The sequence below is a fragment of the Gopherus evgoodei genome, chromosome 1 (assembly GCF_007399415.2).
Source record: "Gopherus evgoodei ecotype Sinaloan lineage chromosome 1, rGopEvg1_v1.p, whole genome shotgun sequence".
NCBI lineage: Eukaryota > Metazoa > Chordata > Testudines > Testudinidae > Gopherus > Gopherus evgoodei.
In genome coordinates this window covers 174,548,612-175,702,044 of record NC_044322.1, presented here as the reverse complement: position 1 = coordinate 175,702,044, position 1,153,433 = coordinate 174,548,612, and the positions used below count along the sequence as shown (strand labels likewise).

General features: G+C 40.4%; 1 protein-coding gene and 2 long non-coding RNA genes across 4 annotated transcripts; all 3 read left to right on the top strand.

The window, feature by feature from the left end:
- The first annotated feature begins 182,337 nt into the window (after positions 1-182,337).
- NCAM2 (neural cell adhesion molecule 2) lies at positions 182,338-764,363 on the top strand. Of its 2 annotated transcripts, XM_030579736.1 has the most exons (18): positions 182,338-182,533; positions 499,504-499,578; positions 502,695-502,901; positions 506,344-506,487; positions 514,632-514,769; positions 526,426-526,543; positions 532,986-533,146; positions 554,398-554,543; positions 588,399-588,549; positions 619,798-619,985; positions 624,094-624,190; positions 645,005-645,178; positions 678,031-678,150; positions 679,714-679,835; positions 695,641-695,821; positions 743,728-743,932; positions 747,996-748,115; positions 759,138-764,363. In XM_030579736.1, the coding sequence occupies exons 1-18, from the start codon at positions 182,482-182,484 to the stop codon at positions 759,247-759,249; spliced, it is 2,511 nt and encodes an 836-aa protein (XP_030435596.1). In that variant the 5' UTR covers positions 182,338-182,481; the 3' UTR covers positions 759,250-764,363. The 2 variants fall into 2 exon arrangements, with proteins under 2 accessions (XP_030435596.1, XP_030435607.1); XM_030579747.1 differs by lacking the exons at positions 743,728-743,932; positions 747,996-748,115; positions 759,138-764,363 and adding an exon at positions 710,432-710,716.
- On the top strand, positions 375,700-376,947 carry LOC115659515. The gene is made up of 3 exons (XR_004002573.1): positions 375,700-375,711; positions 376,045-376,054; positions 376,793-376,947. It is a non-coding gene; the product is annotated as an uncharacterized LOC115659515 (long non-coding RNA).
- Positions 406,058-418,579, top strand: LOC115659520. The gene is made up of 3 exons (XR_004002576.1): positions 406,058-406,067; positions 409,520-409,524; positions 418,493-418,579. It is a non-coding gene; the product is annotated as an uncharacterized LOC115659520 (long non-coding RNA).
- Positions 764,364-1,153,433: the final 389,070 nt, after the last annotated feature.

The following is a 1,153,433-nucleotide window of genomic DNA, read 5'->3' as shown; positions in this document are numbered from 1 at the left end:
AAGGTAAAAAGAAGCAAATTACAGTGTAATATTACCCAGGTTACAATCAGGACAGTTGAACAGCTGTGTCCCCATAGTTCTCCAACCTGGGGTGCCTTTTACACAGCTTTGCTGTAAGAGCTACCAATCCTGGTGTGCTTACACACAGCCTCCAGCATGGAACTCCAGCATGCAATTTATTCCCAGTTATCGTATATGAGCGCTATACCCAGCTACTCATGTATTACATTGCAGAGTAACACCAGCAAGTTCACAGTCCCAGACTTTTGTCCAGAAATATATGTCTTGTACTGCCCACCTGCTTCTTTGTCAAGATGTAGCTTTTCACACACATCTTCTTTCCTGACAAAAAATGGCCTTTTTAACCAGATGATAGTCCATATCATTTTGCTGACACCTGGCTGAGGCTTTGACTAGACTTTTGTCTCTGGGGAACTGATTTCTGTCTGTCTCCCTTCCACCCCCAAGTTGGAATATGTCTTTAACATCATATAACTTTATATGCAATGTTACCTCACATTTTACCAGGATAATAATGATCAGTAAGTGTCATAAACAGATAGTAGGAGTTAACAGAACAGAAGTACTTTATATCTATTTTGCTTGTAAAGGGTTAACAAAATCAGGAGCCTGGCTGTCATCTTACTTAATCACTTACATCACGGAACTGCAGCTCTAAGATGTCAAATACAACAAGACTTGAGATAAGACCATGAGAGCTGGCAGCATTGGTCTATTTCCTCCTTCCTGTATTCTAGTTTTCTCTACATAGTCTTCCCATTTCTTTTGTTTATTTTGCTCAAACTGATATTTAGCACTTATGCAACATCTAACAAACATTATCTAAGTAGCAAGTATGTGTTATTAGATTCGTTTTACAGACAGGAAGAACTGCTAAAAAAAGTTAACTGATTTACCAAGACCACATCTGCAATCAGTGTCAGTGCCGAGATAAGAATATAGGAATTACTAAATTTCATTCCCTGTTTAGCCCTTCAGTATTAGGTTTCTCTTCCTTGCGCCTAGAGGCTATATCAGGGGTCAGCAACCTTTCAGTAGAGGTTTGCCAAGTCTTCATTTATTCACTCTAATTTAAGGTTTCGCGTGCCAGTAATTTTTAACATTTTTAGAAGGTCTCTTTCTGTAGGTCTATAATATATAACTAAACTGTTCTTTGTAAAGTAAATAAGGTTTTTAAAATGTTTAAGAAGCTTAATTTAAAATTAAATTAAAATGCAGAGCCCCCCCGACCAGTGGCCAGGACCCGGGCAGTGTGAGTGCCACTGAAAATCAGCTCAGTTGCTGCCTTCGGCACGCGTGCCATAGGCTGCCTACCCCTGGGCTATATTAACTGCTCTGCAGAGGATCTGTCTCAATTGTAGAAAATTAGCTTGCAGCCAGAAGTGAGCAAGTATGTGGTGGCTCTAGTTTTCATGAGTTTCAACCCGAGCCCTAAAGGCCAGCCTTGAACTGCTGTATGTGTGGAAAAGGAGGGTGGAGGAGACTAGCAGGACAAGAATAACCTATGAGTTTTAAGGAGGGGGTGGAAAATATCACTGACAAGTTTCAGTTCTAGAGACTGGTTTATATTTTCAAGTAACTGATTGACATTAAGCATCAAGGCTCTCTTAGCAATACAAAAGGTCTATAAACATATTTCAAAATATAGAAACTGAGTTTAAATATAATATTTTATGAGCTCCTGAAATCTGGAGGTTCCATGGCCATAGTTTTATAGGCCCCAGAAGCTGCTGCTAACTTCTATGGGCAACTACAGTTTTTACATGGACAGATGGGTTTGCACACACATAAAAGTGAGTCCAGCTGACAGTTTGGCCCTAAAATGCCATTGGACCATTAAATGATTGAAGAGGAAGAATAACCTCCAACAGATTAAATACAAATCAAAATGTTACTTACTAGCATTTTGGCCTTGGACTAAAGAATGTCTGAGACATTCAAAAGTAAGAATGGTGACATATTTAGATTATCAATATCATTAATATTTTGGATATTTGATTAAGAGAGTGCATATAGGAGAAAAGGTAATAATGGGGGTGGGTATACAGTACCAGGATAATTACACTAGGATCAACATGAATGGGAGTAGAGTAAACAAGAAGTATCAAGCAGGAATAGGGTTTGTACAACACTCGACAATAAACTGAATAACAAAGGCAGAGTGGGAGGTTATGAGTAATTCCTCCCAGGCTTTTTGTCACACTGTGGGACAAATAGTAAAATCTTATATTCTTCCGCAGTTAGTTATAGGCCAAGATTTGTTGTAAGATCGTATGCATCAGTATTTTATAACTCTGATTTTCTGTATACAGTTATTTTGCCCCCTCATTATTATTTCAGGTGCCTAAGGAACCCAATAAGATCTTCATTTTGCCAGTCATACAAACAAGTAAAACAAAGATAGTCTGTGAGATGGTGTGTAATCCCCACTGGCAGTGAAAGAGTTAATTGGAGCCAAAGAGCAATTTGTGTGCCCAGTTGCACCCAGAGGGTGGTCTTCACTCAATTTAGGAATAGGATTATCTGAAGAGGGGCTGGGTGACTGAATTATGGATGAGTCCCAGCTGAAAGGAGCAGGCTGACTAATAAGAGAAGGAAGTAGGGCTATAGAAAGGAGACAGGAGAGTGAAGGAAAGAGAGTAGGCCTTACTATCCTTTTCTGAGCAGAAAGCTCTGCTAGAGGGTTAGGAGAGATATAGGGAGATCATAGGGGCAGAGCAAACTCCTTTGGTTATCCTTGTAAAAGGGTAAGATCCTAGGGAGGCAGACTGGGGATTGGGTTTCTGGAAGAGAGAGATACATGCAGAGAGAATTTAGGGTGAAAAAGACAGGAACTGTGTCTCTAGGAAGAAAGCGTTGCTCAGTACAGGAGCTGGAAATAATTCTGAACAACCTGGGAAGGAGTGAAGAGTCTGTGGTGGAATGAGAACCTCGGGAAAAGGGCCTAGAGGTAGGCTGATGTAGATAGTAGCCTAAGAAGTCTGAGGGAGTAGATCTTATCTGTTTGCTTTGTGATTGCTGGGTTGGAACTTAGAGTAGAAGGAGGAAATGGGTTTCTCTACTCGCTTACTGAGGAAGATAGCATGAAAACATCCTGATAATGAGTCCAGGTTTGGCTGAATGACCTGGTGTTGGGTCATTGAACTGTTTTGTGAGACTTTATTACAGTATTGCCAACTTGAAGAGATTAAAAATCATGAGGTTTTTTAATATTGTTTGTTAAGTTTGTCTCCTGATTTTTGAACTCCCTCTGCCCATGCCCAGGGAGTGTGCATGTGACAGTTAGTGTTGCCCACTATCTCACATGTTCTGGAAAAGGTGATTTTGGCCCCTGATGCAGGAGCACTCACCCGCACGTCTGCCCACCTGCTACCCGGCAATTAATCTTGTCCTCCAGTCCACCATCCCTCCTCAGTTCATCCCCTGTCAATTCAGTCCCACAGCCCCATCAGTTCAGATCCCCTATCCCATCACCCCGAATGCCCTCAGTTCACTCTCCCAGCACTCACCCCAACTGCTCAGCACCCATCATCAATACACACTCCCACCCCATCAGCTCCCACTCTCCTCACTTGAGCCATCCTGCAGCCCCCAGGCCATAGGTCAGCCCTCCTAGCCTCACCTCTACTTTTCTAGGGTTCTTTACCCTCCCCAGGCTTTGAGAGGAATGCAGTGGGGTCCCATCTCACACTTCCAGGGCTGAAAGCCAGATCCCCAATGTGCCCGGGGCTGACAGCCACAGCCCACGAAGAGGGGCTTCTGCTGTCAGTCCCAGGCAGCCACGCTTGCACTGTCAGCCCTGTGAGGAGGAGATGGAGGAGGCTGACAGCAATTTCTAAGTAAAATTAAGCCTTACTCATGATAGAGCTCTCAAATGGCAGAGTTTAGGATTTCTTCAGCCCCTAATAGGCCAGTGGTTAATGCACTCATCTGGGGTGTGGGAGACCCAGGTTTGAATTCTCATTCTGCCTGATTTGGAGAAGTGACTTGAACTTGACTCTTCCACATTCTAGTTGAGTGCCCTGACCACCAGGCTACTGAGTCAAGCCTTAGCATGTTCTCTCTCTCCCAGTGAATATTTAGTTACTTATACAAACTGGAACAGTTTGAACAAGAGCAACTGAGGAACACCCACCCAAGAATACCTAATACTCAGATGGTTAGGGGCACTTACCTGCAGTGTCAGAGACCTGGGTTAAAGTCCCTGCTTCAAATCAGGCAGATCAGGGACTTGAAAAAAGATCTCCCACACTTCAGGTGAGTACCCTAGCCAAATGGCCAATGGCTAATGGCCAAATGAGATGTGGGGTGTGTGTCTCATTTCTCTCTCTCTCTGGCTTCCAAGCCACCTTCATCCCATGAGAGAGGGTTTAGTTGCCTAACTCCAGGAGAGGATTCATGAATGAATCCTGAGTGAAGAGAAGTACCTCATTCCAGTCTCAGTCAGGGGCCTAGAGGCCCAGATCAATGAGAGCTAGATGCTGAAGTATCTTTGTGGATCTGGGCCCTGAGACCCACTCCACTCTTGGTTAGCTTAGATGACTCCCTGGTCAGCATACTGGCTTTTGAAAATCCTCACCTAACTCTCCACCATACAATTCACAGGGTCCCTGGACATTTAACCTGGGGCTGTGAATTTGACTGGGATGCGAAGTTCCTAGAAGTTAGGTTTTGCAACAGTTAGTTGCAAACATCCTTTTGTGGTGTTAGTCCTGCATTGCAATGTCTTAATATCCTTTGTGAATCTATCCCTGAGTGTGTCCCAAGATTACTACCAGAAAAGAGGTTATTCATGCATGCTAATGTGTGAGAGTGTGGTTATATCTATCAGTTTATAGTCACTTATTCACATATCTAAACAACCCTGTACCTTTGAGAATTTTTGAGTTTAGGAAGATGAATTTGATTTTTTCTGGGCAAGAATTAATCAGCAAAATTGACTATATCATTGAACCCAGAGAGAATTGGTATATAGAGTTCTGTTTAAGGATGATTTGCTGTTTGTCACATAAAGAAACAATATAGCTTACAATGTTCCCAGTGAGAGTTAGGAAGGGTTGTGGGGGAAAAAAAATCAATAACCAAACATGTAACTAAAAAGACATGTGCCAAATATCCCTCTGATAATCATCTTGTATGGGCTATATACCTTTCCTCTACCTGTTGTACATTTTGATCATAAACTTATTAGAGCATGGTCTGTATCTTCCTGAGTGCTTAGAAAGCATCTAGAACACTAGATCAAGAGAACATTAAGGCTATAAAAGTCAAGCACACAAAAGAAAGGAAATGCCAGAACTAAAGTTGCCTGTACAGACTTATTTTGACTCCCTTGTGCATATTCATTATAGGTAGGATATGTGAATAAATGAATATTTTGTTTGGATTCATGCCCCAAATTTTTTTCAATTTGTGGTCAACCTGAAACAGAAATGTTTCAGAAAACAGAAATGTCACATTTCTGTTTTGATATCAAGTTTTTAAAAACATTTATAGATAGTTTCTTAAATAAAATTAAGGGAAACTCCATAATCAAAGGTCAAAGTGGCTTGGTTCAGCATTTCTAATTTTTTTGTTTCTACCAAAACAATTTGCTGAAATCGATCTGTATTCATGAATAGTTTTGGTTAATCCAACCTGCATTTTGGTCCCCCAAAAAGCTATCATGGATTTCACTCAGCTCTAATAATGACACTCTTTAATCACATGATCATAGTATCTTTTCCCACAGGACCCTTGTCTCATTCAGTGCTTGGGCTGTTTGGTGCTCACTTCGTGGGTAGACGTTTAGTATTTCCTTTTAATGTGCTGCACTGCCCATAAGATCTCTTGTCTTGAACAAAGTGAACAAAGGGACTGCTTGGTAGAGAAGCAACTAGAATTAGGGGAAGGAGTTTTGTAGGCAGAAAGAATTAATCTTGAAAGAAAAAGGCAATTAAAGGATTATAGGCAGAGGCAAAAAAGAATGGCGTCAGGAAGACAGATTAAAGATTAAGTGACAAAGTAGAAGAGAGACCACAGATTCAGAAAAAAACAGCAAAGGAGGAACTGAGGAGGGCTGTTTGCATTGGCATGTCAGAACTTTCATGCAGCCAAAATAAACTCCTAGTGGAGATAAACCTTGTTTGCATATTCAAAGCAGCCTTCACAGAGGAAACATCTGAGTAAAATAAATCCTTTAAAACAAAACAAAACAAAAAACAGAAGGTAGTGGTGTCATAAACAGATAAGTAAGAGTTAATAGAACAGAAGTACTTCATGTCTCTTTTGCCTGTAAAGGGTTAAGTTCAGTGAGCCTGGCTGTCACCTAACCAGAGCACCAATCATGGGACAGAATACTTTCAAATCTTGAGGGAAGTTTTGCGTGTGCTGTTAGTTTTTTGGTTGTTGTCCACTCTGGGGGCTCAGAGGGACCAGATGTGCAACCAGGTTTCTCTCCAATCTCTCCGATACAGGCTCTTATAAGGTCAGAATAGTGAGTACTAGGTAGATAAAGCAAGTTAGGCTTATGGTTGTTTTCTTTATTTCCAAATGTGTATTTGGCTGGGAGGAGTTCAAATGTGTATTTGGCTGGAAGGAGTTCAAATTTATATTTTGCTGAAAGGATTTTAATTTGTACTTGAATACTTAGGCTGGGAGGGTATTCCTAGTGTCTATAGCTGAAAGACCCTGTACCTATTCCATTTTAAATTTACAAAGATAATTTTTACTGTTTTTCTTTCTTTAATTAAAAGCTTTTCTTTTTTAAGAACCTGATTGTTTTTTTATTCTGGTGAGACCCCAGGGGACTGGGTCTGGATTCACCAGGGAATTGGTGGGGAGAAAGGAGGGAAGAGGGAGAGAGAGGCTAATTTCTCTCTGTGTTAGGATTACTGTCTCTCTCAGGGAGAATCTGGGAGGGGAAGAGAGAAGGAGGGGGGAAGGTGCATTTTCCTCTCTGTTTTAAGATTCAAGGAGTTTGAATCACAGTGATCTTCCAGGGTAACCCAGAGAGGGGACACCTGGGAGAGGCAACGGTGAGGGAAAGGGTTTACTTTCCTTGTGTTAAGATCCAGAGGGTCTGGGTCTTGGGGCTCCCCAGGCAAGGGTTTGGGGGGGACCAGAGTGTACCAGGCACTGGAATTCCTGGTTGGTGGCAGCGCTACAGGTTCTAAGCTGGTAATTGAGCTTAGAGGAATTCATGCTGGTACCCCATCTTTTGGACGCTAAGGTTCAGAGTGGGGAATTATACCATGACAAGTGGGTATTGAGAAATGGAGGGGCTCACTTAGAGTGTATATCCACTCCCTTCTAAGATGTTCAAAGCACAGTTATAGGATCTGGTTGCAGATGATAGGACTATTTATCATCCACAATATGCTCTCACAATTGTAGACAATTGAACAAGTTACATGGGTCTACCAGTACTTTGGAGGCTTGGAAAAGAAAAGATTCCACTCCCTCACTGTCACTGTGCCTCAGTGGGTCACAGCTGAGAATACCAGATTTGGGACAAACTGCTGAGAAATAGGGCAGACACACCCCAAGACTGGTGGTTAGTCTGCATTAGTTATACTAAGCCACTAACAAACGTAAAGTTATGTCTCACCACACTGGTTAACAAGAAGTCAAAAATGAAGTCTCCTCAGGCATTCCAGTACACATGTCACCACCCAGACACTAGAATTTATGATGAGTGGTTATTTAAAATCAGTGTAATCAAACAAAGAGTTCTTCTGATCTCAAGAGATCAGCCTCATAGGTGGCTCAATATATAACTCAGATCTTATTCAATAATGACAGTGCTGCCACTCTTCCAGTGTCTAATATCTAAAGGTTTATTTATAGGGTTAAGGAAATCATACACCTACAATCATTCCAAAGTTCTTGTATCAGCTTTGTTGTCATGATGGAATAAAGAGTTGGCTTGTAAAGTCTCTGGTAACTTTCAAAAGATTGGAAGGTCCTTGATCCATTGATTGGAATGCTTCTTTTAATGTAAGTCTATAGTCCAGAGATCAGAGCAGGAAAGAGGCTAAATGGAGATGCTTCCAGAGTCTTTTATACCTTTTACCATGCGGAGGGGATGCTCTCTGTCTTAGTTTGTGGAAAATTACAGGCACAAGATGGAGCCCAGTGTCACATGAGCAAGTGATATACCCTTACATGCTTTGATGATTCAGAAGAGCTGCCATATGAAGGCTAATTCCCCACTCTGGCACTTCAAGTGCAGAAGGGTGGGGCCTGCAAAGATTCTAAAAATTAATACTGGCAACTCCAGAGAATCATAGAATATCAGGGTTGAAAGGGACTTCAGGAGGTCATCTAGTCCAATGCCCTGCTCAGAGCAGCACCAATCCCCAACTAAATCATCCCAGCCAGGGCTTTGTCAAGCCTGACCTTAAAAAACCTCTGTCATAAACAGATGGTTAAGGTTTAATGTCTCTTTTACCTGTAAAGGGTTAACTAGCTCAGTAAACCTGGAACACCTGAGCAGAGGACCAATCCAGAGACAAGATACTTTCAAATCTCGGTGGAGGGAAGACTTTCTTTGTGCTTTTGGGGTTTTTCTTTGTTCTCTCTGGGGTCCGGAAGGGGCCAGACATGTATACAGACTCTCCCATCTTCTGAGAAAGTGTCTTCTATTCAAATAGTAAGTAATAGGTAGAAAGTGGATTAGATTTATGTTTGTTTTCTTTATTTGCAAATGTGTATTTTGCTGAAAGGATTGCATCTGTTTGCTGCAACTTGTATTTGTGCTGGGGGGAGGCTTCTCTCTAGTGTCTATAAGCTGAAAGAACCTGTAACATTTTCCATCGTTATTTTACAGAGATAATTTTTACTTTTTTTCTTTCTTTAATTAAAAGCTTTTCCTTTTTAAGAACCTGATTGTTTTTTTTATTTTTGTGTGAGACCCCAGGGGACGGGGTCTGGTCTCACCAGGGAACTGGTGGAAGAAAGGAGAGAAGGTGGGGAGGAAAAGCCTGATTTCTCTCTGTGTTAGGATCACTGTCTCTCTCTCAGGGAGAGTCTAGGAGGGGGAGAGAAGGGGGGGAAGGTGAATTTCCTCTCTGTTTTAAGATTCAAGGAGTTTGAATCACAGTGATCTCCCAGTGTAACCCAGGGAGGGAAGAATCTGGGAGGAAGAAAGGAGGGAAATGGTTTATTTCCCTTTGTTTTGAGATCCAAGGGGTTTGGGTCTTGGGGTCCCCAGGGAAAGGTTTGGGGGCCAGAAAGTGTCCCAAAACACTATATGTTTGGGTGGTGGCAGCTCTATCATTTCTAAGCTAGTAATTAAGCTTAGAGGGGTTCATGCAGGTACCCCATCATTTGGACGCTAAGGTTCAGAGTGGGGGAATCATACCTTGACAACCTCTAAGGAAGGAGATTCCACCATCTCCATAACGTGACAAAGTTCCTCCTCTACCTTGGTGGGTCCTGCGCTTACTGGCAGGTTTGCTCACCTCAGTGATCTTCCCCACAGTCTGGATCAACTCATCCTGTGTCTGATCAGGAGTTGGGAGGTTTAGGGGGGGACCCAGGCCTGCCCTCTGCTCCGGGTTCCAGCCCAGGGCCCTGTGGATTGCAGCTGTCTATAGTGCCTCTTGTAACAGCTGCATGACAGCTACAACTCCCTCGGCTACTTCCCCATGGCCTCCTCCAAACACCTTCTTTATCCTCACCACAGGACTTTCCTCCTGGTGTCTGATAACTCTTGTACTCCGTAGTTCTCCAGTAGCACACCGTCTCACTCTCAGCTCCTTGTGCCTCTTGCTCCCAGCTCCTCACACCCACTTCCTCTCCTCTAGCTCCTCCCCACCTGACTAGAGTGAGCTCCTTTTTAAACCCAGGTGCCCTGATTAGCCTGCCTTGATTAGCTGCAAGTGTTCTAATCAGTCTGTCTGCCTTAATTGGTTCTAGCAAGTTCCTGATTACTCTAGTGCAGCCCCTGCTCTGGTCACTCAGGGAACAGAAAACTACTCATCCAGTGACCAGTATATTTACCCTCTACCAGACTCCTGTACCACACTAGTTTGGGTCTGTCACAATAGGCAACCTATTCTAGTGCTTCACCACCCCCCCAGTGAAAAAGTTTTTCCTAATATCCAACCTAAACCTCCCCCACTGCAACTTGAGACCATTACTCCTTGTTCTGTCATCTGCTACCATTGAGAACAGTCTAGATCCATCATTTTTGGAACCACCTTTCAGATAGTTGAAAGCAGCTATCAAAGCCTCCCTCATTTTTCTCTTCTGCAGACTAAACAATCCCAGTTCCCTCAGCCTCTCCTCATAAGTCATGTATTCCAGCCCTCTAATAATTTTTGTTGCCCTTCGCTGGACTCCTTCCAATTTTTCCACATCCTTCTTGTAGTGTGGGACCCAAAACTGGACACAGTATTCCAGATGAGGCCTCACCAATGTAGAATAGAGGGGAATGATCACATCCCTCGATCTGCTGGCAATGCCCCTACTTATACAGCCCAAAATGCCATTAGCCTTCTTGGCAACAAGGGCACACTGTCAACTCATATCCAGCTTCTCATCCACTGTACCCGTAAGTCCTTTTCTGCAGAACTGCTTCCCAGCCATTCGGTCCCTAGTCTGTAGCAGTTCATGGGATTCTTCCATCCTAAGTGCAGTGTAGTTCCCCGGATCCTCCTTCTTCCCTTTTTTAAAGGTGGGCACTACATTAGCCTTTTTCCAGTCATCCGGGACCTCCCCTATTCGCCATAGGTTTTCAAAGATAATGACCAATGGCTCTGCAATCATATCTGCCAACTCCTTTAGCACCCTCGGATGCAGCGCATCCAGCCCCATGGACTTGTGCTCATCCAGCTTTTCTAAATAGTCCTGAACGACTTCTTTCTCCACAGAGGGCTGGTCACCTTCTCCCCATACTGTGCTGCTCAGTGAAGCAGTTTGGGAGCTGACCTTGTTCATGAAGACAGAGGCAAAAAAAGCATTGAGTACATTAGCTTTTCTACATCCTCTGTTACTAGGTTGCCTTCCTCATTCAGTAAGGGTCCCACACTTTCCTTGACTTTCTTCTTGTTGCTAACATACCTGAGGAAACCCTTCTTGTTACTCTTAACATCCCTTGCTAGCTGCAACTCCAAGTGTGATTTGGCCTTTCTGATTTCACTCTTGCATGCCTGAACAATATTTTTGTACTCCTTCCTGGTCATTTGTCCAATCTTCCACTTCTTGTAAGATTCTTTTTTGTGGTTATGATCAGCAAGAATTTTACTGTTAAGCCAAGCTGGTTGCCTCCCATATTTACCATTCTTTCTACACATCGGAATGATTTGTTCCTGCAACCTCAATAAAGATTCTTTAAAATACAGTCAGCTCTCCTGGACTCCTTTCCTCCTCATGTTATTCTCCCAGGGGATCCTGCCCATCAATTCCCTGAGGGACTCAAAGTCTGCTTTTCTGAAGTCCAGGGTCCGTATTCTGCTGCTCTCTTTTCTTCCTTGTGTCAGGATCCTGAACTCAACCCTCTCATGGTCACTACCTCCTAGGTTCCCATCCACTTTTGCTTTCCCTACTAATTCTTCCCAGTTTGTAAGCAGCAGGTCAAGAAGAGCTCTGCCCCTAGTTGGTTCGTCCAGCACTTGCACCAGGAAATTGTCCCCCTACATGTTCCAAAAAACCTTCTGGATTGTCTGTATTGCTCTCCCAGCAGATATCAGGGTGATTGAAGTCTCCCATGAGAACCAGGGCCTGTGATCTAGTAAGTTCTCTTAGTTGCCAGAAGAAAGCCTTGTGCACCTCATCCCCCTGGTCTGGTGGTCATGACTCCCACCATGATATCATCCTTCTAAACTTAATCCAGATACTCGCAGGTTTTTCTGCAGTTTCACACCAGAGCTCTGAGCAGTCATACTGCTCTCTTACATACAATGCAATTCCCCCACCTTTTCTGCTCTGCCTGTCCTTCCTGAACAGTTTATATCCAGGCTTGTATTAAACTCGCATGGTTACAGCTTTTCTCTGACCTTGGATTGGTAGATGCTGCCACCACCCAAGTGCAGAACCCTTTTGAGAGCCCAGGAAGGTGCACTAGGGAATTCCTCCCTGTGGGGTACCCTCAAACCCTTTCTCACACACACACACACACACACACACACACACACACACACACACACACACACACCCTGGGAAGAGCTGAGAAAGAAAAAAAAAAGGAAATCAGCTGTTGCCACCAGTTAATTAAATAACGTGCACAAACCTCATAAGACAGAAAAATCCAATTCTGTTCTTAAAAAAGGTAAATTTTATTAATACAAAAAAAAATCTTGGAAGTCAGGCTATTGCTAGATTTTAAAAGAGCAACTACATGGATTAACACCAAAAATACCTTTCTTGAGGTCCAGTTTAAAGGTTACAAGCAAACTAAAGCACCTGGGGTTAGCACAGATGAATCCACAAGCCATAATGAATTAAAAGGGATAAACCTAATCGTGTCTTCCTAGACATTTCCTGATCTACTTACATATCTGGAGTTTTAAGTTAGTAGTTTCTAGGTATGATACTGAAGATTTTTTCATACCTGGACCAAACTTCTTACAGAATAGCTGCTGCCCTGTGTGCCTCTCCCTGGGGGAACAACAACAGACAGACAAAAGAGGAGTCTTTTTTTTCAATTTTAAAAATTTCTAGCCTTCCCATTGGCTCTTTTGGACAGGTGCCCGCTCACTTCTTTTTATCTATGCATAGCAGTGAGACTTTTTAACCTTTTACAGGTAAAGCAATTAGAGAACAGCTACTAAGAGGGATTTTATTGCTACTGACTGGCTAGGTTTCCATAAAAGGGAGCTACACCCTCCCTTCTTTTATCACAATCCATTACCAATATTTCGGCTAAAGTATCCACAGGAAGGCTCACCAGATGAGGACAAACTTCTTCTGTGACCCACTGTGAAAGCTTAGTATTCTTTGATGGGCCACCAACTTGAGAAGTTCATTCACAATGTGCTGTCTGGCTTCAATGTAGATTTTACCTGGTGGGTGTTACTCAGGAATATAGCATATATGTAGGATGCCAGTACATAGTCAATATCTATTACTTCAGATACAAATATGACACATGCATATACAGGATAATCATACTCAGTAAATAATAACTTTTCCATTGACACCTTACATGACATACTTTGTACAAGATTTGTTGCAATTATCTAAAATGGCAACATTAATTATATAAATAGTTTCAATCCAATCATACAGCATCACACCCACCACCAAGCCCGATGGCACGTTTTTCTGCAGAAATTTCACTTACCAATAGCATTCTACCCAAAAGTATTCCTTCAAATATAAATAAATCCTGGCTTTGGGAAAGGAAAAATGCTAGTTCTGAACAAAGCTGGGTGAAGTCCCATAGTTCCATGTTCCAGCCCCTGTCTCTTTGCTTCATTGCGCCTGCTGTGCTGCCATAGTAAGCTCATCTTTTAGAATGTGTAGGTGTGCTAACAAAGCCTTATGGATCAGAATGTGTCAGCAAGAGGAAACTCAGCAAAGGGTGCTTTTATTTAGAAGCAAACCTATCCAGACGTTGACCAACTGGAACCCTGCCAGATTTTTTTAATGAGTTATAACATTTTTCCTCTTCACACTGGGAGGCTTTTGTTCCAACTTTATTACAAAGTACTTTGACCCCATGATCCAGTGCTGTTTAAAATCCAAAGGCAGTTTAGTGCTTAGTTTTCTCCAGAATTTGTTGCAGAGTAGTTCCCTTGAAAGCACTTACTACCAATATAGATGCAAGATAAAAAAAAAAAGCCTAAGGTAACAACAGGGACTTTAAGAATGCTTCCATTGAATTGAAAGCACTTATAGAAAGGTGCACTTGAGGTAACCAATAAAGTGTGAAGTCCAGTGGGCTAGAAAGATCTGGAAAATGGTCAAGAAGGAAAGCTCTGTAGTGAAAAGTGAAGACTCAGTTAGTCCAGAGATTAATTCATATATTTTGCCTTGTTACAATAAACTGTGGGCTTTAGACAATTTTAAACCTTAGTGTCTGAAGAGAAGAAAGCCTTAGAAGGAAGGAAGCCTTGTGCAAGACCTGCCTAAAAAGCTTAAGAATTTTGCATTACACGCCTTCTAGCGTTAAAGCCCCAAAATGGGAATCTCACTACAAAATTCCCTTACCCTTCATATTCCATTAATTGGCCCTTTCCCCTCCAGTTGTACCAATTTCTCATCCTCCTCCATTTGCTAATTCTCTGACCACTACTTTTAGTCCCTTCCTCCTCCATTGCTCCCTCAGCTCCCCTGTCTTGGTCCCTTAGTCCTTTCCTTCCTTTGTATTTAGGGCCGGCCTTATGGGTGGGGGATGTGAGTGCCATGGTCAGGAGCACTGTGTTCAAGAGGCAAGGAGCAGGATGGGCCTGGTGTGCAAGGCCATGAAAGGGAACTTTGGGAGTCCAGGAAGACAGGGGGATTGGGGCAACGGGTGGAGAGTCCAGAGAGGCAGTGGGTGCATGGGAGTGTTGGTAGGGAGGCAGCAGGGCTTGGGGGAGATGAGACTGGTGGATGGGGAGGCAGCAGGGGCAATGGGGCATGGATGAAGAGGCAGCGGGGGAAGGAACACCAAAATACAAGTTAGCCCAGGGTGCCATTTTCCCTAAGGTCAGCCCTGTTCATATTCCTTCACATCTGCCCACAGTATCTCATTTCTGCAGTTCCCATCCCATGGACTTTGCCCCCAGTTGGCCAGCCAAGAAATACAGATGATCCTTAAAGATCGGAGTAGCAAGTTTACCTCTATGGCCTTCTCATAGTAGTAATATTCACTACTCTTGGAATAGAGCAGAGAAAAATGAAAGTTTAGACACAGTTTATGAGATCTTCAGTGTGTCCTGCATATGTAACAGGAGATTCTGATCACTAAATCTAAATTAGAAAGAACAGTCAACGTGTTAAAATAGCATTGAACTTCTTCTTTAATATAATAAAGAAGAATGAACGCATAGGGAGCAGCCATTTTAACCTGATGCAGAAAGTATCTCAGCAGAGGAAAGTATGGAAAATCAGACTGTACACATTTCACTCTATTTTAGTTGGCTGTTAAATTAATCTTTAAAAAAATACACTGGAAACAGAGCTTTCAACAGCTTTGAAAAATTTTGTGTTCCTCCATAAGTCTAGCTGCTGAGGAATAATCCCAATCAAGCTTGCTAATGCAAAGCGCTTTAGTTCAAAAGGCTAAATATTGCCACACCTGGCATTGCACAGGCTCATATCCAGCCTCCACAATAGAGTGAGGAAATCACTGCATTTGCTGGAAGAAGTTGCTATTATCCTAAGCCATATCTCTGACATTGGACATTTTAAGCCTCCCTTCCCACCCCCTTGCAGATAAGGTAGTCTTTCAAATAGAAAATTGTTGCACTAACATAAATGTAATTGACTTGAATGGGACTGGGATTATTCAGGAATAGATACATTTTCCTTTACGGTTGGAATGTACATTTAAAAAAATACAGATAGAGGTTTCTACTCTACTAAATGATAGCATGCAGAAATATTATATTTAATCATTTAATTTCTCACCACCTTTTCTAACCTGGCTTCCTTATCAGAACTTTACTCCATCCACTTTGTAATTAATGAAATGCCTCCCAGACAAAGTTGATCTGCAAGCTCTATCTTTCAAAATAGTTAAAGTTTTACAGAGAAGGCAATGGTTGCTAAATATATTCTTGCTTCTTTTTTCTGATAGCATAGCAACCTAAGAAGAGCCGTTACTGAATTTAAAGATGGGCTGATGTATTAGTATGCAGGTTCAGCTTTGTTATCAAAACCTGAGAGTACCCTGGATCCAAATTCAAACCCAGCATCTGACTCAAAATGGGAGAAACTTTATGAAGAAATCAGTTCTCAAATGATTTCCACCAGTTCTTACTCTGAATCTTCTCTGCACCTCATACACCAGGAGTCGGCAACCTCTGGCATGCAGCTTGCCAGGGTAAGCCAGTTTGTTTACCTACCGCGTCAGGAGGTTCAGCCAATTGTGGTGCCTACTGGCTGTGGTTCACTGTCCCAGGTCAATGGGGGCGGCAGGAAGTGGCGTAGGCCGAGGGATGTGCTGGCCGCGGCTTCCCGCCACCCCCATTGGCCTGGGACAGCAAACTGCGGCCATTATGAGCTGTGATCGGCCGAACCTGTGGACACGGCAGGTAAACAAACTGGCCTGGCATGCCAGGGGTTGCCAGCCCCGTCATACACCCATCCCCCATCAATTTCTTCTCTTGTTACTCAGTCTCATTACTGCTGTCTTCTAGAAGGGTGCCCACATACCTGTCCTCCTATACCTGTCAACATCAAAGCAAAAAAGCAGTGGATACGCAGGGGTACCCATTGTATTGCGTTGAGTGCAGTGTTACTGATTACCTGCCTGGTAGGCAGATCGCATATATGTGCATATGGTGTAAGCAACGCATGGCCCCAGATAGAGAGTACAGGCCCTTGAGGCCAGAGTGACTGAACTAGAGAAGCAAAGAAAGAGGGGTATATAGAGTGGTGACATTCAGGGCATAGCAGAGCAGTTCCAGCACCTGTCCAACAGATCCTGGGCAATTAAGAAGGTTGAACCTCTCAGGGCAAGAGACCATCAAGATGGAACAGAGAGAAATAATCCCACAGTTGGGACCCACATTCCAGATGATGTCATGATATACTGTTGGACTAACTATATTCCTCCAGGATCTTGAACCTCAGTTATTAGGAAGAGAAAGACTATAATAGTGAAGGATTCAACTGTCAGCCACTGATAGCTGGGTTTGTGATGACCAGGATCTCCATGTTTAATGTGATCTGAGGGTGCAGTCCATGCCATCCTCCAGATCATAATGAAGATATTGAACAAAACCGGCCCCAGGACCGACCCTTAGGGCACTCCGCTTGATACTGGCTGCCAACTAGACATGGAGCCTTTGATCACTATCCATTGAGCCTGATGATCTAGCCAGCTTTCTATCCACGTTATAGTCCATTCATTCAGCCCATACTTCTTTAACTTGCTGGCAAGAATTTAGTTGGTATTGGTCCTGCTTTGAGCAGGGTATTGGACTAGATGACCACCTGAGGTCTCTTCCAACACTATATTCTATGATTCTATCTCCATTTTTTCTTGAAAAGTGTATCTTGAGTGTTACCCACCAGTTTTGTGAGTGTTTGCTCTCCCTTTTGCAGCCTGCCCTGACCTTGGCATTTCCAGTGAGGGGTGCCCTAGGCACAGCAGGTGACAGGATGTAATTTGGGAGACAGCAAGGACCCCGGGTGCAATTTGGGGTCAACCTGTTTTCACTCAAATTCTAGAGTTTCAGCATGTAGTACTCAGCATGCTCAGGGGCCCTCTGCATGCTCAGGGGCCCTCTGCATGCTCAGTAAAGATTTTTCCTAATACTCTGCCTGCCTGCTGCATCACTTTCTGCTAACAAAAGAGGTGACTAACTTAACTCCAGTAGTGCCTCTTGTCTCCCCATTCCTTCCAGATGTGGAGCTGAACCTCCATCAGAGACCTCTCAGTGTTATTCAGAAGTCTAGAGTTGCAGGAACAGAGAGGAGGTGGGAGGAACCAATGCCATTTTTCCACAGAAGGAAAAGCAGAAAGAGCCCCACAGGTTTAGGGTAGGATCTGCTCCTTCTTCTCTTCTCCCCCACCCCGCCCCACACACATCATACACATCATGGGTCAATCAGTTTTTTTAAAAGGTTATTTTCATTTATCTTCTGGTTACTTAGTTTTTAGGTTTCACTTGCTGCATGGGTTTTCAAGCTTTTCTCTGCAATCATAAGGCCTAGAAGCTCTTTTAAAAATAAATAAAAGTTGAGATTCTCATGCAATTTCTTGATTCAGAAGCTGGGCTTTAAGAAAGCCAATAACAATCGTGAGTTGGCAATATGTGGAGCCATCTTTACCAAGGGTGTCTGCACCTTCAATCCAAATGGGTAGCGTCAGTCCTACTGAAAATTATGGGAAATGGTAGCTATTCTGAGCAAAAGAAACTCTTAAACATAATGGAAAAGATGGGGGGAAGAGGATGAATCAGTAATTACTCTGCTTAATTATAACCTAACTTATTCAAAAGCACATTCATCACTAGCTTACAATGAGTTTTAACCATATGGAAAGTGTGTAGGATAATGAACTAGCTATTTGTTAGCAAAAGGAGACTGAAAAAGGTGAGAGTCTAGAGAAAAAAAATATTAAAAGTAGTAATGCCATACCTTAATGTTAAAAATTACAAGTCTGACTTAAAATTTATGAGGTTTAAAAAAATAATAATGATTTGGGCATTCTTATTTGCCTCTTTTCTTTTACTTGCTTGGTATCTGAGCATTTCAGATGCACTTGGGTCACATTTTCCAGTATTTCTCTGCAGTCATGAGGGCTAGGATTTTTTGTTTTTTAATGAAAACTGAAATTCCTCTCTTTGAGAGCAGGGTCTTTTAATAAAAACTCAAATATCACAAGACTCTCAACAAAAATCACGAGCTGGCCACACTGTGGATGTCATAATTTTTGTAATGGTTTAACCTCATGAACTAATTAACAGATAAACTTGCAAATTACAGAAAATTATATCTTTCCCCATGGATTATATACTGTGAATTCATGGAAGAGGTATTGCAACTAGAGCTTATTGGGACTTCTTGGTGAATTGTTTTTTGTCAAAAAATGCTGATTTCTTGAAACCAAAACTGTTTGTGAAATAAGGTCTGGCTTTTCTAATTTCCCAGCTTGAACAAACTTCAGGAAAAAGCTGACATTTTCAAAATGAAATATTCTGGCATTCCAGTTTGAAACAACTTTTCATTTAGAAATTTAAGCTAATTAGATTGAAAAAGGTCAAAACCAAAATAAAACATTTTGCTTCAAAATGGAAAAAAAATCTGGTTTTGATGTGCACATATTTTTGAAATTGGACTTTTCATTCTGATTCAAAATTTCAGGGTGGGTGAATGATTTTGAATTCATTCAAATAGTCACCAGATGAGAAAAGTTTCCCATCTAGCTGTATTGCAAATGTTAGGAAATCGTATGTCATGAGTCACCCCCAAGATCATGTGATTGCCTTAAATACTGAAAAACTAAAAAAAATAGTATTTTTGGAGTTCTCTTTATTTGCTTTCTGGCTTTTGAACATTTAGAGTTCATGTTTTCAAGTTCTTCTCTGCAAGCAGGAGGGATGGAAACTTACTTTATTTTTAAATGAGAGCTGAGATTCTAGTGGTTCACATGATGACAGTCTCTAAGGCTTTAAAAAAATCCCACTATCTCAAGACTCATGATCATGATAAAATCATGAAAGTTGGTAACAGTGCAGAAAATATACTGTATTCTTAATACAAAACAAAGAGGATGAATCCTTGTTTTAAGTGGAAAAATTGAGCCTAACTTTAAAGGAGAAGCACTATCATACCTTTCTGGATTCCCTTAAATGTTGTCGGAATGAGTGCTTAAGGTTTAAATATTATATATATATATTCTTTACTTTGTAACCTTCAAACAATCCAATATATATATATAAATATATATATTGGATTGTTTGAAGGTTACAAAGTAGAGAAAACTAACAATACTAATCAGAACAATCTGTAACAAAAGAACAAACAGTGTGTGCCACACTGCTAGCTGAACATGAAGATCCTCTTTGAACTACATGTCCTAATGCCTAGTAATCCTTACGGTAACAGCATCAGTGACATTCATATCATTCTAAACATTACCATTGCTGTCTCCATTTTACCTGCCACTAGTTCCTTGTACAAGTGACAGGTGCTGTCAGCAGCCTCTTACCATGGTATATTTGTTGGAAGCTATAACTAGTGTACTTAAGTCTGCTAGGTATGCTGCTTTAGAGAAGACTTTGGAACAGAACGATGAAAGAAATTTCTAGTTAGGTTTCCTATTATGAATGGTAATACACAACCAAATGTTTACTTTATCATATACATAATGATCTGTCTCATTCATAAATGATTTGAAAATATCAATAAATACTTGTGAATTTGCTGAGACACTAAGGCAATAAGGGTCTAATAACTACTTTGGTATATTGATAGATATTTAATGCATTTAAAATCAAAACAGCACACTATTAAAATAGGTTTGTGTCATAAACAGATAGCTAAGGGTTAATGCCTCTTTCACCTGGAAAGGGGTAACAAACACCAGACCAGAAGACCAATCAGGAAACAAGACTTTTTCAAATCTAGGTGGAGGGAAGCTTTGAGAGTGAGTCCTTTGTTCTTGGTCTGTTCTCTTTCTCGGCTTTGAGAGTGATTTTTCTATCTCCAGGCTTTCTAATCTTCTGTTTCCAAGTTGTAAGTACAAGGATAGTAAGACAATAGGTTTATATTGTTTTTTTTATTTACATATGTGTAGTTGCTGGAATGTGTTAAATTGTATTCTTTTTGGATAAGGCTGTTTATTAATTTTTTTTCTTTAAGCAATTGACCCTGTATATTGTCACCTTAATACAGAGACCATTTTACGTCCTTTTTCTTTCTTTTTGTATAAAGCTTTCTTTTTAAGACCTGTTTGAGTGTTTTTCACTGGTTAAGGCTAAGAAACGAAGAGAGGGGGAAAATCTCTTTGTGTTAGATTTACTAAGCCTGACTTTGCATACCCTCTGGGTGAGGGGGAGAGAGGTTAGATCTCTCGGTACTTGTGTTTCAAGGACTTGAAGCAAGGAGGGTGGAATCCCTTTGTTTAGATTCACGGAGCTTGAATCTGTATATCTCTCCAGGAACCCCGGGAGGGAACTCCTGGAGGGGAAGAGGGAGAAGGGAAGTGGGTTATTTCCCTTTGCGGTGAAACTCAAGGAATCTGGGTCTTGGGGTCCCCTGGGAAGGTTTTGGGGAGACCACAGTGAGCTAGGCATTGTATAATTCCTGGCTGGTGGCAGCGATACAGGTCCAAGCTGGTAACTAAGCTTTGGAGGTTTCATTCTAACACCCATATTTTGGAAGCTAAGGTCCAGATCTGGGAAGAAATGTTATGACATGGTGTGCAGCATTGTGGGAATGAATCCAGAAGCCAATAGGAATATTATATTTTTGTTTTCTCTGCTAGGGCTTTTATGCAGAGAGAAAGGGTGGTTTTAAATAGAGCTAGAGATAATTTTTTTTTCTGTTCTCTGGTTGCAGTGGCTTGCATATTAAGCAAGGAACATTTAAGGGTCTTTTGTTATACTATAGCACTCCGATTGAGAGTTAAGTACCCAGCACAACACACATGCAAATAAAGTGGTTTTTCTGGTTTACTTTACATTTAAAAGATTAGCTAGAGAAAAAAAAAGGGCACTGTTGCTAGGCAAACCCCAGGAGACAACAGAGCCGGCAGTTCCAACAATAAACACCGGAGGGCATCCCAACACAAGAAAACAAGAACCATGACTGCCAAGGCAAAAATGAAGGCGGAGTTACAAATCAAAGAAGCAGACCACAGGCGACAAATAGAAAAAAGAGAAAAAGAGGTGGAGCTGAAAGAAAGAAAAGAACAGATCAAACAGGCAGCCCATAAAAGAGAACAAGATGCCAAAAATGCAGCCCACCACAGAAAACTACAAAAAGAAGAGGTGGCCCACAAAATAAAACAAGCAGAAGAGGAGGCAGTCTACTGCCGAGAATGGAAAAACAACAAAAAGAAAGTGAAGAGAGGGAAAAACAGAGAAAACATGAACTGGAGTTAGCGCAGGCTGGGCAGCATGCACCAGCCAATCCTAACAACCCTTCGCCAATTATGCTTTCACATCCCAAGAAATTTCCCACTTACAAGGCAGGTAATGACACTGAGGCCTTTTTAGAAAATTTTGAAAGGGCCTGCCTTGGGTACAGCATCTCTGAAGACCAGTACATGGTAGAGCTGAGGTCACAGTTCAGTGGACCCTTAGCAGAGGTGGCGGCTGAAATGCCAAAGGACCGAATGAACGATTATAAACTGTTTCAAAACAAGGCCAGATTAAGAATGGGGATAACCCCGGATCATGCCTGTCGGCGTTTCAGAACCCAAAAGTGGAAACCAGATATGTCATTTCCCAAACACACCTACTACGTTGGAAAGAATTATGAGGCCTAGATATCAGGAACCAAGGTTAAATCCATAGACAAACTGCACCTCCTCATACAAATGGAACAGTTCTTGGATGGTGTTCCTGAGGACATAACATGGTACACACTAGATGGAAAACCCAAAAATCTCACCAAGGCGGGGGAGATTGGAGCCAGATGGATGGAAGTGGCAGAAAGCAAGAAAGCTACTGTCAAGGGGAACAAATACCCCAGAGGGCACACCGAAAATAAACCCTACAACCGAGGGCATCCAAAGACCCCACCTACAACCCAAGGAAAGCCACAAACACCCTATTCTTCCACCTCACCAGTCTCCAGTAACCCACCTCGACCCAGTGACCAGTCAGCTGGAAGATGCTTCAAGTGTAATGAACTGGGACATATAAAGGCCAACTGCCCAAAGAACCCCAACCCAGTGCAGTTCATTACACCACCATCACACCAAAGATCCCCAGGCCCAGATGCCTCTCAAATACCCTTGGAGTGAAGAGAAACTTTGAGAGTGGGCAGAAAGAAGGTTACTGCGTGGAGAGACACGGGGGCACAAGTGTCAGCTATCCACCAATCCTTTGTAGACCCCAAATTCATCAACCCAAAGGCCCAAGTGACAATTTACCCCTTCATGTCACAAGCTGTAGACTTGCCTACAGCTGAACTGCCTGTCCAGTACAAAGGCTGGTCAGGAATATGGACTATTGCAGTCTATGACAATTATTCCATCCCCATGCTACTGGGGGAAGACTTGGCCAACCAGGTGAAGTGGGCCAAGAGAGTGGGAATGGTTACATGCAGCCAAACCAGGCAAGCTTCCAGACCCATTCCTGTTCCTGAGCCGTCCACAGACGCCCCGTCTGTGTTACCAAAGACCCAGACAGAGGTAGTGGACCCGGATTCCATGCCGACCACTGAAACAGCCACAGCACCTCCAGTCACAGGCCCGGAACTGGAACAGCAACCAGCACCAGCAATTGCAACCACATCTTCAAACTCAATGCCAGAGGGCGCCAGCGAGCCAAAACTGGCAGAAGCAACAGACAGCCATACCCAAAAGGCTCAGCCAGATCCTGAAATACCCTCAGGTGCACCAGCAGCAGAAACAACCCCATCACCTACATCGCTCCAGAGGGACCAAGCCCAAGTCCACAGTCGGAGGAAGAACTGGTGACCCCAGCCTCAAGAGAACAGTTCCAGACTGAGCAGGAAGTAGATGACAGCCTTCAGAAAGCTTGGGCGGTGGCACGGAGCACCCCACCACCTCTCAGCTCTTCTAATCGATCCCGATTTGTTGTAGAACAAGGACTTTTATACAAGGAGACTCTTTCTGGTGGACACCAGGAAGACTGGAATCCGCAAAAACAGTTGGTGGTTCCAGCTAAGTACCAGGAAAAGCTCTTAAGCTTAGCCCATGATCATCCCAGTGGCCATGCTGGGGTGAACAGAACCAACGACCGGTTGGGGAAGTCCTTCCACTGGGAGGGGATGGGCAAGGACGTTGCCAAGTATGTCCGGTCTTGTGAGGTATGCCAAAGGGTGGGAAAGCCCCAAGACCAGGTCAAGGCTCCTCCCCAGCCACTCCCCATAATTGAGGTCCCATTTCAGCGAGTAGCTGTGGATATTCTGGGTCCTTTCCCAAAAAAGACACCCAGAGGAAAGCAGTACGTACTGACTTTCATGGACTTTGCTACCCGATGTCCGGAAGCAGTAGCTCTAGGCAACACCAGGGCTAACAGACATTTTTGCCAGGGAAGGTTGGCCCTCCAACATCCTTACAGATTCAGGATCTAATTTCCTGACAGGAACCATGCAAAAACTTTGGGAAACTCATGGGGTGAACCACTTGGTTGCCACCCCGTACCACCATCAAACCAATGGCCTGGTGGAAAGGTTTAATGGAACTTTGGGGGCCATGATACGTAAATTCGTCAATGAACACTACAATAATTCGGACCTAGTGTTGCAGCAGTTGCTGTTTGCCTACAGGGCTGTACCACATCTCAGTTTATGGTTTTCACCATTTGAACTTCTGTATGGCCATGAGGTTAAGGGACCATTACAGTTGGTGAAGCAGAAATGGGAGGGGTTTACACCTTCTCCAGAAACTAACATTCTGGACTTTGTAAGCAGCCTACAAAACACCCTCCGACATTCTTTAGCTCTTGCTAAAGAAAACCTAAAGGATGCTCAGGAAGAGCAAAAGGCCTGGTATGACAAACATACCAGAGAACATTCCTTCAAGGTAGGAGACCAGATTATGGTCTGGAAGGCGCAACAGGCCCATAAGATGGAAGCATCATGGGAAGGGCCATTCACGGTCCAAGAGCGCCTGGGAACTGGGAACTACCTCATAGCATTTCCCAATTCCTCACGAAAGCCCAGAGTGTACCATGTTAATTCTCTCAAGCCTTTCTATTCCAGAGACTTACAGGTTTGTCAGTTTACAGTCCAGGGAGATGATGCTGAGTGGCCTGAAGGTGTCTACTACGAAGGGAAAAAAGATGGTGGCGTGGAAGAGGTGAACCTCTCAACCACCCTGGAACATCTGCAGCGGCGACAAATCAAGGAGCTGTGCACTAGCTTCACCCCATTGTTCTCAGCCACCCCAGGACAGACTGAATGGGAATACCACTCGATTGACACAGGTAATGCTCACCCAATTAGAACCCCACCTTACCGGGTGTCTCCTCACGCCCACGCTGCTATAGAATGGGAGATCCAGAACATGCCACAGAGGGGTATAATACGCTCATCTACCAGTGCATGGGCCTCTCCAGTGGTTCTGGTACCCAAACCAGATGGGGAAATACAATTTTGCGTGGACTACCATAAGCTAAATGTGGTAACTCGTCCAGACAACCATCCAATGCCATGCACCAATGAGCTATTGCAGAAGTTGGGACGTGCCCAGTTCATCTCTACAATAGACTTAATCAAGGGGTACTGGCAAGTACCGGTAGATGAACCTGCCAAGGAAAGGTCAGCATTCGTCACCCATGCGGGGGTATATGAATTTAATGTCCTTCCTTTCGGGCTGCAAAATGCACCCGCCACCTTCCAGAGGCTGGTAGATGGTCTACTAGCAGGACTGGGCGAATATGCAGTTGCCTACCTCGATGATGTGGCCATTTTTTCTGATTCCTGGCCCAAACACCTAGAACACCTGGAAAAGGTCTTTGAGAGCATCAGGCAGGCCGGACTAACTGTTAAGGCCAAAAAGTGTCAAATAGGCCAAAACAGAGTAACGTACCTGGGACACCAGGTGGGTCGAGGAACCATAAACCCCCTACAGGCCAAGGTGGATGCTATCCAAAAGTAGCCTGTCCCAAAGTCAAAGAAACAGGTTCAATCCTTCTTAGGCTTGGCCGGGTACTACAGGGGATTTGTACCACACTACAGCCAAATCGCTGCCCCACTGACCGACCTGACCAAAAAGACCCAGCCAAATACAGTTAAGTGGACTGATGAGTGTCAAAAGGCCTTTACCCAACTTAAGGCGACGCTCATGTCTGACCTTGTGCTCAGGGCCCCAGACTTTGACAAGCTGTTCCTAGTAACCACGGATGCATCGGAGCGTGGTATAGGAGCAGTTCCCATGCAGGAAGTAACGGATCACAACTTCCATCCTGTCGTGTTTCTCAGCAAGAAACTGAGAGGGAAAGTCACTGGTCAGTCAGTGAAAAGGAATGCTACGCCATTGTGTATGCCCTGGAAAAGCTAAGCCCATATGTTTGGGGACGGCGGTTCCAGCTACAAACTGACCATGCTGCGCTAAAGTGGCTTCATATTGCCAAGGGGAACAACAAGAAACTTCTTCATTGGAGTTTAGCTCTCCAAGATTTTGATTTTGAAATTCAGCACATTTCAGGAGCTTCTAACAAAGTAGCTGATGCACTCTCCCATGAAAATTTCCCAGAATCCAGTCGTTAAAAAGTGTTCTTAAAATGTAAAAGTCTGTTAGTTATATACTTAGTGGTATATGTAAAGGTGCATGTGTTGTATTACTCTGTTTATTTTAGAGTTCTAGGAAGAAATCGCCGCCAGTGAGATTCCCCACTGTCTGCGATTTGGGGGGCGTGTTATAAATAGATAGCTAAGAGTTAATGTCTCTTGCACCTGGAAAGGGGTAACAAACAACACCTGACCAGAGGACCAATCAGGAAACAAGACTTTTTCAAATCTGAGTGGAGGGAAGTTTTGGGTGTGAGTCCTTTGTTCTTGGTCTGTTCTCTTTCTCGGCTCTGAGAGTGATTTTTCTGTCTCCAGGCTTTCTAATCTTCTGTTTCCAAGTTGTAAGTACAAGGATAGTAAGACAATAGGTTTATATTGGTTTTTTTTTTTGTATTTACATGTGTGTAGTTGCTGGAATGTGTTAAATTGTATTCTTTTTGGATAAGGCTGTTTATTCATTTTTTTTCTTTAAGCAACTGACCCTGTATATTGTCACCTTAATACAGAGACCATTTTACGTCCTTTTTCTTTCTTTTTATATAAAGCTTTCTTTTTAAAACCTGTTTGAGTGTTTTTCACTGGTTAAGGCTAAGAAACAAGGGAGGGAGAAAATCTCTTTGTGTTAGATTTACTAAGCCTGACTTTGCATACCTTCTGGGTGAGAGGGAGAGAGGTTAGATCTCTCGGTACTTGTGTTTCAAGGACTTGAAGCAGAGAGGGTGGAATCCCTTTGTTTAGATTCACGGAGCTTGAATCTGTATATCTCTCTAGGAACCCAGGGAGGGAACTCCTGGAGGGGAAGAGGGAGAAGGGAAGTGGATTATTTCCCTTTGTGGTGAGACTCAAGGAATCTGGGTCTCGGGGTCCCCTGGGAAGGTTTTGGGGAGACCACAGTGAGCTAGGCACTGTATAATTCCTGGCTGGTGGCAGCGATACAGGTCCAAGCTGGTAACTAAGCTTTGGAGGTTTCATGCTAACAGCTATATTTTGGACGCTAAGGTCCAGATCTGGGAAGAAATGTTATGACAGTTTGCAAGAGGCTTTTGAAGGGAACTGATACAATGGCACATATTTTGAAGCATACAAAGAGTTACTGAGAGTTTTAGAGCAGTACAAATAACATTTTTTGGGTCATATTTGAGCTACTTGGCCCTGGGTACTATTGTGTTAGGTGGTGCAATAAGCAAAGAAAACAGGTCAGCCTTTCGTTCTATTATGGTACGTGTACTATTCTGCTTGGCCTTTCAGGGTCTGTTACCTGTCTCCAACTTCTTTGAAACAAGAGGCATTGCAAATGTGGAGAGTTCATTTGCAGGGCACATTGCAGGGTTGGAGAAGTACATAAATTTGTCAGTCTCTGTTCTCTATATTATGAACATATCAATATTAAGCAGCTACAGTTCACACCTAAGTTAGTAACCACCTTGAACGAATGGAAAAAATGCATCTGTCTTATCCCTGTGTGAGAGCACCAAATTGTTTGTACTTACTTTCTAAATCTATGTAGCCCCAACGATGCATTTTAAACAGAAAAAAAGGTTTGCGGTTCCACAGTACCTTTTCCTATGTGGGGAATTTTGATCCCAGCAAAAACTAGTGTTCCATGGAGAGAGAAATGAAAACCAATGCACTTCCTTGTTCACTGTGAAGACACCATAGTTCTACTCTGTTCATAAGCTGCTGTGTTTCTCAGGCAGTTGAAGATGCTTTCTCTGCTGTACTGATACTATGCTAAGCTTTAGATCCTCACCTAGGAGTGTTTCTGACCTCAGGAACTCTCCACACAAGAGACATGCTATCTGAGCAACTCTGCATCTGAGGATTTTCCCTTGAACTGTCCTTGGTTCAATGCAAAATTTTGTGCAATACTGAATTGTTTGATGCTTGTTCCCAATGCCCTAAAATGTGTTGTGTGTGTGTAACTTTATATTACCATAGCAGTGTTTCTCAAGCTGGGCATGGGTGGCAGAGAGGATGAGAGCCCGGGGAGTTAGCTGCAGGATTCACTCCTCAAACACGCAAAATGGCAGGTGGGTCCTTGAAAGGTCACATACCTCTCCTCCCTGCTGCTACTGTGACATTTAACGTAGATGGCTACAGGAATAGTTCTCATCTATGGGGCTGCAGTCTCAGGCAGCAACCTCTGGTCCTACCTGCAGTTTTCAGCACTCAACTCAGCTGGAACTATTATGGCTCCCCATCAGTTTTTAGACTTCTATTGGCTAATTGAACATGGAGGAGGACCCGAGTTACCAGAGAGGGGATGAGGAGTATGAAGAAGAAAACTGTAAAAACAAAAAGGAAAAGAGCAAATAGACCAAGAGAGGGGGAAAAAAGACAAGAAGGTAAATCAAAAAAAGTGAGAAATAGACAGGAAAAAAGGAGAGATCATGACAACTGTCAACATATAGCACATGCTGGTCTGGAATGACCCATCTGCCACTCCATCCCAAGAGGGGATCCAGTAAGATGAAAAATGTTGGGTAAACATTAGGGTAAACATTATAAGACCATTGTCATCATGGAATCTAGTACTGCAAACTTTTACTCATGAGTAGTTTTAACATAAAGGATTCCATTCAGGTAAGCAAATACTATTCACAGAAGTAAGAGTTCCAGAATAAGGCCTTGAAAGAAAGCATCTTGGTGGGGAAGGAGGGAGAGCAGAGGGGTTCCCATTAAGAGACAACCAATGATAATGCTCACTTGCTTTTTTAAACAAGTCCCCAGGTTATTCCTGTTTCCATTGTCATCTCAGTCAGTGACTCGAAACCTTGACTTTCTGACCATTGCCAAGGGTACACTTCAAGGAAAAGGGCTCAAGACTAGTTTATTGTAGTCCATATTCAATGGCTAAGCTCTCACTGGAACCCTGTGAAAGAAGAAAGTGATGGTAGGAGATCTTATCTTTCAATGTTCTATATTGGAGTGGTATGTGCCACTACAGTCCAATTTAACTCCTATGTAAGTGACAAGCAGCTGGAGACAGTTTGTATCCTCAACACAGCCTGTAAGGTGTCAATTGGCAAGGCAACTGTTCATATGAACGTTTGTGGCTACCATCTAGACTCTTTTAATGTAAGTCTCCACTGACAAAGGTAAGTGGCCAGAGCATTCATGTCCTGGCTGATTGACCCTTTGATATAATGCAGATCATTACCCACATCAGCGAAACAGATGTCATCCAACTATACCTACTTATCGCTGTAGTTTGTTGAAAAGGAGAGGAAGCTAGAACTGATCCTTGTGGGAGTCTGTTAGAGAGACTTCTAAGCTAGAAGACTGTCTCCAGCTTGCAAGATGAAGCACCAATGTGTTACTATTTTCAAAATGCATTGAACCATGGGTAACAGGAAATAGTTGGCATACCCACATGCGAAGCACTGTCATATGCAGCTGACAGATCCAGCGAGGGTGCCAACTTTCTTGCCATCTCCAAGACATCTTCAATGTCTTCTGATAGGCAATTGAGTTCACCTTAGGTACACTCATGCTTGTCTAAAACCAGCCTGAACAAAAGGCATTTGTGGTTTGATAACCTCATTAATGTATATCAGAAACAGTATCTCCATAAGCTTGGATGTGAACATACTGGAGAAAAGATGGGTTGATAGCTCTTGGGAAACAGTGTAATGGTTTTCCTGGTTTAGAAATGGCTATTACCTTAGCCCTGCATCAGATGTTTTGGGGTGCAGTTGTCCTGAAGACATTGGCTGAGGAAGTGAAAGGGCTAGTTTTGGAGCCTGGGTGAATAGGAACTCTGTATGGGATATAATCCAGTCTGAGCCTTTCCTGTTCTCACAAATAAATAAAACAATAGAATTCTGAAGAAGTAGAAGAAAGACATTGTGGAAAGAATGACAACTTGTACATAATACATGTAGTTTATGCGAAAGGCACTACAGTAATAGAATTATGCAGCATGTACTGTATCCTGCACACTTACGTTCCTGTGACGTAGCAGTGACTTGGGGATTATATTCACTGCTGGCATAAGCAGACACAACCTAAATGAAGTCAGCAGATCTGTTCACACATTCTCAGCAGTAGTAAGTAAAGCTTGGCCTGTGTTTTGGTTTTGGGCTTTTTTGCTTTTGTTTTTTTCCGTAGCCAAAAAAACAATGAAGGTCAGAAAAATGTACACATTAGTAACATGGAATCTGTAAAGACGGGAATATAGAGTACATAAGTGGGTAGCATACACAGAATATTACCCCTCATTAGTTTATTGCCTTTTTCAGATGATAAGAATAATAAATTTATGCAAAGAAAATGTTATACTTGTTCTTAACACAAAACTGCTTTCTAATAGGAAAGGAGAAGCTGCTCTTTCTTTCAGGTGCAATAAACTCCCTGACTGAGTCAGGGCACCTATTCCTTCCTTCCACAGCCATGGTTTTAGTTAGTAGGAATAGTGAAAATATGATTGCAGTATTTCAATGTTTTTATTTTCTAAAAACTAATCAAAATTAGAGATTGTGAAACATATGATTAGCTCCAAATTGACTCAAACTTTAGTCATGAACTGTAAACTGGTAAGAATTTGGTTGAGTTTTTTGAGTCGAGTAGCTATGCTTACAAAAACAGAAATCTGGTTTTCCATGAAGCCATTAGAAAGTATCAAACTATGGCAGGTATTATGTAAGATAGACATCACAAAGACTCAGAAGAATTTTGAAATGCAAATAGCCAAGAATACAAAATTAATAAATTATTTAACAATACCAAGGCAGAAAGCCTGAGATAAATGCTGAATCTGATACTAGGGTGTAGCCACAGATGGGCCTGGGTGGGCTGCAGCCCACACCACTTAGCATGCAGGTCCACCAAAATCTGAGCAGGGGTGTAGTGCTGCCACGGTGGCCCAGAGCATCAGTCAGGCACCTGAAATCCAGGACAGAGCTATGTGCCCACCCTTCAGAAAGCTACACTCCAGTAGCTCTACCTGGCCATTTTCTGAGCCACTCCATGCATGCGCCCTGCTCGGCAGGTGAAGTCTTGTGTCTGGGGCACCACGGCTAGGAACAGGGTGTGGTGTCTGGGGAGAAGCTGAGCAGTTTGTCATTGCCAGTCCACTCGAAAATCAGGACCCACCCAAATTTCCGCTCCTAGCTACACTACTGCTCCGATGAAAATGGAAAAGGATGTTGCAGACAAGCCAAATGACTGCTTTGTATCAATCCTTTAATAAAGAGGATGATGGTAGAGATATTACCTTAGATCTAATCATTTCAAGCAAAGATGGCACAGAATGGTCAGAGATGCTGGAACAAATTGGTAAACTAAAGTATAAAAAGTCACCAGTATCAGCTGGTATACTGCCCACAGTTCTGAAAGAGTTTCACAATGAGGTGGCTGAGCAATTATGCAATTTCTCATTAAAATCAACTCTAATACTGGCAGACTGATAAGTAGCAAATGTTGTACCTATCTTCAAAAGAGATGCTAGGATAACCCAAGGAATTACGTACCAATAGACCTTATTTCAGTACCAGGAATACTGGCTGAAACAAAAGTCAAAAGATATTAATCAATGGTCTAGAGGACCAGGCTCTGGACTGGACCTTAGGACATCCTTGATCTGTTCTCAGCTTTGCTACTGACTGATTTGGGGCAAATCATTTTCTCTTGGTTTCTGTCTTGCTTATATAGAATGTAAATGCATCAGGACAGGGACTGTCTCTTATGTATTGAAACAGTGCCAAGCAGAATGGGGCCCCGATCTTGGTTGTGGCCTCTTGGTGCTTCTGTAATATAAATAATATTCCTTAGATTTGATACAGCTGTATCCTTTATATAAGAGAACCATGAGTGTGAGTTCATAAAGAATAATGTTTGCTAAATGAACTTGATTGATCTTCTTGACAGAATTACAAAATGTGTGTGTGGAAGGAATGATGTAGATATAATGGACCTGATTTTCTAAGCTAGACAGATGCAACAACATGAATACAAATTTGAAGGCTAAGCAACCATATGTGTGCAAAATAGCAGATTTGCGCGTGTATAAGTAGATACTTGTAGTTTTGTGTGGGCCTAATTTATGCATACAAGTTCCAATACAAGCACCTAGCTTTGAAAGTCTAGCCCAACATAACTGGAATTTTATAAAGCATTTAATTCTAGGTCTTCCAAAAAGCTCACTTGAAAGAATATTACAAAATGGCTTAGGTAAGAGCAGCATTGTGTAGGAGAACTGGGTGAAAACAAAAACAATGTGTGATTATTTCAATATCAAAATGGAGTTAGGTGTCTGGTTTTAGGGATTGATTCTGCATCCTTTGAAGTGAATGCTAAAGCTTTTAGTTATATAGGACTAGGCACTTCTAAATCTATTAACGAAGGTGCTATGTAAGAGAGAATAAACATAATACTAATGAAATTCACGGATATTAACTGAGAAGAGTTGCATATACTAATTACTACAGAAAAGATCATACTGAAAGAACAGAGAAGTAAGCAGCAAATAACAAATACAAGCTAATACACCTGAGGAAAAATTAGCTAAGACACACATTCAATGGGAAGGAGAGAATAGGAAGGAGTAGCCTAACACAGATCCAGACTGATAGTGGACAATACAGCTGGCTGCATAATCTAAATACTAATGATCAACCATTCCATAAGAAAATGTCAACATCTGCATCTACTGTTGTTCTAAATTAATTATTTGACCAGCTCTAGTGAACAGCAATTTTGATATGAATTTGTTATAGCAGCAAAAATGACCAACATACATGCATATGCATACATAGCCCTTGTATCACAGAGCAGAGACTCCCTGTAGAGCTCTGGTTTGACTACACCTGGAAATACTGCATTGCATTCTGGGCATGTATTACTTGCAGACTAAAAGTTCAGTGAAAAATATTATCATAGATGGGGGGGTTAATTTATGAGATGCGATTAGAGCTGAGGGCCTGATCCAGTGCCCACTGATGACAATAGAAAGGCTATCTATCTATATCATCTATATCTGTGTGTGTATGTATGTGTTTGAGAGAGAGAGAGAGAGAGAAATGCATAAAAATATAACTGCAAAAAATAAGCAAAATATTTTGAAATACAGAATAATTAAACTTCCATTTGATTTGTTGATGACAACCCAGAAGGGCAGAAACATGGAGTTAAAACCTCACATCCACCTATAACCTGCCCTATTCTGCCTATTCATTTTAGAACATATCAGACAGCACATGACATCATGTCACACACTGAACACAGACAACTGCAATAGTTAGGCAGAACAGAATAAGAGAGAACTTAATTTCTTTGCTTTCTGTGGTTATAAATCTGTCCCTTACCTCTCCTTTCACAGTAATCTTTGTTTATGCATCTGTAGTGAAACTTGGAATAACAGACGCTTGCTTCTTTTACAATGACATTCTCTTCACAAGCACAGCTCTGCATCACTGATACTTGAATGTGATTAACTAAGTTAAACTGCTCAGGACCTAAAACATGGTATAAAAGCATGACTATGGAATTTTATTTTAAATATCGGAAGTCACATAATATTAATGATTGTTTGTGTGAGATATCAGCATATGTTGAACAAATATGCTATGGACAAATGACAAATTAATAAGCAAAAGATTCTGTAGAAACATATGTTGCTATTGTATTAATGTGCGGATTTTGTTGGAAAGTAATGTACATGAATTTCTAAAGTGAGTCAGATGCAGGCCCTCTCAGAGGTCCAGAGAGGCCTGGGCCACTTCCAGCTTTGAGGCCCCTAGGCATAATACAAATAAAAAATGACGATACATTGAAACAAAATAAGGCACCAAAAAAAGAGTGATACATAATTTGAATATTTTATATTTAACAAATGCTTTTCTAGCCTTTTTCTGTGAAAAAGCACTAATTATTGAGGAAAAATCTAACTGTTGTGCCATGTCACAGCTTATATTAAGCATGGCAAGCCCATTCAAATGCTCTTGTGCCATGAGAACCAATATATTTATTAATATTTATGCACATTTTTAATTCTTGAATATGACAAATCTATATCATTTAACAAAAAAAAATACGTCTTTTACCAAATCACATCTCTTATTAGCTTAAATTTGCAGCTCTAAGCTGAGAGTGTGTGTCACATTTTGGTCCAATACAAATGCGCATAAAAACAAGTTGCAAAACTTATCAAATGCCAAAAAATTAACAAGTGTCTAAATTTGAGCCCCTTTCGAGCTTGAGGCCCAGGCCAAATGGCCCTCCTGCACCCGTCTCTGATTGGCCTTGGTCACAAGGGGATAGAAGTATTCTTTATATTAGAAAATATTGAATATGTGGGGTGAGGGGCAAAGAAAGGAGTCCTTGGTTACAGTAATTCCTCCCCTACAAAAGTCACAATCATTATACAGAACATTCATAGGCAACACTAGTGAGAAAACATTCCCCCTTGGTTATCACAGAATGTCTAATAAAATACCCTGCCTCATTGTAACAACTATCTTTAACCCTTCAGGATGTATCAGCATGTTCAGCAGCACTGTCAGCCATAGGAACCGACTTCTCCACTTCCCCTGGTGCGTGACCCCCACTCTGCTCCCAGCCCCACCCCCACTCCACCCCTTCCCTGCATCCCTGCCCTGCTCCTATTCAAACCCCTTCCCCAAAGTCCCCGCCCCATCCCCGCCTCTTCCCCACTGCCTTCCCTAAGCGTGCCACATTCCCGCTCTTCCCCCTCCCTCTCAGCATGCTGCCAAACTGCTGTTTGGCACCAGCCAGGTGGAAAACAGTGGGAGGTAGGCAGAGAAGCGAGGACATAGTGCACTCAGAGGGAGAGGAGGACGTGGCGTGGGGGTGAGGGGAGCTTGGCTGGCAGTGGGTGCAGAGCACTTACTAATTTTTCCCTGTGGGTGCTCCAGCCCCGAGCATAGGCGCCGACTTCTTGCCCCACCTCCCCCACCCCAGCTCACCTCCACCTCCTCCTCTGAGCACGCCGCATGCCTGCTTTTCCCCGCTAGCTCCTAGTGCTTGCTGCCACAGAACAGCTGGGAAGAGGCTGGGCCAGGGCAGGGATTGAGGAAGGGGGTCCAATAGGACAGGGAGGGGGCAGAATTAGAGTGGGACTTTGAGGAAGGGTTGGAATGGGGGCAGGGCAAGGTCTGGAAAGGGGTGGACTTGGGGCAGGGCCAGGGGTGAAGGGAGCGCGAGCACCAGGGGAAAGTGGCGCCAATGCCCCGGAGCACCCACAGAGACAGCACCTATGCTGTCAGCCAGAAATATCCCATTGCTTTTGGCATATGGACTTTTAAATTTTTCCTGCACTAGCTGATATAAAGATGTATACTGAATCCTAAGCATCATCCCTAATGTTTAACTGGTATGTACAGCAATCAGTTATGGCATGTAGAGCTACAAATCCTGTCTCAAGAAAAGCAATGGCCATAGGCTGCTGTGAGGTACCTCAATCAGCAACCCTACCAGGGGAGCTATTCCTATTTGGAATCAAAAGCAGACCCTGGAAGTAAGCCTGGAAAGTTTATGGATCTTCTGAGGGTCCATGGCTGAAGAAGCGGATCTAGACCAGATAAAGTATTAAAAGCTTTTCATGTCCTAACCCATTGCTGAATTTAGCAGTCAACAAGGTTAATTCTACAGGCCATTAGTATACATGCTGGAATGGAAAACACGTTTCATGTACAAATGCCCTTTTCTGTGCAATTAAAATTTCATAAAGATATTTAGCACATCCTTCTAGTACTGAATCACCATAAAAGCCTTATATTGCCTTTAGACTACTTACTTTCTGGGATTTACAATCCACAAAATGAAAAGAATTTAGACAATGAATGGAAGCTGTTATTGTCCATCTTGGTAAATGTATTTTGAATTAGTATGTTTACGCAAATTCTGTGCACTCAATAGCCCAGTTAAATAATACATCTAACAAAATTCATATTTAACCAGCTAAACAGACTTTTATAATGCCATCCACATATATTCAGCCATTCTGAATCATGTATTTATTTTCAGACATAAGACTAGAATAGCTGCTATTGAATATGTCTGTTGTGTAACCGTGTATAAGGTAATGGTACTTTAATGTCAAGCAAAAGAGAGAATACCATGCAAAACCACTCAAACAAACAAAACAATAACTGCAAGGTCATTAGACTTAAATGTGAAGCTTGAGATCATATAAATTTTGAATTTGCTGGGTTTTGTCAGTACTGGAGACAAATTTTAATGCTATTGAAATGTAGGATTTTGTCTAGATTGGGGTACAAGGTAAAAGTACATTCATAGAGCATAAAAGCTATTGCTCATGTATGTCAGCTAGATTATTTTACCTTTAGAAAAGTCACAAGCTTTTAGTGATCATGGTTCAATGTACAGGTCTTCTGCGAAGGACAGAAAAGTTCTGCTTGTTTGGCAATGATATCTTGAAAAATGTCTTTCTTAACAGCTAATTGTCTAATTTTTTTCTTAGCGGTTTATTTCCTGTCTTTTAATATTCTGAAGAAAGTGTAATGTAGCTGATTTGCCACTTAGTTATCAAAGGTGTGCATACAAATATGCTGTGCAAACACATGCCAGAACGAAAACCTTCCTCTGAAAGTGGATCTCCCTTGCTATTTCCCCTGAGATTTATCTTGTAAATACTCCTTCCTCTTCTCTTGTAATATCTGTTAATGTCATCAGGAACTACACACCTACATGTATGACATAAAAGAACCTACTGCCACAGAACCATGGAGGCAAATCTCAATGCACGGTCTTCCTTGCATACTGTATACTCAAAAGAGATAAAATCTATTGAAAACGTGATGAAATCTTCAGACTCAGTCCCTTTTTCCCTTCAATGTCTTCTACCCTTGACTTCTTATGTCTCCCATCCTCAAAAATTACCCCTTGGTCCAACCTCTCCAGCTACTGCCGTCTTTCCCTTCTCCCTCCACTTTAGAACTCACAGAGCACACCACTAACAATTTGCCTCAAGCTCCCTCTCCTCCACTCCCATTCTGATCCCTTCCTTCTATCTTCTTCATACAGTGAAAAGAGCTGCCCCAATAGTTTCTAATAACCTGTTCTAAAGAGCTGTATTCCACTTCAGTCCTCCTTAATCTCTTTGCTTTTGACATTGTGGATCAATTCCTTCTTAAAATCTTGTACCCCTTGATTCTGTAATTCTCACCTTGATTTTCCTCCAGCTTCCCAATCATTCTTTCATTGGTTCCTCCTCTTTCTTTCCCTCTGCACTGTCCATGGAAGTCCTGCAAGGTTCTATCTTCAGGGCCTTGCATGGTATAATTCCCCACTCTGAACTTAGCGGCCAAAAGATGAGGTACCAGCATGAATTCCTCTAAGCTCAATACCAGCTTAGTACTTGTAGCGCTGCCACCAACCAGGAATTCCAGTGCCTGGTACACTCTGGTCCCCCCAAAACCTTGCCCGGGACCCCCAAGACCCAGATCCTCTGGATCCTAACACAAGGAAAGTAACCCTTTCCCTCACCGTTGCCTCTCCCAGGTTTCCCTCCCTGGGTTACCCTGGAAGATCACTGTGATTCAAACTCCTTGAATTTTAAAACAGAGAGGAAAATCCACCTTCCACCCTCCTTCTCTTTCCCCCTCCCAGACTCTCCCTGAGAGAGAGAGAGTAATCCTAACACAGAGAGAAATTAACCTTCTCTCCCCCTTCCCTCCTTTCTCCCCACCAGTTCCCTGGTGAATCCAGACCCAGTCCCCTGGGGTCTTACCAGAATAAAAAAACAATCAGGTTCTTAAAAAGAAAAGCTTTTAATTAAAGAGAGAAAAACAGTAAAAGTTATCTTGGTAAATTTAAAATGGAATAAGTACAGGGTCTTTCAGCTATAGACACTGGGAATACCCTCCCAGCCTAAGTATACAAGTACAAATTAAAATCCTTTCAGCAAAATACAAATTTGAACTCCTTCCAGCCAAATACACATTTGAACTCCTTCCAACCAAATACACATTTGCAAATAAAGAAAACAAACATAAGCCTAACTTGCCATATCTACCTAGTACTTACTATTCTGAACTTATAAGAGCCGGTATCAGAGAGATTGGAGAGAAACCTGGTTGCACGTCTGGTCCCTCTGAGCCCCCAGAGTGAACAACAACCAAAATCTAACAGCACACAAAAACTTCCCTCCTTTAAGATTTGAAAGTATCCTGTCCCCTGATTGGTGCTCTGGTCAGGTGACAGCCAGGCTCACTGAACTTAACCCTTTATAGGCAAAAGAGACATGAAGTACTTCTGTTCTATTAACCCTTGACTATCTGTTTATGACAGAGCCCCCTTCCTCTCCATTTATTTCCATTCGGAAGATCTCATATGCTCACACAGTTTGAACGACCATCTCTTTTGATGATAACTCAGGATCTACTTTTTTTTTCATTTCTAACCAGTCTACCTCTACTTGATTCTATCTGTCTGCCTGTCTTTCTGCCATTCCTCCAGCTTAAACCCATTGAGGCCAAAGCTGAACATCTTACATTTGAGTTAATTAGGAGTTGAAGGCACCTGACACATCAAGACATGTCCCCCTGAAGTTGAAAACTTGGGAGATGAACAGAACACAAGCTGGACTTAGCTACCATTTTGTGGAAGCTATACAAGAGAGAAATCTGATTCAGAGAGTGCTTGGAACCTCTCATGATTAGTATACAGGACCACACAGAGCTGAGTAAATAATTAATTGTTTTGGTTCAGTGGCTGGTCCAAACAATCTGTTTCAAAACTAATCTGAATTGCTTGGGTTTTTTTCTCATCAAAACAAAAACAAATGTTTAGAATGTTCATTTGAAAGCAACATTTAAAAATGAAAATGTAATTCAATTTGATGTTTTCAAAACCAATCACTGACATTTCTGAAATGTTGGGGGTTTTTTTGTTTTTTTTTTCAGGGCACTAAAACTACTTGTGAAATCTGACCTGAATCTGCAAAGGTTTTGTACCCTGAAATATGCACTTTTCTCCAATGTACTACACTCCAGCAAAAGTTCACCTAGACCTACTCTCAAGTTATCTATTTTAAAATAAAGAGCAGAATCCCAGCTATGTGTTCCTTTTTGCTAAAGTCTCACAATGAAACACGATTGTTACAGAGTGGAAGAGTTTTCCTATTGCTCGAGCCAGTTAACAGAATCTGGAATCCTGTGCGAGCTGCAGTTAATTACGGCTGAGAAGCTGAAGTAGTGTTGTGACATCCTTAACTACAAGGGAGGTGACAGCAGTGTATGTGGCCATGAGGGCCCTGTCGGAATGTTACCAGAAGATTTGGTTTAATAATTCTATAACAATGATTGTGCCTAAAATCATTACTCTTAATTTAAAAACCTTCCTTTGTAACTATCTAAACTGGGTAACCAAGATTGTGGCCCACCCTAAAGGAATGACCGGAAAAATTGCAGTTAGCTAGCTTTCCCTTGAAAGGACACAGATACAGCCCTCCAACCAAGAAGGTGACAAGTAAGCAGTAATCTCTGAAAACAGAAACATCAGCTTCCAACTTTCAGCTAGCTCTGTCCCTGACAGGCAGCTTCTAGGCGCAACAATGTATGTCTATGGACTTTGCTGAATCATACCCAGAAGTGGTGCAATCCTACCTCCCGATTGCTCATCCCCAAACAGTCCTATGGGCTCCCATGTATTCCTATGGGGTTTCCCTTAACTGACCTGTGATGACCCCTAGCTACTCTTGTCTGGAAGCCCCTATGTATCTTCTAAAATAACCTTGCATAGGGATGTGGTTCAAGTGTGCTGAGTCATATTTACAAAAGTAATTGAGACGCTTGATACACTCTTCACATTGGATGCCCATTAATGGCTTGGGACCTCTTTAGAGGTGTGGAGTAATTAGGGAAGATTCTAGGAATGTTATCTGATTCTCAGAAATTCATAATTGTTTCAGCATGGAGCCAATGACATTTACCATAGGGCCTTAGGACTCTAGAAAGGTTATTTTGGCCTTTAAATGAATTATTTGTCTTCTACAATGGAAAAAAAAGACCTCAATGAGATTATTTGTGTCAGACAGGGTTAGTAGGGTCCAGACCCATGTTCAGTGTTACGATGAAAATAATCACCACAAAATTGACTACTAAGAAATAGAATACAAAAGTGTGTTCTTTATGTCTGCTCTTAGCTAAAGATACAAATATTACTGGAAAATCAGACAAAGCTTTGCATTATTTCTATTTAGGTTCTTAAGTATTTCACTAACTCCCTGACAAGATTCTGTTGGAGACTATTTTGTATGTGTTGGGGACTAAGCAGGCATCACAAATGGCATAGCCAAGCAAGGTTCTTGTACATCCATGCATATTGTAGAGCATAAATGAGATGGGCCAGGGATGGTGCCATGACTGCTAAATTTATGTTGATTGAGTAATCCCACATATCAATCTAGATAAACATATCAATCTCAAAACCATCCCAGAGAGCAGTTATCAGTCATTCTAGAAGGGCATATCAAGGGGGTCCCGCAAAAATCAGTTATGGTCTGGTTCTGTTTAATATTTTCATCAATGATTTAGATAATGGCATAGAGAATACACATAAATTTTGCAATAAATACCAAGCTGGGAGAGGCTGCAAGTGCTTTTGAGGATAGGATCAAAATTCAAAAAATCCAGATGAAGTGGAGAAATGGTCAGAAGTAAATAGGATGAAATTCAATAAGGGCAAATGCAAAATACTCCATTTAGGAGAAACAATCAGTTACACACATACAAAATGAGAAATAACTGCCTAGGAAGGAGTACTGGGGAAAGGGATCAGGGGTCATAATGGGTCACAATCTAAATAGTGAGTCAACGTGTAACACTGTTGCAAAAAAGCAAACATAATCCTGGATGTATTAGCAGGAGTTTGTAAGCAAGACACAAGAAGTAATTATTCCACCTACTCCATGCTCAAAAGGACCTCAAAAGTAGTACGTGGTCCAGTTCTGTGGCACCACTAGGGCCGGCTTTAGGCTGATTCCCTGAATAGGGCGCACACCTGTGCCTAAGGGGCACTGTGCCTTAGGCGCCTTTAAAATTTTTAAATTTATTTTACTCACCCGGTGGTGGTCCGGGTCTTTGAAAACACTTTGGCAGCAGGGGGTCCTTCAGTGCCGCGGAAGACCCAGCGCGAGTGAAGGGCCCCCCACACCACCAAAGTGCCGCCAAAGACCTGGACCTCCACTGGGTATTCGAATCGGGCCCTGCAGTTCCTAAAGCCAGCCCTGGGCACCACATTTCTGGAAGGATGTCTACAAGTTGGAGAAAGTCCAGAAAAAAAGCAGTAGAAATTATTAAAGGTCTAGGAAACATGACCTATGAAGGAAGATTGAAAAAAATGGGATTTTTTAGTCTGGAGAAGAGAAGACTGAGGGGGTCATGATAACAGTTTTCAAGTAAACGTAAAAGGTTATTACAAGGAGGAGGGAGGAAAATTGTTCTCTTTAACCTCTGAGGATAGGAGATGAAGCAATGGGCTTAAATTGCACCAAGGGCAGTTTAGGTTGGACATTAGAAAAAACTTCCTACCTATCAGGGTGGTTAAGCACAGGAATAAATTTGCCTAGGGAGGCTGTGAAATCTCGATTGTTGGAGATTTTTAAGAGCAGGTTAGACAAACACCTGTTAGGGATGGTCTAGAGCAGTGTTTCCAAAACTTGGGACACTGCTTGTTCAGGAAAAGCTCCTGGCAGACCAGTGCAGTTTGTTTACCTTGCCGCGTCCGCAGGTCCGGCTGATCGTGGCTCCCAACTGGCCGCGGCTTGCTGCTGCAGGCCAATGGGAGCTGCTGAAGTGGTGGCCAGTAGGTCCCTCCAGCCCGCGCCACTTCCAGCGGCTCCCATTGGCCTGGAGCAGTGTAACTGCGAGCCAGTAGGAGACGCGATCGAGGCTGGATCTGTGGATGCGGCAGGTAACAAACTGGCTGGCTCAGCCCGAAGGGCTTCCCTATACAAGCGGCGTCCCAAGTTTGGGAAACAATGGTCTAGATAATACTTGGTCCTCCTTGAGGGCACATCACTGGACTAGAAGACCTCTTCATGTCCCTTCCAGTCCTTTGAATCTATGATCATGAAATGGCATGAACAGGCATAACTACTATGTTGGATTATACATTGGGCAGCAGCCCTTCACTGTGGATTGTGGGACTGGATTTTGACCTCCTTCAACCTACCCACACTCAGGGTCCATGGGAGCTCAGATGAATTGAACTCACACATAAATATTACCATCAAATCTCATACTGGATGCATAGCTGCCTGTAATCTCTTTTTCAGTCTCTGATATGACTTACTTTGGCAATAATTATTAACACCCCGTCTTAGTCCCACTCTGCTACCAGTTAAATCATTGTGATGTGAAGAACAATTTATGTCTCTGGTATATTTAATACTGTATTGGTCAATGACAAATCAGAGCATTACATTGAATTTTAAATTATAATGGTTGTTGGGACATTTAAAAAGTTGTAAAATGTTTTAATTCTCTAAAATTTAAAGAATATAAGGATGTTAATCTGCAAACAATACAGAATGAATTATAATAGATGATTCCAGAAAAAATGATATAGAAGGGGATAGGAAGGAATGGTTTTGTTGGTTTTTATCATTATGTAGGAAGTATCCCACACACATACATGTTTGCACACAGAACATACTATGTACTTTGCTAGAAAAGTTAATTTCATTTCCTGGTCCATCTGTCCCCAGTAACAGTGGTTAAGACACTTGCAGAGATAAAGTGGCACAACACCTGAAAAACAGTTTGCTTTGCTCAACAACAGTCCTGCCGCAGATACACTGTTGAGGGGAGTTCAGTAAGGGCTCCTTCGCCTGAAGGAAAATGGTAACATTCTGTGTGGAAAGGTGGGTTCCAGACTGAGGAACACATGATGTTGCTAAATATAGAAAAAAGGATTTTTGGGACTTCTGGGATTTGGGATTTCTTTGAGGGATCACACAGAGACAGAACCAACTTCTTGGGAGAGAAATGCAGTACTTTAGAACTCCACATTTTGTGAGTTTCTACAGGGTTGATCTATGTTATGCTTAACTCTGTTTATTTTGGATTTTAATTTGCTCCAGTGCGATATTAGTGCTGCCACATTAAAGGCTTTCAGCTTAAATTTTCATGGAAAGTGACTCTCAGAGCCAACTTAAAAAAAAAACAACAACAACCTTATCAGCTATCCTTTGCGATATTAGAGTGCACTTCCTCCAGAGGAGGAGGGATGTGTGTGTTCATGCATAACTCACGAAGGTTTTATTTTGTATGAAACACACAGCTAAAAACTCAAAATTTCTCCATGAACAGCAAAGGACTTTTTAACTCTCTAAAGCCCTGTGAGGAAAAAGCCATATTCTTTGATCAGTTACACACATGCACCCCATGAATTTAATGGGGATACGCAGGCTGAACTAAGGGCAAAATGTGGCCCTGTAAGCCAGCGGTGTCGAGGCTCGTCCCTCTCAGGCGCGGCGGGGGAGCCAGGGCGCCTCCTTACACCAGCAGTCCGGGTAGGCCTAACCCCTCAGCAGGTGTTGAGGGAATAAAGGGTCTGCAAAACAAAGTATATCAGGGCCAGGCCGTTGGGCAGGGCGGGGCAGTAGCAGTTCAAGCTCAGCCTTCAGCAGGCTGAGCAAACACAGTATCTCAGCCTAGGCCCTTGGGCAGGGCGGGACAGTAGCAGTTCAAGCTCAGGCCTTCAGCAGGCTGAGCAAACACAGTATCCCAGAAGTCTATACAGCAGGCCTCCTCAGGCCAGGGAAGGGGGAGTCTGCCACCCTGGTGGGCGGGGTGGCAGGGGGAACGCAGGCCCTCCCACTCCACTGCGTTCCAGCCCGGGGCCCTAAGCGGCAAAGGCACGCTGCTGTCAGTGGGGGATCCTGGCCGAAACACACTGACATGGTTCAGGCCCTTCAGGAGCCAAACCAGGGTCGGCTATCCCCGGGCCACTTCCAACCTCCCCCTCTCTGGGTACCTGTCTCTCGCCAGCTTCATCTGGGGGGTCCCAGACAATGGGCTCCTCTGGGTACCGGTTGTGGGGAAGCTCAGGCCGCTCCTTGGGGGTACCGGGCACAAGGAGGTCAGGCCAGCGTTCCTCCGGGTACTGGGTATGAGGCAAGTCTGGCCAGTGCGCCTCCGGATACCAAGCGCAGGGCAGGTCAGGCCAGGCCAGCGCTCCTCCGGGTAGTGAGCATAGGGTAGGCTGGGCCCGACGGGAGCTCGGGAACCAGCGTCTGTCCTCTCTGGCAGCCGACCGCCAACTGAGCGCTTGGGCCGGGCTTTATACTTCCTGTCCTGCCCCTTGACTTCTGGGGGGTGGGGACAGGCGGCAGTGGGCTCCGCCCACTTTGGCATCTGTTCTGGCTCGTCCCTTTCAGGCGCGGCGGAGAGCCAGGGCGCCTCCTTACATGCCAATTGTGGAGATTCTGATATGATGCTAGACTCATCCTTGGATCTATACTGCTGAAAGCTGGTATAGGTTGACAGAAGTCTGTGGTAGTGAAATAGCACCTGGGGGAGTTTGTGGTGTCAAAAAGCTATCACAACCACACTTCTGTCAGAGATGTCACAGGGGAGAAAATGACACTCAGAAAGTGCACATCACTGGACAGGAAAGAGGTGTAGGCAGAGCAAATAGGTGATGTGCTGATTTTAGCGCTTCCTTCGGTAGCATTCACTGGCTGTACTTCTGTGAAGTCTGGCTGAAACTTCAATGTACATCTCCCACAGGTGAAACTCCAAGGGAGTGTGCTGTCAGTACCATTATATTCCCTGTGTGAGGGGAAATTCCCCAAGCAGAGTTCAGGAACAATCTGCTGTTAGGAAATGTAAATTCCACCCCCTGACACCAACTTCAGGAGATTTGATTTGGAAAAAAAAATCATTTTTTTAAAGGTTATGTAAGGAAAGCATTTTGTATTAAAATAAAGGAAGGAGAGTGACTTCTCAGGCTTACACTGACAACTGGAAGGAATGAAAAAATGATTCAACTATACTCAACATAATCTTGTTTTGTTTTTTCATTACACGTTTTCATCAACTGCATACGTGTTAGCAGTTACATTGACATACTTGTCATTCTTGGTAACCCATTACTAACATTTCTTAGACTGAAACTCCCCTGTGCACCTACCAGGATATAATGCCACTCACATACATCAAATGGTGGGGAATATTGATCGGAACAGCACTGAAAGGGGGACAATCCCAGTACCTATTGGGTTTCTGGGAACTGGGCGGACAGAAGCCCTCCCAATGCTAAGGATCCCACCCCCCAGCCTAAGGGGGAGGATCTACGGACCTCAAAAACCCAACTGAGTTTGAGGGACAACTAATAAAAGAACAGGACAGGAGTGCAGTCAAAAGGGTCAGAAGAAGGGAGCCTGACTGGACACTGAGCAGAGAACCCCAGACAGCTCCCACTGCTCCTCAAGGGAGCCATGGACGCCGGCCAGAGGAACTCCACCGGATATATGAATGGACTAAGGACGGAAACAAGCCCACAATCACAGGAGTCTCCAATGACCCAATCTCCTCTTTCCCTGGTTGCGTAGATAGCCATTTAGGCAGGTGAGGGAGGAGGTGACCGAGGAAAGTCCCGCGACTTTGTGGGCAACGGAGAGAGGGAGTGCTAGAGAAGGAGGTGAGGGGAAAAGTGCAGCCAAAAACATAACAGTATATGGTGAGGAGCCAGTATAGCGGCGGAAACCTGGCACACTCTAAGTGAACGTGCACCAGGGTCTCCCTCATGCAGCAGAAGGGGCAGGTGTCTGGGACAGGGGTAAACTGAGCCAAATACATGCCTGTGCTCATGGCCCCATGAAGGAGCAGCCAACTGATATCCCCAGTGGACCTCGGACCAGTGTAGAGTATAGGCTGGCTCACTGGGGCGCCTCACCCTCCAGAGGTTGCAGGAGGTCCAGCCACTTTGTGTTGGGTGGACACGAGGGGGAGAAAGTGGAGGGTATGGAGCACAAGCGTGTAGAGATGTGTCCTTGGCGCAGTTTTGGAAGGGGACCGCTGCAGATCGTGCAGCCAGCTTGCGGGGAGGAGTGGAGGGGCTGGTCAGGTCCACAGGGCAGGGGCCCGATGAAAAGGTCCGGAAGGCCTGGGTGGAGGGTGGGTGGGGTGTGCCCTCTCACAGGACCCTGGTCGAGGTAGGCCCGAGCAGCAGGCGGAAAAGCGGCCTTCACCTCCTGTAGTACGCACCATGGAGTACAAGGTCTGGAGAGCCCCATACAATCGAGCAAGCATCAGGGGATCCAGCCAGTCTCCCCGGTCGTAGTCCAGGAGGTCTCCGACCCTGGTAGCTTCTGCCAGGACCAACCTCTGGCACACCGCAGGGGACTCCTTCACCTGCACAAAGCTGGGGATTGTGTAGCAGGGGTCCCGCGAGGAGATCAGCCCCCTCGGTGGCTGCCATGGACCTGGTCACAGAGATAGCTTCCAGGTCCGGAGGAGGTCCTGGTAGAAGACCGGCACCCAGAAAGGTCTCGCGGAAGAACCCCTTGAATCAAGATAAAGGAGCTGCCGGTTGTATCAGAGCCCTCGGATGCGGGGGCAGGAAGGCATGAGCCAGTACTCTCCACGCCGGACTACCCGCAGCATAAAGAAGCCACTGCAGGGCCTGGAGGCAGAAGATGTAGACCTGAGTGTGCAGGCACTTCAGGCCCTGCCCTCCCTCCTCCAGGGGCAAGTAGAAGACCCCTGCAGAGACCCAGTGCAGCCCTGGCCAAAAGAACTCCAGAACCACCTTCCGGAGGTCGACCAGGAAAACCAAGGCTGGTACCAGGGTGTTGAGCCAGTACCAGAGCATGGACAGGACTAGCTGATTGAGGCACCAGTGCCCTCCCTCGAAGGGAAAGGCTCCAGAGGAGTCCTGTCCGTTTCCGGAGACGCTCCGTCACCCTGCCCTGCAAATCTTACCAGTTCTTCGGCAGAGATGAATGCATGGCAGAAAAGTAAACGCCGAGATAAAGCAGCGGACCCGCGCTCCACCGGATGGCCTGAAGCGTGGGTGGGAGGGAGCTCGCCTGCCACCCATCCCCGACCACCAGGCCAGAGCTCTTGACCCAGTTGACCCAGGCGGAGGAGGCCGCCGCGTTCACAGCCTGGCAAGCCTCCACCGTGCCAGGTTGCCCAGGTCCTGGACCACGAGGAGCACATCATTGGCATACGCCAACAGGAGTAGCCGCCAGCTCCGGCTCCCGAAGCACCAACCCCGTCAACCTCCTGCGGAGGAAACAGAGGAAGGGCTCGATGGCCAGAGCGTACAGCTGGCCCGAGGGGGGGAACCCTGCCGCACTCTTCCGCCCGAAGCTGACCGGCTCGGTCAGGGTGCAGTTGAGCTTGACCAGACACTCTGCGGAAGCGTACAGCACCTGGAGAAAACCCACAAACTGGGACCCGAAGCCTAACGCTTACAGAGTGCCCAGGGAGATACCTGTGGTCCACACTGTCGAACGCCTTCTCCTGATGCAGGGACAAGAGGGCGATCGACAGACCATCCCTGCACCAAGCTCCAAGAGATCCCGGACCCAGATACAGATTATCAAAGATGCTACGGCCCAGGACGGTGTAGGTGTGGTCTCGGTGTAGGTGTGGTCTCGTCCTCCAGCACGGACCGCCAGCCACAGTGAGATGGCCTTGGCTACGATTTTGTAATCCATGCTGAAGAGCAAGATGGGACGCCAATTCCGTAAGTCGCGGAGGTCCCCCTCTTCGGCAGTAAGGAGAGCATGGCTTCACCTGCATGAGAGAAGAAGGACCCCGCTCTGCAAGGACTCCGCCCCAGACGGCGACCAGGTATGGGCCGAGGACATTCTAGAACACGCGGGTAGAACTCCACGGTCAGCCCGTCCATGCCCGGACAATCCCAGTAGCAAGGGAGGGAGACACTCACCAGTGACAAGAGACAGCTCCTCCCCCTGGGAATCTGTGGCACCCATTGGTCAGCTGTGAGAGAGGGGTGCTGATTGGCACTATATCCCCTGCTCCCAGGATTTAGCACATTGCAGGGAGTCATGTGGAGTCTTTTTCGGCTCCCTTCAATCCGCCCAGCCAGCCCCCCCTCGCCACCTCAGAAAGGGAACCCATCCTGACAAGTGCTGCAGGTGTGTCTGATTGAGTGTTTAAGGTGTCAGCAGGGATTTTTTCTCTGATGGCCACCTGGCAGAGGACAGAAGTCTTTTGCCTTCCTCACAGCACCTTCAAACCACAGTGGATTGAGTAGGAAGGTGCTTAGTGCCTAACTGAGGTACTGGTGTAGAGTTGTTTATTCATCATGACTTCTGCCAGTTTCCAGTTTGCTTGAGAGAATAAAATGAAGAGTTCCCAGAGGTCAAACACTTGGGATTTTGGTGTTGAGACCTGGGCTGATGTGATAGGGTCAGACCTAGTGGCCCTCATGGGGACAAGGCCCACACCCTGCTGCAACCCGCTGTCCTTCTCATGGGATGGGGTGGGTGGGAGCTAGGACTCAAAGAGAGCTGAGTTCTGGGTGGGTAGGCTGAGGAGAGCCTACCCCATGTTATGGGTTATCTAGTAAGGAGCCCTGTAACCCTGGCACTAGTTATGTGTTATATGGTTAAGAGCTCTGTAACCTCTTCCCTCCCCAGGACCAATTACATGCCTGGTTGAGGAGAGTATGGGTGATGGGAGGCAGCGACACTCCCCATGTTAAATTTGAATAAAAGTTGCAGCCTGCCATTTAATTCCATGCATGCGTCCGACCTCATTTGCTGCTATGTCCACATCAATGAGACTTGCAGCTTGCTTCTCTTAAAGTTCATTTTCAGAACTTACCGAATAGGGTTTCGTTCTGTGTTGTCATGTTCTAGAAATACACAGTAACAACACCCTTCATTACACTTGTCTTTATCTAATTTGCTAGTCTGTTAGCCTGCTGAGCTGTCACAGAGGCCCCCACTATGAAGATTTTGAAATGATACTTTTTCTGACAATGAAAGAACATTTTTTCTCATTACATGGGGCTATAACTACATATTACTCATGTCAATGCTGTCATTTATTGACAGTGTTGAACTGCTAGCAGTATGGTTAACACAGTGAGGTACAGTAACTACAGTAGCTAGACAGGCTGACATTTTCCCCATGGAGATTTTATTGCATTCAGATTTTTATAGACTGGATTGCAACTAAGGCACATACTGTTACCTGGGTTTTTTCTGAGCCCAAAGCTCTTAGTAACTTTATTCTTTGAGAGGTGATGTCAGGAAATAAATCAGTGGGGACCAGATTGATAGATTGGTGGCACAAGCAGCACAACACAAGAGTGCTTTCACTACAACTTCCACTTATTTAGTCTCAAGCAAATACACACATAAGCAACAGATTAGAGCCCCACCAAACCAACAGTTACCCCAAAAGTCTGAGGGGTCTTCGAGTGAGTCATCAATAGATTTCTAGTGACCGGCCTTCCGTCTGCTGCTAGCGATCTTGAGATGTGTCCACGAAGAGTCCACCCAACTCAGACTTTGTCCCCTTTTATTCTTGTAAGTGCCACATAGCTTGTCAATCAAAAATAACCGCACAGCAAGCCATTTGTTAAGCAAGAAATTTCAAGGCATTATACAGATGTGTTTTTGCATGGATCTTGGCAAATACAAACCAGAAGTTAAATATAGCTAGACTTCCTGGCTTTTAAAATCGCAAACTTCAGCAGTTTAAAAGAAAGCCCAACAGGATGGTGCAGGATAATCCTCAATTCTCATGGTCATTCCCCCTCCTCTTCTGGCCTGCCTAGCTATGCTAAGGTTGGTTCAAGGCCTTCTAGTTTAGCTGCTTGTGGCAATTAATATTCCAGTTAATGGCAGTGGCCTAGTCACTTGACTAGGCTGTTAAAATCTCCCCATATAAAACTGGTTCCTAAAACTTCAGAGGCTTTTCTGTAAAATCAAGACCTATGGTATCTTTTGAGAAGGAACATACTGATTCTTTAACCTTTTTATAGCTGTGAGTAAGGCTGAAGAATAGCATTTATAGCCTCTTATCAATCACTTTCTCAATCTGCTGTTTAAGATAATGAACCAGAAGGAATACCTACTCAAGGGAACTCCAAAGATATTACACATCATCTCACTGTAAAATAAATGTTTAAAGCTAACACTTAATTGAAAAAATGATAACTGAATAAAATATACATTCAGGTATATTGATAGTGACCATTAAGGATATGAAATTATGTTTATTCATCAGAAAAAACGTAACATACACTTTTAATATATTACTTAATTTAGTTTATGCAAAAGAATATTTTTCCCATTTTTTTCTTTACAAGAGTGGACATCTAGAAAAATTTACTATGACCATTCCAAACTTCACCAGAGTAGTTTGGATAGCAGTAGTGCCAACCTTAAACAGTCAAAATCATGAAGCAATTACAGTTTTTCTTATCCCTTAATAATAAATGTGGGGCTCTTTTCCTTTGCCTTCTGTTTTCTTGAGCTCTTATGGTACACTGGGGCCACATTTTCAAGATATTTGTCCCACAAGCATGAGGGCTAGAGAAACAGATATTTTTGTTTTGCTGTATTGTTGTTATTGTTTGTTTGTTTTTTTAATTAAAGCTGGGATTCTCATCTAATCGCATGCCTCAAGGAAATGGGGCTTTAAAGAAAACATCAAATATTGTTTGCGCCTTTAATGATCCAGACCATAGTCTCTCTCTTCTTCAGCATAATAGCACTTCCCTATCTCAGGGGGCTATTGCTAACATAAATACATTAAAAGATTGTGAAGTGTTCAGATCTTTTTTTTAATACATTCCAAGGCCAGAAGGGACTGTTATGATAATCTAGTGTGACCTCCTGTATAACACTCCACAGAATTTTCCCTGGATAATTCCTAGAGCATAACTTTTAGAAAAATATTCAATCTTTATTTAAAAATTGTCAGTGATGGAGGATCTACCATAACCTTTGGTAAATTGTTCCAATGGTTAATTGCTCTCACTGTTAAAAAAGAACATTAAGCCTTAATTCCAGGCTGAATTTGTTTAGCTTCAACTTCCAGTCATTGGATAGTGTTATACCTGTCCTTGTGAGACTGAAGAACCCATAATTAAATATTTGTTTTCCCATATAAGTATTGATAGACTCTAATAAATAACCCTTTACCTTTGTCTTTATTAAGCAACATAGATTGAGTTCTTTGAGTTTCTTGCTATAAGGCAGGTTTCCTAATATTTTAATCATGTTCATGGCTCTTCTCTGGACCCTGTCCAATTGATCAACATCCTTCCTGAATCATGAACACCAGAACTGGATATAGTATTCCAACAGTGGTTGCACCAGTGCAAAATACAGAAGTAAAATAACCTTTGTATTCCTACCTGATACTTCCATGTTTCCAGGATCTCCTCAGCCATTTTGGCCACAGCAGTGCACAGGGAGCTCATGTTCAGTTGATTATCCAGCATGACCCAGAAATCTTTTCATAGTCACTGCTTCCCAGAGTAGAGTCCCCTATCCTATATGTATGGTGTACATTATTTGTTCCTACCTGTATATATTACATTAAGTTGTATTAAAATGTAGTTTGTTTGCACCCAGTTCACCAAGTGAACCAGATCTCGCTGTATTAGTGTCCTGTCCTCTTTATTATTTACCAAGCTCTCAATTTGTGTCATCTGAAAATTTTAGCTGTGATAATTTTATGCTTTCTTCTAGTCACTAATAAAAAAGTTAAATAGCACAGGGCCTAAAATCTATCCCTGTGAAACTCCACTATTAAAAAACGCCCTTCCAATCTTTGATGATTCTTCATTTAGTTACAGTCTGAGACCTATCAGTTACCTTAATGTGTGCTGTGTTACCTTTATATCTGTCTAAGTTTTTAATCAAAATTTCATGCAGTACCAAGTCAAATGCCTTACAGATGTCTATTACACCAACACTATTACCATTATCAACCAAGCCTGTAACCTCATCAAAATAAGATATCAGGTTAGTCTGACAGAATCTATTTTCCATAAACCCATGTTGATTGGCATTAGTTATTACCCTCCTTTAATTCTTTATTAATTTAATCCTGTATCAGCTACTCCAATATGGTAATAGGGGCCATAGATGGATACACATTTGAACAGTTCTGAGTCCATTCAGTAGAGGGCACTGCTAGAACACAAATCTATTAATTTACATTTTGAACCAGGAAAGGCTTGATTTTCAAAGGTATTCAGGTGCCTAACTCCCATTGATTTCCATGAGAGTTAGATGCCTAAATAGCTGTGAAAGTCTGGCCTGCCATGCCTTTAAAAGGATTGCAATGGAGCTAAAAGCATATATCTAACTTACATTGTTGTTGCTGTCCTTCACTTTTATATCCATTTTCTTCTTGTTGTACCTCTTTGCAGAAAGCTGAAGAGAGCATGCCAAGTTTTGGAACCGCTGTAATGTTTTACTTTCAAAGAAAATAGCACTGCCACTGTATTTACAATGTAAAATGCTTAAATAGGAACAAATGCCCAACACATTTGTCACAAACTCAATAAAATAGAATGGCCAATTTCTGTGCTCACTCACACTCATCTCATCCCTACTGAAAGCAATGGAGTTGCACAGGTCCAATAAAAGGATAATATCTGCCAATATGTATCCACTCATACAAGGCCTCTCAGTCTCAGCACATGTTCTGCTTTTTCAGAGTTAGATAACTCAATTACATACTAAATGGGCATGTCAAACAGAGTGCTGAGGTGGTATGGGCTCCTGCTGTTATTGGTGTCCCTCACATAGCTGTCTGTCTTCCACATGCTATTTCTCCAGCAGCAGAGTTATCAGCTCAGAGCACTGACAGCTTGACTCTGGCAGCTCTAGGACTGAAATACTGAGTCTTTTAAGATCTCTTTCTAGGGACAGCATCTAGGTCATTTAATAGCTTCAGCCACACAAATGCCTCTGGCACCATGCTAAGTTATAGCAATGAACCTGTCTCTTCTCAGCTCTCACTGTCAGTAATTTACATCTAGTAATTTATTTAAGAAATCCCGCAGAAATTGCATCTCAGGCCATTTTGAAAAAGCTCTCTGAAACAGCTAAAACAAATTAAAAGCCTAGGATAAAGAAGAATTGTATTTGAGTAGTTGAACCCCTACAAAGATTCAGAAAGCATAAAAACATGGGCTTATAACAAGTTTAGTGGTTCTGTGTTGTGTTCTTCAAAATGCCACACAGGTAAAGACTACTGTATACCATCAAGCAAGTCACATTTTAAAGAGTATTAATAACCGTAAGAGAATATTATGAGTATGTTGTAATGTCATCAGATCCCTAAGATGCTGTATAGCCCTGCTCACTTCAGATATCAATGATGGACTTGTTGCTTTGTGCTATTCTTTACGCTGCAGAGAGCTCATGTGTGGACACACTGATTTTTAAGCATGCTTTCTGGTGTATGTCTGCCTGTGGATGGATGAGGATGTTCCAATATGTAAGTTATAAGAGAGAGGAAAAAAAAACAAGAATACTTAATAGCTGCAAAGTAGGGTGATGCAGTAAATAGCTACCAAATGGCCACATATATGCATACATTCAATCCCGCTTCTTGTACCTTGAGTCAATGTATCACCTCTCTTAAATGCAAGAGAGAAATGAAGTCAAGCTAATATCCTTATTTTAGTGCACAAACCATCAACAAAACAAGAGTTGTGGTCCTCCCCCTCCCCCAAATACCAAGCACCAAACTTAAAGACCTCTTTTAAAAGTAGTAATTCAAGCCTTTTTTTCTCCTTTATAACCACTGTGACAAAGTACCTCCTCTACCTTGGTGGGTACTGTGCTTACTGGCAGATTTGCTTGCCTCACAGATTCACCTTGTGGGTCAGGAAACAGCCCAGAGACCTTCCCTTCTGGTAGAAGCCACAGTCCAGGTCATTTCCTCCTGGGTTAATCAGGAGCTGGGAGGTTTGGGGGGAACCCGGGCCCACCCTTTACTCCAGGTTCCAGCCCAGGGCCCTGTGGACTGCAGTTGTCGAGAGTACCTCCTGGTACAATTGTGCAAGAGCTGCAACTCCCTGGGCTACTTCCCCATGGCCTCCTCCCAACACCTTCTTTGTCCTGACCACCAGACCTTCCTCCTGATGTTTGATAATGCTTGTACTTCTCAGTCCTCCAGCAGTATGCCTACTCACTCTCAGCTTCTTGCATACCTCTTGCTCCCAGTTCTTTTCATGCTCTTCCTCTCTTCTGGCTCCCCCTGGGCCTGACTGGAGTGAGCACTTCCTTAGCATCAGAGGGGCCTCAATTAGAGTCAGGTGCTTAACAGCCTCACCTGACTCTTAGCAGGTTAATCGGAGTCAGGTGTTCTCATTAGCCTGGAGCAGCCCCTGCTCTGGTCACTCAGGGAACAGAAAACTGCTTATCTGGTGGCCAGTTTATCTTCCTTCTACTACTCTGCTGTTCCATCTACAAAACCAGGGAGAGGAGGTTGGCAGACGGGATTTCCTGCGACTGTGGGGCCTATTTTACTCCTCTGTCCGTTCATGCATCCGGGCAGAGTTCCTCTGGGTGGCGCCCACTGGATACCTTGATGCCTTCGAGGAGCAGTGGATGTTGTCCGGGGTTCTCTGCTCGGTGTCCCCATTAGGTTCCCTTTGTTTAGCCCTATGACCTCACTCCCAATCCTGTTTTTTCACTAGTTGTCCCACGAAATCAATTGGTGTCACAGACTTGTGGATCCTCCCCTTAGGCTGGGGAGAGGTCCTTTAACAGTGGGCGGGCTTTGCCTGCCCACTTCCTGGATACCAACAGGACTACTCTGCTGTTCCCATCTGGCCTGGGTCTATCACACAGCCTAATTGCTAGTAAACTTCCTCAGTGTCAGAACCTTTCCTAGTGTGCGTTTCTAACAGCTGGCCAGTTAAATTTACCAGACAAAAAAGAGCAGCCTTAAATTAGTTAAATTAGGTACCTGACTGCTGCATCTGCCTTCCTTCTTACAGCTGGCAGGTTGTTTCCACTTTTCTTATAACTAAAGTTTTGCACATCCTCACAAGAGAAATAATGGCACAACTATTCTTCCCCAGGTCAGTATCACAATCTCTCCCAAAATACTCCCAGTTTTCTAAAAGTGTTTCTGGTAGCAGCAATGGGGTATATAGGGAAGAGTATCTTCCACATGTGATTTACAGCTTTATGCATCCACAGTTTTCAAAACCAAATGTCCCTTTGAACCCACTCGTACTCTCATTGCAATCAATGGTAACTTTGTCATTGATTTAAATGGAAACATTCATACATTTTTGTCATTGATTTAAATGGAAGCACAACTGGTCCCATTGTCTTCCACTGTATACACCTTTAAACACCAAGTCAATGTAGGATTAGCCCCTCAGTCCCTGAATAGTATCTTGAAAGGGCTAAGGTATGAAATTAAACACTAGTGAAGAGTGCCTTCATTGTTCACTCACTCTCCTATTACTCTTCTAGAAAATTAAATGTGAATGGGTGAAAAAGACATTCATTATTTTCTAAATAAATTTAAAACTGCACCTCTTGTTATTTTAACATGGTCGGTACATTTTTAGCAAACACACTTGTTTATCAACATTCCGGTTTTATAGATGTCTTATTTTTATACTAAAATCTGATAATTAGTGAAGTTATAATTAGAATGTTGGGGAGAAATTGTATAATAATTAAGGTTGAGCTGTCCTTTAAATTCATTTGCATAACGTTTAAATGCATTCATTAATTCCAGGCATAACTGGGAAGCAAGCCATTAATGCAACAGATCTGAATGTTTATCAAATTACCTCCAATCATCACTGTATCTTGATGATGCCTGGCAATCCGGTGTATGGGCATCAATGAAATACTAATTATGAATTACTAATTGTAATCACTCCACAAGGCCTAAAAAAGAAGCATCACTGTTTAAATTAAATTAAGTTAATTTTATTGACTTAATTATTGAAGGATGAACTGTTTCAAGCTGTAAAAGTCTGAACTGACATTTTAAATTACTGCCACACTTATAATTAATGCCAATTCTTCTAAAAGCAGAGACCACAAACAAATAGATGTTCAAGATAATAGGTCAAACAAATTAACACATGCTTGCTCACCAGCTGTTGAAAAATAGGGAATTTGTTTTAAAAGTATTCATACATTTTTAATTTTTCTATATTAATTACTTCTGAGTTTTCATATAAAAAGTTGTCTCAATTTGCTTTCTGGGCAATCATGCCTTATTTTCTACACAGGTAAACAACCTATATTGTTAGTCATAAATTATATACATTAACAGGAAGGCAGTTCTCAGTGTCTTTAGTGACAGCTAACCCTAAGGTGATGCATTTGATCCTAAATCTTCTCATCCATAAACCTACATCATTTTAATGAGTATTTTGAGTTAAAGGTGGTAATTAAATAGCAAGTATAAAATATTAATAAAGCACTACCAGTGCACATATCATCACATGGGGAGCATAGCCTAACAAATGTTCATGGCCACTCACTCACCTTTATGTGTGAACATATTCTAATGATTGAAATATTGTAGGATTAGTGTGTTAATTGTTTCATCCCTTGCAGTCCAGCAAGAGGGCCCCATGTCTAAATTAAGAACATTGAGTATAAAACAGAAATACGTTGCTATCAGTTAGAATAAAAGGTACACAGGCCAGATTGGTATTGGGCCACAGTGAGGGCAATGCAGAACCACACTCTATGAGGCATGATTTCTCCTGGAGCTCACAAGCATGTATGATGAATGCACAACCTGCTCGCAATGTAAATCATGCTCCCCCAGTTGTACTGGATATTACAGAGAGGAGTTGCACCACAGCCCTGCCTCCTCCACTATTGTTGCTAGCCCATGTGCTGGGACCTGAGTCATCCACGCTATGCATTTGGCTAACGAAAGGCCACATTCTGACCCATGGAGTATACAGGATTAATCTACAAGTATATAAGAGACACCAAAATAGAAAAGTGAGACTCAAACAGCCACAGCTATTGAAGCAACACTGACCAAAGTCCAGACAGTATATATAAATTCTGGTGCCACTGACATCACGGATAGTTTTGTCATTGACTTCAGTAGGGCCAGAAATTTACCCTGAGTGCTGTTGCAGGGTGAAATAATATATCCCATATGTAAATAATCACAGACAAATATTTTCTCTAAAAGAACATTGTCAAGAGTTCTGCTGTTCTTATGTAAACTAGTGTAAATCAAGAATAATTCCAACACAATAAAGTTACATTAACATAAAACCAGAATAAATGAGAAGAGTGTCTGGTCCATTTTTTGAAAAACAAAACAAAAACAAAAACAAAAAAAAACCTGTCATACTTGAACACTCTTGGGTCACAAATTCTTATTAAAAATAAATATCCTGACCTGCTATTGGGTTTAGCTGATTCCAGAGTTTGTTTCAAACCCAACTGAAGACTACTTTTCCAAGTTTTTCAATTTGTTTTGTTTCCATTCTACAAATGGCTGTCTGCTTGACATTTCTTTTTTACGAAGTACCGTAAAACATGGAAACAATGCTCTAAACGTTAAGTAATACAATAAATTAGGAAAAATTACAAGACTGGATTACATCTATGGCCATTACTAGATGGAAAAAAAAAAGAAAAGAAAAAAAGTACCTTTCAGAGTTTAACTGCCCTTATAGTTAGAAAGTTTTTCTTAATAGCTGACTTAAATCTCCGTTGCTGCAGATTAAGCCCATTACTTCCTATGCTACCCTTCAATGGACATGTAGAACAATTTATCATAGTCCTCTTTATCAGAGGGGTCCTCCTTATAACTGCCTTGAATATATTTGAAGACTGTTATCAGGTTCTTCCTCACTCTTCTTTTCTCAAGACTAAAATACGTGTTTTTTTTAAAACTTTCCTCATAGGGAAGGCTATCTAAATCTTTTACCATTTTTGTTGCTCTCCTTTAGACTTTCTCCAAATTATCCACAGCTTTCCTGAAGTGTGGGACCCAGAACTGGACACAGTACAGTTGAGGCCCTCACCAGTGCTGAGTAGAGTGCAACGGTTACCTCTCGTGTCTTACATACAACACTTCTGCTATTGCACACCATTGATTTCATGGAGGTTTCAAACTGATAGGTACCTACACAGCTCAGGAAAAAAAGAAATATGTGAGCTGCCAAGATTGCTAATGGATGGATTCTTGGAGACTCTTAACATGACACAGGGGCCCAGTGTCAGCAACTACTTTGTGTCAGCAACTCATCAGGCCTGACATACTCAGCACACCTAACACACTGTGGTCATGATACAGACCAAAAAGTTGGCATGCAATATGTCATTGAAAAACTAATAATTTATTGATCATTTTCTTTTCTGATGTATTCACAGGATGTGTAAAAAGAGTTATAAGTATATGCTACATGTATGTGTTTGGCAAGCAATGCATAAGTACAGTCTGCCTTAGACAAAGGAATATATATTTACTTCTATGATTAGCCTGGTCATCAGGCAGAGATAATGAAGGTACATTTACATAAAAGGCATCCAAAGCCATCAACCTAGCAAGTGGGGGAGATACCCTCTTCACTATAAAAACACAGGGTCTGAACCCCAAATGATAAGTAATTGAATCAGCTCATTGAATACAACATTACTGCATTATAAAAGTGTATTGAGAAAGGTCTTTCTGAAAGCCTGTGACACACTGGTGACTAATATAATTGTGAAATGTCTGTATTAACACTACATGATGAATTATGGATGCTCAAATATATGCTTTTAAAGTCTGTGACCAATAACAAGGAGAAAGTGTTTCTCCCAGACAGGAAGGAAGTATCCACTGTAAATTAAGCAGTGTGGAATCAAAACAATGGAAGTCCTATTTATATACAAATCACAAGAGGAACTGAGACTGCATGCCCAGGAAATCTTTCTGCCTCTTGAAACAGAGTTAATAAACTTTGGGAAGACACTATGGCATCTATACCTCAATAGGAGACAGAAGCTCTGGGCTTACTTTTTAAAGAATACATTTCAAAATTTTACTGGGCTATAAACAGAAAGGACAGAGAACCCCATCATTGTCCATCACTTGAGGCCTTCAAGGGGCTTCAGGCTTTAAAATCACAGAACAATGGGTCCTTCCGCCCAGGAGGTTGAAGTCTCTGGGAACTGAATTTGGTAAGAAACTTGCTCAGGCAAAGATTGTAACTTAGTGATGTTAAGATTTAGTCTCAGAAGCATGTTTTTTACTTTTGTTTGTTTGTAACCCTTTCTTTCTACCTTTACTCCTTATACTTGTTATTACTTAAACATGTGACCTTTTGGTTAATAAACTTGTTTTACTTTTACTTATGAACCAACAGCACTGTGATTGAAAAAGAATGTTTGTCAAACCCAGTTAAATTAATGAGCTGCAGAGTATTGTCTCTCTAAAGGATCAACAAACTTAATTATTCCTGTGTGTGTTCCAGGAGAGGGCTAGACACTGCAGAAACATGTCTCTGGGGAGCTTGGGAATAGTGGTTCACTGTTTGATACCTGCAAAACAAGATTGGGCCTGGCAACGTCTTAAGAACTTGTCTGGCAAGATGGACAAGCTGGAGTCAAGGAGTTGTTACACAGCTTAGCAGTAGCAAAATTCTCACTTGCTGAGCCTGAGAGAGGTGACACAACTCATAATTCTGGTAACCTCAGCAGATTTTCACATAGGCAGATGATTTGGGGGAAGCTCAGAACTGGGAAGATGTTGGGTGGAGGGGACACCTGTAAAGAGTAATTGGGCAGTAGAAGCTGGAGTGTGACCTGCATGCTTGTATGCTGGCTGCTGTTTTCAGGGCTGCAAGGCACAGCAGCATAACATTTAACACACCCAGAGTTGCAGGGCAGGCAGTGACACAGCCTCTTACTAGACTGGGTTAAACCGCAAAGAATCACACCTGGGACCACAATGTTTCTGAAGTTTATGCGAGAGCAAGGAGTACATTGTGATATGGGGATCGCTGATTACAGGCTGATTTGGAAGGAAAGAGGTGGCCTGCATTGGCATCATGTATTGCCCAGTCTGTAGCACCTAACTGATGATTCAAGAAGCTGTGATGATTTAAGAGGTGGTGATTCATTCAGGAGGAAACGACCTGGGTCATATCCTGGTGTACAGCTCATACAATGTATGAGAGCAGATCTGGATGTGTCAGAGATTTATGTCCAGGACCTATGATAGTTTTCTGTGACTTGGCTGAGCATCTGAATAATTGCTACAGCACCAATATGAAAGCTATTCATAAGTATTGGAAGAACATTAATGGGGAAATTGGAAGGTTCGTGGCTGGCTAGAAAATATATTGTGTATGACATAGAAACATTACACACTCTGACATCTCACTGTTTCTTGGAGGTGGGCACACCTCTTGAACTGAAGTCAGAATATCTTTCTCTCAAACATAAAACTCTCAGTATTTTGGAACAGAAACCCTATCTGTGATTTCTCGCACCAGTCCTGCCACAAACTCCACCCTCCAACCATTCTCAAACATGACCAGGAACACCATTCCATTGTAACATCATTGTCCTTTGCTCCGGGTACTGTCTGTGAGTTGGGTTATAGGAGGAGGGGAAGTAGCAGCAATATAAATGTTTGTATACCAGAGAGTGAAAACTTTACAGAGAAGTATTCCACAGTTAAAAGGGATGGGGGAACTGGTATAGTAGTGGGGAGTGGGCCAGATTGGAGGGGAAATGGAGTAAATGGGTCAGGGGCACAGCTGGGTAGGTGTGATAAAGCAGGGCATTTGGGTCCCAGCTTGTGTGGGGCAGGGGGAAACCGTGGGAGAGGCTGCCTGGATAGGTATACAAAATATGGGACATGATATGTACAACTACCTAAATGACTACAAAATCTTAACATATCTTTTGCTATCGGAAAAAATAGGAAATTCAATGCCAAAAACTGTTAACTCAGAGTTAAAGTTGCTTGATAGAATATTGTCCCACTGCAGAACACTGAGTTGAGCAAAACTCAAACTTTTGAAAAACAGCAAGTGCACAAGTAAAGTTGCCCTGCAACCTGAATTCTGCCTTCTTTCAGCAGTGCCCCAATGTCCCATGTTAAGACTTGTAATTTCGCTCTGCCAGGCCCACAGATCCTGAAATGTACAAGCTCTTCATCTCCTTTTACAAAACATTCACTCTCACCCACAAGATTCCATAACACTATTAAAGACCAAAAAAAGTTGCCCACATCACTTTCCCTCTGTTCCTCTGGAGTTGACAGTAGCCAATTGGAATTATTTGAATTAAATTCAGGTGTAGTCAATGTGTTAGGTACATCTGCCTAAATGGTGGAAACAGTAGGTGGGCCTGCTTCAGAAAGGTATGTTTGATATGAGAACCTGTATGCATTACTTTGAGGTGCATGACAGCTGTGATTATGCTAGATCTGTTTTGTGCCCTCTCATGTCATTTCTACGCAGAATTGTCTCAGGGTATAGGGCTTTCATTATAAAAGGTACTGTCAGCAGTGAGGTGGAATATGAGAGGATTCTAATACTTTAATGGAAGTGTAGGTAGAGATGGTATCCTGTGGGTATGTGTAAGGGAGTTGTAAAAGTACTTTAAATTGTACACGTGGTTTTCTTTCAGGGGATTTGGCCAAGTGTGTGAGTGTATACCAGGATTTGGAACCTCCTGAATATTATAGTGCCAAGGGCCAAGGTGAGTATGTTCAACATTTTTGGACTCATTTAAGGTTTTCTTGTCTGTTGATTAGACGTTAGAATAATTTGAGATAGAGTTGCTTGAGATACAGAAGTTGAAAATCACTATGTAAAATGATGATGACCCTGCTGATGAAGAATGAATTATTTTAATCAAAGCTGGTGTTAAAAGCAAATAGCATTACATAAAGTTGTGCTCTGAACTTGGCCATATAAAAGTGGCATATAATTCACAAATCCACACTCGTGTTTAAAAGTTAAACTGGGGCTACTAATGTATTCCTTTTTTTATATTTTAGGAAGACTTACCCCTCCCCTTGTAATTGTTTTGGGTGAAATCCTGCCCCCACTGAAAACAGTGGGAATTTCACCATTGAGTACAATGGGGTCAGGATTTAACACGTTGTTTGTCTTTAAGGCAGTGGCTCGCAACCTTTCTAGACTAATATACCCATTTCAGCAGCCTGATTTGTCTTGCGTACTCCAAAGCTTCACCTCACTTAAAAACTACTTGCTTACAAAATCAGACATGAAAATACAAAAGTGTCACAGCACAGTATTACTGAAAAATTGTTGACTTTCTCATTTTTACCATATAATTATAAAATAAATCAATTGGAATATAAACAATATACTAACATTTCAGAGTATAGTATACAGAGCAGTATAAACTGTAGTTTGTCTTGACTTTACTAGTGCTTTCTAGGTAGTCTGTTGTAAAACTAGGCAAATATCTAGATGAACTGATGTTGCCCCCGGAAGACCTCTGTGTAACCTAGGGGTACACGTATCCCTTTTTGAGAACCACTGCTTTAAGGAAACAGTTACTAGGAGAAATGAGAGAAATCAGAGATTTGCTGCAAGGAATAGGATTCTGTAGCACAAGATATGTGATTAAGTGCACTTAATCTAGCTACTCTCTAGATTATTTTGGGGGGTAACCTTGCCTGTTCTGTTGGCTTTTGTACTTCTTAAATCGGATTATCAGCAAAAGGACTCAGAAAGCTTTAAATCTGTACCGATTGTATATAGCTTTCTGTTTTTCCATCAATAAATGTTAATAATTCATTGGAAGCAATATCATTACTTTTCCAATATTTTGACATATTATCGTAAAAATATTTTTCAAGGTTTAGGTGTAATTTATTATATAGTTTTGTTAAAGTCATACAGAAATATGAATATGTATATGCTTATTTGGACAGAAGGGGCACCAGGTAGAGAACAGCCTAAGTCATTATCACTCCAAAAAAGAGTAGGTTCAAAAATTACAAGTTTATGTATTTTGGATTGCAACTGATTTGATTTTTCATTAATTATAAAAGATTACTTATGTGTTTTTATAAATCAATAATAATTTATTGATTTCTGGGGTCTGTTTACAATAAAACAATGTTCCAGAAGCTACTGTCATTAAATTGGAGAATTGGTGGTAAGAGAGGCACACAACTCCTGCCCAAAATTCAAAAAGCCAGACACAAAGCTATACGAGATCAAGGGTGTGGCATTAACGTCCCACAGCCTAGTGTTGATTTTGGAAGTTTCTCAAAATTCCCAGAAATTTCTTTTGAGCCTAATCCAAATCCCAATTTGTTTTTCCATTGGCGTCATTGGACTTTGGATAAGGCCCTTACTTACTAAAAATCTGATATCTGAAGGGAAAGCTACATTTCATTTTTATGACATCTCAACAGTGTTAGATCTAAAGCCATTAGAATATCAAAAGGAGTTACTTCTGCTTTTGAGTTACTAGTTACTTATCATAAGCAGTTGAAAGTTGTTGCCTTTAAGGAACTTCTACTAATCTCTCAGCCCTGGTCTACGCTAAGGGGAGAAGGATCACTCTAAGTTATGCAACTTCAGCTACGTGAACAATGTAGCTGAAGTCGACGTACTTAGATCTACTCACCACAGTACCTTCACTGCGGTGAGTTGACTGCTGACACTCCCTCGTCGACTCCACCTGCTCCTCTTGGCCTGGTGGAGTAGAGGAGTCAACAGGAGAGCACTTGGGGGGTGATTTATTGCGTTTAGACTAGACGTGATAAATCAACCCCTGCTGGATCAATCGCTGCCAGCCGATTCAGCAGGTAGTATAGACATACCCTCAGTGAAGGAGACAATGCAGTCTTAGATGCTCTTGACTTCCTGTAAAATTACCCATATCCTGGTGGTCTGTTGATCTCTCTGTTGCAATATTTTATAATACTCAAAAATGTGTAAGGTCATTGAGTTTAAGGCCAGAAGGGACAACCAGATCATCTAATCAGACCTCCTGTATATCACAGGCCAGGAAAACCACTTAGCATCCACGCACTAAACCCAATCATTGAAGGACAGATTGCTTAAAATCTTAGAAATTCATGACCTTCCAAATATTCCATTTGACTTTGTAAGGGAAAATATTGATAAATTAAATATAGAGTAGTACATGGACTTTTTATTAACTTTAACATTCATCTCTAAATGTTTCTTTGAATATTTAACAGCAAAGAACATAGTCACCGTTTTTCTGTTCATTTCTTTTTTTCCTTTTCTGTTTCTGCTTTTGATACTTCTATTTATTCTAATCTAAAGCAACTGACATTAAAGGAATGTATACATTTTCCAAATGAGACTGAAATAAGAAGGATTGATATCTATTGCAAATGTCTAGAAAAATATTTGAACAACTAGCTGATTTAATTTAAATTAGCTTTTAGTTGATTTAATTTAAATTAGATCTTAACTGCTTAATTTAGTATCTCCAATAAGTATAAATCATTTGTCATTGTCAGTGTGTGAGAATTTATAGAAACGTTTCCAGCCTGCTTTAACAATCATAAACCACTTAAAGGTTTTAAAACTAAAATATCTTGTCTGATTAGGGACGAGGATGGACCAGTGATTAGGATACTAGCCTGGAATTTGAGATGTGGGTTCAGTTCCCTGCTGAGCATCAGGCTTCCTGTGTGACCTTGGTGAAATCACTTAGTCTCTGTGCCTCAGTTCTCCACCTGTAAAATGGGAATAAAAGCACTTCCCTACCACACAGGGGTATTACAAGGAGAAATACATTGAAGATCATGAGATGCTCAGATGCTATGGTAATGGGAGTCATATAAGCACTGTAAATATATTGAACTTTATTAATACATTAAAATTTTAGTGTGATTGATTACTCAATATTAAAACAATATTGAAAATGGTTTTCAATCTCTGATGGCATTTAGAAATGTAGCTTTAATTTATAGTCTCAATGAGTTCCTATGCTGCTATTATCACAAATGAGATTTGTTACCCTTTATGCCTAATGATGGTCATTAGTAGTAGGCTCTGAAACAACAACTGAAATTAAATTTTATTTCCCAATACATTGCAGAGTTATCATGGTGGAGATAGCTTTTCACTTTTTTGACTAGAGGGGTGCCTCACAGAAGAAAATGGTAGGAGTTCAGTATTCTTTAAAAATGTCATAGAGGTGGACAACTCTAAAATTGTTAAACTGTGGAGGTTCCCTCATCTTAATAAGAGAAGTATTAGGAAACAAACTCTCTTTTCTATTATACAATAGCATGTACTTATTTTGTCTTTTGAATAATTTAAAGCTGAGATACTGATCATTTGTGGTCTTTAGATATCTTAGATACTTTTTGCAAGATTAATTTTGTTAGTTCTGCTGTCCCAGCCAGATTCCAGCTTCAGTAATTGCAATATGCCTTTGCCTTCATAAATTGTGCCTATAGTTTCTATTATTCCTCCTTTTCTGTACAAAATTATGGTTTACTGAGAAACAGATTGGACATTTCAGGGACTGATGAAGTGATTCTTGAACGTATACACACTTTATGGTACCCTCCTATCAACCTTGGGAATTTACCTAGAAATCACTTCTTTCTCGACAATCAGGGCTTTCATTAGTGGAGAAACCAGTTACTTCACAGTTATGCTGCTGCCACTTGGAGTGGGAATTTCACCTGTGTGATATTTAAAACTGGTGCTACTGCCTTACCAGCCATGGTAAACACCCCCTGTATCCAGGTCAATCGTTGTGACATTCTGACCATTGTACCATATAAAGACACAGCATAGCTTGGAGACTTGATTGAGTGTTTATAACTAAAAAAAAATCTCTCTTTTTAAATGGGACCGTGCCTATTATGTCTCACTGAACGTTTTGAACTTTGGCTACAGCTTTATTCTATGATATCTTAAGCAGATGGCAAGCTTAAGGCCAGACAGACAATACTGGCTTAATGCCCACTAAGACCCAGGTACACAGTTATGGTATCAGAGGGGTGCTCTCTAAGAACAAAAGGCACACAGTGGTATTAATTAGATGTACAGTATAGAAAGAACTGTCTCATAGAGACTGATTTTTTTTTCATTTTACCATAACCAGTTTTACTATTATCTTTAGTTCTTACATTTTGGTTAACCCCTATGTTCATCCAACTGTTGCAATAAAATCTTATCTCAGCTATACTCTGTTATTAAATGCCTGATACAACAATGTGCTGGGAAATTTCTTTTATTTGAAAGATGCAACGTACTTTTGGAAGAAACAGAAACTTCAAAACTGTCAAACACTGGATGTATTTAGTTTTTATATGAATATTCTACATGAGGGGATTAAATCGATGGGGCAGGTCTTACTGAGACTGAAAGATGGAAATATTCTTATTTGCTTGTCAGTGATTATGTGATGTAAGAATACTTTGGGTTCAAAATCTTTATCTTTAGAAACAAGGTGCAATATTATGGAGTCAAAGATCTTTAATGCGTAACTATTTAAAGAGAAAAAAATGGTTTTACATCATGCACAATTAGCTAAAATATACTCAGTTGCCACAGAGACAAAGCAAATAGCTTTGTAATCTGGGGTAGTACTAATGAAAAACTAAAAATATTTAAAGTGTTTTAGAATGTTGTCGGGATGAGTTACAGCATTTAACTTACGGTAGTCCACGCAAAAGCATATTTCCCCATCTGGTTTGGGAACTAGAACCACTGGAGATGCCCATGTACTGTTAGAGGGGCAGATTACACCCATCTGTAGCATGCTTTGGATCTCCCATTCTATAGCAGTTTGGGCATGAGGAGACACCCGGTAGGGTGGGGTTCTAATTGGGTGAGCATTACCTGTGTCAATGGAGTGGTATGCCCGTTCGGTCCATCCTAGGGTGGCTGAGAACATTGGCACAAAGCTAGTGCACAGCTCCTTGATCTGCTGTTGCTGCAGATGTCCAAGAGTTGTGGAGAGGTTCACCTCTTCCACGCCACCGTCACTTTTTCCTTCGTAGTAGACACCTTCAGGCCACTTAGCGTCATCTTCTCCCTGGGCTGTAAACTGACAAACCTTTAATTCTCTGGAATAAAAGAGCTTTAGAGTATTAACATGGTACATTTTAGGCTTTAGGGTGGAGGTGGGGAATGCTATGAGATAGTTAACAGCTCCTAGGCGCTCTTGGACCATGAATGGCCCTTCCCATGACGCTTCCATCTTATGGGCCTGTTGCACCTTCAAGACCATAACCTGGTCCCCTACTTTGAAGGAATGCTCTCTGGTATGTTTATCATACCAGGCCTTTTGCTCTTGCTGAGCATCCTTTAGGTTTTCTTTAGCAAGGGCTAAAGAGTGTCGGAGGGTGCTTTGTAGGTTGCTTACAAAGTCTAGAATGTTAGTTCCTGGAGAAGGCGTAAACCCCTCCCATTGCTGCTTCACCAACTGTAATGGCCCCTTAACCTCGTGGCCATATACAAGTTCAAATGGTGAAAACCCTAAACTGGGATGTGGTACAGCCCTGTAGGCAAAAAACAACTCCTGCAACAGTAGGTCCCAATCATTGGAGTGTTCATTTATGAATTTACGTATCATGGCACCCAAAGTTCCATTAAACCCCTCCACCAGGCCATTGGTTTGATGGTGGTAAGGGGTGGCAACCAAGTGATTCACCCCATGAGCTTCCCACAGATTTTTCATGGTTCCTGCCAGGAAATTAGTTCCCAAATCTGTAAGGATGTCAGAGGGACAACCTACACTGGTAAAAATGTCTCCTAAGGCCTGGCACACAGTTTTAGCCCTGGTGTTGCTTAGAGCTACTGCTTCCAGCCATCGGGTAGCAAAATCCATGAAAGTCAGTATGTACTGCTTTCCTCTGGGGGTCCTTTTTGGGAAAGGACCCAGAATATCCACAGCTACTCACTGAAATGGGACCTCAATTATGGGGAGTGGCTAGAGAGGGGCTTTGACCTGGTCTTGGGGCTTTCCCACTCGTTGGCACACCTCACAATAACGAACATAATTAGCAACATCCTTGCCCATTCCCTCCCAGTGGAATGACTTCCCCAACCGGTCCTTGGTTCTCTTCACCCCGGAATGACCGCTGGGATGATCATGGGATAAGCTCAAGAGCTTTACCTGGTACTTAGTTGGAACTACCAACTTTCTTTGAGGACACTAGTCTTCCTGGTGTCCACCAGAAAAAGTCTCCTTGTATAAAAGTCCTTGTTCTACAACAAACCGGGATCGGTTAGAAGAGTTGAGAGGCAGTGGGGTGCTCCGTGCCGCCACCCAAGCTTTCTAAAGGCTGTCATCTGCTTCCTGCTCAGCCTGGAACTGTTCCCTTGAGGCTGGAGACATCAGTTCCTCCTTAAACTGTGGACTTGGGCTTGGTCCCTGTGAAAGCGAGGTAGGTGATGGGGTTGTTTTCATTGATTGTGAACCACTCTCCGCTGGTGCACTATGTGATATTCCAGGCTCTGGCTGAACCTCTTGGGTACGGTTGTCTGCTGCTTCTGCCAGTTTAGGCCTGCTGGCGTTGGTGTTGTAAATGGGTTTGCAAGCGCTCGAGTCAGTGCTGCCAACAATTCTGGTGCTCATTGCTTTGTCAGTTCCCGGTTCTAGGACTGGATTCACTATGGCTGTAGCATTCATGGGTAGAAGATCCGGTTCCACCACCTCTGTCTGGGTCTCAGGTAAAACAGTCGGGGCCCTGGTGGACGGCTCATGAACAGGGATGGGTGTGGAAGTTTGCTTGGCCTGGCTGCATTCGCACCCTCTTGGCCAGCTTCACATGGTTGGTCAAGTCTTCCCCCAGTAGCATGGGGATGGGATAATTGTCATAGACTGCAAAAGTCCACATTCCTGACCAGCCCTTGTACTAGACAGGCAAGTCAGCTGTAGGTAAGTTTAAAGATTTTGACATGAATGGTTGAATTGTCACTTGGGCCTCTGGGTTGATGAATTTGAGGTCCACTAAGGATTGGTGGATAGCTGACACTTGTGCCTCAGTGTCTCTCCACGCGATAACTTTCTTTCCACTCACTCTCAAGTTTTCCCTTCACTCCGAGGGTATTGGAGAGCCATCTGTGCCTGGGGATCTTTGGTGTGATTGTGGTGTAATGAACTGTAATCGGTTGGGGTTCTTGGGGCAGTGGGCCTTTATATGTTCCAGTTCATTACATTTAAAACATCTCCCAGCTGACTGGTCGCTGGGACGAGGTGGGTTGCTGGAGACTGGTGAGGTGGGACAATAAGGTGTCTAGGGCTTTCCTTGGGTTGTAGGTGGGGCTTTGAGTTGCCCCAGGTGATAGGGTTTAGTTTCGGTTTGCCCGCTCTGATATTCGCTCCAACTGTTAGTAGTTCTTTTCTTTTCTGCCATTTCCACATATTTGGCTCCAATCTCCCCCGCCTCAGTTACAGTTTTGGGCTTCCCATCTAGGATGTACCTTTCTATTTCCTTGGGAACACCCTCTAAGAACTATTCCATTTGCATTAGGAAGGACAGCTCTTCCAGAGATTTAGCACTTTCTCCTGATATCCAGGCATCCCAATTCTTTCCAATGTGGTAGGCATGTTGGGTAAATGACACATCTGGTTTCCACCTTAGGGCTCTGAACCGCCGACGGGCATGCTCAAGAGTTAGCCCCATTCTGATTCTGGCCTGGTTTTGAAAAAGTTTATAATTGTTCATATGTTCCTTTGGCATTTCAGCCGCCACCTCTGCTAAGGGTCCACTGAGCTGTGGCCTCATCTCTATCATGTACTGATCTGTAGGGATGCTGTACCCACGGCAGACCCTTTCAAAATTTTCTAAGAAGGCCTCAGTATCATCACCTGCCTTGTAGGTGGGGAATTTTCTGGGATGGGAAGCAGTACCTGGAGAAGGGTTGTTAGGGTTGGCTGGTAACTCCTGCTTAGCTCGTGCTAATTCCAGGGCATGCTTGTGGGCCCCTCCATAGCTCTCTGGTGGTCAGCCTCTTTGGCTTTCTCTTCTCTTTTTCTTTCTCCTCCATAGCTCTTTTGTGGGCAGCCTCATCTCTGGCCATCTGTCTGTCATATTCCTTTTGGCTCTCCTCAGCCCGGAGTTTGTCTAATTCCAGCTCCTGTAGTATGTTTTTTTTTTCCTTTGCTTGACATGTTTCCCTGCTCTGCCTGAGCTATCTTGGTTTGCAAGGAAAAAAAAACCCACAGCTTTTAACTGGACTTCTCAGAAAAACTGGTTTGTAACTTGTCTTTTGCAAACTGTTAATTACCCTCCAGCTAAGCCCAGCTGGAAATCCTTTCTAACAAAGCCTTGTTAGAAAAACCTTTATCTGTTTGCCTTCAGGGTATCTCTCGTTCACTGCTTCCCCAGCATCTCAAAGGAGGAAAAAAAAATCTGGCTTTTGGTTCCTAAAAATCCCTCACCGCTGCTCACCATGTCATGGTTCCTTCCCCACTCTGAACTTTAGGGTACAGATGTGGGGACCTGCATGGACACTTCTAAGCTTAATTACCAGCTTAGATCTGGTATTGTTGCCACCATCCAGATTCCTCCTTCCGGAACAGCCTCTTTCTTCCCAAAACCTTCCCCTCCCTGGGTAGCGTTGAGAGACTTTTTCACCAAGTTCCTGGTCAACACCGATCCAACTCGTTGGATCTTAACACAAGGAGAATTTAACCATCCCCCCACCTTTCCCCCACCAATTCCTAGTGAGTCCAGATCCAATCCCCTTGGATCTAAAAACAAGGAAAAATCAATCAGGTATTAAGAAAAAGGCTTTTAATTAAAGAAAAGAAAGGTAAAAGAAAACCCTCTGGGAGAGATTAGCATACCATCTACTCTCACAGACAACAGATTCAAAACACAGAGGATGTTCCCCTGGGCAAAAACTTAGTTACACAAAAAATACCCAAATACCCAATTTTAATAATTCCCTTAATCGTACCAAGACAAGTTACAAGAAAATAAACATAAACCTATTTATCCCTTTCTAAAACTTACTACTCTGATAAGAGGCTGGTTCCTTGATATTTTTCACTCCGGCTGAAACTGAAACTGAAACTGAAACTCTAAACAAAGGAAAACTTCCGTCCTTCCTTTTGAAACATCTTGTTCCCCCATTGGTTCCTCTGGTCAGGTGTCAGCTAGGCTAGGTGAACTTCTTAACCTTTCACTGGTAAAAGAAGAATTAACCCTTAACTATCTGTTTATGACAGCCCAGAAGAAAATATATCCCATTATGTGATAAGAGATATCTAGTGATGCAAAAACAATTTTTTAGATAGAGTTTATAAGTGAAAAGAACATAATTTTTCAGACAAAATGTAGGGCTAAATGTCTTGATAGAATGATTTAAAAATCAAAGTTGGAAAGATGACGCTAATAGGATAACATTTGTTTCAAGGCTTAGTCATAATTCTGATGAGATTAAATATTGCATTGAAAGACTGGTTAAATTAATGCAGTTAAAAGAAATGTCACTCTTTTTCTTTTATAAGAAAGAGTTATTCAGAATGTATTGACATGCACACATTGCATGAAAGTCATTTTTGTCAGCTCTATAATGAAGACTTTATCCATAGGTAGGCAAAGAGTAATAATTAAATTTTAGGGGATATGTTTTATCATCCTCAGATGTGGAAGGAATAACACATTATGTTTTCTTTGGATTATCATGGTGACTCTTTATTTACTAAAATATCCATCTGATTTAAATTATACAGGAGAGATCTTCAGTATTCTAGAAATTTGAATACCAGGGAAAAAAAGTGCTACAAGTACTAATGACATGAAAATCAGTAGTAGCATGTCATTTTAACAGTCTGAACCATTTTGATTCCAAGTGATAGATCCTGTATCAAAAGCTGAGAGTGATGGTAATAGTTTATACATGTTTGGGGGATTGGAGGAATGCCTTGAGCAGAAAGAGGCATTTTGGATTTAAAAGTAGGAATAAATATTCTATTTTAAATGAATGAAGACATGGAACTATACATATCTCTACATATATAGCTAAAAAAGAACTATTAGGAGAACTAGGATCCAGTCCTGCAAGTTAATCCACTCACACGCGGTGCTCTGCCCATCTAGCAGAGTAGGGCCTAAGTTATGATGTTAATATGGAAAATTGTAGTAGAGCTTCCATTCACAATATTGGTTGCCAATTTCTGGATTCCGAATGGCCCAGGAGTGAGTTGTAAGGCTCAGTACATTATGGTTTAGGGCCAATCATTTTACACAGGAGTGGTCCATGTGACACTGGAAACCTAATTTATTGTGAGATTATGCTTCTGCTGCCACATAATTTTCCCCACCTAGATGATATTTTTGAGTTAAAAATAGTTTCAAGATAAAATATCATCTAGATTAATTAAGTTTACTGGTTGCCAAGTTAATGATTCTGAAACACTGGAAATGGGAAAAAAAGTGACTAATGCCACATATTGGGAAGGAATACTCTTGAGAATGTAATTTCATAGGTTTCAAGACAATGAAGAGAAATTTGAGAGTATTTTGAATACCTTTCTAGGTTATATTAATTAAGATTAAGTTTACAAATAATATTCACTTCTTGCAATATTTCTGAGCCTGTCAGGTCTTGGTATATGGAAATTAGAGACTGATGAAGAAAAGCAGCAAGGTTCAGCTAATAATACATATTAGAAATGTAAATAGCTATGTTAAAGAGTTGAACTTGAAAAGATTAATTCAGCCTCTTAATTTGTCTGGTATTTTAGCATGAATTATGCAGCATTGATTCAAGACATCACAGCACTCAATGTGTTAATGTAACATATCCAGCAGTCTTGAGTTTATAATGAGCAGAATCCTCTATGTACACAAAAATGTTAATGTGCATTGATATCACTGGTCTACAATTTTTGAGAAGTCGTCTGCTTCAGAGATAAAATGTGATATTTATTATGTATTTTGATGTGCTGAATTCAAATATGACAATTAAAACAACTGATTGGCTACTGTTTCTAAGATATTTAAGTTTTTACATTTTATGTCTATGTATATTATGTAGATAGTAGAGTTTTAATCATAAATTGTAAACCTAGGTCTTTTCATGTGTTTATGGTTGCTTACATGATGATATTTCACCTGTCCTGTTTATGTAACACTTTAAAAATCAGCAAAAGGGTTATATAAATAAAATTTATTAAGAAACAAAAGGCAAAAAAACTATTATGTACACAGTTTAGTCCTATTCAGTGTCTACTTGGCGCTTCTTGGCTTGTCTCTTGTATTCATTAAATGGAGCACCTCTTGTCACTGTTCAGCAATAGTCTGCAAGCATTGATGGTCTCCACTTCCCTGATAGCCTGCCAGGAAATTCCACTGCTGTAGTCTAGAGCCCAACAGCTCTGCCTTACTCTTGGGTAGTTCCAAATCCCTGACAAGGTCATTCAGTTCACCTTGTCTTATGAGGTGTGGTTCAGAGGAGGAGGATGGGAGAAAATGTGGGTCCTGTGACATTGATGGTTCAGGACCAGAAGTTTCATCCTCTTCCTCTTCCTCGTCTGACTCAAGTGAGAATGATTCTGGTGCATGAGGAACTGGCAGTCCTTCTCCGTGGGGTACTGGGCATATAGCTGATGGAATGTTTGGATAATGCACAGTCCACTTGTTCTTCTTTCCCAACTGGAGGCACCATGCAGAAGTAACAATTGCTGGTATGATCTGTTGGCTCTCTCTCCAAATCATTGGCACTGCAAAAGGCATAGATTTCCTTTTCCTGTTCAACCATTGGCAAAGATTTGTTGCACAAGTCTTGCAGCATATGTGTGGGGCCCGCCTCTTGTCCTGATCTCCAATTTTGCAGCCAAAATAAAGGTGATAGGCTTTCTTAACCATAGTGGTTATACTGCGCTTTTGTGATGCAAAAGTCACTTCACCACAAACATAGCAGAAGTTATCTGCACTGTTCACACAAGTACAAGGCATCTCTGCTCACTTTGGCTAAACAGAAATGTGTCCCTTTGCAAAATCAAACACTGACAAATAAGAGAGCACGACACTGTATGATTTCTAGAGCTGATATAGGGCAATTTGTTCAGCAGAGTGATGTAAGCTTCGTTATGATTGCATCATCCATGACTTCTAGGAATAACATGATGCAATTCATATCATGTATGATGCAATACCAGCTTCAGATTGCATCATTCATTGTTTTGCCTAAAAAGCAAGTACTGTCCAAACTCAGTCATAGATTTATTCATAGATCCAGTCAAGATGTATTTTAGTGATTTCTGGTTTAAATTGAGATCCCTTCCCTTAGAACTCACTTCTCCTCCGCTATTCCCAATCAGGGTCGTATATACTGACCCAACAGCATATCTTGAAAACTAGAGCCATCAACAATTTTAAGCATCATTTTCATTCTCAGTGACCCAGAATTAGTAAACTTGGACTACATTTATTTCAGAAGCATTTTAGCTGTAGAGCAGTGTATACAGTGACTTGTCTTTCTTTACAGTAATTTTTTTACAGTCACAAAATCAAGTAAATGTTCTAGAATGCTTCTTATACCAATTATCTGCAGTTCCAGCATTCACTATTTTTTCCTTCTCACTTTGCTAATGGTAAAATAGATGTGGTCTTCATCTGTATAGAGGAACTATATCCTGATTCAATATCAGCAGATAGTCCTCTATTTATTTCAAAGTATAAAAGTGGTCAGTAAATACAAAGCTATATATCCTGTACAAGTGCCTGGAGAAAATATAGAAGCATTTTCTATGTCTCAGTATTCCATTAGTGTTAGTTGAAGCTGTTTCTATTTATCAAAAGGGAGACTTTAATCACTAATATCATAGCTAGCTTTTTACCTTGAAGTCTTACTGTTAAACATGGCATCAGGGCTAGGCTGGGATTTTAACAAGAGCCAATCCTGCCCGTGTCAGGGGCAGGGACACGGTGTAGTAGGGTGGGCCCAGGTCCCCCTGCCACCGCACCCCAGGTGGCGGAACCCCAACCGGTGCAAAGAGGCTCTAGCCCAGGACAGGAGCCCTCTTATCCTGCACACTTTGAGACTGTTTGTTCACTGGCAGCTTAGCCCTGCCCAGGCCAAAACCAGCCACTAAAGACTGTTTGTTTGCTGGCAGCCTGAGCTCCACACAGGCTAAAGCCAGCCCCTTGGAGATTGTTTGTTTGCTGGCAGCCTGAGCCCCGCCCAGGCCCCAGCTGGCCCTAATAGACTGTACTTAAGGGCAACAACTTCTGCTAGCCCATTCCAGGCTAGAGCCCGGCAGAGACCATTAACCCGCGCAGCCCCATTGGGACTTTTGCCTATCTTACAGGCTTTGGTCCTGACCCCACAATCTAGTCTGAGTGGCCTCTTTCCAACCAGGGTCGAAGGAGCCTTATAATCAGGGCAGGCGCTTCCATTAGTTGACCCTAGGCGGTCGCCTAGGGCGCCAGGATTTGGGGGGCTGCATTTTGTGCCCTCCCCATGGGGCGCACGGGAGCTTCTTGTTCCACTCTCATGGGTGCCGATGAAGAAGGACCTTCTGCCGACGTGCAACGTAAAACAGCGGCAGGCAATTGAGCAGCTCAATGACTGCCGCTGTCACCTGCAGCATTTCGGCGGAGGGTCCTTCTTTGGCGGCACGATGGGAGTGGAACCGGAAGCTTCCGCGTGCCCTGTGGGGAGCACACAAAATGCCTCCCCCTGAATTCTGCCTAGGGCGCCAGAAACTCTGGTACCAGCTGCTGCTTACAGTTCTTAAGTTTAATACCTCAACCCATCTTCTAACAATAAGCATGCGGTGTGAAAAGAAATCATGCTAATTGCTTGTTTAATTCTTTCCTCTTCTTTCCCCCCTCCACCAAACTTGCAGGGGACTCATTTTGAATCCCCACATTATATTGGAGGGAGAGTGAATGGAGCTAGAGAAGTAGCATGTCTTCCACTGCCAGTGGAAATGGCACTAGCAACCCCCGTTTGGTAATAAAAATTTATTTGGTATAATCTGGAAATCCCTTTCAGTCTTACAATATCTGAAATAGTAGTAATATTAAATTATATATTGACGCATATGAGGCTCAGGCTCCAGCTACAGCACTACTTCTGCTGATGCTGCTTCAGCTGTGGTAGGCTTCTGAAACAGGGCCTCTGATATGGACCCAGGATTGCGGTGGCTTATCCAGTGGCCTAGCCTGAACTGGACCAGTATCAACATCCAGAGTTACTTCAGGGTGCTTGATCCAGTGACTGCAGGGTTGGACCCAAACCCATTGACAATCTGCAGGCCTAAATACCAATAGATTTCTATCAGGAATCAGAAGGATTTGTTTGTGAGTGGTAGGGGGGTTTGGGCTTAAACCTGAGTCTGGTATACTATGCGAGGAGGTACTGATTAAGTAACCTAAGAGTTGTCTCCTGAGCAGTGGTTCTCAAACTAGGCCACCACTTGTTCAGGGAAAGCCCCTGGTGGGCCAGGGCCGTTTGTTACCTACTGCATCCGCATGTTTGGCCGACTGGCAGCTCCCATGACTGCGGGTCACCGCTCCAGGCCATGGGGGCGGTGGGAACAGCAGCCAGTATGTCCCTGCAGCGTCGTGCCGCTTCCTGCAGCTACTAGTGGCCTGGAGTGGCAAACCACAGCCACTGGAGCTGCGTCAGCCAATCGGCAGATGCATCAGGTAAACAACCCAGCCCGGTCCGCCAGGGCTTTCCCTAAACAAGCGGCGGCCCTAGTTTGAGAACCCACTGCCTAGGATAGAGTGTTTGGGACGTAGGAATTTTTAACCCTGGCTCTGCCACTGACTTTTTAGATCTTAACTTAAAAAAAAAGTCAGTTGGATAATTAATCTTTAATTTGGCAAGAGCAACCTGTAGTTAGTATGGGATTAATCCTGAAGACCACACTGCGGCCTGGTTTACACTACGCGTTAAACCGAATTTAGCAGCGATAAACCGATTTAACCTGAAGCCCGTCCCACACAACGAGGGTCCTTAATATCAATATAAAGGGCTCTTTAAACCAGTTTCTGTACTCCTCCCCGACGAGAGGAGTAGCGCTCAAAATCGATATTGCCATGTCAGATTAGGTTTAGTGTGGCTGCAAATCGACGGGCGGGCGGTATCCCACAGTTCACCATTGTGACCACTCTGGAAAGCAATCTGAACTCGGATGCAGTGGCCAGGTAGACAGGAGAAGCCCCGCGAACTTTTGAATTTCATTTCCTGTTTGGCCAGCGTGGAGCTCTGATCAGCGTGGGTGGCGATGCAGTCCCAAATCCAAAAAGAGCTCCAGCATGAACTGTACTGGAGATAGTAGATCTGATCGCTGTATGGGGAGACAAATCTGTTCTATCAGAGCTCTGTTACAGAAGATAAAATGACAAAGCATTTGAAAAAAATCTCCAGGCTATGATAGACAGAGGCCACAGCAGGGACTCAGCACAGTGCTGTGTGACAAGCATAATGGAAAGCCAAAGAATCAAATGGACGCTCATGGAGGGAGGGAGGGGGAGGGAGGGGAGGGGGGACTGAGGACATCCAGCTATCCCACAGTCCCCGAAAAGTATTTGCATTCTTGGCTGAGCTCCCAATGCCTGAAGGTCAAAAACATTGTCCGGGGTGGTTCAGGGTATATCTCGTTGATTTACCCTCCCTCCTCCCATAAAATAAAAGGGAAAAAAAATCATTTCTTGCCTTTTTTCACTGTCACTGTATGTCTACTGCATACTGCTGGTAGACGCGGTGCTGCGGCGCTGAACAGCAGCATCCTCTCCTCTTCCTTTCCTGACGGCAGATGGACAAAATGGTGGAAAACTATCATCAACCCATGAGTGCTCCTAGCTGGCCTCGGTGAGGTCGAGGGCGCCTGGGTAAAAATGTCATTTCTGGCAGACGGTACAAATGCTGGGTAACCGTCCTCATCATAGCAGCTGGAGCCTGAGCTCCATTAGCCCCGCCTCCTTTTGTGTCTAAAGAAAAGATTCTGTACTCTCTGGACTATCATAGCAGCGGGAGGCTGCGCGCCTCTCCCCCTCACCCTTTGATGTTCTGTCTGGACTATCATAGCAGCTGGAGGCTGCCTCCCTCTCATTTTATCTCGCTAAAAGTCAGTGTTTCTTATTCCTGCATTCTTTATTACTTCATCACACAAATGGTAGCCCAGGAGGGGTGTGGGAGGAAGGAAGCAACAGGTGGGGTTGTTGCGGTGGCACCCCCTAGAATTGCATGCAGCTCATCATTTCTGCACGATCTCTGGGGCCCTGAGCCGGAGCGGCTGTGCTCTCTGGCTCTCTAGTAGACTTGCCTCATATTCTAGGCAGAACTGACTCTATTTTTAGACAAAACATAAAGAAGGGAATGACCCAGGGAGTCATTCCCATTTTCGTCCATGTGCCCCTCAGCGAGGCCAGCCAGGAGCACCCATGACAGCAGCAGATGGTACAAAATGATTGATAACCATCATCTCATCGCCAATTTACAATGGCAGACGGTGCAATAGGAATGGGTAACCATCTCTGCTACCTTGCAAAAGCAAATGAATGCTGCTGTGTAGCACTGCACTACCGCCTCTGTCAGCGGCATCCAGCACACATACGGTGACAATGACAAAAAGCAAAACAGATCCATGGTTGCCATGCTATGGCATCTGCCAGGGCTATCCAGGGGAAAAGTGCGTGAAAGGATTGTCTGCCATTGCTTTCACGGAGGAAGGATTGAGTGACGACATTTACCCCGAATCACCAGCGACACTGTTTTTGCACCATCATGCACTGGGATCTCAACCCAGAATTCCCATGGGCGGGGAGACTGTGGGAACTATGGGATAGCTACGGGATAGCTACCCACAGTGCAATGCTCCAGAAATTGACGCTAGCCTAGATACTTGGACGCACACCACCAAATTAATGTGCTTAGTGTGGCCACATGTACTTAACTTTATACAATCTGTTTTACAAAACCGGTTTATGTAAAATTGGAATAATCCCATCGTGTAGATATACCCTTAAACTTTTCTCAGAAAATGGTAAAACAAAGAGTTTTTTTATACCAACAAGCTTTCTCATTTTGTATTTAGTGAACATTGATTTTTCTTCCCTACCCATGCAATCTATAGACCTGTGATAATGAGGGGGAGTGAGATAGCTCCTTTTTGTGGACATCCAGTCAGCCAGTTAGCTATAGAATCCCTCTTGGTAGCTGTTCTCTACTTGCTTTATATGTAAGGGTTAAAAGTCTGACTGCATGCATAGGTAAAGGAAATTGAGTGGGCACCTGACCAAAAGAGCTAATGGGAGAGCTAGAACTTTTTTTAATAGAACAAAAAATTCCCTTTGTGTCTGTTATTGTTCTCTGGGGAAGAAGGGAACAGGGCAGCAGTTATGATGTGAGAAGCTGGAGGCTAGGTAAGAAAATCATCAGAATCATACTTGAAAATTGCTTATTTGGAACCCAGATAGGTGAGTAGATCAAAAATGTCTAAAAACAACATGACTAGGTTTATCTCTGTTTATTTCTTATGGCTTGTGGATTCTTCTGTGCTAACGCCAAAATGTTTTTGTTTTGCTTGTAACCTTTAAGCTGGACTTCAAGAAGGATATTCTTGATGCTCAATTTTGTAAGTGGGTTTTTAAAATATAGCAATAGCCTGAGATTCCAGATGTATTTTCTTTCTTTTTGTTTTTAATAAAATTTACCTTTTTAAGAACAAAATTGCATTTTTGGTGTCCAAGAGGTTTGTGCATAGGTGTTTAATTAGCTTGGGGAAACAGCTAATTTCCTTTATTTCTTTCTCAGCTTTTCCATGGAGGGGGTGTGAAAAGTTTGAGGGGAACCCACAGGAAGGATTCCCAAGTGCACCTTCCTGGGTCTCAAAAAGGGGGGATTTCATTTGGATGGTGGCAGCATCTACCCATCCAAGGTCAGAGAGAAGCTGTAATGTGTGGAAGTTTAATACAAGCCTGCAGTGGCCAGTAGTGATTTTTAGAATCCTTGCAAGCCCCCATGTTCTGCACTCAAAGTGCCAGAGTGGGTAATCATCCTTGACAGTATCTGAGAAAACACAGGCCCTGTCCTGATGTCCTTACTGTATATCAAACCGAATCTACATCATTGGTTGATAAGGCCTTTGTATGTTTTTCAAGTTTTCCAGAACATATACATTACAAAATCAATGTAAATTGTGACAAAAGCCCTATCCAGCAAACATTATGTAATCAGACAGACGTGAGATTTGGAATTTTAGAAGTCCCAATGTACTCAATCCAGTGGAAGTCAAAATATGCAGCTACATTCTGTGCTGAAGCATGGGTAAATGGAAGAGATATTGGGTTGCTTCAGCATGGCAGGGGCATCCCTTAGCCGATCCCCAAACCAAAATGCACATCTGAAAATGAGAGAGACTTCTCTACACCTCTGATACTTTTATTGTCCATAACCCTTCTGTCTACGTTGCTGCTTCGCCCACCCCCGAGAGTTGCCCACCCACTTGTGAATTATAAGATGTTTTTAGAGATCAATGACTTTTGGGTGGCTCTGGAGACAAAAACAGAAGTTTGAATATTCAAATCACTTTTGCCCTATATTCATGCTGCACTGGTTACAGGGAACCCCTTCCCATGTCTCAATACTTAAGAATTCATATACAAAGTGATTTATTTTAGGGTAAATATTGAATACTTCTGGTGAAAATATTTGTAATTTATGACTCAATAAAGTTACATAAGCATTTGTTACTCCTTTGTGCTGAGTCATCTGGGATTATCTATCACAAGAGAAGATTAAAGATGAAGGATGCATAGTTTGGATAATCAATGGCTCAAGAGGGCTAAAATAATTATTGGCAACTGCTCCCAAAGTATTTAAGCTCATGAGAGACAAGAATTGTTTAGAGTGAACCAAGCAGTGTGGTTATAACTAGAAAATAAGGATTTTAGTTTGAAAGAGATAAATTCAGGGTCATGTTGTGCCTTTATGGCACAATGGGGGTGGGAGCGAGGAAGTAAGAGGTATAGTGGGACTGCCCTGCACAAGAGTCCCACTGGAGTTGGGCTGATTCTCCAGAATTCCTCGTGGAGGCTCCCAATATAACCTTTGATTTATGTGTTTCCAGTTTAAGTGGTTAAAGCAAAGAATAAAACCAAGACATTCTTTAAGTTTTGAGGAGCCTTCAGGGCTGTTACAGATAATTTAATATAGTGGAGGACTGTGAATAACGTGCCTTATTAATATTAAATCCACCTTTTACCATAGTTAAATATTTCTCCTTTGCTATGGCTTGTTAACATTAAGTGCATCTTAATTAACATCTATGTAAATGCCATACCAATACTATCAAATAGAGATAAAGTGTTAGTGTTTTAAAAAGGCATTTCCCAAAACACATCAAAACCAGTTAGAACCAGATATGGTTACAAACATGAACCTGAGGTGAAGTCCTAACTTATCTACAGCTTGCCTCTGAGTTGTCTCACTTCTCTTTACTCATATTTTATTATGCCTTTCTTGATTATTGGTCAAACCTATTTTGAGGGAATAGTTTTGGGGCATACTTACGTTTCAACATTTCTATATAATCATAAGCAAGCTTCATCTCCGTAGAATACACCAAGAAGCACGGTTACAACAGCAGCTTTAATACCTTTAGGATATAGTTTGATTTTCCACACTGGGGCCCAGCCATCACTAGTCATTGCTAGAGTCGTGTATGTGGCCATGACCTCACCCAGCGTGTAAAGTCAAACATTGATGTAATAGAATGAGCTGGGGTTTCACTCGTAACCATGCAGCATCTGGACCTGTTAAACGGGGGACTTTCAGAAAATGTCTTCTTGCATATTCCTTCCTCTTATGCACTATGCAGAGCCAGCAATAATCTGGGCCTCAAGACCTGACATTCTAACATTTAACCGAATAAGATAGAATAGTCTTAGGAGAAGTTGTGTTTGCAGCAAGGGCGGCTCTAGGGTATTTTGACTGCCCCAAGCATGGCAGCAGGCTGCCTTCGGTGGCTTGCCTGCGGGAGGTCCCCAGTCTCGGGATTCGGCAGTTTGCCTGCGGGAGGTACGCTGAAGGCCTTGGGACCAGTGGACCCTCCAAAGGCATCCCACTGAAGGCAACCTGCCTGCTGCTGTGTCGGTGACTGGCAGAGCACCCCTCCATGGCATGCTAGCCCAAGCACACGCTTGGCGTGCTGGTGCCTGGAGCCGCCTCTGGTTTGCAGTGTCGTGGTGGTTGTCCTACAATAATAGGGAGCTAGTTAAAACAAGACTGTGACAGGGTGTACCAACCCCGCACTGGGCCAACAGGAACAGACCAATCACTGTGGGCTCAGGAAGCCACACCCCCTTTTCTTCCTGCACATGCTACAGGTGGAAGAGCCAGATAAAAAGGAGGCAGCCCAGCTCAGTTGGGGCTGACTGAGGAGGAGGAAGGATGTTACTGCAGGCTCCTCCAGAAGTGCCGGAGATGCTCCAGGCAGCAGAGTCTGAAAACCTGGACTACACAGCAGACGACTCACCGACTGTGGAGACTGATGAGGACACCAGGCCAGCACCAGCCGAGGAATGCCTGGGATGCAATTTGTGGTAGAAAATTACCCAGGGGATGTACTATAAGCTGATGCCTAAACCCTTAGTGGGGAAAGTCCCTGGCTTCATAGGGCCCTGGGTCAGAATTCGGTGAGACCAGGAGGGGATAGGTTCCCCCTCAAACACCCCACGTTCCAATAGGTGTGCTTGCTGTTTTCTCTTGGTCCCAGCCTAGAGGCTCAGAGACCATAGAATGGCCTACCCTGCCCAGGAGCTACAGACTAATTGCTGTTCTGCTCCAGCAAGGGGCCAATTCCCCAATTGATACTGCCAGCCTCAGTCAGGAGGCTTAGGGGCCATAGACCATTTGTTTGCCCAGCCCCAGTCCCACCCTAGGGCTACAGGCTGATCAGTGTTCTGCTGTGCCCAGAGGGCTGGAACTCTAATTGCTGTGGTTGACCCCAGCCTGGAGGCTCATGGGCTACGGACTGTTTGTTTGCTAGGCCCCGCCGGGGTCTGGAGCCCACCGTGCTGCAATTACCTGTTCTAACAGGGAATCACAATGACTGGTGCTGGGAGGGTACCCAGCCCACACTGGGCTAATGGGGGAAGCCCGGCTCAATCAACAGCCCCCTTTCCCTTCCCCCACCCCCCGGTCACAAAAACACAAAGCACAACTACGCTGTAGGAGTAAAAAGGTGCTGTGTGTATAATGTCTCAGGGTCTTGGTCTCAGCATATACTGAACACAGGGCAGAACTAGATGGATTCTATGGGAGCATCGGCCAGACTTTTCTTTAATTGTTCCAGTGTGGCTGGTCAGGAAAGCTGAAAGAGAGATCCTCACAGTATTATAACCATCTTACTTGAGTATTTTAAAAACCACTGAATTATACTAGAACACTCCATTATACTCGAAGAAGAATCCTCTTCTTGCAGGAGATTTTACTACACCAGTGAATAGGAAACCAACTCTTTTTTTTTTTTTTTCTAGAAAACTTACCAGTTTTTATATAATTCATTATGTATGTTCATATATTTTCACATACATCATTTAGTTAAATAAATCTGTTTCTGTATGTAATTCCACTATGGAAGGAATACAGAAGTGATATATATCTTCTGGATAGATTCCTTTTCAAAGCTGAATTACCTGCAGAAACAGATCTCCTCTAATTAGAACTTGCACATCTCCTATAGACAATGAGCAGATTGTGTCAACAAAATTTTGCTAGAATTTGTATTAAAACCAAAAAATGCAGCACAGTCTCTCCATGAGCAACAGCTGTCTGTGAAGACAGCATTGTTTCAAAAGATTTCTGGTTATCTAAAAGAGGCAGAGATTATTCAACAAGAAACCATAGTCTGATGAACTAGGAAACCAGAAAAGGAGATCTTGCCATAACCTTTGGTCAAAAGATAGGAGGACAATAATTCAAGTTGGATGCAGGAACAAAGTTTTTACCTGGTAGCTGGGTTCAGTCTATTAATAGTGCTAGAACATGACTGTCTGTAATACATACATGCCTACCTGCTGTACATATTGGCATTGGCTTGAAGGGTGACAGCAGTAAAATATTGCCCAAGATAGATCATGTGATTGCGGTGTATTGCCTGAAGCTGAGGGCTTTAAGCAGTATCCACAGCTGAAAGAACTATATTTAAGCTTGGGGAGGATTTCAACAAGTTTCATTCAGCCGCTTCAGGCCTGTGTACACATTAGACATTACTGCTATCAGACAGTGTTTACTGGCCACAATAAACGATGTTAGCAAAAATTTAATATTGTTTGTTTTAAATAAACATGTCTGCATGCATGTGCACACATGCACGTGCTCACATCTTTTGTAATTTTCCTTTTACTTTATCATGGAAATAAGCATTTATATAGGATTTATGACAATGACCAATAAAAAGCTACATTATTAATAAATACAGTAACAAGAAACTGAAATATTGGAGCAATTTATCAAACATTATAAGAACATAAGAATGACCATACTGGGTCAGACCAAAGGTTCATCTAGCCCAATATCCTGTCTTGCAACAGTGGCCAGTGCCAGATGCCCCAGAGGAAATGAACAGAACACGTAATCATTAAGTGATCCATCCCGTCACCCATCCCCAGCTTCTGGCAAACAGAGGCTAGGGACAACATTCCTGCCCATCCTGGCTAATGGCCATTGATGGACCAATCCTCCATGAATTTATCTAGTCCTTTTTTGAACCTTGGCCTTCACAACATCCTCTGGCAAGATGTTCCACAGGTTGACTGTGTGTTGTAACTTTAATTTCAGTGTAATTAGTGTAATTTTAATTTTTATTTCACCCTTCCCCAGTCATGATTGCTTTCAACAACACCTTGGAAGAAAGGAAGCACTTACTGCAAAAATTTGGGAATGTCTATAAAGCTTGTAAACAGCTACTTTTTGAAGGATTTTACTTTGTTGTCAAGTTGAAGCAGAATAACAGGACATTGAGTTATTACATCTTATTAACTTTTATGTAAAAAGCTGTTTGTCTTGGATAAAATTGATCCAGTGAAAAATATTTCTAAAATCAATAGGTAACTTGCGCCGAGAAAATGTTCCTTTTTCCATTTACTGTTTTTTGTACTCCTAGGTTGCAACAAAAATCTGGATGATAAGAAACTCTTGAAATGAAACATCCATAAGTATTGTCCACTGGTCTGCACAGTAAAATGTACAGTTAGAGTTTATCAATGCAGTCTATTAAATAGTAACACTAAATAGAATTTTTATGCAATTGCTTAGAAGCCATGTGTGTCCTATGTGTTCTATTGACACAAAAAGAGAAAGAAAAGTGGAAGGGAAAAAGCCATCCAGACCTACCAAGATAATCTTGGTAAACACACAGTTGTAAAATTATTTTTATAACTTCAGTTACATACTGTTAAGCCTACGTGTGGCACTGCATGCTGAGTCTGCTGATGGAACAAGTAGACCAAGGTTCATTTTTTTCCTTTAGTACTTGTGACACAAGGGCTTAATGTATATAAATGTGACTCTAATACAACTTTTGGAGGAGTGCAAAGTTGTCTCCAATGTTTCTATTTTTTTAAAACTACCATATTTCTGAAGGAAACAGATAAGGAGGAGAGTAGATTGCTCAGGGGTATTAGCATATGAAGCCTATTGCAACCAAACAGTCCTCTGAAGTTCACACGCTGTAGATTTTTTTTTACAGCTTGTAATTCTGTTGCAAATCTTGCTCTCATTTTGTCAAAGCTCTTACTGGTGTGAAAGTTCTGCATGCAGAACTAACACAAAATATCACAGATTCACTACAGAGAAACTATCTGCTTCACAGATCAGAGAGAGTTTTACTACTCAGAGTGCAAATTCAGAAATCTAGTTCAGCAGTAACCAAATCTACCATAGCTGTTTTGTAGCATTTGTGAAGTGATTTGATGGTCTCAATCCAGTTCCTCATGAAAAGATGTCCATCACCACATTAGCACTAAGCGGCAACCCTGTCAGCATTTTCACCGGATGGAGGAGAGGAACAATTGGTCGTGGAAATTGATTTACCATCTTGAACTTTCTAGAGCTGCTACCTCCTCATCAAGATTGAGAGGCAATCTGCATCACCAATGCTTTGCTATACCTGTTCTGTAAGTAGATGAAGAATGTCATGTTTCCAGACTTTGATTTTGGAACCGTGACTAAACATGAAACAATTGGCTCTCAAAAAGAGCAAAGAGAGGAATGCAAATGCAAAGTGCTGCATTGTGATATATAAACGCACACTGAGCAAGACTGGGTTAATGAGCTAATATGGGCTGAGCTGGCCGTACCCTGTCATAGCTGTGAGATGTCACAGTTGGAGGGAGGAGCTTAAAAAATAGAAACTCAGATCTGTTGATTGGCACTCCAGGGAGGAAAGGGGATCTTCAGTCCTCAGCTATTGGAGGGAGGGCTGGCTGAAGGGCCTCAGATGACCATTGCCCAACACCCACTTCTGGAAGGGAGAGAGGCCTGATTCTGATACACTTTGAGAGGGGACTATTTTCCTCTATTTACTTGTGAACTTAGTTTAGGGTTACAGCCCAATAAGCATTCCCTGAAGGAAAAGAGCCTTAACCTAGCTTTCGGATTAATCCTTTGTGTTAATTCTCCCTTTGTTCTGTTTATTAACAGCTGGAGAAAGGGCAGACTCTCTAGGGCCCAGCCAGAGGACTGAGTCTCTTAGGACGGGCACTGGTGAGGGAAAGTTACCGAACGTTGCAGAACAGTGGCCTGGGTGAATGCTGGAGCCCTGCCAGGAGCCTAGAAGATGCCCCAGAAAACAAACTCTGATGCCTGTGTGCATTTTAAAGGCAAGTTTACTTGAAGAGACAACATAATACCAGGCGTTAAGCACAAAGATACACTTGTGTGCAGTGTTTGACATGGAAAATAAGCAGCTTGTAGCAGTATTTGATTTATAGCAGCATTTATATTTGGAATATGTTTGAAGTTCCATGATTGTTTTTCCATGCACCAGTGGAATAGGGTTTATGCTCTGAGGCCTTATTTGTAAAGGAACATTTTATGCAACAGTACTGTGTAAATGAGAAATTGTTTGCACAGCAGAGAGTCTGTAGACTCTACTCCTGACTCACAAGAAAAAAATTTGCACCCCAGTGGTCTTTATTTATGAAAGAGAGGTCTTAAGAATAGACAAGTGGTGTTGGAATATACGGCCCCACAAATCACTGTGTGTGTGTGTGTGTGTGTGTGTGTGTGTGTGTGTGTGTGTGTGTGTGTGTGTGTGTGTGTGTGTAAAAATGAGGGGATTTATAAAACCTCTATTGGCCAACCCTAGAGAAGTACTGAGGATGACGCTTTGAAGTCAGTTTCTAGGTACTGAATCTCTCTCAGGATATGGTCCTTTGCAAGGTATACCTGAATGTGTATATAATTCCATGCAGTAAAATCCTATAGCAGATTGCACCATTAAATTTGTGAAATCAAGCACTCCAAAAGTCAAGAAATTCGGCAATAAGAGCAATAGCTCAACGATAAAGCTCTGCTTGTGACTTGCCTTTTATATTTAGTCTAAAATTATCGGCTCAAATATTATTAGAACTGGTCACAACAATCACAATGCTGCATTTTTTAAAATTCAAAGATTCAAAATGTCAATGACTTAAAAATATTATAGCCAGCTCTGTACATTACTACAGCCAAAGTATTCCCTTAAAAGAATGGACTGCTTGACTTTGCAATCTGAAAGTTAGGTAATGTCTGAATTAAAGTTACTCATGCAGAGATCCTGGGGTCCTTGAGCAGATGAGCCACATCACAAGCTCACTGCTATTTTTAGAATGCAAACTAAAGGAGAGCTAGCAAGTGTCTGTCCATCCATTCTGGGAAGTATAGAATCATCATAGAATATCAGGGTTGGAAGAGACCTCAGGAGGTCATATAGTCCAACCTCCTGCTCAAAGCAGGACCAACACCAACTAAATCATCCCAGCCAGGGCTTTGTCAAACCTGGCCTTTAACCTCTGAAGATAGAGACTCCACCACCTCCCTAAGTAACCCATTCCAGTGCTTGATCACCCTCCTAGTGAAATAGTCTTTCCTAATATCCAACCTAGACCTCCCCTACTGCAACTAGAGACCATTGCTCCTTGTTCTATCATCTGCCATCACTGGGAACAGCCTACTTCCATCCTCTTTGGAACCCCGCTTTCATATAGTTGAAGACTGGTATCAAATCCCCCCTCACTCTTCTCTTCTGCAGACTAAATAACCCCAGTTCAGCCTTTCCTCTTAAGTCATGTGCCCCATCCCTCTGATCAGTTTCGTTGTCCTCCGCTGGACTTTCTCCAATTTGTCCACATCCTTTGTGTAGTGGGGGGCCCAAAACTGAATATAAGAACATAAGAATGGCTGTACTTGGTCAGACCAAATGTCCATCTAGCCAAGTATCCTGTCTACTGACAGGCGCCAATGCCAGGTGCCCCAGAAGGAGTGAATCTAAGAGATAATGATTAAGTGACTCTCTCCTGCCATCCATCTCCATCTTATGACAAACAGAGGCAAGGGACACCATTCCTCACCCCATCCTGGCTAATAGCCATTAATGGACTTAAACTCCATGAATTTATCCAGTTCTCTTTTAAACGCTGTTATAGTCCTAACCTTCACAACCTCCTCAGGGAAGGAGTTCCACAAGTTGACTATGCGCTGTGTGAAGAAGAACTTCCTTTTATTTCTATTAAACCTGCTGCCTATTAATTTCATTTGGTGACCCCTAATTCTTGTATTATGGGAATAAGTAAATAACTTTTCCGTATCTACTTTCTCCACATCACTCATGATTTTATATAACTCTATCATAATCCCCCCCTTAGTCTCCTCTTTTCCAAGCTGAAAAGTCCTAGCCTCTTTAATTTCTCCTCATATGGGACCCGTTCCAAAATTCTAATAATTTTGGTTGCCCTTCTCTGAAATTTTTCTAGCGGCGGTATATCTTTTTGAGATGAGGAGACCACATCTGTACGCAGTATTCAAGATGTGGGCGTACCATGGATTTATATAAGGGCAATAATATATTCTCAGTCTTATTCTCTATCCCCTTTTTAATGATTCCTAACATCCTGTTTGCTTGTTTGACCAGCTCTGCATACTGCGTGGACCTCTTCAGAGAACTATCCACAGATCTTTTTCCTGATTTGTTGTAGCTAAATTAGCCTCCATCATATTGTGTGTATAGTTGGGGTTATTTTTTCCAATGTGCATTACTTTATATTTATCCACATTAAATTTCATTTGCCATTTTGTTACCCAGTCACTTAGTTTTGTGAGATCTTTTGAAGTTCTTCACAGTCTGCTTTGGTCTTAACTATCTTGAGCAGTTCAGTGTCATCTGCTAATTTTGCCACCTCACTGTTTACCCTTTTCTCCAGATCACTTATGAATAAGTTGAATAGGATTGGTCCTAGGACTGACCCTTGGGGAACACCACTAGTTACCCCTCTCCATTCTGAGAATTTACCATTAATTCCTACCCTTTGTTCCCTGTCTTTTAACTAGTTCTTAATCTATGAAAACACCTTCCATCTTATCCCACAACAACTTAATTTACCTAAGAGCCTTTGGTGAGGGACCTTGTCAAAGGCTTTCTGGAAATCTAAGTACACTATGTCCACTGGATCCCCCTTGTCCACATGTTTGTTGACCCCTTCAAAGAACAGTAATAGATTAATAAGACATGATTTCCCTTCACAGAAACCATGTTGACTTTTGCCCAACAATTTATGTTCTTCTATGTGTCTGATAATTTTATTCTTTACCATTGTTTTGACTAATTTCCCGGTACCGACATTAGACTTAGCAGTCTGTAATTGCGGGATCACTTCTAGAGCCCTTTTTTAATATTGGCGTTACAATTAGCTATCTTCCAGTCATTGGGTACAGAGGCCGATTTAAAGGACAGGTTACAAACCCTAGTTAATAGTTCCGCAACTTCACATTTGAGTTCTTTCAGAACTCTTGGGTGAATGCCATTCAGTCCCAGTGACTTGTTAATGTTAAGTTTATCAATTAATTCCAAAACCTCCTCTAGTGACACTTCAGTCTGTGACAGTTCCTCAGATTTGTCACATACAAAAGCCAGCTCAGGTTTGGGAATCTCCCTAACATCCTCAGCTGTGAAGACTGAAGCAAATAATCCATTTAGTTTCTCCACAATGGCTTTATCATCTTTAAACTCTCCTTTTGTATCTCGATCACCCAGGGGCCCTACTGGTTGTTTAGCAGGCTTCCTGCTTCTGATGTACTTAAAAAAACATTTTGTTATTACCTTTGGAGTTTTTGGCTAGCCATTCTTCAAACTCCTCTTTGGCTTTTCTTATTGCATTTTTACACTTAATTTGGCAGTGTTTATGCTCCTTTCTATTTACCTCACTAGGATTTGACTTCCACTTTTTAAAGGAAGTCTTTTTATCTCTCTTTGCTTCTTTTACATGGTTGTTAAGCCACGGTGGCTCTTCTTTAGTTCTTTTACTGTGTTTCTTAATTTGGGGTATACATTTAAGTTGGGCCTTTATTATGGTGTCTTTAAAAAGCGCCCATGCAGCTTGCAGGGATTTCACTTTAGTCACTATACCTTTTAATTTCTGTTTGACTACCCCCCCTCTCTTTTTGCATAGTTCCCCTTTTTTAAATTAAATGCCACAAGGTTGGGCTGTTGAGATGTTCTTCCCACTGCAGGATGTTAATGTTATTATATTATGGTCACTATTCCAAGCGGTCCTGTTATAGTTACTTTTTGGACCAGCTCCTGCGCTCCACTCAGGACTAAATCTAGAGTTGCCTCTCCCCTTGTGGGTTCCTGTACCAGCTGCTCCAAGAAGCAGTCATTTAAAGTATCAAGAAATGTTGTCTCTGCATTTCGTCCTGAGGTGACGTTCCCAGTTAATATGGGGATAATTGAAATCCCCCACTATTATTGAGTTCTTAAGATTGATAGCCTCTCTAATTTCACTTAGCACTTCATCATCACTATCACTGTCCTGGTCAGGTGGTCAATAATAGATCCCTAATGTTATATTTTTATTAGAGCATGAAATTACTATCCATAGAGATTCTACGGAACGTGTGGATTCACTTAAGAGTTTTACTTCATTTGATTCCGCATTTTCTTTCACATATAGTGCCACTCCTCTCCTTTCCCCCTCTACCCCCACATGACCTGTTCTGTCCTTCCAATATATTTTGTACCCCGGAATGATTGTGTCCATTGATTGTCCTCAGTCCACCAGGTTTCTGTGATGCCTATTATATCAATATCATCATTTATCACGAAGCACTCTAGTTCACCCATCTTATTATTTACACTTCTAGCATTTGTGTACAAGCACTTTAAAAACTTGTTATTATTTATTTGTCTGCCCTTTTCTGATGTGTCTTATTCTTTATGTGAATGTTTCTCATCTGATATGACCCTTACATTATCATCTTCCATCTCTGCTCCTGACTATAACCTAGAGAATCTCTATCAATTGACTCTCCTCTAAGAGAAGTCTCTGTCCGATTCACATGTTCCTCTGCAGCAGTTGGCTTTCCCCCATCTCCTAGTTTAAAAACTGCTCTGCAACCTTTTTAATGTTAAGCACCAGCAGTCTGGTTCCACCTTGGTTTAGGTGGAGCCCATCCTTCCTGTATAGGCTCCCCCATCCCAAAAGTTTCCCCAATTTCTAATGAATCTAAACCCCTCCTCTCTACACCATCATCTCATCCACACATTGAGACTCTGAAGCTCTGCCTGCCTACCTGACCCTGCACTGGAACTGGGAGCATTTCTGAGAATGTCATCATAGAGGTCCTGGATTTCAGTCTCTTCCCTAGCAGCCTAAATTTGGCCTCCAGGACATCTCTCCTACCCTTCCCTATGTCATTGATACCTACATGTACCACAACCACCAGCTCCTCTCCAGTACTGCACATAAGTCTATCCAGATGCCTCGAGTGATCTGCAACCTTCGCACCAGGCTGGCAAATCACCATACAGTTCTCCTGGTCATTGCAAATCCAGCTATCTATGTTTCTAATGATCGAATCTCCCATTACTAACACCTGCCTTTTCCTAGTGACTGGAGTTCCCTCCCCTGGAGAGGCAACCCCAGCACTATCTGGAAGGAGGGTTCCAACTATGGGAAGGTTTCCCTCTGCTCCTGTTGACTGTTCTGCTTCCCTGGGCCTTTCATCCTCCTCAACAGCACAGGGGCTCTGTGACCAGAGGTGGGACAATTCTACAGTGTCCCGGAAAGCCTCATCAACATACCTCTCTGCCTCCCTTAGCTCCTCCAGTTCCCCCACCCTGACCTCCAAAGCCCATACACGGTCTGTGTGGGCCAGGAGCTCCTTGCACCGAATGCACACATACGCCACCTGCCCACAGGGCAGGTAATCATATATGCTGCACTTAGCACAATAAACTCCTCCACTCTGCTGCTGGACTTCTGCCTGCATTGTCTCCTAGTTAATGAAAGGGTTTTGTTTAAATCAAGAAGTTTTGAATGTAGTTTAGTTTATAGTTGTCTCCTTCCCACTCCCCTTCCAAACTCCTTTGCAAAACTCCCTGCTAGCAGCCCCTGGTTGCAAAGCTCTCTGGTTGCTTGAGCACTGCTTTATAAAGCCCTGGACTGCTTGAAAGCTCCACCCACTGACGAAGGCTCAGCCAATTAACAGAGGCTTCTAGCTTTCAAACCTTCCTTTGAAACTCATAGCTTCCAGCTGCCACAGCACACAGTCCTTCAACCAACCAACCAAACAAACAAACAGACAGACAAACACAAGCTCAGCACACAAGTAACCCCCAAACACAAACAAACACACTACAGACAGTCACTTATCCCAAGGGTGCTGTATTTGCTCCTCCTTCACCTGGAGAACTCTCTTGCAAAACTCCCTATTATCAGCCCCTGTTTGCCTGGATGCAATACTCCAGATGTGGCATCACAAGTGCCGAAGAGAGGGGAATAATCACTTCCCTTGATCTGCAGGAAACACTCCCACTAATGCAGCCCAATATGCCATTAGCCCTTTTAGCAACAAAGGCAGACTGCTAACTCACATCCAACTTCCCATCCACTGTATTCCCCAGATCCTTTTCTGCAGAACAGCTGCTTAGCCAGTCGGTTCCCAGCCTGTAGCAGTGCAAGGGATTCTTCCATTCTAAATGCAGGGCTCTGCACTTGTTCTTGTTGAACCTCATCAGATTTATTTTGGCCCAATCCTCCAACTTGTCTAGGTCACTCTGTACCCTATCCCTACCCTCCAACATATCTATCTGTCTCCCCAGCTTAGTGTCATCCACAAACTTGCTGAGGGTGCAATCTATCTCATCATCCAGATCATTAGTTAAGATGCTGAACAAAACCAGCCCCAGAACCGATCCCTGGGGCACTCCCCTTGATACCAGCTGCCAACTAGACATGGATCCATTGATCACTACCCGTTGAACCCGACAATCTATCCAGCTTTCTATCCAGCTTATAGTCCATTCATCAATCCATACTTTTTTAATTTGCTGGCAAGAATACTGTGGGAGACCGTATCAAAAGCTTTGCTAAAGTCAAGATATATCATGTCCACTGCTTTCCACATATCCACAGAGACAGTTATCTCATCATAGAAGGCAATCAGGTTGGTCACACATGATTTGCCCTTGATGAATCCATGTTGACTGTTCCTGATCACCTTCCTCTCCTCCAAGTGCTTCAACATGGTTTCCTTGAGGACCTCTCCATGATTTTTACAGGGGTCAAGGTGAAGTTGACCAGTCTGTAGTTCTCCAGGTTCTTCTTCTTCCCTTTTCTAAAGATGGGCACTATATTTGCCTTTTTCCAATCATCTAGGACCTCTCCCAATCACCATGAGTTTTCAAAGATAATGGCCAATAGCTCTGTAGTCACATCAGACAACTCCCTCAGCATCCTCGGATGCATTAGATCTGGACCCATGGATTTGTGCATGTCCAGCTTTTCTATATAGTCCTTAACCTGTTCTTTCACCACTGAGGTCTGCTCACCTCCTCCTCATTCTGTGTTGCCAAGACAGTAGTATGGGAGATGACCTTGTCTATGAAGACCGAGGTTAAAAGAAACATTGAGTACTTCTGCTTTTTCCACATCATCTGTCACTAGGTTGCCTCTTCCATTCAGTAAGGGTCCCACATGTTCCCTGACCTTTTTATTGTTGCCAACATACCTGTAGAAACCCTTCTTGTTACCCTTCACCCCCTTGCTAGCTGCAACTCAGTGGTGCTTTGGCCTTCTTTATTACACCTCTACATGCTCAAGCAATATTTTTATACTTCTCCCTAATCACCTGACCAAGTTTCTACTTCTTGTAAGTTTCATTTTTGAGTTTAAGCTCACCGAAGATTTCACTGTTAAGCCAAGCTGGTCGCCTGCCATATTTGCTATTCTTTCTGCACATTGGGATGGCTTGTTCCTGTGCCCTCAATAAGGCTTCTTTAAAATACAGCCAGTTATTCTGAACAACTTTCACCCTCATATTAGCCTCCCAGGGGATCCTGCCCATCATTCCCTAAGGGAGTCAAAGTCTGCTTTTCTGAAGTCCAGAGTCTGTATTTTGCTACTCTCCTTTCTTCCTTTTGTTAGGAATGGTCCCAGGTGCAGCATAGACATACCAAGGGTCTGTTTCTGAAAGCCGCTGAACACCCTCAATTCCCATCGAAAACAACAGGCATTTGGTGTGACTCAGCATCTCTGAGGATCTGCCTTTACTGAATTGCAAGTAACATTTATATCAACAAAAGCCAGTAATGCCTTCCCTGCTTCTGACCTCTGTCATTCAACCAGTTATGGTGATTATTAGGCATATTGGACAATGTTTTCAAGATCATCCAAGTGACTTCAGTCTCATTCACTTAAGTGCTCTGGAACACTTTGCCCATTTTGACTTTTTGCAAAAACAGAAAGCTTCCAAAAGTTATTTATAGTTTTCACCCTTTTCCAGATGGAAGACAAATAAAGTAGCTACAGTACCTCACACACACTAAATGTAGTAACAGCTTCAAGCCATTGTAGGTAAGAGGATACCAAAGATACAAACTATTAAAGACTCTGTTATCTGTTGGTGAAGATGACAATCAGAAGGCAATTTCCAACATGTGAGTTGAATTACAAGGCATATAAAATTTACAAATATGTATGATTGACTTATCAATACAATCCTGCCATTCACTTGTCCTATGCAGGATGAGAAGTTTCATTCCATCAACATCATAAACATGACACTACAGAACTGGAGAAATTAAGACTGTAAACTATTCTTAACATTGTAGTAAAGTAATACAATACATGCAATGTAGGCACTGGTCTGTAAAAGATTTATATTTAGCAGTACAAAGGAAATACAAGTTAAATTGCTTTATCTCCTATATAGTTTTTTTATATTGTCAGAACCTCTCTTTGGATTGAAATATAACCTGCATATTATGGTTAATGGTTTCTGCCAGGGTGTGCAGCTTTCTTCCATGCATCTCTTTCAGACAATACAAGAGTATTTTTAAAGAGAAGGTCAACCTATTCTCACATATTTTAAAACACCTCTTTTTGACATGTAAAAGCCTGTCTGTGTTTACATGCCTGTGTGCTATGCATTTAACTTAGACTGTTTAACTGAATAGATTTGAAAAAAGGCAGATAACTTGAAAGCAAGAAAGGCAAAATCTAGTTGTCTGCACACAGGACTAGGAGGCAAGACCACCTGATTCAGACTTCAGTTCTTATCAAAACTCCAGTACTCATGCTCTCTCTGACTGTGCAGTTGCTTACAGTCAAATTCTTCCCTCACGTACATCCTATGTAATCCCATTGAATATGGCAGCTAACCTCTGATTCTGTTTTCCTATCTCCTATTTGCCTCTAAGGTCACATTCTTGCAGCAGAGGAACAAACTGTTTTATAACAGTTTTAAAATCAAGCTACAATTTTAAAAGTTACCTAGAAATCCTATTTCTGTTCTGTATTTGTGAATATCTGTTTTGTTTTCAATAGGAACAGCAGCATAATTTCATGCTAACAAAGTTTTTAACATGTCTTCATCATTTCTACTTAAGTTTCCTTTTTACTGATTCTATATCTTTCAGTAAAGAAATTGGATTATAATTGGAAATGGTACTAATACTTCCCATTAGAAAAGATTCTTGCAACTCTTTTGGGGAAGTTCCAACTCTTCTGTTGTCTGCAACAGGCCTTTGAAATGTGACAGGGAACAATCCTCGAGACCAGAAGTGTCCTTTCTTTGGCCCACAACATTTTATGGTTTTTCCTGAGTTATAAATTATTGAGAAATACCATTTTCTTTCCTGACTAGTACTGCAAGTGAAGTTGCTGTTTGGATGCACATGGGCGCAGAATTACAGTTATACTATCAATCATAAATCTGGCATTTTTTATCACATGCTTGAATTTGCAACCTAAATATTCTTATTTAATTTTTATATTTTTCTATGCAAGTGTGTTTATATATATTTTCTTTTAGACCAGGTCTATTTTTTAAATCTGTACAGTACCTAGTATAATAGGGCCAAACTTGGTGTACGGTAATGCAAATCTTAAATATCAATAATAATATCTGTGACTAAGTGCTATAGATCCTCCTCCAATGTAAAACCAACCTAGGGCTTCAGACCAATACGAAAGAAAGCCTGCAAATTCTGGTTTTGACATTCTGCCTACTGTCTTCCAACCAATCATTTGTATCATGCTGATTGCTGGGATTTGAGAGCCTTACAGAACTGCGAAACTCCAGCAAGGGCGTAATTCCTGCCTCTGTACAGATAGGATTTAACTCTCTGGTTGATGTGCAGGGAAGCTAAGTCAAAGAAGTATCTTACATTTTATCCTTAAGATGGCAAGAGCCTGGTTATTCTGTGCTCTTTTGGTAAGGAGTTCCATTTACATGACTCCTCTATGGAGGAGGATACATATTGTATCCTAGGAACTCAGTGTAATAATTGAAAATTCAGCATTTGGCCTAAAAAAGAAAGTTGAAAAACCTGGAACAGTTTCTCTTGAGAATGAGCTCAAAAATCTTCTAAACAATATTCACATTGACTCAGTGCTTCATAGCAAACAAAAATATAATTGGAAATTTACAGATGACCAAGTTTTTTGTCCAGTAAGCTTTACATGAAAATTGCCTGAAATCTCTTTCTAGATTCAGACTACAATCATCCAGATATGCCTCCAGCAAGATGTAATGTAAAAGAAATGATGATTCATTGTCAGAAAAAAGGAAATGCAATTATTCTATCTACTCACAATATCCAGCTAATATTTTCTCAGCCTACATAGTGTATTATTATTCTCACTATGTTAACTAATGGGAAGGAACTCAAGAATCTGAATAAGTATGAATAGTATGTCAGCAATCTGAAAATGGTACCGTCTGAGTGAAAACAAGCAATATGGTAGGCAAATTCTAGAATATAACTGTGTTCACTCACTGCTAGGGCACCTAGCTGCTCAGGGATTTGCTCTAGCCACATCTGACATCCCTGCCATTATTTCCTCTTGCTGCATCCCCTTTTACTTCCCAGGATTCAGCATGCTGCCCCCTTAGTGACTTGGCCCTCCAGCCTGGTCACTATCCACATTTCCTCTTCTGGGGGTATCAAAGTCACACTGGATCAGCTGTCCTCATGCCACTCCAAGTACCCTTACAATCCAAGGCAAGGTCAAGGGGCTGCTAGGGGAAACCAGGACTACTCACTACTCCAAGCTCCAATCCAGGAACCCTATGTCTAGCAACTATGGTCTGCTTCCTCCCAGACCTTATGACTATTACCCTGTACTCCTTCCTACCACTCTGCTTTTTCTTCTGTCCCCCTGGTTTTCCAGCCCAAACTCTCTCCTCCCAGTGAATGACTATAGACTACTTCCCATGTGACCCTCCTCTGTTCCCAGTTTGCTGGGTCAGCTGGCCCCTGTCCAACTGGTCTCCATCATCAAGCCCTGGCTCTCCCCCAGCTGCAGTTTATCAGGCTAATTAGCCTAATTTAATCTGCTCTGCTTTGTGTGGGATGGTTAGCCCATCACTATGACCAATGAATGACTGCTCAAAAGTTTCTGTGATCCTAACCCTTACCTTTCCATTTTACAGCAGAAATTAAGACTGCTATATTTCTGTTTTGGCTACAGTTTAAAATGAGTGTTTGCATGCAGGAATTTCCTGGGCTGGTCTTTCAAAATATAATTTTTTAAGGGGGCACACTGAGAGTGAATGGAAGGTGACAGAGCAATTTGGAACCAGGATCTGGAGAAAAGTAATGTGCTGAATTAAAGCTCACCAGTCTACTTTACAGCACTTAATGTCTTGTTTAACATTAAAGAAATTATTATCTGTCAGAGAAGAGCAGATGCTTTCTATTTTGTTGGAATTTTCAATTGTATTTAAGGTTGATATAAGCCAGTAAGAAAATTTAGCATCCAGAGTTTTGTAACCTTTCCATTACAATATCAGAAGTTTGATGGGCGTTACCAAAACAGTCTTAATTGTAGCCAATAACTCGTTGTTGCAGTTGCTATCCTTATCTGAATAAATTAATTATAGTAGCACCCATCTAATGCCATTATGATTAAGGTCCTGTCAACTTTTCCATTGTAAATCCTGTTCTTCAGTTATTTGGAAATCAGCCATAAGAATGTACTGCAGGCTGAAAGTCAATAGATACAATTTTAGCCTAAAAGTGCTCCCCCATTCATTCATATGTATTTTAAATTAACCAGTTTGGCCATTTATCATTATGTGACAATAAAATAAAACTATACTTTAAAAATAGGAGCTCTGAAACTGGCTCACTTAATTCTGTTTTATTGCAGAGCCTCTAAAAAAAGTAGATGAGATAAGAGCATTAATCTTCTTTCTTGTTTCTCATGTTTCTCACTCATATATGGGTGTATTTCTTACTCCTACCATTTAGGCATTGCTTATCTCTGTTCTTTCCTTACATCTTGTCTATTTCTCATGTATTTTTAGCTTCTCTTACTTTCTCAACAATTTCTGAAGACTTTCAAGGGTATCTTCCAAGTGGTTCACTTATATTAACATTCAGTTAGGGCTGCACTGCTGTGGTAATGGAAAGCTTGACAGATCTTTAACTACTGCAATCCCACCTGTCTGCCTTACATATGTTCCTTTATTGTTCAAGCATTTCTCTTTTCATCTCACTTTTCATTCTCACCTCTCTACTTTTCATCATTGCTGCTAAGTCTGCTGATTGCAATGCCAATAAGAAATGCTAGAAGCATTAAAAAAGATATTTCAGTAATGAATAAGAATCTCCTTTATTTCTTGTAACATATAGACTAGGAGTGGTGGAAACAGATACTTTCATTATCTGAGTGTTTCTTCTCAGGAGTTTTGTGCTCACTCTTACATTATAAAAAAAGAGGCAGGGAAAGAGAGAGAAACTGCTTTTGTTCAGATATAATTATCTACTGGAGCTGATTGAAAAATTTCAAATTCCAACTTTTTGACAAAATATGACAATTTTTTGGCAAACATTTTCATGAAAAACTCAATCTTTCAAATCAGTTATTGCATACACATCTACACTAATGACACATGTCCATGTGTCTAGTTGTGCCATAATCCCCTACTGTCCACATTTAAACCCCAGAAGAGTGTGTCTGAAAGAGAGTACAGGGGAATTAAACTAGCATACCTGAGGGCTAAGGCATGGTCCCATACGCATACCAGTGTGCATTGTGGATGTGGTAAGGGGCATGCACCAGGTGACAAATTTCAATACTCCTCCACCTCCATTCCCACAATGCACAAAACCCTTTTCTACCTGACCTTTAATCAATCTATAAAATTCCCTGTCCACTCATTTTCACTGGTAGTAGCAAGCTGTACTAACCACATCAGAACAGCTTTCCTCTGCACTCTTTTATTCAAGCACCTGAGGCTCCTGTACTAGAGAAAAAAAGATGCTCTTAACAGTGGCTCTGGGAGCTTTATTGTACATGTCCTTTCTACAACGAGCTGGACTGGGGGCTGTCAAGGGGTACCAGTACAGAGGATAAAGAGCCTCAAAACCCCCTCCTCAACCCTGGCAGCCTCATCATCTGATGGGATGCCAATGACAGCCAGGGCTTGGAGTGGGACAAATTAGAAGAGAAAAAAATGTGATATTCTTTTCTTATCAGAAGGTTGTATTGTGTATTTGCATAAAATGCAAGGGAGATTTTCACTTAAATTAAGTGAGAGTGCTGCCAAAATAAGTGATCTCAAATTAGCTAAAGATAGTATTCGCCTGTTGAGATGCACAAACAGGCACCGATCTGCAAACATAATGTAATGGAAGAATCACAGTGATAATGCAGAGAATGAAAACATTATTCTTCTAGCCTCAAAGCATGTATAATCATTGAACTGTCATCCACCACCTGATACTCATCCACCATCTTTACTTAAATAAAATATGCTAGATGAGGGGTCAGGAGCCTTTCAGAAGAGGTGTGCAGAGTCTTCATTTATTCACTCTAATTTAAGGTTTCACATGCCAGTAATACATTTTAATGTTTTTATAAGGTCTCTTTCTATAAGTCTATAATATATAACTAAACTATTGTTGTATGTAAAGTAAATAAGGCTTTTAAAATGTTTAAGAAGCTGCATTTAAAATTAAATTAAAATGCAGAGCCCTCTGGACTGGTGGCCAGGACCCAGGCAGTGCAAATGCCACTGAAAATCAGCTCAAATGCCACCTTTGGCACACATGCCATAGGTTGCCTACCCCTGTGCTAGACCATAGAAGGGCTACTTTGTCCGTCTATTGCTGATATTGTGTAGCATTAGGTAAAAGGCGCAAATTTAAGTCACAGGCATAGTGAGCCAAATTAACTGTTGACTATAGAGATAAATCTGTCCCAGGGCTTTTCTACACTTCTGGCTAAATCAGCACTGTGTGATCATTGCAGCAGTGTCAATTTAGTGGGTCTGGTGAAGACAAGCTAAGTCAATGGCAAAGCGCTCTCCCATAGACATCTGGTACTTCACCTCCCTGAGAGGCAGAAGGTAAGTTGGTGGGAGAGTGTAGACACTGCTGTAAGTCAACCTAAGTTGCATCAACTTCAGTTATGTACCTTAGGTTGACTCATAGCTTTAGACCAGTTTCCAGTGTCTCACTTTAGCTAGTAGGGGCTGGAACTGCAGGGAGGTATTGCGTTTAGCTCCCAGAAGGACACTGACTCTCTTGAAGCTCAATAGTATCACCTTTTGATTCCTCAAAAACAGGTTTAAGGAAGTTCAGTTCAGCTCTTCTGTGAAGAAGATACTTTTGAGGTGATGCTAACTGGCTGTCTGTTTAGGTATTTATAATATACCCATCACTATTGTCTCTCAATTACTTCTGTAACTAAAGAATAAAATCTCCCAGAAAGCTGTCTGTCACAGTTCAAGGCAACTGCACCTGTATTTTCCCCCTCGAGGTCCACCGAGGGCATCCTCTCTAGGCTCCCAGCTTTTCAGCCATCATCCCTCTTCAGTAAAAACCTGCCTCCATCTACCTGCTGATCTGGGGGTTTTTCATGCTGTGTGGTTCCTTCCAGCAACCCAGACTGCTCAGAAAGGCCAGCATCAACACCAGGGGTCAGTAACCTCTGTCACGCGGCTCACCAGGGTAAGCACCCTGGCGGGCTGGGCCAGTTTGGCTATCTGCCACGTCCACAGGTTCAGCCAGTTGTGGCTCCCACTAGCCGCAGTTCGCCGCTTCAGGCCAATGTGGGCTGTGGGAAGCGGCGCGGGCCAAGGGATGTGCTGGCTGCGGCTTCCCGCCACCCCCATTGGCCTGGAGCGGCAAACCGCGGACAATGGGAGCCACGATTGGCTGAACCTGCAGATGCGGCAGGCAAACTAACTGGCCTGGCCCACCAGGGTGCTTATCCTGGCAAGCCACATGGCAGAGGTTGCCAACCCCTGATCTACACTTTACTTTCTCTTCAGAGACAAGGAACAGTGTAATGACCTACAGTTACAAGTTACCAAACAGATCTTTATAAGCAAGCACATTTATTCTTCAGGTGAAAGCACTACAGAGAAAACATATTAAAAACAATAGAAGAACCTACATGAATGCTAAAAAATCTTAGCAGAGATCACCCTAGCTCCAGTCTCAGGCTCAGGTAGGTGTCAGTCCTTCAGATCCCACAACTGCTTTTTCCTGTGGTTCATGTCTCAGATTCATATCTCAGATTCAAAACCAGAAATCCCATGAATAGGTCAGTCTTTCCTTTTTACAGCTTGGGCCTTTGATCTTGGCCTCATGTAATACATGATCAGCAGACAACGACTCACTCCTCAGGGCATAGCTTTAAAAACCTAGGTTTTTTTAAGCCATGAAACCAGTGCCTTTAGTAAGACCATGATTTTTAATTTCTAACAAAACAAAATAAATGTAAGGTTCTAGGCTCATCTTTTGAATGTCTTCTGCAGATTTCCCTGGAGAACAAGGACTGAGAGGAGAGATATGAAGTGGTCATTTTGTGAAATGGGTGATAAGTAAGGCTGAGAGTTTGTCATGGAGTTCACAGAAATCACAGATTCTGTGACTTTTATAATACAACTAATTTTTTATTTTTTTCAATTTTTTTGTTATTTGCAAAATATTTTGTGTGTACTGTGTCCACTGATTTCTTTCTATTTTGGTTGGGTCACTATGTTAGACTTCTGTCACTGTAATCTGTTACTAGGTTTCTGGGTCACTATTTTAGACTGGCCTTTTAAGAGATAGCAATGTAAGTGCACGTGTGACTCATCAGCTCATTTCAATTGGACTTAAATGAAGACACCAAGGCCCATAGGAAAGAGAGATACTTCATGAGTCAGAGCTGCCTAGTTCAATGAGGAGAAAGTGTAGTTGAGAGATACCTGGGAAATGGGAGACTGGAGGATATCTCTGGGAAAAGGTGCAGAAAGTAGAAGGTTCTCTGTCTGTCCTGTATGGAAAGAGGAAGGATTTATCAGGAACCCAGTCAGGAGCTAGTAAGCTCATATTTCTGAGCTAGAAAGCCCTGATCTGAGAAGGAAAGAGGTAGCTGAAGGCTGAGAGCAACAGCTGCTGGCTGTCAAAGCTGGAAAGCTGAAATTGGAGGGACAAAGAAGGCTGAAGGCTGGGAAGAGGTATGATGAGACTCTGGAGCTGGCATATGATGAGTGATACTGGGGCTGGTTGTTGATGGACTTCTGGGACTTGTTTAGTTATGGTTTATATGCATAGGACATTACTATAAATGAACCCTATAAGGGCTATATTTATATACAGGGAGATAGCTTGGAGTATTCCTGAAGATTCTAAAGAAGGGAAATGGAGGAAGCAAGTCTGTCATGCTGATGTCTACTGCTGGAGGGCACTTCAGGCAGCTCTGCCCAATGACAACCTAATTCCCAGAAATTAAAGGCACTGTCCCATATGGATTCCCTCTTAATAGCAAAAAAAAAATCTGATTCACGTATAAAATAATTGATTAAAAATAACCTCAACATGCAATACATTAGACCTTAACTGATATTGCCTCTGCTTATTCCTTCTTTCCTTACTGTCTTATTATTACTGTAGATGAAACCTAATATTCAGGTACAACCTTTTTAAATGTTTGTAAGTGTAACTTTACTGACAGGAATAATTCCATTAATTCCAATGGAAAATTTGAGTGAAAACTTGGCTCCACTGAGTTGTCAAAACTTTCAATGGGGCCGGGAGTTCACCCAGTGTGTCTGCAGGATTGGCCCTTAGTTCCTAACTCCTTGGTGCAGGGAGCAAATCTGTTGTCTATTTATGGGAGGAGCCTACCGCACCTTCAATGCTGTTTAAAATATTAAATCATATTGAATAATATGTTAAAATGATTAGATATACATAAGATAGCAACTTGTATTAGAATTATGAAAAAAGAACAGGAGTACTTGTGGCACCTTAGAGACTAACAAATTTATTTCTGCATAAGCTTTCGTGGGCTTCTATGCATCCGAAGAAGTGGGCTGTAGCCCACAAAAGCTTATGCTGAAATAAATTTGTTAGTCTCTAAGGTGCTACAAGTACTCTTGTTCTTTTTGCTGATACAGACTAACATGGCTGCTACTCTGAATCCTAGAATTATGAAGGAACACATCACTTTCTTTAATGATAGATCCTAACTTTGGCCACTAGATTACCTTTGCCTAGAATCTATATTTTCATTTCTTTTTCATAAATTTCTTGAAGCTTAAAAATGCCCACGCTTGTTTTCCTAGCCCTTTAAATATTTTATCCTGTTGAGGGATTAATACATTATAAAGTCTTGGGAAACTCTGTATAATTTTCAGTGAATAATTCCTATTAATGAAAGCAGAATCAATGAACTGCAGTCCCTTGTGTTGTTGATTTCAGCTGACAAGATGCTCCTAACATGAACAAGTGGATTATTTTGTTACAAACATATTTTTAAAAAATAAAATAGCTATGAACACAATAGAGCAGCTTTCACCAGTTTCTCTATTACCGTTGGTGCATTTTAGTAGTACCCACATTATGCTAGTCTATTTCCAAACCTAGACAAAGACATTGTCCTTGCCCTCAAGAGTGTATAATGTAAAACATATCCAAGAGGTCGGAAAGGGATAAAACATGGTAGCAAAGTGATCTGGAACATAGACATCCAACATAGACAAATCATGTTGAACTAACACTTGTCCAGCTTTATATGGGGAAGTTGAAGGAGGGTGATACTAGAAGGGGAGAATGACCAATAGTTTTGGAGGGAAGAGGAATGGATGGATATGTAGGATAGGGGAATAATAGACTGTGGAGAGGTCTATTACTAATAGATTGTTGGGAAGAGAGATATATATTTTTGCTGGGATAATTGACCTATTGGGGGTTGCAGATTGGGATTCTTATTGGGGGGTGGGGGCTTAAAATGCTGTACTGCACAAATGTAAATTTCTTGCACTTTTTCAGGCTTTTCAGTACCCCAGTGCAAGGTTGGTCTGGCTAGTAGTTACAAGATACCGTGAGATGGTAGAGAGGTATCAGCTGGTCTAGGGTGGGGTCTGAACCTTTTGCTTTTTCTACAGAAGAGCAAAGCTTCCCCTGGTACACACAGATGCTGCTAGCCCTCGCTGCCACATCCTCACTGCTATTTTTAGCAAGCTAGCCAGAGTACAACTAGAACAGGTATGTCTACACATGATGCAAATTACTCCTCCAGTTGCAGTTTACATGAAGCTTTGGACACTTAAAACCTTAAATCCAGTAGGACTTAGGCTCCCAAGTATCTCAGTTAATTTTAAAAATGAAACTTAGGCAGTTCTGAAAATGTTACCCTAAATATCTTTGTTAATTAGCTTCTCTTTGCCATTTTTGCTATGAAAAGTACAAAACAAATTTATTGTATAAGTAACATTGTAAAAGTGTTTCTAAAACTTTGTAAGTGAGATTTTTTATTTTTGTCCGCTTTAAATGTGATAGGTTTGATTTATGCAAGTAATATATTAACAATGTTTAAAATCAGTTTTAGCATAGGCAAACCTATACTGCCAATTCTTAAGGCTGTCGCATGTTTTGTCACATGTATTTATAACAATTATTGGTTTGCATTTGGAACAAAAGGGCTTTAAGAATAATGCCTTGAAGCCTTGAATCACTCAAATTTGCTTTTCTATGCTTTCTCTTGCCTTTTTTCTATTCCTCTAACCCTTTATCACAAAAAAGGAATACAAGCAAAATAACTACTCGTAAAGATGGAGAAAAAGCATCACATTCTTTTTTTCAAACAGAGTCACAGCATAAGTCTAAAGTAGAAAAATAATCCTACCAGTACTAATTATATATACATATATATATAAGATCAGCTCTGATGAGGAAGGTATTATTCAAACAATAGCTAGAGTAGTAGAGGGTAAGATTGGATAGGGCACTAAAAAACTGGGGGTCAGTTTCTGATGCTCAGACAGACTTTCCAGTGTGACCTTCTTACTCTATGCCTCAGCTGCCCATCTGTTAAATGAGGATAATACTTTCCTGCCTTACAGGCATGTTGAGAGTAAAATCAACCAATGATTTTGAGGTGCTCCTATTCTATGATAGTGATGCTATATAAACACATGGGTTTATACAGCACCTAGAATAATGGGGTTCCCATTCATTCCAAGGGTTTCTAGGTGCTGCTGCAATATAAATAATTAGTAATAATAAAGATAGATAGCAGAAAGACACAGAATTCCCATTCTTGAGTAAAGTTATGGATACAAAACTGTCCATGTTTACCAGAGATTTTTGTGGGTTCTTTATGATAATGAGCATGATGCAAAGTGAGTGAGTGCAAGTTTGATCCCAGAGAGCAAGTTTGATCAGCCCATTTGAAAACAAAATAAAATCCAAAAACCTGCAGTGCTTGTCATTTGGGCTGTCTTGATCAGGACAAGCTTTCTAATGATTTCTAATGATTTCTGATAGCCTACACTCTATCATATTTCTACAGTGGTAACTGAATAAAGGTAACAAAGAAGCTGGTGGTTCTCCAGGCAGTCTTTCCTACGTGGTCAACAACAATACTGGTACCCTCATAACATGCTCATTTTGAGATGCTAGGTGAATTCTGTTATCTGGTTAATAACAATTTATTCTCTTCTTTTCAATAACCTCGTGGTTTTTGTCCTTCTCTCATTTGTATACTATTCTATGCAATTTTCACAAGTAGACTTATCATAAGGAATGGGCTTTTTATACTCAAATATCGAAGAGAGAAATAGCATGTGTGATAAATGAAGGGAGGGGGTAGCTCCCCTTTATGGACACCCAGCCAACCAGTAGCTATAAAATCCCTCTTAGTAGCTGTTCTCTAATTGCTCTACCTGTGAAGGGTTGAAAAGTCTCACTGCTATGCATAGGTAAAAAGAAGTGAGTGGGCACCTGGCCAAAAGAGCCAATGGGAAGGCTAGAAATTTTTAAAATTGAAACAACTCCCCTTTTGTCTGTCTGTCTGTCTGTTCTCTGAGGGAGAGGCAGACAGGGCAGAGCTATTCTGTAAGAAGCTTGGGTCAGGTATGAAAAAATCATCAGTATCATACCTAGACACTAGTCATTTAAAAGCCCAGATATGTAAGTGGATCAGGAAATGTGTAGGAAGACGCAATTAGGTTTATCACTTTTATTTCTCTATGGCTTGTGAATTCCTCTGTGATAACCCCAAGTGCTTTGTTTTGCTTGTAACCTTTAAACTGGACCTCAAGAAAGCTATTCTTGGTGCTTAATCCATGTAGTTGCTCTTTTAAAATCTAGCAGTAGCCTGAGTTCCCAGATGCATTTTCTTCCTTTTTTGAAAAAATAAAATTTAACCTTTTTTAAGAACAGAATTGGCTGTTTGTGTCTTAAGAGTGTTGTGCACGTGTTGTTTAATTAGCTGGTGGCAACAGATGATATCCTTTTTTTTTTTCTTTCTCAGCTCTTCCCCAGAGGAGAAGGAATTCGCAAGTGCAACTTCTTGGGGTCTCAAAGGGGTACTGCACTTGGCAGCATCTACCAATCCAAGGACAGAGAAAAGCTGTAACCTCGGGAGTCTAATACAAGCCTGGAGTGGCCAATATTAATTTTCAGAATTCTTGCAGCCCCCACCTTCTGCACACCAAGTGCCAGGGTGGGGAATTAGCCTTGCCAGCATGGTTTAACAATAACAGACAAGAAAATTAGAGCTAGAGCATCTGAGCTATGAAATAGTGTTGAATGTAGGATTACATATATTTCAGTGCCCAATAACATTGTAGTATTTTATATCCTCTGCATTCGTTTGAGCAGGAAACACTTCTCAGACACCAAAATAAAAATAAAAATAAAAATAAAACAAATCCCTAGCTTCAATATTTATATACACTAAACCATCATGAATGTACTCACAATGCTGTTAAATTGAACAGACTTGTCAGTCCAAATACATAAATGCATTTACTATATTATGAGAAGTGACACCACCTGTCCCGAGGAGTTCCATTATAGTAGTTCAATTTGAAAGATGATTGAACTTTAGTAGAGGTGACACCTAGGGTGTGGAGCTTATTCTCAGTTACCCTCACACACTCCTCCATACCTGCCACATTTTAACATTGTCCATTTTGAAAAGCCTTGTTTTGAGATGTGGTTGATCATTAGTCACTGACAGCTTCTGCATCAGATTCCCAATCCCTTTTTAAAATAAATTATAAATTAGCTAAATTTTTATTTATTCTTTGGTATTTGTGGTACTTAATTTTTTAAGATGCACTATCAGGCCAGGACCCTAGGGGTTATGTCAGATCAGAAGAACTGTGTGTGTGTGTGAGCATGCACTACTATCACTATTGATTTATGCATTATTTGTGCTACAGTGGTGTTCAGAGGCCCCAGTCAGGTTCCCTTACTGTGCTGCACACTGTTTACTCACATAGGAAGATAAGGTCTACGCCTCAAGCCAAGAGTTGTAGTTACGACCATCCCTTAAGTGAATTACATGGAAGAATATTCCTTACTCCCTCTTATGCCTTTGTGTGGCCAGGACAAGGCACAATCTAAATTTATGGCAGCCCTCCCATAAGCATCAATGAACGTTCTTCACCCTTTTTTCCTCCTCTTTTGGTCTCCCTGCTTAACTTTTCTCCTATTTCTTCTTATTACTACTTTACATGAGAGATCAGGCTATCAGCCAGCTCCCTTCTCTCTAAATCTTTTTCACTGACACCAACTTCTTTCATCTCTCCCTACACATCATTTCTCTCTGAATTTCCCATATCTTCTTTCATGTGCTATTCACAATTCCTACCCTTTAGAGAAGACTTGGGTATCAATATGGGGATTTAGTGATTAAAGAAAAAGTCTGGAGAAATTAGTGGTTCCGAGTACCAGGCACTCACTGATTTGCTTTTGGTAAATGATTCTGAAAGAGGATCGTTTATTCCACACCTTTCAGGACAAGAACACACACAATGTTAGCTGGTTGTGACAATAATACACGCCAGTAATGTGGTTCTGGAATTCAAGTCAGGCAAAGAATCGTTGAGCTTTATTTTTAACTGTCTTCTCTGAGTGCTGCTTATATTCTCCCCCCAGCTAAGAAAAGTAGCTTCCAAATAGGGACTCCATAGAGTCACTAGTCTCTCTTCTTGAATTCCCTTAGCTGTCTAAACAAATTGAGGTAAGTAGCCAAACTTATCCATCATTTCTACACAGATCCGGTAGGGACAAAACAAGTTCAATATGCCATGAAATGATTTGTGCTTACAGCTTGTTAAAAATAACAGGACTTCTGTGCTTAATTCCCTGAGTGCCATCTTGAGAATGTACCTGAAGAGATGCATCTTATCTAATATTTTCCTTAGAAATCTCTCATTGTATGAGGACTTTTGTTTTTACTGAAACCTATAATTACTTTATAAATTCATGTGCAATGTGCATATGCACAGCAACTTTTCAGACACTAATTATATTGAATAGGATAATCTCACACTGACACACTGTAGTCAACAAAAGGTAAATAAGTCATTAGCCCTGCAGAGATATTTAGAAGTAAATGATACTTTTCTTTCTGACTAGCATTCTTCAGAAATATAAACGCAAGGGAGGATGTTTGGGTTCACAATTCTTTTGCAGGCATTAGTGCTTGAATTTCCTGTTTATGTGTTACGGTGCTTGACACTTGTTGAGCTATTTTCATCCACAGGTGATCATGTTTCACAAACAATCCAGCCACATACAACCCCTGAAAAATTTGCATTATACACCATTGAAAAAATGGTTGGAATGAGGTACAGTAAAGTTGTAACAAGACTATACAAGTGATACAATACAATACTGATAGCAAGAACAGAACTGAAGTGGTAGCATATTAGGCTCTATATCTCTTCTTCCCAGCTGTCTCACAGCTATCCTAGGGTCTGGGAGAAATTGGAGTCTTGACAAAAACCAGTTAGATCAAACTGTGTCTGAAGATGAATGTTGATGTGCTGCGGTAGTCAAAAAAGCTAACAGAATGTTGGGAATCATTAAGAAAGGTATAGATAATAACACAGAAAATATCATATTGCCTCTATACAAATCCGTGGTATGCCACATTTTGAATGCTGCATGCAGATGTGGTCCCCTCTATCAAAAAAGATATATTGGAAAAGGTTCAGAAAAGGGCAACAAAAATGATTAGGGGTGCGGAACAGCTTCCGTATGAGAAGAGATTAATAAGATTAGGACTTTTCATCTTGAGGGAAAAAAAGACAACTAAAGGGAGATATGATAGAGGTCTCTAAAATCATGACTGGTGTGGAGAAAGTAAAAAAGGAAGTATTATTTATTCCTTTCATAACACAAGAATTAGGGGTCACCAAATGAAATTAATAGGCAGCAGGTTTAAAACAAACAAAAGGAAATACTCACACAGCACACAGTCAATATGTGGAACTCTTTGGATATTGTGAAGGATATTGTGAAGGCCAAGACTATAATAGGGTTCAAAACAGAGCTGAATAAATTCATAGAGAATAGGACCATCAGTGACTATTAGCCAGGATGGGCAGGGATGGTGTCCCCAGCCTCTGTTTGCCAGAAGCTGGGAATGTGTGAGAGGGGATGGATCACTTGATGATTATTTGTTCTGTTCATTCCCCCTGGGGCATCTGGCATTAGCCACTATCGGAAGGCAGGAACCCAGTATGGCTGTTCTTATTTTCTTATGTTCATCATCATAGTATCTGAGCTCCTTCCACATAAAATTGATACCAATGGTTAAGTCAGTAGACTTCATGGAGTCTCTGCCTTTTCTTCTTTTTGGGAGTATAAAAAAGTTCTGCTTCCAGTAGGGTTGTGTAAGGGCTGTGACCAGATACACTCAGTGGTAGCCCTTAACATGGTTGAACTCTACTCATCTTGAGCCTGAGTTTTGCCATTTTTTTGAAATTATTTAAGACCTATCCTTCTGAGTTAGCCTACTGCCAAAAAAAAGCTGGATGATGATTTCCAGTGACTTCCTGAGTGACAACCACCAAGACCAACACTGATCTCTCACACTGAAGTCAATGGTAGCTTTGCCATCAACTTGAATGGAAGCAGAAAATCCCAACTATTTAGCCTACTTGGAAAAGTGCTAAACTGAAGGGAAGGTTTGGGCCTTTTGAAGCAGAATGGATGCGGGTCACATTTTGGTACATAGGATCTAGCTACTGTGATACTAGGTGTGTTAGGATTTCTCATTTCCATTTTTCATACCTAACCACTAGACATTTTTTTTTACATCCAGTAAAGAAACCCATACTTCTGAGGTCCATTAATGGTGAAAAGATGGGAGACCTTTATTCAAGTTTGACTTGAGGACCTTGCTCCTTAATTAAAGTGGGTCAGCAAACTCTCAGATTGTGGAAATTGGGGGTAATATTCAGGGACTGGACATTTTGCCTTCCTACTTCTTAATTTAATGTTGTAGGTTATCACAACGCTCTTTAGGGCAGTGGTTCTCAACCAGGTGTATATGTACCCCTCAGGGAACTCAGGTCTTCCAGAAGATACCTAACTCATCTAGGTCATTGTTTCTCAACCTTGGGGTTACAGCCACCGGGAGAGGTCATGTGATGGGTTTAAGGGGTTGCAAATGCAGGGTCTGCATTAGGGGTTCACAAGCAGGGCAATTACATGAAGCCCCATGCCACAGGTGGCCATGCAAAGCTAAATTACATGCTTCAGCCCCAAGAGGCAGGGCTAGGGCTTCAGACAAGGCTCACAAGTGAAAAACTGCCTCGAATATCACACTGAAATATAAGCACAATATTTATATCCCCATTGTTTTTTTTTATAATTATATGGTATAAATGAGAACGTAAGCAATTTTTCAGTAATAGTGTGCTGTGACAGTTTTTCTATTTTCATGTCTGATTTTGTAAGCAAGTAGTTTTTAAGTGAGTTGAAACTTGGGGTTTGCAAGACAAATAAGTCTCCTGAAAGGGGTACAGTATTCTGGAAATGTTGAGAACCATTGCTTTAGGGTGACTGCACTTCCAGCCACATAGTGAATGCAATTATTGTAAACTACTGCTTATGTGATAAAACAATATTGCTAAGTATTAAATACAATGAAATACAATCTATTTTAGAGACCCATTGGTGCATGCACTTTAACTGGGATTACATTAAAATGGAAACACCCACCAGTTAAAATGCCAAGCTGCTGCCATATTACTGCCCAATAAATTCTTCTGCTAAATAAAATGACTGATCTGCTAAATAAAAAATAGTGATAACATCATCACTGTTTCATCTCTGAGTTCCCTTCTACCCACTATAGAAGTGAATTGGCATGGCAGCTTCTGAATCACAGGATAATTTAACTCACTCACACTGATAACTGGGAAGATCCTTCACACAGTTTTGTGGTTTTTGTTCTGACTGTCTAAAAGCCCTGTTAGCAAAGGGTTTCATTGCTTCTTGATGTGAACAGTTTTGTACAACTTCTTTTCAGTCTATTGCTGTGAAGCATTTTTTCTTATTCTCTTTCTTTTTCTTTTCAGTGATGATTACCATTCTCAGCTGCAAGCTGTAACTTAGAGAAGTTCTTACAAATAGCTATTTCTAACCTAGCATTGGATCTAATTTAATTATTCTGTGGGTAATGTGCAGCTGAAGGCAATGTTACTAGTAATTTTAGGCAGCAGGACTGGGCTTAAACTGACTATATTCAAACAGGACTACAAATGCAATTATAAATGGTTTGATATTACTAGCCACATTGTATTTGTTTGATACATAGAACATTATGTATGCTTCTATTTTACTTTTCTGAGTGGGCAAAAGACTGGTTTCCTAGCAGCATTCAGAAAATCAGTAAATTCTGGATATTGGCTTTATAGCTCCAGAGAGAGGAGAATGCTCAGTCATTCCTGGCTCCTGATTTGTGAAACTGCTAAATAGACTATAGAATCCAATCAGGGTGCGGGAGGAGCCTCCAACTATGGTGAAAGAAGGCAGTTCTGGCTTGAATGTTCTTGTGGAAGGTGTGCCTTTGAGAAGATTCTACATAGCTGTCTCCTAAAATGAAATACAGTAAGTAGGAATTGAATGTTTAATGTTAACAAAGATGTGACTGCAAACAACTTAGTTGTCCATTTAAGATCTATGTAAAAAAAGTTCAAATGTATATTACATAATAAAGACACCTATACATATGATAAAGATACACACATTGCTTCAAGAATGAAATGGTCAGTACATTTGCCAGTGAATGTGTCACCAATATGTTCTTGGCCTATTTACTTATTTCAACAAATAGCAAACTTCAATTTTGCAGGGAAGCCCCTAATAATCAATTCTGATTTCAAAACCTCAATTTTATGAAAAATAAGAACATTTTCCTTGCTAAACCTTTAATCCATCTTTAATATGCATGAACACCTGGTTTCTGTTACTCAGGAACAAAAAGTGGTTTGACTACCCTTATTATTTGAATCCTGTGGCACCTTATAGACTAACAGACGTTTTGGAGCATGAGCTTTCGTGGGTGAATACCCACTTCCTCAGATGCATCTGAGGAAGTGGGTATTCACCCACGAAAGCTCATGCTCCAAAACGTCTGTTAGTCTATAAGGTGCCACAGGATTCTTTGCTGCTTTTACAGATCCAGACTAACACGGCTACCCTCTGATACTTATTATTTGATACATTGATTACACTTGTATAGCATGTGAAGACTTGCAGTTATTTCCAGCCTCCTCCCCCACAATAAATCAGATGAAACTTCTGGATGGAGGGGGAAGGAAGAGAGTTCTTGTCATATTGTTCCTTTTTGTTTTCAATAACAATCCATGTAAAAAATAAACATGTATAACAGAACATGTTACAATTTATTAGAATTATTAATTATTAGTTGTATTGCATTAGCAGTGTGTTTGGGACTCCATTATGCTAGGAGCTATATTTTTTTGCATATTAAGAGATAATCCTGTCCTACAGTGCAAGATGGCAAACTGTGAGAGCAATGACATATTGTCTTCCATTAACAGATGCAGGCTTGGGGCACAGAGAGATTATGGGTCTTACTCAAGGTCACACAGAATAACTGTGGAAGACCTAGGAAACAAACAAATATTTCACAAGTCACAGTCCAATACATTTCACAAGGTCATGTATATGAGAACATGTCCTTACATGAGGTTTAAATTACTTCATAGTAACATATCTGTATGTTTTATTTTGTATATTTCATAGATCATATGAACTTGCCAGGCAAAAACAGTATAAATATAGATAACATAGTTTGCCAAGTAAAAGTTATATTCATTATCAAAATGTTCTTGCCCGCTTCATACGGTGTATTATTGTTTGTGCATTAGGTGGTGGGATTAGTATTTACTAGGAATAGTAAAAAATAACATCTTTCAGTAGAAAACTGGGTTTTTTGATTAAACATTGTTTCACCAGAAGTGTCCATTTGTTAAGAAAAAAATAGATTTTTTTAATCCAAAATGGAAATATTTTGGCCCCAAAACAAAATATTTCTATTAAATTATATTACCATAGTGCCTCATGATAATTATAGTTTAGTTGCCTTATATCCTCATTTTCTATAAACTGGGATCACCAACCAGACATCATCTCCCATGATGTATGACAGCTATGGGACTTCCATGATGCCCATTTCCTTTCACCAATGCATCATGGGAGATGTAGCCCAACCAGGGAGTCTGTCCTCTAAAGGAGAATAGGAGCCTCAGCAAGTGAATTAAAACTACCAAGAGGTACCATGGATGTGTTTCTAAATTGAACTTTTTCAATGTTGGCTGAAATTATTTTGGTTTTCAGTTTTTCACTGAAAAGTTGAAATGTTCCAACCACTTTCTAATCAGCTTTGCACTTTTTTTTCCAGACTACAGTTCTGTTGGTCTAAATGCTGATAATTCACACTTGTGATATCTTATGGTGCATAACTTTGTACATGGTGTAAATGAACCCTGTGATAAATGTTTCCTCTAAAAATTATGGCAGCTAGAAAGTACAACTTCCATGATCCTGTGATGATAATCTAATTTAATCTCATAAATACACTGACAAGAGTCCTTATTCTTCATAAATATATGTTGGATTTTTTCATTAGTCAGCTAAAATTTGCCACTGGTCTTTTCCATGTTCTTTCAGAGGAAGAGCACCAGGAGTTTTTCAGCCACATGACTGGACTTCTAAGTTGCCAGCAATAACATTACCATCTTCCTTATGAAGTATATTTTTACCATACTTTGTATTACTGACAGTATCACTATCCTATCTCTCATTGAGATTTAATTGGTGAATCAAACCAACCTGCTGAGCTTTTCAGATTGAAAGTGGAAAAAAGTTAATTTCTTGACCACCTTTTTCTTGCATAATTTGATATTGTAAAGACTAAATTTCATACAGAGATATCCTTTGGCATCAGAGTGGGAGGTGAGATTTCACAAGGAATATAGAATACATCCATTGAAATGAAATGTAAAGCATTGAAATGACAGATTTGTGTTGAGGATGTTGATGCAATTGTAACAATACAGTCAACAAAGGAAATATGTGCAGTGTGCAAAGACAGAAATTTAAAAGAAAATAATGTGTTCTTTTACTTTATGTTGTGTTTAAAAATTGACTTGTTCTGTCAGTACAACTTGCAATATGATAGTGAGATCATGGACCAATTTGACAAGAGAACACTTTAAACAGCTAAACAAACTTACATAAAATATTGTAGTAAGTAGTAAAGCTGAACTAGCAATTTTGTTGTTTTTCATGAGTATTTGCAGAAAGGGTTAGCAAGTTTCACAAGTATATTTAACCAGGGGCTACTCTAGGTATTTTGCCACCCCAAGCATGGCAGGAAGTCTGCCTTCAGCAGCTTGCCTGCAGGAGGTCTCCAGTCCCGCGGATTTGGCAGCGTGCCTGAGGAGGTCGGCCAAAGCCGCGGGACCAGCGGACTGTCCGCAGGCATGTCGCTGAAGGCAACCTCCCTGCCACCCTTTTGGCGACCAGCAGAGCGCCGCCCATGGCTTGCCGCCCCAGGCACATGCTTGGCATACTGGTGCCTGGAGCCACCCCTGCATTTAACTCCCTAGCAAGTCAGCCACTGTGAATACACAAGAGTCACTCATGCATCTGTGTGAATGCACACGGACATATATTTATATAAGATAGATGTATTCAAGTCAGCAGAAGCTGATGAATTTCATCCTCAGATACTTAAGGAATTAGCTAAAGTAATCTCAGAACCAGTAGTAATTATGTTTGAAAACCCTAGGAGCACAAATGGGGTCCCAGGGAACTAGAGATGGGCAAACATGGTACCTCCCTTTAAGAAGGGGAACAAAGAGGACTCTGGAAATGCTTGGCCAGTCAGCCTAACTTTGATACCAGAAAGATACTGGAACAAATTATTAAACAATCAGTTTGTAAGTACATAAAGGATGATAGGGTTATAAAGAATCATCATCGTGGATTTATCAAGAATAATGCAATTATTGTAAACTACTGCTTATGTGATAAAACAATATTGCTAAGTATTAAATACAATGAAATACAATCTATTTTAGAGACCCATTGGTGCATGCACTTTAACTGGGATTACATTAAAATGGAAACACCCACCAGTTAAAATGCCAAGCTGCTGCCATATTACTGCCCAATAAATTCTTCTGCTAAATAAAATGACTGATCTGCTAAATAAAAAATAGTGATAACATCATCACTGTTTCATCTCTGAGTTCCCTTCTACCCACTATAGAAGTGAATTGGCATGGCAGCTTCTGAATCACAGGATAATTTAACTCACTCACACTGATAACTGGGAAGATCCTTCACACAGTTTTGTGGTTTTTGTTCTGACTGTCTAAAAGCCCTGTTAGCAAAGGGTTTCATTGCTTCTTGATGTGAACAGTTTTGTACAACTTCTTTTCAGTCTATTGCTGTGAAGCATTTTTTCTTATTCTCTTTCTTTTTCTTTTCAGTGATGATTACCATTCTCAGCTGCAAGCTGTAACTTAGAGAAGTTCTTACAAATAGCTATTTCTAACCTAGCATTGGATCTAATTTAATTATTCTGTGGGTAATGTGCAGCTGAAGGCAATGTTACTAGTAATTTTAGGCAGCAGGACTGGGCTTAAACTGACTATATTCAAACAGGACTACAAATGCAATTATAAATGGTTTGATATTACTAGCCACATTGTATTTGTTTGATACATAGAACATTATGTATGCTTCTATTTTACTTTTCTGAGTGGGCAAAAGACTGGTTTCCTAGCAGCATTCAGAAAATCAGTAAATTCTGGATATTGGCTTTATAGCTCCAGAGAGAGGAGAATGCTCAGTCATTCCTGGCTCCTGATTTGTGAAACTGCTAAATAGACTATAGAATCCAATCAGGGTGCGGGAGGAGCCTCCAACTATGGTGAAAGAAGGCAGTTCTGGCTTGAATGTTCTTGTGGAAGGTGTGCCTTTGAGAAGATTCTACATAGCTGTCTCCTAAAATGAAATACAGTAAGTAGGAATTGAATGTTTAATGTTAACAAAGATGTGACTGCAAACAACTTAGTTGTCCATTTAAGATCTATGTAAAAAAAGTTCAAATGTATATTACATAATAAAGACACCTATACATATGATAAAGATACACACATTGCTTCAAGAATGAAATGGTCAGTACATTTGCCAGTGAATGTGTCACCAATATGTTCTTGGCCTATTTACTTATTTCAACAAATAGCAAACTTCAATTTTGCAGGGAAGCCCCTAATAATCAATTCTGATTTCAAAACCTCAATTTTATGAAAAATAAGAACATTTTCCTTGCTAAACCTTTAATCCATCTTTAATATGCATGAACACCTGGTTTCTGTTACTCAGGAACAAAAAGTGGTTTGACTACCCTTATTATTTGAATCCTGTGGCACCTTATAGACTAACAGACGTTTTGGAGCATGAGCTTTCGTGGGTGAATACCCACTTCCTCAGATGCATCTGAGGAAGTGGGTATTCACCCACGAAAGCTCATGCTCCAAAACGTCTGTTAGTCTATAAGGTGCCACAGGATTCTTTGCTGCTTTTACAGATCCAGACTAACACGGCTACCCTCTGATACTTATTATTTGATACATTGATTACACTTGTATAGCATGTGAAGACTTGCAGTTATTTCCAGCCTCCTCCCCCACAATAAATCAGATGAAACTTCTGGATGGAGGGGGAAGGAAGAGAGTTCTTGTCATATTGTTCCTTTTTGTTTTCAATAACAATCCATGTAAAAAATAAACATGTATAACAGAACATGTTACAATTTATTAGAATTATTAATTATTAGTTGTATTGCATTAGCAGTGTGTTTGGGACTCCATTATGCTAGGAGCTATATTTTTTTGCATATTAAGAGATAATCCTGTCCTACAGTGCAAGATGGCAAACTGTGAGAGCAATGACATATTGTCTTCCATTAACAGATGCAGGCTTGGGGCACAGAGAGATTATGGGTCTTACTCAAGGTCACACAGAATAACTGTGGAAGACCTAGGAAACAAACAAATATTTCACAAGTCACAGTCCAATACATTTCACAAGGTCATGTATATGAGAACATGTCCTTACATGAGGTTTAAATTACTTCATAGTAACATATCTGTATGTTTTATTTTGTATATTTCATAGATCATATGAACTTGCCAGGCAAAAACAGTATAAATATAGATAACATAGTTTGCCAAGTAAAAGTTATATTCATTATCAAAATGTTCTTGCCCGCTTCATACGGTGTATTATTGTTTGTGCATTAGGTGGTGGGATTAGTATTTACTAGGAATAGTAAAAAATAACATCTTTCAGTAGAAAACTGGGTTTTTTGATTAAACATTGTTTCACCAGAAGTGTCCATTTGTTAAGAAAAAAATAGATTTTTTTAATCCAAAATGGAAATATTTTGGCCCCAAAACAAAATATTTCTATTAAATTATATTACCATAGTGCCTCATGATAATTATAGTTTAGTTGCCTTATATCCTCATTTTCTATAAACTGGGATCACCAACCAGACATCATCTCCCATGATGTATGACAGCTATGGGACTTCCATGATGCCCATTTCCTTTCACCAATGCATCATGGGAGATGTAGCCCAACCAGGGAGTCTGTCCTCTAAAGGAGAATAGGAGCCTCAGCAAGTGAATTAAAACTACCAAGAGGTACCATGGATGTGTTTCTAAATTGAACTTTTTCAATGTTGGCTGAAATTATTTTGGTTTTCAGTTTTTCACTGAAAAGTTGAAATGTTCCAACCACTTTCTAATCAGCTTTGCACTTTTTTTTCCAGACTACAGTTCTGTTGGTCTAAATGCTGATAATTCACACTTGTGATATCTTATGGTGCATAACTTTGTACATGGTGTAAATGAACCCTGTGATAAATGTTTCCTCTAAAAATTATGGCAGCTAGAAAGTACAACTTCCATGATCCTGTGATGATAATCTAATTTAATCTCATAAATACACTGACAAGAGTCCTTATTCTTCATAAATATATGTTGGATTTTTTCATTAGTCAGCTAAAATTTGCCACTGGTCTTTTCCATGTTCTTTCAGAGGAAGAGCACCAGGAGTTTTTCAGCCACATGACTGGACTTCTAAGTTGCCAGCAATAACATTACCATCTTCCTTATGAAGTATATTTTTACCATACTTTGTATTACTGACAGTATCACTATCCTATCTCTCATTGAGATTTAATTGGTGAATCAAACCAACCTGCTGAGCTTTTCAGATTGAAAGTGGAAAAAAGTTAATTTCTTGACCACCTTTTTCTTGCATAATTTGATATTGTAAAGACTAAATTTCATACAGAGATATCCTTTGGCATCAGAGTGGGAGGTGAGATTTCACAAGGAATATAGAATACATCCATTGAAATGAAATGTAAAGCATTGAAATGACAGATTTGTGTTGAGGATGTTGATGCAATTGTAACAATACAGTCAACAAAGGAAATATGTGCAGTGTGCAAAGACAGAAATTTAAAAGAAAATAATGTGTTCTTTTACTTTATGTTGTGTTTAAAAATTGACTTGTTCTGTCAGTACAACTTGCAATATGATAGTGAGATCATGGACCAATTTGACAAGAGAACACTTTAAACAGCTAAACAAACTTACATAAAATATTGTAGTAAGTAGTAAAGCTGAACTAGCAATTTTGTTGTTTTTCATGAGTATTTGCAGAAAGGGTTAGCAAGTTTCACAAGTATATTTAACCAGGGGCTACTCTAGGTATTTTGCCACCCCAAGCATGGCAGGAAGTCTGCCTTCAGCAGCTTGCCTGCAGGAGGTCTCCAGTCCCGCGGATTTGGCAGCGTGCCTGAGGAGGTCGGCCAAAGCCGCGGGACCAGCGGACTGTCCGCAGGCATGTCGCTGAAGGCAACCTCCCTGCCACCCTTTTGGCGACCAGCAGAGCGCCGCCCATGGCTTGCCGCCCCAGGCACATGCTTGGCATACTGGTGCCTGGAGCCACCCCTGCATTTAACTCCCTAGCAAGTCAGCCACTGTGAATACACAAGAGTCACTCATGCATCTGTGTGAATGCACACGGACATATATTTATATAAGATAGATGTATTCAAGTCAGCAGAAGCTGATGAATTTCATCCTCAGATACTTAAGGAATTAGCTAAAGTAATCTCAGAACCAGTAGTAATTATGTTTGAAAACCCTAGGAGCACAAATGGGGTCCCAGGGAACTAGAGATGGGCAAACATGGTACCTCCCTTTAAGAAGGGGAACAAAGAGGACTCTGGAAATGCTTGGCCAGTCAGCCTAACTTTGATACCAGAAAGATACTGGAACAAATTATTAAACAATCAGTTTGTAAGTACATAAAGGATGATAGGGTTATAAAGAATCATCATCGTGGATTTATCAAGAATAAATCAGGCCAAACCAATCTAATTTGCTTATTTGACATGGTTACTGACCTCATGGATGCAAGGAAGTAGTAGATGTGATATATCTTAATTTTAGCAAAACTTTTGACACACTCTCACATGACAGTCTCATAAGCTGAGTAAGAAAAAGCAGTATAGAGGAAATGACTATAATGTATGAGTGCGCAAGTGGTTGAAAGACCATACTCAAAGAGTTGTTATCAAGTGCTTACTGTCAAACTTTGAGGGTGTATCCAGTGGTGTCCCACAGGGGTCAGTTGTGGATACAGTATTATTTAATATTTCCATTAATTAGTTCGATAATGAAGTTGAGGATATGCTTACAAAATCTGCTGATGACACCGAGCTGGGAGACATTGTAAGCACGGTGGAGGACAGAATTAGAATTCAAAATAACCTTGAAAAATTGGTCTAAATTCAACAAGATGAAATTCAATAAAGATAAGTGCAAATTACTCCACTTAGGAAGGAAAAAATAAAATGAACTACAAAATGGCAAATAACTGGTGAGGTGATAGTATTGCTGAAAATATGTGGGGGTTAGAGTGGATCACAAATTGAATATAAGTCAACAGTGTTCTACAGTTGTGAAAAGGCTAATATTCTGGAGTGTAATAATAGGAGTATTGTATATAAAACCTGGGAGGTAGTTCTCTCACTCCACCCAACACTGATGAGGTTTCAGCTGGAGTACTGTGTACAATTCTAGGCATCTCATTTTAGGAAAGATGTGGAAAAATTGAGAGTATCCAGAGAAGAGCAACAGAAATGATAAAAGGTTTAGAAAAAACTGACCTAATGAGGAAAAGTTAAAAAAAAAAAAAACAACCTGAGCATGTTTAGTCTTGAGGAAAGATCAAAGGGGAACCTGATAAGTCTTCAAATATATTAAGGGCTGTTACAAAGAGGACTGTGATCACTTGTTCTTCATGTCCACTGAAGGCAGAACAAGAAATAATGGGCTTCATCTTCAGCATAGGAGATTTATGTTAGATATTAGGAAAAAAATTCTAACTATAAGGGGAATTAAACTCTGGAACAGGGTCCAAGGGAGATTGTGAAATCTCCATTAAAAAATTGGTTGGACAAACACCTGTCTGGGATAGTCTACGGATGGTCTACGTGGTCCTGCCTTGGTGCAGTGGGCTGAACTTTCTGACCCTTGAGTTCTGTTCCAGACCTATATTACTATGATATATAGAGATAAATATGATATCCATCATTACTATGAGTTAGAGAATTAATTTCTTTGGTTTGAATTGCCATTGGAGTACAGTGTGCCCATGTCTGAACACTAGCTTGGGAGCAGAATCAGGTGAATTAGTCATTATGGTTATTCACCGTGAATTTAGATATCTTTTGTATTCATACGTCACTTCTGAGCAGTCGGATTTCAATAAATGTCAACCTATGGATTGTTTTCAAACTGTCATTCTGGCCAATCACTAATCACTATTTGATATTCATTCTGTATGATCAGTCACCTAAATCACATGATATTGTTTCTCTTTACTGATTGGAGGCAAACTTTGGAAACAGAGAATATTGAATATGTTGTATTTTGGATCTGAATAATGAATACTTTTATTCCCACATGGGTATTTGTGCAAAGAAAAACTGTTTCTCAAACACTTGAATATTCACAAATAGCAAGTAACAATGGTCATGAACACTGACATATCAAACTACTGTATAGCAGAGTTACATCTGTAGTAATCCACCAGCTCTAGTTGGGAGCTAGGAAGTACTGTGCTCTAATCCCAACTCTGTCATTGATTTGCTCTCTATTCGTGGATAAATCAGCTATGGCTGGATTCTCAGGGATGGGGTGCTGATTAACCTCCAGCCCCCGGGGAGTTTCATGGAAGTCTAATGAGTGTTCAGCACCTCTGAAAAATCAAGCCACTAATGTCTCAACATCTTAGTTACACTATTTGTGAAATTATTATAATAATACTTAACTACTTCCCAGACTGTTGTGAGGATTAAATTGTTAATATTTGCCCAGATCTGAAAGCATAAAAGGCTATATAGGTGCTAAATATTATTGTAAGAAAAAAATGAAATATCTAGCCAATTAATGTGCTTTATCAATACAAGTCATGTGATATTGGGAATCACAGAGAAAGTGAGCCAGAGAAGACTAGTAGGTTTGCTTTTGATATACTGGGAGTGTCCGCACATAGTAATGTTAACACTCAATAGCACTCAAAACTCAAAAGAATAAAAAGCTATTGGAGATTATACTCTGAGTGGATAATGTGATGTGGCAGGGACAAATGTGCGTGCTTAAAACTTCTAAACAAGAATAATTTCTCATTGCCTATTCAGGACACCGTTAATGTCTGCGACTTTACTGCTATGCTGTATTTACCTAAGGCTCAGATGAGCTATTGCTTGAGGAACAGTAAACCTGGGAAATCATCCAGCATGCAGAAGAGAAAATGAATATACTGCTGAATTTTCATAAACTGTTTCCATTGTCCTAGTTTAACTTGGTTGTATGTGTTGTTATGATCTGGTGAATGGCCCTCAGATCACAGTATCCAATGTATTCTCAAGCATATGTGAAATTTAGTTTGTTTGCTAAATTTATCATGAAAATTGATTCCTAGCACTGGGCACACAATATGACTAGAAGCTGTCTGCAGCTAACCCCATTCACCAGGTCTAGTGAAGAAGACAGTAATGAATTAATAACATGGATGAAACACCTAAATTGAAAAGTGCAATAGAACTTTGTGGAATTCTTAACTTGCCCTGTGTTGGCCCAGCTTCCTCAAATGAAGAATTTGGCAGAGCATAGACAAGAAAGAACAAGAGATGGCAGGAAGCTATTCTGTTTGAGCATCTATATCTTGCACCAAGATAAGATGCACTATAAAGGATGCATTCATTTTCATGTTTGCATAGCTATAGAGTCTAAATGTGATGTGTATATTGCAGTTGGTTGTTGAATGGAATTTGCTCAAATAAATAGTCCTATTGAGTTGTTGTTATGAGAGCTAGGATCATTTCAACTTGAGAATTTTGGCTGTTTACAGACCACCCAACTTAACCAGAAGCCTATTCTTCCTCAGAACATGGGCTACCGTAGGACTCAGGAGCTCTGGGTTAAATTTCCATAACTGCCACAGACATCCTTTGTGATCCTGGGCAAGTAATTTAATTTCTTGATTCTCCATCTGTAAAACATCATCATCATCATCAATACCTCCCTACCTCACAGGAGAAACTGGGGGGGAGATAAAGTCAATGTTTGTGTAGTATTCACATACTACAGTGAGGGAGGCCATATAAGTAGATAATATCAGTGCATATTGAGCTCTTGTGTCTGGTTTTGGGGGGAGGGATAGCTCTGTGGTTTGAGCATTGCCCTGCTAAACCCAGGGTTGTGAGTTCAATCCTTGAGGGGGGCATTTAGGGATTTGGGGCAAAAATCTGTCTGAGAATTGGTCCTGCTTTGAGCAGGGGGTTGGACTAGATGACCACCTAAGGTCCCTTCCAACTCTGATAGTCTAAGACTTGTTCAGGTTGGCTCAGAATTGTCAAACATTTGTGACATTATCATGAATCAGTGACAAAATGTCAGGGTTTTCCTGCTACATACTCGTTAGCTGGTTGTGATAGAGCCCTGCAAGGAGCTGCAAGCTAATTATTGCTGACATACTGAGATAGGAGTGCCCAGTGGGACTCCAACTGGAATATAAAGAAGATGGGAGTAGTCTCTGGAAAAAAAATCCTAGGCCTGGTCTACACTATGCATTTAAACCGAATTTAGCAGCGTTAAACCAATTAAACCCTGCACCCATCCACACAAAAAGGGCCTTAATATAGATATAAAGGGCTCTTTAAACTGATTTCTGTACTCCTTCCTGACGAGAGGAGTAGCGCGCAAATCAGTATTGCCATGTCGGATTAGGGTTAGTGTGGCTGCAAATCGACTGTATTGGCCTCCGGGCGGTATCCCACAGTGCACCATTGTGACCACTCTGGAAAGCAATCTGAACTCAGATGCACTGGCCCAGTAGACAGGAAAAGCCCCTCGAACTTTTGAATTTCATTTCCTGTTTGCCCAGCATGGAGCTCTGATCAGCACGGGTGGCGATGCAGTCCCAAATCCAAAAAGAGCTCCAGCATGAACCGTATGGGAGATACTGGATCTGATCGCTGTATGGGGAGACAAATCTGTTCTATCAGAGCTCCGTTACAGAAGATGAAATGACAAAGTATTTGACAAAATCTCCAGGCAATGATAGGCAGAGGCCACAGCAGGGACTCAGCACAGTGCTGCATGACAAACATAACGGAAAGCTAAAGAATCAAATGGACGCTCATGGAGGGAGGAAGGGGGGACTGAGGACTCCAGCTATCCCACAGTTCCAACAGTCTCCGAAAAGCATTTGCATTCTTGGCTGAGCTCCTAGTGCCTGAAGGGTCAAAAACATTGTCCGGGGTGGTTCAGGGTATATCTCATCAATTTACCCCCCCTCACCCTCCGTGAAAGAAAAGGGGAAAAATTGTTTCTAGCCTTTTTTTCAATGTCACCGTATGTCTACTGCATGCTACTGGTAGACGTGGTGCTGCGTCGCCGAGCAGCAGCATCCCCTCCCCTTCCTTTCCTGATGGCAGATGGTACAAAATGGTGGAAAACCGTCATCAGCCCGTGAGTACTCCTGGCTGGCCTCGATGAGGTCAGCCAGGGGCGCCTGGGTAAAAATGGAAATGACTCCCTGTCATTCCTGGCAGACAGTACAAAAGGCTTGGTAACCATCTTCATCATAGCAGCTGGAGCCTGAGCTCCATCAGCCCCCTCCCCTCCTTTCGTGTCTAAAGAAAAGATTCTGTACTGCCTGGACTATCATAGCAGCGGGAGGCTGCATCCCCCTCATTTTATCTCGCTAAAAAGTCAGTGTTTCTTATTCCTGCATTCTTTATTACTTCATCACACAAATGGGGGGACACTGCCATGCTAGACCAGGAGGGGTATGGGAGGAGGGAAGCAACGAGTGGGGTTGTTGTAGGGGCAACCCCTAGAATTGCATGCAGCTAATCATTTTTGTGGGATCTCTAGGGCTCTGAGCTACAGCAGCTGTGCTCTCTGGCTCTCTAGTAGACTTGCCCCATATTCTAGGCAGGTCTGACTCTATTTTTAAACAAAACAACAAGAAGAGAATGACCCAGGAAGTCATTCCCATTTTTGTCCATGCGCCCCCGGCCGACCTCAGTGAGGCCAGCCAGGCACACCCATGACAGCAGCAGACGGTACAAAATGATTGATAACCATCATCTCACTGTCAATTTACGATGGCAGACGGAGCAATAGGGATGGTAACCATCTCTGCTACCTTGCAAAGGCAAATGAATGCTGCTGTGTAGCACTGCAGTACCGTGTCTGTCAGCAGCATCCAGTACACATACGATGACAGTGAAAAAAGGCTAAACGGGCTCCATGGTTGCCATGCAATGACATTTGCCAGGTGTCATAAACAGATAGCTAAGGGTTAATGTCTCTTTCACCTGGAGCACCTGACCAGAGGACCAATCAGGAAACTGGATTTTTTCAACTTTGGGTGGAGGGAATTGTGTGTCTGAGGTCTTTGTTTTCTGGCTGCCTGCTTTCTCTGAGCTTTGGAGAAGTAGTTCTGTTTTCTAATCTTTTGTTTCTAAGTGTAAGGACAAGAGATCAGATAGTAAGTTATATGGTTTCTTTTCTTTGGTATTTGCATGAATATAAGTGCTGGAGTGCTTTGATTTGTATTCTTTTTGAATAAGGCTGTTTATTCAAAATTCTTTTAAGAAATTGCCCTGTATTGTGTCATCTTAATACAGAGAGACCATTTGTATTTTTTCTTTCTTTTTATATAAAGCTTTCTTTTAAGACCTGTTGGAGTTTTTCTTTACTTCAGGGAAATTGAGTCTGTACTCACCAGGGAATTGGTGGGAGGAAGAAATCAGGGGAGATCGGTGTGTGTTGAATTGGCTAGCCTGATTTTGCATTCCCTCTGGGGGAATAGGAAAGTCCTTTTTGTTCCAGGACCGGGAACGGAGAGGGGGAGTCACTCTGTTTGGATTCACAGAGCTTGTGTCTGTGTATCTCTCCAGGAGCACCTGGGGGGGGGAGGGAAAAAGGATTATTTCCCTCTGTTGTGAGACTCAAGGGATTTGGGTCTTGGGGTCCCCAGGGAAGGTTTTTCAGTGGGACCAGAGTGCCCCAAAACACTCTAATTTTTTGGGTGGTGGCAGCAGGTACCAGGTCCAAGCTGGTGACTAAGCTTGGAGGTTTTCATGCTAACCCCCATATTTTGGACGCTAAGGTCCAAATCTGGGACTAAGGTTATGATACCAGGGCACTCCAGAGAAAAGGGCGTGAAATGATTGTCTGCTGTTGCTTTCACGGAGGAAGGATTGAGGGACAACATTTACCCAGAATCACCTGCAACACTGTTTTTGCCCCATCGTGCATTGGGATCTCAACCCAGAATTCCAATGGGCGGGGGAGACTGCGGGAACTATGGAATAGCTATGGGATAGCTACCCACAATGTAACGCTCCAGAAATCGATGCTAGCCTCGGTACATGGATGCACACCACGGAATTAATGTGCTTAGTGTGGCCGCGTGCACTCGACTTTATACAATCTGTTTTACAAAACCGGTTTATGTAAAATCGGAATAATCTCGTAGTGTAGACATACCCCTAGAAACTTCCAAGCCTGAGGAGAAGGCTTAGGCGGGGGTTCAGGTAGTGTTACATTTAAAATTATCATTGTATTAGTAAATCAGACCCCAGGAGGGGAGGCTTTTTTAACTCTACAATGTGTGTGCAGCTATTATTTGCTGCTGAGTGGGACCTGCATCAGTTTACAGCTCTTCATGGTCTTCTGGTATCCAGAAGTATTCTCACAAACTGTTACATGTAGTGAAAATGGTAGCAATCTCCTACTACTTTCACTGGGTTTGAAACTGTGAAGTAATTAATGGAGATAACCACTGCCTCTGTTCTGTTTTGAAACTAAATGGGAAACTGAGCAAAGAGGAACACTTAAGAGGTGCTGGTGAATGTTGGGGACAGGGAGGGGAGAATCTGAAGTTTAGGAGACTGTGGGAAAAGGACAACATATATTTATGGCAAATGAATGTAAGTGGGTTAAGTGTAGCACAGGGGAATCCAAAGGAGCATGGAGGGAAAACTTAATTGTGTCAGGGATATTGGGCTGGGGTGGAGAGAAAAATCTGTAGGACAAATGCAGGAGAATTGGGAGGAATGCAGGAGAGGAATGTGGTTAGGGTGTGCAACGGGAAATAATGATACACAGGAGTTAGGAGAAAGTTAATGGAGACCCTTTTTGACAACCAACACGGGGCCCATATTTTGGTGTGAAATTTAAGGTTGCACATCTAGCTTGAAATAATCATAATGTGGGGGTGAGCAGTGCTTCCCCCCCCCCGCATCAGTTCCCCTAAATCTCATTATTTTTAAGCCAACTCCATGAATCTCTCTCTCTGATTCCATGACTTTTTTTCAATATTTGAGTTTTGGCAATACTGGTGAATTTAATATCTACACCATATCTTGTAAACAGAGCTGGTTGAAAGATTCCATTTTTTATGAAAAATTTAATCAATTTTTTTTCCACAAACATTTTCAAATCAGCTTGTGTGTTTGCTCAGGAGTCCATGACTTCTTGGTAACCATAGGAGACTGTCAGCTGGCTTCTGGCTCAGCCCATCCTGAAACTAACATTTGGGTTGGGATGAGAAAGAAATAATGTTAAACACACCTTCCCTGGGGTTTAATCTCCTCTGTACTGAGATCATGGCCTTTGTCACAGGCCCAAGGACTCCCTCCCACACTTCCCCCCTTTTCTCTGGCTCTATTTCCAAGATATGTCCTTGGACACTGCTATAGCTTGCAAGGGTTCTAGAGTACTCTGAGAAAATGCACAGCTCAGCCATTGTCCTGTTCCTACTCCTTCCCACCTAGATATTATAAATATCTGTATTCCACGATTATTACAATGTCACACTTACTGCACCTGATCACCTCCCCTTAGTGCATCATCACTGCAGGTTACCATGGCATACAGATGACCTAAACCAGGGATAGCAAATTATGTTTTTATCAAAGTCCAAATGTCTTGATCAAAGTATAATCAAGGTCCAGACTCCAGAGAAAATAATAGTAATGAAAAGTAAATAAAAAGATTTCAGTAGGAGACCTGTAGCGGTCACTTTGATCATTTGGTGACCTTTAACGCCTGGATGGACAGCAACCCTGTCATAGCATTGAGATAAATTGGAGAAAGACTTTTGTTTGTGCCCCAGTTTGAGTATGCCATTGAGAGCACTGCTTTTGGAACTTGCTTCCCTTAGTAGCCTATTGGAGCCCACGTATAGCAACCTTCAAAGGACAATTCAAGACATGTTTATTATGTTTTGTATTGGACCTTTTTATTTGAATGCCATATCTAATTTGTATTTTTAATCTTTCAAATTCAGCTCTTAGATGACATGAGAATAACCACCATGTATGTTAGTAATAAATAAAATAAATAAATAAAGAATCTCTCTCTTTGAAACATTTTTCCTACACATTCCTGTCAAAAATTGTATATGTTTCACTAAAACAAAATGCTGTTTGTAGGCTAATTTATTTCCCTGGTATCTTCATACTTCTTCTAGTGGTTTCTTTATTCAATCTATTTTCCCACAAGGAAATAGTTTGCATTTAGCAGCGCCTGCTGCTTTAAACATCTGTGGAAGAAACTTTCTTTGATATTACTAGAACATGTGATCTTGCACTCTTTTCACATGCAAAACTCCCATGAAGTCCAAAAGCAATTAAATCAACAAGAACTATGCAGGATTAAGGAATGCAGGAGGAGGAGTCTCTCTCGCTATATAATTTGTAATATTTTGTTTCTTAATATTTAGTATTCTAATTTTGTTCTGAATTAAATGTTGTCATAGCTTCCACGTGGTTAGGGAGATTTGGACTCCAGTAATAGAAGAAAAGAACTCGTTGTAAGGACATGGATGCAGGATGTTGAATCATAATTTACATTCATATTATGTCCAACTTTTAAAAGATATTAGATAACAAAAGCAGAAGACAGCATATCATTCCCAGTATTCTAGACAATCAGCCTTTACCAGTTCTCAGCTGGACTTAGCCTGTGCAATTGCTGTGTGATTCTGGGTTTCATTAGCTGTTGCCTTAAGACCTTTCAGGTCTTATACATACAAAGGGATCTTTAAAAAAGCAGATTTAGCTCATCAGGGTTTACCCCAATGTAAGAACTCTCCTAGCTAAAGAAAGACTCTACCCCAGCTTCCCTTACAGCCCTTCATCTAGGGTGTAAATAATGGGTTCTATTATATTATTGATTGACAAGACATCAGATGGTCAAGATTAAGCAGGTTTATTAATCAGAGATTAGATATCGAAGACGGAACAGCACAAACAGAAAGATAATATATACTGAATTGGGATAACAATCTGTCACTCAACAAGTTCCAAGTTGCAACAGTTTTCATGGACTTTTATAGACAAGATATATATTCCATATTACATTTTTTGGTTAATGATGTAACTGATACCATTTAATCATTGGCAGATGTCAATCTTGTTCGTAACAGGGCTGACACATTTCACTATATCCCAGATTTTCATCTAAGCAACTTGTTTTCAACAGCACATTTATATTATGCTTTAAATTTAAAAAGAACCCAGAAAGTTTCATCTATTAATAACAGAGCTTAGTATGGGTTCAAAACAAGAGTTTTAATCAATCAGACATTAATGTCACCTTTATGACCAACATTTCCTATGCACATGCAAGATGAACTATATTCCTGTATAATACTTTCTTTGAGGTATAATTAGAGCCAATTAAAAAAAACTCTTAAGCAGTCACAAAAATAGGCTTATACAATCATATTTTTGCTGTATAAACAAGGTGTAAATTTATCTACTATTAATTTTCATTTTTCCTCTCTTACCTTTACTTCATAAAGTTCTATGGGAACCTTGGCTAATATACTAAAAATTCTTTTAACATAACTGTGAGGGAGAGTGGGAGTCCTAGAACCAAGCAACGAGGAACATGCTAAGGGGAGAGAAGAAGCAAGGACCAGAGCACAACTGCATTCTGGCTATTTACTGTTGGCAGCCACTACAAAGCCACGAGAGTGCCATTTATTGGCATATAAAATATACAGCATTGTTAATTAATGTGTAGATTCAATAAAGTTCTTCTTATGGTCTGCAACTGGTTTTCTGTATGCTGCTCTTAACACTGGGGGCACTGCTGCTGTTTCTTTCTGTGACGGAGAGAGTGCGGGAAGAGAGAAGGAGTTTCTTCTTTTGCCTTAGAGCTTTAAAGTAGCCTTAAGGATAATATTAAGAATATGAGGTCAAATCCTTAAATCTTATACATGCAAATCACCTGTTGACTTTACTGTATATGGGCTTTAAGACTGGATCTTTAAGATGCAATCCAATTCCCACTGAATCAATTGAAAGCCTTTCATTCATTTCAGTGGAAATTGGATCAGATCCTTAAACTTGAAGTTATCAAGATCCACATTAACAACTAAAAATGCACATTTTATAAATCCTTTTGCCATTACAGAAACATAAAGCATGTCTTAACAATAACAATCAGTTAGCTGGATGAAGAATAAGTCACCCAACCCTCTCCAAATCCCTTAAATCAATATCTAACTCCCTTTTGTTGGTATGACAAATGGGCTGTTCATCTAAATTCACCCTGGACTTTTATCAGAATGTCCAAAGAGTATTAAATTGAACTATAATGAAGGCTAAAAGTCATGACCAAAAATAAACCAGTTACAATGGGGAAAACTTCCAGATTGTCTAAGTTTCCAGTGCAAAAACCAAACTGAAGAGTTATAGAAACTTCCTGTTGTGTGGATCAGGTCAGCCAGTCAGGGTGCAGAGCAAGATTTTGGGGGAATATATGGTAAACATTCTCTGCTAGAAATTTAGCATGTGTTTTGCTCATGTACTGGTGGTGTTAGAGCTTTTTGCCAGAACCAGAGCTTTGGAGTGATGCACTTCCTGCCTGTTGAAAGCTAGTGGGCAAGTACTAGGTCCAGTGTCAGTAGAGATTGTTAGCACCTTTCTTAGAAAGGGCAGACTGCCATTTGCTTTGAAGGAATCATTTTTGTGGTCCTTACTGAAGAAAACACTGTTTGACATTGATTATCTGGCTAATTTTTATTTCATAGCCATACCTCCCTATATTAATAAGATTGCTGAGAAGGCTGTGACAAGACAAACCTCACAATATCTAGGTGCCTCTGAACATCTTGACTATGGTCAGTCTGAATTACAGACCTGTTTCTGACATAGAAATGGCATTCTTTGATGGAAGATCAAATGTATGTTGATATTGTTAGTACAGAAAATATAGTTCCTCACCTCTTTCTTGCCCCCTCCCCGCCACCTCCCGGCGATCTTCACTTTTCAATTAAAAAATTGAAAAACCAAAATATCTCATCTGAAAACCAAAATATTTTTCATAGACTCATAGACTCTAGGACTGGAAGCGACCTCGAGAGGTCATTGAGTCCAGTCCCCTGCCCTCATGGCAGGATCAAATACCGTCTAGACCATCCCTAATAGACATTTATCTAACCTACTCTTAAATATCTCCAGAGATGGAGATTCCACAACTTCCCTAGGGAATCTATTCCAGTGTTTAACTACCCTGACAGTTAGGAACTTTTTCCTAATGTCCAACCTAAATCTCCCTTGCTGCAGTTTAAGCCCATTGCTGCTTGTTCTATCATTGGAGGCTAAGGTGAACAAGTTTTCTCCCTCCTCCTGATGACATCCTTTTAGATACCTGAAAACTGCTATCATGTCCCCTCTCAGTCTTCTCTTTTCCAAACTAAACAAACCCAATTCCTTCAGCCTTCCTTCATAGGTCATGTTCTCAAGACCTTTAATCATTCTTGTTGCTCTTCTCTGGACCCTCTCCAATTTCTCCACATCTTTCTTGAAATGCGGTGCCCAGAACTGGACACAATACTCCAGTTGAGGCCTAACCAGTGCAGAGTAAAGCGGAAGAATGACTTCTTGTGTCTTGTTTACAACACACCTGTTAATGCATCCCAGAATCACGTTTGCTTTTTTTGCAACAGTATCATATTAAGCTTGTGGTCCACTATGAACCCTAGATCTCTTTCTGCCATACTCCTTCCTAGACAGTCTCTTCCCATTCTGTATGTGTGAAACTGATTGTTCCTTCCTAAGTGGAGCACTTTGCATTTATTTTTATTGAACTTCATCCTGTTTACCTCAGACCATTTCTCCAATTTGTTCAGATCATTTTGAATTTTGACCCTGTCCTCCAAAGCAGTTGCAATCCCTCCCAGTTTGGTATCATCCGCAAACTTAATAACCATACTTTCTATGCCAACATCTAAATCGTTGATGAAGATATTGAACAGAGCCGGTCCCAAAAAAGACCCCTGCGGAACCCCACTTGTTATACCTTTCCAGCAGGATTGGGAGCCATTAATAACTACTCTCTGAGTATGGTTATCCAGCCAGTTATGCACCCACCTTATAGTAGCCCCATCTAAATTATACTTTCCTAGTTTATCTATAAGAATATCATGCGAGACCGTATCAAATGCCTTACTAAAGTCTAGGTATATCACATCCAGCGCTTCTCCCTTATCCACAAGGCTCGTTATCCTATCAAAGAATGCTATCAGATTAGTTTGACATGATTTGTTCTTTACAAATCCATGCTGGCTATTCCCTATCACCTTACTACCTTCCAACTGTTTGCAGATGATTTCTTTTATTACTTGCTCCATTATCTTCTCTGGCACAGAAGTTAAACTAACTGGTCTGTAGTTTCCTGGGTTGTTTTTATTCATCTGAAATTCTGTCTCATTGTCTCAGCTGCCTTATGCTCTCATTCTCCTCTACAGGCCAGGTTTCACTGTTACTCTACATCCCCTATGATACACCAAGTACTTCCTTCTTGGGGATGGAAGGAAGTGCTTTAGGGCAGTTCCATGGCTGTGGTACTACATGGGAGACAAAATCCATCTGGGGAGCTCAACCCATGGAGGAGACTAAGGATATGTTGCACTAATTGTGCAAATCCAATTATACACTCCTGGGGCATATCAGAGTCAATCTACACCTCTATCCAGATATAACGCTGTCCTTGGGAGCTGAAAAATCTTACCACTTTATAGGTGAAACTGCATTATATCAAACTTGCTTTGATCCACCAGAGTGCGCAGCCCTGCCCCACCCCCCGGACCACTGCTTTACTGCGTTATATCCGAATTCTTGTTATATCAGGTCGCGTTATATTGGGGTAGAGGTGTATTTTGTGTTTTGCCCAAAATTCTTCCATCTTTGGGCAAAAAATGAAAAACTTCTTGGTTTTCAGAGATTTCTTTGTTTTCAATAGAAAATCAAAGTTTCCCCTGGAAAGCAGGATACTTTTCACAAAAGAAGAAAAAAGCATTAGCCCCCCATTTTCTGTCAAACAGTTTCAACAGGAAATTTTCAAGCAGTATTAATCATTGGGTCTATTAGCTTTCTTCAATGTGATCAATAATCAAATAATCTGGACATGTCTGAGGACCTTATTCAAAGTAGATAGAGCTGCTCTGCAGTGGCTTTGTTTTTTTTGCTCAGAGATCACATGAGGTAGCTGTGGGACATTGCTTCACTTCCCTAATGGCTCTATAGTATGAGGTGCAGCAGAGTGCCATTCTGTCACCATTTACACTCCAAGTGAATTATGGGAGCATTAAGGAGTTAATAATTATGCATACAGTGGTGTATTTTCATTATGGGGTAGAAACCCAGCTTTGACACTCTGGTCACAAATAGCTAGAAATAATTGACCTACAGGGTATGCTGAGAAAAAAGAAAAGCACCTATATGCTATACTTTTGGGGGGAGGATGAGGGAATGGCGCTTTGGGTGAGGTTTATTTTGCAGCTTCAAATTACTATCTGGTAAATTTAATTCAATGTTGTGTGCAAACACTGTTATGGTGTTGGGAGGTTATTTTGACCATAAGTTTAAATAATTCTCAAGACACCTGGAGGAGTGGATAGGCATCATGCTGCGTATTTAAATCTAAATAAAATAAACAATACACAGCACCACAATGAAATTCATGTTGAAATAATGTTTTTCAAAAAAGTGGCTTATTATGGAATTTCCATGTCAAATAGCTAGTACACTTTGCTGGAAGTATAGAGTGATTATCCATATGGTTTTGTAGAAGGATATACCTCTCTAGCATTAGCTTGAGGAGAGGATGGGAAATGCTTTTTTCTCAGCGTCAGGGCATTTGCTCTCATAAAAGCTGTGGGGGCAATAAAGTAAATCCCAAAAAAGTGTCAGTATACTTCTGCAGTCCACAAAAGGCAGCATCCTTTGCCTCTGGAAAGCCAAAGAGAGGGCGGGGGGAAGAGCAAAGAACTGGCTCCCAGGGCTCTCAAGCTGTTTCCCTAGCCAGGAGTCCCTCTTCCTGGTGCCAGAGAGCTCTAATTTGCAACTCTGCTCCTTCAGAGTGCCACCCTACATTGAGCAGAGATCTGCGCTTTTAAGGACCTGCCCATCTCCAGGCATGACAAGTCTCATAGGTGCTCTGGGTTGGAGCTGATTGTGCCCCGATTAGATCTTTAACCCCTCCTGACTGCCCTACCAAAGTATTTATAATGAAAATCCATATTCCATTAATATTTTTCCATTGCACAATAAAGACAAGTTTATAATTTGTAAACACTCTTCTAAAATCAAACTTTGGTCAGTAGAAAGTGAGTCATTTGTTTCCTTCAAATACATGCTCATTTATTGCCCATAACTCATTGAGTGGCATAGTAGGTCAGTGAAGGTGTTTACAATTCCAGTCTTCTTTATATGGAACACACTTTTCTCTTTTTTATTTTACTTCAATTTCCCTGTAATTCATTACTGCATATTAAATTATTTATATTTTGGTCTAATGAACAGAAATCCTTTATGTATATAGTCTGTTTACACTGAAAAAGTCAGTTGTAATCTTATTTGCATTAGTGGTCCTTGATGCAACACAGCCTCCCTGTTTATTGTACTCCACCCTTTCATGGTGTTCCTTTGATTTGATAGCAGCTTCTTAAAGTCAGAAAGTTCAGAACATCTGTCTGATCTCTTTTAGCCACCACATTGTCCCAGACTCCTTAAAGCAGAGGTGGCCAACCTGGGGCTCCAGAGCCACATGTGGCTCTTCAGAAGTTAATATGCTGCTCCTTGTATAGGCACCGACTCTGGGGCTGCAGCTACAGGCGTCAAATTTCCAATGTGCAGGGGAGGTGCTCACTGCTCAGCCCCTGGCTCTGCCATAGGCCCTGCCCCCACTCCACCCCATCCCGTCCCCTCCACTGATCCTGCCATGCCCTTGCTCCTCCCCTCTCAGCCTCCTGCACAGCACAAAACAGCTGATCAGGAGGTGCAGGGAGGGAGGGGAGGCGCTGATCAGTGGGGCTGCTGGTGGGCGGGAGGCACTGGGAGCACGGGTGGGGAGGAGCTGATGGGGGGGCTGCTGACATATTACTGTGGCTCTTTGGCAATGTACATTAGTAAATTCTAGCTCCTTCTCAGGCTCCAGTTGGCCACCCCGCCTTAAAGAACGTGATGGCCCCTTCATAAAATCCACTTTGCAACCCATTTTGTTAATTAATGTTGCACTGTATGTAGTATTCTAGTTACATGTGGTTTTATAAGTACTCCTCAAATGACATAATAAAGAATGAATATTTCCATGACTTGGTGGGACAGGATGGCAGTATTTGCCTGAAACACCTTACACTGTTGGGAGGTGTTGATTCTGTTGGGAAATGTTGATGTTCATTCTGTGGACTCACAGAGGCAAGTGGCTCATTATCGCACCTTTATATTGGGGAGGGGAGAGTCGTTCCCTAAAGAGAAAGGAGTGGGATGAGGTAGGCTGAACAATCATTGCAGAAGGACCATGGAGCAACCAAACTTGGCAAGAAGGCTTGGATTTGTATGCTTAATTTTGAGTTACTCTTAGAAATAAAACCAAACCCTAAAAAGAAGATAAGTTTTGACCAGCTAAAGCTTGTATGACCTATTTTTGGAACAGACTGGCAAAGCCACATGCTCATACTCAATTTACTTCCCACATACTTACCACTCTGGACTTCATGTTCATATCCACAGACAAATCATGAAGGGAGGATATAGGTTATTGCCCTAACATTCTTAAAAGGACCTTAAGCCAAATACACTATGCCTAGCCATTGAAAGGAAAGTGAAATCAGGATGAAAGCACTGGAACTGATGCCATAGATTGAATGACACAAATAGAAACAGATTCATTCAATTTCTGTTAATCTTTGTGGTCAGAAAAAAATTGCACATTAACACTACAGGAGCAGCTTATTGTGAACCTGAATTTTGACTGGCCATAGCCTGACATATAACCCCTTCTTCAAATTAATGCCACCAGGAATAGGCTGATATATGTATCTCCTGACCTATGCTCTACACAGAATGTCCTATTTCACCTGCACTCTCAAAGGGTATGGCTATATTTCAATAAAAGACTTGCAGCATCACAGCTAGACCCACTTAGCTGAATCAGGCTTGTGGGTCTCAAGCTGTGGGGCTAAAAATTGCAATATAAATGTTCAGGCATGGGCTAGAGCCCAGGATCTGAAATCCCGCAACGGAGCCCAAGCTCCAGCCCAAATGTTTACACTGACATTTGTAGCCCTGCAGCCAAAACCCTGCAACCCCAAGTCAACTGACATAGCTTCTGAGACTCAGTGCTGCTGGGTTTTTATTGCAGGGTAGATATACACTAAGAATCCATAGAAGTCCAGCACTATTGGAGCTTTCCAGGAGCCACAGGTGGGGTGGCACACATCCTGCACGGACCAATGATTCTTTTTTTGGATCTGGGTAGATATAAATGGCAGCCAGGATTGGTCTATTAGCTTTCCTATTATGTAATCTTCAACTATTTTAACACAATGATTAAACTGATTTTGCTGCAGTCTGAATATGCTCACTTGGATAGCTTTTTCCTTCCTCTTTTTACACTCTGAGTTTTATCTCTATAGAGCTTGAGCAATAAAAGTCATGAGCTGAAAAAATGAAAACTTCAGCAAACATTCTCTTCATGTAAATTGTCTTTCCAAATAAAGCATACACTTTTTTCTTTTTTCACAAAAGAAATTGCATTAACACATCAAATCTGATATCGTACCTGATTTGTTTTGCTTCAAAATTTATGTCAACTGAAATATGAATCACAATAAAACTAAATAACAATATTTAAATTCATTTTTAAAAGTCCTCAATACATATTTACAAAAGAGATCACAGTAGCTCCCTGTTATGGATATCAGTTTTATTGCAGCATCTTACTTCCAATGCCAGAGTTAAGGTTTTGTCAGTATTTCCATTCTAAACAAGTTTTCAAAATTAAAACAAAAAACCTTCAGGCTTAAATTATGTAAAAGGGTCTCTAGACTGGATTTATTTATTTTTAAAAAAATAATTGTAAAAATCAGACTACCTATTGGTTTTCTTTTTGGAATTAAGGTGGGGGGAAGTAGCCTTTGTGGTTTTCTCATGCCTCTTGATGAAGATTTTACTAAGAAAGTCTTGTTTAATAGCTGGGAGATTCACAACAGTTCTACAGAGTTGCATCCCTTCCTCTAGGCTGTCTGGCATGGCTGCAACAACTAAATGTGAGCAAGTCACAACTCCAAGTCCTCTTTTCTGCCTATTTTCCTTTGCTGCTGCTGCTTTCCCTCCTTCTGAACTTACACTCCAAGATGGTGCCCTAAGTAGTGCTTCACCCTAGATTTCAAGCATTTATCAGTAAATATGGTGCTGATTAAAATTAAGGGAGAAAATGCTTGGAAGAATGTTTCTAATCAAGTGAATTTACATAATTTGAAAAAAAACTATGTGCAGTGCTTAGATTGAGATTTTAATTGAACAAAAGCAAGGCAATTCAAAACTGGGTTTCTATGATTGTGCAATACAGTAAGACATATTACCTTTGCTATTTTAAAGTATTCCATAACTTTATTTCAAAAGCAAACTGTTCTTTTAAACAAAGCAAAACACTCACTCCAGATTCTATACATACCAAGATAGAAGTTTTAAAGGAAATGCATTTCTGAATTATCTGCTCCCAGAAAGTGACTTTGAACGTTTCTTTACTGACAAAAGATGTCTTCACATATGAATAACTCCAAAGCTGCTGAATGGAATTTGAGGAAGTTTTCCAAAATTCTTTGCTTTGAGGTAATGAGAGGAAGCAGAAGAAGTTCAAAGCATAACAAAAAAATAGTCTAGAATGGAAGGGTCATCCCCACTTCAAACACAGCGTCATGACTGTGATGCTGTGATCCTACTGAGCTGAATCAGTAGCTTGCCTGGTATGTCTCAGAATCTCCCAAAGATCCCTAAATATCCTATACTTGTAGTTATGTTCACCCACAGACAAAAGACATAACACAATCATTATAAATAATTATTATGATTGGCACTGGTGTGTGGGATGTGTTTGTATATATGTGTGTGTGTCTATGTGTTTTTCATATCTATATAAACATGAGAAAAACAATTTTTACTATTGTATTGATGTCTGGAAACATTTCACTGAGTATTTTTTGAGAAGTTCAAAACTACTTGAGGATTCTACCACAAATTTTGTTAAATCATGCAAAATAACCAGATAGTGGATAACCTTCAGCCATATATTGGCCAGTTTATCGGGGATTAACCTTAGATAGAAGGCCAAATCATCCAGAATGAGATATACTGTCATTGACTTTGTCTATTAGTCATTTTTCAGTGATGAGCCTTGTGATTAAAAGCTGAAAATGGCAATTGTTTTTCTTCTATAGAGAGAGAAAGAACATTACAAGTTTGTGTCATTCTGTGATATTTGTTTAATTAATATCTTCCCTGTGCCTTTTCTGGGCCAAATCAAAGCCCCTCCTACAAAGCCAGAAAGGACCCCTTGCCAGTGGAATCAGAATGTTTCCACTGAGGTTCACTGCCAGATGCAGTGTAGGACTGTGTCCTCCTCTGCAGCCTGGGACCTCAGAGCAAGGTCCTTCTACAGCCGTAGAAAAGCCCATTTGCAGATCCTTGTTCCTTTCCACTCTCAGGAAGTGAGCTGGTGATGGAGGCTGCATAATGGACTTCATTAGGTTGCAGCCTGGGAGGAAGGAATTCTTCCATTTATCCCGCTGCTCATCTGCCCACCATGCTGCCTGGCTACTTAACCTAGGCACAGGGCAGAGGATTTAGCCAGTAATTCAGCTCTATATCTAATCTAATGCATTTTTAGCAGGCTCTTCACTGTGGTACCTATCCTATGAATTCTTGAATGTGATTGGAATAAGCCCTCAGAGTCCATACCTGGTTTTTAAACTGACCTGAGAGCATGTGCAGCTAAATGCGTAATTTTAAATATTTGAGCCTATTTCTTTTTATATTGATCTTGGTCAATGCCTTTCAGTTCTCCTAAGGACTCTTTGTGCAAATGTAAACTGAAGAGAGTGACTGATTGAGGAAAAAAATCTATAAATATGTATTTACATAAGTAAAGGATAGGGTCCATGTGGTAACATTGCATTTCCTTGCTGTGGTTGCCTTCTGTGTCAGAATCTTCATGTTAAACAAGTAATAGTTCTTTTGTCATCATTCACAGGCTGCCAGAGTCTCATTTGATCACAAAACTGTGCATGTCCTCTACTGGATGAAAATAAACACTCTTATTACTGTTATCCTATCCTCCCTTCCATCCCCAGCCCTCTTTTAACAGTATTGTCCACCTGCTAGTTTTGTTTTGCACTAAGATTTCCAACTCAGGTACTGTATCTCAGTGCAATGCCTTGTACCATGGGGCCCCGAAGCACTCCTGTAATAAAAATAATATCTTTTTTTCAATCAGTGGAGTGAGCTTAAAATTATCTTGCTGTCTCTGGTTTGATTTCATGTGAATGAAAGACAAACTTCTATAATGCATCTCTTCTTCAGTATATGCTGGCTGACTGTTGCTGCTCCACTCCTCTCTCCTTTATACTCCTGCTATGGGTTTGTGTTCTTCAAGTGGAGGAGAAGTATGCACCCTTGTCTAGAAGTATCCTGCATACTAATACTCTGTCATTTACTGCTTGTAGTATTCCGTACTATAGAATGTTCTTTTTATGCTTCTGATACCCAGAGCTAATCATATTATACTAATTTCTTCTTTCCTACATTCCATGTATATACCTTAGGAACAATCATGCAGTATATAGTACTGCCACATGATGCTTAGGCCTAGAACGTCTTATGTGCACTGTGAAAGAATTAACTTATGGGTCCTTTGCTTCCCTTCCATTAGCAAAGAGGCCTCTGTTGATATCATGCACGGATTCAGCAAAATGTTTTAACAGGTGGTAAGATCAAGGGTTGCCCTCTACTGTCACTATGTATGATGGGGTACTTGGCTCTATCCTTGTGTAACCCACACACCTTTTGGGTGTGGTGTTCTGTCCCATCTAGTGGTACCAAGATCACTTAGAGAGCAATTAATGAGTCTGCTCTACAACCTTAGCTAAGAGTCAGTTGACTTTTAGCTTGTGCAGCAGAGGCTCATCCAGTAAGCTCCAGAGGCCTCAGGTTCAATCTTGCTAACCAATGACTGGGGTCTGTTGGTGTTACACTTGCAACATATAACAGATGTTCCAGAAATAGCCAGGGAGAAAGAATTAGGGTGACCAGATGTCCCATTTTATAGGGACAGTCCCGATTTTTGGATCTTTTTCTTATATAGGCTCCTACTACCCTCTACCCCCGTCCCAATTTTTCACATTTAATGTCTGGTAACCCTAGAAAGAATTAGCATAACAAAGAAAGATGTCACAGTGTTGTGTAGCACATTCTTGATTGATAGAGACCTTAGACATGCTATATACAGACAATGATATGTATGTAAGCACAACATTTCAAAATATGCATTCCACGCAGCATAAGGCCATGCAGGACTCAGAGTTACGCAGTTTTGCCTACTTCATTGCTTTGAAAACAAAATTAATGCAAGTTTTTTTCTTTTTCATAAGATTAAAACTTAGAGGTACACAATGGCAAGTGTATTTCCAAATGCTGTGCTTGATCTCTCTGTTCAGAACAAAAAAAATCTTTGAACATAATTGGTACATTTAACAGGAAGGGCATTGTTCACCTTTTCCTCATGTGGTATGATGCAGTGGTCCAGAGGGAAAAGTAAGTTAGTTTATTTTTGCTTCCTGCTCAGTACTGACACCACTTAGTTCAGTTCTTTCCTCTTGTAGCCCACAAAAGAGATGGAAGGAACTTTAGTCAGATTTACATCCCTTAGGCATTCATAGCACAGGCTTTTCTCTTGTTGCCAGAGACAGCTGTTGAGGAAGATTATACGTTCTGTGAACCAGAAGAAAGAGTAGAAAATGAAGCAGTGAAACTACATGAATTCTAGCAACAAAAAGTAGAAATTATCTTCTAATAAGAAGACCTTTAGGCCTGCCTTTGTTTCTGTGAAGCCTTGGAAATTCAGTTCTTACCTAACTGCAATGTTAACAAACTGAACCTGACACTGTACCAGCCTCTACCACTGAAGTGTAAGTGTTACTGACTTCCTAAGACAGGGAGTTGCTTCTCTACTGTGTAACACAGTTCAGACATACTGCTGCTTAGCACTGAATATAGAAGAACTTTCTACCCTATCCCAAATCAATAGTTCCTGACAAGGGATAAATGAAACCTGGAGTGGCAATGTTGTATCAGCAACTGTACAGATTATATTGCAGCATGGACTGTATAAGCTTTGTTACACATTTGTCTTGCATATTGCCTTCAAACTGGACTGTATTTTGTTCAGAAATTTTATGTGCAAGGGAAATAATGTGAGATAAAGATGAATAGGAAAATATTAAATTAATTTTCCTTCTTAATATGTGGTATATCATACTTGGTGTTCATTATTTTCTCTTTTAAACATAACTTACTGTAGAAACTTAACTTGAATACACTTTCTGCCCCCCCCAAAAAATATGATGCTGAAAGAATTTGAAGGCTGCAAAGTGAAGTACTCAAAAGTGAGGGAATGCTGAACTTAAGGCTCCTATGCAAACTTGCTTGTCTCATTATGAGCATGGCTTGCAATACTGACTTTAACTACATGATCATATACTACTCTTTCTGTATGCTTCTGCATCACTCCATACCCAAACTAACTCCCACAAAACTCAATGGAAGCTGGATTGGACCTCAGTGGATGGTGCACAGTGACTGAGGCAACTGTTCAGTATTTTTTTTTATCATCACTGTTCAAAAAGTGGTCCTTGCCTCATTTGGTTCACAGCTTCCATACTGTGTACTGACTGAATGAATTACAGGTATTTATGCATCTATCAAATCCCTCTCTCATTTCTCTTTTTAGCTTATCTTGTTTCCATTACCCTATAGTATATAGCACCACATCTTATTTGCTATACGCTATCTGACATTTCCACTCAGGGCCTAAACGTGAATGTGTTTTTGGCTACAATAATCCAAATTTCAGTTCAATCCAGATTTATCCTATTTTGACTTCACATAGAATTTGGCCACAAATAAAGCACAGATTAACAGGACTACCTCAAAGATCCATGTAGCCCAGGATCCTGTCTTCCAACAGTGGCTGGTGCCAGATGCTTCAGAGGGAATTAACAGAACATGGGAATTATTGAGTGATCCATCCTCTGTCATCCAGTCCCAGCTTCTGGCAGTTAGAGACTTCTGACACCCAAAGCATAGTGTTGCATCCCTGACCATCTTGGCTAATAGCCATTGATGGATCTCCTCCATGAATTTACTAATTCTTTTTTGAACCTAATTATAATCTTCACCTTCGCAGCATCCCCTGGCAATGAGTTCCACAGATTGACTGTGAGTTGTGTGAAGAAGTATTTCCTTTTTTTTGTTTTTAAACCTGCTGCCTATTTATTTATTTCATTGGGTGACACCTGGATCATGCATTACGGGAAGGGGTAAATAACATTTATTTATTCTCTGTCTCCATTCCAGTCATGATTTTTATAACCTCTATTATATTACCTTGGAGGAATTCCAAGTCTTTTTAATCTCTCCTCATATGGAAGATGTTCTATCCCCCTAATCATTTTTGTTGCACTTCTCTGTACCTTTTCCAATCCTAATATATCCTTTTTGAGATGGGGTGACCAGAACTGCATGCCACATTCACGTTGTGGGCGTAACACTGATTTATGTAGTGGCATTATGATATTTTTGTCTTATTATCTATCCCAGGGATTGGCAAGCTTTGGCTTGTGGCCTGCCAGGGTAAGCACTCTGGTGGGCCTGGCCAGTTTGTTTATCTGCCGTGTCTGCAGGTTCAGCCGATAGCGGCTCCCACTGGCCACAGTTCGCCACTCTAGGCCAATGGGGGCTGCGGGAAGCTGCGGCCTGCACATCCCTCGTCCCACTTCCTGCAGCCTCCATTGGCCTGGAGCAGCGAACAGCAGCCAGTGGGAGCCGCGATCGGCCGAGGACGCGGCAGGTAAACAAACTGGCCCGGCCCACCAGGGGGCTTAACCTGACGAGCCGTGTGCCAAAGGTTGCCAATCCCTGATCTATCCCTTTCCTAATGGTTCATAACATTCTGTTAGCTTTTTTGACTGCCACTGTACAGTGAGCAAACGTTTCAGAGAACTATCCACAGTGACTCCAGTGATCTCTTTCTTGAGTGGTAACAGCTAATTTAGATACCATCATTTTGTATGTGTAGTTGAGATTACATTTTTCAATGTGCATTGCTTTGTGTTTTATCAACATCTGCCATTTTGTTGTCCAGTCACCAGTTTTCTGCTATTCCTTGTAATTCTTCACAGTCTGCTTTGGACTTAACTACCTTGAGTAATTTTGTATCTTCTACAAATTTTGCTACCTCGCTGTTTACCTCTTTTTTTATTTAGGTTATGGTGTGGTGGGTAGAACCTTAAATGTAATTAGTACATGCAGATCTAGGGTAACAGAACTAGTTTTAAGTGCTGGCATATACAAGTGTGTTTTTTCTGTGTTCAGATATTGTGATATAATATTCACCTTCACAGAGATCTCAAAACATTTTCACAATATATACTGTATTTTTAACAGAGCTGATTTTTAACAGCACTAAAAATCACCTGTTGTGAGCAGCAATGTAGGAAACAATCCTGCTTTGGCAAAGAGCTTGACAAAAAGCTCTAATAGGCTTTTTCCATCTCTAATTTCTATGATTCAGTTAACTGTGATAATATGGCTAATTACATCATTTTAAAATGATTAAACCTGTAAGCATTCCTTTACCACAGACCTTATGTGCTCTTGTATTTTCCTGACAAATTAAATGGACCAGCAGACACAGAAAAAGAATCAATTACTTAAGTAAAATCTATCCTCCTGTCTTTTGTTTAACCATTGGGCAATCATTTCTTGGAATTAGTTACAACAGCTTAATTTTTATATGCAAATTTCAAGTTTGAGCAGCAGGACATTTTCTTCTGCTTCTACAATGTGACAGGGTCAACAAGAGTCAATCCTCCTGCTAACAGGAAAGGTATTGATGCCTTGAGGAGAGGAAAAGGATATTTTATGTAATAAATATTGGCACTGCATCTCAAAACTGATACAGCACATTGCTCATAATCTGCAGAATCAGGTGATTTTAGCTCCAGTAGCATGAATAGAAAGTGTCAACATGCAGATACAGACAGGCTGGCTCTAGGCACCAGCTAAGGAAGCAGGTGTCTGGGGCAGCAAATCTGAAGGGGCAGCACTCTGGACTCCCCCGCCCCCTTCTTTGGCAGCACTTCGGAGGTAACTTTTTTTCTTTTATTTCTTCTTTGGTGGTAGTTCGGTGGCAGCTTTTTCTTTTTTATTTCTTTGGCGGCACTGCTGTGCCCGCTTGTTTGTTGCTTTCTTTGCTTCGCCGCTTCGGGTGGCAAAAGAGGTAGAGCTGGCCCTGGATACAGATATAGCAATTATTACTTAGTGGAAATTAAGAGCAGTCATTCAGAAATTACTTCTTTACAGCTATTTATTGCTGTGGTATAAAGGTCTCCAGTCTAGAACAGACTGTAAATGAATTCTACTTGAAGTGGATTCATATGGATTCTAACACCCACAAAACCTTTTTGTATAGGGAACTGCTGCTTGTCCTTGTCATTTCAGCCTAGCTGGCTGTTTTCTCAGCAGCAGCAGAAACAGCCAAGGAAAGGAGAGAACAGTCTGTTTAAATCCTACCACCACCACCACTGTCACAGACCCCACCTCGATTGCAGGACTTCCCTTTGAGAAGGGAGGGAAATGTTTCTTTGGCTTTGATTTGGGTTATGATGTGGTGAGACATATGAAAAAATAGCCTACTTCTCAAGTTAAGGTTTAGATATGGGATTGCTTGTGGGAAGGAGAGTCCTTCAAGAACTGTTCCCCCTATAGCCAAAGGGGAGATATTGCTGGTGCTGCTCTATTATATGGTCCTGACAGACTACAGTGATCTGCTTTCGTTCTTGGTTTTGGGTTTCATCATTTTAGGAGGAAGAAACCATGGGATCCTTTCCCAGGCTATGTTACCTGAGGAGATGTGTGCTGGAAACTGAAGTTGCCAATCCTGTGTCATGTACAAAATCCACAATAGCATGGTATGGTGTAAAGGTTTTTTAAGCAATCATTTGGGAAGAGCTGTAATCATAGTTTAACCAAGAGGGAGTAAAGCAGCTATCTGAAACTCATGCTGATTAAAACTATTTACAGCAAATACATTAACATACATTCTCACGCTTTAGGTTCTTGATCATACTCCCATAGACTTCAGTGGGAGCATGACTGGGCTTATAGTAGTTTAAATGTCTTGGGAGAAGGAGGCGGGTGTGTCTATGTATAAATAAATAAATGTTTAAAGCTGAGTCTCTCAAATTTTAATCGTGTTCTTTGAAATATTCTGAGATTATTTTCAATGGATGTGAAGCAGATGTATATTCAAAAGACGCCAATCTGTAAATTTCATTTTACAAAATAACCTTTAAGCAAACCTATACTGATTTGTAAACTTCAGAGTTAAATATGCAGGAAACCTTTAACAGGAAACTTGTGGTGATTTTTAAGTTTCAGAAAATGTCATACAGAATATTTTAAAAAGCAAATTTATAATTGGCAAATTCCAGTCTCCTTTATGCAATGTCTTTTAAGACTGTTCCCATAGTTCATGCTGATGTAGCATATTGTGTGTCTTCAAATCCTATTTTCTTGAAAAATGCATCTGTAAAATAAAATCTTGTTTTAAAGTAGTTCATGGTATCCTGGACTAAGAATCCTAGTCCATTTAATGCACCACTGTTAGTATCTCTTGTGTTCTTTTTCTCACCACGCTTTCTCACAAAGTTGATGGAGACTCCCTTTCAAAGGAACAAAGAAACTAACAGAGACAGATAAGGACCAGACATTTAATATGGGGCAGCGGAATGCTAGAGGAGTTTCCAGGGGTCTATGATTAAAGTTATTCTAGCAAAGTGAAGGGAAAGTGGATGTGAATGCTTCCTGCCCCTCATGGATTTTGACTCCTCTGGATTGTGTAAAGGCATGTGTGCCAGAGATCTTTCCAGCTAATAAAAATACACCTGAAGAACCATTGTTTTGCTTTTGCAACAGATCAGATTGGACAATGTGGGACATATATTCAACAAAGATCCGTGGGGGAGGAAAAAAAGATTATGCCTAAAAAAGCATTTTACTACTCCAGCTTCCTTCACATGGTACACATTGGAATCTGTAATATACTGTCAGTATACGTTTTTCAGGAACAATATTCCCAGCACATGAGACTCAATACTCTTGTTTCCCAAATCTATGGCCTTGTGAAAATGTTATTTAAGTGAATAGATTCTTCAGTCCTTCATCCCATCTCTGCCAGGACATGGACTCTTGACATGAGGACACCCCTATTTCAAATATTTGCAGCACATCCCTGACCTATAGTAAGATCAACCTGTCATACTAAATTGGCAATAATCTATTATAAAAGATATTTTTAACAGAATATTGTTTACATTATTTAAATATGTATGCCCAATTTGATAGTACTAACATCTGTGCTCTATCCCATATAACAAATACACCTTTCTCTTTAGGCTGCAACCTTCCCTTCTGGTTCTTAGGTTCATATAAAGTAGATGACAGGAGTTCATCCTTGTTGTAGTAGAAAGGATCATCTAAAAATTATGTATACTTCAAATATATCACTGCCTCTTTTCCAAGAAATGAGACCTAGTTTCTTTGTCTATAACTAATTTATTTTTAATAGTTATTTTTGTTTTATTCTTTGGTGGATCTTCTCCATTTCAACCGCACTATAAAAGCTCCTAGCACATTGTGACAGGTTTTGGGGTAGCAGCCATGTTAGTCTGTGTCTGCAAAAAGAATAGGAGTAGCATATTGTGGATATTTCTGGGAATAAGTAATAATGTTTCCAATTTGAACTGCATCTAAAGACACTTGTTCAGATAATTCTAAATACGGTTGTTTTCTGTGTAGACTTTACATTTCTCTCTTCAGTCCAGATTTGGTCCATCTGTATATTTTGTATCTTTTTAAGTATCCATTTTTCCTGGCAACAAATATATAAATATATAAAGTGAACACAATAGGACCCTTTATCGATGTTTGTAGCATTGCACTTGTCATGTCTATCCACTCTTCAGTGTATTCTCTCGTTGCTACTCTTTGTCTTCATTGTTGAAGACAGTTCTTTACTCTTATAAGCAGCTCACATCTCTTACAATACTTGCTGACCTTGTAGAATGTAGTCTTTTATATGGTTGTGTATTATAAGTTTTCTTGTAGTTTTTCTATAAGAGCTAAATTTATGTCCACAACTTCTCCCTGTCAGTTCTTTGTATTATTTGCTCAACCAAACGTCTATCAGGTTTGTCATGTATGGTCTTCTTTATGTGAAATCATGCTGATAATCTTTAAAAAATGCATGTCTCCCTTTGTGCTGTCCTAATCTATCTCTGATCAGAATTATCTGTACTTTTCCACAAAACTGCAGTCAAGCATATAGGTTTGTATGGGTTTTTATTATTATTATTTGATCTCCCCTAAAATCTATCTTAAAAATGTGGATAATAGTTACTTCTCTCTAGGTCTTAGCTTTCTTTCCTGTTACTTTTTTATGGATTTCTGTCAGTGGTGCCTGTGACAGATATGGCAATTTCCTGCAATGTCCTTGAAAGATCTGATTGTATTAAGTTTATGTATTATTGTGGGTCAGGACTGTATATAATCTCTCTAGGGGAGAGATGTGCCAGATATTTTCAACCCCACACACTATCTTTGGGGTCTATTGATTTAAATGAATAGATTATGTATGACTGTTCGATTCCATCTGGGAAGGCTATCAGAGCTCCTGCAGGAACTAAACACATTGGGCGGGGGAGGACTGAGGTGATTAGGTAAATTCACATAGGATGTGACACCCCAAGAGAAGTACCACCACCTGGGGAGGCTCACATATATTAGTTCAAACCAGACCAGAGATCAAAAGACAAAGAAGGGACTTTTGGATAAATAGACTGATTTTAAATGGATGCAGAGCCTTTTGTCTGATGCATATAAAGTGATGGGGTCTAAATTAGCCGTTACCACTCAAGAAAGAGGTCTTGGAGTCATCGTGGACAGTTCTCTGAAAACATCCACTCCATGTGCAGCGGCAGTCAAAAAAGCAAACAATGTTTGAAATCATTAAGAAAAGGATAGATAATAAGACAGAAATATCATATTGCCTCTATATAAATCCATGTTATTCCCACATCTTGAATGCTGTGTGCAGATATGGTCTCCCCATCTCAAAAAAGATATATTAGAAAAGGTTGAGAAAAGGGCAACAAAATGATTAGGGGTATGGAACAGCTTCCATATGAGGAGAGATTAATAAGACTGGGAGTTTTCAGCTTGGAAAAGAGACAACTGAGGGGGCATATGATATAGGTCTATAAAATCATGCTTGATGTGGAGAAAGTAAATAAGGAAATATTATTTACTCCTCATAAATAAGGTTTCTTGAAAATAATGAAATGAATAAGCAGCAGATTTAAAACAAGCAAAAGGAAATACTTTTTTCACACATGCACAGTCAATCTGTGGAACTCTTTGCCCAAGGATACTGTGACGGCAAAGACTATAACAGGGTTCAAAAAAGAACTGGATAAGTTCAAGGAGGATGGGTCCATCAATGGCTTTTAGCCAGGATGGGCAAGGATGGTGTCCCTAGCCTCTGTTTGCCAGAAGCTGGGATTGAATGACAGAGGATGGATCACTTGATGATTGCCTGTTCTGTTCATCCCCTCTGGGGCACCTGGCATTGGCCATTGTCAGAAGTCAGGATAAGTGGGCTAGATGGACCTTTGGTCTGACCCAGTATGGCCATTCTTATGTTCTTATTTTCTTAACCTTCTGTTGAGGGAAGCATTGGAAGGACTTGGCATATTAGGATCCCATAAGACTGATTGGGTACCTCTAATAGGCTCTATAGCATATGTGTAGGTTCCTTTATTTTAATATGTTTTCTCTATAATGCTTTCATCTTAAAAATAAATGTACTTGCTTATAAAATACTGTGTGGTGAATTATAACTGAAGGCAATTGTGATGTTGCACTCCATAATGTTTTATGGAAATATGCCTATGAGTGTGAATATTACGTAACTAGAATATGTTTTAGGCAAAAGGTTTCTTGTAAGGTATCATTACAAAGCTTATAATCTACTGATTTTGTTCGTCTTAATTGTATGCATGTATGTATCATACTTGTATCTGAAGCTAGAAATATAAAGTATAACTCTGGGGTCCTATTGTAATTATGCAAAGTGTGGGCCATTGATAGAATCATAGAATCATAGACTTTAAGGTCAGAAGAGACCTCCCATTGACATGGACAATTGGTTATAAATGTTCTGTTTTACTTGCAAACTTTCCTGCCTGCATGTGGGCCAGCCCTAGAAGAATGAAAGCTGGGGTCTTACAGGACATGTGACCATGTCATCTGATACTGGAATCCATCTTAAATCTGGTGCTTTTCCATTCAGACAGAGGGGTGGAGCCAGAGAGACAAAAGATTCCCACCTTGTGCCAAAGCTATAAAAGGGGGTGTAACAGAACAAAGGAGGCTGCCAGTCATGAGAACACCCTGGTTTTCCACCTAAGATGTCTGCTGGAACTAACAAGAAATGTACCAAAGGAAAGGATTGGGCCCAGACTAGGAAGGAGTCTAGTCTGTAAAAGAAGCTTATTGAAAGATTTCTGAGGGTAAGATATTACCTGTAAACAGTTTCTTAATGTATTAGGTTTAGACTTGTGTGTTTTTGCTTGGTGACTTACTTTGTTCTGTCTGTTATTACTTGAAACCATTTACATTATAGTTGTTATACATAATAAAAGCACTTTTCTTTATTTGTAAACCCAGAGCAAGTGATTTATACCTGAGGGAGCAAACAGCTATGCATATCTCTCCATCAGTGTTATAGAGGGTGGAAAATCTATGATCTTACCCTGTATAAGCTTTATACAGATTAAAACAGATATATTTGGGCTTTAGACCCCATTGGGTACTGGGTGTCTGGGTGCCAGAGACAGGTAACCTGCTGAGTAGGTTTTGTTTAAAGTCTGCAGCTTTGGGGGCATGGACCAGACCCTGGGTCTGGGTTGAAGCAGACTAAAGTTTTTGGCTCAACAAGACAGGAGTCTGTTTGGAGTCTCAAGCTGGGAGGAAAAACAGACTCAGAGGTAATCTCAGCATGTCAGATGACAGTCCCAAGGGGGTCTCTGTGACCGAACCTATCACAGCAATAGACTGGTCAGATGCTGGAGCCTGTGTGGGTAGTCTGGATTATTGGGGACAGGGCCGCACAAAGGATTCAGGGGACCTGGGGTCTTCGGTGGCAGGGGACCCGGCACTTTGGCAGCAGGTCCCGAGGCAGAAGGATGCCCCGCCGCGGGTCTTCAGGGCACTTCGGCAGCAGGTCCCAGAGCGGAAGGCCCCCTCGCCACTGAATTGCCGCCAAAGACCCGGAGCAAAAGAAGCTCCGGGGGCCCAGGCCCTGTGAGAGTTTTCCAGGGCCCCCAGAATGAGAGAGAGACCCTGCTCCAGGGCCCCCGAAAAACTCTTGTGGTGACCTCTGCAGTGCCCAGGGCCTGGGGCAAATTGCTCTACTTGCCCCCTCCCCCACCATATGGGCGGCCCTGCCTGGGGATCTCACAATATCACATTATAAATTGAGGGAGCCTTGCAGCCTTAAAACCCTGGTCAGAAGGGAGTAAGATGTAGGTCTCTGCCCAAAAGAGGTGATGGCTAATAACTGGGAGCTCAAGTGGGTGCTGTGGGAGGACCACAGAATGGGAATCCTGCTGCTGCTATCCTGAAACTGTGACAGCTCCCTCCACCTAATTTGTGAGATCTTTCCCAGCTCTAGGATGGAACTGTTCCAGTTACAACGCCTTAACATTTTCAAATTCATGGGAATAGTTATCTTTCTCATGTGATACTGCGTTTCTTGAATTTTTATTTATTTATTTATTATTTTGGTGGCCTGGTAAAAATGTGTCCCTGTCATCTATTCTCTCATCAACCTTCTTCGAGAATACTGATGCACCTAATTCATTTAAATTGTGTGTGTTGTCTGTTCTATCAATAAATTACCCCTGCTGTATCTTTAAGGTTTTAACCACTCCTCAGAAGCCTACTTTCTCCAATAATATTCATTTCACTGTCAGCTTCAACTTTCTTCAAAATTGTTTTTGGATTCTGTTAGCCTCATTCTATAAATCTGCCATCCTTTTCTATGCCTGAAGTGTTTTAAGTTTCACACTTTTTCTTTCTATATTATAATACTCTGCATTTCAATAGTGCCTTCCATCTGAGGACCTACATACTTTACCATAATTAGTGAGTTAAGACTCTGAGTGCCCTTCTTAGAAGTAGTGTATTATCTCCATTATACTGATGGGGAAACTGATGCATAGAAAGGTTAAATTACTTGCTGAAGGTCAAATATCAAGTCTAAAAGAGAAACTAAAAAGAACAGATTTCAGTTAGGCTGGAAAAGTTTTTTCATTTGTTTTTTTTCTCAGAAGTCTTTTTTAATAATTATTCCTAGTGTAGACTTGCTGCAGAACATATGGAATTTCTTTCCCATCTCTGGCAATAGCCAATGTGGGATATGATTTTCCCCTTAATCTTGATTAGAAACCTAACAAAAGATTACACTGGTTTACAATTTTTGAGAAGTCGTCTGCTTCAGAGATAAAATGTGCTATTTATTATGTATTTTGATGTGCTGAATTCAAATATGACAATTAAAACAACTGATTGACTACTGTTTCTAAGATATTTAAGTTTTTACTATCTACACAATATACATAGACATAAAATGTAGAATTTTAATCATAAATTGTAAACCTAGGTCTTTTCATGTGTTTATGGTTGCTTTACATGATAATATTTCACCTGTCCTGTTTATGTAACACTTTAAAAATCAGCAAAAGGGTTATATAAATAAAATTTATTATGAAACAAAAGGCAAAAAACTATTATGTACATAGTTTAGTCCTATTTAGTGTCTACTAGGCACTTCTTGGCTTGTCTCTTGTATTCATTAAATGGAGCATCTCTTGTCACTGTCCAGCAATAGTCTGCAAGCATTGATGGGCTCCATTTGCCCTGATAGCCTGCCAGGAGATTCCACTGCTGTAGTCTGGAGCCCAACAGCTCTGCCTTACTCTTGGGTAGTTCCAAATCCCTGACAAGGTCATTCAGTTCACCTTGTGTTATGAGGTGTGGTTCAGAGGAGGAGGATGGGAGAAAATGTGGGTCCTGTGACATTGATGGTTCAGGACCAGAAGTTTCATCCTCTTCCTCTTCCTTGTCTGACTCAAGTGAGAATGATTCTGGTGCATCAGGAACCGGCAGTCCTTCTCCATGGGGTACTGGGCGTATAGCTGATGGAATGTTTGGATAATGCACAGTCCACTTTTTCTTCTTTAACACACCTTTCCCAACTGGAGGCACCATGCAGAAGTAACAATTGCTGGTATGATCTATTGGCTGTCTCAAATCATTGGAACTGCAAAAGGCATAGATTTCCTTTTCCTGTTCAACCACTGGCGAAGATTTGTTGCACAAGTTTTGCAGCATATGTGTGGGGCCCACCTCTTGTCCAGATCTCCAATTTTGCAGCCAAAATAAAGGTGATAGGCTTTCTTAACCATAGTGGTTAGACTGCGCTTTTGTGATGCAAAAGTCACTTCATCACAAACATAGCAGAAGTTATCTGCACTGTTCACACAAGTATGAGGCATCTCTGCTCACTTTGGCTAAACAGAAATGTGTCCCTTTGCAAAATCAAACACTGACAAATAAGAGAGCACCACACTGTATGATTTCTAGAGCTGATATAGGGCAATTTGTTCAGCAGAGTGATTTAAGCTTTTTTATGAATGCATCATCCATGACTTCTAGGAATAACATGATGCAATTCATATCTTGTATGATGCAATACCAGCTTCAGATTGCATCATTCATTGTTTTGCCTAAAAAGCAAGTACTTCCAAACCCAGTCATAGATTTATTCATAGATCCAGTCAAAGATGTATTTTAGTCATTTCTGGTTTAAATTGAGATCCCTTCCCTTTATAACTCACTTCTCCTCCACCATTCCCAAGTCAAGGGTCGTATATACTGACCCAATAGCATATCTTGAAAACTAGAGCCAATCAACAATTTTAAGCATCATTTTTGTTCTCAGTGACCCAGAATTAGTAAAGTTGGACTACATTTATTTCAGAAGCATTTTGGCTGTAGAGCAGTGTTATTGCTATTGCTAAAAATGCTGTTCCACATTTACATCATCAGTTATTTAGTATCAGTCACTAGGAGCAAGAAAAGAATTGTTTTTCACGTGTTCTGCATAGCTGGTTCTTGTACAAAACTAGAGCTCAGTTTATATATTCGTATTTGTGGGTATGTTATATACACAATTTTTAAAACATTTTTTGGTTTACAAAAGCAAGAACTCAGAAGTTAGGAAATGTGTGTTTTAACTTGCAATCTAGATTCTTTCCCCTTCTGCATTAAGACAGTCTTTAAAAACATGATCATATACTGTATTTTCTACAGGCAATTTAAATATAGGGGGGTTTACTATATGTGTGCACAACACACACAACTGTTCCCTTAATTATGGCTAATTAATTGATATCTATCTCCAATGGAAATTCTTCAGAGCAGGAACTGGGTCTTGTTAAAGTGCTTGTACAGTGCCTAGGACAAGGAGACCTGATTCTGAATGTTATGTTTGGGCACTACTGCAATATATATGTATATGTCTTCTTTCTATTCCTTTTCACATTTCTGCTCTCCGTACCTTGATCTGCTGTGCTTTTTAGAATGACTATTCTATAGCAAATTCTCATCAACAGCATTCTCCCTTTGTTATCAAATACTGAGCCACAGAGATTTCACACCATGGGTAGTTTCTCCTAAGATCCCCTGTCTCTGTACTCTGAGAAGCCAGCTTTTTCCAATTTACAGACTCTGATTACCTTTTCCTATGAATTCAGTAATGGAAAGCCGTGCTCCCTTGCTCTTAATGTAGGCAATGTATGGCTGCCTACATCTGCATCAAATGTAGTACAGGAAGCAAACAAGATGCACTGCTTTGCTCAGACCTGAACTGGCCTTCTCAATAATTTAGTTTATTTTGTTATTTGTCATACAAAAAAACTACCCTTCATTTGTGGCAAAGGATACTGCATTAATGAAATGTGTTTCAACATGTTTGTCCAGTTGGAGGGGTAGAGAAAAGGAAAGGAAGGAGTGCAGATTATGTTTGGAAAGTTTGCTATTAATAGGACCTGATTCTGTCACTCTTAATGCACTATTCAGCATGAATACTTCATCAAAAGTCTTATTGAAACCAATGTGACTACTCACTGCATAAAGTATTACTCAGGGTGAAAAAGGTTGACAGAATCTGGCTTATAACTCTTGCCTTTTTAGGCAAAATACTTCTGAAATGGAAAAAGATGAAGCAGAAGAGGCAAACGCCAGTCTCATAGTAGCTGGGGAGACAATTGGTTCTATCCAGACCACTGAACTGCAAGTTTATTATGGGTCTCCTAATGAAGAAACAGCAGGATATAGCTTGGATAGTAGGACTGAGGCTTTGTTTACATTGGAATATCATCCACCACTGTAGACGCACTGGTGTAGGCCTCTGAAGTAGACATGATTGCAAATTGTGCTGTTCTGATGTAAACTGCACTAGAGGTTTGCCTTTGTACTACTACACCAGTGGCTGAAATGGAGACTGGTTAGGGGAAGTGTCATAGAAACAAGGAGAGAAATAGAAGATACAGAACCTTTCACCTCACACTGCAACCCTGCAAAAACTCAAAATCTCCTCCTTTGCCTAATGGAAATATTTGCAAGAAGCAACATTTGCCATATAGCCAGGGGAAAGAGACTGAAAGTATGTCCAGCTTTTGATAATTGAGATTTCCTTTGTAGGAGAAAGGAATAAAGACACAGAGGTTAGTAAATCTAAAATCATTGCCTCTGTCAAAGAAACAGGAACTGCCCCAGATGCTGTCATCCACCCTTCTGCAACTACGGTATTCTGTATACCAGCAGCCTTCACAAAGATAACTTAGCAGTATTAGAGTTCAGTCTCTGGCTATAGCTCATGTACATGTAGTGCAAAGGGCTGACTCATCGCTAGCTCCTCCTTGTGGCATAACACCACGCTCCCCATTGGGTGTGTCCTGCACTAGTCACTCCACCGCTGCAGTGGTCTGTCTCTTCCTGCGGCCAAGTCACTTTTAAAGTCTCTTCACTTCCAGGGCAGTCCATGAATAAAAAGCAAGGGGAACTAATACAAATATACAAAATGAATAGGAAAGAGAGGGGAATGATTCCCTCTCAGGATGCATCAGAATCAAGCCCACCCCTCCCTCAGGGCGGGGCCATCAGGCAGCAGGCATCTGGTAAGCTCCTGCCTTCATTCAGCCCTTTCTTCAGGAGCTGAGGGCTGACGATCTGCCCAAAAGTAAACTTGTCTGCTCCCGTTTTAAAGTCCTCCTCCAGTCTGTGCATTCAATGCAGGTGAGGTGGAGTGGAGCTGGCTGAGCCCAGAACCTCTCCTTAACCCCTTGTTGCCCAGTGTGGTTTTTATATACCCCTCGCACTCCCTTAATGACTTATCCAACAAGGAGACAACAGAGCTTCTACCAGTGATGCAGAAAACAGTGATCAAGTTCTGTCATTGTACATTAACTTATTTCACAATGAAAAAATGACTTTGAGTGTATGTACTAAATTTGTCACGGTAACATACTGGTAGCATTCAAAACACAGAGGCAGCCTCTTCCCCAACAACACTTCCTTTGATGAATTCCTGATCTTTACTAGCTCTCATCACTGCAGAGGTGCTTTTATTATAAATATCCCCCTCCCCCCCACATGCCTTTTACAGGCTGGTTGTTTCAATTTGGCAAAGACAAAAAGGTGCAACTCTAAAGTTATCATAAAAAATACAAACTAATTGGACGTGCAACTGGCTGCTGCTTGTTTCATCTCTTTCCATTTCAGCTGGTTAGTATTCTTAGTTTCCTTTTCTGGAGGGAAATTGCACATCCACACCCTTGATCAAAATTGTTCCTGACAAGCTCTTGATCTTTCTCTTTGTGGACCAGTGGGAGATTTTGTCTGTATTTTCAAAACGGTTTGTACAAGTGCCTTGAGCTTTGAAGAAGAACACTGTAAAAGTCTAAAGAAGTAATCACTGGCCATTAAGTAAGCATCTGCCAAACCCCACAAAGATGGTTGAGGCTTTGTGCAATAAAATCCACTGTAAAAAACAATATTATAAACATCACCATATAAAACGATGGGGCTGAATCTGTTACCCTTTTCCTGGGAACTGCAGATGGTGGGAGAAAAATTGACTGTCTCCTTTGTGTGCCTGACTTTTGGGGGTCATGCATGGCCTTGCTTGATGTATGTTACAGCAGACCCAAGACTACTCTTATTATCTGCTTCTCATGTGCCTCTGTGGGCCCTGCAAAGCAGAGCAGCTGTAGTGCAGTGCACTCCAGCCAGCAAAGGCGCTGACTTTCCAATGTGCCAAGGGATGCTCAATTTTTGGTTCTGCCACAGGCCCCACCTTGACTCCAACCCTTCTCCCAAGGCCCCACCCCCAACCCACCTCTTCATGCCCTCTTCCACCCCTTCCCTCGAATGCACCATGATCTCACTTCTCTGTCCTCCCCACCCTGCCTCTTCAGGCCCTGTTCCACCCCCTCCCTCGAATGCACCATGATCTCACTCCTCTGTCCTCCCTGCCAGCGCCTCCTGCATACCATGAAAAAGCTGATTGCAGCTGGTGGGAGGCACAGGGAGGTAGAGGGAGGTGCTGATTTGTAGGGTCTGCTGGCAGGTGGAATACACTGAGGAGAAGGGGAAGGCTAATATGTGGGCTGCTGGTGGGTACTCAGCACCCACCATTTTTTCCCTGTGGGTGCTCCAGCTCTGGAGCATCCACGGAGTCGGCGTCTATGCCAGCCAGGGCCCCAGTTTTCCTCCTGTGCTGGGAGCAGGATGCAGGGCTGGTTAAATACCTTATGCCAGCTTTATACTGGCTGAAGAATCCCTCTACACAGATGGTACTCTCAGAGGGCCATTCTGCCTTTTATACAGCCCCTTAATGCTTCCAAAATGACCTAAAAAGCCTTTAGAGACACGGTAGGCGGGGTAATATATTTTACTGGACCAGCTTTTGTTGGTGAGAGAGACAAGCTTTCAAGCCACACAAAGGTCTTCTTCATGCTCGTCTCTCTGTCACCTACTGAAGTTGGTCCAATAAAAGTTATTACCTCACCCAACTTGTCTCTCTAACATGCTGGAATCGACACAGCTACAACTATACTGCAAACTAAAAAAGCCTTGACATGAATGAGATCCAGGTCCAACGCACCAAAAATACAAACACAGGGAGCAATCCATATCGGAAAAGGAGGAAGGGTAAACATTTTGAACAGAGAGAAATGTGATTCTCTTTTTTTTTAAGGGGGAGAGTTGCTGTGTTTTAGATAAAGTAACTAAGGGTTAAAAGCATCTCTTCTGAGATATGACAGGTTGTTTTACATATTTACTTATTTTTCCTAATATTTTCTGCTCTGGAGCTTGTGCAATATTTGCGTGTGAGCAGAGAAAAAGAAATGGTATTTCACAGTTCATGAGTCACTCAGGAAATAATCATATTATTTTGCCAGCAATCTTTTTTAATGGACAGCACCTTGTCACTCTCCCCTCTTCCCAACCAGGGAGTCATCTTTTATTTTTTAAATATAATATAAACGTGTACTTATAACATGATTTCTAGAGGCTAGGCAATTTTTAAATGAATAATAATTTCTCAACCTCTGTGGTTGTAAAATATTGCTAATATCATATAAATCAGATAGTTTATAGGGTTTTGTGAAACCCAAGTAGCGCTATGCAACTAAAGATTATCAAAAAACTTCAAAGGGGCCAATTCTGTCTCACTGAAGTCAGTGGCAAAGCTCCCACTGACTTCAGTGGGAGCAGGATCGGGTGCAAAATTACAGAAATACCCTTAAGGATTTCTGACCTCTTTCAATTATATGTTTTGTAATCAAGCAATTCTTCAATAAGAAATAAGAGAGTCTAGGCTAAAAAACTGTTTGTTTCTAACTCAGTGTTAATTATTCTGATTCTGTGTCTTTGATGTAATGTTGATATGGTATTTAAAAATAACTGGGTAAGTGATGCAGCTGATATGTACTTACATCTGTCTTTCTCTTCTCTCTTCCCAAGCGCACACATATACGTTCCTGCTGTCTTGCCTCTAGCCAGTTCCGACTCACATTTTTGCTGCCCAAAAGAAATTAAAAAAGATATACTTCTCACAGGCTGCAGTTACTCTCCCAATCTACAGTCACTAACTGTTCTGCTTCTTTTAATATTTTGCTGCCTATGGCAACCACCTGTTCTCCTTGTGTGCCAGAGCCTGAGAGGACTCAAAGGGGTAAACATTCAGCATAGTGCTCAGGGAATAGAGCACACAGATCCTGTCATTGGCTATCAGACTTATGCCTATAAATCATGGCACTCAAGCTGTACCAAAAGTTGCTCATGTGCATAAGTGTTTTCTGGATCAGGCCCTAAATTTAAAAAGGAAAAAAAAAAAGCCTGATAGCTGGTTTTTGGTTTTTGTTTAAATTTAGGGCCTGATCCTGAACAAAATGATGTGTCTGAGTAACTTTTGGATTTGATGACATACCTACTTTAGTAAACTCACATGTGTATGTGTTTGTAAGGTCAGCCTCTTAGAATTATAGGACAGTAATTAGTGTTCCTGTTAAATGCACAGTATATTACTGCCTGATAAACAAACAAAGAGGATAACTTATCTTTAGTAATGATAGTAACGTGCTCTTTTCTGTTTTATTCCTATTTCAGAAACCATTGTTAAGGAATGAAAACAGTTCCTGCAAATGTAGCCACCGTCTCTTGGCTGGTATCGATGTGTAAGGCAGGAAAGACATTTTTTTATAGTGTTCTTCAGCAAATAGTGTTATTTAAGCCCAAGGCCACTGAGTGAGCAACCTGAACTCTCACCAAGGTGTTTTTGATGCCTAAGGAATTCTGGATTGCAAACTGTCTATTTACTTAAAAGAAATGGCAAAAATTTGCAAATGTGGGCAGCTAAAGTTAGACTTCTAAATTCATATTTAGGTACTTAAGTGTCCTCATTTTTCAGAGGTGCTGAGCCTCCACAAACATGTTTGGAGTCAAAGGACAATATCATTAAATCAATTTAGAATCAAAATTCATTCTTGCAAATACTGGGTAGCTGTGCTTTATAATCTATGGACATTCCTGGTGCTCAATCCTTTTTCAAAATGACAACCATTTGCCTAAAAAAAAGGCTCAGGAGCCCAGTTTAAACTGCAGAGATTTTAAGTTTTTGGCCAGTGTGTTTTTAGCAAATTGACTTTTGAAGTGACAGGTTTTCAAAAGTGGGAAAAAATCTAGTTACTATAGTCAACTGAAATAAACTTTTATTTTTGATTCAGTTTTTTTAAATCTATTATTTTTATTAGAGATTAAGTTAAATAAAAGGAAAATATCTGTGAAGTTGGCCCTGTATAAAACATTTGCTTATGACTGGCACATATATCATTTGTATAAATCTTATCTGACTTTTTTAAAAAACGTCAAGATTTGGTAAGAGTTTGTTAGCATTTTTTTTTAAAAGCCAGACTCATTTCACACAGCTGAAAAACAACATTCCTTTAATGACAGCCCCTGTGACCACTGGAGGACTTGTTTGAAATGTAGCAGGCAAAGTGAGTAGAAATGAAATGTCTCAACTAAGGCCTGGGCTAATCTAGAAAATTAGATTGGTTTAACTACGTTGGCCAGGGGTGTGAAAAATTCACACCCCTGAGTGGTGTGATTAAGCTCACCTAAATCCCAGTGTAGACAGCACTAGGTTGACCTAGCAAGGAACGGTTCAGCTACAGGCTCAGCAGGTGCAGAATGACAGTTGAATGTGCTTTTGGTAGATTGAAGGAGTGCTAGCGTTATTTACTCACCAGTTTGGATCTCTGTGCAAAAAATAGCCAAATGGTTATAGCCGCCCATTGTGTCCTGCAAATATATGTGAAGCACTATACATTACGCTTGTTCAACAATGAAAACAGCTTGTGAAAATAATCTAAAGAATTTAAAAGTAAATATAGCTTCAAGAAAATAAAGAACTTTAATAAATGAATGCAAGGAAGGAACATTGATATCCATTGTAGCTAAACATATATCAGCCATGGTTTTCACAGGTCAGTTTGTGAAGCTATGGTTGTCCATGCTTTCCCTACCATGGGGAATGGTACGGGTAGGTGCGCTGGCCCTGAGATTAGGCGGAATTATGACAGAGAGTGTAGAGAGGCGCTGTGCTGCACTCCTCCATCGATTGCCATAGCAGTTGAGCCCAGGATTGAGATTGGAGGTGCACAAGATTATGTAGCATCCGCATTTGCTGATGGAGAATTTCCATTATGTCCTGGTACATCTTCTTCATCTTCTTTTGTACCTTTATCTTGTCTGCTCTTTCCTTCTTCATACAGTCTGCAATATTCACCCTCCAGGTCCTCTGTTCAAGGTCTGATGCAGCACTGTCTTAAGAGAGCTCCCAAAATATGTCCTCTTACATCCTCTTTTTTTCTCCTCCTTATCTGGGTCAGTGATTCTGCTGGTGTGAAGGTAGTCTCCCTCAAAGCTGCAACAGCTACACCTGCAGATAAAACACACCAAAGTACCATTGTCAGGATTGTAGGAATAGAAAGTGAAACTTTTTAAGATTCAGAACTCCCCCCTTCCCTTGGTCCCCTAAAGTGTTAAACAAGACAAGCTTATTGACACTTCTGCTTTAGAATTCCTGATCCCCGGTACCATTCTCAGCACAACTTATGGTGAGTGAGAGCTGCCTCGGGTATAGGAAATGAAGGGGGAATTGCTAGGTTGCTTGAAGGTGAGTATAGGGCAATGGCACTGAGTACCGACAACATTTTTCATAGGTGGGTGCTGTTACTCTTGAGAGTAACAAATGCAGAGAGAGAATAGGTACTGCTGGCATCCTGAAGCTGCCCGGGCCCACATGCTAGCCTCTGCACTGCAGTGGTGCCTCCTGAAGTTATTGCTGCCTGGCATACAAAAGTGTCCTAATAAAAAGGAAGAAATAAAGCTGCCATTCCTCATACCCCAGAGTACCACCACGGAAGTTTCACTGAGATCTCTCAGGAGGATTCAAGGGCCATCCCTGCGGACATAAGCAAACTGTTTCACATGGCCCCTCCAGTCTAACTATACAGGGGAATGAAAATCAGATAGCAACACTACTTCTCTTTATTGTACTGCTACCTTTTCCAGTGTGCGTAAATTAAAGAAAAGTAGAAATCTATGTCCCAGTGATTTGGGGGTCCCCTTCCTGTAATGGAAAATTTATTTACATGCTTATTTGATTTTCCTTTATCAGCTTCAGGCTTGCCCGTGCTTGACTTGTGGCAGTGGCTGGATTGTGATGGCATCAAAAATAAGTCTGGCTTGCTGCACAGCTGGACCCCCAGTCACCTGTCTCCCATATTTGACCACCTCTTCCTCAGGCCCCTCCTCTTCCTTGCTGTTCATGGCTAGGGGACTGTGACTCAAGCTCCTCTGAGGTATCTATGGTGAGGTGGTAGGGGGTCTTTGCATGGAACTTGTTATAAAAGATGTATTTCTGTGGCTCTGCACCCAATAGATTGTAAGCTTCACTGGTCTTCTGGTATGCCTGCCACAATTCCTTGGTTTTGCCATGGCACTGCTGCTGGCCCGTTGTACATCCCAAAGGCAATCGGCTCATAGATGTTAACATTTCTACAGGGGGGTTGGAGCTACTTCAGCATATCCTCTTCTCCCCATAGGCCCAGGGATCCAATATCTTCTGCCTACTCCAGGCAAGAACACATCTGGAGTGTGTAGCCAACATCTTCAGCGGGGCAGTTGCCAGCTGAGCAAGCATACCTAGCAGTAATCCACTGTTGTGTGCAATCAGAAAAATGCATTCTGGTCTATGTGACCTCTGGGTAGTGGTGCTCACAACGGTGACCAGAACAGTTAGTGGCAGGCATTGTGGGACAACTGCTGGAAGACTGTTAGGATCGACAAAAGTGATACAGTTTCTGTACTCACACTACATTGACCTGCATACATTGACCGTGGTTCTACACCAATGAGGGTGTCACTATGTCAGCATAATGGGGTTGTAATGGGGTGCCTGCCCCACACTGAGCTCTAAAGCTCTAGGAAGGCTGTGCAGGAGGCAGTCAATCAGAGAAGGGCTGAAGGGAACAGCCAATCAGAGCCAGGCAGACCCATATAAAAAGGGAGTTGCAGGGCAGAGGAGGGCAGTTCTGTGTTGGGGGCCCAGGGAGGAAGGACTGTGTCTCTGGAGGGCTGAGAGAACTTCCAGAACCCTGGGCAGAGTAGTTCTGTGAGCAGGGACTGGGGATCCAGAGACAGCTCCTGGCTGGCTGCTGGGGTTTGCAGACAGAGGCCTTGAGGCAAGGGTAGAGAGTATGCTGAGGCCACGAGGAAATGGCCAGACAATATGGTGCAGTAGCCACTAAAGGAAGTGGCTGAACAGCAGAGGCAGGTCCCCTGGAAGGTGGGGAGCACCGTGTGTGGCACAAATGGAGGGCTGTGTTGCTGAAGAGGATGCAGCGGGCCTTAGAAAAATGTGGGTCTTGGAACAAAAGTGATGGTGGTGAGGCACCACCAGAGAAGGGGTCAGTGGTGAACACAGCTAATCCCCAGGGCAGCCAGCAGGAGGTGCCACAGTGGTGAGTGAACCCTGTTACAGGGCACTTACATCAGTGGAAGACAAATTTCAGTGTAGACACAAGCATAACTGATTGATGCAAAGAGGCATCTCTTGACCTAACTTTGAAGTGTAGACCAGACCTCACCATGTTTTTCAGCCATGTTTTTCAGTTCTCTAATTCTTGTGGATCTTCTATGACTCCTATCCAATTTATCAACATCCTTCTTGAATTGTGGATACCAGAATTGGACATAATATTCCAGTAGAGGTTGCACCAGTCCCAAATACAGAGGAACTGTAACCTCCCTACTCTTATTTATGATACCCCCTTTTATACATACAAAGATTGCTTTAGCCCTTTTGAACACAGTAGTGCTCTGGGAACTCGTGTTCAGCTGATTACCTATCATGACCCCTAAGTCTTTTGCAGAGTCAGTGCTTCCCAGGACAGAGTAAACATAGCATGCATTCTTTGTTCCTAGACGTAATACCTTACATTAGGCCGAATTCATTGAAACATGGTTAGTTTGCTTGTGCCCTGTCATGGGGTGCATAGATCCCAGGCTGGCCTGGCATCAAGGAGTTAATATAGCAAACACCAGCTAGTGCTGATTGGCAGCCTTACAGCAATTGTGAGAATAAAAAAAAACAAGAGAAACAGAGTGGTGGGATTGTAGGAGCAGGATTTTATAATTGTACTATGAGAATTAATGTGTGATAACAGGGTGGCTGCCAGAGGAGCAAGCAAGCTGGAGAAAGAAAGTTCTGGTGAGAATCTGTCCAGAGACAACACACTAGAGAAGGGTTGACCAGATCTACAGATTGGAGAAACCTACAGAACTAAGGGAAGTAGGAAGGAGATCAGGGCACAGCAGGAGAAGTTACTGAGACTTGATTCTGCCTGCCTGTTTCAGGGCCCTGAGCTGGAACCCAATAGAGTGGGTGGGCTTGGGTTCCCCTACCAATCCCTCAGAGACTTAATAATCAAAGGGCTTTGTAGCATCCCCTGAGGACAAGGACCAGTTAACCCTACCAAGTATTAGGGTAAATTTGTATACCCCAGTTGAACTGCGACTAACAACCTTCATAGCCCAGAATGGGACTACCATAGGGACTCAGGCAAGAAGAGCTGACTAACCATCCCACCAGACCAAGCAGACTCTGCAACACTCCATCTGACCAGAGGGGACACTGGCACACTCGCTCACATGCCCATTAAGATTGTGCTATAGACTTCAGTTTGACATTAGAATAAGCTGCTATGCTGGATCAGTTTCACTTGGTAGAATTAGCTCCATGGCAAATTCAAAACTGATAAAAGGAAAAACCCTTGCATACAACATTTAAACTGTGGAACTCATTGCCACAAAACATCATTGAGGCCAAGAGCTTAACAAGATTTAAAAGGAACAACCATTTATATGGATAACAAGAATATCCATTTATCGTAGTTAATGCTAACATAGATTTTTGAAGAGATATTAAACCCCACACTTTTGGGCTTAAACCACTCTCTAAAAGGGAGTAGGAGGTTTCTTACATCTTTCTCTGAAGTATTTGGTGTTGGCCATCATCTGAAACAGAGTACAGAACTTGATGGACAATGGGTCTGATTCTCTATGGTAGTTGCTGTGTTCATGTGCATACCCGTGTGTAGTGAGGTGGTGTGGCCTCTCTCCAAGCCAGAAGAGGAAGAACCACCTGCTCTCCCAAGTGGGTAGAGCCAGACATGCTTTGCCACTCCAACCAGAAGTGGGTAACAGGAACAGGAAGTATAAAGGGTGGAGCCTCCAGCTCAGTTGGGACGGAGACATTGAGGAAGGCAGACATATCCTGCTCACTCCAGGCTGCTGAGCCCAGCAACACCCCTGGTTGCTGGGAAACCTGTGTCTGACACTGACCTGCCAGGGCTTCCGCTGGCCACATTCCCGGAGATGGTAGACAGCCTCCTGTCTCCAGGTCAAGAGGCCTGCGCTAGTTGGCCATCCACTGGAACTAGGATGCACAACCACTGTTTTACTCTACCCCTGCATCAAGATCCCAGAGTTATTTGACTACTGGGTTTGCTTTGGCCCCAGCCTAACAGGTCCAGTGCCCAGAGACTGCAGTGTCTGCTTTGGCCCTTGCTAAAAGGGCCGAGGGACCATAGACTGTTGTCTGTTCTGCCCCAGCCTAAGGGTCAGAGAATACGGACTCCTGGCAGCCCCTGTTCCTGCCTATGAGTCACAGCCTGTTGACTATCTGGGGTTCAGCCCCGCTGGACCAGCTGGGATGCTAAGGCCTATTTGCTAATTCCCACCGACAGTAGGCAGTGATCCCAACAATGTAGTGAGGCAGTGTGGCTTCCCTCCGACACAGAGGGGGAGATACGACTGCCTCACCTACTACACCATGCTTCTATTTATTTTTAAATTCAATGTCATCCAAGTCTAGTAATCTGAAAAAGAGCTGGCAAAGAATGAGTGCCCGGTTATACAGATTGTCATGAACACATCACCCTAGAGCGCCTCTCCCAGCACTGGATACAGCGTCCAATTAAAGGTCTGTTTTAATATTAAAATCTCTCCTTGGAGTTGGCTCTGGCTGCCTGAATCAATGTGTCTCACTCCACAGCTTTGACTGATAGCTATGTTCCACTGGACTATGAAACTGTTGATCAATATGGGAAGGCTCATGACTGCAGGAGATGGAACTTCATAAGAACTGGACTTAGACTATGAATTCCTGTAGAAATAAAAATAATCACAGACCTTTCATGCATTCAGAACTAAATACAAAGTTCACCTCTTTGCCCTAGGTTTTTTTTTCCCCCACGGTAGCTGCTCGCACATGCACACATAGCCTCAGCTACCTTTAAGCTATCCCTACATGCAGAAAAAGGAGAGAGAGATTTTCTTTCCTGATTGGGGATGCTCAGACACTATGGGGATGATGACTTTAAAAATACCTCAGTGTAGTCAACAGTCATTTCCCTTATTCTTAGAATATAACTAGCTGTACACTCAGGGAAGTGAAATGCTTGGCTGGAACTGTAGGATTTTACAATGAAATATTGTGGGTGTAACAGACACATCTCTCATAACTGACTTCATGGACTCTGACTTTCTTTTTTTGCCAGAGCATTCATCCTTCTAGTTGAAATATATAAATATGTATATATTTATATATTTCAGATAGGTACAACTATCAGATATATATATATATATATATATAAGATACCTGATAGTTGTACCTATCTGATTTATAAATGTGATTTGTTTATATAAATATTTTATAAAAATACAAAATTGTATAATTTCCTAAAAATCTCCAGTCCACAAACAGTCCAGCTTCCACGTGACATACACATATATAAATAAATATATAAAATAAATAATATGTGTATGTCACGTGGAAGCTGGACTGTTTGTGGACTGGAGATTTTTAGGAAATTATACAATTTTGTATTTTTATAAAATATTTATATAAACAAATCACATTTATAAATCAGATAGGTACAACTATCAGGTATCTTTTTAATATCAAAAACAGCAAAGAGGGTAGATACATCATTTTGTACAAAGATGGGTTTGTTTTTACATGCACTTGCCTGTCTCTTATAGAAAGGGTGCAATGAGGAGAAAAAAAGTAGAGAAACTATATTCAAAAGAAGGAGACGGAATAAACCTGTATATGGACCCCCCACTATAAAGTTCTGTTGATTCCCTTTACAAGGCGATTTTGATGGCAAGGGGCTAATGTATGTTTGGAGCAATTATCTCAATGATTTAAACCACCTTTCAAAACAACAACATTAAATGTCTGGGTCTGCAACTTTTAATCACATTGAAAAGTACTTATGTGAATATTGTCTAATTTAAACAGCATTACCTGTTCCTGGCTTTTATGCCACAGAGGTATTGCAATGACAGCATAGAAACCAGGCTGCTAGAGCAATCAGGGAAACAAGGATAGCTGTATGAAATATAATAGACCAGTGACTCTAACCTTTCCAAACTACTGTACCCCTTTCATGATTCTGATTTGTCTTGCCTACCCCAAAGTTTCACCTAACTTAAAAACTACTTGCTTGCAAAACCAGACATAAAAATACAGAAGTGTCACAGCCTACTATTATTGAAAAATGGCTTACTTTCTCATTTTACCATATAATTATAAAATAAATCAACTGGAATATAAATATTGTACTTAAATTTCAGTGTATAGTATATAGAGCACTATAAACAAGTCAGTTTCTGTATGAAATTTTAGTTTGTACTGACTTCCCTAGTGCTTTTTATGTACCCTGTTGTGAAAGCAGGCAAATATTTAGATGAGTGGAGGTACCCTCTGGAAGACCTTTGCATGTCCCCCAGGCGTATGTGTACTCCTGGTTGAGAACCACTGTAGACTGGTCATCACCAAAGACGACACATAGGGATCAGTTCTGCACCCCTCATTCACAATGAATAGTACTTAGGTAAGCAGTTCCACTGAGGACCATAGGAGGTTTACCTGAGCATGCAGGATCTAGACCCATATGTCCAAATCACCTTATATCACAATGAAAAAGTAAATCCTAAATAATATCTTTGAGTTGCCTCCCCTGTAGAATTGATGTAAGAGGCAGAAATAAGAAGTTCAGTACCACTCTGGAATGTATTACTTCCTGGCAGGTTTCTGGCTTTTTAGCGTTTTGAATAAATGAGGAGTGAGAAATGAAATGTTTGGCTTTGGCTTAGGTATTGTGTGAAACAAAATTCCTTCTGAACTTGTTCAAAATCTGGAGCTATATTGAGCTGTATACTGGGGAACTGTATTGGGATCAACAAGCCTCCATTTATACCCAGTAACTCACTGCTTGTCTGTTCTGTTTATTATAAAAAGTAATCAAAAGTTTCTTACATCCCTGGGCCACCAGAAAGTTTCAGAATGCAATGTGCTGGTGTTAGATAGAGTTCCTAACACTAAAAGGTGATAATCAGAAAAAAAAATCCCATTGTGTGTTCCAAGTGTAACTGTGTATATGTTCACACCAAAATCTGATCTCTAGCAGCATACAGACCAGGAGCAAACATGGACTGAGACAATAATAGTAAACAAATTTACATCCTCATGGGTTTCTGGGGATGGTAAGTGACAAAAGTATCAATGGAACAGTGAAAGGAAGTGGGCATGGGCATAATGATATATACTGTTCAATTGATACTTTTGTCACTTACCATCCCCAGAAACCCATGAGGATGTAATATATATATATAAAGCATCTGAGAGAAGGATATAGTGAAATAGAGCTTAGACTGAGACCCAAAGGTCAAAAGAGTCCATTAGTCAGGAATTGCTGTTAGAGTTCCCTTGTTGATCCCTGCCCCAGAATCACCCTCAAAGAAAGAGTGTTTTTACTGTGCAGTAGCCTACACAGCCCAAGATAATGCCGACTTGGAGTCTTGCTTGTCCTTTCCTCTTTTGCAAACTTGGCCCCTGCTTTGGTGGAGCTCTCTTTGTGGGAGCATATGCAGGGGGTTGCCATGGTTTTCTGGCATTGTATCACTCTTCCTGGGACCTTGGAATTTCAAGGGCAAAGCCAAGAGGAGAGAAGATGGGGACTAGATATTCTCCATGGCATCATCTTTTTTTCTGAGCCTGTAGATTTTCACCTGGAAAGTCAATAGGGAGTTAAGGTGCTTGAAACAGCATTAACTTAAGTTGGTTCCTCCCCATGGCTGCTACAGCACAGAAACAGGAGGAGTCTGGCAATGCCAGCATGAATCCGAAAGGAAACACACTGCTACAGGAAGGGGAAGCCTTTCAGAGGGATTTGGCGAATCCCTCCAATTGCAGCTTTGGGAACCATGACACTAAGGGTGTGTGTACACTGCAATGTAAGCCGAGAGTGAATGGGGTTTGAGTCAACTGACACACATTAGAGAATCCTGGGCTTGTGCTTCTGCAATTGTTCTTAACCCTATATTAACACTTTTCTAACCCAGGCTTGAACCTGGGGCTCTGGCATCCACACTGTATGCTAATACAAGTCAAATCAATCATATCCCAGAGTCCCTGAAGTGTTCTCAAAATGTAGCCACTGGAGCGCTCCGACCATGATGCACTGTGGGAAAACTTTACTGCTCACTCTGCACATTACAGAAAGTTTGTACAGCCTGCCAACACAGCCTGCCAGGAGTCACTTTGGTCTGTGTGCTCCCAACTACCAGAGCCAGAAACATGAAGGAGGTGTTGTTTGAAGAAATTATCTTGCTTGCACTTTCATAGCTGCATCAGGAAACAGACGGAGCTTCTGCAAGGTGCTGCTGGACATTTCAGCAGCGTTTTCTGACTCACCAAAGTTACCTGGTGGATTTCATGATGTAGGAGGCAGAGAAGGAGAAGCACCCTGGCATTGCAGACTTGCACTAGTAGATGCTGCTCTGTACAATCAGCATAGCTGCTGATGCCCCCATCACACCATCTACCTGACCTGTGATGACCAGCAGTGGTTCCAGAACTTTCTCATGAAGAAAGCTATATTTCTGGAGCTTTGTGAGCACCGTGTCCCGACCCTTCAGTGTAAAGACACACACAAGGGCACCCTTCACTGCCCAGAAGCAGGTTGTTATATATGGCTGGAAGGTGGATACCCCACACTGCTACAGGTCTGTTGCCATCCAAAAACTGCACAGTTTTGTGGGCATAAATTGGCATGCAAACAGATAAATTGCACCAGGGACATTCTGCAAATTGACTCTCTATATGTCCTCATCCCGCAAGTTATTCCATGTGGGCAGAACCCTGCATCTGTGCAGAGCCTAACTGAAGCCAACCAGGCTCTGAATGGGTGTAGTGGTCTACCTGCACAGAGAAATTTACAAGATTGGGGCCTTAAAGACATTTTAAAGAATTGGCTGTCTAGCTGAAATTTCTTAAGGTCTCAAAGCTCTAGGACAAGGTTGGGAAGCAATTATTTGTAAGATTAAAAACAAACAATCAAAAAACAAAATACGCACACATGCACACAAAGGAAAAAAAGAATTATTTATGCAATTGTTACAAAGAAGCTAGTAAATGTATTGGATAAATTCCTGGCTACATTGAAGTCAATGGCAAAATTCCCATTGGCTTCAAAGGAGTCAGGATTTTACCCTTTGTTATTTAATCACAACATTTTATCAATATTGCATTTAGAAAATATATCTGAACACAAAGCGCATAGATCATTCCCATTTTATGCTGATTCATTCTAAAAACAGCAAATGGACTCAAATACTTTCTAGATTTTCTTCTGCCTTATTATTTATGCCACTTTTTATTTCTCCATTGGTTGTAGTCAAGTTCTGTAAACTAGCGTATGCTGTTTTTTAATTAATTATTTTTAAGTGAGTTCTTGTGTGCCAGACATCTCAAAGATTTAATGATAAATAGTTACTATTCTTGATACATCAGAAGAGTCATAAGAGGAAACAAATTCTTCCTAAGAGTATCTAACTGAGCTCTGTAACGTGATATGTATCTGCAAGGGAAGAAACAATTTTACATGGAAAAGTACTTTGGATTACACACTTATCCTCTACAGTATAAGATATTTTCACCTTGATTCAGGATAATAGTCAGAACACCCTGACATTTGCTAACTCAACTGGTATTTACATTATTAATGTAACCCTTCTGCCTCTCTGAGTTGGCAGCAACAAGGGCCGGGTTCAGTATCCAGGGGTTCCGTTTCAGTAACACAATGCAAAACCGGCTCGAGCCCCCACCCAGTGACCTGGGACACTCACATACCACACCCCCCTGGGCGCCTCTAGGAGGCAATACTTCCTCTCTCGCAAGCACGGAGTCTGAGTGTAGCAAAATCTTTTTAATAAAGGAAGGAATTAATGCGGCATCCCATTGGAGAAACACCACAAACAGGGTTATAACACAAACCATAAACAAAAACCCACCTCCAAGTACGTTTGGCACTGTCCTTTTTCCCCTTAGGGTTTTAAGTCCAATCACCCCAAAGTCCAACAACCCAAAAGTCTCTGGTCAATGCCACCCCAGAGTTTGAGAGTTTATCTGTAGAGGTCCCTCCCCCCAGCCTGGGTAGAAAGGGGCACCTTACGTGGTCTGGGGCCAACTGCCCAGCCTCTCTGTGGGTTCTGCTTCCGCCTTCTCCACGAACTGCTCCGCTTTACCAGCCACTCCACGCTGCTCCTCCAGCCGTCCTCAGAAACTGCTCCGCTCCACCAGCTGCTCTGCTCCATGAGCTGCTCCAGTTCTCTCTGCAAACTGCTCGGCTCCGCTCGCTCTATGGGCCACTCCACCCGTCCCACAGCTACTCCGCTCTGCCAGTCGCTCTGCTGCCAGCAGCTATCCCGTGATCCACTCCAGCTGTCCCCACAACTGCTCCACTCCACCAGCCGCTCTGTTCCACAGCATATCTTCAGGCTCCCCCACTAGTTAGCACAGTACTCAGTGCTCTCAGCTCAGTTATTTCAGCTCTTTAGTGATTTCAACTCTTAGTGATCTCAGCTCTTAGTGGGGAAGCCCCAGTGCTAGTGCACCATTAGCCCAAAGTGAGTTGAGTTCAGCTCAGTAACCTGTATTTAGATTCTTGAGGGAATAATAAAAAAAATCAACTCTCACATTCCACAGTGGAGAGAGGAGGAGGTGGAACTGGTGCTTCTGGCTCCACAAGGAGACCACACCACCAGGCACAGATACCTGTCCCCAGCCTCTCTCACTTCACTGGGTTTTGGAACCCATGTCCCTTGTCTAGCAAGTACCACCCAACTGAGGGTGAGTCATTTGTCACCAAGCAGTCGCACAGCTCGGCAGTCTGGGATAGGGTAGGCGTGCCTATGCAAATACACTCTCTGACATTCTTTCCACCAGATGTCAGGGTAGAGCTTATCCTGACTCTGCTTACATCATAAAAGCTATACATTAGTGACAAATTCTGGAAAATTCTGAATAAATCTCTTGGCTCTAGTTAAGGACAATGAAAGTGTATTTTATGGTGGGGGAAGTGTTCATAATGATATACTTGCCATAGTTTAGGTAACTTTACACAATACAGCAGATCCATATGGACATGTAAACTGTCTGTGTACTGAGCCGACAGATCACCTGGTAAATGCACAGTGGTAAAAACAGACAGAATCTTAGGGTTATAAAAATTGAGTATATACAATTGTGTATATACAAAAGGATGCTGAAATATTATAATCTCACATATAAATCAGTGATACACCCTCATCTGGAGTTTTGGTCTTTTTATCTCAAAAAGATATAACTAATTGAATAGGCCCATGGGTGGATAAGAAAAAAAATGATTAGAGGCACAGAAAGACTTTCATGTAAAGACAGACACAGATAGTGAAAAGACCAGAACTGTCCAGTTTTGAAAGGAGGCAAACAAGCAGGGTAGCCTATACAAGTAATGCAGTGTCTAGAGAAAGCAAATTGGGTTCTCTTATTTATCCTTCTACATAATACAAGAGCAAGGGATGGAATGTAAAGACAACAAATTTAAATCTGTTAAAAGGAAATAATTTTTCAACTAATACATAATTATCCTATGAATCACTTTGCCACAAAATATCATTGAGGCAAGAGCTTAAAACAGAGCTTCTCAAACTGTGGTCCGTGGACCACCAGTGGTCTACAATCTCCATTCAGTTGGTCCGTGGATAGTTTTCTCTAAGGTGCATTCTGGGTGGCTGCACAGGAGAGAATGAAAGGCCACACACCTAATTAGTGGAGCCACGTAGGAGTGGCTCCACTAATTAGGTGCCTGGACCCTGGAGAAGATGCACATGTAAGGTGATGTGATGGCCTTGGGGGGAATAAGGGATAGGTGGAAGAGGGCAGTGGGGTGAGAATAGGGGTGGGGGAAATTTGGGATGTGCAGGATTGTGACGGCCAGAGAAAGAGATGACTTTCTCTAGCTCCAGAGCTGTGGCTGCCAGGGAGCAATGGCCCTCCTTCCCAGCCTCAGCTCTGTGGCTGCTGTTGCAGGGGAGAGATCCCTCTCCTTCCCAGCCCCGGCTGGGGGGCTGCTGCAGTGCAGGAGAGAGGGAGATACCTCCCCTCCTTCCCAGCCCCAGCTTGGGGACTGCTGTGGCAGGGGAGAGAGGGCACATCCATTGCATTAGAAAGGTGATACTACTGATATTAAAATATGTGTTGTGTGCTTTTATTTGTAGAACAAAAACATGTTAATTATTATTACGTTCATTTTTTATATAGAACTTTTATCCAAAGTGCTTTGCAATAGTTAGCTAACAGCACAACAACATTTTGAAATATCATTCAGTGGTGCGCTGAGACTTAGTAATTTTCAAGTGGTCCGCGGAAAAAAAAGTTTGAGAACGACTGGTTTAGAAGATTTCAGAAAAGGATCAGACATTGATATGAATAATGAGAACATCCACAATTATAGGATAAAAGCTAAAATGCAAAACAATTAAGTATATAAACTCATGTTTCAGGCCACAAGCCCCCATTAACTGATGGAGGTTAAAAACATCCTGAATAGTCAGGTGATTCCATAATTGTCAACTATGGGTTTGTTTACACCTTTCTCTAAAACAGTGTTTCCCAAACTTGGGATGCCACTTGCATAGAGAAAGGCCCTGGTGGGCTGGGCCAGTTTGTTTACCTGTCCTGTCCACAGGTTTCACCAATCATGTCTCTCACTGGCTGCGGTTTGCTGCTCCAGGCCAATGGGAGCTGCTGGAAGTGGCAGCCAGTACGTACCTTGGCCCGCGCTGCTTCCAGCAGCTCCCATTGGCCTGGAGCAGCAAACCATGGCCCGTGTGAGCCGCGATCGGTGGAACCTGCAGACGGAGCAGGTAAACAAACCAGACCGGCCCACCAGGGGCTTTCCCTACACAAGTGGCATCCCAAGTTTGGGAAACACTGTTCTAAAACATATAGTCCTGGCCTTTATCAGAGTAAGAATACTGGATTAGACAGATCACTGCTTTTGCACAGCATGGCAACTTCTATGTTCCAGACAACATGCAAATGAACTCTACTACCCCAATCACACTAGGCAGTCTCTCTCCCTCTCTCTTGCCCCCCACCCCTTCATCAATCCCAAGCATATTCTGAATTTTCCACATCACAAGACATAGAAGTTTGAAAGTCCTCATTAATTGGAACTTCCTTTATTGCTTTTCAGCACCCTCTCTCAGAATTCACATATGATCTCACCTCCACCTTGAAAGATAAACCTAGGAAGATGACTCTTCTTGATTCCTCCAAATGCCAATACTTTCCATCTGTGCCCTCCCCAGCCATAAAATCTTCCCCCAACAAATGAACAATCCCATTCATTTCTGGATATCTATCTATGGCCTCCATACAAATTGCACAAATTGTGGGACAAGACCTGGTCTTGCTGACCAGGTAGGACTATGGGAGTTCACATTTGCACAGGTTCCATTATAAAAAAAAAGGCGGAGACACAGGCCTATGACATACTTAAACTGAGCAGCATCCAAGAATACCATCTAATCTTTAAATTCTTACATCATGTCTAGCACCACGAAATCAGAGTGCCTTACTAATGTGAAATCAAGAAGGTTATCTTCTATATTCTGTAGGAAGTCTGTTCTGTGTTTTTATAACATGATTTGGATTTTGGTTATTAAAGGAAGAGTGGGAAGGGTGACTTTTTTTTCCTGAATGCTCTGAAGTTTATAGTGATTCTGAGCACTTCTGGAAGTAAGTTCTACAGTTGTAGACCATTTGGTCTAGTTCTTGCATACAAAAGTTTCACTCTTGAATTGACAATTCCATTGGGCTAGTGCAGTGTAGAAGGTCATGATTAAGTAACCTGATGTAACACAGCTTATTATAATTTATGATTTCCATGATAACACCCAAAACATGCTAGTTGATTTCTAAGTGCAGAAAAAGACACAGTCCCTGGCTCAAAGAGTATACAATATAAAACATGGGCCAATCTCATAGAGAGAACTGAATGTCATGACCAAAATCTTGAATTTCATTCTGTATTCAATGGCAAGCTAATGGAGAGTGGACCACTGGGGTGATGTGAGTTGCTTAATAAACAGACAGCTGTGTCTGAAAAAGTTGGTGCCTTTTAAGGCTGGCACTTTCACTCCTAGGTACTGTAACTAAGCCTGGAAATCATAAATGAGTTGATAACCACATCAAGGTGTGACTCTGACAAGAGGAGATACATTGCTACTAGTTAGCAATATGTGGGAAAGAATGTCTATCTCCAGCCATGGTTATTTGGGTGACAAGGAGTTGGGTGGCCACATAAGTGCAAAGCAGTCAACTTTGAGGATGTGAGGTTTATGTCACCATCCACTTAAATGTCTGGCACTGTTCCATGCCTCAGCTGCTGCTTTGGCTGCATTTGACCCATAAAAGTACTGTTATGCTGAGAGGTACTGATGACTGCATGAATCACAAACCTCTTTGAGATTGGGTGTGAATACATCCTTAAATTAATATAACTATTAGGATAAGTTAATTGCAAGCCCGTATCCTAAAACAAAGGGGATTGTGAACAAAGGACTTTTGATGAGGCTCTGTGTGTGTGTGTGTGTGTGTGTGTGTGTGTGTGTGTGTGTGTGTGTGAGAGAGAGAGAGAGAGAGAGAGAGAGAGAGTGTCACAAGCTGGAAACTGAGAGAAACTCAGAGGGGAAGAAAGCCAAGTAGCATCCTGCGAGCACAGAATGACAGCTAGAGAAAGAGCTTTTGGGACTGGTGTTGGTTAGAGAGGCTTATTGCTGTAAGCTAAAAAAACTATTAATTTTATTCTTCGTTCCTCCTGCATTCAGAGAAGCCCGACTCTGTACACTCCTTGTAAATAAATAAGATTGCATGAAAGAAAATACCAGACTCTAACAATTTCTTCTCCCAGCTGAAAGGACTTTGACTTTCAGGTCAAAAGGAGTAACAGTAGTTTCTTGTGCTATATAAATGCAGTATTTTATTGATTCTTGTGTGAGTACAGTGTTTTGTACTGTATTAGTATTAATGCAATCTACTTTAATATTTAGTGACAGTGAGGTGGTTTAATCAGTATTTTAACTGGACAAAATTGAATATATCCCATTTCCTTTGTTCCAGTGCAGGAATAAAAACGGCAATTATCTCCATAATGGCAGCCTGTACGTCTCTGCGTACATCAGAATAATTTCCAAACCATTTAAATTTCTCTAGTTGAAAAGAGAATCCATTATTTAAGGAGAATTTAAATATAATGAAAACAATGTTATAATTTTCAGTGACTGTTACCCATAAAGTTTTAATCTAAATGGTGGTAATTTATGAAAATCTTTGGAAGATGTTAAGAACTTGAAACATAACAGTAGTGCAAATAATTATGAAACTGTCTTTTGTTTATTGTATATCATTTCCTCACCATTGTAATGCTACTGTTCACTGTTGAATAATGTATGTTAGTACTTCTTTAATTGTGTTTTCAGTATTCATAAGAAAGCATCATTTTTGGGATAATTACTCACTTTGGTGAAGATCAGCAATTTGGCTCACATACACTTCAGAAAATTAGTCAAAATGTTTGAAGAAGACAGTTTCCTACAAAGATACTATGTGTTTAAAACAAAAACAAAAAAGAATTTATTTCATTTTCGTCTCCTGAAGTGGCAGGCAATTATTCTAGAACATTTTGACTTGTTTACAATTATTCGACAGTGTTTCTAAATACAAGGCTCTTTAGTACTATAAATGCCATGGTTTATTTTGAAATAATTGCCAACTATGGTCATATGTTCCCAGAGATACTTAACTGATTTTCAAGGTACTTCATGAAAATTGCAAACTATAGAAGATAGTTAGGCAAAGCTAGTTGGTGAATGGATTGTGAACAAACTGGAATGTGAACAAGGAACCACATAATTCAATATACAACAACATTATCAGCAGAATTTGTTTTAGTATTTAATTATATTTGTGTAGTATATGCATGCATCAAATAACATTTTTTTTAAATAATTGCTACTGTATTATTCAGTTTGCAAATGAGAGCCTTTACAAATAATGTCCATGTTTCATAGAGCTTACAAAAGAAGGGAAAATCTTCAGCTGATGTAAATGTTCATAGCTCCACTGACTTAAACAGAGCTATGACAATTTACACCAATCAATGGAGCTATGACAACTTACACTAGCTGAGATTTTGCCACCATATGTTCAGGGCCTAATTTTGCCACTCTTATTCGTGCTGACTAGTAGTTTACAAGTAGTCCCACTGAAATTAATTGAAATTAATGGCAGCACTTAAGTACTCACCCTGAATAAAGGTGGCAAAATTTAGCCCTTGATATTTCCCCCTACATTTCCTATACAATATTATAGCCAAACTATCCTTGTATGAAGCATCTAGCATATGACAATAAAGTTTTGAATATTCAAAATCCAAAGCTTTGCTGTATTCCCTTGCTGTTTTGTAATAAATAGTAATATGCACGTTTCAGAGACACGTTATTCGTTGTGCGTTGTCTTGTGAAACTTATCACCTTTACTGCAAATTAGAGGAATATATTGGCTTATTTTGTCCAGCATTTAGCACAATGGGGCCATGGTCCATGACTGGAGCTCCTAGGTGCTATGATAACACAAATAATAAATAATAAAATATGGATCTAATAATGGCTACCTCTAAATTATGACATCCTTTTTCCTTCTCATTATTTTTTCCCAATGACTGCTGTTTTGTTCTTTAAATGTTGTGGTGACACATCAACACTGACTTTCAGGCTTTCACATTAAAGCCACTTCTGAGACTGATTATTACTCTGTTTCAGAATGTTATAGAGTTGGGCATTCTCATCAACTTTTGCGGTGTTACATTTAAAGGTAGTTACATTACAGGCCTCATGTAACAATGTGCATGTTGAGTCAGCAGCATGTAATCATGAACATTTGAACTTCTTTTTTTTAATCAGTGCACTTGTTATGCATGTGATCTTATTCAGAAAATACGTTCTTTACTGTTTAAGGAATGGTTTTGTAGAAGACTCACATATGGCTGTTCCAGTATGGTCCATTCTCTTGAAGGAACAGTGTCTATTATATCCAAGGAATGGCACACTACACTGATACTGATGGAGATTGGGATTGAAGTTTTACAGGGCTTCAAAATTCAAATCTTCTGTTCATTGAATATGCTGTCATAATTACCAAAAAACACCTAGGTGGGGATTGTAGCAGGTATGATCATTTCTCCCATTGTCTTTTAGTCTTTATTTTTAAGTTCTGAGTGTGATATTCTGTCACATCTTACTTCATTGTTGACATTTCTTCAATTAAAAAATATGCCCATCCCCTTAGCTCTATTTGCTTAAACAGCCCATATCTCAGCTGTCCGCTGCTTCAGGAAAATGTATTTTAGTAACAGTGTCAGAATAAAGAATCAGACTTAGAAAATGGAATTCTAATCCCAGTTCAGGGCAATAGCAATTGTATATTTAGACACAGCACTGATGGAGAAACTCTTAGCAGGTTTATAACTGAAAGTAGAAAAAATCTGGGGTCATAAAGGATTACAATTTTATTTTTCCAATTGGGGTATTCTACTTGGGAGTTTGTGACCACTGACCTCCTCCTCCTCTTGTACTGTAGTATCTTTTTAATATAATCATCAGCAAAATCTTGTAAATGACCAATATGAACTTCATGTGTGACTTTCTATTTACTGTAATGTAAGATCATAGGCTATATGTTACATGAACCTCTGTTATATTATTTCAATCTCTATGTTAAAGTGTGGATGTTAAGATGCACGTACTGTCTGTTTTGGAGTTTTAATTTCTGGTCTTGTTTTTTAATGCTTTTTTTTCTAATATTGATAACCAAAGTTCTGTTATATATCAAGTTGTTGCATGGTAGTGTTTTCAAAATAAAATTAAAACCGAAGGTAAATTAATTTGGCAATGGAATCCAATCTGCTTAATGCAAAGGAGTTCTTGCCTTGTGCAGTAACTTTTCCCCCCTCTTCTTCTCAAAGTCTACTTTTCTAGCTGGGAACAAAGACTGTGTTTCAGGAAAACATTACTGTTCAGGAAGGTACATAAGTATGGATTTAACATATGCTGAAGTGCTTTCCTAAATCAGGGCCCAAAGTCCATTGGAATCAATTGGAGTCTTCCATTTTAGGCTTGGATTAGATCCATAGCCTATTGAAGTCACAGACTGCTGAACCTGCCATATATTGGTTTCACCAATACTTCATACAGAATGACAGTCACCAAACTCATTTTCATTGTACAAGAAGCTGCTTCTTTTTCATTTTGTAATGTATGCTCCAAAAATGTTTCCCCGTAAGAGCAGGGTGGCCTAGCATATCCTCAGAATAATTACCTATTTGATTTATATAGTAAAGATTAACCACTGACCACAAGTATCTCACTTTTTTCTCTATTAATATTATCTGAATATATTTCTGAGAATTCTAAATGTCATCCACTAAAAGCAACCATTCAGTTTTATTAAATTTCTTGTTGTGTCCAGCAAGGTTTGGCTAATGGTATGATCTTCCTTTCCTGTAGCTCCATTTTTTTCATAAGTATTTCCCAGCAAGTGTCAGGCTGAAGATATTTATCATGTTACTTTAGGTTAGTTTTCTATAAACAGCTCCCTCCCCCAAATAAAAGGCTGGAGGGAAAAGGATCTCAAATATTATGAAAGTGTTAATTATGTTAATTGCATATCACAGCTCTCTGTCAAAATAAATCTGCCTTTATCTCCCATTATGTATCAGAGAGAGGGTAAGGTGATGAGTTCATACATGAGGCTCCTGAGTCCAAAGTTCAATGAAGAATAGGATGAATTTTACCTTTTCAAAGTCATTCTGGTTAAAAATTCCTGTCTTTTCTTCTTTTTTAAGAAAGTGAACTCTTCATAGAGCAAGGTCTGTAATGAGACTGTACTGACTGCAGTCTCAGGAAATGTAAAAACTGCAAGCTGTATGCTTTAGTGTAGAATGGTTTCAAAATAGACTCCTACAAATCGTAGAGAATCCCCCCCCCTTCTTTTCGCTAATAAAAAAAGTCAAAACAGGAAATTTCCTAGACAAGTAAATGAACAGGTGTAAAGATCTGTGACATTTTAAAAACATAAACGAGACTCCCAAATGTCTCATAGCATAATAATATAACAGTACCGTAATACACACAGAAAGGCTGACAAGACCCAAACAAACCACAGCATTATGCTCACAACAAGGGGAGGGGGGAAACACGCCCCACGCAAACACCTTCACACCTACCCCCAATGTGCTGGAACAATTTGTACAGTGGGGGTGCTGAGAGCCATTGAACCAAACTGTAACCCCTGTTCAAGATGGGAACCACTTCAAGCCAGGGGTGCAGCAGCACCCCATTGCGCCAGCACCAAAGCCTGCCCCACGAATAGAAGACCAAAGGCACCCACCGCTGCTCCCCACACACGCACCCTGCCCAACGCACGTTGGCCCGACTCCCGCAGGCGACAGGCACAAGCCCTCCTGCAAAGGCGAGCTCCGGCTGCGAGCCAAGAGCGAGCTGCAGCCCCCGCGCTGCTCATCTCCCCTAGTGCCCCTGCTGCCGCACAGCCCTGCGCCCCTTGCCGGCAACGCCCCCGCCTCTCCCGGGAGCGAGGAGCAGCCTCGCAGTCCTGTGCAACCCCCCGGAAGCTTCCTCAGCCCAGCCGCCGCCGCCGCCGCCGCCGCTGCTTCCCCAGGCGGCATCGGACAGGCCAGACCGATGCCGCCCCGCGCCAGGCTGCACCAGCCCCCAGGGTGCCCGGCAGCTGCAGCAGCTACCGCGAGCTGACCGGCGGAGGAATCCCAGCTCCTGTGAGAGAGCCGAGCACGCGGAGGGATACATGCTCGCTCGCCGCCTGCCCACCTCCTCCTCCGCTGCTGATATAGTGCGGCGCGGAGCGGCGCTGGCAGTCACTTGGCGAGCGGCGCTGCCCGGGCTGTGCGTGCGAGCCGGGAGCTGCGGCCAGAGCGGCGGCGGCGGCTGGGTTTTCCTGCGCTCGGCATTTAACTTGGGAACTGTCCACCAGCGTGAGCTCCTGAACATGAACCGCCTCTCTCTCTACCTGCTCGGATTGCTCCTCAGTAGCGGGCAAGGTAGGAGCGGGGCTTTCTTGCATATCCTAGCTACTCTCCACATCACAATGCGCTCTAATTACTTGCAGTCACCAAAAATAAGCAAAGATTGCTCACCCCAAAGGCCATCGGGGAAAAAGCCTGTTCAACCTCTCCCACCACCCCAAAGTTGTATTTTGTTATCGCTTAAAAATGTCTACAAGAAAAAAAATGTTATTTAGATGTAAAAGAAAAGAAAAAGCTGGAAGATAACTGCACTTAGGTGCTTTGCTTGGGATTTTGTCTTTTTTTCCTAATAATTAATGTGTTTTGGGTTGTTGGTTTTGTGTGTGTGGTTTGTTTGCTTTTTTTTTTTTTTTTTTTTTTTTTTTTTTTTTTGGAAGAGTTTGTATCAGTAAAAAAAGACAACCTCAAACCGATGCATGTTTTGAAATTCAGGTCTGCTATTTCGTGTGCAGCCAATGTGGGCTTTATTTGTAAGAAAAAGGATTTTGTGCTCTCCCCCCCCCATCCCGTTGTCAGTGAGAAGTAATACTTGAAGCCTGCCTGTCAAAATCTTTCTCCTTCTGTAATAAGACATGGCTGAGGATGGTTCATTTCAGTCTATTGGAAAGTGGAAACGAATTGTTGTGATCAGTAAAGAAGGGTATCTGTGACAGTGAGGTGAATGTGTGAGTATCTATATGTCCGGATATAGGGATGTGTGTATAACATTTAAAATAAAATAATGCTGAAAAGGCAGGTGTTTGGAGAGAAGTGAAATAGACTAACATTACACCTGTATGTACTGCTTGCTTTAATTTTCCTCAATACAAATATTCACATTGTACAGCAGTTGACCCTAAGATATAGATTTGGTGTTTTGTATATTACCTATACATTTATTTCTAGGTTTATTCTACTTTTAGAGAGAGAGAGAGGGACGAGGGGGACTGATAGGAGGGGTTGTGCTTGTGGTTATGACACATTGACCGTTCCCCTTTGTGTAAACTAATTACACTATTTCAAACTGCTCAGACAAGTTTTTGGTGTTAATTTAAAACTGAACTAGATTTCTCTTCCTTCCCTCCTAGTCCCCCGTTTAAGGATCTACAAATTACATCTGGAATCACCACACTAAATTCCAGGACCTGGTGAAAAATGATTGTGTGTATGTGTGTCGCATGCAATTCTTTTTAGGGGGAAAAAGAAATAAATCAGTTAAGGCACAGTGTCGGAGCTGGTGCTCCAGACAGTTTTCACCTCTGCTGCTTTTCTGCCAGCAGGGGGTGGTAGAGCTCCATTCAGGTGATTGCCTTCTTAGTATCTGGCTGTATTAAGGAAAGAGAGTGAGAGTCTGTCTTCTATCATTCTTCAAGCACAGCTTGACATTTTGGATGTGAAGCCTTCATTTCCCCTTCCCCCGCCATAGGAGCAGAAGTGACACAATCAGATGCAGATTAGCAGCACTCACACACAGACTAGGGAGCAGTTAGGATTGACTATCTATGGCAGAGGGGTTTTATCCACTAGCTTGTAAAGTGCCTGTGCAAACTATTACACTTAAAAAAAAAGGCATTGGGGTTGTAAAGAGCTGCAGATCCCCTCATAATTGCAGTTACTGTACGTTTAAAGCTCCTGTCATGTAGGACATTTTGTTTAAGAAGTGGTGAGTAGCAAAGAGCCATCAGACACTGTCGAACTATGCAGAATTGCCTCTGTGCTTTCACCATCTCTGAGTGAGCTCTGGAGCTATCACAGTTAACAATTCAGTAACAGTCTGGAGAATTTTCACCATAGCCATATACTGGGGTGGGGGAAGCATCCCTCAGAATTTGCATTGACCCAGCTAGGTGTAGAGGATATATAGGTGGTGTTTGCAGTGCCTGGAAAGCAGAGAATGGAAGAAAGCAAGTTTGCAAATTATGATTATTCTCTAGCTGCACTTGGAAAGGATTGCATAGCCTGGAAATCTAGCATTGCAAATACCAGGAGTTAGGCAGTGGGGTGAAATTTACAAATGCCATTAAGGAAGGCTGAACAAGAGTTTTAACAATGACAAATGAGAGAGGTGTGTGTATGTATGTGTGTGTGTTTTGTGCATATATAATATAATATCTGGTGGCACTGTCAACAGACAACCACTATTTTTGTATTAGAAAATCAGGGAGAATGAGACTGTCTAGATGTGGAAGGAACAAACAACCTTAATCGGCTACAATAAATGGTGAATGGGAGTGAGAGAAGCATCTGTGTAATGAAAATCTCTTTATTTAGGTTGCTAGGGAGAAAAAAAATGGATTCCTGAAAAATAAATACTGTCTGGGCAAGGAATGTATAGATAAAAGTTTACTTAAAGGAAATGACAAAAAAACTGAAGAATTTCTTGAAATGCCTTTCACAATCTGAAAGGCTGCTCTGTAGACACTTGGGATTTATCTTCTAACCAGTCTGAGTATTTGGGGATGCAGTAGCAAGGACATTCACATCATCAGCATGAGTATTTAAAAAAAAATTCTGAATCATCTGTATGTTATGTTTTTTTAATAGAGAAGGAGTCTGGATACAAAAATAAGCCAGTCAACCATCACTGGGGTCATTTGCTTTAGAAATACTAAAAACCTAGGTTGAGGATTTATGTTTCCAGCAATATAGTTGCAGTGGATTTTATGAAGCATGATTGAAGCTATTTCGTTGGGAAGTACTGTTAGATTGGGGAAAGGAAATGATGATGTATTCCATTTTAAGCAGTCAAAACGTTTTTTGAAACTAAGCAGCTGACTGCAAGCAAATGACAGAAGTGAAAAACTGACTAACTTAAGTGCTTATCAATGTCATAATTAGCTAACAGGGCCAAATACTCCCACTCCTAACTTTCATCATAGAGGAGCAAGTTCCTTTTCACTGGCAATGTCTTTAAACTGCAACTAAAAAAGATTTATTTTTTTGTCACCTCTCATAGGTGCTTAGAGAATCCTTCCAGTGTGGACTGCCCCACGTTAAATTAGTACTGGGGGAAGAAACAACCACCCCCCCTAAATACCCCCACCAATACTAGGCTATATATAAGTTAATCTTTTATCAGGTATGGAAATATGGGAACAAAAGAGAGTAGGCTTACTCAATCTTTTCTAGTAACTATGGACACTGATTGATAGTGAATGAAGCAGTTACCATTCAAGATGTCACTGTTCAAAATTTTACTGGTATGGGTAGGAGACGTTTCTCTGGGTTGCCACACTATAATCCTTCCCTTTTATTAAGCTGGAATACAAAAACTGCTGTGGTCGAATTTCAGTTATTTTAAACCCACACATGATGCTGTGGTAAGAGATGAATTTGTATGTGTATCAAATATTTTCCCTGCCATTCCCTGTGCTTGAAGTTTCATCCTTTCCTGATGTAATATGGGGGGAAAAAAGCATGTTTTTAGTTCTTACCTCTGTGTTGCCTATGCAGAAGTTAATCTGTTCTGCTGCTGTGTTTCCTGCTAGCCACATGCAGTGTTTCCTTCCAGAAAGTTCTAATAAGAGCTTATTCATCAATCAAGAACATCTCTCAAAATAGAGGCCAGATGTGTCACATAGTCTTTTTTGAGTCTTTTTTTTGAGTGAGATTGCAGGGATGAAATACTGGCTCTACTGAAATCAATCGGAATTGTACCATTGACTTCAGTAGGGCCAGGATTTTACCCCAGATAACATCATCTAGTTGGGTCAAGGTTTTTGGTGCCTTCTGGTACCTTGAAAATCTTCTTTCTCTCCCAGTTACGCATTTATAAAACATCAGCAACAACATAAAAATAAAATACACTCCTACCCTCATCTCCCTATAAAGCAAGTGCATTGCAGCCAACCCGGAATGTCTGAGAGTCTACTGTTTACCAACTGATGGAAGAGTCCTATTTTGGGTGGATACAAGGACACCTGGAAGATACAACAGAGTGATCTTTTACCAAGGCAGGGGTTGCTTGAGAAGTGTCACCTGAAGGTGGATGGTGAGAAAACTGAACATTTTTTACAAAGGAACAAACAAACATCCCTGTATTTGAAGGGTGGAGGCATTTTAAGTTAGTTTGCAACAGCGCTGTAAAGTAGAAAAAATGTAGAGATAGTCCCAGGAGGTCTTCTATAGAATAAAGCACCAGAGAGAGAACACTGATTCTTCCTAATAGTTTGAACTAATGGTTGTTGGTTTTTTTTTTTTCTAGTGGGAGTTGTTTATTTATTTCATCATACTTTTATTATACTTGATGTGTGTTAACATAGAAAAATGACCAAATTATAAATGTCTTGCAAGAGAAAATTAACTTCCTGCTTTTTTTTAAAAGACCTTGGAATACGAACATTATATTTATTTCCCTTTTTTGTGACCTTTCCACAGAAGTTGTCCAGCCCTGGTGATTGTTTATACATGGTTTTCTTAAATTGCTGAAGGAAGTTTACATTCAGCTAATGCCACAGATTCCCATTCAAAAAGGTCAAGATATTAAAATGATGACATTTTAGAAAATTGACTTATAATTTTGTTTAAATTACAATTTGTGGCTAATTATGCTGTTGTACCTGCATTATAAGGTGCAATATGGGAGACGAGGACACATTTCAGTCAGTTATGGAATTCAGATAGTCCTTTATATCCAGAAATTAGGAATGAAAAGTTCCAAATTATTCTAGCTAAGGATCTGTCCCATCTCATCTTAAAGAACATTTTTGATTTTATAACATTTATTTAATTTATAAAATTAGGATAATGTGGTTGATCCTAGGGTTGCTCATATTACAAATTATGATTATTGGACTGGGCCAATTTAATGATTTTGAAGATCACAAAGTGAAGTGGCTTGGCAAGAAAAAATGTGGATATTATATTAAATTGTAGTAGTTCCAGATTTTTGAAGGCACATTTAAGGCTGAGTGACTAAAATTATGCCTGTCATGTTAAACGTATCTTATTAATATCAGGCATTTTAGATTTGATTAATTATGATAGCTAAATCTTAAAAAAAACCCAACAACAACCACCCACAACTATATCCTCTAGGCTGTTAATAAAATAATTTAATTTTCAGTGGCTAAATTTAAACTCAGAATAATTTACAATTAGAAGTTCAGCATTTAGAACACTATTTGGTATTACTTCAGTAATCTCATGATGGCCAGCTTCAACAAGATAATGCTACATTCACTTCAACAAACTGGTATTTTGAATAGTTTTCTTACACAGACCAAATGTCTATCTAGCCCAGTATCTTGTCTTCTGACAGTGGCCAATGACAGGTGCTCCAGAGGGACTGAAGAGAACAGGTAATCATCAAGTGATCCATCCCTTGTCTTCCATTCCCAGCTTCTTGCAAATGGAGGCTAGGGACACCATCCCTGCTCATACCAAAACCAAAACCCTGCTAAAACCAACACTGCCCCCTGGAAAAAAAAAGCAACATTACCAAGCAAAAATCATACGTGTTTTATCTTTTCTGTTGGAAAAGTTTCTATTGTTTTGTAAAACAGAAACCATAACAAATATATACAGACAAATATAGTTTTATAAGCCCTTGCTCAGACTGTGAGTAGTTCCACTGAAGCCTCATGGGGCTGATCTACTGCCTAGAGTAGTTAATTGGAGTCTTTCTACTGATTTCAGTGGGCTTTGGATCAGGCCCTAGCACCTGCACAAGTACCTTTCTGATCTGGAGCCACAATGAACAGTTTGGATTTGAAGAAATATAGATTGGGAAGATCCCGTCTAGCTGGATAACTTTTGATGTGGTTTATGGAACACACTTTCTTTAAGGACTTAATTAACAGAACATTCATAGTGATACACCTATGCTTCAGAATTTACAACGTTAATGACCTGGCACCGAAGCAGAGTCTTGAACTTCTGAGTCTAAAGTAAGATCTACTGCAAAGTGAGTTATGTGTACTGTACTTATTTCTAGAAAATTATTGGTGCTGTGACCAAAACCTGTTCACTTTAGGCAGATGAGTGTTTCCATTGACTTCAGTGAGACTATATGAGAATAACAAACAGGACTTGGCCTTCTAACAGGAATTATTTCCTTCTTGTTTCCAATGTGATTAATTTCAGTAAGGAATGATTATGCACTGAACCGTGTTTCTATATGATGAATTTCGGGTTGTCTGCAGTTTCTACCCTGCAGATGTGACACCTATGCATAAACAAACTACTGTAAAATACTTTTGTAATGTTTTCCCTTATCCGTCATTTTTTTTTTTTTAGAATAGAAATATATTGTTTATTGATTTCTGGTATGATTTAATGGGATGTTGAGAAATAGGTTTAAGAGAGGAACTTTGTTCTGAATATGTCTGTCAAATAATGCATTGATCTTTGAGTAAGGCTGCAGCCATATCAAAGACAGGCTCTGATCTCAGCTCTCACATTGTAAGCAGGTTCAGGTCTGATCTGGTCAGCACTTCAACAGAAAACATCCAAGACAAATCTGGATACTGCAGGAAGTGATTTTGATAAGTCAGTAGGTTTGGGCATAATTCCTTCCCAGTCAGAACTGACAACTAATGTCTTTTAGAGAAGATATAAAAATGGGATCCTGATGGTTTATGGTCATCAATAGTACCGTAACACTTCTCTGAAAAATAGATCAGCCTTTTTCCTTTATATCCTGGCTAAATTTGTTTGTTTTTTGCCTACTTAAAATTCTCTATGTAATTTCAGCTGGGTAGATTATTTTTATGTCTTGTTCTAAACAGTTGTACAATGTTGCTGAGCATTCATAAACAACTACCAAAGGTGGATGCATTTCAGCAGTTTGTGAAGTGGTTCTTTAATGATACATCATTTTGTAAAGCTCTTTAGAATTTTCTGGGTTGAGAAATGATACATAAATATAAGATATTAATATTAATATATTCTGTTGCTCCCATCTGCAGTTTCCTTTTCTAATCAGTTAAGTTTACACTGAATATTTACAGTGCAGCCCTAGTTTAAATACCAAGAAGAATGGTGTAGATTTTGTGTAGACTGAAATTCTTGAAGTAGATTGGCACTATACTAGACAAAATGATGGTGTCCTCAATGTTGTATTCAAACAGCAGTCTTTGTAATGTATCATAGATTCCACAGTGAAACAAATTTCCATTACTGTTCTCATTATTAAAACACACTGGACCATGTTCAGACCTGGTGCAGACAGTTTCAAATCCATTAATTTAAAGAGCGCTGCAGCAGGGCTGAATTTGGCCTACGTTGTCTAGTGCTTTGTGAGGGTGGCTTTAAACCTGGCTTACTTTTCAAATGAGGAATTTCAAACAGAGATGAGGTATTTGGAGAGAGGTATAGAGCAATGAGAAATAAGAGCACTTCTAGCCTTGTGGTACAGATTGTATGCAGGTGTTTCCAAAGTACCTCGTGGATGGCTACCTTAATAAATCACAGAGAGGGGTAGTTCACTCCTTTGCTCATGAATAATGCAAACTCTAGAATTTTTCTTAAACTATAACATAAAAGGTACTGTCCTTTTTTTACTAAACAATCAAAGCAAAATAAACAAAAAGTAATCAAATATTTGTTTCTGTATATGAGATGCTGAAGGATGATTGGTAGAAATAAAATAGTACCCACCATTTTCTTTGGAGTCACTGAACATTCACATATTGTTTATGAACTGGATACTAGAAATATAGTTAGAATAGTATTCAACCAGTGAATGTATGGTCTCTTCTGTTTTATGTTGATGCCCAGGGGGCTAATTGTACATAAACTTTTTTGTTTCATAATTTTTGGGCATAGTGATCAGTTGTTGACAATCATCTTTTTCCAAGCACTTCACATTCAAATAACGTTTCCTTAGATATGCAGAAAAAAAGTCATTGATGAGTAGTACTTTCTGGCAAATAACATAATTATAATATTTCATTTGCTCTAGCATCTGCTGTGTATCAGATATAATTGATTAGGACAGTCAGATATTACCGTATTCATCTATTATGGTTATGGGGTCAAATTCTCCCCTCTGATACACATGTACAATCCATACTGAAGTCACTGGGTGTTGTATCTGCATATACAAGTGGAGAATTTGAGGCCTGACCCTGCTACTAGTCCTCATATGAGGTTTTCAGTACTACAGATCGTTGCTCTTAATGTTTCATGTTCCATTTGTAAAATACCTGCATGTTTTCAAGCACTTTTCAACTTGTTAATTGCATTTATATTTTGATATAAATGAAAGGAATTCCTTTTACTGAAAAATCAACATTAAATTATTGATTTGTATTTACAGAAATAATTGAAAATTACAAAGATGAAAGTCAGTTATATCAAGGTGTTATTGCCTCTCAGTGACTCTGTATGAGATGTTCACTTTATAAGTAAAAATTATTTTCCTATCTAAATTTCAGTGTTTTATACTCTGAAAGTCAAGCTGGTCTTTTCTTGAACATGAATTATCAGTAATAAAAGGTCTTATATAAAATGCAATAATGCACATACACACTCTGTATGAGTGTAGACTTGTCAGTGTCAGCACCCTGCTTTGAGTGTTTGAAATGCATATCCTAATTATTTTCATGTGAACAATCTATAGTAATATATTCTGAATGTACGCTGTATTTATTTCTGTACGTATTTAGTGATTTTGGGAAATTGTTTAACATGAGGAACTCTGCTGACTAAATTTTGGGTATGAAACAGCAATATTTCCATGTACAGAACTCTCACTCTCAAAACAGAGATTTGTTCTCAAGTAAGGCTTGCAGATTCAGGTGTTTCAATTGCAGTTTTCAGGAGCTATTCACAGCTGTGAATAATATGCACCATAATCGCCTTATTAAGTAAATAGGCAAAAATCTCAAGTAAAGGATACAAGATCAAGATCAAGTTGTATCTTTATGGAATCTAAATAGTGGGTATACTTCTGCTTCTCGGGTGAGTGAGTATTTCCAGAAGATTAGTGCTCTATAATAGTATAAGAGGACCAAGTGACATGCTGATGTAATAAACTGGTTCTTTTTGAGATAAACCGTGCTCATTGATTAGAAGGAAGATGTTTTATTTGTTTATAAAATCTAAATAAAATAGGTCTTGTAGGTATTATATGCAACTTTTGGAATAAATGAGAAAATTTGACCTTTGTGTCTTTTAATCATTAAACAGCTTTAGCTCATCATTACCCAGGTCAATGCTTTTTTGAAAGTAGAATATTTTTTGTAGGGGAATTTACCTTTCAACGCAAATGCACTGTTTGTGGTTTGTGTATGTCTCAGAGGATTTTTTTAATTATTATTTTTGTTTGGTCTATGGCTTTGTAACACCCATCAAAATTGTTTTTAAGACATTCAGTATTCAGATCATGTTGCTAAGTCATTGAAGCATTGTGGCTGAATGATTGGATGTTAAATGGATTTGTGCCAATTTATGTGCCAGGCATTGAGTCCAACAGCTTCTTAGCACTTGGGTAAAATTCACTTCCTCTCCCCCCACCAATCCATGGGTTTGTATTAGAATTCTGTGAATATTTTTGATCATGTATGCTGTATGATTTATATGATTCTTTTTACAATTGTTTATTGTCTTTGTTGGACTTTTTCAGAGTGGAAATTTTTTACAGTTTTCCTAACTTCATTGTTGAAGTATCCTGGTTTTTACCATTCATAGCAAAATGAGACTGCATAAGTATCCTTTATTTTTGTCAGGAGTAAATTCTTGTCCTGAGTATTATTTCTGTGCCGAAGGTATTAGCTGAAAATTCTATTTGCTAACATGTTGATGCTTATAAAACTATTCTTTATGTGTGTTTTATATATTTTGTTGTGTGTATTTTTTCTGTCACACTTCCAGACATCTGAGTGTAAGAAAAGACCTCTCTGGACTGACACCTGAGGAACTTTTCTTTATTGTATTCTCTTCTGTGAGTACTCAGTTTGTGCTACCTTCCATTAGCTGGGTGGGTGGTTGGATTCTCATTCTGCTTTGTGTTACATGTTAACAGTAAAGCTGATTGGAGAAATTATTTTTTCCTGTGACAATATTTGATGAAAAGAAAAACAATTTTGTTCCTGTAGAAAAATTTCTTTGAATTTTTTCAAGTATAAAAAAAAGGAGGTTGGGGGAAATTGGTTTCTCGATGAAAATCTAACATTTTTTGGCAACCCAGACATTTTCTGACATGTTTCTGTTTTAACAAAATGATTGCACTGCACCTGAAGCAGGTGGGGAATGTTGTCCAGGCTTCCTAAAGGAAGGTAACAGTACTTTATGGTAGTGGTGGGAAGGAGGTCAGAAACTACTGCAGAAAGGTGGGTGGCAGTCAGTTTTGTGGCACTGACTCTTCTCTGGGAATGTAAGAGACAGAAAGCTTTAAAAGTGCAAGCCCCTGGAGTTGGAAGCCCTTTCTCCATGCAGCAGGCAAGGCAGCACCCACCTTCCCTCCCCTAGAGGTTCAAATGTCAGGTTTGGTTAGGATCTGCTGTGGGCATTGCACTAGTTGCTCCTTTTTAGAGGGGCTGGGGATTTTCCCTCACAGCATATTGGCTTCCATGGAGTGGGGTTTTTTCACCTTCCCCACAGTGGGTGTGAGGGAGGACCTTTTCTGGTGAGGAGAAAAGATGGTTAGGTGATATGTCGCAACTTGTTTTGTAAGTGTGGGGCACGTGTCCAGGGCAGGTATTCCAGAGGGAAGGCATCCAGTGACCAGATAAGTTGCCTAGAACATAAAAGGATTTAAAAAGAGGTGTTGGTTAAAGGAATAGAATGGGTGGTGGTGGTGGTGGTTCAGGGCTCCTATGATTGGTATGGCAGGGAGTCATTTGACTAAACACAGAGTTACCTGCACTGTACACTCTTATCTGCCAGGTGGTCCCAGATATCTAATAATAAAGTTGCAGCCTGATTAAATCCATATCAAGTGTCTCCAGCCCTTCTTTTGATATAGCCCAACAAAAGCTGTTTTCTGTTTCTTGTTTTGTTTGTGGTATTTTTCTCAGTTCCAATGAAACTTTTTGACCAGATCTAGAAAACAGGCAGTTCTTATACATTTATTATTTATTTGTATTTCTGTACTGCCTTAAGGCCCTAGTCATACACCAGCACCCCACTGAACTAGGTACTTTACAAACACAAAAACAAGAAGACCATCTCTGCACCAAGGTTGTCATCTCTCATTCTGCTTTAGTGCCGCTTTGTCAATCCTGATTTTTTTGGGCAGGAAGAAATTTACATTTGCTCCTGACTTTTTGCAAGATCTCACCTTCTGTGGTTGAATTGGCAAGTCACCAGGTCATCCTTCAGATTTCAGGTTTTGTTTGTAATTTAAGTTTATACATCTCTACATAAATTATAAGAAGAGATTGTTTCCCCATTTGAGCCTTTTGTTTCTGAAAGTGGAATGTCTCCTTTCTTATACCCAATCTGGTCTAGGTCAGGCTAGATAGGAGTATCCTTTTCTGTGTGTATGTTTTTAAAAGGAGAATACATCATGATGCTATCACTTTAGATACATTTCTATGTAAGCCTTATTCAAAATGTCTTCTGTTTTATACGGATCAGTTTATACTACTTAATCGCAACTTGAATGTTCTTGTGACTATTTTCAGGATTCTGGGTAGGGTGACCAGATAGCAACTGTGAAAAAACAGAACAGGGGATGGTGGTGGGGGTGGAGGGTGGAAGGTAAGAGGCACCTGTATAAGAAAAAGTCCCAAAAAACGGGACTGTCACTTTAGTAATGGAGCGTCTGGTCACCATATGAATGTGAACGGGTCCAATTCTGAAGGGTGCAAAGTATCCTCCACTCACGTAAAATTCAAGAGGAAAATCTCTGGGGGTTGCTCGGCAACTCAAAGGACTTAGCTGCAGGTTTTGGTGATCTAACACAAGGCTATATTAACCCATAGATGTGGACATTTATGGAGAGGTGTCCTATTTATACTAATAAAAACAATGTTGGAAAAGCTGACAGTGCATAAATGAATTTTATAACTTTATCTGTGAATATTTAATCTGAAAATCAGCAGCACATGAAAGAAATGTGAGGAGAGCTCAAGGCACAGCTTGTGAGACCTTAGCATGTCTGAGGACATGAAGAGGTCTGCCAGAGAAGGGACACATCAAACTTGGAAGGCAGAATCTTATTCTTATCATATTTGTACAGCTCAAGTGTACTTTGAGCACATAATGTTTTTCATTATGGTTCTGAAAGATTTAAGTATTAACACTGGAAAACCACCGTTAGCTTGATGCATGGTATCCTGTCCTTCTGTGCTTAACTATGGGTTGTGTTTTTGTCATAAGAACTTCTCCCCATTAAGGTTTGAACAGAGATCAATAGGACTATTTCCTGGAGACAGAGTGAACACTGTGCAGATGTCATTTTCTATGATGTCAGTCTCTATTATATGTGTCTGTTGTTTGTAGGGTAACCTTTTTGCATCTAAAAAATATGCTAAGATGAGAGATTGTCAAACTTTTATAAGAGTTGCAGTATCATGGCATTTCTCACAAGTCTCACTTGGTTTCACAAATATATGTTCTGTATCTTCAGTTCACATTCCTTTTACAACATTTTGTATCTCTGTAAATATATACTGATGTTCCCAATTTTTCAGTGATTTGGTTTCGTTACAGCATGTTTAGACAATTAGAGGCCACTTTTTAACATGCTTGTTTACTAAACTCACTGAAAGGTAACTCCAGAGAGTATAAAGTTCCAGATATGTCTCTTTACTCTGTAAATGTAGATAACCAGGATAAAGAATTACCAATCCAGCGAAAATAACTATTTCTAAGTAATTGTTAGCAAGATTGCTCAGCAAAGGAAAATAGTTTTTAACACACACAAATATTCTTGTTACATACTCTAGATGTATCATTTTTTATATATATATATATAATATATATATATATATATAGTGTGTATATATATAATGTATATTTGTTAAAAAGAGTAAGATATTGTGAATTAAATATTTTTGTGCATTTTTAATATTTGTCATGATTAATCATTTTGTCATACACCTTATTACGTTATATTATTATATATTACATTTGGGAACTAATGTCTCAGATCAAGTATGAACGGAGTGGGAATAGTTAACTTTGGCTATACTGAAAGAAGGACAGGGGACACTTGATATGGGTTTTAATCAGGCTGCAACTTTATTCGATGTCTGGGACTATTCAGCAGATAAAGTGTACAGTGGAGGCAAATGCATGTTTATTCAAATCGTTACCTGGGGCTTCCACCCCCTTCATTTTCCACCCAAGTCCCCAGCCAATCCATGGCTTGGACCTTACCATCCACCCCCCTCATAGGAGGGTTAAGGTGGGCTATAAGAATGGAGAGTGGTTGGTTTCGAGCCATAACAATCATACCATCCTCAGCCTCCCTCCCTTGTTCTGTTCCTTTATCCAGCACCTCCTTTTAAGTGCTTTACCAGGCCATTTATCTGGTCACTGGATACCTTCCCTATGGAGTACCTGCACTGGACATCTGTCACCAGGAGGTGCCAGCAATTAGCTTGGCTGCTTCCCCCACAAACCCAGTCGGGTTCCCAGACATCTCCCAACGGCCTCTTTTATAGCAGCTCAAATAGGTGAAGTCCCATTCTCCTAAAAGAACCTGTTGTCCCTTGCACTATGCCAGGATCATCAAGGATGCCAGCAGCTGGGTTGTCAATGATCGCAACACACGCCCTTCTGTAGTGGGCAGTATCTGTGACCAGCATTCCAGATCCTGAAATTGGAAGAACTCATTAAAACTTCTTTTTTAGCTGAGCTGTGTGCCCGGAGCCAAGAATTTCCATGCCACTGACAACATCATATGCTGAGGCTCCATAAAGCCAGCGTCATCTGCTTGGGTTCGTTGCTAGCTCCTGGTGCAAGCTCATGAAATCTGTCAAACTGAATATGAGACAAGGCATATGCTGTGCCATTATTCATCCCTGGCATGTGCTTGGAAGGAAAACAGATGTTAAAGTTTAAACATTGTAGAACTCATTAACTTCATAAACATGTGTGTGATCTTTACATTTGGCAGTTGATAACCTGTAGCACTACCATGTTGTCACACCTTTAACACACCCTTTAATTAGCTAGCTCTGGTTCCCAAATAACCATTGCAACTAAAACGGGGAAGAATTCCAGGAAAGTCGTATCATGCACAACCTCATTTTGCGTCCAGATAGCAGGCTGTTTCTGGGCACGTCACCTGCCTTGATAAAACACACCCCAAAACCTGTACCCCTAAAGCATCCAAATGGATTTTTAAACCCTCTTGTAATAACCATTACTCCCTCCACAAGGACACCCCACTACATTGACTCAAAAAACATTCCCACACCTCCAAGTCTTCCTTCATCTCTTTATTAACTCGTATGTAATGGTGTGGCCTGGCTATGCCTGCAGTTGCCACCAGAAGCCAGGCACAAAATGCTTGCCGCATGTCAACAACTATGCAGGCAAAGTTCAGGTGCCCCAGAATAGACTGCATGTCTTGCAGCATGAGTTTTTTGGCTCCTACAGCTCTCCTGAGCAATCTCAATAGCTCCAGAAGCTTATCCTGAGGGAGTCGCAGTATGCCTGCTCTGGTGTCCAGCTCGATCCCCAGGTAGGTCAATGTAGTGGACAGGCCCTCTGTTTTTGCTTCCGCTAGGGTTACCCCCAGTTGTTTAGCTAGGACCTGAAATGTGTCCAACAGATAAATACTCTCATCTGACCTGTCTTGTCTCACAAACAAAAAGTCATCTAAATAATGCACCACTTGTCATAGTCCAGCTGCCTCCACCACTGCCCAGTGCAACATTGTACTAAATTTTTCAAATGCTGAACAGGATATCGAACAGCTCATGGGCATAGCCTTGTCACAACAAAATTGTCCCTCACAAGAGAAACCCAAAAAGTCAGAATTCAGTTGGTCCACCAGCAGCAGTCAAAAAGCAGACTTGATATCACACTTAGCCATTAGTGTCCCCACAAGACTTAATAATACAAATGGCTTCATCAGTGGAAGAATAGCGCATGAATGTAGCGCCGGGTCTATCCCATCATTAACAGAGCCATCTCATGGGTACAAGAGGTGATGAATTAATCGGTATGTCCCTGGAGTCTTCTTGGTGATCAAACCTTGGGGGAAACCCTTAAGTTCTGTACAGGTAATTGATCAAATGGTCCTGCCACCCTGCTCTCATTTAATTTCTGTGTAATCTTTTCTTGAACAATATGTCCCATCCCAAACACTGACTTCAATTTTTTTGGATTCATGTGGGTCCTACTCCCTGAAAGGGGATCTCAAATCCCACAGTAAATCCCTCCCACAAATATGCTCCATCTGCTTTGTTAGGGTAATCTCAGAGGAGAACCCTTAGCACCTCTGTCCTAACTGGTGTTGGTGCCCGTGCCCATTGCACTGCACCCAGCTTGCCCCTCTCCCCTGCTTGTGTTCTATATCCCATAACCTGTTCCAACCGAGCCAAAGCTGTCGTTGGCACTTGAGCTACCCGCAATCCTGTTTCCTCCTTCTGACTGTCCCCTACCGCTCTGGCAAGAATGGGCTGAATAGGTCCCAAAACATGTCTCGCAAGCGGGCCTAAATTTACAGGTGCTGTGAAAACAACCACTGTCATTAAATGCCCACAAATATAATTACATGACTCAGCCCCTCTGAGCTTCCTGTAGGATGAACCAGCTACTGTCTGTGTGAACTCCTGGTCTCCTTGGAGTCATCCACTCCAGTCCCAGTATGTGACAAGGTATGTCCCACCGGATCCCAGTTTATGTTGCTGCCTTCAATTGAAACTGCTCATCATAATTAAGAGAGGACATGCCCTTAAACATATTGTATGCCCGCCTGATTGTGTCCATACACTTAAACAAGGGAGGGCTTCTCTCTGGGTAAGTCTGTACTATCACACCTGCATAGATAAGGAAGGCAGCCTCCCAGTTTTCCCATATGCTTGGCAGCTTGGGCAGCTCCCTATTCCGCTTGCTCTGCCCAGGCTTACTCTCTGTCAACACCTCCCTATGCAACAAGGATCATATGTCCATGTATTCCCCTCTCAGGACTTCATTCTTAGTTGTACTGAGCAGGTGAACTCCCATCGGGTCAGCCACCCCGGCATAACTGTACTCAGGACTGACTTATGGAGTATCCTCAGTTCCCTGCACCTCCCCAGCCCTCCTAAAAGCTGGTGAGTCAAAATGTACCCAGGGGCTTCATCCCCACTGGGGCTCCTGTACCCATGCGGGGGCACTGCCCCACCTGCCCAGCTCCTGCCTCCCAAACTTGAGCTCATGCTCGGCTTACCCTATCCAGACCTCTCACTCAGAGATGCCTGAAGTTGTTGCAGCAATTGCAAATGAGCTTGAAGCAGCTCTATATCACCATTAATGTCCCCATCAGGGTTGCACCCCCCAGTTGGGTCTGCCATGGGTCTCTGAGACTCCTGCTCCCAGGCCCAGACTATTTATTACCCCGCTAGACCCACTCCTGTCCCCCCTAGGTAAACTCACAGAGAGACAGTTTGAGCCCAGACCCCACGCCTCACTGAGGCCCCTGCAATCGTCACTCATTACCACACTGCAAGGCAGGATATCACCTGTACCAACAGTCCCACCCCCAAACCTCTGTCTGGAATTAGCGTCACCTCATCTCTTGAGTTCAGTGGAAAAAAGCATCTTGGTTCTGGGTGACCCCGTACACTTTGAAAGGTCTGCAGTGCTGTTGAGACAAACTCAGAAACAACTTCACTGACCACTTGCCATGCAGCACTGCTGACTGTCCCACTAGCAAACACAGCCTGTCCACCTGCATGAGTGGATGCTTTCCCATGAGCATCTCCATCCCTCAGCTCATGAGGCCTGCTGTGTGGGGGAAAAGAAGGGTTTTCAACACTCAGGGCTTACACCTTTATAGCCTTCTGACCTCACATTCCTTGTGGGGGGGAAGTCAGTGCAAAAAGCTGACCACCGCTCACCTTTTGCAGCAGTTTCTGACCTCCTTTCGCCCCCTCTCCTCTGCCATAAAGCACTGCTGCCTTCCTTTGGCGACAATGTTACCACCATTTCGGGGGTGTGGTGTGGTTATTCTCAAAGATTTACTGAGTTGACTTTGAGCTTTGCCCTACACGCATTTGACACAAATCTCTCCTTTGAGCTGCGCTTCCATTTATGGACAGAATACAGTGTAACTGCATTATCTGAGCTTTATTTTTCTGCAGTATTATTTTCTTTCTAATGGGGGTAAATCATCTAGTTCAAAGTTGTTCACCTTTTAGATATAGGAGGGCTGGTTTGGTGTTACAGTAGTACATTAGTGATCCACAGGCCCAAGTGGCATCAAAACAGCTGGTTTAAGTGAGAAATTTAGTGCTTGATCTGCTGTAATAATTACAATAAATAAATAAAACATGTTTTCCCACGGTATAGGAAAGAGAGAAAGTCTATTTGAAAGTAGGTGATCTCTATCCAATTTTTAATGCATGGTTGTCCAGCTATTGAAATCAACACTCATAACTGACATCATTGTTGTTGTTTGTTTTGTTAGTCTTAGGAGAGACGCCAAAGACTAAGCGAAAGTGGAATCTTTCCTTCCTTAGTGCTAGAAGTGGTGTCTCAGAATCAATATTGCAGGATGGTGTGGGGAGCTTGCATTCCTCCAATAAGAAGTTGTACTCTACTATATATAAATAAAGAAACACAGTTTCCAGGCCTGTCCATCCAATATCATTCATGAGGACTAAAATTATCTGTCTTAGGTATGATCCCCATTCTCATAGTATCTGAGTGTCTCACAGTCTTTAATGTATTTATCCACACAACATGCCTAAGAGGTAAGGAGATGGGAACGGAGGCACAGAGAGATATGTTACTTACTCAAGGTCACACAGGAGATCTGTGTCAAAAAAGGGAGTTGAATCCAGGGGTCTCTCAGGTCTAGTCTAGTACCCTAACCACTGGACCATCTTTAAAAATACTAATTGTAGTGCCAGCCAGTCTTGACTCCCACATAGACCACATTTCTACTCTTTATTAGTTACTTAATATATGACATTTTTGTGAGACTGTCCACATAACTTATTGTACCAAATTATTAGTATTCATATATTAAGAGTCAAACAGTAACATTTTGGAAGGTACTTTGTGGTTGCAGCCCCAGACTGGATTTGACTTGGTATGACTGCGATATGAAAGTATTGGGAGTGTGTCACCATTTCCCAGGCCACTCAGTCCTAGAGACAAAAAGCAGTTATGAAATGGGGAAAACCACAGAGCTACCTAATACATCCTCTACTAGGGTCAGGCTTACACACCATCTTAGCCAGCAAATGTCACCTGGGGCTGTAGATGCACCACTGCCAATCTAAACAATTCACATAATTTCTATTTAAAAGCAAAACAAAATTGGAATCTGTTTCATATCTAAGTCCAAAACTTACATTTAGGAAGGGATCGTTGTCTAATGAGTAGAGCGCAAGAGGGGGCGTCAGGAATTCTGGCTTTTGCCCCTGGCTCTTACTCTGAGTGACTATGTGACTTTTTTCATTTAGCTTCTCTATGCCACCTTCTTCCTTTTTAGAAATCAGGTCAATAATACTTGCACACAGGGATATTGTGAGGCTTCGTTCATGTTTGGGATGTGTTTTGACATCCCTAACGGAAAGGCACTACAAGTTCTAAGTGGTACTAGCCAGTTATGTGGTGAGCCAATTAAGAAGTGATGTTCTTTAGACAGCAAAGAAAATGTACCATCTTATAAGAAAGATCTCAGGTTTGTTAAATTAACAATTGTTGCATCATATGTGATCAAGATAACCATTGATGTTCTGCATAATAACAGAGGAATAACTTGATCTCGATCCAGCTGTTGACATGAAAAGAGAGGACCTATTAATAGGGAAGAAATACTTCAAAAAGGAGGTAAAGGAGGCACCATTTCATAGTGGTTGGAGCAGAGGAACTAGGAAGTAGGAAACCTGAGCTCTGTTCCTAGTTACCCTAGGTCACAGGACGTGACAGTGGGAGAAGTTACTTCACCTGCCTGCTTCGGTTTTATAATCTGTAAAATGGGAATACAAGTACTTAGCAACTTTTTGTCAGGTGGTTTGATATTCTTACATAAAAGCCACTATAAGTGTGAAGTACTGTGATAATAATGAAGAAAATCAAGCCTGGATTTTTTTTTCTTAGCTGTCCTGAAGGATAACTATTTTTCTGCACATAAAACTGTGATAACATTTTACCAACTTAAAAGCAAATCAGCAACATTTGTGGCATAGTCAAATTAGTTGTTTCTGTGTTCATGGTCTATTTAGTTTATTGTATTATTATTTATTTATATTATTATGATGGCATTGAGAAGCTTCCGCTGAAATTGCTGGCCATTGTTGTAGGTACTGTACAAACACCTCTTGAGACAGAGTCCCTGTCTTGTAGAGTTTACAGTCTAAATAGACATGACACACAAAGGGTAGGAGAAAGGAACTATTAATCTACCCATTTTATTAATGCGAAATGAAACAAAGAGAAACTACTGTACAAACACCTCTTGAGACAGAGTCCCTGTCTTGTAGAGTTTACAGTCTAAATAGACATGACACACAAAGGGTAGGAGAAAGGAACTATTAATCTACCCATTTTATTAATGCGAAATGAAACAAAGAGAAACTAACTGCTTACCCAAGGCTACAGAGGCAGGATTTAAACCCAGGACTTCTGATTTTCACAATAGTATCTTAACTACAAGATCATCCTGCCTCTGTTATATGACAAGACAAAGGTTCTCAAAATTTTGCTCTCTGAGGCCCCCCCAACATACTATTTAAGAAAAACCCTCCACAGTCTGTCTCTGCCACAGCAACTGTTTTTCTGCATATAAAACCAGGGCCAGCATTAGAGGGCAGCAAGCAGGGCACTTCCTGGGCCCCATGACACATGGGGCCCCACAAAGTTAAGTTAGTCAGGCTTCAGCTCGGCACTGGTGGGGGTCAGGGCTCAGGTCTTCAGCCCCATGTGGTAGGGCTTCAGCTTTCTGCCCTGACCCCACCAAATCTAATGCCCTGCTTGGTGCCCCCCGACACCTTCTAGTGGCCCCTCCAGGGGGCCCCAGACCCCAGGTTGAGAACCACTGTGATAAGACATAGTAGCAAAACTGGCAACAAAGGTGATGATTAGGATACTAATCTCACTCTTTCAGTCTCTGGTAGCAAAGAATATCCTCCACTCCCACAGCCCTCTGTCTCCAGGGGCTTGAAACTTGCATGAAGGAATTGAGGCCAGACTGGTTGGTCAATGTGGTGATTCAGCACACCTCCTGGGCCATCTGTGGAGACCCACCTGGAACCTAAATCTCCCCTCCCATTGCAGAGTACCCAAGGGAGGACCCTGGCAGTATCACCAACTGCCCTGCCCCAGGAGACGAAGTCCTCTCCAGTGCAGCTACTCCCAAGACTGCAGTTGGCCCAAAATATGTGTATTAATGTCTGATTAAATGCCGTCTCTACATTAGTAAAAAGACTAAGTACAGGACATGCAAAAGTGTATATCTCTTATATTCTGAAGCATATCCTCTTGAGTCTGTTCTGAGTAGTCATTGATTTTAAAAAACAACTAAGCAAACACTCTCTTTGCTGGGAAATCTAAGAAAAATTGCCAGAGTTTTCATAAGACCTTGATACAAACGTTGCTTTATGCACTCAGCTCAGTACTCTGGCTCTGTAGCCGTAATTACAATAAAATAGGAAACAGTCAAGATTGTTTTTCATAGTTTTGAAATAATCGCTCATGGTTTATCTCTTTGAAGGATGAAAGCAAATTCTGTCTCCTTACCAAATTGTTTTCCCTCTGTGGGAAAACAGACCATTTTGTTATTACAGGTTGGTCTTGACTGTTGGACTGCTAACATTTTATCATTTTTTTGGAATAGGTTATATGAGAAAAAGGGAGGTCATATTTTGAGCCTACTGGTAGTTTTGTATCTCTCCAGGGCTGGCCTTAGGGAAAATGGCACCCCGGTGAACTTTCTTTGGCACCCTTTAAGTACAGCTCTCTGAGCAGTGGGTGGCTACTCAGCAGGCAGAGCATCAGCAGGTGGAGTGGCGGCAGCACTGTAGGAGTCATGCTGCTGGGAGGGTGGAGAGGAGACACGTCTGAGCCCCTGGCTCCCACTCCACAGCCCCATTTACCTCCTTCTCCTGCCTCCCAGGTGGACTCGTCCCTTCTGCAGCCTCTTGACCCCGGTGACCCCTCTGACCCCAGCAAGCTGGGTGTTGTATATCTCTATAACAAGCCTTATTACTAAAGTTGCTGGACTAGGAATCAGTATACTTGAGTTCTGTTCCCTAGTCTGTACTGATTTGTCAAATCGGTCATTTTGGAGTCACTTTTGCACTATGAGGTACTGTTTCTCTTTATTTAAAATAGGGATGATCATGCACGGCCATCTTTGTATTTTGCTTTGAGGCCTATGGATTTTTTAAAAAAATATACACATTATGTAATTGCTAGATCTTATCCTAATGATGAGGTTAGTTCAAGAAATAAACAATAAAGCCATAACAATTTTGATTAGAAAAATCAAGGAAATACTGAAAGTAACTGATAGAGAATACTTTTATTTAAAAGAGGGCATGTTGAGAGGAACCTTGTATATACAACCGAATAGTGAATAGTTGCCTACAAAAGTGGAAGTTACTATCCAGGTGGATGCTCTCACCCTCATTTTATGATACAGAGAGAGTTCTGGAATACCAGCTCCAACACATTTCCAAAATATCTCCTTACACAAAGGAGAAATCAGAGAAAATGGGTGTGTTCTGTCCATAGCTATATTCACATGATACAGAACATCCACTGCAACAAACTGGAGAAGCTCTGTAAATATCAGGATAAACTATTTCAGGTCAGGGCTTGGTGATAGGAGAAGAGGAATTATTAGCAGGAACAGAAACAAGAGGCAGATTGCCAAAGAGGGTTCATTATGGGACCCCTATGTCATGGTAGTTTTCAGAACAGCCAGTATTGCATATTTGGTAAGTTTTGAGGTGGCTGGCAGAGGATCTGTGATACACCTTTGCTTGTGGAGCGCATGCTGCTCATGCTTATAACTGAGGACATTTTAGAGATAACCGTCCTTCCTTCAGCATGTTCTGCCAATTCCCGGCTTCACAAACTCATGGCTTTGAGTCCCAGCTAAGTTTTTTCACCTCAATTTATGTGCTATTTGGAATTAGCCGTATAACAACAATCATAAATATATTACTTACCTAGGAACTTTCAACTGAGGATTGCAAAATAATAAAGGCTGATTTATGCTTTGTTCAGATGAGCTACACTGAAGATGATGGACCACCTAAATGGAGGTGGCTAAAGACACAATGAGTGACATCTTGACTGCACTGATGTTAATAGCAAAACTTCCAGTGACTTCAGTGGGGCAGGGATTTCACTAATGCCTCCTATGTTATAAGGAGAGTATTTTGTAATATGTCCCCTGCTATAGCCATGCTAGTGCCCACCAGTGTGTGTGACCTGCCTTTGTCCCACACAGAGACACCTATTCCAGGGCCTCTAGAGCAGTTTATCTCAAACTGGGGTCACCGCTTACGCAGGGAAAGCCCCTGGCGGGCTGGGCCGGTGTGTTTACCTGCCCCATCCATCTGATCGCGGCTCCCACTGGCCGCGGTTCGCTGCTGCAGGCTAATGGGGGCTGCTGGAAGTGGCAACTCCAGTTTGAAAAACACTGCTCTAGAGCTTCCAGAAGTAATACCAGTCACTCTTGTCATGTGCTGAGTACTACCGGAAAGCAGAAAGATTTCTCCTCTTCTCCCCACACCACATAGGTGCACTGAAGCAGAATAACTCCCTGCCTGTACACTGTTAGGGAGACATAATCTGTCTCCCACCTCTAAGTTTAATGGTGAATATTGACACTGTTTTCCACCTGAGTAATATGATTGCACGGAAAGGTCATCGGTTTTGACCATGGATACAAAGTGAATCAGGGATAGAACCCAGAAGAGCACTCAGCTGATTTATGTCCCTAGACCACTCAGCATTGTAGATAGTACAGTAATCCCCAAAAATGCAAGTTTGAATTTTGGAAAGATTTTTAACTTTAACACTACATTTGAAAGTCTTTAAGCTTTGCAGTTATATGTTCCATAACCTGTATCCACCATAGGCAGAACCAGGAGTTTTAATGAGGATTGTAAGGGAATGGGGGTGGTGGGTGTTTGTTAGCGTTGTGTATTGAGTAAACATTTTCTGCAGATGAGAGAAATCTGAGTAAAATTTAAACTTCCTTTGTTCTGTTTGAACTTAAATACAATTGCTTCTGCTTTAAGATGGCTTACTCAACAAGGACATCCCTATTTGTGTTACAAACTGATTTGTCACATGCAATATATATATATATATATATATATATAAAGATATATATATCTTTTTTCTAATCTTAATTGTTAACTTTTCCAGAGCAAATCTGTCACTTTGACAAGGTGGATTTTGTATTTAATCTCCAGCCCTTAATGCAATACTATGAAAAAGATCCTTTCTGAGTCCAAGTTCTTCGTTGTCAAGTTGCTAGTGAGCGTTTCTGACCAGAATGCAAAGTAGTTTTAATCCATACGTCCCTTTTTCTGTACTGGGATAGATGCCAAATCTATGCCAGCGATTAACTTTTGAATGTCAGCTGTAACAAATACAGTTTCAGTGTAATTTTGACCAGTTAACTAGTTAAGGAACTGTTTTCATGGAATAGTACTAGGGTATATTTTCGATTCACAAAAATATTCAGGCTTTTTAACATCTCAAAAGAGAGGGGAAGAGAGAGGGGGAGAGTGCAAGAACATTCAAATTGTAGAATTTTTTTAAGATTGATTTTTAAAAAACATCTTTGATTAATTTCTCAAATAATAGCATGCTGGATTGCTGACTGATAAGTAACATAATTGTAGTAGTTTTCAAGTACTCTTTACAGAAAATGTATTGAATGATTATTCCAATTCTTCTGTGTGATTGCAAAAGGGAAAGAAAACAAAAATACTCCTTCCTCCTCCCCACATGCCTGGCTATAATCATTAGGATAACATTGTCTGAGACTCTGGGTAGAAAAAGTATTGTAAAAATAGAAAAAATACAATATCAGAAAAATCTGATCAAGCAGCAGCTGTCAATCAAGAGCAAAGTACATGACCCCGTTAGATGGAGCTGAGTGAATAATACACAACAAATAATTTATTCAGATTATTAATATATTTTCTGTTTGCAAATTGTCAAACAAATCAACATTTAAAAATGTATTTGTCATTCATAATTAACTCATTATTTCTTCAGCAAATAAGTTTGTCTGCGGATGGCATGGGAACAATTTGTATTTCCAGTTTGTAGTGTATTGATTAGTTGAATATTGTTTTTCTGTTTTAGAAATACTACAAATTATGAATTGTGTGATGAAATATACACAACATATTCACTTAAGGTAAACTTTCTACTGAGATCTTAAAAATACACTTTTGTGAGTATTCTTGCTAGTAAAATTCAAACACTGGAATGATAGTAAGCAGACACAAGGATCATTGTAAAACGGTGTCATTTTTAGGATCTTGCACAGGACTTCAGAGTAGTTTGTCTTTGTCACACTGATGTCAGGTGCTAGAAGTCTTTGCGGGCATGCAGAATTATTTGTGCTGACTCACTCTGATGTTAGATTAGCTGAGTCCTATTCATTCCAATCTGGGAACAATAAAAGTTTTCTTTGCAGGACCTCCACTGCCTGATGCTCAAAATGTGCATGAAATGTGCAGAGGAGGAAGCTAATTCTGATGTTTATACTGCACTGTGTAAGTCAACGATAAAAAGCAAACTGCAGGAGAGGGGTTTTGAACTATAGTTCAGACTATAGTTTGTGTATGTAAATTTGAACTATAGTTAGTGTATGTAAAATCTGTTCGGGTCAGGAACTTGAACTCTTTACAGTTACAAATGCTGATGAAAGTTTGCTTTTTCATTCTGGAGAAGACTGATGGAAATTTCCACTGTTTGCTGAGATCTATTTTAAGAAAGTTAAGGTTGTCACTTTGGACAAAATGCTGGTTTTTCAACAAACCCAGAGGAAACAGGCTTTGTGCCTGTAATTTGTGCAGTACTTGGAGGAATGGAATCTTCTCACTCAGTTTGCATGGTATGGAATACCACTATAGTTTATTTTATAGCCTGTAACAGCATTTGTACATGATACATTCCTCTCAAGTGGGTTTGTTACTATGGATTTACATGGACATGGCTATCTACCCATTCCCTTCCTATCTCTCTCACTCCCATAGAATATCAGGGTTGGAAGGGACCTCAGGAAGTCATCTAGTCCAACCTCCTGCTGCTCAAAGCAGGACCAAGCCTCAGACAGCTTTTGCCCCAGATCCCTAAATGGCCCCCTCAAGGCTTGAGCTCACAACCCTGGATTTATTAGGCCAATGCTCAAACTACTGAGCTATCCCTCCCCCCAAGCTTACAGCACCTCGTATTCCCATCCAAGTACTAACCAGGCCCAATTCTGCTTAGTTTGCGGAATCAGATGAGATTGGGCATGTTCAGGCTGACTTTGCCCAAGGTTATCAAACAAATGGTATTTGGGCTATCAAAGCATTTTCCTATAATGCATTCAGAAGATGCAATTACTGCAGTATTTTACATACCACTTTGTTTAATGTTCAGCAAGGGCTCCGGCAGGAGCCATTTTTGTCAAAAGGAAAGGCACATCCATTTTCTTTACTGTGTCCACTCTTTTTAGGCTTCTAGTTCAGTTACTATGCTCAATATGTAATATATATTAGCATTTTTACTCTTATACTAATTATCATGATCACTCCCATGGTGGTAGCATGCTATATGTATCCTTATATTCCCCCAGCTCCTTTTAATTACTTTAATTCTACTACAACAACACTTCTAACTTTGACATACTAGTTCATATTTCAGGAACAAAAATCTTAAATTCAATAGTCAGTTAGGTTTCTAACAGTAACATACTAACCTATTTTATCATTTACAAATCCCAATCACTTTAAAGCAAGGAAACTAACCGTTAAAGACATGAAATACACTGCTTACATAATTAGCATAAATACATTTGCTTAAATTTTCAAACCTGGGTCTCCCTAAAGCTGGACACCTAAATCCTATATTTAGACACTCAAATTGTAATCAAGTATAAAGAAATGTTTATTTCATCAGAATGGAAAAACCTGTCTCACTGTGCTCAGAGAACAATTGACTGGATGCCTAAAGCTAGACTCCTAAATCCATTTTAGGCTCCTAAATAGTAACATCAAACTTCAGAAGATAATGGACTGTTCCTTAGGGCTATTTTTGATGTTCAAGAACTCCAAGATGATTTGCTGCACATATGGGATGGAATCTTGGCCTTACTGAAGTCAATGGCAAGCTTTTCAGTGGCTTTAAGAGGGCCAAGATTTCATCATGGGTACCAGATTGCATCTGTTTTATTACTCACTCCATCCAAATTTGATACTACAGGACATCAGTATCTTGTTCCTTAGCACTTTCAAAAATATGAGAGGCGATAACCAGAAATGAGCCTTTTGTACATAGAGTGGGTGGGAAGGGAGTGTGGTTGTGATTTTTTGACAGGATAACAACCCTTGGGGATAGAGGGGAGCAGTAGATGTGGTATAACTTAATTTTAGAAAGGCTTTTGACACTGTATTGCATGACCTTCTCATACACAAACTAGGGAAATGTGGACTAGTTGGAGCTACTTTAAAGGTGGGTGCATAACTGGTTGGGAAACTGTTCTTAGAGTAGTTAAAAGTGGTTCATAATCAAGCTGGTAGGGTCCCTCATAGAACAATCCTGGGTCAATTGTGTTCATTATCTTAAAAAATGATTTATATAATGCTGTAGAGAGTATACTTATACAGCTTGCAGATGATACCAAACTGGGAGGGATTGCAAGTGATTTGGAGGATAGGATTAAAATTCAAAATGATCTGGATAAGCTGGAGAAATGGTCTGAAATAAATAGGATAAAATTTGAGAGGGGCAAATGCAAAGTGCTCCACTTAGGAAGGAGCAATTGGGAAATGACTGCCTAGAAAGGAGTACTGTGGAAAGGGATCTGGGAATTATAGTGGATCAAAAGCTAAATATGAGTCACAGTGTAACACTGTGGCAAAAAAAGTTAACTTCATTCTGGGATGTGTTAGTGGGAATGTTGTAAGCAGGACACAAGAAGTAATTTTTTTCACTCTACTCCATGCTGATACAGTGTCAGTTGGATTATGTCCAGTTCTGGGTGCCTCATTTCAGGAAAGAGGTGAACAAATTGGAGAAAGTCCAGAGGAGAGCAGCAAAAGTGCTTAAAGGGCTAGAAAACATGACCTGTGAGTACAGATTTTTTTTAAATGGGTTTGTTTAGTCTGGAGAAGATTGGGGGTGGGGGGAGGGCATGATAACAGTTCTCAAGTACATAAGAGTTTATTACAAGGAGGAGGTGCAACATTGTCCTCTTTAACCTCTGAGGATAGGACAAGAAGCAATAAACTTAAATTGCTGCAACGGAGATTTAGGTTAGACAGTAGGAAAAACTTCTTAACTGTCAGGGTGGTTAAGCACTGGGATAAATTGCCTAGGGAGGCTGTGAAATCTCTGTCATTGGAGGTTTTTAAGAACAGGTTAGACAAACTCCGGTCAGGAATGGCATAGTTATTACTTAATCCTGCCTTGAGTTCAGGGGACTGGACTAGATGACCTATTCAGGTCCCTTTCAGTCCTGGACTTCTGAGTCTATAAAAAACTGAGGATAACAGTAAAAATAAAAGCAATTAAAGAAATACAGTTAAACGCTGGATAGTATATTCAAAATAGGATGTGAACGTATAGCCAGAAAAAAATGTTCTGCTGGGTTCTAATGAAGGTTCTGATATTTGCACTCAGTTTGGTGAGACAGGTGATCAAAGAAGGATATTGTATTGTTACATGGGCAGTATTTGCTTTCTGTTACTGTGAAGCACCATTTTATGGACATCTAGATGACTCTGCTGGTTTAGCTCAGAATGATAAAATTCTATTTGAGATTGTTTTGTGTGCCTTTTGTTAGACATTGACAATAAGGTGCTAGAGCAGTGGTTCCCAAACTGGTTCCGTCACTTGTGCAGGGAAAGCCCCTGGGGGGCCAGGGTGGTTTGTGTACCTGCCGCGTCCACAGGTTCAACCAATCACAGCTCACAACCACTGGGAGCCGTGATTGGCTGAACCTGCAGATGCGGCAGGTACACAAACCGGCCTGGCCCACCAGGGGCTTTCCCTGCACAAGTGGCAGAACAAGTTTGGGAACCACTGTGCTAGAGAATCATGTAAAAAAACCAAAAAAAACCGGCTGTATGTCTCTGCTAAAAAATTTAGTAGTTCTCTACAAAATTTTTCTCCCTCTCCTGGGCTCCCCCATTACATTGCTACCAAATAAACAGTCTCAGGCCCTTCTGTCCAGACTTTTTTATTTCTTTTTATTTCATTTTACCAGTCTGCAAACCAAAATTGAAAACAAGAATGTGGTAACCATCCTGCTGTTCATGATCTCTGCTCAAAAGTCTCTCTTCCATGTCTTACTGCCAGGCCTTCTGCCTCTGGCAATCTCAGCATCTCTCCTACTCCAAATTTCATTATCTTCACTGTAGCTTTCTGTTGCTCTGATAGTGAAACCACATGACCCAACCCAGATGTGGCTCCTTTGTAATCAGGTTTGGATAGCTCTAGGTAATCCAGTCCTTAATGGTAAGCCATGCTGTTAGAATATCCAACACGTACTATATTTAGCTGATTTAGTTTGACCAGGAGAAGTAGGAGCATGATTAACAGACACATGGAATGTGCTTAAACAGCAATCTGCAACTTTATTAATTATATCCTGGGGAGGGGCACTAAATTGCCTGCCCAGCTGTCATGTGTCATGCATTTAAGTGGTTGCAGTTATTCCTGGGGAAATTCTGGGCCAATGCACACATGCAGAATTCATGTTCCCACAGTTTTCTTTTCACAGAAAATAAATTTGCGGGAGATGTGCTGCAGTTACATCTTTTGTCCACCAGAGGCAGATGTGGTTCTAGAACAGAAGGCAGCCAATTCATGGGCCAGAAATGCCACCTTCAGATAGAAAGAAAGAGAGGCTGCTTTTCTCACAGTGCCTTGCCTACAGGGCCAAGGAGGCCCTGGATATGGGGGGGATGGACTGAGCAGGGCACATGGGGCTGCTGGTGGGGGTCACATAGACTAGGGGTCAGAAAGGCTAGTGGGGTGGAGAAACTGAGGTGGGGGCATAGGAGCCAGTGGATGACTGCATTGAGTGAAGGGCTAAATGGGAGTGAGGATACAGAGCCACATGGGGATGCAGGGGAAGGAGGTACAGAGAAACATGAGGACAGGGGCAGATGTGCTTAACTGAATGGGAGAGGCTAGGGGTCAGCCAGGGTCTGCACTGGGAAGAGTCCCCAACTCCCTAACAATCATTCTACCCCCCCCCCACTCAAGAACCCCTGTTCTATACTTCTTCCACCCACACCCAACAACCCTACAAGTTCATTCCCAGGCTCCTTTCCAGCAACTGCATCCCTCTCCCTCAGCATCTTCATTACCCCTGACTCCTCCAAGCCTTTGCATTGCTTTTGAGGGGTGCAAAAATACATTTCTGTATCGTAGTTTAAATTAATTATTGCTTAAAGTTCTCTATTAATATGCCTAGTAAGGAATCTATTTTTCATAAAACATTTCCTAAATCTTTTTTGTTGTCTATATTGTTAGACATACTTACTGACAGGTATTTTGAAATATATTAATAAAATAATTGAAACCAGCATGATTGTTATGTTATTTTGACAAATGAAATATGCTGAATTTTTTGCATAATTTTAAAATATTGTGTGCAGAATTTTTAATTTTTGGCACCAAATTCCTCCAGGAGGAGGCCCCTCAATCTGCAAAGATTTCAAGCTCCTCTACTCCTATGAGCATAATGTTCAACTGCACAATCATGGGTCTCGTTTACCTCTGGGAGCTGTCCCTTTTAGCATTTCCCCATGCTGGACACTGGCCTGAAGTTGTGATGAGTCAGTAGTTATAACAGCATTCTGAAAGCCATAAATCCTCTTGTTTGTAACCCAACTGTTCTATCTGGAGGCTGCAAGAAAGGTTGAAAAAACCCACTTGGCTACATGAAATTTGGCTCAGTGGGAAGAAATCCTTCCTCACTTCTAAAAGTAGGTGATGAGTCAGACCTGTAGAATCATATGTGGCACAGCTCCTAATCTACAACTAAAGGAAAGGAGACAGGAGAGCTAACCAGAGATAAGAGACTTTTGCAAAACCCAAGCTTGGCTCAGATTGGCTGTTGCATGCACATCGTTGCCTATTAGCTTGCCTCATCCCCATTTATCCAGGTCATGGCTAAGGAGCACCACTCCATCCAGCCACACATGTGTTTGGACTTCCTTTGTTGCCCAAAGTTCCTTTATCCATGCTAAAAGCAGTAAGAGTGTATTGGATATGAAATAAGTCACACTTATGAAACACATCAGTTATTCAAGTTTAGTTAATATGGTTACAGATGAAAGAATGGACAATGTGGGTAAAAGAAATGTGACCCTTTGTTTAAGGTTTTTGCACAGTAATGTCACCAGAGAGGACATCCTCCAGTTTACAGAAATCAATGAGGTGACTGGGAGAAGCATAGCAGAGATTATATTGATTGAGCCACAAACCATAGAAATGTATCACAGTTGACTTGTGGTTTTGGGTTTGATGGAGCTTGTGAAATGAGAGGAAGTTTGTCTGGAACCTGGGCACTCATTTGCAGCGAGTACACAGTGGTACCCTCTGTCCAAGTGACTGTCTAATCTTGGTGATTAATAAATAAGATTAAGTTCCTGCAGTTCATAATTGTTGAGGTATAATTGCCAGAAAAAAAAAACCTTTCATCATTAACCTCAGCCTAAAGAGTGACCTGTTTGGAACCTCATATCAAGAGAGTTTCTAAAGACAAACCAAGTCAACGGCTCTTAACTGCACTGACAGTTGATATGTTCACTTATATGACACTGTGAATACTTTCCATAAATTTGAATCCATATATTATGGACACTCAAGAGATCACAAAGATTGGGACACGCACATCAAGAAATGCAGATATTTTTCTAGGTGTTTTACATTTAGAATCTTACACAACATTCTAGAAGCTCATAGACTTTAAGGTCAGAAGGGACCATTATGATCATCTAGTTTGACCTCCTGCACAATGCAGGCCACCGAATCTCACCCATCCACTTCTATAACAAACCCCTAACCTATGTCTGAATTATTGAAGCCCTCAAATTGTGGTTTGAAGACCTCAAGCTGCAGAGAATCCTCCAGCAAGTGACCCGTGCCCCAAGCTGCTTTGCTTGAGACAAGAAGTGAAATATGGTGTCCTGAAACTGACTTTTGGACAACAACCATACCAAAATGAAGTTCACGAGTTTTGTGTCAAAATGAAGATTAAGTCAACAATCTTTTTTTCATGAGAATGACATGTGGAAACTGATGTTGGCCTAGAATTTTCAGTGTGCAGGTTTGTCAAGCAAGAGCAACATTAGCAGAATATATCATCAGACTCTGCACTGCAATAGTATAAACATTCACTATTTCTTCCATTTATGATTGCTTTACTCATGCAGATATGTGACAGTTTTGGAGATGGGGAGGGAGAGAGAGGCCTCTCATTTTTAAAAACAATTACATAATAAACGTAGATAATTGGTTAGCCAATACTTGTTAAATTTATCGCATGAGAAACATCTGGTTTCTGTGGAGTACCAGCAATGCAGGAAATAGTCACAAAGAAAAGAGTTTCTGTTTGACATGGTTATTGAAATTCTATTTAAGTATGACTTTGTAATCTTTTTCAATATCCACATATTGCTAAAGATCTTTAATACTCTGTCTATAATTACAAGTGTAGGAAATATTTTTTTTCAGTCTTTCTTCTCTGAAAAGTTTCACCCACTGCAGTGTCTAATAACTGTTTGAAAGGACTAGCCTCCGTGTTTATTTTGGAGATGACTCCTGAAATACAAACAAATTGGCAGAAGATACAGTTGACTGTTTTGTAAGACAGCTAGGTTCTTGCAGACTGTTTCTAAAGTATTAGATACACTGCAGTTCTAATTTATAAAACACTCATTTGCATACTGATTCTTCCCACCTGTTTTTCCCATTGCAAAATTTTTACAAGCATTACTGCCATGAGCATTTAGCTTGGACTAAGTCTTCTCAGGCTTCTGGGAACATCTAGCTCACAGTAGGCATGCTCATATGCTTAGCACAATCTATTCCATACCAACATTCTATCATCCCTTACTATAATCACTGCAATATTACTGCTGCAAGACCTGACAATACAAAACCAAGTAATGCTACATAGACATAACCCATTAGCGTGGGGAGTGACAGTTGTAAAATAGGAGAAGATATACATAAATGGGAAGGAGGGCAATAGGGAGGGAATGGAAAAGAAAGGAGAGTTAGATGTTGGTGACTGGTGAAAATATTCTGGGGGAGTGTAGGGGCTGAGCCCTGCCCCACACTCCCCTGCAGCAGTGGCTTGTGTTGCACAAGGCTGGCCTTGCTTCCTGCTCAGCCCATTGGCTCTCACTGGCTGTAGAGTTTGAGGAGCTTGCCATAGCATCATTTGAGCACATCTGCACACAGGCAGGACCCTTTCCTCATGATGTCTGGTCACTGCCCCCAACTTTCTTCCTGACTGTTATCAACAGATGCAGGTGTCATAACATTTTTCCCCAGATCTGGACCTTAGCGTCCAAAATATGGGTGTTAGCATGAAAACCTCCAAGCTTAGTTACCAGCTTGGACCTGGTACGGCTGCCACCAGCTAGGAATTATACAGTGCCTAGCTCACTGTGGTCTCCCCAAAACCTTTCCTGGGGGACCCCAAGACTCAGATGCCTTGAGTCTTACAACAAAGGGAAATAACCCCCTCCTCTTGTTTCCTTGTTACTTCCTGCCAGGCTCCCCTCCCTGGACGACCCTAGGAGATTCCCTGCTTCCAGTCCTGGAAACACAAGTACCGAGAGATCTAATCTCTTCCCCCTCACCCAGAGGGTATGCAAAGTCAGGCTTAGTAAATCTAACACAAAGAGATTTTCCCCTTGACTTCTTCCTCCCACCAATTCCCTGGTGAGCTGCAGACTCAATACCCTGGAGTCCCCACTAAAGAAAAACTCCAACAGGTCTTAAAAAGAAAGCTTTATATAAAAAAAAGAAAGAAAAAGACATTAAAAATAGTCTCTGTAATAAGATGACAATATACAGGGTCAATTGCTTTAAGGAAAAAAATGAATAAACAGCCTTATCCAAAAAGAATACAATTTAACACATTCCAGCAACTACACACATGTAAATACAAAACAAAACAATATAAACCTATTGTCTTACTATCCTTGTACTTACAACTTGGAAACAGAAGATTAGAAAGCCAGGAGATAGAAAAATCACTCTCAGAGCCGAGAGGGCACAGACACAAGACAAAACAAAGAACTCGCACCCAAAACTTCCCTCCACCCAGATTTGAAAAAGTCTTGTTTCCTGATTGGTCCTCTGGTCAGGTGTTTTTTGTTACCCCTTTCCAGGTGAAAGAGACATTAACCCTTAGCTATCTGTTTATGACACGCCCCCCAAATTACAGACAGTGGGGAACCTCACTGGCGGCGATTTCCTCCTAGAACTTTAAAATAAACAGATTAATACAACACATGCACCTTTACATATACCACTAAGTATATAACTAACAGACTTTTACATTTTAAGAACACTTTTTAACTACTGGATTCTGGGAAGCTCTCACGGGAGAGAGCATCAGCTACTTTGTTAGAAGCTCCTGAGATGTGCTGAATTTCAAAATCAAAATCTTGGAGAGCTGAACTCCAACGAAGAAGTTTCTTGTTGTTCCCCTTGGCAGTATGAAGCCACTTTAGTGCAGCATGGTCAGTTTGTAGCTGGAACCGCCGTCCCCAAACATATGGGTGTAGCTTCTCCAGGGCGTACACAATGGCGTAGCATTCCTTTTCACTGACTGACCAGTGACTTTCCCTCTCAGACAGTTTCTTGCTGAGAAACACGACAGGATGGAAGTTGTGATCCATTGCTTCCTGCATGAGAACTGCTCCTATACCACGCTCAGATGCATCCGTGGTTACTTGGAATGGCTTGTCAAAGTCCGGGGCCCTGAGCACAGGGTCAGACATGAGCATCGCCTTAAGTTGGGTAAAGGCCTTTTAACACTCATCAGTCCACTTAACTGCATTTGGCTGGGTCTTTTTGGTCAGGTCGGTCAGTGGGGCAGTGATTTGGCTGTAGTGTGGTACAAATCCCCTGTAGTACCCAGCCAAGCCTAAGAAGGATTGAACCTGTTTCTTTGACTTTGGGACAGGCCACTTTTGGATAGCATCCACCTTGGCCTGTAGGGGGTTTATGGTTCCTCGACCCACCTGATGTCCCAGGTAAGTCACTCTGTTTTGGCCTATTTGACACTTTTTGGCCTTAACAGTTAGTCCGGCCTGCCTGATGCACTCAAAGACCTTTTCCAGGTGTTCTAGGTGTTCGGGCCAGGAGTCAGAAAAAATGGCCACATCATCAAGGTAGGCAACTGCATATTCTCCCAGTCCTGCTAGTAGACCATCTACCAGCCTCTGGAAGGTGGCGGGTGCATTTTGCAGCCCGAAAGGAAGGACATTAAATTCATATACCCCCGCATGGGTGACGAATGCTGACCTTTCCTTGGCAGGTTCTTCTAGCGGTACTTGCCAGTACCCCTTGGTTAAGTCTATTGTAGAGATGAACTGGACACATCCCAACTTCTCAAATAGCTCATCGGTGCATGGCATTGGATAGTTGTCCGGATGAGTTACCGCATTTAGCTTACGGTAGTCCACGCAAAAGCGTATTTCCCCATCTGGTTTGGGTACCAGAACCACTGGAGATGCCCATGCACTGGTAGATGAGTGGATTATACCCCTCTGTAGCATGTTCTGGATCTTCTGTTCTATAGCAGCTTGGGCATGAGGAGACACCCGGTAGGGTGGGATTCTAATTGGGTGAGCATTACCTGTGTCAGTGGAGTGGTATGCCCGTGCAGTCCGTTCTGGGGTGGCTGAGAACAATGGGCGAAGCTAGTGCACAGATCCTTGATTTGTTGCTGCTGCAGATGTTCCAGGGTTGTGGAGAGGTTCACCTCTTCCACGCCACTGTCTTTTTTTCCCGTCATAGTAGACACCTTCAGGCCAGTCAGCATCATCTTCCTGGACTGTAAACTGACAAACCTGTAAGTCTCTGGAATAGAAAGGCTTGAGAGCATTAACATGGTACACTCTGGGCATTAGTGAGGAATTGGGAAATGCTATGAGGTAGTTCCCAGTTCCCAGGCGCTCTTGGACCGTGAATGGCCCTTTCCATGATGCTTCCATCTTATGGGCCTGTTGTGCCTTCAGGACCATAACCTGGTCTCCCACCTTGAAGGAACATTCACTGGTATGTTTGTCATACCAGGCCTTTTGCTCTTCCTGAGCATTTTTTAGGTTTTCTTTAGCAAGGGCTAAAGAGTGTCGGAGGGTGCTTTTGTAGGTTGCTTACAAAGTCCAGAATGTTAGTCCCTAGAGAAGGGGTAAACCCCTCCCATTGCTGCTTCACCAACTGTAATGGCCCCTTAACCTCGTGGCCATACAGAAGTTCAAATGGTGAAAACCCTAAACTGGGATGTGGTACAGCCCTGTAGGCAAACAGCAACTGCTGCAACACTAGGTCCCAATTATTGGAGTGTTCGTTGACGAATTTACGTATCATGGCCCCCAAAGTTCCATTAAACCTTTCCACCAGGCCATTGGTTTGATGGTGGTACGGGGTGGCAACCAAGCGGTTCACCCCATGAGTTTCCCACAGTTTTTGCATGGTCCCTGCCAGGAAATTAGATCCTGAATCTGTAAGGATGTCGGAGAGCCAACCTACACTGGCAAAAATGTCTGTTAGGGCCTGACACATAGCATTAGCCCTGGTGTTGCCTAGAGCTACTGCTTCCGGCCATCGGGTAGCAAAGTCCACGAAAGTCAGTATGTACTGCTTTCCTCTGGGCTTCTTTTTTGGGAAAGGACCCAGAATATCCACAGTTACTCGCTGAAATGGGACCTCAATTATGGGGAGTGGCTGGAGAGGAGCCTTGACCTGGTCTTGGGGCTTCCCCACTCTTTGGCATACCTCACAAGACCGGACATACTTGGCAACATCCTTGCCCATCCCCTCCCAGTGGAAGGACTTCCCCAACCTATCTTTGGTTCTGTTCACCCCAGCGTGGCCACTGGGATGATCATGGGCTAAGCTTAAGAGCTTCCCCCGGTACTTAGTTGGAACCACCAACTGTTTTTGCGGCTGCCATTCTTACCGGTGTCCACCAGAAGGAATCTCCTTGTACAAAAGTCCTTGGTCTATAACAAACCGGGATCGGTGAGAAGAGCTGAGAGGTGGTGGGGTGCTCCGTGCCCCCACCCAAGCTTTCTGAAGACTGTCATCTGCTTCCTGATCAGTCTGGAACTGTTCCTTTGAGGCTGGGGTCACCAGTTCTTCCTTAGACTGGGGACTTGGGCTTGGTCCCTCTGGAAGCGATGTAGGTGATGGGGTTGTTTCTGTTGCTGGTGAACCGCTCTCCGCTGGTGCACCTGAGGGTATTTCAGGCTCTGGCTGAGCCTTCTGGGTATGGCTGTCTGTTGCTTCTGCCAGTTCTGGCTCGCTGGCACCCTCTGGCGTTAAGTTTGGTGCTGTGGTTGCAATTGCTGGTGCTGGTTGCTGTTCCAGTTCCGGGCCTGGAACTGGAGGTGCTGTGGCTGTTTCAGTGGTTGGCATGGAATCCGGGTCCACTACCTCTGTCTGGGTCTCTGGTAACACAGACGGGGCGTCTGTGGACGGCTCAGGAACAGGAAAGGGTCTGGAAGCTTGCCTGGTTTGGCTGTGTGTAACCATTCCCACTCTATTGGCCCGCTTCACCTGGTTGGCCAAGTCTTCCCCCAGTAGCATGGGGATGGAATAATTGTCATAGACTGCAAAAGTCCACGTTCCTGACCAGCCTTTGTACTGGACAGGCAGTTCAGCTGTAGGCAAGTGTACAGCTTGTGACATGAAGGGGTAAATTGTCACTTGGGCCTTTGGGTTGATGAATTTGGGGTCTATGAAGGATTGGTGGATAGCTGACACTTGTGCCCCCGTGTCTCTCCATGCAGTAACCTTCTTTCCGCCCACTCTCAAAGTTTCCCTTCGCTCCAAGGGTATTTGAGAGGCATCTGGGCTTGGGGATCTTTTGGGTGATGGTGGTGTAATGAACTGCACTCGGATGGCGTTCTTTGGGCAGTTGGCCTTTATATGTCCCAGTTCATTACACTTAAAGCATCTTCCAGCTGACTGGTGAAAATATTCTGGGGGAGTGTAGGGGCTGAGTCTGCCCCACACTCCCCTGCAGCAGTGGCTTGTGTTGCACAAGGCTGGCCTTGCTTCCTGCTCAGCCCATTGGCTCTCACTGGCTGTAGAGTTTGAGGAGCTTGCCATAGTATCATTTGAGCACATCTTCACACAGGCAGGACCCTCTCCTCATGATGTCTGGTCACTGCCCCCAACTTTCTTCCTGACTGTTATCAACAGATGCAGGGCCCCAGGATTTCTCCTTTTCCCCCTACTTCCGCTGGTTTTAACGTCACCAAATTGGACAGGTGCCAGGGTAGCGACGTGGTTCAGATAATAGATTTGGGAAATCTAAGCTCCCTCTAGCCCTAGTTACCTGCTACCTGTGAGATTAGATGGAATTTAGAGGTCCATTATTCTTTGAGCAGTCTAAACATTGTTTATCTAAATGTGTCTAAACATTTATTTGGATTCATATAATTGATCTCTATGTCAATAAGCTATTCTTTTAAAAACACTTCTATGAGCATAATCTTCATTGGCTGAAATTTTCTCTCTTTATTACCTCACACGTACAGTGTTGTATTTGTGTCAAAAGAAGATTCTTATTCCTTTAAATTAATTTGGTCCTGCTTATTGTCCACATACAGTCATCACAATGCTGTGTTTTATTTTAGTAGCATGTTGATATGTAGTGGGGTCCTGCAACAGATCAGTGTATAACATACTCTGTATATTTCAGTACGGAGTATTATTTAAAAAAAATGCAAGATCCGAACAAAGGAAGAATTAATTTTAGGGAAAAGGAGCATATAAGTGTAAGACACAAAAATCACATATTCATACTATCATTCAAAAGACAACCAAAAAATATAAGCAAAAAATGCGGATATCCCATGACTCCAGAATTGGCCTTTTATGACATCACAAGAAATATTGTATGCAGTATTAAATACTTAGAAATCTGCTTAATCCAACTATGGGGGAATTGACCAGACCACCCCTCTTCCCCTTCACGCTGGAGGGGGAGACCCATATAAAGGGGATCCCCCTCCATGTGTAAATCTGAGGAAGAGGGTGGAACAATCCCACAACATAAGTACATCACATTCAGAAAGTGATTTATTTATTTTAAGTTGACTGTGTCCCTGTTATGTTTCCATTACATATTAAAGACACAGGTAGTAGCGCTGACTGGGGAGAATGGCATATACTTCCCATTTTATACTGCAGTCCTGTGGTCTGAGGAAATAGCTAGACATACTTTTTCAAACCCTGTTTTTCTTGAAGCTGCTTCTTCTTCTTTTTGTTAAAAAAGAACTTGCATCATTCCTATTTTCTACATAGTTAAGAAGCAATAATTCTGTTGACTTTGATTGGTAATGTACTGATGTAGGTCTCTGCGTATTAAGAGAAAAAAGATGTCATACTCTAAATCTTTTCTTCCCCATGATTCAAACAAGGGAGTGCTAACAGTCTGCAGAGAAGATTTTCAATGGATGTGCATATTTCAGCATTGTTCACCATACTGGATTATTTTAAATACATTTCAGTACAATCTGAACTTTTATGGTCTATAAAGTCCAGATTCCTTTTTTGTCAAGTTTCTGTGCTCAGTTTGTTTACATCAGTCATAGAAGAAAGTAGAATGTGATTTAAATAATTTACTATTTTATTTCCATTAACAATTTTATGTTACATTATTTTTCTTATAGCTCTGTAGATAAATAGATAGTTTCTCATTAAGCAATCTCCACCTGGTGGCAGCATGTCATAGCCAGCAACTAAGTAGATCCATCTAGTGCACACAGATAAGGTCCTTTTTTCCTTTAAACAAATAGCATGTCAGAGTTTTAGTCAGATAACTTTGTTGTTTAATGTTTAAAACATCACCTCATATAAGTGAAATATATTTAATTTTAAGATACTTTTAGTCATCTTGTATCTCATGTCACATAAGTGTCAGGATGGGTGTGCAACTTACAAGGATCCAATGCATAAGCACCTTCAAATGGTGAAGCGATTGCCAAATTCTCCATTAGCATATCTGTATTAATGGTTGCATTACTTCCGTTTATAAAGAACGAGTGTTGACTTTAGCCATCAAAATACCACTAAAGTGTTTCACATTCATATTCTGCATATTGCTTTAGTTATAAAATATGTATTTGGAAGCTCAAAGTTAGCATAATATACTTTCTTCAAGTATAATTTTGTAGCCCATTGCAAATAAATGTTCCGTGAATTGCCAATTTGCCACAGGAAAGAAAGGAAGCCTTTCCAGACAGTAGGCACAAGAATCAACCTATCTCATCAAATGAATGTGTGTTCTTCTAACTACAAAGCTATCCATATCAGTTATGTCTGAAATGGAAGGTATGAATATAAAGTTATATATTATATGATTTGAGAGAAGTATCACAGATGGTTAAACTTTATAAAGAAAAAATAATTCCTTCTATGTCTATTTTGAGTGTTGATTATGTTTCAAAAATAAAACCACCCTGGCAGCCATTAGGATGGCATCTGTATGCCTAAATTTTCAGATATATGTAATAAAACTCTGTGGCAGGGGGAGCTCATCTTTCAGGAAGAAATATGGACTTCTTGCTGTGTTTGTATAACCCCATTAGACAAACTGAAGCTGCAGTGTCAATTAACATCGTAGAATGCTTTGTCTAGCTTTCCTGATTATAGACAAATGTTACTGCAGTGTTGGGGAGAGGTGGATGGAAAATGGACTTTTTTTCCATGGAAAATCTAGACTTTTAATCAGAAGCAGCAAAAAAACAAAATTTCAAAAAAATTGTATGTATTTTTGACAGATGAAAACAACTTTTTTTTGGATGAATACTGAAGGAAAAAAAGGTCAAAATTTCCCCCCCAAACTCAACTGTGACAAACCAATGTTTGGGGTCAAAAACTGCCAAATTCCACACCAAATCTGATGGTTTTTTTTCTGACCAAAAAAATGTTTTTGGGGGTGGGAGAAAGCAACTGTGACAACTTTCATTTTTTGGAAAACCCAACTTTTCATCAAAAGAATTTTGATGGAAAATTTATTGACCAATCCTAATATGGGGCTTTGGAGTGTTGTGGTAGAGGGTGAAGGTGAACACTCACCCACAGTGCCACTTAGTGGTCAGGTTGGGGTGTGGCAACTTGTCTTCATCCTGGGTGTTACCCTTTCTCACTATAGATCCACTTTATGTGGATCGTTCCTTTTAGTAACTCAGACTTCTGGCTTTGCACTTTCAGGATCTTCCCCAACTGTGGACAGACTTTTTTGTCATTGTCTCCTCTTTAGAGTTTGGTAGGGTAGCCCTGACCCACCCTCTCCACAGGGCTCCAATCCAGGGCCCAATGGCAGGCAGCTACAATATGCACCTTGTGGTGCTATTTGGCTTCCTCCCTGGATCACTTCCAACTAGTGTACCTGTCATGCTGTCTAGAGTTGGCTCACAACTTTGGCAAACTGTCAGAAAACAAGGGCAAATACCCCAAACTGATGGTATGTTCTATAATTAGATTTCACCAAGTCAGTAACAAATGTGAACTCCTGTACCACTATACCAGTCTTACTGTGGAGTCACAGACAGCACCTTAGTATCTCCAGTCTATCTTGCCACTCAGACAAACTTTACTTTGTGATAACAGGTTACTTAAACCAAAAGTCACACCATATCAAGTTTCTCCCAATCCCAAGAGACTAGTCGGTCACTCCAGATCAATTGGTACTCCAGATCTTACGCCAAAGACAATGCTGGCAGCCAATTCTATAGTAAGGTTGGGTTTATTAGCTAAGAAAAAAGAACGAGAATTAAAGTAGGTAAAATATAATAACAGATAAATCACAGTTTGTAACACAGTGATGTAATAGATTGTCAGTTTCCTAAAAGTCTTTTCCAGGGCTACCCTGAATAATTTCTGACTTCCCATTCAGTTGTTATGCCCTGTTTGAATCCAAACAGTCAGTGATAAAGGATTTTTCTTTGAATCCATATTATATCTTCTTCTCACAGAAGACAAGCTGACAGTCTCTCTATCAAGTGGGCCTTTCCTCTGATGATGGTGTGAGAGGAATGCACTTAGTCTTTTGACCTCTGGTCACATACATAAAGGTCACTTAATGGAAATTAGCATTTTTTGTTAAAAATCCTTAAGCCCTTCATTATCATTTCACAAGACTTCTTTAATAGGTTAAAGAAGGGTATTTTATATGTAAATGTTTGCTATTACACCATGACAGGAATAGGTAAGTGAAAACAATAAAAGAAACATCCTGTTAGTTTTATGAAATTTGAACACCCAAACCACTTATACATTAACAGTCGCTTAGATCTGTACTAACACAAGTGAATTGGCCTGTGGCCCTGAACTGACCTGGTTTGCGAGCATCACAATCCCCTCTTCCTGTAGGGTAAAATAAAGATCTGAACACAAAAAAAAATGAAGTTTCTAACCTTCGGAAGTCACCAGTCCCTCCTTTGCAGGTTTGGTCTGATCAGACTCTTCAAGCATCAGGCAGCAAGAGCTCCTGGGATACTCCTTCCCAAAAGCTCAGAGCATTGGTCTGCTCCCTTCCTTCAGCCGTGCAGGAACAATTTGTATAGTGGGGGTACTGAAGCAGAAACCATGTACTTGAGTTGTTATTACTACTTCAAGCCAGGGGATGGTTTGCAGCACCCTTCATTGAACACCTATGCCTTCCACTGTCTGCCTCCTTCTGAGCTGCTCCACTTCCCCTTTTAAGCCTTCCACCCAGGTTGCGCAAGCTTTGCAGGTATGGCAGGGTAGAGAATGGAATTACACCCTGTCATAACCTAGTCCCAGATTTGGACCTTAGCGTCCAAAATATGGGGGTTAGCATGAAAACCTCCAAGCTTAGTTACCAGCTTGGACCTGGTACGGCTGCCACCACCCAAAAAATTAGAGTGTTTTGGGGCACTCTGGTCCCCACAAAAACCTTCCCTGGGGACCCCAAGACCCAAATCCCTTGAGTCTCACAACAAAGGGAAATAATCCTTTTTCCCTTCCCCCCTCCAGGTGTTCCTGGAGAGATACACAGACACAAGCTCTGTGAATCTAAACAGAGGGACTCTCCCCTCCCCGTTTTCCAGTCCTGGAGAACAGAATTACCGAGAGTTAATCTCTCTTTCCCCCCTCACCCAGAGGGTATGCAAAGTCAGGCGAATAAATCTAACACACACAGATCTCCCTCTGACTTCTTCCTCCCACCAATTCCCTGGTGAGTACAGACTCAATTTCCCTGAAGTTTCCCAGTAAAGGAAAAACTCCAACAGGTCTCAAAAAGAAAGCTTTATATAAAAAGAAAGAAAAATACATAAAAATGGTCTCTCTGTATTAAGGTGACAAATACAGGGTCAATTGCTTAAAAGAATATTGAATAAACAGCCTTATTCAAAAAGAATACAAATCAAAGCACTCCAGCAACTATAGACATGTAAATACCAAAGAAAAGAAATCATATAACTCACTATTTGATCTCTTTGTCCTTACAACTTGGAAACAGAAGATTAGAAAACAGAAATCACTTCTCAAAGCTGAGAGAAAAGCAGGCAGACAGACACAGACTCAGACACAAACTTCCCTCCACCCAGAGTTGAAAAAAAATCCTGTTTCCTGATTGGTCCTCTGGTCAGGTGCTTCAGGTGAAAGAGACATTAACCCTTAGCTATCTGTTTATGACACACCCTATTACAGGGAGAGGTGGGAAGTCTTGGCAAAACCTGCAGAGCTATTTAAACAGTTTTAAAGCCTTGTGTACAGGTATGTCTGAATTGCTTTTTCTGATCTGCACTCATTATCGGGAGAAATATTTGCTATACACTTTTTTTCTATTATCCAATCTGTTGTTCATATTTTTGTATTTGTTCACTTTTGTGGCATATTTATATTCTTGATGATTTCTCATACACGGTGATTTTGGCTTTTTTTTTCCTCTCCTCCCTCCCCCCCCCCCCCCGCAAAGTAGCATATCTACTGTTCTGAGTAAGGGATATCTCTTTAATCCTGGCACTTAGGTTGAGGCTATATACTTGTGCAATAAAAGCAGAATTTATTTTTAATATATATTTTAATATTGCTATTGTCACAATACAGTGGAATGGGAGGAGCTCTTCTGTTCTTAGTTTAAAATTGGTGTAAAATCATTCACAGGCTGAGAACTTTTTACAGCAAAATTAAAAGTTGATAAGTTACAAATCGGGGTTGATGGTGAAAGTGCAGACAACCTAATTATTATTGTTTTAATTTCTTGGATTGTAAAGGCAGGCACTGTGTCTCTCCCTATTGCTCAAACCTGTTTCTTGTGCCTGCATGGAGACCTATTGAAGTCAATGGTCCTGTACAAGGGCACAAGAGTCTACACTTGCTGATTTGATTTTAGGATTCTGTCTGTTTGCAGTTCACCGAGCACAGCAGCACCCAGAACCTAACCAAGGCCTCTGGGAATTAAATATAAAAAGTAAAGGGCACAATCTAGTAATATTTCCATTAAAATAAATGTTGGTCTTATGTATTGAAAGTTAAAACATTAAATTGTTTGTTTGTTAACCTCTCCCTGAATTACTATGCAGAGAGATACAAAAAAACATGAACACAGAAAAGAAGGGGGAAAGAGAAGTAACCTAAAGCAAAAAAAAAGGAAACTTACATACCAAAGCAATGGATCTTCCTTGTAAAACATGAAATATAGTACTGCTATCATGATTTGCAGAAGATAAACATGCCCAAAAAGATAAATTGTGTATTACTGAGAGTGAAACTAACAGAAATTAAGGCCTCTTTTCCTTTCAATTTAGCATTAAGAAAAATGAGGCCTCCATCCTTCTAAGTTATATATTAGAAAGGAAATAGATACAACCACTTCACTAATTAGCTTCCCAGCTCAATGCATCTGATTATGACATAAGCATGTGCCCACCTGGCATCCGACTCAATTAGGTGATCCAAGAAATAGGTTCTTCATTGATGTAGCTGGCCAAGGTTTTTCCTTTTCTTTGAATGCTGTAGAGATTATGTGCAATTATTACATGGCATGGATCCACTTCCTTGCTCTGTTTCATCCAACAATATATCACATTCTCAAGATGATCAGTTACAGCTAAAACTCAATAGATAAGTGGTATTTCATGGCTGATACCATAATTAAATAGAACTATTTTTCATTTATGGACGTTCAGTTTAAGTGGCAAGGAATGTGTTGCAAAAAAGGGAACTGCGGGCAGTTTTATTATGAAGCACTATGATGTATTTAATCTTCAGCATTTGCCGTTGTATTGTCTTTTCAACACTAGTAACTAATGAGAAATTGGAAATACACTACAAATGCATCCTAAATGAGAGCTGGGTCTGTTCTTCTTTGCTCTGCAAAGTTCTGATCCCTGGGAGATATTTAAGAGTATATTGTGGCCTTGTCATAAACTCTAAATAAGTGGCACTGTACAGTTGCTGTGCTCCAGGACAAGATCAGATCCAATCTGGTCCTTGGTTCCTCCCCTTATGTCTGGTGCAGGATATTGCTGCCTCAGCTGAGCTGGCTGGTATGCTGACAGGAGGTCTTGGCTCCTTTACCCAACACCTGCACACTCCTTGCCCACCTGTACAGGAGAGAGAATAGTAGCTGCTCTCTTCCTTTTTCCATGACATGTAATACAGAGAAGTAATGGTATGCCATATGTCTACTAACTCCCCTGTACGGACACAAATAGTGGCTCATGCTCTGGCCTTTAAAAAGTGGATTTTTATTGATCAGCAGTAGTGAACAGAAGAGCTTTTTTATTTGATTTTACATTGCCAGAGGTACACATTTGATTTCAATCACTAATACTGAAACAAAATGGAGAAAAAAAAAAAAGGAAATTTTAACAAGGAAATTGTCACAGTGGGTGTACCAGATAAGAAGGCTGAAAACCTTAGTTCAAGATATAAGTGCTCAGTATTATTATTATTTATTTCTATTATTATTAGATTACAGTAGGCTGAGGGATAATAGGATAACTGATTGTTAAGGCTCTAGTCTAACAACACGTAATAGACTAACGTTTTATGAAAAATTGTCCTAGTGTTATAGCAACTAATCTGTGACTTGAAAATAGTTTAAAGTAATATTCATGGTTATTTTTAATTTTCTATACAATATATAGACAACTCCACTGAGACAGTGCTTCCTCCAAAAGTGGGGAATTTATATGATCTGTTGACATAAGAAACAACAAATGAAAACTGGCATAATATTCTGGATGTTGGAATCTGGGAATAGTACTGAAATATGAACTTTAACTCAGTAAGTTTGGCACTGTCTGGTTACCTGTATGCCTTTCTCAGGTCTGTTTCCTCACTAATAATTCTATGTTGCTGTTATTTTCTGTGCTTCCTTCCCCTCCATGTATAAGGAAAGTTCTACATTATGCAGGGACTTCTATAGACTTATTTATTCTTTCTTGCAGAGGATGGCAAGCGCCTCCCATCTACCTTATACTCTTGAAAGCGAATGACTTTTGAGAAATAACCAAAATAAATATAACTTAGCAGTTAGAGAACTTGAGCTCACTTTCTAAGTCCACTATTGAGGATATATTTCATGCCAAAGGAAAAAAACCCTAAAAGTTTGTGTTACTCATGCATCTGATAAAGGAACACGTTGTATAAGCTTATGGAAGTCTTGGAGGATTAAAGGTCCTCCCACATAACCTAAATAAATAAGTCTGATCCTGCAAGTAGACATTAATCTAAATGGACTCTGTAGAATTAGTGGTTCCCAAACTTGTTCCACTGCTGTGCAAGGAAAGTCCCAGGCAGGCCAGGCCAGTTTGTGTACTGCTGTGTCCGCAGGTTTGGCCGATCGCGGCTCCCAGTGGCCGCGGTTCACTGCTCCAGGCCAATGGGAGCAGCTGGAAGCAGTAGCCAGTAAGTCCCTCAGTCTGCGCCACGTCCAGCAGCTCCCATTGGCCTGGAGCAACGAATCGCTGCCACTGGGAGCCGCGATCGGCCGAACCTGCTGACACGGCAGGTAAACAAACTAGCCCGGCCTGCCAGGGGGCTTACCCTGGACAAGCGGCGGAACAAGTTTGGAAACTACTGATATATAGTACATGCAGCCCACATTTCTTTATGGTTCCTTTTGATTGTTCTTTCTTAGCATTATATAGTTGAATCCTGTGGTAATATATGATGATATTGAAGTGCCATATGCTTAGGGTTAGTGTACAGCACATCTCCACTGAAACCAATGAAGTTGTGCTTTGCTCAGTTACACTAGAGAAGTTGGTTCATAGTTTAAGTTACTTCTATTGAGATAAAGAAAGTTTTTCTCCTGGATTCAGCATCGTAGCAGACCCTTCTTATTTCTTCCAATCACAAGAGAGCATCAGGAGTTGCAGCATTTTTCCAATAGCTAACTGAAACTGTTGAGGCATGTCCTTGAGTACCACTCTTCATACAAACATGTATTTAGTATTTTCTAGCACAAAACCACTTACGTTATATATGAATTTAATCCTTTCTTTATATTAATCATATTGTTTGCCAGAAACATAATAATTATAATAATCTGTGCATACATTTCATCCCCTTCCTTCTCCTGCAAGAGATAAGGCATAATTTTGAATTGACATTATTCCATTATTCTTTATTAAAAGAAGAAATAGTGTGATTGACAGTTTATTGTTGCCAGGGTGCTGCTTTTTTTTTTTTTTTATTTTGTTGGAAGACTTACTTCAGACTGTCAGAAAGACAGACAAAATAGCCTTTATTCACTCAATCACATTTCCTTAGATTCTTGGATGCTGGAGATCATCCCAATGTATTTCTCTGTGTCTGTCAGTGTTGTGCATGTGTGTTGTGGTTGAAACTCATGGGAGAAGTGGCTTTCCAACTTGGCTTTGAAACAAAAATTTTCAGAAAACCCAGCATCTTTGGCTAAAGAAAACCTTTCAGAGCTCTCACACGACAGAATGCAGTAATACAAAAACTCTAAATGACACATTTTATAACATGGTGTTTTTTTAAAAGCTATATGTAAATCAAACTTTTAAGGAATTAAATGTGAAATTAACAAGGAATTTAACTAAAGTGTTGAGGTGAATTTGTCATTCCTATGTAAGGGAAGTATTCCTTTGTTTAATTACATCATACAGTCTTTTAAAATGATTTTTTTCCCACTCATGGTTTATTTACAACTCTTGCTACTAGCAGTTCCCTAGGGATAATTGCATGAAAATTGCCTGAAACATTTACATTTTTAATTAGCTGAACTCAGGTGTTCTAGTAAGTATGCAACTAAGCTTACCTACTATAAATAATGAATCTAAAGGAAAAATCTAGGGGGAGAAGTTTTGAACACCTTAGCTGGCACGCATTGCTAGGAAAAAATGAAAACAACGACTTAGTTTTATTTCAGGTAAACTATTTATTATTAAAATGAACTTCATTTCTGGCCTGACTTACAAATCTTGTTAAGTCAGTGGGAGGCAGAGGTGGTCTTTGGAAATCAGGCAGTTGTGGATATTTATGCTCTAATGTATAGGACTGGTCCCTGAGTCCCAGAGCATTCTGAAAGTGTAGATCTGTATCTTTATTAGTCACAGATCAACTTTCCCTTGCCACTTTTGCCTCTGTATACCAGGTATACAGGTATTTGTGTGCTTAATATAATTAACAGTGGTTTAAATATAAAAACTGAGGTTTGGTCCAGATTTGATTAGCATCTCAAAGCCCAGTACTGTACTGATGGCCTGATTTTCAGAGGAGCTGTGACTGTGGGGAGGGAGGGCCAGACTGTGTACAGCTGTGAAGGTGAGGAGGGAGGGGTAAGGTGCTTCCCTCCCCCCCCCGTGTGGCTCTGCAGCAGGGGCGGCTCAATGTATTTTACCAACTCAAGCACAACAGTCAGGTGGCTTTCGGTGGCGCGCCTGCAGGAGGGCCACCAGTTCCGTGCCTTCGGCATTCCTGCTGCCAAATTGTCGCCGACATCACGAGACCAGCGGACCTCCTGCAGAAACACTGTCAAAGGCAGCCTGACTGCTGCCCTCACGGTGACCGGCAGGCCGCCCCCTGTGGTTTACCGCCCCAGGTATGCACTTGGTGCATTGGTGCCTGGAGCCGTCCCTCCTCTGGGGATTTCTGCAGAGCACATGGACTGTGAAGTCCTCTCACAATCACAGTCCCTGTGTTCTGACAAGTACTGGGACATCTTGCTCCTGTTCTCGTCTTTCCCTGGGGGGGGCAGGACTCCTCGGGTATATGTACAATGCAGTTTGAGGGGTCATGATAGCTCAGGCAGACATATCTGCACTAACTTTATCTCCTCTACCATTGCTAAAAATTAGCAGTGTAGACACTGTTGCTTGGGCTTCAGCATGGGCTGTACGAGCATGTTGCTAGCCTGCACTGAAACCTGTGCTGTCATGTCTTACACTGCTATTTTTAGTAATACGAATATGGATATAGCTAGCTTGGGTATGCCTACCTATGCTGCAATCAATTGTGAGATTGCAGTGTAGATATGCCCCTAGAGGGATTGGAGAGGAGATGAGGTCATGGCAGAACTGGGCTGGCACTCTAGATTGAGCAATATGCTCCCTCCTAATGAATGGAACAAATACACTGCAGCATGTGCAAGGGACAGCCCTAGCAGAGATTGAGGTACAGAGTCCCTGGTGTGCCTGTTGGGGCAGTATAGCTCCATATTGACCAATGCAATGGCTGTTGCATAAATGCTGAGATTTATCTTAAAAGCTGTATAAATATTCAACACCACTGAAGATCAGCTTGTTTGTACGTATAGCTTCACAGCCTCATCTTTAATTGGCAGCTAACAAAACAGGTGAAAAAAATATCTAAAACCAAATCATTAAATGAAAAATAGATAAGGGCCTAGTTGTGGTTTTGTTTTGCTTTTTAAAGGTTCACTACACTGCATGCTGAGCCCTTCTGAAAATCTGGCCACTTATGTCAGTATCTAAATGGGAAATGACCTCTTGTGAAAATTCAGGTGTATATGCATGTACTTTAATACTCAAGATGGGCCATGTTGTAGGTTGTCACTCAACCTACAATCTCATCTACAACCAATAACTAAAACATGCTACTTGTATGGAGCAGCAATTGTCTAAGATATTTATTCTTTTGTTCCAGGTGGGAAAACCTATATTACTGAGTTCCAGCTGTTTCTGAATTTTCCCTGCATACAAAGGGAGTCAGAGAAAGGAAATTTGTCTATGCAAATGGCCAGGAGTTAAACATGGAATCTGCATGCTTACTTTGGGATAAAAATGCCCTGAGACCCTGCTCCAGCTTGGAGCTGAAAGCAATTGTTAGTTAGTCATTTTCCAGCAATCTTTCTCTAATGGAGAGCTAGTGACTCAGATGCCCTGTCAGCAACGGTATTTGACCAGTCAAAATAACTAGGACCCTAAGAAATCCATGGCCATGAATAAAACATCACTGATCGTGAAATCTGGTCTTCCCCCATGAAATCTGATCTTCTGTGTGCTTTTACACGATGCTATACAGATTTCATGGGGGAGACTAGCATTTCTCAAATTGACGTTCCTGCACAAAAGGGAGTTGTAGGGGGGGATCACAAGATTATGTTAAGGGTGTCACAGTATTGCCACCCTTCTGCACTGCTGTCATGGTATAATTCCCCACTCTGAACCTTAGCGTCCAAAAGATGGGGTACCAGCATGAATTTCTCTAAGCTCAATTACCAGCTTAGTACTTGTAGCGTTGCCACCAACCAGGAATTCCAGTGCCTGGTACACTCTGGTCCCCCCAAAACCTTGCCCAGGGAACCCCAAGACCCAGTCCCTCTGGATTTTAACACAAGGAAAGTAAACCCTTCTCCTCACCGTTGCCTCTCCCAGACTTCCCCTCCCTGGGTTACCCTGGAAGATCACTGTGATTCAAACTCCTTGAATCTTAAAACAGAGAGGAAAATTCACCTTCCCCCCTCCTTCTCTCTCCCCCTCCCAGACTCTCCCTGAGAGAGAAGGTAATCCTAACACAGAGAGAAAATTAACCTTTCTCTCCCCCTTCCCTCCTTTCTCCCCACCAATTCCCTGGTGGATCCAGACCCAGTCCCCTGGGGTCTCACACCAGAATAAAAAAACAATCCGGTTCTTAAACAAGAAAAGCTTTTAATTAAAGAAAGAAAAAAAAACAGTAAAAATTATCTTTGTAAATTTAAGATGGAATATGTTACAGGGTCTTTCAGCTATAGACACTGGGAATATTCTCCCAGCCTAAGTATACAAGTACAAATTAAAATCCTTTCAGCAAAATACACATTTGAACTCCTCCCAGCCAAATACACATTTGCAAATAAAGAAAACAAACATAAGCCTAACTCGCCTTATCACTTAGTACTTACTATTTTGAATCTATAAGAACCTGTATCAGGGAGATTGGAGAGAAACCTGGTTGCACGTCTGGTCATTCTCAGAACCCAGAGAGAACAACAACCAAACACCAACAGCACACACACAAACTTCCCTCCTTCAAGATTTGAAAGTATCCTGTCCCCTGATTGGTCCTCTGGTCAGATAACAGCCAGGCTCACTGAACTTGTTAACCCTTTACAGGCAAAAGAGACATGAAGTACTTCTGTTCTATTAATTCTTAACTATCCGTTTATGACAACTGCCTTCAGAGCCTGGTGGCCAGAGAGCGGTGACTGTTGGCTGGGTGCCCAGCTCTGAAGTCGGCATCCCACCAGCATCAGTGCAGAAGTAAGGTTGGCAATATCATACCATGCCACCCTTATTTCTGTGCTGCTGCCTGCAGTGCTGGGCAGCCAGAGCGTGGCTGTTATTGACTGAGAGCCCAGCTCTGCAGGCAGCAGCACAGAAATAAGGGTGGCAACACCATACCATGGCATCCTTACTTCTATGCTGCTATTTGCCCCTGCAGAATACATGTGAATAGATCACCAGTTCTTTGCATTTATTTATTATTTAAATTCAGTTAATAACTTGTATATAAATAAAATTACTTTTTGGATTGATTGCAAATATTTGAAAGCTAAGTAGTGTTGTGATTGGATGGATGGTTAGTCCTTAATTGGTTAGATTGGCATAATCTCTCACTGTGGTCTGTGTAGTATGTAGATAGCAGTGGATTTTTTTACCTTTAGTCCATTTGGTATGATGTCCATCCGTTTGCATTGGAAAGGATGATGATATCTGTCTGTATTTGTGCAAGTTTCTTCATGACGTTGATGGATTTCCACTCCATACGGCTAAATGCAGTGCCTTGCATGGTGTCAAGTATCGTCTGTTAGTCTATAAGGTGCCACAGGACTCTTTGCTGCTTTTACAGATCCAGACTAACACGGCTACCCCTCTGATACTTGGTTAGATTGGTTAGTCCTTAATTAATAATTCTTAAGTACTTGTGCATCCAGTTTGGAAACTTGCTTTCTGTGAAACTTGCTAAAAAAGGAGCAAGGAGAATGACTGAAGTGATTTTTAAAAAATACAGCCCCTTTCAGTAACTTAGATAAGTGCTAGACACATGAGTAGTTCACTTTAGTTAAGCATTTGAGTAGTTCCACTGAACTGGGTTATGTACCTTGCTGGATTTTGGCTTGTGATGGGATTGCAAGGTAGGAAGGTTAAAAGAAACTCAGTCACATCTATCTTACCTGTGCTGTGATTGCTTCTCAGCCAGAGGTGAGACTAAGAGGTGTCAGGTCATAACTTAATTGACACCTGGGCCTCATAAAAGGGAGAGAGAGCTCAGCCTGAGTATGGAATCATAAGGATTAGAGAGGGTTTGTTGAAGGAGCCTGAGCTTGCAGGAGAAGACACTTCAGGAAGGCTCAGTTTGATGGTATGGCTACACCAGGAGTTCTCTTAACTTTTTCTTTCTGAGGCCCCTCCCATCATGCTATAAAAACTCCACAGCTCACCTGGACCACAACAATAGTTTTTCTCCATTAAAAAAGCTACAGCTGGCATTAAGGGATAGGAAGCAGGGCAGTTGCCTGGGGCCCCATGCCACAAGGGACACCATGAAACTAGGACTATGTGTACACTAGCAACTGAACGATAAAACTTTTGTCTTTCAGCGATGTTAAAAAAAAAAAAAAAACCCACACACACTCAAAAGACAAATGTTTTGCTGATAAGTGCCAGTGTGAACAGCACTTTGTCAGCAGGAGTGCTCTCCTGCTGACAATGCTTATTCCACTTATTGAGGGTGAAAGTTTTTTTCTTTGGCAAGCAAGGTGACAATGCTGGAGCTCAGGGCCCCGGGCTGCAGTCCTGCATGGTGGGGCTTTAGCTTTCTGCCCTGGGCCCTAGAAAGTCTAACACTAGCCATGCTTGGTGGACCCCCTGAAACCAGCTCACAGTCCCCAGGAGGCCCTGGACCCCTGATTGAGAACCACTTGTCTACACTACAGTTAGAAACCTGTGGCTGGCCCATGCTTGCTGGCTTGGACTCTTGAGGCTTGGGCTAAGGTGCTATTGAATTGCAGCTGGCTGTCCCTAAACCTCTGACTGCCATAAGCTGGGATTGAATGAGAGGGTGGTCAATTGACAATTGCCCTGTTCTGTGTATTCTCTCTGAAATAGCTAACACTGACTATTGGTCTAACCCAGTAGGGCTGTTCTTAAAGACAAAGAGCTGGATTCATCCTTAATAGCTTCAGTTTTAACTAGTACTGTAATTTGACTTTTGGGCTCCCTTACAAATTCTCCAAATATTTCTGAAGTGTTAACAAAAAAGTTCTCCATCTAACTTAATGTCTAACTTTCAGTACATAGCTACTGATACAATGGAAAGCCACCATCTTGTTATGAAGAATCCGCTTTCGGATCCATGTGCAAATTGAAGTGTGAGTATAACACACATTAGCGTTAATGTGAAACATCCTTTCCCCTCCCTGAAAAGCATCGGCAATTAGACCCTAAGTGCCTTCTAAAAAGAGCAAAACAATTAGCAGGGAATTTAGCCTTTGCCACATTCTCAATTCTGTCATTTAGAAGCTGCAAACTGAGAACAGTGAGTGTATTCGGAAGTGTGTTATATACCTAGCTCCCATTGACTTTCAATGGGAGGTAGACAGACAGCCTGATTAGGCACTTCTGAAAATCCCACTAAGCACTTCTCTGCATCTTTTGAGGCCTAAGGACCAGATTTATAAAGGTATTTAGGAACCTAACTCTCATCAAAAGTCAATGACTTGCACTCAAGTTTTAGGTGCTTTTGGAAAAAAATCAGTGTGCATCTAACGCTGGACCTGTAACAGGAAAGGCTGAAACAAAACTGAGGAATGTTTTGCACAGCCACAGAAAAATATACCTCAGTATAAGCCAGTGCCCTTCCACAAAGCAGGAGGTGATAGTTGATTGGGTCAACACACTATTAAGACTACAAAAGGTAGCTTAAGTACATACTGTACAAAATTACTTTCTCTCACCCAAACATCAGGAGACAAATATTTTATGTCCTAAGTTGGTTTTCAGATACTTTTCTGCTTGATTACAAAATCATGTATTGTAAATCACTTTAGGGTAGAGATTGCATTGTCTGTGAGGTGCTCAGCACATATAGAGCACTGTACAAATAATAAATAACTATTCATATCCCTTCATACATACTGCATTGTCTACAGGTAGGTTAGGATAAGATTTGAAGACTCTTTTAATTAACTTGACATAAATCAGATAAACACATAAGCAACCTAATGCCAGTTAGAACTGAGGTCCTGATTCATTACAGTATTACACCATCTATATGCCAATGTAGTGGAATTATGGCTGATAACAGCAAGTGGAAGTTTTGCATGAGTAAGCCTCGTCTTGAGTTCCTGTTGGCTGCCATAGGCTAAAGAGAGAATTCCTCTCAAATTAAAAAGTACAGGGAATTGTACTTTGTAAAAGCTTTGTAAAAACTTGTAAAAAAGTTTTATTGGGCATCACTTTTGTTATCTTCCCTGCCTATTGCTTTTTATTGCTCTGGTTAGGATCTGATTCCTCAGGAGGTGTGTTAGTGACTCCTATGAAGTGGTGATAGAACTTCACTTCTCACTCACTTTAATGGAATTACACTGGTATCAAATGGTGTAATGGATTAGTGATTCGAGCTCTGGATCTTCAAATGCTAAAGATTGGCATTGAGCAGGACTTTTCCCATGCTCTGAAGTGGTGTCACTTCCATATAACTAAACTGTCAGTGACACTAGTTTAGAGAAAGGTGTTCCCTGTGTAGAGCATGGCAGTGGAGGAGAAAGATGTTTTTAAATGCTTTATTCTTTTAATTCCACATCTTCAAAAAGGAAACAATTAAAACCGGTTACAATAACCTAAGCATCGAGTTCATTTGATCATTATTCATTTTAGTCACTGCCAAATATACAGGCATGCAGAATGGTCATGAGTACATACTTCTCTACACCATGAAAAATAGTAGCTAGCTGATCAGATAATGTAAATAACATACTACAGACAATGTTAGGTTTGTTACTTATATGACCTTATATAAAAAAAATCTGAAAATAAAGACAATGATATATAACAACCATTCGCTTTATTAAATTTTTATTAGCCTCTAGTTTACAAGTTGTATAGGTCATGAAATGTATAATTTCACCATCCATACCTAAATATCAATCTAGCACAACAATGAATAATGTGTATGTCATTAACTACAATTAGTTTATTTAATTAAACAAAACATGTAATGCTGAATGGTAACACATTTAGTCATCTTAGGGTATGTCTACACTACGGGATTATTCCGATTTTTACAGAAACCAGTTTTTTAAAACAGATTGTATAAAGTCGAGTGCACGCGGCCACACTAAGCACATTAATTCAGTGGTGTGCATCCATGTACCGACGCTAGTGTCGATTTCCCCAGCGTTGCACTGTGGGTAGCTATCCCATAATTCCCACAGTCTCCCCTGCCCCTTGGAATTCTGGGTTGAGATCCCAGTGCCTGATGGGGCAAAAAACATTGTTGCGGGTGGTTCTGGGTACAGCCTCACCCTGCCCTCCGTGAAAGCATCAGACAACCGTTTCGCGTCTTTTTTCCTGAGTGAACTGTGCAAATGCCATAGCACAGCAAGCATGGACTCTGCTCAGTCAAGACCGCAATCGTGGATGTTGTAAACACCTCAACATTCTTGTACAGTCTATGCTGAACCAGGACCTGCAAAACCAGGCGAGGAGGCGGCTACGGCAGCGCGGCGACAAGAGTGATAAGGACATGGACACAGAATTCTCTCAAACTGCGAGCCCTTGCGCTTTGGAAATCCTGCTGGTAATGGGGCAGGTTCTAGCCATTGAACGCCGATTTTGGGCCCAGGAAACAAGGACAGACTGGTGGGACCGCATAGTTTCGCAGGTTTGGGACGATTCTCAGTGGCTGCGAAACTTTCGCATGCGTAAGGGCACTTAATGGAACTTTGACTTGCTTTCCCCTGCCCTGAAATGCCAGAATACCAAGATGAGAGCAGCCCTTACAGCTGAGAAGTGAGTGGCAATAGCTCTCTGGAAGCTTGCAACGCCAGACAGCTACCGGTCAGTCGGGAATCAATTTGGAGTGGGCAAATCTACTGTGGGGGCTGCTGTGATGCAAGTAGCCAAAACAATCATTAAGCTGCTGCTATGAAAGGTAGTGACTCTGGGAAATGTGCAGGTCATAGTGGATGGCTTTGCTGCAATGGGATTCCCTAATTGTGGTGGGGCGATTAGATGAAACCCATATCCCTATCTTGGCAGCAGAGCACCAGGGCTCCCAGTACATAAACCTCAAGGGGTACTTTTCAATGGTGCTGCAAGCACTGGTGGATCACAAGCGACGTTTCACCAACATCCAAGTGGGATGGCTGGGAAGGGTTCATGATACTTGTGTCTTCAGGAACACTACTCTGTTTAAACGGCTCCAGCAAGGGAATTACTTCCCAGATCAGAAAATAACAGTTGGGGATGTTGAAATGCCTGTAGTTATCCTGGGGGACCCAGCCTACCCCTTGATGCCATGGCTCATGAAGCCATACACAGGCAGCCTGGACGGTAGTCAGGAGCTGTTCAACTACAGGCTGAGCAAGTGCAGAATGGTGGTAGAATGTGCATTTGACCATTTAAAGGCGCGCTGGCGCACATTACTGACTCGCTCAGACCTCAGCAAAACCAATGTCTCCATTGTTATTGCTGCTTGCTGTGTGCTCCACAATCTCTGTGAGAGTAAGGAGGAGACCTTTATGGCAGGGTGGCAGGCTGAGGCAAATCACCTGGCGGCTGATTACGCACAGCCAGACACCAGGGCGATTAGAAGAGCACACCAGGAAGTGATGCGCATCAGAGAAGCTTTGAAAACGAGTTTCATCACAGGCCAGGGTACGGTGTGACTGCTGTTTGTTTCCCCTTGATGAACCCCCCGCCCTTGACTGACTCATTCCCTGTAAGCAACCCACCTTCCCACTTCGATTACAGCTTGCTTAAGGAAATAAAGTCACTATCGTTTAAAAATCATGTATTCTTTATTAATTCATTATAAAAAGAGGGAAAGAACTGACAAGGTAGCCTGGGTGTGGTTTGGGAGGAGGATAAGAGGGAAGGAAAAGGCCACTAAAAAAATTTCAAAGTAATGACAGCCTTTTGGATGGGCTGTCCACGGGGGTGGAGTGGGCTGGTGCACGAAGCCTTCCCCCACGCGTTCTTACACGTCTGGGTGAGGAGGATATGGAACATGGTGAGGAGTGAGTGTGGTTACACAGGGGCTGCAGCGGCACTCTGTGATCCTGCTTCTGTTTCTCAAGCTCCACCAGACGTCGGAGGATGTCAGTTTGATCACGCAGCAGCCCCAGCATTGCATCCCGCCACCGCTGATCTTCCTGCCACCACCTCTCATCTCAAGCATCCCTCCTGTCCTCACTTTGGTCCCTCCTATCCTCATTCACTGGCATCTTTCCTGTAATTTGATGCCACATCCTTCCACTTATTCCGATGAGCTCTTTCATTGTGGGTCACTTCCATGATTTCCGAGAACATTTCGTCTTGTGTCTTTTTTTTTTTTTCTGCCGCCTTATCTGAGATAGCCTTCGGTATGGAGTAGGGAGGCTTGAAAAATTTGCAGCTGCATGAGGGAGGGAAAAAAGGGAGAGAAGTATTTTAAAAAGATACATTTTACAGAACAATGCTTATACTCTTTCACGGTGAACACCATTATTCACCTTACATAGCACATGTGATTTCACGACAAGGTCGCATTTTGCATCTTAATATTGAGTGCCTGAGGCTCTGGTGTTAGAGATCTCACAGAAGCAGGTCCAGTCAGCAGAATTCAGCTTGCATGCGTCCATGGTAAGCCATTGTCTTTTGGCTTCTGCAGCATTCATATACACAGTGCCCTCCTTTCCCAAATACCAAGCAAATCCCATTCAGTGCTGCTTCTTTCCTGTTAACATGCAGCAGCAGAAACCACCCTCCCATCCAATTCTCTGGGATGATCGCTTTACCCCTTCCCCCACCGCATGGCTGGTATCATGGAAGATCCCTGCTAGCCACCGCCGCCCCCCGGGCGTCGCTGGTAGCAGGGAATATCGCTGCTAGCCAAACACGAAAAAGCTCAGCGTCAATCACCCCCCCCCCTTTCCCTTGCTTGGCTAACTGCAGGGAAGGATTTCTTTTCAGTCACAGGCAGACAGCCCAGTAGGAATGGCCCTCTCTGTCCTCTTAATTAAATTCCCGTATTTCAACCAGGTTACCATGAATGATATCACTCTCCTGAAGATAACACAGCGAGATAAAGAACCGATGTTGCTTGAATGCCAGCAATCACCGGGACCATACACAGCTAGTCTTTGTAATGCAATGATACCAGATTACTTGCTACATGCATGGTGTGGTCAAGTGTCCTACCATGGAGGATGGGATAAGGCTGCCCTGCCCAGAAACCTTCTGCAAAGGCTTTTGGAATACCTCCAGGAGAGGTTCATGGAGATGTCCCTGGAGGATTTCCGCTCCATCCCCAGACATGTTATCAGACTTTTCCAATAACTGTACTGGCCGCGAATGCATCCCAAATCCTCAGGGCAAATTAATCATTAAAAAACGCTTGCTTTTAAACCATGTTTTATATTTAGAAAGGTACACTCACCAGAGGTCGCTTCCATGGCTTCATTGTCTGGGATAGTGGCTTAGGAGGGCTGGGAGGGTAATTCCGTCAGGGTGAGAAAAAGCTCCTGGCTGTTGGGGAGAACGGAGTGCTGTGTGCTCTCTACAAGCTCGTCCTCCTCTTCCTCTTCCCCGTCCACAGAATCCTCAGCCATGGCTGAGATTACCACCCCGACCTTGGAATCCACAGGGGTGGGCTACTTGTGGCGGACCCCCCTAGAATTGCATGCAGCTCAGCGTAGAAGCCACATGTTTTTGGCCCTGCCCCGGACCTTCCGTTTACTTCTTTGGTTTTCTTGTAGGCTTGTCTGAGCTCCTTAACTTTTACACGGCACTGTACTGAGTCCTGATGTGTCCTCTCTGCATCATGGTCTTGGAAATTTTTTCAAAAGTTTTTTTCATTTCTTCTTTTGGAACGAAGTTCTGTTAGCACAGAATCCTCTCCCCATATAGTGATCAGATCTAGTACCTCCCATGCAGTCCATGCTGGAGCTCTTTTTCGATTCTCAGGAGACTGCATGGTCACCTGTGCTGATGAGCTCTTCGTGGTCACCTGTGCTGGTGAGCTCTCCACGTTGGCCAAAAAGGAAATGAAATTCAAAAGTTCGCGGGGCTTTTCCTGTCTACCTGGCCAGTGCATCCGAGTTCAGATGGCTTTCCAGAGTGTTCACAATGGTGCACTGTGGGATACCGGAGGCCAATACCGTCGATTTTTGCGGCCACACTAACCCTAATGCGACATGGCAATACCGATTTCAGCACTACTCCTCTCGTTGGGGAGGAGTACAGAAACCTGTTTAAAGAGCCCTTTATATCGATATAAAGGGCCTCGTTGTGTGGACGGGTCCAGGGTTAAATCGGTTTAATGCTGCTAAATTCGGTTTAAACACGTAGTGTAGACCAGGCCTTAGGCATCTTTGTCAATCCAACTAGCTGTTGCTCTGCATCTTCAGATACCTAAACATATTTGAGAATCTGTTCTTAAGTGCCTAAGTCCCTTTAAAAATTATTCACAAGAAATATTTTTTATACAAGCTTTAACTAGTCCAAGAGGTCTGCCTTTTTCCATCATTTTTAAAAAAAATTGATAGTTTCAGCAATTAATTTACTCTATGGGACAACCACCGAAAATCATTTGTCCTCACCTGCATTTACTGCATAGTTGTGTATGAAAAATTAGAGCCCTTGCAAATGGAAGTAGAGGAGCAAGTGTTAAATGCCAATAACAAGTGGGCTTTTATTCTGGCTGAAGCATGCCAAAGATGAGGGACATGTTCGCAAACAATAAATTTAGTGAGCATCTTTTAGTGTGTTGAGTGCCTTCATCTCCTCTTGAAGTCAGTGGGAGTTAGCACTTGGCAGGATCAGCTCTAAACCTATCTATCAACAGAGAAAAGGATCAAAAATAATACCTTACAAGGCGTGATACAGTTCCCATTACAGTCAGTGGATAGTTTTCACCCTTAGGGCAGGGTCTGGAGGGCAAATGAAAGGAGGAGACAATAGCTGGCAAGAAGCTGTGCAGGAGGATTGAAAGGTGGAAGCAATAATAGTGTGAAGAGGAGCAATAATGGCGTGAGATTTGAGGTTCTTTAGGTTCTAGTTTCTGACTTATGGTCTGGGCTGTATCCAAGTTATATTTAAGATATTTCTCTGTAACCATCATGGCTAGAAACTTAAGAAGAAGAAGGAAAAAAAAAAAGCAAACTGAGTCTCCTGTAATCACAAGAATCCAGGAGGTAGATCCCTTCCCCCAACACACACATGAGATTTGTCATTAAATTGTGAGTGTTGTTTGCAACAGTGTTGGAGCTTTCTAGGTAAAGGCTGAGTTGCAGCAGGAGCAAACACCTTCCTGTGCACAGACAGGGGGAAGAGGGATATCAGAAGGAGCAAATATTCTGGGAAGGAAAGTGAGTGGAGGGAATAGTGGGTGAGAAGGAAGATGACTGACATCAGTTCTACAGTTTTCTCTGATCAAAGGGTTTGCATTTTTTCAGCTCTCCTGTACTGTTTCAAGATGCAAACTTTTTGATTGGAGCAAGTTACAAACAGAGGTAATGATCTGTGTCATCGCCTGTTCTTCACTGGTAGGGAGAGTCCTTCTTTCTGGCTTCTCCCTGCACCTAGTGCTCTGTGCCCTGGAAGGGAAGGCTAGCAGTTTGCAGCAGAGTCCTGTCTACATTGGTGGGAAGTTAATCCCTCTGCCTGCCCTCATATTACTGAGCTTGGGCACATAAAAAATCCTCTACCTACCTGCCTCCACATTTGATGAGGGAAAGGGGGCTCAGCCACACATACACGCACGACTAATATTGCATTGGGTGAGTTCCTTGTTGAGGTTTGTCTCACTGGTTATTTTTACATGCATGGGACCCCATTGACTTAATTGGGGTATATGTGTGCACCTAATTAGATGAATTTGACCTAATTTATTTAGGAAGATGTGAATGATAGAAACAAATGGAACTATTTTGACCATACATGGTAAATCTGTAGCACCCAAAAGTGATACTGTGCACTTTAATGTTCTTTCCTTATTTAGGTAGTTTGTTGTTGTTGTTGTTCTGTAGTACTACAACTACAAAATGGGTAAAATGTTAAGAGCTCTATATTTGAATGAACCCCACTGTATCTCTGTCTGTGGGGGTCACTCAGCAAGGCTCTGGAGAGCAGGAAGTATTTTGACCTCCCATGTAATACAAGTGAGCTGTGCTTTTAATTTTCAGGTGTTCTAAATTTTTCCAGATGAAATGTTCTTGTGATTTGTAGGGATATTATAAAGTTCAAATAATCACAGAGGTAATACTTACAAATTGTAACTTTGTGAAGCTGTAAATTTTAGTTACTGTCAGGCTGCATGCAGTTGCTTAGCAGACGGTGGGTAAATGGTTGCAGAGACAGCTGTGTTCTGGTTGAGTTTAGAACCCTGAACAATAGCTATTTCATGAATCAAATACCAAAAGCAATCTAAATTGTATTTTATTTATAAACTGAAGTTTGATAGTAGTTTTAGACGAAATCATAGGGAAGAGTTTTTATATACATTTTTTAAACAGATAACGCTGAAGCTGGTATGAACAATAGCTCTGGATAATGCTAAAGAGACTATGCTTTTTTGAACGTATTTATTTATTAATTGCCTCTTATTTTATGTTAAAGATCCATGTCGCTTAGAAAGTATCTGTTTTAAAATTATGCAAAATAGTACATTGCTGCATGGGTTTGCGTGTCCTATAACACTTCCATAGTGAGCTGTCACCTTTAAATTTGTAGGTATAATAAAATATAGCTAATCAGACAGTACTTTCATCTGTAAGCCTAACAAGCTCGGCAGGTAATAGATCAGCTCAATTAAAGTATGCTATACTGCGTTCTATAAAGCAGATGCTAAAGCAGAAATGTTTTTAGACTGTTATTAACATCTGTGACTTGTATGACTGTCTTTTATACCAGTTCTCCCTCCTACAATCCTCAGTTACTGCAGGCAATGTTTTTCAGGTTAAAAATTGTAATCCTGAATGGGTTTACTATTGTTCTTTCTCACATTCAGTCAAGTGTCTAAAATAACTATTTATAAATTACTTACTTTTGTCAAAACAACTTAGATTAAATTCATATGTATTTATTTTTTATCAGATTGGCTTCACATGCTATGATCACCTGTGGTTACCAAGTTACTAAGAACTTTGTTCTTTTGTCATTCTAGTATCTAGTGCGTGCTAACTCCATCTTGATTTAGCTCATGGACATGATGTTTTAGGTGCTTTGATTACTCGTAAATGTGACTAGGAAAGTAAGATTATATTCATTTGATAATAGATAATATGAACCTTCTCAACTTTATTACCACTTTCAACTTGGTTTATGAATTCACCACTTATTCCTTAAAATATGATTTTTTGGCAGAGTGGGGATATAATTTCAATTTTTATTAAGCCTAATTCATTCATTCTCTGGTATTTCAGTTTCCCAGCAGTGTCATCTGATCTTTCTCTTACGCAGCACTGTCAGTGGTTTTCCAAAAACAAATGGGTTTTCTTATTAGCTGCTTTACTTCATTATTTCTCACATTTTGAACTTTCTGGTACTTTTTATGGGGATATACCTATCTCATAGAACTGGGAGGGCCTTGAAAGGTCATTGAGTCGAGTTCCCTGCCTTCACAGCAGGACCAAGTACCATCCCTACTCTATCTTTAATACTTAGCTTCAGTAACATTCATCTGTTAGGTTGATGAGGATTTTTCCAAACAAGATTAGATAAAATTGCAAGTGTTCTAAAGTATTAATAGTCTCTCTGTTAATAGACCAAAGCTGCTATTGCTTGATAATAAACTGGAAACTGTTTCCAGCTTACTTTCTGCTTTAAGATGGTATCATTTTTCAGTACTATTAAATTCAAGGTTTGCCGTTCAGATGATCACTCAGGCAATCTTGCAGATTTGGTCCTCAGGAATAATCATCTTAACTTTTTGAGGCATAACAACCTGAATGTTGTCCTGTGGATTGTTACATAAGCATAAGAAATTATTTCTCTGGAAGCAGGGTGAAAGGGAAATGAATAGAGAGTGGGCCTTAATTTTAAAAGGAAGAAATCTATGATGAAAGTCAGGAAATAACACTGGTCTACAATTTTTGAGAAGTCGTCTGCTTCAGAGATAAAATGTGCTATTTATTATGTATTTTGATGTGCTGAATTCAAATATGACAATTAAAACAACTGATTGGCTACTGTTTCTAAGATATTTAAGTTTTTACATTTTATGTCTATGTATATTGTGTAGATAGTAGAGTTTTAATCATAAATTGTAAACCTAGGTCTTTTCATATGTTTATGGTTGCTTTACATGATAATATTTCACCTGTCCTGTTTATGTAACACTTTAAAAATCAGCAAAAGGGTTATAGAAATAAAATGTATTAAGAAACAAAAGGCAAAAAACTATTATGTACATAGTTTAGTCCTATTCAGTGTCTACTCGGCACTTCTTGGCTTGTCTCTTGTATTCATTAAATGGAGCATCTCTTGTCATTGTCCAGCAATAGTCTGCAAGCATTGATGGGCTCCATTTGCCCTGATAGCCTGCCAGGAGATTCCACTGCTGTAGTCTGGAGCCCAATAGCTCTGCTTTACTCTTGGGTAGTTCCAAATCCCTGACAAGGTCATTCAGTTCATCTTGTGTTATGAGGTGTGGTTCAGAGGAGGAGGATGGGAGAAAATGTGGGTCCTGTGACATTGATGGTTCAGGACCAGAAGTTTCATCCTCTTCTTCCTCTTCCTCTTCCTCTTCCTCATCTGACTCAAGTGAGAATGATTCTGGTGCATCAGGAACCAGCAGTCCTTTTCTGTGGGGTACTGGGCGTATAGCTGATGGAATGTTTGGATAATGCACAGTCCACTTTTTCTTCTTTGACACACCTTTCCCAACTGGAGGCATCATGTAGAAGTAACAATTGCTGGTATGATCTGTTGGCTCTCTCCAAATCATTGGCACTGCAAAAGGCATAGATTTCCTTTTCCTGTTCAACCACTGGCGAAGATTTGTTGCACAAGTCTTGCAGCATATGTGTGGGGCCCACCTCTTGTCCAGATCTCCAATTTTGCAGCCAAAAGAAAGGTGATAGGCTTTCCTAACCATAGTGGTTATACTGCGCTTTTGTGATGCAAAAGTCACTTCACCACAAACATAGCAGAAGTTATCTGCACTGTTCACACAAGTACAAGGCATCTCTGCTCACTTATAGATTCATAGATTCTAGGGTCAGAAGGGACCAATGTGATCATCTAGTCTGACCCCCTGCACAAAGCAGGCCACAGAACCCTACCCATCCACTTCTATAACAAACCCCTAACCTATGCCTGAGTTATTGAAGTCTTCAAATTGTGGTCTGAAGACCTCAAGCTGCAGAGAATCCACCAGCAAATGACCCATGCCCCACGCTGCAGGGGAAGGTGAAAAACCTCCAGGGCCTCTGCCAATCTGGAGGAAAATTCCTTCCCACTTTGGCTAAATAGAAATGTGTCCCTTTGCAAAATCAAAAACTGACAAATAAGAGAGCACCACACTATATGATTTCTAGAGCTGATATAGGGCAATTTGTTCAGCAGAGTGATGTAAGCTTCATTATGATTGCATCATCCATGATTTCTGGGAATAACATGATGCAATTCATATCATGTATGATGCAATACCAGCTTCAGATTGCATCATTCATTGTTTTGCCTAAAAAGCAAGTACTGTCCAAACCCAGTCATAGATTTATTCATAGATCCCATCAAAGATATATTTTAGTCATTTCTGGTTTAAATTGAGATCCCTTCCCTTTATAACTCACTTCTCCTCCGCCATTCCCAAGTCAAGGTCGTATATACTGACCCAATAGCATATCTTGAAAACTAGAGCCAATCAACAATTTTAAGCATTTTTGTTCTCAGTGACCCAGAATTAGTAATGTTGGACTACATTTATTTCAGAAGCATTTTGGCTGTAGAGCAGTGTAATCTGTGTCCATAAAGTTGACATGTCAGTCTAATTGAATGTGATAGAATTAGATAGGACATGACAGCACAAGACAAAGAGGTATAAATTAAATGAATTTTTGTAGTTCCTAGAAATTTGCTACCTTTTCAATCACAAGTATATTGACATGAAAGAAAGACAGTGCCACTGGCATGGTGTTAATAAACTGATGTTGCAATGAAAATTGGAGACTCAGTATTGTAAATGTTGTATAGTGGCTGGACAAACAAGTATGGATCATCTTAGCAATTAATGGTCTGAGAAAGGCAGGATGCAAGCTAACTAGTTCTGCTTTAAGGTAGTTTATTCTAGAGAATGACAGCTGAATGCAAATATGCTTCCATTCATTTGGAGCATACGAGTTGTCCTGCTTGTCTGCTTGTTCACAAATAAGAAGGTGAACAGTTTAATTTTAGTCTGTGAAAGAACGAATAGGGTCTGCATGGTTCCTGTGTTTAGGCTTCTAAATGACCATATCATTAAAGAGGATCAGGTAATAGAGTAAAAAGTAAAGGTCCAAGTCCTGTTTTTGAATTTTCACACTGACTTCATTGGGAGTCCCAGATTCTCGTCAAAGTGCAAAAATTGACCTAAAACAGGGACTATTTAAGAACCCATACATATGAAAATTTGAGTTGAACATGTACATATTGACTCTTACACAGGGAAACAGAAGATAGAGTAACTTCTGATAATGGTAAGATTTCTTCAATGTTAAACTGAGGAAAATGGAGGAAGGTGATAATAGGGAAAGTGTTTTGATATTGATGTGATGAAGTAACAAAGTTTCAATCCATTTGTCATTGTCACTGCTGCCCCTCCTGTACCTGTATTGCAACTAAACTTGTGAAACAGCAGCAGCACAATTACTCCTAGAGAATGCGATTCTATTTTGCTCTTTCTGAGGAGGGTAGTTTTATGTGCTCTGCTTCCATATTATGTACTCTAAGAGGAGCTTGGAAATGATGGCTCTAAATAATGCATAATCCTCCTTTTTGCTGAGATGTTTTTCCCTACATAAATGAAGTGATGATGGAAATAAGTTATTTTTCCAGTGTTTTGTAATCTGAATCTACATAAGTGCATTAATGTGAACTGAAATATATTTTGTTGTGGTGGCAAGAGTGTACAAATATGCCTTTATATATCTGACTTTTTGTTTGGTCAGGGAGCATGGGACTAAGGAAGTGGTTAAAAAAATATTTTCCCCAGGACATATTTGCAGAGGCCCTGATAGGGTTATTGCCTTCCACTGAAGTTTGTTCTCCACTAGGATTATGAAGATGTAGCCCTCACTATCTGTTTCCTGCAGGAAAGGAGTAGCAAATGTCTTTTTCCTCCATCTTCTTTTGTTTTAGGTTGATCTATAATGTAGGGTCTTGAAACTCTAGGCCCCTAATATTCATCAGACCCAGGCTGACTCTGACCATAAGAAGTGTCAGTTCAGGGGCCTGTGTAAATTGACTTGATCATCACAGTCCACATTCTAGTGGGCACAAGTCCTCATCAGAAAGAAGTACTATTACTCTTGGCACTAATTTTCATTGTTGAATGGGTGTTTATTGCAGAGGATAGAGACTGAGTAGCCATGGATGAACTGAGTGTTCCTCTAGGTCAGGACTGACACATTGACTGGGCAATATGGGGAAATTTTCATTACTGCTGCCCCTCCTGTACCTGTATTGTGACTAAACTGATGATTACTTCAGTCTGCATGGGTGCTGATATGGACAAGGACACCTCTCACAGGCACTGAATTTGCTTAACTGAAATTTAAAAAGAATGCACCAGATGTACATACATGATTAATGCCAGTCAGCATTATTCTTGAGGTGCTATCTGAAAGATAATATGGTGACAAATGCAATTTTATATTGCTGTGCCTTGTAGAAACATTGGACATAGCCTCAAGTCTCCGTTGATAGTGCTTGGAACAATTATTACACCCTTAGCAGGGCTGGCTCCAGGCAGCAACCGAGCAAGCTGGTGCTTGGGGTGGCAGATTCCAAGGGGCGGCATTCCGGCCAAACCTTTTTTTTTTTTTTTTTTTTTTTTTTTCTTCTTGGGGTGGCAAAAAAGCCAGAGCCGGCCCTGCCCTCTAGTGAAGTGTGAGACTGTTTAAGGTGTGATAGAAGATAGTATGTTGAAGAACAGTTTGTATTTACAATACCTGCAACATTGATTTACACCAGTGTGAGTCAGAGTAGAATCTACTCTGTAAGAAAATAAAGTATCTAGTTACAATGAACCTTTTTTTTTCTTTTTGACTATCCTATGAAGGAATTATTGCCAATGGAAATATTTTAAGTTGGGCACTAAAAATATGATCATCTCCTCCCTAATGATATCCTTCCAGAGAGGTGTCCTTTACTAGCTTGCCACTGTAATGACTTACGTATAGGTGTATTGTGCAACCATACTTTAGGTAATCCAAAGATTTCCATTATAATTTTGTTAATTTTCAAGTATAAGATCATCTGTTTTATGCAGCTGGATTTGCTTGGGATCTTGAATGCTCACAAAGGGCCAGTTTCACTACACTATTTGTTTAAAGAAAAATATTAGTGCTAAGTTTTTATAATCATATGGTTGGAAATATAATATATTTGTAATGAATTAGGCAGAATTGCTAGCATAATTATTGGTGATGAATTCCAGTCTAATTGTGAGTACTTACCTGAACTCTTCCATTTGTTTACGCCAGAAATGTCTTGTCTCAGGTTGTATAATATGCATTGATGCTCCACTAACCAATATTACGATGGCAAGAATAACCTTGTGGTGATGCAGTCAAAATGTACTCTTCCTCTCTGCGGGTGTTTACAGAGATCTCCAGTAGTGCAAGATCAGAAGCCTCTATCTTTACATATCAGCACTAAACAGTAGAAATGGAAAAATGCTTTACAGGAAATAAAATGAGTTAATTGTTCTGAAAAAATAGTCAAGGGCAGAAGGTTCAGTGGGTAAGCATATATTGTCTTTGAAAAACAAGCTATTACCATACTGCTGACTATTGTGGAAGTCAACAGATTAACACATTTTTGTGCACCTTTGCCATTAAATATCAAAGATTAAAATTGTTCTGATTTTCCTCCTGAACATAAATAAAACTAGGTGTATCATATTGAATCTTGTGGGACCTGGCTCTTTGGCTAGAATGATGTCTCAGCTGATCAGTATTGCTTCAATATGAAGTGGCTCCTGCTCGCAAGATGGAGTGTTCTGCCAGGATGATAGCAGAGTGCATTGATTTTAATTGCAGATTTTAAATCATGATTTAGGTCAGCACCAAGAAAGCTTGATTTAAATTACTGATTTTAATCATGTTTTGCATTTGTAGTTTTTTAGTTATTTTCCTAGAGAGAGATTAATTCTCGTGAGTTGGTAGCCATTAAAACGTGTTGTTTGCATCTAAATATAACCTTTACACTAAATTTGGTGTTTCTTTTTGCTAACCAGGAGGATATGCTATCTCTCTCTATATTTATTTAAGCAATAATGTAGCTTAACTTTACATTTATTCGGATGCTTAATTTCTACATGTTTGTTATATTAAAATGATGAATCATGGGTTTTTTATTTGCTGGATGCTGATAAATTTTTTACTTGTGTCAAGCTCTATTTGATTGATTGGAAATTAAATTGAAAAACACAAACAACATTTTAAATGTTTTTATTAAATAACACTTCAAATACTTGTTTGATCAAAATATGTTTTGCATTTAAAACCTAATGATTTATTAAGTAGTTTTGTGTAGTATAGTTGGTGAATTGAATTGGGTTGCCGGGCCATTCAAGATTTTAGAATGGGTAGATTTCACCCTCTCATGTATAGTTTTTATTCATAGATTGAAAGAGGAAAAACAAGCTTTCTTGTTTTTTCAACTCCCAATTTGTTTCTTAACTTTGAATCAACTAGTCACTGAACTAAACTAGCTGAGTAAAGTAAAAGAAAGAAAGAAAGTATTGTCTCTGCACCTGCAGATGGGGCTACCGCTATCAAAAGCTGGTTTATTGATTCAAGAAAACCTGATTCCAGATGCTTAGCAGTGACTTCTATCAGTGGTTTGCTCTTATTTAAAACTTAGCAGCAAACATATTGCTTAATAGTTGTTTTTGAATTTAATTTGAAGGATTTTAATAAATTTTAGTGTAGGCTTTAACATAGGTTGTCAATTTCAAATTTAACTTTAAATAAGTTTATTTAAAAGACTCTATATTTATAGAGATTTTTAAAACGGGCAAAACTATTTACTTTACCCACCCTTAATATTAGCCCTGTGTAACAGACGTATCAGCAGTTTCCATGAAAGTTTATTGTGAATGGAAAGCAGGTTAATTCTGAAATAAAGTCTGTAGTCACATACTACACATGGATGTCAAAATGCCCCATCAAAACTTCCGTGCTCAGCACGTTGAATGCATAAAGTGCTATATACAATGCTAAGTAGTAGTATACCTAATGAAAAGACGTTTTAAGACTTTCATTTTAGGCAAATTATATCTTTGGACAAACTTCAACATAGTAATCCATTGATTTTTTTAATATTAATATTTGTGTAATTAAAGCTGCTGAACAGATGCATTGTGCCTGGTTTCTGTTTGGAGATTAATGGAGCTCGTATATAACACAAACTACGATTACCATTTCTTACACAATTGGTGATTGTATTGAGTAGTCATGGGCATTTTCTTGTTTTATGTATTAATTAAAAGAACAGACTTGCAGGAAAAGTTTTGTACTCATTTGGTCGCTGATCCATGAAGGTGGCCCTTTGTGCTCAAAGCTGAGCTGAATGAACTTCAGTGAGGCTCAGAACAGAGTGAGCCTGTGTGATCCAATTACAGGAGTGGGCCCTTTAGTTGTTTTTGTGTAGGTTGCAGAAAGGAGTTGTTGTTTTGGCTGAGTAAATTTTCAGCTTTGTCCATAGATAATTGTCATAGTGTTTGCCATTAAGTGTAAAGTTTTAGCTATGGTTTCCTTCAGATACCCTGGTTCATCAAACCGTCCCTGTTCAATGTTTAATCACATGCTTAATTTTCACTGACTGTAATGGGACTATAGCATGTACTTAAAGTTGAACATGTACGTGAATGTTGGGCTGACCAGGGATGAATTTAAGCAAATGTATAATTGTTGTTTGAATTGGGACCTAAATCTCCAGGGAAAGAGAGAGTACTAATAAGAGAAAGCACATTTGATTCTCTCAATATATTTATTAATTGAAATCTATTTAATATTAAATATGTAAGAGCAGCCCAAAACAACTACCAGTTTGTGTCAAGGAGGAGGAAGACACCTATTTTTTTTTTCTTTTACACATGATTAAATTTAAATTTAGCTACGAGAAGACTATTTGGTTTATTAATCTTTTAAAGTGCCATTTTGTCTTTGTCTGATTTGAGAGGCTTTAAGCCAAGACGCGGTTGCTTCACATACTTCAAACTGAAGACTTTGATAGCAGCTAAAATTAGACAGAATGGTGTCTTAAAGATCTTTAATTTTCAGTGTTTTGTTCATCGTAAGTGGGATATGAAAAAAAGAAGGAGGGACAATAAATCATAATACATAAAGGACTTTATTCCTTTAATAGTACAGTAATTCTTCTACATTTGTTGTTAATTATGTTAACACCATAAAATCTGCTAATACAGAAGAAACAGTAACATTTCAGGGTTTTTAAAGTGGAATACTAAAACACTGGTAAATATTACGATTTGGGCATAAAGTTCAAGAGGGAATTTGAACATCTGTGTCACTTAAGCCTTCAGTTAAGTTTAGGTGATGCTGATAATTTGGGATGGGCTCTCTACAGGTGGGTGAAATTTCACCCTAGCTGCACAGGACCTGATCCAGTGCTAAATGAAGTTAATGGAAGCTGGACAAGGTTCTCAGTAAAGTTTGAGGCTGAAAGGAGACTTGCACCCTGCTGAATATTACTTCGTAGCAGATAGTTCCAACAGTTTGAATATCATGCTTCATAGATTTTTTAGAGCATTTTTGAATGCAAAGAAGTTTGTTTTTTACAGTAGTTCTAGTTTGGGATGCAGGATCAATATTGTTGGGGGAAAAATAAACTTCCCATTCTTGAGTGCCCTACATTACTTTTTTTTTTTTTTCTTCATAACTTCACAACTGGCTCTGACTGGAATTTATTAGTGGGAAGCTGTGGTGCATTTTAAGATGCTTACAGCATTTTAAGAAATATTCTTCTTGGAGTCCAAAATATAAAACATTTTTTAACTTTAATCTTTGCTATCAAGACAAAGTGATATATAATTAGTTACTTCAGTAATCTTTGCACTTAAATCGATTTTACTATTTACTTGTTCAATAAAGACCTGCTGATGCCTCGTGGAAATTTTTTTGAACATAATAATCTATAAAATACTCTGTTTCTCTACCATATATTTTCTGATTGCTCTTTGCTGCTAAGGATATTTGCATGATCTTTGTTTTGTTAAGTGCTCCTCTGCTGTTTTTTCATGATCTCATGCCTTCTTGCTCCTCTTACACCTTTATCACAATTACATTTCTAAAGCAGTGATCCCCAAACTTTTTACCTTATATCCCCCCCTTATCCCTCTCCATCCCCTCCACATAGCTGAGAGTGGGGGGGGACAGGGACAGGGGAAAGGGAAGCAAAGCTGGGGCCACAGCTGTTGGTGGGGGCAGGAACAGACCCTTGGCCAGGGGCCCCGAGGCCGGGGACATGAGCTGACAGCCGAGGCCTCCGGGCATGGACTGTGCAACACTTCAGCTCCTTGATGAAAGAGTGGTGGGAGTACCTAGACAGATACTTAGATGGAAATAGAGGGCAAGGATAGAAAAAGACAAGAATAAGAGCAGGAAGAAGCAAAACAAGAGGTGCCTTAACAAAGAGATAAATGTGAGGAGTTAGGGATAAAAGACAATATAAATCAAGAGTGCCTCATATTGTCAGTATACTCAAGTAATTCCAATCAAAAGCACTGCTGCTTTCTCTGAAGTATAGGGCAGAGTGAGGCACCAATTGGGACATTACTTTATTTAAATTGTGCAGCTGATTCTCTGCTTGGCTCCCCAGTCTGACAGGCGGATGAAAGTGAATTGTTGAGAGGCGTGTACAATAAGTATCTTGACCACGCTGCTGACTACACCAGTAAAGCAGAGGAGACTATTCAGATTTCCTGAAAATAAGGAAGTGTCTGAGCTTTGTGGCTCTGGTGGTGTCATACACAAGGATAATGACTACGACCTTTATCCCCTTTATGCTTGGTAAAATGGCAGGAGTGGCAAAAGGGTCTCTAAAAGCCCCATTTCCAGCTGGGGGAAGGATTCCCTGGTGCAGGAACTATGATCAGTAGAGTGCAAAGGTGTCTTAAGACTCCATAGTCTCCCCTTTCCTTCCCTGGGATGTGAGTTCAGTATTGTACTGCTAAGAGATGCAGCACAGAATCTCGCCCTATGACATTAAGAGGAGATAAATGGCGAGAGAGGGAAAGAGGAACAGGACGATATAGAGGGTCAAATTCACTATGTGCCTAATTGGACGCAACTCCATAGACTTGAATTTGAGTGGCATCTGCTTTCAGCAGTGGTTAACTTCTCCTAAAGTGAATAGAATTGTTTCAAATTATTTCCTGTTATTTAATATTTAAGGACAATTATTCTTTTCTTTGGGTTAAGCTTGATGAATGTGTTACTGAAATCATTGCTTAATACAATTTTGATTTAAAATAAGACACTTTTTTTTGCTGGATTATTGATCGTTCACTCTAGAAGATTTACTGATTTTTGAACACCATTGCTAAAGGCTGAGATCTAATTACTGCCAAGATTAAGCAGGTCCATGATTGCTGAACTGGTGATTCATATGCTAACATATCTGCTTATCGTGTAAGTGATATTTCTAGAGATACAAGGCCAAGAAACACTGACAAATACCATATATGCAATTTAGATATGAGAGAATTTTTTTTTCCATTGGACTTTTGGTTTGCTAAATTTTACTGAGATTAATTCTGTTAATCAAAATTAAGTCCTCCCAAAAGCCAAGTATTTGTGTCAAGTGACCTTACTAACTAGTTGTGTGCAGAGAAGATATTTGATCTGCTTCAAGGTTTACTGAATTGTGAGTGTCTTTGCTCCAGTATCCCCCATAATTAGTAAGGAATTTTAAACTGGAACTGTTGTTGCAGAGATAATTTATTGGTGTCACAAAAGTTTCTTTTTCAATTAAGGTTTTGTGCACAATAGATCTTTCACATGTTAGCATACAAGACAATAAGTACCTGAGTATTTAAGCCTTTGACATCTGTCATGTTCCTGGACAGAAATGCATTACTTAAACCATAAAGGCCAGCATACACTGGCTAATAAGGACCAGTAAGTGTAATTCAGAACTCCTTTGCCATTTCTGGTCCTAATGGTACTAGGAAAATATCTCTATTTAAGGTCTTATAACAGTAATACTTTTGTTCCTTATCTAGAAAGTCCAGCGATTATATAAATTAAGATGAAAGATAACTAGTACAATGGGGTCTGTAGAAAGAGAGCAGATTTTGTAATGTAAGAGAAGAAGAACTAGATGATCATTATGGTCATATGTGGCCTTAGAAATCTCTGAATCCATGAAGAAACTACAGAATTAATATGAGACTAATTATGGGGTTAGAAGGAAAGAGAAGAATCAAAAGAAATATTAAACACTAAAGTTATGAATCTGTAAGACAAGAATGACATTGATAATAGAATAGTTGACTGGCTATATTGCTACTTAATTAATATGTCCTTTTTAACTTGCTAAATGGTTTGTCTATCATGGCATATCATAGTATCCTTGCCAATATGATATCATACTACATAATCAGAAAATTATACTAGGCAGTGGTATATTCATACAGCCTGAAGTCTGAGATAAATACTGTTTCAGTCATATGTGCTGGTGACAGTGACTTTTAATCAAATGTTTGACCTCCTGCTAGAGAGCCCAAGAGCAATGAAGCTAAATCAGCCATAGGACCGAGTTAAAATCTTTTTAAGACCTAGGGTGAGTAGACATTAGGAGGTTAGTTAACACAACACACACAGAATGGATGTAGAATAGATTTCTTATCCCAAAACATCTGATAATATATACATAGTAGACCTGTTAACAGATGTTTTAATATATGCATACGTATGTATATGTACATATACTGTGTATCTGATAATGCTCAAATTACACAAGCTATTTCCAATCTAGACATGCCCAAAAGCAGTTCTGGATGGAGTCTGAATGCAGTTCACATTAGAGAAATATTTTTATGGTTTCTTACGAGTAGAAACAGAATCAGTTCTATAATTCAGTGAACACGGAGCCCCAAGCTATTCTATGTGGTGGGGATGCCTGGAAGGCAGACATTAGAGGAATAATTATTTTTTATTCTTCCAAAACAAAAAAACTCTGAAGGGAAAAAAAACCTGGGGAGGCCGAGTTGGTGGCTTTGCATAATTAATATTCAGACTACCTCAATTCAAATAAAAAATGAATGCAAACTAGATAACAAACTGATATATTTGTAACTACAAAGAATGAATATGCTTTGTGTTAAGCAATAGCTAAAAAAGTTTTGGGAACCATCACAAAAGAGAGGTGATTTTTTGGTCTGTATATATACACATCAACACATGAAAATACTAATTGAGGGCCCAGTTCAGGAAAGTATCCTGATCTAGGAAAGTGCTCCAGTATGTGCTTAAAATTAAGCACATGTATATGTACTATTCCTGAACAAGAATGCTTTCCTGAATTGGAAGTCACTAGAAGTTAATTATTACACTGATAATAGGGGCAAAAAGAATTATTTCATTCATAAAAATAATTATTTATTATAATTATTGGATTATTTATACCTCCCCATAATCTTACTCATTCTGCTACTATTCCTAATACTAAAAAAGGGGAATACCTATAGAACTGGAAAGAATGTTTGAAATGTACCCATTACACATGCCAAACAAAAATGAATCCCGATATTACACAAATATTAAGAAAAAAATCAAAATAAATTGCTGTATCTGTCTGGATAACTAAAAGGATTCAGCCAAGTTCAGTAGAAATCTAATTTGTCTGTTTGCAAAGATCACTCCTGGAAGAAAAATTGCTATTGTCTTTATGTATTGGTCTGTTGACCGCAATATTAAAAGGACAAAAAATCCAGTGAATACACAAACTGCAGTCCAATCTTATTGATAAATGAAGACATCATTCTAGGGAAAAATATGCTAAAACACTATTAGGAAAAATAATTCCCCAAATTGTCCAGTCAAGTCAAGGAGAATATATTCAGGAAAAAAATGCCTTAACCAATGTGTCAATTTCACAGATTAAGGCCAGAAAGGGACAACTGTGATTCTCTAATCTGACCATAACTTTTGGTTGATCTAGACAATAAAGGCATCCAGTCTTAATTTAAAGATTTCAAGTGACAAAGAATCCACCATATCCTTAGTTAAGTTGTTGCAGTGTGAATTTACTGTCCCTATTAAGGTTGCACACTTTATTTATTTAAGTGGAAATGTGGACAGATGACAGGGGAGTATAAAAATATTACTCAGGCATGCAGGGTGTAATCAGAAAGGCCAAAGCACAGTTGGAGTTGAAGTTAGCATGAGGTCTGAAGGGTAACAAGAAGGCTTTCTATGGGTATGTTAGCAACAAGAGGAAGGTCAGAGAAAGTGTGGGACATGGGGGAGGAAACTTAGTGACAGACTATGTGGAAAAAGCTGAAGTACTCAATGCTTTTTTTGCCTCGGTCTTCACAGACAAGGTCAACTCCCAGACTGCTGCACTGGGTACCTACAGTATGAGGAGGAGGTGAGCAGCCCTCAGTGGTGAAAGAACAGGTTAAGGACTATTTAGAAAAGCTGAACATGCACAAGTGCATGCGGCCAGATCTAATGCATCAGCGGGTGCTGAGGGAATTGGCTGTTGTGATTGCAGAGCCATTGGCCATTATCTTTGAAAATTCGTGGAGACAAGAGGAACGTGATCGGGAACAGTCAACATGGATTCACCAAAGGCAAGTTATGCCTGACCAACCTGATTGGCTTTTATGATGAGATAACTGGCTCTGTGGATATGGGGAAAGCAGTGGATGTGATATTTTGACTTTAGCAAAGCTTTTGATATGGTCTCCCACAGTATTCTTACCAGCAAGTAAAAAAAGTATGGATTGATGAATGGACTACAAGGTCGATAGGTTGTTGATCTTAACAGGTAGTGATCAATTGCTCGATGTCCAGTTGGTAGCTGGTATCAAGCGAAGTGTCCCAGGGGTTGGTCCTGGGGCCAGTTTTGTTCAGCATCTTCATTCATTATCTGGATGATGGGATGTATTGCACTCTCAGCAAGTTTGTGGATGACACTAAGCTGGTGGGAGAGATAGGGTCCAAAGTGACCTAGACACATTGGAGGATTGGGCCAAAAGATATCTGATGAGGTTCAACAAGTACAAGTGCAGAGTCCTGCACTTAGGATGGAAGAATCTCATGCACTGCTGCAGGGTGGGGACCGACTTGCTAAGCAGAAGTTCTTCAGAAAATGACCTGGGGATTACAGTTGACGAGAAGCTGGATATGAATCAGTGTGCCCTTGTTGCTAGGAAGGCTAGTGGCATATTGGGCTGCATTAGTAGGAGTGCTGCCAGCAGATTGAGAGAAGTGATTATTCCCCTCTATTCGGCACTGGTGATGCTACATCTAGAGTATTGTATCCAGTTTTGGGCCCCTCACTACAGAAATGATGTGGACAAATTGGAGAGAGTCCAGTAGAAGGCAACAAAAATGATTAGGGGGATAGGGCATGTGAATTACAAGGAGAGTCTGATGGAACTGGGCTTGTTTAGTCTGCAGACAAGAAGAATGAGGAGGGATTTGATAGCAGCCTTCAACTCCCTGAAAGGGGCTTCCAAAGAGGATGTAGCTAGGCTGTTCTCAGTGATGGCAGATGACAGATACCTCTATCTCTCTAAATCTTCTTCCATTTCCTCCTTGCTCTTGGTGGTGACGGCAAAAAGCATGTAGCAGGGTGCCACTCTCTGGATGTTTTCTGTGACTGCATTGAATACCATTGGGAACAAAATGGGATTTAGTGCTAAGCCTTGATGTGCTCTGATTCTTACTAGAAATTATTCAGTTTGTCCACTAGCAACTACCAAATCGTATATCAGGGTGTCCTCTTCCTTTTTCCTATGGCCATATCCACAGCCACTGAGAGATCTTTTGAAGCATTTAGCATCTTTCCTCGTGTGACATTAAGGTCAGCTCCAAGGATTTTTTCTTTTATTACCTGAACAACAGTGTCTCTTCTCTTGTCGCCCCCTCCTCCTCTTGGAAATCCTCTTTTTCCTTGTCACTTCCCACTTGTGCTCACTGGCCCATGTACTGTTTAGGGGGCCCTTCCAAGAGCCAGCTTAACTAAAATTATCGTGTCAGTTTTCCTGTCCACAGGCACTACAGATTCCTGCATCACTTTGTCTAAAACTATACCAACTACATTTTCTTCTTCAACATGCCATACTACAGTAAGTTTTAGCCTTCTCTAGTATCTCTTGCCTTTGCTGTCTCCTGTTTAGTTTCTTGAATGCAGGCAATCTGTACTTTCCTTTTCTTCAGTGTCTGAGCCAGATAATGTCCCTATAGTCCAAGCTACACATCTTATTTTCTGGACCTTCTTTGACCCCATGTGTCCAGAATGCACAACCAGAGCACTCTGCTTTCTTCCAGGGAACACCCTAGTTTCATATTGTGTTTCTTTGGCAAAGTTTTATGACATGCTGCCAGCCTGATGCCAACCTCCCTTCTTTTTTAACTTGGTTTGGGACTCGCTGCAGTGGAGTTTGTTTTCAATTCTGCAAGTCACTGAATGAACACACTCTATCAGCAACTCTGCCTCTCTTTTAACTACTAAAATTGTCTCTATTAGCGCTAAAGAAGGAGACAATACAGATGTCCATTAAAAATTGTTGGAGAGTGGAGGGGGAAAGGTGTCCACAGAGGCCAGGACAAGAGGCAGTAGGGTTCAAAGGATGGCATTCTAACCCTGTGATTCTACTTCTTATGTTATATATTTTAGACTAAGGGCTAATGGCCAAGACTTTTTCTAAGCGACTAATGACTTTTGGATACCCACTAAATGGGACCTGATTTAGAGAGGGCAGGTGTTTGGCATTTTCTAAAAATGAGATCTTTAAGACGTGTCAAGTTGGGCAGTGTTTCTTGAAAACCTTAACCTCTTCTCATGGACCTTGCTCTCTTCCCTGAAGTAAGCAGAGAAGGAAAAGAGAAGGAAAAGGCCTCTAGAGAACTTCTCTTTTATCAAAGGGGAACATCCAAGAGCGCAGAACTATAAAAGAGACGTCTATACTACTCACGCATCCACGAGACCAGTGTCAGCATAGAGGGCAAGCAAAGGCAGAGCTTCCCTAAATCCTCTCTCCTCTACCCCTCATGCCCTGCTGCCCTTTTTATTCCTTTTCACTGTTGGAAGCCATGGTAACTTGTGGTAACCTTCAGGTCTGCTCTTATGCTTGGGCTCTAGTCTGGTATGGAGCTGTCTAGGACAAGGGACTGCAAAGATGAGCTTTCACTGCATTTGCACTCCTATAGTCTGTATTCAGCGCTGTTTGCTTGTAGCCAAAGCTCTGCATAGGCGGGAGAATCGGAATCTCTTTTACAGTTCTTGAGAGCACTGTAAAAATATTAGCTAATTAATAAACTAGGGTACTGGGAAGTTACTCATGTAGTAGCTTGACTTTAAAATTCATTTTTCACAAGTATTCATATGAGCAAAATCATCACTCAGCTTGCAAAAAGTGAAGACAAGAGTATGGAAGTATGGCTGAAGCTCATTCATTTTTAAAGTCACATAATCAAGTAATAGAGGACAGTGAGTTTTCAACCTGAATTAATACGTGATACTGAATGGGGTGCTGCTTGACACAGCAGGCAGGCAAAGTTCCTAGACACCCATGTCTACATTCTAGCCTCCATTCTTCATTTCTTAGACCACAAATGCTATTACATGGTGACCCTGATGTGGTGAGAGAATCACATGTGGTAAATGCTATGACATGGACAGGTTTCCTAAAAAACATCCTACCAGAGCCTTAATGAAGAGGTTATCAAGCCAAAAAAGCAGCTTACAGCACCATTTTTGCCTAGGACTGATCATGCACCTGCAGTTATTTAGGGTGAATGTGACAAGAGAATACTAAACTTTTTGCACTGAAATAATAAATTGTTCTGTGACATACACAATAATGATTAGATGAAGGGTGTGTGGGAGGGGAATCAGTCAGTTGTATTCAATCCCAATCCTGGTTCTGTCTTTTAAATTATTAAGTTTCCCTGAGACATTTTAAGCCACGGTAGTGTCTTCAAACTCTCCTCCTGATTAAAAGAATGTCCCTCAACTAATTAGGGATCAGAAACATTACTATATGATCTGTCACAACTAACCAGTTTTGAGTATCTGGTATTACATACATATTTTAAACTAATAAAGAAAATATCTAAAAAGTTCAAGTGCATTTGAATAGTGACTAATTTAAGGAAATTGTCATCTGTTTGTAGACATTCTGTGAGCAGGAAGACAAGTGAGTTATTCAACTAGTTCTGATTAATATCCAAAATGTCCTCCTGTGAGCTAACTAACAAGTATCTCCATTTTAGTGACAGAATCTGAGTTACAGAGGGTCAGATTCATGATCTGCAGAAGTGAATGCACCACTGACAACAATGCATAAACTAAAGTAAACTCTGTTAAGCTATAAATCTGATCCAGAGTGCATCAGTACTTAGTCCAAGGCTAGTTGTGTCCAGTCCCTATTTCAGTCTATTATATTATGCAGTCTTAAATACCTTGTAAATGCATGTGGATTATACTTTAATTTGTGACTATGCCTCAAACTATAAAACAGTTCCAGAAATAATTGAATTTGTTAATGAATATATTGGAGTATGTTTGTTGTTTGTACCTGTCTTGGGGAGGGCAGGGGGAATTTTCAAGTTCAAAGTTAAACAAGTATCTTCAGAATATCAGACTTTGAGGTTTAGATTGCCTCATAATTACATCAAATCTGTTCTCAGAAACTGACAAAATTAAGTTTTATTTGGTTAGATGAGGCCATTTTTATCATTGATCATTTTATCATAAAAGTTTAGGTAATACTTCATTATATGAAATCATTTTTTCTATGCATAATAACTAATCATAATTACTGCAGTAAACATATAGGGCTAGCCCCTCAGCTGGTGGAAATTGGAGTAACTCCATTGACTCAATTTAGAGCAGCTGAGGGTCTATCTCATAGTTTACTAGAGACTTGAGTTTTGAGATGCGGGAGAGGAGGGATAAGCTGCCAAAAATATTTATATAAAAACATTAAAGTGTTGCCTGAGTGAGGTACAACTGAACAGGGTGGATTAAAAAAAAATCAATATTTAAAAAAACCCATAAAAAGTGGATTTTTATTTAAATTAAATTCATGTTCATTTTTTAACAAATAAGTTTATTTGAAATTATGACCTCCTGTGTTAAGGACTAAATTTACCATAATCTACTGAATCATTGAGATTAAATAAATAAAACAAACATTAAGCAATAGATGTTTCTGCTGAAGTTGTAAAGTCAGACCACTGAATTGCTGGAAGTCATTGGCAAGTACATGGAATCAGAGTTGGTTGAAGTGGTAAACTGGGCTTTGACTGCAGTAGCCTCTAATGCATGTTGAAGAGAGAGTATTTTCTTCATTTTAGTTCATATAAATAGTTCAGTTCAATGATTAGTTGATTCAATGTTAAGACAGCAGTTGGGAGTTGAAAAAGAAAGAAACAGGAAAACAATTCTGCTGTGGGTCTCCCTAAAGCTCTGCTATTCAAGTTATGCTGGAGATGATGATAAAACAGGGGTTGGAGCAGAGAGACTGGACTAGCATCTCCCAGGTGATTGCCACTGGACTACAGAATCATTGTCATGCTCATTCTCTCTCTCTCTCTCTCTCTCTCTCTCTCTCTGGCCTAGTGACTAGTTATGTATTTATTCACAGTGGAACAGCCATGGTGCCATAGACAGTGAGATTAAGAATGACTTTGTATGCCTAGGAGTTAGGGCACCCACCTGGAAAGTGGGAGACCATGGGTCTGGTCTGGTTCAGTCCCCTTGACCCAATCATTTTCTTTATTTATCCAAATTGGAACATCTTCAATAGGAGAGATCGAGGGAGCCACTACATCTGAATATTCCAAAGCACAATGGTTAGGGCACTCCCTGGTGAGGTGAGAGACCTCTGTTCAAATCCTTTCTCCCCCTTTGGTGGGAGGCTGGAACTTTGGTCTCTCACAACCCAAGTGAATGCTTTAATCGCTTGTCAAAGAATTATAAAGTAGGCAGCAGCAGCACCAGTTCCTCAGGTTGGATTTTGAATGGCCTCTGAGCACACCTACTGTTTTGGGCCCTACATGTGACTTAGGTGGCTGGATGTCTCTCTTCCCACCTCACCCGTTTGTTAATTGATCTGGGGTTAAGTGTGAGATAGGCACTGGGAGGCAGCAGTGTGCATGATGAGAGGAAGAAACTTATGAAATTGTTACTCTGAACATTTAGGTGCTGAATTCTTTTAGTATTTACAAGATTTGGCGGGAGTTTTGTGCATTGAAGTGGAGTCAAACCTGGGATTTAAATGGCCTAAACATTAAATTTAGACATCTGAGTTTGGTGTTTAGGTGCCTGCTTACCTTTGTAGATCTGGGCCATGGTGCCTAGAAACAATCAGTTACATTCACTAACCACAGCTAGTATTTTCTTTGTTTTAAATGCAAAATGTTTTGATAAACGTATTTTTTTTCTTGTCCAGTATATTTTAACAGAGTGGTTAATTGAGGGGGAGCCACCAGAAGCTGTAGCAGAGATAAGTCAGGTTAGGCCTTGCATCTTCTCCAGTGGCTCAGAAAGCAAGAAAAGACTGGGATTAGCCTGAGAATGGTGAAAAAGGTTCCTCACCAGGAACCAGTGTGAATCTGCACAGCCCAAAGAAGGAGGAGGGTACATTCCTTGGTGAGGAGAGATGGTGGAAAACTACAGAAAACAGATCCTCAGGGAGGACCTGGGACATCTGAAGTCTGGTTGGAAGAAACTTTATTTTAAGTCTGGGTGGAAAAACACACACTTTGTTTATTTGGCCTTAAAGTAAAACAGCAGCAGTGAAATTGTTATACTGTTTGGACTCTGTGCAGTTCTTAAGGGGCACCGAGGGAAGGAGAAACTAAGGCAGGGGGATGCAGAGTGGTGCCCCAAACCATTCTGTGCCTTTTACATACCTCCATATGTTTCCTTCTGGCTTAATTCACATGTTGGCAGCTTGTTTGAACTGTTAACATTTCTTTAAAATATTTTTTCCAATGATATCAGTGATTATTTTCTTGTTTGTTTTTACATAAATTAGAAGTATGTTAATATTAGATTAACTCTTCCTTTTAAAGCCGTGCTATGGGACAAACCAACCATGGAACTGGGTACACAGACATAGTTCTGTTAGCTTCAGAAAGGTGTCCTGCCAGTTGATCTCTGTCTGCAAGATAACATTGTCATATTGCTTAGGAACTGACCCTGCCCTCAGTAAATCAGAGGAGGCAGGATTAGACCCTTATGGACTAACCTCATCAATCCTTCCAGATACCATAGAACTGACACGCCTCTGCTATGTGAGGGTGCAACTCCAGGACTCCGTGTAGGGGGTGCTAGCACTTTTACATATGCTGAGGCCAGCTCTGTGAGGGCTTTGTGTGGTGGTGACATGCAAGCAGCTCTTTTGGGCAGACAGAGTGGAGGGGAGGGGAAAGAGGGGGAGCAAAAGAAAGTTGTGGGGAACTGGTGAATCTGTTTCTGTATGAATCCACCACTTGTTGTCCCCTGCAGAGTGGCAGGGACAACATAGGGAATTTTAGCCCTACAGATGTTTGTATGGGTGCTCTCTCCTGGGTGTTCAACCAAAGGAGGGCAGTTTCACATTGCATCTGGGGCCACAAGGTCCTAACTGGAAGAGGCTTCCTAAAAGATACATCAACTCAGGTCACCCCCTTGTTGCCCTGGTTCAGCATCTCTCCCATGCCAGCATTGATTACTTAAGGCTGATTTAACCAGAGCCAGTCCTAATGTTGGAAAGTAAGTGAGGATGCCATGAGTGCCTGCAGACTCCTCCAGATGGTTTCACTAAGTGCTTCTTCCTGTCTGAAGTTTTATGATTTTGGTTTATTTCTCATAATTCTAATAAATCCTTCAAACCACTGTTTCCTTTTAGTTTTAAATAACACTTATTTCAAAAGTTACTTATCCTGTATTATATTATAGTTCATGACTCTTTTCTAATGTACCTAAAATATATTTTACATTACAACTACAGGAAACAGTGAAATATGGCTTGTACTTTATTTGAAAAGTAAACTTTATTCAATTCTGTACCTCCCACTTTGTACCAACTGATAAGCCAAGTAACCTGTTGGGAGAGGAGAGGTAGTAGATCGTTACTGTGATAGTCTGTATATAAACCCATTACTTCTTTGAGGTTTTTTACCCACGAAAGCTTATGCCCAAATAAATCTGTTAGTCTTTAAGGTGCCACCGGACTCCTTGTTTTTGTGGATACAGACTAACATGGCTATCCCCTGATATTTATATATTTTTATGACACCCTTTCTATTTTTGAAGCCCCATGAGCAAAAATCACTGTCGTTATTGTCTTAAAAAGCAGTTTTCATAACTGTCTGCATTATCCATACCATGAGGCTGATCCAGTAATCACATACGTTTGGGCAGATTTTTGTGCCAGCAAAGAGCCTTGTGGACACTTGTACAGATTCAGTGTCAGGATTAAGCTCCCCATATATGAAGAACTGATCTTATTAGAGAGACCTCAGCAGATAATGCTTGCTTGGGATGGAACCCTCATGACATTCTACAGCTAATGTTTACGGTTTTGCCTTTTCTCTAGCAGATGGTACCACAGTGATAGTGTGCCCCATTTTTTGTAAAAAAGTATATTGTGTAAACTGTGGTCATGTTAATTACTTACAAATAAGAGCTGTGAAGATCTTAATGGCAACAGTACCATACAAGAAATGAACGCTTTTCATGTTGTTAGCTTGAAGCCCTTGGATTGACATTTTCCTTGGCAGTAGTGAGTATTTGTTAGGACAGAAATAGTTAAAATGAGCTTATGAGCTAACCTTGAACCATTTAAAGTGTCTAATACTTGAGTACAGCATGTAAGATCTGCTTGAAAGATGCACATGTTGGATGTCTTGAATGGAAATGTTTTTTCTACCAGTCTTCCTTGCTTCCAGTCTGTTAGAGCAGTAGGAAGGTAACAAAAAGCTTAAGATTGTAAGGCTTTAAATCATTATAACTATTCTCTCAGGAAATCTTGATACATTCTCTCTCTCTCTCGGCATTGATTTCTTCTCATATAAACTGCTGACAGAGACAAATAACTTTTCTATTATCCAGATGATGTTTGGTCAGATTTATCCTAGGTGTAATGTCATTGACATAACTGGAGCTAGACTATAGAAATCTTTCATCTGTTTGCTCTTTAGAAAGATTACACTTCTAATTCAGTTGTGTTTTTCAGACATGACTCTTTTAGAATTGACTGTCACCGTTAATACAATAGTGGCTTCACAGTCTGGGGTGAAAATTCAACTGTGAATTTCATTACTGTAAACCCACAGAAATTGCAAGTGTAACTCTAAATGGAATTTTTCAAGATATTTGGTTCATGAAAATTTCTTTTGGACTTGTATGGCTTCATCTTCAGGCTGGAAAAAATAGATTAGACACTTGAGCATTTTCTAGTGTCTTAAAATATAAAGGTGTATTCAGAATATATGTATGCAGTATTGTTGTAGCTGTGTTAGTCCCTGGGTGTTAGAGAGACAAGATGGATGAGGTAACATCTTTTATTGGGCGGACAGAAATTGGTTTGAATAGAGATGCCAGATTTGTTACAAACAGTCCATAACCACTAACAATTCCCCTTCTTTTCCTCCCTGTGACTGGAGGGGTGTTAACAGGTCACTTCACCTTCAATGGTCCCTTGAAATATGTGTTAACTACTTATGCTAAACAATCTCTTCCACCTTGCATTTAGCAGTGACAGTCAGAGTTAGTTTCCCAGATGGGAAGAAGAGTTCTGAGTGAGTTCAAAAGCTTGTCTCTTTCCCCAAGAGAAGCTGGTCTTGTCTCTCTAATATCCTGGGACCAACGCGGCTACTACAACACTGCATACATCTTTTTAAAAACATTTGTATAGTGAACCTTTTGGGAATTAATGATCTCTTGTTTCGCCTTTGAATTGTGCATCTACCGCACTTTTTTTCTGTTACCACACAAGAGGATTTTGTCAGTTATTTGCATTGGAAAATGGTATTATAAGGTAATTGGAGAGGAGCAGATCACAGAGGCAGGGTGTCTAGAGGGTTATGTGATCATATAAGTACCTGAGAATCCTGCCTTTTAATAATAGTCAGCAGTGACTAGGCAAATCACACAAGTCTTTAGCCAGAATGTTCCACCACTTGATTCCCATGGCATGCATGGACATCTTACCCCACATATCTATCAATTGCTGGTCTGTCTTTTTTTTTCCCCACAAAAAAAGAATCCTTACAATCCAAAGATCCATTTTAGTCTATTTCCCAAAATATCTTAGGCATAATTACTTAATTCTTTAAAGTATTTTCCTCACTATAACTTGCTCTTTGCTTATTTCAAATATGTTCTTACTCTGTTTTTAATCACAATAAATGCAATCCCAAAAGCCATTGCACATGAAGAGATGAAGCTTCATCACAGAACCCAAACCTAAATTCCTTGATCAAGGAATTGAACGAACATGTTCATCTATGTTATGGTGTTTATATCACATTCATGTTAGTTCAGGCAGGTCATCTGCTCTATTGCCAAAACCTATGTGGTAAATAATAGACCATGAGTTGCTGGGTCTGCATTATATTTTGAAATCCCTATGACTTAAAGCTGGAGTTTTGGTTTATGCCTCTAAATACTCCAGTCTGGCTACTGTTTGTCAGGAATGAGTTTAAGAATTTCTTTGGGAGGCCATGCTTCCCTTATCACATTCATAGACCTCCTCACTGCAGATATTTATACATAGGATGTTATTTAAAGTGAACTTATTAATTTGTTCAGTCAAATTGTAATCTGTTGAAAAGTCTGCAGGTGATGCAGAAAGAAAGTTTCAACCTTACCTTAGTTTAATATGAGTAATATAGTGATAAATATAAAGCAGGAAAATTATGTGGGAATACAGATTTTCTGTACTGATTGGGCTAACCTGTGCAACAAGATAAATACCATATAAACAAATGCTAGTCCCTAGACTTTTATGTTTTAAACAAACTTCTTTCACCTTCCTTTATACATTCTTTCCAGTTACGTTCTGTGGATGATGTGAAGAGATTAGGCTTTAATCATGGTCAGCTGACACAATGCAGAACACTTGCCGAGAAGAATGACAACTGTTCAGGTGTCATCAGCACCATTTTGCCTAAACCTGCTCATCACACTAGTGTTCAAACATGATGCTGTGTGTGCTGTTTTTGTTCGTTTGTGTTTTTGTGTGTGAAGACAGGTCCTGAGGTATGTATTGGAAACATGTCATTCCCAGAAACCAGTTTTTCCTTGTGTTTTTTCTTAGAAGGACGTTAGTCTCTGTTCTGAATGTTCAAACTACAGTTCAAACAGAATTCATACTGCACTAGTAAGGCAGTTTGAAAATATCAATATTACAACACAAAATTACAGCTGTTTTAAGAAATACAGCAAATACTATTTTATAGTTGGTGTTCTTTCCACAGTCTTTTAAAATACTTTTTATCTTTAGAAGTTTAAGGAAACCTGCTGGAAAGAGGCTGTGTGGAGTGGATGATTGGCTGGCCGAAGAAGGAGTAGTGAGGTAGATGTCTAACTATGCCTAGTCATATGTGTAATAACTAAAACAACAAGGTTGATAATCTCTTACTACTTATGTACTCATTTTCATCTTTATAATATTGCAGTAAAATGCTATCGTTCTGATATGCTATCCATAGGTATAAATGAATACATAAAGGTGTGAGGTGAGAGTCAGGCTATGTATCTTTCCTTTAGGGCTTGAATTGCAGCCTTTCCCCTGGATGTGTGGAAGAAAACTGACAGATGAGCTTGGCTGTCTGCTTATAGTTATACTCTCAATTTTAGGGTCAGAGATGACAGTCCAGTTGTGATAAAGCACCTTGACAAAGGATTTGTGTAAAATGGAAGCCAATGATCCAATGGCATCTTTGTGCTGTGCACTGAACAGAATGCCAAAGTCTGCAAGTTATGATCTACTGTGCTGATATGAGAATATATCTGATTAGAATTTCATCTTGTGGTAAGTGGTGGTTTAGTAGGTTTCAAAGTTGTAACGGGACAAAATATCAAGGTCGCTATGCTGATCTATGACTTGGTTAGTAAGATATGACTCTGTGACTGTCTGCTTTCTCTTGTATTAGATGACTTCTTTTTTCATTCTTCCATTTATTGGCTTTCTTCTTTTTATTTTTTAAACTTACCTCGATTGTTCATCTGAATTTAGTGTTTGAGAAAGGTGACTTATTGACAACTCTGGAGCCTGCAGTCCTTTATCCAAAGAACAGGCAAAAGAATTGCAAGTTTCCATTCAGTTATTGGCCTCTTTGCTGAAACTATCAATGGTGCCAGTTGTCCACATCACAAAACCATCACATCCATCCATTGGGAATTAGACTGAAAATACCAGACTAATTTCACATGTCACTTGTTGGATAATCTGACTTTCTTGATGTGTGATGCCATCGCTGCATTCTGTTGTTCATTGCCTTATGATGCTGGAAACAAATAGAGTGGTTAGTAGTTCCAAATTTCTCTTATTATTCTCGTATTTGCAATTTGTTCTTTGTGATCGGTAAGAAGTAGATCCTGGATTATATCTACTCTAGTTGGTGTTTCAGTTTATTACCTAGAAAGTCATTGTTTATTATTCCTCTTAACCTGCCAAGGTGTAGATGTAAGACACAATGAATCACAAAAAACACAAAATGAAGGTGTTTTTTCATTCAATAAACTTGAAATGCAGTAGGATTACTTCAGTTAGTGTAAATAACTCTTTCTATAACGACAGTTTCATGACTGTGTATTTCTTATGCAAATCCACAATAAAAATGAGAGGATTCCAGATAGTATGGAGCATAAGTAACCTTGTGATTAACATGAGTGATCTCCCTTGAAATGAGACACATAAGAGAAAAGTGTCTTCTATGTAATTTAAGAAGCTCTTTTGATGTTGCCTGATTGTTTAACTGTTGGTACTTAAAATACCCCATGAACATAGGAACCTGTGATTTTTAGAATATGTTGAATTGATCCCAGGATTTTTGTTGTTGTTCGCTCTCTCCTGGTGGTCTATGACAACTCATTTTTTTCACCTTTATTTTCCAACATATTTCTCCACCATTTTTGTGGTCAAAATGTAGCTCCCTAAGAACTTTTTTGATATCTAGGCTGTCTACACAAGAGAACTGAAACATTCCTTGACTGAAACAGTGAAATTATACCAATTTTTTAGCACAAATAGTTCATTCTGACATTTAGTTATATTGATTTGTGGCCTGAAACATTGCAGTTTTGGACTATGCCCACAGGGAATACTCTAAACCATTGCAGTTTCAACACTCTCTGGGAACCTATCTTAGAGGTCCCAGCAGAGCTTCCACATATGATGGATTCCAGGAGACAGCAAAAACAAAATACGCATCATGGGATGAGTATCTAAACTCATTCAATGAGACCTTTACTGACCTCCACACTGGCAATAAACTCGATCAAATTGAACTGTATTTAACACAGCTAAGAGCAAATATTATTTGGCACAAACACAAATTATTTGGAGTTCTTTTAAGCATGACAGAAGGATCATAAAGCCATTTTTAAAATGTTGACAAGGTAATAAAACCATTTACTAATTATTTGTATTATAGTGAGTAGAGGTCTCAATTAGGACAGGGGCCCCATTGAGCTATGAAGAGTATAAATACATAGTAAGAGACCATCCCTCTTCAAAGAACTTAAAATCTAAATAGAAAAGACAGAACAGGTTGGGGGCGGGGGAGTTCATCTTCCACCTATTTACTTTGTCTCCCTCTTGTACATTTTAACCTTCTGATTATGTCACCAAGTTTTCATTTTGTTTTAGACTATAATTTCCATCATTTAAGGGAATTTCTTGTTGCTTTTATTTCCCATCCTCTTTGAATGTATGTTTTAGTATATTTGCTCTTATTTCAGAAGAATTCATCTGTTTTTAGTGGAAGGGTTATTCCATAGAGCCTCACCAGTTTGCATCTCGCTAATTGATATGTCCCATAAATTGCACACCTATTCTGACCACCTCCACCAGCTTCTAAGCAGAGATTGAATAGCAGAGTGTGTACTGTTGAAATCTCATTATGAAGAAACAACCACTTCTTACTAAATATAGAAAAAGAACCCACTGTTGCATTATCTTTAATTCATCAAAATGTATTGTTTAGCCACCATATTGTGATGAGGTTATTCAGAATGTCAGTCATTCATCCAAATTACAGAGGTAATGTTGTACTAGTATTTCTAGTCAAATAATCTCCAATTTTATTACTTTCTTTCTAGCACAGTTTAATTAAAGTTATGTTTTAATGAAAAATGAAGTATGTTTTAAAGAGAGAAGATGTGTCTCTTGGAATTTTTACACGCATCTGTTAAATAAAATGTGAGCTTAATGCTTAAGTTTCACTGCAACTGCCCTGAAACTTTGGTTGTGCCCTTCCGTCAGATAAAATACCTTTTCAGAAAATGATTTGAATTTCCACTCTTAATGTAAGAGGAAAATGTACAAAATTAAACATTTAATAATGAATAGTGAAGTTGGAGTGCAAACATCTGCTGGCAGTTAGGTCCTAGCTGATAGCCTGCTATGGTTATATCAGGATCAGCATGATCGAGCAAATGATCATTTCAGCTGTTGAAAAAAAAAAAGAGAGAAGACTAAATATACACCTCTACCTCGATATAAGGCTGTCCTCGGGAGCCAAAAAATCCTACCATATTATAGGTAAAACCACGTTATAGCGAACTTGCCTTGGCCTCAAGCATTTCTGTTATTAATAGTCAGCAAACATGCCTGGCCCTGCCCCAATCCAACCCCCACCTACTTCCCGTCTCCGACTGACCCCTCAGAACCTCCGACCCGTCCAACCCCCCAGCTCCTTGTCCCCTGACTACCCCCTCCAGAGACCCCCAACCCCAACCACTGCTCCCAAGACCTTACCTCCTATCTAGAGCCCCCCTGCTCCTTGTCCCCGACCGCCCCCTCCATAGACCTCCCCCATCCCTAATCACCCCCAGGACTCCCACGCACTATCCAACGCCCCTGTTCCCCATCCCCTGACCGCTCCGCCCCCAGAACCTCTGAACTATCCAACCCCTCCTGCTCCCTGTCCCCTGACCACCCCCCAAGACCTTCTGTCCCTTATCTAAACCCTTGGCCCCAGCCCAACACCCTTAAAACACCTCTCAGAGCAGCGTGTTGGAGCCAGACACGCTGACGTGCTGATCCGCCGGACCACACAGCCCCGCCCCCCAGAGCGCTGCTTTATCACGTTATATCCAAATTTGTGTTATATCAGATCACGTTATATTAGGGTAGAGGTGTACTAGGAATGGGTGAATCCATTGGAATTCAGTTTTGTATTCACAAATGCTTTTTCAGAAAATCGGCACCTCACAAATGAATTTCATGAAGCCTCTTCATAGATTAGACCTTCTTTATTTTCTACAAAGATTGTTTTTTTCTGTACAAAGATTATTATTTGTACCTAAAAAAATAAATCCTGTTTTATGGAAACAATGTTTAAAAAAATACAAGATTACTGTTGTATGTTGTTCTTTGTTGGAAAATAATTTAAGCTGTAACCAATGAACAGATGCCTGAGGCACTACAAGTTAATTTGCCATACACATAGTGTTATGAAAGATGTACTAAATTGAGTATATGTCGAATGGAAGCCACCCGTGTACTGTGCAAAACAATAAGGTCTGGTAACTGAATGTATTATTGTTGCCAGCCATGGACCTCATGGAACATATCTTAATGCATTTTTTTTCTTATCCAGAGTTATTTCTGTTTGGGCTGGTTCCAGACTGGAACATCCTGTTAAAACCATTACAGTTGTCAAAGAGAATCCAAAAAATATTCTTCTGTATTTAGGATGCTCCTTGTTACTCTGCTCTTCTTACCTTCAAAGGCTAACATTATGAGGCTTATTCTTGAGTTAATCCTGCCCTGCATAGAAGTGTGAGATTGCCCTTTCTTTCTCCCTGATGCATTGCAGCCATGGAGCAACAGAGCTGTCCAACAGTGAACAAAGCAAGATATCAGTAGGTAGAGCCATCCTTTGGGTATGGCATATCGGGGTGACCATCCTGGGCCCTGTGCTTTGGGGGACCCTACAGGCAGAGAGGTGTGATGGGAGGAGTGTGAACTAGGGGCATGAGGAGGCGAACAGGGAGGTGAAAGACAGGTGGGGGAGGGGAGCGAGGAAGCGCCTCTCCCTACCAGAACCTCCCCCTTGCTGCAGCGCCTTCTGCTCACCAGTGGGCCCTGCTGAACAGCGCCTCCCCCTCCCTCCCAGCACCTGCAGCATATCAGATATTTCGTGGCATAAGGAGGTGCTGTGGGGGGAGGTGAGAGGAGTGAGGGTGCAGTGCAGTTAGGGGAGGGGAATTGAACTGGACGGCAAAGAGACAGAGTGGGAAGAAGCGGGCAGGTGTGGGGCCTAGGGAAAAGGGATGGAGTGGGAGCGGGGCCTGGGCAGAGCTGGGGGAGCGAGCACCCCCAGCAGGTAGGTGCTGAGTTTCTGATGTCCTAGGCCCTGGACCTCCCCAGCGATGGCCCTGGCAGTAGGTGTTATACTTTTTTTTTATTAAACACTGATATCAAGAAGGGAAGAAGGAAGAGAAAGATACTGTAGATGTCACATGGAACAAGGACCAAAGGGGTGAGATTAGTCAATCCTGGAAGACAGTATAACTTGCTTTAGCTGTTATCCAGTTCATTAGACTCAGCGCTTCTATCAGGGCTACGCTCATGTCCATAAATCAGCTGGAGTTCACTTTCAAAAATGATGTACTCTCTTCTTCTTTGGATACCAACATGATTTTTTATCACTGCAAAGTCATCTTCTGATATGTTATACTCATTCAGAACATTTGCTTGTTGGTAGAGAATTTAAGAATTCAAAAAGTGACCTGATCGTGCCAGTTCAACGAGACTCCTTCCAGTAATAAAATGAATAGCTCACATTATATTGAAGTTATTCATGACAGGAACAGCAAAGCATTTTGAGAACAAAACACTTTAAGAACAAATTGCTCATTTTGTGGCTGACATACCATTGAAGAAGTTTGTGAAAACCATCTCCAAAGGCTGACGTATGAACTCTTGAATTAGGAATTGCCTTACTAGTGCGTCTGGGAAATCTTAAGCAGAGAAAGGAACTGAAAGCTGTTGGAGGAGTTGCTGCTGATGCTGTGCCCAATTCCTCAAAGGATTATTCTTTACTTAGTTGTTTTTGATCCTGCCTAAGTGTCTGAAGATTCCTAACCTTCACAGTGCAGTGTATGTCTTTCAATTCAAAGGCAGGCTGTGCAAACATAAGCTGTTAGTGTGACTAGCACATAAAATAAGGGCTTTGATCACCTTGCTAAACTAGAACTTACCTTACAACTGGTCAGTCACATTCTGAAAGCTAGCGTTGGGATCTCTAATTTACCTGAAGCACAAATATTCATTAATTGATCAAAATCAATTTGAGGTTCCAAAAGCTTATTGTGTTAAGTGACTCAAGGAAGCTGACTTTGAAGGTTTCTCTCCTCAAGGCAAAGGACTATACATAAGCGTTGAATCAAATTCCACTGAAGAAGGGATGCATACTTTTTAAAAACAATATTCATAGATTTTTATTTCTGTTCAGAAAGATGTAATTCCACCTTCTATTCACATCATGTTACAGTTTGTTTTGCCTCTACGTTAAACTATATTCAGCCTGAAGAAGCTGAGACTGCCAGACTTTTTTCACCAACTAAATACAAGATGTGAAACTTGCCACCTGTAAGTCCTCCATCCTTAACTACTTTAGCAATGTCTGCACCATTGCCTCTAACACTGTACTCTGTTGACATACTTGAATAAAAGAACGGATTTCTTCTTCGTCGTGGCTGATGCTCTTTCAGGTTGAAACCTCTTATCCTTTTTAAAAATGGGCTTTGAGATGTAGCAATGCCGTTGTCCAGCCACGTGGAAGACACAGACACATGAGACAATGCATGTGGTTTAAATAGGCCATAGTTTTATTCGCCTAAAATATTTGGGTATAGCTAGCAATTAGCTGTAAAATGCAGGTCATCATTATTTACTTTATCATTTCCAACTATTTTGAAGGTCTGCTGTCAGTCCTTCCCCCTCCCGACATGGTGTCAGCCAGTCCATTTATGGACCCTTTTCACCATTCCCTTGTACAGGTGTTGAGGAGAATGAAGAGGAAGGAGGGAAGTGGCTCTTTGCAATACCAGACATTAGGAGCCAAGGGACCTCCTTCTCTAGCTTCCTTAATGGCAGTTTTTTCTTCTAAATCCCCTTCCAATTCATTTTATCTGATGAGTGTCCCTTCCATAACCCTGCACTGGACATCTGTCATAGTTTTGGTTAAGATGCAACATTTTGACCACACATCTGTGAAGCTCGGAGGGGGAGACAACTTCCCCCATACACACACATTGGCCAACCTGGCCGTTAGGGAAAAATTCCCAACACAACCCCAAGGAAAGAGGATGATCAGTATAAAACCCCCACAAATCATGAAGAAACCAGTTCTACCCTGACTACATAGGCGGGAGGGTGGGTGTTGCCAGCCTGATCCCAGTGTGAAAGGACTCCTCCAGAACTGCCCTGTTACAGAAATACCACCCTGCCTCTGGTCACCTGGAAGGGCAGTGTCCCTCCATCTGGTCCAGCCACTTCCTGTTTCTCCTTGCTCCATCCAGGTAAACCTTTACCTCTGTTCTAAAAGGAGCCATTATCAGGCAGCAAACCCTTTTTATTTGGCCAGCCAGTCAAAGGACCCACCGCATACAGCTGCAGTGAGCACATTTTCAGTGGGTCTAATGTTAATACTAGATAAAGACAAAAGTGGGCAACAGGCAATGATAGTCAGGTAATCAAGTGTCCATACAACGAAATGTACAACTCTTCCCTCAGCCCTTTTTGTGCCTACATGAACAAGACTTGTGACTTGATTGAGAAAGGGATATATTAAAGTATATGGAAGAGAAGTGACCTAAGGAATTAATTAGACTGACTCTTGACATTGATGATGCTAACAAAAGGTTGATGACCACAGCTCTACTTTTTTCATAAAATATCTTTCTGTGATGTTTACTTAGCATCACAAATCCATAGTGAGTGGCTTAATAGTTTTTGAGTAACACTCCAAGAATATGAAGGACTCTTTACCTCTGCTTTATTTTTATTTATTTTTTTTATTTTAGCTGTAATGATACAGCAAAGGCCAACTTTGCTAACTGAGAAGACCTACCACACATGCCTTTTTTTTTTCTCTTTTTTTGTGTGGTGGTGGTGATGGTGGTGGTGGTGGTAGTTGTTGTTGTAGGTTCATATGAATGCAGAGTCGCCAACTCTTGTTACCTTTAAAGCCCCTACTTCTTAAGTCAAGTGAGTGTGGGAGAATCTCACTTTTTAAAATACAAAGATACAATTCTAGCCCTCTTGGTTCCAGAAGAAAACTTGACAACATGCTTGGAAAAAACAGTAGGCAAAGAACACAGCATTTTAAAATATAAATTTTAAGCCAATCTCATAACTTTTTGGGCCTTGACTTGTGATTTTAGACCATTTTGGGTTTTGTAATACTGTAAACTATGCTCAAAAGGTGAATTGCCAGTCCCATTGAAGTCAGAGAGTTTTGCCACTGACTTCAGTGCGGCCAGGATTTCACCACAAGATGTGTTAATTCCAGGAAATGGGTTCTGCTTCAACTGATTGAAAAGACTCTGTAACTGCAAGCGTAGCCAGGACCAAACTACTCCAGCACTTTTTCAGTAACTATGATTGAATCTGCAAGGACTAGTCTAAATAGAATCTATTTTTTCATAAACTTTCTCACCTCATTGCCATTATTGGTGGTAGGGTTGGTTGGAGCTCTGGTGTAGTCAAAGCACAAGAAGCCTCTGATCTTTTAATCCCAAAGATGTTTAATTGACACCTGGTTAAGATGCCAGCAGGCTGACAAAATGGGAGCTTCCACTAGCAATAGTGGAAGGAGGTGAACTAGAGGAAGAGAAGTGATGGTACATTTTGAAGAAATATGCTAGCATAGTGAAGCAGTCAGAATGAGTCTCAACCACACTTTCTGAAATATTACTAAACGTTGTTTGGTCTTGCCTCCACTTGCAGTTAAACAATCTTCTGCATAAGCTGTAAGAAAGGAGTCAATTTCCTAGTATAGACAAAGCTTAACTATGTAGGCCACATCATGAAGAGACAATGCAATTGGTGTGACAGGCAGAATGATACTGTGGGTAGAATTTGTTCAGCTTCATGTACTCATCTAAAACTGATATAATAGAGGTTGCAGAGAAGGGTATACTGTTAGTTGATTCTGGTCTTTACTTGCAGATACGAAAGTGCTACTCTCTGAATTACTAGTAATATGACCATATCTTGTAAGTGACAAATATTTTGTTACAAGATAAAACTAGAAGTACTAAAAATAACAAGAGCAGCAGAAGGCACGTCTCCTGTTTTTTTAGCTTTTTCCAAATCATTGACTTTCAGATTTAGAAGTTGATTTGATAAGAGTGTTCCTATATCCTTTTCAGTATAAACAACCGTACCGCACTACATTATCAGATTCTTCCTACTTGGGATACTGATACCTGTAGCAATAGCCAACCTTTCCTTTTGTACAAAAACCTGAATGGAATACATAATTTGTGTGCCCACATAGCATTTCTGGTTTTATCCATCAACAAATAATGCAGTAGAGTTTCTTGGATGTGGAAAACTGACATATTTTGTGTTGGGGAGGATGATTCTCTCAAAAGCCCTGTGACAGGCATAAACTGTCAAGACTCCCTCAAAAGGAAGGGATAGCATAAGTAGGTCACCTCTGAACTGAGCAGTCTTGTAATGTTAATAGTAGCTTTGTAACACAGCATAGCAGTATGAAGCAGCTGGCACAGCAATTATGTAGCCTTAGGTATAGCAAAAAAGAGATGCCCCACACTTTCCTTTCCATACCCTTCCAGTCTGAAAAAGTAGTGGTGGCCCAAGTATTTCCATTATTAATGGAATAACTTTTTATAAGTTACCAGTAGGGGTAGCATTGACTTGCTTGAAATGTATTCTAGATATCACAGCTAGTGTATGCAGTATTATGACATGGTGTGCAGAATGATAAGTGACATATGGTAGGATTTAAAAAATAAGTAGAAAAGCGCATGTAATACTGGTCTTATGGGATAGAGCAGGGGTTGGCAACCTTTCCGCAGTGGTGTGCCGAACCTTCATTTATTCACTCTAATTTAAGGTTTTGTGTGCCAATAATACATTTTAACATTTTAAGAAGGTCTCTTTCTATAAGTCTATAATATATAACTAAACTATTGTTGTACGTAACGTAAATAAGGTTTTAAAATGTTTAAGAAACTTAATTTAAAATTAAATTAAAATGCAGAGCTCTCAGACCGGTGGCCAGGACCCGGGCAGTGTGAGTGCCACTGAAAATCAGCTCACGTGCCGTCTTCGGCACGTGTGCCATAGGTTGCCTACCCCTGGGATAGAGGAACATAGGCAGATATATCATTTGGGCCAAATACAGGTCACTTAATTTAAGGGAAATACTGTTTTTATTTTTTGAAACTAGAAATTGTCTATCCAAAGCAGAAACACAGGATATGTCTGTTTTAGGTTGGGAGTTAAGAATACAACCACACAAAATAAAAAGCAATAGTGGCTCTGCTTAATTGAACAGATGTATACATAGCATCTAGATAACATAATGGTGCAACTGCTGGAAGAAAATGTGCAATAGGTGTATAGATGATCATAGTTTGAAGCTGTGACTCTCTTCAAAGACTTGAATTTATACATGTGGGTACTGTGTACCCGTTGGAACATATTTTGAGCTCCCTTACACCAGAGTAACTTCACTTATCCATGGGGTTAGACTGGATTTACACTTGCGTAATATTAGAATATGTTCTTCTTATATAGCTAATATTTTACTGCACGCTTAAAGCTGCAGCCCAGCAGATTATCAACAGCATAACAGTGTAATTGATAGCACTATATGTGCCTCATTATGTTTCATTGTACAATATTGAGGAGAGACCGATAGAAAACTGAGCCAATAAGTTAGAGTGAAACAAATGGTAGCTCTGTAGGGACACAATTTTTTGGGGAAAAAAAGTGCATATAGTAGACTTTAAGTTTAAATTTGTTTCATACCCTTTGAAACTTTTTTCTTAGTTTCTTCTATCCTGTGTTTTTTATTTGAATACATATTTTTGTCCTCCTGTGTTCCTTTATACAAACTCTGCATCTAAGAAACATTGTCTCCTTTCTTTTCTCTCCCTCACCCCAACATCAGCATCTGTTTTTTCAGGTCTTCTATTTTCTGTTCCTTCCTTTCGTTATTGAGAACCCAGAATACACATTTGCCACCCATTAAGGGTTTTTATCATCAAGAGAACTTGATTTTGAATCAGAACATAAACACAATTTACCAACCAGGCTGAAGACCGTTTTTTGTGAAATATAGGTGTGGGATGCAAACTCAGGAAAGCATGAAGACAGTCTCACTTCAAAATGAGCCTGAATAAGTGGAAAATTTAGGCAAAATGGGTACAGTTGTTCCTAGTAGTAATTCCAAAGAAATAACTAAAATCATTATATGTTTCCATAGTTTTCTTTCCATTAGAAGAAGATAGCTTTAGTACTGCTAAAGGACATGATTACAAGTACTACCAGGCAATATTAGAAATTATATAATGATGTAATTTGCAGCTGCTGTGCATCAGGGAAAACATAGCGGTTTCCTTTTAACATCTATTTTTTCTAGATATCTTGCAGAACTATTTCTTCTTGTAGAATACCACATCTCATTTTTAAATGTTTAGATGGATTTTTGTTTTGTTTTGAAAAGACTAAGCTTCTGTCAGATGACTTCACATTGGAGAGCTGTCTTCTGAAATTTTTAAACTCAGCTAGTGGCTATGGAATATGTCAATGGACTACTGTGGTTTTATTTTTATTACATTTTGATTAAACATTCTATTTGGAGACTTCACTGACTGTTGACTTGGAAATAGTTATGGCCACAGACCTTCAGGTGTGATTTTTTTTTTTTTCCTTTACCTGAGAACCCTTAACACCATTCTGGCAATGTAAAGGGTCTTGGATGTGAGTTGGGGCTGGTCTACACTACGGGGGAAAAATCGATCTCAGATACGCAACTTCAGCTACGTGAATAACGTAGCTGAAGTCGAAGTATCTAAGATCGAATTACTCACCGTCCTCACGGCGCGGGATCGATGTCCGCGGCTCCCCATGTCGACTCCGCAACTCCGTTGGGGTTGGTGGAGTTCTGGAATCGATATACGCGCGTTCGGGGATCGATATATCGATCCCCGAGCAATCAATTGCTACCCGCCGATATGGTGGGTAGTGAAGACGTAGCCTTGCTTACAATTTAAGGCCCCTTTATGCTGCCATAGCTTTGTCCAGGTACTACAGATGTTGTTGTGTAAACAAGGATCAGGCACTGGGTCTGGTCTTGAACTTTTTTGTCAAGCCAAACTCTGGTTGGGCTATCTGTGTGAAACTGAAGATTATATATAAAATGGATTGAGCCATTAAGCCCCCATGGCAAAGCCTAAATTGTTCTGATTTTGAGTTAATTCCAACTGACTTTACATTTGTCACTTCATTACAAATGTCCTTTATTGACATTCCTCAAGATTCACTTCTCACTGGTCTACACAGATACTGGGATCAATATAACTATTTTGGTTATAAATGTGATTTGTGGGTTTGAGATGGTTTTATTTATTTATTTATTTATTTTTTAAAACTTGGTGTAGAAGCAGTTACACCAGTGTGTAGATAGTTGCCATAAGGTACTCACTCACCGAAGGTGGTGCCTTCTCTTAATTATTCTGGGGACTAGCTTCTACGTCAGACACCTCCTTTTGTAATCTCTTCCCCTCCTTTTCCCTTACGCTCTGTGGCCCCTTCTCTTGCTACTCTGGAGCTGCAGCTTCCTCTTCAGGACTCAGTCCTCTGTCCAGGTCACTATGTGGGTTTCACTTCTAGGATTTAGAGTTTCTCTGGACCTGTTCAGATTTGCTATGCTGTCAGTGGGTGGTAATATGCTTTTGTCAGGTGTGTGTATAATATACACTCACATGTATAAGCAATTTCACATGTATAAACAATTTCACATCTGCGTCCACACTGGATTTGAGGCTAGGTGTGGGTTCTACTGCTAGAACAATACACTATAGTTTACAGTACTACAATTTTTTTTGTAGAGCAGACCTTTGTTTTTCCTGAATGCTTTAACATATTCTGCTAAAAGAATAAAGTATTCTGAGAATTTTCAGATACTCTTTGTAACTCAGATAACTTCAAATATCAGTCATTACTGTGAAGTATAGATGATAATTTCCATTTTATGGTAATCGTTTTCCACTACCATGAGAAGACTTTTCAGAAGCCATCTGCCATTTTCCCTGGAGATTCCAGGAAGAATTCAGTAGAATAAAACATGTGAACCCCATGGCAGCTGAATGTTCAGAGCCATTTGATAGCAGTAATGACCTTGCCCTGGAAATGCCTTACTTTGAAGTATTTTCAGTGCATGTCCAACAGGATACATGTATCAGTTACAGTACAACCATTTATTATATTTGTCATTCAAACACATAGTTTTGGGCACTGAGCCAATACCCCTGCAAAACTTAACCACAGTGGAGAGAATTAATCTTCATGGTTAGGCAAAAAATTTCCAAACTTAATCATAAAATATTTGACAGTTACAATGTATTTCATATGCATGAATTTCTGACACCATCCAGGTAGAGGGGCTATAGTTACTTCATATTTTAAATCTGAATCTAACTTCCCAGAATAAGCCCTAATTTCAAGCATACTTGAGCCATCTTCCCAAAAAGAAATCACTCCCTCCGGAATTTCAGATGCTGGAATTTCACAGTTATGAGAAGTGGTAGGACAGGCGATCAGCCAATAATTATTAGTAGATGATATTCAATAAGTTAAAGTTTTACCACTAGTAAAACGCACGTTGTCAACATCACATGACAAAATATACAGAGTAAACAACCTTAAATCAATCTTTTACGTCCTCAAGCAGCATTTTTTGTACTTTGCCTATCTCTAAGTTTTGATTATTACCAATGGAAGCTTTTGTTTTGGTCAGTTTGTATGCTTATGGTGAAGTCAATGCTTGCTAACATTTACCTTAAAAATATAATTCTTCCACACCTAATTATGAACCAGGACTATGTCCTATCTATCCCGAATCAGCTGGCCTACACATTTTACATTTTTGTTTGGTTAGCCTTGAGAAGAAGTGTCTTAGGGATATAATATATGTGGAAGCAGAAAAGGTTTGAGAGACTTTATTTAAAATAATGTATGCATGTATATATACATTTTGCAATGATTTGGCATTTTGTTATCCTTGTGTCTTTAATCCAGGCTGAAAAAAGCCACTGTCCATGTTTCTTATATGTTAGGCGAGTGCACAGAAATGCTCTGTGCAGAGCTGCATGGCATGATGCATTATTTCCCCCTCCTCCCACTATTTCTATGACTCCTGTTTTTCCTTGTGTCCTTATAAGCTTTGTTCTAAAGTGATAAGGTTGAAATCATGTTTCAGTGAGATCTACTAAACACATGGGAGGAGAAGTGTGTAGTCATTTAAAAGTGGACTAGACAAAGTGTGTAATACTGCTGTAGGGAGGAATCTTGCACTGGCAAAAGGAGGGATCAAATAAACTTATTTTGTTTCCAATATTTTGGGGAGGCATATCAAAGAATGTACAGAGATTTAAAAAAAAAAGTTTCTATTTTTTTTTGCTTACGTAAAAAAGGCAATGAGGAGCTTTTAAAACCACAGGACTTAATTGCTTCCTAATCATCACCCTGCAATATATAAAATCAATTATTATTTGTGAATAAGTGTATTTGCATATTTTACAAGCTATCTGGGAATTCCCAGTAGCATATCAAGGGTGAGATGTCAGCCGTTTAAAATCTAATTTATCTCCTTGCACTGGGAACTGGAGATGTCATGCTTACTTGTGTCAAAATGGATGAATAGGGAGGTAGCTGTGACAAAAAGGAGATGGCATCATTTATTCAGTGATATGCTTCACTTCCCTCCTCTTTTTTCCCCTTCCTGTCCAGCATTAGATAGATCATAAGTGCTGCTGCTAAATGTAGGCGATACATGTATAAGACAAACTGGTTATTAGTTAAGTGCCTTGTACAAAAAAATCAGAGTAAGCCTTTTCCTATAGTCTTGAGTCTGTTAAAACCTTCATTCATATTAGTGGGAGTTTTGCCTCAGTTAAAAACTGTGGGAGATGGCCCAAGGTGAGGAGGTAACGTGTCCACTCTGAAACTTTGACAGTACTTCTGCTCTCGTGGCAAAATTTTTCAGTGGCTCATGGTGACCGCTGTTGAATATAAAAGTCAGTTTAACTTTAGGTTGGTCTGAAGCAAAGTCATGACGCTTGTTGAAGGCCCATTTTTTATCATTGGAACTTTTACTGCCTGGATTTAGACAGATTTGAAGTAAAATTAACTTTTAAAAACTATAGTACAAGACTTAGCTGTTGCAGTACCTCCTCTTTCCCCTTATGCATTTATGGTGTTTTAATTTTTCTGCGGACTAGCTTGTATGTAGGGATCTCACCAGATGGAGCTTTGTCAGCTGAGAAATGCTTTTACTCCTGTTTTTCCTACTTGAATCCTCCCTTAATTCCTGCTCTAGTTTTCTCTGTGCTTCTGGGCCATCATCAGCAATTACTTTTTTATACAAACATTGTGTTGGGTTTGTAGGACAAAATTGATGGAACTTGTATGTTAAAAGGAATTTCTGTCATGAAAGAGAGAAATTATTGGTGGGAGGCGTGTAAGAGGTTGACAGAAAGTGATATATATTAATCAATCATTCTTCAGCTTCAGCTTCCTTGTACATGTTCCTTGTATCCATCATTTTTGCATATTTGTCTCACATTGTGGCCAACATTTAGAATATGCTAGCTGAAGCAGTAAATTTCCGAGATAGTGTGTGAGCAAAGAACCAAAGTGCTATATGTATCTGTATTGAACAGTATTTCCCAGCTGCCAGCTCAGTCACTTGAATGATCCAAATTCTTCATTTTCTAACTCATAATTAGATGCTTCTGGAATTGCACCCTCTCGTTAGAGGTCTGGATTTGACTTTTCAGACTTGGAATTGGTCATTTCCTGATTATTGACTTCTGGGACAATCTAGTTGTAATACTTAAAAAAAAAAAAATCTGAGAAGTCTTCTATGGATTTCCTTTCTCTCTTACTTTTTAAGATAACTTCATATTTAGAACACTGTTTTACCATTGATTGTATGGCTGTAAACTTGGCCAATCTCTGATGAGGAACCTTGTCAAATGCTCTTTGCAAGCCTAAATATAGTATATCAACTGATTTTTTTCCCCCTTATTTATTATGGCAGTAATGTTTTCAAAGAACTACAGAAGGTTAGTTAAACATGACCTCTCCTGTCTGAATCCATGATGGCTATCATTAATCAAGCTGTGCTTAATCATATGTTCTTCCACTTCATCCCTAAAGATGTCTTTCAGATTCATCCCCCCAGTGGATGGTAAGTTTACTGGTTTGCATTAGTTACCTAAGGCTTTTTTTAAAAATATCTCTGGTGATGAAGAGTCCACCCTTTCCCTCCCTTTTTCCATATGACAAAAATGATATTCTCACCTCTCTTCCAAAAGAAAAAGGAGTCTGCCTGGTGGACTCACTTCAACACTCACTATCACTTATATATCTCACCCAGAGATGTTTCTCAAACTAAAATGATTCTACTGAGTCCACCTGGTGCAACATTTACATTGGATCAAAATACTTGTAATAAAATGAAATTAAGACAGAAGTATATTCTGATTCATTATAGAACTAGAAGTTTCAAGAGAGTCTCTGAAAGAAGGACACCTTGTCACTGAAAACTGCCAAAATTTAGCAATGTTTACTGTGGTTTTTGATGGGCCATTTATATTTACATTTTTTCTCTCTCCTTGTTTAAGTGCTATGAGTGCTATGAGTTTTCTTACATAATCAGTGATGAGAACCTTTGTATTGTACCTGAGGGAGAAAGTATTTCGGTGCACTGCACTTCAGTGAAATCCTGAAAAAAACTTGGGGGAGGAGGAAGAGAGAAAGTGAGGATGATGCTTTTCAAGGATGACTTAAACAAGTAGTGTCTGGTTAGTATATTTCACAGTAATAATGCTTTTTCATAGCAGGAACTTGCACGAGTCTCTTGAGGCTATTTACATCATGTTGGTGCAGTGTTGGTGCGGGGGGGGAGGGGGAAGGAGGCGCTGGGCCGCAGCCTGGGCAGGAGGGATGGGGCGGGGGGGCGCAGCTGCTCCCCGCTAGGCCTTTGCAGGACTGCTGCCCCCCTGCACTGTGCCGGCTCCTCCATGGCAGGGACTCGCTGATGCCGCAAGTGGGATGCTCTGGCTCTCTGGTGCCTCCGGAAGGCGACTCCTCCCTGCTGAGCTGCTGCAGCGGCCCAAGCCCGGCAAAGCCAGTGAGTGGACTCGGGGTGAGGGCCATGGGGTGGGGTGGGGAGTGCTTGTGGTGGGGTGGCGGGGGTGTGCACCCTCCAGGGGAGTTCAGGGGACAGGGAGGGGGGAACCTGGACTGGGGAGCAGCCCCTGGGCATGATTGGCCCCTAGGCAGGCTGGCCCCTGGGGTCTATAAAGGCTTGTTCGGATTTGCCCCTCAATGAACTGATGTGTGGGTGGGAGGGGCAAGGTAGAAGTTTCACCTAGGGCACAAAATATCTTTGCACCGGCCCTGCCCCAGGTTAAGAACCACTGCACTAAACTGATAACTGCATTTTAATTTAATTTTAAATGAAGCTTCTTAAACATTTTTAAAAAAACTTGTTTACTTTACATACAACAATCATTTATATACTTATAGAGAGAGAGACCGTCTAATAACGTTAAAATGTATTATCGGTACGCAAAACCTTAAATTAGAGTGAATAAATAAAAACTCTGCACACCACGTCTGAAAGGTTGCCGACCCGTGGAACACATAAGTTAATGATATGTTCAGAGAATTGTATGGACAAGGAAGGAAGGAAGATAAAGAAGAAGTAAGACATACATAGTTAATCCATAACATTCTCTGCAGATATTTTTGACCTAATATGGTAGTCTCTCCATTTAGGGAGGATACTATGTAAGTGTCTGTTGAGACATGGATGGAACGAGGCTCGTATAAATTAGAAATGACTTTCAGAATATTATCAATGCAGAATTATTCAAGTGGCAAATTCTTGTGTGCCCAACTTTGAAGAACCTGATTTTCAGACAATTCTGAGCACTTGCCTTCTGAAAAATCAGTCGCCTATAAGGTGTTTCATGTTGAGCACCAAAAATCACTTGTCACTTCTAAAAAGTTTGGTCTGAGTCTTTAAGACAGATGTATAAAAAATCAGCTCATGATCACAAAAAGAATAGATTCGAATGATAAACATTTAACAAGGGATATTAACGCCAAGGAACAGGAAAGATGCTGATATTAATGATAAATTCCTGTAAAAGATTAGAATCTGTTAGGTTTTTTAACTTTTATTTTTTGAGTGTTGTGGTAGATAGCTATTTATAAATGGCTAGAAAAATAACTTAAATGAAGACTGCTTCATACATATTAAAGAATATTGTTGACAGAACAAAGTTTTTTCTGGTGCTTTTACATTTTGCTGATTTGCTGTTAATTGCTCTTGCCTCTCAATCTGCCAACCCACTCTGCTGCAGGACTTCATTTCCTCCCCAGTGCCACTTCACTATTACATCCTGCTTTCCCCATTCCATTTTCCCTTTAGTAAACTGTATTATAACTGGATTATATTGTGCATCATCAACAGCACTGTTAAGGGCTCTATAATGAGCCCTGCTGCTCACTCTTGCGGGGGGGCTTCAAGGAGACCCTTTACTTTCCTGCACAGGCTATCCCATCATCAGTGTCGGGGCGGCTCCAGGCACCAGCACACCAAGCGTGTGCCTGGGGCGGCAAGCCACAGGGGGTCCTGTGCTGGTCACCGCGAGGGCGGCAGGCAGGTTGTCTTCAGTGGCATGCCTGTGGAGGGTCCTCTGGTCCTGCGGCTTCAGCGGACCTCCCGCAGGCGTGCCGCTGAATCTGCGGGACCAGGGACCTCCCGCAGGCAAGCCGCTGAAGGCAGCCTGCCTGCCGTGCTTGTGGTGGCAAAATACCCAGAGCAGCCTCTGCCAGTGTCTGCATAGGGAGAAGCAGTTGTCTTTGGATTGTGATTCCTCCACACAGGGAATGGGTGTGTGAGAGGGAGTGGCAAGAGGGGAGTAGGCAGAGCACATTGGAGTTGGTATGAAGAGTGAAAAAATCTATGCCCTCTCTCAAAAAAATAAAATAAAAAAATAAGTATGTGAGTGAGTGTTTGAAGATGACTTCCCGTTGGAGCAAGGATGAAGCTGGGACCAGTTTGTGAATGAATGAGTCACAATCTGGTTCCTGCCCCTACTACAGTGCCCCCTTTGTCAGGCTAGATTGTAGTGTTACAATCCAGATCTTGGTGAGTTTACAGTAGTTACATCAGTGGAACTCATTTAGAAGCAAGTTGACCAACAGAGCTTCTATTAATAGTGGCAATGTGAGAAAAGGAAAGAACCTTGCTTGACTCTTTTTCTTGAAAGACTCTTTCCTGCTTGAAAGTTGAGTTCAGGAATAGCAGTTTATAAAACCACCCCTCACGTTGATTTTATAAATTGAGAACACTTTGTTTTGAAAGTTTGAGAAACAAATAATGAACATTACAAGGTCATTTTTAGATTATATTTTTAGAGTATACAACTATAGTCTAAGAAGAATTAATAAAAGTCATAAATATAGATCTGTTTTCAACTCTAAATATTTTTGCTGTAGATTATGACTATAATTTACAGCTTTTCAAAATTGTTGATACTTGCTGCTCCCTAAGAGTTAGTTATTAATTTATTCTGTGCACACGCATGGTGCATGTGTTTGTATGTAAAATCATAGGAAAATATTTAGCAAGTAGCAAATAATCTTTTTAGGTGATTGGCTTCTATCTGTACTATATTTAAGATGAATATGATTTTTTTCTTTATTAAATAAAAATTGACATTAAGCTTTGATCATTAGCACTCTTAAAATGTACTTTTCTTTAAATGCCTATTTGTTTTCACAACAAATTACAAAAATACAATATATAATATGTGCAAAAATGAGTGCATCTCTTATACAAAGGGAGAAAAGGCTGCCTGTCTTTTTGATAACATTTCTTCCTCTAATACTTAAAGTTAGTATTTTTTTTACTTTCCTGGTTTTGGTATTGCCATTTAGATCAAATAATTCTATTAATTATTCATCATGTCATACCCAGTGTGCATAAAAGGGAGAAGGACATATATAACCAAAAGAAGAACTTGGCAATTATGTTTGACTTTTACATGCAGCACCTATTGGCCTGTGTGTATAGGAAACCAGAATTGCTATTTAGCTTAGACTTTTGAAATGCTAGTATACTTCCATCATGAAGAAGGCAGAATAACTGGCCTTCCCCCTGCGCCCTCCACACCCCATTCTATTGTCATTCTAGCAGGCATAAAACTACCTTGTGTGGTTTACTGTGGGTGTATTGTTATAATACAGCATTTCAACAGATGATGCATTACAAAGTACTTCAGAGAAACTACTGTAGTCAGATGTTTGCAGTTCCTATTTCAAAGTTGGTAAAATGAGCCAAAAAGGGAAATCTGTATCTAGAGTATTTTAATAAGTCTGCACTTAGGAAAAAAAATCTTTTATCAATTTCTGCATTTGAGTTCTGCCAAATGATGATGTGTATCACAATATCAGGCGATAACAGTATTTCATTAAAACTTTACTGGGGATGACATTGCTTTAATGTTTTCCCTTTTGTATTTGTGGTGGTGTTTACCAATCAGATTTGTGTTTCTCCAGATCTTCACAGATTAATGAGGATTATACTGATCCATTGTACACATATTTTATGTGCAACAATAATTAAGGACATTTTGTTTTAATAAAAAAACAACTTTTCCTGTCATTCCTTTTTCAGTTTCAGATTTTTGTAACACTAGAGTATATTGGGGTGGGCAGATGTCTGGTGGTTTCTTTGCACTTACCAAGATTTAATAAACAGACTTAGTATCCTTTAAAATAATCATTGTAAATCTAGCTACTGATCCAGTAGGATATTTACTCCTTAATAAAGGATCAAGTAATACACTGCCATTCACTCATAGGTCACAAAGGCTCTAGAGGATGGCAAAGAAAATCAGTTCATTCTTAGTATAAATGAGTAAAGACAAAAACTACAGAGCAGTGCAAGAGATCACAAACCACAGTTGATGTAATTTGGCATAGCGTCAATGAATTTCATAAAGCTATGACAGCTTACACCAGCTGAGGACAAGGGGACACAGACTAATAATTATAAAGCAATATTTTAAAAAAAGGATTAGTGAATCTTGGGTACATCAATTACTGAGTATCCCTTAAAGAGGTCTGATTTTTCAGAACGTGGATGCTTAGAAGTTTTTGAAATCTGATCCCTTTATGGTGCATTAAGTTTGGCAACCGGTAACTGATGCACCCAAAATTCATTAGTCACATTTTAAAGTATGTTGGTGATTTGTGTTTAGAATTAAACACTAGAAAGTTGACACAGCATGAAACTTTAAGAGCTGAAAATCAATGAGCAAGCAATACACTGCTTTTTCTCCTTTCCTGTCTGAAAACTGTAATTCAAGTTAAATAGGATGAAATAAGGTTGATTTTGTCACTATAAATTAATGAAAGGAACAAACAAGGAATTCTAGGTTAACTTTGAATTTTAGAGCAGATACTCATGTAGGAGAAATTCCTATAAACTTTCCTCAAGCCTGTGAAATACTACTAGTATCATTTGATAGCTTTTAAGGAATACAATCTGTTCTAGTAACAGACTCCCATTAAAGAAAATGCCTGCACCAACATGGTTCTTTAATTAGAAAATGGGATTCTTTGATAACTTCGAAACACAGAATTAAACAGCTGCAGAAATTTTATATTGAAGCAGAGGACATTGGTCCCGATGAAACAACCTGGAGAATTTCTTTTAACTTAAAACACAGTCCAGTGATATGAAAATATACTCCTTAGCCCTTACCAGAATGAAACAAAAGTTGGATGCAATCCATATTTTGGTTGAAGGGAACTGAAATTCCTCACTGTGAGCTTGAACAAAACACTTACTGTATGGGAGGAAACAGTGGATAGACACACCAAAAATTAATTCTTTACAAGCTGAGAGAATCGTTAATGAGGGACAATAAGAATATCCAATTAGGAAGAAAGATGGAAAAAAATCTGGAGAACTCTCCTAAGTACATAAGCTAGTGGTTAGAAAGCTTATTCGATAATAAATGGTATTTAGTAATAATATATATCTACTTGAGTGAAAATATGCAGAAAGACTTAATGAACTGTTTGTATCCTGTTGCAAAAGGTTTTTTTGTTTTGTTTGTTTGTTTTGTTTTGTTATTCCCCTCCTGTCTAGCTGGAAATTCATCTGTGAAAGAGAACTTAACAGAATGACTGTTGCAGCCAGTTAGTTAACTCAGTAGCAGACCTTAGAACGCTGAAGTTTACATCCTGAGGGAAGCACAGGACTAATGACTGATACAAAATGGAGGCTTACTTTACTTGTGAGGTTATTTTCGTGTTTCAAAAATAGAGTGGCTCTGCTACTCTGCCTCACTTCTTGTCATTTTCTGTACCTGTGGAAAGTGACTGACTGTAAAAAAGTTACTAGTGCAGATCACACCTCCTTTTTACTCACTTTACCCAAATGTCAGTGACTATACAAGGGGCCAGATGGGGGATAATCAGGCTAATTGATTTTAGAGGGTATTGAGATTTTTATCATTTTGGAGCAGGAAGTTTGGACTCGTGGATATTTTGTTGAAATACAGCCTCCAGTAATCTTATTATATTGACTAATCTGTAATTTTTTTTTAATAAGGTTAAATATAACAAGTTAGATTCTTTACCCTCAGGCTTGTGCTGGAATGATGGGTGCAGAGAAGGAATCTGGAGAAAATCAATAGCAGAGCTCTCTTTTACATCACAAAATTAAGGACGTGATTCGACATCATCAGATGGTGTTAGCGGATGATACCAAACTGGGAGGGGATGCAAGTGCTTTAGAGGATAGGGTTAACATTCAAAATTATCTGGACAAACTGGAGAAGTAAATAGGATGAAATTCAGTGAGGACAAATGCAAAGTACTCAATTTAGGAAGGAATAATCGGTTGCACACATACAAAATGGGAAATGACAGCCTAGGAAGGAGTACTGCTGAAAGGGATCTGGGGATCATACTGGATCATAAGCTAAATATGAGTCAACTATGTAACGCTGTTGCAAAAAAAGCAAACATCATTCTGGGATGTATTAGCAGGAGTGTTGTAAGCAAAACACGAGAAGTAATTCTTCCACCCTACTCCGCGCTGATTAGGCTTCCACTGGAGTCTTGTTTTCAGTTCTGGTTGCCACATTTCAGGAAAGATGTGGACAAATTGGAGCAAGTCCAGAGAAGATCAACAAAAATGACTAAAGCTCTAGAAAACATGACCTATGTGGGAGATTGAGGAAAAAAGGGTTTGTTTAGTCTGGAAAAAAAACTGAGAGAGGACATGATATCAATTTCCAAGTGCATAAAATTTTGTAACAAGTAGGAGGGAGAAGAATTGTTCTTCTTAACCTGTGAGGGTAGGACAAGAAGCAGTGGGCTTAAATTGCAGCAAGATAGTGAAAAGAAGTGGGGATAGTGTATGGATCACATCTGGAGAGGAGAGACTCGAGCTGCTCTAGTTCTGGGCTATTTATTCCTTTTATATTATGTGGGTATGTTAGGACCTTGTGGTCCTGTGCCAACAGCTGCGAAGGGGTCCATCAGTGTGAGTATGGAGATTTTACCTGTGTCCATAGCTCCAGGTTCACCCTCAACTGCCACCCCTATTAATTTTGGTATGAATACATAATACGATCTTTTGGGCTGCACAAAGCAGATAGATGCATGTAAACTGCTTAGATGAACAATTCCCTATAATTACACTGTATGATATTATTTTTCTTCTTCTTATCTTGTCTTAAGAGTTATCTTCTGGATGCACATGCTGTCATTAGAGGTGAGGAAGCTTATAGGATTAGATATTATTGAGTGAAACAATAAATGTGGGCCAAATACTTGCATTGTGCAATGGTCAGGTAGGCCATGAAATATATGCAACGCAAGATGCAGGCTTCCATCACAGAGCAATTGCCATTTGCCAAGCTCACTGAGTGATGCAACACATTTTACTGCTCCTCTCAGCATAAGAACATAAGAATGGCCATATTGTGTCAAACCAAAAGTCCATCCAGCCCAGTATCCTGTGTACCAATGCCAGGTGTCCCAGAGGGAGTGAACATAACAGGTAATGATCAAGTGATCTCTCTTCTGCCATCCATTTCCATTCTCTGACAAACAGAGGCTAGGGACATCATTCCTTACCTGTCCTGGCTAATAGCCATTAATGGACTTAACCTCCATGAATTTATCTAGTTCTCTTTTAAACTCTGTTATAGTCCTAGCCTACACAATCTCCTCAGGCAAGGAGTTCCACAGGTTGACTGTGCGCTCTGTGATGAAGAACTTCCTTTTATTTGTTTTAAACTTGTTGCCCATTAATTTCATTTGGTGGCCCCTAGTTCTTATATTGTGGAAACAAGTAAATAACTTTTCCTTATTCACTTTCTCCACACCACTCATGATATACCTCTATCATATCCCCCCTTAGTCTCCTCTTTTCCAAGCTGAAAAGTTCTAGTCTCTTTAATCTCTCCTCATATGGGACTTGTTCCAAACCCCTAATCATTTTAGTTGCCCTTCTGTGAACCTTTTCTAATGCCAATGTATCTTTTTTTGAGATGAGGAGGTCACATTTGTATGCACTGTTCAAGATGTGGGCGTACCACAGCAGGGATAACCTCCTCATTAAAACTGCTGTTAGCTATAGTAACACTTACTGCCAATGGTAGTGTGTGCGCAGTGGATTATGTCTGCCTTACTTAGTATCTGTTATTATGTCACCTATATGTATTTAGGTATTTGAGACAAGATAGGTCTCTCTTTCAGCTACCCATCTCCCCTTTCATTATGATATGTGACCATCTATTAGTGCCAGGACATTCTATTGTGCCATCTGTCTTTTTCACACTCATGTACTGTTTTAGCACTGTTTGTTTTCTTCATATATTCCATGTTAAATAAGTGGTTAATTTGAATTTGCATAGTGATTTATGATATAAAAGAAACTACTAGTAGTTTGAAAAATTGTGAATACTTTCATGCTATTGTGGTGGAAAAGCACAATGTTAAGGAAAATTGTTGTATCTCAGATAGAACAGTATGGTAACTGTTTGTTAATGTTAATCTTTAACTCTGAAGAACAGAATCATTTAATAATAAGAAGACAATCAAGAGTGAGAGTTATACCATACTGTTTGTGTGTTTAACTGCACTCACCCTATAACTGTGCCAAAATTGGCCTGGTTATCAGTTATTACACTATAACTAGCATATTAGCATGTTTAACTGCTCTAAAATATCACAAATGAAAGTGAGTGGAACCTGTTTAATTCCCAAAGATTATGTAGATTGCACAGCATAAACATAATGCATGGAGGTTCATGGTGCGATATACATTTAATCGAAAACAGGGAAATCCTTGATTTGTTTAAACTCAAAGAAATAAATGAGCACTATACATAATCAGGCTTTAAGAAGCAGGAAATTTAAAGCAATATGTCCCCATTTTTAATATACAGTAAAAAATGATTGTTATTGCTACATTTTACCTTTTTTTTTTTTGCTGGATTTCCTTTATGTAAAGTGATACAATTCTATTTAAACAGGAGCCAAACAAATCCTTTATGAAAATGCCAAATCATAATAAGAATGTCACCTTGCTTCCTTCTGTCTGCTCAAATACTGGAAGACTGGGCACTACTAATGTACCAGCAAGTCCTGTGGGGAATGAAGCTATAGAAATGTAATCCTCTGATGCCTGTGGTGTAATTTCTGTAACATGAATGAAAATAATATGAAAGTGCCTTTTCAAACTTACTTAAAACATTCACTGCTAGCAGACACTATAATATGACTCTCTAAAGTCTATTAAAGTAAATGCAGTGTTTCCCCTTGTGACGTGCCCTTGGTGTTATCTGGACTGGTGATCTGCTACGTCACTCCATTCCTTGACTCTGGGAGCCACCTTACCCTGCTCTGCTGTGAGAATCCCCACCCCTGGGCTGTTAAACGTACAGTCTCTGGCATGTAAGCTGCTCCTTGGATTGTGCAACCAAATGACACTAGCCAATATCTCCGGTCCCAGACAACCCTAGGAACCTCCATCTTGCTGTGTCAGTTATGCCCAATGGACACTGGAAGCTTATATGCATTTGTCAATTAAACAAATAAATTGATATGTACCAGGCTTGTTATTCCCAGGGGAATCTCTGGCATGCTTCAAACCAAACACACTGCTTCAGGTAGAATTAACAAACATTTATTAACTACCAAGATAGATTTTAAGTTATTATAAGTCAAAGCACAAGAAGTCAGATTTGGTCAAATGAAATAAAAGCAAAACACATTCTAAGCTGATCTTAACACTTTAATTGTCCTTACAAACTTAGATGCTTCTCACTACAGGCTGGTTGGTTGCCCTTCAGCCAGGCTCTCCCCTTTATCAGCGCTTCAGTCCCTTGATGGTGATATATGCAGATGGAGGGAAGAGTGACAGGGCCGGCTCTAGGCACCAGTGTTCCAAGCAGGTGCTTAGGGTGGCCTTTTCCAAGGGGCTGCACTTTTTTTTGCTTCGGCACTCCAGCTTTTTTTTTTTTGCTTGGGGCGGCAAAAAACCTGTAGCCACTCCCCCCTCCCCCGGGGTCAGGTGAGCATTATCTCTTCGTAATCCAAAACTGACCAAAGGAAGAGAGGTAACTCACTTGAGAGTCCAACAGATTCTTTGTTGCTGCTTAGGCCAGTGTCCTTTGTTCCTGTGAGGCTGGGCTGGGTTTGCCCCATTCATGCCCTAATGAGGTGTGAACTGCCCCTCTGCTCTTGGAGGGTTTTTGTCTGGGCTTGTTTTAAGCCATGAGGACACATTTTCAGCCTCATAACTATATACATGAAATTACAACCTATAACATAACTATAACAACAATACTCAGTGCATCATGAACCTTCCAAAGACACCTGACATGACAAACTTTCCACTGGATGCCACACAATCATATTATAAGGATGAACAAGGAGGTGTAGGTTGTTCCCCTGAGTTACAGAAAATCACACCCCCATATAGAATACGTCAGGAAACAGCAACAGTATCTCTGATACTGAGCTATACCTGTTGGTTAATGTTGACTTTTTAATGGGGTCACTGGTAGATACAATTCAGCAAAGGTATTGAATTTCAGTTCATTCCTTATTTTGACTGAAATTAAAACAAGTGGGAAAACTACCGTGTTGAACTATTTTTAATACTTCTATTAATGAGCCACTATATGCTTTATGAGAAAAAAGAATTCCCACTGCTGACATATGTGGGCACCCCCCGCTCCTCTGCTGCCTACTTCCAACTCAGTTGAAGCCTTTCAAATACTCCAGATTTAAAACCAGATTTTGCCCAGGTGCTCTATCGGTGCATAAGGAGGAAGCAGCAAGGAGTCTTGCCCACCCTTGCAAGCCAGTAGTGAGCCTGGATCTCAGTGGCAGTCCCTGCACCAGGGCCTTCTCTCTACTAGATTCTTGGGGGTGGGGATCAGACTAAAGGTTTGGAAAGGCCACAAGGTAGTAAGGAACGTGACCTCACCTCTTTTCCCCACTAGTCAGCAGTAATGACTGTGTGCACAGTGACTTTCGATGGGGCATTCGGTGGAGAATTCATCCTTCAGGTTCTGAAATGTGGTTAACAACAAACATGCTACCTCCTGAATATTAGGGGACTCAGTGGAATTCTGCCTGCCAAAATTCCTCCTGGGGTAGTATAACTTTACACCTCTCAAAAGCTGGTAAGCAAACCCTTAACTTGAGTGAAGGTTTTAAAAATTATAAATAAATAAATAAATAAAGGAAAGCACAGCTGTCTCATGAACTGTTGGGAGAAGAATCTGTACAGGAGCAGAATCACAGCTTTCTTGTGAAGTTCAACCAGTTCCAAACTTCATGTTGGCCCCAAGCTGCCAAATTTCAAAGAGAAATGATTTTCTCCCTCTTCAGGCCATTGCGTACCATAGCACTTCAGATACAGGTAGACTTACTTTAAAAAAAAACAGGAACTTTTAGAAAGCTAAATTAGGAGAATTGTTGAGCATCAGATTTCTGTTTCTAAACACAGACTTGAAAGTAGCTTCATTGTGGCTTCTCCATTTCCTTCCCAGCCCACCATGGCTAACATTTTGAGCAGCTGAGCTTCTTTAAGTTTGTGTATGAGGTGGTCAAATTAAATTCCAGAATGCATTTAAGACCTGATCGTTATCCCAATAAAAAATCATTGTTAGTGGAAGCAGAGCTGGGCTTATAAAATGCTGATAGACATGGGTAGAAATGAGGGGAGTCATCTTGCCAGAAGGCCCGATCCCAGAAAGGTCTCAGAACACCCAACTTCCATCAAAGTCAATGGAAGCTGAGTTTTTCAGCTCCTCACAAGATTAACTCTCGAGTGACTATCCAAGGAAAACATGGTGAGGGAAAATGGGCTGCTAAAACTAAAATACCTGGAACCGTAAGTTTACAGAGCAAGCATGACAATTAGTAAGTAGGAAATTAGTGTGCTGATGATATTATGAATAAAGCTAAAAGTGCTGGGTATCACTCCTTTTAGCCAGACTACTCAAACTCTCCTTCCTGTGTCAGAATGGGTATATTTTAGAAGTATTGACTGACAGTACATTTACTATTTGGCATACAAATCTTACAATATTTCCCTCCAAAGTAAGTTGCAGTGTAACTTTGTTTTTTTTTAATTATTATTATTTTATTCAGTTAAGCAAGATCCTGTAACTTGCCTTGGAATACTTTAGTTTCAGTGCTCCTTATATTAGGAAAATAATTACAATTTACAGTGGTTCAGTGGAAATACTATCTTGTAATGAATTACATCTTGACATTTAGAACTTAATCTTGCACTTACTGAATCTGTGGCAAAACTCCCATTGATGTCCTGATCCTGATGCAAGACCTTAGTCTACTTAAAAAAAGATAATAGAACATATTGAACTTAAGCTGCTATTATCACCATAATTGTACAAGGGAAAGATGATTTTGACATGTTAGTAATTGTATCTCTCTCTGTGTTGCTGCTCTTTATGGACTTTGTTCTTTTATTCTAAAAATCATTTTTTCCTGCACTCTTATCAGTTTGGTTATTATTTTAAATCTATAGGGTGAAATATAATTTAATCATCTATTCTTATGACTTTAATCATTTTAATTGAAGAGAATGCAATATACAGAAAGGATTCAAATACTTATTTAAGATGATATTGTACTGAATAGCAACAAATAATATCTGAAAATAAATGCTTTGATTTGCATAATGCTCTAACAGGATGATGTAGATAATGGCCCAAATTAATGTTGCTTATTATCAATTTATGACTTAATAATTGTCAAATTCACTTGATAGCCACAATGAACTCCCTGCAGCAATGCCCTTCAGGTTACTCAGATGAGTAGCGTTAGATCGTGTCAGAACTTTAATAAGCCATTGCATTATGCTAAATTTGTTCTGACTTTATAAATAAAGAGCATATTAATGTATCATGTAGTAAATATCTTTTGGTGGGTTTTTTAGTTTTCAGCAAAAGCAGTGTTACTTGAACAAATATAAAAACTGTGCTAAAAAACCCACAGTTGAAACAGTATCTGTTTATACAATAAGTTGATACAGACATGTTGAAAGATGTTGATAGAACGCTCAGGAAAGGATTTACACCAAAGAGTTCTTTTGTTAAAATGACTTTTAAAAAAAAATATTATTCCAAAGGAGCTTACAACTTTTCCACACCTGATGTATTCATGCTGATAAAAACAAATCTGGAAAATAATTGTCGTTACTTGGAGGTCTGAGTATGTAGAGCCCTGCAAATCTGCGGATATCTGCTTATATCTGTGGATATGGATGCAGATACTGGTGGATCATTTTTGCAGATTGGATGCGGATAAAAATTTTGTATCTGTGCAAGGCTCTATGAGTATGGCTGCATCTGATTCTATTTACTGACTTACATCATAAAAGAGAAGTTAAAATCGTTTTTTCCCATAAACTGACCCCATATGGTTCAATAGTTAACTACCAAAACACTAAATTCTGTAGTATAAAATGGTTCATAGTTTAATAACTTTTGATAATATTGATATTTATAAAGCCCTATTGAATGTATTCTATTGAATAACTCTTCTTGATTAACATTATTGATCACTTTTCTATTTACACTGTAAACATGCAAAAAGGTTCTAGTTATGCAGCTTAGGTTTTGATGACTAATGAACAGCTGAATCCCCATACCCAGTTCTGGAGGGGAACAAATGTACTCTTGAATGTAAATATCTGAAATACTAGTTTAGTTGTCAGGGAGTATCATCACATAAAGGTTTCAGGTTTTATTTTTGGTTGTAAATATCAGCTAGACTCTATAGTGTAGCATAATTAATGTGCATGAAGTGTTAATTACAAGTAAAAGTGCATGGGGAAATCATCATGGCAACAGAAGAGCAGCTATAACTCTGGATGCAATTCAAATATGTCAACACAAGCCTAGAATCATGGAGGATTAGTTCTCATAAAATGAAACAAACAGAAGCTGGTTGGCATATGCCAAACAGAATTTTTTCTTTGTTTTCTCTGACACTGCAGATCCTCCTACTTTATGTATATATTTCAACAAGGTGCTATATGAAGTCAACAATCCTCCTCTTTATTGTTATTCCTAAGAAAGAAATGAAATAACTTATTTTGCAATTATTAGATATATATCACCAGCATATCTTGGACACAAACAGATTGAAGGTCTATTTTGGTTTGTATCAAATAACATTTATTTTGAGAATTTTTTTCATTCCTCAGTCTGTATTTGGCATTACTCTGAAAACAAATCACAGATAGTTGATAGTTACAAATTGTGCTTCAATATTCTTGTTAGAGAAGTGCTCACATTTTTTCCTGGGTAATGTTAAGAGCTCACACATCATGCTCAAGCAAGGGCTACCTCACAATGCAGATAAGACAGGGAAAGGACCAGGTTTGTTTTGTTTCGTTTGTTTTGTTTTCTGCCAGGTAATATTTAAGCATATACATCCATCTTCAAATCACGCTGCTAGCAATTGGTTAGACAAGAAATGTTGTATAGTATTTGTAATGAACACACCATATTCAACTTCTTCCATATTCAAAGTTTTAACTGATCCTTTTTTTCCAGTATCATAAATAATCCCAGTAAGTGTATAAAAAATGAGGCATCTATACGCATAATGTTCCTGAAGATTCTTTGAATCCTCCCACTAATTGCCAGTAAAGCTGTCTTTAATTTGACTGAGTCTCATAAGCAATTGGTTTCACTCAATCTTACTTGTGCATTTAAGCAGCCCAAAACATATCAAAAGTGAGAGTACATTACTTTGCATGCACATGCTTGCACTCTCTCTCTCGTTATTGGTTTTCAGCCTGTCTCAATGGATGCGCAGTTGCACAATCATTTCCAAATATTTAAATCATATGCTAAAAGTCAACTGTGCTGAAATAAAGGATGCTTTCTTGACCTGGGTGTGTAGGCCTCTCCTCTCTTTCCAATTTTTCATGAGTGATTGAAAACCTCACTTTCCCTTTCTGATTAACAAATATATGGTACTGAAGCCCAATGGAATCATGTTGAAAAAAGGCACTGGGGGGGTGCTCCTCTCACTCTTCTGCTCTTCTCTTACTTTGTAAGTTTTTAGCCTTCAAACTTTCGTCTCAAACTCAGCATCATTATTTTAGATACCAAGAAGGGGTGCATTTCTTCAGTTGCCAAAATTAATCATTTTTCATTCATTAATCTTTAACCCATTTTGTCTCTTGCATTCATCCTGTCAACAGTAGATTGACATAAAGTATACAATACAACAGCCTCTTCCAGATTTAGCCGAGACCTCTTCAGAAAAATGAAACCAATCACATCCTCCTTCAGCATCTCTGTTTTACAAAAGACCTATCCATGATTAGCAGTCCCTCAAAATAGATTGTGTAGATCTTCCCCCATCCTCTTACATGCTTCTATAAGCAATGAAATGGCTAACAATGTTGATAGTTAAAGTATCATAATTGACATTTGGGTTAGTACCGACTGAGGATGGAAGAACAGTACACACCTCAGAGCTATTGTTTCAGGTTCTCTGCAAACTCACTGCGTCTGACAAAGTGGGTATTCACTCACGAAAGCGTATGCTCCAATAATTCTGTAAGTCCAATAATCCAATAAGTCTATAAGGTACCACAGGACTTTTTGTCAATTTTTACAGATCCAGACAAAGAAGGCTCCCCCTCTGATATTTGCAAACTCACTGTGCATCTGTTACATTTAGTCATATTTTCAATGTTTTCTTTGCAACCATATAGCCAGATACTTATTTTAATAACATAAATACACAATTAATAGCTGAGATTCTCAGAAGCATTTGTCCACCTTTGTGCCTTCCCAGATAGTCCATCACACTCTCCTCCCCTCTCTTTCTGCCCCCAGGAGGGCATCCCCACACTTGTAGAACAGTTATGTTACTGTATTGCGCTATTTCAAATAACTGATTAATATATAACATAACTTGGGAATTTAGAGCACACTGTGCACTACTTTCATATAAAGATGGTGCAGTAATAAACAACTAAAAGTTTGCACACTCTAAACATTGTTTTTTAGGAAATGTTGATATTCAGCAACGTTTGATTTTGTTGAATCTCTACAATGGAGAGCTTTGTTGGAAAATATATCATTCATGAAATTCCACCTTGAAGGCTTTTTCCTCTGGGTATGGGCTCTGTTTTGCTTACTTTGTTTTTTTTTTTGTTTTGTCCCCCCTGTGCTTTTGAGTGTAGAAGGGAAAAGACGGTTACTCACCTTTGTAACTGTTGTTCTTCGAGATGTGTTGCTCACATCCATTCCAGTTAGGTGTGCGCGCCGTGCGTGCACGTTCGTCGGAAACTTTTTACCCTAGCAACTCCAGTGGGCCGGCAGGTCGCCCCCTGGAGTGGCGCCGCCATGGCGCCCAATATATATCCCTGCCGGCCCGCCCGCTCCTCAGTTCCTTCTTGCCGGCTACTCCGACAGTGGGGAAGGAGGGCGGGTGTGGAATGGATGTGAGCAACACATCTCGAAGAACAACAGTTACAAAGGTGAGTAACCGTCTTTTCTTCTTCGAGTGATTGCTCACATCCATTCCAGTTAGGTGACTCCCAAGCCATACCTAGGCGGTGGGGTCGGAGTGAGAAGTCGCGGCACAGAGCACTGCAGTTCCGAAGGCCGCATCCTCCCTTGACTGCTGGACCAGGGCGTAGTGGGAAGCAAAGGTGTGGACCGATGACCAGGTCGCTGCCCGACAGATTTCCTGGATGGGCACACGGGCGAGGAAAGCCAGCGACGACGCCTGCGCCCTGGTAGAATGCGCAGTCACACGGCCCGTAGGGACATGGGCCAAGTCATAACAGGTCCTGATACAGGACGTAACCCAAGAGGATGCCCTCTGGGAGGAGATAGGAAGCCCTTTCATACGGTCCGCTACCACCACGAAAAGCTGGGGGGATTTTCGGAAGGGTTTGGTCCTCTCTATGTAGAACGCGAGAGCCCTACGGACATCCAGCGAGTGGAGCTGCTGCTCCCTGCCCGAAGAGTGAGGTTTCGGGAAAAAACCGGGAGGAAAATCTCTTGGTTGACGTGGAAGGCTGAGACCACCTTGGGTAGAAAGGCAGGGTGTGGTCTCAGCTGCACCTTGTCTTTGTGGAAGACCGTATATGGGGGGTCTACCACAAGAGCTCGGAGCTCCGAAATCTGTCTAGCTGAGGTGATAGCTACTAGAAAGGCAGTCTTCCAAGAGAGGTAAAGCAGGGAGCAAGTAGCTAACGGCTCAAAGGGGGGCCCCATGAGCCGGGACAACACCAGGTTAAGATCCCAGGTTGGAGCAGGGGGACGGACGTTAGGGAATAAACGTTCCAGCCCTTTAAGGAATCTCGACACCGTCGGGTGAGAAAAAACGGAGCGACCGTCCGCACCCGGGTGAAAGGTGGAGATAGCTGCTAGGTGGACTCGCAACGACGATAAGGCCAGACCTTGCCCTTTGAGGGACCAAACGTAGTCTAAGATTTCGGTCACCGAAACTTCCATAGGGCGGAGATTTCTCTCTACGCACCAACAGGAGAAGCGCTTCCATTTCGCCGAATATGTGGCTCTTGTGGACGGTTTCCTGCCGCTCAAGAGCACCTCCCTCACAGGCGTGGAGCAGCGCAGCTCAGAACCAGTCAGCCACGCAGGAGCCACGCCGCCAGGTGCAGCGACTGCAGGTCTGGGTGACAGAGGGTCCCGTGGTCCTGGGTAATCAGGTCCGGATGAAGGGGCAGGGGAACGGGGTCGGCTACGGCCAAGTCCAGCAGCATGGTGTACCAGTGCTGCCTGGGCCATGCCGGGGCCACCATGATCACGAGAGCCCTGTCCCTGCGCACCTTCAGGAGGACCTTGTGGACCAGAGGGAACGGGGGAAACGCATAGTACAGGTGGGTCGACCACTGGATGAGGAAGGCATCCGCTATCGACCCCGGCTCCCTGCCCTGAAAGAAGCAGAACGCTTGGCACTTCCTGTTCCCCTTGGACGCGAAGAGGTCCACCCAGGGATAACCCCACCTCCGGAAAATGGAGAGAGCGACGTCCGGGCGAAGGGACCACTCGTGTGACAGGAAGGATCTGCTCAATCGATCTGCCAGCGTGTTCCGTACTCCAGGGAGGAAAGAAGCCCTGAGGTGAATGGAGTGGGCTACGCAAAAGTCCCAGAGTCGTATCGCCTCGTGGCACAGGGAGGAGGACCTGGTGCCGCCCTGCTTGTTGATATAGTACATGGTCGTCGTGTTGTCTGTGAACACGGCGACACAACGACCCTGAAGCTGATGACAGAACGCTTGACAAGCAAGGCGGACCGCTCTCAACTCCCGCATGTTGATGTGTAGCCCCACCTCCTCCTGAGACCACAGGCCCTGCGTCCGCAGGGTCCCTAGGTGGGCCCCCCAGCCTAGATCTGAGGCATCCGTTGTCAGGGATACCGAGGGCTGAGAGGGGTGGAAGGGGAGACCCGCACATAATACGGACTGGTCTAGCCAACAGCCGAGAGAATCTAAGACCTTCTGGGGGATTGTGACTAACATGTCTAACGGTTGCCTTGCCGGCCTGTAATGACTGATAAGCCACAGCTGGAGAGGCCTCATGCGGAGCCGAGCGTAATCGGTCACAAAGGTGCAAGCCGCCATGTGGCCTAACAGGGTTAGACATGTCCTCACTGACGTCAATGGGGCTGACCACAAACGTTGAACGATCGCCGCCATGGTCTGGAACCGTTGCAGTGGCAGCAAGGCCCTGCCCACAGTGGCGTCCAGGACGGCCCCGATAAATTCCACCTTCTGAGTGGGCCTCAGGGTGGACTTGTCTGTGTTTATCAAGAGGCCCAGACTTGCGAACATGCCGGTGATCACGCGGACATGGCTGTTTGACTTGTTGTTCCGACGTGCCCCGAATCAACCAATCGTCCATATAAGGGAACACGTGGACACGGTTGCGCCGAAGATGCGCCACGACAACTGCCATGCATTTTGTAAACACCCTCGGAGCCGTGGACAGGCCAAATGGGAGGACTGCAAATTGATAATGAAGAGCCCCCACAACGAAGCGGAGGAAGCGTCTGTGGCGTGGCCAAATGGCAATGTGAAAATATGCGTCCTGCATGTCGAGGGTGGCGTACCAGTCTCCCGGATCCAGGGATGGGATAATGGTCCCCAGGGATACCATGCGGAACTTCAACTTCACCAGGTATTTGTTGAGCTCTCGCAGGTCGAGGATAGGCCTGAGGCCTCCCTTGGCTTTGGGGATCAGAAAGTAGCGGGAATAAAACCCCTTGCCTTTCTCGCTTTCTGGAACCGCCTCTATAGCTCCTTTGCTGAGGAGCGTCTGCACCTCCTGCCGAAGGAATTGCTCGTGAGAGGGGTCCCTGAAGAGGGACGAGGAAGGAGGGCGGGAAGGAGGAAATGAAACAAACTGCAGGTGGTATCCCGTCTGCACCGTGCTTAAGACCCAGCGGTCCGATGTTATTTGGGACCACGCCGGGAGGAAAAATGAAAGGCGGTTGGAAAACGGGGGGGAAGGATCCATAGGGGAAACTGTTACTGCGCCCTCGGGCGCACCTTCAAAATGAAGGCTTAGGTCCAGGCGGGGGTTTTGAGGAGCCTTGGTTCTGCCCCCCTTGGTTCCCCGAATGCCTGCGCCTTCTGTTCCTGCCGCGGCGCCTGTTAAGGTCCTGCCGCTGGCGGAACTGGGAAAACGGCCTGCGCTGTTGTTGTTGCTGCGACCTGAAGGGTCTACGCTGCGTCACGGGGGTGTGCATCCCGAGGGACCGCATAATGACCCGGTTGTCTTTCAGACTCTTGAGTCTGGGGTCTGTCTTGTCAGAGAACAAGCCCTGGCCTTCGAAAGGAAGGTCCTGTATAGTATGCTGGAGCTCCGGCGGAAGGCCGGAAACCTGCAGCCAGGAGATGCGACGCATCGTAACTCCTGACGCGAGGGTACGGGCAGCCGAGTCCGCAGCGTCCAAGGAGGCTTGCAAGGACGTGCGTGCGACCTTCTTGCCTTCATCCAAGATGGCCGCAAACTCTTGGCGAGCATCTTGTGGCAGCAGCTCCTTAAATTTGTCCACTGCCACCCAGGAATTAAAGGCATATCTGCTCAGCAAGGCTTGCTGGTTAGAGACCCTGAGCTGCAGCGCCCCAGCCGAATACACCTTACGGCCAAGGAGGTCCATCCGCCTGGCTTCTCTGGATTTGGGGGCTGGAGCCTCCTGGCCATGACGCTCCCTATCGTTCACTGATTGAACCACCAGTGAACATGGAGTCGGGTGTACATGGAGATATTCGTATCCCCTAGAAGGGGCCATGTACTTCCTCTCGACGCCTTTCGCTGTCGGAGGGATGGAGGCCGGAGACTGCCAGATGGTGTTGGCGTTGGCCTGGATGGTTCGTATGAAGGGCAGGACGACCCTGGTGGGAGCATCAGAAGAGAGGATGGTGACAATTGGATCCTCTATCTCCGAGACCTCCTCTGCCTGCAGACTCAGATTTTGAGCCAATCGCCTGAGGAGGTCTTGGTGCGCCCTGAGATCCAGCGGGGGGGGGACTGTTGGAGGAGGTACCTGCCACCGCCTCATCCGGGGAGGAGGATGAGGAGACCCCAGGCACGAGAGTGTCTAACTGAGGGTCTTCCTCAGCCCTCGCCTCTGCCTCAGGAGCCACAGCGGAGTCTTGCTGCTTGGACCCTTCCTCCCCTTCCGGGGAGGGAGGGGGGCGAGACAACGAGGCTTCAGGAGCCCTACGCTCCGCAGTCGCCGGCCTAGCAGGGAGCTGCTGGGGGCCCTGGGCCTGATGGTATGCCCAGGGTGTCCAGAATCCCCACTGTTGTGGGCCTTGGTCCTGCAGCGGCGGATCACCGAACAGCGCCGCCTGCCGGTCGGTGCCCAGCGCATACCCGCTGTCCGTTTGGGAGGATACGGACGGCTGTCTAGAGGGCCATGGTGGGGCCGACCCTGGATGGTAAGGGTCTGCGCGGGTCGGCACGGAGGATTGTCTCGGTGCCGGGGACCGGTGCCGGGAGTCATATCGGTGCCGGGATCGGGATCGGGACCGGGTTCTGTCATGGTGCCGGGATCCTGATCGGTACCGGGCGCCGCTTCGGTGCCGGGACCTGCCACCGGCTCGGTGCCGGGAGGTCGACCGAGACCGGGACCTACCACCAGCTCGGTGCCGGGAGGTCGACCGAGACCGGGACCTACCACCAGCTCGGTGCCGGGAGGTCGACCGAGACCGGGACCTGCCACCAGCTCAGTGCCGGGAGGTCGACCGGTGCGGCGAGTAGCGTCGGGACCTGCTCCTGGAATCGCGGTGCCAGTCTCGGCGACTGGAGCCTGACCGCGATCGTCTCGATGTCGACCGGTGCCACGAGTGCGACCGGTACCGCTGAGGGGAGCGGTGCCGGGACTGCGAGCGGCGGCGGGACCTGGAGCGCCCAAGACGTCGGGACCTGGATCGTGAACGAGAGTTTCTGGGCGGTGCCGACATCATGGGCTTGCCTCTGGACACGACCCACACCGGAGGTACCGGGGGTGGCAGCCGAGTGGGCTCAGTCAGGGCTATGAGGTCCCGAGCCGAGGCGAAGGTCTCCGGTGTGGATGGGACCCTTATCTCAACCCCAGATCTCATGGGGGAGCTCGGCGGTACCGGACTCGACGGACCCGTCGGGCCCGGAGTCGACGGTGCCGGCGGCGCCGCGGCCGATGTCGAGGCCGCGCGCTCTAGCCGGGTCTGCCTGGCCGGAGTATTGGACTTCGACGGCCTTGGCTCTGACTCCGGTGCCGGAGAGGGTCGGTGCTGGGGAGTCTTCTCTGTGCCGGTGCGATCCAGTGCCGGTGCTGAGATCACGGCCTGCGAAGCCGTCGGGTCAAGTGCCTCCTCCATAAGGAGAGTCCGGAGCCTTTGATCCCTCTCCTTCTTTGTCCTTGGCTTAAAAGCCTTACAGATGCGGCACTTGTCGGATCTGTGCGATTCCCCGAGGCACTTCAGGCACACTTCGTGGGGATCGCTGGTAGGCATGGGCTTCTTGCAGGCCGCACACTGCTTGAAGCCCGGCGAAACAGGCATGAGCCTAGGGCCGGGTGCCGGGAAGGGCTAAGCCCCCAGCGAAGAACTACTTAACAACTATTTAACTTAACTATCTACTTAACAAACTAATTAACAACTACAATGGAACTAGAGATGAACGATAGATAAACGATAGATAACTAGGAGAGCTAGGGACGTGGAGGACAGCTATGCCGCGCTCCACAGTTCCAACGACCGATACGGCGGTAAGAAGGAACTGAGGAGCGGGCGGGCCGGCAGGGATATATATTGGGCGCCATGGCGGCGCCACTCCAGGGGGCGACCTGCCGGCCCACTGGAGTTGCTAGGGTAAAAAGTTTCCGACGAACGTGCACGCGCGGCGTGCACACCTAACTGGAATGGATGTGAGCAATCACTCGAAGAAGAATCAATGTTGCTTTCTTTTAATATATGCTTTTGGAGATTTCAGCCTACTATTTGTATAAATCTATATATACACATTCTACTAAAAATAGCTCACATTAAGAGTATTTAAGTTGCAAAATAAAGCTATCAGGTTCCCCTGTAATTCTAAATATCTACATATATAGAGATGAAGAATTTATGTAAAAAAAAACACACCCCAAAACCTAATTAACTCTGTGTGCTCATAATCCTGCTAAGGCTTCTAATTTTATTGTTAGACAGTCCTCTTCTACACATACATGATCCATTTTGAGGTTTTCCATACCAACCTCCTAAAATAAGGTATTCTGAAAAAAAGGTTGTTTTGCAACATAACTCGAGTGGTCACAGGTTTGTTTTACATATTGGCATTGTCAGGACCGACTTCAGGCACCAGCATTCCAAGCAGGTGCTTGGGGTGGCAACCTGCAAGGGGCGGCAATCCAGGTGTTTTTTCCCCCAAGCAGCGCGCCAAATTGCCACGGACTGCGGGGCCAGTCCGTCTGCTGTTAGGGCGGCACGCGTGTTTCCACGGTGGTGGCAATTTGGCAGCAGCTTCTATGTTCAGCTGTGAGTGGCTGCGCAGCTTCTGTCTTCCAGCTGAAGACAGAAGCTGCCACCAAATTGCTGCCGCCGCCACAGAAACGTGCCTGCTGCCCTAAGGGTGCACGGACTGTCCCCGCTGTCTGCGGCAACAATTCGATGCGCTGCTTGGGGCGGCAAAAACTGTAGAGCCGGCCCTGGGCATTATGCTTTCTACATGACATCTTGTGACAAAATAGTTAGTAGTAGAATGTTATAGTCTTTGAGAATTCAGTGGGAGTCATTAGACCCTGTCATAAACAGATAGCTAAGGGTTAATGTTCTTTTACCTGGAAAGGAGTAACCTGAAACACCTGACCAGAGGACCAATCAGGAAACAAGACTTTTTCAAATCTGGGTGGAGGGAAGTTTGTGTGTGAGTTCTTTGTCCTTTTGTCGTGTGCCTGTCTCTCTCTCGGCTATGAGAGGATTTCTGTCTCTTGCTTTCTAATCTTCTGTTTCCAAGTTGTAAGTACAAATATAGTAAGGCAGTAAGGTTTATATTGTTTTCTTTTGTATTTACATGTGTGTAGTTGCTGGAGTGCTTTGAATTGTATTATTTTTTAATAAGGCTGTTTATTCAATATTTCTTTTAAGCAATTGACCCTGTATTTGTCACCTTAATACAGAGAGACCATTTTTATGTATTTTTCTTTCTTTTTACATAAAGCTTTCTTTTTAAGACCTGTTGGAGTTTTTCTTTAATGGGGAACTCCAGGGAATTGAGTCTGTAGCTCACCAGGGAATTGGTGGGAGGAAGGAGTCAGGGGGGAAAATCTCTGTGTTAGATTTACTAGCCTGACTTGCATACCCTCTAGGTGAAGAGGGAAGTGCTTGTGTTTCCAGGACTGGAACTAGGAGAAGGTGGAGTCCCTCTGTTTAGATTCACAGAGCTTCTTCTGTGTATCTCTCCAAGAAGCCAGGGAGGGAACACCTGGAGGGGGGAAGGGAAATGGTTTATTCCCCTTTGTTGTGAGACTCAAGGAATTTGGGTCTTGGGGTCCCTAGGGAAAGCTGTTGGGGGTACCAGGGTGCCCCAAAACACTCTAATTTTTTGGGTGGTGGCAGCTTTTACCAGGTCCAAGCTGGTAACTAAGCTTGGAGGTTTTCGTGCTAACACCCATACTTTGGATGCTAAGGTCCACATCTGGGAATAGGTTATGACAGACCCATTATTTATGAAAGCTGTTAATGCCTCCCTATAGGAGGGAAAACTGCTAGTACCATTGACCGATGCTTTTTTCTTCAGTTAAACGTCTTTCAATATTAACTTTGCCAAATACCATCTGATTTCAAACTTCTCATTTTTAGCAAAGGAATGGGTATGAACTAGTTACTATTGCATCTGGATCCTCTTTTTTTTTTTTTTTTTTTTTATTTATTCTGTACCAGTGAGTGCTCAGTCTCGAGTATAGATCTGAGACTACATTTAATCAGAAAGATTTCCTTGCCTTTTTGACCGACCTGTGGTCAGTTTTTGAACCAAATGACTATGCAACATTGCTGACCCACAAAGTGCCAGCACTGGCCCTCGTTAGGTGGCTGCAAGTTTCAGAAAGATGAATGGGGCAGTTTGCACCTCTCACAGCTGATATCTCAGGCTATCTGCAAACTCAGACAAGCATTGACTCCTGAGCCATGTTTTCTTATCATGTGACTCCAGGAGATCTGACTCTAGGCACACGTCTATAGTTCCTATGCCTTATTCTTGCCCTTCCTGCGCAGGACAATAGGGACTTTTCTCTCAGCCCCAGCTGTCCAAACCAATTTGCAGTAACCTATTTCATTACATTTTTCAGTACATAGCTAATTAGGCAAACATGCATGCTCTGGAAATCCTCTGAGTTGAGTACTTCTCAAACTTAGGGGAAAAATATAGTGTGCATGTTCAGTCGGCAGTTTTTTTGGAAGGCTCATAATTCACAAAACTAATTTTCATGAGTACAACCAAGGACATTTCTATTTTCCCACTAAATTTCAGCTTTCAAAACACTAACTCTGCTGTTTCAAAATGGAACCCCTGCTGTTTCAGCTGCAGAGGTTGGATAAGGGTGGTCTTTTTTTTTCTTTTTACTCTATTCATGCTCAAAAGTAGCTGAACCAGTGTTGCTCAGCCTTCCAAAAAGATGACCTTCAAGCAGATACGTAATATGAACATTTTCAGCTGAAAAGAGAATTCTTAATGTCTAAAAAATGGAATGGGAACTTTAACATTGCTGCCCCTTTTTATATTGTGTTGTGCCACCTGTTGCATACCCAAATATGTCTCTAAATGAGAGGTGGGTGTTTTTTTTGTTTGTTTGTTTGTTTTCTTTGTATCTACCATATTCCTTATGGAAGAAAAAATCTTGTTAAGAAAGCCGCTTGTGAAGGCTCTGGACTGGGATTGGGAGATCAGGATTTTATTTCCAGTTCTGCTAGAAGAATGTCTCTGTGAACATGAAAAGTCCTCTGTCCATGTTAGTTTTCAGCAAAAGGAGAGTAACCTACCACATTGCCCTACCACACTGAGGTGTTATTAGGAAACATTAATTCATTAACGGGTATCTGGTGCTTTGATAGTATGATAATGAGAGATTCAAAGAAATCAGTTAAATCAATTTTATGTATACAACCTAAGACCAGCTTCCTAACCTTCAATAAGGTGAAATTATGGGTCTACTGAAGTTAATGGGAGTTTGTTCGTTGATTCCAGTGGGGTGAGAATTTCTCATGTAGTATATAATTGCCTACAATAGCGACGGACAATAATAGCTAAATGCTGCCTTTCCTTTTACCCCTGCAGCCAAAATGATTCTTTTGGGTATAAAAGGGTGCAACTGAGGATATTATATCTGCGACAAATATAAAGGGATAGATTTTCTGTTGACATAAATCCAGTGAAATCTTAGTCTAAATCTCTAGGCTTTTTAAAGTACTGTTTAGCTAAACAGGAAATGAAATAAAATGTATAACGTTCTGGAAACAGTAACTGAATCTGTTTTTTAAAAAACAAAAACAAAAATGCACAGTTTAAAAAAAACCTAAAAGCCATTTTTTTAACTGGAAACAATCTGTGATGTGCCACATCTGTTGTAGCATGGTAGGCAACCCAGAATGTGGTATGCCATTCACTTAATTCAAAAGGATGCAACATATAACATTGCTTTTGGTGCCCTCGCATTTTTAGAAACAACTTACATGCAATTATTTTTATTCTGTATTAGTCACAATGGATTGTATTTATACATCTTTGTAATGGAGATTGGGGAATAAACTAATATATGTATGAGTTGAATACATTCATTGGTTTTTGTGGGCCCACAGAATTCTTATGTGTAAAAATCCATGTGATGATGTCTCTGAGAGCTAAGTCTTGCATGTAGATCTGAGTCAGTGGGAAGATGTTTAAAACCACAGCTAGTCAGAGCTCTCTGACAGTAGATCATGAGACTCTTGTGCTTTGCCCCTGAAGGTACATGAAATCTTTTTCAAACATGAAATATAGCACACATACTTACTTTGGGTGGGAGTATGCCTATAACTTGTGTGCAGGGCCAACAGACACCTCCTGCTTTTGGGAAGATCATGCCTACCTCTTTGAGGCACAGGCCTGTTCTATTAGGAAAGCTGTGTGTGACTAACTTTTGGAATAGCAGGATGCCCTAGCACTTTTGAGCAGATTTTTCAGCTGTTGCATCAGTTGGGTCCCTCTTTGGACTTACGAATGGCCTGATCTCCAGTTCAGAATGGAAAACAAGTGGTGTAATGCACCTACTTTGGTGTTTTGAAATGTTAAATGGAAAACGTAATGCATCATGTTAGCTTCTTTAGGTTTATGCTATTGAAAAAGAAGAGTGTCTAATTTATGGTGTACTTAAAAGGCCTGAACCTCTATTCTTTGCACACCCAAAACCTCCTCTGCCCTTGGATTTTTGAGCATATCAGTTATCATGGCAAATGTTGATTAAATCATGGATTGTGATTTGACATTGTGACTCAAGTTTTTGTATGTAGGTTATACATAGTATATTAGTGAGTTTTAATTGTATAGACTCTTCAGACATCCTATATCTTATTCATGAGATCATTTAGGACAAAAATGGTCTGTGGTAAATTTGATAAAGGACCCATTTTAGGCGAATTTTTACTCTGCTAATAACATGTATTTGCAAATTCTGGGAATGAAATCTTTCTGTGACCAAACAGTAAGTACTGTGCTATATATTCCTTGTGTGTAATAAATGGTTGAATCTCTGCTTTTACATGAAGAACACAACTCAGTTTTTAACTATAGAACTGTGATTACAGAAAAATACAGTGTATGTTTTTAATACAGAGACAGAAAATCTTTGAAGAGATATCTTGCTTCCTTTTCTTGCTTTAGATTTTTATTTCTTTGAGTTTCTCACAACGCAGGTTGATTTTTTTGTTTGTTTTAAATCAAGGCAAAGTGAATTATATATTTTTCACTTGATTTTCTTTAAATCACTAAATCTGGTTGATGCTGTTTTAACCTTAATTGAAAATATTTTGTTTTTACAACTTTGAATTATAAATGCTACTTTTTTTAGTCATTCTTAATGTTAATGTCACTGTAGCTAAGATATATTTGAGTTGTACAAAGGTATTAGGCAAATTATATATACACACACTCCCATCAGACAGTGGTGATGACATCATGATTCTTTCTCCTTAAGTGTTAAGATTATATCAGGTTCAAGCTGTTGGAACAGGAAAGCAACAAGGGAAAATACCAATTTTCATGCATACAATGATGTTAATAAGGAAACATGCTCTGCATTTTCAGCTGGATAGCGAGGCTTCCTGCAATGTGATTCCTCAGAGGAAATTGGGCTTGAGCACACCCATTACAATGAGCAGGCACATTCTAATAATGTACACTGAGAGCATAATGCAGCCCACAACAAAATGTGACCTTATAGTAACTAACCCCCCAAAATAAGAGAACTGAAGCTTGTGGTGTTGGTGGATGGCAATCACCACATACACCTCTTGGGGGAATACAGCCATGCATACCATAAATTTGATAGAGTGCAGTGTTAGAAATATATAGGTGCAGTGCAAGAAGCAAAAGGGTAAGTCCCATGGATAATGGAGAGAATTTTAAGAGCATATGCAGATGTTTTCAAAGGCAATGGATGTTTCCAGTGAAAGCTCTGATTGGAAGTAGACCCTACAGTGGAAACTGTGCTTCCCATGAAGGAAAATTCCAGTGGCCTATGTAATTCAATGTGCAAGAAGTCAGTCAGCAGAGCAGGGGTATCATGTTGCTCTGCCTCGTGCATAAACAAGACATAAATAAAACTTCTTTGTTTTGAAACTGAACTCAGACCTGGCACAGATTGCAGTCAGAAGCCAGAAAGGTGTAGGATAACACAGAATAGTAAAAGGCAGCAAAATTTAGGAGAGAGTATGTACCCTACATCTAGCCTGCTCACCTCTCAAAGAAGACAGTAAATCATAACATAGCATCTGGAAAAAGTAGCATGATGGTGGTAAAGATGCCATCAGGCAAATTACACATTTGCATAGACCCAAAGCCACTGAACTGGGCATTGAAAAGATGCCACTATCCATTGCCCACAATTGATGATCTGTGACAGGGTGCTAAGCAGTTTTCTGCTTAGCCAACCCTCTTTCACTCCAGTTCCAATTGAGAGAAGTGAATTGGAGCTGGGCAGACCACCTGGCCCTGATTGGGGACGCTTGAACAGCTGCTGCCTCATCAGGCTGGGGCTGGATAAGAGCACCAGGGGAAGGAAGCGGGGAGGTGGGGTGGCGGGGGAGGACATTGGAAAGAGGAAAGCTGCAGGAGAGGAAAGGCAGTGAGGGGAAGCAGAAAGATAGCTTGCCCACTCTCTGCTGCAGGTAGACTGCAAGAAGGGGACTACTTGTATGGTGCAAAGGTGGTGGGAGCACCGCCTGTAAATAAAAACACCAGGTGTGCACTGAACCAAAAAGTCTCTGTGTGACTTTCTCAGCCCAGCAGGGGCAGGAGTCAGGAGGGCCCTGCAGGGATGCTGCTACATGATCTCTTTCCAGAACTTTCCAAATCCAGAATCTTTATGGTCTATGATATGAGGAATGGGTCTTGCAACATAAGCCTGGATGAAGGGTCCAGCATTCTAACAAATTTTGAAATACAGTTTGGTTTCTGCAGATGTGCCTGCCAAATGGCATAAACCCAGACCTAGAGGTCTTCCAGAGAAGACTCTCCAAGCACTGGAAGAACTTGCTGGTGTGAAAATATTTGAAGATTATATCCTCATTGTAGGTGAAGGAGGTGTTGATACAGAAGCCGAACAAGATCATCAGAGAGAACTAAAAGCTCTTTCTACAGTGATTCAGGGATAAGAACATAAAACTCAACCCAGAAAAAATGCAACTCAAACAGCGTAAGATGAGATATGTTGGACAGCTAATCACAGCAGAAGTACTGAAAGCAGATCCCAACAAGATCAACAGAGTCAGATATGCCAGCTTTAACTGATGTAAAGGAGGTACAGCACATCGTAGGATTGATCAGTTTTCTGTCTACACCTGGCTACATTAGCAGAACCTATTCGTCATCTGATAGGGCAGAAATTTGAGTGGGACTTTGCAGGTTCCCAATAGCAAACATCTGACACAATGGAACAAATAACTGATGCCCTTATCCTGAAGTACTGTGAGCCAAGAGAGCCCCTGAAACTCTAGTATGATGCATGAGAGAAAGAATTGGGTATAGCTTTTTTGCAGGAGCAACTGGTCATTTGTGCCAGCACGGTCTTGTGAGAGACTGAACAGTGATATGTTCAAATAGTAAAAGAGCTTCTGGCTGTGATATTTGGAATGGAGCGAGTCCATCAGTACACTATCACTATGACTACTCAGTAACAGTGTAATCAGACCACAAACCCATAGAGACAATCATGGCAAAGCCCCTTCTTAGTGCTCCAAAGAGATTGCAGCACGTGTTGATGAGCCTCCAGTGCTATCAGATTGAGATCAAATATTGTCCAGGATGTTTACTGGTGTTAGCAGACTCTCTGAGCAGGACATATGTAGCCAGCATCAGAGAGTTGGGGGAAGGGGATCAGGATATAGTGAATCCATTAACATACTTCAATCTCCTAATTACAACAATGAAGCTGGAGATGGAAATCAAAGAGGCTAGAGAAAATAACATCCAACAATAATAATCAAGACAGCAATACTAGCAGAGTGACCAGAAGGCAAAAGCTAAGTAATAGTAGGAGCAAAATCATCTTTTCAGATTAAAGATGAGCTCAAGAATGCAGGATAGAATCATATTTTGAAGACCGGGAACTATTTCACTGCCTGATTATGTAAGAACCCCATGCAAAAAAAAAAAAATACATGCCTCACACCTGCACATTGACCACTCCCTAAGATGGGCTTGTGTTGTGCTTACTGGCTAGGAATGGATACACAACTCAGCTCCATGATAGAAGGATGTGATATATGCCAGGTATCTGATAACTGCTAGCAGAAGAGACAGTTATTACATGATGTGCCTGACCATAAAAAAAGGTCGGAGAGGACTTCAAGGAAAAGCAGTATTTGATAACAGTCCAGTGTAATTGGGAGATCAGTGCCCTGCCTGATACAACAAACAAGTCAGTGATTGGCAAATTGAAGGCCCACTTTGCAAGATATGGCATTCCAGATGGTGTATTCACCACAACAGACCCAATTTGCCTTGGAAGAATTCAGTGAATTTGCACTCAGATAGGACTTTGACCACCACACTACCTGGTCAGCATAGCCACAGAGTAATGTTAGTGGAATCATTTGTGAAAATTGCCAAGAGACTGTTAAGCAAAGCTGTTTCTTCTGGTTCAGACTCCTTATTAGCAATTTTGGTACACAGGAGTGCCAAAACAGTTGAGCTCAGTCGCTGTTAAGATGAAGGACCAAAACCCAAGTACCAATGAGGGAAGACTTGTTGCAGCCAGAAGGACGAAGACACTGCTGAGAGGAGATGGCCAATAATCAGGGAAAACAGGCACTAGAATATGACAGGTCAGCCAAGGGCCTATCAGCCTCAAAGACGGATACTCCTCTGAGAATCCAGCCAATAAAGAGACTGCAGAAGGAGTGGACTAAAGGATTCATGATGCACTCAGTGGCAACCAAGCTATATGAGATAACTATGCAAGCTGGAAAAGTGATGCGAAGGAACAGGAGACACTTAAACTATGTCTACACTACACAGCTTTTAGCAACATGGCTGTGCTGCTACAGCCATGCTGCTAAAAGCTGCACAGTGTATCCACTGTTTGTCGACTCTCCTGCCAACATAAAACTTCCACTTCCAACGAGCAAGGTTAAGCTTTGTTGGCAGGAGAGGGCACCTGCCAACAAAGCACCGTTCACACCAGCACTTGTCGTTGGCAATCCATTTGTCTTTCTGGGGTTTTTGGGGGCGGTCAGAGTTAAAACCTCTGAAAGACAAAAGTTTTGTCATTCAGTTGCCAGTGTAGACATAGCCTTACTTACATGTAAAGGGACACAATACCTAGAGAGAAATAATCAGAGTGGAGAGATGAAGAACCATTGGGAGGCCAACCCCAGAGGGGGAGAGGAGACTCCACAGAGAGAAAGTTTGCTAGGCTTGGAGATGGGAGACAGAGATCGATCACTCCCAGTGTGATTTGCCTGTTGAGCAGACCAGAATATCTCAGATTATGGAGCCAGCTGAGTCGGTAAAGATGAGATTCCAATTTGGCTATGTGCTAGTAACCTGTGGCCAACGGACACAGTGTGGGAGTTCTGGGCATTAATGATTTTTAATGTTAAATAGGGAAGATGAATCATGATCAATAGAACTAAATGCAGAGGACACCTGTTCCCTGGAGGGACAATTATTGATTGGACACCACAGGAACAAGGAATGCAGGGAGTTAGGCTGGAAGCAATTCCGACACATGGATAGAACGGTACTCAGTGTTTGATAAAGCTCTACCTGTTCAACTTAACCTGCTTTCAGTATCTCTCTTTGCCAGTTATACAGAGGTATGCATGAAGAGACCAGGAACAAGGGGGTTGGTTCCAAAGGGAGGGTCCCCTGAGTGTTGCTAGGATTTACAGGTGAGGAAAACTGGAGGAGAGAAACTCTGAAAAGAGCCCTATTGTGTGAGACCAGATTTGGGGAGAAAAAGCTGGTCTTGGAACTCCTAGGCAAGAAGGCCTGGAGAGTGAGACTAGGGAACAGGGCCTAAAGGAACAGGGACAGAATGGTTAATGTTTTGTGGTTGGCTGACCTTTGAATATAATTGAAATGCTGCTGCATATTTACTTTGGGGTTTTGAGGAACTGTTTTTACTATGAAGGATCTCCGAATTGTGGCACATATGAATAAAAGGGTTTATTTTTTTTTGATTCTGTGAAACAACATTCCTTTGCGTGAATGAATAAAGGTGACCTCTAAGGCAGATGCACCTATTGTGCTGAGGCACCACAGCCAGCAATTGTCTTATTGCAGTCCAATTTGACTTCTGTTCGGCTAATCACAAGCTTAAAAGTAAGCATATGCATGCATGTATGTGCATATATCAGAGGCCAAAAATATTTTTTCTTAGTGGCATAAAACTTTGTCACTTCAATACAAAATTGCCTCAGTGTTAATGAAGTGATTTGGACTTTCAATACATTGACAAAGTTATTATGAAGTTTTCATACACGCAGGCCAACATTTTCAGAAACAGGAGCCTAAATTTAGGTACTGATTCCATTTAGAGGCACAAATGACACAAATTGCATTGACTTCAAACTGCAAACACAGATGGAGGAGCATAGCCTATTAGAGCATTTCAGCTTTCTTGTGGAAGCTCAATATATCGGAAGGTGGTGGTAGTGTCTGCAGATGTCACACTAGCTATTTTCTTATCTCTTTTTTGTGTTTATTCTCACAGTAAGCATGGACTTTTTTATTAAAGCATAAATGAGTTTGTGTGAAATATTAGTAGCAAAAAATTCTGTATAAAATCTGAAATTCTACTACTAGTTAAGAAACTAAAGAAACAAATAAACGACCACTCCAGTAATTTAAGACTATAAGATGGAAAGAAGGTAAAGAAATAACATTATGTAAATTTTAAAAATCCATTCAAATATTAAAAAAAAATCACATTTATTATATTTACTCCTTTTTCAGATGGTGAATGAAACCTCAAAGAAATAACGATGTACTGTTTGATTTAACTTTCCTCCTAAATATTGGTAGAGAGTTAGTCCAGCAGACTTGATGCTCAAAAGCAGCTTGTATTTTTATTCATTTTAAGATAGTCATTCTGAAATCCTTATGACACTTAGAGCAGATTGTCTAAATTAGGCATGCTCAATTGCACATGTAATTTGAGCCCACAAATACTGTAGTTGCGCACACAGACTGGTAACTGTGAATGCAAATAGCCAGTTAAATTTGAAAAATGTGTGAAAAATACTTATGTTTATGATTGGATGTCTTATGAAAATCCAGTCAGCAGAGCAGATGTATATGCTCTCTATGTGGGAACAGGATAATGTCTAAAACTAGACGGCTTTGCAAGTTGCATAGGTTTTCTACTTTTTCTGTTTATACATTTTGTTTTCCTGTAAAGTATTCCTTTAAAAAATACACAGAATAAAAATGTGTATCGCGATGCTATTGACTAGCACATCCAAGGAATACTTTGCCCTTAATTCCAAATACAAAAACACTATTGTGGTACACAGAGCACTATGTCAGTAATGTCAATAGCGTTAAAGATTTCCTTATTTATTCCTCTGAGTTTTACATTTTGTGGCGTAATAAAATAATTCAAATTAAACAGATTTTTATATTACAAAAGGGGAAAAAAAATCAGACTGCATGATTAGTGGACTCTTCTATTCAACTGAAATTCAAAGGTCAAATTTTACCACAGAAGCAGTTAACCTTCCTCTCTAGCGAAAATGAAATTAATATATGCTGTATGCATCAAGTTTTAATAACACGTTTGGTTACATAAACTTAGTAAACCCCATTTACAATGGTTGTACAAAATGAGCAGCACAGGACAACAAAAATGGCCTTTAACATTCCGTATCACAGTTTCTTAATCAGAGTTTAGGTGTACTTGAAGAGGAAACTGTCATACTTTTCCTGTCAGCTGTCAAAGTCCTCATTAAAGCCAAGATCATAAATTACACATGCAGGATGGATTTTGGCCTTTCAGGAGTGAAAAGAACATGCTATAGGCTGCATCTAAATTATGTTATTTGCATTTGCCTTTATCACAAGGACACTGAAAGAATATATCTATAAAATGTACACTATCCATAATCCTGTTGTGTTCTGAAATATACTTGTACATGAATAAGGTAAGATAATGAATCAGTGAGTTATGCACATGAATGATGGTGGTTATAGTATTTAATCAATTAATCCCATGAAAATAAGCTTCAAAATGAAGATACCTTGGGGCATGAGTAAAAGAAAATATTCATTAGTACTACATCCTGTGTAAAATACAAAAACTTGCCTTCATTAACTGTAAAAAGGATCTATAAAATATTCATGAAATAGATAATGATTTTTACCTTTAGAACAATAGTGAGATATTAGATTTGCAATACTGTTTGAAAGTATAGGCCCTTGGTATAAGGAGTAACAATTCATGGAGATTTGCCTAGTTACTACAGAGCCATGCAAATATTAACTGTATCAGAATTATTAATATGTGGAATTAGGATCAAGAGCTGGAATATCTTTTCTTTGTATTTAGGGATTTCACATTCATGTTGTGTTTTAGGAGGTCATTGGTGTACACTAGTAGTTGAACTGCATCATAGAATATCAGGTTTGGAAGGGACCTCAGGAGGTCATCTAGTCCAACCCCCTGCTCAAAGCAGGACCAATCCCTAACTAGATCTTTGTGGAATTCCAATAGTGATAGTTCAAAGATTAGATTTAAAAATTTCTAATGACTGCTTTTGATCACTGAGATAATGTTTGGAAGTTATATCAAAAAATTAACTTGTAAAATTCTAGTTATGTATTTCATTGTGTAAGACAGGGGTCGGCAGCCTCTGGCACGTGGATCACAAGGGTAAGCTCCCTGGCGGGCTGGACCAGTTTGTTTACCTGCCGCATCCGCAGGTTCAGCCGATCATGACTCCCACTGGCTGCAATTCACCACTCCAGGCCAATGGGGGCGACGAGAAGTGGTGCGGGCTGAGGGTTGTGCTGGCTACAGCTTCCTGTCGCCCTCATTGGCCTGGAGCGACAAGCAGCGGCCAGTGAGAGCTGCGATCGGCTGAACCTGCGGGTGCAGCAGGTAAACAAACTGGCCCAGGTCGCCGGGGGCTTACCCTGGTGGCCTCCGTGCCAGAAGTTGCCGACATCTGGTGTAAGAGATCAAAAGTGTTTAGAGGTCTAATGAAATAACTTGATAAATATTTCCATGATTCGTGGCTGGCAAAATCTTGCAGTTACACTTAGAGAATGAATAAATGATATTTATGCACAATTGCTGAACCATACTGTGTATTTATGTGTAAATGCTGGATTAATAATTATAGTAGATTTTGATAGAATTTAACCTACATTCCATTAATAGGCTAAAGAGATTGGATTCAAGGGAGAAATTATATATGATGTAGCAGTTCCTCTCAATGCCACAATTTAAATGGGGAGTAGTATTATGAAAAGTGTGCTTTTCTGTGGTTATGTCTCTGTCATAAACAGATAGCTAAGGGTTAACATCTCTTTCACCTGGAAAGAAGTAATCTGAACACCTGACCAGAGGACCAATCAGAAAACAGGATTTTTTCAACTCTGGGTGGAGGGAGTTTGTGTCTGAGTCTTTGTCGGTCTGCCTGCTTTTCTCTCAGCTATGAGGAGTGATTTCTATTTCCTGCTCTCTAATCTTCTGTTTCCAAGTTGTGAGTACAGAGATCATGTATTTACATGTCTATAGTTGCTGGAGTGCTTTGAATTGTATTCTTTTTGAATAAGGCTGTTTATTCAATATTCTTTTAAGCAATTGACCCTTATTTGTCTCCTTAATACAGAGAGACCATTTGTATGTATTTTTTTCTTTTTTTTATATAAAGCTTTCTTTTTAAGACCTGTTGGAGTTTTTTTCTTTACTGGGAAACTTCAGGGAAATTGAGTCTGTACTCACCAGGGAATTGGTGGGAGGAAGAAGTCAGAGGGAGATCTGTGTGTGTTAGATTTATTCACCTGATTTTGCATTCCCTCTGGGTGAAGAGGAGAGTGCTGTTGTTTCCAGGATTGGAATTACAGAGGGTGGACTTCCTCTGTTTAGATTCACAGAGCTTGTGTCTGTGTATCTCTCCAGGAGCACCTGGAGGGGGGAAGGGAAAAGATTTATTTCCCTTTGTTGTGAGACTCAAGGGTTTGGGTTTTGGGGTCCCCAGGGAAGGGTTTTGGGGGGGCCAGAGTGCCCCAAAACACTCTAATTTTTTGGGTGGTGGCAGCAAGTACCAGGTCCAAGCTGGTAACTAAGCTTGGAGGTTTTCATGCTAACCCCCATATTTTGGACGCTAAGGTACAAATCTGGGACTAAGGTTTGACAGTCTCCATTTTCATTTTATACATTCTCCTTTTATAAAAGTTTGAAAATCAACTATACAAATTTAAAAAATTGACTGTTGAACATTCCACATGCAGTATTTCAAGGCAGAGTGCACACATGTGTCTCAGCATAGAAATTGGCTTCTCCTTATCTTACTCCTAACTGAGTCATGGTATTTAGCATACATGATATGCAACATCTTGCAATAGTCCAATAGTAGTACCCATCCACTGGCTCCCCCTGCTCCACTGCAGCAAATACAAAAGCTCTCTCTTTCATTTTAAGGCTCTTTCCCATTTAGCTGCACACAGATCTACTTGGTTATTGAATCAGTGACCTGCCCACCCCTGTCTACTTTCTCTTTACTAAGAAAGGGAGTCTCTTGCTTTCCCATCTGCTTCTCCCTCAAGCACCTTTGCACTTACTCCCATGCTCCTCCCCCCTTAAAAATTTGTAAAGCCCCTCAAGCTTCAAATTTCTTTAAATCCCTCCTTAAAACTTACTTCTGTTGTGACCTGTGATGTCTGCTTTCCTTCTAAACTCTGTTTTATTGTTATCTAATCTTCCCCGCCTAATCCCACACTGTCTTTCTGGTCATAAACTGGCCAGAAACAAAAAAGAAATATTGGGTTTATTTTGCTCTATTCGGATAAAAATAGTAACAATATAAAATAAAGACCAGTCTTTTAAGATATTTTGTCTACAATATTAAAATTGCTATATAGTAAAGGAATGGCAATCCTTTGAAATGTACACCCAAAAATCTAGAGACTCTTAAAAAAAATCAAAGAACCACGTCTTTAATCTAGTACATATTGCTTTTTTAGGCAAGCAATATAATCTCGCCTCAGACTGCAACAATTTACATATCATAATACATAATAATGGTGGTGGTCATTTAAGTTATAGCTTAATTTATTTCAGTTGTAATTTTAGTCCTCTAAGGTCTTGGTCATGCTTTGTGGAAAACTTTGAATAATTTAACAACACTGCTATGTATCATACATTTCTTTATAATAGTTATTTTCACAGAAAAAAGTGATGAGACACATGAAAACAGTATCTCCTTATTTTTTAGGGTTTGTGTTTCTACTGCTTATTTTATCACTTGATGACATAACGGCTCCAATCAATATGAAATGAGTTTCTGCAGAGCTTAGCCTATTTAGGTCCTGCAAACAATTTGGTGTGGTTTCTACAGCAATGAAGGCTATACAATCTGAGAGCAATGAAGCAATGAAGGCTATACAATCTGTCGAAATACTCTCATCTCTAGTAGCAGTGGAATGCCTAACTAGGTAGTCCAAAGCCACTGTACTAGCTAAAATAGAGTTCCTAATTCTGCCAAACTGAATTCAGACTTATTGTTCCTAATCCAGGAATGCTTTTGATTTTACTGTAATCAATGGTACTTTCATGCAATTAAAGTAAAGCATTAAGTACTCTGATAGATCAGGACCATTGTAGGGATAACAAAGGAGAGGATTTAGCCACTTTATCAATTGTCCATATATTACTGGATGACAAACACATTACTCTTAAGATCAGCAGTGTGGGGAAAAGTGACCTGTTCTGGGATGAAGATTAAAAACTGCATTCTGAATAAAACCTTTTGAGGAGGAAGAAGATTCCCAAAATGGTGGGTAGCCTTCCAAAATCACAATGGAAATAGATGTGAAGCCCCAAATGGTGCTCTAGCAGTCTCTAGAAATCTCAGTAGAGACATCTGTTTTTTTGTTTATTAACTATAAATAATCCCAAAGATAAATTAGGAAGCTTATTTCCCATAAGCATTTTCTAGTAGGAAACTTCAGTTCATACCTGTGACATAAACTTGTTGTGGAAATATTAAGTGGCAGACTCACTGTTTTTCTAGGTGAGCCTGCTATGAAACAAGCAAGTTGAACTTTACAGGATGTAAGCTGCTGCCCAGAAAGTCGTGGCTACATTATGATTAAACAGATGTATATTGTTTTGCTTGATTTTCACAATTTTTCCCATGGAAACAAGTTGTCAATAGATTACAAACTTGTGAAACTGGAGTAACACAGTGATGAGTCAAGCCCTACATATTTTAGCAAGGAATAAGGAGCAGGGGGAAAGTGTTCTTAAAAGCAAATATGAGCGTTTCCCCAAAAACAATAAAAAAGGGACAAAATCCACCTAATATCTACTGTGCAAGCAGAATTAATTCCAATAGTTTTACAATATTTGGTCCTACCATGAGGGCAGGGGACTGGACTCGATGACCTCTCGAGGTCCCTTCCAGTCCTGGAGTCTATGAGTCTGAGTTTTCTATCCAAAATTTTTCATGAAGTGTCTTCAGTATGGTTTACCAATGGTCTGTTGTCGATAATGTACCCTTCCATACTCACTATGGTGACAAGTCTGAAAAGAGATTGGAATATGTTAAGTTTGAATTGTCCCTATTTCCCATGGAAATATGTTAAAATCAATTGAAATGGGTGGGATCATAATCACAAGTTAATCAGTGAGGGTCAATGGTGCTTTCAAAGCTTCATGAACTAATAAAGCTGAACACTAAAAACTTAGAGGGAGAGTAGCCAATCCCTGAGTTGAGGTGGGGCTGGGGGTGCATGGGGAGGGTAGACCTGGGGAGGGGAGGTGGAAGTGGGAGTGGAGTCTTGGGAAGAGGGGGAGAGGCTTGTGACTAGCCTCTCCCCAATGGCTCATTCACCCACCGCCCATGTTCCCTTCCTAACATCAGTCAAAAACTTATCCGATCCTCAGTCAGGGAGGTGTACTCCTTTGTCCCTGAATAATCCAGATATTATATATAGTTTTGGTGGGTAATTAGTGATCCTTGCCATTCCCACTGATTCCCTGGTATCACTGCCCTTGATAATCCATGCAGGCTTGGTGGTCCCCATCCTACCCTTTGCTGCAGTATTTGACCAGTGTACAGTCTTTGCCAGGAAAAGGTCTTGGATGTGCCCTATCTCTCTGCCATGGTGATTAAGTCAACCCACTAACAAAATCCCAAATTGTTTTCACCAGGTGTACAATATTCATTTCAGGTTCCTGCTTCCTTGCTGCCAAACAGCCTAAGAAGGGCACCAACTAGTTCCCATCTGAATCCCCCTCCCCTGAGATTCTGGGAGTGGCTGGGATTATATAGGCTGCTCTGGGTGCTCAAGGGCCAAGTGCTTAACAGAGTCTCCCACTATTTCTGGTGATGCTTCCCCCTCCCAGCCCTTGAGAAGCCATTAAAAGAATGACTATTCTTGCCCCTCCCCCGCCAATCCAGACAAAACCCTGCAACCTTTGAGGTTGCGGGTGTTCTTTTAATTTCTTTCAATCTGCTAAGGTCCGCTAAATCAAGCATTACAAAAAATGTTGTGTACATTAACAGTGAGGCCCCCAAAACACTTGCCAAGGGAACCAGCCGAAGTTTTTTGATAGAAAATTTAAGATATTTTAATATTTTCTCAAGATAGGAAAAAAGTGTGTGTGTGTGTGTGTGTGTGTGTGTGTGTGTGTGTGTGTGTGTTGGAGGGGAACTAGTTCTCATATCTGCAGTGAACTTTTGGGGCTCCAATTCAACTTCCATTGAAATCAATGGGATTTCCCCCCCTAACTTCAGTGGAAGCTGATTTGGACCTGGTAGTCCTATCTGGCAGTCATTACTCAAGCAGAGCTTCATTCATTCTCTCCTGGGACTTGATTCAGCAAGATTCTTAGTGTGGGCTGTATTTAACCGTATGACTAGCTGAATCAATGGGAGTATTTGTGTACTGACTCAGGCACATCTTTCTAAAATTAGACTTTGTTGTGCATATAGTTTTAAAAGTACTACTATGTGGCCAATATACCGTTCACTCAGTTCTAAACTTTTGTTTCTCCTGGGAATGAAGAGTAAAGGGTATCCAATATGGTTGACATTTTACCCCTGTATGTAGGGCAGGGGCTTAAGTGTTGCATAGCTGGTGTGATGAAAGTTATTTCTGCCAAGGAAGCTTTCAAAGGCTGTTGGGAACAGTGGAATCAATCTTTAATTCATTCTCAAGAAAAACCCTCATTTATTTCAATGGGAGTTTTGCCAGAGAGAAGAATTCAGTATTTGGCCCTATGTGATTGGCTGATCAGACTGGGAGTAGATGGGAATTTGTTTGGATGTAGTATTTTATAATCTGTTTCACTGATTGAATGTGTGGGCTGTTGGTATCATTCTGAGGAGTTTTATAAGTTCCTAATTTTCTAATATTCTAAGCTCTTTATTCTCTTCTCTCCCCTCCCCACCCCACACCTCAATCTTCAGTGCTAGGGGTGGAGTGAAGGGGAACTTGTGCAGGCTGGTATTAAATTGTGTACGTGAGCCTTGCTGTAAGGTTAATTTTAGAAATCTAAAATTAATTTGAATTCAATGGGAATTTTTCTTACATCAGGATTCATTGTTTGTTTTTGTCACAAGGGTAATTATCTTCCAATATTTTAAATAAGATGTCTGTTTGCAAGAATCAGTAATTACTGAAAAATAGGTTTCCAAACTGGTTACCTCAAATAAAAAAAAAAAATCTTGGTTTCTACAAGGAAAAAAAGTATATGCTGTCTGTAGAAGATTCATTTTAACTCACAGAATGCTGGCACAGAAACACTTCCACCCATGTGAATTATTTTGAGGCTATTCACTTTATATGTACATAGTCTCTCAGAAGATATCATTAAAGTGGTACAATTGTTAGTCATTCAAAAGGACTTGTAAAGTTATAAACTAATTGACACCCACTTTTAAGGCACTACATGTGGGGATTTCTTTATGTGAATCCTATTAATGGAATGTTCACAGCTAAAAATCCCTATGCAACACATTGTAAATGTCCTTTTGTGAGTGTTTGCTGGTAAGTGATTGGTATTCCGACTTGGCATTAGCTTGTGCATATAGAAATCTTGAAATGAGGTAATGTAGTTCCCTGTTGTATTTAGTGCAAAGGCTTGTAATGCTGGAGGCATACCTAGATGTCTCAGGTCAAGAAAACATGAACCTGAGGAAAAAAACAAACAAAAAAACTGTTTAGGTGTTAGAACAGATGCTGAATTTTAGCCATAATAGTGGAGTGAAGGCCCTACAGAAAAGGTTTGCTCTTTGCTTGTAGTTATTCATTGTTTCCCCCACTGGCTGTAACTAGCATCCAGAGTTACATTCAAGAGCAGCAGTTTTGCGCAGATTGTAACAAACTTGACATCTGTCTCCTACTTTCTTGAGAAATCCCTTAAATGTTGTTGATGAGTTCAGAAGTAATGCAAGCAATACTTAACAAGTTAAACAAATCCAAAATACTTTCTGGCACTGGATAAACATTTTCATTATTATTATTATTTGTATCACTCATTTCCTATTTTTACCATTTAAGTGGAACTATTGTTGAATTGTGCCAGAAAACTGTTAGATATATGGTGATAAGTAAAAACTTAAAAGAAGGCTTTCTTTTATTATCTTTATCATTTTTGTGGAGGGGAGACGCACAATGAAATCATTAGAGTGACTGCTAGTATCATCCAGAAACAGGCAATATAGAAAAGCACTGTGCAACCTTACTCATGTAATTATGCCAGTGGAACTCATCCAAATATTAAGTTAGCCATGATAGTCTGGGTTGCCTCTGAGAAAAGACTGAATCGATATTTCAGACCTTGTGACAATATGTCTTGCGATAGGAAAACACATTCGAAAGACCACCAACCTCATTTTTATATAAGTGTTTTATGCATAACAACCAAACATATTGATAGCCATTAAAAAGTCAAGATTTACTACCAGTTACTTCATGGTGGCATCTGAATTATTACATAATTTCCCTATTGTAAGTAAAGTGAAACACTGAAATATTTTCTATAGGATCATAGCAGGGAAGGGTTGAAAGGGTCCCTGAGAGGTCATCTAGTCCATCCCCCTGCACTGAAGCAGGACCAGGTATAACGAGACCATCCTGATGGTTGTTTCTCTAACCTGTTCTTAAGAACCTCCAATGACAGGGATTTCAAAACCTCCCAGGGTAATCTATTCCAGTGCTTAACTATCCTTATAATTAGAAAGATTTTTCCTAATATCTAACCTAAACCTCCTTTGCTACAGATTAAGCTGATTACTTCTTGTTATGCCTTCAGTAGACATGGAAAATTGATCACCATCCTCTTTGTAATGGCCCCTAACATATTTGAAGACTGTTATCTGTCTCCTTTTCTCTCTAGACTAAACTTGCCCAGCTTTTTTCACCTTTCCTCGTAGGTCATGTTTTCTAAAGCTTTTATCATTTTTGTTGTTCTCATCTGGACTCTCTCCTAAATTTATCCTAAAGTGTGGTGCCCAAACTGGACACTACTCCAGCAGAAGCCTCACCAATGCCCAGTAGAGGAAAACAATAGCCTCCGGTATCTTACAAAAGACATTCCAGTTAAAATTCCCCAGAATATTAGTCTTTTTTGCAACTGCGTCACATTGTTGACTTATATTCAGTTTTTGATCCACTATATCCCCCAAATCCTTTTCAAGAGTACCACTACCTAGCCAGTTATTCTCCATTTGGTAGTTGTGTATTGGATTGTTTTTTCCTTTCCTAAGTGCAGTACTTTACACTTGTCTTTATTGAATTTAATGTTGTTGATTTCAGACCAGTTCTGAAGTTTACCAAGATCGGCTGGAAGACAAGATTAGAATTAAAAAATGCCTGTCACCCAGTCCAGTTTGGGGTCATCTGCAAACTCCATACGTGTACTCTCCACACCATTGTCCAAGTCATTAGGGAAAATATTGACTACTGCTGGACCCAGGACAGACCCCTGCAGGATTCCACTACATGCATCCTGCCAGTTGGACAGAAAACCATTGGTAACTACTCTCTGAGTATGGTCTTTCTATCAATTTTGCCCTAATCTTGTGCTGTAATCTAGACCAGTGGTTCTCAAAGCCGGTCTGCCGCTTGTTCAGGGAAAGCCCCTGGTGGGCCAGGCCAGTTTGTTTACCTGCTGCGTCCAGAGGTTTGGCTGATCGGCGGATTGGCTTTGAGAACTAGACCACATTTCACTAGTTTGTTTGAGAATTTCTTACTAGAATCAAGATAACACATTTGTTGCTTCTCCCCTATTCAGAAAGTAACCCTGTCAAAGGAAATTAGATTCATTTGGCAAAATAGATACCATATGGAATCTTTAGGTAAATTCTTGCTTATTTATGATAATCAGTGTGTGTGTGTGTATGAGAGAGGCCTCAGTTTCATAGATCAAATCCAATGTTTACAGTGTTGTCAGATTCAGCGTCATTTTTTGGCCCATGGTCTATCATTTATAACAGCCAACATGTTTGAACACATTATGTATAATTGCACATTGATACCAAAATTTTTTTTTGTTTTTTTAAAAACAGACAGGAACATTATATACAACATGTATGCAAAGCACTCAACAAGCCCATGACTATTCCAGGATGCATCTGTAGATTTCCAGTAATGTTTATCATACCTGACTTCCTTTATTTCTAGGTAATTGTAGGGTGGTTTTTTTTGTTTGTTTGTATTGTTGCATCTTCTTTGTTAGGATAAAAGATTTAACACACTGATCAAAACCTTCCATTCTGTTTTAAAGTTGATTAGTAGATGTTGTAAGCGCTTGCTCTCGACTGATGTAATCAGAAGTGTGTTGTATAAACTTTTTTCCCCTCATCTTGGTAAATGATTAAATACAGCTATGGACATAGCTTTCATTTTTCTCAGCATCATGACTGTTGCTAGGGTTTTTGTTTTGTTTTTGGTCTTGATATCTAACTTTGAAGAACAGTACTGCTGATGACGTCTTTTGACATTCATGGAGGCCCTTAATATACCTAGCGGCTTTTATCAAACATCAGGTGTTTAAAACAACAAATCCTAATTATACCAGCCCCGAAATAAGGAAAAGGAATATAGTTGTTTTTCATCTTCTTCCACCAAGAGGGAGGGACTAGGTTTCCTGATCACCTCAATGAAGGTCAAATATACTAGGCAGTTTTAATAAATTATACATAGACTAAACTCAAACTTATGATTATTTCACATGACAATAGGTTAAGAGAACATTAAGGTCAAAAAGGCAAACTCTAAGAAGTTAATAAATGCAATAATTAAAATTGAAATGCAAGCTTTATTTGACCCACATATGTATCATAACATAGTCTAATTATATGATCACCTTTTTTCCACAGGAATTCATTAATATTGTATAGAATAATGGCATACATTCCTATCACTATATAAATATTGAAGAATAATCTTGATAGTAAATGGCTAAAGCTGTATTTGGTGATAAGTGCTTCCTTGCAGTTGGAGCTGGCTGGGAATTTTTTTATTTTGAAACTTTGGAAAATGCTGATTTGTCAATCTGAAAATATTTGAAAAATGTGGTCAGTTTCAATAGATTTTTTTTCATTTTTCGCAGGGGAGGGATTAAAAGATTTCAAAAAGGTCAATGCTGTGTTTTGATGCTTTCAAAATGAAAAAAAAAAGTTCAGATTTTTGAGACTTTTTAACCCCACCTCCCCCCCCCCAATTTTTGGTTCAACTTTTTTTGGCTCAAAAATGTGAAAGATTTCACTTTTGGGGATAGCAAAAAAAAAAAAGAGATCTCAAAATTTCTCATGAGATAGGAAAATTATTTCCTGCCCACCCTACTGGCAGTTAATGACATTTCTTCAATCATTGCTCTTTCTAGCTATATATCCATCTGCCTAGTCCAGTTCACTGGTTCCTGTGTGGCTCTCAGATGTAATAGTTCAAAAGCTGAAATTTGAATAACTGTAAATGACATCTCCTGAGACACTTTTATCATGAAAAATAGTTTCTTTTCCATCAGTTTGCCACTAGAATCTGTTTGCACCCTTGTTTTTTTCTGCTTTCTTAGCTCTCCAAAGACTATTGTAGTTGAAGACTGTTGTGCATTTTCAGGGTCATTGTCATTTTCATTTTGTAGTGCAGTGTCCATTAAGTTGTTCTAGAGTGAAAGTCTATCTTTAGATCTGCCTGAATAACTCATAAGTCGGTGGAAGTTGTCTGATATCAACTGGCCATCAACAACCTTAGGTGTGAAATTAGATGTAGCTTTCTAAACATCAGAGGCAGGGCCAGCTCTAGGCACCAGCATGTGCTTGGGGCAGCACTTTCCAAGGGGCGGCAGTCCACTCCTTTTTTTTTTTCTTTGGGGCACAAAAAGCTGGGAGCCGGCCCTGAGCAGAGGTGAACTGTGGCGGTGGGGAGCATGGGGAGGGCCGCAGGAAGTAACCCTGGGGGAGCAGAGGAACCGCTCCCCCCCGAGCTCACCTCCGCTCCACTGTCGCCTGCTCCCCTGAGCATGCTGTTGCTCTGCTTCTCCTCCCTCCCAGGCAAGCCTGGGAGGGAGGTAGGAAGAGAAATGTGGCACGCCTGGGTGAAGAGGTGGGGCTGGGGATTTGGGGAAGGGGTTGGAATAGGGCAGGGAAGGAGCTAGGGGGTGCATGAAATTGTTTTGCTTGGGGCGGCAAAAAGCTTGGAGCCAGCCATGATCAGAGGAGTGAAATTATGTAACAGCCTTCCACGGGGAACAATGGGGGTAAAAGAATGATTTGGCTTCAAGACTGAGCTTAATAAGTCTATGGAAGGGATGGAATGATGGGTGCATACGTGGCATATAGCTGAGTTGTGACTGCTAGTAGCACATATTCTCAGTGGCCAGAGAGTTACTACTAAGAATTATTTCCTGGTTTTTGGCCATTGCATCTTGCTGAAAAGCTTATTGTCCAACTGACAGCCATATATGGAGTCGGGAAGGAATTTTCCCCGAGGTCAGATTGGCAGAGACCTTGGGGGAAGGGTTTGCGTTCCTCTGCAAAATGAGACATAGGTCACTTGCAAGTTTAAACTGCTGTACATGGTAGATTCTGTGTAAGTTGGAGTCTTTAAATCATGATTTGACGATTTCAGTAACTCACCAAAAGGTGATGGCTCTATTAAAAGAGTGGGTGGATGAGGTTCTGTGGCCTGCAATGTGCAGAAGGTCAGACTAGATGATTATGATGTTCCCTTCTGGCATGAAAGTCAGAGTAAGAATCTCTCCATTAGATGAAAGCAGCCTAAGTGTTCCTGGAGGTAGTCACAAAATTTGAATATCTTTGGCTTGCAGGTTGGATATGTCTGGAATTCAGTTACACTCGGTGGTCTGTGTAGGGCTGCTGGTCTGTTTTCCCTGGCACAAAAGGGACTCTGCCACAGCCAACGTCTCAGTCCCTTTCTTCAGGACACTATTTATTCTTCAAACATGAAACTTAAGCAAAACATGAAAATACAGAAACTTCTCTGCCCTCCAAGGGCTACAGTTCCCAGAGGCTTTCCCAAATGCCTCTCTGAATGCTGAAAGGAGGGCACACTTTTTTCTCTTTGATGTCCCTGCTTCAAGCCCTGAAGAAATAACCTGACCATCTCCTGCAGGTGCTCTTCAACTCAGATGTTTATAGAAAGCATCTGACCCCTTCCCAGCTGTGCCTGATGATTGAACACGACTGGTTGGCTCCAAGACCTTCTGGCCCTTAAGGGGCAGATGATCCCTGTTACAGTCTGTTACAAATCTAAATTAAGTTGCCTTTCAGAAAATATTACAAGGCTTTTCAGTTCACTCAGGGATTTTACTGAAAGGAATGGTGATGGGCTGTATTCTGAGGTTGAATCTCTGATTATATTTACTAATTTAATGTTGTTCACTTTTGTCATATCAATGCTCTGAAACAATATGAACTAAAAATATCTGATGGCAGAATTTGACCCTATGTTGTTTGCTCAGATTTACTTGATTATTCTGTGTTTGATTTTTAAAGTGGTTATATGGTACTTTGCTTGTTGTCATGGGAATAGGCAAGCATACACCATATATACCATGGCATATAGCTTGTTTTTTAATTTAATGAGTGCAATGCTTCTTATGATGACTGGTATGCTTTTAGGTCCTCTGTCAAGCAAGCCTTTTGTCAACACACCTCTTTATCTGGCCCCACAATGTTGGAGGTGCTATTCTGTGGAAAAGCTTGGTGGAAGATAATGATTATCCTGGTTGCAGGAACTCATTGTTCTGTTAGTGTGTATATGAATTTGAAATTACTAGCAACAACTTTGTGTGTTTTAGGTCTCTCTGCATGGCTTCTATTTCATTCTTAACTTTCCTTATTTCTTTAAGTAATAAGTTTAGTATTTTAGTAACTGTCCGGAACTAAGTCAATAACGTAGAAAGAGTAACATTTATGGTGTTCTATTAAAAACATGGATGATTATTTCTGTATCCTGGAACTGTGGGATAACAGCTAATGTACACATTCCAGAAAACAAACAAACAAAAAACCTTTGTCCCTGAAATACTTTTAAATAAGGCTCTACAAAACTGTAGAATTCATAAGTCACTAACGATCTGGATGCTTTGAGACTTCTTGCTATATGACCAACAAATAATAGAACTCTTCATGGTGAGCGTGCCAAGGAGTTAGAAGTATAGAGAAACAGTTTCATTAAAAGAACAGGAGTACTTGTGGCACCTTAGAGACTAACAAATTTATTTGAGCATAAGCTTTCGTGGGCTACAGCCCACTTCTTCAGATGCATAGAATGGAACGTATATTGGGGAGATATATATACACATACAGAGAGCATGAAAAGATGGAAGTTGTCTTACCAACTCTGAGAGGCCAATTAAGTAAGAGGAAAAAAAAAACTTTTGAAGTGATAATCAAGATAGCCAAGTACAGATAGTTTGATATGAAGTGTGAGAATATTTACAAGGGGATATAGAGTCAATGTTTTTGTAATGGCTCAGCCATTCCCAGTCCCTATTTAAGCCTAAATTGATTGTATCTAGTTTGCATATCAATTCCAGCTCAGCAGTTTCTCCTTAGAGTCTGTTTTTGAAGCTTTTCTGTTGCAAAATTGCCATCCACAAGTCTGTCATTGAATGACCAGACAGGTTAAAGCCAAACCGGCCAGTCTCTACGCAAAAGAATTAATGGACACAAATCTGACATCAGGAATCATAACACTCAAAAACCAGTAGGAGAACACTTTAACCTGCAAAGTGTTGTCCCCACAGCTCCCATTGTTTGCGATTCCCAGCCAATGGGAGCTGTGGAGCGGGCCCTCAGGGTGGGGGCAACACACACGGAGCCTCCCTGGCCGCCCATGTGTTTAAGGGCTGCTGGGACCTGTTGACCGCTTCCAGGATCTGCATGGAGCTTGGGCAGGCAGGGAGCCTGCCTTAGCCCTGGCCCTCCACTGTGCCACTGACCAGATTTAACAGCGCCAACCAGAGCCTCCAGGGTCCCTTTTGACTGGGTGTCAGGAAAGTCTGCTAGCTATAAATATTTGAACATGAATTAGGAGTTGGGCAGGTAATACCCTTCAAGGAATCCTTATAACTCAAACCTTACGCTTGCTCCATCTGTGCTGTGTCTCATCAGAAGTCTACATGTGAAAAACTTGTAACTCAATTCTTTCTTTTATTTGATAAAGCAATGTGGAAATACTCTCATTTTCATGTTTAATACTTCTGTGATGTTACACTAATCAACACCATCCACCTGAGACTGCGTTCCTTTTAAAAAGTTGTTTGCTCATTGTACTGGTTGGGTTATACCTAGCAGTGAGATGAATATATAAAAAAACTTGTTCCAGTAGGTAGGGTATTTTTGCTATTTTTTTAAAAGTTGCATGATTTGCATACAGTAGCTACCCATATGCAGCGTAGTCTCTAGCAATTTTATTCCAGAGTGGAATAATTTAAAGCTCACAAATTTTTCAACTCTGTAAGAGGGGAAACAACTTGAAATGGACAAAAAGCTCATATACTGTACTTTTATTTTTAGAATCTTTCACTTAACAGCACATGCCATATACATACTGCACACAGTAGAAAAGTTAAAGTGAAACCAACTCTATGAACTCCAAACTTTTGTTTGAAGATCTTTAGCTAGTGATTTCAATGTCTTCATACTTTGTGTCTATGTGATAATACAATATCTTGTATTCACTGCTGGAACTTACCTTTGATATTCAGTAGGACTCGTACTCCTAAATAATTTAGAAACTTTGAAATATCCAGCTCAGATACCTACATGAAGACTTGGGTATCTAAGGGTTTGTCTATATAGAGAGTTAGTGGATGACAAGTCGGGGCGTAAATCTACAGCTCTAGCCTGCCGTGTACTAAAGGTGCTGCATCAAGTGGATTGATTAAAATCAAGGCGATTTTAAATCACAAGCCTCAATTTAAATAATTGATTTTAATCAGCTTTTCCATTTGTACTTTAGTTATTTTCTAAAGAAATGTGCATTCTCATTGGTTGATATAACTATTAATAAAACATGTTGATTTACATTTTACAACTAAATAGAACCTTTATGCTACATATGGTATATTAAGCTACATAATTCCTTAAATAAAATGTATATAATATTTTCATGTTCTTAATTGTACATTTTTAGTGTTAGAAAATGGTGAATAATATATTAACTTTTTTCTCCTAATTTGTGTCAAACTGCACTAAGATGGTAACTGGAATTTAATTAAACACTCAAAGCAGCATATAACATTTATTTTTATTAAAACAATCTTAAATGTTTTGGATGCATAAACTTCTCTTATGACATTATCATATTTATAACCAATGATTTCTTAAAGGAACAGAAGGATTAACTGTAGTCAGTGAATTAAATTAATTATTTCAGGTGGGCTTGGGGAAAAAAAATCAAATATGCCTAAGTGAAAGTGCCTGGAGCTTAAATTCATACTTGCCTAAATGTCTTGACAATGACAGAACAATCTGGTAAATTACTTATGCTGTCCTTCAAAATTTTCAAATTAATAGAGCTCATCCCCTTCCTCCCTCTCTCCTTCCATCCCTCATTTTTATCCATGGACTGGAAGAGGAAAAAAATACATGTTTGTTCTGCTTTTTCAGCTCATGGTTGATTTCTCAACTTTGGATGGAGTCCAACTGAATAAAAAAATCTGTGTCTGTTGTGACAGACCCAGACCAGTGGGGTACAGGAGTCTGGTAGAGGGCAAATATATTGGTCACTGGATGAGTAGTTTTCTGTTCCCTGAGTGACCAGAGCAGGGGCTGCACTAGAGTAATCAGGAACCTGCTAGAACCATTTAAGGCAGACAGGCTGATTAGATCACCTGCAGCCAATCAAGGCAGGCTAATCAGGGCATCTGGGTTTAAAAAGGAGCTCACTCCAGAGGCAAGGAGGAGCCAGAGGAGAGGAAGTGCGTGTGAGGAGCTGGGAGCAAGAGGCACAAGGAGCTGAGAGTGAGAGGCTGTGCTGCTGGAGGACTAAGGAGTACAAGCGTTATCAGACACCAGGAGGAAGGTCCTGTGGTGAGGATAAAGAAGGTGTTTGGAGGAGGCCATGGGGAAGTAGCCCAGGGAGTTGTAGCTGTCATGCAGCTGTTACAAGAGGCACTATAGACAGCTGCAATCCACAGGGCCCTGGGCTGGAACCCGGAGTAGAGGGCGGGCCCAGGTTCCCCCCCAAACCTCCCAACTCCTGATCAGACACAGGAGGAGTTGATCCAGACTGTGGGGAAGATCACTGAGGTGAGAAATCTGCCAATAAGCGCAGGACCCACCAAGGTAGAGGAGGAACTTCATCACACTGTATGTGACGTTATCTGATTAAAAGAGGAATCTGTAGATAATTGTTGCTACCACTATTATATAATCGCAAATAATCTTGTACAAAATGTGACAAGTAAGGTGTCTGTGGAGAAGTTATGATATGCTAAATATGATTATCCTGTTTGTATGCATGTATCGTTTTTGTATCTGACGTTATGAATATTGACTATGTACCTGAATTTCAAATTTGTTTGCTCGTGTGGTTATACCCAAAGGGTATTTAGCCAGCACATTGTGAAGGGACTATTCAAGTTGAATGACCAGTCAAGGAACACTTAACTCACAATGGACCATGGAAGACATCCATCCACATCTGATGGACTTTCATGTAAATATTCTAATATGGGCAATAGCCTCTACTATGACTAAGCAAAGAAGCATAGACATATGACTTGCCCATGTGACTCTAAACTCTATTTTGTTACCTGTATTTTTTCACAGGTTGTGTGGAGGGCTTTGTTTAAAACAATGGGTTTCCTTCCACATGGCAGAATCTATACAAGGCCTTGGAAGCATCTCCATTTTGCCTTTTTCCTGCTCAAACCTCTGGACTATGGACTCATAGTAATGGGAGCATTCTGACCAAAGGACTGAGGATCTTCCCATGATTTGGAAGCTGCCTGAGACATAACAAGCTAGCAGTTTATTCCATCACTGCTAGAAGCCTGATCCAAGAGCTTTGCAGTTATTGTATGTATTTGATTCCTTTAACCATTCTACCTCTCACCTTTCTTTCTTTTTATAAATAAACCTTTAGATATTAGATACTAAAAGATTGGCAGCAATGTGATTATTGGGTAAGAGCTGAGTTATATAATGACCTAGGTATGTGGCTGGTCCTTGGGGATCAGAAAAACCCTTTGGTTGATGAAATTGTTTTAAAATAACCAGCAGTCTAGTGTCTTTGGTGATGATACAAGGACTGGAATACCTAAGGAGACTGCTTTTTCTGACGTCTTGTTAGCCAGTGTGGTGAAACAGAAGTTTACTTTTGTGGCTGGGCTGGCATATCTTATGGGAGAGTAACTACCAGTTTGCAGGGTGTGTTTGCCCTATTTCTCAGCAGTTTGTCCTGAATTTGGTACTCAGTTGTGACTCATGGGGACACTGTAGAAGAGGTTACTGCTGTCAAAAGTTGGTTTAGCTCTTAAACAATCTTTTTTTCCATGCGCTTAGCTAGTGGCCTCTCCTAGTTCAGTGATGTGACTTTCTTTAAAACATCATCACCAAACATGGTATTGCTTGAATGGGTTATCTCAAGTCCTCAAATGTATTATGGTTAGCATGATTGCTGGATGATTATTAGTTGTCCATATCATAGCAGCAGCATCTTCAGCAGTTAAACATTTATCCTGGTTCTTTGGGTTAAGAATATTGGCAAGAAAATAAGTATTTGATCCATCTACTTTACTGTCTGCCAACTTTTTTGTCAGGTATTTCTTCAATGTCCCTTGAAGTTCTTTCCAAATGTCAATAGCATCAGTCTTTCTGCAGTTTGTCCAAGTGTACAGAAATAGGTCTCAGTACATTCAGCATTTTCTATATTTCACTTTAGTCCAATGTTGACTTCTTTGGCTGTGATAGTTCAGTCTCTTCTGTCACAATATTCTTCACAAGTTGTCATCAACATAGGTTACTTCTTAATAAATAGCACAAAACAACTAGCCACCAAATTTTGTCATACGTCTTGGGGTAGAATTAGATTGGATCTGCCTTCTCTTTTCACTGAAGCTGAAGCAAAGTGGTGATTGTGGAAGTATTTTGCAATTCCAACAATTCTTTTTTATTCCTGGAGTTTTAGTCTTTGGTCAAAAGATTCACTGAATGAGCTCTGCATCCATATGTTATAAATTTCAGGTTCCCTTTACTATCTTCTTGAGTTCTCTTTACTACATTTGGAGCATTGTCCGAGACAAACCCACATACATACCTTTTTTTCCCGTTTGCTATATATTTTATTGCTGCTGCTTTGGTATTCTGTGGTATGGTCATTTCCTGATGTATCAGCTGTTTCTGTAAAATGGGGTTGTCTATCTTCTGTTGTCACACAAGCACATATTACCAAATCATGGTCTACATTGCTCTGCTCATCAAAACTCAGATTAACAAATTTCCTGTCAGTTTTTTGCACACTGTTCAGTTTGCTTTTCATACACTGTATCCAGCAACCTTCCAACAATGTCTTCTCTGCCAAGTGGAGTGTAGCCTGGTTGTAATGATTGAACTATGTCAATGAAATGTTCGTTCTGAACAAAATGAAACAGAATTTATTGCCTAAATGAACCAAGCTATTGTTTCATCTGTGGAGTTTTGCTGGTCCTGGTTATGAACTCATCCATGGTTTTACTGAATGATGAAGAAAGTCTTTTTTTTGTTGTTGGTTGTTGTAGGTTTTTTTTTTTAATATAGGTAATTTACTGGCTGATGTATGTTTAGTTGCAGCACTGCTGGTGGTACCAGCAGATGACTCTGAAGAAACTGCAGATGCTGGACATTCATAGCCTTTTATGTCTAAGCTGGACCCAGAAACAAAATGATAAACTAGTTACTCTCAATCACTGTTATTCTGTGCAGTGCTTTAAAACATTGGAAAATGAAAGTGACACAAAATTACAATAGGAGGAATCTGTTTAAATTTAATAATTTATGCTAAACCCAGTGTTATAGGAATAATAGTTGATAAACCATAAAGATTATCTACATCTATTTAAACCTTTATCTCTAGCAACATACCAAACATCTTGGGGGTGGGGAATATTTTTAAATGTTAAAATTCATAAATGCCTAATAAAACTTTATTTTTAAGTAGGAAATCATCACCTAGGATTTTTGTTCATATTGAGTAATAAAAATCATTTCAGAAGTCCAGTAGTAAAAGTAAAAATATAATTAATAACTACTCCTACAACAAACTAACATGCAAATTCTATTTTGAATGCAAAGATTTTGTAATTCATAAGAAATCTAGCAAAACACAAATGTAAATCTAAATTGTTTACTCGCATGCTAAGTCGTGGTAGGGAATCCATAAGAATGGTGCAAAAATACATGTACTAACCTGTTGATCCAGATTGTTCAGACATATCCATGTCCATATCATCATTTTCAAAGTCCTTGCCTTCTGAGGAGCATTTTGCGTAATGTCTCATTCTGACAACTAGCCAGGCCTTCCATCTTTGTTGCACTGTTTACATTTGGCACATGTTCCTTATTTTTTATCCCAGTGGTAGAGGAATTAAAAAAAAATTATTTCCAAATGGGGTCATTTTTATGACCTGCAGCCGTGGCAGTTTTCCCTCCAATTCCCAGGTGTAGGAATCAACATTAGAGGCTGCACTCTGAAGAATGTTGTCAATTTTCCTCAGTGTCCTGCTTTGACACCAGTGTTGCTCATTTCTGGTTTCACACGCAGCTTCTTCACCCTTGTTAAACCCACTCCACCCGCACCCCAAGAAAAATAGAAGATCATATAGCAATACAAAACTTCAGCTAATGTAACCCACTGTCTTTTGCACTGAAGGGAGGCAGCTGAGAAAGTAATGGATTTCTGTTTGCTTGTATCTGTCTGTCTGTGTAACCTGGATGAGGAAAGAACAAGGCCGTTTACCTGAAGTGCCCAGAACTGTCCATAAGCAAGGTCTATGAACGCTGAGCAGGTGAGTATATTTCCATCAGCTGGAAAGTAAGTTTCTGTGATGGGAGAAGTCCTAAATGGCTCAGTTCTCAAATTATGAATAATCAGATCTGGTAGGGAGAAGTTATAAAATAGGGGTATGAGACCATACAGGTGGGCTCAGTGGATGATCCTTATGATATGCATGGTGATGTCTCTTAGTATCTGAGAACAAGTGGTGCTCAGAGGTAGTAAAAAGAACCACTTCACTTTCTAGCTATACTCTAGAACAGGGGTCAGCAACCTTTCAGAAGTGGTATGCCAAGTCTTCATTTAATCACTCTCTAATTTAAGGTTTCGTGTGCCAGTAATACATTTTAGCATTTTTAAAAGGTCTCTTTCTGTAAGTCTATAATATATAACTAAACTATTGTTGTATGCAAACTAAATATGGTTTTTAAAATGTTTAAGAAGCTTCACTTAAATTAAAATGCAGAGCCCCAAGCACCAATGGCCAGGACCCAGGCAGTCTGAGTGCCACTGAAAATGAGCTTGCCGTATCGCCTTTGGCACGCGTGCCATAGGTTCCCTACCCCTGCTCTTGAACAATATAGTGATTTTAAGAAGCCTAGAAGCATTTATCACAAGGAAGTGTAGTCTACTGAATCTAACTGAGCCAGAAGGAAATGAATGAAAGACATGTTTGTTGTAACACTGTATGCTATTTCTCTGTGTTAGCTGCCTCCATATCTATAAGGAGAGCGATTAAAACCATGGATATTAAACATAGGATATAGGCCCTACCTAATGATTCTCTCTTTGAAGTTAGCTGACTAAATGTTGCTGTCTTTCTGTTTGTGACTTGAGAATTTATCTGCATGAAAGATTGATTAATAATGGTGTGATATAGTTCTAGCATAGTTTAATTTGTGTCTGATGTAGTGACAACTAAATTTACAATACTAGATCAAAGCTAATGCTGAATTTCTTGACCTGAACAGAACTGGACACAAGGGAATTGTCACTTGATGGATAAATCACTTAGTTTTATCCTAATTGCTACTGTGGTTTGAATAACTCAGTCTTGTGAAGGAGGTGAAATAAGCTGAGTTCCCAATAGGCAGTAGTCTGTGTAACAAAACCAAGAAAATAATCATACCTAATTTGCTGTGCTTGACAGTTGTTTGCTGAGAAAAATCCCCGAATTGAGCTAGTGTGGAAACTGAATTTTTCTTCTGTCCCTAGAGGCTACCAGTTGAGATCACTAGCAGAACAATGTTTGGAATCTGCAATGCAAGCTTCCTGACTTCATATATGAACTTTAAGAGAAAATGAAGATACAATTTTAAGCAGTGGCAGTTGGAAAAACATGTCTAACTCTAGGAATTGTAATCCCAATACAACTCAAGATATATTTCTAGATTGCAAAAAACTTGTTTCAATGTTGCCTTAATCTTAAAATGACTAAATTTATTGGGGAACATTTTATTTTACAGCCAGCTCAGTGTGAAGATTGCTGAAACGTGCAACTGCTGATATACCGCATCCCTGAATTTTTCAGAATGTTTCACAAGGTTGCTTGACTCTTAACGGAATCAGATTTAATGAGAGCTGATAGTTAAAACTTTTCGTAACTTCTTGATAATCTAAGACTTTAAAGAAACTTGTAAATTTGGAAGATTTAGTGCTGACAAAAGGTATTAGGAAAATAATGCCTTCTCTTCAGTTGTCACTTAGAAAGTATGGCCCAGATTATTTCATGTGCCAAGTCTCACTTGGTGCAAGAGATGGGAAGTGGAACCGTCATGTTGCAATAGGACATCTCTATGATATTCACAGTGCATCTGGACCTGGCCCCTCTGCATAACTTAGAGAATCTTCTGGCATAGTTAGACTGCAATTAGACACCTGCGGCTGGCTCATGCTAGTTGACTCTGGCTTGTGGGGCTCAGGCTAAGGGGCTGTTAAATTGCAGTGTAGATTTTGGGGTTGGGTTCGAATCTGAGAATAGGACGCTGTGAGGTGGGGGGAGGATCCCAGAACTTGAGCAGTAGCCTAAGCCCAAATGCCTACTCACAGTTAAACAACCCCTTAACCCAAGCCCCTTAGCCTGAGCCAGCTGGCATGGGCCAGAAGTGGATTTTTAATTGCCGTATAGACATATCCTTAGAGCAGTGGTGGGCAACCAGTCACCCGACGTGCTGGCCACCACTTACTGCAGCTCCCATTGGCCGGGAACGGCAAACCACCACTGGAAGCTGTGGGTGGCTGTGCAAATGTAAACAAACTGTCTGGAGGCCCACCAGTGGATTACCCTGACAGGGCACCAGAGTCTGGTCAGAATTTCAAAAGAGCTCTTTCCAACCCCTGTATGGCTGTTGAGAGCTCTCCTTTGCAGAGATAATAATCACTTGGTTAGTTAAGACCAGGCTCTTCAGTTCTGTACTTAAACTGTACAGAGTGCCCAAAAGAGAGAAGGATAATCTAGCCCAGGGGTAGGCAACCTGTGGCGCGGGTGCCAAAGGCGGCATGTGAGCTGATTTTCAGTGGCACTCAGACTGCCTAGGTCCTGGCCTCCAGTTCGATGGGCTCTGCATTTTAATTTAATTTTAAATGAAGCTTCTTAAACATTTTAAAAGTCTTATTTACTTTACATACAACAATAGTTTAGTTATATATTATAGAGTTATAGAAGTCTTCTAAAAACCTTAACGTATTACTGATACGCAAAATCTTAAATTAGAGTGAAAAAATGAAGATTCCGCACACCACTTCTGAAAGGTTGCCAACCCCTGATGTAGCCTAATGACTTTCTCTGCTTAGACATTGGTGAACAAGTAACACAGAATGCCAGAAGATTGTTCGCATTGTCTGCTGAACTGAAGAATAGATCTTATGCTTCTTGGCTTGGTATGTTTGTGGTAGTACACACAAATCACACACTTATATCTCAGTGGCGGAACAGAATACAGTATGCTAATATTTTGGGCATATTGGATAATCCAGTGGCACTTTGCTTTATGTTCCACATGCGTTTTTAGGGAAGATATGTTGGCATATTGGAAAGATATTATCTTTTTAATTAACACAATGTTAGGAAGGAAATATTTGACTGTAGTGTGGTGGTAGTTTGCGTATGCAGAAATGGGTCAACAATCCAAATGTTTTACTTTTTGGAATCATTTACTTTGTAAAATTCAGGTGTAGGGATGAAGATGTTCCCAAGCATTTTTAAATTAGGTGGGTGAGATTTTGTGCTGGACAGTGCATGAGGAATCACTTGACATTTTAATGATCAGTAGTTCTTTATAGATGGCTCAATAATCAGTAGAAAGGACATTCTCATAATCAACCATACATATGGGAGATTGGAACGGAAGTGGTGTGTGTAGTTTTATTCCTTTTTTTAAAGAATATACTCATCTTAAAATATTATTTTTTCTAAACCTCTAAGATAAAGGAGCAGCAATGGGTCTCATAGCTACTTGTTTTACTAAACATACTTTATACTGCATACTATGCTGCTTCTCTTAGAGATTTAAAATAAATTGTACTATATTTATTTTAAAACAATTTTTAAATAGGCAAATGTTGAATTATATTCCTTAATAAATAAAGATTCTGAGACCAGCAAGATTCTAGATTCATATGGTTACATATTGGATTGGAAAATGGGCAACAGTGTTCTGACTGAGAAGCTTGGGAAGCTATATGAATCTAAAAAGGAAGCAGAGATGTGAATAGACATGAAAGAGAAGATAACTAATTTATTTTTTAGGTGGAAATAGGTATTGAAAACTGAAGATCAGAGTTTCAATTACCAATAATAATAATAATAATAATTAATAATAATAAATAATTACAATCCATAACTGGTAAATAATTCAGTAATTGGTATCTCTATCTATATATCTTGTCTAATTTATAATGATTGACTTATTTGAATTCATTAAACAGAGACTACAAATAAATGAGTTTCATTAGAAAATTATACAGATAGCACACAGCAGAAAAGGAAATAGTTTCCACAATTTTAGTGAGAACGCGATCCTGCAGTGGTGACCAGCTAATCCCAGCCTTGTTTTGCTTCTGATAATTGCTTAATACTTGCTAATACTTAAAGTACGATTGTATGTAATCCCATTAGTTCCTCTTTCTATATCATGGATAAAAATACATAGCTGTCTGGAACATTTTATAAATTTTCTAGCACCTCTTTGGATGTCTGTTAGTTAATGCATTATTTATACATATTCCTGTCTATTGTGGTTAAAACATTGCTGGCTAAGGAAAACAGGGAATGTGTTAAAGGTTACTAGATCTTTCTCCTAATGATTTTAGCAAGTTGGTATTTTTTCCACTTTTTAGCATAACTCTCAAAGCATAGTTGGGGAAGTCTGTCTCCTAGGCAACAAAACACAGCTGATAAGATAGGGAATAGGTAGTCAGGAATCAGTGACCTTCCCAACTGTTTTGATTCCTGTCAAAAGCGGCGGATAAAAGACTTGTCAAGGAGAGGGAATTGCAACTTGGAATGCTTCGAAGTGAACACTTCCTCCTTTTGAATGATTTATGTGTACCCAAGCAGCTTTAAAAAGTTGCAGGTTAAAATGTTCTGATAAATTAACCTGAAGACCTACCCAGGCAAATAACCAGAACCTCATAAATGTTACAGGAATTAATGCTAATCTGAAATATCTTTTTCATAAAGGAGCATGTAAGCTGTCAGAACAAATCACCAGCGAGAAGATGCTGCTGCTGCAGCTTTTAGACAGTGCAGTTGTAAGGGAGAATGCATGGAATTGTTTTTTCGAGGATTATTCCATTGCCTGGGGTGCCATCATATATTTGATAAGAAAAAGATTACAAAATTATCACAGTAATATTTTTAATACTTTAGATGTTACAAGTAATATTAACCTTCTGGTAGTTAGACTAAGATCAGGGTAGCCTTACTTTTGCTAGGTGGGGTTCTTCTCATTAAAGTCCTAATCAAAAACCTTAGGAGTTTATTGACTCCTTAAGTCAATGAACAGACTCCTATTGACCACAGTGGGCTTTGGATCAGGACTGCACTCTTAAAACAGGACTTCATCTTTCTCCAACTTAATATTTATTTGCTAGACACAAACCATACAAGTAATGTCTACATGAAAAGAAACACTTCATATATTCAGAGAAAAAGGAATTACATTTTCATGATGACTTAAAGTAGGTATATGTAGTATATACCCATTAAAATTGTAGGCCCAGATGTTTAGCAGTGGCTGTGGAGTGCAAAGTGCAAGTCTAGAGAGCTTGTACTGTATATTACTGCGAATACAGTTCCTCGGCTAAACTGAATGTGGCAAGGAATATTGGAACAAAGCAGCACAACTCTAGGATTTACACTTTGCTAAAAGTCCCTATGGAAGTTTTTAAAGATTAACAATTAATATTTGGCATATTTTGGCATACATTGTTACATTTTCTGTCCCAGATAAAGTAACAAACTACAGATTGAGATATACAAGACCTTACATTGGCATTATTGGTATAAAAATGAAACTTCAGCCTTTAAACCCTTTTTGTACTTTTCCTACATGAAAAGGGAGTAGAGGTGGGGAAGTAGGGTTATTTTAGTCAATGGTTGTGTCTACATAGCCATCCCTTAATTGCACTATTAGTTTTAACTTAAAACCTTTTCTCTGTAGGGAAAACAATCTCTTTCAGACTGCTTTTTAGCGAAACTTTTATTTGATTTTCACCTGGAAAGTGCACACATGGTTTAATCTCTTAATGAGTGACACTGAGTTTGGTTTTTCTTTTGAGTTTGGTTTTTAAAAAGCTGTGAAATATTTTAGGAACAAATAATGTGAACATGGAGGAAAGAGTCTCTCTCCCCCCCCATTTCATTTAGCTAAATTGTCTCTTCAGTGAAGAAAATAAGTAATTAACAAGAGATTAACAAGATGGCAATGTTGACCTGAAAGCTGCACCCTGTTATCAGGTAGCAATCCTGCTGAAATATTACCTCTGCTTTGCTGACACACTGTTGCAAGTGGATTCTTACTCCCATTTTAAGGGAAGTGAGAATGGCAATTTAGAGAGAGCCAACCTGTCATATCGACTGAGAAGTCTGTCATAGCTAAGGGTCATTGAACCTTTTATTCTTGAGGTAAAAAGCATTACAGAGAAAACATTATGAAACTAGAACCTACACACATGCCAATAAGCTTACCAGAATTCACCCTAACGAGGATTCTAAAAGGAACAGTCTTTCAACCACCCCCTTTACCCCTCTAGGGGATCCCTTGTTGTTACAAGTGCATCTGAGTTTCAGCTCAGAATGAACGCCTAGTCCCTGTGAGGACTTAGTAGGCCCAGTCTTTCCAACCCTACCCCCTGTGGACCAGGGGTCCTGTTGGCTTGCTGGAACAGGAAGAAGGCCATGAAACAGTTTAAAATCAGACTAATTATCCAAATCCCCTCACTTTGTGTGCTGGTCCCTGGAGAATCCAGTTTGAATTAGCATATGCAAATCTCTCCAGGGAGCAGCTTCAAAAGGCTAATAAGAGAGGAATTACATGAGCATCCCACTCCCTACTAGAGAAGGTACAGACAATGCCAGAACAACATATACACGTTTGCGTTTTTAATATAACGGACCCCAAAGGTATTAACCCTAATTTATTAAGATTTAATTAATTTCCGTAAACTTTATCTTAATTCTATGAGGTCTGTTCAGGATATTGTTACACGCAAAGGACTTGGTGAGAGACTGTTTATCCTTCAGTAAGGAGGTGTAACTGCAACATGTTAAAGCTTTGAGCTAGCTCACTGAAAATAGCAGTGTAGTTGTGGGGACATGGGCTGGCAGCATAGGTAGCTGCCTCGAGTACATACCCAGTATTCTGCTTGGGATTGTTCTCGGGTAGCTGGCTCGTGCTGCTGCCCGCACCACCACAATTACATTGCTATTTTTAGCAAGCTAGCTCAATCAAAGCTAGCTCAAAGTCTGCTTGTGCAGTTGCACCTCCCAAATTCAGTTCAACAGAGTGAGAGAAAGCTTGGGAGTAGCCAAGTTTGGGAAGAAGGTTATCACAAAGCTTATATTCTTCTTAAATTACTTAAGCTCTAGTTTGGAGACTGAAATGGTGCATAGACCTTGTGCTGGCCTTCTGCAGAAGGGTGAATTTTGCTACAAAGCCTGGTCTCTGGAAGCATGCTTAATGTCAGAAGAAAGAAAAGGGAAAAACTTAACCCATACAGAAACTGAGATATTAATGATTCATGATTAAACATAGGATTGATTTCTCTTTTCACTTTACAGTACATTTATGCCAACATAGTGCTTCTCAGTGAGCGAGATCAACATTTTGGAGGTGGGAGAGAGAAGAAGCTGGGGCTTGATTTTTTGTGTCCTTGAGCATAAAACAATGCATGTAATTAACAATTGTCCTTTCTCTCTCTTAATGGCACTGAGAGAGACATAACGTGAGCAATTGCAGTATTTTGACTTCATGTTGAAAAATAATTTTAATTATTTGAGTCAGTCGCTGTTCATAAAGTGGACAGTATTCTGAATCAACGAATGGTGTTATAAAAGTTAGTATAGAATGAAATGGGACTGCTTCTATTATTGACAGTGTTTTCCAAAATGTACCTTCATATTTAGGCAACTGTGCTTTATCTTGTTGGCAATCTGAGATTGATGCACCGCACCTTTTAAGCAGGGGGGCTGTGGGCAGGGTATTTGGCTGGCCGGCCTAATGAAAGGAACAGTGCTTTATGGCTGGGGGTGGGGAAAGGTGAAAAGTGCTGCAGAAGGGGGGTCAGCATGGTCACTGACTCATCCCTGCAAATGCAGGGTTTAAAAGAAGCAGCTCTGTGCCTGAAGCATCCCTTTACAAGGAGCAGGCTGAGGCATGACCCACCCTCCTTCCACTTTTGTGGTAAAATACCAGGTTTGGTCAACATCTGCTGTGGGCATTACTCTAGCCTCCCCTTTTTTAGGGGGTCTGGGAAGGAATTTTTCCCTTACCACCATATTGGCTTAAGTGCAGTTGGGTTTTTTTTTTTTGCCTTCCCCACAGCAGGTTCAGCAAGGGCTCTGTTCATGTATGGCATTACAAGCAGTAGGCCATATGTCACAACTCATCGTTTTTAAGTGTAGGGCGGATGTCCAGTGCAGGTACTCCATAGGAAAGGCATACAGTGATGGATAAATGGCTTGGAGAGGACTTGAAAAGAGGTGTTAACTTAAAGGAACGAATGGGAAGTGGTTGGGGACTCCTATGATTGGTATAGCAGAGAGCGAACTCCCATTGTTATAGCTCACCTTAACCCTCTTACGAGGGGGTGGAGGGTGGATGGTAATGTCCTGGCAATGCTGGAGGAACCTGGTTGGAAAAAGAGGAGTAGCTGATAAAAGCCCCCCAGGGAATTATGCAATAAACATGAGGTTACCTGCACTGTACACTGTTATCTGCTACGTAGTCCCCGACATCTAATAATAAAGTTGCAGCTTGATTTAACCCCATGTCAAATGTCTCCTGTCCTCCTTTCGGTATGGCCAGGCAATGACTCTTTGTAAAGAAAGAACACATGAGAAAAAACATATTGCTTGTATGGTTGTGTTTTAGGAAGCAGTAAGGTTTTGTTTTGATATCTTTTGTTTAAGGTGTTGGGGTGGGAGCTTCTTTGTTGATGGTTGTATTGCCGCATATCCTGTTACTGTCAAGGAGTGCCCGGCACAGCTAAGGAGAGGTGTATATAAGTGGCCTTTGCATTCCACTGATCCTGGGCCAGCTGTGTGCCTGCCTGGTCTGCTAGTATAACTTAGGCCAGGCTTCATCCAACTGGAGTGCAGGAATTGCATAACTGAGAAATAGCTCTGCAGATGTGGGCGAGTAAGCACATTCTGCTTGTCTGAGACAATTGATTCTTTTGCCTTCAGGTGACTCTAAATGACCCTGATCCTGAGAAGCTAAAAATGCACCAAGATCAGCTGCACATAAAGCATTCCCTTACAATGGCAGCACAGAGTGAGGTTAGTATAGGAGTTGCTAGAAGGACTATACATCACCAATGGAGACTCTGTGCAGGAGTCATCCTTCCGTAACCAGCCAATATGCCTTTAAGTAAGGGTTATCATGAGTGCAGTGACAAAGCTGCTGTACCACATCCTATCCTCTTGGCTTTCATTTCCCCCTGACTCTCATTGTTCCAAGCTTGAAGTCATTCCTGGGAGGAAAAACAAATATTGGCATTTGTGAAACTAGTTTGTCCAAATAAATGTTTTGAGATCTTTCTGAAAACGTAGCCATTTACTTAAGTACCCATTTTGTTTCCTCTTACTGATAGGTTTGCATATATGTGAAACAGGCTAACAGTAAGGTGACCTGACAGATAACCAGATATGAAAGATCATTATGCTTCTTTTGAAGACCTTGTTTATAACAACATGACTTCTTCATCTACAACCAGCCACTCATTTTTGTTTAACTTTAAAAGGATCGGGCAATGTGGGTCCTGATAGTCCACCTACATTGTAATTGTCTGCAGAAACCAAACAAGAAAAATGGATCAGTTGCTGTGTCATGTGCACACTCTGAAATTGGATTCAATTATCCACTGTACTAGAATTGTCTGATGGCCAAGAAATTAATGATTTTGAAGTCTGACTGCCATATCCATAGCTTTAATGAAGGTAGCTTAACTGGGTTCATTCAGCACTAGAAATTACCACCTATAAAGTAGAGAAAAGTGAGCCACAAGTCAGAATTTTAGACACATAACTCTCATACTTGCTCCCATATTCCAGGAAAGAACATACCTCTGATCTGTTAAAACTGTATTTGCGTAAGTTCTGAAGTTGGTGCTCTAAGCAAACTGAATGCCTTGTCCATGAAAGAACCTTTTTTTTTTTCTTTTTTTTTTCCCTGATGAAGTTGTACTTTGGCTGGCACTTGCCTTTTCTTTTCAAAATTATTCCTCCATATCACATTAACTAAGCCATTTGCTTACCATTGTTATGTCTAAAATCATCTACACTAAAGGAGGTTATACAACCTCACCTTGATATAAAGCTGACAAACAAAAGCTATTTGGACAGAACAAACATTCAGAAAGATGAATGCTTTATTTGTGGCATATGCAGGAAAGAACAAGGTTGCTAAAATATCAGAGCCCATCATTTCAAGCTTTGTCTGAACAGCCATCTTTGAGGTCTTTAGCAGATGGGGTAAAACTCCTTCAGGTTAGAAACTTACTTGTAGGTCAGTTTCCACTTAAGGATAGAGTAGAATGTTGCATGAGGAGTTCTGCAAACTTTGAGGTTCTTTTCACTTGTTACAAGGTGTCCATCTCATTGACTGAAGCATTTGGTCATCAATTCTGGAAAGCCACTATCATCCTTCTTTGAGTCTTCTTTTCCTGTCTCTTCTTCTCCCACACTTCCTCATTTGTGGATTGCTTGTTAATTCACAATAGTCTGTTTTGAGATGGACAGAATCTGGGCATAAGAATATGCCAATTTTGCTCTTAATTGTAAATTTGTCGTCTTGTAGTAGGAAATTCAACAGTCTAGAGAAGAAGGAATTAATGTTGTGCAATAGGGTTATATTTGCTACAGGAGATATCATTCTGGAGTTCTTCTGCATTTCTTTACATTCTGCACGAAAAAGTACCCTGTTGAGCTCTCTCTGTACTCTGGCCTGATGGTGCTATTGGAAGACCACAAGAACAAAATTTGTGCTATTGTCATTATTAATTCTTCCTCCCTTGAGGCCTTTGAGATACTTCAAGTATTTTGGCAATTTGAGTGACCTAGAATTTAGGTGAGTCAAGTGCATCTAGAATTCTTGCTTTCTTAGTTTGCAGAGGCTCATTCTGTATACATTGAGAACATGGCAAGAGACACGGTGTGCACCAAATATAGCTTACAGCAGCTCTGGTTTGCTGCACATTAACTTGACTTTTATCCTCAGATTTAATTGAGTGGTAAACTGCCAAATCTGCATCCAGCTGTCCCTACAATCCAACATAAGGTCTTGAAGGTCTCAATAAAACAGAATTTAAATGCTTTTTAAGTAATCAGCTCGTGGCCACTCATCCCAGTTAAGCTGACAACCCTATTTTTTGGGTCCTTATTAAGTGATGCCAACTCTAATACTCCGCATTTTCACAAAACCCAAACCTCTTGATGCTAGCAATCTGGATTTCCTGATAACGACTGCTGACACATTCCTCACTGGCGCTCCAAAATGGGTAATTCTAAGGATATGAAATAATGATGACACTTTAAATGAATCCTGGAGACTTTGCCCCAGCAAAACTCCATTCACTTCAGTAGAACTCTTGCTAGAGTAAAGACTGCAGGAGTACACCCAATATCTTTTAACATAATAATTGTCAGAAGGATGAGTTAGCAGTATTCAGGAAGGAGAAAAATAAAATAGTGTATTACAACTGTAATCTCTTCTGAGTAGAGATGCATCTTCCTTTGTCTTGCACTGTATGTTGCTGAGCGCAGTAATGGTGCTTAACACAGAGTCCGGGGGGACGGGGGAGAGATTGATTTTTCATTGAGTATATGGTGTCTGGTAAGTGAACACGATTTCTGTGCACCAAATAGTCTCTTCCTATTTCCATTGGCCATTTACATGTACATTTTATCCTCCAAGATGGTTAATTTAATTCTACATGTGGTGTATGTAGCTGTGATTCTGTTTTCTATATACTGCAACACTAAATGTAAGATGAGTCATCCTGGACATTTTTAAATTTGTTCGTTCTTTGCTGCTTTTTCTTAATCCAAAATAAAAGTCATCTAGGATGTAAGTGCTTTTTGCTCTGTGTAGAAAACAATAAAGAAAAATGAGAGAATTATACTTACGTGCTCCACATTACTATATAGAGAGAATTAAAAAAATATATTGAACTGATCAGAATTTGAAGGTAGAATATCCTTTTTTATTTATATAATTGAATCATTTTCAGTTGCTAGAGCTGGAGCTGTTACATAGCTGTATGTTTGGGTTGACTTTGAAATCACAAATATATTTTAAAGCAGCATATTTATTTCAGCTATCTAGTTCCTAGTTGATTGGGGTTTTCTCCCAGAGTTATGTGGCGAAATTTACTGTCAGTTTGTATTTCCACTTATCCTTCCAGATTTTCTTTTTAATTTATAATATAACTGTATTGCCATTGTTGTGCTAGCAAATTTGTAATATATATATATATACACATACATACATGAGACAGACAGACAAAGAGAAAAATACATTTTTTATTACCTTCCAATACCTGCATTTAGGATTCTGTTGACAACTTATTGGCAATGTAAACCCAGTGCTGCGATACCATAGGGGAGCTATATTCTGTACAGTTTGTGAGGTATGTGTGCTGTCCTTAACTTTTCCAGTATAAATGTGGTTCCTGTCAGGTTAGATAAAGAAAATTGTTTTTTAATTCTGTACGTTGGTAATTTAATCACAGCTATATTTGACAAACGATTTAAGAGCTTCAGCCTTTTCTGTGTACCTATGGAATTGTTTGTTTTGAGTGTTACTTTCTAAAAAAGTGTGAGAATTCAGAATTACACGGTATGTGGGAGAGCACGTCACTGGCAGCTGATTAGCCCCAAGTTTGTAAGTGACCTCGGCAAACTAACTTTTCAGACTGTTAAGTGACAATAAGATTATAGCAATACCCCATCTTGCAGTTTGGGTGGAAGACTGATGGCTGCTGTGCTTTTGTGACATCTCTTGACACCTGATACCTTGAAAAGGAGTGGCTTCAAGAGAAATATTTCCCTTTTCTATTTGCTGCATCAGCAGCTGATTGAGGAGATGGAAGATTGGCTTGGGGAAAAGTTAAAGCTGTCTAGAGCCAATTTGTCTATTTTTTTTTCCGTCTTGCAATTAAGACGTTTTCAAAGTAGTGGTCTTTTTGATTAATAAAAAGTTAATAGGAATAGTTTGTTCTGTTAGGGTGTTCAATGGTAGCAAAGTCAGCATTAAATAAGATTTATCTTTTCTTAAATGTGACAGACCTGAGTAATTGCTGAACAGAACATAAATGTATAACACTGCTTATAACTGGGCATAATGCCATTTATTTCAACAAATAAGTCAGACTAGAAGGTGTAATAAGGTTTTCACACGATTCCTCAGCTGAGGCGATTTGTAAAAGTACTAGTGATACAGTACAAAGGGAGTGAAGCTGAGAATAAATTTTAAATTAATAACTTGCAGATCTGAGGCATTTTATACACTGTCTGAAGAGGAGATTTGACTGTATTTCTGAATAACTGGCTAACAGTGTCCCTAGGAAATTTGATCTTCATTAAGTCAGTGTGGCTTCCACCAGGTGTAATTTCCCCAGATATAACCATGCTTATATTTATTGATTCCTAAATCTGAGCAATGTGATGATTCTGAAGGAAGTACAATGTGCCTGAATGTGTATTGAAGTTAGCATGTAACATCTATCCTGACTCTAATAGGCTTACAGAATAAAGTCACAAAAGCTAAGTTATGGTAAAGGTAGCACGAAAAATCTAAAGTTTTTTCATGCAAATGCCTTGACTTCAGCAAGGCTCTCAGGAAAATAGAGCTGTCAGTTATACATCTGCAGCCATGACGATAACACTTTTGTTGGCTAGAAAATTGGCTGAAAAGGACAGTTTTGTAATTAGGGCCTTGGACTGAGGATATTCCTGAGGGTACTATCCCTGGCCCTTCAAAAGACTTCCTTTGTGCCATTGGGAAAATTGCCTAATCTCTGTCTGAATGGGGAAGATACTTCCTTCCACCCCCTGTCTGTCTTGGTCAATTTATGAATAGTCCCCCCTTCTGAGAGCTTAGTGTTATGATGTACCATGGTACAGCTTCTAGTAAAATGAGGCCTTGGTCTTAGATGGAGTTACTAGTGCTACCTTAATGCAAGTAATAATGAAATAGTATTTGAAAATGGGAATAATTCACACACCTCTACCAAATTGCATTATTTCTTTCTGTAAAGTTTGAGGGATGAAAAAGAAGAGAATAAACAGTTTCTCAGGACAACTTTCTGGAGTCTTGCCTATCTGAATTTACCCATTGCTGATTGATGGGTGTAGCGAAATTGCTAATGAACATGGTTTAGATACAAACATGGGCAAGGACAAATTGTGTTTAGAAAATGCAGTTAGCAGGAATGTTTTTAGCCACAGCTTCTGAAGTAGTGCTGATGGGCAAACAACCTAAATAGTTTTAAAATAGAACTTGATCAGTTCAGTTCATGAATGGATTATATGACAGGTTTGCCTGCGATAGTAAGGGATTTGTCTTGATAAGGTCCGTTCCAGTCCTTTATTCCTGTGTAACCGTGCTTGTTGCTGGCATCCGTCATCTTCCTTCCAGTTCATAAAATCGAAACTTGGTTTTAACGTATACACCCTGTAAGGTTCTGTGTGCCTGAAATACTGCCTTCTTTTTCATGTTACATCATAGATGGGATGCTCTAGGTGAAAACAGGATATATTCAAAAAAAGGAAGATTTAAAAAAAAGTAAATAAACTTTAATGTAAAAATAAATTTGAAATTATGACAACATTTAAGGTTTTAATTTATTATAATCTACTAAACTGGCTTATTATTGTTTAAGAAGTACATTTGCTGCCAAGTTTTAACAAGAGTTAAGCCACTGAAGCAGTGCAAGTCACCGGGTAAGCATCTGGAACACGAGCTGTGGAAGTGCTAAAGCAGCTTTTGACAGCAGTAGCCTCTTCTGCAGGTGCAAAGAGAATAGTTTTTCATTTCAGCTTATTTAGCTAAATGATTAGTTAATTCAAAGGTAAGAAATCAATTGGGAGGAAAGCTTTCTTTTTCAATCTATGAATAAAAACTGAGATCTCTACATTCTAAAATGGTAACTAGAAACAATTAGTTCAGTAAGTAACTACAGATAATACGTGGTTGAACAAATCAGTTTTAAATGCAAAACATGTTCTGATAAATTTTGATACTTTTTTCTTGTGTGTCCAACACTAAGGTAGTTTTAATTTAATAAAAAATTGTTTTTTTGTCTCTGTATGTATTTTATATTAATTTGGATTTCCATTCAATTAGTGCTTGACACACATCACAAGTAAAAAGTTAGTCATGATCTAGTGAATAAGAAATTCATCTTTCAACATTTTCTAACAAACATTTAAAAATTAAGAATCTGAATAAAGGTAAATTGAGCTATATAATTGCTTAAATAATTGCTTACAGTGTATGCTTCTGGTTAGCAAGAAGCAGCATCAAATTTACTCTGAAGGCTGTATTCAGTTGCAAATGTGTTTTAATGGTTTAATGAGAACCAACCTTTCTTTAGGGAAATAACTAAAAATATAAATTCAAAAAACTTTAAAATGGATTATATTCTGCCTGCTGATTTAAATCATGAATGAAATTGGTGATTTAAATCACTTGGATTTAAATTAATCCACCTGGGATGAAAGTGTCTAAATTTATACATCTGAGGTCAGACAGAGTGATAAGGAAGAGAGTTCTCTCTGGAATCTCTCTCCATCTGGTCTGGCACAATGTACAGCATGTGCTGAAAGAGAACAAGTTTAAAGTCCACATTTACTTTCCTTAACCCACATTTAACCATGTGGTGTAAGGGAAGAAAGGATTAATACAGAAATGGGATGCATTTCAGTTTTTGTAGACTAGCTTTGCTGTTGCTGCAGTTGACAGATTAGATATTATAATCCTGTTTTATTATAAATTCTACATATGCCTAGAGCATTGTAGTTATTAATATTATAAGGAAATTAGTAAAGTGGTATTGAGAGGAATCTGGAGGTTATAGTATACAATAAATAAAATGAGTTACACTATTTTATAAAGACTATGTGAGAGGGAGAGAGAGCGAGAGATGTTGTATTAGGTGCCATTAATACGAGTGTCAGTATAAAACAAGCAAATAAATAATTCTCCTGCTCTTGACCCTGACTAGGCGGCATTTGGAGTGCAGTGTTTATTTAGGGCAGCAATTTAAAAAGGAATATTAGAGTTCAGTGGAGAGAAACTCAAATGATAGATGTGGTTTGGTAAATAGGACCTCTGAGGACAGAATAGAGCAAATTGTGCACATTTAGCCTACATAAAAGAAGAGTGAAGGGAGAGAGGATAATTGTCCACATGTACAAAAGGATGTTAAAGTGGATGGGGACAATAATGCATTAGTTAGTAAAGAACAGACTAGTAGTAGTAGGATTGAAAATCAGGTGGGTGGTGGGAAATATACAGGCACAACTTGGTGGTAGAATGAGCTGTGAAAGGGGAATTATGGAATCAATTTAACTGGATATGTTCAAGGTTAGAATTTCTAATGAACTTGAAATCAGTCCCGCCATCCACCAGGACTAAGTGACCACTGGGGTGCTTTCTAACCAAATTAATTCAATGATAGCGAGTACTTATTTTAAGAGGATGATATACTCCTTATCACAACCTGAAAGCACTGAAAAGCTATTAAACAACTATCCATTTTGAGAGGCATTTTTAAAATCCAAAATTTAGTAAAATTTTATTTCAGACATTAGACCTTCTGGATATTTTAAATATGTTTTATTTCCTGGTATGTTGTTTGTTTTCCATAGCTTGATGTGGTTTCTTAGGAGCTTGAAAGTTTTATTCTTATATGGCAAACAATAAGTTTTTCCTCATATTAAATGTTTGTTTGTTTCAAATTCAGCCATATTTATCTTGCCTAACCTTCTTCTGATGCCCCAGCATTATCAATGAGTACAACACAGCTTTGGTAATAGCATTTAATAGAGAACCTACACAGCTACAGTGCTGTATGTTCTGTAAGCACTACAATACACAACTAGTTTTAAAATGGCAAAGTGATTTGTAAAAATAATTAGACCAAAATAAAACCCTAGATATCTTGAGTCCCAAAGTTTTCTCTTGAACATGTATTTTTTAGATGCCATGCTTTAAGACTCAGATTTGTTCGTGGGCCTAGTGCAGAGGCCAAGGTGTGACAGTTTGCAATTTCCCCTCTCTTCAAGAATTGCTGGGGCCAGCATGGCTTCTCCTACAGGTGGAGCAGCCTGGAGGGCTTGTCTAACTTGGATGCCTGCTGCAGGAATCCCTGTGACAAAGCATTCTAACCATTCCAATGCTGCGAATGAGAAATATTCTCCCTGACCATCAACATGCCCCAGACTCTTCCTTGTGCTTGGGGTGGGGAGGGGGAAGTGGAGCAGGCAGCACAGCTGCAGCTCTCAAAGAGGGACACCTGTACTTGGGATACTTCATGGGGGTGGGGTCGGGTGGGGGGATTATGGCCCTTTTTGCACCTACTATTCCAGTGCAAAGGTGGTGAAAACCAGTGAATTCCACCTGAAAACATCTTTTGATTATTTGTGTCTTGAGTTACTGGGTGAGAATCTTAAACAATTGTTTTCTGTGTCCACTGAAGGTGAAAACAGTTAGCCAGGAAATACACAGCCTTTACTGCAGCTTGCTGCATGTGGTGTCCAAGGCAATATATCTTCAGAAGTTTTAGTTAACCCTGTTACAAAGTGAAACAGGATATTGTTCAATTAATATAAGGTCATATTTTTAATACACTTCTAGGATGAGCACACAAGTTGCTGCAATATACTCAGAAGATCCATGGAACCAAGCTATCTGGAGGCATTCTGTTAGGTTTAAGGGCATGGAGAGAGTTTAGGTAAACCAAAATGTTCGTGCTATCTGGTCTTATAGGAAATTTAGTGTACACGTTTGTTTTGTTTTATGTAAAATTTAAACTTAACTTAAAAATGACATTGTATCAATGACTGTTCTTTTCAAAGTATTAAATTCTGTATCATTACATTACAGTATTATGGAAATGAATATACAGTAGCTCTGTAGATGTCTGAAACAATGGAAATGCATTGCTTTAGAGTTTCTGTGCAATAGCCTTTTTCAATTTTGCCAGCCTGCTAAAGTGTTTAAGCACAGATATAATAGAGGTGGTGATTTTGAATTGGTGTAATTAATGTAAATTACCTCTTTTGATTATATCTATTTTTCTGTCCATTCTATCTTGAATATTTACTGTACCCATTAATGTGGATGCCTCTCTCTTTAAGTCTGACTTATTGATGGTGGGGTGCAATTTAACAAAAGAAATGCCTACACATTCCAGCTGTGGTTGGGACCTTGTCTGCTCTTGCAGCCTAAGAAAGGCTGATCTGTATAAGATTGGAGACATTTGTATTAAACAAACGGTGCCAGAATGAGTGGTTTTTGAAACTCAATATTTTCATTCTTCCTTCTCTATGAGATACAGCTTTTGGGTATCATACTTGGAAGCTGTTTAAAGCTCAGAGACATTGCACAAAAAACAGGGGAGTAAAACAAAACAAAACATGTTCTCTTTGATATTGCAGTTGAAATTGTAAGTAAGTATATTATCATTATCCAAACAAGCTAATTTGCTCAGGCCACCAAACTCGACTCCCCCAAAAAAGAGCCATGATAGTTCTAACACCACTGTGTTTTAATTTTGGAGTGAAGAGATAAGTCTCTGTCTGTGTGGGGGTTGGAGGGGTACACAGAAGAAGAGGAGCACACCATTAGTGACCAACCATGAAAAGAGTATTTTAAGTCTGTATACGCCAAACAGTGGATTGTGCAAGGGGAGTTTGTAGATGGGTTGCAGGCCCAGTATGAGTGGTGGCTTGGGGGAGGGGCGAGGTTGGAGAGTGAGTTCACCCTGCAGTGGCAGCTCCTGTCCCATCCAGCTGGGCTTGATTCCTCAGAGTGTTGCAGCCTCATGCATGGAGTTGCAGGGTGACTCGGGTTTGGCTTGTCTGCTCCTCCCTTGTGATGACAGGGCCAAATTTGAGTGGCCAAACCTGAGTTCCATGTGCCAGGTTGCAATTCCCAGAGTAGGGAGCGGGGCCCTCCCTGTGGGACAGGAACCATTGCTGCAGGAGGAGTACAGGCCTTCACACCAGGCCAGGATTAGGGTTGCAACGTCAGGATGGAGGGGATTGCTGCAGGTAGTCAACACCGCCCTCAGCATGGCAAGGAGGACAACATAGCAGCAGCGGAGGAAGACACTGACCTTTGATTTTGCCCCCCCTGTCACTGGCAAATTTGGATCCTGTATGGGGCGCAAAAAAAAAAATGCAGTTAATGGTTCACTTTACTGAAAAGTTTGGGAGACACTGCTTTACGTGACTTCCCTTGCATTACATAAGACGTTTATGGCAGAGGCAAGGACAGAATCCAGTTCTCCAGGACGGTATTCCACCTAGCCACAAGACTGACCTTTCTCTTCTGCAATCCCCAGCTGCATTCATTACAAAGCTTCCAACTTCTGCAACAAATGAGGAAGGGCTCTTATACATGACAGCCTCCATCGCTACACAACCCTGAGATCCCTAGAGCAGGTCTACCCTGTGCACTGAATGAGGCAGAAGGAAAAAAATAGTACATAGTCACGTAATTAAAGACTGTATTACAATGCATAGCCACAAAGGGCTCAATTAGGTTACACAGGCAACCTTGATACTGATATTTCCTGACTTTCAAGTGCTTGACCTTGCAATGTTAATAATAATCTTTTAATGTGTAGGGTGTATCTGTGTAATTTCCTAATTAAAAAAAAATGGAGAAAAAAATCATGTGGCATCATATGGCCATTAACAGGGATGGAACCTTTCCATGCTCTGCACAGACTGCTACCTCAGTCTCCTTGCCCACCCAGTCTCATTTCCCCTTCACCTATTGACTCCCAGTACTGCCCATTTCTTTATGTCTGTCACATTCTCCGCTCCAGTCCTCTCTGTCAGTCCTCTCTCAACACCAAGGCTTCCTGTCTCCTCAATATTCAAATAACTGGTTACTTTCCATGCTGCCTGGGCTCAGCAGGGGGACCACTGAGAGCCCTGAGAACACAGAATAAGGTACCTCTGCTCTTAAAGTGCCCAGACCTGGACCCAGTATGTCCTGCTGCAATGGAAGGCAAGTCTTGCTCAGACTCAGGCTGGAACATGCTTAGGTGGAATCTTTTTGGGATATTGAACTGTTAAAATCTAAGTAGTCTCTACTAAGGATGTGCAAACTGAGATTGTTTTTCAAAGGTCAAATTTGCGTGGATTTTCAGGGATAGCAAAAGGTATATTCTAGACAAAAAGGCTGTCACTCAGCCAGATTTCAACTCTCTGCCCCAAGGAATTGGACTAGAGATTAAAAAAAAAATCTCCAGCATATTTTAATATGGACAAAACAGCAAAGCTTTTCTGAGCCTTGTTCTTAGAAATGGCTCAATCCTTTTGGGTGACTTTTCCAAAAGAATTAGCCTAGGGCCCACACCCAACTTGGCCTGAGCTGTTGAAATTTGATGAAGTTACAACCCAACTGAAAACAAGGTCTTATAATGGGAAGTGTCAGGCAGGCAACCTTAATAATGGGTATTACTATAAGCCCTGCCTATAATAATGTAGTTTGTAAAATGTTTTGAGAACCTTCGATGAAAGGTGGTGCATGTCAGATTTTATTTTTCTTATTTCCTTTGTTTAATATTACATTGTTATATTAGCCAATTACAGATAGGCAGAAAATATTGATTACCACTCTAATAACAATTTCCAAGCGCATGTTTTAGAAAAATTAGCAGTTCATGCTAGCATAATGGAGATTTGAATAAAACCTAACATTTTATTATGAACATTTTCGGTGCTAGTTTCAGTATGTTTTAAATGTGTATTTTATACTCCTTTTGATTTTTGTGCAAATCATTTTTACTAGACCAAGATGAAAATGGAGAAGTAGTAGAGCCAAACCCTACAAATACTTACTCTCGTGAGTAACTCTGTTGCAGTCAAGGGGGCTGCAACAGAGTTACTCACGAGTTAATCATGTGAACAATGATTTGTGGGCCCAGGCTGTTAAGTGACTCATTGGGGACTACATTCTGCTTGCATGAGCGCCGACAGCCTTTTTGGCACCCTAGGTGGCGGAAGGTCCCGCCCCCAAAATACCCCTGATGACCACGGCGGCCGAACACCTGGCTGCCGCCGCCCCCCAAATGAGGCGCCCTAGGCGACTGCCTAGGTCACCTAATGGGTTGCGCTGGCCCTGTCTGCTTGCCATATCCATGGTTTCAATCAGACTGCTTACCGCATGGGTGAAATCTGAATTTAGATTGGGCAAACTAATAAATTATATTTTGTATTGTATTGGCATTGTGGTAGTGTAATTAGCTTTCACCAAGCCAGTAACAAAAGTGAACCAGTGTGGTGACACACAAGCTAACAAGAAGCCAACACACAAGAAAGCCTTAGGAATCTCAGTCCCTATCTTACTACTCAGGCAACTGGACTTCTGTGATAAATGATTATTAAAACCAGAAGTCACAAATGTTCTTTCAATCCCAAAGGACCAGCCACTTCCCCAGGTTAAAATATGCCTTCAGGATTTCACCAAATACCATGCTGCAGCCAATTCCTTTAGTAAACTAAAAAGTAGAGGTTTATTAATAAAAGGAAAAGGAGACTTATTAAATAGTTAAAGGAATCATATACATTACAATTGATTTCAGAGTCTGTAGATCAGGATAATAGCATTCAATAAGTCTCCCTGGATCACCTGAAAGATTGGGGGTCATCGGTCCTTCATTCAGAGCTTCTTTGTTAGAAATCACAGTCCAGAGAAGTGGAGCAGGATTGAAGACAAAGCAGTGAGGTCACAGTCTTTTATATCCTCAGCCCATGGGCATGGAAAGTTAATGACAAAAAAAAAGGGGCGTCTTAGATCACATGCCTTTACATTCCTTGTCATGGGACAGCCATTGCCTCAGTATTCTCTGAAATGTCTCCAGAAGGGGCTCACGAGGTGAGTTGAGTCTCCAATAGCCCATCAACACATGGATGGCTAGTTTGGATGTAAATGTGTCTTGTGGGTGTCATCCAAAAACAAAAACACATTTAAGATGCAAACACATTGCTAGTATTCATAACTTCAGATACATGGATTTAAACAGAATAAGCATAACTAACCTATTATAACTTTTCTATTGATGCCCTACATGACATACTTTGTGTAAGATGTATTGCAATTTTTTTTAACAGTGGTATCTCTCTTTTTATACAGCATTACACCTAGACATAGAGTTGGATGAAGAAAATTAATACTATTTTGTGGAGGACTTTGCTTAATTGAAATCTGGGAACAAACCCCAAAACATACACTGTTCTCCACAAAAGGAAATAGATCAGGTTCTGGGGCAGTCCGCCTGGTGGACTGCCATGGACACTGGAGTCCTAGGAACTCAAAATGCCAAGGAGCTGCAAGCCTTGGATCTGGGGCTTTCATGGTCTCTGCTCCTCATAGGCCACCAGGCAGGCAAACTGGCAGGACATCAGGCAGTATTGTCAGAAGCCTGTCCTTGAAAGGTTTCAATTTTCATGAAATGGACAAGTTCCAAAGAAAAATATATTGTTGGAATTTTTCTGACCAGCTCTACCAAGTCATGCGACCAAGACTGCACGATGCTGGACTTTAGTACAACATAGAACAAAAAGTCAGTCCCATCCCAAAGAATTTACAATCTAAATGTAAAGTATAATCTAGGTCAGTGACGTGCAAACTTTTCCTGTTGTGCCCTTTTCTTTCTGTTCACGGAATTTGTTGTGCCTCCCTTACTTCTGTGCTGCGGCGGCTGCTGACCACGGCGTTAATGTTGTTTGCGTCCCAGAGGATTATTATTTTTAATTCTGCTCCCACTCCGCAATACTCACTCTTACTATTATGCCAGCTGCAGGACCAGCGAGTTCCCAGGTTCTTCCCACCTTCACAGAGAATCTCTGGCCCCTTCCCATGGGACTGTGCTACCATGTTGTGCACCACTGATCTAAGTGTAAATTTTATGGATCTTGGTCCTAATCCCACTAAAATCAGTTCCAATATTTCCATTGAACTTCAGTGGTTATGGGATAGGGCCCCTGTGTTTGTCTGGCTTCAGTTTTTGCCACCGCACAATGTGCCTTGTGTTTTTTATATATATATTTAGATTGATTTTAATGTTGCCATTTGTGGTTGAAGTCTTACAACCCATGGGATAAATATTAATAGCTGTTTATAAAACTGCAACATAATAAATTAGACTACTTTTTTGCAGAAATAGCTGATCTTGTATAGGATATAAGCATATGGATCATTCTGGTTTGCCTTTGTCCCTGCTGTGTTTTTTTTATTTTATTTTGTTTTTTAAACTGCACTACAAATTAAAACAAATAAAAATCCTAAATGTTAAGATGAGGTAAAAGATACTTCATTAAGGAAAACGTTGAATCTTTATAAATGTCTAGAGCAAATATGCACATTAATTTCCTTTATTTTTTTTAACCAAATGAACTGGCTTTGGTCAACCTAACCAACTGTATTTCCTTCAACTGGAATGTGATCTGTTTTGTGGCTTGACTAATACTGCAAATAGTTAAGTTAGTGATTTTTTTCCGCTGAAATTGTATGTGCAATATTATTTGACATAGACTGTCAGGGTTGGAAGGGACCTCAGTAGGTCATCTAGTCCAACCCCCTGCTCAATGCAGGACCAATCCCCAACCAATTGCCAAATGGCCCCGTCAAGGGTTGAAATCACAACCCTCGGTTTTTCAGGCCAATGCTCAAACCATTGAGTTATCCCTCCCCCCCTAATGTAGGATGAATAAATAATTTAACCATTCTAATATTTAAAAATTAAGTTTGTGTCTATTAATCAATGCATAGTATCTATACTAATTGTCAATTTCTTCATACTTAATATATATTTTTCCTTGCACAGCAGTCAGCATGCTCACCTCATTTCTGCACCTTAGAGCCACTAATCTGGACTGATAGGTTTTCCCTTTTTCATTTGTATTGGCATGCAGAAAGACCAATCACATTAAAGTTGTGTTTTTTTTCCTCTGTTGGAAATAAGTCTACAAGTCCACTTCAGTAGGATTACAGTTTATTTTCCCTATATTTTTACAGATGATCAGTTTGTAATGTATAATGCCCTACCAAATTAATGGCCATAAAAAACACACCACGGACTGTGAAATCTGGTCTTGTGTGCTTTTACCTTATATTATACAGATTTCATGGGGGAGACTAGCATTTCTCAAAATAGGGGTCCTGACCCAAAAGGGAGTTGCAAGCAGGAGGGGTCGCAAGGTTATTCTAGGGGGGTTGCGGTATTGCCACCTTTACTTCTGCGCTCACTTCAGAGCTGGGTGGCTGGAGAGTGGTGGCTGTTGGCTGGGCCCCCAACTCTGAAGGCAGCACCCTGCCATCAGCAGCACAGAAGTAAGGGTGTTAATACCATTCCATGCCATCCTTATATCTGTGCTGCTGCTGGCGGTGGCTCTGCCTTCTGGGCTCCAAGCTGCCCAGCTCTGAATGCAGCACCGCCACCAGCAGCAGCACAGAAGTAAGGGCAGCAGTATTGCAACCTCCCCTACGATAACCTTCTGACCCCTCCGCAGCTCCTTTCTGGAGTCAGGACCCCTACAATTACAACACCCTGAAATTTCGGATTTAAATAGCTGAAATCATGAAATTTACAATGTTTAAAATCCTCTGGCTGTGAAATTGACCAAAATGGATCATGAATTTGGTAGGGCCCTAGTAATGTGGCAAACTTTGGGGTCAGGAGTAGGAAGTGGCAGAAAATGCTTGGGTTCTACTCCCTCCAACTTTCCATAGCAGGAACCTTATTCCTCCCTAATGACAATGTATAGGGCTTACCTTACTCATTGCTGTTTTGGCCTCCCAGTACTTTCATTATAAAGATCCAAACCTCATGTATTGTCCCAAGTATATGCATGTAAAGATCACCAGGATAGCTTGTGAGGGTTGATTGGAATCTGAATAAACTTTTACTAACCTTTGTGACAGACTCACCAAAACTTTGTTTACTCTCAAAGCAGCTGCTTAATTGATACTAATTTTTACATCCGATTCACAAGTGGTTTTTTTTCTACTTTCAAGAAGCCACCCATTGTCTTTACTGTATGGTCCACATATACCTTGAGAGGCTGAATGTCCTGTTTTTGACTACTGTTGTATACTGCTGCAATCTGTGCACTCTGTCCAGAATGTTTATTATAGATAGGATTACATCAGCAGAGGTATCAAGGTCATCCTCCCATAGCTAACTCTTCAAAGGCCAAAAAGCACTAGGATCATGGAAAGCACTTCTTGATTTGTGGAAATAGTTCTGTTTTGTAATCCTGGACATACATGCAGATGTTTTAAAATAGAGATAGTACTGGCCCTCCTAGGACATTTCCATCTCCTCTCCCCAAACTTACAATATTTTTAGTAAGCCTCGCTGTTACAAGGTTTGTAGACTTTTGGATTTGGTATTGCTATTGGGGAAACCTGAATTTGATTTAGAATTTGAAACAAACCTATTCCTATTTCTCAGAAAGAGAAAGTAAATATTTTCCTTACTCATTTCCTGAAGTTATGTCAAAAAAATCTCAATAAACAAATGCAACTTATGTATCTAAATACTGAATCAATTTCAAAGAATTTAATTCCTGAACAAATTCCCCTTCCCCCTTTTTTTTGGCCTTGCAAGATAAAATGGTGCAAGATATGTGGTTAGCCCACGCCTCATGATTTTCCCTTTGCTATTTTTTTAAACATTATTTACCGTATGGCAAAATAGATTCATGTGATAGATCAAACAGTACAGTACTCTTAAGTTATCTTCTCTACTTCAGGAGGCTATATTTCTTTGATTTCTGATGACAGAAAGAAAGGATACATTGCTACACAAATCAGTGGTTCAACCAAGTAGTAAAGATCTGAGTTTTCACACTGCTTGAAAAAATGTCCCATGAACAGTTTTAGTAAAGCTACCCCATATGGGGATGAAGTACCTAATAAACACCAGGTAGGAGAACCAAAAGCAGTCAGTTTCTTAAGATGTAGGATTTGAATCCAATGAAAATCTAGATCTATTAAGAATCCTTTCAAACTTGATGCCCATGAGCACCTGCTAAAAGAGAACCCATTCTCCCACCACTGTTTCCCTGGGTTTTCTAGTATTTTGCTAGAGGGCTTTCTATCCAAAATATATTCGCCTTTGATATTCCAAAAGTGTAACCATCTATCTAGTGATAGACTAGAGAGTTTAACCAGTTTTGACATTTCTTTACCATCTTCTAAGAAGAACAAAGCATTGCTGTCTCTGCTATAGTGACAAAGTTGTTCTTTGATGTATCATCTTCATGGACAACAGAGAATCCATCTCTAATTCCTGAAGTATATCATCAATAACACATCTCCCATCATCCTTTTCTTTGTGAAGACCACATTTGTTTCCTATTCTAACTACATGAGGAAACTGATCTCAGCTGACACTCTGTGGCAGATAATGGTCAATGCTGATTTGTCTCCCTGGGTTTGTGTTCACCTGATTTAGTTCTGCATCAGAGTCAAAACATAAATTAGTATCCAGAAAATACAACACTTACTGGAGGTACATGCAATTTTACCAGAATCGATGCAAGAGGGGTCCAAATATATAGCGTTAGTGTTTCATAACCCCTTTTTTGTTAGGTGTTTCAGACAGTAACTAGGTAGAGATTCAAGTGTCAAAATACTATCTCTTTGAATTATTGTTCAGGGCAGAGCTATGCAAATGTGCACTATGTTACAGGAAAATAATAATGCGCCTTATCAAATTGGTGGCTTCCACCTATTCAGATGGATGATAATCTCGTTGAGTAATGGTGCATTTACGATGCAACTAAATAGTGTGTATTCACTGAGATGTTATTAATGTCATTTCTCTTGAACAAAGAAAGGTAAACCTCAGTCGTGAAAGTAATGGGGCACTGTTTGGCAAAGAGGCCCTTTTTTGATGGGAATGTGGCTGTTTATATTCTGTGTCTGCTGCCCATTGATCTGACCGTTAAAAACTGTGAGCAAGATGATTGCATGCTTCCAGCGCACAAGCAAGATGCATGGTTCAGCAACATAAACTGGAAGAAGGTGAAAAGAGTGACAAGAACTAGGTTCAGCTGTCTCTCTCTGCTCTTTGATTTGCACCATGGCCTGGCTATAATTGCTATGGATGACAATGGTAGGCACACTCACCCTTTCAACAAAATTAGTAGCTGTTCTGAGTGAGTTGCCTTTCTTCTTTGAGCCGTACCCTTGTAAGTATAGCGAAGCCTCCACCTACTAGAAGAGAATATAGGGTAGCACACTCTCTGAAAGATTTAGAGCTAGTCAAGATACAGCCTTGCTCAGTAGGAAAGATGTTTTTATCTCACAACATCCATTCTCTTTCACCACCCAATGGAGCAAATGTTTTGTTTGTTATGGTGGGGAAAATCAATTTATTTTTCAAATTTTGTCTGGATTTTAGTTCAAAATAGGAAACAAATATTTTCATTTAAACTGTAGACTTTTTCATGAAAACTTCCACATCATCAGGTCTTTTTTTAAAAACTTTTTTTTTTACCAGATCTATTTCAGTGGCTCTCGTAAGTCCAATTTTGAGGCAGTTATATATAATTCTTAGTATTTCAGAAGGTTTAAGAGTGTAGGCCTCTGTTTGAATGCATGTAATTACACTAACTTGTACAGAAGGAAAAGAAATCCAGTATTAGCTTCTATAGAACCAGAATACTTTGACTTGGTAAGTTTCCAAGGTACATAACAGGCCTTGTTACAGCAATTATAGAAGAATCCTCATATTTAGCTGCACAAAAGCATTTCCATTTAAATTATACTTTATTTCTTTGTTGACCAAGTCTAGAACATTTTTCAAAAGCATTGTGTGGATGGGAGATTCTTATACACAAGACTTTTTTTTAAAGTAGCAATTGTTTTTACTAGACGTATTGTTGAAATCACCACACTGCACCTAAAGTGGGTGTGGTGGGGGAGATGTTGTCCAGGCTTGCTGGAGGAAGGCAGTAGTGCTTTATGGTTGGGGGTGGGGGAAAACAAAAGGTCAGAAACTGCTGTGAAAAGGTGGGTGGTGGTCAGCTTTGCAGTGCTGACTCAACCCCTGGGAATTTAAGGGCAGAAGGCTTTAAAGATGCAAACCTTGGAGTTTTTCCAATGAAGCTGGCAAGGCACCATCCACCCTCCTTCCCCTTCATGGAAAAAGACGGGGAGCTGGTGGAAGCCCCGTAGGTATGGTAAGGTCCCAGCCATGGACTTGCTGGAGGAATCTGGGGGGAGCTGGTGGAAGCCTCCCAGGTATTTATGCAATAAACATGGGCTACTTGCACTGTACAGTTTTATCTGCTGGGTAGTCCCAGACATCTAATAAAGTTGTGGCCTGATTAAATCCATATCCAATGTCTCCTGTCCTTCTTTCGGAATAACTGGACAATGTGAGTCATCCTCTGCAATCATATTTTTTATCCTTCCATAAGGATAATGCTATCTCTATCAGCTCATAATCACGCTTATGTATATCTGTCTTATTACTCATACCATTGATGGTAGCATCTCATTTTGTGTGTGAGATGAAAAACAAAACAAACAATTCTGTTCAGACTAGCCAAAATTATCCCTTTCCAAATAATAGAGATAAGCTGTTATGTCGTCCAATCACTTTAAAAAAAAATTATGGACTATTTTTTGCTTTGTAGTAGTAGATTCAGCAGCAAAGAATTTGTGAGGCCACTACTCCACTCACTTAATTGCTCTCCATAGTAATTTTTATTTTAGTGTACAAAACTCTATTTGTTCTCTGCATCAGACTTCTTATAGAAAGTACTGAAAAAATTGATTGAAGTATCTCTAGAGATTTCAGTGGGCTTTGGGCTGATCCAAAATAGCGTCACTATAAAATATTGTCAATCCAGAACTGTTTACAAGCACCAGATTGAGAATAAAAAAAATAAGTTTAAAGATGTGCAATTTTGATATGTTTACAGTTCATCTACCAATTCAACTTTGAACTACTAAAAGAAGATGAGAATACCTATATATATTGAGGGGAAAAACCCACAAAAAAAACCCTCTTTGCATCTGCTGTCCTTGGAGAAACACCACTGTAACTTGATTACTCAGCCTGGGTGACAGATTTTTTTCATGTAGAAGCATATATTAACATCTCCTGTTCTAATTTTTTTTTTGAGATGTGATACGTAAGAAGCCTATAAAGCAAAACTTCTTTGCACTAAATTACACACTCTGTGTTCTGTCCATCCTCCTGAGATGAAAAGTCATACTCTGTCTTCTGGATATTTGCCTTTTAATGACCTGTCAGTTTGCTGAATATTAAACCCATTATAATATCACAATACATGTTTAGATGCCAAGTCTTTTCATCTGACAGTGCTTCTCTGTCCTCACTAAGTACTAATCAGAACTAATCATTCCTGATTGGCTCATCTGATGAGCAGAAAATGACAATTCTCTAATAGTAAATTGGTTTTCAGTGTCTCAGATATACCAATCTGGAGACTGTCCTATAATTAGGTCTATGTATGTTTCCTCTTTCTAATGTTTTGTTTTATTTAGAGGAGATCTCTGTAGAAATCCACTGAACCAGAACATTCATTTTCATGTCTCACTTCTTGGTGAAAAATGCTTTAAAATGACTGGTCCATCTGTTTGTTGTTAAGATAGAAAGGGGCAAGTCCATCAGTGCAGAATGGTGTATATAAATCCCAGAGATTCAATTTAGAGGTAAGAAAATGTCCTGTTTTTTATTTTTAATTAGTTCAGATACAAGATTGATAGTAGCACAGTGAGATCTATTAGAAGGTTCATGCTCAGACTTTAGTTGGATTGACGCTTTATATGTAATATAAATGTTGTGGGCCAAATATTATTGTCCTGAAATACACCTGTACAATTTCACTGAAGTCTGTATAATATCTGGCCTTGCACTGTTATGTCTTTAACTTATTCCTGCTGTATGTCACTGTGGAAGTCTAATGTTTGCTTGATAGACTCCATAATGCTTGGTGTCTTAAAGATTTTAATTTAAAACAGTTGGTTTCTGATGCTTTTATCAAGTGTCAGTGAATTTTAACTTATTTTACATAATTCTGTCATACCTCTTTTGGTTTGACTTTGTGAAATCAAACCTAACTATTTTTCATATTTATCAAAGAAATGTCCTTTATTTATTGACTGTAATGAAACCCAAACATTTAAAGATCTCCTGTAGAACAGTTTATAATTTAACATAAAGCCATTAGGGGGGCAGGGTGTTCAAAAACACATCATCATAGGTCACTGAAATATTTTCATTCTTGTTGGCAAAGAGTTTAATTTTTCCAGTAGCAATTCTTTTTTGATACCTGAGGATTGTGTTATGTAGGTGGAGCTTCCAGCTTACATTTTATTGTAAATTTTGAAATCTAGTAACATAAAATACAAAGGTGATAAAATGTTCAACTTTTATAATATTTAATATTTTTTTCCTTCACTGTATGGTATCAAAATGATGCTACAGTTGTCAAATAATTTTGACTCATATTATATTGAATTAGGTTAAATTGGTATGGTATTGGAAAAATTGATGGCAAAGATAAACAAAAAATGATTTCACTCAACATTATCATTTACTCTATAACCACTGGCTTCCGTTCTCCTCTTACGAAAAAGTTATGAATTTAAGTAAATGCATTACCCAGAGAATTCACTTCCCCCCCCCCCACAAAGCTCCTAATGAGCTCAATAGTTGTCTCTCTCTTGAGTTAAGGTATGCAGATAAAGCACTGTAAATGGGCAGACCCATCCCTGTGGCACTTCTTGCTGGATGTCCTCAGACTGGCTGCCTTTGCCTACCCCTGGGCTGCCCTCTGCAACCCTCAGTACCAGTTGATCTTATGGTAGGCTGCAGCCTGGGGCTTTCCAGGCTGGAGCTTCCCCAGCTCCTCAGCCTTTCCCCAGTCCTGCTCCACTCCAGTACCCTATCTCTAACTCCCTGCAGCCAGGCCCATCTCCCTCTCCAGGAAGAGGAAGACTGCTTGCTCCTGGCTTCCCTGGCATTTTTATACAGGCCAGCTGTGGCCTAATTAGGGTGTGGCCCAGCTGCGGCCACTTCCCCAATCAGCCCAGCTTTTAGAGCTGCAGCTTTCAAGCCTTCCCAGGCAGCTTTTTAAACCCCCCGGGGTAGGAGCTGGTGACTACTCCGATACAAGCACTAACAGATACTGAGCTGGTCTCTCTTCCATTAAAGTTCTTAGGATATACTCAGCATCTTATGATATTAGATATTTGTATGTGGAAATCGTCACTTCTGCTAGTAATTTTTTGCTATCAGTAAGTAATCAGTTACTAAAGTCTGTCACTGCTGACCACTAGAGTAATCTCTGAACAGCTTTCTTATTTGACAGCACTTTTTAAAATTCCAGTATCAGAAATAGTGTAGGGCTGAAACTTCAATGTCCAAAGAATATACTCAACATATACATGTTAGTAGGATATATTATTAAGAGATACAAGAAATCTAAAATATTTTCTTCCATTTCTCTCTCCGTGTTCATAAGTATTGCCATCACAAATTAAACACAGCTATCAGTTCTCTCTGTGTGCATACACACACATTATATAAATGAATAAAATGATGATTATAGCCTTTTGTTGGATGTGCAACATGAAGTTAAAGGCCTACTATATAATAGCTTATTGGTGCTGACATGCCCAAACCAAACAAAAACAACCCCCCTCCCCCCAAAAAACAAACACAAACAAACAAAAAACCCTGACAAGCCCTGGGTCAGAAAATCCTGCTGTAAATTAATAAGGAAGTCTTACACTTGTGTGCTCTGAAATAGTTAAATAAATTCAATAGTATTTTAAATATATATCTGCAAATTATACTTGGAGTATTTATTAATACTTTTTTGCATAAGATATTGAAAGATGTATACCTACTGATATAGTGTAGGGGTTCTCAACATTTTTCTTTGAGGCCCCCCCCCAACATGCTATAAAAACTCTGTGGCCCAACTGTGCCACAACAACTGGTTTTCTGCATATAAAAGCCACGGTTGGCATTATGGGGTAGCAAGCAGGGCAATTGGCTGGGGCCCCATCCACAGGGTCCCCTGTGAAGCTACATTGTTCAGGCTTCAGCTTCTGCCACGAGTGACAGGGCTCAGGGCCCTGGGCTTCAGCTTCATGCAGTGAGGCTTCAGCTTTCTGCTCTGGGCCCCAGCAAATCTATCACTGACCATGCTCCGCAGACTCCATGAAACTCCCCGGACACTTGGTTGAGAACCATTGATACAGTGCATTGGAATATTGAACTTTAATTCCCCAAAGAGAGCCACAATTCCATATGGTGTCCCTGGGTGTGAGAATTTACCTACAGGACTCTGTAGCAGAAAAATATGTAATGTCATCTTCTATCCCTATGGAGAAACTGGAGCCATATATATTTATGAAAAATTGTTCTGACCTCCAGTTAGTTTCCGCCTGCTTTGGCCAAATGAATTCCTTTTAGGGTGGGAGATGTTTATGGGAGAATCCAAATGTTAGTTACTGAAAGGTTTGTTTTACTCTTCTGCCCTAATGAGAATATCCACAAAACTTTAATAAATACATTTATTTCATGAGAATTACCAATAGATACTAAACCTGAACTCTGTATAATTTAGAGAAGATGGCCTGTATTCTCATTTGTCCACCAATGACTGGGTTGTATTGATTGCATTTTTATAACCATTGGTGACTATAAGAAACGATAACACATACTCTTCTTATAGACAATGTAAAACATTGAGCAACTTGACTTCATACAAACACTGTTTGAGACATTTGGAAGACAGGCCATGGACACTGAAGTAGTAGAAACTGAAATTTTTGGATTTCCTTTCTCTCTTCCCTCAGTTAGATAGTGAACATGCATATGACAGAAACCCAGAAAATGATGCAGCCTATCTGTAACCCTGAGGAGATGATTATTTACTAAAATCATGTTTTAGGAAATAAAATTGTATTCCATTTACATGCATAAAATGGTATTCCGATGTTCAGAAGTGCAGAGCACTTCAGGCCTAAGTTACAACTTTACAATCTATCCTGAGTAAGGGACAACATGAAGCTGCTTACACCCTCCCCAAGGCCAAGGTTGTAAAGTGAGCAGGACCAACTCTTTCTCCACTATGCAGACAAATAAAGGCTGTGGCTGTCAAGAAGTTGGCAGGTGCTCAGCACTCTTGAAAATTAAGCCTTTTTAAAGTGCCCAAATATGGATTTAGGATAGTATTAAGACTTCAAGCACTTAGGTTGAAACTTTTGGGCAGGCCTCCTCCTTACCTGCTGACCAGGACATTTATTATGCAGAGGTCTTTCAGCTCATCTAGATATTTGCCTACTTTTGCAACATGTGCATAAAAAGCACTAGCAAAGTCAGTATAAACTAAAATTTCATACAGACAATAACCTGTTTATACTGTTCTATATACTATACACTGAAATGTAAGTACAATATTTGTATTCCAATTGATTTATTTTATAATTATATGGTAAAAATGAGAAAGTAAGCCATTTTTCAGTAATAGTGTGCTGTGACACTTCTTTGTATTTTTATGTCTGACTTTGTAAGCAAGTAGATTTTAAGTGACATGAAACTTGGGAGGACACAAGACAAATCAGATTCCTGAAATGGGTACAGTAGTCTGGAAAGGTTGAGAGCCATTGGCCCAGTGCACTTCATTTCTCTCAGTAACTGAGAAACGACCAGTTCTTTTTAAAAAAAAAAAATCAGATGAAGGGAAAACTACATTAGAAAAATACTGTGTGTTACAAATCAAGCCAAGTAAACATATTTTGTAAATGACACAAACTAGAAAGGGTTTGCTCTGTAGATGTGGTGATTAGAGTTTTCCATTGTCAAACATACATCGCCATTTTCAATAATAAAAAAGAAAATTAAATGTTTCATATTTCAGGTCTAAAAGCTATATGAGGAATTAGATGGCAATTTTTTCAGGAAATGACTTGGTGTGTGCACAATATTAAAACTGGCTATTATGCTCTGCTTTGGTGTATCTCTTTTTTAGTGCGTATTAATCCCATTACCTTAACAATGTGCCTTATTTCAAGGAATGTACAATGCAAATATAACTGAAAAGCTTTGGGCCTTCCGCTTCCAGTAATTCAGTTTTAAATCCAGGCAAATTATGATTTAAAAATACATTTGTCTGTCATTGTGCCAATAACTGGGTTCACCATTTCCATTGCTGGAGCCTTCTCTTTCCCTGCCTCTGTTTCTTTTTCTGTTGGTGTGCTCCCCACATGAATGTGAGAGACTTCACAAAAGAAAAATTATTCAAACTGGAGTGCGGGTCCTCCTGGATATCGGTGGGATTAGTACAAGTTAAAGGTGCAGAGTGTAACACTGGGATTGGAAAAAGAGAAATGTCCTGGATCCATCACAACTCCCACTGCAAATGCATAGCAGCAGGCAACTCATTGGAAATCTCATACCTGCCATTTCTTCTCCTCCTGGGGCTCATAACCAGGCAGTCACAGCAGGAGCTCAGGCTGCATCCTGCCTCTCTGAATGTACTCCCTTTCTTCCCAAACATTAAACTATTGTTATTACCTGGTATTGAACTTCAGGATTAAGGAGGAAGAAGATGTAGCAGTAGAATATGGACTTCAGAAAAGCGGACTTAAACTCCCTCAGGGAACTGATGGTCAGGCTGTTCTGGGAAGCTAATATCAGGGGGAAAGAAGTCCAGGAGAGCTGACTGTATTTTAAAGAAGCCATATTGTGAGTGCAAGAACAAACCATCCTGATGTGCAGAAAGAATAGCAAATATGGCAGGTGACCAGCTTGGCTTAACAGAGAAATCTTCAGTGAGCTTAAATACAAAAAGGAAGTTTACAAGAACTGGAAACTTGGATAGATGATTAGGGAGGAATATAAAAATATTGCTCGAGCATGCAGGGGTATAATCAGGAAGGCCAAAGCACAATTGGAGTTGCAGCTAGCAATGGGTGAAGGGTAACAAGAAGGGTTTCTACAGGTACTTAGCAACAAGAACGTCAGAGAAAGTTTGGGCCCCTTGCTCAATGGGGGAGGTAACTTAGTGACAGATAATGTGGAAAAAGCTGAAGTATTCAATGCTTTTTTTGCCTCTGTCTTCACAGACAAAGTCAACTCCCAGACTGCTGCACTGGGAAGCCCAGTATGCGGTGGACTTGAGCAGCCCTCAGTGGTGGAAGAATAGGTTAAGGACTGTTTAGAAAAGCTGAACATACACAAGTCCGTGGGTCTGGATCTAATGCATCCGCAGTTGTTGAGGGAGTTGGTTGATGTGAATGCAGAGCCATTGACCATTATCTCTGAAAACTTGTGGTGATCGGGGAAGGTCCTGGGTGATTGGAAAAAAGCAAATATAGTGCCCATCTTTAGAAAAGGGAAGAAGGGGAACCCAGGGAACTACAGACTGGTCAGCCTCACCTCAGTCCTGGGAAAAATCATGGAGCAGGTCCTCAAGGAAGCCATTTTGAAGCACTTGGAGGAGAGTATGGTGATCAGGAACAGTCAGCATGGATTCACCAAGGGCAAGTCATGCCTGACCAACCTGATTGCCTTCTGTAATGAAATAACTGGCTCTGTGATTATGGGGAAAGCAGTGGACATGATATATTTTGACTTTAGCAGAGCTTTTGATATGGTCTCCCACAGTATTCTCGCCAGCAAGTAAAAAAAGTATGGATTGGATGAATGGACTATAAAGTGAATAGAAACTGGCTACATCATTGGTCTCAGTGTGTAGTGATCAATGGCTTGATGTCTAGTTGGCAACCGGTATCAAATGGAGTGTCCCAGTGGTCGGTCCTGGGGCCTATTTTGTTCAAAATCTTTATTAATTATTTGGATGATGGTATGGATTGCACCCTCAGCAAGCTCGTGGATGACACTAAGCTGAGGGGAGAGGTAGATATGCTACAGGGTAGGGATAGGGTCCATACTGACCTAGACAAGTTGGAGGATTGGGCCAAAAGAAATCTGATGAGGTTCAACAATGACAAGTGCAGAGTTTTGCACTTAGGGCTGAAGAATCCCATCCCACACTGGATACCGACCGGCTAAGAGGCAGTTCTGCAGAAAGGGACCTACATATTACAGTGGATGAGAAGTTGTATATGAGTCAGCAGTGTGCCCTTGTTGCCAAGAAGGCTAACAGCATATTGGGCTGCATTAGTAAGAACACGGCCAGCAAATTGAGGAATGTGATGATTCCCCTGTATTCGGCACTGGTGAGGCCACATCTGTTGCGTCCAGTTGTAGGCCCACTGCTACAGCAAGATGCGGACAAATTGTAGAGAGTCCAGTGGAGACAACGGAAATGATTAGGAGGCTGGAGCACATGACTTATGGGGAGAGGCTGAGGGAATTGGTCTTATTTAGTCCGCAGAAGAGAAGAGTGCGGGGGGATTAGATAGCAGCCTTCAACTTACTGAAGATGGAATTCCAAAGAGGATGGAGCTAGGCTGTTCTCAGTGGTGGCAGATGACAGAACAAGGAGCAATGGTCTCAAGTTGCAGTGCCGGAGGTCTAGGTTGGATATTAGGAAAAACTGTTTCTCAAGGAGGTTGATGAAGCACTGGAATGGGTTACCTAGTGAAGTGGTGCAGCCCGAACGGAAGGACATTAAATTCATACACCCCCGCATGGGTGACGAATGCTGACCTTTCCTTGGCAGGTTCATCTAGCGGTACTTGCCAGTACCCCTTGGTTAAGTCTATTGTAGAGATAAACTGGGCATGTCCCAACTTCTCCAATAGCTCATCGGTGCATGGCATTGGATAGTTGTCCGGACGAGTTACCGCATTTAGCTTACGGTAGTCCACGCAAAAGCGTATTTCCCCATCTAATTTGGGTACTAGAACCACTGGAGATGCCCATGCACTGGTAGATGAGCGTATTATACCCATCTGTAGCATGTTCTGGGTCTCCCGTTCTATAGCAGCTTGGGCATGAGGAGACACCCGGTAGGGTGGGGTTCTAATTGGGTGAGCATTACCTGTGTCAATGGAGTGGTATGCCCGTTCATTCCATCCTGGGGTGGCTGAGAACAATGGGGCGAAACTAGTGCACAGCTCCTTGATTTGTTGCCGCTGCAGACGTTTCAGGGTTGTGGAGAGGTTCACCTCTTCCACGCCACCATCTTTTTTCCCTTCGTAGTAGACACCTTCAGGCCACTCAGCATTATCTCCTTGGACTGTAAACTGACAAACCTGTAAGTCTCTGGAATAGAAAGGCTTGAGAGAATTAACATGGTACACTCTGGGTTTTAGAGAGGAATTGGGAAATGCTATGAGGTAGTTAACAGCTCCCAGGCACTCTTGGACCGTGAATGGCCCTTCCCATGATGCTTCCATCTTATGGGCCTGTTGCGCCTTCAAGACCGTAACCTGGTCTCCTACCTTGAAGGAACGTTCTCTGGTACGTTTGTCATACCAGGCCTTTTGCTCTTCCTGAGCATTTTTTAGGTTTTCTTTAGCAATGGCTAAAGAGTGTCGGAGGGTGCTTTGTAGGTTGCTTACAAAGTCCAGAATGTTAGTTCCTGGAGAAGGCGTAAACCCCTCCCATTGCTGCTTCATAACCGGAATGGCCCCTTAACCTCGTGGCCATACAGAAGTTCAAATGGTGAAAACCCTAAACTGGGATGTGGTACAGCCCTGTAGGTAAAAAGCAACTGCTGCAAAACTAGGTCCCAATTATTGGAGTGTTCGTTGACGAATTTACGTATCATGGCCCCCAAAGTTCCATTAAACTTTTCGACCAGGCCATTGCTTTGATGGTGGTACGGGGTGGCAACCAAGTGATTCACCTCATGAGTTTCCCACAGTTCTTTCATGGTCCCTGCCAGGAAATTAGATCCTGAATCTGTAAGGATGTCGGAGGGCCAACCTACCCTGGCAAAAATGTCAGTTTGGACTTGGCACACAGCGTTAGCCCTGGTGCTGCCTAGAGCTACTGCTTCCGGCCGTCGGGTAGCAAAGTCCACGAAAGTCAGTACATACTACTTTCCTCTGGGTGTCTTTTTTGGGAAAGGACCCAGAATATCCACAGCTACTCGCTGAAATGGGACCTCAATTATGTGGAGTGGCTGGAGAGGGGCCTTGACCTGGTCTTGGGGCTTTCCCACCCTTTGGCATACCTCACAAGACCGGACATAATTAGCAACGTCCTTGCCCATCCCCTCCCAGTGGAAGGACTTCCCCAACCTGTCTTTGGTTCTGTTCACCCCAGCATGGCCACTGGGATGATCATGGGCTAAGCTTAAGAGCTTTCCCCGGTACTTTGTTGGAACCACCAACTGTTTTTGCGGCTGCCAGTCTTCCTGGTGTTCACCAGAAAGAGTCTCCTTGTATAAAAGTCCTTGTTCTACAACAAACCGGGATCGATTAGAAGACCTGAGAGGTGGTGGGGTGATCCGTCCCGCCGCCCACGCTTTCTGAAGGCTGTCATCTGCTTCCTGCTCAGTCTGGAATTGTTCCCTTGAGGCTGGGGACACCAGTTCTTCCTTAGACTGGGGACTTCGGTTTGGTCCCTCTGGAAGCGATGTAGGTGATGGGGTTGTTTCCGTTGCTGGTGAGCCGCTTTCTGCTGGTGCACCAGGAGTTATTTCAGGCTCTGGCTGAGCCTCTTAGGTATGGTTGTCTGCTGCTTCTGCCAGGTCAGGCTCGCTGGCGCCCTCTGGCATTGCGGTTGAAGATGGATTTGCAAGCACTGTCGTCAGTGCTGGTAACGGTTCTGGTGCTGGCTGCTTTTCCAATTCCTGGTCTGGGACTGGAAGCACTGTGGCTGTGTCCGTTGTGGCATGGAATCCGGGTCCACTACCTCTGTCTGGGTCTCTGGTAACACAGACGGGGCCTCTGTGGACGGCTCAGGAACAGGAATGGGTCTGGAAGCTTGCCGGGTTTGGCTACGTGTAACCATTCCCACTCTCTTGGCCCGCTTCACCTGGTTGGCCAAGTCTTCCCCCAGTAGCATGGGGATGGAATAATTGTCTTAGACTGCAAAAGTCCACATTCCTGACCAGCCTTTGTACTGGACAGGCAGTTCAGCTGTAGGCAAGTCTACAGCTTGTGACATGAAGGGGTAAATTGTAACTTTGGCCTTTGGGTTGATGAATTTGGGGTCTACGAAGGATTGGTGGATAGCTGACACTTGTGCCCCCGTGTCTCTCCACGCAGTAACCTTCTTTCCTCCCACTCTCAAAATTTCCCTTCGCTCCAAGGGTATTTGAGAGGCATCTGGGCCTGGGGATCTTTGGTGTGATGGTGGTGTAATGAACTGCACTCGATTGGGGTTCTTCGGGCAGTTGGCCTTTATATGTCCCAGTTCATTACACTTGAAGCATCTTCCATCTGACTGGTCACTGGGTCGAGGTGAGTTACTGGAGACTGGTGAGGTGGAAGAATAGGGTGTCTGTGGCTTTCCTTGGGTTGTAGGTGGTGTCCTGGGTTGCCCTCGGTTGTAGGGTTTATTGTCGGTGTGCCCCCTGGGGTATTCATTCCCCTTGACAGTAGCTTTCTTGCTTTCTGCCACTTCCATCCATTTGGCTCCAATCTCCCCTGCCTCGGTGAGATTTTTGGGTTTTCCATCTAGTATGTACCGTGTTATGTCCTCAGGAACACCATCCAAGAACTGCTCCATTTGTATGAGGAGGTGCAGTTCGTCCAAGGATTTAACATTGTTTCCTGATATCCAGGCATCATAATTTTTTCCAACGTAGTATATGTGTCTGGGAAATGACACATTTGGTTTCCACTTTTGGGTTCTGAAACGCCGACGGGCATGATCCTGGGTTATCCCCATTCTGAATCAGGCCTTGGTTTGAAACAGTTTATAATCCTTCATTCTGTCCTTTGGCATTTCAGCCGCCACCTCTGCTAACGGTCCACTGAGCTGTGACCTCAGCTCTACCATGTACTTGTCTTCAGGGATGCTGTACCCAAGACAGGCCCTTTTGAAATTTTCTGAGAAGGCCTCAGTGTCATCACCTGCCTTGTAGGTGGGAAATTTCTTATGTGGAACAATCATTGGCGCAGGTTTGTTAGGACTGGCGGGAGCATCCTGCCTGGCCCGCGCCAAGTCCATTTCATACTTTCTCTCTTTTCACTCTGTTTTTGTTGTTTTTCCATTTCTTGTTGGTGTTTCTCCCTCTCTCGTTGGTGGGCTGCATCTTTGTCTGCTTGCTCTCTTTTGTAGGTTTCCTCTTTGTCTGCTTGCTCTCTTTTGTAAGCTGCCAGTTTGATGTTTTCTTCCCTTTCTTTCAGCTCCACCTCATAGACTCATAGACTCTAGGACTGGAAGGGACCTCGAGAGGTCATCGAGTCCAGTCCCCTGCCCTCATGGCAGGACCAAATACTGTCTAGACCATCCCTGATAGACATTTATCTAACCTACTCTTAAATATCTCCAGCGATGGAGATTCCACAACTTCCCTAGGCAATCTATTCCAGTGTTTAACTACCCTGACAGTTAGGAACTTTTTCCTAATGTCCAACCTAAATCTCCCTTGCTGCAGTTTAAGCCCATTGCTTCTTGTTCTATCATTGGAGGCTAAGGTGAACAAGTTTCTCCCTCCTCCTGATGACACCCTTTTAGATACCTGAAAACTGCTATCAGGTCCCCTCTCAGTCTTCTCTTTTCCAAACTAAACAAACCCAATTCCTTCAGCCTTCCTTCATAGGTATGTTCTCAAGACCTTTAATCATTCTTGTTGCTCTTCTCTGGACCCTCTCCAATTTCTCCACATCTTTCTTGAAATGCGGTGCCCAGAACTGGACACAATACTCCAGTTGAGGCCTAACCAGCGCAGAGTAAAGCGGAAGAATGACTTCTTGTGTCTTGTTTACAAAACACCCTGTTAATGCATCCCAGAATCATGTTTGCTTTTTTGCAACAGTATCACACTGTTCACTCATATTAAGCTTGTGGTCCACTATGACCCTAGATCTCTTTCTGCCATACTCCTTCCTAGACAGTCTCTTCCCATTCTGTATGTGTGAAACTGATTGTTCCTTCCTAAGTGGAGCACTTTGCATTTATCTTTATTGAACTTCATCCTGTTTACCTCAGACCATTTCTTCAATTTGTCCAGATCATTTTGAATTTTGAACCCTGTCCTCCAGAGCAGTTGCAATCCTCCCAGTTTGGTATCGTCCGCAAACTTAATAAGCGTACTTTCTATGCCAACATCTAAATCGTTGATGAAGATATTGAACAGAACCGGTCCCAAAACAGACCCCTGCGGAACCCCACTTGTTATACCTTTCCAGCAGGATTGGGAGCCATTAACAACTACTCTCTGAGTACGGTTATCCAGCCAGTTATGCACCCACCTTATAGTAGCCCCATCTAAATTGTACTTTCCCAGCTTATCTATAAGAATATCATGCGAAACCGTATCAAATGCCTTACTAAAGTCTAGGTATATCACATCCACCGCTTCTCCCTTATCCACAAGGCTCGTTATCAGGCCTCTTGCTTCTAATGTATTGATAAAAAGTCTTCTTGTTTCCCTTTATTTCCAATAGCTAGTTCCCTCCTTTTCTCTTTTTTCCATTTGTTGCCTGTGGTCTGCTTCTTTGATTTGTGCCTCTGCCCCCATTTTTGCCTTGGAAGTCATGGTTCCTGTTTTCTTGTGTTGGGGTGCCCTCTGGTGTTTTATTGTTTGAACTGCTGGCTCTCTGTTGTTTCCTGGGGTTTGCCTAGCAACAGTGCCTTTTTTTTTCTTCCTCTAGCTAATCTTTTAAATGTAAAGTAAACCAGAAAAAACACTTTATTTGCATGTGTGTTGTGCTGGGTACTTGACTCTCAATCGGATTGCTATAGTTTAACAGAAGACCCTTTGTCAACCTTACTAGTTCCTTGCTTAATATGTAAGCCAAACTGCAACGAGAGAACAAAAAAAAAAATTCTCTCTGGATCCTTATAAAACCAAACTCTTTCTCTCTGTTTAAAAGTCCTAGCAGAGAAAAAGAAAATAATATTCCTACTGGCTTCTGGATTCTTATCTTTCCACACCGCTGCCACTCATGTTATAACTTTCCTACTCAGATCTGAACCTTAAAGTTCAGAACATGAGAAACTATCATGAAACCTCCAAACTTAATTACGAGCTTGGATCTGATATCGCAGCAAAGAATCCTGTGGCACCTTATAGACTAACAGACGTTTGGAGCATGAACTTTCGTGGGTGGAATACCCACTTCCTCAGATGCATGTAATGGAAATATCCAGGGGCAGGTATATATGTGTGCTAGCAAGCAAGCTAGAGATAACGAGGTCAGTTCAATCAGGGAGGATGAGGCCCTGTTCTAGCAGTTGAGGTGTGAAAACCAAGAGAGGAGAAACTGGTTCTGTAATTGGCAAGCCATTCACAGTCTTTGTTCAATCCTGAGCTGATGGTGTCAAATTTGCAGATGAACTGAAGCTCAGCAGTTTCTCTTTGAAGTCTGGTCCTGAAGTTTTTTTGCTGCAGGATGGCCACCTTAAGGTCTGCTATAGTGTGGCCAGGTGAGGTTGAAGTGCTCTCCTACAGGTTTTTGTATATTGCCATTCCTAATGTCTGATTTGTGTCCATTTATCCTTTTCCGTAGAGACTGTCCAGTTTGGCCGATGTACATAGCAGAGGGGCATTGCTGGCATATGATGGCGTATATTACATTGGTGGATGTGCAGGTGAATGAACCAGTGATGGTGTGGCTGATCTGGTTAGGTCCTGTGATGGTGTCGCTGGTGTAGATATGTGGGCAGAGTTGGCATCGAGGTTTGTTGCATGGATTGGTTCCTGAGCTAGAGTTATTATGGTGTGGTGTGCAGTTACTGGTGAGAATATGTTTCAGGTTGGCAGGTTGTCTGTGGGCAAGGATTGGCCTGCCACCCAAGGCCTGTGAAAGTGTGGGATCATTGTCCAGGATGGGTTGTAGATCCTTGATGATGCGTTGGAGGGGTTTTAGCTGGGGGCTGTATGTGATGGCCAGTGGAGTCCTGTTGGTTTCTCTCTTGGGTTTGTCTTGCAGTAGGAGGCTTCTGGGTACACGTCTGGCTCTGTTGATCTGTTTCCTTATTTCCTCATTCGGGTATTGTAGTTTTGAGAATGCTTGGTGGAGATTTTGTAGGTGTTGGTCTCTGTCTGAGGGGTTAGAGCAGATGCGGTTGTACCTCAGTGCTTGGCTGTAGACAATGGATCGTGTGATGTGCCTGGGGTGGAAGCTGGAGGCATGAAGGTAGGCATAGCGGCCGGTAGGTTTTCGATATAGGGTGGTGTAATGTGACCCTCACTTATTTGCACCGTGGTGTCAAGAAAGTGGACCTCCCGTGTAGATTGGTCCAGGCTGAGGTTGATGGTGGGGTGGAAGCTGTTGAAATCATGGTGGAATTTTTCCAGAGTCTCCTTCCCATGGGTCCAGATGATGAAGATGTCATCAATGTAGCGTAGATAGAGAAGGGGTGTGAGTGGACGAGAGCTGAGGAAGCGTTGTTCCAGGTCGGCCATGAAGATATTGGCATATTGTGGGGCCATGCGGGTGCCCATAGCAGTGCCACTGATCTGGAGATATATATTGTCATCAAATTTGAAATAGTTGTGTGTAAGTATAAAGGCACAGAGCTCAGCAAGCAGTTGTGCTGTGGCATCATCAGGGATAGTGTTCCTGACAGCTTGTATTCCATCTGTGTGTGGGATGTTCGTGTAGAGAGCCTCTACATCCATGGTGGCTAGGATGGTGTTTTCTGGGAGGTCACCAATGCATTGTAGTTTCCTCAGGAAATCAGTGGTGTCACGGAGATAGCTGGGAGTGCTGGTGGCATAGGGTCTGAGTAGAGAGTCCATATATCAAGACAGTCCTTCAGTGAGAGTGCCAATGCCCGAGATGATGGGGCGTCCAGGATTTCCGGGTTTGTGGATCTTGGGTAGTAGATAGAATAACCCTGGTCGGGGCTCTAGGGGTATGTTGATTTCTTCTGGTGTTAGTGTAGGGAGTGTCCTGAGTAGATGCTGTAGTTTCTTAGTGTATTCCTCAGTGGGATCTGAGGGAAGTGGCCTGTAGAATTTGGTATTGGAGAGTTGTCTGGCTGCCACCTTTTGATAGTCAGACCTGTTCATGATGACAACGGCACCTCCTTTATCAGCCTCTTTGATGATAATGTCAGGGTGGTTTCTGAGGCTGTGGATGGCATTGCGTTCTGCACGACTTAGGTTGTGAGGCAAGCGATGTTGTTGTTCCACGATTTCTGCCTGTGCACGCCGGCGAAAGCATTCAATGTATAGGTCCAGGCTGTCATTTCGACCCTCAGGAGGAGTCCATGTGGAGTTCTTTTTCTTGTGCTGTTGGTGGGAGGGCACCCGTGTATCAGTGCACTGTTCAGTGTTGTCCTGGAAGTATTCTTTGAGTCGGAGACGGCGAAAGTAGGCTTGCAGATCGCCACAGAACTGTATCATGTTGGTGGGGGTGGCAGGGCAGAAAGAGAGTCCCCGAGATAGGACAGACTTTTCTTCTGGGCTGAGTGTGTAGTTGGATAGATTGACGATATTGCTGGGTGGGTTAGGGGTACCACTGTTGTGGCCCCATGTGGCAGGTAGGAGTTTAGACAGCTTACAGTCCTTTTTCCTTTGAAGAGAGGTGAAGTGAGTAATGTAGATCTCCTGTCTTATTCTAGTGAAGTCCGTTTGTATAGAAGTTTGGTTATTAATGAGAGTCTCCAGGTTGGAGAGCTCTTTTTTGATGTTTTCCTGTTTGCTGTATAGGATGCTGATCAGGTGGCTCCTCAGTTTTTTTTGATAGAGTATGACATAATCTCTCACTGTGGTCTGTGTAGTATGTAGATAGCAGTGGATTTTTTACCTTTAGTCCATTTGGTATGATGTCCATCCGTTTGCATTTGGAAAGGAAGATGATATCTGTCTGTATTTGTGCAAGTTTCTTCATGAGGTTGATGGATCTGATATCGCTGCCACCAGCCAGAAAATTCCAGTGTCTGGCTCACTCTGGTCTCCCCAAAACCTTCCCTGGGGGACCCCCAAGACTCAGATGCCCTGAGTCTCACCACAAAGGGAAATAACCCACTTCCCTTCCCCCTCTTAACCTCGTCCCAGATTTCCCCACCCTGGGTACTCTAGGATATTCCCTGCTTCAAGTCCTTGAAACACAAGTACGGAGAGATCAAATCTCTCTCTCCTCTCACCAAGAGAGTATGCAAAATCAGACTTAGTAAATCTAACACAAAGAGATTTTCCCCTCCCTTCGTTTCTTAGCATTAACCAGTGAAAAAATTCAAACAGGTCTTAAAAAGAAAGCTTTATATAAAAAGAAAGAAAAAGACATAAAAATGGTCTCTATATCAAGGTGACAATATACAGGGTCAATTGCTTAAAAGAAAAAATGAATAAACAGCCTTATCCAAAAAGAATACAATTTAAAACATTCCAGCAACTACACACATGTAAATACAAAAAAACAATATAAACCTATTGTCTTACTATCCTTGTACTTACAACTTGGAAACAGAAGATTAGAAAGCCTGGAGATAGAGAGATCACTCTCAGAGCCGAGAGGGTCACCGAACCAAGACAAAGAACACCCACCCCAAAACTTCCCTCCCTGGACATTTGAAAAATCTTGTTTTCTGATTGGTCCTCTGGTCAGGTGTTTGGTTCCCTTTGTTAACCGTTTACAGCTAAAAGAACATTAACCCTTAGCTATCTGTTTATGACAGGGAGGTCTAGGTTGGATATTAGGAAAAACCATTTCTCAAGGAGGTTGATGAAGCACTGGAATGGGTTACCTAGTGAGGTGGTGGAATCTCCATTCTTAGAGGTTTTTAAGGCCTGGCTTGACACAGCCCTGGATAGGATGATTTAGTTAGAGTTTATCCTGCTTTGTGCAGGGAGTTGGTTTAGATGACCTCCCGAGTTCTCTTCCAACCCTAATCTTCTGTGATTCTATGTAGTCAGTCTACTGGAATCATAACGTTTGGGCCTGCTTACAGAACATTTGTTGGAGACAGTAGATCAGATACCAACACAGCAGTAGTAGGAAAGATTAATTTCTCTGTACGTGAAATTCCCATCTGAAAAAGAGAGAGAGAGACACTTTCTGAGAGGTCAGAGTGACCTTTTTTTAGGTAGCCTACTACAAATTGAGAAAGGGAGAGAAAAAAAAACAAAGCAGAAGACACAGATGTGCACTTGATGTGAAGTTACTGCTTTAAACCTCTGATTTTGGTAACCTGTTACATTAAAAAAAAAAAAGAAAGAAATTAGCCCCAGAAATATTCCTCAAACTGGGGAGAACTGTGGTTCTATATCTTTTTGACAAATCTTGACATTCCAAGACTTTTCTTTCTTCACAAGGCTCATGTGAAAGAATTTAGAGTGAAGGAATGCATACTTAGTCCTTAGTAATTGTACTCCAGGAGGTTTTGACAAACATAATAGCCAGGATGGTGTGGATTAATCCTGCCGCATTGACTATCTAAACCACAGTGTGACTCAGTATTTAAATTCTTGATGAGAGAAATGTCTATATATTTTAATTGTGACAGCTGAATTTCTCTGTATGTATCTTAACTTTAATGCCCTAATGATCTGGATTAAATATTTAATGAGAAACACTGTTTTAGAAGTGTCCAAGTTGGGGTCTGTCCCATGAGAGGGGCATCTGCAGTAGTAGAGAACAAGGAATAGTGTTGGATTTTTTCAGAGCATAGTACTACCTGAAGCCTGATGACAAGACTTCTATAAAATATTTTTAGAGGCCAGCAGATGAGATCTACCACCTGCAACTCTTGTGAATGTAGTACCTCTCAGTTGTAAGAATATAATGTGGTATCATGCCCTGAAGAATTGGAGCAGAGTATCTTTTAAGAACATTTAATTCTGTTTAATTTTAGGGACTCACTTTGTTTTTCCTCCTATCTTTCTATTCTGTCTAGACTATCTGTATAGTGTATGTCTTTCCCATTCACATACACTAAATATTTTTATCTTATGTTGTTCGTGTCAAGGTAAATTTCCACCCTATCCTTTCTTCCCTTGTAAGAAGGCCATCAAAAATAACGCAAGCCCTAAGGTCTAATGAAGACAGGAGTCCTTTCTACTTCAGTAGTGCCTAATTGGATTCTTCATATTATGGATTTGAATTTTGGGCATAAAATATCTAGTGATAATTTACAATCTCAGATAACATGGTCAGTGTATGGTCGGGAAATATCAATTTCTTCGTAATGTTTACTATTCAAAATACACAGACACACACACTCACTAATGTTTATTTTTCTCTGCAATATTAACTGAATTGTCTTGCCTGCTGGGGATAATAAATGTATTCCTTTAGAGATGCCTTAGTGTTGTTTTCTCTTCATGTCTAGTTATGATTTCTGTGACTTGAAAATAAGTCACGTTATATATGAGGATCAGATATTTAGCATGACATATTATTTGGTCCTCACTTGACATCATTCTAAAGAGAAATCATAAACGTTTTTCTGCTGAAAGAGATTAAACTTTTAGGAAGTTGTATGCAACAGAAGTATTAATGCGATGTAAATTAAATTGGCAGATACATAAAAACAACCATTGGCATACAGTATGCTTTATTTACACTATGCATACATTAAAATTAAATGCAGAAAAATTGAGCAGACATCTTGAAATATCCTTTAAACAGCACTAAAGACAAGGAAATATTAGCAAACATGAACAAATCTCAGAGGAATAGGAAATTGTCTTTCAATAATTATGCAGCTATCGAATACAATTTTCTATAATTAGTAGGTAAGCAGAAGATATTGACTTTCAAATTACATGACAATTCCAAAGGCAGTTCCCCATTTAATTTGTTGTAGTAAACATTTCCAGTGTACTCAGAATTGAAATGCACTGCAGCTACAAATTTAAAGTTCATCATGTGTGTGGCCAGCTAAATAAAATCAAGGAGGCTGTGAGAATGAATGAATGAATGAAATGTGTTCCCTTCCTGAGAAGGGGAGGGGGCATGAAAAGCTACATATAACTTCCTGAAAGTGAGATTTTCATAAATTACAAAACAAACAAATTTATGCCAAAATAAATTTGGCAGAAATTGGTCTGGAATTCTGTCTTAGGAGCACTTGCCAGTAGCAACTGGACTGAATTCATTTCAGAAAGCGAGGCACCAAAACTGTGGGTAGGGAATTAAGGAGAAAAGACGGGTAATCAGTCATTGTGGGGGCGGAGAAGGTAAATGGTAATTAAATTGGAGAGAGAGGAGCTATAAAATACAATGGACTTGAAAGGAGGAAAATATGTGGGGCTGGAAAGGGACCTGTAATCAACAGGGAGTGTGACGAGGAGTCCAGTTCCAGTGAAATAGCTGTGGATCTGGGGGAAGAGAGAGGAGAGACCACTGAAAGCAAGAACATAAGCAGAATCTGTGTTGCTTAAGAGTCTGATAGATCTAGGTGAGCTCAAGGAGATGGAATGTGTAAGATAAAGATGTGGACGAACGGATAAAGTGGTCCTGAATCGGGAAGAGTTTCCTGTAGATAGAACAGACGAAGGGAATATGAGAGCTTGCAGGAGTGGAGGCTGATGGATAGGTGTGGGAAAGAGGGGAGCAGAAGAGAATGAGCTCCATTAAAAGGAGGCCTAATTTCCAAGGAAAATCATCATGTGGATCATTTGAAAGTAGACTGGGCAGAGTACTAGCAAATATAGTGTAAGAAACAATCCTGCAATAGTAGGACAGACAATGAAGTTACAGATCTTTCTTACATATCTACTTAAAGGTGAACTTTCCTTTCTATATAGACTTAACATGTAGGGAACAAAAAGCAAGAATGGCACCTCTTCCCACTGTGTGGACTTTCACTGCTAGACTGAGAAATGAATATATCTGTTGGCACTAAGTCCTGTTTGTTAAGGAGCTAATTTTTACTAATGGAAAAAAATTCTTGTATGTGTGTCTGAATATATTCTAAATGTATAAAAAAAAAACCAGAATGTGATTGCAAACATTGACAAGGCCAGTAAGTTAATTTCTTCTTGTTGTGATGCAGATATAAACAAAACAAAAGACCTTCTGATCTCAAGGAGTGAATTGTGGGGCTGAGTGAGGGCTGCAGGTTGTCAGAGTGGACCTTGTAATGGGAGGGTGTTGCATCAAGAATAGACCCTTGCAAAATTGCATGTCCTCACAGCAGGGTGGAACTTTTTTTTCCACGATGGTGAATAAAATTTGTTATATCATCCTTGTCATAGCTGTTGGCAAGTGGTGTACATTTTAAATGAAGCATTCAGATATCACAAAGAATAAAACATCAGAATGTCTAGACAAAATATAAAACTCCACTGTGTTTGATGTCACTCCATTTTCAATTAGGGCAGAGAATTTGTACATCAGATTAGTGTGCTTGATTAATAACCATAAATTCACTGGTTTTGAATTAGCCTCTTTTTGGCTCCCCTATTGTTATCTAGATGCAATAGGAAAACATTAGCACTAGTATAATATATTCCGTATAAAATGTATATTAGTTCAAAATTAAACTATTCCCTATTTTACACCATGATCCAAAATTGTTCTGTATCATTAATAAAACATTGTTTTTTTTTCTTTTTGTGGTGATCTATAGCCAAACGCACGTACAAGGCACAGTCTCATTACTCTGTGATCTTGTTATAATCTGGTCACTGGGGATCAGAGGCTGGATTGCACAGGGGACACTTTGAAGGGAGTTGGGCTCTGGGTGCACCTGCTGCAATCTGCAAGGCAAACTCAGAGAAGAGCGCTTGAGTGGCTAAGAGCAGCTGGTTATGTTAGGAAGCTGACACTCACAGTCAAAACTCCCCATGGGCACAGTAGCCTTTAAAGCCTGTGTGGAGTGGATCTACTGATGGTCCATGGTCTCAGTTTAGAGGGAGGATTCCATTCCCTCCAAATCTCATGAAGATCCTTACTAAGGCTTTGTGCAGAAGACTAGGATTTGACCTTGCTCTTCCAAACGCCTCATCTCGGGCAGGATCTAAGTCTTCCTCTGATTTAAAACAAACAAACAAACTTCAGTAACTACCCTACACATTGAAGCTTTATATTTGTTTCTTAATATGGTGATGGAGATGTGCTAGTAGCTGTAAAGAGTCTGTAAGACGGATATTTAAAATATTTTTAAACAATATTTTAAGAGTTTAAAAATAAGATGACATAAGAAAGAATGTGACCTAGAAGCTGTCTGCTTTTTTTCTTAAATATGAGAGCTAAATTTGCCATCTGGGAAAACATGTCATTCAGAGACATAGTGGCTCAAGCCTGTTGGAAAAAAAATTGGTCAACAAAAAAAGGTGGCTGGATTTTTCAATAACAAATGCTGCTGCAACTATCTAAGCTTGAGATGATAAAATGTAAGTTTGTTCTACAGAGCCATATTTAACATGAAAAACAAAAGTTTTAACAACTATTTTTCTAAAAGAAAAAAATGGCCAAATTTTATTTATTTTGTGTCTTTTTTGTTTAAGACCATCACCTCCAACAGCCTTTCTTCAATATCTACCTTTTTATTGCTACACTGGTGCTGGCAGAGTTGAAAGGAATAGCTTCTTATATCAGCCATAAATCAAAGACCTTGAAAGTGCATGAGTTTCATGTACAAATATTGATCATATTTTAGGATGTTGATATTTAACCTTAATTCATGAACTCCTGCATATTTTGGGCTCTCAGAACTCACACTGACTTGAATGGAATTTGTGGGTGCACAAGAAGTGGAATATTTGACACTGAATGAACTTATCTTATGTTTAATGTGTCAGCACAGTGACAGTAAGGTTGGTTTTGTGTGTATGTGTATTTGTGATATTGCATACCAGATGGTGGCTTCAGTTAATGTCTTCAGAAGTTTCTCACACCCACACAGAGACATATTTTGTTCTTCAATATACTGATGTAAATCCAAAGTAACTCAATTTACTTTAATTTCAGATTTACTCCAGTGTAACTGATGGCAGTATTTGGCATGGTCTCTATTTTTCAGAGGATAAACAGTATGTAGTTTCCTATAGGACACATTTAACTTGAAGTACATTAAAGCTATTACTGCTTTACTTCCAGATTTAAGGTAGGATTTCTGGTTCTGCACAACTTTTAAATTAACTCCTATATCTTTAAATTATAATATTACTAGAGTGAGTGGCATAACTTTTCTGTAACAATTTTGGTTGCAATTGCTCTGGAATAAAGTTAAACTGGGAATCCTGCAGCTCAGAGGGTCATGGACATAAAAGATTTTCAGCTGGATTGAACCCTCTAAATTTTAGAGTGGATATGTGTAATAGTTATGACTCAGAACAAACCATCCTCCCCCCCCTTTTAAATTTCTGTAGTGAAATTTGCTCTTTTTTTAACATACTCTACCGAAAAATTGTAAGATATATCAAACCTCTTTAAGGGAAGCAGGACTGACCAGTGAGCAGAGGACTAGACTGGTAATCAGGTAGCATAGATTCTAGTCCTGACCCTGCAAGTGACTTGTGTAATTTAACATCTGAGCCTCAATTTTCCAGTCAGAAAATGTAGATGTTAATATTTCACTCATCTTTGTAAAGTATTTTTAGATCTACTCATGAGAAGTAGTACAGAGGTACAAGGTAGTAGTAAGGTAATTGTATAAAGAGAAAAATAGAATTTTAGCAGAAAATTCAACTGTTACTTAGCAAATTATCATTACAGCATCTTTAAAGAAGCTGTCATACTTGGGAATTCTCCACCCCCTTCAGTGCTTAATATGTAGCTTAAAAAGTCATTGTGGCTTCTGCTTGTACTCTAATGCAGCATACTGTAAGAGCTAATCACAGAAGATGGGACTCAGTAATTGAAAATCATGAGACCACTAAGATAATATGAAACTAGGAACATTATCCAGTGAATGTGCAATAATTAAAATATTTTTGTAAAAAGATGCTTATTTAGGCCCTGTAACATCTTACTATGCAATCTGATTAATTTAAGGGAATTGCAGTACAATCTAAAGATTGCAACCAGACTGCCCTTTTGCAGACATATTAATGAAGAAAAGATTTAAGACCTGTATTAAACACTCCTTACTCAATGACTTCAATAGGAGCTTTGCCTGACTAGGCAGTGAGTATGCACTGAAGAAAATGGCAATAAGAAATTGGTGTCTTTCAGTTAAAACTAGATTTCATTTCCTAAAATCTCAGTTTAGCAATGGAATTGCTGAATTCAGTTTTTAACAAATTACAGGTGTTGGTCTCAAATTGAATTTGGAGATTAAGAAAAAAAAGCCGCCAGTGGAACCAAAAAACTCAATACTGCAGGATATTATGGAAGCGAATGGCCTAACTCATTTTTAAATTCCAACGTTTAAAGAACTGAAAAATAGCGACCTACAGTCATACTAGATAAGGTTTCCACTAGAGTTGGAAATCCTTATTTTTGAGTACTTAAGCTGATTACAGACGGTGTTCACTAGCAATACATTGTTCAGCCAGTAGTTGTGCCTGTGCTGTATGTTGTTCCAAACAACAAGGGAGTGAAAGCTGGCATTGAAGCTCTGTGGAAGTCTTTTTTTGTATCTACAGTTTAGTTGTTTCTTTAAATGTCTCGTTTAGCATGTTCTGTGAGTCCCTGTATCATGACAGTCTAAAAGAAACTTCTCAGCATGTTATATTGCATGGTTAGTTTGGCACTGGACAATATAGAGCTTCCTCTGAAACATCCAGCATTGGCAACTACTAGAGAAAAGCGACTGAAATTAAATGAACCATTGGTTGGTTCTGCTATTTTAATTTCTATGTGCCTGTACAAAATGTGATGTTACTCAAGCTGCTCTTTTTATGAACGTTGCATCATACATGCCTTAGAGTAAAAATTTTGTTTGTTTGTTTTAACTCCATCTTTCTTGCTTATTACTGGGTTATCTGATATTAAAACAATAACTTGTAGGTATGCTGTATTTCCAGGACTCTTGTAAACTCCAAAGCTGCAAAGCATGTTGACATTTCATTTTGACTGCTTTTTCATGTTAATGACTTCTTTGTGTTAGCTTAGTGTCCCTCTTTTCTTTCTTTTCTTTACCTTCTTGCTTTTTTGTTCAGAAAGAACAAAAAGGAACAACATCAGTCCTCTCTATTGCTGCAGTACAGACAAACTTGCTTTTGTTTAAGAGGCAGTGACACTGGATCTCACATTCTGTCAAACTGTATGTAATTGAAATTTTCTGCCTCATCATGTCAATTTCCTGGAGTATCTGTAACATACAGAAGATGGGACTAGGGCATGCCAGAATTATTATTGGAGATTTGAGGCCAGATTCCTCTATCTGCCTGATCAATGCTTTGCCCAAGACAGGCGCAGATTGGGTAAAAATGGTATTAAAACCCCTTTTATGGTCTACCTGGGATTATCAGGCTGCTCCCCAGAGTAAATTGGAACAGCCTGAATGTTAAATGTGGTATTAAAACAATTGAAATTAGCAAGTATTCCCACATTAATGTAACCAGTTCACTTTAAATTCAGGTAGTGTGAAAAGATTGGCTACAAAAAGGATTGTTACATATTTAAGGCAAGCCTAAGTACCTAATGAGAGCCCCTCTTGCATTACAGAAGAAGCTGTAACACCAGCCTGAAGCAAGGCATACTTCATAGGTACAGGGTGAAACCTCATAGTCTTTTGTTTAAATCTGGACAGTTAAGTAAAAAGAATGGGAGTTTAGCTATTGAATATGTAATGGAGACTATGAAATGCACAGGAATCGTGAGCACAGACTCAGTATACAAATTATTAGACTGGACTTGCTGAAAGTCCTCGGAGAGCCTGACTGGTCTCAAATGGAGGCAGGACATTGAGAATATGAGCCTGTTTAAAAATGGGGAAAACTGGGTTTAAGAATGCCTGGAACTTGAGCAAGAGGTCTGGAGAGCTGAGATAGTGGATGAGTTCGCAGTTTGCTTGGATCATTATGGCTAATAACCATATAATAGATGCCAGTAAATGTGCTCTGCAAATTCTGTCTGTGAAAATTCCCATTAAAGAAGTGAGCCAGGTGAAACAAATGCTTTGTAGGTGACGGTTCTGCAAGGAGTATGTTATCATAGCCCTGGAGTCTGAAACTGTAATTACCACCAAATTACTGGGTAGCTTTCCAGTAAAGGAAAAGGAGGAATTGAACAGCAGCTAAAATGTATGTGTATATATAGAACAGAAACAGGCACCTGATCCCTTGTTGAATTTTTCTAACAAAGCTGAAAATTGTAAAGAAGTTACCAGTCACTTGAGTAAACGTTGGCACAGGGAGAAAGAGGTGAATGTGAGTTCCCAGAGTTTCTTTACACTTAAATGAGAAGCAGCAATGTTTGAAAATGATTCTGGTACAAAGTTGTTCTCCTAATTCAATAAAGGTATACTACACTAGAACAGCACAAGAGCAGGATGCCAACCTATTATGCAAGGATCTCACCAGTCATCAATTTCAAAGAAAGAAGAGATTTAAAAGCCATTGGTGAAATGCATATCAAGAAGGCAGAAATGAGCCTTCATTCTGCTCTTGGGCCTCACCCAGGACCGGCGCTAGGGTTTCTCGCTCCCTAGGCACACGGCCATTTCGCCGCCCCCCACACTGATCCCGTGGCTCCGGTGGAGCTGCTGCAGTCATTCCTGCGAAGGGTCCGTTGGTCCATGGCTCCGGTGGAGCTGCCGCAGTCATGCCTGCGGGAGGTCCACCGGAGCCACGTGAGCAGCTGACCGTCTGCAGGCATGACTGCGGCAGCTCCCCTGGAGGCGCGGACCAACGGACCCTCCGCAGGCACAACTGCAGCAGGTCAACCGGAGCCGCCTGCTGCCCCCCCGGCAAAATGCCGCCCCCCCCCAAATAATCCTGGCGCCCTAGGCGATTGCCTAGGCTGCCTAAATGGTAGCGCCAGCCCTGGCCTCACCCATAACTCTGGTTAAGAAAAAAGATGGCAACACTACATTCTGTGTGGACTATATAATCTAAAGTTGTTTTAGACTTTTTTTTACCCTTTGACTTGAATAGATAATATTCTGTGTATTGTAGTTGAGTTCAGTCTGACTTACCACACTAGATCTTAACAGTGAGTTGAGTGGAAGTGGATCCAGAAGACAGGCTTGTGGAATGTCACTGTCACCTTTTGAGAGACTTATGGAAAGAGTATTTCATGGCATGTTCCACTCAGCCTGTCTAGCGTACGTTGAGGAGTTGCTGGAACATGCTAATATTTTCAACAGTGTCATGGAGGGTCTGATCAGCTTAAGTTTCTACTTTAGTTTATTATATATACATATTGTTTTGCACACTTATCACCATAGAATGCCTTTCAGTAGTATATTAGGCAATGTGACTAATATCTGTCACGTTTGTTCTTTCATCCTCTCCCCAGGTGAAGAAGTGCACATAGTTGTGTTTTTGTTTGGGATATTTTATCCACACACATTGCTATGTTTGTCAGTGAAGGCATGGTCAAAAAAATGCATCTTATACTTAGAGTGGAAAGCAGTGGGGTTTGTAATGGTCTCCTGTTCATACAGTCCCCAAGAAAGAAAGTGTGTGCTCTCTCTCTTACACTGATGAGCTTTACCTTTATTGTAGAATGTTCTGTTGTGCCTGAGAAGCATTAACCATGGTTTTTATCCTGGAGCCTTAGCGATCTTCTAGTTTGTAAATCTGAAACTGGTTCCAAATAAATGGAGATATACCTCACACACACAATTAATAAGGAGAGAATTTCCACTGACAAAAAGTCTAGATGCAGAATTTAACAGACTTTACACATACTTGCAGATGTTCAAAGCTTTTTTAAAGTCCCGCTCTTACTACAGAAGGTTCTTTGCCAGGGTAATCACCATAGCAAAACTATTGCATCAGTTGGTCGTGAAAGAGAAACAATTTCAGTTTAACTAGCATATGATTTGGCATTTACAGAGTTGAAAATATTTGACTACTATTGCCTTAACATATCCATGTTTCCTAAACTCCTTTCATATTAGAACCAGATATTCCTGCATATGAAGGATTTGAAAGATTGGTGTCTAATTACAGTGAAAGTCTAAGTTTTGCTGAGGGGAAAAAAAAAATCACCAGGAATGTGGAGGGGGAAAACTTGTAGTCAGGATGGATATTCAGTTTTTTTACAATGCCTTTTTAAAGTCACATATCCAAGGCAACTGGCTAGGTAGCTGGAAAAACCACAGGGATATGTTTTTACAGAGGCCTGGAGACAAGGATAGAACTGCTGGTGCTTTGTCTAAATGACCATTTTGGGACAACAGTTGAAAATAAGTGCCCTGAGGAGAAGAACAAGGAATTGATTGCACTAGGGAAGGAGTGTACTTCCTGGAGAAAGCAGTCTCCTCAAACCTCAAGATTTGCTAAAGTGCAGATGTTCTTGGTTTTACTGCTGGAGTGGAGAGTTTAGGATTGCATGACCAGTTTAAAGACTATGGCCAGGTTTATGCTACAAGTTTTGTTGGCATAGCTATGTCAAACAGGGGTGTGAAAAAATTCACACCCCTGGCTGTCCTAGATATGCTGACAAAGAACCCTGTGTCGATGCAGCTATATCAGCAAAAGTGTTCTTTCATCGGTATCTTATGTCCTTCAAGAAGGTTGTTTAACTATTCTGGCAAATGATCTTATCGTGGTATAAACTATGTCTCCACTAGGGGGCTCTGTCAGTCTAGCTGTGTTAACAAAGGCTTTCTAGTGTAAATTATCCCTGAGAAGAATCTTGAAATTAAGATTGGAAACTTCCACTTACATTCACCCTGGTGTGTAGTATCCCTTCAAAATACAAATATAGGCTTTTAGGTCATAATTAGTGATTATTTATTGTATAGTACATGGGGAGGATCCACCCTGTGATGGCTTTCCCCAGGTTACAATGCAGCAAGCTAGCATGATTTAAAATGTATTAAATTTGTTTTCAGTTGAACTTGTGTTCCTGAGTTCTTTTGTAACCCTCTGAAGTCACTGAAAGTGTTTATTTGTTTGTTTGTTTGATGGTTTTGTTTTTGTTTTGTGGAAGCAGTCATCACTAACTGAACTCTGGCCCTGGTGAAGCAAATGCTTCCATTGACTTCCATGGTAATGGAGTTCTACCAGCACTGTTAGCATTTGTGCAAATTCCATGCCTGGATTTGATGTTGGGTCCTCATTCATCAAAAGTAGCAAGATTGTAAATGGAAGGGATGCTGTGATTGACTGTAGTAGTATTTTGATGCTGTATTCTTGATCCTACCCATTCAACATCTATTTTGAGAGTATGGGTAATATAAATACTATTGTTGCCCTCTGTGAAGTGCACTAATGGAGGTGCTAAAACTTGAATTTATGTGACCTGTTTGCAGTGAAACTGAGGTAATCCATGTGTCATGGTATAATTCCCCACTCTGAACCTTAGCGTCCAAAAGATGGAGTACCAGCATGAATTCCTCTAAGCTCAAGTACCAGCGCTGCCACCAACCAGGAATTCCAGTGCCTGGTACACTCTGGTTCCCTCAAAACCTTGCCCGGAGACCCCCAAGACCCAGACCCTCTGGATCTTAACACAAGGAAAGTAAATCTTTCCCTCACTGTTGCCTCTCCCAGGCTTCCCCTCCCTGGGTTACCCTGGAAGATCACTGTGATTCAAACTCCTTTAATCTTAAAACAGAGAGGAAAATCCACTTTTCCCCCTCCTAGACTCTCCCCCTCCTAGACTCTCCCTGAGAGAGAAAGTAATCCTAACACAGAGAGAAATTAACCTTTCTCTCTCCCTTCCCTCCTTTCTCCCCACAAATTCCCTGGTGAATCCAGACCCCGTCCCCTGGGATCTCACACCAGAATGAAAAAACAATCAGGTTCTTAAAGAAGAAAGCTTTTAATTAAAGAGAGAAAAACAGTAAAAATTATCTTTGTAAATTTAAGATGGAATATGTTACAGGATTTTTCAGCTATAGACACTGGGAATACCCTCCCAGCCTAAGTATACAAGTACAAATTAAAATCCTTTCAGCAAAATACAAATTTGAACTCCTCCCAGCCAAATACACATTTGAAAATAAATAAAACAAACATAAGCTTAGCTCGCCTTATCTACCTAGTACTCACTATTCTGGACATATAAGAGACTGTATCCAAGAGATTGGAGAGAAACCTGGTTGCGCATCTGGTCCCTCTGAGCCCCCAGAGTGAACAACAACCAAAAACTAACAGCACACACAGACTTCCCTTCCTCAAGATTTGAAAGTATCCTGTCCCCTGATTGGTCCTCTGGTCAGGTGACAGCCAGGCTCACTGAACTTGTTAACCCTTTACAGGCAAAAGAGATATGAAGTCCTTCCGTTCTATTAACTCTTACTTATCTGTTTATGACACCATATTTTTCATCACTTCTCTTTCCTCCTCCCCCCTTCTTCAAGCCCCAAGGAAGGGAGAGATGCAATAGGAAAGATCAATTAATTTTAATTTGGAACAGTCTGTATCTCTGCAGAGGTGCAGAGTGCAGGGTAATTCCAGTTTTACTTACTAGGGAATCCCTCTCTAAGGATAATGTTTTGTCTACAGTGTGTTGCAGGGAGCTAGGAGAGTTGTTAGGGAATCAATTATTGCCTCTAGAGGAAACTGAGTCTATGGAACTTGCATTTAGTAGCAGGTCACTGCTCTAAACTGAGATTCTGTCTCAGGCCTGGTCTACACTACACGTTTAAACGATTTTAACAGCGTTAAACCAATTTAACACTGCACCTGTCCACACAACGAGGCCCTTTATATCAATATAAAGGGATCTTTAAACCGGTTTCTGTACTCCTCCGCGACGAGAGGAGTAGTGCTGAAATCGGTATTACCATGTCAGATTAGAGTCAGTGTGGCCGCAAATCGACGGTATTGGCCTTGGGCGGTATCCCACAATGCAACATTGTGACCGCTCTGGACAGCAATCTGATCTCAGATACAGTGGCCAAGTAGACAGGAAAAGCCCCGCGAACTTTTAAATTTCATTTCCTGTTTGCCCAGCATGGAGCTCTGCTCAGCACGGGTGACGATGCAGTCCCAAATCCAAAAAGAGCTGCAGCATGGACCATACAGGAGATACTGGATCTGATCACTATATGGGGAGACAAATCTGTTCTATCACAGCTCCGTTACAGAAGACGAAATGACAAAGCATTTGAAAAAATCTCCAGGCTATGATACAGAGTCCACAAGCACAGTGCTGTGTGACAAGCGTAACGGAAAGCCAAAGAATCAAATGGACGCTTATGGAGGGAGGGAGGGAGGGAGTACTGAGGACTCCAGCTATCCCACAGTCCCCGCAGTCTCTGAAAAGCATTTGCATACTTGGCTGAACCCCCAATGCCTGTAGGGTCAAACACATTGTCCGGGGTGTTTCAGGGTATATATCGTCAATTCGTGTCCCCCCCCGTGAAAGAAAAGGGAAAAAAATCGTTTCTTGACTTTTTTATATTTCACCCTATGTCTACTGCATGCTGCTGGTAGATGCGGTGCTGCGGCAATGAATAGCAGCATCCTCTCCCATCCTCTCCCCGGTGGCAGACGGTACTGTACAAAAGGTCTTATAGCTGTCCTCATCATCCTGTGAGTGCTCCTGGCTTGCCTCAGGTGAGGTCGGCCGGGGGCGCCTGGGTAAAAAGAGGGATGACTCCTGGTCATTCCTGGCAGATGGTACAGAACGGCTGGTAACCGTCCTCATCATAGCAACTGGGGCCTGAGTTCCATCATTCCCCCCCCCCCTCATGTCAAAAGAAAAGATTCTGTACTGCCTGGACTATCATAGCAGTGGGATGCTGGGCTCCTCTCCCCCCCAGCGTTTCATGTGCTGCCTGGACTATCATAGCAGCTGGAGGCTGCCTCCCCCTCATTTTATCTCACTAAAAACTCAGTGTTTCTTATTCCTGCATTCTTTATTACTTCATCACACAAATGGGGGGACACTGCCACAGTAGCCCAGGAAGGTTAGGGGAGGAGGACAGCAACAAGTGGGGTTGTTGCAGGGACACGCCCTAGAATGGCATGCAGCTCATCATTTCTGTGGGATCTGACACAGAGCGGCTGTGCTCTCTGGTTCTCTGATACACTGGTTCTCTAGTACACTTGCCCCATATTCTATGCAGGACTGACTCTATTTTTATATACAACATAAAGGAGGGAATGACCCGGGGATCATTCCCATTTTTGTCTTTGCGCCCCCTGCCGACCTCAGCGAAGGTCAGCCAGGAGCACCCATGACAGCAGCAGACAGTACAGAACCACTGATAACCGTCATCTCATTGCCAATTTACAGTGGCACAGCAGACGGTACAGAATGACTGGTAACGGTCCCTGCTTCCTTGCAAAGGCAAATGAATGCTGCTGTGTAGCGCTGCAGTACCACCTCTGTCAGCGGCATCCAGTACACATACGGTGACAGTGACGAAAGGCAAAACAGGCTCCATGGTTGCCATGCTATGGTGTCTGCCAGTGCAATCCAGGGGAAAAGGGCGTGAAATGATTGTCTGCCGTTGCTTTCACGGAGGAAGGAATGACTGGTGACATTTACCCAGAATCACCCGCGACACTGTTTTTGCACCATCATGCATTGGGATCTTAACCCAGAATTCCAATGGACGGGGGTGACTGCAGGAACTATGGGATAGCTACGGGATAGCTACCCACAATGCAATGCTCCAGAAATCAACGCTAGCCTTGGTACATGGATGAACATCACTGAATTATTGTGCTTTGTGTGGCTGCGTGCACTCGGCTTTATACAATCTGTTTTACAAAACCGGTTTATGTAAAATCGGAATAATCCTGTAGTGTAGACGTACCCTCAATTAAAGGGAGAACAGGAGCAGAACTGATTGAGGTGAAGGCTTGTACATTTTTATCTGTGGGCACGGGGAAAATACAATGCCCTGCTGAATGAGAGCTTATAGTAACCCAGGGAATACTTGATGTAAATGCTGATCCCAACATCTGTACACTCTGGTTACAGACTACAGATTTGGAAACAAGCACCTGAGGGCCAGCCAACTATTAGCATAAAGGGTTGGAGTGCAGCTGATTGTGTAGATCCCAGACTGTTGGCTTGCTGACAGGGTTCGGAAGTGTTTGGAAAAGTGAGTTACTGCCATTCTTAAACTTTGAAAAGTCCTGATGACACACATTACATGTTATGGCCACTATATAAAATCTGAGAAATTATCTCTGACAGAAGATCACAGGGGATTGTGTTTGTGTGTGCAAAGGTATAGAAATGTAAATGTTATGCTGAAACCTTATGTTTAAATTTGAATATGTAACAGTCACAAAATGGGCTGCTGACGTTTTTATAAGGAACACTTCTATTAGACTTACTATTAGCTCTAGTTTAAAAAGTTATTCCTGGTATTTCAAATACTATTTAACCCATGTCTTGGGTGCTTTAGTCATCTGTTTGTTAAACTTTGTGGTACTCTCTTTGGAGTTAACCAGGAACTATTAACACTTCATTATCAGGGTTTTACATAGAATAGCCTTGATGTTTAACACTGTGTAATGCTTTCTAGAAAGTCCTGAAAAGGCACAACTCAGGGCTTCAGAAACTCTGCTTCAGAAAGGAGTTAAGCTGAGGTTCAGGAACAAGGAAAGTGTTAGTTATACATAATATTACTTCAGTATCCTACTGGCCTGTTACATCAGCACAGTATAAATCTTGTAAGTATGAATTAGAAATAAAAGGCAAGTTACTGATGGAGAAGATTAAATTAACAATGGGGCAGGGGAGGCATTGCCCCCCGTCAAACTGCAAATCTCAGGCAGGCATGGAATTTTCCCCCACATGTACCCTGTTGGCCTGGCTGGAGCTGCTCACTCGTCCCCCATATAGAAGTAAAACTATGTCTATGATTTGGGGACGTAAAAACAATTCAGAAAGCTTTTATAATGGTCAATGGTCAATTGTAATGTGTAAATATCAGTATCAAGGAATCATAAGTCATCTAGTCGACTCTTTCCCCTCCAACACACACACACACACTCCGAGGCAGGACCGAGTATATCTAGACAGTCATTCATGAATATATATATTCCTGACGGTTGTTCATAAAAACCTCCAGAGGCAGAATTCCACCACGTAGAAGTGGTGCATCTATTGCCCCTTGCTGCAGATACAACCTGTTACTTCTTGTCCTACCTTTAGTAGTTATGGGGAACAATTGATCACCGTCCTCTTCGTAACAACCCTTAACCTATCTGAAGACTTACCAAGTCTCCTTTCAATCTTTCTCTACACTAAACATGTCCATTTAAAAAAAAAACAACTTTTCTTCATAGATTATATTTTCTAAACCTTTAATTATGTTTGTTGCTCTCTTCTGGACTCTGCCCAATTTGCCCACATCTTGCCTCAGGTATGGTGCCCAGAATTGGACACAATATCCGAACTGATGTCTCACCAATGCTGATTAGAGCAGAATAGTTATGATGCTCCTGGTAATACACCTCAGAATATTAGCCATTTTCTGCAGCTGTATCACATTGTTGGCACGTGTTCAATTTGTGATACACTCTAATCCCCAGCAATACTACTGCCTAGCCGGTTACTCCTCATTTTGTGTTTATGGTGGGACAGTTTGCTGTTGTGCCTTTAATATTGTTCCTTAGAGAAATAACCCACTTTCCTGCACTCCTTTTCCCTTAGATTTTCTTCCCCCAGGAAGAAATAAGATACATTTCAGAATGAAAAATTGGAAATATTGAAAAGAACGCTGGTATAAAATAAAATAATGGCTAAAATAGGGAAGCTTTAGTTTAGTTGTCATTTAAATTAAATCTAAGGACATGGAAGCTGGAAGTAGGATAAAAATCAATATTAGAACAAATGTGACTTCAGCCGAACAGCAAAGGACATAGAAGCTTGGAATAAGAATAAGATTGATTTGTGTACGGTTGGGATTTATAATGAAGAGCTAAGGAAATGTAAGACCTTCAAATATACTATTATGAACACATTTTTAAAGGATCAGATCCTACAATCCCTACACAAGCAAAAAGCCCAAAACCAACAACAAAAATTGGGTCTGATTCTTAATTGCCTTGCAATTTATGCATTCGATTACTCATTTGCAAAGTGGGAGTAAAATACAATTCCCATTATAAATGAAAAGCTCTGATTAGATGGCATTTTACACCCATTTTGAACAGTATAAATAGCTACAAAAGAAGCAAGAAATGAATGGCAAATTAAGTAAAGAAAATCTGAATTGGAGTTCTACAATCAACTTTACATAATTTAGAATATTGCCTAGGTTATTTTATTCAACACAATAATGCCCAGGTTTTTGATGTAGATAATTTTGGAGGGAAGACAACACTCACTATATTTTTTAACCAGTAGGTTCAACAGGAGAATTTAAACCTAATAGCTGGTGCAAACAACAAAACTAAAAAACCTAAATCTGTCACTTTCATAACTTGTATTCACACCAGTGGGAGAATAGAGGCCTGAATTTTTTAATGCAAAAATAAACAAGTTGATGTAAATAAAAAAAATCAGTTCACTTGTCCAAATGATTAATTTTATATTGTACATTTCTAATGTTTTCTCAAAATACAAAAATTGAATGAATCTGGGAATCTGAACCATCAGAACTTATTTCAGCACCAAGCTGTTTAGGTGTTGAAGATAGTTCAGAAGTAGATACAAGGTAACATTTACAAATGTGCATAAGTGACTTAGGAGCTTGTCTCATTAATTTCTAAGGCTATCTAGGTGCCTTTGAAGTTTTTACCCCAATAAATGAAAAATATATTGATAGTGTATCAGCTTATTTTACTGTGGTTTTTTATGATGTATTTTGCTGTTTTTTTTAATTCTTAGATTTTTTTTCTTTCTCCTTGTAAGGCTTGAAGTTTTAATAAAAACTCATGTAAAATCAGAAATGATTTATGATTACAACATTATTATTGAAAAATAAGTGACTATATGGTGGTGCCTGAGAGAGAGTGAGAGTGCTCTCTAGTGACTACTTGCTCCCTACACAAGATAAAAAATCCAGCCTACAACTACTATCAGGTAATAGAGATTGTCCTTGATTTCAAGTGGTAAAGGCTCATAATTTTGGAGCAAAAGGCCTTAGGACTTATTTCTGATGTGACTTAGTATAGATTTAGTGTCTTTGGTATGCAAAATAGTTATCTATTTACATAAATTATGTTCCAGACCACCTCCATAGTTAAGGTTCAGTGTCAATGTGGAGAAATCCTGGCAGTATTTCAAATAGTGGTTCAACTTGTATATGATTGAAGGATGCTGGCAGAATGGATGGTGACATAAAAGTGTCCTTATTGTAAACTGTAGCTGATGCAAAGTCCCTAGATTTCAACATATTTTTATTTTGATAAGGTCCTAGCAAAATTTAAAGCTGATTGTGTATCCAGGAAGAATGAAATCCATGAAAGAATCCTCTTCTACAAAAATCCAAAAGGAACAAGCAAGTATTAAAAATATTAGATACGAAGCCCTGTGAGCTACTCTTAAGAGATTCACAGATTACAGACAGACTGGTGGTGGGATGCAGAGATGGGAAGGTAAATGAGCATTTGTTCAGAGACTGAACTGACTTCTTAAATTATACAAAACTGCAAAGTGGTGAAATAGGTAAAATTGCAGGTATGAGTGTAAGTAAAGAGAAAAATAAAAAAGTGCATATGGGTTTACTGCAAAGTGGAATATGAAGGATGGATGTGAAAGGAAAACATGAGGAAATCAAGAAGCACAAGAGAGAGGATGACAAATCCAACCACCAGCCAGCTAACCGACTACATGGGAGGAGTGTACACAAACATGCATATAGAGATTGCCCAGCATTTGTGCCAACGTACAGATTTTACTATGAGTATATAACCATTTTACTGGCAAAGCAAGCAAAGTAAAACTGAATGCAACAAAGGAATCCAGTGATGAGATATTGTATGTTGATTTCATACAACTGTCACTGGCCCTGGTCGGTGGAGAGGAGATATGAGCAAAATATAGATGATTGCCCAGGCTCCAGTGAACCAAGTTCCATTGATAACAAATACTGAGAGTGAATACATGATTTCAGACTGAAGACCAATACCATTTGGAAATACGTTGGCATGATGGCTGTTCTGAGAAATGGATTTTACTCCTTCTCCCTAAGAAGACAGATGATTAAATTCTGGGTGTTCAGTTTCTTTCTGGTATCCTACTACTCCTAGAACCAGATGGACTGGAGATCATCCACAAGACTTTTTGGTGTGTGTGGGTGTGTGTGTTGAGGGGGGAGGGAGGATTCTAAGCCTTTCATAACAAGGAGCTTTACTCAGAGCAATAGTGACCATTAAATCTCCAGAGTAGCCAGAACCAGAATGAGACTGATAGTGCCATTTCTGACAGCAAAATGATGATTCCATAACTCAGTGTAGTGTTATTGCAAATGACCTCACCACACATTAAGTGATGGAGCCCTTTCTGTAGCTTATCAGAGAAGGTGTGTTGTTCCTTTTAAGAGCTAGAGAGCCGGAGCAAGTCCATAGCTGATCACACTGACCCATTCCTCCTCCACCAGGTGACTGGAAGAAAGGGGGACTATTTAGGTCCACATTTGTGCAGTAAAAGCTCTCTTCTTTTCACCTGGACCAGGCTGAGGACCACCCACTGTTCCACCTGCTGAAGTAATTAAAATACTAGATTTTGTCATGATACACTGTGGTCACTCCTTTTTCAGGGTACTAAGAAGTAATTTTCTCTCCTCACCTGATTGTCCGAAGCAAGGTGTTTGGGGTTTTTTGCCTTCCCCACACAGCAGTTGGGGTCTTAGTGGAGGCAAAAAAACAAAAGGAGGGTTAGTTTATGATGCGTCAGTACATGATGTAAGTGTGGGGCAGATGTCCGGTGGCGCCCCGATCCCTACCTGACTCAGTACTCAGGATGGATGCACAGGGGGACATTTTTAAGCATTTATTTGACATTTCATAACTTTGCAGCCTTAATAACAGATTTTAATACCTGGGGGGTTGTATGTTTATGGATATAAATTATCTATATTAATTATTTTGGAACAAGGATGATTCTGGGGAGGTGTGGAAATTTGCCATATAAAGTTGTGTAGAAGAAGCCCAAATGTTTGTGGATTAATACATTACTGAGTTTATGAATGGAATTGATGACCTAAAGTGTTAGGATATGGAATTAGATCTGGTGTATAGAAATTTGAAAAATCATAATTCTGTTGAGATTCTTCATTCACCTGCACATCCACCAATGTAATATATGTCATCATATGCCAGCAATGCCCCTCTATGTACATCAGCCAAACTGGGCAGTCTCTACGGAAAAAGATAAATGGACACAAATCAGATATTAGGAATGGCAATATACAAAAACCTGTAGGAGAACACTTCAACCTCCCTGGCCATACAATAGCAGATCTTAAGGTGGCCATCCTACAGCAAAAAAACTTCAGGATCAGACTTCAAAGGGAAACTGCTGAGCTTCAGTTCGTCTGTAAACTTGACACCATCAGCTCAGGATTAATCAAAGACTGTGAATGGCTTGCCAACTACAAAACCAGTTTCTCCTCCCTTGGTTTTCACACCTCAGCTGCTAGAAGAGGGCCGCATCCTCCCTGATTGAACTAACCTCGTTATCTCTAGCTTGCTTCTTGCTTGCATATATATACCTGCCCCTGGAAATTTCCACTACTTGCATCCGACGAAGTGGGTATTCATCCACGAAAGCTCATGCTCCAAAACATCTGTTAGTCTATAAAGTGCCACAGGTCTCTGCTGCTTTTTCAGATTCTTAGTTATAAATAGATGAATAATCTTCAGGTTTGTGAGGTGGCAGGTATGGGGTTCAGAATTTGTCCCTCATTATTCCTACTTGGATTCAATACTTCTGGTCAGTGTGATGTTTAGAATGCTTTAGAGAGTTTGGCTTGATATTCAGAAATACCTCTGGTTTTTCAGTTCTTCTAAATTCTCCCTAGCTATTTTTTTTCTTTAGCCTTTTAGGGCATTGTGGGGCAAGCTGAGGTGGGAGGGGAGAAGAAAATGTCTGCAACTGTATCTTCCGTGTAATTTCAATCAACTTTCATTATTGTCTTATATGATTATCACGTTGGAGGCAATCAAACTATATGATCCCTCCAAGGAGAGGAGCTGCTGTGGTATATGAAATGCAGTATTCTGACCCTGATAGAGGAGATGTCTCACCTCTGGAGCCTTTTCATGGCTATGGAGTGTTGAGGTGCTTATGTCAGCTAAGAGCCACAGATCCTCTTCCTAACTTTGAGGCCCAAAGAATGCCCCCCACCCAAAAGCAATGAATGCAAAACTCAGAATTTATTTTATGCTGACTCCTGCTGACATGTAATTTAAATCCACACATAGAAATTTCTGATATGCTAAATCTTTCTTCCTACTTTACCTTTTATACATGGAATTTCTAAAATATTTCAATAAACCTTATCTGTGACTTTATTTAATCTGTTCCTCAAAAATGTTTAACTGTCACTTAAAACAAAAGTGAAACACTTTGAGCAGAAGCAGTGCCTGTGAGTTATGAAATGATTCTGCTTAAACCGTTTATTAGGCTGTCGTGACTGTTAGCTTGCTTCGCCAAATTGATAACAATGCGGCAGTAGTTCATAAGTCCCTTTGAAGTTAATTACACTTAGTTGCTAGGTAGCATTTTCTGAGGTATACTGCAAACACATAAGAGACAAACCAATTAAGTGAAAGTATGTAGCACTGGACAAATAATATGACCTTGAAACAGTGTAATGATGAGTAAAATGGGGGGGGATAGAGAACATTTTAATTAGCACTTCAAATAAATTTCGTTGACTTCAAACTAATAAAACACAATGTGTCTTAGTCACACAGGGAGTCCATGTCTCCACTATAGTCTTAGTTATGAAGTAAAAAATGGAGCATGAAACAACAGCTTTTCTGAAAAGCCCTGGGAAAGCAATCTAGATGTTTACATAATGTAAAAATGTTTATAAAAATAGGTAATAACACATTAATCGATCAATTTGATCACATTAATTGTTTAATCAAAACAAACTCCTTGTTCATCCAGGTCGAACAATACTATAACAAAACTTGATGGTAGGTCCCATTTATTGGAAGAAATATGAAATGTCAAGGATAATTTCTCTTGGCAATTTATAGCCCCAATAGGGTGACCAGATGGCAAGTGTGAAAAATTGGGACGGGAGTGGCGGGTAATAAGTACCTATTTAAGCCTAAGCCCCGAACCTTGGGACTGTCCCTATAAAATCGGCACATCTGGTCACCCTAGGCTCCAATTCAGCAAATTGCTTAAAGTTCCATTTACTTCGGTGTGCAGCGACATTCAAAAAAGCTAACAGAATGTTAGTATCTGTGAGGAAGGGGATAGATAATAAGACAGAAAATATCATAATGCCACTATATATGTCTATTGTAGACCTGCAACTTGAATACTGCCTGCAGTTCTGGTCATCCCATCTCAAAAAAATATTTACAATTGGAAAAAGTACAGAGAAGAGCATAAAAAATGATAAGGGGTATGCAACTGCTTCTATATGAACAGAGATTAAAACTAGTAGGACTGGTTTAGCTTAGAAAGGAGACAAATGGGGGGCGGTATGATAGAGGCCTATAAAATCATGAATAATGTGGAGAAAGTCGATGAGGAAGTGTTATTTACCCCTTCACATCACACAAGAACCAGGGGCTCACTCAATGACATTAATAGGCAACAAGCAAACCAAAGGAAGTACAACTTAACGCAATCCACTTCTGGAACTCATTGCCAGGGGATGTTGTGAAGGTCAAAAGTATAACTGGGTTCAAACAAGAATTAGATAAGTTCATGAGGGATAGGTTTATCAAATGACTATTTTAGCCAAAATGGTCAGAGATGCAACCCCCATGTTCTGGATGTCCCTAAACCTCTGTCTGCCAGAAGCTGGGAGTGGATATCAGGAGCTGAATCACTTTATAAATTGCCCTTTACTGTCCATTCCCTGTGAAGTATCGACACGAGCCAGTGTTGGAAAACAGCATCCTGGGCTAGATGGTTCATTGGTCTGCCCCATTATGGCCGATCTTATGCTCAGTGAAGTCTGGGATAAAGCTCCCATTGACGAACAACTACCACAAAAAAATCTTCCTTTTGCTAGAGGCAGGAGGTAACATAGCAACTCTCAGTCTTGGGTGCCCCAAGAATCATCTTACACTATCAGTGCTATCTAGAATATTTACTTAGTTTTGCTCATGGCCCTTTCTATCCAGAAAGAGCTTCTATTGCTGTTAGTCAATGTAAACACCTCAGGACTCCATAGCCGTGTAATGTCTCCATATTTACACTTACAAAAGTAATATCTCTGAATGCTGAAATACTATTATAGTAGGAGGATTTTTCTAAGTAACGATGCAAACTGCAATAAGCATATTACATCACTACCTGTGATGCTCAGTCGACAACATTTGGGCTCCAACCTTCTGTTTTTATTTATATATGAAAATATCTACACTGAATGATCAGATCCAGAATATGGATGTATATACATCAACTCTGATTGGACTTGCGTCAGAAGAAGCCTGCAACGTTTTTAACAGGCTAAGGACCTGCTTCTGCTTTTGTCTCATGATTCTGTTATGGTTCTGAGACAAGCTAAAACTGAAATATTTCCTTTCATAGTCAGATTGTGAGACTTAGCACAAATCTGTTAAAAAGGAGAAAGGGTATTTTTATGTTAATGAACTTTTTTTTTTTTCTGAATCATGTGCCTGTTGTAGGGGAAAAGGGGATAAGCTTAGGATTTGTCTGACATATAACTAATATTAGAGTGTAACTGCCTAGGGGCAAGAGATTGCTAGGGGCTAGCTGAAAAAATGAAAATTTGAAAAAATATTTTTTGTCTGATCCCTTAAAGCTTTGTGCTTTTGACTTTTTGTGTATTTGAGGTGAGGGATGGGGTTTGCATCTGTGCTTGAGCAAAACCAGTCACTCAGTCATTCTCAAAATGTGGTTCATGTAGCTTTTGCTAGTGATCCACAGGTCACAAGCACCATCCTTGCTTTAGGTTGCTTTTTCAGGCATTCAGATTCAGGAGAAGAAGCCACCTAGCTGCCTCCACTAGGGACTACTGCTGTACAAGGGGAGGAGGAGAAACATGCAGGTGACAGAGACATGTATAATGGTAAATGTTGAGAGAGGAACTGAACAAATGGAAGGGGGATGAGAAGGAACAGCTAGAGCAGTGTGGTTAACTTTTTGGGAAAAAAAAAAGAAATGCTTGTTTGACAGATGAAAATACATTAAATACTCTCCTAATATGACTGTTCCATTGTAAGTCATTGCTTAATTGCCACACAGTTGCATGATGACAAATGGGAATAGAGGTAATATCCCATGACACTACAAGGGAAGGGAGACTGATCCACACTGAAAGAACTATAGAACCTTTAAGCTAAATATAACCATAGAGAGAAGAAAACAGAATTGATTGACAAGCTCAGATAAGAAGAAATCCACCCCTCCCCCCACGAGTATTTAGTACATAGGTTAGGAGCACATGGAACTGCTGAGCACAATGGATTTCTTTTTCATGGGGCTGCGCTGACAGCAAAGTCATTGATCTTTAAAAGAGCAAAGAACAAGAAAAGAACATTTTAAAATCAAACATCTTATATAGCGTCTAGGCATATTGATGAATCTGTTTCATTTCTCATCATCACAAGCTGCTTCAGTACGGATTTGTGATTTCAAATGTGCATATATTGCTTATGTGATCTATAATCAGGTGAAGAGTCAGCTTGACAATATACTTCCACAAGTCAGTAGCAGTTAGTGTTGAAAAATCGCTTGACCTCAACATCATCAAATGAAAATGGGGAAATCTGCAATCACAAAAGCTGAATACAGTACAGCTACTCTAATAGATCTCATTCTTACAGGTTTTTCTATGTCATCAGTCAAGCTAAAGTTAGAAGAGAATGTTACCATCACTACTTCAGTGACTGATCTTCTGCCAACAAGTATGTAACATCTTACTATGGTTGTATCACCAGTGCTATCAATCTACGTCTAGCCTGAAAACGGTGACAGCCAGTTACGTACAAGGTTGCATATTTTGATAGTGACTTAAGGACAGATAGATCCCTGTTGTATCTAATAATGTGTCCCTTTTGCTGAGCACTAAGAGACTCGGACATTTTGCAATACTGACAACTGACTTCAGTAAAGTTCTACATGTTACTCCAGGTAGTTCTGAAAACCCAGGAAGGTGTAGTCACAAGAAGGCTGGTCCCCGCAAATGATGTAAGCCTTGCTCTTCTTTGTTAGAACAGGTGCTCCCATTTGTTCATTTAAAAGAATGATTCAGTGCCTGGGGCTATAGAGGATCAGGGAGAATCAAGGGAGAGAGACCTGAAGAGTCTTTATTCACAGCCAAAGTGATCTCCTGCCCATCTTGACTGGGTCAAAACAAGAGTCATGGAAAATTTGCTATTTGGAATGCTCACGAAAGTTTGCTTAACTCAAAGGGCTCAATCTTGATCTCATTTGAGTCAATGGGGGTGGGGAGGAGTACTGTTTAATGACACAGCATCAAGCCATAATTTCTCAGCCATGTTCCAGCTCTTGCTATGCTGCACTTCACATAGTCAATTGTCTAAGTAAACGGATGGTTTGGGAAACATATATCATAGAGCCTCACTAATTCAGCGTAATGACTAGGAGACCAAATGTTGAAATTTGCAATAGTAATGAATGATACAATGTTTTATATTTGTTTATTTGACACGTGCAGTGTCATTTAAATTATGGTATTTTCTATGCTACTAAATACACTGTATTTTATTTTGTAAAAAAGTGATATTTTAATTGCAAGTAATATAAGACCATGCGGCAGCACATTGTTTATGCTTAGGTGAGATTTTGAAGAAGACCACAATTGTTTTTCTGTAAATGATAGGATGGGACAGTTATCAAATTTGTAATTAGTGAATCTGTTCATTTTGTTTTAGTAAAATTACTCAGTCATAAATTCAAAGTGATAGATCATCCATAACTGCTTCAATGTTGCATAATAAGGTCTGATGTGAACTCATTTGGAATCATCAGAAATTCTCCCATTATTAATAATCAATAATTAGGTGCCTGTGGCAAAATGAAATTCTGTGTGCTTGCTGAAGTGGAATAAAATTTTGGCCCTTGAAGATTGCTGCTGTGAGATTTCACTGCAGCACAAACACGGACATTTAGCATTACAGCGAAGTAGTATGTTTGAACTATCAGTTCTCTCAACTCTGAATGGACTGGAATTGGCTTCCTCTCAATTTAACTTATAAGCAAAAACTATCCATCCCATCAAAAAAAACACGTTCACAACTAAGTCTGCATTTCATTTCTTGTTATTTGACTGGTTTTCTTTCAGTCTCTGTTCTAGGCTTCAGAACTGGAAAAGTTAAGAAAACCAAAGAGGACTTTTTTTTGTTGATTTCTTTTCTATATTAATTGTAGATTGCTTATGTAGGCAAAACCATTCCATTAAATCTTTGATTCTTTCCTTGCTTTTAAAGGCAGCATGGTAAATTTCAGTAAGAGGGTAGCCCAAGGGAAAACTGAAAAGGGCTACTATAAACCTTATAGACTTGCTGCCACACGTTGTGAAGATATCTTTGTAAGTAAAATATTTCTCTTTAGTCATCCATGATTTGATCTAGACAAAAACTTCTGAAGTCCTATTAGTACCTCACATATGCCAAAAAAATCCAAAAACAACAACAAAACACTATGTTTTGAGATGAGAAATGCTACATTTTCCTAAGATTTACAACAAAGTTTAAAAAGATAGATTTATATAATGATAAATTTATATAATAGACTTTCAAGAGAATACTTTTCTTTCTTGTTCTGAATAAGCCACCATTACCATTACTTACATACTTCAAATTAATTTGTTTGTACACAAGCTCAAATGAGATGATCAGCTAAATGAAAATGTGCTTTACTTTATTTCCAGTTATACCTAAAAGCAAAACTGCATCACAGGGAAAAATTAGGTTTATTACGTTTAAAAGGTAGGATTTTTGTTACTGAAGCATATTCCAAGTTATTGGTTGCCCCATTCCGTGAGATGATCTACTTCTCTGGTGGAGTGTCCTAGTTTGAATAAGGCACTTTTGAGTGTGTTAAGATATATATCCTGAACTTTCTCCTCGGAGCATATTCTGTGGTATGTGAGTGCCTGGCTGTAGATAACAGATTTTGTGGTGTGTTTGTGGTGGCTACTGGATCTGTGAAGGTAAGTGGTGTGTTCCATGGATTTCTTGTATATAATTGTCCGGAGAGTTCTATTGTTGAAGTTGATTGTGGTGTCCAGGAAGTTGATGGCAGTGTGGGACTTTTCCAGAAAGAGTTAAATGGATAAGTGGTGGTTGTTGAAGTTGTGGTAGAAATCTGTGAGAGAGTTAAGTCATGTTAAGTCATCTGTCCAGAATATGAAAATATCATCAATATATGTCAGGTATATCATTGGTTTTGTAGGGCATTTGCCCAAAAATTCTTCCTCGAGGTAGCCCATGAATAGGTTGGCATATTGTGGAGCCATCCTAGTGCCCGTGGCTGTTCTGTGATTTGGTCAAAGTGTGTGTTTGTTGAATGTAAAATTGTTATGGGTAAGGATAAAATGGATGAGTTTGACAATGAATTGCCAATTGTGTTGTAAATATTTGAGACAGACAGCAATGGTATCATTGGGAGGGATGTTGGTTTAGAGGGAAGTGACCACCACAGTGTCAAGGATGGGGTCCTGAGGGAGGTGGTTAATATTGTAAAGTTTGTGGATGAAGTTGGTTGTGTCCTGGAGGAAACTGACCTTTTGTGTGGTGAATAGTTTGAGATGGGTTCCATGAGTCCCGATATTTCTTCAGTAAGAGGTGTCATAGCCAGATATGGTGGGTCTGCCTGGGTTCCCTTGTTTGTAGAAGGTCCCCCCAGGTTGGATTCTTGGGGATGTTTGGAGTTATTGGGGGAAGGATTTTATGATATCCTTAAATTCTTGGGTAAGTTGGAGTATGGAGTCTTCTTTGAGTTCTTTATAGTGGGTGGTGTTGAACAATTGATTGACTTCATTAATGTAGTCCTCACGGTTGAGGACTACAATGGTGCCCCCAATTCTGTATGTTACAAACCTCCCCCTGCCCAATATTCTATTTAAAATCCATTTGCAATGGAACAATGTTACTAGGGTTAGAAATTATATTCAAGCAAATATAAAGGTAATTTTGTGCACTTTGGAATCTTTTCCTTTCTGATATCCTTTCATCAGATCTTCATTCTGGAAAATATTTTTTAAGTAGATTAATATACAGAGAAAATTAAATGAGTGACTCAGTAATGATTTCATAATGTGCCTGTATAATATTTACATTACTGCATTTCATCTCTAACTAGGAGAATTATGAAAAATTTCCTACTATTTATATACATGTTAATGTAATAATCTCATGTTATACATTCAAACAGTATACAACATTATTTCCCATGATTACACATCAATAATTATTAATCTGTCTTTGTAACGGGGTAATGAAAATACCTTTTGCATATTTTGACTGCAGCTTATATCAGTGAAGTTCATTATCATCACATTGTTCTGAAAGTATGCCACAGGGCTCTGGGGAAGCTTCATCATAGCAGACTTCAGGGGCAGATATTAGGAGAAGGAAATGTGGCCAGAGCATGACAGTTCTGGGGTAGCCACAAACCTCTGTTTGTGAATGGCTTCTTGTGTGTCATAGTTAACTGATACAGATGATAGCAGGCCAAGGCTTCTTTAAATTGTATCAAGACCCAGATCAGGAGAACACAACTGACTCATTGGTGATCAACCTCCACTTGCTCTCAGCAGACATTGAACAAAACAGAGCCTAAAGCCTTGCCAAGGTATAGGCCACAGTTTTGTATGGAGTTGTATTGTCCATCTTCTGATAGATCAGATGCTACACAGTCAAGAGGTGCCAACCAGCTTAACCAAAAAAGACAAAATATGTATATCACGAATCAATAGTATGCCAGTCTAAAGCTGGCCATCCAGCATAATTGTAGATGCTGTGCATAAAATATAATTAGGTTATTATAGGGTCTATTAAATAACCTACTAAACTGACAAGTTAGTCAGGGAAAAAGTCATTTCCTGGGGCGAGGAAGCTATTTAAAAAGTGAATAGACCATATCCTAACAGGGATGTTTGTTCAGACAACAGACGAGAGGGTCTCTCCTTTGAAAAGATCCAATGTGTGTATTATCCGTTTGAATTTTGTCATACATTGAATCTAAAGAAACCTTGAAATGAGCAAAAACCTTTTAAATACTTTTTATGCAACCATGCAAATAAGATCTGGGTAGGAGGCTACAGTACTGTATAGTAATGGATAAATAGCAATCAGATGCCTTGCAGCATAGAGATACAGTTTTGTGTTACATGTCTACTGTTGTCTGAGTTAAGCAGATGAAATGCATTGAACATACTCACAACAGAGTTTAACACCTGGCTGGAAACAGTAGATCTGACGGCCTATAAACATCACGCCCTTCCACGGAAAAACCTGTGTGAGGTGATTTTTTGGGAGGAAATCTGGGACATTGTCTATGTTGGTGACACTTGCCTCCCCCATCCTCCTCAGAAAAGGTCCTCATTCCTCCCCAAACCTGATAGATCTTCCGAGTGATTCACAGAAGGTCTTGTGTGCATTATTTTTACCACCTATGTATGACAGTCTGCAAGGGGATGATGTGTATCCCTTGATCTGCCTACTATTTTTCCCTCATGTCACCCATGCTTTTCCCCTTCACACAGCATGGACCACCCACTCCATGGAGAACATATGAAAAAACATCCTGGGACAGACCAATTGTCCATCTATTTAAGTGTCCTGTCTTCAGCCAGTGGCCAATGCCAGAGGATGAACAGGACAATTATCAAATTATCTGTTCCCTGAAATAACCACCTCCATGGTGTCCAGAAGCTTATGTGAAAGAAGGGTAACAATGCGACATAGGTGGATTGGCCACCTTTCCATGTGGAGAGAGGAAATTAGTGTGTTCTTTTAGGTACAATCTGTACCGCATCTCTTTAGTTGCACAGGGAATCTGAAAAGAAGGCATGGCTGTGATCAGTGAAGCTAGGGAAAGATGCAGGAGCAGAGACAGCTAGAATGTTGCTGCTGCTTGTGAGAGAAATAGATCCTGCTACAATATAAGGCTTTATATCTCTTTGGCTTAATAGATTTTAAGTAAAAGATCTGACCTGTGTAGCAAAGCACATCAATGAATAGGCTACATATCTGGTAGACTTTTATTTTTACTCTTGATTATCTGTGTATTCCCTGTCAAATAAACCTTAATATAATTAAACTAATTAGAAATGGCAACTCTCACCATAAGGGATTATTGTTGTTGGGCACTTCGGAGGTAAAAGGTTTCTCTTCGACTTGAAGGAGAGTGCAAAGTCAGAGGAAGTCACTGTCTAAGCACTCATTCAAAGCCATGGGACTATAGAAATATGTCCTGAAATATGCCTTTGATCTTGCTGGCTTTCTTTGTGTGAGCATAGAAAAATTCTGTTTGCCAGGAAGAGTGCTAGGTGACAGATACGAATTGCCATAATGAATCAGGTCAAGGATCCATCTGATTCAGTATTCAGTTTTTGAGAGTGGCCAATACCAAGTGCTTCAGAGAAAGATGCATGAAACACTGTTATGTAGGATGTTATGGAATAATCTGCTGCAAGAGAAAGTTTTCTTCTAACCTCTGATAGAGATTTGCTAATGCTTTGAAGTGTGAGGACTTCCAAAACTTTTGTTGTTGTTTCTGTTATAGCTCTGGGTATCCTTGTTATCCATATAAGAGTCTAATCTCTTTTTGAGTCCTGTTAAAGTCTTAACCTCAGTGTTATCTTGTGGTAGTCCAGTTCCACAGACTAATTTTGCATTGTATGAAACATGTATGTATGTTTTGAATTTTCCACCTTCCACTTTTGTTGACTGTTCTCTCCCTAATTACACACAAACTGCTACATAAATACTAAGGTTTTGGGGGGAAGACTAAGAGAGGCAGGCAGAGGAATAGACAGATTAGTAAAGGGAGTGTGTGGTGTTCTTGCAGTGTTTTGGTGCTCATTGGAGGTTTGTTTTGCTGTGGGTGGTGGTGTTTTGGTTTCGTTTGTGTTTCCCAGACTAACAGGATTTAGGTGGGAAGGCTATGACAAATACAGAGGCAGCAGTGATAGTGATCCAAGCAGTGGAAGACACAATGAAGATGACTGGATGTGGAAGCTGTGGCATGTACATGGTCCTGGAGGAGGTACATGAAGAGTTTCATCTGCATGACGTGACGCCTGATAGAGCTGATGGAAGAAAAGATCCGAGGACTGGAGATGCAGATGGAAACAGGTTGAGTTTAGAAGGAGATTTAAAAGCAGATGATGGAGCAAAGACACGAGAAGGCTGAAGGGAAAAGCTCAGACTTGCAGATGGAAGCAGGACCAAAGAACTCTGAGGGGAGACTGCTGGGTGAGGAAAGTGGACGGTGGAAGCATGTGACTAAGCGAACCAGGCAGAGGAAAAGACGGGCTAGTGAAGAAGAAATAGAGCTCAGGAACAGGTTTGCGGATTTGGAAAATGAAGAAGGGGCACAGAAAGTGGTCACTGAAGGTGAGAGGGCAAGAAAGAGAAGAGCAGCTAGTCCTATAGGAAGACGGAAAGAGTCAATGGAGATAACAACACCAAATATAAGCCCCAGGAGGATATGGCATGGGTTGCAGAGGATTGCATGGGAGAATAGGAATCAAGAGGACTTGGAGCAAGAGGTGACACGGGATAGACCGGAGAATCACACCATCACCAGGAAAAGCAGGTCTACGTGATTGAGGACTCTTTATTGAGAAGAATAGACAGGCCTGTAACCAGAGCTGCTCCAGAGGAAAGCAGGGTGTGCTGTCTGCTGAGTGCTGAGCTATGAGATGTAGACCTGAGGCTGAAGAGGATCCTAACAGGAGCGGGAAAGAATCCACTGATTGTCCTTCATGTGGGAATGAATGATACAGCTAGATTCTCACTGGAACATATCAAGGGAGACTATGCCAGGCTGGTGAAGTCACTTAAGGAAATCGAGGCTCAGGTAATCTTCAGTGAGATTCTGCCTGTTCCTAGAGAAAGGCAATGAAGGTGTGACAAGATTATGATGATCAACAGATGGCTCCAGCAGTTGTGCTATAAGGAGGGCTTTGGGATGTATGGCCACTGGGAGGCATTCATGGGCAGAGGACTGTTCTCTCAGGAAGGATTTCACCTGAGTAGGGAGGAAAATAGACTTCTAAGATGGAGGCTGGCACAACTGATTGAAAGAGCTTTAAACTAGGAATTTGGGGGAGATGGTTTGGAGATGTCCAGGTAATCTCCATGCCTAATTTTAACATTGAGAGGGAAGAAAACAAAGAAAGAGAGGATACTGCTGTGGGTAGGAGAATGGACATACAGAGGAAGGGTAGTGTAGATACAATTCTAATAGGTGATACTGGCAGTAGAATGTCTGGATCTAATGGGGTAAAGAATGTGAGCGAAGCCAAACAACAAAAATTAAGATGTTTGTACACCAATACAAGGATCCTAGGTAACAAAATGGAGAAACTAGAGTTACTAGTGCAGGAAGTGAAACGGAATATTATAGAGATAACAAAAACATGGTGGAATAGTAGTCATGACTGGAGTACAGGTATTGAAGGCTATGTGCTGTTTAAGAAAGACAGACAGAAATAAAGGCAAAGGTGGTGGATTAGCATTGTATATCAGTGATGAAGTAGACTGTAAAGAAATAACCGATGGAATGGATAAACAGAGTCTATCTATGCAAAAATCACATTGGGTAAGAAAGCTACTAGAGCCTCCCTGAGATAGTGCTTGGGGTGTGCGATAGACCACAAGGATCTGATTTGGAGATGGAGAGAAACCTGTTCACTGTTTTTAATGAAGTAAATACTAATGGGAATTGTGTGATCATGGGAGACTTTAACTTAGGGTGACCAGACAGCAAGCATGAAAAATCAGGAGAGGTGGTGAGGTAATAGGAGCCTAAATAAAAAAAAAGACCAAAAAATTGGGACTGTCCCTATAAAATCATCACCCTACTTTAACTTCCCCGGAGGAGGAAAAGTGCTAGTAATAATAATAGGGCTCAGATTTTCTTGGATGCGATAGCTGATGGATTCCTTCACCAAGTAGTTGCTGAACCAACAGTAGGGGATGCCATTTTAGATTTGTTTTTGGTGAGTAGTGAGGACCTCATAGAAGAAATGGTTGTAGGGGACAACCTTGGTTTGAGTGATCACGAGCTTCAGTTCAAACTAAATGGAAGGGAAATCAAAAATAGATCAGTGGCTAGTGTTTTTTATTTCAAAAGGGCTAACTGGAAAAAATTAAGGAAATTAGGGAAGTGAATTGGATTGAAGAATTTATGGATCTAAAGGTGGAGAAGGCCTGGAATTACTTCCAGTCAAAGTTGCAGAAACTATCAGGAGCCTGCATCCCAAGAAAGGGGAAAAAATTCATAGACAGGAGTTATAGACCAAGCTGGATGAGCAATCATCTTAAAGAAGTGATTAAGGAAAAGCTCAAAGCCTACAAGGAGTGGAAGATGGGAGGAATTACCAAGGAAAGCTACCTTATTGATGTCAGAATACGTAGGGATAAAGTGAGAAAGGCCAAAAGCCATGTAGAGTTGAACCTTGCAAAAGGAATTAAAACCAATAGTAAAAGGTTCTATAGCCTTATAAATAAGAAGAAAACAAAGAAAGAAGAAGTTGGACCGCTAAACACTGAGGATGGAGTGGAGGTTAAGGATAATGTAGGCATGGCCCAATATCTAAACAAATACTTTGCCTCAGTCTTTAATGAGGAGCTTAGGGATAATGGCAGGATGACAAATGGGAATGAGGATACAGAGGTAGATACCACAGGTAGAAGCCAAATTCGAACAGCTTAATGGAACTAAATCGGGGGGCCCAGATAATCTTCATCCAAGAATATTAAAGGAACTGGCACATGAAATTGCAAGCCGATTAGCAAGAATTTTCAATGAATCTGTAAACTCAAGGGTTGTACCGTATGACTGGCAAATTGCTAACACAGTTCCTATTTTTAAGAAAGGAAAAAAAGTGATCCAGGCAACTACAGGCCTGTTAGTTTGACATCTGTAGTATGCAAGGTCTTGGAACAAAAATTCAATGAGAAAGTAGTTAAGGATGCTGGGGTTAATGGTAATTGGGACAAAATACAACATGGTTTTACAAAAGGTAGATCGTGCCAAACCAACCTGATCTCCTTCTTTGAGAAGGTAACAGATTTTTTAGACAAAGGAAACACAGTGGATCTAATTTACCTCAACTTCAGTAAGGCATTTGATACGGTTCCAGATGGGAAGTTATTAGCTAAATTGAAAAGATGGGGATCAATATGAAAATTGAAAGGTGGATAAGGAGCTGGTTAAAAGGGAGACTACAGTGAGTCATTCTGAAAGGTGAATTGTCAGGCTGGAGAGAGGTTACTAGTGGAGTTCCTCAGGTATTGGTTTTGGGACCAATGTTATTTAATCTTTTTATTACTGACCTTGGAACAAAAAATGGGAATGTGCTAATAAAGTATGTGGATGACACATACCTGGGAGATATTGCCAATATAGAGAAGGACCGGGATATCATACAGGAAGATCTGGATGACCTTGTAAACTAGAATAATAGTAATAGGATGAAATATAATAGTGAAAAGTGCAATGTCATGCATTTAGGGATTAATAACAAGAATTTCTGTTATAAAATGGAGACACATCTGTTGGAAGTAACAGAGGAGGAGAAGGACCTTGGAGTGTTTGTTGATCAAAGGATGACTGTGAGCCACCAATGTGATATGGCCCTGAAAAAAGCTAATGCGGTCTTGGGATGCATCAGGTGAGGTATTTCCAGTAGAGATAAGGAGGTGTTAGTACCATTATACAAGGCACTGGAGAGACCTCATCTGGAATACTGTGTGCAGTTCTGGTCTCCCATGTTTAAGAAGGCTGGAACAGGTGCAGAGAAGGGCTACTAGGCTGATCCAAGGAGTGGAAAACCTGTCTTATGAAAGGAGACTCAAAGAATTGGCTTGTTTAGCCTAACCAAAAGAAGGATGTTTGGAGATGTGATTGCTCTCTATAAATATATCAGAAGGATAAATACCAGGGAGGGAGAAGAATTATTTAAGCTCAGTACCAAGTGGACACAAGAACAAATGGATTTAAGCTGTTTAGACTTGAAATTAGACAAAGGTTTCTAACCATCAGAGGAATGAAGTTCTGGAACAGTCTTCCAGGGGGAGCAGTGAGGCAAAAGACATTTCTGGCTTCAAGACTACACTTGATAAGTTTATGGAGGGGATGATATGATGGGATTGCCTAATTTTAGCAATTAATTGATTTTTGACTATTAGTGGTAAATATTCCCAATGGCCTGTGATGGGATAGTAGGTGGGGTGGGATCTGAGTTACTACAGAGAATTCTTTCCTGGGTTTCTGAAGGAATTTTCGTCTAAGGCAGATTGGCAGAGGCCCTGGGGTTTTTTCACCTTCCTCTGCAACGTGTGGCAAGGGTCACTTGCTGGAGGATTCTCTGCACCTTAAATTCTTTAAACCACGATTTGAGGACTTTGATAGCTCAGGCATAGGTTAGGGGATTGATACAGGAGTGGATGGATGAGATTCTGTGGCCTGCATTGTGCAGGAAGTCAGACTAGACGATCATAATGGTCTCTTCTGACCTTAAAGTCTAGGTTGCAAAGTCAAGCACTGAAAAGTTTGGAAATTAGCATTATATATCATTGTATGTGTTTAAAACACCTCTCATTGATTTCAGTTGCAGCTGTGAGTGCTCGGCACTTCTGCAAATCAGGCCTTAGGTTGGGCAACCAGAAAATACGGAAAACACATTTACAGTAGGGACCATCTGTGAAAAGTTTGGCTTAAGTGACTTGCTCAACACCTAGGAACTTAGTGGCAGAGCCAAGGGTAGAATCCAAATGCCTGCCAGCGATATCAGCGGGGAGCTCCTGCATGGTTCATGGATTCCCCATATACCTGTCCTTTCTGCAGCAAGAGGGAGACGCTGGTCCATATCTATTTAGGATGTATCAGGCTGCAGCCCCTCTTCTGGCTCCTCCAGAACTTCTTACTGATATTCTTATTGTACTTTTTTCATACTTCCTGATTTTTGCACACCCCATCTGAGCCACACAGTCATGAGACCTCCTTGTCAACCTCCTCCTGTCACAGGCCATCACAACCAGCCATCACACCAGGAGTAGGAAGCTGGATGCATGGGGGAGCTCTGCAATTGTGAAGCCTATTTCTGATCCCTTATTTGATCAAACATCTGGGCAGAGTTCCTCTGGGCAGTGTTCATTGCCTTCTTAAATGCCTTTGAGGAGCAGTGTGTGCTGTGGGGGGCTCTCTGCTCAGTGCCCCCTTTTGGTTCCCTAACTGTCAGCCTGTGACCTTCAATCCTGTCTCCTTTTTGTTTGTTGTTGTTTTTTTCATATGTTGTACCCAGTATTCACTTAGATCCAACACACAAACCCCTTGAGCAAATGGAGTAACTAATAGCAATAGTAAGTTGTCACCCATTATGTGAACCAGCACTATAAGGGAAAGGGCACTTTGCCAGTGGGCATCACCAGTAATTACTGACAGCAGAGGAATGGTGGAACTTGGGAACCTTGGTTTCCATTTCAGACTCTGGAGGGAGTGTGCTTTAGTGATCAGACCTTTCTACCCATTTCCCCCAGGCTTGATCTCTTCTGCCTTGTCTCCTCCAACATGTCCTGTCCTGTCTCTTTCCCAGTGGCACAGGTAGATTTTAACTCTTACCAATATGGTATTGACCCCCTGACCCTGACCCCCCTCACAAAAAGTGTTCCATGACTAGATCCCTGCATGGATACAAATTTATACCCGTGGATGCAAATATCTGTGGACAGAAATCAGTATCTGTGGAACTGCAGGGCTCTCCTGGGAACTGCAGCGGTGACCTGGACTCAACCCAGTCCAACCCACAGAAGTCAAGGGAAAGGCCCGTTGAGCTGCTTAAAGCCCTCAGCTGGAATATGTTCTGTATACATGGCTTCTCCGAGACTTCAGCAAATCTCTTCTGAGTATGTGCAAACTGATCCCTGCCCCCAATCCAAATGAGGGTGGATTTTCATGGGGGTGGCAAAAGTCACATCCCTGACTCAAAGGCCAGCCCCAGACAGTTTTCAAGTCTCTGTTTCAGCACATGTGCATGCTAGAGCTTTTCAAAAATGGTCAGAAGAATTTTTTAACTTGGGCAAAACAATGTTTTCTCTAAATTCATTCTTGGCAACATCTCAACCATTTTTGGCTGAAATTTACTGAAACAATTCAGCCTAATTTCAGCCTTAACCATTTTAAAGTTATAAGAAACTGAAAACATGGTCTTAATCTGTGAAGTATTGGAGAACTTTAACAATAGATGCTATCTGCTTCACCTATAGTGTGCGTGCAATCTCTCTCATGCAGCATTTCTCATATTCTCATATTGATTGCAATATTTCAACATTTTGCGCTTAGAATTTTTTGTATTTTGTGATGCTTAGCATATCTCTGAGTTAAGTGTAAAGCACTCCATCAAATAGCTTTTTGGCTGTCACAGGCTACCTATGCTATGTCATACCTCCACGGAAAGCAAGAGCATGACATTCATTCATTTCACCAAGAGGTATGCTACTTGTCATAAGGGGACTTCTGCATTTCTTCACATTTTGTATAAGCTATTTCCATTCAGTTGTGTTCTCCCAATCATGCTATTCTTCTGGAAGAGTTTAACAAAATTATTTCTATATTATACTAATATGGCATTGAATAATACTTGGATTACTTGGATTAAAGTCAGATCCTCCCCCTGCACCCACGTACCAAGCCCAAGTAATCACATTTATCATAGGGGACAGAGAATCACACCCCTGGTAGAGAGCTGCTATCTAGCCAAAACACTGTAAACCAAGCTGTTCTGTACCTTTTTTGGGAAAGTCTGAATCAGGAGATCTTCTATTATGTTAGGTCAATCCTAATGCACCCCTTTCTTTTCCCACCCCAAATCCACCTGTTCAGGTTCATACAGGGAGACCCCTCCCCCCCGGCAAGGGTAAGGCTCTGCTGCATACAGGGGATCTTCATACCTTAAATGTTTTTCCAAAATCATGCCTTCCTGGCAGTAAAATCACCCATGTTCCATTGCAGTTAGTGATTCTGTGTCTGTGAGGAAAGAGGCAAGAATTAGACCCAAATTAATATTACCATTAATATATTTCTCTCTGATGAAAAGTAGTCACAATAATACTATCCTTTTTTTATTTATAAACTCAAAGCACCCATCTCTTAAAATTCCACCTAATGTCCTTCAGTGCTTAGTTTTAAACGCAGATCTTCAAGTTAGGTGAAGCATAGGTAAAATCACATTTTGGCAATGGTCTAAATAATGGAGAGGAAAAAGTAATAAAACACATCCAGCATTTGAGATTGGAATGTACCTTTGCCCCCTTATTTATTTTCTTAAACTTTAGATTTATTTTACACGTTTTTTTCCTCCAGTCTTTCTAACCAGTTTTCTGCTGCTGCATCAGGAAATTAAGTTTTAGAAATTGAATAAAAGATTTTAAAAGAAGGGAGGAATTGTTTGGAAAACAAATAACTTCAATCTTGTTTTGAGTTGTTTAAAAAAAAAAAAAAGACAGAATCAACCAACCAACCAACCACACAATTTTCCCCCCCAAGATGTAGAGAAGGCTGCATAAACAATCTTAGCTCCTATACATAAGAATTGGTCCAGACTCTGGTCTTCTAAATGCTGGAGTTGCAAATAAATTTATATAGCTTCTGTGCAAATCTCTGCAGTTTTAGCTCTCATGTTAATCTGAAATAATATTAGAGCCAAAATAGTGCCACAATATGTAGAAAGGAGGCCAGGCTGCCACAATGCAACAGCTACACCACCACTGTGCTTATATGTGTTATCTGCTTGTCCCTACTCCTTTCCACCATCAACCCTTGTCAAGGAAAAGTACTGGGATGGACCAGTATGAAGCAAAGAATGGCTAAGATGTACCTGACTTGTAGGTAAACAGTTCCTCAATAACTAAATATCTGGAGCTAGATTGACAAAGGAACTTAGACAGGGCCATGCTCTACATCGCCACACCTAACTTTTAGGTGCCTAGGACATTGCTGGAATTAACAAAACCTGAGTTAGCTATCTAGGTTTCCAATATAATGAATGGGGAGAGATCGGCACCTCAGAGTGAGATTCCCCATTTTGGTGGCTCCCTACATAGAGAGATGCAACACCACATAGGGGATGCCATTTTCAAGAGTGTCTCACCCTGATGGCCTGATCTAGCGTGAAGCGTGCATGCAAGATTACGCCATTGGGGGTGGAGCAGCGTGCTGCTCAAAATGGCTTCCCCTGTCCAGTACTGAGCAAAACCACATCTGGTTTTGGCGTGGTACTGGATCGGGGCAAACCTCTCAAAAAGAGGACTGTTCAGTATAAAATCAGACAAGTGGCCTCCCTATGCCAAGATGAGTTGTGTCCTAAACCATGCCCCTCCCAGGGGACCACGTCCTCCTGCTTGGGATTCTGAGTTACTAGGGCAGTCACCTGCCAGATGGTAGATACCTCATTCCCCCTTGGGGGGAGAGAGGGCTGTTAAAACCTAGTCCCAGATTTGGACCTTAGCGTCCAAAATATGGGGGTTATCATGAAAACTTCCAAGCTTAGTTACCAGCTTGGACCTGGTACTGCTGCCACCACCCAAAAAATTAGAGTGTTTTGGGGCACTCTGGTCCCCCCCAAAAACCTTCCCTGGGGACTCCAAGACCCAAATCCCTTGAGTCTCACAACAAAGGGAAATAATCCTTTTTCCCTTCCCCCCTCCAGGTGCTCCTGGAGAGCTACACAGAAGCAACCTCCGTGAATCTAAGCAGAGGGACTCCACCCTCCCCGTTCCCAGTCCTGGAAAACAGAATTACTTCCCTCTTCACCCAGAGGGAATGCAAAGTCAGACTAGTAAATCTAACACACACAGATCTCCCTCTGACTTCTTCCTCCCACCAATTCCCTGGTGAGCTGCAGACCCAATTCCCTGGAGTTCCTCACTAAAGAAAAACTCCAACAGGTCTTAAAAGAAAGCTTTATATAAAAAAGAAAGAAAAATACATACAAATGGTCTCTCTGTATTAAGGTGACAAATACAGGGTCAATTGCTTAAAAGAATATTGAATAAACAGCCTTGTTCAAAAGAATACAATTTAAAGCACTCCAGCAACTATAGACAAGTAAATACAAAAGAAAAAACCAACTTTGTACTTACAACTTGGAAACCTAAGATTAGAAAGCAGGAAATAGAAATCCTTCTCATAGCTGAGAGAGAGGCAGACAGACAGACAAAGAAGTCAGACACAAACTTTCCTCCACCCAGAGTTGAAAAAATCCGGTTTCCTGATTGGTCCTCTGGTCAGGTGCTTCAGGTTACTTTTTTTTTCAGGTGAAAGAGACATTTACCCTTAGCTATCTGTTTATGACAAGGGCTTAACCACAGATCTCCCTGGTGAGTACCCTAACCACTGGGCTAAAAGTTATGAGGGAGCTCCTTTTTTTCCTCTCGACTTGTTTTGTGTAAGCTTGTCTATTTTGACCCAATCTGGTAGGTGAGCACTGAATATGCTTATCAAATTGAGCCACGCAGGTGAGCTAGGTGGAGGAACACCTCTCTTCCCTCAGTTCATGCATCACACTGGAGCTTAAACATCTGGGTGCCTAGAGTAAAGCTGTAGTGACCATATACACAGGCAGACACATAGGCACTTACGGGACTTTTCCTGCAAAAAAAATTAGGTGCTGAATAAACGTAGGCACCTACAGGATTTGGCAGCATTTGAATGGAGGTTGTGTGAATCCCAGTGGGGCCTGATTCTGGGATTTAAGTGCCTAAAATGGCAGGTAAGCACCTAAATCCTTTTGTGAATCTAGCCCCTGATGATGTTTGTGTGTTTATTTTATACTGTGCTCATGAAATCTGCTCCCGAATGATGCACTAGTTTGACTGGAGTGTGTGGTTATTTGGTACATAAGGTTTCTGCTTCTTATTTTCCATCAAACTCTGATTTATTTTTTTATCGCCTTGATGCAGAAGCACATCAGACATGCTTGCCTGATTTAATACACCTTTTGGAAAGAGGGCAGTATCCTGGCACAGCAACATTTTTCACAGTGTGCTACTTGTTTTGCAGATGCATAGATTATTCCCATTTCTAGTGCTGTGCATGTGCAGAGAGAAAATTAGATGCAAAACTTTAGTTTGAGGAGGATAAATAATTCAGAAAAAGAGGAAATGTATATGGTGTCCACTACCTCACAATTCATGCACTGCACTATTTGTTATTTAGTGGAGGGAGAGATAGCTCAGTGGTTTGCACATTGGCCTGCTAAGCCTAAAGTTGTGAGTTCAATCCTTGAGGGGGTCACTTAGGGATTTGGGGCAAAAATCAGTACTTGGTCCTGCTAGTGAAGGCAGGGGGCTGGACTCAATGATCTTTCAAGGTCTCTTCCAGTTCTAGGAGATGGGTAGATCTCCTATTATTAAATCTAAGGGTTTTCTGTAGCACCTGACTAGATAATCTAAGCACTTAGATTATTAGATGCAAAAATACACAACTGCCTCAATTGCCCTAGGACTTTTCCAGCTCCATTTTTTGTCAGGACATAACTCTGGTGACAACTTGCTAACAAAATTAAATTCTGAAATCAATACAAATGTGAAGAGGTAGCAAAATAGAACACTATTTTTAAGATAGTTTAAAAGTTTAAAAGTCTGTTAAAATTAAAACAGGACATTCACCCATGCAATATTGATACTCTGTAGATGGTCCTGTAGCAATCTTGGACATACCTAGTACATTGTAGTGAATCTATGCATTGCTACTGTAATCTGTTGATGAAAAGATAGAACTTCAAATTATAATTGTGGGAGCATATTTAGTAGTTCTTTGCACAGCCTGTAGAGAGAAAAAAAGGTGCTATAAATTATACCTGTTAATATGCATAAAAATACATGCATTAGGGTTCCAGCTAGTTTGTTCTTCTATAGTTTGTTTTGAATATTTCAAGTTGAAATATTAGTTAGTGACTGCAGCTGTCACTGTTTTTAAGATCCTTTTTGGATAGATGTATTATAAAGTTAAAATGACTCATTACAAGCTGGAAAGTGCTGGAGAATGATTGGGAAAAGTTGAATATTAGAAGAACTAGTTAAACTCTGATATAATTAAATATTGTTTGTATTACATTAGTGCCTCTAGGCTCCATTTAGGATTGGAGTCCATTTATGGTGGAGTACAAACATAGGGCCTAATTCTGCGCCTTATAATGCTTGAGCAGAATAATGCCTATTTGGAGCACCATTGTCAGTGAAGCTGTGAGGGCAAAGTAATCTGCACAGTAGAGCTAGAGCTTGGCAAATTATTGATTTTTTTTTTTTTAGTTTGTGGGCAGAATGGAAAAATATGAAAAATTGATGGTTAGAAACTAAAATTTTTTTTTACCATAAAAAAAACAAACAAACAAATATTGTTTCAGGTCAAATGAAATGTGTCTCAACCCCAAATTTTTGTTGTTGTTTTTGTTTTGCATTGTTTTGTGGTGGTGTTCACCTGTTTTCTTTTGGGGGTTTTTGTTGGTAAGTGAAATTTCTACATTAAATTCTGTATTAATTGTATTTAGTTATGTGGTCCCCTGTGATGCCCTCACCAGGATTTAAACATTGTCTGTCATGTCATGGAGCAATCTATGCTTTCCGTGCTTGGGTAAGGCCCACGTCAAGGAGTGGTGTCCAACCTGTAGATTGTTCACAAAACAGACTCTAGTGGCTAGGGACCTCCATCTAACGCAGCACTTTCTCGAACAAGCCATGTGGCCTGCTTCATCACCAAGGCAGTTGTTGGATTGGAGGTTTCCTGTTAATTCCATGAGTGCTACCTCCTCTTGGCCAGGAGAGACAGAGGAGCCATTCTCCTTCTAGTGCACCAAAGAGAAGGTCTCTTAAGACTAATTAAGACCGCTCTAGGTCTCGGGGGGACTCTCCCGCCTCCCCTAGGAAGAGTGTGGACTGGCATGGGGTTAATGCTGGTGTACGGGATGGCTCGGGTGCCTCTACCTGCACCCTGGTAATGAGTAGGGGGGATTAGAGACCCTGTAACATCAACGCTGGTTCTGGCCCCAGGGTCCTAGTTTAGTCAAATACCAATGAGGATGATGCCAACACCAACTGTTTCCTCACTGGCAGAATACCAGGTGGCTACAGACCTCTTCCTATCCATCCTGACTTCCTTTGGTCCAGGACTTGACCAACGCTGTGTTGTTTATAGCCCTGTGGGCTGGACAGGCCACTGAACCTTTCAGTCTGTCAGCACCGGACCCCAATGTTCCTTTTCCATAGTCTGTGGAAGCAGGGCCAGTAACAGATTCAGTACAAAGGACCTCAACACCATTGCAATTGGCCCTATGGATGTTACCATGGCAGCTTTCACTGCCCTCCGCTTCAGCACAGTCAGCTTTTTCGATACTGCTGCTGACTTCTGGGTCAACACTGCTTCCAGTACTGGCATACTTGGTGCTGTGGTACCACTTCCTTCATCGGTGCTGGTCCTCCCCTCATTCAGGCTGATGAATGAGTGAGACCATTTACTCACTCCCTCAAGACTGTCTCCACTTTTATCCCCAGAGGCCTGAGGCACCTTGGTGTCAAGGTCAGGATCTTCTCCCCCGCCGCACCAATCACCTGGCCTGCACTGAGGACTGTTTATGGAGCACTTTGTGCACCAGGATTGCCACTCATCTCATGGTTGGGATGGGGGCCCTGGCCCACCAATTCCCTATACTTTTCAGTGCACTCTGTGGAATCCATTGGATGCCCCTTGGTCATGGAAGTCACCACACTCCTCCACTTGTTCTATGGTGAGGTCATTTTTGTCTGAGAATGACTTTGTAAATCGTACAGCTATGTCTTAAGTTTGAAGACTAGCTGCTTGACACCTCCAGAGAGGAATTTCAAGTGTATGTCAATGAAGGCTGTTTAGTGGTTGAGATGTCACTGCAGTTTGCGCTGGATGTTACAGACACTTTGGCTAGAGTTATGTCCTCTGGTGACCATGAGAAGGACATCCTGACTGTAGATTTCAGGCAATGCTCTCAACGTGCAACAGGCATTAGAATATTTGCATGTCGATGTTGGGTGTTGTTTTGGAACAAGATGGATAAGACCCTGCACTCCTTCAAGGATTCTAGGGATGCCCTAGGTTCCTTGGGGGTGTATACACCATCAGTGCAGAGGTGCCATTTCAGTGGCCAACAGCAGCAATAATACCACCCGCAATGCACCTTTAGACAGCCTTTTCCTCTCCTGAGACAACAGGATTACAGAGCAGGGCATAGATCCCATAGGAGGATGCAGTTGGGTCTAGGGTTTGGCCAGTTGACATGCCCTTCCCCAGGACCCCAAACACCTATTTTGACTCCTTATGCTTTGTTTATCCCAAGGTCTGAATGCAGCCATTTCACAGTTAGTCAGCCTCCTTTCCCTTGATCAGAAACAAATGTCCATGGCAGTCCATTAGTGACATCACTGGCTCTGAAGGACAGAAGATGTGCTCTCTGCCCCTGCTGTTCTCTGCCTCCCAGAGATGGCCCAGTATTCACTGTCACTCCGTAGTCCTGCTAAAAAATTGTGGGGCATAAAGGGACCACTTCCTTTATTCCATAGGAGTGCTATTTAGCTCCACAAAGGGATCCACAACATTATAAATAGAGCTAAATTTAAAAACAGACCATGAAGAAAAAAGTGCATCCCAGCAACTTCTACTTTTGGAATCACAAAATGGTTCATGAGACTGACTGGCTGTTTCAAGGGAAATATTCCTTAATAAGGGAGCTATGGAGGAATTTATTTTTGAAATTTCAATTTTTTGAATTGTCATTATTGCATGAACATGGAGTTACCTGCCTTGTACACTTTTATCTGCTTGGTAGTCCCAGGTATTTAAAGTTTCAGCCTGATTAATAAAACTATATCAAGTGTCTCCTGTCCTCCTTCAGTCAGTATAGCTGGACAATAGTGAGCATGCCCTATCTGAACTTGTCTGACAGCTGCATGTAAACTCATCTGGTGTTTACCAATATATCTGTATGCTGAGATTATGAGAATTAGAAGCATTATAGACTGCAGTATGCAGGTTCTAATGCTCACTAATAAAGACATCCACAGTTTCACTTATGAATACTAATTGCTCTTTCTCTGTGAGCAGCTCTCAGTTTTCAGTAGGTCAGATTTTCATGATTAAGATAACAGAACAAATTGAATTCATTTTCTAAAAGAGATGAATGTGAGTAGTGCACAGCAATGGGAGTCCCAAGCAGGCTTTCCCTGGCAAGTTGATGTATAACTTAATGAGAGCAAACTATTAGACAATGAACAAAAGAGGAGACAGTGAGCACTGGGAGATTTATTATGAAGTCATTCCTGAGATACTGAAAGAAGTCACCACCCAAGTGAGCATGCTGACTGCTAATTCAGAAGAGGATACTGCAGTATGTGCACAGAAGACTAGACAACTGCAGAACTCAATTTCTAACGTCTAATCAGTTCTTTGTCACCTGAGTACTTGGATTGCTTTATAGTGTACTCCCTTGACTCCTGAAACCTTGGATTTCTTCCTTCTTTCTCAAATACTGTTGCCAAGAAAAAAATCTCTTTAATTAGCTGTTCATAATTTTGGACTCTTACTATGTGCTTCATACTGAAACATAAAATCTACTCTTTTTAAGTGCAAAGGCTCCAGTTCTCAGGTCCATCTAGACGTTAGGGGGAAAGAGTTAAGATGTCTTGATGCTGTTTTTGCAGCTTGTTGTTTCTGGGGACCAGCAGAGGGCTACCTGAGCTGTGAGTATGGGTTAGTGTAGCATGATGAGTGATCTACCCAATGCTTGATTATGTATGCCCCCAAAGGTGGTGGCTTTCTCTCCATTAATGCAATGAGCACTTGTCTTACACAGTTAGGTTCCATTATAACTGTGTATCCACCTAACAGGGCAGACCAGAGCTGCCTCCTAGCTGCAGCAGGTAGCTCAGTGTTCTAATTAGCATTCTCAGCCTTTCATTACTATGTGAATGGTAGCCCTTTGCGCTCTCCAGCTACATCCTATACCTCTACATAACCATAGCAGCTGCTTCACCCACAGAGGGGTCACAACACACTGCAATAGACTGGCCAGCCACTAGGAGCATACCTACTGGCAAGGCCTAATGGTCCTGGCTGGGAATGGATTTAAAAAAAAAGTCTATTCATTTGGGGTTGGGCCATATGCCCTACCATCTACCCACTTTGAACACGTACTTGTCTAAATGAGCAGTATGGAAAACTGAATGTACTGACTCAAAAGGTGCAAAATTTTTGTGCTGATTTGCTTTCTGATCATGTTTGCAAAGGAGAGGGAGCATGAGGTGTTTCATTAATAGATCATGGAACAATAATGAGCCAAATGATTCTAGTGGATAAGGCAGTATAATTCACTAATTTACATTCTGTGTATGTTCTGAGAAGGAACACCTGCATTTTAAATCTTGAAGAGAAAATCCTCTCTTTTTGTACATATTCGAACTTCAGTGGTAGCACATCATTTTAGTTTCATTGAATCACAAGTTGCATGGTGATAGCTGCTATAAACCAACAGGAAACAACCAAAACGACCAAGGTAGTACTGAGTCTGTACAAAAGCTAGGTCACCACTGTAGGAATGGCCCTTTGTTCTGATCACTCTTGTCACACTTGTTTGTATTTAAGACATGCAAATGAGAGGAAAAGGCTAACTGTAGAGTGAAAATAGAGGCACTGGAGTTTCAGTATGTAGTATTGCATAGTGGGAGGGAGGGAGCACCATCATTAATCTGTGGTAAACAAAGATCATAAGAAAGAATCACATTTGAAAAGATAACAAACGAATTCCAGCAACTAGAGAGAGAGGAGGAGCAGGACTAGCTGAAGCATTCAGAATAATCCTATTTCAAATATAATCAAGAAAATAAACCAGAGTGTGGAAAGCAATCACTTCAGCACAGTGGCATGTCAAGGGGAGAGTCAGAAACACACATTAGAATAGCAATGCTTTATGTCAGTACTTCCATTTTAAGAACCTATTTTCAAGGGTTTAAAACTCAGCCATAGACATTTGCTTCAAGCTGAAATGTGGCATAAGTGGAACTAGCCTGAGAACACACTTTTGTTTTACCAGTGCTTCAAAACAATACATTTTACAATTTTTGACCTTTTACTGCAGTGTAATTAAGAAAATAGCCTCTCCAACCTAACGAACACTGCTGGCATGGAATAGTCTTCTTAACTTCCACTCCGTGTCAAAGCGCCTGTGTTTCAACAGTGAATGAAATAATCTCAGTATGTACAGTTTGTAAAGCACAAGAAGAGGAATGGTTCTGTATAAGTGTCAGGCATTATTATTATTATTGCCGATGTACTTGTATGTTCTTGTGTTCCATACAAATGAAATAGGTATTCTGCTGACAGCTGCTGTGGGGGACAAATGCTCATTGCAGCAGCGGTAAAGGAACTGAGGAACCAGGTTATGGCTCTAGTAAATAAACATTTAAAGAAATGCATAAATGTCTTAGTTCAATTAAGTGTTATAATTTTACACACATCCTACATAGCAGTGTATAATCCCTCCCTCCACTTGCAGCACTCCTATTCACAGCAACAGTAGTCGCACAGAAATAAAAGGCCAGAATTGTGAAGTCGTCCATCTGGTGCACATCTGGCATAATGCCATTAACTTCATATGTTATAGCTGCATTATACACTAGAATAAGCTTATTCAGACAGTGACTATCTTTTTATTATGTGTATGTACTGCACCTAACTCGATGGTTAGGAAAGATAGAAAATGTGGCAAAAGACCACCTTGGCTTACCCTTGAGATCTTGCGTGACCTACAAAATAAAAAGGCGTCATATAAAAAATGGAAACTAGGTCAGATCACGAAGGATGAATATAGGCAAATAACACAGGAATGCAGAGGCAAGATTAGACAAGCAAAGGCACAAAATGAGCTCAAACTAGCTATGGGAATAAAGGGAAACAAGAAGACTTTTTATCAATACATTAGAAGCAAGAGGAAGACTAAGGACAGGGTAGGCCCACTGCTCAATGAGGAGGGGGGAACAGTAACGGGAGACTTGGAAATGGCAGAGATGCTTAATGACTTCTTTGTTTCGGTCTTCACTGAGAAGTCTGAAGGAATGTCTAGTATAGTGAATGCTTACGAGAAGAGGGTAGGTTTAGAAGAGAAAATAACGAAAGAGCAAGTAAAAAATCACTTAGAAAAGTTAGATGCCTGCAAGTCACCAGGGCCTGATGAAATGCATCCTAGAATACTCAAGGAGTTAATAGAAGAGGTATCTGAGCCTCTAGCTATTATCTTTGGGAAATCATGGGAGACGGGGGAGATTCCAGAAGACTGGAAGGGGGCAAATATAGTGCCCATCTATAAAAAGGGAAATAAAAACAACCCAGGAAACTACAGACCAGTTAGTTTAACTTCTGTGCCAGGGAAGATAATGGAGCAGGTAATCAAAGGCATCATCTGCAAACACTTGGAAGGTGGTAAGGTAATAGGGAATAGCCAGCATGGATTTGTAAAGAACAAATCGTGTCAAACCAATCTGATAGCATTCTTTGATAGGATAACGAGCCTTGTGGATAAGGGAGAAGCGGTGGATGTGATATACCTAGACTTTAGTAAGGCATTTGATACGGTCTCGCATGATATTCTTATAGATAAGCTAGGAAAGTACAATTTAGATGGGGCTACTATAAGGTGGGTGCATAACTGGCTGGATAACCGTACTCAGAGAGTAGTTGTTAATGGCTCCCAATCCTGCTGGAAAGGTATAACAAGTGGGGTTCCGCAGGGGTCTGTTTTGGGGCCAGTTCTGTTCAATATCTTCATCAACGATTTAGATGTTGGCATAGAAAGTATGCTTATTAAGTTTGCGGATGATACCAAACTGGGAGGGATTGCAACTGCTTTGGAGGACAGGGTCAAAATTCAAAATGATCTGGACAAGTTGGAGAAATGGTCTGATGTAAACAGGATGAAGTTCAATAAAGATAAATGCAAAGTGCTCCACTTAGGAAGGAACAATCAGTTTCACACATACAGAATGGGAAGAGACTGTCTAGGAAGAAGTATGGCAGAAAGAGATCTAGGGGTCATAGTGGACCACAAGCTTAATATGAGTCAACAGTGTGATACTGTTGCAAAAAAAGCAAACGTGATTCTGGGATGCATAAACAGGTGTGTTGTAAACAAGACACGAGAAGTCATTCTTCCGCTTTACTCTGCGCTGGTTAGGTCTCAACTGGAGTATTGTGTCCAGTTCTGGGCACCGCATTTCAAGAAAGATGTGGAGAAATTGGAGAGGGTCCAGAGAAGAGCAACAAGAATGATTAAAGGTCTTGAGAACATGACCTATGAAGGAAGGCTGAAGGAATTGGGTTTGTTTAGTTTGGAAAAGAGAAGACTGAGAGGGGACCTGATAGCAGTTTTCAGGTATCTAAAAGGGTGTCATCAGGAGGAGGGAGAAAACTTGTTCACCTTAGCCTCTAATGATAGAACAAGAAACAATGGGCTTAAACTGCAGCAAGGGAGATTTAGGTTGGACATTAGGAAAAAGTTCCTAACTGTCAGGGTAGTTAAACACTGGAATAGATTGCCTAGGGAAGTTGTGGAATCTCCATCGCTGGAGATATTTAAGAGTAGGTTAGATAAATGTCTATCAGGGATGGTCTAGACAGTATTTGGTCCTGCCATGAGGGCAGGGGATTGGACTCTATGACCTCTCGAGGTCCCTTCCAGTCCTAGAGTCTATGAGAAACCTTGGTCCCTGATCGGGGTCACTGGATACTACATCCATAGAAATAACACAGGACAGTAAAGTATGGAATTTAGCCCATTATTCCTGGGAGAATTCTGCACCACTGTGCAATGCAGAATTTTGCAGAAATTAATTATTTATGCACAGAATTTCCTTTCCCTCACAGAAATGGGCTGCAGTGCTGTTGGCTGCTACTAGGAGATCCAGCAGAGCCCAGTTTGCACATAGGAGAGACTGCTGGGAAGTGGGGGAATGGGATGAGGAGCTGGAGCGTTTCCGGCAGCTGCAGTTCACCGCACACCCAGAGGGAAGGAGGTGGCAGCGTGCAGGAAACTCCATGCAAGCCTAGGACCAAGCATCGGGCTGTTTCTCCATCTGGATCACCGGGCTTGGGGGGTAGGGGATGCAGGTGTCTGGTTCTGGAAGGCCCTGTAGCTAGGCTCTAGGAGGGAGGGAGTGCAGGTATCTGGCAAGGGAGCATTCATGGCTGAGCTGTCGGGGGAGAGGATATGGGTATCTGAGTTGTTGGGGCATGGCAGGGCTCTGGGGGGTTGGGTGTATTGTCTAGGGGGTACTCCGCTGCTGAGCTCTGGGGCGGGGGGAGTAGTTGTGGGTGTCTGGATCCCCGGCTGGGCTTGGGGTGGGGGAAGGGGCAGAGAAACAGGAACTATGTTGTTATAGGGGTTTCTTTATCTCTCTAAACCTGGGGGAATTTTTTTGCGTGTCTGTATTGTTACAGACATACTAGCTGACAGGTATTTTGAAATAAATTATCAAAATAATCAAAACTTGTGTGATTATGTAGTCTTATTTTGACAAAATTTGCAGAATTTTAAAATGTACACTTTTTTTTGGCGCAGAATTCCCCTAGGAGTAGCCCATGGAGAAAAATAATCTCATATTTTTATTATGAATTTGGGTTTTGTGTTATTTTAATGTTTTATAACATACCTGCATGAGAACATCTTAAACCACCGCATTTTTTCAAGTAAACTATTTTCATCCAACCCAAAGCATTTAATATTGCATCAGCAATATGAGTGACCATTCTGTGGATGATTAATACATTGCTAAAAATGTTCTGTCAGGTTGTTAAAACATTTCATTATAAATGTTTCCAGAAGAATGTAATGGTTGAGTCTTGGTCTAAAACAGGGGTGGGCAAACTTTTTGGCCTGAGGGCCATATCGGGGTATGGAAATTGTATGGTGGACGATGAATGCTCACAAAATTGGGGGTAGGGGAGCAGGAGGGGGTGAGGGGCTCTGTCTGAAAGTGTGGGCTCTGAGGCGGGGCCAGAAATGAGGAATTCAGGGTGTGGGAGGGTTGAGGGTTGGGGATGAGGGTTTTGGGGTGCATGAGGGGGCTCTGGGCTGGAATCCAGGGTTTCGGAGGGTGGGAGGGGGAACAGGGCTGTAGCAGGGGATTGGGGCATAGGGAGAGGCACAGGGGTGCAGGCTCTGGGTGGTGCTTACCGGAAGCAGCTCGCAGAAGCATATCCTTCCTCTGGCTCTGAGGCGCGGCCAAGCAGCTCTGCGCGCTGCCCCGTCCACAGGCACCACTCCTGCAGCTCCCATTGACTGGGAACCACCGCCAGTGGGCAGCAGGGTGGTGCCCGCAGACAGGGTAGCGCGCAGAGCCTCCTGGTCACGCCTCCACATACTACGTAGGAGCTGGAGGGGGGGGGGTCATGTCGGTTGTCTCCTGGGAGCCGTGCACAGCAGGGCAAGCGTCTGTCCTCAGTCCCCAGCTGGCGCACCGGAGCAGGGCAGACCCCTGACCCTACTCCCTGGTGGGAGCTGAGGACCAGATCAAAAGGTCTGATGGGCTGGATGTGGTCCGTGGGCCATAGTTTGTCCACCCCTGGTCTAGAAGGTAAATGCTTGTTTTATATAATGCATATGAAAAAGCACATGTTGTTCAGAGGATTTAACTGATAGACTGAAAGGACTCTCTTGGAACTGTTCTGATCTTTCAGGATGGATAACACTTCTTAAAAACTTACCTAAATATAGGCCAGAGTTTATAAAAGCTCTGTCTGGCTTCCCCAGTATAAAATATGGATGAAGTATGGAAGCAAGACAGAATTTTCACCAAATTGGCTCTATGATAAAGTCAAATCCTGGGAAAATATTTGGATATTTGCTCCTGCTTTGAGGTATGCCATATACCAAGCAATAGAAATATGCTACTAAATTCCTGCACTATTGTGTATTAGCACACACTGCATTTCAGTATATGAAAAAATGTATCTAACAGTAAAAATCAGACCTTTGTGTTAGAACATTACTTTTTGTCTTCCTTTTATGTAGTCCAATTTAGCATTCATTGCAGTTCCTTGCTTTTGCTGGAATGTGTCAGAGATTTCATTTTAATATATACTTTCTGAATAGGTGTATTGAATTGTGGGGAGGGGAGGGAGCTGATTTTTAAAAAGCGAAATTATTTTTTGCAAAGAAACAAACTTTGAAGGTGACTCATGGTAGCAATCATGCACTGCTCTAGAGAAGCTGCCAATCTTTCTATCTTGCACTTATGTGGGGCCTGATCCTGCAGTCTTTAAACTTAGCACTCCCACTGTGTCGATGTCAGTCCTGTGTGGTAAAAATCGATGGCTAGAGTCCATAGAGCAAGCTATAAACTAAGGGTCAGATTTTCAAATATGTCTACTTGAGGTAATACCACAAATCCTATAGATTTTCAATATGTTTTCCTTGTGTTCCTGAATCACTTAGGTGCTTTTAAGAATCCCACCTTGAGGCCTTGATTCCAAGATTGCATTGTTCTGTTTGAAGTCAATGGAACTATTCATGTGTTTAAAGTTAGGCAAGTGTTTAAATAACTTGTTGAATCAGAGTAAAAAATGCAGATAAATTAGAAGTAACTACTACTCAGTGGAAGTTGCATATTTCTTGGAGGGCTCATGGACTCATTGGTATAGCGAAGACAAACTTCTTTACTTAGGTACTATGGCAATCCTGATTATCCTTTAAGACCCTGTTCCTGCCATTGCATCCATGGGGAAGCATGCATAATCAGGGCTTAGTTTTTTATCTAAAAATTAGACTATGAAATTTACCTTAAGAAAGTCAGAGGGACTGGAGCCCTATAGACAGTGTGGATATAGGTCCTTTCATAAAAATATTTGAACTTAATGTGAGCTGAATGAGTGAAGGTCATGCCTACTAGAGCTGAGAAAAGAATTCATGAAGAATTTATTTAGTCACTGTAGCCTTACTTTTTTGCTTCTGGAGTTATCCATGAGCTGATGGCAACTTCTTCAACTGTATTCAGTATTTGACAGTGGATAGGTAGTGACCAATTTTTGGATGAGTGCACAATCACTTTTGGGACACATGCCTCCTACATACACACTTAATATTTCTTTTTCATGAGTATTCATGGAATGCAACTTTGAATTTCTCTTTCTGCAAATATTTGTTCCAGTAAAACAAAACCCTGTTAACATTTATTGAAAGAAAACTAAAAAAGGAGGGGAAACTTGGCCAAAATTAATTCCTATAGAGTTAGGTTGTGCTTCTAGGTAAAATCCTTATTGGAACAAGCTGCGCTGGATAATACATACTTCTAGCCCATTCCTTTTCGACTTGTTGGAGAGACCATTGGAGAACTCAGCCCCCACATGCTCTTCTCCTTGCCAGAGCCACAATATGGGTGGATAATAGACAGCAGTTCAGGTGGGTGGGTTTGGGAGCCTTATTACCCTGTGCAGCCACACAGATACAGAACACACTCCATTAAGTGTTCAAGTATATATTCAGGAAAGTTGCACTATTCTATTTACCCAGCACCTAGTTCTCATTAGCCAAGCAATGGACGTTACAAACTAGAGGATAAAAAATACTAAATAAACAAGAGGACTGTCAATGCCTGGGTTCTGAATTTAATTCCACAGTGAAGTAGACTTTTTAGCATTTTTAGCACTCTTTTATAACACATAACATCACAAATGCATTTTTGTCCATTAAAAGAACTTGCCAGAATCTCTTTCTGAAATTGGTTTGTTTATAAGGGTTCATACTTTTTTTTTTCAAAAATGTTTGTTGGTTTAAAACTTTGTACGCAGTGTGCATTTTTAGAGTTGCCACGGTATGTTCATATCCATCAAATGAGAGGTAGTAACATAAAATATGAGATGCAGCAGAATGAAATGCAATACTGTTTCGAACTTGATGCTGATTCTTGATGAAGACCTCGCTGCACATTAAGTGGTGGAAGACATTTTCTGTCTTGTAGAAAAAACGTGTGTGGCCCCTTAAAGGGCTCGATAGTGTAAAGGAGACTTGCTGCAGCAGCTTCAGACCAGGTCAGCAGGGAGATGCTGACTCATGCCCCTCAGGTGACCAGAAGAGAGGAGCGGACTATTTAGGTCCATGCTCATGCCGGAAAAGTCCTCTTTTACCTGGACCAGGCAGAGATTTGTAGAACAGTGAATTTATGGGGCTGTGCAAATGGCTTCATAATTGTCCTTCTTTTAAAGTTGCTGTCTCAAAAATATTTTCATGATACAGAAGCTAAAAAATATTTTGTTGCCCAGCTAGGAGGCATAGGGCAGCATTGGAACAGAAAGAGGATTGCACAAGTAGGCAGCTATCCTGCACAGCAAGCCTCCTTCCATAGCTGTGGACCTTCTTAGTGACATAGTGGATATGTTCTAAGCATCTGATGGCATGACTGGTAATCTGGAAAATTTCAGCATTACAAAGATTAAAAATAAAATATTATTATATAGAAACTGCTGTAGAGGGTTAGATAAATGTTCCAAATAGAGAAATATCCTGCCTCCAACAGTTGCTCATACCAGCTGCTTCCAAGGAAGACGTAAAACCCTGTCATAAACAGTTGTCTTTTGCAATGTGTGTAAGCTATATGTGGAATTCATTGCCATGGATATAACTGAAACAAATAGTTTGGTAATGTTTATCATTTATTTGAATATGGACAGCATTTCTTGTAACACTAGCTAGCTTGAAAAGGAAACAAAATCATCATGTCTCAGGGCATATGCCAATTTTTCAACTGGAACAGGAAAGAATGGTTTATCTTGTGATTTAACTCAGACTTTTGGCAAGCAGCATTTTGGGGTTGAATTTGCCTTCCTCTAAAGCACTAGGTAGGGTACTGGCAGGGTGGGATATTGTTTGGATGGAGGGATTCATGTGTTTCTAGTGACCCTATGAATCTTCATGTTAGAGATTCTGTATGTTCATTTTGAATTACAGGAGATCAGAGCATGGAGAATGCATTTTGGTGGGGGGGTTATTTTGCTTTTGCTTTGGAGAGGCCCTTGAGAATGCTAAGTTTAAATAAGGGGTGGGAAACAACAAAATAGAAGCAAACAGCAGAGTTCCAGACCTGAGACCTCCTCAAAGGCAGACAACATTTTGTGGCACAGAAGACATTGTGGAGTTATGGAGATTAAGATGGGGCTAGAGGAGCTGACAGCCAATCAACTTATTTGGCATTTCAGGGGATGAATGATGCAGGGGTAGACATCCTTTAGGGGATGAGGAAGAAATTGAGCATTAAGGTTATGGAAGGATGAGGAAAGAATCTGGTTGGATTTGAACCTGAGAGAGAGTAGGATGAAAAGCAGAGAAAGGAGACATCCACAGGTTTAGTTAAACTTTGACCAAAATCCACAAAGTTCTTGTGGTGAAATCATTGGCCTCATAGTCAGTGTTCTTGGAAAAGTCACTTCACTTTTCTCTGCCTCCATTTCTTCATCTGTAAAACATTGATAATCATGCTTATACATATTTGTAAGGTACTTTAAGATCTTAAATGAAAAATTCTATATAAGTGCAAATTAATATTATTAAAATGAAGATAATACTTATCTCACAGTGGTCTTGAGGCTTAATCATTAACATCTGTAAAGTATTTCTTAAATTAGATGGAAGGCTCTGCAGTAGTGATAAGTACTTTATATGTGCAAGTGCCTTCAGCTAATGGTAAACAGACAGAATTTCAAAAGAACACAGGGCATGTGGGAACCCATAAAGATCATATTTATTAGTAGAATTTGTCATGTTACGGTATCTGGACAGCTTTAGAAAAATTCCCTCATTGTCTTCAGGTTTCAGATGATTTAATACCATCACTAAATCAAGGGAGATACCAAGAGCAATTGTAAAATTAGCTGCCTGTCCTTTTGAATGATTAGGTAAACAAATCATCACTAATGATCTGAAGTGTGTTTTATTGATCTGCACTAAAATAAAATAAATGTCAGGAATAGTCTGTTGTCTCATTTTTGTAGGGAGATAGAGTTGATTCAGTAGCTAAAAGTGCCGTAAATTTAGCTGCATATTGCAAAGTAGCCAGAATAACTAGTCTGGTACACCAGAGGGATTTAAGCAATAATCCTTTTATATAGATTCTTCACTATAATTTTTTAGCTTTTGTAGACAATTTATAGGAACACATTCATTTTTTATCTTCAATATTTTTTGCATCTTTTGTATTATTGTACAATGATAAGAAAATTGTGTTTATTTTCTTTCTAAGGCGTAAACTCAAAAATGTATATTTAACAGGCAAAATAATCTCTGATATTCTGTTAAAAATTCTGGAACATGACACAAAATGAATCTGTTAAATGTAAATCTGCACAGGACAGTAATTGTGTAAAATTGGAAAGATTATTAAACTGTTTAACACCCTTATGGTTTAGATTTAGTCCCTTGTTTCAGAAAGGATCATTTGTGTTTCCAAACTAAAAGTAAATGTCATGTAAAGCTTTATTTTGCTGGAGATAAGCTACTGTATGCACAAGTGTGGCTAATCTATTTTATATACTGCCTTTTCTTTTCCTAAATCTTCTCAAGCGCCTTGCCTGGTTGAGATTAGGAAGCAGGTATTGCAGATAATAATTTAAGATTTAAAACATTCTCAGATTCAAGTTCTGGTTCCAAGGTTAAATCAATGTCATACAAGAAGAAGCTTTTAACACTCTTAATGCTTACATAATCTGGAAGTGTAGACATTAAGAAGTCAGGTTTGCCAGGAGAGAAAGCGCAGTACTTTTATTAACTGCAGAAATGCGCAACACTTATTAAGCTCAGGCTTCTGGAAGCATCTGGGCTTGGACAAAAAAAAATGTATATATTAGCAGTCATTCCCAAAGTCATATGACATTATCTCAGTAACATTGTCACACCCTCCTAAGAACATGATATTTTTCCTTGCTATCGTCTGTGTATGAAGCAATCTGATTTTAGCAAGGACATGGCAGTACTTAAAATTATTCTTCTCTGAAGAGTGACTGTTAAATTGCACCTTCTTACTGTGAATATGTCTGTTCCTGATGTGTACTCAGAGACTTATCTGTTTTTAGAGATTAAGTTTAATGTTTTTATTTTCACTTTTTACTTCCCTTAGCACTGAAGAACCAACACAGCTAAGACAGAATAGAAGCCAGGTCCTTTTTTTTGAACATCCATCACCTTATTTGGTCTTGCATTTTGAATGTAATAATCATTGACACCTGTGCAAACTCATTGAATGAAATGGGATTTCACAATGTCACCGAAGGCAGAATTTAGGGACAATGGAGTTTCACATTTGTAGCTGACTATGCCCTGGAGTTCCTTTATTATAAATGATGGATGAGAAGAAAGAACCCAGCTTGTCTGCCAGGTCCCACATGGAGTTCTAAGGGCTGCCAATTTGAAAGAAAACACCTTTTTACTTGGAAATGGACTCACATTTTACATAGACTTTGAGACCAAAAAAAAAAAAATTGAGCCCCATGATGCCACTTTTACTGAGTCACTTTTTAACTTAAAACGTGGTTTTATTGTGTCGTGGGCTCCTTTTGAAGATAGTATAAAATACTTAACAAAGAAGACATTCAGCACCAAATATGCACAAAATAAATCTGTAGGCATGGAGATCTCTCATTTTTTGAAGTCATCTGCAGCACAGTGTTTGCAGTAGTGCAATCTCTGGCACACTGACTTTAATTGATCTAACACTTGTACCCCCCACCCCTAAACAAACCAACAAACCATGAATCCATTTTTAGTATAAATTGTGCCACACAAACTGTTGCAATGGTCAAAAAATGCTAATCAATTTTCAGAATCTAATTAATTTCCTTCATTCTGTAATATTAGTACTAGCTTGCAGAAAGAAACAACATCAGCAGTTAGTATGTTACACTGTAGTTTTTGGTGTTCTGGTAGTCCTGTTGGTCCCAAGGTGGATGAGGTAATATCTTTTTATTAGATCAAAATCTGTTGGTGAAATGAGGCAAAGTTTTGAACTTACACAGAGCTCTTCTTCTGATCTCAGCAGTTTAAGTTTGTTGAACCTCTAGAACACAAACCTAATTCAATTTAGATAAATAGTGATCAAATATGGTATTTTGCCTTATAAAAATGAATTAGCTTAATGTGATAAGACTCTGCCTTGTGTTGTTTTCTGAAATAGTAATAGCTTCAGAATAGGCCTTTCCCTTAGTCAAATAGAACAATTCAGTGCAGAACATATGTATATTGTCTTATATCCAGGAATGTAATTTATGGAAATAGACTTTTACATTTTTATCAGGGAAGAAAATTGTATGTTGAATGGAAAACTAAACAATACTTCAGTTCTGTATCACATCCTTTGTACATTTTTTCTTAAATTTGTCAGACATCTGCCTTTTAGCAGATTTACACTTAGAAATGTTTCTCTTGATGTTTGTAACAAACTAAGCATTAGCAGCAAAGATACACTACCAAAGGCCTTGAATTTTTACAAACCCCAATAGTCTATATGAGTGCAAAAATATAATTGCTCTTAAGTTTTTTATTTAGATTTAACTTCTTGATGTTTCTCATGTGCCTAAGGCGAGACTGGATAATTATTTCAGGAAGATGAACACCTGTAGTTTATTCAAGTGATAGCATTTTAATGAAGATATACAGTTAAAAAGATTCAATTTTTATATAGACTTTTTTAGTACATTACAGTAGGAAAGAAAACAGTATGGTCATATTTTTAGTAAAATATTTTTACATAAACATAGGCTTAAATGAAAGTGCCATGTTGATATAACATTTTGGATAACTTTAGACATCTTGGACCATAATATCCATTGGAACCAAACCACTGTTTTAATCAGCACATAATTCCTATAGTTTAAGTCATACCATATTTATAGGCCATCTTTATTTTATGCATTTACTTGTGTAAGTTTGCTGTCACAATGAATAACAATAGTCTACACACCTTTATGCACATGTATTTTCAGTTGCATAATCAAAAATGAAATGACAAATCAGATTGTTCCTGACAATAATTGGAAAGATGGGAGTCTTTAAATAGACATCGAGGGTGAGAGATTAAATATAGTAAGGAGATTACTTACCATTTTATAACAGCTCTCAGCAGTATTGAATAAGTATTAGTCCTTCTCATCAGAGGATCTGAACCTAAGATATGTTGTGTCAGTGGGAATTGCAGGTGCTTAAAATGAAGCCAAAAGTTATCCTAAGTAGTGATATAGCGAAAGCCAGTCATTTAGGAATAGGAAATTATACAACAGCTATTAATTTTTTCACTCAAGCATTGCAGGCCCACTGAGGGTCACTTGCTATTCTGTTAAAAACCCAATAAATATCAAATTAATCATGTTAATATTTACATCTGATATAAACTGAACCATTTGTAGTGTAAAGAATAATCTGGGCATGAAACTTATTTCAATAATTGATACATGACTCTTCTGATTAGCGGAGAGGGAAGGACTATGTATCTATTTAGATCTCACTGGACTTCACCAAGCAATGGGTGGAAAAAATGCAATGCACACAATTATTGTACTAAATGTAATGAATAAATGTTCATGAAAATTAGAGAGAAGGTGGGTAAGGCAATATCTTTTTACTGGACTAAGTTCTGTCATAGACCAGAAACCAGATCTGAAGAAGAGCTCTGTGTATCTTGAAAGCTTGTGCCTTTCACCAGAAAAAAAGTTGGTCCAATAAAAAATATTGCCTCACCCACCTTGAGTGTCTAATATTCTGGAACCAACCTGGCTATAAAAACACTGCAAATTAGACACATGTTTTTGGCCATATTTTAAATTTCTGGAAAATCAGTTAAAATTAACATAAGTCTATGGTTTGTTTTTGTTTTGTGGGGAGTTGTTTGTTTTGATTTTAAGTATATAAGCTTTTAAATTTTCTTGAGCGGACTAGAGAGGTATAACTGAATAGGTAAAAATCCCCTGCTTGTATCCTCAGTGAGTTTTATATCCAGGAGCCTTAGTTGTAAATACATTGGCTTCTACCACTTAATTTCATCAGCTGGTGAGAGTAGTAGGCTCTTATCCTTTTATGTATACTAGATATTAGAGGAGGATGTGACACATACTGCATCAGTGTGTTACATATACAGCTATAATTTAGCATCTAGCAGAAACCTGCATCCCATGGAATGAATACTGGACTAATGTTTTCTCTCCCCTCCTTTGCAGTAATATGCAAACAACTCAGAGACAGAAAGTAAGTTGTAGTGAGGTCAGAACCATGAAGTAAAGACAGCATGAACTGGGAACCATAAGAAATCTAGCCAGCCAATTGAGAAATTGATGGGAAACAGAGAAGAAATCTATTAGCCAATACCAATAATATGAATGCAGTTCTATGTGTGGGTGTATGGTAAACCATTCCTTTCCTCATACTCAGATTCCCAGGAATGATGTGGAAACTCCATGGTCTACATTTCCAAAAGTGATTGGTAATTTTTGATGGCTAACATAAGACCATCTTTAGAGGTGTTTGGCTTTCAGAGGGTGGGTTCTCAGCATTTTCTGAAAATTAAGTCCTTTTAAGGTGTATCAAGTTGGGCACCCAAAAGATGAGGCACCAGAGTCTCTAATCACTTTTGAAAATGTAAGCACAGGAGTTCGCACTCGTGTTATTTCTAGTCCTCTATAGTGGAATACTGCATATAGGGGATCATTTGGCCCACAGGTAGTGTACAGAAGTTGGTAGTGATCCAAAGGGATATAAAGCTCACACTAAGAGACAAACTGTTAGCATATTTATCTGACCGCTGAAGCTATTAAAATGACACCATTTTAAAACAAGCAAAAGAGAAAAGCTATGAGTAACTCATCCTTTTATTTCATCCAAATTCCAGTCATATCTTAAATTCCATCTCTGGTGTATTTTTGGAAACTCAGTCAGGTAATGTACTATTCTTGTCCCTAACCTTGTATTATGGCAGGATTGATTTGATTAGAGGTAGAGAAGAGTAATCTTTTTTAGTGCTGTGATAGTTCCAGTGTGGTGATGCCAGGAGCTCTGAGAGTGGGGTCAGTTTGAAGTAAGCAGCCTGGATCAAATTATATTATTAATCAAAATATTATTAATATAAATTACAGACCTTATAAATCCCTAACAGTGAACACTTGTAGAAGAAGATGTCTCATTGTCCTTTAAAGCTGTCTGTTTTCTTTGGGAACAAATAGATAAATAATGGGTGTAGGTCCTATCCCTGTCTTCCAGCATTAATGTTTACTGGCATTAGTGTAGGACTATATAGTTGATTGCTTTCGGGAGTGTTTTACTGTAGCAGCTAAAAGATCAGTAGTATAAGGAGACAAACTTCTTTGAAAATAGGTCACATTTCAAATTCATCAACAATTCTCATACAACTTTCATACCTGTCCTGCAAATGGCTCCATTTCTTTCTGGTCTCCAACTGCCTTACTTCTGCCTTTTAAAAAAACTTTTATTTCAGAGTTCATTACTTGTGAAACATCTTGTGTTTTTTTTTCTGCCAGGGCCTGCGGAAATTCAGTATTGAATCTTTTTTATTGTACAATTTATAATTCTAGAAGAAAATGACTTCCACTTTTCAGTTTAACCTATTGATGACAGTTTCCAAAATATGCCTTGGCATCATCAGACGTTGAGATAACAAATGGTCACACCCAGTTGAAATGATTAAGCATTCTCTTAGCAAAAGCAGCTGATTTAAAAAAAAAGTATCTAAAACTGACTTTTTTTGTTGCCATTTTGTATATGAGTTAGTAACTGTTTAGCTTATTTACATAAAGCTTTCCAAAACTTTTTGTGTGTAGGTTTGCTGCAATATATTAATTGTATTTGAGCCGTAATTGATTTGAATGGAATAAGAAGAACTTTCTCACCTGGAAAACTGAGTTTTATATGTTGGCCACCAATAAGCTGCAGGAGTAAGAATTTGCATTAAAAATGCCATGAAAAGTTTGATCTGGTGCATACTTACATTAGCTAATTTTCAAAGATCTAGACTGCTCTCAGTGGTACCTGATGACAGAACAAGGAGTAATGGTCTCAAGTTGCAGGGGGGGAGGTTTAGGTTGGATATTAGGAAAAACTTTTTCACTCAGAGAGTGGTGAAGCACTGGAATGGGTTACCAAGGGAGGTGGTGGAATCTCCTTCCTTAGAGGTTTTTACGGTCAGGCTTGACAAAGCCCTGGCTGGGATGATTGAGTTGGGAATTGGTCCTGCATTGAGCAGGGGGTTGGACTAGATGACCTCCTGAGGTCCCTTCCAACCCTGATATTCTATGATTCTATGAAAGATAAAGTGGAAGACTTTAACATGTTTTTCTTTCAGAATAACAAAGCAATTAATTTACTTTTAGGGTATGGCTACACACACAGCTCTAAACCCTCCAACATCAGAGCATGAAACACACTAGCTGCTGGTATCATTTCTGTGGCTTAGCACCTACAATTGATGCCAGATATTCAAAGGGCTTCATTTCTCATAGAGGCACACATATAAGGGTGAGGTTTTCAAGAGTGCTCATAACTCAGCAGTTGCTTTTGTGACACTTACGACAGATTACCCAAAGAACTCAACACCCAATGTTATGAGCCCTTTTGAAAGACTGGCCCACAGAGACTGAAGTGTCACATAGGTTAGATTGCTGTTGGCAATGTTCACTTATTCCCCCTAAATATGGTCTGAGTTTTCAGAGCAAAATGTTGTACTCAATACAACTTTGAAGTATTGACATTATTTACATTATTTTACTTGTTTTTTGATTTTTTTCCATCAAGTAACAGATTTAATCTAGTTTAAAAGTTGTGTATGCTAATGTTACAAGAGTATACAGATGTATGAATGCATGTTTGTGTTATCTCTCCAACTGCTACCCTAGTTACCAATAAAGAATTGATCAGCTACCACCTGGTCCATCTCTGAATCTTGGCTTGTATCAGCCAAGGTCATGACTATCTTGTAATGTGTAACCTAAGTCACTCTAAATTAGCTGGTGGACTTTTGAAAAAGAGGTAGTAGTCTCAGAGGCTGAATAACCTGATCACAACAACATCCTATATCTTTAGGTCTGTTTGAGCCTTATACACACATATACACACATTAGGTTAATTGACCATGTGTCTGACAATTCATTTCTGAAACTAATTATCTTCCTACTAGAGTGATTGGGAATATAGGGTTTTGTTTGTTTGTTTGTTTTGTAAGGATGACCTGGCATGAATATTTTGGAAAAGTTAAGAAAAATGTGAGGAAAGTAAATTTTAAAATCCACCAGCATTTTTACCACGTTCAAGGACATCCAGAACTGCAGCTCACATTGCTCTGAATAAAAATTAAATTAATGCAGAGAAATATTAAAAACTAAGGAAGACTTTTAATGTGATGTTTGCTGATTCAAAACAGTTCTTGCCTTTTCTGTGTGCCACTGTACGCAAGATTGGACAAGCTTCAGCAAAGAGTGATGGAAGAAGCAATGGTATACAACCACTAGCATTAAAAAAATTGAACATTTTATCCGTAGTAAACACACCACAATATCTCAGATGCATCTTTTTTTTATTTTATTCTAAGTATAGGAAAGTAACAGGAGTGAATTGTTAAATATTTTTAATGGCAGCCATTGTATTAAGGTGAAAAGAGTATTTCTAAAGGATATAAGAAAAGCTGGCACAGACTGGAGTTTTAAGTTTACATGGAAACTTTAATCCTGTGGTTGCCAACATGACCTACAGTAGACAGTAAATCTCTCAGCTTCTGGGAGTATTATATCCCTTTCTTTGCCAGTTTGTCAATAGATAAATAGCTTTCCTTAGCAGCTCTGGTTAATTGCCTGAGCAAAGCAAGGCCCTACACTCAACTTGATGGATTTTCCCTGTTTGCTGTCTATCTGGATGTAACACGATAACTTTTCAATGCCACAACTGATCAATTCCAAAATTTCAGGGAATTTTCTCGGTATCGAAAGGAAAAATCTTTTTGATTTGGTGGGAAATTGGAATACTGGAAGGGGAAATTGAGGGCGCACACAGCCTCTAGCACATGGAGGGGGAATTTGGGGGCACATGAAGCCTCTGGAATGGGGTGAAGAGGAGAATGGAAAGGAAGTGGAAAATCAGGAGGCCACAGAACCCATGGCATGGGGAGAGAATGGGAACCCTGGTGTGGGAGGAGGAGAGAGAATGGGGGCACATGGAGTCCTTGGCATGGGAAGACAGAGGAGAATGGAGGGAGACAGTGCCCCTGGCATGGGGGAGGAGAGTGAGGAACCTGGTTATGGAAGAAGAGGGGAATGCAGGAGTACACAAAACCCTGTAATGGGAGTAGGGGAAAATGAGGGGCAATGGTATTTGAAGAGGAAAGCATGGGGTCACACATAGCTCCTGGCATAAGGGAAGTGGTGAAGGGGGCTGCAGGGAATCCGTGAAAGAGGGGGCATTATTAGATGCTCTCATGTCTTGTAACATAAGGCAACCCAGTGTTTCCAACACTCTCTGTTTAATACCATATCTCTTGCTGCATTATAGTCTGTTTCCATGACAGCATCTTTCTCAATGGTTTTCTTGTGTGTCATCTGTTATCCTCCTCTTTTCTGTCTTCCACTAGGTGGTATCTGTGACAGGTTGAATCACAGAAACCCCCCTGGGAGCTGCCAACCAATGTCCAAGACTACTACTATCCCTGTTTTCCCTGCCAGCTCAGGACTTCAGCACCCTGTCTTGCTGAGCAAGACACTCCTGTCTGCTCCAATAAAGATCCAGGGTCTGAATTACTTGCCCCAAAGCTGCAGGTTTACCTGAAAACAGCTCACAGAAGTATGCTTGTCTTTAGCACTCAGATGCCCAGCTCCCAATGGGGTCTAAACCCAAATAAATCCATTTTACCCTGTACAAAACTTATGCAGCATAAACTCATAAATTGTTCACCCTCTGTATCACTGATAGAGAGATATGCACAGTTGTTTGCTCCCCCAGGTATTAATACATACTCTGAGTTAATTAATATGTAAAATATTATTTTATTAAATACAGAAAGTAGGATTTAAGTGGTTCCAAGTAGTAACAGAACAAAGTAAGTCACCAAGAAAAATAAAATAAAACACACAAATCTATGTCTAATCAAACAGAATACAGATAATCTCACCCTCAGAGATGTTTCAGTATGTTTTTTCTCAGACTGGACACCTTCCAGGCCTGGGCACAATTCTTTCCCCTCTTACAGCTCTTGTTCCAGCTCAGGTAATAGCTAGAGGATTCTTCATTTGGCTCTTTTTCTCTTTGTTCTTTTCGACCCCTTTATATATCTTTTGCATAAGGTGGGAATCCTTTTGTCCCTTTCTGAGTTCCCACTCCCTCCTTCTCAATGGAAAGACACCAGGTTAAAGATGGATTCCAGTTCAGGTGACATGATCATATGTCACTGCAAGACTTCATTACCCACCTGCCAGCACACTCATATACAGGAAGACTTACAGGTAAAACACAGCCATTTGTAGACAATGGTCCTATCATAACCTAGACCCAGATTTGGACCTTAGCGTCCAAAATATGGGGGTTAGCATGAAAACCTCCAAGCTTAGTTACCAGCTTGGACCTGGTAAAGCTGCCACCACCCAAAAAATTAGAGTGTTTTGGGGCACTCTGGTCCCCCCAAAAACCTTCCCTGGGGACCCCAAGACCCAAATTCCTTGAGTCTCCCAACAGAGGGGAATAAACCATTTCCCTTCCCTTCTCCCTTCCAGGTATTCCCTCCCTGGGTTCCTGGAGAGATAAACAGAAGCAAACTCCGTGAATCTAAACAGAGGGATTCCACCCTCCCCGTTTCCAGCCTTGGAAAACAGAAGTACTGAGAGCTAATCTCTCTTCCCCCCTCACCCAGAGGGAATGCAAAGTCAGGCTAGTAAATCTAACACACACAGATTTCCCCCTGACTTCTTCCTCCCACCAATTCCCTGGTGAGCACAGACTCAATTCCCTGGAGTTCCCCACTAAAGAAAAACTCCAACAGGTCTTAAAAAGAAAGCTTTATGTAAAAAGAAAGAAAAATACATAAAAATGGTCTCTGTGTATTAAGGTGACAAATACAGGGTCAATTGCTTAAAAGAAATATGAATAAACAGCCTTATTCAAAAAGAATACAATTCAAACCACTCCAGCAACTACACACATGTAAAATACAAAAAAACATATAAATCACTATCTGATCTTTTGTACTTACAACTGGGAAACAGAAGATTAGAAAGCAAGAGACAGAAATCCTACCATAGCCGAGAGAGAGACGGGCACAAGACCTGAACAAAGGACTCACACACAAACTTCCCTCCACCCAGATTTGAAAAAGTCTTGTTTCCTGATTGATCCTCTGGTCAGGTGTTTCAGATTACTTCTTTCCAGGTGAAAGAGACGTTAACCCTTAGCTATCTGTTTATGACAGGTCCTAGTTAATGGGAGTCATCAAGATTCCAAACCACCATTAATGGCCCACACTTTACATAATTACAATAGGTCCTCAGAGTTACATTTCATATTTCTAGTTTCAGATACAAGAGTGGTACATTTATACAAATAGGATGATCACACACAGTAGATTATAAGCGTAATGATTCCTTACAAGAGACCTTTTGCATGAAGCATATCTCAGTTACATTATATTCACTTATTATTACATTTTTATAAAAACATACAGACTGCACAATGTCTTAGAATCCATTTCGGGGCGTGTGTAGGAATACAGTTTTTTGACATCTGTACATGTACAAATCACTTCACCTTTCTTTCTTGAATCATCGTTTCTACAGGCTGTTCGCCAGCCCTTTGAAATACATTAGCACTGATTAATTTGTACCACCAATGGACACCAAGTATTCTTAACAAGCATCTCTAATGGAATGTTTTAATTTTCCTGTTGTGGGCTTCTAGCATTTTCCAAGTTTCAGAAGCATTTAACAATGAGGAAATCACAATGACATTGTATAACTTTATCTTGGTTCTTGTGTGAATCTCCTTATTTTTCCAGATATTTGTCAGTCATTAAAAACCTCCACTTGCCTTCCAAGTTCTCGCTTCCATCTCTTTATGGAGTTGTCATCAGCGCTGACTGTGTTTCCAAGATATACAGACTCATTAACCATGCCATATTCTTCTTATCAGTCACATACTGACTTCTCTTTCAATGAGCATTTTTTTTCCCAATTCCTAATCATGTTTGACAGCCTCACATTTGACATTGGCAATGCTCTTTTTTTCAGGGCATCATTGTTTGTATCCAACAGAACAATGTAAAGATCTTGAAATTTCCCTATATTCGTATCTTCCTTTGATGTTGCTTTTCGCACACAAAAAATCTATCACAATACAGGAAACGATCGGTGACTAAATGTAACCCTGCTGCACTAAAGTGATGGTCTCAAACCAATCAGTCTTTTCACTTTCTGTCCTCACGCAGCATTTTGAACCTTCATACAGAATCTGGCCAGTACACTATCCTTCTAGGAAGCCCAAATAGTTGCAAGAACTTCCATATGAAATCTCAATTAATGCAGTTGAAAGCTTTGGTGAAATACATGAAGTTCAAGATTAATCTTCTATGGTAAGCAAGCTCATTCTCAATCAATCATCTCAGGGTAAAGATGTGATGTTCACAGTCTTTTTATTCTAAAGCCTGTTTTCTCCGTACACAGTTTTTCATCAAGGACCAATCTGATTCTCTTCAATAGTACACTACAGAACACTTTTCCAGTTATGTAAAGTAGGGTTGTTCCTTGCCAATTATCATAAACCAGTTGATTACTTTTCTTTGGTAATTTACACATAAATCTTTCTTCCAAACTATCACAACTTTCTTCCTCTGGACAGAATTCTTTCTTCCCAGCAATAGTACAAAGTTTATATATTTCATGTACTACCACAACATTTAAGCAGTGATGTTATCTTGACCAGGAACTTTGCTATTTTTAAAGTTGCTTAATTGCTTTCTCAGTTTCTGCTTCTAAAATTCTTAGCACTGAGATGTTTAATTCTTCATCATCTTCACATCCATCAGTTGGAATTATTAGCTCTGGTTGGATGGGTACTTGTTCTCATCATCATTCCTTTTGTTCTGCTTCCTTTAACTATCTTCCATCTTTCAATTTTATGATACCACTGTAACTGTGAAACTGTGATGACAATTGCTTACCCACCTGAAATAGTGTCTTGGAGTCACCGCTTAGTTATTCATCTTCAGCTTCTCTCACTATTTTTGTGGAGCTATTCATTCATCTTTCTTTATCTTTTTCTACATATTCTCGTTGTAGCATGAGTTGTTCTTCTTGTTGTGTCACTTGTGCTTGTCTCATTTTTTTTCAAAGGCTTTTCTTTCCTCAATCCATTTCCAAGTGTGGCTGTATTTACTCTTATCATCTTTGTCCTCTTGATCCAAGTGAAGTTCTGGCTGCTTCCCGGCAAATATCTCAAAGAAAGCCCATTGTTCTTCTGTATCATTATTCTTACCCATCATCGCTGATATCCATTTGAGAGCTGGATTTTAAAATCCCTCTTGCTTCTTGGGTCAGTTTCTTCACTTTAAATACCATATTTATTTTCTTATTTGAGTGACATGGAGGATGGAATACAAGGAACATGCGGAGAGGAATGCAGGTATGCAAGGAACCCTTGGTCTATACAATGAGCTTGGCCTACAAACACAATGAAGACTGCATATGCTTAGTTATAAACATATGCATGGATGATAACTCATGTGCTTGTTGTGGAAAATCGACCACACGGTTGATTTTGGGTCAGACAGCCTGAGGCACCTTTATTGCTATAACAAGACTACAAGATTACAAGTATGCATACAGGGAGAGACAGCGTAATCCCATGCAAGAGGTAGGCTGCTCTGCCCTTTACAATTTTCACCAAGCTTATAAAGGTTAAAACCGCAAAACGTCACATATAAGCATGCCCATATTTGGGTTAATATTGCTAACACTGCAAATTAAGATTAATATTTTACCGTAACTGGCATAAAATATTGCAAACCAGCAAGCTATTTCAACATATTTCATGTGTTCTGGCAGTGATTGTGCTGGTCATTTTGTGTCCCCTCCCTGCAGTTACCTAAGTAAGCAATATTTGGTACATGATACTTGCCTAAAGCTGAGCTGTCCCCCAAGGGACCTTCTGTCCTCCTCCCAGTTCCTCTTTTGTCAGTGTGTTATACCCCATTTCTTCATATCTTAATGCTTAGTATGCTGATAAACCAATATGCAGGCCTCGAGTTCCAGACAAACAAAACTGGTTTTATTTAGCGTTTGTTTAGTTAGAGCCCGGAGCCAACACACAGGGGCCTGCAAAAGCATTTACAAAGTTCATTTAACTATAAAATAATAGCAAAGCTTATCTAACAAGGTGGGGGGGTTACATTCCCTATCATGCCAAATTTACCATTTCAAATTATATTGCAAATTTGAGAGATGTGAACCCTTAGAGGTAGGTCACTGTGATGGAAGGATGGAGGCATTTTTGTCCAGTAAGGCTGGGCAGGATTTGCAGTCTTTCCTAGATAGTTGCATCCTGCACAACTTACCATGTCACAAAGCCCCTCTTCTTTTACCTGTGTCTTCCTCCCTTTCATTGCTAAGTCCTAACTAAATTCCTAGGACAAGAAGTAACAAGGTAGAGAAGTCCTGGATCAGAATTGCAAGCCAAAGAGGAGGGAATCTGACACAAAGTTTAATGTGGTTCCTCAGTGAAAAGTAAGTGGCATAATGCTGGGAGAGTGTTGGTAGTCCTTTTGCATATTGCTGGAGAAGACAGAAGAAACTTAGAATGGGAGTAGAGGCAAAAAGAGTGGGGAGGTGGTAGAATAGGAGAGAGACAAATGCAGCTCCTATTCCTCTCCTTTCTGAGCAGAGCATTTTTGGCCCTAGAGTTTTAAGATATAACCTAACAATTAGGGATTTATAATGGTGGAACCTACATAGATTTTATCAGCTCGTATGCAGGTAAGACATAGGGCCTTTAGCAACCTTCTGTAACAAAGGTAATCGACATGGGATAAAACACCAAACACCATGTATAGCCCTATCCTGTGGAGATAATACTTGTCTCTGATGTGTACCCAGAGGGTCTGTCTCATATTTATACTTTGGGAACACTTGCACTGAACTGAATTGTACTATAATTGTAGCACATTTAAAGGACTATCCTTGTTACATTTTATAAAGTGATATGAATATTCCTTACTTTAATCTGTCAAAGTTTGTGCTTATTTTGCTTTTCTACAAAGTTCTGCAAATAGTTTGCTCCTTGTTTGCAGCATCATTTCCCCTTTGAAAAGAGACTGACATTTATAGTTAATTTTTGTTTACATCACATAATTAATGTTGGGACTATGCCAGCATCTGAAGTAATCTACATTTACTTGTGAAATGAGCCACATTGAAGGCCAGTTTTTTATGGGTGAATGGTTGGTGCATTAACCTATTGAACTGTCTCCCCCCTACTCCTTCCCTCAGTATTTATCTAAATGTTATCATTTTCAAACAACTGGCCAAAATAGAAAAAGGAATTTGACTACATATAATAATGCAAGTGGAATATCGTTGAATCATGAAGGACATTAAGTTTAAATAAAGCTATGGATGTATTTATTTATTTTTAAAGGGCCACAGAAAACCGCTTAAATCTACTAAACTCCCCTTGTCTCTATCCATAATAATTTTTCCTTCATGGTGCATTAGTGCTTGATATTTAATCCCATTTTTCTCCAGGAATAGTCTTTTTTTTTTCTGTAGGGGAATGAACTAAAGAATATAATTTATCATAAACACGACTACCTAATTCCTTAATCCTCTTCATTAGTCAATCTTCTTATTCTTTAAAATTTGGGACCATGTAGAGAGTCCTAAGGGATCAGCTTGCAATGTCTTCTCCCACTCCTTCCCAATTTTAAATGAGCCCTTAAAATGCTTTTTAAACTTGTGAGAAATTATAGGACCATAACCTCCCTTCCTTTTATATGGCATGGAAACAGTAGAAGGTTCCTAATTATCTGCAGAAAAATTAGGCAAAGGGACAGTGTTGGGAGGGAAAACGTGGCTTAATGATATTGTTTCCATCCACCATCACTCCCTCTGCATTTGGGTCTGATCCAAATGCCCATAGAAATCAAGTGGGACATACTCCCACTGATTTCACTGGACACTTAATCTGGCTCCATGAAGGTGGCAGTGCCCCTGTAACAGCAGAAACAGGTATATCCTGATTGTTTGGGAAGATGTGCTATATGCAGATTTTGCCCCATGGAATTCACAGTTTTGGGGAGTACAATGTGAGAAATATTTGCTTGAGTAAATAAGTGAAGACATTCCAGTATTCAGTGATTACAGCAAAGCAGATCCCAAAGTGGATAGTGATAGGTCAAATCCACCTAATGAAAATATAATTTGTATCCTCATGCTGGTCACCATCCTGTGTTTAGTCAATTGTCTTATTTGCTGTTTGTTGGTGTTTCACTTTTAAAAGCAAGTTGACGGTTGCCATTTCTATATATCCCCAGAAAGGCTTTTCAGATGTAATTTACTTCTGTGTTGGGGAGTGGTTCTGGTTTTAGAAAAAAAAAGAGTAAATGCAAATTGCTGCTAAAAGTGTGAAAAGGTTCTGACAAGATTAAATGTTTTTCTTCCATTTTTGGAACTACTCATTTTTTGGGGATGTCTGTCACAGAATGTACAATCCTAGATGCCTGACTCCGTAATTTAATATATAACATTATGATTCAAAATGTGATATACTGGGCAAAAATATCACCCTTCATTCAGATATTAAGAGCAGTTCAGATGTTAAGAGCTGTTCAGTGACCTGAACAACATCACAAATGATGAGTTAGTAGCAGAGGCTGGAATAAAACCTAAGAATCCTGACTCCAGTTTGATTACCCAACCACTAGAAAACGTTCCTTTGCCTAGGTCAGACCTGTCGCCTTATTTTTAATTATATCAGTGGAATGTTGTGGATTTTTATTTATATGTACTTGGATTTATTTTGCATAGTATAAGAAAAGGAAATTTGAACTGGGTTCTTACTAGTCTGCATATCTCAAATTAGGGCATGATGAGAGCAAAACTCATGGTTATTTGTGAAAAAAGTTCAGTTGACAAGCATAAATAGAAATTGAAATTTAACATTCTTCTAATATTCTATTGAGAAACAGAAACTGAGTGGTCTCCATAAAACCTTTATAATTCATAAAAATCTCTGACTGAACACAATTGCATGATCAGTGGAAGAGATTTTTTCAGTCTCAGATCCAGAACTTATTTCTTCTTCTTATGGAAAAGCATCATTTTCTAAGGTTCTGTGTATTTATTTATTTTATTTTAAGCTACACATAATTTGAACAGATAAAGATCTAATTAAAAAAACTATAGCAGCACTGATAAATACATATTCAGTTCCGGGAAAAGAGTGATTTTTAACACCTATGGTTGTCTGGAACCACAGGTTATTGTTTATTAATGTGTCTAGCTAATTTCATGTCAGTTGCATGCCTGTTCTCTACTTAATTAAGAAAACCTTCAAAACAATCTTTTGAAAGTAAATTAATTTCCTAAACCGTGATGGAAAATTAGAAATGGAAACTTGTCAGCACCCATACAATAGCACTAGAAGACCAAAGGGCTTTAAGAGTTAAATGAAAGGGATTCCAAAGGGAGTCTGGTTCATTATGATTGCAGGCAGGTTATTTCTCATGAGTGTTTCCTGGAACCTTTAATTTTTAGAAGCATAAACTGAAATGAAAGAATATTTGTGCCTGAAACAATGTTTTTTTTTTGTTTGTTTTGTTTTTTTCATGATTCCTAAAAGGATTCGTGAGGACTGTTTGGCTATTCCTCTAAAATTTTAAATGCTGACAGTTTTTTTTTAATTGGATGAGTTACATTAACTTGAATTCATATAGTATTTTAATAACCAAATAGTTCTGTGAAATATTATATTTCCTTTTTAATAGGTTTTCAGGGGGGGTTGAGCCAGTAAAGATTAGTTTATCTTCCTTATAGTTTGTTGGTAAAAATGGATACATGGATATATACTGCTTTCTGGTAATTAGAAAACCATTCTGGAGAGCTGAGTTTGCTACTCAGTTCACTTTGACAGTTAGACCAGTCGCAAGATTTCAGGATTGGTTACCACCACTCACAGGGGCGGCCCTAGACATTTCGCCGCCCCAAGCAAGGCGGCACGCCTGCGGGAGGTCCACCAGAGCTGCCTGCCGCCCTCCCGGCAACCGGCAGAGCGCCCCCCGTGGCATGTCGCCCCAAGCATGCGCTTGGCGTGCTGGGGCCTGGAACCGCCCCGACCACTCACTGTACTGAGTTAGTTGCTCATTCTGGGCTAGATCCAAAGAGCTAACTTTAGAAGTGGATAGAAAATAATGTGACATATAAGTCAGTTTCAAGCAATATTCTTGAAAAACCTTGAAATTAAGCCTTGTCCTTGCTTCTCTCCACGGTGTTGGTTACAGGATTTCCTCTGCCATTGGCTGGACATTCCCTGCAAACATGGACTATCCTCTTCTGGTCATCAAAATCAAACAAGTCAATTAGTTGAGTCTTTGTCCATCTTCAGTGTCACACTACCTTTCTTTGCAGAGCTGGAGCAGCTGACCTTTCTTCAGCTGTTCAAAACTCATTTCCCACTTTTTTCTCTTTGCTATTCCTTTCCTGAAAGGACTGAGACTTTCCTCTGTGTCTTTACCTTCTGTGATACTTGTTTCCATTGTTGTTGGCACTTATGTCAATTCACACTGTCATAGATCCCACTCATTCCATCATTTAAGGGCAACTGCACCTGTGTTCCCCCTCTGTGGTCCCTTGAGGGCACCCATTGTAGTCCATATCTCCTCAATCATCATGTCTCTTGGGTAGAGATCCAGGTCTCTCTCTATCCTGACCAGAGATTCTCCAGACTGCAGTTCCTTGCCTACTCTGTGATATTCCCAGCAAGACAGGCAGTCTGAAGAGGCCAGCATCTGCATTTTGCTCTCTCTTTCAAGGCTATGAACAGCTAAATTGTCAGCAGTTGAGAGTTATCATGCAGCCTTTATAAGCATGCAAATTTATTGTTAAAGTGAAAGTGTTAGAGAAAACATACTAAAACAATGAAAGAACCTACATGCATGCTAATAAAGTTACCAGAGATCACTGCCCAACTCCAACAAGGGCTCTGGTAGAAGTCAGTCCTTCACACGCCACAAAGGAGTTTGTCTGTGGTAACAAATTCATACCAGCCTTAGCTCGGAACTAGCACAACCATTAGTAGTTCAGTTGTTCTTTCATGCAGCTTGGGCCTTTGATCTTGAGATTCCAGGAACAGGTAATCAGACAGTGGTCTTCTCCTCAGTGCATAGTTTCAAATGTCTGGGTTTTACATAACTGGGGGCAGGGAATCTGCATTAACTTCCTGATAGATATTCCTCAGGAAATCTACTTCACATTCCATTCTTATCAGCCACATTACTCATCATAGTCTTTTAATCATTCAGGCCCACACTAACACATAATCTTTGATTTAATACAATGGACTCCAAAAATATCTAAACCTAGTTCAACAGAGTTTTGCAAGGATATTGCAGGAAATTGTCATCTCTGTCACAGAGAGCAAAAAGGCAGAGAGAAAAGAGCAATAGGGCAAATATTAATCCATACAGATAGGTTCTTTAGTTGTAAGAAAAAACACCAGAGAAAGAATGAACAATTTCCTGGAGCAAGTGCTAGGGGCAGAGCTCTTCTTGACCTGCTGCTCACAAACAGAGAAGAGTTAGTAGGGGAAGCAAAAGTGGATGGGAACCTGGGAGGCAGTGACCATGAGATGGTCGAGTTCAGGATCCTGACACAAGGAAGAAAGGAGAGCAGCAGAATATGGACCCTGGACTTCAGAAAAGCAGACTTTGACTCCCTCAGAGAGCTGATGGGCAGGACCCCCTGGATAATAATATGAGGGGGAAAGGAGTCCAGGAGAGCTGACTGTATTTTAAAGAATCCTTATTGAGGTTACAGGAAAAAACCATCCCGATGTGTAGGAAGAATAGTAAATATGGCAGGTGATCAGCTTGGCTTAACAGTGAAATCCTTGCTGATCTTAAACGCAAAAAAGAAGCTTACAAGAAGTGGAAGATTGGAAAAATGATCAGTGAGGAGTATAAAAATATTGCTCAGGCATACAGGAGTGAAATCAAGAAGGCCAAATAACACTTGGAGTTGCAGCTAGCAAGAGATGTTAAGAGTAACAAGAAGGGTTTCTTCAGATATGTTAGCAACAAAAAGAAAGGCAAGGAGAGTGTGGGCCCCTTACTGAATGAGGGAGGCAATGTAGTGACAGAGGATATGGAAAAAGCTAATGTATTCAATGATTTTTTTTGCCTCTGTCTTCACAAACAAGATCAGCTCCCAGACTGCTGCACTGGGCAGCACAGTATGGGGAGAAGGTGACCAGCCCTCTGTGGAGAAAGAAGTGGTTCGGGACTATTTAGAAAAACTGACGAGCACAAGTCCATGGGGCCGGATGCGTTGCATCCAAGGGTGCTAAAGGAGTTGGCAGATGTGATTGCAGAGCCATTGGCCTTTATCTTTGAAAACTCATGGCGAACAGGGAAGGTCTCGGATGACTGGAAAAAGGCTAATGTAGTGCTCATCTTTAAAAAAGGGAAGAAGGAGGATCTGGGGAACTACAGGCTAGTCAGCCTCACCTCAGTCCCTGGAAAAATCATGGAGCAGATCCTCAAGGAATCAATTCTGAAGCTCTTAGAGGAGAGGAAAGTGATAAGGAACAATCAGCATGGATTCACCAAGGACAAGTCATGCCTGACTAACCTAATTGCCTTCTACGAGGAGATAACTGGGTCTGTGGATGAGGGGAAAGCAGTAGATGTGTTATTCCTTGACTTTAGCAAAGCCTTTGATACAGTCTCCCACAGTATTCTTGCCAGCTATTTAAAGAAGTATGGGCTGGATGGTTGGACTGTAAGATGAATAGAAAGCTGGCTAGATCATTGGGCTAATGGGTAGTGATCAACGGGCAGTGACTCCATGTCTCGTTGTCAGCCGGTTTCAAGCAGAGTGCCCCAAGGGTCGGTCCTGAGGCTGGTTTTGTTCAATATCTTCATCAGTGATCCGGAGGATGGCATGGACTGCACTCTCAGCAAGTTTGCAGATGACACTAAACTTGGAGGAGTGGTAGATACGCTGGAGAGTAGGGATAGGATACAGGAGGGCCTAGACAAATTAGAGGACTGGACCAAAAGAAACCTGATGAGGTTCAACAAGGACAAGGGCAGAGTCCTGCACCTAGGATGGAAGAATCTCATTCACTGTTACAGACTAGGGACCGAAAGGCTAGGAAGCAGTTCTGCAGAATAGGACCTAGGGGTTACAGTGGACAAGAAGCTGGATATGAGTCAACAATGTGCCCTTGTTGCCAAGAAGGCTAACGGCATTTTGGGCTGTATAAGTAGAGGCATTGCCAGCAGATCAAGGGATGTGATCATTCCCCTCTATTTGACATTGGTGAGGCCTCATCTGGAGTACTGTGTCCAGTTTTGGGCCCCACACTACAAGAAGGATATGGGAAAATTGGAAAGAGTCCAGCGGAGGGCAACAAAACTGATTGGGGGCTGGAGCACATGACTTATGAGGAGAGGCTGAGGGAACTGGGATTGTTTAGTCTGCAGAAGAGAAGAATGAGGGGAGATTTGATAGCTGCTTTCAACTAAGTGAAAGGGGGTTCCAAAGAGGATGGATCTAGACTGTTCTCAGGGGTAGCCCATGACAGAACAAGGAGCAATGGTCTCAAGTTGCAGTAGGGGAGGTTTGAGTTGGATTTTAGGAAAAAGTTTTTCTCTCAGGGAGTGGTGAAGCACTGGAATGGGTTACCTAGGGAGGTGGTGGAATCTCCTTCCTTAGAGATTTTTAAGGTCAGGCTTGACAAAGCCATGGCTGGGATGATTTAGTTGGGGATTGGTCCTGCTTTGAGCAGGGGGTTGGACTAGATGACCTCCTGAGATCCCTTCCAACCCTGATATTCTATGACAGTATGATTCTATGATAGGTAGGAGCATAGAGGAAGAAATAAGTGATGCCTAGGTATGAAAGCAGGATGGAGTGGTCCACAGTGCTGCAAGTTGGGCTGTGGCCAAGATGAATAAGAATGGAGAAGGAACACATTTCAGTGTAGAGACAATTAACCATGTGGAAAAAAGACATTTGAAACAGAAGTGAAATACATTTTAAATTGTGAAAGAAATCTTTCAGTAATTATAGAAATTATAAGCCATATGGCACTTATAAAAAAAAAAAGTGCTTGGGTTGAATCAAGTAATTACTTCATGGCAGCAGGTGGTGGCAATGAAGGGGAAAGCCCAGGGAATGGTGACAGAGTCTGCAGAGTGAGGAAAAAGTTCCTGCAGGGAAGGCCTGGAGACCAAGGGAGTTGCCTCAGGAAGCGATATGTGGAAGAGAAATCTTGTGTTGTATGGCCTTAGGAATGGACTTTGGGAATTTTGAGTTGCATGGGCAATTCATTTTACATTAATAAAACTAATCCCCAAAGAAGGGTTATTTTTTAAAACAGTGAAAGAGGGAAACTGAAGCAGAATGCCTGTAGCATCACCATAGGCCGGGAGGTGGCTGGCCTGGCTACAGGCTCCCATTTCAGGGTAAAGTTCCTATAAAAGTACTATTCATAGAATAATGGATGCTGACCTGAGGGTTTTTTCGAGCGCTTAACATTTCCTTTCACTCATCCTGGAAGTTGAAGGCCAAAGAAGCCTAGTTTAGGAAACTGCTCACACACAAAGTATGTGAAAAAGGAAATCTGTCCGGAGAGATGCAGAAATCTTTACATTTCGCTGCACTTGGGACAATTTTCTTTGATATCTCATAGATGACATTATTTTTATCCAGCATCTACTTTACAGCTTAGGGCTTGTCTACACTACTGCTTAAATTGATGCAAATTATGTCACTCGGTGTGAAAAAACCGCCCCCCTGAGCATCGTAAGTTACATTGACTTAAAGTGATATCTACATTTTGCTATGTTGCTGAGAGATGCTCTCCCGCAAACATAGCTTCTGCCTCTCATTGAGGTGGAGTAATTATGTTGACAGAAGAGCATTCTCCCATCAAAATAATGCATCTTCACATCACATGCTACATCAGGGCCACTGCATCAATGAAGTGGTGTCAATTTAGCATGGTAGAGAAGATGAGCTTTTAATTAGGAGAAGTCTGCGACTTACAAAACCACCAGTTACTTTTTATCTAAATGAAGACTTGTCTTCCTGTTAGAGGTCAGACTTTATTTTTTACAGAATATCTGAATATTGCTTTGAAAAGTGTTTTTAAATTATTTTTTCTAAAATTCAAAAAAAGAGAAGCAGCTATGCTAGAACTATTCCACAGAGATGTGTGGTCAGATAAACTCTGGTCACAAATTAAAGTGATGTGGGACCAATTCAGGGTAACTGATCTATTTAAATAAGAGATCCACCACTGCCTCTTGGTCCTTCTTTTGTGCTGGAGGTCAGTCTGACAATTGAAGAGGGATCATAGTTACCACTCAGTACAGAATTTCCAAAGCAGCGGAAGGACTGCTTTATTTTATAAGATTATCTGCTGCTGAGACAGCTTTCCCTGGTAGATGCTACTGTACTTTAACACTTTCTGCCATGTACTAACTCACAAGATTCTTATTGAGGATATTCACTGAGGGACACTACACAAATTTCATAATAGTGCAAACCTTGTTTTACGTGGCAGACATAAGAAAATGTACTGAAAGTGCTCCCCGAGCTTCAATTAGTCCTTGGAAATAGTGGAACAGTCTCTTAAATATTTTTTACCAATTGAGCCTGGAATAAGTGAGTGCAGTTCATGTAGAAGCCAGTGGGAGTTCTGCTTGATCACACCAGGTGCCCAGACTGATGTTCTATTTGCTCAGGGCAAACTTGTTTTATCCTGAATCTGAATGGTCTTCTCGGTGAAGTTTCTTGTAATAGGAGCTAAAATTATCTGGAATTCTGCCTTGTGCTTTATTCTGGATAGCTCTCTGTTTGTGAGTGCAGTAATTGCTTATTATATTTAATTGCCGATTTTGAAGGCAGTGTATACTGGTAGACATTGAATAGTTCAGAAAGTGGATTAATGGTGTCCAGCATTAAAGTCTTGCATCTGGTCTTTCTGCCTGTCCAGGTAAGTCAAGTTAGAATCCTACCTTCCAGATTCATTTAATGAGCAAAAACCCAATGTACCTGTAATCACATTTGCCTACTATGCTGCCCTTAAGAATTATTGATATTTTCAATAAAATCACCAGTAGGGTGGAAAAAACAATTTAATAATAATTAGAAGTGAAGGTTTTGAGGATTTAGAGACTTTTATGTGTTTCATACCCCGTATGTGCATTTCACTTCATGAAGTAGCTTTTAAAAAGAATGTTCCTAACGGTCCTATGTCTCATTCTCAGAAGGGTCCTGGGAAAGCAAGAATGACAGCAGCTGTAAAAAAGATGATAAATATAAAATATCTATATACATATACAGCTATAAACCAGCTCATATATACTAGCAGTATGTTGTCTTAAAACATGCTGAAGTGGATGCTAAACATTAAGATGTGCAGTCTCACAAATGGAGCTTTTTGTGTGATAGAAATATTTTGCACTGCTCAAAAGATCTGAAATATTATGTTAAAGTTTTCAGCTGAGCAATGTGCAGTGACTTATTTTGTGGCTGTAAAACATACTACGTTGACAAAATCCAATCTTTATTTCATTAGCTTACAAATTTACTGTTTACCTGAGGCTAGATCCTCACCAAGTGTAAATTATTTATGGCCATTCACATCAATAGAGATTCTGGTCCCATATGTTTCTGTGCATGATAATGTTGAGGGGGGAGAGAAGGGCAAAAAACAAACATACAAATAAGAACTTTGACTTGTTCCCTTGATTCATCCCAACTCTACTTTATTACTTTACACACACACACAAGTATTTAGGTTCCAAACAATAATAATACTGGGAAACAAGATACACTCGTTATTCTACTACTCCATTCCTTTTAGTGACCTTCTGCGTACCAAAAAATTGCGTGCATCTGTTTGTCTTATAGATAGAAGCAAGAAGCATCTGCTGCAAAAGGGAGAAAATTCAAGATGGATGTTAATGCTTAGTTTAAAAGACCCTGATGATGTAGAATGTTAAATGTACTGTGAAATACACTCTTTAAAAACAAAAAAAAGGAATCTGGACCAGTTAAATCATACTCAAAATATTATTTTCCAGTTTAAATTATCGTGTAGGTCTTTAGTCTGTATTAGGAAGTGACTTAAGGGATAGATTTTAACAGGTAGAAATACATAAGGACCTTTGGAATGTTAGGATTGGTAAGCTTTTCCTATGAATTTATTTAGGCATATTTCCCAGAACTGCCTGCTAAACTATCTGCATTTATTTATTATGAATGATATGCAATTACAAATATTTTTTTCTCCGTCAAACATAAGTTTTCTGTGTATTTTTTTAAATTAGGTTTGTAGTTTAAGCAATGTTACTCTGGAGTCTTTCCTAAACATCATCGGGGAAGAACCATTTTACTTTTAAAGCGACTTTAAAATAAATCAGAACATGCTATTTATAATAGATTTATTTTAAAGAGTCAGTTTTCTGTTGCATAAATGTACCATTAAACTTGATCCCAGCCAATAAGATCACCCAATATTTTTAGCTGTAATTTCTCAGGCAAGGCCTAACTCAAGTGTCTTGAAGAGGAAAAACTTCTGAACATCCTGAAAATTCTCATATCGTCACCCTAACTCCTTCTAATGCCATTATTTCTATCCTTTTTCTTGTGAGAATCAAATGTCTGGTGACTTGATAGTTTCTTCCGCCTCTTTGCTATATTTACACATATTCAATCAATAAACAGAAACAGTGCCATGTGGCTGAGGTGATCCAATCTCATAATGATACTAAGGAAATGAACATAGCTCACAAACAACCCAAAAGCATGGGTGCTGGCTGATCCAGCCAATATGTATGCACATGCCTAATATTATGCTTAATAAAATTAGTTGTACATAAAGTTACTCATCAGCATAAGTGTTTGCATGTGATCAAAGTCACAGATTGTTCATGGAACAATTACAAATAAAGAAGAAATTTAGAACAAACAAAACTGAACAATTCTATTGAATACATTGGTAATTTATGAATAGTTCTCCCAGCTCTTCTTCTGAGAGCTGATCGTGTATCCTCAACTTTTTTTAACATAGTGATTCCTATTATGTTCCTATTTTTTTTTTCTGTTCAAAAAGGCCTGTGGCTGCTCCCTGAGCCATTGCGAATACTCAGCATCTTTCAGGATCAGTATTGAAGAACATCATATCTTTTCAAGTGTTGGATTGGCCGTCCTGGTTACTGAAGTTCTCGGCTTATCCACAAAACATGTGCAACCTTTGAGGTAGCAGTACAAGTTCCTCACAATTCCCCCTCTGCATGTCTCAAGATTCTTTTGAGTTGACTGGCATTAGACCAGTTTCCATATACATTCAATTCTGACCTCTGTGTTAGGGCTGTCACAAAAGTTGTCAGTTTTGACTATGGCAGAGCTGGTATTTGTGGTGGAAGAGTATTGTTTTAACATATTTTTTTTTTAAATGACAGTGGTCTTGAATTTGTATTTTCTTTTATGTAGTAAGAGTCAGGTGCTCTCAATCTGTCACCTTTCAGTAGCACTAAACTAACTTTAAAAAATAGTCTATTTTTTCTGTACAGACAAGTAGGCACTGAGATCCATACTCATATGCAAATGAGTTACCGATGCGGTTTGTGCCTCTGAGTGCTGAAATTGGACAGATGAAGATAGATGAAGCTACTGAGGGTTCTCAAAACCAGATTAAGACAATTCAGAAGCCTGTTAGCACTACTTAAACTAGAAACCAGGGTTCCTTATGTACATTAAGGTTGCCAGGTGCCCAGTTTTCGACTGGAACACCCAGTTGCAAAGGGACCCTGGCAGTGCCAGTCAGCACCACTGACCAAGCCATTAAAAGTCTGGTCAGTGGTGCAATGGGTCTAAAGCAGGTTTCCTGCCTGCCCTGGCTCTGCGTGGCTCCCAGAAGCACCCAGGATGTCCTGTACCTAATCCATGCCAGGAACTGTGGCCAGTGGGAGCTGCGCAGCCAGCGCTCAGGGGTGGAGCAGTGCACAGAGCCCCCTAGCTTCTCCACCTAGGAGCCAGACATGCCAGCCACTTCTGGGAGCTACCTGAGGTAAGCTCCACCTGGCCAGAGCCTGCACCCCAAACCCCCTCCTGTACCCAGGTCAGAACCCCCACCCATACCCTAATATCCTACCAGAGCCTGCACCCTCTGCCCCAGCCCTGAACCCCCTCCGACACCCAAACTCTCTCTCAGATCCCACACCTCATCCTGTTCCCCAATCCCCTGGCCCAGCCCTGAGCCCCCTTATGCATCCCCACCCCCTCATACCCAGCCACACCCCCGAGCCGGCATCCCCAGCCGGAGCCCTCACCCCAGAGGTGAAAATAAGCCGCTATGGCATAGCGGCAGGAGCCAGTATGCCGTGCTGGACTGGGCCCAGGGCTCCAGCCACTGCGGAGAGCCCTGGGCCCTTTCAAGGGCCCTCGGAGCTCTGGCAGCCGGGCTTGGGTGAGGAATTAAAGGTCCCAGGGCTCCAGCCACTGCAGGGAGCCCTGGGCCCTTTAAATCCTCGCTGGAGCTCCAGCAGTTAGGCTCCCATTGTGTTTTATAGGGCCTGGAGCTCCACGGTGGCCAGAGCCCCGGGCTCCTTAATTCACCCCTAAGCCCTGGGGCTCCCAGCCAACTCTGCAGCTGGTAGCTCTGGGGTGATTTAAAGGCCCTGGGGCTCACAGCCACAGTCGGAGCCCCAGGGCCTTTAAATCTGGAAAAGCCCCGCCTCTTCCGGTTGAGGGCATGCCCCTGCTCCGGACTCTGGCGTACCGGTAAGTCCTTTAAGTTACTTTCACCCCTGCCTCACCCCCTCCTGCATTCCAATCCCTGCGCCAGCCGAGAACCCCCCAGAAGGTGGGGCAAGGGTATTTGGTTTTGTACAGTTAGAAATTTGAGAACCCTAATGTACATTCCTGTTTTCTGTGGCACTATGCCATTTTAATTTGGGGAAGGGAGGTGCAGGGTTAAAAATTAAGATGAATGGGGCAATTCACATCTCTTGCAGATATTGTTTCCATCACTCTGCAGATTCATGCAGACATCAGTTACACTTGGGTCACATTTTCAAAATATTCCGAGTGTCAGTGTGTGGCAACTTTTTTTCTCCACCCAATGAAAACTGAGATTCTGATTTCAGGCTGAGACTTAAGGAGCTTGGGCCTTGTCAAGGTTTTTTCCCCACTTTGAATTTTAGCGTCCAAAAAGTAGGGACTTGCATGATCACTTTTAAGCTTAATTACCAGCTTAAATTTGGTACGCTGCCACCAGCCAAAAATATAGTGTTTGGCACACTTCCTGATCCCCCAAAACCTTCCCTGGGGAACCTAAGACCCAAACCCCTTGGATCTGAACACAAGGAGAAATTAGCCTTCCCCCCGTCTTTTTCCTCTCAGACTTTCCCCTCTCTGGTTTACCCTGACAGGCTACACTGATCCAAACTCTTTGGATCTTAAAACAAAAAGGAATTAACCTTCCCCCCCCTTTTTTTCCCCCCACCAATCCCTGGTGAGTTCAGATCCAATCCCCTTGGGTCTTAAAACAAGAAAAAAATCAATCAGGTTCTTAAAAAAGAAAGCTTTTAATTAAAGAAAGAAAAGGTAAATATTATCTCTGTAAAATCAGGATGGAAAATGCCTAGAGGGACCTCCCCCCGCCCCCTTAGCTGAGATTCAAAGTTACAGCAAACAGAGGTAAAAATCCTTCCAGCAAAAGACACATTTACAAGTTAAGAAAACAAACATAAGACTAATCTGCCTTTCCTGGCTATTACTTACTATTTTGAAACATGAGAGACTGATTTAGAAAGATTTGGAGAACCTGGAATGATGTCCCGTTCCTCTCAGTCCCGAGAGCGAACAACGAACCAAACAAAAAGCTCAAACAAAGACTTCCCTCACCAAGATTGAAAGTATCTTGTCCCCCTATTGGTCCTCTGGTCAGGTGTCAGCCAGGTTCATTGAGCATCTTAACCCTTTACAGGTAAAAGAGACATTAACCCTGAACCATCTGTTTATGACGCCTCCCAAATCTCAGACAGTGTGGAACCACACTGGCGGTGATTTCTTCCTAGAACTTTAGAATAAACAGATTAATAAAACACATGCACCTTTACATATACTACTAATTGTGTAAACTACAAGACTTTTCATATTTTAAGGACAATTTTTAACCATTTTATTTTGGGAAACTTTCACGGGGAAGTGCATCAGCTACGTTGTTAGAAACTTCTGAAATGTGTTGAATTTCAAAATCAAAATCTTGGAGAGCTAAACTCCATCAAAGCAGTTTTTTGTTGTTTCCCTTAGCAGTATGAAGCCACTTTAGTGCAGCATGGTCGGTTTGTAGCTGGAAGCACCGTCCCCAAACGTATGGGCGTAGCTTTTCCAGGGCATACACAATGGCATAGCATTCTTTTTCACTGATTGACCAGTGGCTTTCCCTCTCAGACAGTTTCTTGCTGAGAAAAACGACAGGAGGGAAGTTTTGATCCAGTCCTTCCTGCATTAAAACTGCTCCCACACCACGCTCAGATGCATCTGTGGTTATTAGGAATGGTTTGTCAAAGTCTGGGGCCCTTAGCACAGGGTCAGACATGAGTGTCGCCTTAAGCTGGGTAAAGGCGTACTGACACTCATTAGTCCACTTAACTGCATTTGGCTTGGTTTATTTAGTCAGGTCCGTTAGTGGGGCAGCGATTTGGCTGTAGTGTGGTACAAATCGCCTGTAATACCCGACCAAGCCTAAGAAGGATTGGAACTGTTTCTTTGACTTTGGGACAGGCCACTTTTGGACAGCATACACCTTGGCCTGTAGGGGGTTATTTTTCCTTGACCCACCTGGTGTCCAAGGTAAGTCACTCTGTTTTAGCCTATTTGACACTTTTTAGCCTTAACAGTTAGTCCTGCGTGCCTGATGCGCTCAAAGACTTTTTCCAGGTGTTCTAGGTGTTCGGGCCATGAATCTGAAAAAATGGCCACATCATTGAGGTAGGCAACTGCATATTCTACCAATCTTGCTAGCAGACCACCACCAGTCTTTGGAAGGTGGCGGGTGCATTTCGCAGCCTGAAAGGATGTATGGGTGATGAAGGCTGACCTTTCTTTGGCGGGTTCATCTAGCAGTACTTGCCAGTACCCCTTGGTTACGTCTATTGTAGAGATGAACTGGGCACATCCCAATTTCTCCAATAGCTCATCGGTGCATGGCATTGGATAGTTGTTGGGATGAGTTACAGCATTTAGCTTACGGTAGTCCACGCAAAAGCGTATTTCCCCATCTGTTTTGGGTACTAGAACCACTGGAGATGCCCATGCACTGGTAGAGGAGCAGATTATACCCATCTGTAGCATGTTTTGGATCTCCCATTCTATAGCAGCTTGGGCATGAGGAGACACCCGGTAGGGTGGGGTTCTAATTGGGTGAGCATTACCTGTGTCAATGGAGTAGTATGCCCTTTCAGTCTGTCCTTGGGTGGCTGAGAACAATGGGGCGAAGCTAGTGCACAGCTTCTTGATCTGTTGCCGCTGCAGACGTTCCAAGGTTGTGGAGAGGGTCACCTCTTCCACACCACTGTCACTTTTTCCTTCGTAGTAGACACCTTCAGGCCACTCAGTGTCATCTTCTCCCTGGGCTGTAAACTGACAAACCTTTAATTCTTTGGAATAAAAGGGCTTGAGAGAATTAACATGGTACGCTTTAGGGTGGAGGTGGGGAATGTTATGAGATAGTTAACAGCTCCTAGGCGCTCTTGGACTGTGAATGGCCCTACCCATGATGCTTCCATCTTATGGGCCTGTTGTGCCTTTTAGACCATAATCTGGTCTCCTACTTTGAAGGAACGCTCTCTGGTATGTTTATCATACCAGGCCTTTTGCTCTTCTTGAGCATCCTTTAGGTTTTCTTTAGCAAGGGCTAAAGAGTGTCGGAGGGTACTTTGTAGGTTACTTACAAAGTCTAGAATGTTAGTTCCTGGAGAAGGCGTAAACCCTTCCCATTGCTGCTTCACGAACTGTAATGGCCGCTTAACCTCGTGGCCATACACAAGTTCAAATGGTGAAAACCCTAAACTGGGATGTGGTACAGCCCTGTAGGCAAAAAGCAACTGCTGCAACACTAGGTCCCAATCATTGGAGTGTTCATTTACGAATTTATGTATCATGGCCCCCAAAGTTCCATTAAACCTCTCCACCAGGCCATTGGTTTGATGGTGGTAAGGGTGGCAACCAAGTGATCCACCCCATGAGCTTCCTGCAGATCTTTCAAGGTCCCTGCCAGGAAATTAGTTCCTGAATCTGTAAGGATGTCGGAGGGCCAACCTACCCTGGCAAAAATGTCTGTTAAGGCCTGGCACACAGTGTTAGCCCTGGTGTTGCTTAGAGCTACTGCTTCCGGCCATCGGGTAGCAAAGTCCACGAAAGTCAGTATGTACTGCTTTCCTCTGGGTGTCTTTTTTGGGAAAGGACCCAGAATATCCACAGCTACTTGCTGAAATGGGACTTCAATTATGGAGAGTGGCTGGAGAGGGGCTTTGACCTGGTCTTGGGGCTTTCCCACACGTTGGCACACCTCACAAGACCGAACATAATTAGCAACATCCTTGCCCATCCCCTCCCAGTGGAAGGACTTCCCCAACCTGTCTTTGGTTCTGTTCACCCCAGAATGGCCACTGGGATGATCATGGGCTAAGCTTAAGAGCTTTCCCCGGTACTTAGTTGGAATTACCAACTGTTTTAGAGGATGCCAGTCTTCCTGGTGTCCAACAGAAAGAGTCTCCTTGTATAAAAGTCCTTGTTCTACAACAAACCGGGATCGATTAGAAGAGCTGAGAGGCGGTGCAGCCTCCCAAGCTTTCTGAAGGCTGTCATCTGCTTCCTGCTCAGTCTGGAACTGTTCCCTTGATGCTGGAGACATCAGTTCCTTCTTAGACTGTGGACGTGGACTTGGGCTTGGTCCCTCTGGAAACGATGTAGGTGAGGCGGTTGTTTTTGTTGATGGTGAACCGCTTTCTGCTGGTGCATTATGCGATATTTCAGGCTCTGGCTAAGCCTTTTGGATAGGGTTGCCTGCTGCTTCTGCCAGTTCAGGCCCGCTGGTGCCCTCTGGCGTTGGGGTTGGAAATAAGTTTGCAAGCGCTGGCGTCAGTGCTGGCAACGGTTCTTGTGCTGGTTGCTTTTCCAATTCCAGTTCTGGGACTGGATGCACTGTGGCTGTTGCAGTTGTTGGCAGGGGATCAGGGTCCACCACCTCTGTCTGGGTCTCTGGTAACACAGATGGGGCCCTTGTGGACGGCTCAGGAACAGGGATGGGTCTGGAAGCGTGCCTGGCTTGGCTGCATGTAACCATTCCCACCCTCTTGGCCCGCTTCACCTGGTTGGCCAAATCTTCCCCCAGTAGCATGGGGATGGAATAATTAACATAGACTGCAAAAGTCCACATTCCTGACCAGCCTTTGTACTGGACAGGCAGTTCAGCTGTAGGAAAGTTTACAGATTTTGACATGAGTGGGTAATTGTCACTTGGGCCTCTGGGTTGATGAATTTGGGGTCCACTAAGGACTGGTGGATAGCTGACACTTGTGCCCCCGTGTCTCTCCATGCGATAACCTTCTTTCCACCCACCCTCAAAGTTTCCCTTTGCTCTGAGGGTATTTGAGAGGCATCTGGGCCTGGGGATCTTTGGTGTGATGGTGGTGTATTGAACTGTACTTGGTTGGGGTTCTTGGGGCACTTGGCCTTTATATGTCCCAGTTCATTACATTTAAAGCATCGCCCAGCTGACTGGTCACTGGGCTGAGGTGGGTTGCTGGAGACTGGTGAGGTGGGACAATAGGGTTTCTGGGGCTTTCCTTGGGTTGTAGGTGGGGTGTTGGGTTGCCCTCGGTGATAGGGTTTAATTTCGGTTTGCCCCTTCTGATATTCGCTCCCCTTGCTAGTAGTTTTTTTCTTTTCTGCCATTTCCACCCATCTGGCTCCAATCTCCTCTGCCTCAGTTACAGTTTTGGGTTTCCCATCTAGGATATACCTTTCTATTTCCTCAGGAACACCCTCTAAGAACTGTTCCATTTGCATTAGGAGGGACAGCTCGTCCAGAGATTTAACATTTGCTCCTGATATCCAGGCATTCCAATTCTTTCCATGTTGTAGGCATGTCAGATAAATGACACATCTGGTTTCCACCTTAGGGCTCTGAACCACCGACGGGCATGATCAGATGTTAGCCCCATTCTGATTCTGGCCTTGGTTTGAAAAAGTTCATAATCGTTCATGTTCTCCTTAGGCATTTCATCCGCCACCTCTGCTAAGGATCCACTGAGCTGTGGCCTCAGCTCTAGCATGTACTGGTCTGTAGATATGTTGTACCCATGGCAGATCCTTTCAAAATTTTCTAAGAAGGCCTCAGTATCATCACCTGCCTTGTTGGTGGGGAATTTCCTGGGATAGGAAACAGTACCTGGAGAAGGGTTGTTAGGGTTGGCTGGTACATCCGGCCTAGCCTGTGCTAAGTTCAGTTCATGCTTTCTCTCTCTTTCCCTTTCTTCCATTTCTTTTTCTTTTATTTCTATTTCACCTCCATAGCTCTCTTGTGGGCAGCCTCTATGGCTTTCCCTTCTCTTTCTCTCCTCTCCAACTCTCTCCTGTGGTCAGCTGCTTTGGCTCTCTCCTCTGCTTCCAGCCTTGTCACTCCTGTTTAGTTGCCTTCTTGGCACTCATTTTTCTGCTTTCTTGTGCTGCCTGTACCCTTCTGCAGCTCAGGCTGCTTGGTTAACAGAGATTTTCTAACTAGCTATACCTGAGAGATAGAAAGAAAGAAAATTCACTTGTAAATGCCTTTTGCTGGCTGTCTGCTGGCTCACAGCTTGAAGCCTCCTCTTAACAAAGACCCTTGTTAAAAAAACTTAACACCTCTGCCCTCAGGCTGCTTTCCAAGCAGCTAGAAAGGAGAGAAAAAAATCCTACTGGCTTTTGTTTTTTAAACACAATCCCATCGCTGTGCCACCATGTCAAGGTTTTTTCCCCACTTTGAAATTTAGCATCCAAAAAGTGGGGACCTGCATGATCACTTTTAAGCTTAATTACCAGCTTAAATTTGGTACGCTGCCACCAGCCAAAAATATAGTGTTTAGCACACTTCCTGTTCCCCCAAAACATTCCCTGGGGAACCCAAGACCCAAACCCCTTGGATCTGAACACAAGGAGAAATTAGCCTTCCTTCCCTCTTTTTCTCGCCAGACTTTCTGCTCCCTGGGTTATCCTGACGGGCTACACTGATCCAAACTTCTTGGATCTTAAAACAAAGAGGAATTAACCTTCCCCCCCTCCTTTTCCCCCCACCAATCCCTGGTGAGTTCAGACTCAATCCTCTTGGGTCTTAAAACAAGAAAAAAAAATCAATCAGGTTCTTAAAAATGAAAGCTTTTAATTAAAGAAAGAAAAGGTAAAAATTATCTCTGTAAAATCAGGATGGAAAATGTTTTACAGGGTATTCAGATTCATATAGCCTAGAGGGACCTCTCCCCGCCCCCTTAGCCTGAGATTCAAAGTTACAGCAAACAGAGGTAAAAATCCTTCCAGCAAAAGACACATTTACAAGTTAAGAAAACAAACATAAGACTAATCTGCCTTTCCTGGCTATTACTTACTATTTTGAAACATGAGAGACTGATTTAGAAAGATTTGGAGAACCTGGAATGATGTCCCGTTCCTCTCAGTCCCGAGAGCGAACAACGAACCAAACAAAAAGCTCAAACAAAGACTTCCCTTCACCAAAATTTGAAAGTATCTTGTCCCCCCATTGGTCCTCTGGTCAGGTGTCAGCCAGGTTCACTGAGCTTCTTAACCCTTTACAGGTAAAAGAGACATTAACCCTTAACCATCTGTTTATGACAGGCCTACAATGCCATGCTTTAATATAACCCTGTGCACTCTGGATTGATTCAAGGAGCTCTACTAAACTGGCTTAAAAAGGAGCCAGCCAAATGAGAGCTTACCTGTTCCTTTGCTGGTAGAAATCTTTCATGTCCCTTTCATCTTTTCTCTAAATTTCTAAAACAGATCAGTTTGGCATAGGCTATATTTGGGGAAGAAAAATAAATTACTCCATGTGCAAAGCTGCTTCTGTATGACTGATGTTTTAGTGGGACTTGGAGATTGAGTTAAAACAGGGATCGGCAACCTTCAGCATGTGGCTCGCCAGGGTTAAGCCCCCAGTAGGCGGGGCCGGTTTGTTTACCTGCCGCATCCACAGGTTCAGCTGATCGCGGCTCCCACAGGCTGTGGCTCACCTATTCTACCACAGGTTGCCCTAATAACCATAAATCAGTATCCTTTGTATAAATGCTGAAGTATCTTCTTGGTATGTAAGAAAGCTAATTATATTACACACAACATTATTGAAGTGCAGATTGCCTTCTCTTAACCACCTGGCCCTATACAACAAGGAAAGATGTTTTTTAATTTGCATTTATAATAATTATGAGTTCTATGTGCTTCACTTTAAGCTAATAAAAAAGGTTTAATTTCCCATTAGGTTTAGTAAATTAATCATTGTAACTGGGATCTATTCCACTTTGTCTTCCTCCTTCCCTCCTACCATATCTGTGAAACCACATCAACTATGTGAGAATTTGTGTACTATACCAGGGATCTTCAATGTTTGGCACACGGTCTGGCAGGTTAATCCCCCTGGCGGGCCATGTGCCAAATGTTGCCGATCCCTGTACTATACAACACCTATTACATGCAAAAAACTAAGTTTGAAAAACATTATTTAGGCTGCAAAGTCAAGCACTTGAGAGGCGCTCCTTCCTAATATGTCCCCTAAACAAGGGGACAGGTCACTTGGTTCATATGCTGAGTTTGGAAGAAGGATGTAGGCAAGGGGCAAGATCTTGACCCAAATTTCTCTCTTGCCAACTTCCTACAGAAGCTGTCTGCTGCTACGGTTTCCAGTGCAATGTTGTCTGCTGCTTCTTTGGAGACTATGTGGGTTCAGCCTTGGATTACAATATTCATGTTCAGTTATTGATGTAATATGCTTAGACTTCTGGAAGGCATTTGGCTTGGTAGTGCATGAGATTTTGATGAAAAACAAAAAAAAAACCCAAAAACCTAAATGATATAAATTTAACATAACGCACCTACTTTGATTAAAAACTGCCTAACTGATAGTCTCCAATGTAATTGTAAATGGGGAATAAACATTGAGCAGGAGTGTTTCTAATGCAGTCCTGCAGGAATTGGGTCTTGGCTCTACGGTGACCTGGACAGATGTGTAAAATCGTCTCTGATAAAGTTTTCATCTTACGTAAAACTTGTCGGGAGTGATAAGTCACTGACCAAGAGCAACCTGGATCACTTGGTAAACTAAGCACAAGCAAGTAACTTGAATTTTAATATGGCTAAGTGTAAAATGTATACATCTAGGAACAAAGGTGGTAGGCCATGCTTAGAGGTTGGACGACTCTATTCTGGGAAACCTTGACTAAAAAGATGTCTGATCATAAGCTCCCAGTGCGATGCTGCAGCCAAAAGGGCTAATTCAAACCTTGGACACATAAACAGGAATCTCAAGTAGGAGCAGAGAGGTTTTTTAATGTCTCTGATTGCCATTGGTGTGATTGCTACTGAAATATTTTGTCCAGAATTGGTGTCCACACTTCAAGAAGAATGTTGATAAATTGGAGAGCATTCAGAGAAGAGTCACAAGACTGATTAAAGAATTAGAAATCTACCTTATAGTGATAAACTCCAGGAGCTCAATCTATTTAGCTTAACAAGGAGAAAATGGGTGCCTTGATTACAGTGTATAAGTACCTACATGGGGAACTAATATTCAAAAGTAGGCTCTTCAATCTAGCTAAGAAAGGTATAACATGATCCAATGGCTGGAAGTTTTAAATTAGACAAATTCTTTGGAAATAAGGTGTAATTTTTTAGCAGTGAGGGCAATATAATAGCAAGGGTTGTGGTGTACTTTCCATACTGACTATTTTAAAATCAAGATTGGATGCTTTTCTAAAATATATGCTCCAAGAATTTATTTTGAGAAGTTCTATGGTCTGTGCTTTGTAGGAGGTCAGGCTAGATGATGACAATGGTCCCTGAGTCTATGAATTATTTTGGTATACACTCAAACTTTTCCTGATTACACAAGTGACAAATGAAAAATAGTGATTTTCAAAATGTTGTCTCAGCTGAACCTGAACTACATTTAATGGGAGGAAGAAAAGGCACTTTTCTGACCCCCAAGCATTTTTTCTTCTGGGTTTCCAAGGTCTCCTGAAAAATAATGAAGAAATTGGTGGGGATGAACGGGACTGGAGGAGTTTTTTCTTCCCCTATTGTTCCTGCCATTTTGTGGTCAACAATAAATTGCTATCCTTCAGGAGAAAGGGGGAAGCAGAGGACCAGCTGTGTGTCATAAAAGTGTGTCAATAGCTTACAGGTGGTGCAGCTTATGCCTTATCCCTTGCTCATACTTATGCCTACAATTACAATTTAAGCCTAAATCATACAGTTACTAACATTTTATTGTTTGTTTGTGCTAAGAAATCATTAAAATACTTTAAAATATAACCCAACAATTCTAGCATGTGGTATCCTTTCCATTGGCTTCGCCCTCAGTGCTTGTAACAAGGGACAGATTTTGAAGTGTGGTTCTGGCGCCACTAAAAGTATTCTTATAGTGTTCATCACTATGCAATTATTTCAATTGTTTTGAGGTTCTAACTCATATTGGTGATCATTGATTGCAATGTATGAAACAAGTTGTTTTTGGAAAGTTGCTGATTTGGAAATGGTGCTTAATCCAATTTCGGTATTGGCAGACATAAAAATGGGAGGTGGAGGCTGTTTTGACTTTTTTTTCCCTTAAGTCTCCCTTATAATTCTTTCCTGTTTTATTCGGTCATATTTTAATTCATGTGAATATATTATGATTGGTAACCAATTTATAATTAATTATGAATATCATTTATATTGATCATCATAGAGATTAGGCCAAATTCAGCTCTAGATTAGAGGTGCTTACTTTTATTGACTTCGATGGAGGTTTGCTTGTTTGTTTTAGTCAGCGTTGAATTTGTCCCAGGGTCTAATTCACTGGGATCTGTCACTCCTAAACTTAATTCCATTTAACTTTGGAGAGAAAGCACCAAGCTGAGTCCATATAATATACTCCAACTATTAAACTTAATTGTAAAATGTAAATGAAAACACATTTTTCATCAAATTAGTCCTACATCAAAAGATATTTCTGATATCTTCTTTCTATATTTTCCTCTAAAATAAAACTTTTAAAGCTCATTTGGAAACTAAAGAAGTTCAGAGATGTCTTCAGGGTATGAAACCTTCTTGTAGTCTGGTATGCTATAGATAACTCATTTCCAAGTATTATTTTTTTTTTTTGCCTTGAAGTGGACTCCTGGCTGTTTCAGATATTTATTCTAGATAATTGTCTAGCTTTGAAGCCTACTATGCTTTTAAATCTAATTCATTTTTGCTTATCCACATTGCTTAAATGGCTGAATTATTTTTTCAGCAAAATTGTATATAGTGGGGTTATGCGGTGCCTGAACATTTGAATTGATTGAAAATGTTTCAGTGTGTCTTAGGCTGCTGGAAATAATTATTATAAACTGATATTGAACCTGGTCCAATGGAATTCTTTCCATTTACTGTAACTGGCACTGAATCAGGCCCATAGTTTACATTTTGAATCTATTTTCCTTGAATGCCAAGGGATTGTAAACTGGGAAGTCTCCTAAAACTCTGTAGTGGGCCCAGTTTTATTTTGCATGAATATGTTTTGTTTGGGTGATATCATCCATAAGTCTATACTCAGTATTCCACAGGTTATAGTCAATCTTTCAACTTACCTTATAACCCTTCCTGAAGTTCTGCAAATTATTTGAAATCCTTAGAAAAGTAAACAGAAAGTGTTTGGGCTTGTTCTTGTCACCTTCTTACAATACTTTTTGATGACAGTAAATTAGATCCCCATCTCGCACGTTTTTCTGCCTGGGCAGACCTCTCACTTCAAAAAGCCTTTTGCATGGACATGGAACAACTTGTGGGATCAGGGCCTTAATCACTGCCTCCATCATGTGACATTTTTTTGGAATATGCTTCTGTTGAATAACACACATTTTTAAGACTCTATTTCTTTCCCCTGCTCTTGAGACTTGTATGTTTTTCCAGTGTAGTTTTCAGCTGACTATTTGTTTATTTCCTCTGCTTAAATGTGTTATCATCTTGTGCTATCTGGTGGTTACTCCACATTGTCTGCAGTGTTTGCAAAGTCAATTTTTAACATTAAATCTAAGACTAAGATTTCCCATCATATTTCTCCACAATTAATAAATTCAATGAGATCCTACTAGCATTTATTTTATTTTAATGCTCACGTGCTTTCTATTTATATATCTTATAGTGTTTATAATTCTAACTAAAATGCCTTAAATAGATTTAGGGTATCTACATTTAGTTTAAGTAGCTGCCTTGAAAGGTTCGTTTCTGTAGCTAGGAATGGATGAAGTCCTCTACAATTTATTACACTCCATCTGTTGAAAATCTTTGTCATCCCACATGGGCTTTCCCATATCATTTAAGCTGGTTAAATCAAAACTCATATCAGACCTCTCTGACCTGGCTTTTCTTCTTGTTTTGTAAGTTGCTTTCAGCTGCTTTGACTGAAGGATGCTACAGTAGATAAAACTGAAATATTGGTTGAATTTTTTTAACAAGTGCCTAAATTTAGGCTTCTAAATCCATATTTAGGCATTTAAATCTGTGGCCAGGTTATCAGTGGTGTTATGAAGTGCTGAGCTTCCAGCTGCAATCATTAATTAATGGATGTGGCTGGATGCTCCGCCTCTCTGAAAATCAGGTGATGTATAGAAATGCCTAAATAGAACCTAGGTTTAGGAATCTTTTTTTTTTTTTTTTTTTTTTTAAAAAGGTCTTGCCACTAAAAATAGTTTTAGTGAGTTACTCTTTATATTGAACTGTAGCATTTTCCCTGCCTGATATATATTTGTACAATTGAGAATGGGCCTCTCGCGTCAACCTTTTCACACCTGAGCCATCTGTAATGTCCCATGGAGCAAAATGAACTTTGTGTGACTTCTAGCTCTTTCATCAAGGAAAACTAGCTTATTTTAACAGATGTAGAAGTTGTAGATGCTATGACACAAAAAATCCAATGTTTACCTACAAATCATGCACTCTTTATTCCACAAGGCACCAGGCATAATGAACTAATAATCTTTACTGATAAAGTAAAAATTGCTCTTAGGAACTTCATATCAGGACTCTGTTTCTTGCTGATAAATCCAAAGCAAATGCCCTTAATGACCCTTAATGATAAAATGATGAAGTGGAAATTTATCCTGTAGTCTTTAATTAATCCTGAAACTTGATGTCAAGCAATTAAAAATGTAGCAAACATCTCTCAATATTTTAACACTCTAGAGAAGCAACTCATAACGATCCAGTAGTCCTGCCAATATGCAGTTAAAAACTAACCAACCTCAATAGAGTTTAAATTTGTTTATTGAGACCGCATTTGCAGTTTATGGGACTTGTAGGTATTTGCACAAAACAAATTGCAAACAGATGATCAAGCTGCTTACACACTTCTATGGATGACATAAATTATCATTAGCCCAATTGGGACTTCATTCACTGGGTACAATACTGGGGAATATGGTGCTACATCACTCCATCGGACATTAGACTTGTGAAAGAACTTTTTTTAAACTTTGAAAAATTCAGATAATTGTTATATAATGCTATATGCATATGACAGAAAGTATAAGAGAGAAGATTCTGAAAAGATCATTAATTAGTTAACAGAATGCTGAGTAAAAACAAAAATGGAGAAAACCACATTCCAATTTAAGATGAAATATACTCTGAATTTCTTACAGGATAGCTAAGTTGGATAGGCCATCAATTCTGCTTGCATTATGTGGCAAGAAAGCCAAACCCATCCAGCTCTCAGAAGAAAAAGGCCCCATGAAGTCTTTCAAACACCTTTTTGATGTCCAGTGGAATAACTTATTTCCAATGAAGCCTCTCTGGAAGTGCTGAATGAAATGTCATAGTGTTGGCAAGGTGAGGGTGCTTTTTCAACTGATTTTTAAAAATATTTAATTATAAGGAGTGAAATTGGATAATAGAAAAAGCAGTTAGCTGGGCCTTTATCTAACAGGAAGAGAACCAATTACTTGTTTTTAACTCACAGATTTTTTTGGGTCAACCGTGCCACCCTACCTCATGTTGATTAGACCTTTACTCAACAAAATTTTGACTAATGATGATGCAAGGTGTCTATCTACTTAGGATGGGTAAAATAAGCACAATCAGGATTTTAGAGATTCCTCTTTTTATGAAGCATTGTCACAAATTTTAATTAGAAGCTGATAACATGCTTTTGGATTAATTTCTAGTGTGGGCCTTTTTCCTGGGCCTTTGTTCATTCATTCCTTTAATAATTTTTTATGTATATAGTGACAAAAACACGTAGGAAGACAGATTCTTGCCCCAATACTTCTTTACTGATTTGTTTGTTGTTCTGTTTTTTGTTTGATATTCTATAATAATGATGGCATTAGTCTCCTTTTGTGACTATTATATTAATAGCTGTGTGATGAAGCTGAGATATTGCCAACCAGCATGCCAGGGTTAAGGAGAGCCTTTGGGCGCATCTCACTCTGCTCCATTATATCTGCAGCCAATGCCAGGCCTGGAGGTGGGAGAAAAAAAGGGAGCTGGGCCCACTTCAGGCTTGACTGGTAAAGAGGTAAGAGCTAGCTACCGCCCTACCTGAAAGGAAGGATTACTAGTCTGCTGACCAGGGCAGCCACCAGGAAGCATTTTCAGTCTCCCAGCCAAGGAAGACTATGGAGGAGATCTCAGAGCAGTGGTGGGCAACCTGCAGCCTGCAGGCCACATGTGGCCCATCAGGGTAATCCTCTGGCGGGCCGCCAGACAGTTGGTTTACATTTGCACGGCCACCTGCAGTTCCCATTGGCCAGGAATGGCAAACTGTGGCCACCAGGAGATATGGGTTGCTGTGCAAATGTAAACAAACTGTCTAGCAGCCCACCAGTGGATTACCTTATGGGCCAAGTTGCCCACCTCTGCCTCAGAGCCTCCAGTAACTGGGTGACTGCAGCCCAGAGAAATAGGCACATTTTACTTCATCAAAATAATGGCTTCCCCACCTGAAGAAGCCTACAATCACAGCAGCGTGCTGCCCAAGATCGTCAAGAGGGCACCACAGGAGACAATCCATCCCAGCAAATGGGACCATAATGACCATGCCTCAAACGGAAGGGAGTCTGGTAGGAAATAGCCCAGGACAGTGAATTTAGACTCCCTGCTCTGAGTGCCTCCTGTTCAGAGATCAACTTATACTGTGCCCTGGGTAAGTTGACCCAGTGAAGTGGGAGGGTCTGGTCCCCCTACCCTCACTGCCTGAAAAATGGCAGTACTTTGACAAGGGGACAGAAGTCAAGCATGCCAACCACTAGGCACCTGTCCTTCCAAGTAGTCTGTTACAAACTGACAGTTCTGTAATCTTCTCCCAAGTGGGGAAGGGCTGGGGGCTTGATGATGGCATTATAGAAGGAAGCCTACAACCTTGGCTAACTTATCTTTGAACTAAATAAGTTACTTCTTGCTTTTCTCTAAAGCTCACTTACCATCTTGCATCCATAAGGCCTTTCTTTAATTCAGCTTTATTTTGGACTGGAGCTTTTAAAATAGAATTCTTCAGCATACATATATGTGCTTCCTAGGTGCTTGATCTGATACAGAAACTGCTCTGTTCATATCTTCTCTTTTACTCCAACCTATAACCTTGATAGGTCATTTGTATAACATCTTTGTAATTCTATCTCTGCTGAATTAATCCTAGAAATGAGTCAATGGTTCAGATAAAAGTAAGAACCAACTAGATGATTTGTCCTAAATTCAAAGTTATTTGGAAACATCTAATGTATAAAAAACTGAGTTAACATTTAACAATTCCTTTCTACATCCCAGTTTAACCTAGGATGCAGAATGGAAATAAAATATCCCAAAAAACCAACAACAGCTATCAACCACAGATTCTTTTTATGTTCCTAACTATACTAAAACCAGAAAGCAATAGAAATCTCAGGAAGGGGGCCTGATTTTTTACAACAATCACCAAATTATTATTTTTTAGTTTAAGCATATGAATTTTGTTTATTTAACTTAAACTCAGAGTACTTAAAGTACTACATGGCTTGAAAAAGGATTGAAAAAGCCAGGGACAATATGAAGAATGAAATTTAAAATAGCAATGAAAGGGATGAAGCTTGATACTTATAATAAAATGTTATCATTAACTTCTTCATGCTCCATCATAAGTCCTATTGGGATGAAAAGTTGGAATGTAATAGTTTTCTAAAAGCAAAAACATGCCATTTATATAAGCCCTAGTTAATATTTAAGACAAAGTTGAGATCAGTGGACTTATGCCGTCAGGGAATTTGACCTATGTGCGTGCTTAAAGGGGACATTCCTCCTTTTGACTGATATCTCATAGTCACTGTAATAGTGTGTAGCTGTCCCTCCCCAGTCTCGGAGGGATGCCAAACTCACTTGGTCTCGGGTCCCTCTCCAGGCAAGGTTTATTGGGGGATTAGCAGTCTAATGCCCTGGCCCATTAGGCAGGAAGAAGCAGCAAGTAGTCCAGGGCTCTGGTCTCTGCCAGGCAGAGCACCAAACAGTCTACTGAGCTCAGGCCCTCAGGCAGGGCAGAGCAACAACATGTCTGTGGGCTCAGGCCTTTAGACGGTTTGGTACTCCACCCTGCCTAAGTGTTCAGGGCAGTCCGACATCCTAGTTCTGGCAGACAGCAGACAGACTCAGGCCTGGTGGAATGAAATTTTTTTTCAAGTTGTCGAGTGGCCTTAGGGGTGAATGGCCAATAGATCTGTGTAGTTATAGATTCACCAACCTTTCCCCTTCATCAATCTACCCCCACCATTCCCAACAAAACCCTCTGAAAGGATCCCCTGATAATATGCTCTCTGATGGGCAAACTCCCCAAATCCTGCCCCCTCTCTTGTCTGGTGGAGCTGCACTACGTCTGCTGGCCTACTTATGTGGGTCTGGAGTATTGAAGTATTTTTAATTGAGATCCTGCAGTCAGACCATATCATGACTCAAGATAGAGAAGAGTTAGGATTCTGTTGTACTGAATAGAACAGAAATTCTTTATTCAGGCCACTGAACTCAGAGACCTTCTCTTTAGCAAACAGACTAATTAAAAACACAGCCTTTGTTGCCAATTAAAATAGCTAGGGTCTCCCATCAGTCCTGGCCTGGATCTTGTAGTCATGGAAGTGACTACTGAATAGTTATTCGGTGGTACAGATGAGCTTAACCTCTCCCTGTACTTAACAGAACACATGGACCCACTGTCAAACTCTTCCTTGGGTGTGACTATATAATTAAAACCAAAACAAAATCCTTGGATAACTGAATGTAAACTTCATCTCAGGCTTCCTTCTGGAGTTTGACTAGGGAATGCCCTTCACATCTTCCTTAGTTTCCTCTTGTATCAGTGTCACCCTGGAGGTTTCCCAAACCAGTTAACACATCAGAATCCTGCTACCCCATTGCAACTCTTCATCACTACTGACAGCATTGTACAGGAGAGAGATTGTATATCCCATCCAGGTTCCTCTCAAATTCTACTTTATTCACTGCTGTACAATGATAACTCCCTATGGCTGAGTGGGTATTTTGACTTCCTTCACTATTTCCCCACAGCAGTTGATGTTATGGTAGCAGTGTTTTTCACAGCATGTTCTCCTGAAAGTGGTGTGCCCAGGAATGCTCTGTCAATGTTCACTGGATTGCACTGTAATATCCTTGGAAACATGGGAAGAAGGAGTATTTTCTCAGAACCAGCAAGTAGCAAATGCTTGAATTCTGGTTTCTCTGTAACACGGTTATAAACATACCCTCTGCTGGCTTGAGTCTGTGGAACAGCTTAATTGACCTGATGGGCAAAGCATTCACTCCAGAGACCTTGAAACCAGTCTTGATACGAACTGTTGCCTGTAATTTAATTTATTAGTTGTTGATGTACAGCAATATCTTAAAAATATGCATGCTGCTGTATATTGGCATCATCAGGTTGCCTAATACCTTACATGTCTAAGTGGTTTCCGCTGAAATAAATTTGGATGAAATGTAAAACTTTTTGTGCTGTGCTGTCGCTTGACAATATTTTAATTTTAATTAAATGGCACACTCCAAATAAGTGATGAGCGAGCTTTGCTTAGCCTTATAATGGACTCTCTGCTTGACTACCTCATAAGCGCAGATTGCTAGACTAATCACTTAGACAATATTTTCCTGTTCTAATTTACATAAAGGAATATTTTTCTATTTCTATTTACATAAAGCAATGCCAGTAAAGGGCAATGTTGGCTAGGCTGTAAAAATGGGGCAGATGGTCTGATATTTTCCTATTTTGTAAATATTAAAGTACCATATGTAGAAACTGTGATTTCATTTTGATTTCAGAGATGTAGCTACTGTATCTCTATAGAGTTTTTTATTGGGTTTATGCTTAGAATTATAAATGTGATCAAGCATTTTTGCTAAAACTCTTAAGATAGAGAAGAGAGAGTACTATTTCAAAAGTATATTTCATTCTTGGAGGAAAAGCATCCCCTATTTTGGCTTTGACCTTTCATAGCACAGTATTATTTTCATAACCTATCTAGAACATATTACTTAATATACTGAAATTGCATAGTTCCATCAGAGTATGCTCTGTAACTAAACTCTCCAAACAGTGTTATTGAGATGGTAAGATATTTAATTCCTGAAGAAAATCAGCAAGACTGGAAGAATACCACACTATTAAATGTATATGAGGCTTGTGTGGAGGTAGAGTTGTGCTATACGTTTCTTCATGATTGGGTTATGCAGTGTAGTGTAACTTATCATGAGACTAGCTAACTTGCTTTTATACAGAGTTTGACTTAACTGAACCTAGGATTTACTTCCCACCACCTTTTGTAGTTATTATGGACAGGTTAATATAAAGAGGAATGCTTAGGGTACATCTTGGACTTCTGGATGATTTATTGCTTCTGTATACTATAACAAAAATACACATTCTACACTTGGTCTCGAACTCTTTTCCTTTTCTCCACAATGCATCTGTCAGATCGCATAGCTTCTTAACTGTCCATCTCGGGGGGCCTGCCTCATCTCCATGGATTGCAGGGATGAAGGGTAAAATTAGATCACAGTTCTAGGACTGACAGTTGTGTCAGAGCAAGAATCTGCTATTGGTAATGAAGCAGAAGATGTACCTATATTTGTGTCCCGCTCCTCGTTCCATGAACATCAGAACCATCTGCAAACCAGAACATTATTCTTTGGCTTAATAGGCATGATATGGAACTTTGTCACTGGCTGAGCAGGTAAGCCTCATGGTCGTTCAGGACCACTCCTGAGGAGCTCAACCAGTCTGGGTGAGAACATCTACACAGCCATTGCCTGATCCCACTTAGCAGAAAATGAGTAACTGTTCAGGCCTTGCACAATTCGCATTTGCTCTAGCTGCACAAGAGAGTGGTCAGTGGAAGCAGCTGCATCCTGAGAACTTAGGAAAATATAGTCACTTCATTTAGGTGCCTCATTAGGAAATGAACTCTTTTGCAAATCTGTCTGTAAAGGTATGTCCACACCACAGCCGACTGGGTGCCCCCTAGCCCAGGAAAACAAGCATGATCAAGCTAACACTCTAGAAATAGCAGCGTGGATATTGTGGCACAAGCAGCGGCATGGTCTAGATACCTGAATGCAAGCCTGTCCAATATCCTGAGTCTATACTTGGGCAGCTAGCCCATCCTGCTACAACCTCCACATGCCTATTTTTAGTGCACTAGCTTGAGCAGAATTAGAGCATATCTGTTTACCAAGGCTGAGAAGCATGTTCTCATCTGCAGTGTAGACATATGCAAAAGTAGGCATTGGTGACTCTTTTTTGGAATAAATGTATTCAAATGTTTTCTTCGGTTTCTTCCAGATGTAATACTTGCTTCTTAGTCTCAGAAGATAAATGTTTCTAGTGAAATGGTTTATTTATGATCTTTTCAGTGGGCATTTTTAACAATTTACTTCATTTTATTTCATTCCAGAGAAACTTAGTTTCATTCGTACTGTGTTCAGCACAATAGATAAGAGACAAACCTCTTTTCCTTGTTACTAACTATGGGTCTTCTGGCATATGAACTTGTATGTCTGTGATACCTCTGGACAAACCTTCTGATGTGCAGTAAGTGGGGAATTAAGCACATTAATTCCCATCCAATCCAATTTTGTGTTCCAAATCCAATTTTCATTTTATCATATTGAAAATGTATTATACTGAATATCACTTACTGGGCTTGTGTATGTGGTGGGCGGGCAGGAGGAGGCGGGCATTCGTTTGCTGTAACTTGACTTAGTCTACTATGAAAATGCCTGTGTACACACAACACAATTCCTTAAAGTGCATCAACTCCACATTTTTATTAAGGACTGTGGAGGCCTTTTTCAAAGTGTACTAAGTTTGATGCAAATTGAGTTAGTTCAGTCCATTGTTTATGTGCATGCAAAGCTGCCATAACACTAGTGTGGCAGCCCTCCAGCTGCTATCTCACACTGCTTTGTGAGTGTCTCGTACTAACCTGTCTGTTTACTTGTGTGCCCACCACTTCTCTAATATCAAGTTGACTGGATGTCCCCTCCCTCATTTCAAAACTGGCATGAAGCCAGAATTTGCCCTTTTGCTCCTAGATTCAACTGTTTCAATATTGCTACACTATTACTCCAGAAGCCTTTACACCATGTCTCGAGCAGCCACTTGGAGTCACGCTGAGACTCTAGATCTCTCTGTCTGGGGTGAAGTGTCAGTGCAGCAAGCTCTTGAAGCCAGTCACTGGAATAAATATGTATTGATGAAACCTCAGCATGTAAGTGTCTATCCTCACAATTTCTTCTATACTATACATCCGTTCTGGCTGCTGCACGCCTGCAATTATTTTTGGCAGTTGTGAACTAGGAGCCTTTTGAAGTCTCCACTCCCATCTTCCTCCCTCCCTCAGCCACATTCTCTGTTCTCTCTTCCCTATACTGGTTTTCAAAATGGTGGCTGCTCCCACCTGGCAATCTGCTTCTCTCTCCTAAAGCTCTGACTGTCAGCCATTTACAAGTCAATGCCATGGAGGGCACACACACATCTATCTATTTTCCTTTTCCTCTCCCCAGCTCGGCAAATGTTCCCCCTCAAACCCATTCACTTACTGAAAATGGCAGATGGCAGCATGGTGCCACTGCAATCTGTACCCCACCTCCCCTCCCACAGCATATTCAACTAGTGAAAACACACAGTTTATTGATTTAATGGTTCCAGGAAAAGGAGTTTGGTTAGTGTAATCAATTTACATGACATAGACAAGGGCATTGCATGCCCGTAAAGGTACTAAGGCTGCTGCTCTCTGCTGAAGTATATAGGCCCAGTAACAAGCATTCATATGGGAACAGAAGTTTACCTTAGGGATATCGTAGCTGTATAGCTCTTAATGGGTTTTCACAGACCTACATAGAGAGAGACTGGGGACTGGCTTCAATCAATCTGTGGAGAATCCAATCTGTTTTTCTCTGCACCATCAGCATGTCTGCAGGGGAGATAAGCAGAATTTAAGACAGATAAGTTGTTTTCATTTGATGAGGACATCCTGTAGGATAACAGAATAGTCATTGCCTCCAGTATACTTTGCAATTCTCTTCCTCTCCTACAGCTCTTCTGTGGGGTGGGGGGGACCATTCTGGTGAATTGCTTCCCTGCATATCTCACTGGTCTGCCTTAGCCTTTTTGAAAAGAGTTATTCTTTGCATCCTAGTCACCTGCCTCGATATAATGTCATCGAGAGTCAGGGCAGCATAAAGGGGATGCTGAGAGGATTATTATCCAACTTGCTCCCCAGCTGCCCCCTGCTAATCCCTTTGGCCCCACATAAGCACTTCCAAGGCACAGCAAAACAGCAAAAACAAACTAGGAATATAATTCCCATCTTCCCCACACCTAGCTTCCAAGGCACAACTGCAGACTCAAACAGTATATATTGCCAACCCCAAGATCCTATTCTAGCCCCCTCATCCACACCCTATCTGTGAGGTTCCTCCAAGACTGGCAAGAATCTCAGGGAGGGAAAATCAGAAATGCATCTTAAAAAAATGCTATCATAGCCTCCCTGAAATATGAACAATAACTGCTGCTTGTTGTTTTCTTTCCTACTCCCCCAGCCACAGTACCTGCAGCACCCAGACCCTCATGGACTGGGCCGTTATCAATGGCTGAGGGGGAAGGAATGGAGAATTCAGAATGCAATGTTCACAGATCTCATTGCAGACTCCCTTCTCCCCCAAATTGAATACAAGGGAGAAGTGGAGGTTGTATCTGAGGCTGAAGAGGGGAAAAAGACATATTTCTCCAGAGACAGTGTTGCCATGGCAAAGACACTGCAGAGAAAGACAGGAACATGCAGAGGCGACTCTGGAGGCAGTACAGAAGTAGAATATTCTTCTGCAGAGCGTACAGCTAGTGGACCCACAGACAATTCTGTGCCCTCAACTAGGACCCAGCCATGTTTTTCAGCTCCTGGACAAAACAAGGTCCTGGAAACACTAGCATATGTTCCCTGCTGTACCTCCGCAGCTGTGCTTCCAGAGGCCATTCCACTCCCTGGCCCTAGCTCAGGGCAGTGAGAATAATTGCAACTGGGATCCCAACTCTTTCAAGCCATTTTGTTCCCCTGATAACTTTGCGATCCGACACTCAATTCTAGAAGGGCTAAGAACAAGACAAGGCAGAGTCTTAGATGTTTTCTTGCCTGTGAATTTGAGCTTCATTTCCCCCATTGTTGTGTGCTACCTTCCACTGTGCTGTGTCACTTCAAAGCTGTGTTTCTTTGTTGTTTGAATTAAATGTGTATTTCTGGTTGTCATATAATTGTTTATGAATGATTGTAACAGGTTTTTTTTTAATTAGAAAATAAACATAAGTTTTGTGTAAATCATAGTTGTTTTTTTAAAAGACAATGGTATAAGCACAGGATAAAATAAGGATTGCCACAATGTGCCACTCCCAACATGCATAAGAGACAGTATTGCCCCTAATACATTCCCCCCATCACCTCCAGGATAACAGTTGGATTTACAACTTCTTTGTTGAGAGGCTGTGATTGAAAGAATGAGTAATAGGGATTCCTGACAGTATTGCCCTGGTTGTTTATGTTTTCTATTGCATGCTTTGCTGGCAGCTCAAACATTTGAAAAAGTTTCTGCATGTCGGACTCCCACCAATTGTTAAGACTTTCTCTCTTACACTCATTATACGCTGCAAAATTCAGCCTGTAAATATAATCTTGGGTGCAGCTTTCAGCCTATTCTATAAACAGTGCCACTTTCCTTTCAGACAGCAAATTGAACACACCACTGTCGTGCTGAAGCTACGGAGGCGATAGTAAAACAGTTCCTTCCTCCTGCCCAAATAGCCTGTGAGTAGCCAGGGAAGCACAGGATAAGCTAGGTCTCTCAGGATAACCAGGGCAATCTCCATATCATGAATGTCGATAGTGATGCTGGGGACAAATTTCTTTATTCATTAAGCAAAATTGAGCTGTTTTGTGAAAGATACTAGCACTGTGTACTTTCTCGACCACCCTACATCTATGGAGCACCTTGGAGAAGTATCCCTTTCTATATATAAACACTGAACCCTGATTCTGGGAGGAGGCAAATTGTAGGCACATGGGTCTCATCAGTTGCCCCAATGCAGTTTGTGAACCCCAGGCATTCAAAGACATCAGTAATCTCCTGAGCATTAAGCTTTATAACCTACTGCAAAAGTACCTTATGCATGGCATCACACACCTGTGTGACAATGGCCCCAGCAGACCTGAGGATTAAGTGTCAGGACCCCAGTATTGAAATCAGGCCCACCACAGCTGGGGAAGAGCTCTGTTTACCTTGAAAGCTTGTCTCTCTCACCGATAGAAGCTGGTTCAATAAAAGGTATTACCTCACCCACCTTGTCTCTAATATCTTGGGACTAATTGTTCCTGCTTTGAGCAGGGGATTGGACTAGATGACCTCCTGAGGCCCCTTCCAACCCTAATATTCTATGATTCTATGATATGGCTACAACCACAGTGCACGCAGTAACGGCCTCAACAGTCAATCTCCCTGGGCTGATTTACTTGATTATAGGCTGCTAATGTTCAAGGATGACCAGCTTCCAGATGGCAAAGACAACCCACTTCTCAACACGTAAAAGTGTGGCATGTTAGTACAACACCATTGTGGCTCTGGGGAAGCCCAAGCTATGGTGCTGCACTGCATGGAACTGATTCAGGAACAGCTTCCGTAGTAGCAATTGCTTAGTGTCATCCTCCTTTCTCCATTGTTGCTGCTACTGCTGGAGAAGCCACTGCTGCAGTCATAGCATCTGGTTGGTGCAATGAGCAAAGTCCAAAACTGAAGCCACACTGCTTCAAGAGCTCAGATAAAGCCCAAACAGCCTCTGAGTATTCACAGTTACTGGCATAATGCTACAGATCATTGCTGGGTCCATGCTGGCTGACAGCAATCCAGAAAAAAAAGGGAAATAGGGATAAGACAGCAGAATCATGAGATTTTTTTTTGGCTTTGACCCCAAGTTCCAGAATTACACTGGCTTCCACGTGGCTTCTCCTATGCATCCCATAATATGTATTGAGAAAAATCCCAGAATACGCATTGCTAAACAGTGAAGGAAAGTACTATGGGATATTCTCCCAGAATGTCATACCTTTAGTGTGCCTCAAACCCCTGATGTGTGTACACAATGATGCAAATTGAAAGGGAGAACAATCATCCCATGTGCACATTATTAGCATGGCCTAAGTATAGATCACCAACTAGTGCATGTCAACTCAATACAAATTAAGTGCCCTGTGTAGACAAGTCCATTATTAGCATTGCCTCATATATTTAAGACCTCATCCAGTAGACAATAGTTTACTTTATGTCTACACAAGGTCACGGAACCTGACTTTAAGGGAGGCCATCTGGTCATTATAGAGGTTATCTTATTGTTAACAAAAGGCAAGGGATCTGGGGGCAGGGAAGGGAAAAACAATGCAGTGCCATTTGCAGCTGGAAGCTGCACTCACCATTAGGAAACACATTCTCTTCATTCTGCAGACCAAAATGCTGGATTCTGGCTTTGCATAAACCTCCCTTACCACTGTCCTACATTAAACAGAAGTTATTCAAGCTGTAAACAAGAGTAATGTATGCATTTGGTAGTGCATAAGAGCCTACCAAGAACTGGATCCCATTGTACTAGGCACTGTGCAAACACACAATAAAAGACAGTCCATGCCATGAAGAGCTGATCGCTTAATGTATAACAGCAAGTGGTATGACATCATTCTGAGTGGCCTGTACTTGATAGTTTAATTTTATTTGGCTCTGATAAAACAACAACCAATAAAACTTGTTAGCCAAGGAAAAGGATGACAACTTTGAACTACAACCTCTTTGGTGATCTCTGACTGATGTTTGTTCTTCTGAGTAAAAACTTTTCCTTAACTGTGTAGGGTGTTGGCTGCTCCTGAAAACTACTCAGTTTATTCTCAAAGGTCAGTTGCTGTATTCTGGAGAAGGAGGGGAAATAGAATATCTAATGAAGAATTATGTACTGCAGCAACTGGGCATATTCCACAATGAATTGCAGTATAGTCATCCCAGCAATGAGCAAAGTAAGTGTTTAGGTTTTTTGGAGCAGCAGACATCGAGTTTAATTTTGAAAATGCACAAGAAAGGACACTTATAAAATTTGCAGACAATACGAAGCTCAGAGGGTTGCAAGTGCTTTGGAGGATAGGATTAAAATTTTAAATTATCTGGACAAACTGGAGAGATGGTCTGAAGTAAATAGGATGAAATTCAATAAAGACAAATGCAGGGATCAGCAAACTTTGGCACGCAGCCTGCCAGGGTAAGCCCCCAGCAGGCTGGGACGTTTGTTCACCTGCTGCGTCCGCAGGTTTGGAGGAGGGAGAAAAAATGTTCTTTTTAACCTCTAAGGAGAGGACAAGAAGCAATGGTCTTACATTGTAGCAAGGATGGTTTAGGTTGGACATTAGGAAAAAACGTCCTAATTGTCAGAGAATTAATTGCCTAGGGAAGTTATGGAATCTCCACATTGGGGATTTTTAAGAGCAGGTTGGACAAACAGCTGTCAGAGGTAGTCTAGATAATACTTAGTCCTGCCTTGAGTACAGCAGACTGGACTAGATAATCTCTCAAGGTCCCTTCCACTTCTATGATTCTATGCAATGAAACTTAAAAGGGAACTCTAAAAGAATGATTTAACATTTTAACATTAAGATAACTAATTCATCTCTTATTTACTGGGTCTTGTTTGTAGTCACATTTATAAACATATAGTGTTTTGATTTATTTTGTCAGATCAATAAGTCTCCTGGCCTCTTCAACAAACTGACCTTAAGTTTGTGTTCGTACAACACTGTCTGACTGTTTGTTTTTATGGAGGGTCAAACATTTATGGAGTGTCAGATGCAATATTTAGACTAGCATATAATTTAGCCTGAAATGGGCTGTGTGCTTGCTATTTTGGGGTTTGACCAGTTATGCTTTGAATATGTTGTTGTTATTTTAGTAATATTATTAATATAGTCGTCTTCTGTTATTGTGGGAGAGCTTTTGCGAAAAGATGGGGGAAGCACTCTGTACCTGAAAGCAGCTTTCTGGAGCTCCCATATTCACCCCATCATATAATTACAATACATTTCATACAAAGCATGTCATGTGAGATGTCATGTAAAAGGTCATGATCTGCTGAAACCCAGTGTTCTGTCCAAATATCTATATCATTAATGTTTATTAAGTTATGAGATTTTCCTGTTGATAGTTACTGAAATACTTTGTAATTTTGAGAGTCTCTACTGCTACACCATGATCCACTTCCAGGAAGGTGTTTAGTAACCATTAATCAAAAGGGGAGTTATAAGCAAGGGATTTACAATACTATAAGAGGGCTGCACAAGCATCACATAGTGGGAGATTGTTCAACCCTGTGACTCAGCAAAGTCCAACAGCACATGCTTGGGCTAATGTTTTCCAGGCACATGATCTGCGGATATAAAATAGGGGACAGTGGCATCATATTTTGGCCTTTCTCCTCCCCTCTCTGTGCTGCAAGCAACAAGAATGTTGAGAAGACAAAGACTTGAACTGAGGAGACTGGTCCCAGCATTAAAGGGGAAGCTTGTATATTAAGAACTGCAACATCTAGTGGGGTGAGAAAACTGCTTGATTTAAATAGTGCCAAGTCAAATGAGGTTTAGAGATTTAGACTGTTCACTTATCTTTTATTTTCTTTTGTAACTATCTTTGACCTTTTGTGCCTAAGACTTATAATCACTTAAAATCTATCTTTCTGTACTTAAGATATCTGTACTATATTTTACCTAAAACAGTGTGTTTTGCTTGAAGTGCTTGGGAAATCTCAGCTCAGTTTACAAAGGCTAGTGATCGTCCTCTCCACATGGAAGGAAGGATGGACTGGGTAATAAACATACACTGGTCTGGCTTCTGACCAGGGCATGGAATATTCCAGGGGTGCAAGTCTGGGGGGTTGATAGATTTGCTGGTGCCTTTCTCAGTTTTATGAATGGCTCAGGGAGCATTCATGCAATCTATCTGGGTTTGGGGTTGCACATGCTCTTGTACTGAGTGATAACAGTTCCCAGAGGGGTTTTCTGCATGTCACTAACATAGCATTGTGAGTGACAGCCCATGCTAGAGAGTTACGGAGGAGCAGCATTACCCCAGTCCCAAGTAGCATCCTGGAGATCCCGTCACAATGGGTTTGGCATCAGTCTGTGAAAATGGGCACACCTGAACTTATTCTGATGCCCTCAACAAAGAGATTCCATAGTTGAGGATCCCTCACAGAGAATATCCCAAGTCCAGCACTCAAGCATTTCATTCTTGTTCAGAACAACTGAATAAATTAAAAGTAGGTAAGTAGATAAAGACTTGTTATTCATTCAAAGTTTAGGGTAGGTTTTAGAAGAACTTTTGATTTGTAAGTGTTTTAGACCATTATTGCTGTTCTATGAAGAGGACCACTTTCTCTTACATTACATGGGTTATTAGTCTATAAATTCAAATGTGGTCTGTGTCTTTGCTTACTCAAGCCGTTTATGTAGAGATAGAACAGGTATTGCATAATTGTTTGGATTGTCTTTTATTGATGGTAATAGTTGCCTTATGGCACTATATTATATACAAAATACTCTTTCAAATCTGTTTTTGGGCTCCTGCTTTCATTTTTTATCCTGTAGTTAACAGCAGTACAGTCAGTACTAGACAAGGAGTTTTTCAAAGTATTATAAAATGTAACATGTTAATGGAAGAAAGAGATTTTATCATGTAAAATAATTTTGATAGTAATTCTCCCTACCCCCAACTGTCTTCTCAGGGTGCGTCTACAGTGCAAACAAGAACCTTCAGCTTGTCTGTGCCAGCTGACTCAGACTTGCTAGACTCAGACTGAAGTGCTGTTTAATTATAGTGTAGGTGGTTGGGCTCGGGCTAGAGTCTGTGATCTAGGACCATGTGTGTGGGGAAGGTCCCAGAGCTCGGACTTCAGCCCATGCCCAAATGTGTATGCCATAGTGTAACAACCCCTTAACCCCAGACCTGCAAGCCCAAGTCAGTTGGCACAGGCCAGCCATGGATGTTTAGTTCTAGTGTAGATATATTCTCTGACTCCCATGATAATGATGGGTCAAGGAGCTGGCGAGGTGAAATCTGTAGTCTATTTGGCCATCTTTAGCATTCACTGAACACAATGGTACTGATCATGGTTTTAAAGAAGTTCAGTTACTTCCACGCACCTGTGAGATAGATGAATCAATCATGTGTTTCAAGACTAAAAAAATGTTGAAAGGACACTATCTAATATTTTTAGAGCCCCAATCACCCTATAATTCTTGTGTTTATAATACATCAGAACTTTCTAAATAAAAATTCATTCCCTAAAGCCTTGGTTCTTTTCCATCTAGCTGATATTTTACTTTTTTCTGTTTCTAGTAGAACTTGAAATTAGTATGACTTTTTCTCTTAGTATTCCATTTTGGTGTGTGTGCATATGTAAGCCAAATTCTGTGTGCCAGACTGAGTTATGCAGATGCACCTACTTACTCTAGGATTCAGTAAGGCCCTGTGTTAATTGAATTACATCTCTGGAAAAAAGGGTTTCTTAGTTCATGTGTGCTTATGGTGCTGCATCTGCAATAAGCAGTGTGTAAAGTATGGTATTGCTTAGGTTCTTCATACAGAGAGGCTATGTATTTGAGAGGGTTTTGTGTGTGTGTGTGTGTGTGTGTGTGAGAGAGAGAGAGAGAGAGAGAGAGAGAGAGAGAGAAACTGAATACTTAGGATCTCCAGGGCATTCCCCATCAAGTTAACTTTACTGAGATGTTATAGTTTGCATCTAAAACATGATCTCTAACTTACTTTTAGATTTCTTTCCCTCCACTGCTATAAATACTCTATTTTGATGGGAGATACTATGTTTAGCAGGCACTCAATCTTTTTTGTGCAGTTTGTACAGTATATATCATACTATGTGTAGACAACTTTTAACTGATGTATGCAAAATATATTCATGCTGAATTTACATTGTATTTTTCAGCTCTTCTTCAAGTGACAATTTCACTTAGCAAAGTAGAGCTTAGTGTGGGCGAATCCAAATTCTTCACATGCACAGGTATGTATTTCATTATATCTCCAGGTATGTTTTCCTAAATTTTCAGATCACCCTTTTGCATAATTTGAATGCTATTAATTGGCTTAGAAATATTTATATATATAAAATATATTGTTTCAATATTTGCACTGAATTCTGGCTGCTTGCACGTTGTGTTAAATACCAAGTCCTGCTTGGCTTCACATAATGTGTTCTTTCAGTCTACAGACTGTTGATTTCAGATGCCAAACAGACTAAACCACTTATTTTGAAATTGATTTCTATTAGTATAAATTATTTATTTGTTATTTTTCTTTGCTTTATTAAAATAATTTTACTTGTCTAAACACTAGTATTAGAATGAATGTATACGATCATAATTGAATCATTTTTGGTAAATAGCTAATGAATACATTAGACATGGCATACTGCTCTAAAGTTACGTGAGTGACTGTTTCAGTATACAATAGAGCATATGTAACCTGAAAAGTTAGAATTATTTTTTTCTCATAAAATCAACTTTTTAGCCAGGGAAAGTTTTAGCAGTACTTTAGTAAACTTTGCCAAATAGTTTATTTCTCAAACATAGGACTTGAACCTGAAAAGTATTGAAAAAAAATTGTGCATCAAAGATGCTCTCGTGCACTTTGACAGGGATCTGTTTTATCATATCTAATTGGAGGTGTAAGGAGATGTTAAGAGGGTTAGTGTGGAGATGATGATGAAATCCTGACCCATCGGGGAGTTTTGCCAGGCTTCGTTCTGAAGCATTAAGATAGTTTTGGTTTGCTGCTGACATCTAGCCCTAAGAGTTAAATTCTGGCCCCACTGAAGTCAGTGGAAAATTATTACTGACTTAAAATGGGTCCGGATTTCCTTTTGTATCTCTGTCTTGTTCAATTAGTGAGGTCCAAGGTCTTGACCAATGTCAGGTTGAGACCTGCATAAGCGAGACAGTTGCTTTGTTGTTATGGATGGGACCGAGTTATCTGCTGGACTCAAGGTTCTACTATTAACTGATAGTGTTTAAAAAAAAATCGGGGAACCTGGAGTTTGTGTTTTATAAATCAAATTAGCAACAGGAGTGTTCAGCTCTCAAGATGAGGCCAATAATTTTTCTTAGAGATAATTTTATATATAATATATGGAGAGTTATGCCATCATTGTGGTCAAAATTATCCATACATTGAGATGAGAATATTCATACTTGTATTGTCAACATGCTTAATCAATAGTCTGTAAACAGTGTTTCAGTTTTGTTGCGGTAACAGTGGAACTGCTGGATCTTTTAAATGTTATTAGGTAAGAGTTAATTATTCTTTTCAAATGACTCATCAGCAGATGACTCATACTGTGCAACATACATGCCCTCATAAGCCTTGTTAACAACTACCTAGAACTCCAAACAGCCAAAAGCAGAGGGCCAGATCAGGATCTTGTGTTGGTTCAGAGTGATCCTGTGTCCTTCCCCACTCCTGTCTCACTGGGGGAAATCTTAGGTTTGCAGGCATATCCTCCTGTCCTGTTAAACAAATTGATTGAACCTTTGTGGAACTCTCAGCTTTCACTGCTCATTGGGGTATGCAGCCTCCTTGAGCTCTCCACAGCTGACTGTCAATCACCTGCAGAAACCAATCCCCACAGCCACAGGGTCAGAGAGACTTTTCACATACATGGGAGCCTCACTGATGTCATTCTCATAATCCATTGGAGCAAGAAGGGCTCCAGGTTCTCCTCCCTGCAGGGATGTGATCTGATGTCATATAGCTGCTATACAACAACCTCTGCAGAAAAGTAAAGCTCTCTGCCTGGGGATTTTAGTTTAATTCCAAGTCGGGGGATGGTGCGTGTAATTTTGTGATGCAGAAGGTGGTAGTACCAGGATTTGATATTGAATCAGTCCCAATGTTATCTGAATATCTAGTATATAGTTATACCTGAGGGGATTTATGCTAACCACTCAGGCAGTTGGATGAGTTACAATTTAATCATTGTGCGTTAAAAACAGAAAAAGAGGGAAAAACAACTTCAACCAGCTGGAAATCAGATATTTCTGAAAAGTATGATACAGCTTTAAGGACTACTCTTTGAATATAGGCCAGTGGTTCCTCACCAGTTCCTGGCTCACTTAAAAACTTTAATCCACTGGCAACTTAAAACTAGACTGTAACCATTAAACATGGCAAAATGCACATATTTACTTTTAAATACAAACATGTAAACATGTATCTGATTGCATCTATAATGTTGTGTAATGTTCTTATTTTTTTTCCAAAATGCTTTTGTTCCATAGACAATTATTAAAAAGAAAACTTTTTTTTCTAAAAAACATGCCAAATGAAGTTGTAATCCTGGTTCAAAATCTGTTTATCTCTACAAATGTGATTATTACCATGTCTGTACACTATGGTAAATTCACACATAACCAAAAACTTGCTTTTGGTTCAGATTGAATATAGTGAAAACACATCTGTGAGAGAAAAATCAGTAGAGCAGGTCAAAAAAAAAAGGGACAGGTTTTTTTTTCGACAAAGAGTCCTGTGGCCTTATAGACACATACATCTGACGAAGTGGGTATTCATCCACAAAAGCGTACACTCCAATACTTCTGTTAGTCTATAAGGTGCCACAGAACAATTTGTCACTTTTTACAGATCCAGACTAACATGGCTACCCCTCTGATACTTTGTTTTTTTTCATCTTTTTTGAAATTTGAACATAGGCTGGGAACAAGAAGGACAAATCTGCTAATACTTGAACATTAGACTATGTCGCGGAGGAGGGAAAGTTCTCTGATTTTGGTCTTTGAAGCTTGTGAAAAGGTTATTTGGATTTTGGGCAAAGGTTTGATCAAAATCAATTTTTCTACAATACCCAAAGATGTCCCAAATAATTACTGGACAATCTGAACATTTTGGTGATATCTGGCTAGCTGGATATATAAACATTTCCCTAATTCTTATTAATATCTCAAAATAGTTAAATTATGACCATCCTACTTGATGGCTTCTCTTTTGTCTTTATTATAACCTATGTTCCTCCTACAGACAAGGCAAGCTGGATATTGCAAAGAAAGAACTCGGCTGAATGTTACTTAGTGTCTAGCTGAACTTTTCTTTTAACATTGCTTTTTGTAGCGATTGGTGAGCCAGACAGTATAGACTGGTACAATCCACAAGGAGAGAAGATTGCATCTAGTCAAAGAGTGGTCATTCAAAAAGAAGGTGTTAGATCACGGCTCACCATTTACAATGCAAATGTAGAAGATGCTGGGATATATCGGTGTCAAGCAACTGATACAAAAGGACAGACTCAAGAAGCTACTGTTGTTTTGGAAATTTATCGTAAGTGACACATAAAGGAAAAACTAACCATAAAAAAAGAGGTTCTATTCTGAATTCTATTTGCTATACAGAAAATTAACATTAAATAAATGTATACCCCTTCTCTATAAATATCATTTTAAGAGCAATAGATTGTATCTGTTGCAGTCAAGCATACGTACTGTGAAAAAGACTTGAATGGAATTGATATCCAGAGAAGATTAATCCAGTATGGTATAGCATATATAGAAAGTCTTATCATCAGGATGCAGCATATATTCTATTCCTCTCTTATGGAAAGGACAAAATGTGTTTGTGAGAGAGATAGATACACACCAAAATAAATCCTCTTACATTAGTCAAATTGTGCATTGATTTGGAGTGCAAGAGACACAACATATACGTTTAAACCAGTTTGCAATGGCTTTTATGTTAATCTTTCTTGTTCTTGGCTGTATAAGGGACTTATGTGACATAAAATCCTATATGTGATGAGGTATAAATCTTTATAAGCCACCAAAGTTCTATTATTTTTAAAATTGTGTTAAACAATTAATGGAGGATTATTTCTTCAAATGTAAATATACTATATTACGCAAAATGAATATGTAAAAGTATCCAACAGAATCTTTGTCAAGTTGTAATTGACATCACTTTAAGTACAGAATATTGAACTGAATTCTTTACATCGGTTAGAAAAATATAATATGCAAAATGCATGATACAGAAGAGGCTTAAGGCTAACACAAAACCAATAAGAGGAGCCATATTGTGCCATTAGTATTTAAGCAGAATTCCTTATTTATTTGAATGGTGACTTTTTCTTAAATCATGACAGGATATGGTTCACGGTCAGGCCAAGACTTATGAACTGAAATATGACTGGTAAATGCAAGATGAAATAGTAAAGTACTGCAGCTTTAAAGGTACAGCAGATATCAAATGATAGATAATTTTTAAAATAAAAGTAATTGATAAAACCACCATTCAGGCTGATGAGACAGTTACAAGCAATTACATGATGGTTGCAAATTTGGTAGTTCAAAGAAAAGATTTCATATTTTGTAAGTCATCATTTTTATGCTTAGAGCTGCCAGTCACTATACAGGTTGATTACTGTGCAGGAAGAGACATAGTAGTTCTTTACAAAAAAGAGCTCTCAGGATGGAACCAAAAAAAAAAATCATAGGAAGCCAGACACAAGATGTAAAGTTTGACAGAATTTTTGCTTGAAAGCTAGCACATTTAGGGCTTGATGATATGTTGCAGAGGATCAGCAAGATGATTTCCTTTTGGGTATGATCCTAAGCTCATTGCTGTCAATGGGAGTTTTTCCATTGATTTCAATAGACGTTGGATCAGTTTGTTAGTATCATCTTCACAAGCGATGATAGCAGTCTATGCTCTGGGTAGCACATGAACTGTTTACTCCAGCTCTCACATATCTGAAAAGGGAACAGGGAGAGATGGGGGCAGAGATGAACTGGAGTTGATGGATTGGAGGAAAGTAAAGCAATCTGCTCTGTCTAAAGGAGGCACATGTTTATGCACTACCCATGTGCAGTGAGTTGCATAGAGAGAGGATGTGTCATTCAGAAGCAGTTCCTCCAGAGCTCTTCTTAGGTCTGTACAATTCCACAGTGGTGCCTAACAAAGGTGGTGGAGTAAAAGCCACAGTGTAGCTGTTGAGCTGTTTTGCAATAACAGCTAAAATTATGCAGCCCTTACTCACAAAACTGAATACTTACTTATGGCATTACCAACCCCTAGCATTCAAAAATCAGACCTCCAGAAAATGGTCATATTGGCTAAAAATCACATGATTTAAAAATAATTAGGTTTCTTATTATTTGTCTTTTGGGTTTTGAAACAGTTGACGATGTCAGGCTTTTCTCCACAAACATGATAGCTAGAAAGTCCTCCCCACACTATGCCTCCCCCATGAAAACTGAAATTCTCACAATCACTTGCCTTCAGCAGCCAGGACTTGAAGAAAAACACCAAATAATGGAGTCAATAAAGCTACTCACTGGAGTAATTAATGCTCCCAATATGAGTAAGAGTTCCACTGTTGGGCCCAAAAATGTTGAAAGCAAGAAGAAAGTAAGAAATTTTTGTGTATATTCAAACTGAGAAAAATACTTAAGACTCTTATGACACTGTCCCACATGACATTCTCATAAATGAACTAGGGACATGTGGTCTAGATTAAATTACTATAAGGTAGATGCATAACTAGTTGAAATACCGTAGACTAGGTATTAATGGGTTACTATCAAACTGGGAAGGCATATCTAGTGGGGCCCCCTATGTGTCTGGAACTAATCAATATTTTAATTAATGACTTGGAAAATGGAGTGGACAGTGTGCATACAAAATTTCTGAATGACACCAAGATGGAAGGGATTGCAAGTATTTTGGAGGACAGGGTTAGAATTCAAAATGATCTTGATTAATTGGAGAATCGGTCTGAAATCAACAAGATGAAATTCAATAAAGACAAGTGCAAAACACTACACTGAGGAAGGAGAAATCAAATGCACAAATAGAAACTGGGGAATAACTAGCTAGGCAGTAGTACTATGAGCCAACAATATGATGCATTTGCAAAAAAAAAAAAAAACTTAAAATCATTCTATGATATATTAACAGGAATGTTATACTTAACACAAGGAAGATAATTATACCACTCTACTCAGCTCTGGTGGGGCCTCAGCTGGACTATTATGTCCAGTTTTGGACTCCATGCTTTAAGGAAAAAGTGGGCAAACTGGAGAAAGTCTACAGGAAAACAAAAAGCATTTTTAAAGGGGGGTTAGAAAACCTGACCTGTGAGGGAAGGGTTAACAAACCTAGGAAAAGAACACTGATGGGGGACCTGATAAGTCTTCAAATATGTTAAGGACTTTTGTAAAGGGGATAGTAACCAATTGTTCTTCAAGTCCACAAAAGGTAGAAGTAATGGGCTTAGTTTGCAGCAAGGGAGATTTAGGTTAGATATTAGGTGAATCTTTCTAATTGTAAGGATAGTTCAGTACTGGAATTGGTTACCAATGGAGGTTGTGTAATCCCTTTCATTGGTGGTTTTAATGAAAAGGTTGGACAAACACCAGTAAGTGATGATCTTACTTGGTGCTGCCTAAAAGGGAGTGGTGGTGGAATGGACTAGATAACCTCTTGAGCTCCCTTCCAGCCCTATTTTTCTATGATTCTAAGATATTATGCAGTGATTTCTCAAGGGAAATAGTGGAATTCTCATTACCAGGAACATTTATGCCTAGGCTGGCCAAATCTATAGAAAATACACTGAAACAGTCCTCTACTGCACTCACAGAAAAAATGAACTATCTTTCACATCTCTAATTTTCTCTGATTTGATGCTGTGTTCAGAGTAACTGGATGTAACTTGAACTGCTAAACAAAACAGGAAAAGCTTGTTAAATTCAGTTTTCTTTCTTTTTAGAGAAGCTCACTTTCCGAGACATCATAACCCCACAAGAATTTAGACAAGGAGAAGATGCTGAAGTGGTTTGCCATGTTACTAGTTCACCTGCACCAGTTGTCAGCTGGTTGTATCGAAATGAGGAAGTCACAACTATTGCTGACAGTTAGTATTTTGGTAACTCTTTAAATTATATGTTTTAATTATAGATTAGATTATAAATTATACTATTCACGGAAGTCAATAGAGCTACTTTAGGAGTGAGTTCTCACCAACATGTTAAAGGATTGTACAGCTGAGTCTATAGAATTGTGTGTGATTTTCAATCCAAACCATAAAGCCTGGATCATCTTCTCTCCCCCATACCTGTTTTCATGGGATGTGGTGTACTAGTGGCCTTCAGTGTCCACTACACACACCTGTGATGTCTCTAGGAAGCAGTTGACTGCCCCTACTACTTTTTCTTCCTTTGAAGGGCAACAAAATAATTATGTACCTCACAATGCATAGAAAACCTCTTTGGAGAGCTACCTGCTTATTCTCTCACAGCTTTGGCACTAAATGTATTAAAATGCAAGGTTGAATTTGTACATCCTTCATGCTGGTCATTCAGATATGTTTTTATTCATATTTTTAATTCAAAATAAATTAAAGTTTATTTACTGGAGTGAAAGTGTGGAACTGTAGTGTCACTAAGGAATAATTACAGCCAAAGAAGAGAAGATTTAATAAACCTATTAGGTTTCTTATTGTAAAGCTGAAAAATCACTTATTTGGGCGCTTTCAGATTCTTGTGTGAACATCCATGGTACAAAAGCCAGGCAGAGTTTTAATTTGATTTGCTACTTCCATATTGTATTTAATTTCTATCATTACTCACATAGTCACATGTACAGAATTCACGGTAAAAGAGTCATCTGTAGAAGAGCAATGCAACTTTTATATATAATTAAATTGTAAAAGAAGGTAAGGGTTACAGGTTTTTGGAACTAAACAGTAGCTGAACAATTAAGCAAGCATCATTTTCTCAAGGTTACAATTTAAAGCCTACGAATGTGAGGTATTCTCCAAAAGATCAGGGATATGGAAGAGTACGGTAATTTAATTTGTTTTTTCCACTTCTGCTGCTCCAGTTACAATCAACTCTGTTTTAGAAGACTTAATCTTAAGAGCATGCATTTTAAATTAATCTGATTTTTTTGAAATATTTCCAGTGTGCCAGGCTGCATTTCATTATGTAATTTTGAGTTTTTCATTTTCTTTTTAGATATGACAGGACATAAAGTAGTTTAGCTGTTTGAGCCAGATAGATACATAGTGTTAGGATTTTAAACAGTATATACTTGAAAAACCGATTTTAAAAAAATGTTCTTTTATTCCCTGATCTTGCATTGGGATCTCCTAGCACAGACTGCTATGCCCATATTAATCCCCATTAAAATTCAAGGGGATTCTGCATGGACCTAAGATAGCCGCTCCTGCTGTTTGAATTGCTGCTTTAAATAGCAGAAGAATTTGAGCTATGTGAGTGTTCACAGTATTACCTGGACATGCCATCTTAGATGGTGGAGAAGAGATTATTCACTAGTAACCAATTGATCATTATTCCTATAGTATATAATACTTAAATTCATTAAATGTTACATATACTAAAAGATGAGTTTATTATAGAGATAAATGTGCATTATTTTAATTGGCTTCTTCATTTTTTGTTCATAGAAAGCTTAAAATGTAAAATAATTTGACATCTGCAGTTGAAAGGATAATTTCCAGTTATATTATGTATCTTTTTATTGTTCATTAGGAAGCAGCTTCCACTTAATACTTTTTTTAGCACCTGCATTGCAGAGAGATACACAGTGATTAGCTTTTTAGTTATAAAGTGAAAATATTTCTGCTATATGTGGCAAAGTGAATAAACCTCTAGGATATAATTTAGCACAATTAACTATGACTATTCAGGCTATACAAATTCTTCGCAGTTCCTAATGCTTGTATGTGCTATTCACACAGAGCTATCTGCTCACCAGAAAGGAAGGTTGTTCACAGAATCAGAAGTGAACATGTAAAGAATTGTTCCACAGGGAAGTGTAGAGCTAACTGGGAATGGCAACTCCTAATTCTAAAGTAGCTTTACTTCTTCCCCCAGAGCCAAACTCCTAGATATCTATTCAGTCTCGAGATCTATAGTCCTTCTGTTCATCTGTGAGGGGAGGGAATGAGGGACAGAGAGGTCAGCTGTCCATTATCCTTTGACCAGGGAAATTAAATACAATGACCTTGGGAAAGTTCCAACATTCTGTTTAAAGGTTCTTTCTTGACTTGATGTTGTATCTTTAAAGTTGGATGTAAGAGCTCAGTGGAATGTAGAACTCTCTGAGCAGGTTCTGTAGAGTTCCTGTAATGTCAGCCTTAACAGTTTAATTGTCACAATCCCATTGTGCAGGCAGCAAGGGCCTGGTTCTAGAAATGAAGGTGGCCTGCAACTTTTTTTTTATAGATCAAACATTGTTGTTTACCAAATCAGTGATTTACTCTTTATTTTTGCACAGCAATATTGCTGCATAAGGTGTTAAACGCACTGCCCACTCCATAGTGCTTATCACAGTTACAGCAAGGCTATATGGAGACATTCAGGTCTCTGGGACTGGTTGGAGTCAGCCACAAGAGAACAAGGCTAGTCTGAACATCACCTGCAGAAAACTTTTCTATTCACCAGTCCAGTGCTCAAATTGCATAGGTTTGTCGTACATGCAGTTACAACTTGCTGGATATAGCACTGTTGTAAGGTTCTGGATTACTGTACTTAAATGTTGTTTTGGTCTACATCATAGCTGATTGCAGAGATATTGTATTGAAGATTGGTTTATCCTTCTCCCCTGTCATGTATTGTGTTGTACTATTACATATTTTCCTTTTTGTCTGGTTCCTTTCAGGGGGGTTTCTGATCACTTCAATATGATGTGTGACTCTCTTCAACACCATCACATTTTAGGTCTGTAAGGGATTCTGCTAGGATGACCAAATAGCAAGTATGAAAAATCAGGACAGAGTGTGGGGGATAATAGGTGCCCACATAAGAAAAAGACCCAAATATCGGGACCGTCCCTATAAAATCGGGACATCTAGTCACCCTACATTCTGCAGACTGTTAGAATTACAGGTGTGCAAACCATTCCAAGTTCAGTTCAAAAAGGGTTTGTAGGATTTTTGGTGGAAACTGGTTTGTGTGGCTTTTCAGGTCCTCAAATTCATACTTCTTTATATAGGATCACTGCTTCACAAAACATGAAACAGGAAGTAGGCCTGCATCCTGATGTTACAACAGAACTCTTATTTCAGAGAGGAAAACTTCTCCTCCTTTTAAAAAATATGATAAACATGATACATGAGCCAAAAAATAAAATAATGAAATAGCGCCTAATAACAGAGCAATTACAGGAGAAATATGAGGTCCTCCTCCAGGAACATATTCTAAAGGACTAGGCCTGATACAACAAGGCAACTCTGATTTCAAGAGATTTTCCCAATCAGAAATCTAGATATAAATATGGGAGCCAATATATAAAATATAAGGACAAATTTCCAATAACAGTGGAATTACAAGTACGCTAGGACTCTGCCTTCTTGGGTTCTCCCCCTGACATTTCAAGGTAGATTATGATGACTTTTATTTTTTTATCAAAAAGCTTAAACAAACTACAGCGTCTCTCACACTGAGATTACAAATGAAAAAGACTTCTGCTGAACTGCGCTGACCCTATTGGACTGATCATATTGTATAGGCTCAACCAATTTAAAGCCACTGAAGAAATGCCATGTGATTTGCATCCGATGACCTATCTCAGTGATTTTGACTCAACTTACCTTATGAACACCATAAAGTGAACCAATAACCAGAGAGGATAGTTGAAATAAAAAGCTTCTGCTGATAGCTTGAAGAAACAACATTTATGAAAGCCACCGCTGCTTCCTGGAAACAAGCTGAACACAAACCCAGGATGGTTTTGCGTATTTTTCTGCTTTAAATCAAGATTTTGCACACCTCTAATTAGAACTGTGCAGCTATGTGAAGGAGAATGGTGCACTCTGAGTGAAATTCATCTTGATACAGAGAGCCTGCATAAGTCCTTGTAAGTGAGAGTTTAGTGGTGCATATAGCTTGTGTTGGCTGCCATCACAGAAGTGAATTTCACCCTTTCTCTAGAAAACTACTATATCCAGGGTGGACTGGCTGCTGCTTTTAGGCCTTGCCTCTAATAGTAAATTTTAGGGGGTGGGGGGACCATTAAACACTCAAACTATCATTGTTTCAGCTGCATCAGTGGCAGAACGGATGGAGGCCTTAATGATTTCAATTACTTCCAGCATTTTGTCCTCAGCAAGTCTTTGGTGAGGGTGCCTTGCTAGCTCTCCAGCATGTTTCTGTGTGGGCCTCACGCTTGTCTACTGATTAGCTATGGGTGTTCACATCCTTCTTTGGGTTTGTCTACACTGCAGTAAAATACCTGTGGCTGCCCCCGGTCAGCTGACTCAGCAACAGGGGGCTTAGGCTGTGGGGCTACAAAATTACAATGTAGACATTTAGGCTCAGGCCAGACTTTAGGTTCTGGGATTTTGTGAATGGGGAGAGTCTGAGAGCCCAGGCTCCAGCCTGAGTTCAAACATCTATACTGCACTTTTATAGCCCATTAGCCCGAGCCCTGTGAGCTGAAGTCAGCTGTCCTGGGGCAGCTTCAGATTTTTAATTGCAGTATAGACATACCCTTAGTGTCTTAGCCTACAGTGAACATTGTTGACTGTGTGTGATGAGCTGGCAGGGTCTGGTGGCTGTTAACTGCCCACATCCATTGACTGTGATCCCCTTACAAAAACAAGCATTTTATATATCAGTGTACCTATGGGAATATCATATATAGTACTTTATGGGATATATCATAAAGTACTCCTAGTATTAACATGGACTCCGCTAGAGAGGTTGGATGCTCTCAACTTTGCTCTGAGCATACTTTTATGTGAATCACATTAACCAGGCTTAATGCATGACTGCAAAGGTTCAGGTGAGTTTGCTGTTTCAGTCTGACTTTACATAATGACTATGCAAGGTAGAAACAAATCTTTAAAATATTTGGTATGTCTTGAAAAGCAGTAATGCCTTCCAGCTTTACCAGTAGATAAGTCATACAGAGTGGTGTGTGGCTTTTTTGAGAAATAATTTCAATTCACTTTCCACTCGTTTTCAACTTTCCAATAGGTATTGTGTGTGCTGTGTAGTAATCTGTCTGCCTAAATGCTAGGTAGTATGGGATGTAGAAAGAGCTTTGTTCATCTGTTCAACCTAATTTACTCATAAGAATTTCTCCTGTTATTATACTCACGTTTCTCCAGTATATACCATGACAAGATTAGGGTATTTATGGTGTTCTGCAGTCACCCAATATTAGAGTTCATTTTCATTTCATTTTCTTTGATGAACTCAAAATAGCCTCCAGAACATCCAGCCAGCAGGGATGAAGCTTTTCTTGTATTAAATTAATCCTCTAAACAGCATTTTCCAAATGTTTGAAAATGTACATTTTTTTTGTAATCTAAGAATTTAGTATCAACAAATAAAAAGCTAACAGAAGTTTAAAGAGAGAGAAATGACACCCCCCACACCTTTTGAAAGAGAGAACATTTTGAAGTGTGACTGTCAGAGGATCACACCAGGAAATGAGTTTTACTTCTAGGTGTATTGGATTGTGACTCATTGATTTGAAAACCAGTGATTAGATCTTAATGGCCAGTGTTTTTCTTCATGATCTTGACAAAGGGAGTGGAGCACCAGGACCCCAGTTGAGCAATTCCCTTAAGCACATTGTCCTGGTATAAATCCCCACTCTGAACCTTAGCGTCCAAAAGATGGGGTACCAGCATGAATTCCTCTAAGCTCAATCCCAGCTTAGAACGTGTAGTGCTGCCACCAACCAGGAATTCCAGTGCCTGGTACACTTTGGTCCCCCCAAAACCTTGCCCGGGGACCCCCAAGACCCAGACCCTCTGGATCTCAACACAAGGAAAGTAAACCCTTTCCCCCACTGTTGCCTCTCCCAGGCTTCCCCTCTCTGGGTTACCCTGGAAGATCACTGTGTGATTCAGACGCCTTGAATCACAAAACAGAGAGGACAATTCACCTTCCTCCCTCCTTCTCTTTCCCCCTCCCAGACTTTTCCTGAGAGAAAGTAATCCTGGCACAGAGAGAAATCAGCCTCTCTCTCCCTTTTCCCTCCTTTGTCCCCACCAATTCCCTGGTGAATCCAGACCCAGTCCCCTGGGGTCTCACCAGAATAAAAAAAACAATCAGGTTCTTAAACAAGAAAAGCTTTTAATTAAAGAAAGAAAAAACAGTAAAAATTATCTTTGTAAATTTAAAATGGAATAGGTACAGGGTCTTTCAGCTATAGACACTGGGAATACTCTCCCAGCCTAAGTATACAAGTACAAATTAAAATCCTTTCAGCAAAAATACAAATTTGAACTCCTTTCAGCCAAACACACAATTAAACTCCTTTCAGCCAAATGCACATTTGAACTTCTTCCAACCAAATACACATTTGCAAATAAAGAAAACAAACATAAGCCTAACTCGCTTTATCTACCTAGTACTCACTATTTTGAATCTATAAGAACTGCTATCAGGGAGATTGGAGAGAAACCTGGTTGCACATCTGATCCCTCTGAGCCCCCAGGTGAACAACCAAAACTAACAGCACAGCACAAAAACTTCCCTCCCTCAAGATTTGAAAGTATCCTGTCCTCTGATTGGTCCTCTGGTCAGGTGACAGCCAGGCTCACTGTTCTTGTTAACCCTTTCCAGGCAAAGAAATATAAAGTACTTCTGTGCTATTAACTTTTCTTATCTGTTTATGACACACATGCTTAAATTTAAACACTTGGTTAAGTGTCTGCTGAGTTGAGGCACATGTATACAGACAGCACAAGAACCACATATAGTGATCTAAGGAACAATATGTCTCTCAAAAGGCATGAGCTGATAATGGCTGATTTAGACTGAGGGGCTTCAAAAGTTAAATCCTTCTGCCTCTTGTATCTGCATGGTGCAAGTGTGCTGACTCTGATCCAAGAAAACACTTAAGTGCATACTTAGGCCCGATTCAGCAAAACACTTAAGCTATGTAACTTGGAAGTCAATGAGACTTAACCACTTACTTAAAGTTCAACATGGACTTAAATGCTTTTTCTGGATTACGGTTGGTGTACTCAGCATCTTGAAATTCTAAGCTCACAGTGAGACACATGATCAGGAGTCATAATATGTAAGAAAAATAGTTTATATATAATTTTTGACTGAAACCGAAAGATCCTGTACAAACAGGAATAAGAACAGTTGTTTAGTAAGAACGGAGACAACTAGTACCTAAAAGGACATTATCTAGTTCCTTCTGTACAATTGTAAGGTCTGATGTGTGACATTTCTATGTTTCTCTAATCCTTTTACCAGTCTAGGTCTCATTCACTTTGTAATAATGTGAGTCAGATTCTTAGTTTTACAAAAAACATCAAATGAGCTAAGGATTCTACTTCTGGGCTAACGTATTTCAATATATTGTTTTTGGCAGCAGGAAAAATAGAAGTTGCACATTTTTTCATGATGTTATCACAATATCATCTGCAATAAGATCCCAGTCCTGCAACTTGTTTCATATTGGTAGACACCTGTTGAAGTCAGCAAGGTTCTGTGAGGTCTGTCTGCACATACTGAGTTTCAGAAATGGGACATAAATGATGTCATATTGGGTGAAATCCTAGCTATATTGAAGCCAGTGTGAATTTTATCATTGATTTAAATAGAGCCAAGATTTCACCCATTAACTTTAATTTGGAAAAGCAAGGTTCTCAGGGCAGTTGGTCCATGACAAGAACTGAATATGGTGTGAGGGAGGATGCATGTAATATATCTTATTTAAAAAATATAGCACAGCATTTAATATTTGGTTCAATGTACTGTATGTATATTATGCTTCTGTTGGCACTGCAGTGACAAGTCTGGAATAAAAATGTACAGAAAAACATCTGCATTTCCATTTTATATAGAAAAAAATCCTAACTGAATTTAAACAAAAGATAAACCAATGCGTTTTGGAGTGAAATAACTTATGATATTACATTTTAATTTTAAATTGAAGGTGTTTTGTTGATGAACTATTTGACCTCATTAGACAAGTTCATAAATCTTAATAATTTAAATTAATATTCTCAACACTGTCTTAATTTACTGATATCACTTTATTCCTTACATGGCTTTCTAGATCGATTTGTGATGTTATCAAACAACAATCTCCAAATTCTTAATATCAATAAAAGTGATGAAGGAATATATAGGTGTGAAGGAAGAGTGGAAGCTAGAGGAGAAATCGACTTTCGGGATATCACAGTTATTGTCAACGGTAAGCTGTACAGTGATTTTTCTGAAGTTGAAATAAGGTCTTGCTTTCATTGATTGTAACATTATATAAACAATGTTTATCATCGTCTACAAAATCTTAATTAGGCCACTTATTGCAGTATCAACTACATAATATGGAAGTTGCATTGTTTTCTTTCAATAGAAATGGAGTTGTTTACAATTTGTATATTGTGATGTTTCCTTTATGTAGGTTTTTATGTTTAATGTAATTAATATAATTATGCAGTTAAGGAGATTTCATATCTCCTTTAATGGTATAAATATATGTAAATGTTATGTATAGATGTAGGTGTTTAAAAAACAAATATCCTTCACAGGATATAGCCAACCACACCGAGATCAGAGTTCAGAGTATAACATGCCATAATTTCGCTAGGTGTATATCTTTTAATGCGTGACATTTTTTGTTATAAACCACTTCGTTTTATGCAGTTATTCAGTTTCACAGTAGCACAGTTATTTTATAAATTGCCAGTATTTAAAACCTGGTTAAACACCATGGACATAATTTTTAACTGTAGGACTACAGTTGAATTAACTGGATATGCCATTGAACATTGCCACTCTTATTTAAGTTATAAATTTTAACAATTTATTATAAGCCCTTTTAACAAGCAATATGAATGTGCAAGCATAAAATTTAATATGTAGGTTGACCTCACTGTTAAAGTCAGTGTCAGCACGATAAAACATAAGTGGATGGACCTCCATTCACTTAAAAGCAGCAAAGAATCCTGTGGCACCTTATAGTTTGTCTGTTAGTCTATAAGGTGCCACAGGATTCTTTGCTGCTTTTACAGATCCAGACTAACACGGCTACCCCTCTGATACTTGATTCCATTCACTTATTGGCCTGCAAGGTTATATCTAACTAAGGTATTTCTATTATGCTAGCTCCTTATTATCTAAGTGTCATTTCTAATATCTAATGTCTTGTTTCTGAATGGCCCAGTCATGTAAACCTTTACTCACTTGAGTAATAATGAAACTATTGAAGCCTGGACTGCTTGTGTGAGTAAAAGTTACTCATTGCATAGGTATTCCTTAAATCCATAGCAATAAAGAATAGCTATGTATTAAAGCAATACATCTTCAGATTGTTACCAATAGTGCACAGAAAAGGATTGGGAGGGAGGGCAGAAGATTGTGCTGTGCACAATTAAAGGGCATAGGAGAGTGCATGCTCTGTGTATACTGAGGAGTTCCCAAGTGTTAAGGTTTTTTTTCCCCACTTTGAACTTTAGAGTAAAAATGTGGGGGACTTGCATGGACCCTTCTAAGCTTAATTCCTTGCTTAGGTCTGGTACACTGCCACCAGCCAGAAGTCTGCGTCTGGCACACTCCTGTTCCCCCAAAACCTTCCCTGGAGAACCCAAGACCCAACCCCCTTGGGTCTTAAAACAAGGAGAAATTTACCATCCCCCACTCCCCCCCCACAGACTCTTCCCTCCCTGGCTTGCCTTGAGAGGCTACACAGACCCAAACTCCTTGGATCTTAAAACTAAGAGGAATTAACCATTCCCCTTTCCTTTCCCACCCCCCAGTCCCTGGTGAGTTTAGACTCAATCCTTTGGATTCTAAAACAAGGAAAAAATCAATCAGGTTCTTAAAAAGAAGGCTTTTAATTAAAGAAAGAAAAGGTAAAATTTATCTTTGTAAAATCAGGATGGAAAATGCTTTACAGGGTACTCAGATTCATATAGCCTAGAGGGACCCCTCCCCCCAGCCTAAGATTTAAAGTTACAGCAAACAGAGTTAAAAATCCTTCCAGCAAAAGACACATTTACAAGTTAAGAAAACAAACATAAGACTAATCTGCCTTTCCTGGCTATTACTTACTATTTTGAAACATGAGGGACTGATTTAGAAAGATTTGGAGAACCTGGAATGATGTCTCGTTCCTCTCAGTCCCGAGAGCGAACAAAAAAAACAAACAAAAAGCTCAAACAAGACTTCCCTCCGCCAAGATTTGAAAGTATCTTGTCCCCCCATTGGTCCTCTGGTCAAGTGTCAGCCAGGTTCACTGAGCTTCTTAACCCTTTACAGGTAAAAGAGACATTAATCTTTAACCATCTGTTTATGACACCAAGGGAAAATGTTTCCCTCTGCTTCCTCAGTGTGCAATACTCCTGAGCCCTGGCTATGTGCAATTCCCACAATCTAGCCTATAGTATTTACTATATTACAGTATTTCTATATGTAATCTACATTTGAGCTGGGACATGTGATTCTCCACTCAGATATACTTATCTATGCTAGTTCGGCTTGAACTAGTGCACTAAAAATAGCAGTGTAGCTGGGGTTGCATGGGCAGTGGCTTGAGCTGGCTGCCTGAGTACATATCGACCCGGCCCCACCACGTATACAGGGAGCTAGCTTGGCCTCCACCCCTGTTACCTATCTACACCACAGAGCTAGCATAGGTAACTCTATATGAGCTGGGAAGCACACACACCCACCTCAAATGTCGACATACCCTATATGGCTGGTTGTCTCTTACTTCGAAAAAAAAATCCTTGACTATAATATTTAATAAAGAGAATAAAAAAGCTTTACAGCCTGTAATGCATTGAATGCTCTAGGTATCCTTGAGCGTTTCACAAAGTAAATAAGATAAATGCTGTTAGTCCCATCATGGGTACAGAAAAAGAGCAACTATTACACAGTGAGTTCACTCACAGCATGGATATTGGAACATAATTTGTCAAGACAGGTAAGTGTTGGCCTGAACACTGGAGTTATCTCCTCATTTTGAAGAGTGCTATGAAATCTTTCACTTCAGACTAGACTTTTAAAAAGAGATGGAGAGGAAGGCTGTTTCTGGCACAATGTATTGAATTAAAAATGGTGGGCCAAATTCTAACCTTGTGTAGTGAATGATGTCAGTAGAGTTGTACCTCTTCGCACTCAGTCTGAATCTGGCCCAACATCTTTATCAGTGAACACATCTAGCTTTGAACTCAGTGTTATGATCTAGAGGCAAAAGAGTTACTAACTGAGCAACGCTAAAAGCATTTCACATTGTAGAGTGATATTGATCAAGGCCATCTCCTGCTTGATTTATCGGAATGACTGGCTTCTGCAAGGTGAAGCTAAGTGTACTAAATCTATTCCCAACTGGTCTGTAAAGTAACAGTACAAATAAATAAAAAAATAAATTGCAATGACACCTAACAGGAAAGGGAAATGTCTATGAATCTGTTTCAACAAAAATTCATCATTTTTCTCTGCCTGTAATACCTTCACAAGTGCAGCCCCAAGGTACCTTCCCCTCTTCCATACAATGAAAATGACTTTGAGGATAGTCATGTAATTAAAATAATAATAAAGGGTAGAAGAGCTATGCAAGAGGATTTTTTGTGCATAGATACTGTCCAGCATTGGAGCTTCGTGAAATGTTCAATTTTATTTTTAATAGTGTTTTAATTGAGTTCTTCAGGGAAAGGTCAGCTGGGGAGCAGAGTGTGCAGAAATGGCTGATGCTGTCTTCAACTCACCTTTTCCCCCCTACTTCTTAATCATCCTAGCCTCCAGCATCTCTCTTTTCCACCTATATAGAGTCCCATCCTTCACTGCAGGAACCCCTGATTGTTTTCTAGATCCTTCTCTTGCCCTACCCTTCCAGTGGCTCCTTGGACATTTGAATTCCTGGTGCTAGGGAAGTGCCAGAATGCAAAGTGAATAGGTTAAGAAGCAACTTTTAAAATGGAACAAATTGCACATACATGAAACTCTCTAAGGGATAACTCTTAGAGTATATTAAAAATTTTTGGAGAGTTAGAGCAACTCTTCAGGTGTTAAAGCACCTATCAAATATATAAGTACTGTAGTATTAATTCACTGTAATATGAGATATTAGGAGCAAAAATAAACAACATATACTAAAGTACTAGATACCAATATGAATGCCACCTCATAAATACCTAAGATGGAGAGACATATCCTTCATCATTTTAATGGTAGTTACAGTATCAGTCTTATACTGGTAGGCTGAAGTATAACACTTGGTCATATTTGCCTATTTTCAAATATAGATATATCTTCAGAATATAGAATTTCCCTTATTTAGGTGGCTGTTTTCATGCCACTTTCCAAGCTATCTCAAGATATCACATACACTAAGAAGGATTTGACTGTGTTGGTATTGGAGAGCCATTAGGGAAACCCAGGAAGCTACTTGAAGTATTTATAATTCAGGAGATAGCACTTGTCCTTCTATGTCAGTGTTGTTATCATATATTCAGTTCTGTAGGTATGCATAGCTCATTTCAGACAAATAAATGTGTGGTCAATAATGAACAATGTCCCAACATGGGATTAGAATTTACTGTAGTGTTAAGTTTCAGACTAGCAACTGTGTTAGTCTGTATCCGCAAAAAGAACAGGAGTACTTGTGGCACCTTAGAGACTAACAAATTTCTTTGAGCATGAGCTTTCGTGGGCTACAGCATCTGATGAAGTGGGCTGTAGCCCATGAAAGCTTATTCTCAAATAAATTTGTTAGTCTCTAACATGCCACAAGGACTCCTGTTTTTTTTGTTTGTTTGTTTTTTTGTAATATTAAGAGAACTGTCTTTCAGAGGAGGTGCAAAACTTGGTGCAGGTCCCTTGGTACCTTTAAAGATTCCACAGTGCTTTTCTTAAATCAAGCGTTCCTAATGAAATGTTGACCCAGGAAGCAATTACATCCCACCTACCTAAATTCTCCCTGCAATTTCACTTGGAAAGTATTTTCTTCTTCACATACTGGTTTAAAATGTTGTGTAGTGTTGCTGAGTGGTGTTAAATCATTGATGAATTTCAAGAGGGAGGTGGATAAATATCAGTTGTATGTTATTTGAAGGGATCACAGTGTAAAGATTTTCTGTAAAGTGCTTTGGATTCCTTTTGGGACAAAGAAGTACTATATAAATGGAAGATCATTCTCATTGTGAGACAGTAACACTCACACTGATTTAAATTAAACAAAGAATCAAATCAAAGTTTTTAAAAATTAACAATCTGATGTTTCCTGAAAAAATAATTTCACCTTTTAAAGTTATATTCGAATAAGGAAAATATTTAGATGTTGACAATAAATTAAAAAAATATACTGAGGTTGCGTACAGGGGGTGAGGTCTGCTATCAAAAGTAGAGCTTAAAAGCTTTTGCTCTGAAGAGTGTGTAACAGTCTTTCTTTTATACTCAGAGGGCTGGATTAAATGCTCATCTGGAGTGGAGATATAATAGTTGAGTCATGCAGCTAGCAGGTTAGGGCTAGATATTTGTAGGGAATGGGATAACAGTAGAGTTTGGCAAACGGGAAGAGGTGATGTGGGTCTTAAAGGTAACTGGATCGAGATTGAGATATGCTGAGGATTTTGGTTTGACTCAGGGGAAACAGAGAGGACAAGATTATATACAGGTAACAGGAGCAGGGAAGACAGTAGTGTTTGATAGGGGAGAAAAGAGTCTTTAGGAGGCACTTATCCAGGGTAGGGTAGTTCAGAAGATGAATGGGGCGTAAGAGGGTTGATATGTGTGAATGAGAAGGAGGTAAAGGGATGGTTTGGCAGAAGGGCTTGTGATCAGGTGTTTGATTGGCAACTGAAAGCGGGGCATTGATAAGGCTCAGCATACAACACAATATCTGTTTGTTTAAACACTTTGTAGCTTGGCACTGTAGATGAAAAATATTATATATATATATATATATATATATATATATATATATATATATATATATATATATATATATATAATATAAAAATAAAAATACACTTCTTTAAGGGAACTACGAGTTCTTTTGGACTGGAAGAGGTTTAACCTGGGCATCTTTCAAGAGCTGACAGTAGATATTTCAGACCATAAAAAATATGTGGATCCTATGCATTACCACTAGAGTAGCCTGAGATATAGATTTGTATCTCATTGGATATCCAACCACTACATAGATTAGAAATGCAGATGATAATGTCGATTAACCCCTCACACCCTTCAGTATTTTATATAACTGTAATACCTGGGGGTCCAATCCCGCAAGGCAGTGGGCACCCTGAGTTGACATTGGCTTCTGTAAAAGCCAAGGCAACTCAGTACCTCTCAGGGCTCAGTCTATATAGGGATCATTGGACCAGATCCTCAGCTTGAGTAAATCAATTAATCCCCATTTGATCAATGGTGCTTTGACAGTTTACACCAGCTATTGATCTAGCTTTCTGTTTAAAAATGGATTCTGGGCTCTTAGTTTAAAATATTTTGGATATATAAACTATCCATATAAAAGTCTGCTGGCATGTTTGAGACTGGTAGAGTGAAGGAAATATCAAGGAGAATTTGTCAAGTTAAAAGTATACAGCATGTCATTTCACTTCACTTCTCAACTCCCATTCCCATGTACATGGGGTTGGAGTGCTAACAGTTCTTCACTACTCCTTCTGGTCAATAGCACAGGTTTGTAGATCTTGTAGTTCCAGTCCTTTTCTCTTAAAACTTAACATGACAAAGTCATTCATGTATCCTTGGTCTTCCACATCCTTTCCTGCTGTCCTCTTTCTCCCATGCTTTCTTCTTCTCCTGTCTCTATTTGCATAACTTCATGGTTTTTTGGGTTTACTTTCAAACCATGGTCTTCAAAAACAGATGCCTGCTTTGATACCATGTTTACCAATCCCTCTTTGCTGCCAATCAGAAGAGCCAGATCTTCAGCATACATTTGTTTTCTATGTGTCCCCACAGTCTTGATTCTCCTACTAATTAACTCCATAATTAGAGTGAAGAGAAGTGGACTCCGCATGCTGCTCTGACTCAATCCCACTGTCATGCCAAAACTCTTTGAAATTCCTTGTATTGTTATCACCTTAACTCTGGAGGCTCTCTGTACACTTCCTTTATCATATCCACTTCTTGAAGCTCCCCTTCCATCCACCTCAAGAGTCCAAATACTAACTCCCACAAAACCAAGTCATATGCTTTCTCAAGATTAATAATTGCTACATAGCAGTTATGCGCTCCATTTATCATTCTTTCAGACTTCGGTCTCATTGCAAATATGAACAAATGTACCAAGCAAAGAAACTATTTTAGAAAATGTCACTGTGAATACAATAGAAAGATTTTGCATTCTGATTCTCTTGTGCAGTCAAGACAAATGATATGCTTATTGCTATTTCAGGCTTGGTAATGGAGGTACAAGCAACTTACAAGGAGAATGAAAATTGCATGATAGTGTCATTTTTGCAAGATCCTGGGGCAACACAAGGGAGCCTTAAAACAAACCAAGAGGACCATTTCATGATTCCTTGGTTGTGACCATGTCATCTCTACCTACCTGGATGATTCATGGCAGCCAGAAATGTCTCTTGAAACTGTTGGCAGCTATTGTAATGTAGAACATCCACTGTAAACTGGAGGACTAGGCTGGTGCCTGGCATCCATAGAATAAGGGGGAAAGTAGAGTAGCTTAAGTCATCCCTTAAGGTGTTCCAGAGACTCACAGCAGTTTTAGCCCAAATGGTCAAACCTGAATGACTTAAATTAGGCATCAGCCTCCATATTTAGGCACCTATATGCATAGTCCGATGTTCACAGTTGCTGAGCACCTGCAGTTGTCATTGACTTTAATAGGATATGAATTTTGGATTTGAAATGTGTGGTCCTTCTGTTTCATATAAGTATTTTGTAAATACATATGTCTTTAAATAAATAAAACACCCAACAAACCAACCAAAGTTGTACATGAAGACACACCAGAGCTGGATTGTGTGGATAAAACAGTGATATTTACCTGAGCAGCAATTGAGGCCTTACAGACTGAAAAAGACTTCTTGAACCAAAATGACAGAATTTTTTTGGGGGTGAGGAAATGAAGAGGGGATCAGAACATGATTTTTTTTTTATTTCACTCGATGGGTTTTGCATAATTGAAAATACAAATTTTTTGCTTTGTAACTATGACAAAAGAGGAAAAATAATTCAGAGCTAGAATATAAATATTAGGCTCTCATAGCTTAGGTTGATTGTGTTGTAGAGATGATTCCATCCATTTTGGGGGGAAGGATGAATGGTGTATCTGTTGAAAGACCCTTCTCCTCCCCGACGCCCCTTAGAGGCTAGTGAAGAGACGGATTGCAGTCCTAGAGGAGACTAATTTGAATGTTAGGCTGGTTTTTATAACATTGCTTTATTCACAGGTAGAATAGATGCAAATGGAAAACTAAAATGAAGGAATGAGTTGAAACCCAACAGTATCTCTTCATACGTGTGGATGTCAGGTCAATTCCTTATGGAAAAAATAAGTCTATTTAGTAATCAATGTTCTGGTCACAGTCAGATGACAGAGAGCCTCTGCTGAATATCTTGATAGCTTGGTTCTCAAACTACATTAAAAATAAATAAAAATCCTCCCTTCTAATTTTGAAGCTAGGAAAATGCAGTGAATGTCCTGAAAAAAAGTTTTGTAATATATCTGTCCAGATAATTGACATTCAACTGTGGAGTTTCCTTGTTCTGGGAATACAATATTTCTATGCCCAATCATAAATATGCTACAATAATAAATATAACTTATTGGCATATTATTATTGCACCATTTGAATATCTCATTTCAAGAAACAGCGCTCAGAAAAATAATTCAGTACTTTGTGATGGAAAGAGCTGACGTTATTGTGCTCTTGTAGTTTGCGTCTATGACCAGGATAATTGGAGCTATCTATCTGAAGACAAAATCTTCATTATCATCTTCCTGTCTTCAGTCATTACATTCAAATATTTGATTATGCATGCATACCTTTTCTCCAGAATTTTCTCACAACAAGTCCTGTGCATTGTCTGAAATATGTTAAAAATAGAAACATCTGAAATGTACATTTGCACATCAGCACCTGATTTCACTTTGATTTATGAAGAGAGAGGTTCCCTCAGAGCATAGTGCACCCAGAATAGAATAAGCTTGGAACTTGCTTTTTCCCCAGATTATTTTAATACCTGAAATGGTGCTTATGTACTTTTTGCCATTTATGCCCACTGTATATTGTACAGACACGATGGGGCAAGAAGTAAATTGATCTTCAATTCACATGATGATACAGTCAACTGAATTACAGTTGACAGAAGATACAAATACTAGTACAGAAGGGCAGTAAGGGCCTCATACTGTTCTCATTAAAGTCAATGACAATAGGCTTGTTGACTTCAATGGGAGAAGAAACAGGCCTAATGTAGTGTCACTTGTTTTGTGTGTGTGGGAAAGATGTAGAACACTATTATACGTATGTTAGGATTTTATATTGCTACCCATCAGTGTAGTATCTCAACACAATTCTGTGCTGAACCTGTACCCTACATTAGTATTAGAATATTTTAGTGGTAATTTATTTCAGCCTGACCACTGAGATATTTCTCATTTCTCTGGGTGTCCTTGAAAGCAGGGCTGGAATTTAGAATTTCTGGTTAATGAGAAGTCATAGGACCTGTTGATCTTACATGACTTTCCATCCTTCAGTTCATTTATTTGTCTAGTTTTAAAGTCAAAATTGTATAGAACATATACATTATCCAATTAAAAATTAATCCTCCCAAGCCTAATCATAAGGTATGTGTTTCCTGATGATCTCTCTTCCACAAATTATTTTCTCTAATTAGTTTTCATGGATGACAAGGGAAAGATGTGTTCTGAACCCTCCAAGAGCTGATTTAGCATTAAATGGCTATTCAGTGGATTGGTTATCTTGACTTTATTGTACTATAGGTAAAATGCTAACAAAATCCAGGTTAACAAACAAAAGTTTAAAAGCAATTTTTTTTTTAAGAAACTGTGTTTGATATGTAAATGTTGGTTTCTGGAGTTTTGAGTTCATTGTTTTTCTCTTAAGCTCCCTCTTTATTTCCATCTTGTCCTAATGGTACTTAATAGGCTTGGGCCAAAAATAAAATTACAGGTCAATCAAGATGGAAGGGAAACTCAAATGTTTGTAATCCTTGGGCCTACAAAGAAAGAATGAGGCTTAAAATAAAATTACTTCATTTTATCTCTTTTTGATCATTTGAAATAATTAAGCAAGTTGCTGAATTGAGTCCATAATCTTGAAATTCTTAATTTTAGTGGAGTTTGTGGTCAATGGAGACCTTGCTGTTGGTCCACAAAGAGCTGACTGATTACCTGGAGTTGATTCTTGCTCAGGTCCAGAAGCTAGAGCATATCACAAAACAGCTACAAATTCATTAAACACTTTCCTAATATTTTGCCATATAAGAAATTGCTGTAATTGCCAGAGAGATGTTTTGAAATTGAAAGAGAGAGGCAGTGAAAATGAAGTCTTTGGCTTAAAGAAAAAGGGCTTGATTCTCTCCCTTCGGTACAGTGGAGGGAGGAGACTGACAGGGAGCTGTTTGTGGTTCCCTGATCCTCACCCAACAGCCACCACAGGGGCAGCTCTAAGTTATTCTGCTGACAGGATATCCTTGCCAGCAGAGAATTGGGCTTGGTGGGAAATAGCTCTTCTATTCTCCCTTTCTGTCCTCTTCCAACACACCCCTTTCCTTTCCTCATTCCAGCACAGGTGGTGGGGAAGTCAGGCAGCAGAGCAAAGTGAACTTGATGGCAGAAAATTCAGGTCAAAGTCCTTGAGCTTCTCTCTTTGGTACAGTACAAGCAAAGAACATGTGATTTTAAATCTGCTTGGCCTCAGAGGAATTGGGATTTTTGATTACATATCAGAGATGTCTAACTATGACTTATCTAATAATATAATAGATGCTTTTAGTTCATCTTGATTAGGAATCTTGTGGAAATTAAGATTCATACCATCCATCTTAAGCCCATTCCAGTAGAGTAATAAAATTAGTATCATGAATGGAGATATTAAATTACATCTTCGGCTTTATTGGTTCTTGAAACTGCTTGTTATTATGAATGTTGGTGAGGAGTTCAGTGCAAATTACTGTTGTTTTAGTAATAACTGCATTATGTAAAAAATGCTAAATATGCAACTCTCAGGACACAATAATTATTTAGAATTTTTAGAAAATGTAATTTTAGATATAGACTGTATATGGAGAACTCTATCACAATATATCATTTTAAGCTGCTATATTCCTGTCCAGAAAATATACTGTAGTTTGTTTGGAAGAATTAAATATGTTTAATCAAGAATAACATTATGGGTTGACACCTAATTTGAAACTGCTGTCTCACTTCAGCGCATGCTTGTCTGTCAGCTGCACGATTGTGTCAGAGAGGGAGGAGAAAAGACAGACATTTTCATTTCAGGTAGTTTAATTAATACTAATTAGTCTCTCTGCACTGACATGCACACAGTAGCTATGGTCCTTCAGCTACTTTTAAATCTTATTTAATAAAGCAGATCAGGAGAAAAAAGATGCTTATATTCATTTTGTTGTTAGTTTAGTTCAAAAGAAACCATACAAAAGTGGTTTGATAACATTAAAATGAAATAATCATGGTTAATGATGTCTGAAGGAAATACAACAATGTAAATATCTTAGTGTTATCTGATATTAGGCTGACTTCATTTTGTATTTGTAAATTGAATGCTTAATAAGGATTGCTCTTTTCATAGTTTCCACAGAAGCAATTAAAACTTCATATTTTTTTCAATTAGTTTACCTCATATGTATTTTTTTTACATTTCCTTCAGTTCCTCCAGCAATTACTTTTCTACAGAAGTCCTTTAATGCTACAGCAGATCGGGGAGAGGCAGTTACTTTATTCTGTAGAGCCACGGGCTCTCCTGAACCTGAAATCAGCTGGCATAGGTAAGTTCAGTTTAGACCTGTATATCAGAAAGATTTGAAATGTGTTACGAGTTTGTATCATACTGAAATAAACTATCTCAATTGTGTTTATGGCTGTTTATAGAGAATTGATAAACAAATTAAATAACACACATTTGATCAAACTATGTTTATCATCAAGAAAGAAAAACTGGAAAATATCTAACATGTTTTAACATGCCTCACATTAAAGGAGAAACAAATAAAGTTGAAGAACTTATGACTTTAAAAAAGGCAACAGATGTATTTCTGAATTTCTCCATGAAATTTTCATACTCCAATCCCATATACAACTACCTAAAATAACATAGAGTACAGATTAATGCTATAAATACATGTCCAAAACACAGAGTAACAGTATCATATTATACATCAATGCTATGTAAAAGAATATCTATCTTAAGCTGATTTTAGTCATCTGATCTTCCAGTGCAGCCAGATATTCAGTAACAGGTATGGCTTCTGTGTGTTGTGTTAGTTTGTCAGAAAACTGTTTGGGTGATATGGAGTATGTCTTCCAGGTGAAGTCAGTGAGATGTATATGGTTAAAACTGTGCAATTTTGAAAATTTGCCACATAACATCTTTAAGGATCTCAGCTTTTCATTGGTTTCTCAGCTTTTTCATGCATATTTATGGAACAGACTTACATGCCTTTTGTTTCAACACCTGATCTGTTCACAAAGGATGCAGTCCAATGTCGAGATGTGAAATAGCTCAGATTCCTTGTATGGACATGTATTTCTATTTGGGGCTTGACTGAATTATCCCCCTATGTGCTCTTTCAAAGGGATCAAGAAATTTGTGAACATCTTTCAGCATGCACTGGACTCCATAGAGATTCTTCTCAGCTGTCTCTCATTGTTACTCAGCATTTGAAACTTAAGAGATTCTGTTAGATTCATCTTCAGTAGATGTTGGTTTCCCTTGATTAATACCTGCTTTATGACACATGTTGTGTCAAATGGTGTGCTGACTTTATCTGACATGAATTCATTTGGATTGCAGAAGATGCAAATAGGTGCCATCTTTGCCCCACTCACTAATATAGATGAGAATTCAGTTTCTATTGTATGAAACAAAAATAAAATAAATATTGCAAAGCCCAAATTATTTGAAGTAGTAATTTGGAATTTACAAACAAAAGTTTCACACTTTGGGACTTGGTATCCCTTTGAGGTCATGTTATAAAATGTAACTCCCAGCTGGGTAGGAGTCTCTCGAGTTTATCAAGAATCTGATAACCTCATTTGCCTCGCTGCAAGAAGACAATTCAACATGGTGTTTTACATGTTCAAGATGAAAAGGATGGACACAGTCATCTTGTGTCTTGGGGAGCTGTATGTTTAGAATTGCCAGTCTTCAGTGCCGTACCTTTAGTATACTTTAATTTGAAAGTATCACAGTAAAATATGCAAACAAATTTAACACTTTACAGAAGGCCCTGTGCAAATAGTCTGTGGATCAGATACAAGTGAACCAGTCTTCCTTCAGTAGCAATAATGACCCTTCACTAAGGAAAATGGTTGTTGCGGACCTTCCAATACCTCTAGTGGATAAAGCCTTGCTCAGAGCCTAAGAGACTGTGTGGTTTAGTGAATGTGGTAGAAGCTTGTAAGCCAGTGGACTTGGGTTTTATTCCTAGCTCTTACTCTGACGTGTGCTATGAGACCTTAGGGAAGTCAATGCACTTCTCTGTTTCTCCTCCTGCCCTTTATTTGTTTTGTCTATTTACAATATAAGGTCTCTGGAGTAGCAGGACTGTCTTTGACTATGTGTTATTACAATGCCTGCTACAATGGGGCTTTGATCTTGGTGACAGCACCTAGATGCTACTGAAATACAAATAAGCAATAATAGTAGGAGGTGGTAATTCAACTGTTTCCTTATTGGGTGGAGCAAACTTGATTCCACTTGTTATTCGAAACGTATATAGCCAATTTCATTTCTGATTTCACTTCCAGTGACTAATCATTCAGACCTTGGTTTTGAACTGATGTAGCTCAAAATCTGATGCTATATTTCTGCTTGCTCTCATGCTCATCTCAGAGACCTCTCAAGATATGTTTTAAGTAGAGCTGAGCAAAAATTTCAGCTGAATTATTCTTTTTCAACCAAAAAATCCAGATTTGATGACCAAAATAGTTCATAAATTCATATTGATTTGCCCACATTATTTTGGTTGAAAAAATGTTTAAAAAATCTGGGAAAAAATTAATACAGTTCATTTTCACCTTTTCAGAATAAACCATTTTGATTTCTCGATTCAAATCAACTTTTTGTTTTGAAATATTTAATTTTATTTTCATTAAATAAAAATGTGAAAAATGCTTAAAATAAAAATTAAACTTTTTGGTTTGGATTAAACAAAACATTGATTTTTTTTATCACTTCAATTAGCCAAAACAAAATATTTAAACAATGTTTTCAAGTTGACCTTATTTTATTTTATTTTATTTTATTTATTTTTGGAATTGCCAGTTCACCACAAAAATCCATTCAGATTTTTTTTCCTCTGAAATTAATAGAGCAGGTTTGAAGGGAAAAAAAACAGATCAAAATATTTACTTTTCTTATTATTTCTGATAAGTTAATTTTAAAGTTTTCTCCACCAAAATCTTGCCTCTTGTAGCCAATATGAGGATGCTTTTACAAGAGATTGATCTATAGGTCTATATTTGGAACTAATTCAAAGTGTTTCCTCAGCATTACAGCTTCATTGACATTGTAGAGATATGGTGGGTGAGGTAATATATTTTATTCAATCAAATTCTGTTGGTGAAAGAGACAAGCTTTGAGCTACACAGAGATTTTGTTCAGGTGTGGGGTTAGAATGTTATTTTGTCTTGTTTAGTACTGTGTGCTATTTCTGTTGTTGGTGAAACAATGTTATTTTGGCCTTTGTTTTCGAAAACTATCAGAAATATCCTATTTAGATTCATCTTCACTTCCCAACTAGAGTTTGATTGTGTTAGATTTTAAAGTAGACTGTGAGAAGAAATGTGATCTATTGTTTGGGAGCCATGACTTTGCATTCTGTTTCCAACTATGCCATTGAGTTATGTGACCTTGGGCAAGTCTCGAATCCTCTCTGTGCCTCAGTTTACTTATCTGTAAAATGGGTACTGTATAAAAAGCACATAGAGATCTTAAGGTGGAAAGTGCTAGAAATATGCAGAGTACTATTATTGTAATTTATTTACCACTTATGTGAAAAGGAATAGAAGATTTGCATTTATGACAAGATATCTACAAACTTATGCTATATACTAGGGTATCAATCAATAAGAAATAAATAGTTTATTTACAGTACTGTAGATTTTTACAGTACTAGACAGAATACATCTGATTCTACAAAATGAAGTAGTAATAAATATTCCTTTTTTCACTGATAACCTGTACAATTAAGTATCCTGTAGACTTTCAGGGATTTTCTGGGGACAATCCTGCAGGCCTGGGAGACTAGGCACTGGGCATTCTCCATTACACAAATTCCAGTGGGGTTTTCCAATAATACTCTATCTACATTGCATTACTATCAGTAATATGGTTAATCAGAACTAGCTCTTGAGACAGGGCCAGACCAGGAACCCATTATTCAATCCCCACTGACTTCTGTGAATAATAGGTTCACATTTTATGTATTGATTTTATATGGAGATTTTTTCCCCAAAAACAGCTGTTGAATGAGTAATACTCACTTGAAAACAATAGGAATTTCATATGACAACCATTCAAATGAAATAATGAGTTTTGATTTACGGAAGTATTCTATTAGTCCTGTTTCGTTGCTTCACATTGTTTTAAATTACTTATATCTCACAAAATTCTTTGTAATATTTTTTATGACCTAGTCCTGACACAGGCAAAACTCTCATTGACATCAGTGGAAATTTTTCTTCCATAAGGACTGAAAGATTTAGGTCTCTTATGGTATAATCTTTTCTTCCTTGTTGAATAGAGGAAGTTGTACAGTTGAATAGAGCCAGATTTCAACTGAGTTAAAAATTCATTTTTCAATTTGTCTCCTGGGATTTTATTTTCAGTTTCCCACACGCTGCTAAAATTAAGGGTCAAATTCAGCTCTGGCACAAACAGGTGCTTCACCACTGAAGTCAGTTGAGCTACAGCCAGGCTAACCTTGTACCAATAACATTTAGCCCTCTTGTAAGTTCCCTTTGTGGTATTTGACTCAGTAAGCAAAATGTTGACCAAACCAGGAGCTTCAGGACTGGAACCAAATCCTCCTTTGTGCAGTACTTATACGATAGAGATTTAACTTATTGATCATCTGTCTATGCCAATTGTTTTATCTAGGTTCATATGGGAGCATAAGTAAACATTATTTTAAATTCCAGTAGCATTGTGGATTGTATTATGCATAATTAAGGGAATTGAGCTAATGTGTCAGTGTTTCCGTACCAATCCATTAAATCACTTACATATTAGTCTTGGGAGTATAGAAGAAGAAAGATAAGCAAAGATTAGTTGTTGCTTTACTTAATATGTGAATATACCTAGTTAAAAATTTATTGCTATGAAGGACTGATTCCTCTGTCCCACAGGTATAAACCAAGAGTAACTCCACTGAAGTTGATGGAGCTACACTAGTTTAAAACCACAATAAGTGAGTGAAGAATTCCAGCAGAATTCAACTTCCCAAGTTTGTAAGATAAGTGTGGTACGATCCTGCAAGCCATACCCATGTGAGTAATCTCACTGAAATCAATGCAACTAATTGCAGGATCAAGCCCTTTCTCTTTAGTGACAGGACTTAGAATTAACCAACAAAGGAAATAATCTTCTAATGTGGCACCTTAGAGACTAACAAATTTATTTGAGCATAAGATTTTGTGGGCTGCAGTAGCCTATGAAAGCTTACGCTCAAATAAATTTGTTAGTCTCTAAGCTGCCACAAGTACTCCTGTTCTTTCTGCGGATACAGACTAACACAGCTGCTACTCTGAAATCTTCTAATGTGTAACATGTATCTGCTTGTTCTCTAATATCAGTATCAATTTAAGTCTGTCCCATTCCCTAGAAGTCCCAGTTTACTTTCAGATCATCCTGGCTGTAGGACATGTTCTTGACAAGAGACTTTTTGGAACCATTATTTACCTCAGATACTCTCTTGCATCTCCTACTGAAATCACTGGAAATGGTATGGAAATATCTGAGTGCAGAATTTAGTCTGCTATAATTTGCTGAACAAATTGAAAAGGAGATGAGTGAATGTCACCATCATGTTTATAAAATGGAAGCATCAATGGATTAAAATTGGAGTGAGTTTTAACATTGTTATTAAAATACAAGACATAAAGATAACCCTACCAATGTATTGCTGCTAGCATAAAATTAATCTTCCATATAAAGGATCTATATTCTTGCTTAAAATAAGACATATTTTGAATTATTTTAGTATTTGTTTTAATAAATATGACTATCACCATAAAATGAGCAGAAAGAAACTAAAAATCACCATGGACCCACTTTTTAAACTTGGGTGCCTAAAACTGGGCTCCTAAATCATACATAGGCCCCCAAAAATCATTGGCCTGATTTGGTCCCCCACATTTCATTAAAGTGAGAGAGAGCTCAGCACTTGTGACAATCAGGCAATTTTTATTTATTTATTATGTGAAGAAGATGCAGGACTGAGCAACAGGAAACCAGGTCAAAGGAAGCTTAGAGCAAAATAGAACAAATATGGCAAAGTGAAGAGAAATAATGTTAGGATTACATCCTAGTGGAACAAGTGCACAGTATAATTGAGCCAGGGTGCTGAAGTGAGTTGCTCAAGTACTGATCGACCATCAGAGTATTCACATGTTTCATTATTTCTAAACCATCTCTACTGCACATATCCCAGTGACTGGATTTTTGTTTGTTTACTGATTTGTGGCTAGCCAACAACAGCTGAGAAGAAAAAAACTGATGCAAGTTGTTTATGTGCCAGTGTACTATATGTGAAAGTAGTATGAAACCATTTTTATACATTGTTGCACTAATGTGAATAATAGTGTCATTAAATCAATGTTAAAACTTATTGGAATGAAAATGCTATACTGTTTCTAATTAATTTTTATTTTAGAATATGGTAACAAATATCATATGACAAGGAGTTCTGAGCATCAAAATACAATCCAGAATGATTCCCTTATGCCCAGGATTTGGACACATTTAAAAAGACACCCAATTACACACTCAAACAATTTACATCAGAGTGAAATCAACTGCTTTCCAAATATAATGCCAGTCTCTACCACACGTTGTGTGTGTGTGTGTGTGTGTGTGCGTGCGTGCGTGCGTGCTTTTTAAGGTAGCAAAATAGTCACATCCACCAGTGAAAATCACTGAAGTGACTGATGCTTCTAAATCAAATTATGAGATACACTGTGTGATTATAAATCCCTTTTATTCTTCAGGAATGGCAAGCTTATTGATGAAAGTGAAAAATATATTTTGAGAAGAAGCAATACAGAATTAACAATCAGAGATATAAAAAATTTTGATGCAGGTCCTTATGTTTGTGGAGCAAAAAATAAAGCTGGAAATGATAAAAAGCAGACATTCCTCCAAGTTTTTGGTAAGTATTTCATGGCATATACTGTCATGATATTTTGTTTCTTTGTTTGTTTTTGTTTTGTCACAGTTATCTGATTGCAGCTGGTTATAATATTTGATATAAAAAGACATATTGTGACAGATCCTCACTGGGTAGAAAATGAAGTCAGTGGAACACTGTCAATTTATACCATTTGAGAATTAGGCCCATATTGAGGTCACAATTTTATTTGTAGATATCAAAACATGGAGGAAAATAAAGTAGCAAGAAGCCAGAGTGAGGCTTTTACGATCCAAAGGCCAGCTTTTTTTTATTATTATTATTATTTATTTATTTGTTAAATACAAGCAACAATTACTGCAGAACAGTAGTAACTTAATTTATAATTCACGAGTTGTCATAAACAGACAGTTAAGGGTTAATTCCTCTTTTACCTTTAAAGGGTTAAGAAGTTCACATAGTCTAGCTGACACCTGACCAGAGGAACCAATGGAGGGGCAAGATGTTTTCAAAGAGGGAGGAGGGAAATCAGTTTTTTGTCTGTTCAGAAATGTTTGTGCTGGAATGAAGGATCCAGGAACCAGTCATCTAACATTTCTTAAAAGTAGTAAGTGTTTAGAGAAGGAATGTATTAGATTATGTTTATTTTCTTTTGTGACTTTATTTTGCATGAGAGGGAGAATCAAATTGGGTGTCTTTGTGTAACTAAGGTTTTGCCCAGAGGGACATCCAGGGCCGTCCTTAGGCATAGGCAGAATAGGCAGCCGCGTAGGGCCTCACTGTCCCTGGGGGCACCACTCTGCAGGCAGCCCAGACAGTGTAGAAGCAGGGCTGCTGGGTCCTAGAGAGAGCCGAATGCAGCACAGTCTGAGGAATGGGATTGGCTGCTGGGGTCTCTGGGAAGGGGAGGGGGTAAGGGTTGGGAAAGGAGCTCACCTGTGAGTGTGACTCTTTCCCCCCGGCTGAGGTGAGGTAAGGCAGGCTCTGTGGCACCCCTCTCTCCCTCCTCCCTCCCCTCCGTCAGGGCTGGGTTGAGTGAGGTGCTAGGGGGGAGGGGAGGCTGGCTGCCTGCATGCTGAGGAATGAAAGTGAAAGTAACTCACTTCCTGGGCAGCGAGCCAGGATTGGAATGTCACACAGGGCTGGGTTGGGATTAGCCAGATGTGTGAAAAATCAGGATGGGGGATTGGGGTACAGTGATCAGATATCCCTATTTTATAGGGACAGTCCCAATTTTGGGGTCTTTTTCTTATATAGGCTCCTTTTGCCCACCCATCCCTGTCCTGATTTTACACACTTTCTGTCTGGTCACTCTAGGCGGGGGTAATTGGTGCCTATATAAGACAAAGCTCCAAATATCGGGACTGGCCCTATAAAATCAGGACATCTGGATCTGGCCACCCTAGCTGGGGAGCGCCTCTACCCCGGGCTGGCAGCTGCTAGCGATCCATCTCATCCAGGGGGAGCTGCACAGGGCAGGATGAGCTGCTGTGGCTCCATGGGTGCCCCGTCCCTGAGGTCAGATGCTGTGCTAACTTCACCATGCTCTGTTGGGCTGGCGGCGGTGCCCATTGGCGTGTGATTGGACCTGAGGGTTTGCTGCTGCTGTTGCCACTCTGCACCCCAAGAGGTGGATTTTGGGGTCCTGCAGTTTTCCACCTATCTCCTCCTCTACTGCAGCTGTTGGACCAGCAGGTTGGGGGGTGAGCCAAGCATGAAAGCAGTACTGTGTTGCCATTTAGATTGTCATTTAACAACTTTGTTTGCCAAAAATTCTTGCTAACAATCCTGAATCCAATTTCAATATATTTTTTTTAAAAAATCAATATCTTAGCCAAAAACAGAAAATTAAGTTGTTGACAATTATTAGTGACAGGTTTGGCTTGAGACAGGGAGTGGGACAGTTTTCATCAGAGAAACAAAGAATGTTGACTGACTTTCCTATAGCCTGTTACTCCTGATAAGAGCCCTCCAACAACTGTAATATGCTCATCTCCTTACTAGTACATAAAGCAGGGTTTGGCAACCTACGGCACACATGTCAAAGGTGGCAGGTGAGCTGATTTTTGATGGTATGCAGCAGCAGGCTGAGCGGCTCAGCCCATCACTGCTCTGGGGTTCCGGCTGCTGCCCTATTGCCAGCTGGAATACCAGCCATCGGCCCTACTCAGCACCTGCTGCTGGCCTGGGGACCCCCAAGAAACCCCAGGCTGGCAGTGGGCTGAGCAGGCCAGTTGAACCACTAAACCTGCTGTCAGCCTGGGGTTCCATTCACTCAGCCGGCAGCGGGCTGAGTGGGCTGGTGGCGGGCTGAGCAGGGCCGGTGGGGGGTTGAGTGGCTCAGTCTGCTGCCAGTCTGGGGTGCCAGCAGCACTCAGCCTATTGCTACTCCGGGGTTCCAGCTGCCAGCCCCTTGCCAGTCAGGAGCTCAGCCGCCAGCCCCACTCTGCCTCCTGCCAGCCTGGGTGAGCAGAATCCCAGGCTGGTAGCGGGCTGAGGGGGGGTTGGCGGCCAGGATCCTGGCTGGCAGGAGTTGGTGGTCAGAACCCCAGACCAGCAGCGGGCTGAGCAGGGCCTGGGATCCTTGTCTAGGGTTCCAGCCACCAGCCCGCTGCTGGTTTGGGGTTTCATTTACTCAGCTGGCAGTGGCCTGAGCAGGACCGGTGGCCAAGACCTCAGATAATAACAATAGTTTATTTATATAATATAGACATAGAGAGAAACCTTCTACAAATATTAAAATGTATTACTGGCACGAGAAACCTTAAATTACAGTGAACTTGGCACACCACTTCTGAAAGGTTGCTGACCCCTGGTATAGAGTGACCATATGTTGTACTAAGATTCTCCTGCTTTTTTTTTCCCTTGTGAGTCAGTATAACTTTTGCCAGCCCAGAAGTCGGGCAGCCAATGTTTTACGTTTTCACAATGTTTTCTTCAACTTTCATAAAGTAAATACATAGTTAATATGAGTTAAAAAGGCCAGGGACAATTCTTTGTGAAGAATCTGTACAGCAGATCATGCCCATAGACGATCCAAAAAAGAAATTTGAGGTTGAATTTTTTAATGTTGTGATGGATAAAGCAGTATCTGCTGTCGATGAAAGGTTTAGTACCTTGCAAGTACACCATGAACAGTTTGGATTTTTGTATGACATAACTAAATTCAACGAAATAGGAAAACAAGAGCAACTAATGACAAAGTGCAAGAATCTAGAGAGCCTCCTGAAGCATGGTGATAGTTTTGATTTAAATGGACTTGAACTGTATGAAGAATTGAGTACACTGTCATCAATGTTGCCACATGCAAAATCGGTGATGGACATTGTACAGTTTATTCATACCCGCAAACCTGTTGACATATATCCTAATGTGTATATTGCCACTCGTATTCTACTGACAATTCCTGTAACAGTAGCATCAGGAGAACGGAGTTGCTCAGAACTAAAGCTCATTAAGAACTATCTCCGCTCTACAATGAGTCAGGAACGCTTGACTGGTCTTGCTGTTCTTGCGATCGAACAAGACACGACTTTTTCTTTGTCATACAATGACATTATTACTGATTTTGCAGCCAAAAAAGCCAGAAAGATTGCTTTTAATTAAAAACAAATCTTTGTTTCAATACCTCTTCATATAAATTTCCAATAAAATTTTGATAAATTAAAAAATATATATTATTTGCATCATTCTGTCATATTAGAATTTTTTCTATAGTGCTGCTTCTTTAGTGCTAGTCCATCAGCATTACAGTGTGCTTAATTAAGTTAAACTGGTTTTAATAATGTGAATGTGGCAAGTTTTCCAATACTATAAGCTTCTGTTTGTGTTGCTAAGAGCAGATCAGGCACAGGAGCACCAGTTTAATAATCTCGCCTAGGGCACCATAAATCCTAAGGCCGGCCCTGGGGACATCCTCTGTGTTTTGAATCTATTGTCTGTGAGAGTAGCTTGCATGCTAATCTCCCAGAGGTATTCCTTCCACCCTTTTTTCTTTAATTAAAAGTCTTCTTTTAAGAACCTGATTGATTTTTCCTTGTTTTAAGATCCAAGGGATTTTAGATCTGGGCTTGCCAGGAATTGGTGGGAGGTTAATCAGTCTCAATCCTGCCAGGAAAAGGTGGATAAAGACTGGGGAAATACTTGGGGGGAAGACAAAGTTTCCAAATGACTCTCCCATAAATGTTTATTTAAACTATTTGGTAGTGGCAGCTACTAGATCTAAGCTGGTAAATAAGCTTAGAGGTTATGTCATGGAGGTCCCCACATCTGTACCCTAAAGTTCAGAGTGGGGCTGACACCTTGACATGAGTTATATGGAACTGTGACCGCAGGACGTGCCTATTGATGCATCAGCCAACTTTTGGCATTGGGTTACAAGGAAAGCTTTCCCTTCTGTTGGCCACTTTAACCTTTACTCCTAAATTTGACTTTGAAATTCTTTCATCTTCAGCATCTGCTGTTCTGCAGCTCAGATACAGAACACTGAACTGGTAAATTGTTAATTTTCTCTGGTTTCCTTTTAAAAGTTGGCTGTTGGACTGTGAGAAAATGGAGGGCCAGAAGAAGAGGAAACCTTGGGGGTGAAAAACAGGATATTTAGCCTTCTAAATACAGAATTTTTAAGCCAAATAAAACCATACAAGTGCAGGGGGGTTATTGTTATTTATTTTATTCATTTTTTTTAAATGTATTGGTTGATCTTAATATACTTTTTTTGTTTTTAAGTGAGAAAGTCAAAAAATCTTATTGCTCTTTATAAACCCTGTTCCTCCAAGCCGACCTATGTGAGTGGACCCTTCTGCTTACACAGGTGTAATACATTAGCTTCAATGGAGTTCCATGTAGATGGAGCCCCACTGCAGACACTAAAGCTCTGTGTGGGTGAAGAAGTCAAGACTGCAGAATCAGACTGCAGGATCAAGGCTATAATTTGTTCACTAAAGCTCTAAAGTAAAGAAATGTTCCAGGTGCACAATGCCAGATACAGAAAGAAGCAGAAAAATAAACCCTAGAGAAGGCAAAAAAATTCTCACATTTATGTCAGCACATAATGTTGCCACCATGTGCTGACGATGTCTCCTAAATTGTTAAATTAAAAATACAGTAGAGCAAAGCTGCTATTTACATTGGCAGTGTGTGTGGGGAAATCTGAAATATGAAAGAACTTGACAATTATAATTCTGAAAATACATAATTAAAACAAAATATATGCATAAATGTTCATTGAAATTAACACTAAATATTAACAATTGAAATGACTGAGGCAACAATGTTGAAAACAATTATACTACTGTATTTTTTCAATTTATCTATTAAGTCCAGGTTAGTTTCTTTTTTTAAAGGGATAATTTCTACCTTTTTTATAGAAGTAATACTAAGGATTAAATCTACTCCATCTGTATAAAGTTGTCTCTAAGAGGAAGGCATGAGGAGGGCTTGGGAAAGTGGAATCCACATCCCAACCAATCATCAACCATGACCTCTCTGCACCACTTCTGCAGGATTTTGGGAACATTGGTCTGTGTAAATGGCATATCTATAACCCTAACCTTCAGCCTTAACTTTCCCTGTCCTGTCTAATGACTTTCTACATCAGCCTGTATACAGTATTGGCATGACTTGTGCACAGACCATCCTATATGGAAACTGAGACTGATCGAGGAAGGAAGCTGGGACTCAGATGAGAAGCCTGAGAATTGGTGATTAGGAGTGGTTAGGCAAAGAGAATGGGACTGGGACGAGGATCCTGGAGTAAGGAAGAGAGAGAACTGGAAGTAAGATAAGTTGGAAGGAGCAGGACAGAAGGGGTTAAGTTTGGGAAGAATGGGTAAGAGGGTCTGTGTCCACTCAGTCACACTCATCTACAGAGTCTGGAAAGGAATTCATGATTCCTAAGTCTCACCAGTCCCCTGCTGTAAGCAAATATCAGTGAAACCCACTGGCAGAATGCTGTGTTACAAAGAGAATGTCAGCTTAGTACACTAGGTTCTCTGATAGCTGAAGTAGCAGAGGTCTGTACAGTGGATCTAAGGGATTCAGCCTTGTTGATGACTCATGTTAGTGTTAGTATGATGCTATATGATGGAATTTGTTTAAGTGGTGGTGGTGGTGGTGTTTTTTTTTTAAAACAAACCTTAAGAAATTATATGTGAGATATACCTATTTCATAGAGTTGGAAAGGACCCTAAAAGGTCATTGAATCTGGCCCCCTGCCTTCACTAGCAGGACTATGTACTGATTTTATGCCAGATTCCTGAGTGGCCCCCCTCAAGGATTGAACTCATAACCCTGGGTTTAGCAACCTAAGGCTCAAACCACTGAGCTCTCCCTTCCCCCAAATTACACACCAAAAACTGTTATAAGTGAACACAATAGTCACAAAATCAAGCACTCAAAATTTAGGAAATGCCACAATTTAGGCTATCTCTACAACCCTAATTTGGATCCCTTCTTCATATGCATTATGATAGTCATTCATTACATGATCACTAATTATTTTTTTTCCACAGGATTACTGCCTCAATCAGTCCATATGCTGGACCTATTCTGTGGATAAATGAGGGTTAGGTAGATAAGAAAGCTGTCTATACAACACTTTCTTCCTCTGTTTCCTCAGAAGTTGGAAGGTGTTCACTGTTTGAAGTACTGGGGCAGGTGAGCCTAGGCCTACCCAAGACTAAAGGGCCACCTCCTTAACTAAGGGGAGGAACCACTAGGCCCATGCCACAATTGAGTACTGGGGACAAAAAAGGAGAAAACAGCAATGGGAGTGAGGTCAAAAGGTAAATATGACGAAGCCAGAGGCGGAAACTGAGCAGAAAACCCCAGACTGAACTGACCACTCATCAAAGGCATCCAAAGAGTTGGTGGACGTTGCCCAAAGGAACTCTCTCCAGAGATGTGATTAGATGAGGGACTGGAAACAGTTGCAAAGTATCCCTCTGTCCAGCTTCCTCCTGTTATGATGGATGGCCCTCTTGGCCAGTGCCAGGGGAAAGTTAATGAGGCAGTCCTGTGACTTTGTCAGGCTACAGATGGAGTGTGCATGAATCAGGACATGCAGGGAAAAGTGCAGCCAAAGACTGAGTAAATGGGTCTGGAGGAGCCAGAAGAGGGGCTGCTATGTGACTTACACTACGTAGATTAGTACTAAGCTCTCCCTCTCACTGCAATAGGGACAGGTGTCAAATGAGTTCATCAGCTACTCCAGGTACATGCCCATGCTCATGGTTCCATGGAGGAGCTGCCAGCTAATATCCCTAGTGGGCTGTGGAACCGGAGTAGAGCACAGACTGGCCGTACAGGGTTTCTCACCCTCTGCAGGTGGCAACAGGCCTTGCCACTTGGTGAGCAGAACAGAAGGGCAAGGAAATGGATGGTAATAAGCACAAGTGTATAAAGATGTCCTCGGGGCATAGTTTGGAGGCAGATCAGGTGAAAGTTATATAGCTGGCTCAGTTAGTGTATCAGGAGCTGTGGGGGAAGCTTTCAGGGATGGGGCCGTATGATGAGTTCAGGAGGGTTAGGGAGCAGCCTCCTGCAGGGCTCACTCAAGGAAAGCAAAAATAAAAGCAGGAGGCAAGTCTGCTGGACATACAGGGTGGGCATCTCCATGAACTGGAGAAGCACAATGTGGCCCATCCCATCCCTCTCATCATAGTACAGGAGGACTCTGACTCCTGTGGTACCAGCTAGGACCAATTTCCAATGCACCTAAGGGGACTCCACCACCTGTACATGGAGATGGGGGTTTTTGCAGCAGGGCTTTTGCAAGGAGGTTCTCCTCATCGGCTATTGCTACAGACCTGGTCACAGAAACTAGTTTCCAGGTCCTAAGGAGGTCCTGGTAGAAGACTGGCTGCTCAGAGAGGTCTCAGGGAAGACCTCTTGGGTGAAGAAAAAGAGCTGTCAGTCAGAGGTGATGGAGGAAGGCATGCACCAGCATGCTCCATGCCTGACTACCTGCAGTGTAAAGGAATCTTTATGGGGAGAGAAGGTAGAGGGTGTGGACTTGGCAGTGGATGCAGATGAGACCCTGTTTGCCTTTCCTTGGGAGAAAGCTCAAGACCCCCACAGAAATCCAGGTCAGCCACAGCCAGAAAAAAACCCTAGGATTTTCTTGTGGATGCTGGATAGAATTCCTGAGGGCTGGCTCAGGGTGTTGAATTGATGCCAGAGCATAGACAGTATCAGCTTGTTGAGCACCAGCACCCACCATTAAAAGGAAAGGCACCAGAACATCCCTATCCATCTCTTCAAATAGTCAGCCATGCTGGCCTCTAGTTCAAGCCAGTTCTCCAGTGGGGAGGGATCGGTGCCAAAAAAAGATAGAGCAGTGGACCCACACCCCACCAGATGGCATGGAGTGCGAGTGGTAGGGAGCTTGCCTGCCACCTGTCCCCAACCATCAGGCCAGAGCTCTGTTACCTGGGCAAAGGAGGACCTAGGTGCAAGCCTCTACCCACAGCAGGTTTCCCAGGTTCCTGGTTATGAGGAGCACACTGCTGGCATCTGCCGACAGGCTCACCCATAAAACCGGCTCCCACAGCACCAATCCCATCATCCTCTTGCACAGGAGACAAAGGAAGGGCTCGATGCCAATGATATAGAGCTGGCTGGACACCGGGGAGCCCTGATGTACCCTTCAGCTATATGTGATGGGTTCAGTCAAGAACCAGCTGAGCTTGACAGAAGTGTACACTGCCTGGAGAAAGCCCACAATGCCAAATGCCCACAGAGTACTCATGAGATAACTGTGATCTATCCTGTCAAACACCTTCTCCTGGTCCAAGGACAAGAGGGCGTGACAGACTATCCCGACACGCAAGATGGAGTTAGTCCCAGACCTGATAGAGGTTATCAAAGAGGGAGGTCTGATTTTGGTGTGCCATGTCTACTAGCAGAGACCCCAGCCCCAGCAAGATGGCTTTCGCTATGACCTTGTAGTCTGTGTTGAAGAGTGAGACACAGGCTGAGATGCCAGTTCCTTAGGTCAGGAAGGTAACCCTTCTTAGGTGGCAGTTCAAACACAGCCCGCCAGCACGACATGGGGAGCTCCCTGATACCTAAGGACTTGGCCCAGATGGTGAAGAGGTCCAGACAGTGAATGTCTCAACTAGTGGTAGAACTCCATGGTCAGCATGTTAATGCCTGGAGATTTGTTGGTGAATATCAGTTGGAGGGTTCCAGGAATTCAGCCAGAGTGAGAGGATGCTCTAGCTGGTCGCAGTTGCCTACACTGACCATAACAAGTTTGTCCCACAGGACCCCACAGGTGTTGGCATCTGTCAGATCTAGGGAGAAGAAGCTGGAATAGGAGGCCCTAACCTTTCTCCATATCTCCAATGGGTCCATGAGAGGGATATTGTCCTCTGCCAGGAGGCAAGTCATGTGCTTTTTGGCCCTCTCTTTTTCTCCAGGTGTAGAAGAAGTGGGAGCCACAGTCCATCTCCCAAAGAAGCTGGATGCAGGATCAAATGAAGGGACCACAGACCAGATGGTCATTGAGGGCCCAAAGTTCATCCCACTTCTCCTGACACACTCTGCAGAAGGACAAGACCAACCACCTCTGTGCCAAGGCAAAGATGTGCCTCTGCTTCTGCTTCTGCCAGGCCAGCCAGAACTCCTGGAAGGATGCCACAAAGCCTACGTCCTCAAAAAGGCTGTTATTGAAATGCCAGTAGGCCAGCTCCAGCCTCTCAGATGACATTGAGATGTCACTGATGTCATGGCCCACAGGTGGTGGTGCGAGAATAGGGATAGCCTAATGCTGGAGAAGTACTCCTGCAAGATGTTAAATCAGGAAATATAAATGAGGTCCAACTCTGAGGGGCATGACCAAGTGTCCTCCACCTGGACATAAGCGAAGGTGGTGGAGTCATCCAGGTGGTGGTTGCACCAGATATCCACCAGAGAGTGATAGTCAGTGGTGTTCCTGTGAATGTCCATTTCTGTCTCCCCAGGTGGTACTGTGGTCCAGGTTCGTGTTGAAATCCCCACCTAGGACCAGGAACTCATGCCTGCTGCACTGCTGGGCCCAGTATCAGGGCATAGATATTAACCAGCTTGAGAATCAGCCCCTCCACACAGACTTGGAGGTGCAGAAGGTGTCCTGGCGTGACCTTGGCAACCTCCAGTATCTTGGACAATAGATGTGGGGAAAATAGGGTTGCTACCCAACCTGAAAGCTTGGTGAAGTGGCTGAAGTACTCCTCGTCCCCTTTGGCAACTGAATCAGTGCAAGTCTCCTCCAGAAACATCACAGAGAACCCCCTTGCCCAAAGGAAGAAGAATACCTGGCACTTGTGGAGACTCACCCTACAGCTGCTTCCCACTCTTGCAGAGCCACGCAGTCACTTGTGATTGATCCCAAATGCAATCAGAGAATTGCAGAAGCTGCAGGCCCACTGGTAGGCTGCAGCATCCTGTTTCATGGTCCTTTTGCCTTCCCCATTACAGCTCTCACAGCCTAGAGTAAAAGATTAAAATCCCTCCACTGCTGGAGAGTGAGCTGCACCTTCCCCCTGGAGCCACGTGTGTCTGCCAGCATCAGGTGCAGCTTGTCCCAGAGCATGGTAGAATCTGAGAGCTCTGCGGCCTCAACTGATTCCACAGACTCTCAATCATCCTCTGGCTGGGCACCATCAGTAGTCCTGCAGCCTTTGGGCAGGGGCATGAGCATTCCTCCCTCAATTGTAGCAGAACACTGGTGCAGCACCAGGTGCACTGCATTGTCACTGCATGGGAGTGAGTGGCAGAGGGAGCACAGCAGCACACAGTGGAGCAAGGAAGGGGAATACAGGTACCACCTCCTGAAGGTCATCCCCCAAGAAAGGGATCAAGAAAGGCGTGAGAGTAGCATGGGACAGACAAGGGGAGGGGTGAGGAGTAGAATTAAGGTCCCCAGTGGCCAAGCCACCAGAAAGCAGAAGCACCTCACCAGAGGTAGGGATTGAATTGGCACGTGTAGGAGGCTCCTGTATGACATGGGCTTACATAATAGCTATGTGATCTACTGGGTATATTTCAGTTATAATCATCCTTCTATTGTTTCCAAGAAATGAGGGAAATAAGAGAGAATCATTGCATTCCAACACAAATTCCTTATCATAACCTACAAATATCTGCATAAACTTTATCATACTACCTTTTCACAATACCTTGCATTCACTCTAACAATGCCAGCTTCGATTGCCTGATATTCCTCTTCTTCCCCAAGACTCTTTCTTCCATGTTATCCCTTACACAAAGAGAAAACTCCTAGTCATAATCTGTAAAGACAACACCTTTTCTCCTTCAAATCCTTCCTTAAAAGACATAGTTCATTCAGAAAACTGCAGCCTGATACTGATTAGGAAGATAACATATGATAACTGCTTAGAATTGTGCACACTGGCAATCTATGCTAAAACATCCTATCAGGTTTTTTTTATTGTCCTTGAAACCCTACTGCCTGCTTGTCTCTCTCATCCACCTGTTATTTATTTTTTTCTTTGGAATGCAAGATCTTTGGGGCAGGGACTGTCATATATGTTTGTAGGATATGCAGCACAATGAAGCCCTGATCTGTCATTACTGCAATATAGAGATTAAGTAGTAATATAATAAGTTACAACTCCACACTTTTAAACTCCAGACGACGTAGCTGAGAGGGTAGTAAAGGTTTTAGAATGCTGTGTTTTCTGAATTAATATGCCTATGTCTATGCTTATCAATAGCAATGGATTTGTTATATGGGCTACAGTTTTTATTTTATTCAACAATTAATTTGCTATTTTCCAGTCCCCCAAAAGATGTTTTCTCCTTATATAAAATCCTAATGTTGGAAGATTACAGAACTTCTACCTCAACATTCTGGAATACAATATTTTTTTATCTCTGCTAGGATTTTGTGTCTGTTCTTTGTGATGAGGCTTATATCAGGAAAATATCAGAAACATGCTATTTCCCTCATAGAGAATCTGATCATGAGCCAGTCTTAGTAATGTTTCTCTGTCATTCTGTTTTCCTGCCATAGTGTCGCTCTATATTGATATTCAATGCCATCCAGGAGGTCTCGTCCAAATTAATGTTTAAGACTTGTGCCAAGGTTTTTGCTATAAATTCATTTCTATTTGATCCTTCCACACCTGCAGGGAAACATGGGTGTTAACTGATTTTTTTTTTCTATTTTCTGTTTTTGTCATGTCCACTATTTCTGCTATCTGGACAGTCCTAGTTACATACTGATTTAAAATATTTTATTTTTCTGTTTATCTCCTTTCTTGTCATAAACTAAGCCTCATTCTTTTCAATCTTACCGTACAGTTCTACTTTTTATCTGTCTAGGCCATTATCTCTGTCTCTGTGTGGTGTATATGTATGGAGGTGACTGCCCAAAAGCTGTAGGTTCCCTAACATATTACAAGAGCATAAGTACTAATTACCTGCTAAACTCCGTGTCAGCCCACAAAGCTCAACCCCCTAGAGCACGCCTGCAAAACTCTCCATCCTCTTATATAGACCTAAGCCCCTTCTCTGAATCATTAATTCTCAAATTTGGGGACTGCAATATTTGCTTACCTAACATAAGTATGTTAATGGGACTAGATTAAAAAAAATACTAACTCTAATTACATATGTGCCCATGCTTTGTATCAGTGATGCTTATTTCCTCTCTGGGTACAGGACTTAAATTTTGTTTCTATTATTTCTTCTTTTGTTGCTCACGGACATCCTTGCTGTTACCTGACTAGGTCACTTGGCAGTTTGAGTCTGCCATTCTGCATGTTTGCAGCTCCCTCCATTTTTGCTATTGTCAACAGATTTTATCAGAATTCCATTTACACCAAAGTCTTGGGAAAGAAAAAGAGTTGATTATAGACTTCAATTCCTGTTCTCCAATAAAAACGGACACTAGACTCCAAAGGAGTTCTGTTTTCAACGATTGGTTCCGTTAATTTCAAAACTTTAAGATAGAACTTTTTTTTGCCAACTCTATCATTTTTTTAACAAAGTGCTGCTTAAAAGTTATACCTGAAAGGAAGATAGAATAACCAATGTTTATCAATTCAACGTGCAAGAGACTTAGCAAAGCTTTCATTGCCATTACACAGTTCCTGGCAATTGTCCTTAAGCAGAAGAGACGCACGGCAGTGTTGGAGAGAACATATTACTGCTATTGCTTTCTCCCTGTTTCTTCAGGCAAGTGAGAGGATGCAACTACCATCTCCTATTCTACATTAGTTAGACATAACCCAACATATTCCAAATCCATTGCACTGAAGGCATTTTGCAAGAAGGAGCCTCAGCTACCCATGGATTTCAGGACTAAATAGATACGCTGCAGTAGCGCTAAAATGGGATTTTCCCTTTGGGACATGATTCTTCCCCCCACTTCTTTCATTATCTCCAGACTTACCATCCATGCTGATCTAAGCCTTTATAGTGGATACAAATGGATAATCTTTTCTCTATATGTATTAAATTGGTTAATAAACTTCAGAAAAAGAGACCTATCAATACTCAATCGAATTTCCCTGATTAAACACTACAAATCTACCCAGGGGAGGAATTCTATGCATTCTACAGAGGAGAAAAGTGAACTCTGCACACCAAAGAGTTATCAATATCCTAAATCTACTATGAGGTATTTATCATTCCCACAAAACAAAAGTGTTCTGTACCAGAGGCAGGGGGACCAGTGGCTAGGCCTGTGCGTGCTGTAAGGAACATCTTTCTAACTACCACTGACCCAATTCATTCCACTCAGCATCAATTGCCACCTGCAATACAACCTATCTAATTACATGAGCTGGCTAAGGTCTTTTGTCACCCATAGTTTATATATTTTCCAAATTTACCTCTTGCCTTCCCTATTACTCCTCTGCCTCTAGGGTGACCAGATGTCCTGATTTTATAGAGAGAGTCCCGATTTTTGGTTTTTTTTCTTATAAGCTCCTATTACCCTCCATCCCCCCATCCTGTCTGGTCACCCTATCTGCCTTCCTCTCTCTCTCTCTCGTTGTCCTAGAAAAGAGATTAAAAAATGTTACAGTCCAGTATGCCTTGCTCTAGAGACAGAGATATCAGTGCTCTCAGAAAAGGAAGTCTTAGATACCTGCTGCATTAATTTGATATTGAAGAATTACTAAGAAGGAGACTGTTCCCGCATGGCCCATGGATTCAAGATAGATTTGTCCAAGTCAGTCCTTCCTTAAAAGTGTGTCTGTAAGTCCTGATTACCTTGGAACCTACAATGCTGTCTCAAGAACTTGCATCTCAAGTAGTTCTGTGTCTTCTTTGGCTTCTTATTGACCTGCAGTATATTTACCAAACTCACAGTCCATTCTGGAAGCAGAGGTGGTTGCAGTTTTGCTATATCTTTATGATTAGCTGGCTTGAGGTAGTTCTTTCCAGAAGCAGCAATGTTTCTGTTCTTAAACATTTTCCTAGTCCTGAGTCTTATTAACCCAGGGCTGCCGGGGGGCAGGGAGGGGAGTGGAGCAATTTGCCCCAGGCCCCGGGCCCGGCAGGGGCCCCCAGGAGAATATAGTATTCTGTAGTATTGCAACTTTCTTTTATGGAAGGGGCCCCTGAAATTGCTTTGCCCCAGGTCCCCTGAATCCTCTGGGCAGCTCTGTATTAACCTCTTGTCTGAAGATCCTCCAAGAACTTTCTGACCCTGGGTAAAACTGGGGGCTCTTTTGAAGACAGTAAGGAAAAGGACAAGCAACAGCCTTACAGTATTGCCAAGTCTTGTGATTTTTATTATTAGTCTTGCAATATTTGGTATTTTTCTTAAAGTGCTACCTCCTAGAGTTATTGGATTATGTGAGAATCTCATCTTAAAAATAAAGTTTCTAACCCTCATTCTTTTGCAGAGAAAAGCTTGAAAACCTGAATCCTAAAAGCTGAAAAAAACAAAGCAAACAAAAACAAACCCAACATTTAATTTTAAGTGAGTAGATATGGAAACTAGTGTCACAGACTAGAAAAGGTTCCGTATAATCTTCCATTAATACTTCTGATGGACACTTATCATTCTTTAGATTAAACTTTATGTTCTGGAGGAATAATATAACCTTTATGTATTGATAAAATACTACATAGATCTTATCTAGTGACTGACCTTGACTGCTCAGACAACAGACATTATTTCTTACCTTTTAAATGTTATTTCTCTGATGGATGTTTAGTCCCTTTGTTAGTGTCCCATTTGTGAAATATTTTTTTTTCTTATAGGGGACTGTCCATTTTGTTTTCTGCATAACAATTTTCATTTTAACTAAGCTTGCATGCAAGTCCTTTCTTTCCTGAATCTTCTTTCGTTGCAGACAGAGATCTCAGCAAGATCGTTGGTTGTTAATACATTTTATTGTAAGTGCTTTACTTACAATAAAAGCACTTATGTTTATGTTAATATAAACCTTCAACCTTTCTGGATTGGCATCCCAAGATTCCATAATTTAATTAATGGCTTGCCTGGATTGACACCACAATTCTTTAATGCCATTGGTTGCTTGTCTGGTCAATAGTACTATAAGCAAATATCAATTTAATTTGAGAATGGCTGTGTCCAATCAGAGAGAGAACATTTACAGATTTAAAAGTCTGTTCTAGTTTTCCTCTCCACATAACTCCTGGTACCTCATTGTTGCATAGATTCATAGCTGTCATTTTTTTAAAAATACTATCTTATTATCCTACCTGTATAATTAAAAGTTAACCAACTACCATAATACATTGCAGACCTTTAGTTCAATAGTGAATTATGATCTTATGGCCTATAAAAACAGGGCAATGAAATAGTATCCCTTTTTCCCTTTCAAGCTTTTCTCCTTCCTCTTAGTAATAATTGTCAGCTAGGAATATTCCATGATTAATCAATGGTTAGTCTGTTAAATGTCAGCTTCTTGTGTCTAAAATGTCAAGCTGAATGTTTTCCTCTTATAGTGACCCGCTGAAAGAAGGTCTTTAAGAATAGTAGAGCTTGTAAGGATCAAGGCTTTTTACATGTAAGGTTTAGAGCATGCATTCCTTTGGGAAAATTGAATTGTTTGTCATGCATAAATTTTGGAAAATATTGATATGCTAATCCGAATAACTTCAAAAGGAGGGCACACACAATTTGTAAGGTTAGCTCTGTAATTAATGAAGATCAAGCTTTATTTCTTTCTTATAGAAAAGGAATAGGAGAGTGGTAGATGGGAATTATTTTGAGATTTAACATGATTTTCTTCTATCTTCAAAGACGCAGTTTTGCCCTTAGCCAAAATGAAAACATCTCTCATTCTTGTAAATGGGATGGAAGCCAAAGGCTGCCCTCAGCCAAGATGGCCATCATTTCCCTACAGCGTTAGCTGATAAAGTGAGGATTCCCTTAGTAAAGTTGGCCACCACGTCCCCTTTTTTCCAATGAGGCAAAAGCCATCCTGCCGTTCAGAAAGAGTGTGGCCCTTTAGTCACTATTCATGTGATCCAGGTGGACAAAAGGGGAATGTTCAACTGCAGGACCTGAAACTGAGGTGGGGATCTGGAAGATGAGTGATAGCAGGGGTGCAGGATGTGGAGGGTATAAAGAATGTGAGTAGAGATAGTGATAGGGAATGTAGAGGGATCAGGAATGGAGACTGGGGAATAAATAGGGACAGGGGGATGTGGTGGGGTGGTAGAGAGTCTGTTAGATGCAAGAAAATGAAGCCTTGTTTGAACCCATTTTTCTGAAATTATACTGGCTATGTCTGGCAGCTAGACCATGTTTAGCACTTAATCAGGTGCACCCGTTATCAGCCACAGATACTTTTAGGCATAAAGAGACCAAGAGATCACATTTGGAAAATGTGACAGAATGAGATTGTGAAGAAAAGGGGTTGGTGGATGGGGAAGGAAGCAGGAGGGTGGCAGAGCCTGAATTTTGAGAGCAATAGAATGGCATGTCTCCCACCATAGAAGTTAGAAGAGAGTAACTCCCAACCTTCTGAGTAGTATTGTGGGGCAGGAGGGCATATTTGTATATACATTTAAGGTTGAATTTTCAACCAGAAAGGAAATATAGATATTGGCAGTGGGAACTTCTCCTAAAAAGTAATAAGTCCAGAGAGAGGAATGGAAAAAAGTCCCCCACTGCAGTTTATAATTTTTTACAATCTCTCATTTTTGGCTTTCACTCAAAGGTTTGAACTCATGACTGGCAGCATTGGGCTAGCTCAGGATGCGCTGTGTCGGTGGCCAAGAGGAAATTATGAGTTCCAGTCTCAGTTCTTCCACTGACTGGTGTTACTTCTGTGCACTTCACGGTTCTTGTTATTGGGCAAGGCCTCCTAACACATACTTTAAGAAGCAGACAAGTATTATCCACCCACTTAGTGACACTGCTCTGCTGAAGTAGTTCTGGGTACTTGGCTTAGCTATTTGTAACCACTGGACAGCATTCCCCTCCTAAGCCAGTAATACAATCTAATATTTTTCTCCTGTCCAACAAATACTTGTGCAAACCAATAGTAAAATGTTTTACCTAGTGACTGGTTTATACCGAAGATAACAGCATATTGCTGCTATTGGTTACCTCCTTAGCTCAATTTGTAAAGGCCTGTGCTGTGGAGCGATGGGAGGGTCAGTATGGTTCTACAGGATGCAATTTGAGGGTTAAAAAAAAAACTAGGAAAACACTACATGCAAAATACTACAATCTCTTAAAAGAATGTTAAAGTTGCAAAGTCCAATTTCAAACATAAAAGAGGCCAAAATTAAGGTAACTAGGACAACCATAAATTTGCCTGCTGTTGCATATGCATCAAGGTACAACCTTCAGTTATATGATCACACACTATTTTTTCCAACAGAACTCCTGCCTTATTCAGTATACAAGATCAATGGTGTTGTGAGAATGAACCAGGATTGTTTAGTGAATAAGGCTAGAGGACCCCTGTCTCATTTACTTTGGAAGCTAGAATGTGGGAAGAGAATGAATCAAAGGACTCTAAGAAGAGAAAGGATAGTCTTGTAATTAAGGTAATTGATTGCCATCCAAGAGAACTTCTTTTGGTCCCTAGATCTGCAGCAGAATTCCTTTATAATGCAATACGGGCAAGTTGCCTAAAGCAGAATCACAATTGCAACTAAAGTTAATGGGAGCTGTGGAGGTTCATTACCTAAGGCAGTGTGGTCTGAAGGAATGAGCACAAGTTTAAAATTAGAGCTCATCCTGAGTTCTTACCCTGGCTCTGTCACATATTTACTCACTGGCATTAGATAAAATACTCTGTTTTAGTTTTCCCATCTGTTAAATGGTAATATTAATACTCTCCTATCTCTCAAGCAAGTTGTGAAAGTAAATTAACTAATGTTTGATGCACTCAAGTACTTCTGAACACCAGAGAAAAGTCCATGATGAAATTAATAATTCCATATTCAGTGTAAGGCTTAATTAGTGTGCATTTACTAATGTATGGGTGGGTGAGGAATGGTGCCCCTACCCTCTGTTTGTCAGAGGGTGGAGATGGATGGCAGGAGAGAGATCACTTGATCATTACCTGTTAGGTTCACTCCCTCTGGGGCACCTGGCATTGGCCAGTGTCGGCAGACAGGATAATGGGCTGGACAGATCTTTGCTCTGACCCACTATGACCGTAAAGCTCATAGATCTTACATTCTATGGGGGTCACATGCAGATGAGCATAACAAGAAAACTGAACATCTGTCTTATTTCTGAAGCACTATCCAGCCTATTGGAGAGAGGGGTAGCTCGGTGGTTTGAGCATTGGCCTCCTAAACCCAGTATGGTGAGTTCAATCTTTGATGGGGCCATTGAAGGAAGTGGGGTAAAAATCTATCTGGGGATTGGTCCTGTTTTGAACAGGGAGTTGGACTAGATTAAACTCTTGAGGTCCCATCCAACCCTGATATTTTATGATGCTATGTGCTGATGTAGCCAGAAATCCTGTAAACAAGTAGTATGTGATCATATAATTGAATTATTATAATGCATATGAAAAGGTGAAGTGAATTAAGGTAAAGAGGCAACCTTAAATTTGGCATTTTCTAGCTTAGTGTGCTCGGCTATGTAAACAACATTCTTATAATATTTTTTTTAATATGAAACAATTTTATAACTCTCCCGCTAACTTCCTGCAGAAACCCTAAAAGGTACTTCTCAGCAACGGAAACTAAATTAAACAGAACTGAAGTTTGCAGTGTAAGCCTTTCTGGAGCTATGATGAGACAGAAAAGTTAAGGGGATCTTCAATTTTTTACTGGCATAGAAAGTTTTTAAACACTGTAATTTTACAACTCACTTTGATTATTTTCTTAATTTAAAAATAATCTCTGTTCTGGGGATGAGAGGTACCATGTAAAATGTTGGGGGGATTTGTTTCTTTTGGTGGAAATTTAGTGTGTGCATGCGTGAGTTAGAAATCAGAATTTTATTATGGGAGGCTGTCTTAAGCCCTGACTTTACAGAAATTACTAATTGTGTAGAATGTATGACATGCAGGTCAGTGGTTCTCACATAGATACCACATTTTGCATTAAGAACCAAATTGAGAAAATCTGGTTAAAAATGAAGTAATAATAGTGACCTGCCCCTATTTCATGCCCCTAAACTTTTGACCATGTCTTATCTTCTTCCTGCATGGATGCAAACAGCCTTAGTAGAAACAGAATTTATTTATTTATTCATTTATTTATAGGTAGTTCCATATCTAAAATTTTAACATGAAACAGTCTTGTATTGTTCCAGTGGTCACTGAATTTAATAAACAGGAAAGAGAGATAATGGGTGATATTCTTCACTGATTTGCTCCACATGAAATCACATTTACTTCATTGTGGTTACACCAAGGGTAAGACTATAGAGTTTGTCCCAAAATAAGCAGCAAATGTTTAAAGTATGGAAATTTGTTAACTTTGTCAAATATACTTGACACAGCAGTGTATGTCACCACTATAACTGCTTGTGTTGTCCTTAAAAGAGGCTGTATGGGACGGTAGCAATAGACAGCAGTGACCACTATAGTTAGGGGAAATCACAGAAATATTTTTTGAAACAATTTTGTTTTCTAACACATTACTTTCTAAACTATTCAACTATCAGGCTAAAATTTTTCATGCTTTACTCTTTGCTTCAAGATGATTTGTGTGTGTGTGGAAGACTGAGCAAAATCCTAATAATAGTATAAATATATAGAAAAAAATGGAAATAAGATGTGTGACCATCTTTATCTTAATCACTTTGCTTATATGTTGTATCCCTTTCCCCCAACCTTTGTCTGTTTTTGTATGTTTGTTTTTTATCTTTTTAAAATGTGCTCTTTGGGACAGGAACTGTGTTTTTACAGCACCGAGCACAATGGGACTTGTATTCTGACTGAGGCTTTAGTACACAATAATTTAGCATTAGTAAAGGCTCTGCTCCTGTAATGTTGTCCATGCATATGGACTTTTGCATCCATGTGGATTTTCAGTTGTCAAGAGTCCACCTGCATGGATCTCTTCAGGATCAAGGCCTCAGTTTGGAGAAAATTGTTTAAATTGTTTTGCAGTTATAAAAGGTTAAATTCAGCAAGCTAAAAGATTTAGACTGATTCAAGTTAATGTAGTATAGGGCATTGGTCTGTCTTAATATCTGAGTGATCTCAGGGCATGGCTGCACAACAGGTACTACCATGGCACAGCTGCGGTCTACAGCAATAAAATCGCTTTTTCTGTCAATATAGGTAATTCATCTCCCTAAATTGCAGTAACTAGGTCAGTGAAATAATCATTCCATTTACCTAGCCATGTCTATCCTGGGAGCTAAGTTGGCTTAACTGTGGCACTCAAGCATGTGAAATTTTCATACCCCCTAAGATACACTGCTAGTTCAATTTAAATTTAAAGTGTAGAGCAGGTCTCAAACTCAGGATCATTTCAATATCAGTGTTTTAAGGCATAAGTACAAAGGAGCAGAAGTAAAGTTGAGATTTCAGCTTGAACATTTCATGTCTGCACACCTGAGTGCTTGATTTCTCTGCCTTAATATTACATTCATGCTATTTGTTTGTTTTTTTGTATTTAACTTGATAATAATGCAAAGTCTGTATTCAATTTTGACCTACAGTGTTTTAAAAAATAAGTCCCACTCTGCAGTTCATTTTGCTATGTTGTCCCATGGATTTTGAAATAGTGCTGCTGATAATCCGAATGGAGTAAACATGAATGAACTTTTAAAACAAAAAGGACATTTAAAAACAGACTGCTATATAATGTTTCTGATGCACAGTGAGTAATATAATTTATGCTTTTAACAGTACAGCCTCAGATAATACATCTTAAAAATGAAACCACATTTGAAAATGGTCAAACAACACTGATATGTGAGGCAGAAGGAGAACCTGTCCCAGAAATTACTTGGAAAAGAGCCATCGATGGAATAACTTTTTCTGAAGGTGACAAGGTAAAACAGCCTTTCATGTATGTTTCTATAGGATTAGAGATAAAAAGTCTAAATGTGTATTGTCTTTTTTTTTAATAAGTAGAAAAATAATGTAGAAAACAATTGATAGGCTTCTATTAGAACTGGGGGATGCTTTATGTTTACAAGGTCGTAGCACTGTAGTATAAAATCCTAACATTTTAAATGAAAATATGAAACAAAATATGCTGTCAAATTACTAAAAGTTGAACTGTCAAAAATTAGAGCTAAACTTTTAAAGATGTCCTCTAATTTGGGGTTCTTGGTGCCCATCTGGAGACATGTGGAGCTTTAGGTGCCCAGCAATTCTGAAAATCAAACTGTAGGTGTCCAAAGTTGGGGACCCAAAAATTGAGACAGCCATAATGAAGAACATTTTTGAAAACTTCGTCCTAAACATTTTGCACCTTTTCTTTACTCCTTTTATCTATTCTTCTCTCCTCATTTTTGTCTTTTGCTCCCAACTTTCCTTCATACAGCTGAGAGAGACTCTTCACCCCACCATAACTGCAATACATTTGTTTCTACAGTGTTTTCTTTCATAACTGAATGGGATGGGAAAGGATAAGGTTCTTCCGGTATAAACAAAAACATAAATAGATGGCAGCTATTGTGGGAACAAGAACTATGCAGGAGGGGAGTGGTGAAGGGCAAAGAGGTATTAGAAAAAAGGCATAATTTTACCCCTAATCAAGTCAATGGCAAGACTCCAGCTGATTGCAATAGGAGCAGGAGCAGGGCCACAGTCAAATATTTAACAATTTCCCTTTCAGTGGTTTCACAATGCCATTTGCTTGCTGATATTTTTTTTTCTTTTTTCATGTACATTTTGGAGTTTCTCTGCTTCATTTGAAGGGAGTGACATGGCATCTTGATTGGTGGCAAAAATGAGAATATTGAGTACAGGAAGCAGAGCTGAGCAATTGTAGTAGCCACTTCAGTTAGAGATATTTCCATATCCATAATACCATTACTGAAAAATAACTGTACAGTGATTCTGCCAGTCAGATTCTCCCAGAGCCAAACAGAGTACAGGGAATTAGTGAATGAAAGAAAAATACACATTTTTGCCTCTTCAAGGGTCTGATCTAAAGTGAAAAGAAATTAATGGAATTACCTTCGTTGACTTCAAGTGGGCTTTGCTTGAGACCCTTTACTCCATGCACTCTGATTGGATGAGATATTCCCATTTCAATAAAACCATATAGATGAATATTTGCACTCAGACATATAATTTTCTATCACAATTTTGCAAGAAATATAAATTAAAACAGAAGCAAAATTCCAACTGAAATATTTTGGATTAAATTTTGCCAATGGTAGCATCCTTCTATTGCATGTAAAAAGGCAAAAATTCCAGTGTTGGGATGTACCTTAGGATAGCTTTGCCATATCAACCAGTGATCTCAAATAAATTCCATTAATATATTAATAACTTTTTGTGCAATCTGGACCTAAGTATTTCCCTATGTTTCATACAGTATTATGCTTTCCATACATTGTGTGGAAGGTTAAAACTCTCTGTGTGTCAGTATTAATTCATGTTGCACTTCTTTCTTTTTAGATTGTGCATCAACCTGAAAAGGTAGTGATGAACAAACTCAGTTCAGCTACCTATTGTATGCTTGACACACTGCACATGAAAGGTCAAAAGAAATGGGAATCGAGAGGGTTGTACAATTGCCTTTTGCTTTTACCGTTGAATGTCCCTCTTACTTCATTCATTGCTCCTCCAGACAATATTTGATGGGGCAGAGATTAAATCACCGTTTTGGGAACTTGACTATTCAGTTTGAAGTTTACTTATACCTTCTCCAACTCACTTGTATCTGAACCTTATTACAGTGGCATAGTGGAAATTCCATAACTAGTAGTGTGTCCTCTCTGTATCTATTTACATTTACATTTAGATTGTATCCTGAAAAAGGAGTTTATTTTAAAAAAAGAGCTTTTATAGATACATTACTTTTAACACCCAAATGAAACATTAGATCAACAATTCTGACGTTCATAGCATAGACTGTAAAATGTCTCCAATAATTCCTGCACTGAGCACAATAATTTATTGTTCAGCTTTGTGGGTAGTATTTATTTAGTCTGTTCAGGGAGCTACCTGCACTGTAAGTGAGGTGAGCCTTCTCTGTCACTGATCTCTACTGGCTAAAAACTAATATTGGAATACATTGCAACAATGCATATTATGACTTTACTTCTGAAGTTCTAATTCCTTTGAAAAATATTAGCACATATAAATAAATAGAGGACACGTGATTGTCACTAGTTTTAAATTTAGCAATTTTTTTTGGCCTAGATTGCTGTGGTATAATCACTAGCTTAGCTTTACGCACATAAGCTCCACATTCACAAACTGTGGGCACAAGTATGTATCCCAGTTACATTTCTCTCTCATTGAAAGACTCTAGCTAAATTGTCTCAATTGTCTCATATTGCTAGCAAGTAGGACATTGTGGCTATTAGCTTTATTTATTTAAAATTAGCTATTTCCTTCCTTTGGAAATGATAGAATTATTATATCACAAGCCAGTTTAGCCTGTACTAGAAAAGAAGTACATTTTGCTACATATTAAAGTCTCTTAATAGACAGTGTCATTTTTCCACTGGTAATATGTTGGTAATATTTGGTAATATTTGATAATATTTGTCAGACTAGCCATCTGTTTCTCACTTAAAAAAAAGAATGGAAAGATGCCACAATTTTTAGCATTTTTTCACCAAGCTTATTTGTCAACAAACATGTATAATGAGTGAGATTACAGGGCTTCTGGGCTACAAAATCAACCCAATATATGCTAGAATGTGACTCTTGGGCACTAGTTCTTAACTTGTTCTGCTTGTTCCACTTCATACTATTAGATGAGCTAAACATGAATGAGAAAATAAAGTTTTTCAGTAATGACTCATACTATTTCTTCTCAATAATAATAAGAAGACGAATACTGGTGCCTTCCATATATTTTTGGTTGTTTCTGGATCTGGTACCCTCCTCTTTGGCAGAATGTAATCTTTAAAAAAAAAAAAAGTTACTAAGTGGAGTTTTTTTTTTTAATTTGATCCACTATTCTGCCATGGATAGAGTTTGGTCTGCCCTGCAGTCGTTTTTTTCCAATCTGATTGAATTATCTCTAACTGAGAATGAATAACCAAGAATAAATTAAAAATATGAAGGTTGCTCAGCATTTTTTATTTAGATGAATCATCTATTTGAAAATGAATATTGAAACTTCTTGTTCAGCATTTGCAAATCAAATCTAGGTTCTAAAAGTTTCATAGGGAAATTTACAACGGTAGATTCCATCAGTAATATTTAGAACCTAGAGTATAAAAATGTTTTAAATTGTGAAACATATTAATATTAAAATTGCCAATAGCATGAGTGTTGTATAGATATAGATATAATTTAAAAAACAAACAAACAATTATTTAACACGCTACACAGACACTTAGGACCTAATCCAAAGCCAATGGAAGTTAACGTAAAGAACTCATATTGAGTAAAATGGGCTTTGGATAAAGCTCTTGTTTAAGTAGATAAGTCTATATTATTACAAATGTATGTCATTAAACATATTTGTGTTCAAACTATCAATGGTAGTTCTTAAAAATGTTAGAGTTGACAATGAATTTGGTCTTCATAAATAGATTCTTAAGCTGCAAATGCTGTTAAGAGTGTAATATCTAGTTCCTGTGCCGTTACTGCAAGCTTTTGCTGCCCCTTTGACTCAAGCCAGTTTTGTAATTACAGTGCAAAAGCCTTATCAAGTAAGTAGCTTACTTTTATGATAACTTTTTTATTTTACATTAAAATATTTAATTGACTTTTTTCAAAGTATATAAATAGACCACTACAATTACTATTAAACAGAATTGACATGTATGTTATACAGTACAATTAAAATATACTGAGAAACCAAATGTGGTCCCTTTTTAACTCCTCAGCTTGTATAGCTGACTAGCCATTCAAGAAGCCCCTTGAAGGTATGTGTGGAGAAGCAGTACAGTGGCCTGTGATACCCACGAGGCCTGTGGTTTTCCACCTATCCAAAGTGTCACCCCATTGGTGCACTACAGCCATGGTGGAAAGGTAGCCAGGACAGAATCCAGTCATGACAAGGAAATACAATGGGTATATCCTATATAAACAAACCAACCAAAACTGTACCTTCATTATAGGTGGTGTCATAAATATAAAGGGAAGGGTAACAACCTTCCTGTATACAGTACTAGACAATCCCTCCTGGCCAGGGGCACAAACTCCTTTTACCTGTAAAAGGTTAAGAAGCTCAGGTAACATGGCTGGCACCTGACCAAAAGGACCAATAAAGGGACAAGATACTTTCAAATCTGGGATCGGGGGAAAGGCTTTGTTTTGTCTGTTCTTTGTCTGTTCTGTGTGCTTGCCAGAGACAGGATCAATAAAGCAAGCAATCCAACCCATTAGTATTAGTAAGTACTAGCGAAGGAATGTGTTAGCTTACTTTTATTTTGGTTTGTGATTTCCTTTAGCTAAGAGGGAGGTTTATACCTGGTTTTGTAACTCTGAGGTTTTGCCTAGAGAGGAGATCCTCTGTGTTCTTGAGTTTTTTGTTATTCTGTAAAGTACTTACCATTCTGATTTTACAGAGGTAATTCTGTTACCTTTTCTTTAATTAAAATTCTCCTTTTAAGAACCTGATTGATTTTTTCATTGTTTCAAGATCCAAGGGATTGGGTCTGTGTTCACCTGTACCAATTGGTGAGGATATATTCTCAAGCCTCTCCAGGAAAGGGGATGTAGGGGTTTGGGGGATTATTCTCAAGCCTGCCCAGGAAAAAAGGGTGTAGGGATTTGGGGGGGTATTTGGGGAAGGTAGGGCTCCAAGTGGTCCTCCTTAAATGTTTATTTAAATCACTTGGTGGTGGCAGCATTACTTTATCCAAGGAATAGGGGAGTTTTTAACCTAAGCTGGTAGAAATAAGCTTAGGGGGTCTTCATGCGGGTCCCCACGTCTGTACCCTAAAGTTCAGAGTAGGGAGGGAACCCTGACAGGTGGATTAGAATGCATCATTAGGCTATAAATAAAGAAACATCATTGGTCATTATTAAGTTGTTTCAAGATCCTCTGATAAAATGTGCTACAGTAGGTAGGCACAACAGGTGTTATTTAAGAGTGCTTGTGGCAGTCTTAGATATTCCTTACCTTTGATTTTGTTTGTTGTTTGACAGACTCTGTTATTTCCACTGATTGACTCACACAGTTCTTCATAGATTTTTAAGGACAGAAGGGAATCTTTATGGTTATTTAATCCAACCTCCTACTATAGAATTTCACCCAGTAAATTCTGAATCTAGCACAACAGCCTGCAGTTGAATTAGAACATTTTTTTTAAAGAAAAACATCACATATTTCAAAGAAAGACTCTATTTGATGGAAAATGTATCACATCCCTTGGTAATCTGTTGCCAATGATTAATTGTCCCCATCTTATTTCCAGTTTGAACTTGGCTGATTTCTAGCTGTTAGATCGAGTTACGTCTTTATCTGCTAAAATAAAGAGCTCTCTAAAATCAGATGTCTCCTTTCTTTGTAAATAACTGATCAAGTTGCCTCTTAACCTTCTTTTTAATAGGCTATATAAATGAAGCTCAGTGTAAGGCATATTTTGCAGACAACAACTTATTCTAGTAACTCTTTTCCAAATACAGTGTTTCCACATCCTTTTTTAAAGAGTGGACACAGAACTGGACACACTATTCCAGTAGTGGTCGCCCCAATGCCATATACAAATACAGTGTCTCCAAGTTTCAGTTTGATCGTCTCCTCTTAATGCATCCACGGAGCATATTAACCCCTTTTGCCACATCATCACTCTGGGAGCTCATGTTCAGTTGGTTTCATAAATTTAGCTAAGATCTCTTTAGACAAAAAAAAAAAAAAAAAGACTCACCAACCTATTACAAAACAGTCCTGTTTATATTTATTCACAGAATCTGCCAGATATCACAGACATGGCTACAGTACAAACAATATCCCTCAGTCTTGAATTAACTAGCTTAAATATCCTAGAGATATATCACTTAAAAACTTATATTTATGGTTAAACGAGGTTTATTTCCAAAAATGTGTTCAATTTTTTTTTGTAAATTTGAAATTAAACCATGTTTTATTTATGTAAAAAGGATTACATAAAACAAGAGTTAGGCAGAAATAATGTCACTTTAATATGAAAGGCCTTGAAGATTTAATATATTTACTGTTCATATTACTGTTATGTTGCATGGTAAAACATGGAAAGTGTTCATTCTGTGAAACTGTCAAAGAAGATGAAGATAGTCCCACAGAAGCTGCATACAGTATACTAAAAAACCCCAACCCCATTTTTATACTTGAGATTTAGCTGAAAGATGTCAAAATTGTATACACTTGTTTTGTCCTTAGGCTGAGGTTAGCTTTGGAACTCTGGGGGATTCTGTGGATCTCGTGTTGGAGTTGAGAGAAGATATTGGCGAAGTGGAAAGTACACTTTTGTTATGGACCAATCATTGCCTCCTCTATTTGAGGTCAAGACACTGACCTATTTTCATCATTTGCCCTCATAGTTTGATGGGTCATTGAACTTCCAGGCAACCTGGAGAGGAAGAGGATTGAAATACCACTGATTTTATGTTTTGGTAGGACTTAATACAAATCTTTTATCCCCAACTGTCAACATATAGTGTGCCTGAATGCCTTCTGCAAGATTTGTTCTCATAGATCACCTTACTTTATAGAAGATCTTTGACAAAAGAAGTGATAGAAATATGTTCATGCATATGTTTAGTGTTTAGTTCAAACAATTGTGGTATAAAGAGTTTTGAAGTTTTATGCTATGCCTATGCAGAAGGTGAGGACAGGTTATGTTACCTTTACCATCATAGTATCTGTGAAGCACAGTTTCAGCTGGTACATAGTTTAGTTAATCTAGGTTCCTGCATTTTTTCTCTCTATAGAGTTTTCCTGCTACATTATACATCATATTGCTCAGATCTAGACTGGGCAGTCAACTGTCAGAAAGACAAGTCAATATCTTGAGGAGCAAAGGCTGAGTTTATTGTAGCATTGGCTAATTTGACTGTCTAAGCTTCTGAAAGTTTCAGGAGTGCCCCCATCATGACCTGTGAATAGCATCATGTCCTTCCTGGCTAGTCAACAGTAGTGAAGTGTGAGTTTATTGATGTTTGAAACAAGCAACAGTTCCTTCTGGATTTGCAGGGTCCTAGTTTCTTTTAAGAAAACTAGTGTGTGATGTCTGCTCAAAATCGTCTCTTGATGCTGACAGTCTTGCTAAGTTTGATATGTCCAAAATGTTTTTAATGGGGAAAAAAATCGTAGAAAAGATTGTAGCTGGCTGCTCTAGGGTTTCTGTGTACCTCATACTTAATCATGTTAACATGATTGGTCAGTGATCTATCTCTAATGCTAGATGAAGATCAAGATCTTTGTGCATCAGTGATTCTTCTAGGGCCTGTCTGCTCCATACCCACTTGGCTGCACAGCAGCTCCTCGGCAGATTTAGAGACCTCTCCAATCGTTGCGCACCAGACAGCTCCTTTTCCAGCCTCTAGGCCTCCATTCAGTCATTACGGACTCTGGCAGCCTCCAGAAATCTTATGAGGTTGAGTTATCTGGGTAGATAACAGATGAGGGATAACTGATGAGTTTTAACAGAGCTGGCTGAGGTGCTTTCTGGACTTTCAGTGTTGATTTGAAATAAGTCGTGGAACACTGAAGAAATTCCAGAGGACAGTAAGAAAGCTAATGTGCCAACCTTTTAAAAGGGTAAATGAGTAACTATGTACCTGTCACCCTGACATCGAGCTTGGGAAATATAATGGAATGAATGACAGGGGACGTGATTAATAAAGAATTTAAAAATGGAATATAATTAATGCCAAGCAACATGGGTTTATAAAAAAAAACAAATCTTGTCAAATTTGTGGAGAACTGGGAAACATCTGATTTAATTTTATGAAAGAAATGTGAGTCAGTTTTCCTTCTTATCTTGCAGTGTTGCCCACTGAAGGGGTTAACATCTTTCTTGAAATATAATAAGCAATTCAGCAACTGAGAGGAAGTCACCTAGTATGAATGAACTATAACTAGGGGGCAATTATTGTAAATCCCCAGATGCATAAATAAGACTGCAGAAGTAGCACCTCTTGTGGAAAGTTACATATACTGGTTTTGAGTGGGTTCAGAAGTCCCAGCAGACAAAGAATTGAGAATGGCATAAAATGGGAAGATTGCCATAGGGAAGGGTTCACATTCACTCAGCCTTAGAACTGACATGAGACTTTCACCAAGAGGAAGTAGTCTTTTAATCACGATTTGAGGACTTCAGTAACTAAGCCAGATGTTATGGGTCTTTTACAGGAGTGGGTGGGTGAGGTTCTGTGGCATACTGTGTGCAGGAAGTTGAAACTAGATTATCACGATGGTCCCTTTTGGCCTTAATATCTGTGAGTCTAACCTTGCTGGAAAGGTTGAAAGACTGAAATCTACCAGAGTCTCCATATAGAAGATGGGTGACAACTGATAAGGCAGGCATGCATATAAGCTGTTCATTGTTTTCAAGTTATGTTTTATCTTTAATGCTTGTGTTCTAAATAAATACTTTGCTTTATGAGGTCTGGCTGGTCACTGGTAAAACCTGTCATAGCCCTTGGAAGATAACAGGATCACAAGTGCCAAAGTAACCTCAGGCTTGCTAAAGTGATAATAGTGAAGGGCAGGAGAAATTGTAGCCTACATCCCCATTCTAGAGGAAGAGGAATGTTGGTTCTCACCCCAAGAGAGATGACAACTGGAAGCCAGAGATTTAGTGGGGGTGCTTTCAAGGAGACCACAAAAGGGTCAGATGCAGTGACTCCAAAACTTTGACAAAACTAACTTGATATTTACTTCTGATGAGATTACAGGTTTAATAGATAAAGGTAATAGTGTGATGTAAGGATTGGATGTAGACTGTATGATTTAACATTTTTATCAATCACTTGGAAGGAAGTAAAATCATTACAGATCAAGTCTGCAGACAACACAAAGATTTGGGAAGTGTTAAATAGTAGGTTACTGATACAGACTGCTTAGTAAAGTGGGTGCAACCAAACAATATGCATCTTAATATAGATAAATATGAATGTATGCATTTAGGAACAATGAATATAGGCCATACTTACAGAATATGGGACTTTATCCAGGGAAGCAGTGGCTCTGAAAAAGACTTGGAGGTCATGGTAGATATTCAGCTGAACATCAGCTCACAGTGGCCAAAAAGGCTAATGTGATCCTTGGATGACTAAATAGGAATAAACAGGAGCAGAGAGGTTATATTACCTATGAATTTGGCATTGGTGTGACCATTGTGGGATATGGTGTCCATCATTCAAGAAGGATGTTGAAAAATTAGACAGTTTGGAGGAGATTAAATGATTGGAAATAAAAACTTTTTTTTGAAGTTTATGGAGATATCCTATCTCCTAGAAAGGACTTTGATAGGGCTTGAGTCCAGTCCCCTGCCTTCTCTAGTAGGACCAAGTACTGATTTATGCCTCAGATCCTTAGGTGGCCCCCTCAAGGATTGAACTCACAATGCTGGGTCTAGCAGACCAATGCTCAAACCACTGAGCTATCCCTCCCCCCCAAGGAAAATGTGCCTTGAGGTGAAAGACTCACGGAGCTCAGTCTGTTTAGCTTATTGAGGGAAAGTTAAGGACCGTTTCGTCACTATTTATAAGTACTAACATGGGGAATAAATATTTGGTAATAGAAGGCTCTTCAAGCTTGCAGACAAAGGTGTAATAAGATCCAGTGACTGGAAGTTAAAGTTAGACAAATTCAGACTTGAAATAAGTCCCTCCCCCCCACCTTTTTTTTTAGAGCTGGTTGAGAATTTTTTGACTGAACATTTTTCATTGTAAAATACTGATTTGTTGAAACAAACTTTTTCTAGAAATGCAAGTTTCCACAAAAATGTTGTCAGGAAAGGATTGTAAGGTCCAAGATGGAATTTAGAGAGAGGGAGAAAAAGGCCATCCAGTCCTATGGTTAGGGCACTCACCTGAACTCTGGGAAACCCAAGTTTAAGTCCTGTGCTGCCCGATTTGCTGCAGAGATGTGATCCTGGGTCTGCCACAGCCCAGGTGACTGTGTTGACCACAGAGCTGTAGCGTTAATGTGTGTCTCTGTGTCCCAATGAATATTTACACATAGGAATAGCTCCAGCAGGAGACATTGAGACAGACTAGATCAGTCAGAGCAGGTACTTGAACCTGAGGCTCCTATATCTCCAGGAAGCTGGGCATTTTCTGAGGTTTGTGGGTCTTGCTCTTTTCATAAAAAGTTATTTGTTTGGATCAAACCCTAATTTAATTTATTGTTTGGCCTGATCTCTAAACTTACTTAAATACAAAGTTTACATTTTGTTAATATATTATGCAAATGAATAGATATATCCTGTCTAGTTGTATTTCAAGTTTAGAAATGTCAGCTATTTAATTCTTCTGCTAATGCGCTAAATACACATGAAATGGATGCTGTCAAGTACTTTATGGGTTGTAATACGTCATGTAATGTTTTCAGTAAAGTTCTAGAAGCTTATAAATGACATTTCTTTCACTGTGTTGTATGCAGTTTTTCTGTGTTCATGTTGGTCCCAGGATATTGGAGTAACAAAGTGAGTAAAGTAATGACTTTTATTGGACCGACTTCTGTTGCTGAAACAAGCTTTCAAACTTATACAAAACTCTTCCTTAGAGTATGTCTACATTACAAAATTATGTAGACCTAATTATGTTGCCGTGCAGCCACTAGAGTAATTAGTTTGCTTTTGCCTTGACCACAGTATGCTCCATGTGTCAGCAGTGCATGTCAGCATCAGGAGCACTTGCAATGATTTAACTGTCAGCATGGGGCGTTGTAGGACACTTTTTGAAAGGCAGCAACAGTTGATGTAAGCAATGCGGTGTCTGCACTGACATTATGTCAACCTAACTACGTCGACCGAAACACTATGCCTCTCGAAAATATGAAATTATTAAGTCGACATAGGAGGTGAGTTGCATCAGTGGGAGTGACATTTTAGTGTAGATGCTTACAGAGTTAGTTTGATGTAAGCTGCCTTGTGGTGTAACAGTTAAATATCTGGGGACATGGAAGGCTAAAGAAGAAAACCTAGCTGGGGGAGGTAGGGGCTAGTGGATTATAGATTGTTGTAATAAACCATAAATCCAGTGTGTGTATTCAGTCTACCCAGGGCTTTGGAGCGGAGCCTGGAGCTGGAGCACGGAGCAGCTCCGGAGCAGTGGAGCTGCAGGTTTTTGCTTAGAGCTGCAATGGAGCCTGAGCACAGCTCCATAGCCCTGGTCTACACAATAAACACCCCCACCAGCTTTCCCCCCCCCACCCCCGGCCATGACTAGAGAGGTGTTAACTGGCCATTTTGCCTTGAATATGTTTTAACTGCTTATGCTAAACCATCTGTTCCACCTTGTATATAGCTGTGACACTCTGTATATGTCTGCACTGCAATTAGACTCCTACGGCTGGCCCGTAGCAGCTCACTTCAACTCACTGGGCTAAGACTAAGGGGCTGTTTAACTGCAGCGTAGATATTTGGACTCAGTCTGCAGCACAAGCTCTGGGATCCTCCCACCTCACAGGCCCCTAGAGCCTGGGCTACAGCCCAACTCAGACATCAAAACTGCAGTTAAACAGCCCCTTAACCCAAGCCCCCCAAGCCCAAATCAGCTGGAATAGGCTGCCATGTATTTTTAATTGAAATATAGACATACCCTCCGAGTACATTTTCCAGACCTGAAGAGCTGTGTGTAAGCATGAAAGCTTGTCTCTCTCACCAGCAGAAGTTGCTCCAATAAAAGATATTACCTTACTCACCTTTAATTTCTTTCCCTACAAATATATGTTTTTTTTTCCCACTGATGATTTTCCCTGTTACACTGGCAGCTTTTTTTATGCACCAGCATCTCCTGTCATACCAGTAAAGCTTGGAAATGAATGTTAGTTAACTACTGCTACAGCAAAAAAAAAACCAATGACACAAAGTATTGGTTTGTGGATTCCTGGGTAAGCAGCAGCTATTTTATGTGTCAGTGATTTTCATATAGTTTTTCAGTAGCTATTGTTTCTTTAACTAAGAATGGATATTGTTTCTGATAATGCATTCAGTTGTTACGGTCATACAATGAGCATAGGATAGGAGACATGAAGTAATGTACTGTAAGGTATCACCTAGAAATTTCTGAAATATGTAGCCTTTCAGAGTTTTATCTACTGTAGGAGTCTCTTTTCCAAAATCTGCTTTCACCATGGGAGCTGTGATATAGTGGACCGAGAGCAGCACTGGGAGTGAGGGAACTTGGTTATATTCCTGACTCTGCCATTGTTTTGCCTTGTGGCCCTTAGTAAGTCACTTAAACATTTTGTGCATCACTTACCTTGTTAATAACATATCAATAATTGTTACCTAACCTTTGTGAAATGGTTTGAAATGTAGACATAAAATAGTACTAGATAAGAGATGAGTGGTCCCTTATTAAGTATTATCTTTGCTTAGTATACTGACTACTTATAAAGCTTGTTCTATTGTTGTTTAAAAAAACCCACAGTATAATGGGGAGGAAACTGTCTTTGTTTGAGACCTCCTTGTTGAACCTCATCCTATAAGGAGAATCTGAGCTCTGATACCATCAATGTTTTAGCGGTCCCAGCTTTGTGTTTTGGGTCATTCTGTGACCAAGTTTTTATTTCAGTGGTCTTTGGATATAGAATTCCCTACCCATGTACATAGCTTATTGCTACATTCCACAAACCTAGCACAGGGGTGTACATATACACATGGTGAGGAGTGACTTATGACACAAGAGGGTGTAGGAGTAATAAAGTGACATTTTAAAACATAGGTAAATTAACTTAAATTTGAAGATAAACTCCCTGAAACAGAGACTGGTTACATTCTAGAACATTATTTGAAGGAAAATATTTGAAGCCTCATTCCTTAAAACATTTAAAATTAAATTAGGCAAAGAACTAGAACATGTACTGTGAGGAATTATCTTGCACTGGTTGGAAGGTGGGGCAAGAGACCTAACAGGCTTTTTTAAAATTTCATCTTCAGTTTATGTAATTCTCTGGTTCTACAAACCAAGTGCAAGTACTTTCAGGGATGTGACACACATGTCAAAGGTGAGGGAATTAATACTATGGAGTACTCTTTAATTTATTGCTGCTAGAGCTTTAACCTACCTCACTGTACATTACAGGCAGCTGATATAATGTATTGTGTTAAGACCCACACAGAAAGGATTGTAATACTCAGGCAAAACAGAATGAGTTAAGGATGGAATTACAATCTCCAGACAGAGATTCAGTCTTAATACAGGGTATGTTTCTGGTGTTCACAGTTCAAGAAGGATTTTGATAAACTGAAGAAGGTTCAGAGAAGAGCCCCAAGAACAATTAAAGGACTGGAAAATATGCTTTGTAGTGACAGATTCAAGGAACTCAATCTATTTAGCTTAACAAAGAGAAAGTGAAGGAGTGAATTGATCACAGTCAATAAGTACCTATACAGGAAACAGAAATTTGATAATAGAGGACTCTTCAATCTGGCAGACAAAAGTACAAAATTCAGTAGATGGAACTTGAAGCTGGACAAATTCAAACTGTAAATAAGATGATTTTTTTTTTTAACAGTGAAGGTAATTAACAACTTACCAAGTGTTGTGGCTGTGTTTAAGCAATACATTTCAGTAACCCCATTTGGCGTTATGGTCTGTTGATCAAATACATATTGTTAATGTCTGTTAATTTTGGAAACGTGCAAATGCATAAGCAGAAACTATAATGACTTTATTTTTGAGTTTTTATACTATAGCAAGTAAACAGTAGTTTAGTATGTGTGTTCATTCTGAAAACATATTTCCAGTATGAAATATATTCAGTTACTTAGGTCCAGATGTTTCAACAGTTATTCTGAATAGTATCTTACAGGTTCCGACTAACTTCAGTAAGACTACGCGTATTTTAAGTGTCTACTCAATGTGAGTTATAGCAAAATCTGGTCCTTAAAATTATTGTAGATGTTTGATATGATCAATTGAAATAACTCTGAGACTCATAGAAATTCTGTGTTCAAGAATTACTGAACTGATAGGCCAATTTAATAAAAGTACTCTGCTCACATTGTAAACATTTCTATGATTTTTTAAAAAATTACTGCATATCTACTGAACATTAAGAATTTGTTAATTGCCACTATTTTTGGCTTTTTTATTTGTTAAAATACCCAGAGCAATCCAACTATATTACAAATGAGTCATTTACCAAAGTGAGAGGCAAAAGTGCTTCTTAAACTTTTTTTTTTTAACAACACTCATGTAATTTACATTTGAACAAACACATTCTTTTGAGAGTTTTTTGAGTAACTTTGTTTCTGTACTTTGGGATGCTGAAGTCCAAAAGAAGCTTTATTTTAAGATGCAAACCACAGAGAATATAATGGAAACACTTCATAACCTTAACCATAGCAATATTATCTGCCACTGAAATTAATTTCAGAATTGTGAAACTTGGCAGCTTCAAATAGAGAAGGACACATGCAAACACTCTCTTCAGTTCACTTGTTGTTTTTCTAGTTCTTAAGCTGAATATATGATGATTGCTTCTTTGAACTCAATTCAATAATAAAAACCCTCCATGCATCTCATGGGTTCTGGTGCTTTAATCAGGTCGATCAGAGAAAATTGTGAAGATGTTTGTTTATTTACAGCAGCAGAACTCCACCTCCGTTTTCTGTGTTGCTAGGCTGCAACCTCCCCCTTTCAACATGGGATAAAATTCACTCGTGGTGTAAGCGGAGCTGACTTCTGTTTACTTGAATGGGAGGTGCATCCCTTTATACTAACGCTGAATCTTACCCATGAACTCCGTTACCTGGGGTTATCAGAACTCCCAACAGGAGCAACTTAAGTATTTCACTCCTGGCGGTATAAGGAAGAAATCAACAGGAACTCAGCAATTCTGTCTGATCAAGGAGTAATGCAAGTAAGGATGCTCTTGCCTAACACTGCAGGTTATTAGATTTAAGCCCACACAGACATAAGCAATAGGTTTAGAACATCCCAGATATTTACATATATTCTAAGACGGTATTGAGTAAATGACAAAAGTCCAGTGCTGATGAAATGCCTCCCTGCTGGAGAGTAAATATCTCAGGAAAATGTCTCTCACAGGATAGCTCCTGGCTGCTCCCAAAAACACTCTGTTATCTGAACTTTTTTATAACTAACTTCTACTAAACACATAGGTCAGAATGACCCCTAATAAATCATCACTATTCCTAACTTTCAATAAACTTCTCCTGTCAAAGGTGTCTAGAGTCAAGGATGTCCATCCACATATTTTCTTGCACTCTTGTTATTTACTTTTTCCTTCCCTCCTCCCGTTCTGATTAAAACTGCCAGTAATTACAACCTTGCTTCTGAAATTAACCCTTAACTATGTGGTGTTCTATTTCATTAATTCATAGTGGCTGAGTGCACATAATATGGTTGCAATTAGCTTTATCACATTCCGGGTATATACACTCCTCAAATTTAGGGCAACAACTCGACCCAATCTGATTATCATATATAGCACATAGGGTATTTACAGTGATGTTAACGATACTGATTTGAGCATGTTCAGGAAATCTCAGTTTCTTACATGGGTTATGACTTTTCTGTGATGGGCCGTTTCCTGTTGTCAGCCAGGAGGCAGAGTGTTGCAGCTCTCACAAATGTGTTATGAGTAATGTGAGTTTGGCCCCTGCTGCAGGAGATCTCATAACAACATGTTAAGGTCCTTTCTATATATGTTTTAGGGGAAACTTAGAAAAATGGTGCACTGAACTATAAAATGGAAAACTGAGAGTTCTAGTCCTAGTACTTTTTTTGACATTTTGTTAACATAGATGTGCCCTTCACAATACTGCTATTAACTAAAACCTCATACTGCTACCTTTGAGTAATTTTCATTCACCCATTTTACAGGTAAGATAATGCAGAGTTTTCACTGGGAAGCTAAGGATAGATCTGTGAATAGAACCCAAGCTTTTTACATAAAAGAGCCAAGTCTCATCTGCTTTGCCTCATTGCCATTTAGAAGGATTATGACACATGCACTAACACAGTTTGGTACTGTGTTATGTTCTAATGTCTGGATGACTTTCAGAGGTTTATGACTATTATTGTCTCCAGGCTAGCATATCTAGGTCTTTACCTGAAGTTGTATCAGCTCAAGCTTTTACATCCAGAGGTCATGGGTTCAAACCCTGAAAATGATCCAAACAGGAGTGAGATTGTATGTGGCTGCTGTCAATTATCACTGAAACACACTTTGTTCCCAGAGTCAGAAATAGACACCAGGAATCCTGATGTCCAACATTTCATTGCTGTCTAGAGATAATTGTGTAACTCACAAGCAAAGGAGATTGATGGGTTTCCCAAAATGAACTGATCCGCATAGCAGATAACTATGTTTTCCCCCACTCAAGTTATTCCTACATGTCAGGGGGTCAACACATCACTGGTAGAACCTGAGTCCTTGTAACTCTGGGGATTAGCTCTTTCCAGGTCCTGTGCCCGCCTCTGGTGGCCTCTTGATCCATTGTCCCTCTCACTCCAGGAGCTGCAGTTTCCATTTTGTGACTTGGCCCTCCAGCCAAGTCACTACATGTTTTTCCCTTCTGAGGCATCAGATTCTTTCAGGATAACTGGTCCAGGCAGTCTGCTCTCCATTATCTGGTCTGCACCACTCCCCAGTGGTGTGGGAGGCCACTGTGCTCCAGGTTCCAACTCAGGGTCCCTCTCCTCAGCAGCCAAGAATCTGCTTTGTCCCATAGCTTGCTACCTTTCCCCTGAGCCTTTCTGGTTCTCCTCCTTCTCTGGGTTTTCCAGACTCCCAAATTCCTCCTCCCAGGGAGTAACTGTAAGCTACCTATCCTAGACCCAAACATACCTCCCTTCTCTCATGGAGTGACTACAAAGTAGCCCCCTTCTGCTCTCAGCTCTTGGGCTTTATACAGGCCCCTTCTGTTCCTCCCTAGCTGAGCCTCATTTAATCAATTCCTGCTCCCTGGCTTCTCCTCCAGGTGCAGTCTGGGGAGGTAATTGGCCTACTGGCCCATCTTAACCCATTCAAGCCTTGTATGGGGTGAACACTCCATCTCACTACAGCTGAAGTAAATCTGAAAGTTATGAGTTCAAACTTGTGTATATATATAATTTTGAACCCATAACTTTAAAATTTATGTATATGGAATGTATAAAAATCAGACTAAAGACTCTGGAATAATTGAAATATTGGGGTGATTTTATATTGCAAAATACTGTGTTTAGAAGTGACCTTGGAGATTTTGTTAATATTTGTCTTAATTTATTTTCAGTGTGTGCATTTTGGTTAATAGGAGGTGTTTGTTCAAGAAGAAGGTGAGGTGCTTTAATGTAAGGTATCTTTGGGGCTGAGTGCCAGGTGTAAGAGATTTTTCTTGTGTGTCCAGAAGGTGAAAGATCTTGTCTGCATAAACTTCAAAAGGTCTGCACTTGATTTAATAAACGTATTCATTCTTGACAGTCTATCTTTATCATTTATAAATGACTGGATGTCTCAGGGCATTGCTAATGCACAGCAGAGCCTTTGACTGTAGGCCAGCAGTTAGAATCAACAGATATTAAAAACTGTTCCAATCCAGTGAATGTTTGATGGCTTTATATAGGATGAGTTTGGTGGGTCTGGTTCCAGCTCTCTCATCACAAACTTAGCACTTTTCTTTAAAGTAGATTGTAAACTGCTCAGGGTGGGGTGTCCCTTACTATGTGGCTCTCGAATGCCTACTGCAATGGGGGCAAGATCTTGTTTGTTCTCTAGAGTGAAACCCCCTATAGCCATAGACAAAATCTCACTGCTCACAGTAAAATTGCAAAATTTGGTAACATGGTAATTGACACACACACAGACACACACTGGGGATATGTCTTTGTTCAAACTGTGTGTTCCTCCAGATCCATCACCTTTCCTCAGTCTCTTAGTGTGTAAGCTCATCTATGACCTTTTAAATTTTATATGCCAGCAATCTGGTTCCGTTATAGGCTCCTCATTTCCCAAAAGGTTCCCGGTTCCTAGTAAACCTAACTCCCTCCTTCCAACACCATTGTCCCATCCACTCATTGAGACCCTGCACTTCTGCCTTTCTAACTGGTCCTGAGCATGGAAGCATTTCAGAAAATGCTGACATAGAGGTCCTGGAATTTAATGTATTTTGCTAGCAGCCTGTGTTTGGCCTCCAGGAATTTAATCCTATGTTTCCTTATGTCACTGGTATCTATATGTACTGTCACCACTGCCTCCTCTTCAACACTGTAGATAAGTCTGTGTAGATGTCTCATGAGGTCTGCGCCTTCTCACACAGCAGGCAATTCAGCATACAGTTCTCCTGGTCATCACAAAACTGACTATCCTTATGTCTAATAATTAAATCCCCCATTACTATTACTTGTCCCTTCCTAAAGTTGGGGTCCCTCAGTGTGAGAGGATACCCTGACATCATCTGGAAGGGGAGTCCCAATTATGGGATTGTTTCCCTGTGCTCCAGCTTGATGTTCTCATTCTCCAAGACCTTTGTTGTCCTCAACAGCACAGAGACTGACAGAAAGGGTGGGGGCCACTCTACCATGTCCCTGAAAGTCTCCTCTATGTGCCTTTCTGTTTCCCTTAGTTCCTCCAGTTCAACCACTCTGGTCTATAGTGCCAATATTTGGTCTCTGAGGGTCATGAGCTGCTTGCACCAAATACACACATACGCCACCTGCCCACAAGGCAGGTAATCGTATATCAATGAGTGCAGTAAACTAAATTGCCCCTTTTCTGCTGCTGGAGTTCTGCCTGCATTATTTTTATTCTCATCGGTGTTTTTAGCTGTTTGGTTACTGTTTTGGGGAGGGGTTATTGGCCGAAGCTTAAAGTATGTTTGCTAGATGAGTTTGTCTTTCACACATCCTCTCTAAACTCCCTTGCAAATCTCCCATGAAGACTAGCTCATCTGGTTGTTTAGGACCTGTCTTTTTAAACTCCTGTTCTCACTGAGCTAGTCTCGCCTCCTTGTCTCTCTCTGTCTCATATATATATGAGAGACATATATATATCGTAAGAGAAAGTCATCAAATCCATGAGATTGCCAAGAGATGCACTGAACGTTCTTTTATTTCTTCACACAATGCATTCTTGCCACAGGATGTGTTGAGGCCAAGAATTTTGCAAGATTCAAAGAGGAATTGGACACTTATATGGATAAAAATATTCAGAGTTACAATTGTTAATGCTTGCAATTTTTGAAGGGGTATAAAACATCAGGTTTCAGAGTTCAAACCCATGTCTAACAATTAGGGATTAAGATAAAACCTTCCTGGAGACAGATTATCACACATTTGTCCACTGGGGAGTTGCATGCACCTATTTCTGAAACCTCTGTTGCTTGCTGCTGTCAGATAGGACACAGGACCACAATTTGAATATGTAACTAAAACTAAGTGTGATGTGGTGTGCATTAACAAAACAGTTTTAAAAATAGAAAATTAACTAGTTTTTCCCTTGGTGGTAAAAAACATGATATAAATACTCCTCTGTAGATACCATGACATAGCTGGTTTGTGCCCCTCCAACTCTGTGGCAAGGGGAAAGATGAGTGGAGGAAGAGTTTGCTGAGGCTGCAGCACTCAGCAGCAATAGGTCCTGCTTTCTGTTGTGTCTGTCTGCCAGTTGTAAATTCAGAGGAGAAAAACATTGTTGGTCCTCGCAGGCTGAAAGATGGAGAGGGATTTGCCCCTTCACCCACCTGTAATTGTACCAATGTTCCACAGCTTGCAGCATTTCCAAGTATTTTGTTAGCTTATCTGTGGTGTGAGGGGAAGTGCCTTGCAGAAGATGACCTGCCTAGACCGTCTCCATCCCCGGTCTGTTGTGTCAATCCTGCAGGACGCTTTGCACTCCTGTGAGGTAGTGTGTGTTCTCATCTACTAGTGACTTGAATGGGAATTGAGGGAACTCAGCACCTCATGGGAGTGCTCAGTGCTTTGTAGAATTGTGCCTAGGAGAGCTACCAGAATGAGTGAAGCTGCTGTGGGAGCCTTTACAATATACAGTTATAAATGTACAGTGCCTCTGTGAATGATGAGCAAGATGTTAAAGTTTAAGTGAACTCAGAGTTAACTTCCCCGAGAGAAGGAGATTTTTTCCCATGGCTCTCCACTTCTCAGTCCACCTTACGATTTTCCAAAGTGTAGCACATTAAAAATAAATAAAATCAAATAAATAAGCTCATATGGCATTTTGACCTTTCTGCTGCTGGGTCTTACCACAGATCCAGGATCCACAATCTTTTGGCCCATTCATATTCTTCCTCAGTGTGGAAGACTGATGACATCTATTGTTGAGTTTTGATTGCATTATGACAGCCTTCAGAAATCCTGTGTGGCGATCATCAGCATATGTGTCATTTCCAAAATGTTTTTATGAGTTAAAAAAGGGGAAAAAAATCACATAGATAAGTAAAATGATGAAATAGCTATATATACTTTCGGTAATATAACTGTAGCAAGCAAAAAACTTATCTAGAGCCATGTTATCACCACTTTCTATGAGTCAACATACAGAACTGTATCCACATATTATGTGTTTTTAAAAGTGATTTGTTTGAATGAATAGTTTCCTGTAGCCAGTTACAAAATATGTAGAGGTTTGATCTTGACAGTTTTGCTATTGACTTGAGTAAAAACATCATCTGGTCAAAGTTCTTGAGCAGAGTGACCCTACTTACCACAACCGCTGCCATGGATAGTTCACACTGGTGATTCTTGTTCACGTGCATAGGGTTTGACTGATCATTAGTAACTAGATTCTGGTGAATGAAGGTATTAGACTCTAAACAAGATCAGACCCCATATCTGCACATGCTTTGAGACTGTGTGTGCTCTGGCAGTCTCCCACTAGCATAATAGATTCTCTGGCTACTCCAATTTATACTGGAGTCTGAACTGTGGCTCAGCAGTTCCAAAGGGAGCACAAAGGTATAATATAGCCACCTGTGGCTGATCTTGTAGCTGGAGTATCTTATCTCAGTAACTGCCTTTAAGATTAGATGTGGTTCTGTGGTCAAACTATTATTTTTTATGGCTGTACTAAATAAGGTCTGTATTAGATAAAACTTATGTTTTATGATCTTACTCCTGTAAATTGTGCTCATCCTGCTCTGTAGAACTGACATCTATTTGAATAAAAATTTTTATTTCAAGAATGGAGCCTCTAATAACGAAATGCAGTTGATTGAAAATTTTTATTTAATTCTTTGTTTTTATTTTTCCCTTTTTATTACCACAGAGGCATGTTTTGCCCAGCTTTTCTGTAAGATTTTATTGCATGCTGATAATATGCTCATCATTATTAGTCGTCAACCATTTCTCCTTAGTGATTTTCACCTTTATAGGAGATGATTTTGAATGATCAGAATGTTCTTCCTTCATCATTTCCCTTTCACATGCCTTCATGATTACAAGCAAACCAAAGTGAGCTCTTCTAAGAACAGCAACCCAACCTTCTGTTTTATGCTGTAGTGTTTGATTTTGGTATGTGGAGCGTGCTGTGTCACCTGACTACTCACCAGCTAAAATGTTGCAAGTAAACACCAGCAGGAAGCAATAAAGGTTTATATAGTTTGTATAGTGTTGTCATTTCTTAAATGCCCATCTGGAGCTCTCAAGAATATCATTTTCCTGAATTATAAAAATCTGTATAGTACCTGCTTGCATTTCCACTTTGAGTTCATTGAAAGTAGCCGCTATGTCTGCAGATGGAAAGAAAGTCAAAGCAACAAAATGCCTTTTACTTCAAGACTAGTTTTTCATTACTTCGTATGTACTACACTGTAGACCTTCAGTTAATGGCTTAGTCAGAATAAGTTCTTCCATGTGGAATAAGCAGATTTCAATCCCTTCAGAAATTTGTAGCATGCGGCAATGATTGCTACCTGCTTGAAATTTATAATAAACCAGCTCCTGTTCTAGATGACTCCCAAGGTCTTCAATAAAAATCATTCAAGTCCAAGACTCTGCTGTAACATTATTCTGATTCACTGGACATTAAGGCATAAACACATAGCAATACTCTGGAATTTTCTGCTGTTAGAATAAATTTACCTGAAGAGTATGGGAAATGTTGTGAATATACCATCCAGAAGGGAGCTTCCATCAGCTTCTGCATGCTGATGGCTGTTATGAATGACAGCCTTTTCTCATCATCAAAGGTAGATTCTCAGACTAGGAATTGTTTGTCACCTATTTTTGTTAGACTTCTGGAATTTTATCCTAATCCAGTACTTTCAACTCAGTTGGCAACTCTTCTCTTCTACCTTGTTACTTCAAGGACCAGCTTACTGGGCCATACTATATTTGCTGGTTGAAATGCTTCAGACTGAATGACTCACAAGTGTCTGGTTTGAACTTTTTGCTCTTTCATGGATGACAATTCAGCAGCAACTGATAGCAGCAAGTTTCCTTACAATGGTTGTGTTTCATGAAATTCCAAGGATAATTCTGTTCATCAACTTCAGTTACTGTGCCTCTTCTTGAAAATTCAATATCATATGTTCAAAAGATCAGTAGACTATATAATAATGCGTCCTTGCTTTTATAATTAGGAACCATCTGACTGCATGCAGAAAATAAAAGAATGAAGAACTAAGCATAAAGTTAAAGTGTCTTCTTGTTTGGGCTCTGCTACTGTTGACATCTGTGACCGCTACTTTGGAGGAATACAGACCAGATATATTGCAAGTGCTGCAGAGGTTTTTGTGTGTTTTCAGGACAATTATGGAAATGTATTTAAGAAAAAAAAAGTTTTAAATACTAGACCCATGTTCCCTTATCATTTTGGTAACTGGAACCTGGCATATTTTGTATCTAAAAAACACTGAAGCATTTCACAGAAGGTGCAAGTTGTCAGTGAGAAATGCCTGGTGTCTCTATACAGTGACAGGCACTGAAATCTAATACAATGATATGGGGAGTCATAATACTTTAGTCATAAAAGCAAGTTTTAAACTCTGATATGAGAACAAATGAAGTAATTTCAACCAGTCTAGATGTTAAATGTAGGAATTTTATTAGACATCTTGTACTTGTCCTTCAATAATATAAAATAGATCCCTTCACAGCCAAATGCACAATCATTGAGCTCTATAGGAGAGAAGATAATCAGCAAAATGTCACAGCTGCTCTCACCAGACAAATGATACTATCAAAGACCAGCCACAATCCAGTCACCATTTCATGCAGCTGTTCTCACCTGCCACACTACTCCCAGCCAACTCAAAATGCACATTCTGGCAAATAGACAATGCCTTCTCATTTGGTCCAGTAATCCTACAGTTGGGAGTCAGAGAAGGATTTAATCAATTAGACTCAACCAACAACTGTGCCCCCAATTCATACCAGTTGCAGCCTGTTACAATTGTAAAGCAAGAAGAAAAGAAAAATGTTTCCAACCATCTTCTCAATGTGCACTATTCACCAACACAAAACAACTGAAAAATTATACACTTGAATCTGTAACATCACTGGAATCATGCCCCTGGAGACATTCTCTGTATCAGAGCACATGATTAGTCCAAAAAGTTGGTTTACACCACAAGCTGCTATTTTCTTTCCCTGGATATTCTTCTTTTAGCAATTTCCTCGAGACTTCTGAAAGAGGCATGTCTTCTCTGGAACCCTTAGATATGAGGTTCTCATCAACCCCACTGCTCTCTTTGGACCTTTGGAAGATGTTTTCCAACCAGCAGCCTGCCAATAATTGCTTACATGGGGCATCAAATATCAGGAGGAAATTCCAGGGATCACAAAAGGAAAATTCAGGTAACAGATGATATATAAAGCAATACAAGTAATAAAGAAATTGCAGAGCCCACAGATAAGCAGGTAACCACACTGATGTCATCGTTTTAAAGTATTTGATAGAATTCACTAGGGGTGAACTGAATTTTGAGGCAAGGGTATTGTATTTATGTAGAGAATCTCTCAACTTGATTTCTGTTTGGAAATATTTTTTTTTATCATGGCTCTACACTGTTATTAACTTTGAGCTCACTTCAGCATCTATAAAGAACAATTTCATTTTGTTCTTGACAGTTTATTGTACCTTGAATATTTAATCTCTAGGTCTTTGTGAATAAGGCTGATGGAATTAGATTGCTATCACTATTCAAAATGCTAGGGCTGTCATGCTGTGAGAGGTTAAACTTTCCAGTTCACTGAATATGTTTCAGTCAGATTTCTTGGGATGGATTGCTTCATTGAACTTTCATTTATCAGATCATTAGCTTCTAGTCCTACTTGACTACATTTTGAAAGTGTCATAGATCAAGATTTTGGAAATATAGTCAGAATTATTGTATAAGGTCATAGGACCATACTGTGACCACCCATAAGTGGATGAAACTCCAATGTTGCCAATGCCACAGAATGGGTTCCCTTGTCTGAATTATCCCAGTTTTTACTACATCAATTTTAAAATTACTTTTAGCAGGCGTTCTGGCCTGGAGTAGAGGAGAAGAGACTGGGAGGAACTACACTAGACAGTACATTCCCATCCAAAAACTGTTGAACACCACATTAAAAGGGGTTATACAGTAAACTTAATGCTGCTTAAATCAGCATTCCTCTCCTGTGTGTTCTTGATGACATCCTCCCACAGGCTGAGCGCTCACATTTGGGTTGTCAACCTACACTTGTGCGTCACCATATGTATTGACTAATCCAGCCATGCTGCTGTGGCTGTGTATGGGTATTGGGGTCAGACAAGCCCAGCAGGATAGTTCCTCTACATAATTATCTGGGGGTCTGAGGTGTTCAAGCCCTGGAAACCATCCAGAAAGATAACACAGTGATGAGCATCTGTATAAAAACCTAGATAGATAATGGGATTATCTGAACTGCTTTTTCTGTGATCACTTGCACTCTGTGCTCCTCTGGTGATCCCAGAGAACTGGAATGAATACAATTTTTTTTAAATACATATATTAGGGTTCCGCCTCATCTACTAGGTTTTATATGGGAGAAGAACTTTGGATAACAATTAAATGTTATGCTACTTTTATGAAAGAGGCTATACAAAAAGCAATTATAATTATCCTGAGAACAGAACCTACCATTTTCAGCAATCGGAAATGTTACTGCTATGTCGTAATCTGTTGCTGATCATTATGAACATTTTACAGCTTGCATTTGCTTCCTGGAAAGTGCCAGACTGAGTTTATGTTCATCTATGGGCTAATTAATAAGTTGTGGTTTAGTATCTCGCTGATTTTGATAATGTGTGCCCCAACTTAGCTTTTAAGATCCTCTAGATAAGAGTTTACTATTACAGCATTGAATTGTAGAACTGATTGCTGTTGGCCACAGTATTAATTCAAATGGGGATGACTTTCACCCTCATCTGTTTAAGAAATACAAAGTACAGTGGTCATATTAAAGTTATCATTTGACAACGGTTACTGCATAATTATCTCAGCTACCACATAGATTTTCTCTGAACTAAGTATAGGAGATAGCTGTGGTATTAATGTCGTATCTCTGGACAAATTCTGACTGTTTTCATAGGAGACACGGTATTTAATTTGTACATTAAAACATCAATAAACTGAGAGTAAACTGATTTTGGTTGGTAGCAGTGATATAAAAGCATCTTTTACAACTATTCTAGGCCTAAAGATTTGGCCATTAATTTCCTGAAAAACACAATGGAATTGAAATAGCAGTAAACGAGACACTATAATATATATTTTCTAATTATCAAATTGTATCAATGAATATTAATAAATAGAAATGTTTAAAAAAAGACATATCAGTTTATTCATGAAGTACTGTATATTCCCAAAACATTTTTATTTCCTCCACCTATATCCTTTCTAAATCTAATAAACCTGCACTGATGACTTATAAAGGAAAAGTAAACAAAGTAATCCCTGATAAAGCCGACTGAGGTGGAAAAAAAGGCATTTCACTATTATTCAAATGGTCTTATGCGTCTCATTGCGTACGATAGAGGGCCTGAATATCAGAGCAGTAGAATATCAGAGTAGAATATTCACTTTTGTAGGTAGTTAGTTTTGATGACCCTGTTGCTAGTCCTAGCATTGCAAAATGTTGTAATATCTTGATTAGTTATCCATATCTGGGTAAATTCTGCTCTCAGTTGTGCCTGTTTAACCAATTGACTATAGTGGGTTTGCACAGGTGTAGCAGAGAGAAGAATTTGAACTATTACATTTATTTAGAATTTGATAAGGAGATATGTCCTTGCTGACCATTTCTGGTAGTTTGGAGATAGTCGTAACTTCTTACTCTTCTAACAAAGTAAAAATGGATCTGAAAATTCATCTCAAACTTAGAACAATGAGGTATGGTGGTCAACATTTATAAAGAAAATATTTGCTTTATTTATTATATACTTCTGTGGTGATAATCACTATAATGTATGAACACAAAATATCCTGCCATGGCATTACAGTCTAATTACAGAAAAATATTACAATGAAACTAACTTTATGCTAAATTAAATGTTTCCTTTTTAATGTTTATCATTGGATATAATGCTGATCTGAGGGGTGGGTGTGTGTAATCTATTTTCCATTTCTGAAACCGTGATGCCATAAATACATAGAGAAACCTGAAGACGTTAGGCAAAGTTCCAGTTGATTTCAAGAACATATGTTTTGGATTCATTGGGATTATTCTAACACTTTGCAGAAATATTTTCTGTATTGAATAGTCATACTTCTCATTTTGAGGAACATCATTCATTTTAGTCCCAAAGAGACCTACACTGGACATATGTAATGTGAAACATTATTACAATCTGTTTACTTCCAAAATAAAAAATCAGGAAACCAAAGTTACTGTAAGAGTTATTTACACTAAAGGAATAAATCAGATACCATCTTAAGTTTCCTCTGTGACAATTTTTTTTTCTTTTCCCTCATTTTGGCTCTTTGTTACGCACTGATCCCTAATTTCAACTTTGGCAGGTGGAAAGGAGTAGCACTACTACTTCTTCTTCGAGTGATTGCTCATATCCATTCCAGTTAGGTGTGCGCGCGCCGCGTGCACGTTCGTCGGAGAAACTTTTACCCTAGCAACCCAGGCGGGTCGGCTGGGCGCCCCCTCGAGTGGCGCCGCTATGGCGCCCAATATATCCCAGCCGACCCGGCCACCCTTCAGTTCCTTCTTACCGCCCGTGTCGGTCATTGGAACTGTGGAGCGCGGCTTCGCTGACCTCCACACTCCCTAGCAGCTCATTTAGCTATCGTTGTATATAGTAGTTATAGCAAACCCTTCTGCAGGAGGTTCGTTCTCTCCTCGCAACAGGAGCTATAGAGGAGGTACCTCCTAGGCGAGAGAGGCAAGGGGTTCTACTCCCGATATTTTCTGATCCCCAAGTCCAAGGGAGGTCTCAGACCCATCCTAGACCTGCGAGGCCTCAACAAATGGATGCTCAAGTTGAAGTTCCACATGATCTCCCTGGGAACCATTATCCCATCCCTGGATCCTGGAGACTGGTATGCCGCCCTCGACATGAAGGACGCGTACTTCCATATCGCCATCTTTCCACCGCACAGGAAGTACCTTCGTTTCACGGTCAGACATCAGCACTTCCAGTTCGCAGTCCTACCCTTCGGCCTCTCCACAGCCCCGAGGGTGTTCACCAAGTGCATGGCCGTTGTGGCCGCCCACCTCCGTCGGCGGGAAATCCACGTGTTCCCGTACCTCGACGACTGGCTCCTAAAGGGGTCCTCCCAGTCACAGGTGCTGCGACATGTCGAGGTGGTTACGGACCTTTTTTCCCAGCTAGGCCTGCTTCTCAATGCCGAGAAATCCAGCCTGGTCCCCACACAGAGGTTGGACTTCATAGGCACGACCCTGGACTCTACTCAGGCCAGGGCATACTTACCTCAGCCCCGCTTCCAGACTATCGTCTTGATCATATGGAGCTTGCAGGCCTCCCCAATCACCTCGGCTCGCACCTGCCTTGCACTACTAGTGCATATGGCCGCATGGACTTACGTGACGAAGCATGCCAGGCTCCGAATGAGGCCCTTCCAAACGTGGCTTCATTCCGTTATTCCGTCCGGGCAGGGACCACCTAGATATATTGATGACAGTCCCCCCTGACCCTCTCCGCTCCCTCGACTGGTGGCTGACCCCATCCCTAGTATGCGCGGGGATGCCGTTCCAACCGCAGCCACCGTCGATGACTCTAACAACTGATGCATCATCCCTGGGGTGGGGGGCTCACCTAGGGCACCTGCGTACCCAGGGCCTCTGGTCGTCCCCAGAGCTGTCACTCCACATAAATGTCTGGGAGTTGAGGGCAGTCCGCCTCGCCTGCCAGGCGCTTCAACGACGTCTGCACGGCCGTTGTGTTTCCGTACTCACGGACAACACAACGGCCATGTACTATATCAACAAACACGGGGGAACCCGTTCGTCTCCCCTATGTCAGGAAGCCAATCGACTCCAGGACTTCTGCATAGCCCAGTCGATAGATCTGGTGGCATCCTTCCTCCCAGGGGTCAAGAACACACTGGCGGACAGACTCATCCGATCCTTCCTATGCCATGAATGGTCAATCAGACCAGATGTCATCCATTCCATCTTCCAGAGGTGGGGATTTCCCCACATCGACCTCTTTGCGACCAAGTCCAACAGGAAGTGCCAGGAGTTTTGCTCCTTTCACGGCCTTTCTCCCGGGTCGATCACGGACTCATTCCTCCTACCATGGTCCCACAACCTACTGTATGCCTTCTCTCCGTTCCCTCTGGTGCACAGAGTCCTGTTGAAACTACGCAGGGACAAGGGGCATCTAATCCTGATCGCACCTGCGTGGCCCAGACAGCACTGGTTCACCGCCTTGCTGGACCTGTCTGTGGACCCTCCAATTCCACCCTTCCTCTCCACCCAGACCTGATCACGCAGGATCACGGCAGGCTCTGTCACGCGGACCTACGAGCCCTGCACCTCATGGCGTGGCTCCTGCATGGCTGAACGCGGCAGAGCTCAGCTGCTCCGCACCGGTCCAGCATAACCTCCTTAACAGCAGGAAGCCCTCCACTCGCTCAACGTACAGGGCCAAGTGGAAGCGCTTCTCCTGCTGGTGTGCTACTCAGGGGGTGAACCCTATGCAGACCCCGATTCCCACGGTCCTAGACTACCTCTGGCACCTTAAGCAGCAGGGCCTGGCGTCATCCTCCTTAAAGGTGCACTTAGCGGCCATATCCGCCTTTCGACCAGGGGATGGTGGCCGCTCTGTATTCTCTCACCCCCTAGTCGCCAGATTTGTTAAAGGCCTGGAGTGTCTCTACCCCCCCGCACACCTCCCCGCTCCTACCTGGGACCTTAACTTGGTCCTAAACAGGCTCACGCTCCCGCCATTTGAACCACTAGTGACTTGCTCGCTCACGTACCTGTCTTGGAAGAAGGCCTTCTTGGTGGCCATTACATCGGCCAGACGGGTCTCCGAGCTGAGAGCCCTCACAGTGGACCCACCCTACACCATCTTCCATAAGGACAAAGTACACCTGCGACCCCACCCGACGTTCCTCCCTAAGGTTGTGTCTGCCTTCCATACCAACCAGGACATCTTCCTCCCGGTCTTCTTCCCGAAGCCCCACTCTTCTCGGAGAGAACAGCAGCTACACTCCTTAGATGTACACAGAGCGCTCGCCTTCTACATTGAGCGAACAAAGCCATTCCGGAAGTCCCCTCAGCTGTTTGTGGCGGTTGCAGAACGGATGAGGGGTCAACCAATCTCCTCTCAGAGGATCTCCTCCTGGGTGACTGCATGGATTTGTGCATGCTACGACCTAGCTCGTGTCCCCTCTGGCCACCTCACGGCACATTCCATGAGAGCTCAGGCATAGTCGGCAGCCTTCCTGGCGCACGTGCCTATCCAGGAGATATGCCATGCAGCGACCTGGTCATCGGTCCACACATTCACCGCACACTATGCGCTAGTCAGACAATCAAGAGATGATGCGGCCTTTGGCGTAGCAGTTCTAAATACCGCCACATCTCACTCCGACCCCACCGCCTAGGTAAGGCTTGGGAATCACCTAACTGGAATGGATAAATCACTCGAAGAAGAAAAGATGGTTACTCACCTTTGTAACTGTTGTTCTTCGAGATGTGTTGCTCATATCCATTCCAAACCCACCCTCCTTCCCCACTGTCAGAGTAGCAGGCAAGAAGGAACTGAAGGGTGGCCGGGTCGGCTGGGATATATATTGAGTGCCATAGCGGCTCCACTCCAGGGGGCGCCCAGCCGACCCGCCTGGGTTGCTAGGGTAAAAGTTTCTCCGACGAACGTGCACGCGGCGCGCGCACACCTAACTGGAATGGATATAAGCAACACATCTCGAAGAACAACAGTTACAAAGGTGAGTAACCGTCTTTTTTAATAAAGCTATTGTACTGCTACTTAATAAAAACATCTTCACTTTTGTATGTGATCATAAATAAACAAAAGGGATTGGCTGGGGCACATGACTTACGAGGAGAGGCTGAGAGAACTGGGCTTGTTTAGTCTGAAGAAGAGAAGAGTGAGGGGGGATTTGATAGCAGCCTCCAACTACCTGAAGAGGGATTCCAAATAGGATGGAACTTGGCTGTTCTTGGTGTTGGCAGATGACAGAACAAAGAGCAGTGGTCTCAAGTTGCAGTGCGGGAGGTCTAGGTTGGATATTAGGAAACATTTTTTCATGAGGAGGGTGGTGAAGCACTGGCATGGGTTACTTGAGGTGGTGGATTCTCCATCCTGAGAGGTTTTTAAGGCCCAGCTTGACAAAGCTCTGCTGGGATGATTTGGTTGGTGTTGGTCCTGCTTTGAGCAGGGGATTGGACTAGATGACCTCCTGAGGGCTCTTCCATCCCAATCTTCTATGGTTCTATGATTTATATGAATAATGGAAACATTCACAGTTCCATTAGATAGTATTATAAATAAAATAAAAACCCCAAGAATTGGAAGGGATACAACGCCCCACTCTTCAGGGCACAAACCAACTGATGGATGAACTTCTGTTCTGAACATTTTAATTCTGTAATTGTTTACTTAGGCTTTTTTCCACCTTTCCCCCAAAAGATGTGGTAATGGCCATTTTTGGAAACAGGAAACCATTGCCCCAATCTGTTTGTAAAAGTCAGACAGTAAAATAATTTCAGCAGATATATTTGTATAGAGATAATATAACACATTACAATTTTTCGGGGAGAATTTATTGCACAGTACAATAGAAAGGTCTTTCATCATAGTTTAAGTGGAACTTTAAGAAAAAAATGTTATTTTTGCAGGGCTTCAGTAAACCAACAGTCCAAAAGCAGTATTTTTCTTATGCCATCTCTCAGTACTCTGCATTGCTGTATTTGAAAGGAGAGATTTAGATTCTTCTAAGGAACAAATGTATTAGTGTATGTTTAGCAGAACTAAGTAGATACATGTTTACTGATGAGACCTGTATATCAATCAGAGCTGCATGGTCCTGAACAAGAATGTTGCCCCCTGGTATTAACCCTAACATCAGGTCTTACATCCTGTGCATCAATCAGATCATTTTTCTCCTTTCTGTTGAACTACCTTATTCCTGTATGATGATAGTTGTTAATGAATGGATAGTGCTGTTAACTACTCTCTATTGTGTCTCTGACTTTTTTAACTTAAAGTTACATTCTCTAGTCATAAGCTCATTTCAGTATAGGAAGTCTCTGATAACAATTTTAAATGTTACCCAATATGATCCAATTGCAGTTCTCAAGGTAAAATCAGAATGAGGAGTCACTGAATGTATTGTGAAACTGCTAAAACACTTTTGCTTCAGTTTCTTTTTTAAACAGGAACAAACTTGATGTAGAATTATCCATTTGCTTATTTCACTTTTTAAAGTAGAACCAGTCAAGCAGCATCTAAACAAGTAACAACAGCCATCAACTTTAACAAATATTAAAACAAAAATTGAAAACACACCAGACCTGCAAATAAATAAATAAAATTATTTTAAAAGCAAAATTTAAAAAGGCTACAACAAACAAATAAACAAAAAAATCTACGCAAAACATGATGTATCAAGATCTTTTAGTCTAGTAGTTGTTCACTAGTGACTGTAAATTCTGACATTTGTATGAATGTTCCTGATGACTTGAGGATATGCATTTGATTAATATATTTTACAGCATTTAAGTTCGACATAGTAGGAGATAGTGATCTTGTTTTATTTCTATCAGTTTGAGGGATTTTAGGACATATTCTTGTGCTGGCATCTACTATTGCAAACCCTTGCAATAGTAGAATGCAGAATCCTATTGAGATCGATGGGACTTTGCACGGGAAATGAGGTCTGTCCTATTGGATTCTGATGTAGGATCAGGACCACAGGTTTCTTTATATGATGATTCCGGCATATACATTGTTGATATTGTGTTGATGTGAACAATTCTGTGAACTGATTTTCATGTCATTTTCCTTCATTAATTCAGAAAATAATCATACAGACATGAGGTAAAATCCTTCAAACACTAGCAGCCACAATAGGAACCCTTATGGTAATAAGCAGTAAAGCCAGACAGGTTTTACAGGATGGGACCTCAGAGTGCTTTAGATGTTTAAAGTATTGTACAAGCATTAACTAATTACTCCTGACAACATTCCTGAGAGGTAGGTATCATGTCCCCATTTTACAGAAGAAAGAACTGAGGCAAAGAGGTGAAGTGAGTTGCTGATGGTTGTAAAGCAAATAAACTGCAGAGCGAGGATTAGAATTGAGAAGTTCCAAACTCCTAACCTTTTGCTCATTCCTCTGGACCATGTTAAAATGACAAGTACTTAAATACTTTTTTCAATATCTATTTTATTTTTCATACTCTTATAGGCTTGTAAATTTTATTTCTCTTCCTACCTGTTATGCCCACCACCAATATATCCTCCACCACCCCCAAGCTGGCAAAATTGAACTTTTTTTCCTGGTAAAGCAGAAGCCAATGTGTGTCTGTGTGTGTGTTTGTTTATCACAGTTTTCTTCTATGTTATATTTTTATGTTATATTACGTATCACCAATGAAATCCAGTGGTTCCAGGAGTGTTTCCAGACTGTGGTTTCTCAGTTAATTTGTGCTTCTAGAAGAAAAAGAAAAAGAAAGCTATCAATAGCTGCTTTTTCATTTTTGGATTTTTCAATTTCTCACTGATATGAAAGCGAACAGAGAAAGACACTGTAATCTTATTTACAATGTTTAAACCAGTAGAATTCCATTCACTTGATCGGAGTTACTCCTGATTTACAACAGTGTGAGATCAGAATCAGGCCCTTTAGAATTGAACAGACAGATTATATCAATCTTAAAATTATAATTTTTGGGATCTAACTACTTGACAGTGTTCCTTTAAGCATGTACTTATTCCCTTAACCATGGAGTCTAGAATCAGAACTTCTCTTTTCTTTAGTTTTTTTTCAATTGTATATTTGACAGATTTTGAAATTGTTTAGTCATTAATATTTATTTCACCATACGTGGTGAGATGTTTTCACAACAAATACTGTACATTCAATCATAATTATTAATGGTGTTTTATATATAAAACAAATACACAAATACATATTATATATATCTATATATAAAACCCTTTCTCTTTCTTGAATCAATGTAAACAGAGCCCAGATGGCCGTATAGAAGTCAAAGGGCGGCATGGAAAATCGTCACTGCATATTAAAGATGTGAAGTTGTCAGATTCAGGGAGATATGACTGTGAAGCTGCAAGTAGAATTGGTGGGCATCAAAAGAGCATGTACCTTGATATTGAATGTAAGTTCTAACATTTTGTTTTCTCTTTAAATTTGTTTTAAAAGAAAGGAGAATAGATTCTTAATGGAAGATCAGGTTTTACTGGTAATTCATGCTTAATCTTGAATAATTTAAAAAAAAGAGTGTCCTTCCAAAGTTAGTAATTCTGAACACACAGGATGAAATCCTGGCCCCAGTTAAGTCAATGAGATTTTTACCAATAACTGCATGAGGGTCAGAGTTTCACCCATAATGATATATTGGTGGCTTCCCTCACTGCCACACCTTATGACTGAACTTGGTAACTTTTTCAAGACTTTCAGACTGGTGGAGACTAGCAGTGGGTGCAAATGTTTTAGGGAATAAAGTAATAACTCATCTGAGCTGCATCCAAGTCCTGAATTGAAGTTTCTAAAGCTAAAAATGTCTGGAATATTCTCTCCCTCTCTTTCTATTATTTCCTCCCCTCCCTCCCCCCAACTATTCTGCTTTTGTTATAACCATTCTTGGAGTTCAAATATGTGACAAATCCCCCTGACCCCGCTGATCCTGCCACTTCCAATCAAAATTTTGTTTGGTGGAAACTTCACAAGCAACAGTAGTGATATTTGTTCATCAGTATCTGAGACTGATTGGTGTATTGGGCCTCATCCGAAATCCACTGAACTTGATAGGAATCTTTCCATTGAGTTTGGTAGCAATTAGATTGGGCCTATAGTGGGGAGGAAGGCAAGACGAGTAATGATTGCTTTGCTTTTACTGAATCCCAGTTGGGTGACTCCTAAAGTAGCATTGACAGAGATCTCACAGAAGGCTGCATGTGCCACCTTTTTGATAGGAAGTGAGTCTAAAAAGACAAATGAAAAATATTCAGACTGAAGAATTGGAGCAAGTAATTTATGCTGGATGAAGGAGATGGAGAGATTTGCCAACACAAATAGAACTAGACAAATAGTGTGTAAGCTTTTAAACTGAATTGTGAAAAATAGCTTTAAAGCAGTTGTTCATGAACAATATTCATTTGGAGACTTCTGAGGTTTGTGAAATAGTCTTATGTTTTTGAGTGTACTCTCTTAAAAGATGCATTCCTTGAACATCTCAGTGTTACCCCTCAGTGCACAGAAAATATATTCCTCTGTGTACATTTTAATTTAAAATGCTTTTGCTGTGTCGCTGGTGTAAGAAACAAAAAATGAATACTCTGTGTTCCTTTAAAATCCTGTAGTTAAGGTCTGTTTTCCTGTAATACAGATCTACAGTGAGATGAAATATGTTGTTCAATTGAGATTTTAAAGTGGCTACTCTTTTTTTAAAAAAATCAACTTTACTTCTGCTTTTATATTCTGTGTCCAGTGTAGGGTTATCCAATTATAGAAGTGGTTCATGGGCTGCATTATGTGAAGCATATGAGCTACAGAAACTTAAGAGCACATTAGAAGCACAAAATTAGTACTGAAAGGCACAATAACATAATTTCTAGATGAATACAGTGAAATAATGTAGTCAAAGGTTTCTGTCAAAGTAAGAGTTTTAGTATGATAGCGGATGCCCTGAATTGAATTGTAGTACCGTCTTCCTTCTCAATGCGAGGCAGTTGTACGGTAGATTTACTTTTAACACTTAAATAGAACTAATCGGACGGTATTAAAATAAAAAATCTATTGACATTTACTGTTAAATCTGGATGTGGTTAACTGCTCAAACTAATTTGAAATGCCAGAAAACTTTCTACTGTTCAAATTGAAAAATCTTTGAATCCATCAGCAGGTAGTTGGTGGGTTGGTTTGTTTGTTTGCTGGGAGTGGGGACTGGACACTTAATATATTAGCACCATTTAAGATGCCAACATGTCAAATGTATAATGCATGACTTGTTGTTTTGACCTCACATAGCATTATATGATTAGATTCGATGAAAATGCTATCACGTTGATTGTTTTATTGACTCTTTACACTTTTTATATTACTTTTTGAATCTTTGTAAGGGACTCTAATACTTAAGAATGGTTCTGTGAGACTGATAACTGAAGTACAATATTTATTTCCAAAGCAAGTGCTCTCTCCTAGCAGGAGTGCAAGTTTCTCCACATTGCCTAAACAGTGAAACTTATTCATGACATGACAAAAATACCTCTAGTGATGAGAGAATAGTTCTGTCTTCATGCCCATTCTGATTAGACTGCCATTTGTAGTGAAGATTTGTATCATGGGAACACTTGTCCACGAGCAAATGGACTGAGAGCACAACTTAATTTGCCCAAACCACAGAGATCTTGTCAAATGATGATGACTTCTACTGACCTTACCCATATTTAAATTAGTGTCCTAGGGATGAAAGCTTCTTTATAGCAATAATATAAATCTCCCAAGATATTCAGTTCCCATAATAAAACTTTTTTTAACAAAATGATCTCTTCACAGGACACTCTTGCTATTTTTTACATACAACAATCTTGTCAAAATCATCAGGAACAAAATGTAGTTCTCTCATCCACAAATAAATTCCTTCTCTGCAGCTGCTGTAACGTATCCAGTAGCTGCCTCTTGTTTCCAATCACTTTCTTGATGATATTTGGGCTGGAGATCTCCTCTAACAACCCTACTATTCCACCAGTAAATTATGCTGTACTCCTACAGCAAAATGGTGAAAAGGACTGATTCTTTGAGATTCTGTGAAGTCTGTATAGAACCGATTCTTTGTAGAATCTTTGTGATTTTCCAGATTACTTAAATTGATTACCTTTTTCGGCAGTTCAGTAGTAATAACAACAATGTCCTTTACACCTTCTAAGTATTTTTAAAAACAAATTCACTAATCCCCATGCAATTCTTGGAAATAGGTACTATAGTTATTGTATTGCACACTTTACTGAAAACATAGTATTCCCCATTTTACAAATGAATAATGTCAGATGCAGAGAAGTTAAGTGACTTGCTGAAGGCTACAGAGAGATTCTCAGGAATCCCCAAGTCAATGTACTAATCTACCAATGACACATTGGGATTATCCCAGAGTTTTTAATCCCTTGATTTATATACTAGAATAGCATATGCCTTTCAATTTTTTTCATTAAAGCCAGAGACATAAATGTATACTACACTGTAATTCATGATTAATACTAGTATTGTTCCTAATACTAATTCATAACCATGCCTATTGCCATTCCATAAATTAATGTTCTTAATAGTGTTTCCTCATGTTCTTTTTTCATTGATTTGAGTAGTTTGTACAGTCACAAAGAACATGTTCATGTCACATCTTTCCAGGATATTACATTCAGACATAATGGAAATACATCATTTCATAGTGTCTCTATCTCATCACTTTATTCTCAGTGACCATCATCAGAGACTTAACTATCAGCGTGATTGGTTGGAGATTCTACATTTTATCCATGCTTTCTGTTGGAGTTGCTTTTGATGATAAGAGCAATTGCTCTTGAGGAGCAGAAAAGATGACTAGGTCTAATACGATCCTGTCGTGATTAATCCTGCTCCTGCCATTTATCTGAAGTGCTCACTGTGTAGACAGAAATCATAGTGGAACCTAGAGCCATTCCAAACCCAGGCTTTCCTGCAAGTGTCACCTTCATAACAGAGCACCTCAAGGACTTTAGGTTGAGGTAAATTTAGTTAGGTAAAATAAACTGATTATAGAAAGAAAAAAATTCAAAAGAAAGATTTATTGACTTCATTGGCTGTAACATTTTATTCTTTGTACAATGTCTAATACTTACTAAGCATCAAGAGAGTCTCCCTTGTGGTTACTAATATGTTTCCAATAAAATAAAATATTCCATGGAAAACTTGACAAAAATATAAAAAGCATAAGAAAGAGATTCCTTTTTCAAAAGAGTAGTAAGGGAGTTAAGCATGCAAATCCCATTGAATTTCCATGGGATTTGGGCATCTAACACCATTAGGCTCATTTTAAAATTCCAAGATTACTGCACAACTAACACTTCAGTGTTTCTAATTAATATTTTTAATCTCTTTATTTAAGAGCTGTTTGTTCTCATGGGTGGTGGGTATCATAGGCCAGGGCAGGTTAAGCCTCCCCTGACCAGACTATGGCCCTGCCCATGTTGCATCCTGAGTGCCTGCTCACCCCCCCATCTACCTGAAGCCAGCAGGGACTCAGGTCCAGACAGCAGCCCTGAGCTCTGGCCCACCAGCTACCAGATGTGGCCCAGGGTGGTGCTGGGGCCAGCAGGCAGCTGTTGGTGGAGCCAGCGGCTTGTGCTGGCACTCGAGGGGGCTGGGGCTCCTCCAGCGGGAGGGGAGGCACTCAGGACAGGGCCTCAGGCAGAAGAGGCGAGGGGCAGGCTAGCCTGTCCAATGGTGGGTGGAAACATAAAGAAACCCTAAAAAAATAACAGAATGCTGACCAAAAGATGGAAATCTTCCCCACTCTAGTAATGGAACACACTGATTTCTTGAAATGATTGTCACAAACTGTTCAGCAAAATTAGTAACATTTTTTGTCCTGGGTTTTCGTCAGTGGGGTGGTTTTGGAAAGCAATGAAGCAAGCCAACACAGAATTTGGTCAACCCCAGTTGACCCTTTTAATAGTCTATTCATGCCTCTGAAGCTTCCGCTGTCCTCATTGTAGTCAAAATGATGCACTGATAACATAAATAAGGGAGTTTACAGATGTATGATGTGCTGGCATCTCCAAACAACCAGGACTCTCTGTGCACCACTGAGGTTTTTGTTTTTTTGTTTTGGTTTGTTTTACCTAGCACCATAAACTTTAATACCAAGGTGCTGAATACAATGTGGTATATTTTTCATGCAGTAATGAGATCTGAACAAGTGATTTCCAGACATATGTGCTTTCATAGCAAAATATTGCTTTGTGGAGAGAAAAAAGAAATCATCATTTAAAGCATTATGCTACTTTGCAACAAAGAGAACCTTCTTCATTATGCACTGCTGCTTTTCTTCCAAATTACATTAACCATCATCATTGCATAATATGTCTCTCATCTTGCTGACATTGTGTTCAGTGCTATAGAATAAACAAAGAAATGGTATTACAACATACTACAAAATTTATCTGTAAAGAATCCTATACAGTGCCTATGATGATTTTGTCATTAACACATTCTTTATTTCTTATTGGCAACAGAATCATTGTTTTTGTTTGCAAGCTGAAGTCAACTTCATGAATGTAAGAGCACTGAATTTAAGATGCTGAGCAGATTATCCTCTTGGACCTTTTCACTTTCTTTTATGTTAGTGAACTGTATTTTGTTGCCGTTTATGCAAATTCATTGGCTCAATGCCATTTCACTTTAAAGCTTTTCAAAGGCATTGCATTACTTAAAGGCAAGTTGAACTTCAAATGAGGTCCAGCCTAGAGAACTGATTGAAAAGCAGTGCAGATAAACTAAGACATTCAGGGTTTAATGTAATAAGAACAAATGACCTACCATGTTTGATTCCAATTGATATTCCATTTAAGTTATGTTTGTACTGTTATATATTACTAAGGAAAGTAGAAATGCATTGTTCAAATTCACCTTCTTTTCACAGAAGCTGACATAAGAATTTCTTTTTAGTAATTAGTCTCCAAGTCAACGTTATAGTAAGCTGGCTCTATCGCCTTATATGTTAATAATGATTATGCATCGCATCAATCATATACCAGCTTCCTCACAAACTTCTATATATTGACATACTATTACCTTGAATTATAGGATTTACTATTTTCTAGGCTCACTTGTGTTCCTCTTTTTTTTCAGTCATGAATAATTCTAATCTTATACATCATATGATAATCTTGCAAAGTCTTAATACAACTGGGTCACTTCACTGACATGCAATGAAGATTGTTAATAACCTGAATGAAGACAAAATAGCCAACATGCTCATTCTGACAAGGCATAACATTTTTAAAAGAACCTAAGTGACGGAGGAGTCTCAGTCCATTTTCAAAAGTGCCTTAGGAACTTTCACTAACTTCCAGTGAAAAAAGCCTATTGGGATAGATCTTTAAAGATATTCAGGCATTGAATTGAAATGTGATTGAAATATGCAGATAGGAGTCTAATGGGATTGAAATTAAGGAAAAAATAAACACCTAAGCAGTTTTTAAAATCCTATGTGGCTCCTATCTGTATCTTTAGGCATCTAAATGACTTTACAAATTTCTCCTTATGAGCCTAAGCCACTTGTGAACAAGTAAGATGCCTAGGATGAGCTGGGGGGGAGGAGGAAGAGTACATAAGTATCCTATGATTAGAGATTACATTGATTAGATTAGGAGTTAGGGCGAGGTTGATAAAATAAACTACTTAATTGAAAAGAAAGGAAAAGGTCAGGATTAATCACAGTTTAGTCTTAATAGTGTAAACCATGCAGGACTAGAGAACAGGATGTTAAACCCAGAGATATGGCTTAGAAGCCATTTAAATGATATCAGCTGCACCCAAGAGGACACAAGTATCAAAACATTTTAAAATATTTTCAAAGCATCCTATCAAACCAGGTACAGTAATGCCTCGCTTAACATTGTAATGTTCCTGAAAAATCTGACTTTAAGCAAAACAATGTTAAGCTAATCCAATTTCCCCATAAGAATTGATGTAAATGGGGAGGTTAGGTTCCAGAGAAATTTTTTTTCATCATACACAGCAATGACGATTGTGAAGCTTGGTTAAGATGGTTAAGTCAGAGATTGGAAGAGGGTGGGATATTTCCCAGGGAATGCTGTACTGCTAAATGATGAACAAGCACTTGACTGTGCCCAAAGTGTTAACATGTTGTTAATGTACATTACAAGGCAGCACAAATGGAGGGAGGGAAGACAGCACGACAGACAGAGACAGACACACACACCCTGTGTATGAGAGAGAGATGTGCATTTCTCCTGTAAGTACACTGATGGCATTCTAAGTACCTTGCCTTTTTAAGTAGATCAGCAAGTTGAGACAGCAGCTGCTGCTAGCAAGCTTCCTGCTTCCTGAGTCCTGTCGTACCCCACCATGCTCTGTGGAGATGAGATAAGTGTGGGGCAGGAGCAGGGAGGAGGGGACACCCTGATATTAGTCTTCCCCTTCCCCCTCCCCCCCGCACACCAAGGAGATGGCTCCCAGGAGCAGCTCCAAGGGAGAGGCCAGGAGCAGCACATGGCAGTGGGGAGAGGAACAGCTGAACTGCCTGGCAATTAATAGCCCGCTGGGCGACTGCTGCAAGGGAACTTAGGGGAGCTGATAGGTGGCTGCCAGCCCACTCTGGTTCCAAGCCCCCACCAGCTAGCTCCAATGGGCTTCTCTTCCTGCAAGCAGTGATCAAAGCAGGCAACTGCCAAACAACAGGAGCATTACGCAATGATCAGCAACGTAACAACAAAACAACGTTAACCATGACAACTTTAAGTGAGGAGTTACTGTACTGTTGAAATAAAATCAACTTTGGTTATACAGATCCTTATCAAATTATGTTCATAATTGTTTAATGTATAATATTTTCAACTTTTACATTAAAGAAATGTTGAGGTTTTAGCATGACAACAAAACCCAGGAAATTGATTAAGACTTGCAACTTTTACTTTAACCTTGACCATTATGCACAGCTATCGGAGCAAAAGAGACCTAAAGAGAATTAAAAGTTTTAGGTGTATGAGGAGAGGATCAGGCACATTACATAGAATCTATAAAAACACTACTCCAAGATTCCTTTAGTACCTAAGCAGAGAGGAAGGATGGTCTTGTGGTTAAGGCATGGATCTGAGTGTCAAGAGATGTGTTCTTGATTCTGCCACCAACTCCTTGTGTTATCTTGGGGAAGTAAGTGGCTCAACCTTTCCATTCTTCTATTTCCCCATCTGTAAAATGGGGCTCTCTCTTCCCTCGCTCAGGGGTTCCCAACTTTCCCTGAGGCCCACCTGTTTAGCTTCATCAGGCAATGTGGCACACTATTAACACTAGTTTTAATTTTTACATACAAATAAACTGCATATAAACTGTAAATGAACAATATATGTGTTTCATTGTAATGTGAACAATTCTAATGTCAGAAATACATAGCAATATGCACTCAAAGAAATGCCTCAAGATCTTTGACACCGAACAGTTTAGAAAAACTACACTTTGAGCAAAATGTGGCATTCAAACACAGACAACACAATTTAGTATAAAACTGAACAAGATTACATGAGTCACATGGAGTTAAAGATGTACTAAGAACTTGACTGAAGAATACAGTTGCGCCAGCAGATCACCTGGGACTGAGTCGTGGTCCACTGGCCACAGCCCATCGTTTGGTAACCACTATCCTAGCTCATGTGGGTGTTCTAAGACAATCCTTTAAATATAAGGTTAAAATGTGAACTTTAGTTATGGATTTTGATGGCTTTCTCTCGCAAGTATAATGTAATTTTTAAAGTGTAGTTTTAATAACATGGCGACTTTTTTCTTTTTACAAGAAAAATGTAGTTTTGCAGGATTAAAAAAAACAAAACAAAAAAAAAAGCATTAATTGTAGTTATGCTTGTTTAAGTTGCTATTCTGTTTCGCTCCAGATGAAATTTACTTGTTTGTGTGTTTGCCTCCACAATGCTGCGTGGTAGTAGGCTAGTTTTAAATTCAGCATTCTCTAAGCAAAAAAACCTGTTTCCTTACAGTAGTTTGCAAGTTGTTCTATTCTGTGGATTCATGTTACATCTAATGGGCTAAAACCAATTCCTGTTGTCTTTAAATAGCAACATTTAAATTTGAAGTGCAAAGGTATCATTATAATCTAACACTTTTTTTTTCAAAAATGTACTAATGTTGCAGGTCATTTCCTTTGTCACTGTAACTGTGTGTGTGGTGCTTACATTTCATGATATTAAAATTCATGCCGCTGACCTGAGTGATACTTTAAAATATTACAAATACAATCTTTTTCATAAGAGTCAGACATTAATACATGTGACTGAGTTGTCTTTGAATTTATGAAGAATAAATCTTAGATCAACTCATTTGGATTTATATTCTACTAAATAGCTGGAGTTTTGTATTCTAGAAGGCTTTTAGATACCATTCAGATTTTAAAATGTTCCAGAATAAACATTGAGTGATTTGAAAGTATGTCCTATTAAATTATACTTAGTACCCAAAGTCAATATCAAATTAACGTACTCACTAAAAGTCATTATAAGTATTAACCAAAATATCTTGTATAATGAATAGATGTTTGCGGATTTCAGGATTAAATGGAACTGCACACACATATAATATTACTAGCTAGTTTAAATTTAAGATTGACATTTTCAGAAATGAATTGGCATTTTGGAGATACTCAAAAGTGTCAGGTTTAAGTTTAAGGCTTAAGTTTAGGTTTACGTTTAAGCTTAAACTAGCTAGAAATCCAAAACTAAAACATTAGATATATCCTCAATATCAAAAAATAAATTGCATTTAGTTCAGATAGGTTTCCCCTCACAGCCCCAAATATGCTCACTATAACAAACTAATGCTAAATAATATTGAAGCAAATTCTGTTTTCTATTGTATATGTGCAAACTCAATTACTTTATTGAGCTTGCATTGGTATAACTAAAGGTAGAATTTAACCTACTTTAAAGTATAATCTTCTAGGAAATATTAAATTTTCTGCAGTAAAAGAGCAGCTAATAAAGTTATTAAAATATCCAGTAAAACAATCTTTGAAAAAAGGAAAAGCTGTTTTTCCATCACATATGTCCTCCTTTGCATTTCAGAAAATACCGGGGTTACAAATACCAATTTAAAATACTTTATTCTGTTCTTTTCAAATTTTAAGAGCACACTTTTCACCATGGTATCTGACTCTTTTATGTGTAATTCTTAGATTTTTTTCTAAGATGATGTTATGGGTTGCTGGAACTATGGTACTTAGCTACCGCATGTGGTGGTAGCTGTTTCACATCATATAGAGAAATCTACTCCTACCTTGAAGTTTATAATTTCACAGTTTTACACATTTCAATTTTTTTCACAAAAATACCAGGACAGCTATCTTGGGCAATTTGATTCATGGAGAGAAGACAAATAAGAAAACAAAAAACAAACCGGACACACACATTAATGAATAGTGTTATATACACAATATACATGGTAAAAGAAGCTTGCGACATATTGCTTTCTGATTTTACTACCACAGGCAGTACAAGTATCTGCATCAGATCTTCTTTGTTAGATTCCCTACCTCATGGTCTGATTAAGACAGATCACCAGGAGCACTGACTCAACTGCAAGAGAGAACTAAAGGGCATGTCTACACTTACCTCTGGAGCGATCAATCCAGTGGGGGTTGATTTATCGTGTCTAATGAAGACACGATAAATCGACCAGCAAGTGCTCTCCTGCCAACTCCAGTACTCCACCGGAGTCAGAAGCATAGGCAGAGTCAATGGGGGTGTGGCAGCAGTTGACTTACCGCAGTTAAGACACCACGGTAAGTAGCTCTAAGTATGTCAGCTTCAGCTATGCCATTTTCATTGCTGAAGTTGCTTAACTTAGACCGACTTAGCTCACCCCCTCTCCGCCCCCCCATAGACCAGGCCTTAGTTACTATCAGGTCATTCCACTGAACGGGAGCACATGGTGGTCTAAATAAGAGATGTTTTCTGTTGCTGTGGGACTGCTCTCACTCACTATGGCCATGCTCTGCTGGAGAACCATGAGAAAGCCCTGGATTACTAGGAGTGAGACTCCTTGTAAATGAGGGCAAAATTGTGATATTTGACACTAGTTCCTCTCACTAGTTCCTCTCACTGGTTCCTCTCACATGCCTCTAAACATGTAAAGAGAGAAATCATTCATCTTCATTCAGTTCTGTCTGACTCCTCCCTGTACTCTTTAAAGGCTTCCTCAACCATCCTAAAACATATAAACTAAAAGAGTCTTAGTTTAGTACTTCACCAGTGCTTTTCTGGGTCTTCAGCTCCAGATGCTTCATCACCTGTCTGAGGTACCCTGCCAAAGAGGGCTGGAGGATGTGCCATTTCTCAATGATAGCTACATTCTCTGCATACTATATTTATGCCCAGCAAAACAACTGAATTGTGATTTATATATTGTGGTCATCCAAAGAATCTGTCTCTGACACATGGCCCACTGATTGGGACATAGCTCCCCATTATTGTTGGAAATAAAACAAAGAAAAAAATTACAGAATTATATGCAGAAAAAAGTAGAACTTTCTGTACCTTAATACTATAGGCAGGCTTGAAAATCCAGTAGGGTTCCATAGTATGTGTGACATCACCATCAGGATTCCAGCTGTGGCATCTCACCGGGTGAGGGCTTGTGAGGACTTCGTGACCTAGAGAATGAACTAATGAGCAATAGCAGTATGTAGTTTGTTTAAGTGGAACATTCATAACATAACCTTCAGAGTCTTAACTTTTGAATATGCTCGAGTTCTTTGTCATTTCTTTCTCCTCTCCAGCCCCTCTTTCATTTTTCAAAAGACCCACCTTGGAATGAGTGGACACATACATTATAATATGATCTGAAAGAAAAAAATAGACTAAATTATTTACAATGTACAGTTGCAAGCCAAATTAGTTTTTGTTTTGTTCTCTTTTATATTTATTTCCAGGTTTATTTCACTTTGATTCCTGGTGCTGGAGCTTTCAGGAAAAAACAAAACCCAAACCACACCAATATCACTATACTGGAGATAAAATACACAAGAGTTGACAACACTGCTTCTGTGTGAGGGCTCTGGTTGCATTAAAGGACTGTTTCAGACTACATGGTATTACCTCTGTCATCCAGATATCTCTGATGCTATTTCATGATGAAGGGAAAATGGTGGTTGTAGGGTCAGTTTGTCAACCAGTGCCTTTTCCGCTTAAATTTATAGAAGAAGTAGTTGATCCCAAAATATTGCTTCTTACAAAATAGGTATGAAGGGGAGCAAAGAAGAGAAGATAGAAGCTGTTATTTCAGGTGGTATGTAGCCTTCCCGTACTATACAGTTCTCATTTTTCAGGAAAGGACAGAGGAGTTGTTATAGGAGGAAGCTGTTTAGAAGTACTGCAGGGTAGGTGCCTTCCCTGGCTGCAGACCTCTTAAAAGGTCTGTAGGAAAAAGTATGTGAAGTCCCCCAACTCCTCCGAGTTCTAGTGATATCCAGTGCAACACATCCTAGTCCTCTCTGGTAACTATGGAGGACCAGGAGCTCTATAACCATACAAGCAGCCTTACTGGGTCAGACCAATGGTCCTTCTAGCCCACTATCCTGTCTTCCGACAGTGGCCAATGCCAGGTTCTTCAAAGGAAATGAACAGAACAGGGCAATTATTGAGTGAAACATCCCGTGTTGTTCACTTCCAGCTTCTGATAGTCAGAGACTACGTACGCCCAGAGAATGGGGTCACATCCCTAGCCATCTTGATTAATAGCCATTGATGGACCTGTCCTCCATTAAGTTATGTAATTCTTTTTTAAATCCATTTATACTTTTAGCCTTCACAACATCCCCTGGCAATGATTTCCACACGTTGACTGTGTGTTGTGTGAAGAAATACTTGCTTTTGTTTGTTTTAAACCTGCATCAATTTCATTGCGTGACCCCTAATTCTTGTGTTATGTGGAGTAAATAAGACTTCCTTATTCACTTTCTCCACACCATTCATGATTTTATAGACCTCTATGATATCCCCCCTTAGTTGTCTCTTTTCTGTGCTGAACAGGCCCACTCTTTTTAATCTTTCCACATGTGAAAGGCATTCCATAGACTTAATCAGTTTTGGTGCTCTTCTCTATGTCTTTTCCAAATCTAATATACACTTTTTAGATGGGTCAGCCAGAACTGCATGCAGTATTAGAGATGTGGGTGTAACAATGGATTTATACAGTGGCATTCTGATATGTATTATCTTATTATCTGTCCCTTTCCTAATGATTCCTAACATTCTGTTAGGTTTTTTTGATTGCAGCTGCATATTGAGCAGGTGTTTTCAGAGAACTATCCACAATGACTCCAAGATCTCTTTCTTTAATGTAACAGCTAATTTGGGTGCCAACATATGGGATGTATGGTTGGGATTATATTTTGCAATATGCATTACATTGCATCTATCAACATTGAATTTCATCTGCCATTTTGTTGCCCAGTTATCCAGTTTTGTTTGATCCCTTTGTAGCTCTTTGCAGTCTGCTGTGGACTTAACTTTCTTGAGTAATTTCATATCATCTGCAAATTTTGCCTCCTCACTGTTTACTCCTTTTTCCACATCACTTTTGAATATGTTGAACAGTACTGATCACACTAGAGATTCCTGGGAGACACCGCTATTTACCTCTTTTCATTCTGAGAACTGATCATTTATTTTTATCCTTGTTTCTTGTCTTATAACCAGTTACTGATCCATGAGGGAATCTTTTCTCTTATCCCATGACTGCTTTCTTTGCTTAAGCACCTTTGCTGAGGGACCATGTTAAAGGTTTTCTTAAAGTCCAGGTACACTATATCCACCTTTGTCCACACACTTCTTGACCCCTCAGAGAATTCTGATTGATTGGTGAGGCATGATTTGCCTTTACAGAAACCACATTGACTCTTCCCCAACAAACCATGTTCATCTATGTGTCTGATAGTTCTGTTCTTTACTGTAGTTTCAACCAATTACTTGGTACTGAAGTTAGGCTTACTATACCATAATGGCCAGGATCATTTCTGGAGCCTCTTAAAAATTTGTATCACATTAGCTATCCTCTAGTCATCAAGAGGATAGCTAGTGCAATCCAATTCTACCACTCCACAGGGTAGCTGCCTGGGCGTAAAGCCAGCATCAATTTAGGCTAAATCTGGTCCACTATATCTGTAGTGTAATCCTGCTGTACTGAATATTTTTTTCTTGGGAAAAAAATAGCCACAAGTTTGAAAACCTCTGGTCTTCTGTTAACAAGCAAAAATGTGATTCAGTGTACCACTTGGCTGTTATAGGTCCCTCGGCACACATACTGAATCAGGTAATTTGCCATATCCAATTCTGCATATGACTCCGAACATACACTAGGGTTGGATCTATGAAATCATTAATTGAATTACCTTCTGGATGTGACAAGTGATGTATTAGTCTGTGCTCCCCTTGTGATTTCTGAGGCATTAAGCCTAATGGGGATAATCAAATGTATGGAGACAGATTTGAGCCAAGGCTTTCCTGCTCTACATAATTTATGCAGATCAACTTCTAGTTGCAATGCTGACTTAAGACTATTTTTTTCCTATTTGAAAAGAACAAGAATATGAATTTACTTTTCACTCTCTTCTGAACTCTTCTAAAAATGTCACTCTAAGATTGAAATAGTTATTAAAGGATTCTAGTATAATAGATGACTTTATCTTAATTACATGCTTTTACTATGCTATGCTGTGTAGTGCATTCTTGTTCTCTGCATGTTGAATTGTCTCCTCATTTTACCATTCAGATTTATAAGCTTTTTTAGTCCATCTGTAGTAACTATCAATAGTAGCTTTTCTACAGCTCTTTAGTCAGTAGAGATCCACAAAGTTGAAAGCTAAGCTGTTTCCAACCTTCCCCAGAGTCCTTGGAGACTGCATCTAGGTTTGGTGGTTCAGTCTGTAATAGTGTTATGGACCAGTCATTAAGCTTGGCCCCTGATTGAGCTTAACCAAAGTTCAGTGTATTCAGATCTGGAATTTAGGTTCTGGATCATCAGTATTTTAAAGTACACTAAGTCCAATTTTTACTTTAATGACAGTGCTTGCTTTGCAACCAGCTCACTGTCTATCTAGGGAAGCATATATTGCAGAAAAAGTGTAATATATTTAAGGTCAGCTCATGATCTCTTTTCTGGAAGGCAGAGATGAAACGCATGTTGCACATACACTTAATCTCTGGTTTGTAATGCATCCATGCTATACTTGTATAAGAAGTGCCATAGCTATAAACTTTATTCCAAAGATTTTAACTTTCTAATATATCTGAACTATTCTTTATGTATGACAAGACACACTAGTATTTAGAATACCTATTATTTCAAATCCTCTGTAAATTCTGCATAATAGATTTAGGTAAAATAGTGAGCAAAGAAAATGTAGCAATTAGTTGAACTTTCCTAATCATCTCTGTGCTTGCTTAAGGAGATATTTACATATAAGAAGGCTTTTCTATTTGATTCTACTTGGAGATGCTTTATTATTCAATTGATGGGTATTCTCCTTTGCCACCAGAATTTTGGTGCATTTAACTTATTCCTCAGTTTTCCAGAATACTGTAGTTTTTACCAGATTTGATTTTGCAGCAGTTTATATGCTCCAGCCTCAGTAATTTAAAAAAATATGTTTCTATTTTAATGATTTTAATTTTTGTGAGGCAGATGCTAACTACTGAACCTTCATGAGGACATAATACGATAAGCAATACAGGCCATACAAAAGCACACATACATACACCAGGGCTTTTTCCATTATAATTTGATCCTTAATTTTGTTGTAAAAAAGCAACTTATAGGGGTTATGTTCTCCATGTGACATGTAGTCTCGCTTAGATGAATCTATGCTTGACACGAGTGTCAACATTATTTTGTTGTGAATGTTGATTTTGCCAGTGGTCACTGCCATTGTCACCTTGAGACAGGATTGTTGTAATACCCTCTTCTGCTGTAATGCGCTCTCCTTTAGGATGAGCCTTAAGATCACTGGAAAACTTCAGCTTCTGCAGAATATGGGAGCCCATTTGAGGAACATTTCATGAAGAAAATGCATAGTACATCTTCTGCTCTACGATCTGCACTAGATTTGTATTCGCTTCCTGATGCAATTTGTTGGTTATAGTCTTTTAAGATCCTAAGTGGTTGGGTCCTGCTTATCTAAGAGACCACCACTCTTTTCTCATGATTCCATACCCTAGTCAAATTATACACTCACAGAAGTGTAGGGCTAGAAGCAGGGCCGGCGATTCCATTTAGGTGGCCTAGGCAATCGCCTAGGGCGCCAGGATTATTGGGGGGTGGCATTTTGCCGGGGGGGGGGCAGCAGACGGCTCCAGTGGACCTGCTGCAGTCATGCCTGCGGAGGGTCTCCTGGTCCCCCTGGTCTCCGCAGGCCAGCGCGCTGGGCAGCGAAATGGCCGTGTGCCTAGGGCGCTAAAAACACTAGTGCTGGTTCTGGCTCGAAGAGACCTTGAGTTATCAAGTTTAATCACCTGTGTCAAGGCAGGACCTAGTAAACTGAGACCTCCCCTGACGTGTTTGTCTAAGTTATTGTTAAAATCGTTCAATAATGGATTCCACAACTCTCTTCAAAGCCTGTTCCAGAGCTTAACTACCCTTATAGCTAGAAAGTTTCTTATTGTGACGGGTTGGATCACAGAACCCCACTTGGGAGCTGTCATCTGATGTGCCAAAACTACTTCTGCCCCTGCTTTCCCTGTCAGCCTGGGACCCCAGCAACCTATCTTGCTGAGCCAGACACACCCATCTGCTCCAACAAAGACCCAGGGTCTGAATTAGGGCCCCAAAGCTGCAGACTTAACTCAAAGCAGCCTACAGAAGTATTCCTGCCTTTAACACTCAGATGCCCAACTCCGAGTGGGGTCGAAACTCAAATACATTTTACTCTGAATAAAGCTTATACAGGGTAAACGCAAATTGTTTGCCCTCTATAACACTGACAGAGAGATATGCACATCTGTTTGCTCCTCTCACCCCCAGGTATTAATACATACTCTGGGTTAATTAATAAGTAAAAAGTGATTTTATTAAATAGGGAAAGTAGGATTTAAGTGGTTTCAAATAGTAACAGACAGAACAAAGTAAATTACCTAGCAAAATAAAATAAAACACGCAAATCAAAGCCTAATACAGTAATACAGTTGAGTACAGATAATATCTCACACTGGAAGATGTTTCAATACGTTTCTTTCACAAAATAGATGCCTTCCTAGTCTCGGCACAATCCTTTTCCCTGGTACAGCCCTTGTTCCAGCTCTGGTGGTACTTAGGATTCCTCAGGATGGCTCTCCTTGTTCTGTTCCACCAATTTTTATATCTTTGCATAAGATGGGAATCTTTCCCTCCCCTCTATGGGTTCCCGCCTCCTCCTTCTCAAAGGAAAGACACCAGGTTAAAGATGGATTCCAGTTCAGGTGATATGATCACATGTCACTGTAAGACTTAATTACCCACTTGCCAGCACACAGGTAGGAAGACGTGCAGGTAAAACAGAGCCATCTGCAGTCAATTGTCCTGGTTAATGGGAGTCCTCAAGAGTGCAAACCACCATTAATGGCCCACACTTTACATAATTACAATAGGCCCTCACAGTTATATTTCATATTTCTAGTTTCAGATACTGGAGTGGTACATTTATACAAATAGGATGATCACACGTAGTAGATTATAAACTTTGTAATGATACCTTACAAGAGACCTTTTGCCTGAAGCATATTCCAGTTACATTGGCATATTTTCATAAAATCATATAGAGTGCAATGTCACACCTAATATCTAACCTAAATCTCCCTAGCTGCAGTTTTAGCCTGTCATAAACAGATAAGAAAAGTTAAAAGCACAGAAGTACTTTATATCTCTTTGACTGTAAAGGGTTAACAAGTTCAGTGAGCCTGGCTGTTACCTAACCAGAGGACCAATCAGAGGACAGCATACTTTCAAATCTTGAGGGAGGGAAGTTTTTGTGCTGTGCTGTTAGTTTTGGTGATTGTTCACTCTGGGGGCTCAGAGGGAGCAGATGTGCAACCAGGTTTCTCTCCAATCCAGGCTCTTATAAGTTCAGACTAGTGAATACTAGGTAGATAAAGCGAGTTAGGCTTATGGTTGTTTTCTTTATTTGCAAATGTGTATTTGGTTGGAAGGAGTTCAAATGTGTATTTGACTGAAAGGAGTTCAAATTGGTATTTTGCTGAAAAGATTTTAATTTGTACTTGTATACTTAGGCTAGGAGGGTTTTCCCAGTGTCTATAGTTGAAAGACCCTGTACCTATTCCATTTTTTTAAAATTTACAAAGATAATTTTTACTGTTTTTTCTTTCTTTAATTAAAAGCTTTTCTTGTTTAAGAACCTAATTGGTTTTTTTTTATTCTGGTGAGACCCCAGGGGACTGGGTCTGGATTCACCAGGGAATTGGTGGGGAGAAAGGAGGGAAGAGGGAAAGAGAGGCTGATTTCTCCCTGTGCCAGGATTACTTTCTCTCAGGAAGAGTCTGGGAGGGGGAAAGAGAAGGAGGGAGGAAGGTGAATTGTCTTCTCTGTTTTGTGATTCAAGGAGTTTGAATCACACAGTGATCTTCCAGGGTAACCCAGGGAGGGGAAGCCTGGGAGAGGCAACAGTGAGGGAAAGAGTTTACTTTCGTTGTGTTAAGATCCAGAGGGTCTGGGTCTTGGGGGTCCCTGGGCAAGGTTTTGTGGGGACCAGAGTGTACCAAGCACTGGAATTCCTGGTTGGTGGCAGCGCTACAGGTTCTAAGCTGGTAATTGAGCTTAGAGGAATTCATGCTGGTACCCCATCTTTTGGACGCTAAGGTTCAGAGTGGGGAATTATACCATGACAAATCCCATTACTTCTTATAAATTCATAGGCTCTAGGACAGGAAGGGACCTCGAGAGGTCATTGAGTCCAGTCCTCTGCCCTCATGGCAGGACCAAATACTGTCTAGACCATCCCTGATAGACATTTATCTAACCTACTCTTAAATATCTCCAGAGATGGAGATTCCACAACCTCCCTTGGCAATTTATTCCAGTGTTTAACCACCCTGACAGTTAGGAACTTTTCCTAATGTCCAATCTAAACCTCCCTTGCTGCAGTTTAAGCCCATTGCTTCTTGTTCTATCCTTAGAGGCTAATGTGAACAAGTTTTATCCCTCCCCCTTATGACACCCTTTCAGATACCTGAAAACTGCTATCATGTCCCCTCTCAGTCTTCTCTCTTCCAAACTAAACACACCCAATTCTTTCAGTCTTTCTTCATAGGTCATGTTCTCTATACCTTTAATCTTTCTTGTTGCTCCTCTCTGGATCCTCTCCAATTTCTCAGTCTTTCTTGAAATGTGGTGCCCAGAACTGGATGCAATACTCCAGTCGATGCGTAACCAGTGCAGAGCAGAGCGGACAAATGACTTCTCCTGTCTTGCTCACAACACACCTGCAAATACATCCCAGATTCATGTTTGCTTTTTTTGCAACAGCATCACACTGTTGACTCATATTTAGCTTGTGGTCTACTATAACCCCTGAATCCCTTTCTGCTGTACTCCTTCCTAGACATCTCTTCCCATTTTGTATGTGTGAAACTGAATGTTCCTTCCTAAGTGGAGCACTTTGCATTTGTCTTTATTAAACTTCATCCTGTTTACCTCAGACCATTTCTCCAATTTGTCCAGATCATTTTGACCCTATCCTCCAAAGCAGTTGCAATCCCTCCCAGTTTGGTATCATCTGCAAACTTAAAAAGCGTACTTTCTATGCCAACATCTAAGTCGTTGATGAAGATATTGAACAGAGCCAGTCCCCAAAACAGACCCCTACAGAACCCTACTTGTTATACCTTTCCAGCAGGATTGGGAACCATTAATAACTACTCTGAGCACAATTATCCAGCCAGTTATGCACCCAGCTTATAGTGGCCTCATCTAAGTTGTATTTGCCTAGTTTATTGATAAGAATATCATGCGAGACCATATCAAATGCCTTACTAAAGTCTAGGTATACCACATCCACCGCTTCTCCCTTATCCACAAGTCTCCTATCAAAGAAAGATTTGTTTGACATGATTTGTTCTTTACAAATCCATGCTGGCTATTCCCTATCACCTTCCAAGTGTTTGCAGATTTCCTTAATTACTTGCTCCATTATCTTCCCTGGCACAGAAGTTAAACTAATTGGTCTGTAGTTTCCTGGGTTGTTTTTTCATTTCCCTTTTTATAGATGGGCAAGATATTTACCCCTTTTCCAGTCTTCTGGAATCTCTTCCGTCTCCCCTGATTTTCCAAAGATAATAAGTAGAGGCTCAGATACCTCCTCTATTAGCTTCTTAAGTATTCTAGGATGCATTTCATTAGGCCCTGGTGACTTGCAGGCATCTAACTTTTCTAAGTGATTTTAAGCTTGTTCTTTTTTTTTTATTATATCTTCCAAACCTACCCCCTTCCCATTAGCATTCATTATGTTAGGCATTCCTTCAGACTTCTTGGTCAAGACCGAAACAAAGTAGTAATTAAGCATCTCTGCCATTTCCAAGTTTCCTGTTACTGTTTCTCTCTTCTCCCTGAGCAGTGGACCTACCCTGTCCTTGGTCTTCCTTGTGCTTCTAATGTATTGATAAAAAAGGTCTCTTCTTTCCCTTTATTCTTGTAGCTAGTTTGAGCTCATTTTGTGCCTTCACCTTTCTAATCTTGCCCTGCATTCCTGTGTTGTTTGCCTATATTCATCCTTTGTAATCTGACCTAGTTTCCATTTTTTTTAATATGACTCCTTTATTTTTTAGATCATGCAAGATCTCGTGGTTAAGCTAAGGTGGTCTTTTGCCACAGTTTCTCTCTTTCCTACCCAGCGGAATAGCCTGCTTTTGGGCCCTTAATAGTGTCCCTTTGAAAAACTGCCAACTCTCCTCAGTTGTTTATCCCTTCAGTCTTGATTCCCATGGGACCCTGTCTATCAGCTCTGAGCTTACCAAAATCCTCCTCCCTGAAATCCATGGTCTCTATTTTGCTGTACTCCCTTCTACCTTTCCTTAGAATTGTGAATCTATGATTTCATGATCGCCTTCACCCAAGCTGCCTTCTACTTTCAAATTCTCAACGAGTTCCTCCCTATTTGTTAAAATCAAGTCTAGAACAGCTTCCCCCCCAGTAGCTTTTCCAACCTTCTGAAATAAAAAGTTGTCTGCAATGCAATTCAAGAACTTATTGGATGGTCTGTGCCCCGCTGTGTTATTTTCCCAACATATATCTGGATAGTTGAAGTCCCCCATCACCACCAAATCGTGGGCATTGGATGATTTTGTTAGCTGTTTAAAAAAAGCCTCATCCACCTGGTTAAGTGGCCTGTAGTAGACACCTAGCACGATATCACTCTAGTTTTTTACCCCTTTTAGCCTAACCCAGAGACTCTCAACACTTCCGTCTCCTATGTCCATCTCCACCTCAGTCCAAGTGTGTAAATTTAATATATAAGGTAACACCCCCTCCCTTTTCCCCCTGTCTATCCTTCCTGAGCAAGCTGTACCCATCCATACCAACATTCCAATCATGTGTATTATCCCACCAAGTTTTGGTGGTGCCAACAATGTCATAGTTGTATTTATTTATTAGCTTTTCCAGTTCGTCCTGCTTATTACCCATACTTCTCGCATTTGTATATAGGCATCTAAGATACTGATTTGAACTTGCCTCCCAGTTTTGGCCTGACCCTCCTTTCTCTCTGCCATTATGGCCCATGCTCCCTCCTATTTCTGACCCATCTCCCAGGTCTCCATGTTCCCCACTTACCTGTGAGCTTTGCTCACCTGTCCCCGTCGAACCTAGTTTAAAGCACACCTCACTAGGTTAGCCAGTCTGTGTCCAAATAGGGTCTTTCCCCTCCTTGAAAAGTGAACGCCATCTCTGCCTAGCAGTCCTTCCTGGAATAGCACCCCGTGGTCGAGGAAGCCGAAGCCCTTCTGGCGACACCATCTTTGCAGCCAGGCATTCACTTCCACGATGCACCTGTCTCTACCCAGGCCCCTACTTTTGACAGGAAGAATTGAAGAGCATACCACCTGCATTCCAAACTCCTTCACCCATACTCCCAGAGTCATGTAGTCACTCTTCATCTGCTCAGTGTCACACCTCACAGTATCATTTGTGCCCACATGGATGAGTAGCATGAGGTAGTAGTCAGAGGGCTGGATAATCCTTGACAATGCCTCCGTAATGTTTTGGATACGGGCCCCCGGCAGGCAGCATACCTCCCGAGATGAAATGTCAGGGCGAGAGATGTGTGCTTCCATCCTCCTCAGAGAGTCTCCAACCACCACTACCATACATTTCCTATTCACAGTGGTGGCAGCAGACCTCCCAGCTTTATAGGTATGAGGATTCTCCTCTGCTATAGGGGGTGATTCCTTCTCTCCTGTATCAAGTAGAGCGTAACGGTTACCTATTACCACAACAGGAGGATTTGGGGCAAGGATGGTGCACTGCCTGCTGCCAAAAGTAACCAGCTGCCAGTGTCCACCCTGAGCCATCTCCTCCTCCACCAGTGGTGTGTCAGCAGTCCTGTGTGCTGGGACAGCTACCTCAGCTGTCTCCACATGGACACTGTCCAGGAATTGTTCGTGGATTTGGATGCTCCTCAACCTAGGCACCTCCTCCTGTAGCTCCCCCAACCTGCTGTAGGAGAGATTTCACTAGCAGGCACATTTCATATTGGATGGTACCCCCAGCCTGAATATCAGTAAGTGGGAATTGAAAATCACAGTCTCTGCAAAACCTCACCAGGATCTGGGTAGAAGCATCCATGCTCAGGCACTCTGGCTACAGGCGCAGGTGGAGGAGACAGAAGTAGTGCTGGCACAAGCGTTGCGAGTCTTCCTAACCATTGTAGGCCTCCCTCTGTCAAACTCCCCTGTCTGCAGCCTCCTGTCCACTTCACTTGTCCTAGCTCCATAGACATCAATTGATTTCAGTCCTCATTATAGCAGTCCTTAACAGTTTGAGCTGTTGATTTCAGAAGCAACATTGTTTGAGGGACATTTGGTCCTATTTCTGATTTGTTTCTGCTATTCTCTATGGCACCATATTCCCATAGCAGCTTAAATATAAGTGTATGTGCCCTGAACATAAGATTCAGTCCATTTTTTAAAACATAATTGAAAAAATAATGTAGGTCTCAGAAACCTGGATTTGCCTTTGCTTTTAGGAGGTTATTAGATGTCTCCCCTGGTAGTCTTCTGTTCTCCAAGATGAGTGTACCTTCTCATTTGCCTTATAAGACCTCCCATATAGGGGATGTGATTTGATCAAAAGTGAGTTAGAAACAGCACACACCACCAGCCTGGATTATATCATTATCAAAAATCAGATCTTGAGGGGGAAAAGTTACTGCTGACCAGACAGAACAACTTGCCACCTTCTGCATTCACGCTAATGTCCACTAGTTCAGGAATGTCAAGTAATTGAGGCTAATGAAGAGTTTAGGGATAATGGTAGGATGACAAATAGGAATGAGGATATGGAAATAGGTATTACCACATCTAAGGTAGAAGCCAGACTCGAACAGCTTAATGGGATGAAATCGGGGCCCAGATCATCTTCATGAAAGAATATTAAAGGAACTGGCACATGAAATTGCAAGTCCATTAGCAAGAATTTTTAATGAATCTGTAAACTCAAGGGTTGTACTGTATGACTGGAGAATTGCTAACATAGTTCATATCTTTAAGAAATGGGAAAAAAGTGATCCAGGCAACTACAGGCCTGTCAGTTTGATATCTGTAGTATGCAAGGTCTTGGAAAAAAATTTGAAGGACAAAAGTAGTCAAGAACATTGAGGTCAATGGTAATTGGGACAAAATGCAACATGGTTTTACAAAAGGTAGATCCTGCCAAACCAACCTGATCTCCTTCTTTGAGAAGGTCACAGATTTTTTAGACAAAGGAATTGCAATGGATCTAATTTACCTCAATTTCAGTAAGGCGTTTGATACAATTTCTCATGTGGAACCATTAGCTAAATTGAAAAGATGGGGCTCAATATGAAAATTGAAAGGTGGATAAAGAGCTGGTTAAAGGGGAGACTACAATGGGCTGTACTGAATGGTGAATTGTCAGGCTGGAGGGAGGTTACTAGTGGAGTTCCTCAGGGATCGGTTTGGGGATCAATTTTTTTATTACTGACCTTGGCACAAAAAGTGGGAATGTGCTAATAAAGTTTGCGGATGACAAAGCTGGGAGGCATTGCCAATACAGAGAAGGACCAGGATATCATACCGGAAGATCTGGCTGACCTTGTAAAGTGGAGTAAAATTAATAGGATGAAATTTAATAGTGAAAAGTGCAAGGTCATGCATTTAGGGATTAACAACAAGAACTATTGTTATAAGCTGGGGAGGCATCAGTTGGAAGTAATGGAGGAGAAGGACCTCGGAGTATTAGTTGATCACAGGATGATTGTGAGCCGCCAATGTGATATGGCCATGAAAAAAGCTAATGCGGTCTTGGGATGAATCAGGCGAGGTATTTCCAGTAAAGATAAGGAGATGTTAGTACTCTTATACAAGGCACTGGTGAGACCTTATCTGAAATAGTGTGTGTAGTTCTGGTCTCCCATGTTTAGGAAGGATGAATTCAAAGTGGACCAGGTTCAGAGAAGGGCTACTAGGCTGATCTGAGGAATAGAAAATCTCTCATATGAAAGGAGACTCAAAGAGCTTGGCGAAGGCTGGGGGGACAGACATGCTTGCTCTCATATATATAATATATTCAGAGGGATAAAAACCAGGGAGGGAGAGGAATTATTTAAGCTCATTACCAATGTGGACATAAGAACAAATGGATATAAACTGGCCATCAAGAAGTTCAGACTCTAAATAAGACAAAGGTTTCTAACCATCAGAGGAGTGAAGTTCCGGAACAGCCTTCCAGGGGGAGTAGTGGGGGCAAAAGATATATCTGGCTTCAAGACTAAGCTTGATAAGTTTATGGAGGGGATGGTATAATGGGATAGCCTAATTTTGGCAATTAATTGGTCTATGGCTACTGGGCAGTAAATATGCCCAATGGCTTGTGATGGGATGTTAGATGATGTGGGATCCGAGTTACTACAGAGAATTCTTTCCTGGGTGTCCGGCTGGTGAGTCTTGCCCACATGTTCAGGGTTTAGCTGATCGCCATATTTGGCGTCAGGAAGGAATTTTCCTCCAGGGCAGATTGGCAGAGGCCCTGGGGGGGTTACGTCTACCTCTGCCGTTTTGGGCACGGGTCACTTGCTGGAAGGTTCTCTGCACCTTGAAGTCTTTACACTATGATTTGAGGATTTCAATGGCTCAGACACCGGTTAGAGACAGGAGTGGGTGGGTGAGATTCTGTGGCCTGCATTGTGCAGGTCAGTCTATTAGGTCATAATGATCCATTCTGACCTTAAAGTCTATGAAATTATATGCAATTTCTATTCCATAGCACATGTAAAATGCATGATGGGCTTGCTGCATTTTGTGGCACATGTTACTGTGGTGAGACATTATGCACACATACTTTCTTTGCTCTAGTATGCAGTGTCACGCTTACATATATTTAGAGGTATGCAAAAATGGCCTGCTTGGGAAGTGCCAGATTTTTAGTTACCCTCCCAACCATTCTCTCTAATCAGCCCATCATCCCAGGAGTCGCCATTGCACTCAGAATCACATCTAATCATAATGCAAGGAGATGCTATGGCAAGCTTTCCTGTTCACAAAGCTCTGTTAATATGAAATATCAAATTCTACAGCTTCTTTGCTATTCCATCCTTCATATAAAAGTATGTTCAGGCCAAAATCTGCCCTTTAGATGTTACATATAAGTACCATAGCTCTGACTTAAATACTTAAGTATTGCATGAACCTAGGTGTGATTTAATTACTCGGTATTACAACCTTTGGAAGGGTAAGATGAGCTCCTGCTTATACTACAAAACTCAAATATGGCCATGAGAACACATCTCTTTCACTCATTAAATTAGAGCCAGCTGCTGCATTTTGGAAGAGGAAAATGCTGAATACTTCTGAAAATCTTTGCTTACTCTCAGTAATATATCATCCTTAATCTACTGCATTCAGAACTCCATGATATCAATCAAGGCCAGTATATACACCTGTAACAGTAGCAGAATTATACCAAAAGATGATGCTGTTTCACAAGCAGGGCCAGCTCCAAGTTTTTTGCTGCTGCAAGCAAAAAAAAAAAAATTCCCGCACCCCCCTCAGCCCTGCCCCAACTCTACCCCTTCCCCACCCAATCCCAACCCCTTCCTCAAATCCCCAGCCCTGCCTCCTTCCCCAGCCATGTCACATTTCTCCTCCTACCCCTCCCTCCCAGGCTTGCGGAGCATTTGGGGGAGGCGGCGGAGGTGTGCAGGGTGAGGGGAAAGCAGTTCCTCTGCCCCTTCCCAGGGTTACTTCCTGAGGCCCTCCCCATGCCCCCCCACTGTCTCAGCTCACCTCCGCTCCGCTTGCTCCCCTGAGCACGCCGCTGCCGCTCTGCTTCTCTCCCCTCCCTCCCAGGCGTGCTGCAAAACAGCTGATTTGCACAACAAGCCTGAGAGGGAGGAGGGAGAAGTGGAGCAGTGGTGCGCTCAGGGGAGCAGGTGGCAGTGGAGCAGAGGTGAGCTGGGGGGGGAGCGGTTCTTCTGTCCTCTCCCCAGGTTACTTCCTGCAGCCCTCCCCATGCCCCCCACCGCCACAGCTCACCTCCGCTTAGGGCCGGCTCCTGGCTTTTTGTGCCCCAAGTAAAACAAAAAACAAACAAACAAAAAAAAGGAGCCAGAGTGCTGCCCCTTGGAAAGCACATGCTTGGAGTGCTGGTGCCTAGAGCTAGCCCTGTTCACAAAGGCAAATATAGAAGGAATTTGCCGATTTGCATTTCAAAAAAACATAGTTAAACCATTCCTGAGGCTAGACTTCAGCATTCGTTTCAGTATTCATGCTTTGTTCTGGTCTCAAAGCTCCTAACACTCCCTTTAATTTTCTGATATAAATATAAACTGATTGTTTTAGTCTTTTCACAGACTTACAATTTTCCCTCCTGATCCACCATTTTCTAATAGTGTAATACATGTTAGTGTTGATTTCAGGTAATTTTACCCACATTTAGTCAAGCTACCATCTTGTGAAGGAGACTTCAAGCACACATGCAGAAGATATGTGGATATACCATCTCTGCTTTCTCAGTAGGGTGACAAGTAATATTTGAAGATCCAATCATACATTATTGGATTACTGTAGTGTTTAGAGACCTCAGTCAAGATTGGAGTCCTGTTGTGCTAGGTGCTGTACATATACATAGGAAAAAGGCTATTCTTGCTCCAATGAACAGCCATACTCACCATCCCTTGCAGAACAACCTGAAGTGTTGACCAATATCTTCACCATCACCTTCATCTTCACTGATAGCCACCATTCTGGCCCTTCCTAAGGGCTCCCCATTGCGCTGGGATGCCACTTTTATGTGTTACACTGACGTTACCATGTCTACTGCATATTTAATAGGAGTTTCTCCCCCTTTCCTTATTTGTATTTCCTTGCCTTACCAATGTGAAGGTGTCCTTCTAGAGATTAGTGCAGCTATGATTTCACCTCCATCATCATATATGTCAGTTTGTTGCCATGGCACTCTTGCAGTCAGATGTTCCATCCAAAACCTTCCAGAAGCTGGTGTCAGTTTATGTTCTGTGGTTATGTCATTATGGAAAAAAATTCCCCCTATACTGTACTTCCTGTTCCCCAAAACTTAGGTATGAGTTACCTAAGTTTTTCTATCCCAAAGTTCTTAGGCCTCAAGCCTCATGCTAACTGCTGAAGCCAATGTCTTACAGGATACCAGCCTGTAGGTTCCTTGTATTACTGCTGAATATAATAAAACAGAATATAATGGAAAGCAGAATATAATAGAGGGAAGCTGGCCCACTGGGTTACAAGCCGGTTAACAACTATTTACATATATAAATGGAGCCATAGTTCAGACATTCAGTTTCCAGAAATGATGCTACTATGTGATCAGCTTCTAGAATATATGTTCTCAGTGGACATATGTTCTTCTTTTCTTCCAAAATGAAAATGACTAAAAGTTTTAATTGTGACTTTGATTAACACACTGAATATTTTCTTTAATACCCCTAAAATTTTTTAAAAAGTGATTAAAATATTTACTAGCAACAACGAGATTAAAATTCCTCCAACCCCTTCAGATGGATAGGGATTGCCTACAGCAGCAGAAGATGGATTAGAGATGCATCAGCTTCCTTTAATTCAGGTAGGGACCATTGGATGCCTGGTTTGCCATGACGAACACTAAGATTATGTCTATACTTGGAGAAAAGGGTGTGACTGAAGCAACACACTCACTCTTTCGGCTAGCACGCTAAAAATAGTAGTGAAGCTACAGCAACATAGATTCCAGGTCCAGAAGAGACCATTGTGATCATTTAGTCTGCCCTTCTCTATAAGCTAGAACTTCCTTACAATGTTCTTAGAGCATGTCTTTTAGAAAAACATCCAATCTTGATTTCAAAATTGTTAGTGATGGTGAAGCCACCACAACCCTCGGTAAACTGTTGCAATGGTTAATTTCTTTTAAAATTGTACACCTAATTTCCAGTGTGAATTTGTCTAACTTCAACTTCCAGTCATTGGATCACTGCATAGCTAGTGGCAAACAGCAGTCTAAGAACAAACCCTGTGCATGCATGGACCCTGTACATATTTAATCAGAGGTGGCTAGTCCGTGCCATCACTCGCCAATACCCATGCTACTATACCTACAATACTATTTCTAGGGCATTGGCTGTATGAGCGCGAGCACAAGTATGTCTTCGGGAGCTGGGAATCACGCTCCCAACTCCATCCTGTCTCCTCCCACGTGGCCTAAGTGGGAGGAGACAGGACTATAGTGGTTATATCACAATCTGCCAATTCCCTATTGGTGGTCAACATGGCGACTAGATAGGTGTGCATGCTCCCCATCTGGCCACCTGCTTAGTGTGGCAGTTTTAAAGGCATGTATGCAGCAGCAGTGCAGCCTTCTTTTGTCCTGCCCCTTCCCTTAAGGTTTTCTTAAGGGACTAGGATTAAAATCATCCTAACTAAATACAGGGATACTGATCATCAGGATTCAAGATAGAATGGGTAGTAGGTAATACATGTCACTGTCTCTAACCTCAGGTTTTACAAATGCTTTCTTGTGTTGCTTTGGACTTTCCTTTGTGTCATAACTTACCCTGGGTCCGCCACTTTAGACCACAGGTAAGAGAGGGATTCCAAAAAGCTGACCATAAGGGATTGATGGAAGTTTTGCCATGTTCAATGAGGGCTTATGCTCTCAGTACAACAACTGGGCTGCTTTCATAATATACCTAAACATTTGGGCTGCTGATCCCTAGTGCACTTTATTATATCAGATGTGTCTTCAGTTTCTTTCAGGTTGTAGGTCTGCAGACTGGGACAGACCCTCCATTGCATTTGTGAGATTTAGCTTTCATGGGCTTCTTGTTACTGGCCATTAATTGTTCATCATTTCCTGGCCATAATGAAGCTGCAGCCAATATCAGTATTTTTTCTCTAAATTAAATATGCAGTTTGTCAAATTAGAGCTCAGAAGGATTCAAATATGGAATAGAGTTATTTAGAGCAGCAAATACTTTTAAAGAGATTAACTAGGGCGTCATCTAATTGCCAGATGAGAATCCTTCTAAAATAAGATCCAGAATCCAACATGGTCATAAGAATGGTCATATTGGGTGAGACCAAAGGTCCATCAAGCCTAATAGCCTGTGTTCCAACAGTGGCCAGTACCAGATACTGCAGAGTGAATGAACAGAACAAGGTAATTTATATATCCCCTGTCATCCAGTCCCAGCTTCTGGCAGTCAGTGGTTCAGGGACACCTAGAGTATGGGGATGCATCTTCACTAATAGCCATTGGACCTATCCTCCAGGAACTTATCTAATTCTTTTGGCCTTCACAACATTCCCTAGGAACGAGTTCCACAGGTTGATTATGCTCTGTGTGAAGAACTGCTTCCTTATATTTATTTTGACCCCTGACTATTAATTTCATTGGGTGATCCCTGATTCTTTGTGAGAATGGGTAAATAAGACTTCCTTATTCACTTTCGCCACACCATTCATGATTTTATAGACATCTATGGCATCTCCTCTTAGTTGTCTCTTTTCTAAGATGACTAGTCCCAGTCCTTTTAATTTTTCCTTATATGGAAGCTACTCTAGCCCTCTGATCTTTTATTTTTCCCCATTCTCTTCAACTTTTCCAGTTCATATATAGATAGATTCATATAGATATATAGATGAGACAACCAGAATGACTGCCCTGCACTGAAAGCGGGGTGGGGGGAGCGTTGTCCAGGCTTGCTGGAGGAAGACAGTAGTGCTTTATTGTGAATGGGAGTAGGGAGGGAGAACAAGATCAGAAACTGCTGCGAAAAGGTAGTGTTGGTCAGCTTTGCAGCACTGACTCACCCCCTTGGAATGTAAGAGTGGGGGTCTTTAAAGGTGCAAGCTCGGGCATTGGAAACCCCATTCTCCATGCAGCAGGCAAGGCAGCACCCCTTCTCCCTCCCCCCCTTAAGGTGCAATTATCAGGTGAGTTTGAACCTGCTGTGGGCATTGTGTTATTCACTCCTTTTTAACGGGGCTGGGAAGGAATTTTTTCCCTCACCACCATATTGGCTTCGGTGGAGTGGGGTTTTTTCACCTTCCCCACAGTGGGTGTTAGGGAAGACCTATTATGAGCACAAAAGGTGTGGTAGGCTATATGTCACCACTTATTTGGTAAGTGTGGGGTGGATGTCCAGTGCAGGTACTCCATTGGGAAGGCATCCAGTGACCAGATAAATCGCCTGGTAAAGGACTTAAAAAGATGGTGCTCGTTAAATGAACGGAACCTTGCGGTGTTTGGGCTTCAATGGTTGGAACGGCATAGAGCCAAACCTCCTTTCTTATCGCCCATCTTACCTCTTCTACAGGGGACAGGAGGGTGGATGGTAAGGTCCCGACAATGGATTTGCTGGAGGGACCTGGATGAAAAAAAAAGGGGGAGCTGGTGAAAGCTTTCTTCCTCGTTAATTATAAAACAAATAGAGTTTACCTGCGCTGTACACGTTTATCTGCCAGGTAGTCCCAGTCATCTAACAGTAAAGCTGAAGCCTGATTAAATCCATATTAAGTGTCTCCTGCCCTTCTTTTAGTATAGGTGGACAACTCCTCACAGTACTCAACAGAATTCTTGGTCTCAGCGTACAATGGATTTGTATAATGGCATTATGGTATTTTCTCTTTTATTATCTATTCCTTTACTAATGGTTCCTAAAATTCTGTTAGCTTTTTTGACTGCCAATACACATTGATGAGATGGTTTCAGAGAACTATCCAAAATGACTACATGAGAAATCAGATGAGAACTGACGTTGTAGCAGTCCATATTATGAAGTGACACATTTGTAAATTCAGATTTCCATGATAACCTTAGTAGTATATACTTGAATAAAAATGTGTTGCATATTTTATGGAAACAGAGAGAGATAACGTATTTGTTTAATACTCTTTTTTTGCAGATGCTCCAACATTTGTGTCAAATCAAACCTTATATTATTCTTGGGAAGGCAATCCTATCAATATAAGTTGTGAAGTACTATCTAATCCTATAGCTTCAGTTCACTGGAGAAGAGGAAAATTAGTTTTACCTGCAAAAAATACTACCCATGTGAAGACTTACAGTGCAGGAAGAAAGCTGATATTAGAGGTAAGGCTTTAAATGTAAATTAGAAAACTACATTTATCAGTTGGGAGTCATTTAATTTCTTCATCGGTCAGGAATTCTTACTGGGATTGTGTAAAACACTTACAGATCAGATCTGTGATGTAATGAAGAAAAAAAATCTTATGAGCGATTTATCTCCATGTTCCTTGTGATGAGCTAGAAAGAAGTCCTTGGTTCCAGTTGTCTTGCCTTCAGTTCACCACTCTCAGTGAACATTTATATAATCTGAGTTGTTTGCAAAGTAGTAAATAAAACATGAATATTTAAAAAATAGTAAAACTGATTCAGTAGATTGATATTATCAATGATTTAGTGCCTGCATGAAAAGATTTTGGACATTTCAGTCCAGCTCAAACCAGACATGTATATGCAGTACAAAATTAATTGGCTTTCTTGTTGGCAGTCTCCATAACAAGGCTGTTGTATAGAGACTAAAGTCCTTTTTTATCTCATAGAGACAGTCCAAATAAGTCAGGAACAAACTACGTTGTCTGGCACACATGAGGAAAAACAAGATGCCAAGGATAGGATTTAATTAGGCTCCAACAACTTTATTAACTTACTTCATCTGCGAACTATTTTGCAATAACTCATACAGTGCAGGTCATATTTCCTTCCTTTATCATTTTCACCTAGGGCAGGGTTGGTGACAGCCCCTCCCCTCTCAACAGCTGGTCCCTAGCCCACTGCTTGGACTCCAGCACCCTCTCCTCATATGAGGGTTCAGGAGGTGAGAAGAGTGGATTGTATTCTCACTCTACCAGACAATAGGAGTCTGGGTCCTGTTTCCTGCCTATTTTAGGGGATGCCTTTCCCTAAGTCCATTTCCATTTCTGGTTGATCAGGGAACTTGACCACAGTGAAGTTAGTAAATATGGAAATAGAAGTTATATCCCATAACACCAATGGGAGTTTTGCTTAAAAGAGGAGGTCAGGATTGGGCCCATACATTATACATAGGTGATAGAGATCAAACCTCAATATTCATACAAATTGTAATGTCACAACTTCTGTTAAAAGAATGGCCACTAAGGGCATGTCTATATGGAGAGGTGATGTGTAGCAAGCAGTGGTGTACATCTACAGGGCTCTAGCATACCACATGCTACCTGGCCATTTGGACACTGCTGCCACACACTAAAAGTTCCATAGTGCTCTTTGACCCATTGATGTTTCAAACAACAGTAGGTCAAAGTGCTCAGTGGAACTTTAATGCACCTTCGCTATGTCCACGCTGCAATTTATGATGTGACTGCTAGTATACCCCAGCTTGTCATGCACTAACTCTCCATATGGACAAGCTCTAAATATCTAGTGTTTTAGATCGGGGTTCTCAGGACAAATTTGGTGGCCTCATAGTGAAGCCACCAACTCTTGCTGGTGAACGCTCTCACACTTTTTCCTAAATACTTAATTAGCTGCAGGGAAAATAAATACTTGTCCAAATCATTGTAACTGATTTAGTGCTAGCCAAGGAGTCTGTTGGGAAAAAGGATGCTGCCTCACTACCCTAGGGCTGAACCCAAAGCCTGAGCCCCCCTGGAAAGATGGAGAATTCACTGGCTGCCTGGTCCTCTCGCATTGGAAGAGGAAGACCAAGGACTGGGTAGGTCCATTGCTCAGTGAGGAGGGAGAAACAGTAACAGGAAACTTGGAAATGGCAGAGATGCTTAATTACTACTTTGTTTCGGTCTTGACCAAGAAGTCTGAAGGAATGCCTAACATAATGAATGCTAATGGGAAGGGGGTAGGTTTGGAAGATAAAATAAAAAAAGAACAAGTTAAAAATCACTTAGAAAAGTTAGATGCCTGCAAGTCACCAGGGCCTGATGAAATGCATCCTAGAATACTCAAGGAGCTAATAGGGGAGGTATCTGAGCCTCTAGCTATTATCTTTGGAAAATCATGGGAGATGAGAGAGATTCCAGAAGACTAGAAAAGGGCAAATATAGTGCCCATCTATAAAAAGGGAAACAACCCAGGAACTACAGACCAGTTAAACTTCTGTGCCAGGGAAGATAATGGAGCAAGTAATTAAGGAAATCTTGGAAGGTGCTAAGGTGATAGGGAATAGCCAGCATGGATTTGTAAAGAACAAATCGTGTCAAACCAATCTGATAACTTTCTTTGATCGGATAATGAGTCTTGTGAATAAGGGAGAAGCAGTGGACGTGGTATACCTAGACTTTAGTAAGGCATTTGATACGGTCTCACAAACTATATCAATAAACTAGGCAAATACAATTTAGATAGAGCTACTATAAGGTGGGTGCATAACTGGCTGGATAACTGTACTCAAAGAGTAGTTATTAATGGTTCCCAATCCTACTGGAAAGATATAACAAGTGGGGTTCTGCAGGGGTCTGTTTTGGGGTCGGCTCTGTTCAATATCTTCATCAATGACTTAGATGTTGACATAGAAGGTATGCTTATTAAGTTTGCAGATGATACCAAACTGGGAGGGATAGCAACTGCTTTGGAGGATAGGGTCATAATTCAAAATGATCTGGACAAATTGGAGAAATGGTCTGAGGTAAACTGGATGAAATTTAATAAAGACAAATGCAAAGTGCTCCACTTAGGAAGGAACAATCAGTTTCACACATACAGAATGGGAAGAGACTGTCTAGGAAGTGGTACGGCAGAAAGGGATATGGGGTTATAGTGGACCACAAGCTAAATATGAGTCAGTATGATGCTGTTGCAAAAAAAGCAAACATGATTCTGGGATGCATTAACAGGTATGTTGTGAGCAAGACACGAGAAGTCATTCTTCTGCTCTACTCTGCACTGCTTAGGCCTCAACTGGAGTATTGTGTCCAGTTCTGGGCACCGCATTTCAAGAAAGATGGAGAAATTGGAGAGGGTCCAGAGAAGAGCAACAAGAATGATTAAAAGTCTTGAGAACATGATCTATGAAGGAAGGCTGAAAGAATTGGGTTTGTTTAGTTTGGAAAAGAGAAGACTGAGAGGGGACATGATAGCAGTTCTCAGATATCTGAAAAGGTGTCACCAGGAGGAGGGAGAAAATTTGTTCACTTAGCCTCTAAGGATAGAACAAGAAGCAATGGGCTTAAACTGCAGCAAGGGAGATTTAGGTTGGACATTAGGAAAAAGTTCCTAACTGTCAGGGTGATTAAACACTGGAATAAATTGCCTAAGGAGGTTGTGGAATCTCCATCTCTGGAGATATTTAAGAGCAGGTTAGATAAATGTCTATCAGGGATGGACAGGACAGTATTTGGTCCTGCCATGAGGGAGGGGACTGGACTCGATGACCTCTCAAGGTCCCTTCCACTTCTAGAGTCTATGAATCTATTAATTGTGCCCCAGGTGTCTCCATAGCAACCAATACCAAGGTGGTGCATCCAAGAGCAACAGGGAGGGAGAAGGGCTGCTGCTTTGCCCTCCCCCCACACCTTCATCACAGCCCAAGAGGCTGTGGCCGCAAGGAAAGCCACGGTAGCCGCATTTGAGAAATGCTGTTTTAAATTAAAGTAGTATTACTCAAAAACATTTGAGGAAATAGATTGAACACGTTTCCCTTACCAATTTTTCACAGCCACACTACTTTCCAGTGATCACAGATAAGGCTACGCATACCCTGAATCTTGCAGTGTCCATTTGTGAGGACCCAGATATCCTGGAAGACTAGCTCACCTATCTATTTCAGCCACCACCTACCCCTAATGTTAAGTTAAATGTTTCTAGAGGGCTTGTAGCCTAGTCCCTTCCTCTTTCCTGAGACAAAGTGGCCTCCTTTGCATATTATGTACAGAAGGAGGGGTCATGTTGCCTCTAACTTCCCTAGAGGACATTTTCCATTCAGTGTTGAAACTCTGGATTTGAAATATTTCATCTCATCCTTCTGTTTAATGAATTTTTTTCCATACAAGCTTTGAAAAAAAGGAGAATTTGCCACAGATCTACCACATTTATGTCACCATTTTGTGCAGTGTATTTGGCAAGATAAAATAAGGGGACATCTTAATACTGTTTAAGCAGAATGAATTTATTTTGAGCAGGTCAGTGATATTCTTGTAATTAATCTTTAGAAAATATTTAAAATTTTTTTATGCTTATTTTAAAGATTGCTCCCACATCTGACAATGATTTTGGGCGATATAACTGCACAGCTACTAACAGAATAGGAACAAGACATCAGGAATATACCCTTGGGCAAGCTGGTGAGTATACTGTGTCCAAGTTGCTATAACCATACCCTTCTATTTTCACCAGTGTGAAGTACAATTGGACTTTTCTGTTCAGTTAATTCTACTGGAACCTTTAGAACTGTCTTTTTAGCCCTCAGAAAACAAACTGTTTCTCACAGCATAAGATGTCCCCAAAATTTTTACCATGAACTTTAAACATTTACTGAAATTTGAGCCAATGCTGTTAACTTTTTAAAAACAATGGGCCTGAGTCTTCTTTCACTTACACTGATTTAATGGGATTATTTGTTTTATGCCAGTGTAATAAAAGGAGAATCAGGTCTCTCTCTTTCATTTCTGCATCCAGTGTTTCCTTCTGAGGACCAGGATCAGAAACTGCAGCAAAGCCTATTTTTAAAGAGATGTTTGCAGATGACGGTAAACTGGGAGGAGTGGTAGAAAAACTGGAGGGTAGGGATAGGATACAGAAGGATCTAGACAAATTAGAGGATTGGGCCGAAAGAAACCTGATGAGGTTCAACAAAGACAAGTGCAGAGTCCTGCACTTAGGACAGAAGAATCCCATGCACTGCTACAGACTGGGGACTGAGTGGCTAGGAAGCAGTTCTGCAGAAAAAGACCTGGGGGTTACAGTGAACGAGAAGCTGGATAGGAGTCGACAGCGTGCCCTTCTTGCCAAAAAGGCTAATGGCATTTTGGGCTGTGTAAGTAGGGGCATTGCCAGCAGATCGAGGGATGTGATCATTCCCCTCTATTCGACATTGGTGAAGGCTCATCTGGAGTACTGTGTCCAGTTTTGGGCCCCACACTACAAGAAGGATGTGGAAAAATTGGAACGAGTCCAGTGGAGGGCAACAAAAACGATTAGAGGGCTGGAGCACATGACTTATGAGGAGATTCTGAGGGAACTGGGATTGTTAAGTGTGCAGAAGAGAAGAATGAGGGGGGATTTGATAGCTGCTTTCAGCTACCTGAAAGAGAGTTCCAAAGAGGATGGATCTAGACTGTACTCAGTGGTACCCGATGATAGAGCAAGGAGTAATGGTCTCAAGTTGCAGTGGGGGAGGTTTAGGTTGGATATTACGAAAAAAGTATTTCATTATGAGTGTGATAAAGCACTGGAATGGGTTACCTAGGGAAATGGTGGAATCTCATTCCATAGAGGTTTTTAAGGCCTGGCTTGACAAAGCCCTGGCTGGGATGATTTAGTTGGGAATTGGTCCTGCTTTGAGCAGGGGGTTGGACTAGATGACCTCCTGAGGTCCCTTCCAACCCTGATATTATATGATTCTATGTATATTCCAGGTTTGCCAACTAAAAGTGCAGAACTTCACCTTCATTTTAGATGTCCGGTTAAGTCCATGGATTGAATAGATGTAATTTAGAGCAGGATTTGGCCCAAGGATTTAGGATTAAATTCATTCAAGCTGTCAGACTTTCGGGTCCTAATTGAAACACATTCAAAAGTTCTGTTGAAGTTCATCTAGAGCTTTGGTTTCCAAACTTGTTCCGCCACTTATGCAGGGAAAGCCCCTGGCAGGCCGGGCCGGTTTGTTTATCTGCCGTGTCTGAAGGTTAGGCTGATTGCGGCTCCCAGTGGCCGCAGTTTGCTGCTCCAGGCCAGTGGGGGCTGCTGGAAGTGGCAGCCAATGAGTCTTTTGGCCCGCGCTGCTTCCAGCAGCTCCCATTGGCCTGGAACAGCGATCGGCTGAACCTGCGGACGCGGCAGGTAAACACACTGGCCCAGCCCACGAGGGGCTTTCACTGCACAAGCAGCAGAACAAGTTTGGGAACTACTAATCTAGAGGATTGTAGATTAATTTAGAAATAAGATTTCATATTCACCCTTTGGCAGAATGAGAAATGTAATGCTTGGTTTTGCAGAATACTGATTATTTATTTGGAAGGATTTTGTTGTTGAATGACTAAAAGAATAGACCAGAGTTGGTTTCAGAGCATTTTTTCATTTGTCACATGTCAAATGCCAAAATAGAGCAGTGAACCTTCACCAAGTTTACAGGATCAAAAAACATTAGGGGCCAGTTCTTTAGGTGTTACACCACTTCCTAGATATAATGCTGTCCTTGGGAGCCAAAAAAATCTTACCGAGTTATATCGAACTTGCTTTGATCCGACAGAGTGCATAGTCCCACCCCTGCACTGCTTTACTGCATTATATCTGAATTCGTGTTATATCAGGTCACGTTATATCGGGGTAGAGGTCTATAAATCAGCATTGTTCAACTGAACTCATTCCAATTTACAACCACTGAGGAGCTGGCCATAGATCTTTTCTACTTTAGCTAACTAGGGTTATATAAAGGAAGTCTTGGTGTTTTGTTTTCTCTTTTAGAAGTGGAAGGAATATTATACAATATTTTTCTACAATCTGCTTTGTTGCAACTGTAATAAAATGTAAGGCTAAAGAATAAGATATACTCTCTACAATCCTAGTGGTAATACATATTTGATATTATTGCTACTATATGCATTTTCAAACTTAAGGGAGACTGTCTGATGTTTCCTTTACTTTTAACCTTTTATAACACATTGCACAGTAGACTACACTTTTATTTCAGTGTTTCAAGAGTTTCAGAAGCAAATTGTGTATTTATTGAGGGGATTTATTGTGTAGAAACCATGCACAGCTTTGAAAGTTTATCCCATTACCTCTAAAGAAATGATGATTTTAAACATCTTTTTTGTTGTGGTACATCTCTCCTTGGTAACAATTATCAAAACAGTTGTGCTGCCAATGGTAGCTGAAAGTATTATTTATCAGAAACCAAGCAGATTTTCTATCAACTTTAAGTATCAGAGGGTAGCCGTGTTAGTCTGGATCTGTAAAAGCAGCAAAGAATCCTGTGGCACCTTGTAGACTAACAGACGTTTTGGAGCATGAGCTTTTGTGGGTGAATACCCACTTCCTCAGATGCATGTAATGGAAATATCCAGGGGCAGGTATATATATGTGTGCTAGCAAACAAGCTAGAGATAACGAGGTCAGTTCAATCAGGGAGGATGAGGCCCTGTTCTTGCAGCTGAGGTGTGAAAACCAAGAGAGGAGAAACTGGTTCTGTAATTGGCAAGCCATTCACAGTCTTTGTTCAATCCTGAGCTGATGGTGTCAAATTTGCAGATGAACTGAAGCTCAGCAGTTTCTCTTTGAAGTCTGGTCCTGAAGTTTTTTTGCTGCAGGATGGCCACCTTAAGGTCTGCTATAGTGTGGCCAGGGAGGTTGAAGTGCTCTCCTACAGGTTTTTGTATATTGCCATTCCTAATGTCTGATTTGTGTCCATTTATCCTTTTCCGTAGAGACTGTCCAGTTTGGCTGATGTACATAGCAGAGGGGCATTGCTGGCATATGATGGCGTATATTACATTGGTGGATGTGCAGGTGAATGAACCAGTGATGGTGTGGCTGATCTGGTTAGGTCCTGTGATGGTGTCGCTGGTGTAGATATGTGGGCAGAGTTGGCATCGAGGTTTGTTGTATGGATTGGTTCCTGAGCTAGAGTTATTATGGTGTGGTGTGCAGTTACTGGTGAGAATATGTTTCAGGTTGGCAGGTTGTCTGTGGGCAAGGATTGGCCTGCCACCCAAGGCCTGTGAAAGTGTGGGATCATTGTCCAGGATGGGTTGTAGATCCTTGATGATGCCACGGTGCAAATAAGTGATGGTCACATTAACACCACCCTATATCGAAAACCCACCGACCGCTATGCCTACCTTCATGCCTCCAGCTTCCATCCCGGGCACATCACACGATCCATTGTCTACAGCCAAGCACTGAGGTACAACCGCATCCGCTCTAACCCCTCAGACAGAGACCAACACCTACAAAATCTCCACCAAGCATTCTCAAAACTACAATACCCGCATGAGGAAATAAAGAAACAGATCAACAGAGCCAGACGTTTACCCAGAAGCCTCCTACTGCAAGACAAACCCAAGAGAGAAACCAACAGGACTCCACTGGCCATCACATACAGCCCCCAGCTAAAACCCCTCCAACGCATCATCAAGGATCTACAACCCATCCTGGACAATGATCCCACACTTTCACAGGCCTTGGGTGGCAGGCCAATCCTTGCCCACAGACAACCTGCCAACCTGAAACATATTCTCACCAGTAACTGCACATCACACCATAATAACTCTAGCTCAGGAACCAATCCATGCAACAAACCTCGATGCCAACTCTGCCCACATATCTACACCAGCGACACCATCACAGGACCTAACCAGATCAGCCACGCCATCACTGGTTCATTCACCTGCACATCCACCAATGTAATATACGCCATCATATGCCAGCAATGCCCCTCTGCTATGTACATCGGCCAAACTGGACAGTCTCTACGGAAAAGGATAAATGGACACAAATCAGACATTAGGAATGGCAATATACAAAAACCTGTAGGAGAGCACTTCAACCTCCCTGGCCACACTATAGCAGACCTTAAGGTGGCCATCCTGCAGCAAAAAAACTTCAGGACCAGACTTCAGAGAGAAACTGCTGAGCTTCAGTTCATCTGCAAATTTGACACCATCAGCTCAGGATTGAACAAAGACTGTGAATGGCTTGCCAATTACAGAACCAGTTTCTCCTCTCTTGGTTTTCACACCTCAACTGCTAGAACAGGGCCTCATCCTCCCTGATTGAACTGACCTCGTTATCTCTAGCTTGTTTGCTAGCACACATATATATACCTGCCCCTGGATATTTCCATTACATGCATCTGAGGAAGTGGGTATTCACCCACGAAAGCTCATGCTCCAAAACGTCTGTTAGTCTACAAGGTGCCACAGGATTCTTTGCTGCTTTTATCAACTTTAAGTGAGCCTAGTAAACACTCAAGAAAAAAAATGTTGATCCTTCTTTGGTTTGCCTTTGCCCCCTGCCATTGAATCAAAATAAATATTTGTTTAACCTCCTCATCTGCCTTTTGCATAGAAACACCCCCAGGCTCCAAGCATTACCCCTAAACAGAATTCCTTGCCCTACCTCCACACTCAGCCTCTCCACAACTCAGAAAATCCCACAGTTTAGAATCCACTCCCAGAAACTAAAATATTTTTCCTTATTTGTGTATAAAACAAAAGATCTGCTTGTGGAATCTTTACTTATGTTGGTGAGTATTTACTGTTGTAGTCACATATAATGGGACTACTTGTTTGAGTAAGCTTCCACAACTAGGCCAAAAACACACATTTAGCAACTTATCTGATTATCTTCTAGTGTCCTCACTTATTTGGTTTCAAGACTTCAGACTTTAGACTAGTACATTTTATACGTTAAAAGCTTAGTTCATAAATAAGAAAGTTCTGTACCTCTGAAAATTAGAAAATACTTGCACAGTAAATCTATTTCCTTAAGCTCTTTCAGTGACTAGCTCTCCAAAAATCTTCACATCTCTAGAGAGAGAAAATAGTAGAAGAGAGAAATCCAACTCCAGGACCAAATCTCTGAAATAGAGAAAAACAACACTTCCCAGGTGAAGATGGTGTGACTCCAGGACAGGGCATAAAGAAATGCTGGTTGTCCAGTGTTAGGTCATGTGCATACCAATGAAATGTGAATATGACAAGATGAATATTGCTTCTTGCCCTTCCCCCCCCAACACGCACTAGTGTCCAACTCTCCTCTTGGCTCCTAATACTTCCTCTATTGTAATAACAAACCAGTTACACCCTCCCAGCTATTAAACACCCTTATTTCCTCCTCCTCAATGGCAAGACATTGATTCTCTCCTTTCCAATCTTTCTCCCCGTTTACAGGTCAGCACCCTCCCCAAATCAGTAATAGTAGTACCTTCAGTAACAGTCCACATCCCCACAGATTACAGTAATGTAATGCAGTCATTTGAGCTTTACTGTAAAATACTGCAGTTTTTCATAAAAATCAAAGTTAAAGTTTGTGTTATGGACTTGACAGAAAATTACTGACTTTTCGCCACTTCAGTTCTCATTTCCAAAGCTAAGTGTGGAAGATATGAATTCTCAAACTGAGCCTTAAATTCAATAATAGTGGGGGATTTCAATTATCCCCATATTGACTGGGAACATTTCTCTCCAGGACGAAATGCAGAGATAAAATTTCTCGATACTTTAAATGACTGCTTCATGGAGCAGCTGGTACGGGAACCCACAAGGGGAGAGGCAATTCTAGATTTAATCCTGAGTGGAGCGCAGGAGCTGGTCCAAGAGGTAACTATAGCAGGACCGCTTGGAAATAGTGACCATAATACAATAGCATTCAACGTCCCTGTGGGGGGAAGAACACCTCAACAGCCCAACACTGTGGCATTTAATTTCAAAAGAGGGAACTATGCAAAAATGAAGGGGTTAGTTAAACAAAAGTTAAAAGGTACAGTGACTAAAGTGAAATCCCTGCAAGTTGCATGGGCCCTTTTTAAAGACACCATAATAGAGGCCCAACTTCAATGTATACCCCAAATTAAGAAACACAGTAAAAGAACTAAAAAGGAGCCACCGTGGCTTAATAAACATGTAAAAGAAGCAATGAGAGATAAAAAGACTTCCTTTAAAAAGTGGAAGTCAAATCCTAGTGAGGCAAATAGAAAGGAGCACAAACACTGCCAGCTTAAGTGCAAGAGTGTCATAAGAAAAGCCAAAGAGGAGTTTGAAGAATGGCTAGCGAAAAACTCCAAAGGTAACAACAAAATGTTTTTTAAGTACATCAGAAGCAGGAAGCCTGCTAAACGACCAGTGGGGCCCCTTGACAATTGAGATACAAAAGGAGCGCTTAAAGACGATAAAGTCATTGCAGAGAAACGAAATGGATTTTTTGCTTCAGTATTCACGGCTGAGGATGTTAGGGAGATTCCCAAACCTGAGCCGGCTTTTGTAGGTGACAAATCTGAGGAACTGTCACAGATTGAAGTGTCACTAGAGGAAGTTTTGGAATTAATTGATAAACTCAACATTAACAAGTCACTGGGACCAGATGGCATTCACTCAAGAGTTCTGAAAGAACTCAAATGTGAAGTTGCGAAACTATTAATTTAAGGTTTGTAACCTGTCCTTTAAATCAGCTTCGGTACCCAAATGACTGGAATTTAGCTAATGTAACGCCAATATTCAAAAAGGGCCTCAAAAAGAGGTGATTCCGGCAATTACAGACCGTAAGTCTAATGTCGGTACCGGGCAAATTAGTCGAAACAATAGTTAAGAATAAAATTGTCAAACACACAGAAAAACATAAACTGTTGAACAATAGTCAACATGGTTTCTGTAAAGGGAAATCGTGTCTTACTAATCTATTAGAATTCTTTGAAGGGGTCAACAAACATGTGGACAAGGGGGATCCAGTGGACATAGTGTACTTAGATTTCCAGAAAGCCTTTGACAAGGTCCCTCACCAAAGACTCTTACGTAAATTAAGCTGTCATGGGATAAAAGGGAAGGTCCTTTCATGGATTGAGAACTGGTTAAAAGACAGGGAACAAAGGGTAGGAATTAATGGTAAATTCTCAGAATGGAGAGGGGTAACTAGTGGTGTTCCCCAAGAGTCAGTCCTAGGACCAATTCTATTCAATTTATTCATAAATGATCTGGAGATAGGGGTAAACAGTGAGGTGGCAAAATTTGCAGATGATGCTAAACTACTCAAGATAGTTAAGACCAAAGCAGACAGAGAAGAACTTCAAAAAGATCTCACAAAACTAAGTGATTGGGCAACAAAATGGCAAATGAAATTTAATGTGGATAAATGTAAAGTAATGCACACTGGAAAAAATAACCCCAACTATACATACAATATGATGGGGGCTAATTTAGCTACAACGAATCAGGAAAAAGATTTTGGCGTCATCGTGGATAGTTCTTTGAAGATGTCCACGCAGTGCGCAGAGGCGGTCAAAAAAGCAAACAGGATGTTAGGAATCATTGAAAAGGGGATAGAGAATAAGACTGAGAATATATTATTGCCCTTATATAAATCCATGGTACGCCCACATCTCGAATACTGTGTACAGATGTGGTCTCCTCACCTCAAAAAAGATATTCTAGTACTAGAAAAGGTTCAGAAAAGGGCAACAAAAATGATTAAGGGTTTGGAGAGGGTCCCATATGAGGAAAGATTAAAGAGGCTAGGACTCTTCAGCTTGGAAAAGAGGAGACTAAGGGGGGATATGATAGAGGTATATAAAATCATGAGTGATGTGGAGAAAGTGGATAAGGAAAAGTTATTTACTTATTCCCATAATACAGGAACTAGGGGTCACCAAATAAAATTAATAGGTAGCCGGTTTAAAACAAATAAAAGGAAGTTCCTCTTCACACAGCGCACAGTCAGCTTGTGGAACTCCTTACCTGAGGAGGTTGTGAAGGCTGGGACTATAACAATGTTTAAAAGGGAACTGGATAAATTCATGGTGGCTAAGTCCATAAATGGCTATTAGCTAGGAAGGGTAAAGAATGGTGTCCCTAGCCTCTGTTCATCAGAGGATGGAGATGGATGGCAGGAGAGAGATCACTTGATCATTGCCTGTTAGCTTCACTCCTCCTGGGGCACCTGGCATTGGCCACTGTCGGTAGACAGATACTGAGCTAGATGGACCTTTGGTCTGACCCAGTACGGCCGTTCTTATCACATTTTCCCATCTAGTTGTCCAACCTATGTAGTTAGAGATATTCTGCCACACAAATTCTCTCAGAATTATTTTTTAAATGATGGCATATATACCATTTCCCAAAGATCAGTTTATCATTTCCCTGCAGTTTGTGCAGAAGCAGTCATCTCTCATACATAGTGTTTCCTAAAATGTTTTGTACATTACTCCAAAAGGAAGGCATAAAGAAGGGGCTTATATCTCGCATAGGGCTTACTTCCGTTACGTATATCACAAACATATGGTCAGGAAAAATGATGAAAACCTATGGTACATAAATTATAGCAGCCCCCCAAAATAATTGCATGTATACTTCAGAGTATAGTATTTTGTATTAAAAACATATTGCAGTTCCCTTTGCCGCTGCTGCAGTACATTTGTCTACTTAATTTCAGAATACACAATATGGACCAAATCCTGAAAAATCTTCCTAAAGGGAATGTTTGCTTTGCTCTGTAGCATTGGTCATTAAGTGATATAATTTTAATAACTAGTTCCTCTGCAAACTGACCTGTTTCTATTTAAAAAACAAAAAAGCTAATGTTAAGCATTATGCTTGTAGGAAGATATGCAAGTTTGTTGTAGCCATGTCAATCCCTTAGAGAGACAAAATGCATGAGGCAATATCTTTTATTGGATCAACTTCTCTTGGTGAGCAAGACAAGCTTTCAAACTCTTCAAGTCTTCCAGGAAGACACCATAGATAATAAGTAAACTATGCACACTCCTCCACGTATTTCTTCTGCCCCTATTTGATATGTGAGTCAAATTCTTCTTTATTCATCCAACACTAGACCCCAATCTTGTGAACATTCAGTACTAGGCAAAGCCCATTCTACATTGAAGAGTCTCATTGAAGTCCATGAGACTCTTCACGGCATTAAGCAACATACCAAGGTCCTATGTTAAGTCAGTGATACTCAACCTATGACTCTTCCTCAGAGTGTCTATCTTAGGGCCACATATGCGGCTTTTGATTCAACCGTCCTACTGACTATGCCTGTGTTTCTGGTATACTAAGCAGAACACTGATCTCAGGTGTATTTTCACAGGGAGAGCAGGGCAGTTGGAATGGCAGTATGTAAGCTGTCAGAACCACTTTCCAATTACTGTTATATGAAAAAAGACTTGTTTCTAGAATCTCTTTCACTCCATGAATCCAGGAGGTAAGGAGGAAGAGAGGAGAGATAAAGTACCTCCAGTCTCCTTTCTAGCATTGAGGAGGGAGAAAGAGAAAAATTCCAGCTAGCAGAATCAGAAAGAGTTTCAACATAATCAATGTCATGTCATAGAACTGCTTTGTGATGTTTTCCTTGTAATGTTGTGTCAATATGTGATTACACTGTATTATCACCACACATAGGTCCAAAGCTTCAGCTGGTGTAAACTGGAAGCCAGTGGAGATACACCAGTTTAGACCAGCTGAGGATTTTGACTCAAAGTCAGAAAACAATATCACAACACAAACCCAGAATGTTGCATGGTGAGTGATTATTTTATGGCTCTCTTTCCAATTTCACTTGATGCTACAATGGCTCATCAGCTCGTAAAGGCTGACTACATTGGCTACAAGTCATTCTTATGCCATCATAAACAATTAACATTTGTTTTATCATTAACTTTATTATTTTTTTGCAGAATGATCCTTAATATCAGCTTCAAAATATTAGTTAAGAAAGATTGACGTTTATAAGTATGTACTATTGCAGTGAATTCTTACTTGACAGACATAGGAAGTTCAGTATCATAAACTTACTCAAGTCAAGGGCAAAAATGTTTGCAAAGCAAATATTGCACAAATGCTATACTCCCACCTGTAGACGAGCGGACTCACCCCTGCAGCGCCTCCTGCTGGTGAGTTCTGGAAATTAGCTCATTCCAGCTCTGGAGTGCCATCTGCAGGCCAGTGATCCACCTGTCCTGTGGCCCCCTTGTCCCTCCCTGGACCCCGGTGCCCTTTTACCTGGGGTGCTGCTCCCTAGCAGTAATCCCCTCAGTCTTAGGGTCTTCCCTCCCTGGGGAGCCCCCACCCACTAGTCCCACCTCACCTCAGTATAAGGCTACTGCCAGTCATCATCTAGCCCCAGGCCCTGGGGCAGGCTGCAGTATCAGCCTACTCATCACTGGCAAGGTTGGGTTTGGACCTGCTGCCTTGGCCTACCCCAGGCTGCCCTCTGCAACCCCCACTACCTAGTTCACCCAATGCTAGGCCACAGCCTGGGGCTTTCCAGGCTGGAGCTTCCCAGCTCCTCAGCCTCTCCCCAGCCCTGCTCCACTCAGATACCCTGTCTCTAACTCCCTGCAGCCAAGCCCTTCTCCCTCTGCAGGCAAAGGGAGACTGTTTCTCCATCCCTGGCTTCTCTGACTTTATAGGGCCAGCTGAGTCTGTTTGGGGAGTGGCCCCAGCTCCAGCCCCTTTCCCCAATCAGCCCAGCCTAAAAGCTGCTTTCTCCAGCCACAACTCCCTCCCAGGGCTGTTTTTGAGCCTTTCAGGGCAGAAGCGGGTGTCCACCCCATTACACCACCATTGATTTATTTCTACTTGTTTATTCATCTATATTGCAGATAAGACTGATGTCAATTTTTAAGATTAGCACCTTTCCACTGTGGCAGTAATTTGTTTCATTCACTTCTGTACAGTCATTGACCAGCACTTATTGAAAAATATGTAGCAAAGTTCTGTTCAAATCAAGATAAATCAAGCCACATTTAGTGAGGAATAATATATGAAAAAAGAATTATTATTAGTTTTGAAAAATATTGTATTCAGTTACATTATTAATTATATAATGTATTTGGCCTTTGTAAATGGCAAAATAAATGATAAAATGTGAAATTCACATTATATTAGATACCCACGTTCTGCCAGTAGCTCTAGTTACAGTGCTATTATTAATTATTATTTATTTAACATTTATATTGCAGTAGTATCTACAGGCTTTAGCCAAGTCAGGGCTCCAGTGTACTAAGTACTATAAGATATAGTAAATGTCAGTCCTTGCCTCAAACAGTTTCAATCTCAGGTCCTGTCTACACACACAACATGCTGCAGTTTAACTAAATTGATTAAAAAAACTATGTTGAACGTTTGCAACTTAACATATGGATGAGAAGTAGGTGAGAAAGAGGAGTGGAAAATCCAAGAATAATGAAAACACAACACTCAGAGGATTCAGATAATTGACAGCTGGTTGGTTGCTAGTTTTACTTGTGGTTCATTAGGGAGTCCTCTTAACAATGCTCATTCTAGGTGAAATTCTGACCATTTAAACTCCATGGGAGCTGTAACATTGACTTCAGTACAGCCATGCTTTCACTTTCTGGTTTTAATTTTTCATAGGAAGCACTAATCCTAGGGTACTCTCTCTCTCAATCTGTGTGTGTGTGTGTGTGTGTATATATATATATATATATATATATATATATATATATATATATATATATATATATATATATATATAAAATTCCTTAGGCAGACAGCATTAAACAAAGTTTCCTCCTATGGTAAATGTCCCAAACACTTATTGTTTTACTGAATTATTTTCTGTTAAAGCACTACAGGATTCACTTGCTCCTTTGTGTGCTTTTCTGGGGCAGTTTTTTTCCCCCCAGTAACTCAGATAATATTATTTTATTTGTGTTACACTTACTGTAAGTTGGAAAGTGCTCCTGAGCCAAAATGCCATTGTCCTTTTTCTGCTGCCAAACTTTAAATATTAGACTCAGTGATGACACAAAAAGTTCCTCTTCTAAGGAGGAATGCAATTTTCAGCTGTACCGTTTCTTATGGTTAACCCTAGTTATACAGAGCTGTTGAACCAGTCTATACTCCAGACACTTTTATTTACAGCTACACAAACTGGATTGTTTTAGCTTATTTTTAGGGTTTGATCCTGAACGGTGCTGAGGATCCTCAATTCCCATTAAAACACTCTAATTTGGAGTTGCCCAGTGCCTCCCAGGAGGTGTTCAACTCCTGACAATACTAGCCCCATGGTATCTTCCCCTTCTTTACTGCCTGAGTACTTGAATAGCTGAACAAACAACTTTTAGAATGCAAAAATCACATTATCTTTTTTTCACTCTGAATACATTATTTCACATCATAGCCTCAGCTTTTAATACAGAAGTCTACTAAAACTGTGTGGTTTTTTTCTAGGACAGGCTTAGGCTTGACAAGCCAGGTGAGCTTGGCAGATTGTCCCAATGGCTTTCAGAGCCTGAGGTGAGCACAGCCATTCCTGGATTTGCCCAGGTTCAGTTGAAGCACATTATTTTATGTGAAACCTTAGTGTGCAGGAAGAAGGCATTGGTTATTAAACACATATTCTACCTTTTTGTTGAGATTTTAGTAGTAGTATTTCAAATGGTTGTGAAACATGAATAGAAAGTTGCATTGCCAACAGTGATCTTGAAATTTATCATTTGAATCAATATTTTATTTAAAACAAACATGGTTTATGTGAAGTTTGTGATGGGAAGAGACAAACATAAGGATTTTGTAAGAAAGCTCAGTATGAATTTGGTGCTTATCAGCATGATGTTGGACTGAATTAAGGCAATCCAGGAAAAAAATACTTGGGGCTTCTCAGCCACACTCCTACACAAAGTGACAGAGAGTCCTGTGGCACCTTATAGACTAACAGAAGTATTGGAGAATGAGCTTTTGTGGGTGAATACCCACTTTGTCGGATGCATGTGATTAACACAGCTACCCCTCTGATACTTGACTCCTACGCAAGACCTAGTTCTCTTGGTGTAGCAGTTCAGATGAATGGGTCAGTTCACCCCTCTTGGAGCTGTTGGTTCAGTCTGTTTGCAGATTGAGACAGGCATGAGTTACATTAATTTCATGTTTTCAGTCTTTTCTTTGCATCCATGAGGGCTAACTTTAAAAAAAAAAAAAGCAGCTGAGAGTCTGATCTTATCACAGGATTCCAGGAGCTGCAGCACCACAGATAGACTTATTGCGCCTATGCTTTAATCTGTCCCTGACACGAGGAACATGGCAGTAGCTACAGCAGTGAATAGTACATATAGGAAATTTACAAGTTAGGCTACCTAATACAGCTCTGCCGGTGAATTGTAGACTTGATTTGCCAAACTCTTGTCATTGTGCAAAACCACACACAACATTGTGTTGGTCATGAAAATGCTACAGGACACTGATATTCAGCAAAACATTTAACAGTATTTAAAAGGGATAATGTGTGTTACTTCAACAATGAGAGACTGATTATATAACCCCTTTGTTAATGTGCAAGAATAGGGATTTTGAAATAAAATTAAGGTTAAAATATAGTCTGTATTTGCATGGAGGATAGTGAAACTTCTCCTGCTACCATATTTCACCAAAAATGCCTTTAAGCATTATGATAATAAGGTGATGAAGGATCATGAGATGAAAAGTGAATGGGAAGAAAGGGTAGAGTGTCAGGGCCTGAGGTGAAGGGAATTCTCCTGTTCCAGAGACAAGTCATGCTCAAAGCAGAGTGAGGTTCATCCAATAGTGATGCCTATCATATGATCAAATCTCACAGTTTACAGATCCTTATCAGTTGGGTGAGGGAGTGAGGATTGTCTTTTCAAACCTGCTTCTTTGGGGTCAAAGTTGAAGATATTTCTTGCAGGAAAGTTGGTAGGCATTTGAAGCAGTTGTCTATACCACCTTAGGGAGTGTTGGGAAACAGTTTGAGAGAGAGAGCAGGACTGTTTAGTTGGAAAACAGATCTCTTCATTCAACTTGAATTTGTACCATTTGATGTTTTTTATTATTCAGAGTGAATTTATTAAAGTAAGTGAAGTTTTACTAGGGAAAGACTAGTGAGGAGAGAATGAAGCTATAGGAAAAGAAAAAAAATGGAATGTCACTTTCTAAATACCGATACCTGACTCCCCATTCTATTTTTACACGAAGCTTCAGTAAAACTGTTAGAGCCAGATCTGGCTGCATTTATTCACGGTGAGCTGTTCCTTATCCTCTGAGGAATCCTGCTGAAATAAATTAGATTTCTGAGTCAGGCTTTTTCCTGAGATGGATAGTGGAGGTTAACATTGCTGTTTATAGTTACAGCCCTCACTATTTTTTGAGAGAGAAAGAGAGCCTCTCATCAAAGATTGATCCTCCAAAGCATTGAGTACTGTGACCCCAATCCTACAAAGCAGTTAATAAACACATTCTGAATGTTGAACAATGGCTTGATCCTTCTCACATAGAAGTTCATGGCAAAACTCCCACTGATTTAAGTGCTATAGGATCAGACCCCAAGTGAATAGTCCCATTGGAAGACTACTCACATACTTAAAGTTAATACACATATAAATGTGTAGGTAGATCAGGGCCAGAATGCTCAGCGTTTTTCAGGATTGAGTTCATATTTGTTAACTAACTGCAAAACTGGACTCAGTTCATTCATTAGTCTGCTAATGCTCTATTTTTTCCTTTATTTTTTTGCTCTCCACTGGGAAAAAATGCTATATTTACTCATTCTGAAGGAGATAGGCGATATTTTAATTTGTATTATTTAAACAAAAATAATATTCTGTTTTTTTGGTGCTGTCCAGTAACAGTCTCTACTTTCTTTGGGTGACACACTCTATACTTGCATATTCTGTAACGGAATATAACTTTGCTACTCTTTGAAATGCATGGTTGGCATTCTTTGAAGGATGTGCCTTTAATGTGCATTATGAGTAAGTGTTTGAGTGTGTTTCACATTTTCTTAAGTAGTTCTCTTTTAAACATTTTGGCACGTTGTTAGCTATCATGCAAAATATTTTGCTAGGTCTTCAAAAGAGCTTCACTTGATGCTCAGTAACAAAAAGAAACTGAATATTAATCATTTGGCAGAAATTATTCTCAGATCTGCAGTAAGAAAGAAAAAAAAAATCCTTTCTGCATCTATGATGTTTCCTCCCATATGCCATGTTTATCATAATGAATCATATACAAAACTAAAAGTCAGAGGACCCCACTGGATAATTTTGGGAATTAGCACCAGGGTCTATTGGATAACAGTCTTTTTAAGAGGAAAAACAGCATGACTAACAGAGTTTGTAGGAGAGAAATGCAGGAAGGCCTATTGAAGAGTGGAATTATGGGTTTCCTACAGCCAACAGGAGGATAAAGGGAAGGGAAGGTACCTATTTTATAAATGTATGTGACCCCTATCATGATAATACCTGACCACCTCAGACTTTTTACTGTATTTCACAGCACTTCTGTGACGTAGGGAAGTGCTTTTCCCACTGTTTTACAGATGGGGTACTGAGGCAAAGTTTTGCTGCTCGCCACCGCTTCCCACAGCCCCCATTGGCCTGGAGCGGCAAACCATGGCCAGTGGGAGCCGCAATCGGTCGAACCTGCAGACGCAGCAGGTAAACAAATTGGCTCGGGCTGCCAGGGGCTTTCCTTGAACAAGCAGTGGACTGGCTTTGAGAACCACTGACCTAAGTAACATGCCCAAGGTCTGACAGGAATTCTGTGGTGGAGTGTAAACGGGTAGGGACTCACCACCCACAGCACCTCCTGCTGGTGACTCTGGGAATTAGCTCAATTCCAGTGGAGCACCCCCTCCTGGTGGTGTCCCGTCCGTTGTTCTGCCCTCTGCTCTCCGCTGCTGTTGCTGGACCCGCATTGCTCCCTGCTCGGCAGCATCCTCTTCGAGGCCACTGCTCTCCAGCAGTGGCCCTTAGTCTATCTGCACCCCCTTCCAGGGATCAATAATCAGCAGTCTTCAACTCCAGTCTCCATGTGCAACCACACACCCCAAAGTCTAATCCCTCTTGGCAGGGATCTGGCGTGGTCCATAATGGCCGCTCCCTATGGCTAATGGCTGGATGTACTGCAAGGAGGAAGGGAGGGACCCAGGCTCGCCCTCTACTCTGGGTCCCAGCCCAGGGACCCTCTGGCATCAGCCTCGCTGTCCTCTTTCTTTCCCCTCCTCTGTCTGTTCCCCTGGGCCGCTTCCCCTACCACCCCCTTGCACCCACTAGGCCCTTCCCTTCAGGGCCTGCAGCCTGGCAGCCATGGGCTAGAGCCTTTTAGCCTCCCTGCCCTGCCCACGATGCTAGTCTCCCCTTTGGAGACTGACCTTCCCCTGTCAAAGGCCTGGGACAGACTGACTGCTCCTGCTCTGGGCAGCCTTTATACATGGGTGAGCCTTGCCCTGATTGGCTTCCCATAAGCCCTTTTCTGATTGGCTCCTGGGCTGCGCAGGCTCCCTGGCCTGCCACAGCCCATCCTCCCAGGGAGTGGGACAGTCCGCCCCACTACATGGAACATGGAATTGTACCCATGTCCCAAGCTAGTACCTTCACCACTGGGTCATCCTTTGTCTCCACAGAGGTACAGCAGTCACTTATGGTGTCCTCCATCTCCCCATTTTCAATGAGAGTTAAGAAGATGGATGTGTCTTTAAACAGTTTTTTTTTTAAATCTTGTGTCAAAAAGAACTGAAAGTTGTATTAAGTACTGATAGAAGTTCAGTGTGATTCTTACTGCACATCTGTGTACATCTCTGACATACCACTCTGAAACAGAGGAATAATTTCTTCTTATATTGTAAGATAATGAATAGTAGAATGTCAAATATGCAAGTAGGAAGTAAATTGCATAGAGGCCAGTTTCAAATATATAAAAAGAGAGTCCCTAAACATATCTGATTTTTTTTTGTCTTCTGAATATACAACAAAAAAGGCTTGCCAGTACTTGTCATGCACTACCATGTATATAAAATGCCCATGCACAGTACTAATCTGCTGAACCACGTGAAAAACCTACAGGACCAGGAGAGTTTAAAAAAAAAAAGAATGAAAAAGAAAAGACTCTTTAGTTATTTGGGCCATGTTGTATAAAGCCAAGTTTCTGCTTCTGAAAATGTAGACACTGAAATAAATTTCTCATTTTTATTTAATGTCTTAGAATCTCAACAGAAACACCAACGTTTTTAATACTTTTTATTGTTTTTTTCTTCTTTGAAAACTGTGTATTAGTTTTTGATTACCAGGAAAATATTTCATGTCCAAATTAGACTGCAAATTAATCCTTAAAATGCAAATAGAAGAGAAACCTTTCATAAAGATCCTTAACAATATTTTGGAGTCCAATCCAGCAAAAATAAATGGGTATATGTTTGTGTCATGGTATAACCCCCACTCTGAACCTTAGCGTCCAAAAGATGGGGTACCAGCATGAACCCCCCTAAGCTTAATTACCAGCTTAGATCTTGTAGTGCTGCCACCAACCAGGACTTGCAGTGCCTGGTACACTCTGGTCCCCCCAAAACCTTCCCAGAGGACCCCAAGACCCAGACCCCCTGGATCTTACACAAGGAAAGTAAACCATTTCCCACCCCGTTGCCTCTCCCAGGCTTTCCATCCCTGGGTTACCCTGGAAGATCACTGTGATTCAAACTCCTTGAATCTTAAAACAAAGGGAAATGCACCTTCCCCTCTCCTCTTTTTTCTCCCTGTATCCCACCAATTCCCTGGTGAGTACAGACTTAATTCCCTTGAGCCTCAACAAGGGGAAAAAATCAATGAAGTCTTAAAAAAGAAAAGCTTTTAATAAAAGAAAGAAAAAAGTAAAAGTTGTCTCTGTAATTAAGATGGTAAAGGTTACAGAGTCTTTCAGCTTATAGACACTAGAGAGAAGCCTTCCCCCCAGCACAAACACAAATTAAAATCCTTCCAGCAAAATACACATTAGCAAATAAAGGAAACAATCGAAAAGACTAAACCGCCCTTCTACTTGTACTTACTATGTGAACAGAAAATTAGAGAGCCTGTAGGTATGTCTGGTCACTCTCAGAACCCAGAGAGAACAACAGGCAAACAAACAACACAAAACAAAGACCCCCCTCCACCAAGATTTGAAAGTATCTTGTCTTCTGATTGGTCCTCTGGTCAGGTGGTCCAGGTTCACTGCTTGTAACCCTTTACAGGTAAAAGAGACATTAACCCTTAACTATCTGTTTATGACAGTTTGACTGCACTACCGAATTTTATAAAAATGGCTAAATAGTTTCATATGAACATCTTTATATTTTCCTTTAATATTTTCTTTATTATGACAATTAATCTTTTTATAGAAATGCAGAATCTGAATTCTCCATTTAGGTAGAAGGCACCATTGATTTAAGTTGGATGTAAAGGCTGCTATTCTCCTTTACATAGTTATATAGTAAATAAGGCTGTCAAGTGATTACAAAAATTAATCATGATTAATTGTGTGATTAATCACACTTTTAAAAAATAATATAATTCTATTTATTTAAAAATTTTTGGATGTTTTCTACATTTTCAAATATATTGATTTCAGTTACCATACAGAATATAAAGTGTACAGGGCTCACTTTATATTATTATTTTGGATTACAAATATTTGTATAATAAAAACAAAAGAAATAATATTTTTCAATTCACCTAATGCATATAATGGAATGCAATCTCTTCATCATGAAAGTTTAACTTACAAATGTAGAATTATGTACAGAAACTAACTGCACTCAAAAATAAAATAATGTGAAACTTTAGAGCCTACAAGTCGACTCACTCCTATTTCTTGTTCAGCCAATGACTCAGACAAACAAGTTTGTTTACTTTTGCAGGAGATAATGCTGCCTGATTCTTGTTAACGTCACCCGAAAGTAAGAACAGGCATTTTCCTGGCACTGTTATTGTAGCTGGTGTAGCAAGATATTTACGTGCCAGATGAGCTAAAGATTCATATGTTCCTTCATGCTTCAGCCACCGTTCCAGAGGACATGCACTCATGCCGATGACAGGTTCTGGTTGATAATGATCCAAAGCATTGTGGACCAGTGCATATTGATTTTCATCGTCTGAATCAGATGCCACCAGCAGAAGGTTGATTTTCTTTTTTGGTGGTTCGGTTCTGTAGTTTCCACATTGGAGTGTTGCTCTTTTAAGACTTCTGAAAGCATGCGCCACACCTCATCCCTCTCAGATTTTGGAAGACACTTCAGATTCTTAAACCTTGGGTCGAGTGCTTTAGCTATCTTTAGAAATCTCACATTGTTTGGCAAATCTGGAGTGAAAGTTTTCTTAAAACAAACAACATGCTGGGTCATCACCCGAGATTGCTATAATATGAACTATATTGCAGAATGTGGGTAAAACAGAGCAGGAGGCATACAATTCTTCCCCAAGGAGTTCAGTCTCAAATTTAATTAACTTTTTTTTTTTAATGAGCGTCGTCAGCGTGGAAGCATGTCCTCTGGAACAGTGGCCAAAGCAAAAAGGGGCATATGAATGTTTAGCATATCTGGTACGTAAATACCTTGCAATGCCAGCTACAAAAGTGCCATGAAAATGCCCATTGTCACTTTCAGGTGACATTGTAAATAAGAAGCGGGCAGCATTATATCTTGTTTGGCTTAGCAATTGGTTGAACAAGAAGTTGGACTCAGTGGACTTTTAGGCTCTGAAGTTTTACATTGTTTTTGCTTTGACTGCAGTTATGTAACAAAAAACTACATTTGTAAGTTTCACTTTCACGATAAAGAGATTTCATTACAGTACTTGTATGAGGTGAATTTAAAAATACTGTTTCTTTTGTTTATAATTTTTACAGTGCAAATATTTGTAATAGAAATAATAATGTAAAGTGAGCACTGTACACTTTGTATTCTGTGTTGTAATTGAAATCAATATATATGAAAATATAGAAAAACATCCAAAAATATTTAATAAATTTCAATTGATATTCTATTCTTTAACAATGCAATTAAAAGTGTGATTAATCACAATTTTTTTAATCATGATTAATTTTTTGAAGTAATCATGTTAGTTAACTGTGATTAATCGACAGCCCTAATAATGACCAAAAAAAGTCAATGAACTCTTGTTTTCCTCTAAATTAGCTGGATTGTACTACGAAAGAAAGACAGAAGAGAACCATGTCCTTGGTGAAATGGAGTACGTTTATACGCACTTTAACACTGTTTAATTGTCCATACAAGAAAGTTTGTTTCTTTTACTTGTGGTTTCATATCACTGGACTGTAGCGTAGACTTAACTGTTTAAGACAGAATCTGAAGTCATATGCATTAAAATATTTTATAACCTATTTTTTTCTCAGTAGGCTATTTGAGATGGATTATCAAGTGCTTTCTGTAGGTTATCTGATTACCACAGTTGAATTAAATTGATGTTTGTTATTTTTTAGATGTGCCATCCAGTCCCTATGGAGTAAGAATTATAGAGTTGTCACAGACTATTGCCAAGGTCTCTTTCAATAAGCCAGATTCACATGGAGGTGTGCCCATTCATCATTACCAAGTGGATGTGAAAGAAGTTGCTTCAGAAACTTGGAAAGTAGTCCGCTCCCATGGAGTTCAAAGTGAGTCTGTTAAAATTTGTATATATGTGGAGAGAGAGAGAGAGACAGAGAGAGAGAGAGACTAACAAGGAGTACTAATATAAATTCTTGTTAACTGAGTCTGTATCTCCTATCAATATTACTTCTTGGGCCATATCCTCAGTTACTGTGGATAGTTCTATTGACCTCCGTGGAACTAAACATACTTACACAAGCTGAGAATCTGGCCTTTTATAATCTTTTAAAAGTTCATTGATATTATTTCTTGGTTTTACAGAAGTCTGATAAACAAACTGAAAGTTATTCAAAAACTAATGATTTAGATTTGTTTATTATGCCAGTTATGCAGTATGAAGAACACAGTTTGCAAAGTGATCAATCACAAAAAAGGGAAATCACAGAAGAATTAAATTAAGAGTCTTGAATATGCTTCACTGTGCATTTAATTAAGAAATACTAAGAGGGCTACAGTATGCTAAGTCCTGATGATGAATTATTGATTTTAGCTACTCTATAACCTTTTATATACATGTTAATCTTTGTTACGTATTTTTAAAACATATTTATAAAATATTAATAACTAGTGTCTCTTTAGTGCTAAAATAAATTTCTTGAGATATTGAATGGTTGACATGCTGGACAGATGGGCCAGAACTTGGCCCAACCCTGTGGCCAATTTGCACCATTCTGAAGACACAAAATATCTATAATCCTCATCTTAATAGAGTCACCTGAGCAAGCGCAGCGCCAGGGTTTTTGGCGCCCTAGGCGGGGGTCCTTCCACGCTCCCGGTCGTTGGCGGCAATTCTGCGGTGGGGGGGAGAGGTCCTTCCGTGCTCCCGGTCTTTGGGGCACTTCGGCGGTGGGTCCGGGAGCGAGTGAGGGAGCCGCCGCAGAATTGCCGATGACGACCCAGAGCGCGGAAGGACCTCCCACTGCCAAACTGCTGCCGAGGATGGCAAAATGCCACGTCCCCAAATCCTGGTGCCCTAGGTGATCGCCTAGATGGAAGCGCTGGCCCTGCACCTGAGGATTCCCCTGGCGTCGGTGAGTCAGGTGAATGCCTAGAGGGGATGGAGTGGTGTTGGCCAGAAGGTGTTGCAGTACAGCAACCCCTGTCAGGCCCTGCCCTGCCCTTGGGTATTGTTCTCAGCTAGTATAAGTTAGAGTAGCCCTGAGACTCCTAATTTACACAGAGGCTGAACTAACTTCCATTGTCTACAGGATTAGAGGAACACAAATATGTCCAGTCTTGCTGACTCTCACACACATGTTCTGTGTTAAGCATAGTCCAGTCAAATCAAGAGAACAGGATGAGGGGTTCAACCCCAAATCATCTCCTTTTAATGTTTAGTATGGTATTATATAGTTATTGAATCAGAATGTGTCTTATTTATTTATTTGTCCAGAAATATATTAGTAAGATTTTGGTCAATTAGTAGTCACAAGTAGTGACTCTTATAGTTAAGGGTGCACAAGGCATATATTAAAACATCTTGTTTTCCCACATCTTCACTTCATACAATCTTTACTTGTTGGTTCTCACATTTTCCAAATTTACTTTCCCGAAGGTGAATTTTTGAAAGATTGAACACAATCTTTTTGACAATTTTCCAGATATGTTCCCATTGTAAAATATATATATTCACCTTTTTCAAAATGGAAAATCTTAAAATTAAAACTTTCTGAATTTGAAATGAAACAGATACTAAGGATTTAAGGATGAGATTTTGACAGCTAGAAACAATTTGCAGACCTGATTTGGAAATTTTCTGATGGAATATTTTTCTGTTAGAACATGCCAATTTGTCTATACTAGACATATTTGAAGAAATATGTCAATTTTGATGAAAGCTTGTTAAAAAGAAAAACTGGAAAAAAGTGTTTGATGTCACTGAAATGTTCCATTTTGACCTTTTCAGAATTGGACATTTCAGTTTTCCATTTTGAAATTATATTTGTTTCAAAGTTTTATGTTATATAATCTAAAATAAAAAAGGAAAATTGGAACAAAACATTTCAATTATATCTAAGTAAAATCTTTTGATCATTCTAAAAATGTTATCAACAGTTTGTGTAAGTTGGATAGTGTCTTGGCCGTAGTGCATCTTACCACAGCAGTAATATTTAGCCTCAAGAACTCAGAATTTTTGCAGGTGTAGGGAAAACAGGATGTATTAAGATAATCCATTTCCTCCAGTAGCATGGCATGTGTGTGGATGGTCTTCCTTCTCTCTCCATCCCATTTTTCCTTTTGTCTTAGAGCAAGAATGATGCAAAGATCCCAGACTAGGAGCCTGCACTGAGAATTACAACATACTAAACACCCAATGATGAAAAAAATTAAGTTGCATTGCTATGTAGCAGATTGTGATCTAGTTAAATGTAATCTGGACCCTGTTACCATAGACAATACAGTTGGCATCTGGGTTTGACATTAGCAAGATGCTTAATTTAATCTGAGAGATAGGCTAAAGAAGAGAATGCCTTAGCATTAACTGTGTATCACAGTATGTTAAGACAACTCCCCAGATGACTTTCTTTGAAATTTATTCTTTGTTTTTAGTGTTGGGAGTGTACAGAGATGAACTGATTACAAAAAAGTAATTGGATTAGCTGATCCTGGTATCAGTACTTCCTGGAGTTGTCTTTTTGCCATCTTTTCCTCTGTTTGAGTTTGAAAGATTTTTTGTTTTGTTTTGGCATTACACTTTATAGCTGATTCATGTGTTTTGAGTTAGGGGAACAAGGGTTATTGATTGCTGGGATTGCTTCAAACTGAGAGTACCCTGGTGAGCCACAAGTATTTGCTGTTTGTGATCAGCACCTCTATGAACAAGACTGTGAAACTCCTTGGATCTGCATAGCCATACCACTCAACTGGTGCAATGTGATACACAGCCCCTCAGAATGAGTGGCAATATGGGATACTAAACCTCATAATGCCCCCCATTGTTTCTTGCTGTCCTCTTTTTTCCTCTGTATTCCTTTTTTTTTAAATTCCCTTTTCTCCACAATTTCCCCTCTCTTTCCCTTACTGTCACACTCTATCTCCTTTCATCTATCCAGCTCCACTTCCCTCGAGTCTCTTACTTTGCACTCCGTTCCACTGTGCGACTGCCCCACACTGCCACACTGAGAGGTGGAAAAAAATCAGATTATCCTCAGGTGTCTCAGAAGTAGGTAATATTTGTCACCACTTCTGCTAGTAGTAACAGTTAGGAGCCCCACTCTCTAAAACCTGAGGAATCATTTTTCAACTTCAGAGAGGCTCTGTGCTTTGTAAATAGATGAAAAATTGAATGTCTGACCATATGACGGAGAGTTGAGTGTGCAGTAGATTCCAGTAAAAAATTCATCAAGTATCCATAGTTAACATAGGATGATATTGTAAATTGTTGTTTCTGCTAATATACCGAGGACTTTAATAAAGATTTGTAAAATATTTTATGGATACAGTGCAGTCCTTGAAACTATTGTAAATATAAGAAACTACTGCAATATCTCTGAGATCACTGGAGGAAAATGTTCATTTTTAACAGCCCACAACATACACAGATTGGTAATCCTATACTATACTGTCTGACAGAAAGAATAAAATGTGCCTGATTTATTTTAATTGTAAAACGGTGCGGATATTGCAAGTGTATTGCATTTCAGTTTTGTTTTGGCTATTCCTAATGATGTATTGTAGTCACAAAACAAAAATCCCTTTATTAACTATCTCTTCATTACAGAGACAGATAAAAAGTTCACCAAGCCAAAACTACCATAAAATAGTCTTTTTGATCTTCTATGACAGGCGACCACTAGCATTGCAGGACCCAGTCTAAAGATACTGGCCTTCACCTCGTTCCTTCAATGCTCTTACTTTCAGACTGCTTCAGCATGTTTTCTAAAAGTCTTTCTAAATTCCCCTTTGTTACTTTTACCCCATTTGCAATGTCATTGTAGTTAACATTGAGATAGCACTTCCATATTAAATCCCTATTTTCAGTTGTTTCGAATGGTTGCAGTTTCTCCTGCTTTTCTCAGCCTACAACTGCTGCTGCTGCTTTTTTCCCTGCCTTATTGAAAATAATTTCCCCCATTTTTGACTTTTTGAATGAGAAAAACTGTAATAAATCTTGAGACTGTTTGTTTCTGTGTGCTTAGATAATTCATAACGAGTTTTCTTTTAAGCCTTTACCCCTGTTATCTTGCCTGCTCCTCAATGGAGAATAGACCCATAGACTTTAAGATCAGAATGGACCATCATGACCCACCCACTCTTGTAATAGACAACTAATCTCTGGCTGAGTTACTGAAGTCCATAAATCATGATTTAAAGACTTCAAGTTATAGTGAATCCACCATTTATACTAGTTTAAACCTGCAAGTGGCCCGTGCTCCATGCTGTAGAGGAAAGTGAAAAACCCAGGGTCTCTGCCAGCCTGACCTGGGGGAAATTCCTTCATGACCTCAAATATGGCAATCAGTTGGACCCTGAGCATGTGGGCAAGATGAACCGGCCAGACACCTGAGAAAGCATTCTCTGTAGTAACTCAAAGCCCTCCCCATCTAGTGTATCATTATGGGCCATTGGACATATTTGCTGCTAGCAGTTGCAGATCGGCTACATGCCATTTTCTGTGTGTACCACATGTCTGTAAACTTTCCTTACTAATTATAAGAAAGTAAAAGTCAAAACATCATGGCATGATTTTCTATTGCGTTCTGCCTTCTACAGTCATTTAGATCTGTGAAAACTTGGTACTGAATGCTATGAAAGCAGAATGGTAGAGTTTTACACTCTTTTGACCTCTGGTGCAAATGGCAGCATTAGGTGCAAAGTAAAGGTGAATCAGGACCTCAAATGTAGTGTTTCACAATCCTTTCACACACATTTTGCACAAGTATAAATGACCGCACAATGTAAAAGGCAGAGGAGAATCAAGCCTCAACTATCTTGGTGCTGTCCTAGTTATGAAATGTAAACCATACTATTCATGCTTTGCTAGAATAGATTGCTATATACACACTTTCCCAAAGGGAATGTAGATTAACATATTATCATTCATAACTAAATTTCATTCATTTTAATATATTCTGTGGGTCAGTACTCAACAGCACTCTCTGTAGGATGGGTAAATCTCCTAATTTCTTTGCTTTTCTTGTAGTGCTTCATTATAATGTAAAATAGGAGGAATAATACTTTATTTCCATAAAAATGCTTAGTTCCATGTTTCATTATTGCAAAAGGATTGTTTATCAGTATGTGGGCTACAAATGGTACAACAGGGTGATTTTAAACAGAGACAGAAAGACGCACACATAGAGAAATGTAACACTTACAAATTGTTCCTAAAGAAAACATGTTATTAAGGGAAAAGTTATATTGCACTTATAAATATGTAACATTTTAAAGATTTCTCCCAAATAGTTCTCAAGTTATAAGTACCATGGCTAACTTTCAGGGCTGGCTCTAGGTTTTTTGTTGCCTCAAACAAAAACAAAAAAAAAGAAAAAGAAAAAAAACCCTTGGGAGCGCAACTGCCAAAGCCAAAAAAAAAAAAAGTGTCCAGAATGCCGCCCCTGAGATTGTGCAACCCCAAGCACGTGCTTGGTTTGCTAGTGCCTAGAGCTGGTCCTGGTAACTTTATTATCTATCTTGAGAATGCATTAAAGATATCAATCTTTCTTTAGGCTCTTAAGGCCATGCATCTCAGGCTTGAAATATCTAAATTCCCAAGTTCAAATGACAGTAGGGTCAATTCCTATTGCATCCTTCCTAAATTGGTACCTTGGATTCCATCCCCTTTATTGTGAGAACAGTTTCACATGAGATTTTAAAAAGTAAAGGCCCTGGCTGATCTGGGCATATTTATTGAACTTTCCAATGCACATTTTAATAGAGATGGGGTTTGCCCTTACCCAAATATTGTTCTATGTGTTGTGCCTGGGGCTGATCCTCCCATTACTTGCAAATCCTATTAAAGTGAATGGGAGTTGTGTGTGTGTGACTGATTAGATAGCTGAACCACTGAAGTTATACACGTGGGTGTTGTCTTTCCTCCCTGGAGGTGGCTGTATCAGAGAGAGAGAGAATGCATATAATTTGTAAATCTCTTTGAGTTCCTTCAGGAGAAAAGGTGGTCTATCCATTTATTATGATGTTATTCTGTTTTACTTTTCATAATATATGGTGTTCCAAGAGTAGCTCTAGTAAAATTGTAGTAATGTTTGTGTGCAGTTCAAGCTTCAGGATAAAACTACTCAGCTTCGCTTTGCTATCTCCAAACAAATGCTTAGACTTATTTGACAGGTGCCTCATAATTCAAATAAATGTACCCTCAAGAGACTTCATACATTTATATTATGTGATCTTCCATGGAGGTATCATCCACATCTCTATATGAAAAACACATTATGATAAGGTCTCCTTTCTTGTGCAGAAATCTAATTTTTGTATTATCATGGCATTTTCATAGTGAGGTCATCCAGTGCCTGATTGTTTATAGTTATTGCCCATTGCTTCTTAGATTGTATGTTCTGTATTAGCCATTTTTTCGTTTCTGAATCATGTTGAAAAAAGATTATACAACCAATCTCCGGCCGGGACATTCATGGCAATCCAAAATTTGTGAAAACTTGGTTACTCTGATATAGCCAGATGTCTGTTCCAAGATAACACTGTTTTAGTTTAGTTTTGTTTTTTATTTTTTTCCTCAAGTGAAAACTATGTATCCAGTTGCAGAATATTATGAACAAACTGTGGGAACTTAAAAGGATCTGAAGTCGTCATGGTGGTGTTTTTTGTGTTTACGTTTTAAATGATACTTCAAGTGACACAAAAGACACATCTGAGTTTAGAGTCTAGCGTGTATGACTTGACTCTCCCATTGGGCAGTCATTTATACCAATTCAAAATGAATGCAGAATTGTGTGTCAAATACTAACAAATCACTATGGTGGCATTTTGTAAATGGCTGCACAAGATGCAGGGTAATGGAGAATCAGACCCTTTATTTTTAAAATCCCAGGTAAATACTTTACTTTAAAGTAATAAATGTGTGCTTTAGAAAGTATCAGTCTTCATGGTAGCACTAATTCCTGGGATCACAAAGCTATGGCATGTGCAGGCAATAAGCCTGTGATATTACCACTAATCAATATGGGCACTCTGGTCTACTTGCCAAAGACCTGCCAGCTATCCAGGAATTCTTAAACAGTAGACTTACCTGCCTTGTATGTGAGTTATTTCAGTGCAAGCCATAAAAAGTTCCACAAGTTATAACTATAAACTTGCATTGTGGGAGGAAAACTTTCATACTTGATTAAGGATATGTAGTAGAAGCAGAATTGGTTTGTTATCCTAATACTAAAACAGTTACTTTGATTTTAACTTACTATTACACGTGTTACAAGATGAACTTTTATTACATGTGCACATTAATTGTGACACTAGAACTAGTATTTTGGGACCTTCCTGCCCCTCCATTGTAGGTCTGCTGGAAAGAGAGAAGTTTCATTAATGCCATGATATTTAAGGATATCATCGTCTTTGGGGGGCAGTTAAGACCAGTGAGGGGTTGTGTCACTGCCTGCCCTGTAATCCTAGGTGCCTCACGGTGTTTTGTGGCTGTAGCTCCTAACCTGGCTCCCTCACAAGCAGCCTACCACCATGCAGGTCACATCCTGATGTGATTGTATGTAGCTGCAGCCCTGGTCTGTTAGACTGACCCCAGCAACCTGTCAGCAACACACCAGTCACTCTCTGGCTTCCACCAACCAGAGAATAAATGATCCCAATAGATTCCCAGTCCCAAATTTCCCCAAAACCCTGAACTGTCCAGCCCTCTCCTGGGCAGCTCAGAGAAATAATAAGGTTTGTTGTTCCTGTAAACTGGGGGTAAGTACACCCTTCCCTTTAAACCCAGTACGGAGTTGGTTTATGGCAAAACTGAAATAAATGTATTAACAAAATATACACAGGATTATGTGAGTTCCAGTATAAGGAATGAAGAAAGAAAGAGTTACAAGTAAAAGAAAACAAAATACACTTCTAAAAGTCTAAAACTAAATCTAGCAAGGTATAGATAGGCTTTGTTCAAGATAGTTTTTTCTCACCAGTCAGTCTTCTTCCCAGCCATGGCTGACTTTAGATCAGTCAGGACATTCCACAAAAGTTCAGAGTGCTGGCTTCCTTTGCCACCTTAGGTGAAAAATCTTTACCTGAGTTGGATTCTTACTTGTATTCATCTCCAGATACTAGAATCCCCCGCCCCGACACACACACACGCCCTTAGTTGAAGGACCACCTTTTTCAGCTTGCGTTAGCCTCTTGCATCTGTCTGATGGATACCAAAGATGGCTTCTGTCTTTACTTATATCTTACAAAGTTCAGTAACTTCATTTCAAGAGGAAGGATGCCCCCATGCTGTTCTTCGATTCCTGAGGGCTTCCCAAAATCCTGTATGATTTCTATGTAAATAGGGCTTCCATTTTTTCTGATTCCACCATGCTTAATTTACATAGGAGACAGGTAGATAGCTGTGACATTCCCTCCTGTCTGTGTAAACTTTAGAGCCTAATATCAGTGAGTATTGATAATTCCTTATATAGTGCTAATACATACATTTTGCAATGATATCAGTCACCAGTGTGTAATTAGCTTTCAAAAAAGACCTCACTCTATACATTTGTTAATACAGTAATATTGTATGCAATCATATAATTTGGGTGCTTATCACTTGAGGTTCTTCTCTCCTGCTGGGTGCAGATGCTATGCTGTCTTCTCCCACACTAATTAATATGAGGTTTGCCTACACCTGTTGTTAAGTTGATGAATGTGTTTACATGATATGTAAATACATTTTCATTGTCTTTCAAAGTACTTGGAAGTAACTGCCAAGTGGGGAAAACACATTCCTTTGTCTGGGGCAGACCTGTTTACCAACCTTCTAGCATGTCTGGTTTAAACACGCTTTAGTAGTCATTCCAACATACATCATAACTCTTAATTCACACCACACACATGCATCACACAAGAATATTAATGATCAGTGTGTTATTAGTTTTCAAATGATACCTCACAACACATATTTTATACAAAGATTATTACAACCGCATGTGAGGCATAAATACTGGTGTGCTGAGTGTAACAATGGGTTTAATCCATCTTGGGGGGTGGGATTTTTAATAAGTAAAAATGTTTTTACTCAGTTATAACTGTATAATAAAGGATTATAATAAAACTGAAATTGAAAAAATAGAAGGCAGTCATAAAACATTACATTTAGAATTAAAATACGCTGGTATGACACTGTTGCCAGAGTATTTAACTGAATTTGGTTATGGGAGGCATATTGGTCAGATCTTATACATTTTCAAAACTGATTAGGTGATAGGAGTACCATTGTTTTGAGTGTCCAACTTGAGGAGGTTTTAAAGGATTTCAGAGGGTGAGTACATAGTACTTTCTGAACATCAGGACCACTTACGTGTCTGCAGGGCTGGCTCCAGCTTTTCTGCCACCTCAAGTGGCAAAAAAAAAAAGAAAAACCCAATTGAGAGGGAGTGAAGGACCCACTGCCGAATTGCCGCCAAAGACCGAAGCGGAGGGATTGAGCTGCCGCCGAAGACTGAAGCAGAGTGACTGAGTTGCCGCCAATGTGCTGCCACCGAAGAAAAAGACAGGGACTGAAGGACCCGCCGCCAAATTGCTGCCAAAGACCCGGATGTGCTGCCCCAATAATGGATGGAGTGCCATCCCTTTCTATTGGCCTCCCCAAGCACCTGCTTCCTTTGTGGGTGCCTGGAGCCAGCCCTGAGTGTCTGAAATTCGGCACCAAGTCTCCCAAAATCACTGATCAGTTTTGAAAAAGTAGACTCATAATACCAGGCTTAGCAGTATTTTCATCAGTTCATTGTCTGAGCGTTTGAGTTTCCTGCATAGTTTTGTATTATCAGCAGCCAGTGGTGGCGTCACCATTATGTCTTTTATGTGCAACTTTAAGAATATAAATTACAACTATAATCTCCATTCACATGAACTGAAGTTCTGTGGATAAAAGCAACCAGATAACAGTATAGAATACACGAAGCACTAAAAAACCTGGTACAACTGCAAATAATTATCAAATGAGAGAGAATGTATGTGACTGTGTGTGTACACATGTGTTAGAAATTTCCTTTTTTTACCTTCTTTCCAAATAAGCAAAACCCTCAAATCCATTAGTTCTTTTATGTGTATGTGTGCACATCCACACACATATGCAAATTAGTCCATGTAACTCTGCCTATAACCTATTCTTTGTCTGCATCCATGTTCATCTTCATAATGTAAATGTCTTATACAGCAGAGAAAGGTTAGTTTTGTTTCTGATTTGCAAATAAATATTTTAAAATAAACGACGTGTAGATTAGGGACATTTAAGGCCAGTTGGTACATTTATACAGAAGATATGTGAGTATAAAGGGAATGCTAAGTCTGAATATTTCAGGAATTTTTTATACAGAACCTAATCCTCAAGTGGATGGAAGTGTATATACTTCTGACTATCAAAGGTGAATAAAATGACTTGGGAACTAAAGAAAACCCAGAGAATCCATTTCACAGCCTGAGTGCACACCTAAAAGTAACTCAGTGTTACGTTGATATAACCACTGGCAATTCTTGATGTTCTTACTTATTCTTCTATAGCTTGTAATTTTGTGTCTTATTGCCTTCAGTAGATGAGTGAAAGCACACTGCAAAATGTATGCCATTCTTTCTGATTTATATTTTGCTGCTCTTTAAGAATATGGATACAAATATTTGAAAGTCTCTAGAAACAAAAGAGTTCCTTTTTCATAAGAAATATATAAGCAAAATATGATTATTCAAAACCAATTTCACTATATATGGTACACTATTACCACTTGTGTTTCTCATATTTTCCCACTACACTTTTGGTAATGCACATTTAGACCTGTTTTAAGATCTGTTTCATTATATAATCTAAAGAAAGCTCCTGATATTTAGAAATTCACAGTGTACATGCTGATCATCTATGACAGACTTGCTGATTTGCCTTATATGAATTAACCTTATTAAGAAAGAGGGTCATGTAATGCAATATTGGATATGAATAACTGATAAATGGAAAGCATGGTGCAGCTGCAGATTTTGCCTTTCACAGCAGTATTGCATTTTATATTTCCGCTTTGTTTATAAACTGTAAAGTACACATTGAATATTTATGCATAGATAAACTTCAGCTGTATTTTCTAATATAAAACAACATATTTTCTGACAGGTGTAATATTGCGCAAGCAAATACTTTTCAAAGTGATTATCTGACATGGAATTACCAAGATTTTCTTACTGCTGGGTGGGGCAGTAAACAAACTGGAGAGGATGGAATAGATAGTCTAACCCTTCCTCCATTACAATTCCCAACATAATTACATGAACCAACATTTTCTCAGTTGTTATCTCCTCCCCTTTTCTTTCTTCTAGCTAACAGCAGTAAGAAATGGGAGCCTAGTATAACTATACAAACCACCACCTTGTATAGCAGCATTGCTATGTAGTAGGGGTGTAGAAGGAATTCATCCCTTTGCCAAGGGTTAGCACAAGATCTTTGTGTCACTTAAGTGCCAGTAAAGCTGTATTTTGAGGTTTTAAGTGCTGCAGAGGCCTTCTGCTGGTCCTTTGCATAATCATAGAATCATAGAAATGTAGGGCTTGAGGAGGGCTTGAGGGGGTCATGAGAAGTCAAGTCCAGCCTCCGGCACCAAATAAAGGCAGGACCAAATAAACCTAAACCATACCCACAGATAGGGATTCTACAACCTACTTTGGAAGTCTATTGTAGAGTTTAACTACTCTTATAGTTAGAAAGTTTTTCCTAATATCTAATCTAAATCTCTCTTGCTGAAAATTAAGCCGATTATTACTTCTCTTACTGGACATGGAGAACAATAGATCACAGTTCTCTATACCAGTTCTCCCAGTTTGACAACTAGTCCTTGATATTTAGTCTCTGAATACAGTCTTTCAAAAAGTTGTGTACTCGCCTTATAATAATTTCATCTAGACCACAGTTCCCTACTTTGCTTCTGAGAATGTCATATGGGACTGTGTCAAAAGCCTTACTAAAATCAAGACTTGTCATGTCTCCTGTTTCTCCACATCAGCTAGGCCAGTAACCCTGTCAAAGAAGGAAATTAAGTTAATTTGGCAAGATTTGTTCTTGACAAATTCATGCTGGCTATTCCTTATAACCCTATTTTCCTCCAGGTGCTTACACATTCAATAATTTGTTCCAATATCTTTCTAGGTATCTAAATTAGGCTGAGTGGTCTATAATTCCCTGGGCCCTCTCCCTTCCCATTTTTTAAGATAGGAACTATGTTTGCCCCCTTGCAGTCTTCTGGAACTCACCCGTCCTCCAGGAGTTCTCAAAGATAATTGCTAACGGTTTCCAGATTGCTTTGGCTAATTCTGTAAATTCCCTAGCATGAATTTTTTCAGGCCTTGCTAACTTGAATATATCTAACATAGCAAAATATTGTTTAACCTGTTCTTTGTTGATTTTTGACGTCTGTTGCTCCCCCCCATGGTTATTAATATTAATTGTATTGAGTATTTGGTCACCATTAGCCTTTAAAATGAAGATTGAAGCAAAATGAGCATTAAACACCTCAGTTTTCTTAATGTCAGTTATTATCGCTCTTTCCTCACTAAGTAGAGGACTTACAATTTCCTTTAGTTTTCTCTTACTCCTAATGTATTTAAAGGACCTCTTTTTACTGCTTTTGGTGTCCCTTGACATAAAATTCAATGGTGAATTTCATCCTACTGGCTAGATTATGGCACATTTTGTATACCTGCACAGGAGGGCAAGAGAGCTCAAATCAACCCCTTACTCCCTTCTGGTAGTTACCCATGCTGTGGGTAGCTGGATGAAGGGGTATAGCAACTTCTAGGGGACTACTACATCCTCCATCATTCCCACATGTGGGGACTTCTACATCCCTGCCTTCTCCTATGCGGGGGTCAAAAATGCCTGGAGTCTCACTTCACTCTCATCTCAACCCCCTTCAGTATGCCAGCATGCAGAGATGTGTACGCTGCACCAGGACGTGGATGGGCACCAGGTATGTACTCCCCTGGATGAAGGAAGGAAATGGAAAGCATGTTGTGACATAGACACCCTAAGTCACAATCTGCTTCTTAGGCTGCTCCTGGGGCAGCACAACTATGGCTCATGAAAAGGACATCATTAGTCTAATAGCGTTAATCAGAGATGCACATTTAGGAGTCTGATAACAAGATGGGAAAAGCAAAATCCAGGAAAGTGAAATTCATGACTTTTATTGCCTTTCAAATTAACTGTGTGGTTTAAGAATATGTGCTTATTTTGGAGATTGGGCAAATTTAATAAATCAACCACAGATCATGGATAAAAGTGAATACAGCTGTGCATTATAGTACCTAGTTCTTCAAAAAAAAAAAAAAAACAGGTGAAAATACATTGGGATTTTATACGTTGTTTTGTTTATTCCTGCTACTATATGCAGAGTTTTAGCCAAATTGAAATGTGTCAGAATTTTAAGCAGCAGTTTCAGTGGAGGTGTCGAACTTGATAAAATACACTAATTTGTCTTGAATTCTTCAATACACTGAACAGTGATGGAAATTTGCATATCTTTGTGCCATGCAGCAATTTCTTTGGCTTAAAATTGTGAATTTCAAAATTTTACATGTTTGTCATGGAGTTGTGAAGTAGCTGTGATAGAACAATTTTTCTTGGGCAATCCTGGGCTAGCTGATTAAGGAAGTGGCTCCCCTGTTTGGGGTTTTGTGTCTTTGGCCTGGTCTACACTGGTGGGGATCGACTTAACATACGCAACTTCAGCTACGAGAATAGCGTAGCTAAAGTCATCGTACCTTAGTTTGACTTACCTCACGTCCTCACGGCACTGGGTCAATTGCCCCGGCTCCCCGTCAGCTTTGCTACCGCCTCTCACTAAGCTGGAGTTCAGCAGTTGAGGGGAGCGCGATCGATTTATCGCTTCTACACGACACGCGATAAATTGATCCCCGATAGATTGATCACTACCCGCCGATCCGGTGGGTAGTATAGACGTATTCTTTAAGAAAGTGGCAATCCTGTAACATTATAATAAAATTATAGAATTGTATAGACTGTTGAGCAAAAATCATTGTAAGGTCTCAAAAAAAAATCAGTTGTGAAATAATCGTCTAATTTGTAATCTTGCATCTTGTAGCACATTGTGACTTGCAAAAAGGAAAAGATAGGTATGCTAAAAGTGCATCGTTGTTAGTGTTTTTTAGTTGAGATGCAAGCAGGAAGTTCCAATATGAAAACCATCAAGGACATTCATAGTGGACCACAAGCTTAATATGAGTCAACAGTGTGATACTGTTGCAAAAAAAGCAAACATGATTCTGGGATGCATTAACAGGTGTGTTGTAAACAAGACACGAGAAGTCATTCTTCCGCTTTACTCTGCACTGGTTAGGCCTCAACTGGAGTATTGTGTCCAGTTCTGGGCACCGCATTTCAAGAAAGATGTGGAGAAATTGGAGAGGGTCCAGAGAAGAGCAACAAGAATGATGAAAGGTCTTGAGAACATGACCTATGAAGGAAGGCTGAAGGAATTGGGTTTGTTTAGTTTGGAAAAGAGAAGACTGAGAGGGGACATTAAAGCAGTTTTCAAGTATCTAAAAGGGTGTCATCAGGAGGAGGGAGAAAACTTGTTCACCTTAGCCTCCAATGATAGAACAAGAAGCAATGGGCTTAAACTGCAGCAAGGGAGATTTAGGTTGGACATTAGGAAAAAGTTCCTAACTGTCAGGGTAGTTAAACACTGGAATAGATTGCCTAGGGAAGTTGTGGAATCTCCATCGCTGGAGATATTTAAGAGAAGGTTAGATAAATGTCTATCAGGGATGGTCTAGACAGTATTTGGTCCTGCCATGAGGGCAGGGGACTGGACTCGATGACCTCTCGAGATCTCTTCCAGTCCTAGAGTCTATGAGTCTATGAGACAGTTATTCCCGTGGTTAGGGTATTGGGTTGGGGACCTCTGAGAACTGGGTTCAATTCTCTGCTTTGTTATAGGTGTCTTGTGTAACCAAAGTCACTTTGTCTCACTATGCATCAGTTCTCTACCTGTAAAATGGTGATAATAGCACTTCCCTACCTCACAGAGACATTGTGAGATGTTCAAGTGCTGTAGTAATGGGTGTTTCATGGGGACCTTAGATAGATACTGTGAGAGATTTTTGATGTAACACTTACAAAAATGACTAGTTCCAAATGATTGGGTGGAGGGTTGGGGAGAAATTATTGTAGGCTCCCTATCCAGATCTGAAATAACAGTTTTGTCTGCTGGAAGATTAGGCCAGGCAAAACTCTCTCTTTCCTTAATAGCCTCACTACATCTCCCCTCTTCTTTTGTCACCTTTCCACAGCATATAACAGGGATCAGCAGCCTTCGGCACACGGCTCACCAGGGTAAGCCCCCTGGTGGACCAGGCTGGTTTGTTTGCTTGCCATGTCCGCAGGTTCGGCCGATCGCTGTTCCAACTGGCCGTGGTTCACTGCTCTAGGCCAATGAGGGCTGTGGGAAGCGGCACAGGCCAAGGAATGTGCTGGCCGCTGCTTCCAGCAGTCTCCATTGGCCTGGAACGGTGAACCGTGGCCAGTGGGAGCCACGATCGGCCAAACCTGCAGACGTGGCAGGTAAAGAAACTGGCCCAGCCCACCAAGGGGCTTACCCCCGTGAGCCGCGTGCCGAAGATTGCCGATCTTTGTCCAAATATATGAGCCACCTTGTTATCTATTCTCAACCACACTCTTGGATTGGGATTAGAAATGTGGAGCTAGTTCACATCAGGAGCTCAGTTTGGGGGCACAAGAATAACTGGTAAAACGCCAGGTGCCCTACCCTTCAGTTAGCAGTAATGCTGTAGGGCAGGAAGCTTTGTGTTCCGGCACACAACAGATGAACTGAGAATGGGTAAAGACTTGATACATTTGATGGAAAGATGAAAGAGAGATCTGTAGTTTTGGGGGGCATGGAGCGAAAAGGAGTTCTAAAGGCAGACTCATCTTCATTACATCAGGACTGAATGGTACTGTGAGTTACACACTGTATTTAAAAAAATGTTAAAGTTAATGTTAAAATTATATAATACACAGGTTGAGAAAAGTGTCTGTACATCTGGGTAGAGTTATTATATGCAACTATTTGCTGTAAATCATAAAGTGTTTGTTCATTACAATTCAAGAACATTAAGTGAAACAAATTCCATGCGACTGGTTAGGTTTTGAGCATTAGAAGTATCAGAAAGAAAATACAATGATTTTACATATCTGAAAGGGGCTGTATGAAATGAAAAAAATTAATAATATGAGTTTTAATGTTTCTTGGCTTCAGAATTCACTGATTTTTTGTAATGAATAAATAATCTCATTTTCCATTCCCAGAGGCTACATTTCTCAGAACAGCTGTTTAATACAAGCTTTATACTGGTTGCACATATACTTAAATAACATATATAATTTTATCTGCCAGATCTAGTAAATTTTCATGATAATCATGGGGACTCTTTTCCCCTTTGAAGGGAAAATAATTTCCCTTCACAAATAAATTGCACTTCTCAAATACTGTACGTGAGACCTGAGAGTAACAGCACCCATATAATGAAGGAAATACTTAAATGTATATTTGAAGACTTAGATGACACTTTTTATATCATTACTGTGATCATTGAGAGGGAACACTCAGTAAGTATGGTTTTGCTCCTGTATGTATAGTATGTCCTTTGCAGAGACAAAATCATATTACAGTAATTTTGATGTTTTTAAACTGAATTTTTTTTGGGGGTGGGGGCAGGATATTTGGTATGGGGGGCATTCAAAAAATGTAAAAATGTGAAAAATAGAGTTTAAATTATACATCTTCATATACATATACATGCATATAATAATTCCACATATACAGTACTAATATGTGAATAGTACCTCTAGCTGGGGGTTATGGATTTCCTTGACTCCTGTCTTTCTGGTTTCAGACTCAGCTATGGGACAAGGAAGTATTGTTAGCACTGGTCCATGCTTTCTTTGCAGTAGATTGCATCCATGCTGATTGTATTAGATCTGTCAGCAGCCTCTGATACCATTGATTACAAGGTGGTGTTGACCTGACAATGGCCCTCTAGCAGTCCACGCATTAACCCCTTGAGTGCCTTCACTCCTTTCTAGTATGAGGAATACAGCAGATATTTTTGTGCAGTTCCTAAAACATTGGAATAAATTACAGCTTGGATGAGGGCTACCTGACACGTCACACTTAATCTGGATGAGGCAAAAGTATTATTAGATGGGAGGGACATCAGCAGCACTGGCGGTATAATTTCAACAGCCTTGCCGGAAAGTGTGCAGATCTTATTTGTGGCACAAGTTCTCTATTTAGGAGTCTTGCCTGATCCCAGTCTACTAATGGGGAGCTGGATGGCACCTACAGCAAACAGTGCATCATTCCAGATTAGGGTGACTAGACAGCAAGTGTGAAAAATTGGGATGAGGGTTGAGGGTAATAGGCTTCTATACAAGAAAAAGCCTCAAAAATCGGGACTGTCCCTGTAAAATCGGGACATGTAGTCACCCTATTCCAGATTAATTTAGTAAGGGGGGACAAGTGCAATTATTTTTGTCAGATGCTGAATTTACTACAGTGATTCATTCTTCTGTCCCCTCAGAGTTAGTTATTACCACAATGATCTCTCTGAGCCTGATCCAAAGCCCAGTGATGCTAATTGAAAGCTAATCATTGTCTTAATGGGCTTTCAATCAAGCCCTTATGTGAGGCAACATCTTGAAGTCTGCTGGAATTGTGAGATAACAAGAAAGCAATTGCATTCTGCATTAAGTGGAATAACGCAAGTGGTCCATGAATTGTACTGGCTCCTCTTGGCTTCCATGTGGAGCTCAAAGTATTAGTTTTAAATAAGGCCATCTGCAGTTGGGGATTTTGCTTTCCTGATCCTATACTATTTTGTCACAGCTGAAATTGCCAGTTATGCTCAAACTGGACCTTTCCCTTAAAGTTTCCTCAATTTAGGAATTGGCTCCACTCAAACCTTGATCTGTTAAAACTCTGACATGTTGCAATGCTCAACTATTTTGTTCAGGAGTTTGCGGAGAAGTGTGGATGGTGGTCATGGATTGAGTCTCAGGACTGATAAAGGTAAAATACTGGCTGTGTAAGGCAGTTGATTTTATTTATGCTAGTGCAATTTGTAATACTGTGAATTTATCATTTAGATTGTAAACTCTTCAGAGGAGAGACCATCTACAACTCTGTGTTTGTACAGTGCCTACCATAATGAGGCCTCATTCTTGGTTGGTCCTTACACACTGCTCTTATAAACTTGATCATTAATAATAATAATACATTTTATATTCTATATTTTTCTAGAACATCTATATAGAGAGGCATATGAGTATATTTTATATGCATTTATACAAATACATTTGGTTCATAGCTACAGTAGATAGTTAATACATAAATATTTACAACCTTAATTTTATTCTTAAGTCTTTTTGTTGCTGTTTTGTTTAGGAATTATCAAAGGTTTTTGCATTGTGTAGACTCAGATGACCTCTTAGAGTGAAATACACAATAATAATGCACAAAATATTACTAGCATATTTTCATATTATTCTGGAAGCGAACATGTTAAAAGATCATCTTACCTGCTACCCCATCATATGCCCAGCCAGCTCTAGTTTCCCCTCACTCTGCACCACTGGAGTAATCACACACAGCACAACTGGACTCCCTAAATAAAATCTCCCCTTTTCACTTCCAGTTTATTACTATGCAAGTTATATTCCAATACTTGCATAGGATTCCGTCTCCCATCCATCTCCGGCCTCTGGTGTTTTCCCCATGTTACAGGGAAAAAGAGGGATCACACAGGCCTTCGACCTGGCTATTCTACCTATTCTGCCTGCAGGAGTTCTCTACAGTGGCCAATAAGGTCTGTGAATAGTCCTTTTTACCACTCTTAGCTGCAGAGGTCTACACTTGTTTCAGATATTTCTTGGCCTTCTCATTAGCTTCTGGCCACTTGGGATATGTCTGCACTGCAATAAAACACCTGTAGCTGGCCCATGTCAGCAGACTGAGGCTCACAGAGCTCAAACCGTGGGGCTATAAAATTGTAGTGTAGGAGTCCCAGACACTCACAAGAAGGGGGAGGGCCCCAGATCCTTGGCTCCAGCCCAAGCCCAGATTTCTGCACTGCAGTTTTATAATCCCTAAACTTGAGTCTCACGAGTCCAAGTGAGCTGACACAGGCCAGACATGAGTGTTTTATTGCAGTGTAGACATATCCGCAAGCTCCTTCAGCAGGTCCTTACCACAACTGACCAAACAGCTACACTGTTTCCCTTCAGGTCTCCTAGTGGAGACAATTCTTCTTCTTCTCCAAGATCTGCCTTTTATTTCCTGTCTATTCTCCCAGCAGGCATTGCTATCTGCCACATGATCAGTCACATGTTCCATAAAAACAACCAGGAATGGAATGCTTTGCCTTACGGGAAATGAAACAACATAACAGGAGTTAATGGCAATGCTGGTCCCTTAAAGGGCCAGCGTCTTGTTATAGTAAGATAATATGGTTTATTCCTATTCTTTATCACTCATTATTGTATAGTGCATTCATTCAGTAAAATGTTGATTTACAAATAGAAGTCCCAGCTCTGCAGCCCATATGTGCTCATATCGCCAATGAAAGTTAAGAGTTTTCATGAGCACAACAGCTGCATGATTTGGCCCAGAATTTTTTGTTACATCAAAGTTTTAAAAAAAATTAAACCATGATCCTACCATAACATTGGTTCTATTGAAAGTATAGCAATGACAATCAAAGCTGTATTAAGATTAAACACTTGTTAATTATCTATTGTGAACACTCGTCATGTCCCCAGAAGGAACCGTATGTAAGGATGCCCGCTTTCCCCATCCCAGCGTAGCTTGGGAGTCTTTTTCTTGGACATTTCTGGGAACAGTGGGAATCTCCATCCACTTCTAGCTTCACTGTCTTACTCTCAAGGTTCTGCAGTGTGAGAACTGTGCTTCTGACTGAGAGTAGGATGCAGCTTCCTTCAGACCCTACACCAGCCAGAGAAGGAAGAACAGAAATATTTGCATTCACATAACTGAAAATAGAACTGGGTTCTATGGACCCAATTCTCCAAAGGCCATTGATATCAGTCAGAGTCTTTATTAGACTCTGACTTCAATGGGCTTTGGATCAGGGTCTTCAGTCCTGGGATCATGAATGATAAGCAATCAAAGGAGATAAGTTTAAAAGTAAGAAATCATTTAAACTTGAACACATTCAGAATACAGAAAACCCTGTGCACAGAAAAATTGAACCCAGCTAACTCTCTCATGAAAGACTACACAAAATGATATTTAGAAATACCAAGAGAGAATGAAAAGCTAGTGATTGTTGGAAAGGAACATTTGGAAAGGAGTTTCTGCACCAGAGAACATGAGATCATGTGATGCAAAGGATCTGAAATTGTTTGCATAAAGCTGAACATGTATTTCTATTTTAGTATGTACTCTTCTATACATACACAGCTTTATCATGTCCTTGTTTCACTTACCACTCTTGTTCCTGTGGAATGATACATTAACAGTTGAGGATGCTTGGCTCTAAAATTTATTGACTGTGGACTGCTCCTGCTGTACTTGAGAAATGTGTTCTATATTGTTCTGTCCATGTTTTTCCTGTATGTGTCGGGTATTAAAAGGCACCAGTATCAGTTAGTAAATATAATAATTGTACTGGTGAACATTAATGTCACTGAGCACCAAACTTTAGTCATCAGGAAGTTTATAGAGGCGTACTTAAAATTAAAAAAAAAAGAGAGAGAGAGAGGGAGAAGAAAAGAAAGTGAATCTGTTTAAACTGGTACCTTTCAGCTGTTCAATAAGGCAAAAAGATGGATTGATGTGCATATGCACATGTTGTTGCTTCAACTGAGGGGAAGAATAAGAGTATCTTGTAAGCATGATAAAAATAGCCTAGTTTCTGTCCTTGTTGCAGAAAAGTATAATTTTGTAAGTAAAATACATCTTTTGAAAACTAAGGGAACATCTCTTAGTGGACGATGGAAACTGCTATAAAGTAGGAAGAGTGTTGCCAAGCTGGCAAATTATGAGACTTATTGAGCTACAGAATTGTGTGAAAGAACAGTATAGAAATACTTGAAGAACTCAGGAGGGTGTAAAGCCTGAGAAGTTGCAAAATTGCTTAAGGAACAAAATACTGCTAATATCAGTTCAAAAACTGTGAGGAAAGTGATAAGGAGAAAGAAATTGAATGTGAGACTAGCCTGTTGAAACTAACACTAAGTACAAAGCAATTTAATTAAAATTTACTCGAGTGACGTGGGACATGGTGAAAGTTATGGAACAAAGTTTTATTGTCTTATGAAATATTAATATACATGTAAAACACTGTTAGGAAAGTTTCCATATGGAAAGGGGATGGAAAAATCCTAAAAGAAAGATGATTGGGTCCATGCTGTTAAGCATGGTGGAGATAATGTTGTGACATAGATCTATATATCTTTTGAAAATGTTGGCAAGCTGTGTTTCCTGATGCATTTCCATGTATAGGCACCGACTCTGGAGCTGGAGCTACAGGCACCAACTTTCCAGTGTGCCAGGCAGCGGGAGAGAGAGGGCTCACTGCTCAACCCCTGGCTCTGCCAAAGGCCCTGCCCCCCACTCCACCCCTTCCCGCCCCCTCCCCTGAGCCTGCCAGGCTCCTCCCCCTTCCCCCAGAGCCTCCTGCACACCATGAAACTGCTGACCAGGAGGTGTGGGAAGGAATAGGGAGGCACTGATTGGTGGGACAGCCGGTGGGCGGGAGGTGCTGGGAGCAGGGGCCGGGGATGGAGCTGATGCGGGGGCTGCTCACGTATTACTGTGTCTTTGGCAATGTACATTGGTAAATTCTGGCTCCTTCTCAGGCTCAGGTTTGGCCACCCCTGCACTAAGGGGTGAGTGCAGTGCTTCTCTGCTCCCCGCCTCCATTAACCTGGTGTAGGGAGAGATGTTTGATCCCAAGAGGCCCATTATCCCTTGGTGATGGCTCCATTTCCGAACTGACAGCTGGTTCCCATCTCTCTTCAGACCACTTGCTTGTTCCTCAGCTAAATAACAACTTGAGAAATTCCCCAGGCTTAGATGTCCAGGAAGGCAGCAAAGGAGTGGGCAGCAGCAGCAGCAGCACAACCTAGAGAGGGGCAGGTGCATAAGAGGGGGCCCCTCTCAAGATTTACTTAGTACTTGCAGACACAGAGTCAAGTCAGATCAGGGAAACCTGGCTGGCTCTATTCATGTGTTTTATCTTACTGTTATCACAGTCAAGTGATTTGAATCAAGTACAGTGATATGAAAAAAACAGTAACTAAGAAAACCTACACCAATAAACAGCTGAAGCAGTGAACTGTGGATACCTAGAAGGGATTGTTCCTATTTGCAAGAAAAATTTTAACAGTGCTCCGAAAAGATTTCACTAAGGATGAAAGCAAGGGGGAACTGCAAAACATGAGAGGCAGTAACTGAAAGGAAACCTCAATATATTTGTGTGGTGTGTAGATTTGGAATATGTATCTAAATGTCCTTGGATAACTGAAGTCAGATGCCTCAGTTACATCATTCTTGACAATCATCATTAAGAGCCAGGTTCTACTAAGCTTACTCTGAGTTAGTGTCTGACAACACAAATAATCCCATTGATGTCTAAAGGATTGTTCACCAAATAAACTACTATTCAGTGTAAGGGTGGCAGAATCAAATTCTAAACCATTAATTGATTTTACTGTCCTTTATTATCTGATGCAACAATTTGGCGGGAGGGAGACCTGATAACCATATGAGACATTACTACTAAGGAACATTAGCTGCTTTTTATTTTTAGTTCATATTCTATAAACCTTGGGTGCAATTGTATGTTTCCTCATTTTTCTTATTATTGGCTTTTGCAAACACATAATCTGAAATGCAGCTCATGAACATATGTTTTGTATTTTATCCAGGTTAGCTGAACAATTCACTGACAACATATAACACAGATCCATCTAAATAGGTTTGTTTCTGTTCTCAGATTATGGTTCTTGTTTATGTCTCCAGGTTCAGAATATTTCACTGAATTGTTTGCTGAGCCATAATTTGGATTTAATGTAGTTGAAAGTTGCTCTTTGACCAAAATGAAATGGAAAACGAAAATGTGAATATAAATAAGTCTTCTCATGCAAACTTAATCTTTGCTAATAAAAAACTATATCCTAAGGAATGTTTTAAGGACAGCACAATTGCTTTCTTGATATTAATGTTCACTCAGTTGTGTTGAACAGATTATCAGATTCATAGATTCTAGGACTGGAAGGGACCTCAAGAGGTCATCGAGTCCAGTCCCATGCCCTCATAGCAGGACCAAATACTGTCTAGACCATCCCTGATAGACATTTATCTAACCTACTCCAGAGATGGAGAGTCCATAACTCGCTAGGCAATTTATTCCAGTGTTTAACCACTCTGACAGTTAGGAATTTTTTCCCAATGTCCAACCTAAACCTCCCTTGCTGCAGTTTAAGTCCATTGCTTCTTATTCTATCCTTAGAGGCTAAGTGAACAAGTTTTCTCCCTCCTCTTTATGACACCCTTTTAGATACCTGAAAACTGCTATCATGTCCCTTCTCAGTCTTCTCTTTTCCAAACTAAACAAACCCAATTCTTTCAGCCTTCCTTCATAGGTCATGTTCTCAAGACCTTTAATCATTCTTGTTGCTCTTCTCTGGACCCTCTCCAATTTCTCCATCTTTCTTGAAATGTGGTGCCCAGAACTGGACGCAATACTCCAGTCGATGCGTAACCAGCGCAGAGTAGAGCGGAAGAATGACTTCTCGTGTCTTGCTCACAACACATCTGTGAATGCATCCCAGATTCATGTTTGCTTTTTTTGCAACAGCATCACACTTTTGACTCATATTTAGCTTGTGGTCCACTATAACCCCTAGATCCCTTTCTGCTGTACTCCTTCCTAGACAGTCTCTTTCCATTTTGTATGTGTGAAACTGATTTTTCCTTCCTAAGTGGAGCAATTTGCATTTGTCTTTGTTAAACTTCATCCTGTTTACCTCAGACCATTTCTCCAATTTGTCCAGATCATTTTGAATTATCACCCTGTCCTCCAAAGCAGTTGCAATCCCTCCCAGTTTGCTATCATCTGCAAGCTTAATAAGCGTACTTTCTATGCCAATATCTAAGTCGTTGATGAAGATATTGGACAGAGACAGTCCCAAAATAGACCCCTGTGGAACTCCACTTGTTATACCTTTCCAGCAGGATTGGGAACCATTAATAACTAGTCTCTGAGTACAGTTATCCAGTCAGTTATTCACCCACCTTATAGTAGCCCCATCTAAATTGTATTTGCCTAGTTTATTGATAAGAATATCATGCGAGACCGTATCAAATGCCTTACTAAAGTCTAGGTATACCACATTCACCGCTTCTCCCTTATCCACAAGACTCATTGTCCTATCAAAGAAAGTTATCAGATTGGTTTGACGCAATTTGTTCTTTACAAATCCATGCTGGCTATTGCCTATCACCTTCCAAGTGTTTGCAGATGATTTCTTAATTACTTGCTCCATTATCTTCCCTGGCACAGAAGTTAAACTAACTGGTCTGTAGTTTCCTGGGTTGTTTTTTTTTTCCCTTTTTATAGATGTGCACTATATTTGCCCTTTTCCAGTCTTCTGGAATCTCTCCCGTCTCCCATGATTTTCCAAAGATAATAGCTAGAGGCTCAGACACCTATTCTATTAGCTCCTTGAGTATTTTAGGATGCATTTCATCAGGCCCCGGTGACTTGCAGGCATCTAACTTTTCTAAGTGATTTTTAACTTGTTCTTTTTTTTATTTTATCTTCTAAACCTACCTCCTTCCCATTAGCATTCACTATGTTAGGCATTTCTTCAGACTTCTTGGTGAAGACTGAAGGAACCAGACATGCCAAACACACAAAAATACTGCAGAAATTGGGCTTGTGAGTTGCTTGTTGGCTCGTTTTTGGCTTGTAGCTTGTTGCTTGTTTGGCAGGGGCAAGGGAGGAGAGAGTCAGTGGTGCACAGCGGGCCCACCACAGTCCCAGACTGCAAGTTGGGGGGGATCTAGTCACATAGAGTGTTAGGGTTCTTAGGAATTGGCTTGTTTTGGCCTTGTTTTAAAATGGGATTAGCTTGATTTTTGGGTTATTTTTAAAGTCGGGGTGCTTATTTACTGCATGAAAGTTGGCAATAGTGGAGCGAACCCCTGTTTTCAATTCCATTATGAAGTCCTGATAATTCTGGATTGACATCTGGGCTATTGCATGTGTTTGCTTCACAATATATGGAGGGTGTCCTTGAATGGTGTATAGAGAAAACAGATGAATGCTAGAATTGAGTAAAAATCTACTGTCTCAGGAATTCGGTGTTGTGATTTTTAAATAAAGATTGTGCCCTCTCTAAATAAAGCATATTACTGTAGTTTGAATTCAAGTTAGACTACAGCATTTATAGAACCAGTCACTTGTGTTCATTAAACATTATTAGTTATTGTGTACATTGAGTTTGATCCAGTGGCCGTCAAAGTCAATGTAAAGATTTACCCTGACTTCTTTTTGTTTTGGATCAGAGCCTAACATTGTTCTTTAATTTCTGGCACTTCAAATTTTATAACAGTAATTGTTCCACCTGTGTATTATTAGCATTTCTTATTAGATTTAATTCAATGAAAAGATGTATCAAAGATGATCCCTGAGGTATCTTCAGGCATGAGGTTCCTGCAGTTTCTTTAGATTCATTGTGTGTACCTGATATCTTGGAATCCTTAAATTACCTAATAAAAATGAAAATTAAATATGTGGAGGAAGAAAATATTAAAAGGGTAATTGTGTTTTGTTGACTGTGTACAAAACATTTCATATGCTTTTTCCAAGTACAGTTTTTTAATCAGTTACAAAAAATTATATTTTAAAATGAAATGATCCATGTAACAGTGTATTTGATTCACAGGTAATTAAGCTGTCACTTTTTTTATTTCAACACTGTCATAATTTTATATTATAATCTACAGACTGGTGCAACTTTCCAACAGAGCCATTATCTCACTGATTTTTAGAAGGGGTCTGCATTTAGTTTTGAATTTTTATTAAACAGAGACAACATAAGGTCCAAACCTGTTTCCATGAAACTGATTGGGAGTTGTGCCATTGATTTCAGTGGAATACAGATTGGACCCTTGGTTTTGTTTTTTCTACCAACCTAGTATGCAGCTTGAACTATTTTCATTATTAAAGTGCATCACATAGTCTTAGTCAAATTCTGACATTTACAGCCAGATGCTTGAATCATCATTTATGAAATTAGTTGTTATTTGGGCAAGGCAGACGGATGGAACTGGGACACTGAGACTGTTTCTGAATATGAATCAGCACAATTCCTACCAGGAAGCAAAATCCCTAAATTTCTTTTCTTTCTAATTTATTTCCAATCAGAATACATCCCCTCTCTCTGTTTCGCAAAATTTCTGTGGCCTAGATCAGAGGATCAAACTTCTTAGGGCTAATTTGTTAGAACTTCTGTGGATCAGTAATAGAGAGAGGGAGTTTGAGCCTTTCTCTCTCATATACACACATAGATCAGAGAGGGGACATGATTTTCCAAACCCATAATATCCAAGGATTGCAGAGAAATTCCTCAACTTCCACAAAAAGCAGGAACATTTTTACAGCCTGCCAGTACTTCAACACTATCCCCCCAGACCCATTCTTAAAGCTGGCAAAGTTTACTTCCTTTTCTTCTCCAGTTGCTTCCCTAGATCTCTCACTCTCAGGGGGTTTCACAGCATAGAACCAGTTTACGATTATGTGAGTCAGCATAATCTTACAAAAAGGAGGTCACACAGGTTTCAAGGGAGATGATGCAGTGGAGGGAATCCTTCCCTTCTTCCTGCACCAGCATTGTGTCAGAAGTCAGCGATCCTGTTTCCTTATTGCCTTGCACCACGCGTGGTCACTTACCAGGTGAGGGCAAACAGGCTGTAAAACACCACTAAATGAGAACTTTCCACATACTGGCACTGGTGGTAGTTTTCTTAAGCTTGCTCACTACAAGGTGCAACATAATGGAGAATCATACCTGAAGATAGGAGAGATGATGTGTCCTAGGATCAACCATCCTCGTTGTGACAGAAATTTCTCCCATTTAATAGAAATTCAGCAGTGCTCTCATTTTCCAAGATATACATTTGAGAGCATGGACTGACTCTGGTTTTGTAGCTAGCGATGGGTTCCACTTGCTTCTGGAAGTTATCAAAACAGAAGATTAATTTCACATAGCAGTTATTCAACCTTTACCTAGGGTTTTTTTTATGATATTTACTTCTTCACTGAATTAGAAACAGAGACAAGAAGAAATCTGTTCTGTGCAACAACTAACTCCACAATCTTTTCAGTGTATTAATGTATACAATATTTCTATTAACTGTCCTCATAAAAGTATGTACTATGGGATTAAATGTACTATAACTGTATTATTTGTATCCTAGCTTTGCTCTCTTGGGTGATGATTTATGTTGTCCGTGGCAATCACAAGGGAGTCATGATGCTATGCAGTCTTGTTGGGGGGGAGTCAATTTAATATGACTATAAAACCTAAATAATTCCATTCTCATATCCTATTATGATAACCAAGCAATATAAACAACCTAATCTTGGTACCAGAAAATCTTTTTTAAAAATGTGGTTAGATTTATGACACCATTTGTTTCACTGCGAACCTTGCAGTAGCAATCTTTGCACTTTATATAAATGCACTATTCTGCTTGATAGCTGTTAAAATCCTGTGATAATGAATGAGACTTCTCAAGCTGAAACATTTATGGACTGCAGCTGAAATATTGTTTGACTTTTACATGCAGAGACCGATTTTTTTTTCTTTTCCCTTTTTGCTTTCTCTCTTTCTTTTAAGTATTACATCCCGTGCAGCTTTTCTCCTACAATTTTGGGTCACACTCCTCTTACACAAGGCCTTTCTAATCCTTCAGAACTATTGTCTGCCACCATATGAATTGCACACCTATAGCTAGCTTCTTACCAGTGGGAAGAACAAGGCCTGGGCAGTTTAGGGTATCTTTACCATATTTATAGGTCCTATAATGCCTTCAAAACCTGTGATCCTCTTCTTCCCCCAGCAGAGTAATTGTTCAGCATGTATGACGTGACATGAGTAAGGCCTACTCATTTTGAGCAATTACTCTGTTAGTAATCCCAGCAAAGTGAAGGAGTCTGCCTGCAGAGCAGAGTAAGGTGCTATTTAATGCATCACACAAATGCTAGTCACATCACTTAGTGCACTTCTGGGTAATGCTCAGATGCTATAGGGAGGTGGGCAACATGAGAACCTTCAAAAGAATAGAATAGAATGTAAGTAAGAGTGGTAGATGATAGTCCTAAATTACTGCTGCTCCTCAGGACGATACTGTTACCAACGGTATCATGCATGTATATGGTAAATGATGCACACATTAGTAACCTTCTGGGTTTATTTTAGTTTGTGGAGATGCTTTGCAAATGTATACCTTATCACTTCAGTGATGCCTGTGAAAGTTTGCCCTGGTGACCATTGATAAAAATCCTGAGTCATTCACAGTCACCTAGGACTGGCTGTTAGAAACTGTAAACCCTGTTTAGGAAGAGAACAAGATCAATTTGAAGTTGGAGGAAGAGGAACTGGGCATTATTTGACTCAGATTCCACTGCAATGGGTGCATACACATTTTTGATAATTACTGTATGTAGTTATGCACTCCCATCCCCAACATTTCATTACAATGCAATAAATTGCATTATCTGGCAATGAAAAGTCTATTGTTTCTTTGAGATCCTATTAGGCCCTGGACATTCTACCCTTCAGTAGTTGAATAATTCCTGTACTTACCACCACCTGGCTACTATTCTACTGCTTTTTTTCTGCTTGAAGAAAGAAAGGGGTTCTGTGTAATATTATAGTTTGTCCTAATTTCTTCCCTTTATTCTTAGAAAAAATCATAAAACAATCAAGGGCTACATCACACCCTCAGATTTTTAAGCAGAACTTTCCATTGATGCCAATGCTTGGGGCCAGATTATGTTGTCAGATGTCAAGCATATTGTTTTCATAAAGCTGTTTTTCAGATCAAGGTATCTGATGCACTGTGATATCTTGAGGATTCAAATGTAGGCCATGGTCCTTTAAGCACTGAAGACATGAGTAATTTTGCTCATTTAAGTAGTCCCATAGACTCAGTCATGTGCATAAGTGTTTGCAGGCTTGGACCCTTAAATTTTATTTGGTTGTTAACACATTAGGATTTTATGAAAGGCAGACTCATAGCTACACTTTGATGCTGTTTAAATTTTAAAAGCTTTTGCCATGCCACTCATTTTTTGTATGTCCAAAGGTTTATTTTGAATGCCATTATTCAGATGTGGAAAGCAGTCATGGCTCAAAGGCACATCAGACAGAGCTGCTGCTTATTCTATTCTTTTCGTTTCATCTTGCTATAGTTAAATGCTACATATTGTAAAATTTCACTTGTTCTGAAAGTATGAATATTCTCATCAAGTGTCTTTATTTTTCAATAGATAATTGCTAATAATTTATAGTTTTTTTTAAATATGAAAGAATGATAAAACTAAGGAATGCTGTCAGACATAACTCTGCAGCTTTGTTTGTGAGAAAATGATCACCATATGTCAATGACTGATTCATATAATATGCTCATAATAAAGTGTGAAATGTGTAAATTCCTGTTTTCCAAAACTCATTATTCTCATTTAGCTCCACTTGTAATGGGGCTTCTATCTACTAGAGAAAACAAGAGACATCCAAAATAGACAGGATAATTCATATTTAGCCAATAAAATAACAAAAGCAATAACAGAAACAATATGTGTTCTATAAAAATAAAACTTAAAAAATGATACTAAATCGACCACTGAAATACTTCACCATTGCAAAAAAAACAAACAACAACAAAGGCTCCCTGGCACAGTGACTCCAATGGAGTCGCATGACCAAAGACTTGCAGCTGCCCCTCGAAGGTGGCTGCACAGTAAAGAAGATACATCCCTCGCTCTACAGGGCAGGTGAGGGTTGATGTGCTTCCCCTGCAGCACATCCAATCTCCACCCTTTTTCCCCATGTGGATCTGAACCCAGGGGTCTGGGAGGGAACTGGGAACTTTATTGTTTAGGCAGCTGAGTACCCCTTCAATGCAGGAGCAGGGAAGTCATGTTCTGTGTTCAGGTCTCAAGGCACATATGTGATATCAATAACATTTACATCGATCGTGCCAAGTCTTTTCATAATATACTGTGCTGTGTTTCCAGCAAAAATCTGAAATTTAGCTCTTTTGTAGATTATATCGCTCATTTGCTGTACCTTGTCCATATGTTTGTATTATTAGGAGTATAGTTCATTTCATGCAACTTTTTTACTGTTCTAAGCATGTGCTTATAATTTCATCCTGAAGTACAGCTACAGTTCTAGAGCAACACTTGATTTGTATGGAATGCTCAGGCTAGGGTTTGATTTTCCCTTCTAATACATGGCACTTACTGATGCGCATCTTGGGAAATCAACTCTTGCTCTTTAAAGTGCTCTTTAACAGCTTGCTGAATATTAGGTGATGTATTTATGTGTCTAAGGTTAAAGTGCCAAGCGTCTTTTCTGAATCATTGGTTGAGGGTGTCCCTAAGTGCCTTGGCTTGTAGGCATTCCATAGACCTTTCTCTAAGGATCTACGGATGGGATCAGTTAACTTTTAGATTCTTAATATTATGACTTAGAAAATTGTATTTGCTCTTGACAAGAATATTCTCTCTTTATAGATTTGTTAGTAAAACATTGTGCAATTTCCACAGAATGGCGAATGAATAATTTACATACAATGGGCAAGGGCGGACACTGTGCGCTGTCTGAGGAGTGCGTGGTTCAGCTCACATTGTGGGGGAGATGGTGATGGATGCAGACTTGTCTAATACTCTTCGTCGGGGAGGATCTGGTGTGGACAGCAGGCAATGAGGGAAGCCCAAAACACATGCATCACAGGAAGGGAGGTGCTATCCCCCCACCCAACTTTGGTGTTTTGCTTAGACATTGGCTGGGCAAGGTGGAATGAGGTCAGGTGACTGGCTGCCAGGTGCCTCCCCACTTTGCCTCTTTAAATTATCTCAGGCTTTTCGAAAGCTGCTTACTTTCCAGTTCATTCCCTGCCCTCCCCTCTCCCCAGCTGTAGGTTAGAGGCTGTACAGCTTGTGATGCTGTGGCCTGATTGATCACCCATTTTTAGGAATCAGGAAGGAATTTTTCTCATAGGACCAAATTGCCATGTGGTTTGGTGGGTTGTTTTGCTCTTCTTCCAGCCTCCTGGAGGCATAATTGTATTGGGAACAATAAGATTCAAAGTTCATACAATGTTGTTAAGACTACTGACTTGTTGCAACTTGTAGCCAGTGTCCAGTGTGGGTACAGGCTAAACGGGCCAGATCTCAGAGGTAAATGAGACCTTGGATTTCTTTGCTGGATCTTGCACATGTGACAAGAAGGAGCCTGAAGTCTTTGCAGACTTTTGGCCTCTGTTTCTCCATCTTCCTCGTTATGTGGAGTGATGGTGAGAGGTTTCCCAGTTGTGCTGAGTCTATGGGATAGACCAGGAGGGTCCACTCCAAGTTGTTGGTTTGTGGCGAAAGGTCTGTAACTAGCTTTAATTAAATAACTCCCTGTTATGTTGGAGCTAGGGGTGAACAGGGTAGTTCCCCTCCCTAAGGTACAATTAATAAACTTGCAGCCTGCTGTTTAAACCCATTCCATGTGTTTGTCATTCACTTGCTTACTTGCCCCGCTCAATTTACAGCGGCTGATAATGGCCCCAAGGAAGGCGGTCTAGCTGCTAGTTTTCAACTGGATTTAAGGGTGCCCATGACCTCTTTTCCAGATCTGCATTTTCCATACAGGTGGCCTGGAGTGGGAAGATGCCAAAATAACCATTGAAGCAGCCCCACACCACCTGTGGGTATGTCTACACAGCAATTAAACACCTGCGGCTGGCATGGGTTATCTAACACAAAGGGCTTATGTTGCAGGGCTGTAAAATAGCTGTGTAAACATTTAGGCTGGAGGCCAAGCTCTGGGGACACCACAATGGGGGAGGCTCCTAGAGCTCAATATCCAGCCCAAGTGTCTAAACGGCAATTTTTAGCTTTGCAGCACAAGTGTGAGTCAGCTGATTTGGGCCAACCATGGCCATGCCAGGGTCTTTTATTCCAGTGTAGACGTAACCTGAGTATCCCTTCAATGGGGACATCAACCAATGGTGTCTAGGACAACTGTTCGTCAGTGGAGTTGGGCAAAAATGTCCCAGTCTTACTGGGGAATCAGGCATGGCATCTCTTAGAAATGTGAAGCACTACCAAGCTCTTTATATTTGCACTTGACTTCTGTAACTTCTACACTAATGTCTGCAGATGGTATAACTTACTTAATTGCAGCAAAATTTGTGTAGTAACAAAACAATTTGAAACTATTAGCATTGAACCAGATAAATATTTTTCACCTTTGTAAATAAAACATTGTAAAATTAGACTCCTAATTTCAAAGCAAATGAATTACAAAATGGCCTTGGAAATGTTATTATCTTAATCTATCATTTTGTCAAATTTTGTTTCATCGCTTTCTTTCCTTTCCTTTTAGCAATGGTTATTCTTAGCAATCTGGAACCGAACACAACCTATGAAATCAAGGTTGCAGCTGTAAATGGAAAAGGACAAGGAGAGTATAGCAAAATTGAGATCTTTCAGACCTTACCCGTTCGTGAGTAATGCCTTTGTTTTTAAATGAAAAGTTAGTTTATTTGTACTCTTGTCAGCCTATTTTACCTCTAGTTCAGCTCATAATTTCAAAAATGTTTCACTCTGAGTAAAATGCACAGTTTACAATACCACATTCCCCTAGATTGTTTCAGGAATAAAGTTTCAGCCTAATTAAACTACATCCAGTGCCTCCAGTTATTTTTCACAGCAGCCTCTCAAGAAAGCTCCGATATATTTCTAGCCTCTCTTCTTGATGACCTGAGAAAATCAAGCCTAAGACACTGGTTTTATTTTTACATTCACAATTGCACAATCATTCCACCCTTTTGCTCAGACAACCTGCTCCATTCTGTGGTGCAGAAAAGATATTGAATAGAGGTAGTTAATAAATGCTAATAGTTTTTTGGGGGAAAGTTTGAAAGAAAATATTTTCCCCATATTTCCTGTGAATTTTTTTCAAATTTTCAGTGAAAAACCAAAAGTCTAAAAAGTATTTTGAGTTCAGTTTTAGAAAACAGTTTTTTCCCCCTTTTCTTGGTAGAAAAATCAGAAAAAAATTGAAAGGAAAAATTGATTACTTTAAAAAACAAAAATAATTTGAAAAACAGCATTCAAGCAATACTTTAAACAGATATAGTATTGAAATATAAAAAGTTCCTGGCCTCTTAAGCATTCCAGGAGTAAGTTTCTTTTACATGGCAGTGCCCTGTTTTTTCCTGGAAGGGATCAGATATTTAGACGAAAGATATGATGGAACATGCGCCTGAGCTCCAGCAGACAAAAACACAGTTCTCTCCTTTTAGCAATGGCAGTACATTTGAGTCCTGTATTTATGCTCCAGTTTAAAATGTACTCTAATCAAAATTTCAGCATAAATATTCCTGTTATAGTAGAACCTCCTTGTAAGAAACAACAGGGTCAACATCAAAGGATGGGTTTATTATAAAAAATAGAGTGTGTTTGAAGTAAAATTTCATACATTTCAAGATCTTATAAAATGCTTTTCTTCAAATTCATTCTTAATAAAATGATAGTATTGTATAATCTAAAAGAGCCTCAGGTTTGCTTTGGGACAGTTTATTGCTGCTGTTTATGACAGTTTATTGTCTGTTAATAATGATTTAGATTCCACCAATGAGACTTAAGCACATGCTTTAAGTTAAGGATGTGCATAACGATTTGCTGAATAGCATGGGATTACTTACATGCTTAAAATTAACCAGCTGCTTTTCTAAATTAGTGCCTGCATAAGGAGTCATTTCTTAAACAAGTTAAATTTGAAAGGATAAAAAGATATCAAATCACAGAGACTGAGACTATTTTTACTCTAAATCCCTTATTTTTAGTGTACCAATCTTTGATATATTTTGCAACAAACATGACAGCATTGATGCCAGGATGATCATTAAGTATCATAAAGCATGTTGCAGAAAGCTTGAAAACATCCTATTTGATTATGAATGTTTTGATTAATAATATTAATTAATCAAACAGTAGAAAATACATATAATAACACAAAAATATTGAATTTCTCTTCTTCCCCCCCCCCCCGCCCGTTGCTCAGGTGAGCCAAGCCCTCCATCAATTCATGGACAGCCAGGCAGTGGAAAGAGCTTTAAACTCAGTATAACTAAACAGGATGATGGAGGAGCCCCCATATTGGAATATATCGTGAAATACAGAACTGTAAGTATTCCATTAATTACTGGGGAAAATTTTGATCTATATTATTTGTTCTTAATATTGAGAAGAGGTTTCATGGAAAACATCAATACTTTGTTTTAAAATAGATTGCTTATTACACAGCTGAAGAAAAAGAAGTTTGGAACAGTTGTATATTTGGAATGTATACTAGTTATTGTTACTCCTTTTGACCTTGTTTTTAATGCCAGATTAGTATACTAAATGTGTGACTGAAAAGTCAGAACTGACAAGAAAACTTCCTGAGATTTTGTTTTATTATATGGTAAGTAAAAATGTTTATTTTGTTTTCAAATCTAAGAGGTTTAATAAGATAGTATACTAAGTAAATGAGAGAGCACAGTATGTGATTAAAGAATATTCTGAAACAAAATAATTAGTCTTTTATGGTTGTGTTTATTTGTGGTGTTATTCTTATGTAAGGGCATCCTAATGTGCAAATACAACTTAAATCAGCTTAATTGTTCTCTAAGTTACCAGAACTACTGTTGGAAGTTGTCTTGCCATTGTGTATTTTCTACCTTTTCTGTGCATTTAAAGTTTAGTTTAGAAATTCTGACTCACAGATAGATTGCAATGAGGAAGGACTTTCATATATCATAGTAAATGTGCCAGCTCTTTAATAGGTAATTATGTGATTCTGTTGGGTGGCTGTCTGATCTTCTCAAATCTAGCAGGTTTAAACAATTCACTCCTCTTTGCCACACAGATTAACTCCTTTTCAATGATGTTTCAGTTTCTTTTATGATCATCCTAATATCTTTTACTAAGTAGATTCTACCACTTATTAACAAATTTTGCTGAATAAAGCATAGTGTTAAAAAAGATCATGATGTAAAAGGTATGGAGGCACCCCATCTACTACACTGTTTTATGTAAATTGAAGCACACTTCAGTTAGGGTTAGGTAGCAGGTGGTCATGCCACCATTTCTTACTGAAAACAAATAAGAATGTGGAGGAGTCAAAACAAGAAGAAAAACCCTTGGCTTCTTTGCAGGATGTGATGGCATCCCATTCCATCTTATGTTTTCCTAGTTTTGAGCACTGAAGTGAAACAAGAAACCATTTTCTGGCTATGCTGAAAGGATAGGAGACATTTGACATGGGTTTAATCAGGCCACAACTTTATTTTTAGATGTCTGAGACTACCTGGCAGTTAACAATGCAGGTAACCCCATGTTCATTCCATAATTACTCAGGGGGCTTTTACCAGCTCCTTCTCTTTTTCCATCCATGTCCCTCCGGAAAATCCATTGCTAGGACCTTACCATCCACCCCCGCCTCATAGGAGGCTTAAAGTGGGCTGTGAGAATGGGGGATTGGCTCCCTGCTGTACCAATCATTGGAGTTCCCAACTGCCCCCCATTTGTTTCTTTAGTAAATACCTCTTTTTAACTTCTTTTCCAAGCCATTTATTCAGTCACTGTATATTTTTCCTATGAAGTACCTGCACTGGACATCCGCCCTAGACTTAAATAATGAGTTGCAACATATGGCCTACCGCCTGTAATGCCATGCATGAACAAAGCCCTTCCAGACACCTGCTGTGGGGAAGGCGAAAAAACCCCAACTGCACCCAAACCAATATGGTGGTGAGGGAAAAATACCTTCCTAGCTCCCCTGAAAAAGTGACAGCTAGCATAATGCCCACAGCAGGTGTTGACCAAACCTGATATTTAAACACCTAAAAGGGAAGAAGGGTGGGTCATGCCTCAGCCTTGTCTGTGTAAAAAGGAAGGCTCTTGGCACCGTGCTGCTCCTTTTCAAACCCTGGATTCCCACTCTACCCCTTTTACAGCAGTTTTCATATCCTCCTTCCCCCCCAGCCATAAAGCACTGATCTCTTCACTCAGTGAGACCAGCCCCCAAAAAACCCTGCTTAAAGGTGCTGGTCGGTGATTGTCTGGCTATGCCGAAAGAAGGACAGGAGACATTTGACATGAGTTTAATCAAGCAGCAACTTTATTATTTTATATCTGGGACTACCCAGCAGATAACAATGCACAGTGCAGGTAACCCCATGTTTATTCCATAATTACCCAGGGGGGGTTTCCCATCTCCCCCTCTTTTTCCATCCATGTCCCTCCAACAAATCCATTGCTAGGACCTTACCATCCACCCCCGCCTCGTAGGAGGGTTAAGGTGGGCTATGAGAGTAGGGGGTTGTCTCCCTGCCGTACCAATCATAGGAGTCCCCAACTGCCCCTCATTCATTCCTTTAATGAACACCTCTTTTAAAATTATTTTCCAAGCCATTTATCCAGTCACTGCATACTTTTCCTAGGGAGGACTGGACATCTGCCACAAGGAGGCACCCACAATTAGCTTGACTGCCTCCTCTTCACACACAGTCAGGTTCCCAGACATCGCCTAATGCCATCTTTTATATCAGTTAAAAACATGACAGCACTTAAGTCAGTCAGGTGAACCCCATGCTTCAGAAACAACGCCATTGCCCCATATACTATAGCAGGATGTGTGAAATTACTGTCCCTCCTATGGTCCCAAGGAATTTGGCCACCTGCCCGTTCACATATATCCTTGCCTTGTCCACTCTGTGGGGACTCACAGCTTCCCACCAGACCCTGCGCTGAAGCATGTCTGGCCAAATCATATTAACTCCTGGAAAAAGTTCAAGGATCAGCCTCAAGTCCTCCTTGCTCTGAGCATTAGTTCCACCCCTTTAAGCATTTCCAAATCATTTCCCCAAGATGTATCACAATTATATCTGGGGGCCGATAACAGGCCCGCACAGCATATAGCATCGGTATTAGCTGATTCCATAACATGCCCTTCCTTGCATGCCAACTGAGTATTGCCTCATCACCAAAGGCCAGCTGTGAACCCTCAGGCAACCTGGACACGTGCCTATGGGCCCAAAAGACAATACTATGCCCGCAGATCCACACCACCATCTGCATGACTGGTCGTCTAATATCTGTAATGAGATTACAACAAATTAATGCTGACTTGCCGCCTGAGGTCTTACATATAGTCGGTACACATCTGAATGTCAATGCCCAATTGCCTGGATTGCCTCTGCTCCCATACTTGCATAAAAGGAGTGCCTTTCTCCTTTGGCCATATAACCCTGTAGGTCTTCTAAGCCTGAACTAGGCAGATCCAGGCTCACCACCTTGCCGGAGGATCACATATTCACCCAGCCAAGCTGATCTGTCTTTGACCATCACAAGTGTTATATTATTGAATGCTCATGCCATTGTATATCCCGCAGTTGCAAAGCCCTGCTGTCGAGTCCCTACTGGATCCAGGTACTAGCTCACTGCTCCTGAAAGCACCAAAAAATGCTGTCAAGAATGCAGCCCTGAACAAGTCTGCCTCCTGTCCATTATGACATACGTAGCCAAGGATCTGCACAAGATCCCTAAGTATGTAAACCATGATGGGATGATGGGAATCCACCTAGGGACCACCCAGCCAAAAACTGGGTCAGGATAACCATTTAGCCTAATGACGAATGTAATGGCAGAACGTTCATTCAAGATTGTGGAGAATGCCAGTGGACGGTTTTCCAACAACAGCATGTACCACAGCACTTTTTCTTCTGTAATGGGCCATATTGCTGACTGGCTTTCCTGATCCTGAAATTGCATGAAATCATTAAAACTTCTCTCACAGCCTGCCATGTGCACTGAGCAACTGATCTCCACACCATGCTGACAACCATTCTACAGCAAGGTTCCATAGCACTAGTGGCATCTGCCTGGGTTCCTGGCTGCTCCTGGTGCCAACTCCAAAAAATCTGTGGACCTGAAAATGAGACAAGACATGTGCTATGCCATTGTCAACCCCAGAGAGATTATGAAGCAATGTAATTCCTTGGAGCCTTTACGGGGGCCAAGACTCAAGGCAAAACACAGAAGTTGTGCACAGGGAATTGATTGGGTGGCCCTGCACTGTACCCTCGAATTCCTCTTGTGGAATTGTAATGTTAACAACATGGCCAAACCTCACCCCTGACTTTAATGATTATTATTGTACGTAAAAAGGATAAGAACCCACATTAAACCCATCCCACAAATTTGACCCAACAGCCGTGCTGGGGTAGTTCCACCGGAGGCCATAGCCTATTCTTCTGCTGCTTGAAGCTAGCCTTGGGGGAAACCCACAAGTTGTTCACAGGCAACTGGCTGGATGGCCCTGCCCCTGTACCCTGAATTCATTCTTGTGGAATTATTGCCTTAACAACATGGACAAACCCCACCCTTGACTTTAATCATTGTTATTGTATATAAAGGGGATAAGAACTCCCATTATAAGAAACGCAGCACATACATTTGACCCATTGGCTTTGCTGGGGTAGTCCCACAGGAGGCCTTAGACCATTCCAGTGCTTGAAGCGGTCCCCCTGCACTGGCCTGCCTTCTGTAACCCACTCCCTGTTCAAGCAGGGCCTACCTTCAGGTGGCATTTGTTCTACCCTGCGTCCTGTACCTCCTCTCACCATTGTGGCAGGAATGTGCTCTATGAGACCCAAAACATGGTTTGCATTCATGCCTGAACATGCAAAAGCCACTGCATAGAGAAATGTATGCCCATAAATGTATTGCATGCTCGCCTGATGCTGTAACAGCAACTGCTGTGATTAAATGTATGCCATTGAATGTATTGCATGTCCACCCAATTATATGTATATATCTAACAAAGCTAGGCTTCTCTCAGAGCTAAAGAATGCGGCTTTAGAAAGACACCTCTCCCATGGCTGTCCCCATGTTGGAGGAACATAATTAGCCTGTATCAGCCATGCAATACCCTGCATCTGCTTGCACCTTGCATCTGCTTACAGGAGTGGGCCCCTCCAGACATACTGAGACAGTTTCCAGCTAGCCCATGTGATTACCCCAAAAAAACCCAACCACATGATGGAGTAAGCCTCAGGGGAACCACTAGTGCCTGCAGTCCTCATCTTTGCCACATAATTTTGGTATGAGACCCTAAACCATCTCATGTAACTCACCCCAAAGCAGATCCAAACACCTCTGCAATTGGGAACCTTTATTCATTGTTGATTTAACTCACTCCTGACTTCCGTGTGTGTCTCATCTCCTGCAATCACCTGAGTGGAATGTCCTAGATCTGGGCAAGCCATTACACCTTGTAGGGTCTGCAAAGCTGTGGAAACAACCTCAGACACAGTAACCCTGATTACTTGTATCAAATCCTGGCTGACTGTCCCACCATCAAACGCAGTGAACTCACTTGCCTGGGTGAGTGCTTCTTCTTGAGCCCCCATTGCCCAAGCCTGATAGGCACTATCCCAGGTTCCCCCAATCCCTTGCCCTTGTTGCAAGGATCCTCCTGGCCTTGGTTCACCCTGGTCCAAATCACTGTACAGGGTTTGATTCCTCCCCAGTTCCCTCTCCCATCAACACTAATTGGGAGGGAGAAGAAAAATTCCATCCCTGTTGCCTCCTGTCCATGGCAGGTAAAACCAGAAACCCTGTTCCCTAAACCTCTGTGCATCGCACAGCTGCTCTGAGAGAGGACCACACTCCCCCTCCCTCTCGTCGCCTGTATACCTAGGGACATAATCTGACTCCCAGCTGCCTCCCTACTCAACTGCACCTCCCTTTGTGAATTCACTGTGCTATATCTGCCTCGCCCCGCCTGAACCAGGGGAAAGGGAGAATTCTCCCCCTGTTCCGCCCTGCTCCCATTGTTCTGTGTCTGCCTGGAGCCATGCTGGGACAAGGGCCTGCTTCTCCATTTCAGGGCTGAACTGGGAGGACTTTCTCCCTCTCCCTGCTCACTGCTCTGCTCCACCTGGAGTGGAGCCAAGTTAAGCTGTAGTACCCCAGAGGACTCCTACTGAGACTTACTGTTAGTTCCTGCCTTTCTCCAGAGACTGAAGACGGAGGAAGGGCTTTGGTCTGTGTAAAAAGGAAGGCTCTCGGCCATGTGCTGCTTCTTTTCAAACCCTGCATTCCCAAGGGATGAGTTAGCAATCACTCTTCGCCTTTTGCAGCAGTTTTCATCTCCCCACACCCCACCACCCCCATCCATAAAGCACTGTTGCCTTCACTGGGCCAGCCCAGCCCAAAAATCCCCTGCTTAAAGGTGCAGGGTGGTCATTCATTTTATTAGCGACATTACAGTGGTCGTTCATTTCCTGAGATCTTTATTTAAAGGGAAAATGACTTGAAAATGTGTGTTTATTTACTTATTACAATAGCAAGATAAAAAGTAGCTAACAGGATACTTAAAACTGTATTTCCTTTCCCAACATAGTGTAGCATACTCAAATATGGTGGGGCATGGGGGGCAAATTTACCACCAGCAAAAGTAGTGAATTTGACTCAACAAGTGTAAGTTTTCTCATTGCACTTGTATTAACTTCTGCATATGCAATGAGTGACCATACCATCTGCCATCAGCCCAATATTACCTCACTAGGTGTAACCAGGAGGTCATTTTACCAGCACTAGAGTATAAAAGGAGAAGTACAAGTCTAGATAGACTGTCAATGTGAAAGAAACCAGGGGCATGAAATTGTGTATTTGGATACATTAAACAGCTGATAGCTAGGACCTTATAGTATATAGAAACTCGCAAGCTGCAAGACGTTATTTTAAGTGATGTTTTTTATTAACCTTTAGTGTTAGCTCTATCAATGGGCAAACACATTCTTTCATAAATAGGTTTTGTCATGCATGTTTCTTACTATGTAATTTCTTGTTTGATGATAGCCGTGGAATTATACAAGTTGTAAACTTGGCATGTGACGTGATTTTCCTGGACTAACCAAAGCCAAAGAAGATTGGTAGTTCAAAATCAATTGAGAGTGAGGTGGCAGATCTTGCAGTAATAGCCTGAGGGACTAACAGCAGTGTTTATATCACAAATCCCTAAATCTTAATTGACCTATTTAAGTGACTTGCAGTCCAGTAGGTTGACCTCAGTGGAGATGAGGGAGGGGGGAAAGCAATTGTCTAGAAGAGACATGCTAGTAAAAAGAGCAAAGAACTGATAAGATATAACAGTTAAGTATAGTATGTACAGAAAGATATAAAATACATGTTAAAAAGTCAGGTCGAGATATAGATTTAATGCATGTACACACTATAGAGACCTTAATTCTCACTTATACGTTCTGAGATGTTCCCTTATGGTACTTAATTCTGGGCCTGTATTGGATAAGTTCGGAACTTTAAGTTTGTGTGTTTTATGTTCTTTGGTCTGCCATTTGGCCAAAATGTAATACATTCACTTAAAGCATTTGTTTTATGTAATTTGTGACTAGTAAGTGTACAGTATACAGTGTCATATAAATTTTTTGATTTAAATAACAATTCCAAGCTGCCATAAAATATCATTCCTACATCATTCCTGTATACTGAATACTATATAGTAATCCATCTCCAGAGAATATTTGATAGTGTCCATATTGTTATGTGTATGTGTTTCTACATTTTTATTTTATGAAATGTCATGAAACTGTGACATACTAGATTTTAAAAAAATCAGTGAGTCAAGAAAACATTTTTTTTCTCATGGTTATGCAACAATGAATGAATGTTAGTAAAGAAGAAACTGCATGCAAATTGTATTTAACATAAGAACCTAAGAATGGCCATACTGGATCAGACCAAAGGTCCATGCAGCCCAGTATCCTGTCTACCGACAATGACCAATGCCAGGTGTCCCAAAGGGAGTGAACCTAACAGGTAATGATCATGTGATTTCTCTCCTGGGCAAGTAGATCATATCCCCCCCTTAGTCTCCTCTTTTCCAAGATGAAAAGTCCTAGTCTCTTTAATCTCTCCTCATATGGGACCTGTTCCAAACCCCTAATCATCTTAGTTACCCTTCTCTGAACCTTTTCTAATGCCAATATGTCTTTTTTGAGATGAAGAGACCACATCTGTACACAGTATTCAAGATGTGGGAGTACCATGGATTTATATAACGGTAATAAGATACCTCCTTCTTATTCTCTATCCCCTTTTTTATGATTCCTAGCATCCTGTTTGCTTTTTTGACTGCCACTGCACACTGCATGGATTTCTTCAGAGAACTGTCCACGATGACTCCAAGATCTCTTTCCTGGTTAGTTGTAGCTAAATTAGCCCCCATCATATTATATGTATAGTTGGGGTTATTTTTTCCAATGTGCATTACTTTACATTTATCCATATTAAATTTCATTTGCCATTTTGTTGCCCAATCACTTAGTTTTGTGAGATTTTTTTCAAGTTCTTCACAGTCTGCTTTGGTCTTAACTATCTTGAGTAGTTTAGTATTGTCTGCAAACTTTGCCACCTCACTGTTTACCCCTTTCTCCAGATCATTTATGAATAAATTGAATAGGATTGGTCCTAGGACTGACCCTTGGGGAACACCATGAGTTACTCCTCTCCATTCTGAAAATTTGCCATTTATTCCTACCCTTTGTTCCCTTCTTTTAACCAGTTTCTAGTTCATGAGAGCACTTTCCCTTTTATCCCATGCCAACTTAATTTATGTAAGAGCCTTTTGTGAGGGACCTTGTCAAAGGTTTTCTGGAAATCTAATACTATGTCCACTGGATCCCCCTTGTCCACATGTTTGTTGACCCCTTCAGAGAACTCTAATAGATTAGTAGGACACAATTTCCCTTCACAGAATCCTCCTCCATTAAAGCAGTACCTTGGAGCATTATAACCATGGATAGATATTGCTTGATATTTGGCTGAAGTCCATATTTCTCCAGTTGGATTAAATGACTTTTTTCCAATTGGATGCCTAAAGTCCTCTCCTCAACAAGAAGTACAATCATAAGTTCATGATGCTTTCATCAGAATGAATGGATGCTATTTAAAGTTCTTAGTTATCTGTTGACTGCTTCCCCTCTCTGATCCCTTTTGGTCCCATTAATTAGCTTTCCTATAACTCCCTCCAGCCTCATTACCAGCCTCTTGATCAACATCTTTGCTTGTGTGTTTAACAAGTATATTAGATAATAAGCTGAACATCAATTGACAGGTTTTCCTTCTTTGGGAGCAGTGTTTTACAATTGCTTATTTGATACTAGGGATCAGTTCCTTCATTATTAATATTTCTACAAAGATTCTTGCTAAGATAGAGGAAAGTCTTCATAAAAGATCACAGCAGAGCCATCTGGTCTAGGGTATTTTTCTGTTTGTATTATGTAAATTGCCTGTTCTACTCCTGTCAGTTTTTGCATCAGAGAATTGTTCTGTTTCATAAACTTTCATAAACTTAACTGAGCAATTCTGAAGCACAAATCTTTCTGTTAAATACTGCAGAGTATAAAATTGTGAATACAAATTTTGCCACACTTTTGGGTTATTGTGTAAGTAGATAGGCTTAGTCTAAGGCGGGGGTTCCATAGCAATTTGGAAGGGAGAAATCCTCCTCCAGGCCACAGAATGCCTGTGGATTTGAAAAGAAAAATTATGTTCAGCTTAGAAAGCTTTTCCCTGACACCCCTGGTCCCATTATAGTTGAGAATTAGAATCAAGTAATGACATACTCAACTTCCTTTGGGGTCCTTTGAATTTTCCTCCTGGTTCTTGAGCTTTTATGGTGCATTCAGGTCACATTTCTAAGCTTTAATCTGTAACCATGAGGACCAGGAACTTTTTATTTTTTGTCCACTGAAAGCTGAGATTCTCACATCATCACCAGGAGATGGGACTATATGAAGAGCATCAACTATTGCAAGACACGATAAAAATGTCAGAGTTGGCAAACAGTGCAGCTCCCCGGACTTCAATGGAGCTTTGCCAATTCACACCAGCAGGGAATTTGGCCTATTGAAATTTTGAGCCATCTCCAGTAAGCAACAGCCTATATAGCTGCTGGTCCAATAACCATAGGGGTCTCATCCTTATTCTGCAAGGCTGTTCCTAATGAGTTCTCAGACCCTGCTTCCTTGGCGGCATATTGTCTTGCCAGTTTCCAACAAGAGCAGGAAAACGATAGAAGAAACTAATACATCAATATTATAACAGGAATTGTTTAAATCTCTTTGTAGAGCATTAGTGTCTACCTGCAGTCTCCAGCTGCCTGAAACAAGTGTGAGTTACCCACCAATTGTAGTTTCAAAGATGCTTCTAGCCAAATATTGTGTTACATCTTAACAGTCTTTTACTCATTTTATTAGCATGTCTCTTATAGACAATTGATTTTTTTCCTCCTCTCATCACTGCATCTCAATTGACCAGTAGGCATTTAGGAGTCTCAGGGACAGTCTACACTTACCGGGGACCAACGAGTGGTGATCGATGCATCGGCGGTTGATTTAATGGGTCTAAGTGAAGGCCCACTACATCGACCACAGATCACTCTCCCATGGACTCCTATACTGCACTGGATCCAGAAGAATAGGGAGAGTTGATGGGAGAGCATCTCCCCTTGACATCACGTAGTTTGACCCCCCTGGTAAGTAGATCTAAGCTAAGTCAATTTGAGTCACACTATTCATGTAACTCAAATTGCATAGTTTGGATCGAATTTCCTCTGTAATGAGGACAAAGCCTAAATCAGTCAATTAGAATTAGATTCCTAGGTGTTTTTCATAAGCTCATTAGGAGCTTATCTGTAGGCACCAAAATGCCTTTAAAAATATGACCCTTTGACATTTTTGAAAAATTTACCATTTGGCTTCATACCTGTCTGTAAAGCACTTAGTAAGAGGTTGGCATTATACATATAGTGAATAATAATCTTTGGTCTATGACTTTGTGTGAGGTTTGTTTCAGCAAAGAGATTATACTTCGGAAAAAAAAAAAAAAACCTCATTCCCTAAGCCTTAAAATTAATGGAACACAGCATTCTGTTCTCCTAGACAGCTTTGAAAATCTCAGTCATAATAGTGCCCAGTGACCAGGCTTACAACATCAGTGATCTACTTAATAAGCAGTATTACAGAAAACAAAACAAAAAACACAAGTGCAATCTCTGAAGCTACTACTGTTCTAACTGTAACGTCTGAAGATTTACACTTCTTAATGTGTATTAGAGACGAAACTGCTAATAGTAGTACTAATAGGAGGCCTTTGTACCTAAAGGAACAGATTTTAGATTGCAAGTCCTTTGCTTTAAAGGAGCTTCTTGTCTTTTATGTGTTGGTAAAGCTCTGTGTACAGCATTCTATAGATAATAATTAGCATTATAATAACAAGAAAAGCCTAATGAGGTAGAAATCTTTCTTTATGGTTCTGTTTTTCTGCTTCTAAAGTAATCAATTAAAGAGGCTTAGCATAAATAGAGAGATTTATAGAAACAGTAAGTGGGTTTCCCACATACATGCACACACACTAGCAAATAAATTAGCCTGAGCATATTGCTCAGTACTATCGAGAGTAAAGGACTCTTGAAAATTCATATGAGATATCTGTGATAGTGAAGGAATTTTCTGCTCTTCTTTTTATCTGTTTACCTAAGATGCCACTGGTGGGCTCTGAACACAGGGTTTATCTTTGTTTAGGGAAAGATGAGGTAGCAAAGCTTGATGGAATCCCAGGCAGCTCACTCTCCCAATTTTGCCTTTATTCTAATTGTTTCAAATTTGTATTAGCAACATACTGCTAAATTTTTCTCACATAATGTCCTTGAGTTCAGTCCTTGGATTTCTTCTTTTGGAAAGAATATACCTGTCACAGGGTACACTCATGACTAGGGTGCCTCCTTGTGAACACATCTGGGGATTTGCTGCACTTAGGTCTGATGCCTTTTTCCTTGCCCTGTGATCTCTCTGTTTCTCTGAGACTAAGGATGCTCCTTCTTTGTGACACAGCCCTCAGGCCAGGTCACTATAGTCCTCTCCTTTCAGGGTATCAAAGTCCCACTGGATCAGCAGCCCAATTGCCGTTCCAGTCCCCCTTCCAGTCCAAGGCCAGGTCCATTGCTGCTTTTCTAGTGGCTGGTAGGGGAATCCGGGGCTGACTACTACTCCGTGCTCCAGTTCAGGGACTCTGTTTCTGGTTACTGTGGTCTGCCAGCTCCTGCTACTTTCATGGACTCCTTGCGACTTTCTTCTTGATCTCCTGGACCTCCTCTGAGTTTACTGACCTAGACTCCCTCATCACAGGAAGTAACTGCGGACTGCTGAACTCTGTAGCTCAAACACACCCCGTAATTCTCAGGGGATGATTGCAGCCTACTTTCCCTGCAGCCCCTTTCTGCTGAAAAGTTCCTGGCTTTATACCAGTCCTTTCTACTCAGCTGGGTTCTATCTTCGGTGATCTTAAAAATCCCTGGTTCTTCTTCAGTTGCAGACTATCAAGTTAATTGACCTCACTTAACCTGCTCTGCTTTGTTCTTTCTCAGTTGCAGTCTATCAAGATAATTAACCACACTTAACCTGCTCTGCCTTGTGTAGGGTGGATATCCCATTGCAATGCCTTTATATCTGGGTTTCTGCTGCTACGTGAGCTTTAGAGAATAGAGACAGGATTTGGTCCTTAGCCCTTGTGCTTATTCATGTACTTATTCAATTTTGAAATGGAGTCCACAAAGCATGGATCATGTTACCATAGAGCACAGATATAGACTTTAGGAAAAAGACCTACAGCCCATGCACTTGCATATATATAATAATATATATAATATAAATAATAATATATATAATAATTCTATAAGCATATACAAACATAATGCGCTGTGATTTCTGTAGCTATACACTATGATCACCAACATTTCATTATGTATTACATACAAAAACTATGTTAAAAATGTTAAGGTTACAAAGTCAAACCCTCAAAAGACAGGAAATGCCAGAATTAAGATTGCTTGTGAATCTTAATTCAGCCTCACTATGTGTGTATGTGTATATATATATATATATTATTTTACGGCCTTTAACTACATAATCACATGCTATTTTTCCGCAGGACCCCAGCCTCATTCAGTTCACATGATGGACCTGTTCTGGATATGGATGAGGGTTCTGTAGTGAAAGAGGCTGTTGCTTGTAGGACTTCTGCCTCATTCGTTGCAGAAATTGGAAGGTGTATAGTGAATGAGGTAGGGGATTGCAAGAAGAGAAAGGATGGTGTTCCGGTTAAGGAAGTTGAATGCAGCCCTGGGAATTGTATTCTATCCCTGCCTCTGCCACAGGGTGCCTGTGTGATGCTAGTCAAGTCACTTAAACCAAACTTTTTATAGATGGTAATTAAATGCATTTTCTGTTTTTTCTGGGTGCCCAACTTGAGACCCTGGTGTCTGAGATTTTCAGAAGTGCTGAGCACACAGATCTGCAAGTCGTTAGGAGCTTTGAACATATAACATACTATATATAATGCTATATAAAGGGCTTAACTTTGCAGTCATAACATTATTTTAACGTAGTTTATTGGGTGTAATTTCCTAGGCTTTTTTTTAAAAAAACAACCTCTAAAAAACAGAAATTCTAACACATAGTGTCATATTGACTCTCACATCATTCATTGGCAGGGTTTGAACCTTTAGATCCACCACACAGATCCCCTGCCACTTCACTAATGCAGTAATTAAAGCAATGTAGTTTGTCACTCTGTGTGTGTAGAACAGTGATTAACTGGGGATTAGGACAAATGTTGCCAGTGGGTTTCACAGATATTAGCTGACATCAGCAGATAGTATGGATTCAGGAAAGTTGAGTTCTATTTCAGGTTCTAGAGAGTGCTTTACTGGACTCAGACCCTTCTGTCCCTTTTCTCCCAAGCCTAACTCAGTCTGCCCCTACCCTCCCAATACATCCATGTCCCAGTCTTATCTCTCTCCCCACCACCTTGTCTGAGTCCCAATCACCTTTTGTAACTAATCTCAGTCCATCTCTCGGCTCCCTATCTGGGTCCCAGTCTTTCCTCCTCTTTTGCTCCCAGTCCTAGTCTTCCTCCCCTCCCCCCAAAACTCATCATTTCAGTATCATTCTCAGGCTCCTTGTCCTAGTTTTCTTGCCCAGCTAGCCCCAGTCTCCTGGCTCCCTATACTCTTCATCTGGTCCCTCTCCCAGCACACGATCCAAGTCTCCTTGTCTTAATCTCTCCTACTGCTATACTCGGCTCCTCATTTGACCCCACTGATCCCACCCAACTCTTTGTTTCCAGTCTCAGTCCTGGTCTACACTACGCGTTTAAACCGATTTTAGCAGCGTTAAACTGATTTAATGCTGTACCCGTCCACACTACGAGGCCCTTTATATCGATATAAAGGGCTCTTTAAATCGGTTTCTGTACTCCCCAACGTGAGGAGTAGCACTAAAATCGGTATTACCATATCGGATTGTGTGGCCGCAAATCGACGGTATTGGCCTCCGGGCGGTATCCCACAGTGCACCACTGTGACCGCTCTGGACAGCAATCTGGACTCGGATGCAGTGGCCAGGTAAACAGGAAAAGCCCTGAATGCTGCTGTGTAGCGCTGGAGTATCGCCTCTGTCCACGGCATCCAGTACACATACGGTGACAAAAAAAAAAAAAAGCTGAACAGGCTCCATGGTTGCCGTGCTATGGCGTCTGCCAGGGCAATCCAGGGGAAAAGGGTGCGAAATGATTGTCTGCCGTTGCTTTCGCGGAGGAAGGAATGACTGACGACATTTACCCAGAACCACCCGCAACAATGATTTTTGTCCCATCAGCCACTGGGCTCTTAACCCAGAATTCTAAGTGGCGAGGGAGACTGCGGGAACTATGGGATAGCTACGGAATAGCTACCCACAGTGCAACGCTCCGGAAATTGATGCTAGCCTCGGACCATGGACGCACACCACTGAATTAATGTGCTTAGTGTGGCTGCGTGCACTCGACTTTATACAATCTGTTTTATAAAACCGATTTATGTAAAATCGGAATAATCCCATAGTGTAGACGTACCCTAAGTCTCTTTGCCCCGCCAGTTCATTTCTACCCTCAGCTCCACTGGCTCCTTGTAACTTTGGGCACCATTTCTAGTGCTGCGTAAAATATACCAATACAATGGGTTTATATATATATATTTTTTATTTTTTATGTGTGTACCTTAAGATCTCAAAATAATATTTTTATCTATCTTTTAAACATAATATAATTTCTGTCAAATAACTTACTGATGAGGGCCTTACATACATGTTTAGCTTCAGTAAAAATAAGGCAGTTTTAAATGATTATTTAATTACATGTAATTAAATTAGATGCTCCACGTGAAAGTTAATAATCATGAAAGGTTTGAATTCAGAAAACTATAAAATATACTGTATATGATATTATATATCCTACAGAATGTTATAAATGAGTCCATAACCTACTTGACTGAGATATGCTGTTTGCTTCAGTGTTAACATAGGGCCACTGAATTTCCATAATTGTTCACAGTTCTGCACTGAGACTAAGGACAGATGCAGTCATAACTATGTTTTTATGAGCATTTATTTATTGCATTCGGTAACTGGTCAACTTTGTTTATATTGAGAATTTTCTTTTAAAAATTGATTATAATAAAAATCATTGAAACTTTGTTTATTCTAAATGAAGCAATTTTGTACCTTTACAAGAACATATAAATTGTGATTCTTCTGTGCTTTGAAGTGAGCATCAGTACTTGTACAAAATAAAAATTTATAACGAAATTTTCAAACTCAGGTGCCTAATGATGTATTCTTAAACCTATATTTAGGGACCAAATTAAAAAAAGTCCTAATTTCAGAGGAGCTGATTACCTACAACTCATATTGAAGGCAAAACGGACTGTGAGAACTCATAACCTTTGAAAAAGATTTGGGGCTTAATTGAGGTTATGCAACCTTAACAATTTTGGCTTTAGTATATGGATTTTTGCTTATTTAAACTAATATTTACATCTTTACAGAAAGATAAGGAAGACCAGTGGCTAGAGAAAAAAGTACAGGGTAGCAGAGACCACATAATCTTAGAGCATCTGCAATGGACCATGGGTTATGAAGTGCAAATTACTGCTGCCAATAGGCTGGGTTATTCCGAACCAACATTGTATGAGTTCAGCATGCCACCAAAGCCCAACATTATTACTGGTAAGTTAATTTTAAAATGTAGTCTAATATTGAACTAGTTGTTTTCTGCTGATAGTATTTAACATGTATGCTCTTTGGTTATTGCCGCAGTCTCTGAATTTAAGCTTATTGAGAACTGAAAACCTTTTTAACTGCCTAGACTTGACATCCCAGTACTCTTTATTGTCAGCAAAGGTTGGATTTATAACCCCTAAACTGGAGGAGATTGTTGTTGTTATTTATATTACTGTAGGGCCTAGGATCCCTAGTAATGGGCCAGGACCCCATTGTGCTATGCATTGTACACACAGAACAGAAAGACGGTCCCTGCCCGAAATGACTTTCAGTCAAAGTTCCTTTCCTTTTGCTACTATTGGTGTTAGCAAAGTCATCCATAATTGCAGAAGAAACAGAATCTCAGATTCAGTTACTAAGAGTTAATGAGAGGCTGTTATTCAGAAATGCACTTGCTGTTTCCTTGTAAGTTTTTTTTTTTAAAGTGGTTTATGTTGTCTGTTGTAAATCTTTTCATGTGTTGGTATCCTAGGGTTCAGTCCAAGTCAATGGCACTACTCATGCTTCAAATTAAGCAAGGGCTCTGCCTGAGCAGGTTGCATATTCAGCACCTTGCAAGATCAAGGCTTTAAATAGGGCTGTTTTGATTTAATCTCTTTAGTTCCTCTTTAAGGAACTTAGTGTATAAAGTTCTAAAGTTCCAACTATTCAAACGTCACTATTCCTATAAATAAAGTTGCTCACGTGCATATGTGCATATGTAATTTGGTGTTAACAGTTTTTAAAAAGCAAAAATACACAGTAGTTCAGGGCTAGCGATGTTTCAGTTATTAACTTCTTGAGGTTTAAAATGTAACCTTTAACAAAATATTTCAAACTGAAATTTGAGGCACAAGTAACCGATTCCCATGCATCATTTTCAGCAACAGTCTAATTTGATTCATTTAATTTACGCAATGGACAGAAGTTAGTTTTTAGGATTTTCAGATGTTTTTTGATCTGCTATAACTAAAACACATCTTAATTTTAGAACTATGAGTTTTCAAGGTTTTAGTTCAGGTTATGGCAGTAACATTTAAATTAAAAATCGAGTGCTAAATTGTTGCAGCATCTAATTTTCACAGAGGTTTTATGTATGCTATAAATTACACAGATAATATATTACACTAAAATTTAAAACTTGCCAAATATATATCAAAGCCAATGGAAAAAAAGGAGAAAAGTAATAGCATATAAATATGTGTTTTTCCTATGAAGTCTGAATGTACGAACAGCTTGGGTTTCACTAGTGTTGATTCCAAATGACCTATACACTTGATGTATCACTGGAAATATTTCAAATAATTAAAAAAATATTTTTTTTCTCCTGCTATCTGATCAGCTGCTAAAAAACAGTCAACTTGCTACATTGTTAGTGGATTTTTTTAGAAAACATATTTTCAAGAGAAGTGTCTTTAGGCATCTATGTGAATGGCTTTTCCCATATTATCAGAAACGATCCATTGTTATTAGAAGTGCTATTTCTGGATTTTATATACAGTTAAGAAGCATGTCGCATAACTTAGTAAGAACAGTTTAGAATCAAATCAAGCCCTGGTGTAAGCAGGGTGATGGTTTGTGCCCTTGGTCAGTGTAAATCAGTGGAAATTTGTTTGGGTCTTGACAGGGGCTCAGTTCCCTCACAGTTTAGTCTACTTCTGTTTGATCCTACAGTGAAAGGGGATGCCTTATGACATCAGTCTGTTTGCCACAGAAACATTGTGGTATCACAGTTAAGCATTAAGATTTCACCTCAGGACAAAATGAAGAAGGAGATGTGGGCTATAAGGAAAAAAGATTTGCTCTAGCAATTATTTTGGGGAAGTTCTATGCAGAAGGTCAGACTAAATGATCACAATAGTCCCTTCTGGCCTTGCTCATATGACTCTACGAAAAAGCTTTCATCTCAATGAAAAAACTTTTGCAAGTAGAAAATGTGATAGAACTTTGTGAAAAACAGAAGAAAGGCAAACCAATTTCCTTTACATGTTTGATATGTTTGGAATTGTTTAACAGTATGAAAGTTTCACCTTAATGCTTCTTAGATATAGATATATCTAATGAAACATACATTTACAATTGTTTATAATTGTTTAAAATCATAAATAATTGCAACAGTTGACACAAACACAAAATACCTGCATGTGTGGTAACAAAGCTCTATACTTATGTATAAAAGGCAATTCAGGTAACCAACATCTAAATGGAGATGGAGCATTTTTTATTTTATGCACATGCTTTGGCAACTATTTGAACCTGTAGCATATAGTCCTTTAGATACGGGTAATTACTGCAGTTATGATTATGCAACTAATTAGTTTCCTTGACAACTACTTTTGCAAAGCATAAAGTGGGTATGAAATTGACATCCTGTAGGAATTCTGTAGAACCTTTTTTATTATCTGAATATTTTGCCAGAAGATTCTCAAACTCTATACAGCATTCACTGTAGTTATCTGGGAGTCCGTCCTCCAGTACAAGGTGCTACCTAGTTTTGAAATGTGTGTCAGGTGTGTGTGTTTTGTTTTTAATCCGTGTGACACTAATAGTAAAGCAACGTTTTAGAACTTCAGCCCTGATCCTTACACAAACTTACATGCATCCTTAACTTCAAGCAGATAAGTAATCTTTAACTTCAGTGGATCTGCTCACATCTAGGAGAAAAATGACTGGCAGCTTTGTCAGCTTTTTTTTTTAATGTATCAAATTTTTTACTGTACCAGTTTCAGGAGTAATTTTTATTTTAAATGCTGCCCCCAATGTTGATGTGCTGTATTAAAAGCCTTGAAACAGTCAGAATCTCTGTGCAGTTCCCACAAACAGAATGACCTTTGCTGTCAGTGTTGAGCATCTTGCTTACCCTTTTGAACAAATGACTGTCACTTGTGCTAAAGCAGCTTCACTCATCCTGACGCAAGTCCTTTAGTGATGGGCAAAGATGGAAAATCTATTTAATATGTGTTATTTTCTCTGATTTTCAACTGTGCCCGATAGCAGCGAAGATGTCAGTGTTCATCATGCCAAACAGATACTCTGTATCATCAGTATTGACTAGAAATGACAGCTTTATGAGATCTAAAGGTTCATCTAGAAGGGAATGTATTACAACATATTTTTCTATTGATGCAACAGGTTTTTTTATATTAACGGAGTTAGGAAGTCAATATGAATATAATAGCCCCTTTTTCCATCTGAGTCCAAGACATTTGTGTTGGCACTTTTCTGGCCCCACAGATAAGCGTGTCTTGAGGTTTCTGCTTCAGATGTGGTTTAAAACTCTTAATAAAACATAAAAAAACTCACAAAATAATTCTCCCAAGTGGATGCTGACAATCCTGGGAACTTCTCATACCCATTAAAGCCTTCTCTGCAGATTTCTAGCAGATTTTAAATCACTCCTTCCGTTTAACACCACAATGTCAAAAGTCACAAATGGAATGTCATACAGGGATTCAACCTACAGAAAAGCCCAAGAAGGTGATTTTGGGGGGAAGAAAATATTCAAAATACAAAAAATGGTAGTTTGTTTTTTATTTTGTTTTACTCAGTACTTTTAAACATCTGTTTTATTTTTTTGCCAAGGAAGTTGCCAGTGTTCGTGGAAGGATTTCCATTCTCCAGTGACACCTACCTGATTCGGTTACCCTCCTGGCCTTTCTTCTAGGTTCCCAGTTACAGGCCTTAATCTGCCTCCTTGAAAACCATGCTAAAGTCCTATCTCCTTTTATATAATTGCCAGTAACAAATATTTTTCAGGCCACGTTAGGCCCTCAGCTATATGCATTTAACCCCATTTTCTTTCAGTTATGTCAGTGATCTACATGCAGACACATTGCCCTCACTGGGTTTGCTCCTGTGATCCAGTAGCTAAATCCTATTAAACAATTCTATAGATAATGAACATGAAGGAACAGAATCCAGATCTGCCTTTCTGAATTGTATTGGGTCTTCAGTGCTGCCAGCAACCAAAAAGTAGCAAAAACTTACTTTAGTCAGTAGTGAGCATGTGTAACTCAAGATACACTGAGGAAGGAGATCTGTTGAATCAAACTATGCTATTTTCAGAACGGGACCACTTTTTAAGCAATACATTCAGCTAAGAAGTAGTATCAATGTTAGCTGCTGGCTTCTGGTTCTTATTCTTGTTTCCAGGGAAATGTATGTTTCATCAGTAAAAATAAAGTAATAAGTTTTTAAATACTTAGGTGTTTTTGCCCCACCTGTCCCTTCCAATGGAAATAAGCTGGAAAGGATATCAGTGACAGCAGTAGCTAAGAATAAGAGTCCTTACTTGTAGCTGTCAAGTAATAGCTGCCTGCTTATAACTCCAGTAAAAGGACAGTAGAATCCTATAGTATTTCAATTTGAAGGGAATTTTTTTAATGCAACAATATTTTAACAGGATGTCTTCAACCATTTTTTTTTCTCCCCAGAATGAGCACAATGATCTTTTGGAGGGCAATTTGCTACCATTGCATATAAGCCAACAAATATGCACATCATCAAATTTTTTATAACAAATTAGATCTCTCTTCATATAATGCTTATTTTATAAAGAAATCTGAAATTTAAGAAGCCTTTAGTTATGATTGCTGATATATATTTTGGTCCCAGATGCCACATTGTTAATATTTTACTAAGAATTTATTTAAATGGAGCATGGTGCATTGGTGTCAGCCAGTTCAAAATGTTTGAGGAGAGAAAAATAAATTATTTATCTGTAATTCAACCCAATTTGGCTGGATTTCTACACTTAGGTTTCATGCTTCTAGCCCAAGACAGGTGGGAACTCCCATAATTCTCAAAGGTGTTTAGACCTGCCTATTCCCCCAAACCAACTGCCTGTGCCTTAGTGCCACAGGAAGACAATTGTTCTTTAATCTCTAAGAAAAATGTATGTCATATATTGTGGAGATGTTGGTCGTGGCTCCATGGTTGAATTGAGATTTGCATTTGAACCAGGGATTCAACTACTTTGTTACCTATGAAGAAAAGAGTATCTTCCTCAAAATTACATTACCTACTCTTTGAGTGTAGAATAAATTATCTGAAAATTTAGAAGTTAATCTGTTAACCAGTTTGAGTAAATATTAATTTTAAAATGGATCATGTATGAAATTTAGTGCCCTGAACCTGACCTTTTTGTCCATTATGATCTTAATAATGAGATCATACAAAATATGTAAACTTCCCAGACAGTTAAAACTCATTGAAAATTGTGCATATGCTATGTTTGATTATTTTTTTTAGTGCCAATGACTTCAAGCTCAATTCATCAGTCCTAGTTTCAAGGCTGCAACTTTTCTGGATGCTGGGCCTGAGAATCTGGTTCAGGTCAGAGGCCCACAAAGCACCCTGAATTAGCTAGTGTCTCACATGGAGGTCTCAACTGAACTAAGATGTTCCAGTGTTAATTAGAACCCTTGGGTGATATTTCCAAGGTAGAAAGATCCTCCAGTGCATCCATGAAAGCCTTTTCAGCCTTTACTCATTTGTCTTCAGTCATACCTAGAAGAAAGAACAAAAGACAAGTCATCCTAAAGGAAGCATTGAAGGTATCAATGCTGTCTGAAACAGTAAATCTGTAAGCAGCCATCCATATTGGTGCATCTAATACAAGTCAGAACAAACTCCACAGCTTTACCAAATTACCAAAAACCAATTATCAGTAATTTGAGAGATGAGTTGATCCCAAAGTCAGAAGGCTAGGAAAAAACTAGTTACTCTAAAAACTTGCACCAGGTCCCTGAGAATCTTTCAGAGAACATGGCACACACATACAAAGGATGCAAAGCATAATCCTAAACAAATCTGTAGTCCACAGGAGAAGTAGAGAGCTAGAAATAGCAACATTGGTGCATTTCCAATCAGAAGCTTCTTTTGTCAACCACAATCAGAAGAGAGCTGAAGGGGAGCAGAATAGTCTAGAGCAGTGGCTCCCAAACTTGTTCCGCCACTTGTGCAGGGAAAGCCCCTGGCGGGCCAGGTCGGGTTGTTTACCTTCTGCGTCTGCATGTTCGGCCAATCACGGCTCCCACTGGCCGCGGTTCACAATTGCAGGCCAATGAGAGCTGCTGGAAGCGGCAGCCAGTACGTGCCTAGGCCCGTGCCTCTTCCAGCAGCTCCCATTGGCCTGGAACAGCAATCCGTGGCCAGTGGGAGCTGCGATCGGCTGAACCTGTGAACGCAGAAGGTAAACAAACCGGCCTGGCCTGCCAGGGGCTTTCCCTGCACAAGCGGCGGAACAAGTTTGGGAACCACTGGTCTAGAGGACAGTGAGACCTGAAAGAGCTAGGTGAATTCATACCTGAATTATGCTATGAGTATACATACAATCCACAGCTAAGAATCCAATCAATATTGTATTCTTAGAGAAATGCTTATCCAAAGTGGCAACAAGAAATATATTTAAGTTAACAACCCCCTCAAAACAGTGATATAATAGCCATAGCAAACATGCCATGTTTTGCATTTAAGGGAATCCTACAAAGGAATACTAAAAATATGTTGAATAAGAATATTATCTAGTTGCACAAAGGATTTACATATTGTTCTCACTGAAATGGCAAGCTCTCAGTGTATTCCCTGAGGAAACTCTAGTGGTATTATAAGGGGGGGCTAGAAATCATTAACAGACTTTGACAGAACAGCACTTGATGTGACTCTAGAGGAGAGACAAATTTACAAACAACCTCACACTATTACTATTGCCACACTCACAGCCAGAGAAAGTAGGGCATTTGAAAGAAATGTCAAAAAAGGCCTGCACATCCTTACCAACAGAATTAAATTCTTTCCATATTGTGGCTCATGACAATGTTAAATTATGTGAAGATTACAGTAATGGAAAACAATAGAGAAATAATGAAAATATACTCATATCTTCACTATCCCTGTACAGTGAGAAAGTTAGATGAGGAGTGGAGTGACTAGTTTCAATAAAGTGAAAAGCCACCTGAAACTGAAATTAACATTTTTTGATCTATGAAAAAGTTTTCTTTGTTATTTTCATTTCTGTGCATCTTTACTTCTGTTCGTCCAAGTCTAAAAGCAGAAATGTTGAAATATCACACATAGTGCTAGTATTAGCAGATTTCCTGCACATAGACCCAGGGGCGGCTCTATGTATTTTGCCAATGGAAGCATGGCCGTCAGGCGGCTTTCGGTGGAGTACCTGCCGCTGAATTACTGCTGAAGCCGCGGGACTGGCGGACCTCGTGGCTTGCTGCGCTGGTACTTGGAGCCGCCCCTGCATAGACCCCAAAGGTTCTGACAGGCCACTTGTTTAGTTGTTTAATCACACCAAATCACCAAACATCTTGAGGTTTGTCTGTCAGGAAGATCACAATTCTGCCTACTTTAATCACATACAGTAGCACTTTATTTGGTGAGTAGTATCATTGATTTCTGTGAGCCAGATTTCATCATTCTTATTCACATTGAGTAATATTTTACTACGTCATTCCATTGATTGCAATGGGGATATTTACAGGATAAAATATTACTCACGTTGAGTGAGCATGGCATAATCAAACTCCAGGTAAGTCCATAGAGAAAAAATGCATAGTAATGTGATCACAATGATATTTAATCTTAATAATGGAAACACAGCATTATCTAATAAGAACTTCGCATTCAGGGTTACTAATTTCCTCTTTGAGGTGAACCAAGTGTGTGATAACAAACCATAATAGCGTACTAACTCCTCACTGGTGCTCATAAGTGGAGGACCTTTAAATCTGAACATTAACTAAACAAGATAAAGAATACTCAGACTCTAGGTTGTCAAAAGTTGCTAATGATTTTAAGTGCACCGTTTTGGGTTTCTGACTTGAGACATTTGTAAAGAGCCTTGATTTTCAGAAAATGCTAAACCCCCACCCTTTTTGGTGTCTCACACAGAACTCTGAAAATTCAGTACTCTGTATCTCTAGTCACTTTTTTAAATATAGGCATCCAGATACTTATGGAGCCAGAAGAACTACACATCACTAAAGACAGGAAAAGCTCTCAACAATTGAAAAATTATATTCTGTGCCTGGGATGGAGTGGATAAACCCTGCAGTGGAGAGACAGGGGAACAGGAACAACTCTAGATCCAGGAAGCCCCCACCCTGACAGGCCTGCTGAGCATGCATCAGGTGGAGGAGGAGCTTAAAAAGGAGTCTCTTCAGCACAGCATGGTGGCAGGCATAGATAGGCAGACCTGCACTCACTGCTACAGAGGGATTATACCAGGAAAGTAATTCCAAGGGGAGGGATTTATGCATGAAGCGAGGACTCCCCAGTCATGAGCCGTGTTGCAAGGAACAACCGCAGGCCATGACACATGCCAAGGAGGGACAGAGCAGTATGAAGAGACCCAAGGAATGATGTTACTGGACCTCAGATAGCAGATGCCTTCCTTATGGCACCCAAGAGCTAGCCAGGGAGTATGGAAGCTAAGGTGGCATCTCCAATGTAGTGGGGAAAGACAGTGGCCCTGCGGGCAGGCAGTTGTTTCAAGTGTGAGCAGCATAGTCATTTTCAACGCTACCAGCCAAGATAGTAGCCCACTGAGGGACTATGGGTCTGAAGTGATAGGCTTAATAGATTCAAGATACAGACAGACACTAATAAGGGAAAAGCTGGCTGAGGTCATTGGGATGTTAACTGCCACTGTTTTCCTTCACTGTATACACAGAGACATGCACAGTGGTCTGGGGCTGTGAATGCAACTGCAGGAGAATGATTTGACGGGTGGGGGCGGTGACTGTACTTCCAATGTCAGAGAAAGCTGGATCATGGAACTGGTCTTGCAGGAGTGCAAGAAGATCCAGGAGAGGGGATCCCTGAGGGACCAGCGGGACCAGCTAACTCAAGACCACTTGCATAGGGAATGGCTGACCCAAAACAGAGATTTAATAGAGGAACAGAAGGGAGACCCAACCTTGTCCCGGACATATGAACAGCTGTCGATAGAGATGTAAACAACTGACATAAACTAAAACAATGGCCATATATTGAGTTGAGAGATAAACAACTGTACTGGATTCTACACAATGCCAAGGCCAAGGTTTGGGCCCAACTTCCAGTACCTTGTCCCTTTCAGAGGGAACAACTTTGGCTTGTGCATTTGGTTTTGTGCACCGGTTACCAGTGGAGGGAGAAAACACTGGAGAGAATTATCTACCAGTTCTATTGGACAGGCATCTAGAAAGAAGTAAGAGATTACTTCATGCCCTGTCCAAAATGTCAGTTCACAGGACCCATGAACACTCCAAGGGCCCTCCTGGTAATGATAGTAGACATCCCCTTTGAAAGGATTGGCATGGATTTGATAGGACTGTTTAGAGCAGAGCATGAATGGGCACCAACACATGTTGATATGACACACATCACCAGGCCATTCCACTTTGAATGACCTATATAGCAACCATAGCAACAGAACTCACAAAGGTTTTTGTGTGGGTGGAGATCCCAAATGAAATAATTGCAGACTAGGAGATGAACTTAATTTCACAACTAATTAATCTATGTTATCTAGCTATGTTAGCTACTGAAAATCAAGTCTCAGAGAATATCAATTTACCACCCACCAACGGATGAGCAACTCAAATGCTTCAGTGGGACCCTGAAGGCAATCCTGAGAAAGTTAATGGCTGAAGACTCTTGCCACTGGGATTGTTTGTTATGGCCCCTCCTGTTTGCAGAAACCAAGGCTCCCCAGGCATCAACCAGGGTCTCACCTGTCAAGTGTTTATATAGGAGACAACCTCAGGGGATCCCTGGAAACATGGAGAAGAAAGATCCCAGAGGCTCTAGGTAAGTACAATACATGCTCCAGCTATGAGAAAAGCTGAAGACTCGAAAGGCTTTAGCAAAGGAAAAACACATAAAGGCCCAAGAGTATCAAGAGCAAGCCTGCAACAGGGGCACCTGCTCATGTGAATTCTTTCCCAGTGACAGGGTACTGCTGTTGTTGTCCAGCTGAGAGTCAAATTAATGGCTAGTTGGCAACGGCTCTTTGAGATGATATGCCGGATAGGAGCAGTGGATTATGAGATTTGGCAACCCAGAAAAGAAAGAGATACAGATTTATCCCATAAATCTTCTGAAGGCATGGTGAGGCTGCACAAGCTTATTCATAAACCCTTCCCACCCCCCACCCGCAATCTAGAGTCTCTTACTGCAGGTCTCAGACACAATTCCCTTGGGGGAAGGGCTCTGGCCCAATGGGTTCAGATAGGTGGTCTGATATTTCTTTTATGTGTTCTTGTCACAAACTGGACAAACCTGGCTGATTTATCACCAAATCACTATGGAGCCCAGCTGAAAGATCCATCAGAACCAATGACCCCCTACCCAGGAAGATGCGGGATATCAGGAGCGGCCAGTGATGTTGCACCTCTAGATGATAGAAGAATCTCAAAGCAGGTGGCAAAGCCCCATTCTGTTGGTGCTCAAGGCAGATGGGACAAATCTGTTTTATATCAACTTTAGAAAAGTGAGCATGGTATTCACATTTGATGCATAACCCATGCATCAAATTGCGGAGTTGTTGGAGCGATTTGGGGACACAAAGTATATCTTGATGTTGGATCTGACCAAGGGCTACTGATAGATCCTCCTCTTCTCCCACAACAAAGGGATCTCAAGAGAAAATGGCCTTTGCAAGTCCTTTTGGCCAGACTGCTGTACTATTTTAAGACCATTCCCTTTGGCCTTCACAAGGCAATGGCCACCTTCCAATGTCTGATGGACATAGTCCTGCAACCATGAGGCCAGCACATGGGAGCTGATATAGACAATATAGTCACTACAGTTACGAATAGGGGAAACACCTCAAGTGAATATCGGCAGCCCTATAGGCCCTTGAGAAAGATGGCCTCATGGCAAATCCAGCCAAGAGCTGGTTGAGGTTTCATGAAGTAATGTACCTGGGATACTCCGTTAGAAGGGGCAAACTTATACCTCTGATTAGAAAGGTCTAAGGCCTTGATCAATTGCTCTATTCTAATAACAAAGAAACAGGTTAGAGGATTTTGGGGTCTGGCTGGCTTCTATAGATGACTCATACACAGCTTTATCATACAAATGGCTCCCCTCATTCACTTAGTGAAGAACTCTAGCCTCAAGAGGGTTGTCTGGTCCAAAGTCTGTGATACAGCCTTCAGGACCTTGAAAAAATTCTAATCTAAGCAAAGAACCAGCCCTCTGCCACCCTAACTTCACATGATGGTTCATACTCCACACAAATGCTTCAGACATGGGGTCGGTGGTAGTTCAGTCCTGAAATTTGGGTGAGGAAGAGTAGCCAATCGTATACATCAGCTAGAAACTATTTCACAGAGAGAAGACCTATTCGACTATAAAGAAAGAGACCTTGATGGTGAAGTGGGCCATAGAAGCATTGCGATATTACCTACTGAGAAACCTCAATCCTCTTGATAAGTGACACATATCCCGCCACTGGCTACATTCCATGAAAGACACCGATCCCTGGATTATGAAATGCTATTTAGCCTTACAACCCTATGCCTTCTAAGTAGCCCATTGGCCAGGGAATAAACATCAGAATACAGATTTTTTTCCGTGGAGTGGGAGAATGCAAGCCTTAGACTTGGAAACCCCAGCACTGGGAGTCTGTTCAGCACAGCAAGGTGGCAGGCAGAGAGAAACAGACCTACACTTGCTGCTATGGAGGGGTTACACCAGGACAGTATCCCAGAAGGATGACTGCAGCATGAAGCCAGGAAGGACAGAGAAGGAGTACGAGATCCAGAAAAGTGTGTTAGCTGGACTTCAGGTAGTAGGTGGTTTCCTTACAGTGCCCAAGAGGCCCCTTGGTCAGAATCTTGTGCAGTGGGAGGGCTTGTGTTCCCCTACTACTAGGCATGACTGCTGCCACAGACTCTTACCACTAATAGAGGGCCCGTCCCTACTCAAATTGCACAAAGCTTCCACTTCAACAAAAATTGCATAATAGATTTCACATTTTTTGCTTGTAAATGGGGCAATTTTTAAAAGTTCTCATAATCTGAATAAAAATAGGCTTTTTAGGCTTAGCGGAACATTGAAATGCTTAACCACCATTTAAGTATACAATACTTTCATTCAAAAAAGTTAGCTGTCATATTAAATATAATTGCTAGCATGTTGCTTTACAATTTTAAAAGTCCACTACTGTATCGAATTAGAGATGACATTTTAAAGAATATTTCTGATGTAAATGTATGTCTGAAAGATTTATATGAAAAAAGCTGTCAGAAATCAATTAAGCTGGTCAAAGATTTTCTTAGGTATTAAAATTTTAGCTCAGTAACTTCCACGAGTCTCAAGAAAAAAACTACCTGATTCTTTTCAGGTTGATTTCTTTTATATTTCATAAAGAAAAATGTAGATTTTGGAAAGGTCTGATAGTTATGATTATTGGGAAAAAAGTATGCTGTGTAAAATAAACTACTGCAGACCCAGTCTCATGAACATCTGTACACATTCTCAGTAACTGGTTGGTTTTATCACATTATGTTTTTTCAACTCATTACTACAAGAATTCTCATGGAAATAGGTTTTTGATTGTGTAAATATTTGAAGAATGTTCGTTGTTTCTATAAAAATCATATACACATAAGAGCAAAGTTATGAATGTTGTAAGCAAAGTTTAAAGTGTATTGATAATAGTTGATGCAGGTTCAAGCCCTAGCTCCTTCACAGATTTCCTGTGTGACCTCGGGCAAGTTATTTATACTTCCTGTGCCTCTGTTCTACATATGCAAAGCAGGAGGGTACTTCCTATCTCCCACCCTTTGTTTTTTTTTGTCCATTTAGACTGCAAGCTCTTCACAACAGGGACTATCTCCTACTATGTGTTTGTCCAGTCCCTTGCATAATGAGGCCCCATCTTGGTTGTAGCCTGTAGGTGCTACTATCATTGAAATAATGACAATAATAATTATAATAAGGAACGTAAACAGTATGGTTCGGATTATATTTGATTCTTGTGGTTTCTTCTTACTTTCACAGTTACCGGTCTTGAAAATTCACATTTTTAAGTCAGTTGAATTGAATGTCTCCAGTGATATTGCTGTCTCTAGACCAGATTTTCTTCATTTGAATTGTTTTCGATAAATCCACCTACCTTTCTTATTTTGGTCAATATCCATAACCCTATATTAATTGCTGTTTCATCATGTTTTCTCAGAAATCTTAATGTGCAGTTGTGTAAATTCAAATACATAAACATTTTGTATTACCAGACAAAGTTACATAATTGAGGGTATAGATTACATGCCAGAAAAGTAAATATTCAACATGATATACTGAAATTAGCTCTGCCACAGCCATAAATACCAATGAGAGCTGTACACATAATGCTCCACACATTACACTGAAATGGTCATTGAAAGTGGCATTTGTGATGACTAACAGTCTCAGAAGATGGGTAATTGGACATGGAACATTTTCCCACTCATCTAGAAGGCTGTAGCCTCTGATATTAATTCAGTGGCCTGTTTGAAATGAGTTCAACAGTCTTGTTCAAATTCCAAGTAAACAATATTACAAACACCACTCACGGAAAGTGGCACTCTTGTGGCAGTGTGAACATAAGAACTGGGTGAATTTGCACAACAATTTATTTAGCAAACCTAGTTTTGCTTTGTGAGCATGAATGAGCCATGAACAGACACTGCATTTTTATGAATTTGTTCATTTTTCACAATTGTTCAACAATTAATGTAAGTGAAAATATTTTAGCTTATGGGTTGCTCTTCACAATTACTTCAAGTATCCACTGTTTGTAATTCATGCTGGGTGTTTGATTTCCTGAATCAGGTGACTGTTTCCTGATTTAGGATGTTTGTCAAACACTGCACCATAAGTACTCAGGTAAATTCATCTTTACTTGAGCATGTATAATCCTTTCTCTTTCCACATTCTTCCAAACAAAGATGAGCTTATTTGACTTTTTGTGGAAGTGAATAAAAGGGGTCATACTGACGTGAAAGGTTTCAGTCCCCTTCACCCCCAATGTTCACTAAGCTCTTGCTCAGTATAGAGACGATAGATTGAGGACCCAATTCAACAAAACACTTAAGTTTGCTTAATGAGACTGCTCCTGTGCTTAAAACCAAGAATGTCCATAAGTATTATGCTGGATTAGGTCCTGAAGCAAGGAGAGTGAATATCCCTCATGCCCATGAAAGTGTTTACTCCAGAGTCATGTTGACAAAGATTATTGGGCCATTGTGGGGAAACATGTTGCTACATAGAGATGCTACTTCTTATGTGGATTAAACATTTTGGTATCCAGTTTTGTCATTCCTGCAACTTCAAAGGAACTCATTTTTCACTTCAAAAAGTACAACTTTTGTCTATATTTTCAACATAGTTTGTTTTTAATGTTAGAGACTGTTTTAGAGTGACTGTCTTTGACACTTTGTAAATATTGCATTAATTTTTTTCTCTTTTTCTTTCTCACTCTTGCTTTTTTCTTTTAATTTTTACTTTATCTCACATATTTTACAACCTTTCCACTTTTTTCTCTAATTTTTTTCTTATATTCCTCATTTTCTATAACTATCTTCATCAAAGCAGATAGATGCTGCAAAGCCACTAAAGGTGAAAATGGAAGCCAATCATGGCAGCAAAATGCTGCTAGTTTTTCTTTCTTTGTAGCCATAAGTCTGTTGTGCATGTTTTGGTATTATTAATAAGACAAGCAGCATGTTCTCTTCTTTTCCCTGGGAATATTATTTTAAGGGATAAATAAATGAAGACCTGCATAAAAATTAGACTTTCTGGAGCTCTTCTAAAGTATACATTTCCGATTAATATCATAATGGAAGTAATTGATCAGTCTGTGCAAGAAAAATTCTCACAAGTGGCTTTTTTATCAACATGGAAACCATATGTCTCATAACAAACACAAACTGACAATGATTGGCAGTTCTTCTGTGTTCATGATTTTATCTCAGTTATAGTTTGTTTACCTAAGAAACATGTGTATAGACTTTTATATGTCATTGTGGGTGCAATGGGTTCTTATGTTTGTCCTGTTTGATCCCATATCTGCCCCTCTGCATGTAGTTCCTTTTAAAATGTGTTTATATATGATTTGTTTTATCAAATATTCCACTTCATTAGCTACTTTTGCTGTATTTAATACTAAACTTTATGCATATTAAATAATTTTATGCTTTAACAATATAGGATTGTTTTAAAGTATTCATCCTTATCTCAGTTAAGCTTTGTAAATTTCCCTAGTTTATCTATTTTACTTTCTTTTTTCCTCTCTACCAAAATGCCTCTAGCCACATAATAGGTCCTTCGCCATTATATCCCAAGGTGATGACCACTTACAGGCCCTGTGCCTGCTTTTTGAAAAAAGAATGCTGCCATTTCCAACCCTTATTTCCATAGCATATGTCGGCCATGAAAGACAAGTTCAGAGTTCTATATCTTGAACTTTAACAAAGAACAGTTAACATAGTTATGACTTATATGAACTGTTTATTGCACAGTTGGTATACTTAAAAAAAGTTGGCCAGATCATGCAGTCAGATCCATGTCGGCAGACCTTTCTTTGTGCATAGAGATTCATTCATGCTGAGGATGCACATGGATGTAAAGGTTCACCCATATGGATCTGATCATGGTATCAGAAACTAAAGAAGTGGAACTCATAATCCTATTACATATCTAATAATCCTAGAAAGCAATGCAATTCCAGAGTAAGGCAGAAACTAGAGCTTTGTGTTAAGAACTCTTTTCAAAAAGTAAAATTACTGTTGTGAAATTGTGCAATTCTTCAGTACGGTGTGATCTTGTGACACAATATCGAGTTATTGAACAAATTTATACAATATTTTGAAATGTTTTCCTTTGTTTTCATTCTGTATTTTTTAATTTTTAAAAAAAGATTTAAAATGTACCTTATATTTGAAGAAAGATTGGCCAAAATCAGTGTATCTGCTAAAGAAAAACTGAGCATCTTCACCAATGTAAAGGAATGTTTTCACATATTTAAAAACCAGTAAATGACTTTTTTTTACCAGTTTAAAATTATTCCTGAAAGCTTTCACTTTAGAAGATAATTGGTAAATCGACTGTTGTATATCATATCAAATATGGTCTTTTAGAAAATGATCTTGCATGGCTGATCTCTCATCCAAGAGGTTATCCTTTTCCCAAAATGCATATGTGTAACTCCCAGGACTGACTTACCTGCATTTATAGAAAGACATCCCTCTCTATAAACTGAAAGATCTAGTACAACGAGGAATCTTAAGCTCTGATCCAGAAACCACTTTGTGTGAAATCCTGGCCTCACTGAAGTCAATGGCAAAAATCCTACTGATTTACGTGGAGCCATGGTTTCATCCCTTGGCTTCCCCCCTCCACCACCCCACCCGCCACACTATATTGCATCCTTTTTATATCATTGTAATTCCATTAATTTGAATTAAGCTACACTAGCATAAAATTTGTGTGAAAGAGTGGAGAATCAGACTTTCTTGTCAATATAGCTACTCATGGTAATTCAGCATTTTGGCTGCAATTCAGTAAGGCACTTCAGATTCCCCCTAACTTAAGCGAAACATGTGCTTAAGTGTTGTACTGTGTTGAAGTGCAAAGCCAGAAACAACTGTTTTATCTGACCCTGAAAAATCAGATTATTTTTCATAGAAACTATTATATTTATCTGGATTATAGGTGGAGTTGTTATCACCAATTGTAGTTAAGATTGTCTAACATAATCCACTCTAAGAACCTATTTTCAGTTGCTTAAAACTGCCAAATTCTAACAGTTCTAAAATTTTAAATGAGTGTCTGGCTCAGGCTGACTTTTTTAGGGGGCAAAGTTTCAGGTTTTCTTCAGCCATTCTGAAAACAAGATTTGGGAAAATGTATTGTTTTTCCCATGCTAAAAAATATATTGTACAAACTTTTTGTTAAGAAATTCTAGTGCCTCTTTGCTTTGGGGCAAATCCTGGAAATGTGTAGACATGTTGCCTTTGTATCAGGAATGTGGATTTTGCTGTCCCCATGAAGAAATGCCCAAATTTGGTCTAGTTATAAACATCTGAAAATCTCAGTCCACACATGTTCAGTAGAGATTTGTTGAGTTTGGCAGCTAAATTTTCAGTCTGTTTCTGCTGATCATACTTCAGCCCAAGGACACAGAATCTGAACTGGAGTTTCCAAGCAAATACTATTTCCTGCTGCCAGTGGCCTCTTTGGTCCTGGGAACAGGACCTAAGAGGAGGAAGACTTTATTTCTTGTGCTCTCAGTGCTCCCCCTGCGTAAGAGGAAGCAAACTGACTAGAAGGCAGAGAGCAAAAGCTGCATTAACAGTGTCAGAGGAAGTAGATTGCAACAAGGAGAATGGGGCTGCGAGCTGGTGGGGAGGAGGGCACTGGGAATGAAAACTAGGAGAGGATGGGGGACTGGGACTGGCTGGGCATGGAAAATGGGACTGGCAGCAGAGGAAAACGGGCACCAGGGTGCTGGAAGAGCTAATGGGATGTGAGTGGACACTAAGATTGATAAGGATCCTGGGTGAGTGGGATAATAGGATTTATTGTGCAAGGTGCCTAGAGAGTTCTTGGCTGAGGACCCAGTTGAGGGAGACTGGGCCTGGGAACCACGTTGGAGGGAAAACTGTGACTCAGATGGGGAGCCTGGAATTGCCTGCGGAAAGTGATTAGGACTGGGAAAGGAAAATGACATGGAGGAGACTTAGATGAAGAGCTAGGAATTGGAGAGACAGGCAGGAGGACACCAGGCAGAAGGGATCAGGTTTGGTGGGGAAAAAGGGCAGAGAGATCTGTGACCACTAGAGCATGCTGTCATAAACAGATAGCTAAGGGTTAATGTTCTTTTACCTGTAAAGGGTTAACACAGGGAACCAAACACCTGACCAGAGGACCAATCAGGAAACAAGACTTTTTCAAATCTGGGTGGAGGGAAGTTTTGGGTGTGAGTTCTTTGTCTTGGGTCTGACCCTCTTGGCTCTGAGAGTGATTTTTCTATCTCCTGGCTTTCTAAACTTCTGTTTCCAAGTTGTAAGTACAAGGATAGTAAGACAAGAGGTTTATATTGTTTTCTTTTGTATTTACATGTGTGTAGTTGCTGGAATGTTTTAAATTGTATTCTTTTTGGATAAGGCTGTTTATTCATTTTTCTTTTAAGCAATTGACCCTGTATATTGTCAACTTGATACAGAGCCTATTTTTAATGTCTTTTTTTCTTTCTTTTTATATAAAGCTTTCTTTTTAAGACCTGTTGGAGTTTTTCTTTAGTGGGGACTCCAGGGAATTGACTCTGCAGCTCACCAGGGAATTGGTGGGAGGAAGAAGTCAAGGGGAAAATCTCTTTGTGTTAGATTTACTAAGCCTGACTTTGCATACCCTCTGGGTGAGGGGGAGAGATTACATCTCTCGGTACTTGTGTTTCCAGGACTGGAAGCAGGAAATCTCCTAGGGTCGTCCAGGGAGGGGAGCCTGGGAGGAAGTAACAAGGAAACAAGGGGAGGGGGTTATTTCCCTTTGTTGTAAGACTCAAGGCATCTGAGTCTGGGGGTCCCCCAAGGAAGGTTTTGGGGAGACCACAGTGAGCTAGGCACTGTATAATTCTTAGCTGGTGGCAGCGGTACCAGGTCCAAGCTGGTAACTAAGCTTGGAGGTTTTCATGCTAACACCCATATTTTGGACGCTATGGTCCAGATCTGGGAAGAAATGTTATGACACATGCTTATCCCAGATGAAGCCCTAGATGCCCAAGTTTCAACTTTCCTCTTCTATCAGCAAACAGTTGTGAAACACACTGGCAAAAAAGTGTCTCTTTAATGATAGTCTACATAGACAATAGCAACCTGCCTTACTCTGCCTTTACCTCTGTTCCCGATATGTAATTTGGAAAAATACTTCACATTGGCGCTCAGATATTATATAAATGAGCACCATAAAATAGCCCATGAGGAAATTAATAATTTTGTCCTCGGAGCAGAATTTAAATAGTGTGCAGTAAATAAGTCCTTGGGCCACATATTTAACAGGGAAGAGAAAACAAAATTTTGAATAGCTGCTTATTTAGTGAGCACCAGCCATTCTCTGCACTGAATGAGGCAAGGGTCTTGTTCAAAAAATAGTATGTGATCATATTATTAAAACTTATTATAGTACATGCACACAAGGACAGGCCTCGGCAACCTTAATTCTTCAGTTCCTGACATTTGAGTGCTTGATTTACAACCTTAACATTCTTTTAATGTTAATATATCATATTTTCTTTGTTCCTCCCTCTTAAAAAACAAAATAAAAACCTACTAAGGACATATGTGCAAAAGTGAAATGTTTGTTTCTAAACAGTTTACCTTCTCCTTGTTCCCCATGAGAAGTACTCCTCTGTTATCACAACAAATAATTCTGATATTGCAGACAGACATTTAGGATGACAAATGAAAAATAATGAGCAGGCACACACAATCTGATGAACTCAAAGCTATTTAAAGACCCACTGAAGCTTCATGGAAAACAGTAAAACCTTAATGGGAGTTAAATCCGTGTCCTAGGAGGCAAGCTGGATTCCATTATCCCCAAGGGAGCATATTTATGTCATAGTTCCCATAGGGACTGGAGACAATGAGAACGCTTTATGTCACTTGTACTTCTTCCCCTGATCCTGGGACCAGGGCTGGTTTAGGGGCCTGCAATCATGGCAAGCACCTCAGGCACCAACATTCCTGGGCACCAAATCGTCACATCCGGTAACCAAATCCCCATTTTTGTTCCTTTGTGATAGGAGAGTTTTGGGTGGGTTTGTTTTGTAGCTTACTCCATTTGAGTGATGGGTGAGCACTGAAAACATTTTCCACTCTGGAAATAAAGGGCCCTGGGATCAACAAGATACTGGACCAATCACCAGGTTAAATTAGAGAAAACTCAGGGCTACTGGTAATTTACAGCTAGCTGCCTAGTACAGCTGGGGATTCATGGGGCATAAGGACATCTGACCCCACCCCTTTTCCCCTGGTCATGCCTTCTACAGCAAGGATAAAGAAGGGTGAGTTAAGCTGTTGTTACAGCTGCTCTGTAGCATCAGAGTAGGCTCAGATATCTGGCCTAATGAGGTTACATTGTCTTTCAGCTAGTGCAAGTAAGATGAGAATCAAGCCCAGTATGTTCTTGGTCTATGACTCAGACTGTGTCACACAGCAGTTTCCTGGGATAATATAGAGATGTATGTATTGTCTGTAATATAGTTTGAGATGCCTGTTAAAACATTAGTAAAGTAGGATTATTGTACAGGAAATTGTAATATCATGCCTTCTCACAAGAAGGAACAGGGAAGTAGAAAGAATGGAAGTGCTTACAGATGAAATAATAATTGCTAAATATGTGCTTACCAGCTTTCTGATTATAACTCAAACTAAAGTTAAGTGATATATAGATGTGCACAGATTTAATTTGATACATTGCTGTCATTAAGACTTAAATGTCAGGTAAGTAAAGTTATTCTTGAAATATAGTAATTCTAAAAAGGCTTTTAGCTTTTATGATTGAAAATGTAACATTTTCCCAGTGTTGTCATGTAACTAGATATTGTTTCATTTAACATAATTTTAAAGGCCTAAATTACAGTGAATTTGAGCCTGAAATCCTCGTTAGTGACCAAGAGAACTTAAAAAACCAACCAAACAAAAAACCCCTCCACAATATTGTGAAGCAACTCAAAGCAACAATAATTTTAGTATTCTTCACTCTGGATGTGCTACCATTTAAAAAAATTTTAAGTCTAGGACTGTATTCTTCCCCAAATAGGTTTCCTTTGTATCTTTTTTGCTTCCTGAATTTCGACAAGTTACAAACATGTACAAATAATTTATCAGCCAAATGATTTACATAATAGGAGTACAAGCCAGTGTACAATAGTTTATTTATAATAATAGGGATATTGGAATATAAAACACTGGGCTAAAAAGAGATATAAAAACAGCATAATACTATACACTAAAAGCTACTTGTATTTTATACATTAGCAATAAAATGTGTTTATTTGTATTTTTGTATGTTTACATTTTTGTATGTAAGACATACCCAAATTCTGTTGCTAGATAAATATAAACAAACACCAAGTAAAGTCCAATTTCAAAGCTATAATGGATTTAGAGCGCTGACCACATTGAAGTCAAACACAGGAAATATAAACTTTCTATGTAAAAACAAGGAATGACATTTACCACATTTAAACTAATGGAATAACATAATAGATATATAGTATGCAAATAACCAAATTCAACTGCATGATAATTTCCTGAGCCAAATCCAGAATCATGATCCTGTCATCCAGTGTCTTCCTGTCATTGTTCATAGTGTGTTGAAATGCAACTTTAAGTCTAAAACCAGCTAATGAGAGGACTAATACAATAGAACAGGGATCGACAACCTCTGGAATGTGGCTTGCCAGGGTAAGCACCCTGACAGTCCGGGCCAGTTTGTTTATCTGTCACGTTGGCAGGTTCGACCAATCATGGCTCCCATTGGCTGCGGTTTGCCATCCCAGGCGAATAGGGGAGGCGGGAAGAGGTGTGGGCAAGAGATGTGCTGGCCGCAGCTTCCCACCTCTCCAATTGGCCTGGGATGGCAAACCGCGGACAGTGGAAACCGCGATCGGCCGAACCTGCCGACGTGGCAGATAAACAAACTGGCCTGGACCGCCAGGGTGCTTACCCTGGCGAGCTGCATGCCAGAGGTTGCTGACCCCTGCAATAGAACCTCAGAGTTATTGTTCATAACTGAAATGTTCATAACTCTGAACAAAAAATTATGGTTCTTTCAAAAGTTTACAACTGAAACATCGACTTAATACAGCTTTGAAACGTTACCGCAGAAGAAATATGCTGCTTTTAACCATCTTAATTTAAATTGAACAAGCTCAGAATCAGTTTCCTTACCATGTCAAATAGTTTTTTAAAACTTTTTTTTTTAGTAGTTTACGTTTAACACAGTACTGTATGGTATTTGCTTTTTTTTTCTTTTTTGGTCTCTGCTGCTGCCTTCTGCATACTTCATTCCAAATGAGGTATGTGGTTGACTGGTCAGTTCATAACTCTGGTTTTTCTAACTCTGAGGTTCCACTGGAGAATCTTGTTAAATAAACAAGAATGAGAGAGCAAAAAGGAATCTTGTACTATAATGATTTATGTGATATGGGCTCCAATCTCGTGCACAGGAACCACAATAGGTGGAGCTGACTATATGCAGTTTTTTGAACTTCTTCAATCCTCTGGATTGTTGTGGGACAGTTTGGCCTTTGGAAGTAGTTAGAACAGCCTCAGTGCTGCTATGTCTTGTGGAATCTACCATGACCTCATAGAGACTGCTATGGTTTCTGAAGAACATCAGAGTACACTCTGGTTACACCATGGCCACTCCCACCGCATTTGCTGGGGCAGTGGGGGAATCTCCAGCTTGCCATTAAGGCAATATAAGGCTGCTTTATGCTTCTTGCAGGGTCAACAATCTGGGCCTATGTGTTTTCCTTGTTAAAGCGTTGCCACATATTTCAAATGTACAAAGCAAAGTAGAGGGAAAACAATGAATAAGCCTGCACATACATGACTGCATTCTCATGACATTGTTTATTGCTATTAAACATGGTTTATTGTGTCTACCAGAATGTTCTCCCAATCCTTGATATGCTGTAGTCATTATGCATAGAACAGTTCTATTCACTACAGTAGGAAATGCACATATAATATCCGCAGAATTGGACACTTAGCATATGTAGCCTTATATGCTAACCCAGGGACTGGCAACCGCAGGATGGTTTGTTTATCTGCAGCATCCACAGGTTTGGCCAGTCGTGGCTCCCACTGGCCGCGGTTCACTGTCCCAAGCCAATGGGGGCCCGTGCCACTTCCTGCAGCCCCCATTTGCCTGGAACGGTGAAACTCACCCAGTGAGAGCTGCGATCAGCCGAACCTGTGGACGCTGCAGGTAAACAAACCATCCTGGACCACCAGCAAATTTCCCCGATGGGCTGCATGCCAAAGGTTGCCGATCCCTGTGCTAACCTCTGACTCTACAGTATTATCTCCAGCTTTCTATCAAGAAGCTACACAAATGTGAGAACTAAATGGTTTATTACCTTTTTGACAATAGATTTTCATGAAAGGGTAAATATGAGGAGACTGTAAGTTGTGTTTAATGTGATCAAAATATTGAGATTGCTCTCTGGGTTTCCTCATGCTTTTTCTCTGTACTGGATATACATTGTGCAATGATTCACAGAAGGAAAGTACTTCTCAGAATCACATTCAGAATGTGCTTCCGCACTCCAGGATGTTTAACATCTACATTTTGGTTCTAAATCAGCTGTTTTCCTCAGTTTACCATCTCAACTTGCATGCTTCCTTTTCCTGACTCCAACATGTACCCTGTTGACAGCAGTCAGACATCTTCTGAGGCTCCATGGTCAACTGTTAAGACGGGGCTTCCTTCTTGCACATTTGCACCCCATCTTCCTTTCAGCTCCTAATAAATCTCACAAGAACCAGCATAATGTAATCTATTATTGCCTGGGCCTTGCCTTCCCCATGGAAGTATCTAATGCAGCCAGTGCTGTTATTCCCCAGATGTACACTTTAAATTACATATTGGGTGAAATCCTGGCCCCACTGGAGTCAATGGAAATTTTGCTTTTGACTTTGATGGGACCAGGAATTTACCCATAGAAAACCTGTATATTTTGTAACTATTATCTAATAATAAATGTTAGCTGTATTTAGATAATAGAAATAGGCCATTAAGGCAAATATTTCTTCATAACCCTAAACCTATTCTAAATAAGTAAATTTCCTTGGAACACACAATTCATTTGTGTAGAATATATACCTCATGCTTGGGTATTACGAACAAAGGTGTATTTCACCTTTGCAGGAGTCATTGTAATGCTGCAAGGCCAAATGTCCCTCCAAAGCCACCCATTTAACCACTGCATTTTCCAAACAGTCTGTTTTTGTTTTTTAAGCAATAGTCCAACTATTTTTGACTTCCAGTCATATCACTCCATAGAAAACTAGTAGAAAATCTAATACCATATATGAGACTGTCCAGTGGTGTAGATGTGTCTCCATAGATCTCTATGGGAGGGGGAGTTTTCTTTCCATAAACTAAAGAGTAAAATTACTTTATTAAATTAAGTGTAATTATGTTAATCTGTAGGAGATGAGCATGGCATTATTATCCTGACAGAATCTGAATTGAGAGGATACGAGTTTAGCAGACAATAGTATATATACATCTCTGATTTCAACCTGAGCATTTTATATAAATTAGCAAATGAACAAGTCTTCTTTTGATGGGTACCAGTTTACTATTCATATGCTATATGTAATAGCTGAAAGTTCAGGCATTTTAAAGTTTGAGAAATTAACACATGAATAGCACAATTATTTTAGAACTCTACTTGGTAAACATCAAAAGATTATAAACTAATATCTATCATATACTATATTTCTAAAAACAATTTACACCATTAAATAAAAGTGTGTAGGCAAGGAGCAGTTGTATCAGGCCCAAATCCTGCAAACACTTATGCATGTTCTTATCTTTAAGCATCTGAGTTGTCTCATTGAAGTCAATGAGACTACTCATATGTTTAAATTCAGCACATATGTAAATGTTTGCAGGAATAGGGCCTTAGTGACTTACCTACAGGTAAGTAACAGTTTTTCAAGCACTGGATTTGAAAATTGTTCTTAGTTACACCCATTTTCATATACCTTTATTTTATACAGTATATATACATTATCCTGAGCAAAACTACAATTGGCATCATTATGTGGCATTGTGGGCACACTGGATTTTATGCTATTACAGTGAATGGTATAGAATATTTATTTTACAAATCCAGTGTGCAGTAAAGTGGGAAGATAGTTATGTTTTTTTAAGCATGGCATTTTTATCAGGATGCACATCGACTGAATTGTAACACAAGCTAAGCAAACCAGATCAGTTGTGTATTTTCAGTACTATTTCATTGAAAATGTTACACACTATGTGTTCACTCTGATACTATGAAAAATAATTTAAGTGCAAAATCTCTGTGAATTTCTATTTTCTAAAAAACACTCTAAATACAAACAGTTTCTTGGCTTTTAATAATTAATTTCTGAAACATTAACTTTTAATTTTTTTCCTCATTCCTTTCTTGTTTCACTGACATTCTGCTCCATTGGCTTTTCCTGCCATCTCAGCTTTTTCCCCTGAAGAATGTGTGCATAGTGTACATGTAACGTCCCTCAGCATCATTACAAACATAATATCCAGATATATATGTAACCTTATGCATGTCTTCCATTTGTTGTTCAATGTCCATTTTATTTTATGTAACCTTTCTGTCTCCATTTTTGTAATAAAGAAAATTGAATAAAAGAATCTGTATCTGTGTTTTCTTTATTACTGGTGAAACTGCTTGTCCTTGTCCTGTATTTCCTTTATATCATATTTGGCTGACTAGAATTCTGAACTTCATGGACAACATTTTTGTTTCAACAGTTAACACCAATATTTCATCACTAAAGTGCATATCTACCATTTCCCCCATTCTTATATTCGATATTATACTAAAAAAGCAATTATGTAGCTACTACTGGTCTCTTCCTTGAGATGGTTTTAGTGGCCCTGGAAACAGAAATAATTATATCTCCTCTTAGGTCTTGTCCACACACTCATGCAAGTTGTACCACTTTAACTATACAGTATAAAAGTGCTCTATACAGTATGCCTTATTGCCATATGGAAAGAGGAGCAAACTAAATATGTAGAAGGCACCTTCATACTGGTATAACTGCATTCACATTAAGAGTTCTACCCATGTAGTTATTTGTGTAAAAAGAAAATCACACTCTGTAGCCAAAATAGTTACACAGTACAAAAACTGTATAGATTAGTTTTACAGTAATTATGCAATAGTATTTAGAATTTAAATTGTGCTGATGAGCTCACAACTACTATATTTGTGTCTACTCCATCTTTAGTGAACAGGCAGAAAATCCCACTGAACCCTGTAAATATGCTGTCAGTCCAAATATAGTGACTAATTAACATAGGTCAGCTTCACCTTTCAGGCCTTCTGACTGTGTTCTCTCTAGATAATACTGTAAGCTGGTACAATGTTGCTAATCAAAACTGCATGGAGTGCACACACCATGATTTGAGTTCAACAATTGGCAAGACAAAGGCATTTTCCTTTTTCTTCAGTTAATAGTAATACAACACTTATATGAAACCATACCTTTTCTAAGCCCTCCACAAACATTGGCTGATACTTACAACACTTCTATGAGATAGGTAGGTAAATGGTATTGTTCCCAATTTAAAATTAGGAAGCCAAGCAAAGAAGTTAAGTCACTTACCCAAGGCTATATAATGAGTCAGTGGGAGGACTCATGACACAAAAACTACCCTAGTTGGATACAGTATGGAAGAATTCTGGGCTATCTCCTTTTAGCTTCCCTGTGGAGGAAGCATGTAAGAAGGAGAAGGAGGCATTCTGAGAGCCAAGTGTGTTCTAAAGATCCCCAGCTGAAGAATGGCCCTTGCTGCAGCTGGGTGTAACTCAGGGCAGCCTCCAGTGATGATGAGATCATGTAGGTAGCTTAGAGCCATCTTTGCCCCTTCTTGTGCTGAGTGAAGTTCTGGTGCAGCTGAGAATCCAGGCCTAAAACTCAAGTCTTTGTGTTAGTGATTGAATTCATGTTCGTTCCTCATCCAGCACTAACTGGTGTAAGGATTTGCACTGAAGAGATGTTAATATTAAATGCCAGATCCTACAGGCCCTGCATAACTGAAACTCCCATTGAAGTCAAGGGGACATGAACACATACAGGGCTTGAAAATGCTGTTTCTGTGTTAGCATTTAACATGATGATCTGTCCCTATTTCTCTAAGGCCTTAGACTCTTCTTTAATGTGATTTTCTGCCATCCAGTCTTTTGCCTAATTTTTCAAGTTATGAAATCAATTGGGACAAGCCAGAAATCTTTACTCTTAACAAATGTTGCTACAGTAGCATGCCCATTTGTAAATTAACCCCTGAAATGAAAATCACAAAGATCAAAAATTTGGAAGTATATTTAATGACCAATTTCAATTCCACCTTGTATTTCAAAAACTGTCTAGGCTATGGGTTTCACTTCCTAATGGTAAAGAGAGTAAAAACTGTGAAGAAACTTATTAATACCTCAGCTCAGCTACACTTTCAGAATACTTCTACTTCTTTATTTTGCATTATCTTTAGATGGGGAAGTATTGTGCATTGCTACTTAAGCAAATGTATGATTGAAGTCAATGGAGAGGCCTGTTTAAAGATTGATGGCATGATATTGCCCATCAGATTATCTCCTCTCTCCTCAGTAAATGTTTGTGCACGCATATAGATGCAGTTGTCAAAAAATGTTGTTTTCCCAGGATAGATGGTGTGAATTTTACCCAATATAGTGTTGTTGTTTTTTAATTTGGATTTTCCTCCCCTAAAATAGGAGATGTTCTGAGAAAGAATTTAAATGATGAATTCCTCGTGTGTGTGTGTGTGTGTGTGTGTGTGTGTGTGTGTGTGTGTGTGTTTATTTTAAGGAGAGACACACAGCATTACCTTACACATAATTAATGTTATGCATACATGTGTGTCTCACTAACCCTAATAAGTCTTTCAACTTCTGTAATGACAATAGAGATACAGAGTTGAGTATCCAGCTAGACCAGTGATGTCAACCTTTTCAGCTATATGATATTCAGCCAAATTATTATTTCAGGAAAGCCAAGGAGCCACAATCAGCACTCTGAAGGATGCAGTGATCAGGCTTTTCCTGCTAGTATATAGTCAGATAGCATAAATTAGAAGCAACCTGCTCTGGGGCAGATAATCAGAGAGTTGGTTGTTGGGTTTTCAGTTTCTTCTCCTTTCCACCTCTCCTGTGCTGCCCCAGATAGCTGTGTGCAAAAGGAGAGCCGTTCTTTGCTAGGCAGTAGGCTCAGGCAGAACTAGTCAATTGTCTATCTGGCTCTTTCCGTGGCACTCACAATCTAGCAGGGAAGTAAGTAGTTGGGCAATCAAGGGTATGTGTACAGTACAACAAAAGCCCGGGGTTAGAAGAACAAAAGTTAGCATTTCTTGGGTTTGTTAACCTGACGCTTGAGTGTAACCCCAGTTCTTCTTCGAGTGATTGCTCATATCCATTCCAGTTAGGTGTACGCGCCGCGCGTGCACATTCGTCGGAAAACTTTTACCCTAGCAACTCAGTGGGCCGGCAGGTCGCCCCCTAGAGTGGCGCCACCATGGCGCTCCATATATACTCCTGCCGGCCCACCCGCTCCTCAGTTCCTTCTTACCGCCCGTGTCGGTCGTTGGAACAGTGGAGCGCGGCTTAGCTGACCTCCACTTCCCTAGCTACTCGTTTTCTCGTATATAATTATGCAGTTATAACCCTTTTATATATATATTTGTATGGTTATACGTGTTTCTTTGCTAACATGGTTAGTTTAGTTAGCGGGGTTCAGGAAGTAGCCCTTCCATGAGCCCAGTGCCGGAGCCATGCATGGCTCACCCGGTTTTAAAAGGGGCCCGGCTTGCCAGAAGCCGCGGCCGAAGAGAGATCTACATGACTCCTGTTTGAAGTGCCTCAGGGAATCACACTTGACAGATAAGTGCCCCATTTGCAAGGCTTTTAAGCCGAGAACAAAAAGGTGCGGGACTTTCACTTATCCCTCCACCTTGGGCGCCGAGCGATGTTCAAGCGGCGGACAGAAGCGCCTCCTCGGCACCGGACCCCGCCGGTACCACCAAGGCCTTTCGGCACCGACCGTCGCCGGCACCGATGTCGACTCGGCACCGCTCCCTTCTTCCGAGGTCGAGAGAGTCTACGATTCCTGCTGGTGCCTGGCAGCTCCCCGGCACGCGCCGTGGTTGAGCCCCCTGCTCCCGCTACTTCCGTGCCACCTGCATCGCAGCCAGAGAGCTCGCCTAAGTTGCGTTATCCGGCACCGTCACCTGCAGAGGCACCGATGACTTCGGCTCCGTCGATTCCAGTCCCCCAGGACCATGGAATCCGGTGCCTGGCAGCTCCCCGGCTCGCGCCGTGGTAGAGCTTACTGCTCCTGCTGCTTCTGTGCCAGCTGCACCACAGCTAGACAGCTCGTCTAAGATGGCTCGCCCGGCACCGCCGACGTCGGCACCGTCGATCCCGGTCCCACGAGGGCCGTAGAATCCGGTGCCTGACGGCTCCCCGGCACGCGCCGTGGTTGAGCGTATTGCTCCTGCTGCTTCCGTGCCAGCGGCACCGCAGCCAGAGAGCTCGTCTAAGTCGGATCGCCCGGCGCCGACACCTGCTACGGCACCGATGACGTCGTCACCGTCGATCCCGGTCCCACAAGGGCCGTAGAATCCGGTGCCTGACGGCTCCCCGGCACGCGCCGTGGTTGAGCGTATTGCTCCTGCTGCTTCCGTGCCAGCGGCACCGCAGCCAGAGGGCTCATCTACGTCGGATCGCCCGGCACCGACACCTGCTGCGGCACCGATGGCGTCGGCACCGTCGATCCCGGTCCCACAAGGGCTGTAGAATCCGGTGCCTGACGGCTCCCCGGCACGCGCCGTGGTTGAGCGTATTGCTCCTGCTGCTTCCGTGCCAGCGGCACCGCAGCCAGAGGGCTCGTCTACGTCGGATCGCCCGGCACCGACGCCTGCTGCGGCACCGATGGCGTCGGCACCGTCGATCCCGGTCCCACAAGGGCCGTAGAATCCGGTGCCTGACGGCTCCCCGGCACGCGCCGTGGTTGAGCGTATTGCTCCTGCTGCTTCCGTGCCAACGGCACCGCAGCCAGAGAGATCGTCTACGTCGGATCGCCCGGCACCGACACCTGCTGCGGCACCGATGACGTCGGCACCGTCGATCCCGGTCCCGCAAGGGCCGTAGTATCCGGTGCCTGACGGCTCCCCGGCACGCGCCGTGGTCGAGCTAATGCTCCGGCTGCTTCCGTGCCAACGGCATCGCGGCCAGAGGGCTAGTCTAAGTCGGATCGCCCGGCACCGACACCTGCTGCGGCACCGATGACGTCGGCACCGTCGATCCCGGTCCCGCAAGGGCCGTAGAATCCGGTGCCTGACGGCTCCCCGGCACGCGCCGTGGTTGAGCTCCTGCTCCGGCTGCTTCCATGCCAACCGAAGCCTCTGAGGCACCGACAACATCGGCACCGTCGATTCCAGTCCCACAAGGGCTATCGAATCCGGTGCCCGACGGCTCCCCGGCACGCGCCGTGGTTGAGCGTATTACTCCCGCTGCTTCAGTGCTGACGGCACCGCAGCCAGACAGCTTATCTAAATCGGTTCGCCCGGCACCGGCTCCTACCGAAGCTCTGATGACCTCGGTACCGTGGATCCCGGCCCCACGAGGGCCGTCGAATCCGGTGCCTGACAGCTCCCCAGTATGCACTGTGGTTGAGCCTGCTGTTCCCTGCACGCCGGAGATGTTACCAACGGCGAGGGCTCTCAGTGCCATGACAGAGTCAGTGCTGCCTGACCCGGGCACCGCCGGTACGGGTAATACAGTCTCTTCAAGGGACTGTCCCCTGTCAGTACAGCAGAGCGGCACCGTTCATGATCACGGTCCCGCAGACACTCCAAGTCCTGTCGGCACGCCGGACACCACTGGCAGTCCCGGTGCTGTTTTCCTCGGTACTGGTCACACTCGCTGCACCGGTTGGTATCCCGTTCGCCGACCCGCTATCGGCACCGTTCCGACATCTGGCACCGGGGCAGGTACCTTGACTCCTGTAGCTCTTCTCCGAGCCTCGAGATCTCGGTCGACCTCCCAACACCGTTCTGGTTGCGGGTCTGGATCTCGTTCCAGGTACCGATACGCCTCCCGATGCCGGCCCCCGGTGCCGAGTTGGGCAAGGTCCGAGTGAGTCAGAGACTCGGCCCATGCCTTCTTTTAGTACCTCCATGGCCGTCCGGACACGCATCCGTGTCAGCCCATATGCGCAGATTTTATGCTCAGGACCACGATCCTGATATGATGGCCAGCGGGCGCCAGCCCCGAAGCAGAAAGAGCCTTGGCGAATGCAAGGTGTACTCTGCAGGGGCCCTGCACCTCTGGGTAGCAAAGCAACAAGCCTTGCTTAGCTGCGATAATTATAGCACCTGGGTGGAGGAGTTTCTCCCTCGAACCTCCCACCTGGAGTTCGCTGCCGTCTTGGAGGACGGGGGAAAGAATTTACCCTTTGTTGGTAAAGGCATCTTCGCGGCAGAGACAGCCCCAGACTGCGAAGCCTGCTGGACAATAGGGTCCTAATACGTCTCAGCATGTATACGCTAGCGACCAAACGCAGGCCTTTATGGCCCCAGCCGCCATACTCTGTGCCTAGCCAGAGGCAGAACTCTGGAAAACGGCAAGGCCAAGGTGGTTGCAGACAAACGTCAGGCCCCCTAAAAAGCCAAAGTCAAGGTCCCTCGCAATTACCACTGGGACCAAAGACGGACCTTCCAAGGTTCGCCGGAGGGCGGTGTACCAGTCGCAGGATGGGATCCCGATCCCGCTTTCTCCTGGCATGGCCCCAGTTACTTTCAGATCGCTGGGTCCTGCGCACGATGGAGCATAGGTACCACCTTTAATTTGCTCCAGCCCTGTCCCCCTTCAGCGGACGAAAGGGGCAAGGGGTTTTACTCCCGTTATGCCCTAGTCCCCCACTCGAACACAGGTCTCAGACCTCCCTGGTCCTGCATGGACTCAACCGGTTTAGGATAAGGTTGAAGTTCTACATGGTATCCCTGGGAACCATTATTCCATCCTTGCCTCCTGGGGGCTACTATGCCGCCCTGGATATGAAGGACGCGTACTTTCGCAGTGCCATCTTCCCTCCACACGGGAGATGCCTCCGCTTTATAGCCAGCGGTGAATACTCCCGGTTTATGGCCATAGTCGCCGCCTTCCGTCGCTGATGTCGGATATGCGTTTTTCCGTATCTGGACGATTCGCTTATCCGAGGAGACTCTGAGACACAAACCGCTCAGCCGTGGGCATCGTCACGGTCTTATTCACAGATCAAGGCCTGATGATTACTATAGAGCAATCCACTCTGGTTCCCACGCAGAGGTTGGGCTTCCTAGGGGCTATCCTGGTCTCCTACCTAGCCGGAGCCTGCTTATCACAACTGCGGTTTTAGGCGACGGCAACAATCATCTGAGGTCTGAAGGCTTTCCCAACGACCTCAGCTCGCTCTTGTCTCAATCTCCTGGGTCCATGGTTGCCCGCAAAGTTGTAACCAAACACGCCAAGCTCCGCCTCCGTCCTCTCCAAGTCCGGCCCACCTCGGCGTACCGCTTGGTCAGGGAGCCAATGGTCATGGTAGTCACCGTTCCCTCGAACGTCTTAGGCTCCCTAGAGTGGTGGCTAACTCCCTCCTTGGTGTGGACAGGGATGCGGTTTCATCCGCCCCAGCCCTCACTGCCCCTGACGGCGGACGCATCATCTCTCTGCTCGAGTGCTCATGGTCGCCTCCGAGCTTAAGGCCTTTGGTCTTCTAAGAAGCTGGCATTCCTCGTTAATGCCCCAAAAATGAGAGTAGTCCGCCTGGCATGCCAGGGGTTCCAGCGGCAGCTGCGAGGCCGTTGTATCTCGGTGTTTACAGCCAACACAAGGGCCAGGTGCTTCATAAGTATTCAGGGGGGACATAGTCCTCCCCCCTTTTTTGTCAGGAGGCCATCCATTTCCGGGTCTTTTGCATGGCCCACTCGATGGAGCTGGCGACGTCCTTTCTCCCAGGCGTTCGGAACGTCTTAACTCTTTGACTCAGCAGGTTTTTCCTGTCTTACGAGTGATCACTCTGCCCCATGTGAGGCGTCCCGCTTTCCGGAAGTGGAGATGTTTCCTCACACAGACCTGTTCGCTCACCGCGAGAGCAGGAAATGCCAGGTGTTCTGCTCCTTCCAAGGTCTCTCCTCGGAATCGATCTTGGACGCATTCCTGATGCCGTGGAACGGCCAACTGCATTATGCCTCCCCACTGTTCCCACTGGTTCGTTACGTCCTGCTCAAACTCCGCAGGGGCAGAGCGTGCATCATCATGATCACTCCAGAGTGGTCCAGACAGCACTGACATACCACGTTGCTCGGCCTGTCAGCCCAGACCTCGTCACTCAGGGCAATGACAGGCTTCGTCACTCGGACCTGCAGCCTCTTCGCCTCACGGTGGCTCCTGCGTACCTGAGTCGGGGTGACAGGCAGCCTTCCACCTGGTCAACGTACCGAGCCAGGTGGAAGCGTTTCCTTTACAGCTGCAGTACGCTCGATCTTGCTCCTGCTGAGGTCTCGATCCCCTCTATTTGGCCTGCCTCTGGCCTTCAGCGGCAGGATCTGGCGGTATCATCGCTGAGGACACTCTCAGTGGCCATCCCTACCTTCCAGCAGGCTAAGATGGACGTTCAGTGTCCCACGCTCTATGGATTCGAGGTCCCTCAAGGGCTTGGAGCGCTTGCACCCTCGGGTGCGCCGCCCAGCCCCGCCCTGGGACCTCAACCTAGTCTTGGCCAGACGGGTCTCTGAGATCAGAGCTCTTACGAAGGTTCCAAAAAGACAAGGTGCAGTTATGACCGCACCCGGCTTTCCTCCCTAAGGTGTTTTGGCCTTTCATGTTACCCACAGCTCAACGCAATGGGCATAACCGTTGCACTCCTTGGACATCTGTGGAGTGCTCGCATTATATTGTGCTGACAGAATCATTTCCTAAGGTGCCCCAGCTCTGCCCCGGTAGCGGGCCAAAGGGAGGGCTTGCTTGTTTTCCTCTCAGAGGATCTCATCTTGGGTGATGGCGGACATCCCCACTTGTTATGATTTGGCTCATATTTCCCCAAGCCACATCACCGTGCATTCTACCAGGGCTCAGGCTTCATCTGCCGCCTTGCTGGCTCGTGTTTCTACCCACGAGACCTGTCGCGAAGCTCCATTGGTCCTCGGTCCTTACCTTTGCTTCGCAGTATGCCCTGGTTCAGCAGTCAAGAGAGGCTGTAGCCTCTGGCTCGGCAGTTTTATTCTGCCACATTTCACTCCGACCCCACCGCCTTTGTAAGGCTTGGGATTCACCTAACTGGAATGGATATGAGCAATCACTCGAAGAAGAAAAGACGGTTACTCACCTTTGTAACTGTTGTTCTTCGAGATGTGTTGCTCATATCCATTCCGCACCCGCCCTCCTTCCCCACTGTCGGAGTAGCCGGCAAGAAGGAACTGAGGAGCGGGTGGGCCGGCAGGAGTATATATGGAGCGCCATGGTGGCGCCACTCTAGGGGGCGACCTGCCGGCCCACTGAGTTGCTAGGGTAAAAGTTTTCCGACGAATGTGCACGCGCGGCGCGTACACCTAACTGGAATGGATATGAGCAACACATCTCGAAGAACAACAGTTACAAAGATGAGTAACCGTCTTTTCTACTGAACTTGTGCTCTGGAAATCTGTCAAAAGTATCTCACAATTGCACTGGCCAAATTTCTATGTCCTCTAGAAAGTCAAGTTTGGTGGACAGTCAAGTTTTCCCACACAGCACTACAAACAAAAGGCATCTACACTGCAATATTCAGACCAAAATGTAACCACCCCATAGCTCAGATTGCCTAGTGCTCTTCCAATGTGTGGCCACTGTAGCCCTTTGTTTGTGGCGCAGTATGGGAAACTTTGACTGTGCACCCAAGTTGACTTTTCCAGAGGACAAAGAAATTCAGACTGCAGTTGTGGGATACTTTTGGTGGACTCTCATATCACAAGTCCAGTAGCACTGCCTCTACACTGCAAAGCAGTAAGGCTCGACCTGACTCAGATTTGGACCCTCCAACACAGTGATGTCTTGAGACCAAGCTCTAGTTTAGCGCAGTTTATGTGTAGTCAGAAGAGGGTTGAGCCTGAGTTTGACCCCTGGACTTAGTTTGTGGTTTAGATATACCCTTACTTCTTCCTCCCCTGTGACACAGCAGATATCCACTGGGGGAGCTGCTGAGCAGCTGCAGAAAGGAAGGACCCAGAGGTGCCTGAAGTACTCCCAGGTCAGAGCAGAAGTGCTCCTGGAACTGCAGGGGAGGGATTTCAGATGCCAGGGATAATTCAAAGCCTTCTTTTTAAATATCAAAAGCCATGGCTCCAGAAATGCATTTCAATAAACAATACAATATATATTTTCTTGTTAGCACAGTCATCCTCAAGAGCTATCAGTTGGACACCCCTGAACTGGACTCTGAATTCCCTGTATACTATTCTGGCTATTGCGTTCACATCCACTTTTAGATCCTTTTACATTGCCAGAATGGTGTAATTGTACTTTACTGTAAAGGAGAATTAGCCCTAAATAACTCATTTGGCTAAAAGGATCATTAAGGGACAATCCTTGCCTAAAAACTAGAGGAAAAATGCATTTGGAAAGACTGCTTTTCTACAAGAGCTAATTACGGCATATATAATTCAAAGGAAGGCCTCTCTTGGATTTACAAGAAAAGCGTAGCATTCTTGATAAGCATAATTTCTGATGCTCACAGCTCAGAAACTGTATCAGCTCTAAAACTGAAATTGAAAATATCAACCACTTTCACCCACATTGTCTATCATTTACAACACATAGTTCCATATCTGAACCTGTTGTATTGAAGTCAATAGGAGTTATGCAACTGACTTCAGTGTTAGCTGGCTTATGGCCATATCTAGCAATAAGCTAATTTATTACTGGGTTTATCTAAGATGGTAGACATTTGACTTTCTGTCATTTAATGACAAGGAAAAAGTTTGGGTTAACATTCTCAATATATTTACAGCAGGAGGAGTTATATGGTCCTCTTATTTCACAAAGAATGTCAGAATCAGAGTGTTGCTGAACATACCAAGCAACACAGGGCATAACTGGTCATTGTGACAGGGTGTACTAGGCTCAGAGACCCCTGCTGGAGGTCTTATGGTCCTACCACACCCTGCCCCAGGAAAGAGCAGTAGAGGTGGGCCCTCCAGTCTGCCTAGAGAGGCGGTGAGAAAGCAGCCAATTGGAGAAGAGGCAGCAGGGAGCAGCCAATCAGAGTCCTGTAGGCTCACATGGAAGGAGCTGCTGGACAGACTAGATTCATTTGCTGGCAAGGGCTAGGAGAGTAAGGAAGATACTCCTGGCTGGCTGAAGGAGTAAGCCGGACTTCACCTCTGGGGTAAGGGTGAGGGTGAAGGTTCTGGGGCTGCAGGGAAGTGGCCTAGGGAATAGCAGGAGCAGTAACAGAGTGAAAAGGGATGCAGCACGTGGCTGATATTTGTAGAGTCCCTGGGTTGGGACCTGGAGTTGTGGGCTGGTTCAGGTTCTTCCCACCAGCCACTAGGGAAGTGGCTTAAGCCCTGATCAAGGGAATGGTCCATGGATGACCTGGCAGTGGGTCAGGTTTTGTGGGACTTTGATATTTCCTGGAAGAGTAGAGAACTGAACTTCAAGTAGCGAACTTCAGCTGGAGAGTGAGGGTCAGTTGAGGCTTGCCAGGAGGCAAAGAGTCTCCAGGGAGGAAGGCTGGGGACACTGCTCCATTCCAGAGCAGAAACCATTTGAGTGCTAGCCCAGAAGGGGCTGAGGAATAAGCCTAGGGAAGGATGCAGGAAGAGACCAACTGAAGGACTGAGATAGGCCCCTTTGGACTTCTACCCTGGAAGGGGTTTGTTTTGTTCACATACGCATTGTTACCAAAGATCCACTTGATGAGGGCGATAGCTAGCAGGAGGCACAGCCAACAGCGCAAAGCTGAAAAAAGAGCAGGCACGCAAATACCGGACAACGGGCGCTCATGAGAGACATGGATCCCACCACAGTCATACTCTACTATGCTGCCTTTCACCTATGCGTTCTAGGAGACAGTTATAGATGATTTCAAAAAAAGAAAATCAAACAGACTCCACTAACATTCAGTATGTCTTTGTTAGAATCCAGATCTGTTTCTGTCAGGAAACAAATTGAGAACAACATTGTGGATTGTCACTAACTTTTCCCTTCACCCTGACACATGCTCATAAAAAAACGCTTGCAACAAAGGCTATGGCTTAAAGACTAGCGGCTACAATTTTTAATGCAATTTTCATTAGATCCGGTGGTAGACCTATGAACTGTTGGACACTTACCCGGCCCTGTGGTTACATTGCTAAATACAGACCCCTGTGCCTATGCAACACACCCATGCTAGGCAAACTAATGGTGGATGGTATAGCCTCATTTAAATTCCTCCATCATGTTTTCTCAGTGAAAGAAGTGATTGGTCCTGAAAAAGAGTTCTCACACTACTGCTGAGAACTTGGGTTCCTGCCCATAAAAACACATTCACTTAAACTCTTGCGATGATCAGTTTAGCCATCAGCTTTCCCCTTATCAAGTCTAAGTATGGGCCAAGGGAACTCTTCTCGTTATCAGAGATCTTACCTACATTTTCAATGTAGGAAAATATTTACCCAGCAAAAAATGTGACAAGAAAGAAGTTCTTACAAAGACTATGGATACACTGATAACAGATATGAAACTATTTTGTAAAACCATAAATATGCCTTTTAGCTGCTTATCAGTTGAGAAATATTTTATTATGTACAACTGTGAAAGTACTTAAATTTCAAAGATGAGTCTTTTTAATATTTGAACCAGTGACTAATTACTTTGCTTAAATGAAGTACGGGCCATTTAATTTGTTTTTTTAATTTGAATTGTATCATATTCATCAAAGTTATGTCCATTACATACACCTCTGGCATTTTCTGCTTTTCTCTTTCATTATAAGGCAGGGGTAGGCAACCTATGGCACGGATGCCGAAGGCAGCACGCAAGCTGATTTTCAGTGGCACTCACAGCCACCGCTCCGGGGGGCTCTGCATTTTGTTTAATTTTAAATGAAGCTTCTTAAACATTTTAAAAATCTTATTTACTTTACATACAACGACAGTTTAGTTATATATTACAGACTTATAGAAAGAGACCGTCTAAGAACGTTAAAATATATTACTGGCATGCGAAACCTTAAATTAGAGTGAATAAATGAAGACTTGGCACACCACTTCTGAAAGGTTGCCGACCCCAGTTATAAGGTGTCCATGTAACTATTTTTTTTTATTTTCTCTCCCTAGTTCTATTTTACAAAACAATTACAACTTTGCAAGTGCTCAGATGGTCTTGATTCTCAGCACTATGCTCAGATATTGAATGTTATAGTTTACTTTTTATGTGACTATCCAAAAATAATGCAGCAATAATTAATTTATTGATAAATTTTACAAAATAGAAACATTTAGCAAAGAAGAAATAAGATAAAAATACACAATATAATTTTGTCAAGCTGAAGTCACGATCAACATTTTAGGTGACAACTGCCCCAAAAAGACAGCTAGGACATGAATGCCTCTTGTGCTAGCCTATAATGGATGACTAGTAAATAAGAGATGTGCTGTACTAAAATGACAGATTTGCATGAACTCACACAGGAAAATGATAAAAGAAAAAAAATACCATATCACTTGTGGATGAACACTTTTCACAAACCAATCACTCCATATCTGACCTATCAGTCCTCATCTTCAAAGGAAACCTGCTCAACACTTTCAAGAGATGAGCCTGGGAGCTTAAACTCATAAATTTGTTCGACACTAAAAACCATGGTCTTAATAAAGACACCGGTTTTATGGCTTATTAAAGCAATCTGTAACCCACTAACCTCCTCCTTTGTCCTATAACTACAGTGGTGTTAATGGGCCACTGCATCATGAATGGGCCCATAGAATATGTGTTGACTACTTACCCTAAACAATCTATATTTAGCTGTGCCACTGACTATGTGTCCCAAACCTGAAGAAAATGTCTGGGTAAGCCTCCCACCAACAGAAGTTGATCCAATAAAAGATATTACCTCATCCACCTTGTCTCTCTAGATTTGCTCATGAAAGTTATACATAACAAAACTGTATGACTGTGAAAGGAAAGAGTAAATTATGATAAATGTCCAATTACTGGCCTGTCAGATTCCAAACTATTCATATTCATGAAGTATTGAGTAAGAAATAATCTCACTATCTGAGCCATTCAAATTAAACGCAGCCACGTCATTATTTTCTTTTGATTTGCATGTCAAAATGTCACAGCATTGACAAAATCATATATACTTTACCATCAACAACACAGAATTTGACCAGAAAAAAGAAGTATTTTGCGCTTTAAAGGCCAATAGAAGAAACTGAAGAATCAAAACCATTTTCTTATTTGACAGACTGGACCTGGAGAATGTTATTTCCTCCTTGGCCCATCATTAGAATACTTTTGCACTTCTGTACACACTGTATACTTCTGTCTCTATCAGTATTGGACATAGAAGACATAAGAAAATCCAGCTTACATTGGTAAGGAGTGTAGTGGCTCAGAGACTAGATAGCTAGACAGTAGTTGCTTTATTCTTTAATGGAAATATAAGGTATTTAAGAATCTAGTCCCCAATCCTACATAATTGAAGTTTTGTTATTGACTGCAATGAGGGCAGGAGCAGGCCCCTAGTGAGGAGGAATAAGTGGAATATGTAACCAATTCTTAAAAAAGGTAATAATAATTTATAATAGTCAAATGTAAAAGATTATGTTCTGTAAGGCTTCCTCACTCTGCTGAACACCATATCACACAGATAGTACCAACAGAATTCCATTGTACTACTCAGTAGTTACTCACCAGCATGAGTAAGAGTTGCACTGTCTAGCCCTAAACTGCTAAATCCTAACACATGAATCTTATAAGGTCTGATACTATTTTCCAGTTTTACAGTCTAGAAAAGGATTATTTTCAGCATTATCCTTGTGTGTTTGAAATAATGCAATACTGCATAATAGCTATTTGAATGCCTGTCAAAAGATACTATTTTTTAATCAAAAGATCAAAAGCAAGAGTTTTTAATGAACTAAATAAGACTTGGAAGCCATTAAATCAAAGCAAAGTCCCAGAGCCTTTATAGATGCAATAACAATATATAATGTGACTTTAGATATGGTTTTTAAGGATATTAGATGTGGAGATGCCACCATTTGGCATCATGGCAGTGTGAAAAAGACAACAAACTATAATTCCTTCCACCTGCCACTTTCTTTGGTAGTATTTTCAGAAAATATCTCTCTCACATAGTTATCAGTTCCTTTAGCTTCCTGACTCTTCAATTATTATTATTATTATTATTATTATCATGGAGGGGTGGTATTTTGAAGGGATTAGTGGATTCTAGGCATAACACAATGGTTCTGACTCTCCACTGCCCTACATCTAGTGCAGTCATTTACACAGTTCAAAATGGATGTAAAATGCTACAGCAGAATGGTAGGCTTTAACGCCATATAAATAACTGCAAGGTTCAGGGCAATGGAGAATCAGCAGCAATATTTTTTAATCTGCAACTGAGCAAAAAATATTAAAATGCGTGTAAGTGCAAGGGTGGCTTTTCCTATGGGGGCGCGTTTCAAGTATCATTTATGTATGTATAATTTTTGCACATAAATACCTGCATGTGTACTTTTTGTGCTCTATTACAGAAGGCATGATACATGGGTGATGCATGGACATGCAAGCAATAGAATTTACACACAGAAAAGCTATTTGAATACACAAGTTTTGCATGTAAGAATGCTGTCTCCCTTGTAGACAGGCAATAGAGTCTATGTTCTGGATGTAGAGGACAGTATATGAGTTGTGCTTGTACAGCTGTGTGTGCATATTCAAGGGAAAGCAGCCTTCAGAATACCTGTAGTAACTACTTACAGGGGTGGATAAAGCACAAGTTTTGGAATCAGTAAATACTCAGTTTGAGTCTACAAAATTACGTATTTCCACTCATTTCTCCCCACTTAGGAGATTCTGAATTAATTGCCAAATTCCTCTGTTTCCCTCCCACCTACTTTATTTAAAATTCTTTACTCTGATGCTAAACAAAAGTATTACTAGATATTGAAAATACAATTCAGTATTGAAGAGTTTGGAGATTGCCAAAAACTTTCCACCATTTATTTTAAGAACTTGCTCCACTTCTATTGTTAAAATCCTGGAAGTTTCATGAATTTTTGTCTTCTAATAAGTACTTATTTGAAGAAGTGGATGCACATGGTGCTTTTTTGAAGTTGGCAGTTCCTTTCATTATCATGACGTTAATGTATATCGTATTCTTTATGCCACATTCTGTGCAATTGAAAGCATGTTATACTAAAAGCAGCATTGGTTTGAAAAATGACAATCAAAACGCATGGCAAATATAGATTTTTTTTAGATCAGTGTTTTAAAAGGTATAGTTATGGTTCGATTACTAAAGATGGGTATATAATAAACCTTTCAAGGAATATGTTCTGACTCAATTCACTAAAATTAACATAAAATTAATACGATGTATATTAAGTGTGCAATATACCAGGGAAGCCATGCACGAAAAGAATGTAAAAATATATTACTATTGTAGCGCATCACAGAAGGCAGCTAGCACTTTAAGTCCATGTGATACATTATGGAACATTTTGAAAAGTGTCCCGTTGACTTCAATGGAAGCTGAGTTAGGCGAACGCTGAGTCCCACTGACTTCAATGGGAGCAGAGTTAAACTAGTGCAGGTCACTTTTGAAAAATCAAATCCTCAAACTATATTTCAGAAACAGAAAAAAAATAAGCAGCAAAAACATGCACTTTTAGGAATAAACATTAAATTATTGCAAATGTCCATAATAAGGAATGACAGGATAGGATAATGGGTCCATCAGTATTAGAAAATCAATAACGAAAAACCTATGGCATCACAACCATCAAGTCCAGCCTCAGACTTTGGTGGAGTTGGTGCCACTAACCTCAGGGTAAACCAGGGAGACAGGTGTGCTGAAGCAAAATGAGGAAAATTGTCTACTGGGGCAAGGATTAGACCCTCACATGCCAGTATAAAAGTAAGTCTGCATGAAGGAATAAAAAGAGCAGAAAAGACACAGATATCAGGAAAACCAAGGACAGAAGAGGGATCACATAGTTGCTGTCGTAAGAGGAAGAAAAGTTCAGATAGAATGAATGAGAGAGAAAGTGGGAGGCAGTCAGAAAAGTAGGGGTCAGAAGTGAGGGAAGGAAAGGAAAGACTCAAAACAAAGAGAACCTAAGGAATGGCAAGGAGGAAACAAAACAAGAAAGATTTACTGTATGGAGCAAATTTTGAACTAATGAATGGAAATACAGCATATACAATTCATAATTGACCCATGGAGCTCATTGCTACATGATAATGCTGAATCCAGATTTTTTCAAACTAAAGTTAGGTTCTTATATATTGAGCAGCTAGCAGCCAAGGTTGAAACATTGGGACCAAGATCTTAATGGATTCACAAAAGTATTAGAGATTTATATGTGGAAGGCTAACCTCCACAAGCACTTTAGATTATAAAAAAAACAAACCTTATACCTAAAGATATCAGCTGAACACTAACAAATAGGTCAGAAGAGGAAAATTCTGCAGACAGGTTACAACATAATTATTCCCTACAGAGTTTCATTTTCCTTTCTCTGAGGCATCTGGTGCTGACAACTGTCAGAGTCAGGATATTTGGCTAGATGGAAGTTAGATCTGAATGCGTATGCTACATTTTATGGGCCACATCATTGTCTTCTGCAGTAAATCATTTGGTGGAGACTTGAGAGGATGACCTTTGAGGATTATTTCATGAAGATTTCCCCTCATTGTTTCATTGAGGGGAAGGGACTGGGCTTGCCCAGTTCCCATAGACCGGACTACAAGGCCTGCCTCCTAAGCTTGGGGGATCCTGCTGGAATCCACAAGCCATCACAGAGGGAGTCGCAGCACCCCTCGCTCTTGGTTCCCATTGGAGCATCACTACTAGATACTCTCTTTGGCTGTGGCTGCTCTGGGACCATAGGGATTAAACAGAAAGATAATGCAGCCACTGAGTGTATTATCTCTAAGTTTCATGAGCTTCAGGGGGACAATGAATGTGAATCCCTTCTCCCAGATTTGGTCTATCACTTCTCCTTCAACTGAACAGATCTTTCAGCACCCCCCACTGCCCCGAACAGTCCCCAGAGCCTTCTTGGGTTCCAGAATTGGTTGGGGCTGTGAAGTTCAGCCTGTGTTTGCATGGGTTGAGGGAGATCCATGTCTGGAAAGTTCTCTTTGGTCTCTCAGGAACACAGTCCAAGTCTATGTTCCTAGTAAGGCTGATGTATTTCCAGAATTGCTATTGGAGACAGAGTTCATGATGAAATGATGAACACGTACACATTTTGGTCTTTTCTGTCACAAAGTACAGTAGTTCAGAGAACTGCAGTGATGCATTCTGGGATACATTAGTGCTATACAAAATGGTGACAAATTTTGATGTATTTAATGGACTTTTTCACATTTTCATTTCAAGTGATTTGGCATCTACGTTTCACAGCTTCAGAAAGGCAGGAGTGACTAGCCCCTCTATAGCCACTCAAAGGGGGTGAGAGTAAGGAGCCTCCACTTCCCTTGCACAGGCCAGTACTGGGCTTCCCAGAAACACAGGCCTGCTAGAGTTAATGCTGCCTATCCAAATGAAGTTTGTGCAAGGAAGTTTAACAATCACAATAAATAATATGTTGAATGAATTTTACCCATAATGAGAGTATCTGCTCCAGAGACATAGGGCCTTCATTGATGCATTCTGAGGGCTTGATCCTGAATGTCTTTCACATCCTAAGTGCTCACTGACTTTACTGGGAGTTTTTCTTAAGTAAAAAATGGATTATCAAGCCCAAATAAAGTATGAGTATACGGAAATAGTGAAGAAGAAGGAGAAAAAGGGAGCATTTTTTTCCATAGATTTTAAAACATGATTTTTTCTTGTTTCAGTACATGATTTCTTCCAGTCATGTATGTAGTGAAGAATGTTTGGGATAGCATGTTGTACCAACACTCTCTTGTTTTTCAGTCTTGTTGATGAATAGTATGTAAAGCTCAGAATGAATAGCCTGAACTGACGTGAAATTGAAAAGTTACTAAAATAGTGTTTTGCTTCAAGACTCTAAAATGTACAAAGTGATTGTTTATTTTCTCAGCAGGATAAAGCAGCACAGCAAGCAAAACAAACAGAAAAGAGCCCATATATGTGTCAGAGCAAAGGAACAAAAATAATAGAAAGACAGGATTAATGTATGAAATTCTGATTTAAATCCAACATTATATTAGTTAGTCATATCTACTTTTTAAATTTAATTTGGCAAAACAGTGCTCTTGCTTTCAATGACTAAATAACATGACCTCAATATTTGCAGTGATCCCTCTGTAGTATAGGATAGTAAAAGGAGTTCTGCAAATACTGGAGTCATGTTATCTAAGATAAAGTCAGAAAGGCTTTAAGCATTTAATTATGTTTTATGTGCATCAGGCAACCAGAGGAAAGAACTAATTACTTTCAGATCTCAGAAAGATATATGTGTGCTTATAGTCGAAGCTATAAAGCCCAAGTATAGTAAACTTCACTTGTGCTAATACACCTATAGTATGCTATGTGGATTAATTATTTCAGTTCTGAAATAGGAAATACTGAGTGGGATAGAAATGTTCTTGTTAGTAGTAGCAGTAATATTGTGGTAGCACCTGTGGGCCCCAGCTGAGGTCTGAGCCTCATTGTGCAGGGTGTTGTACGAGCTCACAGTAAGAATAAAGCAGTGGGGGCGCAGACTGCTACTGGCCATGTGGGTTGTCCCTGAGCCATCTTGCTAATGGAGCAATGATGGCTCCAGTAGGTGCCATGTTGTGGGTACATCTTACTGTCCCTTCAAAACTAAGCAATGTGTGCCTCGTCCTAACAACCATACATATAGATGATTGAATCTTGGCCATATCTTCCAACCAACACCTCACACCAAATCACTGCTCTTGGAACCATGTACTGCAGTCAGGCATGTAACATGTTCCCCATCCCTGCCAATGGTCAACTACATTAGTTATTGATTCTTCTGTGCTGTTCTGTAGGTACATGAGAAGGAAGAAGCTCCTTCCAGGAGATTAAGGACATAGTCATAAAAAAAAAAAAGACCTTATTTCAGCATGGATCTTTTTCTGAAAACTTGATATCAGATGAGACTTCAGTGATACATTGATTAATGTACAGTATCTTTCATTCCCCTGCATTCAGATCCTTTGTATCTGCATAATTTACTTACAAACATTCAAATGGGGGGAGGGGAGAGGCAGCTGAAAATGAAAGGGGACCATCTCTAACATAAAGAGGGAGACAAATATACATCAGTCAAATATTAATGACTCAGAAGATGTCTCTGCTAATCCTGAATCATAAACAATTGCCAGAATCTCCTTGTGCAAGACACCAGAGCTGCTGTAATAGGCATTTCCCTCAGATGGCTGGGTTTTTGTGATCAGGAAGAATTAATTATGCAGCCTCCTCAGTCACTAGGTGCCTGCTTTTCTTGCTGGCTGAGAGTTTGACAGTTATGAAAAAGACCTATAAAATGAGACTCTTTCCAGAGATGGGGGGGTGGGGTGGGTGGATGTTTGTTTTTTATAGGGCACAATTTCTGCTCAACAAAATTCTATAGGATGGTTCAAAACTGTATAGAAATGATCTCTTTTAATATTAAATTCTGTAGGTATTAGAGACATTTCTCTAGAACCTCAGTACATTCTATAGGACTCTGCTGGTTTCATTACTATTAACATCTATATTTTTCCATAAAATGAGTGTACCTTTCAGTCTTTTTGACAATCTGGATTATATTATTCAAAATATATTTGTATGTAAGGTACTCATTGACTGTACAGCATTTCAGAGTTACAGGGGTACTGTAGGTAAGGGCATGTCAGTCTTTATCTAATGTGTTCAGGTATCAGAAGTCACGCTTGGCAACATTTAACTTGGAAATTTTACATAAAAAATAAACAAACTAATTCATCTCAAATGTCAGGATTCCAAGACTGCTGGCAGGGACATTGCATAAATGATTCAGCTATGCAGTGTAGCTGTTATCTAGTGTTTTCCTTTATATGTTAAGCTTTTGGGGGAAAAGACTTCAAAGGGAAAAATACTGAATTCTGTTTTATTACATGATAAACTTCTAAATAATAGTGTTATAATAAAATAACCCATACAAAATGGCATGACATTGATTGCAACAGAATTAGAAAAACCCAGCTCCCTTTAAAACAGGAGTTTCCACTTTTCCTTTTTAGAGCTCCATAACATACATTAATGAAGCATATATTTGTGTTAAAATTATGCATTGATTTAGTATATACAGGCAACATCAACTTATTACAAAGCCCAGATACATTATATTTTAGTTAAGGAATTTAATTAAGCAAAAAATAGAAATCCATCAAAAAATTATGTGCTTTAACTAAATTTGGTCCAAAGTATACTGGCAGTGCTGGTGGGGGTAGAGACATGGAGAGAGAAAGTTAAAAGCACTGTCAAAATCTTTACCAGTTTGTGATTATACATTTTGCTCTCTGTCATCACAGCGCTTGTTTATACTACTATTGAACAAAATCCTGCCCTTAGTCTAGCAGCTGGGAGGGTACCAGTACTTTGCTGACTGGATATCTGGAACATCATCGCTAGGCAAGATAGCAAGCAACAACACACTGCTGTGTGCTATGTAGTACTCCCTTGTGTAATTTATTCATGGATTCTATCATGAGAAGCATAGCTATAGTCAATCTATGTATGGATTCTGTCACTGTCTAGAATACCCCTACCCATTTTTTGATCTAGATCTGTTCGCCCTCATGTTGTGAGCTATTGTGGAGGTGTTTTCCAACCTCAGAGGTCAGACACAATACCTCTTCCATACACAGATAAAACTTTCATTATGAGCTTCCTAAACCTGCCCCCCCCCACCACATCCTACCACCTAGTAGGTTTTAGTCTAAAATTCAATATATCCTGCATTTCTATTAAAAAGCCATTCTCCAGAGATGTGTACATCCAGAAATTAGCTTTGCCTTGGACTCTAGAATATAGGCAGATCCACTGCAAAATACTTTTTTCACAATTATTATTTTAAAAGTGTTTTTTTAAGGTGCAGGTGAGAACAAGACAAGGACCTGATCCTGCAAATATTTAAGACCATACATACCTTTTCTCATAGGAGTAGTCCTATTGACTTCTCTTAGGCTACTCGTGTGTAAATGTTTGCAGGATTAGGGCCCATGTTTACTTCCTTTAACACATTTCTTTCCATTTTAATTCAAATCTGGATTTTTAAGGGCAGAATACAGGTTTTAAAGCCTCCTCCTCAATGTAAAATAATCCTATTTAAGTATCTTTGCAATGTATGTGTTTTATTAAATGTTCAGTTTAAAGACTGAGTTTTGTATAATGTTTAAAATGTGTTTCCATGTTAACATTGTGATTCCTCAGTGTTGTGGAATTATATGATATAATGAATTATCAGTTAGATAACACGTTCTAAAAAGTGTCTTTATTTTTCAGCTAAGCATGTTCTCAAACACCTAAACATAATCTCAAAATCATCTATATTTTGGGGCTAAACTTTTTAATCCTCTAAACTTCTAATCTTTACTTTCATTTGCACATAGGCAACTCCACTTTTTAAGTCAAGGGAGTTACATGTGTAGAATTTGGTTCACAGGAAAACATTATAAACTAAAGCAATTATATATTTCGGACGATGCTCCTGCAGCAACTTATGTGCTTAATTTTAGGTGCGTTGCGTTGATTTAAAATGGGTTCCTTCGTGAGACTGGGGTTTCCTCTTTAGTCCAAGGTGTCCTTAAATTGTTGGGAAAAAGTTATTTTCCGATAGAGACTTTATTTACAAAATCTAACCTTTTCTTTGTTTTTAAGATACCCTTTTTAATGGCCTGGGGCTCGGTGCAGTCATTGGGCTAGGAGTAGCAGCCCTTTTGTTAATCCTTGTTGTGACTGACGTCAGCTGCTTCTTTGTACGGCAATGTGGATTGCTAATGTGCATCACTAGGAGAATTTGTGGGAAAAAGAGTGGCTCCAGTGGAAAGAGTAAAGAACTAGAAGAAGGAAAAGCTGCATACCTGTGAGTATCAATAATATATCTCAGGAAAAGGCTTAAAACAAAAATTTTGTCTGTCCAACACGTGTCTATTACCTTGGTGTTAAGTTTGCGATATGACAAAAGTCATGCTTCACAAGTTATTTCTACTACATGGGACAATCAATGAATCTTTATGTTATCCTGACGTTTGCACTGTAAGGCAACAATGGTGGTATATCAGATGTATGGTAACTGATGGCAAATGTTGCTTTTTAAAAGGATTTTATGAGCCCCTGTTTTGGCTATTTAAACTATTCTGCCATAAGAGGGACAAAATTCCTGAGTGATTAATATGCACAGGAACACATGGGAACAGATGATGGAGCCATTGTAGTTCCACACACACTCTGCTCATCCTGGAGCTCCTAATGCAGTGACCTGTGATGCCAAAATTCTGACTCCTGTACATCCTACAATATTGATGCCAATGAATAGCCCCAGGAAAAGAGACAAGGGCACACTGGCTTGTTGCGAAGTATGTGAAGAAACATTCTATCTTAACAAGTAGAACTAATTCTAGACAAGCTGAACAGCTGCTACCTCTGACATTTGACATTAAGCCTTTTGTGGGCATTTAAAAAAAATAGAAAGGAAAAAGGTTAGATGTTATAAGAAGGACATGGTGGAACTATAAATTAATACAAAGTGGGATTTTACTGTAATGGCTACTACAAATACTTGCTAAAAATAAAATAAGTGATTAAGAAAAAAAAAACATGCCAGAGGGGAAAAAGCCATATTAATTGGAGGTATATGAAGGAACAGTTCATTTACGTGGATGGAAATGTCCTTAAATGCTGAGAGATCCATGAAAGCTATGGAAGTCATCCATGTATTTCCTGGTCATATAAGTCAACGTTGCTTTGTGTTCCCAATTTTTACAGTTTCCAAAGCATTTGAAGGAGATAATACCCATAACTAACCCTCCTCCCATTTTTGAAATGTTTTCCTTCCTTGAATTTTAGATCTGAAAACATTCTTTCTCACCCAAGTCCACCTAGCATAATTGAGTAGACATGTAACAAATTCTACAAGTATACTATCTTTATGTGGCTTACAATAAGAGACAGTAATAGCATGGCTTTTTTCTATGAATGACACCAAATCTTCAAATTCAATAGATAGAACATCTAAAGACAGAACAGAGCTCTGATTTAGCAATTCATCCCTATTCAGCAAAGCTCTTAGGCTTGGGGATAAGTACTTGGCTAAATGGAGAGGGATTTAAGCATGTGCTTAGATAATTTCCTGAATCAGGACCTTAATGTGCTAAAATTTCAAATGTCACTGATAAGCATTTGATATCTAAGTAGCAAATCCAGATTCATTTTGATCAGTCAATATCTGATTTACCAACAATATGCAGCTTCCAGAAAATACAAAGCTGACCAGTAAGCCCATATAAAAGAGATTTCTGCTATGATTTCTTCAAGACCCTTTTCTGGTAGGCATGATGTCTTATTTATTTACATTTCTTTTTCTCTTGGAATGGTCTTGTGAGATGCAAATCTTGTCTTGTTGTTTTACGATCCCAGTCCTACATCCTTATTTCAGCATGTTTCAACACATCATATATAGTGTAATGCAGGACAATCTAAAATTTCCAGACAATCTTGAGCAGTCTCAATTTCCATTTATTTCACATCAACAAGGCATCTTAAAATAAGACATTGGATGTTTGCATATTTTTCAGTGGGGCAGGTATTTTTTTAAATTACATTTGATTTCTGAGAAATGTATTGCCAAGAACTATGTTCCGTATATACTGGTTGTAGAAATATAGGCCATGCAGAATTTACAAGGCAACTAAGATAGAACTAAAGTAAGGTGTTTCCTGCAACAAGTATTTTTTTCTGCATTGTGTATATACATTGTTTCTTTATAAATGAAGAGCACATTCTGCATGCATTCTGCTTTCTAATAAAATCATATTTTCTAGGATTTGGATATATACAAATTTTTCATTCGGAATAAGATTCTAAATATATAGGATAAAATCAGTAGAAATTATAAGACCCTTCATCAATCTCATTATGATCCATAATTGTTCCACATTCTTGAAGTAGGCCTCATTCTAATGTGTGCCTATATGAAAAGGGTGGCAATTAGCTAGCTCCTAATTAGCACTCAATGTTTCCTAAATTGATCACTTCCAGTTGATGCCTTAAAAAATAAATGTTTGATTAATTTAAATGCATTGCAAATTGAATGTCATTTTCACAAGTATATGAACACTGGTTAAGCATCATTTTTACAGAATGCAAAGGGCTGTTGAGCATTATTGTAACACAGAGATCCCTAGCTGGTCAATATGGTCTATATGTTTTCTACACTCCCTTTACCTGTGCATAGCTGGTAGGAAAGAAGGACTCTTTCTGAGAATATCTAGTCACTAAGTGTTAGTTAGAAGTCTTTATCCATATTGCAGATAGATAGATAAGAGCATTTGTAAAGTCTCTGTATAAGAATTATATTTTTGGTAACAATATAGAAATATAAGACACGAGGTAAGCTAAGACATATCCTTTGTCATGGGACCCAGGCTAAGCTCAGGGAGCTAGCATCAGGCTGATTTCTGGACTGCAACAGGTCTAGAAATCAGATTGTTAAAGATGAGGGATTGCCCACCTATATGTCAGTTGTCCTGAGTTTTCTTCATTCAAATGATTACAGTTCCTAGCAGGGGCAGCTCCAGGCACCAGCACAGCAAGCATGTGCCTGGGGCTGCAAGCCACGGGGGGCGGCCTGCTAGTCGCTGTGAGGGTGGCAGGCAGGTGGCTTTTGACGGCACGCCTGTGGGAGGTCCGCCGGTCCCGTGGCTTCTGTGGCAATTCAGTGACGGGGACGCTGAATCTGCGTGACTAGCGGACCTCCCGCAGGTGTGCCGCCGAAAGCCGCCTGCCTGCCGTGCTTGGGATGGCAAAAAACATAGAGCCGGCCCTGGTTCCTAGGAACCTGATTCAGTATGTCATGTCAAGGAGACAAAAGGGATGTTTGTTTGTTCTTCCTGTATTGGAAGATCACAACATTTTTGGGTACACAATGATTTGCACTTCTAACATAGAAAAATGTATTATACCTCTACCTCGATATAACACTGTCCTCGGGAGCCAAAAAATCTTACCACGTTATAGGTGAAAACACGTTATATTGAACTTGCTTTGATACACCAGAGTGTGTAGCCAGAGTGCCCCCCCGGAGCACTGCTTTACCGCATTATATTCGTGTTATATCGGGTTGTGTTATATTGAGGTAGAGGTGTAGTTACTAATTAGCATTATTTTCTGTATTGCTGTAGCGATTCAATGCTCTGGCCCAGATTGAGGCCACATTGTACTGGACACTGCTAGAGTGCAGATCGAGCAACCACCCCTGCTCACAAATTGCTTAGAATTCATTGTCTGATTTAATGGGGAAAAAAAATCAGTAGTTTAAGGGTGGGGAGTCTTCATCTGTTCATAAACAAGGGAAGTGTGAGGTAGAAAATATATGTATATATATTTCAAGATCATTTAAATGTTTGGTGGGAGCTATTCAGGTCTCATGAGTAAGGGCCAGATTTTCATTTTGCACTAAGCCTTCTTTACATTGCTACAGCAGTGGCGAGAAGCCATAAAATTCCCATAGCTTTATATTTATACCCACTTTAAGGCTCAATACCCTGCCAGAGTGTTGTAAAGGGGCCATAGTGCAAATAACAATCAAGCCCTATGTTTTACTTATTGCTTCTGCTGAGGTCAATAAAGGTTTTTTGCCTGCGAGAAGCTATCCATTTATTATGTACTCATAAACAAATGGTCTTTTGAGATTTTATGGTATGCATACATGCTTTTAGGCCAGATAAGCAGCTGCAGTGACTGAATGCTTTGAAAGCTGTAAGAAATCAGGAGCAAAACTGTTGAATGCATTTCAGTGTTAATCATTGGTAATTGGTTTTGCTGTTTCTTCACTGACTTTCTGAAAGGAGGGATCGTGGTCATTAATAAAGTGTAATGTATTCTGATACCATAATGATGGAGGTTAAGACTCTTTTAATATTTTTTAGGAAAGATGGATCAAAAGAGCCAATAGTGGAAATGAGAACAGAGGATGAAAGAATTACCAATCATGAAGACGGGAGTCCAGTAAATGAGCCAAATGAAACAACACCACTCACAGAACCTGAGTATGTAGCCTGGTATTCCTAACAGTTTTTCAATAACTATGCACTGTCTGATTAGAATGAGCAGATTTTCAGCTGTGTGGAAGAAAAAAAAGTAGCAGAGAAGCATTGTGGGATATGCTGGTACGCTCTGTTTATCAGGGTATTTTTTTCTAGCAGTGACAAATTCAGGAAGAAGTGAGCGTCTCCATCCCTTTACCAATCACTTGCCTAACCCACAGCACAACATAAGCTGTGGACTGTCCAGCCCTGCCCTGCTGCTGTGAGATGGGAGGGGGCAGTAGTAATTTCAGACCCCTGCCTTTCTTTTCATTGCTTCTAGCACTGAGGGTGGGAAGAGCTAGGAAAATTGCATGCCACATTCAGTTTCCTGTTGCCCAGTGGTCCTAGAGATACACTCCAAATGAATGCTGTCTGCCCAAGCTGCATCTTAATGCTGCTTGTGTGCCCTCTGTGAACGTAGGGCTTCTCTGGTTATCCCCATCATCCCACCCCACACATACTCTACAGTTGTGTAAGTCAGAGCCCAGATGTCTGTGCAAGGCCATTTGATATAGCTGGTGGAACTGTGCTCAGATACTGGCTCCTCTGCCGAGTTGCTCACTTCACACCCCTCAGCTCTATTGCTGGAAGCTGCATGCTGAGGAGCAACTGAAGGAGCTTTCCACGATGGTTACAAAGACCTCACAGTCTGTGGTGGGTTCAAGAATCAAGGGGATGTCGCAAGGTTGCTGGCCATTTGAAGGGAAAATGGGGCCTCAGTGCATCTGTTCCAAGATCCGCTCAGTTCCCCAGATGGGTAGCAATGAATGAGTTAATTAAGTCAGGCCAGGTCTGGGGATGTAAGAGAGGAATAGAGAGACGCATGGTGTAGTCTCTAGGGAAGGCACCTGAAGTACGAGCCTAATATTTGAGCTAGGAGTGTTGGCAGAACAAAAGCCTGGGGAGTTTAGCTGCCTGGAGAAGAGCGGTGAGTGCTGCGACAGGGGGTAAGAATGGCTCCTGCAGGAAGTAAAAAGGTCTATTTGATTATATGCTACCTCTGGGGATGAGGACTAGGGACTCCTAATCCCAGGAGAGAGACTGAACCCGGCTCCAGGGAAGAAGATTAATGGGCTCCTGACTCAAAGAGAGAGGAGAGTGAGGAGTTTTAGTGAGAGTCAGAGGCTGGAGCAGGGAGAAGGTACAGACAAGCCTTGCATCTTCTCCACTTGCTCAGAGAGCAGGACAAGACAGTCCCTTAGGGAAGAGGGGCTGGACCCAGCTGGAGTCTGGACAGAATGTATTTGAAGCCATATAAAGTAGAACTTCAGCAGGGGACTTTTGTCTCATACCTTCTGGATTGTATGGAGCTCTTTAAGGGGCCCCATCCCAGATGGGGAAATTGAAGCAGGGCATTGCAGAGCTATGCTTTGCCAGCAGGAGGTTCTCTGGAGGCAGTTGCCTCATTACAGGGGAGAAGAGCCATTAGCTCCATAGAATCCAAAACTCTGAATTCTGATGGGCACCAGATTCTGGCCTCTGTTCTACCTATTATAGCCAATAGGGCAAATTCAGTGGAGCAGCACTGTTGCTATTGCCGTTTTAAATAATCTCTTCAAGATATGTGTAGAGTGTGTGACTTGTTTTATGGTAGATCACAAATAAGTGTGACACTATTCAAAGTCAGCCACTGAGTTTTCATTGTGATGGGTATTTGTGATGTGCATATCTTTTTCTTCTCTTGAAGATTGGGTTTACTTGTGAAAATTGACTGATATTTAAACAGCTATAATGGCAGCATAATTACTGGTACTGGGGCCCTAACCATGTGAATCTAAGAAAGACAGATCAATTACTAGACATTCATCCAGAAAGTAATGGCCTGTAAGTCTCAAAGTTGGATCTATATTTATGGAAGAAGAGGCTGAGCCAAAGCCTCTGTGATCTTTGGCTGAATGAGAGCAAAAAAATCTCTCCCTGCTGTGCAAAGACCCTTAAATAGTAAATGGTGTGGAAACAAAAACCAGTAAACTGAATATTTCTAAAGAAAATAAAATAAGTTTTGTAAAGGAAAGCAAGTTCTTGGTTGCTGTCTGTTTCTGAAAATACAGAAAAGGCTTCTTACTTGCCATCACGTAGAACTGCAAAATGTAAGAGTCCCTACACAATCAGGGAAGCTCCGGTGCTACTGACTGCCACTGATGTTTGTGGAGAAATGCTGGGGGATTCTAATGAGAATTAATGTATGTTTCTTTTTTAAATAATGTGTCTGAAGAGTTCAAGCTTCAGTTAATAGGCCAGCTATAAAAAAGAGTGTATACTTGGCATTCAGCTGGATAACTTAACTGATATATCCAGCAATATTATTTTATTCGTCCACTGCAATACAGATTTAATTTTTGGGAAGAGCTGAGATACTACAGTGAGGAGTGCTATAGATAACCCATACCTATCTAGATAATCAGTTTCTGTTGGGAATACATCAGTGAAAAGCTTTCAATACAAAACAACTGCAGCAGAATTTATCATTGGATAATTCTGTGTTCCTGAATCGTGTTATGGCATAACTGTGTAACTATATAATATTACTGCAGTTGTAGAGCATTACTGTGATGAGCATTATAGAAATGCTTAAGATAGAACACAATTGATGGGACTTCATCAACAATATGCTGACAGTATAAACTAATGTGGAGAGTACATACCGTTACACAAAACCCATCATATAAGCTTAGTATACTGGGACATACTAGCAGCCATTAATGACAGAAGAGCCAAATTGCATGAACATCTGAAGACTACAGTAAAAATTGTTTGACTAGATCTTTGAGCCCAGCTGAGCTGCACTCTGCACAAAACATGATGTGAAAGAATTAAAGGTTACTTCATGCTCATCCCCGAGCCTGGGGTTGATTGGGAGCTGGTTTGGTCTCCGGCCCAAGTTAGAGCACCCATAAGGAAGCTCTAACCTCCTCTGGCTGCAATGACCCCCAGTGGGTCATTTGGTAGCCTGGAATAGCTGCAGCAAAGGGACACTCTAGGCACAGCCCTGTCCTCTTACCATTATCTCCTATACAAAAGGTAAGGTTCAAGGGACTGGCATAGATCCAGCTGCACTGTATCAACCTGCCTAGAACTTGGAGGGAGGAGCACATATTGCAGGAGAGAATAGTTTGGAAGGGGAGCCAGAAGTCAGTCCTTGCCCATGGCTAGGATGCTAGCCACAGGTGCAATATCTCTGTAAATAGTTCCCTTTATAAAGAGGTGTTTAATTGTAGAAACATGGATTCCTCTCATATATTACACAGCACATGATGTGTGAAATATGGTGGCAGTCAGTCTAATGAGACCCACAGCAAGTAAGAGAGGGATTGGCAGGTAAACAATGCAGTGCTTAGAAATACAGCTAACAGATAGCATGGAGAGACTCAGGCCTGACATGCATAAGCAAGTTGCAGCAGGAATTGTCTTTATACAGAGCAGACCATGGGGGACAAAGATGAGAAATGAAGGTAAAGCTTTTTTACTTTTTCATTTCAGAGGGTGGGGAGGGGAAGGATGGAGAGTTAGCACACAGTAAGCTGCACACTGACTGACCATGTCGATCCTGCTATTGCAAAGTAAAAGATCCGTACTGTGCTTTGGTCTAGACCTGCCTCAAACAGGACTAGCTCAAACAGGACAGCTCTCAAACAGGAGTAGATCAAATCACACTAGGGAACTTTCAGTGTGCGGTACCAGGGTCCACACAGCCAGCTAGTGCACTGTAGATTTGTACCCTGGCTTGCTGTTCACTAACTCTCCATCTAGAGTAGTGGTTCTAAACCAGGGGTATGTGTACCCCTGGGGTACACAGTGCTCTTCCATGGGGTATACAACTCATCTAGATATTTGCCTAGTTTTACAACAGGCTACATAAAAAGCACTAGCAAAGTCAGTACAAACTAAAATTTCACAGACAATTGTTTATTTGTATTTCTCTATATACCGTACATTGAAATGTAGGTACAATATTTATATTCCAATTAGTTCATTTTATAATTATATAGTAAAATGAGAAAGTCAGTAACTTTTCCGTAACAGTGTACTGTGACAACTTTGTATTTCTATATCTGATTTTGTAAGTATTTCAGTGAGGTGAAACTTGGAGGTACACAAGACCAGTCAGACTGTTGAAAGGGGTACAGTAGTCTGGAAAGGTTGAAAGCCACTGATCTAAACAAGCCCATTGCTGCAAAGAATAATGCATGAAACACTGAGACAGCTGATAAAGGTGTCTTGAGTACTCTGATCCCAGACAGAATGAAACTGTGAAGCAAAATTGTTTGAGATTATTACTCCAGTTTCTGAGAAATGGACTGTCTGGAGGACTAGAACTCTGAAAGGTGCATTTTGTAAGGTAGTGCATACCTCACACTCGGCCCAGACACAATGTCTTATAATGCAGCAGAACTCAAATGATTCAGCACCAAATGGGAATTTGAGCACAAGAGGTCTTCCCTCTGAGTACCCACAAACCAGTAGGAAAGCAGAGTCCGCAAGAAAAACAACCAAGAGCCTGATAGCAAAGGCAAAGAGGCAGGAAGGGATCCATACCTGGCAGTGTTGGATTGTTGAAATACACACTCTAAGGGACTACGTAATAGCCAAACACAGATGCTGATGGGTTGGAGAATCAAGACTCTGCTTCCAATGTGGGGTGCCCTGCTGGAGGAACAATCACAGTACACTGAAGCAGTTAAGAGAATAATAAGCTAAGCAGGCTGCCTGCTACTACAAAGGCGCCTAGGACCTGAAGCCACTATACATAGATGAGGAGGTCTGGGTCCAACCATCAAATAGCCACTCAAAGTAATAGCACAAGGCAACAGTCAAGACTACAGGGGGACACCAATCATATGTGGTACCTACAGACTCAGGACAGCGATGGAGCCAAAACCAATGATAATTGCAGAGTAGCAGCAGCAGACAGACAGCACATCAGAGAGAGGCCTGGCCACAGCCAGGACAGAAAGGATATATAGAAGAGCTTCAGCCATCAGCTCACTTCGTGCAGGAGAGTCACAAGAATTGAGTTATATGAATAACAGGACACAATCCAACAGAATGCAAACAGCTTCAGGGTGGAAGCAAGTCCCCTGCCAACAGCAGTAACACAAACCAGTGAGAGACTGGTTTGAAAACCAGACAACTTAAAGGACTATGAAGCCTAACAGGCTGCAATGGACTGGCAGTAAAGGACATGTCCTTAGGGTGGGTTCCATACTAATAACCTCTGGTCCAAGCGAGTCAGCACATGCTTGCACAAAAGCACAACAACAAATCTTAAAGAAAAGATGTAGCAACCTACATGGAAATTGAAGGAAGGAGCTCAGGTTGCAGAAATGAAGAATTTGGAGGAACCACCTAGAACTCAGTCTGTCATGGCTATAATGCTAGCTGAAGTTACAATATCCTGGTAAATAGTTATCTCAATAAAGAGCCAGTGCACATGAAATATGCACCAGCCCTATGCTAACTGGGTATTTCCTAATCCTCAGGTAGTCAGCTAATCAGGCTTTCCAACCACTTTGTGATTACAGACCAGTACAAAGCAAATCATAGTGGGGTCCAGGATAAAAATGTTTAATGGTAGGCCAGGGATTGGCAACCTCTGGCATGCGACTCGCCAGGGTAAGCCCCCTGGCCATCCGGGCCGGTTTGTTTATCTGCTGCGCCCGCAAGTTCGGCCGATCACGGCTCCCATAAGCTGCGGTTTGCCGCTCCAGGCCAATGGGGGCTGCAGGAAGCAGCGTGGGCCGAAGGATGTGCTGGCCACAGCTTCCCGCCACCCCCATTGACCTGGAGTGGCGAACCATGGCCAGTGGGACCCGTGATCAGCCGAACTTGCGGACGCAGCAGGTAAACAAACTGGCCCGGATGGCCAGGGGGCTTACCCTGGCGAGTCGCGTGCCAGAGGTTGCCAATCCCTGTGCTAGGTAGCTCAAAGTCTAGTGTATAGTGATGGAGGAGGCTCAGATTACACTCTTCTCTATACACAAGTACCCTGGTTATCAAAGAGAAAAGTGTTGCAAACAGAGTTTGAGCTGCACAAAGGAATCAAAGTCTTGTTCTAGTTAAATCACTTTATAGAAGGACAAAATTATCGAAGCCAGAGTGCTTGGCAGATATGTTTTCTCCTGAATGATCCAATTATAAGTATGCAGGGAAAATGCTTCACAATTTTTGACTGGGTGTAGGGGAAATAATAACATTTAAAAACCTTGTGGGGAGAATGGGCTGAGAGTCACAACCTAGTTTCATTCTGTCTTGAAACCATTTTTTCCAAAGATTATAAAGATGTAATTTGTCATCTCCAAAAGAAATCCTAATTGAATATTAAACCAAGCTGAAATTAAAATTTGCAGAGTACTTTGTACACAGTGAGAGGGATAAGAAAGGTTTGAGGAGAGTTAGCATTGAGACACCCTTTGCCTTGGATATTGCGGATCCTGATATCCTCATGGGATCTGAGATCAGATTTATTGAATTTAATATGTGATACCAGCAGTAAAAACCCAGTTGCACTGTCCTCCATTGGTTGATTCTGGAGTACTGCCAGGGTTGACCTCTCTCACTAATAATGCAAGGAACTACTTACTTCCACACACAATCATATGTCTTTGCGAGCTAGTATTGTCATCAGTCATATGAAAAGTTATTAAGCCATGGTATTTGAATAGTTTTGGGATTGAAAATAGACCACATATGACTCTTAGTTCAGTTATGCCCCACCAGGATAAAGAAATAACAATGGCCATACTGGGTCAAACCAATGATCCATCTAACCCGGTATCATGTCTTCTGACAGGGACCAGCGCCAGATGTTTCAGAGGGAATGAACAGAACAGGGCAATTATTAAGTGAAACATCACCTGTTGTCTGGTCCCATCTTCTTGCAGTCAGAGGATTAGAGATACCCACAGCTTGGGGTTGCATCCCTGAGCATCTTGGCTAATAGTCATTGATGAACCTCGACTCCATGAATTTACCTAATTCTTTTTTAAACCAAATTGTAATTTTGGCTTTCACAATATTCCCTGGCAATGAGTTCCAAAGGTTGACTGTGTGTTGTGTGAAGAAGTACTTCCTTTCCTTTGTTTTAAACCTGCTGCCTATTAATTTATTCAGGTGACCCCTGGTTTTTGTGTTATGTAAAGGGGTAAATAACACTTCCTTATTAACTTTCTCCACACCCATCATGATTTTATTGACTTCTATCATATCCCCCCTTTGTTGTCTCTTTTCCAAGCTGAACAGTCCCACTCTTTGAAATCTCTCCTCATAGGGAAGCTGTTCCATATCCCTAATAATTTTTGTTGCTCTTATCTGTACTTTTTTCCAATTCTAATATATCTTTTTTGAGAGGAGGTGACCAGAACTGCATGCAGTATTCAATATCATATATATATGTATAGTGGCATTATTATATTTGCTGTCTTATTATCTATCCTATTCCTAATGGTTCGTAACATTCTGTTAGCATTTTTTACTGCCAATACACATTGAGCGAGTGTTTTCAGAGAGCTATCTACAGTAACTCCAAGATCTTTCTTGAATGGTAACAGCTAATTTAGACATCATCTTTCTGTAGCTATTTTTGTTGGTTATGTTTTCCAATGTGCATTACTTAGCATTTATTGTCACTGAACTTCTTCTGCCATTTTGCTGCCTAGTCATCCAGTTTTGTGTGACCCCTTTATAACTCTTCACAGTTAGCTTTGGACTTAACTGTCTTGAGCAGTTTTGTATCATCTGCAAACTTTGCCACCTCACTGTTGAACCCATTTTCCAGACCATTTATGATTCTGTTAAATAGCACAGGTCTGACTATAGATCTTTGGGAGACCTCTCTACACTGTGAAAACTGACCATTTATTCCTACCCTTGTTTCCTGTCTTTTAACCAGTTACTGATCCATGAGAGGTCCTTTTCTCTTATCTCGTGGCTGCTTACTTTGCTTTAGAACCTTTGGTGAGGGACCTTTTTAAAGGCTTTCTGAAATATTCAAAAATAACCAAGAGCAAACTTCTCTCTGATTTAAGAACTAAATAATTAAATGCTACAACTGTAGTCACTGTGAAAAGTGAAATATACTTCAGGGTTTTTTTAATATGAAAGCAATAACACATGCAACATGACCATGTTTTGTATATTAATAATATTGGAAGAGTTCTAATATAATTTGTCATATCAATGGGTCATTTGTGAAGGGTGGATTACAGTCATGAAATAGTTGAAAACAATTCATACCTTGGGAATTACACAGTTAAGGCCTGATCCAAAGCCAGGTGAAGTAAATGAGTTTTTTTATGACTGTTATGCAGGAAACATCACTTAGTTACCTTAGGAAACTGAAAAACTATTACAGATAGCCATGATAGTCTTTTTGTCATTACAATAAGTTGCATACCTAGAAAAAAAGTTAATGATTGCTTTGTACTTTTCAGTGTCAAGTTAATTCAAGTAAAAGCATTTGAATTCAAATGGGAAAAAATATTAATTCTGGCAACTACAAATTAACATTTGAAAGTAATTTAAGGCATACAGGAAAACTCCAAACCAACAAAAAATATTGCATGCACTTAAAATAAAATTAAATATTGTCAATATCTTGTGAATTTTAATTTTTTTATAAAATCGATTACAACTGGAGTTGTGGATTTTTAAGGTATATATCAAATCTAAAAAAAACAAGCTTGTTAAGACGTTGAAGTCAAAGAAGAGATTCTTTGGATTTGTTGAGTGTTCTATGTTTCTTTCTTTCTCCTTTGTAATTAAAGCCATTCTATGATCTTCTCAGACTGATCTTTAAAAACATGGATATCTGAGTTCATTTCCTCACATTCATGGGGGTCACAGGAACTTTTCTATTTGAAATAGTTTGCAATTGTTAGTGACATACTCCAAGTCTACTACTTGTGCATAATCAGTTTCTATTGAATATCTCACCTAATCCATCTGTCTGTTGCCCAATCACTTGTGTGTTGAGGCATTTCCTTTCCTTCAGCTTCTCAAAATATATTTTATATCTTCTTCTTCAAACTCACAAATCCCCTCCTTGTCCTATCTTTGTTGTATTTCAGGTAGTTTGTGTTCATTTTTTAATCTTTTGATAAATTGTTTTTTCCTTGTTCATTTCTAGTTTAAATTTCATAAAACCAGGGATTGGGAGATTAGTTTGTCTTTATTGATATTAGATACTGTGATTAGAAGGTTTTCTTAATAGGTTCTTCAGACAGGTTTTGAACATTACCTTGATGCTCTAGAACAATGCAATCTAAACTAAAGAATTTAGCAATTTTCTTGAATAAAATCAGATGTCTCATGTTTGCCATTTAAAAATATTCTTCAAAACAGAACCATGATTAGCAACCACTATGCTTGGTAATCTTTATTACAGGAATATTTTGGGAAAACCACATGCATTTTTTACAACTAGCCACTGGCAATAGGAATAGAAACTATTTCCAAGAGCACTGAAGATGAGATTGGTCTACTGTCTTTTCTGTAGATTAAGGAAAGGAATTTAAAAATTGTTTAACATTTTCCTAACTCTTATACCATTGGAATTAGTAGTTAAGCAACTCCAATGCACTGTTAGGTCAGCAGTGAATGCTTTGGAAAATCCCACCCTGAAGGTCTACATGCATAGCTTTCAAATAAAAAACAGCTTTCATCAATGGGAGAAGTGAAGATGATCAATGTCTTTGTGTTTTGTGCTTGAATATCTGAGTAGTCAGTCATCCCGAGAGATACTGTTAATTAAAACTAGTTTGATATAATGAACTGACTTGTAATGATGAAATTTCCCTTTGCCTTTCTAATATAACAAACATTATCAGTCACAAGATCAACCCCCCAAGGATACATCTAAGTCTTCTATAAAATCAAGTTTGATTTAGGCCCTGATTCAGCAAAATACTTGATCTAGGTCTGTCCGTTTTCAGCAAAGCACTTAAGCATGTGTTTAGGTCCCAGTGAGCATATGCTTAAGTGCTTTGCTGAATCAGGGCCTCTGTCAGCTTTCTGGTGTTTCCTTCCATTTTCTGAAACTTCCTAAATAAACTTTTTCTCTGTCAGATCTTTTTACACTTGCTCTTTTCTTGCAATGAGTGAAATCTTGACACTACTGAAGTCAATGCAAATTTTGCTATTGACTTCAGCGGGTCCAGGATTTCACTCTGTGGATGCAAGGGCATGAAAGACTTCTAAAACCAATATTCTTAGAAGTGCACAATTTGTTTCTGAATCTTTGTTTGGATTAATGAGGAATATCTTAATCCACCGACAGTGCAGAACCAGACTGATATCCGTCTCAGGCTACCACTCAGGGAAGTAACAGTGCACATGGCACTCCTTTATCCACCTCCATTGGTGCTGACTCTGTGGGTGCTCTGGGACTGGAACACCCATGGAGAAAAAATGGTGGGTGCTGAGCACCTACCAGCAGCCCCCCTATAAGAACCCTCCCTCCTCCCAGTGCCCCCTGCCCACCGGCAAGCCCTGCCAGTCAGTGCCTCCTCCTCCCTCCCTGCTGCAATCAGCTGCTCTGCAGCACACAAGAGGCTCTGGGCGGGAGGGAGAGGTGTGAGGACGCGATGCGCTCAGGGAAGGGAGCAGAATGGGATGGAAGAGGTGGGGCTGGGGCAGGACAGAGTGAGAAGAGGAGGGGGTGGGACCTTGGTGGAGGGGGTGGAGTGGGGGCAGGGTCTGAGGTAGAGCTGGGGGAAGCACCTTCCCGGCACATTGTAAAGTCAGTGTCTGTGCTAACCTGCACTATCTACCCACATTGCAAGTACATTGCAGGGAGCAGACTCCACAATTTAGAGACTTTATATGAATGGATACTGCACTTACATTTTCTATAAAAAACAGTTTGGTGCTTATAATATAGTTCTTTATATGTATATAACTATACATATAACAGAAAAAAATGTTCTTTAAAAAAACAGTTTGGTGCATTATTTGAAGTAAATCATGGCTTTTTCTCATTTCTCACAGGAAACTGCCCCTAAAAGAAGAAAATGGGAAAGAAGCTTTAAATCCAGAAACTATAGAAATCAAAGTTTCTAATGACATCATTCAGTCAAAAGAAGATGATAGCAAAGCATAAAAAGATGACTACAGCTGTCCAAAAAAAGTATTTGGATTGGAGTAACCCCGTGACCAAAACTCTACAGCTGACCTTAATTTCTTGGGCAATTTAAGCTTGGAATAGTTAGTACACGTGTACATATGATCAAACAACTTCTGTCTACAGTACCTCTCTATTTTGTTTTGTTAATGTTTTAGTATGTAGTCCTGGATGACCACAGTCCCTTGGTATCAATTTGAATCTACAGAAAAAGTACTGTAATTTATTATATGACAAAGGTGATCTATTTATAAAACCACTTTTACCAAGCTACCCCCAGCCACAGACAATACAACAAATAGCTCCATATCCTACAATGCAAGCTAAACATGTGACAGAAAGTGCCATATACGCCTGTGTTTGTTTCCATTGGTAATAGAGCAAAAGATTTAGGTGGCCTTTAAAAGGAGAAGGGGAAAAAAAATCAATCTCAGTATGAAACTTGAGACAGAGGGCTGGCAAAGGTTGAATAGCCACCGTGGCTGTGTTTTGTCATTTGACAGAAAATAGAAAGAATGACTATTAGATAGTGACAGACCTGCACATTGGTTTTAAAATATAGTGCAAGGTTAATAAACACGATGTACACATTTAAAACAGAAATGGTTGAATATTTTGCAGGAAAAAAATGGTCTCGTCTGAACTATATGAGTGTTTGAAAGGCAACTAGATTTTCAGATATTCTGTGTTAATGTTTGGGAGACTGTATGTGAACTAAAATGTGGAAACATTTTTTTTGTGTGAAAAGAAAACTGATTTCTGATAATAGCTTTTGGCTTCAAGTGAAATCTTAAAATAAACATGAGCTCAAATTAGTTGCCTTCATGTACTTATAGATATATATCATTTCTTCTTTGTTTGAACCACCTAGTCATGGAATAAAGTGTTGCATTTTAGTATAACAAAGAAATTGTTCACCCCAATCCAGTAGCATGTTGTTAAACAGTTGTCCTTAACACAGCACTTGTTTGTAGCATAGAAATAATAACTGTATATCCTTTATATTATAAAAAAAAATCAAGAAAGGAGGAAAAGAAGAACTTTGACTACATGGTTAAGAACATTATAAAATTATTAAATTTGCAGTATCCAATAGTCTAAATATTTTTAAGCTGCCCAGTCTCCAAGACAATCACTGTTACTTATGCTGGGTGTGATAGCTATAAACTATTATGATCAGATAATCTACTTCCTTTGGTGAAAAATTAATCATCCTCTGTTGACAATTGATTTTACATTATTACCAATTAGAGGAATAACATTCTGTTCCCAGTCCAGCCCTCAGTATCCATCATCTCCTATAATAATCAAGCCCTGACTTTGGAAGAGGCAGACATAGTCAGCAAATGACCACTAACTGAAATATCTGCTCTTCAGGGGCAAGTTGTGGATCATCCCATAGTAGAACTGCTCCCGAAGGTTTAACTCTACTCAGTGGAGTGACACCCACTTAACTCACATCTAAATTTGGTTCATAGCCATAGTATGCATTTCTAATTGACATGGGGTCATCATGGCCAGGCAGATGACTTTGTGGTCAACTTGGATTAAAAAAAAATGTGAGAAATTACCTGTATATTGGGAGAATGATTATTTAGCCTCCCTACTGGTCTCATCACTAATGTTTTTAGTGGAGCTCCTGCTGTAGATGTGTTGAAATTCATGGCCTCTGGCTTCCTTTCCTTGGGTTGCTTCTAAAATTGACATATTAGTCAAGAAGAAACCAACAATTTTGCGATTTTTTTTCTTTAAAATCCTTCTTGGCCATCACTTAGGGAACAATGCACAATGAGTCAAGATGTCAGGGCAGATGGCGGTATGGTTGGGAAAATAGGTTAAAACAGACTCATGAGACAAGAATGGAGTAGTGGAGGTAGCACTGAAATATGGAGGCTGTGAGAGATGATCTATGATTCTGCTGCACGTCTGTCACTTATAATGCTCAACCAATGCCTCTGGGTTAAGCTAAGCTGAAGAGGTGGCTCCTCAGAAGCCTGCCTTGTTGCTCCCATGCACTGAGCAGGTAGCAGCACAATCAGCCTGCTAATTTTGTCCTCAGTTTCTTTGTGGAACTGAGTAGTCACTGAAAATCCTTAGTAAAGTGAATGGGGCTGGCTCCTAGTCTGTAATTGACAGAGCCACTCCCCATACAGACTACTTACTTCTCCCACTGGCAAAAATGCTCAGAGCCAGAGTCCTTTTCAGCTGAAGCCCTTTTTTATGTGAGTGTGTAACCAACCAGTGTCCTGGACCATTCAGATAGCTTGAGGTAAAGGGAGGGGAAACACCAGGTTCGAGCAATTGTAGGATAATAGGCTGGTGGGGCTCAAGCATCAAGGGCTGGGGCAGGGAGGAAAATAGTCATTTAATCCTCTTGGTGGGACATCATCTGTGTATTCCACCTTCTCTACTGTCACCTTCCCCAACAGTAGTTTCTCCAGGCTCATCAAGGAAGTAGGAAACTCCATTCCCTTCATGTTTCTGCCATTAGAGTGTCAGATCCCATCACTCTTAGTCATGCTAAGTAAAACCTCACTATGCAAATATTCCGGTGTGAAACCAGTGGGATGATTCACACAATAATGGACCTTTGCACTGTAAGCAAAGGTGACAGAATCCAGGTCAGACTATAGTTGCATGCCAAGGGGTTATTTCCCCCTGAATCTTGTACGTGGCTTCTATGGCTGCAAAGCCCCAGATGTTTCCTTGGTCCTTCGTCTGTAGAGACAAATTTTGCTTGGAACTGGATCTAAACTGGGGGGGAGAGAAGTAAGGGGGGAAAAACAAGTGCAAAGGGATTTGAAAATCTAAAAGGCCTGTACAGCATGTTTATTATTTCTATGATTGTACAACTCTTTAAAAGTGAAAAAAAAAAACCTACAAATCTATTTTGTTATTCAATATATTAATGGGAGCAAAAGCATGTCTGAGTACACTACATTACAAAACTGGTATTGCCAGAAATATTTATTTTTCCTGAAGTTATGTCTCTTGCCCAGGATACTGTGTGATGGTCTGAGCATCAGATGGAGCTAAATTAGTGATAGACTATTCCAAGTGTACTCTTTGATTTGAAGATTAATAGGTTTTCTCTTGCTCTTGTCACTGATGCCCTGCAGGAGAAATGCAAAATTATAACTGTTTTTTTACATTATGAAAGAATGCGCCAAAATATCTCTCTTTGCTAATGTTTCCAAATGAGGGACAGCTTGTAGTTTAAATTGTAAGATATGTGTAGAACTGGAATAACAGCCTTTCTTTGTTTTTCCATCTTATTATAGACTGAAAACATACCTGTATAAATGTCACTTTTACTGTCTGAAAGTAATTTTAAATGTTAGTGTGAAATGTCAGAAGAGTTGACTGAATATAACTATTGGTAAAAGTAACCTGAATTGTTACACTGCTTTAGTTTGGGGAAGGAGGCCAAGAAGTCACTTAAATTTTTGACAGTTCTTGGGAGGTTACATGAAACATGGCAAAGACAATCTCTGTTCAACAACAGATAAAGAGAAAAAGAGTTAAAACTGCTTGGATTTTTTTTTTAAGTAGGAGATTCATTTTGATTTACCACAGTATTTTTAAAAATAAATTATTTGCAATTAAATTGTTGCAATTTATTCTAAAAATATATGATGGAGAGTATTTTTGTTGTCCCTTCTCCCTCACCCCTAGTGATTTATTGTTTTCTGTGGGGAGCCAGAAATATTTACTATTTTGTTGATGCTAATGCCTGAGTGACAAAGCTTAATTTATTTAGGCCCTAACCTTGCAAGCTATGTTGCAGGGTGGGCAGACCCTCCACCCATGCAGCACCCCATTGACTTCGGTGAGGATGTGCACAGGCAAAAGGTTCTACTTGCTTGGAACAGTTTGTGAGATCAGGGCCTAGTTTTTATCTTCTTCATAGATATGTAGAACTTTAGCGTACAATGACAGTCATATAGACAGGCTGTTTTGACAACAGTTCATGGCATAGTAAATTCAGCTTGACATCTTCAATCTTTGAACTGATGTTTATCTGAAAAGTGGCTTTCTTTTCATGATGGTAATAATATCAATCACGTCCTTATTCATTTAAGTGCCAATCATTGAATGTAGTATTACAATCATGTCATTTTTTCCATTTCTTAGAGCAGATAATCAAGATGTATTTGTGCCTTTGAATAGCATGCCACTCTGCTTTATTTAAAGAAAACAAAAAATAAAAAAAAAACCCTTCTTCAATAATTTGCCTACTAATCCTGTTTAGAAGATGTGAAATCTTTATATTGATATCGTTTCCTCCTCAGAAATGTAAAATGTATCTAAGTTAAGCTGTCAATCATATTTTTCAATTCACTTTAATATTTAAAACCCTAAACCTGTAAAAGATTTGAACAGGTAGCATGTTTGTTCCAATTTGCGGGAGCCATTGTTAAATGTTTTTGCTGTAGGTAGAGAATGGTGTGTTCAGGATTTAGGTAGGAATAGGCATTGCCTTGTGTGGGGGTAGTTGGACCAAATGCCTCAAGTTGAAGCTTTTATTGAAGATTCATCTAGGGATCCTCCACACAGTTATTAGTCCTCCTATTCCCTCTAAAATGTTCACAACTACTTTCGGTTCCGAAAGGAACCCTGGAATCTCTTCCCACTGTTTTACTTTGAGTAAAACCATTGTGAAAGTTACCTGCAGAAATATTCATGGCTTCACTGTCTCTGTTATAGCGGTCCCTGGAACTAACTTATTTGGAGTATTTGCTAGAGGTATTGGGTAAAATTCACTCTTGTGTAGAAAACCACCATGAGGCCTATGTACTATATATGCCCACAGACCCAAATATTGCAAGTTGACCTGCAGGGATGTGGAGGGAAATCCCTGTGTAGAAACCCACTGAGTGAAATCATGGCTTTAAAGAAGTTAGTGATAAAAATACAATTGACTTCAGTGGGGGCCAGGATTTTATCTATTGACTTCAATGGGTTCCACATTTGCTCAAGGATCTTCCCACTTGAATCACCTTGGAGAATCAGAAGTGACGGTGTGTCTATACTGCAATTAATAACCCCCATGGCTGGCCTATGCCAGTTGACTTGGGCTTGCAGAACTTGGGGTAAGGGACTGTTTAATGGCAGTGTAGATCATAGAATCACAGGACTGGAAGGGACCTCGAGAGGTCATCTAATCCAGTTCCTTGCATTCATGGCAGGACTAACTATTATCTAGACAAAGGTTTTTGTCTAACCTGCTTTTAAAAATCTCTAATGATTGGGTTTCCACAACCTGGGCAGTTTATTCCAGTGCTTAACCACCCTGAGCGAAAGTTTTTCCTAATATCCAACTTAAACATCCCTTGCTTTAATTTAAGCCCATTGCTTCTTGTCCTTGTCAGAGGTTAAGGAGAATACTTTTTCTCCCTCCTGCTTGTGACAACCTTTTATGTTCTTAAAAACTGTTGTTACGTCCCGTCTCAGTCTTCCCTTGTTCGGGCTTGAGCTGGAGTCTGGGCTCTAGGACCCTGGGAAAGGGGAGAGTCCCAGTCATGTCTACACTGCAAGCTCCTTAGCCTGAGTCCTGTGAGACAGAGTCAGCTGGTACAGTCCAGCCACAGGTATCTGATTACAGTGTAGACATACCATTAGGACACACATGTGGTATATCAGCTTTGTATTGCCTCTCTTCACAGGGGATATTTTCTTTATTAGGGTTTAGTACTGATCTCAAAATTGCATCACAATTTTGTCCCATACCTTAGCATATTTCAAAGTTAGTAAGGAGATGAAGAAATGTTTCCCTCTGAGTTACAAATGGTGATTACCTAACCTTTGAATAAAGGTAAAAGATGTATTCGGAGGAAGTGGGGGTTAAAACTCAGTTTGGTTTGCTGCAGACAGCGGCAGAGCTTAGTGGAAAACTACCATGGTTAAGTTAATATTTCTGTTTTGTTTTTGTTTTTTAACAGCCCATTGAAGAAAAAAAAAGTCCCTTCACACTTCACTGCAATATTTTTCAAATAATAATATAATTTTAAGGAAGCACCTAATCAAATTGGTTGCTTTTGGAAAACCACCAAATTTTAAGGGATTTGCAGAATTTCCACCGTACATGTAAATGAGCAATTGATGCAAGATTTGATTTGGGCTTGATACAAACTGGAGTCTTTCCACTTACTGCAATGTGTTTTGGATCAGGCCCTTTAAAGATCATACTTTATCAATGTATTTTTCCTCTTAAAAGACATTGTGAGCCCAGTGTTGTTTGACTTTCCAACTTGGATTGGCCTTTTCTAGCCCAGGATAATGAAATCAATATGGTCTGCCAAATTCATATTGACAGATTTTAAATCAGAGTTCAGACTGGAGACATGGCAGGAGGACCTGATGCAGTGCAAGAAAGCTGACAAAAATAAGGAAAACCAGAAAAGGGAGAACGGGTGTAAAGGATTGAGCAATCTAGAAGAGGGGCAGCTGCTAAGATGGTAGGTTGCAGCTAGATAGGGTGGTGGCAGAGAAACTGACCTGTTAAACCAGAAGAGGTCTCTGGAGAGGTTAGCCTGAATTGGGAGTTTTGAACTGTGAACGCTAGCAAAAGGAGAACATTAGCCTAGATAGACGCTATAATTCTTCCATGTAATTAGGCTATATTTAAAAAATAAAGAAAACTGTGGATTGGAGTGGGGGAGAATAATCCCTCAGAATGTATATAAATCGGTACAAAAAATAAAGCAGAACACTTTACTTCTTCAGGAAATGTTATTGCTAATGGTATAGAGTTCTCACTACAAATATGTACATTATTTCGACAAGACTTAAAAAAGATAGCTTTCCTGCTATAATGAGCACTTGGTATGTATTTTGTATGCTGTGTACAAACTAAGGGATACCATATATTGTTTTTGTTATTCCACACGTCGTCAACAGCCCACTTATGGTATATACCACCTGAATTATGTATTGATGCGTTAGCTACCGCTGGGGCTAGTTTGTTTATTGTTTCAAAATCTTATTTCCCTCTGAAATGCTGTATATATATCTAAACTGTAAAAATAATAATAATAATAATAATAATAATAATACTGCAAATGCTGAAGTTTTGTATTTATGAAAGACATAGAAAGTATGGCTTAAAGTATATCAATTATTTGTCACTCTTCACCATTTGTATATTAATAGTAAAGATACTTTTACTTTCATGAAGTGTTGCATTTTACATTTACTTTTTTGCTGTCTCTAGCAAGTGGCTGATTCTATAGGCAGAATTAATTCTGTAGGTAGGGGGAGGGATAGCTCAGTGGTTTGAGCATTGGCCTGCTAAACCCAGGGTTATGAGTTCAATCCTTGAGGGGGCTACTTAGGGATGTGGGGCAAAAATTGATCCTGCTAGGGAAGGCAGGGGACTGGATTTGATGACCTTTCAAGATCCCTTCCAGTTCTAGGAGAGTGGTATATCTCCAAATTTTTTTTTCAAGGGCATTCACCTTTTCAGAACATTTTAAAGAATTACGGTATATTTGAAATTAACCAAAATTGTGTGCTATTGCCAAAAAATCAGATACATAATTTATTCCTCCTTGTTATGGTGCCTTGTAGCAGTGCTGATAAATGCTCAAGTAAAAGTAATGCTCAGGGTGTATGATACTTCTTTATCTCAAATATCGCATTGGTTAGTATTATTACAGTAACACCAAGAATGGGACCCCTTTGTGTTCTAGGCATGTGATAAGAAGTAATCCTGTCCCAAAGAGCATAGGGACAGAGTTTTAAAAGTACTTAGGCACCTAAAGAGGCATATGGGTGCCTAAGTCTACGAGTTAGACTTTTTCAAACCTGACACTAAGCTGTTGCCTAACCCCTGGTCCATGTGATCCCATAAGTGGCTGCTTTTTGGCCTATTGGCACCTAAACGTCAGCATCCTAAGCACCATTGGAACCTAACCATTGCTGCTACGCCACCATGAATGACCATATCCATAGTATTTGAAGCTAATAAACTGAGCCAGCAGTACAGCTGCATCCACTACCTCCCAGCTCTGGCTCTGATCCTGCAAACACTTAAGCATGTGCTGACTTAATAAATCAATGAGACCATCAACGTATGCAAAGTTAAGCATCTCTGGGTTAGCAGGAACAGGGCCCAAATAGACAAGACAGACAAAGGGGAAAGTATTATTATCTTCATTGCACACATGAGAAACTGAAGCCCAGAGGCCCAGAGTCAGCAACATATAAGCATGTGCCTAACTTTTAGAAAAATGTGTTTAAAACACTGCTTATTTAACCCTTGATCTGGGTTCAGAGAAATTAGGTGACTTGACAAAGTAATAGAGGAAGTTTGTAGCCCAGCCAGAAATTGAACCCAAATATCCTGCATCTAAGTCAGTGTAGTGCCTTAACCACAAGACAAGCCTTCCCCTCCTCTGTAGCCAAAATGAAAACATAAAACTACTTTCTGTTATTAATATTCTATTGCTAATGTATGGCAGCTGTATAACCAGCTTTAGCTTTTCAGTTCTGCTTTCATATTCCATGCTTTTGTGGTTCTCAAACCTTTTACACATGTTAAAAAGGTTGGGGTAGAGGAGAATGAATGGCTTCTTTCAAGAATGACTGAGTGCTACTTAGGAGAACACTCAGATATTCTGACAAAAACAATTTCCTCAACTGTGTTACTAATGACACTCTAATAAAACTTGCAAACACAGTAAAATATAATTTCTTTTTTGTATTTAGAGACTGGTCAGTTTCACATTTGGAATGGCATGAAATTGGGTCCTCCTTGCACAGGAAGACACATATGTACATGTGTACATCCCTGTTGGGTACAGCATGAAAATACTCATGTAACTGTAAGCATGTGTTTAAGACCCACTGAAGGTTATGTCTTTCACACTGAAGGGGAACCTTTAACTGAGGCATGTAGCTACACATGTAGTGACTATACTTTCCACTACACTATAAGGGCAGACATACCCAGAGTCTCATTGAAGCAGACGCCTAGAGTTATACACCTCTACCCCAATATAACGCTGTCCTTGGGAGCCAAAAAATCTTACTGCGTTATAGGTGAAACCACGTTATATCGAACTTGCTTTGATCCACTGGAGTGCACAGCCCCGCTCCTCCAGAGCGCTGCTTTACCACGTTATATCTGAATTTGTGTTATATCAGGTCACGGTATATCAGGGTAGAGGTGTACGTGCATCAAAGTGCTCTCCTTGTTAAAGATGCTTTCCTGAACTGTGCTCTAGCACAGTACTGCAGTCTTTGGGTTTCATTCACTGTAGGAGAATAATTTTTGTTAAAAAAAAAAAAGAGTCTTTTACTGGAATGTAAAAAAATCATCATAGCAATAATTCTGCTGAAGAGACAGAATGAACCACATGTGGCAGAAGTTAGTTATGTGATTAAGGCATCAAAAGAAGCTGCAGAGAGTAGAACAGCGTAGAATCTTAGCTTTGTAAGATTGTTTTTGACGTAATGAAAATTTGGACCAGACAGGGCCTGACAATGTTCCTTTAATGAATCTGCCAGAAGTCAGTTGTTCTGTTGAGGGATACTTTATTTTTTAATAATCTCAGACCAAAAAGGGCATTTCTTTGAAGTGTTCAATGGGCTAGCTCAGTAACAAACAAGTCTTGTGTTTGAACATCCTCGTTCACCTCTGAAAGAAAAGCACTCACTCACATAGTATAATACCAAGTTATCATACAGCACTTACAGAAGGACAATATTATGTACTGCTAGGACACTTTCCAATGCAATAAAAGAAATAAACATTACTACTATTGAAAAAACTCTTGTAAATGGACTCAAGACCTACAGCTTCTCTTAAAAAGAAAGTAAAAGCTTGTCTGGTCTGAAAAGGCTTCTTGCACATGAGATAGAGCAAGTTTAATTAAAAGGCCCCTTGCAATGAATTGCAAAATATGTTGTGATAAGTAGGTCAGAAGTAAACCTGTGATAGATGATGGAGCTTTACTATGCACAGCTCTTTATGTCCTCAGCGAAATTTTGTAATCAATTCATTCCCTAATGGGAAGTCTGTGTTAATTGTGAGACTGGCGTAGTGTGCTTGGATTTCTTGGTATGCATGACATGTCTGGCTGCAGTATTTTGTACTGCCTATATTTTTAAAAGGGCATGTGTGGTAGACAGGTTATAATGTGCTGAAAGTGTAGACAGTTATCTTGACTCCCAAGTGTAGAGTGAGAAATATTTTCTTATGCTGTTGATCACAACATCCTCTTATGAGAGAGGGAGAGAGAGAAAATAAAACCCCTTAGTTAATTTAATTTCTGTTAGTGGATAACTTGGCCATGTTAAATGGCCACATTTGTATTTGCTCAAACAGCTTAAGGTCTTGATCCTGATACACAGTCTGCTTCTGCAGACCCCTGCACCATGTGGAGTGCTAAGGCAGTGTCCATGCTAGTAACCTTCACTGAAGGATTGCGGCTAAGGGTTTAAAAAATGTTACTTAGGTACACAAGCCTGACTGAGTGTCAATGAGAGCTGTACTCCTAACTCACTTGGTTACCTTTGAAAATCTCATCCTAAATCTGCAGAATCATATTGAAAGGGATGTACTAGAAGTGAAATATGAGAGTAAATAGGAACCACTGGGTGATTTACTGATTAATTTTATGTTAATATTGCCTAAAAAGAAGAGAGGGGATGCTAAAAGTAATCATCAGAGCTTTGATGATATTGACAGACAGCCAGGGAGAAGATTCGTTTTCAGCTGAGAAGTGTATATATTTTAAGGACTCAAGTAAAAGAGTTGGACTGCTTCTTGAAAATATCTTTACTCTGGCTGTCTGTGACTGGGATGAAGATTATCTTTTCACCACCACCACTTTAAGGGTATGTCCTTGGCATTCACCAATACAAGCCCACACAATGCTATCAAGATGTATTCAGTGAAGTTTATCACTCAAACATTTTGTCTTATGTTTGTTTTCTTACTAAAGCTGTGTTACCATGTCCTAATTCCTAATTTGCTAGCAAATAGAGGGATATAAAATCAACAAAAAAGGAGGCTGATCCTGTGGTTAAGACATTGGCCTGAGATTTGGGAGATCCAGGCTCCAGTTTTGGTGCTGTCACAGAATCCCTTAATCTCTCTGTGGCCCAATTCTCCATTTGTAGAGTGGGGATAGTAATGCTTCCTTACTGACACCTTTTGTCTGGCATGGCTACTTTGGCCCTCATCCTGCAAAAACTTATGTGCATGCTTAACTTTACTACCATGAGTGGCCCTATTGATTTTAAAGAGACTACTCACAGTATTAAAGTTAAGCACATGTAGAAGGGTTTGCAGGATTGAGGCCTTAGAATGGCTTTTACTGTAAGTATGTATGTGCGGCACCTAACTGAATATGGCAGTGATCTTTGCTGGAGCCTCTAAACATTCCTGCAGTATAAAGTCTCACAAAAGAGTTAACTATCTCACTGTATCCTTTGAAAGTGATGACTCTTAACTGGGAGGATGAAAAAAGCATACCCTGAATCTGGGTCTGACCATCAGTCTTGATTTTTGGAGCCACAATAAATAAGAGTCCTTTGATAAGTTTGGAAAAGTCAAACCAGACTATTTTTTAGTAATAATAATAATGACTTTTATATAACACCTTTCTTGAGCTATTAACCTCAATTGAAGATTTACCATTAACTTCAAGAACAGCAGGCTTAGTCTCTCTATACATAGTACATCCCTGAAATGCTGCCACCTCTAGTATGAAGGACAACAGCCAGCCAACATGCTGTACGGAGAAACACATCTGTTTTTCCCCAGAGAACACCACCCACCAATGGCCCGAGAAACCTGTCAAATGACACAATAAATACCCAGTGAAACACCAGTTGAGAAGCAGCAGTTCCTTTCCCAGAAACACCTTTCTTGGCAACTACGTGATTCCTTCTAGTGCAGGATTACACTCTTATTAGAACAACTTTTCCTGCAGGGAGTTTCTGGGGCTGGCCATTTAAATTTGGCAGAGCCAAAAAATGACAGCCCTAAAGGGGCCATTTTGTAAACAGTTGCTGCCTGCTGGGTCTCCCTGCCTTTCAGCTGGTAAGTACTCTTGGCTCCTGCTAGGTTTTCCTCTCCTGTCCCTAAGGTGAATGGATCATGATTAGAGATACATACAGAGGAACAAAGCTATTATTATTTTTAGCACTTTAACACCCACGGGGTTTGTTCAGCATTGAGGCTCCATTGTGTTAGGAACTTTCCTACAACATAGAAAGACATGGTGCTTGGCCCTAACATTTTGTAATGGGAAAAGATTAAAACAAACAAACAAACAAACAAAGAGTATGGAGAAAAGGACATACCATGCAAGCTCAGCAAACAGGGTAATAATTATGTTGGGAACTAAACCTGTTAATTTCCTTTTAGTTCATTAATTTAATTCAAGGAGAAGTGGAAGTGGTGGAGGTTGTCAACAGAGGATGAATGAATACAAGGGCAAGGGAGTTTGGAAGAGGGGCAGTGAGGATGAAGGCTGAAATAGGAAATAAAGAAAGAAAGGCAGGAGGCTCAGGCAAACAGCAGGCAGAAAATAATGTAAAACAATCTGCTGTGATTACCAGGGTCTGTGGAACTGGGTGAAATAGAAGGAATGGTATTTTAACAAACCCTGGTTTACCATGCTGCTGAAATAATTGTGTGTAGATTCAAGATAAATTCTGATTGGGTACGTACTTTTTATTGCAAAACTTTACTGCAGGAAATTGCTCCGGATACTTCATACATTTCCGGCTGTTTGCAATTTCTCACCCTGTCCCTGTTTCCTGCTTGATTAGAGGCAGGGCTGCTCAAAGAGGAGAGTGTTCCAAGGTTTTCCCTAGCAGACTTTCAGCTCAGTACTGGTCCTACCCAGATCGGTTTCCTTGGTGAGCGCTGACAGCATCATATAGGAAGCTATAGTTTGATTTATTAAAAACCATGTGCGGAGGAGGGAGGAATTCCTCTACACACACCTTGTCCATGTTGCAACTCTGATGAATGGTGAAGCTACTCAAATATTGCATTTAATAATGGCAAAGCTGCCCTTTGTCTCTCTTTTAATTAACATGATCTCTGAGCCACTCATTCATCTAATCAGAACTCATCCTACTATTGCTGATATTAAAACTGTGAGTGAAATGTAGTCTGTATTCCTTTATAGAGTTAGCACAATTTTCCCCCCTAAGCACAAAGAAGGTTGTTTAGCATTTGGTAGACCTGTAATAGTACGGTCTAGCTGTTGGTGCATTTGACTAGGACTCAGGAGAACTGGTTTCTATTCCTGACTCTGCCACTGACCTAGGGGATGACCCTGGACAAGTTACTTCACAATATTGCCAGCCCACCCCATGCATTCAAAAATCCTCAGTCAGGCCCCCTAAACAGGGGATTGGCTTAAAAATCATGATATTTTACAAATAATAATCATGGGGTTCTTTCCCTCTGGCTTTTGAACCTTTCTCTGCCCCAGTGAGAGCTAGAAATAAATTTTTTTTTTCATTAAAGTTTCTCTTCAGGAGCCTGTGGCATTAAGAAAAATACCATATATCATCAGACTCATGATAAAATTGTTGGAGTTGGCAACCTCATCTCTTTGTGCCTCTGTTTCCCCTCTTACCAGTCATCTGTTTCCCTTATTATGATGGTAAGCTCTTTGGGACAGCAGCTGCCTCTTATAGTGTTGATACAGTGCCTCGCTCAATACAGCCCTGCTCTCTGATTCTGGCCACTAGGCATTACTGAAATGCATATAACAACACTGAAGTCTTTGTGGTTTAAAATGAGGATATCGCATTATTGTTGGTTATATTACTTATCTCTCTTTGGTTTCTTTATTTAGTTTCTCTTTAATTGAAGTTGCATTTTAAGTTGATGCAGACGTTATAGAACCGGAGACTTCATTTTAACACTAGCTCTGAAAATGCTCACTAATTTGCGGCATAGGGGGTCAGAAATATAGTAATAGCCATACCGTATCTAATCAGGTGCCTTGGTTCCAGTAGTGCTCAGTGCCAGTTGTTTCAGAGGAAAGTGTAAGGATCCCTGTAACTGACAATTATGGATTAACTTGCAGACGGGAAGTTTTGGTCTAACTCTCATCTAATGATGGTTTTATATGCTCTGTAGCATGAGAATTGATACCCTTTTTTAAACTATTTAAAACAGAGGAGGCCAAACTACGGCCTGCAGGCCACATCCAGACTCAGAAGGCTAGCCCCCAGCTCCTCTCCTGCTGTTTCCCCTCCCCTGCAGCCTCAGCTCACTTGCTCCCCCGCCGGCGCAATGTTCTGGGTGGCAGAGCTATGAGCTCCTGGGGCAATGGAGCTGCAGAGCCCAGTCTGACTCGGGACTCTGTGCTGCGCGGTGGTGGCAGCATGGCTGGCTCCAGCTGGATGGCATATCTGTAACGCTGCCAGCTGGCAGCACAGTAAGGGGGCAGGGAGCGGGAGGGGAGAGTTGGATATAGGGCAGAGGAGTTCAGGGTGGTGATCGGGCATGGGGGTGTTCATAGAGGTCAGGGCAGTTGGGGGGAACAGGGGGTTGAATGGGGGCAAGGGTCCTGGGGGGCAGTCAAGAAGGACCAGGGGTTGGATGGGGCAGCAGGGGGCAGTCAGGGGCAGGGGTTCTGGGGGCAATCAGGAACAGGGAGAAGGGGTAGTTGGATGGGGTAAGGGTCCCGGGGGGGGACTTCAGGAATGAGAGAAGGGGTTGGATGGGGTGGTGGGAGTCTGGGGGTGGTCAGGGGACAGGGAATGGAGGTGTGTGTGGATTGGGCAGGGATTCCAGGGCTGGCCGTCAGGGGACAGGGGGGTTGGATGGGGCAGGAGTCCCAGGGGGGTCAGATAGGAAGTGGGGGCCAGGCCATGACCCCCTCCCCTAACTGGCCCTCCATACAATTTACGAAACCCGATGCTGCCCTCAGGCCAAAAAGTTTGCTTGCCACTGATATAATGTGATGGTAGATGTTCTCATTCTATGTGTAAATAACTAATCCATTTATTTCTCCTGCTGGTAAAATTGTGGATTCCCTTTTGTATTGAATCAATGAGTTCCACATGATGCACTGTGTTTAAAAAATATCCTTTTATCATTTCTGAATTTGTTGCCTTTCGTTTTCATTGGCTATTCCCTTATGAGAAATAGTAAGGAGAAGCACCTGGATTACCTTCTCCATACCATTAATCAATTTGTATACTTCTAGCACGACTCCTTCACTAATCTAAAAATCTTTCTGATTTTTCATCATGTTCCACGCTTCTAATCACTTTTGTCCTTGAATGCAGGGACAGCAGTTGTGATTGACTCTTACAGGGCAAGTAAGAATGTACAGTAGGTAGAGAGAGAAGCCTCTTTCTGGTTTCTTCTTCCTTTCCTCCAACAACCAGATAAAAACTTGCCCTGGTGCCTGGATGGGGATAGTCCAAAAACTTCTCCCTCTCAGCTCCGTATATGATCAAAGAATTCTTGTAGACTGGAGAGAGAAGATTTTTGTGTATCTGGAAACTTTTGCATGAGGCAAGCTTTCCTTCAGTAAAATTGGACTTAAAAATGTGAGGCTAAAAAATTGCTGCTTTAACTGTGTATCTAAGTTATTTTTATGGCCTCATCAACTGTAGTACCTCAGCACCTCACAATCTTTAATGTATTTATCCTAACAACATCCCTCTGAGGTAGGGAAGTAATATTTTCCCCATTTTACAAATGCTAATTGCAGCACAGGGAAGCTAAGTAACTTGCCCAAGGTTGCACAAGAAGTCTGTAGCAGAGTATTGAACCCCATGTTTCCTAAGTTCCTGGCTTAAGCCCTAACCACTGGACCAGGACTCGGCAACCTTTGGCGGCATGTGGCCCATCAGGGAAATCCGCTGGTGGATTGGGCCAGTTTGTTTACCTGCAGCGTCTGCACGTTTGGCCAATCACAGCTCCCACTGGCTGTCGTTCGCCGCTCCAGGCCAATGGAGGCTGCGGAAAGCGGTGCGGGCCAAGGGACGTGCTGGCCGTCGCTTCCCACAGCCCCCATTGGCTGGGAACGGTGAACCACGGCCAGTGAGAGCTGCAATTGGCCAAACCTGCGGATGCTGCAGGTAAACAAACTGTCCCGGCCTGCCAGTAGATTTCCCTGGTGGGCTGTGTGCCAAATGTTGCCAATCCCTGCACTGAACCATGCACTCTATCTTCTGGCATATACCAATCATAGACTATACCTTAATGTAAAGGACCACATTTTCAGGGCAAACTACTGACACGTAGGGTTTTGTGCAGAAAAACAGATACACATGATGCTTTTAAGGTGTGTTTTATGGGCCTCCTTTAAAAATCTGGCTGTAATAGCATGCAGATTATAGCAACATTCAATACAATCGAGTGCGTCTATCATGAAGTGGATTTGTCTAGGACAGTCCTGTGCATTTTTGAGCAATTCCTGCTTCTGGCAGATATACCCTCCTTGTCATGATGTATTTGATGGTGAACTGCCAGACTTAATGTTTTCTTCAATGTGAATTTTTAGGGATGCAGCTTAAGACTATAGTGAACTACTGTGTACTGCCTGTCTGAGAAACTCTACATTATTTATTTCAATTTGCTAATTTATTTATTATATATTATTTATTGGAACAAACTCTTTCCACGCAGAGAACTGGTATTTAGCAAGCTTTCTTTTTATTCAGCCAGACACCCTTAAAGGAGTGAACATTTGATGTGATTCTTTTCAAAATCTATTTAGTAAATGAAGACAGGTGATCCTGTTTCCCAATATATTGAGTTCATCTGGGCCAAACATAGCCTCCTCTTTGGGTACCATTTGTACTCAGTTTGACTTTACACCTGTTTTACACTTCCTAATTTACACCAGTGTAAATGAGTCCAGATTCAGGCCCCAAATAGCTCCTTAAGAAACGCTCCCTAATAACACCCCATTTATTAGCCATACCATAACCATTCAGTTATTAATGGAAGCTACTCATATTTGGTAGCCACAAATTGTAAAAACACAACAACAACAACTTCATCCATTTGACAAGTACAAATACCCTTTAAGAATCACTCCCTGCACACATTCCAAATAAAGTTAAGTTCCTAATAACATCTCCTTTGCAGCCAAGTTGGCCATCATTTATTCTCATAATTTTAGGAGGCTGTTAGCAAGTGATTGTCTGCTTCGTCAGAGGGTTTGGTGTGTGCTAGTTGGAGATATACAATAATGCAGTAGAATATCATGAGCAGCAGTTGTAACAAGGAAGCTGAGATTACCTTTGTTCTATTGTGCTGATTCAGAAGCTGCCTTCAAAATTTAAAACTGCAGGAGAAAGTAATTTTTCTAACAGAAGCTGCAGTTTGTAAATGAAGATATGCCATGTATCTGGATTTTATATGTTAATTTTGGTGGGTTTAAATGACAATGAAAGTATCATTTAAGTACTGGTTATGTCTACATAGTCTGCATCTAGAGATGTTAAATTAGTGTCTGTACAGTCTTTCCTCTGCACTCAGTGTAGGGTCCATGTTAAAATGCAGAAAGATCAGATACCACTGTATTATAGAGAAATACATCATCACTCCACTGATGTTAGATACAGTATCATAAAGCATTTGTTGTATTTTCCCCACTTCTCAGGTTAGGAAATACACACTTGCATATGAATAAACACAGATGTGCCATTGTTAGAAAATATTCCAGAAGTGTACATCACGGTTGCATCCCTTTGATCAGAATATTGTACCCACTTGAAAATCTTTGCCAGGCAAACGCCCCATCCCAGCCAGTGCTGCCAGAACAGCTGAGATGATACACACACAAATAAATCATTGTAAGGATGGACCATCTGTGATATGTGTTCCAGTGTTGTGCAGGAATGAAAATGGCAATGTGTGAAGTCCCAGCTGGGGTTTCAATATTTTTCACATGATAAAGTGACTTAAGGATTAACAGCTCAAATACAACTAAAGTGAAGAACTAGTGATTAAGACATCACACTCTATAATCCTGGTGATTAAAACCAATGTCTGACAAAAATATTCAATAGACACAGCGGGACCCATTGATAGTGAGGTGGAATGAAAGCTCTGAATGGCTTGAATGTATTCCAAAGGAACCTTCATCCTATTTTTAGCTAAGCTTCACTCCACTCAGAATGCGGCTGCACTGCAGCTGGGAGTGAGCCTCCAGCCTGGATAGACAAATTCAAGCTAGCTTCACTTGAGTTAACATTGCTAAAAATAACAGTGTTAGCACTGCAGCAAAGATGGCGGCTGAGACTAGCAAACCTAGCATGAATCTGTGGGCCCCGACTGGATGGCACTCTTACAGGGCCAAATCTAATTCCAAGCTTTATTTTTCCAAAGAACATGGGGATTTAGCAGCTTCTGTTGCTGCTGTGCCTTCACCGTGCAGGGGCATGAAGGGAAATGGTCAGTAGATCTTCCACATGCTGATCCACCATCCTAATCCCTGCTCATCTCCTGTACTGCATCTGGACGTCTGTGGAGCTGTACTTAAAGCACAGTCAGTGGTAATCCCTTACAAACCGCATCCAAATCCTGCTACCCCTGTGCAGTGGAACCCCACCAGTTTGACAATGTGAAGGGCCTCTGAAAATGAGGGGACAGAATATGTGACCTGTTTCTTGGGACAGAGAGAGTGACTCTATAACCAGTGGTTAGGGCATTCATGTAGGAGGTGGGAGATTCAGGTTTCCATCCCTCTCGCCAAAGACTATTTAAATTTAACTGTTTAATTATATTCTAGAATGGCTTCAGCAGGAGAGATTGAGACCTGGTCTACACTGGGTGGGGAGGGGAGGATCAATCTAAGTTACCCAACTTCAGCTACATGAATATCATAGCTGAAGTCAACATACTTAGACTTACTCACCACGGTGTCTTCACAGTGGTGAGTTGACTGCTGCCGCTCTGCCGTCGACTCTGCCTGCGCCTCTCGTGGTGGTGGAGTACAGGAGTCGATGGGAGAGCGCTCAGGGGTTGATTTATTGCATCTAGATGTGATAAATCGACCCCTGGTGGATCGATTGCTGCCCGCTGATCCGGCGGGTAGTGTAGACATACCCTGAGAGACATATAGTCCAGTGGCTAGGGCACTCTCCTGGGAAGTGGGAGACTGAATCCCGCTCCACATCAGACAGAGGGGGGATATGAAGCCAGGTCTCCCACAGCCTAGGTGAGTGCTCTAACCACTTGACTATTGGATAAAAGGGTTGTACACCTCCCCTCCTTGTTTTTCTATGAAAAACACTCACCTGGCTTATGTGTTACACTCACCTGGCTAACTTCAGGAGAGGGTTCACTCAATGAATCCCAAATGGAGGGAGGCACCGAACTCCCTTTGACGGGTGGGACTTAGGCATTTCCTGTTGGAGAGCTTAGACAGCTACCCACTCAGTGTACTGGTTTTTATGAGTCCCATTCATAGGCACCTACTCTCCATATGTATTGTATAGGGGTCTTGGGCATATAACTCAGGGGTGGAAATTCCATTCCATGGCAGGGCACCTAAAAGTTGTGAATCCCACCCATAGTATAAGCTTGATTTTCATTGTTCATTTTTAGACTGTTATTGGAAAGAAAACTACTGAAGGCTACTCAGACTGCAGTCTGCCTAATCACCTGAAGAGTAATTACTTTTTTAATTAAGAAATTACTACTGATCTCCAGACAAGCTACTCAAATCAGTGCAGAATAATAGATACATTGATTTGACAACAGAATGACACTGTTTGCTTAGACAAGTGCATCAAGCCTTCTTAAAAGAAATGCTATTGACTATTTTTGTTATTTCAAAGACCCACTGTATTTACAGTTTAAGGACCCAGTCCTGCAACACTTTCATGAGTCAGTAGGACCAGGACCACTGGATTTCCCTCTGTTCTAACCTTCCCCCTCACCCCTAGCCAAGCTCATACAAATGTACTGGAGAGCAGCAGGGTAACATTGCTGTAAACTAGTATTATGAAGTAAAAGAACAAGAAGCATGTACAGAACATTTCTGTGATACTAGCTCTGAGCACTAAAAGCCAGATTTTTAAAGGTATTTATGCACGTAAAGGTACAAATTGATGCCTTGTGGGGTTTTCAAAAAATACCTATGTGCCTAACTCCCATAAACAAGTTTGAAAACTTCACTAAGCACCTACCTGAATTTGTTTAGGCACCTAAATACTTTTACGACTCTGCCTCTAACATCACAGGATCACCATCTCTGTCAAAGCACCAACTCCTGAAAAATGTTCTCACATTTTTTCAATGAGCCAAATTCCTGGCTCCTGTTTGTTAATGTTTTTCATACACTGAAAACTGTGAGTTTTAAAATCAGTTGTGTAAAAACTTGAATTGAACTAAGTTTTTCATTCAGCTAGATTTGAAAGGTTATTTAATGTGTGTTTAGTATTGAGGGAAGGTGCTGGCCTTTTTGACCTCAGCCCCTGGATAAAGCTCCTGAAAGAGATGTTAACTGGTACTCAGTGGATCACCCCTTAGGTCTAGTGGGCAGTGCCAAAAATGAATGGGCTAATCACAGTAGTTTCTGGTGATGAGTAAGGGTGGGAAGTGCTATACTGACAGCCTGGACACTGAAGTCCTCTATTTGTCTGCAAAAGAAATGCAGCTCGTGCAGAAGCATCTTCTCCACGCTGCCACAAAGACATGTCCACTTGACTTGGAGGAACCACCTCTAGGGATGAAGTAGGTCACACTTTCCTTGGTACAGTTCCTAGTTAACCATCAACTCATTTCACACAGGTTGGCCAACTGCCAGGCACCAACATTCATTTATTGTTGACCGTGTAAAGAACAGTGACCAGGTAGCAAAAAGTTTGGTATCCTATTACAACCCACACCCTAAGCCAGTGCCCTGAAAGGCTTTCTTTTTTCCATGTGTCCTAACGTACATAATTCTTAATTCACATCAGTTCTTTTCAAACCTAAATCTAGAGCATCTTTATGCTAATGTAATTTAAATGCTACAGGTGATGAACTATTTAAGTGTTTTGCTGGATTGACTCAAACTATAGAAAACAAAACTGATTTATAGATAAATGATTTAAATTCCCCCTGAAGTTTCTATTTACCCTCAAGGTTACATGTTTACCCAGCCAACCTATGGCACAGAGATATATCTGAGCCCATTTTGTAATTCATCATCAGTGCGAGATGACAGGAAAGATGTCCTTTTGACTAAAGCAGTCCACTGGGACTCAGAATAGCTAGGTTCCATTCCCAACTCTGACGCAGACATTTTGTGTGATGGAGGGTAAGACATTTAATAGCTTTGTGTCTCAGTTCTCCATCTGTACAATGAAAAAAGATCAATTCCTTTCTCCCAACATGTCTATGTAGATTGGGCCAGGGACTGTCACTTACTATGTGTATATATGGCACCTAGCACCGTGAAGCCCAGACTTTGTTTGAGGTCTACAGGTACTAGATGTTCTGATCTCCCCATGCAAGCCTGCTATTGGCTTGTAGAGTTTCCAGGTCTGTAACTATAAATGTGAAAGTAGAAGGAACTTGAAAGATGACTGAATCTACATGTCCCTTAAGAGTTCAGTAAAGTGCATTTAAAATGTCATACTTTAAAAAAACAAAACAAAACAAAAAGCCCACTCAAAATCTAAATGCAGATCAAACGCCATATGATAGTTGTGGCTAATGGGTCAAATTTATCACTGCTGTAACTCCATTGGTTTCAGTGGAGGTGCCCACATTGGTGAAACTGTTATCTTCAAGTAGTGTGCATGGTCTATGCCAAAACAGTTGTTTGAAAAAACCTTGCATAGCTAGGAATTTGAATGTGTGGCTTTTCTTGAAATTTTGGGTCTTCATTTGCACTCAGCTGATCCTTAAATATGTAGACAAGGAAACATTCTGTAAATGTTATATTTTCACATATATTTTATTTACACTCTAAAGTTGGGCATGGTCTTCTTTTTTCATTACTAGAGTTGGGAAAATAAGTGACAGCAAATACTTTATCTAACAAATCTTTTGTGTTGAAAATTGTTCATGAGCACATAGTGGTTTCTATTAATTTGTTAATATCTGCACGTATGTACAGAAAATTGTGAGGACCAGGGAGTTATTTTTTCTTCATCCACATGTTGCAGGGCACAGAGAGCCAGCTTTAAAGTTGAACTCCTCCCCCCAAATCCACATAGCTCCATGTTGCCGTTCAGCAAAGAACATAAGCATGAACAGAATACCATTTATGTCATCGGTACATAGGTGTGTTCTTAAATTAAAGCAAGTGTTAAGTGCTTTCCTGAAATCAAAATCCACAAATGCAAGGGAATTATGCTAACCAATATTACAAGATGGTTGAGATGGTTAAGATGTACATTAGCTTTTTGGCTTATAGAAATGGGCCTGATTCACCACTGAATAACTTCAGTCCTGTGCTGGTTAGTTTAAATAGTTATGTTGGTAAATGCTATCCATGAGAGAGATTATAAATGCATTTTTTCTTTCACTGCTATTAAAACGGTCAGTCAACAATCCAATTTTTATTTGGACACCACTGATTTCTGTTTAGCATCATAAATATCTTAACATTTTTCTTAACAGGGTAGAATGAAAAGTTATTTTAATACTATGGTTATGCATTCTATAATTTAAGATCATTGAGAAAATATTAAGGTTTATGGTCCATTTAAATGTGAGATAGAGAAGAAATTACTAATTTCATAAAAACATTTTTTCTTGAATATTCTAAAACTTTTTGATGTTTTGTACAACATCTGTGGTAGGACTTTCAAAACTTTCAGTGCTCACGAAATTGAAATATTCTCCATATTTTTCTGGATGAATAATTCTGTCGTTAAAGATGATCCCTCACTCTCACAGATCTTGGGAGACAGGCCAGTCCTTGCTTATAGACAGCCTCCCAACCTGAAGCAAATACTCACCAGCAACCGCACACCATACAACATAAACACTAACCCAGGAACTTATCCTTGCAACAAAGCCCGATGCCAGCTCTGTCCACATATCTATTCAAGTGACACCATCATAGGACCTAATCACATCAGCCACTCCATCAGGGGCTCGTTCACCTGCACATCTACCAACGTGATATATGCCATCATGTGCCAGCAATGCCCCTCTGCAATGTACATTGGCCAAACCGGACAGTCTCCACGCAAAAGAATAAGTGGACACAAATCTGACATCAGGAATCATAACATTCCAAAACCAGCCTCTCTGACCACACAGTGACAGACTTGAAGGTGGCAATTTTGCAACAAAAAAACTTCAAAAACAGACTCCAAAGAGAGACTGCTGAACTCATATTAGTATGCAAATTAGATACAATTAACTCAGGCTTAAACAGAGACTGGGAATGGTTGGGTCATTACACTAATTGAATCTATTTCCCTATGTTAAGTTCTCCTCACACCTTCTATAGGTCATCTTAATTATCACTTCAAAAGTTTTTTTTTTCTCCTGCTGATGATAGCTCATCTCAATTGATTAGACTCTTCCTGTTGGTATGCATACTTCCACCTTTTCATGTTCTCTGTATGTATAAATATCTCCTGTCTGTGTGTTCAATTCTATGCATCCGAAGAAGTGAGCTATAGCTCACGAAAGCTCATGCTGAAATAAATTTGTTAGTCTCTAAGGTGCCACAAGTACTCCTGTTCTTTTCACTTGTCATTTGTTATGACAGAACTAATGCAATTGGAGGAATAACAATACATCATTTTATGCAGTTCATATCAACTACACACTGTGTGGCTTTCTTTACTAATCAGGAAGATTTATTCCAAGTCGCATCCAAATTGCTGGAAGAAAAGACAGTTTACATTTTTTTGCTCAATAAGCTCAATTTCCATGGCCAAGATTTTCAAAGTGACTAGCAACTTTGGGTGCTGTAGCGTTTGGTTGTCCAACTTGTGAAACCTTGAAGAGTGCTCAGTAGGGCTGATTTAGCATTTTTTCTTAAACTTTTTTTACCAACATAAAAATCTTTTTTTAATCAAAGAATAATATGTGCAGAAAGTATCTGCTTTAATTTTAAAAAATAAATATTTTTTTGGAAAAATAAAAAAAAATGCCCCAAATTTTGAAATTAGTGTTTGTATTTTTTTGTCAAAAAAGTAATATTTTCCATGGAAAAACATCCCGTTTTCTGACCAGGTTGAGTTGTAAACTTTCTGAAAATTCGGCCCCTTTAAGATGTCTCATGTTGGACATTCAAAATTGCCACTATTAGCTTTAGAAACTCTTGGCCCATATCTCTCAAATTCAATAAAACGTTATACCAGAGATGGTTTCCAGTTTTCTTCTAAACACGGGACATATAAGTAGAAACAAAAATCCCCTTCATGTTTTCAGTGGGTTCCACTATGTAAGGTAACATGTTAACTGAACACCAACATCTTTAATAGAATACATGGTTGAAAACTTATAACTCCTTGCCCATGTGCTTTCTTTGACCTCGTTTTGCTCCTGGCATTTTCTGAGGAAATTAGGGTTGCCAGGAGTCTGTTTTTTGATGAGAACACCCAGTTGATAAGGGACCCTGGCAGCTCTGATCAGCACCACTGACCAAGCAGTTAAAGGTCTGGTCAGCAGTGCAGTGGGGCTAGCTTGCACCTTGCTTACCATGGCTCTGTGCGGCTCCCAGAAGCAGCAGCATGTCCCCCCTCCAGCTCCTAGGGTTAGGGGCAGCCGGGGGCTCCGTGCGCTGACTCAGAGGAAGGGTGAGGCAGGGGCAGGACAAGGGTGTTTGGTTTTGTGCAAGTAGAAAGTTGGCAACCCTAAGGGAAATGTTCGGGTAAGGTTAAAAAGAACTGTTTATTTTAAGCTTTTATTCCACTGAAAGAGTGAAGAGGGAGAAATGCAGAACAAAATCAGCTTTATATTCAGGAATGCCAAACTGGGTTTTCTTCAGGAATGGATAACCAGAAAGACAGCAGTTTTTCTGCCCCCATATGTGGAGGGAGATAGGTAATTAGGCAGACTGTACTCTGGTAACTGTGTATTGTGTGAACCTCCAAGAATGTTGTGGGACAAAGAGGTCACCTTGTGCATTGTGTACAATGGGTGGGCTAGGCAAAGTTACTAAATTCTCTTGCCTAACTTTTTCTTAGTTACACCACTGTAAGTAAGGAATAACTTCACTGAAATCATAGATGTTACATTGGTGAGAGTGGAACAGGCCTTGTAGATGGAAATTAAAATCCTCCTATCCTTTGCCATAACCAACCCCTGTGTTTTAATTACATATTCTTTAAAAAATAGTTCTGCAGTGCTGCAATATCATGCAGTGTATACCAGGGTGAGGCATAATACAGACTTGTTTGGGGAATTAAATAGGAATTAGCCATCTACAATGAATCCTAGAGCAAATAGCCAGAGGGCAAGTTACAGATGCTTCCAGGTAGATTTAAATAATGCACTTTTAATTTAGAAGATGTGTGGGCTTTTTCATTAGAATTATTTTGAAATAAGCTTTTTTTAATGTTTTGTTCAGATCATCTTTTGTTTCCCTTTTTATTGTTACTGATTTCATGTAATAGTTTCTTACTGGTTTGAATAGGTTTTATTGGCTGCTAACATCTACTGGTCATAAGATTCTCCACTGGGCCATACCCTACCGGACTAATTGCCACTGGCAGCATGGTCAGCTGTCTTTACTTTTGTTCAGGACAGATCAGGAGCTAAGGCTGTTTCTGCACTATGGGGACAATAGTACGATAGCTTTGGAGTCATAGCTATGCTGGCAGAAGGCCATAATGTGGAGTCTAGACACAAACGTGCAGTAATTGGAGGGTTTTTTTTCCCCCATCACTGCTGGCACACCAACTCCCCAAATGACTGTAGCTAGGTTGGTGAAAGCATTCCACCATTGATCTAACTGCTTTTAAACTGGAGGTTATGTCGGCATAACTACAGTGCTCAGGGGGGTGGATGTTTCACACTCCTGGATGGAATGTAGTAGTTAGGTTGATCTCAGTTTTAAGCGTAGACCAGATCTAAGTGTTAGTGCAGATAATGAGAGAAGACAGGGTGACATAGTGTAACTGACTGAATTCCTGTTAGGTAGTTACATGAAGTCAGATACATCAGCAGTGATAAGGAAATTTTCAAATCAGGCCAGCTATGGCTTGCCCAAATTTCCTGTCTAGTTTAGTTTGGAGAAGGCAGTTTTCGCATTCTCTTGCTGGCTCTCTTTTAGAGTTAATCCCACTCCTATGTAATTCTTCATATTGTGTTTAATATAGCATGGAATGGTATTGTAGAATCCACTTGTTTCTGTTCTAAATTGACTGCTCTTTAAATTAATCAATTTACCCTTTGTCCTTGCCAACTTAGTTTGCTGCTGAGTCATTGCACACAGTTACATAAAGTGTAGGGTTCATTTATACGCTTAAGACACAGCCTCTCATTTGACACAGTGTGTGTGTCATGACAGGGGCTTGAGCAGTCATACCTAGTGGTCACAGCCAAAGGCCTTGGTGAAGAGTCAGAACCAGGGTCAGAATCCAAGACAGACAGCCTGTGGGGAGGGATAGCTCAGTGGTTTGAGCATTGGCCTGCTAAACCCCGGGTTGTGAATTCAATCCTTGAGGGGGCATTTGGGGATTAGTCCTGCTTTGAGCAGGGGGTTGGACTAGATGATCTCCTGAGGTCCCTTCCAACCCTGATGTTAGGATATAGATATTCAGGCCTGTCTGCAAAGGCCTATACTTTAAGAATTTAGTTGTGTTCTTATCACTTAGCTAGTTATAGAGGTATAAAAGAAAGAATCAAAATCACTGTCTGTGTAATGGCCTTCTTTTACTGTGACAGGCTAAGGCCTTCAGCTAAGATGTAGTTAGGCAACCATAAGCTGGGAAGTGTATGGTCACATCCTCACATTCCAATCTAGTCACATTGAAATAAGGTGATATTGGGCTATTAGGAATACAATCCTGTCCTGATATTCCTGTCACCTCCAGAGAAAGGGAAGAGCCTAGAAGATGTAAAAGGAAACTTAGTTTAATAGCATCCTGTCTGGCAAGAACTCACTTATCAATAGACGTAGCTGAAGAACCCTTATGTCTGTATAGATGTAGTTGTGAAATCCTTACTTCTGTATTGTTTTGTATGTTTATTTGCATGGTCTCTGTCTGGTTCTGTAATTGTTTCTGTCTGCTGTATAATTAATTTTGTTGGGTGTAAACCAATGAAGGTGATGGAATATAATTGGTTAAATAACCATGTTACAAAATGTTAGGATTGGTTAGTTAAATTTCAGTAAAATGATTGGTTAAGGAATAGCTAAGCAAAACTCAGGTTTTACTATATAAACTGCAGTCAATCAGGAAAGGGGGTGGGGAGGAAAATGGGAACAGGGACTGGGGATGGGGGAATTAAAATCATGTCTTGCTAAAGGGAAAATGGGAACAGGGGAAGGGAACAGGAACAGGGACGCAGGCAAGGATCTGTGGTGTCAGAGCTGGGAAGGGGGACACTAAGGAAAGAAACTGGAATCATGCTTGCTGGAAGTTCACCCCAATAAACATCGAATTGTTTGCGCCTTTGGACTTTGGGTATTGTTGCTCTCTGTCCATGCAAGAAGGACCAGGGAAGTAAGAGGGTGAAGGAATATGCCCCCTAACACCTAATAATCTATGATTCTATGAGTTTGGGGCCAGAGTCAGGGTTCTAATACTGATGTCTGGGGGGCAGGAACAGAGACAGGGCTCAAGGGGAAAAACCATGGTCCATAGCCAGAGTCACGTGCTGAAGCCCAGGGTCAAAGTCAGAGCCCAAGTAGCAAAAACAGGGGTCAAAAGCCAAAGTTGGGAGTTCCAGTACCAAAGCTAGTGTCAGACTCCATGTTCAGAAGCCAGAGGTTCAGGATCAGAATTGGAGTCAAGGTTCCAAGCCAGGGTTGGAGTCCAAGAGTGAGATGAATTCAGCTACTGCTAAACCCTTTCAATGAGCAAAGCATATTGTCCTTTGCACACCCAGTCAACTCTGGCCTGTGTGTATGTGGGTGGCATAAGCCACCCTCTTCCTCATCTTGTTTGGGATTTTCATCCCAGAGGATGCAGCTTCCATGCTCCATGGAACACTGCCAATGCAATTATTACTTGCTGCTGCACAGAGGCCCAAGCAAGAAGGCTTTTTGTGCCCTCCTCCAAACTTGGGCACCTGGCAGTTTGCAGGGCATAATCTAGTCCTCATTATCAGCCCCAGGTCAACGGATAAGTATAGTGTCACTGCCACTAAATTATAAGCAGTATAATTTTGAAACATGGGTCTCTCTTTTAAGCTGCAATATTAGGAAAAATTAAATAAGCATCTACAGCTTAGCTCTTGTTCTGCATGCAGAATATTCAGCAGAGGTCTGTTGTGCAGATAGAAGAATTCTACTGCCAATCAGAGTTTTTTCTTCTTCCTTTTTTTTTAATTTAACATGAAATACTACCAAAATACATGAATACATTATGAATGACACTTTATCCTTTTGTTTTTCTAGTGGCTTCACATTAACCAACAATGAGCTTTAGAAAAAGAAAACCTTACAATAAACTCATCATCATAAAAATAAGCACATCCAGCCATATGACTTCTTAAAGTACATCCTCCACTTATGAGGTAAACGAAGGTGCCTTGTTACTTTAATATATCAAATTGAAAGAGTCTCCAGAGACAGATTGCAGGGCGCACACATACCAGGAAGATGAAAAAGAACATCATACCATATGTTCTTAGACTAGAGCTGGTGACTAATTTGTATGAATACTTTATTTGATTAATGTTGCCTATTTCTGTCTGTGAATTGATCATGAAGTGATAACCATTTTTGAATGGTTTTGTTCAGGAATATTGACCTAATGATTTCTGCTAATAATTCTTGCTGTGTAACAAAATGCTTGCAAACAAGTCACAGATATTTGATGCTCACTGTTAGAGCAGGATTTGATAGTACTGACTGACATATGGGCCATATAGCATTAGAGATGTGTGAAACATGCCAATAGTTCTTCAAATGACATCTAGAATTAGTATGTGTACAAGAGCAAGCGAATCATGCTCCTAGCCTGTAGTGTAGATTAGCCACTTGATCTTCAAGCTCTCAGCTCTTCCATATTTTTACTATGATTCTAGATAATCAGTGCCAGATGGGACCACAGTTATCATCTAGTCCAGGGCTGGCATGCGTGCTGAAGGAGGCACACAAGCTGATTTTCAGTGGCAATCACACTGCCCCGGTCCTGGCCACTGGGTCCGGGGAGCTCTGCATTTAATTTAATTTTAAATGAAGCTATCTAACATTTTAAAAATCTTTACTTCACATACAACAATCGTTTAGTTACATGTTATAGACTTAGAGTAAGAGACCTTGTAAAAACATTAAAATGTATTACTGGCACACGAAACCTCTCAATCAGCATGGAATAAATGAAGACTGTGAGCACACCACTCTGAAGGGTGCCAGCCACTCTAGTGTGACCTCCTGTATAGCATAGGCATAGAGCCTCCCAAAATAGTGCTAGAATATATCTTTTAGAAAAAAAATCCAAAAAACATTGAGAACTGACTCTTGCTGAAAGTTGTTCAGTGGATCAGTAGCCTAATAAATACATTTTTTTCCTAAGCATATACTTAGTTGTGACAGATTGAGTTCGCGCGATAGCTTGCTTGATTTAAGTGTGCACTATACGTTCTTATCTCTATTACCCTCACTTTCCCTGCCCCTCTCTCTGTCTTATTGTTTTAAGACCATTTACTGTGTCTTGATCGTTACAATCAAATTTAAACTTCTGAGCAAATTTGCACCTGTACTCTAGCATAATGAGAGCTGAATTTGAATTGGGAACTCTAGGGTGTTATAATAAGTTAACAAGTAATATAATGTCACACACAATTCTTTTTTGCATTCCCAAGCTGAGATGTGGGAAGATAATTTTTTTGCCCCTGGAATGCTTCTTCATTATCCCTTCCCTCCTGCCTTGTTGACCCACTTCTAGCTTATGATTGGCAGTATTGTTGTAGCCACGTTGGTCCCAGATATGAACAAGATAAAAGTGTCTCTTTCACAACAGAAGTTGGTCCAATAAAGGATATTTCACCCTTCTTGTCTCTGTCCTAGCTTATGGGGCATTACTGGGAAATGATGCAATTGATGGGTAAATCGATACTTGTTTGTTTTGCTTCCAAACAACAGAGAATTAAATCTGCCTGCCATTCACTCTTTGAAAACAGACAAGAAAGAGGAGCTAGGCATGTTAGGGAGAATTTGAAAAATATTTGTCTTCTACATCAATTGTGATTCTACCATGGCTAAAGTACATTATTTGACACAGCCACTTTGAATTCCTTACAAGATTTTTGACATTCCAGCCCTTTGCCAAAATCTTTATTTTTACACACTTCTGGCTGTCCTTGTAGGATACATTAGTGTCCAAACCGAGGCAGGATGATTAGAGATTGACAAGTTACATAGTGTAAACAGTCTATTCTACTAAAATCTCTTCTAAAGATGATGCACAATGTCTTGGCAAGATGGAAACAGACGTGAATTTGTTCTAGATGTGTTCTGCTCCTCTCTCATCTACTACTTTGGTGAACAATATTTTGATTTAACCAAATGTAACAGTATAATTTTAGTGTCTGCCTAGGTTTAAAAATTAAAAAAAAACCCAACTTCTGTACAATTAGAGTGGACCCAACCAAGTCAGAAACTATCTTAGTTTTGCACATTATCCCTGTCCTTAAGATGAGTTGAACTATAAGTTAAGATCTGAAAAGCCCTGACCTTGAGGTTTTTGAGAGAGAGTGGTATGTCTCTTTGATAGTTTAAGCCTATCTCCCCTTAGAATATGTTAATCTATTAATTCTTTGCCTTGAAAATCCACGTTCAAATCAGGTAAATTGCTCTTAATTTGAGTCAATCAGTAAGATTGCTTTTGAAAGCATATTCACGGATAGATAAATATACATTTTACTTACATGATGTCTTTTGCCTAAGATTTAATTATGCCATAAAATACTAGTACCTTTGTAAGATATATCCATTCATAGGTGAGTAAGTAGAGATACAGAGAGAGGGAACGAAAAAGCACCTATAGTGTTCCTATCTGCTCTGTGGTTTCACCATGTGCTGTCTCTAGACAGGCTACTGTTAAAGATAGGTGCCTTTGTTTTGCTTGTGCAACTTTACCATCTGGGTATTTTCAAGTTGGGCACCCAAAATCAGAGGCCACTTTTGAGAATTTGGGCTGCAGAGACACTGTCTTTGTGTGTGTTTCCTGTATTCAGGATGTAGGAAGGAAAAACAGCTTGCTATGGCAAGTTTGCCTCAGATGAAACCTGGGTCTCCAGCATAGATAACTTCTGGTTTTTCCAGTACAACAGAGATATTAATTAAATAACACTCTGTTATCCACAAAAGTTGAGCTTCTTTTGCCAATAAAACTATGTGAGAGTCAGATGTGTGGGAGATAGAGTAAGGACATTTCTCCCACAAACACACACAGAATGAACATGTAACAGAGAATTTTATTTCAAGAGACCAGGAATGAGGCCCATGATGTTAGGTTAAATGCATAGAATGTGGAAATAGGTTAGCTGTATTCCTGGGCCACACATAGGGCTCACAGCAGTAAGGGTTCACCTCAAGTCCACACAAAAAGAGGTGTGTTTGGCCTTGCAGATGGGTGCCCTGTCTCATGCACCATGCATAGAACAGGCATGCAGTGTGAATGCTGGCAGGTGTGCATGTTTATTGATGAAGTATTGGCAGTTAGATAGTATTCATTGGACTAGTCTCCAACCAAGAAGCCCTTCTCCTGCTTTTAGAATAAACTTGACCCTAGTGCAGAGGGTCTATTCTGAACATCTTCCTGGTCTGTGATCCTGGTGTCTATGATGCTGTCCCCTTTAAGTCTCGCAGAGGGTCGGCAACCTCTGGCACGCGGCTTGTCAGGGTAAGCACCCCGGTGGGCCGAGTCAGTTTGTTTACCAGCCGTGTCGGCAGGTTTGGCGATCACGGCTCACACTGGCCACAGTTCCCGTCCCAGGCCAATGGGGGTAGCAGGAAGCGGCGCGGACCGAGGATATGCTGGCCGTGGTTTCCGCCGCCCCCATTGGCCTGGGACAGCAACCGCAGCCAGTGGAGTCGCGATCGGATGAACCTGCCCGACGCGGCAGGTAAACAAACTGGCCGGCCCACCGGGGTGCTTACCCTGGCAAGCACGCGTGCCAGAGGTTGCCGACCCCTGGCTCTGGTGACTAACTTCCCTTCTCTACCACATTAATTACAAGTATATGGTTTAACCTTCAGGGTCCTTTGCAACTTAGCCCTCATTTATACACTTATTTTATTGTGTCCCCCACCCCCTACTTTGTTCCAACCACTGAAATCAGTCTGCATTGCCTGCGTTTATTCTTCTTTAAAAAAAGAAATGTGCTTTCTCTGTGCTGGCCTCTTGTACATGGAAATCCTCTGCAGTCAGTGCAGACACCAACCTGCACTACTTCAAATCCCTCCTTCAGGATGCTTCTGTTGTAAAGTAAGAGGGAAACCTTAGCTGATCACAGATGTGTGGCCAAAAGGATCAGGGGTATTTATCTTTTTTATATCTTTTTAAAAATATATTTGTTTAAAATCAGCAACTGAAAACCATCTAGCTGTGTACATATCTGGCCTATGGCGAAAGCATGTTTTAATGATTGTTTTTCTTATCTCCTACCCTTACTCCTTGTGATTTTTTGTATATGTGCTTGTTCTTAATTAGACTTATATTTGGGGGATAGACATATCTAGGTGTTACCCTTATATTACCAATTAATATTATCATTTATTATTTGGGTTGCAGTAGAATCTAAGAGCTCTAGTCACAGGCCAGGGTCCCCGTTGAGATAGGCACTTAAAAAACAGAACAAAGAGACAGTTCCTGTCCCAGAGCGCTCACAATCTAAGGATAAGACAAAGTGTAATTGCAGATCTTTATTGTTGAACTCAAACAAGCAATTTGTATTCATTTGAGAGATACCAGAACAAGCAAATTGTGTGTAGTTATTTTTTTATTTAAAAGTGTAACTACATTAACATGAATTGAGGTACTGCCCTTACTCTCCTGACAAATAGGCAATGTGGACTTCAGTGTTGGAGAGGTTGGGACCCATTGCAGTCATTTTATTAGAAAACTATGGTAATTACACAGTGTGGGGTGACTAGCGCTATTGATGCCATGTTATCTCTTGATAACTGTATAATTAGCTTGTGTCACTACAACGGTAAATATGGCTGTATGAGACCCAGCATGAGAGAGAGAGATTATCTTTTATTTTTGTTCTCTTGAGCGTTCATTTTTTTATCATTCTGATTGTGTAACTCTCTCTCCAAAGTAACATTTTTCATTCCCTCTCCCTGCTGTTTTCAAACTGTGCTTTCATAGTTATTTATCCATGTTTCAAACATATATGTCTAGGGGCCCATCCAGTGCTCTGGAATGCCTACACTAAAATTAAAAAATCATAACATACCAAAAGGCTGACACCCCAGCACTCCCCCGCAAAAAATATAGTCACTTTCTGGCTTCAGCAGTCTGAACAGCAAGGGACTAAAGATGGACTTTGCAGGGAAGCCAGAACATTCACAAATCTGATCTCTGGCAGACCAAGATGGAGAGTAGCTCCCCAAATCAGAATCCTTCACAGGAAACACTCTTTGCTTTTTCAACACTTCTATAAATAGATCTTATTTTTTCATTACTGCTCGACTTCTACATATTTTCAGTAACTTTCATCTGACTTTCACTCTATTAAAGTAGTTCATAGCCTGATAATAACATTTATTCTCCTTCTGTGTTGTCATTTTCACCTTTTTTATGAACACCTTCATAGCAACTTAAAGGGCTTTCCTTTATGCCAGTATGCTATCAAATTCCTCTTCTATTACTAATCAGAAAGGTTTAAGGATTTTTTTTAATATTATGACTATAGTATGTATATTTTCTGATCTGAATCTCAGGAAAAAGAAAAAAAATGCTTACCATATGTGTTCTACTGGCTTGTTAGTTTAAATAATGTTTTCACCCCTCAACCACGAGGCCGAAGTATTTAAAGAGAATTTTAAGCCCAATTCAGCAAAGCACATAAGCATGTATCTAAATTTAAGCATGTGCTTAAAATGCTCTCCTAAACTGAGCCATAAGAGAGCATTAAGCACTTGTTAAGTCCATCTCTATTCAGGACTGATTTTAAGCAGTATACTTAACTTGAAACAAGTACGTAGGGACTAAATATGTGCTTCAGCACTCTGAGTGGGCATGCCTTTGTGAATCTGCAGCATAATCTTTAAGTCTCCATTCAGCAAAGTACTTACACACTTACCTAACTTTAAGCCATAAGTCTCATTAAAGTCAATGGGACCACGTCATTTAAATACTTTGCTGAATTGGGACACTAATGTTGAGAGCTGATAGGCCAAGGGCAACATCCAAGTGTAGTCCAAGCAGACACCGAACCTAGCTCTGCCAATGCAACCTGACTTGGAACTCCTCCTCCCCCAGCTAATCATGCTCTGAGCCTTTCAAGCAGACCTCAAATGTTGCCTAGCTTTTTATTTCACACACACGTCAGATTCAGACCAGGTCTGCAGCAGTGAAAGGCTGTATAAATCTATGAGCCAGCTAGCTATTTGTAAATCAACAGCAAAAAGTCTCTCTCCTAATTTAATCCCCAAAACTATGTCTACCATATGCTTTCTCCCCTGCACTCCCATTTTTTTATTCCCTATAGTTTCTAGGTAACTTAAACACAATTATTTCCATAATACTTAGGGGATAAATAAGGTGGTGTTGTATGAACTTTATTGCATCCCCCAAAACTCCAGACAAACAAACAGTAATAACATACAACGTGCCTTTCCATGCAGGGCAAAATCCTTTCACTTGCACCCAACTCAGTTTAAGGCCATATCATGTGTGGCCTTTGTGCAGACATGTACAAGTATTGGAAAGGAACATCCAGCATGCATGAAACCTGATGAGGAGCCTCCATGGAGAGTGTGGGTGGGGAGAATTTAACTTTCCTGGTCAAGTTTTCAAAAGCACTTACCTCGCTTAGGAGTCAGAATCCCGTAACATTTGAAAGTCAATGAAACTGAAGCTTTTTTTTTTACTTAGACACTTTTTAAAATGTTACCATCTGCGCTTCAGTTCTGCATCTTCAATATGGAAACAATATTCCTTAAAGACATTATTATTTATTTGTGTGGTGGTACTGCACAGGAGCCCCAGTCATGGATCTAGACCCTACCGTGCTAGGTGATGGACAAACAAGAACATGAGTTCCTGCCCCAATCACTTGCAGGACTGTAAGCAGCCATAGTATATTAATTTGAGAGTCTCATGGGAAGATGTTATTGTTTGATCTGTTACTGATTAAAGGGGAACCAAACAGCATTTTGATAATATAACAATACTAAAAAGGCTATTCAATGAGAAACACACAGTGGTGCAAATCCTGAGACCCTTTCCAGTTTATTACTTGGTCTTTATTCAGGCAAATTCTCTTTGAAGTCCATGAGAGTTCAGTGTAATAAGGACTGGGTGCATAGGCCGCGGAACTGGTAGGGGCACCCAGGCCATTGCCTGACCACTTTTTGGCTGGGCCACACATGAGTGGTGCTGCAACTCTATGTGGCCTGGCCACCTCAGTGTAAGTGAGTGTTGTTGTGATCTGGCTTGCAGGGTCACAGCGCTATCAAGTTTGGTCCAGCTGCCCCCTGTCACAGTGGAGAGGCAGGTGAGCCAAATTTGAGTGAGTGACATTGTAACATATCACAACACCACTCACATTGGAGGGGCTGTGAACATAGGAATAGCCCTATTGGATCAGAACAAAGGTCTGTCTAGCCAGTATCCGTTTCCCAACAGTAGCCAATGCCAGGGGCCCCAAAGGGATGAACAGAAAAGGTAATTAATCAAGTGATCATCCCTGTCACCCATTCCCAGCTTCTGGCAAACAGAGGCTAGGGACACTATCCCTGCCCACCCTGGCTAATAGCCATTGATGGACCTATCCTCCATGAATTTATCTAGTTCTTTTTTGAACCCTCTTATAGTCTTGGCCTTTACAACATCCTTGGCAATGAGTTCCACAGGTTGACTGTGCATTGTGTGAAGACATACTTCCTTTCGTTCATTTAAAAACCTGCTGCCTTATTAATTTCATTTGGTGATCCCTGATTCTTGGGTTATGGGAAGGGGTATATAACACTTCCTTGTTTACTTTCTCCACACCAGATATGATGTTATAGATCTCTATCATACCCCCTCTTAGTCGTCGCTTTTCTAAGCTGAAAATTCCCAATCTTATTAATCTCTCCTCATAGGAAGCTGTTCCATACCCTTCATAATTTGTTGTTGCCCTTTTCTGCCACCTTTTCCAGTTCAAAGAGAAGTGGCGAGAGCTTTCTTATGTGTTCTGTCTGGTGATTGATGTGTAGTGACAGGGTGGAGAATGTGTTGCTGTTTGGCCTTAATTATTTTTGCTACTCTGACTTGAATAGATGGCAACTGTCCGTAGAGTATTAGCTATGCAGTCCCTTATCATGTGTTTAAATAAAAACAATGGATGGTCTGGACCCATATATTTAAGAGACTGCCTTCTTCCTTATATCCTGCTCTGAAACTTGAGGTCCGATAGTCTCTTGAAGGGCTGTCATTGATGCTCTGCTTTCTGAGGTTGTGTATGGGTATTCTCAGTTGAAGACCTTCTTCCTTGATGGCACTTTTTCTGTGATCTCCATCAGATCCTGAAATTAGTCAACTTCAGTCTTCTTCTTTTTGTTTTTTTCCCCTCACGCAGCTCTAGATGATCATTATTTTAGTGCTGTACTGATTATTTTTGTTCTTTCTGATTAATTGGAAGTCTCTAGCCAAGGAAACTTTTGAAGGGTGGACTGTGTGAGGTTTAAGCTGTGTATGGTTTCAATAATATTGTCAGGGCCGGCTCCAGGCACGACAGCGAAGGAAGCAGGTGCGGGAAGTGGCCAATAGAAAGGGGCAGCACTCTATCGTTGATTTGGCAGCACATCCAAGTCTTTGGTGGCAATTAGGAGCAGGTCCTCCACCTCACTCTCTTCCTCTTTGGCGGCACCTCGATTGGCAACTTAATCGGGTTTTTCTTTTTCTTTCTTCTCTGCTGGAGCTGCCCTGATTAGTGTACAGCACTTTTGAAATTATTGGCTAACAGTAGACAGCAAATTAAGAAATTAACATAAAGCTCATGTAAATAATAAAAAATGGTGTGAAAAATGAGGGTAACAAGACCGAGCATCAATTGCATGTACATACGGAGATGTTTTCTTAGAGTGCAAGTAAGTTGTTAGTCTTGGAAGAAATGCTGTGGGTTTTTTTTCTGATACAGTTTCTATATGGGGAGCTCAGACAATCAGAAAGACCATTTGCTCACTCTCAAGAATTTACTCTGGTTAGTGAGATCAGAGGTGCTCTAGGATGGATGCTGGAAGATGTTGTGCTGTCTGTGATCCTCATCAGTTTCAGGACTGTATATAGGATAAAATAAACAAGTGCCACTAAGCGTAGAACTAGACACAGATTCTCCTCCAATGCAAAGCTGACCTGTGAGGCCCAACATCTGCTATTTGTTGGCAGAAGGGTGACAAGTGAGATCAGAAGAAGGGAATTATGGAACTCTGAGACACTTGAAAAAGCGCAGCGGTTGCTGTATGTGAGATAAAAAGAAAAAGAACAGTTGGCAAGTTGTGAGATATTTTTAATTGCTCTAATATTAGATGAGAAAATATATAGGGAGACTACACTCTTCAATTGAAACAGCATCAGACTATATGATAGAAATGTCACAAAGCCAGTTTGTTGATGAAGAAAAAATGTCCTAATAACCATCAACTCCCCTTAGTGTAGATGCAGCTTATACTAGCACCTCCGCCCCCACCCCCCCAAAAAAGCTGTTTTGGTAGTGTACCTTATACCAGTTAGTGAGTAAAATAAGCTATCCAGTCAAACAAGCTCCCTTTATGCTGGTATCCTATGTTTTACACCAATGTCAAATATATATCCTCTAACGGCACAGCTATATCAGCAAAAGTTTCTAGTATAGACCAGGCCTGATTGTGTCTATTCTTCTTATGTGCATGAGTGTGAATAGGCAAGTAAAGAACTAACCCTGTAAAAACCATAGAACCCTATTCATGCCATTTCTGGTATGGCGGAATACATCTTGAAGCAGCAATAAAAAGGAAACAATATATTTCATTCCTAATCGAAGAGACAGTGCTCACCATTTAATCATATTCACTGTTTTCATGCTTTCTCAAGAGTGTTTCTAGAAGCTAACAATGAAAAATATATACTTGTTTAAGGTTGAAACATACATATACCATGCATTTTTTTAAAATTGAAATTAGAGTTTTTCTGTTTGCTTCCTCTATTTGTTCTCTATTTTGTAGCAAAATAAAACAAATATCATGACCTTAGCTCTTATTGAGGGCTTTACATTTTGATGCTTCATGCTGTTTTTGTTTTCCTTGTGTCCCATGAAATCAGATATAATTTCCCAATTACAGCAGCAAGAGAACAGCTGAGCTACTGCAGGCTTTTCCTCTTGCTGGATTTAGTAAACAAGGTACTCAGTGATTCTAGCAGATGTCTTTGATTTGAGCCATTTTACCTCTTTCCATGGAGCAAATACTAAGGATGATCAAGACCTGGATATGTTCCCATCGACACCAGGAACAATGTGTTAACATGGCCAGCAGCACTAGGATTTCAGCCATTATTCCCAGCAGCTTAATTTTCTGATCAACCATGCTGATCATATGCTCCTTTTAAATAGAATATTCTGCCATTCTCTCTCCTGGGTCACTACACACCACTCAGAATATAATTATTTATTTCTATGTTAATCCACATCTCCCTCAGTTTATCCTTATGTTCCCTATTGTCCCAGAGACAGCTCTACATCATACACACATCTGTTGGTTGAGGACTTGCCAGTTCCCCCATTACTCTGAGGCCTCTTTCCCTTAAGTCCACAGTATGTGTGGGTTTCTTTCTGCATAACAAACCGGGATGGCAGTATTCAGTATCACATTTCCAGAAGTAAGACATTGGGTGATGCATAACATCAGGAAAGTGGTGTGCTGGTGGGCGTGGTAGGAGTAGCCCAGTATTACACTGTATTTATCAGTGCTGTGTTTTATTGAGAGTGATAATTTATTTAATATATACAATATGCCTTATATGTGCTTGGTCTTTTATAATAATTGAAAAGGACAAAGGATTGTTTTTTTCCAAAAACCCACATGATTTAGAAACTGAAGTTCCATTTTAAAAATGACTTAGGAGTTAAGGGGCAGATTGTCAGCTGATGTAAATTGTCATAGCTCCATTGTCTATGACAATTTACACCAGCCACGGATCTGCACTGGAACTGGACTAAAAATCATGGGATTTGAGGCCAAAGTCTTCTGAATTTTTTACCCAAAGCCTCTACCTTAAAGAGGTCACAATTGAAAGACCTGAACCAACAAGAAGCTGAGCCCCCTGACCTACCACCAATAGTAGGAGCATTCAGCCCCTTGCAAGAGGGTTCAGTACCTTACAGGATTGGGGCCTAAATTAGATGAAAAGCAAACATGATTACAACAAAGAGAGCACATGAAGGTACAGGTGGGAAAAGGGACCTACTAGGGAAGAAGAGTGGGCAGAGCACAGGATGGAAGACGGTAAGCTGACAGGAGGAAAGGTCTGAGAATAAGGCTGGCTGGAATTGCACGGAGTCTTGAAAGTAAGGATGAGGAGTTTGAATTTGATGCAAAAAAGTTCAAGGAGCAACTGAAGAGATGTGATACTGTGGGGTTGGGGAGAGTGTCATGGTCAGGATGAAAGATGTTAGCTTTCACCTTGAGGCTCAATAATTCTAAGGGAGAGAGACAAAAGCTAACATTATAAAAACCTTCCTTGTAGGCACCTAGATGAAGAAGAATTGGTTATCTAATCCCAATCCATCTCTGTTGTCTTTATTGATGTTTCACTTGCACATATTTCCAGCAGCATAAAACCAGAGCACTTGTAGTCTGATGATTCAATTGACATTTGTCTTGTAAACCATTTTTTAAAATATCATGTTTTAGGTCTGAAAAGGTTTAAAATATCATGTTTCAGGTCTGAAAAGGTGTATAATTATGGCCTTGATCCTGCTCCCTTTGAAGCCAATGAGAGCTTTGCTTTCAGGTTCTAGAAAGTGTATTTTAGTTTTGTTGAAATGCTACCAAACAGAAACTGCAATTTTCCTTTCAAAGAAGGAAAATATATCGAGAAGTAAACTGAATTTATATGAAAGTTAATATAACTCTATGGGTTGGGCTTGACTTCTACCAGTATTATGAAAAGCCTCCAGCAACAGAAAGTAGAGCCAGAGGGTGTTGCAACTTACAGCTGGCCAGCTCAGCTTCAGAAATGTCCAGTGGTGGTGAGTCAGGGGACAGGACCTGAATGATGCAATGACTCAACACATCCTGTGGGTGTCTTTCAGTGACAGCTTTCCATTTAACCTTCAACTTCACTTTACGGCTGTCATCCCCCAGCAGAGCCCTAAAGGAAAGGGAATCTCTAACTGCACTATATATAAATAAATATAGCGTATAGGCATCCTCAGTTCTGGCAAGGTAAATTGAATTATGTCAAATAGCAGACTTAGCACAGAAGTGGACTGTAGGATGCTCTAGGTTAATCTTGGCTCTGTCACTGACTCTCTGTCTGCTCCTGGGCAATGCACTTCATCTCTTGTGACTCCATTTTAACAATTGTGGAAAGGGAATAATAATGTTAATCCACCTTTTTGACAGGTGCTGTGAAATGTATGGACAAAAAACACTATAAAAGTGCTAAATATTATTTGTTGCCATTATATCTAACTTTGCTCCAGATGTCTGCTTGCTTATCCAATGTGTTTGACTATATGAAATTCTTCATTGTAGTGAATGGTAATTTACAAGCAAAGAGCCTAGTATCTATTCTACAAGATGATGTATTTAGAGGGAGATGGTAGAGTTCAAATGTGTAACATAAAGGCCATGCAAGGTAGACTGTTTTATTAAAATTATAAGTATAAGAGTATGTTCTTGTGATGATTACTTCCAAGTTGGAACTGTCTGGCTCACAGACATAACTAAAAAAAAAAAAAAAAAAAATCTTTCCAGCCTGTGTGCTTCCTAATGTTCAAACTTCAAATATCAGACTTTGGAATCAATAGTTATAACTTGCCTTGAGGGATTTCAATAAAAATATTTTTCATTAAGTTTGTAAACTTCTGAGGAAATCAGGACTCCAAGGGCTTGTTGTGGGGAATACTTTGAGTCACAATACCATAAATTTATTATCCTTTTATTCTTAGTGAATTTCAGCAGTAATGAAAAATTGGCATCTTATTCCTTGGTCTGTTTTATCCTCTGCTCTCCCAGTTCTTATGTTCCTTTCTCAGCTTGTCAGACATGCATCTACTGCCTGGTTTCGAGTAAATTTGGGGAAATAAGGGAGAAATCAAAATAGAGAAAATCACTTTAAAATTTTTTTGCTCACATTAATTCCCCAAAGTTAAATATTTTAAAGTATTAATTGTGGCATTGAATTAAAAGGAAGAAAACAGCAACTTTATGTGAGGCAACATTAAGGTTCTAACTAAACTCCGTAGAAACAAAGATATGCTGAATCAAAGATCCTACAGCCCACCTAATTCATCCTTCTTGTGGCTAATTGCAAATCTTTTAGTCTTCTGCATTACAACTCAAATGGAGACAATGCTAAGGGAAGTCCAACAGGACTGGCTAACTTGAACCAACTAGTTCCTTTTTTTGGATACACCTTTTGTTGTTAGATGCTCTAACATTGAATCTTGTTTCATCAGCAGTAGCATGTCAAATCCCAAAGTAATGTGGCCTCCATGCAGATCTAGCAGCAACCAGATCAATCTCTGGCTTAAGGTGGTCGGGCTTTAAATTCAGTTTATGTCCATCACATGCAATCTTATCATGCCGCCAGAGTTTCTAATGCCCATGTGATTGCCAGCCATGTACTGACAGTCCTTGATTTACATGCTTTGGAATTTGTTGATCTTCTATTTTAATAATATGATCATACCCAGGGGCGCAAGGGGATAGCTCAGTGGTTTGAGCATTAGCCTGCTAAACCCATGGTTGTGAGTTCAATCCTTGATGGGGCCCTTTGGGGGCTGGTCTTGCTTTGAGCAGGGCATTGGACTAGATGATCTTGTGAGGTCCCTTCCAACCCTAATAATCTATGATTCTATGAAAACACCAGAAACTGAGACAGTGCCTGGGGTTGGCTTCAAATATCTTTGTATCTGCTGATGTTGCATAATGTACCACAATTTATCACATTCATATTGCCACCAGTAGTTGTTGTACCTATATAATATAACACAAGTTAATGATACCCTGTTTTTGTTATTACAATACTACTTTTTCTTCCTACATACCTAATGTAACTATTTTAGGATTCTCACTGCACAGGTAAATCAGATATGCTTTGTGAGCTCTTTAGTGGAATCTCCTTTCCTAGGCTCTGCCTGGAGTATAATATATAGCCATTATTACAATTATGAAGCAAATGCTTACGAGACGGTGAGGGTCTTGCAATGTGCCCTAAAATTAGTCCATTTCTGGATCAGGCTAATGATTTCACAGCTGAATCTCTTTACCGAAAAATGCTTTATCTCTGGCTCTTGCCTTCTTTCATCCTGGGCTTTTTAAGATTTAGTCCCAAGGGGGTAGAGCTACCATAGTAGATGAGGGATTGAGATGAGGTCAATGATGTTAATAGATCATTTAGTTTAAGTGCTAATGAACCCTAAGGCTTCACATCACTGCCAAATGGGGGGCATGGGTAGAAAACTAGTCAAAGAGAGAGGAAAGTGTGTGCTTCATTCTTTGACATATTTCTCCTTTCTTTCCTGCCTCACTTTGGTCTTGTCCAGTCTGAGACAATCTTTTGGAGGCATTGTGACAACGTTATGATGGTGTTGGTTGTATCTGTGAAAAAATGAGAGATACAGATGGGGTCAGCAGATTATTGACAATAAAACTTGTGTCCTATCATCACTTTACTAAGTGATCTTATATGGATGTTGAAGGTATAGGGTACACAAGATGGATCCCTGGCAAACACTAGATTTAGAGCTTTTGGAAGAGAGGACCACTTACCCATGACCACTTGCTGGGTCAAATAGGTGGGGATAGACTGGGGATCATCTGTTTCACTAGGTCATACAAATGGAACTGCAGCATCTGTGGTAAACTGCCTCAAAAGATGAGGAGGGGTTGAGGAGTGTGACCACTTACACATGATCTCTGTCTGTTGAAATGAGGAGAAGCTGGCAATGGACAGAACATCATTGGGAGCAAAGAATGTAGGCCATATTTACATATTAGGGAACTCTGAAAAAGATTGGAGGTCGTGGTGGATAAGCACCTGAACATTAGTTCCTAGTGTGCAACTCTGTGGCCAAAAGAATTAATGCAATCCTGGGATGCATGAACACAGAGGAATCTCAAGTAGGGCGCAGGCAGGTTATTATAGCACTATTTGGCATTGGTATGACCACTGATTGGATACTGTGTCCAGTTCTTGTGTCCACAATTCAAGAAGGATGTTGAGAAATTGGACTTCAGAAAACATGCCTTATAGTATAGACTCAAAGAGCTCAATACATTTAGCTTAACAAAGAGAAGATTAAAGTGTGACTTGATTACAACCCATAAGTATTTACCTGGGGAACAAATATTTAATAATTGGCTCTTCAGTCTAACAGAGAAAGGTGTAACAGGAGCCAATGGGTAGAAGTTGAAGCCAGACAAATTTAGAATGGAAATAAGGTGTAGATTTTTAACAGTAAGGGTAATTAACCATTGAAACAATTTACTAAGGGCTATGGGCAATTCTCCACCACTGACAATTTTTAAAACAAGATTGGATTTTTTTCTAAAAGTTGTGCTCTAGAAATTATTTTGGGGATGTTACAGGAGGTCAGACTAAATGATCACAATGGCCCCTTCTGGCCATGGAATCTGTGAATCTATTGATCATATTTTAGTGCTACCAAAGCTGTTGCCATGCTGTTCCCCTGTCAGAAATCCACTTGCGAAGCATCCAGGATGTTGACAGATGTCACACAGTTTTGGAGCTTGGTTGTTACTATATTATGAATTATTTTGGCTTAGGAATGTGAGGTTCAAGACAGAGTGACCATTCTGCATGGATGGTTGACTTTGAGGATTGAGAGGACTATAGTACTGTTTAGAGAGGTTGACAGTTCTTGTGAAATAGGTGCCGGTAGTTTCCACAAGTAAAGGGTTGTTTTTCCCTGTCTCTCAACAGACAAGAGATAAGGCTCTTTCTTGCCAGAAGTGGTTCGAATATTACTTAGGGCTCCAGTTTGTATGATATGCTACTTGTTGTGATAGTTGGTCAAGAGGAAAAATATATGGCAGCCTTCTCTGAAAGAGTTCGACTTTTCATTTGGACCCCTCAAAAAACTTTGAATTGCTTTGCTATTCTAACAGTGCATTGTGACTTTCATTAGTTCAGAAAGATTAATACAATTTAAGGAGTTGGTTAAAAAAGGAATCCTTTTCAGAAGTACATGGTTTATAACAAAAGAGGTGTCTCACACTGTGTTGTAAAAAGTGTAACTAAAGATTTGATGATGTTGAAAATATAATTATATGGAAATGAATCATTCAAGATATCATGCAAAGGATGAAGAAGATATTTCTAATTTTCAGAATTCAATGATGGAGCCCAGGAAAAGATGGAAGATAGTAAAAATATAGCAATTATAAAAGGCAGAGAAAATGAATTAGGCCTTATCTAACTGTGGCATGTTTGAAAAGGGCAAAATAGGAACTGGGGATAAAATATAATAATGGCTGATATAAAAATGCCTGATTATCTTTGCATGATACTAAAACGTTTTTTCTCTCTAGAATGAGAGAATAACTGTTTATAATAAAATGCACATTTGCCCTGAAACTTTACAGATTTTTTGTTTTAAATCCAATCTGTAGAGGTTTCAGGATATTTTTTCTTATGATTTTGAGTAAAATTGCATGCTTTCAAATGTCTCCGCAGACAGAATGCAGTGTTACATGACATGTTAAACTACCACATGACACTACTGTCTGAAAAATACAATAAGCCAAATATAATTACATGATTTTTCAAATCTTTGGTCACAGAATGGAATTACAGTTTGAAGAAAGGACAGATTGATAAATGATTTCCTGAAGTAAAAAAAAAAAAGGGAACGGGGGGGAGGAGGAGAAGCTGACAAAAAATCTAGACTAAAAAAATAGAGGGTTCACAGTCCAAACATTTAAGGGAAACATGTATGTGCATATGAGTGCATTCCGGAGACAGGAGTGTGAGGTGTGCGTTTGAAAGAGTGAGAACAAAAAGTGGGGAGATGTTTGGTTTATATTTCAAAAGGAAAGAAAGCAGTAAGTTTTATGACTCCCTCACATAGTGTTCTTTAGAAAGACATCAAGCAAACTGAGTATTTTCACAGGGAATTTTACCTCCTGCTGGCATTAAATATTTGTAAAGAGGCTTAAGATTTTTCCTTTGGAAACGTGTCTGACTCTAATCACTGATGGTAAGTGTTTTATTTCTTATATCAGAGGGGTAGCCGTGTTAGTCTGGATCCGTAAAAGCAGCAAAGAATCCTGTGGCAACTTATAGACTAACAGACGTTTTGGAGCATGAGCTTTCGTGGGTGAACACCATTCTAGCCACCATGGATGTAGAGGCTCTCTACACAAATATCCCACACACAGATGGAATACAAGCTGTCAGGAACACTATCCCTGATGATGCCACAGCACAACTGGCTGCTGAGCTCTGTGCCTTTATACTTACACACAACTATTTCAAATTTGATGACAATATATCTCCAGATCAGTGGCACTGCTATGGGCACCCGCATGGCCCCACAATATGCCAATATCTTTATGGCCGACCTGGAACAACACTTCCTCAGCTCTCATCCACTCACGCCCCTTCTCTACCTATGCTACATTGATGATATCTTCATCATTCGTGAAGGAGACTCTGGAAAAATTCCACCACGATTTCAACAGCTTCCACCCCACCATCAACCTCAGCCTGGACCAATCTACACGGGAGGTCCACTTTCTTGACACCACGGTGCAAATAAGTGATGGTCACATTAACACCACCCTATATCGAAAACCTACCGACCACTATGCCTACCTTCATGCCTCCAGCTTCCATCCCGGGCACATCACACGATCCATTGTCTACAGCCAAGCACTGAGGTACAACCGCATCTGCTCTAACCCCTCAGACAGAGACCAACACCTACAAAATCTCCACCAAGCATTCGCAAAACTACAATTCCCGCACGAGGAAATAAGGAAACAGATCAACAGAGCCAGACGTGTACCCAGAAGCCTCCTACTGCAAGACAAACCCAAGAAAGAAACCAACAGGACTCCACTGGCCATCACATACAGCCCCCAGCTAAAAACCCTCCAACGCATCATCAAGGATCTACAACCCATCCTGGACAATGATCCCACACTTTCACAGGCCTTGGGTGGCAGGCCAGTCCTTGCCCACAGACAACCTTCCAACCTGAAACATATTCTCACCAGTAACTGCACACCTCACCATAATAACTCTAGCTCAGGAACCAATCCATGCAACAAACCTCGATGCCAACTCTGCCCACATATCTACACCACCGACACCATCACAGGACCTAACCAGATCAGCCACAACATCACTGGTTCATTCACCTGCACATCCATCAATGTAATATATGCCATCATATGCCAGCAATGCCCCTCTGCTATGTACATTGGCCAAACTGAACAGTCTCTACGGAAAAGGATAAATGGACACAAATCAGACATTAGGAATGGCAATATACAAAAACCTGTAGGAGATCACTTCAACCTCCCTGGCCACACTGTAGCAGACCTTAAGGTGGCCATCCTGCAGCAAAAAAACTTCAGGACCAGACTTCAAAGAGAAACTGCTGAGCTTCAGTTCATCTGCAAATTTGACACCATCAGCTCAGGATTGAACAAAGACTGTGAATGGCTTGCCAATTACAGAACCAGTTTCTCCTCTCTTGGTTTTCACACCTCAACTGCTAGAACAGGGCCTCATCCTCCCTGATTGAACTGACCTCGTTATCTCTAGCTTGCTTGCTAGCATATATATATACCTGCCCCTGGAAATTTCCATTACATGCATCTGAGGAAGTGGGTATTCACCCACGAAAGCTCATGCTCCAAAACGTCTGTTAGTCTATAAGGTGCCACAGGATTCTTTGCTGCTTTTATTTCTTATATTGGCTTTATTTCAGTGCTCTTCCTGAGTTCAAACATTCTCTTCTTATGAAAGTCTTTCTTGAGTGAGAAAAGCAGAATTGGGCCTTAAAACACCACACCATTCAGTTTAATCAGGTTTTTAATCTTATAATAAAAGCAGTTAGGGGTCTAGTCTCCCCGTGGCATGCATGTGTAACTCCTGTAAACATTAATGGGAGTTCTTACTTTACTTTCAAGGTTAAAATTTGGAGACACGTTAAGGGCTGATTTGTAGCCCTGAAAGCCACAGTTACATTAGTGGGGTACAGAGCTGCAGGATACCACTGTTTTATGCCTGTGGAAGACAGAGGCAGGCAGAATATTTCTGAAAGTAGTGTGGGAGCACACTCAGATAAATCAGTCATTAATGCTAGTGAAAAGGGTTCTGTGTATATTTTTCCTCTCCAAGAACAACCTTAAATACAGTACTGGATATAGCTGTGTAGCCACATCATACTCCCTTTGGACTAGTCTAGGGCTTCTGGCGCTGCTAACATTCCTGGGACATTGTGTTTAGGTAGCAGAAGCTCCAGTATCCTGGCTGCCCTGTAGAAGTAACACAAGTTGTGTGAGGTTCCTACTGCCCAACCTTTTGTGCAAATAACAAGAATCTTCCCCCACAACTCTGAGAACTGCACCAATGCTGAGCTGAGTTAGGGAAGAAAGAAGTTTGCCACCCAAGAGTCAATGATGGAGCATTATACCTGTGGAGACAATAGCTCCTAAGGTCAGTGGGGCAGCCACATTCCTCAGTGGCTGCTGCAGCACCTTTAGAAAAAGTGTAGCATGCATTCTCCCCAGTGCTAGCATTCCCTGCAATATGCAGGGGGTCAGTATGCTGGGCATATCAAGGCTCTTGAAATCAGTGGGAATTGTTGAGTAGTCAGAAGGACTGAAAATCAGACCACTTTCATGTAGGTGCCTAAATTTAGGCAACAAAATTTGACAATGCTGGCTTTTTGTTTAACTACTATCTATTGTCAGTGATATCATGCATTTGTAAATGCCTCATGTTATATAACAATAATAATGTACTTTGTCTTTTCCCTTTGGCTCTTCATGCTGATGCTACAATCCACAGTGACATACATAATCTGTACCTATGCAGTCAGAGCACCTTAAAACCAGTCTGCTGGAGGTAAGGAACTGGAAGAAAAAAATAGTTTTATGCTGTCTATAATTGCTTCAATATTAAAAATACGACTCACCTCCACTGCCACCCTTCCAGCAAAAAAACCCCAAAGCAATGAAGTCTGCTTCATAGTTCGTTTTCATATTACTGCAGATAAATTACACCATCTGTACTAAGTATCAGAGGGGTAGCTGTGTTAGTCTGGATCTGTAAAAAGCAACAAAGAGTCCTGTGGCACTTTAAAGACTTTAAGGTGCCACAGGACTCTTTGTTGCTTCATCCATACTAAGTAATCTGTAATTTGTGTTGTTGCTGCTGCTCCTAATTAAGAGTTTGGTGACAGGGGTGAGGGGGAGGAGGAAGGTAGCTATTAGTAGTAATCTCAGTGTGTCCCAACAGCCAGTTGGGAAATCTATGCATAGTACCGCAGCTATTGTATGTGCAATTAATTGTAACTTGTTAAATTATAAAACTGGAAGGTTACATTTTATATGGAATTCAAGATGATCTTACCTCCAGCAGTAACCTGAACAAACCTTGTAGAATTAAGATAAACTATTGAATTAGGGTTAATACCTTTGGCATACATTGATTTCAAAATGCAATTGTGTATGTGTTGTTGTGGCATTGTACGTATCTTCTCTAGTAAAGGAGGGGATGCCAATGTACTTCCTCTGTCAGCCCTTTGAACTCCCCAGATCCCCCGCACCTGAGAGGTGCACATATATTAGTTTTTACTGAATTCTTCAGGGACCAACAAAGTGTTTTTGGATAAATATTCCAGTTTTAAACTGGCCCGGAGCCTTTTTATTATATAGCAAATGGACAGGACCCCTGGTCCATGGAGGAATCCAGTCCTCAGGGAAGGGTTTGAAGGATTAGGTGCTAGTTCTGAACTGAGGCCGTGATAAACTTGTGGCCACAAAGGAAACACTGAGCGTGGGATGTTTGAAGGACTGCTGCTGCCAGAGCCCATGTTAGAGCTGGGGTTCACTCTGGGAAGCTTATTACTATGTGTGTATATTCTTTTATTGTCTTTAATGTTTTCTCTGTACTGCTTTTACCTTATGAATAAAACAGGCTTGCTTAGAAAGAGCTGTGTGGTAACGTATAACTGTAGCAATTATACTAGTTAATTGTCTCTGAAGCGAAAGCAAGCATATGTTCTTGAGCAACCTGTCTGTGCTTAGAAATGCACAATGAAGGCAGGGAACTGTGTAGCCCAGTCTGTGTAGCCCAGTCTGTGTAGCCCAGTACCCCAGTCTGGAGGGAAAGGGATGTCCCTACCCAAGAGAAGCAGCAACTGGGGAGCTAGTAGCCTGAGTATTGGGCCACTAAGGGGCAATACAGGTGCAGCTGCCATGAATAGTGACAGCCCACGCTAGCATATGTTAAGTGACAAGTCCCTTTTGTCATTTTTAGTGAGCATTATAACCCCTGTATGAAACTTCCATTATCTCTCCCCCAAATCTTTTTCACATTTTGTTGTGGGAATTTGTCTGACTGTTCTATTGCTTCGTTTTCCGCTCGTTTAACTCTTTGTTCCTCCAGAAGCATTTTCTGGAGAGGTGCAAACACACATACAATTTTTCATAGCTGAGCCACTTTTTTCTTAAAGTAAAGTATACTGGCCCTTTTATCTTTATTTAGTGTGCAACAACAGTGATGTTCAATGGCAAAGAAAGAGGTCTTCATGTCCTTCAGATGTCTCTGGGGACAAATCCCTGGCTGTTTTCTCCAGTTAAACAGTTTCTTTTGAATTCACATCAGCTATCGATGACTGACTGTACTTGTCATGGTTTTTGCATCTTTCACAAATTGTATTTTAAAACCAAATCCTGTAGCATACATTGCAATGAAACAAGTTGTATGTATTCCCAGTATTGGCTGAAAAGTGTCATTTAGATTTAGAACAACAAAGAGAATTATTTAACATGGCAGAAGTGCAGTCAGTGACAAATCTCAATGTTTAAAGAAGTGTTTTTCAACTCTATCAGGTGTATGCAAAGTCAAAACTTTACATTTACAGAAAGAATACAAAATGATTGATAACAGTGTGTGTGTGTGTGTGTGTGTGTGTGTGTGTGTGTGTGTGTGTGTGTGTGTGTGTGTGTGCACGCTGAAAATAACTTGGAGTAGCAGTGTGGCTGCTTTAGATTGCATGGGTTGGGGGGGACTCATATTTTTTCTATCTGCAAATCAGAAATGCATTGTAGAGTTTATTGAGAGAAAGCTGTGGAGCGCCTGGCAGCAAGGTAGAGGACAGCTGTGGCTTCAGGCACTGGATCAGGAATAGGAGGTTGTTTGGAACAGTAGAATAGACAGATTAGCTGATGTTCTCCTAAAACTATCAATGGTGAAATAATTCAGTGGTATTAGATCTTCCCACTGATGTCAGTGGGTTTTAGATCCGGACTTTTCTCAGAGTAAAACTTGTGTTTTTAAGGATTATATCAGGTCACACTGAAACAAAAGGAGGAGCCTATTGGTTAGCAAAATGGGGGTGGGGAAGGAAATGACACTACACACATTTGTTTACATACATGCCCCCCCACATGCTCTGGCCATGCTTACTGTTGCTTGTATCTCTCCCAACATATCCAGACAGTTATTACACCGGAGATATAAGAAGCCTTTAAATCCAAATAAATACAAGAAAGGTGGCTAGTTAGAGAGAGTCCATGCCCCACATGGAGTGAACAAAAAAAATGGAAGAGCACTTCTTAATAAATTAATCCATTTATTTTCATAGTTGAGACTTTCAAAGGGGGCATAAATAGCCTACATTTTGTGGCTCCATTGCTCTCTGTTATAATCAGTGAAAAGCTTCTCATCCTGATCTCTGTTATGAACCATGGCTGTGTTGGAATTCTACATTTTTACCTTTACAATTTGCTTCTCTTTGTCCTAGTTTCCCTTACACACGCACACTCATTTCCCTACCCACAAGTTTAATTTCTTCCTATGTTCTGTTTGTCCAAATAGTTTACTTCCTTTTTACATGGAGATAAATAATGGATGAATGTATACCAGTGTATGTTTCTGTGAAATATGATGCTTTAAATCATTTTCATTCATTAATCTGAATGAAAAGAATTGTGACTGTGGCTTGTCATGTTCTTGAACTAAATAAAACTGACTTGAAAATTTATTGTGATCTGAAATTAAAATTTTGTTATGTTTAATTATGAAAAGACACAAAAATTCAATTGTTCTATTCTGAGTTTATATTACAGTGTGAGAAGGTGGTGACAATGTAGTTGATCTGGAGTTCCCTTCCTGCCTTATACTCTATGACTAATTTATGACCCAGATCCTCTGCTGCGTTAAGTCTGTGTAGTTGTATTGACTTAAATGGATTTATGTGTCTTCACATCAGCAATGGTGTGTGTCTGTGTATTTAACTAGTGTAGGGCCAAATCTTATTTCCTATGCAAAGCCCAAGAAAATGAGTTATGTGAAGAGAATTGAGGCTGAGGGGAAAATGAATCTTCTTCTTTATTACCCTCCACCACACATTAAACAACATCAGAAGGTGGGACGTAGAGCAGTTGTGCTATTTGCCTCTGCATACATGGTTGCTTGATACTAGGAGGTTCGGAGAGTGAATCAGCATAGTTGCCCTGTCACTTCCCACTATGTCCCCCAGACCTACAAGCACATTGCAGAAGACTGTGCTGGTTTAGTACATTGCTTCCAGCTCACTGCATGGCATCTTTGAAACCTGTTTCACCCCTACCTCCATTCCACATCCTAACCATTGCTTTTCAAGACTTATGCATCTGAATAAAGTAGTTGTGGGAGAGGAAAAAGGTAGGTGGAGGTTCTACAGAGTGGTGAATCTCCTAATAGAATTTACTGTATTAATAAAGGAAAGAACCACACACTAGTAACATAATTTTTAAACAAAATTAGCAAAATTTAGAGGGGACAAGCAAGACAGTTTTTAGGTTTTTGTCATTCTTTGTTTTTTAGCACTGTGCTGGAGAACGCAGCAGACTATGCCATGTTCCTGAATTAAAAACCCTGCTTCAGTTCAAATTTGGTTTGTTACTCATGCATAAAAATAAAACAAAAACCATCAAATTTGCATTCACCAACTTGACTTCTTTAATGTACAAAGGGACAGTTATGTAGTGTGTGATTTTGGGAATGTGTCATCAAATGAAAGGAAATGGATAATAGGGGGAAATATGAAAGAAATGCACATGAAGCCAGATTACTCAGAAAAATACTTAATAGATTCTGTGGTATCTTCCCCTGCAGCTCAATAAAAACATAGGAATTGCCATGCTGGATCAGACCTATGGTCCATGTAGTCCCATTATCCTAAATCCATTAGAGGCCAGTACCAGATGCTTCAGAGAAAGATGCAACAAAATATCCTGAACTAGCTAGATATGGTATAATGTTCTTACCAGGGGAGTCTCCTCCTAATTGCTAATAAATAGAGTTCAGTTTAAGCCCTGAAGCATGAAGTGTTATATCCCTTCTAAAATTCTGGGCTTTAGTATTTACTGTTATGACACTGTGTATGCTTACAGACGTTTTGGAGCATGAGCTTTCGTGGGTGACGAAGTGGGTATTCACCCATGAAAGCTCATGCTCTAAAACGTCTGCTAGTCTATCAGGTGCCACGGGATTCTTTGCTGCTTTTACAGATCCAGACTAACACAGCTACCCCTCTGATGCTGTGTATGCTTGTTATCCATATAAATGTCCAATCCCTCTTTGACGCTTGTTGAATCCTTGGCCTGAAGAACATCCAGTGGCAATGAGTTCCACAGTATGACCATTCATTCAGTGCAAACATATTACCTTTTTATCAGTTTTCAGTTTTCTGTCTTTTAATTTCGTTGAATGTTCTTTTTCTTTTCCTATATTATGAGATAAGGAGAATAGACGTTCCTGATCAATCTTCCAATTAGCACTCGTTGTTCTGCCCCTCAAGGTCTCCTCTCTAAAATAAACAAGCTGTCTTTACAATCTCTCCTCATTTGAGTTTTTTCATGCTTCTAACCATTCGTGTCACTCATTTGTGATCTCTTTCTAATTCTGCAAAATCCTTTTTAAGATGAGGTAACGGGTACTGAGTACAGTATTCCACAAATGAGGGAGAACCATTGAAATAAATCTATGTAGATATAGATGTATAAAATAGCATTATAATTTCTGTATTATTCTGTGCTCCATTTTGCCTCCTATCATTAGGTTTGATTTGTTGAGCAGAGGATTTCATTGAGCTGCCCACAGAGATGCCCAGGTCTTTTTACTTATTTGATAAAGCCAAATTAGAACCCACTGAGAAGTATGTGTGTAGTTAAAATGTTTCCCCCTAATGTGCATTATTTTGCATTTATCAACATTGAGTAGTTTGAACTCTACCTAGGTTCAGAGTGACAAAAAGTCATTACTATGTTTTCACTGCTTGGTGACCCATATGAAATGAATTGGTAGTTTTAGTCCAGTTTGTAGTTGCCATATGTCCACACTACAAAAGTCATCATCATAACTGGCAAATTTTCATGCCTTGCTAGCAGGCTAAGAGCTGAATAAGTCCTGGAGTTCATAACCTGTTTGGAACATTGGGAATATAATATGGTAAAGCTTCTACTGCCACTACACATGCTCTTCTATCTCTGAATAGAGGACTGAAGTTCTCACCTGGCACATGATATGAACATTAAAATCATAAACAAACTGAGAACAGTTAAAGCGAGCAAGAATTGTTGATGTATAGGCAGAATTAAAATAGATTTTTCTAATGGCTACCTTAGTAACTGGACAGGACTCTTATCTATTAACGACATTATAGAACCAAAACTACAATGCCTTCCATTAGAAACATATTTTGGGCAAGTTATTTAATGTACAGTATTGGATATTTCAACATGCAAACATATGTTTTTATGTCACTACTTCTTTTATATTTGGGCATATTTTCTATGGTATGTGTGGAGAATTGGTCTTTTCAATGGTTGTAAGGGGTTCCCCTGTCTCTGTATGTACTGTCAAAAGACACAGAATTTGTTCCCAATTCATAACTGTGTGTTGGACCACTCCACACATCAGTATTGCACTGCCAAAAAGCAATTGCCAGTGTTTCATAACCTTCTGTTTTTCTCATATAAAAATCCACCGTGTGCCCTTTGTCCCACTGCCAAAATATGTATCATAGCACTGACAGAAAACTTAAAGGCAGTCAGTTTTAGGACATCAGCTATGGCAGTATCAGAATTATCAACATGAGCAGCTAGTGTTCTAAAAGTCTCCCTATTGTGTGCCATGAACAAAACAGTCTGTCATTACCTAATATTTCTCTGTAGAAGATGAAGGAAGTTCATAGTCTGTGTTGACTTGCACAGTTCGTAACATTTTATGAGCAGTGAAAAAGGAATTTCCCTTTGTCCATATTGCAATTTATGCTCGGATACATATTTGGCCAAATCTTGCCAAGGCTTTCTATCATCATTGTGCATTTATGGATTTTTTACAAATGAATATTAAAGCTGAGTGAATAATGCAAAATACTATCTGTTCTTATTCATCTGGATTTTTTTAAATGCGTTCATGTCAGCCATTTTGTACTGTTTTACATTCTCTTTCCATCATGCATTCAAATGATTGCTATTTTATAATACAAATGTTAATGGAAAACAAAGTTCAAAGTCACATACACTAGGATTTGTAGAAACCAAAATTTTAAATTCACATACATTCAAATTAGAAGTGCTTGCACTGTTACCTTATTAGGGAACATAATCTATGTGGTTTACACTGTCCAAGGAACAGAGTTTGAATTTGAACATGTATGCTCAATCCACAGAGTAAAAAATTAAAATGATATTAAAATACCCTTAAATGAAAAATTCAAGGAAATTGTGATCTGCTATTGGTTATTCCCCAAGCAGAAGTAGAGGCTTCATTAGCATATAATTTATTAATGGTGAATTATTCATTCAGCTCTAATGAATACAATGCAAACAATGCACCAATTTAACCACACAGAGAACTCATGGAAATACAGCTAACTGCTTTATGCATAAATTAATACAGTGACTAGCCCTATATATTAGACACAACTGCTCTTCTGTTAGGATTTATTTTTTAAGCTGTTAGATAAAGCTGTCCTTATTACTTGAAGTACAGTTATACTTCAGTGGCTGGATGCTGCCTTACTTGGTAACTGACTCTTACCTGATCATATGACTTAAATTTTGCTTGGCCTATGTAATATAGGAGAACATAATCATAATTGCCCCTTCTGGGCTTTAGAATCTGTTTTTTTATTATTTTTTTGACATTTTCTAAGTACATAGACATTATTTAATAAATGTAAGTCTTGGACATTCATTATTGAACAAAACTTTGCTGGGGAAACATTTTAATAGTCTTGGACATGCTTTCAAATCATCAGGAGAAAGGCATTAGCTTCATGCAGATTCAGGTGAATAATCAATTTCATGGCATTTTGAGGACAGAAACAGAGGGCTTTTTCAGGGTATATGTTGTGCTGAGGCATAGAACAGAACTAATTTCAGATAATAAAAAATACGTTCCTAACGTATATAAAATTATTGGGTTGTGGTGGTTCTAAATCTACAAATTATATGCTCTTCGTTATAATATCAGAGTGCCTTGCAAACTAATGGATTTATCCTCATAACATCTTGTGAGGAAGGGAATTGCTATTCTCATTTTACGAATTGGGAACTGAGGCACAGAGAGAAAAAATATCTTGGTCTAGGTCATCCAGGAAGTCTCAGGGATAGCAGGGAATTGAACCAAAGTTACTAGGCATTAGAGGTGAGCATCCTAACCACTGAGTAATCATTCCTCATAGTTAAGTCCCTTGTCTTTGTTCTGTGTATGTTTGTGGTTATCTATTATGATATTTATTAAGGGTGAGTTGATCATGCAGTTTCATTCTGTTGTGCAGAAGTCTCCCATATGGTATCTTAATTTCATTCTATAGGGATCAAAGGGCTTGATCATTCTCTCCTGAAGGAAACACCCTGAGAGGGAGTTAAAGAGAAGAAAGGAAAGTCTTTGCAAGCTTCTCACAAATTTTTTCTTCCCACTTGTTCCCTTATGCTGAGATGGGTTCTTTCAACCTAAAAGAGCTAAGCCTGGGCCCAGCCCTGAAAACCTACCTATTCGGGAATCTGTGGCAGTCCACGGACATTTGTACAGAGAACCTGTGATTGCAAATTCATCCCCACAGTGGTCCCTTCGCACCATAGAGAAAGACCAGAATTGTATAAAGGAGCTCTAAAAGCACTGATTCTGACTCTGGGTAGGATTTTCACAGTGTAGAGCACTGTGGAGATTCCAGACAACACTGTGGCCCACAGGGCAGCCCAGAGGAGGTTCTGTAACTTAGGCCCCAGGGGTACCACACGTTTCTCTAGCCTTTAAAGCAGCTCAGAATCAGGAGAGCACAAAGGTAGCTTAGGAGTTCAACATAGAGTCTCATTCTGTCTGTGTCTCCCCTGTCCCATCATTTCTCTCTCTGGGTTCCCAACGATGGAGGAAGTGGCAGAAAGATAATATCTCAGAAAGACTCCTGTGGGACTGGTGGTGAACGTGTCTCTCCCCTCAGCCCATATCGCTGCATCACCCCTCTCCTGTACAGAGCTGCAGACCATGGGAGAGCATTCTACTTACTCTGCCACCTTCCACAGCATTTCCAATGTTCCTCTAGAGTCCCCCCTTCTTCACTGGGCTGGGGCAGCTAGGGGGATTCCTCATGACTCCATGCATTGTGCCCCAATAAGACTCTAAGTATTTTCATGACTGGGCCTTAAATAAGAAATAATTGCACTTTTATTATAGCACTTTTATTATAGTGCCCATTTTAATTGTGATTTACCAAATAGAATTAATTGATATTTTATTAAGAGACAATAACTACCTTATTAAATCTAAAGGAGTTACTTATGTGCAGCAAAGTATTATCTCATTGACTTACTGGGTTACAATAAAGCTCTTTCTGATTCTGACACACTCTCTCTCTCTGCACGTCTCAGTTGTGTTCATTCTCAAGTACTGCGGGTTTTATCCTCACTCTCAAATTTTCTTTTCTTCCTTGAAGAGATCATGTTAATTACTCACTGTGCCAGAGAGCTATCTCCCTTGCATTTCAGAGGGGATTCACCCAAAGAAAAAGGTAAGCATCAGATTCCATTCTGTGACAGAATTTCTGCCTGTTGGGAGCAGTTTACACTCTTATCAGTGGCTCCAAAGGGCCATGCTGATGTGTGCTGCTGAGGGGAAAACACTGAATCTACACAGTCCTTGGTCACCTTTGGCCCCCTTGTTGATCGCATTTGCTCACTTCCTATGGCTGCCTGGCAAAAGAGGCTGCAGCTATTACAGTCTATCTCCCTGGCAACTTTCCTCCTAAGGACCTCCTCTAAAGTTAACGCCAGTCTATATTCTGGAGTGAGGTCTAGCTTAGTCTGCTGACAGCCTTCAAGTTCTAGAACATTTTGTAATGCTGATAGCAACGTCTTTTCTGCCACATTCCAACTACAATATGGCTGCATCGTTGTGCGGGTGAATGGATACTGGTACATGTCAGGTGAGATTTTTCTAAAGTACCTCCAAGTGTGGTTTAGAAAAATCACACCATCCATGTACTAGGAGCACAAATCCTTTCAAAGTTAATGGACTTATGCTCCTATGTTACTTAGATGCCTTGGGACATTTCACCTTAAAGCACATTCATACCCTTCAGAATAAATACACTACATATAGTGTTTGCCATTAAAAATTCAATCTTTACCAAATCTTGCCATGCCCTATGTTTTTAGGATATGTCCTGTTTCTGAGAATACCAGCTTGTCTTATGTGAGATAGCAATAGAAACATTACAAAGGGCTAGATCAAGGCCCAGCCACACAAAGGCATAAAGCCTCGTAAGATGTTTCCTCCCCTTTCACCCCATGTGCCCTGTGTGGCTTCCCCAGTTAGCCAATGCAGGCCAATGGAAAATATTTAACAAGATCAGTGGCTGTAACCTCCCTTCTCACTGAACAGATGCGTGGGAAAGGGGCAGGCAATGGGTGGAGACTTGGTAGACAGTCGATGCAGGAGTAAACTGCAACTAGTAGGGGCCAAAAGCAGATTACTAGTCTCCAGGATTTCGCCTAGAGAACATGGCCCGTAAGAGGCTCCTAGGACTACAAAGCTGCAAAGCTCCAGGGCCACCAGAGGATTCAGGGGGTCTAGGGCACAAGCAATTTCAGCAGCTCCTTCCATAAAAAACATTGCAATACTATACAATACTATATTCTTGTGGGGCCCGGCAAAATTGCCCCACTTGCTCCACATCCACAGGCAGCCCTGGGAAAAATAACCTCTTGCATTTTGTCACAAAACCAGTTTGAGAAAACTTCTTTACAAGGTATCATAACCTTAGTCCCAGATCTGGACCTTAGCATCCAAATATGGGGGTTAGCATGAAACCTCCAAGCTTAGTCACCAGCTTGGACCTGGTACCTGCTGCCACCACCCAAAAATTAGAGTGTTTTGGGGCACTCTGGTCCCACTGAAAAACCTTACTCCTGGGGACCCCAAGACCCAAATCCCTTGAGTCTCACAACAAAGGGAAATAATCCCTTTTTCCCTCCCCCCCTCCAGGTCTCCTGGAGAGATACACAGACACAAGCTCTGTGAATCCAAATAGAGTGACTCCCCCTCTCCGTTCCCGGTCCTGGAACAAAAAGGACTTTCCTATTCCCCCAGAGGGAATGCAAAATCAGGCTAGCCAATTCAACACACACCGATCTCCCCTGATTTCTTCCTCCCACCAATTCCCTGGTGAGTACAGACTCAATTTCCCTGAAGTAAAGAAAAACTCCAACAGGTCTTAAAAGAAAGCTTTATATAAAAAAGAAAGAAAAAATACAAATGGTCTCTCTGTATTAAGATGATACAATACAGGGTCAATTGCTTAAAAGAATATTGAATAAACAGCCTTATTCAAAAAGAATACAAATCAAAGCACTCCAGCACTTATATTCATGCAAATACCAAAGAAAAGAAACCATATAACTTACTATCTGATCTCTTTGTCCTTACACTTAGAAACAAAAGATTAGAAAACAGAACTACTTCTCCAAAGCTCAGAGGAAGCAGGCAGCCAGAAAACAAAGACCCCAGACACACAATTCCCTCCACCCAAAGTTGAAAAAATTCGGTTTCCTGATTGGTCCTCTGGTCAGGTGCTTTAGGTGAAAGAGACATTAACCCTTAGCTATCTGTTTATGACACAAGGTATCTCTGGTTCTTAGCATCAACTAGTGCTAAAAGGCATTAAAGCTCATTAAAAGGGTTGGACAAATATTTTCCATCAAAACTTTTTCTAGATTGAAAACTAGGGGTTTTTAAAAAGCAGAAAAAAATCACGGGCAATGTCTGCTTTTCTTCAAAATTTGTTGTGGTTTTTTTAATTGAAAAGCTGAAATTAGTCTGCCAAAACCTGAATATGGTTTGGGGTTTCAGAAGTATGTGGCCAAATATTTGCTGCTTGCTGTGTTTGATTGTTTAAAGAAATAGTAAAAAAAATTCTGCTTAAAAAAAATCCAAAACTTTTGAACCACGTCAGCTTTTGACCGAACACCTGAGCCCAGCCAGTCAGAGATTTTTCCAGGTTTCTGATACTCTGCTGGCTTCCTTGACTCATATCTGTCTCCACAACTTTGGGTGCATTTAGGTTAGAATATAAGAACAGCCATTACTGGGTCAAACCAAAGGTCCATCCAGCCCAGTATCCTGTCTACCGACAATGGCCAATGCCAAGTGCCCCAGAGGGAGTAAACCTAACAGGTAATGATCAAATGATCTCTCTCTCCTGCCATCCATCTCACCCTCTGACAAACAGAGGCTCAGGACACAATTCCTTATCCATCCTGGCTAATAGTCATTAATGGACTTAACCTCCATGCATGTATCTGTTTCCTAGAGACTGGCTCCATGGGGTCCCTCACAAACTGGAGATGGTTACTGTGGGTTTGTCCTTAGTATAGCTTATGTACATACTCCACGAACTGAGCATTTCAACATATTCCAGAATCTGGGATGAACCCATGTTTTGAAAACTGAAATGCTCAAAATAGCACATGCATGTGAATGGACACAGGGTGCTAAAATTAAATTAACCCAGGGGTTCTCAAACTGGGGGTCAGGACCCCTCAGGGGGTCACAAGGTTATTACTGGGGGTTGCGAACTGTCAGCCTCCACCTCAAATCCTGCTTTGCCTCCAACATTTATAATAATGTTAAATATATAAAAAGTGTTTTTAATGTATGGGGGGTGTGGCACTCAGAGGTTTGCTATGTGAAAGGGGTCACCAGTATAAAAGTTTAAGGACCACTAAACTCCTATCACTGGAAGGGACCTTAAAGGTCATCAAGTCCAGCTCCCTGCTTTCACTAGCAGGACCAAGTACTGGTTTTGCCCCACAACTGTAAGTAGCCCCCTCAAGGATTGAACTCACAACCCTGTGTTTAGTAAGCTAATGCTCAAACCACTGAGCTCTCCAGTGAATGCATGAGAGGATAGGCTCCCTTGATAGGGTTGGGAAGGATATTGCTCTTCTCATGTGACCCCTTCCCCAGTGGCTAATTTTAAATGAATGACATGAATCTTTCTATGGCACTGAAATTAAATATAGACTCTAATTTGGCATTTGAGAAGTGAAAGGGATGGTAGCCCTAATGGAAAAGCCAACAGCTTGGCTCTTCTGCAAGCCTCAAACTGCTGAATGAGCTTTAGGGTAGGGAAGGCTGTGCCTCCCAAACAGCCTGGCCCTGCTCCCTATCTGACCCCCACCCACTTCCTGCCCCCAACTGCCCGCCTCTCAGAATCCCTGACCCATCATGCTCCTTGTCCCCTCACTGTCTCCCAGAGACCCCTCCAACCACCACCCCGGGACCCCACCCCTGCTCCCTGTCCCCTGACTGCCCTGACCCCTATCCGCCCCCCGCTGAGTGCTGACAGACCCCCAGAATGCCCATGATCCAACCCCCCCATTCCTTGTCTCCTGACCTCTGCCCCCTCTCTGTCCCCTGGACTTTCTGCCCCTTAGCCAACCCCCTGGCCCCTGACCCCCGGCTCTGCCCCTCACCCTTAACCTCAGCCCATCCAGGGAGCATCCCTTACAGCTGCAGTGTGGCTCCGGCAGGGCCCCTGAGCTCCGCCCCACTCAGAGCCGTTGGTATGGGGGGTGGGGCTGCAAGTTCCAGGCTGAGTGGAGGGAGCTGAGCTTGACATCAGCTAGCATGGGATATATGTTTACCACTGATAGATCCGTAAGCATCAGAGGGGGATGAGCGAGATTTCCAAAACAAGACACTAGATCAGTTACTACAAATACAAATTGGATACAGTTCCTTTTTAAAATGGTCAATCAAGACCCTGAAAAAAGTATCCCCATCTACATTTATTGCAATGAGATTTGATAATGATTCTAGTTGAAGAATTAGGCTGGTTCAAGTCCCGGCGAAGGAATGGGGAATATCACAAGTTTAGGGGTCCTATTAGGGATCTTTATATAGATTGGGCCTTAAACTATAGTCAGATTTTTTGGCCATGGAACATTAACATTTTTGCTTTATATGCCAAGACTGACAAATTACAATGATTTCCATTCAAAATAATTATGGAATGAGATTTGTCATGGTAAAATTAAGCAAAATTCCCAGAATAGTCACAGTAAAGTTGTACAAATCCGGCAGGTGAGGAGGAGGCTGAAGACAAAGTTCAAGCCGGAGGTGGGGGTAAAAAGGAGGTACAAAATCAGGTGGGTGAGCTGATAGCCCAAGCCCTGCTGCTACCTGGGGGTGGGGCTGGAAGACCAAGCTGAAGAAGTCACAGAGGTCTATTAAAGTCATGGAACCGTGACCTCCAAGACCGAATCGTGTCCTTAAAAATAATAACTTTTAGGTAAGAGATTTGCTTTGTGTGTATGTGTGTGGGGTGTACTTTCCTTAAAGGGATTTATTTATTATCCATTAATTCCTAAGGGTTTGCCCAGAGGAATCAGAATGTAGAACTGGAGCGTAAGTTGTTAATCCTGTATAAAATCTAAACTGAATTTTTTTCTGCAGTGACAACTTTTCAAAAGAGGCCAGGAAGGAGTCTGATCAATTAAAAATACAATTATTCTGGACTGGTTTATGGATTTGTATCTCTGGCTTTCTGTGTCATTACTATATTTTTGTGAACCTCTAGACGAGGGATTGGCAACCTTTGGCATGTGGCTCATCTGAATAAGCCCCCTGGTGAGTCGGGCCATTTGTTTAGCTACCGCATCCGCAGGTTCGGCCGATCTTGGCTTTCACTGGCCGCAGATCTCTGGTCCAGGCCAATGGGGGCTGCAGGAAATGGTGCGGGCCAAGGGGTGTGCTGGCTGCTGCTTCTCACTGCCGCCATTGGCCTGGAGTGGCAAACTGTGGCCAGTGGGAGCTGCAATCAGCCAAACCCGCAGACGCGGCAGCTAAACAAACTAGCCTGACCCACCAGGGGATTTACCTTGGCGAGCCACATGCCAAAGGTTCCCAATCCCTGTTCTAGACATTAAGGTTATTAATAGGGAATAACTTTTCCATTGGTTCTGTGTTCCTATGGTATCTAGGTGTTTTATTTTTTAAAAAATACATTTTAGAGCTGGGCAAGAAACAGAGAAACAGTTCTCTGATCCCACAAACATTTTTGAGATTTCATAAATGTTTCTGTTCCATATGGGGATGAAACCACAATCTTTTGAATTTATTTTGTAAACTAGACAGAGCTCCACCCCCTGTAAACCAATAGTCTGTGGGTTAGAGCACTTGTCTGGCATGTAGGAGATGTAGTTCAAGTTCTTGTGCTGCCATTCTCCCACATCTCAAGTGAGTGCCCTAATCACCAGACTGCTGGGATGGATTTCTCTCAGTCTCTATTGTTGGAGCTGTTCCACTTCATATAAATAATTAAATAGTAATTGGAGCTGAGATGGAACTTGGGTCGGCATCATCCCAGTTGAGTGACATGCCCCTGGCCTACTGGAATCCCAATCTTTCTCTCTTCCCACAGCCCCCACCCCCCCGATCTTGAGAAACCTTTCCCAACAAAAGTTTTACTGAAACTCATACATTCATGTGAAAAAGTGTTTGTTCTGATGAATAGTCATTTTCTGCCCCCTTCCACTCCCCTCAAAAAAAAATTGGCCAAATTCCCAGCAATTCCATTTTTAATAATAATTCTTTAGCAAAAGTTTGAGTAATGGCTTCTTTTAGAGACGTATAAGGTTGTCCTCAGCGTTGCAGCTCAGTGGAACTATGCTGATTTACCAGCAGTAGAGGATTTGTCTAGTAGGAGCAAGTTCATCCCTTGTGTCATTCTTTTGAGTGAGGAGATAAACCAGGGGTAGATTTGACTCATTGCACTTAGGTCCCATGTTTATATTTTGTTCAGATACTTAAAGGCCTTTCATCCTTTCCATAATCATTACTTAATTAATCTCCACTTTCAGGAACTATTTTGAGAGAGTTTTGCATTGAGCTTTCCCAAGAATTAGCTGTTGGACAACAATATGAGAGTTAGAAATGCCACTGTGAGAAGTAGCAGATATTTTCTTTAACTATGAGTCACTCTCAAGACTCAGAAAAAGGAGATTGTGTTATTAAATACTCCTAATGAGTTTTTAGACCAAAGAACTCCTCTATCAGACTGTGCCAGCACCTGTTGTTTCATCTGACTCCTTCAACCCTGCTGGGTGGGCTGCTCAACAATTGTGTAAACCTGTAAAATCCCACTTCAGTGAGTATTTCCCAGAAAATCTTTCTAATCTTTGAGGTAATTAGTACATCTTTTCTAACAGATCCTGGTTTTATTTCTTCCTTTTCTCCCAAAACAAAAAAATTAAACGCAAAACTGAAATCACAGTAGGGTTTTGACAAGTATTAATAAACCTGCCCCAGGAAATTTAAAGTCAAGATTGACAAATTGTCATAACTCATAGCATTGCTCTTTTTATTTGTTGTACTCTCTCTTTCAGACTATTTACCATTTTCTGCAGTTGAACTTTTCTTCTTTCAACCGTTCACACTACAGTTATGCTGCAAACAACTCTGGGGTTGTTGTTCACAGGATATTACTAAACATATGTTTCACTGTCAAGAGTGCTCCTGAGCATATGGATGACAGAAAACAATTGGATATAAAACACAGATGATTCTCTAGGTCTCAAAAGAGATGGTGATTATTTCTGTTCTTCTCTCTTACTGATAGCTTTGGCATCTTTTCCGCATAGCGCATCCTGATTTCTTTGATATCTGGAACCAATGTATCTCCTCAGAACGCTACTGTGGCAATGAAACTCTGTTAGCTGATTCATTTATAAACATAGTTTAAATATAGCACCTGCCAACATGTTTTAAATACATTATGTCCAGCCAGCAAAGACAGTTGTAACATTTCACTAACCATTTCCAGAACCTATTCTATACTAGCACTCAAGTGGAATTTGTTATTGTTTCTCATTCCCTCAAGACAAATGAGCAAATGATTCAGTGTTTATTTGGTGAAACAATTTAAAACACCTGCCAGATTTCTAAATTATTTATTCTCGTGTTCTGTGGCATCAGTAGCTCATGAGAGAGTGACACTGCTTTGAAAAAGAGAGCAAACTTTTCTAGACAACAGTAACTTTAGTACATCCAACACTTCATTTTCTCTTTGTTGCCTTGCCTGCTCCTATTAAAAATATTTGTAGAGTATCTTTGGAATGAGAACACTACAGCATTTTCCCGTTCTTCTAGGGTTGGTGATGGAATCCATATGGTATTTACTTCTGTGAGTCTTGGTGACTAGAGGATTTGCTCTTTCTCTACAGCAGGGGTCGGCAACCTTTGGCATGCGGCTTGCCAGAGTAAGCACCCTGGCAGGCCAGGCCGGTTTGTTTACTCCCGCGTCCACAGGTTTGGCCGATCGCGACTCCCACTGGCCGCGGTTCGCTGTCCCAGGCGAATGGGGGCTGTGGGAAACGGCAGCCAGCACCTCTCTCAGCCCGCGCCTCTTCCCACAGCTAAGTGGGAGGTTCCATTTTTGGCTTAGTTAAGGTGGAGTTAGCATAGTGCTTAGTGCCTCTTTGTGTGCAATGTGAATACATGAATATGAAGGTATGAATATGCTGTATAGTTATAGCTGTGTCTAAGGTTGTCTCTCTCACCAATAGAAGCTGGTCAAATAAAATATATTATCTCACCCACCTTGTCTTTCAAGGTATGAATATATATTTGATATATTCTTAGTTTTGGGATGGCTCAGTGAAATTTTTGACAAGTGGGTTTGGTGTGTTAATGACATTTGAAACCACATGATTTTCAGGTCTTTCATATTTTATAATGGAAGGCTCTAGAGCTGAAGCAAGGGAATACCATTATAAAGGTTTCTCCATGGTGTGTCTTCAGTCTGTACTATGTAGCTTGCACATGAAATGAATGATCTACCTAGAGGCACCTACTAAGAGGAGCTCTGAACTTTTTAAGTTAAGCTTTTAATATGTGAAGTGTGTGTGTGCATATATATTGTCGGAGAAAAACATAGTTCTCACTCTCTGGTTGGATGCCGCAAAGTCAGATACTTTATTTCTCAAGCAATTGCATAGAGGGAGAGAGTGCGCTAGGACACAGGGTTTCCCCCACCTAGGCAGGGCTGTCTACAGGTAAACAGAGCAAGCATTTATACCTTTTGTTACATACAATAATAAGGAACAGCTGCATTTTGTTTATATGTAGATCATCGTGATATCTGATTTTTCTCACTTTTATTTAGACTACAGTCTACATTCCATATCTAATACAAGGTCGCAACAACTTCTCACACAGTTCTTTCCCATTCACCTCACACAATCCTCGCTTCTACAAATCTTGCGTTAGTAGGGTTACAGGTAGCCCGACTCTTGCTAACAGAGACTGTCATGCATTGAAATCCCCTTCAAATCCCTCTCAGTTCTTGCTCTACTTCCACAATATGTATATATAAAGTGTGCGTGTGTGTGTAATATGCATTATATTAGGTATATGCACACATAATATAATGTATAGCTTTTATCTAAAATTTTTATCTTCTATATGTTGAACAGTTTTTTTTTCTCATTAAAAGGAGACCTGAAATGGCTCCACATGCCAACATTTATCAACTTCAGCTGTATTTAAGTTTTCTTTGTAGACTTTGAAATACAGCATTTTAATGTCTAATAAACTAAGAAAGGAAATTAGGTAATTCATTAAATATGCAGCCTTATGAGATTATCTTCAAACTGACCTTTTACCAGCTCCCTAATTGAAATGGCATTATTTTGAAGTTTCCTGCGGCTTTTGTTTATTATAGAAAAATGACAGCACGTACTATATTAAAAGCCTCTCATGGCCCTTTTATGTTTTAAATACAAATAATTGTGTTTTGTGTGATTGTAACCAAATGAAGTTCCAATCCTGCAGCCTTTACTTGCATTAGTGGTCCCTCTGCGGTAAGCTGGATCTTGTCATAATATGTTTTGGGTATAAGACTCTCTACATTATGACCAGTGTCAGTTTTGCTAACATAAATAAGATTGAGTTGAAATTTCCACCTAAAACAGGGATGGAACTGTTATATCTGAAAAAAACCCAAAAACAGTGTATGCTTGACAAATATGTGGAGCTTACTCTTTGAATATAAAATGAATTTTCTGAAATTTCACAAGTAAATTTATTAATTAGTTTACAAGTTGAAAGTATTAAAAATTGCTCTCTTAAGAAATTTAGTACCCTGTCAGTTGTGGGGCTTTGTGTTGTGTTGTGTCATAAATGATCTTAGTAATGCAATAATTCAGACTCTTCCATCTTCCCATATAGTGAAAACTCACTTAAATCTTATATATAAATTACATTTGAAGAAATTTATTTTAGGAGTAATGATCAGAGTCAGGCCCTAAGATATGCCATAAGTGATAGGACAAGCTTTCTTTATAAGTAGGTTTCAAGAAGCAATTACTAATAACACATGTAAAACAATGGCTAACCATAAATTGAGGAATGATGACATTGTACTTACCGGTGTGGACATTTCATCAATATTATTAAAAATGTGAGATTTTAATAGTTGGATAAAAAGATTCTAAGGAAAAAAATAAAAAAAAACAAAAAAAATCAGTTTTGGGTAAAATATTTCTGTTTTCTGAACAGAACCAGGTGGGCAGACAATACCAAAAATAGAAAGGTTCAAGTAAGTGGGTTCCAGAATCCAGGGAAAGGGAGGACAAAATTGGAGTTAGGATTGCAAATGCCTGGCTCAAATGGAGAGAGAGACTATATGGTTCTGGATGTTCAGCAACGAAGAAGAAACATGAGCAGAATACCTGTTCCACAGAAATGTGAACATTGAGATGGATGAGTAGTGTAAGCAAGAAAGACCACATGAGGAATGTGTATGTTAGACACATGCTTAAGGTAACACCCATAAATAAGAAAAGGAAGGTCTGCTCATGTATGGCACAGTCCTGACTATTATGCATGTAAGAGAGTCCAACGGATGAAAACAGAAGGAAAAAGACAGGGAGGCCAACCCAAGAAGAACTGATGGAATGTCATAAAAGAAGGAATGTTAGCATGTGTTGTGATAGAGGATATAGCACTAGATAGAGCATATGGGAGGGGGAGAACTCATACAGCAGGACCCATTTGATGGGACTGACATAAGGCAGAAGAAGTCTGTTTTCAAGTGTCTTGATTTTTTTTGATGAAAAATCAAAATTTTCCATGAAAAGCAGACATATCATGAAAAATTAATATAATTGAAAACCTAATTTTCCAATGAAAAATAGTTTCAGCAAAAATTTCTGACCAGTCCTATGATAATGCCTCCCCATCCCACACACACATACTACTTTTAGATAATACAAATTTCCTGGTCTTTTTGTTTATGTTAGGCATGCCCGGATTGCTTGGCAGAAATCTTGTTTTAGATCTTCCCATTTAAGAATAATAGACAAAAAGACCTTTACATACATATAGAAAGGTGTGTATTACTGACCCACTATACTTAAAGCAACATTTCATGCAGGTTCCAGGGCTCGATAAATCACATTGCAGCAAAGTGGAACATGAGTGGGACTTCAGCAACTGATGAGGGCTTGGGAAAAGTTTCCTTGTTGGAACCACAGCACTTTACAGATGGGGTAGAGTCCTACCCAGGAATGGGCAAAGAGGTAATTATTGTCCCTGGAATGCAAGTAAAATGTGGACGGAGCTTTGGAAATTTTTCCCATGGCTCAGAAAAAGGAGGGGAGAATGCTACTTTGTGAATTGCACACATCCAAGCAAGTGGGGTGGATGCATCAGTTATTTTAGAGAATAATGACCTAAATCAGATTGATTATTTTTATTTCATTGGTTCAGAGGTTTAAGAATCATATTCTATGATAAATGTCACAAAAGACTGAAAACATATTGTGCATCATCATCAATTCTCTTTGAAAGGCAGCAGGAGGTGCTCCAGGTGGATGATGAATTACCTGTAAAACTAAAATAAGCAAGCACGAATCAACACACACTCTTGTAATAACTGTTTGGTATTAGTTTATTTTTGCAATCTCTATAAAGCTGATATTGTACTGTATGTCCTGCCATATGCTACTGCAATCTCTTACCTCTCTTGCTTTACTATTCTTCCAAATGGTGGGAGAGATGTAAGTTGCAAGAAGTACTTTACAAGATGAGGTTTATAAAGATTGAAAAATAAAATTGATACACTAAGAGTGAATGGGCTTTATAGCACTCTCTGAATAAGGAAAACTTTTCTAATCTATTTTGCATATTTATCAATTTTGTTGCTTATTGTGAACTTTTCCCAGTTCTTAAACAACATTCTACACTTTCTGATAATGGCAGAGTTTGAAAATAATCTCTTAAAATCCTAGAATGAATTGAAAAAATTATATAAAAACTATACTTAATATTAGACTCTGTTCCACTAGAAATACTTTTGCTCTTGCCAATTCATTCAAACACTTTTAATCTACAGCTTAAGTACAAATAAAATACAATATTTCTGGGGGAAAAATGCTGTACTTTCTTCTTTCCATTCCTTGCCTCTGTGTCTGTGTGCATTTGTCATTGCAACAATTGTTTGATGCACATATAATGTATCTGACCAAAATCACAAAAAACAAGGAAATGATAATAAGCCACCTAACAGTTTGTACTCTGCTCTGCCACCCACAGGCACAGACCTTACCACTATCATAACTACTGAGCACCACAGACATGCACTGCAACCTTTACTCTGGCTACACAGTTACTTGTCTGTATTATCCATTGGGCCCTGTGGATATTTTTGCCAACAAGTTTATGATAATTTGGTTTTCTTGTCCATTTCCATGGATTGTGGGAGGCATTTCTGAGCTGAACAAGCTTGTAAGATGAAATCAGTTGTCATTTAATTTTCTTATGCTTACCTATAATTGCTATGAAAATTAAGTGACAAAGAGTCCTGTGGCACCTTATAGACCAGGGGTTCTCAAACTGGGTGTCGGGATCCCTCAGGGGGTGATGAGGCTATTACATGGGGGGTCATGAACTGTCAGCCTCCAACCCAAACCTCACTTTGCCTTCAGCATTTCTAATGGTGTTAAATATATAAAAAGTGTTTTTAATATATAAGGGGAGTTCCACTCAGAGGCTTGCTATGTGAAAGAGGTCACCAGTACAAAAGTCTGAGAACCCCTGTTATAGACTTACAGACGTATTGGAGCATAAGCTTTCGTGGGTAAATACCCACTTGTGTCTGACAAAGTGGGTATTCACCCACGGAGGCTTATGCTCCAATACACCTGTTTGTCTATAAGGTGCCACAGGACACTTTGTGGCTTTTTACAGATCCAGACTAACACAGTTACCCCTCTGATATATGAAAATTAAGAATATTATTCCCCCTGATATCTTTATTGATGGTACATTTTCCCTGTCAGTTCTATCAAAAATCTTTGTGTGCTCTTGGTTTAGAAATTGAATTAGATGACTCACATTCAGCATATTACCAAAGCTATCCTGTTATTAGGTTAGGAATTTGACTGCTTTTTTTACACAGATGCAAGGTGTTGGGTCATGCTTTATCAGGTTAAGATGTGACTACTGGTAAAAATTTAAAAAATGCCTAAATTTCCAAAACTCCCACTTGAGGCTTAGGCTGCCAAGGAACAGATGTTCAAAGGTTTTTAGGTAGCTAAAAATGCAGATAGACCTCTAAGTTCCATTGGTTCTTAACGGGAGTTAGGCACCTAACCTGTTTACATGCTCTTGAAAATCCAACTTAGGCTCCTCAATTACTTAGGTATCTTTGAAAATTTTACCCTGAACCTTGCACTACTCTGCTGTGACAGGCAAGGCTCTGTCTATGTTATTCACTCCAAATTTCAGGGTGCAGAGGCTGGCATCCCCTACATGAGCAGTTTACTAAAATGCCCTATGTGTTTGTTTCAGTCAGTCTCTCAGTCTGACATTAAGATGATCCAAATATCAGTCTTAATCGTTACTTACCAATAATCTGAAAAATGACATATATTTGAAACAATTGTTTCATAGGTAAGACTCTATTGTCAAACAAACACAACTGATACCAAAAATCTACATCGTGTTTCAAAAGTAAATAAATACATAAATAAAAGCATCATGTCACAAAAGTTGTGAGCAGCACCGTGAATTGAGCTGGAGAGTTTTGAAAACTAATATATAACTGGAAACACAATATTACGCAGAGGAGATTTCACTTTATGGGGATTTGAGTGAAATATACAATGTGTCAGTTGTCAGGAATCCACAGTCTCTTTTTTTTTCCCCCTTGATTTAGTGATGTGAGATCAAGGAGAGACAAGATACAAGATTTCCTAAAAGAAGCATTGACTGTGCATCACCTTTTCTGATCGTGAAAATCCCCCAATTGAGTAACAGAGAAGTAATGATTTTCATTGGCTTTTCCCAAATAACCTGCTTTTTTATTTTCTTAACATAGCTCCATTCAGGAATATCTACTGGAAGCACACTATTGGGGTCCTGTGGTTGTCTCAAGTCCTCTAGGTCAAAGTTATTAGTCGGACATAGTAATTATGCATGATTTGTGATTTTTTTTATTTCACTGCATTATATAAAATGCATTCTTCATGATTCAAATTATTCATCATTTTGCCATTTGAGAAGGCTGATTGGAATACGAAGTAGGCTTGTCTCATGATCTGCATTTATTTCTTTAAATGACTGCTTTGAAGCTGCCAGTTACAATACTAAGAATTGGCTTACTTTGCTCTCCGAATGCTAGCTTGCAAGACGATTTAATAACAACCCTCCTCCCACAAATAAACTGCCTCTGAGGGAACTTCAGTGTCCATATATAGACAGTGAGTAAGTATTAATTGCTTTCTAGTTCCTGTTCTGTCAGGAAAGAAAATTAAATATCTTAATGTAAGGTAATATGTGAATGAAACACAAATGGTCTTATAAACAAACAAACCAACTAGAACAATAAATGCCTTATAGTAGGTGGTCAGTCTCCAGAAGTTTTTGAAGGAAGTATTTCTATGTTCAATAAGATCAATGTAGCAGAATAAATAAAGATTACTAATATTCACATGACTAAAGCTTTTCCTGGGAACTTCGTATTTTTTATCATTTTAAATATGTTGGACCTAGAGAAGGATATTCCTGTTAGTGCATAATCCTCATATTTAATACATTATGACCCATGTTTGCATTGTAAGCCTCTTAGGGATGGGGCTGTCTCATCATATTTTGCTGCCCAGCACAAATCAGTTCCACCATGTTGGTAAGTATTGTTATTCCTGTTTTACATATGGGTAAACTGAGGTATGGAGGTGAGGAAAAGTAAGGTATCCAAGGTCATATAAAAATGTGTGGTTGTTATAGCTCCATCTCCAGAGGAGCCATCTTGGTAAATGTTTTAAATCAGGGGAATAATCATGTGACCTATGGACTGAATCTGACCTTCCTGATGTTTCATTTAAGTAAAAAATAAGGCATTAATACTTATGGTTGCAGGGAGCCTTCCAAATGTAAACAGAATATAACCAATGCAATATTGTCTTGCTGAGTCTGCAGGTAGCCGGAAAGAGTGAACCTGAGAGCTGTGAATCCACCCCATTGTCCCTTAATCTCACTGCAGTGGTGTTAACTCATGTGACTGGCATTGAAAATAAAATCCAGTTCCTCACGACTGCTCCATTGTACCAGACCCTTACAGAAAAAGGAAAGGGAGAGAAGTGGAACAGCCAACCTACAGGGTTTAAGTTTTAGCCCCACTATGTGACCAAAGATGCATAGCCATCTTCCTCCTAAATCATGTAAGATTTCCATTGCAGAGGGCACTCCACATAAGGCCTGACCCAAAGACTGTTGACATTCATGGGAGTCTTTCCACTAACTTTAATGGGCTTTGAATAAAAGCCTGTCAGTAAGCCATGGGACAGGCATTTAGTTTGAGCAAGCTTTGTAGTTGCCCTCAAACCAATGAAGAGATTATCGATGTGTTTAGCATAAAATAGAATACGAGTGAATGTTGTATATTATGGCCCTGATTCCTCATGGCACTTCAGCGCATGCCTAACTTTAAGCACCTGAATAATCCTGTTGAAGTCAATTGGATTGTTCACCTGCCTAAATGTAGTCCCCTAAGTGCCTTTAATACTTGGCACCTAAATGACTAATACATGCTGCACTGTATGGTCTACGTAGTAACTATAATAATAAAATAGTAATGAAAATATTGTAATTCAATAATGTCTAAATGAATGGTATTGAATACAATATTCCATGTCAATTGATGAATATTCTAGACCATATCCAGTTAATGTTAGACAAGTAAAAGAAGAGTGTTTTTACTGAGAGCTAATGTTGCTACATAATTCAATTTACACTTTTTCTGATTGTCTTAAAGTCCAAGTGTGGAAAGTCTTAACCAAGATCATTTTCTGTTTTAAAGCCTACATCCCAGAGTTTAATGATCATATCTTGCAACTGGCTATAGATTGTGTGGCACATGCCATCTTCTGGTTACTGCAGGTACTTATCAACCAGAAATAGGTGCTAAAAAAGGTCATGGGGTGTGTCTACACTGCAAAGAAAAACCCAGGGCACTGAGTCTCAGAGTCTGAGTCAACTGACTTGGGCTCATGCTGCAATGGCATAATAACAGTATAGTCACTCCTACTTGGGCTGGAGCCTGAGCTCTGACACCTAGTGACAGGAGAGGTTGTGGAGCCCAGGTTCCAGCTAAGAAGGAGCATCTATGCTGCTCTGTTTAAACCTGCTGCCCTACCTCTATGAGCCTGCATCAGTTGACCAAGGCTCTGAGGCTCAGCTGCAGGTTTTTCTTTGCAGTGTAGGCATACCAGTGGAGACTGATGGAATTTAGCAGTTTTCTGCCTAAGATATTGACTCTGGTTTTGTACATAATCTTGTTTATGTAGTTGCTAAAACCATTTACTGAAACCTAAGACTTCTTTCTTCCTCAAATAATACAGGTTTGTTCATATGCAAGGCAAGGAAACGAAAAGACATCTGAAAATTGGAAAACAAATCCCTTATTTTGGAAATAATTCCTGTTGCCAAACTGCTGAATTGACAGATTAATACATTTTAAACAGTCATTTTATATATTTAAATTAACCTGAGACAATTAGGGTTAATATGCATGTGCACCAATGTATGTGTTTGTGTGCACACATACGCACAGTCTGTAAATCAGTCAGAACCCATTTCCTCCAAAAACTAACAAACAAAACACTGTGTTTTTATAGCCACAAGAAAAAACAATAGAATATTGATTTTTTTCTCCTCGAAAATCAGAAATTCCATTCTTAGCCATAGGTAGCTGGTAGTTTCTACAAGGATAATAATGTGGGATTTTACCATTTAAGAGAGATTTTCTTGTATGAACTTATCAAAGGTTGATTTCTGTTATATCAGAATGAGTTAATAAAACCCTTACAAACAGTTGTAAGTATGTAGTTGCTACCACCATCTCAAATAGATTACAGTGACTTTAAATTACATTATTTAAACTAGTCATATAAAACGTTCTATAAATGTATTCACAATGTATTATAAGTTACCTATGAAACTAATTTATTCACTGTGTTAGAAAATGCTCAGTAACCACTATGGAACTACACTGCCATGGATAATGAGAATGCAAAAAAGCACCCAAACAACCGTACCAGAGACATACACAAAACAAGCAGTTCCCTCAGTTTGATTTACTCCACCAGGGCCACTTACTTCACACCTGCCACACTCAATAAGATCAATGCCTGTGAAAATGACATTTGTGAGAAATGTAATGTTGCTAGCGGGTAGTTTATGCATATGATTTGAAATTGTATCAAATGTTTACCTTCAGAGAGCAGTGTTGTGAAGTCATTTCACATTGAAATCTATAGCAAATAAAGCCTTTGAGCAAGATATGCTGCACACAGGCAGTAGGGACTGCACTTGAGATATTAATTCTAAGTTTTATTAGAGTGGTTTATGCCAGAACTGAAATTATGAAGAAATGTAAAAGGGATGAGAGTGGAAAGCAAAGATGAAGAACAAAAAACTATTAAATGCTTTACAATTTAGCCCAATGATGTCAAATTCTCTCCCCAGTTGTGTACCCCACATTTTTACCCAACATCCACTACTTCATCTAGGAAAAACCTTGGAAAACATGCCCTTTGGGTAATCAAATCTGGGCACTAGCAGCCCAAGGCAGATGGAGATTGAATTCCAAAGTCAGGGACCCCAATTAGAATGCAATCTGCTACCAACTCTCTTTCATTTAATCCAAGGGACTACTCACTTGAGAATTTTGGTTGGTGCATTATGCACACTCAGGGTACGTCTACACTACCTGCTGGATTGGTGGGTAGCAATTGATCTATTGAGGAAAGATTTATCATGTGTAGTGAAGATGCAATAAATTGATCCCCAATCACTCTCCCGTCAACTGCTGAACTCCAGCTCAGCAAGAGGTGGAAGCAAAGGCGATGGGGAACTGCGGCGTGCTGCAAGGATGTGAAGTAAGTAATTTTAATTCGATCTAAGATATGTCGACTTCAGCTACGCTATTCTAGTAGTTGAAGTTGCATATCTTAGATCGATCTCCCCCTCCCCACTCAGTGTAGACCAGGCCTCAACTCTCAGTGTCTGGGAATTCTGAGGGCAACTGAGCCTTTGTTTTCAAATTTGAAATTCATAAGCAAAACTCACAGCTAGACACTCCCATCAACTGAAATTTGGAACTATGGTTTATGTTACACGCAGCTTTGCTTATATTAAACAGCAGAGAGTAAAGAGAACTAAATCTCTTAGATCTACAGATATGCAAGAGCAGGAAAAAATCACACATTTCTCCTGTACTTAGGTGTGTATTAGTCCACTGGAGCTCACAAAGGCACTCCTGAGAGAAAGGTTTAATATACCATAAAAAAAATGTCCTTGAGAGAGAGGATTTCTAAAATAAGATGTTAATTCCATTTTTAATTAAATGGCTTAATGTCTAACTAAACCTTTTAAAATTCATGCAGTACAAATTAAGTTGTTAATGTTATGACAAAGTGACCTGCCACCCATCACTGAGCAAAAACTTGCAATGATATTTGACTAGTTCAGAAAACAAGCAGCTTTGTCTGAATGTAAAACATTGTGCCAAAAAAGAGGAAAGGCATAAAGAATATACAAAGGTTATAGTTAAACAACATTCAATACAATTACATTATCATTAAATCAGATGATTCAGACCAGGTGATCTATACTGGGAAAGTTCTGTTTTGGGGGAAAACTCATGAAAGAACTCTCATTATTTTCTTATATTATTATTTAATATTGCGGTAGTTCCTGGAGGCTGCATCCAGATCAGGGCCTCACTATGTTAGGCACTGCACAAATTTCCAGTTAAGAAGGTCGATAACAAGATTTATCAAGAAACTCTGTTTATGTACCTTTATGCTGAAGGCAGAACATCCTCAAACGAGAACACTCTCCCTGGGGAAAACATGACGTGGTACATGATGCGTTGTGTTTGCAATATGGAACTGCTTGTTTTTAATGCTGCTGGGTTTGTTGCATGTTTTGCACTTGCATGCTTTCTCTGTCTGTAAATGTATTACTGTTCACATTGTTTTATGACATTCCTTGTGAGGGAACTTTGGCTGGGTCACTGACCAGCCTTCTTCTTCACAGGTAGAGGATAAACAATAGTAGTATCCTAGTAAAGCATTTTTAAGTTCCGACATCGCAGACTACCAAAGCTGGAAAGTGCTGACAGCACACCTTGGAAATCTAGAATTCAGCACTTTCCAGTGGTAGATATCATTACATTCTATCCCTGATGGTTCACAAGATGTAATACCTTGAAATGATCACTGGATCCTTAATGCAGGAAAAATAACACGGTCATCAAGTCATTTATGAAACAGGATGCTTTCAGCTATTTGCCTTCGCTTCTCTCTCTTTACAGCTGGATCCTGCATTACTGATGCCTATGGGAGTTTGGTTGCTGATTTGAATGAGGAAAGGATCAGGTCCTTAGTTTCTGAAAACAAGCAGAGCTCCGGGTTTTCTCAACTGAAGTATGTACAAGGCTGGCACATTTCTGTTAGGTATGAACCTTAAAAATGTCTGTGATTTTTAAGCTTCTGTAGTGAACTAAATACTACATTTATTCACAAAATAATAGATTTTTGTGGAGAAACCTGTCCCAGAAAACAAAAAAGGATTTGGAGATGACCTTATTTAAACATGAGGCAGGACAGTACAGGACGTACATAAACTGCTGTATTAAGTAAAGAAACTCAATTAAAAAACCACTGTGCAATCACAGATGAGGTTGTTTTTTTCTAATAGGAAAAAGGCAGCTTTAAGAGCTGAGATCATATCGTGCCTACAGAAAAACATTTGCAACTCCAGTATCATACTATGCAAAGGCAAGCTTCAATGTGTATTTGTATATATATTGTAGGAGGTTAATAGGGGATTTCTGTAATAATTTTGGGGGGAAAATACATAGATCAGTAATAGGAGCATATGATAATAGATTCACTATAGTTAGTCACATTTTATAAAACCCCTTTCCCAAGAGTTTTGCAACTAGGTTTTATATATATATATATAGTTATAAAATCACTCCTGTCTGAACTCAACATACAAGCTCTTAGCCTAAGGAGCATATTTAGTAAGTTATGCAGCTATGGAAAAAAAAAAGAACTTAAACTGGTAAAGATTGTTGTTGTTGCTCAGTAACTCCCACCAACATCAGTTTACAAATAGCTTAATCTAATTGCTTGTGGAACTTGGGGGGAGGAGGGGGGGGAAATTATGTTTAACTGAGCATAATCACAGTAACTCTTGACATTTATTTTTATTATATAAATTCTAAATGCATTCTTTCCTGAAGCATTGTGCAATTACATTCTATAAGGTAATTCAGAAGCTGTTGTTAAAAGTGTATATAACATATAAACTGCAGATAAACCAACTTTTGCAAAAGCCAGCTAGTGGAATGAACAATTATTGTTTTTTAAAAGAGAAGCTGGGCATAATCCAGCCTGAAACTTATCACTAGTTTAATAATACAATAATAAAAGGGGAAATATTGCCATAAATGTGCAGTACCCATATGAGAACATGAATGTGTAAAAAGCATCAAAGATCTTTATGAATTATGTGCTTGTTCTAGGATGCTTTCATGTCAATTATCATCCTTATTGTAGTATTAGTATTCTATATTGCTATCTATCACCTTCATAGTGTTGATCATTCAATGCCCATGCTTTCCTTTAGGTAGTAGCTGGAATGTAATTCATTTTAACCCTCACCCATACAGAGTGATTAAAGACTAATTATCTAAAGTATACAGTACTCCTTTTCTTGCTAGAATCTATTGATGTAATCAGACCCAGTTAGTGGGCTATTTTAAGTAAATTTTGTGTGATCCCATATAGCTCAGAAATGCCATACCTTTATCATTTGAAATTTTGCAGGTTGACTGTCCTTACTCAGAAAAAGGACATTTCATTTTCATGTGCCCCACCCTTCTTGAGCTGCACTGTGCACCACCACTGCTAGTAGTTAAGACTGGCTGGATCTGGCCTAAAGTTTCCGTTTTAATTCTGAATTTCCTGGTTTGTGTTGATTTCAGAGGGATCCTTTGGCTCCAGCCAGGTCTCAGGTGCACATAATGTATATTATAAACAATCAGTTCCTAGGGATGTGTAGGAAGGCATGGCAATTCTTTGTTTATAAGATAATAATTAGCAGCAGCATATCTGAGAGTTGGATTAAGTCCTCTTTGTTATTTTTTACAATAACTATTGCTACAATGTGGATCTGTAAAAACAGAAAGAATTAACAGCAAAGGCCAAATTACATTTCCTGTAAGAACCCCAAGAAAACATTGGTTCTGGAAAAGTCATTTTATTTATTAAGTATATAGCAATAATAAAATTATCAGCTATGAATGGTTGCAAGTTATTATGCATACTCCCCCTCCTACCTGGACATTTTTACTACATTTTGTAAGAACCACAGCGAGAATAATAAAATCCAAATGCTACATGCTTATGCTTAAATATTTAATAGCTAATCATTAAAAAGTCATTCAATGTGTTTGCATTAAATATTTTCTCATATATTTAATCTTATAATAGCAATGCCTTTTTGGAAGATTGCTCCAAACTGAGACCTGATGTAAGCAAATGTAACCCTGCTGACTTCCACAAAGCTGGATCCATAAGTTTGATTGTGAATTCCATTCTTTCAGTTTAAAGGACTATAGCAGAACATAGTTCTTAGTGGAACAAAAACTTTATGAGAAAGGGGCTCCCATAGGGTTGCCAGACATCTGATTTTTGACCAGAATGCCTGGTCAAAAAGGGACCCTGGTGGCTTTGCTCATCCATTAAAAGTCTGGTTGGTGGTGGAGTAGGGCTAAGGCAGGCTTCCTGCCCCCACATGGCTCCTGCGCAGCCGGAGCCTGCACCCTACACCCCAAACCCCTGCCCCAAGTTGGAACCTCTTCATGGACCCCAACCTAACTCTCTTCCAGAATCTTCATCCCGACCACCTGCCCCAGCCCTAAGTCCCCTCCTGCACTCTGAACCCTTTGGCTCCAGCCCAGAGCCCCCTCCTGTGCTCCAAACTCCTTATCCCGGCCCCATCCCAGATTCTGCACCCCCAGCTGGAGACTGTAACCCCTCCCACACCCTAGCCTCCTGGCCCAACCCTGAGACCCCTCCTGTGAGCCCAGTGAAAGAGAGTGAGGGGGGGAAGTGAGCTACAGAGAGAGGAGGAATGGAGTGAATGGGGAAGGGGCTTTGGGGAAAGGATGGGACAGGGGTGTTTAGTTTTGTGTGATTAGAAAGTTGGCAACGCTAGGCTCCCACTTGTCAACAGTATTCTATACTGAGCTGAATGCTGAAGGGGGACAAACTTCTTCTGTCTCTGGTATTTTGCTTCAGCAGAATGTCTGCCCTTATGGAGTCCATCTTTACTAGAAAAAACTGCCGCTGTTGGTAAACCTGAGAAACCCCTCCCTGAAGATTAATATCCCTCCAACAACAGAAGAGGGCGTCAACTAAAAACAAATAAAAGTTGGCTGAAAATTGAGAAGGAAAGACTATGTCTTGGTCTGTAGAATTGAAGCAGGTTGGAGGACAACATGTGAGCCTACCTAGAGGCAGAACTAATTTGCAAAGCTGTGGTAGGGGAGTTGTAAGGAAGTCTTGTTCCAGTAACTGAGAAGTAATATCCTACCTCAGAATAGTGGATACGGCTAGAAAGAGAACTTTGGTTATTTAAGGGAGCAGCAGATAATATGGACAGAGGGTTTTGTTTTTTAAAATCAGTTTCAAAATATGTCACTTTGTGACCAACTCTATCTGATCACTCTAGATGGTAGTTTATAGGGTTTGGGGAAGGAGAGAAAACAGACAATATAGCCAGTCCTAAGTGTTCAAAAATCCTGAACTGGGCTTTCCAAAACCATGATATTGGCTGCCAGAAGTTGGGACTGGGTGACAGGGGATGGATCACTTAATAATTGCCTTGTGGTTTTCATTCCTTCTGAAACATCTGGCTTTGGCCGCTGGCATAGGAACAGAAAATGGGCGAGGTGGATCATTGATCTGACCCAGTATGGCTGTTCTAAATTGGGTTTGAAGAATAATACATTAGAAACTTTTCATCTGAAGCTTTTTTTCACTGAAAATTGGGTAGACCTAAACATTTAGCAAATGTGTGTACAATTCAGCCAATTGTTTTGGTTGGGAAAAAAATAGAAATGTCAATGAACCATTCTGACATTTCTGAAATGAAACATTTCAGTTTTTCAGGCTCAAGTCACAGGGGAACTTAGATGCCACTCAGAAAATGAGGTTAGTAGAAATGTTGCTGCATTTATACCCAGTAGTCCAGTGCTCTGGAACAAAAACTTGAACCCAGATCTCCCATATATCAGGCAAGTGCCTAATCACGAGGCTCTAAAGTCATTGTCACTGTCATTCTCAGGCCCAATGCGTATTTAGTTAGTTATACACAGTGGGACATTTTCAACAGGAGAGACCGAGACACATCCCACAACAGTCTATAGTCCAGTGGTTAGGGACTCTTCTGTGAGATGGGAAACTTGACTTCAAGTCCCTGCTCCACATCAAGCAAAGTGAGGACTTGAATATACATCTCTCACATCCTGAGTGAGTGCTATAACCACTGGAATAGTGGGTGTAAAGAGGTAGCAGGCACCACCACCAGTTTGTGAATGGCTCCTAAATCACCTTTTGAATCTAGCCCTTCATTGCTAAATTTCCGTTCCTTTTTTTAAAAGCTTGAAATCGAAATGATTTGCTTTGGATCAAATAAAGTGCATCATTTGACCCAAAACAAATGTTTGTATAATCCCACAAAGGGGGGTAACTGCCTTTCCCATATTTAGCTTATTATTGTCCATCACAATTAAAAGATCTGATCAGTTTGGTTATCACTAAACGATCCAAACACTGGGTAAAACTCAAACAAACCTGGATCTCAAATATAGCTTTTCCCCCCTCCCCTCCCAAAAGTAATTGTAAGGGTTAAAAAGATGTTTAGATCACCAAAAATAAAATACTCCCCATTCATGCAGATCACTTTAGCAGCTTTGGACAATTTTTTTTAAAATTCATGTTAAGCTTTCTTCCTAAGCTACTTTAATTGATAATCAGTAATTTATCCCTAGGAAACATAAAACTGATTATTTGTTATGGGTAAGGACTGAGATTATTCAGTTTGGACAGCTCTTCCTGGATCCTGATTTAAAATCAGGCCAAGAAATGTGTAATAATGTAAATATTATAAGTATCATGTATTTTTAATATTTACAAGTCAAACATTTATTGTGAAAACTAGATAAAAGACTGTTCTGTCTAGACCTTTAATCACATTTGAGTAGTTGAGCCAGAAGCAAGATGGAACAAAAAGTTTAATTTTTCAGATCTATGCAATTTGGCTGATTAAAAAAAACAACCCAGATGAAAGATGGGAGATGTATTTGGAAAAAGGAATTGAGTTGGACCTGTGAGTTGGTCTCTATATTGGAAAGGGGATATACATCTTCAGTTTGTGTAGTTCATGCAGAACTTGTTGTATAAATTACTGTATCAATGGCATTTGAGTTCAGTTAAGATCCACTGTATTTTTCTACTAGGTGAGACAGTGTGGGGAGGGATTGTGGGGAAAGGGAAACATACTTGCACATGTGGTGGTTTTATCCAGGGATTACATGGTTTTGGGAGGAAATTATTAAATGATTCATTTTTTATGACATAATACCACCCTTCTAGATGTTCCAGGGCCTGCTTGCTTAATGATCAAGTAAAGCTTTTACATTTTAAACAGAATGATAAATCAATTTCTTTTTTTAAAGTTAGCAGCAAGACTTTGTGTTGCACATTATTGGAAAAATGTGACTTCTCTTCCTATGGAACTGTGTTAGAGTAAAACGTGGGCTGTCCTTGTAATGGGGTGGAGAAGCACCAAAAAGAGTATTGGTATTTAGAAATATGGTCACATTTTAGCATATTTGGAGGAGGAAGGCTCCCCAGACTGCAAGTCAGAATATGTAGCCAGGTTATTTGAATAGCAACTTGATCTGGAATATTAAGTAATGCATGATGTAGCTTGTTAACATTTCACAGTAACTTTGCCTTTATAAAAATAAAAATAAAAAATTTGAGGTGCACAGATATGATAGTAATGGAGCCCATGTAAGTGCTTTAGATACTCATCATCCATGTGTTCTGTCATTCTGGAATCACTTTCAAATTTCCCCAGTTTTTTGTCCAAAGGAAACAACATTTTGTCCATCTTTGTTATTGTAATATGTTATAAGATACTGTGAGATTCAGGCAAATTAGGGAGGAAACTGAGAAACTACAGTGAGTTATTACTTTGTGCAGAATTTGATTAAGGTGTCAGCAGTTCAACTAAGTAATTGATGTAATATATTATGCATCCTCCTTTTGATTGCATTTCAAAATAATACAATAAATAACATTAATTATAAGTGCTCATTTGCTCATTATTATTGTTATATATTGTTTGTATTGCAGTGGAGCTTAGGAGACCCATTCAAGATCAGGGTCCCATTGTACTTGTTTGTTTCTGTGAATACTGCTAATGTAACCAGAAGTAAACTACATTTCCTGTTTTATATCAACTAAGTTTTTTCTACTTGGTTTAATTTTTTTATTAGTGTATCAAAGAGCAAGACTAGTGATTCTGTGGCTGCAAGTCCGTGTCCATGAATGTGCAAAAGTCAGATCATTAAGGAGCCAAACAGAATCTCCAGTAATTGAGATATTAGCACAGAAAATTATAGAGTAAGTGACTGATACAAGTTTGTTTAACAGCAGCATAGTACTATTGTCAATATATTTGTTTAGATATTGCTGAAACCACCAATATATATTCAGCACAAATAAAGACTCAGCTCATATGTAGTTTTGTTGCAGTGTTCCATATTTCTCTCTCAGACATAAGGGATAATATGTTCCATATTTCTCTCTCAGACATCAGGGATAATATTCATAAAAATTCATAAAATGAAGGAACATTTTCTGAAAAGGAGTAATTAGGACTGTGCATTTAGGTGACTGCATATGTGTGTGTGTGTGTGTGGGGGGACTTTGGAAAGGAAACCCCACACCTGTTACTTCAACGTTTGACATTATTTTCTACTTTATAAATTGCAGACATCAGATGGAGGAGGAACAAGGAGTATTTTTTGTGCCAAATTAGAGACAGTTGAAAGGCATGCCTCCTTCCAGCAGTGATGATATATAATTAGTGCCAATCATTGTGAGGAACAACAATTATGTACTATATACAGCAGCCTGAAGGAAAAATATGTATGTGATTTCTCTCTACTATTTTCATAGAGAGAAAATGTCTTTAAATTCCAGTATTACCTAAGAACTTTTTTGATGATGATGGCTCATACGGTATTGCAACACTTGTTTTAAAGAACAATGAGAAAAACTGACTAGCAGTGAAGTAGGTATTCTAGTATTTTCTAGATAAATTTTTTCCTGTGTCATGTTGTTACCTTAGTTTGTGTCTTGTCTTTTTAATAATTTTCTTTTTAAAGAAGAAGTCAGAAAACATTCAACAGAATACTGTTTGTAGCAACAGTGTAGCAAAATGAATATTCAAATGAGATTTTGATTTGTACACATTGGCATAGGCATTATCTCTAATATCTGGATATTAACATCTTTTTATCCTTAGTATATTGTTCTTTTGAAGCAAGATGATGTCTGGCATTAACTGGGATGTTATTTCAGGTGTGGCAACCATGCAAATAAGGGCTATAGGAGTAAGCAGTGCATTTTCAGTAGGTGTTACATTACAAGGATTGCTTGCTGTACATTACTAACAGTGTCAAATTACTTCTAAAGTAATTTTTAACTGTATTTTCAAGATAAACTACAAAGTTACCAGGTTTTGCACCATGTGATTCACAAGAATCTCTTCCAGTCTCACAATTAGTCAATAGTAAAACAACCAAACAAAAACTCTACGTATTCTTAATGACAATCAGTTTCCTGTTCTGAACTACAGAACCACTATTGAATATGAATCTCTAGGGAACTATAGGATACCATTAAACCTGATCCAATTGTTGTACTCTATTAAACTGCTGCTAAGTACTAACTCAGAGGTCGATTCTCTGTGTTGGATTTATATATGCATAATTTTAAAGTGCTTTAAGATGAATGGCATTATATACATTAATGTAAAACATTATATTCACTACAGTATTACGAAGAAAGTTTAAAACTGTGATGTTCACACCTGGATTTGTACTAGCTTTAAGAATCAGGTTCCAAGGATAACAGTCAGGTTTGGAATCAGCGGTACCAATATCTTGTAAGCTGTTGTTATAGGATTTCAGATGCATCTCAGGCCACGTCCAGACTAGGGTATTAAAATCGATTTTAGATACGCAACTTCAGCTACGTGAATAACGTAGCTGAAGTCGAATTTCTAAAATCGAGGTACTCACCCATCTGGACGGCACGGCATCGATGTCCGCTGCTCTCCGTGTCGATTCCGGAACTCCGTTCGGGTTGATGGAGTTCCGGAATCGATGTAAGCACGCTCGGGGATCGATACATCGCGTCCAGACTAGATGCGATATATCGATCCCCGAGCAATCGATTTTAACCTGCTGATGCCACAGGTTAGTCTGGATGTGGGCTGAAAGAGGGTCATAAAATATCTTCTTTCTGGTTTTGGATTCAACATGCAACCCAAAGCAGAGGAGTGGGGTTGAATTCAAGGATCCAAATCAAATGCATCACACCAACTTTGATATTTCAAAGGGTTTGAGGTTCAAGTTTCTGAATGTGGTCTGACTCTTGTGAGTATATTAAATTGCAAACATTTTTTAGAGAAATACAAATATATAATACTGTATTTAATCCTTTGTGGGCAGAGTGTTGCTTTGGGGCCCTATTGGGCTTGTATTTCCTTGCTTCAGAACTAAATATTACAGGAAATAGCACAATGCATCACTAATTCCTAGAACTTCCTAGAAAATAAGAAATTAATTTTGCTAAAATCTTTGATATTTTCACATTTGTTTTCATTCTACATTGGAATGAAAATGAGTCATTTTGAAAATTATTAAGGGGGAAAAATCTAATATTCCCTTCCCCTCCCAAAGAGCCAATAGATTAGTGGTACCTGATTCACAGTAGACACTTTAACCTGGGTCTCCTAGTGAGTACCCTAACCACTGGGTTATTCTGATCTGTTTCTTTTTCTGTCTCCAATAGAAATTTCATCCTGGACCTTGGAAACATTCCAGACCAAAGTTTCATCAAAACAGATTTTTGACTAGAAATAATCCCAACCAACTCTTCTGATTACAAATAACTATCTAAACCCTCAGTGCATGGGAAAATCATTTGACAGTGTATGTACTGTCTTGCAATGTATATTACTGGATACAACACATTATTTTTTTTAATCAAGCCTGTTTCCCCTGTTTTTGTCATAATTTTCCTTGCTAATACTTTTTATATCTCTTAATGGAACTTTTTGGTGATAAAAGAGCTTATCATGGTTGTTTTTTTGAATGTGCCATTTTTTTCATATGTTAATTCTCTGCACTTATGCTCCTAAACTAGATTACAGTGCATTTGCCTTGTGTTTTTTTAACTTTGATTGTTTTCACATGATGTACAGATATTTTTATTTTTACATCTATTACACATTTCTGAAGTGATTTAAGATAATCAGTGCACATTCTTCACACAAAGAAAAGGGAAAAAAGATAAATATATTTTGCAAAAGTTAGGTGCACACATTTCTCTGGCATATTAAAGTTGCATTGATAGGAAAGAGTTCAAATCAGTCTCAGAATTATTTTTGAGCCATTCTTAGCTTTACAGCAAGTTCAAGCGGTGGGAGTGAGAAAAACAATAGAGGTGGTCATATTCACCCTCCCATATATATTTCATCAGATGGGAATTTTACATCCACGTATACAGTGTTGCTTGAAATTCCACTTCTCTGTTCCATCCTGCTTCGTTTTACTAAATCATGTGCTAACAGAGGTTTGATCCAGCTGTGGACAGCTACCTGTAAAAGTTGCAGCATTGAAATAGATTTGCTTAGCTCCTTAGTCTCTGAGCTCCAGATGTTGAGTCATTTTACTGTGTTGCCAACACTGGTATATACTACAGTGCAAGATATCAGCCTGTTTTAAGCTTGCTTCTTAGTGTCTTCATGCAGAGCTACTAAGAAATGAAAATACAGAAGGTGTAACAAGCTGTCCTTCTCTCCAGCTCCCAAAGAAACAATTGCCATGGCCAGAGTCTCTGTCCAGGTAGCTTTATGTCTCCAAATATAGGCACATACAACAAAAACAGTTCCTCAGCCCACCCCGGGCTACAGCTCCCAGGGATCTGTCCCCTTTACCTTTCAATCCTTCCAGCTTTAGAGTTTCCTGCTGGAATACTCCTTGCTCTGTTCCCTGAGCACTGCCACCAAGGGCTTTCCCCAGCATGTTCCCACTTGCTTCCCTCCTAATCACTTTCAGAGGGTATTCTGCTCCTGACCTGTCTCCCTGTTCCCAGGGACCTGGCAGTGAGACCCCTGTATCTGCTTTCTCTGCTTCTTTCCTAAATGATTCTTAGGCCTGATTTACCCAGGTACCTATTTTTATAGTCCATTTGGTGTCAGGTGACCAGGCACAGGTACACTCTAAAAGGGACAGAACCACCCTGTGACAGAAGGATTGTGATAAAGGACACACTGGAGTGCTAGTAAGAGACTAATCTTGAATTAGTTCTGTGGAAACATGGGGAAAACTGAAATAATATGATGGAGCTTTGCATCTTCAGATAATTGTGCTCCCTGTGTGCCTTCAGTGTATATAGCTACCCTTTCTGTTCAGTGATTTGGAGAGGGGGATCATAGCCTTCTGCCATAGCCCTTGAACCTATTGCTGACTCTACCTTGTATAAGAGCACAGATCAGTTTTGTCTCTGAAGGCACCAATCAGAGACTGCCCAAGCTAAGTTGTAAGACTGAGCTCAAGCCGTTTAAAATAAATTGGGTGAAAAAGTTGTATAGTTAATATTATAGAATTAAAGAATTAATATTTTATTCTGAAATGACCTGATGAAGAGCCCTGTGTAGATGAAATTTGTTATTTCCACCAGCAGAAGCAGAAGTTGGTCTTATAAAAGATGTTACCTCACCTACCTTGTCTCCCTGATTAGCTCCAATATGTATACATACATACATATATATACACACACACATTTCAGTGTGAAATTTAACACTGTGTTAGGTTTTATTCCCTTTGTATTTTCTTTGTAGTTTGTTTGTTTTGTGGTTTTTTTGTCTGCATTTTAATAGGAAATGTTTCAGGGTTTCATGTTTATGTCACCGTGTATTTTTTTAAAAAACTTGTATATTTACACAGAAATGTGAATGAATTTACACAGAAATGAGGTGAATCTCAAGTAGTTCTGATAATTTTTTTAATTAAATATTTAGGATTAATCATTTGCCTTTCTTCATAAATGAAAGATTATCCTTAAGCACAACAATAATGTGCTTAGACAACAGAGATCTGTAGCACCAAGAGTCTATGACCCTACTAGACAACTTTATTCCAGGTATCTAGGAGAGCCACAAGGATGTTACTTAGCTGGTGCAGCCATGTGAATATTGGATGACCATGTGACCATGGCCAGTCCGTAATCAAGCAGTGTCTCCTCCTGATCTCAAGTCTTATCTTCAAAGCTGTATGTGTGGGGACTTTGTTTCCAAGGCAAGCAACGTGACCAAGAAGGGCCAGCCAGCTGTGGCCAATGATAACTTCAATCCCCTCAAAGCCAGTTTTAAATTATACATCCCAATTAATGATAAAGTCAAACATGTTGTATCCAGTAGTTGCCAGTGGCTATGTATATGAAATGCCTTCACCCTTCTGATGTCTTGTTTAAGCAATGTCCATATTTCAGATCCATTTAAGAGAACTGGAAATACTTGAGTTTGATAAATCTGTACTTTTGTATATAATTCCACCGACTTTTGGCTCCAGACTCTATGCAGGTTGTTCATGTCTGAGGCTACTAAACCAGATGTCCTCAGGATGTCTGTCTGACTGAGCCCATTTGGTGATGCTTTAATGCATAAGTAGATGAAGTCATCCTCTACTTCCATGTTTTGTCCAGAAGGAGAGGTGTCTTGTATCACAACCTTTGTGTTGATACTCTAGATTTTTATTTTTGTCCAAGAAACCCTTAACCCAAGGACAGCTGCTTGTGCTGGAAACTCTCTAGTGCATCTTTGAGATCATATGCATCCTTACTAAAGAGAGCAACATCATCCACATAATCCAGGTTGGTAAAAGAGATTGAACTAACTCTTATATTGGTATGTGTGGAGATATGTTCAAGGAGACAATCCATTATGCAGAAGAACCTGTCAGATCTCTATGACCCCCATTGCATTCATGCCCCTGAGTCATTATGTAGATCTAGAGTTAGCCTCTGGAGGATGTCTGAAACACTGATGCCTCATGTAGCCCATAGGGCTAGCTTACATTTATTGTATTCACTGCTTTGTTTATGTTTTGCCTGTATTATATTCAGCAGTAATGCAAGGAACCTACAGGCCTGTATCCTGTAAGACATTGGCTTCAGCAGTTAGAACGAGGCTTGGAGCACAGATAAACAGCCTAACAGTAACCTCTAAGTTTTGGGTAACTGGAAGTAGAATCTGTAAAGGGGAACTTTGTCCATAATGACAACAGTCAACCACAGAAACATGAGTTAACGCCAGCTTTTGGAAAGTTTTGGGAAGAACATCCAACCGCAGGAGTGCCATGGCAAAGAATTGATGTATATGATAAGTTAATATCATTAATATATTACATTATAGAAGAAAGACACCTCAATATTAGTAGGATGAGGAGATACAAATAAGGAAGAGGGGAAAAGCCTCTACTAAATATGCATTAGACATAATGGTATCAGTGTATATTATAAAAGTTACATCCTAGCCTCTGAGTAGAGGGAGAGAGAGATATGTAGCTCCTGGGAAGTGCCAGAATGATGGCCACTGGTGATGAGGAAGAAGGTGATTGTGATGAGGAAGATGATGGCTCACATTTCAGATTGTTCTGCAAGGGATAGTGTGAGGATGTGCAGATGTACATTCTGTAGTCTCTATCTACCTTACTGAGTTAGTATTTGTGACTTTGCTAAATACATTAATGAACTGTTCATAAATATAGAAGCGTTCCTATGGTGTGAACGTTGCAAATGTATACATTGGAGTTCCCAACTATATAATAATATTGGGCCTGATCTGGGGACCAAAGTGATAACTATCCTCAAAGTGATAATTGGAAATTCTTAAGTAATCAATATAGTTAATACATAATCTATAAATCAGGCTACACTCATAGGGCTTTCTACAAGGCAGCTCTGTTGACAGTTCTGTTGCCTTTGGGTCTATGAATGCTGCTATCAAAGACCAGTTAAATTCATGATGGATCTCAGATAAAAGATGGAGAGTAAGTACAGTGTCCATTGTAGACTGTATAGCAGTGACGTGTGATTGCTCTGGGTGATGGCATTTCATAAGCTGACACTGCAGTTGTGCCAGTAGACACATTTAAAGTCTTTTCCAGGGACAGAGAGCGAAGTTATTGGCCTATAGTTACCACACAGTGTATGGGCCTTTCCCCTTATAGAGAAGTATTATGATCTCTTCCTTCCACTCTGCTGGTACCTTCCCAATGGTTCAGGCCCAGACAAATAGTTGGTGTAATGCTATGCTTATGGGCTTTATGGCGCTCCAAGAAATTAAGGTGGTGTGCTTTTCAGTTTCTTTATGGCAGTGTGAACCTTTTCCAGTGTAAATGCAGCTACACGAGGTTCAGGTTCAGGGATTGCATCTTCTGCTAATGCATCCAGATTTGGACATTAATGACTTCAGGACAGTTAAATGTGCACTCAAAATATTCATTTCATCTTTGCAAGACTAATACTTGTGTTTTACCATCAGTCTTGTTTATCGGCCTAGATATTGTGCAAAGTTCACTTTTGATTAAATAGCTTTGAATGCTGTTAGTAATTTATTAGATTTTATTGCCTCTTCTGCCTCTTTTGCCATGTTCTCAAAAGAAGCTTCACTATCCACTTTTGCTCTCACTTGAAAAATACTTTGTAAACATTTACTTTCATCGTCATCATGGCACTGTCTAGCCTCAGACTTGTTTTGCAAATATGAAATGTCTCTTTGGATAGCCAACAGTGACACTTGTAGCATTTTGCTTCTGGGGTGGCATCTACAGCTTCTTGGATGCTTGTGCTTTTGCTATCCCGGCTAATTCTACATGATCCAGGAAGGTACCAAGTGCTTCAAATGTGTTTTTCACTGTGACAAAGTACTTGTTACCAAGTACTGAATTTTCACAGATGTGTTATTTCTTATGTACCATAATAGGGGAATTCTTGTGTTGACATTGGAGCAATTGACAATTAGTAGTAAGGGAACTATGCTCAGTATTTACCAGCATCTGCACCTCTATAGACCATGTATGAGCTTGCTAGATTAGGATTCTGGACCATTGTACAGTCCATCTCCTTCCTGATCTGGTCATCCTTGGATATCCAGGTTTCCCAATAGATTTCTAACATGCCTGAATCAACTGCCAGTGATGGTAATGTTGTGAGAAACACAAAAGGAGATTAATATCTTCAGAGTTGCCATTTATTCTTCCAGAATAAAATGGGCCCTGAGAATATTTTTTTAAGCCAGTTTTGGGACAATTTAGTGCTGCATTTGTATCTCTGAGTATAATAAATTAATTGTGTGGCAGAACAGATTGCATTGCTGCTGCTAGCTGCTAATAGAATTCATCTTTATTGGTATCTATAGCTTCATCAGTGGGAGCATAGGATACAGTGATGGATAGCTGCCCATGGTGATGCTTCAACCTGGTGTATACTACAGGTTGAAACATAAAACTCTTTCCCTGTAGAGGAATTCATCAAGCATTGCTCTTTTTCAAAGTGGCCATCATAGCCCATTATTGTCAGGGGGGATGAGTGCACTAACTCCCTTGTGCTATTAGGAGACAGTGTGACACTGTGCGGAGCAAGTGAATATAGGGGAGGATAGGGAGAGAAGGTAAAAAATTCTGTGAAGGGCAATGAGGACATTGGGAGTGAATCTGGGGGCAGAGGAATTTCAGGAAGTATAATAAGGGGTTTTCCCCAGTGTTTATTTGCTTCCATTGTCATCACTTATGTCTTGTCTGTGTTTAGCTTCAGGAGACTTTCCTTCAGGTGCTGATCTTGGCTCAGTTCCCTACTCTGCCAAAGACTTCATGTGTGACCTTGGTTTAGTCACTTACTTTCTCTGTGCCTCAGTTCTCCATCTGTAAAAGGAATAATAGTAGATCCATGTCTTACAGTGGTATCATGAGGATACATATAAGTACTGAGAAGCATAGAGGTAGGTTTGATCCTGAGTATTATAAACTGAGGTAAAACAGGTTTTTAAATTTAATTCATATGTTTTAATTGGGGGGAGAATGTGCATAAGTGCAGTCTTAGGAGCTTTCTGGCATAAAGTGGCTGCCTGGACTTATCTTTGCCTAGTTACCTAATTACCCAATACTGGGTAATCAGGTTTATTTTTGCTCTGTTTTGTATTCTAGGGGATGGTGTGAGTAGCTGAAAGTCTCCTCCTAGGTGTTACTTCAGTCTCCTAAAGATAATGTCCTCAGAGGCTGGTGGGCGAAGGGAGGAAAATGCAGCTGCAATGAAGGGGTTCCAGTCTTATAAGGCTGGTGGTCTCAGCATCAGGTACTCCTGATCACTAGATCCACTCTTTTGCCTGGGATAGCTCTGCTCCTGCACTGAATTTTAACTAAAACAGAGGATGATTTGATGGAATGTTTTCCATGGAATGTTTTTATTTTTTCAGTAGTATTTAGCTTTGTCAAGGCCAAAGCTTTAGAGAGCAATTTTCTCCAATATCACACAGATTAGGAATGTCTCTGTGTGATTTAAAAGTTGCAACTTGGGAGAACATGCAGCTATTGTGTTGACATCAAAGCTTAGAACAAACACTTCAAAGATATGTAAAAATGAGTTCAGATACGAGAGTATTAGATGATATTAAACTAGATCTGTGCTCGTCTGATCACATACTGGTAGGCAACAGAGATTTGCACATGAAGTAACACCTGCTCCATCTCCACCCACAAGCTATGAATTAAATATTGTTCCTTACCCCTGAGCAGATTGACAGGGAGAACATTTAAGAAAAAAGAACTGAAAATATGTTGAACAAGTTTCGCAAACAGTTTTACTGATTTCCCTCCCCCCACTCTGTTATTAAATGTACTAGATTGACATCTCTTTCTCTTTGCTGGAGATTTTCATAGGCCACCATAGCAGAATACATAAGAAAATATATTATGTGTGTATGTCTGTCCAATATCAGACACGGGTTCTCTCCCCTGCAGGCAGTGGAGTCTAATGGACAGGGCACTTGACAGGGAGTCAGGAGCCTCTGGTGCTATTCTGAACTCTGCCATTGATTTGCTGTATGATCTTGGGCAAATCCCCTCATCTCTTTGTTCCTTTTCTTCCTTTCACATGCTGTCTGTCTTGTCTGTTTATATTGTAAGCTTTTATGGGCCAGAGCTTATCTCTCATGTTTGTACAGAAACTTGCACAATGGGGTCCCAGCCTTGGTTGGGGCAGTTAGACAGCACTGCAAAATGAGTAATAAATAAGATGCTGCTTTGGGACTCAGAAGAGCTGAGTCTCAATTCCTGACTCAGCTGTAGTCTTATTGCATGACCCTAAGTAAGTCATGCATTGCCAAATTCTCCACTGCTATTCTAATGCAAACAATAAATAATAACTGTACACAAAGCCAAGAAAATGTGGACTCTCAGAGCTGTGATTATCTAAGATGACCTTTTAAATCTTTGAGCACAGAGGGCATGATTTATAAGATGGCCTCACGTGCAGTGACTGATTGAGTGCTATTGTATCCTTTGTCTCGGTGGAGGCAGATCTGTTCAGCAGAGATGTTCCTCTCTAAGCAGTATGGTATTGACAACTTCTGTTTCTTAAGGAACAACTTTATTTATTATTTCCTTGCCAAGGGATTTTTTTTTTGTTACAGTTAGAGACTCTGACAGAGTATGACTGTCTTGGTGCAAAATCTATCTGGATTTGCTTAATCGCAAATACATTCTTCTGTTCTCACAATAGGACTTAAGTGCTAAAGAGAGAAACGGGTGTTGTACTGGCCTTCTGAACAGAAGAGAAATTCACCCTTTGTGATTCTGGCAAGACTACTCCTGGAATACTGTGTTTATTTCATGACTACCACCTTACCAGAAAGGTGTAGAGAAGATGGAGGGACTACAGGAAAGGGCATTAAATAGTCCTTTGATGACTGGAAGGGCTGAGTGATGACAAAAAGACTGAAAGAAATAGGTCCAATGTAAATAACTGATAATTCAGGAAGGCTCTGATATTTGTCTATAAATATTTGAAGGTCATTAATAACTATCAAGAATGGGTAGGAAGAGTTGGGGGAGGGGAATGGAACTATTACGAATAATAGGAAGTGCTGGAAGCTCCAGTATTCCTCACACTTTTTAAAAAGAAAGCTTCTAAAGAGTACTAGAAATTATATTGTATGGGACAGTCTAGCGCTGGCAAACACATAGTTCTAAGCGACTTAGGGCTTGATCTTGCAGTATTGGCTTCCATGGGAGTATGATAGTCAACCTTTCCTATTTTCTTTAATTATGGTTTAAGATAAACTGGGAACTGAGACTTCCTCACTAGCAAAATACTAAAGTCTCACTTATTTATTCAGCAGAGGTTGCAAAACAGTAACTTTCAGAAGAGAGGGGAGAAAAAGTAAACAGCTGTGCAACCATCAAGTGTTAAGGCATAGCTGTTATCAAAGTAACAGTTCGTTAATTTTAAATACAGTATATATTCTTTTGGGTGGGCTATACCACTGTCAGCAGTTAAAAGTAAGATTTGTGCAAAAGAAAATAATGTGTGCTGGATAGATGACAACAAGAAATATAAATATAAAACTGTGCTATGTAGGAATTTGTCATACAACAGGAATATTGAATGTTCAAATTTAATAATTTAAGGTGAAGGAGGCACTTAATCTCACAAAAGCATACAAAACCAGCTGAAGATGCAAGATGAATTTGGGATGAAATTTTCAAAAACATTAGTCATTGGTCAAACTTTGCTCCCAGTGAAGTCATTGGGAACTGCAGCCTTGACTTTAATGGAAGTTGAATTAGGACCATGCTGACCATTTTTGAAAACCCCATGCTTAAAATTAGACGGTCTTTATCCTTTGAGGTAAGAAAATACCTATAAACACTTCAGTTTCCTTATGAAAAAATAGTTTGGAATGACAAAACAAAATTTTTGAACCATGAATGTGTGGTATCTCATCTTAGACCATTCTTCAGCTCTTTAATTGGGGTCTTATCCTGCACCCAATAAAGACAGTGGGAAAGCTCCCATTTAGTTTAATGGTGTATGATCAGGTCCTAGTATTTTTTCTGAGACAGAGCTCAATTCTGTGAACACTCATGCACACATTTTACCTAATTCAAGAAAATAAAATTACTTACATGCATAAATAGTTGCGGGATTGGAGTCTTAGGTTGTAAGTTCCTGGCTGATAGGTTCCCAACCATTAGAGCTGGTTGGGAATTTGTTAGCAAAGGGAAGGTCTACACAGCATTTGGAGCTTTCACAAGCAAGCCTCTCAGCCTGGGTCATTAGACTTGGGTTAGTGGATCTCATGCTAGCACTCTAAATAGCTTTATTAGCGCGTTGAAGTGTGTTTTGTGCTCTGAAGCCTAGGGAGGGGAAAGGATGGGTCAGTCTTTGCATGCCCAACTCTACTGGCCATTTTTTTTCTTAAGTACTGTTACTATTTATAACGCTACACTGATATAGAGAAAGTTGAGGAGTTTTTTTAATATCCTGCAAAGGGGAAGGAATTAAACATTTGATTAGATGTGTTTTCTCCAGCACAAAGCACGTTGTTGGTGCTTCACAACCTAAATAGTCATTACAAATAGTTGTTTTTTGACAGCCAACCTTTTCAATGATTTTATTACAACAACACTGTTCCCTACAGCAGTGGTTCTCAAACTTGGGCCGCTGCTTGTTCAGGGAAAGGCCCTGGCAGGTCAGGCTGCTTTGTTTATCTGCCATGTCCACGGGTTCAGCTGATTGCGGCTCCCACTGGCCCCTCCAGGCCAATGGGAGCTGGGAGAAGGGCGGCCAGCATGTCCCTCAGCCCGCGCTGCTTCCCGCAGCTCCTATTGGCCTGGAACAGCAAACCGCAGCTAATGGGAGCAGCGATCGGCCAAACTGGTGGGCGCGACAGGTAAACAAACCAGCCTGGCCCACCTGGAGCTTTCCCTGAACAAGCAGCAGCCCAAGTTTGAGAACCCCTGCCCTACAGTGTATTGGCTTTCCTATGGCATTCATCATCATCCTGTCTCAGACCCTCTCAGATGTTAACAAATTTATATTCAAAGCTCTCCTCTGAAGGGGAGAAGTAATAGTAATTTAATAGATGGAGAAATGAGGCCCACAAGGGGAAATTCAGCACTGGTTTTATGTGTCAATCCATACAGACAGTTTAATGAGTGATTTAGCCAAGTTCACACAGGAAGTGGGTGGCAAAATAATGAAGATGATTTGGATATACTGTGTTGTAGTGCAGTGCCTTAATCATAAGACCATCTTTCCACCAGACTAGTTTGTGAGATTAATAAAAACAGTGAAATATGTTCTACCTCTTCATATATATTTTGCTAAATACAAAAGAACCTTAAGCTCTCCATTTGTCTGTCTGTATCTGCCTGTTGTCTCTTGTCTTATACTGAGATTGAAAACTCATTGGGGTGGGAACCCTCTTTTTTGTTCTGTGTTTGTGTAGCACCTAGTATACTGGAGTCTTTCTATGACTGGGGCTCTTAGGCATAAATAAAAATAACTCCCCCCACCTCCAAAAATACAATAGCCTATCACTTCCCCCATACAATGCTCTGTTTACCATTATAAGGGAAAACATTGTGAAAGCAATGAAGAAGGCAAATTCATTATTTGCCCATTGCACATCAAGTCATTATTTTTCTGCTTAGAACTCTGTTCACTGGCAGCAACAGCAAAAAGTTCACTTTATACCCAGTTTGCCAAGCACTGAACTGAAAAAATGGTAACTTGTCACTTCACAGAGCTCTAATTATCACTGATATTCATCAGTATTGATCAATCAAGTAGCTTTGGTTTTGCATTATCAAATTAAATGTTATACATTTTATGTACTGTATGTCCTTTCTGCAGCCCAGTATCTCCCACAGTTCTGGACATCTGAGCTGGTCTCCTCTCTCTGCCAATTAGGGAGACAGAGCATTGTTTGGCTCCACATGGTCTGGCCACACACCCCTCTGGTGCCAAATTGTCTGCCTTAGCAGAAAGTGAGGGTTTCTTTTGCTATCACTCCTATTTTAATTTTTCTGACTAATTTTTTTGGGCAGTGGGAGTGGTATTCTCCAACCTAGGCGTTCCTCCCCCTCCTTGGGTCAGTTAATCTCTTGTGGGTTTAACCCTCTCTGAGCCTCCGTTTCAGTGTCTCCCTGCCAATTTCTCTGTCCCATATGGCATGGAAGAGCAGCCAAGAATGCACAGACTCAAATCCAAGTGGTGCTGTATATGTGAGGCAGCCTTTCCAAGCTTGGCAGACAGCAAATTGTGCCCAGTCTGCACCCAGCCTTCCATCCCTAACTCCATTAGATCCTGGGGCCATGAGTGAAACAGTCATGTAGGGTCCCCAGCCCACCAAGGCAACCATGACTCCAACATGGGGGAAATGGATGAGAAACTCCAGTCCAGAGCATGGAGAGGCTCCAGAAGTGAGGAGGACCCTGATCTTTTGATTTGGGGGTAAATACCAGGGGATCCCTGCAGTGCAAAGAGGGAGGCTTGAAAGGCCGCAAGTCCCCCTCCCCATCTTAAAGTGGGTCCTCAGCATCCTGGAGAAAGAGGCAGGGCTTCTGTGCAGCCCCACCTCCCTCCCAAACCAACAAGAGGGCTGTGATGAATTCCCCCCACCTCAAAGTAGGGAATGGAAGCCAGTGGGGCAGGCTTCTGAGACAGACCTCTAGAGAGGGCTACAGGCCCTAAGGAAAGTGAGCCACAAAAGGCTTTGCCTAAGTTTCAGCAAAGTTTCCATACTCACAAACTATATTACAAAGGTTAAGAAAACTAAAAAGGGTAAAAAGAGGCAGGGGGTAGGGGGAGGAAGAAGCACCAAAAAATCCAAGAGATATGACTCTTCCTTTCCCTCCTCTACTCAGGAAGGTGATCTGTCTAGCTCTGTAACCTGAGCAGGCTCCTGTGAGTAAACAAAGTAAATTTCTTCCCTCAAAAGCCTCCCATGAGGCTGCAATACATCTTCACTCCTCCATTGAGGGTGTGATTAGGGATGAATGGAACAAGCCTGATAAAGCTAAGCATATTAACCAGAGCGACCTCAGGCTCTGTAACATTCAAGAACCAAAAGGCTCTATTGTTGAGATACCATAGGTTGGTGCCACTATAGCATCCCTCACAAGAGATACAGTTATTTCCTTAGAAGGAGAGTTCGATCCTGAGGGACCCATGGACAGAAAGATGAAGGATGCTCTCAGAGAGGGATTTGAAGCCTCCTCTGTCACCCTCAGAGTAACCTGGCAGTTTCCTTTGCTATGCTTTGCAGGGGCATCTCTTTCCTACTGGAGAATCTTTAAGTCCTTAGGGACTGATATAACCCTGATTTTGGCTCCACTTTGAAGAGGGTCTACCTAGCCAACAGCATTTGTAGCTGATAACTCAATGGATGCAATGAAGTTCCCAGCCAAATGTCCCCCTTTCACCCCCAGAATCCACTTTATATGAAAGATTGGATAGGCCTCCATCCAGAGCTGAAGATAGGGGATAGGTTTTCCCATGTCCTAAAGAAATGATTTCATTAACCACAGGCAAGTGGTTCAGGGAAATAGTAAGCCAAGGATACTCCCTAGAGCTGAGGGCTCCACCCCATCCATTTTCCATCCTGTCATCCAGCTCCAATGATTGCATAAAACATAATCTGATCCAAAAATGAAAATATCTCTCATTCAGGGTATGGAATAGAGAGTGTTCCCTCAGTAGAAAGAGCAGAATTTAGAGAACCTATCTTCTTCATTGTACAGAAGCACAATGCAAGAGGGGAATCAGAGCCATTCTCAACTCCAAAAGGCTCAACAAGTGGATGAAGAAAACAAAGCTTCAGATGGCATCCCTGGCCTCTATGGTATCATTCCTGTCCCACGGGGACTTGTGACTTCAGTAGATCTAGAGCAGGGTTTGGCAACCTCTGGCATGTGGCTCGCCAGGGTAAGCACCCTAGTGGGCCGGGCCAGTTTGTTTACCTGCTGCATCGGCAGGTTCGCCCGACTGCGGCTCCCACTGGCTGCGGTTCACTATTCTAGGCCAATTGGGGTGGTGGGAAGCCGTGACAGCACATTGCTCAATCCACTCTGCTTCCCACCTCCCCTATTGGCCTGGGACGGTAAACCCCGGCCAGTGGGAGCCACGGTTGGCCGAACCTGCCGACATGGCAGGTAAAGAAACTGGCCCAGCCTGCCAGGGTGCTTACCCTGGTAAGCCACGTGCCAGAGGTTGCCGACCCCTGATCTAGAGGCTGCCTACCCATCTGTCTTCCAGATCTCCCACAACCAACTCTAGCCTGGGGGACTGGGGAGTTTACCTGGAGACCCAAAAAGCCCAGGGACTCTGGAGCAAGGAGAAGAAGGCTCACTGCACAAACCACCTAGCGCTGAGAGCCGTCAAGCTAGGTCTGAGAAGGTTCTAGACTACTGTAAGGCATGTCTTGTTTCAATCAGATAGTACAACACAACTATGTTTGTATATTTAAACAACCAAGGGGAAACAAGGACTCCAGCACTACATTTGGAAGCATGAGACCTTCTGCTAGTTTTGAGGGCCCTGATAAGCTATCCTTTTGAGCCTCTGACTTCAGCGTCAGCCTTTTATTTATCCTTTAAGACTTGATTCTTTGTGGCTGTCCTATTTGCCAGCTGAGGATTGGATGGTAGAAAATCATACGGTATGCAACATCCTTGGGAAGATATGTGGAAAACTATTGATTTTTCCATTTGGGAGATAGTGGCTATTTTTTATTTAATTTATTTTTAGGCAGCACTTTAATAAATACTGTAATTCAAGATACATGAATTTAATGCTGAAAAATGTAGAACTGAATAAATAGATAATAAAAAATGTATTTGACAAGTGTAGCCTTTTTTTCTTCTCATCCAATATCAACAAACAGATCATGAATTCCTTAGCATTATATGTTATTCAAATCTATTTAAATATTATTTGTAATATATGGATTGATCATGATTAGAGTTTCTCAATTCTGATAGATTAAAATCACATGATTATTGTTTTGATCAATTTCCTGAGTAGCTGCATATACAAGCAATCTTGCATGACTTGAGTGTCCTCTAATATTTTTTCATACAGTTTTGCCATTGTACTATGAGAAAGTGTACTTCTATTTATCTTATCTTCACTGTACCGTTCCTTATTTTGTATACCTTTATCATATTCTTTCCAATGCATCTGCTCAAAATTAGGTCTCAACTTTTCAATCTTTCTTCATATGGATATTATGGAATGCCTCTAGTCATTTTAAATCAGTCTCTGAACCACCTTTTTCTGTTATATAATTTTATAAGATAGGATAACCATCACAAAATACAGTATTCCAGAAGAGAGCATGCCACTGACTTGTACAAAGGCATCTTATTGCTTATGCATCCCAAAGAGCTGCATGGATTTTTAGCCACAAAATGAGGGTTGGGTGGCCAAATACCACACAACTCTCTTAACTATTTACGTTAAAAGAACAGTAAATCTGCAAGGATCGTGGTAATGTCATAGCTTGGCATAATGAGCTGAAAAATTCTAGAAATTGAACAGTTAAACGGGATTCCCTATAAAAGACTAAATACATATGAGGAATAATGTTAAAACGTATGAGGAATAATGTTAAAATACAAGCCTTATGTAATATTATGTAATGCTTTAACTGTTTTTTCCTTCTTTTTTCTGTGTTTTAATAAAGCATTAAAATTTTTGAATGATAGTTGTTACAATGGGAATCACCAGTGAAAACTTGACATGAAACCCTGGCTAACATTTTGTTTAATGTTGTGCCAGTGAACAAGGGTTTTATTAAAATCTTGACCAAGATTTTCAAAAGTAATCAGTGACTTTAGTTGCTTCAGTTTTGGAGTTCCTAATTTGAGACACCTTAATGGGATCTGATTTTTGGAAAGGGCTGAGCACCTGTCCTCTCAAAATCAGGCTGCTGCTTCTTTTAAGGCATTTCAACTTGGGCAGCCACAAACTAAGACAGCAAGATTTCTAGTAATTTTTATAATCATGGCACTTATCCCTTGTTGGGTTTGAGACACTACATTATCAACATAAAAGTTGGGGTTAGCTGAAATGTGAAACTAACCCTGAGCTAACCTCAACCACTTTTCCAAGTCTAGACCAATCTTACGACAGTGGATATTGTCTGTCCTAATTGGTACAAGCCTTTGTATTTGCACTAGTGGTAGGGGGCGGGGGAAGTAGTTTTCCCAAAGTAGTTATAAATAAATGTTTCCCTTTTTACCTGACTAGCAAAACTTCTCAACCACCTGCAGCTGAAATTAACAAAATTGCTTCTTGCTACTTCTGTTAACCTCCTCAAAAGGTCTCTGGATATAAACACTCTAAACATAAGACTCATCTGAACAGGTGTCAGACATTGAGTGTCCCCTTGACTCCTATCACCATTCTGATTAATTACTTCACAGAGAATCATTCAAGTCTAATGAGAATTATATTCCACCTCGTTGGTCGCTCCTTGTGAGCTGCTGCAGAGAGAGATTGTATTGAAACTCAGTGGCCATCCTTATGAGGTTTGGTAGACAACACAGGGCAGGTGAAGTGAGCTAGTTACTACATGGTTTACATTCATGGGCTAAGCATGCTTTACTCACTCAGTGATTCTGGTGTTTGTTGAGAGATCAGAGTCAATCAAATCAAAGTGAAAAACATGACACATGGCTAAATTACTCATCTCACAGCATGTATTGTTTTCCTCATCTGAGATTTCCTAAAGCCAGGACAGAGAGTTCCCTCAGGAACTTCATTAACTCCCTTGCTTTCCCCCTCTAGGCTGTACCTACTATTATTAGAGAATAAATCTTCATACATAAATCCTTTGTCTGTTGCTAATAATTAATAATTATATAACTTAATAATTAATGTGCATGTTGCATAGAGACTATAGTGATGGGCCTCACAAGCCTGCCTGCTGAGAAAAAAAAAGGAAAGAATTATTTATAATAGCACCATTCATCTGAGAGTCTAAAGCACTTGAACATTTTTGAACTAGGTCTGCCTCAACACCCTTCCTCATTAAAATGTTATCACCAGTTTATTGATCCATACTCTGTTTTATGGAACCACAAATCTGCTTTTTGGAACCAAGGATTTGTATCTTCCCACTGCATTCACTAGAGCTTCACTCTGTGGTCTTGTTGCTGTTTGTCGTGTTACCATGGTCCTCGACCCTCTCTCTCTTTAAATTCCAAGTACATCACAGGCTGTGCCCAGTGGGGCCAGAAGCCCACCTTCTCATACCCCGGGAATGGTGTTTTAGTCTCTAGCTGTGTCTCCTACATCATCTGAAATAATCATTCTTTCTTTTTTTGTCCTAAATTAACTTCCCTCTCAACTGAAACTGTAACCACCTCATTTGAGACTCACTGACTGATCTTGGCAGCCATTAGATTTGATCTTATGTATATGTAAGTAACTCAGTCATTTGCTTCATATTTAACTGATTTACTGCTCATTCAGATCTCTGACTAGCCTCTATGCTCCTCAGACTTCTGTTGCCTAATCCTTATCTTCCTCTTCCTTCCACTATCTACCTCATCCCCTCCCTATACCTTCATTTCCCCTTCTATTCTACATTCCACTTTTCATTTCTTGTCTTTTTCCTCTCTCTTCCCTTACCCTACACAGTATTGCCATATGTTGAAGGGGAGGGATAGCTCAGAGGTTTGAGCATTGGCCTATTAAACCCAGGGTTGTGAGTTCAGCTCTCAAGGGGGCTATTTAGGGAACTGGGGCAAAAATCTGTCTGGGGATTTGGTCCTGCTTTGAGCAGGGGGTTGGACTAGATGACCTGCTTATGTCCCTTCCAACCCTGATAGTCTGTGTTCCTATTGTAACATCTTTCTGCACCCCTGACCTTCCCTTTCTCTATCACAACTCTTACCACCCCACTCATCTATCTCTGTCACCATTTCTACCTTTTAAGCCAGGGGTTGGCAACCTCTGGCACGCAGCTCACCAGGGTAAGCACCCTGGCGGGCTGGGCCAGTTTGTTTATCTGCCGCGTTGGCAGGTTCAGCTGATCGCAGCTCCCGCTGGCCGCAGGTCACCATCCCAGGCCAATGGGGGTGGCGGGAAGCTGCGGCCAGCACATCCCTCGACCTGCAGAACTTCCTGCCACCTACATTGGCGTGGGACGGCAAACCGCGGCCAGTGGGAGCTGCAATCGGCCAAACCTGCCAACGCAGCAGATAAACAAACTTACCCTGTGAGCCACGTGCCAGAGGTTGCCGACCCCTATTTTAAGCCTTATCGCCATCCTCATCCTTTCTCTTCCCTTCTTTTCTTTCTTCTGTTCCCTTTGGAATGCCCACCCCATCTCAGAGAAGATCACTACCCTTCAAAACTTCTTCACTTCTCACTCACTGCATATCCAGGCACTCAATGAGACGTGGGTCCCCACCTCTGAATCTGCCTGTACAGCCAGTCTTACAAAAGTCACTCTTTGTTATGCGTTTCCCATCAAATGTCAACCCTCAGGAATGCGATGATGTGTCTGACTTCAGCCCCTCACTTTTTTTTCTAGTTCTCCTTCACCTTCTTCCAGCAACATTCCCTTTGCTTCGTCTCTTATGTAAACATCAGCTCCCCGCAACCCTCCTTCCTGACCACCTTCCTCTTTCTCATTTAATTTTGACTCCTGGCTGTCCTTCTCTTCACAAACTCTCACCCTTATCCTTGGTGATTTCAGCTTCCATGTGGATATCCCTGTCAAAGTTTCAGAGTAACTGCACCTATATTCTCTCTTTATGGTCCACTCCATGAGTGCCAAGTCAGATCACAGGCCTTCAGCCATCACTTGTCCCTGGCCAGGGATCCAAGTCCTACTGACTTCTGACTGGGGATTGGAAGGCTGAATAGTCTTCTCCAATAGAGTGTGATATCCCCAACAAGCCAGTCTGCCTAAAGGCCAATACTTGTGTGTTGCTTTCTGTCTGAGATCTATGAACAATGTATGCCAGGACTTATAAGTCACCACCCAGCTCTCTTTTAGTAGAGTACGTTTATTTTAAGGATGAAAGCCTCACATGAAAAACCTTATAAAAACAATAAAAATCCCTACACACTTACTAAACATACCAGAAATTACCCAACCCACCACAAAATCTCCAAGGAGCGACTATTGCAAGCCCAGGGAATTCAAAGTAACAGCCCTAGAAAGGGCCCTAACGGACAGAGCCGTGATGTCCCATACCCCAGGCATTAAGATGGCTGTAATGGTGGGAGCTCTTGAAAGTGTTGTAAGAGACACCTCTTTGTGTGTTTCTAGGCAACATCATTCTAGCAACATAGCTACTCCCTCTGTTGAGAATGGCTCTGCCTCTGCTAAAGCATATTTGAATCTTTTGAACTGAATAATATTGCATTGATTATGGTGACTTATTTTCTGTTGCAATCAGGCTAAGCAATAACACTGTGTTTGTACAATCTCAAAAAGGACAAATTCAGGAGATGGTGTATAGGGAGCAGAAGGTATAATTAGCTTAGTACTACATTTTGTCCTATATTTATAGCAGACAGTTGCGAGCAGTATGTTCTACTGAGATTTCAAACATTTGCAAAAGAAACAAGGCAGCATAAATAATTCAGAAATCCCTGGAAAGGAAGAGGAAATGGGAGACATCACAGAGGAAATTGCATAATTTAATTTTTATCAAAAGCAGCAATTTGTGCTTTGGGATGTAATTGCTATTGATATCACCTTAATTTGGAATTATAGTGATAGGTAACAGAGAAAATGTGGTGGCTTTTATTTCTCTGGGGCTCATGTGGTGATAAACATTTCCTGCATAAAACAGATAATTTAAAAATGTTGACAGGTAAACATAATTTTGTGAAAAGTAGAAACAGATTAGATGAGGGATGGTGCTGCAACACAAAAGCTATAGTTACTATTTAAACTATCAGTGCTTTAACTTGCCACTGAAAGTTCAATCTCTAAGAGTAATGGATAAATTATTTCAATAAAGGCTAGATATATGCTGCAGGGGAAATATAGTAAGTACATTCCAACTTTATTTTGTATTTGATGTTTGTAAAATGCTGATAAAGTACTTAGTGGTAAATAAATGCCATGAGGAAAAGGCAGATTACTTTCAAAAATTGTCATTTTCCCTATGCCCAAGATAGAGTCTTGAGTATCTCTATATGTTCTGGATTTCCTGGAGGCATTGTAGTACAGGCATGCATAATGTCTTCTGGAATGCAGGAAGAACATGGCTGCTGTGTTAGATTTTTGAAAAGGCACAGAATGTGTTCCATTCCAGTGAGAAGCCATCTCTGTTGATAGGCTTGGCAGAATTTGATTGTTATGGTTTTTTAATAAGTTGATGCATAATATTGGTGTTTATTTTTAATCATTTTTTTCTTTTTCATAGATTGAAATTTCACTATTGTGGGAAATTATGGGGGGGTCAGATAATAATTATCTAATGACAGTAGATGTTGAAATTCGAAAAGTTAAAACTTTATAACTGTTAAGACACAAACTGTCAACACCATGTCAAAATATATCAAAAGTAAATATCCTTACATCAAACTCTGATAAATTCTCAAGTAGCATTTTTCTCACTTTGCTTGTCTTTAAAGTTTGATTATTACTGATAGAAATATTTTCCATTGGTTTGTGTGCGGATAGTGAAATTGATTTTAACCGACATTTACCAATAATCCAGTGCTTCCAAGCCTACCTATTGATTATTACAAGGAGATGGGGGGAGGAGCCATCCATGGACCCACCTCCAAGTGAAGTTGATCCCAAGGCAGGCTGTAGGTTCGTAATGAAAGCAGCCACTCCAGTCCGTTTAATGTCACTACCTTTCGGGGGATATACCCAGTTGCCTGGTAGGTCTGAAAAACTGCTCCTACCCCAATCTGCTCCTGCCCCTGCTGTCCTGACACTCCTTCACATTCCTTTGAGTAGGCGAGCAAACCAGGCAAATGCTAGCTTCACATATAGTCACTGAAGTCAGGGCAGGGGAACAAAAAAGCTGTAATTATGCATGACCTCTGCACAGGAATGCAAGGTGGTGAAAAATTCCCCATGCCTTTTCCTCCCATTGTGCACCCCTAGGGGGCCCAGCACAAAGTTGCGGTTAGCAGAGGAAACATTGAAGGTATATTGACTGGAGCATCAGCAAAATGAAAACACTGCCTAATATATATGTTCAACCAAAGCCAGTGACAGCTACAAAGTGTTTTTTTCCCTTTAGCTTCCATTTAAACAAGTCAGAAGGTGACAGTTGAATTAGAAGATATACAGAAAATACATGTTTAATCTGAACTCGCTCACATTTCTAGTTTATGGATGAGGGCTACATCTGACACAATGAAAAACATAAAAAACATACTGCAGGCATTGTGACAGATTTTTTTATTAATGTCCAGAGGATGATTCCATAACACTTTTTTATTGTTGTTATAATTTTAGGGTATTCATAACTTATTTGTTTTCCATAACCTCTCAGATGTTCTGTATTATTCCAATAGCTTCTCAGACAGAGGAATAAGAATTACTCAAAACAAATTTCACTGCCTCTGGATTTACAGTACAAAGAATCTGGCTCTTATGCAGTGCTCTATCTGTCAAGTTGTAAATCTCCTGACTACTTTTGAAAATAAGCACAGTTCATTTTAAAGTTAGTCTGGAAAAGAGAAGGGAACAAAAACAAACACAATCCCCGACTCCCCCCCCTCCCCCCGCACCCAACCAAAGGTCTTATTTCGAGATGGGACTCAGCAGGAACTTGAATTTGAATGTATGCTGATGCAAAAGCTGTATTGCTCTTCCTTGTAAATGTCATCACACTTCCTGTCCTTGTGTTCAGAGCAGGAAACAGGTGAATTGTTTGAACTGGTCTGCCTCTCTGCAATGCTAGATTGTCAGTGATCTTGAGCTCTTCACTGGCTTTCTCTGTTGGATTTCTGGAGCCAGTCTTTGGAGCTGAGAATCATTTCTATATTATTTCTTAGATGCTTTTGGCAAAGTCATTGGAACATCTGCCTGAGCTGACACACTTTGTTCTACTGGGTTTAAAACATGGGATTTAACTTATTGTGACAGAGTGTCCTTCCTTTAGAAGAGTCTTAAGTCAAATTTATCTGCATTTGCCTTTAGGGCGATGTCTTCACAAGAAGAACTAGACTTCATGGAATGGCTCTTCCTGAAGCATTGAAGAGACTGGACACAATTGTCTCTGAAACCTACATGTTGCTGCGGTAAGAAGCATTATGCTGAAACCCTGACTGGGGAGGGAACTTATATCCATGAAACAGAACAAGCCATTTGGTATCATAAGGAACTGGAAATGACTGGACACTATTTCCATGTGGAACTCTAACTAATAGACCTGATCTAAAAACCCAGGGACAAACTTCTTGTGAAAAAAAAATTTCAATTTTTTTCTCATAGTATATATATTTTTTCAAAATTTTAACTTCAAAATTTTATAATTCAAAACATTTCCACTAGCTCTACTCTTGGTCAAATCACAAAAATCTTGTTTAATATGTTCCTTTGATCAATTTTCAAAGTTTCTTCAAAATTTTGAGTAATTTCAACCAGCTCTGTAAACTAATAAGTATGGAAAGGTATTTTTAGTGCAAATATCAACAAAAAAGATACAGTAGAGCTAAAACAAGGTAAATACTTAAAAAAAACAGCTGCAAAAATAAAATGCATGGAGGAGCCTCAGGGCTATCCCTAGCAGTCTAACAAAATGGGAGTAGGGTGGTTCCTCATACTGTAATATAAACACTGGGAAAAATGAGAGAGGGACAAAGGATTGCTGGTCAAAAGGATCGAGACTTGGATACAACTTCCAGAGGAGATTTAGCAAATCCTGAGTCTCTTTGTTGTCATGAGCAGGGCTGGCTCTAGGCACCAGCGTTCCAAGCATTAGCTTGGGGCGGAACTTTTCAAGGGGCAGCATTCCGGCTCTTTTGGACGGCATTCCGTTTTTTTTTATTTTTTTTTTTATGCTTAGGACAGCAAAAAACCTGGAGCCTGCCCTGGTTATGAGACCTGCAAAACCTTCCTATTTGGAAAAAAAAGCCTTTGCACCATAGCAAGAATGATACTCATAATATCGACACTCCCATCTGAACAACCTTCCTTCACTCTCCTCCCTCTCCAAGAAAAGATAAAACATTAATTCCTTTTGGGAGGACAGCTAATTGATTTTGTGTGTTTTCAACCATAAAAACATACCCAAAAAAGGGAGGCAGGCCATTGACTTCTAGATTGTTCCCTACTGCTTTTGATTATATGAGGATAGTGCTCAGACACTATGGCAGGGGTCAGCAACCTCTGGCACACGGCTCGCCAAGGTAAGCACCCTGGCAGGCCGGGCCAGTTTGTTTACCAGCCATGTCTTCAGGTTTGGCTGGTCGCGGCTCCCACTGGCTACGGTTCACTGTCCCAGGCAATAGGGGTGGCGGGAAGCAGCGTAGGCGAGGAATGTGCTGGCCTTGGCTTCCTACCACCCCCATTCACCTAGGACGGCCAACTGCAGCCAGTGGGAGCCGTGATCGGCCAAACCTTCCGACGCAGCAGGTAAACAAACTGGCCTGGCCCGCCAGGGGGCTTACCCTGGCAAGCCGTGTGCCAGAGATTGCTGACCCATGCACTATGGTGTAATGCCCTTATATGGCTATTTATAAAGTATTACTTTGAAGTGAATTAAAAGTCAGGTTTTTTGCTTTCTTTTTTTCATTTCAGAGTGTTCAAAATGGACCCAGGTTTAATTTGTTTCCAAAACTGTTGTACTTCCTGTTGAATTTTGTTCAAAAATGTTGCTGGAAAATGTTATCAAAATGGTTATCAATTTTTTCCTCAAAAAAACCAAACTGTTTTTGGTAACCATTTCACTAATATTGTATATGCGTGTGTGTGTTAAGTGAATATAGTATCAGGAAAATACTTAGTGAAAAATGAAAAGTAGTGACAAGATGTGGCCAATTCTTTATAGAAACAGAAGAACTTTGTAAAAAGTAGTCCTTTTTCACCAAAGTAGTTTTCTTCAAAAAAATTTCTAGCTCTGGATGGAACATTCAGTTCCACAAGGAGCAAGCACGTAGTACCAGAGGCTCTTGGACATTCGTATGAGTCGCCCCAAAGGGGACTGCTTTCTGACCCATCCTAACAACAGGACAAAAGTGGGGACCTAAGCTGACAATGCTTGGAGGAGAAAAGTAAATGCTACAGGTGGAATACTCTCATTCACTGAAAAATTAATACAGTTTTACTACAAAAGGTAAATTTTCCACTGGAGAAAATTCATAATTCATAAAATGTTAGCTGCAAAAAGCTATTTATGGCACTATATGTGCGTCACCTTTATGTATGTGTAATTGCTTATTATGCATATATTTATGCTGTCCTCAGATATAAATGCAGGAAGAAAAACCCTTGAATATAGCTTTGTTTATGAATCATCACAGCTTGCTAATCTAAAACAATGGTGCATCTTTTTTTTCCATGTGCATGGAAAAATTTCTCCTCACATAATGATTATAGTCTACACTTTGCAGTTATAGATGATGTATTTAGAACTTGGAATCAGCTGATGCATCCCTTCTTCAACATGATGGTAAAAGTCTCACTTGTCTAATTTAATAGATTGAAACAGGTCTGTGCAAGTGCTGTTGTAAAAATATTCATTAACATTGATGGAGAGTGTTACACAGAACAGCAGACTCCCTCTGTAAAACCTTATAAAGATTCACAGCAGAGAAGGTATGTCAGGAGCAGGGTTCCAAAGCATCAGCGATATTCAGCTGTCTTGCCGCACAGGACTATCACAGATGCACTACACAAATTAGGGGCAATTGTGATTGATTTTTGAGTATAAACTGAAATGCTGTGGTAGTGCTTAACTGAGAAAGAAGAGTATACACCTGATATATTCTTTTCCTCTATTTTAATTTCTTGCTGGAGAATGCCCAACTTCTTATGCAAGCACAAATGTAAAGGGTCATATTGGAGCAGCTCTTCTTACTATCTGTGCTGAAAGGGAGGGGGGCAGAGGGAAACTCTTTGCTATCACTTGCAAACTTGTGTAGGACCAGGCCAAATGCTCCTGCTAGCACTACTTGAATATGAAAGAGGACTGGTTACCATGTCTGGTGGTGGCGCTCTGTGTCCCAAAGGGAAGGTTTGTAATGGATTAGGCGCAAGGCTAGGCATTTACTCCTGCAAACCTGCTAGCATTTTGACAGAAGGTATGCTGGGAGCATCAGATATATCCGTTAATGGGCCTTACCTTGTGAGGCACTGTGTTTCTTATCAGAGATACAGAGTGCTCTCAACTCTCTGAAGTTATTGGGAGTTCTAGATGCTGTAGCACTTCACAGGCTCAAGTACTCAGCCATGATCCTGCGGACTGTTCCACAAGGAGCTCCGATTTAATTGGGACTCCTCTTGGACATAAGAGTCTGCCCCTATTGATCAGCTTGCAGGATCGGGGCTCTAGAGGTGACTGATGATATCTACCCACAACTCTCCCAAATCATTCTGCCTGCATCTATCCATCAATCTCTCTCTCTCTCTCTCTCTCTCTCTCTCTGACACACCCCCCCACACACACACCCCATCCCACCCCCCACACACACGCACAATGTCTCAAGCTACCAGCATTTAATCCCTGCAGCTGTGCACCCTCCATGTCCACTGTGGATAACGTTCACAGTTTAGCCTGAAAGACTCATCAAGTGGAAAAAACAAATAGACAAGGAGAAATGCTGGAGATGTCAGGGCTTGGGAGTAACATTTCTAACAGCAACTGACAGGTTTTCTTCATCAGGGCTTTTATTTACAGGGCTAGAGATCCGTATCTTTCTAGAGATCACACACAGAAGGGATTATATGTGTAAATCTGAGAGAGAATGTGAATACTGTGAAGTGCAATACTTCTACCAGTATGTGCACAGACTACAAGTTGCTAACTAGAGCAGTGGTTCACCAAATGAAAAAATAGGGGCTAGTGCTATATACAGGGCATATGTTAAATGTTTTTTTTTTCAGTGCAGTATTTGCATGTTGAGGAACGATTTGCCACTTTGAAACTACACATGCACAATTAAAATAGAGGCATAGTAATGATTATTTTGTGTAAGGAAGATCAGAGTCTTTGTTCATATGCTGAGTTCCGTGTGAAAAATTTACAAACTATCCAGAGAAAGGAAGATTTTTCAATTAATCCTCATGAAAAAATCAGCCACAAAAGCAAGACAATGCATTGAATAGCTCTGCATTCTGTTGTCACAAACAGAATAATCCGTTTAATGTGTTATATGAAATAGAAGTGTGTGTGTGTATATAAATATAATTTATTTACTTGAACACTAAATTTAGAAGTATAATAATTTTAGCATTGGGCTTTCTAACGGACTTAATTGGTATTTAATCCATTTATCAGTTATTTGAAGTGGATTATGAAGAGAAGCACATTAGAGACCAGAGTTTATGCTGGCTGTTTGATTGAAAACAACAGTTAAGCTATTTTTCCTCTAAAAATTAACTTTCATAGCAATATTTGTAATACACTTATACTGATAAGTACCAGTTCTTTTTTATTATATTTTAAATAAATGGAATTCTTCTGAATCATGGATGTTTCTGCCTTTTTAAATAAAGAATTTATATAAAATTCTGAACCCTACAATGATTTCAGTAATGTTATTTGACAATTATTTGACAATTCTGCATTCTTATTAGACCATTGGCTGGGCAAAATCCTAGCACAATGTCACAGGTCAAGTTTTGACCTAATTTTAGTGAATTTAATAAGCAAACGTATATATGCACCTAAACTAGCAAATGGACTATTGTATAATAGAGTTTGTGAATGATCCAGAACAGGGAAATGATCTCATTTTCAGTGAAATCAATGGGACTGCTAATGTGACAAAGGCTGCAGGATGTGGTAAATAGTGTGTATTTTGCTATTTGGAGTGGTTCAGGAGTGAGAGTTCCAATCCCAGGGCATACTGTTAAGAAGCAGGGTGTAAACCTCAAACTGGCTGCAAGTTCCATATTTAGATTTTACCAACCAAGTAAAAAGTGTAAATTCCTCAGGCTCTATAAGAGTCTAACTATGGAGTCGCAAACAGTCCCCTTGGATACTCCAGTCTATCTTTCCACCCAGGCAAGCTTGCCTTTCTGAAAGAGGGCCCCTTTCATCAAAGATCACAGCAATACTCAGGTTACTCCCAGTTACAAAGGACCAGTCACTTACCCTAGGTCAATTGTACCTTAGATATCACACAAAAGACAATCCTTGTAGCCAATCCTATAATAAACTACTTAAATATTGATTAACTAGGAAAAGCAAACAAGAGAGTAATTAACAAGGTTAAAGCAGGAAAAAACATATACACAAATGAGTTACAGTCTTAGGTTCCAAAAAGTGATAGAAGCTGCTGTAATAAGCAAATTTCATGTCCTTTAGGGATAACCCAGGTTAAGAATCTGGGGATCCCTTGCTTATGCTTACAAATCTTGCCTTCCCAAAATCCAAGCACCATACAGTTTCTTCTTGTTAGGAATTTTTATTTCTTTCCCACAGAGTTCAAGCTGATGGGAGATGCATGTCTCCTCTTCAGGAGGGAGTGGGAAGGAATGCAATTAACAAAGTCTTTGTTGTTTGATGTTTCAGAATGGGTCATTTGGTTTCAATGGGCATTCTGTAGGATGCCAGCATTTTACATTAACTAATGTTTATTTTTTGTTTGAAGACTTACCTGATTACATAGGATTCCAAGCAAACGCTTGATATAGCCTTTTAACATGGGAAACAGATGTTGTAAATGAGATTAATATATGCAGCATGCTACAAATGTTTTGTAAAGACTAAGCACTAAACACATTCTTATAAGTGTTGCATCTGTTTTAACAATAGTAACATACTAATTCCAGCTATGTATTTGTCAGTGTTCAGTTGAGAGATAGGGTCCCTGTCATGAGCTGGCATTTGGTTTGGCAGCATGTGTGTATATTTACAGAATCATCATTAAGGAGTATAAAGATATAAATCCCACTAATTTAATTTAAAAAATTTACTTGTTAAAATATGTAGTGTTCATAACAAATCCTTTTGGTTTAAGCTAAACATTCAGTATATTTCTCTGGAGCTATCGTAAAAAGAGGGTCAACTGATGGATTTGACTGTGGCATATTGAGAACTGTAGTTCATAGGCAATGAGGCTGCTGCAGCATTTAAAATATATAATGGCTGCCTACTGTCACATATAGTTATAGGTCGTTTTCTTGGCGGCAAAGGTGTCCATTTGTTTATATTTTGAACAAGAAATTGCTGCAAGGTTATCCAATACGTCAGTTCTGGCCTTTGGAAAGCAGTTTAAGCAAAATGAAAATTGAGTGAGCTTTACAGAAAGCTACATTTCCTTTCACTGGAGCCTGTCAATGGATGGCAATATTACACAGAGTTCCATCTCTCTGCATATATAAGCAGTTGGCTCTTAGAGATATTATTATGCCTATTGTCTTCTATATTGCACTTTATTTGCTGTGTCAATTGTAACTAAAGTCCTGCATAAGTCCTGTGTATCTCTGTGTCTCCCGCTCAATTATTGAATCATTATTCTTTGGTGTGGCAAAGCAAACAAAATATTACATGTTTCTCAATATCAGCAATTAGATGGTGAAAGGTGCACAAACAATACCTAAAATAGACAGAAAATACACTGCAAGTCTCTCTCTGGTGGTATCACAATCAATTTTTGGTCTGTAGCATTTTAAGTTCCAGGTCAGGAAAGCACTTATGCACGTGCTTAGGTCCATCCCTCTTCAGTACAATGGTTAAGTATGTGCTTAAATCCATTTGACTTCACTAGACATTCTTAAAGTTAGGTGTATAATTAAGTACTTTCCTGAACTGAGTTGCTTTCCTGAAATTGGGCCCTAATCAATAACCTATGCTAAGAAGTTATATCGGTTAATAGTGCAATGATGATTTGTGTTACATAGATTTGTTCACCAGAAACTGGACTGACTACCAATTTGTTTCACATATTGAAAATGAATGAGCAGATATCAGAAGGAGGTAACTTCCATTTATTACTGGTCTAGGCTGACTTCAAGTTAATGACCTAAAGGAAAAGGTTCTGTATTCCGTCATCAATCCCATAAACTTTCTAGGATCTTAGAAATATTGTCTTCCATACCCTATTTAGTAAATTAATGTGTATATTTCTGTAATTCTTATGTTTTTTTTTAAATTGTTCCCCAGTGCAATTAGTTTGTTGTTTACTTAAAAGGCTATAGTTTAATTGAGACTAATGTTTTGGTCTGTACCCCTCTCTCTCTCACACATAATTTATATTTTGTTCTGTTCTAATAGTTGCATATTTTAAGATCACTGCTTTTGAAAAGATTCAGACACAGTTGGTTGTTGACTATTTTAATTGTTCAAGGCTGAAAGGGTTTCTCATTATTTAAATGTCATATTAATTTAGCTTAATTGAACTTATTTGTGGTAACTCTTTGCTTATTAATGCTTGCTTTAATCATATATTTTTTTCTTATTGCATCAAGTGTTCTTAAAAGTATAGTTTTGTTTAAGTCTTATACTAGTTTTCTTAACACCCAAGCAGAGTTGTACGGCAATGTGCATGTACATTTTGAAAGACATCTTGGCACATCAGTGGTACTCCTAAATCAGAGTGTTAGGTGTGGTGCTATAACTTACCTTAATTCTTTTTTGCACTCATATTTTAAAGTACCTATCAATGGTATTGATCAGTCCGGTGGCACCTTAAAGACTAACAGATTTATTTGGGTGTAAGCTTTTGTGGATAAAAACCCCACTTCTTCAGATGCATGGAGTGAAAAAATACCGATACATAAATATATATTGGCACATAAAGAGAAGGGAGTTACCTCAGAAATGGAGAACCAATGTTGAAGGCCAATTCAGCCAGGGTGGATGTGATCTACTCCCAGTAATTGATGAGGAGGTGTCAATACCAAGAGAGGGAAAATTGTTTTTGTAGTGAGCCAGCCACTCCCAGTCCCTATTCAAGCCCAAATTGATGGTGTTAAGTTTGCAAATGAATTGAAACTCTACAGATTCTCTTTGAAGTCTGTTTTTGACATTTTTTTGTTGAAGAATGTCTACTTTTGAATATGTTATTGAATGTCCAGGGAAATTGAAGTGTTCTCCTATTGGCTTTTGTATGTTACCATTCCTGATGTCTGATTTGTGTCCATTTATCCTTTCATGTAGAGATTGTCTGGTTTGGCCAAAGGAATGACAGAGGGGCATTGATGGCATATATCACATTAGTAGATGTGCAGGTGAATGAGCCCCTGATGGTGTGGCTGGGTCCTATGATGGTGTCACTAGGGTAGATATGGGGACAGAGAAGGCAATGGGGTTTGTTATGGGGATTGGTTCCTGGGTTAGTGTTTCTGTGGTGTGGTGTTTAGTTGCTGGTGAGTATTTGTTTCAGGTTGCGGAGCTGTCTGTAAGGGCTACCCCTTTAATACTTGGTATCAATGGTATGTAGGAACTACCATGGCCATTCAGTGAAGTATTTGACTTTCTGCAACTTTGAAACTGACTATATACTGTGGGGCACTGAAACATCTGTCTCACAAGGCCTTCATTTGAAAGTATCAGTGTGTTAAATGCATAACTCTGAAAAGTGCAGAGAATTTGGGATGAGAGCAAATGTATTTTATTCTAATTTTATTTGATCATTTATGTGAATGGAGCAGTTCCTCAATATTAGAGTTTAGATTGAGAATTACATATGAAGGGTTGAGACTGGCTGCTCATCAGAAGGTTCATGGAGTTTGTTATACAACTGATGCACAATATAACATGATAAGGAGAATAATGCACTTCATATTTATTTTCTGTAATTTTTCCATGGGTACTGAAATTAGGGAGCTGGGGGTGCTGCAGGCAATGAGACTACTTATCAGAAGTTAATCACATCTGTAAAACAGTTTGCACCATAACTTTGGTTGCTAAACTATATCATCTTCAGTGCATCTTGCACCCATGGAATTTATTTTTTAATTATATATTATGGGTTGCTGTTGGAAGGGACTGAAAAGATTACCTTTTGGATCAACTTGGAAAATTTGTCTTCTTATGTGTTCTTACTGATCAGTGCCATTGCGCATTACAATAATATAATCATAATTTAAATATAAGTAATTCTTGATTTTAGAGGGTGCTGTAGTGAATTCTATGGTACGCATTATATAATTATATGCCCACCTTTCTTTCAACTGCCTGCTCCACTGAAGAGTACTAAGAATCAATAGTAATGTGTTCCCTAGAATCAATTATATTTAAGTATGACTACAAAAATAATGGCTAGCAGTCGTTAAAGGTGACTGCTACTTAAAGTCTCTCCATTATGCTCTCCCTGATAGAGAAATGGTGAAGGTGATATATAAAATAAAAGAAAGACCTTTTGCTATATGTCATTATTAAGTTTACATCTTGCTGCTTCTCATTTCATTTTCAAGAAGACGAAATTTTGTTGCTAGATTTTGAGGCCAATCCTGCTTCCAATGAAAGCAATATGAAAAACTCTCATTGAGAGCAGGATCCCTTTATTGGGTGCCCAACAGGCTATATAAAACTGATTTTAAAGTCTAACTGGTGTGCTGAAAGGGTAATCTAGATAGACAGCCAGACATGAAAGGTCTGACTTACTATAAATGCTTTCATTTTGACTGGTTCTAACACGTTATTGGAAAAGATTTGAGTAACTCTATTGGGCAATTTTAAGGCCTACCTTCAGATTAATCCTGAACTTCATTGATTATTATTCTGGTTGATGTATTTTCTGTGCTAAAAACAGGCTACTTTACATTGCCATGGCAACAGCCCCTGAGATTGGGAAGGCTACAGATGTAACCTTGATTAACGGGCATCTCCAGTGTTTAACTGGAAAAGTTAACATGGCAAGCCAGATAAAATAACCAACTACAAGTACTATCCAAAGCCTCTTCGAGTCAATGGAAAAATTAGGCTTTACCAGAAAATTTCTGACAAGCTCTAGTCCTATTCCTGCTAGTGGAGGTGGATTCAAATAGCTTCCTTTGTCTGATGCACCATGTATATGATTGCCAGACACTGGAAAAAGAAGGGCTTCCTGATGATGTTTGCATCAGTAGAAGAAATGTACCAGAGTTAATACATACAGAGAAAAAGCAAATTAGTCCTGCAAAGCTTGTTACAATCTGCATTTGCACCACAGCTAAGTAAACGCTTCCATGAGGCTGTATTTTTATTGTTGTTTTCACTTTTTAAGGCAGAGTAATTATGATAAATTTGAAATTAGCAGAGGTTCCTTTGGCACTACCATTTAAGAAATGGCTTCTGCAATGAAAAATATTTAGGAAAGCACTGAGCACATTAGAAACACATTGCTCAAAAATGATAACAGAGGAGAAGACCAAATCTCATGCTGTGCCATCCCTGAATGCTACTGCTAACCTGATTATTTGGAATGCAGTTCTTTAGAGGTATATATTAACTAGAATCTCATAGTAAACATTTTATAGGACATTTGTATAAGACATTAAATTTTTGTGCATGAGGCTTTTTGAAGGGGCCATTTGAAGCTGCCCTGGTCACAAAGACTGCTATACTAACTTTTAGTGCACTGCCTATATCAGACATGAAGACTCCTATAAATCTGTCTGTGTTTTGTTCCTCACTGCTGAATAGGCATTTCTGGAAATAATCAGTGTCTGGTTTCATCTATTTGAATTTAAATAATTTGATTAAACATGTCCTTTTTTATTATGAGCTAATATTAGGTGAGGGGTTAAGCTAGCCAGTTCAGAGCACTCACTGTCCCCTGTCCAATATGTAGAATCAGCACTTCTGGAATAAATGCCTCCTTGGAGTCAATGCATTTAAATGAATGAATGAATTTAAATAATTTAAACTCCTATAACCTTGTGGCTAATCACAACGAACACATGAAATAGGCATTTCTTTAAAAAAAGCTCTTTTCTTTTATGACGTAGACCAGGGATCGGCAACCTTTGGCATGTGGCCTGCCAGGGTGAGCCCCTGGCGAGCCAGAATGGTTTGTTTACCTGCTGCGTCTGGTTCACTGCTCCAGGTCAATGGGGGCTGCGGGAAGCGGCATAGGCCGAGGGCTGATGTGGTGTATCTAATGCTATAGAAACAATACATTATTATGAGTGAAACTGGCAATGAGGCCTATCATTTTCATTATAAGCAGAGTAGGTGCAGAAAATTGGGCCCAAAAAGAAGAGTGAGGAAAGTCCTTTTGTGCTGGTGGTGGTAGGATCGCCGCCTCAAACTTGCCTTCTGTTAGGACTGTTGCTATTATGACTGGAGCCATACAAGATATGAAGTAAATTCTGTTCATGAATCATTGTTCAGGTCAGAAGTCCAGATCCTTAACTGTGCCAAAGTTCTGCTCAGCACAGCTGAAGAGAGTGGAGACAAAAAAATGTTTATGCATCATGATCCTAGTTAGAGCAATTTGGAAGTCCAAGTGAGTGCTGCCACAGCTGAAGATTGCTGGATCATACACCACTCAGGCCACTCCACCTCCTATCCCCATAACTTTCTAGGCACACCACTTACCGGGAGTGTGGCAAGGGATGGTGTAGAATCTTCTGTGTGGGCTTTACACACAGGTAGTCCTTTCCCATGGCTGAAGGTGGGGAAGGAAGTCTCCCTTTGAGTGAACAGTGTGAAGGCACTCAGGCATAGGAGACTTGGTTACCCTCTGAGACAGAACTATGCAGACACATTTTATTGAATGGTATGAGGGAGCCTAGAAAGATGAAAAGCAGGGAAGGTCATTGGAACCATTCTTCGCCATGAGTCACTGTTACACTCTCATTTGATGAGGATCTTTCGGCAGACTTTGAGTTGGGAAGCATTTCAAAATTTAACTTAGCAAACCACAGAATAAAATTCAAACTACTATGAAAAGGAATAATCTAATTTTATTTTTTTTAAAAGTTTTGATTCACTGCCATTAGGAATAAACACAGGAAATTCAGATCAGGAATTCTGAAAATACTTGTCTTGAATATTAGGTAGGACATTTTACCTTAGATGTATTCCATCAGGCTATATAGGGCAGTTGTTGATTTTTCAATTCTTTAACAAGTTGTTTCTGTGCCTGAAGGAATTCAAACAGGGCTCTTATGTTTGTTTGTAAATTGATGTTTCTCTGTTCTTTCACTGCTCTGTTGTTAAATGTCATAAATTTACATTTAACATAGAAACCTAGGGAAAGCCACAACAAGAGGTATAATGAGCTGAACTAGAACCTTTCCAGAGCAATAAATCCAATAGATCAATCTCAAACATATTATGTGCAAACTAGTTGGTCAATTTTTCATCTCATCAGTTTTCTTTGTAAAAGGGCATAATCTCAGTAGAACTATAGCATGTGCAGCCACTACAGCATCTATCTGGGACCTACACCTATGCTGCAATTATCAGTACAATACATCAGTGCAAATGAACAAAACTATTTCACTAGCCACTTGCTGTGATATGTGCCCCGGTTGGTTTCTGATACCGGCCATAGTACTGAACAATATTAGATAATCCTGGCACACATCATGGGGTCTTACTCAGAACAATATTATCGAGTTGCTGAAGCTTGTTTCTAAAATGCAGGCAGATTCCATTGAAAAACAAACGTGAGTCACATTTGAACCTTCTATCTAGACATTTCTACATTAAAATCATCCTGCACAAGTTTGTGCATTCGGTGTTAAAGGTCAAGCTAAATCATCATCAAGTGTTCATCTTTTAATTCTGTACAGATTACAGAAAAGTGGGGATACCCACAGAGCCCAATTTGTGAGTCCAACCAAGCTATGTCTAGTGCAAATATTGATGTATAACACCCAAGCCAGGGGTAGGCAATCTATGGCATGGGTGCCGAAGGCAGCACGCAAGCTGATTTTCAATGGCACTCACAGTGCCTGGGTCCTGCCCACCGATCCGGGGGGATCTGCATTTTATTTAATTTTAAATGAAGCTTCTTAAATATTTTAAAAACCTTATTTACTTTACATACAACAAGAGTTTAGTTATATATTATAGACTTATAGAAAGACCTTCTAAGAACATGAAAATGTATTACTGGCATGCAAAACCTTAAATTAGAGTGAATAAATGAAGACTCGGCACACCACTTCTGAAAGCTTGCCAATCTCTGACCTAAGCAATCCCCTCTAGTGCACTGTGAAGATGCCCAAAGGGTCCTCTCATCACCTGGCAACTGACTGAGAGCAGCAGCACTCGAGCTATGATCCCTCCCTAGGCCAATATCTAACATCCTCTTTATTCTGGGTGAGCAAGGGGAAGACTATTAAGCAGGCTATGCTACTTCTGATACCATGGGGAGATACTCAGTTGCCCAGTTGGGAAACTTTATGGGGGCACAATGTGACTCTTATAGGTGAGGATTTGGTTCATTAAGTCTACAGTCAGATTTTTGGCATGATAATCTTATATGTTTTACTTACCTTTACCATCCCCAGATATCTCCTAGCTGATTTTCAGAGCTCCAGCCCCAGGGATCTTCCATAGGGTGGTTTATACAGTACCCAGAGGCAGCAGGTAGCATACAACAGGGATATTGCTGTCCATTTGTTGCAGACCTATAGTTAAAGGCAATGCCATGAAGCAGATGTGACTGTGCCACGGGAGTGCCCAATGTGTGACTGCCAAGTCACACACTGGGCAGCCCTATGGCACAATCATATCTGGACTCTCATGCACCAGACTGCAGAGTTTCTGGAAGGCAGCCAGAGTTTACCAGCAGCTTTGCATTTTGGGTACGAGTGGCTGCTATTGTGCTTGCTGAGAAGCCACCAAGCTCCACCTCTCCCTGCTGGATCAGAGCCAGGAACAAGCAAGGGGCAGGTGGTAGCAAATGCCCAAGTAGCATCACAAGGTGAAGTTGTCAAGGCTTTTTCCGCACTCTGAACTTTAGGGTACAGATGTGGGGGACCTGCATGGACTCTTCTAAGCTTAATTACTAGCTTAGATTTGGTAACACTGCCACCACCCAGAATTTCTGTGTCTGGGGCACTTTCTGTCCCCCCAAAACTTTCCCCTCCCTGGGCTGCCTTGAGGGACTTCACCAATTCCCTGGTGAACACAGATCCAAACCCCTTGGATCTTAAAACAAGGAGAAATTAACCATCCCCCTCCTTTCCCCCCACCAATCCCTGGTGAGTCCAGATCCAATCACCTTGGATCTTAAAACAAGGAAAAATTAATCAAGTTCTTAAAAAGAAAGCTCTTAATTAAAGAAAGAAAAAGTAAAAATTATTTCTGTAAAATCAGGATGGAAAATGCTTTACAGGGTAATCAGATTCCTGTAGACCAGAGGGACCCAACACCCCCTAGCCTTAGGTTCAAAGTTACAGCAAACAGAGGTAAAAATCCTTCCAGCAAAAAGAAACATTTACAAGTTGAGAAAACAAACATAAGACTAACATGCCTTGCCTGGTTGATTACTTACAAGTTTGAAACATGAGAGACTGATTTAGAAAGATTTGGAGAGCCTGGATGTACGGCTGGTCCCTCTTAGTCCCAAGAGCGAACAACGAACAAAACAAAAAGCACAAAGAAAGACTTCCCTCCACCAAGATTTGAAAGTATCTTGTCCCCCTATTGGTCCTCTGGTCAGGTGTCAGCCAGGTTTACTGAGCTTCTTAACCCTTTACAGGTAAAAGAGACATTAACCCTTAACTGTTTGTTTATGACAGAAGTATTCCACACTTGCCCCAGACTCCCTTCCCCTCTTCTCTGCAGCCAACTATACTAGGCTTCCCACAGCTGCCTGATCACCCTCTTACCTCCCCTCCAAGAGACCCTAATTCCCTGCAACCCACTTATACCTCAGGAATCCCAGCCCCTCTATTCCCCCATCAAGAGCCCCATGCTCCTTCCAACAACCTCTGCCCCCAACCCTGCCCTCCAGAAGCCCTAGCACCAGTCTAACCCCCAGCAGTATCAACAGCCCCATCAGTCACTCACCCAGCTACTGGTCAGATTTCTATTCAGACTCCCCCACCCAGCTATCTTCACCAGAGCTACCAACTTTGTGCAATTCCTAATTTTACTGTAACCTAGAGTGACCAGATGTCCCGATTTTATAGGGACAGTCCCGATTTTTGGGTCTTTTTCTTGTATAGGCTCCTATTACCCCCCACCCCCGTCCTGATTGTTCACATTTGCTGTCCGGTCACCCTACTCTCACCATTGTTTGGAACGGAGTGTGTTGACCATGAGATTAAGTTTATGGTTATATGCAAATATGCTAATTAACTTTTTAAACCATTTGCACAGTATCTCATTCATGGAACACAATAGAATTCAGCTCCTATTTGGCTCACTATTAGTGCATGTTTTCCCCTCTGCATTTAGATATTCATATCAGGCTTTTCACGTTCTGCAGCACGGCTCAACATCTCTGCAGGGGTTTTTTTATAATTGGATTGAGGATATACAAAAGCAAATCAGGCAAAAGTCTCTTTTAATATAAGTCATAAACCTTGGGCAAATTGAAAACAGATTGTATAATTATTGTTTAAAAAAAACTGTTGCACAACACCATATGTAGTTTTACATGCCCCAGAAAATAGAGAGTATAAACAACAATGAAAAACACATTGTAAAGACACATTTCTTTCAGCTATTTAATATGAGTAAATCAGGTTGCCATGTAGTTTTCAGCAAGACTTCAGGAAGCTAATTGCAAATATGGTAGTGATATACTTAGGCCACGTCCAGACTAGGGTATTAAAATCGATTTTAGATACGCAACTTCAGCTACGTGAATAACGTAGCTGAAGTCAAATTTCTAAAATCGAGGTACTCACCCGTCTAGACGGTGCGGCATCGATGTTCGCGGCTCTCCATGTCGATTCCAGAACTCCATTCGGGTTGATGGAGTTCCGGAATTGATGTAAGCGCGCTCGGGAATCGATACATCGCGTCCAGACTAGACGCGATATATCGATCCCCGAGCAATCGATTTTAACCCGCCGATGCCGTGGGTTAGTCTGGACGTGGGCTAAATAAAGAAGGATGCAAGTTGAAAAACTGACAAGGGGCTCAGAATTACAGCTACCACCACACTATGCAGAGAGACAAAGGCAGAGTATTGGAGAGAACTTGTTTTGTCTGAGGAGCTGAGACACTCAGATCATACTTACTTCTTTTGTGTGGAGAACTTTCCTTTAATTGCTACATACATAGGCCACTTCAACACACACACACACACACACACACACACACACACACACACACACACACACACACACACACACACACATAGAGATCTGTACTATTGTAATAGCCAACTAAACTAAAAATGAAACGTAGCACCACAATGAACATTAGTCTATTTTACTCTCATTACATATATACCCAACTGCTAGAAAAATAGACTAAACAAACCGTTTGTACTGTTCTTATATTATGCAGTCTGTAAGTTCATTGCTGCTATTTTGTGTTACTATAACTTTTTAACAGCAGTGCAGTGCTTAATGTTAGTAGGTTAAAAAGTGGGTTGTTTAGAGCTTGTTTTGAAAGGCTAGTTGTTGAAAAAGTAATGTGTCAGCAAATAAAGAATCATAGCAAAATTATCACAGCTCATCTGTGTAATTTGACAAGAGGATTCTAACCGCTAATGCATGGTACTTCCACACATTCCAGTATAGTAGTATATGCATGTAAATCAATCATTGGATTGTCTTATTTACTAAAACTGAAAACAGGTAGTATAATTTCACATTCTTTGTATATTTGCAGTGTTCCATAAAAATAACTGATACACACCTGCATAAATGGGAATCATTTTAAATTATAACCAGATTCTCCTGCATGAAATGCAATAATTCCAAGATTATTATTATACAGTAATACATTGCAGTCAGTTGAGTTGTGTGATAGTGACCGCACAGAAATTTAGAAGGTATGGTGTGCACCTGCTATTTAGATGTTAAGAAAAAGTGAGCTTTAGTATCTGTCAGAGGCTATATTCTGCAGCTTAATCTGCATCGTTCTACTAGTAATTTATTCTGAAAATAGCTTTTTATTGATAACACAGTAACTACATTGTAGTATATTTTGTACAAGTAATGAAGTATAAAGATTATAAGAACTCATTAAAGCTAATACATCTGGATATGATCTTGTCGAAGTTTATGGTAATTTTGCTATCAACCTCAAAGGGAGCAGAATTAGGCCACTTTTGCTGAAAACTGGTATGTTGTTCTACCCATTATTTCACAGCATTTATATTACAAGTAGCAGCTAAGATGATACAGAGCTACGAATGCCCCCTTGCGAATTACACAGCACCATCTGGCTGCAGATTATTACTTTTCTTTAATTTCACCTTCATTTTCATTTGCAGAGAGAAGAAATCTGTCTGATAATTTCTACAATGTTGACATTTCTGTGGAGCTTGAAGTGATACTTTGTTAGCCTCAGGTGAAATGACACCATCTAGCCAATGCACCTCTCTGTCTAGAAATTGAAAATAGTTTTAAAATGCAGTTAGTTCTCAGTACATTGGTGAAGCATGTGAGCTCAGACTGCTCTACATGATTTCACTCCAACTCATCTTGCAATTGTGAAACAAACAGACCAAGTTTTAGATCCTTAACAAACAAGCTGCTGAGCTTTAATTTGATGTGCGGATTTACAGTGTGTGTGGTGTGTTGCTGTGGTTGTAAACCTAGGTGCAGTATTTACCAAACTCCAAAGGGTTGTGTAGAAATCCTGGAAAATGAATAATTTCTAATAACAATAGTATCTTGAAATTTGATGGGCAATATGTGAACAGGAAAAAAAAAAAGTCAAAATGTACCAAATTATTCCTTGTAAATTATTTGCTCAGATCCTGTGGTGATGATTATGGCATAAGAACTAGCATAGAATAGAACAGAATCCAATATATATGTTTAGGAAATGAAATTTGCAATTTTATAGTGATGTTGCTTTGATTAGGAAGAGGTGACTTGGGCTCAACTGAAATAAGGTATTTTTAAAATCCTTGCTAACTCTGGTTTCCTTCCATTTTAACAGCTGTTAGGAGGAAGTAGGGGACAAAAACTCTTAAACCTTTTACTAAACATGCAGATGAAGGGGGAAAAACTTTGAAAGTAATCGAAAGTTTAAAGAAGGTTAATAAAAACTTCATTTTAACACTTTCTTTTATTTCTTTTAGGAGGGATGCTAAAGAGGAGGTAGCATCAGGAGTGTCTGCTTCATGCTTCCGATGTTGCTCAGGATATAGCCAAACCTGATGAAGGTGGTCTTTTCATGTGGGACAATGAAGGCGCGACAGTCTGATGATAAATATTGTGCTCTGAGCAACTTGTGGGGAGGTATCAGCCATAAAGGTAAAACTGGCTCCTTCAAACTATTCCACTTGCTATCTTAAACTAATTACCAAGTTACTCCCAGAAAAGCAACGTCCAGAAAGAGGTGGCAACCTCCTCCCATCAAAATTACCCAGTTAACTGGTGATTCCAATTATGGCTTCATCTGTCTGTTTTAGCACTGCTTCTATCTGTTGCTATAGCAATTTTATGACCTCACCAGAACCCTAGAAGATCTCTACTTAGTTTTTAGCTTAAATACATCCATTTTGTACCAGTATTTTGCTTATTTTTATAAACAGTTTTGTTGTCAGATGCTACCGGTGTGGTGCTCTGCTCTCTCCAATGTTGGTATCACTCGGCTGCGTGTGTGTGTTCCCTCTGTGTGCCGTCCCAGCTTTGCGCAAATAGCTGACACAGCAGACCTGAAGAGAACCCCCAGTGACCACAGGGTCTAGTAAGGTACAAAGGCACGTTGGCCAGGTTTATTGCCGTATTGGACACAATGATAGTTCCCTGTAGATTTCTTAGTTTAACTCAGGGCCTACTACAAATACGTGCCCACGGTCAATGGACTCGGCTCAGTCAGTGGCGGGACTTTCCACTGCCCCCTTGGCCGGACCCAGACACTGCCCCAGGGATGCATTCTTATACACAGGTACAAACAAGTTACACATCACTCCTGACGTATTGAGGTGCAACCCTTCTACGTAGCCAGGTACAACCCCTTTACGTAGTAAGGTGCCGCCTCTCACCTTGTACCTGTTGGTTCGAACAAAACAACTTTATCCATCATATTACCCTTTTGGCCTTGTCACTGGAATGGGTCAGCCTGTATCTTGTTATCTGTGGAATGTTCCAGTATAGGGTGTTCTGGTACCATGTTTATACTTCAATATGCTAGGTGAATATATGTTTATGCAACATCAGCACAGCTTAACTTTGCTTTTAGCTAAGTCTTGACGATTACTTTAGTTTAGGCCTCAGGCCTCATACTGGGCCTTTATCAGGGCCTGTACTTACTACAAGTTTTATATAATTTGTCAAGCTGGACTTTTGTTAATTTTAACCTGCTTTGGAAAGCTTAAAATACAGGCCATTGAACAATAGCAATCATTCTTAAAAAAACAACTATTCAATAATTGCATTAGGTAACTGGATAACGTCTCAGTATTTCCTGTAGCTAAGGAATACTATCGTCATCATTGATGATCCCTTGAGGTCGAGGATGATCTCTTTCACAGGTTTTATTTTTCATGGGTCCTTTGGTGACTGAGGAGTCTGATCCTTGAGCCACAGGCTCACTGGCAGATATTGCAGGTGGTATTGGAAGACGGGGTTGGGCCACGATTGCTGCATGACAGTTGTCTTTCCTTTGTTTTCCTGTGACCAGGGCAAGGCGATTTTCCTCAAAAGTGGACATTCCCTCTCTGACAGGTCTTCGCCAGTCAGGGCTTGTCCCCCCACTTTCAGTATTTCAGCTGGTATGCCATCAGGGCCTGGTGCTTTATTGTTCTTCATTTGTTTAATTGCTTTCAAGACCTTCTCAAGTGTTGGTGGATTGGCAAGAGTTTCCCAGATGGGGTGTTGAGGGATGGAGTCGATGGTGTTGTCAGTGACAGTCAATTATCTATTTAGAAGCTTTTGGTAGTGTTCCTTCCGTTGCTCTTTGATGGATTCATTATCTTTAAGAAGGGTACTACCACCTTTGGATCTCATTGTGTGAGGCCACATGAGCTTGGTCCATACAGTGTCTTTGTCTCTCACAAGAAAAGTTCCACATATCATGTCTGTCAGCAAATGTTTGGATTTCTTTTTGCTTTGTCCTCCCACCATTTGTTTTTCTTTTCTCAGATCTTCCTTTGAACTTCAGCTTTGAGTTGATGGAAAGAGCTCTGCTTCTGACTGGATAGTGGTGGCTTTGCCAGTCACAGAAAGCTTTTCTCTTCTGGTCCAAAAGGGATGTAATCTCAGTGTTGTTGTTGTTGTCAAACCATTCCTGATGGCAGCAGATAGCAAGGCTGATGGAGTCCCCACAAGCCTCATGGATGGTCTGTTTTAGGGCTTCCCAATCTTCTTCAACTCTTGTGTTTTCATTTCCAGGTGTGCACCTGGTCAGTTTTTCACTGAGGAGTGTTTGGAAGTTCTCTTGATGCACTTAGGATTGAAGTCTTTGGATGTTGTATTGCCATCTGTGTGATGTGGATTGCTTTCTATGTTTCAATGCAATCCTGATGGAAATGACTGACCTCACCAGGCAGTGGTCAGTCCAGCAATCATCGGCTCCTCTCATGACCTCTCATGGTGATATAGACATCTCTTAGATCCTGTGTTCTTACAATGACATAGTCTAGGAGGTGCACAGTTTTGAGCGGGGGTATTGCCAAGTTGTTTTGTACTTGCTGCTTTTTCTGAAAAGTGTAGAAAGATGCCATTTGAATTGATCTAGCCCACTCCTTCCTTCCCAACAGTGCTGCTCCATATGTTAGAGTCTTGACCAACTCTTGTGTTAAAGTCCCCTAAGAGGATTATCTTATCTGTTTTTGGAATGAATGACAAAATTTCATTAAGGTCAGTATAGAAGGATTTTTTCTGTTCTTCAATGTCAAGTTTTGGTGCATATGCACAGATGATAGGGCAAATGACTTATTGACCAATTAAATTGGGAGGGTCATAAGGTGCTCGTTGATGGTTACAGGGAGCTCAGGCAGGCAGTTGACAAAAACGTTTTTGATTGCAAAGCCAACTCTGTGTATTCGCCTGTCACTTGCTGGTTTTCCTTTCCAGAAGAAAGTGTAACTGCTGCCCTCTTCCCTCAAGCGGCCTTCATCTGCATGCCTTGTTGCACTGAGAGCAGTATTGTTGGTGTTATACCTCAAGAGTTCTCAGGCAACAACTGCTGTTCTGCATTTGGGTCTTTCACTTTTTGATCCTTCTATTAGGGTATGGACATTCCAAGTTGCAAGAAACATTATGGTTTTACAACCGCATTGGGAGTGATCCCTCTGGATGCAGTTATGCAGTCAGGTATGATGGGATAGCCTATGTTTGGGGCACCTTTTCTAGCCTATTTCCCATATGGGTTGAACAGAGGGATTCCTAAAAAGGCGTGCTCAGTCATGACCGCTATTGCTGAAAATGCTCTCGGATCCTAGTCCACAGGCACATGAAAACCGTCTTGCGGTCACTGCCTGCTTGTGGGTCTCTGTCTAGGAACTCCTGGTGATCATTTCGTCTATCCCTGTTGCCACTCGTCCATCACCGCAGGACTTTTAATGTCGGGGAGATGTTGTGCACCAACAGCAATACAAATCTTGGTGGAAGAGGCATCTGTGTCCAGTGGCAAGGAGGTCCAAGATGACTGGGGGTTTCTCCTCCATTGCAGAACTTCATCTGCCTTCACAGCGATTGAGAGGTGATCCTGCTTCATCTGCCTGTTCTGCTGTTGAGGTCTTGTACTGGGTTGTGGTTGGGCTTCACTTTGTCTGGTATCTCGCCTTCGACCTTACTGCCATTGGTGACCCTACCAGGAGTAAAGGACTCCTGACAGCATCACTCTTAAGGTCTTAAGTATGCACAAGCTTCTCCACCACGTCAAGGTGACAGCCCAAGAAGAAGAAGGAATATTGTGAATTCTTGGGTAACTGAAAACTGTTTTATGGTTGATCACTGGACCTGTATCAAGGTAAAAAAAAAAGTTTCAGTGCACAGTTTTCATTTATCCCTTAGCAGAGATATTGAAATGTTATTTTCATTCTTTCATCTCTAGTATCCTGTTGTTATAATAACATTAAAGTATATTTTCCTGCAATTATTACATTTCATTTTGAATGTGCATTGTGACATTTTCCCCTGTCAAAATAAAACAAGTGCACTTCATCTATTTCATTCGTTGACTTGAAGTACACAGCAAATATTTTGAATTTTCTTATCTGAACTTTGTTGTTTATTTGCACATCAAAGAAAGCACCTTAAAAAATACAATTCACATATTCCTGTCCATTGAAGTGGGCAACAAACGCTCGACAGTATTTGATGGGGAATTAAGAATTATATATCAAATGTCTAATTTAAATATTTCTAATGCTTGTATTTCTGATACCCTGCTGTTTAAAAGTTATTAAATTTGTTATTATTTGCAACCACACTAACAGGAGATAAAGGATGACGTGAAATGGAGTTTTCAGGATACAATAGTTTAGTCTTAGATGTATTTTAAAAACAAGTAAAGAACGCAAACTCTCACTAGTCCCCTCAAGTAAAAATGACAAAACCCCACAGACGACAGTTTAATGAGTTTAGGCCCAAAGATGGGGCTATATAATATAAAGATAACTTATGTTGAATTCTGTGGATAGATTCAGTTACTAACCCTACAGATCAACAATGGCAATCATGATGGTGACTGACTGTTAGGGAAACATACTTTGGTAGTACCAAGATCTTATCCAACAATGCATATTCCCAAAATAGATTGAATGCCCAGAAATGTTAACCTTGGCAGTTAAAATTTTAGTGCATTTTTTACATGCACTATGCTATATAATTTTTGCTCTTCCCCTTTTCAGAATTATTTGCTTGATTCAAAATATTTAGTGAACTTGGATGCACATTTGATCCTTTTTCGGGAAAACTATGAAAACAGAAAGTAAATGAAAAATGTTTTGAACGTGTATCTGATATCTAAACGCCATTCTTTGAGGGCTTAGGAAAAAAATGGTTTCACTTCACTGTAACACAGAACGTGTGGATAAAAATAAAGGACTTACATCATAGTCAGGGTGTTAGGCTCAGAAATAGCATTAGTCTTCTTAGCAGCCTGCAGCTACCAGAGGCCCACTCAGTGTGATAAATTGGAAGAACACTTTATTTACAAGATATGATTTGAGGCACTGCAATCTTTAATATAAGGAAAAGGTCTTTTGAAGGGTACGCACATCAAAATGGCAGCACTCTACAAACAGCAGTGCTTGCTGAGTCATCATATTGCTTCAGAGGCTTCAGAGGGAATGAACAGAACAGGGTAATTATCGAGTGATCCATCCCCTGTTGTCCCCTCCCAGATTCTGGCAGTCAGAGGCTTAGGACATTTGTCTAATCCATCTGTAATATTTTACATAGCCATTTGTCTTAAAGGAAGCTGGCTGGTGGGAGGATTTTTTCTACAAGGGGCCAAGGCGCTGAAATCCACTTCTCTCATTCACTCACTAGAACCCTGATTTAAAAAAAAAAAAAAATCTTCAGTGCATACTGCAAAGCTCATGGTTGTTCCCTAATATGTTTTTTAGAAGTTGCATTCTGAGGTGCTGAGGGCAAAGAGTTTTTCAATGTGTGCTTCGTACTATTATGAGTGAGCATTGTCGTGGATTTTTTATGGGCAATCCAGCATCTATCTGAATTTTGAATCATCTTTACTTTTTAATTATATATATTAATTCCTGGAAAAGTGCCTAGAGTCAGGGGTAGGCACTTCATATATAACATTTGACTGAATATCATATAGTTGTAGGAAAAAATAATATACTGTATTAGCTGAGAAATAGTATGTGATCTGCAATACGCACAGAGAGACAGAGCTAAGATTGTACCCATGCAAACCAAAGCTTCTCTTAGTATAGGGTGGGTTTTTTGAAGGGGCAAGAGAGTGTTTTTTTGCCTTTTTTAATGGAATAAGAGATAATTTGTATTTTTTGACTAGCCTTCAGTATTTCTCATTACATTAAAGAAGAGATTTGTGTGTCCTGAGAAATTAAACAAAGCAAAGGAAAAAATAATTTTCACTGAAAATGTTCCACTTTGTAATAAACTCAAAAGGATGTTATTGAACAACTATCTTTGATCTTCTAACAGGATTTTGATTGGAAAATATAAAGGATACTGGTGAATGTATATTTAATCCTATTCATTTTTGGGCCAATCTCCTATATTGCTTCTCAGTGAAGTAGATGTTAACATTAGTCCTTGTGTAGGAATTATGTAAAAGATAAAAAATAGTAAAATATTTATGTTGGACTACAAGAAGTGGCATAGATCATCCTTAAGACTGGGAGAAAGTGATGAGTTGTTTTTAGCCATTTATGGGTTGCTCTTGGGACAGAAATGGATTTTTTCAGTATGAAACTAAGAATTGAATTTAAATCTCTTTTCAAAATATGATGTTATGATGTAATATGATGTTATCTGCCAGGATTAGAAATATTTCTTGAAAGAAACCACGTGAGTTAAAATTTGAAACATACAAATTGAGTAATATGGCTTGCTGGGAGCTAATCTGTACATGTATAAAGATATATGCCATTCTTATTCTTTTTAGTACATTAAGCATTTGGTAAATCAGAGGTGGCACTTCCAGAAGTAAAACTGTTGCCTTCTGTGACAGAGTTCTGGGAACCAAATGCTGAGGCAGCACTCAGGTTGCTTAATTTGTATTTGATTACCTCTAGGATGGACCTGACTCACCCTAATTAGTGGATTAGTATGGGCTGTGGGAGGTCTAATGAACAAATTGGTCCATTAACACAGGTGGTATAAGAAGGCATAGGAAGAAAGTGCAGGTGAGAGATACTAACTAGCAGAGCCAGAACCAGAAGAAATTTAATTTTTTGGTAGAGAGAGAGAGAGCTCTTCCCTCTCCTCTCCTTGGCAGAGAACAGGAGAGAAACTGAAACTGTAAAATATTTGAGATGCTGAGCCAGGTGAAGATGCTTTATATTATGGGTTTAAAATCACTATGAAGCATCAGTTGCACCTCCATAGTTAAGCATGAGTTGAATTTTGTGCTTAAAGCAGGGATTCAGTCATTTTGGTGTCTGTGAAAAATATGCTCCCCCAAATTACACAGAATATATTTTATGAGAATTTACCAGTAAATCTGTTAATTCATGAAGGATTTTTTTTTTAAGGAATCCTTTAAGAAATGTACCATTAAAAATAGGAGATTTTTAACCTTCCTCTTCAACCCCTCCACACTACAAGTTATCTCAGTAACAGTAAAACACACTCTTCCAATTTCCCATATGGTTAAAACTTGATGAAATCTTGTGCATTGAAATCTTGACTACATTTGAATTATTTTTTAAGGATGAATGGTCATTTCCCCTATTATTCTTCATAACTAAAAGTTTCTCCTACAGCAGTGGCTGATGTTCTACTACAGAGAATTCCATGAGGTACTTCCCTTTTTAAAATGAGTGCCATTTCTCAGTGTTTTCAGGTGAGTGGAGAGCAGGCCACAGGCAGAATAGAAGTGCCTGAAGTCCCTTTTCTTCTCTACAGCTTAGAGAGGGTATGTGTGTGGGGGAGTAAGAACTAGAGATCCCTCTCTTTGCTACCCATTAGGAGCAGAGGCCACTGAAGAGGATGGTTGGGCTGGGGGTGGGAAGGAGAAAGTGTTGTATAGACTATTAGGTCAGAAGGGAAAATCATATTCATTGAGTCTGACCTCCTGTACATTGCAGGCCACAGAACCTCACCCACCCACTCCTATAATACACGCCTAATCTCTGACTAAATCACTGAAGTCTTCAACTCATGATTTCAAGACTTCAAGTTACAGAGATTTGTAACTAGTTTAAACCTGTAAGTGACTTGGGCCTCATGCTGCAGAAGAAGGCAAAAACCCCAAACAAAATCAGAGTCTCTGCCAATGTGACCTGGGCGAAAATTCCTTCCAGACCTTGAATATGATGATCAGTTAGATCCTGAGTATGTGGGCAAGATGCACCAACCAGACTCTGGGAAACAATTCTCTGTAGTAATTCAAACCCCTCCTCATCTAGTGTCCCATCACCAGCTGTTGGAGACATTGGTTATTAGCAGTTGCAGATTGGTCACATGCCATTGTAGGCAGTCTCATCATACCATCCCCTCCATATACTTACCAAGCTCAGTCGTGATGCTCCCCTTGGAACATCCTTCCCCCAGCCAGAAGGTGGATTCCTCCAGTGAAGGAACAACTCTGTCCAGTAGGTTCTGCTCCTTGCCAAGGAAGAACCTTCTTTTGGCTATTAAGACAGTACTCTGCATGCACAGTGGGCAATAGTCTGGACAAAATAACCCTTCACTGGTAACTGTTTAAATAAACTCATGGCCTTCAACATTTTTGTGGGGAAAAAGAATTAGGCCTAGATACACATCACAGTTATACCATTAACTCTGTGGAAGTCAGTGGAGATACTCCCGGGTTATGCTGGTGTAACTGTGATGAGAATTCAACCCTATGTATTTGTGGGGTTGTTTTTTTATTTTACAGAAATCTGAGGAAGAAGTGAGAGTAGAAATATACAGAACCACTAACCTGTTTAACTTAAAAAATATTTTTCCAAATTTGATAATATGCCTAGACTCAGCCTGATGGGAATTTCTGTGATAAAAATATCATCTCCTGATAAATAATAATTTATAATGGAAATACTGCTACAAACTGCACCAATGTGGTAAATACAACAATGAATCTATATCAGAGAATGAGATCAAGTCTCAAATGGTAATTTGTATTTGAGCAAGGAATTAGACTATGTTAATTAGGTTCCAGTCCTTACTTGACGAAGGATTATTCATGTGAAAAAAGATTGCAGGATTGGGCCATTAATTTGCAATTGATTTAAAACATGAGTTCTTTAGATTACATCTACTTCCTCCACAGATAAGCAGATGGAATAAATATAAAGGCATCTCCAGTTAGATATGTAATACTGTGTTAGCATTCAGTGCTATACAGACAAACTTCTAAAAGAGCTGTCTCTAAACCTTTGTAGTATGTGAAATGTCTTATGAATTTCATGTGGATGCAATGCATTAATTTTCCTACACTGGGATTACATTTGCATTTCAACAATTTTTTTTTTAAAGAATCACGTAGAAACAAGATTGAGGAGCCTGGAGGGCTTTCAGCCGAACATAGTATTTGATTATATGATGCATGAAAAAGAAATGGATTCATACACTGGGAAGGATCTAGTGAGTATCTGTAAAAGGAAGCCCATGCAGTAACTGCGGTTACTGAACCAATTCTCTATGAGTTAAGGGGAAAAATAGACAAGTATCTAATGCTGCTTAATGTAGGGATGACAGGGGTGCCTAATGATTAATACATATTAGGGTGCCAACTGATTTTAGAAGAAACCAGCAAACTAAATTGATATAATGCTTTGATTCATTAGTAATTTATTACAGGCTTATTATTAATTTTTATAAGCACTTTTGGATTTGTAGCCAGTGAAAGTTGCCTACTATTTCAATGCCTGGTTCATTCAGTAAAGTATTTCTTACTCAGGCAGTAATCTTGGATCAGATCACTTAATATTAATATCCTAATCAATTAATAACCATTCATTCATTCACAAACAATAGTATTCTCTTTGTATCTTTAAAAAGATACAAAGAGAATATGTATCTTTAAATGGGCACAAAAGCTGGCAATATAATAGTAGAAGAATATACAGTTCAGAAGAAAAAAGAAAACAAATATGGCTTCTTTGATTACACAGGATTCATAAATAGTTGCAACAAAACACAAACATGTATCCTGTTATTTATGTTCAAGTAATATAACTTCTCAGATGAGGTACATTAATAAGAACTAGGGTCAAACAGGTCAGCTGGTAATTCATATACACTTTACCATGTGCTCAGGTTCAAACACACACATCTAATGCTTTGCAGAATGATACTTTTGGGTCTCAGGGCAATAGGGGATTCTATCAATAGATAAAGGAAATTATTTAAGAGGAATTGCTATTTTTCTAGTCAATGCCAGGTTCCTCTAAACTCACAAGGTAGATAGATCAATATATGAAGAGGCCTTCTAACTGGGTCCCAAACACTTATCAACGTAACCTACACAGATAACAAAAGGTGCGTTTGAAGTTATTAGAGGAAGTGACAGACTGATGTTTGTATGAACCAAGTTAAAGTGTGTCATGTGCGTGACATCAGTGCATGCTTCTTAACGAGGATGTGATGAAGAGGAGAAGTAGAGTTTCCACCAAGACTTGCAGGCACTAGTGGATACAGCAGCTTCTGGGGAGCCTGCTGTTGGTGCTGGTTGATCTGAATGTGTACAGAGGCTAAAACAGAATGGGGTAAGAAATGTGTTTAGGAAAATGCAGTATATGCACTATGAATGAGGAAGGGAAAGCACTATCAGAAGTGTGTATTGTCGACAAAGGAGGATAGCGAATACAAGGCTGCAAAAGATTGTGAGTCATTTCATTACATACATCAGTGATGGAAACAAAAGCCAGACTTATATGATGTTGGAGAAAAAAAATCTTAGTGGGGTTGAGTTATGGACTGCAAAGTGAGACTAGTAAGGCGTAGTGGTGCAACACAACCCCCCTGCTGATCCCAATTTAGGTTACCTGAGGACTCCTCATTTCACCAGCTGGTAATGAAGCAGCAGGAGGGCTATTCTAATGGAGATGAGCTCCCCTTAGCCCAGCAGTATCCTTGCACATGGCTCCTATTGACTTCAGTGGGAGACACATGCAATGGAAGAATCTATCCAGTATAATTTATTGGTTCTCTATAAGATGTCTTCTGCAGGTCACTTACAGGGCTAGCTACTCAAAATTAATATTTTAATGGGTACCTCAGTAGCTCTGTACATGGAAGAACTGGTAGTTTTGAAGTCTGTGTTCAAAGTTGGAAGACTCTAGAATGGGCTCAACTCATTATCTAAAAGTTTTGTGTATTCTTCAAAAGGTTACTGGATTACTGGAATTGTACTGTAGCATGTCATATAATGTAAGTGTTCATATTCATCAGGGCCACATAAAAAGACAAGCAATTGAGATAGGAAATAGCATAACTGGGTACCAACGCTAAACATATAGGACACTGATCATGGATGAGCTGCTGATGCTCCTTTCATTCAGAGATGTTATTACAGTCTGTATCTATTTTGCCCTTTCATGTGCACTATAAGCACAGTGAAATGGTGCAAAGGAAAGATCTGAAAAGGCAAAATCCACTTTTTTATTATACAGTTGAAATAGCTAGATTTTCATGCATTCTAAGAGTCTGATACAAATTATATGACCAAGGGTTATACAGAATTTAAGAAAACTGGTGTGAAGGGTTTTCAAATTCTGGAGAAATCAAAGAACAATATGACAAACTTTAAAGCATTTTCCTAGTGAAAAATCTTTTTCACCTACAATCTGTCCAATTGATATATATTATGAAGCTTTTAAAAAATGCAAAAAGTTAAATCTTTTTATTATTATGATTTTCTCTTAGATCATAGATTCTGCTACTGGAGATATGGTGACTTTAAAATATTTTTGTGCAACTTTGTAGTTCTTCCTCTAGCAGTTTTTATGGCCTTTCACCTTAATGAACTGAAACACACTTTGTAAAGCTATTGCAGTCCTTCAGCAGTCTTTTTTTTTTAAGTAAAGCATTTCAGTGAAACATTAAGGTGTCATGACTAAATATAATATTTTCAAATGTTAATAATGCAAGTAATGACAAATATTTTCTTCCAGAAGTTTGGGCTGAGTATCAGCATTAGGAACCTGTGTGAAATGATACTGTTAAGAATTATTCCTAGAGGCCCCAATCCTGAAAGTTGTTCCACGTAGATGGATGCATATATAAAATCAATGGGACTCTGTGTGGCTGCATGGACATGCCTGCACAACTTGTGGGATGGGGGCTGGAGTGTAAATTTGCATATTCAAATGCAATGCAAATGTTTAAAAATTCAGTGAGTAAATGACTATTTTTCATGTGTTAGGGCTCAGTTGCATATTTTAGCTCCAATCTAGGAAAGCATCTCTATTCAGGACAGTAGTTAAGCATGTGCTTGAGTCTACTTGAATTCCATGGCTCATTTCCTTTCCAGAAGAAGCATGTAGTTCCTGCGCTTCCCAAGGGCCCAGAGCTAATATCCAGGAAGCCCTAATATGGCCATTCAATGAAATGTCAAGGAATCCTTACATTCCTTCACAGTGGTGTCAGGTCTAATCACAGTCTGGCCTTTAAAACAAGCCATATGCACCAAGGTTTAGACTCAGATGTATGTCACTAATGCAAGCATAAAGTTTCATCACAGCACATGGACAGTGTGGTTTTTTTTCCTTGCAAACACAACTTAAAAATGGCTCAGCCAGTATGTTACTGAGTAATACACATAAGTCTAAGATCAAACATGGAAAATTTCAGCTCAAAAGGGAAGTTATGAGCAAATGAAAATAGGGGGCAAATTAGTATGGAAGCTGGAATACAACCTTCTTTATAAACAACATTGGCTGCTGGAGATGAGAATGTTAGAAGTGAAAAAAGAACAGGGAGCTCAGTAAATACAGTTAAAACTCTGGAAAGTACCTGTACTGGAGATACAGTATTCTGTGGTTGGACATCCCTCTCCTCAGTAACTGTGTTCACTAGCAGTTTTTTGAAAACTCATGATCTAATTTAAAGAGGAATGAAAAAATTAAGATCTTCCCATTTTACTTATGCACCATAGTGAATTAAATAACTTGGCCCAAAACCATGACCTCTGTCTGTGACAAATTCTATGTCATTTTTTAAAATAATCTAGCCTGAGTTTTATCAACTGTTAGGAAAAAGGCATTTTTCCAAAATGCCAGTCAAATGATTGCATAGGAGGATACTTAAAATCCCTGTAGAGAATAAATTGCACTGGGCACAACGCAGCAGAAATGCCAATATGGCTCTGTCACAGACAACTTCCTTTAGTACTGCCTGAGTCTGTAACAAATTGTATTGGTGGGTCTTTTCTTTTGATTTATATGCAGTCTCTGCCACTTAATTGTTTTACCTTACATAGTGGAGCTTCTTGATCTCTTTCCTGTATCTCTCATAGATCATTTAACAGACCTTGAATGCAGATGGAATAGGTTATAAGTATCTTTTTAGCCTTTTTCTCTTCCCCAATTAAGCATCTCACTCTGAGGGTAATAAACAAAGAAGATTTATTTACACCAGTATATACAGAGGCATGAAAACCTTAACAGAAAATTATTTAAAAATACACAGTAATATAAGCTTTGACCCTCATTAACTAGATATTGTGGAGGGACTAGTCAAGGTTCCATGTTCAAGGTCATACTGAGTTTTTCAGTTAAAGCAGAGATTCTCTTGTGCAGAATATACTGTATCTTCCCCAAATTGACAGTGCAAGATCCATAAATAAAGGTTAAATTTTCAAGATTTTCAAGCAAATCAAGTTTAAAGTTAATTAAAAATCGGTCCTTTAGAATTTTCTTCCTATATCAACTCTTGTTTTGTATTCCTTTAACTAGCCAAGAGCTTATTACTAAATCTTCAAAATAGCACATGCACAGTAGGGGGACACTGTGGAGAAGGAACTGATCTGGTTTCTGCTGGATACTATCTAGAAAAGAATACAATCTCAGGGCCTCTTTTTTCCCTGTGGGAAAAGAAAAACCTGGAAGTGACAGGCTTCTCCTCTTTCCCTTTTTCTCTTAAGGGATGAGAGGACCAAAAGAGGGACAGATCTGTCTGTAGATAAAAGGGAGACAGAGGCAGATAGGGAACACCCAGCTTGGACAATTCTTCTTTCATCAGATGTTTGTGCAGCCCCACTTAATGATGGGTAGAGTTGGAGCCCGATAAACTCCCCAGCCAGGTGCCAGATGCCCACTGTTGATATCAGTTTAGGTTACCTGATGAATCCTCATTTCGCCAGCAAGGGAAAAAGCAGCAGGAGGACTACACTGGTAGAGATGAGCATTCTCTATCCCATCAGAAGACGAGGGAAGGGAGACTCTCCTGGTTTTAGAAGGCGAGGGGCAACTGCATTTCCACATTGCTCCCTCTCATTTTAAGCTATGATTAGCATGCTGAGCTGATAAGTCAAGGGCATCTGCAGTATCTTTAGTTACTTGGCAGATGCCAGGACTCTTGTGAACTTGTGAACAGCACCTTTAGCTTTCTGGGCTGATGGCACAAGTTAAGGCACAAGTCTTTGTGATGTCACTGGCTCAGTTCCTCTAGCTTGCTAAGGCATGGACTTTTATGAGATCACTGGCTCAGTAATACTAATTTGATGGGCTGATATGAAGACTGGATACCTGTGTGACCACAGGTTCATCAGGATAAAAATATACAACTTAACATCGCTAAATTAAAGTTTGCAAGCAGGAATAACCAGTTTGGGTGCTACTGGTGACTTCATCATAGGATACAAAGTCAGCTCTGGCATAGGAACCCTTGGAAAGCAAACATCAGCAGTTTCATGAGACTCCAATGTCTCAGCAAGAATTTTGGTGCTCACCTTTAAATTCAAACTCTGATATTTAAAAAAAGGAGTTTCCTGGCTGAGCCACTGGACTTTAAATTTTATCAAGCTGCTTTGATAAATGACAAAGCAAGAAAAGCAAGAAAGCAAAACAAAGTAAAACAAAGCAAGAAAAAATGAGAAAATAGTATAGAATAATATAGTTTTACCTGACACAAAAGGCCACAAATAAATGCAAAATCTCTCAATCACAGTTTATGGCAATCCTAGGATAATTTTGAGGAGTTTGTGCTCTAATATTATGGCAACTCTTTAGCAGCAGATAAAAGAAGAAATAATTCCCTTAGGAAAGTATTTAGTTAAGCTATATCTAAACTAAAGCTTATATCAGCATAACTTATGTTGCTCAGGCATGTGAATAAATCACCCACCTGAGCGACATAAGTTATACTGACATAATTTCTGGAGTGGACAGCGCTATGTTGGTGGGAGAGCTTCTCCTGCTGACATAGCTACTGCTGCTCACAGGGGCTGAAGTAGTTAAGCCAATGAGAGAGCTCTCTCCCATCAGCTTACAGCAACTACATTAGAGATTTTGATGTAGCTGCGCTTCTGTAAACTCTCTAGTGTAACCGTGCTCTAAGAAATTACTTCTTACTTCGAATGTTCATTTTCCCATGTGGGATAATATGTTACGTGAGGCCAGGAAAATATTTCTCAGACTTTGTTATAAAATCATGAGTGCCTGTTATGTTTCAGAAATAATAACAGCAGTGACTGTAATTAATTTATTGTTAAAGTCTTGACAAATGTCAATCACATAATAACATTCTAACTTCTCATATTTAGGTGACTGTCTCTGTCTTTCTTATTGATATGGGTGATAATAGTCAGAAGTAAAAAATACTTCTCTCTCTTAATTGATTGTATTAATGGATATTTGATATTCTGTGGGGTATACAGTAATGTTTTGTTGAGGGTTAAAATCTGTTTTGGCATGAAGGAATTAACATAATATAGCTTAGTTTTAGTTCAGTCAGAACATTCAGACATCAACAGAATTGGATGAGATGCTGCTTTGATGACTCTTTCTAAATATAATTTTTGGAACAAAGTCTGTACAGCCATGAAAATGTGTTCTCTTTCATTTTCCTGTCATCTGCAGCTATGGAGACAGTTGTCTTCATGAGTGCAGTACACGCAGAAATACTCCAAGACACCTCCACACTCTAGTCAGTGGTTGAAATCCTGACCCCTTTGAAATAAATGGCAAAACTCCCATTTACTTCAGTGGAGTCAGGATTTCATCCTGAAACTTGTATTATGGTCACAGTAATGAGATTTTTTTTTCTGCATTATACATTTTACACTCATGGCCAAAGTTCACCATCAAATAAGAATGCACAACTTCCATTGCTTTCAGTTGGAGTTCAACATACTTACCTGAGAACAGACTTTGACTCATTGCCTTCGCTATTGATCGGCTTGCCTTTTCCTCAGTATTTGTCTTGCTGTTCTATATACCTTGGTGCTCACTTCCAAAGAAGTTTTTTTATTTGTTTAATGTTTTATGTTATTACCCAGTATCCATGAATATAAGATGAATGATCTGTATTGTACTGCATATACCCAATGAGGCAGTGTTAAAATGTAATTCTGTTCAGGAAAAGTGACTATGTAAGCATGGCAACAGATGTGCTCTCTGTGTGTATTCAGAGTTATAGATGTTTACTTTGGTGATAAAAATATGGTTGTACCTCTTCTCTTTATTTCTACCAGTCCTACAGAGACAACAAAACTCAGAGAGAGTAAATTGGATTCTCTTCTAGCTCATCATGGCTAACAGAATTATTAACCATATTCTAATTACAAATACTGTGTCTCTCCACAAACATATGTACTCAAGCTTTCTGGAGAAAATGGGGTTGCAGAGGTGTAACTAAGACAACATTGATTTTGGTCCAACTACAATCCTTTTGCACAGCTTTAGTGCAACAAAGGAGTTCTCAAGCCAGTTTAGCAAGCCTCTTGAGGATGCTGACAAAGTTTATTGAGCGAATTTCTCTCAGAAACTGTCAGCTTCAAGTAGATATTGGTGAATATTTACAAAGAGTGAATTTTAAAATGATTTTGTCCAAATGTTTGAAGAAACATGGGTCCAAAAATATAACAAGTGAGAAGAAATATGCTGGGTAACTTAGGCAACCAGTCATAGAGCTCTGATTTTGATCACTGAATTCTTACAACAACCTGAGCTGCAGACCAAGAATTATATGCTGAATATTGTTCAGTAAATATTTTTTAATGTGAAGAATGATAGACTGTTCTTCTTCCTTCATGAAGCAACTGAGTATTTCATCTCAGGGATTGTTGGACAAATTCCTAGAAATGTGAGTTTAGATCTGGCCATTAAGAACATAAGAGTGGCTGTACTAGGTCAGACCAAAGGTCCATCTAGCCCAATATCTGTCTACCGACAGTGGCCGATGCCAAGTGCCCCAGAAGGAGTGAAGCTAACAGGCAATGATCAAGTGATCTCTTGCCATCCATCTCCATCCTCTGATGAACAGAGGCTAGGAACACCATTCTTTACCCTTCCTGGCCAATAGCCATTTATGGACTTAGCCACCATGAATTTATCCAGTTCCCTTTTAAACATTGTTATAGTCTCAGCCTTCACAACCTCCTCAGGCAAGGAGTTCCACAAGTTGACTGTCTGCTGTGTGAAGAAGAACTTCCTTTTATTTGTTTTAAACCTGCTACCTATTAATTTCATTTGCTGATCCCTAGTTCTTGTATTATGGGAATAAGTAAATAACTTTTCCTTATCCACTTTCTCCACATCACTCATGATTTTATGTACCTCTATCATATCCCCCGTTAGTCTCCTCTTTTCCAAGCTGAAGAGTCCTAGCCTCTTTAATCTTTCCTCATATGGGACCCTCTCCAAACCCCTAATCATTTTAGTTGCCCTTTTCTGAACCTTTTCTAGTGCTAGAATATCTTTTTTGAGGTGAGGAGACCACATCTGTACACAGTATTTGAGATGTGGGCGTTCCATGGATTATTATAAGGGCAATAATCTATTCTCAGTCTTATTCTCTATCCCCTTTTTAATGATTCCTAACATCCTGTTTGCTTTTTTGACTGCCTCTGTGCACCGCATGGGACATCTTCATAGAACTATCCACGATGACGCCAAGATCTTTTTCCTGACTCGTTGTAGCTAAATTAGCCCCCATCATATTGTATGTATAGTTGGGGTTATTTTTTCCAATGTGCATTACTTTACATTTATCCACATTAAATTTCATTTGCCATTTTGTTGCCCAATCACTTAGTTTTGTGAGATCTTTTTGAAGTTCTTCACAATCTGCTTTGGTCGTAACTATCTTGAGTAGTTTAGTATCATATGCAAACTTTGCCACATCACTGTTTGCCCCTTTCTCCAAATCATTTATGAATAAATTGAATAGAATTGGTCCTAGGACTGACCCTTGGGGAAAACCACTAGTTACCCCTCTCCATTCTGAGAATTTACCATTAATTCCTACCCTTTGTTCCCTGTCTTTTAACCAGTTCTCAGTCCATGAAAGGACCTTCCCTTTTATCCCATGACAGCTTAATTTATGTAAGAGCCTTTGGTGAGAGACCTTGTCAAAGGCTTTCTGGAAATCTAAGTACACTATGTCCACTGGATCCCCCTTGTCCACATGTTTGTTGACCCCTTCAAAGAACTCTAATAGATTAGTAAGACATGATTTCCCTTTACAGAAACCATGTTGATTATTGCTCAACAGTTTTTGTTTTTCTATGTGTCTGATAATTTTATTCTTAACTATTATTTCGACTAATTTGCCTGGTACAGACGTTAGACTTACTGGTCTGTTATTGCCGGGATCACCTCTAGAGCCCTTTTTAAATATTGGCGTTACATTAGCTAACTTCCAGTCCTTGGGTACCGAAGCCGATTTAAAGGACAGGTTACTAACCTTAGTTAATAGTTCTGCAATTTCACATTTGAGTTCTTTCAGAACTCTTGGGTGAATGCCGTCCAGTCCTGGTGACTCGTTAATGTTGAGTTTATCAATTAATTCCAAAACCTCTAGTGATACTTCAATCTGTGACAGTTCCTCAGATTTGTCACCTACAAAAGCCAGCTCAGGTTTGGGAATCTCCCTAACATCCTTAGCCGTGAAGACTGAAGCAAAGAATCCATTTCGTTTCTCCGCAATGACTTTATCCTCTTTAATTGCTCCTTTTGTATCTCGAATGTCAAGGGGTCCCACTGGTTGTTTAGCAGGCTTCCTGCTTCTGATATACTTAAAAAACATTTTCTTATTACCTTTGAATTTTTTGCTAGCCGTTCTTCAAACTCCTCTTTGGCTTTTGTTATTACACTCTTGCACTTAAGCTGACAGTGTTTGTGCTCTTTTCTATTTGCCTATTGGCTATTTGGCTATTGGCCACTCAGAACCATTCTCATGGTTTTCATTTAATAAAGACAATAGAGTGGTAGTCAATTTAAATACACTTTTTAAGCTAGTTGGGATCATGTTGCAGTTCATTGTTAGAAGTGGGCAAGATAACTTTTAATTTAGGCAGATATCCATCAAAATGGAAATGTCCATCTATTTATGTGTAGGATGGATGTTATTTTTATCCTACTCACCTTTGAACCACTGTCACTGCTGCAATCTCAGTTTTGGCCATTAATTCTGAGTGCTATCACTGAAAGTAGTACATTTCAAAATGAAAGCAGACATTCAAATAAAAGCTTCTTGTTTCATGTTGTGCATCCCACCCCGGATCCCATTTCTTGGGGAACTGAAGTCACAGGCAGGATGGTTTACTGGCTTACAGTATCTGCAGAATGGCTGGGTACTATGGGGAGTATAATCAGGATTTTTAATATTTTTGGTTCTTGTATTATTTATAGTGCCTGGAGGCTAACTCAGGAATGGAGGGGGATATATAAACACAGTGGTAGAGATGGTCACTGTTAATCTAAGAAGACAGATAAGGGGAGAAGGGAATGTACATTAATATGCATATATAAAGATCAGTATTTGTAGTAGCATATATTATTTATTTATGGTAGCACCTGCTACATGCTCGGAACATTCCCAACACTCAAGGAAAATGATCCCTTCTCCAAAGAGCTCCCAGTCTAAGGATTTTCCCCGTTTTTTCCCACTACCAAACCCTAAGTCTTGTTACTATATGAATAGGGTTAGGAAGGACATTCCTAACAGGGACACTTTGGTGAGAAGCAGATAAATGGTTGGTCAAAGCTAACATCATTAATGGCATTCAAGAGGTGGGCGGGGTGAGATTAAACTGCTACATTTGGAATTTCAAAGCGCTCCCAGTGCTGCTGCCCTGATTACGCTGACGCTTTACAGCGCTGTATCTTGCAGCGCTCAGGGGGGTGTTTTTTCACACCCCAGTTGCAGCGCTGTAAAGTGTGAGTGTAGCCAAGCCCTCACACAGAACAACCACTGGTCTGAGTGTCCCTGCATTGTGAAGTACTTGCACAGGAAACTCAGGGAAATGTTGTTCTCTCTGAGGGTGAGGTTTACTTCCAGTTGTGAAATGAGCAGAGGGTTTGCCCTCACCAAACAGGTGATTATTCTCAAGACATTCACAGACGACAAGCCCATTCACACAGAGGTCCTATGCTTCTGCATTGGCTCTGCCCCCTGCAACTCGCTTCTCTGGCTTTATGGTGGCATGGCTCAGTCAGAATCATATTGCCAGGGACTGCAATGCTAGCCAGTGCTTTCAGAATTCCCCTGGAGGGGTTTCCAAGCATAAAGGAGAGGTAATGGTAGCTTAGGGTTTTAACTGCAGGGCTTATGTGGGGATATGTGGATGGTGCCTTTGCCCCATCGACTCCCCTGCCATGTGTCCTGATCCCTACAAACCCCTGTTGATAGGCTTCTTTGGGGTGGAGATGCCTCACAGGTGGCACTGCCCTTTCTTTGTTCCTCCCCAGCAGGAATTGACAGGATTTTTGTTGTCTCAGTATACAAAAGCAGAGATAATGCCCTATCCCGTGTTCTTCTCTCAATTCAGAGAATAGGTTCATTACACAGGTTTTACTTCAGAAAACACTTCATCACCATAAATTACAGGTGATGTGATGACACTTTATAAGAAACATTTTTATTTTAAAATATCAATGAGAAATGCAGTTATTTAACTAAAGATGGGGCAGAGTTGTCATACCACATTAAATACCTTTCAAAATTGAAATTTCTTTCTATGTAATTAACAATTGGAGTATTTTTAGTTATCTGTTTGGATTTGTCATAACTTAAAGACAGTTCAATCTATTTATCACTACATTAATCTCATGCTAACGAGGTTAACCTAATGAGTAACCGAGCATTTCATTATATTACATTTATTTGAATACCCATCTTGAGTACATCATATTTAATTGAAACAGTAATTGAAAAAAGGCTATAGGTTAGAAATGAGAATGGAAATAGAGCTTCCACGACATTATATGTTCAGTCTGTATTTTCAAATCACAGAGAAAAGACAACCAAAATTCTTAATTTTGCTGGGCTTATTCTCAACACTAAACATGAGAAACTCAAGGTAGTAATGACCACCCCCTACATCCAGTCTATTCTTTTAAAAAACTAAATTCTGGGCTGTAATTTATTAACATGCAACAGAAGTAAATATCCCCTAACATTCTAGCACAATTGCTAATTTTGAAAGGAAATTAAAAATGCCTTGATAATGCACTTTGTGTGGATTATTGGTAAACCTCTACCTCAATATAATGTGACCCGATATAACACGAATTCGGATATAACACGGTATAGCAGTGCTCCGGGTGGGGGGTGGGTGGGTGGGGGCTGCACACTCCGGCAGATCAAAGCAAGTTTGATATAACACAGTTTCACCTATAACGCAGGAAGATTTTTTGGCTTCCAAGGACAGCGTTACATCGAGGTAGAGGTGTGTTTAAAAAAAAATTGAATTCCATTCAAGTCCTGTCTTTTAATGTCTCTAAAGTGACAGTAAATAGTTTCACTGATGTTTGAAAAATGTTAAATTGACTTTTTCTGCTTCTCTCCCTCTCCATAAATATGTTTAAATAGCTAACATTTTAAGTGTCACGATTTAATTAATTCATTGAGTTTTCAAGTACATTTTACATGTATTTCTGTAAATGTTTCGTTTTTATTTAGCTTTAGTTAGGCACTGGATAATGGACACTTAGGATAAGGAGTTTCCAAAAATGTACTGCATGCATTAAATTTGAAGGATGAACCTTTTATCATATTGTTAGTGCATTTGGTCCACACAACTCTCATATGGAAAAAAAACCCCTACCCTTTGCTGTATTATAAATTTTAACTAAGTAAAGCAATATCAATACACAAATCAATTCTGGTCAGGTTGAAAGCTCCATATTATTCTTTAAGGGTTCAAATTAACAAAAATAGAATAACCTTTTGCACTGCTGAAGCCTGTACAGAAGATGAGGAAACTAAAGTTCCAAGGCATCTGCAGCCTTATGTAGGTTTCTACAATGTGGAAGGCCACTTGGGATATGTCTCCACTGAGACTTGGTGCCAAGGGTTTTTCTTTGCAGTGTAGATATGCCCTAAGTGGCCTTCCAGACTGTAGAAAACATAAGAGAAAAGAATTAATTTGGAGAATTTGTTATCAGAGATGCATATATTTTCTGATTGGAAATTCAAAATGAGCAATTTCTCCTTTATGTAGGCTGGGGGTCGGCAACCTCTGCCACACGTCTCGCCAGGATAAGCACCCTGGCAGGCCCGGCCAGTTTGTTTACCTGCCGCATTGGCAGGTTTGGCCAATCGCAGCTCCCACTGGACGCGATTCACCGTCCTAGACCAATGGGGGTGGCGGGAAGCCGCAGCCAGCACATCCCTTGCCTGTGCCACTTCCTGCTGTCCCCATTGGCCCGGGATGGCAAACCGCAAGCAGTGGGAGCTGTGGCCCAGCCAAACCTGCCGACACGGCAGGTAAAAAAAACTGGCCCAGCCCTCCAGGGTGCTTACTTTGGCGAGCCGCGTGCCAGAGGTTCCCGACCCCTGATGTAGGCTAACAGGTTTGAGTATTTTCCCAGGCATTGATCCTGCAGTAAATTCGACACAGGGATTCTCCTGCACAGAGCTCTGTTCAAGATTGAGGCCTTGTCATTCTAATTTTTCCCATGTGCCCATAATAATACAGTGAAGTTTGGCAATGTTAATATTGGTTGATGGGGAGAAGTACATTGGGTCAGATAATGACATTTGCACTGGCTGCTATTAAAAAGTCAGCACCAAGTGACATTTAGCTCATCGTCCCATATCCATTTGGTACTGTTTAGAACTGGAGGTATCTATAGTCACCATCTGGTCATGGTTGGCAAACTCTGAATTTTAATTGGTTCTTCTGCACATCCTATTGTTAAGAAGGACAACAGAAAAAATAAGAATGCTTTGCACTTTCAATTCCAGGCTTTCTCGGTGCTTTACAAACACTAATTACTTTTCCCACCACCTTGGTAAAATAGGAAAGTGCTATGATCCTTATTTTATAAATGGGAAAATTGTAGCACAGAGAAGTTGAATGATTTGTCCAAGGTTGCTCAACAAGTCAATAGCAAAATGAGAAATAGAAGTCAGAGTCCAAGTTTTCAAAGTGACTAGTGACTTTGATTTTGGGTGCCCAACTTGAGACATCTTAATAAGGCCTTGTTTAGAGAGGTGGCTGCTCAGCACTTTCTGGAAATCAAACCCAAATGGTGTCAGTTTGGGTACACAAAAACTGAGGCATCCAAAATCATGTAACTTTTAAAACTTTTGGCCAAGATCTCATGATGTGCTGTAACACACAGCCATTCTCCCCCCTTAAAGTTCACAACAGCATTACATAGACTAAGAATAAAAATACCAATTTTAATGAGGGTTCACTTAGTAATAAAACATGGGAAAAAATAAAATGCCATTTTGCACAACAAACCTCTAAATTACGTATCACCATACTGAAAATGCAATCATGGCAGCAGCATTAGAAGAAGGGATGAAATCTGTAATCATGGGTGAGAGATAATTTAAGCAATCAAGGCACCAGCAACAGAGGCAGGTTTGGAGAAAGTCTTAATGAAATAGAGTTGGGAAGAAGGCTTGGTATTTGTTTTCTTTCAAGGAAACCCACTAAGATAAGAGTTGTATCATGGGGGGAGCTGAGAAAAAATAACATGACCGATTAAGAACTGCTTGACTTTTATTTTTTTTTTAAAGCATTTCTTGCCTTCCTTTAACTAAAACTGGGCTGGTGCAGACTGAGTTGATTATGAGAGTGGACTGGGAGGGAGAATCTGCTTATTAAGAGCTCTGAGAGGAAAAATATTACATTTGTGAAAACACATCTGCAAGCATGTTTGCGTGTGTGCACACATACACATGCACTCCCGCCTTTTATTTCTTTATTTTCAGGACCATGACTTTGATGTGGCTTTTATGGAGGGGTTATCCTTACTAGAAAACATAACAAGGGATTAGAATGCTCACCTAATTCAATTTTTGAGTTATGCAAAATGTCCATAAAAGGTATGGATTTATGTATTATATTAGCTTAACATTATGTGTTCCAATCCCTCCAGAAACCAAGTCAGACCATGACACAAGTAAGGATGAAGTGGGTCTCTGGAGCCTCCTAGCCCCTTCACACTGAAAGTGGTGGAACAGCATACTGGCACAAGGAAAAAGGAAGCACCTTACATTCCTTTACACCCTTCTATTAGTGCATAGGACAGGCTATAATCTAGCCCGTATGAGCAAATGTCCAAAAGTTGCTTAGCAATTAATTTTACTTATATTTTTATTTTACAATTTTAGTTTCACTTTGTTTGTTTTTACTGTTTGTGCATTGTTGAAATATTTTAAGAATATGGCCATCAAACATCTTCTATATACGTCTCAGACTCCTCTCTTACATCAGTGTGCACACCTTGTAGACAAAGAGATGTTAGGGGCATAGACTGGCTACGCCTGGATTGTGGTGCTAATAGAACACATTTATTTATGTATTTGTTTGAGAAAAAACCTAGAGAAAAAGTGCCCTAGAGTTATAGGGGGAGGCATGATGTTCTTGGGAATGATTAGTTCGTGTTGTTTATTTAATTAGTTGTTTACTGCTGAAGTAAAATAAGTCAGCTTGCTACTCGGTTTAATAAAGTTTATGTAAAGAAAGAAACATTTGTTCTGTGGCAGCCCCAAAGCTGAAACCCATCCATATCTGTTGCATCAGCTACCAAATATCTTGCATTTTCTATTGCTAGGTTTATTAGAATACATGAAGGATAGGGGGAGGGCGTCCATCCCTTTTCTGTTCCTTTTTGGATCTCTGAATTTAAATGGTGTGCTCATAAAATTCTTTATTGTAGCAGAGACTGGTGGAACACACCACCTCATGTGCATCTGTCAGCTTTGCTTTGAGACACTTTCAAAAACAGTATTCATCATAGCGATGGAAGAGCATGCAGCCCTGGAGGGTCCTTATCCCTGAAGAATGGCCACCAATATTTTTTCTCTTTCCATCACAACTGGTCATTCTTATTTTTGTCAATGAGAAGTAGAGTGCACCTCTGGGTGTTATTAACCTTTCTAAAATTCAGTCTTATCCATTTAGCTTTGGGGGATAAAGTTTGCTTGCTTGAAATCTTTGAATCCCCTAAAGTGAGCTGTTTGACAGTTAACTTCTGCTTTCTCTTTACACTACCAGAAAACTTACTTTAAATACCTTACATTTGTTATATAGCACTGATGCATTTCTGTCAAGAATTGTTACATGATGTTAAACTTATTAAATGCCACACCTTGAAATATACTGGCTGTGGAACAAAATGCACAAGTTTGTCCCCTCTGAAGCCTCATTTACTTGCCCACCAAATTTTGTACTTTCCATTTTTTTTATATTATTGAGACACAAATTGCTTGTGTTAAATGGAAATCAATAGTTAATAGCAAATTAGGTGTGAAAGGCTCGTTCAAAATGTGAAGTCATTAATTTTCTGTAAGATAAACTTAATTAAGTGCTGTAGGGATACTAAAGTAATATTTAACATATGCTTTACTATCCTAATTCCTTTACATTGTCAGATATTGATATTGAAATCAATTATTTAATTTAACAGGGCATCTTGTTTTTAATCTTGGCTTTAGTTCCATGTATTTGGTTACATTCTGAGGAGTGCTTTGACTGGGGATGCTAGGAATGTGTTCTGGTAAATTTTACACCCCTTCACTTGAACACTTGGGCTTTGAAACACCCTGTTTGATAAAAACCTTTAAGGTTCAGGGCTAATTATTTATATCCCTTACTCATGGTACACCCACTACACTGGCATCTGACCACATCATGGATAAAAACAAGCATTACACTGTAACTAGGTAAAGTTAAAAAAAAAAGACATGTTAGAAAGCTAAAGCTATGTTTAAAGTACAGGCTTTATAGCAACACAGCTACAATGCTGCAGCTATGATGTGGTAGTGCTGTAGTATAGATTTTCCAACAGCAATGGCAGGGTTTTTTTTCCCATCATTGTAGGTATTCCACCTCCCCAAATTTCAGTAGTTAAGTCAATGGAAACATTCGTTCTGTTGACCTTGCATTTGCACTGGGGCTTAGCTCAGCATAGCTATGGCATTTGCAGAAGTGCCACAGTTGTAACAATCAAAATTGCAGACCAGGCCTAATAAACACTAGTTCAGTTGGATCACTAGGGCTTGGTCTTGAATAGAATAAAAAGGTGGTGTGTGTGTGTGTGTGTCATAAACAAATAGTTAAGGGTTAATGCCTCTTTTACCTGTAAAGGGTTAAGAAGTTCACCTAGCCTAGCTGACACCTGAACAGAGGAACCAATGGGGGAACAGGGTGTTTCAAAAGGAAAGAGGGAGGTTTCTTTGTTTAGTCAGTTTCAGTTTTAGCTGGAGTAAAAAAGATCAAGGAACCAGCCTCTTATCAGCGTGGTAAGTTTTAGAAAGGGATAAATAGGTTTATGTTTATTTTCTTTGTAACTTGTCTTTGTACCATTAAGGTAATTATCTAATTTGGGTATTCTTGTGTGTATTAAGATTTTTGCCCAGGGGAACATCCTCTGTATTTTGAATCTGTTGTCTGTGAGAGTAGCTGATATGCTAATCTCTCCCAGAGGGTTTTCTTTTACCTTTCTTTTCTTTAATTAAAAGCCTTTTTCTTAATATCTGATTGATTTTTTTGTTGTTTTTCTATCCAAGGGGATTGGATCTGGACTCACCAGGAACTGGTGGGGGAAAGCAGGGGGGGATGGTTAAATTCTCCTTGTGTTAAGATCCAAGCGGTTGGATCGGTGTTCACCAGGGACTCGGTGAGGAAGTCTCTCAAGGTTACCCAGGGTGGGGAAGGTTTTTTGGGGAAAGACGGTGTTCCAGACACTGAGAAATCTGGATGGTGGCAGCAAGACCAGATCTAAGCTGGTAATTGAGCTTAGAGCTTCTCATGCAGGTCCCCCACATCTGTACCCTGAAGTTCAGAGTGGGGAAGGAACCTTGGCTCTGTGTGTGTGTGTGTGTGTGTGTGTGTGCGCGCGTGCGGTTATTTATTTATTTATTTATTTTATTTAGACTTTTAGCTAGAAATTTCTGAATTACATGTCCACACTGGAGTTGCAAAACAAATGAAGTTATACTTAGCACATGCTAAGCTAGTTGAATTCAGCCTGATCAACTAGCAGTTAAAAATCCACATGCCTTTGTCCAACTAGTATTTTAGAAATTTTTCTCTTAAGACAAACCCTAAAGGATCATATCCACTAGTCACATTTTCTACAGGCCTAGAAGGAAGTGCTGTATGTCTAACTGGAGTCAAAGAAATCTTCATTCCAATGGTATAAAGCTCCCAGTATATCAAAAGACAGCATACTTCAAACTTCCCACTAGTTCAGCAATGAGTATTGTCTTTCCTCTGCCTCAGGCCAGCGTAACATTTGTGGAAAAGACGACAAACTTCTTTGGAAGGTGGGTTTAAGAAATAGCTGTTTGAATCCTCTCATTTATTGTGAATATTAAAAGTAGACCCAGTCTTAGTGGACAGAGTGCAGGTGAGGATGTCAAGAATGCAGTTGATGCCAAATGCAGTATATCCATAGAAATATTAGCTCCAAATACCATGCTATGGACCAGAGACCCATGAAAACACAGATCTGGATAAAATGATTTTAACTGTAAAGTTAACAGGACCTAAATTATTTTCTGCAAAAGGTGGGATTAGGATAAATCAATAAAGGCTAGATCCCACAATTTCTGTTACAGAAATATATATAGATGAAATCTACAGGATTGTGGTAAGAAGCTGCAGAGATTTCAAAGCAATCTCAGAAAACATGTAACATCTGAATATATGCTCGCTAGACTAAGTATCTGAGCACTACATATTATGTGTATATAATATATATAAGGGTGATTATGCTTTTCATGGTGACTTTAAGATTGCACAACAATCCAGTGGAAAGTGAAGACATTTTAAATATCTCAACAATATCATGCAGATGCTGCTTTTCTAAATGCACATATAACATGGATCAGGCCCCAAAATGGTGAACAACATAAAAATAAATGTTTGCATTTTCAGTGTGCCCTTTAGCTGATTATCTCAAAATGCACTACACATTGGAGAATCATTATTAGCTCAATTTTTACAGTTGGGGTAGTGAGGCACTGAAAGGTCTCAGGTGTCTTGGACAAAGTCATATAAAGATCCATATCAAAATCAGGGAATAGAACCCAAGTCTCCAGACTTCCAGCTTGTGTTTTCATCAGAGAAAGAAGTTATACAGAAGTATACATTGCTGTAAAATCCCAAACTAACTCTTCTTTCAAAATTATAGATGACATTTCCTGAGATCTAAAACAAAGCTGCTGAAATAAGGGTACGTAGAATCATACAATGGGTTTTTTATTCAACAATATTTTCTTTGCACAAGGTATGCATTTGAAACTGTTTCTTTTTGAAATGCATCATTGCTAAGGCTCTTTTATAGAATCAAATGATGTGTTTTATCTGATTACTACCAAGCCAAAGCTTGCTTTAGGTGGCTGATTATTACTTTTATTAGATCAAGATACTTAGGAAAACTCTTTACAAGCAAAAGTGCTGTCAGCTGGCTTTTTAATCCATTCTATGAAGCAGTTACTCCTGGGATTGCTGATTCTTAATCCGAAGAACTAAGAGATCTATGATGTGTTGCTCCTGTAGTAAATAAGATATTACTTATGGTGCTTTTAATACTAAGGGTGCAGAATATGTATTAAATGTGAAAATATATGGTTATAATAGTTACTTTGATATACTGAACCAGGTAGCAACAGGTTCTTTGTGATATATAAATATTCTCATCTGGCATAGAATCATAAACATTAGCTATGGAAAAGACCTATCGGGGTCATCTATGGTATCCTCTTGTCTGTAGAGAGCTGAGCTCAACAATATATTTTCCAGTGATTTGTTCAGCCTACTTTTAAATGACTCATGCAATAATGTTTCCTCCTCTTCACTAAGAAGAGTATTATGCAGCCTACAGCTTTGTCTTCACTAGACCTTTTTTCTCCTACAATTGCTTTCATTACAGCTGCTCCCCTAGCCGCAGCAACAGTGGGAGCAGTGATATAGACAAGCTACCAATGGCTGCCAGCAATTTAATTGCCATTTTGCCTAGAACTCTGCAGGTCCCTTGGTATAGGGGAGAGGGAGCAGCTGCCAGGCAATTCTCCACAAGATCCCCATAACTTTAGAATACAATCTTTCTGCTCTCTTGCACCAAAATCGCCGGAATGTATTTACTTTCCAGGTATGCTGCAAAGTCATTGTTTGCTGTACACACTGGAGGAGTGCCAAGTTAACTGGAGAAGGGGTTTCATCTGGAAATTTGAAGGGAAGAGGAGATTTTGGTTTGGTTTGTAAATGTCTTGCTGCCTGTTGCTTGAATGTATTGGGGACAGGATAGAGAGGTCTTTGCAGCTGTTCTGGATCTATATGATTTTTAATAGACGTTAAAGTGTCTAAAGCCCAGGAAATGTGTTATGAGCATCTAAATAAATTTATATAAAGAAATAAAAAAGGCATACAATTGAAACTAGAGTGAAATATAACTAAACAGAGAAATGTGCTCATTACGGCACCAATTCAGCAAGATGCTTATACACATGAGCAATTGAGCAGTTCCACTGATTAGCTGGAGCTACACATGCACTTTACAGTTGGGCACATCTTTAAGTATCTTGCTGATTCAGGACTAATACTACAAGAACATTTAGTTTGTCACAAGAACTATAAGGCTTTCTGGTAGTATCTTGCAACTGACATAAATGGTGAGGGCTTTTTTGTTTTTATGACCTGATTAATTTATTTGTTGCTTTGTATATTATATCTAATAAGGAACATGTTGTTGTAAATAATAATTTGTTTACTGAGGCATGATGATTTGAGCATGAATTATCACATTGAAATTTATTGCAATTCACTCTGGGTTACTGGCATTAGAAATATATATTGAGAACTACTGTCAGTTTCTTATGTGCCCCAAAAGAGCACAAGAAAGATATGCTGAGAGTTTAAAATGTAAAAAAAAACCTAAATAATTACCTGTAAATGGGTAGTCAGAAAGGCTGCATGATCCAGAAGAATAAATATGGAGCTAAGAATTAGAAACTCTTTCATTATAATTTGGACTTACTGAGTATGGCTGTGCATTGTGTCCAACAATGACATCAAGCATTACATGTGTTCCTGTGTGTCTATGTAGCCTAATTTATAAGGAGGAAAAGTTGCATACCTATATCACACAGGAATTTTCAGACTCCCACTGAAGTTTTGGCAGGATGTTGGGCCTTTTTTCACTGAGTTTTTCACTTCTTTCTCCTGTTGTCACTCTGTTGTTCAAATACCATTGGGATATGGCTACATTAGAAGTTTTTGTATTTACTTAGTAGATTGCTAGTTAACTCAAAGGTACTTCATGTGTTTGTAAAGGCTAGTGTGGCCACTCCACAAGCATTTGTTCCAGGCTTTATACATTTTTGTGATTTACCCTAGGGCAAAAAACAAACGCTTGCAGTCTGGAACAAAAGGTTTGGGAAGGTCCATTTCAGTCTTTGCACACATGTTAACTGGCAATCAGTTAACTCAAATGAAGACAAATCCTTACAGCCTCCTATAAAAATATATCTTGGCAATGTCTACATTACAGCTGAACAGTTACAGTGCTGCAGCTGTGCCAATGTGGGCCTGTAGTGTAGATGCTTCCTACTTTGAAAGTAGAGGTTTTTTCCATTGATGCAGTTAATCCATCTGTCTGAGAGATGATATCTAGGTTGATGGAAGAATTCTTCAGTCAATTTAATTGCACTTACACCAGTGGTTAGGTCAACTTAACTATGGTGTTCAATGCACAAATTTTTTTCACAGCCCTGAGCAATGTAGCTAGGCCAATAATTTTTAAGTTAGACCAGGACTTAGTACCACTGTGCCAATATCATTCCAGTGACAGAGGGGTTATGCCATTCCAAAAAGGTGTATAATATGCTGCAAAATTTGGGGGGGTTCATCTCAAGGAGGTAGACTTCTGTATGGAAACATGCTAACCTGTGCTAAAAACTAATGAACTCTGTTGATACAGCTTTTGAGTATACATCAGGCCTAATTCAGATTCATTTTAGTGAGACATGGCATGTATGGGAAGTATTGCTTATGCCTCTCCATATCGCTTTACTAATATGCCCCTGTGCTGACCTTATATTTTGAGACTTCTTCTGAGAGGGACAACAAAACATGCTGAATAGAGAGGTAGGTTTATGATGTGCATAACAGCGGATGGGATGTGATCCACCAATCTCATTTCACTTCTTGTTACCTAAAAAAAAGTTTTAAACCTGCAGTGATGGGCTAGCAAACTAATCCACACATCACCTCACCAAGTTCTGCTTATGGTCTGACTGTCTTTTCTTCTATTTTGTGCAGTGCGGAACAAGGTGGGTTCCTGGTCTATGACTAGGTTTCCTAGTTACTATGCCAATATAACTAAATAATAAGTAAATAATGAATTAAGTCATTGTTCAGACAACACTGAGATATAATATTTTCATATTTATTATCTGAAACAATTTGTAAACGAATTAAGGTTCCACTAATACTAGTTTTATTTGTAGTTTCACAAATCTAAGACTGATTGGCCGAATACTTTTTTTATTTAGTTTTGCATTGTATGACCTGTCAGTGAAACTCACTTTATTCCCTGGACTAGATTTTGTACCCTGCTCTAAGAGAAGAATAGTGCTGCTCCAACTGCTGCTGCTCTTCCCTGATATTCTATTATTCAATTTTAATTTGGCTAATATTCATGCTCTACCCATGTCAGAATTAGATGTGACTTTGAAGCCAGTGGGACTCCTTGTGAATCAGAATGTGGCCTAGAGGAAGAAGATCTGGCCTTTGATGGATCATAAGATAGAGATCAGTTAATCAGATCAGTTAGTTGAAACATTCATTGTCTTGTTAGTAGAATTGAAAGGAAAGTCTTTGTCTCAGTAATGCAAAAATATTTGTATAAATATTAAAACACTAGCAAATTCCAGTAAACAATCACATCAGTTGAGAACTTAGAGGGTATAAATAAAAATGCTGAAGTGTTCACTGTTCCTACATTTTTTGGAATTGGGAAAAGATAAAGTATTTTCTTTCTTAAGGAGAAAAACAGATTTATTTTCACAAGAAGAGGAAAGGTTCCCTAATTTGTGCTGAGTGATACCAGCCCTGGAGGAAGCAGGCTATTAACAAGAGGATAACTTTTACAGTGACTTATACAAACACTTCTATAACTGGCTGCATAGATTAGGGTTGATTTCCAAACTAAAAGACATGAATGGAGAAACAGCTGAAGTTAAGACTTTTTCTTTGAAGCACACATGTAGGATGCAAGCAATTTAGAGGTAACAGAAGGGAACAGAGAAGATATGAGAGAGAGAGAGAGAGAGAGAGAGAGAAAGAAATGACAATAGATGTTCCAGTGTCTCTCTGTGGGAGATGAAATGAAATAAAGGTTATTTGGATGTTTATTTGCTCCTTGGTAATCTTAAAATTGCTGAAAGGGTGGACTTTTTTAAAGAACAGATGTTTATGAGAGAGTTCAAAATTAAGTTTGGTTCTGTTATATTATGGTAGCTTATAGGGTTTTATATCTAACTGCTTTTTTCTCATTTGCTAAACTCAGCAGGGAAATGTGAGCTATAAGGACAAGTATTTGTTTGATTACTTTAAAACTGTCAGTATATATATGAGCATTTATAGAAGGTTAGCATTAGAGAAGTCAAGACAGAAAATTCTAGATTTTGTGCACCTCAAAATGCACCTCATATCCTGGCTCCTAGGACAAAATGGGGATCTGAACCAGGTGTTTCATCCAAATTAATTTTTCACAAATAAAGGTGACAGGCAGTTGCTCAGTTAGGCTCTGGTCCTGCAAAACATATGCATCTGTTTTATACACTGCAAGCAGTCCCTCGTAGCATAGCTCCAATGAAGTCACAAGGATGTGGCCCCACATCATGACGTGATAGCCTTCTTAACACTTTCTATATTTTCTTGCTCTTGTTTTGTACAGAACATGGTGGCTGGACAGCTATCCCTAAAGTGTTCTTAATCTAGTAGAACGTAGTAGCAGAGTTTCAACTCCCTCATCACAAAACTGCTTCTTGAGCACCTCAGAGTTCCACCTTTTAGCTTGTGTAGTTGAACACAGAATAGACACGAATGGAATCTTGGCTCTATTTATCTGTATCTAATTTTCAGGAAGCTTTGTAGTGCTGCTGCCATTCTTGTGTGTCTGTGACCCTTCTAAAACTAAGATGTATGAATCTCAAAAGGCTTTCCTGATAAAATAATTTCAACAACATATAAATTGAGAGAAAAATATATGTACCTGACACAAATACAGCGGGTTCAATTTGAAACCAAGTTGAAGGGATATTATTTAAAAAAACCCTGAGATAATCTAAAAATTGAACAATAAAATCATAATATGCTGTTTTAACATATAAGTAGTTAGAGACTATTGCATTTCTGCAGATGAAATCTAACATTTTTAGAGCTCTGACCTCTACAATCATATTATGACAGGGTGGACTAGGCCCTGAGGCTTGCTGCTGGAGGCCTCAGGGTCCTGCCACACCTGTCCGAGGAAGAGAATGGTAGATGAATCTGCCAGACTGGCCACATCCCATACAACCTTTTCTATGCAATCAAGGGGAGGCTGCAAGAGGCTAGCCAATCAGAGGGTTTAAGGCTAGTGTAGAAGGAGCTTCTGTGCAGACCACAGTTATTTGCTGCTTGGAGCCTGAGGAATGAAGGTGGTGCTCCCAGTGGGCCGAAGGACTGCAGCATCACGAACAGCTCAGTGCTGGCAGGGCCTGGGGAAGTGAGAAAGAGCTCCTGGCTTCTTCTTGTGCCTGAACATAGAAGAGCCCTGAGGTGAGGGTGAAGCATTGGTGAAGGCTGAGGCCATGGGGAAGTGGTCCAGAGAACTGAAAGCAGTTTTGTTAAAGTGACATGGTGATGTGTGGCTGCTATTTTTAGGGTCCCTGTTCTGGGATCTGGAGAAGTGGGTGGTCCCGGGTCTGCCTTATAAGCCACTGGGGAAGTGCCCTACAGTTGGACAGTGATAAACTCCAGAAGGTGATATGAACTATTAATGGGCTCAGCTGGAGATCTGGGGCCAGAACAGACTAGAGTGGGTGAAGAGTCTCCAGGGAACGCTTAAAGCAGTGGTGGGCAACTTGCAGCCCATGGGTTGCAGATGGCCCATTAAGGTAATCTGATTGTGAACTGTGAGACATTTTGCTGACATTGACCGTCTGCAGGCACAGCCCGCTCCAGCTCCCAGTGGTTCTCTGTTCCCTTCCAATGGGAGCTGTGGGAAGTGGTGGGCCACAGGCATGTGCTGGCCACCGCTTCCTGTAGCTCTCATTGGCTAGGAACAGAGAACTGTGGCCACTGGGAGCTGCGGGGGGCGGTGTCTGTGGACAGTCAATGTCAGCAAAATGTCTCGTGGCCCACAATCAGATTACTCTGATAGGCTGCCTGCGATTCACGGGCTGCAGGTTGCCCACCACTGACTTAATGACTTTGTTGGACTAATACCCCAGCCAGAGGGCTGAGTCACTAGAAACTACCAGAGAAACTGCCAGAAGGGGTCACCATGGACTAAAATAAATGCAAATGCAGATACATATCCAAACAAAGGGACATTCGCAAGAGACGGGTGTGCCAACCTGATATACATATGTATAAAAGACAGACCTTCTTATTAGCTACTGGGAATCGCGAGCTGGGATTGATAATGTATATTGGCTTCTATAAAAGCGTGTAAGAAATCTAGTTATTTCATCACACATTAAAATTCTTTATAATAAAGGTCAATAACTAGAAAAGTCTTCTGTTCTGTGACGTTATAAACATCTGAAAGTATGGATGAATATGCGCCATGTTGGGTGGGAGAGGATAAAAAACCTAGGGTGTGCCACATTATATAATGCAAAATAAAATATTTGAATATAGTAATAAAGCTGTAGTTTTACAAACCAACACTAATGGTCATAGTAAAAAGGATGTCTGCTTAACTCAAAGATATTTAAATTTTTCTGTGTTTTTAGCTGCATGGTGGTAATACTATGTTACAGTTTAGTCTCATGAACTGTACATTACTAAAGAGCTTGGACAAAAATGTATTTTAATTAAGTTATGATTATTGTCAATTAAAAAAACTGAAAAGATAAAATGAGAACATTGAGTCATTGACTGACTCCTGCATTTTGATCATAAAAAATGTTTTTCAGCTTTTATTTGACAAATTATGGAAAGCTTTCCAATGTGAATTTGTATACTAGTGACAAGATGTACATGCTTGGCACCTAGTCTTACAGAACAGGAATCAGAATGCCATTCATAGGGGTTACCTATGAACCTAGGTTCATTACTTGGAACTTCAGTAATGATGATCTGTAACTGTTTGCTAAATTTCTAAGATTCAAAATATCAGCCTTGAATTGTGAAAAAACAATGAAAGGAAATGTAGTTATTTTGCTTTCTTTGACAATAAAAATATTTTAAAAATCTAGTAAATGTGTCTGTTGATATTAGCCTCTAAGAATAGGCTTTAATAAGAAACTTCCCAAATAAGAGCAGGATGCAAATTTTCCCTCTGATTACATAAATTGTTAGGTTGAATCACACTTAGAGTTACTGGTCTTCCAGTTACAAGAGTGCTGTAGGAGGGACTTAATAATATGAGAGAGTTCCAGATAGAAAGTCACCCTGGAGTTCTCTAATTAGTACTTTTGTAAATCCCATTTCATATGCTTAATAACGTTTTGTGAATCCCACTCTGGGAGTCTGATTGCTCTTGAATTATGCTGCAGCTTCTCAGCTAACACTACAGAGATGACTGGTCTTTCTTCCTGGAACAAAGTGCCCTATGGCTCAACCTTCAAAATTAAAGTTCAATATTGATACAATACCTTAATTTTAAATTTGAGGGAGAATCCATCTATCTTTTTTAGGCTGATGTTACTCTTAAGAGTAATTCTCAAATCCTCAGGGCCTAGGTTCAGTAATATAATTTAAGGATGTCTAATTTAAGCATTCACGGAGTCCCACTGAAATCTGCATCTACTTACGAGCTTAATGTTAGACACCTGGGTGAACTTTCTCTAAGTACAGGCCCATTGACAATACACCTCTCCATCCTAGCCCTGCCTTGAAAACTTGTCAGGAAACATTCCTTTGAGAACAATGGAAAAGGCAAAGTCATATTGCTACTAGATCTTGGATAATGATTTTCCAATTTAAAAACATTGAGCCGAAAAATATGTATATCACTCAATACACTGTCCACACACAGTTTTTATACTGATTTCAGTTCAGAAACAGATATAGTTTGTGATGCAAGCCAGAAGTGGTGGAAAATGCAGCTATACCACTATAACGGTGCAATATTGGCAAAGTTTATTGCCCTTAATTTAGGTTAATAAGCTATACCAATGTAAGCATCTTTCTACTGGGATAACTATGCCTACACTTAGGTTGTTGCACCACTTTAACTATAACTGTTTCTGAAATGACATAGTTAAAAGAGTACAAAACCTGTGAATAATCACTAGAAATTTCAGCCGTGGGTCTTTTTAAAAGCGTATTGTAAGTGGAGCTGGTTTGGAAAAATGGACACTTTTTCATGAAAATTTCCACTTTTCTTGCTTTCATTCAAAAAGGTTACAAAATGCAATGTTTTGATCAGCTCTAAGCTTCTAAAATAAGAGACTTTAATGGAAAATCTCATTTGTATTGTATATTCCTGGATAATAATCCTTATTAATATTTTTGTTACAGTTGCTAAATTATATCACAATTTGTCTCTTGCAGATCTTTCCCCAAATTGGATAGATTACCATAGATAGAACCTCCACCTGGGAGCCCATTTTCAGCTTGACTACAGTGTCTATCTCCATCTACTATTGGCCATGAATGAATCTTTTCCTCTCAGACCATAGGATATGAGGCATTGTTGCCATGCTGCAGAGACTGTGTGAATCAAGATGCCTCAAATAAAGTTAGGATGTTACTGAGCATGTCTTGTGCATGTAGAAGGCTTCTAATATAACATGCTGAATTATAAGCTGTTTCTTTGCAATTCTGTACTCTATGTATGAATTATTTGTGTAGAGTGACTGTGCTTTAACAACGTTTCTCCATAAAAAAAATAATTTTTTTTCTCTCAATTGTATAAAATGGAGTAGTAGGAAACAACTGCACTATGGAATGTGACACAGACAAAATGGCATGTTAGTTAAAATATTAATAATTTTGTTAAATGTACCAGCATAAATGCATTAATGTGGGACAATATGTTATCAAATTCAAAACATACCTTCAGCTAATATAGGCCATAAAATGTACTCATTTAGGGACAAACTCTGCCACATTTACACAAATTGAGTTGTACTTTACTTCATGAGTAGCTCCAAGGAAACCAACAGGACTTCTACTTGTAAAATACTATTCACTGTAATGGTGGTAGAATCTTGCCATAAATTTTATGCTAATTAGTTTTGCAGTGTGCTGAGAGAAATTATACATACACTTCAAAATAACAGCCTTTAAAAATTGTATTTACTTTGGATGATTTGAATAATTCTATATTCTCTGTTTGCATAGTAGATCTATGTGTTTGAACATTTAATTATGACAGTCTGGTTTTGAGAGATATAAAATAATCCTTATGGGCCTGGCTGTTACAATCCAGAATTGAAAGGAAACTTTTGGTTATATCATTTTGGCCATTGTTGCTAGGAAACAAACACTCCTAAAGTCTGCATGCCTTAGTTACCATAGCTGCTGGTAATTGTTTGTCCATGTAAGCAATAATAGTTCTGTAAGAAGGTGAAATCTGAATCTGCAGTCATAATTAAGAGATTGATATATGAAAGTGAGTTTCAGAGGTGTTCAGGTAATATCCCAGAACAGTTTATTTTTACAAAAATTAGACACTCTTTAAAAATTCTAAAGATTAGAATGTCTGCAATGAACAATAAAGAGATCGGCTTGTTCACCACTGCCATATAGTTCATTTCTCACTGGCACACCACCCAATTTACTCTGCCTTCTGATATTTAAGTACCCCTCCTCCCTTAATCTTTGCTAAAAATGTACTCAAAGGTCAAAATAGCAAGTGAATTGATTTTTTGGAAATGGATTCCTTGAATAGAAAATGGGACTTTAAATTGCCAGAAGGCTATAGATTCGTGGGGCAAAAGCCACTTAAAGCATTGCTAGCAGATTTTATTGACCAGATTCTTAGCAGCTGTAAATTGGTGTAGTTCAGTTGAAGAATTGTGACATACCACATGAGGAATATAGGGTCTAAGCCTATGTCCACACTACAGCTTTAAATCGATATTAGTAAAATTGATTTTATAAAACAGGTTTTATAAAATCGATTTTACGCGTCCACACTAGGGCACATTACTTCGGTGGTGTGTGTCCTTGGTCCCAGTGTACCATCGATTTCCGGAGCGGTGCACTCTGGGTAGCTCAGTAAAAGAATAGGACCAATAACTTCGATATCCGTCCACACTAACCCTAAATCGATTTAGTAATATCGATTTTAGGGTTACTCCTTTCGTTTAGCTGGAGTACAGAAATCGATTTTAAGACCCCTTAAAATCGATTTTAAGTGCCTTGTAGTGTGGACGGTTACAGCGTTAAATCGATTTAATGCTGTTTAAATCGATTTAACGCTGTAGTGTGGACCTGGCCTAAGGTTATGTCTGCACTTTGAGGTATAGCTGTAATTCCCAGCTCAGCAAGACATACCTGTGCTCACTCTGACTGAGCTACCATACTAGAAATAGTGTATCCTTGGTGTTGTGAGCAACGGGAGGGAGTAGTTGCTCCCATTATGTGCCTATTGTCTCAGATGAGTGCACAATCAGGGCAGTTAGCCCCTTCTGCCTCTTATACTACCATGGCTACACTCTATTTCTAGCACACTAGCTGAATCAAAGCTAATCCTGTTAAATTTCCTTGAGCTGCAAATTACACCTCTAGTTCTAAGTATAGACATACCCTGAGGCAGAAGTGGCTTTATAAACCTAATCTTGCTTCCGTTGCCACTAATGTGAGTTTTGCTGCTGTTGTCAGTGGGAGCAGGAGCAGACCCTCAGCCTGATTCACCACTGTGTTAATTTGATTTTACTCTGGGGTAATGCTGTTAATGTGGAGTTAAACTAGTTTGAAATTGGTGTAACTCAGTGGAGAATCCAGCCAGCTATATTTTCAGATTGCAGTCATAAATACAGGAAGAGAAAACCCACTGCAAACTTTAAGCCTGCATTTCCTCTCTGGTATATCAGTTTTTATGTCAATGTAATGAAGTAGAGAATTAGGCTCAATCTATTTTGTAATCTTACACTATTTAAAGGTGGTGGGAGATTTTTGAGGCACATCCAATTTTTTGCCCAATAAAAATAATGTTCATCCCCTTAGTATTCTGGTACTCTCTCAACTTCCATAATGTTAAACAAATCTAATTTGTGATATGCTGTCAGAAATAAATATTTATTATTACTTTTACATAGTCAGATAGTATGTCTTATGTACTATGTTTTATATGTCTGAAGCACATTCTTGTTCACTGACTTCCTCTTAAGAGAAAGAAATCATATCAGCATTAAAGTTTTTTTTTCCCACTAACTTTCCATGATTCTGGGAAGGCCTTATATATTTCAGCATTACAGGGCCAATTTGCAGGAATTTTCTAGACCTCAGATAGCGCCTTGCAATGATGATAAGTCATGAGAGAAAAGAGTGATAAATTACAGAAGATAAGGTAATCAGGCCTTTGATGTTTTAATATAATGTTTCACAGTCCCACTAGATCCCTCATTTGTCACAGTTCTCTGCATTCTGTTGATCTCAAAGGAAATAAATCATAAGTTCGTCATGTTGCTTTTTTTCATCCACCACTGTATCAGCATGCTTTGCACATTGCAGTAACAAGCATGACAGGAATTCTGAATCAAGAAACGTAGGATGTTATACTTTCCCAGCTAGCACTCAGACTGATGACACCATGCATAACATAGACTTTGTATTGGCACTCATCAAGCTTAGTAATTTTAGAGCAAGCACCTGCAGTTTAAAGTATCTCATACCCCCACACCATTCTCAAAAAGTGTCTCCTTAAAAATATTCAACTCTGCCATAAGATTAAGTTGTGTGGTGTTACATCGAGGGTATTACTAATAGCACAATGTTATTGGTACAATCTATAAGTAATGGAATATTTTTCCAGACCAGATGTTTAGAATTTGCACAAAACAATGACAATCAGCTATAGTTTCTTTATTGAAATCTATTAATCTATTTATTTTCCTTCAGCCCATTTCTTTTATTAAAAAAATTTGTTAGGTGTGTGGTTTAAGAGAATGATTGAAGGACCAAGAGCAAGTGACTTAGAAATTAAGATTAAGAAGTATGATATTAGTTTACCTGTTGTCTTGAGTAAGCACAGCATGTAAAATGTATGAAAGATCATCTTAGGTTTAAGGATCTTTAAACATCTGGTTGTGTCTAGAGGAAATATGGACTTTTAGATTTAATTATGAATTGATATCCTCTTTTGAGTATAATATAGACAATATTATTTGAAATACTGTGAGTTTTGCCATTGACTTCAGTGGGATCATGATTGCACTTAGTGTCTCTTCATTGCATTTTAAAATGTAAAAAGAAAAATGTACACTCTGAGTTTCCTTTGTGGTCTAAGGCTAAGACATGTTTTTGTTTTTTTTGGCTCATTGAAAGCTGTGATTTGCAGAGAGCAAGAGAAACAGAATAAACTTGGAGCATATAAAAACTGAGTTTAAACAGACTCTCAGTCTGCCTTTTGTTTTAGCGGAAAAAAAAAACAACCCCAAAACCTGCTGAAAGGTCAGAAGGCACATTGGCCTGTTAGACTTCGCATTTTGAAAATGGGTGATTTCTGGTTTGTTTAGTAGCTATGTAGGAACTTTTATTGTTTATATAGCTTTTCTATTTGATATTTTTATCCTAAGAGAAAAAGGTACTGTGCTGAGAAAGAGCTGCCTTGTAACTTGTAACTGCTGGAACATTCATAGTCCTTGGGAAGGAAGCAACACACAGGTGCCGGCCAGCCTTTAGGATATCACAATATATGACAATAGGTTGTGCATCCTTAAACCCCTGATGGGAAGGGTTCCTTCCTGTAGATGAGCAGACTCACCCCTGTGGCACCTCCTGCTGGTGACTTCTGTGGAATTAGCTCATTCCAGTTCTGGAGTGCCCTCTGTAGGCTGGTGATCCACCTGTCCTCTAGCCCACATGTCCCTTCCTGGACCCGATGCCCTTTACATGGAGTTCTGCCCCCAAGCAGTCACCCCTTTCTCTGAGGGTTTCCCTTTCCCGGGGGACCCCCACCCTCTATCCCCACTTTGCCTCAGAATAGGCTACTGCCCAATCTCCACCTAGCCCCTGTTCACTGGGGCAGACTGCAGTATCAGCGACTCATCATAGGCAAAGGGGTTTGGAGCTGCTGCATTTGCCTACCCCTGGGCTGCTCCCTGCAACTCCCAGTACCTCTTGGACTAATGCTAGATGGCAGCCTGGGGCTTTCCAGGCAGGAGCTCCCCAGTCTGTCCTCAGCCCTGCTCCCCTCAGGTACTTTGTCTCTAGCTCCCAGTAGCCAGGCCCATCTCCCTCTATAGCTAGAGAGAGACTGTCTGCCTCTAGCTCCCCTGGCCTTCTTATGAGGACCCGTTGCTCAGTTTGGGGCGTGGCCCCAGCTGCAGCCACTTCCCCAATCAGCCCAGCCTAAAGGCTGATTTTTCCAGCCACAGCCCCTCCCCAGGGCTGTTTTTAACCCCTTCAGGGCAGGAGCAGGGATCCACCCTGCTACACTTCCCCAAAGACAGGTAATGGTTGGAGGCCTGAGAACTGACTAGGCACTCCTAGATTGGACCATAGAGGGGGAATACAGATGCAGGTCCTCTAAACCTAGGACATTTCAGATAAAAAGTGCTCTTATCCCCATTTTACAGATGGGGAAATGAGTCTCAATGTGGTAGCTCAACTCTGAGACCTATCCTTCATCTCTATGATTATATCCCCAGGAGGTCTTCTGGTTTTCTGCTATTTCCAGGAATACTGACTCCTCAAGTCTGTTTCTTTAGGAACAATGTTACAGCAGTTTCTTCTTCTTGTTTGATCACCATTTTTCAGCTCAGCAGTGGTGATGGAGCTGAATGAAGCCTTTCCGCCTCCTTCTGTCTTGTACTAGCTTCACAGCTTTGTAATTGTTAAAACTTTTTGTCCTATGCCATTGTTCACCATGTCTATTGAACACATCCTTGGTCTTCCTCTGTTTCTAGTTCCTTGCACTGTATTATGTATTGCCATGTATGACACTTTCTGGGTCTGTTCTTGACATATGTCCGAACCACTGAAGTTATCTTTCTCAAATCTTCAATAACAACATTATTTCTTGTTCTAGCCATTTTCTTATCACTTTATTTCTTCATATTCTGCTGTCTTGAAACTCTGTGTTCCCCTCAGTCTATTCATTTCTGCAGTAAATATCTTACATTCATTAGCTTTCCTTATACTCCAGTGTCGCAACCTGTAGTTAGTATCAGCACGATTGTTTCATTTATGGTGATTTTAATTTTTGTATTTGTCATAAACAGATAGCTAAGGGTTAATGTCTCTTTCACCTGAAGCACCTGACCAGAGGACCAATCAGGAAACAGGATTTTTTTTTCAACTCTGGGTGGAGGGAAGTTTGTGTCTGAGTTTTTGTCTGTCTGCCTGCTTTTCTCTCAGCTTTGAGAAGTGATTTCTGTTTTCTAATCTTCTGTTTCCAAGTTGTAAGGACAAAGAGATCAAATAGTGAGTTATATGGTTTCTTTTCTTTGGTATTTACATGTCTATAGTTGCTGGAGTGCTTTGATTTGTATTCTTTTTGAATAAGGCTGTTTATTCAATATTCTTTTAAGCAATTGACCCTGTATTTGTCACCTTAATACAGAGAGACCATTTTTATGTATTTTTCTTTCTTTTTATATAAAGCTTTCTTTTTGAGACCTGTTGGAGTTTCTCTTTACTGGGAAACTTCAGGGAAATTGAGTCTGTACTCACCAGGGAATTGGTGGGAGGAAGAAGTCAGAGGGAGATCTGTGTGTGTTAAATTTATTCGCCTGACTTTGCATTCCCTCTGGGTGAGGGGGGAAAGAGAGATTAACTCTCGGTAATTCTGTTCTCCAGGACTGGAAAATAGGGAGGAGGGGGTCCCTCTGTTTAGATTCACAGAGCTTGTGTCTGTGTATCTCTCCAGGAGCACCTGGAGGGGGGAAGGGAAAAAGGATTATTTCCCTTTGTTGTGAGACTCAAGGGATTTGGGTCTTGGGGTCCCCAGGGAAGGTTTTTGTGGGGACCAGAGTGCCCCAAAACACTCTAATTTTTTGGGTGGTGGCAGCAGTACCAGGTCCAAGCTGGTAACTAAGCTTGGAGGTTTTCATGCTAACCCCCATATTTTGGACGCTAAGGTCCAAATCTGGGACTAGGTTATGACATGGTGGCAAGTGGCAGAAAGCAAGAAAGCTACAGTCAAGGGGAACGAATACCCCAGGGGGCACACCGACCATAAACCCTACAACCGAGGACAGCCAAAGACCCCACATACAACCCAAGTAAAGCCACAGACGCCCTATTCTTCCACCTCACCAGTCTCCAGTAACTCACCTCGGCCCACTGACCCATCAGATGGAAGATGCTTTAAGTGTAATGAACTGGGACATATCAAGGCCAACTGTCCAAAGAACACCATGCGAGTGCAATTCATTACATCACCATCACACCAAAGATCCCCAGGCCCGATGCCTCTCAAATACCCTTGGAGCGAAGGGAAAATTTGAGAGTGGGCGGAAAGAAGGTTACTGCGTGGAGAGACACGGGGGCACAAGTGTCAGCTATCCACCAATCCTTCGTTGACCCCAAATTCATCAACCCAAAGGCCAAAGTGACAATTTACCCCTTCATGTCACAAGCTGTAGACTTGCCTACAGCTCAACTGCCTGTCCAGTACAAAGGCTGGTCAGGAATGTGGACTTTTGCAGTCTATGACAATTATCCTATCCCCATGCTACTGGGGGAAGACTTGGCCAACCAGGTGAAGCGGGCCAAGCAACTGGGAATGGTTACATGTAGCCAAACCAGGCAAGCTTCCAGACCCATTCCTGTTCCTGAGCCGTCCACAGACGACGCGTCTGGGTTACCAGAGACTCAGACAGAGGTAATGGACCCGGATTCCATGCCAACCACTGAAACAGCCACAGTACCTCCAGTCCCAGGCCCGGAACTGGAACAGCAACCAGCACCAGCAAGTGCAACCACACCTTCAAACTCAACGCCAGAGGGCGCCAGCGAGCCAAAACTGGCAGAAGCAACAGACAGCCATACCCAAAAGGCTCAGCCAGAGCCTGAAATACCCTCAGGTGCACCAGCGGAGAGCGGTTCACCAGCAACAGAAACAACCCCCTCACCTACATCGCTTCCAGAGGAACCAAGCCCAAGTCCACAGTTTGAGGAAGAACTGGTGACCCCAGCCTCAAGGGAACAGTTCCAGACTGAGCAGGAAGCGGATAACAGCCTTCAGAAAGCTTGGGCGGCGGCACGGAGCACCCCACCGCCTCTCAGCTCTTCTAATCGATCCCGGTTTGTTATAGACCAAGGACTTTTATACAAGGAGATTCTTTCTGGTGGACACCGGGAAGAATGGCAGCCGCAAAAACAGTTGGTGGTTCCAATTAAGTACCGGGGGAAGCTCTTAAGCATAGCCCATGATCATCCCAGTGGCCATGCTGGGGTGAACAGAACCAAGGACCAGTTGGGGAAGTCCTTCCACTGGGAGGGGATGGGCAAGGACGTTGCCAAGTATGTTCAGTCTTGTGAGGTGTGCCAAGGAGTGGGTAAGCCTCAAGACCAGGTCAAAGCCCCTCTCCAGCCACTCCCCATAATTGAGGTCCCATTTCAGCGAGTAGCTGTGGATATTCTGGGTCCTTTCGCAAAAAAGACACCCAGAGGAAAGCAGTACGTACTGACTTTAGTGGACTTTGCTATCTGATGGCCAGAAGCAGTAGCTCTAGGCAACACCAGGGCTAACACTGTGTGCCTGGCCCTAACAGACATCTTTGCCAGGGTAGGTTGGCCCTCTGACATCCTTACAGATTCAGGGTCTAATTTCCTGGCAGGGACCATGGAAAAACTGTGGGAAACTCATGGGGAGAATCACTTGGTTGCCACCCCGTACCACCATCAAACCAATGGCCTGGTGGAAAGGTTTAATGGAACTTTTGGGGCCATGATATGTAAATTTGTCAACGAATACTCCAATAATTGGGACCTAGTGTTGCAGCAGTTGCTGTTTGCCGACAGGGCTGTACCACATCCCAGTTTAGGGTTTTCACCGTTTGAACTTGTGTATGGTCACGAGGTTAAGGGGCCATTACAGTTGGTGAAGCAGCAATGGGAGGGGTTTACGCCTTCTCCAGGAACTAACATTCTGGACTTTGTAAGCAACCTACAAAGCACCCTCCGACACTCTTTAGCCCTTGCTAGAGAGAACCTAAAGGATGCTCAGGAAGAGCAAAAGGCCTGGTATGACAGACATGCCAGAGAACGTTCCTTCAAGGTAGGAAACCAGGTTATGGTCTTAAAGGCGCAACAGGTCCATAAGATGGAAGCATCATGGGAAGGGCCATTCACGGTCCAAGAGCGCCTGGGAACTGTAAACTACCTCATAGCATTTCCCAATTCCTCACTAAAGCCTAAAGTGTACCATATTAATTCTCTCAAGCCTTTCTATTCCAGAGACTTACAGGTTTGTCAGTTTACAGTCCAGGGAGATGATGCTGAGTGGCCTGATGGTGTCTACTACGACAGGAAAAAAGACGGTGGCGTGGAAGAGGTGAACCTCTCAACCACCCTGGAACGTCTGCAGCGGCGACAAATCAAGGAGCTGTGCACTAGCTTCGCCCCATTGTTCTCAGCCACCCCAGGACGGACTGAACGGGCATACCACTCCATTGACACAGGTAATGCTCACCCCATTAGAACCCCACCCTACCGGGTGTCTCCTCATGCCCAAGCTGCTATAGAACGGGAGATCCAGAACATGCTACAGATGGGTATAATCCGCTCATCTACCAGTGCATGGGCATCTCCAGTGGTTCTGGTACCCAAACCAGATGGGGAAATATGCTTTTGCGTGGACTACCGTAAGCTAAATGCGGTAACTCATCTGGACAACTATCCAATGCCACGCACCGATGAGCTATTAGAGAAGTTGGGACGTGCCCAGTTCATCACTACAATAGACTTAACCAAGGGGTACTGGCAAGTACCACTAGATGAACCTGCCAAGGAGAGGTCAGCATTCGTCACCCATGCGGGGGTGTATGAATTCAATGTTCTTCCTTTCGGCCTTCGAAATGCACCCGCCACCTTCCAGAGGCTGGTAGATGGTCTACTAGCAGGACTGGGAGAATTTGCAGTTGCCTACCTCGATGATGTGGCCATTTTTTCAGACTCCTGGCCCGAACACCTACTACACCTGGAAAAGGTCTTTGAGCACATCAGGCAGGCCGGACTAACTGTTAAGGCCAAAAAGTGTCAAATAGGCCAAAACAGAGTGACTTACCTGGGGCACCAGGTGGGTCGAGGAACCGTAAACCCCCTACAGGCCAAGGTGGATGCTATCCAAAAGTGGCCTGTCCCAAGGTCAAAGAAACAGGTCCAATCCTTCTTAGGCTTGGCCGGATACTACAGGCGATTTGTACCACACTACAGCCAAATCGCTGCCCCTCTGACCGACCTGACCAAAAAGACCCAGCCAAATGCAGTTAAGTGGACTGATGAGTGTCAAAAGGCCTTTACCCAGCTTAAGGCGACACTCATGTCTGACCCTGTACTCAGGGCCTCGGATTTTGACAAGCCATTCCTAGTAACCACAGATGCATCTGAGCGTGGTATAGGAGCAGTTCTCATGCAGGAAGCAACGGATCACAACTTCCATCCTGTCGTGTTTCTCAGCAAGAAACTGTCTGAGAGGGAAAGTCACTGGTCAGTCAGTGAAAAGGAATGCTATGCCATTGTGTACGCCCTGGAAAAGCTACGCCCATATGTTTGGGGACGGCGGTTCCAACTACAAACTGACCATGCTGCACTAAAGTGGCTTCATACTGCCAAGGGGAACAACAAGAAACTTCTTCGTTGGAGTTTAGCTCTCCAAGATTTTGATTTTGAAATTCAGCACATCACAGGAGCTTCTAATAAAGTAGCTGATGCACTCTCCCATGAGAGTTTCCCAGACTCTAGTAGTTAAAAAGTGTTCTTAAAATGTAGAAGTCTGTTAGTTATATACTTAGTGGTATATATAAAGGTGCATGTGTTGTAGTAATCTGTTTATTTCACAGTTCTAGAAGGAAATCGCCGCCAGTGAGCTTCCCCACTGTCTGCAATTTGGGGGGCGTGTCATAAACAGATAGCTAAGGGTTAATGTCTCTTTCACCTGAAGCACCTGACCAGAGGACCAATCAGGAAACAGGATTTTTTTTTCAACTCTAGGTGGAGGGATGTTTGTGTCTGAGTCTTTGTCTGTCTGCCTGCTTTTCTCTCAGCTTTGAGAAGTGATTTCTGTTTTCTAATCTTCTGTTTCCAAGTTGTAAGGACAAAGAGATCAAATAGTGAGTTATATGGTTTCTTTTCTTTGGTATTTACATGTCTATAGTTGCTGGAGTGCTTTGATTTGTATTCTTTTTGAATAAGGCTGTTTATTCAATATTCTTTTAAGCAATTGACCCTGTATTTGTCACCTTAATACAGAGAGACCATTTTTATGTATTTTTCTTTCTTTTTATATAAAGCTTTCTTTTTGAGACCTGTTGGAGTTTCTCTTTACTGGGAAACTTCAGGGAAATTGAGTCTGTACTCACCAGGGAATTGGTGGGAGGAAGAAGTCAGAGGGAGATCTGTGTGTGTTAAATTTATTCGCCTGACTTTGCATTCCCTCTGGGTGAGGGGGGAAAGAGAGATTAACTCTCGGTAATTCTGTTCTCCAGGACTGGAAAACGGGGAGGAGAGGGTCCCTCTGTTTAGATTCACAGAGCTTGTGTCTGTGTATCTCTCCAGGAGCATCTGGAGGGGGGAAGGGAAAAAGGATTATTTCCCTTTGTTGTGAGACTCAAGGGATTTGGGTCTTGGGGTCCCCAGGGAAGGTTTTTGTGGGGACCAGAGTGCCCCAAAACACTCTAATTTTTTGGGTGGTGGCAGCCGTACCAGGTCCAAGCTGGTAACTAAGCTTGGAAGTTTTCATGCTAACCCCCATATTTTGGACGCTAAGGTCCAAATCTGGGACTAGGTTATGACAGTATTGAAATGTTAACCTTCCAAACCTTGCAGATTTTCCTGAATGCAGTAGTGACTAGTCAGATTCTTCTTTTTTATGTCATCTTTACAATTCCCATTCTTCAATACTAGTCCTCCAAAGTACACAAATTCTTCTACTTGTTCCAGTTTTGTCTCTGACCTTGCTGTTTACATCGTCCCCTTGTCTTGCAATTGCCAAAGTTTTGGTCTTCTCCGTGCTGATTTTCCATCCAGATTTTCTGCTTTCCTGGTCTACTTTGTCAGTTATTCCCTACTTGGTCAATCCTCTGAGGTCAATATCATCTGCAAATCTAAAATTATTCACATACCTCTGATGTAACTTGATTCCTTTCATTTAGTCTCTTGGTGCTACAGCCATGACTTCTAAAGAATACTTCTCCCAGTACCAAGTTGAACAGATGTGTCCAATAGCATGTATCCTTGTCTGCTTGTCCTGAGCCATTTCATCAGCTTCTTGTCTACACTCACTTCACTCATCAACTTGCTGTAGATGTTTTCTATAAACTTGATCAATTTCTTGGAGTTGTCATGCATTGTCTTTGCCAGGCATTCCTCACCTATTTGCAATACTTTGTCACTTCTCTGCACCTTTTCCTTTTTCAAAATTTCTATTGAGATCTTTACTTTTCCTTCTATGAATCCTGGAATCTGCTTGCTCTCATTTGTACTGGAAAGCTTACTGTGTTGTGCACAAGGTACACCTCTTCAAAATATTTCTTCTATTGCTTATTCTTGTTCACCCTCAGTTATTTGCTGTTGCTTGTCTGTCTTTCACTGTTGATATCTTTAACTCAATACAACCCACGTTGCATTTCTCTTCACATCTTCTTCTTTACATTTTTCACTTATCTAATTGTTTCTGTCTCTTCACTTTCTGATTTATCATTCTGGTCCATCTATTATACTCAGCTCTTAGACTTGCATCTTCCTTTGTATTCTTTTTCAACTTCTTACACTTGTCACTCAGCAGCAGCACTTTATCCATTATCTACACTGGTTTCTTCATTTTGGCTTCGTAGCCCAGTACTTGTTCAGCTGCTCTTGTAATCCCATATTTTATACCATTTCCTGTCTCTTAAATGTTCTTTTCTTCTTTCACAAGAGCCATGATTTTTTTCCCATGTGATTTCTTTGTATCCCTTCCTGACATCTGTCTCTTTCAGTTTGTCCAAATCATAAATCTAAGTTCTCAGCACTATTTCAGTTGCCCTCAGCCTCATCCTGATTGATGCACTAACATATGATCTGATCTAATATTGGCTGCAAATGATTTGCACGACAACACACTTGATGTTTATCTTTGATTCACAAGTACAAAGTCTGTCAGGACCACTTCTTCTGCATCTTTCTCTGTTGAATTAGTGTGTTCATCATCACCAGATTGTTACTTCAGCAGAAATTCAGTAACCTTTTGCCTTTTTCATTTTCTTCACTGAATCTGAATCTGCTTATTGCTCCAACCTAAAAATTCCAGTATGGTTCTTCTTTCACATTAAATCTCCTATCACCAACAGCATGTCTGGTCTTGAAACTTCTTGTATTGCTGTCTGTAGATTGTTATAAAATTAATCTTTTTGTTTTTTGCGCACATATACTTATACTATGATGGCTGCTCTGGATTTGATTTGCCTTCAGCATACAAGGAGATATCTGCTTAAATGTCATAAGAGCCTGGCTTGCCTTCAGCTTTAGCATCAATGTGACTCCATGTTGGTGTCCACCATCTTCTCTTCCCAGTATCAATATCCAGTGTTCATCATGGTAGAATTGTCCTTGTCTACTCATCTTGTTTTGTTTTAAACCAATGTTTCCCTACTCATCTTTTCAACATGTGCATTGTTATCAGAAATATTCCAGCCTGCTAGAATGTTCTTATGATCTGATAAATGTCTTATAGTTTGTGTTCATCATTTAAGTCCTTGTTCTGCTTGTTGTTATATTTGCACCAATCACATACTTTTTTTTGCTTCTGCCTTGGTTTCTGAGCGATGAACAGAGTCTTTGTTTGTCTTGGCGATGACTGAGCTGGTATACTTTTGTTTTTTTCTATTCTTCATTAAGTTTCTATGGTTTGGTATTTGCCACCTGTTTGACCATGACTCCTTAGCTTTCTCTTTGACCAGTGTATCATAATCCATCTGCAACATTGTTCTAAACTATCCATTAGCTTCCTCCAGCACTGGGTCCACCAATGTTATATTTTGGACATTGTGTTTGCTTCACTTTATGCAGTTGGAGCGCCAGATATGCCCTTTCACTAGTGGTCACAGCTTGCTACCCCTCCTTAGGTTTAGTATGCCAGCTCAGGCAAGATCTTGGGGTCTGGTATTCTGGTGCACACACAGCTACTTGGAGCCATTAGTGAGAGCTGAGTGAGGCATCAGGACCAACTTCAGGCAAATCTCCCTGTGTGGGTGTGGCTGTCTACTGTGCAGAGGCACTGCATCTTGAACTCACTCCATACCCTCCATCAATTAGCCAGTCAGTACGTCCAAAACATTACAACTGAAGCTACCAATGCTGGAGAAAACCTGATCTTCCAGAACAATGCTATCTAATTGTGCCTATGTCAAAGTACTAAGTTAGAACAAGTGATCTCTGAGCATCTAAAAGTTTGAAGATTTAGCTCCTTTCCAACAAACACAGACACTTTTTCAGATGTTTGTCCAAAATTTTCTGTATGAAACTACTAAGTCTGAAAAAGCGGGCTGAATGCTTTATTCAGACAGGTCTTTTTGTTTTCTTCAGGATTTCCTGTACTGCCAATCTCAGGCCAGGCCAGAAATATTAAAAGAAGATTCTGTTTCTCAGTATTATGACACTTAAACGTTTTGCCCTAGTCATAACTTGGAAATTCAGAGCATCAAGCAAACTGAAACTTAGGTTAGTTAAACTTTTTCAGAACTCAGTTTTGATTTTGAGTTGAGCTCAAATTTATTAAGGGGTGTACTTAGTTATGTTATTCTATAAAAACTGTTGCCCCATCACTAGTGAGCAAAAGGCTCAGATAAACAGACTGTGGAGCACTGTGGTTTTTCACAGGTTTAACATTGTAAAGTAACTCTTTGTATTATAGTATGTTTGCACCATTAGTGCCCAACTTCATTTGAGCAAAATGTGCAGTGATGGTAAGTCTCTAATTAAAATATGTAATTGGTATTTTGTGAAACCAGTACTTCTATTGATTTAAAAGCAGAGAAAATAAGGGCATGGCTACGAGTAATTAAGAACTACAGGCATTCCATAAAGTTTTTGTTTGTAATTATCTGTTTTGCCTTAGTAAACTTTGTATATAATTAATCCTGTAGGAAGGGTAATGAAGAACAGCCACTTGGATCCATATATTTTGATATCATGCTTTAAGGCAGCACAATTTCATATCTGAAAAATTAGGACAGCTTTAGAGTATAGGCCAAAGGGGATCTAGAATGTCAAACAAGCACAACTCCCATTTGTTTAACTGTTATCACTTTAAACCATAAAATGTCAACTAAAAACAGAAATGCTTCTTCTCATCAAATGTTCCACACTGATGCAACCTCAGTCTTATACAGCACACTAATCTTTAAACATGAGTTCATCTGTTGAAATTAACTCTGAAAAGCTAATGAAAGAAGCTGGTCATAATCACAAATGATACATCACATCATTACTTTTACAAATCGTAAATTATTCAGACAACATTTTAATATGTTTCTGACTGGTTCTCTACAGAAATTCCTTTAGCTCAATTTATTTCTTGCATTTTACAACTGCAGGATTCTGGAATACAGAACCCATTTACACAACTAAAAGACCAATAGGTTTTGGCAGTATAACACTCCACTGCACCATCTAGCCCCATCAGCTAAGCTTATAGCTATTCTTCTTCTAATGGCAATGTCTCAGAAAAACTATCAAATTACATTGTGGAATAATGTAATTATTTGTGGCTGTGATTTCTATTTTGCTTCTGCTTTATTAATTAACTATGCCCTTGTGACATAAAATATATGCTTTACTGATGGATTTTGTTTGTATTAAGAATTAGTTATTACTATTCAATGATTTATTCACTGTTAATTGAGAAGTGCTATTATGGTAAATGACAATGAGTTTAAAATATTTTACATAAATGTTCACAAACAAAATTATTTAAACTTACAGAATTACTCAGAAGAAATAATCTGACATTATCATTTATTCCCAGTATATCCAGGTTATGAAGAGAGTTTCATATTTTGAGATGAAAGAACCCATCTCTGGCTTTTCATTTTTAAAATAGATGAGACTATATTAAGTATCTGTTTTGTATAGATGTATCTTTGCAAAGAATGTTAAGTACCATTTCACTATAAGAAAACGATAACTTTTTCTTCAAGCCAAATCCTCAGCTGGTGTAAGTCAGCATATTTCCATGGACTTTAATAGAGCTGTGCTGATTTACCCCAGCTGATTTTGCTGTGTATTTTTGGCCCCTAGTATTTTAGTTAGGCTTTCTTATGCTATATATATTGCTTTTGAACTAAAGCTGTATTTTACTATCTGATCTGTACTGTGTACTTATGAAAACTTTTTAGGTCTTTCATTCTGCAGGAACGGTTATTAAAGTAGGTACGATATTGGATACATTAATCAATGCAAGTTTGGATCTGCAGATTTTATATATGTGGTGGTTATGACCTCAAAACTGGGAGTAGTACTGGTATGAGTAAAATAATGTGAGCAGTCCTCGGGGGAGAAAAGGGAAAGATAAGTTTTATAATAGCCTACAAAGCTTGCACGGTAGCTGTCAAGAAGGAAGTTTCGGCTGACTTCTGCAGCAAAAATTCCTTTTCTGCTGCTTATGCTAGAGCTTGACAGAAAAACTGTCACAATGTTTTTCCTCCAAAGTTGGTAAATGTTTTTATACACGCAGTTTGAGGGAGGGCCAAATGTTACTTAACAATCTAATGTTCGCATACACTGTTACTTCACAATATGAAACAATATCTTCAGGTTAGCATATATGACATAATTTGACTTCTTGTGCCTATATGCACAGAGGGCCTGATTTTTCAGAAAATCGAATCCTTACTAGCACGTCTATATTCAGATCAAGTGACCTATAGGAAAGCGAATACGAGAAGGAATGCAACTACTGCTCAAATGTTGTTGTTGTTTTTTAAAAAAGAGACCGTAATTGTGCAATCTAACTTTGCATCTATATAGCAGTATAGGTTGCACAATCATGGCATATAGAAGTAAAGTGCACAGAAATTGTCACTTTCCCCTGCCCTTTTAGCTGTAATGTAAACTCAGGAATATGTGTATGGTCCATTGTAAAGGTTAAGGACTATGCACTGATTGCTTTAATAGTGGACTGCAATAGAAATTCTATGGCTTCATTTGAAAACTGGAGCACATCTTGCATTAAAGAGTATGAAGAGCTGATCTTTTTTTTCATTGAAATAATGTGAGTTTTGCTACTGACCTCAATCTGAGTAGAAGAGGGTTTTGAATGTTTATTTTAATGAGAGCATCTTATAACAGACTTATTTTATAGTTCTACACCACAGACTTGATCTTGTTCTCATTGAAGTCAGTGAGAGCTTTGTCACTGATGTTGAAAGGAACATTTTGTACCGCCACCTGCTTCCTCAAAGTACAATACTTTCTTTCCAATTTATTGCACAAAGTGGCAATATGTACTAATCCAGTGTAGTGGGGTTTTTTCATATATAGATTAAAAAAATTCCATTTGACAGAAAATTAGGCACTGTCATTTTTAAGTTCCCCAGTAAATAATCCTGTGTTGACCTAATATAATGTAAGTACTCTTGCCCTAGTTAGAAGATATAAACCCAATGCTTGTGAAGATCATATTCATATTCTGCTGCTAGAAGGGGACATGTAATAAATTAAGTATTATCCCATCATTGTTCAACAATAGCTTAAATGATTCGTTATACATTTAAATATTTGAATTATGCCTTCCGGTGTCAAGATTCATTCAAATGTATTTGCAGCAGCTGGTTTATGTTTGATTCAGAATTTCACTAATAAATAGCTCTTTTGGTACAGTTAAAATTTAAGAACATTCATAAAGTAAATGCCAATTTGCCTTTCTTGTATCCATAGCTTACTTACTCCCAGAGTGGCTAATTACTGAAGAATAAATGTTCATTTAATATTCTTCCCACAAGCCATCTCCTCCTCCTGCTGATTTGTACTAAAAGGCTATTTTTGTTATAATCCTCTGTTTGCTCTATCACAGTTAGTTGCTGTGGAAATAGTTATGATGATTAGAACTTCTTGGGATTGAGAAACAGGATGGAAAGATCAGTTGTTGTCAGAACAAAGCAATCTCTTCTGCTAAATTTATACAGTAGCAAATGGCTTATCAAAAGTTAGACAAAACCTAAACAAGAAGATATCCATTCAATTATGCGTTTGCAAATATCCATCTTTGAAATTAATTGGTACTATTCAAAACTTGTGTGGGTGAATAAAGGGTTACTGGGTTCATAGTTGGGGCAAGGCAGTAAACATGATATATCTTGATGTTAATAAGGCTTTTGGCACAGTCCCTCATGACATTCTTATAAGAAAACTAGGAAAATGTGGTATACATGAAATTATTATAAGGTGGGTGCATAACTAGTTCAAAGACTGTACTCAAAGAGCACTTACCTTTCAGAATGGAGTGGGTTCCACGGTGCTCTGTTCTGAGTCTTTTACTTTTCAACATTTTTATTAACAACTTGGATAATGGAGTGGAGAGTAGGCTTATAAAAGTAGTGGATGACACCAAGGTGGGGAGAGGTTGTTAGCACTTTGGGGGAGAGTATTAGAATTCAAAATTACCTTGAAAGGATTGGTTTTAAATCAACTAGATGAAATTCAATAAAGAAAAATGCAAAGTCCTACTCTTAAGAGGGAAAAAAATCATATGTCAATTACAAAATGGGGAATAACTGGCTAGATAGTGTTATTACCGAAAAGGACCTGGGGATTATAATGAATCACAAACTGAATATGGGCCAACAATATGATGTCGTATGTAAGACATGGGAGGTAATTATCCCACTCTACTCGACATTGGTCAGGCCTCAGCTGGATATTGTGTCCAGTTTTGAGCACCACTCTCAAAAGAAAGTGGTGGAGAAACTGGAGATAGTACAGAGGAGAGCAAAAAAGAAGGAGGTTTTGGAAACCTATCTTAAGAGAAAAAGTTAAAAAAAAACCCTGGCTATGTTTAGTCAGAAGAAAAGACTCATGGGGAACATCGTAACAGTCTTCAAATGTGTTGTTACAAAGATGACAGTGATCAGTTGTTCTCCATGTCTACTGAAAGTAGCGTGACAGACTGACAATATTCTGTAATGTCCTCAACAAACCTTATGGAATGAAGATACATTTTGTTGAATTAAGTTGAACCTTTTTTGAATTAGAGTTACTAATTTTGAGGTACATTGTATTAAAAATGCCGTTGTGTATGTGTTGTTTTGGCACTGTATATACCTTCTCTATTGGGAAGTGGGATGCTAATGTGCTTGCTCCATTATTAACCCTTTGAAGTCTTCCCCCAGAAATGTTTGCATATACTTGTTCAACCTGGATTCTCCAGGGACTAAGAGAGGGATTTTGGATAAATAGCCTGGTTTTAAACTGGCTCATGGACTCTTCCTGATGCAGCAAATGGACAGGACCCCTGGGCCAAAGAGGAGCCCAGTCCTTTGGAAAGGATTGGAAGGACTGGGCTTACTGAGGCCACATAATGAAGTGCTTGTTCTGAGCCAAATCTGTCATGAACTTGAATCGAAAAGGAATCCCCTTTGAGTTGGGGTTTGAAGGACTGCACCTGCAAGAGCCCATGTTAGGGTTGAGGTTAACTTTGGCATACTTATTAGCATGTGTGTAGGTGTCATAAACAGATAGCTAAGGGTTAATGTTCTTTTACCTGTAAAGGGTTAACACCAGTAACCTGAAACACCTGACCAGAGGACCAATCAGGAAACAAGACTTTTTCAAATCTGGGTGGAGGGAAATTTTGGGTGTGAGTTCTTTGTTCATTGTCTTATGTCTGTGCCCTCTCAGCTCTGAGAGTGATTTTTCTATCTCCTGCCTTCCTAATCTTCTGTTTCCAAGTTATAAGTACAAAGATAGTAAGACAATAGGTTTATATTGTTTTCTTTTGTATTTACATGTGTGTAGTTGCTGGAAAGTGTTAAATTGTATTCTTTTTGGATAAGGCTGTTTATTCATTTTTTTCCTTTAAGCAATTGACCCTGTACATTGTCACCTTAATACAGAGACTATATTTTATGTCCTTTTTCATTCTTTTTATATAAAGCTTTCTTTTTAAGACCTGTTAGAGTTTTTCTTTAGTGGGGACTCCAGGGAATTGAGTCTGCAGCTCACCAGGGAATTGGTGGGAGGAAGACGTCAGGGGGAAAATATTTTTGTGTTAGATTTACTAAGCCTGACTTTGCATACCTTCTGGGTAAGGGGGAAGAGAGATTAGCTCTCTCAGTACATGTGTTTCCAGGACTGGAAGCAGGGAATCTCCTAGGGTCGTCCAGGGAGGGGAGCCTGGGAGGAAGTAACCAGGAAACAAGGGGGGGGGTATTCCCTTTGTTGTAGGACTCAAGGCATCTGAGTCTGGGGGTCCCCCAGGGAAGGTTTTGGGGAGACCACAGTGAGCTAGGCACTGTATAATTCCTGGCTGGTGGCAGCATTACCAGGTCCAACCTGGTAACTAAGCTTGGAGGTTTTCATGCTAACACCCATATTTTGGACGCTAAGGTCCAGATCTGGGAAAAAATGTTATGACAGTAGGTTCTTATTTTTTTTAATTTTTTTTCTGTAATTCATTTTACTTTAGGAATAAAATAGGCTTGGACAGGAAGTGCTGTGTTGGTAACTTGAAATGGTAGCAATTACAGCTCTGATCATTGAAGAGAAAGCAAGCAGGTGTCCTTGGGTAAACTGTCTGTGCTGGGAATAACAGAATGAAGGAAGGGAACTAGGCAGCCTGGAAATACCCATGGTCACAAGAGAGAGAAGTGCTAATCTCCACCCAGAAAAGCAATGATTGGGAAGTTGGAAACCTGAAAGCGGGTGCCCTTGGCTGGACTTGAGTTCCTGAGATACCTTCCAACCCTGATATTCCATGATTCTATGACCATTGTGGAGAAATACAGGTACACGTGCCCTGAACTGTGACAGTAGGACGAGAATTAATGGGCTTGACATGATTTAATTAGGTATTAGGAAAAGTTTTCCAAATGTAAGGGTAGTTAAGATTTGGAATAGGATTTTAGGGAAACTGTGGAATCTCCATCACTGGAGATTTTTAAGAACAGGTTGGAAAAATATCTATCAGGGATGGTCTATATATACTTGGACCTGCCTGAACACAGGCAGATGGACTAGATGTCCCCTTGAGGTCCCTTCCAGGCCTACTTTTTTATGATTCTAAGATTCTATATATGCATGTATGCAACAAAATGCATTGATTAAAATTCAAACTCTTTTGTAAGAAAAAAACGCAAAATTAAACCACTATGATTATTTCAGTACTTTAAAATATGCTTCATATACCATTTACATTCAAACTGTAACATTCATGAGATACAGATATTAAAACTTCTATTGAATAATTTCTCTGGACATTAATTGTTAAATGTTATTTTACAATACACTGATTGCATGGGTGATATATTGGCGTACTACACTAACAGCCTAGAGGCTGCTTTAGTTAAGGGATAGTTGTCATTTACATTATAAACCAAATTTGTCATGAATTTATGCTTCAATTTTTATTAATTTGCACTAAGCTCAAACTTGGCATATAATTTGTCAACCAATATGAAAAAAAGTCTGAAAGAAAACTTACTTAAATCAGTTAAGCAATATTTAAATATAGAACATTCAAAGAGGAAATTTGTTGTGCTCTCAGTCAAGTACAATTTGTCACTTAGTGAAACTGCAAATGGTTTATTTAAAGAACAGACATTCAGGTATTTTACTTAGACTTTCATGCTGGAACCATCCTGATTTTAACATAGATATATGTATCCAGTTTAGGGGTCTTTTTGTTTTTATTTGGGGTTTTTTTTGCTTGTTTGTATGTTTTCAGAAAAGTCAGATTATTTACATTTGAAAAGAATTTATTGCATGTATGCAAAAATTCCTTTCTGATGCCACTCTGAATAATGCAGAAGGAAAGCACAACACGTTGGCAGTTGGATTAAAGGCCAATGCTACAGGTTTTCTTGAAATGCAAGAATTCATACTGCAGTGTTTGTCCCGCAGCCAGTAGTCCCTAATCATAGTAAGTAATTATAAATATGAGGGCACCTGCCACGTGTCCTGGATCTTAAGGAGATACAATACCCAATCTACTATAATAGTGAGAGGGAAAATATTTTCGTCTAAGGGTCTTGTGTCTAGTAATGGTAATAAGGCCCGCTTGTGCATTTCTTGTGTCCTTAACACAACTGCACCAAAACCTTCAAATAAATTATGGGAAAGGTGGCCACAACAACCGACTTTTATAGCAAGGGACCCATACCATAGGAATGTCAGCGAACTTCTTGATTGTACCCAGCCAAAGCCTGCTATTTAACAGAGAACCAATGCCTTTCAGAAAATATCAACCCAGTTAATAATTAGTGAGCATCATCCTCACAATGGCTTGGTCAGCATTATCACCTGTTCAAGGCTGGTTTCTGATGCTGTGGTCTCAGATCATGCTATCTCCCAAGGAACAAAACATTGGTAAAGGCACCAGGCATATCATTCTTGGAGACTGATTTGTCTGTTTGCTGATGATCTGGAATGCAAAATCAACACGTGCTAAAAATATATTCCTACAGCTTCTACCAGAGATAACTGTTACTATAGCTATATTACAATTACAGGCTCCTATCCACTGTGTGTAACTGACAATCAAGAGATTTTAATGTAATTCAGGATTGAATTGTTAATTTATTGAGCTATCTTTGGGTTGGTCCATTAACATGAATTCCCTGGGGCTTGTGGTTTCTTTGGGGTGTATTTGCTTTTTTTGTGTTTAGGATGCACTCACAGAAGAAAAATTGGTTGACAGGCACTATTGCTTAAAGGGACCCTCTTTAGATCACATATTCACTTGACCTAAAAGACCAGCTATCCTGACTATCGATATCATGTCTGAAATACCACATGTGGCATGGTCTTCACATTTTTGGGGAATAAGAAGGAAAGAACAGATCCTCTATGGTGCTGAGGAGAGGAGTCAGAAGATAAGCAGAGACTGGCCAGGACTAGTATGCTATTGATCAATTGTGCACAGAATCAATTTAACTTTGAATGAAACCTTTATGTAGTGAATCAATTATGTGCAATAATAATGCAGGGGATGAACAGTAAAATGAATAAATTATGTAGACAAACAGTTATGCAGTGAATCAATTAAGGAATGAATTTATTGCAGAACCAATCAATTATGCAGATAAATAGTTGGAGAAAATTAAACATTATCTGATTTAGCTTGCTTTTTTCTCTTTGTGAATAAATCATGATGTCTGCTAATATATTTGTTGAATTTGTTGAATGGTTTGTGGAGAAAAATGGTTCATGTATTGTTCGAATTGACTATTCCCTTTCCATAGGGTATGATTGGTCCTTAAGTTACACAGCAGTGTTTCTGATCATTTGACTGAAAATCTGTAAGCAGGAAAATGAATAATAGTAGCAATGAATAATGCACTGATAGTACCAATTTTCAGTAGATAATCATACTAGCTAAAATATCATTAATCATTTAGGATGTTTAAACATTTCACAAATAAACTGAAGGTTGTCCCAATATTTGTGAGCAATCAATAACATGGCCCCTTGAATAGTAGCAGAGTGAACTTGATACACTGATTCAACACAATATTTGAAAATAATGTGTTTGTCTTATTCAACAACTCTACAGGTTAGGCCATTGAGACTATGTTGGGGATGGATAAGACCCGCATGATGGCTGAGTCTAAGTAAATAATAAATAATGATGAAGATGAATTCATATGTCAGTTCAGAGGGATGGAAGGGCAGCATTCTATAGGGGTTCCCTGTGTGGAAGAGCACCAATTAGTCCGCAACTGCACAAGATACGTAGACTTGGGCAGGAAACACTTATACCATCCCATGTGAGTTTTCAAAATTATATGGGAAAAAGTCAACATCTTGAACATTTTTGTGACCTAATAATCTGGAAAAAAATCACTTGGGTCAATTGAAACAGTTAATTTCAATAATTTCAAAATGTTTTGTGTTGATTTTGCCTTTTAAAGAATTTAAATCTTCTTTAGTATAAATTAACTAAAATTTCATAATTGTCATTTTAACACAATTTTTTTTTCATTTTGAAAATGTTGAAACTTTGTTTTTCAAAAAAAGAGTTTGAATTGGGATTTTTTTCTAAACCAACCCTTTGTTTCCCAGGATTAGTTTTAAGTTAGACTAAAAGTATTTGATTAGAAAATTCCCAACTATCTCTAACTATATGCCAGACATGTTTCTGTTGGGAGCAGCAGAATAGATCTGCTCCAGAGAGACAGAATCCAGTTGGAGAGCAATTAGGAAGGGCTCGGAAACTCCTGGTAGCCACAGTATGGCTGTGAAAAAAGCTAATGTGGTCTTGGGATGCATCAGGCAAGGTATTTCCAATAGAGATAAGGATGTGTTAGTACCGTTATACAAGGCACTGTTGAGACCTCCTCTGGAATACTGTGCGCAGTTCTGGTCTTCCATGTTTAAGAAGGATGAATTCAAACTGGAACAGATTCAGAGAAGGGCTACTAGGATGATTCGAGGAATGGAAAACCTGTCTTATGAAAGGAGACTCAAAGAGCTTGGCTTGTTTAGCCTAACCAAATGAAGGCTGAGGGGAGATATGATTGCACTCTATAAATATATCGGAAGAATAAATACCAGGGAGGGAGAGGAATTATTTAAGCTCAGTATCAGTGTGGACGCAAGGACAAATGGGTATAAACTGGTCATCAGGAAGTTTAGACTTGAAATTAGATGAAGGTTTCTAACCATCAGAGTGAAGTTCTGGAACAGCCTTCCAAGGGGAGTAGTGGGGGGCAAAAGACATATCTGGCTTCAAGACTAAACTTGATAAGTTTATGAAGGGGATGGTATGATGGGATAGCCTAATTTTGGCAATTAACTGGTCTTTGACTATTAGCGGTAAATATACCCAATGGCTTGTGATTGGATGTTAAATGGGTTGGCATTTGAGTTACTACAGAGAATTCTTTCCTGAATGTCTGGCTGATGAGCCTTGCCCACATGTTCAGGGTTTAGCTGATTGTCATATTTGAGGTCAAGAAGGAATTTTCCTCCAGGGCAGATTGGCAGAGGCCCTGGGGGATTTTCGCCTTCCTCTGCAGCGTGGGGCACGGGTTACTTGCTGGAAGATTCTCTGCAACTTGAAGTCTTTAAACCATGATTTGAGGGTTTCGGTGGCTCAGACACAAGTTTGATACAGGAGTGGGTGGGTGAGATTCTGTGGCTTGTGTTGTGCAGGAGGTCAGACTAGATGATCAATAATAGTCCCTTCTGACCTTAAAGTCTATGATTCTATGAATAGATTGGCCCCAGACAGAATCCAGTTGGGGACAGAATCCAGTTGGGGAGCAATTAGGAAAGGCTGGGAAACTCTTGGTAGCCACAGTAGACTAGTATTGCATTGAAAATAGGTGGCAATATTGCAAAATAGGAGGCAATGCAGATTCAATCACGGAGACCAGTATCCTGAGGGATACATAATTGGAGTAGTAACCTCCATCTGCAATTATTTTGTTCCAGATTCCAGGTTCTCCACCATTGAGGACAGTTTTTTTTTATTTAACTGGACCAGCACTTAAATATAGAAACACTATCTGTAATTCTGTTTGAGGACTTTAAGGAATTCAACCTCATTGAGATACTTTGGCATAAAAGAACTGAACTTTCTTTATCAAAACTGTATGGTTTATAGTTGCTGTAGTTACTGAGTTTCTGATAGATTTGGTGATATTAGTACTGATGTTTGAAATCTCAGTTTTGTCCCTATATAAATGGCATAAACTGAAATTCAATTCATAGTTTAAATTTTGGGAATTTTCCTCATAATGTAGTTAGATTGGTGACAGAATAGTCTATGTATGTGTATAATGTATTATGGCTTTCTTAAATGAGGACCTGATCGATGCTTATTCTTGTGCAATGCTACATCTACTGAAAAGGTTTGGCTAAATTATATTTTATGTGAAGTCCTGTGGCAGTATAGTCCATTATAGCAAGATAAGCAGTGAATTGAACCCTTCTATTGAAAACTGTGGAAATGAGAGAGCTGTGTCAGTTCTACTTGATATGAGTATTCACAAGGAAAGGTTACACTTGCACATTCATCTGCATTATTTACCTTACTTTATCTACCAAAACTACTCCAAATTATTTAACTAGATTCTTGAATAAAATGTTGATGAGCAATAGTTTTCTGGGGTACCGTGGAGGACAATTCCTGCCCCTTAAGTCTGACAAAATGGTGAGCATGTTGAAGAAAGGCTAATGAAAGTGAGGCAAGCCTTTACTCTGTCTTTCTCGTCCACAGCCTCCAGAGAAGGAGTGACATGTTTATTCTGCAGAGGAGACTTACAGTATTCTAAAGACTCTCCAGGCAGAAAAGAGAAGGTGGAGTCCTTTCTTATTATTCTGGAGACCGAGCTCAGTGTGAGGTCTGTGAAGCAGCTTGTAAGAGCCACCGCTATGATCTCCCTCCCCCTGCTTGTGCCTGAGAAGCTCAAACTCACCAGGGAGAACTGTGGCTTTGACATAGCCTGCAAAGCAATAAGGGAAGTATCCCATTTTATCTACCTGCAGACAGCACTTCTAGAAAGGGCATGTGACAGGGCAGCAAAAGGCACAGGCAGGCTTGGCCCAGGTAGGTAAGAAATAGGCAAGTTGTTTTATCCAGTTTCTCCTAGAAGCACTTGTATTTGAATGCTCAGTGGAATTCCTCAAAACATGCTTAGATTGATTTTTTGTTTCTGTAGGGAAGCAATTTGGATTCCTGTGTTTTAATCAAAGTTTAAATCCTTTCCTTGTTTTATGCCAAGGATCTACCCTTACTGGTATCACCAGTTTAATGGCTGTAATGAAGAGAGACAGGAAGAAGCCTTAAGAATGACAGTATCTAGTATAGGTAAGTTCTTAGCACAAAATACTTCAGTGCACTGCAACACGGTGTCTTTACAATTGGGATGAGGGTGGTGATTTGTTGTTTCTCATCTACTTTACCTCCTCATCCTCAGCTCACAGCCATTGTCATGTCAGTTTTGGGCACAAGGGGACTCCTCAAACACTCCTGATGTAAAGCCAGATCAGCCTGAGAAGTCAGCATCTGGTGCTACAGCTAAACCTGAAAATTACATGGCTAAAAACTCATTTCTAAGGATTCTGATGCTCTGAAACCATAGAATTCTTCCTTTCTGTGAGCTAGTTTGAGGCTTTTTGCCTCAGCCCTGAGAAAGGGACAGTCTGTAAGATACACCAATCCAGCAGGAGCCTCTCATTCTTATGGGCTATCTTGTCACAGCTTTTGCTCTGCCACACAGAGGAGTAAAGCCCTTGCCCCTTACTCTGCTGCTTGGCCATGTGCAGATTGATTCCAGTCATGAGGGTAGAGACAGCTCAGTTGCTACTCCCCTCTACAAGTAAAGGGACAGAAAGTGGGAGGAGCTCTGGCTCCACTCCTCCTAGAGTAGCTGACTAGATCACCGGGGGGGGGGAGAGTGTTTCAGAAAAAGAGATTAAATAAATTACCCTCCATCCATACAGCAAGATGGTAACATGGGAGGAACTGTGATGCTGAGTTGCAATTTATTCCATCTCATCCCTTACTCAGGGGCAGAGTGTAAAGTTACAATCTTAGCCTATACGAGGAGTCAGAGTTAAGACAGAGGTTCAAATTCAGCACTATCACAAGCAGGTGCCACTCCTATTAAAGTTAATGGAAGTGTCCCCTTTTGACCCCAGGGCTGAACTTGGCTTTTAGAAGCTAATTAGATACTCCAGACTAGCTTTGCCAATGATGTAGACCCACTTTGGGCCAGAGACTTATGATCTTTCTTTTATTAAATAGTACCTTACTCCACAACCAGTTCCACTGAAGCCAGTTGGAACACTCATGGCACAAGACACTACAGAAGACAAGTATGGGTATTGGAATCTGGCCCTTGGTCTGCAGGGCTGGCTTTAGGCCGATTTGCCCAATTCCCCCAAATCTGGCCCCGCGCCTGAAGGGGCCCCGAGCTTGCTATCTCCCGGAAGCAAAGTTCTGCGTCTCCCGGAAGCAGCAGCTGTTGATGCTAGGCAACGAGAGACGCTGGCCAGCACAGGGCTGAGCAGAGTGGGTGTTGCAGGTCAGGAGGGGGAAGGGGGAGAAGGCACACGTGTTTTGCAGCCGTCTTTCCCTTCCCCTCCCCTCCCCCCAGCACTCACCTGGAGGAGATGCCAAGGGAGCTTCTGGTCCGGTGGGAGACAGGAATCTCTGCAGTAGACCTCACGTACCTGAGCAGCTGCTGGGGCTTCCAATGGCGAGTGTTTGACCCTGTCATTCCCCGTAGGTTTGTAATATTGGGTTGGTTTTGTGGTGTTGCTGTTTCAGGGTGAGTTTGTGAATGCCTGTGTCTGTTTCAGAACTAAAGTCGGGATCATGTAATGTAACCCAGGAAAAAAGTCCCCAGCCGGTACTTAGTGCTGTGAACTCCAGGTGAGAGAGAGAGGGAGGTTTGGAGGAGGAAATCAAATACAGAAAGAGAGGAGAATGCGAAAGGTCTGCAACATGGCACGGCAGGCTGATACTTTTATCTCCCCCCCACCACACCACAGAAGGGGAAACTGAGGCATGGTGTGATCTGATTCCCTCTCCAAATTATTTTGCAAAGGAAGGGGACTAGGGCTCCTATCCAAACCAGTTCCCTTCCCATCAACTCTGCTTTCCCTGCTGCAAGACCGCTGTAGGGGCTGAATATTTCCATTAAACTATGGCTCCTTTATTTGCCCTGCAACAATAAAACAGACCAGCTTTTTTTGAGGGGGGGCGAATAGCCCCCCCCAAAGCTGTGTGGATATTAAGGTTTTTTTGAGGAGGGGCATGATAATATTCTAGATCAATCAAATGCCCAGCTCAGCTTTCTAGCCATCCAGCAGCTCTAGGGCAGGGAAGGAAGGTGCTCTTGGTGCACAGTGGCCGCAAAATGGGTGAATTTAGTGGGAGGTTGGGGGTGGTCCGCTTGAAATCCCACCTGATGCAGCCACACAGAATCACTGGCAGCGCTGGGAGAGGCCAGGAATGGAAGCAAGTGACCTGGGGGTAAGGGGACATTGCCCTCAGTCCTGAGCTCTGTGATGGATTAGGCTGGGTGGTGGGTTCAGTCTAGTCTTCCAGCCTGTTGCTCTCACTGGAGTTTGTGGTTTTCATCTGGCTCCACTGAAAAGATCAAACAAGCCCAGTAGAAAAGGAGAGTGAGAGAGGCGAGAAGGAGTTTGTAAGGGGTTTAAGTGACCCATCAGCAAAAGAGTAAAACCAGAGTTTGACTGGGTTTCCCCCCAGCCACCGCTCCTGCAAACACTGGGAAAGGGGCAGCTCCATCCCCCACTGAGGCTATGGTGAGGGGCATCAGGGGAGGAAGGAAGCTACATGACAGTCCCTTCCCCCTAGCAACCTCCTCCAGCCTCCAAACTCTGCCCCAAAGCCTGCACCCACCCCTCCACACTCCCTCCCAGAGCCTGCACCCCTCCACCCTTCCTGCACCCCACCCACTGCCCTAGCCAGGAGCCTGCTCCAGCACCCAAATTCCATCCCACTGAGCCCTGGGCAAAGCTCCTTGGTCTGGCTCCCAGCCCCTCTCCAAGGGTTGCAGCTGTCTGGAGGTTCCTGCCTTCCACACCTTCCTCATTCACACCTCATTCATTCAATAGGGCAATTGATTACAAAGTGGAGAAAAGATCTTATTCTACTTCTAGCAAAAGGACATTTTTCTTTTACCTTATATACTACCTTAGGGGCCCGCTATAACATATTACCAAGGTTCAATATAAAGTCATGTAAAAGTTATAGAAAAATGCATAATGCAGATATTTATCTACAACTGCATTGACTGCTGTGTGCAGTAATACAGTGACCCCTGGGTCTTTGAATGAGGCTATATACTCAGGGGAGGGGGAGGCGATGCAGCGGTGAGTCGGGGGCAAGCGAGTGGGCAAGTGGCAGGTGGGCAAAGAGGCAAGCAGTGAGCCAGCAGGGATTCTAGGGGCAGGCATGGGGGTTTCTGGCAGGGGAGGGAGAAAGTGAAAGGGGGCGAGTGGTGGGTGGGGGACTGACTAGAAGTAACGCAGCAAGTCAGTGGGGGACTAGGGGGTGAAGAGGGGTGTGATGGTGGGGCCAAGCAGGGAGGGGATGGGTCCTATTTTACTGCTGTGATCTGGTCACCCTATGTGTGCCAGGTTTCAGAGTAGCAGCTGTGTTAGTCTGTATCTGCAAAAAGAACAGGAGTAATTGTGGCACCTTAGAAACTAACAAATTTATTTCAACATAAGCTTTCATGGGCTACAGCCCACTTCTTCAGATGAATAGAATGGAATACTTCTTTTTGCCTATGTGTGCCGTTTCTCTCCCCCCACCTCCAAACCTTCCTCTTTGGCCCACAGCTGTTTCGATAGGGTGGCGCTGAGGAAGGAGGGTTTGTTTCTGCTAGACAGGCAGTGCTGGGGGGAAAGAGGGGGCATAAAATAAACATTATTGAAGAAAATCAGTTGTACAACTATCGAAACATAAATTATTTTCCTAATATGAAAGTGAAAATCTATAATTAATATTATTTTAGAATATGGTGACTTCTATCAATATGGGCAAGAGATCAAGAGATATTGGTAGAAAGTACCCAAGTGGGAGTAAGAAAAGAGCCATATACAATATGATGTAATGTATGTAATATATAATTTAGTTACTATGTATACAGTCATGGAAAGTAAATAATACATGGAAGAAATGAAAGGTGTTTTGTTTTTTTTTAGTCATCCCTGCTGGGGCCCCATTGAAATTGTTCGAATTGGGCCCCACACTTGCTAAAGCCAGCCCTGTTGGTTTGGACAAGGATTGCTCGTTATTTCAAGCAGCAAATAGCATTAGAGTCTTGCTTCAAACCATTACAATGCATGTCTTCTCTTCTGCTCTGATATTAACACATATTGCATGCTACAACAGATCTTGCATCTTAAACAAGAATGACAAGAGCTTTAGTAACCATTCCTGCCAAGCTTGCTTGAAGGATGGGAAGAGTAGAGGAGAATAGTAAGTAAAAATGCAAATAAATAAATGTTGAGAATGTCAGTGTATTGCTATACTTTGTTGTTATACAAACCTGTCAGAAAAGGTGTTTATCGTTCTCAGTCTTATCCGTGAGAATTTATGCAAATAGAGGGAAAGACGCAGAAACATATAATTAAACCAGTTTCTCTCTCTGAAAAAATTGTCAATGTCCTTTCATTCAAAACCAAGGCTATTTTCTTCTGATATGATCCTGATTTTTATGGGAAGCTAAAGAAATTGAGGACCTGATTCTCATTTACAGTAAGGCCCCTTTACACTACTCTGGCAGTGAAAAGGGATGTAAATCACAGCTGCACCTCCACCTTAAGACCAGCCCTTAAAACAGATTTTCTACTGGTGTAACTAAATCAGTTAGGTGTGTGCTTAGTCACTGAAATGGTTATACTGGTACAAGCACTGGTGTCAATTCAGTCATATAGGAATAAAGGTGCATTATACCAGTATAGCTTATTCCCCTGCCCGTACTGGAATTGCTATACCAGTATTGAACACCTTTATACTGATTTAGCTGCGTCTACACGAGGGGTGTGTGGGTGGTGTTGGTGATGAGGAGGAAAGGGGTTGTGTTCTTAAAGTATACTAGTGTAGTCAAAGTGGTACAATTTCTGTAGGTCTACCAGCCCTAAGATCCCTTTACACTGCCAGAATGTTGTAAAGAAGTCTTACTGTAAATGAGAACGAAGCCCCAAATGTTTACAAACAACAATACATATTTTAAGATCTCTTCTTCAGTTCAGTTTCACTAACTTTATCGGAATGAAAAGGTATGAAAGTGTAGACATCAGGTATACATACAGGGCAAGGTTTAAAGCAGGGCTTGAGTCATGCTGGAACACACTGAAATGATGTTCTGGCACTTTTTGTGGGAGACAGAGCAGTGTTCCAGTATTCCTGGTACACTGGAAGTGTGTCCCATTTCTTAGGGTTTTTTAGGACTTGAGCACTTTAACAATGATAATAGTGTTTTAAACAATGTGTCCACTGTATATTACTATCTACATCCGCTCCAGTGGCAGATTGCCACACAATGAAATGTTCTTTCTGACTTCTTATTTTTTCCCTCTTTCTCTCCAAGTTCCCAGGTTTTTCTTCTTCCCTTTTAATCAGGAATTCTTTTATTATTTTGGATAGCCTGAAGTATCTTTCTTGCACTAATTTATATTTTGTGCAGTGAAGTAGAAAGTGGCTTTCAGTTACAATTTCTTCTGTCACAATGATTATAGTTTGTCCTCCTTCGGTTTCCATGTCTCCCAGTCTCAATTTTCAGTTCTATAATACTGACACATCTGCTGGTATTATGGACATTTGACTATTGTATTTCTATTAGCACTGTTGTCATTGTTAGTTTACCAAAGTCCTTGGTCAGGACAATGTGGTGTTGGGCGCTATACAAAAACATGGGGGCAAATTCTTGCCCCAAAGATTTAACAGTCTAAGGTCCAGATGCTGCTGCTATTACTGTTGTTGTTCTTATTATTTATATGTATTATGGTAGCACATAGGGGCTAGCTGAGATCTGGGCTCCATTGTGTTTGCCATTATATAAACAGAGTGATAGATAGTCCCTGCCCTGAAGCACCATCCTTACTTATTTTAAATAACACCTAATGTCGCAAGTAATCCCATTTTCAATTCAGCTGTAAGATACATTTGTCAAGTGTCTCCTTTTCCACAGTCCAACAATGAATCTGAGTGGGGTGTGTCTCTGCCTATCATGAAGCCACGAGGCAGGAAAAAATATTCCATGTCAATGCTCTATCCATTGGACTATATTCCCTATGCAGATTTTAATTCACATTTTTCAACTCTAAGCACTAGCTCACTACAGTATGAATAATTTACATATTCTTTTTAAATCCAGGAATAAGGATCAATGTATATAGATGTATGTCAATTTGAGATTAAGCAAGTATTTAAATTGTATGCTAGGTCACTGTAGTGAAGTGATGTCTCACTGATGCAGCACCTCCTACTAGTCATCCTGGGAATTAGCTCTTCACCAGGTTTGGAGCACTTTTACTGGCTGATGTTTCACCTGCCGCTGGCTCTGTGTCCCTCAGTTCCTGGTGCCCTTTACCTTGGGGTACTGCCTGAGCAGTACCCCACCATGTTCTGGGTCTCCCCTTCCAGGGGAAACCCCAACCCTCTATCTCCACCTTGCCACCTACTGCCAGTCACCATCTAGCCCCTGCTCACTGGGGCAGACTGCAGTCTGTAAACCACTCATCACTGGCAAGAGGGGTTTGGACCAGCTGCCTCTGCCTAACCTCTGCAGTCCCAGTGCCTCTGTAGGCCTTGCCAAAGGCCTACAGCCTGGGGAGTTAGCAGGCTGGAGTTCCCCAGCTCCTCTTGTCTTTCCCCAGCACTACTCTACCCAGGTACCCTTCTCTCCCTGGTAGCCCAGTCCTTCTCTCTCTACAGCTAGAGAAGACTGACCTAGCTCCTGGCTCACAGCCCTTTTATGGGGCCAGCTGTGGCCAGATTGGGCAATGGCCCAGCTGTGGCTGCTTCCCCAATTAGCTAGCCTTTTTTTTATGAGCATGGCAACTGCCCCACTACAGTCACATATTTCTATTTGTAACAGGTAAATAATGAGATGACACAATCTGTGAAAATAGAGCCACAGCCTTCTCCACTACCTGGCATAAATAAAGTATGGCATAAATAAAGGGTTGATACCATATTATGATTTGCATTCTTAACACCCATTAAGGAGATTAATAATAAAAAAGAAGTTAATGGCAGTTAAGCATACAGACCATTTTGCAGAAGCAGCTGAATTGGGCTGGTTCATGGTGGTCTGTCAAATCTGATGGAATTCAGAGTCCTGTTTGCTACTGTTTTAAACGGATCGTGCTCTTTAAGGTTCTGTAGAAACTCCTGAAAATGAATTGAATGGGTTGAATATAAATAGATACAGACAGCCTGAAACAACAGCAGTGTTAGAAGTGTGATCTGCCCACATTCTCTTTAAAAATATTGTTAAACTCTGAAATCCAGTGATGAGCATTTAAATTTCACTGTTGTGCCCAATTTCACTGCTGACCAAAGCATCCAAAAAAGGAAGTGGACATTATTAAGGTCTACTGGTGAGGAAAATCTTGTTTTGGCATCCCAGGCTGGTAGAGCTTGTTTTATGAATGGAGTATGGGAACATACCAAGTTTTATTTCTTCCCAGTTTGACCCCTACATATATATGGTAGATTCTTAAAGCTGCTTAACTTTCCATCTGAAATTTCACAGATTTGAGGGGCTGGTGCTGGCTGTAGTGTGATGTGATGTGTGTACAGAATATCCTATGAAGCCTTCACATATCAGCAGAAAACAGTGAAGGATTCCAATATAGACTGTCCATGGTTTAACCCAGTCACAGCAACACAGAGAGTTTTCCTTTATGCTTCAGCTTTTAACTGTGTTTTATTTGTGTCATTGGAGAATGGTGGTATAACTGGGTCTCTTTTTTTGATTACAATTGTTGATGAGGTGTTACTTGTATGATTTACTTTATGAACATTTGCAATGTCCTCTCTCTCTTTTATATTCATTTTGTTCTTTTTGATACCTCATCAACAAATATGACCTTATTTTTAAACACAGCTCATTTAAAATGCATGTGAATGTGTTGGTAAACAAAATTCCCAGGGTAAGGAGAGAAACAGCTGGAAATCTACAAATAACATGTTGAGGATTGTTCAGGGATTCTCCCTTCTTGAGTTTATAAATTGGAAATCTGGTCACCTCATTAAAAATACAGAAGTACTTGAATAAAAAAAATATATAATTATGTGTCTCTGGTATGCTGAAGTGCTTATTACTACCACGGATCTCTGTTTTGAAGTGTTCACTTGAAGGTCACCTAAATATTCCAATCCATTAAATCAAAATACCTACTTTCTAGGCATCATCAGTTTAGAAGTGCTGAAAGGAACAAAATGCAGCTATTAAGTGAATTCTGATTAGTGCTGCTGCTACAGAATTTTCAAAATGATAGCAATCAAATGAGCAAAATGTATGGGATGGTGTAATTTTATTCTTAAAAGTGATTTTTTTAAGGGAAAGGGGAAAGTTAGCAAATAAATTAACACCAGCAGGAAGGCATGAGAATAAATTATGAAAAATGACTATAAAAGTCAAACTTCTATGCTGTATAATTATGATAGGAAGAGCAGAATGCAATGTAGACTTTGACAATGTGTAAAGATTGCAAAGCCTGACTCTCTGCAAAAACAACTTGTCTGCATCTATTAACATTTTATGTTTCTATGCAGACTTTTAGACAAGATCTAGCAGTGTTTCCTTTCAGTTGCTAGTGTGAAAGTTTTACAATATGTTGCTTCTGAGGTTGTAAATTTGCAATTTTGTGTTTTGCCTGTGTTCACTAATTTGAATTTCACCTGCCTAAATTCAATGTGTCTCCAAATAGTAAATTTTGAATGGATCTCAGCTATATGGGCCTGATGCTTTCTCCCAATCCAGCTCCTTTGTGCACCTCTTGAACTGTTTTTTGGACCTCATAGCAGCATGACTTAGTCAGGGTCTATACTGCCAATGCCTCCTCTTGCAAAGCCTTTCCACTCAGTTGTTACTTAAAACAATATCAAATACCTAGTGGAGAAGAGAAGTCATTTAAATTAATTGTATCAAGGTCCTCATGAGTTCATCGAATTTCTCAAGCTAAACTGAGAGAAGCAGCTGTCAGGGAATAGGGGAGAGAGTCCTCTGAGTAACTGCTTTTGACACAGTCCTGAGACATTCTCTGGGACAGCTGGGCCGGAAAAGGTTCAAAACCCAGGCTTAAACAAGGAGATATACTGTTGGCTTCCCTTTTCTCCTCATTCCCCACTCACTGGAGGACTCCAAACTAGAAGCAAAGGATACAAGATCCCCTCTAGCAACTCTGAGCTGCCCATGTGTTCTGGGAGAGCAAATAATGGACAATTTGGGGAAGGGTGAGAAGTCAAGGAGGTGGCTTTAAAAGAAGCCATTTTATGCTCCCTGGTTTCTGCCTCCTAACTAACGCAGTGCTTCTCCAGCAAAAAAAGGTAGAGTTGGTGTGGGGGGGGGGGTTTAACAGCAGGCTAATGTGTAGTTATCCTCATGTAATATCCTAGTGGAAACAAGGCATGTCTAATTTTAACTGCAAGGCAGCTAGGCAAGGTCAACACTATATCACTTGCCTGTAGTGTACCTCAACTAATTTGATAGCAGTAAAACTTCAGTGTCTTGTCTCCACTAGATTTCACAGTGAGATTGCTAGCACATGTTATTTAGCCTGAGGTAAAACACACCATTTGGGACAGTGAAGACAAACCTTCCTGAGGGTCCAAAGATTTGATAGTGTCCCCTAACCAGTACTGATCTCACCAGCTATCACACTGACTTCCAGTCACAGGGTGACCAATCAGAGACAGAAGCAAAGAAAGAACTGTGAACCTTTCTTTAGATTTTTGCACCCCTGTCCTGCAGACAGAGTGGTGTCACTGGTCAAATGAGGCTGAGAATGCTAGGTCTCCCCTAGAGTAACCTATCCACAGGTCGGAAGCACTGAGGGAACACTTTTAACCAAATTTATATTAAATCTCAAATACAGTTGGCTCCTAATCTTGACCCAATTTTGTCTGTTACTGACGTTTGAAAACAGGTTGCTGGCCACTAAGCCTTCGTGCTTCCCCCTATTCACAAATCTCATTGGCTAGATACCAGTTTCACCATGAACAAATCTGCTAGTCAATATGCATCAATGTAATATGCAACAACAGATTTGCTAGTAGTAGTTCATGAGTTGGCTTGATCTCTAAGCAAGTATGCAGTGACTGGAGGGAAGGCACAGATTGCCTCCTCGTGCTCTTCTGCTGAAGAGGTGCAATGGTAAAAAGGGCTAGTGAAACCAAAACCAGGAAGTGAGGGAGAGAAAGAGGGAAGAAAAGAGACCAAATAGGGAGAAATTAGAGGGTATGAGAAGATCAAAGAGAGAGAAGAATGGAGGAGGAAGGGAAAGGGATAGCCTGAGTGAGAAAAGGAGGCCAGTTGAAAATAAAAATATATAATGATTCTTCCAGTAAAGAAGGTTGCCACAGTGATAAGTTTTAAAGGAAAGATATCAAAGCTGACTAGCTGTCAGCAGTATCATCTGCTGTGACTGCAATTGGAATGCAGTTCTCTGCCTGTGATTGTTCAGATGTTTATGAGTGGAAATGTATTCTGTCATGTAGAGCTACAGTAAATGTGAGAAGGTAACGTCTTCAATAACATTTTTAGGTGGCAGAAAGGAATTTAAAAGTTCTAAGAAGGCTATTTCTTTCTGTATCTTAAAGATACCTTTCATATCTCACTAGAACCATGATGTTAAATAAATGAAATAATAGCTTTGAACGTTTTTAAATGATATATATCTTATTTATTTTTTCTCATTTTTTTCCTCTGCTGTAAACTCTCTTATACTGAAGTTTGTTTCCCAACAAAAACAATATGGTGATATTGTGTTGTGGAAATCGTTCCAAAAATCAAATATCAATTTTCATGTCATATTTTCACAGGAAACCATTGAAAAGTAAAACAAAAAGGTACACTAACCTGTATTTTTTAAGTATCAGAGGGGTAGCAACAAAGAGTCCGGTGGCACCTTATAGACTAACAGATGTATTGGAGCATAAGCTTTCATGGGTGAATAGCCACTTGACAAAGTGGGTATTCACCCACGAAAGCTTATGCTCCAATACATCTGTTAGCCTGTATTTTTAAGACTCTATACAAAGTTCTTAGTGCATACATCCTATTTGGACTTGTTCTTTTACATTCATCAAATTCTGTCCTTGGTTAGATATTTCCCCAAAGGTATTCAACAAAAGAGAAGCTAAAGTCAAACGAAAAATATTTATGGTACTTCAAGAGTAAAACTAGAACAACTTTCAGTTAAATCCTTTGTCATTTCTAGCAAACTTTAAAAAACCGTTGTTTTCACAAAAGAGAAATATTGAAATGATAATATTGGAAGACTGACAGATAAGGGAAGATAGAGCAGTTAGTCATACATGCTACCCATTCACATATAGTAATTCTAGATATCCAACTAGTTAGGAGACCATTAAAAATACAGGAAATTAAATTTATAGGTGTTGCATAAGCCATTGAAAGCAAAAAAAAAAAAATCTAGTTTTCATATGTAGCCAGGCAAATCACATGTGGAAATACCACATTTTGGCAAGCAAATGGGCACTTGCAGTAAGCATTTGTTAAGTGCTTATTTGTGAATGTAAATACAGGATTCACATACACATTAGAGATGGCTGCTTGCAGAATTTTGTCTCCCTCACATTTGATACAAGTCATTCAGTTTTGTATATGTGCATTCCAATAGTCCAATGTCAATTATTGTTACTTACTATACTTGATATAAATAGAATTGTGGAAAAAAATTGTTTTAGCATGTGAGAAGTTCACTAGTGCTATATAAAAAGTTAGAAAATTGCCCTCCAGGAATGAATTTTAGTGTTGTTTGTTAGAAAAAAATCATATTATAATTTTCTATTTTCTAGCTACAGTGATTTTTTTTTGTTTAAATCAAATATACACCTCTACCTTGATATAACACTGTACACGGGAGACAAAAATCTTACTGCGTTATAAGCGACACCATGTTATATCAAACTTGATTTGATCCACGGGACCGTGCAGCCCTATCCCCCTGCTTTACCAAATTCGAGTTATATAGGGTGGCATTATAACAGGGTAGAGGTGTATGTGAAACTGTGCTTTTAAAAAATGAATTCTGTCTTGTGGTACATCATGCGAAAAGTTAGCATTTACTCAGTTATTTTTGTTTTCATTTCTTTTTTGTCCCACAGTGTTTTCACAGATCTCTATAGGCCATAACCAAAATCCATTGAAGTCAATGAAAAGACCCTCATTGATCTTAATGGGCTTTGGATTGGCCACTCAAGACAATCGGCCCCCCAGTCAAAACTTCAGTGTGATGTGGCTTCACCTGCCTCCACCCAATAGGCCTAGGATGACTAATTTGCTGCCCCGTCATCATGGCGGAAGCTACCCTAGCCAAATAAGCCATCCTAGGCAACTGCCCAGAAATCTGTTGTTCTAGGTAGTTGCCAGCTTCGCCTATAGCTAGAGTGGCCCTTGCCTACAACTCCATGTGTTGGGATGAGAGGAAGATAGAGATACACTGCATTAAGGGTCTAGTTTCAGAGTTAAATCACTGACTTGATTCTTTTCTTTCTGATTAGATGGTTGGAATTCTCTGAATTTTGATGTTTCAATAAAGTAAAATGGGAATTATTTCTGAATAAATCATCCTATTTTTGACCAACTATAGAGCTGGTTGAACATTTTGAAAAAAAAAAGGAAAAAAAAAAGGGGGGGGGAATATGTTGTGATTCCCCCTTCCCTCCACCTTTTTCAACTAGCTCTGCTCAGACCTAGTTATTACAGGCATATATGTGGAGAGGAAGACTGGTCTTGTGGTTAAGACACTGGACTGGGAATTAGGAGAGCTGGGTTTACCGCTTAGTTCGCTCACAGACTTCCCCTATCACCTTTTGCAAATCACTTTATCTCAGTTCCCCATCTGTAACCTGAGGATAGTAGTACTTCCTTTCTCCCATTCTTTACCTGCCTTAGCTATACAGACTATAAACCCTTTGGAGAAGCGATCTTACTGTGTGTGAGTGTATAATACAATCTAGCCCTAGCATAAGAGGCCTTGATCTCAGTTGTGGCCTCTGGCCATTAGTATGATATGAATAACAAAAATATGTAGTTAGGTACCAGCAATATGCTGCAATATGTGAACATTCCCGCACTAACTTGTCATATTGTTCAAAAGACACAATTACAAAACTAAGTGACAGCTAAGGCTGGTGATTTGTGCACTGCTACTCACATGGTATGTAAAACCGCTTTGCTGCATCCTGAAGAATGTGATTTGCTACAGCCAATCAGGTAAATATATTTTTATTATCTGCACTAATGCTGACAGATTTGTATTATTTACATGGTATTTGGTAACGATGCCTTCAAACTTGATATTAAGATGAACTTTCTTCAGTTGCTCCTCCTGAATCCCTTGTCTTTCATCTGTGTCTGTGGGTCATTGACTCGTCCGTTTTCATCTAAGATTCTTGCTTGGAGAAACTGTTACTCATGAATAGTTGCAGTCTGGAAGTCATGTCAGGGAAATAATGCATCACCTAGAGAATTTCTAGCAGGATGGCATAAATCAAGTTTAGGCCTCTGGGTTTTTTCAAGAAGCAACTGAATCACATTCCTTTGAAGCATCATCTTCCTTTTCATTCAGTGCTTGGGGCTGTCTTCTGAGTTTTCCTGTCTCTCAAGTGTGATTGGAATACCCATATCATTTGTAAAACTGATCTGTTTTGTACTGCGTGAAGCTGCGGCAAAGGCTCTAATGTCTTGTTCAGTTATAGTGGAGCTAAATAAATACTGGGCTGAAGAAAACACTAGAATAAATTCTTTAGCAACAAAGAACATAATAATGTGTGCCTTTTAAAGGCAGAATTATATATATCCGCCTCATCTACAATTGAGGTATTTTTGTGATCATTCTGAATCTTGGCCTTGGGTATTTATGTCCATGTTTGCTTCTGTGACAACTCTTTCTCTTCCACAGCTCTTATACGGTGTTATACCTAGTCAATACCCAGAGCCTCTGTCTTTGAGTGAACAAAACTGATCTCTTTAATTAATGAAGATTGCACAGAAACTAGTGTACAACCTCAATTAGCTGAATGTAATGGGGGGCAATGAATAATTTCAGATAATTGGGAGAATTTTCAGTACAAATTAATGGACATCAAGATTGTGACCCTGTTATAGTTAACTTGGTTATCCAAACTCCTTTTTAAGTGCACAGGCTTCTAATCTGGTTATAACAGGCATACACAAAACAAGAAGCTCTGCCTCCTGCAATGGAATGAAGTTACCTTAAATAAAATAAAAGGTTATGTTTCTTTAACAATGGATACATCTGGTATTTCCTTAACAATCATCCCCGCCCCTGCCATTCCCTTCTCCATGTTTTTACTGCTTTACAAATTCCAAGAACTCAGTTCCTGTTTTTAGTCTAACATGGTTATGTGTGGAGATATGATGAATAGCTGTTAACAAGCAGAAATATGAAGAAAAATGTTGATCTGAAAACAGTTGTGCCAACCAGGCTTTAGAGTTACAGAACTTCAGGGCCTAGCATGTGTCTATTTGTGCACAGGCATTCAATCCATTATTTACTGGGCTTCAGAGCTTCATTAGTGCCAGGGCTTGCCAGGGCTGAGCCTTGGCACCTCTAGGCTTGGCAGTACATAGCCCCGGCATCTCTGGGCTTGCTGCATCAGTTATGATTTTTTTTTAATTGCTTGAGCTCTGGCACCTCTTTCGTTACAAATTAAGCACTGCTGGGCATTGGCAAAGACTAAATCAATGATTAGGCCTATAAATAGACCTTGAAAGTACAGTTGTTAATGGACATGGCTCAGGAAGTGATTGTTTTCTGGACAAAAAAAATGTGAAAATACTACCTTCTTTCTTGCATGCTTTGAAATCCCTCAATGTCTTAGGTATGGGATACATATGGATTAGAGTTATACTGAAAAATCTGGGAGAAATGTTGAATCCTAGAGAAAACTAATTGTTTTAGGCAATATTCATGCATTATGTAATCTGTTATAAATTTGTTTTTTAATCTTCAGTATTTCAGCATACTTTGTTGTACGTGGAATAGGAGTGTAGCAAGGAAGAACAAGTCAAGATCAGATTAGTGGGGGGTTTACCTGTCCCCAACTGTATATGCTGTTCCCATGACACTCCCAGGCCTTACAAACATAGGAAGTAAGAGACTTCAGTTTAGGATTAAATAAAGTTTTTTAAAATATCATTAAACTAGTGGGACAGCCTATGTCATAAACAGATAGTTAAGGGTTAATGTCTCTTTTACCTGTGAAACCTGGACCACCTGACCAGAGGACCAATCAGAAAACAAGATACTTTCAAACCTCGGTGGAGGGAAGTCTTTGTTTTGTGTTGTTTGTTTGTCTGTTGTTCTCTCTGGGTTCTGAGAGTAAACAGACGTACCTACAGCTCTCTAATTTTCTGTTCAACTAGTAAGTACAAGTACAAAGGCGGTTTAGTCTTTTTGATTGCTTTCTTTATTTGCAAATGTGTATTTTGCTGGAAGGATTTTAATTTGTATTTGTGCTAGGGGGTAAGGCTTCTCTCTAGTGTTTATAAGCTAAAAGACCCTGTAACATTTACCATCTAAATTACAGAGACAACTTTTACTTTTTTCTTTCTTCTATTAAAAACTTTTCTTTTTTAAGACCTGATTGATTTTTTCCCCTTGTTGAGGTTCAAGGGAATTGAGTCTGTACTCACCAGGGGATTGGTGGGAGACAGGGAGAGAGAAGGGAGGGGGAAAGGTGGAATTCCTCTGTTTTAGATTCACTGAGCTTGAATCTGTATTATCTCTTGGGGAGGGGAAAAGAGGAGGAGGGGAAGGTGCATTTCCCTTTGTTTTAAGATTCAAGGAGTTTGAATCTTAAAATCAGTGATCTTCCAGGGTAACCCAGGGAGGGAAAGCCTGGGAGAGGCAACGGTGGGGGAAAGGGTTTACTTTCCTTGTGTAAGATCCAGGGGGTCTGGGTCTTGGGGTCCTCTGGGAAGGTTTTGGGGGGACCAGAGTGTACCAGGCACTGCAAGTCCTGGTTGGTGGCAGCAGTACAAGATCTAAGCTGGTAATTAAGCTTAGGGGGATTCATGCTGGTACCCCATCTTTTGGATGCTAAGGTTCAGAGTGGGGATTATACCATGACAGCCTCTGATTTGTATTTTGATTTAAACCCCACTTTGAGCACCATTTCCCTTCTTACTGTAACATGAGGCTATATATTTGTTGTAGATCTTGAATAATAAGGTTTCTGACTTTCCCTGCTTTCACTCATACCTGAATGCTCTAAATGGAATGAAAAGGTGTATGTTCATTACCTAGTAATGAACCTTCCTCAGTCCTGCCATGAAGAGCAAACATTCTGAAGTGTCTCAGAAGGTCATGTCCTCCATGAACAGGAAGAGTATAATTTTATACTAAAGCTATTTGTAAGCTTTAAAGATAAATTCTGACCTTCAAAATACTGTATCTTTTCTTGAACATCTTTTAGTTTTACTTCGTCTTCCCTGGGCTGCCCAGAAGGCAAAACAGTCAGTGTCCAAGATCGTCTAAGGCAGTGGTTCCCAAACTTGTTCTGCTGCTTGTGCAGGGAAAGCTCCTGGTGGGCCAGGCCAGTTTGAGTACCTGCCGTGTCCACAGGTTTGGCTGATCGTGGCTCCCAGTGGCCGCGGTTCGCTGCTCGAGGCCAATGGGAGCTGCTGAATTGTTTAACTGTGGTGTAGACATTCAGGCTTGGGCTGGAGCCCACATTCTAGGACCCTGCAAGGACAGAGGGTCACATAGCTCAAGCTGCAGCTTGAGCCTCCATAGCCACACCACAATTAAGCAGGTCCTTACCCTGAGTCCCACAAGCCCGCACCAGCTGTCAGGGGCTAGCAGCACATTTCTAATTGTAATGCAGACATACCCAGTGTTTCTTTTGCTGTTTATGCAACATGCATAACATGCTGGGAGTTTTTTGAAAGTGTAGGGGACAATTTCCTGATGCAATTGCTGGAGGAACCAACTAGGGGCAGAGCTCTTCTAGACCTGCTGCTCACAAACTGGGAAGAATTAGCAGGGGAAGCAAAAGTGGGTGGGAACCTGGGAGGCAGTGACCATGAGATGGTTGAGTTCAGGATCCTGATACAAGAAAGAAAGGAGAGCAGCAGAATATGGACCCTGAACTTCAGAAAAGCAGACGTTGACTCCCTCAGGGAACTGATGGGCAGGATCCCCTGGGAGAATAACATGATGGGGAAGGGAGTCCAGGAGAGCTGGCTGTATTTTAAAGAATCCTTATTGAGGTTGCAGGAAAAAAACATCCCGATGTGTAGAGAGAATAGTAAATATGGCAGGCAACCAGCTTGGCTTACCAGTGAAATCCTTGCTGATCTTAAATGCAGAAAAGAAGCTTACAAGAAGTGGAAGCTTGGACAAATGACCAGGGAGGAGTATAAAAATATTGCTTAGGCATACAGGAGTGAAATCAGGAAGGGCAAATCACACTTGGAGTTGCAGCTAGCAAGAGATGTTAAGAGTAACAAGAAGAGTTTCTTCAGGTATGTTACCAACAAGAAGAAAGTCAAGGAAAGTGTGGGTCTGTAGATGAGGGCTTCGTTGCTCACAGGACAAATTCGCTGGAGACCACTCTTTCACACACCAGTGCCCTTTTATTTCCTAGTCTTTCCCACTGTCACATAAATACAGCTATATACAGTTCAATACCAGTCAGGTAGCCCCTTAGGGAACAGCTTGCTCTGACAGCAACTTGGGAGCACCAGGCCCTCACACCTCACTTTCCTGTTCTTCCCTCCTACTTCCTTCCTGCTAGCTTTATAGGCCTTTCTCTCAGCAGGCTCCCAGGTGATTGCTCTCAGGCTCCTTTAATGAGCCACACCCTGCCCTGGGAACTGTGCTAGCAGGTTCTGAGCTAACAGGGGCTGGTTCAGTGCCTCTTAAGCCAGCCACCTGTTACAGGACCCCTTACTGAATGAGGGAGGCAACCTAGTGACAGAGGATGTGGAAAAGCTAATGTACTCTATGACTTTTTGGCCTCTGTCTTCACAAACAAGGTCAACTCCCAGACTGCTTCACTAGACAGCACAGTATGGAGGTGACCAGCCCTCTGTGGAGAAAGAAGTGGTTTGGGACTATTTAGAAAAACTGGACGAGCACAAGTCCATGGGGCCAGATGCGCTGCATACGAGGGAGCATACTTAGAGGAGAGGAAAGTGATCAGGAACAGTCAGCATGGATTCACCAAGGGCAAGTCTTGCCTGACTAACCTAATTGCCTTCTATGACAAGATAACCGGGTCTGTGGATGAGGGAAAAGCAGTGGATGTGTTATTACTTGACTTTAGCAAAGCTTTTGATACGATCTCCCACAGTATTCTTGCCAGCAAGTTAAAGAACTATGGGCTCTGTGAATGGACTATAAGGTGGATAGAAAGCTGGCTAGATAGTCAGGCTCAACGGGTAGTGATCAATGGCTCCATGTCTAGTTGGCAGCCGGTTTCAAGTGGAGTGCTCCAAGGGTCGGTCCTGTGGCCGGTTTTGTTCAATATCTTCATTAATGATCTGGAGGAGGGGGTGGACTGCACTCTCAGCAAGTTTGTAGATGACACTAAACTGGGAGGAGTGGTAGGTATGCTGGAGGGTAGGGATAGGATACAGAGGGACCTAGACAAATTAGAGGATTGGGCCAAAAGAAACCTGATGAGGTTAAACAAGGACAAATGCAGAGTCCTGCACTTAGGACGAAGAATCCCATTCACTGTTACAGACTAGGGACCGAATGGCTAGGAAGCTGTTCTGCAGAAAAGGACCTAGGGGTTACAGTGGATGAGAAGCTGGATATGAGTCAACAGTGTGCCCCTGTTGCCAAGAAGGCTAACGGCATTTTGGTCTGTATAAGTAGGGGCATTGCCAGCAGATCGAGGGATGTGATCATTCCTCTCTATTCAACATTGGTGAGGCCTCATCTGGAGTACTGTGTCCAGTTTTGGGCCCCACACTACAAGAAGGATGTGGAAGAATTGGAAAGAGTCCAGCGGAGGGCAACAAAATTGATTAGGGAGCTGGAGCACATGACTTATGAGGAGAAGCTGATGGAACTGGGATTGTTTGGTCTACAGAAGAGAAAAATGAGGGGGGATTTGATAGCTGCTTTCAACCTAGCTGAAAGGGGGTTCCAAAGAGGATGGATCCAGACTGTTATCAGTGGTACCTGACGACAGAACAAGAAGTGATGGTCTCAAATTGCAGTGGAGGTTGGATATTAGGAAAAACTTTTTCACTAGGAAGGCAGTGAAGCACTGGAATGGGTGATCTAGGGAGGTGGTGGAATCTCCTTCCTTGGAGGTTTTTAAGGTCAGGCTTTACAAAGCCCTGGCTGGGATGATTTAGTTGGGAATTGGTCTTGGTTTGAGCAGGGGGTTGGACTAGATGACCTCCTGAGGTCCCATCCAACCCTGAGATAATATGATTCTATGCATAATATGAGGGAACCGACTGTTCTGGTGGCTTCTGCAGCGTAGAAGACCATAAGGCCACTAGAGGGGTTGCATATTTAAAGAGGTTCTATCCAATTCCTATGTACTATAGATATGTATGCTTGCTCATGTGAGTAGTCCTATAAAAGTGAATGCGCATATGTAAATACTTTCAGGATTAGGGCCTATGTTTGAAAATGTTTGTAGCTTCTTTGACAGCACTTCCTCCTTTCTCTTTTGGTTGAGTGTGTGGCATTTTATTTTTTAGATTCAATATCTAATTAAACTGTCTTCAGCAACCACTCAAGTCAACAACAAAAAAACCTGGTTGCTTAACTGAGTTGATCTTCTAACCGTTTGTGTCCCCAAATGGAACATGTCTATATTGCATATGGAATGGAACCTTCCAGCCTGGATAAAGAATTGCACTAGTGGAGCTAGAGCTAGTGCCTTAAGAAGAACAATGTGAATGTTCCAACTCAGGCTGGAGCTTGGGCTTTCAAGTTTAGGGCGTCCCAAAGGCTTGAGAGCCCAAACTTCAGTCCAAGCTATTTTTAGCTCGCTAGCTCAAGCCCCGATAGCTTGAGTCTATCTACCTGGTATGGGAGGCTTGATCCCAGCTGCAGTATAGGCATACCCTTGGAGGCAATTTCCTAAGAATGGATGATGCTTAATAAGACTGGTCTCTTTGTTAGATTTATTTAGTGTCTGCATGCAGCAGCAAAGAAAAACAAATGAAACAAAATGAAATTAGAATAAAATAGAAGGAAAAGTATATGTGCTGTAATGTAAGGTGGATAGAAATGAAAGAAAAGAAAATTAACACTGGTACACTGTATGGTAAGCTAAGAGTGATAGGTGAAGCACACATTTCTACTTAAAGGAGGGTCTCATCAACATCAGCAAGACAACAAAACCAAGTTTTCAAAAAATAATCTAACATTAGGACAGTCTGGCCATTTACTTGGGTGCTTGAATATGGATGTAAGAGACTAACCTGCAGTTCCTCTTTTTGAAAATGTTGGCCTAGATGTTTGCAATTTAGAGAAAGAGGTCAATTAAAACATATTTATCACCAAAAAGATATTGAGCCTTTTTTTTACATTAGTAGATTTGCTTGTAAGTGTCAATTAATATATTTTTTAACAATTTTAGTGTTTCTGCTCTCTGTAAAGCACAGGGTATCTAACAGATTAAATAAAGAAAATAAACCCTTTCATTTATATTAAAAAACCTTACAATTTATTTTCAGCAAAAGAAAAAAAAACATATAAAGCAGCAAAGTTCTTCTTTTTCTTTGTTAGCTTACCATACTGGTGCAATAAATCTTTCCTCGCTCTGTGGAATCTCATTCCACTTACAATCTTTGGGTAACAAATTCTCTTCATTAAGAAAATGAAAAGTGTTCCTCCAGGAGCCAGATAATAAATTATTTACAAATTGCAAGAGCAGTCAGTGTTTTTTACTCTACTTCAGCTTTCTGACAATGTCAATTGCCTAAAATTAGGACATAAAATAAAAAGTAGTGTTGACAGTATGTTTTTATATGGAACCCATCAATCAGTTTGTCTTTTATAGTGCCCTTTATGCAAAAAAAAAAAAAGAAGACAATATTATGTACTGAAACCATACTAATATTCAAACCAAACCAAACTACTGCTGAGGATATGCGTGATCAGACAGATGGAAAATCCAGTTGAGTTTTACTGAAAACATTTGCAATTTCCACACTTTTATCTTGTTGGTGTGAGGAGTCACACACGCAAAAATGGTAGTAACTACTTATGTGTTTTAGAGAATTTTTTCATGTAATCACTGATGCATTTTGTAATCTTCCTTACAATTGGCACTTGATATCAGGGAAAAGCATTATTAGAAACTAAATAATGATACTTTCAAATGAACCAATTTCTTTTTAAGGGATATTCTTAAATCATAGAGATGCAGATTACTTAGACATACCTGGTTTATGGGAAGAATAGCTCATTGGTGTCATTAGAAATATGAGCAGGGCTATTTATTGACTTCAGCCAAGTGCAGCAATCAGTATACTAATGTTGCATACTGTCAGATGATTAGTGTTGTTCAAGCAAAGGTAACGTAGAGATTATGAGTAGAGCTAGTTGGAAAAACTTCAGTTGAACAGAAAATGAAGTTGTGTTTGTCATAAACAGATAGTTAAGGGTTAATGTCTCTTTTACCTGTAAAGGGTTAACAAACAGTGAACCAAACACCTGACCAGAGGCCCAATCAGGAAACAAGATATTTTCAAATCTCGGTGGAGGGAAGCTTTTGTTTGTTTTTTTGGGGTTTTGTTTTGTTCTCTCTGGGTCCTGGAAGGGACTAGACGGGCAACCAGTTTTCTTGCCGATCTCCCTGCTACAGTCTCTTATAGTAAGTATTCAGTAGAAAGGCGATTATAGTCTTTTGATTGTTTCTATATTTGCAAATGTGTAGTTTGCTGGAAGTATTTTAAATTGTATTTTGCTGGAGGGGGAGGCTTCTTTCTAGTGTCTATAAGCTGACAGACCCTGTAACTTTTACCATCTAAAGTACAGAGACAACTTTTACTTTTTTTCTTTCTTTTTATTAAAAGTTTTGCTTTTTAAGACCTGTTTGATTTTTTTCTCCTAATTAAGGCTCAAAGGAACTGAGTCTGTACTCCCCAGGGAATTGGTGGGGAGAAGGGAGAGAGAGCAGTGGAAGAAGGGAAAGGTGAATTTCCTCTTTGTTTTAGATTCACGGAGTTTGAATCTGTGTTGCCTCTGGGTGAGGGGAAAAGAGGGGGCGGGGAAGGTAACATTCCTCTCTGTGTGGTGATGCAAGGAATTTGAATCACGGTGATCTCCTAGTGTTCCCAGGGCGGGAAAGAGCTGGGAGGAAGAAAGGAGGGGGAAGGGAAATGGTTTTTCCCCTTTGTTGTGAGACGCAAGGAATTTGTGTCTTGGGGTCCCCAGGAAAGGTTTTGGGGGGACCAGAGTGTATCAGGCACTGGAATTCCTAATTGGTGGCAGCTTATCAGATCTAAGCAGGTAATTAAGCTTAGAGGAATTCATGCTGGTACCCCAACTTTTGGACTCTAAGGTTCAGATTGGGGAAATATACCATGACACTGTCAAAAGGAAAAAGCTTCATGAAATTGTGTCAATTTTGCTGAAATTTAATTTCAGGGTGACAAAAAAAATCAGGCAATGTTGAAATGTTTTCACATTTTTGGAATGAAGCCTTTCATGCTCTCCTTTCAAAATGACTTTTCATTTAGACTTTATTATTTGTATTATATAGTGTAGTATAAAACATATTTCAAAACTGAAACAGAACAAACCCTAATTAAAAATTTTCTTTTGAGAATTTCAAACTATTGGGTTTTTGTTCCAATCCAGAATTAAAACTAATTTTGAAATCTGTTCTCTGTTTAAGCTCTAATTAGAAGGCTTTGTACAAAGGAAATGTAGCATCCTACAGGACTCAGTCTGAGGGCTTGTCTACATCAGAAAGTTGCAGCGCTGGTGAGGGAGTTACAGCGCTGCAACTTTGAAGGTGTACACATCTGCAGGGCATCACCAGCGCTGCAACTCCCTGTTTGCAGCGCTGGCCGTACTCCCGTTTTGTCTCGGGTGTAGAGGATCCAGTGCTGGTGATCCAGCGCTGGTAATCCAATGTAGACACTTACCAGCGCTTTTCTTGACCTCCGTGGAAGGAGGAAGCCTCTGGTAATCAAGCTGGTCTCCTTTCCCGGTTTGCTCTCTCGTTCCCGGAACCCCGAGCAAGCAGGTCTCCTTCCCTGCGGTTTGCTGGGTGGCTCCGGGAACGCGAGAGCAAGCCGCGGCGAAGCTGGTCTCCTTTCCCGGTTTGCTCTCTTGTTCCCGGAACCCCGAGCAAGCAGGTCTCCTTCCCTGCGGTTTGCTGGGTGGCTCCGGGAACGCGAGAGCAAACCGCGGCGAAGCTGGTCTCCTTTCCCGGTTTGCTCTCTCGTTCCCGGAACCCCGAGCAAGCAGGTCTCCTTCCCTGCGGTTTGCTGGGTGGCTCCGGGAACGCGAGAGCAAACCGCGGCGAAGCTGGTCTCCTTTCCCGGTTTGCTCTCTTGTTCCCGGAACCCCGAGCAAGCAGGTCTCCTTCCCTGCGGTTTGCTGGGTGGCTCCGGGAACGCGAGAGCAAACTGCGGCGAAGCTGGTCTCCTTTCCCGGTTTGCTCTCGTGTTCCTGGAACCCCCCTTGAAGCCGCCCAACAGCGCTGCAGTGTGGCCACATCTAACACCACTTGCAGCGCTGGTTGCTGTAAGTGTGGCCACTCTGCAGCGCTGGCCCTATACAGCTGTACTAATACAGCTGTAACAACCAGCGCTGCAAAATTTTAGATGTAGACATGGCCTGAGAGATACCATATCAGCCTACAGGGCATCCTTTAGTGACACAAAGTAATCACAGAGGCTCCTGCATTGTTGTCCTCCCACCGTTTGATGTCCATTGTGCTGGAAGTGCAAATTTTCAGTATCACTTGAAGACTGTTTGAGGGATGTTTTCTGGTCTGGCTTGCATGCTAGGGGGCTCTCCAGGAAACTGCGAAAACAGAGTCAGTATAGAAAATTACAATACAGCAAGGTGGGGAAAGCTGTGCTTTTCTACCTTAATAAGCAGCCTGTTTTTTCTCTGTGTGTTTTGGGGTTCTTGTGTGTAATCGTTCTAAATCTACGAAATAAAATAATGTTACATTGCTACCTGGCAGCAAGAGAGATTTTGTTGTTGTTGTTGTTGTTGTTTTAAAATCTAATTTGTCTCTGTGTATGCTGTGAACATACCATCATACCAGTTTCAAGCTCTTTCAGACTGTGAAAGGCTCTATTGTGTACATGGTAACTCTGGAATCAGAAGATAGCAAAGGTGAGCTTTAATGCCCTGATAGCGCAACCCGTACTACCATCATCTATGGCATGTGCAATTGAGTCAAACTGCAAAATCTGGCCCTCTGTTTTAATCAAGGTGTATTTATGTATTTTGTTTTCTTTGTACTTGCAGAAGAAGAATAAATACCCCTTTTTGTGTACTAATATGTCACTTACACAGCATTCTTTCAGGCATGGGTTTTAAAGTTTTTTACAGAGGCAACTAAATAATATCTTGATTTTTAAAATATTCATGCAGAATTAGGGTGACCAGATATCCCAATTTTATAGGGACAGTCCCAATTTTTGGGTCTTTTTCCTGTATAGGATCCTATTGCCCTCCACCCCCTGTCCTGATTTTTCACATTTGCTGTCTGGTCATCCTATGCAGAATTGGGTTATTGACTGTTATCTAGTAAAACTGCTCCACTGGCTCTCTAGTGAGAACTGGAAATTGGTCATCAGGGATGGTAGAAAAAGGTGAATATGAAAGCCAATGCACCATGCCATTCAAGGGCATGGAACAGTGTGTGGCTTTCACCCAGAGCATGACTGCAGAATGGGCTGAGAGTGCCAGTCAGAATTAAGGCATCAGAAATTCTAAGGATACACGTGGATCTATCACACATACGTAACCCACTCTCCTCACAGAACACACTTCTCCTTTCCAATCCATAATGCTTGTTATATTGCACATTCAGATACTAGTTTCCTTCATAAAGCATGTCAGGGCTAATCCGTTTTAAGTCCTGGGTCTTTTCTAGATAGAAACATTCAGATGGTGTTGAATTAAGTCACGGTTATAAGACTGGACCAGATCAATTTACGACTAAGTTAAGAGATCACCAAGTAAGGCATTTCTTTATGCTATTCAGAAAACTGTATCAATTACTTGTAAGGAAGAGGTTTCCTATATTCAAGTAGCAGCATATGTGAAGCTCCTCTTGAAGTAAGGCTGCTCAAAATACAATGTCAATTCAAATGGAAACTTCTACAACAGAACATTTTGCATTATTAATGGGATGTTTCAAAGACACTTTATCACAAAGGTACTAGTATGCAGTTGAAGCTACTGCCGCTGCTGGAATTTAACTACTACACTACAGTGTTAAGTGCTTTTTTAATTACAGCTATCAATATTCCAACTAGAGAGACCTAGGAACAGGGAAGTTTGATTTGTCTGATCAGTTAGGTGTCATCATTCCAGACAAGGTTTAAAAACAAGTTTTAAGATTTGATCTTTGTGTAGGGTTTTATTTCCAGGCAGTCCAGAATTGTAACTAAACTTTCAAAGGTATGTTTTTAATGGATCTTTTATGTGAAACAAAATGTTCTTTCCTCTCGGAGAAAATTCACATCAGAATAAATAATTTAAATGATGATCTACTTTTAACTTCTTGTTTGCTTGAATTCTAAACACTTCCAATGATTCATACATCTAACAGAAGGAGTTTTGTAGGTGTGTGTGTGGTATATAATAAAAGATAATGCTGAAAATTAATTAAATCAGGGTTAGGTATAATACTTAGTGTGGTAAGTGATGTTATATTAGTGAGGAAAATACAAATTAAACTATTAATAGAAATATCTTTATAATTAAAAAGCTTAAAAATGTAAACATTTCTCTGAAGTGCTACAAAGCAAACCCCCTCCATGCTTAAAAATAGGATGTATGACTTCCCAATTGACCTGATCCAAAATCCATTGAAATCAGTGGAGAGACTCTCTTTCATTTCAATAGTCTTTGAATCAGGGCCATTGTCTCTACATCCATCGTCATGGGGAGTACTAGCCCTTTGAGATTCAATGAGAAACTGTCTTGGATCAGAAACACCATGTCTTCCTTTACTTGCTGCGTACCCAAAGGTAGATGGAGAAAAAGAAATAACCAGTCCAAGTCATCCAAGCACAACAGTTTCTCTCCTACTGCTCCATTTGTGGGAAGAGGTAAGGCAGCTGTAGCTCACTGTCCCCTACAAAAAATCTTTGTCTACACTAGAGATATTTATGAAAAAAACATTCTCACTATCTTTAAAACATTAGGAGTCCTAATGTAAGGCCTTTTTGCCTTTCTAGACAATATATATTCTACTGTTGAAATCAATAAGCCAGATCCTGAGCATCTGTAACTTGGGGAAAAAAAATTGTGTTTTGTTCTAGTTTGATCTCAACCAAACATCGTCCCTCCTACCTGCATGTTTTCAATGTTTCATATCTACCATCTTTGGTTTTTGCAGCTTGAGTCCTTGTATTATTATAAACACATCTACACTGAACAGGTTACAGACGTAATAGGAATGGCTGAAACATTTTCTGAAAAAAAAAATCAAAGAATTAAGCACAAGGGGATATAATTAAACACAAGGTGAGATAATGGGATTCTATATATCACCATGCATAAAAGAAGATGAAGTGGAAAAGGGCAAAGACGCAGGGAAAAATCATGAAGTATTAAATAATGAGAACTATTATGAAAGTTTGACAGTCTGAAAGTTTAATTAAAGATATTCTCTAAGTGAACAGATATTATAAACTTCAAAATCTAGACTGTTTGGCTGAAGAAACCTACACTCTATAATCACAGTGGATTAAAGAACAATGACTCTCTAAAAATGCTTCCTTATTTTATTTACTCAGCTAGTCAAGGTTAGAATTCCTGACTTGATCTGTAGGCTGTCGTCAACAATACAATTATATTTGTATCACTGCGGAATTTGTGGATTTGCATGTATAAAAGGATTTTAGGTAGATATCTAGGGGGGAGTTAGACTAACGGCAAGATAAGAACAATTCAACATACGTTTAATTCTCAATATTATTAAAATGGTAAATAATAGGTTTAGTACTTCCTTCCTTTGAAAATGGATACAGATAATGGGACAATGAAAGCTAATAGGTTACTCTGTGTTGTAAAAACTACATAGTTTGGTAATAATCTGAGATCTGATTAAAATAACTGAAAATCACCCATTTGCAATAGAAACCTCATTTTTCTTTGTAGAACAGTAGAGTCTTTGGGATGTGCGTGTTATTGAAAGGCAGCTGACCTTAGAGACTGAAACTTGGATGAAGGGCAAACAGAGTCATTGGTGAAAAGCAGGGAGTTGCATGTGTTTTTTGGAGAGAGGAATATTGATAGAACATATTGGTGTCTCAATGAGGTCCTTTGTGGCAGGAGGATTTGTTCTAGAGGAGAACAAACATAAAAGCTGGTGATGACGGTAAGAATCCATCAAAATGAATTTATTTTTTTCCAGTGGAGAAGCTGTTGGAGAAAGGGGAAAGACAAATATTTGTTGGATAATTATCTCCTGTGTGTGTCTCTCTTAGGATTGTTCCCTGAGTTTGGCAAACACATGACAATGTTCTAATTTAATGTCATATTTGTAAATAAATACAGAATTATCTTTGTAATTTATTATGACAATGTCATATACAATAGTGATGAAAACAATCAGATTCTATAAAAAAGGAATTATTTAAAAATTCTTCTAAATCCTATGAAATTTAGTATGGTGTATATATTTCTATAGAATCATAGAGAAAATTTTTCTATTAAATTCTTAAGTACAGTTTTAAAAAAACTTATGAAGAGTATCATTTGTACTGCATTCTGTAAAACAAGTTTGTAGAACAAGTTCTGGAGACATCCTTTTGATTTCTATAAAAACCTATTGATTTAATTCCAATTCAATTATATCCCTGATTTAAAATTCCAAACTGGAAAAATCCTATTGCCCAGAAACCCAGGACAAGTAGAAATGTTGTTAGGACATCTGATACTTTTAATTTCCCAATCTACTGGATAACTGGGGAATCTAGGGATAACTGTATAACATCAGAAACAACAGTGTTGAGCTGACAGTCAGTAGTAAGGATAGCTAGATGGGCTGAGTGGAGGTGGAGACAAAGAATGGGGCCGTAGAACAACTGAACTGAGTTACCAGCCAGGAAGGGACTGGGAAGGTGGTAGACCTGGAAGCGTCTCACTTATTTTTTTTTAAAGTGTTTTATATATGTTATACAAAACAAAGGAAGAAGGAATTTTATGGAGTGGAATACCATCTATGAACAAAACCCACACTTGTTCATATTTACATGTTACTCTAGCTATATTTATGCCTATAAAGACAAGCTTTGTTCAAAATAATTAGATGAAGTTTTGTTTCTGGTGTGTTAAGTAGTGCATAAGTGTATGTTAATTATAGCAATCAAGATTTATGATTATGGAGACTTAAGTATAAACAAGTACAACCAAGGCCAAAACCCATTTTAAGAGTGGGAAAAGTACTTATACTAGAGAGACTTGCTGTCAAAATTATTTTTTCTTGGTGAAGAACCTCAATAAATTGTTCTAATATTTTATTTTATTTTCTATTTATTTTCTGCACCCTCTTTGAGTTTTTAACATAAAATGTGGAAAACAGAACTGGGTGCAGTATTCCAGTATCGATCTCACCAATGCTGCATACAGTGGTAAAATCATCTCCTTAGTCCTATGATCTAACCCCCTATTTCTACATGCAAGAATAACACCAGCCCTTTTTGCCACAGCATTGCACTACGAGCTCAGGTCAATTTGTTTTTTCATTACAACACCTACATCCATTTCAGAGTCACTGCTTTCTAGGATACAGTCCCCTATTTTAGGAATAGCCTTCATTCCTTGTTCCTAGATGTATTACTTTGCATTTGGCTATATTAAAACACATTTTGTTTGAATGGGTCCAGAGTCAGATCAGTCTGTATGACTGCCCGGTCTACCCTTTCCTCATCATTATTTACCACTCTGCCAATCTTTCTGTTACCTTCAAATTTTATAAGCAGTGATTTTGTATTTATTTCCATATCATTGATGAAAACGTTGAATAGTATCAGGACTACCGTAGAGTTGCGTCTGTCCTAGATCCTGCCATACGCTTAGCTATCACGGGGGCGTTTCTGGCCCAGTGGCGTTTAGCAGGCCATAGACAAAGAAGCCATAACAGGGAATATAGGCAACTGTGGTGCTAGCCATGGATATGCTGCCTGCATTTACTCTTAATTTTCCATATCCAGCAACAAGATAGGACGTAGATATTAAAAGGAAGTATTTTTAGCCTGGAAACTGATTGGCTGAGCCTAGAGAGTTCTAGGTGTGATGAATTATAAATATTTTCTAAGAAAAACATGTTATTCCCCAAGATTATGAATGGGTATGCAATTTTTTGGAGGAATGAAATGTAGCAGGTTCATGAAAATAAGTTATAAGGCAGCTGAACTCTAGCAATGCCTGTGATTAGTGCAAACTCCTCACACTCAGTAGGGGTGGAGTTTGTCTAAAAAAAAATCAACAAATAAAACAAAACAAAGAGCTGTGACCATCTGCTTTCTGCTTTACTTTTTCTTGTATCACTGATTGGCTAGTGGGAGAAAAAGAAGAAACTCTTATTTCAAATTCACAGCCACTTTCCCAGGTGGCTTTTAAAGAAACAGCAGCAAAGATACTGTGCTCCAGCTTCAGTGCTGTTGGGAAAGTTCAAGACCACATCACTGAAGTGAATTGAAAATTTTCCCTCCCATTACCGTTCTGTGATGGTAATAAATCACAAGTGAAGTGAGTTTTTCATACCATTGTCTCTGGTCTATCAAATTACACAGCAGAAGTAAAATCCTTTCTAAAGGTGCATGTCTTACTTACAAACTACCTAAAAAAATCCTTGTTTGTCTCCATCCTTTGTGTTGCTGTTTGACCTGTTTATGTGAGTAGCCAGTGCAGAGGAGTAAAGGGGTCTTTTGTCTTCTTATGCCCCCTTAATCCTCTGCATGTATATGAAAGTAGGTTCATGACTGAACCCCAAATAATTTTAACTAACTGTAAGTAAAGTGTCAATACAAATACATTAGCTACACATAATAACAAAACGAAATAAAGAAAAAATCACCTAAAATGCCCCACATTTGCCTAAGGAAAAGGAATGATTGCAACATAACATAATAGCCTGGCAGATATGTTAGACTGAATTAATCTTTCACTGATCTACTGGTATTTCACATATTTGTATTGTGAACTGAGCTCTTGAGTGACAAGTTGAATAGATGAGCTGACACTGTAAACAAATTTTGCCAGCAGCAGCACTATTCTTGCTGTGGTTTGCTTCTGTTGCCTCATTGTTTAACTTTGGGGAATCAGACATGCTGTGATGGACCTCAGCTCCATCTTCAGAAGTCAGTTTGGTCTAAACTGAGGTGGAGTCAATCAGGTGATTTACGAGGAGTGTAAGTATTAAAGCTTCTTGTACTGTTGCATAATAATGTGCTAATGTACTGACTTTTTTTTTTAAACAAACATTGGTGAGAGTTTGGTCCGTGCCTCTTGAAGCAGTGAACTCATAGAAATGGGATTGGGAGGGCTAAGTTTGCTTTAAATCCCCCTTATGCCCTCCCAGTTCTGGGCTGCTCCAGGAGACCTAAATGGCCCCCAGTGGAAATTAGATAACTTATATCTCCCATTGACTTCACTGGGCAGGACAAAGCCCTTAGGGTGAAATTCATTCCTGAGTGAAGCCTGCAGGACAGGGCCCTAAAATCTGGGTTCTGCATCTTACAATGAGCTTGAGCTGGTGTTCCCCTGCACAGTAGAGCTGGGCAGGAAATGGCTTTCCCATCCTGTGCAAATTTTTGAGATTTCAAAATAATTCCCCAGTCTGAATCAGGCCAAAACAGAGATCTTTTGGTGTTTTTCTGTGAAGGGAGAGAGACAGAGACCCACCCCCTTCCCACATAACCCAAGGGTTATGGTGCTCATCTGGGAATTGGGAGACCCACATTCAAGTCCTCACTCTGCCTGATTCAGAGCGAGGACTTGAACCCATGTCTCCCACATGAGTGTATAACCTATGTGGCTAATAGAGAGAGATCTCCTTAAGACAGCTACGGGGTGGGGGTATGAGTTGTGTCTGGGTCATTTTTGATAGACAAGGCACAACTAGCCCTCCACACTCAGAAGTTTCTGGAATTGGGTGTGATAGTTTTGGGTACACTCAGTAAGTCCCCTGTTGCTGGACTCACATGCCATGAGGGCAAATAATCAGGGCAGCTGCTTTACAGGTGGCCGTTTGCACTGTGTGGGTTGGGAGAAGCTGAGCCATAGGAACAGAAAGCAGGCTGTTTCCTCCTAATTTGGAAACATTTTGCAGCAGGTTAATTATGTTGCTACACCCTCCAAAAGAGAAGCCCTGGCATTGTTAATTATAGAAAGTGGAAATCGGAAGGGGAAAATATTTATTTTAATTCTATACTTTGAATGTTTGATTGCCAATCCATTTTTGTTAAATTGTCTTAATGAGTGTAATTCACCAACTTTTCTCTTATTTAAATGTGATGATGGGGAAAGAGTTATTTATTTTTCTATTCTCTGTTCTGTATTTTTCTTGAAACAGGTTTTTTGGTTGGTTGGTTAACTAGTTGGCTGACTAGCTAACTGAGTGACTTCAGCAGAGGAGGAGGAAGAGTCTGCATGGATTCAAACTGAAAATTTCTACAAGCAAGTGGAGGGAAGATATTTCTGTTCACTCAGCAGACTGTATAGATTTTGGTCATCAAAGACTGTAGCTGAGACACAGGTGAACTCAATCTAAGCTATAGGATACTCTGAGTTTCTTCTCACTGTTTCTGTAGGGACTGAGCTGTTTAGATTTAATTTGTTTTCTTTGTGTTTTTGTAGAATTTTAATATATGTAGCTTATCAAGTAGCAATATTATATTGTAAAAATTAAGTTATTACTATAATTTGTTTCTTTGTAGTAAGATTTTACAAAGTTGGTACTTAAGAATTAAATTATTGTGGAGAGGTTGACCCTGTTCAGTCCTTTTTGAAAATCGTCAATGACTGAATTCTGGATCTTTAAGTGCTTTCCTATGAGAGTAGGATTTATTAGGCACTGGAGAAGGGCAATGAAGTAAACTCAAGTCCACTCAAAGTTTACAACCGCACTAACTGTTGGACTATTGATTCAATCTCTGTTCTCTACCCAATCTCTCCTACTGAAGCTATTGTATTTTGTGTTTAATATTAATTGGGCTAAAGACAGAGATTTATTCTATTGGCTACTGGTTGTGATATGCCACTGGGAGATGAGAGCTCCTGGTGCAAGTCTCTGCTTTGAATCAGACCAGATCTGCCACATCCCACCTGAGTCTCATAAGTGTCTGGATATTGGGTATTACAGCATAGAATGAGCTCTCATATTGAGAAGAATTCTGTCTTGGAACCGAGAAAGTTTCCTAGCAAAAATTTCACCTAAATTGGTAATCTCCTCCCCCATTTCTCCTCCCAAAGAAGATGGATCTATTTTGTTTGCTCAAAAAATCCTGACCACATCTATTGCACAGGATTGCAGGAGTGGGATCCAAGTGTGTACTGTTATGCAATATGTATAATAACTGTAACTTGGTTCTCAGAATTAACCTTACAACATTAAGGTTTGCTCCATTTCCTTAATTAGTTCTCTTAGTACTCCCAGTTGTCAAAAATGTTTTCATCTAGCTGCAAAAAGTCTTTGAAATATTTTCATTAATGAATCAGTAATAATCGCACACTTCAGTTTTAATTAGAAAAAAAACACATTAAATGAGAGAAATGTTTAAGAAAAAATGACAACGGCAACATGATTTTGAAACTGCATAAATGCAACTCCACAAAGGAAAAGACCTTTTATAGGCTTGCCTAATACTTACTTAATGAAGCCTGAGCTGGTCTCCACAGGTGTGACACTACTGAATCTGAGAAGGAAATTCACCTTCAGAAGCTATCAGGTCAAACCCCTTTGACTACTATTCCTCTCTTTACAGGAACTTAGAAGGTGACAGCCCAAATACTGTTTAACTGAGCATTAACTATGGAATGCAACTAATATGTGGCAGCTGTTGTCATACTGTCTGGAGTGGCACACAACCGTGAGTACTTGCCTCAGGCAGACACTTGAAACTGGTGGTATGTTCTATAATTAGATTTCACCAACTCAGTAACAAATGTGAATTCCCGGATCACTATGACAGTCTGACCATGGAGTCACAGACAGTTCCCTTAGGCTCTCCAGTGTATCTAGCCACCCAGGCAACCTGGACTTAGTGGTGAATGGTGATTTACACCAAAAATCACAAAATATTCATGTTGCTCCCAGTCCTAAGAGACAAGTCACTTATTCCAGATCAATTGGTACCTTAGATTTCACACCAAAGACAGTTACTAGAGCCAATTCTGTAACAAACTAACTAAAGATTTATTAACTAGGAAAAAGAAATAATAAAATTTATTTACAAGTTAAAGCATACAAACATACACACAAATGAATTGCCATCTGTGATTCCTAAAGATGGTAGTGATACAGTAATCTGCCAATTCAAAATGTCTTTCAGGACAGACCCGGGGCAACCAATGGCAATCTCTGCCTTAGATTAGTATCTCTGGCTCTGTAAGAGTTCAAACAACGATGAGATGAGATGTCACCATTTCATCTTTAAATTTAGCTTTCCCGTCCATGAGATGAGCTCCTCTGCACGTAGCATTTCCAAGATATGATAGGGTCTTTCACCAATACATTGTATTGTAATGTTACCTAATGGCATGTTTAATCTTGATAGGCCTCCTTAACGGGTGGGGTGGGGGAACGATCCCTGTGCCTGGGTTCACAAGTTCAGAGCAAATATTTTCAAAGTTATAAAGTGAAACTTACATATTTCTTTATAGCATGGAATACAGGCATTACAAGTGAGACTAATGATTACAGCAACTTACAAGCATTTCATGGAATCTACACATTAAATACATTCTTATAAAACTCATAGTTATTCTGAACACAACCAACATCCTGGTGAGCTGGCTTGGTTTCCAGCTTTGAGTTTGTCAGTTCTTAGCTAATTCGTATGGCCTTGGCCAGAGCTGGCACTTGGTTTACCAGCATCACAACTATGCTCTAGGAAATGATGGTGGATGCATTGGGAATAGTCAGGTTGGGCTGTACAGTATAAATAGGATGAAATGAAGTTTAACAACCAACAAAAAGTAGACAGGAATTAGGCTACAATTTTACACAGCACCACCACAACAATTGGGAAGAGGATGGGATGTAGTGGGACTTCTGAGCTTGATGAAGGCCTCTTGTGGGAGGAGAGAATTCTGAGACGAGAGAGAGGTTTCTGAGTCACAAGAGATGTGGGTGGCCAGAGGTGAAGTTTGTGTCTTAATCTGGAAGTTTGAAATGTGAGTGGGTCCAGAGCTGGATGAGGTGACTTTGAAGAGAGAAGGTGGGAAGACAATGATTCTGTGTTGGGACAGCCAGAAAAAATAATCCCATTGCATAAATAAATAAAACTGGGTTTCAAAGTTAAATTTTGTTCTGATGTGAAATGAAAATGAGACCTTTTGATTTCTTTTAAGGAACAGCCAATAGCCCATCAGATAGGATACTTACAGGGATGTGGGAGTCTCAGCTATGCAGAGCAGGCATTTAAGCCCAGGTTTTCATGTGAGTACCTTACTCACTGGGTTATTGATGGCTCTTTCTGTGTCTTTGATAGAAATACCTGAGAAGTCTTCCCAGTGAAATTTTCATCAAAACAAAATTTCTGCAAAACATTTTTCATTTAATTAAAATAGCATTTGTCTACATATACAAGTTTTGTTGATTTCTTTTTTCCCATTATCATCATGTTTGCCACCAACATGCTGGACACCAGAATGGCTACTTTAGGAAGGTGCTCGTTGATCATACTCACTTCAGTGACAGAGAGACTCTTGGCTATTTCAGCTGCAAGGACAATAGATGAGATTGTCACAGGTGGTTGGCTTCAATGTAGACATCCTCAAAACATGAATGTACTGATGCCAGAGGAAATTTTTCAGCCAGCTTTAACTCTTAAGCTTCCAAAGATGTTTCAGAGTAATTGGGGAAGTTTTCAGCCAGGAGGGGGAAGGGTGGTTTCATATGAGTGAGTTGGGGGGGGAGGCAAAGTCAATTGCTGAGTAAGCAAGGGGAGTGGTATTTGGGAACAAAACAGGAAAGGGATTACCAAGTTATTCCCCCAGTCACCACTCTGCCCTTTACTGTTAAGTGTTCCTCTCAATTTCTCATTCAGAAAGAAGGTAGCAGAAGAGAGAGTCTGTCTTTTTAATTCACACTTCTACCCCAACCACCTTAATCACTCAGCAAAAAGCTTTCCTATGACACTCCTCCTCCTGACCACAGTGTCCCAGTTTGATCAATCTGTATGCATGTGTGCTCATGCATTTGCACAGATTGCAGTTTACAACTCTACTGCTTCTTTTGGGCACCAGCATCCACCACCATTCCCTTAACATATACAGCTGTGGAAGTCATCTGCTTCCAATCTTTCCTGAGTCTCTTACAGGAAGAATGGAGATTTGCAGTGGTGACGTAATCAGCTATTTGTCACTTACTTTGTATTCACTACTTTTTATAAAGTTTCATCTGGTCAAGGAGGAGAAACAATGCTAAATGGTAGGTATTAACCACATATCTGAAACAATGTTGTACACTCAAAAAGAACAGGAGTACTTGTGACACCTTAGAGACTAACAAATTTATTTCAGCATGAGCTACAGCTCACTTCTTCAGATGCTGTTTGTCCTTTGCTGCACTAGCAGTTCACATTAGTTCAGCACTGCTTCAGGAGCACAAGTTGCAAATAGCATTGGATATTTTTCCTAGAGTAGGCAAGGTCTGGATGGCTAAATTCTTCTGTTGAGCCACTCAGCAGCTTAGTTGGAACTGGCTGGGCTAATAGAGCCCTGCTGGCTCACCAGGGCATATGGAGTTTGAACGTGGGGAGGATATGCTAACTATTCTGGAAGCACCACCTGCTCACAGCTACAAAGAGGATAAATGATTTTCCAGTGTTGCACAGTAATTGGCAAGCCATGATTAGAACCTGGAAAGTCCAGCCTCTGAGACACATGCTCAAAACACTAAGTTATGCTACTTATGTTAGTGTACTGACAAACTGCACAAAAGGTAGAAACATTGACTTCTGTTCCATTAGAAATTAGGAGGAGGTTCAAGTATTTGCTGAAGGGAGGCCAAAATGCATAAGGGGAGAAGTGTAATTTTCAAGCTTATTAAAGGAAATTATAAAACTAATTATGTTTGGAAATTAAAATAATGGAAAATAAATCAACATTAATTGACAGCTGCCACTCTGTTCTTAATTTACTTTGTTGCATCTGACTGTTGCAAGGGTTAAAAACAGAAGCAGTAATGATGTATCACACATGTTGTATTGCCTAGGCAGAGTCAGATCAGAAAAGAATAGAATAGCAAACCTCTCTGTGAATTCCCTGGCTTTTGTCAGTTCCTTTGTCAGTCAGACTGTTATTATGGCATCTCTGCACTTAAGATTTTGTGCAGTGCCCTCTCCTTCCCCTGTGACAATTCACAAAGGACTGTTTCAATAAACTTGTTTTAAGGTTGTTATGTCTTTGTTTTCCTGCTGCAGTCTTACTGACCTGGAACAGAATGAAATGCAGAAATGACATTCACACCACTTAATTGGTATAATTAACAGGGTTTTTTTTTCACCCCACAGTTGGAGTGATAACAGCACTTTGAGAGTATAATGCTCTTGGGAACAGGGAAACCAACTAATTGAGAATAGAATTTTGTTTCTCCTTAGACAGGACAGTCAGAATTGAAGGCACCTGGTTATAAATAGCTTATTCTGAATGAAGAAATAGACTCTTCCTTTGGGGGGCCCTAAGTAGTTTTAGGTTTCACTGAAGCTTAAAGATGTCAGAAAAGTCAAAACACATGTTAAAACATTTTATAGTGAATGCAGACATGAACCAAATTCTGTTGGGCTTTTCCACAGCATGAGGATTCTCAGGTGCCTAAGGAAAGCCCTTTGGATGACTGCAGTGTGTTCAAATGCAAAAGCCAGGCCTTGACTGATCACCCAGGGTAAAAATGCTAGGTGTTTGGAAAGGCACTTGAATCTGAACTGACTCGTGCAAATTAAAAATTGGCTGTTTTTATAATACCAATGTACATTCTATTGAAGAAGCAAAGGGTATCAACTGTTAACTTCTGAAATTATTTTGAATACAAATGTCTTAATGAGTGAGGATCTCATTATGATGTGCATACTGATTTAAAAGTGACATTTTAGTTAGAGATGTGCAAAACAAACTGAAGCTCATGTGCTCTAGTTCACCAGTTTTTGCTATAAAGGTCATTATTTTATCTGCTAGACAAAGACTCTCTGATGGATTTGTTTGTCAAAATATTAATAGATTGTAAAAAGCTTTGATGTCTCTTATTGAAGGTCTTAACAGAGTCCTTAATACTAATCAGGTAAGCCTCACATGAATTAGCACCATTATACAGGTAAAGAAATTGAGGTACAGAGCCATTAAGTGATCATGCAAGATTATGTAGCACTTCCTTGGCAGTGTTCAGAATGCAGCCCAGAATTCTTGATTCCTAGCCCTATATTCTAAAAGTTAGACCATACATCCTCCTTCAAATTTACATAAGAAAATAATTTCTGAATATGTGTGGTAATAAACACATGGGATAGCCTGGTGGTATGTGTCCTGTTTTCATTTTAAAAAATGGTCATCAGGTGGTGAACTAGAATATTCCAAAGCTGAATTGGGTCCAGTGTCTCAAGCTCCTTCCTTCCCCAGATCTCTAAGGATATGTCTACACTTCAGCTGGGAGCAAGCCTCCTTGCCTGGATGGACAGACTCATGCCAGTGGGACTTGAACTAGTGCACTAAAAATAGCAGTGTAGATGTTGCAGTTCAGGCTCTCAAGCCTAGTGGGTTGGTGGGGGGGTCTGCTAGGCAGTCTCTGCAGCACCTATGAGACTGCAGACAACATAGGCAAAAGAACATGTAGTTTGAGGATCCCTCTAGGCTTATATGTGCTGGGTGTCAGGATTTTGGCAGCCGTTTGCATGACCACTGGCAAATTTTCAGGCATGTAGGGAACTTTATCTGTGCGAATTTAGGCACCTACAGGGTTTGACAGCATCTGAGTGGGAGTTTTGAGGATTTAAATATTGGTCTTAGGTGCTAAATTGATAGGATCCTAAATCTTTTTGGGCTAGCCCTTAGTGTTTTTCTTCAAACCCCAGCTCCAGAAAAAAGTGATTACATAAGAATTTCAGGTTTTATTATATATATAACCCTCTTGTTTTCAGGCTGAAACCTGAAAATGTGACTCAAATGTGTAAAAACTGAAAAACCAGAAAGCAAATAAAATAACACAAAAGACATTTTTTCATAACATAATTGTTTTTAAGGGCCTGACTCATGTTTATTGAAGATCTGAGTTTGGTAATACTGCTTCTGCTAAGGCACATTTTGTGTAGATTGCTGCACTGTTAAAAATATTCATGTCAGATGTTTAACTTTTGATTATCAAGTTGAGAAACATAATTGCTTTTCTGTTTTTGAATATTTTTAAATATCTCAAATAATCTAGAATACATGCTGGAATAGGACATTGTATAGTGAGTCATTTCAAATATATTTTGAACATTTTTATTAACCAGGTTTTAAACAGCATTATGCAGAGCTGCATACTGTGGTGTCTAATATGGTCTGATGTTTGACTTGAATATGCAAATTTGATAGGCTTTTACTTAGAAATTATAATGTAATGATTCAAGTGTGTGTTTTCTCATTGTATCATGTATTGTCGCAATAAAGCCTAAACAAGGCTTGATTGTAGATCAAGTTAGCAACATCTGAAACTTGGGATGCTTTAAAGGTTTTATTATCCTTGTCCTTAGCTAACAGACATTTCCAACTATATGAATGTTCTCTTGTGATCTTTAAGGGAAATAAGTGGTTCTAAGGAGTTTACTAAACAAAGATATATTAATGTCTCCACATTTCAGACCCTAAAAAGAGTGACCTGTCCTCCTTCCCTGCTCTTTGATAGATTTCTATTTAACATTTTGAATAATCTTGTTAGTCTTGAATAACTAAAATGCTAATAAAGTCAGAAATAAGATGTAACACACTACAAATATACTTAGTATCAAAACGGATTTTTCAATATGTCTCCTATTAAGTGAGACAGAAACCTACATAAAGGATGGTACAACCTGTTTTCTCTGTGTCAGTACAGACAGTACTTCACAACCAAAAAATATCAAGGTTCCACGTGGATAAATAATAAAATTAACACATAGCCAGTAATGTGAGTCATAAACCTCAGTGTCTATAACAAATATCACAACTGAGAGGAACAGCACCTGTATGCTTCCTCTACAGTGCATCAAGGACATGCACTCTCAGAATTCTGTCTCCTGAAGTCATCAAACACCCCCCGCCCCCGGTAGAGACTCATGTCTCTCTCTCTCATTTGTGGGCATTTCTAGGCTGCACAGTTCCTTCTGAATTCCCCTGCAAAACAGACTGCCTCAGCAGGGCCCCTTTGCCTTCTCAGAGGCTATAAACAGCATAATTACTCAGTAAAACTCTTTTTAAGCAAACACATCTATTCTTAAGGTAAACTCATTATAGAGAAAACATACAGAAACAATAAAAGAACCTATATGCACGCTAATAAGCTTAGCTGAGATCACCCCCTCAATCTCACAGGGGCTCTGGTAGATGATTAGCTCCTACAATCCCACCAAGGGGTATTACTGTGATCACAAGTTCCTAACAACTATTAGCTCAGAACAAGCACACCCTTGAATCTGTGAGTTAGTCTTTTATCCAGTTTGGGACTCCTTTCCCACCGATGCATGCTGGTTTCCATGAAATGGTGCTGCATGGTGTAAAGCTGCTCCTGGAACTCCTCCACTAGTATCAGTTGTTCAGTGTTTTCCTTTTCTTTCTCATAGTTGTCTCACTTCCTCCACTGCTGAAACTCCTCTAATGTTGGAAGAACTGCTACTTCTATCTTATCACCTGATTGGCTCAACAGTGGGCAGAGTCCAAAGCTAAATTCTTCCCCCTTGGAGTGTTAAAATACATCCTAAGCAGCCTCTGAGTATTTGAGGATCCCAGCATGGTGGCATGGTGCATTGTCAGGCCCATTCTGGCTGACAGCAATTTGAAAATGGAACTTGTCCACTCAGAAAGGAAGCATGAGGTAAGACAGTGGAAATGTGACATTAAAAAAAAATGTCTGGCTTCAGCTGGAGGACGAGTACTTGCAAGAATAATAGGGGTCAGATTTTTCTGGATGTGATAGCGGATGGATTTCTTCATCAAGTAGTTGAAGTACCAATGAGAGGGGATGCCATTTTAGATTTGGTGTTGGTGAGCAGTGAGGACCTCGTAGAAGAAATGGTGGTAGGGGACAACCTTGGTTCGAGTGATCATGAGCTGATTCAGTTCAAACTAGATGGAAGGATAAACAAATGTAGATCTGGGATTAGGGTTTTTGACTTCTCGAGGGCTAATTTTAAAGAGTTAAGGAAATTAGTTAGGGAAGTGGATTGGACTGAGGAATTAGTGGATTTAAATGCGGAGGAGGCCTGGAATTACTTTAAGTCGCAGCTGCGGAGACTGTCGGAAGCCTGCATCCCGAGAAAGGGGAAAAAAAACATGGGCAGGAGTTGTAGGCCAAATTGGATGAGCAAGCAACTCAGAAAGGGGATTAGACAAGAGCAGAAAGCTTACAGGGAGTGGAAGAAAGGCGGGATCAGTAAAGAAAGCTACCTTGGTGAGGTCAGAACATGTAGGGATAAAGTGAGGAAGGCTAAAAGCCGCATTGAACTGGACCTTGCAAAGGGAATCAAAACCAATAGTAAAAGGTTCTACAGCCACATAAATAAGAAGAAAACAAAGAAAGAAGAAGTGGGGCCGCTATACACTGAGGATGGAATGGAGGTTAAGGATAACCTAGGCATGGCCCAACATCTAAACAAGTACTTTGCTTCAGTTTTTAATAAGACTAGTGAGGAACCTTGCGATGATGGAGGGATGATAAACGGGAATGTGGATATGGAAGTGGATATTACCGCAACTGAGGTAGAGGCCGTTCTTGAACAGCTCGATGGGACGAAGTCGGAGGGCCGGGACAATCTCCATCCAAGGATATTAAAGGAACTGGCGTGTGAAATTGCGAGCCCGTTAGCGAGAATTTTTAAGCAATCGATAAACTCGGGGGTTGTGCCGTATGACTGGAGGATTGCTAATGTAGTTCCTATTTTTAAGAAAGGGAATAAAAGTGATCCGGGTAATTATAGGCCTGTTAGCTTGACGTCTGTAGTATGCAAGGTCTTGGAAAAAATTTTAAGGGAGAAAGTAGTTAAGGACATAGAGGTCAATGGTAATTGGGACGAATTGCAACACGGATTTAGTAAAGGTAGATCGTGTCAAACCAATCTGATCTCCTTCTTTGAGAAGGTGACGGATTACTTAGATAAAGGAAGTGCGGTGGATATAATTTACCTAGATTTCAGTAAGGCGTTCGACACGGTTCCGCACGGGGAACTGTTAGTCAGATTGGAAAAGATGGGAATAAATATGAAAGTTGTAAGGTGGATAAGGAACTGGTTAAAGGGGAGACTCCAGAGGGTCGTATTGAAAGGTGAATTGTCAGGCTGGAAGGAGGTCACTAGTGGAGCCCCTCAAGGATCGGTTTTGGGACCGATCTTATTTAACCTTTTTATTACTGACCTTGGCACAAAGAGCGGGAATGTGCTAATAAAGTTTGCGGATGACACGAAGCTGGGGGGTATTGCTAACACGGAGAAGGACAGGGATACTATTCAGGAAGATCTGAACCACCTTGTAAACTGGAATAATAGAAATAGGATGAAATACAATAGTGAAAAGTGCAAGGTTATGCACTTAGGAATTAATAATAAGAATTTTGGATATACGTTGGGGGCGCATCAGTTAGAAGCGACGGAGGAGGAGAAGGACCTTGGGGTACTGGTTGATAGCAGGATGACTATGAGTCGCCAATGTGATACGGCTGTTAAAAAAGCAAATGCGATTTTGGGATGCATCAGGCGGGGTATTTCCTGCAAGGATAAGGAGGTGTTAGTACCGTTATACAAGGCGTTGGTGAGACCACATCTGGAATACTGTGTGCAGTTCTGCTGTCCCATGTTCAAGAAGGATGAATTCAAACTGGAACAGTTTCAGAGACGGGCTACAAGGATGATCCGAGGAATGGAAAAACTGCCTTATGAAAGGAGACTCAAAGAGCTTGGCTTGTTTAGCCTGGCCAAAAGAAGGCTGCGGGGGGATATGCTTGCTCTATATAAATATATCAGGTTAGGGAGGGAGAGGAATTATTTAAGTTTAGTACTAATGTAGGCACGAGGACGAATGGGTATAAACTGGATATTAGGAAGTTTAGACTTGAAATTAGACGAAGTTTTCTAACCATTAGAGGAGTGAAGTTCTGGAACAGCCTTCCGAGGGAAGTAGTGGGGGCAAAAGACTTTTCTGGCTTTAAGACAAAGCTTGATAAGTATATGGAGGGGATGTTATGATAGGATCGTTAATTTGGGCAATTGATCTTGGATTACCACCAGATAGGTCTGCTCAATGGTCTGTGGGGAGATGTTGGATGGAATGGGAACTGAGTTACTGCAGAGAATTCCTTCTTGGGTGCTGGCTGGTGACTCTTGCCCACATGCTCAGGGTTTAGCTGATTGCCATATTTGGGGTCGGGAAGGAATTTTCCTCCAGGGCGGATTGGCTGGGACCCTGGAGGTTTTTCGCCTTCCCCTGCAGCGTGGGGCATGGGTCGCTTGCTGGTGATTTCTCTGCAGCTTGAGGTCTTCAAACCAATTTTGAGGATTTCAATAACTCGGTCCTGGGATAGGGGTCGTTATAAAATTGGATGAGTGGGGTTCTGTGGCCTGCCTTGTGCAGGATGTCACACTAGATGATCAGATTGGTCCCTTCTGACCTATGAGTCTATGAGTCTATGAGTCTATAAAAATCCCAGGATGCATAGTGCTCAGCAGAGAAGCAAAGGACCAGGGGATACCCTCTGAGATCACCACACACTTAATGGCAGTAGCTTGTAGTATACTCTGTACATATAATGCTGTGTACATGTTAGTATGGCTTGGGTATTGCGTGTTATCTGATTGCTGATGAGTGTGGTTCTGGCCTAGTTCTGCTTAGCACCCCAGTTTAGCTTAAAAATAACACAGCAAGGCCTACTGGTTAATTTACTGGCTGGGGTAGACAGGCCAGCACAGACATCTGTGTGACCTTGCTAGATAAGAGAATGCTTGTAGAGGCTGGGAAAGAAAAATGCTTACAGACACTTTTTAAAGTAATATGTATTCTTTTTTGTACTAAGCATGAAGTTATCAAGAAGTAACAGTTGTTCTTTGTTTTGTATGCTGGGAACAAATGCTGGGAAGGTACAGTGATGACGCGACGGAATAGCTAATAAAAAGCAGTTTGAATTTGTGAAGGGGCTGGTTCTGTATGGAGTGAGATGGGCAGTTCTCTGTTGTATGACATGCTACAATAAAGAACTTGATAGTGGGATTCTTGCTGGTCGTTGCCTGTCTCTTTGTGGTCGGACAACAAAACCTGAGCAGTCTGGGATACGAGATATCCCCGACATTGCCATAAAAAGCTGTGGATCAAACCCTCTCTGTAGACAAGCATTAAATTATCTGGCTTACTGCTTAAAAGAACTAACTGAAAAATCTCTGGTTTGATAAGTACATAAGTAAATCTCAACTGTGTTATATCTTTGTTGAAATTCATTGTTTGACACTAAATTTTGCTTTGTTATCTTATTTCAACTCAGTTCCCCCCTTTAAGCCTGACTGAGAACTAGTAACTTTGTAATTGTTCTGCTCTGCAATTTACACTGACTCCCCACCCCCGCTGCTCTCAGCCCCCACCCCCTTTTTTCTTTCTTTTTCTTTTTCAGCTGTGCTGTCTTTGCATGTGTGAATGAGGATTACCTGCCTGGAGAGAAGTACCTTTTCATCTCTCTCTCTTTGTAACAGTAATAAATTATGTGTGAATGATTAAAGCTTCCTTCTAACTCCAAAATCTAACTTCAACCCTTATTTTTTGTATTAGAAACTTTAGATTACTTGTACGCTAATTTCACTTGTGTTAGATTATTCTGTAGTTGGCAACAAAACAAGTTTATGCCTTACCCAAACTGGCCTGATTCCGATCTTAGTGTGGTAATGCAACAAGTGACTATTTTGTGTTGGTCTATTTTAAATACCAAAAGCTGTGTGGCTTTGTAATATTTCTCTTTTGTATTTGAACATTACAGTATTGATGGTTGGTGTGCAGTATTTTCTTTGATAATCTCCCAGAGAGACGTCCCTCTTTCTCTTATGATAATAAACTCAAACATCGGTATTTTTAGAGCCCTGAGCAGATACAAAATTTGTATCCACATCCAATCTGCGATCTGCTAACCTGGTCCACGGATATAAAGCAGATATCTGCAGATCTGCAGGATTCTTAAGTATCTTCTGCAGAACACTGCTGACCTATCAGCTCTCTAAAGGCTGACTCCCTCAACCTACTTGATTCAACTTTAATTCTACACACTGGTTAATTAAACTGCTTTTTGGACTTTCACAATTGTAAAATTACATATTAGTGCCATCAGACCCAAAGCTATTTTATTCATGCTGCACTGTTACTGTAACAGTCACTGTGTATGTAGTTGTTATATCTTAGCTTTCTGTGTTGTCATAGTAACACATTCAGTTAGGCACATGTATCTAGAAACTATTTAATTTTGAGGTATAGTCATCATATGACCGTGAATCTAAAAAATCATGTTTAGATTCAGAATAGTATTTTCTAAGACAGAAGTAAAAATTGTAGTGGTCTTGTTAGTTTTTGCTGACAGCACTTTCAACTATGTCGCTCTATCCAACCTATGTAGTTTCATCCTAATTCATTCTTTAGTTTGAGGGGTTTTGATATCAATTTGAAATTCAGTTGTTGTAATCTGTTTACTTTATTTAGTTTATGCCTGATACTGTTTCTTTGGCTTTAGCTATGGAATTGTGCAAATCATGCTTTGCTACTAGGTAATCTTAGTTAGGATAAACAACCTGTTGATGCCTTTAGCATTCTAAATAATTAAGTAAATTGTGGTTTATGCTTGTAGCTCTTTGAATTTTATACTCATTTTTATAATACTAGTCCGTTCAACATATTTAATCAACCTGGCTTTAATTTTAGAATTTCATGAGCCTGTTTTAAGAGTTGATACATTATATTACTCATTTTATTTACCTTTTTTAATGTGGTAGATCTCATTTGCAAACTCCTTGTTGATTTAATGGTTATTAGCTTCATTTATAATTTTTGATTACTTTAATGTTTTATTTAATTCAAAGTCAAGTTTGGTTGTTTCTTTTTGGGCATTCTTTAATGTATAGGAAAAAATATCCTTGGTAAAATTTATGTGGTTACCCTCTGAGTGCACTCTCATTAATAAACATAATCAATAATTCCAACTTTTGATTTGGTTTCCCTGAACTACTTATAGGAGAAGTAATTAGTAAATCCATCTAATTTATTGTTGTTTCACCCAATTATCAATTTTGATAATTGTTTGTTTTCCTTTTTGGGGAATTTTACTTTGAAAATTACCTGGGCCCAACTCCTTTCTACCTCATAATAGTAGGTGCAAAATACTGTAGGAATATGTCAGGCTTCTAAGGTTAGTTATCGAAAGGACTGGACAGGGGGAAAGAAGACTGACGGAAACTCTATTGAGCTAGCTGAATGCATTAGTTAAGTTCTTTCTATCAATCAATATACTTGCTGTTTTTCTTCAAATACTCTGTATTCATGGAGAGAATCAGAACTGCACAATTTTAAGTCCCAGATATTGAGAGTTTTTTCATAAGTGTATCTCCTAACTGTAGATTTTATGCAAGATTTACAATTGCTGATAAGTGTCTCCTGGCATTTCTTTTGCTATTAAGAAACTTTGAGATTTCATATAAAGATTTCCTGATATGAAATGACTTTCAAATAAGAAAGAACTCTCTATATTGCTGAAAGCTCATATTACTAAACAGTATGCCAAACTTGCTCTAAGGTTAATATCTGCTCAGATTTATTCACTTTTCTGCCTCAAAAGGTACAGATATCTATCATTAATATAAAAAAATAATTTTAAGTGGCAAGCATATGTTTTGACAACTCATAGTCCTTATCTTATGTTGAAGACTGCATTCTTCATTCTATGTTGTATATGTATTTAAAAAAAATGCCACAAACAAACGGACAGTGTATAAAATCCAATAAGACCACCAGTTTTAGTTGGAAAGTACTTTCCTGGAACAGAGCAGTAGGCATAATATTGTGGGGTAACAGTCTTGCCAGTTCTGTCTCAGTTTTGGAAAAAAATATTACTTACACTATAGTCACCCACTACCCAAATTGATTTTACAAAAGACCTGCATCACTGAAATATGCAAAGAACCCCACCTACAAAAAGTTAGCCAAAAATATGAATATTCTACAATATAAATACAACATATAAATCATACAAACACATTTGTTACTAAATTTATTTTATATTTCTCCCTAATTTTTTAACTCTGACTACAGCTATTATAGGATAGTGCAGTCTGACTAATATGTAGGTCTTGTATAGATTATGCTTAGCAGAGCTGGTTAAAAAAAGACCATTTGCAGTTCATGGGAAATTTTACAGCATTTTTTTTTAAAGAAAATTTCCTTGAACACTTTTATAACATATGTGTGCATATATTTTCCTATATGTTTGTGTACACACACACGTACACAGAGAGACAGAATGTGATTCACAAAAGACAGCATTCTAGGCATGGAGCTGCCTATACTAGCCAATGGGAGATACTTATGACAAGATGTGCTAATCCTTGCCCTTCAGTCAGGGAGAGGAGGCTAAATCCAGGTGCAGAAAGAGGCTGTCTCTTCTCGGCTATCCACAAATGGGAATCATCTTCCTAGAATCTGGCAGCTTAGGAGCCAAAGGTGCTTCATGAAGGAATGAGTTAGGTGCCTGCCTCCACACAAAATGGACAGCACAGGAGGTGCTTCCTACTTCATAATTTACAGCACAGTGGTTAGAGCACTCATCTGGGATGTAGGAGATCCAGGTTCAATTTCCTGGCATGATGTTGCACTTCATATGATTTTATGAAAATATGCTGAGTTGAATATAATGTAACTGGAATATGCTTCATGCAAAAGGTCTCTTGTAATGTATCGTTACAAAGCTTATAATCTAGTGAGTGCGGTCATCCTATTTGTAGACATGTATCATTCTTGTATCTGAAACTAGCAATATGAAATATAACTCTGAGGGCCTATTGTAATTATGCAAAGTGTGGGCCATTAATGGTGGTTTGGAATCTTGATGTCTCCCATCAACTAGGACAAATGGTTGTAAATGGCTCTGTTTACTTGCAAGCCTTCCTGTGAGTCAGGCCAGGAAGAATGAAGGCTTGGGGTCTCACAGAACATTTTAAACCTGGTGCTTTTCTATTTAGAAGGAGGAGTGGGGACCCAGAGAGACAAAAGATTCCTGCCTTGTGCCAAAGCTATATAAGTGGATAGAACTTTATACAGAATAAAACAGATTCATTTGGGGTTTGGATCCCATTGGGAACTTGCTAAGCCTTTTTTAGTTAAGTCTATAGCTTTGGGGCATGTGGTTCAGACCCTAGGTCAGTGTTGGAGCAGACTGGCATGTCTAGCTCAACAGGGCAGGGTTTTGGAGGCCCAAACTGGCAGAGAAAATGGGCTTAGAAGTAGTCTCAGCACATTGGGTGACAGTCCCAAGGGCAGTGATTTCCCTACACCCCTCCTGAATTTCCCCAATACCCCCCCTAGTTTTGTGAGCTAATTACATACCAATTTAGTGACTATTTGGAAATCTGCCTTTAAACTGAAACATTAATACACACTTTAAAAGCTTATACAGTGTATGAAAAAATATGTGTATCTGAAAAAGTATAATAGATTTGAAAAGTATGAACATAGACTAATTTCCTTGCTTCCTTATACAGCTGTTGTTTTTTATGATGTCAGTGCATTCATTTCGGTGATGTTGGCCAACCTAATAATTTAAAATGATGATTTTTAAGCAAAGTCTAAATGAACTCTCCCTGACAGCTAGTGATGAGCTGGGGCTGCAGGGAAAGGCTTCAGGGCCAGATTATATTTACATTCACACCTAATCTACCTAGGTATCCAGCAAACAGAGCTGTGTTGTCCAAGTGATAGATTTTGCCTGGGGTTGGGTTACAAACCACTTGAATGTGGGGGGAATGGGGGATGAAATGTTGTTCTTATTGTATGAGTAAAGGGCAGTAGAACTTTACTTCGCCTGTGATGATTTGAAGGCATCAAGAGAGAGGGTGGGACCTGTCCCTCTCCACTGTTTAACAGAGCTGATTAGGCACTATAAATAGTCTTTTGTTCTGTTAAGTGACCACTGCAGCTGAAATCACTGACAATCAGGTCTAAGTGCTTAGTCCTGTTGTGGGGACAGCGTTCCTGTGGGTACAGTGTTTTTGTGTAAGAGACAGCCCAGATTGCACTAGCAGCGAGGTTCCCTCACTGAGAGCTCAGCTGAAATCACTGAGAGCTGGTGGAACCTCAAGAGACCAACTCTCAGAGGTCACAGTGGCAGGTGGCAGCAGAAGGTGACTGCGCAGGGCCATTGGCAACAGAGTGGTGGAGTGACTAGTGGCACAACGAACAGACGTGGCCAGAGCGAACAGTGAGCAGCTGGAGGAACAAACAAGGTGCCTTCTTGTCTCCCACCTGGAAGGTGTACTCACGTGGAAGCATCTCTGAACTCTGAGTCTCCACTAACCAAGGACAACACCAGTGAGTGGAGTGCGGTGGAGGGAAAAGTGAGGGGCATGTTAAATAAACATTTGTTTGTTGGACTATATTTTAGTCACTTTGCTCCAGAATGCTAGATTTGTGACTGGGAATGGAAACTTATAAATATGTTTCCTAGTAGGCCAAGATTTTTAAAATGCATTATTTGCCAAGGTTATCTCATCTCACATTGTTGCTATCTTGAGAGGTCGTTATGTTGGGGAGTTTCTGTACTAAACATTTTTATTAATATAATTAATTTTTACATAAGAATGGTCATACTGGGTCAGACCAATGGTCCATATAGCCCAGTACCCTGTCTTACAACAGTGATTAAGGCCAGGTGCTTCAGAGGGAATGAACATAACTGGTAATCATCAAGTGACCATCCCCTGTTGCCCATTCCCAGCTTCTGGCAAACAGGCTAGGGACACTCAGAGCATGGTGTTGCATCCCTCCCCATCCTCGTTAATAGTCACAGATGGACCTGTTCTCCAGGAATTTATCTAGCTCTTTTTATAATCCTGTTATAGTTTTGGTCTTCACAGCATGTCCTGGCAAAGAGTTCCCTGGGTTGACTTTATATTGTGGGCTTGGCTACACTTGAAACTCCAAAGCGCTGCTGCGGGAGCGCTGCCGCAGCAGTGCTTTGAAGTGCGAGTGTGGTCGCAGCGCCAGCGCTGGGAGAGAGTTCTCCCAGCGCTGCACGTACTCCACCTCCCCATGGGGATTAGCCTGCTGCTCCCAGCTTTTGGGCACTGTTTACACTGGCGCTTTGCAGTGCTGTAACTTGCTGCGCTCAAGGGTGTGTTTTTTCACACCCCTGAGCGAGAAAGTTGCAGTGCTGTAAAGCGCCGGTGTAGCCAAGGCCTGTGTGAAGACGTACTTCCTTTTGTTTTTTTAAAACCTGCTGCCTATTAATTTCATTGGGTGACTGCTAGTTCTTGTGTTATGTGAACAATTAAATAAAATTTCCTTATTCACTTTCTTTGCACCAGTCAAGATTTTGTAGACCTCTATCATATCCCCATTAGTCATCTTTTCTAAGCTGAAAATTCCCAGTCATTTTAATCTCTCCTCCTGTTTCATACCCCTGGTCATTTTAGTTGCCCATCTCTGTACCTTTTCCAATTCTAATATATATATATTTTTAGAATGTGTGAGCAGATCTGCACACACTATTCAAGATGTGTATGTACCATGGATTTATATAGAGGCAATATGATATTTTCTGTCTTATTATCTCATAGACTCATAGACTCTAGGACTGAAAGGGACCTCGAGAGGTCATCGAGCCCAGTCACCTGCCCTCATGGCAGGACCAAATACTGTCTAGACCATCCCTGATAGACTTTATCTAACCTACTCTTAAATATCTCCAGAGATGGAGATTCCACAACCTCCCTAGGCAATTTATTCCAGTGTTTAACTACCCTGACAGTTAGGAACTTTTTCCTAATGTCCAACCTAAATCTCCCTTGCTGCAGTTTAAGCCCATTGCTTCTTGTTCTATCTTTAGAGGCTAAGGTGAACAAGTTTTCTCCCTCCTCCTGATGACACCCTTTTAGATACCTGAAAACTGCTATCATGTCCCCTCTCAGTCTTCTCTTTTCCAAACTAAATAAACCCAATTCTTTCAGCCTTCCTTCATATGTCATGTTCTCAAGACCTTTTAACCATTCTTGTTGCTCTTCTCTGGACCCTCTCCAATTTCTCCACATCTTTCTTGAAATGCGGTGCCCAGAACTGGACACAATACTCCAGTTGAGGCCTAACCAGCGCAGAGTAGAGCAGAAGAATGACTTCTCGTGTCTTGTTTGCAACACATCTGTTAATGCATCCCAGAATCACATTTGCTTTTTTTGCAACAGTATCACACTGTTGACTCGTATTTAGCTTGTGGTCCACTATGACCCCTAGATCTCTTTCTGCCATACTCCTTCCTCTACAGTCTCTTCCCATTCTGTATGTGTGAAACTGATTGTTCCTTCCTAAGTGGAGCACTTTGCATTTGTCTTTATTAAATTTCATCCAGTTTACCTCAGACCATTTCTCGAATTTGTTCAGATCATTTTGAATTATGACCCTATCCTCCAAAGCAGTTGCAATCCCTCCCAGTTTGGTATCGTCTGCAAACTTAATAAGCATACTTTCTATGCCAACATCTAAGCCGTTGATGAAGATATTGAACAGAGCTGGTCCCAAAACAGACCCCCGTGGAATCCTACTTGTTATACCTTTCCAGCAGGATTGGGAGCCATTAATAACTACTCTCTGAGTATGGTTATCCAGCCAGTTATGCACCCACCTTATAGTAGCCCCATCTAAATTGTATTTGCCTAGTTTATCAATAAGGATATCATGCAAGACTATCAAATGCCTTACTAAAGTCTAGGTATACCACATCCACCACTTCTCCCTTATCCACAAGACTCGTTATCCTATCAAAGAAAGCTATCAGATTGGTTTGACACGATTTGTTCTTTACAAATCCATGCTGGCTATTCCCTATCACCTTACCAACTTCCAAGTGTTTGCAGATGATTTCTTTAATTACTTGCTCCATTATCTTCCCTGGCACAGAAGTTAAACTAACTGGTCTGTAGTTTCCTGGGTTGTTTTTATTTCCTTTTTTGTGGATGAGCATTATATTTGCCCTTTTCCAGTCTTCTGGAATCTCTCCCGTCTCCCATGATTTTCCAAAGATAATAGCTAGAGGCTCAGATACCTCCTCTATTAACTCCTTGAGTATTCTAGGATGCATTTCATCAGGCCCTGGTGACTTGCAGGCATCAAACTTTTCTAAGTGATTTTTAACTTTCTCTTTTTTTATTTTATCTTCTAAACCTACCCCCTTCCTGTAAGCATTCACTATATTAGACATTCCTTCTGACTTCTCAGTGAAGACCAAAACAAAGAAGTCATTAAGCATCTCTGCCATTTCCAAGTTTCCTGTTACTGTTTCTCCCTCCTCACTGAGCAGTGGGCCTACCCTGTCCTTGGTCTTCCTCTTGCTTCTAATGTATTGATAAAAAGTCTTCTTCTTTCCCTTTATTCCCATAGCTAGTTTGAGCTCATTTTGTGCCTTTGCCTTTCTAATCTTGCCCCTGCATTCCTGTGTTATTTGTCTATATTCATCCTTTGTAATCTGACCTAGTTTCCATTTTTTATATGACTCCTTTTTATTTTGTAGGTCATGCAAAATCTCATGGTTAAGCCAAGGTGGTCTTTTGCCACATTTTCTATCTTTCCTACCCATCGGAATAGCATGCTTTTGGGCCCTTAATAGTGTCCCTTTGAAAAACTGCCAACTCTCCTCAGTTGTTTTTCCCCTCAGTCTTGATTCCCATGGGATCTTACCTATCAGCTCTCTGAGCTTACCAAAATCCTCCTTCCTGAAATCCATTGTCTCTATTTTGCTGTACTCCCTTCTACCTTTCCTTAGAATTGCAAACTCTATAATTTCATGATCACTTTCACCCAAGCTTCCTTCTACTTTCAAATTCTCAATGAGTTCCTCCCTATTTGTTAAAATCAAGTCTAGAACAGTTTCCCCCCAGTAGCTTTTTCGACCTTCTGAAATAGAAAGTTGTCTGCAATGCAGTCCAGGAGCTTATTGGATAGTCTGTGCCCCACGGTGTTATTTTCCCAACATATATCTGGATAGTTGAAGTCCCCCACCACCACCAAATCTTGGGCTTTGGATGGTTTTGTTAGTTTAAAAAAAGCCTCATCGACCTCATCCACCTGGTTAGGTGGCCTGTAGTAGATTCCTAGCATGACATCACCCTGTTTTTTACCCCTTTTAGCCTAACCCAGAGACTTTCCACACTTCCGTCTCCTATGTCCATCTCCACCTCAGTCCAGGTGTGTACATTTTTAATATATAAGGCAACACCTCCTCCCTTTTTCCCCTGTCTATCCTTCCTGAGCAAACTATACCCATCCACACCAACATTCCAATCATGTGTATTATCCCACCAAGTTTCAGTGATGCCAACAATGTCATAGTTGTATTTATTTATTAGCACTTCCAGTTCTTCCTGCTTATTACCCATACTTCTCTCATTTGTATATAGGCATCTAAGATACTGGTTTGATCTTGCCTCCCAGTTTTGCCCTGAGCCTCCTTTCTCTCTGCCATTATAGCCCACGCTCCCTCTTGTTTTCGACCCCTCTCCCAGGTCTTCATGTTCCCCACTTACCTGTGGGCTTTGCTCACTTGTCCCTGTTGAACCTAGTTTAAAGCCCTCCTCACTAGGTTAGCCAGTCTGTGTGCAAATAGGGTCTTTCCCCTCCTCGAAAGGTGAACGCCATCTCTGCCTAGCAGTCCTTCCTCAAATAACATCCCGTGATCAAGGAAGTCAAAGCCCTCCTGGTGACACCATCTTCACAGCCAGGCATTCACCTCCATGATGCATCTGTCTCTGCCCGTGCCCCCACCTTTGACAGGAAGAATCGAAGAGAATACCACCTGCGCTCCAAACTCCTTCACTCGTACTCCCAGAGCTCTATAGTCACTCTTGATCCGCTGAGCGTCACACTTTGCAGTATCATTTGTGCCCACATGGATGAGTAGCATGGGGTAGTAGTCAGAAGGCCGGATAATCCTCGACAATGCCTCTGTAACATTTTGGATACGAGCCCCCGGTAGGCAACATACCTCCCGAGATGAAATGTCAGGATGACAGATAGGAGCCTCCGTCCCCCTCAGCAGAGAATCTCTGACCACCACTACCCTACGTTTCCTATTTTCAACAGTGGCAGCAGACCTCCCAGCCTTAGGGGTACGAGGCTTCTCCTCCTTTACTGTAGGGGGTGATTCCTTCTCTCCTGTATCAAGAAGAGCATAACGGTTACCTATTACCATGGCGGGAGGGTTCGCAGCAGGGGTGGAGCACTGCCCGCTGCCAGAAGTAACCAGCTGCCAGTGTCCACCCTGAGCCATCTCCTCCTCCACCAGTGGTGTTTCAGCAGTCCTGTGAACTGGAACAGCTACCTCAGCTGTCTCCACATGGACACTGTCCAGGAATTGCTCGTGGATATGGATGCTCCTCAACCTAGCCACCTCCTCCTGCAGCTCTCCCCCCTGCTGCCTGAGAGATTCCACCAGTAGGCACCTTTCACATTGGATGCCCCCCACCCCCAGCCTGAATATCAGTAAGTGGAAATTGCAAGTTACAGTCTTTCACATCAGAATCTTGAGTAGAAGCATCCATGCTCTGGTGCTCTGTCTGGCTACAGGCGCAGGTAGAGGAGACAGAAGCAATGCTGCCACAGGTGTTGCAGGTCTTCCTAGCCATCGTAAGCCTCCCTCTGTCAAACTCCCTCTCAAACTCCCCTGTCTGCAGCTCCCTGTCTGCTCTGCTCTGCTTTAAAGAGAGAGGGTTTGGATGTAGTTTGGTTTATAGGTTTTCAAGGGACTAATGGGTCACGGATAGGACTGACAAGGGACTCCCTCTCCCTTCCTACTCCTCTTCCAAACTCCCTTGTGAAACTCCCTGTTAGCAGCCCCTGGTCGCTTGTGCACGGCTTTATAAAGCCCTGGCCTGAGTGAATGCCCCACCCACTGGTTAAGGCTCAGCCAATTACCAGAGGCTTCTAGCTTTCAAACCTTCCTTTGTAGCTCAGCCTCCAACTGCCAGCTACATCACACGGTCCTTCAAACAACCAAAACAAACAAACAAACAGACTGACAAACACAAACTCAGCACACAGCAAGTAACCCCCAAACACAAACAAACACGCACACTGCAGACAGTCACTTACCCCACAGATGCTGTATTTGCTCCTCCTTCACCCGGAGAACTCCCTTGCAAAACTCCCTGTTAGCAGCCCCTGTTCGCCCCATCCCTTTCTTAATGATTCCCAATATTGTTTGCTTTTGTGACTGCTGCTGCACATTGAGTAGATGTTTTCAGAGAACTATCCACAATGACTCCAAGATCTCTTTCATGAGTGTTAACAGCTAATTCAGATGCCATCATTTCATATGTATAGTTGAGATTGCTTTCCAGTGTGCTTTACTTTGCATTTATCAACACTGAATTTCATCTGCCATTTTGTTTCCCACTCACCCAGTTTTGTGAGATCCCTTCATAGCTCTTCGCAGTCTGCTTGGGACTTAACTATCTTGAATAGTTTTGTATCATCTGCAAATTTTGCCACCTCACTGTTTACCCATTTTTCCAGATGAATATGTTGAACAGTACTGGTCCCAGTACTGACCCCTCAAGGATACCACTATTTATCTCTCTCTATTCTGAAAACTGATAATTTATTCCTACTCTTTGTATCCCATCTTTTAACCAGTTACTGATCCATGAGAGGACTTTTTTCTTACTCCATGATGGCTTACTTTTCAAAAGTCAATTTAAATTAAATACATTCTTTTTAATTTTTTTTTTTTTTTTTAGAAATCTAGATCTCTTATGTGTTTTGGTGTAACTTGCATTTTCCTTATGTTAAATTTGCATTATCCTAACAAAACATTTACTTTATTCACTTTCTTCACATCAGTCCAGATTGTATAGACCTCTAGCATATCCCCCCTTAGTCGTCTCTTTTCTAAGCTGAAAATTCCCAGTCATTTTAATTTCTCCTTCTGTTTCATACTCCTAATCATTTTAGTTGCCCATCTCTGTACCTTTTGCATTTCCAGCATGTCTTTTTTGGGATGGGGTAACCAGATCTGCACACAGTATTCAAGGTGTACACGTACCATGGATTTATATAGAGGCAATATGATATTTTCTGTCTTATCTATCCCTTTCTTAAAAAAGCAAAGGTTTCAGAGTAGCAGCTGTGTTAGTCTGTATCTGCAAAAGAACATAAGCTTTCGTGGGCTACATCCAATGAAGTGGACTGTAGCCCACTAAAGCTTATGCTCAAATAAATTTGTTAGTCTCTAAGGCGCCACAAGTACTCCTGTTCTTTTTTTAAAAAGCAGACAGAATGTTGGGAATCATTGCCTGCTGGTGCACATTGAGTGGATGTTTTCAGAGAATTATCCACAATGACTCCAAGATCTTTCTTGAGTGGTAACAGCTAATTCAGACTCCTTCATTTTGTATGTATAGTTGAGATTGTTTTCCAATGTGTATTACTTTGCATTTATCAACATTGAATTTCATCTGCCATTTTTGTTGCCCAGTCACCCAGTTTTATGAGATCCCTTTGTAATTCTTCACAGTGTGCCTAGGACTTAACTATCTTGAATAGTTTTGTATCATCTGCAAATTTTGCCACCTCACTGTTTACCCATTTTTCCAGATCATTTATGAGTATGCTGAATAGTAATAGTCCCAGTACCGACCCCTCAGGGATACCACTATTTATCTCTCTCCATTCTGACAACTGATAATTTACTCTTACCCTTTGTTTCCCATCTTTTAACCAGTTACTGATCCATGAGAGGACTCTCCTCTTACCTCATGATGGTTTACTTTTCAAAAGTCAATTTAAATTAAATACTTTTTAAAATGTATATTTTTTTTAGAAATCTAGACCTGTTATGTGTTTTGATGTAGCTTGCATTATTCTTATGTTAAATTTGCATAATCCTAACAAAAAATTTACTTTATTCCTATCTCTTTTATATATCTCATTGGCCTGACACCCCCCTTATAAATTCAAACACTCCCCTGATTTCAATTCCTGGGGAAACCACTACCCAAGTGGGTTTCTGTGACCAAACCTGTTACAATTCTCTTTCTGCCAGAAGAGATTTGAACAGGGATCTCCCTCTTATTAAGAAAATGCTTTAACCACTGAGCTATGGGATGTTTTGATGGGAAGAGGGGTGTGTGTGTATGTTTGTGTTTGTCATGCTGTCTCAAGTGGCTCCCCAGTGAGAGTGCCAACTTCAGGGCAGACTGTCCAGGAACAGGGCATATAATCCAAATTGGTTTTATGATCTATAATTAGATTTCACCAACCAAATAACAAGGGTAAACTCCTAACACATTATAATAGCCTTAATAAGGAACCACAGACAGTTTCCTTTAGTACTCTGATCTATCTTGAAACACAGGAAAGCCTGCTTTCCATGGCCAAATATCACAACAATATTCAGGTTATTCCCAGGCCCAGTCAGTCTAGTGATTTCCCCACTAGAGGAAATTAGACGTATGTGTCTGAATTTACAGAAGGAATTGAAAAACTACTAAATTGGCAATACTGCATGCAAATAAGTGACCACTAGGGGAGGTGTACTATTATATTCAGATCTCAAACTAAAGACAATGTTTACCCAGTCTTGTAACAAACTAACTAAAGGTTTATTATCTAAGAAAAGAGAGTTATTTACAAGGTTAAAGCAGGTAAACACATAAATCATAGAATATCAGGGTTGGAAGGGACTTCAGGAGGTTATCTAGTCCAACCCCCTGCTCAAAGCAGAACCAATCTCCAGACAGATGTTTGCCCCAGACCCTTAAATGACCCCCTCAAGGACTGAACTCAGAACTCTCGGTTTAGCAGGCCAGTGCTCAAACCAAATGAGTTACTATCTTAAGTTTAAAAGGTAGTAAAAGCTATAATAAGCAAGCTTTTATGTCCTTGAAGGCTACCCAAGCAAGAAGCTTGGGGATCTCTTGCTTATGTTTAGGAATCTTTGGCCCTCAGAGTCCAGACAGCATAAGGTACCAATTTCTCTTTATCAAGCATTTTTATTCCCTTCCCTCAGCATTCAAGCTGCAATGGGAAGCATGTTCTGGGGCATTGGGGAAGCAATCAACAAAGTATTTTCCCCATAACTGCTTGTCTGAAGTCTGAAGACCATCTCAGGTGGTAAGCTAGCATTTCACACTTGGTAATACTTCTCCCCTGACTGTGGGGAATTTACAGTCTTAGCAAACATTTTCATAGATAAAGAACAAACATTTAAACATCACCTTATAACATGGAAATCAGATTTTATAAGTAAGATTAAAACATGCAGCATCCTAGAAACATTCCATAAAGTCTAAACACTAAACACATTCTTATAACTCTAGTATCTATTTTAACAATACTAAAACACAGGTAAGCCAGATTGGTTTCCAGCTATGAATTTGTCAGTGTTCAGTGAGGCCCAGGGGTCTTGGCATGACCTGGCACCTAGTGTGCCAGTGTCATGGGGGATCTTTTTCAAGCTCTTCTGTTGGAGATGTTCCAATTTGGATAAATAATGAAAGAGTGCTAGGAGTAGAGGGACTGGTCCTCAGGTCTCCCACTTCTCAGGTCAATGCCCTCATTATTCTCATTCTCACTCACTGTGGCCCAGTGATTATTTATATATTTATTTACAGTAGAACAATCATTGGGCCAGGGACAGAGAGAACGAGAATGACTCTGTGAGGCAGAATTAGATTAAGATAATTCAGAATAAGGCATTCTTATTCCAGAAAAGGATCATCACCCCATGAAGTTATTCAGGAACAGTGGTTCTGGAATAATTCTCCATGTAAACAAGTTCTTGTTAAATAACACAAGTATTTATACACCAAGAAAAAAAAACAACAATTGCAGACTTCAGGAATAGCAACGAAGGAGTTAAGAGTATATAGAAAGGGGGCCCAGAAATTGTCGGCAGAATATACCAGGCCTACAATCAATAATTCTTTCTTTAGAACTTGTGAAAATAAGAATGCAATGGTATTAATATTAAAAGATCTGTAACAGATTATGTTGTAAACTATCCAGATCTCAGCAATTTCAGCATGAACACTCCAACACTCAGCATTTTCATTTAAAAATGAGCTACAGAATGACCCAGGGATTGATCTATGTCAAATATACTTTAACAAAACTATGGATTTTATTCCACACTTGAAGAGTAGCAGAGATCTTGAAAGCATGGTGGATCTATGTAAAGACAATTATTCTAGTTTAAGCTGGAAAATTAATCCATTAGGGACATGCTCTTACACTCATTCAGACCACTTCTGGCTTAACTCAAGTTCTTGGGTTTTACTTCTCGCTCAGCTGCCCTGTTTACATTTTCTATTTCAGTTTCTTTCTCTCCCTTTGTATTTCTTGATAAGTACTTGAATTGGATGGTATGTTTGCTCATGGTAACTAATCCAAAATCCTTTGGTGACAATGGAAACCATATGAAGTGAAGAGAAGGGCTGAGACAAAAGCTGATGGTCAAGGTCTGAGTAATATGCCAATTCTTCTATTAGCCCACTCCCTCTAAGATCTGGTCTACACTGGGGGAGTGAAGGGAATCAATCTAAGTTACGCAACTTTAGCTACGTGACTAATGTAGCTGAAGTTGACATACTTAGATTGACTTACCATGGTGTCTTCACTGCGGTGAGTCGACTGCTGCCACTCCCCCGTTGACTCTGCCTGCGCCTCTCGCCGAGCTGGAGTACAGGAGTCCACGGGAGAGCTCTCAGGGATTGATTTATCGCGTCTAGACTAGACGCGATGAATTAATCCCTGCGGATCGATTGCTGCCCACTGATCTGGCTGGTAGTGAAGACATAGTCTAAGAAAGCAGGGAGCCTTGGAGATGTTCTTAATTTGGCTGGGAAGACATCTAGAGAGAATGTTTTAGCTGAGCTGAGAGTTTCTGGTAATAGTCCTTAGACAACTACATTTAATTAAGGACCAGAGAGAATATTTTGTTTACAAAGATATATTTTGAATGATTTTTTCCAGCTAGTGCAGCATTTGCTTAGGAACAAATGATGTGTAGTTCAGGTTGCAAGATAGTTTTATTTGCAGTCTTCACTCTCCTGCCAGTGCTTAATTTGTAATAAAAGAGGTATTGGGGCTCAAGCAATTTTTTTTACTTTCATGACTGATGTGGCAAGCCCAGAGTGCTGGAGCTATGAACTGCCAAGCCTAGATGAGCTGGGGCTCAACCCTGGCACAAATTAACCACTGCCTCCTCCCCAATCCTACACTTAACTTGCCTACAAATTCTCCTTCTTAGGCTGAAATTTTCCTTACTTGATCTCTGCGCAAAACACTTTTTTAAAAAAATAAATGGTTTAAGATCTCCCACTGGAAGAGAAAAAAATCCTCTTTTTTCAACTGTCCATGTTCAACAGTTCTTGGGTTATCACAAGGAAGAGAACTTCCATGAACATATTATAAAGGATTGCTGTTAACAAGTCTGAACATTTAAAATGCATGCCACTCAATAGCTATGGCACATACATAGTATAAATGTCAGTTAAACTGCAGTTCACATTTCTAGATGTATGCACTAGGCATGTGTATTCTATTCCACTATATGTAATGAGTCACTGACTTAGCCAGGTCAGTGTGCATTTCAACAAGGGAATTCAGCAGGTGCCACTTTGTCAAAGACTTACATTAAGGACCTGACTTTCAAATTCGTTGTGAGTATGATTTTGAGCACATACTGTATGCTGGCTACTTAGCTTTCCATTTGCATGCACAAATCCACAATTTGTCCACTCAGTTGCAAGAACTATATGTGCAAGTTAGTAATTTTCTTGTGCATGTACTAATAGTTGCAACTGCACATGCATAATTGTAAAAATCAGATCAGTCATTATGTTTTTCTTTCTATGTACTATCATATAATATCTTAACTGTTGCAAATGCCCTTATATTTATGCATACTGAGGAGGATTTCAGGATTTACCAAATTCCCATTTATTTTTAGAGTTAGGTGAAGGGTAACCTACCACTGTGTTTTGGGGCTTTAGAGGTAAGGATTTCATTTTGCATTGGACAAGTTATCTGCAAGTTTATTTGATTTCTTCCCTTTACAGGTTATATTCTACAAAAGTTGTGACCAATACATTAATCACATCACTTAGTGGCTGTTTCTCATTTACCATTCTTGTCTGAACAATGGTTGTTAGTCCAAATACCACAGATAGTAATAATTCTTTATTTGCTATTCCTTCTTCTCCATGTTAACATTCAGTCCTCCACTCTGATAGTAGACCACATCATGTGCTTTAGCAGTACAAATAGCAATAGTTAAAGTGAACACTTCATGAACCGTCCACAGGCTGAAATTTGTTCATGTGAAGTATAAACTGAACACAAGTGAATGTCTAGTTCATTCACAGAGAAAGGGTTGGAGTGTGACCAAAAAAGGACTCTGGCAAGTGAAATTATGCGGCTTTTCTACTAACCACTCTTTTCTGTTGTTTAAAAGAGTCATGTTTTCAAACAGAAAGTGAACCTCCAAAGTTCTCTCACTGAAAAAAAGTAAGATTCCTATCTTAGTGGTTTCAAAATGTGAATGTCCCTATAATAATTCTTTCTTCTGTAAGAGCTAGCAACATCTGAGATTATTTTTTTTTTCTTCTAAAGACATTTTGTATTGTCACGTTGGCTGAATTAGCAAATCACTAATGCGGTTTTAGGAGTATCACAGTCAGATTTTTAATAACACAAATTCTATGCCAAGAAACTTCCTCCAGCATGATAACTGAACAGTGTCTTCAGTGAAAACAAAAACAAAAGATGAGTCATCATATAGGATGACCTCACTGAGACTTATAATAGCTTTCATTTTACATTGCTTTCCAGCTTGTTTCTCATGCATAGACTGCCTCAGAAGATGGTCAATGCAGTCACAGATTTGAAGAAAAGTTTGAAACTCTGTTTGAAGGAAAGAACATGAACATTTAGGTTTAAAAAAATATGTGCAAATGGGCCAGTCTCATGGAGTGCTTGCCCTCACCATCTGCGAGAATTGTTAGGAGCTGAAGTAAAGAGCTAAACAGAGGAAGCTCTTTGCAGTGCAAAACAAGAAGATGTTTCATTAGTGTTACAAAATCTAGGAATTATGCCATGTATTCTTGAGAACCATTCAGTGGCACTTTAATTATTTACAATATGCAGATTGAAAGCACTCTTGTGATGAAAATAACTCACCAGATCAATAAGCAGACAAAAAAAAAACCCTCAACTAGTCCCTTTCCAGGGCTTAATCTTTAATAAAAGTTTCTCCCTCTTTCAGGATATAAACCAGAAAACCAAAGCCATAATGTTCTCCAGGGGGGACAGGGAAAATCAGGTACAAAATTCCTCCCCCTTTCGGGAGGGGATCAGAATGTTTTTGGTCTTCTGCCAGGCTGAGAACAGCTTTTCATACCATCAGCCCCTTTATTACTATTCATCACTTTTACATCTGATGTTTAGGCTCTGAAGTCCCCAGGAACCCTAGTTGCATCCATTCTCCAGCCATTTAACCACTTTATAGTTGCCTTTAAACTAAGATGATGTCTTATTTCCTTAAAGAGTAAGATAAGTGAACAAAAATACATAGCAAAGTTTATTTTTCATGGATACAACCCCACAATAAATGTTTGTATCATTGTGTATGATCCTTTCTTGAAAACATACCTTCTAAATCTCACTTAATCCTCTAATACAGTGGTTTTCAACCAGTGATCTGTGGATCACTGGGAGTCTGTAGATTATGCCTAGATTTCCACAGGGGTTCGCACCTCCATTCAAAATTTGTTAGGGCTCTGCACATGAAAAAAGGTTGAAAACCAATGTCTTAATAGTTCTTTATTGGATGTAGGTCATGGAATTTTAGGCTCAAAATAAGGGATTCTCTTTTTAAATAGAGGACAGGTGGTCACCTTTGCATACTCAGACTCAGCAGCTCACCTTTATACAGTTTCTCATAGAAATAACATTAGTTTAGAAAGGTCCCAAATAATATTTATAAATAATATCAACAAACATTGCCTGCAGCAAGCATGACTACCAAAATATTGGACTGTGTAAGATAGAACTGAAGTCAAAGATCAAAGTTACATAATTAGAAGACAAAATGCCTATCTTTCTGTGACATTGTCCTTCTTAGAGGAGGCAATAGTAATAAAGAGGAGTACCCAGGGATACCAGGCCTCCTGTGAGTCAGGCATAAGGGAGGCCGTGGAAAGTTCTAGACACAAGCTATACAGTGAAACAAATGGAGAAAGAGAAAGGAAGAGACAGAAATGAACAGTTTTCAGGATACTATTCTATTTATACTATGCTTGTTCAGTTAGAAGAATGTAACTTTTGTGATTCTTCACTATTGTTACATACTAAGGACTAAACAACTTGCCCCCACAGTCTACAATGGCTCTGTGCAGAGAAACTTGCATTAGAAAACAAATATGATTAAAATGTGTTGTGAGGAGTGTGAAAATAGGGAGTGTGGAAAACATGTTTGTCCATTTTTACATGGTTGAGGATACGTGTTTGTTTCTTCTGTGCCAGCAATGGGTCTTTTGTACTGCTCTTGTGGTTCAAAGGGGCCAGAAAGCTGCTGGTATAGATTTTAACATCTATAGATTCACCTAGTGTGCCTCAGCAGGCATAAGACTTGCATTGTCTCCTATGTGTGGGGTCACATTGGCGGTACTAGGGAGCTATGACTGGAGTTTCACTGTACTCCAGCAATCTCCATCTGACATATGATCCTTGGGGGCCAGAGCCAGCTGCAGTATTTTAGAACAAACTAATGGCTACTCTAAAGTAGGTCACTGCCAGTATGGGACCAGCCCCAGACTCAGGGACCCACAACCAATTCCTTTGTGCCCACAGACAATGGGTGCAGCTGAGAATATTGCGCAACGTATCTTAACGTATTTCTGCAAAATGAAAAACCTGGGAAAGCTTTGACCAAAAGGTATATTCTGTCTTTTACATAGTCCCTGGAAAATAGCACTGTGTGCATAATATAACCATGCACACACCTGTGCATTTCTGCTAATTCTAAAATACTTCCTGTCCTCTGCTTTTAACACTTGGGTGATAAGCATGGTTAATGCAAAATGTCTTAAATTGATTGAAATGCAGTAACAAAAACTAATTAAAAAAAATTTATATTGAAGAACTGCAGGAAACTAAGTTGCTACCTGCCTTAAAAATGGACTGATGACATTAAATTTAAATGCCACTATAGCAGTCTTGTAAAGAAGTGAATTGCTCATCATAAAGATTAAATCTTCATTGTACTGTGGAAAGTGGCAATGAACTGCAATCCATCTGTACTAGCTTTCTTCAAATATTAGGATTTATTACTGCAGAAAATAATAGCTGCTAATTTTCCAACCAACCACCTGTAAAGAACAAGTCATTGAACAAATAAGAAGTGAGGTTCTCTCCCTCTCCCCCTCCAACATACTGCACTTCAGCTAACTTCATTAGCTCTATTTGAAAGAGAGCAATTTCAAGTGTAGAGCAATTATATGGTTCCATGCCTTGTATACCTTGTTAAAAACTGTAATTTGCTGACATAAAATTAATCCTGTGCTCAGTTTACAGATATAACTAGCTTAGAGCATATTTCTTTTCAAAAGCTCTAAGCACTGGGCTCTTGCTTTAGATGAATTTCTCTTTGGCTTGTGCTGTGCTTTAGTTGCATCTTGGTACTAAGGCAAATTCACAGTCAATTGAGATAGTGTTCTAATGATACATTGCCATACAGTACAATGCAATTTATTTTTGTATGGGCTTATTTATACAAAATCGCTGTTTATACACTATGTGGGTGAAATTCACTCTATCTGATGGTAGTTGGCTCTGTGTGAGTGAAATTCGGAGGTGGAATCCACCCTCTAGTCAGAGTTCAAGGTTCAGACCTTCTGTTCTCCAAATCTACTATTCAAAACTATCATCTGCAGCCATAGCACCTGTGCACCAGTGGTGTGATGTCTTGGGGCCATTGGACCTACATAAATGTGAATCTGTGGCCAGACCATTGTGTGGTCTTCCATGTCAGTATAGCAGCTCTACCTGTTGGACCTTGTTCCAATGCAGCACTAATGTGGGCCTTTCATAAGGTAAAGAACCTTGCATGGTCTTCCAGATCACAGGTGGATTGCACTATATTTGTGGTCTATGGATAGTGTGTATGTGTACCTAAAATATACACACACACACCAGCATTATACCCCATGAGAAAGGGGGATACTCATGTGGCACATTTAGAGCCATGTGATATTTCTGTATCATTGACAATCTCACCTGCTCATTTTGCAGAAAAACTGCGACACAGAAAGATTGAATGATTTATTTGGGCAGTATTTTGGTATACTGTCATAGGCCTAAACCTGTGAGCCAGAGGACTATTCTGCTCTTTGGCTTGACATGTAGTTGCAGTATGACATTAGGCAAGTTGACTTACTTTCCTACTTCCCCATCTAGAAAATGTGGTTATGAATGCATCTATTCACTTCATTTGCGGGTTATGAAGGCTTTTTTCAGAGCAACCACAGAAAAAAAAAAGTGGGTGTTTAACATCCACCGGCAGCCAGCGCCTCCCTCCCGCTAGCGCCTCCTATCTGCCAGTGGCCCCACCAATCAACTCCTCCCCATCCCTCCTAGTGCATTCCACCTGCTGCGATCAGCTGTTCTGTGGTGTTCAGGAGGTGCTATGGAGGAGGAGGAGGAGCGGGGATGGGGTGAACTCAGGGGAGGGGGCAGAACTGGGCAGGAAGAGGCAGGGTGGGAGTGGAGCGGGGGCAGGAGAAGGCAGGGCAGGATGGGGGCTGGGAGATGGAGTAGGGTAGAGGCAGGGCCTGAGATGGAGCTGGGGCAAGAAGGGCAGGGCGGGTGTGGGGGGATTGAGGGAAATGGTTAGGTGGGGGGTGGGACCTGGGGCTGAGTGCAGGGGTTGAGCACCTCCGGGGCCTGAAGGAAACTGATGTGTGTATAATAGTGTGTACGGAAGATCTATTAGTAAGTGAATGGAATGAACAGACAGTGAACACATTACTCAAGAGCGCTGCAGACACAAGTACTCTATGCAGATCTTTCTATATATACGTGCTAGTCAGTGACAAACCACCAACTTCGGGAGGTAGTCTTGTTAATTTTGTATGCAGTTTTGAGATTTATCTTCCAAAATCTGAACCATAATTCAACTCACCTGAGCTCATCCAAATGCTTAATGATCATCATAAGATTTGACAGTAACACCGTTCATTTCTTCTTTAGCTACCATAATTCATGGAGTGTGATGTGTACTTTTAACTCAGTTCATGCTATGACTTCAAGAATGAGGTTTACTTTCTTGAAGAACAAGTTTATTAACTCGAGTTCTGACTTAAGAGCTCATACAAACTGAGTCTTCCACAGTCTGGGACTACAAGCAGATCTTGTGAATGCATACTGTTCAAGAACACCTGCAAGCATACCCTACTATAAGAGCCCCACCCTGTTCTTAAAGGGACAGCTCCTGGGTTGATATTTTAACAATATCCAATAACAAAAATATATCATGTATTTGCAATTATAAATCACAGCAGTAAATTTGAATGTTGTTTTACTAAATACTAAGTTTTCAACAACTACATGTATTCTAGGTTCTTCACATTGACATTTAGTTATGAGCTGACAAGAAGTTGTCTTTTAACCTTAATGGGAAAAAAAACTTGTGTGAGCATTATGAATGTCATCATACAGTTCATTCTAAGTGACATTGATACTATAGTATGAGCAGTCTTTAACACTTTAGTATCAACCCTGTTTCATATTGTCCGTACCGTGAACTCTGTAATCTAATACCTCTTCATTAATTTCTTTGGTCCAAATTTTCTGAACTTCCCTGTTATATTCGTACGTAAGTGTTTAGAATTAGTTTCTTTTGAATCAGAATTTTTATGATGAAAGCTGTAAAATATCTATTTTGTTGAATGGGAAAACCCATCTGAAGTAATACATAAGGGAAATCATGCAATGTTTTGCCAAATGGGAAAAAGTGTTATTCCAGTTTTGCAAAAGAGGAACACATGGTGTTTTTAAAAAAATATACAATAGGCAAGTATTTCTATTTTGCAGAACAGGCAGTGGAGTATGTATGCATTTATATTGCACACATAATTACATACATAATTTTCATTTGGATGAAAGAGGCCTTTTAAAAATCATTTTTTTTCTGTCTGCTGTACAAGGCACTACAATTGTTGAATCATCCATATATTATATGTAACCCTTTAAAGGGAAAAAAGAGAAGACTGTATTGCCTAGAAGATTTATTATAAGTGGCAAGAGAATTTTAGTAATAAAACTAAAGAGAAATAGTGTGGGCAAGAAATCCTATGAGACAATACATTTCCCACCTCTTCTTCACTGGGCTCCGTTCTGGAACTTTCTCTCTGTTTTCTGTTAGAATAAAGTTCTCCTCTTTTTTCTCTTTGCATGGCATTTTGGACTGAGATTATTTGGTGGCCCTTGTTTTGTTCTGTTTTTCCTATTGACAGAAAAAAAAGGACTTCAAAGTGCTTGGGGCAAATTCTCAGAATGGGGAATAAAACTGGCTGAAACTTGTGATTTTCAGTTTGTGAGAAATTTTGGTTTTTTGGAATTTACAAATTTGCTTAAATTTCTCAGCAAATTAAAATCTTGTTTCAGAAAGTGGGCAGCTCTAGGAGCCAGCTTTTCTGGGAATCTGGAACTATCTGGGATCCCTGGCCCAGGCAAGTTCACAGATCCTATAAGCTGGTCCCAGGACTTCCAGGGTCCCAGCTCCATGGAAGGAACCCTGGAAGTCCTGAGATGCCTGACTTCAGCCTCTACTGCAGAGCTGAGAGTTGAGCCTGAGTTAGAGTTGGGGCTCCCAAGGCTTTCAGGTTCTCAGCCCAAGAGCGGAGCAGCTCTGGAGCCCTGGATGAAACTGAGGCTCTAAAGCATCTAGGCTGTCCACTCCATGGCAGGGAGACTGGAAGAGCTGGGAGCTCAGAAGCCTCTCGGGCTGGCTTGGAGCTATGGGAGTCTGATAGCCTTGGAGTCTCCAGCCCCAGGGCAGACCCCATGACGAGGCTGCCCTGGAGTCATGGGCCATGGAACCTGGAGTGCTTGCAGCCTACTAGGACACTAGCAAACCTTTTGCCTCCTTGAACTGGCATTTTCTAGCAACACTGAGGCCTTGTCTACACTACACAGTTTTGTTCACAAAGTTAGCTTTCATAGAGTCGAGGTGTACACACAGAAATGCTCCTCCCTTTGATGTAGCTTCCCTGCTATGCTGATAAAATAAAACCACCTCGATAAACGGCATAGAGCTTTTTGCGACATAGTTAGAGTGACACTGTGTCAGTGTAGGCACTGCGCTTGGTTATGTCACCCTAATCGGCCTCCAAGAGGTACCTCACAATGCCGTTCAGTTTGTACTCCGCTGCCCTGAAGGTACACAGGTGTGAGACTCTCCCCTTCTGGGAATTTTTGAAATTCCTCTTACTGTTTGCTCAACATGCCCAATTCACACAGCATCTTCCCAGCTGACCATGCTGGCTTTCCGCAGCAGATGCTCTTCTATATGTAGCACACTGCAGCTGTTGAATCTGCTGAGTCTATGAGAAGAGGAAGCTGTGCAGTTTCAGCTCTGCTCCAGCCATAGGAACTTTGATACCTACAGGCTGATTGCTAGTGCCATGCAGGAGAGGGAGCACGCAGCAGGGCTTGGACTAAGACCAAGGAACTGAGGCAGGCATACCAGAAGGCAAGAGAGGCTAATGGTACTCTGTGCAGTGCTGAAGACATGATGCTTCTACGAGGAGCTGCATGGCAGCATTGGCAGTGACCCCACCTCCATCGATCCCGCGCTGTGAGGAGGGGAGGTAAGTCAGAATAAGATATGTTGACTTCAGCTATAGTATTCCCGTAGCTGAAGTTGCATATCTTACATCGACTCCCCGCCCTGCCCCCCCCCAGAGTAGACCAGGCCTAGGAAACTCTCCTGTAGGTACATAGCAATCCTCTGCCGAAGGTTCCTTGGCAGAGCGACTATACCAACCGGCAATTATTTCTACAGGGAACAAAGCAAGATACAGGCAAGCAACATATGGAGTTGGTCTGAAGCTTTACTCATGCATGAGACGTTCCTTTGCATCCTGCGTTTCCCTCAGGAATGAGATGTAGGGATCGATTGCCCTCCCCAGACTCCCCAGCACATTCCTTGAGTATTCCTGGTCCCTCACAGTACCCTGTGCACTTCACACCTAGGAACTGGTTTCCCAATAAAAGTTGGAGTTACACACAGCTGTGAGAGCCCTAACTGTTCCTCATTGCCATATCCTCTGTTTGACCAAAACTTTATGTTTTCTCCTGTTATAAAACTTGAGTCTTTGAAATAAAATGAATCTCTCTTGACGACATACACACATCGGTCAGTGCTGATATTGAAACACAGAGGCTATAAGTAGGAATATTTGCTTACTGCAATTAATGCTCAGGAAGCAAGTACTACAAGGTAATTTAATGTGGCAAGTAAACGTTGCTTTGCTGAATGCATCACATAAAGACACATTACTGGGAATCATCAAAATGCTCCTTTAAAGCTTCCCTGATTCGAATATTCTCCCCGCACCCCTCCAATTGAACTTGTATATCAAAATCAGCAGCCAGCCAATCAGCCTCAGCCATAGGCGCGACCTCCCCTCTTTCCCATGTGTGATCAACCCCCACTCTGTCCCTGGCCCTGCTCCACTCCACCCCTTCCATGAGGCCCTGCCCCGCCGTACTTCTCCCCATCCCTTTCCCACCCAATTCCAACCCCTTCCCCCAAAGTCCCCCCCAACTCCATCCCCTCCCTGCCAATATTCCAACTCTTTCCCCAAAACTCCTTCCCCTCCCTCTCAGAGCGTGCTGCCAATGGGTGCAGAGTACTCACTAATTTTTCCCCATGAGTGCTCCAGCCCAGAGCACCCACAGAGTCAGCACCTATGGCCTCAGCGATCCACCCATGGGGAAACTTTTCCTCCTTCACTTCGCAAATGTTATGCAGAGCGCAGACCACAATGACCATCAGAATATTTTCCTCATTGAGGTCTAACCAGCCAAAAAGACAGTGCCAACAACTTTTTAATGGCCATTTGGCACCTGCGGAGCCTGTTTTGAAGCACTCCTTGCTGTTGTCTAGGTTCCCGGTGTAAGGCTTCATGAGCAATGGGAGCAAGGGATAGCAGGATCTCCAAGGATCACTATAGGTATTTCCACATCACCCATTGGAATCTTCCTGTCTGAAAGAAGTACCAATTTCTTTGCAGTCCAGTGTTCTAAAGATGCATGCATCATGAACCTTCCCTGACCATCCGCATTGATGTCAGTGAAAAGCCCTGGTGATCCACCAATGCCTGCAAAACCATGGATAAGTAGGCCTTTTGGTTGATGTACTCCATCACAAGATGGTCAGGGCCAATATTGGGATCTATATTCCATCTATGGCCCACTGCAGTTAGGGAATCCCATTGCCTCAAAGCCAGTAAATATTTCTAGCATATTAGCAAGAGTCAGAGTCTTTCATAAGCAGGAGGCAATTAATGGCCCTGCACACTTGCATGACCACAACCCCCACGGTGGACTTTCCAACTACAGATTGATTCACATCTGACTGATAGCAGTTTGGAGTTTCCACACAGCAGATGGCTTTGTGCATTTAGAAGTTCTGAAGCCACAGCTCATCATCTCTTACCTGCATCACAAGGAGATTCCATTACTGAGTGCTCGTTTCGCGAGCCCAGTACCAACAGTCCACCGCGGCAAGCTATTCATGAATGCCAGCAAAATCTTGAAGTATTTGTTTCCATAGCAGACAGCAGAGCAAACGCCACTGATTCACTCTGTGATCACAGCTCATGAAATACTGTGTTCATAATGCTCATCACCATACTGTTCAGCAGCTCAGGATCCATGCAACCAGGAAGAGATGGCAGATGTACAGTTTACAAGGACTGTTGAAAATAGTGCAAAACAAGTAGGAAACCAATGGAATTATGGAATGAAAAGAACTTCATCACCGGAAGGCAGACGTATCCCCTCATGCACCTTGATCCATTCCAAGAGCTCCCAGTGGCAGAGGGTGGTTGTCATAAACAGATAGTTAAGGGTTAATGTCTCTTTTACCTGTAAAGGGTTAAAAAACCAGGAACCAAACACCTGACCAGAGGACCAATCAAGAGACAAGATACTTTCAAATCTCGGTGGAGGGAAGCCTTTGTTTTTGGGTGGGGGGGTTGGCTTTGTTCTTCCTGTGTCCTGGAAGGGACTAGACGTGCAACCAGGTTTCTTGCCAATCTCCCTGGTACAGTCTCTTATATATTTGGAATAGTGAGTATTTAGTAAGAAAGGTGGTTATAGTCTTTTGATTGTTTTCTGTATTTGCAAATGTGTATTTGGCTGGAAGTATTTGAATTGTATTTTTGCTGGGGGGAGGCTTCTTTCTAGTGTCTATAAGCTGACAGACCCTGTAACTTTTACCATCTAAATTGCAGAGATAACTTTTATCTTTTTCTTTCATTTTTTTTATTAAAAGTTTTGCTTTTAAAACCTGTCTGATTTTTTTTCCCCTTGTTGAGGCTCCAGGGAACTGAGTCTTTACTTAACAGGTAAGGGAGGGGAGAAGGGTGGAATCCCTTTGTTTTAGATTCACGAACTTGAATCTGTATTGCCTCTGGGTGAGGGAGAAGGGGGGGGGAAGGGACATTCCTCCCTGTTTTAAGATTCAAGGAGTTTGAATTACGGTAATCTTCCAGGGTAACCCAGGGAGGAAATCCTAGGAGAGGCATGGGTGAGGGAAAGAGTTTACTTTCCTTATGTTAAGATCCAGGGGATCTGGGTATTGGGGGTCCCCAGGGACGGTTTTGGGGGGACCAGAGTGTATCAGGCACTGGAATTCCTGATTGGCGGCAGCTTATCAGATCTAAGCAGGTAATTAAGCTTAGAGGAATTCATGCTGGTACCCCATCTTTTGGACTCTAAGGTTCAGATTGGGGAAAGATACTATGACAGTGGTGAATTGCACAGTGGGAGAACTTCCCACGATGGAATGCTCTCTCTGTCGATGCAAGAGCAATGACTGAGGACACAGTCTTCTGACACAAAAATCATTGTGTGGACGTACACAACTGATGTTATTAAAGCAACTTATGCTCTTCAACATAACATATCAGAGGGGTAGCTGTGTTAGTCTGGATCTGTAAAAGCAGCAAAGAATCCTGTGGCACCTTATAGACTAACAGATGTTTTGGAGCATGAGGTTTCATGGGTGAATACCCACTTCGTCAGATGCATGTAGTGGAAATTTCCAGGGGCAGGTATATATATATATGCAGGCAAGCTAGAGATAATGAGGTAGTTCAATCAGGGAGGATGAGGCCCTGTTCTAGCAGTTGAAGTGTGAAAACCAAGGGAGGAGAAACTGGTTTTGTAATTGGCAAGCCATTCACAGTCTTTGTTTAATCCTGAGCTGATGGTGTCAAATTTGCAGATGAATGAAGCTCAGCAGTTTCTCTTTGAAGTCTGGTCCTGAAGTTTTTTTGCTGCAGGATGGCCACCTTAAGGTCTGCTATAGTGTGGCCACGGAGGTTGAAGTGCTCTCCTACAGGTTTTTGTATATTGCCATTTCTAATATCTGATTTGTGTCCATTTATCCTTTTTCGTAGCGACTGTCCAGTTTGGCCAATGTACATAGCAGAGGGGCATTGCTGGCATATGATGGCGTATATTACATTGGTGGAGGTGCAGGTGAATGAACCGGTGATGGTGTGGCTGATCTGGTTAGGTCCTGTGATGGTGTCGCTGGTGTAGATATGTGGGCAGAGTTGGCATCGAGGTTTGTTGCATGGATTGGTTCCTGAGCTGGAGTTATTATGGTGCAGTGTGCAGTTGCTGGTGAGAATATGTTTCAGGTTGGCAAGTTGCCTGTGGGCAAGGATTGGCCTGCCACCCAAGGCCTGTGAAAGTATGGGATCATTGTCCAGGATGGGTTGTAGATCCCTGATGATGCGTTGGAGAGGTTTTAGCTGGGGACTGTATGTGATGGCCAGTGGAGTCCTGCTGGTTTCTTTCTTGGGTTTGTCTTGCAGTAGGAGACTGCTGGGTACACGTCTGGCTCTCTTGATCTGTTTCCTTATTTCCTCGTGTGTATTGTAGTTTTGAGAATGCTTGGTGGAGATTTTGTAGGTGTTGGTCTCTGTCTGAGGGGTTGAGCAGATGCGGTTGTACCTCAGTGCTTGGCTGTAGACAATGGACCTTGTGATGTGCCCGGGATGGAAGCTGGAGGCATGAAGGTAGGCATACGGTCCGTAGGTTTTTGGTATAGGGTGGTGGTAATGTGACCACCACTTATTTGCACCGTGGTGTCTAGGAAATGGACCTCCTGTGTAGACTGGTCCAGGCTGAGGTTGATGGTGGGGTGGAAGCTGTTGAAATCATGGTGGAATTTTTCCAGAGACTCCTTACCATGGGTCCAGATGAGGAAGATCTCATCAATGTAGCGTAGGAAGAGAAGGGCGTGAGTGGACGAGAGCTGAGGAAGCGTTGTTCCAGGTCGGCCATAAAAATATTGGCATATTGTGGGGCCATGCGGGTGCCCATAGCGGTGCCACTGATCTGGAGATATATATTGTCATCAAATTTGAAATAGTTGTGTGTGAGGATAAAGACACAGAGCTCAGCAGCCAGTTGTGCTGTGGCATCATCAGGGATACTGTTCCTGACAGCTTGTATTCCATCTATGTGTGGGATGTTCGTGTAGAGAGCCTCTACATCCATGGTGGCTAGGATGCTGTTTTCTGGAAGGTCACCAATGCTTTGTAGTTTCCTCAGGAAATCAGTGGTGTAACAGAGATAGCTGGGAGTGCTGGTGGCATAGGGTCTGAGTAGAGAGTCCACATATCCAGACAGTCCTTCAGTGAGAGTGTCAATGCCCGAGATGATGGGGCATCCAGGATTTCCGGGTTTGTGGATCTTGGGTAGTAGATAGAATAACCCTGGTCGGGGCTCTAAGGGTATGTTGATTGTTCCGGTGTTAGTGTAGGGAATGTCCTCAGTAGATGGTGCAGTTTCTTAGTGTATTCCTCAGTGGGATCTGAGGGAAGTGGCCTGTAGAATTTGGTGTTGGAGAGTTCTCTGGCAGCCTCCTTTTGGTAGTCAGACCTGTTCATGATGACAACAGCACCTCCTTTATCAGCCTCTTTGATGATAATGTCTGAGTGGTTTCTGAGGCTGTGGATGGCATTGCGTTCTGCACGACTTAGGTTATGAGGCAAGCGATGTTGTTTTTCCACAATTTCTGCCTGTGCACGTCGGCGGAAGCATTCAATGTAGAGGTCCAGACTGTCATTTCGACCCTCAGGAGGAGTCCATGTGGAGTTCTTCTTCTTGTGCTGTTGGTGGGAGGGTACCTGTGTATCAGTGCGCTGTTCAATGTTGTCCTGAAAGTATTCTTTGAGTCGGAGATGGCGAAAGTAGGCTTCCAGATCGCCGCAGAACTGTATCATGTTGGTGGGGGTGGCAGGGCAGAAAAAAAGTCCCCGAGATAGGACAGACTTTTCTTCTGGGCTGAGTGTGTAGTTGGATAGATTGATGATATTGCTGGCTGGGTTGGGGGTACCACGCTTGTGGCCCCATGAGGCAGGTAGGAGTTTAGACAGCTTACAGTCCTTTTTCCTTTGTAGAGAGGTGAAGTGAGTAAGGTAGATTTCCTGTCTTATTTTAGTGAAGTCCATTTGTATGGAAGTTTGGTTATTGATGAGAGTCTCCAGGTTGGAGATCTCTTTTTTGATGTTTTCCTGTTTGCTGTATAAGATGCTGATCAGGTGGTTCCTCACTTTTTTTGATAGAGTATGGCATAATCTCTCACTGTGGTCTGTGTAGTATGTAGATAGCAGTGGATTTTTTACCTTTAGTCCATTTGGTATGATGTCCATCCGTTTGCATTTGGAAAGGAAGATGATATCTGTCTGTATTTGTGCAAGCTTCTTCATGAGGTTGATGGATTTCCACTCCATATGGCTAAATGCAGTGCCTTGCATGGTATCAAGTATCAGAGGGGTAGCTGTGTTAGTCTGGATCTGTAAAAGCAGCAAAGAATCCTGTGGCACCTTATAGACTAACAGACGTTTTGGAGCATGAGCTTACATAACTTATGTCGACTTAACTCTCTAATGTAGACATAGGCTAACTTTTGCCATAAAATTTCTCACTAGCTATAGTGGGGAGCTGGCTGTGGGTAACTAATACTGAGCTTGCTCAGCTTCAATGCAATTTTGGACTGTAAAGGAGCTACTCCCTCCCTTGGGAACCTTACACCTGAGGAGAATTGGGTGTAGCAAAGTTCTGCTCTAGCATGCTCACTCCCCAACTCTGCTCTATTGTGCTCCTTTAATATCTTCACACACCCACTCCCCACACTTATGCTTTATGTAGGGTGGCAGTTGATGCATAGCTGCCAACATCAGCTTTTCATTGGAGGAGAGAGCCTCTGTATATGGTAAATGCTCTGAAGGCCATCACCACCTTTAAGTGCTTCAAATTCACTTTACACTCATGCATACGTGCTGAATCCGTGGGTGCGCCGGGGCTGGACCCCCCATGGGGAAAAAATGGTGGGTGCTCTGTACCCCCAGCAGCTTCCCACCCAGCTCACCTCTGCCTCCGCTCTGCCTCCTCCTCTGAGCATGCTGCTGCATCCTGCTTCTCTCCCCTCCCTCCCAGCGCTTGGCACCATGAAACAGTTGCTTCACATGGCAAGCCTGGGAAGGAGAGGGGAGGAGATGGAATGTGGTGCTTGGGAGAGGAGGCAGGGCTGGGGCGGGGATTTGGGGAGGGATCCAATAGGGTCAGGGAGGGGCAGAGTTGGAGTGGGGACTTTGGGTCGGGGGTGGAGTCGGGTTAGGGCCAGAAGCGGGGTTGGAGGTGGGGGGGCACCACTGGCACCGAAAAAAGTTGACGCTGGTGCACTTATGAGGTGCAAAATGGAGTTGACCAGATAATTTGGCGCCTTATATTCAAGATAATGAGTCTGATAACTCCATACTCCTGTTCAGAATGGAAAGTTACCATCTAGAAACTTCTAACTGAAAAAACTGGGTACTGTTAGTCAGTTCCTCAGCTGATGAAAATTGTCATTGCTTTATTGACTTCAATTGAGCTATGACAATTTTCACATGTTGAATGTCTGTCCGCATGATTTTTGACAGTATATGCAGTCAAAGTAATATGCATCAAATTCAGTAGGTCAAATCAGGGAAAGTGAGAGCAGCTTGGCCTGATTCTCCCTTGTCTCATATCAGCTTTACATCGTTACTGTAACTCCATTGACTTAAATAGTATCACTCCTGCTTAACACCAGTGTAAGAAATCTGGGGTAACTATACTAAATTATGTGGGAGTAAGTGAGGGCAGAATTTGGGCCTGATTCTCTCTTCTCTTACATAGGTTTTACAATGATATAACTCCATTTACTTCAGTGGCAGAATTACTCTTCTGTAAGTAATATATAAAACCATACGAAAAAGGACAATCTACATGTCTGTAAATGCATTACTTGTTAATCATTATTTTTATCTTCAGAAAGGCAGGGCTACCCGGGGGGGACAAGTGGGGCAATTTGCCCCAGGCCCTGGGCCCTGTGAGCCCTGGCCCAGTGGTGATCTGGGGCTTCGGTGGCATTTCGGTGGTGGTGGGCCCTTCAGTGCTGTTGAAGATGCGTAGCGACTGAAGGGTCCCCCGCCGCCGAAATGCCCCGCGAGCCCTGGCCCAGTGGCGGCCCAGGTCTTCAGCGGCATTTTAGCAGTGAGAGGCTCTTCAGTTGCTTCGAGTCTTCAGTGGCATTTCAGCGGTGGGGGGCCCTTCAGTCGCTCCTGGTCTTTGGCGGCATTTCGGCTGCGGGGGACCCTTCAGTGCTGCCACAGATGTGGAGCAACTGAAGGGCCCCCCGCCACTGAAATGCTGCTGAAGACCCGGACAGCCGCCGGGTGAGTACAAGCGCCGCAACTCCCCCACTTTGCCCCAGGCCCCCTGAATCCTCGGGGCGGCCCTGCAGAAAGGCGGCCATGGCCGCCTATATATAACGCTGCAGCCTTAGAGAGACAAGGTAGGTAAGGTAATATCTTTTATTGGACCAACTTCTGGTGGTGAGAGAGACAAGTTTTCAAGCTTACACAGTACTCTTGATATTTTTCCAGAGATTCATACTGAGTTGTCCTGCTATTATTTATTTAAAGATTTAAGTGGTCCTTGAATGTCATACAATTTGTTTAGGCTTATGAGTCCAGGAACAATGCAATGTGGATTGCTTACAAAGTGAACATAAAATTTCTACTGAAAATCTGCTTCTTTAATTCTTACATGAAGAATAAATTGCACAGGATATAGAATTTACTGGATAGCTGGGGTGCAGATTACCTTAATTACATATGAAACATAATCTGTATTGTATCATCTGCAATATCCTTAGGGAATGCTCACCTGTAATTTATTTTGGTGGGACAATTAATGTCATTATAGCTCTCCTTCAGTACTGATGCAAAGTTTTACTTTAATGGGAAAGAATATAACCCTAAATATGGTAGTTTGTGTTGATTTGAGGTAGTTTGTCACATATAATTCTAAATACTTTCTTTTCTTGAGATAACAAATTAACACTGAAATATTAGACTTCAGCGCAGTAACAAACTGAGAATCTGGAATGACATCAATTAAACTTGCTGAGGTGAGGAGAAAGAACCCAATGTGTTCCTTGTTAATATGGCATCTGTGCAACAAAACACTGAAAAGATTACTTTGGATAACATATCATCATCTATAAGGCATGTTGCAGCATCTTTGAAAAGATTAATGTCTTGCACACAGGCAATTTATGGTATTGTCCATGTTATGATTCTATCATTATCTGCTTCTTTGGTTCTTCTTATTAGTTCTGTGTCTTCCGCCCTTTCCAATAACAAGGTGCTTTCATGACTCCTGCTACAATATATCCAGTCCTATCCTTCTTCTCTCTAAGGATTTATAGGAATACGAATAACTGCTATCCCATAGTGTAGAACTGGGCATTTTGGGAACATATTTATTACTTCTGGAAATCATTTCAGTGTTGTTGATGTATATTTACTTACTCATTTATTGGCTGACATTGAAATACCATCCTGGAAAGCCACGCTTACAGGACTGGCTCTAGGCACCAGCAAACCAAGCACATGCTTGGGGCGGCCAATTTCAGGGGTGGCATTCCGGTCATCTTTTTTTTTTTTGCGCTCTTGGAGTTGTTGTTTTTTGCTTGGGCAGCAAAAAATCTAGAGCTGGCCCTGCATGTTTAAAAAGCAGTACTGTTAGCTATATTCCTTGTGACTTCTTTGGAACTTTAAATGGTATTAGCAGAGGTTGCCGAACTATTCTGTATGAACAGCTAGTATTCTGCAGGTAACTTGCTGGTGGACGGAGGAGAGCTGGGTAGTTCCGCAGCTTCACATTTGAGTTCTTTCAGAACTCTTGGGTGAATGCTATCTGGTCCCAGTGACTTGTTAATGTTAAATTTATCAATTAATTCCAAATCTCTTCTAGTGACACTTCAATCTGTGACAGTTCCTCAGATTTGTCACCTACAAAAGCCGCTCAGGTTTGGGAATCTCCCTAAAATCCTCAGCCGTGAAGACTGAAGCAAAGAATTCATTTAGTTTCTCTGCAATGGTTTATTGTCTTTAAGCTCTCCTTTTGTATCTCGATCTCGAGGGGCCCCACTGGTTGTTTAGCAGGCTTCCTGCTTCTGATGTACTTAAAAACATTTTGTTATTATCTTTTGAGTTTTTGGCTAGCCTTTCTTCAAACTCCTCTTTGACTTTTCTTATTACATTTTTACACTTAATTTGGCAGTGTTTATGCTCCTTTCTATTTACCTCACTAGGATTTGACTTCCACTTTTTAAAGGAAGTCTTTTTATCTCTCGTGCTTCTTTACATGTTTGTTAAGCCACGGTGGCTCTTTTTTCATTCTTTTACTGTGTTTCTTAATTTGGGGTATACATTTAAGTTGGGCCTCTGTTAAGGTGTCTTTAAAAAGCACCCATGCAGCTTGCAGAGATTTCACTTTAGTCACTGTACCTTTTAATTTCTGTTTAACTAACTCCTCATTTTTGCATAGTTCCCCTTTTTTAAATTAAATGTCACAGTGTTGGGCTGTTGAGATGTTCTTCCCACCACAGAGATGTTAAATGTTATTATATTATGGTCACGATTTCCAAGCGGTCCTGTTTAGTTACCTTTTGGTCCAGCTCCTGCGCTCCACTCAGGACTAAATCTAGAGTTGCCTCTCCCCTTGTGGGTTCCTGTACCAGCTGCTCCAAGAAGCAGTCATTTAAAGTATCGAGAAATTTTGTCTCTGAATTTCATCCTGAGGTGACATGTTCCCAGTCAATATGGGGATAATTGAAATCCCCCACTATTATTGAGTTCTTAATTTTGATAGCCTCTCTAATTTCCCTTAGCATTTCATCATCACTATCACTGTCCTGGTCAGGTGGTCATAATAGATCCCTAATGCTATAGTCTTATTAGAGCATGAAATTACTATCCATAGAGATTCTATGGAACGTGGATTCACTTAAGACTTTACTTATTTATTTCTACATTTCTTTCATATATAGTGCCACTCCCGCCCCTGCATGACCTGTTCTGTCCTTCCGATATATTTTGTACCCCGGAATGATTGTGTCCCATTGATTGTCCTCGGTCCACCAGGTTTCTATGATGCCTATTATATCAATATCCTCCTTTATCACAAGGCGCTCTAGTTCACCCATCTTATTATTTAGACTTCTAGCATTTGTGTACAAGCACTTTAAAAATTGTCACTGTTTATTTGTCTGCCCTTTCTGATGTGTCTGATTCTTTATGTGAATGTTTCTCATCTTACATTCCTCTTCCATCCTTTGCTCCTGACTATAACCTAGAGAATCTCTATCAATAGACTCTACTCTAAGAGAAGTCTCTGTCCGAGCCACATGCTCCTCTGCAGCAGTCGGCTTTTCCCCATCTCCTAGTTTAAAAACTGCTCTGCAACCTTTTTAATGTTAAGTGCCAGCAGTCGGGTTCCATTTTGGTTTAGGTAGCCCATCCTTCCTGTATAGGCTCCCTCTATCCCAAAAGTTTCCCCAGTTCCTAATGAATCTAACCCCCTCCTTTCTACACCATCATCTCATCCACACATTGAGACTCTGAAGCTCTGCCTGCCTACCTGACCCTGTGCATGGAACTGGGAGCATTTCTGAGAATGTCATCATAGAGGTCCTGGATTTCAGTCTCTTCCCTAGCAGCCTAAATTTGGCCTCCAGGACATCTCTCCTACCCTTCCCTATGTCATTGGTACCTACATGTACCACAACCAGGCGTCCTCCCCAGCACTACACATAAGTCTATCCAGATGCCTCGAGAGATCCGCAACCTTCGCTCCAGGCAGGCAAGTCACCATATGGGTCTCCTGGTCATTCCAAACCCAGCTATCTGTGATTCTAATGATCGAATCTCTGATTACTAACACCTGCCTTTTCCTAGTGACTGGAGTTCCCTCCCCAGAGCGAGACGATACCCTAACACCATCTGGAAGGAGGGTCCCAACTATGGGAAGGTTTCCCTCTGCTCCCATTGACTGCTCTACTTCCCTGGCCCTTTCATCCTCCTCAACAGCGCTGGGGCTGTCTGACCGGGGTAGGACAATTCTACAGTGTCCCAGAAAGCCTCATCAACATACCTCTCTGCCTCCCTTAGCTCCTCCAGTTCCGTCACCCTGGCCTCCAAAGCCTGTGTGTGGTCTCTGAGGGCCAGGAGTGACTTGAACAGAATGCACACATACGAAACCTACCCCAGGGCAGGTAATCATACATGCTGCACTCAGTGCAATAAACCGGATAGCCGTCACTCTGCTGCTGGGCTTCTGCTTGCATGGTTTCCTAGTTAATGAAAGGGTTTTGTTTAAATCAAGAAGTTTTTAATGTAGTTTAATTTATAGTTTTAAAAAACAGCAAGGGGCCCTTGCCCCCTTCCCACTCCCCTTCCGAACTCGCTTGTGAAACTCCCTGTTAGCAGCCCCTGTTTGCAAAGCTGGATAATACTATTTCCCTATCTTACAGAGGTGTAGTGGGGGGGGGAACACATTAAATTAATTAATTAAAAATTGTGAAGTACTCACTTACTGTGGGAGCCATATAGTTCCTAAAATTGATAGATGGCCCATTAAAATGTAGTCCCTGTTAGGAAAAATTCTAAGAATTCCTAAGGCAGACTGGTGATATGTAAAAACTTGCAAGATTATTTTATAGCTCCCTCTTCCCATTAATACCAAGGATTTTTGCATTTAATGTCAAATCCATGGATCAAAGCTGGAGAAGGGCTGAGCACATGCACTTCCACAGACTTCAGTGGAGGTTGCTGATATTCAGCACCTACTGATTTTTTGAGGAAAAAATCTGAAAACTGAAAAAAGGAGGAGAGGGGCACATGAAGCCCTGCAGCTCTTTAGTATAGCCACAGTTTCAAGCATCTCTGCAAGTGTCCATAGATCAAACAATTGGTTGATGGTGCTCATTAACGCATTCCAGCAAAAACAGTCCCCCATCTTTGCTCACCCTCTAAGGAGTATAACATTTTGACACTGTGAATGACTTATCTCCAGAGATAAAGCAACATAATTGAGGAGGAAGAGAGGGGTTAGGGAGGGAATGGGGGCGATGGGGTTGGTAGGGGGTGGAAGGCCATGGGGGTATAGGGTAGATATAGGTATGCACACAGGCTCTGCATGGAGGGACAGGAAGAACTGGGGATTCTGGTATGGGGATAAAGGGAAATCAGGGACACAGAACCCCTGTGGGGAAGAGATTGTGAGATTCCTGTATTTGAGAAGGGAGAAGAGGGTAGGCAGAACCTTATCTTGGGTGGAAGAGGGAATTGGAGGACCAACAGAGCCCCTGTCATAGGGAAGAAGGCGAAAACGGGGTAATGAGGGTTCACACAGAGCCCTTGTTATGGGGGAAAAATGAGGGACTCTGGAATAAGTGGAGCGGGAACAGTGAGGGACACAGATCACCTGGCATGAGGGAAGGAAATGGGGCATACAGAGCCCCTGGCAGGGATAAGATTGAGTGACTCTGGTATGGGTAGAGAGTAGCATGGAGGAAAGAGGGAAACAGGGGCACAGACACAACCCCTAGGACTGGGGAAAATGGGGGGCACACAACCTCTACCATGAATGGGAATGGAGGACCTGCGGGAAGTGGGAAGGGAGTGCACAGAGCTGCTGGTGTGGGACAGGGAGAATAGGGGCACACAGTGTGCTCTGAAAATCAGGGAAAAATCCTATGTTTTGTTCTATGCTTAGGCATTATGAGCAGTATGAGAGGAGGTAGGACTTTCCTTGTTGATAAATAATTGTGTGGGCTATATTTAAGAATCCAGATGTCATTATGTCTTTAAGGGGATTTATTTTCAGAGGAGATGGATTATCCAGGAAGTTCAGCACAGGTAGAAATACACTTTTCAGTAAATTTTACAGTCACAAAATGAGGCACAAAGAAAAGAAGGGAAGCTGGAGCTGGATATAAGAACAAAGAACTCTTGGTTCTTTGCTGGGACTTCATAATCACATAAGCTTTTTTTTGCAAATTACAGTTCATTTATGAAATTAAATAAATGACACAAGGCCTAAAAAAATTGAATGTTCCTTCAATGTCAAAATTAGAGACATATTATACCAAATGTTTAGGCCTGGGATGTTCATATATATATATACTGCATTTCAATTGGATAGCTTTAACAGTGAAAGAGCTCCCATTTGAAATTGACATTTTCACTAACTGCTAAACTCCTCACAGAATCACATTCAAACTGAACCCACTGGTTTTCAAGTTACTTCCTGAATACTATTTGACTGATTTTTTTCATGGAATCATATGCTACTGAATCATGTCCTTTTGCAAATTATCCCAAACTGAATGCCTGAAGCTTCTCTGATGAATACTGAGTGGAGCTTGACAGTTTCAACCTATTAAACATTTTCTACTCATTTTGCCAGATATGCTTAAAGTGAAAAATGAATTACAAACAAGGTTTTTTGTTTGCCTGTTTTTTAAAGTTTCCTGTAAATTTAGCATTTTATAAACCTTTGCACTGTCATTTGTTGTAAATATTTAGGAAATTCAGTTATGAAAGGCATTTTGTGAAATTTAATAAACACTCAAATCTGTTTGGAAATTTGAAGTGTACTCAGTTGGTATTCTGCTGGCACAAGAGTGAGAAAATGGAGCAGGATAAATAGGGTAGAAATTGGCTGAGAGAGTAGGCAGAGTGAAAAACAAGAACAAGGAGAGGACAGAAATTATGAATAAATATGTATATTTTATATCTATCCTTATAAAAAAAAGCCACTTGTACTAGCTTACCTTTATATGCCTTTCAAAGGCCAGAACAACATTTTTAAATTGAATTTCTAAATTTTAATTATTATTTATATAGCACCAGAGGGTAGGATGTCCCATAGATACCAAAAAATAAAGAGAGACTTATGCATGCTTATAATTCTAGTGAATAATCCTCTTTCCCAAAGAAAAAAATGACCTGAGGTAGAGTCCTGAAGACCACAAAACTCTCAGAATCATAGCGCTCTTAATGATACACTCTAACATGACACGCTCAAGGAATTTAGGGTGGGATCCAGAAATCACTAGAATAACACTAAAAGAACAGGAATATTTGTGGCACCTTAGAGACAAGAGGTATGTCTACACCAGGGGTCAGCAACCTTTCAGAAGTGGTGTGCCGAATCTTCATTATTCACTCTAATTTAAGGTTTTGCGTGCCAGTAATACCTTCTAAAAATGTTAAAAATTTCCCTTTCTATAAGTCTATAATATATAGCTAAACTAAACTATTGTGTATGTAAAGTACATAAGGTTTTTGAAATGTTAAGAAGCTTCATTTAAAATTAAATTAAAATGCAGAGCCCCTGGACCTGGGCAGTGAGAGTGTCACTGAAAATCAGTTCATGTGCCGCCTTTGGCATGCGTGCCATAGATTGCCTATCCCTGGTCTACACTACAAAATTAGGTCGATTTAATATGTCATTTTTTTAAATCGATTTGATACAGTTGATTGTGTGTCCCCACTTAAGACCATTAAGTCGTAGAAGTGCGTCCACAGTACCGAGGCTAATGTCAACTTTTGGATCATTACACTGTGGGCAGCTATCCCACAGTTCCCGCAGTCTCTGCCGCCCATTGGAATTCTGGGTTGAGCTCCCAGTGCCTGATGGGGCAAAACATTGTCGCGGGTGGTTCTGGGTACATGTGTAACCCCCTCTCTTCCCCCCGTGAAAGCCGTTTGCCTCTCTGGTTCTTTGGTAGGCTTGCCTGATATTCCAGGCAGGACTGAATCTTCATGAGACAAAACTTAAAGAAGGGAATGACCTGGAGTCACTCCCATTTATGTCCAGGTGCCCCGACTGACCTCACTGAGGCCAGCAAGGAGGAACCAGGAGACAGCAGCAGATGGTACAATATGGCTGCTAACTGCCTTCGCTAACTTGCAAAGGAAAAGAGTTGCTGCTGTGTAGCACTGCAATACTGTGTCTGCCAGCAGCACCCAGGAAACATACGGTGACAGTGAGCTGAACATGCTCCATGCTTGCCATGGTATGTTGTCTGCACGGGTAACCCAGGAAAAAAGGTGAGGCTTTCACGGGGGCGGGGTTACAACATGTACCCAGAACCACCACATACTCAACCCCACAACCCCAAAGGATTGCCCAAGCAGCAGAAAGCTGGCATATGCGAAATTTTGATCTGGCTTCTGGACTTGTCCTTCCCTCCTCCGCCACCCTGTGATCGGCGGGGCTGCCAGTGGATGGGAGGCTCTGCAGGGGGATGGGGAGAGCATGTTTAGAATTTTAAAACTCTTGATGCTTTTAATATTCAAAGAAACTTTAGTATTTTTAAAATAATTGTGTATTTTTAGAAGATAAGAATGTGCATGGCGAAAAGAATGCTGAAATTTTCAACACGCTTTTCACCAGATAGGGGATATTATATTTTTATGAAGAAATTTAAAGCAAGATGATGGATTGAACAAAAGCTGCTTAACTAGTCTGTTCTTTCTAGACAACACTGATGTTTGTTGTGTATATATTTTTTCTATTTTTCTTTAAGATATAAATAAAGCTTTTTCACTTCTCCTACTTTAAGATGCTAAATAGATTTTTTTTTTACCCAACCACAGAGGCTTCACTAGTTATTTGAGTCACTAGATGAAGCAGGTGGGGCCTCTGTTATCCCAGCTGTTTCTAATGCCAGAGACAGCACAATAGACTTTGCAGCTTCAGTGGTAGAAGAGGGAGCTTTCCTTTCCATTCCTGGCAGGGCAGGGTCTGGAAGTGCCCTTTCAGTAAGTTAGAATGTTACATTTGTATGAAGACTGTAGAAGATACTGACTGAAACTTGTGAAAGGTATACAGGAAATTAGAATGTGTTCTGCAGGTTCTGCTCAAGTTTTTAACTTGGAGTAATGCTCAGGATGAATGAGATCCTGGAAAACTTTGTTAAATCTGAAAGTTTTGTATTTGCCTAATTATATGGGGATTGAGCCTTAATTTATTGTAAGGAAAAGAATGAGCTACTGCTACCTAGCTAGTGTGTTCCCTCTGATAGACAAAGACTAAACATCACTTGAAGTCTAATCCTACAAACATCAAACCCTGATCTTGTAACTGACTGCACATAGGTAGACACTGTGCCTGCCAGAGCTACTTTGAAGTCAGTTACAGGATTGGGGCCTTATGCAGGTGAACTTTACTCATATGAATGGTCCCATAAGGTTCAGTGAAATGGTCATATTAATAAAATTACTCATGCGTATATGCAATTGCAGAACTGGGGCTTCGGGCTCTGATTCTTCAACAGGGTCAGTATAGCGAGACACATAATTCTTCATAGAGGGCCATGAATGGGTGGACAGGTCTACCCACTGAGAGCATGTTGCAGGTATCAGGGGGTTGTTTAGGAGAGGCAGCTTTTCTTCTTTTTGGAATCCAAAAATGCCAGTAAAGCTGCTTTCATGTGGTGCAATTTTCTTCTTTGAATTTCCAATGGCTGGGTCTCCGTTCTAAAATAATTGGTGAAGTTTTTCTAATATTACTCTACAAGCAAGAAATGTTAGGCTTGCAGAATGAAGCACTTTCTTTTCCTTGCAAACATAAAGTTAAATTTCAGGGAAAGCATCACCTCCTGTTTGCAAGTGCAAGGGTAACTTTTTGTTGTTTCAGTGCTACAGATAAACTTTCTATATGTAATACAGTATAATCAAATAGAATCTGATTTGAAGACAATGATGATTCTAATTTTCATGAAAGCTGATACCAGACTGGATCAGAAGCTTGAGAAAATGTGAATGAAGGTATGATGCCTATGTTGAATTCACTAATTGAATTTTGATTTGTACTTTTTCTGTGAATTCTATTGCTATCATTACACTCATACACTTTCTGGTAACAAGATCATGTGTTATTCAAACTGTGTACTTCTAAATTCTTGTCACTGGAATATTTGTAGGAGATTCTTACTGAATTTTTCATGAGAACATTGGCTGTTTTCATGTGCTACTGTGTTGTTGTTGTTTTATTTGTGGGCATTTTAACACTTATTTCCCTCCTCCTGCAACACTTGTGGAGTTACACACAAGATTTCACAGTGTAAAGGAGCAGTTCTACAAACCCTTAAGCTCCAGTCCTACCACTTGTTATATTCAGCTGGACCCCTGCACACAAGCAGAGCCCAAAGAGGTCAGTAGGATTCCATGCATGTGCAACAAGTTGCAGCATGGGGAACATTTTTGTTACTTGAACTCTGGTCCTACAATCCGCCACATGGAGTCCCAGTGAAGTCAGTGGGTCCTGGGGTTTACCACACAGGTCAGATTGCAGGATTGGCACCTTGAATTTTTCTGACTACCACAGGCAGTGTCACTAACTTCAGTAAGAATAAGAAAAAGTCCCTATTTTTTATGTAGAACTCGTAAAGGAGGTTAGTATCATTAGCCCCATCTTACAGATGAAGAAACTGATGGAGGACTGCCAAGTCAGGGCTTTCTGTGAATTTTACAGTTGTTATTAATGTCTTCTGCTTTCCAGTTCCTTTACGTTAAATGCAGGAGGACATGAAAATATAAAGAAACAAAATGCGATAATTTCAATCAAAGATAATAGAGAGACCATTTAAAAATATCAGCCACCTTTTAGCACGAGCATATGAAAATGTAAAGAAGGCCTTCTAGAGTGTACAAAGACGTTATTTGTTAGAATTATCCTGTCTGTACTGCAGTCACGTACTCAGTCCATTCCTGAAACAAAGAAAAGAAGAGAGAAACAATGAGAGAGATACAATCTCCTACTCTAGGGAGATTTTCAAATCTATTTTAATACAATGCTCTGTCATAAACAGATAAGAAAAGTTAATAGCACAGAAGTACTTTATATCTCTTTGACTGTAAAGGGTTAACAAGTTCAGTAAGCCTGGCTGTCACCTGACCAGAGGACCAGTCAGGACAGGATACTTTCAAATCTTGAGGGAGGGAAGTTTCTGTGTGAGCTCTTAGAATTTGGTGGTTGTTCACTCTGGGGGCTCAGAGGGATCAGACGTGCAACCAAGTTTCTCTCCAATCTCCCTGATACAGGTTCTTATAGATCCAGAATAGTGAGTACTAGGTAGCTAAAGCGAGTTAGGCTTATGTTTGTTTTCTTTATTTGCAAATGTGTATTTGGCTGAAAGGAGTTCAAAATGGTATTTTGCTGAAAAGATTTCAATGTGTATTTGTATACTTAGGCTGGGAGGGTGTTCCCAGTGTCTATAGCTGAAAGACCCTGTACCTATTCCATTTGTTTTAAATTTACAAAGATAATTTTTACTGTTTTTTCTCTCTTAATTAAAAGCTTTTCTTGTTTAAGAACCTGATTGTTTTTTTATTCTGGTGAGACCCCAGGGGACTGGGTCTGGATTCACCAGGGAATTGGGGGGAGAAAGGAGGGAAGAGGGAGAGAGGCTGATTTCTCTCTGTGCCAGGATTACTTTCTCTCAGGAAGCGTCTGGGGGGGGAAAGAGAAGGAGGGAGGAAGGTGAATTGTCCTCTGTTTTGTGATTCAAGGAGTTTGAATCACACAGTGATTTTCCAGGGTAACCCAGGGAGGGGAAGCCTGGGAGAGGCAACGGTGAGGGAAAGGGTTTACTTTCCTTGTGTTAAGATCCAGAGGGACTGGGTCTTGGGGGTCCCCGAGCAAGGTTTTGGGGGGACCAGAGTGTACCAGGCACTGGAATTCCTGGTTGGTGGCAGCGCTACAGGTTCTAAGCTGGTAATTGAGCTTAGAGGAATTCATGCTGGTACCCCATCTTTTGGACGCTGAGGTTCAGAGTGGGGGTTTATACCATGACAGCCTCTAAGGATATTTTCCAAGCAATAGAGAAATTCACCAAAACAAGTTTTAGTTCAAAAGTGTGGAAATACTATATCCTTTTGATATCACAAGTCTGTCAAAGGAATATTGTATTTTCCACTTTTCTTGAAACTTATTCTAACACTGGTGCCAGATACTTTTCCACGCTTCAAAAAGCATACTATGCTCTTATTCTCAAGTTCACAATGTGTGTAAATAATATAATATGTATTCAGGAATATGGAAAGAATAGCTGTCCTTGTAATAAAAAAGAAAAAAGTCAAATGGGGTATATTAACATCTTTTCTTCATAAGCATTTACACTAGGGGTCAGCAACCTCTGGCATGTGGCGCCAGGGTAAGCAACCTGGCAGGCCGGGCCAGTTTGTTTACCCGCCATGTTGGCAGGTTCGGCTGACCGCAGCTCTGACTGGCCACAGTTCGCCATCCCAGGTCCAGGACCAACTCTAGGTTTTTTGCTGCCCCAAGCAAAAAAATTTTGGCTGCCCCCTGTCCCAGCCCTAGGCTCCCCCTGGACCCCCCTGCTGCCCAGACCTGGGCTCTACTCTCCCACACACTTCCCCTGCCGCCCTAGCGCTGAACTTTCCCCTTTCTCCCCCACCAGTGCCCTCCCCCACCCCTCTGCGCCCCCGCCCTGGGCTCCCCCCTTCCTCCCACCAGTGCCCCCCCACCTCCTGCTGCCTAGCCCTGGGCTCTCCCCGCCACCACCTGCACCCTCCTTCTGCCGCAGCCCTGGGTCACTGGTAACTCGCTCCCTGGGTGGGTCATTCAGCAGGAATTTTGGATGTGCACAAAACACAGACAGAATTGGTTCCCATATGGTTACAGAGCTGCAGTAAGTGGAACAATTTTCAGCTTGTGTGATTGGAGGATATCTGGATGCATATTTAAGACTGTCCTCCATAAATGAGGAAAAGTTGAGGTGCCTTCATTATTTTTGTTCCACTCTTTTTTTCTATGAGGAATTTGACAATGCAATATCACTGTCTTCCTTTTAAACAAACAAAGAGAAAAAAAAAGGCAATGGCTGTTGAAAATAGCAATTCCAGTCCTAATAACCACTGGGAAGCATTTCTGCTCAATTTATCCTAATTTTTCTACAGTAAGTTACAGTGGATCGGTATTTAATTTGGGAGAAATGAAGTAACAGCTGCCCAAACTGAGCTTGAGCACTCCTGAATTTTGAGGTGTTCAAATCTGGAAGGCAGGTGCTGGGTGTGGGGGGGGGCCTCCACTGGGGAGCAGGGCAGTATGTATGCAGCAGCCTGTCTGGCAGAGCCAGACATGGTGGTCTGAGTGGCATGGCAAGGGGACTGGGGAGTTGAAGAAGGGGTAGGGGGTTCTGGGGGGCAGTCAAGGGGCAGGGAGATAGGGGGGTTGGCTGGGGCAGAGGTTCAGGGGGATGGGTGGGGTTTCTGTGGGAGGCAGTCGGAGGGAGTGGATGGTGGCAGGGTGGGGCTTCCCTCCCAAGGAGCATCCTGGTTTTTGAATGTTAAAATATGGTTTCCCTGCCAGTCGCAGTGCAGCTCGCTGCTCACAGCACGCTGCCGCATAAGGTCCCCCTCCTTCCTTTCCAGTTGGTAATGGCCAAGGGAATGCTGGGAAATGTGGTTCTTTCCCTGCTCCAGGGCGGGCTCTATAGGCAGGGAGCTAACCAAGGAACTACAGCTCCCAGAGCCCTGTCAAGGTATTTTTCCCACTTTGAACTTTAGCGTCCAGAAAGTGGGGACCTGCATGTACCCTTCTAAGCTTAATTCCTAGCTTAGATCTGATAGCACCACCAGCCAAAATATAGTGTTTGGCACATTCTGTTCCCCCCAAAACCTTCCTAGGGAACCCAAGACCCAAACCCCTTGGGTCTTAAAACAAGGAGAAATTAACCATATCCCTCCTTTCCCCCTCCCAGACTTTCCCCTCCCTGGGCTACCCTGAGAGACTATGCTGATCCAAACTCCTTGGATCTTAAAACAGAGAGGAATTAACCTCCCCCCGCCGTCCTTTCCCCTACCCAACTATATCCAGAGAAACCTCTACTCTATTTGTTTTAGTTCAATTATATGTTCCTTCTAGGCAAATACAGTTGGTCTGAGCACACATCTCATCTCTGATCAAGAACAGTTCATTGTGTTCTGGCTTTCCTTCCTGTATGTGGGGAAAGTTTTGAAAGTTTGAAAGTCTTTCCTATGGAATCACCTCTAAATTATATTTAGAAAAACATTTTTCTACATGGGATTATAATATATTATGACTAAAATATAATGAGCCCATTACACTTCTGTGCAATTACACCTCTCTTACCCCAGAGATAGATGTAGTCTAATAAATTTATGGCAACAAATACCTTTGTTCTCAGAGCTGAAGAAAGCCCTTAGTCTATGTGTGTTGAATACTTTTGGATTAAAAATGTCTGCCTAACAAAGCTAACATTAGCTATGTCTTTTCCTTGTGATCAAAATTGTATACACATTCAAATAAGAAACATATGACCTGAAAACTTGATAATGTTTGTACTTGTTTAATTCTCGATAAGTCAGGCATCTCTAAACAATATCCTTCTGTTTGCTTATTTCAATCAATAATTTTTAAGTAGGATCACTTGTTCACTGGAATATTGAACTGTGGAAAGTAGATACTTTTAAATCTGAAAGTTCACTTTAAATCACCTATTGGTCATCTAACTTGCCCTTATAATGAAAAGATAAATGTACTTATCTTGCTCTCATTTCAAAAGACTCAAATACATCACCTCTGAATGTACATAAAATCAATAGGCATTTTGAGTAAGGTTTTGGGGTTGGACCAGGTATAAGTAAAACTTTTATTTACCAATATCAAGTGATTAAAATCTATTTCTTTCCATATTGGCTACAGCACGGCTGCAACTATAATTTCAAAATACCAAGGTGATATAGCTGTTGACATGTGTAATGATAAGAAGTGAGTGCCTTAATCATACAAATGAATGGGACAAATGATCCCACATAAAAATGGCATTTGACCCGTAACCCCCCTCCACCCCCGAGATTACACTCCTTTATTCCCAAAACATGTCGCTTTTTTTAATTGCTTGTTTCTTTTTCTGATTAAAGATCGTATATATTGGTAGATGGTAGACTGATTCTATTCTAATTGCTCAGGTGATGACAGCAATTACAAAAATCTAGATTAATCATGAGTGGGCTAAAGATAGGAACCAATACCACTGAAATTTGGGATAGGCTAATGTTGGCATTCTTGCCACATAATCAGGCAGCTGGTAGTGACCATGCATGCCACTATGTGTATGAGAATTATGATCTGATGTTGAAGGGAGTGGACTGTGCTACCTCTGACTCCCTCGTGTACTTCTCTCATGAGTAAATTTAATAACAGAGGGCCTATGCACCACTTGGGTTTTAACTTAATGGTTCTATCTTGAGCATTTTAATGGACAGAAGTGATGCATAGGCTTTAGGTGAGTGAAATTGATGCCTGTGCAATCATCAAAATGTAGGGCTGGAGGAAGATCAAGAAGTCATCTAGTCCCTCTGCCATGAGGCAAGGCCAAGTATTTTGAGGCCATCCCTGACAGGTGTTTGTCTAAACTGTTCTTTAAAACCTCCAGGCAAGGATTCCACAACATCCCTTGAAAGCCTATTTCACAGCCTAACTGCTTGCAGCTAAAAAAGTTTTTTCCTAGTAGCTAACCCGAATCTCCCTTGTGCTATATTAATCCCATTGCTTCTTCTCCTAACTTCAGTGGACGTGGAAGAACAATTGATCACCATCATCCTTATATAATTGTCCTTAACGTATTTCAAGATTGTTATCGGGTCCTCCCTTGATTGTCTTTTCTTAAGATTAAACATGCCTAGTTAGTTTAACCTTTCTTCATAGGTGAGGTTTTCTAAACCTTATGTCATTTTTGTTGCTCTTCTCTACGTGCTCTCCAAATGTTTACAATGGGGTACTGCACTGGGGTACTCCTGTGAGGTACCACAATGCACAGGCAGTACTCCATTCTACAGATCATAATGTCTGACCTTAACATCTGTCTTCCATCATAAACCAAACTAAGAGTATTATTTCATTTCCTGCTGTACTTTCTGTTTGCTAGCTTTTCGATTTTCCATAGACTTCTAATGTATTCTTCTTAAGCTAGTGAGTATGATGAACTTTACACTTTTTTTGGAAAAGCAGTGTGCTTCCTGGGAAGACTTCTCAGAGCACTTGTAACTAACACTGACCACACCAGTGTACAGCATCAGTCACATCGTGTTAACCTTGGCAACCAGTCTTCATGATCACCTTAGGAAATAATTCATTTTTAGTTAGGCTGTTAAAGTTGTCTACTTGGTGGTGGAACGGTGCAGTGTTTGGCGTGTTTCATTAATAATGATCACCTATCAGTCCACTGTTAACATCCTTGTTGGGGTTTTTCACTGATATTTTTTCCCCTCATATCGCCTTGGTATTTCTACGGGGCACCTTTTTATAGCAGCAGTGGTTGTTGAGGTCTGTCAGCATTTATTTCCAGGGATATATAAACTTGGCTATGAAATTTGCTCCAAGGTAATTTTGATATGACCTAAAAGTCTTAGCCCATGTTTATATAAATCATTTAAAATAAAAATGATTAGTTCAGCTATTTCAAGTTATGAACTCTCTCAAAAAATAAAACAATTAAAAATATACATTTTATTGTGAGAATGTATCCTCATCACATTTAACAACCAGTGATGGACAATGTCTTCAATATTTTTTAAACTGGACCTTGAATATTACTGAGAAGATCATCAATATAATAACACATTCTGTAACTAATATATGCTACACTGAGTTTCTCATTGGATATCTCTTATTAAAAGATACTTATGGAGTAGATAATGTAAAGGAGAGTTTTCATTTGTGTCAGTGTGTATCTGAGTTGATAACTCATTTACCCTTTTTAGTTTTCAATTGGAAATCCAATAACCAACCTAAACATTGTAAAGTATATGTTGTTGCTATATTTATATTCTTTGACTATTTATTGAGTGTTTCCTGGAGCTACTCATGCTGAGTAACAGTAGGGACCAACATTTCAAATGTTGCATAAGTGCTGAGCCTCATGTCTAGGATGCATTATGTGCCCATTATCCATAATGGTGTCTTAATGAGGTTGTCAGTTGTCTGGTATAATTGTTTGCTCTGAGCAGTTTTGGTTGCATATCCAACCACACAGCCTGAATGATTTAGGGCTTGGCTACACTCAAAACTCCAAAGAGCTGCTGCGGGAGCACTGCCGCAGAGCTCTTGAAGTGCGAATGTGGTTGCGACGCTAGCGCTGGGAGAGAGCTCTCCCAGCGCTGCAGGTACTCCACCTCCCCGTGGGGATTAGCTTACAGCGCTGGGGCACTGTTTACACTGGCACTTTGCAGCGCTGTAACTTGCTGCACTCAGGGGTGTGTTTTTTCACACCCCTGAGGGAGAAAGTTGCAGCGCTGTAAAGCGCCAGTGTAGCTAAGGCCTTAGAGGTAAAAAAAGCTGCAGAAAGGAGTGGTTTCTGCTTTTTCTTGCTCTCATAGTGGTAGGGTTGTGAAGGTGTAGGAGGCATCAGACCAGCTACTGCTTCTTTAAACCCCCAAGAGTCCCACACAATTGAAGAATCATCAGCCTGACCTGGTGCCAGGGTGGAAAAGAGGGAGGGAAGCTTTGTGGTGCTCCTCAGAAAGATACCAGAAGAAGGGTGTTTGGGAATGTCTCTGTGAAGCCGCCTTTATGATGAGTAATTGGGTTCCAAACCTGGAAGCTTGAAACCATCATAAAATGTAGGGCTAGAAGGGACCTCAGGAGTTTGAATCCAAGCTTAAATCTGCACTGTGAATCCAAACATCAGATGTTAGGTCTAGATTTGAACATATTCCCTTCAAATCTGGGTGTGCTTGGACTTGGAAGTATAGTTTTGGCCCACTGGTAAATCCTTAGCATACACAATAGTTTCATGTAGTTGGTCATTAGGCCATAGATTACTACATCCTCCAGCATGAGTACCAGCATCACAATGGTGGGGGATAGATCAGTGGTTTGAGCATTGGCCTACTAAACCCAGGGTTGTGAGCTCAATCCTTGAGGAGGCCACTTAGGGATCTGGGGCAAAAATCATTACTTGGTACTGCTAGGACTCCAAGACCTTTTGAGGTCTTTTTTCAGTTCTAGAAGATTGTTATTAATAAATTACAATTCATTAACAACTTCATCAAAAAGATAAAAGCATTGGCTTAACAGTTGACTGAGCTGTAAAAGAATCCTAATGTATCAACCAGTCCCATTCCCAAAAATCTAGTTGGGCCATGAACATAAAACTACATATTCATCATTATCTGCCTTGCACTTTGGCATCCAACCAACAAATATTGAAATGTTGAATATTCCCTCCCTACACCCACTCACTGGGAAAACAGAGGAAGAGGGGAGGTTGATGTGTGTGTTTTTTTCTTCCCCAAATGAAATGAAAATGTTCATTTTGCAAATGTGCATCAATACATGGAAACAATTTGGACCATCATGAAAGTTGTTTTGATTGAAAGTGCACTGCTCATCCAAGAAGTTTCAACAGAAATTTTTCAGATAACTCTGACTCTTCAAAGACTTATTTGTGTGCTTCACTCTATTCATTATGCATAGTCCCACTGAAGTCGATGGTATTATTCTTATGCCTTGATTACACTGGCAACAGCGTGTAGGATATGGTATGGCTACATGCCTCCCCCCACCAGAGCCTTTTCCCACTGCCAGACTCTTTCATTGTGGCAGGAAAAGGTTATGAAACTGAGAAGGCAGTGGGACACCATGCTGCTAAAAACAGTAGTGTAGACATGGAGGCATTGATTGGGCTTGTAGAGAGCCATGTAGGGTACATACGATTCTGCTATGTCTCTACTTGCCTAAGCAGTGCCTCGCCATCTACGCTGCTATTTATACCTGTATTAGCTAAGGGAGCAGTGTGTGTTCTCTTAAGTGTAGACCTATCCTCAGTGTGTACATCTATGCATATGCATAATTCTACAGGATGGGGACCTTAGATTATAAGCTTTTGAAAGCAGAGTCTGTCTTCTTTTCAGTGTGTGTACATAGTGCCTAGCACAATGAGTTGCTGATCCCTAGCTGGGGTGTGTAAATGTTACAGCAATATACATACTAATAAATATGGTCCAGCTGAGAGATATGGCACTATTTTGTCTGGGAAGTGTGGGAGAGCTGTGTGAATGAATGAGGTGTGTTTTGACTGATTTGTCTGGTGTGAATTAAAAAAAATGTATTTAAAGGTTTAGAGCAATGCTACCTGTAGGATAAAAAGTTTGACAAAATGGCTGTAATGCCAAAGTAACTTTCCATGCACCGATATGTTGTATACAAAATCTCAAGTTTTTGCAATTTAAGACAAAAGGAGTGGGGGCTAATTGTACCTTAGGTCTTGTTTCTACTGCACTGAGCTCCCTAGGCAGCAGGGCCCAAGATTGCTGTGGTCATACTGAGCAGAGAAACTAGGAAAGAAGCCCCTTGTGTGAGTTTTCAGGGGCATTTCATCTAACTGAAAAAAATATATTTGTATGGCATGAGCTTCAGATAGAATCTAATCCAGCTTTTCTTAGTGGAGAGAAAGGGACTTTAGACACTTGTGTGAGTTGAAGGGGAGGACTAAAAGTGCACAAATGAAGGGCTGCTGCTCATTTAAAAAGTAGATTTTTTTACATGTATAATTAGCCTGTGGAACTCATTTCCACAATGTATTTAATTGTATGATGTCAAATTCTTTTAAAACTTATATACATGGATAATGAGAACATCCCAAGTGATATAGGCAAGGATTTAAAAAAAATAAGCAACCAATCAAATGTTTTAGAAGGGATGTGTAAACCCTTATTCTTCAAACTTAAGCAAACCTTTAAGATGAGTTGGGAAGAAACTTTTTTTGTGATCAAGTTATCCCAAGACAGTCTATCTGCTTCCTTTTTCTGAAGTGTCTCGTAATGGCTACTGTGAAAGACTACGTTCTAGACTACCTGGAGCTCAGATCTGGTCTGAAATTACAATTCCTATTTTCCTGTTCAAAACACAAAAGAAATAATGCAATCTACACAAAGTTCTGATGACTGGATAGTAAAGGGAAATACATAATTGCATTTTAGTAACATATCATACCCTGACGAAATGTCTATCATTTGTGAGTACTCTTTATGTTTGTAGTTGTCTTGACAGGGGGTAGGAAGTTGGGAATATCACTCATTGAGTCCACTTCCATAAAGAACATTCCTAACAAAAATGCTTTTTTTCAACAGCATTTTTTTAACCTCACAGATGCAAGCCATGCTTGGGGATCTCTGTTACAATTGTTTAATAACACCATGAATCCTTTTCATATTCCTTAGATGCTTAGACTAGACTTAAATTCTGCCCTTTCCAACAGCAACAGTTGGGCCTTAGTTGGTAAGTTTCTTTCAATTATTCAGGTTTTACTGCTTCTAAATAAGTACAGGAAGCAAACAGAGGTGAATGGAGCATGTTGACTTGAACAGAGAATTATGTACAGACAGGAACAACATCAAAATTACCTTGCTCCATTTAACCTGCAGTAACCTCCAATTCTTATGTTTTTCCTTCTTGCTCATCTTTCAGTTGCCCTTTATTGAGTGATTTTTGTGTGCAAATATCTACCAGAAAAAAACATAGGCATCTTTTATAGAGCTAAACAAACACTACCTCCAGATAGTCCATACGCCAACAGCTTTCAAAGACAGTTGTGCTAAAGATTGAAACACAGCAGAGAGAGACAGATTATGTGATCTGGAGGACTTAATGTATGGTTGGGAATGGCTAAATTCTAATCCCAGTTTAATCACTGAGTTGCTCTTTGGCTGTGGGCAAGTTTCTTCATTTCTCTGCCTCAGTATTGAAGATGGTCAGTGTTTGTAGAGAGCTTTAAGCATGTAAAGAACTATATAACTACTAAGGTGTTTTTTTTTATAAACTGAATCCAACAAAATGTGGGGCCCCTCACGGTATGTCTACCCTGCAATTAGACACCAGCAACTGTCTCATGCTAATTGACTCAGGATCTTGGTGCTTGGGCTAAGAGGCTGTTTAATTGCCATGTAGACGTTCAGACTCAGGCTGCAGCCTGAGCTCTGGAACTTTCCCACTTTTGCAGATTCCTAGAGCCCAGCTTCCAGCCCAAGCATGGACATCTATGCCATAATTGAACAACCCCTTAGCCTGAGTCTTTCAAGCCTGAGTCAGTTGGCATAGGCCAGTTATAGGTTTTATAATTGCAGTAGAGACAGACTGTCAATTTAACCTTGCATCAGTTCTTGGGTAGAGGAAGTTGGTGTTATTAGCCCTGCTGCCTTTCTTGAGGAAGGTACTCTGTCCTCTAGAAGCTTCTGGGGCACTGGATGGCCATTCCCTCAGCAGATTTTCAGCGGGCTTGCCACTGTATATAGACTACTTTCTGTTATCCACATGAGTCTTTTCTCAGGGTGAGGCAGGAAGCAATAACCCATACTCCTACTAATGTAACTGGGCAGGAGAAACCCTCCCTCTTCTGCTTCTATCTGCAAATAGCTGTTTGCACATATAATTTCTAAAGCTTACAAAAATATTGGGTTTGCAGGCACACTTATCTATGCATGTGTGTGTTTGGAACCCATAAAGTCCCTATTGGTTGGAACATTCATGGACTCTTTTCCAGTGTCCCTTTAGGTCACTTTCTTCCAATCACCCATTTTTTATGACCTAGGTCTCCTTGGTATAACAAATCAATGTATCATTAGTATTTGGGGTAGCACAGTTATTTATGTAAGCAAAAGTCTATAAGCTTCATTTGGACTGGCTGATTTATTCTACAGTGCTGATATTGTCTGCTACTGGCATGGACTCTTCTTCACTGTTTATCTAGAATGCACATTCACTGCAGTTGAGACTATCCATATTAAAGTCTCGATTCAGGATGAAACTAAAACATGGTATCAAGGCTGGTTCCACATCCTGGCACTTCAAGTGCAGAAGGTGGGGCCCACAAGGATTCTAAAAATTAATATTGGTCACTCCAGGCTTGTATTAAACTCCCAAGGTTACAGCTTCTCTCTGACCTTGGATAGGTAGATGCTGCCACCACCCAAGTGTAGAACCCCTTTGAGAACCCAGGAAAGCACACTTGGGAATTCCTTCCTTTGGGGTAACTTCAAGCCCTTTCACCCACCCTTCACCCTCCAGGGAAGAGCTGAGGAAGAAAAAAAAAAAGAAATCAGCTGTTGCCCCCAGCTAATTAAACAACATGTGCACAAGCCTCTTAAGATACAAAAATCCAATCGTGTTCTTAAAAGAGTACATTTTATTAATAATGATAAAAGAAATAAAATACATCTGGGAACTTGGGCATTTGCTAGATTTAAAAAAAAAACCAAACACTACAATGATTTAAGCATCAATAATAGCTTTCTTGAGGTCCAGTTCAAAGGTTACAGGCAAAACAAAAAGCATCTGGGATTAGTACAGAGGAATTGACAAGCCATAACAAAATAAAAGGAATAAACCTAATCGCGACTTCCTATACATTTCCTGATCTACTTACATAGTTGGGATTTTTAAATGAGTCATTTCTAGGTATGATACTGATGATTTTTTCATACAGGGCCCCAAGCTCTTAAAGCATAGCTCTGCCCTGTCTGCCTCTTCCCCACAGAACAACAGACAGACAGACAGACAGACAAAAGGGTAGTGTAGCAGAGTGGATCTCTGCTCCTGCCCTGAAGTGGTTAAAAACAGCCCGGGAAAGGGGCTGGAGCTGGAGAAAGCAGCCTTTAAGCTGGGCTGATTGGGGAAGTGGCTGCAGCTGGGGCCATGCCCCAAACTGAGCCACAGGGCCTAATCAGAAGGTCAGAGAGCCAGAAGCAGAACAGAGTCTCTCTTTAAGTGGAGAGAGAGAGAGAGAGAGAGAGGGGCTTGGCTGCTTGGGGACCCACCCAGGGGACCTAGAGGAAGGCAGGGCTAGGGGAAGCCTTAGGAGCTGGGAAGCCCTAGGCCAGCAACTCCCTAGGCTGCAGGGCCTAATTCTAGGCCTCCAAGGTACTGGGCTTGCAGAGGGGCAGCTGGAGGGCGGGTAAAGGCAGCCAGGCCACAACCACTTTGCCTATGATGAGTGGCTGATACTGCAGTCTACCCCAGGGTGTGGGGGCTAGACAGTGACTGGGCAGTAGCCAATACTGAGGCAAAGTGGGGATAGTGGAGTGAGATTCCCCTGGGAGGGGGGAGACCCAGTTAAAGGGGCACTGAGGTCCACGGAGGAGCCCAAGGCCAGCAGAGGACAGGTGGATCACTGACCTGCAGAGGGTGCTCTGTAGCTGGAATCAAGCTAATTCCCTGAAGCAACTAGCAGGAGGTGCTGTGGGGGGAGTTCACACGTTTACAGTAGTCATTTCAATTGTAACAAGTTCTAGCCTTCCCATTGGCTCTTTTGGCCAGGTGCCCCCTCACTTTCTTTTACCTGTGCATAGCAGTGAGATTTTTTTTAACTCTTTACAGGTAGAGAAATTAGAGAACAGCTACCAAGAGGGATTTTATGACTACTGGTTTTCTGGGTGTTCATAAAAGGGAACTACCCCCCACTTCATTTATCACACATGGGCTTAATTGTAAGCACCTGAAGTCAATGAAACTTAAACACATGCGTAAGTGCTGTCTGGACCTGGTGTCCAACTGATTAACCAGACTCAATACTAAGAATATAAAAGTAGAAGGACCAGTTAGTGCAAAATGAAAAGTGACCTGACACTTTGCCAACACTCTGAGCTGACAAAACAGTTTGAGGTTTGGATAGGTTCGCTCTCTCTTATCCCTATCTTGTCTCTGGCGATGAGATTTGGCAGCCTTTTGGCTGGGGTCTGCTAGTGTTAAGTTTAAATCTTGAGCATTGCTGCTCCTAAGAAGAACCATTTGTTCAGCTGAGGAAGTCTATGAACCTGGAATGCTTTACACATGCAGCATTGTCAGGAAGCTGTGCAAAGAGGTCACTAGGGCTTTCTCAGGGAAGGAAGAGAAGAGAGAACTCCATCAGGGGGAAGGCTCAGTCATGCTTTTGAAGGCAGCGGTGATAGAATTTGGTGATGTGGGCCTCATAGGCTTGGAAGCAAACTGAATTGCTGAATGTTTACATGTTTGCCCATCCCTTGTATAGATGACTTTTCATCCAGAAAAATAGTACCGTGCCACTGCTTTGCAGATACCAAATGTGTGTAGCTGATGACACTGACAGCAATGAATAGTGCTTTGATACTTTCAGTTTATGGTTAGAAGCTGCAAAAAAGATGAAAAGGAATCTTTTTCCTTTTCTTGACTGGGAGATGACTAAGAGGAAAGGTATGGAATTAATGCATTGCCAAATTCACAGACTGCTGTTTTGCAGTGCATTTGTGTGTGTGTGTTCCTCCCTGCTTTAACAAAGTTAATTCTTCTGAAAGCAATATTGTACGTGGCTAAACTTTAAGAGTGGTGGGAAATATTGAGGTGGGAGCACCAAGCTAATGAAAGTGTTCTTACCAGTGCTGCTAGGGTCAGCGGCGTATTATCACCTAGGCCAACAAGGCCTAGAGTGGCAAATTTGCAGGGGTGGCAAATTTGCTCATGACCCCTCCCAACTCCACCCCTTCTCCAAATCCCCGGCCCGCCTCCCCCAGGTGTGCCGTGCTTCCCATCTTCCACCTCCCTCCCAGGCTTGCTGCGTGAAAGTGCTGGGAGGCAGGGAGAAGTGAGTAGCGGTGCTTTTGGAGGAAGCAGAGCAGAGGTGAGCTGGGGCCCGCGAGTGCAGGGAGTAATCCAGCAGGGCTGGGAACCGCTCTCCACCCCAGCTCACCTCTGCTACACGGCTGCCATTCCCCAAGTGTGCCACAACTCCCCTTCTGCCCCCTCCCTCCCAGGCTCACTGCACAAAAGTGCTGGGAGGGAGGGAGAAGCAAATAGCCACGTGATCGGAGGAGGCAGAGCAAAGGTGAGGTGGGGCTGGCAGGTGTGGGGAGTGACTCCTGGGGGGGGAGGCAGGGAACTGCTCCCTGCCGCCTGCCTCAGCTCAGCTCACCTCCACTCCACCTCTGCCATCCCCTGAGTGCACCACAACTCCCCTTCTCCCCCCTCCCTCCCATGCTTACCACGGGGGAGAAGAGGTGAGCTGGTGGCGGGGTAGGGAAGCAATTTTTTGAGGGCCTAGGGGAGCCAAATTTGTTAATCTGCCACTGGCTAGGGTGAGAAGTGAGTGCTGCTTTATAGTTATACTATGATTATGACTGGATGTCCAGAGAGTGGTGGCTGCTGACTGAGGACCCAACTCTGCAGGCAGCAGCACAGAAGTAAGGGTGGCCATACCATACCATGCCATCCTTCCTTCTGCATTGCTGCTGGTGGTGGCTCTGCCTTCACAGCTGAGATATTGGCCAGGAGCTGCTGCTTTCCAGGTGCCCAGCTCTGAAGGTAATGTTGCCACCAGCAGCTGCACAGAAGGATAGCAGTACCGCAATCCCCACTACAATAACCTTGCAACCCCCACAACTTCTTTTTGTGTGAGGACCCTACAATTACAAATCCGATGACCATGAAATTGACCAAGATGGAGTATGAATTTGATAGGGCCTTAACTATGGTGTCAGCTGTTAGTGAGCATCCCCAATCACCATTCATTTTGTCTCAGTTAAGTTCCCATGTTGTCTGAGTAACTTTGACATCTGTTCTATGTTTTTTCTTCCTCCTGGATGTATGCAAAATATAATAAATTTTATTCCAGTTGTTGTCTTACTTCATCAATATTTAAGCCAGGCTTTCTCAAACTGGGGTTGCCACTTGTGTATGGGAAAGCCCCTGGTGGGCTGGGCTGGTTTGTTTACCTGCCCCGTCTGCAGGTAACAGCTCCCATTGTCCCAGAGCAGTGATCCACGGCCAGTGGGAGCTGCGATGGGCTGGACCTGTGGACAGGGCAGGTAATCAAATTGACCCAGTCCACCAGGGGATTTCCCTACACAAGCGGGAAACCCTGATTTAAGCGTATTCATAGACACATGAGTTTGACAAGCTTTTAAAAAAGTTTTTGGACCCTTAGAACTAGTTGAAATTTTTCTGTCTTAAATTCCTGAAAAATTTGAAAGACGCAGGGTTCATAATAGACCCATTTCTTATCTTTTAAAAATGTCTTAATCAAACTTTGTGTTTAACATTATGAAAAGGACTCTGAGTGGGGGTTTGGTAAATGGAAATCTTCTGTAACATTTCCAATAAAATCACAAATTTCATGTGTAATAAACATTTTGAAAAAGTCAGCAGTTGCTCATGACTTTTCATTTTTGGAGATGAATTTTTTTCAGTAGTAAAAAATGTTTTAAATTATTTGTTTTAGCTTATTGGAGTCAGAAAATAGCAGAATATTGCCAAGTCCTTAGGCAAGGATTTTTCAAAATCTAATTTCACTATAATTCTATTAAGGGGGCAGAACTCCGGCAATGGCCACTAATGAAGACTCAGTGTTTTTACTATCTGTTGTTATAAACAGTTGTATTGGAAGTAAAATAAAATGTATGGGACTTTCATTGTAGCTTCTCCCTGATAAAGCCTGAAGATGCTGCACCCCCTGCAAAAAATCACTAATTCATCATTGTAAAATCTGAACTCAGACTATTGTGTTCTATTTATTTACAGCTCTATAATGGTTCTGTAGTATACACTATGCAACAAGTTCCCTATCACTGACTATGATTAATATTGTGATTCTGATTTTTGGATGGTGACTTTAATCAATTCAAACATGTTTCAATTTCCAAATAATTAAGGTACCAAATATCCATCCCAGAATTATTTAAGTAATCATTTGGGCATCATTCATCTGCCTAGAAGGGCATATTAGGCACCTCACACAAATACTCAGGTATTATATAACTCCACCTGCTCTTGACTAGGAGCAGCAAGTAGACTAGCTGCTGCAACAATGGACCCAACTTGGAAGTTTTTACTTTTCCAGAAGAGCTGGTTCCAAGTTAACAAGTGCAAAAGAAGTTGATTCTATGAAGGTTGAATGCCTCAGTCTGTCACCTTTGATACTAAAAATATTGTTGTACAGACTACTTTCCTTTAAGCTGTAATGTACTGGGAAGTCATTGTGTGTCTCTTTAAAAGATTCCAAATATGTTACGTGTTTGGTGTAACTCCCTTATTCTCAATGGATTTACACTGGGCATGAATTTGGTGAATTTTTGTCTGTACATGTGAGAAAGCAGCATTTAACATTAAAAGAAGAATAGATTAGAACAGTGTTTCTGAAACTGGGGTACTCCAGTGGGTCTGCTGATCAATTCCTCCTCCTCCTCCTCCCCCTCCCTCAGAATGCCTCTTGCATGCCGCTGAACACTTCTGGGAGACTGTGGATGACATGCGCTCAGGGGAAGGGGTGGAAAGACGCAGGGAAGAGGAGGCAGGTAGAGGTGGGAGGGTGGGGACTTTGGAAGAGGGGGTGGGGGTCAGGGCCTGGGGCTGAGTGAGGGGTTGCAGGTCTGCGATAAATTTTTAAATGAAAATTGTGGGTCTTTGGGTTGCTAAAGTTTGGAAATGAATGGATTAGAAGATCACCACAAATGTGCTGCTGTGTATCTTGAAAAGTTTGCTATTGAGATTGTGCACTCACACAGCCCTACCTACCTGTATTATGAGTTCCCTGCACTTCCTCTTATAAGACCCTGTTTTCAGTTGCTCACAAATTAGCCAAATGAAGGGCTGGGCAATGGGCAAAAGAGTCCTGTGTCACTCCCTGCCTCCCCCCCACCCCGTCCCGTCCCATCCCGTCCCGCCGGAGCACACTCCCCTGCTGATCTTGGAATAGAACCTGAGATTCCTGAGTCTCACCTTTCCTCTGCTGTGAGCAAATATATTAAAACCCATTGGCAGACTGTGTCTCACCTCTATCTCTAGTGCTTGTCCGCATAGAGGATTGCAACCTAGTACTGCTGTCAATTACTCTGTTAGCTCAAGTGGCAGAGGTCTGTGTGGTGTATCTAAAGATTCCACCCTTTCGGAAGATCCAAGACATTTGGTGTCAAGGCAAATCTTAGAAGGTGGCTAATGAATGAGGCTGGGGATCTGGATGATGGGATGGCTTGGACCCTCAGCAAGTTTGTGGATGAGAACTAAGCTGGGGGAAGAGATAGATATGCTGGAGGTTATTGATAGGATCCAGACAGGGCAGGTTCCAGGCACCAACTCAGCAAGCAGGTGCTTGGGGCGGCCAAGGGCAAGGGGCGGCACATCAGGTTCTTCTGCAGCAATTCAGCAGCAGGTCCCTAGGTCCCTCTTGCAGGGAAGGACTTGCTGCCGAATTACCGCCGACATGGTGGAGCAGCTGCTGATCATGGCTTTTTTTTTTTTTTTTTTGCCACTTGGGGCAACAAAAACTCTGGAGCCGGCCCTGGATCCAGAGTGACCTAGACAAATTGGAGGATTGGGCCAAAAGAAATCTGATACGCTTCAACACGGACAAGTGCAGAGTCCTGCACTTAGGATGGAAGAATCCCATGCACCGCTACAGGCTGGGGACTTATTGGCTAAGCAGCAGTTCTGCAGAAAAGGACCTGGGGATTATAGTGGAAGAGAAGCCGGATATGAGTCAGCACTGTGCCCTTGTTGTCAAGAAGGCTAACAGCATATTGGGCTGCATTAGTAGGATCATTACCAGCAGATTGAGGGAAGTGATTATTCCCCTCTATTTGGCACTGGTGAGGCCACATCTGGAGTACCTGGACTCCCACTACAGAAAGGATGTAGAAAAATTGGAGACAGTCCAGTGGAGGGCAAGAAAAATGATCAAGAGGGAGGGCACATGACTTACTAGGAGAGGCTGAGGGAAGTGGGCTTGTTCAGTCTGCAGAAGAGAAGAGTGAGGGGGGGATTTGATAGCAGCCTTCAACTACCTGAAGGGGGGGAGTTCCATAGAGGATGGAGCTCAGCTGTTCTCAGTGGTGGCAGATGACAGAATAAGGAGCAATGGTCTCAAGTTGCAGTGGGGGAGGTTTAGGTTGGCTATTAGGAAATACTATTTCACTAGGAGGGTGGTGAAGTACTGGAATGGGTTACCTAGGGAAGTGGTGGAATCTCCATCCTGATAGGTTTTTACAGCCCGGCTTGACAAAGCGCTGGCTGGGATGATTTGGTTGGTGGTGGTCCTGCTTTGAGCAGGAGGTTGGACTAGATGATCTCCTGAGGTCTCTTCCAACCCTAATCTCCTATGAGGCTATGTATTATTTTTCTCCCTGATTAAGCAGTAGCCAATCCAAAGGAACTGAGGAGGGCATCTGAGATCCAGCAAAGCCCCCGGGGGTCATTTCAAACCTTGGCAAGGGGAGCCAAGCCCAAAGAGAAAACACAGTTTGGAACATTACAAAGAACAATGACTTATTTTGAAATTTCATATGGGTTTGGAGGAGTACCACTACCTTTCCTCCCCCAGTTTAATTCATGCTCTCATACCTTTACACACCAACATTTTGCTGTGATAGTCCTTAATGGGATTTATAATTTGAGTGTTTTATTCTCTATTTCTCTCTATTGGCTAGGTTCCCTAGCTGGGCTCCATCTCCCCTGGTGTATTACATGGTTCCGTAACAGGGGAAACTGTGGTGCCAGGCCAATAAGGCACCTGCTATGAGGCACTGCGTAGCATTGCAAATCAATATTTTTGGATTTAATTTGGTTCACCAAATATTAACAATTTTTATTTGTTGGGAAGGTGAGACCCATTTGCTGACCAACTCTTTATTTCCATACTATACACAGTTCATAAATTTAGTTTGTAAAGTAGCTAGGAGTATGTATATTATTCTTTTGAAATATACATGGAATGTTACACCTTATGGTAATCTCTTATTAGATAATTAGAATTTTAACTAATTGGGAAAAGCTAAAAAGGGTTAAATGGTAATATGAAAACAAATGAATGCATACCTGCTTCACTGGAGTAACGCTTCTGCACATTAATTTTAGGCAGTACATATTTCCTCTTTGTAAATAGATGATTTTCCTTGTTCAATGCCATATGGTACTTTCTCATTGAAAAAGATCATCTTCACATACTTGATGAAACACATAGGGAAGCTGTTTAACTTGGGTGTCTTTCATTTGTCCTGTATCAGAGTGTTATTCCACCTGGTTGTATTAGCTTTGCATGATTTGGTTCACTTTCACAGTGGGAACTATAAATCCATCAGAACACAAAGGAAGATGATGACACTGCAATTAAAGTTTAGATTTATAACAGAGCAGTGTATTCTCAGGGAAACTCTTCATGCAGAAGTGCAGTACAGTAAGAATTGTTTTTTATAAACTACATAACCTCACAGACTAAAAAGAAAGAATGGAGATGGTTCCATTGGCCAGTTTTTCATTATATTCTAGGAACTTTCTGAAAATATTTAGAGTACAAATCTAGAAGTAGTATAGGTGGTGTATCAAAGGGAACTGAAGAATACTGTGTAATCCCAAAGAGTCCAAACCTTTTCCAGACCAAACTCCAGATACAATCTTATGGAGTTTTGCCTCACTGCTGCAGGAACAAACCTTGGCTCAGTGCTACAGACAACAACGATGATAGCCATAACAATACTACAGCTTTATTCTTACTAGCTGCTCCTATAATCTCGAGTCAACCTGGAGAAAAAGACTTTATTTATTTAATTGACATATGTAACTGAGATGTCTAAAGAAAATAAAACCAAATCCTCAACTATTGGTATTGCTCCCTGATTTTAATGGAGCCATTCTAATTTAAACCAAGTGAGGATTTGGCCCCTAACATGTTGGAATGTGGTACAGTTTGTGCCCTCAAAGATTAGATAATTGGGTCCAAATTCCACACTAGAAAACATTAATGTATTTCCCATTTAAATTAATGACAAACACATGATACTGCAGACAAATTTTTTTGTTTTTCAAAACAAACAAAAATCCTAGTATGGAAAAATGTAACTTTTTTTTATTAAATAACTACGTAATTCAACATTTGCTGATATTAAATGAATCACAGAATACTTTATTCTTAAATTTGACTTTTACTTCATATCAAGTTTTGGTGCATGTGGAATTCTAAATTAAAAGCAAAGTCTTCTAGTGTACGCTAGAGATGATGGCTTTTAATAGTATTTTACTACTGTGAGAAACTAACATTTGTTTTAGAGAAGCAGGAAGAAATATCATAGAGCTCAGCACCCAACATAGGTTATCTCACTTTAAATACAGCTCTCTCTCAAATGGGAATGAAAAGAGGACATTGGTACCAAATTCTGGCTCCAGTTTGACAGTCTGTGGTTTTAGTTAAAATTCACTGTACCTTTTACCTTGACTTTCCCATCTGCACAAAGAGTTCATAATCCTTACCTTTCTCCCATCTATCTAGGCATTTATACCACATTCATCACCATAATATCTGAGCTACCTCAGAGAGGTGTTTGTAAAAATTAGTAAGTCAATGATTGAACAAAGTAATGCATGAGCATTATTGTTAGAAGGATTATAGTTGTATTGGGAAAGACAGATGGCCTTAACAGGAGTTGAGGCATGTGGTCCAAAGATACCCTGTATAGTGTCAACCACAACTTAATGTAAACATTTTGAAAAATTCCTATATCATGTCACCTTAAAACAACATAAAAATTAGATTTATTTCATTGGCCTCGTTTCACTTAGAATTCTGGATGTGCTGGCACTCTTTCCTTTAAAATTTCTGATGCATGCCCGCCTCACTTTCTGTAGGGCCATGTGTCACTTCATAGATGTATGATACCTTCTGGGGACAATCTCCCCTCCCATTTGTAATTGCTATAGTTGCTACCAAGATGTTATGCAATTGATCAAGTGGAAAAGAAATGTTAGGAAGATGTTTAAGCATCAATACAGAAGGGAAAATGAGGAGGAGCAATGTGACTGACTAACTCCTTGCAAACCACTAGTGGCCCACAGACTTCACTTTGAGAACTTCTTGACTAGATTATGTAGACTAAAACATGGAACACCAGCCAACCAGCCTGGTCAGAAATGTCAGACTGATGTTTGTTTTGATTTTATAATTTTTCATATTGGGTAGGCTTTGTCAGTGAGAGAACCCTAAGAACAGTGCTTTTGTACAACGCTGCAACTTTTGCACTCGGGGGTGTGAAAAAACACCCCCCTGAGCGCTGCAAGATACAGCGCTGTAAAGCCTCAGTGTAATCAGTGCCGCAGCGCTGGGAGCGCGGCTCCCAGCACTGCAAGCTACACCCATAGAGGATGTGGTTTATGTGCAGTGCTGGGAGAGCTCTCTCCCAGCGCTGGCGCTCCGACCACACTCACACTTCAAAGATAACCTTAGTCCCAGATTTGGACCTTAGCGTCCAAAATATGGGGGTTAGCATGAAAACCTCCAAGCTTAGTTACCAGCTTGGACCTGGTACTTGCTGCCACCACCCAAAAAATTAGAGTGTTTTGGGGCACTCTGGTCTCCCTGAAAAACCTTCCCTGGGGACCCCAAGACCCAAATCCCTTGAGTCTCACAACAAAGGGAAATAATCCTTTTTCCCTTCCCCCCTCCAGGTGCTCCTGGAGAGATACACAGAAGCAACCTCCGTGAATCTAAGCAGAAGGAGTCCACCCTCTGTAATTCCAATCCTGGAAACAAAAGCACTTTCCTCTTCACCCAGAGGGAATGCAAAATCAGACTTCCCCCTGACTTCTTCCTCCCACCAATTCCCTGGTGAGCTGCAGACCCAATTCCCTGAAGTTCTCCACTAAAGAAAAACTCCAACAGGTCTTAAAAGAAAGCTTTATATAAAAAGAAAGAAAATACATACAAATGGTCTCTCTGTATTAAGGTGACAAATACAGGGTCAATTGCTTAAAGGAAATATGAATAAACAGCCTTATTCAAAAAGAATACAATTCAAAGCACTCCAGCAACTATAGACATGTAAATACCAAAGAAAAGAAATCATATAACTCACTATTTGATCTCTTTGTCCTTACAACTTGGAAACAGAAGATTAGAAAACAGAAATCACTTCTCAAAGCTGAGAGAAAAGCAGGCAGACCGACAAAGACTCAGCACAAACTTCCCTCCACCCAGAGTTGAAAAAAAAATCCTGTTTCCTGATTGGTCCTCTGGTCAGGTGCTTCAGATGAAAGAGACATTAACCCTTAGCTATCTGTTTATGACAGCTGCCGCGGCAGTGCTCCCGCAGTGCTGCCGCAGCAGCGCTTTGAAATTTCAAGTGTAGCCATAGACTCTTTCCTTAATCCATCTGATTCTCAGATAAATCACCAAAACACCTATTATATTAAAAACAAAACAAACTACAGGATATTAAAATTGTTAAGCTGATGTAAGCAAGGAAATTCTGAATGAACACTAACACCCATTCCCTCCTTCATTCATCCCAAAGTTTTGTAGGGCTCACTGAAAAGTCCATAATACTGATTACCACTTGTACTGCAATATGTAGACATTACAGAGAAATATAAGGATGTAGTGCTGCATTAACTTGTTTACCTTCCTGTGATCTGTTTAATCCAGAAATGCTCTTTTGTTATTTTGATGTCATCCATTGCATTACATTCCTTTGAGATATGTTTGATGAAAAATACAAAACAAAACAGAAAAAAATGGTAGCCTGTATTTTTTTTTCTCCCAGGATCTTCAGAATGACTCAAATTTATGAAAAATTTGCATCATAAGAATATCTTGCAAAAACTGGCGTGTTATTGCTCTCTAAAGAGAAGTGGTAAAAAAGTTTCCAATTAGCTTTAACCTCATGGCTATGATATTGCCACCATTAGAAACAATTAATGGTGCATTGGACAATGCAACAGAAAATACGTTGTATTGAATAATCTTAGACTGGTGGAGGAATAGACTAGCTGCTGTGAGAGAGACAGGGCATGAAAGAAACCTTAGTTAAGCAACAGAGTTACTGATTGCCTGCCACTTTTCTTAGTTTTTTTTATTTTGATTGCTTAATTAAAGAAAAGGGACTTGAACTTAGTTGTACTAAGTTTAATAAATATTCTTAACAGCAACTATTGGCATAGGATACAAGAAGGGAAAACTGTATTGGAGTATGATTTGAAAACTGGTCGAGATAACCCTTTCGGTTTTCAGAATCAAATCACGCAATCAACATAGAAAATAACACATACTCTCTTAGAAAGGTGACTTTGTTTAGCTTTTTGACTGAGTCCCTCAGAGCTTCACTTATGCCAATTTGTTATCAACTCCACTGTTGCTAACACAGAGGAAAAACAATTCAAAGTTAGATTATAAGACAATTCTGTTAGTTAGTTACATGCCAATTCATCAAGGTCTCCTTCTGAGTAGATCTATAGTTAGACAACATTTTTACCATGCTTCCAAATGAATTATATTAGCCCAGGATCTAATTAACACTCCTAACAATCTAAAAAACTTCTACGTTTATGACAAAGCATATCGACTGGATGCCCTACAAGAGACATGCACACTTGGTCTGTTTTATGTTTGGTACACCTAGTGCTTGACAAGTACTGTGAAACCGTTAAGTATTGTAAGAGCAACAGAAGCTTCCTAAAAGTGTGTGGAGGGGAACTGCACCTGAACTGTGGCCACACACTTGCGCTGCCTCTTTACCCGAGGCCCAGCCCAACACTCGCTCCTCTCCACCCCTCTCTTCCTATCATTCACCCTTACTAACAGTAAAAAGCCCCTGGCCCCTCTGTTCTGGTGCCCCTGAACTATGGTAGACACATATACAGTGTTCTGTAATTCTAGTTAACAGAAACTTTTTCAGTTTTAAAGCTACTTAACAACAATCTTGATTAGAACATTTTACAAAACAGGGACACACGCTATAACTTTGTGACAGTTTTTAAAGCACATACATAAGCATATATACTTCCTAACCAATTTGGTACCCAGTTTCAGGAGCGGTCAATTGACTCATTTGGATCATCACCCACAAGAAAGTCTCTTAGTAACTTACAATTGAGATCTTTTGCTCCGCCATCAGTTTTCAGCTTTGTCATTCACAGCAGGAGACATTTACAGGTGGAATGAAGGTCAGACAGGACTATAGTTTTTTGTTTCTTTTCCAATGCTTTCTGGAATTGATGTGCTGCAAGAGACAAGATGGTTCCTACTGGCTAGCTCAACTGGATTCCTCTTCTGAGAGATACTGACATGGACCAGTCAGATGGTGACCATACTTCTGCTGAAGATTCAAAATGTCCAACCAAAATGAGAGTTGTGCTTTCTCACCATTTAGTCAAGGAACGAAACGTCTGTTTTTTAGTTCAGTCTCTTTGTGCAACAATTTTGTCACCTCGGCTTGTGTAAGACAAGTTAGATCATAGCTGTTGGTACAAACATCTTGGAACATACTTTCAGTACCAGCTGTTTTGTTTCACTTACCGGCAACTTACCTCTGCAAGTCATTTTCGATGAACCCCTTTGCATTGCATACCTTGGCCATGTTTGTAGTTATACTTGCTCAAGCTGCACTTTATCCGACCACATTTTTCTAGTTACTGAAATGTCCAGTTTAAAGTTCATATAATTGATACATAGTCCCTCCATATTATTTGATACTATTTAAACTTGTTTTAATAGCTCATTATATAATGCAAAGTCATGTCAAGAAGTCTGGTTCTGCAGCAGTCTTGAACACCTATACAGTACAAGTCTTCTATTTCTATTCTTCTAGTTTTAATAACAATGGAGGGACTTGTTGGTATGACTGAGGTTAGTGCGTTCATTATTAACCAAACAGTTACATTTTTGCAACTCTGTGGTCAAGTGTCTTCATAAACATGCTATTTGGTTTCAATTTCCTTTATTTTCTGCCTCTCTCAGCACAGATGTGCATTTCACTAACTTGTTAGCATAAGAATGTTTGATTGTAAACTTTAGCTTTATGGCTTTTTATCACTTAAATTAAAATAAATTGATATGAATGCAATCCCTTTCTTTTCCTAACAGGATTGCCCATAAGGTAAATAAATCCTGTCATTTAGGTTTACAAAAATTTTGCCTGAAACTGTATTACTTATCGTTGACTTCCCTTTTCAAACACATTTTACTTATAATATCTTAAAGTTCCCTATTTTACTACACTATCTGGTAATCATAATCTCTTAATGTTTTGATTTTAATTTAATGTTTTTAATTTATTTACTTTTTCAGAGGCAGGGAAAAAGAGGAAGTCTCTTTAGGCTGCAACAATTCTGAAAGGCTGCAACAACTCAGTTTTCTCAGGTTATTGAAGAAATCTAGCTATTAGACCAATGTTTTTATTCTCTTAGCCCTCACTTCTATCTTTTTTTCTAAAAATCTTAATGCCTACTATTATTTAATAGTAATAACGCCTAATTTTAGGGCCTCATTTACTATAATGTCCTAATAGATCTCTTCTGCCTTTAATTTTTTTCTATTTTTACTGTGACTAGTGTTTCTCTGGTATAATTCAATTGATGTCAGAGGAGTTACTACTGACTTAAAAATGCTGTAAGTGAAACCTGATTTGAGCAGTAATATTTTATTAAAGCAAGGTCATTACATAGATTTAATTTGCTGTAGTACCTACAATGTACGTATTCATCGTTTGCAATTAAATACATTTTTAAAAAATGCTGCTGAAAAGATTGTTCATTTGCAGTATTTTTCTAATGGAGATAACTCTTTAAATAAAGACAACAGTAGAATGTTCTAGAGCACATTATGAACTTCTATCCCTAAAAATACTGTTGACTTATTCTATATGCTAGAAGAGTTTAAATCAAACAATTGGAATTGGAAAAGATTCAGAAAAGGGCAACAAAATGATTAGGGGTATGGAATGGCTTATGTATGAGGTAAGATTAATAAGCCTGGGACTTTTCAGCTTGGAAAAGAAACAAGGGGGGATATGATAGAGGTCTATAAAATCATGACTGGTGTTGAGAAAGTAAATAAGGAAGTGTTATTTACTCTTCATAACACAATAACTGGGGTCATCAAAGGAAATTAATAGGCAGCAGGTTTAAAACAAACAAAAGAGAGTATTTTTTTTACACATCACACTGTCAACCTGTGGAACTGTTTGCCAGAGGATGTTGTGAAGGACAGGGCTATAACAAGATTCAAAACAGAACTAGATAAGTTCATGGAGAATAAGTCCATCAATGGCTGTTAGCCAGGGATGGGCAAGGATGGTGTTTCTAGCCTCTGTTTGCCAGAAGCTGGGACTGGGCAACAGGGAATGGATAGATTTCCCACATTAAAATGTTGATGTTCTTCTATGGAATATTATGTTAAGCATCTTCTTGCAAGTAGAAAGCTATTTGCTGCACATGGCCACCACAGGTGAAGATATTCCCTCTTCTATTAAAAAGCTGACATTTACAAAATCACCTAGCTTAGGTGGTTTTCTTTTGAGCTTTATGCTTAAATCTCTGAGATGTCTCCACCACTTAGGACCTATATGTGAAAAAATTATATCTCACATGTGGAGACAGCTCATTGAATCTTATGGTTTGTCTCTGGTCTTTGCACGTTTAGGAGGGTATAACAATCTATTTCCTTGTAGCCCTTTACTTAATACAGATATTAAGTGATTGGTAATTGACATATTTGAAATATTGATGCCAAAGATTAAAAGCATTAAGTGGATGGGTTTTTTTTAAAAAAGACACCCTAATTAAAACATCTGAGGCTTTTAGCCATCATAAATAACTCTTAAAGAGAGGAGATGAACTAAATTACCATTTCATTCAATATTGAAAAGAGGTTTGATTGGATCAGAGAGGAAGAAGGTGGTTTATTAACAAAAAGGTTTTGTTTACATGAAACACAGAGCCAGTGGACTCTGCACAAACTAAATCTTCCATTGAGTCTATGTGGAAAAGACAAAGGGGGAGAGTCCGTGGTCCTGCAGGTATCCTGTGGATGTGATGCATGCTGTTGCAGAGGTCTGTTCACTGAACTCAAATAGGACATCATGAACGGCTGCAATATGGATAATCTGGCAGAGCACTCAGGTGAGGGGTTGTGTGATCTATGTTTATGCAGTTGGTGGTCTGTGATGTGGAGAGGCTGTAGCCACTGCTTCTACTATGGAGTGGAAGTCATGGTGATGTGGGAAAGGCTGAATAGCAAATCTATGTACAGACTGTAGTTGGGAGGCTAGATTTCACTTCCCCAATCCACCTACATGTATTTTATCTAGCCTTTCTACAGAAAAATGACCAGGGCCTTATACTCAAATATACAGCTCAACACGTGGTTAATGCTCATTCTCATCAGCCTACCATATGTTCTTACTGTATCTTTATGCAAAATATACCATTAATGGAACCCATAGTCACTGAAAGGAGATGCACAAAGATTCATGTAACATTTTTTCATGTAGATTTGATTAGTGTGTGCCACTATTGTATCTGAGGTTTACATTCCTTGCAATCCACCATGAGCTTCTTAATCATTGGTAAGGATAGATGAAAACTGGAAATACTAGTATTGCGCACACACACGCACAAAAGATGTTGTAATTGTTTCAGAATGCACTTATTTTTTAATTTATTTGGAAAAGTCTTGAAATTTTTATTGAAAAGATTATCAAAATGTTTATTTTCATTAGTTAACTATTTTCATTAGTTAACTCTTAAGGAAGATTGAAGCATGTTGTGGAATGCTGTAAGGTTCTATAATGGCATCTTATTGAAATAATGACCTTTTCCATTTTGCCAAATGTTTTCAGAATTTTTGAATTCATTTTGACAGAAATTTAAGATTTTTTTTTTGGTATTGCAGATGAATCAGAAAAGTCTACGGTGCAGCTTCTCTTCTGCCAAAACTCTCCTGAGTTTATTAAAGTTATATATTCACCTGCACAAAATCCTTCCATCCTAGACATTCTCAGTATTGTCTCTGAACATCTAAAAAAAAAAATTATGGAAAGGAAATACTTTATTTGTTATAATGGAGAGCAAACAATCTCTCCTGGAGATATTGACTCTCTCTTAAGCTTTAAGTGATGAATCCTTTAAGATATGTAACCTTCATGTGGGAGGACTGAAGGATTAGTAAGTCTCTAGAAGACAGGGTGAGGTCCATTCATACAGGATGAGCTTAAATCTTGTCTGTTAGTAAAAGCATTTTCTTGTTAGCCATGAGTCATAGTAAGAATCTGATCCTGGGGTGTGCTTATTGCATATGACTCCAATAGATGTCAAAGGAAAATACAAGTGGAACACATCTTTTAGCTAAACACAACAGAAACCCTGTAGAAGACATAAAGAACAAAATGTAATAAATCTTCTACCCTTTATGACCCACAAGAATATAACCTTTAGCTTTCTCAATTTCATTATAATGTTATGTCATAGAAGGTGCTGTCATGCAGATTCTTGCAAGTTTTTTTTTCTTGGCGTCTGGGGTCTGCTCAGTCTTTGAAGAAATGCAATTGTTAATGTTGTGATGCAGTTCATTGTGGAAGCTGTTATAACTTAATCTAACTGGAGTCAATTCTATGGCAAGAGTTACTCCTTCAGACTTGGCAAAATGCTTGGGTTGAGATTTCTGAAAGAGAGAGCTGCTTGTGCTCCATTTGTGACCACGACTGGTGATATGGTGTATATTAATTACATTAAGACCATAAAGATACTTCATGTAACTGATTTCTTCTTCAATGGGAAATCAACTTCTGAGAGCTCAGCATTTGCTACTCCTTGGTAGAGGGGTGAGAGAGCCTTTTATACAGATGGTATATCCAAACAGAGAAGTAATGATATGTTACTGTTAGAATGTTATTTGTGGTGGTCTATATAATCTGATATATTTTCATTTGCTGTGTTGATTTTTCATATATCTGCCTATATTTAAGGGCAAGATTGCACATCCGTTCTTTTTGATGATAGAGAAATTCTATCTGTAAATATTTAAACTACATTTCTGTGTAGTCTTATTCTCCTACAGCCACAAAATATTTTATTTTAAAAAGTAATGTAGGTAATTTGAAACTTACAGATGTTAAGGTTTTTGGACTTTAAGTGTATTATATCCAATAATTTTGTGTAATTATGCTAACTATATTTAACATACTATAATTGATAAACCAAATATTTAAAACAGATGATCCAGGCATTGGGAATTTAAGTTGAATGAATCTACATAGGTTCATCTCATACCAAACAAATTACTAAACCTCTTAATGAGTCTGAATATACAAAGTGAAAATGAAATTTGTGAATGTTAAATTCTTAAATTAATTTCTATTAGTATTACAGCTGAGGCAAACAAAAACATCACATTTTAAAATTGCTTTATAACTTTGGAGCAGACAGGCAATTATCATTAGTGAGCCTAGGACTAATATTCTATAACTCCCAACAAATGGCTGGGGAAAACAAAAATGATTAGCAGTAACAGTACAATCCTTCCTGAGAGTTCCATATAATGTCCAAGTACAATACAAGCTTCTTAACTGTAAATGCGTAGTAGTAAGTGTAAATAGTAAGTGTGTACAATAACAATTGGGATCCACTTTAAAATTTGTATGTTTTAATTTTTGTTGTCCTAAGAGTAATCTGAATAAATCTTGTTGAACAGGAAAGTAGCCTGTGTCTTGTGCACAATCTCAAAAATATAGGCCATCTTCTTCCTCGGGTATTTTTTAAAATCCTTGGTTTTATTGTAATTAGTGAAAAGATCCCCTCTGTTCTCAAATTTCTAGATATACTATATAAAAGCAGTACAATTCCTATCTAAGGTTCCTCCTTTCTACCAAAATATGCATCTTGAAATAAATCTGTCTTTGACTGTGACTGCAGTTGTTTTGTACCAGGCCATTAAAAAATTAAGTAATCCATTAGCAGCATCAGTAATTTCTTGCTCCATTTTAACATCAGCTATGATTGACTCTCCCCTTTTGGAGAGTGGAGACTTGAACCCAAACTTGGCAGTAAACACCGACTCTTGCATTTCAGACCCATAAACAGTTTTCAGATACTTTTTTCTTATGTTTATTCATTCTCTCTTTAATAAAACTAACTTTCTTTGGGGAAAAAATCATGCAAAATGTGGAATTTCGCTCCCCAAATTACACTGGTCTGAGGTGGAGGACTGATAACCTTCACCCCTGGACCAGTGTCACTTTTAAAACCCTTTATAAAGTTGGTTGTGATCTATTCCCAGCAAAAAAGGTAATAAACTGAGTTGCTTTCAGCTCACATATTATTCACAAATATATGTTTTAGGACCTTGTCTTTTGAATGTATTTCAGCCTAACTAATTAGAGCCGGGGGAAGGGCTACCCAACTAATTGCACAGAAGACAGAACATATGACTCCCTGCTTTGCGGCCAGCAATTGGTGCCACTGTATCCACTGGGGTAAATGGATACTGACCCATGCTATTTGACAGGAACAAGAAAATAAAAATCCATCTCTTGCCACCACGCCTGTCTGTTTCACCTTTAATTATGTGGTTTCAAAAGTAAATTATATCTTTGGCAAAAATAGAGCAAGTGAAGCTGCATGAATTGCTCGAGTTAGAAAGGAACCTGTCAGAGAACTAGAGAAAGTTGTTTCCATCTCTTGTGATATTTAGTGCATATGTTAAAACTCTGGTGCCTGGAGGCATGTTATTAGGTGAGAATCTCAGCTTTCTTTTTTTCAGTAAGTTTTTAGCCTTCGTGGCTGTAGAGGAAAAGCTTGAAAATGTGGTCCAAGAGTATCCTGAAGGCTCAAAATTCGACTAAGACCTCACCCACACACTTACAAAAAATCTCATGATTTTTTTAATGCTTGGAGTTGACAATAGTGCATTCCAATGAAGGGGTCTGCAAACTGCTAGACAAAATTATTCCAGAATACTACTTGGGAAAGGCACATTTTGGTATGAAGAAATGAGTGGCCATTAGGTTAAACCTATATAATAAAATAACCCCTGTTGTTTTAACAGTTAACTGCTGGACAATAGAAACCAAAGTAGTTGTGGTGTAGCTGATAACTAGATCAAAGTAAGGACCTTAGAATATAAGTCTTGGCTTCTATACACTAAGGTGAATTTTACCCATAGAGACCACTGAAAGTAGGGTAAAAATAAGTCCTATTATTTCTTGTAAATATTAGAATTTGTCCTCATCTGATAAAGAGCCTTCTCTTCTTCGAAAAGCAGGCTGAAATTCAATCCCCTTGCCCTTTAGAAAGTCAGTTCTTTCAGATTCCATATATTTCCAAAATGTTTTCAAGCATTTATTTCAACAGCTGCTGTTATTGTCACTCCATATGCATCAAAGCCATGATTACTGCACATTTTACTGTTTTAATAGGTAACAAAATGTGTTTCTAGAACTCTTTCCTTCCTCTCCTAAGGAGTAGCAACATTAAATAGATGAGGCAAAAGCCTATTTGACCAAAAAGACCAAAGATCTTATTGGATAATAGATGAAAGTGTCTCAAGCATCTCATACAATTGCTGCTCATGGATTCTTTGCCCAAATGCATAAAATAGTGTATTTGAAAATATACTCACTGATGTCTCTGCTATCTTGTACTCACATGCAGATATCCAAAGTAGAATTATTTGGGATGTAACATTCACTGTATCAGGACACCAATTAGATGCCATTCAGAGAAGTGAAGATGCAGATCTTCCAAACTCCTACTTAGGAAAAAGTGGATGACAAGCAGGACCATTTCCAAAATCAATTTAAGATGCAAGAATTGAATTAGATGATGATTATGGTATTCCTGTGTTGGAGGGCTAATAACAGTAGGTATTTGCAGGATTAATGAAATGTGAATTTCCCAAATGTCAAATGTTAGCAAGCAGTGAAAGAACTGACATGTATCTAATTAAAAACAGATATTAAGACCTAGACAGAATACAAGAGTAAGCAAACAGCAGAAGCCAGAGTCATATACAATAAATATAGAAGCAATGCCTGTCAACACAAGGCAGAGGGGTACAGTATTGTGAATGCTGTAAAGACAACCATTTTTGGAAGTGTGTCACACTCAGGAAAAAGTGTAACGATAAGCATAATACATTCAGAACCAAACAGCTGGAGGTCAAAACTCTGATTATGATATTATAGAAATGGATTTCTATACTGGATCTCAAATTTACAAAGCAAGGGTCTATAAAAGATTGGTTTGTAACAACGGAATAAAATAAAAAGTAAATTTCAAAATACGGTACTGCTGCTCAGTGCAACATAATGACAGGAAACCTATTCCAAAAAAGACTAGTGCCCAATTTATGTTAAATTAAAATAATCGTAATTTTGTTAAAAAGCTCATTTTCCAGCAATATGCACAAAATTAACCTCCTATAGCAAAGCTACATTGGCATAGCTATAAATACAGGTCCCATTCAACAAGGCTTGAAACAGGAGAGTGGGAAGTTTTGTGGTTTTAGAGTATTAAACAATTGGCAAATGCAGATGACCAAGTGAATTCATTACTTCTCTATAGTCAGGATACAAAATATCAGACTGAATTTGATAAGGTATTTAATGAACTGGGATGCGCTCTGGATACAATACATTACATTCCAGTATGCTACCATATAAAGTCCTGCCCTTGTTGTAATAGGGCCACATGGAAGAGAGCAGAGACAGCTAAGGAATAAGATACTTGGAGAAAGAAGGAGGAGAAGGATGTTTGTGAATTGGCCGAGTTAAGTTACACATCAATTTTTGGACACTCAGTGGGGCTGAAACCAGGAAGCAACTGTGAAAGTAAAATGAATTATATTGTAAAAATAAGAATGGATTAAAGAAATGTTGTATGTATCTTTAAGCAGAAATAAGAAATGTTGAAATACAGGTGCCAGGAAAAGAAACATTAGGCATAAACAAGGGTGCTAATGGTGAAACATTAATAGAAGATCGATAATCGTTAGTAAGGAAATAAGATATGCATGCCTAGCTCAGGTAAACTTATCAGATTCTGCTTCCTTTGTTATCTTAAGTGCTCGCCCTTTTATCTGTATAAATAAGATAGTTTGTGTCTTGCATGGTGCTCACATTCTCTGGATATTATTAGCAGAGTGCTGTGCTAATAAAACAGAGTGGTCTGACAAACTGTGAGTCCTGAGTCTAACTTTGACACAACCTACAAGGAGTGAGTCCTTATTTTTCTGTCTTTTGGACTTGCTAAGGTAAAAACACACACTTTCCTTGGAACTATAACTGGGAAAATGCTGGTGGTCGCATGCTGCCAGTACTAAAACATCCTTGGAATTTCTAAATATTATACCTGATATTTCTTAACTCAAAGTGTCACAACTAACAGGGAAATTCTATATTAAGCTCAATCTTGCCAGATAAAGAGGAACTGATCAGCGAACTGGTAAAAATTAATGGTTGCGTAGGTACAAATGATCGTGACATGGTCCCATGTATAATGTATGGACAGAATAAAGTTCAAAGCATTAATATACAGATAAGTGATTTATAAGGGTGAATTTCACAAAGCTGAAAATAATTATGAGCCAAGTCAGTTGCGAGGAAGAGTTTTATAAAGAGAATGGGAATTGTTTAAGAAAGCTTTACTAAATGCCACAAACAAGGTTGAAGGCCATATTGGGTAAAAAAAATTGACTTGGCTTAGAGTGGAAAGGAAGGCATGTATAAATAAAAGTATATGTAACATTTGAGAGATAGGAGAAGTTAGTAGTAATGAATATAAATAAGAAGCTACACATTTTTAAAGAATTAAAAAATATAAAGGGACAAAAATTTAAATCTGGGGGCTGTAGAATTCAGGACAATAAGAAGGGGGTTTAAATATTTCAGGAACAAAAATAATCCTGACAGTGGTTCATTACTAGGTGGAAATAGAAGAATTTCAATAATCAGAAAAAGCATAAATGTTCAATAAATAGTTAGTTCTGATCTGTATTTGGGAAACAATAAATGATGTATCATCATAGAATGATAACACTATTTCCATCCAACATGTATCTCAGCAGGATTTTAAACAACAGTTACTGAAATCAGCAAGTAAAGTAAAGATAACTTGTACTCAAGAGTTTTAAAAGAGCTAGCTGAGGAGTTCACTGGACCAGTAATGATGCTTCTTTTTTTTTTTTTTAACACCGAGGGAGTTGCATAAGATTGGAAGAAAGCTAATGTTGTGTCAATATTTAAAAAGAGTACATGGGATGACCCAGGTAATTATGCCTGTCAATCTGACATCTATCCAAGGCAAGATAATGAAATAACTAGTATGGGACTCAATTATTAGATAATTAAAGCAGAGTAATACAATGAGAGCCAATCAACAGGGGTTTATGGCAAATACATCCCATCCAGCTAATTTACTTTTTTTGATGAGATTACAAGTTTGGTTAATAAAGGTTAAATAATTTGTATAATATATTTAAACTTCTGTCATAAACAGATAGTTAAGGGTTAATGCCTCTGTTACCTGTAATGAGTTAAGAAGTTCACCTAGCCTAGCTGACACCTGACCAGAGGAACCAATGGGGGAACAAGATGTTTCAAAAGGAAGGAGGGAAGTTTTTCCTTTGTCTAGAGTCTCAGTTTCAGGTGGAATGAAAAAGATCAAGGAACCAGGCTCTTATCAGAGTAGTAAGTTTTAGAAAGAGATAAATAGGTTTATGTTTGTTTCCTTTGTAACTTGTCTTGGTATCATTAAGAGAATTATCAAAATTGGGTATTTGGGTATTTTTTTTGTGTAACTAAATTTGTGCCCAGGGGAACATCCTCTGTGTTTTAAGTCTGTTGTCTGTGAGAGTAGCTGGTATGCTAATCTCTCCCAGAGGGTTTTCTTTTACCTTTCTTTTCTTTAATAAAAAGCCTTTTTCTTAATACCTGATTGTTTTTTTCCTTGTTTTTTAGATCTACGGGGGTTGGATCTGGATGCACCAGGAGCTGGTGGGAGAAAGGAGGGGGGATGGTTAATTTCTCCTTGTTTTAAGATCCAAGGGGTTTGGATCTGTGTTCAGCAGGGAATTGGTGAAGTCCCTCAAGACTACCCAGGGGAAAAAGGTAGTACTTGGGGGTGGTGGCAGTGATACCAGATCTAAGCTAGTAATTAAACTTAAAAGTGTCCAGGCAGTTCCCCACATCTGTATCCTAAAGTTCAGAGGGGGGAAGGAACCTTAACAACTTCTGTGAGATATTTGACTTGATACCCCATTACATTTTGATTAAAAAACAAAATTACAAAATTAACATGGCACACATTAAATGGATTACAAGCATGTTGACTGCTAGATTTCTCAAAACATAATTGTAAATTGGGACTCATCATTGAGTATTTACCTTTCTAGTGGAATCCTGCTGGGATCTGTTCATAGCCCTATGCTATTTACCTTTTCATCAATTTACTTGGGGAAAAAAACAAAATAATAATGGATAACATTTGCAGATGACACAAAAATTGGGTAAGTGTTAAATAATGAAGAAGACAGATTACTGTTACTGCATGATCTGGATCACTCAGTAAACTGGGCAGAAGCAAACAATGAATTCTAATATGGCTAAATGTAAATGTGTGAACCTAGGAACAAAGATTGCAGATCATGTTTACAGAATGAGGAATTCTATCTTGAGAACAAGTGACTGTGAAAAAGATTTGGTGGTTGTGGTGGATAATGAGCTGGACATGAGCTCCCAGTGCAACGATGCGGCCAAAAGGGCTAATGCAGTCACTGGAGGTGTAAAGGGGGGAATCTAGAGTAGTAGTAGAGAGGTTGTTTTACCTCTTATATGGCACTGGTGCGATTGCTGTTGGAATACAAGAAGGATGTTGATGAATTGGAGAGGGTTCAAAGAAGAGCCATGAGAATGTTGAATGGATTAGAAAAGCTACTTTATAGTGATAGGCTCAAGGAGCTCAATCTAGTTAGCTTAATAAAGAGAAGGGTAAGATTACAGTTGATTAGTTTATAAGTAGGCATCTACCAAATTCACAGCTGTGAAAACTGTGTCACAGACCTTGAAATGTCATCTCCAGCCTCCCAGCTCTGAAAGCAGAGCACAGAGCAGTTGCTGCTGGCTGGCTGCCCAGCTATGAAGGCAGCACCACTGCCAAAAGTAGCTTGGAAGTAAGGGTGGCAATACCATGCCACCCTTTCTGCTGTGCTGCTGATGGCTGCAGTGCTAGCTTCAGAGATAGGCATTCTCTGGCTGCTCAGCTCTGAAGGCAGTGTGAACAGTGGCTACTGGTGGGGCACCCAACGTTGAAGGCAATGCCACAGCCAGCAGCTCCAAAGAAGTAAATGTGGCATGGCATTTCCACCCTTATTTCTGTGCTGCTGCTAGTAGTGGTGCTGTCTTCAGAGCTAGGCGCCAGGTCAGCAGCTGTTGCTCTCCCACCACCCACCTTTAGGGAGTGCCGCCACCAGCAGCAGCGGAGAAGTAAAGGTGGCAATAACATGACCCTCTAATAGGCTTGCAACCCCCTTTGGGGTTCTGGCCCCCAGTTTGAGAGACACTGCGGAGAAATCGCACATTTTTCGTGGGTTGGTCATGACATAAATAGCAAATTTTGTAGATGCGTGTGATTTCTCCACAATTCAAGTAAACCCCATATCTATAAGTACCTACATGGGAAACAAATATTTAAAAATGGGCTCATGTTATACAATGGCTGGAAGTTGAAGCTGGACAAATTCAGATTGGGAATATGATATACATTTTTAACAGTGAGTAAGTAACCATTAGAACTGTTTATGAAGGATTGTGGTGGATTCTCCATCATTTACAATTTCAAAATTAATATTGGATGTTTTTCTAAAATATATGCTTTAGGAATTATTGTAGGGAAGTTCTAGACTGTGCTATACAGGAGGTCAGACTAGATGATCAAAATATTCCCTTCCAGTTCAGGAATCTATGAAAATATGGTAAGATTTTTCGTGTTTTGCCCATAGGGATAAAACCATTGGATCCTATATAGTATGTAGCCGCAATAAATGCTGACACTCCCTGAGCTATGAAACAATTATGAATTCATCAGAGTATTTAAGCATGGTCTTAAGTCCATACTTATTCAGCAAATCACTTTAAACAAAAGTTTAACTTTAGGCATATGCTTATTGATATCAATGGGACTTATGCACATGCTTAAAATTGAAAATATGTGTAAGTACCTTGTTCAATCAGGGCTCTAGTCTGTTCATATATTGACTCTCATATCACATTGTACCAACAAAAAGATTCTCTCTCTCTCTGTCTCTCTCTCAAATTCTGTTCTGTTCACTCTTCATTGTTAATATGCATCTTTTGTGTTTCTTGTCCATTATTTTTACTAGCATTCATTTCCCCTGACCACAGAATACTCTTATAAAAAAAAAAAAGTCTAGCAGGAGTGACAGAGTACTGGACAACAGCACTTTGGTCACTGCAACTCTTTTTAATTACTCTGGAGCTATGCCTAATTGATGAGCAGAGGAAACTGATGAGGGTTTGTCTACACTACAAAATTCAGTTGACTTTATCTAATTTGAGCTCGAGCCTCCAAATTAATTAAGTCAATTGTGCATGGCCACACCATTGTCTCGATGCAGTGAGTCCTCACTAGCAGTGCTTGCATCAATGCACAAAGCAGTGCATCATGTGTAGCTATCCCAACGTGCAACTTGCTATAGTGTTTTTTGGGAAGTTTGTGCAATGCCTTATGGGACCAAAAAATTGTCACAAGGGAGAATGGGAACACTGCAGAGGAATCCTATGAAGCACTGTGCTCAACGGCAAACAGCCCAGTGGTTTTTGAATCATAAAACCACTGTGCATATGCCATAACCCCAGAAACATGAAGCTTGCTCAGTTGTGCACTCTTCCTGTGATCATCTGAAACACCTGGTGCCTTCTCCTGCAGTATTCCAGAGCCAAAGTAGGGTCTGCCGCATGGAACATAGCAATGTCCTGCAAGCAGCCCTGCTGCAAGCCACTGAAAAAAACAATTCACAGTTGTTTTTGGCAGTCACAGAGCAGTTGTACTCTGAATGCTGTTTCTTGTCCCATGAAACAAGCACTGACTGGTGGGACCAAATCATTTTGAAGGTATGGGATGATGAGCAGTGACTGCATAACTTTTGAATGTAGAAGGCCACCTTCCAGGAACTTTGTGCAGATCTTTCCCTTGCCCTGCAGTTCTGCAAAAATGAGAGCTGCTCTCATAGTGGGGAAGCGAGTGGCGATTGCTATTTGGAAGCTTGCAATGCCACACAGTTACCGGTCAGCGGGGAATCAATTTGGGGTAGGTAAACTGTGGGATCTGCTATACTCCAAGTGTGCAGGGCCATTAATCAACTCCTGCTAGGTAGGGTAGTGAGTGTGGGAAATGTGCAGGACATAGTGGATGGTTTTGCTGTGATGAGGTTTCCTAATTGTGGTGGGGGAATAGATGGCATGCATATTCCCATTTTGGCCCCAAACCATCTTGCCAAATATTACATTGACTAAAAGGGATAATTTTCAATGGTGTTGCAAGGGCTGGCGGATCACAGGGGGCATTTCACCGACATCAACGTAGGATGGTCGGGAAAGGTTCATGACATGCGCATCTTTAGAAACTCGGGTCTGTTAAAAAAGCTGCAATCCAGGATGGGATCTGAGTTACTACAGAGAATTCTTTCCTGGGCGCTGGCTGATGAGTCTTGCCCACATGCTCAGGGTTTATTGCCATATCTGGGATCAGGAAGGAATTTTCCTCTAGGGCAGATTGGCAGAGGCCCTGGAGGCTTTTTGCCTTCCTCTGCAGCGTGGGGCACGGGTGACTTGCTGGAGAAGTCTCTGCAGCTTGAGGTCTTCAAACCACAATTTGAGGACTTCAGTAACTCAGACATAGGTTAGGGGGGTTGTTATTGAAGTGGATGGGTGAGATTCTGTGGCCTGCATTGTGCAGGAGGTCAGACTAGATGATCATAATGGTCCCTTCTGACCTTAAAGTCTATGAATCTGACTTTCTTTCCAGATCAAAAAATGAACATTGATGGTGTTGAGATGCCTATAGTTATCCTGAGGGACCCAGGCTATCCCTTGCTCCCATGGCTCACGAAGCCATACACTGGCTGTCCAGAAAGCAGTAAGGAATGATTCAACTACAGGCTCAGCAGTGTAGAATGGTGGCTGAATGGGCCTTTGGTCATTTGAAGGAGTGCTGGAGAAGTTTATTAACAAGGTTGGACGTTAGTGAAGAGAACATCCTCATGGTTATAGCCACCTGCTTTTTTTCGCAGATATTATAGAGCACAAGAGGGGAAATTTTCCACAGGTGTGGGCAGCTGAGACAGATCACATCGCAGCCATTTTGAGCAGTCAGACACCAGGGCAATAAGAAGAGCACAGCAAAGTGTGCTGCATATCTGCAAGGCTTTTAAAAGCCATTTCAATACTGAGTCATGGTAATGTGAGCTCCTTGTCTGCATTATGCTTTCTCAAATCTTCAGCTGCTTTGTATCACTGTCCCTGTGAAGCAAACCCCCTACCGAAGCCCACTGCTTCTATTCAATCAAGAACATCTATTTCTCAAATCCATTTATTTTATTTAACAAATATAAGTAAAGTGGGAGAAGAGAAAAAAAGGAAGGTAACCTTGGGGAAAAGAGGTTGTAAAGTAGGAATGGGGGAAACATTTTCAGCTGTGTAACATAATACCACATTCTAGACCATCAAAGATCTGTGAATGGGTGCTTTCTATTCCTTATAGCCTCCTCCCCTGTGTTAAGTGAAAGGGATAATGGACTTTTTGCCCACACCTCAGGGAATGCTTTGGGGAGGGTGATTCTGTGCCAGGCAATGCTGTCTGTCTGTCTACCAATGTCTGCAGAGGGACTATACCCTCCTGCTTCAGTTCCACCAGACGCCTCAACACGTCTGCTTGGTCCTCGTAATCTGAAGCATCTCATCCTGCGCCACATGCTCTTGCTCACTGGAAGCTTTCATGTCCATAACTAACTTCTTGGACAGTGAAATCCTACACACTCTCAGCTTTGTGTTAGCTGTCCCGGAGGCATTCATTATTTCGGTGAACATGTCCTCACGTGTTCTCTTTCTCCTCCTTCTAATCAGAAAATGTCTGTTTTCAAGTGTTGATGACATGCCAAAGAACACATTTTCAGCTCTCAGTTATGGGAAAAAAAATAAAGGAAATTTTTTTAAAAAAATTCCATAGCAAGGCTGTTTTCATTAAATAAGAAACCTTTATTATACTAGGTGCAAACCATAATATAATCAGAATCTGTAACCTTTCACTGTGCCATTTTGCTGCTCCAGCCATGGTGAGTTGGCCCTTCCAGGTCATGAGTGACCACACTTTAATGAAGTTTGTCAGGCTCATGTCAGGAGCACAGGTAGCTAGTCGAACAACTGTCCTTCCCCATAGCACCATGGGAAGCTGTTTACGAATGGGGGGGGGGAAACATTTTCACTCCCAAATTGCAGAATCTCTCATGTGGGGCCCCTGTCCCCTATCAGCCACTTTAAACTACTTGTCAACCGAAGCCAAGAACAGTAAAGGCACATTAGCAACTGTGTGGTTTGGCAATCCAGAATATGGAGTGGAGGGTCTACATGCCCTTTTCTTATCTTGTAAGAGCACTTTTAATGAGAACTTCCCCCTTTTCCCCTAGGCAACCCTATGTGATACCAGTCTCCTGAGGGTAACAGACGCAGAAAGAAAGGAGATGCTGGGAGTGTCTGGGTATAGTCCCAGTCCTTATGCTGCTCTGCTGTGTAGTGCAGTGATGCCAGCAGAATTAATTCAGAAGTTGTGTGGGAAAGTGTCCTACCATAGTGGAAGAAATAAGACTTCCCTGGCCAGAAACCTTCTGCAAAGGATTGCAGAGTACCTCTGTGAAAGTTTCCTAGAGATATCCCTGGAGGATTTCTGGGCTGTCCCAGTCCACATAAGGAGTCTTTTCCGGGGGCCACCCTCTGCGTAGCTGGACCGGCATCTTGGAAGCAGAGAACCCCAGCACCTCGCTTTTTCTTCACAGTAAACGTGCAATACCACCGAATGTGTGCGTGCCCACTAAAGATTAACTGGAAGTTCATTGTAATTGTATACTCGCCAGAGGTGCCTTCCCCTGCATCATAGTTGGCTACTGTGATATCCTGCAACCCACAGTGTTCCAGGTTTAAAAATATTTCATGTCTCTCAGGGAGAATGGATCCACCGTTCACCTGTCTCCCAGTCTCCTCCTCTTCCTCATCCACCATATCATCCTTCTTGTTGTCCCTAGATTCGCACACCTGTGAGCTGTCGATGTTGCTTGTGGGAGTGCTGGTAGGGTCACCCCCGAGAATTGCATGCAGCTTGTTGTAGAACCAGCATGTGTGGGGTTCAGCACCAGCATGACTGTTCGCTTCCCTTGCCTTCTGGTATGCTTGGCGAAGTTCTTTTATTTTCACATGGAACTGCTGTGTGTCTCTCGTGTAGCCTTTCTCCCCCATTCCATGATCAATCTTTGCATAGATGTCAGTGTTTCTTCTGCTGTATCAGAGCTCTGCCTGCACAGATGCTCCTCCCCACACAGCAATAAAATCCACCATCTCCTCTGCAGACCAGGCTTGAGTGCGTTTGGTTGGGGGGTGTAGTCTCCTTGATCAGCTGTGTTCAAGCTAATGTGCTTCCAATGCTGATCAAACAGGAAATGGGAAATAACAAATTCCCAGAGCTTTAGCAGGGGAGGGACTGTTTCCTGTATACCTGGCTGCAAGCAGAGTTGAGAATGATCTTCAGAGCAGTCAGAGATGAGCACTTTGGGACACCACCTCAAGGCCAATTAAGTCGAATTACACAATGCTCTGTCTGCACTACCTCGCAGTCAACCTATGAAAATTGAATTAAGCTCTATTCCTTTCACAGAGGTGGATTACATATGTAGACATTAGAGGTGACTCAGGTCAGCGTAAAGGACCTGGTAGTGTAGACACATACATTAAGAGGTCGACTTAAGGCGGCTTCCTTCAACCTAACTTTTCACTGTAGACTAGGCCTAAGAGGTTAATTAGGCTATTAGGCAGATGATACAAAAGGCATAGGAAGGAAGTAGAAGGACAGGAAGCAGAAAGAAGGAGAGGGAGAGAAACTTGCCTCAGAAACTGAGGGCTCTCTAGTACTTTAGGGGTGAGGCTATATAGTCTATAAGGGTGGAGGAAACTAATATTGTACATAAGCTGCACCAGGTGTTTTACTAGTAAGAAAGGTCTCTGAGCAGTTTGTAGACTTGAGAAGAGGCAGAAGCAAGTGAGCTTTGCCACATTCAAACCTGCTCTGAGAGCCCATACGTGTATTGCAGTATTACACTAAATAGTTCAGCCTTAAAAAAAATGTAGACTGTGGTCAATATTGTACTGTTCATCTTGTAAAAGGAGGACCTTTTGATGATAAAATAGAACAGGGAAGTGTCCTAGAATAGTGGTAGACGTAAAAAGCGTGTTAGTGTTCTTGGCTTTTAAATACAATGCCTGAAAAGGAATGACTGTAATCTGGATTGCAACTTCATGAAACTATTGTAACTACTTAGAAGCAAATCTTTATTATTGCACCTTTGCACAATACAATAAAGTTACACACTACAAAATTGCAGATATTCCAATATTGTGGAGCCTACAACATAAGCTGCTACATTGACAGTAAAAAATGTGTTGGCCACCCTTGACATAATTTATACTTCATTCCAATCACTCATGTGCTCTTAACTCAGCTTTTTTTACACTAGAGTTGAGCCAAATTCCTTCTGTTTGTAGTCACGTTTAATCTGTGAATAGCTGAGACTTGTCTGTTGTAAACATTTGGTTAGTACTGTACAGTTTACTATAATCTTTCACTGGGGAAATAAGCAATATGAAGTATTAGCACAGCCTTTCCAACGGAAATTTAATTTTCTCCAGTTTTTCCAACAGGAACCAGCATTTTATCATTTAGACATTTTGTGGTGTTGCCCAGTCTTTTTAAATATCTAGAGAATGACTTATTTGATTAAAAGGTAATATTTAACTATTTAAAAATGGCATATACATTTTCATTTTCTAATCCAATGTACAGCCTTGCCATTTCTGAAGAATTTCATTGCACATATTTCAGAAGCTTCACCACGATACATGTTTTAATGAAATCTCTAAGTATGCATAGATATTTTACATTAATTTTAATATGGTGACTTTTAATACCCATGAATCTATTGGACTAATGGTCAAACAGGAGACCTAATGAGTGTACCTAACAGTACCTGCAAGCTTGCAAACATGGTATTTCAATTTGGCTTCTAGTGAGGTGAAATGGACTAATTCGTCCACTGAAAACAAGTGCTGTGTACCTAATTCATTAAGAATGGCCATACAGGGTCAGACTAACAGGTGGCCTGTCCCAGATTTTTCAGAGAGAATGAACAGGGAAATTTATCAAGTTCTCCATCCTGTGTCATGCAGTCCCTGCTTCTGGCAGACAGAGGTTTGGGGACACTCAGAGTGTGGGGTTGCATCCCTGACCATCTTGGCTCATAGCCATTGATAGATCTATCCTTCATGAACTTATCTAATTCCGTTTTGATCCCACTTACAGATTTAGCCTTCACAACATTCCCTGGCAATGAGTTTCACAGATTGTGCATTGTCTGAAGAAGTACTTCTTTGTTATTTTAAACCTGCTGCCTATTAATTTCATTGTGTGACTTCTGGTTCTTTTGTTAAGTGAAGGAGTAAATAACTAGGGCTATCAAGTGATTAAAAACATTAATTGTGATTAATCGCACTGTGAAACAATAATAGAATACTATTTATTTAAATATTTTGGATGTTTTTCTACATTTTAAAATTTATTGATGTCAACTACAATGCAGAATACAAAGTGTACAGTTCTCACTTTATATTCATTTTTATTACAAATATTTGCACTGTAAAAAACAAAAGAAATACTATTTTTCAATTCACCTAATACAAGTACTGCAGTACAATCTCTTTATTATGAAAGCTGAACTTCCAAAAAAACTGCATTCAAAAATAAAACAATGTATAACTTTAGAGCCTTCAAGTCCACTCAGTCCTACTTCAGCCAATCACTCAGACAAACAAGTTTGGTTACAATTTGCAGGAAACAATGCTGCCCAATTCTTGTTTACAATGTCACCTGAAAGTGAGCACAGGCGTTCATATGGCACTGTTGTAGCTGCAGCAAAAAATCCTGTGGCACCTTATAGACTAACAGACGTTTTGGAGCATGAGCTTTCGTGGGTGAATACACATTTCATCGGATGCACTGTTGTAGCTGGCGTCGCAAGGCATTTATGTGCCAGATGTCCTAAAGATTCATATGTCCCTTCATGCTTCAACCACCATTCCAAAGGACATGCATCCATACTGATGATGGGTTCTGCTTCATAGTGATCCAAAGCAGAATGGACCAAAGCATGTTCATTTTCATCATCTGAGTCGATGCTGCCAGCAGAAGGTTGATTTTCTTTTTTGGTGGTTCATGATTCTGTAGTTTCCACATCTGAATGTTGCTCTTTTAAGACTTCTTTTAAGAAGGCTGTTGATAATTGCAGTTAACTCAAAAAAATTAATCATGATTGAAAAAATTAATCTTGATTAATTGCACTGTAAACAGGATGAAGTTCAATAAAGATAAATGCAAAGTGCTCCGCTTAGGAAGGAACAATCAGTTTCACACATACAGAATGGGAAGAGACTGTCTAGGAAGGAGTATGGCAGAAAGAGATCTAGGGGTCATAGTGGACCACAAGCTTAATATGAGTCAACAGTGTGATACTGTTGCAAAAAAAGCAAACGTGATTCTGGGATGCATTAACAGGTATGTTGTAAACAAGACACGAGAAGTCATTCTTCTGCTCTACTCTGCGCTGGTTAGGCCTCAACTGGAGTATTGTGTCCAGTTCTGGGCACCGCATTTCAAGAAAGATGTGGAGAAATTGGAGAGGGTCCAGAGAAGAGCAATAAGAATGATTAAAGGTCTTGAGAACATGACATATGAAGGAAGGCTGAAAGAACTGGGTTTGTTTAGTTTGGAAAAGAGAAGACTGAGAGGGGACATGATAGCAGTTTTCAGGTATCTAAAAGGGTGTTGTCAGGAGGAGGGAGAAAACTTGTTCACCTTAGCCTCTAATGATAGAACAAGAAGCAATGGGCTGAAACTGCAGCAAGGGAGATTTAGGTTGGACATGAGGAAAAAGTTCCTAACTGTCAGGGTGGTTAAACACTAGAATAAATTGCCTAGGGAGGTTGTGGAATCTCCATCTCTGGAGATATTTAAGAGTAGGTTAGATAAATGTCTATTAGGGATGGTCTAGACAGTATTTGGTCCTGCCATGAGGTCCCTTCCAGTCCTAGAGTCTATGAGTCTATGATTTTATAGGCCTCTATCATATCCCCCCTTGGTTGTCTCCTTTTCTAAGTGGAACAGTATTTTTTTAATCTCTCCTCATATGGAAGCTGTTCCATATCCCTAAGCACTTTCTGATGCCCTTCCCTGTACTTTTTTCAATTCTAATATTTTTTTTAGATGGGGCTACTAGAACTGCAAGTAAATTTCAAGGTGTGTGTGTATTGTAGATTTGTATAGTGGAATTATGGTATTTTCTGTATTATCATCTATCTCTTTTCTAATGGTTCCTAACATTGTTAGATTTTGTCTGCTACTGCACATTGATTTTCAGAGAATTATTCACAATGACTCCAAGGTCATTCTTGCGTGGCAACAGCTAATTTAGATCCTATCATTGTAGACATATAGTTGGGCTAGTTGTCATGGTATATTTCCCCAATCTGAACCTTAGACTCCAAAAAAATGGGGTACCAGCATGAATTCCCCTAAGCTTAATTACCAGCTTAGATTTGAGAGCTGCAACCAATCAGGACTTGGAGTGCCTGATACACTCTGGTCCCCCCAAAACCTTCTCTGGGGACCCCCAAGACCCAGACCCCCTGGATCTTAACACAAGGAAAGTAAACTTTTTCCCTCATCAGTGCCTCTCCTAAGCTTTCCCTCCCTGGGTTACCCTGGAAGATGGCTGTGATTCAAACCCCTTGAATCTTAAAACAGGGAGGAATGTCCCTTCCCCCTCCCCTTTTTCCCTCACCCAGAGGCAATACAGATTCAAGCTCCGTGAATCTAAACAAAGAGATTCCCCCTTTTCTCCTCCCTTCTTTCTCCCTGTCTCCTACCACTTTCCCGGTAAGTACAGACTCAATTCCCTTGTGCCTCAGCAAGGGGAAAAAATCAAACAGGTCTTAAAAAGCAAAACTTTTAATAAAAAGAAAGGAAAAAAAGTAAAAGTTGTCTCTGTAATTTAGATGGTAAAAGTTACAGGATCTTTCAGCTTATAGACACTAGAGAGAAGCCCCCGCCCCAGCAAAAATACAATTTAAAATACTTCCAGCAAACTACACATTTGCAAATGCAGAAAACAATTAAAAAACGATAACCGCCTTTATTACTCGATACTCACTATTCTGAATATATAAGAGACTGTAGTAGGGAGATTGGCAAGAAACCTGATTGCATGTCTAGTGCCTTCCAGGACCCAGAGAGAACAATGCAAAACCCAAAAAACACAAAGGCTTCCCTCCACTGAGATTTGAATGTATCTTGTTTCCTGATTGGTCCTCTGGTCAGCTGTTTTTGGTTCCCTGTTTGTTAACGCTTTACAGTTAAAAGAGACATTAACCCTTAACTATCTGTTTATGACAGCTAGATTTTCCAATGTGCATTACTTTGCATTTATCAAAATTGAATTAAATCTGCCATTTTGTTGCCTGATCATTCAGTTCTGTGAGATCCCTTTGTAACTCTCCAGAGTCAGGATAATTAAGCAAAGAACTGAGTAATTTTGCATTGTCTACAAACTTTAAACCTCACTCATTATTTATTTTTTTAGATCATTTATGAATATGTTGAATTACACTCATCCCAGTACAGATCCTTTGGGGACCCTGCTATATAGCTCTCTCTCCTTGAAGACAGGAACTGTCCATTTATTCCTGCCCTTCGTTTATTATCTTTTAACTGGTTACTGGTCTATCAGAGGACTTTTCCCCTTATTCCATGACTGCCTAATTTGCTTAAGAGCCATTGGCACCTAGTCAAAGGCATTCTACAAGTTCAAGTATAGCTATGGTGTCAGAATTCAGATATGAATTATGGGCCTGAAATTGATTTCATTTACTCAGGAGGAAATTGGGAGCAACTCCACATGTGAGATCAGTATTTGGGGAAATTCAGCCCTGTACAGAGAATCCAAAAAACTCCCACTTAAATTCCATTTAAACCCTATTTTGATAGCAATCTGAGTAGGGCGACAGATGTCCTGATTTCATAGGGACAGTCCCGATATTCAGAGCTTTGTCTTAAATATGTGCTTATTACTTCCCAACCCTATTCCGATTTTTCACACTTGTCATTTTAAATCTGAGAGACAATTTATCACAGCTTTGACCATCAATTTTATGGCTAAAGTGAGACTTAAGAGCTACATAAACTTTGTGCAGCACTCCGCAAAGATGGGGAAAAAGTCATATTCTGATAATTGCCATATACGTTGCAAGAGGACTGTTGCTTTAATATCAGCAAATGACTTTTTAATTTTTTTTTCTGTTTGCTTGATTCTTGGCAGAAGATTAAAAAGAGTTAAAGTAATGCACTTGTTTTATCTGAGGAATGACAACAGAGAGTGGGAACACCTTTACAATTGGTTTCCTCCTCCCCTATGATGGACTGAAAAATCAGCATTGAGAACTGAAGAAAGTGCTAGATACAATCTTATTGGCTGTAGGGAGTCAACTGTTCTACAGGAATGACCACTGATTAGGTGGAAATTAGGGGTGTTCTATGGAGTACATGTATATGTGTGTGCTCGTGCCCATGACACGCATACACACACACAGTGCTAACTGTTCAACATATTAGCTCAGAAATTGAAGTTTGGGAGCTTTATTGAGGGAACCAGTTCACAGAGTTCTCTGTATTTCAGCAATAAATTCACTCTATATTCCAAAAGGTATTTATAGCACATAATTTTTACATGAAAACTATTACTTCTGCATAACCTATTTCTGCAGAGAATTGGGAATTCTAAGTGCTTATAAACTATTTCTAACATTTAAAATCCAGTCCATTGCAAATGTTAATCTACATATCTTGGCAATGTAATCTGAATATGTTATTAAAGTACAACATATATGCAGCTAAGAAAAAAGTAAAAGCACAATAAAAATATAAAATTATAAAACTACTTCACCACTACAAGCTCAAAATATAATTAAATCATTGGTTTATAGAAAGCTTTTTTATTATACACAGTTACATTTTATTACTATTACTGCAAGATAAACTGCCTTTTAAATTACAATGAAAAAGCAATAATTAAGTAGACTAATGGCATTAACACAATTTAAAAACCTCAGCTTCCAAATATTTATTCTCATGGTTAATAACACTCTCAGTTTATGCTGAGTTCAGCATTAAAATTATTTAATCTAATAAATAAACTAAAATACTGTAACTATGAAACTCCAAGTACAAGAAATTAATTAAAAAAACCTAACTACTATGGTATACTCAAGCTAAGATATTAGTTGGCTTTTTGTAAAATATTAAAATATGCAGTACATTCAGCTATGTATACGTGTGCGTGTATAATATTCTTGGCATCTGAAGTTATAACTGCAATTTTTTAAAATATAATTCCAAATATTTTTGGAACAAATCTGAGCACATCTAAACAGCTTTATACCACAAGTTGTGTCTATATATCAGTTTCCATTACTATTTTGGATTTCAACATAACTTTGTTCTGCTACATTCACATTTGACAAAGCTACATTCAAACAATGGTAGGGTGGTTTACAATAAACCTTCAGTGGTCAAAGCCACAAACACAGCTAGATATCATTGTGATTGACATGTTATCAGGACCTTGTTCACCACTGTAATAAATTAAATAATGGAGATATACCTATCTCCTAGAACGGACCCTGGTCATTGAGTTCATCTCCTTGCCTTCACTAGCAGGACCAAGTACTGGTTTTACCCTAGATTCCTAAGTGGCCCTGTCAAGGACTGAACTCGCAACCCTTAGTTTAGCAGGCCCATGCTCAGGCCCCTGAGCTGTCCCTCTGCCTTTACTCCAGCTTTATGCCAGTCAGACATCATTGGTGGAGTTATACCATAAAACTGGAGAACATAATGGTGAATCAAGTCCTAAATGCAGATGATTAGCCTTCTGTGCTCCATCCTTTGGCCCTTCATTGGGGTAGATTTGCACCACAGCATCCTAGTTTACCCAGCCACTGAAGAATTCCTCCAGCATTAGGAATTACTGACATGACGGTAAGATAGTGTACTACCTTCTGCACTACTCCGCTGCCTGGCAGAGGGCATGACCCGGGAAAAGCAGCATGGTTGAGGTATCACTGCACCTGTCCAGCTCTGCCAGAATGGACCCTATCTATTAGCAGCCCATATATCTTAGAGCAAACCTAAGGCTGCTCCTATTTAAGCTGGTAGTTGACCCAGGATTTTGGAAGAATGGCTTGAAGTTACCCTGGACATTTGTCTCCTGTCCCCAAGCTGTGCTCTTCATACTAATTCCCATTCATCAGTATTGTTTTATACAAATAAGTAGTTATAACAGTAACTCTGCTTTCCAGGGCCTCAGCTGTCGGCTGTCAGTGAGCCTGGATAAATCAGGAAATGCTGACAAGCCTAATTGCCAGCAGATATTGGGCACTTAGCAATCCAAGCTAGAGTTTTGAATCCTGATGTGATGGGGTGTTAAGCCCACACTTGCCCTGAAGGGGTTAATGGAGGCCACAGGGGGCAATTAACCTGTTAAAATACAAACTGGGAGAATTAAGGTTGGAGAGGAAATCCCTAATTAGGGGAAGCTCACTTGTGTAGGAATAGGTGGGGCTTCTAGAAAGTGAGGGAGCTGCTAGCAGAGAGGGGTTGCAAGGAAGTAGGCTGCAGTCATTCCCTGAGAGGAGAGAGGTGTGTTTAGAGCTACAGATGCAAGTAGCCTACAGTTACTTCCTAGGAGGAGGGAGATGTGAGGCTCACAAACCTGGGGGAGGGGGAAGTGTCAGAAGGTGTAGGAGAGGATTCAGGGAAATGCAGTGAGGTTCAGGAAGGAACAGACCTTGGATGCTGACTAATAGGTCTCTGAGCTGGAACCCAGAATAGAGGGTGCACCTGAATTCTTCTGCTAATCCCTGGAGAAGTGGTATCATAGAGACAGTGAATGGGAAGACTGCTAGTGAGGAAAGATGTTGATATCCTGAAAGGGGGAAATACATTTAGTGACCTGGCTGAAGGGCCAAAAAGTTAAGAAACGTGGTGTTGGAGAGACTGAAAGAGTGCAGCAGCAGGGCACGCAGCAGAAGAGGGCCATGGACCTGGAAGGAGCTAATCCCCAGAGTGGCTAGGAGGAAGCACCCCTTAGCAGTGAGTGGACCCCATGAAACCTGTCTTGATATATCATGCTGTAATAATGAAGGAAAATTAACCAACAATATCCAATATTAATAAAACACACTATATGAGTTCCTCTGCTTTGTTTTAAAATACTGGTGAGAATACAAGAAGTGCAATTAATACTAAATTCCTTCCATGCTTATTCAATAGTGCTTATTATTATCATGACTGCAAATCAAGATACTACATTTACTAAATATTAAGGGCAAGAAACAACAACAATAAGGTTGGAGAGGAAATCCCTAATTAGGGGAAGCTCACTTGTGTAGGAATAGGTGGGGCTTGTATAAAGTGAGGGAGCTGCTAGCAGAGAGGGGTTGCAAGGAAGTAGGCTGCAGTCATTCCCTGAGAGAAGAGAGGTGTGTTTAGAGCTACAGACGCAAGTAGCCTACAGTTACTTCCTAGGAGGAGGGAGAACAACAATATTCAATCTGTATTTATTTGGTCATAATTCAATAAATACATTATTATGGCAGGCAAGAAATCTCTCTCTCTCTCCCTCTCTCTCTCTCTCTGAATAGGTGGAAAATGCTTTTAGACCAGATCCTGCAAACATTTATACACACATCTTCAATGAGACTCACTTATGTGAGTAAACTTACGCACATTCAAGTCTGCAGGATTGGTGTCTGCGTTGTTATTTCACCTGATTCTTCTTGTCATTTGTTAGAGCATTTTTTTTCTACTAATGGGTAAGAGCTGTTCCTTATTCAGTAATGCCATGACTAATTTATGTAATTGAATATATAAATATAAATAATGAATGTGCTAGCTTGAGTTATGGTGTAGACACCAGCCAACTGCTCAGCAAAATACATCACAACAACTAATGCAGTAAGCAGTGACTGCTGCCCTTTTTGGTAATTTCTTTAGTGGAGTTGGTTGGGAGATGCTTTTTTTTTAATCATTACTTATTTATTGCCAGAATGTCAAAATGAGAAATTTTTAGTTTTTTGTGAAAATTATATTTGGCCAAAATGCTTTTTTTTTTAACAGAAAAACTTAATACTATATATATATTTTTTGTTTTCCAACCCAACCCACCCTCCCCTCAAAAAAAATCAGCTGAAAGCCAAAAAAGTTTTCTTTGTTTGACATTCACAAATGTTTGTGAAACTAAACTTTAAAAAAAAAAAAAAGTAAAACCCTATTTTTCAGCTAAAAACTTTTCAGTGCTTTTGAAAATCCCACCGTTTTTTCCCCTAAATGCAAATAAATCAGACTTTTTTAAAAGTTAACCAAAATGGTTTAAATTGAATGAAAACAATATAAAGGAAAACCCAAAATAACAGAAAGGGGGGAAAAAGTAGAGTGAGTAGGTTAGTCCAATTAATGCGTACTTATTTACAAGCAAAGAGCTAACTCATTCCATTCTGGGGTCCAGTGTCCAACTAAAAATGACTGTCAACTAATGAATCTTCTGGAATGTGCTGCACAGGAAAATCCAGGTCTTAAAAGCCCATCAGCCACACATCAAAACAGTTCTTGAAACACCATTCACTGAAGCCTTAAAGCATAGATCCCCTTTGAGTTTTGCGAGTGCAAACTAACCTGGCAGAATATTCTGCATCTTTTGTCTTCATATTACTCCGTACAAATGGAATTCATTTCTTCATTAAACTTATTTTATTGGAGATATTTTTAAAGTTGCTTTCAAAATGTAACTCATACCAACTACTTGTTCAGAAAGGTATGAGAGAGATTGTACTTTTTTTGTGAACATTAGTGCCATCTCAGCTTCACACCAAAATGTTAAATTAAAAAGAGCAGCTGTTATCAGTTCTTTAGGGCCAGTTTTACATATTATAGTTGATTTTCCCCCTTAAAACATTAAAAATTGTCCATGTAAAGAATGAGAAGTCAAATGTGTCTGCATCAAACCATTATTCACCCAATTAAGGACACTTGTATTGACTCCAAACTTGGCAGCACCAGCCAGCCATGCCGTAAGATGGCCAGACTGATGTTAAAGCTTCTGGCAGTCATGCTTACAGCTATACACATTTAAGTGTCCGCCATGAGAGCAACTGAATACCAATGCAACCCATAGGGTAAGGATGAGACAAGCTCCCATTTAAAGAATGGACATAGGTGCATTAACCAGATGGGACATCACAAGTCCAAACCCACTTAAGGGGACCCTGTGCTAAGATACTATCACTGACATCAGTTCCATCAGTCTGACTTTATGACAACTTTATTGGACTTGTACCTGCCAAGGGTCCAGCATGTTTAACCCTGGGACAAAAGAGCCCTGTGAAGAGAAGACTAGGAAAAGAGAATGGGCCTGAGTACAAGGCCCCAGCAGATGATTTCCAAACCTACTCTCCTTTTCCTTGACTGGCTATGGTGCAGCTGGGAGTCTGTGCCTTCTCTAAGCTTCTCCTGAAGTCTCTGAATGCTGTGGCTGGTGGAAACATAGGAGGTGTCAGAAAGTGAGACCTGAGAAGAGGAGATGAAAGGAGGGAAATGAGTAATAGGTGTCAATAAGGGAAGTAGACATGTTGAGATGGGGAAGGGGAGGATAAAATGAGGAAAAAGGGAGAGACAAGTAAGAAGGAGAGACAAGAAAAAGGATGGAAAATTGATGTGAGGAAAGTGGGAAAAAAGGGAACCTTGGGGAAGGCCTGAGTACTTCCCACATGCTCACCTATCACTGATCTTGAGATCATTGCTGTTTTCCACTTCCAAACCTTGAACTTCCCCTGCCCAACTGCTATCCCCTCTATCTCTTATCCTGAACTCCTTCCACTCTGCTTCAGACTCTCTCTCAAATCCATGCTAAAACAGATTCCAGCTTTGCTACCATTCATAGTTACATCAGTTTTTAACTGCACTCTGTACACTGTTATATCAACATAGACTAGCCAATTAAGGGCTTACACTTGAGATAACTTGGGATAAAATTTTCAAAAGTACCTAAGTGACTTAGGGGCCTAATCCAGCATGGAGAGAGTTATTACAAATTTGTTGTCAAAATATATATGTCATTGTGTATGTCACTCTTCAGTAACTTCAGTAATTCTCCTGTGAGGTGCTACTTCTGCTCCACTTACTGGGGGGGAAGGCTTGGAGACCCAGACATTCCCCAGCCTGGCACTGACTCCTCCTCCAGCTCCCACTATAGATTCTCTTGTCTGACCTGTTCTCTTTTCACCAAGCAATATGATGCAAAAATAAGGGGTGCTATCCCTCTGTTTTGGAGCAGAGGAGACAGAAAAGTGCTCTCACATCTGTCCTTTACCTTATCTCTTGTGTTTGAGAAATCGATAGCTTAGAATATATTTTTGGATCTCTCATTGTATGATTCTGAACATCATACCAATTTGTAACAATCAAAAGTTTCTTTGTGGATAATGCATAAAGAGAAAAAGGGTAGCCTGTAGACTTTGTCTACGAAACTGCTGCTGCACATATTTCACCCTGTTATGGTCCAGAACAGCAAACTAGCTTGAATCAATTACTTACTAAATACTGAGCCAAAAAATGAGGAAAATCTCCTTGTGCTAGGCATGGGAAACAGAATGGAACTTATATAAAATCATACCATTCAAAGATCTTTATTGGGCTGATTTTTCCAGCAACCTGTGATTCATAGATTCATATTCATAGACTCTAGGACTGGAAAGGACCTTGAGAGGTCATCGAGTCCAGTCCCCTGCCCTCATAGCAGGACCAAATACTGTCTAGACCATCCCTGATAGACATTTATCTAACCTACTCTTAAATATCTCCAGAGATGGAGATTCCACAACCTCCCTAGGCAATTTATTCCAGTGTTTAACCACCCTGACAGTTAGGAACTTTTTCCTAATGTCCAGCCTAAATCTCTCTTGCTGCAGTTTCAGCCCATTGCTTCTTGTTCTATCATTAGAGGCTAAGGTGAACAAGTTTTCTCCCTCCTCCTGACAACACCCTTTTAGATACCTGAAAACTGCTATCATGTCCCCTCTCAGTCTTCTCTTTTCCAAACTAAACAAACTCAGTTCTTTCAGCCTTCCTTCATAGGTCACGTTCTCAAGACCTTCAATCATTCTTGTTGCTCTTCTCTGGACCCTCTCCAATTTCTCCACATCTTTCTTGAAATGCGGTGCCCAGAACTGGACACAATACTCCAGTTGAGGCCTAACCAGCGCAGAGTAAAGCGGAAGAATGACTTCTCGTGTCTTGTTTACAACACACCTGTTAATGCATCCCAGAATCACGTTTGCTTTTTTTGCAGCAGTATCGCACTGTTGACTCATATTTAGCTTGTGGTTCACTATGACCCCTAGATTTCTTTCTGCCATACTCCTTCCTAGGCAGTCTCTTCCCATTCTGTATGTGTGAAACTGATTGTTCCTTCCTAAGTGGAGCACTTTGCATTTGTCTTTATTGAACTTCATCCGGTTTACCTCAGACCATTTCTCCAATTTGTCCAGATCATTTTGAATTTTGACCCTGTCCTCCAAAGCAGTTGATGAAGATAGATGTGGATTTTTTAAAAAATATTGGCATAGGATGTGATTTTTTGTTTGTTTGTTTGTTCTTCCCCTCCCCTCTTTTTCTTTTATTTACTATACTAGCTGTTTGATTTCTGATAATTCCAATGTAGCTTTTGCATCTTAATCTGGTATGTGCATATTGGGTTATTATAGGAACTTATATGTAAGTGATTAGATATTATTAATTATTCAATGGGTTCTGCATTATATACTTTAATATGAGTGCTACAAACACACACCGCAATCTGAACTTAAATAAATAACTTTTGTTATATAAATGAGACTGCAAAGCTTACATTCCAGGCTTGTATAGATCAAAATGAAGCAAGCATATATATACTCACAATATTAATAAGTACTTGTAGAGACAAGAAGAGGCTTACAGTCTATCAACTTGTATTGTAAAGCCAGGCATGCCTTCAGACATGCTGGGAAAGGCTGATAATTTCCAGTTGGCGCATAGACTCTCTAGTATCTAGACTTAGAGGTCTGAGGAAGCTGAAGTTAATTAAAGGCAGTGAAGTTCTTAAATGTAACAAAAGAAAAATTAAGGCAGAGAAAGTAAGACTCATTTTTCTCTAGTAGTCACTGGAGCATCTCTTCAATGGAGACTTTTTCCAACTCAGCTGCAACTGGCATATGGTGCAGCTTGTGCAGATGGAACAGCAATGGCACACATACTGCTGTGCATAATTGGCATAGATGTTTAGGCTTTTGTACTTGATAGCTAGCCAGATTTTGTCAAGGGACAATGTTGGCATATGTGAGAAAGCATTGTCAATGACCATTGGCATTAGTATAATAATCCTTCATTATAGCAGGTTTATAGTACATTTTAAGGCTAAAGCAATACCCTCACTATCCCTTAAATAGCCCCCTCATCCTCCAGTTAGGACTGTGAGACCATAATTCTCATATGTTGGGGTGAACTCCTTTGACTCTAGTGGAGTTAATCCAAATTTACCTCAATGTAAGGCCCTTATCCAATCCCCATTGAAATCCAGCAGGATTATTTCCATTAACTTTCAAGGGAATCAGATCAGGTGCTAAATTACTAATGGCTTCTTTACCATTTTTATTTCCTAGACATGTCAGAAAAGAGATAGCATGAGCTTGCATTAAACTGACGTATGAAAATCAGCCTGAGTTCTAAAGAACCCTGACATTTGAGGAAGTCAGAGCTGGGATCTAAACTTCAAAACCCAGGCTTATTTTTTGAATAATTTTTTTTTCAGCACAAGCATAAATATAAGGATGCGCTTGTTAATTCCTAAATGCCACACAATGAAAATATAGAGATTCCTGAGGTAAGATTATTTTACAAACTTCAGACATCATTTTCTTTTTCATATAATATTTCAACCAACGCACTCTCATATGAGAAAAAATAAGGAAGCCACATGGCAACCTTGTGAATTCAATATGGTAACCACAACAAATATGAAACTAATTTTAGATTTTGATCTAAAAAATGACTTGACACCCAAGTGTACTCAATCCAAAGCTCTGAGAGCCCTTGACCAATTTATATTCACAGTACTAGAAGAGTTACTATATTGTCCATAATATCAGCATATGCTCCAGCTCTTTGTTACCTTAGCCCTTCACTAATATCCATTCAAACAGACAAGTTTTCTGGCATGCAATGAAAGAGAAAGGAAAAAATGGGGCAGGAGAAAGGGAGGAAACTAAAGTTAAGAGGAAGGGGGAGATGCTTTCTGTATGTCTTATGGCTCTGTAGTTCAAGAAAGGATCCCATAAGGAAGTCATGATTTGTCATGTACCCTAAAGCAAAGTGTCCTGAAAGGAAGATTTTTGGTTTTTGACCTTTTTTGGGGGGAGGGGAAGAGGCGGGGAGGAGGAGGGGGCAGAACAAATAGCATGCATGCATAAATAAATAAATAAAATAAGATACATAGATCTTTGCCTGATGCAGTGTTGCAAATTTCAGCTTGATGAAAAATCAAATATTGATAACAGAATCAATCTCAGAATCAAAAGTGTAGATCAAGCAAGAGTTTTCAAAAATGGCTAGTGATAGTGAGTGCCCAACTTGAAATGACTTACAGGGGTCTGGTTATTAGAGAATGGTTTATCTGCATTTTCTGAAAATGTAAGGTGATCCTAAAATTGAGGTACCCAGAAACCTTTGTCCCTTTTGAAAATCTTAGCTGTAAAATCTGCTAGTGGTAAACAAAGTTCAATTTTACACATAACTACATAATGCAATTATGAAACAGCACTACATAGTTTCATTATTTCTAGGCTAGTGACCACTCTTAAAGGACACTGGGCTGGTACAGATTAGTGGATTTACTAATTAATCTTTCTGTTGGGATAGCAGACTCAGGCTTATTCAGGATGCTGCTTCACTTTCTCTCCAAAGTTGTATTTCAGTGTGCTTGACAGCTGCTGTGTTCCTTCATACAGGAGGAAGCTTTTCAACTGTGGGATTAGTAATCGCTTGTATAATCTGCATATCCACTTATGGACTGATCCCAAAACTGAGTAGGTGGACCCAGGTACAAATACATAACTGCACTGAAAACACAGGGTCATAAGGTTCTTCCTGTACAAACCAGCTACAGAATCAGGAACTTAGTTTGCTTAAAACATTTTGGAACCTACAGGAGCACGGAGGTATTATATGTAAATGTCAAATGGGCCAAAATAATAATAATTTAAAAACCCTCTGACCCTAAACCCCCTCTCCTTGAAACTTTGAGGAATTCCGAGTTGAAATTGTGAATCTGGATTTTTCAGCTAATACCTATAGCCTAATAGGCTGAACCAACCCCCTCCCCCCCAATCCAAAGAGCTTCAAACTAAAATGTGGGGTAGGTATGTCTAGACCCAAATCCAATCACTAGAGTTTGGACCCAGCTCTAACATTCTTCATTATTTTTACTTCTCAGTGTATCCCTTCAGCAGAGCTTCTAAGCCCCATTGTAGTGAAGCAATCACTTTGTGTCTTGAAGCCCAATTTGCATCACACATGCCTAATCATGTGTAGTCTTAATTAGATTACTTTTATAATGTTCATTCATGAATTTTCTCTATATTTTAAAATGTGTGACAAAAATAAAGACAAACACCTTGGCCACCTCTCCAGTGATTCCCTGTCAGAAGAATTGTTGTTCCTTTTGATGACACTCCTCCTCCTGCAACAAACCCTTCCTCTGCTTTGCAATATTCAACACCAAATTGTTAAAGCTCATAGTGCTTGTTTTACCTGTAGTACAGCTGTGATATTTTAAGGTCTAAATGCACCTAAGACAATCAGTCACTATAGGGGAACGTTTATTACTACCATTTGTGTGAGTATTGACAATTACCCTGACCTCCACTTTAGTCCTATTAAAAAGAAAGGTGTGTTTAATTATAAGCTTTATAACATAATTAATGTTAAAAAGGAAACCAAAGTTCACATTAAGATCTTCAGCTAAGACAATTAATTCACACAAGCATGATTGTTAAGCCAGCACAACGGGCAGTTTACGGTGACCACCCCATCAGTCACCTGATGGTTGGTGGCTTGAGGAAGATGTTTATTTCGCTCAAAGGGGAATGAAAAAGTCATACATCTTAAGTTGTAAAAGTGGAACAAGAAATACAGAAACTGAATTTTTTTTCTGAAGTAATATTGCAATTCTTATAGGATTTGGTAACAAAATGGAAGTCTTCAGCAGAATCTGTAGGTGATAATTTACACTGGATTGGGGCCTTACAGTTCTTGTGCCCCTTGTGTAATTGACTTTTATTGTTATTCCTGAATTACACTACTGTGAGAGGAGAACTAAGCCATAAAATGTTAAGGAAATGCTAAAAAGGTGGATGAAATATTTATTATGGAAAGATATTGACATGGCTTTGTGGAAGTAGGGAAAGAATTGACAAGGATTTGTAGGGGATCTTAATGCATGTCAGTCTGTTAGCAAAAGTTAGGCCGGCTGTAACCCTAATGACATGAGATTTGTAGAAGCGAGGATAGTGTGAGGCGAGTAGGAAAGAACTGTGTGAGAAGTTATCACGACCTTGCACTGATAATCAAATACGTAGACTGGCGCCCAGAAGTGAGGAAAATAAGATAGCAGGATAGCCCATGTATAAACAAAATGCAGCTGTTGCTCATTATTGTCTGTATTATTGCTTATTATTGTCTGTAACAAAGGTATAAATGCTTGCTGTAATTGTTTACGTGTTGAGAGACCTGTCCGGGACTGGGGCGACCCAGTGTCCTAGGGCACTCCCTCCCTCTATTGCAATTGCTGGAGAAATAATAAACTATTTGATTTTGCTGCACCCAAACAAAAAGCGAGAACTGAGTTTTTCTCCCACAGCTTCCTCGGAGGTGTGCTGCCTGCCAGAGGCCTATATCTGAGATGTTATAAAGAGATTGTCGAGGATCATCCGGCCCTTTGACCACTACCCTATGCTACTCATCCAAGTGAGCACTAATGATATTTTGAGGTATGACCCAGATCAGATCAGAAGTGACTTCAGGGTTCTGAGAGTAAGGGTGAAAGAGTTGGGGGCACAAGTGGTGTTCTCTTCAAACCTTCTGATCAAGTGTAGGGGCCCAGGCACAGACAGATGTATCCTGGAGGTGAAGGCCTGGCTGAAAGGAGGTTGTAGCCAGGAGGGCTTCAGCTTCTTTGACCAAGGGATGCTGTCAGGGCCGTAGCAACAAAGAACTTGGCCCCCTTCAAACATATGTCCGGGGCCCCTTACAATGCAGAAACTGCAATGCGGTATTTATTTTATACAATATACAGGGTTCATATTATGTATACATAGGCCTACAGTGTACATGTATTCCGTATTTACGCAAAGGCTTGTTTCGAGCCTTGTTCTCCGCAAATTGGTTAATCAATGCATCATAGTCCAGAGATCTGGCAATCTTGTTTTCGACTGAGATAGCTGCAAGCACAGAAAGCCTGTCATCTGTCATGGTTGAGCGCAGGATATTCTTGATCATTTTCATTCTGCTGAAGCTCCTTTCAGCACCAGTGACAGTAACTGGTGTGGTCAGAAGAATTCTGATGCAAATGCAAAGATTTGGATATATCTCCTGAAGGCTGTTCTTGTATATGTACGTTAAAAAATTGTTTGCCGTGACAAGTCCTCTCTCTTTCTTGATGACATGAATAAAACGATTCAATTCCATTATGAGTTCGTTGGCATCAATGTCTCCCATTTTTCTTTCAAAATTTTTGCTGTGATTCTCCAGTTCATTTTTTCTGTGACACTGCTTCAGGCTGTTAGCGTTGTACAGAAATCCAAACAATTTATACCACTCCACGAGTTGGTCAAATCGTGACGAAACAGAAGATATGGCCTGATCAGTGAGAACAAGAAAGAACTGCGATTTGAATTTTTCTTCGGCAGAAAGACAACTCGAATCATCAGCACATTCATAATCAAACATTCTTTTCTTACGTCGCACCCTGGTTTCTGGAAACACCTGCTCAATATCCATATGCTCTGCTATTTCATGTGCATTTGTGAACACAGAGTTATATCCTGTATTTCGATAGTCTTCCAAAAACTTCATTGTAGCACTGACTTCTGCCTGCAGTAAGTCAATTGACACATCTGGTGACTGAATTAATTTGCTGGTTTTATTGAAGTGAAATAGTATATTGTACCATGTGTACACAGTCAGAACAAAAGGCCACCCGTAGTAACATGGTCTAAAAGCGCACCGGCTTCTGTTGCTGTATTGCCATCTTTCTTTTCGAGCGCATATTCTTGCAAAGATGACAAAGCATTGCACAATTCTTCAAGGTGATAATGCAATGGCTTCACAGCATCAATTCTCGACTCCCAATGAGTGTCTGATAACCCTTTAACAGATATTGGCATATGTTCTTGAAGTATATCCCAACGTGAAGGTGAAGAAGAAAAGATAACGTATATTCTATTAATCAGACCGAAAAAGTCAACGGCATATTTCGATGACTTTGCCGCGTCTGAGATCACAAGATTCCAAGTGTGAGCTCCACATGGTACATACAAGGCACGATCATTTATTTCTAGCATGCGGGTTTGAACTCCTTTATTCTTTCCTCTCATATTTGTGCCGTTATCATAAGCTTGGCCTCTCATGTCAGCAATGTCTATTCCTAAGTTGTTTGCCTTTTCAAGAAATGCTTCCAATAAGCCCTCGCCAGTTGTATCATGAACATTAAGAAAACCAACAAACGCTTCACGAATATTGACACCATCTTCACCGTTGCATTCAACAAAGCGTAATACCACAGACATCTGTTCTTCATGTGACACGTCAGGAGTACAGTCCAAAATAACTGAATAATATTTTGCTTTTTTAAGCTGTGCTATGTTGGCCTCTTGAATGTTACTGGCAACAAGTTGAATCAGCTCGTTTTGGATCTGTGGACTGAGGTACTGAACATGTGTCTCTGCCTTCTTAATCCTCTGTAAAAGTTCTCTGAGGACAGTATCATACTTTGCAAGCAATTCAAACAGTCCCAAAAAGTTGCCATTCAAAGGATCGCCGAGCTTTTCATTACTTCCTCGAAATGCCAAGTTTCTTTCGGACAAGAAAATAACGACATCAACCATGCGTTTGAAAACGTTTCTCCAGAAATCTCTTTCTTTCAGAAAAGCCTGCAATTCGAGTTGGTCAATAGATGTATGGTTTACTATGCCTGACTGAAGGTCAAACCATTTCACCATACAGTCTTGATGACCTTTGCCTGTTTCATGCTGCTGAAGTCTTTTTGATAGTGCTTTCCAAGCAGATGTTCCACGACATAGTGGTATGTCGCCAGTGCCAAATAATTTACAACAAAAACAAAAAATGGCATCTTTCTGAACTGAGTACATTAACCATGAACGTCTTATTTTCTCGCCATTTGCCATGGTTCGATAGAAATGAGTACTTGTGAACCTCCGTCTTTCCTCGTTAAATGGAAATTTGTAACTTTCATTCTGCTGCGGTGGGCCACATGCAACAATGTCTCACACTTGCCTGTCCGATATTATAGACGGCCAATCTCCTGAATCATCAGTCAGTGGTTCAGATTCAGATACTTCTTTCCCGGCAGCAACTGGAATATCTGTCACAGTTTGTTTGGTAGAACAACTGGCTTCACCTTCGACCTCACTTGAAACACTTCTGGATATTTCTGGATACGATTCGTCACTGCTAGCGCTGTCCGTTTCATGTGCCTGTACCTGTACGTTGGATTGCAGCACAAAATACTTTGACAACTTTGAAATTTTCTCAAGTTCCTTCTCGGCATCTTTTGCTGCCTTTTGTTTACTAGCTCCGCTCTTATACATTCTCTTAGATATCACAAAGCACGCTTCTGTGTTGGAAACGATAAAAAACTAAACAACTAAATTAATAACATTTATCCGCCAACTGCCATTATGAACACAAATACACATACTTTGAATGGGTCCAACTAAAATTCAAAACTGACCGACAGACAACTGATGTAGCCAATAGCATTATGATGTATCATAATGACTTCACGGTTTTGTTAGTAAAACCGACATGGATTGTGCAATAGCGTCAATAAATGTCACTTACCTAGTTATACCTTACATTTTTTTTGCCACTTTTAGGGGCCCCCTTCCTTGCGGGGCAGCCTCCGGTCGGAGGGTACAGAGGGTGCTCGCTACACCTCTGGATGCTGTTCTGGGAAGAAGGACTGGTAATTAGAGATGGAGTCCACCAACTGAGGAAGAAGAGGTGCATATATTTATACAGACTGGCTAACCTAGTGAGGAGGGTTTTAAACTAGGTAAGACAGGGGCAGGTGACAAAAGCCCACACATAAGTTAAAAAAACATGGAGTCCTGGGAGAAGCGTCGAAATCTGTGGGGAGCATGAGACATTATAGCAGAGATAAGGGAGAGACAAGAAAGAACATAAGAGGGAAAGCAAATCAGTATATTAGATTTCTGAATACTAATGAGAGAAGTATAGGGAATAAGCAGGAAGAACTTAAATGCTAGTTAACAAACACAACTATGACATAGTTGGCATCACAGGGGTGGGATAATACGTATGACTGGAATATTGATAGAGAAGGGTACAGCTTGCTCAGAAAAGACAGGCAGGGAAAAAGGGAGGAGGTGTTGCCTTATATATTAAAAATGTATACACATGGACTAAGGTTGACATAGAAATAAGAGAGAGACTTGTTGAAAGTCTCTGGCTAAAGATAAAAGAGGTGGAAAACAAGGGTGGTGTCATGGTAGGGGTCTAATACAGACCACCAAATCAGAAAGAAGAAGTCAATGAGGCTTTTTATTAAACAAACAAAATCATCCAAAGCACAGGACTTGGTGGTGATGAGGGACTTCAACTACCCAGACATCGGTTGGGAAAATAACACAGCAGGGCACAAATTATCCAACAAGTTATTGGAATATATTAGAGAGACTGCTTTATTTCAGGAGCTGGAGAAAGCTACTAAGGAAGAAGCTGTTCTAGATTTGATTTTTGACAACTAGGGAGGAACTGGTTGAGAATTTGAATATGGAAGGAACAGGACCGGTGCAAGGAAGTTTAACATCCTAGGAGAAACTTCCACCTTGCGCCCCCCTAGCCTTGCAGCAGCTCCCCTCTGCCCTGAGGTGCCCCACCCACCACAGCTCTCTGCCCCCTGCGGCAGCTCCCCACCCCCAGGCCTGGGGAGCCCTGCGGTACCTCCCCACCCTAGCTCACCTCTGCTCCATGTCCTCTCCGAGCATGCTGTCCTGCTCTAATTCTCCTCCCAGGCTTGCGGCGCCAAACAGCTGATTGCCGCCGCAAGCCTGGGAGGTGGGAGAAGCGAAGCAGTGACTGTGCAGTGGAACCCCCAGCTGCTGGCGGCGCACTGACCCAGGGGAACCCCTGGGCTGCCGGCTGCCAGCGGTGGCGCGCTGACTCAGGGGAATCCCTGAGCTGGCGTCACACTAACCGAGGGGAACCCCTGGGCTGGCGGCTGCCGGCAGTGGCGCTCTGACCCAGGGGAATCACTGGGCTGCTGGCTGCCGGCGCACTGACCCAGGGGAATCACTGGACTGCCGCTGGCAGCTCGCTGACCCAGGGGAACCCCTGGACTGGCTGCTGCTGGTGGTGTCGCGCTGACTCAGGGGACCCCCTGGGCTGCCAGCAGCCCTCTGACTCAGGGGAACCCCTGGGCTGCCGGTGGCAGCTCAGACTCCCTCTCCCTCCCATGGCAGCGGCCGCTCAAACATTTAAAAAAAAAATTAGAGGGTGCCACTTTTTGGTGCCCCCAAATCCTGGCACCCTAGGCAACCGCCTAGTCCACCTAAATGGTAGCACCGGCCCTGGGAAGGAAGTTTAGGTGAAAGTGATTATGAAATGGTAGAATTCATGAGTTTCCCAAACTTGTTCTGACTCTTGTGCAGGGAAAGTCCCTACCAGGCCGGGCCGGGTCGGTTTGCATACCTGCCGTGTCTGCAGGTTCAGTCGATTGCCGCTCCCCGTGGTCACAATTCACTGCTCTGGGCCAATGGGAGCTGCTGGAAGCGGCTTGGGCTGCACCACTTCCAGCATCTCCCATTGGCCTGGAGCAGTGAACTGTTGCCACTGGGAGCCGCGATTGGCCAGATCTGAGGATGCAGCAGGTAAACAAACTGTGCTTTCCCTGCACAAGTGGTGGAACAAGTTTGGGAAACACTGGTCTAAGGAATGGTAGGAGGGAAAACAGCACAATAAAGATAATGGATTTCAAGAAGGCAGACCTTAGCAAATTCAGGGAGTAAGTAAGTAAGATCCCATGGAAAGCAAATCTAAAGGGAAAAACAGTTCAAGAGAAGTGGCAGTTTTTCAAAGAGACATTATTAAGAGCACAAGAGCAAACTATCCCACTGTGTAGGAAATATCGGAAGTATGACAACAGACCACCCTGGATTAACCAGGAGATATTCAATAATCTGAAAGTCAAAGAAGAGTCCTACAAAAATGGAAACTAGTTCAAATTACAAAGGATAAATATAAACAAATAACACAAGTATATAGGGACAAAATTAGAAAGGCCAAAGCACAAAATGAGATCAAACTAGCTAGAGATATAAAGAGTAACAAGAAAACATTATACAAATACATTAGGTTCAAGAAGAAGACCAAGGACAGGGTAGGCCCATTACTCAATGAGGGGGGGAAATAATAATGTGGAAATGGCAGAAGTGCTAAATGACTGTTTTGTTTCAGTTTTCACCAAAAAATGTTAGTTAGACATTTGATCACTACTAAGTAAATGCCAGTGAAAACGAGGTAAGAACGAAGCTAAAATAGGGAAAGAACAAGTTAAAAATTACTTAGACAAATTATATGTCTTCAAGTCACCAGGGCCTGATGAAATATGCCCTAGAATACTCAAGAAGCTGACTGAGCTATTAGTGATTATCTTTGAAAAGTTATGGAATACGGGAGAGGTTCCAAAGGACTGGAAAAGGGCAAATATAGTACCAATCTATAAAAAAGGGGAATTATAGACCAGTCACCTTAATTTCAGCACCTGGAAAGATAATGGAGCAAATAATTAAACAATCAATTTGTAAACACCTACAAAGTAATAAGGTGATAAGTAACGGTCAGCATGGATTTGTCAAGAACAAATTATGTCAAACCAACCTAATAGTTTTCTTTGAAAGGGTAAAAAGTCTTGTGGATAGCAAAGAAATGGTAGACGTGGTATATCTTGACTTCAGTAAGGCTTTTGATACTGTTTTGCATGACCTTCTCTTAAACAAACTAGGGAAATGCAACCTAAATGGAGCTATAATAAGGTGGATGCATAAAAGATTGGAAAATGACTGCCTAGGAAGCAGTACTGCGGAAAGGGATCTGAGGATTACAGCTAAATATAAGACAACAGTGCAATATTGTTGCCCCCCCCCAAAAAAAAAAGCAAACATCATTCTGGAATGTATTAGACAGAGTGTTGTAAACAAGACATAAGAAGTAATTCTTCCACTCTACTCTGCACTGATTAGGCCTCCAACAGAGTATTTTGTCCAGTTCTGGATGCCACATTTTAGAAAAGATGTGGACAAATTGGAGAAAGTCCTGAGAAGAGCTACAAAAATGATTAAATATCTAGAAAACATGGGGACCGATAAAAAAAATGGGCTTGTTTAGGCTGGACAAGAGAAGACTAAGAGGGGACATGATAACAGTTTTCAAGTACGTAAAAGACTGTTACAAGGAGGAGGGAGAAAAAATGTTCTCCTTAACCTGTGAGGACAGGACAAGACACAATGGGTTTAAATTGCAGCAAGGGCGGTTTAGATTGGACATTAGGAAAATCTTCCTGTCAGGCTAGTTAGGAACTGGAATACGTTGCCTAGGGAGGTTGTGGAATCTCCATCACTGAAGATTTTTAAGGGCAGGTTAAATACCTGTCGGGGATGCTCTAGATAATATTTAGTCCTGTCATGAGTGCAGAGGACTGAAGTAGATGACCTCTTGAGGTCCCTTTCAGTCCTACAATTCTGTGTTTCTGTGAAGTGTAAGTTGGGAAAAGTTCAGAAAAATACAGGACTTTAACAAAAAAATTCCTTTTGAAATGAATGAATTTTGGCAGAGGTGGAAGTGGAGATGTTGTTCCCTTGAGATATGTCTACACTGATAAAACACCTGCCGCATGGCTGTGGCTGGCCTATGGCAGCTGATTTGGACACACTGGGGTGGGGCTCTGGGGTTATACAATTGCAGTGTAGACATTTGGGCTCAGGCTGGAGAAGGCACACTAGCTGTAAGACTGTGCAAGGGGGTGTGTCTTGGAGTCTGGGCTCCAGCCTGAGCGTGAAATTCTACACTCAATTTTTAGCCTCGCTGCCCAAACTGTACAAGCCCGAGTCAGATGACCTGGCTTCAGAGACTCAGTGCTGTGGGGTTTTTATCACAGTGTAGACATACTCTTGGAGGCCACAGTTAGAGCTGATTCATTTTTTTCATAAGAAAATTAGTGGATATTTTGTTGTTGTTTTTGAAAATTGTCAACATTAACAACCATTTTCTGTTACTACCACGTGGCTTGAGGGATGGGCAACAAACAGCTGGGGCCCTAATGCTCTCAACCACTCTTACTCCCATTCCCATCCCAGCCTCGGCTCCAGTCTCATGCTGCATAGGCAGCCAATTTTGAAGCAGGTGCAGAGATCTCTGTGGAGATCCTCTGCTACTTCTACCTTGAGGGAGTGATTACCAGTCCTTAACCCTTAGCACAGTTGTCATATCTGGATTCATACTTTGCCATCCCACTCTGACTCTATTGCTTTTGTTTTTCTCTGCAATTTTGTGTGACCTCCCCTTTCAGATGGAATCAAATAACACACAAAATTACCAGGGCTGAGTGCCTATTTTCTCTTAGCAGAAGTATGACCATTCACAATATATGTTATCCGGAACAGTTCTTATTTCTTAAACTTCTCAGTATTCAGATCTTTAAATAAAACAACCAATTATTATACAGCAAATCAACTATTTGCAAGTGTCCTTATTACATTAAATGCATGGAAAATATTTACCCTTTTTGTTTTTCACAGGATTAATTAATTTGGAATGTTAGAATTTACTTAAACTAATCCTAGGATTTTAGCAATTTACAGTCAATAATGTCTCCTTGTCACTTGACTATTTAACCAACTCAGTTGTTTCAGTAAAGGTGCTAAGAGCAGCTGTGTATTAACATTAATAATGCTTCTATGTTGACATGAAAGCTTGCTTGTTATCCCCAATTAATTAACCCCTCAGAAAGTGTCCTTCCTGCTAGAATAAATTGCACTGCTTTTATTAGTTTTTTCTTGCTGTCTGAAGACTCCATGTGAAGCAGGATTTGTGATGGTAATATTTGGGCGGGAGGAGGGAGGCTTTTAATTTCTTTCATTTTATTTTGCTGCTAAGGTTGGGGTTTAGGGTAATCTTAAAACACTGTAATTTGGTTAATGGCTTTGCCAAATCCTCTGATGGAGTTTTTCCAATATTAATTGTTTGCTGGTAACTTCTTAGATGGCAAGTGTTTGGGCCAGGGACCATCTTTTGGTTCTGTATGCACAGTGCCTAGCACAATAGAGTCCTTATCCACGACTAGAACTCTTAGGCATTGCCACATTATTAATATTCTATTATTTAATTATTTTATTTGTATAGCTAGTGGTCTAGAACCTTGGCCTTATTAAGTTTGTGTTGCATTACTCCAACAATGCAAATCTTCTTTAAGTGACCAGATGATAATTATTTTTATGTATAAGAATCTCCTCAAGCGGTATAGAGCTGGCAGATCTGACTGGCACCCAGGTATAGCACACAGCACAAGGGACTTGACTGAGGAAAAGCAGTATGGTTAGAATGCTCTTGGACTACCACAATCTCCAATTGCTGTAACTACCCTTTGGATGTTGTTTTAGTTGCTGCAATTTAGAGCAGCCCCAGAGTGCTTGAAGTTGATGCTTGAAACCAGACTGGTGGCTAGCAGTTGAAGAATAAGGCAACTGCAAAGGTGGCATACAACCACTTCCAGCCTGTGCTGGACAACAAGTAGATGATCCTGAGGATCTTACTTTGAGGTTTGCATATTAAATGCGCAAAATAAAAACTTACAGGGTCTCTCTTAGCTCCTCTAATCTCTCAATCTGAAATTCTGTGTCTCATCCATCTCCACATGGTCACTGTCAGAAGTACTTAAACCCCTTTTCTAGCTTCTCTCGGATGGCCTCCAGGGTTTCTAATTTGTTCTGGCCATTTTTTCCCACACTCATACTCTATTCACTGGTAATCTCTGGTACTGCTCCCAGGCCTCTATGTCACACTCATCCCTGAATTTCACTTACAGAAGGCCTCTTCCCACCTTTGTGTTGCTACAAATAGCTGGTGTCTGGTTCTTCTGGTTGGATTACATGATTAGGGGTTTCCCTTATCAGTTTGGGACTATCTGGAACCACACTCATTGCACCTCAGTCCCCTTTATTTTTGTTCTTTCTCTCAAACAGATACCACTACAGTGAATGTCCAAAACTTAGATTGCTATTAATCTGGACTGATGTTACAGGATCAACTGATGCAATTTATTTACCATGGTTACAAAAACAGAGATGGATGGTAATGTATACTTGGTAATATTTATTCTATAGAAAGTGTAGAGAGCTTCTTCCTTCTAAGTATGGATTTGGCTAACAGTCTAAAAAGTATTAGCAATCTAGTATCAATTTATATACTTTGTTAGGTTCACTTGTTCTATTTAGGTCTCAATACTTCCAAAATTAAAATAAGATACTTTACACCTGTTACTGTTTGCATACATACAGCACTAGACTGTCTTGAATAAAATGGAGTTATATAGTTAACATGTCCACTGTTGAGTCAAAATGTAATCTAGAAGGGAGATGTTTGTTTAAGTAGGGAAGTTTGCATAAGCATTCACAGAAAGAAACAACTACTAATGAATTTTAACTTATCTTACTGTGTTAATGGGCTCTGATTACCTTCCAATACTGATTGCTAAAAGGAGACGAGACTTCAGAACAGAGCCATGGGGACTTAATTTAGGAAAATAGTAATGCAAAAATGGAGCTTCTTTCATTTCAAAGTGTAAAATGAGGAATCCTAGAGAGAGAACAAATTACCTGAGAATAATTGGACTAATCAGTGAATCATTTTAAAAACTCTCTTTGTAGTTAGCATTCGTGCATGAATGTATTTTTTTGGTCTGAAAAATACAGTTTTTTCACTTTGTGTTTACTTGCTGCTCATCAATGGGATAGACATCTATTGTAATGTAAACCAGTAAATAATCTAAATAGCAACAATGCTGTGTGCAAAAAGAGGCATTACTTGGGCAGATACCTACTTCCTTCCCTTCTCACAGGAGGCAGTTTATGTTGACCTAACTCTGTAAGCATCTAAATTACATCATTGCTCCCACCACTTAGGAAGGAACAATCAGTTTCATACATACAGAATGGGAACAGACCATCTAGGAAGGAGTATGGCAGAAAGGGATCTAGGGGTTATAGTGGACCACAAGCTAAATATGAGTCAACAGTGTGATGCTGTTGCAAAAAAAGCAAACGTGATTCTGGGATGCATTAACAGGTGTGTTGTGAGCAAGACACGAGAAATCATTCTTCCGCTCTACTCTGCGCTGGTTAGGCCTCAACTGGAGTATTGTGTCCAGTTCTGGGCACCGCATTTCAAGAAAGATGTGGAGAAATTGGAGAGGGTCCAGAGAAGAGCAACAAGAATGATTAAAAGTCTTGAGAACATGACCTGTGAAGGAAGGCTGAAAGAATTGGGTTTGTTTATTCTGGAAAAGAGAAGACTGAGAAGGGACATGATAGCAGTTTTCAGGTATCTAAAAGGGTGTTGTCAGGAGGAGGGAGAAAACTTGTTCACCTTAGCCTCTAATGATAGAACAAGAAGCAATGGGCTTAAACTGCAGGAAGGGAGGTTTAGGTTGGACATTAGGAAAGAGTTCGTATCAGTCAGGGTGGTTAAACACTGGAATAAATTGCCTAGGGAGGTTGTGGAATCTCCATCTCTGGAGATATTTAAGAGTAGGTTAGATAAATGTCTATCAGGGATGGTCTAGACAGTATTTGGTCCTGCCATGAGGGCAGGGGAGTGGACTTGATGACCTCTCAAGGTCCCTTCCAGTCTTAGAGTCTATGACTCTATGAATGTGTCACCTGCTATACTGACCTAATAACTGCACCTTCTTGAGAGGCGTAGTTCTTAGATTGATGTAGTTAGGGCAGTGCAATGTCTGTAAGACACTGCATTACTTACATTGCCTGCTGGTTGTCAGCCTCGCATGGAGGCCAACAGCTGGAGCCCCCCGTTCACCCCATTTATCAGCTGGGCACTGTGTTCACAGCTGGAGCCCTCCTCCCCCCGCCCCTGACACTGACAGACCTAGCTAACAACCACTCCCACATTGGATTTACCAACTCTGAACTGATTCCCCACTTACCGGTAGCAGTCTAGCATTGTAAGCTTTCACAGAGCGATCACCACTTGCTTCTCCACTGTCAGAGCAGGTCTCATTTTAGTGTTGCTATACTTCAGAATTGTGGAAAGCTCTGCACAAAGTTCCTGGAAAGCAGTGGCATTCCACTATCAAAAGTTCTGCAGCCACTGCTAGTCATTCCATAACACATAACGATGTGATCCCAGCTGTCAGTCAGTGCCTGTTTCTTAGGACCAGAAATGGTGCTCCACCATGTTCAACTGCTGTGTGAATGCTAGCAGCAACCAGGAATTGTTTTGTTCTGTGGCTTGCAGCAGGTCTGCTTCAAGGACAACGCTATGTTCCATGCGGCTGCTTCTGTCTCTGCTCTGGAAATAGTGCAGGATAAGGCTTGAAGTGTTTGTAATGCTCACAATAATAGTGCACAGCTGAGCAGCATCCATGCTTCTTGGGTTATGGAGTACACATGGCTAAGCCAGGTTTTTGAAAAAAAGACCAAAAAAGTCTGGGTTGTTTGTCATTTATACAAGGGTGGGTGGTAGGAAACTGCATTATGGGAAGCCATGGTCCCATTTCCCCCATAACAATCTTTTGGTTCCATGAGGCACTGCAAGACTTTTCTAAAACCCCTTGCAGCTAGTTGCACTATGGAATAGCTACCCTCGGTGCACTGCTCTCTGCAAGCACTGCTAGTGAGAGCACACTCCACTGATACAATGAGTGTAGTTTGGACATGTCCAACTGACTTAATTACTGGGATAGCTGACTATGGACTTCAATTAAGTAGATTTAACTGCCTAGTTTAGATTTTCCCCTAAATTTAGGCAACAACAATAGCTATCAGAGGGTGATGCTCATGATAAATGGTAAATGACTGAAATGGAAGGGAGAGCTCTCACTGCACCAGCCTTGGAGGAGGCAATGCTGGAGGAGGGGTGTGCTACAGCCAAACTAGGAGAAAAGGTGTACTCTCCATTTTTACTAGATGAGGAGGAACTGTATTACCTCCCCACAGAGAATCCTCCGTATTTAACACCGATTATGTTGTTACTTGTCTGCACTGGATCTAGAAAGGAAGTCCCATTACCATCTACCCTATTTAACTTCTGAAGTAAGTTTGATTTAAAAATCAAGGACAAGATTTGGCACAGCACAAAAGTGCAGTCCACATCATGAGAGGGCAAAGGTGGCTTTATGCCCCCTTTCCATCCCCTGAATTCTGGATCTAGTTGAGGGCTTATTTGGTTGCAGTGTGAGTTAGAATAAAAAACCAGGAATAGCTCCAAGTTAAAGCATGGCCACCTAGGGGTCAATCTGTGGACCAGAATAGAGCAAACACAGTACACTCTTGTGCAGGAGGGTGACATAGTTATACCCTGCAAGCCCTATGCAAACAAGGAGAAACTTTTGTGTAAGGCACATTACCCAGGGGACCTTTCTGCCCTCCTTGCAGCTACCTTAGGTTGCCAGAGTGGTGTAAAGGGTAGCACAGTGAGGTATAGAGTGGTGTCCAAGAAGCAAGCCAGGGCCGAATGGGACCACTTGTCTGTACACCTCAAACAAACTTTCAGCAATTTGATATCATTCAGCCTCTGACCAAGATAATTAAAAGTTCAAGGGATTGGAATAACACCGATGTCAGACATGCGGTAGATGGGCACAGGACTGTGCTGTAAGATTACAAAGGTGCACATTGTACCTGGCTCCAGCCACTGCTACTGTGCTAATTGGTTATTTTAATAAGTGCTGAATTCATACCATTTCACTTAAAGAAACCATTGCTGATAAAATTCCATTTCCACAGTTCATGACAATGTAATATAAAATGAGCATAGAATAACTGTACATTTTTGTGATAAATGAATCACAAAGAGTAAGAAACAAAAGTGAGTGCAATGTGTGTCATAAATGGATGACAGAGGAACTGTAATAATAAGAGGCAGGAATTCAGTTAAATTATATGCTTGAAAAGACATGGCTAATAGATGGGGAAAGATACATCAGTTACATTAATGGGGATCAATAATCACTCTTTACAAAGAAGGATAGCAGACAAGTGTGTGCCATTAATGATAAGGAATTAAGTATAGTCAAAAAGTCAAGAGCATGTATCATAAAATATGAATAATGAGATTGAGCGATAAAACAAATCTGAGTTCTATTGAATATGATGTTTTGTGGCAATGCTAATGGTGATTTTCACCTTTACCAGGAAACTGGGCCAGCATTAGTGAAGAAATAAGTGGCTGAAAATAAATGTGGAAAATGTACGGCTTTTAAAACTTTCAGTATTTTTTTTAAAAAGCTGTCATTATACATAGAAAATTATGAACAGTTTTCATATTTTGTATTGGATGCATAAAAGTATAGATGATGAATACAGAACTTACTCAGAAAAGGAGTGCTAGAGCAGCTGTAAATCATGAAGTAATATACAGACAGCTTAAGAAGAAAAGGGGGTGATGGTGGTGGAAAAAATATTTAAACCATTTGAAGACTAATAGATAACAAAGACAGTTCAGTGCGGATAATGTTAGAATAATGATGACTTTGTCTCTTTATCATGAATCTTTGTATTTCATAAAATATGAGGAATGGAGGAGTAGACGAGTCAAATGGAAGTCATAGCTGCATCATTAATAAATTATGAGGAATAGAAAGGCAAAGAAAACCTTAATACATAGAATAATGAGGAGTTTTTTAAAGTGCAGTCTCTCTGTATGAACAAAAGAAAACAAACTAGTGAGAGAAAGAGAGGCAAGTTTGTGTGCTTTACCAAATTAAACAGAAGAAAAGTCTGTAACAAAACAAGCAAGAAAAATGTTGTTAATATATGATGAGGAATAGAAAGCCATATCTCATTTCCTAGAATAACAGTGTTTCAAAATTCTGTACTATAAAATTGACTGTATATGATACAGTTGACTAAAGGTCCAATACTGCTCTGATATGAAATTAGAGGGCCTAGTTTTCAAGTGAGTTATGGGCTCTCTTTGTATGGCTCAAAAAGGGGCCAAAACTGGCTGCAAATTTCCAGCAGAGAATTCCCCTGATGTAGGAATTCTGCACTGCTAGGCAAAGAGGTGATGGAAATGGACATACACCTCTGTTTCCCCCTGCTACCTGGGTTGGAAAGAGGGTGTGCTAGAGCTTCACTGCACCAATCTTTCACTGGTGCAGGGTTCATTAAAGGTCCTACATATAACTACATTGCAGCACCTCTAAGTGGCTCAGGAACTGAGGCCAAGTCTTCAGAATTAGAGAGCTGAACAAGCTCCTTTATGTGACACTCCCTCTCTCCCCAATGTCACGGGGTGCTGTGTTGCCGCATAGAAATACCACTTACCCACCTCAGTGGGTGGGGGAAGCTGACTAGGCCAGCAGCCAAGAGGGACTGCCCTAGAGCAAGTAGAGTTACCACCTTTGAAATGCAAAAAACTCAGCACCCTCCCTCCCCCCACACCCGCCACAACCCCAACCCCTAACCACAAGGCAACTCTGCAACCCTCTCTCTCTTCAACAGCCACTTACAGTATCTAGAAAGATAACATATAAAGATGTGATTGATCACATCATTTTCTTACTTTAACTGCAGAAGTGGGAACACTGCAACATCTTTAATTGGACACAGAAACTTTTAACTTTGATATCCCTGTGTATTGTGATAATAATGCAAATCTTTAGATCCATGTTAAAAAAATGGCAAATTAAATTATTTTTCTGGCAACTGGCAAATTAATAACACCCCCCCCCAGCCAAGCGGGTCAAATATTGGCCAGGTATTAACCCTAGCTGCAAGGCAGGGAGACACTTGATGAGGGACTCTGGGTAGTTCCTCCCCCAGACTTGGAATCTCTGGAACGCATTGGCAAGTTGGAGGGGAGAGGTGCTGATTGGTTAACATCCCCCAACTCTGATGAGTTAACCTGGAGCAAGGTAAATTAAGGAAGATTTAGAAGTGTGGGGAAGATTTCTGGAGGAATTTCATGTGGTTTTCAAAACGGCATTTGGACTGGTTGGTCAAGACCAAGCTGTTGGTACAATCCAATGCCTCAGGAGAGGCAGACTGTGGGGTTTATTTTCAAGATGAGGGGTGTGTGTAAGGGTGGCTGGGAAACTGGGTGCTCAGGTCATTTATAGGGACTTCACCTTCCTAAAGATTTTTCTCTGTACTGGTGGCACTAACTATTTGGGGAGAAAACATTTGGAACAAAAAATTCAGTTTCTGAGGTGACAGTCTAGCCATACTCCATTCTTTAAACAGAAATCTAAGAATGCTTCAGTTATGAGGCGGGTGAGGGTCTTCATTTTACACTATCTGCTCTTTAGCATAATTTGTTATGAAATGCACACCTCAGGAGGGGATAAAGCATTGGCAACATCATTATCTTGATTTCAAGACAACAAATTCTGAGAACTCACCCTGCCTGCATGAGAGATATGCGGGTGATGCCACAACAAATTTGGAACCTTGGTGCCTGACAGCTGTGGGACTAACCAAGGACTTGCTTGCCCTGTGTGGGGTGGTGGTTGTTTTTGTTTTTGGTGAGAGACCTAGAAGGCCAGATTTACTGAATACACAAATTTTAGGGCACAGAAAGGGATTTGTCACAAATGGCCCATACCACACACTAGATGGTGCGATATGTGGTGTCTTTTGCCTTTTTTGCACTTTTAGAATCAGTGAGCTGGGCCTTTGTCAGCCCTGGACAGGTCCCAGCAAGCATTGAACTTAATGATATATAGTTATCTACAAGAAAAATGCCCTGCCCTTAAATTACTCTTAAAATTGAGGGAAGGCAGGCTTATGAAGTGTTGAAGGAAAGAATGTGTGGATGAATGTGTGTTCCTCATAAAGGTGGTACAAGCCTTACTAGAAATCTGAGGCCAGCAGCTGGGCTGACTGCTCATACATGGTGATGGCAGCCTCATGATGAGGTACCAGTTTGCTGTGGTATGGAGACAGACCTTGGAACACTGCATCATGACCTGAATACATTTGGCACCCATTCTTTCAGGATCAGGGCAGCAGCATCAGTGAGCACAGATGGCTTTTAGCTGTGGAAGGTGCAGGTGATAGGGTGAAGGAAATCAGTTTTACTGTATTTACATCAGCACCCAGGAAAGGATGGTGAGGAACAGTAAAACTGTTGCTAAACTGTTGTGTTTTTTTTCCAAGAGGCTAACCAGTTTTTGCATTTGCGGGCACTCTATAGTCACTGGGCCCACAAATGGGCAGCCAGGATAACAGACAAATCCCAGATGGGCTTCAGGGCTGAAACCATTTTCATACAATGGTTCAGTGGAAGAGGCATGCAGTGAGATCAGCTCTTGCTACTTTCACACTTGTTGATCGACAGTATAGGCCAGGGGCTGCATGGGACGAATCCAGAGGGTTGTTGACTTGATTAGGCAGTTTAGCCAGAGGCTAGTTGCTATGGTCAGAAATGCTCATGAGGCAGGTTTGGTGGAGCGCTGCAGATCCAACCTACATGGAGAAGGCTCAGAAGAAAATGAATCAAGTGAACACCAGAATATTCCTGAAGACAGAAGATTTACTGGTACAGTATGGGGAAGTCTGTTACAATTGGCCTGCATTCTTCACAGATGATAGTGTATGTTTAGCAGGTGGAGGTACTGACATATGGCTACAGAACTTGAGGTAATGGATGGAGCAGAAGTTGTCATACCAGTTGGCATGGTGTGTGTGTGTGTGTGTGTGTGTGTGTGTGTGTGTGTGAAACCAAGCTAGTTGTAGGGCTCTCTGTGGCAGGTTTCCAGTGCACTTAAAAGATTTGCAGAGGTAAAAGACTTGGAAAAGACTTGGAAACGCAGGCAGGGTGAGTTCCCAGAATCTGTTGTCTTGAAATTAAGATAATGATGCTGCCAATGCTCTGTCCCCTCCTGAGGTGTGCATTTCATGACAAATTATGCTAAACAGCAGATAGTGTAAAATGAAGACTCTCACTCGCCTCATAACTGAAGCATTCTTAGCTTTCTGTTTAGAGAATGGAGTATGGCTAGACTGTCACCTCAGAAACTGAATTTTTTGTTCCAAATGTTTTCTCCTCAAATAGTTAGTGCCACCAGTACAGGGAAAAATCTTTAGGAAGATGAAGGTAAAAGACTTTGGTGATAGGCTTTGGGATCACAGGATAGGATCAGATCTTATGGCCCTCACAAGCCAAGTTGCCCACCTTTCTGCATTCTCTGTCCCCCTCATGAGGGATGGGTAGTAGGATTTAGAGCAAGCTGAGTTCTGGGGGTAGGCTGAGGAGAGCCTACTCTGAGTTACTGGTTACGTGGTAGAACCCCTGTAACCCCTGCACTGGAACCACTTAAATGCCAGGTATAGCAGAGTATGGGCATTGGGTTGATAATGCCCCATTCCCTTGTTTAAGTTAATAGAAGTCGTGGCCTGCCACTTAAAATATATATATATATATATATATATATATATATATATATATAGCTGTGTCTGGCTCAATATGTTCAAGGGAGTTTTATCATTGATATCAGTGAGAGTCAGAATTGGTTGTCAGGAGCCACTGACTTCACTGGACTTTGGATCAGAGCCTAATTTAGCACTTAATTTAGGCGTGACCAACATCTGAGATAGACAATGTATAACTACAAAAGCCATAATAGTCAAAGATTTGTGATATTTTTTGTTTTGAAGGTTAATTTAATGCTTATGAAAAGTCCCATATTGATGGCTTTAGAAACTGAAGTTCTCTCTCTATCTTTTGAGGCCCAAATCCTGCTCTCCTTATTCCACAAGAGTGAGTAGGATACTTTCATGCAAGTAAGACTATCAATCACAGCACAGGCACTAATAGCGCAAGTTTTCCAACATTGTCTAGTCGTGTTCCTCAACACTTCTGAGTGTGAGATGACAGAGCAATAATTAGTGTCAGTTATAATAGTTTATTTTATGATGTGGACACCTGTCCACCAGAAACTTGGACTAATAGAAGCATCTCTTTTCACATGGGTCACAGAACAGATGACAGACTATAATGATATCCATTAGCTTCTGACCTGGACTGGATTTCAACCAGTGACCCTGGAGATGGTTCTCCAAATTCCAGTGCTAATTAGTTCTTCATTTGTGTAGTTTTTTTAACTGAGGTTTTCACCAGATTGTAACATCAGGATTGTATTGTCAAGTGTTATCCTTATATATTTTTAAATAAATATTTGCTTTGAAAAGGAGAAAAAGTGAAAGTTTGAATAACAAGCTAAATGTAAAGAGTTTCCAGTGAAAGACTGGGAGGAGAAAGAGCTTAAAATATCTACATAACTTGCTTTATAGGTTCTTCTTAATTTTTTAGAGCAATATGTATTTTAAAAATGTCCTACATAAAATAACACGTTTTTAAAAATGTGAATAAACTTTTTAGATTTAAGATATACCTAGGAGCAGAGTCATGTTGAAGTAAATGTGCTTCTGTAGTCCCAATGACAGGGTTTTTGGGGGGTGTTTTTTACATTTTTGGGCTGGAGGAACCTAAACTTTCCAAATAAATGCCCTTCTATTTAGAAATAACCCTTGATGAATATCAGTGGAAACTAATTGTCCTCCCCTGTGCAAGTCAAATGCACTGTTCAGGATTTCACTGAAACAAGGGTATATTTATCTTGTTATAGTACACAGAGTGAGCACAGTAGAAATTTTCTAGATGTGCAGGAGGCACATGGTACAAAATTGGAATAAAAGAATGAATGCTAAGACATTTACAAATATTTATAGTTGATAATATTGAAATCCTATTTCGGTAGATGCTTCTGGTGAAAGGCATAATTTGAATAATCAGGGAGTACAAGTAGGTGTGTGATTTAACTGTGATGTATTTCTCTAGAGTTTAATTTTTACTCTTGCTTAATTGGGCCCATTTATAAGGCAGGCCTGTCAGCATGAAAACAACTACCTTAACATTGTAGCTTTTCTTTCCATAGCTAGCTGGTATTATAATGTACAGGCAGTAGCATGTATCTAGCTGTGTTGTCCAGCTCATCTCATGCAAGAGAAATCCTTCAATGACAAGAGAATTCTTGCCATGTAAGAGAAATCCTGCAGAGTTGGCTAGAAGCAGAAGTTGACATTTGGCACAAAAGCAGCCCTGATTGAAGAGAAGTGATTTCGAATGTTCTGATGAAGACTTTTTAAATCTGTGTTATGAGCTATGAAAATTGTACTCTGCACAAGCATAATGATTTTTTCCTGCGAGCACTCTACTTGTAATAAGCATAACTAAGGAAAGTCACATGGCAGATGGACCTATGGCTAACATAACTGTGCAGTAGAAAATTTAATGAAGGTGAGCAGTGAAGAAGCTGCACAGCTTTTACCTATTGTGTACATTTTATATATTTAAATTTATTTATGTATAATACACTGGAGGGGCTTCCTCCTGCGGGTTTTCTAAGGTGCTTAAGATAGCTGCTTCAATGGTTCCAAATTGTTCAGCATTAAAGTTTTTTTTTTCTTTTACCCTGCAAAAATTCCAAGAAAAGCCCTTCTAAATTAAGGGAATAGTAAGGCTGTATGGTTAAGCACCCAAGAGTCAGAAAATGACATAGTTATAGAAATGACATATATATGGACATATGACTTGTACATGCCTATAAAAATACGGTCTTCAATTACTTGATTGGAGGTTAACTATCAAATAATACCATTTCATATACTTTTTTTTTCTATAATTTTAGACATATAATATTGTAGCAGGGTGGTTACCCCAGTCCTGCCCTGAAGGGCTTGAAAACAGTCCTGGGAGAGGGCTTTGGCTGGAGAAAGCAGCTTTTAGGCTAAACTGATTGGGGAAGTAGCCACAGCTGGGCCATGCCCCAATCAGGCCCAGCTGGTCCCTATAAAAGGCTGTGAGCCAGAGGCCCAGGGACAGTCTCTCTCTGGTTGCAGAGGGTGGTGGGCCTGGCTGTCGGGAGCTAGAGCAGAGTACCTGAGTGGAGCAGGGGAGCTCCAGCCTGGAAAGCCCCAGGCTGTGGCCTAGCATAAGGTCAAGAGGTACTAGGGCTGTGCAGAGCCTTGCCAGTGATGAGTAGGCTGATACTGCAGTCTGCCCCAGAGTGTGGGGGCTAGACAATGACTGGCAGTAGCCTGATACTGAGGTGAGGTGGGGACAGTGAGTGGGGGTTCCCTGAGGAGGGAAGACCCAAAGAGAAAGGGGTTACTGCACCCCAGACAAAGGGGCACTGGAGTTCTGGGAGGGAGACTGGGTCAGAGGACAGGTGGATCATCGGCCTGCAGAGGGCTCTCTGGAGCTGGAAGAGCTAATTCCTGGAAGTCACCAGCAGGAGGTGCCGCAGGGGTGAGTCCGCATGACTACAAGTATGTTTTAGCACTGAGTATATGCTAGTCTTTTTATGCAGACAAAGTCTAAAAGTCATTTTTATGAAAAGCACACAAACACTGTTTAAACAACATACCTTAGATTGAATATAACAAAGAAAAGCAATAGCAAAAAAAGTGTTAACACATTTAGAGGCCACCTGTGTTTTTTGTTAATTGCATTTGTATTTAAAAGTTTAGTCATGGAATTGCACCTAAAGTAGTAGTAGTACTGCTAGTTGAAAAATAAACATAAAGCACATTAAACTTGACTAGGGGTTCAAATTTTCAAAAAAAAAATATTACAAACTGTAGTGATTATCACTGGACCTTTTGCTATTGACTGTGTCTGACAGTATGTACTACCCCCAGTAGTAAGTGTTTGTTCGTACAAGCACTAAATTATTTAAATCTAAGCCTGCAGAAAAGGCCACAATTTTATAAAGAAATGGATACATGAAGTCAGACATCTAAATCTGATTTTAAATACCTAAGTCCTGAGACCCCAGTGGCTTCCATGGACTTCAATGGGATTACTCATATGGGTGAAATTATGCTCTTTCATATGTATTTGCTGGGTCAGCGTCTTAATCAGTAAAACTTTCCTTATAATTAGCACAGACCATGTTATGTTGTGCCATTGTAATCTCAGTCTCAGTAACATGGGTAGTTTATACAAAAGAATAAAAATGTTAAGTCTGTTTTATTCATTCTGTGGACTTTGTCTTGAACTACATATTAGGTCATATTTGTGAACATAAATTAAAGCAGAACATCTTCCGATGCTTCTTTACAAATTAGATTACCATGGACTTTTAACTGTATCTTCAGTTTCATTGGATTTTAATTGTGAGTATGAGACTATTTTTATGAAACCATAATTTGTTTAAATGTGTAATGGTGGATATTCTACACAGCACTTTTAAAAATGTCATGTTATATATTCTGTTAAATTCTTACTAATATCTTTTCTGCTTCCCTCCCAAACATTTTATTTGATTTATAACTTCTGTTCTTTGGCACCTCTGACAGTCCAAACCAGATTAAGGTAACATGGGCTTCCCTGTGACTCTGCTCTGTGGCCTTTCACCCCCATTGGCATGGCAGTGGCAATCTCCCTCACCTTCATCCCTCTCAAAGCCTCAGTGTCATGGGTTTACTTTCTCATCCCATAAATAGCAATAGGGATTATAAGGGTTATAAACTCAATTCAGTATGAGAAGCAGGAATCTATCTAGTCCTTCCCCCAAACAGAAAGGAACGGCGTATCGTCAGGGGAACTTCCCAGTACTTACCCCTGAAGCAGCTGGTCTGTTTGTGATTGATGGGTAGGCAGGAAGCCTGGTCCACTGTACTCTAGTCTTCTTCCTAAACTCACAGCCCTTTGCTGGCGTGCTGATGATAGGGATCCCAGATCAATGGAGTTAACACTTTACTGAAATGAGTGGAGCCCCTACCAGGTCAATTGTTTCAGGCTGTCTACAGGCATTTGGGTCATGTTCCATCCTTATAGTTGTGAAGAAAAGCTTGATAATTTTTTTTAACGAAAGCTAATGTTTTGATGTAATCACATGACTCCAGACTCTGGAGTCACGAACACAGGCCTATAATGTCAGTTATACCTTTACTATGTGGCAAATCAAAATGTGATTTATTTATTTTTGTTTCATCTGAATCCATCAGTATCCAAGTAATAGTTAAGTATTTCATACATGTTAATTAACAGTAAAGACATATGGATAGTTACAGTTTTACTACAAAAGGATGACTATGGTGAAAAGGAAATTGACACTTATTGTAGCTTTTCTTCTATTTTTATACATTTGAACAAGATCTTAAACAAATTTAGATGTATAAATGCATAAATAGCTTCCCATGTGCCTCAGTCCTAATCTGGAGAGAACATTTCTGAGGCATGAGCATAGCTTAATCTCCATGTGTTATTCTACCCCACTTTATTCAATATAAAGTGCTTATACTACCCTCTTCACCTTAGTGCCTGAGCACCTTCCAGTGGTTCACTAACAATATGAATAACATTTGTTACATGTGTGTGATTTCATAGATAGTTAATCTTCAGCTTCTTTGTAATTGCAAAGAAGTGTGCCATTTAGTGTCAGTTAAGGTGTTTTTACCCAGGGGAACCAAGGGTGCAACTATCCACTGTTTCATATTGGCCACGAAAGAGCCAGAAGATGGTAACAATTTTGTATTGCTACTGACCTGGACTGACTTTGAACTGCCAACCTATACATGCAAAGTCTAATATTATATAACTTTATTACTGATAGTTTCTTTAAAGGGGAGAAGATCTGTAACTTCTCCCAGTCCTCTTTCACAGATTAACTCTCTGATGTATGTGGGACTATGATGGCTGTGGAAGCTGGGTGGCATTGTAGTATCTTTGAACACCGTTTTTGGTTAGGATTTTTTATAATTTTTGTAAAGCTTGTACCACCTATTGACATGGCAACTAAGTGTTCTAAATTCAGTGATTAAAGCATAAAAGCAAGAACAGTTTGTACTGATATCACATTTCACTTGTCTGAATTTTGTTTAGTAAGGCTAACATGCAATCCTAGCTTTTGGGGCTATATGTGTATTTTTAATATAATTTTATTCTCATTTCTGTATAATGTTTCTGCCTTGCACAATTATGGTGGAAAACATGATAATCAAGGTCTTGGGCTGTTATTCATCCACTTCACACTGCACTGCAGGTGCTAACTGGCTCTAAAGCCACCATGGCTGGCCAAAGCAGAATCACCCAAATATGGAGGGAGTTTCCCAGTGGCATAGAGCTGCCACAACACTCTTCCTTCAATCGGGGGGCTGCACCTGGGGGAAAAGGGATGTTTACTGATCCTTGGGTTAGTGTATTTGAAGACCTCAGGACTCTTGGCAGCCGGTGTAATTTAAGAGCAGTATTCACCAAAGTCTCTCTCAAAGCTGTCTTTGCAGCCCCCTCCTGACATTGCACTGTGAACACTTGCTGCAGCATTCATTTAGAAATGTTTTGTTGCAGATTTTGGTACCTTGGCTATACAGATTAGAACTACAACAGACTGAATGAATGGAATCCATATTTTTGATAGAGATGCTCCACTGTTTTCCATCTAAATGTTTGTTTTTGATGGGCAATTTAGTTTGAGAACTGAAATTTCTCCTAAGAACATGTTTGTCAAGTTTATTTGATTTTTCAATTGGTATATTGAAACAAAATATTTAGCACTATGTCAGGTCATCTGAAATTGTAACATTTTGGTTTTTCAAACTTAAACATGCATTTTTGTTTCAGAAAAAGTTCTATATTGTGTCTGCCTGGGCTGCCAGGGTGTTTCAGGAGAGTGATAATTTGGATGCCTCATTCTTTCCTATGGGATGGGCTCCCTCCCTGGCTAAACTACATCTCTCATGATAGGCTGCCATAAGAGAAACTGCAGCATGTAGCTTAACATAAGCTGCAAGCTGAGTTCAAGAACTTTGGAGACCCTAGGGTTTAACTTAACATGCTGGCTTGTGTTAAAACTACACACTACGTTGTCTTCCTCTAGGATTTTTCCTTGTGTCAATAAGCATGATTTAAGAATGCATATTGTCTAGTGAAGACATAGTCTAAATTAAGCTATCTGAACTGGGGGAAAAAAAACCCACATCCTCCATCTTCCTAAACTGGACAAGACCTTAATTGAATTAGATTAACGTTACTGAAAAGCTTCCTTAGCCTGCATAGACACAATTCAACACCTTTTCCATTCTATTATGTGTGATAAGCAAGTGACCACAGAAAGACAGGTACATCACAAGCTTGCAAAGTTATCCTAAAATAGTGGGATAGTTTGGGTTTTCTGCAGGACTTTGTAATATAGGAACTAAATGGTTAGACTGCATTTTTGTATGATAGTTATTAAGAAACTAATTGACACAAATGCTGAAGCCAATGATTAGAAGTATAATTATGGATACCTGTAATGCCACATATGGATAGTGGAAAGAATAAAGTTTATGATGGTCATGTAGAAGGATCAGATATGGAAATATGTCTGTGTGGTTACAAAAAGGATAGGTATAAAATCTGATTTTGCTTATTACATTTTTGGTTCATCAGGTCCCTAAATCCATACCAACACATTCATGATCTGCTCTGCTGTGCTTCACTGACTGAATTCTTATATCTTTGTTTGCCATAAGGCTTAAGGATATGTGAGTATGCTATCAGTCCCAAAAACTATATCTCTGTATATTGCTTTAGGTTATTTGGTTATATTAATGAGTTGACTTATTTGGTTGGTAATAAAATTATATATTACTCTCTGTAGTGTATTCCATTAGTCTCCCAAACAGATTATTTCTTTCTATCAAAGAAAGAACCTTTGCTAAAATATTAGTAATCTTGGTGCAATAATTGATCATGCTACAATGCTGAGTGTTTAGGTTCTAAATTGCTTGTTATGCCTTTTTTGGACATCTGATATCTCCATTCAACTTAATGAATTTAAATACTTAAATTCCATCAAGGTTCCCAAAGTAAACTTAACTTTGACCCCTTATCAGTGCCCAACCTTTTCCTATAATCAATTATCTATTTATCCTACAGCTAGTTGGAAGTTTTCAACTAAAATTGTGTTGCTATCTGAATATTTAGTATAATGAAAATTATAAACTAAACATTTTGTTTCACACACTGTTCTGGGGGGGGGAATGTATTTTTCCCCATCTCTGATTTATACTTTATTGAGACATAACTCAAGGATGTTCTAATGAAGCCTAATATAAACACACATCTACTATTCTTGCATCTTGTAATACCTTTTCTTTTTCTCCTTTCTGAATTGTGATTGATAACTTTGCTTCCAGTCCCATGAGATCTGTCTCTTTTACTTTCTTCCCTGCAACCAAAGATATTGCTAAATCCTGCTGGCCTCTTCCCCTCAATATACAGAGGACTCAGCATTCACATTCTTCATGGAATTTCCATGGGTGATCCTGCTTTGAGAAGTGGCTGGACATGGAGTCCAGGCAAAATATGGAAGATTCAGAAACCATAGGCTCTTCCTTTTCCATGATGAGAATCTAAAAGGTGGTTTGAAGTGGTCAGGGTCAGTTTGGAGTGAAACTGGTGGGAAGTAGTAGGACTCCAACCTGTGGACAGTCAAGTTTGCTTTGGGTGGTAATGAAGAAAACCATTGAAGAGAATGTTAGCTTGCTTATAGGTACTCCAAGGAGACCATTTGGGTGGAAAATTTCCACACACATCAGTTAAAAGTAGAGTTGGCCAAAATTCAACCAGCAAATAATAATAAATCTCCCCTTCCTGTCCATTTTCCATCTAGCTAAGCAACAATTCTGAAATTTGTTTATTTTTTAATGGAAAAATAGGAGTTCCCTTCTCTGTGGCTTTTTGTCAGCTTTACATAAACAAGATGTGGACATACATGTGAAAAAGGAAGCTCTATTCTCTACTGACCTGTTTAAAGTCATGTAAGCACTGTTAGGATCCCTAGTGTAGACAATCAACAGCATTTAGGTGCCCTAACTCCACATTTCATACAGTTATTACATTTAGATTACAATGGTAGGGAGTAAAACTAAAGGACCAGATGTTAGATTTTATTGCCACAGGCAGATAGGATGAAGAGCATGTATTCAGCTGCATTTTCTTTTTAAATTTTATTTTGCTGTTGTCTGCATGGGCATCCAGTGAAATTGAAACTAATGAGCTGGCTGATCTAAGCAGATAGAAACTTTGAGAAATGTAGCTCTCATGAATGCATTAATTGTTTATAATTATATTTTGTCCTGTATATAAAAAATAAATTAATGAATTTGATTTAAGGAGGCTGATAGGTCAAAAGACTATTTCTTTAATTTGGTTAGAATTATATCCTGAGAATTTCTGCTAGTGTCTGTTACCAATATAATCAATAATTGAGGAAGCAGAACAATGCGCACACACACAGATATTGATTGTATCAACAAAGTGACTGTTGTAAAACAGACTACAATGAGAAACTGCTGAACTTGAATTGATATGCAAACTAGATACTATCAACTTAAATAGAGACTGGGAATGGCTGAGCCATTACACATTGAATCTATTTCCCCCATCTTAAGCATCCTCACAGCTTCTTATCAAACTGTCTTAAATGGGCTATCTTGACTTTCACTACAAAAGTATTTTTTCTTCCACTGACAACAGTTCATCTTAATTAATTAGCCTCTTAGAGTTGGTTGGGCAACTCCCACTTTTTCATGTTCTCTGTATGTATAAATATCTCCTCACTATGTGTTCTATTCTTTGCATCCAATGAAGTGAGCTGTAGTCCACAAAAGCTTATGCTGAAATAAATTTGTTAGTCTCTAAGGTGCCTCAAGTACTCCTGTTCTTTTTGTTATAAAATAGAAAGCTTTTCCCTCTTTGCCTTTTCCTATTACAGAGACTGCTCGATATAGTGCAGATATATGAAATTTCTCTTTATGTAAATTCTAAACTGATACCGAGTAAATTTTTCATGATAATGTGAAGTTAGATTTACGGGCTTTAAGAATATGAAGCACATTTCATATTCCAAGCTTCCACTGATTTTCTCAAACTATAGAACCTCAATTATTCCTCCCTTTTATTCATCATCACTACATGGGCTTTGGGTAATCTCAGTAATGGCTTGGATTCATTAATTCAAATTTGACTCACTGTAACTCAGAAAACATAAATCAACTTCAGGGATTAAAAAATGGAATTTTGGTTTTATTTCATGCTAAATATATTTGTTTTGAGCCTCTTTGCTGCATATGCACTAGAATCAATCATCGCATACTACATTGCCCATAAAATGAAATATTTTCCATCATTATTTAGCCCTTTTTGATCCTGATGCTCATGCTGTTCAAAATGTTCATTTCAATGAGTGTGCATTTTACCTTTTTGGTGACAGAAGAATCATTCCCTTGGAAAGATAAGTTGTCAATGGCAGCAGGATTGAAAATGCAATGGAAAGATTGCCATTGACTTCAATGGCTTTGGATTGGGGCCTTACAGGAGATCTTTTTGTTTTTTATAAAAAGAGAACTTTGGTATTGCAAACCTAATGCAAAAAGTCATTGAAGTTGTATCTTCCTTTTCTGAGCTATCAGACCATTGTTCCACAGGTCTCCTTCCCTCAGAGAGCTAGTGAGGAACTGCACCACTTCCTACTTCTGCAAAGCAATCCTTTGCAGCCAAATGCTTTCTCCTGAATGCTGTACCAGTCCGGGCTCAGTACACGTCTGGATGGACCCAGCCACCCTCAGGCTATCCTGAACCTACAGTTGGTGCTATAGCAATGTCATGTTCTGCTTATTCCTCCTCTTTCCTAGCCCAGTCTCACAAGCTGACTGTGACTGACACACAGACCTTTGACACTGGAGCTGGGAGTCCTTTTCCTCTCTGGAGCCTCCTGTTAGGTTCTTTGCTCAGTATTGCTAGGCAGACGTTTTACTTTCTCATTACTGCTGCTGCTTCTGGGCTAGTGCCAGTGGGAGCTGCTTCTTGTGGATCCCCAAAACAGTGAGGAGAATAACTGATTAACTGCTCTATTGCTGTAACTGTGGGTTTACTTGTTAAGGCTGATTCCCCACTCTGGCACTTCGAATGCAGAAGGTGAGGGTCCGCAAGAATGCTAAAAAGTACTAGCCACTCCAGGCTTGTATTAAACTCCCAAGGTTACAGCTTTTCTCTGACCTTGGGTGGTGGCAGCATCTACCAATCCAAGTGCAACACCCCTTTGAAAGCCCAGGAAGGTGCACTTGGGAATTCTTTCCTGTGGGGTACCCTCAAACCCCTTCACACACACACACCTTCTGAGGAAGAGCTGAGAAGAAAAACAAAGGAAATCAGCTGATGCCACCATTAGACAACATGCACAAACCTCTTAGGAGACACAAATGCAATTCTGTTCTTAAAAAGGTAAATTTTATTAAAAATAAAAAGAAAGAAAATACATCTGGAAACTTAGGCTATTGCTCGATTAAAAAACAAACAAACAAGGATTAAGCATCAAGAATAACATTCTTGAGGTTCAGCTTAAAAATTACAAGCAAAACAAAAGGTCTTGGAGTTAGCGCAGAGGGGTCCACAAGCCATAAAGACATAAACCTAATCACATCTTCCTAGATATTTCCTGATCTACTTACATATCTAGGATTTCAAGTGAGTAGTTTGTAGGTATGATACTGACTTTTTTCATAACTGATCCAAGTTCTTATAGCATAGCTGCTCTGTCCCTTCTTTCTGGGAGAACAACACAGACAGACAAAAAGGGAGTCTAGTTTCAATTTTTAAAAAGTTATAGCCTTCCCATTCTCTCTTCCTTTTACCTATGCCTGCAATGAGACTTTTAACCTATTACAGGTAAAGCAAGTAGAGAACAGCTACTAAGCGGGATTTATAGCTAATTGACTGGCTGGGTCCATAACAGGGAGCTCCCCTTCTTCACTTCATTTATCACACTTGTGAATACTTGTATGCTACCTGCAAATAACAATGGAGAAATATTTCCCTTTTCTGTCTGGACCTATGCCAGGGATTAACAACGTTTGGCATGCAGTCCAGCAGGGTAAGCCCCCTGGCAGGTTGGACCATTTTTTTTTTTTTTTAATTTTTTTTTTTTTACCTGCTCCATTCACAGGTTTGGCTGATCACGGCTCCCATTGGCCAATGTTCACTGCTCCAGGCCAAGGGGGCTGTTGGAAGTGGTGCGGGCCGAGCAATGTGATGGCTGCTGCTTCCTGCAGCCCCTATTGACCTGGAGTGGTGAACCATGGGCAGTAGGACGAGCGATCAGCTGAACCAGCAGACGCAGCAAGTAAACAAACCGGCCTGGCCCGCCAGCAGGCTTACCTTGGCGGCCATGTGCTGAACGTTGCCAATCTCTGCTGTAGCATATAGGAGTTGGGCAATATCCCAATAGTTTGAAAGTCCTCTAGTAGGCCTTCCTGTCATCTGTTGCAGAAGCCATTCAGAACCCCACCACAGCAGCTGTACACACAGTTAGATAGGTTTTGTATATTTGTACATAGATAATAAACATCTATTTGGAACCCAACTATGCCATTGTGATTTCCCCATATTCTTAATGTTATATAGTGAGCAAGGACACAACAATGCCTCTATGCCTGCACATTGAAGAATAGGCTAAAGGTGATGTGAAACTATGAAGAATTCTGTACTAGGCAGGTCCTCGCTAGTATGCATGGTGTGAATTAAGAGGGAGTCAAGCACTCATCAAGAGAAATTCAGTTGAGTAGTGAACTCTATTTCCAGTATTAACTGTTTAAAAATGGAGGTTACAAATCGTCGTCATCTTTTTTAGGCACAGATTTCAAGTAAGGTGACAAATTCACTGAGCTACATTATCCGTGTGAATAGAGGAATTTCTTGCATTACACCATAGACATGATGGATGAGACAGTAAATTTATTTTTATGGCAGACAAGTGCTTAGCAATCTGCAAAAGGTATTCTGGGTTATTGCCAGGAATACCTCTCTTATGCCGAATAAAGCAAAAAAAAGTTAAACAGGGGAAATATTTGTCTCATGTGTTCTGTCATTACCTCTCTGTGCCCTTCCTAAGAGTGGAATAGGATTATCACTGGAGTAAAGCTAAACTTTAGTTAAGGTCAATATGAATTATAGGGAATGGATGTCAGCTGCCATTATTAAAACAGTAACTAATCTCCTTGTTTCTTAAAAAAATGGAGAAAATTGGCATTCAACTTTTAAGAGATGATGAACCAAAATTTAAGAGTTAAGCCTCCATCTCTCTGTAAGGTTACTGAAGTTAACTGAGATATACCAAGGCTAATTTTGATCCATGCTGTTCAGACTATAGAAATTGCACACTGAGGTTATTTATAGAGAAATAGCTAAAGCATTTATCCCAGAAGCTGAACAAAAGATCCTATTTCAGCTAAAACATCAAAACAGGCATTTTCACTTACTTCATTTAGCTGTGTCAATGATGTGACCCATCTGAATATCTTGTTTGTTTGTTTCACTTTAGGGCACTTATCATGTCTATTCCATACCATTACATTGTGCCTTACTGCACTACCTACAAATAAAAAATTCACTTGAGAGCTCTAGACTGAGTATTCTTCAACAACATGGAAAATTCCATTTGCTAAGTCAACTTGTTCTTCTGGTCTCAGAATCTTGTCTATAATAGTAATTGAAGCACTGTTTTGCTGAGTATTAGTGTCCATAGAATTCTCTGATAGGATTAACTCCAGTAAATTCCTGTTCAAAAGCCACTGAGGTCAGTGGAAATACTCCCATTGAGTTCAGTGGGTTTTGAATTAGGGCTTTAGGCATGATTCAGCAAACACTTAATGCTTGTGATTAGTCCGATAGAACTCAAATGGTTAGATATGGGCAAAAAGCCAAGCACGTGCTTCTATGGCCTAAAAAGGAATCTAAATTACAGTATCTCTAAAATATGGCCATTTTCCCAATAAGAATTGAAAATTGCATAACTTTAGAGCATGGCTGAGTTGGATGGAGAAGGGGAACAAAGACACCTGGAGACTGTGGAACTAGTGAAAGGTGTCTTAAGGTTCAAGATTTCTTGATTCACTGAGATTAGAAAGGAACTAAATGTGAAATTTTCGACTTCTCGCTGATGTTTCTCTTTATCTCTAGTGGCTATGTATTTGATCTTAAACTGAGTTCAAAGATTCTCCACTTTTTCCATATTACATCCCCTCCCCATCCCAAAATAAACTACCAGCAAGTGGGGATCCTCCTCCCTTCAACTTGTCTAGAACAGGAGGTGGCTAAGACCAACTAGACAGCCTTTTGTGATCCATCATCTCTCGTATCTCTCCAATTCTTTGCTTTGGATTACCATTTACTCTTATTTCCCCTACCCATTTAAATTCCTAAATGTGACCTCTTCCTGGAGAACTGCCAGAACCAAACACCTATTCTTTATGCCATCTAAAAATGTGCAATTCAACTAACTGCAGTAGTTAATTAATTGACTGCTAAAATCTCATGGGGAGGGGGAATCAAGAAAATTAGAATAATATGATTAACAATTGTATAATCTATAAAAATCAAAACGGACCCCTGATTGACCATAACTTGTTCCAATTTTTTCTTAAATCCAACAGAACGGATAAAGTTCAATATTACAGCTGGATGAATAATTCTCAAAATATTTCCATTGAAATTTGCTTATTTTTTAGATCAGAGTGTTTACAAATTGGGAAATGTTAGTAAAATTCACAATTTAAAATAGCAAAAAATTCATGCAAAAAAAATTGCTGTGGGGATAGTTGCAAATATTTTCAAATCCATTAACCATGTCTTCTCAAAAACACATAGTTATAAATTATTCTCTTCTCGGTTATTGCCCACTCTTTATCTCAATATTGAGGAAAAATAATTAGCAATGAAAGAGTTAAAATGACAAATTCAACATAATTCCTTTACATTTTAGTCTTCAAATCTCTTCTGGAGCTAAGAATTATTGTGTTTTCATTCGCTTGGCCTCATTATTAGTTTATCTTACTATGTTCTAAGTAAGCCAATTAGCTCATATCTCAGATTTGTTTATTTGGGATACTGTTAAATGGAGACAGCAACAAAGAGTCCTGTGGCACCTTATAGACTAACAGATGTATTGGAGCATAAGCTTTCGTGGGTGAATATCCACTTCATCAGACCTACGAAAGCTTAGGCTCCAGTACATATATTATTCTATAAGGTGCCACAGGATTCTTTGTTATTGTTTACAGATCCATACTAAAACGACTACCCCTCTGATACATATTAAATGCAAGATGCTTTTCATATCCTGGAAAATATTATACTTCCATGAGATCTACAATTTTTGTATTCCTAATTACATAAAAATATTGAAAGGAACAAGCCTCATCGCCTTTCTAAAACATATCAGTATCTGTCCTGGACATTTCACACATGAAATGGACAGCTCAGACTCATAAGCACTCTTTGCACAATCTAAGTTTACAAGGTAGTGTATTTTGTACAGTGGATAAAAAAGATTAAGGATTAGATTCAAAAATAATTATAGCAGCTCCTCCGACTATGCACATGTAATTTTTTTTGTTTTGTTTTTTAATCTGAAAAATCCATTCAGGTTAATAGCCACATCCAGTTTGTTAACAATTGAATTTAACATACACATTTAGGTTAGAATATGGCCCTAATTTTTTTCTGATTCCTCAAGTGCTCAAACTACATATCACCTCTCTGGCCTGGTCTACGCTATGGGGTTAGGTAGAATTTAGCTGTGTGAGGTCAATTTAAAAATGAATGCGTCCACACAACCAACCCTGTTCCATCGACCTAAAGGGCTCTTAAAATCAACTTCTGTACTCCCCTTGCCAGGGAGGAGTAGCACTAGAATCTACTTTGCTGGGTCAAATTTGGGGTAGTGTGGATGCAAATTGATGGTATTGGCCTCCGGGAGCTCTATTGTGACTGCTCTGGACAGCACTTTGAACTCTGCTGCACTAGCCAGGTACACAGGAAAAGCCCTGGGAACTTTTTTTAATTTCATTTCCTGTTAGGTCAGCATGGTGAACTCGGCATAACAGGTGACCATGCAGTCACCCCAGAATCGTAGAGTGTCCCTGAGGTTACCACAGATTAGATGGCGAAAAAAAAATTTTCTGAGCAGTCATCCCACACTGATAGGGCACAGCTTAATGCATGGAGGCATTCAGTGGCAGAGGCCAGGAAAGAATTAAGTGAGTGAAAAGAGCGGAGGCAGAACACAATGCTGAGGCAAACGGGGGAGCAAACGGACATGATGAAGCATGTGTTGGAGCTGCAGGAAAGCCAGCAAGAGCACAGACCCCCGCTGCGTCCACTGTCTACCCTCATCCCCATGTTCCATAGCCTCCTAACCCAGATGACCAAGGACTCGACGGTGGAGGCTCCAGGCACCCAGCCACTCAACTGCAGAGTATGGCCCAAGCAACAGAAGGCCGTCATTCAAACAGTTTTATTTTTCGTGTGGCTACAATAAGCAATGTGGCCTTGTCTTTCCCTTCTTCCCCACAGCCCCCTGGGCTACCTTGTCCATTATCTCATTTTTTTAATTAATAAAGAATGCATGGTTTCAAAACAATAGTTACCTTATTTCAAAGGGGGGAGGGTGGTTGCCTTACAGGGAATTAAAATCAACAAAGAGGGTGGGTTTTCATCAAGGAGAAACACACACAACTGTCACACCGAAACCTGGCCAGTCATGAAGCCTCTCTGATGCGCATCATGCCTTGTTGTGCTCTTCTAATTGCCCTGGTGTCTAGCACAAAACAATTGTCTGCCATTGCTTTCACAGAGGGAGGGGAGACTAACGACATGTACCCAAAACCACCCACAACAATGTTTTTGCCCCATCAGGCATTGGGAGCTTAACCCAGAATTCCAAAAGGCGGCAGAGACTTCAACGCTCCGTAAGCCAACGCTAGCCATGGTAGTGAGGAAGGATGCGCTCAGCCAACTTAGTGCGCTCAGTGTCAGGGCCGGCTTTAGGCCGATTCCCCAAAATCAGGCCCCGCGCCTAAGAGGGCGCTACGCCTTAGGCACCTTTTAAATTGTTTTTACTCACTCAGCAGCAGTCCAGGTCTTCGGCTCCACTTTGGTGGCAGGGGGGTCTTTCACGTGCTCCGGGTCTTAGGCGGCAATTCGATGGTGGTGGGGTCCGCAGAAGAGTTGGAGTGAGTGAAGGACCACTCGCCGCTGAAGTGCTGCCAAAGACCTGGACCACCGCTGGGTATTTGAATCGGGCCCCGCAGTTCCTAAAGCTGGCCCTGTTTAGTTTGGACATACACAATCAACTGTATAAAATCGACTTCTATAAAATCGACCTAATTTCATAGTGCAGATATACCCTTAGTTTCTCAGAGATGGACCCTGTGTAGTAGGATGCCAAAATATACAGATAAAAGCACAATGCTAAGGAACAGAGGTAAAGAACAGGAGAGGTAGAAGGACTGAGAAAGGCATATAAATCATTTAGTACTTGGGGACTCTTTGACATTGTGATAATTATAGATTTGATTCAAGCTGAAAGTTAAAAACCTGTTAAGATACACAGTCCTATTTAGCTTATTTTTCAACTCAGTTAATTTCAGTGACTCAGCTTAATTATTGTAACTAAAATAGACCAAATTCATCTCAAGTCTAACTATGCTGACTGGGTTAAAGATAAAATTGAGATGAATTTGCCTACTAGACAGGATTCTGTCCTCTGATATACAGGTCTAAATCCCATTGACTTCAATGTGAGACACATCCACATAGAGCCATGTAACCCAACCTGAACCTAATAGGATCTGTTTACAAGTGTCCGGTTTGGGTCAGATATAAAAATAGTTCAACATTCTTGAGCTTGGGTTGTAGTCTTTGATCACCTCTTGTTACATGCAGCGTCAGTGTGACGGTGGCTATAATGCCCCATCCCACTTCTGCCCTGCTGTGCTGTGTGTGCTGTGGAGTGAGAAGTGCTGCAATTCATCAGCGCACACACACTTCAAGCACATACAGCACAGTGAGGTGGTGGCAGCCAGCAAGAATGGGTTACACGACCACTGTGCTGACCCCTGGGCTGAAGGTATCTTGAGTTGGATTGTGGGCATGGGATTTGGGGAGTGGGAAGCCCCCACCAGGCCACACCCCAAGGATAAGGAGATGACCCTGAGACAGTTTCAGGGAGATCAGCCTGGGATGAGGGAGGGAACTGGCCACCCTGCTGATGTGTTGTGCTGGGCTGGAATATCAAGCTGCAGGACAGAGAGTGGGTCTGGGGAGTAATTAACCCAGGTAACTCTGCAGAAGAAACAAAGTAAAGAAAATGGAGACCAATCTGACAGCTAGACCCTTGCAATGTGAACTGTACCTGCTGGATCCTAGCTACAAGGGTCAGGTCAGGTCAAGTATGAAAACAACCCATACACTTCAGCTTGGGTTCAGATTGGCTGGGTCTACTTACATTGGGTCAGGTTTTAAATTCAGGCAGAGCAGACCTTTATAGCCATGTATCTGTGCACAGACAGTGATTTTAAGGGAAATAAGATATACTAAAAAATAGGAAGAAATCCACACCACCTCTTCATCCTGTGCAACCCAACTGAGGGATGTGGGAATGCACAAGGTTTCTAACCAAAGGTATATTTCATCCCTTCTGGGGTTATGAATGCTAACAACAAGGTGCTGTAAATGGTTCAGCTAGAAACTATTACCCATCTTAAATTGGGATGGATTTGGCTTTGGTGTCTGTCTTATGCAAACGTTGAAAGAGGTTTCCAAATCTGATCTGACATTGTTGGTTTGTCCCTACCCACCACATCCCTGCCCCTCACCTAGAATGCATAGCCTCCAGGAAGGTATTTTAGTGAAGTTGGAATATTCCAAGTGCCTACCTGTGCCTGCTTAGAGAGTTTTCTTAAGTGTGAGTAGAACCTAACTTTTAGAAAGAATCTGCAGGGGCTAGCTTACTATCTGCTTCTCTGAATGGACATTGCAGGGTCTATGTTGTGTGACCTACATGAATTGTATCCAGAAAGGTGCATACAGTTCAGCTAATAAGAGAAACCACATATTACCTCAAGTACTAGCTACCTGACAAATCCTTCTCTTTTTATTACTTCCTTTATGTTTATATCTGAGTCAAGTACACCGGTGCTTTAAAAAAACAAAACAAATTACACTTTCTATTTTATTAAGTGAACTCAGCTCTTTCTGACACTAATCACAAGTGGGTTATACTCTGTTATAGTGATTGCATTGGCCTGAGTACTTGATTGGGAAGTAATAATACTTAGCAATTGTGCATTGCTTTACATGTGTCAACATAGCTAAGCATCATTATTCCCAATTTATAGAGGAAGAACAGGAGACACAGAGGGCCCAATCTAGACTGGTAAGTGGCAGAAATTACTCTGACTTCAGTGGAATTGCACACGTGGTAACATTAGGCCAGAATTTGGCTGAGATTGAGAGAGATTAAGTCTGATATTTCCAAAGCAGTCTAGGAGATTTAGACACACGTCTTCATAAATGTTCTCCTCCACAGTTTTTTTCTGGACAGGTCACTTATGATGAGATTTTTAACGCAGTCTAGGGCGATTTCTGTGGAAGATGTGTGTCTAAATGCCTTCAACCTCCTTGAAAATCTCAACCAAAGTGGTTTGCTCAAGGCTATACAGCAAATCTATGGCAGAAATGGGAGCAGATGCCAGGAATTTACTCACCTCAGTTTCATATTCAGCTATTATTGAATTCCTATGGTACCTATGGCAAAGGCATATAGACTTATATCAGTACAAACTGAGAGCCTGGGCACCCCAGAATACCTCTATAGATGCTGTGTTTCATCCCTATAAAATCTTGTGTGAAGAGTTGCTGACTTTCCCCTGCCCTCTTCATTTTTGCCCCATGCATCACTAGTAGAAATAATACATATTTTATTAGGGCTGTCAATCACAATTAACTCACATGATTAACTAATAAAAAAGAATCACAATTAAAAAAATAAATTGTGATTAATCACAGTTTTAATCAAACTGTTAAACAACAGAATGCCAACTGAAATGTATTAAATATTTTGGATGTTTTTCTACATTTTCAAATATATTGATTTCAATTACAACACAGAATACCAAGTGTACAGTGCTCACTTTATATTTTTATTACAAATATTTGCACTGATAAACAAAAGAAGTATTTTTCAATTTACCTCATAAGTACTGTAGTGCAATCTCTTTATCATGAAAGTGCAACTTACAAATGTACGTTTTTTTGTTACATAACTGCATTCAAAAACAAAACAGTGTAAAACTGTAGTGCCTGCAAGTCCACTCAGTCCTACTTCTTGTACAGCAAATAGCTAAGACAAACAAATTTGTTTACATTTATGGGAGATATTGCTGCCTGCTTCTTATTTACAATGTCACCTGAAAGTGAGAACAGACATTCACCTGGCCCTGCTGGTGACACCATCCTTACATCCATTGACCTCCAGAATTTGTTTACCTCTGCCTGGGCCCATATCTTTGACAGGAAGGACTGATGAAAATATTTACACCCCCCAACTCCTTCATCCTCACTCCCTAAGCCCTATAGTCACTTCTGATCTGCTGAGGGTCATGTCTTGTGGTATTATTAGTCCCCTTATGGATGAGCAGCAAGGGGTAGCAGTCAGAGAGCCAGATAATTTTTGACAATTCTTCCGTAATGTCTCAGATATGGGCCCTTGGCAGGCAATACACCTCCCAATATGTCAGGTCAGGCCCGCACATAGAAAATGTAACCAATTTAATGTAACTAGAAAGGTTACTTCTCCCTTACTAGTGTGCTTACATTCCTGAAAATCTTGGTAGTGGGTTTTTTTTTTTCAGAATTGTGAATGATAGAGAGGAAATATTAAATCATGTTTGTCTTCTTTTATGTATACATGGTTCTACTATATGGCAGGTAAAGCTAATTTTAGTATAAGGTGAAAAATGAAGTGCCAGAAGACATTAAAGTTTCAGAGGTAATATGCCATGCTTCCATTCTTGCTTCCATGATCCTTTGGCATTATTCAACACTTTACTCTAAATTTGGGAAAATTGACTTTAATAGAGAGTGATGCATATTGATGTAGTGAGCAGTGACTGCTCTATATGTAGTGCAGTTCCAGACTAGCGTTCTTCTAGTCATGTCAGACCATGCTTCATTTATATACTTGGAAATACACTTGACACATTTGAGTAACAGCACAGAAGAAGCAGAAAAGCAGTTGCTTTTGGAATTTGCTGCCTAAAATTACTTCTGGATAGGAAATAAGAACACTTTGTTTCTCCAGTCACATCAGGAAGACTGACACTTTTATCATAGTTTTGTTTTGTAATCCCAGTAAGTGCTACTTATTACACTACACTATGTCATTTAAACAGGTTAAGGGCTTTACAGTATTTGTTCAAATTAAATGTGCAAGCTTACTCTTATTCCACATTGATTTTCATAAAAGAAAATGAGTAAACGTTGGGTACGTAACAAACTGCTGCTGAAAAGGCAATTTGGCTTCTGTGCTAGAAGGTCAGAGGAACAGGTCAAAGAGTCTAGAAGACCTTAAAACAAACAAAGAAACATAAATATGGATTTATATTTAAAAACCCATAAGAACAAGAAAATTGGGCCAGACCAGTATCCTGTCCTCTGACAGTGACCAGTGCCAGGTGCTTCAGAGGGAATGAACAGAACAGGCAATCATCGAGTGATCAGTCCTATCATCTACTTCCAGATTTGGTCAATCAGAGGCAAGAGAAACCTAGAGCACTGAGTTGTATTCTTAACCATCTCAGCTAACAGCCACTAATGGACCTATCCTGTATGACTTTAATTCTTTTTTGAACCCTGTAATAGTTTTGACTTTCAAAATATCTCCTGGAAAAGAATTCCCCAGGTTGACTGTGCATTGTGTGAAGAAATATTTGCTTTTGTTTATTTTAAACCTGCTGCCTATTAATTTCATTGGATGACCCCTGGTTTTTGTGTTAAGTGAAGGAGTCCTGGTATTTTTAATCTCTCCACATACCCTTAATCATTTTTGTTGCCCTTCTCTGTACCTTTTTCAATTCTAATATATCTTTTTTGAAATGGGGTGACCAGAACTCTATGTAGTATTCAAGGTGTGGGAGTACCATATTATTTTCTGTCTTATTATCTATCACTTTCCAAATGGTTCAGTTCTGTTTGCTTTTTTGACTGCCGCTGCACTTTGAGGGTGTTTTTAGAGAACTAGCCACAACTACTTCAAGATCTTTCTCCAGTGCTAACAACTAATTTAGAGATTCCTTTGAAACTCTTAGCAGTATGCTTTGGATTCAAGTATCTTGTGTAAATTTGGATCATCTGCAAATGTTGCCACTTCACTCTTTACCCCTTTTTCTAGATCATTTATGACCAGGTTGAATAGCACTTGTCCTAATACAAACCCTGGGGGACCTCACTATTTACTTCTCTCCATTCTGAAAACTGACCATTTAATCCTTTGTTTCCTGTCTTTTAACCAGTTATTGATTCATGAGAGCACTTGCCTTCTGATCCCTTGATTGTTTACTTTGCTTATGAGTTTTTGGTGAGGAATCTTGTCAAAGACTTTCTAAAAGTCCAAGTACATTCAGGGCCGATGCAAGGATGTTTCGCGCCATAGGCGAAACTTCCACCTTGCGTCCCCCCCACGCCCCTGCCCTGAGGCGCCCCCCCCACAGCAGCTCTCTCCCTCCACCCTGAGGCACCCCCCACCCCTGCTCTGTGCATGAGCACCCCGTCGCTGCTTCACTTCTCCCACCTCCCAGGCTTGCAGCGCCAATCAGCTTAGGTGCCGCAAGCCTGGGAGGTGGGAGAAGTGAAGCAGCCACGCTGTGCTCGGGGAGGAGTCAGGGCAGGGGTGAGCTGGGGTGAGGAGTTCCCTTGCATGCCACCCCACCCCTTTTACTTGCTGCAGGTGGCCCTCCCCGTGCTCCCTTGCCCCAGCTCCCTCCACCTAAATGCCGGCAGTGACCGGGGCAGCCGAAGATCCGGCTACCGCGGTTGCTGCCGAAGAAAATGCCACCCCCCAAATGCCAGCACTCTAGGTGACCGCCTAGGTCACCTAAATGGTTGCACCATCCCTGAGTACATTATATCCCCTGGACCACTCTTGTCCACATGTTTGTTGACCCCCTCAAAGAACGAAACCAACCAACCAAAACCCAGAAAAAATACCTTTCTTTACTATTTTAATATATTTGTTACTTCTGAACTTCTCCCTATTATTGTAATATCTTTTAAATAGGAATACATTTCCACAGTGGAAGGATACACTACACAAACTGCTCGTTATGTTTTTTTATATTTTTCAAAAGGAGAGAGAAATAAAATGTGAAATGGATGAGCCATACTCTAATAGCAATAAGCCACAGCAGAGTGTGCATTAGTAAGCCATTGTTATTCTTGAGGGCTTAGCTTTTGGCCTCACGCTGCAAAACACAGCCATAAAAATGGCCATACTGGGTCAGAGCAAAGGTCCGTCTAGCCCAGTATCCTGTCTTCCGACAGTGGCCAGTGCCAGGAGCCCCAGAGGAAAGAACAGAACAGGTAATCATCAAGTGATCCATCTCCTGTTACCTATTCCCAGCTTCTGGCAAACAGAGGCTAGGGACACCATCCCTGCCCATCCTGGCTAATAGCCATTGATGGACCTATCCACCATGAATCTATATAGTTCTTTTCTGGATGCTGTTATAGTCCAGCTGAGACTTACAAATGCCTACTATTGCATAACCTGTTGTGGCTTTTTTACAGTATTTATATAGTGCCAGTCATGAATTAGGTGCTTTACAGATTGGCAAGAAGACATGGTGTCTGTCCTGAAGAGTTTACAATCTAAATAATATTGTATGAATTTTATAAGTACCAGCTAGAAAATGTAATTCTTTGAACTTCCATAAAGTCATTTAGTTTAGGTATCATAGAGCACTTTATAGACATTAATTAATTAAACCTAATATTAATCAATAATGTATCTCACATGGCTATTTTATTATCCTCATTTTACAGGTAGTTAAACTGAGGCACACCAAGGTATATTATACACAAGTATTTTTCAAAAATTGTCCATAACTTTTCGTTACCTCATTGCCCAACCTCAGAGACTTTGCGCTAGATTTTTCATAGGCCTTTGGCACCTGAAACTTCAGCTGAAGTCAATCCAAGCTGCAAATGCCAAAAAACAAGTGCTAGATATCAAATGTTAGGCACCCCAAATTAGTAGACAGTTTAGTCTAAGTGACTTGTGCAAGGTAACCATGGTAGTCAGTGACAGAATGGGGAATATCATTTAGGAATCCCAACTCCCAATCTCCTGCTCAAACTAATTAATAATGCAGTTCCTCTCATATTGATCATGAACATGAAAAGATCAGAATCAAATACAGGCCCAGAGAATATTACTTTCATGTACTTTAAAGTGAAGTAAAGTCCTCCATCAAATAAACTGAACTACCATTCTGAAAATGAGTATATTTGCCTGTTGACCTCTTTGCCCCTCTAACACTTAACCATTATCTCTTCTTCATATGAACCTTTGCTTATTCCTGTCTTCTGGGACAAAGTATAGCAACCCCCAACAAATCCATGATAGTCTATCCCTAAACTATATAGCCAGTCTTTCCTTGGTCACCTGTTACGCGCATTCAACTATTTCTTCAGTACGGTTGTTCCTAAGTACAGTGTTGAGGTCCCTAACTCCACTCCCTACAGTCATATTTACCAGGATGGTCTGCCTTTACTTTTATGGCTCCTAGAGTAAAAGAAAAGTAGGGATCTATTCAAAGAAGGCGGCAACTCTAAGTGAGAATGCCCAGCAGGAGAGAGACAGAGAGAACTACAACTCCCTGTAGGAAGAAGCTCCACCCAGTCCCTCTTTCTCCTGGCCATCCGTCCTTCCTTTCCCTAGTATAGCAAACTGTATTGACCAGTCCTCAAAATACAGCCACCTGGGAATTAGCCAGCTTCCTAAGGGCTAGAAAAGTGGGGATATAGTTTCTGATTCCAGCCCTTTTTGACTTGAAAACTAGAAGAAAATATTATCTTGTTAGAGTGTTCTCTCATGATTTAATTACGGTAGTCACTATGTTATATGGGTGCAGATAAAAATAGGCAGATTCTTTGGCATGAAGAGAGTGCAAAGCATCTACATTTTCCCTGTAGGGAATAGTGCTGCAATGGGCAAGTCTCTGGTGATCACAGAGTTAGTATGGAGTATTCTTCATTTTCCCACAGCTTTTGGCACAGGGGATGTTGGTGCCAGGGAGAGTCCAGGGAGGTGTGAGGAACAGCAGTAGCAGGAGTACAATAAATTCTGGCTATCACTAGCTAGAATACTCATTTGACACATAACCAGCTTCATCATGCTCTACTGAGATCAGCAGAAGATGGATGACATATAAAATCTGGCCCAGAGGCTTTTTGCACCATTTAGTTTCATATATAGCAGCCTAGAATATACTATATACAGTAATTCTTCCCTTATCATGGACTGATTTGTCTTGACATGATGGTGTGATACTATGTGATGGTACAAAGTATGTCCCTGTATAATGGTGAATATTGTAGAACTCTGTCATTGTGGAAATTTCAGTCCATATACTTTGTCAAATGTATAAACTCCTTGATTTGTGACTTCAGTTATTGCCCTAACACATAATAAAGTGCATTCTACTTTGAGCAGAATCTGCTACTCAACTGCAACTACAGCTGAATCTGCTACTAATAAAACTACTCAAATCGCCGTATTAAAGAACAAGAGAAGAATTAAAAACCAGTAACAGTTAAAAAAATTATATAAGCAAATTAAAGCAATAACTTATAACAAACTGCTTCAATAATTAGCTTTTAAATAGCTTTTCAATGTTTTGTATTCAGAAAAGGCTAAACATGCCAAGGTGAAGGGAATTTCAGTGATACAACCTAGATTCTCCTGGGGTTGACTCTGAGTGTCTGCTAATATAGTCTATTATTTATTCTGCACACAATTTCACATACTCATTTTAAAAAAATCATTTAATTCTTGTCTGCTAATTTATTATCCAAAGCAATAAACTATCTTGTATATACAGCTTCACAATGTTTCATTGCAACTGTGTATTTGCTATTAAAAGAAGAGCAGAAACAAGACAAGAAAACAAGTTCAGCAGAAAATGTATCAGTTGACAAGATTTGGGGCCACATTGTGAACCCCTTACTCATTTTGACAGTACCTTAATTCCCAAAATAGTCTCATTAAAATTAATTGGACTACTTTAGTAGTAAGATACTGCTACTCACATTAAGCAGTATACCACAATAGTCTTTTGTGATTTGACCTCTCTAGTCAATTTGCTTTTCATGACCTGAATTGCCAACAGTGTTTCTCCTCTTTAAAACATTGTACTGGCATCATTGTACATATCTCCCTGAAATGTTACAAATTAAGTAACATGAATGGTGCAGCTGTATAGTAGAGTCCATAATTGTGACACAGAGTAGATTTGCAGTTATGATTGAAGGCCTTAGGAGTGATTTCTGAGTAAAGATCCAGGGCTTGAGTGTGACTGGCTCTTAAGAGGCTAGGCAGGGTGAAAGGACACAAAGAGCCTTTTATTTATTGGTAGACATTACTTTTTGAAATGGGATAAGCCATTCATTATACTATACAATAATTTATATTGAACTAGATCTTCTGTTTGTCGTCTAGCTCTAAGTAAGCAGCATTGCACCTGAAGCAGTCCAGATGGGGAGTTGAGGAGTTACAGTCTCCCTCTTGTTCTCCACACTGCTTGCATAAGGGGGTAAACAGGGACACATCTACACCCCCGGTGTGATCGTGAAACACTGCTAACAGTTGCACTGGAGGGTGGGATCTAGGCTCTGCCTCCTCCAGCCCACTCTCCTTGTGGCTTTGCTGAGAGGACATAGAGGCTCCAGCTCGTGCAGCTGCCTTTCCTTTTTCCCAGGACACTGGCAAAAGGGAGTGCCTTGCTTACCCTTACTGGCTGTATAGTAGGCTGCAATCTGGCCTATTTTGAATTCACAATGTAAATATTATTTTGTGAAATGGGTGCCCAGGGGCATTTATTTTTTTAACCTATTCTTAGTAGGAGTAAAATATTTTTAGTGGTTATCTGGTGAGAATTACCTAATAAAAGCTGTAAAAATGATGCATTTTTCTTAGTCAGTATAATGACAGTGGATTGGGCTAAGTGAACTGTGCAAACAAATGGGATGATACCTTCAGAATATTTAATCTGTAATGTATGAGTTTAGATTTAAGGTGAGTAAAAATGTTGCTACCAACTGCTTTTATGCAAGGTTTTCCTGTTTCCATTTAAAATACATCTGGCTTCTGATACAATAAATTTTTTAAAGGCTTCTCAGTAGGCAGCACCACATGTTTTGTCCCAAAGAGCTAGATAAAGAAAGGGAGATAAGAGTGTGTGAATAAAAGAAGCTGCAGTCAGACAGAATTTGCCCTTCGTGGCAATTTAATACTCACTGATATGAGATTAGGAGAAAGACATGCTAAAAGACTAAGGATTTTACTGTGACCCTTCAGAATGATATTACAGTGAGATTTGTAGCACCAAAGCTGATGAAAATTAATGTTTGCTGTGTAAATTGCTGTCATGCTGGACTGGGGAGTATGCTTTCAGTGGCCTCCAGAGTCCATTCATTTGGGATTTCTTGATCTTAACACATTTCCAACTAACTTGGTGGAAAAACTACATCCCTGCCAATATTTAATTGGACAAAATTAGTGGAGAGGAACCTACAGTGTTAATGTTGAATTCCAGTTCTGTGTGAGTTTAAAAGTAAACATCTGTGTACATGTTTGTGTGATCTGGCTTAATTTTGAAAAGTATGGTAGCAGCTTCTGAGTTGTGCAAAGATGAAAAAATGTTTCTCATTCTTTTTATAAAGTATTTCTATAATTTTTAAAACATGAAGTCTCAGCAATGACTTAGCTTTAAAATGTACTTCAGTGAACATAAGGATATATGAAGTTAAGTTTGTGAGGAAATCCTTTTAGGATCAAGACCTTGATTGATAAGTAGTCTTCATGATGAAATTATCCCTTATGGGTTGTTATTGTGTAGGAGAGTGGAAAATCTATTTCAACTTACATTTCCTGATAATTGTGCAGTTGGGAGTTGGAAGATAGGGAATATGGTTTGCCCTTTGTCAAAAGAAGTTGGAGGATCTATCACCTTTAATGTACCTCGTGGTCTGCTTGAGGCAATAAGCATCAATGAACAGGTGCAATGCCATTTGGATTCCACTGGGACTTGCTGTCTGGAGCTCCCCCAACCATAGTTGTCCTTGAATTTACCTAAAGATTTCCCTTCTATCGATATGGGGAGAAGCAGTGTGTATTACTGCAGGTTGTGTGTGTGTATGAGATTTTCAAGGAATTAGGTTGCCCACACCAGTAGGGTGAAGAGTTGAATTAGCAGATTGAATGTTGGACCAAGACGTTTTAGTCAGCGTAGTTCAGCATTTTGTCACCTACTCATAATTAAATCCTACATCTAATTACCCCCAGTGTAGATTAGAAATCTCTTTTAGATGCTTAAACCCTTAATTACATACTAAATGCCCAAATGGTTGACACACTCACTACCTTCCTGTGTACAACAGCCTTGCATGCACTCATCATCCTTCTAAAAATTCCTTTCATGCCTGTATTCTATAAATGTACCTGATTATTTACCTACTTGACTTCTTGAGCATGCAATGTGCTTTGAAAATTCCATCCTAGGGCAGCTAGAATAGATTGGAAGAGTTTTGATTACCCATGCTGATGGAAGTATGTGACTTTTGACAGAGTCCCACACAACATTCTCATAAGTTAACTAGGAAATGTGGCCCAGGTGAAATTGCTATAAGCTGAAAAACTATACTCAGAGTGGTTATCAATGGTTTGCTATCAACTGGAAGGATATATACACTGAGGCCTTACAGCATCGGTCCTCGATCCAAGACTAGTCAATATTTTCATGAATGACTTGGATAAAGAAGTGGAGGGTACACTTATAAAAGTTGTGGATGGCACCAAGGCGGGAGGGGTTACAAGCACTTTGAAGAAGAAGACTAGAATTCAAAATATTCTTGATAAAATGGAGAATTGCTCTGAAATCAATGAGCAATTGAATTCAATTTGCAATTGAATTGCAATTCAATTGCAATTGAATAAAGACAAATACAAAGTACTGCACCTGGGAAGGAAAAATCAAATACAAAAATACAAAATGGGGAATAGCTGCCAAGGCAACGGTATTGCAAAAAAGGGTTTTGGATTAGACTGGATCACAAATTGAATACGAGTCAATTATATTAAGCAATAATATTAAGTGGTGGAAAAAGTCTAATGTTATCCAGGTGTGTATTAATGGGAACATTTTATGTAAGACACGGTAGGTAATTGTTCCACTCTGCTCAGCACTGGTGAGGCCTCAGCTATGGTACTGTGTAACTTATTAAAGTTGTAGACAAATTGGAAAGATTACTGAAGGGAGTATCAAAAATTATTATAGATTTAGAAAACCTATGAGAGATCTTATGAGAGAAGGTTAAAAAGAATGACCATGTTTAGCCTTCAGAAAAATAAATCTGAAGGGGGCAACAATCTTCAAAATATGTAATATGTTGTTATAAAGTGGACGGTGATCAATTGTTCTCTATGTCCACTGAAGGTAGGATATGAAGTAATCTGCTTAGCTTGCAGTAAGGGAGATTTAGGTTAGATATCTAGCTATAGGGAGAGTTAAGCACTGAACAGATTATATAGTGTGGTTGTGGCATCCCCGTCCCTGGAGGTTAGGTTAGACAAACATCTGTCAGGGGTAGTCTAGGTATATTTGGTCCTGCTCAGCACAGGAGGGATGGATTACTAGGTGACTTTTCAAGATCCATCCAGTCCTACATTTCTATGATGCTGTAGTTTAAAGAAAGGGTACCACTTCTGATTTTGGATGAGAGGAGTTAATTACACTATTTATATTCTGATTTTATATTTTTTCCATTTATCTATCTCGGTCTTTCTTTTTTTTTTTCCTTTTGTTATTTTAGTTATAGGAAGGAGAAAGCTCTGAAAAGTTATATTGGTTTAGGGGAATAAGTGTATTTTCTGAGAATGTTAAAATTCAGAAAAAAATCAACTGTATTGTGATTTTATTCTAGGTATAAAACTGAATAAAGATGTAATGATAAAGAAATGATACCAGTGAAATTGACTGATGATTGGATAATTATCTCCTGAAGTTAGGTAAATGCTTAGGAAAAGGCAGACAAGATATCAGAATTAAACTTGATCTTTTGCCCATGTTCCTTGATATGATGCTATTATTTCTATGAGGCTAAATGATTGATGTGTGTTCTCTTGGTTTATCAACTCCACAGATAATGGGATGAAGTCTTCAAGAGAAAATCCTTAAAGGAATTGCTTGACTCAAAGAGTCCAGGCTGATACCTCTGGACTGAAGCTGTCAGCCAGACTGTCTCAGAAGAGGACAGCTTAAGTCCCCATGGAAAATGGTACAAGAATCCTTTGCTAGTCCTAAATTTCCACTGGATGAGAACAGTTTGTATCTCTGTACCTCCACTCCCACTGTGGCTGTACAGGGATAACTGCAGTCCATGAGCTGAAGGTTCCTCTGTGGGACCTCCACATAGCTGAGAGGGCTGTGAGATATGAAGATGACCAGTTTAGGGATTGGGATAGGGAGAAGGAGATTCTTTGCCTTTAGCAATTCTGTGGACTACACCAGGGGTTAGGTCAACTTAACTATGGCACTCATGGGTGTGAATTATCCACACCCCTGAGCAATGTAGCTAGGTTGATCAGAATCTAAAGTATAGGCCAGAGCTCAATCACAGAATTTTATAGAACTGTTTTGTGCTCATTCTGTGAAGGTAAGACTGGTCTGATGATCAGTCAGGCTGGCATGGTTGATTCTTATATATTAATTCTGCTTAACACGGGACCAGGTTTTAGCCTTTTTGTGAATGGAGGGGTTTGATTGGCTAAAGATTTGCTTCTTTTTTTTATTATTTTGTTTCTTGGTGAGACAGAGGGAGTCTTTTGCCATCAGATATATCTATGTTATGTATGTCGTATGAGCATGTGTCCTATAACTATTACTGTTTGCTTGAAAACCAATATATAAAACAGAAACTATAAGGAAAAAAATCAGGAATTAAAAAAAAATATTGGCAAAGTTTGTTCATATGCCCTTCCAAGTCTTTTTATTAGTTTAACACCAATAAATTGAATTAATCAGGAAAACATATAGAGTATCTGCCTAGAATGAGAAAATTATCTTCTTAAGCTAATATAAACTATTTCTGAGGTCAGCAAATAGCAAGTGAACATAATTAATTGGAAACTACTCTATATTTGCACTGCAAGTTCCAAAGTAATTACCTGGGATATGTGAAAAAATGTTGCATATAGGAGCTGCTTCAACTGCAAATCCTCTTGTAATAGTCAATTGTATAATCAATATTTTAAGTAGGGATGTAATAGTCACTGTGGCAAATGCTGCACAGCTTCAAAAATACCATAAGTTGTGATAAAAGATGGGATAGACTCAACTGGACATAGCCAGCACAGAATGCAAATCCACTTACTCTAAAACAATGTTTCAATAGTTTAATTGGGTACTGTGAAGTGGTATTTAATTGTATACGATACTACCCAGAACATACAATTTGTGGAACCCACTGCAATTGTTATCGATGTCTACCACAATGTAAAGATATTATGAGTGAAGGAAAAACAGCTAGTGACTAATTATTGTGAATGTGACATTAAGACTCTGGAAAAAAAAACATATAAAAACAGAGGATCAAAACCAGCTTAGCTATATTTTGGCAATGCACCAAATTCCATAATTAAATACTGGAAAATATTGTCCTCATGTCTGCATGCACAATTCTCACTACCATCAGTGTGGGCCTGGATGTCTATAAAATTGGAGATGACATCAATGTGGCACACATACTAGAGATCAAATGTCACGAGAAAAGAGAATACGAATTCTCAACTGTTTCATTAATAGACCTCTAATGAATGAGACCTGCAATTTACAACTGTTGTCATCTGGATTAATGCATTCTTAGACTATGTCTACATTTAGAGTTGGGGGGTGGGGAGTGATTCCCAGCTCTCAGAGACATGCTCATGCTAGTTCTCATCAGGATATCATGCTGGTGAGCAGTTGCATGATCTACGCACCCTGATATATACCCACAGTTTCAGGGTGAGTTTATACTCAGGGTGACTGGACTGTACTGCCACAGCCTGTGCTACCACTCTGCTCCACTGCTATTTTTAGTGTGCTAGTTCAATGATAGCTAGTACATATGTGTCAATACGAGCTGGGACTCATACCCTCAGCTCCAAGTGTAGATATAGCCTAAGAGTCAAAGCTTCAAGAGTAAAAAATCTAAAATTACAGAACCAAAGGTAGGTCTAATGATCTCAAGGAGTTTGCTACAGAATTGAAATACCAGTGGTCAAGAAGCCTTCCTTTTAAGTTAAGCTTTCTGAAGGGCAAGCCATAATCAAAGCAATATCTGTCATGTTATTACACCAGTCTTGAGAACAGAAAATATTCCTAGCCACATTCAATGACTGTGTATTTCTTACTCCATATAAATCATGTTAATCTCATATTGATCAGACTCAGAGACTGATCCTGCACTATTGTCTCAGTAACACATCTCTCTTCCCTTAGTATATCCTAATGATGGCACAATAAATATGAATGTTTAGCACAAACATGAATGTATACACTATACCAGGGTTGGCAAACTTTCAGGAGTGGTGTGCCGAGTCTTCATTTATTCACTCTAATTTAAGGTTTTGCGTGCGGGTAATACATTTTAATGTTTTTAGAAGATCTCTTTCTATGTCTATAATATATAACTAAACTATTGTTGTATGTAAATCAGGTTTTAAAAATGTTTAAGAAACTTCATTTAAAATTAAATTAAAATGCAGAGCCCCCCCCCCGGACCTGGGCAGTGTGAATGCCACTGCAAATCAGCTCGTGTGCTGCCTTCGGCACCCGTGCCATAGGTTGCCTACCCCTGCACTATACAATGCAGCATCAGAGAGATCCTTCCCAGCTATGTGTTGATTGCTGGAATAGAGCGATCCTTGGCCCCAGAAAGTCTGGTGTGAAGTGCTCTGTCTTAACTGGCCACTTGAGGATTTCTCTGATGTGTGGGAATTCTCAGTAACACTCCCACCCCCCAAAACAGTGGGGGAAGAAAATGACTATTGGGGCTTCTCTGGAGAAGAGTGATGAGCTGTTGGTTTGGGCACTGACTGAGGACAGAGACACCTAGGTAGCTGCTCTTTCAGAGACTTCTTTCACAGCTGCTCTTTCACAGACTTCCTGTGTGACTTTGGGAAAGTAACTTAGCCTCTCTGCTTCAATTCCCCATCTGTAAAATGGACCTAAACTTGAGATGGTTGATAGTAAATTTACCAAAGTAAAAAAACTGACAACAGCTGGTCCTAGTCAACCTTGGTATTAGAAACAAGAGATGATGATGAAATATGGAGCACCATGTGAATTATTTCTTTCATATCCAGTGTTCATTTCATGCATCTTTAAGGCAACTGTCCTCTAGTATTCTGTCTTTGCTCCTGAAGTTCTTTAAGAGCTATAATTACACTTCCAAATTTGCTACATAAGTATGCAGAGCACTGTTGGCAGTTGGTAAAGTGTAGCGCCATTCTGAGGCTTTTTTACTTTATGCTAGTACCAATGTTGACATACAGGGTGTGTCTACACTCCAATGTAAGCCAGGGTTACTAGAATTTGAGTTAGCAGATTCTGGGTTTGTTAGCCTCAGGCTTGAGCATCTGCACTCATTTGTAACCTCAGGTCCCAACCAGGGGCTCCAGCATCTACACTGCATTATATGAGCCCAAGTCCAGCCACCCAAATCCCAGACTTCCTGGCATCCTCCCAAAATTTGGACATATAGCAATTTGTTCATGGTGCAGTGTGGGAAAATTTGACTGACTACCAAACTTATCTGTCCAGAGGACAAAGGAAGTTGGCCTCTGGGATTTTGGAATACTTTTTGGCAGACTCCAGAGCATGAATCCAGTGGACTGCATCTACACTGCAAAGCAATAGGGCTTGAACCCTGGGTCCCAGCTTGACTCAGGCTAGGACCTTCCACTCCGAAGGGGTCCTAGGACCATGGGTCCAAGACTTGTGTTCATGCAATTTGTCTGCAGACAAGGGGGATTAGATCTGAGCCTGAATTCAAACTCTGGGTTTACAATGTGGTGTAAACATACGCTTAATGACCCCAGGATTTGGGAGTTGTAAAATTATCTTAAAGCCATCTCTGCACATACATCCTTCCAGTGTCCTCGGTTGTATAAAATACAGCTCAGCTATGGATGAGGAACTGACCCATGAAGTCATGGATTAACTGCCACAATAGATTACCAGATTAAGAGGCAAGCAAAATTGATATTAAAAAGTATATTTTGCTTTAAGTAGTTATAATTATGACAATTTAGTGTTAGCTGTACAGAAATAAAAGAGGAAAGATTTAATGCTGTGAAGTAAAACTTGTCTTCAAAGATCTAAGGGGAAAAACACAGAGAACTAATAGAATAAAAAAGAAAATTATCTCTTGAGGATTATCCTACACACTAATGCAATTGTTTAAAAGATGTTAAATTAAAGTGCAGTTTTTCCCCATTTTGTACTTGCTTACATTCAGTACTCATGCACAGCTGTTCCAAGAGTCACTCAAGCATGCACCGACATGCAGCGTGTTGGAAGCTGCTGTTTAAGAGTGTCTTTTGCCACCCTGTTTTCTGTAATGATTTAGTATATTGGCCCATTGGTCATCTCTTCCTTCAGTAAAACCTGAGCGGTGACTCTCTGGGTAATAAATCTTTGCATAAATCTCATTGCACAGATGCCCACTCACCCTCCTCTGCCCCCAAAACACCCAAACCAAAATATCACACACATTCTCATGTTGGATTTGCCTTCCTGACAAATAGACTGTTAGGTCCCAAAGCCGCTGGATTTTGAGGATCAGTGAGACGTCAGGGTATGTCCACTGAATCCCTCTGCCTCTGAACCAGCTATGACCTCAGCAGCTCTCTGACTCCTACAAGATAGGCTCCATGGAAAAGATACTACAGCTTGACTCTGTAATATCTTCAAATATTCCTTGCATGAATGGAAGGTGGAGAGAAGGGGTCTGTCACAAATTTTCTGTCAAAACTGTTTTTCAACAGAATATTGGGTTTTCAACTAAACAAACTTTTTCATGAAAAGGTTTGGTAAATTTAAAATTTTAGTTGAAAACAGGAATGCTCCCCCAGCCTCAAATGATGCCCCCACATCCGCAGCTTTTGGGTAAAAACAAAAACATTTCAACCAGAAACTGAAAAAAATTCCTTCAGAGTTTCTGCAGCGCCCCATGAGAGATGTCATTTGGGTACTGAAGATCTTCATTTTACCCTACTGGGAGACTTCATCTCCTATTACTCACCATGGACAAATGTTTACTATTGAGCACTGCCTTACCTCAATCACAGACAAGACTGTGATACTTCATGTGAGATGTCATCTGACTAGGGAGCCCAGCCAATAGAAGACGAAAGCAGCATGATGTAGCCAAACTACAACTCCCTACAGGTAGTGCAGAACCATTTCAGAATTAACAAATTTTGTTTTTTTGGCTACAATTTTCATGTTTTTACTTTTTGCAGAAAACTTGATGTTCCCTGGGAGAAAAAAAATTGACCAGCTTGAATGGAGAGGAATAATGCCTACCTGGACCCAGTATACCCCCATTCTGGCTGGGTTACCCAGTCCTACACCGTCCACCACTATGGACCCCAGCCTTATGGAGAAGCCCCTGTGGGGTTATAGGTCTTGAGAGATGGTACTTCATATTTGGCTAAGCTGTCCTTCCCCATGCCACATCCACACCATGTGTGGCTTTCCAGGGACAATGTAGATTATTGTAAGGTTACCTCTATATTGGGAAGACTCTGAGGTGCAAAGTTTGAATTTGTATCTGAACTTTATGGTACTTATGGGAATTCAGATCTGGGATTTTGGTTTAAGCCTTTCTCTTCACCTAAAATATTTTACATACTCCAGTTGTTGGGACATGGGAAGCATGATGAGTGTAAAATACCTACCACCTTTTAGTAGAATTGTCTGAGAAAATAAAAATAATGCTTTCCAGGGACAAGACACACTGTGCTAAAATATTGACATGATCTTTGCTGTTTATTGATTATACTGTAGTCTTATTCAAATAACCTCTTCATTGTAAAATAATATGAGGAACTTTGCATATGGTGCAGATTTCTAACTATGAGGGTGCCACACATTATAATGAATTGTTTAATTACTGATAAATAGGGCAGCAGTGCTGGGAGCATATTGCTTTTATATCCTTCATAGTCTCTGCATGCATCACTCCTATCTACTCAACTTCACAATAAAATGAGCTAATATCTTTTGAGAAGAATGTCTGGCAAGTAGCGCAGGTCCTAGATATGAGAAACAAATTCACTGTTCATTGTTTTAAGGTTCCCTTGCAATAACAGCATTTGGAATGCTCTCTCTATGTATCAACTACATAAATGTTCTTTTCTTCATCTTTGGCAACTAGCAGTTTAAGAACATTGTGTGTTTTATTTTCAAGATCAGTTTCAATTGTGCAGATTGACACAAAATGTTACATTATTTTTATCTATCCTGATTGCATATGCAAAAAGTATTTAACTAATATATCCATGATCAGGGACAATCCGTATTTGAAAGGTGTCATCTATCTCCCTTTGAATATTACTGCAATTTGTGTGTTGTAATAGCCTGTCCATAGTTTGGTATCTGGCCAATAGGTCTTTCTCTTACTCACACACATTTCATCCTTTATTCTAGTCCCCTTTGTTGTCTTTTCACATATATGCTGTCAGAATGATGCTTGGACATTTCTGTGGCAGGAATTGTTCTGCCTGACACACACCAGGATGACATAATTCTCATTCTGCTCATGGCCATTAGCTCAGTAGAATTTTGAGAAGGGCAGTATTTACTTAGTATTTACTGTGAGAAGTGATTTGGCATTAATTTTGGCATGTGGCTTGTAATTCTACTCTGATTTTTATTCCCTGCTCAACATCAATTCTTTCATCTCTACCTTTTTAGGGTCTCATTGTAATTCTCCCTTAGCAGTGTCTCTTCCATGGACTCCCACAAACAATCAGAACATATGACCTTAGCATCTTCTCCCTTCCACTTTAGCTTTCCCTATTCTTTTTTCCACCTTAGATGTTTATTTTTAACATTTCATTTGAACTCTTAAGCACATTGCTTGGTGATTTCTGTATGTATTGTGATCTTGAATGAAGGATACAATGTATGGAGCAAAATGTCCATTAACTCTTTGAGTACCTGCAGATTTATAATTATTTTCATTTTTATGGACAGGCATTGCTGTTATTGTGCAATACCTTAAAAGTGAGGTCTGCTCTGCATTTTGCCATGCATTTGACTAGTTTTGTTTATTTGTCTTATGATTTATTTATTATTTATTTATTTTGGCCACTTGTCAGAGAATTTGCCAGGTACGTAAACATCAGTATAGTGTTTTGAAAGTACCTTAAGTCACCAGGGGTGGAATCCTGGCTCTACTGAATTCAAAGATAAAACTCTTGGGGAAAGGATTTCACTCCATATTTTCATGGATAACTGAGATTGTACAAGTTCTTTATTTTTTTTATTAAATTAGCCTTAAAAATAAGGATGGAGGGAACATTTTTGACAGGAAATTTCTTGATGTAACAAAATATTTCTTAAAGAACAATGTTAGCAATAACCTCTTGGTACTAAAGGCAGTAAGATTCAGGATCTCCCATTGCTGATCGCTAATGCAAAATGCATTAGCGGTTTGTTAGTTTTTTTGCGGTGGGCAATGCAGAGTGCAGTTGTCAAGGGGTTTAAACAAACTAAGTGGGTCAGAATTTGAATGTCACAGCAATAATTCATGAATCAACACATCCTCTGACATACTATGTTATGCTAAAGTGTCCTGAACTACATCAAGCAAATGCCATCATTTAAAGAGTGCAAAATATAATAAATGAAGCCATCTGAATTCTTGAGGATCTGGACCAAATTTGAATGTCTCACAAGAAAATATATATGGTTAACTAGCAATTATCTGGCTTCAAATATATTTTTTCCTGAATTTTCTTATAGCTCTGGGTAGATTCAAATATTGTTAATTTATGATCCACCTGTGCATGTTTTCCCTAAAAACCTCCTACTACATAAAGACATTGTTAACCACTCTGTTTTTCCTTTAGATGAAACTACATTTAGAAGTCAGTAGCAGATTAAAACTCCTGCTATTTAGATCATTATTGCTTAAACTAAGTACTCTGAGGAAGACAGTCATTTTTTTTCTTTTTCTCTCTTGCCTTACAGTGAATGTTCATTTCAAAATACTACAGGTAGCACAATGAATATTCAATGAGAAGTTTGGCTGTGACACCTGCATCTCCTGCAGAGCTTTAAAACTGACTTTAAAGGGTGACAGAGAGATGATATTATGTGCCTGTAAAAGCAATGAGTTTCATTTAAGGAGATATATATTAAAGCTGCCATGGATGGTTTGATTAATATAGCACTTCAGTGAATTTATTGTTTGCCTCTAAGCAGCACCAAGCAATATTTTATGCCCAAAACATGTATCTGAATTGATCCCCCTGTTAAAAACCTAAGTTTTATAGATAATCTTTTGATCCTATCAGCAGAGTGAATTCTAGTTATGGGTGGGGGATGGGGACCCACCGTCACCACCTTAAAAATGCCAAAATACATGTATTTGTATTTATTACACAATTGCAGCACATTTGAGGGCAGTAAATTGTAACTTTTACAAAAATTTGTAAAGATGAACCATGTATACTGCAAAGATAAAGCAGACAAAAATCTAATCTTGTATCTATTTTTAAGGGGCTGGGAGAGGGAGCCAAAGTGCTATTCTTTTTGTCATTAGAATTCTTCTGTGGCATCCGTGCTCGATATCTCTCACATATGAATATGCTGCCATACTACCACAATGACGTTGACAAAAGTGGTATATATTATACTATTAGCAAACATATGATCAAACAAATAGCACCAATGCACTCCCTGGGCAGTAGCATCCTCTTCTTGTGAGCCATTCAAGATATTCTCTGTCTTCTTAGGAAAAAATGACCATATACCCATGTCTGTACAAAGACTAGCAGCCTCCTAAGTGAGAGAAGGATTAGTGAGGCAAAGCATTCCTTCTCCTAAATTGTTTTCAACATAGAGTTGCCACTAGTGGGAGAAGTTTATAAAATCTTTGGTGCATAATGCATTTCCATTTTTGAATTCAAGGTGTAAGGTCTAATAGAGGAGAAGCTGTCCAGTCTTGTGTAATAGTGTTACCAAAATGTCGGGTCTGCCTAGCTGAGAGCCAATAACAGCCAGACAGGGATAAGGAAAGGTTGCTTTATTCTGCAGAAGAAAGGGGAGTTCTGTACCTTGGTACAAAAAAACTCTACTTCATACAAAAACCAAGAATCTTTTATACACACTCACACATAGGCTTCGGTCGTGTTAGCATTTGATTGGTGGTTAGCAAACTCTGCACTTCTGCAATCTGTTCAGCAAAAACCAGCTTAGGACCAGCTTCAACTGCCTCAAGACCTATAAGAGAAGACAGTTCAAAAGTTCAGGCTACTGTGTCCGTGAGGTGTCCAATTTCCCCTAATGGTTGCCAGCTATTATAAGGCTACTAATTGTTCGGAGGTCGCTGCTGACTGTCACAGTCCCCCCCTTCGGCCCTGACAATCCAAATTGTCAGGCCCAATACACAATTTGCGATCAAGCTGGAGGGAGAGATATTGTGTTCTCCTACGGACAGTAGAGCCCTTAACAGCACTACACAGACATTTTGCACATTGAAACATTACCCAAACAACACATAGAAAGAAAAGAAAGAAAATAATCCATTTGACAGTCAGAACAAAAGCTTTAGTCCCTCGAGAGGTTCAGTTTTCCCAGTATCATCTGCTTCTGGCTCTTCCGGGTCACGGTGGGAAAAGCTGGCGGTGCTCCCTCGCAGTCTGATGTCGTCTGCTTCTGGCCCCGGCCTAGGGGCTAGATTGACTCAGGTGTGGTGGATCCAGGTATCCCGTTCCCTTACTCGAATTGCAGTGTGGGCGGTAAGAAGGACTTGAAAAGAGCCAGGCCACCGGGCCTTTTCCACTCTTTTACATAGACCCAATCCCTTAGCTGGATCCGGTGAGCAGGTACATCAGTGAGTAAGGACTGAAATTGGGCTGCATACCTGATCAGGAGAACAAATCAGGACATCATCCACATACAAGAGATAAGTGGACCCACCAGGTAGCTTAATATCAACTAAATTGCGTGTCAGGATAGAGAAGAAAATGGTTGGCAATTCAACATATCCTTGTAGTAGCCGAGTCCAGGTCAGCTATTCTGCCCTCCTGGTCTCTGGATCCATCCATGTAAATGCAAAGATATCCCAGCTGTCTTGATCTAGGGGAATACTGAAAAAGGCATTACACAAGTCTATTACCGAATAGCAAGCAGTACCTGCTGGAATGGCAGTCAGGATAGTGTGAGGGTTAGGTACCACGTAGTGTCTAGCCTGAACGACTTTATTCACTGCACGCAAGTCCTGGACAAATCAGTATCCCGGTTTTCCCTCTAGATCCGTGTCAGGTTTTCTGACTGGCAGAATGGGGGTGTTGAAAGGAGACTTGGTGTGAACTAGCACTCTCAACCGCAAGAATGTGGTGATAAGGTTCTGGAGGCCTAGCAGAGCTTCTTGGGGGATGGAGTAC

What these genes read in the sequence shown, in the direction of transcription:
- NCAM2 (XM_030579736.1), top strand. Translation starts at nt 182,482, where the DNA reads ATGAACCGCCTCTCTCTCTACCTGCTCGGATTGCTCCTCAGTAGCGGG. An exon ending in AGTCACAACTATTGCTGACA is followed by an intron (nt 506,488 to 514,631) that starts GTTAGTATTTTG and finishes ATGGCTTTCTAG; the next exon opens with ATCGATTTGTGATGTTATCA. An exon ending in ATATCGTGAAATACAGAACT is followed by an intron (nt 679,836 to 695,640) that starts GTAAGTATTCCA and finishes ACATCTTTACAG; the next exon opens with AAAGATAAGGAAGACCAGTG.